At 46.5% G+C, this 863,227-nt stretch overlaps 6 protein-coding genes across 17 annotated transcripts; 1 reads left to right on the top strand and 5 right to left on the bottom strand.

Moving 5' to 3' along the window:
* Positions 1–8,961: 8,961 nt before the first annotated feature.
* On the bottom strand, positions 8,962–11,068 carry LOC119462521 (translation initiation factor eIF-2B subunit alpha). The gene has a single exon (XM_037723867.2). It carries the CDS (start codon positions 10,991–10,993, stop codon positions 10,076–10,078), a length of 918 nt encoding a protein of 305 aa, XP_037579795.1. The 5' UTR covers positions 10,994–11,068; the 3' UTR covers positions 8,962–10,075.
* A 30,676-nt stretch (positions 11,069–41,744) lies between these two features.
* On the top strand, positions 41,745–47,118 carry LOC119462505 (frizzled-2). Its single transcript, XM_037723853.2, has one exon. The coding sequence runs from the start codon at positions 42,024–42,026 to the stop codon at positions 43,719–43,721; it is 1,698 nt and encodes a 565-aa protein (XP_037579781.1). The 5' UTR covers positions 41,745–42,023; the 3' UTR covers positions 43,722–47,118.
* Positions 47,119–167,558: 120,440 nt separating this feature from the next.
* On the bottom strand, positions 167,559–239,464 carry LOC119462486 (elongator complex protein 4-like). 9 transcript variants are annotated; one of them, XM_049667708.1, is made up of 6 exons: positions 239,403–239,448; positions 236,311–236,370; positions 235,528–235,581; positions 223,660–223,715; positions 217,969–218,042; positions 167,559–173,961 (listed from the first exon to the last, which is right to left on the bottom strand). In XM_049667708.1, the coding sequence occupies exons 5-6, from the start codon at positions 218,005–218,007 to the stop codon at positions 170,401–170,403; spliced, it is 3,600 nt and encodes a 1,199-aa protein (XP_049523665.1). In that variant the 5' UTR covers positions 218,008–218,042; positions 223,660–223,715; positions 235,528–235,581; positions 236,311–236,370; positions 239,403–239,448; the 3' UTR covers positions 167,559–170,400. The 9 variants fall into 9 exon arrangements, with proteins under 9 accessions (XP_049523665.1, XP_049523683.1, XP_049523675.1 ...); XM_049667726.1 differs by lacking the exon at positions 239,403–239,448 and adding an exon at positions 199,285–199,390 and having other exon boundaries at positions 167,559–174,137; positions 236,311–238,084; XM_049667718.1 differs by lacking the exon at positions 239,403–239,448 and adding an exon at positions 199,285–199,390 and having other exon boundaries at positions 236,311–238,084.
* On the bottom strand, positions 226,577–233,801 carry LOC119437490 (piggyBac transposable element-derived protein 4-like). Its single transcript, XM_037704530.1, has 3 exons — positions 232,392–233,801; positions 231,430–231,624; positions 226,577–226,753 (listed from the first exon to the last, which is right to left on the bottom strand). The coding sequence occupies exons 1-3, from the start codon at positions 233,799–233,801 to the stop codon at positions 226,577–226,579; spliced, it is 1,782 nt and encodes a 593-aa protein (XP_037560458.1).
* Positions 239,465–249,240: 9,776 nt separating the features above from the next.
* Positions 249,241–250,977, bottom strand: LOC119462476 (uncharacterized). The gene has a single exon (XM_037723824.2). The coding sequence runs from the start codon at positions 250,774–250,776 to the stop codon at positions 249,337–249,339; it is 1,440 nt and encodes a 479-aa protein (XP_037579752.1). The 5' UTR covers positions 250,777–250,977; the 3' UTR covers positions 249,241–249,336.
* A 9,677-nt stretch (positions 250,978–260,654) lies between these two features.
* LOC119462438 (dual specificity calcium/calmodulin-dependent 3',5'-cyclic nucleotide phosphodiesterase 1A) lies at positions 260,655–822,435 on the bottom strand. Of its 4 annotated transcripts, XM_037723794.2 has the most exons (19): positions 522,496–522,759; positions 435,225–435,473; positions 367,253–367,333; positions 319,055–319,280; positions 316,083–316,196; positions 315,313–315,522; positions 307,509–307,544; positions 295,389–295,571; positions 293,805–293,871; positions 292,982–293,098; positions 290,872–291,012; positions 288,278–288,378; positions 285,750–285,875; positions 282,644–282,748; positions 281,047–281,167; positions 278,320–278,401; positions 276,894–277,025; positions 273,384–273,755; positions 260,655–268,374 (listed from the first exon to the last, which is right to left on the bottom strand). In XM_037723794.2, the coding sequence occupies exons 2-19, from the start codon at positions 435,394–435,396 to the stop codon at positions 268,157–268,159; spliced, it is 2,604 nt and encodes an 867-aa protein (XP_037579722.1). In that variant the 5' UTR covers positions 435,397–435,473; positions 522,496–522,759; the 3' UTR covers positions 260,655–268,156. The 4 variants fall into 4 exon arrangements, with proteins under 4 accessions (XP_037579722.1, XP_049523648.1, XP_049523650.1 ...); XM_049667691.1 differs by lacking the exons at positions 435,225–435,473; positions 522,496–522,759 and adding an exon at positions 821,545–822,435; XM_049667693.1 differs by lacking the exon at positions 315,313–315,522.
* Between the last annotated feature and the right edge of the window lie 40,792 nt (positions 822,436–863,227).

The raw sequence follows: 863,227 nt of genomic DNA, 5'->3' as shown, positions 1-863,227 counted from the left end.
GCAAAGAGGATATTTAGGCACATTTTCCTGTTTCATTTCGTAATTCTGCAGAGAACAAAGCCGGTCACCGGCCCATCTGTATAGGGCAAGTACAGATAGCTGTATAAACTGGGCCGTAATCTCAGAAGCTCTTACGTTAGACATTGTTCGTAAGAGCAAATGCCAGCCAATGGCTGGTGCTGGACATACCATTAGCGAAGGCGGCCAGGCAAAGGCAATTAGGAACATTACGAAGGAAGCTAGCTTTGTGAATTCGCCACTGCTTCGTCGGCCCTCGCGACCGTTCCGTCGTCCAGCTCAGTGAGAAAACACTCGCTCACGCCAAAGCCATCCCCCTCTCCTCAGCCATGTTTCAGCAAATCAACCCGTTTTAGCTTTTCCAACAATGACATTCCCAACCAACCACACGCAGAAAGTGACTGAAGTGGCAAAGAAGCTATCGCGCAATAAACGACAGCCATTGTGCGCTAACCTACCTCACGGAAATCATTTAGTGTGATTAGCCACTTTCGAATGGGTAGTAACTGGCAAAATCTTTCTTTGATTGTTATTTTTGTGCTTTTGGTGGCACATCATTTATCTCATAGAACGATATTGTGTTACCGAGTAACGCGAAGGCAATGCAGTGTTTATAATGTGGTCGACCTCTGCGGCCAGCCCTCCATTTAAGCATTTCCTCAAACAAATGTTGTGATGGTGCGCAAGTCGCTCTGCCGCTACGGCTAACATTGGAGCCGGTGGCATTCTGCCACGCGCCGGCGCGTGACTTGGCTAGGCGTTTCGCTGAAAACGACTCGCACACCATCAGAACTGTTGCTTGAGAAAGCTCTCACTCGCAATCTCGCTTTTGATTAAATACCACAGCTAAAGGATTCAGAAAAATTTTGGAGGACGCTTAAGATTCGCCTTTAAGAGTGGAACGCGATAGCAGTCGAAGATCCCTGACTGCTTCTCACGCTTCCCGACAAATGCAGCTTATGTAACCTAAATGTTTACCGGGAAGCGCTGGCGGCGAACTATATGCACGAAGGCGAGCTTTCTGGTAGAAAGGCGGCCTCTTGCTTGGGCCGATCTCCTGTTATTGCTTCCGCACTTTTACATAACAGTCTGAGAATATGTAACATAAAAGGCATGCGCTGTGGCTGTTTTATTCCATGACGTTTTTTTTTTTTTTTGTGGGCTGTCATTCTCAAATATTCCGAGGCATAACTTTGTAAATAATGTAAGACTAAGTTTGAGCAGCTTTGCTGGTAGAAGACGCATGTAGTGCCGTATAGAATATTATTCGCCAACAGGACACCAACGCCGGCTACGGCGCCGAACGCGGGACGCCGGCCGCCGACACCGGATTTTCTGCAACACAGGGCCCCTAACGCTTTCGCGTTAAAAGCCGTGATACGCATATTCAAGTTTGGCATAGACAACGGGTTTGTAGGCCAGTAGCTTCATAGAGGATACTGATGATTATTTGCTACACAGGTATTTAAGATCGCGTTTAGCAGAGTTAGTTATCTGAATTGCTTGGCATAAAAATTCAGTTTAGGTTACGAGATGCATGTACACCTAAATATTTGAAGCAGTCAACCTGTCATGTGGGCAGTTATTCAGGGAATTAAAGCACACAGTGCAGTTACGCCTACGATTAAAATATACTAATAAGGTCTTACTGATGTTGAGGAGCATAAACCTGTCGATACACCGTTCTTACAATCGCACAGTATCATCCTGCATCCTGAACAGTTGACATACGAAACCGTGAAACTTCACCATCACGTCCAACAAAAAGGCCACGAGGTTGTATTTCAATGGGTACCTGGTCATTTTGGAATCAGTGGCAATGATTCCGCAGACAACGCTGCTCGCACATCACACCAAGAAGAGCTCAGCGTTCCAATTCCACTTTCGAGGACAGACGCCGCAAGGCAGCTTCGACACCTGGCACGCAGTCTCTTACTGACCGAGTGGAACTTGCCAAACTTACGACTTACACGACTGCATCAATTAAACCCCTCACTGAAACTCCGACCTGCATTCGGACTTCCTCGACGTGAATCTTCGCTTTTCTGTCGCCTTTGGTTAGGAGTTGCCTTCACAAAGGCATACTCTACATTAATTGGAGTGACCGACAATGCAGCATGCGAGGTCTGCGGCACCGACGAAACTATTGACCACCTGCTGTGCCACTGTCCACGATATGCCCAAGAAAGACAAGAACTTGCTAACGCGCTAAAAAAAAAACTGGACAATCAGACGCTTTCCGTGCAGGTGCTGCTGGAACACCGCCCCCATCGCTCGTCGGCCCATAAAGCGGTGAAGGCACTTTTGTGCTTTTTGAGGACGACGGCCTTGTGTCAACGTCCGTGACTATTAGTGCACTAACATACGCGTCAGCGAACTAACCGCTCATTTCCCTTCTTTCCTTCCCTCCCCTCTCTCCCTGTCATCTTTGTGTTCCCTCTTCTCATTCCCTCGGTGTAAGGTAGCCAACCGGACGTTATTCTGGTTAACCTCCCTGCCTTCTGCCTTTCTCTTGCTTCCTTCCTTCATCATCCTGCATAGCGGAGGTGTCGGAATAACTGTTAATTTATGGGTTGATACATCGCGAAATCATCTGCAAAATAAGCGGATACTAGACGAGACACTGAGCGGGATGTCATTGATATAAAGAAGAAAAAGAAGAGGCATGGGACAGAACCCCGTGGAACGCCTGAAAGTACAGGGAAAAGGGAGAATGAGCGCGAATTGTCAAAAACGAACTAGTAACGATCAGTTTACAACCAACGAATCCGGTTAACAACGGTGGGGTGAAGTTTGAGAGAGCTTGTGCAGAAGGCGACTGTGTGACACACTCTATCAAAAGCTTCCTTTCTTTTTTTCAATATCGAAGAAAACGACATTTGTGAGTGTGATGCGGTCAAGATCATATGCTGGAGATCGCGCAGAAAAAGTGCCAGTGCAGTGTCATGTACTCACGTGAGTGCCTTTCTGGAAACCAAGCTGATTGGGGTGAAAGAATATGTCTGAATAGAGAAAAGTGGCAACATGACAGTATATAGCTACCGACAGGCCAGTCGAAGGGAACACACCAAACGAAACAACTTTATTGGGATCATAGGTTTGAAGGGTGGGGCCCTATAGTCCAGGACGCCGTGGCGATGTTGCCGGCCCGCCGGCGCCGGAGAAGCATCTGCTGAACCTGCGGGTGTCTGTATCTGCTGAAAGATATGGCAAGATGAGACTGCATATGGCCTTTAGTGTGTTTTCACACTTTGCAATTAATGGCGTCTATACTAAAAAAAAGATGGATTTCTAATGAGCCGATTACCTTGGCAATAATATAGTGGGCCCACATGCACTGAATACCTTCCATGTAGGGGATGAGTTAAATGGTGGAAAACAGGGAAGGGCTCATTAGTCTCCTTAACAAAAAGGAATAAAATGTAGTGTTTAGGGCCTAAGCTACTTCAGATTCAGAAGTAAACCAGCGTTGTCGCATATAGAACAACCTGATTCGCGAGGATAGTTAGTTGGCCATAAATATTTAGAAAAGCTATGCAGCATATATATAGATGGAAGTGTTGACGCGTAACACGTGTTTTGTTTGTGGAGCCTATAATGATTTTTAGCAGCATCAGAATATTTTTTTTTTCGTGCGAGTGTCGAATTGGACAAGTTGGAACTGCAAAATAAAGGTGTGTGTTTTTTTTTTTTGTTTTTTTTTTTTAATCGCTTCAGCGTACTGTAGAACGAAGGGGATTGTTTGCGTTAAGCTATTAAGTTAGTGGCATGTAAAGTAAACTCGAATTTAAAAAGTAACCAGTTTGATTCTGAAGAACGGAGATGAAAGTTAGAGGCAAAGTTGTAAAACTGCTCCATATGCTATCATAAGCACCTCTGTTGTAAACTGTGTTTTCTTAGATCTTTGGTTTTTCGGCAGGGTATACAAGTAACAGTAGCATGCAGTACCTTGCGACCGCAGAAACCATGCAGATATGTTATAGGAGAAAAGTGCTCAGAGTGTGATGTTAGTATATTGATAAGCTTAGACAATTCCAAAGTAATACATCTGTTGATGAAATGGTTGGTAGTGTTATTTTTGTTAGAACAGATGCTAGATAGGTCCAGTCGGTTGAAGGAAAGTTGAAATCACCAGAAAACAGGACACGATAGTGTTCGGATAGGCCGAAGCGATAGCACACGATGCCTCATAAAATGAATGTATGACTGAAGCATGCGCGGGGAAGGTGCCATGCAACATGGCCAAAGCACTTCATGAAGGGACAATATGTTCACTTGTGTACAAGTGAGTTGACGATGCGTTTCAATTTGTAAGCCACCGCACATGCACTGTCGGTTCAATCTTTACGGAAGATACCAAGCCTTTGAAGAATGGTATGATTTCGGAATCGATGATGGATCAATGTAATAAAGTTTCAGGCAGTAATACAACGTTGTTCGATGATAAACTGAGGAGGCTGCCAGCGCTTATCGCTTGGGAATAACGCTACTAATGTTGATAAATAAGAATGGCAACGAAACGCGCCTACGTTGGATGGTTTTCCTATGTAGTTTCGCCGAATGCTGCGAGTTTCGTTCTACAGTCTCATTAGAAATATCAAAGGCGGTTTGAATCACGAATAGATCGGGTTTCCCAGAGCTGAACAGTTTATCGCGGTAAAATTAATTAACGTAAATGAAGCCACGGGGCAACACCTTGCTCTGGTGCAAGCATGATTCGAGCAGTCAGGACGCTTAGCAAACCACCGGCGACGGTTCAAGTCCAGCATGTTGTATATTTTGATGGAAACTTGCTACATGTGCTTGTTGGTGTACCATGTAGTGTCTCCTGTTCTGTCGAACAGATCAATATGCACATAACTGTTGCTGACCTTCAAACAGCAGCAAGCGTCAGCACCCAGAAGCGATCACACTATCAGTCATGGTGCGAACGCTAGCCCACCTATTTACATTTATTCGCTTATTAGTTCATGGCATCATTGTTCAAGGGCCACGTTTCTGAGTTATTGCGTGTAAAGTGAATGGACACACGTTGCAACAGTTCATCGTAGCTTGCGAGTTCAGTTGTGCTCGAAAACGGCTGCGCGGCAAAACTACGTCGTGCGCCGCGTACGTGTATTCGGCACAGCACCTTCCTTCCTTCGTGAAGTACACGGTGCACGCGACGAAGCCTCCTATGCCGAAACTACCCGAAACCGAAAAACGCGACATACGGAGGGGCGCTGTTGACCGGCGTTTTCGCAGCGCCACCTGAGCAGGGCCACAGACCTGCGTAAATAAAGCGCACCGCCGAAGAGGTTCCCCTCGTTAGAGCTTTCTTGCTGCTGCCCAGTAGCGCACCCAGGATCTCTGCCGGGGGGGGTGACAGTTTGCCAATACCATCTAAAGAGCACTAATTTCAACTTCCTCACGTGAAATTGTAAAAAAAAAATGCACTGTCAGCGAGTTTGCAGACGATTGCGCGCCTTACATCTTAGTTGCAGTACTCGGCCTCAAGGGGGGGGGGGGGGGGGGGGGGTTACAACCCCCAAACCCCCCCCCCCGTCGGTGCGCCACTGCTGCTGCCTATTTTCCTCAGTCACTTGGGCTACTAGTGCGTGTGTATTATAAATAATTAAATTTTGGGGTCTTATGTGCCAAAACCACCATCTGATTATGAGGCACGCCGTATAATAAGATTACTGCGGGTTAAATTTGACCACCGGGTCAAAATTAACCCATTGATTGGTTCCCACGGTACGTGGGATCTGCATGACTGCTTTTTTTTTTCGGGAACCTCCGCAAACATGTTGTCAGCCAGATTAGTAATAATCATAATAATAACCTTATTTAGGTCAATATGCAAGGTTGTTATACAACGTCTGGATCCTTAGCCAAAGGCGAATTAATTATGGTTCCATGCAAATATATAAAGGAATAAACGATACAGACATGGGCGCAATCAGATTTTGTTTTGGGTTAAAACTCACCAACTTTGTGAAAAAAAAAAAAAGGTAATATCAGTGTGCGCCGGAGAACATTGGTGTGTGGTAAAGTGCGCGATCAAGAACTAGCGATGCCATCTTTTCTTACTTTTACGGACGATATATTTTTACGAAATCACCGTATTGTGACTTAAAAGAAATGTGTACTCGAGAAAACACTGCGTTATTGTGCGAGTAAAAAGAGATGGTACTTTCTAAGCCCATCCCGTCGGTGCTGTGCGTTCGTAAAATAGCAATATTAGAAATTTTCAATCGCAGCAATCTAGATAAAAGCGGCACTCCTATGACATTTGCAGAGAGATCCAACCGGTGTGCTGAATTAACGTTTTTTACAGCGAAAGCTCTACTACTTCAGGTACAAACCAAGAAAACGCCTGGCTCCGTAAACTTTACCCTCACGCTCAGCCAAGGTCAAACTGGGACTTAGCCTACCACTACCGGCGGCTGCTGCGTACGCCGCGTGGGCGCCCATATCTTGAAAGCGATCTGCGCTGTGGACAAAGTGCGCAGAGTGCTGGTAGCTTCGTATGCGCTGTGCTTGCGTTGTTCGCGTTGAAGCGAGACACAGCATGAAGGTCACTTCGCTCGCTGCTGCTGCCGCGCCGAGCAGCGTCTGTGTGTTGTCTAACTTGTCTTGAGGTGCAATCCGCCTTTTGCATATCCCGAGTGCGCATGCGCTGTACCCTAGCGGCGAGCGCCGGAAGCGTTTTGTACGGCGTCGGCGGTTCGTGCAGCTGACGACGCACGCGTATACATGCAGCATAGTCGTCGAGGACGCAAACTCTTTATTGTCGGCGCTGTGCCGGTCGACGACGCGGTATTTGCGCTGTGTTTCGGTAGAAACTTCAGCTGTTCGCAGTGATATTCGGTTAACGTCCGGTACATCACAATTTATGCCGACACGACCCCGATGTCAGTCAGAAGTCGACCTCACGCCGGCGCCAACGCTCGGCTGGCTGTAGTTGTGATACTGTGCCAGTGGGAGACCTGTATTGTCATACAAGTATGACGAAGAAGCGACCGACGACAGCGAGTGATCGTAGTGTGATAAGCTTTCGTGCCGACGACGCCGACAAAAACAGTGTGCTGATCGCCGTGCGAGCGTCCGCCGAGTGAGAACATCGCACCGACAACGTGAATATCGCCGCAAATGCGCTCGTGCATGTATTTATTGACGCTCAAATTGAGTTGAAACGTGCTTCCGACGCTGATATGCACGATTTCCAGCCCTTTATACAGCCCTCCAGATCAAGTTTGAGGCGGTGTCGATCTCGTTCAGGCAGCTTCATTAGGCCTAACACAGCCTACGAGTTCGTCTGCTACCGGCGGACCTGAAATATAGGATTTGCTAAGCAAGTACGACGAAGGAAACTGCTTATATAGTTCCGTACTGACCTTACCGACTTGAAGTGAACCACTCTTTAGCGTAGTACGATCCACACACAGAGAGTTGGAAGCGGCGACACGGCGCAGTGCTAATAGCGCGGTACAGGCACCGTTCTTGAACGAAGGCTGTCGGTCGCAGTCGCCGGCGCTTCCATGAACGAAGTGCAACTACGGAGAGTGCATTTTGATGCTGCCAGATTTAGTAGTTACTGAAAACACAGTTTGCCTCTTATGCTAAACAGGCAACAAGTGATGGCCCTTTCGATACTGCATCGTAAGCAACAACACCGCTCGTTGCCACGCGAGTACGGCGGGCGTCGGCATTTTCGCGTGCCAGTGCGGCTAGGTGGTCGTTGTCGCCGTTTTCGATGTGCCTGGGACGTTCATGCCTTCTCGTCTGAGTGTGATCGCTTCTGATATGTGCATGAGAAGTGTTCATATATGCTTTGAACATTTCCTCATTATTTCGTGTGAGTGGTGCACGGTTTCTACTGTACTTGAAGCGAACAGCGAGCGGTGGCCGTACGCGTGCCGATGTAAACAAATGCGCCGTTCTTGCGTTGCATAAATACTCTGGGCGCAGTGTCGCCCCTTCAAGGAGTATGACCACTGTGGTCAAGACTCAGCTATAACATCAGTTTTTATCATCCTCTTAGCGTACGTTCAGTGCAGGTCTAACAGTGGCAAATGCATGAACTCTGCTGCTATATATACGATACGGCTAACCTCCGCTGAGCGAAATCGACCCCAGCTTAAACTTGATGTGGGCGGCTGGCGAGTGCTCACGTTCGTGCATTTCAACTTCCGAAGCATGTTTGGACTCATATTCGGTACGAATAAATATGAGTAACATGAATACAAGCGTAGGCGGTGTGTCAATCGCGTTACGGTGCGATGTATTCGTTCAGAGGCACATCGCACGGTGACTGGTTTTGTCGGCGTAGCTGCACGAAATCGCGTCATATTTCGACGACTTGCGGTTATAAGTCACACCAGAGTCATTGCCGGCCTAGGCATCCTGTCCAACAAGTGGCCACTCACACAAAACGAAAATTACAACGACTGACAAATGCACAAACCCATTTCAGCTCGCTTCTTGCAGCGTGCTCCTGCGTCCCGCGGGGCCCCGACGCCGTACATACTGTTTCTCGCGGAGCCCGCTAAGGTGGCGCCACAGCGCAATGCAAAATAAAATGCAAAATAAATGCAAAAGGCGGATTGTAAATGCGGTAGTTGCTGACGGCGCCGAGCAGCGTCTGCGTCCTTTCCCAAAGCAAAGCCACCGTGGTTGCTTAGTGGCTATGGTGTTGGGCTGCTAGGCACGAGGTAGCGGGATCGAATCCCGGCCACGGCGGCCGCATTTCAATGGAGGGCGAAAACACCCGTGTACTTAGATTGACGTGCACGTTAAAGAACCCCAGGTGACTTAAATTATTCCGGAGTCTCCCACTACGGCGTGCCTCATAATCAGATCGCGGATCTGGCACGTTAAATCCCATAATTTAAATTTTTCCCCCAACGCAAGCAAAACCGTGCTATCGCTCGACAAACTTAACTGCATTTTTTTTTTTTTTTTTTTTTTTTTTTGCCACCAGCGCACGCACAGCCGGCGCGGCAGGTGGGCGGGGCACTCTCGCACTGTCGTCACCGTGTTTGCAAACAGGGAGAGATCTACAGCGACACGGTTATCGTATGGCCTTCAACCACCGCTCGGCGTGTGACACCACGCGACTGCCACCTCCGCTTTCGGTGACGTGTTGAGCATCCTTCTTCGCGTCCGAAGCCGCGCTGCGCTTGATGCGCGTTTTGAACGGATCGTAAAAAAAGTGCTGTATATTAATTATTTGTGGCGTTCTCGAAGGATTGAGGCTTCGTACTGAAATGCTGGTGTCGATTGCTGCCTAAAAAAAATGAACAAGCGGGACACAACATTTTCGTACATCCAACGTGCACTTTGGAATCTATATGTGAAGCCATATCACTTCACATTACTCCGAAATGTAGGTTGGATATGCATATTATCTTTTACCCACAAAAACGAGACACCGCCAGAAAATCAACCAAGCCTTCACCACAAAAGATAAGCTTGAGAGGAACAAGTGTGTTTTTACCAGACAGCTGGCAAGTAAGCTTGTTTATGTCTGTTGCAAGAACTTATCATCTCTGATTTGTTAGCAATTCTTCGACTTCACAATTGTGAACTATTCGGTCGCCAGTGCACATTTTTATTTCCAATCTAGACGAGTTCGTATCCATTAGTTTGTTTAAAACAGTTCAAAGAAAAAAATAGTGCTCTGCATGTGTATTGTCAGGAAGTCAGAAGATATGGCTACTTGTCTGATACATAGCAGAGGCGGTTCTGATTTTTCGAGTATATATTACTGGCTTGACAAGCTCTTTAGGACAGCTCTGTGAATACTCGTACATCGCTGCCAACCAACTTGTGTTGGTGCAGCGATGCTGTGCTGGGGCCCTGTTCGAACTGGTCGGAGCATTTTTTTCTTCCCAACTCGACTGTAATTTGACTAGCGGATATACCAGAAGCTAGGCAGGCATGGGAAACCATCTAGTCAAGCTTCTAATGGCGCACTTCACAGAGCGTGACGCTGATACCTCAAGGCGATGACGGCACTTTCTCAACCAAAATGGACACCAATCACAGCAGCTGCTGACTGTTTGTGCTCTATTCACAGGTACAGCTTGATAAGCTCATCGCTAACCGCTGATGGCGTTAAAATTCCCAGGTCCGTGAACAGCAGAGTAATGTACGCAGGTGGCGTGTAGTCGACCATGGGGTGCTCCTTGGAAAGGTCAGTTTTGCCATTACGCTTGTCCGACGGGTACTTCTGCTCATCAGGCAGATCTTTCTGGTTCAAGGGGTACTTTCTGGCAAACTTGAAGCTCTCGGCTAGCACGTAAATAGGAATGTTCTTTGCCTTGGCACACATGGCCATCGTGTAGGTGCCAATTTTGTTGATGATGCCACCGCTCTCAACTACGCCCTCTGCTCCCAGAAGAACCACGTCCACTTTTTCCAAAACATAGCCAACTGCGGCGTCGACTAATAGAGTCACACTGATGCCTCTCTCTTTAAGCGCTTCGTACAGTTGCCGGCCGCTGTAATCGGGCGCCGATTCGGTCACGTACACAGTGAAGTGCTTGTGGTCCTCTGCCGCAGCGAACAGCGTGTCACGCACAACACGCGAGAAGGAATGCGTCAGGATCGTCGAGCGGTCCTGTACAAAGGGGGCTGCAAGCGCAGCAATTTTGCAGCGTGCCGCACGCATTTTCTCCAAGAACGTTCGGCCTCGAGTAGACATATTTTTCTTGCACTCATCAATGGTCCCATCAAGCGCGGTGAGCGTAGCAAAACGTACAAATAATTCGCACGCCGACCTGACGCAGGTGATCGAACACTTCGCAGTACAAATATCACTGATAACATGCTGAAGATTTTCTTCCATGCCTTGGATGGTCGTGTAGTCGTCCTTCTCGATGAATTCAAGCAGCAGCTGCAATGAAGCCACTGCAGGCGACAGGTCGGAGTTCTCACGAAGCATGGCCTCCAAGTTCGTGTTGATAGAATCAGCGTTCACGCCTTCCATTTGGTCTACTCACAGAAACGTGGCACCAGAAGCAATCCCACAGAGCATGCTGCAACAACCGGAACCGCGCGAAACAGCGGCTGTCGGAAGCACGAGCTGAATTGCAGAAAATGGACTGCAGAGGGCAGCACGGTTTGTAGTTGACAGTATTGACTACAGATGGTGCCACGTGCTCGTAGTGACGCAAATATAAGCATACCCACCGGAAACCCGTTATTGCATCAAACGGCAAACCTATGGGCAAACATTGAAACCAGAAGGAGGTTGTTTACGATAGTCCAAAGGCCAGTGCCCGTGCAACAACACGCCGGTGTTACTGGTGATACACGGGCACCTTTAATCGCGATTGAGCCCGATCGGGATCAAGTTTCTCGACTGCGATTGTCCCCCTTCCGCTGCTTTCGCAAAGGAGCCAATCGCGATCGAGAGATTCGATCCCGATCGGGCTCGATCGCGATCGAAAGTTCACCGTGTGCCACCCGTACTGCCGAAGCCAGATTAGGTTCTTTAATAACGTGGAATTATAGAAAATTTTACGATCACAATGAATCGTGCATAGCGGATAGAAGGCTTTTGCTGGAATGAAGGGAAAGAAACGCGCTTTTTTTATGACGTATTTCATTACGTAAGACACAGCCGAAAAGTAAAAAGAACAAGGTTTGTTTAGTGGTATCTATTAGCAAGAATGGTGATCATCATAGATACTGGAGATGCATTTCTAAATCCTTTCATCAGCGGCCTTTTGCATGCGTGATGCACCTTCACCATTCTTTTCTTTCGTCGTACGCGCTTGTGCTCAACCAAAGACGGTAATTACGAAGCTGCTGACGAAGGACTTCAGGTTAGACAGAGCCAAATCACTGTGGGCCGATTACACAGAAATATTTTGTATATAGTAGACTCGCAAGCAGGTGTCCAACGTCATTTGTCAACAATAAAAGACTGACTTTCTTCTGGAACTCTTTCCTAACACTATGCAACACACTTCCGTTGCTCAATACAAATATGCATCGGGCATATTCGTTAATGCCATACTATTTCTGTCTGCATGGTTTGTGCTGGCGGCAGCCATGAGAGTTGGTCGTTTCTGACCCAACACGTCACTTGCTCCATGCCCATGAAATAACTGCACGATACCTGGAGAAAAAGAAGAAAGAAAGCAATTGTCGCTCCGTGATGGAACAAAGATACGATATCGTGAGTGATTAAGAGTCTACTTAAAACTGAAATTAAAGCTTAAGAGACGGGAAGAACAAAAACAACGCTATAACTAGCGAGTTTATGGCATGTGCATCGATCAATTGCACGTGCGCTCTTTAGTATAAAGTACCTAACGAGTGGAGCGCGCAACACGTGCTCCATCTCACACACACACACACACACACACACACACACACACACACACACACACACACACACACACACATATATATATATATATATATATATATATATAAAGAAAGTCTGAGAGATAAAAAGCTCAACTTCGCGGTTATCTTTGGTTTATTTACATTTACCCAACGGTTCGGTCGGTGGACCGACCTTCTTCAAGGGGGAGTTCGGTCCACCGACCGAAACTGTTAGGCAAATAAACCGAAGATAACCGCGAAGTTGTGCTTCTCATCTTAATTGTGCTATCTGCCACAGCCAACTTTAATTTTTTTTTTTTAAGTGTTCGCTGAAACACCCTGTATATACGGCAGAATTCTGAGGCAACTCTAGTCTTTGAACTGACGTAAATAACTGATATCTATATTCGACATATTAACAATATTTCTCCGATTAAGTAATTCATTATGAAAATTGGTGAAACTACCTACGTCACGGCACCAATTGCAATTTACAAATTGAAGCCGGTGAGTTCGCAAGGCGTATCCACTATAGGAACAAATTCTCAGGATGACACCAGTTCCTAGATATTAATTCCCAAGAATGCGACCAGATACATTGGCGTACCAATTAATTTTTTTCTTCAATGCATAAAACGTCGCTTTCCTAAAGGTGTAAGTGGAACAGCACATTAACAGTAGTATGTTTTTGCCTCAACCATGACGGCGCCTGTCTCAAAACCGGCGCCATAATCAGAATTCTCTTGCAAGTCGATATGCCTTGCAAATTCACCGGTTACAATTTACAAATCGCAATGCGCCGTAAACTGATTAGTTAAAAACGTGAAAAGCAAATGTTTCTTAATGCCACCTTAATTTGACCACCTGGGGTTCAACCAACAATGCACGGGCGTTTTTGCATTTCGCCCCCATCGAGATGCGGCCCCCGCGATTTGGTCCCGCGTCCTCGGGCTTAGCATGCAACGCCATATCAGCGTCATCTCGGCGGGTATGAAACAGCTATCGAAAAAGCACCTGGTATACTGGAATGCGGTCGGGGTTTCTACCATGCGACCTCGAACTCCGTAGCAGAAATCCGTAGTTACTGAGCCACCGCAAACACAACGCGGATTGTATAAGACGCAACGGCTGAGCGAGTGAGAGATAAGAATAAAGGCAGCGATGTTAACCATTCAAGAGTCCGGTTGGCTACCTTTCGCTGGGGAAAGGGAAACGGGGGACAGCAAGAGGAGATAGAGGCTCTCCTAATTAAGTGCCCAAACAATTTGCTGCAGAGCGCATGTGCTTCAGAAAAAAAAATAATAATAAGCAAAAAAATAATAATAATAGGACGCATGTAAATAACAATCTGCATCTGAGAAATGAGCGCAGTCACTCAGGGCAGCATCAGCGTGGCGAAGGTATTTGGTGACAGATTTAAAAAGCAGGGGACTTGCCTTCATGTGCTGGTATCAACGAAGTATGAGTACAACTTGTTCGGTGATTGTCACTTGAGTTATACATGTCTTATTGTTGTCCCATGGCAATTTCACTACTCTATACGAGTTCGTAACGAAGAGGGGAAGTTATCACCTGCTTTATCTGCGTCGAGACTCAAGGTTCTCTGCGGCAATAGGCTCAGGGTAGCGGCACCCAAGTCGTCGCATGTGCGAGATAAAGAAAAAAAATGAAATATATATATATATATATATATATATATATATATATATATATAAAGAAGGAGAGGCTGCTTATGTTTGAGTCTGCCTGGTGTGGTCAAATGGCTGCTGCGACTCTTTCATTTATCATCACCCCAGTGTCGCTGAAACCAACAGGTATAAAGCGGAGAGGTAAATGAGACGGCATTCCTAAGACAACGGTCGCATTACGCGCCAAACTTTTCCTTGCTGAAGCTTGCGAATGCTTGTACCCGCGCGTTCGCGCGCTGTCAATGTTTATTCAGTCCGAGCACGAGCAGGTGTACTACATTTGCAGACGTTAGTTATTCTTGCCTAGCGATAAGTAGTCCGAGTTGTGTTCGTGAAAGTTAATCGGTGTTCCTCCGATCTCGCTTTCTCCGCTCGCTTATTGTCCTGGCGCTGCGGTCACTGTGAAAATTGTCGTTTTGTTTGGAAAGCGCTTCAGCGAAAGGTGCCTTATACTAGTATACAGTTTCGAAGCGCTGTGTCTACCTGTTCAAAGCGTGCCGCTTTCTGTCGCTCGAAGCCAGGCCGTCAGCCACCTGCTGTGCGGCTGTTCGGAGAAACATTCAGTCCTCCTCCATGTGCAGAGGACTGAGTAGCTAGTCACAAAGCGTCGGCGTTGCGAAAAGCTCGCAACGAGCGACATTCTTTAAGCACATCCACGGCGAGTCTATCATCTCCCGGCTTCTCTCTGTCTCGCTCTCTTTTCATGCGCGGGAAAATCAGTCTTAGAGACCCCCGTTGAACCTATTATGCGAATTTGTTTATTTTTTCACCCGTTGAACTTATTTATTTATTTATTTACGTTCGTTTCTTCGCGTGGTTTGCCTTAAGTTGTGTGGAACTTAGAACTCCGTTTCAACTGCTCCCAGTAAGTATCCATCCGTTGATGCATGAATAATCTTATATATATATATCCTTTTAAGGTGGACATTGTGCGACCACGCTCCGAAAGAAACCATTATTATTTTATATGTAGAGGCTTTCTAAGAACGCCCACATAAGGCATACCTATTGTGTAGTACATTGCAGGTGGTACTTTGTCTTTAGTCGACATTCTTAAACTACAAAGTGCCCAAAGTAGGCAAAGAATGCTAATGACGTTAAGAATTAAATAATGGGGTTTTACAATTAAAAACAAATTTTCTGTGGTTTTACGTGCCAGAACCACGATCTGATTATGAGGGATGCCGAAGTGGAACCCCGGCTTAATTTTTATCACCTCGGGTTCTTTAACGTGCGCCTAAATTTAAGTACACGAGTGCTTTTGCATTTCGTCCTCATCGAAATGCAGCCAGGATTGAGCCCGCGACCTTCAGCTTAGCAACGCAACGCCATAGCCGCTGGGCTACCGTGGCGGGGCAATCTTAAGCCAACACCCCCAGCTGGCGTAGCTAACATAAACTCAGAAGTGGTCAAAAATACTAAGGAAATTAGTGCTGCTCATTTGTGTTTACTGTTCTCGCATGTCACTTTCCACTGGCATCATATACACCACATGAATGGGAAGTTGGGGAGGGTTGTTCCCATCTACAAGTGGTGACAAGGAATTCCCCACTTAATTATTGTTCCACCTCAATTATTGTTCCACCTCATCAACAAGCGTACCTTGTAAAATCGTGGAACATGACACTTGTACAGAAAATATGAAGTTCTTAGACTCAAATAGTTTTCCTTGTCTTTGTTTTTTTCACCCTTGACAGCATGTATTTCACCAAGGCTTTTCCTGCGAAACTCAATTGGCAGTGTTCCTTTATGATCTTAACACTAATCTATAGATTAGTGTTAAGATCGCAGTATTTCTAGACTTCGCGAAGGCATTTTATAAGGTATACCAGACCAACAATTATTACTAAAGCTATTTCTCTGGCGAATGGGCACCCCGACATCTTGCGATGGACTGAAGCATACCTTAGTAACTTCTCACAGTTTGTCTTTATTAACGACAGCACACCTCATTCCCGACTGGCAACTCTGGCCTCGCACAAGGATCTGTTTTCAGGCCTACCCTGTCCTTAATATATATTAACGACTTACCACTGCATGTATCCTGTAATATTCGCATGTTTGTGGATGACTGCGTCGTTTACCGAACAGTTGCTAGCATGTCTGACCAAATCTCTCTTCAACAAGCTGATAGTGACGTACCGTTTACAATAGTGCGATTGCTGGCTAATGACGCTTAACCAAAATAAATGCCAACTAGTTGTATTCTCCCGCCAACGTATAACCCACTCACTCACCCACACACAATAAATAAAAAATTAAAAAATTATGGGGTTTTACGTGCCAAAACCACGATCTGATTATGAGGCACGCCGTAGTGGGGGACTCCGGAAATTTGGACCACCTGGGGTTCGTCAACGTGCACCTAAATCTGAGTACACGGGTGTTTTCGCCGCCATCGAAATGCGGCGAAAACAGAAGAACATGCGCGGTGATGTTCACACGCACATGTTCTTCTTGTTTCTGCTCTATAAAAAGGAGGGATGCAATAAAACGATGTCAATTGAGAGTAGCGCCTTGTCCTGTCGTCTTTCACGTGTCCGTTGTTTTTGCGCTAATCAAGTAGTTACAAATGAGAAAACACGTTTAAAGAAACACTAGTCAATACAAAACAGCCAATTCATCAAAAAGAAGCATCACATTCGTGGTAACACATGTCCACAGCGTGTTCAAAAGCACAGACGTCATCTGAAGCAACGACAGACTCGAGCAGGTGGTTCCGTGATTCAAGTCCATATGAAGAAATGGGAATCCATATGTGTCGCTCTAGGTAATATATATGGTTGGAAAACATAATCGGGCTTTATTCGCGGGTTCCGTTACGGCGTGTAGATATTTACGTTTAGCAATGTTCATTTGACCTTTGATTATTTGAAACAGGGTTTTTATTGGATATTTCTGTATGCGAATTTTAGACAGATTTAGCTACAAAACTTTAACATTTGGGTTAAGTCCTACGATACCTGGAACGTATAAAACGCGTTGCTATAATCTCTGAAATATTCTTAACTTCCATTTAAGTGACCTTTGGACTCCAGATTACCGAGGCGTATTCTAACACCGGACTGATAAATGTGTTTTATACAATAAGCCTGATATGCCGTGTTCCTATGAAACCACAATTTTTGATAAGCAGTCTTACTTACATTATCTATATGATCATTATAGGTTAAGTAGTGGCTTATTGTAACACCTAAGTACCTAAATCGGCATGTATTAATGAAGAGGTGGTTGCCTATGCAGTACGGGAAAGTCTTAATTGTCTTTCTTTTAGGTATCTGAGCACAGGTTGACCTTGTATAATTAATCTCCATGTTCCATTTCTCACACCATATGCTTAAATTCTGTAAACATTTATTCATTTTAAGCTGGGCCTCCGCACAAGCACCATGCAGGAGGGTAAGTTATATAGGCCGTCATCAGCAAAACGTTTAAGCTGTACGTTAGGTTCTGCAATTGTAGAAATATCATTAATATGTAAAAGGAATAACAATGGATCCAGTACGGAGCCTTGAGGAACTGTAGAATATACTTCTAACTTGCATGACTTATACCAAGCTGTGTTCACTACCTGTGCGCGGTCAGTCGGGTACGCTACTAACCACTTTAATAGGGTTGCATTAATTCCCGCTGTCTTTATTTGAAAATTAATTTGTTGTGTGACAAGTTATCAAGTGCTTTTGCAGTCTAATATGTTACATCGATCTGTTGCCTTTCATCGGCAGCTTGTGAAAAATCGTGGAAATTTGCTATGAGCTGTGATACGGCAGGTACACTGACCGCTTCTGAATCCATGTTGATATTTATAAAGTTCGTTATTTTGTTCATTGTGACGCAGAATGTGTTTTGCTTTTATGTGTTCAAAACTTTGCAAGTTACTTGTGTGAGTGACACAGGGCGATAATTGTTAGCAAGCGTTCTATTGCCTTCCTTAAATACCGGTAAAATCACTGCACTGTGCCAATCTTCCGGCAGCGAATGCGTCTGCAAATATTCCTGAAATATAAATATTAGGTAATGCGACATCCACGTGCACTTGGCATACTTACTGAGAAAAACAGCCGGTAGTTCATCGGGACCACCAGCCTTCTTGGCGTTTAACAGCTGCTAAATTACCCCCTGCTGTATAATTGGTTCGGACAATGAATATTTTAAGATGTCGTCTATCTCCCTGCCGTGTTCTAACGTGAAAACAAACTGAAAGTAGTAGTTCAAATGATCCACTATTCACGTGTTTTTTTTTTCTCTCTCTCTCTAAGAACACTCGTTCCGCTCTGTATTTCCTGAATTTTTTTCTTTCCTATATCACTGAAGTATTGGCAAACGTTTTGTGAGGAAGTATAAAGCAAATGCCGGCTAGCTTTCGGTCAAACAATTGTTTTTTGAAATGAAAGAGGGCATGACTTCAGTTCTCTCCGTAATTCCGATAATTCAGCTGAGTTGATGTTTCTCTTACGTAGACTTTCGATTCTTCTGTTATTGTGTATTATGTCCCTATATTGATCCAAGGACTACGCACTTTCGTCTTCTTTGTGCATGTTGGGATATAACTTTATATGATGTGCTTCATAATTTTTAAAAATATATTGCCACAACTCTTCCGCTGATCTATTACCAGAGCTTAGCTCAAACGTATAAAGCTGTGACTCCAAAAAATCAAGACTGGCAATATCATCGGCTCGCCGATAGTCCTTAATTCCTACCCTATTTCTCCCCAGATTTCTCGATACGCAAATGCGCAGACTTTTCGTGTGATTCTATGCGCGAGTAGACTGTAGAGGCGAGATGAAGCCAAATGAGCAACACACCCTGGAGACAAAGCTATCGCGGCCATAGCGATGGGCCAAAAGGCCAGTCAACAACACTGGCGTACTTCAACTCCTGCAAACAGAGTCGTAGCGCTCCCTGTTTTCTTGAGTGTATGACGTCCTCTGCCCCGGTCAGTCGTCACTCTCGTGAAAACAGCGCATAAAGCGCCAGCAATATTACTCACTAATGTGAACAAAATATTGGTCCCTTTATTTTCAGTTCGCAAGCGCGCTTTTCCGTTATGTCCGCAGGCTTTACGTGGACTCAGGAGCAGGCAATTAGCCAATAAATCCTCCTGTGCAAAGACATTAAGGCCGCCAGAGTCGAGGCCCTCGCTATGCAACGAGGCAGACCGAGTGGCTCCATCTTTTTGTCACGTCACAACCATATGAAGCCAACAGACAATGAATGCAAGAATACAACAGGAAAATTAATTATTTAGTCTATTGCACAGTTGAATTAATTAGAGACGAACGCTGAATCTCTGCGATAATCCTCATATTCTTATAAAGAAAAATATAAATGAAAACTGCAGGAAAGACGACTTTGCCGCTCTCCAATCGACATTCCCATAATCCCTCGTATCAACAAATAAATTAAATACAATCGACTCCCATCTCTGATTTCCATGACTTCATTGTCTGTCGTCGGCTTCACGGTTACATTTACCTGCGTTACATTATTCTTGAAGCATTTCAAAAGCAAAGAGTAGTTATTGCTGTTGCGATCATTGTGTTCACGCACCAGGATTTAAACGCATCGCCTCCTGAAAACGCGCATTGATGTAGGTGTTTGATTGTCGAAGACGACATACATACATGGATGGCCACGCTACCGGGACCACACATCGCCCGCGTTGGCGCATCGACCACACTCGTACGCACGGCGGAAAACGAAAGTCGCTCACAGGGTTCGATTCGTTCGTCGCTCCATTCGCCAACGATTTAAGCTTATGCTCACTGCATGCAGGGGCAAGAAAATACGTAGCATACAAAATCTGCCCAAAATGCAATTGGCGTTGCTCATAGTTTCTTTTCTCTCCCTTATTCTTCGTGTATGACCTGCAAGTGGCATTTCGCTTTTCTAAACTGGTACAGTCTGCGTGCATTCCCTCGACTCCGGCAAAACATATTTCACATCGATTAACACGCGCGTGGCACTGACGCAGTCACAATGGGCCATGTGGTTCAACTTTGTATCTCCTCGTGTGCGGAAGCGGTTCTTCTAGACGCACGTGCGGGCCCGCGCTAAAACGCCATTAGAGGCAGGGACGACTGTTTGCTCGGTGCGCCCCGACGACGCGAGGCCCGCGCTCCCCGGAACACTCGAGCGAGCGCTGTGGGCGCGCTGCTTGCAAGAAGCGTCGTCTCATTATCTTGTCTTCCGACAGCGCGAGCGCGGGCTGTGTGTGTCGCCGCGCCGTCGCCTGGCAGCGATAATAGGGCGGGTGCCGCCGCGGCTTCTTTCGGGGCTCGGCAAACACGCGCGTGCTCGGGGCCGGCATCAAAGGATCCGAGCAGTTCCGCCGCCGCGTTGCCTGAAATAGGCCACGAGCTCGACGCGTTTACCGCTGCCGGCGGACTCAACGACGCGCGCGCCACTCTTCGCGTCCAGCAGCGTTTTTCTTCGAGAAGCGCGCTTTCACCCGAGCTCTGCGCGCGCCCGCATAGCGGTTCTGCGAGGAGGGTCGCGCGCCGCTCGACAGCACACGGGAGATTGGTTTACTCGAATGAGTTCGTTCGTATGTTTGTTTCTTTTCGGTCTATGCCATCTGTGAGGGGAGCGTTCCGATTATGTCGTCAACGTGGAGCAGTTGGTTCCGTGAGGGCGGATGCATATCGCTCAGAGATGTGGAGTGGGAACTCCGGCGTTGGAATGATTGCGGAATCATTCCGCATTTTCAATCACCCAGAATAAAATGGGAATAGAATGATGGCACCGTGTCCGACACACGGGATGGGAATGGAATGGGAGCCCGAGATTCCGGAAAGGAGTTGTAATGGAGTGGGATATATATATCCGGGAGCGCTAAATGTTGATTTTACGCGAGAAGGCAAAACCGGTATTTTGCTAATTAGGCTAAACTTGACTTGTTGAATATATCCACTTTATACACGGCGTACACATTTGTGGATGCGACCTACTTTTGCCATTTCAGTGCAGTGGTGGCAGGGAATAAAGCACAAACATTAAGCTTAGGGTAAATTGAACGTTCTGCTAGCCTAAATTACTTCATTTTTACTTTTCAGTTATATGTATCGTTACAGAGGACCGCTTTGGTGAAGGCACGACCGTGTTTTACGTGACGTTTGACGTGGGGCATGTCGGTAGCAACCACGAAATATATATATATATTAAAATAAGTGCAGGCGCACGTAGAAAAACAAAAACATTTTAATTTCGACGTTGCCGCCGGGGTCCGGCCTTCATCAAGAGTGCGATTGCAAGCGCACAGAGCTCAATTTATACATTTTCTCTGTAACATAACATCAACGTGACTACAAACTTTCGCGTGCATACAGTGTCGGGAACAAAGAAATAGAGTCGGTACCTGATTTATGACCGCAAGCACGTGTACATTTAGTGACGTCATGCATACCAACACGTACATTGACTCATGTCAAACTTAACGGAAATAGGAGAGAGAGAGAGACATCACCGTGACTGAAAACTTCGGGCGCCTATACAGTGGCGCCATAATGCGACTCCAAACCTGCGCGTGCATACAATGACGTAAAAAAAAATTTATTGATAACTAATCAAGGGAGGAACAATCAATCAAATTTTTATTGATTGTTCATAATAACAGTCGATCATAATTCGTGACTGATGGGGTTATTACATTTCTCAATTTTTACTTAATACGGTTCTTTCAGTATCTACCTATAGGTGACTATTTCTGCCGCAGTGATCATAAACAGCACGGTATTCTACACATTCTAGGCGCACTTCTGATGACGTGGAAACCTCTCATAGTGACAATACTGAGTTACATTTAAAGACAGCAACTTTTAGTTAGAGTTAACTCCTTAATTTAGAACTAATTATCTTAGAGTACATATTGCAATTCATAAATTGTAACCAGTGAGCCTGCAAGGAATATACAGTAGAAAACAAATTTGTGGATGACATCATTTTCGAGATATGCGCCATCGAACTTGCAGTCAAATTGCACTGTCGTTCCACTTACTACGAAAGCGACTGGACCGCGAAGTTTGGGAATTAATCTCTCGAGACTGTGTCATCCTGAGAATTGGTTACACTTGAATCCGCCTTGCGATCTTCCTGGCTACCATCTGTATATTGCAATATGTGCCGTAAAGTAATTAATGAAAACTTAATTAGTGGAATTTTGTTAATTAGTCGGTTAGGCAATTTGATTTCTCGTGAAAATGATGTCCGCCTGTTTGAGCAATACAGCTTAAGGATTAGAATTGTGGTATCTGTGAAACGTTATTAGAGAGTTTTAGATTAGGGGGACGCATGCAAGCGTTGGGTCCCGCTAGCGCTTGGAGCCACGGTACTGCGCATGTGCAGACCCCTCTGCACATGCGCAGTACTGCATCCCCTAGCGCTAGGGGGCCCCAACGCTTGCGTCCCCTAATCTAAAACTCGCTTTCTTTTTTTTTTTTTTTTTAATTACCTGGTCTTCGCAGAAACACCCGGTATATAGGCGTTTGGGTCAATATGTGGCGTTTGTGTGCGCATTGGTTGTCAATGGTGTTCTGCTGCGAGGTTTAATTGGGCTAAAAGAACCGGAAACCGCGAAAGAAAGAAAAGAAGAGAAGAAGAAAGAAATAGGGGAGAGAGAGGAGAGAGAACTGTGCAGGATACACGAGTACGTACACGCGTACACAAATGTCGTCCAGCTCGAGGAATTCGCCACAAGCCAGAGCAGCGATTAGGAAGGACGAGAAGACACTTGTATAATGCACTGTGACTTCATTAGGAAGCCATTAGCAGACGTACTCAGGATCGCCAGACGTTTGCCGACCCTGTAGCCACCACAGACGCGAATGCACGCGCGTTCTCGGACGTCCTGCGTCGACTGAGGTCTGCGCGGCGCGTAATCGAGTTGGTCGCATGGATCCCTCGCTCAGCGGTGGCATCTGCGTACACGCGGGCGTCCATGCGAATTTCGCCACGCGTGCGCGGCTCGTGTGCAGCGGGCGTTTTGTGGGTCAGCCCCGAAAACAATGCGCTTTTTCACGGTTCTCGTGCCGCGCAGCGCTGACCGCGTGACCGGCCCAATCTCGCGTGCACAGCGGCGGCGGTGGCACGACCTTGCGGTGGCGGCGAACGGACGCGGCTTTAATTGGGACCGGCGGCAGCAAAAGTCCGAGCACAGGACCTATTGCTGGAGCCGCCCGCCCGTACGCGCGCGCGTTTCTCCGCGACTGCGCCCCTCTCGCAGAGGGAGGAGGCAACTTGCGTATCCTCTCTCAAATCTCGAGAAACGCGCGCGCACCTCTGAGTTCACTGACCCGAATTCACGGGCGAGCTGTTCGTACCAGCTCCAGGGAACGCGTGACTCCGAAAACCTGTAAAAATGTCTGCAGAAATGAGCGCCGCGAAAGGCGTGTGCGAAGGAGCGGCCAGGTGTCGTATAAAACCTTTCCCTCCTTTTTTTTGCGTTCTACGTGAAGCGAACTGTTCGTAAAAGATGGCTGTTAATCTGGATAGAACTGTAAAATAAGCTACTTTCATAGCGAGTGGAATTTACTGTAGGTTTAACGCTCTTGTTAAAAATTCCCGAAAGCGAACAAATTGTAAGCTTTCCCATCGCTAAGTGTAGCAATGTACGCGGAAGCAATTGGTGCATGTAAAAAAAAGAAAAAAAAAGAGAAAAAAAAACCTTCACCGGGAATCGCGCAATAAGGAGTCGCGCTGAAGTTCATCGTAATCGCAAACTCGTCACGCAAAGCAAATATTATAACTGAGTTACTTTGCATCGGCAGCGAATAGCTAGACTTGTTCGACGTATCACGCGTTGCACTGTTTATCCAGAGGAGCCCAATTGCACGCAGAAAACACCCAAAGAAAATATTTTCTGTGAGACTTGCACGAATGCTTGACCGTCCCGCTGGCGCAATGCATTTTCTGTCATTCAACAATTGCTTATTCGTTGCAAAAACGGAAGATACATGTAGTATAGTATACAGGAGAGGGTCCCAAAATCGAAGATTCCACCGGGACCCTCAACAGGAAATAACAATAATTAATACATTAGAAGCAGCATAACGGGTATTAATGAAGATAATTGAACAACCAAATGAATCCAGACAGTAATAGGAATTTAGAAACGTGGATTGCAAGCTTGTAGGTAAAGACACGAGCAACAAAAGTTCACACTTAACAGTAAAATAATAATAATAATAATAATAATAATAATAATAATAATAATAATAATAATAATAATAATAATAATAATAATAAATTGTGGGGTTTTACGTGCCAAAACCACCATCTGGTTACGACGCATGCCGTAGTGGGGGACTCCGGATTAATTGAGATCCCCTGGGGTTCTTTAACGCGCACCTAAATCTAAGTACACGCGTGTTATCTGCATTTCGCCCCCATCGAAATGTGGCCACCGTGGCCGGGATTCGATCCCGGGACCTCGTGCTTAGCAGCCCAACACCATACCCACTGCATGAGCAACCACGGCGGGTTCTTAACAGTACAATTACTACGCATAAAATATTATACAACTCAATATAAATAAATACCGCTGAATTTATTGCAAAATAAATGTTCTAAGTGATGATTTAAAAGATGAGGGTGATGATGATTTTAAAGAGTTAGGTAAATTATTCCATTGTTTTATTGCTGCGTTTGCTGAACTCATTTGACCGTAATTAGTGTCAGCTCTGGGAATTAAACAAATTGTTTATAGCGAATCTCGTAGGATTATTGTTTTTCAGCATGTTAACATCAAAAAGTTATATTGTAGCCGATTTGTTTCTGACTTATAGAAAATAAGAAGCAGGTTAAAACAAAACAATTGCTCCACTGTAAAAAACAAAACAAAAAACTTGTGATGGCGTAGTAAGAAGTCCTAGTGATGACGCGGATATGGCTTGATTTTGAATGTGCCGAATAGGTCAAAGGTGACAGTCGCACGTGTTTCCCCAAGCAACAATCCCACAGTTGATGCAGCTATGAATAAAGACAAAATACAATGAAAAAGTGTATGTTGAGAGAAAATGGCCGAGCTTTAATGAGCGTTCTGAAGCCAAATTCAGTCTTCCTTTTGAAATGATGAATATGGCTATGAAATTTAGCGTTGCTATCTATTTGTACGCCAAGAAATGCTACAGATTCAGTGATAATAATATGATGTGATGCAAGAATCACAGATGTAGTGTCAGGTACGTGTTTCTGTGGGGATCTCAAAACCAGAAACTTAGTCTTAGATGGCTTAGGGACCAATTGGTTAGTAGAACACCAGCGAACAACAAACAGTCTTACAAGGGTTAAGGACCAATTGATTAGTAGAACACCAGCGAACAACTTGTCTGAAAGCATGTATTTAGTTTCATAGTTAAGGAAGCAATGCAAGTATCAGATGTTGAAACAGTAGTGTTATCAGCATATAAAACGACATGAGTATCCATTAGTTGTTTAGGCAGGCCATTAACATCGATTGAGAAGAGTAATGCACCTAAAATAGAGCCCTGAAGCACGCCTTGGTTAAATGTTATTAGGCCAGAAAAGCAGCTCCCACAGCTAACAATTTGTTGCCTGTTCATTAAATACGATTTAAAAAAAAGAATGAATGGAGGACCAGTAACACCATAAGCTTCAAGTTTCTTAAGGAAGATATTATGGTTAATAGTATCAAAGGCCTTACTAAAATCCAAAATATATAACCGATAAGATATCCAGAATCAATAGCATTTAAAAAAATCTGTTAAAGTAGAATGGCCGGGCTTGTTGAACGTCCAGAATGGAAACAGAATTTAGAGTTGGTTAATGTAATAAACTTATTTAGATAATTTTTTTAGACGCACTCCCAAAAGTTGTTCCATAATTTTACTTTTGATTGAAATAATAGAAAGAGGGTGGTACTTAGAAGTACCATGCCTGTCACCCTTCTTAAAAGCAAGAATTATTTTTGCTTTCTCTAAGAAGCTAGGAAAAACACCGTTTTTGAAAATGAGGTTTAGGATGTAGCTGAATATGTGTTGCAGACAAGATGAGCCACTAATTTAAGATGGCGAGCGCATAAATTATCTAATCCAAGGCCAGTGTTTGGACGTGACGGACTACAGGAAGCACCTCGCCGTTAGGTGTGACAGGAAACGGATAAAAAAGAGAAATCAACACGTTTCAAGCCACAACACAAAGCTATAGGTTGGTCAATATTTACCTCACGAAAATAATTACTGAAGGCGTTTGAAATGTCAACCGGATCAGTGTGTGTCCATTAAAATTAATTTTAGTTACCGGAACGTTGCGCACATACTTGTTTAAAACGAAATCCAACAACTCCCGTGTATTCTCCTTTCCTTTCTTTTTTTCTCTTTTCTTTCCTTGTTTTTGTAACATCTATTTTCTATGATCTTTTATTCGCTTTACCCCCATTCCCCAGCACAGGGTAGCCAGCCGGTCTGAGAACTGGCTAACGTCCCTGTCTTTCCGTCTTTTCCTTCTTATTTCCTCCTCCTTCCAATAACTCCACTTGTTTCTTAGCATTGCTTTTATATTTTTCAAATTCATGTTCGTAATAACGCTTTTTTTTTACATTCTTTAGCAGATTAGTTAAATCATTGCAGTAATATTTGTATCGTAAAAGTAAAGGCATGTCAGACTGGCTGGCGTTCCGTCTTTCTGTACATATTTTTTTTCTTTTTTCGCATTTTTCTCAGTAGTCCTTCTGTCACCGAAGGGTTTTGAAGAAATTTGTACTTTTTTTAACTGCCTATTTCGTGCTATACATTTTTTTTTTAAGAGCACTTCAGCGTCGCACAGAGACCGTTATCTCGGACTACTGTGTTTCTGAAATAACTTCGACAAACTTCTTTTCTCGTCAGAAATGCTTGTGACGAAAGAAAAGACTTAGCAACCGACCAGGGGGCATTGAAATAGAGAAATATAGGACAATGTTTCGTTATATTAATCTCAATCTCAAGGGGCGCGGAGAAAATTAAGTTACATAAAGCATGGTCTATGAGTGTGTTCGTTCCATATTGTGTTGGTGATTCAATTAGCGATTCAACTCCGTATCCACTAAAACGTTCAGTAGGTGCCACAGTGACATGATTGTATTTATCCATAATATTGATATACAATGTTTATATTCTCAAAAGTTAGCTTATATAGTATGAGGTCAAGATTACGCATGAATTCGGAAGATGAAGACGATGGCGAACGATATACGCATCAAATAATTCAATTTCTACTATTATCACATATGCAAGGTTGATCAGATTCAATCCAAACGGCTTAACACAAAGGAACGTCAAGGGAAATATTATATCTACAAGAGTAGGACATGTCTGAAAAAATGAAAACCACCATGGACTGTCTGATAAGCGGTGACTATTGGGGGCAAAGACTTACACAGTCGCCGTCTGTAGGAAGCGCCTAGCTTGCGTAGTATAAGGGATAACGCGGCGCGCTCTTCATAGGTTTGGCTGTCGGCGCTCAATAAAAACACCACGCGGTAGCCCTCCTGGCCATTTAAGTAAGTACTCTCCAAACGAGGGAAGTTTCTTACTGTCAAAATAATAATATTGGGCAACCAGAAAGCGCAGAATAGTTTACACGCGATATCTCTTTACAGAATACGTACAATAAACGCCTATTGGCGCGGTCGCCGTGATGGAGTCCCCCGAACCAGCTTCTTGCGTGAAAGGTAGGCAATCGCTGAGAGCAGGCTATGTGAAATACGTTCTTAAAGTGTGCTGTCTGTATAACAAAATGGATCATAACTGAACGAAACCTCAGTGCAGGGATCGCACGGTTCGCAGCGATCGACTGCGCGTCTGCATGCATGTCCACGCACAATGCTTCGCTTTCGCTGCGAGCGCGTTTTCGCACCATGCCGCAGCACATGAACATTTGACAGTACACAAGCAACCATTGTTGCGTGGACACTATCAGAGCTGTTGAAAAGTAATTTCGTTATAACTAGGGACTTCAACGCTATACGGCGACGCGTGATGTGCCATCGCGACGATTCAATCATTTTTTTTTCTTCTAAATTATCGGACGTTTGAGTATCGTTATTTCTCAAGTTGCGTCGCACTTAATGTTTATCGGTCTACTCAGCGAGGAATTTCCCGCTGTTACTTTTTGTTAATCCAGTACATACTTGTTTGGTGCTAACACAAACAGAGCATATGTCATGCCTTTTTTGAAGGTGCTTCTTACCGTTCCCTTTCCACTCTGGTGAACGTGCCAATATCTAGCATTAACAAGTTCATAGACCAAATCTTCATGACATTAACCGCGCAGCGCGCGCGGACGAGCTTCTCAGTGCACGCTTTCTGCTACTCACCGAACATCGCACCCCAAAGCCGCAGCAGAAATATTCCTCACGGAAATGCTTGCTACACACCCGAGTTGTAGCCGATGGCTGCTTGCCCGTTCCGAGTTTCGCAATCCAAGCTACACGCAGCTTCTTGACCTGCGGGTACGTGTAAAGGCTGCACCGCGCTCCGTTGCGTACGCGTCTGGCACTGCGGTACCGAGCAATAGCCTACCATGTCGGACGCCTTCAAAGGCAGCCACTACCTATTATAGTGCTTTCGAGTGTTGTCAAACAGACACCCGAAGCGGAAAAACATCCCCCCTTAATCAGAACCGTAGCGCAGGTGGGACTAAACTTTCGTTTTCAGCTCGCTTCGGCGCTTGCGAAGCAGACGACGCGTACGCTGTGTCCACGTGATCCCTCATACCACGTCACGCCGACTGTGGCGCCAGCGTTTCCAGTGGTGGAGCTCGTCCCCAATACTCAGCTTGATGACATGCGAAAGCTAACAAATTTCCATCTCGTTCATTATTATTATTATTTGATTTGTAAACATATACACAGGAAAGAGAAAGCGAGAAGCAAGGCTGGCAACTGCCACCAGAAGGGGCACAACGCCTGCCTACTCTTCGGAAAGGACGAGCGAAACGTAGAAGGAAAGATAGGAAGGAGGAAAGGAAGAGCGAGATGACAAATCTGGGAAGGAGGAAGAGCGAGATGGTGTGTGTGTGTGTGTGTGTGTGTGTGTGTGTGTGTGTGTGTGTGTGTGTGTGTGTGTGTGTGTGTGTGTGTGTGTGTGTGTGTGTGTGTGTGTGTGTGTGTGTGTGTGTGTGTGTGTGTGTGTGTGTGTGTGCGCGTGCGTGCGTGCGTGCGTGTGTGCGTGCGTGCGTGCGTGCGTGTGTGTGTGTGTGTGTGTGTGTGTGTGTGTGTGTGTGTGTGTGTGTGTGTGTGTGTGTGTGTGTGTGTGTGTGTGTGTGTGTGTGTATTTCCGAGACTTGACTGAATGAACGGTAGGGCTGCAGGGACGGGCCCTAACGTTCATTCAGTCAAGTCTCGGAAACACACACACACAACACACACACACACACACACACACACACACATATATATATATATATATATATATATATATATATATATATATATATACCTCGCCATCAAATAAGCCACACGAAAGCAAGCAGCCTGTCAGTTGCCTGCCGCTGGCGATCCAAATTTGCCAAACAGACACCAGGCTTATTCCTGAATCAGTGCTACATAATCAGCTATCGCAGTCACGTCAGAAAGGTCTAAATCAGTCACTCCAAGATCAACTTCAACTACCTCGAAGACGACTTCAGCACAGGAAATGACGAAGATCGTCTCCGAAGACACGGATGCGACACCAAGAAAGAAGTGAACTACCTAGCCAACTAAAGACGAGGCGAACCCAAGTACGCTATTTTTGTAGAAAAGAACGTCACGAAGGAACTCTTCACTGCTGCCACTTAAGACTGCCTCTATTGAGAGGACAACTGCGACGACACCACGTGCGACGGCGAAAAGGACGGCTGCTATTTTCTCGCCTCAGACACCTCGAACAACGAGCAAACATTTCAGAAAACACGTATCTACAACCATCAGAAACGAGGAAATTCACGCGCCAACGGTACCTCTCACGTGCGCGCAATATCCTAAAGAAAACTCGCAACGTGCATGCTTTTCTCCGCAATAGTTTGAATAGCAACCACCGTTCCTGCTACTTCAAGACGCTTGAACTGTACGCACTTGCATCAGGAGGCAAACGAGGACTACGATCAGTGTTCACGAGCAACGGCGCATGCAGACGTCGTCCGGAACACAACAGTCAGCCTCGGCCACCTGAGCTCTTCTGGACATCACCGGACTGCCAGACTGACATCGTTCATGTGAGAAGGTTAAGACGGTATCATCCGCCCCTGTACCTACGGCTCTCTCGGGGGGAGGGGAAATTGTGTAACGAACTACACAAGGACGGTGCGGTGCATTAGTGGTGAAAGGAGAGGAAGACGAAGAATAAAGCAGTGTTCGGGCGACCATATTTGTTTCCGTCCGCAAACTCCTGCTCGCGTCATATATATATATATATATATATATATATATATATATATATATATATATAAGAAACTTCATGGTGCAAAGAAGCAAGGAAAAAAACTCATTTCATCATGTATTTTTACACAGACTACGTGCGTTAAAATGAATGAGCAAAGTTTTATTTTCGGACAGTTGTGAAATTAGTTGTTTTCGTCATTGCAGGGTCATACTGAATGAAAAGGATAGCGTAGATGCTCAACAAAAAAATAAAAAGAAAGAAAGGAGCTACATAATGACCCTCTAATCTACATCACAGTTTATGCGAAAGACTCGTATCACCAGTTTTCCGAGCCTTGATCACGCAGTTCTCGGTCCTCAAGTACTGCCATTTCTTTTGTTTCTCCTGTGCAAGAGCACGAGAAAAAAGCCTTTTCTTTTCAATGGTCAGATGTTCATTTACATAGGCCGCGTGATCACTCCTGGTGGAAATATCAATCTGTGATGTTCGAGGCCTTGCCTTATGTGCTTTGCGAACAAAATCGTTCTTGTTGCAACTGTAAAACCGAGCAATGATGCGCTTATCGTACCTGATTTAGTTGCGATGCGGTGAACTATGTCTAGATCATCAGTATTAACAGGGCAATAAATCGCTTGTACTAGTCGTTTCAAGATTTCAGCACAGACTGAAAACAGAAAGCACGAATTGTCGAGGGATTAGTGAGCAGAACGCATTTTTCACTTCCGTCTTTCCCACTGCTGAAACATGAGCGACCTCAACGGCTTTTCCGCTTCATTGAGAGCAGAGAGCAGAACGGCAGGTACACAACTGGCTTGCCGACAGGCCTTGCGAACTGCCGGGGCCACCGAAGCAAAAGGATGCGCTCGCAACGTCCCGCAGTGGCCCGTGTGAGCCGCCGTGTCGGCGAACGCTTCCGGAGCCGACCCGAAGATCGTGGCGCAAGAGGCAAGCCATTCGGTCCCGAGACCGGCTTCCGAAGCTGACCGGCGAGATGAAAGCTGCGCGCGTGTGTATACCTCCCCTGACCCGAAAGGAGGGGAGAGGCCTCGCGGCTGCTTCGGCGCACGTCGTCGTCGACGTCGGATAGTCGCGGCGCCGAATTAGCCGCCGCGCACCGATCCCATTAGTTTGCGCTACGAGGCTAGCGGACGCGTAATGGCCCGTGAAAACAGACACCCAAGCCCCGCCGCCCTGGATCTATCAATGCGGCCGCTGTACTCCTTCTCGGTTTCGGCACGGAATGCGGATCTGAAGGAAGGGCCTCCGTCGAGCGCGCCGCGTGCGACGAACCGTTCTTCTGCTTTGTGCTCGAAATACGAGGCGTGTGCGCGCTCACTCAGGCGGAAGCGACCCCGTGGGCTGCTGCTTCGATACGGCGCCTTTCGGATCGCGACGCACGCGAACGCAGCCTTTGTTTCGCGCGGGCTCTCCCTCACGAGTACGAGGTGCACGTGTTTGCTCGCGCTTTTAGTTTCCAAACTCCCACCGCCTCATCCACAGAAACGCTCCGCGCGCGCGCGCCCCTCGCACGGACGTCACACAAAAGCAGCGCACTGCCCTCCACCACATGCCCTCCACAGCTGTGTTGTCGGGGGAGACTCGATGCGCACGGTCTTCTGAGCATGTCGTTTCCTTTGGCGGCGCTCTAATTAAAACTGATTGGTCCATCGGGGTCCGAATCGCTCGGCAAAAAGCGCCGAGCGCCGCCGTATTGCCGCAGGGCAAATCAAGACTGCACTCAGCTTCCTTCTTCTGTTCATCGTGGAAAGAAAATACATGCACGCACGGCAAGCGAGCGGAAAGGACTCCTACACACATAACGCCTGCTCGACCGAAACGCGAGGCGAAAAGAAAAGGGATCGCGGGTCCGGTTTTCTGAATTCATAATCAAGGAACTCCTCTTGAAATCGGCGCACACTGCCGGAGGCTGCGGTTCAAATCGTCCGCACGAAAGAAGAAACATACGCTTATTTCTTATCAATGCGCGGAAGCGACGTGGTTGGCGCAGTAGAACTGCGACAGCTCTGCGTTGCAGTATGTCGCCTGTTCGTATTGGGTTCTTCTCGGCGTCATCGGCGCAGCTCTTTCTCTGTTCAATAATTCAAAAGCAAACCACTCAGGCGTGGACGTTTCGGGTGCGCCAGGCTGCGCGTGCAGAGGTCCTTCACCGCATCGCAGCTAAGGTCTCCCCCATTACGCGACCCTACTCTCGATGACGGCGACAGCTGGTGGACGTACATGCACTAATCAAGGGACGCGCGGGGTGGGGACGACTCCCGAACTTGAATGAATTCCGCGGCTCCCCGAAGGCTTCCATTCGCTCTAAGGGTAGAAATTATTGGGGATATGAAGACATTGTACAGGAACTATACCGGTTGGTGCAACGACCGTGCAACAGCGCTTGTGAAGTGAAGCAACATACGACACTGTCTTCAAATGTTGTTTTACTTTGCAGAAGTCGGCAGGCAAGCCATGAGATGCACAGACACGATATTTCAGACCATGCACTAAAGCCGTCAGTGTTGTATAGTGTCTCTTTGAGTGACTCTTCTCGTCTATTTGTTTTATTGGCATTATATACCTCTAGTCGCAACGTCACCAATCTAGATAAGGCACCAGCTAAATGTTTGTTTTTTTTTTCTGCTAACTATAAAGGGGTGTTTTCTGTTGCTAGCAGAACCCTAGTATTCCCCCCGGCAGCCGTTTAACGGGCAGCCCTTTAAACACACACACCATAATGTTAATCATTATAAAAATTTGTTCATCAGTGTCATCTTCACTAGAATTATAGAATCAAGAACACGATAGCTTAGCGCTTGTATGTATAGGAAGGTCGTTGCACATTGAGGTACTGTTCTGCCGCAGCGTTCTCATCGAAATTATGTTAAATAAAGCAACCACTTCGACCGAAATTTGAACTCGATCTGGAGCACGTACTTTGGCTCTTCGGTAGACAATTTGTTCCAAGCGCTCCCGTTTTTTTTTTTTTTTTTTTTTTTTTTTTTTTTTTTTTTTTTTTTTTTTTTTTTCCTGGTAGTTTTGGGTCACCTGCTCCAGCGTCGAGGGGCACATACTCAGGCACGGAATGTTCCACCACGTCGTGGGAGAGATGCAACTGGAAGTTCCAGAGCACAGCGCCGTTACTTCTGACGGCTGTTTTAGCTATTTTACTGCGCGCAGCATTATATTTTCCTCTGGCAAACTTGTATTTGCAAAATCGGAACGGAACACGGAACGGAACGCAAAATCGGTACGGAACGGGCTCACTGATCGACTTGCTTTAGAGCAATCAGTGCTTTCGCGGTCGTTTCAACAGACCCAAAATTTTACCCGAGGAGCATAGGCCTGGCTGTCCTGTCTGGACAACATAATTACGCTCATGTACGCCGCTGTATGAATTGCAGTGTACATTAGCGAGGAGAACGATGCATTTTAGCTTCTAGTGTGCTTTACGCGGAGCGAATTAATTGGTCACGTTATACGCGGCTATAACCCAAACATCAATATACAGTGACACTTATTGTAAGAGAAGGTATAGGCTACATGCCTACCTCGTAAGCGGCGCTATTGTATTTGGCTAAGAATAAATGACCATAGCAAGAAATGTCATATCTTCATTACGCGTTCTCAGTTTATGCTTGTAACAGTGCTCCTATACTCAGCCGACGCTGACACGCGCTCGCGTGTCGTGTTGTTTCTTGTGGCCTGAAGCTGTTAAAAAATTAATCCATTGTTTTATTAACTTCACTATACGAGAGGTATACACAGGGCAACCATGCAAGTTCTCTGAACATTATTTTTCCTTCATTGTGATGCAGTAAAGCTTGGTGTAATGTGCGAACGTTAGATCTCATGGTGATGTCTCTTATTTACTGGCACTCACATAACGGATGCAACTACACAAACACCGTTCTTTCGGAATCGTGCTCAAAGAAACAAGCGATCTTTAGGCCAGATATAAGTGCAAATTGACACTAAGTAGCTGCATTTCAGACACATATGTGTATTCACTGAACGCTGATATATTAGAAGAAACACCTACAGTTCAGGTCAGTTTGGGACAGTCAGCTTGAACACTGTAATAGAAGAAAGGCACACGCCATGTGACAACAAAGTTAAAGCATATTGCAAACGATTTAATTAGGCATTTCGCTCCAAAAAAAAATAATAAAAGTAGGAGTACATGCATCTCATTTTACGCGCATCCTCGTTCAGTGTCGTGTGTTGTCACTAGCCGCACTTAATGAATGAGACAGTATAATGCACTGCATTTCTTAGCGCATCTCCATAATGTGATGCGACACTGTTTACATATACCGCATCGACCCTTCGCGTCTGCTTTTAGTTAGAGCGTCTTGCACGCAAGTGGAAAGCAAACGCCAGACCTCTCGCTTTCGCTCCTTCCCCCCTTGATGCGACGTGCTAGCCATTTACATGAATTCGCTAAAGGCGATTGCAGTCACTCAAGCTACCTTTGCTTGTCGCATATGCGATGCGTCTTCCTAGTGATTCTTCAGGTGCGATGCGCCTTCCGCATTATGTCCGTTTGAATGCGATACGCTGGAATGATGGTGTGCTGCTGTTGCTAGTTCATAAACGCGGCTGTACGTGTTTGTGTACGTCAGACATACTCCACAATATCGTATAGTATAGTGGGAAACGACAGCCCGGAAGTGAGAGACTGCACGACTTCAAATAGCAGGAAGCATCAACTGGCGCTCTGCCTGAGGATATAGTATACTGGTTTAATGTGCAGGCTGTCCCTGTTTTGCTCAGCCTGACAGATTGCTGCTTCCGTGGCAGGGAATACAGCGGAGAAACAAAGTTGTCTGCCGATTTCATCCCTCATTCTCACAGCCGCAAGAGTTCACCGCGGTTACTCTAAGACACACCCTCACTGACAATCTGGGCGACAGTTCCCCTCAACAATATGGACAAAAACAGGTGGTATAATTGGCACGCATATATGGAATAATTAAATCACTACAAACACAGTGGAACGCTTCTCCCGAAAAAACAAAAGTGGTTGTTAGTCGAGTAAAAATAAGGTGAGATTCTCTGTATAACGGTCGAATCTAGTGAATTACGACTTGCAATCTTTAATAGATTACTGAATTTTTAAAACTGCAGCATCCACTAAAGGAGCGTGCACTCGATCTTCAGTTCTTGCAGTTTGCTCGATCTTTTATTTGCTCGCCGTACATTTAAGTACTTTTCCTTACATAGTTAGCACTTAGATTTGTTGCATAATTTGAGTTTTTTTTTTTTTTTTTTTTTTTTTTTTTTACCGGAAGGAGACAACGAATAATAATAATCGTCGACTAAAATTAAATACAGCGTTTTTTTCCCTCTCTCTCTCTCTCTCTCTCTTTGCCTTGCACTTCGGCGGAGAAACGTAGCAAATTATCCTTCCTTGTTTGTTTTGCGCTGCACGTGCACAGCGTAGCTTAATAAAGGCGGTTGTGATATGTGCGGCAGAGAGAATAATTGATATGTCTATATTTTCGTGCTGATTGCATAGACTGGGGCGCTGTAAAAATATCTATACTCGTTCTCCATTTACAACTTTATCTCAGCTATGCTCTTCTTCTAGCAACCACTCTTTACACACCCACGTTTCTCAAACGTGGGTGTGTTTACGCACCATAATTCAGTCAAACGTCGACAAGCAAAACAGCAAAACGTGTGAGGGGGGCGTTTTGTAATAGGTGAACTTTACGAGCGCGCCTTTCTGCAAACTTCAAGAGCTGCATTGCACCCGCCGTGGTTGCTCAGTGGCTATGGTGTTGGGCTGCTGAGCACTAGGTCGCGGGATCGAATCCCGGCCACGGCGGCCGCATTTCGATGGGGGCGAAATGCGAAAACACCCGTGTACTTAGATTTAGGTGCACGTTAAAGAACCCCAGGTGGTCCAAATTTCCGGAGTCCCCCACTACGGCGTGCCTCATAATCAGAACTGGTTTTGGCACGTGAAACCCCATAATTTAATTTTTTTTTTTTTTTTTTAAGAGCTGCATTGCATTGCTGTAGTGATAATGGCGATAACGACCCCTGTTATGGTGGGCGCTGAAAAAAGGTATTTATTGATAATGATAAAGTAAAATAGAGTTGTCTTTTCATTTCTCGCCACGCGTATATAAAATTGATTAGGTATTTTATTTTGGCGTAATGAATCAAACCTGTCTCGTTTTAATTAAAAAAAAAACGCTTTTTTTTCTTTCCCAATGTTTGTTTTCTCCTCACATAGTCTCGCTTCAGTCGCTGCTCCCATAAATACACCCTTGCTGGTGTCGGTTACGCTTTGTTCTGAACCGTTTTTCGCCCGAAGCTTCGCGACCTATTTCGATCGGCCTTGCACCAACAGTGGAACCGGCGGGTAGCCGGCTGCCTTAAGGCGATCCGCTTGAGTAGTAAAACTAGTGCCCATTCAGTGATGGCAGGATCGGTCAAGGCGTTACGGAAGCAAGTTTTGACGATACCTCTCTTAACCAATTTGCTGTGGGCTGAAGTGGTTTCGTGCAGAAGCGGTTTCGTGACGCGAGCCTCATAAATCCAGCAGGTGAAAACATAACCTTAATGTCAAGAAAGCGGATCGAATCATTTGTCGGAATTTCATGCGTCAGGATAAGAGGTTTCAGACCATCTCTGAAGGTTTCTAGAACATGCGCTGGAGACGTGGATACACGAAGAGGATTATTTTTGAAGACAACTATATAGGTAGTCGTCAACGAATCTGAATATTCATAAGACAGAAAAACCACACAAACGCTGCTCCAGTACCCTATCAAGCCTGGCTACAAACAAGTAACTTAGTAGTGATGCGACGGATGACCCGATCGAAACAACTTATTCTGGAGCTGAGTGGCTTCGTTCTATTCTACAAATGTGGATGTAAGGTACAACTTGCGAAGAAAATCACGCGCGCTCAGGCCAACAGTATATTCTGAAAGACTAATTCACCACAATGTTCAGTGCATTCACATACAAACAAACAGTTCGTTATGTGTTAGAGAATATTAGGGATCCTTGACGCCTATAGAAAAAGCACTATAGCTCTTCGAGATGATCGCCACGTGTGCACATGCGCCCGCGCCAGTTTCCTTTGCGCCAATGACGCAGCACTGAAATGGGCAGATTTATAACATTTGCTTAACCGCTTCACATGGATTCGAAAGTGCGTTATATGTGCATAATTGTTATTTCAGTCACGAAATGCATATTTCCTCCTGTAAATATGTATCCATATATTTTTGCACAGCCTGTAGCTTCTTAACAAATGCTCAGTACGCAACAAAACCATACGTGTGTGCCGTGAATTAGGCGCGCATTGTATTTGGTTCCTGACGGCCCAGTTTTGCCGAGATATTCTGTTCTGAAAAACTGAACGTTCCCGGTTTACCTAGACGTGACCGCAAGCGCCTCTGAGGGGAAAATAGGTAGTCTTCGCATAGGCACATGAAGGATCCGGTCGTACATGCAGAACGTATACCGAGAGGTATATATTCTGTCAAACGAAGCCTGTATTCGCAGACATTGTCTTTCAATGTAGTAAACGCGGTAACACCATCATACATGTACGCATTATTCGCAACGGCAAACTTCAGAAGCTTCGTTTTAGAATAAAAGACTCCATTACGACTGTTCTTTTTGCGATACAATCCACTGACAAGCACACGAGATGATCTATCATTGCTAGATTTCATCTCAGTAATGCTTGCTGTTGTGATAGCGTCGCAGGCTTACAAAGTGACGCGGGCATTGCTGATGTTCATGAAATCGACTGGCCCCAGTGACCGATTGTAGGCGCGAAGTGATGGACATCCGCACGCGTTCGCATTGATAGTACCTATTTTCCCCCTCCCTCTCCTTTCTTTATTTTCACCCCTTAATCCCCCATCCCCTCCGCATGTACGCATTATTCGCAACGGCAAACTTCAGAAGCTTCGTTTTAGAATAAAAGACTCCATTACGACTGTTCTTTTTGCGATACAATCCACTGACAAGCACACGAGATGATCTATCATTGCTAGATTTCATCTCAGTAATGCTTGCTGTTGTGATAGCGTCGCAGGCTTACAAAGTGACGCGGGCATTGCTGATGTTCATGAAATCGACTGGCCCCAGTGACCGATTGTAGGCGCGAAGTGATGGACATCCGCACGCGTTCGCATTGGTAGTACCTATTTTCCCCCTCCCTCTCCTTTCTTTATTTTCACCCCTTAATCCCCCATCCCCTCCGCATGTACGCATTATTCGCAACGGCAAACTTCAGAAGCTTCGTTTTAGAATAAAAGACTCCATTACGACTGTTCTTTTTGCGATACAATCCACTGACAAGCACACGAGATGATCTATCATTGCTAGATTTCATCTCAGTAATGCTTGCTGTTGTGATAGCGTCGCAGGCTTACAAAGTGACGCGGGCATTGCTGATGTTCATGAAATCGACTGGCCCCAGTGACCGATTGTAGGCGCGAAGTGATGGACATCCGCACGCGTTCGCATTGATAGTACCTATTTTCCCCCTCCCTCTCCTTTCTTTATTTTCACCCCTTAATCCCCCATCCCCTCCGCAGGGTAGCAAACCAGACGCGCGTCTGGTTGACCTCCCTACCTCTCCTTCCTTCTTTTCCTCTTCCTCCTCCTATGCTCGTAGCTACATAGAAAGCTTCAAACGCGTCGGGTACGTTGTTCTGCACCAACTCTAGTAAGCGGATTGACGCGAAAAAGGTCCCAAACTGAAATTGCATATTGCAGCTTTGGTCGGCTAATACGGGTGTCACACGACGCACTTTTGATGGCGATCGAGCCCGATCCAGGTCGAATTTCTCGGTCGCGATTGGCTTCTTTGCTCAGTCCGCGGAAGGGAGCCAATCGCGGTCGAGAATTTCGACCCAGATCGTGCTCGAGTGATCGTGATCGCTCAAGAGTCAGGGGAACGCGCGAAAAGTAACGGAAAAACATTTCGGTAGGGCTGCTGATCAGTAAATGTGAGCATGCTGGGTGAGGATTGGCGAAATGGTGACGCCGAGATATTTGAATGAGGACATGATTTCTAAGGCAAAGTCGTCATTATAATATACATTTGATGCTTCTGCATGGCAATAGGGTTACGCGCGTAACTTTACTTTCATTTTGGCTTAGTTACAAGCACCTTGATTTGTTCAACGACGAAACGGTAAATAAAGATCGGATTGGAATGTTCTAGTATATTCGGGACCAGTTATTTCGCACGCTCCTCTCTGCGAACAACTGAATGTGAGAGGAAACCCTCGTGGTGCACTTGAAGTACGCGGGGATAGGGAGTGAGCAGCGACAAACTCGAACGACTGAAAATATTATTCAAGCCAAACAAGTAGCTTAGAATCTTAGAAGCTTAGTATCTGCAAGACACGCGAGGAACGTGAAGGACAAAACAAACGCGGACTATTAGCTGAAAGGTTGCACGGCGACGGGAAAGCAGGAATATGCAAATACTACCTGCGTATACGCTCATGGGAAAGCAGCGACGACTCGTCAGTCCGGACACGCGCATGCACTACCAAAACATAATTCTTTAGACCTGAAAATTCCTATTTATGCCAGATATATGCGGCCTTACTTACGCGCATGCTGCCGCTGTTACTGAAATACCACGCTTTAACCAAGAAGCACTTCATTCCTATATGTCCGTATAGAACTTCATGAGCACTGCCAGCACTTGCAATCGTGGCAGTATATCGGAAGGTTAGAAGGCGTTCCACCGATCAACGATCGCTTGTGCTCAGTTTATCTCTGATTGACGCAACGGCCTGTCTGCCCTGTACATAAAAGCAACTGCCGCTAAAAGGAACTTTATATACTACTGCACGGCGTTTTACAAACTTGTTAGTATGCTTAAAACACCTGTAAGATCTTTTGCCGTTCAACTGAACTTTCAATGCACGGCGGCGCATATCTTCATAACTTATTGACACCCGCAAACAGTTTACTGTATATGTTGGTTCCGCAACGACTCGGAAATCTGGAAATCTGTGTGATAGAGCACAACCGCTCGCTGAAAGAGTATGTAGGTGCGTTTGGAGGGGTTGCCAATAACACACTAATAAGCAATTATGACCAACGTATCTTTCACAACCGTTTGCACTAGGCGTCAAGATGGTCTTGCTCAGAAAGGCGGCACCTCGAAGCTATCCACCCTTCCTTTGGCATTGCAGAAGCTATCATTACTGCATATATGAACAGGAAGCGACACATGCACATGTGTTGTGAGGTTTGCCCTTTGCACACATTAGAAGATGTTGGCGCTGTTTTCCATCATTTGTGCAATTATAGAGCTATGTTTTGCCGCCTACAATACAAGCGATGAACGGCCTCGGATGCTGCGATCCTTTCCCAACTGCGAGTCTCATTTATGTATACTTCTCGTTCCACTGATAGGTTTGTGTTTGCTTGGCGTAACAACAGTTGCCGCCGTTGTTTTTGCTGTTTTCAGGAGAGAGTAAAATAGCGGTTACCGATGTCAGTGCTACCACGGGCACAGACTCATAATGTTATCCGTGGCTATGCATTGTTGAGGCGACAGTTAATAGCTATAGTATCAAACGAACGGCTTTCCCGCAGCGGCACCAGAGCTCTTGTAGATCGCTGACAAAAACGAGGGGCCAGGGTAGCTCGCTGCCCGCGGAATGACGAGGGTCGGCGCGAGGAGGAGGACTGTGGCGGAAGACGGGAGGAGGTGCGGTCGGCAGCAAAAATAGCTCGTCGTGCAGGTCCCGGTGAAGATGCTAAAGCACGAAGGTGGAAATTCTCGGAGAAATCTCTATTGTCCCCGAGAGCGCGTGGGGAGGCAGTTGAAGTCTGATCGCCTTTACTAACGAGGCCTGTCACACGTGCAGCCGAAAGCTGTAAAACCAGTTGTTACACAAAGCCCCTCACCGACGTGGGACCGGAGGATGCGACCCACAGCGGAGCAGGGAGCCCCCGCGCATCTGCGGTGGGCTCACTGAGCCTTCTCACCGGGGTGATGCAGCAGCTAGCGACGTAAGGAATGGCACGCGCTGGATGCGTGCCGGGTAGTTCGGGTCTACGCAAAGCGTTCGCTTCCGACGCTGTGTTATGAAGCGGACCAAGAGCGGGAAAGCGCGGAGACCGTTCAGTGACGCGCGCCTGAGAGGACCTTGGCGGGAACAAAGAGGCAGGGCCGGCTCGAGCGGGCGCAGCCAGCTGCACCGAGGGAGAGGGAAACCGGCGGCAGCCGCTCCGTTCGAGAGAGGCACCGACGCTTCCCGCACGCCATGTCCGTCTTTCTCGCCCTCGGATTCCTTGTGAGAGGAGGAGCTCCGGCCAGGCGCACATTGGTCGGACGGGCGTCTGTTGGCGCGCCGGCAGCCAATGGAGCGGACCGGTGGTTCGGCGGTTCTAAGGCGAGGAGACGGAGCAACTTTGGCACCGCCGAAAGATTTCCAAAGCAAGCAAGCAAGACGCGCGGCCATGTTTCAGTTTCGGTAGCGTGTGTCGTTAGCCCGAAACAATAACACTGCCGATGGGCCTGCTTCAACCCGACGCCATGTAGTGTTATTGAAGCCTGTGCCTTCGGAGTTCTCCCGGACGTACACCCAGCGGCTGCCATCGCCTGGGAAACGCGGCTGTGATGCGGCCCCGAAACGTCTCACTAGGCCTAGTAGCGCTGGCAGCGCTGCTGGCACCCGGCCTGGGCCAGGTGATAAGCTCGCGTGTGTCCGAGCACCGCTCCATTCCTCATCATGGTCGCTGTGAACCCATCACGATTCCGCTGTGCAAAGACATTCAGTATAACGAGACTATTATGCCCAACTTGCTCAATCACCAGAAGCAAGAAGACGCCGGCATGGAAGTGCACCAATTCTTTCCATTGGTCAAGGTCAAGTGCTCGCCGGACTTGCAGTTTTTTCTCTGCTCTATGTACGCACCAGTGTGCACGATCCTGGAGTACCCGATCCCACCGTGCCGTTCGCTTTGCATGTCAGCGCGCGAAGGCTGCGAACACCTGATGAACAAGTTTGGCTTCAAGTGGCCGGAGTCCCTTGAGTGTGACAAGTTCCCAGAAGTTGGCTCATCGGAAAAGCTTTGCGTCGGCGAGAATGTAACTGAACATCGAATCAACCACACTCCAACTTCACCGAATTCGACGGGACTCCTTGTCAATCATGGTTTTCTCTGCCCGCGCGAGTTTCGTGTGCCCCTTGGTTTGGACTATGTGTTCCGCATTCGTGGTAAGGAAGAAAAGAACTGCGGGATGCCGTGCCACCACATGTTCTTCCGCGGCGAAAACCTCAAGTTTTCGCGCTACTGGATCGGTGCCTGGGCCATACAGTGCATGGTGTCCACGCTGTTCACTGTACTGACATTCCTAATCGACATGCAGCGGTTCCGTTACCCAGAGCGACCCATCATTTTCCTCTCATTTTGCAACTTGATGGTATCTTCCACCTATTTCGCGGGATTCGTGCTCGGCGATCAAGTGGCCTGTAACGAGCCTTTCGAAGTGCCGGGTGGACACAGTAACATTGAAATGGTCCGCACGATCACGCAGAACAACAAAAAAGAAGCCTGCACTGTAATGTTTATGGTGCTTTACTTCTTCAGCATGGCCGGTTCAATCTGGTGGGTTGTCCTCACGCTCACCTGGTTCTTGGCGGCAGGGCTCAAGTGGGGTCATGAGGCGATTGAGAGCAACTCGCAGTACTTCCACCTTGCTGCTTGGACTATACCAGCCGTAAAAACTATTACGATCCTAGCTATGGGAAAAGTGGAAGGGGACGTTCTCAGCGGAGTCTGCTATGTCGGTCTTTGGAACATGGACGCCTTACGTGGTTTCGTTCTCGCGCCGCTGTTCGTCTATCTTGCCTTAGGCAAGGTATTCCTTATGGCGGGCTTCATATCCCTCTGCCATATCCGCACTGTGATGAAGCACGATGGCACCAAGACAGACAAACTAGAAAAGCTGATGGTCCGGATCGGCATCTTTTCGTTCCTGTACACTTTACCAGCTCTAACAGTGTTATGCTGCTACTTCTACGAACAAGCTCACTTCGACGACTGGATGCTCGCTTGGCACTGGCAAGTGAACGCAGAGCAGCGTTGGAGCATACCGTGCCCAGAACCTTCGTGCAACCGCCGCGATCGTACGCTGCGCCGGCCAGAGTTCTACGTCTTCATGATCAAGTACCTGGGCATTCTCATTGTGGGCATCACGTCGGGCGTCTGGATATGGTCCGGAAAGACATTCGCTTCGTGGAGAAACTTTTACGCCCGCTTGCAGAACTTGACATCCACGCCAGCGAGGCGCCGTGCAGAGGCGTACGTTTGACCAGCCGTCTCTGCTGACATCTACTCAGGAATCGCGCGTGCGAGCGCATTAACGGTAGGCCCGATTTATTACGCCGTGCCAACGCAAGCGGCCAATGCGAACGACGTTGTCACTTCGTGCAAGTGACGGCGTCGTTTTGCGAAGTTCGAGTGGTGAAGGTGGTACTGCCCGTGCCGGGTGTACTGTCCGCCTGGCGGATGCACCCTTCGTATTCTTTGCGACTCATGTCGCCTGCACGAATCGCGAGTGCTCGTGCAGGCGATATTGGTCAAGTTTATTGATGCGGCTGCCATAAATGCATTAACTGCATTCGCCATGACCGTCATCAGTAACTTGCAGTGAACTCATGGTACATTTGGTCTTTCTTGTGTGCCACTTAGACTCAGCCAGGAGAGTAGCAAACAGTGATGCTCCATGAGCTTCTGATTCTCCATATCAGCACAGGGTTGTAAGATATAGAAAGATCCTGCCAGTGAGTTGCATGCAGCACAAATTATGTCTCGGTGACGTTATAGGTATGTGGTACATGCTGGGATAGTGAATGGAGTAGTTTTCCGTGTTAAAAGGAGCACAGAAACCCTACAACATATCTTTCATGTTTTTAAAGCGAGGGTTTGCTAAATGAGGCAGCGTCGAAAAATTTCATTAGCTGGTGCTTTTTCGTTTTTGTTTCATTGTAATTTATATATGCATTGATTCCCATCCAACTGTTACGCTTTAAGCAGCAACATAAGTGATGCACTGTTCTCATTAATGCTGCCATTGCTGCTCTCTTGCGATAGGTGTTCACAAATGCCCATAATTGGATTGCATGCACAAGCTGTTTAAGCTGTGTGTCAAGCATGATCAACAAATGTAAACGAGCACAGCTCATGCGCGCACATTATTTTTTCTTCTTGCTTGAATGTTCATGCAAACGATCGCAGGACACTAAAAGCCAACAACCTGACTGAAAGGCGCACATTATTTCCATGTACTTCTTTTCATATCAGTGAGTGTTTGTGAACTTTGGGACAGTTTATCATTCACCATTTTAATCTGCACAACACTTCATTTTTTCACTGCGAGAATATTTTTCTGGTATGCCCTGGGAGAGTATTTTGTCTTTTCATGGGCTAAGCAGAGCACATTCAAATGAAAGAAATGCTGTCCTCACTGGACCATGGCATGTACTTGGGCGAGACCCAATTTTCACTCGCCTAACCTGAAAACCAGAAGGCAGAAGTGCAGTGCTTTTGACAGTTTGTTACTTTGGTTTGCTCAAGCAATTTAATGCCTGCATAATGCCATAGTGTATTGCCATTATTGATGGAAGGACTGCTTGCACATCAAAATATTGCTTTTGGGCAGCTGATACACGCTTAACACTAGTTCAACCAACTGTGTAGCGGATATTTTTTACAATGATGTCGGTGATGAACCTGTCAAATACTTCCGTTTCCATGTTTAAGGCACCTAAGTGGATATCTTCAGTGCACTTCTAATAAGTCACTATCATTTTTAGCAGCATTGCCACATGCTTTAGCTGCTAGATGTGTTCAGAACGTGTTCATATTCCTTTTTGTCCTATATTGGTACGTATTTGCCTGTAAAATCTCATCCAGATTTTTCTTTCTTTTTTACACCGTATGCTTCATGCTCTAAGCTGATGCATGCAGTAGATGTCACATTTACTCCTTATGTTACTTGGTAACATTTTTTCACACGTTCTGCTGGACGACACGTTCCTGTGCCGAGATTCATCCTTTCATTGGCGATAACTCTGTGCCCACTGCTTGTAAAACAGGCGAACACAGAATTTTTCGTCACATGTTGCTGGTAGCATCCACTTGTCTTTAATCTAAGTAGCACATGCCAGTATGTATATTTTGGTGAATGACAAATACTTTTAACTTTTGCAATCTTTGTACACATTAATTGACATAACTTAAGGATCGCTTTGTAGTGTTATGGCATCATGTTGACAAGCTAAAAGGGGCACCAGAAGTGCCTGCTTTTGACAGCTAAGTTTCAAACTTGTGTTCTCTATAAATCAGTGCTGGCATTAGTGATCTTTATACCTTTTGGAACAACTTTTGGCAGCTGTGGCACATTTTAATACTCTTCAAAAGTGTGGACCTGTGATTAACTGCATTACTGTAGTGGAGAAAGTTTTCTTATGCACTTTTTTTTTGTTGCCAACTCGCTAGATGTGTGCTTTGAGTGAGATTTGAAGCTTGTTCCGCTTGTTTGATGTCATTTGAGCCTTTGGTGGAAAGATTTCACTGAGATAGTCAAGTTTTAAAACTCGTGCCTACTGACAACACATTTGATTGCAAAATGCCACTCTTTTAAGAATAACCGTGTACTGTATTTTATAGCTCTGTCACACGAGCACGCAAAAACTCTTTTACGCAAGCGGTCTTTTACCAAGTTGAAAGACTTTTGAATGAAGAGGTGTTGCGCAGCAGACACACGGCGCCGACGATCTCCTTTTAGTGTTTCCTTCTGGACACGCTACCGAAAGTGTGGCGCTAGCGTTCTAAACAATATCGGCCAAAAAAATGTATGTATCTCGAAATATAAAGTGAAAACTTATTGTTTACACGTTTTTCAAATAAATTTAACATAACAAACGGTAATATAAAGATTTATTTTAGTAGTTTAAAGAGCGTCATCACGTGACATCCCCAGCCCGTTCGACCTGCTTACGAGAGTACAGAAGAGAATGAGCATTACTGGCTTTACTACACCTTCTGCGAGACATAAAATTATTTTTTATGATGAGTCTAGGCGACAGAAAATTATGCAAATCGATTATTTTCTTTAATATATCATAATTGCTGGTACCCACTGGTTTCCAGGCTACTCCTTTTCGGCCGTAAAGGAGTAACTGCTCTTCCAGAAAAGACCGCTTCTGAAAAAGAGATCGCTCCCTGGTCGTGTGTCTGCGGGCGAAACTCTTTTTCGGGAGAAGTCATTTTGCTCAAAAGACTTTCGAGTGCCCGTGTGACAGGGGTATTAGTTGTAAGCATTATATGCAAAGGTAAATGAAAAACATGGAGACATTTCACTGATGTCTCGTGCTGGCTACATGATGTTATGGTGTTGTCGGTCTGCGCACTGCAGATGCCTTTTTATGTTTGATGCAACTTTTCTTTGCATGTTGCTGAACATAATGCTTGCTTTGCTGACTGTTGTAGCAAAGGTGTTCATTCACTGTACATAGTGTCAACTTGAGGAGTTCCTTATGATGTACATTTTCATGGTTGTATTTTGATTTTTATGAAACTGGTTAGCTACAGTGCATGCTGCTACAAGCTGCTAGCACAAATTACATGTCACAATGTCTTCATCCTACCTAATTGTATGCTGGCTCATGCTGTGTTCTCTTTAAATAGAACCTTTTTTTTTTTCAGTGCAGTCATCTATGCGTCTACTTTCTTGTACACAAACTGTCTTCTACTTTGATTGTTTTTAATGAGGATGTCATTCACTACCCTCACCATGTCATTCAGTTAATGTGGTGTTAAGAACAGCCTTGCTTGAAATAAAGCGTATGCTGGAATAAGACAATTTTATTCCTATTGCAAAGAGATTCTGTTTGTCTCTCATAATTTGCTGATGTGGCACACTCCATGTGGATGTCTCCAGGAGGATTCGTCAGAGCAAACGGCGATACTAATGAAATGGAACCGACTGAATGGAAATGTACTACAGATGTTGAGCAACATACATTATGCTGGTAATATGGAAGGCAGAGCCCAAAAGATTTGCCTCCTGGTTCTCCAGGATTTGCTGGTTCGTGGTTTCAAGCTTGCTTGAGGAGGAAGCTGCTAAGTACTGCTACGGTGTGCTGTGAAGCATATGAGAGGTTCTGCTAGAGCAGGTGGGATGTAGACCATGAAGTTCATCGTGTTCTGTAATAAAAAATATACACAACTACTTTTTCCGTGCACCAACCATGAAAACATAACGTATATATTTAGTTGTAAACAACACTGAACACAAAATGAATACCTCACTCATTAGAAGTCACAGGTTGTTTGCATTGTGTACTCATAGCTGACTGCCAGAAAAACTACTGTTGTAAAAATGGAAGACCGTGTCACACATAAACTTATGGCTCTGACGGATGCAGGATGTTGCTTGCAGCTCCTTGCATGAGCTCTTCAAAAATGTGTGGGTGTTATCAATTATTGTATCTTATTGCATATAACGCTTTCTATCCAACTCCTTTTCTTATTTAAGCTAGACTTAAATGTACTGTCATTTTAAAAACAGTTTTATGATTTAAGGTCATGGAACAATCCTTCAAGCAGTCGAAATTCTCGTGTGGTTTACCAAGGGGTCATTATTGAATATGTATCACACACCCTACAGCCGTTAATTGGTGTGGTCAGCATGGAAAAGAGAATACCTGACAGGAACAAAAGAGGGTAGCTGAAAATTGTTTAAGATTGCCTTACATTGTCTTAGGCCAGGTTTTCCTTGGTCAGTGAATTAACTGGAGTTTATTGGGGGAAAAAAACTTGACAAATGGGACTTTGTATGGATAATTTCAGGGTGCGATTGTGTAAAGGCACCCGGTGACAAAATGGAAATTTTCAACTGCATTGCTACAAAGTTACTTGTTACATGTTAGAAGTTGACAATAAGTAAAAGAACAGGGACCACTGAAGAAGATAAAAGATGTTTAGACGCCCCTGACTCACAAATCAGATTTGTGAACAAGGCTCCTGTCAGGGGATCCAAAATGTCTCGTTTTCTTCTGTGGGTCACCGACCTTCTTACTTATTGCGATGATCCTTCCCGACCTGATGGTGTTCGCTGTTCTATATAGAAAACAATTTTTGCATTCCGCTTAAAGTAGAGAATATGCACTCATTTTGGCACCTGTCATGTTCACCTGTTCCAAATTTATGGTATCGATAATCCTAACTTTATGAACACCCCTCGTGCATACCTGAAAGCTATGAAAGGCCCCTCAGGAACCTACCATTCAAGAGACTTGCCAGTGATGAGCATTACCTATAGGAACTTGTACAAGTGACACATCCATGGTCTGCTTGCAACAACCTGTCAATGTAGTTCTTGTTTCATATGACCTGATTTTGTTTGCAGTTTTGAATGTGCAGTGCCATCGACTTCACGCGTGCAGTTTTTCAATATCTGAGAGTACTGAATTTTCCTGCTAAGGCCACTCGTGTGGGGTCAAGAGCAACCAATAACTATAACTCAGACACATGATGATGACTTGCCTGCTTATTTTCTGTTCTGAAAGAATAATAGGCTCAGATAGCAGGAAATTTTATGAAAGCAGTCTTCTTCCCTGTGTGAGCCTGCACCAACAATAAGGTTTCGTACCAAGTGCTTTCAAATGCAAAATAGCAGTCACCGTGAAATGTGCATGTGGAACAGGAATGCAAAGTCTACACATGCTGCTCTCACAGCTACAGCTCCAAAAAATGCAGTACGAAATTTCTCCATGTGAAACAGACTTAAATCTGTATTCTCCACATTGCCACGTTAAATTAGAGTTTTTGAGGTAGAGTTTTTTTGTTGAATCTTACTTACAACATGGACTATCTTGAACTGAATAGTCGGAGCCCTTTTTGTTGGCATGCAACACTGTAGACACTGGTGATGAACTGTGAGTGAAATGACAAGAACGCGTGATGACCAGAAAGCTGACAATATTTTCAATTCTGATCACCTAATTTGAAAACTATTTTTCTCTGCCTCTTAATGTTTAAAGACTGCGCAAAACTTATTCAGTGGAATGCCTGAATGTCCTGTAAAGTGAGTCATTTATTCTTGATTGCTAAATCGCTGAGAAACATGAAGTTACGGTATATGTGACCTGTATAACCACCTTAATGAGAACCTTGGAATTGGCATCTCTCATTTCAGTCTGGACAGATGATTGTAAATTTAGATCATCTTACTTGATGTGCTCTGAAAAGTTCTGATGGCAAGGAAACCTCTGTATGACTCATGGTTCTATATTTCACTATATATTGGATTGGTCCTGAAATTATTCATGGTTATACGTAACAGCTTCAGTTATGGTATGATCTGTAGAAAGAGCGCAGTGTATAGTGCTCAGTGATTAAAATGCAGCACTTGGCTCGCATGATGGCCGGTGCTTTTCGTGCCACCGGTGGGTGCTTGGAACACCGAGCTGATGCATTATGGTATACGATAAATGCTAGGGCCTTTGTGATGCATTGTGAATCCATTTGATCCCCTAGTGATTCCCCAGCGCTCATCGGTGGTGCAGAAAGTGCTAGCCGCCATGCTGGCCAATTATCATGTTTCAATCACTGAGCACTGTACATAACATCTGGCATTGCCTAGAGAACAGTGCTCGTTGCCATGAAACATGGCAAAAGTTATTCATGAAACAGTTACGTTATGCCTTTTCAATAATTCTTGGATGTGTTTCATCATCCTAGCAGGATTGTATTTTGATTGTTGCAAATCATTTGGGGGGGGGGGGGGGATTAAAAGCCATAAGAACTGTATATGTCAGTACTTTCGTCATCTGACACAATGCAAAGTTGAGTCAACTGGCACTGGTTAACAATTGGGTTGAGTATGGTATATTCAAGCACAAATATGATATACAGAGTGTTGCTGTAATGCCTGTCTCAGATTAATCAATATAAGGGATTCAAGATGACATGATAATTTGCCAAGAGATTAGGAACATTTCACAAACATACCTTTTAATTATTGACTTTAGGAGGCATGTTGTAATTGAAGTCAGCCAGTATTCAAAGCATAGCCTTTTAATCAAAACCTGCAGCAAAATGCATTGCTGTGCCAATAAATACTTTTCCCCACTTGAAAAATGCATAATGGAAAACCTAATTGGAGCAGCAATACGTTTCATGGCCGTATTTTTTGGAAACTGGTGCTCGACACACGTCTCTTTCAAAAGGTTATGCCTTGAGTACTTGCCAAGTTCAATTCTGCAATTACTATATGCCTACTACAATGAATAATTAAAAGTTAATTAGAGAAATTTGGTAATTAATAATATAGTGGTGCCTGCCATTGCTATGTAGCTTAGTCAGGAAAAATTATCATTTTGACTAATTCTTTATTTTTAATCTGAGACCACATCATTGCAGAACCACACAGTATGCAAGCTTTCTGTTTGGTCCATAATTCTGGAGCAGTTTCATTGTTTCTCTCTCTGCCAACAGGAAATCTAATCAAAGGGGATCATGGTGTACATAAATCATGAGCATAAGAATTTTGAAGAATAAGTCTCACTCTCAACTTCATATAATAATAATCATCTGTTATTTATTTGTAAGTTTAACTAGATTTTCAACTCTTTATTGAATTGCAGTGCTGTGTTGGCATTATTCTTTAAAGTAGCAGGCAGTAAATGCAGTGAATACAAAGATCAACAGTGAATTTTGCCTCAAGAAGACAGCACTGGGTGCAGAATGTAAGCAGCGCACGGAATGCATTACATGGCCTGAGCAGTTCTTCAGGAACACCATGATGCAAAAGTAGGAAATTTGCATTGAAACAACTCTCGGTACGATCTTGTGGCAGTTTGTATGATTAGAAGTTACAGCACAAAAACTTACCCAGTCATACTAATTGCACTACACTTGTTTGTATATAAACTTACTCTTGGTTCTGCTTGTATGTTCTCTTTCACAAGTCAAGTGAAATATTTAGATAAACGCGCATATTAGTATAAATAAATTTTTAGCAGATTTTGGCCAATCGAGTCTGGGTTTGGTGCATGTAGAACTACAAGTAAATTGCACAATGCTGTAAAATTGGTTATACTGTCATGTAACACTGCAGAACTATGGCCATCTATTCATTCACAACTTTAATTATGACACTGTTGTATGCTACACCTCTCGCCTTTCACTATGCCATGTGCCCTTGATTCCTAGCTGCTGTAGCTGAATTTGTATGAAGGTGGATTAATGTAGATTAATGTAAGGCCGATATAATATAGTAGCTCCTTTTACTTGATTATGTTCCTCTCTTATCATTCACCACTCATGACCGTGTCATCCTAGTGATAACGTAGTCGGAGCACAGCTTGAACCACACTGATGAAGCGTGAAAAGGATTGGAATAGGACTGTTATAGTATCTCAGCCCCAGTGGCCAAAACTAATTCAGAGCTCTCGCTACAACATCTCATAACCCAGATTTAGATTTTGGATGTAGAACACTTGTGAAGTTTGTTGTTTACAAATGCTGGGAGACCCCTGGCTTGGCTTCCACAGTTGTCCGGTAATAAGGCAATTGAGAAACAGGACATCAGAATGCAGTAGTTTACAAACACACAAAATCTTTGCATGTTGTTGCTTTCACAGTGTAACCGGTATCTCTCTTTCACTATTATGGAAAAATAAATGATATGCAGAAGAATGTGCATGTTATATATGTACACACCAAAATATAGCATGCCAGGGTTGAAAATTGGGTAAGTTGATAATGTTGCATCTTTAATGTGTTCTTGAATTAATTCATTCGTCTTGAATTAATTTTGTCACAATGCATCACAAAGGCTCACACTTTCATGTGATATAAAAATGCATCAGCTTGGTGTCCTCACTGGCTGCTTGTGGCACAAAAAAAAGGGTCGGCAGCCACGCACTCCAAGTATCGCGTTTCATTCGTTGAGCACTGTACATACAGTCTGCCACAAAAGAGTAAGGGCCACTGCTCTTCTCACAGTAGCAAGCTAGTGTTTGTACATTGGAGCTATGCTTTCACAGCTCAGTCTTGCCACAGGTGTGTGCTGGTGGATGCAGTGTCAATGCAGGAGATTACATGCTCCAACAAGACCTGTAGCCTTTGACACTTGTGTTACAAACCGCACATTTTGGTTTCACAATTATGCATGCTCTACCTTGAATCACGTGCTTTACAAAATGGGATTCACTCTATTGTTGATTCTGCACCCGGACTTGAATCTTTCATTCACACATGCCTAAATCACCCTTATTACCTACCTTTATGCGACTTCTTTCTTGCAATATGTTTAATAGACTGCTAAAAAATATCTGCGTGCTCTTCTAGTGGTAATTTGGCATTTCACAGAGCTTCCATCCATCACTTAGCTTTTTTGTTTGCATTGTGGTTACTGGTTTGTGTAAAGAGCAGGGACCACTGTATATTTAGGCGAGGGGGGGCAGTCACCCTTCCACTAATTCCTCCTACCCTCTCGTCACCCCCAATCGTCCTCCTCCTTCCAACTTGTAGTTCTGAGTCATGGGAGTGTCCTCCTGCACCCCCAATAAACATGGAGAATCATGTTCTGCCACCCCCATGCTTTCTCTGGCTACATTGTGATTTCTCTTGAAAGTTGTGAATTAGTAGTTCTGTTTATTTTTACACTACAACGTTTTGCATGCGCACCGTGTAAATTATATCAGGATGGGTTCATCATTTCTCCCGTTTTTCACTGAAAGCTATGCTGTCTTGTAATTCTGATTCGTAGTGTGTGTTCACTGTTAACTAACTGCCCTGGTCTTGTTTGGAGGCCATTATTTGTTTCCTGTTTTATGGAAAAGGTTGTCCTTATAGTTCACTCCTGATATTTTTTATGAATAATGCATAAGCGCCAGCTGATGTTGCGTTGCAGTTTAGTGTCACATATTTGTTTATGAGGGTTTTTGTATCCATGCCATTGGAATGCTGTGAATTTCACACCATTCTTTTCTGCAGTAAAAATAATCATGCTTTTTGCTTTATATGGTGCCTTACGTTCACCATGATCCTAATCTTGACTTTTTTTCAAATGCCACAAACTTTGTGTTGTAAAGCTTGGGTAACATGTACGCCAATGTCTGTAGCATTCAAGTGTATGCAGTAGACATAGAACTAAGGCCTTCTCAAGCAGTCATTGCTTTCGTTGTGATGTACCTCTGTAGCCATAACTTCCACAAAAGCCTGTTCAGCAGAGTTGGTGCAACGTCGGGGGATATTTTTGAGGCAGTGACTGCGGTATGACTTTCTATGTTAGCACCTGCAGTAGCGAACAAAAGGTATTTGCATTTTGAATCCTCCGAGATAAACTGGTCGGAAAGTTGGCACTGCGTTATGCCAGAGTGCTAGCCTAGGGCAATGGCCTCTTCAACACTCACTGGCATGTTATGTTATTCACACTGCATAGTTCATGCACACAACTTTGACTATTCCAAGAATTTATCAACGCGAAACTGAGAGAAATTTAATGATAATTGGAGAGGTTAGCCGAGTGAGAAGCTTGGCATGGTATTGTAGGTTTAATATGTCGCTATAGAGGAAAGAAGAAATTATAAGGAAAAAAATCAAACACACACATCCACTCTCACACTAACTCAGCACAATGAAATGAAGAAAATTGGGGTGTTTGAATATTCGAAACTTTCGAATAACGCATCGAATAAGTGTCCTGTTCTATTCGGTCTTTGAATTGAATAGTCACTATTCGTAAATGCGAATATTTTGAATACTTCTCGAATATTTCAAAACGTCAACAGTGCGCGATTAAACAAAAATTGGAGCAAAATTACGGTGAATTTTTACCCCAGCGGGCATAGTATAGACATAAAACATGAGAACTTGCTAGTGGAGCAGGCTACGTTGCTTAGGTAGCCATACTTTACAGGCTGTATATACAGCGATCATTCGCACTCTCTGAAAAGTCCTGCGCATTCGAAGAAACTATCTGTTTGCTCCTAATGCTCCGTTTCTGCTTTTAATAAACAACGCTCTATAACGCGCCATGTAATGACAGAAGCTTGCCAACTTTAAGGCACACCCTGTTTGACATTATCAACAACAACACTCATCTAATAGCTCAGAAACATACGAGTCACGATTCCTTTCCTGGTGGGAGAGGTGTTGAGGGATGAGGACCCTGTAATGTCGCTCAGCGGGGGTGAAGTAGAAGACAGGAAGTGTTGGAACAAGTATGGATGAACTGTATTTACAGGTCACCTATTTACATTTACAGAGAGTGTGGAGAGCCTTAGCAGGCCCTCACCCTTCTATGCTTTGCTGGGAGTTAGAGCCCAGGATGCTGTTAATATGCATCATATGTCTTACCATTCTACCACTGCTTGTTTACAGTACAGATTTCCCATGAGTACTCCATACTGTGGTTATAAAGGCAACGTAAAAAAAAAAAAAAGAAGAAAAGAATACAGTACAGCGCAGAATGGATAGGGTTGGGCCCACTCTTGCTGCTAGAGCTGGTTGTCTAACTGACCTTCCGTTTTCTCGATTGTGGCTCTTGCATTTCGACACACCCATGTCGCTGCTTACGTGCACTGACCCCATCTCTTATTGCTTCTCCCCATAGTCACCACTTGCTGTCGAGACTGTCGGACACTAGGGTGACTGCTATTTAGGGGAACCAGGGCCGGTATTTTGTAGTGATGACTTTAAAGTAATAATGCCTTTTCGCGCTTTGTCAGTGGTCAGAGCGACGGTCCGCTCGCGTTATCAACGGGATCAGCCCGCCGTGAGCGGTGGATGATAAGACTTCCAAAATAAGTCATAAGACATCGCTACAAAATCGCAGCACAGGTGTTCAGGTTCACGGTCTGTTCTCCAGCTTGTAGGTCAAGGCAAGAAAGGGTTCAGCGCCCGGTGACAAATTGTAGTAGGCTTGGTCAAAATATCATGACTTCTTCTGCAATACTGTTTTAAATGTTCCCTAGGACTGAAAACATGAAAAGAAATTAATTGCATGGCAGTCTGACAATAAGCTTTTTGTAATTGCTGAAAGTGCTAAAATCTAAAGTCTGTGACCAGCAGCCATTGTGAGGTATTGTAGGATGGCAGAGATAGGAAGCAGATCATCAGTAAAACAAATTGCTTGGTGCTGCAAACGCCTGTCTTTTCCCTTGTACCGCATTCTTCCTTAAACAGGCTTAATAGAAATACCAAGCTTATTATGTGATACAAAGCAAAAATGGGTATGTTCCACATGGAACAAAATACATTCAGCTGAAGAGAAAGCATTGGAAGCCAGTATTAGACGCTCAGGGAATGTTCTGGTCGTCTCTATTTTTCTTGCTTGGCTTCTAGGGGGGATTCCTATTCAAGCAAGCCTGACTACCAGGAAAAGAGCAGCAGGACAGCTATCCTGTACACGTTCGAAAAGCCGACGTTTGGTTTCACCTCACGAGATTGGCCTAGGCTGCGATATGGCGCGGGTGGACAATCGCGTGAGACGAAACCGAACGTCAGCTTTTCGAACGTGTGTAAGATACCGGCCCAGGCTTGCACTTGCGAAGCTGTACTAGCTATAGCTCAGGTTCCCTTTCCAATAACTTATAAGGATATTGTTTCAGTTGCTCCTGTACTTGTCCTGTCAACGGCAGCTGTGTGGAGCTTTTATTATTCCAGAAGGTACGGGTGTTGCATTGCACAGAAATATAACTGCACTACTCCAGTGAGACAATAACCATGTTGGTTTTTGTCATACTATTCATGTTTAAGTTGCACTGACCTGTTGTGTGCAGTAATGCCTATGCATAGAGCAGCTAGCTCAAAAGACATCGGCATTTATTTTGTACTAGGGCAATTCATTCTACTTTCTCTGAAAGAGCTCATTATTGCATTCAGCATATGTTCTTACTGCTAAAGTAGAAATCATTGTCAGAGCAAAAGTGTTGTCTTTGGGCCTTGTGATGTTTTGTACTCACAATGCAAATACTGTGGCATTCACGGGTGCTTATACAGACTTGCTGCTATACACGACTTGTTGGAACCAAGGTGATTCATTTAAAACTTAGATTGTGTCATCATGGAAGCTTAACTGCACAGAGATATTTCACTGGAGCTTGCTTTGTGCGAATGTTGCTGCGTAAAGAATGTGCAACAGATCGCGCCAGATTTTTTTCGAACAAAGCTTAGTTTGGCTCTTCCTCTGACTTTGGCGTTCAGCGTTTCCTCGCTGGATATATATATATATATAGGAAGCTTCATGTGCTCCAAATGCAAACCAGCATACAGGCTTATAACATCATTCCATAATTAGCATTCCTTCTTCGTCTTCATCATTCCTTCACCGTCTTCTTCGTTTGCTTACGTTGTCGTCATACAGTCGTCATCATGCCTTCGTGGTCATTCCTTCGTCGTCATTCCAATGTTGTCATCCCATTGTCTTGTCGTCAGTATTCCGTCGTCATGCATGGTATCCACATATTCGAGCGTTACCCTTCGGTCCTTCTTCGGCATAAACATACAGATTGCACGAGATTAGAGTTGTGACCTTTGTGGTGGATAAACATAAGCATTGAATGCCCAGTGTATGTGAATTCATCTAGACTCCAACATGTGCGCTGGGTCTGCACCATTTTTTATCTTGATTATTCCAACTTTGAGGTAGTGGCATAGGCGCATATGCATGGCAAGCATTTTGATCATTGAGCGACTGAAGGCTGCACAGCTCTGAAAGCTGCAAGTTGGAGCTTACATTTTTTTATTTTCAGTGTATGCTGCTCGTATAGAATGTGGATGTATATACAGGGCGCTTTTTTTAAGCTGCACAAAACTTTTTTTAATTGCCTGTGCCAGATAGCAAGCACTCTTCTAACCCTTGATCTAAATTACTAGATGACGCAGCCATTACTTTTATAAAAATCAGAATGCTTAATTGAACAATTAACATAATTATGCTAATGAACTTTTTAATTAATTATATTACGGCACACATTTAAATTTACGAATTGTACCTGGTGAATATGCAAGGGATATCAACTTAGAAAGAATTCTGAGGACAGAACCGGTTTCGAGGTATGCACTGTCAAGCTTGCAGTAAAAATACACTGTTGTTCCTCTTACTTTTTTAAACAAAACGCTGTTTTATGCTTTGAACCACAAATTAACTGGAATGCCAATACATTTTGTCAAACACCTTGCAAATTAATACCTCGAAGCTGGCATAATCCTGAGAATTTGTTCCAAGTGGATATGCCTTGTGAACTCACCGGCTACACTTTGTAAATTAAAATATGGTATGTAAAATAAGCAATTGAAAAGATTATTAGTGTAATTATGTTAATTATTCAATTAAGCATTTTGATTTTCCGTAAAAGTAGTGAGGCGCCTCACTGAGTAGTTTAGTTGAAGGGTTACAGTCGTGCTGTCTGCCATGGGCAATTTTTAAATATTCGGTACAGCTAAAGAAGTGCACTGGTAGTTAGCGCGCACCCACACACACACGCACGCCTGCGCCTACATACAGGGTGTCCCAGCTAACTTTAGCCAGATTTTAAAATATGCCGAGGCACGCTAAGACGACGCGACCAAATGCATGTTGCTGACTATTGTATGGAGTAAGTCACACTATTTTTTGTATTCTGCTTAATTGCATGATTAGTCAAATTAATTAACCAACTTCTGAAGCTGCGAACTTAGGCAAAAAAATTCAAATTAGAAAGCTGTAGAGCGGTTTGCAAAACGTTTTTAACTTTCTATCTGTTAAGTATTAGTTTTTTTTTTCCCCGCTTAGTGCAGATGCCCGCGAATTACAAGAAAAAGAAAACCACGTGACACGCCCGCTTGCGCGCGGTGATTGCAGTGTTCCCAAACGTTACGCGTACACACGAGCATAGCATTTAGCCGGGTGTGCTGCCGCTCAAAAGGCGACAGGGCAACCGTTATCGCAGCGCAAGCGATAACGGTTGCTGGCGTAAATCGCACAGCCAACGCCTGCGTCGCTGCCCTGTCGCCTTTTAAGCGGCAGCACACCCGGCTAAATGCTATGGCCCTTTGTACATAACAAGCGTTCGTTTGTATGCTGTGTTCATTTCGGCATAAAATCAAGTACAGTAAAATATGGCGTGTCACACTTACATCCCCACTTAAGGATGCGTTAATAACTACCAACCAAAAGTCGTTTGAAGTACAGGTTGATAAAAAAATATGGAGAAACAAACAGTAGTACTGTTATGGCCTAGAATGTCTGACTTCAATTTTCACAGAAATGTTCGCACACCAAAGAACGCTTTTAGAGTAGAATCCTTATGAAAAAAAAAAAAAAAAAGTAAACAATGGACTATTGCTTGAGGACAATGCTGATATGTTATTAAAGGTATTGTAAACATGGCCATTTGGCTTGCACTCGCTTCCGTTCCATCTATACCATTTCTGCCTTAATTGTCAATGCACGGTGCATTTAATAGGGGGCACCTCTTCTGTGAGGAAGCAACGTTTTTTTCATGTTCCTGGTCCTGTAACGAAATGTCATCTTTGACTTTCGGAAAAGCGCTTTGGAAACGCCACATGAAGGGGAAGGTGGAAACGACCGCTGTCATTGACAAAAGAAGGTGATGCATGCTGTCTCTGACGGTTCCTTAGAGTGGGACTCAAAGTGTAGAGTTAAAGGTTGGCGACGTGTTAATAAAACAATGGAGAAATTCCTATGGCGATGCCGTGCCTGGTGGATCCCTTGCGCGTAGCCCGCTCCGCTTTTCTTATTTCCACACTATCAGGAGTAGGAGCAGCTGCAACCACTTCCGTTTGCGCGAGCTTAACCAGTGCGTTTATCAACAGATCCCCGATGCACAACCCACGGGTATTCACGCGCACTCTCTCCATTCTTCTGCCTTGAAAACAACGTGCGCGACTGCTGTGTCGGACGCGCACTTGACTTCTGACGTCGTACGGTGCATGTTCGTGGTTAGGTCCTCGGTGCAACCACCGAGTTTGTGGTGCGCAAACGAAAGGAATTGCCATTGCCATGAGAGTCGTTGCATATGTACCAGAAATAGTGTGCACGCGGTCTGACGCATAGCGAGGGAGGGGGAGAGAGCGGCGGTAAAGGACATTACTCAGTAAGTGGTGTTTTTCTTATCGTCGGTCGTGAAGTCTGAATCCTCCGCGCTCGGAAAGAACATTTCTTGCCGCAGATAGCGACCTCTCGGACCTCTCTTTTTTGCAAACGAAGTATGGAGCACTATGCAAAGCAGAATGGCGCTGAAATGTACCCCTCGGCGTAGGCACAGTTCGCACATAAACGCGCGAGCTCTAAAGGATCCCTGTTTACCTTTCATTCCCCGCGGAATGCGTGCGGTGCGCGCCACAAGACCCACGCACCGCAGCAGCCTCCCACACGTCCCTCTTATTTTGTGATTCGGTACAACTGCAGCTTGTATAGCGGGCGCCGGCGCGCACAGCCAATTTCGTACCGAGCTTGTCCCCGGCGAAGGCGCCCGTCTGCGCACAATCAGCCGCCGCGGCGTGCGTGCACGTTACATAAGTGCGCAGGGAATCGTGCACAGACAGCGCGGTGTGGCCCAGTTACGCGGACAGCCGCGCGGTCGCCGTGCAGATAGAGGGACGGCCGGTTAACACGAAGTTGGCCGCCGCGACCATCGCGCCCAAGAGGCGCCGCCCTCCCATGTCGTGCTCAGTGAGCTTCTTTCTGCACACCTCCCAGACAATGGCGGCCTCGGTTCATCAGAAAGATGCGAGGAACCTCTTTGTTGCAGCGGCGTGAATCGGGTCGCTTCACTGACTTGATGCCAGCGAACACTGCACGTTCTTTTCCAACCGTGTCTTCCTTCTTATAAAAGCGGAGATTACCCCTCTGTGAAAGCACGAAGGGTTATAAATGCAGACCTATAAGGAAACACTGCGCGCCTTCGCCTACAACCGCGGTGTGATTCGGACACGGCTGCCTGGGTCATACGCTGCGCGCGTCAGGAGTCTGCAGGACCGCGGGCTCCATTACGGCTGCGCGCCGGCCGGTGCGTGCGTGCCGCCGCTAAATCGCAAACGGGTTCGTGCTCCGCCGCCAGGAGCACCCGCGGTACACGAAGAGACGCCCTCTGGGCGCGCGGCAACTGGAAACGTTGCGACAGGTGCATCGCTTTCGCTCTAATTTCAGTTCAGAGTTTTTTTTTAATTATTATTATTATGCATTGCTATTTTTGCGCGATCGCGGCAGAGCACAACGTATCAACTTCCACTTGCGTGTGAGCACGTATTCATGTGTGTTATAAATTGTTTGGAAATACGAAATAGTACACTCATCCCAACCGCCGCTGTATGCAGTTGGAGTGGCAGTATATGAATTTAAATGTCGCGAGAAAGATACGGTAGTGTTTGCCACAACACTATTTCGTGCGCAAGACACTGAATGATGTTAACCCGCTAGTTGAAATGGTATCCGTGTATACAGTGTTCCCTTTTGCACATGACAGGTGTTGTTACCTCACACGGTAGCCGCTAGCAACGCGTGCGTGAAGTCGCAGCACGCAGGCGTCTTTGCGTTCGCCTTTCCTCGTCAACCGCCGGCAATCGCAGACGGAATTTTTTGTGCAGCGTTGACTCCCAGGATGTCTGGAGAGGCTTGATTACTGAGCCATATCTGCACTTTCACGACTGTTTTTTTTTTTTTTTTTTTGAGTCTCGTTAGACAGAAGCGGAAAGTTCTAGGGAGTATTCAAAGCGCGTGGTAGTGTAGCTGTCCGGGGGAATCGGTAAACTAGCGTCCTCCCGTCGATCGAAAGTATTAGACATACCTGCTTCCTGATTTCTTCCTTTCCTTTGAGGCCGAGTCCCTGCCATATAAGAAGAAAAAAAAAATTGTCGGTGAGTATTTGAGCCATTCCGTATGAACGAGCATGTATGTGCCCGCAAGCTGATCTACTCTGGAGTAGCAGTACTTAAAAGGAGCGTACCACTTCACACTTTTGAAAGTAAAACAAGAGACAAACGCGCAGGCTGAATGGGCGATGGGCGGAAGGGGGGGGGGGGGGGAGGGCATGGCAGGAAGATGAGACAAACGAGCAGCTGTACTACGCAACACGATCGTTGCGCGTCATTATGTGGTCCTTTAACGAATTTCGATGGCGACACTGTGTACAATGAGTGGCACTTAGCGCAGCCCACCGTAGGCGTCCGAGCCATTCTGTGCACCATTTCCCCGGGTGAATATCCTCTGATTGCTCGGCGCTGGCTGCCGGCGCCTGGGCGGGCCGCGGGGGGCGCCTCGAAAGGCCCTGTCCTCGCGACGCATCCGCCGGCCGGTCTCCTGCCCCCCTCTCCCGTTGCCTTCGGAGAGCGGTGGCGTTGTTTCACCCTCCTCTTCTTCGGGGTCGCGCCCGCTTTCGCCCCGCCGGCGCGGCGCATCGTTGCCAGAAGGGCGGCCGCCCTGGGCTCTTCTGAACGCCATAGAGCAAGTTACCTCGCCGTCGTCCAGTTTTAAGCGAACGGCGCGGTGTGGGTTGTGTGCGCAGGATTGAATTCCATTCGGTGTTCGTGCGGGTCTCTTGGAAAGGTCCTCGGTCGAGGCCATCTGCTTAGGAGCAAGGTGCTCTCACGTGACCCGCGTCCTGATACGTAGTTTCTTTATCTTCTGGACCACTGCAGTTACGTCGGTTCATTGCGTCATGAGACAGTACCGCATCCTGCTAAGTTGAAGTTGTGCAGTAACAAACCAAGTGCATAACGACATATTGTAGCGCAAAGGTACAATTACAAAGAAGAGACACACGTCACAGGCGCCTGTGACGTGTGTCTCTTTTTTTGCAATTGTGCCTTTGCGCTACAATATGTCGTTAAGCAAACACCAACTTGCCCTACAAGTCCTTCTGCACCAAACCAAGTGCAGTCGCCCGACAGATTTATAAGCTGCACTTAAATTACGGGTCCCGAAGCAACTCACGGGCTGTGAGAGTCGCCGTATCGAGGGCTCCGGATTAATTTCGACCACCTAGGTTTCTTCGATGTGCACCCAAGGCACCGGAAACGTGCGTTTTCCCATTCCGTCCCCATCAGAATGCGGCCGCCACGGTTGGGAAACTAACTCGCAGCCTCGTGATCAGCAGCAGAACGCCATAGCCACTGAGCCACCGCGATGGGCGTGAAGAAGCTTTCTCTCTCTCTCTCTCTCTCTCTCTCTCTCTCTATATATATATATATATATATATATATATATATATATATATATAGTACGCGTTCAAGGTTAGATACGCTCGGCGTTTTTATGAATGCACAGAAACAGGCAACGGCCAAGCGGAGCGATTGCGAGCACCAACCACCACACACCAACAACCACACCCGTCTCGGTCTTCTGCTGGCGCCCGTATTTGTCACTACTATATATATATATATATATATATATATATATATATATATATATATATATATATATATATATATATATATATTTGAGGGCAGTCGCCAGCCACGTGAGATCACCAACAAGATACTTTCAACAGACGACCTGTAGACTAATGCTCAGTAGAACCGTCACTCGAGAACCTAACTTACCAGCACATTCGATAGTGCAAGCATTTTCGGCTCACTGCGTCGTCCGTTTAAAATTCTGCAGGAAGTGAAAGCTGTCGAAGAGCAAATAGAAGTCATGACGGGGAGCTGCGGCTATATTGATGGTCTGCTGTTCTTGGAGGTCACCTTGGCCATATATGACATCTGTCATAGCCAAGTATATGGCACGGTTTCACAACTCATTGAACCAACGGAACCGTAACCTAACCTCTGCCCGAGTCACTGCGGATCACCAGAAAAACACGTTTGTGTTTTGGAAATAGAGTAACTTCACGGCAAAATATATTTCACACAGTTGCTTGAACATGAGCAAGGAGTGAAAGTTTTCGAAGAGCAAATAGAATTCATCAGACATGCAGCTTCGCCATATTGACTGCTGGTCTGTCGTCTGTGTGGTCAGCTGTCTTACACGGTCAAGCATGCGTCGCTGATAGATCCCAATATATCCGAGGAAGTGCACATTCATTTGCTCGCAGAGCAGCTCATAACCCACGTAGCCAGGCCGAAGTTCTGCGCTCATTGTTGCCAGGGTGACGCAGATATAGCCTGTCAGTAATATTAATTCATGGTCTGCGACGAACCGAGCTCCTCGCGGCCATCTCATCAAGAGTTTGCCGTGTTCGCGTATACCGGAAGGTCTTAACATTATCCCGACGTCGGAAGCTAGAGCTGATGGTTTATAAACAAACAAGGCGTTTGGCCTTCCCGCTGCGGCAGTCAGCCAGGCGACGGCGCGACAGCAATAAAGGCAACGGAGCCATGTCAGCGTTTAATTAGTCATTATCCCCTGCGTCGCTAGGAAACAAGTGTCTTCTCGCCAGGAAACAGCGTGCTGGAGATCCGATATTGGCCTCTCTCTCTCTCTATCTCTCTCTCTCTATTTTCTGTCGCTGTTTATCCACTGTTCTTTTATCTTTGTGTGTGTGTGTGTGTGTTGTTCTCGTTGCTTCCGCTTTTATCATTTTCGCCGGTTGTTTTTTGCAGGGTCGTTCTTCTTTCTCTGCCACTCTCGCCCGAGGATGGCAAGCAGTTTCCAGAGGCCATCTGTCGCAATTAGGTCCGGAAGGTGCAACAGCTCTGGTCCCATCTGGCGTCCCCAGCGAGCCCGCTGCACGCCCTGCCTCGCCCTCTCCTCTTCTTCCGCCTTCGCCTCTCGAAAGTCCGTGTGTGATGCGAGCGCTCTGCTGTACGATGTGTCTGTCCTTCTCTTTTCTCTTATTTACTACGCTTTTCTCTTTTCCAAATCCGCAGGGAAGCGCCGTTTTCGGCTCCTAGCGCGCTGTCTTCTCGAACCACCCAGTTGCGAGACATTTCTAGAACGACCAAAACCATTTTCGCTGCGAGAGCATCGGTTTTAAAATGGGCGTAAGGGGATCGACAGTGTCGTCGCACAGCGGAACTCATTCGCATCTGCTCATTTGTGCGCGCGCTGTTGCCGCTGCCGACTCGCACTCAACGATAGCGGAGCTCCCTGATGGTGGTTGTAGATAGGCGTGTGCCACGGGCGTGTTTGCTTACTCCTCGCGCTGTCTGTACTCGTTTCTGCCATCAACGTTCTTTCGAGTTTCTTTTCGTTCTTTCTTCCTTTCTTCATTCCTTTTTTTTTCTCTCTTTTTATCTGCCAAGCTATCGCTCCCTGGGCCTCGTTACCCGCAGTGCCAAATTACCCGCGTGACTTGAGGACCTTTATACCTGCGCAAACGGTCGTAAAAATCGATCTCCCCGGCACCAGAATTAGCTCGCATTTATAGCCGTGCGGGAAGAACGCGAAAATTGTCACAGTTTCCACAGTCGTATACAGGCTCCGATATTTCACGAAAGCGCAGGGAAAGTATCGGTTCGAACTATACAGGGTAACTTCTATAAATTTAGCTTCATTATTTTGTTGTTGTTGTTGTTGTTTTGCATTTCGTTGAAATGACGTTTTTACACAGGTATAGCTTGTTGAAGTATGGATCGAGGCATAGATGTACACATCGTGAGGGAAAAGCTTAGAGGTTGGCCTGAAACATCAGGTTCTGGCCAGCTGCTGTGTCCAGATAAGACCTTTTGTATAGCAGAACAGCGGAGCATACTTAAGCCAACAAAAAAGTTAAGCCAGGATTTTTTCTTTTCTTTTTCGCTAGTGTTTCTATAAGTTACGTTCCCGAAGCGTTGTCCCAAGAGCGGTTATTCTCCAACCACTGTGCGACAAGATTGTGGTGAATGATATTTTGTGTTCCTAAATGCAGAAGTGCTGATACATCGATGGACCCGCCATAGTGGCTCAGTGAACGGCATTCTGCTTGAGGTCAAGGTCGCGCGTTCGACTATACCGGCTAAAACGTCTAATACCAAAACGCCCTTGTACCGTCCCCGTTATCCGTCCCAATTAGAAGACCCGAGGCGCTCAAGATTAACCAGGGCCCCTAATCGACGAATCTTCTCAGAGCTCAAGTGTGTAGCTTTTGAAGTAACAGAAAAAAAGTAAGGGTCGATCTACGTAAAGATCAATTCGTAGACAGTGCGTACAGTCGGCCAGAAACGTTTTGGGGACACTGTAGGCGCTGCGCTTCATCGCGAGGACCCAGACGCGAGCATCGCAGCATTGAGTAACCGCAATCTTGTGCGCAAGGGGTTTGTACATTACAACACCTCCTTTCACTCCAGCGCCACGTCGATCTAGTTTTGAGTGTCGCTGACTGGTGTCTTCAGAAGAAAACCTCCGAAGATGACCAAGGAAATTTTTGAAAAGCAATTGTTAGTGAAGATGAACGTGCGAAGGGCTGCAGTATACGCGCTGAAAGTGCCAGAACAGCTGATTGTGTTTGTGCAATTTATTTATTTATTTCCGATAGCTCAAAGGCCCCCGAAGGGGTTTTATATATATGAGGGGCAATTTGGCGCTTTAATAAAGGTTGGGACGAAAGTAAAGCAACAGTAACTGACTACATTTTAGTAATCGCTCAATTACTCTCGTTCGGCAGTCAAATTGGTCACCGTAAATTACTATTTTTCAATGACGTAATTGTGATTGTTTACTTCTTTTTTGTTTCTGTAGCGTGTAAATGTTTGACGAAAACGCACTTCGTTCTGGTTATGTCTGCAAGTTTTGGCTAGTGTTGGGCGCCCGTGAAAGAACTGAATTCTGCAACATGCATTTGGTCATATGTGTTGCGTACAACCAGTTTCAACCGCCTACGTGTATCTTTTGCATAATAATAATCATCCGCAGTCCTATGAGCAAAAGAAAGCTCAAACTATATATATATATATATATATATATATATATATATATATGTATATATATATATATAAACGCTTAACCTTGCACTCGGCCGCGCAATTCTTGAAACAGCGAAGCTGGGCGATCGTAGCCCAGAATTTTCCGGAAGTGCGCCAGAACTTTTCATCTTATTACTCATGATGATGATAATTTCTTTTCGCGCGTCTTGGACTTACGACCGTCACTGCGCGTTGCATAGCGCAGCTTGCAACACCGACACCGCGTTCCAATGCCGACCCCGCGTTCCAGGAGACCCGCTCCGTGAATGCGTCTCTCTCTTTCGCTCTCATAGTGCGCAAAACCTCCACTCGCAGAGCACGAGCGACGAACGCGCCAGCTGTGGACGAAGATGACGACGCTCAAACGCAATCATATATATGGTTCGCATAAATGCATGTTCTGCAAGCGTGGGGAACGCGGGTTCGAATCCCGCCTCGGCAAGAAAGTTTATTTTCTTTCTTGGTAGTTACTTGATACGCACCACAAATTACGACTGGCTTAAACAACTTCGCTGTTAAAAAATTATACCGCTAAAGAAACAAAAAGTCGCAATATCTTGCAACAAAATTTCTAAAATGGCAACAGCGAACGCCATAGCCAGTGGGGTATACCGCGGCGGGTAGGAATTATGTTGGCCTGCTGACGTAAATTATCTTACGGTATTTTAACTTATCTTGTACGCTTGTGTCTTTCTGTGCACGAAAAGTTGACGTAACGTTGACGAGAAATTGGGCCTTTTCTTAATTTCTGTGCAATGTAACCCTTTATTATTTGTCAGCAGTTAATTAGCGCCGAGCTGATAAATCTGGCGCTCACGTACGACACTGCAACCTCTACTATTTCTCTGTTTCTTGTTTTTAACTCTTTTGTTTTTTCGTGCCTATTCGGCAGCTCAATCTTCTTGGTCACTTATTTTCATCACCCGTAGCATCTTAGTTCTTACAGGAGTCGAAAGGCGTAGCAGAAAGCAAGTGCATCCAGCCCCTCAACCCTATCTCCCAGTTAATCGTATAATACTGTGACGTCACGAAAAGCTGGTACGGCAACCTCAAGGTGGCTTCGCCATGCGCCTGTCATTCCTTTCTGTGTCCCTCCTTTTTTTATTTTTTTTTTCTCACCCAGCCTCCGCTGGCGATAAGACTGGCCTATTCGCAATTACAAATCCACAATTACAAAGCCACAGCCTGTGGGAATGCGAGCGCCTTCCCCCACCCAGAGAGCTTCTGTCAGCTCCCCCAGAAACGACATGAGAGACCCTAATACGGTCCCCCGAAGAAAAACTGCAAAAAGGAATCATTGCCTGGGCGGAAGAGGTCGCCGCAGACAAGCGGCCATCTACAAAGCCCTGAAATTTCTCTTTATAAAGTTGTTTCCTCCTCCTCATTATAGTGTCCTTTCACGTCCACCGAAGTCGCAGTGCAGGTGCTTCTGCAATATATACGTCCCCATCGGAACATATATGTACGGCTGCTCCGCGGACACCCATTCGTGCGGATACAAAGTATTATACCGTCTTACGCGTCTGTGTCTGTGCGCGTACTTAAGACTATAACAGATCTAAATACCACCTCCGAAACCTGGGGGCAGATAGCCGAGCTACACCCTTGCTCGAAGCTGAGTTCGGGCTTTCTTGCTCGTTGCCGTTTTGCTGCCGTAGATGCTGGTTTGCGCGTTCATTTCCGTTCCAGCCGCAAAGCTTCAGCTTTTTTAGTGACACGCGCGTACACTTGAGCTTCTCGTGTGACATCGCGTGTGCGCCCGTCAGCGGGCAGGAATGACCCCGAGCGCAGTTGACGTGTCCTGGGCGTAATTTCACGCTGCTTCTGGTACTTCGTTTACTTTTTTTTTTCTCTCTCTCTCCTTCGTGCGAGCGTGGCCTCATATACTGCGCGATGCGGCGAGTGCCGCTCGAGTGCGGCCTATCGCTGTAGTGGCAGCGGAGTCGACTCCCGGAGATAGGGCGGCCCGTTGTCGAAGACGAGAAGGACCTTCTCCGTCGTGCCCCCACCGGAGCTCGAGAGTGAGATAAGCCTCCTCCTCGATCCCCTCTTCTCGTCGCCGCCGTTCCCTTTGCGCCGCACCGTCGGCGGCAAAGATCAAGGGCTGCACATGAGGCAACACACAGGAGGCCGCCGCGAATGCCGACGCGAGGCCTGGCTTCGAGAGGCGGGCTGCCTCTTTGCGGCCGCTGAAACGGTCCAGTTGTCGTCGGCTTGAGCTGGCCGTGCGACGTTGCCGGAAAAACGACGAGGACGACGCAGACCAGCCGCCGACTGAGCGATGCGATGATCGGCGGCGAGATTCTTTTGAGGAAGGAGGCATCATCCAGATGCTGCGCAGTCAACGCGTCGGCGTCGCGGGGTTTCCACGATGGAGTGGAAGCACGTGTTCGCCCAGAACTCAGCGCTGCGTCGCCAAAGTTTTTACAGCAGAAAAAAAAAAAAAAAAACAAAAAACGCACCGAACATATCTTTTCGTGGCCAGGTTTGGGGGTCAACTATCATACAACTGTGGCCACGGAATGTGGCAATAAGAGAACTTTCGAAATTCCAGCAGAAACATGCCCACTAGCCGCAGCCACGTACTACGGTCACTATAGTTACTCCGGCTGCAACGTAAGATTCGCATTTGTTGAGGAGCAGACGAAGGTCAGAAGATGAATACATGAGATGTGTTGTCATTGTGTGAAACAGCTAGGAAAAGCCGTGAAAAATAAGATATTTTTGCTAAAATTGTCAGCATGAAAGAACACACGGACAGAAAAACACGGAAAACCTTCTGGCCGCGACTTTCCCTCTTTTATTTAGACATTTTTAGTTCAGATTCTGTGGTTCAGATTTCGACTCCCACGGAAGCTTTCTGATGCCTTCTGTACTGCTGAGTATCCAGTTTCTACGTTGTTTACTGAGTTGCGACAAAGCATGAATCGATCACGCGACATGCGAACATCTCGCCCTAGCTTCATTAAGACCAGAACACCGCCCATCCCTGAGATAACTTAGATAATTTATTCCCCTCCAAAGTGACCGACGGTGTGTCGCGAAATCTTGATCTTTTACATAGGTGATTCGATTTGATGCCTATATGTTAGAATATTCAAAGCTGTTTTATTGCGAATTGTGACTTGCCGATATTGCCATTATGATTGCAATACATCCTTACGGAAGCGTTTTCTTGCACGGTGACTGGAGAAAACTACTTCAAGCGACGTCAAGTGCTGCGAATACGAACATGCGAAGGATGAACGTTGAAATACGCGACAGTTGCCGAGGGCTGAGCAACATCTGGGGTCTAGTTACAACAAATGATTGAGGTCCTTAACCAAGAAAGTGTAATAGTGGCGCTGAAGATTAATATGCAGAAGACAAAGATAATGCTCAATAGCCTGGAAAGGGAACACGAATTCAGGATCGCTTGTCAGCCTCTAGAGTCTGTACAGGAGTACGTTTATCTAGGTCAATTACTCACAGAGGCTCCTGATCAGGAGAGGGAAATCTACAGAATAAAAATGGGTTGGAGTGCATACGGCAGGCATTACCAAATCCTGACTGGGATCTTACCACTGTAATTGAAAAGAAAAGTGTACAAGCATTGCATTCTACCCATGCTAATTAACATATGGAGCAGAAACTTGCAGGTTAACAAAGAAGCTCGAGAACAAGTTAAGGAATACGCAGAGTGGTGGAACGAAAAATGTTAGGCGTAACGTTAAAAGACAGGAGGAGAGCGCTGTTGATCAGATAGCAAACGGGGATCGTCGATATTCTAATTGACATTAAGGGAAAATATGGAGCTGAGCAGGCCATGTATTGCGGTGGGTGGATAACGGGTGGACCATTGGAGTTACAGAATTGGTACCAAGGGAAGGGAAGCGCACAGTTGAGGAAGGAATAAAACGGGTGATGAAATTAGGAAATTTGCAGGCGCAAGTTGGGGGGAATCAACTAGCGCAAGACAGGAGTAATTGGAGATCGCAGGGAGAGGCCTTCGTCCTACAGTGGACATAAAAATAGGATGATGATGACGAAAACATTGAAGCATTAAAAACAAAAAATTGGCATAGTAGACAAAAAAAAAAAAAGGGCAAGAAAGATACAGCCAGTGAAGCAAACAAAAGTTGTCACTTCAAGGCCAGTTAAACAAGGATAAGAAATACCAGAATAAAAATCCAAGACATGAACTCAGAGGTACAGCAAAACTGCGTACTAACGCAGAAAATTGAAAAAAGAAAAGCGTGCCGGTCTGATGCCGATGTGCAGTGAAGTATGAGTTCAGTGCACTGGTGGAATTTTCCCGGCTTTGCTTCGGCGCCGATGAAATTCGCTGTGTGTGGTAGTGCTTCAGCGAGCCCTCAAGGGCCAGATTAAAAATAGTTGGTATCAAGACTCCGCCTTGTGGGACATCACGACTGGAAGAATGCTTGGTTGTCGGGCCATCTGCGGTAAGCACGAACACAGACTCTCATGGACGGGTAGGTTCTAACCCATCGAAATACGTGCACATGACCTCGGCAAGTTCTTGCTGAGTTGTAAACATGGAAGATGCCAATGGAATTGCGTTTTGGCGAGCTGCTGTTGCGTTATACAGCTCCGCTTGTGAGGTATTTTCAGATCTGCAATGAAAGCTGCTACAAAAGACAAATGTTTATTTGCTTTTGACTGGGCTATATACCCTACAGACCAGATGGTTGAGTAATTCACTTATCGTTCGTACAAAGTAAAAATCGTTATTTACGTGTTGTAATGCTCTCTTCAAGTTAGTGGAGGTCTTAGTTGACGTTTAGGAGATTTTGGCTTTGGCTGTTTGGTTTAGACATTCGGTTATGGTGTAAAATTAACCCCCAAACCATTTTTTCATACATGAATTGTTAGCTTTATCAAATGCACAATGAAACATGGACCGAATTGCTATGTCGCGATGAAGAAAACAAAAATTGAATTTGTCTGCAGCTTTTTTTGCCTAGCGCCGGTGACGCGCTACATTTTAGTGCCGCCCGAGTTCACAAAACCAGCCGTGCGGAAGCGTTGTTATAGCGAGCAGTGCGCGCGTTCTCTGCCGTTTCCGTGGCACCCTATTGAGCGCCCTGCCGACGGAAGCCATCTCCCTCGCCTTTGTGCAAACTTTTGTTGCTTGCTTTCTTTTTTCTTCTTCAAATACTGGGCCTATGCAGGAGCCCTTCGAGAAACTTGTTTGCGAGCGAACTGACGCAGACCATCGACGGAGGGCTCAGCTATTTTAGCTCTCGGGTCGTAAACTCCGAGGCTCCTCTCTGTTGAGCCGCGGGGCCGACCGAACCCGAGCCTCGGCGCAGATAAAAGAGCGATAGAGAAGCGTAAGCCGGGATGGCGCGGAGGAGCGTTTGATTTAGTCGGCTTCTGTTTTATAGCTCGATCAGGAGGGCCGCGCGCAAAAGAAAGAACCGTTTCCTCGGCTGCTTGCCCTCTGCTGTTGCCTCTCCCCTTTTCATTCACTGCCCCCTGGCGCTCCTTTTCTTTCCCTCCTGCTTTCCTTTTTTTCTTCGAGGAAGCACGGCCGCAGCACCAGAGGGGATGCCGCGAGGCGCACCGTCTCGCGTATTATACACGCTTTGTGCCTTGTCCTGGTGTTACGGTTTTCTCCTTTTTACTTATTATTTGGCAGCATTGTTCGACCCCTCTTTAAAATAGAGAGAGGGTGGAAATACAGAGAAAACGAGGGGGACCCTTCCGTATCATGGCGGATACGGCTTTCCGGGGGGCGCTCAGTTGCCCCTCGGGGAGTGCATGAATGACGGTAGTTCTGCTGCTGCTGCACGCGCGCTATCGCGGAGGATTCGAACGTGAGCACATCTCCTGGTCGGGGAGGCACGCGCTGTTGTCGGTGAGGGCCGTGTCGCACACACAAACGGGCGCCGGCGGACGGCTCATCCTCGGGGCGCTGTGCTCCGTATACGCCCGTGCCCGAAGGGGTGCTCCAGCCCGAGGGGTAATGGCCCCGCGGTGCGCGCGCAATTTCCTCCGGAGGGCATTTCCTTGCGCCGCGGCTCATCCAACTCTTCGCCACGAGCTGGAAGGCGGAGGGAAGGTGGGAGAGTGTCGCCTCGCTAGACGGCCGCCGGCTGCCTCTTGACGGCTGCAACTGTGCCTGTGCGCGCAGCAAGAAACTTCATATCTGGCTCTATAACCTTTGAAGCAAAAATACACGAAAGGAAAACGCAACCAAGAAAGCACTGCCATCATCGCCCAAGCCTGTTCCCCGCCATTCCATCCTCCTCCTTTTTCTCTCTCTTTTTTTCTTTTTTCCCTTCTTTTTTTGGGACCCGAGTGAAACGAGCAGGTCTCCCCTGTCTGTTTTTCTAGGCGATACTGCGCTCTCCCTCTTGGCATGTCGGCACTAAAGGGTATGAATGAAACGACTAACTTTTGCGCGTAGAATGCGTTTTCTTTCGCTTCATTTCGTTTCCGGGAGAGCAGGGATTGGGGAGGCACGGTTGGAGACGTCGCGCAGGAGGCATCCAGATACCACCGTGCGACAGGCGAGCGCTCGCAGGGCGCCTTCTCGAGTCGTAATAAGATCACACTCTACTAAGCAGGTGGATTGGCTCGCATTAAACCATGCAGGCCTGAGGGAACGAGGGAGAACCGTCCCCAATTAAACGCTCCGCGTGCCCGCGTACGCGTCCTAGCTTCTATAGGCCAGAACTCTGAGCTGGCCGCCGCTGAGCGAACCTGCGGCTCGGGTAACTCTGGCACTTACCACGCTCGGACAGTTCGCTAGCATTCCGTGGACGGTCGACACGCGGGGTGGATAAACGACGCAGCAGATGCGCCTCCCGGTAGAATTCCGCCTAACTGTTCAGAGCGCGTGTGCGCGAGCCTTCAGATGCGTTACGATGACAGGGAAAGGTGACGTTTCGCAAGCTTCTTTGTTTCAAGCGACCCCCGCAGTGCGTTTCCCCTCCGATCAGAATGGAATGTGCATGCCAACCAAGTTGATTCTTTAAATTTGGTGTCCTCCCAAGGGCTGCGTGCGATGATGACTGCAAACGCGATCCCAGCGGTTGGAGGAGATATCTTCTTTTAAATAAAATAAATGCTTTTCGCATAATCAAATCTCAAATACTGTATCCGCGTTTTGTGACGATCCATATTCATTTTCCATTATCCTTATCTGTCGCGGTGAGTGGCCACCTTTGTCACTAAGAATGATCTCGAGTCCAGGTGATCTGATTTGCTGCGGAGTAGAAGGCGCTGCTCATCGTAGCGGGGACTTGCACATGCTGAGTTGGCGCCAGGGGCTTCGGAACCGGGAGGGCGTTGCAGAGACGACAGTGCCCCCTACTCTGAGGACCGACTCCCTGTCATCACCCCCCTAACATAGTAAATTAAGCCTGGGTTTTACAATTACGGAAAACGTATGTGTGGGCGAAATGAGCGCAGGCTCCTGTAATTCCCTTAACCCCCCTACACACACACATACACATACACACTAATAACTACCAGTCCACATAAAACTTATACCTGCAGTAGTTAAATAAGATTTTTGAGACTTTCCGAGATGAAGCAGTTTGTTTTAGCAACACTATAGCCATGCATGGTTATAGCGAGTTAGAACTCTCTCCTCTTTACTCCCCTTCTTCCTGTCTTCCATTTCTATGTTTCTGTCTCCTCCTTTCTGAAGAGTAGGCAGGCGTTGTGCCCCTTCCGGTGGCAGTTGCCTGCCTTGCTCCTCGCTTTCCCTTTGCTGTGTATGTGTTTTCAAATAAAATAATAATAATCTCCTTCTTATCCTTGAATTAAATGCTGGGGTTTTACGTGCCAAAACCACGATTTGATTATGAGGCATGTACGCCATAGTGGGGGACTCCGGATTAATTTTGACCACCAGAGGATCTTTAACGTGCCCCCAATGCACGGTACACGGGTGTTTTTTGCATTTCGCCCCCATCGAAATGCGGCCGCCGCGGCCGGGATTTGATCCCGCGACCTCGTGCTTAGCAGCGCAACATCATAGTCGCTAAGCCACCGCGGCGGGTTCCTCTGACCCTTTCTGCTTCATATCGGTACGTTTATTTGGCTGGTCCATCGTGCATTATTCATTGTACGCTACTGAGGCCCACGCAGCCCTCAGAATCCGTTGCAAAGCGAAGCCTGTCTACAAAACAAAATAGTCGATGTGTCTGCTAGACTTCATGAGGGAAAAGGGAAGACGCGTGAATTTCTTTTTTTCCCTCCGACGAACGCAGCGATATCCGAAATGCGGCTTTCCTCGGCCAGGCGCGAAAACTGCCGAGTGCGAGAAAACTGCACACTCGCGCTTCGCTGAGTGCATCTCTCGTTTCCTCAACTAGCTTCAGGAAGAAAGAAAAATCCTCGCGCAACAAGAAACAGACTCGAAGAGAGATCAAAGGGAGCAGCACCTGCGCGTCCGAGAATGATGGGGTGGCCCTCAGCCGTATATACGACTGTCGTCTCGCCGAGAGGAGTCCTTAACACGGGCATCCCCTGTAGCTACAATCTCGGAAAAGCGCGAGAAACATTACAAGAGCAAGAAAAGAAGACGAGCAAACGGGCAGCGGACGAAATGCGCGTCGCTTTCAGAGAACGCCGCCGCGCAACTTCTGGCCCTCGTTCGTCCGGTGGGGCGGCGATGGCGTGCGCTGTTTCGTTGCTCCCTGCCAAGACGGCACGGCGGCGGCGAGCTGCCCGGAAGGGAATGCCGTTTTACGGCGTGGCCCATCCCGCCGTGCGGCGTCTTCGATACAGGCGAGGCAGGCCGCTGTTCCCCCGGCGCTGGGTGCCGGTTTTACGAGCTCCCGCGGCTAATGGAGGCAAGTAGGCCTCTGGGGTGCAGGCACGGTGTTGTGTTGCACGCTCGCGCACGCTGGCCATCTCTCGCGGCCTCTCTTTTCGCCGCGGTCGCGCAGGTTTCTGCTGCATCCAAGCTTGACTGCTGTCCGTGCGCCCCGATATTTTGCTCCCGGAGGAAAACTCTTCGGCGACGCGCCATCAGCTTCGAAGGGCAGCAAACGTAAACGGTTCTGCTGCCTGTTTTCTTCCATTTAGAGCCTTAGTGCTTACAACACCCTCCCACCCTTCCCACTCAACTCCCTCTTTCCACACTTCTTTCTAGCTCTGACGTAGAGCATTGATGTCGGTAAGTGAGGGACGAAGTACAGCAACCGGGCAACGAAGCTTTCGGTACAGGCGAAAGAACACGCTCGCCCTTTAATCGCGTCTCGATCCACCATGTGCCGAATTTGACGATCAGACACTTGGTCTTGCCATTTAGAAACGAAGCAACAGTGAGACGAAGAACAGCGGCAATTCGGAGCAATCAGTGTCCAAAAGCACCACATTCGGGGTACAGATACTTTCCGTGCTTATACTGCTTGGAGGGATGCACAGGTTCGAACAGGTGCCATGGCGTCTATATATGAAAGTAGTCGAACATACATGCTATCTGGCGCAAAGATAGGGCAACTTCATGCTAGTGAGAGGACTTAGCGACCAATGAAGGAGATCCTGAGAAACTTTCTCTGAATTTATGTCTCCTTCTTCTCATGAAGCAATCTGTTATTTCCTACGGTGGAATGGTTATTGTCTTATCGAATGCTTCATCTGTGAACAAGAGGGGAAAAAAAATTGCGAGATGAGAATGTGTTACATATGCACATATACTGCATCGACTTGTGCCGACTTGGGCGCAAGTTGACACACGCACAGGGAGAACATGACACTGAGCAGTGTCTTATGCGTTCATGTTCAAAGGCAGGGCTTCGCGTTTGATAAGGAGTGAAAATGGGCGCCGAAAGTTGCTGACGCGTCGAAGAGCGGGGCCGCTCGTTTTCAGTGCGATAATTAAGCCAGACCCATGGTTGACAAGGTTGACGTTTGAGAGCTCTGCAATTTCTTGCGCATGGACGCGTTGTCACGTGGTATTTTTAAAATGTTTTTATATTTTTGTTAAATATCGTGGGCTTTTTTTTTTTTTCCGTCACAAAAAAGGACCACACAGGACCTATAGACTGGTTCTTTAAGCGCTGTTGCCGGTCACTTCTCGCCATCCTACACAACTTTTGCATTGACTTTATAACGATTGGGTAAGTCAATTAAAAGTTAGCTAATTAGACTCAATTGAATGATTATATTTGCAAAATGAATGTAACGATTCTGTTCCAATGCTAGTCCTATTCGCGCTTCGTCAGTGGTCCGAGCGCGCTTCCCCCACGTTATCACCGAGATAAGCTGGCTTCGAACGGTGGGTGAAAAGAAAGGAACAGAATCGAGCGAAAGGAACTCTTAGATCATATTGTGTTCACGTCTTTATCAAGCGTATAGTATAGAGCGAAGAACTCAGAAGAAGAAAAAATCAACAAAAGAAAGCACTATATATGCTTATACCGCTTTTCATATGCATCCTTTAGTTTCAGCCTCATTTCAACAAACCATGCACAATACTTTTCGCGCAACTTGGCGCTCTTGATTCTGTAGTGTTGCCGCTATGCGAGCAGAATAAGGTAAAAGCATGGCTTTATGACTTATCACTGCACGGAGTCCATATATAGGCGAATGAAATGCGCCAGCTGGAAACGGCGCAGCAACAAAACTACGGCATATAAAAGCGTGCGACAGCTGTGCTCGCGAACGCACAGGCTTGTTTTTAATGCGTAAGCATTATAGGGCTACTTAATTCCCTCGCAAATCTGTCCGTCCATCCGTCCGTCTATCTGTTACGCGTGGCACGAGGGAGGTGCTCCGTAGGTATGTATGAGAATGCCTTACAACTACGTGTGACTACCGAGATTTATGATTATGACTTTGTACACACACACACACACACACACACGCACACACACACACACACACACACACACACACACACACACACACACACACACACACACACACACACACACGCGCGCGCGCGCGCGCACACGCACAAACAAGACGTGGCGTCGTATCCCATCGGCGGCCAGTTTTTTTTTTTCATCCATTTTAATTTTCATTTATTTATCATTTCGTTAATTCAATTAAGGACTACGGATAATTTCTCTATGCTCTCCTGTTTGTTGGCGTCTTATGACATGACTAATAACAATCGGGCCCCTCGTTTCCCTTTCTCGTATATATATATATATATATATATATATATATATATATATACATCAGCGACGTGGAAAGAATGCTTACGCACGATCTGACGAGTCCATAGGGAGTTTCTGTAGTATTTTTTTTCTCGGCAGTAACTAATGAAGCGAACTAAAAGCTTGTTCTAAGGCAGTGGTTGTACGTATTTGTTATTATTATTATTATTATTATTATTATTATTATTATTATTATTATTGTTGTTGTTGTTGTTGTTGTTGTTGTTGTTGTTGTTGTTGTTGTTGTTGTTGTTGTTGTTGTTGTTGTTTATATTTATTTATTTATTTATTTATTTATTTATTTATTACTCTGCTTGCCAGCAATTTCACCATCGCGTGTTCTCGCTCTTTCCCATTGTTTTCATCCTAGAAGTGATATGCGTTTTGCGCTGGACATAAGGCGCGGGAGAACCAACGAAAGTGGTATGTCCGATGGCCGGTGAATCGCCTTTCTTCAAGGATCGGATCGAATATTAAGGCGGTCAGGATGGCTCACTACCGATTCGCCAAGCGCTTACAGTAAGTGAAGTTCTTTTTTTTTTTTTTTTTCCCTCTCTTCTTTTCTGAACACCGCCTTTCTCATGCATCTTTGAAAGCGCCCCGGTGAAAGGTGCAGCCGGTGGCGGGTGATGTCGTCTTCGAGACGCTGCTTTTTCTTTGCCGCGCTGCCAGCTCCAAGTGACGGTGCAAGCAAGCAGTGGCGATAGAAGCGCATCCGCGATGAGGCCGCAACCCGAGTGCTTTGAGCACCCTGCCGGCCTCTGCGCGCTGACAGCGTTGACTTACGTGCGCAGAAGAGCAGAGAACGCCGACTGCAAGTGAAAACAAATACATAAAACACAGAAAAAAAAAGAAGAAGAAGACAAACTTAAGACAAGGAGAGGACCAGGCGTAGGAAAGACGAAGAGGTAGTCTGCAAAAAGCGGGACACAAGCAGGCAAGGCTCACAGATCGGATTTTTCTCTGTATCGATCTATACTGCTCGATGGCAACGACGTAAAATTGTGCTATTTCCTTAAGCCCCTTCCCCCACCCCTCGTGCACACACACACTTCCCTGCACGCCAAGTCTGGCGCTTTATTACGGTAGCGTAGCTTTTGGCTGTTTCGCGTTGCGTCGTTGTCACCCTCGCCGAGGCTTCTTTTACGGTGGCGGCGGATCGAAAACGCCGGGAGCGTCGCGGGCGTCTTCGGCGCGCGCGCACGGTCCAATCTCGGGTTGCGGCCCGCGCGTCACTCCGCGACCACGGTCGATGCCTCTTCTCCTTCGCGCCCCGTACAAGGCCGGGCGGGGCCCGGAAAAGGACTTTCCGTGTCGTCGCGAAGAGCGCACTTATCGGATCGAGTGGCCGCCGCAAGATCGCCGACCATCGTCACTCGAATAAATGCGCCATCCATCAAGGTAGCCCGCGATCTCGCTGTCGGATGCGGTAATGTCTTGTCGCTGGCTCACCGCGGACCATATATCGGCCGCGGAAGACAGGAGCCGGCTGCAGAGGGGCAGGTGGGGAAGAAAACGGCCCACTGGTCTCCTATCTTCTGCGACGTGCAACAGAAACAGAAAAAAATATGTATGAAATGAACGCACAGCCGAGGAATGCCCCAATGCGAATTGCGATCTGGACCTCCCTTGGCAACGCTCACGTCTCTGGTGTCGTTTATACTTGCTCATGCACCACACGGCGACCTGCAGTTGCGTCCTCTTCACATGCGTATACTTAAGGCGATCTGTTGGAGTATCGCTTAGAAATGAAATTTTAAAGAACGAATAACTCGCTTTTTCTACGCCCTGTATTTGTGTGTATTCACGTGATTGCTCTTCGCTGGTGCCTAAAATACTGCTTGCCGAGGGTGGGGGGGAAGGGAACAGCTCTGGCAGTGGACACCGTGGCTTCCTCGCTCAAGGCGAACACCTGCACTATTTCGCGGCGCCAGAGAAGCTGTCAGCACTGGGCTCTGAGTGCCAGAGCCCAAGTACTAACCAAGCACAATGCTGCCTTGCTTCGGTGATCTGACGAGAACCGGCGTATTCGAAATGCCATGGCCAGTGGAACGCGGTCATAGCACGAGACGCTGCAATGATTACTTCGTTGAGCAATGCTTACTTCGTACAAACTTGTTGAGTATGCTTTATCTCTTGCCGGCAGTCTTTAGATATGCTTATATGCGGCGAAGCCATGCTGATATTACCAAAGTTGCCGCCAGAGAGCGAATCAACATCTTTACGGATAACATGTCCAGTGTTCCGGGCGTGGAAATTGCTATACTATAGTTGCTACTACAAGTTATACCGCAGCTCTGCCTCTTGTGGGGACACAGCAAACGAAAGGTAAGCATTGTACGCAATACCTTAGCATTCGCTTTTCTAGACGCCCATTCTTCAAAGAGTTCCCGTTTGTCAGTCTCGGCAAACCTTGAGGTTGTACACGTCGAAGGCAGCACTTAAATCGAAGGGTGATCCCGAGCAAGAACGCACAACTAGGGTGATCTCAAGAGACAACGACGCCTGCCCTCGTTGCTTGCCGCCAAGCAATCTCGAAAAGCGCTGAAGTTTCTTAATTGTTAACGACGGCTGCAGCTCTTTCGTGAATCGAAGATACGTGACGCTAGACGCCTTGGAAAGAAAGTCCACGTTTCGCAACTGCGAAGTATAGCTGAAAGCGGGTGTCGACGCTGCGTGCGCGATGTTCGAATTCTCCTTTCGCGCCTGCCGCGCAAGTTCGCAAAAATACTGCGTACTGTCACGTTCCGCTGTCGCTGCGTAAATTCAGTGACCTTTTCTCGCGAGTTGGTAAGAACAAAGAAGTTCGCTTCAATTGCCTGCAGCTTCGCACATTTAGCGTCAGAGCTTATAAAGACATATGAAGAGCCTTCTTGCGCGGTCAAAGAAAGAAAGAAAGAGAGACGCGAAACCGGTGGCGTAAGAAAAGAAAATGATGCGAAGGATAGTGAGCGGCCGATTCGCGTTTTCCTTGGCTCTTTTGCGAGCAGTTTTTGTTCGGTGCTTAACAGCTTATGGGAGACACGAAACAGAGCGTCCGGTTTCCACTTTCTGCTGTTTTATGTTTACTTAGCCGTGACGACGCCGCAGAAGCAAGCCAGACACTCGTTGCGTCCTCTCTTCGTTTCTTGTTTCCCCCGAAGGGTCGTCTGTTCGCAAAAATCAGGAGTGTAAGAGGGAAAGGGACGCGAGCAGCAAAAATTGTGCAGCTGATATTTGTGGCCCAGAATGAACTGATAAAAGAAAACGAGAAGAAAAACATGTCAGAAGAGAAGCAAGAGCGGCGTTGTTCAGAGCAACGCTGCCCCGGATGTGCTCAAACCTCTGGGGCTGTCCCAGACCGTACTCGTGCCGGGGGCTGAGCTGTTGTGCGTTGCTCTCGTTGGTCACCGGCTTGCCCGGTTCCCACAAGAGTCGCACGTTGCACGGGAAGGTTCAGCTCGCGATCCGCTTGCACCACACAAAAAAAAAAAAAAAAAAGTTATGGGGTTTTACGTGCCAAAAGCACGATCTCATATAAGACATGCCGTACGGGGGGCCACATACAACTATTACAATGTCTTGAAAGTGTTCGTTGGAAACACCCTGTATGTGTGCTGTCCTGCGTTGAACCATGTCGGGCGATGACGGCAGTTTCCGTGAAACGTAAGTCTGCAAGAGACCCCGAGAGAAACCGTTTCTGCAGTAAAATAGCGTCAGCGGTGCTGCGCGTGCGCAGAATCCTAATTTTAGTGCATTCTTTGTGTGTTATCTTATACGTCGAGCCGATAGCGTCCGCCAACTCTGGGTCTCTTAGTTGTAAACCTTCCTATTCTTTCAACTGTGGTCGATGGAAGTCTGTACGAAAATATCCGTAAACGTCAGCTTCCTGAAGAAAACACTCGTTTGCGTTGCAAACTTGCAGATAACACATGCCATGTTGAAGTTTGCGTTGGCCTGAGAGAAGTATACGTGTGAATGTGGCCTTACGGTTAAAAGCATCGGGTTGTTGTCCTGCGAGGTCCAGATTCGATCTCACGATGGATACGCCTATTTCTTTTTTATTGAAGAGGCCCGAAACGTTGCGAGACAGTAACCTACCTACCCACCCATATAGCAAAGTGTCTGGAATTTGGCAAAGCATGCTTCGCATTAAAAACCGAGCAGCTTCGATCCCTACGCTCTAGAGGCAGTTAAAGGGTTTAACTGACGAGTGGTCGTGCGCTCACGTATGGTCTCATATATCCTGAGAATTGACATTAAGCGGAATAAATGGAGCTGGGCAGGCCATGTGAGGCGTAGGATGGATAACCGATGGACCATTAGGGTTACAGAATGGATACCAAGAGAAGGGAAGCGCAGTCGAGGTCGGCAGAAAACCAGATGGGGTGATGAAGTTAGGAAATTTGCAAGCGCAAGTTGGAATACGCTAACGCAAGACAGGGGCAATTGGAGATCGCAGGGAGAGGCCTTCGTCCTGCAGTGGACATAAAATATAGGCTGATGATGATGATCTTGGGAATAAGCCGTACGCTCACATGTGGCAGGCCTGCTCTTCCGAGAATAAGGCCTTCAGGCCATAGCTTTGCACATCGCAGTTATAAGGCAACCGCAATAGCGATGCTGCGGTTTTTGAAGTCATCAAGACTGAATGACACTTTGTGAGGCAGCTCCGACGTGCACGAACTCTTATTTACTGTCTCCTTCTCTTTATCTTTCTCCGCCCTTCCTCCTCTCGCAGAGTAAGGCTGTAAACCGGGCTGACTCTTGGTTAATTGCAGCGCCTTTCCTTTATTATTCTCCCTGTCTTTTTCTCAGGTCAAAATGCACGAAAATCTTGGCTCGGAAAATAATCAACAGGTGCAATACAATCGTCTGCATTGAAAAGAAAGCCGTTATCTTATCGTGTGTTTACCATCCCGTTTTCTTGCTCTCTCTCTCTCTTTATGAGAGGTTAACTATTCCCCCAACATCGTTATCTATTACGTAATAGTTGTGTCCGTTTTTTTATACGTCTGGGTATTGTCCTACAATATTTCCAGGGAAGAGCGGACCTGCGCGTTTTAGCCTGAAGTGTAAGCATAAATTTACAGCGTGGTGGACTTCCGAGTTTCGTTTTCTTTTGTGCACTTCGTCCTATTCATTCACGAGGAGTACACTGCCGCACAGGGTTCTTTCATTCACTGCAGAAACCGCTGAACAACACGCTCGCAGTGGGAACCCAACAAACCCATCAGCTCGAGGCACGAATACGAAGCGTCTGTCTACGTTGCACTGTTGTTCTACGCAGTGCGAAACGAGCTGTGCTCGCTCTGCGGCACTCATCACCGCACTCACTTTCGTAATCTCGCGCAAGCGCAATTCTCCGCCACCGCTTCCTTGGCTGCTCGCTAATGGCGAGGCCAGCGAGCAAAACCGCGCGCGGCGAGCGAGCACTCTGCCTCTCTCTCCTCGTTTCGGAAATATGTATACACACCTGTCGTGTCAGTGGGCGGGTTCATTAATTATTCTCACGTCGCTTCTCGCGCTCGGGCTTGCAAAGTCGTTCCAGTCACGAAGATTTCTGTGATATATTTTTTTTTCCCTAGCAAAATTTTCTCGAGAAGCGCGAAGTGAGAAAGTAGGCAGCGCCGCGGTATATGAGCTAGGCCGGCGTCGAAATCCGGCGGCGGCGAATGCAGAGGTGGGCCCCATCTTCGTCGGAGCGCGTGCGACGGCCGCGGTGCGTATGACAGACGGGCCCGACCGCGCGTTCTGGCAGTGACCCTTCAGAAAAGGCTCTTAGCGAAACAGACCGCGGGGGCGAGAGAGTCGCGCTGCGGCGGCGAAGGGGAAAATAACGAGAAAGATGAGTAACGGCCCCGGGGCCTCCACTCAGGAGCGGCTGGCTCTGTTGCGTTTGCATCCTTTATTTTTGTCTTCCTCCCTCTCCCCCTTCCCCTCTCTCTTCCCCCTTGCAGGCATTTTCTTCGAAGAAGCAGCCGCCCAGGGAGCGGTGGTATTCGCGGCCTGCCTCTCCCCCCCCCCCCCCCCCCTTTTTTTTTTTCCTCCTGCGGCGACCGAGGCCCTTGCAAGGATCGAAACTTCTTTCTTGAAGATGCCGGCTCCCTTCCGTGGTATGGAGGTCGGGTCCCCGAGCTGAACGGAAACGCCAGAAACCGACCGCCGCCCTCCCGGCCGCCCGCTGGGAGCGTACGTCACCACTCGGGCGCGGCTTCCCGCAGCTTGCGTGCTGCAGGACTGACGGTGTGCGGCCAGCGCGCACGAGACAGCTAGTCTCGGGGCAGTTATGCTTTATTTCTTCGTCTTGTTTCGGTCAACGTTAGCCAGCAGCCTAAGTTCTCATGTCAGACCGAGTGGACAGATAAACTTGGTGCGCACTCGGAATGCTCGTCCGCGTAGTAATACTCTTCCTTGGTTCTGCGAGTAGAGCAGTTCCTCCTTAGAATACTTTAAGAAAGGCCTTACGGATTGAAGCAGGCGTTTAACCTGTGCTGGGAATAGAAAATTTGCGTCAGCAAGTGCGGCGTTTAATTCCTGACTGTACCACAGCGTAAACGGAATACAGAGAACAGTAATACTCTAGTAAGATATCCAATGGACAACCAGGTGATACCCAAAGTTCTTTATTTTGTGTGTGTGTGGTGGTGGTGGATGGGGGAGGGGGGGGGGGGGGGGGCTTTATGGACAGTTTCGCTGACCGTTCGAGCTGTCGATTCAGCGTTGTCTGCGAATGTGACCAGTGCAAGTCTGTTGTCAACCTCTTCGCCAGACAGCTGTGCATATATGGCGTGGCGCCGAGCAAGCAGCGTGATCCATGCGTACAATACAAACCACCGAGCACGTGCTTCAAGCTCTGTTTGCAAGGGGCGGCGACGCAGAGCAGAGCGCGAGCGCTCCTCTGACCAACTCTCACTTGGCCCGTGAGATGCGGCACGCACGATACCCTTTTTTCCCTCGCTCTCTGACTGGCCAGACATGTGCGATATGTGGCATGTCCAGTCGGCCGCCGGCATATAGTTAGGATAAGGTATGTCCGCGCCTTTCTTGTTCTTTGTCCGTCCTGCGGCTTGCGTTTCGGTCAGTATTGTGTTTTTGCCAACCGCATTCCAGTCCCACGATTCGCTTCCTGCTGTCCCCTCTTCCGCGACGCGTCACCTATACGTATCCGACGCCTCCTCCCGGGAACGGTCTGCGGTAAGCTAAAACGCTCTATTGTCTTTTCGCGCTGCCTTCACCTACTTTAGCTCTGTGTGCATATACGTACCACGAGGACGTGCGGTCGGAAGTGGAGGAACCCCTGCCCTGCTCGTGAGAACAGGCGGCCGAGACCGTTCTCGCCACTGTAAGGCGAGAGTATGTCTGTCCACGGGGACCCGATACCGGTGCGACCGCGTGCGTGCGAATCGAACTTTGACTGCCGAACACGCGTGTCCGAGGGTGCAATCGCACGCTACTTCTGCGTCGCGGCGCCACCGAACATCGACCGCATCGCACGGGTGGTGTGCCGGAGAGCGAAAGGGATGGTCCTGTTGCGCACGCAATGGCACATTCGCTCTTCCTGTGGGTCGACATCCGCTCTGCCAGCGACCGCAACGGAAAGACGCAGGGAACCCGCCACGGTGGCTCAGTTGCTATGCCGTCCTGTTGCTGAGCACGTGGTATAGCAGGCTCAATTCCTATCTTGTGCTGTTAAGTGAGATGCGACAGCATGCGCTTATTTATTACGTAGGCGCACATTAAGCAACCGCAAGTCGGATCAAAATTTATCCAGAGCCCTCCACAACGGCGTCTCTCATAATCCATGCGTCGCTTTAGGACGTTAAAATAAATAAATAAATAAATAAATAAATAAATAAATAAATAAATAAATAAATAAATAAATAAATAAATGCCTTCTTTCACGGTAAGCGTAAAGCTGCGCAATTGTTCGATTGTACTGCTGTTGTCATGCAACCTCTCGCGCTTTCTCATAGAGACGCGGGAAGGGTGGAGAGCGCCACTCCAGCCGTCTCCTCTTCCACGCTTTCTGAAGGGATACGGGGGAGCGACGGAGACTGAGTTGAGGAAGATGACCGGAGACGAACGAGGGAAGGGGATGAGCACATGTACATACATTTCAGTTGGTCCTTCTCTCCTTCATCTTTGATGCCGACCAAGTGAGGCTGTTGAAACGCATTGCAAACGAGCCAGTCACATCTCGCGCGCGGTGAAGAGGCTGAGGGTGCGGCGACCGACCCAGCAGCGCGTTTCGCTTCACTCCCCCCCGATGTGTATATATATATATATATATATATATATATATATATATATATATATATATATTTAACTAGCTATAACCGCCCCTCTTACTTTCGCGTTCTGCGTGTAGGTCTGTGCGGAAAAAACGATGCCGATCTCTATTTTTGAGCAGAGAAATGTCGTCCATGTAACTGCGGTTGCTCTTCTCCCAGCGCGCCCACATATCCACCCTTGCGAACTCACGAACGCTTATTTCGCGGCTGCGTGCCGAGCACCCAGCATACGGGGCTCTTCGGCCCCGTGGTTGATGGACGCGTTTTCCTCTCTGGTGAATAATTATGACGAGCGCGTCTTCATTCGGTAGCAGCGCTTCGCCGGAGCGCGCGCAGCGAGGCTAAAATTAAAGACTGCGGCGGTGAGACGCGTGCCGCCAGGATCGAAGTCGGCGCCCGTGCCACCGCATTCGAATCAGCTGTCGTTGTTGCGTGGCTCAGCGCGAAATACCCCGCGAGCGACGTCGCTCGCCAAACTCTGCAGCTGCGCGCGTGCTTGTATACGCTTTCGTGTTCGGCACGCCCACGGATGGCGACGGCTCGGGCTCAGCTATTGGGTCACGCCGCTCGGGCGGCAGGCTGCACCGTTCGGGTCGCCGGCGATGCGATCGAGTCCGCGCGCAGTGTATCTGGGCCGGTCGGTGCACGAGCCCCAATTACGGCGCGTTTGACCTGCGGTCGCATTTGGCTATCGGAGATCGGCCGCGTCTTTCGCAGCCGGCTATTCGCACGACCAAGGCGGGATATAAAATTACTGACGCCTCCGAGGCCTGCGTAACTGTAGACGGCGGCAACACGGAAAGGTTGAGGGGCAACGCTCATTTCGTGCGCAGCCGTTTGTTTGTGCGGAGCAAATACCACGCGCAGCGGCTTCTGCACCCGATATATACGCCGGCATTTGGCGCTCACGTCTTTCGCAAGTGCTCGTATAGTTGCCGACTCAGCAGCAAGTGCTGGTGGCCACGATTGGGTCTTCTACGATGAAACAGGAAAACATAAAAAAGGGCCCTTGGCAAATGTTTCCTTAGCCGGCATTAGCGATTTTTGCAGGGGCATGAACTTGGAAAGGATAAGGCTGGCCTACTTGTAGAATCCGAACACGACGAGCCATCACTTGAAAGTACACACGCAAGCCGAGGCGAATAAAGTATGATTACCAGATGCCGAAGAGAAAAGCGCGGCCCGTGAGCGATCTGGTGAGGTGGAACGCCGTGCGAAAATATAGGCCGCTCTCTGGCGCGGACGGAGCGGTAAGGAAACAGCTACAAATGCTCTGCTATAGGAGTCTTTGTTTGCATTGAAAACAACACCGTGCACGCTCGGAATTTTGCCGGGTGCTTTGTATGCGCATAAGCTAGCTTGTGCGTCCGCGGTGAGCACAGAACCCTCGCACAACGGTATAGGATGTTGCCAATTCGTATATGCATTTCAAACATGCACAGCTTTTAGCATTATCGAGCGAGTTCATGCTTGCCGTGCGATGTCCACGTGTCACATTGACGATGCTGGCCAACATTACAATGCAAGAACTGAACTGCTGGGTAGCCCAGAGGCTGCGGTCACATATATAGATGTCTTGTTGGTCGGCTTAGATATATTTGGTAATGATTCTTTCCAAACGGTGGTTGCCCAAGGCCTCCCCTCCCATACGTCCACAAAAATGGCTTCGAACGCTGCGTGTTTCTGGCGTCGGTGAGTTCAGCCCCGTTCGGGATCCGGAAGACGTCGCTCCAACTGTCAAGTGAGACAAACACGCTCCATGAGACAAGACGTATATGGTCAAATTCGATCCAAGTCGCGAGTCACATTGAGCGGTAAATGGTACTCTTTTTTTTTTTTTTTTTCTGCGAAGTTCGCTTTTCTGAGCGCCGCACGTCGTTTCCGACTATCCCTAGTGAGCGGCGGTGTGTGCTGACACGAGCTTCCAACCAGCGAACACAGAGCACACCGGCCGACATCGCTCTGCAACGTCTGTCGGCGACAGTTCGCGAGCGAGCGGTCGACTCTCCTCAAAAGAGCAGCGACTGGCATCGCGCGTACTGCCGATGCCCTCTTCTCGCAAGCTTCCCCGTGTCAGCCCCCATCGAGCCGCCCGAGCGACGGGAGAAAAGCTCCCCCGAAATTCCGTCGTTTCGTGTGTATTTCGCAGCTGAGTTTCTGTCTAAACATCGGCTCGGCAAAGTGCAGCCCGCACGGGCTTTCCTCGTATACAGACCCCATGCGGGGAGAACCGAACGCGTAGGCTCCCCGAGGTGAAGGGAAGAAGAGGCTTGCCGCTCTACTGGCGGGCGTGCACGCACGATGACGCCAGAGCTTGGGTACAAGAGCCCCCCACAACATCAAGCGACCGTGGCGCTTGCTTGCCACAGCTTCGGGCCGGCTGGGGCACTCTTTCGTGCGACCTGTATGCCGCTTTTCACGAAAACCAGAATAAGCACATGTATGCGTGCGGCTGGAAGATGGAATAACAGTAGATTTAATCAAAGATGGAGGAGATATCATGCTTGAAAAGCTTACGGCCCTGTATACGCAATGCCTGACGAATTCAAGTGCACCAGAAAGCTCGCAGAATGCCAACATAACACTAATGCATAAGAAGGGAGACGTTAAAGAATTGAAGAGTTATAGGACCACTAGCTTGTTTTCAGTATTGCATAAAATATTCACCAAGATAGTTTCCAATAGAATCAGGGCAACAATTGACTTCAGTCAACCAAGAGAACAGGCTGGCTTCAGGAAGGGATATTCTGTGATAGATCACGTCCATGTCGTCAATTAGGTAATGGAGAAATCTGCGGAGTACAATCAACCTCTCTTTATGGCTTTCATAGATTATGAAAAGGCATTTGATTCAGTAGAGATACCAGCAGTCATAGAGGCATTGCGTAATCAAGGCGTACAGGAGGGATACGTGAATATCTTGGCAAATATACAAAGATTCCACAGCTACCTTGGTTCTCCACAAGAAAAGTAGAAAGTCACCTATCAAGATAGGCGTCAGCCAAGGAGGCACAATCTCTCCAATGCTATTCACTGCATGCTTAGAGGTTGTATTCAAGCTATTAGACTGGGAAGGATTAGGATTGTGGATCTCAACGTTCGGTTTGCAGATGACATTATCCTATTCAGCAATATTGGCGGTGAATTGCAACAAATTATTGAGGACTTTAACCGAGACAGTGTAAGAGTAGGGTTGCATATTAATATGCAGAAGACAAAAGTAATGTTCAATAGCCTGGCAAGGGAACAAGAATTCATGATCGCCAGTCAGCCTCTAGAGTCTGTGCAGGAGTACGCTTCTCTAGGTCAATAACTCACAGGGGACCCTGATCATGATAAGGAAATTTACAGAAGAATAGAGGGAGAGACAGAAGAAAAGGGAAAAGGCAGGGAGGTTAACCAGAGGGGAAGGTCCGGTTTGCTACCCTACGCTGGGGAGAGAGTGGAGGGGGAGGTAAAGTGACAGGAAAGTAGAGATAGAGAAAGAAAGGGAGCACATGTGCACAATCACAGTCTGTCACTGTCACCGTATACAATCACTGCACAGCACAGTAGCACTTGTAGCACTGTAAACATCAGTTCAGGCTACAGCCGCTTGTCCAATTCTGTAGTCTTTAAAAAATGCAACAGAGCTTTCGGCGCCCTCCGCTGCAATGTCTTGTGATGGCGGAATTCTAAAATGGTTTCCTCTGTTAAAGGTCTTTGATTCAAGCGCGCTATCGCGATTGCGAGCGATCGTCTCTGTAAATCGTAGCGAGGACAGTCACAGAGAAGGTGTTGAAGAGTCTCCTCGCTACCACAGTCATCACATGAGGCGTCGTCGGCCCATCCGATTCGGAAAGCAAAAGATTTCGTAAAGGCTACTCCTAGCCATATTCGATAAAGCAGGGTAGCTTCGCGTCGTACAGAAGAATAAAATGGGTTGGAGTGCATACGGCAGGCATTACCAAATCCTGACTGGGAGCTTACCACTGTCGTTGAAAAGAAAAGTGTACAATCATTGCATTCTACCGGTGCTAACATATGGGTCAGAAACTTGGAGGTTAACAAAGGAGCTTGAGGACCGCGCAACGAGCGATGGAACGAAACATATTAAGCGTACCGTTAAACGACCGGCAGATGAGCGCTGTTGATCAGAGAGCAAACGAGGATAGCCGATAATCTAGTTGACATTAAGCGAAAAAAATTGAGCTGGGCAGGCCATGTATTGCGGTGGACAGATAGATTTACAGAATGGGTGTCAAGGGAAGGGAAGCGCAGTCGAGGACGACAGAAAATTAGGTAGGGTGATAAAAGTAGGAAATTTGCAGGCTTAAGTTGGAATCAGCTAGCGCAAGCTAGACAAGAGTAATTGGAGATCGCTGGGAGAGGCCTTCGTATACTGCCAGTGGACATAAAAATAGGCTGATGATGACGATTGTCATGATGATGATGATACGTGCGGCTTGGTTGTTTTTGGCAACTGAAAAAAAAAGTCGCAAGTTTCGCCCGATAGGCGAAGCATTGTTAGCGATAGCAAAGTATTACGCATCTGCACGAAGTAAGGTTCGTAGTTTTATCGGCCATATAATTGGAGTAAGCATTGGCTTACTTATTGTATTAGCAAGCATGGTGTCACGCGCGCAAAAGCAAACATGAACCGATCTCGCTCGATATGACCGCGAGCACACGCTGTCACAACGCTGGAGTGATGGAGAACGCAAACCTAGGGGAGCGAACGCTTCTGCTCCTTTCCCTTAGCGCGTCTTCGAAACTTGAGAGATTACGCGACCTCCAGCACCAGGCGCGCGCGTAGACAGCGCATATGCAGCCACCAACCACCTCGGCGCGCCATGTGTGTCCATATAATTGCTATCGCAATAAAAGAAAACTGGTATACACGCACATAAGAATAAGGGTGAACCGAAGGGAGGCGTGACTAATAAAGCAAATAAAGCGGCCGTGCTTTGGAATTTCGGTTTACAGATTCATCAAATTCCCCGAAAGCATGAGCCAACTACCGCTCAAGCCGTTGCGATAGGCGCTTCCTAATTCTGCTGTCGAGCTCTAGCTGCTCCCCTAGTTCCCTGTACATTTGCAGCCAGAATTAAACTTGGAAGGTGATATAAGGTTGTTGAACTATATAGTGGCTGAAAGGAAAAATTGTCATACACCCGAGCAGGAAGCTACGATCTCGGAAAGAAAGCTTGGTAGTTGCGGAAAAGTTCGTCCTGGTCCGGAACTCAACTACGAATCTTTCTTTCCGAGATACACGCATGGGTTTCCTTTGTAGTTTCGTGCTACATTAGGGTGGATGAAAATTTTCCCTTACATGAACCTTTCTCCACCTTGCGGGATTCCGTAGAACTGATTTGTCAGAACTATACTCCATTTTACAAGTCGCTTGCAGCGGTGGCGAAGGTACGAGGCGTACACAGGCGCAATATCCTTGCGCAGCGGAATATAGTTCCAGTCGTAACTGCCGGATTAACGGCAGGATTATATAGTTTTTTTTTTCTTGCATGGTACGTGATACGTTACAGCGATATATGGCACGTTAGGACCTTTGCGCATGCATGCATGTCGTATACTGCGAATTTAGCAGCCGCTGAGCAGACGACGAGGCGTGGATGGACACATCTCGAGAGACATTCGGCTTTCCTATTTGCTAAGGACTCCTGCAGCTTCCACGACGTTGCAAACGACTTGTGAGATGGAGTATAGTGGTTTTATCACGCATGTGAGAGTGTTCAGCTTAGTTACTTAGGAAGAGCTAAGTGCTCATATGATGACGCTTCATCAGAATGGGTGACAAAAAAATTCTACGGCAGCTGTTCGTGTTACCGAATGCAAAAAGTCGCACGACAGCCGTCATCAACGGCTTCCTGCTGTCCCAGCAAAATGGCAGAGAAATTCGCATCCTTAATACTAAGGCGTAGCCTTATAGGAGGGGTAATTTCACCCACAGAATGAAATCCCTGACTGCGAGGATACAATCTAGGATTACGATGTCTTCCTGGTCATCTTATGCGCAGGTCTTCAGTAGATACTTGCTGACGCTGCTATTCCAGTGGTAATTGACGGGACAAATATTTATTGCAGTGCTTTACTTTTCTGTTAAGACGGGTATCAAAATGCTAAGCGCTTCGTTTGACACCTGTTGTTGAAGAGACAGAGGCAAGGCACCAGGGGTCTGGCCATTTCGGCAAGGGAGAATAGGACTAACACATCACCGACGAAGGTTCCGGGTCTAGCGATTCGCTGATGGTGGGCGTCGTTTGCCGTACTGTGTTCGCAGCGCAGAACCAGTTGGGGCACGCCAGTATACGACAGGCTGCAGTCAGGGGCTGCTATGGAGCCTGATCGGCGTGAATGACTGCGGGCCCATCACACTTCGCAACATGCGCAGGAGCCAGGAACTATCAACAAGGCGCCGTGGCTTTTGTCACGGTAAAGCGAGATCATAAAACAGCGGCACTTTGTCTGGGCCGTTCCCCAATAAATGCCCGCGCGTCGCGCTGTCACCCAGTGGAGGGGTATTAAGCAGGATGACAGCGGTGCGTTCCTTAGTCGCCCGGAAGAAAAATAAGCGCCGTTGTAGAGTACCAATGAACAGTGCAATGAAATCGATGGCACAATGCCTCTCCGCGAACAGGGCGCACTATACTGCTGGGGCCGAATTATAGGCGGATGCCGTGGGCGCCGCCGTGTGCGCTCCGCGCCGAGGGCGAGCCCTGTGAGTGATGTGAGCGCCCGCCGTCAGCGACCGTTCTTTGGAGACGCCGCCCGAGTCGTAGGCCCACAGCCATTCATCAAGCACTTACTCGTTCCCCGCTCTCGCTGGCGCACCCGCGTGCGTGGGTCCTCCCGCGGGGGCCGAACCGCAAACGCCAGTTGGTCACCTGCGCGCAGCGCTCGCTCACCAAGGAGGTGATCACTTCTTACATCTGGCGCGCAGCTCTCCAGGAACTTCTGCACCACATATACATGTTACCTTTTCTCACTCTCTCTCTTATTTGTCGGCTTTACCATATCAATTATCCACCACCTCCCGAGTCTCCTGTCCTTGAGCTCAGTCATCCTCAGCAATGTCCCACCACATTTTGCTTCAGGAACCTACACGCTTGCCCTCTCTTCACTCCAATGTTCGCTATCATTTCACGTTTTCCCATAAGCGTGTCAGAGCAACGCACGGGAACTGCATCATTTCGCGCCAGGTGCGACACCTGTTCCAGGAGATTTATATAGACTGCCGTTGCAGCTTTGTTGCTAAGGCTTCACATAATAAGGTAACAACTACACGCTGTTATATCTTCCTCACCTCGCTGCACCATCCAGTTAACGAGCGCGTGTGCACGCACTTACCTTTATGAGGTCCTCTCACCAGATCTCGTCGTAATTAAATTTTAATTGTACAATGAAAAAACGAGTAGAACACGGAAGACGGAGACACAGAAAGACACGCATGACGCTCACTTACAACAATGTTTATTGGTGATGCAGGGACCACATATATAGAGGCATGCGCAGAAAAAAAAAAGGAAACAAAAGCTCTTATGAAACAAGAGGAAGGAGATGTCAACTCGAAGGCCACGTGTTAACAATTCAACAAGGCGCACGTACGCCCGCCGCGGTAACTAAGTGGCTATGCACTATCTGAGCACGAGGTCGCAGTTTCGATCCTGGCCGCGGCGGCCGCATTCCGACGGAGGCGGCATGCCTCCCTCTACGGCGTACCTCATATCAGATCGTGCTTTTGGCGCGTAAAATTCCAGAATTCCAATTCAAGGCGTATGTAAAAAAGAAAGTCGCAGGCTCGTCCAAAAGGGGAAGCATCGATTGCGATAGCACATTAGGAGACAGCTATGCGAAGTAAGGATAGTAGTTTTATCGACCGTATAAACTTGTAAACATTCGCTTACTAACTAAATTAACAAGCATGGTGTCACGCGCGCACAGGCAATCATGAACAGATTTCACTCGAGGACCACGGGCACTCGCTATCAAAACGTTGGTGTGAGGAAGAGCGGCTGCAGCAGCGAGCGAATTGACCTTCTTTCTGCCTCTCGTTTCAACGCGAACTAAGCTTCCAGAATACAGCGCTCACGAAGCTATCAGCCCTCGGCGTACCAAGACTCTGTACTCGTCGCAGATCGCTTTCAAAATAGGGCCCGCGCGGCCGCGCTCAGCCGCGCCATATGCAGCCGCCGCCGAAGTAGAAACCCCCCACCCGACCGCGTGTTTACAATTGCTAGTAGGTACAGCGTTTGACCGCTGGCGCCACGCTGCGCCGCTCGCGCGTACCATGTTTCTAGCCGCCGCCGTTGGAACGGAGGAGGCGTTGACGGAGAAAACGCTTGGCTGGTGGTGACTAGCCTGCTGTTGGGATCGGTGGTATTATAAACGCATCACTGTTTTGATGATCCAAATATAATCTCACTATCAGGGAGGGCGCAGTCTACCTGACTGGAGCAGTATTTTTTGATTTGGGGTGTTGCTACGCTGCGCTCCGCAACACCCCAACGACCGCCGCTTCGCGTCGGCGCCCGGTACCACGGCTGCCGCCGTGGCACCGGGGATCAAACGACCACGCTGGCAAAAAAAAAAAGAAAAGCGTGATATTAAGAAAAAAAATTGTAGCGCAAGCGGGATTTGAAACAGCGTACGCATGATCCCAAAGCGAGCGCCGTAGCCACTCAGCCATACAGCCACGCTTCCGAGGGGTGCATTCATACGAACCATATGATTGCGTTTGAGCGCCCTCGGCGACAGAAACCACCTAGAGAGAGAGAGAAAAGACTTTATTCGAGGTCAGACTAAGACCTATAGATATTCCTCCGCCAGGAGGACCATGGCCAGCTGGTCGGCGAAGGCCGCCGACGCCAACCACACCCGCCAGTGGGGAGGTGGGGGGTTAGGGTAGTGAGGGGATTGTAGGGCTGCGGGGCAAGAGAAAAGGATGTGCTCTACATTTGCGTACGTAGAGGGGCAGTTGGGACATGAGGGGTCTGAGCGGTAACGATAAAGGTATAGGCGTGCTGGAGTGATCAAGGTGTTGAGCTGGATGGCCCTGAGGGTGCGTACTTGGGCAGTGGAGAGACGAGGGTGTGGTGGCGGAAGCGTCTGCAATGAATGCCGGAGGTGTTTGTAGTGCTGCTTCAGAGTTTTCTTATAAAAGTGTGCCTCGTCCGCTATGGGCGGGCAAGGCCAGGGGATCGTCGGCGCCCGGCTATTAATCTCGCGGGCAAGCTCATGAGCGAGCTTATTGCCGATAATCCCCGCATGACCTGGCACCCACACCACAGTGACCAAAGCAGGGGAGAGAAGGGAGAGAGCGTCAGAAAGGTCGTCATGAAGATTATCGGGAAGTCTGTTGTCGCGAAGAGCCCTGATTGCCGCCATGGAGTCCGAGCAAATGCGATACCGAGGAGAGGGAGGAAGAAGGGTTAGTTCGTGCGTTGCGTGAACGATCGCGGCCAATTCAAGGGATAGAGAAGAAGTAGGAAGTGAGAAGGGGCCAGCGGTGGAAGTGATGGGAATGCCAAGGGGGGTCGGCATTGTCACACAAGCAGTGGAGCCATGAGTTTGGTAATACGCTGCGTCGACGTAGCATGTGACAGTGTCCGGTGGAAAAGGGTCGTGGAAGTGAGCGCGGGCTTGTCGTCGTCCCTCATGAAGATGTGAGGTCATATTAGAGGGAATAGGGGCACAGCGGAGATTGCTGGGAAGAGGTCGTTGAGGAGTGTACAGAGGAAAGTCAATGGGCCGGATGCCAGCCCGCTGCAGTAGCCAATGACCCTGCGCAGAGCTGGATAGGCGGCCAAGTTGTCGATCCCTATGGAGGCACAAGAGCTCTGCAAGGGGAAGAAATAAGCCTGTTGCGTATAGTTTGGCTGTGGATGCGTGTGTCGGAAGATGTAGGGCAGCTTTATAGAGAGTGTTTAAAGCCGATTGAATGCGATGCATTTGCGTCTGCGTAAGTGTGCAGTATGGCAGGGAATAAAGGATTTTGTTCAAGGCAAAAGCTGTTACAAGTTGATTGGCTCTGCATTCGTCGAGACCGCCGCGCCGCCTGACCACTCGTCGGACTAAGTGAGTTACTTGGTGGCAGGTGGTGATCGTGGACTGTATTGCGCGGCTGAAAGAGTGGTCTTGGAGGGGAAAGCCTAAAACCCGGCAGGATGACGTGCGGGGGATGGGAGTACCGGCGAGAGTGAGATTAAGGAGGGGGTTTACAGACCGTTGGTACTTTGTAGCGGAAAGGAGCAGCAGCTCAGATTTCTCTGGAGCTGCTTGCATACCAGAGCGGGAAAGGAATTCGGAAATGAGGTTGAGGCCGGATTGTAATGTGAATTCCACCTCCCCCGGTGAGCCGTGAGTACACCAAAGGGTTATATCATCAGCATAGAGAATTGACTGTAGGTGCGGAATCTCCGACAATGATTTTGCGAGAGGGGCTAGCCCGAGATTAAAGAGGGTTGGAGAGAGCACAGCACCTTGAGGTGTTCCGCGGGTGAGCGCGATGGGCGGGGACAACGTGGTCCCGAGTCGGAACTGAGCTTGTCGAGAGCGGAGAAAAGAAGAAACGTAACAGTAGAGTCGGGATCCACAGCCGGTGTCTTCGAGGGGGGGAGAGGATAGCGTCATGAAGTAAGGTATCGAAGGCCTTGCGCACGTCCACAGTGACAAGTGCGTGAACTTGACACCTCGAAGGTTGAAAGAAAGTTTCCTGGAGAAGGAGAAAGAGGTCTTGAGTAGACATGTGGGGGCGGAAACCAATCTGATTGTGCGGAAGGAAGTGAGTATCGTCGAGAAGATCCGTAAGACGTGCGAGTACCATGCGTTCCATGGTTTTCCCGACACAGGAAGTAAGTGAAATGGGTCGCAGGTTGGAGAGTGTGGCGGGCTTGCCGGGCTTTGGTATTAGAGTAATGATGGAAGAGGTCCATTCATCGGGAAGAGTGCCGTTGGCCCAGTGTTCATTTATTTTGTTTAAAAGAAATTCTTTATCCGAATCAGGCATGTTCTTCAACAGAGAGTAAGTGATGTGGTCCGCACCCGGAGTGGTACCAGTTTTGTTTTGAGCCAAAGCTCGTTCTAGGTCCGGCAGAGTGAAGGGGCTGTCCAAACCGCTATTGGAAGGCCCTGTGTACTCAGGGTACAGGGAAGGAAGTGGAGGAGGGATGTATATATCCGTGACCTGTTGAAGGAGGGAAGTAGCACCATGCTCGGAGAGATGCTTTTGGATTGTGGGGAGAGGAGCAGGTTGAGGGCCAAGGAGGGACCGGAGGATCAACCAGGCTGATTTAGTGTGGAGGGAAGAGTTGATAGAATCGCATATGCGATTCCAATTTGTTGTCTCAAGGATGGAGCAGTGAGTTAGTATGTCAGTGTTGAGTATGTCTAATGTATGTCTAAGCTGGATGTTGTTAGGTTGGGTGCGGATGCGACTAAGGAGGCGTTTACGGCGTCTCCAGAGACGCATGAGGTGTGGGTCAGCGTGGTCCGACGGGGGGTTAGCTTCTGTAGTGGTGGTGGTCTGCGACCGCGTTCGCCGTAGCGAGTCCACCCACACATCATAGTTGGGAGTTGACTCCTGGACTCGCAGGCGACGAAAGAGGTGCCAGTTGGTCTGGGTGATGCGTTTTTTGGGTTTGTGAGTGAGTGTCAGTTTAATTTCAATTATGTGATGGTCGGATAGGAGGGTGTCCGGAAGGACTTGCCAAGTCTCTGGAGGATTGTGGCCATGGTGAAAGGTGAGGTCAGGCGTTGTATGACGTTGTTTTGCGTTTCCGTCTCGTGTGGGTGTGTCTGGTGTATTGATGAGTGTATATGAGTGCTGTATAGTGTGTGCGTGAAGAAGGCGGCCAGGGCGCAGAGTGTTTGGGTAACCCCAGATGGTATTTGGGGCATTGAAGTCTCCGCCAAGAATAATGTCACGGTGTTTTGGAAAGGATCGAAGAAAATGAAAGAGAGGAGAGAGAATTGTGGTAGAATTTGGGGGATTATAGACGTTCACAAGTGTGAGAGGTGGGTTCGGGGGGTCTGGGTAATACGAAATGGCTGTTACATATGGAAGTAACGTGGATGGAACATCTTCCACTTCATAAGCGATATCCCGGCGAATATAAATGGAAGACAGCGGCGCGGCGGGGTCGGCGTGCAGAGCTCGGTAGCCTGGGATGTTTTTGGTATGCCTTGTTTCTTGTAGTAGGATAAAGTGAGGTAGTGTGGTTTGCGTAAGGAGCCATTGCTGTAAGGGGGTGCGGTTTGTGGAGAGGCTACGGCAGTTCCACTGAATTATTGTGATCGCCATGATGCTTGTTATTGGAAGGGTTAGGTGGAGCGAGAAGGGTGGCGGGCTTAATTTTGGGGGCTAGGCCTACTGACGCAGCGGGTATGGGGTGGGTGCGCTTGAAGGGGTGGTTCTTGTCTTCCATAGGGCCTGGGGCGTCATTAAATGCTTTGTTTATGGTGGAGTTCAGATTGTCAAGGGACTGTGTGAGGTTTGAAATGAGCGTCTCGAGGTTGGAAGTACGTTGGTCTTGTGCCTCGATACGTTTTTGTTGCATCTCAACGAGGGATGTCAGTGCGGTTACGCGAGAGGTAAGCTCCGTCAGCCCCAGCTCCAGCTGTTCAACGCGGCAGGGAGAGGGGGAGGTTGTGGGTGCGGGTGCGGGAGTCGTCGGCGACCTTACCTGGTGTACAGGTTTCTGCAGGGGTGAGTCTTGCTTCACCGGAGCAGGCGTGTGGTATTCCGCAGGCTTCGGTTGTGCACTCGGTGCTGGTTGAATCACAGGGGTTGGTGACACCTGGGTCAGACGCGGGTGCTGGCCCCCCCACTGGGCATGTGTAGGCAGTAGGCTTGACGAGGCGCGCACCTTGGGTATAGATGAGGGACTGGAGGGTATTACTGGGGGTTGTGACGTGTTCAGACTCTTCCACTGCTGTCTGTGTAGGAGGCGCTGCTTCTTGGCCGCGTTGGCGCAGGCTTCATCCCGTTGCATCCGAACTGGGCATATTTCTGCAAAGGGAGTGTGATGGCCTTGACAATGAAGACACCATGGTGAGCAGGAATGTGGTTCATCAGGCTGGCTGATGGGTGTGGAACAAGTGGGGCACAGGCGCTGGTTTCCGGGGCAGGCACACGTGCGATGTTCATATTGCAGGCAGATAGTGCAATGATGGGCCCGGGGCTTATGGGGACGGCAGCGGAATTCGAGTCGTTGGTAGTACGCGGAAAATGGAACGTGCATGCCGGCGAAAGTGATCAGGGCGGAGTTCGTATTTCCCATGCGGCGGGCCAGTAGGATGTCGGCTTGATAGCTGAAACGCGGTACGCGCGAGCGGCGCAGCGTGGCGCCAGTGGTCAAACGCTGTACCTACTAGCAATTGTAGTGTTGCCACCCGACCCGGTGCCTTGCGCGCGGTGGAATACAGCGTGCTACCTCGTTGGCTACCTCCCCGCCTTCCTCACTTGCGCGCGCGAGATCGAGCCACCATCCGCGGCTCACCCTCGCACGATTTCACTTTTATACGGAACATCACAGCGAGGTCAACGACAACGGCGGCGGAAATGCGCCTGGAGTGTCCATATAATTGCTTTCGCAATAAAGACTTTAGAACTGATTTAGGTACTCTTATGTCCTGTTCCACTCGGGCCCGTCTCATCTCCGAAGCAACTGTTTGGCCTGTGACATCCCCGACGCGACCGACTAGTGCTCCAGACCGGTTTCGGGGAACGCGCTCCACAGCCACGGACCCTCTTTCTCACGGGGCACAAGAACAACTCGGTTTTCTCTCGGCGCTGAGTTTGGCTTCGGCCTCCGACGGTGGTCGACACAATAAAGAAAATTTTAACTGTTCTCAGCTGTCTTCGCCTTTTGACTACCGCGACTTTTACGCGTACGTCTATGTGCAACTACACCCGCTGACGTAACAGTGGCGACGAGGAAGTGGATTTTGACCCGCGCTACGCGACGCTTTTGACAAGCCATGTACGGGCTTCCAAGCCGACTACCAGAATTTAACGTCTCGGCTCAGCATGGACATCGTGGTTTTGACGTCTTCAACTGTACTTTGAAGCCAACGGGATCACGTATCCATGCAGCTTTGAAGAGAGCCAACCTGCTAACACTGTGCGGGGAGCAGACCTACGACACTGCGCCCTCGTGCAGCCAAGCACTCCAGCGGTCGTTGACTACGACGACATCGTATACAGCGGCACTCCAGAAACAATACGACCCCTGAACATCAGTTTACAGCCGAGCTCGTTTTCAACTTCGGGGCCAACTAGACAGCGAAACAGTGAGCGCTATACATAGTGGCTCTCAAGACGCTTGCCGCCTACTGCAATATCGGGATGCTGACCTCGTGCACATCAGCAACTGAGCAGGAGGGAGGTGGGGATACCTCATTTGCTAACACCACTATGCTTCCCTTGGACGTTATGTTGGGGGACCGATTTGTGTGCGGACTGCGTGACGAAGGCCTACAGCATGCGCCTGTTCGAGGAGACAGGTCTAACCTTCACCAGAGCATACGGCATCGCAGTATGCGCGGAGGGCGCCGGTCACCAGCAGAGGGATATTCGACGGAACGTCCAGCCTGTATATCAGACCACTCAGCAGGTACGCAACTCCACTACTAGGGCAAAAGCAAGCACAAAGGCATAGCGCTGTTGGCGATGCGACTACCAGCATGATCCACAGGGATGTCGGTTCCAGACAACAATTTGCAAATTCTGCCGTAAACGTGGACACATTGAAAAACCATGTATCACGAAGCGCAAGCAGCTCCGATCGCAGACCGTCGCGCACCTTATCGCAAGCAGAGAGCAGTTTTTCCCAGCTATTCCCAGAATTATTCCGCAACGTAACAATATAAAGGGACTTGCCATAGTCTACGCAGTCGAGCATTTTCGCCAGTGCATTACCGGCCAAAAAGTCACCTCCATATCTAATCACTAGCCCCTGTTGGGTATTATGGGTCCTCAGAAGCCAATGCCACATATATTGTCGCCGCGAATGACGCGTTGGTGCATCAAGATGTCAGTGTATACGACTACGAGCTTGTACACCGCACTGAAAGAAGCACCAGAACGCCGACGTACTAAGCCGCCTGCTGCTAGACACCATAGTAGAAGAACCACCCCCGCCTGGAGATATACTCATGTTCGAAGCGCTGCCGAAGCCTCCGATAACAGCTGACACGATAGCAGCATCAAAAAAGGAATATTGAATATTGAACAATATGGGGGGGGACAAGTCTATGGAGCGGTGTGGTTGCATTGGCATAGCTTGCAATTTTGAACCGTTGTTTCTATGCCGTGGTCGATAACAGGCCACCACATGTAACTTCTGGCTCAGTTTTTCATGGCAACAGTGCCTCGATCGCCTGCGTGGATGAGCGACATGGCTTCTCTAAGAAGGCAACGTGTATACGTGCACAACCTCAAGGGTGATCATTACAACGCTTAGCGCAAGCGAGCTACGGAGTTGAGGTCTCATCGCGGCTACATTACTTTGAGATAACAAGTTGTGATTTCGGTAACACTTCGCGGACAAGCCTTGTCGCTCGTCCACGCAGGCCATCGAGGCATTGCTGCCATGAAAAAAATGCGCCAGAAGTTACATGCGGTGGCCTGGTATTGACCACGGCATAGAAACAACGATTCAAAATTGCAAGCCTTGCCAAAGCAACCACAGCGCTCCGCCAAGTCTTCCCAATTGGGAAAGACCAGACATGCCTTGGCATACCCGGTATATTGATTTTGCTGGACCTACCGAAGGGTCTACATTCCTGGTGGTGGTAGACGCATATACACAAAGTGGCTGGAAGTGAGAGAAATGTGCAAAACGACATCGGCAGCAGTTATAGTGACACTCTCCGGTTGTTGTTTGCAACGTTCGGCCTGCCGCGCAAGCTAGCGTCGGACTAGGAAACTCCGTCGAAGCACTTCTCCCCGAGCTTCTGGCGAAAACGTCAAGGGAGGAACAAAAGCTCCGTCGCTGCAGGAGACTCGAGAAATTCCAGCGCATTTAGCCAAGTAGCTAAATACCAGCGCATACTCGCCCACCAGTTCAACAAACAACCAAGCTCGGTCGAGGCGACTGTACTGAAGCGTACGCTTGCGGTCGTGGCTGGTCGACATCGACGGAATGCACACTCGCCGCCACCTCAACCAGCTGGGTCGTTTAACGAAGGTTTCAGAGAATCCTTCGCTCCAAGAGAACAGCCCTAAAAGTCGGCTTCGAACATCTCGCACCAGATGTATCGGCGTCGCCGCCAGCGGTCCCAGAACCAAATGACAATGGTACCCAGAGCACGTTTGTTTTCCTCCCGAACGTACGCGCCCATTCAGTGAGCGTCCACACGTTCACGGCGGCCTCCACAGTGCTTCCAGGCAACGATCTAAGGGGGGAGGAAATGCTGTGTCCTGTTCCCCTCGGGCCCGTGACATCCCCGACGCGACCGACATAGTGCTGCAGACCGGTTTCGGGGAACGCGCTCCACAGCGGGTGACCCTCTTTCCCGCGCGGCACAAAAACAACTCGGTTCTTCCTTGGCGCTGGGTTTGGCTTCCGCCTCTGACGGTGCTCGTCACAATAAAGAAGCTTTTAACTGTTCTCGGCTGTCTTCGCCTTTTGGAATACCGCGACTTACGTGTGCGTCCATGTGCAACGACACCCGCGGACATAACAGTGCGGCGACGAGGTGGTGGATTTTGACCCACACCATCAAGCTTCCTAGTGTAATCTGCTCCTATAATTTCGCGCGTCAGCTGCGAGCTGTGCTTTGCCAAGACCCCAAAATGTTCACACCTCAAACGCTCAAAGCCGCAGTAACGGCAGTGGATTTCCAGGTGGCCTTGAACTGTATTGTGCACATTATTGTGGCGCTTCCTTAAACGCTCATTTAGGCACCTGCCGGCTTATCCAACATATTTCTTCCCGCAGGTCAGCGGAATCAAGTACACCACGGCTATGGCGCTGGGCCAAAACGTGTTTCACAGAGCGCTATACTCCTATGGGCTGCTGGAGCGTTCGCAATGCAGGCAAAGATTGCAAAGTTTTTACGGAGCAGAGAAACAACTGGGGACGCCAGCACGCTGCCGAATCGTTTTTTAGCCCTTGGAATATACGTCGTGTCATAGCCTGCTATATATACATATAATAGGGGGCTATGCTCGTGTAACTACGGGAACACAGCAAGCCGTTTTTTTTTAATGGCGTACATCGTGACTCAGCGTTTTCATCACGTTTAATCTGCTTAAGCAGCTTTTCCGCTACAGAAGATATTAAGGCCTTCGGATAACCAGCACTTGATAGGTGGCTGACCCGTGCTTGAAAAGAGAGTGTTGAAGATACAAAGATTTCGTTTGACGTTTGTTCTCAGTTTTATACTTTCAGTTATTCATTCGTTCCTGCAATTATACGTGCGCACGAACCTCCCGGTCCTTGGTCGACCTCCTAATCTGGGTACGTTTTGAAGGATCATCATAATCATGTTATGATTAGTGTTTGATAGTGTTTAGTTCTTAGTGTTTGATAGCGTCAAACAAGGACGCTATCAAACACTAAGAAGCAACAAAAAAGCTTTGTAAACATGTGCAAGCAAATGGTAAAACCTCAACAGTAACAAAAACCAATAATCTTTTTGAACGCTACAGCCTAAGAAGAGAGCATACGCGGTGAGAAAAAAAAAAAAAACATATTCGTGGCAACGCGTAGATGTCAAAGCCACCTAATCAAGTCGAGGTACCTAATCTCTTCGTCAAAGAGGCTTATAGATAGCGTATGCCTCTCATATTTCACGTGTACGCTGGTCCCTGTAATTCATTATGATGCGCACTTCATAAAAAACCGGGGAACATCTGGAACCGCCTCAGCGAATCTGTTGTCCCTTTTAATAGATTAGCATGTTCGCGCAATCTGTCTTTAATGCACCTTTCCTTTTCACCGTCGTCGCAACTTTACAACCTCCGCCTACAGCATTAAAAATTGTCCGATAACTCTCGCTGATTCGTTCAAATATCTTGATGTTCACATTTCCCCCCACCTTACTTGGACACATCAAGTTAATCAAATTACTAATTTTGCAAACAGTGTCCTCGATCGTCCTAGGATATATCCGTCGCAGCCTTCTTCTCTCACCTTCCTCTGTTGGGCTATAATTAGCCTACAAAACTTTTATCCGTCCGATACTTGAGTACGCAAGTGCAATATTTGACCCTTACGAATTAAACCTAATTAAAACAATCAAATCAATTCAGAGCCGCGCTACTATAGATTCATCCTTTATAAACTACAGTGCGACAGAAAGACAAATGACAAGAACGAAGTGAACACAGAGAGCGCTGCTTCGTTCTTGTCCTCTGTCTTCCTGTCTCGCCGTATTTCATAATGAGTGAACGTCGCCCGGCTTTCAGTTCTTATGTTTGATTAATCTTATAGCTGAATGTTCTTACAACTTTAGTGTCACGGCACTAAAATCGCAACTTGGTCTTTCCGCTCCGGTCGATCGTCGCAGAGTGAGTGAGTGAGAAAGACTGTATTTCGAATCAGAACGATTCGCTTCCGGCGAGTTAGTCGGTTTGGGCACCTTCCGAGGTTACGGCCAAGAGTTCTTGTCTCCCGGAGGCTTCCTTGGCCCGCTGGGCTGCCCAGAGTTGGTCTTCCAGGTTCGAGCTGAGCAGCGCGGCCTGCCATCGCGCGCGGAGGCTGTCGGTGGAGGTCTCGCTCTCATTATCGTGTATTAGTCCCTGGCATTCCCATAGCATGTGTTCTAGCGTGGCTCTGGTGCCACACACTTGTGCCACACACTTTGCATCTATCTGTTAGGTATATTTCTGGATAAATAGCGTGCATTAGTGTCGGACTCTTGTACGATTTGGTTTGTAGTTGTCGCCACTGGACCGCTTGTGATCTATTGAGTTGCGGATGGGGTGGTGGATAAGTGCATCTTTGCATCTTGTAATGGTTAGTGATTTCGTTGAACCTGGTCATTTTGTCTTCCCATTCCCATACCTAGGAGGGCCCTGTCAAGGGGTCTGCGTTAGTCGCAGCTCGGAAAGTGAGTCGTCGTGCTAAGTTGTGTGCCGCCGCGTTACAGGGTTGTCCTCTCCCGTTGAGTCGGGGGTGTGTGCTGGTATCCATAGGATTTGGACGCATCTGTCCTCCCTGGTTGTTTTGCCTTTTCTGAATATTTTTAGCGCCTCAGGTGAGATCCGGCCGTTCGCGAAGTTGCGTACTGCCGTTTCCGAGTCGCTGATTATATAGGATGCGTTGGTTTGTGCTATGGCTAACGCTATAGCCGTTTCTTCCGCCCTTTCGATGCGTGTCGTGTTTATAGTCAAGCTCGTGCAGCATTGTCTGTTGTGGTTAACTACTGCTGCGACAAAGCTACGTTTGTGTTTGTAACGTGCAGCGTCTACAAAGACCGCGTCCTTGTCTCTTCCGTAGTTCTTCGCCATGCTCTTTGTCCTGCTTCTTCTCCTGCCCTCGTGGTGTACAGGATGCATCTTCTTGGGTAGTGGGGTTACCGTGAGTTTGGCCCTTATTTCCTTGGGTATGTCCCCTTTGTCTGCATGTTGTGTGTGGTAGCGGATGCCTAGTTTATATAGGATGTGTCGACCAGCCTTGGTCTTGGAGAGGCGCTCGTACTGTGCTATCTGATCGCCTGTTTATAAACAGTCCGGTCGCCTGTTTACATACCTTTCTAATGAGGCCATGGCCTCATTAGTTTCTTCTGAGGCCATGGCCTCAGAAGAAACTAGATGCATCTAGTTTCTTCCTTTCTGTGGCGTACCATCTGTGGTATGCCGCCATGTACGTGATCTGGCTGACGACAAACGCCTGGATGATTTTCATGACGCTTGCTTCTCTCATGCCCTCGTACCTGTTGGTGATTCTCTTGATCAATCGCATCGTCTGATAAACTTTCGCTTCGAGCCTGCGAATGGTTTCTCCGTTGGTGCCCTTGGCTTATTCTATGATCATTCCCAGCACCGTTATCTTGTCGACTTTGGGTATGGGTTGTCCGTCTTGGGTCTTGAGTTGTATGTCTGTGTATAGGAATCGTCGCAGAATATCTCCACTAAATCTTTATCAGAGGATTTTTTTTTTCTTTTTTGCCATTCGCTACCGCCACACAAGAAGCTCATCGCACCCGTCAATCGCGTGTACGGTACGTGCACCCACCCGAGTGCCGTCGTTGCCCTGCACGTGACCACCACGTGACCACCCCGTTACAGTAGTCCTCTTTTATACGTATACTACGCGTGACTGGAATCGCCTTACCAGCCATACTGCTGTAATCACAGACCTTTCTGGCTTCAAATCCGCCGTCGAAGAAATTGTGTGTACAGGCGATAACGCATATGAATGCCTGTGCTACTGTGCTCATTATCAGGTTATTGTATTCGCTCTGACGGTACCCAGCCCTCATGTAATGTCCCTCACGGGATCCTCGATGGATTATTAATTAATTAATTAATTAATTGTACTGATGACGACGACCGCTAACTAATTAAAGATCGTCACCAGCGCTCGGTGTGCCGTTCTTGAGTGGTGTGCCATTCTCAAATAAATTTATGAGATTGCGCTAGCTGGCAAGGGAACAAGAATTCAGGATCGCCAGTCAGCCTCTGGAGTCTGTAAAGGAGCACGTAAAGAAGTAAGTTGGAATCAGCTAGCGCAAGACAGGGGTAATTGGAGGTCGCAGAAAGAGGCCTTCGTCCTGCAGTGGACATAAAATTGGCTGCTGCTGCTGCTGCTGCTGCTGCTGCTTGCTGCTGCTGCTGCTGCTGCTGCTGCTGCTGCTGCTGCTGCTGCTGCTGCTGCTGCTGCTGCTGCTGCTGTCTGCTGCTGCCTGCTGCTGCTGTGCTGCTGCGCCTGACTGCTGGCTGTGCGGCTGCGCTGGCTGTGCTGCTGCTGCTGCGTGCTGGCTGGCTGCTGTCTAGCATCCGCTGCTGCTGCTGCTCTGCTGCTGCTGCTTGCTGCGGCTGCTGCGGCTGTCTGCTGCTGTCTGCTGCTGCTGCTGCTGCTGCATTGCTGCTGTGCTGGCTGCTGCTGGCTGACTGATGCTGCTGCTGCTGCTGGCTGGCTGCTGCTAGGCTGGCTGGCCTGCTGCTGCTGCTGCTGCTGCTGCTGTACTGCTTGCGGGCTGCCGCTGCTGCTGCTGGCGGGCTGCGGGCGTGCTGCTGATGATGATGCTGCTGAGATGCATGATGATGATGATGACTGAGTGATGATGATGATGATGATGATGATATTATGATGTGAGATGATGATGATGATGATGATGCATGGACTATGTGTTGGGATGAGCGCTCTCAGCGCCTGCAAAGCTCTATTTCCTGAGTTAATGATACAGTTCAGCTAAGCTATATTTGCCATTATGGGTTCCATCCAAGAAACGAAAGTATAACACGAAGAGAACAAGTCGTCACTGAGATGACAAGAACGTCCAGTGTCGTCGGAGAAACTATTTTTCATTGTTTTCCTTATTTCTGCTTTATGCTGCTTTCTGCTTTCTGCTTAGTTCTGCTTTATGCGCCGCGCAGAAAACAGGGGAGGGGGGAGAGGAAGAGAGAGGAAGGGAAGATGTGGAGAGAAATGAAAAGAAAAAAAATGTTTTTTCATAGGACTTGCAAAGGTTCGCGCGCCTCATGAGACCAGTCGAGTGCTTCAGTAGGGCACCCTTCGGCAATACAGAGCCAGTAAGTATAAAAGGCAACAAAAATACGAAAGTATAACAGGCGATGTGACAGAACACGCTGCTATTTATCTTCAACTCGCACGGAGGTTCAGCATGTAAGGAGAGAGAGAGAAAGAGAAAAAAAAAGGGAAGACTATCGCAGATATTATACTTAAGAGACAATAATCCTTTTGGGCGTTTAAACCACCAACCCACAAGAAGCGCAAAAATATATGTCTCTGTTGAGCCCATTATGAACCCGACAAACCGTAATGCATCGTCGAAACGAGAAAAGAAAAGCGAGACGTGCCTTGCGGGTGACGTGCCCCTTCATCCAACTCCCTGGTGCTGTGCGCGCATAATTTCGAGGCGACAGGCCACCAAGCCCGCACGGCCCCGGAGCCAAAGTACCCACCGCCCCGAGACAATCCGGGCCTCAATTTACGGGTCCGGCAGTGGAGAGCTCGGCTCCGACGTGTGTGCATGGCCGCGATGATGGAGAGGGCTGCTCTTCGGGGGCTGGGGGGATTAGTCGATGGGCCAACACAATTAACTCTCTGTCGCGAACAGCTTCATCGATGGAGGCACGCGGGACCGGGCCGGCTGCCGTGCGCCGTCGCCAAAACGCTAAGCCGATCCTCGTCGCTCGGCTGCTGAAGCGTCGCAAAGTTGGCGCGCGCGCTTATCGGGACAGACCAGGCCGGGCGCGCGAGCTGCCGCGTGATCTGCAGCTTTCACTCGCTGCGGCATCGCACCGCGCACATCATGTCGCCATCGGGGAGCACGCCCACGCACGAGCACGAAGCAGTGCACGCACGCTGCGGGTCCACGCATGCACGGGAGGCCTCTCGAAGTCGTGTACCCGCAGTATCTGTACTGCATGTGCGCTTGATTGCCCGACGGGCTATTTATTTATGTATTTATGTATTTTGACGCGAAAGCGTCAAATGGCCCATTGAGTGAAAAAGCCGGCGTCTGTCGTCTGTAGCAGCGAAACGACACCTAAACTCGCATCGCCATTGGCTGCGACGCCACGTCACGAGCTGCGCCTCGTCGGAGCAGAGCGGGTGAAAGAGAACGCCTGCTTTACCTTAGAGCACCATGTGTTCCTTGAGGGAAGGTGACATCGCCGCCACCCTCACTCTCGGCACGAGCGCTCCTCGACGGAGCAGAGCTGGCAGCGCGGGTGAAAGGGTACACCTGCTGGGCGCTAGCGCGCCAGGTATTGCGTGAGGGGAGATGGCATCGACGCGTCGCCGAAGGGCATCGCCGCGTCGGTGGTATGCGGCGTTGGCACCACAGGCTGCTGCTACTTACTGGTTCGGGCAGCATGTACCACTATCGTACATTACTCGCAGTGCAACACTCGAAGGACCGCTCAGCGCCGTTCAATTGGACATTATTGCTTTCGCATTCACAACTCATAACAAGTGCTTAGGTGTCCTCGGATTTTACTGCAGTACCCTCCGGGCCCGGAAGGGCGTTAAAGAGGGTATGGATACAATAACAACAAGACAATATTCAAGACAAAGATATATTCAGGAATTACAACAATGAAACAAGCTAAACATATTTATACATAATGCGGGTTTACAATAATGTATCATCAAGGCTCGCGGATCTCATACAACAATGACGCATCAATGTTGGCGATGGATGGAAGGAGGCTGTTCCAGTCAGAGCTGGTTTTAGGTATAGAAAGGCATGGAAAAGCAAATTTGTACGGCAATGGGGAACACCAACCTTGTGCACATGATCGGTGCGCAGCGATAAGTACGTGGGCTGCAAGAATAATTCTTGTCTGAGGATTGAGTTTTGGAAGTATATCATGTGAAAAACAGAAATTCGAGCTATTTTTCTGCGTAGTTGTAAGTCTGGTAGGCAGAGGCTAGATTTCGTATGTAACGCTAGCGGCACGGGAGTAATTTGACAAAATAAAGCGCACTGCTAGGTTTTAGTTAGTTAGTAGTAGATTTTTATGGCGCAAGGGCAACTGTGACCAAAGAGCGCCAACTGCTCTATTTTGGACGGATTCAATGGCGTCAATTAGGTTATGATGAAAAGGGTCCCACACTGAGCTAGGATGCATATTCTAGCTTTGGCCAGACTAATGTCTGGTAAGTGTCGCTTTTAGGCTCGAAGGGGTTTAAGAGAAGTTTCGCCTTAAGTAGCCGAGAAAGCGATTAGCGTTGTTAATAATGTAATTAATGTGTGTGTGTGTGGCCAAGATAAGTCATTTGTTACGTGTAATATTTGTAAAAAGGCACTTGTTCTAGAGTATTACCCTTAATGATGTAGTTTGCTACAAGTGGATCACTCGACGGAAAACAGACGTTGTTTACCATTTGTTAGTATTGAGACACATTTGCAATTTCATGCACCAGTTGGAAACGTTGTCGAGGTCAGACTGTAGGTATAAGCTGTCCTAATTATTACGCTTCACGTTATAAATAACACAATCGTCAGCAAACAGTCTTATGGGTGATGTAATGCTGTCAGGAAGGTTGTTAACGTAAATTAGAAATAATAAAGGCTCTAACATGCTGCCCCGAGAGACACCGGATGTTACATCGCAGAAGGCTGAAAAACAATGGTTGTCAGTGACATATTGCGCACATTTGTTAAGAAAGCACTCGATCCATTTTGGAGTACAAAGGATCAACATTTTATTTTCTTATCTTAAAACTAGTAACTGATGTGGCACATTATCGAAGGCTTTGTCAAAATCAAGAAAAACGCAGTTGACAAATCCTTTGCCGAGGGCTGAAAGTATGCCACTAGTGAAGGAAATGAGCTGTGTCTCACAGGAGTAATGTTTGCGAAAACCGTGCTGGGCGCTGTTAAAATAGAGTTAGATTCTAGGAACGCAACAAGGCTTGTACAAATGAGATGCTCTGCAAGCTTGCATGTATACACTGGTTAGCGATACTGGTCTGTCGTTTAGGACGGAATGAGGGTTACTGGATTTAAATAGCGGAACAATTTTTCCACCTTCCAGTCACGTGTAAGTTCGGAGCATTCTAATTACTGCGTGAAGAAGTACATTTAGTTAGTTAGTTAGTAGTAGATTTTTATGGCGTTACAGCACCTAAACTCGGCACCAATCGTGGGGGGGGGGGGGGGGGGGGGGCGACGACGACGACGACGATGACCCCCCCCCCCCCCCCTCTAAATTTCCGTGCGTTACCGTAAATAATTACTGAAAAATAGGAGCTTTCCTCAAATAGTCGTGGCCTTAAGGAATTGAGTGCCCCCCCCCCCCCCCCCCCGGAAAAAATTCCTGGCTACGGGCCTGCGTGTATATATATATTGTAAGGAAGATGACGAACGTCGGCGCAGAGTCAGCAGCATCAAGCGCGCAGCAGAAGCTCGAGCGAGAGGACTGTGCTCGCGGCATCCTACGACCGGCTCTCGCTACCAACCTCAATAAATCTCCTTTATAAGTGGTGGAGCCGTGCTGGGTAACGTTCCACTCTACCATCCTGGAACTTCGTTCGCGGACGCTACCCTCTGCCATGCCGCACGTCGACCAGCAGACTCTTCCATCGCCACCCGTCCCTTGCGCTGGCACGTACCGTTCGCGAGCGGGAACCTCCCATCTTCAGCGGAACCGACGACAACGACGTTGAAGAGTGGCTGTCAACCTATGAACGGGTGAGCGTTCACAACAAATGGAATGACTCGGACAAGCTGGCTTACGTATCCTTCTATCTTGCGGGCGTCACCAGTCTCTGGTTCAGAAATCATGAGAGGGATATCCGAACGTGGTCGGTGTTCAAGACGTCGATTACCGAAATATTTGACCGACCCGCCGTCAGGAAACTCCGAGCCGAGCAGCGTTTGCGTACACGCGCACAGGACACGGGTGAGACGTTCACCAGCTATATAGAAGACGTCCTCGATTTGTGCAGGCGCGTGAACGCTGCCATGACGGAAGCGGAAAAGATTAAGCACGTCATGAAGGGAATCGATGATGACGCGTTCCAGATGCTTCTGGCCAAGGACCCGCGCACTGTTGGCGACGTTATCAGCTTGTGTCAGAGCTATGATGAATTGCGTAAGCAGCGAGCTCTGACAAGGCGACATCCCACGCCTAATGCGGCGTCACTCTGCAGCCTGACCACCGGCCCCGAACAAGCCTCCCTGATAACCCAAATCAAGGATTTCGTCCGCGAAGAAGTCGCACGACAGCTATCTCTGGTGTCCATCACTCTGGAGTCTGCCAGCACTTTGCCGTCTCCTCTCCGTAATGTGATCCATGAAGAGGTCGCGAAAGCACTGCCAGGTGTTACCCAGCAGGATGCCGTGGCAACACCGGTCACTTATGCTGCGGTTGCTGCAATGGCCCCTCGCAGTGCGCCCGTACCACGTTTCCAGCAGCCTGTGCACCGCCCTCCTCCTCCCGTTCCGGACCTGGGCCAGCACTGCCGTCGCTAACCCGTGGCGTACGCCGGAGCCTTATATGCTTTGCATGTAGGTATCCCGGTCACGTCGCAAGGTTCTGCCGCCGCCGATCGTAGGCGTTCGATGACGATCGACGAGCGGCCTATGTGCCGCCCGATCCAAATGCGCCTTACGTAGCCTTCGATCCATCACCAGCTGGCTCCCAGACTGATCGCCGTCCTCGCTTCGAACGCTTCCGGTCACCCTCCCCACGTCGCCGATCGCTTTCCTTTATGCGTCAGCGACCAGTCTCTAACGAAGAGGGAAACTATACGACGCAGTTCCTGAGGCAAGAACTGCGCAAGTGTCGACATGCCGAAGTCTTCCTCCTTTACCTGCCAATGTCATTGATGTGTTTGTCGAAGATTTCGCTACAGTCGCCCTCGTCTGGTTGTTAGTGCCACACCGCACGCCTGGGCTCGCTTCAAAACTCCTTCCGAAGTACGACGGGCCATACCGCGTTCTCGAGAGAACATCACCCGTTAATTACCTGGTTGAGCCGCTCACGCCGCCGTCCGACATGCGACGTCGGAACCGCGAAGTCGTTCACGTTCAGTGTCTCAAGCCGTATCACCATTCTATCGTCCTTCCGGACAACTAAGTCGCCAGGATGGCTCCTTTATTTCCGCGGGGCCCTTGTAAAGAAGATGACGAACGTCGGCGCAGAGTCAGCAGCATCGGGAGCATCAAGTGCGCAGCAGAAGTTCGAGCGAGAGGGCTGTGCTCGCTGCATCCTACGACCGGCTCTCGCTACGAACCTCACTAAATCTCCTTTATAATATATATATATATCGTCATTATGCCATTGTCGTCATTGCATCATCGTCGTATATGCAGTCGTCATTCTGTCGTAGTAATTTCAGTGTTGTTTAACCGATTCCATTGGTTTATTAAGCTTAAGTTTATTATTATGCTTAAACCGATGGAATCGGTTTAAGCATCGATCCACAATTTCTTTTTCCTGCAATGTGTTTGAACGTCAGTGAATGCGTGATAATCATGAATAACTAATCATCACCTAGAAATTATCAATTACGTCCTTAATTACTTTAGTACACTTGTTCATGCTGCGGAATTATTGAAGTCGGTTGGTGTTCGAGGCATGTCTACTCAGTAGGAATCTCGGATACTAACCTTTCAGGAAGGGGGTGGGGGGCGGGGTGAGATATTTGTAATTAGCAACTATAAGTTAGTTTTTAGTCAGTCAGTGATTAACAAACATTTAATTATTCCGCCACCGGTGGTGATTGGTTGCTTAAAAAAAGGTATTTCCAGTGCACTATCTTTTAAAAAATTAACCCTCCTCATTTTAAGCACGTGATTTATGGACTATCAGCTTTAGTAAATATGAGTACTTGGGAACCATCGGGAACTTAGGAGAAGTGCAATCTTAGCAAGTCGACAGATTTTGGCGACTGTTTGTAGACGCGGCGCGCACCTTCAAATGTCTGCGATCGAAACTGTGCTATCTCTCTCTATCCTCTCTTTCTTCATCCCTATATCCCGTTTCCTCAGGGCAGGGTAGCAAGCTGGACGTGCGTATCGTAAACATACCTGCCTTTCCTCTCTTGTTTCTCTCTCTCTCTCTTAGGAGAAGTGCGCCATCTTTCTTGCCAAAAACAAGAATTACTGATAACATCTGGACCAAAGCGATGCTTATTAATAACACGGATGTATCTAGATTTTGTCCGTAAGTGCGCGGTGATTTTTTATAACACTCTGGTTCCATACCTAAAGCTCGAACAGGCATCTGAATTGTAGCGGTTATTTTCCGTATACAGCTAAAGAACAGACATTACAGGAGCGCTAGGCGGCGTAGGGAAGCATAAAATACATTTATCTCTTAATAAGACATGACACACAGTGCAATAATTACTTGCGAAGCAACAAGAAAAGAATCTATGCCGCAACTAAAATAGAGCCCGCACATAAGCTACTCGAAAGACACCCATTAGTGGATGTTCTGGAAGCAGCAGAAACGACGTTTACGCTAAGAAATTCGTAACGTTAAAGATTGGGCTAGTTGGGTCTGGATGATTCAAAGTATAACAGCGCAACTTCTTGGCGACGACAAAGCCGCAGAACAGACAAGGACAAGTGGTCGTCCTTGTCTGTTCTTCGGTTTTGTCCTCGTCATAAAGTCGCATACTGTTATACTTCTGAATTTACGCAAAGGCATTCAAAATAAACAAGGCGACGAGAGCGATACGCAATGAATCGTGCACGTGGTCCTCTTCTGCGTCGCGCCGGCTGTTCGACACTGGAGCCCGCACGCGTCAGGCGGCTGCAGCGGAACGCCATCCCCCTTTGCGTCCAACTGCACGACCGACATCCAAGACCGCCGCCGTACGGCGGTGCCTAATTTGGGGCTGAAGGGTGCCGTGGTGCCGCACTTAATTATCCGGGCTGACTGCTCGCGCTGCTTTGACAGCGGTTCCGAGCGCTGTTCGCAGGCACAGCGAGGAGCGAAGAGGGGACTTTAGCGAAGAGCGGCCACCACCGCTCTCCCAGTCAGGCGACAGCGACGAGCGGCTAACCGGGCGTGCGCAATAGCTGCCCTGCGTCCCGGGGAACGTCAAAACATCAAACGAGCCGACGCGTAGACCCCGTCATTAGAAAGGCGTCCACCACTGGGTGCTCCGAGGATGGACAAACGCTCTCGTCCCGAGGACATGGACGCCCGCTCGAGATGTCGGGGGAAATTGAACATGCGCCGCTACTTTGCCCGCCACACGTGGTTGCCGCCTACCCTCTGCATCCGTTTCTCTTGGCGTTTGCGCAGAAGCGAGCGAAAGTGACCGAACACTGGGCACCCCGTGAATTCTTTGCACACACCACTAGAAAACGCACGGGGAAACACGGTCGGCGATTGTTTATTATTGCGATAGCAATTATATGGACACTCAAAAGCAGATTTCTGCCGTCGCCGTCGCCGTCGCCGTGAGGTTCCGTATGGCGTCAATGGAGATGAAATCGTCGCCACGCGCCGAACGCTGTATGTGCGAGTGAAAGGGCGCGAGGGGCGCGCGGTTTCACGGGGAGTGAACGCACGGCGGAGAACAAACGCGCGTTCTGCGCCGTGCTCGCTTAAGGGCTGTAGAAGTAGGCGTCTCTTTCCTCCTTTACAATCACCATATATGTAGAGCAAACGCACCTTCTTCCGACGCGCGAGAGGCCGTGGGGGAGGGGGGGAGGGGGAGAGAAGGGAGGCGACGTTTAGCTGCGGCACCAAGTGCCTATTTATATCAGAGGCTCCGGCAGCAGTCACCAACGCCGCACGCATTTTGAGCGAACGCGGGCAAAACGCCGACGGCGTCGACAACAGTTCTGCGTGTTGCCGGTGCTGCTGCATCTCCAAGTTTATACAGCTGATAAAGCTAATATCATTACTCCGTATAGCTCTCTACAAATTTGCTATCGCAATTGATGCTTCGCCTTTCAGGTGAAACTGCGACAACTTTTTTTCAATGTTTTCTTACTGAAAGAAAGCGCCCGTGGAACATGCTTATTCGTGTATCCCGCACTCGCGAAAGGCTAACGAGACTGATGGCAAAACAGGCGCGCACATGCGTCAAAAAATGCCCAAAGCACGGCTGGCGTTGGGTTCGGTTCCTTTTCGCTCTAATCCACATGTGTGTGTACCTCTTGCTGAAACGCGGCTGCCTTCTGCTGATTAGATGAGGGACGCGATACTGACCTGTTGCTGTGTGCAGACTTGGGAACCATCAGCACGCTGTGTCGTGGTCTTGTGGCACAATACTATACTTGTGCCTGTGTAGCAGGTTTGCACTCCTTAAAACGGAGTGTCCAGGCACCCCAGCTGTTTTAAGTGATATATATTTCCTTGCGGAACCTTACCCAGTTTTCTTGGGCGGGTGAGCTGGCCTCGGAGCGCGGCGTCTGAATTCTCGCAGATGTAGTGAATATCAACGCCGTGCGGGAACGGATGCGTGAACAAACGAGAGAAGCCAAGAAGCAACATCATGGCATCGTCGTTACGCGGTCGTCGTCTTGCCGTCGTCACACTCGCTCGTATTATATACAATCGGACTCCTAAGCATCTTTTTGTACCACGCATCTGCCGCTTGACTTAATCGTCTTGCGATGGTTTCTGCCAATTCTTTCTCTTTTTTTACCTCGTCTCAACTGCTGCAGTCGCAAATACACTAACGCTATTCTCACCGCCAGCATTCATCATCATCATCACCAGCAGCACCATCATAGCCACGCCGCCATCTTCCTCATTTGGTTATTATTATCATCATCATCATCATCATCATCATCATCATCATCATTCGTTTGCGTTCCCAACGCGACGAATTCGATAGACCCCTGTACACTCAACTTTTCTGCATTGCCCGTAAGACACCGACTCGTTATTGCCTGCCACGAGGGCGGACGCAAATGAACTATGTGTTGAACCTTCTGGCTTAGAAGCCTTACGCTTACTAAAAAAAAGAAAATAAACAAAGAAATGAACAGAACAGTGGGAAATAGTTGGTCGTCAGGAGCTCGGCTGGCGGCACGATTGTTCGGCCGCGCAGATAATAGCGCGCGCGCCCCTCTCGAATATTGAATGAGGATGCTAATTAGCTTCCGTGAAGCACGCGCTCATGGGGGAGTGCGCAACCGCGGCTGCAGTGCCAGACCCCGGCTGTGCTGCTGGCCCGCGAAGCCTGTGCCAGAAGTTGAACCCACAACCCCCTTTGTTCCTCCGAGCCCCTCCCCTCCATTTCTTCAACAATCAATCGGTCAATAAGGAACACGTCACCTGCATGCACTTTGCAAGGTCGCTGAATTTTCGACGGGCATAATAGGTACTGCGCAAAGACGGCGCACTTCGTAATCTTCACAGATTTCCACTCGCTCGTTCTTGATGGCGCTGTTGTACTTCACGGATTAACCGTTCTTTGTGAACGCTCTACCACAGCGTGGTCCACTCAGAAATGCGATCCTCTAATTACCAACTATAATTTTTCAATTCAGACAGATGTCTCTGGGCGGAAACAGTAATTCCGTTTTTGCAGGTGGATTGCGCTGAAAGGCAGCGACAACTAATTACGCGTCAAATCAATGATGAATAGCAAATCACAGAAATCTCAATTAAGAATGTTAAATTTTAATTATTTAGAGCGTTTTCAGCATATTCATTTATGTCGTGCAGTTGAAGTTTGCCCTTCTTCAAGGTCGTGTCATTCTTCAACGCCATTTCAACAATTTCTCTATAGGAGATTGTGCGTCGAAACATCCGTCCCCAAAGGTTAAATATTCTCGAACTAATTACGGCACTAACAGTGCGGCCGCGAGCATTAGCGCATGCGCGAAGTGGGTGGAGGATACGGTAATGCATGCAGACACGCTGCACCGTATATGTTTACTATAGGGCGCCAGACGTGAGAGCGGCTTATTGGGCAATTAGGCGTGGTTCGCGCTATAGCATCAATCAGATCGAGGAAGGGCCTAGGGACGCACTTCGCTTTCTCATTACGCACCAGTAGACGATTCAAACCGCAATGACGCAATTCAGGAGTGCGATGCCTTGACACAGGATCGAGATGGGAGAATGTTACGAAATGGAATACTAAATAAGGAGTACTAAATAAGCATTCTAAGTTCGAACTAACGAATGACAGCTTGCGTCTCTTATCCAAGAAAGCTATATTAAAAATGGCGTCTTGAATATGTTTTCTAATGCTTACTTTATATTTTATGTTCAGTAATATTTGCTATATGTATACTGTGTTATCTAATGTAAGAATTCTCCTGCACCGTCTGTTTTGTTGCTGCCTTTATTACTTGAGGGTGGCGGGGCTACATATGTCAAGCTGCTAAAACGCAGCTTTTAAATTTTCCCCCGTTATCCTCACCACTGGTGAAATAATCAAAATCAATTAAAATCGCCACGAAGAATGACGGGCTTCAAATCTGCGCTTTAAATATATGCCCTAAACTCGCTTATCGTGTTGATGGGGGCAATTAACGTGACAAAGCAAATAAGGCAGAGTCAGGCTATGAGAGATGCCGCATAGCAGAGGGCTTCGGATTAATAGTGAACGCCCGTGGCTCCTTACACGTTCACCCAAGACACGCTACACGAGCGTTTTATGCATTCCGTCCCCACCCGATTGCGGCTGGTAATCGAACCCGCGACCTCGCGCACGGCAGCAGAACGCCATAGCCGCTGATCCACAGCTGTGGGTTGTCCCTTAAACTCGGAGATCAAGAATAGGTAAAATATTGTTACTAACCTAATTCACCATATAATAGTAGCAGCAATTGGTTGCTTTTGCTCACCCACCGCGGTGGCTTAGCGACTATATACGGTGTTGCGCTGCTAAGCCGGAGGTCGCGGTATTAAATCCCGGCCGCGGCGGCCGCGTTTCGATGGGGTCGAAAGGCAAGAACGCCCGTGTCCCGTGCTTTGGGGGCACGTCAAAGATCCCCCGGTGGTCAAAATTAATCCGGAGTCACCCACTACGGCGTGCCTCATAAACGTATCGTGGTTTTGGCACGTAAAATATCGGTATTCATGGTTGCTTTTGCTCATTAAACATCAAAGGAGGATAGCAAAGGAAATTCATGTTGGAAATTCAGGTTGAGGAATGGGAGTGAACGACAGGTAGAGAGGATAGATTAGGGTTTTGTATACATCCGAAAAAAAAAAATTCTGTATGGCCCTATTGTCAATGAAGTGAACGAGATGGGCAGCTTAGAATTGAGAGAAGTGCAAAGGGATGATTGGCAAACCACGGGCCTTACACGAAGAAGTAACGAAATGGGCCGTATACTTTATAGAAATTAATCGGGAAATTTCGCTATGAATCGGGGCGTCGCGAGCCGACTGAGCAGTATACTGTTTTCGCCACTTCTCAGTGCGCATGGGAACGTGACAGATGACCACGAAAGGAGAGCTTTGTCCGCCGAATGTCGATCCGCGGGGCCCGGCTGAGAAGAGGGGCGGATTTAAATGGCCTTCTCTCTCTCTCTCTGACCTACCTGACACTTTCTCAAAAATAAGAGAAAAACGAAGAGGTCTGTATTCTGTGATGTGCAATGAGTAGCCGCGCAAGTTTCTCTAAGCTATTTGTGGTTGCCTTATTAAGCCCTGAACGTTCTCTGCTATATATGTTTGTATCTGGCTAAACCATTAGCTTCATTCACTTGTGTTCGTTATAATTGTTCCTTGTTTAATGAGTGAACGTAATTTCAAATGCTTCATCTTCACATACTATAGAACTGCTGGGTTTAACATCCCGATCGAAACTGCACAGGGCACGTTATGAGGGACGCCGTACCAGTGGAGGAGTTGCGGGTTAATTTTGACCACCAAGCGGTTCTTTTAACGTGCGCCCGAAGCACGGTATACACGAGCATTTTTACATTCCGCCTTCATCGGAATGCGGCTGCCCTGGGCAGTAATATAGAACCGGCGTCCTCGAGCTTATTTTTTGCGCACTACCGCTCCGGACAAATTTTTCGCAAGGAGTGTTCGATGCAGTTCACAAAAAATTGCTCGTAACCTAACTTCTGAGTAAAAGAAATCAACAACAAAATCTCTCTCTCACTCACTCTCCCTTCAGATTGACACACAATTCCGCTCCCGGCTGAGAAGCCGCTTGCCTGCAGAATGAATCATTTTGCAATGATATTGCACACGTCTGTGCGCATTTGCATGTGCGATTGTGCGAACGGCCGTTACATACACACTCGCGTACATGCAACAGCAACAATAAAAGAAATTGAGTACCTCGCGTGAACTCACTGTGGGTTCATTGTCCACAAGGCATGCTCATCGTCGTTCTTGAAGGTGTTGATGCAGAGCGGAGAAAAAAAACAAAAAACAAAGAAAGAATTGGCAGAGATATTAACCAGAGAAGTGTCTGGTTGGCTACCCTACACTAGGGGAAGGGAAAAGGAGAATACAAAAAAGGGAGATAAAGAGTGCAAATGTCAAAGTGTGCATTATCGCAAAGTTTATACGTCCCGCCAGGAGGCCGTTTCGAATATGCGTGCTCCAAAAAGCATACAGAGGTCATAAAGGGCCCGACGCTGCGTTGAGTACCTGCGTTGAGTACCTAGATAGCTGCAGGTGAGCTTGAAGGTGCCGATATCTTATCAAATGTGACTCGAATGCAAAAGGCGCCGACGGTCCTTTCGCCGCTACTTTCAATGTCTTCTCTGCCTCGGGAAAGGCTTCCACAAGAGCCGAATGTGTATTTTAATTTTCTCGCATCTTCAGATATATATTACGTGTATGCTCTTCATGCAGCCAAACCACGTGCATTTAGAGGGGATGCGAAATCATCATGTGCAAAGAGTATTATACGAACAAGTATCACCTGCTCTTGATCTCGTGCTTTGTTCTTTTTATTAGATTTCACATAAGCAGGGCGAGAGCGAGCAGCGAGTAGAAGATGAGGCTTACGTGTTTCGTTATTTTTCAAAACGAAATAAAAGAATGACCAAACGTACAGTGCTTTGTAGTCTTTCATTTTCGTGTCCTCTGTTCGTACTATATATAAGGAGAAAATAAAAGGGCTATATATTTGGTTTCCACAAGAGCGCCACGGGCGTAGAGAAGACGGCAATAGGCTCCGATGCTACATGCACACATATGCGCGTAAATGCCATGAACTGCCGGTTAGGTAGGGAACGTAATATTACCGAATAACGCGGAACTTATGGCCATTGTGTTGATGTGCCGCAAGCGAGCGACCTATAGCCAAGACTGTTCATTTTATTTCTATATACTCACGGCATCATAATACGGCATTACATTAAACGACCCTTTGTGAGCTTCAGTAATAAAAAAATAATAAATGGTATATGTAGTATTTATGCTGTATAAACTAAAATTTACGCTCACGCCGGTTTTATAAATGATGGCTGCACTATATTGACGGGCCGCAGTAATTTGCGCACAATAAGACCAATGCGTCCGTGTTATAGTCGACGATACTGCGTGACATACAATGAGAAATGTCGCGCGCCATGTCGGTGATGAAAATAAATGCGGGAAAACGTTACATGAATATTGGTCACCGCGTACAACGCTCCGTGCAAGTTGCAGACAACTTACTTAAATAGCTATCATATGTCACCATCGTGAACTCAACGAGTCTCTGTATAACACCAAGCCTTGGCTTCGACATCCTTCAACGCGTTGATCAGTGATGTCACGAAGGGACCAGCGGCAGAAATATGCCAGAAAGACTGCGCATGCAAATAATACTCACGCGTTGCATCTCACTGCCAATCTCCCAGCAGTTTACTCAAATCGAGACTTACGCAGTAGAGTAATTCAATGACCCCGAGCCCGTTATGGCAAAAGAACAACGCAGTGCAAATGCGAGGTCGGGCAAACACGGCGGTTCTATTACCAGCGCGCAGTATCCTTTATGCACATATTTGAACAGAGCAAACCTATTTCGAGCTTTAGCGCTGTATTTGTCGCTCCAACAGTTCCGGCTATTGAGTGCGCCAATATTGAAGTAAAAAAAAAAAAAGACCATAATAATTGAAATAAAGTCAGACTCGGATGGGAAGCTGAGAGCAGTGGACGTAGCGCGCGTCTGTGCGCGCGCGCACGCACACACACGGCGGGGGATGCGCGTATTTCATCCTGCGAGCCGCACGCGAAGACGAAGAGCGCGTGGCTTCTCTATGCAAATTACTGCCTCCCGCGAGAGCCCGCTGAGCCGTAAGTGGAAGTGAGGACGCTATACGAAAGCCCGGCGCCCTGTTTCCTGTCGTCGGCGCCGGCTTTCCCGCGAAAGAGAGCCGCTCGCTTTTTTGGCCGATCGTGACTGGAAAGAGGTGTGCCGGAGAAGAGATTCCGAGACGGAGGCTGCGAGCTCGAACGCGCTCCGCCTGTCGCGTCCGCTTATCTCGCCCGCGAAACGCGCACCCCACCCTGCAGCGCCCATTTTCTTGCTTTCCACCAGGAGAGCATTGTTTCTACTTTCTTTTTTTTTTTTTTTTTTTTTTTTTTTTTGGGGGGGGGGGGGGGGGTCGCATGCGATCGAGCCATCGTGTACGCCGGAGCGAGCACCGTACACGCTCGCAGTGTTTACGACACGGCGCGCTCTTGAGAACGCTGCGCGTATGTGTAGCGCCGCGAGGCCCGCATGGGCGCGTCGATATCCTGTCATTACGTGATCGCTCCGAGGCGCGTAATTGAGTTCCGTCGCGTTACGCGCGTCTGCGCATGCACGGAGCGCTGGACGCGGGATACACGGGTGGCTCTCTCTCCTCCCTGTGTCCTCCCCCCCCACTCCTAGAGAGAAGACACGACAGCCGGGGCGAAGCTGCGATCGAAGTGGCCACGAAGCGCCGCGAGAGACGGGCAATCGCTTTGCCTACACAGCTATCTCTAGAAGCAATGAAGTAGGGAGAGAGAGAAAAAATGGGAAAGAAAGGAGAGCGATTACTGTTCGCACGCCGCGTCGACATGATGTCATTTAAGGCAGTTATGTCAGGAGCAAATGCCGTCACAAATCACCACTGTTCCAATACACGGGTATGCGCTAGCTGCCTCTCTGATGGCCTTTCTTTCTTTCTTTCTTTCTTTATTTCTTTCTTTCTGTTCACATGGCTGCCACGCCTATACTTTTTGCACCGCCGTTGGCGCACCACAAACGCGCATCTGCTTATCACAAACGGTGTTTCGCAAGATTCATACCGCTGTTACAGTGTTTTGTACTTTATTTTCATTTCAGTTCATCATGGTAGGACGCTCTCCTCTGAAATGCTTTCATGCGCGAGTGTGTGCGTGTATGTGTGCGCGCAGCGATCAGCGCGAGCGCGTTTAGTCATGAACGCCGGGATTCGGAGAGGTCTCGACGACGCAAAGAAAATATATACGATCAGCACAGTTCACAAAATACATGACACAACACAGCATTGGAGCAAATCAACATGCAAAAAACATAACAGGAAGCAGAGATGTAATGAGGGTATATTATATAGACTTGCATATGTCCCCCCCCCCCCCCTTTCTTTTTTTTTTTTTTTTTTTCCTGTGCACATGGCAACGTGCACTCGAGACTACACATGAAAACCCGTATTATGCCCGCATAACTCTTACGTAGAGCTGACGGGGAAAGTGAGGCAAGTTGAGCCGGGAATGTGAACCGCCCTCAGCAGAGGAAACTATACAAAACGAACGCTGGCATATCGAACGAGCATGTTGTTTTCAGAATTTCTTCATATAAAATTCCTCCTGCTTTTCTAATCGCACCACTGTCCTGCTTTTTGTCTTTTATGTGCAACCGAAAGTAGATCGCTGACGACTCCGATTCGACGACTTCCATTCAGCACCACGTAATGATAGGCGAAATCGAGCTCAGCCCATTTGCGTTACTGCGCCCGAGACATCCTCCATGCGGAACGTAATAGCTGCGTGCATAGCTCTCCTCTTATTGCTCCGTATATAGTTACTTTTGCCGGGCAGAACGAACGGTTTGATCGTTTTAGCATGCATTCCTGCAGAAACCGCGCTTTCGGAGAAAGCAAACTACGCCGAAAAGCTAAGCCATAACAAGTCGGTCACACAAGTGATGACCATTTCAGACCACTCGTTTCCGCGACACGAATGTAAGTACGTGCGCTTTGAAACTGCTCGTATGCTTCGGCAATGAGTTCATCATTAGGAACTTGGCGAGGGTATATGCACGGACGCGAAATTGCGCAGCAGCCACCTACGCGGCCTCTCCACATCCCAATGAAAAATAAAAAAAAAAACAAAATGAAAAGAAAATACGAGGAGAGAGAGCGAGAGAAGCAGACACTCTTCGAGCACTGCCGAATGGCAATTTCTGAAGTCGACGCACGTTTTCACAGCGCTTCGTACAAATTCATGTAACGCGTTGCGCGCGCTTCGTTCGCGGACACGCTGTCGTGATCAAAGCAATTTCTACGGCCGCGAGTACGGCGGTTATTACGTGCGCCGAGCGATATCTGAATATGAGGAGCCGTGCACCTTTCCAGCTGATTCGATTCCGTTCCCCATTTCCTGTACACGCGGGGCCCTCCTTGCCTTGCTGGCGCCAAGTGAGCGCGATGGTGCCCCTCTCTCGCTGGGATGGGGGGGGGGGGATCGCAAGCTGCGCGGGGCAGCAGCAGCACGTGGCGGAGCCCGCAGTTGCGCACGTGCTATAGCAAGATCATCGGCGCGCGCGCGTGCGGTCATTTCGACCCCCGCGCAAGCAGGGCCGCGGCTACAGGAACCGTCAGGCTGAGATAACGGCGCCGGTTCGAGCGGGAAACACTGCGGGGAGGAGGAACCCGGTCACTCGTTAAACAGAATGGCCCAAGGAGACGAAGCGTGCCGTATCTCCGGCCGAGGAGCACGCCTGCGCGCCAAGAAAAATTGGCATCGCGCAGGAGCCGCTCACGAGCAGCGGCCTTCCTTTTATCGCCTCCCCAGTTTCACGTTCTCGATCCGTCTGCGGGGGCCAAGAAGCGGGTTCGGGCCCCCTCACATACACGGTGCCCAGCGGACGGTGGGCGCTCATCACGTTCAAACCACTCGTACGCGACCGCCCGATGCTCGCGAGTCTCCCACGATCGCGTATATATATGCATAAGCAGCGCCCTTATCGGTGCGCAGGCGCCGCAACAATGCATGGATCGGAGAGAGAGAGAGAGAGAGAGAGATAAAAAATAATAATAAAGACACGCCACTGTCTTCCAACACACCGAACCAGAGTTAATGCGACTTTGCCGTAAGAAAGTGTTTCATTTTTACGCCCGGCGCGTGTTAAGCTCTCCTAAATTGCTAGAGTATCCTGTGGGGTACTCGAACGCGCCGCGTGAGTGCATGCAGTGACGAGGCTCTAGAGAAAGAATGCAGAAGGGGTGTAAATTTACTTGGTTATTTTCGACAGCGTGTAAAAGGATCGGTAGACAATCGCTGCCCCAACAAAGGCGCCACGCCCTTCGAAGCGCAGCTTATATAGTATAAATGGATTCTACGGGCCACACATATATCCGCGCGTATTCCAACGCTCGGGCTCTGTCCCATCACAGTGACGGTATTGGCTCGCTACTATGTTGCTACCTTACATTTCGTATAGTTGTTGTTGTTAAGGCTGTATGTCAGGAGTATAAATGCGTTTTGAATAAACGATGAATATCTAATTTATCTGCAAAGAACTACGCTCACAGTACAATTGGATGGACAGTTGGGCTAGTTGGTATTTCATTATTGGAAAATAAAATTAAAAAAAAAAAAGAGCGCAGGCACGACGACACTCGAAGGAGATGTTTGTTTGTGTCGTCTCTTCCTGCGCTCTAGTTTTTCCCGAAATTAATTAACTTAATTCCGAAATGTAAACAATGCACTCGCGCGCAATAATACTAAGCTATTTCTCCGGTCCGGGACACTGGCCGAGACCGTCCTCAGCACAGAAGGCTTTGAAAGCGTTGTTGCGCTTCTTGCGGAGAACTGGTCTTATAGAGACAGCCTTTAAGCAGGTGCCATGTTCTCCTTTCCTTTTTTCCTTTTTGCACTTATTTCCCTTTTTTTATTGTAACATCTCTTTTATCTTTTGTTCCTCGTACCCCCTTTTCCCCGCACAGGGTAGCCAGCCGGTCTGGGAACTGGCTAACCTCCCTGTCTTTCCGTCTATTTCTACTTGCTTCCTTCCTGACACACGTTTCACTAGAATAAGTGCGAGCATTCCAAAAAGATTTATCTTCTAAAAGGTGCTCATAAGTCCCATCCAAGACGATGGTTCAATTACGAATGTGCTCCTTTTTCGGTATTTGAATTCCCCGCTCTCCCTTCTTCGAACGCGATCCCCAGCTTCGACAGTGCCGCGAGCGTTACGTCAACCATCCTGTGATATAGGACAGCTTTAGGGTGTTGGAAAGCCTGCCTAACGGTATTTCGCATACTTTCTGGAAGTATTTCATCATCGTATACAGCTACAATCGCCTGAAGAAAAAAAGAAGAAAGAAAGAAGTGGACTAGGGACAAACGACTGTCTGTACAAACAGTTCCGTCTATAGTTTCGTAACACTTCAGGCTTTAAAGCTCGTTTTCACCCGATGTAGGAATTGACGACCAGTGCCACTTTCCTCTCGTGATAACAAGGCGGGAAAATTGTTTTCAGGACGACAATCAGATGCTTCTTGAAGTTAAAATGTTCTTGAACTATACTGAAAGCGAGGTCGTCTAAGACAATTTTGTTCGCCAGTGCATGCGGCGGTAGAAGAAGCGCGTGGTTTTTGGTGGCTAAAGTATAGGGCTTTACAGAGCAAACCACCACCCAAACCTTGTCCATAAATCTCTCTAACTTTACAGGAATACTACGAACTTAAAACCTTCGTACTCCCGGGAAGTGGAATAGATAATTTTTGTTCTTGTTGCTAGCCGTCTTCCACACGCGCTCTGTGTAATACATCTTGCGCAGACAACCTATTACCGTGTTGGACACCCAGGGCTTGCTTTATACTTACCGTGAATTCTTCAGAAATAAGGATATATATCTGCCTGGCTCTTCGCAACAAAGCACCAGCAGGAGAAAATAATTAAGTGTCTTCGAGGTCACTCACCTCCAGGCTTCTGCGCAATTAATTACTCATTCAGCGCTGTTGCGTAGAAATCAATAATCCCTGTCCTGCCGTAAAAATTCTCATTTCGAATGGAAAAAACTGCGACTTGCGTGGCCGCTGTGCCCTCGCACAGATTTCGAAGGTTGATAAATTAATTCCTCCTCGCGTGCTCTCTCCTCCCTCTTAAAGATAGGGCAAGTAGAGAACAAGACGCAACCTACGGGAGGCAACAGTTTCCGACGAATCGACAGTGTCAAAAATAGCTGTAAAAGATCTTACTTAATCTTAGTCGTTTTCTGTGCGTTTTAGCATGGAAGGTTTGTACGCGTACAACGGCCTGGCGCTGAATCTCCAGAAGGTGCACGCGATGACGCCATCTACTCCAGCGCGCCGCCCATACGCGTGTGCTTGCGTGTGATCCCTCGGTAATTTCAGAGTTTGAAAGGCTGGACACGAGTTCTCGTCACTGTTTTTGCGGAAGCGTGATTTTGCAAACGTGCCTCAACCGGCTCGAAAGCGTACGTAGTCCCTGCACGCATGAAGGCAATCACACTGATCGGTGGTGTGCGCCTTAGTACGTGACGCTCTGTCTCATTACATTGTGGTGCACGATGCCTGCGCAATCGTTACGTGACGCCAGGAGGTGTACCTGGCGCGATGAAGAGGCTCACCGAATAGTCTTCTCGCCCGACGCACCCAACGCTGTGTTTTTGTTGAACATATATACATATGTATGCGCACTTCCTCGCAAAGTGGCGGACGCTTCTCATCCGGTGTATATTGTTTATATCATAATATTTTAGAGGACGATTGGGCTGCAGTGCAGACAGATTGCACTTGATGTATAGGTAGAGGTGGGGGAGAGAAAAATAGAGGGATGTCTGTCTAACGGGACTGTTGGAACGTCTTATTTTATTTTGCGTTTGTAGATGAAGTTCCGCGAGGAAGAAAAAAAGTGCAGGTGCCTTTTATCCAAGTATGCATGCGTTCTGGTTCGGCCAGGAGAGACTGGCAGCGCCCACGCAGGACTTGGGAAACGATGCAGCTCGGGTGCAGAAAAACTGTGACCGTGTCGAAAGGCTGAGAACGTTATATTGGCTCACGGCGGGCGCAGTGCCCGCAGTTTCAACGCGCCCTGTGGCGCGCGCTTGCCGGCGAGGTCTGACCGCTGCAAGCGAAAGGACCGGTGATGGCGAAGCCGAGTGGCCGTCGCGAGATGGTAACTCGTTGCTGGATGTGGTGCGGCGAGGGCCAATTTATGGCCACCGCACACTGGCTACACGGGCGGCGGGTACTGGCAAAGCTTTTTCCGAGGGCCGCTGAGTTATGGCAGCCCCATCGGCCGCCTCCGCGGTGTTGTGCTCCGCAGCGGCGCGCCGCTACCGGCAAACAAAACAAGTCCCCTAACTAACAGCGAAACCTGCGGAGAGCGGAAACACAAAGCGGACGAAAGGTTGCCAGGGGCAACGCGCCAATCGTCCCGTGGCGCGGAGGCGAAAATTCCGTGGTGCCGCCCCGAGGTGCCCCCCACGTGCACCGCATCTGGCGGCTTTCGGAAACGAACGGCGCACGGGACATAAATCGCGGTCACACACGCACGCGCAGGGGCCCCCACGGCTCTGCTGCGGCTCGTAAATTAGCTGGCCGCGACTTTCCCGGCCGCGCCGATAAACAGAGCCACAACGGAAAGCTTTTTGCACATTGGCGACATCAAGCGAAGTGCGCGCTTCCGACGGATGGCCGCCGAATGTAATCAGCCTAGCGGGGGCCTTTGTTGCGGCGCCCAGTTATCTCGGCCCGGGCGTAAAGTCGTGACCTTTCCGGGGGCTTTTAGCTCGATTTCCAGGAGCCCTTACGTGCACTACGTCAATGGTGCGCACGGACGGGGCCAGCAGCGAAGCCCGCTTTCAGCACTGCTTTGCTCGCAACGGGTTCTCCGTAAAGGAATTAACGTCGCGGCCAACTGCCCTATTCGCATCGACTGCACTTCGCCTGAGGCGTAGCGCGTGAACGAGGCAGCGTCTTGTGCAAAGATATATTTGCAGGTCTGTGTCGGCGTCGAGAGCTGTTCTACGAGCGCAAAATTATTTCTACTCTCTTTTCTGAGACGTATAGTATACTTGGTTGAGTGGCATATAAAGAGTCCGCGGTCATTGAGGCTGCCCTTCACTCTGCAGAATGTATGGTTCGAACAGTAGAAGGCTGGAAAGGCTGCAGAGTCTGGGAGTACGGAGCACGTAGACCTGCAAACCCGATATAGGATAGCCATTTGTATTGAAGCTGTTCGCACTTCTACCACAGAGCAAACGGAATCGGAGAGGGATCTCATTTCTCCGCAGGTTTATTTCACTCCCTCCAGCTGCATTAACCTGTCTCTCCCTCTCTCATCCACTCGCCGCCTTTTGCAATCGCTTGGTGACCGCGGCGTTGGCGCAGATCTCAATAAGTATTGTCGTATCAAACTTTATTACAGCGTTAAGAGGTAAGGGATCGGGTGGAGAAAGCTGGTCCCGGTTCTCTATTTCTTGACGGAGACAGCACGTGCACGCCGACTGACATTTTCTGGAGACAATGCTCCGACGTCTGTGCCGACGGGAGCTTGGCCGCGGCAGCGTCAGTTCCCATGTTTAAACCGGGAAGTCGAAAGATTCCTCCATGCTCCACATGTTTACATGCACAGTTATATAAATTTTCTAATACAGTCATGTTTTTTGTCAGTGCCCACAATACAGTGTGCAGAGACAATCGCTCTCCGTCGTGCTGAACCAGTTGGACGACCAGCCGTTATCGGAAGCAAAAATTCTGCAACATCGACGCGACTCAACATCGCATCAGAAGGCCGTGCAAGCGCTCCTGCGGTTCCTGAAGTCCACTGGCCTGTGTGAACGTCTGTGATTGGAACGCCTCCTTTGTTACCTATGCCTGTGTCTTTTTTTTTCCGCTCTCTCTCTCTCTCTCTCTCTCTCTCTCTTTGCACTCTCTCCAACCCCTTTATCCCCCACCCCAGTGTAGGGTAGCAAACCGGAAACTGACTTCTGGTTAACCTCCCTGCCTTTCCTCTCTCGCTTGCTATCTCTCTCTCTAATACACTTATTCGATGACACGCTAAATATTATGTGTAATGTTCAGCAAGAATTTTAACGGTTGCTTTCTTTTCTAAGAGAGAGAGAATACACGTTTAATAATCTGAATCAGTAAGAAAGAGTGCTTCTTTCTTCACCCAAGGCGGGTGGCCTCCATTGGCCTTTGCTGCTTCCCTGGCCTGGTTCACCAGCATGCGCTGGTCCTCCAAGTCCGGGTCCGCGAGCATGGCCTCCCACGATTCTTGGCGGTCTTCATATGTGCTTCTGTCTTCGGTTCTTAGTTCTCCGTCTTCATTTTCTTGATTGTTTGGCTCTGCAAGGTTAGGTAATGCTAGGACACTCCATCACTATGTGACGAAGGGTGTCCGGCGCCCCGCAGGACCGGCAAAGGTATGGGAATAGCGTTGACTGCATTCTTGTCATTATAATACCGTGTACACAGGAGTTTGGTGACGCCGCAGAGCGACTGTCTCTTCTCTGGTTAACTTGGGGTGCGGTAAGGGGTATATACCCTTCTTTCAAATTTGCAATGCTGCAGGAATCCGTATATTTCTTTGGAATATCCTCGGACCTCGTCGCCTTTCGGAACCCCTCTGGCAGGAATTCCCGGCTTGTATGATTTCGGACTGCGGCGTGTGCCGCTTCGTTTCCCGCCAGTGACTCGTGGCCAGGGGCCTACACGACGTAGGTCTCGGGGACTTGGGTGCGTTTCGATATTTCTTGCAGGATTTTCAGAGATTTGGTGGATATTCTGCATTTTTGGAAATTACGACACGCGGATTGCGAGTCGCTTAGTATTTACGGCATTTTCGGTGCTTGTGGAGATGGCCAGTGCTATTGCCATCTCTTCGGTCGTGTCCCAATCTCTTGCAGTATATCGTGGCAGCGGCCTTTTCTTAATTTGCCTTGGGTATTAATTGCGGTTATTGAGAAAGCAGGTATCTTCGGATACTTTGCCACATCTGTGCATCTTGTGTTAGTCTCTGCAGAGAATTTCTTGTGGAGTGCTCAGTTGCTCTTGCCCGTTTTCTTTCCTTATGAAAGTCTGGATGCATATTGCGGGGTACGGGCGCTTGCCCGCGGCAGCATCAGTTCCGATGTTAAACCGAGGAGTCGAAAAATTCCTCCAAGCTTCAAATGTTTCCATGCACAATTTTCATGCATAAATGCACGAGAAGCATAAATATGCATAAATTTTCTAATACACTTATTTGACGACATGCTAGATATTATGTACATGCTAAATATTATGAATATCATGACAAGAAATATAGAACGGGAAGGGGGGGGGGGAGGGGAGGAGCGCGGGGCCCCCTCTCTGTATCCGCCAGTGAGACTAGCACCTCTTTCTAGATATTCGTCATGAAAATTTGCTGAAGGAATGTACTGGCGTTCCAGTTGAGATCGTCCAGAACTGCAACAAAAAGCCTTCTGGAAAACTAGTAGCTCCAATACATTTCGTAGGACGTTTTATGGACGCATATCTCGAAACTGGCACTAGTCTTAGAATTTCTCCTAAAGCAGGCAAAACTTCACAACAGCTCGACTTCAATATCGCTATTGATCGCCCTTAAGGTAATAATTAAAAGGTTAGTTAGAAGTAGTAGCATTAGTGTTTTATTTGTCTTTTATAAATATATATATATATATATATATATATATATATATATATATATATTGTAAAGTCGTATTAGAGAAATTAGTGAATATTTTTAATTATCTACCTGGACATTGCGATTGATCTCTCCTAAGGTACAACTGGCTCGCAGGCAGTTGCGCGACTTTGCCAAGAGCAATCCTGAAGAAAACGAACGTTTTTCTATTCGTTTTACCTCTCTGTACTTCAAAGGCTCTGTTTACCGGTATGACACAGCTTCTAATAAAGTTGTTCAGGTTGTTGCAAGGAACCAACTTCCCAGTACTTGACCCAAACAAGCTGAAAAGCGTAAGTTTACGTCCGCACATGCAGTCTCGTTGCTCTTGGCAAACTTCCGCAGCCTTTATTACAAAATTGACGCACTAAAAACACTCATGCATTCTTGCACCACAGATATAGTAATAGGTACGGAAACGTGGCTTCCCAGTGATATCACAAGCAGCGAACTTGCACTTGACCCATCCTTTTTAATCTTTCGTAAGGACAGGGAAGGCTCTAGAGGAGGCGGAGTCATTATAGTCATTAAAAAGGTATATCAACCATGTCTCGTGAAAGTCGACTCTCCACTTGAAATAGTCTGCGTCTCTGCACGCATTGGGCATGCCCAATGTGTTATTGGCGAATGCTATCGTCCAACAGATAGCCGTTCGGAATTTGTTCATTTTTTCCATGATGCTGTACAACAGATTATATCCCAGTTCTCAAAATGCATATTGATATTAGGGGGTGACTTTAATTATTCAGGTATCGAGTGGTCAACGTCGACCTTGAAAACAAACAGCAACAGATCGGAATGTATTAATTTCCACAAACCTTGCGTTATCTCAGCTCGTGCACGAACCGACACGAGGTGACCACGTACTAGACATTCTGTTAACAAATCATCCAGATCTTGCTGCGACGCATGTACTATAGAACCAATAAGTGATCATAGGGTGGTGCAAGCTTCCTTTGCATTGAAAGCTGTCGAGCAAAATAAAGTAAAAAAAAATGCATTCTCAACTACGCACGCGCTGACACTGGAAGAATGATTGCTATGTTATCCTCATTTACAGCCGACTTTGCAAACACTTTTCAAAACAGATCGGTAAATGACAACTGGTGCTTATTCCGCGATAAACTCAAAGAAGTTGAAACTATTTGTGTGCCAAAGATAACGATTAGCTCAAGGCAGAGTGATCCGTGGTTTAACCGCGAAGAAATGCATAAACAAGAAAAAAAAGAGCATTCAGAAAAGCTAACCGAACAAATGCTCCAGAAGACTGGCAAAATTACAAAGCCATAGCGCGCCATACAGAAACTGCAATTCTCGAAGCTAAAGACAATTTTTTTTAATTGCACCCTTCCCAATATGATTAAAACTGACCCGAAAAAGTTTTGGCAAATAGTTAACCCAAAACCAAATAGCCCTGCTCCCTTACTAATTTCCGAAAACGGAACCATGCTTGACTCGAGAGATAGCGCACAGCAATTTAGCAAATGCTTCTCAGCAGCTTTCACTAACGAACTGCCGCTTGATAATATATTCACATACTTGAACAACTATCCATTCAATTCGCTTTTTCTTCCATCTTGGTATCAGAACATGGTGTCTCGCGTGCAAATGACAGGCTTCCTCATAAAACCGGCCCAGGTCCTGACGGTATAAGTGCTAAGCTTCTAAAATTAACGTCGCACTACTCTTCTGTCTTGTTATCTCTGATTTTTCAGCAATCCTTAGATACCGGATGCCTGCCGCAAGATTGGAAATCAGTATTAGTAATACCGGTATTTAAATCTGGTGACGCAACAGATCCTAATAATTACAGGCCTATATCACTGACATCGATTTGTTGCAAATTACTGGAACACATCCTGTTCACTCACATTATAGCCTATCTTAACGAAAGTAGTCTGATGCTCAATAACCAACATGGCTTTCGTCAAAATCGCTCGTGTCAGACGCAGCTATACGAACTTATAACAAATATTCACATTTCTTTACACAAATTGGTTTGCACAGAAGCCATTTTCATTGACTTTTCTAAAGCTTTTGAGCGGGTGCCTCATAATCGTCTAAAACTGAAAGTTCGGAACCTACAGCTTGACTCGAACACGACGCGATGGATTGAGGAGTTCCTAACCAATCGATTTCAAGTAATCTCTTTGAACAACTGTGTTTCTAACCGCACTCACGTGACTTCGGGAGTTCCTCAAGGATCTGTTCTTGGTCCGCTACTATTTTTAATTTACATAAATGACATCGCAACTAATGTTACTTCACAAATACGTCTCCTTGCAGATGACTGCGTCCTGTATAATGAAATAAACTGCCCGGCCGTTATCACTGTGCTGCAGTCTGATTTAACAAAACTTACGGGATGGTGTGACATATGGCAGATGGAAATCAACATAGCCAAAACTAAACACGTAAAATTTGCTCCTTTTACTCGAGTTACCTCTGTCCAGTATAAAATACGTGGTATTACTATTGACACAGCATCTTCAATCAAATACTTGGGTGTCTTGCTTACTTCCAATCTAAGCTAGAATACCCACATTGAACACATTACCACAAAGGCATGTAAAAAACTTGGTTACCTAAAAGGGCACTTACACCTTGCGAACACAGATACCAGGCTTCGCGCATACAGTTCTCTTATCAGGCCTTCTTTAGAATATGCGTCCATAATTTGGCACCCCCATCATCCAAATCTCACGAACCTACTTGAATCAGTTCAAAATAAAGCTGCGCGGTTCATCTCGTCTTCATACTCTCGCTATGAAAGTGTGTCAGCCTTAAAGAAATCACTAAATCTCTCTTCTCTTGACATGCGAAGGAAATTAACACGGTTGTCGTTCTTCCATAGCCTTTTCCACAGCAATATCCCATTTGCCCGAGCTCATATTCTTCCCGCTGCTCACATATCGACGCGCACATACCATATTCATAAAGTAAAACCTATATTTGCCAGTACTAATCTTTATCAAAATTCGCCTCTAGTTTTATCTATTGCCGAATGGAACTCACTCCCTTCAAACATTGTCTCGCTTACGGATTCATCATCATTTCACGCAGCACTACTAACCTTCTTAGAGTGTGTCAACCTGTCATAACCCACGTATTACGCTTGAACATTTACTTGAACATGTTTTTATGTGCTTAGTATTGTATAATGTTTTACGTTTCATCTGATATGTACTTGCGAAACATCTTATCTGTATCTGTAGTCCTCTTCAGTTCTCTTGCGTTTTTTTTTTTTTTTACGCTACCAGATATTGTATAAACATAGTTTTTGTTGTTGTTTTCGTTTCTTTGTATCTGTTCCACGTTTTGATAATTTTACTGTACCTCATAGCTTGCCATATTATTTATATTCTACACAGTGCACGTCCATTTGACCTTTTCCACCCCCCCCCCCCCCCTATGTAATGCCCTAACGGGCCTTTAGGGTATTTAAACAAATAAATAAATAAATAAATAAATAAATAAATAAATAAATAAATAAATAAATAAATAAATAAATAAATAAATAAATAATATCCGCCTCTTCAGGTAATACGCCTGAAGAGGAGATAAAATGTGCTATATATGCTCCACGTGATCCTTTAAAAAATCTGTTTAAAAAACGCTGTAATAGAAAGCATCGAAACCTGCACCATAAAACCAACTCAACCGCTGACTCTTCATCTTGACAGAGAAAACGAAAACCGGTAAAATATTGTCAATTTTCATCAAAACTATCCAAACTTCGAAATGCAACATGGAACATTGAATATTCAGAACTGAACGTCACTGTCGTGCTTGTGAACTATAGTGGGATGAGGAAAACTTGGCACTCCGTCAAAGGGACATCAAGTGGAAAGCTAAAAGCGTTCCTTAATGGATATCACCTTTTTAAATGCGATCATTATTCTCTCATACAAGCGCACGGAAAATAAGATGGTGTAATACACACATATGACGCTGCTGTAACATTCATTGCTCTATTGCTGTCTTCATCTTTCTTTCTATGTCCACCGTTTTCAGACGCCACTGCTACACACAGCGCCGGCTACTGAGGAAGTGCTTCGGCAGTGCTGTGCACCTGCACAGAATTCCTTATCAGCTCCCGCCTCTGCCGCCCGCGAGCAGCCAGGCTATGGGTCGTCACTTGAACAGTATGTTCCAGAAGTCACTGCGGTTCCTGCATGTGTAAGGTCTGTGTTCTCCTTGACGACATGTTCCGCGGAATTGTGAAAAGGAAATGAAAAAAGAAAATGCAGATCTAACGCACTTGTAGGAGCCTAAATAACGCAAAGCTTCGGTACGGTTTATAAAGCCTTGTTTGAAATGCGATGATGTGTGTTTTCTCCACGGCAATGCAATGTCACTTTCAAGGTCACAAGCAGTGTCCATTCGAAAAACCAATGCGTTGTATTACTAAGTCGAACACAGAGACATGAAACAGTTAAATGCAGTGTGCGACGCGGTGTCCTGAAAGGTATAAGTGGCGTTCTTTTGCCATCACGAAACGGATGCTTTGAAGTCAGTCCAGGCGCGGATCCAGGGGGGATGTCCGGATGCCCTGACCCCTCCTCAGATTTCTGCATCGCCCCCTCGCTGACAGGGGGATGGCCCTGTCGCAAAAAATATGGCCACCAGCATTCTTCAAAAGTATTTTTCGCGAGTACCAGTGGCAGCAGCCATGTAGAAGTAAAGCTAGCTCGCTCACAAGCTTAGTTGTATTCCGTAGGGGTGTGGTATGCCGAAGTTGCCGCAGTTATTTTTTCTCATGAACACCTTGGACCTCCTGGGACCGGCCGTGCCCTACTCGTCCCGTCGGTGGCGTCGAATGAACGAGGGGACGTCCCTTTTGCCAAGCACGCCGATGTGCGCGCGAGCGCCTTCGCGCCTGATTAACCTAGTTCCCCCTCGGGGTGTCATCGGTTGCCTCATTGGCTGTCATCGGTTCCGCGACCAACCTGCTTAATGAAAGAGATCTCTCGCTGAAATGTTCACATATAAACAATAACACCTAAACTAAGAACTACGCATAGGCAACTTTTTTTAACTGTAGCACTCATTGTGATCACAGCTACACGTTGACAATATCCAGCACGAGCACAGTACCGTTCGTACGCTGCAAGTTTTATTGCGATAGCAATTATATGGACACTTCAACCGGATTTCTGCCGTCGCCGTCGCCGTCGCCGTCGCCGTGAGGTTCCCTATAGATAAAATCTTCGCCGCACGCCGTATGCCCGAGCGGAAGCGTGCGGGGACGCGCGCTATCACGGAGAGCGAACGCACTCAATCACCCACGCGCAAGCAAGGAAGCGGGAACCCAGCGCCGGAGGGAGCGCGGGGGGGGGGGGGGGGGGGGGGCGCACTTCTACTCTGCCAACAACCGCGCTCGTCGCTCGCCTGCGCCGTCTCTTATCTCCACACGGCTCTGACCTTTATGCGCCGTGCATTCGCCGCTCAGTTTCCGTTGAAGCGATAGACCGCAGGTACCTTCGCCCGCTGCGGCGTATGGGCTCGCTGCCAGCGTTCTGACAGTCGTTGTCTGCAGTCATTCAGTGTGATCTATTCATGTTTGTTTGTGCGCGCTCACACCACGCTTGTTCATTCAGTTAGTAATAGTCGGGCCACATTTTCCAACGCACGCTACACATGCAATGCTGCCCGGATCGGCAGTGCAGCACTACAGGTGTGTCCCTTCGCACGCGCTGCCCACGGGAAGCGCTTCTCATCAACACCACCGTTTCACACGCGCCTTCTCGTGGTCATCGAGTCTCTCTTCATGTCGGTCTACTTACGCCGCAGCACACCTGCTTACTTAATCAGCTCATGTTTACTACAATTCATATTGCTACTAAAGCCGCTCACCTTACTTCGTATGACATTGCTGTGTTGCTATCGCATTCATTGCTTCACCCTTAGGGCGAAACTGTGACATTTTTTCATTGAAACTTCGCAGTTTTATTGTCGTACATTAAGCAAAGGAGGCTCAAACCCGCCGGATCCGTTTGGCTGAGTGGGCGTTCTCGCGGAGCGGGGCGAAGCCTCGAGCCGCGTCTGCGAAGTGGGGGAAGCGTGACGTCAGCGGCCAATGCCAGCGCGCGGGCCTAGGATGGCGTCGCATGGTTAGAGAAACGGGAGCAGATGCGCTCCTTGTGTAAAAGGATGACGTCGAGTGGGAAACAAAACATGGAACACGCTGGCTCGCGCTCTCGGCTAACACGCCACATCGTTGTTCTTGTAGGTGGCATCGTGAGTCTTCATACGCGGTGATTCGCATATCGTAAACACCCAGCGTAGTGGTTGCCGCGTTGGAGCGGGGCGTTACGCCCGCATTCAAGAACGCTCCTCTAGTCAACACAACACCTCGACTCAAGAGGAACGATAGCACCGCCATCCCTCCAAAGAAGTGGTCACTGAGCTTCATGATCATGCGCGGGAATTCTTTAGAATTGTCGCGTCTTTATCAGTCGAGAGGCGGCGCTGTGCTTAACAAGGAGGAGTGGAGGAAGAGCTTCGAGTCGAGGGCTGTTTGAGAATAGAGGAGTTAGTCCTCCAAATCAAACGAAGGTGTATCAGCCGAACACAAAGAATCTTCTTAAGGAAATCAAGGTGTCCCAACAGAACTCCAAAAACGGACGCGTGCTTACGCATTTATAACGAACCTGCAACAGATCATCCCAAATTTTATTTTAATAAACAATGCAGGCTAGATATACCGGGTGTTCAAAATTAAGCTTTATGGTTTTCTCAAAATTAGGCACTGGGAGGCACGTGTAGACCATCTGCGCAAATAAGTTATGTGGCCAGGGGGACACAAAGGGAGATGATAATTATCGCTGTTAGCAGCCGAATTAACTACAATTGAATAATTAACTTTTTATTGACTGCAGTAAGTGTGTGTGTTTGTATTCAAAAGTTAGAGGCCGTCGTGTTTCTACACAGTTTTACTTGAAAGAATTTTTCTAGCATGTCTGTGCTCCGAGATATCCAACTCCAAATTTTAATTGTCGTTCGCATGATTACGCATGCAACTTGCAAGAGAGTGAGGATCGGTGCAAAGCTCCTCCCTGATGTGACGCGGCTGTTGCGTGCGGCGTTTAGTCTGACAACGGGGCGGAGGCATTGGCAAAGATAACTGTCCCCCTTCCCCTCACGGCTGGTGAAATGAAAAAAATCGAAGAGCCCGTAAGCGCTGTCGTAACACGCAGCAGCCTGTAAAGATGGCGGCAGCTGCCATGCCGAGATAATGGCGCGAGCGGAGAAGCCGGAGGGCAGTGCGTGTGCGTAATGGTGACTAGATGACCGGGCATGGTCCTTGCCTGCGCTACGCAAATAAAGTGACTGCTGATTTTTAAGTATTCTAAGTTTTATTGAAATCAAGAGCAACAACTGCACCATCAACAGCAGAAACCTTTTAGCTATGCTAACGAATATTTCATACTGCCGCTTTAAGTTTGGTGTTGTCATGCACAAATCTGATGACAACACTTCACCCATCAAGATTGAATGCCCTAAAAATGTTCAAAATGCCTCCCTTCCACAGCAACACAAAGCATAAACCGCTCTCGCGTCGACTCGATAACTCTGCGCAGTACGACAATTGAAATTTGGAGTCGGATATCTCGGAGCACGGACACGCTAGAATAATTATTCCGGCTGATACTGTGTAGAAACACAACTGCCTATAAGTTTTCAATACAAACATATCCACTTACTGCAGTCGACAAAAAATAATTGTTCAATTTTAGTTAATTGGGCTGCTCACAGCGATAATTATCACCTCACTTTGTGCCCGCCTGGCCACATAACTTATTTGCTCAGGTGGTCTTCGCATGCCTTCCAGTGCCTAATTTTAAGAAAACCATAAAGCTTAGTTTTGAACACCCTGTATTATCAGGCACAGCCGCCAAGCACATGGCTGTATTGGGTAACGTACGTCCCTTTCCTATAAGCTCGGAGAAACCGATACCTGGTTTCGCTACAGGTCTTCTTCCTCTTTCTGGGGTTTCACGTGCAAAAACCTGTTCTGATTATGAGGCACGCCATAGTGGAAGGCTCCGGATTAATTTTGACCGCCTGGGTTTCTTTAACGTGCACTACAACGAACGCACACGGGCATTTTTGCATTTCGCCTCCATCGAAATGCGGCCGCCGCGGCCGGGATTCGATCCCGCGATCTCGTGCTCAGCAGCGCAACGCCTGAACTGACTGAGCCACCACGGCGTGCTACAGGTGTTGCTCTAACCGCATAAAACGCGGGTTCATCGTGAGCAGAAACGGTGAATTTCGGTAAATAAGAAAGGCTACTATCATCATCATCATTGACAGAAGCTGACCCCCTCCCCCCCTCAGAAAAAACCTGGATCCGCCCCTGAGTCAGTCTATATGCACTTCGACAAACTTCGCGGTGGCGTTGTGAACACAGAATTCAGTGGGGTAAGTTGTATGATGTCGATGCGACAAGGTGCGTAGTAACGTTCACGCTCAGCTTCAACCACCAGTCCTCGCTGCCCCTGATCCATCGCCGACATTGCTCGGATGTGTATAGCTTTGCGATTCGCTTCAAGCATCTGCTTGGCGTGGCGCTTTGCAGCATATCGAAGAGAAACTATGGAGGGCAACACCATCGCACACCTGGGCGTTTTTTTATTATTCGTTGTAATACATGAAGGATAAAGAACAACTTCATGTAGAGTCTACTATACAGGGTGTTTCAGCGAACACTTTCAAAAATGTTTAAAGGTTGCCTGTGGCAGATAGCACAATTCTAGTTAATGAGCTGGTCTACTGGAAGAGGCGGACATACTTGCACAAAAAATTGAAATGCATTATCGACTAATTAACAAAAATCACGAATGAAGTTTTTTAACTAATTACCTTATGGCCAATATTGCAATTTACAAGTTCTAGTCGTGGAGTTCGCAAGGCGGATCCACTTGGAACGAATTCTCAGGATGACACCAGTTTCGAGATATTTATTCCGGAATTTCGCGCAGAGAGAGAGAGAGAGAGAGAGAGAGAATAAAACATTTATCAGTGAAAAATTAATAGTCGTTTTGTGGTCGGACCTCCTAGTCCGGAAGACCATTGGCTTTTGCCGCCGTCCGGGCTCGGTTGACCAGGGCTTGTTGCTGTTCTGGGTCCAAGCTGGACAGGGTCGCCTCCCACTCGACTATCGTCGGATTATGCTTGGCCGATATTTTCGGATTCTGTTGGCACGCCCAGATCATGTGGTATAACGTGGCCGTCTGGGGACAGAATTTACATTGCGGATTGTACGTCGTAGGATCTATCTTTGATAATACATAAGGATTTGGAAAGGACAATGTTTGTAAGCGTCTCCATGCTACCTGCGTTGGCTTATCTAACTTGGGATCAGGCGGGGGTAAAGTGCGTCTACTCAGCCGTAGGTGTTGTAGGATCTCAGAATATGAAAGAAGGGGCTGGGGATCGTCCTGGTCAGCGAGAAGTTGTGCTGTGGAGGAATCGGCGGAGTCCCGGTGTAAAAGTTCTCGGGCGGAGGCATGATCGGAGAAATGCATTGGCGCCAATGCATTGGAACGCCAATGCATTTCTCCGCAAAGTTCGGGAATTAATATCTCGAAACTGGTCTCATCCTGAGAATTCGTTCCAAGTGGATCCACCTTGTGAACTCCATGGCTAGAATTTGTACAATGCAATATGGGCCATAAGGTAATTGGTAAAAACTTCATGAGTGATTTCTTGTTAATTAGTCGATTATGCATTTCAATTTTTTGCGCAAGTAATGTCCGCCTCTTCGAGTAGACCAGCTCATGAACTACAATTGTGCTATCTGCCACAGGCAACTTTTAACAATTTTTGAAAGTGTTCGCTGAAACACCCGGTATAGTATACATTATACTGCTTATCAGGCCCAATAACAGTGACATGGAAAGCGGGCATTGGAAGTGCGAGAGCGCTGCTTTTTGCTTCCCCCCCCCCCCCCCCTTATTTTTCGATTAAGACAAACGAAGTTGAAATAATACTTGCGCAAAAATACTCAACTCTTTTGTGTTTTCTTTTTTTCTTTTTTGTTGTTCTTGTTCACTTCTTAGCGCCGCTGACGTAAAGACTACGTGTAGTTAGAGAGTTGGACGTAGTGAATAGAGGGAAGGCAAAAAATGGGAGGGCTCTAGCCGTTGAGCGTACTGATTGGTTCGTGGGGTTTAACGTTGTGAAGCAACATTACGGCCATGAGAGACGCTGGCCGTAGCAGAGAACTCCGGATTATTTTTGACCACCTGAGTTTCTTTAACGTGCGTCTAAATACAAGCACACGATCGTATTCGCCCCCATCAACATGCGGCGGCCGCGGCTGGGAATCGAACCCGCGACCTCGTGCTCAGCAGCAGAATGCCACTGCGCCACTGCGGCGGGTGCCGTGGAGCGCACTCTGCAGCTAGTTTCACTGAAACACCTTATGTAACAGCCTCCGAATGGCAGTAACGTTGAGTGACACTTGCTCAAAGTGAAGCCTTAATGACACCAAACTGCCACGTGGGACAGGGGAATTAGCCACGTGGACAGTAATCGGTTTTGAAGGGGGAAGAACACAGTTGAAGGGTAGGAACACAATGGTCCCAACGAAATCTCTTCGGAAACTTAGGACTGTCGTTAGAATGTAACCAAGGAAAGCAAATCATCTGTCTGCCGCCGCACTAAAGCCCGGCGCGTGCGACGATCATCCTGCCGGACTCGTACGGATGCGGTCTCGGCTGTTCTCCCACAATCGATTTAGTGCGCCCGGATGTATGTTGACGTGAACCGATACGGCAGGCGTCATGCTGCAGAAACCGTAAAATAGCGTGTATATCGATGACGGTAAATAAATAAAAAAAGCACTCGATGCTAACAGTTCCAGCTGTCACGTAGAATTTTAAACGGAAGGCTTCTTTGCTGACCGTGGCTGCTGCTGCTGTGTTGCCGATGAGCTCACACAGAGCAAGTAAAAGAATGCGTCCGATGGTCAGTTGCATCGAACTTCGCTCTCCAAGAACAACAGCCCGATCGATGTTCACAATTGCACGCATATACTTCTCTCGTGTCGAGGCCGACTAGCTCTTTCAGACGCACGTGGTCGCGCGCGCGAGCTTTGTGGCGTCAGGTTTAGATGTTGTGATCGACGGTGGTACTGTGTCACGTTTCTCCGCAGCCTCTGTTTGACGGTTTCGTAACGCAATCGTCACCGAACACCAACTATAGCTCACTGAGGCGCTCTCGTTCATCGCCGAAGGCCACTGCGCACCTATCGTTCGTCTTACGCCGATTTCGACACTGAATGCCTAAATGTCTAAATCAAAGCAGTACAAATGATGCCTAAATAAAAGTACAAAGCACGCAGATAGGTTAGTTAATGCCATAGTGAAGTAACCCAAATAAATATACAGGAGGCAGTGCTTTCTTTCCCTCAAGCAAGTTCATTACAGAGAAGACAACCTATCGTCAACATATATCGTCAGCCTATACGCCTAAGCACTCAGGCGCGACCCTGCCGTTCCTTCTTTTGCTCTCGCCTCACGAATAGAGATACGCGCTTTTTGTCCGCGTTTCAGCTTGCTCATAAAGCACCGCGCCATCAGCACTATAAAGGAGCCGCTATCCTGTATACGTATGGCGTGCCGTTCCAATTAAACGCATGCTGTCATATTGCCAAGTGCGGAGACCTTCTCTGAAGATTCACGTTCTTTGTGCGTGACTCTCAAATGCTTCATTTTACTACGTTTGTTTCAGCAAATACAATAAATTTACCGTCACTACGAAACGTCTTTGTATACCAACCAGCGCAGCCAACAAAGACGATGACGTCAAAGAAACGGATAAGGCGGGAGCGTCGCAGTTATTCAATTTTCGCGAGGACGGGGCTTTCTTAGTAAATCATAATTAATGAACAGACTGCCACACTCATATACTCTTTTTTTTTCAGGAACGTAGGATGATAACTCCGTTTCCTTCTCGGAGGTGCATGGCTGCGTTCTTCTCAAGCTCGGTAGTGCTCGCACTACAGCGCTCGAGAATAATTCGCCGCATTAAACAGCTACAGCTGCTATATGTTGTGTGTTTTCTCGGAGGATCCACTCCCTGTCGGCACGCGTGCTCGTGCGTGTGTGCGTGCGCAATATTTCATGGAACGGCATGCGAACTTATAAGAGGTCACCGACAGCACAGCGCAAGACAGCAACTTTGTAATTGAATTTCGCTGCAAATTACGCAAAACTGCGCTCACGTGCTCAGCGTAAGCGTTACCTATTTGGCATTCCACGCAGTCTATCTAAACCTAATATCTTCTTTAATGTTCCTCTAAAAAGGCGCGAGGTGTGAGCCTTATAATTCGTTTGCGTCGTGCACACATCTGGGCACATCCGCTCCGCGTCGCGTGTTGTTGCCCCGTGCTACGGGTATACACCTGCGCCTTCCTTCTCACACCTCCCGCACGTGTCGGCGAGAATTTACTCTCGGCGCGCAGCATCTGTATGGGATTTGAGCAAACCAGGGATACGTCCCTGCATGACTAGGTTTCGAAACATGATGGAAGATTGTGTGCGAATGACGTCGTTTGCAGGAATGGGTGTTAGGCACCTAACAGAGAGAGGACACGAAGGGCGTCACAGCGCAGTGCACGAGCTGAGGAGCTCGAGATTCTCCGTCTGATTCTCTAGGGCAACATAAAACCGGTGCTGACCAGTCGACAGCAGGTTTCTCCTGTCGCTTGTTCGCGCGGCCGCTGCAGGTGCCTACACCCGCGCGCAGTTCAACGCGCGCAAGGCGTTGAACGTGTCTTTGGAAACAGTGGCAACATGGATTTTTTTTTTTTTCGTTTTTCGTTTTTGGAAGTAACATACAAAAATGGCAGGCATTGCATGTCGGCCGTCATCTCATCATAAATTTCGAGCGATTAAACGCAAGGTCTTTTGTAGAATAAGTAAATAAATAAGTAAATAAATAAAAATGAGAGACCACCCTAATCCTTGATTAGATGTCTGCTAGTGGCACTCGCACCACGGCGTTGGTGTACCCAGGTGTACTGTTTGGGTTAACGTTATGTTCTCCTTGTGTTAACTTTGTGTTACTAAAGTGAAGTACGACACAGACACAGAGAATGCTAGTGAATTCTTGATGTAAACGACGTAAACTACACTACACTACAGTACATTACACTAAACTACACCACACTACACTACACTATACTACAAACCGCCGCGCACATGGAGCCAAACCTATACTGATGCGGTGATCAGTATCTAAAGAGTACGATTGTGTGCTTCGGTGTACGGCAATTAGACTTTCCCTAATTGTTTCTAATTATTCCTGACACTTAATTAACTCTTTACTTTACTAAATCTGTGCTTTGATATCATATATATTATCAACCATAAGTAGAACCATCGATATCTATCTATTTTTATTTTTCTACGATTTATTTTTAATTTTGTCCCACCTCTGTGACGAACCGGAAGTTGGTCCCTAACCGGAAGCTGCTGCGCAAGAATGTCACTCGGTGCTCGTGCCACTAATAAAGAAATAAACAAACCCTTTTCTCATCAAACTTCTGCACTTCAGCTTAGCGTGAATAGGCGGACGCCGGTCAGTAGGTATATATATATATATATATATATATATATATATATATATATATATATATATATATATATATATATTGTAAGGCAGCAGCACAGCTGTTGTCTAGTCGCCTTTATTTGGCTGAGCCACCCGCTGAACGAAGACGACGCGCACAGTGATGATGATTATGTACAGGTGAAGAAGATGAAGGATTAATATTTTGCTCACACTAATTACCCCCTCGCGCGAAAGCGGCCAACCTGGCCGCTGGTTATAGCGGTGCGGTACGTCGTTGGAAGGGCTTTAGGCGCGAAACGTGGACAATTTCTGTGCCACGGTAGCGGCCATCGGAAGGCGTGACAACGGGAGTGACGCGGTAGTTCACTGGCGAAGTTTGCTCTACAACAGTGTGTATATATATATATATATATATATATATATATATATATATATATATATATATATACACTCCTTTTCACAGACGCCCGACCCTACCTTTTACACCGTATGGCGGGCCTTAAGCTATGTGAACTAGTACAAATTTTAACATTTTGGTGGGAACATACACTGGTATGGGATCCAAAGCCCAGATTCTGACCCTTTAATCTTCCGTCATAATGATTCTCCTCGATGACATTTACTGACGTTTTCCAGACCTGTGGTCCGGTACTCCGTCGCGGAGCTAGGGATTGGTTCCTCTTAGAAGATTGGTTGAATGGTATATATTATTGATGTTTTATTTTCATGTGTTACCAGAAAACAGCGACAAAGCGCTTCTGCGTGCGGTAAAGTAGGAACGCACGAACATGTCTCTGGGGGAAATTACCAATGCGTGCGCAGTTATCTTTAAACTCGCTGAAGAGTGACCGCACTTCACAGTGCATCTCAGTGTTTTATGCGGTCGGAATGAATGCGCGCGTCGACGTCCATTTGTTCTAAGTGCGTCTTATATAACATACTGTGCTCGCAGAGCGCTTGGGCGGCAACAAACGTCCCTCGCATCCGGCCCATGCAACCCAGACGACGATTACTGGCGCCCCGCCGGGGCGTATAGCTTCCACGCACCTGTCCTCCAAGTGAACCACTCGTTTTGCTACTCGCAAGCTTGCGCGGCGATGTGTCGTTGCAGCTGGTTTGAAGCGGGCGCCCACAAAAAAGAAGAAAAAAGAAAAACGCGGTAGGGCCGCCCCTTGAACCTGAGCCGGCGCGCGCATCGAAGCCTTGCTTTATCGCGACGTGACATCATTGTGTAACCAAATGCTAGATGCGCCTCATAGAAAGTATGGCTGACTGATTGATGCTCAGCTGAGAAAGACTGCGATCACGAGCATTTTTAGCATTTCGCTCTCGTCCGAATGCGAACCCATCAACTCATTACGGCCGAACATGGCTCATGTAAGAAATAACGCGAAATACTGTGTGTTAAGTCGTTCTTATATTATTCAGACCCAACGTTTACAATTTGATGGACACAAAAAGAAGCCGCATGAAATGGCGTTTAACCCTTGAACTCTCAAAATGTTTGCTTAGTGGCTATGGTGTTGGATTGCTAAGCACGAGGTCGCGGGATCGAAGCCCGGCCACGGCGGCCGCATTTCGATGGGGGCGAAATGCAAAAACACCCGTGTACTTAGCTTTAGGTGCACGTTAAAGAACCCCAGGTGGTCCGAATTATTTCCGGAGTCCCCATACGGCGTTCCTCATGATCAAATCGTGGTTTTGGCACGTAAAACGCCATAATTTAATTTAATTAATTTGGGGTTAATGAGTTAAAGCACTACACGAGTGTTCTTGATCAAGTATCGTTTACTAAAAGGTAAATCTGAAAGCTGAGGAACATTACTTAGGGGAAAAAATTAAAAAAAGGTGGTGCTTATATTTCCCGCTATCCATCTATACCAGCCATCGGTGGCTCAGTGGATGGCGTTCCGATGCAGAGCACGAGGTTGCGTGCTCGACTCCCGACCGCGGCGGCGGCTTTATGACGGGATGGAATGCGAAAAAACTGGAGTACCGCATTATTTGGATCACGTTAAAGAGCCCCAGATGGTCAAAATTAACCCGCAGCCCTCCACAACGGCGTCTCTGGTATCCCCAGTGTTGCCGAGTTTATTGAGCACCTTAATTTTGTGCCTACAGGCCTAGATTAATCGGTGTATCACAAAAGGCGCATTATTGAAGTTCTAGAACAAGCAACCAATTTCTCAACGGGCTATGTGGTATGTGCATGGTGAGGCGAATAACTTGATAATCTATATATATTATTAGTAAGAGGTGAGTGTAGAAAATTAAGACGCCAATAAGGTCGCCAAAACCAGAAAACGCGCTCGGCTGGCCGCCGTTATGAATACACGATTAATGCGCACATGCGGAAAATGGGCTTAAAGTTCTTGTTCCGTGTTTGCTCTAGTGCAAGAAGAGAAATCTTCTTCAAAAAGCGCTTACGTTGGTCTTTGCAGCATTAAAAAAAAAAAAAAAAGGCCAAATGAACAAAACACTGCGGAAAAGGAAAAAAAAGTAAACCACCGGATCAGGAATTCTACCTTTTAGATGTGTAGTTAAACCATGTTCAACGAAGAAAAAAGAAATGTTCAAATGAAGTGCAAAAACTTAACATCAAAAGTTCAAAGCGTAAGACGGATGTTATCGTTCATTCTTATGGCGCAAAGGAGCTGTGTTATGGCCCATTATACGTCAAAGAGTTAAGACGACATCACGTATGAGTATATGTTATACAATCGCAACCAGTAACGCGCGCCTTTCGGGCCGACTTTCCACGCAGCGTAGTAGAACGCCTGATTGCAAGTTCTTCGCGAGAAGTCGCCTTAAAAGGCGATAACTTGAGTTAGAAAATTGCGTCAGACCTTGTATAATAATCGCAATCGAACCTGATATTGTTTAGTTTTCATTCCTGGTCATAGGTCTCACTATATAGGCGGGACGGACGAAGATTGCCCATTACGGCGGGTACTCATTAGTCGTCAAACATTAGTTCTATTTATACGGGCACACTTCAATGACTTGTCCAAGTTATCAACATCAGGCCATCCAATAAACACTCTACGCAAGATCTTTCATGAGTTAAGTAGTGCCCAACCTAACTGGCTTTATAGCAACACTGCTGGTCCGCTATGTCAATGTCCACAGAACATAAAATGCGCGCGCTTACATACACCAGGTTGCCCGTACAGAGAACCCTAACGAATAAATAAATAAATAAATAAATAAATAAATAAATAAATAAATAAATAAATAAACTGCACGCCGTACATGCTCTTAAAGGCCCGATATCAAGAGCAAACGCTCCAAACCATGTGACAACGCCCCATCGTGCTCTCGCTGCGCCCACGCGCAGAGTTTGCGATTCATGTCCAAGAAGGCGCCGAGTGTTTTCACCCCAAAATATTCTGTTTTGTCGATCCATCCTGGAGCATTTGCGTGTCGCAAAAGAAAGCAACCTGCAACCACGAGCACGCGCGGACCCCGTACGTCGTCGTGGCGGTACCGTAGTTATTCGGTCACAATCCTCGCTTTGTAATCTCGCAAAGAAAGAAAGAAAGAAGAAAGAAAAAAAAAAGAAAAACATGATGTAGCGTGATTTTTTTTTTTACAGATTACTAAGTTCAAAGTCAATAGACTTAGTTGGGAAATGTTAAAGAAAATCGAGGATGGCCTTTTTTTGAACAAATTTTTAAAGTACCGCAAATTTAACAATAGGCCTAAACTTAGTGCTTCTCGTGAATTTTTTAGTGCCGCCTAGGGCAAAGATACTTGCCTCAAATTTCAACGATTTTCGTGGCAATACAAGCTGACAAAATTTCAAAACCACGCTTTTCCCATATGCAGAAGGGGGGGGGGGGGGGGGGGGGAATCTAAGCTTTGACTATTATCGTGCAATGTTCCGTCCTCGCGATTTTTTTTTCTCCCCATTAGAGCGGTCATACTCTGCAATAAATAATTACAGTCAATGCTACTGACCCGTACTCTACCACTAAATCTTTTTGGAGCCGTAGCCACAACACTTTTTCTTTGGGAGCTAACCAAAATGCGGATTCAGCAAAATATATTTTTTGATCAAAACTATAAATGGTCACCGGACACGCCCAGCCGAACTTATCTAAACTGCAGATTTTACCCTGCTACGGTAGACTAACAGAAGGTCGTCAAATTATGCTTTTGGCAGAAGCCTCAAGTCAGCTTCCCTGCATGCAGATTCCTCGGAGAAAAGTGCTAGGTGCAAACGCGGCAGGTGCGCGCGCCTGGTTCTGGCGTGCACCTGTTCCGCAGTGTGTTGCCCCCGCTGGTACGACAGCTCGGAGGATGGCCTTCCTTCATGAAAGTGTGGAATATCGCCTGCGGAAACTTGAAGAGGCGATCGGAGAGAATTCTGTAGAGAGGCCTAATCGCTCATTTGCCTCCTCACAACAACGCCTCGAAATATTTAATTTGCTGAATCTCAACTCTCAAAAAAAAAAAAAAAAATAGAAAAGAAAAGAAAGAAAAAAAAAAAAAACTTGCAGGAGGACGCCTTTTTGATTGTGCTACCCGCCGTGGTTGCTCGGTGGTTATGGTGTTGGGCTGCTGAGCACGAGGTCGTGGGATCGAATCCCGGCCACGGCGGCCGCATTTCGTTGCGGGCGGAATGCAGAAGACACCCGTGTACTTCGATTTAGGTGCACGTTAAAGAACCCCAGGTGGCCCATATTGATCCGGAGTCCCCCACTACGGCGTGCCTCATAATCAGATGGTGGTTTTGGCACGTAAAACCCCATAATTTAATTTCATTTGATTGTGCTTTGCAGCTGCCACCGTATAATAAGTTTTCAAAAGGGTGAGGGCTCAAAGACCCTCGGAAGAAAACAATGGCAGTTGTCTTACCCACAAACATTTCCGACCCCCCCCCCCCCCCCCTCTTTTTTTTTAAACAGCCACGCACGCACGCGGCAGTCAAAAGACACTTTTTAAAGATTTGCGTTTGATATATTGTCGTCATGACGTGATTCGTTTTACTATACCGGGTGTTTCACGTAGCTTGAACCAAGCTTTAAAAAGAAAAAAACATGTAGTACACCTTAGGCGATTAAGACCAGCGGCTTATTGTTCGTAGTCGTGCTGAATTAATCATGAGTATCGTTTAAGCGTGATTAGTTAAATAATTAGCTAGGTTTTATTACGCAACTTTTAAAATATGCATGTGATTGTAAATTTGGAGAGCGTCCTCAGTATCACCCGAAGTTGTTTCCATGACGTTATCGTTTACCCGTTTACGTGGTTATTTTTTCCGAGTGCGAAGTATGAACAAACAAACAAACAACCAAGCAAGCAAGCAAGCAAGCAAGCAAGCAAGCAAGCAAGCAAATAAATAAATAAATAAATAAATAAATAAATAAATAAATAAATAAATAAATAAATAATTTTTTTTTCTTTTAAACGAGCGCAGCTTGCACTAGTGGCGCAAGGCTGGAGCAAACAGCGGAGCTTGTGATCGACCAAGCTACAGCCAGGGTCGCTATCCCGACGACGCTCGACACTCAAACGCAGACTCTCGCGTTCTCGTTCTCGAAACTCGGGATCTCCGACTCGACGACGCCTCTTCTCGGCTGCTGCTTCGGCACGGTATTCCGGATCGACTCGCCGCCGACGCGCAGATTCTCGCTTGGCCGCACGACGCGTTTCAAGACGCGGCCTGGCCAAGCGTTGACATGTCTAGGCGAAGCGAGGCACATGTGGTTGCTAGGCGACGCGAAGTGACGTCATGGATAGACGGAACAGGTGCGCGATCGTAGTAGGGTGCCTCGATGCCCAGCGCCGCTTTAGATCGTAGCAGCTCGGCGCGGCGAAGCGGAGCGGCGGCGAAGCGAGGCGCAGCTGTGCTAAGTGGTTGGTAGGCAACGCGCGGTGACGTCATCGCCAGGCGCAGTTTCTGGTCTACGCTATACGGGCCAACCTCCGGCTTAATCAGGTCCGCTGTTAAAACTTTAATACGCTCTTGCGCGTCCGGTTTTCAGTGCTCTCATCAGTGTTTCTAAAGAACGAAGCCTGCCTACCTGTCGTAAGAAAAACCGACGCATGTTTCGATCCGCTTTCAGCGCCTTCCTATCGCTTATCAGTTTGGACCATGCTGACGTACGTGACTGCCTGATGCCAGGGCTCTTCTGGGGCGCTATTCTGGACATTGCCAACTCCGCCATATTGTCAAATTCTGTAATGGTGGCATTTTGAGCCAATCAGAGACGTCGTAGCCCCCCCCCCCCCCCCCGCCCAGTAGCAGCCCTCTACGCCAATAAGAGCGAACAAGATGGCGAATTGGACAATATGGCGGAATCCATCAATGTACAGAATAGGGGCTCTGTATGCAGAGCAACATGCAGCCCTCGTACTAGAGAGTATTGCAAAGCGGACGCGAAAGCGTTCAGTGACGTCATTAAAAAATCATTTCGCAGGCTTTGCTCAGAAGCCAGGAAAAAAGATCTTCGTAAAAGATAACGTCACGCAAGCAACTTCACTTCGTGCTTCTGAGCCCGCTCTACAACTTTTACAATCAAACTTATGCCCTAGCGAATATTTAAACATTTGCATCGCACTTTAAAATATACTTATACTTGACTCAGGACGACTACAAACAATGTGCCGTTTTGTCTCAATCACGCCAAAGATGTACCACTTTTTTTTAAAATGCTTGGTTTAAGTTACGTGCTACCAAGGGAGGGCCAGTTGAATCTCGGATAAAGAAAATACGGTACAAAGTGCGACAGAGAAATCCAACAGGACACGCTGTTCACAGGTCTGCTCATCGAGACCATACAAGGCCATTGCGCCGTCAACAGCGATTATGCGAAGCAGTGCAAGTGTGGGCGCGAGCTTGGAAAGCACTTATCTCCCTTGTGGCAATATCGCCATGGGCTTGCGTGCATTGCAGATATTGCCACGTTGCCGTAATACGAGTACGTGTCGACGCCAACGCTTGAAGTCAACTTCTAAAACGGTGAGGTCTGTAAAGGCGATGCGGGGCACAGTACAGTAGTGTCACTGACAAAAGTAATCGAACTTCGCGTTCCGATGCGGCCGGAGCTAGTAGTGGCATTCTTTATGCATATGAACGTCAGTTTTACGTGTACAATGTTTAGTCAATGACAAAATGCGTTATGTAGTAAGCGGTGGATGTTCGCACCCGTCGGACTGCGCAACATTGTCATTCGTGGCATGGTCCTGCTGTGAAGGGACACCCAATATGCGCCAAACTGTTTCACGCGCTAACACTTTCCATATTCCGCCCAGCATGCTCCCGAGCATTGGCTGCAGCTCCTCTCGATTTTTGAAAATAAATTTTGGCGCGATTTCAGATAAATGTGTCCAATTAATTGTAGCAGTGCATGGAACATGCAAATGAAACTTGCAGCATCAAATCCACTTCTGCAATTATACTCTATAAGTTGGTTTGATGAAATCTACAAGAGTGCTGATACACCGCAGACTAAAAAGAATTGAATTGCACGAACGATCAATAAAAAGTGTCATTACTTTTCTTTATAGGTACTGCTACCGCCAGTACAGAGGTTTTAACAGGCTGGGATACGCATTGTCACGATTCCCTTAGAGCTGCGATGCCTGGACCACGTGTAGTAAATTCCGATTCACATTGAGCGACCATGCTCGGACCACCTGCAAACGCATGGTAATCGGCATGCACAACGATCTTGCTCGTCAACATGAATAGACGTATCAGTCGCGAGGGTCAGAGACTAAACCTGATGTGCTGCCCTCAACCTTTCCTCCCCCGCTGAGGACGTTCACCCCGCTCCGGTAGCCCGCCATATCTACTACTCTACCCCATGTCCTGCAGTGGCAGAGAAGAGAGGGGGAGATTGCCTGGATGGTGGAGGGTATAAGAATGCCAGCCAGCAGCCACGTGGAGAACACTTTTGCTTTGCCCTAGTGTGCAGGTGCATGCACGCTAAACTTTTCTTGTAAGTTTTCTTTGGAGCACACCGCTCACTCGTAACCATGTATTAAACTTCTGTTACTCGTTTTTACGTTACTCGTTTTTGGTCTTGGTGAACTTCGAGTGGACATGCGAGAAGCAAGGGTTCTCTCACGAGTCGTGGCCACAGCATCTGCTCACACTGTTACCGGGCGAGGCAACGGACGTAATCGCTCACTTAACCAGAGAGGAAGCTGAGGATTATGATAAGGTAAAGTCCAGTTAGCTGAGAAAGTATAGGCTGTCAGCGAATACGTTCCGGCGGAAGTTCCGCGAAATGGAAAAGGCTAGGAACGAGTCTTATACAGAGGTTATGTCAAACATGGAGGAATGGCTCAAAAGGCCTATGGTGATCACGCGAAGGTTGTACAGTGCAAAATTTTATAACCGGTTATCTGAGAACGTGAGGTACTGGGTTCAAGATAGGCCAGAAGTTAGTACGATAGCCAGAGCCGCTGAAATAGCCGAAGAATTTGTGACGCGTCGGGCTCGCGAAGTCAGCGACGGTCGAAAAGGTGATCTCAATTTCAGGTTCGGCAGGCCGAAGCTAGGGCCCGAAAAGAGAAAGAACGAGCCTGTAATTGATAATAGCTCAAAATATATAGCACTTCCGGGTCAGAAGGGACCCCTGGAGTTGAAGCAGAGCAGCAAAAGAAATTAATTTTGGAAAAGAAACGCGTTCTTTGTTATAACTGTCACAAACCAGGGCACATTGCTGCGCAATGTGACCAGGCAAATCTAGTGTTTTTATTGGTTGATTGCAATGACGAGAACATATGAAGCTGCTCGGACCGTATATGCACGACCTTGAGGTAAACGGGAAACTATGTCACGTACTGCGCGACTCCGCCGCTACCATGGACGTGGTTCACAGCTCGTATATGAAACCGGAGATGTTCACGGGTAAATGCGCCTGAATAAAGCAAGCTGTAGAAGCTCAGAGTACACGTCTTCCGGTTGCAAAGGTATCTATTAAAGGTCCTTTCGGCACACTTGAGATGGAAGCTGCCGTATCACCTATGCTTCCTCCGCAGTACCCTTACCTGTTCTCCAATAGGTCAGATCAGATTCTGCACGAGAAAGGGCTTGTAGTGGGCTGTAGTGGCCGCGAGAGGGCCACAGGCTAATGTTCGGGGAGGCTAGCGTGATGGCAATATCGAAAGATCGAAAGCTCGCGAGTTAGCTGCAAAAGCAGTCACGGAAACGGCATTTACTGAGGTGGATGGCCATTCGCAATCTCAGGAAGCGGAGATCGAGAACTCCTCCGCGTTGGAACCACGGGAGTTTGGATCCGTGCAATCAGAAGTCCCTGTAGTGGCAGCAGGCGAGTTATTGGAAGAGCAGTCACCAGATTTGTTTGTAGCGCCCAGGTCGGAATGCCTAGAGCAGCTGTAGTTCAGCCTTGAAGTCCGAACAAACGAAGACCTCAGCCTGCGAAACATCCGAAGCAACCTAAACGAAGGTGACTCGAATTCTGTAACTTGAATGGCCCACCGGTTATCCATTCTACGCATTACATGGCCTGCCCAGGTCCCCCTTTTCTGCTTAATGTTAACTAGAATATCGGCTATCCCCATTTGTTCTCTGATCCACACCGCTCTTCCCGTCTCTTAACGTTAGGCCTAACATTTTTCGTTCCATCGGTCTTTGTGCGGTCTTTAACTTGTTCTCGAGCTTCTTTGTTAACCTCCAAGTTTCTGCCCCATATGTTAGCACCGGTAGAATGCAGTCATTGTACACTTTTCTTTTCCATGATAGTGGTAAGCTCCCAGTCAGGATTTCGCGATGTGTGCCATATGCACTCCAACCCAATTTAACACTTCTGTAAACTTTCTACTTATGGTCAGTCAACCAAGAGAACAGGCTGGCTTCAGGAAGGGATATTCTACGATGGATCATATCCATGTCATCAATCAGGTGATTGAGAAATCTGCAGAGTACAATGAACTTCTTTATATGGCTTCAATTGATTATGAGAAGGCATTTGATTCAGTTGAGATACCAGCAGTCATAGAAGCATTGCGTAATCAAAGAGTACAGGAGGCATACGTGCATATCTTGGCAAATATGTACAAAGATTCCACAGCTACCTTGGTTCTCCACAAGAAAAGTAGAAACTTACCTATCAAGAAAGGGGTCAGGTAAGGAGACACAATCTCTCCAATGCTATTCACTGAATTACTAGAAGTATTCAAGCTCTTAGACTGGGAAGGCTTAGGAATGAGGATCAACGGCGAATATCTCAGCAACCTCCGGTTTGCAGATATTGTCCTATTCAGCAATAATGGGGACAAATTACAACAAATGATTGAGGACCTTAACCAAGAAAGTGTAAGAGTGGCATTGAAGATGAATATGCAGAAGACAAAGATAATGTTCAATAGCCTGGCAAGGGAACAAGAATTCAGGATTGCCAGTCAGCCTCTAGAGTCTGCAAAGGAGTACGTTTATCTAGGTCAATTACTCACAGGGATTCACCATACCCGCTTGCATTGCAGAGAAGGCCTGGTGTTGGGCAGTTCCCGCCCTAACAAATTTCAGCGTGCGCCGCTTGCATCATGCCCAGTTTTTGGGACCGCCTAACCGCAGTTGAAAACATTATCAGCTGGCTATATTTAACCTACGGGCGAGAGGAGACGTTCGGTTAAAGTATTACAATAACCCTGCCCAACGATTGGTGTGCTTTTTACGGCACAAAATAGTTCGATTATCAAATGCTGGAACTATTGAATTTCCGTCCAGAGATAGTTTACATAGCATTGCAGTCCCAATATCTTATCACTATCAAAAATCTAATCAAACCACTTACAGGTCTAACTGTCGAATTTCATTGTGTAATCATGACTTAAGATTTTTTCCGTGAAAATGACCTTGGCTGGACGTGCAGAGTCACTTTAATACCAATAGAACACTGAACTGAAGCTTTTCTAAAGGCATGTGTCACTTCTGATTTTGTCAATTCAATATTGAGGCCATTTATAAATGAGAGCTATAGTATTACTCATTGCCCGGCAGGAGCAAGAACAGCAGATATTTCATATTTTGAAGAAATGAAGGCCACTTTTTCGTGATGTGTACTGAAAATTTGAACTGTGTAGGTTGCTAATGTGTTCGAAAAACATTTACTGAGCACTCGCTTTCTCCCAAGTCTTTTGCACTATACACGCCATTTAGTTTTTACTTTTTCATGCGTGATATATTGGGTCTGCCTGGTGTCCGCACTAAACTAAAGGAAGCAAGTTCTTTATGGTTTGTGACTCTGAGGCCCAGGTAATGTTTGATGTGTAGGTAACGTTCAAAATAGATGGGTAATTGGGACTTTCACAATAAATTAGTATGCCAGCGTTTTAGTGTGTTATGAGCCTGTCTAACAAGCGGGGCAGCATTCAGCCTACTGCCCTGACAGAACTATAAACGCCCCCAAGACAAAATTTCGCGAAAATTGGTGGCATGCTATGAAAACTCTCTGTGCGAAGTTAAATGAGGTTGATCAAACACAGTATTTGTAAAAAAAATCTCATTCATGTGCTAGAGCATGTGATATGGCCACTTTCAGCTATGCTTCCTAGTGTGCCGAAATAGCTGTTGGTTACAACACTTATATTTCGTGGAAAGAGGAGGGGGGTCATGGTAAGTGCAATGCAGAGCAAAATTTTTACATTCCTGGTCAAGTTATAAGCGTTGCAAATAATTACTGAGCGGTCGTTCTTTCCCCCTATTTTTCATACGTCATAAGGCTTTCCTAGTTGGTTTCAGCGATGTCCTCGGTGAACTAAACAAGAGACATTGTTTATATTTGGCCAAAATAAAGGGCACGGTATGGCCACTATTTTAGTAAACTTCAAAGACATGGGCTGATTAGGATATTTGCAGCAAATTATGCAAGCAAGCGATCCGGAGCTCTATGAATGTGTTTTACGAACAAAGCAGAATTTATGCCACTGCCCTGGGAGAACTGTGACTCAAACGATATAAAATCTAGCGAAATTTGAGTGGGCGGGGGGCAGCAGAATAGGGAGGGAGGGACTACACCAAGGCAAACGCTATGGCAAAGTAACATGTGTGTAAATGAATTACTGGCTTTTTAAAAATTTGAAACAAGAAGTGCTCCAAAGCATTACATACAGGCAAGGTTTCAAACGGAACAGTCATATACGGGCAACTTTTTAAACTATGCAATATAATTACAGGAAACTGAAACATTTATTGATACTGTTCAAAAGAAACAAGTTCGCTGGAAATTTGGTTGTAATTCTCCAAGGTCGCACACATCTGCTGTCTTTCTTTCTTGTGAATATTGCAAGTCATTTTTGTTGATTGTACTTCATTGTGTATAACCTTGACAATACTATTACTGTAACTAGCGATACATTTGTGCTGTATATAGGCTTAAATACCAAGTTCAATTCTTTGTTTAATTAGCAAAATTGCCCGTAACAAATGTGCAGTTTCTTATGCGCGCTGCACTGCTGCTACTGGGCGGGACCAGAGACTTCTGAGCACTCACTGCCTTTTGTCCCTGTATCATATATAGATTTTATATAGTGTCAAGAAATAAATACACATTCAAATAATTTTTCGGGCCCCCATGGTTCATCATGTGCGATTGATAAATAGGTTATGTCAAATACATGTTTATGTCTGTTAAATACCTGACATACGCATTTGCAGGCTTCTTCACTTGTTGTGCTAGTAATTCGATATATATATTGTCGCAAGACGTGAAGAACAGCACACAGGAGAGTCAGATCGTTTGCGGTTTGCCTCCCCAACTCGAGAATAGTTGGTACGCCACTGCAAACATACCGCAAACAGGGTGAAGTACCCAAATGCTAATCGCATTAAAATAGCTTATTGTTGCATACTGACACAGTGATGAGGCTTCCGCACTGCGGGACGGTGTGCGCGTGACCTGCTCGTTCTTCTTCTGGCCCGCCATCAAAGGGACGCAGTCTATCTTTTCAAGCCTCCGTCTTCAGCCTACGTTACATTTTTCTGGTGGAGGTGCGGGGTACATGCTACCGCTTCCAGATCGAACCCCGTCTACCAGCCCAGCACGAAGTCCGGTCAAGCTGACTCCTGTTCACGTACGGACAAGCTGTCGACTTCAAGGACTACCACCTGAGCACGAGCCTCTACCCCACCGTATCAGAAGGATGAGTACATCAGTTCCTTCTTCCTCAGCTGCACCGACCGAGGTCGTGCTTAACCAGCTGCGAATCCCCAAATCCTTCCATGGGGACACCTTCGAGGATGTTGAAGACTGGCTCGATCACTTGAACACGTCGCCGAATACAACGGCTGGACTCCGGAGCGCACGCTCCGCAACGCCGACTTTGCCCTCGAGGACTATGCACAGACATGGTTTGAGAACTGTGAAGTGGCGCTATCAACTTGGAAAGAATTCCGACGGCAGCTAATCAGCACATATGCAAGCCTTGATCGCAAGGAGCGAGCTGAATCTGCAATTCAGGCGAGAGTACAGCGGCCGAACGAAAGTGTCGCTATGTTTGTCGAAGATATGTGCCGACTCTTCTGACGCGCGGATCCGTCCATGCCGGAAGAAGCTCAGGAACTTAATGCATGGTGTCAAGCAAGAGTTATTTGGAGGCCTGATATGCAACCTACCAAAGACCGTTGCCAAGTTTCTCGCTGAAGCCATATCAATGGAAAAGGCACTGCAGCAGCGAACAAGGCAGTACAACAGCAACGTGTTTACCTTATCGCGTGACCCTCTCGCTGTACCGTTTGACAATACCGACGCCTTGCGGGAGCTCATTAGGCTTGTTGTTCGAGGAGCTCCAAAAGCTTCAGGTGGCTCCGGCATCGGTACCGCAACTCACTCTGGCTGAGGTCGTCCAGGAGGAAATCAGGCAGGCAGTCCAAATACCAGAGCGAAGCGAAACACCACAGCATGAGGTATGGCAGCCACAGCCTCGCATGTCGTATGCGGAAGCTGCGCGAAGTTCTTTGTCCCCGATTTTTCATGGTGTGAGTGACGTCCCGTACTTTCATGGTGTGCGCGCCATTGAACAAGCAACTGGTGACTTCAGGCCTCGCCGCACGCCGTTCATGGCTGAAGCACAACCACCCCACAAGAGCAACGCATGGCGCACTGCAGACCGGAGGCCCTTGTGTTTTCATTGCGGTGAAGCCGACCACCTCTACAGGGCATGTCCTTACCACCGAGCTGGGCTCCATGGATTTTCACTTAATGCGCCGTGCCCGCACAATGGCGAACGCCCCATGGAGATTGAAGCTTACCTTGAGGACGCCAGGACATCGTTTGCCCCAAAATTCCGTGAGCCCCGGTCACTGTCACCAGCCCGAAACAGGTCTTCCAGCCCCCTCTTCAGGCCGAGCATAAGAAGGCGTCGCTCACCCAGCCCTGCCACTCAGGAAAACTGAGTACAGTGACCTGCGACGATGAGGTCGCTGACGCTGCGAACGCTGAAGATCCACTACTACGACAGCGATATGACGAAATTGAGACGCAGAGAAAGCAGTGCAGGATCGGTGTCAGTATCTTGCGACGTACCAGTTACCATAGATGACCACGAAGTCACGGCGTTAATCGACACGGGTGCAGACACGTCAGTTATGAGCCAGAATCTCGTGCGTGTACTGAACAAAGTTTCGACGCAATGAGCCGGAACTCAGATTTGTACTGCAGGAGGGCACCTCATAACTCCAGTGGGCCGGTGCACGGCACGAGTCAACATTCTGGGCTTCACGTACGTTGGCGACTTCGTCATTCTTCCTGAATGTTCAAAGGATCTTATACTCGGCATGGATTTCCTTCAGACGAATGGTGCCATCATCGACCTGCAAGAGTCTCGAGTCAGCTTCGCTACTACGCAAGCCATAGCAAACAGGAATGACAACGACCGTGACATTACGCTTCGCGTAGCCGATGATCACGTCACGTTGCCACCCAAGAGCAGCGTGCTTACCGCTGTTCGATGCGAAATGGAGGACGCCGCCGAAGGAATTGCTGAGGCAAACATACCCCTGCTTCTTGAATGCAACATTTGCATAGCCAGAGGAATTCTTCAGGTGCGAAACAAATGTTCAGTCGTTTTGCTAACAAACTTTAGCAACGAGTATCGGCATGTACCGCGAGGAACGACAATCGCCTTTATTGGCGAAATCATTGACGTTACTGACATTGGCACATTGGAAATCTCATCAATCAAGCCTCAGCAATCAGAGTTACCGAGCCGAAAAAAACGGATTCACGTTAACGCTGTTCTGCCAGACCATCAGAAAGACCGTCTACTGAGTCTTGTGAATGAATATGCGGACTGTTTTGCAACGTCGTCCAAAGTACGACGCACGTCCATCACAAAGCACCGCATTATTACGGACCAGTCAGCACGTCCTGTTCGCCAGCATCCCTACAGAGTGTCTCCAGTGGAAAGGGAAGCGATCAAGCAGCAGGTGAAAAAGATGCTCCAAGACGACGTGATCCAGCCATCCACAAGCCTGTGGGCCTCCTCTGTAGTGCTAGTCAGAAAGAAAGACAACACACTACGCTTCTGTGTAGATTACAGAAAGTTAAACCGTGTCACCAAGCGTGATGTCTATCCATTGCCACGCATCGACGACGCATTGGATTGTCTACAACGTGCAAAGTTTTTTTTCTTCGTTGGTCTTAAACCTGGGTATTGGCAAATCGAAGTTGATGAACGGGATCGTGAAAAAACAGCGTTTGTGACACCTGACGGGCTTTATGAGTTCAAAGTTCTCCCCTTCGGTCTCTGTTTCGCACCTGCCACCTTTCAGCGGATGATGGATACCGTGCTTGCTGAACTCAAATGGCAAAGCTGCCTCATATACTTGGACGTCGTCGTCGTGTTCTCGAGCACGTTCGACGAGCACCTCGCACGACTCGAGAGCGTCCTCACTGCGATCCGTACTGCCGACCTCACCATCAAGCCTGAAAAATGCTACTTCGGGTTCGAAGAGCTCAAATTTCTTGGTCATGTTGTTGGTCCTAAAGGCGTTCGACCAGACCCCGACAAGTTAGCTGCCATCGCCGAGTTTTCACCACCCACAGACAAGAAGGCTGTCCAATGCTTCCTTGGTTTGTGTGCATATTATAGACGCTTCGTCGAGGGATTCTCTAGAATTGCTGAGCCTCTCACAAGGCTTACACGCAATGATATGCCTTTCATTTGGGCGGACGAACAACAGGAGTCGTTCAATGAATTGCGCCAGCGTTTGTGAGCTGCACCTATACTTGCTCATTTTGACGAAGATGCTGACACAGAAATTCATACTGACGCCAGCAATGCAGGTCTTGGCACAGTTCTTGTGCAGTGGCAAGATGGTGCGTAACGTACTATTGCTTATGCAAGCCGCAGTCTCGCCAAGGCTGAGAAAAACTACTCAACCACTGAAAAATAATGCTTAGCGGTTGTGTGGGCAATTAGTAAATTCCGACCCTACTTGTATGGTAGACCCTTTAAGGCTGCATGTCAGCGATCATCACGCCCTCTGCTGGCTTGCCACTCTCAAGGATCCTTCAGGCAGACTAGCCCGTTGGAGCCTACGCTTACAAGAGTAAGACATTACCGTTGTCTACCGATCTGGAAGGAAGCACAGCGACGCTGACTGTTTGTCACGCGCACCACTCCCTATGACATCATCGGACCCTGACCATGACTTGCCATTTGCTGGCGTTGTCAACACCGTAAAGATGGCTGAGCACCAGTGCGCTGACCCTGAGCTGCTGCTGCTGATCGAGCACCTTAAAGGAGTTGAAACTGTTTTACCTCGCTCGCTCGTTCGCGGCGCTTATCATCGTACTGTTTGGACGACGTCCTTTACAGGAAAAACTGTGGAAGCGGTCCAAATACGTACCTCCTTGTCGTGCCGTCGGCATTGCGCCAAGACATTTTGCAAGCCTGCCATGATCAGCCATGCGCGGGACACCCGGGATTCGCTAAGACATTATCAAGGAAACAACAGAAGTATTACTGGCCCCGGCCTTTTTCTTCTGTGCAATGGTACGTGAAGACCTGCCGCGATTGTCAGTGCTGCAAGAAACCTCCCGTTAAACCGGCCGGCTTTCTACACCCTGTGGACCCTCCTCAAGCACCGTTCCAACAGATAGATAGATAGTCGCGCAACAGATAGATAGTCGCCGCTACCGACTACTTAACCCGGTACGCCGAAACCGAAGCTATTCCGCAAGCAAAATCATATGAAGTAGCCAAGTTCTTTGTCTGCCACATCGTCCTACAACACAGTGCACCGTCTGTTCTCATCACCGATCGCGGTACGGCATTTACAGCCAAACTTATGCAGGACGTCCTCCAACTGACGCATAGCTCTCATCACAAGAGCACTGCGTATCATCCTCAAACAAATGGATTAACGGAACGACTGAACAGAACGCTGGCTGATATGCTTTCCATGTAATCGACGTGCAGCACAAGACGTGGGACGAGATTTTGCCATATGTCACATTCGCCTATAACACTGCTGTACAGGAGACCACACAGTTTATGCAGTTTGAACTTGTATACGGGCACCGTGTCACGTCAACACTTGACGCCATGCTACCTGTGGCTGATAAAATAGCCCGACCAGCGAACACGTGGAAGAGTTCATTCAAAATGCCGAAGCAGCACGCCAGCTTGCTCGGCATCGTATCCAGAGCCAACAGCATGCCAACGCTCTTCGATACAACCAGGGTCAACGCGACGTCCGTTACAATACCGGCGACTGTGTGTGGGTCTGGACGCCCATCCGTCACCGTGGACTTTCGGAAAAGTTGCTCCGCAGGTATTTTGGTCCCTAAAAGGTTACACGCCACCTCAGTGACGTAACCTACAAAGTCGTACCCTGCAGTTCTGACCCCGGTTCACTCCGTTGTCGTCCCCGCGCTGAAGTTTTCATGTAGTGCGCATGAAACCATACTATGCGCGTACGTGAACGTCCAGATGCACCTCAGAAGCTCCATTTCTTGCCGTCAACTTCGCTGACAGGACTTTTTGACGCGACCAAGATGGAGGCTTTTCGAATGGGGGGCAGTTGACACAGTGGTGGGGCTTCTGCACCGCGGGACGGCGCACGCAAAGGTCGGCGCCATGAAAGACTAATGAAGTGAGTAACCTGCTCGTTCTTCTTCTGGCCTGCCAATAAATGGACGTGTCTATTTTTTCAAGCCTCCGTTACAATACATTAGAGCATTAACATATTCAACATGTCAATATTATAAGTGTACGAGGCTCAACTGTAGTGTTCCTCTGCAGAGCTAGAATAATATTGGCCCGATATTTTTGTGTCCCCCACGTACCCACCCACACACACACACACAGAGAGACAGACACACAGACCCCTCCAATTGAAATTCTGAATTTCATTCGCACGCACCTAACATCACATATTTCAATTCAAACTATCTGTTCAGGGTGGCCTAATGTTCTCACACTTCACAGTGGAACACTAAATTCAACATAGTCATTATCAAACGCTACATGCTTGTCTCTTTTCGTATGTTTGGTGCGCTTTTATATATTAAGGAGAAAGATACAAGCTTTAATAATATGCTGGCAATGTTTTTTATATATTATGACATTGGTGTGTAGCTGATTATATATGGACTAGTGCAGTATTGAAGGAGCATCAAACATGTATTAAATAATTATGTGCAGTTGTGGTCCGTCGTTCTGTTAATAGCTTGGCTTTTAACGCACCAGACAAACGTGAAATGTCCTACAGGTTGGTGAAAGATGCAGAAACAGGATGCAATGATAGCCATAGATGAGGGTGCAAGCTCAACTATACATTTAGTCAGAGGGGGCCCGGGTGGGCCTGGCTCCCTCTCCATTTTTTGAGGGGCTCGCCTCCCCCCTCGGCAGGTCAACTGTAGCACCGTGGCAACCTTTCGACAGGTGCTTGAGGCAATTTTATTACCAGTGGTGCCAATTGCGCAGAGCGATTCCAACTCCCCAATTTTTCAATCAATGATTTAATCGTGATTGATTGGTTGATGCGGCCTGGAGTGAAGGCTGGTCCCCACCAAGACGCCAGTAAAATAGTGGTATTTTCCCTAAATGCTTCTATTCTTTGACCTGTTTCACTGCCAAATTCTGTGATTCAACGCTTCAGTGATGTGTGTGTGCTATAAGACCCCCCCTCCAATGAAGGGAGACTTTTAGCCTGCATTTAGTACTTTATTCAGCAATGCAACAACGTATACGCTTGCAGATTTAGGAGGCATATTGAATTGGATTGAAGCAAACTTTACTTGTGCCTGCAGTTGGGCGCTCGCGCACCCCGACGAGGGCCTATGTCGTCTACGAGGTTGCCATTACTCGGCGCGGGTCTCCGCTTGCCGTTGCTGGCTCGCTGGGTCCCTGCCTTTCGAGCGCCCCGAGGACCTGCTCGACGGCCCAGAGCTGTTGGTCTTGGTCGTAGCTCTTCGCGGCTGCCTGGAGCCGCGGCGGGATCGTTCTTGATCTTGCTTCCTCTGGATTTTTTGATGCAGTCCCACAAGGAGGCATAAGATTATTCAATGAGAAGACAGCATGATGATTCTACTATGTCAAGCCATCTCATACCTATGTGCTCTTAACAGTATGGCCATAATAATGGCAATACCATTAATAAAGTTCCTTTTTCTTTTAAACAATGTTTTTTTCCAGGTTCTAATATTTTATCCACACTGCGACTTACATATGGTGGGGCCTCTCCATAAACACGCAGATAACTTCGTTGACGCTGACTTGCACCCGGTGAATGGACATGAGATCTAGCCAATTAAGCCGCTCTTCAGCCATCATGTTCCGCAAATATGTCTTTACTCTCTTTAGTGTCGATCGTTGTCAATAATTTGAGGAGTGTGTTAACTTTAGGGAGCAGGTCTCTGTCACATTATTCTAGTGCATCCATCGCGTAGCGTGGGAGCTCTTTTCCTTGCATGGTCTGCCATTTTGCCTTCCAGATTTCTCACTCACTGTTTTGCATACAAGCATGCATTGTTCTCATATCTTCGGCGTAAAATTCAAAGGCGGTCTGCGCAGACTTAAGATTAGTCTTGGCAACGTGCCTTGGTAGGACAAATTGCAAGCTCGATCTGTTTAGCGTTGTTGTCCAGTGGTTTGCAAAGTGGAACTCAAGAGATTTTCACAGACTGTCTATATCAGAAGTGTATGAGGTTTACCTATAGCGTTCCTCTAGAGAGCTAGAATAATTGGCCCGATATTTTTTGTGTGCCGACCATGCACCTATGGTTCTTTGCAGTTAATTCACTCCGAACTCAGTTGCTCTGCGATGATTGAAAACGAAATTCCCTTGATACAACAAGGGAATTTCGTTTTCGATCAGAAGCTCCATGAGAGAAAAAATAAACAGCAGAACTGACACTGGACTTTCTTGCCCAAGTAAGAGCGACAATTTTGGTGATAATGTTTACGCATGCCTAATGCCCAGACAATGTGTTGGGGAAATTAGTTTCTTTGCACGGCAAGCAGGTGCGTATCTATTACAGAAGAGAAATGGGCGCATCACTGCTTGTACTTGTGCTCCTCTTTTGCTTGCGAAAAAGGGCGAAGAGTTTCCATTTCGAAATATGTGCCATCGATCTCTAACCATTTTCCTGCCAACATGGGTCACTGTGTAGTCCACAGCCTAATGGGTAGAGCAACGGGCTGCTGTGCTGAGAGAACTGTGTTTGAAACCAACTGTCCGGCTAATTTGGGTCACTGGGTATATGTGACACCGGGTATGTGCCGCTCCTCAATGACCAAAAATCCTTTAACATTTCTCTGGCGCTGGGCGAAATCAAACCCTCGTCATATATATTCAGACAGTCTTGTCTGCATATATATTCACACACGCTCCATGTGCAGACTTCGAAGCAGCTTCGTAGCTAGATGGTGCAGTGTGTCCAACAGGAAGTGCAAGAGGAGCTGGCTGCATACACGCATCACACATGACGTGTTTCGGCATTGACAATTCGGTGTGTTACTACATTGCTTCAATGCTAATTGCATTCAGGTCGACATTCATCGCAATGTGTTCTGCCAGATTTATTAATAGTATTAAGATGCCCTTGATAACAAGATATTAAAATTTTACTGATGTCTGAACCAGGGGCTTTTTACAAGCAATCTACAGTTAAAAGTTTTATCAAGTTTACCCACAAAACAAATTGCTGAAAATTCTGAACAGCTGCTCTCATTGATTGCTCCCTTCAGAGTACAGTACATAACCACCACCCTCCCCCAACTAAAGTAATGCTGAACTTGGGGGGATGTTTTTGGCACATCCCATGTAATAGCATGTCAAGGCTATCGGATACCCGTCCCAGCCAGCCCACAGATGTTTCTGTCGCCCCTGCCTAAGGCTTGGACACTAATATTGAGTCCACCTGTTACAAAGGTTCATTGGCCACAAACTATCATCTTTAGGACAGTTATAACCTGTCTTGACCCTTTGAGAAGCAGCACAATGTCTTGGTGCTTGCTCATTTGCCAACCATATGAACTTGCCTGCACTTTGTTGCGATTTCACCGGACATCAGCCAATGTGAAGATGACATGGCAAGCATTAAACTTGCCATCACACTATCATCCACGTGAGCTATTGTGCCACTGGGATCAGCCGGTACTGCACGTGCCCAACATCACCGATGACACCTGCACCTTCTAAAAAAATACAATCACAGTCTCTTTCTTCACAAATCCGTCAGCCTTCACTTGCCTGTTTCCTTTCCTACTTAGACGGAACATGTTGCAAACCTGTTGGTTTCTCTCTTTCTTTTTTTCTTCTTCTTCTTTAACTCGTTTAACACTGTCTATACATCTCCAGTTCCAACTCTATCCTCACTTTTCTCCATTATTATGCCGTTCCACACAATTAATCGAAAGGAATTTGCATACACAGGCTATCACTGTTCTTACACCTTTCCAGGCATGCTTTGTTGGCACAAGGTTCATAATCTTTCTCATATGGGCCTTTTTTCAAACAATGTGTCTTTACGCACTTAGTGCTCATTTATTGAGGGAAAGTTCACACAAAACTGATCACTACTATAAATGTGAAATGTAGGTGCACTTCTAGAGATCAGAATTACAGCTGCCAATGTTGTCAGCCAAACTACAATGCTAGGCATCCCGGGAAATATTTACTACTTTCCATTCATCATGGTTGAAGGCTCCTTTCTATTATTGCCGAGGGCTAGGCACAAAATTTTACAGGCCTGCATGCAGAACCACATACATCAGCCTTTCTTTTCTCTCATTCCTTTCAGACAATACTGGTTCAGCAGAAGGAGGCAATTAATGGAACATGCCTTTACTTTGTCAACTATGTCACCACAAGCTAATCCAAATGCAGCTGGTGTATAGCTACCTGGCTTTTTTGTTTTGGGTGAGCTAAGATCAGGGCAAGGTAATTTTGATCTTGGATGAAAAATCATCTTTGACAAATCTGTGCTGAAAAACTAAAGTGGTCAGCTCAATTTGGTAAAACTTACCACACTAACAAGTGTCAAGGCTTATTACACCCTAAAATGCCCAAATTCTTGCTGATCCTGCTGCCACAAAATCAGATTGGAAAAAATGTTGTTCAATGGTCAAGATAAAAGTAGCACCCTCCGTTTATTTTACTGCAGTATAATGCACAAAGGCAGGGAATATGGCTGCCTAGGGTACCTAAAGCTACACTTTGTGTGAACACTTAGGCAGGTTTGTGATGCACACCTCTTGGTTTACATAGCCAAAAAATAAACTTTTTCTTTTTGGCAAGAGCACAGACATCAACGGTTGCAACATTGACAAGTTGCTCTTTGTTATATTTCCAGTTGCACTAAAGGAAACTAAAAAATGCTAGGCTGTCTAAATGCAGCTCCAACTCTTTGATTAAAACAAAGATGCACAATAAGGTCAAGAAGAGTTGGAAACTGAAGAAAAAGCAGAAATAATAATTGTTTGTGATGGTGAGCAAACCTTTAATGTTCAGCTAAAAAAAAGTCACAATAAAAAACAAGAGGAAGTATACAAGCAATTCTTCAATTAGGGCATAACTTGCACTTCATGTTTAAATTAAAGCCTTATATAAAAAAACCAAAAAAACTACAATTTCTTTTACAAATCCTTGCTCGGATAAACTGTGAGCAAACCTTTAATGCTCAGCTAAAAAACAGTCACAATAAAAAAACAAGAGGAAGTATACAAGCAATTCTTCAATAAGGCCATAACTTGCACTTATTGTTTAAATAAATTAAAACGTCACATAAAAAAGCCTACAATTTCTTTTACAAATCCTTGCTCGGATAAACCAGAGTCAAGAAACAGCAAGAGGTTGAAGGCCAATACCACAGATACATGCCAAGGACAAGCTGGACACACAAGTGGACACACAAGTGGCCAATACAAAGACCTAAGGGCTTTGTATTGGCCATTCTTAATGTTTTCAGAGAAGCAGAATTAATGCTGAAGCAGCACAACTGTGCTGTTTGAATAACTTTTTCACAAAACATAACCATACAATACACAAAGTCAATGCACATAATGATAAAAAAAAAAAACAGCGCAAAAATAAATAATGCTATCAAACAACTGTAAATCCCCTAAAAGCACTCAGAAGCATTCATTTAATCCACCTTTAGATCATTAAGAGAGCAACTTATTTTCACAAATAGCACATAATATTGTCCCTTAGGCAGAGATGCCATTGTAATGTACACTACATGCTGGAAGAACCCTCCAATAAGACGATTTGTGCAAATTCTGCTTCTCTTTCTGGCACAAAAATAAATGGTGCCCGCCAAACAGTGCTTAACCAGGTAATTAAAGATAGCAATTTACAACTAATGAGCAATTCTGGTATCCAATAATGCTTTTTTGATGGCAATTCATAGTAGCCAGGTTGAAGTGCCTATCAAGGAATCGAAACAATGTTGACAAAAATCAAGCTCTGTGTTTGAAACGAATACAACTGAGAGAGTGAGAAAAGGAAAATGAGCAAATTTCTCACAAGGAAATGAGGAAAAGGAAATTCTCACAACATGTCATCAGCATTTTTCTAGCTGAAGGATAAAAGAAGAAAATACACTGCATAATATGTCCACACAACTTCACAATTGGCACATCAAGCTCACCATTTGTGAGGCCTCTGTAACATTTTATGCATGTACCTTGTGCAGAAAGAACTACAGTGCCCTGGCAGATGGTAAAACATAGCTCATTACAACATAAGAGAAATTCTATCATACAAAGTGACCCTTTCACTAGCAATTAACTGTAGGCACTTCACAGTATCTATAAATCAAGTAAAACAATAACAGCAGAAAACAAAAGTATCAAACTCAAGAAATAAAAAAAGGCAGCATAAGTAAAATAAAAAAAAATTTCTTGGAAAACATGAAAATGGAGGAACATGCCGAATACTACTTATACAAAAAAAATTACAAATGAAGCAAGAAAATGGAGGGTTGGGGAAAAAAAAAATGAAGCAATGCATCAAGCTCCTAGAACCAGTCATAAGCATTTGGCATGCATCACAACAGTAACAAGCACAATGCACCTCCCTTTAACTTCCCAACCAGTGTTTCCATTTTAATAGATTTCACATCTACCATATTTTAGGCTTAACTAGCAGTAAATTTGTGTTTATAATGGGTATTGCGACATTTTAGCTGATCTTGAATTAGATTTAGCTGATAATGGGTACACCAACAGCCGTGCATAGTCAATAGGGTACAAATAAATAAGGCAACAAGGATCTTGCCTGCTATTGCACTGTCTGGTCAGAGTGTCAGCACTGCTGATCATTCCAAAGACAGGTGGGAGGAGGTGTGAACACTGTGTTTTGCTGCCCCTGACACTGCCTCACCTTAGTCAACACTGAAATATCAGTGCAAAAATGCCCTTTTTGCTGGTGACTGATTACAAGCAGCTTTCAGTGTTTATCAAGTAAACATATATAGCAATAAGAGAGGATGTAAAAAAAGATTGCACAGGTGCCCTTGGGATGAATGTGGTCAAACATGTGCAAGTGTCTTGACAAAGGAAACAATGTTCCCTAGACTACAATGTGTGCTAGTTCATTTAGCTACTGCACCGGACAAAAAGTGTTGGAGAAATGATATGCACAATTATCTACACTGAAGACCATGACAATACATGGCACATTTGGTCATTTCAATTGCACCAGCTGCAAGGGTAGGTGTCGTGACACAACTACATCACCCGATTCTATAGCCAAACAAATTTGGTGAAGATTTTTCAGGTGAGCAATTAATGCCATTTGTAGATAAAAAACCTGTGCCCTACAACGGTGCACAAGTGTTTCGGTACCTTGAGGCTGCAAGCCGCACTGGCACGACACAGTTTAAAACTGCTAACGAAATACAAGAGTAAAACAAAAGCACACAGCAGTTCAAACACACCTATCACATTTACGTTAAGCCAGCAGCGCACTTCCCTTACTTTTGTTCCTAAATACTAAGAACATTAAAATGAACACAAGGCTCACTTAGTAGCCTACTGTGGGCCTTATCAACTGAAAGAGTTCAGCTAACTTAAGTGAGAAACTGAACTTTTATTTAGATAGAGGTGGTCAAAATTTGCAACAAAAATTGTGCTATACACATGGTTGACTTTGTGCTTTTAACATACCATTTTCCCCCCTCTTATAAACAATGACACTGGTGATGACAAAAATTAAACGTCAATGAACCGAGTCTGCAGCAATCGGATGAGTACATGACAGTGATAACAGACCCATGTGCGAGTACTGTTTGTACTTTTTGAGGACTTGGAACCCTAAGCAAAATCTTTCTGAGAGTATGGGCAGTCCTGCTTATGGTGCCTCACAATATTCGCCATTCGAGCTGAGCGAAAGCCACACTTGGAACAATGATACTGTGTTGCCATCTTATCCGATGAGGAACTTGGTTTCTGACAGCGAATTCTGATGTCTCCAGCAAACGTATCACTAAAAGAGGGAATCCGATTACGTGTACCATCGCCTGCACTTTTTTTAGGAGACACAGCCTTCACTGGCTCTGAGCGTCGCTTTCGAGCTTGTTTCGTGGCAGCTGCTTGACTGGTTGTGCAAGGTGTGTTCACCGGCTGGCTTTTTCTAGCTATGGGCTTTACTACATCTTTAACCTCATCTGTCGTCACAGTAGATTCTTTTTCAAATGGGATACTATTTGCAGCAGATGCTCTTGAACGAGCAGATGTACTTTTGGTGGGTGCAAGTCCAACTTTTTTTCCATTTCTCTTTTTTCTTGGTGCAGTTTTTACAGCGGCCGTCTGAGCTTGCTCTTTCTTGAATCCATCCAAAAGATCATCAAATGCCTGCTCCGACTTGCTCTTCTGTGTTACAGTTGGAACGTTTTCACTTTCATAGGCCTCAAAATCTTCATCATCACTGTCTGGGATGATGACTCTCTTTCTTGGTTTTGTTGGTCTACGAAGATACCAACGCTTTTTACTTGGAGAATCTTCTTCTTGTTCATCTGAGCATCCTTCTTTTGGTTCTGTTTCTCTGTCTCCTTTATCATAGATTGCAAGTGCTGTGAACAGCTCTTCAGCTCTCACATCTTGCTCTTCAGGTGGTGTACATAGTTCTGCATAGCCATCAGGTGGAAGTGGCGATGCTCCTTGACGGGGAACTAGGTGAAGTGCAGCAAGAAGTTCATCATCACACCCTATAGCACTTCTTACTCCTTCAGAGTTCAAACCTTTAGCTTTTAGCGAACTTAGCATAGAAGTCGAAGCCTCTGGCATGCTCAGACTGTCCTTTACAACCCCAGTTTGGCCTCCTTCATCTTGTTCTTGAACTTCACATGTACCCATCTCATGATGTTCATCGCCGTGTAACTCTTGAAGTCCTCCATTGCTATCACGTGGTGCAAAATGCTCAAAAACTTTCTTGCTTTGTTGACATTCAGTATCGTGCATGCATAGGTTGCTATCGGCAGGTACGCAAGAAAGTTTATCAACATCATGAAAAGTTTCTTCCTGGAACTTGTTCTCATCGGTGTCTAGTTCTGACGATGCTTGTGATTGGACTATAAACTGTCCCCTTGTTACATGAGGCCGGTTGCCTTGAGCAGCCATTACAGTTGCATCTAATGGGACTTCCTGGACACTTCCAGACAATCTCCTCTGCGAGACTTTACGATTGTCAATATTTGGAGAGCCCTGCAACTTGCTTTCTGTATGACTACTGGCCACAGGATTCAATGCCACTTTTTTATTTTGTTTCTTTGGCATTTCATGCAATGCTTTCATTTCACTTGAGTGGAATGCCTTCTCCTTCTGACTGGATCTTGCTTGAAAGTCCAGTGATAATTCAGAGCTCTCATGTATAACGTTGCAAAGTTGTGTCCCTAGGTTATCTTTCTCCATCGATTGACATTTTTCTTGCTCAATGTCAGTAATTATGTTGTTACTTAAAACACCAGCAGCTGGTTGAACTTTCAATGTTTCAGAAACGAGTGAATTTTGTCCTGGTTCTGCTGTCACGCTTTTTTCAAGGATTTCTGCCTGGTCTTCATTTGCACAATCCTTTTTATCTGATGTATTTTTTTCATCAAGTTTATCATAATTGCATGCACCAACACTATGACTCATTTGAGATAGTTCCTCTGGAGCAGCAGACAAAGACTCAATAGTAAAATCTGCATGCTTGTCTTCGCACTCAAGGTTTTTTTCTACACTCGTGGTGACTGGAGAAAACTCACTTTGCTTATCCACAGAATTTTCATGTGTACACGTCGTGCCTTCCTTCTCCACCAAGCTTTGTTGTTCCTGGTGAGCTTCTAAATTGGAAGATGAAGGTGCGGGGCAAGCCTCTGGGCTTAAAATTAAGGTATTTTTGTTTGAAGCGCTCCCTGTAGTTTCACACAGAAGTGGTTGTCCTACCTTGCTTTTGGGAAGAGTTGTTCCATCAGCACTCAACGTAATAGAGTGCTTGCTGGCCGCTGGCTCCATACTTTTTTGCTCTGAACCAGTCACAGTAGAACAATCACTGCTGTGCATAATGCTTTCACTAAAAGGTAAAAGTAGACGTGCTGCACTTTCAGATCCACTTAGCAGTTGATCATTGGCACTTTGACTGGTTATTTTGTTGAACACTTCAGTACTTTGGCCCCCCTTGAGGGATTTTTCTGAAGGGGCGTCACTGTGCTGAGCTACCACTGGGGAAGGTTCATCAACTTTCATTTTAAGTGATGGATTTGTTGCAGGACCCGCAATAAGGTGCTTGCTTGAGGTTTGCGGTGCGCACACAACGTCCATAGTAAGTGTTCTTGCACCTTGACCTTGATGTTCAGAAAATGCAAGGGTGTTGCCTACAGCCTCAGTGCTTTTCAAGTCCTGCACAGCACACATGGTATATTCCTTGGTATGTTTGTCTGCATTAATTAAGTCAGCAGTGTCCAACTTCTCACCAGCAATGGATGGTGCCAGTGGCATTTCAGAAGTGTTGAGTTTGGTATCTGTGCCAGGTTTTATGGCCTGTGCAGGTGGCATAGTCATGTCGCTTGAATGACCATCACCTAGATGACCAACATCCATGCCCACTGTTCCATTCTTCTTTTGTTCGGTGTCTTGCACTGGTTCCATGCTATCTGATGCTGGCTTTTCCCGATATTCTGAATTGTCACCCTGGCCAAAGGCAACTGACACATGAGAGACACTAGTCTTATTGGACGACTCGAGAACATCTACTGGTGCAGGTGCATGAAGCTTACTTTCACTTTCATATTTGCATTCTGCACTTTCTTCAGGAGCTTGTACATTCTCAGGAATTGCATTTATTTCATTGCTGCCATTTACCTCGGACAACTCTTTACACTCTGGCTGTAACTCTGTCTGGATGCTGTTAAGTGATGTAACACACTGCCCAGGTAAATTATCCTTTGAGCCCTCGTGGCACGAAGGCCCAGTTTCAGGAGCAGCATCAGAATCTTCAACCGGTGTGCCCTCCATGCCTACAAGCTTCCCACTAGCATCTTCCGACAGAATTAGCAATTGTTGCCCTTCAGCAGTTGTAATTGTTTCTACACCGGCAAACTGCTCTGGAAGGGTAGCTGAGATTGCATTATCCAGCTGATTCACAGTGAAGGCTGCCTCCTCTCCCATTGCCTCGGAATCTCTAGAAAAAGCCTGAACAACAACGTTTTGAGAGCCTTCTTCCACTACAACAATTATAGGTTGCCCTTCCTTGCCGTGCTCAGACATTAGGACATGTTCTCTAAGTGCTTCAGTTGGGAGGTAGAAAGTGTCGCCCCCGACAAGCTGCAAGCCAGGGTTGTCCAGGTCAAAGTAGCCTATCACTTGTTCTTGGACAATTGGCTCTGATCCTGCAACCTAAAGAAAACACAATTCTATTATAAGATGTTTAATCAAGTAGAAACAGGCATTTGCACTTGATGTTATCAGTGGCTGTCATTACTTACATGCAAAACCAAAGAAATACTTGCCTTATGACAACTGTGATAAATTAGGTGCAGGAAGGGTCAAAAGAAATACTTGCCTTATGACCGCTGTAATAAATAAGGTGCAGGAAATGTCAAGGCTAGTTTACAAAACTTCCTAACATTCGTTAAAAAATAATCGCAACAAAAGGCATTGTTCCTATAATATACCAGCTGGAAGGTAAGCATTACAGCACTTGCTGTCATCTAGACCCGCTAGGATTACCATCGCACTTTAAAAGTCAAGTAACCCTTCCTAACAGGCTGCTTCAAGTGTGCCTTTAAGGCATTTTCTTGGCCATAAAGAATTTGAGAGCTGGTATGAGCAAAAATTCTAACAAAAACTTGTTCAAATGCACACATGTTCAACTTACAACATAATTAAAACTAACAATCAATGCTCTATGAAGCACCATGTGGCCAGCAGAATGTATACAATCATAATGGAGTGCCAATAGTACGATGCTTACCATTTTTGCTAGTGTTGCACCTGTTATGTTTTTGGTTTTCTTTACTTCAATTTGGCTTCCAACTCATTATGTTAGGGCAATCTTTACTGCTGATCATATAAACTGCTGACAATGCAAAAAGCCTACAAGGCAATATCATATTACTTTAGCTTCGAAACACTGCCTTAGTGCAAGTAAATTTTCATTTGCATTATTAAAAAGCATAGCAACTGCTTCCAAGAACCATTATTATTGCATTAAAAAAATAGTGCAGCTCCCAGGCATTGCGGAAATCATATGATATGCGAAGCACTTTGCAGGTACTTTGCTATCCAGCATTTTATGGTGTTCTGCAAAGTGCTACCAGGTGGACCAGCGTGTTAGTGCAAATTGAGCAGTTGTGTGCATGACGATAGCAGCAAGACAACAACCACGTTGATGACGATCATATGGCGGCAATGGCATAATTTCTATGTGGCCATTTGACTCGAATCTACACATGCCTACTGTTGGGTTCCACATAGGTACTTAACGGGCTTTAGTGAGAGAAGCACAGTTTGTAGCATTATCTGCTACTAAGTGTTATAAAATCCCATGTAAGTATATGTCATGTGGTTTGTGTTAAACGATGATGGCATTTGTACTCTGGTGAAGAAATGTAAAGCATGATCAACTTGGACCACACAAAGTCGGTACAACATCGCACAGTTTCTATGTAGCATTAGCTGCTATGAGGAAAGTATTGGGAAATGTGGGCCGATCCCAGAGACAAGCGCAGTCTAACCCAATGCCACAAAATACAAAGTGTCACGAGGAAAGAAGATTAGGAGAAAGTAACAGAGGAGGCATACACCAAATGTTTCAAGATCTGGCTGGCTTTCGAACAAGAGAAGCATGCGTGTGATCATGGCCTAATAGAGCATGAGGCTGCTATGCTCGACAACAGAAGTTTGATTCCACCATCAGGCGCATAATTTAATTATTTTTGTTTGCCTATTTGGCAAGTCAGCAGCAGCAGTAGCAGTCATGGTCAGGAAAGTCCGGGAAGGTTTGCAAAGAAAGCTTTGCTTTAAACGACTCACTAAAAAGGCACGCACGTGAAATTTCTAAATGTTTTTGATATCATCACACAAATCTACAAAGTCAGATCTTAAATGTCTAAATTCAGTTCACATTTCAAGACTTCAGTCAGAGGCATCGAAAAAATGAAAGGAACAAATTTTAGTGCCTGTATTAACTAACCTGTAAACTACACTTTGCAGCAGCCAATGATGTCAAAAGAATTACAAAACTCATTAACAGAGAAGCAGCATCTGGTTAAGGTTCTTGTGAAGTACTACACATGAGAAAATAGCATAAATGCTTAGCAACTGGTGGCCGGTATGTTCAAAGCCATTTAACCCTCCTCCTACCCAGTGTTGTACACGTTCCTCTAAAACAGGAATGAAGGCTCGTTCCTTCTCAATCTTGAAACTAGTTCCCGTTACAAGTTACAGATGAAGATGGAACTAAGTGTAGCACATTGCCTAGTTGCTGCCGCGTCCGGTATTTTCACGCAATATCGGTGACTTCGAAACACGTCTCGAAGTTGCTTTCGGCCGTTTGGGACGACAATGAGGTCTAGACAAATATATTGTCCAATTTCTCGAAAGCTGGTGACAAGAATATGAGTAAACCACTTCTTTACAGTTACACATGCACCGTACTTCATACCAAGAGTGAATATTTTGCGTAATCACTTCGGAGTGAATTTCGAAAAAAGTTGAAAGCAATGTGCAATGTATTGTACAAGGGGGGTGGGTCTCAGGAGGATATAATTAAATTTCTTGCACAAGAAACCGCATCGAAAGGAACAATACATAGGCGTTTAATGAATGCTTATTCAATATTGCAATATGAGTGAAAAAAAGGCCAGAATACCTATTCACAATTAAGTAAAGACCCTTGTTTGAAGTCGGCAACAGTTACATCTCGATGTTCGTGTCCAACAGGCTGGCATGGAGGAAAGAAACTACAGGAGGGAGTGTGAAATGACAATATTGAAGCCTAGTCATAAAAAAAAATATAATGGAGAACTCACGAAAGAAAATGCACCATAGTCACGTGACAGGCAAGCGTTAGTTCTTTGCGCCTTACGCGGTCGCCCATCCGCCCTGCATGATGTGCTGCATACGTACGACGTGTGTCTATTCAGTGCCGTGGAACGTTTACAGAAGGAATGCCGTTCCCTCTGCCGTTCTTTCGTAAACTTAATGCGTTACCATTACAGTTCCACCGACCCTTAACAGAACGGTGGCGTTCCTCCCATAAGGAACTAGTTCCAGGAACGCCGTTCCGTACAACACTGCTCGTACCTAGCCTACGTTGAAGAGGCTAAATTGTAACACAGTCCATTTGAAATACATTGTAGTTCGGAACTACAACTACAAAAATGCACTCACATATTTGCTTGATCATGCCTTTGAAAATGGATATAAAACACCTTATGGATGCACTATTATGCATACATGTATGCCACAGGCTCATTATGATTGTAATTTAGCCTTGTAACTACTGCCAACCAGCTCACATAGTACAGCAGCACTGAGAGAAATGTAAGGGTCATGGTTTGTGTGTCGACTAGGCATAGACTTTTGTATGTTTGTCTCATGTTATTGAGGTATAACCGTGTGCTAGCCAAATGACATAAAAATAATACATATCATTATCATCAGCCGCTATTTATGTTCACTGCAGAACGAAGGCCTCTCCCTGCAATCTCCAATTACCCCCGTCTTGCCCTAGCAGATTCCGACTTGTGCCTGCAAATTTCCCAACTTCATCACCACGCCAACTTTTCTGCCGTCCTCGACTGCCCTTCCCTTCTCTTGGTATCCATTCTGTAACTCTAATGGTCCACCGGTTATCCACCCTACGCATTACATGGCCTGCTCAGCTCCATTTCCCCCCCTTAATGTCAATAAGATATCGGCTATCCTCATCTGCTCTCTGATCCACACCGCTCTCTTCTTGTCTCTTAGCGTTAGGCCTAACATTGTTCGTTCCATCACTCTTTGTGCGGTCTTTAACTTGTTCTTAATTAAGCTTCTTTGTTAACCTCCAAGTTTCTGCTCCATATGTTAGCACTGGTAGAGTGCAATGATTGTACACTTTTCTTTTCAACGACAGTGGTAAGTTTACAGTCGGGATTTGGCAATGCCAGCCGTATGCACTCTAACCCCAATTTTATTCTTCTGTAAATTTCCTTCTCATGATCAGGGTCCCCTGTGAGTAATTGACCTAGATAAACGTACTCCTTTGCAGACTCTAGAGGCTGACTGGCGATCCTGAATTCCTGTTCCTTTGCCAGGCAAAAATCGACAAAATCAGAAGTGACACATGCCTTTAGAAAAGCTTCAGTTCAGTGTTCTATTGGTATTGAAGTGGCTTTGCACGCCCGACCAAGTCATTTTCACGAGAAAATCTACGATAAGTCGCGATTACACAATGAAATTCGACAGTTAGACCTGTAAGCGGTTTGATTAGATTTTTGATGGTGATAAGATACTGGGACTGCAACGCTATGTAATCTCTGGACGGAAATTCAATAGTTCCAGCATTTAATAATCGAACTATTTTGTGCAGTAAAAGGCACACCAATCATTGGGTAGGGTTATTATAATACTTTAACCGGACGTCGCCTCTCGCCCGTAGGTTAAATATAGCCAGCTGATAGTGTTTTCAACTGCAGTTAGGCGGTCCCAAAAACTGGGCATGATGCAAGCAGCGCACACTGAAATTTGTTAGGGCGGGAACTACCCAGCACCTAGATAAAAGTACTCCTTTACAAACTCTAGGGGCTGACTGGCAATCCTGAATTCTTGTTCCCTTGCCAGGCTATTGAACATTATCTTTGTCTTCTGCATATTAATCTTCAACCCCACTCTAATACTTTCACGGTTAAGGTCCTCTATCATTTGTAATTCGTCCCCACTGTTGCTGAATCGGACAATGTCATCTGCAAACCAAAGGTTGACGAGATATTCACCGATGATCCTCACTGCTAAGCCTTCCCAGTCTAAGAGCTTGAATACTTCTTTTCTAAGCATGCAGTGAATAGCATTGGAGAGATTGCCTCTCCTTGCCTGACCCCTTTCTTGATAGGTAACTTTCTATTTCTTTGTGGAGAACCAAGGTAGCTGTGGAATATTTGTAGATATTTGCTAAGATATTCACGTATGCCTCCTGTACTGATCGATTATGCAATGCCTCTATGATCGCTGGTACCTCTGCTGAATCAAATGCTTTTACATAATCTATGAAAGCCATACAGAGAGGTTGATTTTACTTCGCAGATTTCTCGATTACCTGATTGACGACATAGATGTCATCCATCACAGAATATCCATACCTGCCAAGTTTGGAGAAACTGAATCCGGGAGATCTTCCGACTGGGGAGGGGGTGGGTCAGTCGGCTACACAAGAACCCCCCCTCCCAATGTCGATAATTTCAAGTACTCCCAGCCAAACTTCAACACAAGTTTATTTACACATATACAAATGACCATATGAACATCAAGGTCTCACTTTTGCAAGCATTTTGTTGTTGCTAATTTTGCCTTCAAAAATTAGTTACAATTTAATTAAATTCTCGAGTCTTACGTCCCACAACCACCATCTGATTATGAGGCACGCCGTAGTGGGGAACACCGGCTTAATTTTGACCACCTGGGGTTCTTCAACGTGCACCCAATGGACGGCACATGGGCGTTTTTGCATTTCGCCCCCAATTAAATGCAGCAGCCACGGCCGAGATTTTTTGCTAAGCATGAGTCCCGCGAACTCAGGCTTAGCAAATAAAAATTTAATTATGGGGTTTTACGTGACAAAACCACGATCTGTCTGGTTATGAGGCACGCCGTAGTGGGGGACTCCCGAAATTTGGACCAGCTGGCATTGTGCATAACTTACATACATGCTTAGCAGCGTATTGCCAAAGCCACTAAGCAACCACGGCAGGTGTTGAGAAATTCTTCAGATAATGATCGACTGTAAGAAATTCAATTTCTTTCACATTTTTCGAGGTTGATGTTTCCCAGCGTCTTGGACGAGCGGCACTGCGTCCTCATATTTTTCACGATGTGAAATTGCCGCTGGCACTCTGCATTGCTCTGTGGTATCAACAAATTAACCAGCGTCACGTCGGCTGAGCACTACATTCAAAATACTTGATACTTCTTGCACTAGAGCTCCTTGCTTTTAAACCCACGATTGACCGTAGGCCTACGCAATGCCAGAGCGGCTGATGCCGAGGAGAACGATGGAGAGTCTAGTGTTGCTAGTTGCAGAAGGCAGCTTTCGCTGGCTAGCTTAATGAGACTAGGACCACTAGGGCACCCAACAACCCCGTCAGCGCAGAGCGGCTCTGCGGTTAACAAAATAATGCATGTATAGGGTTTCCCTACTACTTTCTTAACAATGTTTTGCACGATGAACTTCCAACTGAATTATTTATTTTATTTTTATTTATTTACATCACACTGAAGGCCGTGTGGCCTGCAGTATGATGCAAATGATGGATGTGATGATGGATTAGATTGGGTTGGATGTTTTTTTTTTTTTGCTAATGTGGCCTGACAAAGTGCTGGACATGGTAACGGGACACAACAGCAATTTCCAGGAGATTTTCCTGTCAACCGTACAACCGGAAGAAATGGTCCAAATCCAAGAGTCTCCTGGGTAATCTGGGAGACTTGGCAGGTATGAATATCCCTTCCTGAAGCCAGCCTGTTCTCTTGGTTGACTGAAGTGTTGCCCTGATTCTATTGTAAATTATCTTGAATATTAATTTTATACAATACTGAAAGCAAGCGAATGGGTCTACATTTCTTAAATTCTTTAACGTTTGCCTTCTTATGGATTAGCACAATGTTGGCATTCTTCCGGCTTTCTGGTACACTTGAAATCGTGAGGCATTGTGTATAGAGGGCCGCAAGCTTTTCAAGCATGATCTCTCTTCCACCTTTGATTAAATCGACTGTTATTCCATCTCCTCCAGCAGCTTGACCCCTGGCCATGTCTTGCGAGGCCCTTCTAACTTCATCGCTAGTTATAGAAGGAGCCTCTGTATCCCGTTTATCACTACTCCGAAAGAAACTAGCTTGGCTGCTCTGGGGACTGTACAGGTCAGTATAGAACTCTTCCGCTGTTCTTACTGTGTCATCGAAATTGCCGATTATTACCCTGCTTATCTTTCAGTGTATACATTTTGCCTTTTCCTATGCAAAGTTTTCTTCTCACCGATTTCATGCTGCGTCCATATTTTACTGCTTCCTCAATCTTTTCCACGTGGTAATTTTGAATATCCCTTACTTTCTTGTTGAACAGTTTTGACAGTTCAGCGAATTCTATCCGATTTTTTGAGTTGACACTTTCATGCTTTGTCGTTCCTTTATTAGGTCCTTTGTTACTTGGGAGAGCTTACTTACTGGTTGCCTTGGTGCCGTACCTCCCACTTCAATTGCTGCTTCTGAGATGAGCCTAGTTATGGCTTCATTCATTACCTCCGTTTCTTCACCTTCTTGTGCTAAAGCTGCATATTTGTTTGCGAGCACCAGCCTGAAATGGTCTGCTTTTACCTTTACTGCATCTAGGTTGGCCTGTTTCTTCTTGACTAACTTTATTCTTTCTCCTTTCAAATTGAGAGAAATCCTAGACATCACTAACCTATGTTCACTGCACTTAACCCTACCTAGCACTTCTACATCCTGCACTATACTGGGATCGGCAGAGAGTATGAAATCTATTTCATTCCTCGTTTCTCCATTAGGGCTTTTCCAGGTCCACTTCCTGTTGCTGCTCTTCCTGAAGAAGGTATTCATTATTCGGAGCCTATTCCTTTCCGCGAATTCTACCAACATATATATAAGATATGAGGGGAAGTCAAAAAGTGAAGGGGCTTTTGAGAAAAGGTACATTTATTCAAATGATAGAGAACTGAAACATACATTATTTTTCTACATAATTTCGCTGCACTTCAACACACTTTGCCCAATGTTTCACAAGTTTTATGAGTCCATCGGAAAAAAGTTTTTTGGTTGCACCTGTAACCAATTTTGCACCAGAACAATAACATCTCCATTGGCTTCAAATCTTCTTTCCCTGAGTGAGCTTCTTTCAATAGTATAACCATATGAAAATCGCTTGAAGCCAGGTCTGGACTGTATGGAGGGTGTTCCAGCAATTCGAATCCCAACTTCTTTACTGTTTCGGCTGTCCGTTTGGCAGAATGTGGTCGAGCGTTATCTTGCTGCAGGATGACACCTTTTCGCAGCTTTCCACGACGTTTGGATCTGATTGCATGCTTCAGTTTAGTTTGAAACACATCACAATATTTCTCACTTCTTGGGGTGAAATGAACGGCTACCACACTTCCATGTCCCAGAATAGTGTTAGCATAATCTTACCAGCTGATAGTTGACGTTTAAATTTCTTGAATTCTGGTGATGATGAATGTTTTCAAACCATACTCGCAGCCTTACTTCTGGGTTCGTGATGATGTACCCAAGTTTCATCTACAGTAACAATTTGCTGTAAAAATCCATCTCCCTCGCGACGATAATGGGCCAAATGTTTACAAGAGATGTCCAACCCCTTTGTGCCTTATGCTGCGCTGACAATTCTTTCGGGACCTACCTTGCACACACTTTCCGAATATTTAGTCTGTCATGTAAGATGGAATACGCTGAACCAAGACAGTTATGTAAAATATTGGCGATTTTGTCCACTGTGATTCATCTCTTTTCCATCACCATAGCCTCAGCAACATTTAAATTGCCCGATATTCCTCGTCGCATAAAGAAGTTCTTCCCTGTTTGAAATGCTCTATCCATTCGAAGATCTGGCTTTGCGATAAACAACTGTCACCATACTGCGCTTGCATTCGACGAATAATTTCCGCAGGTTAAACACCTTCTGAAAATAAAAAGCGAATCACTGCCCTCATTTCCTCCTCGGTGCAGATCGACAATGGTGCTGCCATGTTTAACGGTCTGCTACACACGTTCCATAGAAGTGTTGCATACGACACTAATTCAACGCTGGATACTAGCAGTGTTACCAAATCCTAGTGCAAGAAATTGCAAAAGTCCCTTTCCTTTTTTACTTTTCCTCATGTGTATGTATGTATGTATGTATGTATGTATGTATGTATGTATGTATGTATATACATATTGTGAGCAAAATATTCATCCTTCATCTTCTTCGCCTGTACATAATCATCATCACGGTGCGCGTCGTCTTCATTCAGCGCGTGGCTCAGCCGAATAAAGGGGACGAGACAACAGCTGTGCTGCTGCCTTACAAAGTGGTGGAGATTGCTTTCGATCCCCTAGACCTCTACGACGTCGAGCTCCATTGGAGCTTCGTTCGGGTCGCCGTTTGCTCCACCTGTCCACTGCCATGACCCAAGTACCGCAACCCGGAGCCTCCGGCATCACCACCGCTGCCCCCCAACCAGCCGCCTCCGTATGGATCGTTACCGCCCCGCAGCGTGACCCCACTATATTCTCTGGTCTCCCGCACGACGACGTCGAGGACTGGCTGGAGAACTATGACCGAGTGAGTGAGTACAACCACTGGGACGACACTCAAAAACTTCGCCACGTCGCCTTCTACCTGTCCCATGTCGCGAAGACGTGGTTCTTTAACCATGAGAGCGCCTTGCCCGATTGGACCACCTTCCAACACCAAGTCCGGAAGATTTTCGGAACGCGATTCCATCCGTTCTGAAGTTTCAAAGCGGCAGCTCGATGCGCGCATGCAACAACCAGGGGAGACCTACACTTCGTACAATGAAGACGTCCTTTCCCTTTGCCGTCGCGTCGACGCGGCAATGAGCGAGACCGATCGCGTTCTACACATCTTAAAAGGCATTTGACACGTTGCGTTTAACACACTGGCAGTTAAAAACCCCACCACCGTAGACGATGTCATCGCGACCTGCCAGCATCTGGATACACTACAGGCCATCCGGATACAGCCAGACGTCTGTGACACACAACCTTCTTCGGATGCCAATTTGTGCACGCTGATTCGGGCTCTGATCCGCGAAGAGCTTCAAGCACAAGGCCTGTCGTGCTCTGCTGTTCCTCCAGCTCACTCTACGTCCACTGGGCTACGAGACATCATCAAAGACGAGCTGTCTTCCTTGGTTTCCGCTGTACGCCCTGACCCTCTGACGCCGCCAAATCCGCCACTCATGTACGCACAAGTTGCTGCCATGCAACCTTCCGTCGCTCAGCGTGCCCTTCCGATTCCTCAGAACGACGTCGCAGCCTTTACACCCCGTGCACCTGTATTTCATTTTACGTCCCCTGGCGCTCCTCCCGCCCAATCTGTTATTATTGTGGCATTTGAGGCCACATCTTGCGGTTTTGTGAAAGGCGCCAGCAGAACGAATGCCGCGGCTACGATGCTTACGAGAGGGATCTGGTGTCCTTTCCGAGCCAATACCAGCGCCTCCCTTCAACACGTTCCTTCTCCCCACCCGATCCACCCGACGCTCCTCGAAACTACCATCCAGGACGCCGCCGCTCTCCTTCCCCTCTCCGACGCTCAACATCGCCACTCCAGCCAGTCACCCATACCGACTACCACTCAGAAAACTAGATGGTGCAGTTTTTGGAGGGAAAGCTGCATCGCTCAGACAAACAACACCTCCTGAGAGCCCGGCCAATTTGTTATTAGTGTGCCTGTTCGAGCATTAGTTGATACGGGAGCCACTATTTCTATTATTCATGCCGATTTGTGCTCTCGTCTACGCAAGGTCACACCACCTTACCATGGCACTCATTTACGTAGGGCGAATAACCTTACGATACAGCCATCGGCACAGTGTACCGTTCGAGTTTTTATTGATGGGATTCGCCACCATATTCCGTTCGCAGTGCTGATTTCCTGCGCTTATATGCTCATGCTTGGTTGGGACTTTCTTTCTGCCGCTGCCGCTTTCATCTCTTGCCGACAACGCCTTGTCCACATGCGCGAGACCGATGACACCGACAAGGGGCCTCAGTCCCGCCACCGTCTGCGAACCGTAGCCGATTGTGTGGTGCCACCTGATGTGGTGCCACAACTTCTTGTGATTGCTTCCGACGTGATTGACAATGGCGATGTTCTAGTCGCCCCATCAGCCCGTTGCCTCTCAAAAGGAATTGCACTAGCGTCGAGTCTCATTCGATTCATCAACGGCACGGCCCTTCTCACAGTACTCAAAGTCACAAATGAGCCGATTTTGCTTCCCAAAGGTGCCGTCGTGGTTTGTGGTGTGGACACACAGCCTGTCTCGGTGATGGCTTCGAGTACTGGTACTGCAGAACCACGCCCACCTGCAGCTGCTGCTCCTGCTACTGCTCTCGCCAACGCAATCAGTACTCAGCAGCAAGCACATCAACTACTGGCCTTGTTGTCGAAACATAAATCTTCCTTCGACGTACACTCACCTCTCTTGGGACAGACTTCAGCAGCAACTCATCGCACACACGTTGATGGAATCTATTGTCCGCCGTCGACCATATCGCGTTTCTTCCGCCGAACGCGAGATAATCGACAAGCACGTTGCCGACATGCTCGAGCGAAATATCATCCGCCCCTCCGCCAGCCCTTGGTCGTCACCCGTTGTTTTGGTGCACAAGAAAGATGGCTCAGTGCGATTTTGTGTTGATTACTGTGCCTTGAACAAAATAACCCGAAAAGACGTATATCCTTTGCCTCGCATTGACGACACATTAGATTCATTGCAAGGCACGGAATACTTTTCCAGTCTTGACTTACGCTCGGGTTATTGGCAAATACTGATGCATGAGGCCGACAAGGAAAAAAACTGCCTTTGCAACACCTGATGGACTGTACGAATTTAACGTCATGCCTTTTGGCCTTTGCAATGCACCAGCAACCTTCAAACGAATGATGGACACTGTTCTGCAAGGCCTTAAGTGGAAGTCTTGTTTGTGCTACCTTGACGACATAGTCATATTTTCTTCAACCTTCCAACTCCACTTGCAGCGCGTAGATGAAGTTCTGACGTGTCTCTCTGCTGCTGGTCTTCAGCTGAATACCAAAAAGTGCCACTTTGCCAGCAAGACTATTAAAGTACTGGGCCACCTCGTAAGCAAAGACGGCATTCGGCCTGACCCCGAAAAGATTACCGCCGTCCTCGGCTTTCCGAGGCCCCAACGCTCCAAAGAACTTCGCAGCTTTCTTGGCCTGGCTTCTTACTGCCGGCGCTTCATACGTGACTTCGCTACCATCGCGGCTCCGCTTCACCGACTCCTTCCTTCAGGAACTCCATACGTATGGTCAGACAAGTGCCAAGCGGCTTTTGACACTTTAAAGCGTGCCCTCACGTCTGAGCCAGTGCTTTTTCATTTCGATGAGTCCGCACCCACTCTACTCCATACTGACGCCAGCGGCCATGGAATCGGCGCTGTTCTTTTGCAACGACAACGTTTTGAGGAATGCGTGGTCGCATATGCAAGTCGGACGCTAACATCGGCCGAGAAAAATTATACAATCACCGAGCAGGAGTGTCTCGCCATTGTTTGGGCCACGCAAAAATTCTGACCGTATTTACACGGCCGCGACTTTACGGTCGTGACCGACCACCACGCCTTATGTTGGTTGTCGACGTTAAAGAATTTATCTGGCCGTTTAGGTCGCTGGATACTTCGTCTGCAAGAATATGACTTCGACGTCATGTACAAATCCGGCAAGAAACACAACGATGCAGATGCTCTCAGCCACTGTCCGTTACCACCGCAGTCCGACGTTCCCGGCCTGCCTCCATTCGTCACCGAGCCTGTACACGCGTCCTCTGCAGTTCTTTCACTCGCCCGCTCTCAACGGTCTTCCTTCTTTCCACCCTGAGGCGTTCGCGTCCCACCAACGTGACGACGCTTACTGCCACTCAATTATGGAACGCCTTCACGGCTCATCTCGTCCTCCTAACGCACGAGCCCGTCGCCAGTTACAGAACTTCAAGTGTGCAAACTCAATCCTCTACCGGTATGTCTTCCACCCCGAAGGACAGCGTTGGGTTCCTGTCGCTCCTCGATCACTCAGGGAACAGATATTGAAGACATTTCACGATGATCCCACGGCTGGACATCTCGGCTTTCACAAGACCTATGAACGCATCCGCAGTCGTTTTTCCTGGCCTGGACTTACTACCTGCGTAGCGAAATACGTCGCTTCTTGCTCGCTCTGCCAGCACCGCAAACGGCCCACTTCACCTCCGGCTGGACTGCTGCAACCTCTTCCCTGTCCTGATGCTCCATTCGCAGTCATCGGGATTGACCTCTACGGACCGCTGCCATTATCAGCTAGCGGCAAGAGATGGGTCGTCACTGCAGTTGACCACTTGACCAGGTACGCCGAAACAGCTGCGCTACCTCCAGGATCCGCAGAGGAGATTGCGACTTTCTTCTTGGAAGCCATCTTTCTACGACATGGAGCGCCACGCGTCCTTTTGAGTGACCGTGGCAAGGCGTTTCTGTCGAAGCTACTCGAGGACGTCCCCCGCACATGCCACACCATCCATAAGACGACTACCAGCTACCATCCTCAGACTAATTGCCTCACAGAGCGCTTCCATCGAACTCTCTCTGACATGATCTCCATGTACATCAACGCTGACCACACCAACTGGGATACCATTCTGCCATTCGTGACTTTTGCCTACAACACCGCTGCACAGCGCACTACTGGCTACTCACCATTCTTTCTAGTTTACGGGCGTCAATCGACCTCTCTCCTCGACGTCTCTTTTTTTGATGCCCCCGTGAACTTGTCGGCATCAGTGAGTGGGCAGTTCACATCTCGCCTTGCCGCGTGTCGCCATCACGCCCGCCTCAACATCGAGGCAAGTCAACAGGATAGGAAGACTCGCTACGATGCATTTCACTGCGTCGTTCTGTTCAGCCCCGGCGATGAAGTGTTATTGTGGACACCCCCTGGAGTTCCTGGCCTGTGCGAAATGTTTCAGTCACGTTTTATAGGGCCCTACACTGTTGTAGAGCAAACTTCGCCAGTGAACTACCGCATCACTCCCGCTGTCACGCCTTCCGATGGCTGCTATAGTGGCACAGAAATTGTCCACGTTTCGCGCCTAAAGCCATTCCAACGACATACCGCACCGCTATAACCAGCGGCCAGGTTGGCCGCTTCCGCGCGAGGGGGTAATTAGTGTGAGCAAAATATTCATCCTTCATCTTCTTCACCTGTACATAATCATCATCACGGTGCGCGTCGTCTTCGTTCAGCGCGTGGCTCAGCCGAATAAAGGCGACGAGACAACAGCTGTGCTGCTGCCTTACAACAAATATATATATAAAATCTTCAACCCCACTCTTACACTTTCTTGGTTAAGGTCCTCAAACATCAGCTGTAATTCGTCCCCATTGTTGCTGAATAGAACAATGTCATCTGCAAACCGAAGGTTGCCGCAATATTCGCCGTTGATCCTCACTCCTAAGCCTTCCCAGTCCGAGAGCTTGAATACTTCTTCTAAGCATGCAGTGAATAGCATTGGAGAGATTGTGTCTCCTTGCCTGACCCCTTTCTTGATAGGTATCTTTCTACTTTTCTTGTGGAGAACCAAGGTAGCTGTGGAATCTTGTAAATATTTGCCAAGATATTCACGTATGCCTCCTGTACTCCTTGATTACGCAATGCCTCTATGACTGCTGGTATCTCTACTGAATCAAATGCCTTTTCATAATCTACGAAAGCCACATAGAGAGGTTGATTGTACTCCACAGATTTCTTGATTACCTGATCGATGACATGGATATGATCAATCGTAGAATATCCCTTCCTGAAGCCAGTGTTACAATTGCCTTAGAGCTGCGATGCCCGGACAACAAGTAGTCAATTCCGATTCACTTTGAGAGGCCATGCTCGGACCACGTGCAAACGCATGGTAATCGGCGTGCTTAACGATCTTGCTCGTAAACATGAATAGACGTGTCAGTTGCGAGGGTCAGAGATGAAACCTGTCGAGCCGCCCTGCAACCCTTCCTCCCCCGCTGAGGACGCTCACCCCGTTACGATCACCTACCATCTCTACTTCGTCTGGTTTGCCCCACCATGTCCTGCAGTGGGGGGGCGAGGAGAGGGGGATAGTGCCCGGATGGTGGAGGGTATAAGAAAGCCAGCCAGCAGCCACGTGGAGAACACTTTTGCTTTGCCCTGGCGTGCAAGTGCATGCTCGTTGAACGTTTCTTCTGTTTTCTTTGGAGCACACCGCTCACCTGTAACCATGTATTAAACTTCTGGTACTTGTTTTTACGTAGCCTCGTCTTCCCCGCCGGACCCTCTCCGATGGTCAACCTGGTTCGAGCTCCAAGCAGACGCTGTTGAAGGTTCCCCAAACCCCCGCCCGTAACAAAAGCCTGTTCTTTTGGTTGACTGAAGTCAAGTGTTGCCCTGATTCTATTGGAAATTATCCTTGGTGAATATTTTATACAATACTGAAAGCAAGCTAATGGGTCTATTTTTCTTCAATTCTTTAACGTCTCCCTTCTTATGGATTAGTATAGTGCTGGCGTTCTTCGAGCTTTCTGGCACACTTGAAGTCGTGAGGCATTGCACATAGAGAGCCGCAATCAGCTTTTCAAGCATGATATCGCCTCTATCTTTGATTAAATCGACCGTTATTCCATCTTCTCCAGCAGCTTTTCCCCTGGTCATGCCTTGCAAGGCCCTTCTAACTTCATCGCTAGTTATAGAAGGAGCCTTTGTATGCTGTTCATCACATCACTGCTGTTCAGCACTAACATTATTGGACGCCAAATCCTGAGTCACTGCATACACTATCTTGATGTCAATGGCAAACCGAAGGGCACGTTCCTCGACGTCGAAGTTATCTCTGCCGTATCGGCTTCTTCTGTGACCACGCATATCCTGAACGAGTTGAGCATGTCCGGACTCGACGCAAACAAGATGGCTTCTTGTTCATTTGATGGGGCTCCAAACTTCTCTGGAAGGCACAGAGGGGTGCAGGCTTTACATAAAGCAGAAATGCAACCCTTATCTCTTTGTTACACTCAATGCAGAGGTAATTTACTCCAGCTTGCCCTAGTGCGTGCTACAGAGTCGTCAAAGGAAATCAAAAAGACTCTTAATCTCGTCTCATCACTCTACTCTTTCTTCAGTAAGAGTCCTAAATGCTTGAGCTAGTGTTCTTGAAAACATCGAAGATGCTGTTGAGTTGAAGCTGAAACTTCTGCAGCCAAGCAAAACTCGGTGGCTCTCTCATGAGCGATCACTGGCTGTGATACTAAAGGTACTTGAGTCGCTGATATTCACTTTGGAAAACATTTACCAAGATGGTGCTGACATGAGCAGTGAAACTGGTGAACTAATGTTACAGCTAGGTTAAGAAAAAACGATTGCTATTATTACACTTGTCGATCGTTTCCTGGTGCCATTGGAGTCTCTAAACAATGCCATCCAGGCAACTACAATTACAGCAGTAGATCTTTACTCTGTGATTGAAGCAACCACAGACTCTATTACGGCGATTTCTGTGGAAGCAGTGCTCAAAGAAGTAAGAACATCAGCAGAGAATCTCCTTAAAAATGGCACTTTTGTGGAGGTATTAACAGACGAGAACAAGAGCAACCTCGCGCGTGAGTTAAACAAGTACAAAGCCATAATTCTGGACAACCTTCGGCAGCGACTTGTCGACTCCACCTCAACCCTGCTATCTTTCTATGTGCTCCTACCACAAAAGGGAGACACAGTAAACTGGAGGGCAGCCTTCCCAGCAATTGGCTTGCCATACGATAAAGAACAAGAGAGGAATTTAGATGTGCAGTGGAACATCTTCCAATGCTTGAAGCAGGGTTTGACATGCGCAGTATTTTTATCTTCCCTTCTCGTTGTTCCCCACTTCGTCGCTATGTTTCCCAAGTTGCAAGATGTTGTCGGTCACTTTTGTTGCTACCGATCACCACAGCCACCATCGAGCGCTCCTTTTCGTCCCTGAACCAGGTTTTGTCGTCAGAAAGAAGCTGCTTTCTCCCTAACCACTTGAATGAGCTGCTGAGCATCACCATTGAAGGCCCGAAACTGCCAGACAGCCGCGATGCCACTGACAATGAACGATGCGTTTTTCAAGATTTTATCGCGAAAGTGGCAGGGAGTTACAGCAAGAAACCCAGGCGGATGTAACTGCTCGGAATGTGGTTGAGAATGCTTACATATATTTGTTGTGGTTTAGTTTTACTGGTACGAAGAACATTGATGCTCACTTCTTGGTTCATAATTCTTTTATTAGTTTAGTTACGCAGTTAATGCACAAGATGTGCAAAGTGCCTGTGCTTGTACATATTCAACCAATTGTGCGTAGCAGCCGTAAATTCATATCTTGATATGTCAATGTAATGCATATCATCGTGGCCGATATCGAAGCTCCCATATACGCCTTCCACATGTGCCCCCCCCCCCCCCCCTACATGTTCAGCATAAATTCGACTTCCTGGTGTGTGTGCCTAATTAAGAGTTGATATGTTATGCCTAGTGCACAAGCGCGCATGTTTTACAGCATTTTTCACATCTGCGTTCAGCGAGTGGGGTTGAGCAGCTAGATTTTGTAGGTTTTATTGCAAGTACTGTAGTCTGAACTGTGAACTGCCGCATAGTTTCTCTACATGTTTTATGTAGTCGCTTTTCTTTAATTTTGTATGTTCAGAAATCAGACTTCCGTCCTTGTGTAAAGTGAAGTAACTGTTCACAATTTTTGTCACCAGTGCTGGAGTCAAGGACACAAATAAAAAATAAAAACGACTACCGCTACTAGCTTCTTTATTCTAAATGTCCCCCCCCCCCCAAAAAAAAAAAATATATATATATATAGACCCCCTAATTTCAATTCCTGGGGAAGCCCCTGATCCAATCTGTCTACAAAGATGGCCCAGGTTGAAGCTTGCAGGCCGGCTCAGGAATAAGAAATACCAAAGACTAGTTCCAAGCAAGCCATGGGTGGTTGCAGTGGCTGATAAAGAGACGAGAATTTTCTATAAGGAAGCCAGTCATTGGTTGGCTTAAAGCTGTGTGGAAAAAGAAGCCTGGTGTCATGTTGGCACAAAGTTTCGTGCTGGTGTCTGACTTCTTTTGAGGTCATTGAACCTATGAGGCGAAAACATGTCTTGCTGACGGCAACACGAATCTCGTTACTATAGCGAGCGGCTTGACCTTTATGTTTTAACTAAAAGACGTTTGAACGAATAAGCTTTTACAGACACATCAAGCATTTGCACAAGGAGTGGATGGCTGCAGGATTTTATGACCTCATGCCAGCAAGTTGTATCCGCAGGCTGGACGTAGGACTGGTGTATCAGTGGCTTGTAATATATACTCTTGTTTCAGTATTTCCTTGCAGCAGAGCCAAAGCTATGAGGTCTGCAAGCACAGATTCTGGTGCAGAGAAATTTATTTCTACAGTTCGGAACCCGTTGTTTGACTAAATGGCCTTGATAAATGGTCTCGTCGGCAGGTGTTTACTTGGAAGCTTCTCTATAGGCCGCAGCTGCAGCTTTCTGTGCAATTTTACCTTGCTTTTTAATAACATATTTATTGAGGCTCTGTAACACTGAAAATAGAGTACTCCACTTGTCCAAGTGAAGACGTGCAAAGAACAAAAGAAATCAATGCAACACTGCTGTAGATACATTAATTTACATTTGAAAAGTACACACGATTAATTGCTTTGACAGTGACTAAATTAATATGTGTAGTTGGCACAGCCACAGCACTATGGAGGGCTCCCTCCTGGGTAGGGCTTCGTCCTTCGTGAAAATGGCTTTTGCAGACTCGCCCTGTGCCTATTGTTCCAAGTTGCTTCTTTAGGTGAAAGGAATGAAGCAGCTGGCACTGAACGTGCCTGGAACAGTGCAGAAAGGGTGCGGTAAAGGTGCAAGCACAAATTTTGTAATTAAGAGAACACTTGCACTTATGAATCAGCAAGCGTAACCTGTACAATGGCTGTTACAAGAGGGATAGAGAGATGGCGCCACCATCCCGTACGATGAGTGCGATATTACGCGTCAGCCGAGTATTTCTGAATCCTCCAGCTTTGCAACTCCCATTTACCTCTGTATCTCAAATATAAGGCTGCTATACCTAGTGGAACGGGCTGGGGTAATTTGGTTAACTTTTTCTTTTTAACCCCCCCCCCCCCCCCCCTATATTATACAGGGTGTTTCAGCGAACACTTTCACAAATTCTTAAAGGTTGCCTGTGGCAGCTAGCACAATTCTAGTTCATGAGCTGGTCTACTCGAAGAGGCAGACATTACTTGCACAAGAAATTGAAATGCGTAATCGAATAATTAACAAAAATTCACTAATTAAGTTTTTAACTAATTACCGGATGGCCCATATTGTAATTTACAAATTGTAGCCGTGGAGTTCGCAAGGCGGATTCACTTCGAACGAATCTCGGGATGACACCAGTTTCAAGATATTAATTCCCTAACTTTGCGGAGAAATGCATTGGCGTTCCAGTTAAGTTCTTAACAAAACGTCGCTTTATGCATTGAAGCACAAAATTAACTGGAACGGCAATGCATTTCTCCGCAAAGTTCGGGAATTAATATCTCGAAACTGGTGTCATCCTGAGAATTCGTTCCAAGTGAACCTGCCTTGCGAACTCCACAGCTACAATTTGTAAATTACAATATGGGCCATCAGGTCATTAGTTAAAAACTTGATTAGTGAATTTCTGTTAATTATTCGATTACGCATTTCAATTTCTTGTGCAAGTAATGTCCGCCTCTTCAAGTAGACCAGCTCATGAACTAGAATTGGGCTATCTGCCACAGGCAACGTTAAATAAATTTTGAAAGTGTTCGCTGAAACACCCTGTATGTATCTCAAATATGAACACCTTGTCAGTGTCGAAAGAAAAATTCGCTGCTGCAATCACAACAGCTGATCACACTGCATAGTTGCAGAGTGTTCATAGATGATGCCGCCGCCTGCACTGCAGCAGTCACCGCTAGCAGAAGACAAGGTGCAGAAGAACACCTTTAAGATGTGTTAGACCTCCTAATTTATCGAGGACACCCGTAGCTTTCACAGTGCTGATAGGAACTAATCAAACAGAGTATAGAGGTGCGGAAGGCATTTAGAAAAAAATGGTGAAAAGATGCTCTAAAAAAGTGTTCCATTAGCAATGGCCTTGATGTGCCAGAGGATGACCCTGTTTACAATAGTGGTGACAGCACTTAAAACAAGAGGAGCAGTATGAGTGGTGACGACTAAGCATTTGAAGGAAAATTATTTCCAGAGCATCTCATGTCGATAAATGTGCCAAACTGTTTTTTCAAAGACTTCAGCATTGTTGTTTGCAGGTATTTCTGATGGCTCTATATGCCGATTTTTTTTTTTTCTTCTTCTTTCAGGGGTGTTGTAATTGTTATAGGTGAGGGTGGATAATGCGCAAAATAATATGGTACAATGTGTAACACATCGAAAGCAGCTTTATACAAAATTGCTGTTGTAGGCTTCTTAAAAAAAGTCCTTTAAATATGTCTGAAGTTGTCACTGTCTGCCATGGCACACAGCTCAGGTTTTAAAATATATACGACAATGGTTCCAAAAGGAAATCGTACCCCAATACATACAGGCTCACACTGGTATATACAGTGCCTATAGGATAAACAGTCCATCTTGACATACACCATATGTGTCGTTCACACCTAATCACCTCAGAGTCATTAGAATGTGCTTAAAGGGCCCCCTCACCAGTCCACAAAGCAAATTTTGGTTATGCGCTGGAAGTTGTTACGTGCCCTCTAAAGAGTGTTCCACTACAAGAACTTATCGAATTAGTTCATTAATAGCAGCGATAGCAATATCTGAAGTGCCGGAAACCCATGATTTCAGGAGGCAAGCGTCACCACCAACATAAACACTCTCTCCACTTTCCTCGTCTAGCCTCCACAAGCGAAATTTCTTCTCTGTGTTCTCCCACACCAGAGCCGAAGGACCGCGTGACGAATACATCACACGCTGGGCCACGCCTGTTTCTTTTCTTTTCCCTCCCTCTCTCTTGCGTTTTTGCTGAGTGGCGCACTACCGGTAATGGTCTCGCGTGCGAGCTGTTGCAATTGTCTTATTTCGCACAGCAGGCTATTTTGCGCGCTCTGCACGCGAATGCCTGATAAGCGGTATAAGTCCGTGCCACAGTCGCGAGTACTGAGGCAGACACGAGAGGATGAAAGAGCATGATCACAGCGCTGGAATACAGTAGAAAATGGCATAGTTTCTTTCTCTGTGCGCAAGCGTGACCAAGCAGACGAAATGGAAGTGCTACAGTAGGAAGTAAAACAAAAACATGCAGATATTTGGTTTGTATGCTTTATTACTTCTCTAAACTTTAATTGGTCTATTGAAGCAACAGATTAAACAAATAACTGATGTAGCCTTGAATAATTTTCGAAGTCACGTGTCACTGTAAGCAATGTGACAGCACGACCATGTGCACCCGTGAGCAAAAGTATACCGGACCAGGGATTGCGCGAAAAATCCGCTTTTTTCAGCTGCTTGCGAATGAAACTTGAAATTGAGGACTGCAGTCCAAACTTGGCATTGCGAACTTTCCAGTGTAGTCGTCAATTTCAGTTTGTATGTGTTAATTATGGAGAAATTCAGTTTTTTCGGCGACCCTGTGGTCTGTATACTTTTGCTCACGGGTGTACGTAGGCACACTTGCGCGATGACATCGACGCTCTGACTGGAATTGCGGAACTTGCGAGAAGGGCAAGCAGCGTTTGGTGTGAAATTTAAGCTCTTTCCGCGCCATGTAGGGATGTAACAGTCAACAGGTACAATCGTTAGTGCCCATTGTGTGCACTGCGCTTGTTAACTCAAAATGGCCAAACCTGGTGAGGGGCACTTTAAGGATTGTGTACTACATGGTTAATGTAGTACACGATTGTGTACCCTGCGGTTAATGCGTGAATTGGAATGCACACACAGAGCAAGTGTTAAGTGTCAATAGAGGCAGGAGGCCCTCCTACACAAACTGTCACTGCAGTGTACTACTTGTTCCCAGAGGGTGCTCTACATCAGCACATACAGGACCCTTCAGATACTCGGCCAGTATTTTGTAGCAGTGCCTTTCTAAAGGCTAATGCCTTTCAGCGCTTTTCGCGTGCGTGAGTGGCCACATTCGAGGCTCCGCCCAGGGCGATGCGTCGCTTGACCACTCATGAACGCGAAAAGTGCCGAAAGGCATTACCATCGGGAAAAGACATTTCAACAAAATCGCGGCCCTGGTGTACGTGCCCTACTACTCTTTTTCCTGCCAGGTAGTCATGCATTTCCTGACATTCATGAACAACTTAGCTGGGCTTACTCAAATTGTAAAGTGTATGTATAGAACGACATTTCACTCCCTACCATTCTCATTAGCCAAAATAATACAAAATCAATGTCAAGAATGCGAAGATTTAGAGAGCAACACCACCAGACAGCCTTATGTTGGAAGAGAGCTTTGGAAATTTGGGTTTCAGCAGTTGCTCTGCATTATAAACAGCACACATGATTTCACAAATAAAGTGAGCAGCGAGTACCTCTTGCCTATTTTTGATGGTCTATTGAGCAATGTATTTTAATTTGTTTCAGTTTTAAAGCTACAGTGCGCGAAGTGGAGTGTCGCTTGACCGTTTCCTGCCCAGTGGTGCCACTTGCCACATTTTTGCCCGAAGCGGCAAGAGTGGTTTTGCACATACACTTGTTTACAGTGTACAGGAGCTTCAAGCACAGATACCAAAAATACTGTAAACAAAGTGCTTCCATTTTTTTTTTTAAAGGAGGTCCGTTTTCGGGGATATTTTTTGGGAGGTGTAGACGAGTTGCAATTGAAAAACATTGCTCAGCTTAAGTGTGATAAATGTGGCTACTTTTACATGCCAGGTGCTGAATTCTGTCATACTTCTGCGGGTGTCACATGGCACACTTTCAATTGCGATCGAATTTCTTGGTTGTGATCGGCTCCGTCACGCAAGCTGCGGGAGGGAGCAAATCGCGGTAGAGAATTTCATTGTGCTAGATCACGATCGAAAGTGCACCGTGTGATACCAGTATTACACGCATGCACTTCAATGCGAGCCGTGAATTCCAGACTCAAAAACAGGAAAAATGTTGCCATCGAAAACAAGAAAGCTCGTCTTGTGCAGCCATTCCTTCCGTGTTTGCCACCAAATGTGACTGCATTAAAATTTAGTTTTTGTGCACTGAACTAAATATGCTCTAAGTGAATGCGCAAAATGCTCTCATTTGTGCCATGTTCCGTGCGTTGGTAACTGACCGCGGAATATTGTGACTGGTCTCAAAACAGAACAGAACATTGCTCTTTTTAATGTTTCTTTAATGTTTCATGCATTCTTCAAAATAAATACATATCGGTAGTGCGACACCAGCAAACACTAAAATATCCAGGATACACGTCGCAAATGTGATATGGTAAATAAAGAGCGAAGAAAGTAAAAGATATGTTTTTCATGATCTTGCTTCAATCTGTTCATTTTCTCACCCTTACTGCTGATGCCAAACTTCTTTAACTGTGAGACAGGAATTTTTTTGCGGCCACTCAAAAAAGGTCAGCAAATTTAAATTCGGCTTTTCATTCGCCCGGCCTTTCGCGCGACGGAAGCAGGGCAGGGCTCGAATGGCGTGCCCGGCCGTGACGGAAGTCGGGTTTGCTCTCCGCTGTGCGTTCGCTCTCCGTGCGTGAAGGGAAAGGTGTGCTTTCACTCGCACATACGGCGCGCGGCGACCATTTTATCGCCCTTGGACTCGTGCTCCACATCTCATGCTCCTCCTCTGCATCGCCTTCGTTGATCTCCTCTCCCGTCGGTGGGCGCACCTTGTTGAGAAGCGTGCTCGCTACCGCCCTAGTCGGCGAGATTTTCCAGCGGAAGCCGTATTATAACCGGTATTTCGTCTCACGCGATTGCACTGTAAGCGGTATGCGTATACATGGAGTTCTATGGGAGGGTAAACGGCAGTCGGAAAAGGCCGCGTTGTAGCCAGTTTTGCACTATAAACAGTTACGTTATAAGTGATCTATACTGCAAATGCTTTTTACGTGCGTGTGCCCGAGTGAGTTCACCTCCGACTTTAATTTAGCTAGGCTTAATTGTGTTTCGATGATACGAATTTTGGCTAATACGAATATTTTTCGTGACCCCGTGAGATTCGTATCATCGAGATTCCACTGTATGCGTCGCACGATCCTCTGGCTCCGATATGGGAGAATGCAGGGAAGGAGTTTTGCTTGTGGAGGCTAGACAAGTGGAGAGAGTGTCTACGTCTATGTTGGCAGTAAAGCTAGCCTCCTGAAATCATGGGTTTGCAACACTTCAAATAATTGTATCTTTGCTATTAACAAACTAATTTCAAAAATTCCTGTGGTAGGTCGCTCCCTGGGGGGCATGTAACAACTCTCAGCATATAACCAAAATTTGCTATGGGGCCTGGTGAGGGGCTCTTTAAACACTGCTGTGACCAATACTTGCTAAATAATTTTTACAGACCAGAAGAGTTTGCCTCACTGCATGCAACCATGGCTTCTTCAGTATGGCACATGGTACTGCAAGGAAAAGTTGGTTGGAGTGACTTCTGTGTTGTGCTGCCTGGTGCTGCAATGGCTGTAACTGTTTTTCTTGGCCGCACCAGTGTTGCACAAGCCACTTTGTCACTGGTACTATAGTACTTTTGTCACAGGGCTGCACTATTGGTGTGGAATCATTCTCTAAACATACCAGTGAGGTTTTGCCACCTAAATGCACATGGCTCCCTTGGTTGCAGACTGCGTGGTGCCAGCTTGCAACTAGACCTAACACATTCTGGGGGCAAAACCATTTCAGCTGATTTCTAGAACAGTTAATATTAACCAGCATTGGTCCAGCAGGCCAATGTAAACTAGCATCATTTGTAACTGTAAACAGTTCTAAGTGGTCCTACATGCACCTGGGACCAATCAGATCCTAGTTTAAATTATTGCTAAAACGTTTCACTTGGGTAGGTTTTAAAGTAAATTTTGGAGGAGGAGTATTTAATAAAAAATGGGAGCTGTGAGCATTCTGCGGTTAAAAAAATACAAGGGCTCCAGACAAGGCATTAAGTGTTGAAGCTCTGCAGTGACACAAAGCTTGGGGTTGCATGCAAAAGCATTCGGAGCAGCTTGAAGCTTAATTTTTTTTTTTTTTTTTGTCTGTTTATAAGCACTGTGCTTGGCCAGAGGCACCTTTTAACCAGAGTCGGCACACACTGCACTTCAGTGCTAATGCTGTCCTAGATACAAATCTCCTTTACAACTAAAAATACTGCATAAACTTAACAGCTAAATCTGATCTTTAGTGATATATTACTGCCAGTACACAGTGTGTGAGGACTGAGCAGGTGATTTAAGGTACTGCCTATAGCAATAATTCTCACTTGTTTCTCGTTTTCCTTCCCAGAGCCAGTTGCTTCAAAAGTAATAAAATAGTGGTTCTTACTGTGGAGCACAATGTCTTGTAGCTTGCACGAACCTGACAAATCCTACTGTCTTCGTTAATCATGGCTTATATAGTTACTTATCAAACCAGCTGAGCCATGGAAACACTTAATGACCTTTATGTTGTTTTAGGGCTTATTGAAGCTCCAGTGTATATAAGAGTAACATACCTGCCATTCCAGGAGTAATGTGCCTGTCATGACAATGCATTGACTTACACTGAATTGAACCTGTCCTCAAGGTCCGTTAAGAATGCTTGGTACTACAGCTCCAGGCCAAAGCACACAGGCCCAAAAGAATTCGCAGTTATGGAATTGTCACATCCTTAAATGAAGAAAAGAAAAAATAAATCACAATCACATAAGCATCCATTCTTAAGCCAAATTTCAAAATATACACTAGACAGGAGCGTCAGTGATTGGCCAACAATAATTCCCTCCCCTCCCCTTTTGTTTTAATATCGGTAGACAACTGCCAATTTTAAAGGGGCCCCGAGACACTTCTGGAACATAATAAGAAAACATTGCCGATCTGTAAAAGAGGCTCCAGTGAACATGTGAGCCAAATATTATTGCACTGCATGCAGCAAGGAATTTACAATCTCATCTCAAAAACAGTAAAAAATTGCTTCATCTCTCCTTTGCAGTGTCGGTAGCAGCTACGCTGCAAGCGGAAGCAAGTGGGTCCAACAGTTATTTGCGGATTTCGTGATCGTGAGAACATTCTCAGTAATACTATTATTGCCGATTTTTGTTTAATAAAGAAAATTATACAAGTCTGCAATCACAAAAAGACTGAAAAAGGATTTCATCTTTGTTCTTTCATTCTCAAACCACAGTTGTCTGTTTAATGCTGCATTTTCTCCTCCAACCATGATAGGCAGCATCCGGTGCACTACATGTGTGCTTTTTCAAACGCACAGCTGCAGTGGAAAAAGATTAGCACAAGTGACCAATCACCCGAGCAGATAAATTGCGGCACGCGACGCTGTTGTTCCCTAGCACGCCGAAAACGAGAGTGCCAAGCACCCTCTCTTTGAAACATGAATCATGTGGTACCTTAGATACCAGTGTGCACGGGAATAAGAGCGCCGCATACCACAATTTTTCTGCTCCGATCATCGGCCACTTGTGCCAATTTTTTTCCACTGCAGCTGTGCATGCCTAAGTCGGTCATTTGCTTTGTACTGAGTCTGCTACGACAGTACTCACCAGTGCATATAGTCCTCTCCCCCACCACACGTACGATTGCCTGCATGCACTAGCTCGCTTCTATGCGCCTTGTACCTGCCACACATCATGAGCAGCAGCGCACACTCGCTCCAGCCTAGACGCCTTAGCAGACATCACTTCGTATTGAACCATTGATAGCGCTTCAAAATGCACAATCTGGATTTCGCTACTATCTGTCAATTAAGATGGTGCAGGACAACGCCGTTCTGGACCAGGTAGCATGGCCAGACATAGCCTGGAGCACATGAGCATGTACTCCAGCCCAGCCATGCCCATAGCGAATGTTACGCTATACGCTCGACAGTTGTGCGTAGCTGCGTCTACTGCATAGTGAAGATACTATGACCGCCATGGAGTACCAAAACGAGCCCTCTCGTCAGCGAGACGTCCTGAAAACTGTGTGCTCTGATTGCTCTCTGTGGACGCAGCTCTAGGCAAGTGGTGACATGAGGCAGCCCGAGTGCCTACCTCCCGTTGAGAGAGCACCATGCACACGACTGAACAAGAAGTAGTGTCAAAGAAAATAAAAAATAAAAAACCCAAATTTTGAGCAGGGACTTGTCCCCTTGCCATCCCCCTGTGTAGCTTAGCTTCCAGCGCACTAGTGAAGACGAAAGGAGAGAAAAAGCTGCAGGCCAGTGTGATGACAACCTCCAAAATGTTTTCCGGCAGGAGACTCATGAGGCAACATACTCCTCTAGCGAGGTCATTCTAAGATTACTTGGAAAGGTGTTTCAGGGCCCCTTTAATAAACATCAGTAAAAGACTTGCCTTTTTTAATAAGACCGCTCAGCACGACCATTAGTAGTTGTATATAATAAGCACTGAAACACCTGACAAATATGTGTGCCAAAAACTGAGAAAACTAAAAAATGCACGACCGTCTTGGACACAGTTGACATGCTTATGTTTAGAATTTATGGATCAGCAGTGTGTGTGTCCCCCCCCTCCCTTTCCTTACCTAAAAGGTTATTTCTGCTCAGATGCCTTTTATCTATGCAAATGATAAGCAGTCAGTTGCAGTATGATACAGCTGTGCACACTATTTCCAAATGCACTACAAAAATAAGCTGCGACAGTCAGTGTCTTCTCAGTGGCAGCGAGGCTGGTAACTGTGAGCAGAACAGTACATTTCAGGATACAGTGGTGAAGTGTGCAGAGGAAGTCATGGCACAATTGTAGTAGTGAATGAAAGTCCAGCTTCAAACTAGCTACTGGCCATGCCAAGCAGTAACTGCGCTGGTGCATCAAAATCCACAAACCACATGCACAATAGGGCCACCTGGCAGTTGTGCAGTAGCAGTGGCAGGAGCGCAGTAAGGACATTTTGCACTAAAACAGCTGATTATTGTGCACTTGTTGAATCTTAATATTTAAAGGCTCTGGTGGTAGAATTTTTCTTTCAAATATAAGAAAACTCTTGTTTGCTGCTATAACCATGTAATGACCTCCTTGCCATTTGTGCTTTACACTAAAACATTATACAATCCTGTTTACAATGATATGTCATAAACCAGCCTTACAGCCACCCCTTAGTAGTGCCGCCTGTTATGTGGGAATAACATGCATAACCTTTTTGACCTGCAGTCATGCTAAGTAAATGTCCTCATATTTCATTGCGCCCCTTTTTTTTTTCTTTTTTTTTTTGCTCGCATTTGTAAATGTGCATTCAATATCACTACAATGTCATTTTAACTACATCTTAGCATAAAGACCCAATGGAAGAAGCAGCAAATACACAACACAAGTGACTGACTAAGCAGTACAAAAGCAAGACAACTGTAAAATGACAATTGCTGCAAATTCTGTTGTCTGTTTTCTGTATTTTATACTATGTAAAAAAAAAAAAAAAAAAGCAAGGAAGTAATGTAGAAATAAAGTTGCATCACAAATCTGTGGACTATATAAGGTCAGAATAGTAAAGTGCATAAAGTGGTTTAGTTAATCTAACTGCACTGAATATGATTATCAGTGGACAAACAAAGGCTGTTGCTCTGACAAAGACAAGTCCCCATGCCAAATTGTTGGCTCTGGGCTGAGGCTTCCCTTATTCATCCATTGTTAATAAAAGTTGGACACGAAACAGGTATTCTCTCCTACTTTCTTCCCCTGTGTTCGTTAAACAACATCTCACAGTTACTTATTTTAGAAGTGCAGGAGGAAGTAATGAAAGGTTATGCATCTTGAATTGAGGTATGTATAAGCATGGTGAAGCACTTTACTACCTGATGTTTCGCAAAACGAATATGAGCCAAAGGCAATAAGGGCAGGTAAATCAAAATCTCAATTAACATATGCAATTGAGTACGGAATGCACTCGTAAGAACTGCACTCCAAATTTCAAAAAGGTGCACGCCCCGATTCGAGCTAGTCCGTGCGGTCGTTAGGCATTGTTGTGAAAAGCTTTCAAGCCACACACATTTCTAGCGTCAAGGATGGTAGAGAGGATGACTGTATCCTTGAATGTGGTGCCAAATTAAGCACGAGTAGTGGCGGCAGCAACAGCGGTGAGGACTAGGCGAGCACGAGGTGCATGGCATGCATGTGAGAACAAATAAATTTGTTATGAAAGCAATAGCCTTTACTGTTTCCGTGCAAAGAAATCATGAGGATTACACACAACCAGAATAATTGGATCGAAATGACCCACCCTTAAGCAAGGGACACGCCTCATCAAGACTGCGAAAAAAAGTGTGGCCTTTACACGAGTGCATATGGTATATATTTGTCAATAAGCTACTAGTGATATGAAAAATAAATTTTGGTTTCTCTCAAGGACATTCCTATAGTTCTGGCATGTGAAATTAAACATTTCCATTTTAATGTAATCATAGTAATTTTTAAACAATAATGATGCTACTGCGCTAGAAGACTTAATTTGTGACATCTATGAGTATCTCAAAGACAAAGCATCTCCGCAAAGCAATGCATCTAGGGCCTTTCGGAAGGGTCAACTTTGATGAACTCTACCACAAACTTTGTCCAACATGTTTTTCATTGTTACAGAAGTGAAAATCGGAAAACTGAACAAAGAATGGGAAAAAAATGCTTGAACATCAACATTCTTTAAGTGTTGAATGGCTGCAGCCTGTTGGCCAATCAGATACATAAGCTTTTCACCATTTTACTTGGCCTCTAAAGAATAACGTAAGAGGCAATTTGAAGAATTTAGATTGCTTGTTTTATTAAATAAGAGCGCACCAATTTGACAGAACAATGTTTTACGAACCAAGGTTAACACTTCTTTACATGTCTGTTGGCCAAGAAAGCCATCTGGCATGCTGCACTTGTAAGGTTTCCAGTAGAATTAACAACATCTTGACATCAGTTAGACACCAAAGAACTTTGGCATAATTAAGCAGCATGCAAATACTGCACGGCACTTAACAGTTTTAATGTTTTTTTTTTTTTTGTACTTAAAGAAAATGCTTCAGAATAAAAGTATGCGTGCAAATGTTGATGCAAGTCATCAGGCAGTGACACACAAAAAAATGATGAAAATGAAGAATGCTTAACAACTGACCTTCGTTTCACCAAAAATCAGTACAGAGGAACAAATATATAAAAATCTGCAGAGCCCATAAAATATGCATTGGAAAGCCAGTGCCATGACTACACGGCCATTGCAACGACACTGTTAACACCCCTAATTTCTCAGCCATATAGGGAACTGATTGGCAGCAGAGCCTCGTAAAGTCGAAAGCTGGTGATAACTAGGAATCTGACAAATAATATGTAACTATATTCTCATCAGCTAATGCCCCCAGCATGGTTATTATAAACAAGAATAACAGCAAGATGGCAAGAAGCATAAAAAAGGAAAGAGATGAAACAGTGGGTGTGGACTTTGGTGTGGTAGTTCAAGCAATGCCGAATGGGTCAAATGTTTTGCGACACAGCATGTGGTAGTCTGTATAAACCAGTTTGTGAACTTTGTTCATGTGATTACTTCATACTACACTTGCTGCAGTGGCATAGTGGCTAAGGCATATTACGAGATCATTAGTTCAATTCCTGGTCACGGCGGCCACATTCTGATGGAGGCAGAATGCAAAAACGCTGGTGCACTAATATTTTGGTGCACATTAAGGCCTACAGGTTGTCAAAATTAACTTCGAGCCCTCCACAACTGCATCTCTCATAGCCTCAGTGTTATTATGGGACATGAATCAAACCACCACATTAGAGCATGAGTGCACCAGTTTCGTGAGCATGGTTGCGCATACTATGTGACCCAAATTTTAAATAACTGGCTGGATAAATTCTTTTCATTAAGAAAATATATACTTAAATCATTGCTTTCAGTCTTCAACAAACCAAAGTATGTTCTGCGAATGAAACGAGATGGTATTGCAGTGAACCTGTGGTGTCCTCACGCTGTTAGACCCTGTGACCTACGTCGCTTCGGGGCTATGGCAGACTCATAACAACGTTAGCAAGAACAATATGATAAATTTCTTTTGCAAAAATTTTTCAAATGCTTTTTGTGTTGGAGGAGTGACCAAAGAGCAAATAAGGTGCCCGCAAGTCTTTCATTCTTTTCATTTTTCCTATCCTCCTTCAAAGCTGCAACCCTCTACTGTGAAGGCAATGTTCCTATTTGTGGCACAATGCTGTAATGCGTTGCTATTACAGTAAACAGCTGTTAAAGAAGCACTCCATGCCAAAGCTGCTTAGATGTGTTCAGTCTACGATGACATATGATCATGTTGTCATGACAAGAAATAAACATAAAAAACCCATCACAACCAGTATTGGACCTCGAACCTTCCCCTCTGATAATTGACACTCCAGCCAACAATGACACAACTCTGACAAAGCATGTGCATTAAAAGCAGCTACTCAGGGGCATCTGCTGTGGTTCCCGCCACAGTGCACAAGTCTTAAACCAGCAACGAGGTAACAAAACTAGTGCAAAATAAATGTCTTGCAGTAGCAGTTGCTGCAGAAGTACAGTGAAGCACCCAACTTAGAAACTTTGTTTGCAGCATCTGGCAGTAGTAGTACTCCAGGCTTACAATGGTGTCAGCCCAGAATGCTTCCATGCCTATATAATCATCAATGTGTCATCCCTGCAGACTGCCCTGAACCACCCCTCAGGCTTGGTGAAATAACATATTCCGTGGGTAGCATATGCTGCTGTGAACACCTCTGTGTCAGCCAAGTTTTGCTGTCAAACACGGTGCATGGAGCTCGCAAGCGGTGCACGAAGTCACCTTTTTCTCAAACGCTCTTGTTTCAACAGAAGCCATGATCCTCACTCTTTTCTGGGCGCTTTATTTCGCAATAAAGCACATTTCCATACGCGGCTGCTATTGGTCGCCACGGTTGGCTACACTGCGGCTGCCGTGGGGTGCCGCCACGAGTCCACTGGCTAAGCGCATTGTGGCTCGCTGAGGACAACCGCGTTTGGCTTCCGTTTAGCGCGTCGTAGGCACCAAAATCGGAAGTCGTGGCGTCTACGTTAACATCCAAAATGAAATTTGAACTGCGCGTCACGGTGACATTTCAAAGGTGGAACGTTGTGGCCCCGCCCCACTCCGCCGTAGCCTTCGCAGTACAAGGCATTGAAGAAGGAACGGGAGCACAGCGGAGGCCGTGTTTGATTGCCAATAACTCCGCTTCTGCTGAATGCATTGAAGTACTTTTTGCGGCAAAGTATTTCTGAAATAGCCTATTTTCACTTCAAATGTATTTCCCTACTTTGATAAAAAGTGGTTCGGGCCCCTTTAAAGAGACACTAAAGGCAAATATTAGGTCAAGCTAAAGTGATATATTAATGCTCAAGAATGTCTAAGGCGCCAAAATTATTGCGAAAAAAGCCTTAGTTAATAGAAAAATTGAGGTACATGCAGGACAGGATTTGAGACTCACATGGGACATTCAAGTACTAGCCCGATGACGTAGGCACTCCTCATTATAATTCTGTCACCTGTACTCAACCACTCATGGTTATTAAGATCATTGCATCACATTATAAGAAAGAAGAAAATGCTACTTGTCCAGTTCTATTCGATTTTTAGAAAAAGACTATTCACGTTACCCTTGACAACGACGCAGGAGGTCGACAGGTTTCGTTTTCGCTCGACTCTGCGCCGCCTGCGCTTTCGAGTTTCAGTAGTTTCGTTATTGCGTAGTACTGCACTGGTTTTGTTTGCTCACGAAACTTGCACATATCGCAAGTAGTAGATAATTCCACGTCCATGTGATGTTGCGGGATGCCCGAACGACCCACGCCACTTGACCATGAGCAACTGCAGCAGAGAATCCAACCTTCTGTTTTGCCTCGGTTTCTCCATGGCTGCGCATTTGCGTTTTGCGCAAAAAACCATAGTGCTGTCTGTGAGGTACTGTTTAGCTCACCAACGGGCGATGATGGCTTATGCAACGTCACCACTTCTCACTCGGGGGCAGGCAATTAGAATTGCGCTAAAGGTATCCGGACCCTTCAGATGCGATTTTCTCTTAAACCAAGTCTTTTCTTGGCATGACACCAGCATTGCAAGGTTTCTGTAATAGTATTTTAACAGTCCACATTGTCTTTAATTTGCCTTTAGTGTCCCTTTAAAAGTGCTTTGACAGGAGCTGGTTGGTATGGCATGCCTTGTTTGTCATAAGTCGCTCTGCTCGGGTAACACACACAATGGCACAGAAAACGTAAGCTGTTCCTTTGTGTTACTTGACCAGTGCGACATACACACAGCACAAGTGGTATTGCAACGCACGGGAAATGCAGAGGTTGTGGGTTCAGTTCCCACAGGCGGCAAGCGGTCTTTTTGTCGACTCTAATTGCCCTTTAGCTTATCATTTCTACACCTTAATTAAAAACTAGAAATAACTTCTTATGCTTTCCTTGGCTTAATCACCTGTTAGCTTCATATAGTTATGATTAACAAAAATAGATTCCCTCAGTTGCCCTTCTCCTCATTCAATACAACAATCAAGACAGCTCAACAGCTGCTCAATGTCTAACTGCTGCATGTTGTGCCAGATCTCCCTGAATTCTGCTTACTTTGCCTTTGTGTTCCCTCACAGTTAGCTTTTGCTGCTGTGTACTCACTATAGCTGTACAGCACTGGGAAAGAAGAAATGTGCTGTAGTCAAACTAAAGAGTTTGTACTGCAGAATCATGGCATACGTACAGATCATGCCCATGCCCTCTGCTCAAGACCAAAATAAACTCGTAATGCCTTAACTACAGAGAAGCATCCTGAACATGCTGTGAAGAAAGCTTATCAGGTTGACAATTATAGTGTTAAGTGTTGACAATGTGGAACAATATATTTTGCAGCCTTCATAACTTTCGCAACTATGAGCAGTTTTCCTTTCGACTGCCCTCAAATGTGAAGGCTTGCTTCCCCATGTTTGAACACAGGTGCTTGACTGTCCAAGTGTGACCGCGCTGAAAAAATTCGTCACTGTAGGCTGCCTTTGTTTTTATTTTTGAGTTTTTTTGTTTTCTCTACCGCCATTCTGATTGATCACAGCTGCTGCCATTTGTTAAATAGCACTGGTTAATCATGACATCTAAAGGAGTCCAGCAAAAGCTGTTGTCACTTGACAATGTCATGGAGCTCTTGCAAGTTGAGACAAGTTATCTTTAAAGCGGTACCTCTATAAATACATAGTGTAGGTTACTTAAGCAGAACCTTTTGTTGGGCTAGTTGGTGCATGTTACTGAAGCATTAAAGCACCAAACAGACGGCACAAGAAGAAACACCGACGAGCGCTCGTCGGTGTTTCTTCTTGTGCCATCTGTTTGGCGCTTTAATACTTCAGTAGGTTACTTGATGTGCAGAGACGCATAATAGTTGTTTTAGGTGTTTATGACAGAATTATGTAGTGACTAGGTAGGTATTATGTTTAATAAGTCTTGCAGGGCAGCAGACATGGCCATATCGTGTAGGTAGCTGGTGCCACTGCTTTGTCTGTTCTGTAATCACAAGTTCTTTGGCTGCTGCCCTTCGCCATAATTTACAAGAGCCAAGGTGCATTATCTCACATACTGATGATGCTTGCACAGCTGACTGATCACACTTTCAGATGAAGGAATGCACATCTTGCTCTTGTGAGCCTTGCATTTTGTGCGAGAGGATTCGGGCAAGAGTGGGAAACAGAGCATGAGAACTGTTTGAAGAATTTCATATAAAACGACATGCTTGTTTTAGCGACATGCCAGTGTCTTTATTCTCCAGAGATAGGTATCACTGAAGTCTTTGTTGGCCAAACAGGTAGACATGTGAATAATCGTAAGGGAGCATCACAACAACGCCAACAAAAAGAATGGTGGTCTTGTTGATCTTCAGTGCAGAATCCATGGTTGCTGACCAAATTTTGATAAATACCACTATTGTTGAAAAAAGCCATAACCAGCTCATCAGAGAAATCATTCAGGTGAAAATGATAGCTGCAGTTGGCGACCTTTATGTGCCTAACCTATCAATTATGCTGTCAGAAAAAGAGCTGAAATTTCGAAGAACCTGATGTGTAAATGCTCTATATATAATGGTGCAAGGTTCACAAAAATAAAAACACAGCTGAAAATTAGCTATATGTATGTGTCTTCCACAGCAAATCTAGTCATTCACCTTTTCTGTGCCACTGACGAGTATAGCCTTCATAGGCAAAGTACCTTGCAGTGTGAACAGGTGATGAGTACATCCGTCAATAGGTGCAGTTTTTGATACTATGTGGTCTGTATGCAATTTTGTAGCGTTAGCTATTGTAGCGTTAGCTACACTGGCCTAGCCAAGCCCGTTTCGCGCGGCACATCAAGAGCCGTGCTGCGCATGCGCAAGGATCAGTGATGTCACACGGCTTGCGCACCGGAGCCACCGGAGCCGGCACCTCTCGCGCACTCCGCCGCCGCCGCCGTGCGCGACTCACCGCCGCCGGTCTGCGCATTCCAGAGGAGTGACGTCGTAGCCGTGGTAGACGCACTGGCGCCAGCGCGCGCGCGCTGTGCAGTCGCCGTCCGACACTGCGCTGGAGTCGCTGCACTTCTGACTGGCGTTTGCCAGTGTGGTATAGCCATGGAGAAGGAGAGCGCAAATGCTGCTCAACAGCGCAGAAGAACGGAGAAGCTTGACTCATCGGATCCCGAAGTAGTTGCCTGGCAATTAGCGGTTGAGCGTAGGAGGAATGAACAGAAGAAGGCTAAACGTGCTGCGGAGACACTGGAGCAAAGGGACGAACGTCTAGCAAAGCGGCGTCGCCAGGAGGCTGAGCGACGTGCCCGACCACCCCTGCAGCAACAACAAAACGCCGTCGATGACGTCAAGGCTCGCCGATCGACTGAATATACTGTGAAACTCAGCGAAAGCGCCAGTGCGACTCGGACCTTCCAGACGGACTTCGTAAACAATCCGTTTGGATATGTGTGCGACGTGTGCGAAAGACTATGGCACATGAAAGACTTGACGCCGCTGAGTAGTGCCATGCGTGAAACGTTGAGTTTAGCGGCGGCGCCTCAGTGGGCTGAAACCGTGGCGCGGGTTTGTACAACGTGCAAGAACTTTCTCGTTAAGCAGAAGATTCCACTCTTTAGCGTTACCAATGGGTATCGTTACCCGGCCATGCCACCAGGTCTACCGGTTCTGAACGATGTGGCCAAACGCTACGTATATCCTGGCATAGCCGAGCTAAGCCACTGCTAATTTTTTCTTTTATCTTCAGCTGCTTGAATGCTTGAACTGGAAATATGGCTTGCCTGCACACCACATTTCTGGGTAACTTCGTACAATTTTAGTTTTTTATTGCAGTATGGAAAGTTTGAAATCTTACCAGAATTTTGATGCAGCATAAGATGAGGGACAACAGAAACAACATAGACAGTTGCTTCTTTTACTTCTGTCTTCCCTTGCTTTTTGCTGTGCCACAATATGGATAATTAATCATGCACCAACAAGCTCAGCAACGTGTTATAGGGAATCTTTCTCTTCCTCCACTGTTATGTGTAATTTTATCTGAAAAGTGCTCCTTTTGACGACGTTATTCGTCAACTTCATCTTAAAAGATGTACTGACACAAAACCTTAACTTATCTTTTTAGTTTATTGGGTCTACTGTCAACTTGCTAATCACGGCGTGAAGCCTCAATTCGTGAAGAGCACAGCTTGAGATGTGAAGTGGGAGGCTGGTAATATAATGAAAATTGGAGGCGGTGGTACAGAGGCATCACCAACTACTCAAGCACACGCCTATCAGCCCAGTGCAGTGGTTGAAGTGCACGCAATAACCGTATCGCTGATAGCTGGCTGTGCACCACCAGATCAGCTTTCCACCCTCCTTTCTGTGCTTCTCTGCATTAGATACTGCTACCGCCTGCTTTTGCGCTGTCACTTCTCTGGGAAGGCAGGGTGGCCCTCACACTCCACCTTTATTCTGTCAAATGTTCAGTGAAATAGTCATGGTGTTAAGCTTTCTGTACACAAAGAACTGGAGTGAGCTTCCATCCTTCACACATGGCAAAAAATACATTCTTTTTCATTTGTACTGTAAACTGTAGGGATGGTTCAATTGAATTAAGGTGGGCAGCAAAACTAGTATCTATATACACTTAATATTTCTGAATATGCAGAAGCATTGATGCACACACCACAAAAATATCTTTGGCATGGTGTCAACATACTGCAGTGCCTTTCCTTCAATCACATGCATCACAAGAATTGTCGTCATCAAGACAAGACGGACATAAAGGGCATGAGTGAAGCACTAGCATGTGTCTTTGCCAAACAAGGAATAAACATAGCTCGCATGTCAGTTTCCACTCTTGGGTACTACTTACCACAACCAAAAAACTGCCCGCCTAAGGAAAGCCCAGAGGGTGTCATCTATTAGATGTCGTATGTGGAGTGCAACACCTCTTACATTGGGGAAACCCAAGAACTTCCCCAAAAGGTTAAGGTACCACAAGAACGATGTGAGGAAGTTTGAACGCCAGCAGAGTACACGCATTGAACACAATGAGATTGCATTGCCTTTGGCGAGGTATACTGTTCAGCTAGTAGGTGTTTACTAAAGGACACAATGTAGTGCAACGACACATCCACAAAGCAAGAAACATAGATACATGTCACAAGTGATAAAAACTACCACAGGTGCTGACTAACAACTCCTTTGTTCAAAAGGCAGCGATGTACACCTATATATAGCTTTCGCAATGCCCAGGTGCAACAGCCACAACAAAGTGTACAGGGTGTTTATCAAAACACCAGGAAAATAATTTAAAAGATTTAAAGAAGCTACGCTCTGTGTTATACCGTACAAACAAAGTTTGACTCATACATGCATTACACTTTTCTCTTGTGTAAAATGCTTCCAAAAGTACACATGCCGTTTTGTCTTTGCTTCTGCTCAGTATTTTCACATCATGAAATCTCGGCTGACAAGTGCAGGATTTTCAGTAAGCTGAAATATTCATGGTCAAGCCCTTCATGCTATCAGCATTTCCCCTTGTTCAGTTCCCCTTTGATGGTGGTGAGCCCTTACTGTTCTCTTCATTTGATGTGCACTTGGCATTCTTATCTAGTTAATACAAAAAGTCTGTTGCTGCCACACTAGAAAGAGTGGTGTCTACGCACACCTGCAACACTGCTGCTGTGTTTTCCCCGCAACTTGAAACACAACCCTCACTTGCTTCAAGCAGCGAATGAACATCTGTGAGCATAATTTTATTCTGCTCTACTGGCTTTCTAGAGCTCCCCACGAGCTCATAGCCTCCCTTGCCAGTTGGCATCTTGCAGTGATGCTTCTCACAGCACCTATCTGACCACACACTGTGCCTGGTTCCACCTGTTACTAGTTCACTTTCAGGGGCATCTACCATGTTTGTCTTGAGAACATCAATGGACATCATTGATTGATTGATTGCGATGGATGCATGGATGGATGGATGCTACGAGCATCCCCTTTGAAACGGGTGGTGGGTTGTGTTACCAAGCTCTTTATTCATCTGAGCTGATGTTTGCAATTTGCTAGGAGTAAATGGCGCGGCCCTGCTTGAATGTGTTGCTGTTGGAGCCAATTGGAAGTTGGGTGGCAGAAAAGTAGGGAGACCACAAACAACGGAGGTGTACAAAAACAGAGTTCCCAGTAATGGTTCAAAAAGTTTGATGCTGGGAATTTTTTGTATCTGTGTGTTTTCTCAAAAATATAGGTTGGACATTAGGCAAAATACCCTAATGTCTAACCTATATTTTTGAGAAAACACAGATACAAATAATTCCCAGCAGCAAACTTATTGAACCATTACAGGGAACTCTCTTTTTGTACACCTCCTTTGTTTGTGGTCTCCCTACTTTACTGCCACCCAAACTCCAATTGGCTCCAACAGCAACACATTCAAGCAGCGCCGCGCCGGCTCGCACAAGCCAGAGAGGAGGAAAGGCTCGCCGCGCACCATTTACTCCTCGCCCATGAAAGGTGAATAATAACTGTCCTAACAAATTGCAAACATCAGCTCAGATGAATAGCCAGTGCACTTGCACACAACGCATCTGGTAGGCTAAGCGCTGCTTTCGGTTCACTGTCAAGCTGGCTGCGCGTCAAGCTGGATTCACCCTGGCAACACTAACACCCTTCCGACCGACCATGTAAATTAAGGAACACAGGAGGGACCTTCGTCGCTGCATGACGTCACGCAGAGCTCTGAGCAGATTTCTCCATCGAGTGAATACGGCTTGACTTGGCAGCCTATCTAAGAGTTGCCCACGAAGTTCGGCAAGCCTGTTGGGGGTGGCGAACTAAACAGGTACTCCGCATATGTTCGGCAATTTTTTTTTTTCAAATTGTGGCTCATCTTGTGCAGATAGGTCACACATCTGGCCCCTGACCACTCCCTCACCGGCTCTTGCGTGCTGGTTGGTGTGCTCTCTTCCAAATTCTGCGGCAGGGGTTCAGCCACTGATTTTAGCAATGAATTAAGAAAGGTGGCTTTAGAAAGCGCCGTTAACCGATTATTAAAAGTGACCTGCATCTTGTGAACACAAGATCTCTTGAGTGCTTGCCCGAAGCAAAGAGTAGTAATAGCTCTTTTCATAAGTTTAGAGCGAGAAGAATCATATGGCAGAAGCTCTTCCTTTGCTCACGGTGAATAGCACCAGCAAACATGGTCCTCTAAAAATGTGAGTCTTAAGCCTAAAAATTGAAAGGTGCTGCCAACAGGGAGTTTGAACGTATAAAAGAGAGGCCTTTGCTGTGATCAATGTCAAAATAGTTAACTCAGTCCATCCGTCCATGCAACGAAAAATTTTACGAAGCAGTTGAATTGAAGTTTATTTAATGAAGCGGACTACTTCTGGAATGTGAAAGAAGAGGGGTTGGCGGAGAATAAGATTAAATGGCAGACAACACCAGTCTTGCCAAAGTTATGTCTGGTGGTTAGTTAATCTACCCGGACTGCTACATTGGCCCCATAAGTACACTGATGTACAGCCTCCCGCATTTTTAGCTATATTGCGCGAGAGCACTATAATATGGTCACGTCGTCCTGAAGGAAACATCACATTAGACGACTCTTGCACAGGAGAGTGCTTAGTGCAGTGCTTAGTGCACTTGAGAGTACTTCTGCCAGTCTCGCTGATTATCACCGCTTGAAGGCGCTAAAATTACGCGTGATGAATGCTCGCACGATATAGCTAAATATTGACATCAATACAATTCTCGACAGCTAAAAAGTTTGCATGGCACAAAATAAAGCAAGTCTTTAATTTTAATATCAGCAGAGAAACCATAATCTATGCTCAGATTTTCCTGAAATAATCTTGCGATATCATCAGAGTTCACTGTGAAAAAAACATGAATGAAAACATGTTTTAGGCTTTTTCACAAAAACCTGCTCACTTGAAATTTCCACGTGCTTTGCTTACAAACAATTGCTCTCCAAGGATATCTTGCTTGTGCATCTTTGCACTAAAAATACAGTCAAGGAACTGCATATGCTCTTATTATTGCTTTTAATAAGGTGCTGCAGCTTGTTCAGTAAGCCAGAAACTAAGAAGGCTTTCCTTAGATTTTGTCAACAGATCTTTACGGGAGCAAAATTCTTGTGGAATGTCAGCACGACTACAAAACTGTGCTCTTTTTGTTAGCAGCCTGTAGAAGAAACAGGTTCTTACGCTTGAAGTAAGGAAGTGCTGAAAAGAACTCACTTCACTAGAGAAGCAAATAAAGAATAAAGCAGAAGTAAAGCAGTCGTTAGTGCCTGTGACATGTGTTCATGTTTCTTGCTTTGTGGTTGTCTCGCTGCACTACATTATGTCCCTTACCAAGAAGCGACATTTCACAGAATCATGGCACATTCAGGTGACTCCTGGAAACATCAACCATTCACAAGGAGCCTTTGTGACACTGCACAAAGATCACTGGCACCACAACCATGGGGAAATAGCCAGTTTATTTAGAAACATGTAGATCCTTCGCACCAAGGTCACCTTTGAAAAAGGGGACAAGTTGGTCCAAAAAGGTCAAATTACTTTTAAACTGTAGGTTTTTAGCTGTAGGGTTAGTTAGTGTGTAAACGTTTTCTATCAATTATTACTTGCCTAACCACACAGATTTGTTAACGGTTACGTATTAGTATCCTGCTTCACCTGCGAAGCAGGATACTAAGTGCTGCATTTGGTGAGCTTTCTGAGCTGGTCAAATTAAAAGGCGATGCAATTTTTTATTGCACTCTGGAAAAATATTGTTTTCATGCCGTTAATTACTAGGTCAACAGCTATTCATTAAAGGGGAAAAAAAAAAGAAAGAAAAATCTTCATGTTAGTGCTCTTAAAGTTTAGCCGCAATTATGGTCTGCCAACTTTCTTTGACTTTTATTACGTTGCACTCATTCCTCTTATGTTGATATTTCAATCCTAATAATGTTCCTGCTGTTGTGCGTTGAATTCAAGCAGTTATATTATGGCCGTGCATAATAGTGCATTTGTGGTGCGGCGTTCAGCATATCACGCTTCCACCACATGAACCCAGGCACAAAACCAGTGCCAACAAATTTTCCCCGACTGGTAAGCCGCACCAGTGGTGGTGTCACATCTGTAGCGTATTTGCAGTGAAAATTTTCGAGCTAACCAAACATTGCTAGTTCTGATCCCCTTCCCCCTTACTGATCCTATGCTTCAATTACCAGATTCGTTAGAGGCTGCACTGCAGCTCAAATACTTATTGGAAAAAGAGATGGTGCACTCAAAGTTACACAGGCTGTACAACAAAGCTGTAAATGCATTTAGAAATTGACAACAAATACGTATACATTTAGAACAACTTTGAGAAATACCAAATACAGTTGACCAACAATACAATTATGAAGTTCAAGAACTGCAGCCAGAACAGCAAGACCTAAATGTACCAAGGAAAAAATTTGTCAAAGTATTCAAGAGTAGCCCGCATTTTTCCTTTGCAGAATTTTCATTGCTCCAATAGACAATTTAAGCTGCTTTTAAAGTTGTTTAAATAGCACACTGTCCAGTTTTGCTATGAGAGTTATTTTGACATCCTCAACATTCCTAAAGAATTGTCCCTTTTAGGGACACTTTTATTCCAAATAACAAAAAAATTTGCCGCATGTCGATGGGGGCGAAATGCGAAAAAAAAAACAAAAAAAAAAAAAACACCCGTGTACTTAGATTTAGGTGCACATTAAAGATCCCCAGGTAGGCCTAATTATCCCGGAGTCCACCACTACGGTGTGCCTCATATTCAAATTGTGGTTTTGGTACGTAAACCCCCCCCCCCCCCATAAAAAAAATTAAAATTCCAGAGAGCCAAATTTGGAAACGGGAATGATACTGGTCCTCATGATCTTGGATGCAACAAGGTAACTAAGGTGGTGACCTTAGTTGCCCCACTAACACCTGGTTTATGGGTGGAGTGCCATAGAGAAAAAAAGCAATTACCGCAAACATTCTGGAAATCTTTCTGCAAAGATATTCATTAAAACTCAGCTAAGTGCTGTCATTGTTAATATGCTACTCTACATTGGTTATCTGGATAGCATTAAAAAGTGATGACAATAGACCAATACACTTTCATGACCATTTTTCCAGAACGCCTGAGCAAAGTTAGTGTGCTCTACGAGTCACACTCCATCTCTTCCTTTTTGCTGTGAAATCTTTTCTTCTTTCTGGGGTTTTACATGCCAAAATCAGTTCCGATTATGAGGCACGCCGCAGTGGAGGGCTCCGGATTAATTTTGACCACCTGGGGTTCTTTAACGTGCACTACAACGTAAGCACACGGGCGTTTTTGCATTACGCCTCCATCGAAATGCGGCCATCAACCATGCAACTCAAGCATTTCGCCAAGAGACAGGGCATTTTCCTAGTAAAGTGTTTTGGTCATTTCTCTAAGTCTCAGAATATGCCAATTTCATTAACTTGCTGCTCAATAAAGATTTAATTAAAATGTTAATGAAGGCATCCTAGGTGAAATTTCTGCACAAGTTGGGCTTGCATATTAGAAGATCCCTAGAACAGACTTTTTATCGCCCTAGAACTTCAGTACCAGGTGTCGCATTGTGGTGAGTCAACTGTATGAATGTGAGCGCAGTGTTTTGTGAGAAGAGGAAAAAGAAGATGACGACCAGAGCATGAGAGCATGCAGGACAAGAAAACAAATGAGAAAGGAACCAATTGCTAGAAATTAGTGAGCTTAGAGGAGACGAATCGTTGGGAACCATACAGCTTCGAAGAGACCAATCCTGGGGGATCACAATGCCCTGAAGAAAGAAAAAAGGTGAAGAACGTTGGTGGAATGTGAAGTTGCAAGAAGCTAGATAAGAAGATTGGCCACTGGACTGGGCGTTGAAGATGTGTTGTCATGTTTTGGACCCGAAATGCCAAAACTTCACCTAACTGGAGCAACCATCAAGGGCCAGCCAATGCCTTCCTACTAGAGAACGCTTCAAGAGTTTGCCAGGTTAGAACATTCTACCACAAGGCCTGCGGACTCTTGAGCCTGTGCTTGTGGGCAGAATGCACAGTCAGGCTGCATGTCCAAGTTTACAGGCAGCTGCCTAGCCAAGACACACATTTTCCTGGTGCTCCATCTTTAAAACTCTTCATGCTGGGCCTACTTCCACTCGACCAACATAGAACTACGGTATTCCAGCCATCTCCGATTCCGTGCTCTACTCGACCACAACTAGGGCGAGCTCGTAATGGTGAACATTTTGATTCAACTGTGTTTCTTCAGTGGCTTTCTTGCATGCTGTTACACATGTGTTGTCTCCCATGAATGTATGTTCAAATAACTCCTGCTGTTAATTGTTTTGCTAAGAGTTATTAACCTACTTCCCAGTTTTTTTCCCTTCTTAAACATTTTGTGTGGCCTTCGTGCAAACGGCTTCCTCCTCATTGGGGTACTCCGAGGTAAGGCCTCGGTGACCCGTTCCAAACAAAAAAACCTGCATCACACCCACATGGTTGTTTACTTCTAGGCCACTGCCTTGAACACAAAATTTTCTCCAATGCATTGTGTTCAGTTTTCCTTAATTATAGCCAAATAAAAAACTTCCACATTTACTTTCCCTGTTTCTAAATTGTAAAAACAGCCGTCATACTACAATAACTTTAAATGCCATTAAATGCTCTAATTAAAATGGTTGCATGTTGAAACCAGGAGTCTGCTTTAATTTAAAAAAAAAATACAGAGAGAGAATATGAAAACAAACCTGATGGCACGCCATGCTAGGCTCGTCAGCAGTATCCATCGACAAGAAAGATTATGCCGATTGAAGTATAAGGCCTGAGAAAAGAAAAGGAAAACACAATTGTGGTATAGCACAAAATTACTGCACATTAGTTGGAACCTAAATCGACAAAGCAGAACCCATATCTGAGCACTTTCCCTGCACGACATAATGCAAATTATTCACTAAATTGCAATGAATTTGCCGTTTCTTCCCAATACCATACGACACCACATTAAATTGCTTCTTTTAATTGCTCACAGACAGGCATTTCTTTTAATCAGTCACAACAAAGGCTCAAGAGGGCAATAAGCTTGTAGAATGTATAATAGCATTTAGCACACCCAACTTACTGGAAGTCATTTCTTATGAAAATGTCTAACTCATTGTGGCAAATATGCTAGAGCAAAACATCTTTATTATATGTGTGCTCTACAAGCCTGTGAAGTGAAATGCACTTACTTCAGTAACAATAAAACAGTTTAAGAAATAAAAGTAGTATTATTAAGGTTTATTTATTCTTGAAAACAATCCATACACTGATAAGATGGAAGGTGCCAATAAATTTAGTTAAATTGTATACAGTTAATTAAAAGGCAATGAGCCCCACGTCCTTTCTTTTGCCTCTTCCCTTTTTGCTGAGTGACACATCTCTAATAGCAATTTTGCATACTCTGCATTGAGATTTGTACGTAATGAATTGCACAAAATTGTTTACAAGTAATCAATTACATTCTTTGGTAGTTTTGTAATTAATATATTACATTTTTTACTCGGTAATGCTCACTGTAATACAATTACTTTTTTTTTTTAGTAAGCAATTACATGTAACCAGTTACTTTATTGACGAGACAAGCTGCAACAGGTGGTAGTACTGCGCAGCAGCCTCGTGGATGCACATGTTCAGTTAGGCAAACCCACATACACAGTTGTTTTCTCGTCATAACGCTTCACCAGATGTTGGCCGACAATCTGAAGTGGAATTGCTTTGGGTCGATAGCGATGACCACTTTAGATGTTGATGCCAGGAAATCACCTACAGACGATTTTTTTTTTTTTTAGTATTTCATTGGTCCTACTGAGTGAGAGTGCCTTCTCCGAGCCCCAGCAACAATGAAGTGCTGCGCTTCAGAGGACCCAGACACGAGCATCGCCAAATGGACCACATTCTTGTGAACAAGGTATTCGTATGTTACAGCAAAGCCTCTTCCTTCAGTGTGCACATCTCGAGAGTTTTCAGTGTCGCTGCTGGTGTCTTCACAAGAAAACGAGGGAATATGACCAAAAACTTTTGAAAGAAATTGTTATTGAAGATAAACAGTGTGTGAAGGTCTGCATAGGATGCACCAAAAGGGACAGGCCAGCTCGTTCTATTTACCGTGTTTGTGCAATACATTAATAAAGGTTGGAAGAAAAGTAATATAAAAGTGATCATTACATTTCATAAACTGCTCAATTTCATAGGGCAGTAATTGGTAATCGTAATCAATTACATCTTTTAAATGAAGTATTGCAATTAGTAACTTTTTTTTCGGTAACATGCACAAACTTGTCTGCATTTCACAGGAATCCTTGTGTTCACATAGCTGCTGGCTACTTCCGAGATGCAGGTTGGGAACCATGACGTAGTGAGCGAGATCTACGACACTGTCTCCGCTAGCGAGATGGCTGGTTGCTCCGAATAAAGGGCATGCAGGCTTTCTTTTGAATTTGCAACTGTTTTCACAGCATATATCAGCACAAAATTTTGTAGATCAAAATATTTATGCACTGCACTTGTTTGTTTGCAATGCCACAACTTGGTGAGAGGCCCCTTAAATGAGAGACAGCATGGCACAGAGACAAATCAAATTGTAGGGCACATGTGAGACTTTTTCTTTCTTTTTTTGGTAACTCAGTGCATTAGTTATAGGAACATTAGCATGTTCAAAAGAACACCTTAGACAAGTAATTATGGTTAGCTTGGCAGTAGTTAGCTTGGCAAACTGGATATGTAACAATCCATGATCCATCATGCAAGTATGCTGTCTTCCCAGTCCATCCTTCTTCATTGATATCAACATGCACAGACACAGACATCAAGCAGGGTAAGTAAACTTACACAGCAAGTGAGGTGTGGCACCATAAACCTGTAAGTACTACTTTACTTCTCATGGTTTTCAAAAGCAGGCATAAAAAACAAGGAGACAAGCGGGATAATTAAGACAACACCAAGACTCTCTTGTCTTTTTTTTTTTTTCTTTACACCAGCTTTTTGAAATGATTCTTACCAAATTGTTCAGCTTTCCAGTAATTCTACTCTTCTTTTCCACCAGTGTTATATCCTGTCTCCATTTGAACTGCCATTACACTGCATGGTACAAACTGGGTAGAAGCTACACTTGAACCCACTTACAACAGCTCCATTTATAAGAAACTCTGGCTTAGCAAAAACATTCTACGGAGCACTGTCCACAAACAACCCGATTCCTACACCAGCTCAAATGAATGAAACAGACTTCCAGAGCAGCATCATGACTGCATGACACATGTACTGAGATGCACAGAGGACACTCTGCTGGTTCGCCCAACTGAAATTTGCCAAAATTGCACATTTTATGCACAGGTCATTAAAACATTAGCAGTTATTTTGACAATAACCTGTGCATAAAACATTCATACACTAAACCCATATAGAGTAGCATATACAGGAACACTAATATAGAGAGACTTTGCAGCCACCCGGAACCTCTTGTTGTCAAAGACTTCAAAAAAGGTGATAAGCATTAAATGTAATAAAGCGCTGCGATTATGGCAAATCAGTTCTGTAGAATCTCAAGGTGGAGGGCGGTTCATAAAAGGAAAAGTTTGTCATCCACCCGAACGCAGCACAAAGCTACAAACGAAACCCATACGAGTTTCTCAGAAATAAAAGCTTCGCAGTCGAGGAAGAAGTTGTCATGGTCAGGGATTCGAACCCAGGACCAACCCCTTTCTGCGGCAGTCGCTCTACCACCCTGAGCTAATCAGGAGGCTAGCAGATCACCAAGGGCGAATTGACACCTCGACACACAGGGGCACTATGGAATATGGAAAATTAGTTCTGCGGAAACCTTTCTCCACTTTGCAGAATTCATCAGAACCGATTTGCCATACGCGAAGCTTTTCTCTCCGAGAAGCCCATATGGGTTTCCTTTGTAGCTTCATGCTACATTCGGGTGGATGAAAATCTTCCCTTTCAAGCCCTGCGATTAGGAGGAAGCTTTAGCTCGGGGACTCCTATCTAGATACACAGGAAAGGAGAAATCGCTTTTGTCGACAACCACTGCACCAAATTGGCTTGTTGAGGTTCTACTTATGCTAAAACACCCATTTGGTGTTCCTTATTTTAAATTTCATTTATTGAGTTTGCGGGAACTAGTATCCACTAAAGCCTGCGCGCCGAACAGCAGCATCAGCATTGCTTCAAGGGAAGGAGCTGAAGTGGAGTGCAGTATTGACTGGGATCAGCTAGCCGGAATAGGTTACCCGTAAAATAGCGAGGGATTCTGGGATGCGCCGTCTGCTAGCTGTTTCCGGTTCGAGTCAGCGCAGCCGCCGCCACCGCTTCGCCGTTGAAGTCCATTGATGCGATTGCAGTCTGTTCTTCTTTCTGGGGTTTTATGTGCTAAAACCAGTTCTGATCATAAGGCACGCTGTAGTGGAGGGCTCCGGATTAATTTTGACCGCCTGGGGTTCTTTAACATGCACTACAACGCAAGCACACAGGCGTTTTCGCATTTTGCCTCCATCAAAATGCGGCCGCCGTGGCCGGGATTCGATCCCGCGAGCTCGTAGCGGCGCAACGCCTTAGCTAACTGAGCCACTTGCGCTTGCAGTCCGGCTTGTCCCACTCGAAGATTACCGGGTGGCAGGTGCCTAGGCAAAACTATCATCGGCTGTTCAGCCGTTGGCTGCTCAAATTCAAGCGTTAAAGGTGAACGCATGTAACAACTGCCTTGGAGCCACCCTTGCCGCGTCAGCTGTGCACAAGCATCAGAGTAATGGCTGCCACTTTCAAAACTGTAACAAGGCAGAGACCATCCGTGAACAAAAAGAAAATGAATGCACTGTGCCACTTATCAGGCGGCGATTAGCTGTGTAAGGGCCGACACGGAATGATTCCCCAAGATATTTCTCTTCTTTTTTTTTAACACTGACTCAGGCAACCAGAACTATTTCAGTACTTGCATGCACATATAGAGGTACTATGAAACGAGGTTTTACAGCGCAAATTTAAGCGGGAAACAGCGAGATACATACATAATACTCGTAACCAACTAGCCCACCTTAGCTCCTTCAGCACAGATAAAGATAATGCGCAGCCGTAATATAACGGCAATATGGCCATTGTTGACAAAAAAAGCGAGAACGTCCAACTACGTAGCACTTCAAATGAACCTACAGTTTCGACTGAGAAATGCCGTTGACAGCATGCAAAGTTATCATTTTCAGCGTTGGTTGCGCCGTTATACCGACGATATCGGTTTTGAGCTACTATCACAGAGCAGCATGCACCGCTGTAGCCATCGCCTCAGCACCCGATTTTCTAAGTAATGCTTCTATACGCTTGATAATTTATCGGATAACGATAACTTTTTCACCTGTCTGACTGACTCGCAGGCAGAGCAGTCAGTGACGGTGCGTCCAAGCAACGGCAAATGTCGTAGAGCTAAACCTCGCAGAAACAAAAAAAAAAAAAAAAAAAAAAAAGCCCACCGAAACAAAAACCAGAATTCCTTTATGAATAAAAGCATATCCTTGCCTTTCTTGACTCGTCATCATCGAGCCCAGAGTGAACTGAAACCTAGAAATCAGCTGCATGAATGGTACATTTATGGTCGACAAAGCGGACTGAAAGCTTCGCACGACTGACAGCTGAAACCGCGTAGAAAAACATGTGCGCCGGGCATGCCGCCGATGCCGCCTTGTCAGTCGAACCGGAAGCTGCTAGTAGACGACGCGCCCCACAATTCCCTGCGATTGCTCGTTTTACGGGTCACCTATTCAGACCTGGGACTTCTCAACAAGCTGAAATTTCCTTTTAGTGTCACTTTATTGCACTCATGGCAAAAAGAAAGAAAAATGAAAGAGACTGCCATAATTTTTGCACATCAAATTTGTTCCTACACTTGGTTCACTCCTTCGATGTTTGTTGGAGCATGGTACAATTACAATGGCCTTCCCTTACACTAAACACTTGTGCAACATGAAGCAATTCAAAGTGGGTTCAACTGTACCCAAACACAAAACAAATTGTGCATGAGGAGTACGGAGAAGGAAGGGATAAACTAATGCGTGTGCATAGTGCGAATGTGTCAGAATGGCTAGCACCCCTTTTTTTTGCACTTCCACCAAAAGAGTAAGTCAGGATGCAAGGAGAGAAATGCTCGACAATGAACAGCTCTGATTATATTTAACACCCAGAAAAAACTTCTTTGAAATTCACTACATAAAAGACACTAATATTTACAACTTGTTTTCACTCAAAATTGGAAACAGTAAAGAGGCTGACAGAGAAGAATATGAAATGCATGAAAAAGTGAGGCAGCAGCCAATGACGCTAGTTGTAGAGTGCATATTTACACTGCCCAGGACCCCACAGTACTAAACAGCCTATTTACCTTAATGTTAGGCCCTACCAGGGATACTCACAAGTCATTGGCAGCAGCAGCAGCTCTGGTCAGCCAACATTGACGGATGCGGGCAACCTACAAATGAGAAGAGGTGTGCTGCCTGTACAAAATATATTACTAAAAGAATTCCGCAAACTTTGATAAGTGCATCGATCATGCATCACTACATGCTGAAAAGTGCCTCAGCTGCATACAATAGCCACTTCAAAAACGCAGAGGCCACCATGTTTTGAGCAGTGAAGTATTACAGGCTTAGAGCGTTTGAAGGGAATGAAACTGACCTACCACCCTGGTTGCCAATGCATAGGTTATGCCTAGGCTTTGGGTATATAAGTGCTTATTCCTCCTCCAAAGTCTGCACTTTGGTGTTTGAGAAAATGTGAAAGCAGTAATTATTGGGGGCAGGGTATCAAAAGAAAGCAGAGTCCAACAAACAACCCTAGAGAACCAAGTGAGAATGTTCTCAAAGATTATGTTATCGAGGCACACACACTACATTTGCCGTATATGTGGTTTTTCACAGGACAAGGTGACAAATGCGACCAATGGGACTTTGCAACATAATTTGATTAGCCTTTGCTCAACCAAATTGAAGTCTGTCAGCAGAATTCAACGAATGATGAAGAAAACGATCTTATGTGCTTTGGCCTGTCTATATAAAGTGTCATGAGAACAGCCTGCTAGATGTTGTGGAGCATAAAGACAGAGGAACAAAGCATATAATGTCAACAAAACAAATGCTCAACTTCAATAGTTCTTTGAATTTCAAAACTGCTTTCATCTAAGTTCATTTACAGGTAGAATTGAGCATTGTACAGCAAATGCTTGCTAGTTCTAGTTATAGCAAGTGTGATTATAAAAGCTATTCTTCTTCACTATTCATTTGAGCCAAAATTTGCACTCATGAAAAGAGAGATTACATATCCATATTTCCAACATAACACTACAAGGCTCTTTCATTTGTCTACAAATTTGGTGTTCATTTACTGATCTGTGGACATGTAAATATTATACGGGTGTCACCAGGTACACTTTCGATCACGATCGAGTCCAATCAGGATTGAATTTCTTGGTCGGGATTGGCTCCTATGCACAAGCTGTGGGAGGGAGCCAATCGTGACCAAGAATTCCGACCAAGATTGGGCTCGATCACTGCCAAAGTGGCCATGTGACTGTGGTATTATATTTATGCTCCCCTTTCCCCCTTGTTTTTTTTGCTTGTGTGCCTTATAAATTGCTGAATATCTATTCTCCGTGCTAACCTATAGACTTCTCGCACAACTCTGCACAGAGTTCTCCAAGCTTGTATACACAGCCTTTATGAAGGCCGTTATGTTACAAAATTTGTATTAGTGTTAAGGTGTTTACTTGATGGAACTAGGAGCAGCGCAGCGGCGACAGTCTAAGCGGGGCACGGACTCCGAGCACAAGCGGCATTCCCGAGCAATGCGCTGAAGAGGACAAACCCCTAGAAAGCGCTGGAGAGGACGACCCACCATACTATTCCAATCCTTAACTACAATTACCCCCGGGAACGAAAAGGGAGCCACCCGGCGACCTAACAGCTTGTCACATGAGTGGGTCATAGTAAGTCTTGAGAGAGATTGTGGTTGTGAAGAGGAAGAGGCACTATTTTCTGCAGCCCTTTAGGGAGCACAACTCAGCGCCTTGGGGAAGGGGCAGGGAATGTAAAGAAGAAAAGAGAAAGAAAAGAGAGAGAAGGTCTTGAGGCACTCGATGTTGACAATGTCTCGTCCACGACGGCGCATGTTCGAAAACGGTTCAACGGATTCGATCACGTAATTGGGCGGAGATGTACGTTCGACGACACTGTAGGGGCCTTTATACTTGGGCAGTAGTTTCAAAGAGAGACCAGGTGCAGTGGAAGGAACCGAGAGAGACAAAAGCGCTCCAGGGAGGAACGTGGGCGCGGAAGTGGTGTCACTGCGAATACTGCTCTGGCATTCTTGGTCGTTTGAAGTAAAGGCCCACGCGAGATCGCGACACTCTTTGGTATCCCTGGCTGTGGCAGAAATAAGCACACACTCAGATGCATCCGGCTTGTATGGAAGGATTGTGTCGATTGTGTGCGACGGATGCCGGTCGTACAATAAGAAAAAAAAAAAAAAGGTGAAAAGCCAGTGTTGCTCTGCGTAGTGGTATTGTAGGGGTAGGTTACGAAAGGCAGAATGACATACCAATTTGTGTGGTCGGAGGCTACATACATTGTGAGCATGTCGCCGAGCGTACGATTAAAGCGTTTTGCGAGGTCATTGGACTGCAGGTGGTGAGCAGTAGTTGTGCAGTGCACAACGTGGAGCTCTGTGAGGATGGCTTTGACGACTTCTGACAAGACACGTCAGAGATTGCTGAGCAACTCCTGTAGTGGACCATGAAGCAGTACGAATCGGCAAAGCAGGAAGGAGGCAACATCAAGTGCTGTAGCCGCTGGAGGGTGGCAGTTTCAGCGTATTGCATGAGGTGGTAAACAGCCACGATGGCCCAGCGGTTACCAGCCAATGTCAGGTGAAGTGAATCATACAAATCGATGCCGACGCGCCCGAACCACCGGGTAAGGCAAGGTAAAGGTTGCAGACCGGCGGGCGAGAGGCGCGGTTAGCATTTCCGGCGCTGACAATCAGGGCAAGAGCGAACAAACTTCTGAACGTAGCTGTACATCCCTCGCCAGTAGTACCGCTGTCGAATGTGCTGGTAAGTTTTGAATACTCCAGAGTGTGCACACTGTGGACGAGAATAGAATGATGAGCATATTTCAGAATGCAGACTGCGGGGGCTACTACTAGCAACAACTGGTGGCCATCGGCAGTGCAACTGCGTCGGTGAAGTAGGTCGTCACGAATGGCGAAATGGTGGGCTTGACGACGCAACGCACGAGCGGTTGGTTGTGCCGATGGATCAGAGAGCAAGTCTGTCAGTTAGGCGATCCAGTGGTCCTTGCGCTGTTTGGAAGCAATGGTGTGAAGGTCGATGGAAGAAACAGCAAGCTCGGATACTGAGCAGCGGGCATTGTCGTCGGGCAAGGGCGAGCGCAAGAGGGCGTCGGCGTCAGAGTGCTGACATCCGCTATGGTAGAGCATGCGAATGATGTAGTCCTGCAGGCGATGCGTTTAACAGGAGAGGCTGCCTGAGGGGTCTTTCAGTGATGACAACCAACAAAGTGCGTGGTGGTTTGTGACGACGTCAAAAAGGCGGCCATACAAATATGGCTGGAACTTGGCAAGATCCCAGATGATCGCCAAACATTTTTTTTTCCGTCACGGTGTAGTTACTCTCTGCTTTCGTAAGCGTGCGACTTGCATAAGTTACAATGTATTCAGAAAACCCGTGTTTGCGTTGCGCAAGGACTGTGCCGAGGCCAACACCGCTGGCATCTGTGTGCACCCCTGTAGGGGTCGTCGGGTCGTAGTGGCGCAAAATTGGAGGTGACATCAGCAAACGACGCAGGATTGTGAACACCTCATCACACTCTGACGACCACGAAGTGAGGGGCCCACTGCTTCCAAGGAGCTTCATCAAGGGCAATATGATGGTGGTGAAGTTTCGAATGTAGAGTCTGCAGTAGGAACACAGACCCACAAAACTGTGCAGGTCTACGACGGATGTAGGTTTTGGGGAATTCGCCGATGGCCCGATGTTGGCTGGATCGGGGAGAATTCCATCCTTGGAGACGACGTAACCTAGTATGGTCAGCTGCTGCGCTGCAAATCGACACTTCTTTAAATTTAGTTGTAGGCCGGCGTTTCTCAAGCACGGCAAAACGCACCGGAGGCGCTGAAGGTGCGTGGGGAATTCCGGAGTGAAAACGACGACGTCGTCAAGGTAGCACAAGTTGCGCATTTCAAGTTAAGCAGAAGAATATCTATCATGCATTCAAAAGTTGCAGGCGCATTACAAAGTCCAAACGGCATGACGTTCAATTCGTACAAGCCGCCGGGCGTGACGAAAGCTGTCTTCGGTCGATTGTCGTCTGCCATGGGTACTTGCCAATACCCCAAGAGCAGATCGAGAAACAAGAATTCTGCTCCTTGTATGCTGTCAATGGCGTCAATTCGCGGTAGTGGGTAAACGTCCTTGCGAGTAATCTTGTTGAAGTGCCGATAGTCCACACAGAACCGTACAGAACCGTCTTTTTTTTTTCGCAACAAGGACGACCGGCGATGCCCATGGACTGTTCAATCACTTCGCGTCAAAGCATGTCGTCAACTTGGTCATTAATTACACGATGTCCTGTGGGAAATACGTGGTACGGGCATTGCCACAGTGGCGGTTGGGAGCCAGTGTGAATGCGATACGTAACAATGGACGTCCGGCCCAGTGAAGGTTGCCCGACGTCGAAAGAACGAAATTTTTCTAACAGGCACAGAAGCTGAGAAAGTTGGAGACTGGCGTAAAGTTATCAGCAATGGAGGAACCAAAAACATCACCGGGCAACAGATCAGACGTAGAAATAGCACCGAGTGTACTGTAAGGGGCGCAGTGCATGTCATCGAGCACGTCCGTAACTTGCGCGGCTTCGATGGCTTCCACGTTGCAAAGACATTCCCCTCGCAGCAGCGTCACAGTGCATGGGGACGGGTTGCTAATATAGCGCTGGAGCCCTCAGCGATTTCTACGGTCACAAAGGTAGCAGCAGACCTTTTCCAAGTGCAAAAGTGGTCAGATGGGAGAAAGTAGGGTAGCAGCGTCAGAGAGGCTGCTGCAGTAGACGGACACAACCGTGGAGGAGTTCAGGGGGGACTTTGGTGTCGTGTTCCACGAGTAGCTTTTTCAAAGCCGAAGGCCAGCATCAAGTCTGACAACGGCAAGTTCTATTTCGGCACGTGTGCAGTAAATCCCAGCATTGTGGCGGGAGAGAAAATCTCAGCCTAAGATAAGGTCATGCGAGCATGAGGAAATTATGATGAATTAGATGGCATATAGAACGTCCTGAATGACAACACGAGAGGTGCACGCAGCTATGGGGTGAATACACTGGGCGCTGGCTGTATGGAGGGATAGTCCAGAAAGTGGCGTCGTCACTTTTCGAAGCAAACGGCTAAGTTTCGCGACCATAACAGATATGGCAGCTTCAGTGTCCACAAACGCAGTAAAGTGAATACGCAGCACTTGCCCCTGGACTGCGACGACTAGATTTCCTCTTCTCGAACAACGGGACGAGGCCGCATCGGTGATAGTGAGCAACGACGTGGGGAAGGTGAACGGCGAGTGATGGGTCTCGGCCGTACTGACGGTGACGAGTCAGAAGGCAGGTCAGAATATGGGCAGGGAGAACCGACAATACAATTTGTTGGGTATGATGAGGGCGCTAGAAGGCTGCATGCAATTGCAAAAGCGTGCCACGTGGCCGGCGCAGCCGCACGCAAAGCATGTTGGTCAATTGTCCAATTTGCGCCACATATTCGCAGTGGCAGGTCTCATCCACGTCACAGGAGGCATTGTACAGGGCGGCTGGAAGAAAGGTTGCGCGGCGGGCTGCGGTTGGGGTCCAGACACGACATCGGCGTAGCTGAGAGACGCACATTGCGGAAGTGGTTGGGGCCTGGCAACAACATTGGCGTAGCTGAGTGGTGCAGGTGCACGGATCTACGGTGGCTAGAAGGGGGAGGTGAGAGCAACGGCGGCGGCGGAGTGTTGCAAGCAATCATGACAGCAGCGGCGGCGCTGTAGTCGCCAGCAAGATCGCTCCCCGGGCGCGAAGGCACGGCGGTGGTTTTGAAGCGGGCGTTTTTGTTCGCAATTAGCGGTCGCATATTTGACATAATTAACGTTCAGCTAATGCATATCGTACCTTGTTAGTAGAGGAGACAATAAATGACTAGCAGCTATCCTGTGACGAGTGGTTAAGTGTTAAAGATGCATTAGATTCGGGCACGTCACGGCCGGCACAAATATTTTTCGTTGGTCTCGGTCGCACGCGTTCTACGTGCTTTCCCGAATCGTCGGGAGTGAAAAAAAAAAAATAATTTCGGCTAATGCGAAGAATATTATGCTAGTGGTGTGCGTAAGAAAAGCTGCACCGATTTCTAGGCTCGCAGTGAAGAGCTCCTTAAGTCATATTACTGCGACGCACAGCATCCTGCTCGTCTAATTGGTTAATACTAATATATGATGCTTTCGAAATCATTGCACATAGGAGTTACGTAAACAAACTTATTTTAGTCACCAATGTGATGAACTAGAACGGTAGGGACAAAGAAGAATACGCAAAAGGACGACAGACAGCAGTTGATTATATGATCCAATGTACAGGTTGTCCCAACTATGATGCAACAAGATTTAAAAATATGCAAATGCCCCGTAGCCGTACAGAACCAAGGCAATGTTGTTTGCCGTCGCTTGTAGATTGTAGATTTTCGCATTCTGCCTAATTACATAATTAGTCTTAATAAATATTCAACTTATCAAAAAATAATATTAGATGAAAAGTGTCAATGTGAAAATTGTACAGCAACTTGAAAAACTACAGATGCAGCTTTCTGTTGCTCAATACGTGCTACATAAAAGTGTTTTTCCGAGCGTGAAAGAAGCCAGCGATTACACGCAAAGTGCCTCGAGTGGCCAGTCACGCGGCAATGTTGCGTGTATTCGCGGGATTCTTTCACGCTCTGAAAAACACTTTTATGTAGCACGTATTGAGCAACAGAAAGCTACATCGGTAGTTTTTCAAGTTGCTCTAGAATTTTCACATTGACACTTTTCATCTAATTATAATATTCGAGAAGTTGATTAATTAAGACTAATTATGTAATTAGGCACAATGCAAAAAATAATCAGAGTATCTACAAGCGACGGCAAACAACATTGCCTTGGTTCTGTCCAGCTACGGGGCATTAGGATATTTTTCTTGTTGCACGATAGTTGGGACACCTAGTAGATGATTCAACTGGGGTTCGAAGTGCAGCTCGCAGATCGTCGAAGTCCTGTCTAAGGCCTTGTATGCACGGGGCACGGGCCGCTGCCACGCTTTAAGTGCCTCACCGTCATCAGGCAGCGAGAACGGGGATGTTTTTTTTTTCCTGCTTTTCTAGCAGAAACATAGCCTGTTGTGCAGCCCGGCACAAAACAGTGCGTCTGTTGTTTCATGCGAGTTGCCGTGGCTTCTTACGGCATGGCAACATGTAGAAATATTGTCACCACAAGGAGGCACAACTGCACAGCGTGAATGTGAACAGAAATGAGCCGTGGAGCTAAAAGAACCGAACAGAACCATGCAAACCGAGAGCACTCGCTAGCTCTGTCAGCAGCCAAACTACAGCATAGGCATCTAAGCGTCGACGCGCGCGCCAGCACTTGGCAATCATGAATCACTGCAACACGCGCCGCGCTCTCCGATGGCTGCGTTGCTCCCACCTACCCTTCTAGCCACCGTAACGGATCTGTGGGGCACAGAGTGATGACTTCAGCCACAAAGCAAGGATTCTCGGAGAGCAACATGTTGAAGGTGTCGTCTTCTATTCCTTTCAGCACATTACTGATCTGATCAGACTCCACCATCGTCGAGTTTACTTTCTTGCATAGGTCAAGAATGTCTTCAAGATAACTGGTGAACGATTCACCCAGCTACTGATCACGTGCCCGCAAACGCTGCTCAGCACGCCAGCTTACGAACAGCGGGGCGACCAAATACATCTGCAAGGGCAGTCTTGAAGGTGAACAATGTTGTGAAATCTGCTTCGTGGTTGTTATACCATAGGCTGGTGACACCCGCGAGGTAGAACAGCACATTGTTCAGTTTGGCTGGTTCGTCCCACTTGTTACACAAGCTTACCCTCTCGTATGTTGTGAGCCAGTTCGCCACATCAGTGTCATCTGTGCCAGTGAAGATGACAGGGTCGCGGTGACGAGGCACACCAGGATACACGGTCGGTGCAGGAGGAGGTGGTTTCTGGGAGGTGTGCCGAGGCATGGTTGATGGCAGGGTACGAGATCGAAAGTTCCAGGGTCGGTGTTTTGAGGGCACAGCCTGCTCCACCAATTGTTAAGGTGTTTATGTGATGGAACTAGGAGCAGCACAGCGGCGACATTCTGGGCGGGGCACGAACTCCGAGCACGAGCAGCATTCCCGAGCAAAGCGCTGGAGAGGACGACCCACTATACTGTTCTAATCCTTCACTACATTACGATTATTTTTTACCTATTCGTTTGACACCCCGAAAATTCACGATTACCATTCATTTATGCCTTTTTTATCGTAGCATTTTTTGGAATAAATGAAGAAGAGGAATTTCACTGTGTTAACCCCTTAAGTGCTCTATCTTTTTGACAATTTCCGAACCAAAAGTGCCTATTTTTTTTATTGCTGATTTCGAATCCGATTGTTCTAAAAAGCAGCTAGCCGATGTTGAAAAAATATTTGCACCACATACTTAGTCAAATCAACACAATAAAGTTTATTTCGGAACAATACATAGGAGACCAGCTGCCTGCTGCTAATATAAATAAAAACCTTATAAAAAACAGTTGCAGACGTCACATATTTGTTTCCTTGTGTAGGCTAAGTACCCTTGGGCTATTTCACTCGGGAAGCTTCGGGACTGTGTGGAAAATTTCGAAACATGGAATAACGCAAAGCGGCTTGTTGCAGCTCCTGCACCAAAAGTGAGTTTCTTTTCTCAACTTTTTACCATTTTCTCCTCGCTTCCGACAGCAAATGAAGCATTTTCTTGTTGGCGCTGCTTTGGTTTCGCTTGGCGGGATGTAAGAAGCAAAGTGCCGTTCCTTGAGACGCACAGCGTCAAGCACATCAGACGGTCGGCCGCGCTTTGTCTTTTTTGAAGGATCAAGGTACCTAGTCAGGATCGCCTCAATTAGGGCGAGGCGGTAGTCAAGGTGGCTCATCTTCCCTCCGTCTTTTTGGTACAAGACAAAAGAGTTAAACGTCGCTTCATCGATCAAGTGTCGAAAGATCTTCTTGTAGTAGATCTTCTGCCGTTTTCTAGGGACAGGGTAGTCGGACAGCATCTGATCTGACTTGTCCACACCGCCCATCGTGTGATTATAATCACGCACAATGCTGGACTTTGCGATGTCTCGCCCTTTAGAATCTTTGAAGTCTCCATGCTTGCAGTGTGCACTGTGCTCATGACGGAGACTACTTTTTTTGTCTCGCCATTGGAGAGCAATACATTTACCGCGCTGGTAGGCTTGCACCTCTCCCTTCTTCAGCTTCTTCGTCTGGAAATCTGGAGGCATGTCTTTTCTGTTTGGTCTCACGGTGCCATACACATCCGTGCGGTGCTGGATGAGGAGGTCGACGAGTTCTGGCGAAGTATAGAAGTTGTCTATCGTCAGGCAGTACCCCTTGCCTAGCAAAGGCTCGATGAGCTTCATAACAACTTTGGTGCCCATTGGTGAACAAGGTTGAAGATTTGCTGGCGTGCCTAGATATGTGCCTTTTGCTGTATAGATCAAGACATCCCACACATATCCCGAAGATTCCTCACAAAGCAAGAAAAATTTCAAGCCAAATCTTGCTCTTTTGAGCGGGATGTATTGCACCCATCCAAGTCTTCCTTTGAAGAGCATTAGACTTTCGTCTATTGATATGTCTCTTTCTGGTATATATGCCGAACGGTAGTTCAACAATCGCTCCAAAAATGGCCATATCTTGCACAGCTTCGGCTGTGGATGGCTACTAAGATCGGTGATGCTGGCATTGTCCACAAAGTGCAACATTCGCATAATTAGCAGAAACCGGTGGCAGGACATAACCTCTCCGAAAACAGGTGTAGACAACAGCTTGTTCTTGGACCAGTACCACTGCTGTCGAGGCTTGCGAGCTATTCCCTGCAGTAACAGGAGTGCAAGGAATACCCACATCTCTTCCTTTGTAACCGGCACCCATTTTTTGAGGCGGGAGTGTTCACTCGGAGGAGAGCGTTTCAACTTTTCAACCGCTTTGCAATTGGTTTCGTCTACCACTAGTGATACGAGTTCATCGTCCAGAAACTGCTGAATATATTCCATAAGGTCATCTGACGATGACAAGTTGAAAGTCTTGCCTGGAATGGCCAAGAAGGGAAAGGGAGGAGGCTTCACAGGAGGATTGTCCACATCAAGCAGGGTCCACTGGCGAGCACTCGCGATGTTCGCTTCCGAGCTGTCTTCATCATCACCGGAGGAGCTGCTCATCACCGTCATCGCTGTCATCACTTCCGGCGGACACAAGATAAACATCTGTATCCGAATCATCATCACTCGAAGAAGATGACAAAAATGAAAAGCTTCTTTTTCGCGTTGACGGACCAGCTATGCATGGGTCGCCACCACCGCACGCCATCTTTTCATACAAAAACCGCGCTCCTACCGCAGAACAAAACTAAATCATCGAGTAAATGCTGCCACCTGGCGGATTACACGCAATTTAAGCCGTAGACGAGCGCTTCTCGTCCAGAACGCTAGAGGGGTGTACCTATTCCGCTAGGACGAGCTCTGCTCGTCCAAAGCATTTAAGGGGTTAAATGCACTGCAGTGAGAAAGATACCGTGTACACAACTGCACTTTTTTTTTTTTTTGCAATCTTGACGAGGTGTGGCCCTCAAAGTGGGTTGGCCATTTTTATCCAATTTTTCTGGCTGCGCATAATTCCTGTGGTCACTTTCTACCAAATGAGTGAATGTGATTGTTTTCATAATACAATTTGCGAGTTCCTCTTTCTGTATGGACTGACATAAGCATTTATTTTTGTCATTGCCGAAGTTGCAGCTGACTGCATGCTTAACCCTGCAGCTCGGTACACGCCACATTCTTAAGCTTGCATGCAGCATTGTATGCACTCGAAACGCTTTCTTCTAGTACCTGCATGCGCAAATATGGCAGGTCGGTTTAGCGCGAACCAGGACAGAACTTTTTTTTTTTTATTTTTTTTTTTTCAACTCTATTTTCGGCTGCCAAGTTGACAGTGCAGCTCTTACATGAGTGCAGTCTTTACACACCCCTTGGGTGCAAATATTTGGAGGCCAAAACTGTCTTAAAACCTTCCCTCTTTTTACTGATGGATGTTTAGTTAAAATACGAATCACAAGCCTAGTTATGTCCGGTATAGAAAAGTGTACACGATGCCTACAATAATGATGATTGCCATAAAAGCCCACTTTACATCCAACATAAAGCCTACTTTAGCAATGTCACAGTTAAGCAAGGGCAATTAAATGTTGTACATATGCCTACTTTTGGTTTTGAGAATGCAGTGCAAACTGCAAGGTTGAGGGCTGTCAAAGGCATGAATATGCAACTTTTGAAGTGGCCCAGCCAAACTTCAGACACGCATCTGTCCCTTTCCTACAAAAGAACATTACCTGCATGAAAACATTACTGCTTGACAAAGATCCAAGTAACTTCCCTTCCATAGCCCAGTTATCAAGAGGGAGAGATTAGACTAGAAAAATGTGGATACTGGCATCCTTTGTGAAAGATACCAAAATTATGGGTCAATAACGATCGCAAGTTCCTGAAACATGGGCAATTTGATATGGCAAAACCTACATTACGTAAGGTCTCTGGTGTGTGGGGGTACACTCTGCGTGAGGCTAGGGCTGAAGACAAGCTCCGGATGTAGCCACAAACAGTCGTTCCGTCGTACTCCCCAACCCGTAGCATGTGCAATCGCAGCTACGTAGGGAAGATGAGCGCTTGTGCTCCCCACAGGTGACAATGGAAGCGTTGCTTAGGGGAATGACCATGTGCATACTTGCACAAAGAGGCAAGCAGCAATGTGTGCCTCACTCTTTTATCAGCATCATCTGGACAAGCACGTTGTTTTGTGCAACTGGCATCAGTCTGATGACAAAGCGACCAACGTGAAAGAAAAAGAAAGAAACAAAGAGTTCGCAATTTTTTTTTTTTTTTTTAGGATTTGTAGCCTCACCTGGTTAAGAAAGCAGCACTGCTTGGCTTCTTCCAGTTGTATTCTGAGAGTTTCCTAAAGAGAAAACAGACAAGTGCTCATCAATTCGATGAGTAACTAACCCAACACTGCGGCAAGGAAACTGCTCAAACCGCAAGTCAATGTGAAAATCTTTACAAACACTGCAGCACCTCATACACGCAATAATTACTTCAGAAAAGAAAGTGGCATCGGCAAAAGCTGGAAACTATTGGATGGTAGCCCCCCACACTGCCTTGCAACACTTGAAAATCCAAGTTACACACATTGAAGTGAGGTATAAGTGCACAAGGCTGATGTATAAAGCTACCCTCTTAAATAATGGTGCTATTACAGAAGTAAAATGGCTGTTCTGTAAATATCACAATGAGGTTTTGTTGCTTTTTGCATCAGCTCACCCAGCACATGAAAATAATAAACATCTAGATTGATTACTTGCTCCCGTAAACAGCATCATATGACAATGCATAAAAACATTTCCAAAGCACCTTCTAAATGAGAACTACAGAATGCTCACAGTTGATAACAGTGACAGAGAACTTTGCCACATGAGCAATTGCTCACACAAGCAGGGATCGCACATTGGCTTTCCCCACACGAAGCACTGCTCTTGTGGTGACAATTAAAGGTACCATACACTGCATAAAAAAGTTTATTCAGTTAAGCACAATACAAAATCAAGCAATAGTTTGTTGTAGGACATATTAATGCACTTTATAGTTAACCAGGTGAACAGAAATGTAAAAATATGAATACGGCACTCACAGACTTTAATATAGAAAGATACTGATTGAGTTGATGACGCAGTGCTGGTTAGCTGTGGGCCTGTACAAAAGCATAAGCAATGGAAGTGTTCTACATTTCATGCTTACAATAAACTGCAGAACAAACAAAAAAGAGGAAATTAAACAGCTGAGCATACAATGTCCATAACAGCATAACAAAGCCCATGTGCACAGACTGCATAAAGAGGCAAGCAACTGTGGGCGAATGCAATATACTTGCACTAGAGACTGGACAGTTCTATGGATCAGAATTGGTGCGATGGTACTCAACTAATCAAAAATGCATAACCTGCACTGAAGTTTACACACTACCCCAACAGTAGGCTCATCATAGTTCCTACATCAATGTACCTACCAACCCCACACAACACTTAAGCGTACAGTTTAGCCTTAACAAACAAGACATGAAGGAGGCAAAAACCCATGGCTGCCACTAGCATGACAGCCATGTGATGTGCTGCCTCCTTCATATCCCATTTGTAAATTAGGCAGAATGCTACAGTAATTAAAAACCAATTACCTCAGATGAAACAGTAAAATGCTATTGCATGACTAGTGCATGTTAACAGTGTTCATTCTTTGGCTGAAACACTGGCTATGATAACCCTATCACACCATACACCAAAGTTCAAGTTATCACACTGCTTTAAAGCCACTTCTATGTGCACATGTCAGAGACATGGTGTGGCAACAGTGGTGATAACAGAGGCAAAGACATAAATAACATTTCACCTCTTACTTCATAGCCTGATCTGCAGTTTCACATAACTTCTCTACCAGAAATTTCAAAACTCTTACTGCAATTCACAAGGAACAAAGGACATGCAACAAATGCTCAAACAAAGCAAAAGCAAAATGTAAGAAAGTGTGTCTGCCTTTTACATACATTATATATATATATATATATATATATATATATATATATATATATATATATGCTTAACAACTTTCTTCATACCTTAAGTGTATTTCTTGACAGATAAGTGGAAAAGAAGATTATAAAAGGCAAGTCGTTTTAAGAAAGCACAATATAAAAATGAGTTTTCCTAGTCCAGTGCATTAAAATTTTCTTGAACAAGTTCAATAATAAATATTGTTGCAGGCACCTCTAACATTCAAACACAATGCCACAAATTCATAAGCACATAACCTAGCACTCTGCATGAAACATTGGTGCATAAACTAGAAAAGGAATGTTAATGCAAAGCTCTACAGTAAGAAGAAATTTCACCGCAATATGCAATTGCTAAATCCATATAAAGAAAACAAGCAAAAGTAATTAGGATGCACAACACAACAAACTTTTGCAGTAATGCAACCAAGAGAAAGTAGAACCTGTAATGAACTACGATGAGCCATGGGCACTGGAATGAGCTAACAATTTCTGCAATTTGAGGATTGCACAACAGCCACCACACCAACTAAGAACCAGAGCATAAATTTTAGCATTTAGATTTTTCAGGTAGGTCAGTGAAAGTGACCAGTTCAACTACAATACTATTCAATTCCCAGCAAGTAACAGTTGGTAGTGGGTTATTTCAAAAAACAACAGGTCGCAAATTTTTACCACATACAAAATGTTATTGACCACCTCAAAATCACACAATTTCTTTAACACACTTTTTAACATGAAATTCAATGCACTGGAGAATACCGTCTGGTGGCTCAAAAAAAATTATATTGTTTTGCTTAGTTTCAAACTAAGCAAGTTCGCGAACTTTTTACACTTTATAAGCCTTGTCAGCCACTGAATCGCTGCTCTCGAGATTCAGAAACTAAACTTTTGATTGCTGGCACATGCCAAGCTCGGTAATTTGGATTCTGCAAGTGGTTTCTCGTCAGTGCCAAGTTCGGGAGGCAAATGCAGTCTTTCAATCAGAAACTTCTTACTTCTCTGATGAAACAGAAAGTCACATTCCGGCATGCGAATGCCTAGTGACGACAGACGACACAGCTTGACGATTTGCAGAAGTCCATGGTAATTTTTGTACAACGGGTTGGCACCTCGCTCGTGGTCATCAAACGCCTGGATCTTGAGTACGATGTCTGCCAAACGGCGGCAACGCCGGAGAACGCTCGGATGCGTTCTTGTAATAACTGCCGGAACTGTAACAAACACACTGACTGGCTCCCCTCTAATTACCGCTTTTAACGCGTGAAGGAAGGAGGTAAACCCCGCTACTGAACCCCATGTCGGAGAACAAAGCCCCTGCAGGGCGATCCTAACTGCAAAATGCGACAGGTTCTCCTCTGCTTTTGCTTTGTCAACAAGTGTGCTCACACCAGCGAGCACAGACGCGTAATTCGGCTCTACAGCAGCACCAGCGTGTCGATTTGCCGTTTTTACCCATTTTTCGCAAGGGTCGAACGTGACTACACAAGCACCGGCGAGCTTTGAGCTTTCGATTCGAGCAGAAAAGTCGAAAACGTGGTCCAGTTCTTCGTAGTCCAGAAGGGAGTCTTGCTTTGCCATACGTTCGTAGCGGAACGCTATCTTCAAGTCGCCATCACTCGTGATAGACGCTGGAGCATGTTGCGCCGCACTGTCAGCAGCCGCCTGAAGTGCTTTCGGTAGTTCGCGAAGAAACTTTGTCGGTTCAACGTCTCCGCTAGCAAAATAAATGTGGTGCTGCTGCTCAATTCCTTCTGCGACGTAGTACTTGAGCAACTGCCCGCAGTACGTACCGAAAGCGTCCTCCTCCACCAGCAGAATGCCCCCAAGAGGCAAGCCGCCACCAAGAATATAATCTAAAGCAGAAACACCACACGACAGCACTGTCTCTGCAGTATGAGGTGACAACTTCGTACCCGCAATGCCACGATTAGAAGGTCTCGTGCTCTTCTGGAAGCTACTGCTCATTTCCGCCGCAGCTTAGAAGCCGTAACTATAACGAGATCAAACCATCCGAACCAGACAAGGTTGCCGCGATCTTGTGCGTATGGAATATTAACACTGCGCACTTCGCAGCATGCGCTAAACTACTCGTAAGCGGCAACAATCAATGTGATATGGCCAAAATATGCACTCCAATTTGAATTCTCAACACGAGATCCTTTGTACTAGTTACTTACAGCTACACGCAGGGCTTGGCTTCCTTGACTGTAAGCGCCATCTCACGTCGGATGCAGACCCTGAAAACGTAAAACCCCTATATATATATGGGGGATTTATGAAGACGACGACTGGTGCGCCACGCCTCGAGCGAGGTATTGTATTATCATATTAGAGATATTATTAGTGTACTAGAATTCTAGTACACCCTGGTATTATTACTTGTTACTTTATGCAGGTTGTACCAGTAGTACAACCGGTGGTACTATTACATCGAGTCAGTTTCTCGATGTCCTCCTCCAGTGGCGGGGGAGGAGGACATCGATACACTCTAGATTGAGACTAGACAAGGCGACATCTGGTCAGAACTTCTAGAATTATCGCAACAGTTTAAGATATAATAAATTACAAGCAACATAATTGCCATAAAGCGAGAAATCCGTACACGGACTCTCGATTTTGTCGCCGCAGAGCACCATTCCTCCATGCTTGCTGCTTGTAACAGCACAGGGGCCGTATTCTGAAACGTTCCACATCGGCGAAATTGCTTTTTCGCTTTCAGGCGCGCGCTGATTGGCTGGTTGAGCAAAATTGAATGACGTCGGCCTCAACCATCCCATCAAATCATCCAATTTTGCTAAAACAGCCAATCATCGCGCGCCTGAAAGCGAAAAAGAAATTTCGCTGAAGTGGAACGTTTCAGAATACGGCCCCAGATAACGGTATGCCACTGCTGGCTACACGAAGCGTTCGCGTGCCAAGGCTAGCTACGTGACGTAATGCTCCCTCCTATATTTTTCTTCCTCCATGTATCCTACCAGATCCTACTAAAGCAGCTCTTGCGCGCTTCGGCGCCATCTAGCGCCGCCGCCGCGAAGCTTGCGCGTGGCCTCCAAAATGCATGGCGCGCCGGCGCGTGCGAATGCTCAAGGCCAAAGTACACGTACGCTTGACGGCACGCGAAAGCTCACGCCGGCGCACCAGATTCGCGCTTTGACGCGGACGATCTGTCCCGCACCATCTGCGCATGCGTAGGCGCGCCTGCCGGCGTACGTGTAGTTTGGTCTTTAGAAACGCTCATGTGACAACCGGGCTCCTCTATCGCGCTTCTTTCTGGACACGCTGCGTCAGCTAGTGGCACTGCCGAGAAGTCCACGCGTGGCGTTCGAGACGAGAAGCGCGGCGCACTGGCGCCTGTGAATGCTGAGAATTGTTCGCTCGCTTTCCGCACACTCAGTGGCACGCACCAAGTTGGAAAGAGGTTCATTGAACAGCGGCACATACCCAGTGTATTTGTGGCGCACAGAAATGAAGAAAAAAAAAAAAAGTGCATTTGTGGTGCAGCCTGCTAAAGCGTCGTGTTGCTGTCCTTGAGGAACCCTCGTGATGTAGGTTGGATTACTCCGAGCATCGCATAAATAAGGGATCTTTTTCGTCATTCTAGAGCGGCACATTGCCAGTGGCGCATACCTAGTTTATCCAAGTTGGCGTCTTAAGACATTCACTGAAAAGTGGCACACACCTACTGGCACATACCCGGTGACCCAAGTTGGCATCAAAGAGGTTCACTGAAGAGCAGTACCTACCCAGTGACACATAAGTGAGCACAGTTGCTTTTAGACTGCACTATCTTAAGGATCGGCCCATATTTTTGGATAGCTGGAAAGAAAACAGGTCCGGCAATGCCAAGAATTATATTCGCATTAAAATGGAGCCATAGCTACCCATCTTCATTTCTTAAGTCACAAACAATTGGGACAGGCACTACATAAATAGGCAAGCAATAGCAGGTTTTGATGGCATCAGACTGACAGGGCCAATAAACATGCAAGAGAGCCATCAACAGATGATGCACAGGGTGACATTTTAGGCCAGTGGCATATTCTGCAATACTGGTGTGACAAGTGTTCAGCCCTTCACCATATCAAACTTTCATATTAAACCACATGCATGACATGCATTTTAAGTCACTGCCAAATGAGTAGATTCCCTAATGCAAAGGCTCCAAAGGATTAGCCCCTGTTCTACAAAATGCCATTTTAAAACCTCTTTTGTCTAGCAAATTACCATCAAATATCCACAGCACTCAAACCATTTTATCTCACAACAAAACAAAATTATATCACCTTCGATTCTGAGTTTAGAATAAAAAAGGAAAATTTGAAATTTCACTTTCAAAACTGCATTGCTCAAGATATTTCCAGTTCATTGCTGGAATGTGTGTTAGCACAAAAACAAAGGCATGCATTTTGTTTCTACGAAACTGCATGCATTGATGATGTAAGCACTAGCTTTGAGATAATTTTTTTTTTCACCGAGTGTTTGTCATTTGCTCATTCTGATGAATGATCAGAAAAAAATATAAAAAATTGTTGCAGCATTGTTCAATGCAGCAAGTTGCTTTCAGAGATTCCTGTCGCCTCTTTTCTGGTTGGTCTTTCGCTCCAACTCTTTCTTTTTCTTCCATAAACTCACACGATACTATCAACAACTTCCTGATCACCTTCAAATTCAATCTCTTCGGTAGCGCCCTGACCAGATTGAATAACCCCCCTTGATCCAATCGTTAAAATCACTTATTGGGTCTTGTCCAGACCTGATACTTCTAAAGACATCCCAATCTGTAGCCTTAATTCTCTTCTTATTTATCACCGGTGGGCCATTCTCAACTATGATCTCTAAAATTCTATGATCGCTACCTAGGTCTTCCTCAGTGTTGCATCATGTGGCGTTGATACCACTACCGACCAAGGTTAGATCTGGTATTGTGTTCTTGGATACGCTATTTCCCTTCCTCGTCGGCCTCATCGGATCCGTAATGAGGATCAGGCCGTGTTGTTGAATCTTATACCACAGATTTATGCCTTTAACCTGCATGAATTTATAACCCCATGCCAGATGGTGTGCATTAAAATCGCCCACTATCAAAAGTGGACGGCTTTTTGAAATAACCTTGGCTTTCGTAAAAAGATCGCCAAAGTCACATTTGCGCTGCTTGGGGAAACTATAAACGTTCAGGATGAAAAGATTCCTGTCTTTGCGTTTACGAGGGATGAGTTCGACCAAAACCTGATCAATCTGCGCATTCCCCGTCGCGTGCTGCAGCGTTGAAATGTTTCTCTTTACAAAGGTAGTCACTTGGGTATCGTTACCCGACCCCGCAAAGGATTTGTAACCTGCTAATTTAGCATTTTTCCCGCATTCCTGGACCGCAATAACCTAGGGTTGATTGCCATTGGTCAAAAAGGACTGCAAAACCGCACGTTTACGCGAGAAACCTCTACAGTTCCACTGCCAAACCGTGTTATTACAATGGTGCAGAGCCATCTCGTTTGAGTTTTTGGGCCTCTTGGCAGAGCCATTGCATCTGCCTGTCCCTACGAGCAAATTCAACCTTCATTTGCTCGATAACGGTGCCTACTTGTTTCAGCTGCTCAAGTACCATTTGAAGCATTCCATGCAACGACTTTGTTTCTACCTCAAGCTCTACAATTCTCGCTTGTGATCCTCCTCAACTTCGATTTCCTTAGCCCTCTTCTTCTTTGCGGGTGGGGGATTAGTTGCCCGGGGTGTTTCCTGTTTTGGCTCAGGTTTACTGGCTAGTTGTGTCTTAATCGTATCAAGCTGTTTGCATAATTCCGCATTTTGCTCTTGTAATATCCTGTTTTGCTCTTTAAGAGCCTTAATTTCTGCATTAGCATCCTGGGAGACCATAGCTACCCAACCCTTTGAATTGAAGAGCATGCATTTGAACTCACCATGCAAAATTGGAGTAATATTTGTGATCAAATGGACAGGGAAATTGGCAGTGCCGGAACATGGCAACTAGTGCAGCACCTGTTAGATCCAGAGAAAACGAAGTCAGAGGCTCGACATCAGCTTCAAAAGCTCGTGTACAAATATGAAGGTCCGACGAAGGAACTGTTAGCCGAGGTTAGGGATCGATACCTCAGCTGTGCTGGAGTTAAGAGTCGCCCCGACTACGCGGGTTCGGAAAACCCGGACCTGGACAGTCCCATCACGATCGGGAAAGTGAGGACCGAAATAAACTGGCCTCAGAACCAAAACGGCTGCCGTGCCAGACAAAATCAGCAATCGGATGCTCAGGAATCTTGACGACGGATCCATTCGTAATCTTACAACGTATATCCAAGAATGCTGGGACAAGGGAGAGATACCGCAAGCGCGGAAAACTGCTAACCTGGTCTTCATTCCGAAGCCAGGGAAGAAGCTCAGCTTTGAGCATCTCAGACCCATTTCCATCACATCTTGTGTTCGAAAATTGATGGAGCACGTAATACAAACTAGACTGAATAGATTCATGGAAGATGAAAACCTGTAACCTGATACCATGATAGGCTTCAGGTCAAACCTATCGACATGCGATGTCATGCTACAGGTAAAGGAGCAGGTCATCGACAAAAAGACTTAATACTAGAGTCATTGTGGGACTGGACGTCTCCAAGCTTTTGATAATGTCCAACATGCAGTCATACTCGAGAACCTTAGCGCGCTAAACGTAGGCGTCAAGACATACAACTACGTAAGGGACTTTCTCTCGAATCGGACTGCAACCGCCAGCCTGGGCAGACAGTCACTCGAAAACATTCAATTGGGGAATAGAGGGGCGCCGCAAGCGTCCGTCCTCTCTCCAACCCTGTATCGATGATCGGGCTGCCAGGGCAGCTGGACGGAATCGAAAACCTGCATCATACCACATAGACGGTTTCATGCTCGTGATAACAACAGCGAGTGTGCCGCCCCCAAGAAACTTCCGGTCACTTGCCTTATCAGTCTGCTGTGTTTTAACGCATGGTTGCTTCTTTGCCAGCCAAATCAGTGGGCAAAACCGGAAGCCGTGCAGGGCCTGTGTTTGTAATCAGTGAAAAGGTCTATATGCGGACGATTTGACGCTGTGGGTGAACAGGGGTAATGATGGACAAATTGAAAGCACACTTCAGAGGGCCATAGATATAATAGAAAAATGTCTCGAGCCGATTGAGTTGAAATGCTCGGCGGAAAAATCAGAGGCTCTTTTTCTAATATCTCAAAAGAGGAAAAGGAATAGTCCCCCTTGCAGGGCCTATTGCTTTACGAGTTAATGGCAATGCCATACCGACAGTATTAAGTCCTAGGGCTGCGCATACAAGCAAATGGCAAAAACACTGAAACTATCATGAGACTCGAAGCTAGTACCAGCCAGACGTGCCGCCTACTTAAGTGTATTTCTAACAAGCATGCAGGGATTAAGGAAGCCAATCTTCTGAGATTGGTTCAGGCTTTCGTCATAAGTTGTGTATTATATGTTGCCCCCTATCTCAAACTGGGTAAAGCAGAGAAGGACCAAATTGAAATTGTAATCAGGAAAGGGATCAAAACCACACTAGGTCTTCCCCCGAACACCTCGACGGTAAAGCTTCTAAGGCAGGGAGTCTCCAACACTCTGGCTGAACTCGTAGAAGCCTCCACGGTGTCGCAGCATCAAAGGCTTTTGAGAAGCAAAATTGGAAGGAAAATCATGGAGCGCCTGGGGTTTGAACCCTCGGAGTGTTCCAAGCAGACAGGTAACGCGTACCCAGACAAACGAGGGATAGACTCAAAATTCCACCGCTGCCCAAGAACATGCATCCGGTATTTTACGAAGGCAGACGCAAAGATAGAACGGCGGCCCTGCAGGTCAGATTTGAAGGTAGGTCTGATGTGCTTTATACGGACGCTGCCAAATACGATAGCAGGGCAGCACACACAGCGGTCGTGGTTCGTGAGAGTGGAGAACCGGTCTCGTGCTGCACCGTTAAAAACACAAGTACAACCGAGGCAGAAGAAGTTGACACTGTGCTAGCAATAACACAAAACGGTACAAGGGTGATTGTTAGTGACTCCAAGGCAGCCATTAAGAATTATGATATAGGCAGCCGCCAAAATTCTGAGAGAAGGACAAGTACCCGGAGAGCAAATCTCACTGATATGGTCCCCGGCCCATCAGGGCCTGTGTGGGAACGAGAAGGCGCACGCGACTGCCCGAGGGCTCACTTTCCGGTCGATCGCCACTGACTCGCCGCCTCCACGCGAGGAACCCCTCTCTACGGGTGACGAACTAAGAACATTCCAGGAAATCACTTTTCACTATAAACTCAGTCGTAAGACCTACCCAGCGGCAGATAAACAGCCCAGCAAAAAAGAGGAAGTCATGTGGAGAAAAATTGCAAACCGGGGTGTTTCCAAACCCTCAACTGTACAGTAAATGGCATCCAGAAGTCTTTAATCCTAGATATAGGCACTGCAATAGCATTGCAGATCTAGTCCACATGGTCTGGACCTGCCCTTTCTACAACGACCCGAATAGAAATGTAGAATCCTGGGAGACCTGGGGCCGTATTCTGAAACATTCCATTTGGGCGAAATTTCTTTTTTCGCTTTCAGGCGTGCGCTGATTCGCTGGTTGAGCAAAACCGGAAAAGAAGTCGCGCCACCTAGTAGTTCTGGTGTATGTCACTTTGACGCCATGGTGTCAGTGGGTGCTCCCAACATGTATTGAATAAACGAACACGCCTGTGTCGTACTGCGGCCGATACATTCGAAAACAACACACCCGAGCCGCTCTGCACTCGCACGGTGCGCCCTCTCGTGTGTTTTGCGAAGCGTTTGAGAGCACGTGTTGGTAGTGCATGCTGACGTCACGGGTAAGCAGCCGATTTACTTATTGAACGCGACTGCCGGCCAGGTGAAATATCGCTGAAGTGGAACGTTTCAGAATACGGCCCCTTATTACTCAACCAGAAAGCAGAAGAGCAATGCAAAGTCATCGGTCTCGCCTTGACCGCCGCAGAGTCCCAAGGGATTTCAGCCGACGGTTACGGGTATGAATGGGGGTAGAGTCTAAAGCCTCCCCCCCCCCCGTCATTTTAGACCGGATGCAAATAAGTTATTTCTCCCTCTCTGCAGCATTGTTCAACAAAATTAAATGTTCTTTTCCCACAAGTTCTTAGTGTACTATTTTAACAAAGCTCCTGACTTGGCACTCTTCTCGGTGCCTGCCTATACTTAAAATCACAGTTCACCTATATGTGAACAGCACAAACCGGCTGCAAGTGCAAACAGTTACCAAAGGTACACATCAATGTGACAGTTTAGTGACACTAAAGGCAAATATTACCCAAGCTAAAGTGAGAGATCAGAGCTCCAATTGTCCAAAACATCACTTTCACTGGGAATAGTTTTCTTAGACAAGAAAATAAGTGCAGGTCAGGATTGGTGACAGTGCAATCAAAATATGAAACCAGCTCTTGATAACCTTGTATGTTCTATGCATAACTGGTAATTCGTATTAAACTACTTATACAAAGATAATTACATTGCATATCAACATGAAAGAATATACAGTTGCGATAACTGGATTTTCCAACAGAGCTCACCTATGCTTTCTGTGGAGCCCTCTCTATTCAGCCATCTGACTTGCCAGGGCGGTAGTAGTACACCCCCCCCAAGAGCATGACATAAAAAAATATATGTATATATATATTGTGAGGCTTTGTGTGCCAGAACCATAATCAGAATATGAGGCATGGTGTACTGGAGGGCTTGATTAAATTTGACCACCTGGAGTTCTTTAATGGGCACCTAAACCTAAGTACACAGCACTTTTTCATTTCACCCACAAAGAAATGCAGCCGTTATGCCAGTATCGAACCTATGACCTCAAGCTCAGCCGTGCAGTGCCATGGCTGCCGGGCCAATGACGGGGTAGCATGTTAGCATTGACACAGTGCAAGACACAGTATAGCTCCACCTATTTCGCCGATTGTGCTCTTTTGAAGACACTAAGCTGCTTTCAGTTGCAATTTTCTCAGATACTAGGTAATCTTTAGGCACAGAAAAAAAATACTGAGATTTTAAGGACAGCAACTATCATCTTGGCCAGACTTTTATGTTTCTCTACACATAATGTGATAAAGGGAATTGAACATGGCAGATCATTTCTGTGGTAATCAGCAGTTAAGTTAGAGTTTTATGAGAAAAAAAATAATAATTTCCCTGCGAAGCTAAATAGGAATCAAATTTTCTGAGCATATGAGTTTCCTTTGCGACTTCGTACTACAAAAGAAAGCACGAAGCTACAAAGGAAACCTAAGGATACCTGTATAACAAGAAATGTTTGGGACTTATGAAAAAGTGCAATAAAGAAAGATAGACAACAATAAAGAAAAGCCTGCTCTGTAAACCTTCCACATGACTTCAAGCCAACTCAGCAAGTTATCACATTCATGCTTAGACAACCACTGAATTTCATTGTCAACTCACAAGTGTACCACACAGCTCACATTAAAACCGCTTATACACAGTCATACACAGCTTTACCAGTGCCAGAACAAATTTCTTATTTGTAAGAAAATCAATTCTGCAAAGTTTACAAAAGTTCACAAAAGCATGGCAATTCCACATTTCAAGTATATATATTGCAAGCTGAACTTCATCTATGTTTATGAATAATTGGTCTTTCAAACAATTCACAATGTATATGCTACAATCCATTTTGCCTTTCCACTTTGTGAAATTCAGAGCCCGGCAGATACTGAAAATTCCAAATGGTCCAAAAACACGAAATACTGAATTTGCATACACACACATATATACAGGGTGATCAGTTTTAAGTTTTATGGAAATTTAAAAATCAAAAATCGTTTGTGGCAAATAGCATAATTTTTGTCCGTGAGCTGGATTATTCAAAGATGCAGACTACTGCAATATTTTAGTTCGCAGTTTAACTTCCTTTCATAGCATCTTGGCGGGAAATAGAAACGAGAGTGATGTACACGGTGTTAAAGGGGCCCTGCACCCCAAATAATCCATGTTTATATTCTACATTTGCTTACCATAGGACTTGGTAATGCCTCTAGCGCCAGTGAAAATGCTGAAATCAGAGCATTTTATATTTTAATTTGCTTCTGAAATTAGTTTTTGTGCCGAATGCAGCGTCACACATCAATTTTCGGCAGTGGATGTGATGCAAAGGCACGTCACTTATGTTGTCCATATTTGATTCATTGGGCATGAAGAATATATTGTGCATGTTGATGTTATACATACAATGACGACATTAAAAATAAAAACGTGTTTATGCTTTTTAACACTACCAAGAGGCCACACATTTGTGCAATAAAAATTAATTTTGTTTGCAACTGATACTAGGTGTGCTTTTCAACAATCTACACTCAAAATATAATGAAAAAATACACATTTGCACTTAGCACATAATGGACAGTGTAAAGTTCATTCTGTATATTTTTGACAAACATCCAATGGCTAGTTATAAAATGTACTGCGCGCGAGAAGGTGCACTTGCATGCGCCTTAACAAGCTGGCACCACCATATCAAGCAAGGCTATGAAGGGAAGGCCCTACAATGGAAACAAAATTTCCGGCACCGCGTGATGCAAGCCGCATTTTGATTGAAAGTAGAATAAGTCCTCGCTTGGTGAGCTAAATGTGAAAGGGTATGCCTCTTTCTGTCTGCTTTTATTTTGAATTTGCAAGTTTAACTTTTGTTTGGATGCTTCAATTATTGTAATTCTTTTTGCATTCATCTCGGGATAACACAAGGAACACATTGTGATGCAGAGCTTAGGGGGTATAAGATGGTCGCAGGGCCCCTTTAAAATGCAGGAGCCGAATTCTTGGTGTAAAACAAAGAGGCATTTTTGCAACACATGGTTTACACGTATTGTTTACGACTGAATTCTCGGTGCATGTTTGATAAACCATATTTTTAAACTAGACTTTCATCTACACACTCAAATGCTTAACCATACAATTAAATTATATAAAAGATTAGGCTCAAATAAAGACACAGTAGTCAAGTTCATTTTCAGACAAATATGGCAATAAACAAATGTAGAGCTTATGGCCTTAAAGCCAACAATACAGAGAAACATTACCAATGTCCAGCAAATTGCATTAGGGAAAAGGCTGCAAGCCTTCAGCTTTATAGTCCCTAAGAGGCCAGTGCAGTTCATTCAAGCTTGGCAGCTCCTGCCACTGCCTCCAGTGCCACGAGTCACATAAGTCAGGTTGCATCGCTTCAGGCTGTGCTGCTTGGCTACCATCTACAGAGCCTCGCATAAATACTGTCACTGCATGATAACCTGCTGTCTGCTCCACAGTGTCTACAATAGAACACACTGACAAATCACAAACATGCATTGCTGTACTTTCAAAAACTTCTCTACATGCGGCTTCTTCCCATGTCTCTCCAAATTCAATTTCTCCACAAGGAACCTGGTACAAGCCTCCACCAAGAAAGTTCTTCCGCTTCCCAAGAATGACACGCCCTGGTCGTGACTTGTCCATAACAAAGACTGCAACTTGAGCAAACGGTCGTTGCTGCACCTTTTGTGTCTGTTTCTTCCGATATCTTGACCACAATGAGCACAGTATTTTTTCAGCCGGACTATCCGGCTTTTGGCAATACCGCTCCTGCTGAAATTTCACGAGAGAACCCACTAAAAGTGCACTGTCCTCCATATTCAGCAGTTCTGCTTCTTGAAACAACAGCTCCTGCACACCTGCAAACAATTTCTCCAAGATTTCCTTGCGTTTCTCTACCAATTTCAGCTCACTTTTAAATTCTGCACAAAGTAGCATGTACTTCTGTAGAGGAGTTTCTTTGGCACATGGCGCAAGGCGCCGGGCTAGCAATGAAGGTTGTTTTCGCTGCAGATGGCCTGTTTGTTGTCTTCTGTGCGGAGCACCAGACACAACCATTTGAGGCACTGCCGCCACTGTTGCGAGGGGCTGAGAATGCGTCACAGCTGTTGGGGGCAGCTCAGCTGTATTTGTATCATTTGTGCCAGACAGGGCCGTGCTGTTGTTAGACGTCGTCCTACTAATCGACTCGGAATCCTCAGCTGACGTTCGCAGCGCTGCTTGAGTACCTTCATTTGACGAATGTTTCAATGTGGTAACTCCACGCGGCACAACCCTTAGTACGGTGGGCGACTTCGCTTTAAGCGGCTGCTTAATGGCACGTGGCGACACAGTTAAGTAGTCGTGGTCCATTTCCAAGTGCTGGAAATTGACAGGCGTAAAGACAGTCGGTACAGCGTCGGGTTTTAAACGGCGGGAACCATCGTTTAATTCAAACTGGGTCGCGTCAAAGTGCGTTCTGCACAAATAGTTATTCTGGTACACATCTGCCACAGGTTTTCCAGAGAGTGCATGGTTTCCACAGTTTTCTATCCACTGCCTACAGCGTCTGGCGTCCTCTGGGAACCTGTAAAAGTGCAGGCCCTCTATGTCACCGCCAGAGCCATTTGCACAGCACGTGTTGGATGCACAGTAGATTTGTCGGTCATGGGTCGCTAGTATTGGCTCGCACTCATCGCCGTTACAAGCCATCAGTAGAATCCTGGCACTCACCAACACACAGCAAAATAGCGCGCGACAAAAGCTGGTTCCTTATTTTGCGCCTGTACAACTTGCACCTCCTGTACCATTTGTACTTCTGACGAGAACAAACTGAACTACATTCAAGAGTTGAAGAAGCGAGTAACCACAGTCATAGAATAAAAACCACAGTGAAGAAGCAGAAACGAAGAAGGCACTGGACGGTCGGGGACACCACAGAGCGCCCGGGCGCCCTTGTGTTTTTGCCATTTTGCGCGAGGTGGCAGCAGTGGTAATGTGGGCCTTTCGGCTTTTTTGGCCTTTGGACCTTCGGGTACAGCAGTTGCAGTAAAGGAGGCGATAGGTGTTAAGGCCATTTTGGTCCATCGTTTAGTGTTCTTTATTCTACGGTTTAGTCCCGCAGTTAGGTCGTTGGGTTTGGCAGGTTTGGTCTGTTGGTTATAGTTTGGTCGTTGGTCTCACGCAACCTAGTTGCGGGGCGCGTGCCGAACGCCAACAGTAAATATAATAGTGATTTGTATCATAATTTTAAATATATGACATTTAAAAGCCTTCGATACGAACGTCTGTCACAAGCTTACGAGTTCTAGATGACATTAGCAAAGGTATAGTAAATATGTTTTTGTCAAATATATTTCATTAAACAAATAGGGCTATTTTGGAGGTTGTGAATATTTATGCAATCAAATGAGTTGACAAGCAAGGAAGTCCACGGTCATGCTGACAATGTGTTTGAGCAATGCCTCCTTTACTGCCTTCTAAAGGAGGCATTGGTTTGAGCAGCGCTGGTTTGAGATATTGATCGCCTGAAATGATGCCGCGATGAAAAATCGGTCCTCGGTCTCGGCGTAGTGCTGCGCTTGTTGTTGCCGATCACGTCTTGTGGCTCTCCCGCGGTCTGTCATTGTAACTCTTGGTTTTCTTCTTTGAATTGTTGGCTTTTAGTTTTTAGTATAAGTAAAGCATACAGACATATGCTAGAAGAACGCATATTTTTCAACACCTAAGTTGTTGCATCGTATATGAACGTCGGCAAAATGCAGAAAGAGTAGCCAAATGAGCGCTTATTTGTTAAAAACAAGTTTTTTAGAAGATGGCAGTTGCCGCTGCCGCTGGGAGAGCCTGGTACTGTCTCAATAAATGAATTTATCTCCAGAGGAATCGCTGAAGTCTGCTGACTTTATTGCTAGGCCGGCGGGAGGGGGGGGGGGGGGGGGGGGGGGGAGTATTTCAAAATACTTAGGACTTCTGCTAATTAATGTCTGAGAAATAGGAAATTATATGTAAAGACTATAAAGCCTCCAAAATATTCATTAGTTGCTGGCCAATAAAAACTTTATGTATTATCTTATTGTCATTTTCATTGAATATTCTCGTGCCACACGGGCGAGGTCAATGCCATATTTCGGTTGCTGCTATACGCGCATACTTAATGACATTAAACGTCGCGATGGCGATAACTGGAGTGAAACGGTTTAGTTTGCTTGCCAATCGTAATACAATAAAAAAAAGATATATATATATATATATATATATATATATTTCAGAAATGGTCTGAAAAACATTAGTAGGCGTAATTTATGTAGTTCAGGAATGTCATTTGCGTACATATGTGTACCATATGTGTCACACCAACAATACAAATAGCTGACTGAATTGGTCACCCTCTTCAGGTCTTATGATCATGTTCATGCACAACTACCTTGCCAGCCTCATCTTTTTTCTGGAGTAGCAGTAGAGTGGAGTGTCCTTCCCCATCCTGTTAATTGCTACCATCACCTGCACCTTAATTCTGTATTCTTTGATAATGTAGCCTTTTTTTTTCTTTTTTTTTAAGTAAAGACTCCGACTTCTTCATGAGCATTCTTTAAAATATGTGTCTTCAGTTTTCATTTGTGTGACTTTGTATCTTACTTGTTGTTAAGCCAAACACCTGTGGGCATTGTTCTTTAATTGTGCATCCCACCCTTTGCATAATACTTCTAGAAATAGGTCTGAGGAAATCGAGCTGTGTGTAACTGACCTTATTTTGCTGACCATCATCCTCTGATCTATGAAACACAATATGAGCTATAAAAATGTAAAAGGACCATATATGAAGAACAACAGCTTGAGGTTGCCTTAATTAAGAGAGAGAGAGAAACAAAGAGGGAAAGGTCTCCGAGTCTTCTCTTGGCTTGCTTGGTTTGCAAGACACATCCACTTGAAATTAATTTCCAGGATGACACCAGTTTCAAGATATTATTTCCCAAAGTGTGGGACGAAATACATGGGTGTTCCAGTTACTTTTGTGCTTCAATGTATAAAACAGCATTTTGGTAAAAAAGTAAGTGAAAGAACAGTCCATTTTTGCGCCGAGTTTGATGGCGCATATCTCCAAACTGATCTCATTCTGGAAATTAATTCCAAGTGGATACACCTGACAAGCTCACCGGCTACAATTCATAAATTGCAATATGTGCCGTAAAGTAATTAACTGAGAAGTTAATTAGTGAATTTTTGTTTATTAGTTGAATATTTGTTTCAATTTCTTCCTGCTACTAATGTCCGCCTCATCAAATAACCCAGCTGAATGATGAGAAGTATGCTACCTGCCACAGGCAATTTCTAAAAGCTCCGTAAAACTTAAATATGAACACTCTGTATAATCAAATCGCTGCAATGACTGATGTAGGTATTATATAGGGATATGAGAATATATGAAATTTCAAATATAAATCTAATAGTTCTTGCTACGTATTTGATTTGAGAATTCATTATTTAAAATTGTCAAACATTCGTTTCTGTTCGAATACTTGAGACTTCAAACAACACTTTGAAGTCTCGAGGAACAGAGACTGATGCAAGTAAGGACTGTTCTGAATGATTTTGCTGCAGGAGAGCTGCAGTTGTTGTACAGAGGCATCAGTTCCTGAGCAAAGGCATGGAGCAGATAAGTCCTGCCAAATAATTTGCAGTCATAAAATAAGAATGCCTCGCATTTAGGCAGCCTACATACAAATTTGTCATCTCGATTTAGCCAAAGCAATTTGTTTTCTGGCTAGTCTTGCTGCATTTGCGCACCTTTAAAATAATGTGAGATGCTGTTGTTTCACACTTCTGCCCTTCAACGTACTCAACAATCTATCTGCATCTAGTGATGTGCTGTTCTCTTGTTTCATTATTGTCTTTATCACGGTGCTCCAGATAACTGAGAGCATTTGTTTCTCATTTACAAGCTCCTTAGTTGATTGCATGTCCAGTTGTGAATGGCACATTACATGCATGTATCAAATAACTAATCCTCCTTGTTTTTACCAAATGGACTCCACACAAACTTTATATATATCATTTTGTTTAGAAATGAGAAAATACTCTATATTTGAGTCAATATTCTGAGGTTGTTTTCCTCAAGTATTCGTATTTGATTTGGAAATTTCACTATTTGAATATCCCTACTATTATTAGACGCTATATTCAGTTAGTCTTATTTCTATACCAACAGTTGAATTTATTGGCCTCAAATAGTCTGAATTTTGGCTTGGAAATTAACCAGTTGTGTATTATATGATTCGTAACTATGACCTCTACGCTGCCAGCATAATACGGATGTAATACACCCCTCACATAATGAGAGTAGAGGATGTAATGTCCGCAGCTAGCTCTACATGAAGGATAAGAAGCCTGTGGTAACAGAAAACATTGATAGCTGATGCTATATGCTATATGAGGTGCTTAATTGCCAAGCATGTTTGTATGCATATATTACACACATGCATGCACACACTTGCGTCATTCTGCACAGCAATACGCACCAAGTGAAGTACAGTAGTACTTGTCAAACAAAACGTAGCAAATCCCAATGGTTTTCCAAGAATTTTATCTCATGCTGCTCACTTGATCTATGTATGGTGTTATCAGACTATTTTAACACAATTTCTTGTGTCTTATGTAGTTATAGGCCAGTGCTAATTTTTGACCAAGAGAAACATAGATCTTTAAATGTTCTCAGATCAGCAATATTGAATATCTTTCCAAAATGCCTCTTTGCCACAATCATTTGTGCAATGTCCAAATATAGTGCAAAATTCTTATGTATTTTTCTAGCCATTTCAAGACATTTTAAAATGCAATATATGTTTAATGAGCTTATTGACTTCCACAGATAGCTCTATGTCAAATTCTAAGAAAGTTTTGGGAAGCAGGTACACGAAGAAGAGAGAAAGAGACGACTCGACAGTGCGAGTCCCAGCTAGACAACTGGTTTTATTGTTCTGCTCCATCTTTCTTTGGGGCCCCTTGCCCTTCCTGCTCACCATCAGTGGATAGGGCGGGGAGGAACCAGTTAGGTGGCGCACTTGCTCTCACCCACACTATGGTGGGTACCCGTGATAGTATGGGCACGAGAGCGTGGTACACCGCCTGGTAGCGGCCATTACTAAGGCTAGACGCAGGCGCAAAAGATGCAACAGCTAGCTAGGAAGAAGGCTTAAATGACCATTTTGGATGAATAAATGCACTGATGTGTAAAAAAAAATGAGTAATAATTTCTGAGTGAGAGAGAGAGAGCTGTTCAATGAATCCACTGGATAGGTTTACCTGTTGGCATGCCTAGTGTGCTACTCCAGATAGATATGATAAAATGAAATGATATGCACAGTGCACATCACAGATACACACATTTGTGAGTGACTGCTCACATTTTGGTGATACATATATAGTATCACGGTCACATCACATACAGGGTGCTTCAGAAGATGTGTTCGAAATTCATTTTAAGATAGGGAAGATCATGCAATAATTAAAATGCTCCTAAACTGCTTTACGTTATCGTTAGCATAATCAAGGAGTACAGGAGGCATACATGAATATCTTGGCAAATATCTACAAGGATTGCACAGCAACCTTGGTTCTCCACAAGAAAAGTAGAAAGATACCTATCAAGAAAGGGGTCAGGCAAGGAGACACAATCTCTCCAATGCTATTCACTGCATGCTTAGAAGAAGTACTCAAGCTCTTAGACTGGGAAGGCTTAGGAGTGTGGATCAACGGCGAATATCTCAGCAACCTTTGGTTTGCAGATGACATTGTCCTATTCAGTAACAATGGGGACGAATTACAACAAATGATTGAGGACCTTAACCGAGAAAAGTGTAAGAGTGGGGTTGAAGATTAATACACAGAAGACAAACATAATGTTCAATAGCCTGGCAAGGGAACAAGAATTCAGGATCGCCAGTCAGCCTCCAGAGACTGTAAAGGAGTATGCGCTTATCTACGTCAATTAATCACAGGGGACCCTGATCATGAGAAAGAAATTTACAGAAGAATAAAATTGGGTTGGAGTACATACGGCAGGCATTGCCAAATCCTGACTGAGAGCTTACCACTGTCGTTGAAAAGAAAAGTGTACAATCATTGCATTCTACCGGTGCTAACATATGGGGCAGAAACTTGGAGGTTAACAAAGAAGCTCGAGAGCAAGTTAAGGACCGCACAAAGAGCGATGGAACGAAAAACCTTAGGACTAACGTTAAGAGACGGGAAGAGAGCGGTGTGGATCAGAGAACAAACAGAGATAGCTGATATTCTAGCTGACATTAAGCGGAAGAAATGGAGCTGGGCAGGTCATGTAATGCGTAGGATGGATAACTGGTGGACCATTAGAGTTACAGAATGGATACCAAGAGAAGGGAAGCACAGTCGAGGACCCGAACCCGAACGATCACTCGTGGAAGAAGTACTACGAAGCAGAACACATTGATCTATCGGTAATCTGCTCAAGCAAATACACTTTCTTTCATTTCGATCTGGCTAACATGATAAGTGAAAATCCAAAGAAATTTTGGCAAATCATTAACCCGCTGTCATCACGCACTATCTCCTTGCCGAATGAGCTGGGTGAAATCTTATCAGACTCGGACATTGCTAACACATTTATTACAGCCTTTTCTTCAGTGTTCACTAAAGAACCCGACACTCCCTTACCTACGTTTCTTGCGCCGTTTCTACCTACAATGCCGGATATCACTTTCTCGATACATGGAATTTCAAACATAATAGATAATATTAAGCTTTCATCATCCGTAGGTCTCTACGAAATCGCATCAAAGTTTTTAAAAAACACTAAGTTCATCTCTGCGGCATGCCTAACATTGTTGTTTTCACAGTCACTGTCTTCTGGAAACCTTCCGAAAGAGTGGAACATGGGAAAAGTCGTTCCAGTCTACAAATAGGGCAATAGAAGTTTGCCTTTGAACTACCGTCCCATTTCCATCACGTCGGTGCCCTGTAAGATCATGGAACATGTCATATACACCCATATAATTAACTTCCTTGATACTAACACTTTCTTTGACCAATCCCAGCACGGATTCCACAAGGGACTAACTTGTGAAACACAATTGGCTATTTTCTTCATGATCTCCACTCAAATCTCGATATTAACATACAAACTGACGCAATTTTCCTTGACTTCGCAAAAGCATTCGACAAAGTAGCTCACCAACGACTGCTCCTATAAACTTGCATGGTTAAATCTACATCCTGCAGTTTTAACATGGATTGAACAATTCCTTACTAATCGCATGCAGTCGGTGTACATCGATAACAATACTTCTGAGTCCCTACCCGTAACATCACGCATCTCTCGGGGCTCTGTATTAGGCCCTCTCCTATTTTTTAATACTATACATTAATGATCTACCATTACACGTGTCGTGCAAAATCTGCATGTACGCTGATGATTGTGTCATTTACCACTCAGTTACTAACAATAATGATCCAATCGCCCTTTAGGAAGACTTAAACAACATTCAAAATTGGTGTCAACGTTGGTTAATGGTCCTAAACCCTACCAAGTGTAAAGCAATGTCATTCTCTCGCCGTTCTAACTCCTTGGTATTTCAATACGAAATCACTAACGAGCAAATTGAGTGTGTAAACAATTATAACTACCTGAGTGTTACCGTCTCAAATGATCTGGACTGGTGTGTGCATGTGACTAACGTTATTTCTTCAGCTAACAAATCACTTGGGTTCCTGCGACGTCACTTAAAAAACGCATCGCAGCATGTGAAACTAGTAGCTTATAAGACACTAATATGACCCAAACTAGAATACGCATCAGCCATTTGGAGCCCTCGCCAGACTTTCCTCATTACCGCCCTTTGAGTCATTTCAGAATCGGGCCATCCGGTTCATTCACTTCGCTTTTTCACACAATGTCAGTGTAACTTCGTTAAAAGTGGAATCTGACTTACAAACCCTTTCCCACCGGCGTTTAATTGCCAGCTTATCATTATTCCACAAATTCTACCACAGCGTACTCAATCGTGCACCATATATCTTGCCACCATCACGCATATCCCATCGCATAGGACATTCCTTAAACATAGCTCGTCCACACACGCGTACTATCACCTTTGCATCTTCTTTTTTCCCTCGAACAGCCAAATACTGGAACGGCCTTGCGCACAACATCATTTCTATACCCAGCTCATCTGCCTTCATAGAAGAAATTGCCTCGCATTACACCTTGTAACATTTGATATTCTTTGTATCTCATATTCTTTGTAACCCACCCCTCATGTAATACCCTGAAGTGGGGTCTTTAAGGAAATAAAGTGAAAAGTGAAAGTGAAAGGCAGAAAACTAGGTGGGGCGATGAAGTTAGGAAATTTGCAGATGCAAGTTGGAATCGGCTAGCGCCAGACAGGGGTAATTGGAGATCACAGGGAGAGAGGCCTTCGTCCTGCAGTGGACATAAATATAGGCTGATGATGATGATGATGATGAAGCTGCTTTGAGCTCGAAAATGAAAATACAGTCACAAGAATTTTTTGAAATTATGGTTTAATAGTAAAGTTACAAGCACTTGATCAATGAATATGCTGTTGGCATGGTTTCTCACTCACCATCGCTACCCTCCCCACAGGCATTTTCTCCTCCTGTTGTGTGCTCTCACCAACTCCATACAGTGCAGTGAAAGTTACGGGATGCATCAACACACCAGGAGAAAGGCTCCTCTATTGTCCGCCCCTAATCACCTTTCGCGTGATGCTGACTGAATGGAAGCTTCATAAAAGGTTCAGTGGCACAAAATTGATGAGCACGCCTCCCTTCTCAGAAGACACAGCTGTCTCTCGTTAAGTTGGTGCTATCAATTGACCAATCGACAGCATTTACCCTGGTGACATCATGTGCAGGACCTTGCTGGCGTCACAATGTGTGATGAAGGGACCAAAAAGCCCGGAGAGGAGCATGGGATTGTTTTTTCAATCATTGGCTTACCCGTGGCACAGAGCGCTGCCATATTCACTGAAGATTATTCTGTATTTGCAGTATTCTGTACACAATGTGTGTGTTTATTTAAAAGGTGTTCAAAATGTCAGAGGTGGTTTAGGCGCCTTTATAGTTATTTCCTTGAGATTGCTTTATACCCCAGAGGCATACATTTTTAAACAATCGACTCACTGGAGTAATTAGACACGTAATTATGAAGACTAATGAACTTTTTAACATAAAGCGTTAGGTGATTAAAACCAATGCAAGACTTGAAGCCTGTCATTCAAGTAGTTTATAACCAGTTCCAGACATGCAAATATGGTAATGCTGCTCATTTCTGCAACATAGTAGATTCCAACTAATTTCACCCAGAAAACTGAAACCGAACTACCAAAGAGTGCACCTGTCATGCCCTTAACAGATGAGCGACATGTCTTAATACTTCACTGTTGGGCAAACATGAAACATGCGAGGTGGCAGCTTGATAAGGATGCTCACTTCATGCTTGCGTGATGGTGAGGCTTAAACAGTTAGATCACTCATGAGTATCTGCTAAGGGCATGACAATTGCACTCTTTGGCACTCAGTTCAGTTTTGGCTTTCTTGGTGAAAGTGACTGGAATTCATTACGCTGCAGGAATTTGCAGCATCAGCTTTTTGAATGTCTGGAACCAGTTATAAACTCCTTGGATGATGGGCTTCAAGTCTTGCATTGGGATCAATCATCTGTATTTTTCAATTAAAAAGGTAATTAGTCTAATGTTCATCTTTAGTTGTCTCATATTACTCCACCGAGTGATATTAAATTGTATGTCTCTGTGGTAAAAGCAATCCAGAGGAAATTGCTTTGTTATCACTATTGAATGAACTTTCAGTTCTGAAACAAAATGTACACTTTTGCTGGCGCTCACTTGTGAGCTTGAGTTCAATGAATACTGAAGATAGGAAGTTAGCTCATTATGATTCCTAATATATGCTTATTATATATATATATATATATATATATATATATATATATATAGAGAGAGAGAGAGAGAGAGAGAGAGCACTGTAAATATCAGAGCTAGCAGACTGTTTAAATAAATTGTGTGTGCTTACCTGACATTGCTCCATCTTCTATTCAATGAGCCTAAGTTAACAATTAGTTTGCACCAGTACATAATGTAGCTCATAGTTACCATTGCCTATCAGGAAAACGAACCATGGGGAACCAGGAAAACGAAATGCTCCAGCCTTCTTTTTGTGCAGGTGGTAAAAAAAAAGGGACCTACATGCTGTTGTCAGTGTAATTCACCAAGATTTAATCTGATAAATTTTGTTTTGTATCTTCTAGATGGGGTTCACTGTGCATATGTTAAACCCACCCATGTGCTACATTAGCAGAGTTACATGTGCATTATGCATGCTAATGTGCTTTGTGCAGGGATAAGCATCATAGTGAAGGGATAGTGTACATGAAAGTTTGAAGTAACTATGCATATGTGCTTTGTCTAGGGATAAGCAAAAGTTTCATGTACACTACCTTGTAATCTTCATTGATGAATATCTTGAACGTACTACAAGCTTATTTTCACACTAGTGTGTGACGTTGAAAGAACCAGGCAGTAACTGACAAGTCATCCTTTATTACATTAAATTAGGTTACACTTGTCAACAAGCAATATGTCCCTTTTCTGTTTAAATGTGGCATATTGAACAGCGTGCTTTGTGTCACTGATTAAACCTCCCTTTTTCACATCTATACTGACACAGGACAGTGGTCTAGTACCAAATGCTTGAAAAGCAGTACCAATTCAGTGTTTTCGTCACTACTAATCTGAATGTACAAGGGTAACAGAAAGTAGATCACTGACAAATTTACATACTGGACAACAGTGTCATGGGCAGTCGCCCAAAAACATCATATTTACATAGTCAGATGTTACATATTTATTATGACAAGATTTCTTGACTGCACATAATGAGGCAGCTTGTCCCTAAAGTTGTGGACAATCCATTACAGGAGGTTACACACTCAAAAACAATGCAGATGACCAACTTGCGGAGCACAGAGGTAAAAATGGAATAAGGGTTTGCATTTTGAAGGCTTTTCTTGTAAGATACTTTGCACAATAGTTGTCCTTTAGAATGCATGTGGGCTATTAAACTTTTCGATGTGCATTGTACACATCTACACAGAATGTAGAGTACAGAACAACTAATCAAACATTACAGTTTTGGAGAGAAGCTGACGCCAGTGAGTGGTTTGAAAGCTGGAACGTGGATGTCAAGTGTGGTCAATACGTGGTCAGACTCTGGAACATCACAAACATTGGGTCAGTGATCAGAGGAAACACAGTAGTGAGACCTTGTGGAGTGCAGTAGTTTGTTTTGCTTCTTTGTTCGAGTAGCCAGAGTTGCATTCTTAAATATTAATAAATGTAACTCTTATAGGAGCTCTTGAAGTGTTTAAGCTGCTTCTGAAAAAAAAATAGAAAGATAACAATGCTAGGAAGCATTGTTTTGTCGCTGATACCTGCACATTTTGCGCAACGAGCAAACAATAAAGTACTAATATTTATAGCTGTCCAGTTTTCCTGTAAGAATTGGGGGCAAATGCTGGTTAGATGTGTCATGAATGTGCAATCATGTGCTGCCTATCTCCAGCTGCATCAAGTTTTATAGACTGAAATTGGAGCGCTAGTACTTTGCAAGGTTCTCACATGTAGTGTGGTGGCTGATGAATCCAAATAAAGCAGTTGTACAACTACGAAGAAGCTCTGTTGACAGTTTTCTTGCCCTGCAGTTCTCTTCTTTAAGCATTGTGTAGCGCTAGATCCACACATGGCCATTGAAGAATAGCTTCATGCGGTATATAAATATCTGTTGAGGGCCGTGGAGAAGTGAACGCCTCCACAGAAAAAAGCTATGTGGTGGACTTAACTAAGGTTTTTATCTGAATGTGATAATTTTACAGCTAGTACATGTAGTGGACAAAAATTGGCACATTTCCACTACAATAGGTGGTCTATGTGAAAAAAGTGTTGCTGCAGGGAACTCTGCAAGGTAGGTGTTGTGATGGTCCTGATAAGTCAGACATGGCTACAGAGGTTGAGTAAATGGCTGCGCAAATGCTTTAGCAGCGACCACCAAGGCCTAGCACTAAACGTTTGGCAGTTTGTTTCCTTCAGGCCTAGTAAGGGTGGAGCAATATAAACTTGTACATAAAGGAATAGTTAGCTATGTGCGAGGTACAAAAATTTTAAATTTTTGTGGCATGAAAGAGTGTTCCTTGCACTGGTACATATATAACTGCTCACAGAATATGGCGAATCAGTTCTGCAGAAATCTGGAAGGCGGCAGAAGTTTCATGAAAGGTAAAATTGTCGCCTACTCCTAATTAATATTCTAATACAGATTTTTGTTAGTTTTAAAACTTTGTATTTGGTGTAAATTTATCAGTCTAACAGTTTATATTAGCCTAGTATAATTGTTTATTAGTTTCCCTGTCACTCGAATAGGAATTGGTATTTGGTACATATTAGTCTACAGGCAATTTGTATTAGTGCCTATAAATGCGAGACAGTGCTTGCTGACTGACTGATAGAACTATGTATCTTGCCACTGTCAATTAGGACTGTTAGAGCTAAAGCTTTCTGACCTTGTGAGTTGTAGTAGCAGACTCATGCATATTTGTGTTAGAACTTGTATTTGAATTGGAACTAAATGGCAATTGGTTTTGATGGGGCTCAATATGCTAATTGGTCTCTATAATTCACTGGACGAGTAGAACGCTGCAAAACAAAATAGAATAACTACTAATAGCATAATTAAAGTTTTAGTCCTCAAGTAAGTGGTCTTTTTGTTTGGAATGATCAGTGGAGAGCAACATTCGTTAACTTAAAAATTGCCATAATACCACCTATTCTTGTACTACTGCAACTACTTGGCGACTCAAATTTTGCTGGCATATATATATACAGCATGTGAGAGAGATTGCACATAGTAAAATGATGGGCACCCATTGATAGTTAGTTCATGCATATGCTTCTAATTTGGTGCAATCTTCTAGGTCAACTTAGTGCCAAAAATTTATTGAACCTTTTGGGCATATGGGTCCCAATCGAAATCCCTATGTTTTATTTGACTGGGCCATTGGTTGTCAACAAGCAAATAGACTAATGGTCCTCCCTACAAGAATTTATTAGGCTATTAGTTGTCGATAACATTATAGGCTAATAGCTTTTATACTAGAATTTTCATTAAGGACCGGATAGCAGCATAAAGCTACAATATTGTGTACCTGTACTTCGAGTTATCAATTCATCCTCACTCTGCAATCTGCTAGCCTCCTGTTTTTTTTTTTCATATGGTTGTGCAACCACCCCGGAAAGGTGTTAGCACTCTGTTCTACAAGTGTGAATTTTTTCTTCATGTAGAAGGCTTTCTTTCTGCAGAACCCATATGGGTTTCTTTTGTAGCTACATGCTACTCTCAGGTGGATGACAATATTGCCCTTTCATATATAACTGCTGACATTTTTTCTCTACTGAAATAGACTTTGCAATATTTCTAGTACGTTTGATCATCTAGAGAAACAATTTTGCAGGCTTATAACAGGCCATCAGAGTCCCTGCAGCTGCCTTCAAACAAACTTGGCCTCTACATCGAAGTGCAACTAAGGAAACTTATTTTACCTTTCTTTCTTTTTTTGCTTTATTCATTTCGACACCTGGTTTTGTCATATGGCAAAGGGCATTTATGACGCAGTCCCATAGTATTTTTGTTAAAGTGATGACTTAAAGCTTAGTATGGCTCATAACTACAGTGGGAAGGTTATCATTCATGTATTAGTTGTCATATTCTTGCACATACTATGACCTTTCTGTGAGCCTTTTCATTCCATTAGGCAACATACTGATGGCTTGATACTCTTGCCACAAGAATGTTGTTCTTGGAATACAACTTCTTGAAATCAGAGTGCATCATAGTCTTTTTTTTTTTTTTTCCAGATTTACCAATGTGGTACAGTGCACATGGTTCAAGCATTGATATGGCATTGCCATTAAATGATTATGTAGCAAGACTCTAGCCTGTCTGCTGTCTCTTTATAACTGCCTTTTGCAAAAAAGTTTAACACGAAAGAGGGTTGATACTAGCATAATGCAAAGGGTAGGGGTGAAAGACTTCACATGTATGCTGTTTGGCCCTTGTGTGTCCTTTCACATTTTTGTTTTGGTTTTACAGTCTATCTACCATCTGGTCCAAATTACCACTTTTAACATGATATGTACGTACCATGCACTTCCAGTGTAGATCAGCACAAAGGGGGCTTTTTGTACTATATGGCAACAGGGGCATTAGCAGATATGATACTGAGCCACTACAGACACTAGTAAGCTTTTAGCAGTACAACAGCTGGGTTACCATGCAGGAAACATGTTCAAAAGTTCCAGTTCCCTTCAGTCCAGCCTGTGCTGAGTGCAAAGCTTTGTGCAAAGGAAGAAGCATTGTGCCTGGTCCATGGATTGTTACACTATTGGCCAGAAATTGCAAGCACTTATGCTTGCAGTTAGTGGACAGACATATGTGAAAGACAAAAAGTATAAATAATGTTTGTTCTGTTATACGATAGGGTTGACTAGACCATAGCTTAGTGTGAGGTTGGTTGTACACATTTTTGTCAAGTAGAGGAAACTAGTTCACAATAGCAGTTTAATGTGTATGCAAGCTTGCTCATTTATTTTCTTGTGTGTATATGTAGAATGAGCAGAATGCAAGCTATGTTTACAGCCTCTACTTTCACAATTTGATGGCGTGACTTCAAACACTATTTTAGCGAGAGCCTTAATATCTATGCATATTTTTTTTTTCTTATATGACCCCCATTTTCCACCACTTTGTGGATTCAGTGCTTTTTCCTCTGCTTTTTAGGAACGTGAAATAACTTGTAAAGCCTATGCCGAGCAAAGGACAATATTTCAGATGTTCTGTCGTAATCAGAGCGTCATAATGTTTGCAGCACTGTTTTGTTTCATCGCGTTAGCATAAGCCAGGAAGCTGAATTTAGCCATGCCAGAACAATAAGGCTTCTTAAACTGAAGATACTGCATGTATTATTTCAAGAACAGCAGTCATTGCTGTGCGTAATTTTCGAATGCAACATCCCAGGTTTTGCGGAGCAGTTTAGAAGAAAAAAAAGTTGTTGGGTGAAGAGTGCAGAGAGCTGCAGGAAATGGAGGTGTTCGAGGGTGGTAGTGCTGCAGGGTACTGTTCCGACATTAAATGCAACTTCATAAATGGAAAACAGGTGCACTTCACTCATTAACACACAGTCCCTTGTCCCTGGAGGCTGTCTGAAGTTTCTGTACACACACGATGAGAAACATGCAAACATACAGCTTGGCACGCTGGCAGCCTGCAAAATTCTTAGAAGGATAGGGACACTATCACTCAAGAAAACTTCTACACCGAGTAGCATTGCAGCCTTGTACACAACCATAATATGAATACCAAGTGCATCTCATACATTCAGGATGTCCATACATACTGGTAAAATGTGCTGTGCATATATACATCTTAAGGGATCTACGTTTCAAAGCAGTACATTGTAAGCTGCTCGAGACTGTTCAAAGGTCCAGTAAGCCAGTACTATTGAAACCTGGCCAGTGGTAATGTTTTATATATATATAGTGTTCTGCAAGACTTTCTTCAGCAGCAAAATATATTTTAGATACATACTGCAGTGCTTTTCCATCTTTGGTTCCATTGCTACAATCTTGGAGTTAAGGGAAGCGCTAGATATTTGCCACCTGCAGCTGAAAGGCAGCGTCACGTGGCAAGCAAAATGCCAAGGTGTAGCCACTGTCTTAAGCATAGATGGCAATTACAGCACTGAAGTAATCATTGATATGATAGTCAGCCTGAAGCAAAGCAAGCCTATGCTCAAGCATTTGTTGGAGGTATTAACTGGGAAAAATGTGGTGGAAAGAAAAGGGAAAAATAAAAATATACCGGAAAAACACTGATGGTTCGTTGCTATGCACATCCCCGACCTATGAAAATATCTTTTTGCAATAAGACGGGCATCAGTGTGACACTGGATAGTAGACCACCTTAAGTAAGGATAGCGCTTTTTGTTGCTTTGGAATAACGGTGTCAACATGAAATGTAAATATAACATTTTATGTGTATATAATATACGCCTTTATGTGTGTATATGTGATTCTTTACCATGCATGAATACAACATAACTTATATTAATCAATAAGACAATACACTGGATATTTTCGTTGTTACATGGCATTATAATAGCTGAACAGAAAATAAGAGGCTTCACAAAAATTTTAGTCTTATTGTGAAGCAATAAGGCAGTAAAATTACTGCATTGATAACAGTACTGCTACTGGGAGTAAATAATGCAAGAAGTTCCACATTACATGGTTATTATAATTAAATTTTTTGGTGTGGACATTGTTATTCCTTAATTTTTTCTTGCAAAAATACCTGTTCATGCTCTGCATATAGTTTTGCACGATAAAATAGTTGATATATGGCTGCATCTTTTATACAAAACTACATCCCTATCTGAAGGCGCTGCTGTCTTGGGGTTAGCTGCATTCATTGAAGAACTACAGTGAGTAATCACAAATTAAATATTTCTGCATTTAATGACATGTTATGGGCAAGCCTAAACTGTAAGGCCATGCTTTATTTTAAGGTTGCAATGAAACATTTTACCCCTTAGTGCTATGTACATGTTACAGCAAGCTTCATTTTAGACAAAAGGTTAAACCATATTGCACTTAAATAGACAAAAGAGATGGCAATGAGGATCTTTAGATTACTATCTTATCAGCCTTCCCTGTCAAGCATATTACCCAATGAACATCTTTATCACATAGTGCCACAGCAAAACGTTGCTGTACATAACTTGCACAACTATCTCCATATGCAACAGGCCACTGCAACAAGGTCACTGCAACTGTTTCTTCACCCGTGTACAACAACGCACTGATGCTGCTAAAATGTATGCATTGCTTGCTGTAGAAGCTCAGTGCAGAAATGTTTTGTCTTAATGGTTAAGTCACATCAGACATACAACTGATGGCTTGTTTGAAAAAGTCGAGCCTTAAATAAAAAGACATTGGGTGGTAAATGCGCCTTGAATTTAAGAAAATTTTAACACAATGTATTTTTTTAAGAGTAGAGTGAGGAAAGCAGCACATAATTACATGTTGAAAACTGCAGTAGTCCCCAAGTGAAGACAAGCTTAGTTCTCATAAGCAGGATGGAACCTTAAATGTACATTGCCTCACATACTTTCATTATACTTGATGCAATTGAAAAAATGGAATGAAAGCCATCAAAAAACAAATCACAGCACAAAAAAAGAAAAAAAAAAGCAGTGGCATCTTAAATGATTCTTCAAACTTGCATTCACGATATGAATATATATAACCTGTATAGGTCATAGGTTTAAGATTGTTTTAAATGATCACAGCATACAGAATGAACATAATGAGGCAAAGAAAGCAAAATGTGCATCTCAGAAGCATAAATAAAAGAGCAGCCAACAGTAAGCTTATATTGTCACCAAGTATTCCTTTGCCTGGAGTGTGCATGTTAGCTTGGCTTTGTTGAAAAGCCTCAGCTAGTCTTGTGCCCATGTCGAATACTAGCTAGTATATCTTGCTAGTGAGACGAACAATGTGAGCTAGAATGAGGGCAGACTGGAAGGAATGACTTCAAAGTGCCTGGGTGTATTGTGTACAAGTGCGTGTGTACCTGCATGTGTGCGCATGGTTGCGCAAGACAAGATGCCTCGAGGAAGCTAGGCATGCTTTCAACTAAATTGCACTGACAAAACTAGGTGCCATGTATTTCGTTTAAGGGGAATAAAGCAACAAGAATGAATGATTTTGCCATGGTGGAGTAGTTAAGCTAAGGTAATGTTCACATATGTAGATCTTGATGGCATATACTTGTTCACAATGAAGAGTAGCTGCGAGGGCATCTTGCTGTGCAAATGTTGACAGGTGCACAAACGTCAGAGTGAACATTTGAATTGGCCCAGCTCATAAAAAGCTTCCAAAAGCTAGCGCACAATTTAATGTGCTAGCTGAGACTAGTCTAGTGGCATAAACTCAAGTGCTCTGGAGCTTGTAGGCTGAGGCTCAGTGGATGTGGACTCTAACAGCTTGGCCTCAGAGGCTTTAGAGTCCAAAGGCTTGGACTGTTGGGGCTTCAGCAAGCCTGTCTTTGACTCCACCGGCATGGACTCTGCCCGATCAGACTCCACTGCTTCATTTCCTTGGCTTGCTCGTTTTCTTCTTGCCTCTGCATCTAAATTTTAGAGAGAAGACAAAAGCCTATGAATACAGAAGGCAACAGTGGAATTCCAAGGGATGTAAGAAATCAGACAAAAATCTCATGTTGTTTAGTTATTACATCCTGAAATTCAGTTTATTGAGTTGCAGAATATAATCAGTTGGGTTTTGCGGATATGTTTTTCAGGTTTATTTTGAAAGGTTGCCAAACTTCAATACCACACATGCTTCTTGCACCAAGCTTATTATGCGCATTACTATCTGTACGTTTAAACTGATTATGTGTGGATATATTTTGAGACTATAACTGCATTTGCTTGCCTATAGCAGCTTGTGTTTACGTTGACCAGTGGTTCTACTAAGTTACTGCATAAACTGGAATATAGGTCGATCCCCAACTGACTTGGCCAGACGACGACCCACAATGTGCTAAAGACTGTTATATAAGACGAGCGCCAACTTTAGCCGTTTTTCTTTGCTGAAAAAAATCTCAACCTATATTCCGGTTTATACAGTATGAGCAATGCCCATGCCCAATTTTATTTTTCACTCTGCAAAAGCTGCCTCTATTACAATTAAGCATTCAGTTATTCATATATATATGTGATGCCAGTTATATCACCGATAACATGTCTCTTATTATTATGCATGGGAAGTTGTTTTGCACTTGTTTAAAAATGATGGGACCCAGTGTTGGTGGGACATTGACTGGAGAGCACTTTTCAGCAGTTTTTATTCAGTGAATAGACAAGTGCAATCTAACGCCTCTACAACAAAGTGACTTGTATAATGAAAAATTCTGTATGTCTTGGCCGAATTCCTATCTTTCATATGTATTGTGAACTCCTTTACTGATTGATTTGATTGATTAATGGGTATTAAGGGGGGATTTTACTCGTAAAAACTTTTTCTTTAATATTTGTGACAGCTCAATGAAACTTTCACCATTTACAGACTGTGAGCTCCTCTTTTCAAACCTGTTTTTAATTTTTTGATAGCTCATTTGGTTAATTTATTGCACACCATGAATTTTTGTGCAAGCTTAGGCGTTAACAGTGAGCACAAGAAAACACAAAAAAATCGCTCATATTGCTCTCAATGAATAGTAGAATTCAATAAAGCAAATATATATATATATATATATATATATATATATATATATATTGTGCAACATTTGTGTTTTAGTATAGAGAAAAATTCCAATGCTGAGTTTCAGTTTTACCACTCTCAACGAAGAAGCTTTTGAAATTATCTTATTGAATACGTTTGTAGAAAGCTCTGAAATTGTTTCTTTGAATTCAGGACATGTTAAAGCATAAGCATGCCAAATTTCATTATGATCAGACTACATAAAGTGCACAAACTCTAAAAATGCTACAAAATGAGGAACTGAAAAAAACATGCTTGAATGTTTAAAGATAAAAATTGAAAGTCGCAACGCTCGAAAAACGCATGCTTTTTAAAATAATTTCTTGTGCTGCAGCAGCCCGGACAACTATGGTTATTGGGTGAATCAGGCTTGGCCGAGCTCCTCATGCAATCCACAATGGCGAGGGGCCGCGCGTTAATTGTCGGCCGCAATACGCTAGAAGACGGAACACTTTCTGGCTTCTAACAGCCACCTTGTGCTCTTTAAATGCAATTTTAACCCATTTCCAGTAGTCTTGACTTTGAGTTTTATTTTCATAACAGTATGATACTAAACTTATCAAAACAAGTGAAAACAAAAAATCAATAATTTTTGAAAAAACTCACATTTTTCGAGTAGCATCTCCCCTTAATGGAGCAAGGGCCAGTTCTGGCCAAAGAGCACCAAAACGTGCGGAGATGACTACAATAAAGGAACTACCCTTGTACACCAATTTGTTGCTTTACAAAAAAGACACATAGAGCAGTGAACACTGTTCTCTACAGCCGTAACTAAGCTATTGTGGCAAGTCGTCTGTACAGTAGTCTTAGTTGTCCAGAGAAAGCTTGCATCTTATGTCACACTTGTGCTACTCTGGGCATTTCATGTAGGCTCCAACAGCTGTATGACATACATACGTATTTTGGCATTTGGCTCATACATTGGTATTGCACTACATGTATGTTAGTGCCATTATATTGATGCCATAAAGTTAAAACCATGAATTCGGGGGCCTAAGCAACGTAAATAGTAAGCACAGAGTATGTGGCAGGAGGCAGGGGTCATGTTTTAGGCACAGAGAGCAGCTACAAATGGTAGCATGATGATGACATAGGAGTATTTCTTGGTGGGCTAGTTGGTGAAACATAGCTATTTGAAGAGGGGTGCAAATTAACACACATGCACAGATTAAGACAGACAAGACAAGCTCCACTAGCAACTGTTTTACTAGGCCTTCAAAAGTTGCCTATATATGTTGCACACAAGCCTCAAAGACATGTGCAGAACCACAAGGCTACGAGTGAACAACAGAAAAAAAATTAAAAAAAATGGATCGGTGGTTTACAGTTTCATGTTCCAAGTTCCAATAAGGTGCTTTCTGAATGGCATAACTGTATGGACTTGTCAATGTTGCATCTATCTCCACTTTATGGTAGGCTTCTAAAATTTCCTTTGCTAGCAAGTTTTTTGCTTTTCCCTATAATTTACGTAAGAAAGCAGGGGTCGCATAAGCAGGAGCCACAATGCATGGGCAAGTGTGAACTTTATTTTTAACAGCTAAGGCATGTGGTGCTGATCTGGTCTGTCCTCTGTATGCATGTCAAGTTGTGCCCCTCTTCCTCTTCTAATACCTAATCTAGGAACCTCGCTGGAAATATCACTGGGTTTGCCTTTTAATATATACACACACACACACACACACACACACACACACACACACACACACACACACACACACACACACACACACACACACACACACACACACACACACACACACACACACACACACACACACACACACACACACACACACACACACACACACACACACACACACACACACACACACACACACACACACACACACACACACACACACACACACACACACACACACACACACACACACACACACACACACACACACACACACACACACACACACACACACACACACACACACACACACACACACACACACACACACACACACACACACACACACACACACACACACACACACACACACACACACACACACACATAATGTTTTTCAATTAATAAACGTCTTTCTCTCTCTCTCTAATAGCTGTGATGATGATGGTCAACAGATTCACATGCTGGCACTGGCTGCAGGGACTACAGTGATGGCTGGTGGTTCTTGCTGCATTTTGATCCACAACAAATGAGGGTTTTTTCACCCCTCTTTTGACTTGTACATTTGCAGTTACAATTTTAGATGCTCATTCCACCAAGAAGGTCTTGTGGTATTTTACTGTAAATGTTAGAAGCATCTGTTTCACAGCGTCAAGGCTTTGCCACTTCCTGATGTACCATATTTTTTGGACTGTATATATTGTCCACGGACAATGCATGTTCTCGTGACGTGGAGTATCTGTGGGCGCAGACTATAGATGTTTTGACTCTTAAGATCACAAGCAAAACCGAAGAAAAACCGAGGCCCACCTGCATCCACATTTTTTTAACATGCTGAGCCATAGCGAAATCAGCTTCCCGAAATGACTGCCACTGCAAATATTTCCAGCAGATACTGGCTGCTCTCATAAGTGCTTTTGATAATCATATTATGACTTTTTGTATTGCTTGCTTGACATGCTATGTTCCACTAACCTCAACGAAAGCAATTTTGATGGGTTTTAGAATTCACTTCCATGCAGTCTAATTAAGGACCCAGAATATGACTGCTCGACATTTTTTTTTTTTTTTTTTTGTGCCTACCAACTGCATATGCAGGGTGTGCAGTTCTAAGTTTTACAGAATTTTTAGAAATTGCCTGTGGCAGGTAGCATAATTCTTATCATTGAGCTGGGTTATTCGATGAGGCGGACACTCGTAGCACGAGAAATTGAAACACATATTCAACTAATTAACAAAAATGTACTAAACTTAGTTAATTACTTTACAACACTTATTGCAATTTACGAATTGTAGCCGGTGAGCTTGTCAGGTGTATCCACTTGGAATGAATTTCCAGAATGACACCAGTTTGGAGATATGCATCATCAAACTCGCCGTAAAAATGTGCCGTTGTTCCACTTACTTTTTTACCAAAATGGCGGTTTTATACATTGAAGCACAAAAGTAACTGGAATGCCCATGTATTTCGTCCCACACTTTGATAAATAATATCTCGAAACTGTTGTCATCCTGGAAATTCATTTCAAGTGGATGTGTTTTGAAAAATCACCGGCTACAATTCGTAAATTGCAATATCTGTCGTAAAGTAATTAACTAAGAAGTTCATTAGTCAGTTTTTGTTAATTAGTTGAATATGTGTTTCGATTTCTCGTGCTACTAATGTCCGCCTCTTCGAATAACCCAGCGCAATGATAAGAATTATGCTACCTGACACAGGCGATCTTTAAAAATTCTGTAAAGCTTAATTTTGAACACCCGGTACAGTGGTTGCGTACAATATAAAAAAAGCTTATTTTCCACTGAAATTCATCGCTGCCGACTAGACAGCGGGTGCGGACTATCTAAGAAGGAACTTTTTATTTGAGCCCAAGTTTCCTTCTGCGGACTATACACTTGGTGCAGACTATAGTCTGCAAAATGCGGTATAAGATCTAGAAAGTTGGTTTCAGCAACATCCACTCTGTCACCTTTATTTCGATTGTATTATAAAAAGCATTACTGAAAAAATGTGGCATTATCTTGGAGGGCTTCTTGAGCGTACATATGCCTCGCTCCAACATTAAACTATTGTTTTCTGAGCCTGAAAAAGTCTTGAGCCTTACAAGAAAATGTGGCACCTCTGCTATCAGTGCATTCATTCATGCAGAAATGTGGCTGCAAACTGCAATCCTGCTAGGTGCTTATTATATATGCACGCTCTTCAAGGGTAAAAGGTTGCACACAGAAAAATTTACCTTGTGCTGCCCTTTCTTGCCACATGCTACGGTTCTCTTCCAAGTATTTGAGCCAAGGCCTCTTGAGCTCTTTGGGAGCGAGTTGTCCTTTTGGTGACCTTGGTGAAGAAGGTGCACTTCCCATTTTGCCGCATTTGATGCCTTCATCAGTGCTGGTTGCTGTTATGCTTGAGAGACTCGTGATGCTTGTAGTGCTTGTCGTGCGTATTGGCCGGATCATGGAGAGTGAGCGTTGCTGCATTTTTTCCTCATTCTGTTTTTTGCCTTCTTCGTGTGGTTTGGCATCCTCCTCTTTACTGTCATTCTGCTGCTTGGCATCATCCTTGGTTTTGCTGTCATCCTGTGCCTTGGCATCATCTTCACTCAGTGCCTCTGCATGACAAAAACTTTTAGTTTTGACTAGATACATATAAGAGTGGTGAACTGCTGGCAAGCAACGGAGTAACCGTTCTATACTAATGGCTGTGTTTACTGTATTTCTTCATTCTGTGTATTTTTCTTTATGAATATAGTAATGTGTTTGATTTACATACCTACTTACTCTTGAATAATTACTGTCACCATTCCTGTATTATTTCATCATATGTATTTATTTTACGAACACATAGTTGTACTACCCTGAATTTGCCCCTACCTTATGTAATGCCTATGGGCCTTTATATACCCCTGTCAAAAAAAGCAATTGACTCCAATTGGGAAATTTCCAATTGGTACCAATTGGAAAATTTCCAATCGTAAATTAGTACATAACTGGGCCAATTGAACCAACTGGAACGTGACCAATTGGTTTTTGTAGGAGTGACCAATTCTACCCAATGGGTTTGAAAGCAATTGGTTGGAATGACCAATTACACCAATGGGCAATGCAAATACACTATATACCCCACAAAGCAAACCTAAATACGATTCCAGCTGTCGGAAACAGGTTTGCTATAGCCATGTATAGTACTGCATGCATATATAGCTACACCTCATTCCAGTTTCCTTGAATGGGTTCATAAACTGAAAGTATGATTTCCCAGTTGGTTACGCTCTAGCTAGTTTATTCCTATTGGTAGTCCAATTAGACACTTGGGAATGTAAGCTGGGCCTAGCTGGTTCAAACTGGCAAGTCCAATTGGACTCAATTGGTTGCATCTCTGACTCAATCGTAACCAATTGGAGGTAAGGATTTCCCAATGGGCCTAGTTGATTCCAATTGGCAGGTCCAATTGGACTCAATTGGTTTCACTTTGACGCAATCGTAACCAGTTGGAACTAGGGATTTCCCAAGTGTTTCCAGTTGGGTCCAGTTCCTTTCAATTGGCAACTCCAATTGGTTTCTGCTCTGACCCAATCGTAACCAGTTGGAAGTAAGAATTTCCCAATTGGTTCTTATTGGTCCCAGTTGATTCCTATTGGAAAAGCTAATTGGAGTCAATTTTTTTTTACTTGGACAATAAATGAAATTAAATTAAAATGCTGTAAGATAACCTTTCACTGTCGTTGAAAAGAAAAATGTACAATCATTGCATTCTACCGGTGCTAACATATGGGGCAGAAACTTGGAGGTTAACAAAGAAGCTCGAGAACAAGTTAAGGACCGCACAAAGAGCGATGGAATTGAAAAATGTCAGGCCTAACGTAAAGAGACAGGGAGAGAGCGGTGTGGATCAGAGAACAAACGGGGATAGCCGATATTCTAGTTGGCATTAAGCAGAAGAAATGGAGCTGGGCAGGCTATGTAATGCATAGGATGGATAACCGGTGGACCATTAGAGTTACAGAATGGATACCAAGAGAAGGGAAGCGCAGTCGAGGACGGTAGAAAACTAGGTTGGGTGATGAAGTTAGGAAATTTGCAGGTGCAAGTTGGAATCAGCTAGCGTAAGACAGGGGTAATTGGAGATCACAGGGAGAGGCCTTCGTCCTGCAGTGGACATAAATAAGCTGATGATGATGAACTTTTTATATTGAACTTCAATATGTTCGTCCCCAAAATTTGTAATTAAATACATTAGTGGTCTATATAATTTTGTCCTGCAGTGCTTCAGGAAGGCTTTTCTGGGAAAGTGGAGCAACAATGCATTTCACCCCAAGTTTGCGAATGGATATCTTACTGCTCTTTTTTAAAAACTACCATAATGGCTCGTTTTCTTGACGTAATATGCTTTGATTGCATGGTTAGAACCCACATAAGCCTGTGAATACGGTGAGAAATTCAATAAAAGCAATGATGACAGAATGTCTACTGCCATATCTACATTGTCAGGAGGGCTTGTCATAAGCCAAAAAGTTACTACTCATGACGAGCTGAGGTCGTCAAGATGGATACCTTAAGGAGTTGAAACTGATACAAGTCTCGAGATATCAAGACATGCTTTGAGTACCTAGTGGTTTCAATTCTGCAATTGCAACATGAAAACAAAGTTCTGACTAAAAAAGTTAGTGATTTTTTAGTGATAACTAGCAATTTCTAGTGTCAGCTTGAATGAATAATGCAACACCAAGGACATAACCTCTTCCTCTGTACTGCACCATTTTTACTAATCGCGAAGTGCTTTCAGAAGCACCTGGTATGGCCCATTGTTGGTCAAGTACTGCAAACGGACATTGTGCTAGGCACCCAACTTGCACAAGCTTTTTTTTTTTTCACAAAAGACACACTCTGCACCTGTTTATCTGCTCTATGAATAACAATGCTGTACATACAAATTTAAAGGCAATTCCCTAAACAACTACTTTCTAGCATAACAAAAAGAAAAATGGCCACCACAATCATATTTTCCTTTTTAGAATATTGATTTTTCGCAATGTGTTGTCAGAAATTCTACACTGCATGCAGCATTAGCACAAACATCCACAGAGCATACTGCAGGCATACTGGTACGTGCTACTCTCCCATGCTACCCATCGGAACAAAAAAACCCACTAAACATCAGGGGATAAATCTTCGATTATTACTACCTGAAGTGCCTATAAGCTTTGCACAGCGCTATATTGATGTAGAAGCACTGCTCCAAGTGACTAATGAAAATGCATGCATTTTTTCTCTGCCCTGGCATCACTTCAGAATGTTGATACCATCTCGGGGTGTCCATAAAAAGAGAGTGGTGTTTATATGACAGAGATGACAGTTCAAAATGCCATTAAAACCTTGGCAATATGCAATGACAAATACTGTGACGTTCCTATAGTTATGAAGTTAGGAGAAGAGGCCCCATTTTTAACAGTGAAACAGGGAACCATTCATTATTTATTAAGTAATGAATGCAAAAGAAGTGTTACTTGTGTAACAAGTAATATTCATTCCTTGTTTTCAGGGTGACATCAGTTTTCCTCCTATTGATGAAAAAAACAAAATGCTATCGAGCTCTTAATGCATACTTTGAAAGAAAAGATTGTTTTTCCTGTTAGAAATAAGTGCTCACATTCTAGTGAGCACTTATTCTAGTAAGCCCCCCCCCCCCCCACCCCGCTTTCAAAAAAAAAGATAAAAGCAAACTGAAAAAAAAAAACTTTTTTTTTCACCTGTTCCCTTGTTCTCGCTGCCTTCTTCTGAAATGCTGTCCTCAGTAGTTCTTTGCGCAACCTGAAGGAGTATTTTTTCCAAGAGGTCCCCGCACACATCCATGGTTGGATTTAAAATAAAGTCAATAAAGCCTAAAAGAGAAAGTAAAAGAGTGTTGAAGTTCTACGTTAGAACCTGTATGAATATTGCTCCTTAGCACTATTTAATGCAACCTTGAAGGAAATGTCCTTTTGACACCTCAGAGTTGACTTTGTGGCACAGCACAGTCGTTCACAAACATACTGCAGCATATCACACACACAGTGATCTTTATATATTTGAGTAAGATATGATGCTTTAATATCAGTAGAGTCAAATATGATTATAACAAACTGGTTTGAGCATTAAATATAATTTGGTATTATCAAGCGATTCGATATATCTGAAGCCAGGCATAACAATCTTTTAAGATAAGTTTGTTATAGACAATAGAACAAAGCTGCGAGACAAAGCTGAAACAGCCCATGATGACATGACTTGCAGCAGGAAGCATGAGTAATGTGGCAATCTGGTAGTGTCTGTAGCTCTGTCGGGTTATGCATCATATCGCACGCTATCTGATTACGTCTGAACATGCTGTCAAGCATGCTCAGCCTCGTGATCGAAAAGAAACACAAAAAAACACAACCCTGCATCAGGTGCTTTTATGGCACAGGTTGTAGGGGCTTGGAGTTGTATATATCCAATGTCCAGTTCGTTTAAAGGATTTATTTTGCATGAATATCACTAAATAAATTTTGAGTGTTTGATATAGAGCACAACTCACTGTAGCCAGACTCGTTTTAATCAGGTTTGACTAATAGAGCTGAAGCAAGTGTTGAAAGTAAAATAATCAAGGTGTGTACAATTGTTCATGACAACTGATGCAACATTACTTGATAATTTTTTTTACAGAATAATAAATAAAAGAGACATTTTCAATGATTTGAAATGAAATTTTGCTTGTAGGCTGTTTGTTCAATACCTTGCTGTCTAGTAAATTCAGAAGGCATGTTACAGTGCGGACATAATTATTTAATAAGTATGTTTAGTTGCTGAATATTGTAACGAACAAGCTTTTGAGGTCTGATGGGGGCAGAATATATGCATTCTGTGGGGTAGATAGATAGGTTGGCAACAGTTTGTCGAGTTAAAGCCAATTAGAGAAGTGTAGAAGGACATACTGTAGTAGTTGGTTTCTGGACAGAAGACATGACAATCTTTGGAAAACATGTCAGCTGTGACTACATCTCCCATTTCATTTAGCAGAAAGTCAATTTTAGTTGAGCTGGCATGAAGCATAAACTTCATTCAGGCTGAGGTTGACCATAAGCTTAGAGAAAATGATGTGGCAAGCACAACCTGTAAGGCAAGTATACTTCGGTATATAATCATAGAGAGAGCTACCTATCTGAGACTCCGCAATTAACGTTGTGTTCCTGTCGCACAGTGGCGAGTATGGAAGTCCAAGTTCATGCTCTTTGTCACCCTAGGACGAGAAAGAAAAGGCGTTAAAAGCATCATCAGATGTAACAGGATCATAAAATACAAGCATAACAATGACTTGGCTAATTTAAAGGGACGCTAAAGAGAAAAATGAGTTTTTCTGTACTAGTAAATTACCCTTCCACAATGCCAGAAACATCACTCTTACTGCAAGAAAATGTGTGGTAGGCCAGAAAATGGGTAAAAACGAAAGACAGGTGGTGACACCGCCTTGAAATTCTCGCACCAGCCCGCCGTGACGTCATGGATTTTGACATCTGCTGGGCCTAGGTAATTATTTAGCAGTAAAGATAGACTACATTGTGTTCTAAAAGAGCCAGACACTGAATTTGGCAAGTTTCGGGAATTTTTACTGGGCCAATGCCGCCAAAATCCGAAAACTTATTGTGAAATCTATGACATCCCACTGACGTACCGGTGTTCTAGTTCTCGTGCGAAATTCAAGAGATGAAACTTTGACCTTCATTGTCTCTTTTAATAATCAACCTATCATGGCGAAATCAATGACAACCGAGTTTTCAAAGACTAATTTATCAGTCTAAACTGGCTTATTGTTTCGCTTTAGTGCCCCTTTAACATTAGCCCATTTTATGACTACTGCAGAATGTAGTTTCTCACTGTGATCTCTAATCAACTCTGTCTTGAAACAGCGGACTCTATCCTATGCCAATAAACTTCCGAATCTCATCATTCCACTTAGTATTCTGCCGAGCCTCATGACATTTACCTTCCCCTTGGCACCCAGTCTGTTCATATAATTAGACCAGCAGTTAACTGCTCTACAAATTACATGACCTGCTCTACATGACCTATCCTACTCCAGCTCTGCCTCTTAATTCAGTTCAGTTTTTTTTAATTTCGGACAGCCACTGTCCAGGAGCCTGGGACTAAAGGCATCATACCTGCCTGACGTGCTCCCGGGCACCTATGTACATTCATGTAGTATAGATCAAGAAATTGTCAAAACGACACATCAGCCTAACATGTTCTTGCTAAGAGTATGCAAGCACACAGGCAAAGGCTGTGATAAGAAATCTGAGAACAATAAATAACAGTCAAAGTGACACACATCAACAGCAACAACAGCAATGCTGTAGCTATACAAGGGAACAACATGTTTTTGCTAAGATGCACGTAGAAACAGAGACAAAGGTACATAAATGTGAGCATATAGAACAAATCTTAGGAAGCCATCTAGGACAACATAGGGGAAATTACTTGTACTCTCTGATTGAATTAAAGAAATGATAAATTAATGGAAAAAGTGGATGAAAAAAAGAACTTGTCACAGGTGGGGAGCGATCCCACGTCTTTGCATTATGCGTGCGATGCTCTTACCATTGAGCTACCGCGGCGCCATTTTTCCATCCACTTTCTGGGGTATTTATGGGGTATTTATAATTTTTCCATTAATTTATCATTTCTTTAATTCAATTAGTGAGTACGAGTAAATTCCCCTATGTTGTCCTTGATGTTTTATGTTTGTTGGCTTCCTATGATATGATTAATAAAATCGGGCCCCTCGGTTCCCTTTCTTCTCTAGCATATTGAACAAGTAAGACCAGAAATAATTTTTCTAAGTTTACATGTATGTAAGTACAGTTCCACAATTTTTTAAACACTTGGATGCAACTGAACATCAGCTACCCCTGCTTGCTTATCTATACTGTTTTTCCTTCTGTTAACATCACACCTATGACTTTCCGTTGTGTCCCCCACTGCATGGTCCCGAGATATTTCTCAAGTTTCTTTATTATGTTCTCAGCTTCAGCCCCATAGGTTAGTGGTTGGGCAAATTTAAAATTAATATACAATAAATGTGAAGAGGCTCGATTAATGGGCTCACTGAAATTTGCACATAATTTGTGAAAACAGCACAATGACATCTAAGGGCAACGTAAATGTTATTCATGGTGTTACACTCATTAAAACAATTCATGCATTGCACCAGACAGCTTGCCCATGGTGTCAGATATTAGCATGACAATTATGGTGTCAGAATATGTAAAAGCATTATTGTTCAGTCATTTCCGAGTGTACTAAAATGTCAGTTTCAGTGGATAAACCAACAAATCACTTGGCATGCACTGTTGTACGCTAGTTTATGGAGGCCTTCTGTGGGGGCCATTCACCTGCAACACTGCTCTTTGTGGCTTTCTGTTGTCACCAACTCCACTGACATATTCCAGTTTCTATTTTGTAATCTGCTCTTGAGCTTTAGTGCTAGGTAGGCTCACTTTTTATAATCCTGATGGATTGTTCAAAACGGATGACGAATTATTTGCATTCCAAGATATAAAAGATACTAAACTGTTACAAATAGGCAGGAAAATTATCAGATGAGCATTGATACTAGCTGCAGAGTTGATATCTTTGCATTTAGTGTTCTTTGAAATTCCTAGCAACAATGACTTTGTAGACAGCGTGGGACAGACCTTTCTTTTTTTTTTTTTTTTTCTGGGAGACTTAAAAGAAATATTGCACCACACTATGTTTATTTTCCACAAGTTGCTCCCATTGCATGCTTTTGTGCTGCTAGGCCGCATATCAAGGCAGTTGTGCACTAATTATTGAATGAATAAAAGAGAAATAACTATGAGAGCCAAACCTACAGGAACTATCCCTTACCTGTTGAAAGAATTCTTCCATAAGGAGATATGTCCACCTATGATGCAACCTCCACTCCTTACTTGGGTGACTAATGTCGCAACAGTGTAGAATTAAGCTGAGTGCTTTGGCCTTGTCGAGGCTGCATTGAAAGCAAGTTCTTGTTAGTCGACTGTAGCTAGCAGGATCTGGCATCTTTATAATTTGAGTGCTAGATGTCGTGGAAAGAGTGCAATTTGTGCAGAGTACACCATTGCTATATTTTGAATTTATTATTACCATGCCCAAATACAGCATACTTGCCTTCTAATTTAGTGCACAAGGATAAAAAAGCAAGACAAAAAGAACAAGAACAAAATATATAATTCAAAATAGCAATTGTGTTGGTGGTTTAGGAAACTCTTCTTGATGCTTATCTGTGACCATTTAAAAAATTGGTTACATATTCATGTACTGTGAATTGCTAGGTCTACGAGGTCTGTCTTGTCCTTGTATATTATTGATTAGCCAAACCTTGATATAACAAATTCTCATACATAACAAAATAAATTTAAAATGCTTCTCGCCAATATAAGCATGTAACAAACATATGTTTGTAAGAAATATTGATATTTTTATAACAAAAATATAATATTTCTATGATATATAAATATAATATGATATCTTTTATATTTGTTTATATTTATTTTGTTTTTGACTCCACTCCTTTCTGTAATGCCTTCGGGCCTTGAAAGTATGTGAAATAAATAAATAATGAAGCTATTTTCATGTCAGAAGCAACTTTGCTATAACAAGTTTGACTGTATTCATTCGCTATCCTGGAAACAACTGAAAAGTTACAGCTGAAATAAAACTAGCCTGCTATTTTCCTTTTGTAATATAAAAACTAAAGAAAGTAAATGTTTATAATTTCAGTGTGCTCTGATGAAGTTCACTTCAGTTATGTTGTGACAATTTGGAATTTTAACGCTAATAGGTTTATTAGAATGCTGCAGGTTAGTCTAGCTTAGTGGGACCACCTAATCAGTGAGGAAAGTTCAAGCGCAAAAGAGGACATGGACGAAGCAACTCGATGTCTGTCTCCTTGAACTTGCCAACAAGGCAATCTCTATTCTTAACCTAATTACTCTTAGTGCTGGCTGCTTCTTATATTATACATGAAGGCGTGTGAACTAGTCTTTTCTGAAAATATTTCAATGTCTTTCCTGAGCCTAACATATTATAGCAGCTGTTTTTGTCCAAGAACGCAACCAAGATATTGAAGCATGTTGTGCTTGAACACTTGTGTTCAATCCAAGTGCAACATGCACCGTTTCTCCTACAGCAAAACACTGAAAATGCTTTTGTTCATTGGAAAGTGCTATAAGCACTGTCATAGATAGGTGTGATCACTTTATTTACATGGTTGGTCTATATTTTTTTGCTCAATTTAGAAGAGTGGCAAAGACTGGTCAGGCCTGACATGTTGCAATTTCGGCTCATTGTCTTGAATGCTAGCATGCAGAGGTTCAGAAAATTGTCCATAAATGGTGGAAATATGCACCAATTAATGGGCTCAAGAAATGCAACAAATTATTTCCTATAGATAGCTTGTATGTCTTTTGCACCATGCTTCTACCTGAAATCATGATGACTCAGGGCTGTCTTCATGGTCTTCACTTGCTGGAAGTGAGAGGTCATGTCGGTTGCCAGGACCATTTCAATAACCAACAGACGAAACTCTCTGAAAAGATAGTGAAGTGCAACTTTCTGTATTAGTAATTGTACCAAACACTGAGTAGTAGTTAATTCACTGCTAACAGCAGTGCAAGGTCTGGTTTTATATATTGCTCAGCAAGTTTGCAGCTAGTTATATTTGTGGTTGTACTCTTGTGAGCAAGCTATGTCAATATTATTTATGAATATGTTAACACAAGTTTGTAAAGCTAACAATAAAGTTTTTGCACATTTTGTAGAAATTTTAACTCTGCCCACTTTAGATCATTGGTTACGCAGTAGTTACAGCTTGTGTCAAGATGCAGATTTGGGCAGGCTCTAGCCCTGTACTTCTTTTGATTGCAAGTAAAACTAGTGAGTGGCATAAAACACCTAAATAATCAGATCATAAGGATGTATGCGCCAAGCTTGAGATTAGGTGTGGGTGTTGTAAGTGGTAGTAAATGCAAGGTACATCAATTAAATGTCATAATATGTCAATCAAACTAATGTGGTAGATCAAGAAAATGAAAATTATTTTTGCTTAATAATAAAACTATGGTCAAAGTCTTCTGAACTGTTTCAGCAAAGAAATATTAATGTCTGTGTACTTGTGACCGTTACATACGGTATATTTGGCACAGGTGCACTGGGGCGGCCAATCAGTTTCAGAGTAACATGCAATGCTTCGTTTATTAAATGGACATTACCTCTTTCAGTTGCATAGTCTCCATATGGATATGCAACTTTTGAATATGCCAAAAAGTGATGACAAGATAAAGATCTTCAACACAGCGCTGAATGTAAACGTAACACTCTGATAAACAAACAATATCGTAAGTGACTTAAGTAAGGAGAGTAATGGCTAAACAATGGCATTTTAAGAGGTGCACTACGTACAGGCTTGATAAGAAGTTCGTGTTGCTCTGCATCAATGCTTAATTAGTGTTCTTTCTTGCATCAGAAGAACTGTGTAACAATTATTTCAGTTCTTTTTCAATCACTATAATAAGTAAATCTTTATAATTATGCCGATTGACTCCATGAGACTTATGCATGCTACAGGTTCAAAATTTTTTCTGCAATGTTTGCGCCATGTTTTTAGAAAAATATATGGATTTGGAAGCCTTAAGAACACTCGGCCATAATTCATGGATGAAGGGGTCAGCCTCGATCTTGATGGGACTGACAGAATTAATCGAATTGAAGTGTTATATTGAACGGTCTAGGCCATAAAATGTCATCTCTCTGCGCTTTTAAGCAAACCTTAACGCTCTCCTTAAAACAGATCTGCGGTAAGCACAAGATCTTTTTTATAAGTTTTTAAACAAATTATGCACATGCCTGTATTTACACTTATGTCCATCGTCGTTAACCTCAAACAGCTTTTTACAACTTTATACGGACCACAACATGTCCTCTGTGCGGCCCACTGTGTCTAATATTCCACATTTCTTAAACTATTATAAGCACTTCACAAGGGACGTATTCTCGGACGCTGACTTTCGGCACTTTCTACACGGCGTGTTGCAGGTGCATTGTATGATTCGAGCAGTTTTTCTCAATCAACCAATCAGCGCGCACTGAAAGTGGTATCTCTGAAAGTGACCGTCCGAAAGTTCGTCCTGCGATGCATGAAAGCCTCCGGAGTGTCGAAAACACGTGTTGCGACTCTGTTGCCACTAGCTTAGCATCTAGAAGAACTTATAAAAAAAGTTCAACTAGCACAAAACGGAAAGAAGACATGGACATAATGAGCACTATTACCATGTCTTTCCGTCCCATGTGTTTCGTGCTAGTTTAACTTTTTAACGATGTACCAACTAACCCAAACATCTACCCTTCTAGAATAACTTATCTTTCCAATAAGCTATCGTACTTAAAGGGGCCCTGAACCACTTTTTCGCAAAGTGGAGCAAGGCATTTGAAGTGAAAATAGGCTATTTCAGAAATACTTTGCCGCAAAAAGTACTTCAATGCATTCGGCAGAAGCGGAGTTATTGGTAATCAAACACGGCCTCTGCTTTACTCCCGTTCCTTCTTCAATGCCTTGCACTGCGAAGGCTACGGCGGAGCGGGGCGTGGCCACAACGCCCCGCCTTCGAAATGTCACTGTGGCGCATTTAAAATTTCATTTTGGATTTTAACGTAGATGCCACGACTTTCGATTTTGGTGCCTACGACGGGCTAAACGTAAGCCAAACGCGGTTGCCCTCAGCGAGCTGCAGTGCGCTTAGCCAGTGGACTCATGGCGGCACCCCGCTGCGGCCGCGGTGTAGCCGACCACTACATTTTCGGCACTTTCGAATTATTCCAGCACAGGCCAAATTCAGGATAGAAATAACAAACGTTTTGGTCTATAGAAATGCATGGGGGCCGGCAAGAGACTTGCTCAAGATTGAATTTGTCGAAAAACTTAGGTAACTGGAGGTGGATTAACGGAAGTCTACTGTATGCACTGTGTCATTGAAAAATGAAGAAAACACACCAAATTGGCCAAGCTAAAAATACAAATAGAAACACCAGCAGTTAAATGGTGCATAAAGTTTGGGTACAATTATTTAGACAAGTGAATGCTTCATACATGGTCTCACTTACAGTGCTTTTTCTGGATTGAGATACGTTTGAGCACAATTATAGCACCAAAATGTTTATTCAAGCAATTTCCAGGACTACTTTGGGCATGCAGTTCTTTTTTTTTTGTGCCATTAAAATATTCATTACCCAGTATTCATAACTAAGGGTTCTCGCAGGTTATTAGATGCCTTCTCAAATGTGCAACATCATTAAATGTATGGCTGCTTTGTTGACATAGCATATCCACCCTTAATATTCATATTTAGCAAGCTCTGTTTAACATTTCATAGTGTCTATCGGCAGCCATGGAATTTCTAATATGTCCTGAAAGGTGGATATTGCCAAAAAATGCAATTTGTACTGCGAAGTTTAATTAAAAAGCTGGAATCAGGATATTAAGTAAAGTCTTCGTGTTAGGTTTTGATTTAATTGCAAAAAAGCTAACCGCTTACTTGTACTCTTCTTTGCTTAGGCTGGATAATATGTTCTGATCATCATCTGTTAACAGGCGAAAAGCAGCACTGATGTGATGGTTTTCAAGAACCGATCGGTCATTGTAGATGAGCGCAGTTTCTGACCTGCAAGAAAAAAAAAAAAAAAAAAAAAAAAAAAAAAAAAAAAAAAACAGCACAGTGAAACACTGCTTCTTGAAAAGGTGAAACTGAGTGAATTGCCGGTGTCAATAAGTGGTTGCTAAAGGGTACATTTATGTATAATGGAGGTCAAAGCTTGCTCAACTAATCTTAGTAGGTTTATTTTCTTTGCATCTACAAATTACAATTGACTTAACTGCAAAGCTTATTGCACGCACTTTTGATACTGGCATGATTTTAAAATTCAAGATAACTGATGACCTAGTGGATGCTGCAAATGCATTGTTAGCAAATGCATTGTTAGAATTGAATTAGTGGACAAAGAATGGCCTCTAGAACATCATTGTACTAAAACAAAAGCGGCCTTGTTTTAAATCTAGAACAAAAGTGCCTGAAGCGAAAAACCTATCTGAATGAGGTCAACAGCTGTATCACTGATGGATCCAGGGTAGGGGGTGCCCCGGATTCTCGCACTGAGCCCCTCTCCAACCTTCCATCTTCTATATTACTAATGTAGCTCCATCAAGTTGTTGATTGAGACAGCTTTTATTGTTTGCCCTCAGTGCCTTGTACATTGTACAAGATGTAAACAGATCAATAGTACTAACAATAATAATCTTATTAACTTGCTGTTTATTATGTAGTATTTTCTCATTAGCCTTCTAAAATATTGCTTCTGTCTAAAAGCAAATTTGACAGTTTTACATGTCTTGCAGTAATAGTGCTTCTGTGGAATCTTTATCTTTAGCTACAAGTCAAGAATTCAGGATAGGCTCCTCCTAAAAAAAAATCGCGACACATGTGGTCTTTGCATGCTTCAGAAAATAGTGAAGTGATAATGAGAGGGATCCCGCCGCACTCATGTACCTTCTATCTACAACCTCAACCCCTTCCCCCCTTTGTGTGTGCGTGCACCACACCACAGAGATATAGTATACCAGGAAAGGTTGAACAGCCCGATTGATCCTTTCACAGGCACGAAAGTCACAACTGATACAAGAAAACTCCCCCAGCAGGCTATGGAGTTTTGCCACAAGCGAGCGTTCGAAGACGTGGACAGAGGGAGTTCAAAACAAGACGTTTTGCTGGTGGATGTATACATGCTGTGGGGCATTGCCACTGCATTCTTGACTTGTCACTGACTGTAGCTACAAGGTGCATTGCATGTGACCAGGGCAGGGGCAAGTAATGCAAATAAATCGATACCACAGTTCGATAGTGAGGGTATCATATTAACAACGTTACAGCCATGCAATGAAACGCCTTTTCTTTCTTGGAAGATACCTCTGACTAGCATCACCCTATACAAAAATTCTGGCTTACAAATCTTTTGTCAGGTCAGCCTTTGAGTATGCAAATATTGTTTGGTTCCCATACACTAAGCAACTAATTAAAAATCTAGAAGGTGTACAAAGGAAAGCACGACGGTATATATATATATATATATACAATAAAAATACACGAACAGACTCGCCCACCGAACTACTTAACAAAGCTGGGATCTTAACAGTACAGAACCAAGCAGTATTAGCCCATTCTCAGCTTATGTACCAGCTTATGTTAAACACAGCCAGTTTACCATTGATACTCTAGATACATCTCCAGAACTGAAACACGGCCAATGCGACAAACACACACAAACACGCAATGAATATTCCTTTCGTACCAACTACTTTAGAAATTCAGTCTTTCCTTTAGCGATAAGAGAATGAAATAATCTGAGCGAGTCCATTAGTACCAGCTGCTCATTAGATACATTTGCTAGTTCTGTGGAAAAAAAAAATCTACTCACCTTAAAGCTTTGATTTGCTTGCTCTGCTTTGTCACTGATCTTCGTAGGCTAGCACTTTTTTTATTTTTTTTTAATTTTAGCTTGCTTCTCTGTTATCAACATTTTAGTTATACCCCTTTTAAACATCTTCATTCTACATATTTCATACTTTACTAGTTACCTAATATTACTGTTTTTTTTTCTCTTTCTTCTCAATGTTCTAGTATTTAAAATGTACACCCTTTAATCTAAAAGTGATTTTCTACCAACACTGAGGTTTTGTACAATGCATTATATGCTTGACTGGATTCTGTTTATCATGTTCATCACATATATTTTATCACATGTGTTTACTAGTATTTTCTTGAATTGGTTTGTTTTAATTTTTCAGATTCTTCTAGGTTATCATAAATTGTACCCATATCTTGAATCTGTGATGGTGTAATTAATTCTGTTGTTGTAGCCAAACAAAAACTTCTGCAATAATAATCATGTAATTATACTCTGTATTTATATTTGCTTTCTTGTTCGCCACTCCCACCATTTTACTTGCCCTTCCTGTTATAATATTATCCTATGAGGAATTGACAGTATGTGAAAAAAACAAAACCCTCACCGAGACATCACATGGAAGTTGTTGGTTGTTCCAGTATGTTCATAATCATGGATAATTGCTGCAAACAAGGTGGCAAATGCTTCCAGTTCTGTCAACCAGCCCTGGAATGCAAACATGATCCATTAGTGTGGCTGCACAAACGGTCTGCTTATGCACAGGCAATAGGCATAATGAACTAAATTAGAGGAGTTTCAACTTTTGCCGCTGTAGAGAGGGATCAACGCCTGAATCGAAAGTGGTTTTCCAGCTTAATGCCAGGGCTCTACAAGGAGGAGGTTGCCACACATGCCACGAGGCCACATTAATTAATAGTGGAACTTCCACTGAAAAAAAAAAATATATATATAAAAGAAAATCGATGCACTTGCACGTGATGAGTGATGTAGTTTATGAAAGTTACACAATATATATGAAACATGGGCAGCAGGTATAGAGGAGTAAGTTCAATTGTCTAATCTAGAAGTTTCTCGAAATAAAAGTACAAAAATAAAGCTAGATGCGCAAATGTTTCCGATGTAGACTTGCGGAAAAAACATAAAAGAAGGAAAACATTAGGTGTTCACGAAATGTATGCTTTTAAAAAAAAATTGCTATGTAAGAAAATTGATGCCATGTAAAGAAAAAAAAAAAAAAGACAGGGAAAAAAATAAACAGCATACTTCTTGCGCTTGTGAATTGGCACTGCTGCACTCGGAAGTTGCGTCAACTGTGTCCTAACTGCATTCGTGTGGCGACAGAAACATAAATGCTCTCAGCGTGCCAAAACGACGCAGAACTTTAGCTCAACCAATTAGGCCATATGATTAGCGAAAGCGGTCGACGTGTAGCAAACAGCACTTACGAGCAAAAAGCTTTGCGAATTCGACCCCTCGTTCGCGAGGGGACTTGTTCGTAAGACTAGCATTGACTTATTCTGCGCAGTATGTGTAGAAGGCGAGGCAGGCGCCAGCCCACATTCACGAAACTGCCAAGGAATTATCCACACACACACACACGTCGTGGTGCGACGAATGGTCGTGGGTAACTGATAGGACGAGCAAAGAAGATAAACGAAACACGTGATTTTCCCAGGAGGTCACATGTCTTCTTCCAGGAAAATGGGCTGCAAAAAGAGTTAGTCACTATAAGGAGCTAGGGAACATGAAACTACCTGTGGCTACCAGTAAAATATGTTATATGTCCACTGCCAATGAAGATAGTTACAATACAGAATTTATACGTAGTTTGAGGAGTGTATGGCGTCTATGTCCCGAACAGTGCCATCCGATGCTCAGATAGACTGATTGGATGCGCACCGGCCTTGCATTTTATATGCTGCGCGTAGAATGCTGTCTCCATTTTGGTGAGGCCATCGTTATAGTGTTATCTCGCGGCCTCCACGCTTTCAACTTCTGCGCGTAAACTTTCTTACAGCGTCATCATTGAATTATTTCTTTAATAACGAGGAGGAGGAATCTCGTTTAAAATGTTCTTCTTGAAGCAGCAGCCGCGGTCAGCGACAAAAGCCGACTGCCTGTAGATGCAGACTGGGCAGCTTCACCGCAGAATACATTTGTTTGCGGCGGTGCACCCTTTACAGGGGAAAAGGTCATCTACCGACTACAGGGCCGGTATTTTGTAGCGATGCCTTTCCGGTAATAATGCCTTTTCGCGCTTATTGCGCTTTGTCAGTGGTCAGAGCGACGGTCCGCTCGCGTTATCAACGGGATCAGCCGGTCGTGAGCGGTGGATGATAAGACTAGTATAAAATAAGTCATAAGGCATCGCTACAAAATCGCGGCCCAGGACTGTACTTCTCAGCCCGTATTGACAAAAGCGTACTTACGCTAGGATTGTTCGTAAGAGAAGATGCCAGCCAGTGGTTCTGACGGACCTATTAGCGAAGGTTGTAGACCAATGGGAAATGGCACTAGCGAACGAAAAGATTCGTGAATTCGGCCCCTGATCTCAGCGCTTTCTTACCACGCCTTCTGCCATGTTACGTCATCTGGTCACCCACTTCCAACATTTGTAAATATGAATGTATACATTACAGTGAATTGTAACAGCGCAAAACCCCACAGCTATTGTAAATGGTGACTAATTAAAAGGATGCCTGCGGATATACCGCCCCCCCCCCTCCCTTTTGTTGTCGTTTTTGTTTTAGCAGTCGAGGTTGTTTTTAGGGTGTGGGCGGAACTATGACATGAATGATGCTAAAAAGTTCGATAACTCAAAATTTCATTGCGCCATGCAGCAAAGAGATGTTCGATAAACACGGATTTTTGTGTGAAGAAACACCCTCCGATTTTGCCCCTATGAACTCTGAAAACGCAGAACCCTAGTTGTAAGCCATCTACAGCGTCAAAGAACGGGACAATGTCAACCGCAAGCTGCAGATTGCCGACATAGGCCCCTACACCTAATTATTATCAATGTAACATCTCGATTATGTGAAGGCATGAAGTGAATAACAGTGGAGAGAGCGCCTCATTTCCTGGTCAATATTTGTATTTTGCGAATAATCAGATGAAGAATAGTGTCAATCGCGCCGTTTCTGATAATAAGTAGACATTGTAACGCATCTTTCTTTTTTTTTTTTTTTTGTTACTTACACCGATGCCTGCTGAGTAGAGCATGTAATGGACGGTCTGGGTGACGTCTGCTGCGTGCAGGTTGTTGTGGTAGGGATTTTTATATTTGCAGTATCCTTGCTCCACAGCAGTGATAAAATTCTCTAGCGCTGCTGACGATATCTGAAAAAAAAAGCATGTCACAAATTTTAACATTTGACGAAACAAAGGAGAAGCCTCGACACACGCATGCTATTCTTCAGGCCCTTGCTTTCAGGAAACGGGCCTTCAATGTAGACGAGGATGGCACTGAGAGTTCATAACGGCGCACCGAGGTGTAGCAGCATGTCCGCCGCCGTAACACATTGCATGGATTACATTTCCTTAGTTTATAACTCACACAAACCTAACTTGCACGCTTGACCAAACGCGCTCAACCGCACTGCAAACGCGAGGAGCTTGGGGAAGAGAAATCCGCAAATGCACGATAAACAACCTGCAAGGAACTCATGTTGTAAACCACTCATGCGGCCATTTGGCATACGCTGGAATGCGAGCACATGGACGTATTCGCAGTTGCCCTATAAACCACAGCCGCATGGTTGGCTAGGAATTTAGATCACTCGTTTGATATCAACGAAGCGGTGCCCGGGCGACCGGGGTAACCAGTGAAAAAAAAAAAGAACCCCCCCCCCCCCCCCCCCCCCCCCCCGTAGATCTGTAAATCTGAGCAGCTCATACATAAAAGACAGCGAAGCCGCGTGAAGGAATTATCGCATTCTTTGGAATTCCTATAGGAGTTCGCCACCACCCGAAATCTATCGAAGACTTTGCAAACGCTTCGCAGTATATAGCTCAGTAATTCTATACTTTCCACTATATCCCACTCATGTTCCTGTATGCTGCACCGGCTCTGCCGACGCCGGCGTCCTGCTGCGCGTTTCGACGACCTCGTCACACGGCGAAACGCTCCATATGCGTGGATGACTGAACTTGCTGCTAGTTTGGCTATAAATTAAGCAAGTGCCAAGCAGACATATAGTAAGGCCAATGCGAACACGTTCTACAATATTACACCGCATTTCGGCTCAGTGCGCCCAGCTGCCGTTGAATTATCGGTCGGATTTTTCTCTAAGAATCCAAAGCGCGAGATTAGCTGCGCCAATGCGTTCGCGATGCCATGCGACAAAGCTCACCAATCCCGCGGTTACATGAAAGCGAAGCTGTCTTTCCCCCACTTGGTGCTGGCTGTTGTCTTGCATGATTGGGCGGTACTGGACGCAGTGCGAACCGGCACCGGATATAGTGCAAACAGAGGCTGCCCTGTACGGCAGTTGAAGTGTTTAAGCGCGAACGTGAGCTACAACACAAACACGCCGTCGTCCTCCTTTCATCGTCGCCACGCTGTCGCCGCTACTTCATCGCCATGCGTCGGATCCGCAGGTTCGAGCGCCGAACATTCAAACATTATTTTCTTGAAAAAAAAAAAAAAAGGAGCCGAAACAAAAAGCCTTGAGGACAGCTTGGAAAGAGTACCGGCCTCGATGCCATGACAACCTGGGCAACGAAATCACGTATGCAACAAATTATTCCGTATGTCGCGATGAAATTCCTATCTTTCATATATGCATTGCCAACGCCTCTACAAATAAGACCACTACAACAAATCTGTTCGTACAACGAAGGAATGTAGGCGTCTACGATGGCTGATTTGTTACTTAACAACGAACACGTGCAGAGGCGCACACCGCTGCGCTCTGCAGTCGTCACTGAGCTGCGGTATGCCATAACAATGACCGCGCAGGAAAGTCCTGACTTCGCAGTAGCTATGGCGGCTAGCGCACTAGGCGTGGCTAACATTTAGAAAACGTATCCCCTGTGTGCAAAAATGATGGACCCCCACTACTGCTTCGAGCCCCAGTTTTGCCCCAACTTTCGCAAAGGTTTCGGTGGTAACTTCTACTCGATGTTTTTCGGCCACAGGAAGTTACACCATAAATAACACAGGAAGGGCAACTTCGTCAGCAAATGATGCGCCGTTTCGGTTCAAGAACCAGTGGCGGTAAGGGGGGGTGTCACTTTTTCACGCGGGCGTACGGAAGTGTTTTTAAGCTTTGCACAAAAATTTACCGCGTGCTTCTTGAAGACTCACCTTGAACTTGTGAACTATCCCATACCTCCCGAACAACTCATATGTCAGATAGCGCAGGACTTGTCCATTTGCTACCTCGTTCACGTTGAACACATCAAAACACCAGTCGTCTACAGACTGTAGAGAAAGAAAAGGAGGCGATTAAAAAAAACTTTGATATGTCGGCCACACAAATGGCGAGAGCAATGCAGTAACAATGTCTCAAAGATAGACCTCGGCTGCGAGAGACGTTTAATAGAGGGCGCGGTGCTAACTGCAGTTCTTTAGTTGAACGTTAATGTAGACTATATGTGACACCCATCAACATGTACCGCGCAGTCAAAGTGCAGCGGCATTTTCACAATACGGTTCACGATCTCGTGTTCTGCGATAAGAGCGCGATAGGCACCACGGCGGGCTATGTAACACGGAACATGAACGGCTTTGGGTGATATGGTAGTGATGAACCGTCGCAAACCGAGATTCGCCGAGACAAATTCGGATATTATCTTTACATTTATATTATTTCAAACCATGCATGCAGATAGTCCATAACATTGTGGTGAATACTATAGAAAGCGAACACCTAAATTCAGAATTTGGTTGTAAACTAGACCGAGCGCAATAAAACAAACACTTTGCCAAAGTGAACTTAACTGCTCTCTTCGAATTCCGTGAGGTCAGCCGCGTTCCTTCATTCGTATAATCCGCGTACAAACGCAGGAATATGCACAGTAATCCTACAATGTGCTGTACACACATTTTCGTTTAAAATTACTGCCTTTTCAGACAAAAACAGAGATAAAATGAATATTTTGTAAATCGATTGATGAAGTTGACTCACCTTGAGTAAAGTTGCAAGGTGATTAGGAATCTGCAGGAGCGTTGAGCTTGACATCCGTCGGTAAATTCTAAACAAACAAAAATAAATAGTATGATGTCTACCAGAGCCCATTCCTGCTTTAATTTTGCACAACCTGCGCTTCTGATTTACTATAGTACTGTTTGAACGGTAGCAGTAGCCAGGTGAAAAACTGAACAGTTTGGTGGGTGCAATCCCTTAATCGATAATTAATAGAAGGTAGAATTATGTACCCACTCAAACATCGGCAGCACGGATGCACTGCATTAATTACAAGCGCGATTGGTGCTTTGTACAATAGCGATAAGCGCCTCACGAGTGCCATAATTAGTGAATCAAAGAATGGTGGCAATTGTCTAGACAACCAGAGGTTTCTGTGGCAGCCAGTCGAATTCAAATGACCAAAACCACTAATATTGGCACAGGTTACCGCATTTTCACTCTGTACCCGGTGTGTAGTCCGCAGGGGTCAATTAGAACTTGAAATAAAGAGTTTTTTTTTTTAAAGATAGTCTGCATCCACTGCATAGCCCGAAGGGATGAACTTCGACTGGAAATAGGTTTTCTGCTTATCTGCAACCAGTATACAGTAGGTAAGCAAAACTTGTATTGTCAACCTGTAAAAGCCTAGGTTTCTTATTAGACTGCGTATAGAAATTAGGTCTAAAACCTGTCAAAATCACTCTCGTCGAGGCTGTCAGAACAAAACAAATCGGGCATGTCGAATTCGACGAAACGGCTACTCAACACTTTGGTGATATCTTTTCATGAACCTGGCGCACCATGACACACTACTCTTGAATTCCGAGAGCCCTACCATTTTCACGCGCAGTCTGGCCTCATTTTTTTTTTGAAAAACTTTACAATTGCATAGTCGGTGGACTATAGTCCAGAAATTACGATATTCATAATCTGCTTCTAAATAAAAAGAACTGGTTGCTTGGTACATTTGCAACACTTAAAAAAAAGTTAATTGTAGTAGCAGTGCAGTACCTAACGCCTGACGAGCAAGAAGTAAATGCGGAAGAATTGGAAGAAATCGCGCGACAGAACAATGGGAAGATTGTCTTCATTTTGCTGACCTTTGATCGCGCTGACCTTTGTCGAACTGTACACATTTAAGCAGTCTTACACGCGAAAGACAGACATACGTTGTTTGGCAGGTATACGGCAGGTATACGCTGCTTCTAAAAAACGGATATGGTTGGCTATTCGGTCGTGCAACGCGTACGCACTGCCAGGACAGAGATGGCCCGCAAACCATTCACATAGCTGAAAACACATTCATTCGCGCTTCTACGGGCATCCATTTGATTAAGTGTAGCAACTATAGTGTCTCGAAATCAGGATCGTACCATTTGCATGCGCTTACAAAAACTAGTTCAGATCTTGCGTCAGGGACTGGACAACAAAGGCGGAAACATATGAATTCACGTTACATTCTTGCCTGACAGTATACGTTGCAGGCAGACGTGCACTCGACACACAATTCTTATTAGCGTGGAAGCAGTTTCGCAATGTCACGGCATAGGGAATAAAAAAAAAAAAAAAAAGAAAGGTGCTCACTTCTCAACCATAATGCCTGCCCGGATTGCGTTGGCCACAGAACGAAACCGTGGCTTGTCCTCCGACCGCTTCCTCTGCGTTGCCGCTTGACGCGTGAAGGTGGACGCCAACCATTCTCGCACTTCATTGGGCACCGCATCCGGTTGCACTTCTGACAGGTCATCCTCCTCGTCCAGCATCTTCCTGCAGGCCGCCAAGTCGTTTTCAACCACCCTGCGCCCGCACTCAAAGTGACACTATTACGGGATCGCAAACAAGGACATGGCGCATACCGCACCGTGCATGCACTCAGCAGTGTTACGCGATAGCACTTCTCAGTGATCCAGCACTTAGCACGCCTCCTCGACCAATGCAGCGTAAATACACACAAGGACGGGAGGACAAAGGAACAGACTCGGACGAAGTGCTACTTCGAACAGAAGTAGCGCTAATATAATGTAATAAAATATATACAGAGAGTAGTACCTTCTGAGCAAGTTGAAAGGGTACGTTGTCGTCATGCTTGGCTATCAAAGGATTAAAGGTGAAAACATACTTTCGAAACCATGGATAAAAACCAGCCTATCTTCCGAACGACCTAACTTATACCGGCTAAGCCTGAGGTCTGTGTATGGTTAGTTTAGCTACTTGAGTTGTTTTTGAGACAGCTCAATCGACGTAATGAAAGAAAGAGAAAAAAAGTCACAGGCCTGCGCGACACACCCAGCACAGTCAGAGCGTAAGCTGGAGGAGCGGCTCCGTAGGAGCTCCATTTTCGGCAGCACGGGCTAGATGGTCTTTGCGGCGAAGTCTCCTTGCGTCGTTTTCACGAGAACGATCTGAACTGTCCGCCTGGCGTCGACGGCGAGCTACGGCTTGTGCTGTTCTCTGCACAACGGTCTGCTGAGCCCGACGTTGCCAAGTTGTAGCCGCGCGCGTAGCTCTACGATTCGCTTCTTCAGCAGCGATTCGTACCTTGCGAGGAGGCGCCATAAAGTGTATCGAAGAGTAAACACAGGTATCGAGACAACGCATTGCACATGTCACATCTTTGACCCGTGGCACGATACGATGCCGTTAAAGATGATGATTACGAAGTTTTATTGGCATCGCCATTGAAACGGGGCGGTGACAAACAGTCACCTAGCCTGCTTGAGTTAATGAAGTATGCCATACACGTTTTTCATTTTAGCATTTTTATCCATCTCCTTAATCTTATTTTTCTTCCTCAAGCAAACCAACCATTTCTTGGCCAATCCCCCATATATAATGGGTAGGAGCCTGGCGATAGCTGCGACGAATACCGGCGGCGGCGGCGGACAACATCGCCAACCGAAACGGCTATTGGAATGAGCCCATAACAGCTTACGCCATAAAAAAAATCCGAGGACACCTAAGCATTTCTTATGAGTTCTGAATGTGAAAGCATTAATGTCTAATCGAACACCGCTGAGTGTTCCTTCGAGTTATGAACTCCTCGCGGGCAAGCGAGTGCGTTGAGACGCTTGGCGCGTTTTGATATGGCCTTACCAAGGCGCAGTTATAACGCCGGCGAGAGCTTGCGATAACGCAGGCTTCCGAGAGCGAGAGTGAGGGTGACGTCGCGACGACGCCCTCTCCCCTCACGCAACACCTGGCAGGCAGAAGGTGTTCCCTTTTGCCCGCTCCGCTCCGTCGAGGCGAGCTCGTGACGCGGTGTGGCAGCTAATGGGAATTGAAGTGCTGTTTCGATTCTACAGATGACAGACGCCGGATTCTTCGCTCAATGGGCCATTTTATGCTTTCGCATAAAAAAGAAAAAGCTTGGCGATTTCTGTCGCCTCTATTACCTCGCGCGCTACCAAATTACTGCTTTCTTTATTATTATTTTTTTTTACTATGAGTTTACAATAATGACACCTCGGTTCGCAACCGTTCCGCTTGCAGTGCATACTAAAATGATCTGTTATGCAATTTTCGAAAGAACAAAATTAAATTCGTGGGTTTTACGTGCCAAAACCAGGATCTGGTTCTGAGGCAAGTCATAGCAGAGGATTCCCGGACTAATTTTTACCGCCAGGGATTATTTAACGTGCCCCTAAATCTGAGTACACGAGCATAATTTTTAAAATTTCGCCCCCATCGAAAAATGCGGCCGGGATCGAACCCACAACCTCGAGCTCAGCGGCACAACGCCATAGCCACTGAGCTACCGCGGCGGTTCGCTTTTCAGACATTGTTGCAGTGCTCTGTTTGTCGCTTAAACAGCGTTCCATCTGTCCAATGTATTGACGGCCACAGGACAGAAGGAGCCGGTACACCGCATTATTTTCGCACAGCCCCAAGTCGTGTCCGTGATTGGCGTGGCAAACATTGTTCGCTTGACACCTCGGTAACTGAAGTTGCACAGTCGTGACAGTTTGTTAGGTGCTGAAAACAAGATTCCCGATATTTGCACTGTTTCTGATCTCCTTAAAGTGTGAACGAATGAAAGAATTTCGGGGTTTTACGTGCCAAAATCACGATTTGATATTAATTGTGAATATAGGGGCGCTATAACGTAAAATGATTCCAAACTGTTTTGATTCCAAACTCCTGACGTCAAATTTACGTAACCACCGACGCAAGCATCGGGCGGTGACCCGCAAGCGTTGTCTGAACAACCCAATCAAACACTCTCCTCGTTTATAGGAGGTCACCTTTGTTCGCTTTCAAAACCAATAACATTGTCTACACTCAGAGGTTTTTCTTATCTAATCGGCTGACACGAGCCGAGAAGCACGCTCTAGTGGAGAGGGTTTCGATGGGGCCGAGCCAGCAGAGTGAAAATAGATAACCGCATGAAGAGGGTGGTGCCGGCTTTTCCGATTGGTCCGCTTCGCCTTACTTAGCTTGCGGTGGCTGGTCGAAAATCGCGGCGGCGTGTAACGGAAGGATAAGAATGCCGCTAAAACGGATCCTCAGCAAGGAAGAGTTGGCAGAGCGATGTCGTATGCATGCCGAAAGGGCTCGATAACGTTTTACTGCCACGCAAAAAGGTTTATCATGCGCAAATACACGCTCACTGGCAGGTGCAAGTAGCGAGGGCCTGAACCATGGGCCTGAACGATCGGCGGGCAGACATCTTCTATTCCTTTCGGAACGGGGCAGTCTGTGGCTATTCAGAAACATTTTCAGTTTTGTTCGGCATATTAATACGTTTTTTTTTTTCGCGTACACGTCACTTTGACGTGGTGAGTTTTCGCGGTTTTGTGAGGTCGCGTGACAGACAGGCGAAGTTGGGGCCCGAAAATGTTTTGACCAATCGGGGAGGCTGATTGCAGAAATTGAAATCAAAACAGTTTGGGATCATTTTACGTTATATAGCGCCCTAGAGCTACACATCTTTCTTCTCTTGACCTCTCGGCTACTGCGGCATCAGAAAAGTGGCGTACTTGTGTTGAAGACTTCAGCATGACTTCGCAACCGAACTAATCATAAAATAGGGAAAACGTGCGTATAAATAGCATATGATCCACCTACGCGAGAAAACTTACTTGTACCTTATGAATACACGATATGTATTGAAAACATTTATTAGAGTGTGTTTCGCAAGTGCTGTTTTACAGAGTTTGTAATGCTCGAAAGGAAATGGGAACATCAATTTGTTTCCTCGAGGTTCATACAACCAGCACACGTGATGAGCTCTGAAGCAAAGTCTGATGCTTAGGAATCGCTAAGAACTTTTTTCTGGCAGCCCATAGGTTATATTTAGTGGTTGTAGACATTGCTTAAAAATAGTTTAGCACGCGTGAGGCATCCTGATGAAAAAATTGCGGACTAGTTCCCGCATAGCCGAGGTTGACATCGATAATCGACATAGCGAAAAATTTTCTTTGCATTTGGGTTATGCAAGTCGCATGCCAATTTTTGTATCCATGCATGCGGACCACAAGTCGCTGGAAATAGGCGCAACGCAGATTCCCCCCCCCCCCCCCCCCCCCAATGCACGTTCCCTGCTAAAAAAAAAAAAAAAAAAAATCTAGTCAGCAAACGTTGTTAAGCGAGTGTAGGTCAAGGAAGCCTGCAACAGTGACTCCTATTGTCACGACCTCGCAGGAGACGTGGAAGCAGGCGTACAGCACGTATACAAGTACTTTATATGAGCAGCAAACGCAACGTCGTTGTCGTCTCTGTTTTTCTACCCGCGCGCTACTTCAGCGTCGTTTCCATGGCCGGGCACATACCCGCGGCGACGATATAGCATGTGGCATTTGCCCCTCCTTTGAAAGAAGCATCGTCCCGATGCACCAAGCGCCCAAGAAAGTGCAGTGATGGTGCAAAAGTGAGGTCATGATGCAAAATATGGCTTCATGCGAAGCACGTGCACAACCTCGGGCAGATGCTGCCGGCGTTTGGAGCAGTAAGGACTGTCGGGCACAACTTCATAATTCACGTCACTGATGCGGCGTAGAACTGTGTACGGCCCGAAGTATCTTCGCAGGAGCTTCTCAGACAGCCCCCGCCGACGAATAGGAGTCCAAACCCACACCTGGTCGCCGACGTTGTACGTGACGGGTCTGTGTCGAAGATTGTAGTGTCTGGCATCGTAGTTCTGTTGCGCTTGGATGCGCAAGCGTGCAAGCTGCCTTGCTTCCTCGGCGCGTTGCGTAAACTCCTCGGCACCAGTCTCGTGATCACCACACTCGTGTGGCAGCATCGCGTCCAACAGTGTTGTTACTTCCCGGCCATAGACGAGGCTGAAAGGTGTCACGCGTGTTGTCTCCTGGCGAGCCGTGTTGTACGCAAATGTAACATATGGTAAATTCTCGTCCCAGTTCTTGTGGTCGACGTTGATGTACATACTCGTCATGTCTGCCAGAGTCTTATTCAAGCGTTCTGTCAGCCCATTGGTTTGGGGGTGATAAGCGGTTGTCTTGCGGTGAGTTGTACCACTTAATCGCAACACGGTATCCAGAAGCGCGGCCGTGAAAGCAGAACCTCTGTCGGTAATGACCACTGCGGGGGCGCCATGCCTTAGGACGACGGCTTCGATGAAAAATCGTGCTGCTTCGGCTGCTGTTCCCCGCTGGAGAGCACCTGTTTCGGCGTATCGGGTAAGATAATCAGTGACGACGATTATCCATCTATTGCCGGCAGAAGACACTGGAAATGGACCTAAAAGGTCCATGCCAACTTGTGCGAACGGCGCTTGTGGTATCTGAACAGAATGCAGCAGTCCAGCAGGCTTGACGGGTGGAGTTTTGCGGCGCTGGCAATCCAGGCATGTCTGGACATAACGTTTCACGACCGGCGCAAGTCTTGGCCAGTAATACTTTAGCCTAAGTCTGGATAATGTGCGGGAGTAGCCCAAATGACCAGCGGTCGGCTCGTTGTGACAGGCGTGTAGGACTTCGTTCCGTAGAGATGCGGGAACGACAAGTAGGTAGCTGCTGCCACTGGGTGAAAAGTTCTTTTTGTAGAGAACGTCGTGACGCAAGCAAAATGAAGGCAGCGCTCTGGCGAATAACCTCGGCACGCAGCTTGTTTTTCCCTCTAAGTAATCAATAAGAGGAACCAATTCTGCGTCCTCGCGTTGCAGGCGTGAAACGGCGACAGCGTCTACCATGCCTAGAAAAGCCGCGTCGTCATCGTCGTGCAATGCAGTCTCAACAGGCGACCGAGACAGGCAGTCGGCGTCGGCGTGCTGCTTCCCCGATTTGTAGACAACAGTGAAGTCGAACTCCTGGAGCCGAAGGCTCCAGCGTGCTAGCCGACCAGCTGGATCTTTTAAATTAGTCAGCCAGCAAAGTGCATGGTGATCACTGACGACGGTGAAACAGCGACCGTATAGATATGGGCGAAATTTGAGGATGGCCCAGACTACCGCGAGGCACTCTTTTTCTGTAGTGGAGTAGTTAGTCTCCGTTCTGGATAGGGTCCTGCTGGCGTACGCAAGCACTCTTTCGGTGCCGTCCTGCCGCTGAAGAAGCACTGCGCCAAGGCCGACATTGCTAGCATCGGTATGAAGAATCGTCGGGGCGTCTTCGTCAAAGTGTGCGAGCACAGGAGGCGTCTGCAGCCGCTGCCGTAGCTCGTCAAATGCCCGTTGCTGCTCTTCGCCCCACACGAAGGGGACATCTTCGCGGGTAAGATGTGTTAATGGACACGCGATGCGCGAAAAGTCCGCAATAAACCGCCGGTAGTAGGCGCAAAGGCCCAGAAAACGTCGCACGGCCTTTTTATCAGATGGCGTCGGGAAATTAGCGACGGCAGCGATTTTATCAGGGTCAGGTCGAACACCTTCATGACTAACCACGTGACCGAGGAATTGAAGTTCCTCAAAACCAAAATGGCACTTTTCCGGTTTCAAAGTTAGGCCTGCTGAGCGTATTGCCTCAAAGACCGTCTTCAGTCTCCGTAAGTGTTCGTCGAACGTGGCGGAGAAAACAATCACGTCGTCGAGGTACACTAGGCAGGTTTGCCATTTGAGGCCTGAGAGTACCGTGTCCATGAGTCGTTGAAAAGTTGCTGGCGCAGAACACAAACCGAAGGGAAGCACCTGAAATTCATAAAGTCCATCGGGTGTCACAAAAGCGGTCTTTTCACGGTCTCTCTCATCAACTTCGATTTGCCAGTAGCCGCTTTTCAAGTCCATCGACGAAAAATAACGTGCGTTTCGTAGCCGGTCCAGTGAATCATCGATACGCGGTAGCGGATAAACGTCTTTCTTTGTGATCCGGTTGAGTTTTCGATAGTCGACGCAGAAGCGCAGACTACCGTCCATGGCCGGGCACATACCCGCGGCGACGATATAGCATGTGGCACTATCTTGTTCTGAAAATCAATAACATCATGCACATATGTGAGCCCTTCAACACGCAACTGGTCGTTCGGGAGATCATAATACAGGTCTTTGATATCAAGCGAAAATGTCTGAAATGTTCAAGAAAAAAGTAAATGACCTGATCAGAATTCTTAGTTAAACACGGGTCATCGGTATCCAGTAACCTGTTTTAAAGAAATAGGGCCACAAATTGTTGCCAGGTATCATGCGCAGATACACCACAGCCATGAATGAGCAGCCGTGCTGATGTGGTTTAGCTGAGACGGAAATTTCAGGACCACACGCGCGCGAGATAATTAGAGGCAGCAGAAATCGTCAAGCTTGGTGCATAAACATGTTAGTACTCCGTAGATTGAGCTGTCTCGAAAGGAGCTCAACTACTCAATTTAAACGCACGCAGGCCGCACGCATAGGCGACATTAGGTAGGTCGATAGATAGGCTAGTTTTAAAGCGAAGCTTTCTGAGCCTCTTGGCCAATCTTCTTGGTCAAGAACTAACCGCCATCGACTGCGCAGGTGCACACTTACGTAAAACCACTGCGCTTCTACAACTCATGGAAACCGTGCCACAAGATATGCAGTCTTGTATCGGCTTATAATAGTGTCTAATACGGACCCCACATTGCTCACATCCTGCACCCTTTCTTTCCGCACCCTTTAACTCTTATGAATATCTAATCAGCCCCGGTCGACTGGCGTTCGGCTAATGGTTGTGTGGTACATGTGTTCTTAGTTCATTCACGTGATTTATGGCGCGTGCGCATAGTAGACATATCGATCTCATGTTCACCCGACGAATTGTCAACGTGAAAGCCGTTAAGTAAGCGTCCTACTTTGCCGTATGCGCAGTATATTATGCGCAGTCATGCAAGGATCCGAAACCATGAACAGGTCATACCTGTAAATAAAGATACCTGAACATTGTACACACATATCGTTCGTTGCGTTTCAATGCACCATTGTCCAAAACTAAGAAAGCTTCGCTTACATAGACAGACATCACGAATGTGTTGTCTGTTGTTCCTGATTTTTTTATCCATGAATTCAAAATTATATTTCGAACTTTCAATCATTTGATAGTCAAGCATGACGACAACATGCCCATGACACTTGCGCAGAATGTACCTCTCTACTCCCTCTTTCTCTCTCTCTCTCTCGCTACACACACACACACGTGTGTGTGTGTGTGTGTGTGTGTGTTGGCTAACAAGGTTTTGTTGGAAGATAGCGCTTCGTCCGTCTCTATCCTTATGTCTGTCCGTCCTCGCGTGTATCTGTGCACCAGCTCGCTTTCATAGATCCCTAAATCGTCAACTGATTCATGTTATCGATCAGTCTGCTTCGCGTGCGTAGTTGCACATGATAAAGCAAACCAAGGTGTCCTTTACCGATATAGGGCCAGATTCACAAAGCTTTTTTTTTTTTCGTAAGTACTCTTTGCCATTGGCCGACCACGTTAGATAATAATGGCTTGCATCCGGATTGGCTGAAATTCTTTCTTACGAACAATTCTAGCGTAAGACGTTTTTGTGAATTCGGGCCATAGATCTTAATTACGATAGAAGTTTACTGCATGTTGGCAGGTATCTTTTCCCTAATGATCGTGCTTAGATACGCATATTTCTTGCGGAGGGGCAAAAAATACAGAGTGGTCTGTCTAAAAAACAGGAGCCGAATTCACGAAATGTTTTGTTCATAAGAACGACTTCTGATTGGTCGGCGGCCTTCGCTAATAATTAAAGCGGATAAATAAAAGAGAAAAAAAAAATAAACGCTGTCATTCCCTGAGTGGTCGTCTTCTAGCGATCGTGTTCTTCGATCATACAGGGTGTTTTTTTTTTAGCTGCACCAAATTTTTTAAATTAGAAATATGTAAACCTTGGTCACGTTATGCTTACCATTCGAGTGTACGGATTGGCGGCCTCTAGATACAGAGCAATTTCCGCACTTCTTTGCGTAATTATACAAGTTACGCTAATTAACTTTCTAATTATCAACAATAAGTGGCTACAGCAAATGAGTACTTTGGGGCCCGTCCTCAACACTACCTATCCCAACGATCAAATTTTGAATAGCGGAGTTCATGTGGGAGCTACGCGAACAATTAGTTCCCCTTGGCAGGCTGCTTGAAACTGAAACTGGCCGCAAAAAGAGCGTCTGTGTCATCGATGTCGCCGCCCCCCTGCCTTTCGTCACGTCTCCGACGTCACCGCCGGTCCGGCCCAACGAGCAGCTTGCGTTATCTCCTTGCTGTCTGCGGCATTGGCCTAGCGCTTCAATGCCGGCGGGCCGCCAAATTTACTTCGTCATTCCGTCGGGCGCCACGTTGCGCTGTAGAGCCAACCCCGCTCCTTGGGCTTTTATACCTCTGACACACGGGCACTCTAAAGTCCTTTAGGTAAGGGGACATCTACTGGAAAAGTGTTCAAGCACAGTGACACACGACAAAGGAGTCTCTCTCTCCCGACAAAGTTCCTTTGCGGGAAATAAGATCGGGCATCTACTTTTCAAGCGGAAAGGTGTACTCTCGCATACAGCGTGCACAACTCATCAATAGAAGAAAACCTGTTACATAACTAAGGTGCCCTGTAAGTATTTGTTTTACCTTGGAAAATGTTTTAAATTTTAGCGGTAATGCGATTTGACGGACAGTGAAGATTTACTCTAGCTATACCCTCAAACGCCCGCACCACGGCACTAGCGCCGCCGTTAAATTCCAAATATGCGCATTATAAGCCATCAAAAATGGGAAAAAATATTTTTAGGTTCTACAATCACTAAATGTAATCTACATGCGCAGCTTCTTGTAAATGTTTCCTCTCTTGCTGCTTTAACAAGCAGCGCTTTTTTTTCTTCTTTTTTTTTTTTTGCGGCGTTCAGTTGAGGAAACACCTAAAGAAGTTAGTGCGCTGTCATGTGTCATCGGCGCAACTCCTTTCTGCAAAGGGTCCTTTTCGGAGTAGCAAAAGGGGTTTCTGGCAAAGGACTATACTTTCGCCCGTGTGTCAGGGATATTAGATACTGCAGGCATGGCGTCATATCAGTCTGTAGCGTCGACTGCGAACGTCGCAGATAGCAAGGAGATAACGCAAGCTGCTCGTGGGCCGGACCGGCGCTTACCCCGGAGACGTTACGAAAGGCAGGGGGGCGGTGACATCGACGACACAGACGCTCTTTTTCCGGCCAGTTTCGGTTTCAAGGAGCCTGCCAAGGGGAACTAATTGTTTGTGTAGCTCCCACATGAACTCCGCTATTCAAAATTTGATCGTTGGGATAGGTAGTGTCGAGGACGGGCCCCAAAGTACTAATTTGCTGTAGTCACCTATTGTTGATAATTAGAAAGTTAATTAGCGTAACTTCAATAATTACCCACGTAAGTGCGAAAATTGCTCTTTATCTAGAGGCCGCCAATCGGTGCACTCGAATGGTAAAGATAACGTGACCAAGATGTATATTTTTCTAATTTTAAAAATTTGGTGCAGCTAAAAAATAAAAAAAAAACACCCTGTATATTGGGAACTATTGGCAGATCGCTTCGAGCCGCCAGCACACACTGGAGTGCGCCGGTCTGCGAACGCAGATAGTCTTGATTTTCCCCCCTTCCAAAACGGTTAGAAACGTTTAATAGAGAGATTCAGAAACAGCATAATGCTACGCTGCTGAAGTATGCCTTGGTGGCGATTTATGTATACCGTGTTCAAAACGAACAGACCATCCGCGCGTGCGCGCGCGCACACGCAGCCACACAAACTCGCGAGTGCGCGAAATGGCATCTTCAGGCTGTACGTGCATGTGAAAATCACACGCACAACATCGACGCACAACTTCAAAAGATGTGTTCCTGTTACGGGTCGGGCGAGAGCAGAGTCCTTTAACGCAATTCCCTCTCGTTCTTACGTATGGTGCTTTTAAATGCCTGTTCGCAGCTTTTTTTTTTTTTTTTTTTTAAATGAAGTTTTAGTGTAAAGAATTAAGCCTGGTGCACGTATGTTTTTTTGTTTGTTTTTTTTTTTGGTGGAGAGGGGCGGTGACAAGTTTTGGTCGAATTAAAAAAACAAAAACAAATTGCCAGTCGATTTAGTAGCGAAGAGCGACCTGAAACATGATGTGACCATTCCGATAATAGCACGTTAAAAATTCACGGAAGATATGTAGCCTGCACCGTACACACTTTTCCATTCTTGTGTCAGTTAGTAAACGGTTGAAAACAACAACAAAAGAAAGCTCGAAGTCGTTCTATAAACACTGTCTAACGTTACTTGAAGTTCTAATGTTAGGACAGAAGGCTCATTTCGAAGGCTTAAAGGTTCGCATTAGGAGTAAACAATCGCATAAGACTTTTGTAAATCGAAGTCGCCTAAAAAAACAAAACAAGTGAAGCTGGCAGTGTCTGAAACAAAAGATTGGTAGGACCAGCCATCAGTCCAGCAAAACAGCATGTATTGAACACAAAAACGTTCCGGTTCAATGGCGATGACTGGTTATTTAGAAACAGTTTTTTTGTAATGTTTCTTTTTTTTAGCTTATGATAAACTGCCGGGATTTGCTATTTTAAACATCGAAAAATTAATTGACTTAATTGACTTATGGTCTCACAAGCTTGTTTAACGCTGTATTGAGTAAGGCTTGTTTTTGGCCTAATTGGCATGGGTTCACTTTGAAAGAAATGGCACAAAAAAGACGATACATAAGACTAGAAGAAAGGAGGCACCTGTCCTGTCGTTTAGTCATACGAGCTGTCCTCTTTTGTGTAGTTTATTCCAAAATTACGCTGACTTGTTCGCTTTAAAGCGCATGTTTATATTTTGAAGATAGTCGCTTCAATATACGACGGGGCGTATATTAAACACGTTCTCCGTCTTCGACATTTCTGCCGACAAAGTCTTTAGGATGAAGTTCTTTATTGTACTACCGGGAATAAAAGTTTACAGAACACGGGTGTCTGCGAAAAAGGTTGGTTATTCTCGCATTCGTAATCTACAGACAGGGTTTCAAAATTGCTGTCGGCAGCTGCGAGTGCGATCAACATGATGCGCTCTTCCATTTCGGGCTGCGAGCATAGGCACGTAGGATGTTTAGTTTCATTTGCGACCCCCATGGCTTGTAAATTGGTGTTCCCGATAGTACAAGCAACATGAACAAACGATACATTTAAACCATGAATGAACACGAAAGCATATACACACTGAGCAATTTAAAATTTTATGTTATTTACTATGTACGTGAAGATGACATCATGCACATTGAATACCATTTAGAACAGCGAAAGCGCGCGACCGTTTCTGGCTACGGGCGGGACACAACATTTAGAAATTCAATAAATAATTTATGCGTACCGAAAAAATGACTGAGCACCTTTGGAAAACGATCCGCTGTAGCGACGAAAAGAAACAAGGCAGTGTAAGCTTTCATCTTGCAAGCAACAGGCAACAGCTGTCAAACATAGGGTGATGCAGGGACTGGGGAAAAAACAACAACATAAGCCACTGGGCACAACAAGAGAAAACAAGGCACCGCTTGACAAGAAACAATGCAAGCACAGGTGTTTGTACAAAAGCCTTTGATTACTACCCACTCAGAAATTCTGTCTAATGTCTACAGCTCGCGAGCAGAAGCGTTGGTCATGCACAGAGGACGCTATGTCGCCTCTTTCCCGCTAGCAGAAAACGTCCTTTCCACACAAGCTATATATTAGAAGCCCAATAAATAAGAAGCTTAAGCTCTTTGTCGCAACACTCGAAGCGGCTAGGCTAAATAGCTTCGTTAAAATTAACCACAATAAGTTTAAATTAGTCTAACCACACTTTACTCCGAGTGCACAGAGACCCTATAGGCTGCTTGATGCAAACCATGCACAGCAAACAAGCCACGTACGCATACATATTATGAGATCTGTACCGGTGCAATACTAAAAGAGAAAAACAAACAAACAAGAACACACACTGATATTCAGAACCAGCACGTGTGCGACATATAGCTAACTATAGCACAAAGGCAGATGCACTTAAGTTACGTACATCTCTGCAGAAGTTGAAACGATGTGACATCATATCGAGGACCTCAGAGGGACTCAAAGCAGGTGCATGGAAGGATGAAACGTGCAAAAAGTTTTGTGCAATAAAGGATTCCGAGGAAACACAGGTCATTGATGGGGAAAGGAAGCGGACGTGTAAAAAATGCAGAGCATGTACAGCAGACGTGGTGACGCCATCCTCAAGCCGTTATTCCAGCACTGCATTCATTTTCATGTTTCAGGAAAACTGCTCCATAACCTCGCTGTTTTTCTCATCGCGGTTATCGCAGGGACAGAGCAGAATGAATTGTTTGGTCTCAAAGAGCAGATCCTTCAACAAACAAATAAATAATATGTTATTATTCATCTGAGAAGAGCCAGCGGCTGGTCTCTAATTGTGCTAATGTAGATGTCAGCGTTGGTGCACAACTGCCAGCGTTGTGCACCAGTAGAGTGAAATCTGCTTGCACGGCGTTAGACCTCATGATAAATAACGGAGTAGGATTACATCGAATTCTCTGCTAGGGCTGTTCCTGGTTGTGATAAAATTCTTGCACAATATTCGGCATGGATCTTAATTTAAGATAACGTCTTGTTCGTAAGGTCATTCGCCGTGTCTAGGACTGAATACAGGCGGTATCTTGCTTCAGCTTCAACATAAGCATCTGTGTTCGTAAGCTAGTACTATTACCCAGAACTCCTTTTCTTCATTTATCTAGTCCGCGTGAAACTTTCGACGACAAATTAGAATACAGGAGACGAATAAATGCTGAAGAAAGTGGCGCGCAAAAGTGAAAAAAAAAAAAAAATGTCAGTAGACGACCTGCGTTGTTCCGCACCTGTGGGGTTGGTAGGATAAATAACGGAATTAAGCAGCAGTGAAAGCCTGGTCATTTCCAAAGTCCAAACAAAAGGAGCTACATGCGGTTATATGACAAGAAGTTTATTTTATAGCGGATGTTAATACTGTTGCATCTGATAATTGTGCTCATAGAATATTTTCATTTACAAAAGGACAAATTGCTTTGTACTTTTAGTGGCAGTTAACCATGCTTCATTTGTTGTGTGTGTGTTTTAAAAATGAATTTCGACTTCTCACAGTACTTTGGACTGGGGAAGAAACCAATGCCCGCTGTGCAGCGGCGGGTCTTGGCGTGTATATTTACAAAGTTATTTTTATTCTAGAGTAACTCGTAAGAACAGGCGCTGGCCAACCGTGATAGCTAGCACATATAAAAATTAAATTCTGGATATTTACGTGCCAAAACCACGATATGATTACGAGGCACGTCGTAGTGGTGGGGGACTCCGGATCCATTTCGACCACCAGGGGTTCTTTAACGTGCAGCCAATGCACGGTACACGGGTGTTTTTGCATTTCGCTCCCATCGCAATGCGGCCGCCGCGGTCGGCATTTGGTCCCGCGCCCTCGGGCTTAGCAGCGCAACAGCTAACATACAAAAGCAAATGCGGCTGGTCAACAACAAATGGTTCTTAGGTTCGAAAACCTTTGTGATTTCGGCCTCTGAATACTTCCTTATTCTTGACAAATGTACCTGGCAAGCTCGCGAAGACAGACGTTCTGAAGCAACTTCGTCCACAAACAAAAAGTGTTAGCGGCACCTTACGTTTCAGCTCCAAAGACTTGACGACGACGCGCTCGTCAACTCCTGGCATTCGATCTAGAGCTCGCTAATGAAGGCGGGTTCGCGAGGATGTTTATTTTTTTTTCGTTTTCCCGCTCTATGGTAGCATTCTGCAGGTTTAAACACCTAATAATAATGGTGTTAGAGATCGGGCTAGCTGGTATTCCATGATGTAACTTCGTAGCGTGCAAACGAAGGACGAGATAGAAGGGAAAAGACAAGTGCGACACTATATAGCGCTTATGTATGTTGTTTCCCTTCTCTCTCGCCCTTGGTTTCCGCGCTATACGAAGTTGCATCATCTAATAATAATGATGCAATGCTGGAATGATGGCGGCAGCGCCAGCACAGGCAGGTCCAAGGTGCTTAGGATCAACAGGAGTGTACGAACAATAAAATGAGAACTGCTCCAGATAAGCAGTCGGGGTGAGGGATGGAAGGAAGACACCGATCGATGCCACGTTGACGGTCACCAGTGTGTTCCGCAGCCTACAGAATCTAGTCCACAACAGGAGTAAAATCACAGAACATCTAGAACTGGAACATAAATGAAGAGACCGCGATGCCACACCTGCCTTTATAATTTTTTTTCTGATAAGTGAACGGGAGGGGTTTGCGTTAATTTGTTTACAATGGATTTGTCACATGGTTTTTGGGTGCAGTGACACGTATCTGTGACGTGCAATAAGACGCTCGGGATATTTACACGTACTACTTGGGCTCAGTCCCCGTATTTATACTGCGCGCCTAAATGTCCGATGAAAGTTCGTACAGTCAGCGCTCATGGCATTTCAATAATGCACTGAAATTGCAGACGCAGACCGTTCCGTGGAACAAAACGTCTTGGAGTCCACACGAGCTCCCAGTTCACATGATGTAGGCAAAAGTCTGTCATCAATTACGCAACAATCGCTGACACAGTGGGCACGAGTGTTTATGTTCCTCTTCAAGGTAGTCGTTAGCACCGGATGCCGTGCAAACTACTGGTGGTTTCACAAGAGGCCTGGTCGTTACGTTTGACTACGCGACAGCGGTGCATGTGCACATGTTCGATTAGTGTGATGGCCACACTTAAATAATTCCTACAGTCTACGTAGAACAGCTGAACAAAACGTGTCTCACTCAGAATTACTTGAAAGCTATCGTTTGATTCAGTAACGGGACATGTACCGCGCCAACATGGTATAAGACCAAACGCGACTTTTTCGTCAGCACTTCACACAAGCCTTTGTTGGCATAAAATGATGTACCGCACAACTTCACAGGCGTTATTTATTGACACTCATTATTTCCCTTCAGTGCAAGATAAGAGTGACGCAAAACAACATCATTGCTGTAATGAAACCTTCACAGTGTTCATTATGCTCCAAAACACCGATGACAATTATTTTTTTGTTGCCTTGCTACGTGTCCTGTACCTAAGCCGAGATAGAACGTATTGTTTGAGTGGGACGTAGCCTGTCACAATCCAAGCAGCTACAGAAAGAGTCCCCCACTCCTGCGCAATGAAATGCTATGACAACGAGATCGGTATGCTTATGCTGAATCATCATCAGGCTATTTATGTGCAAATATGGAGCCTAAGCTCCATATTTGCACATAAATTTTCCACCAGGGCACGTGTCGTCTGATGTCTCAGTGATGCTGTTTAAGCCATGCGGTGAATCTTTTCGCTTCGCTGATGTAAACATGATGGCTTGGAGCTCGTGCCGTCGATAGGGCCATAAAGAACACACCGTGAATGTGCTCGCGGTCACTACTACACTATTTCGCAACGACTAAGGCGAGACTTCAGTCTACCTCATGTGAACGTGGAATGCCTGTACTATACACAAAATGTCACTTGCACTCCAAGAATCGGTCCTTGACTGTAATTTCAGCTATTAAGCTATGCTCATCTTCTGCTACGGTGTATGGTCACTGTCCAATTGATGTTGTATTTTCTTTGCCTTGACCCTTCTGGGTGCGATAAGAGAAATGCACTCGCGGCCTGGTCGAAATTTCGGACGTCCCTTCGCAACGACAAGACGCAGGACGTGTCTTGGAATCCCGAACGCGAAGGGAACTCGAAAGTAGCAGTTATACCATTCGTGTTTTTTCAATTGACTAACTCAAAAATGTAACGTTCGCGTATGAGTAACTGAAAGCAAAATCTGTATCACATCCCTTGATTTACATCCATTCAGAATCGCCCAAACTTTTCTTTGGTGTATCGTGAAGTTGCGTCGTAAGACGCGATCAAGATAAGACTTAATGGCGTGCTGTAGTGTGTACTATGAACATTTGTAAGTTTACTGTGGACAACTGTGAACCCAATTCTACTCCCAAAAAAAATTATCTTCACTGAAGGTGGCCGTTTATTTCCTTCTGTACGTGATAGCAAATTAATTAAGGCCAATTTAATCGACAGAGAAAATACGAATAAATGCTGTTCTCGTTCGGAAGGTTTATAATTTTTTCAACAAAGTGATAAGTTTGAGTGTCCCCTTTACACATGTGACAAATCCAATAATGTTAGTAAAAGTTTTAATTTAGAGAAACAAAGGTTTTAATGGGTTTGCGAACAATGAAGCAGCTATGGCTGGCAAAGCAGGAGCATTTCATGCATGCGAAGAGAATCTTTTCGTTGTAATTTTACGTCATATACGTATTCAGTAAACTAAAGCAGCAGCAGCGCCAACGTGCTTCTTGACTAGCACGCGAGAACTTTGTTTTACGTAAACAAGCAAACTTATGGAACGAGAAGCTGGAGCTTTGCCGGATACTACAGCGCAAAAGATAAACCGCTTCCTAGTTAACATTATTGTTATTAATATTTGAAGGGATTTAGTGTCCCAATACAACGCAGCGGCCACGAGAGACGCCGCCGTGGAAAGCTCTGGAGAAATTTCGGCAGACTGGGGTTTTATGACGTGCACCGAAAGGACGGTAATTAATCACAATCTTTTCCTTTGTTTTGATGACTGTTAAAAAGAGTGCCCGGGTACATAGCTGAAAGCAAATAATAAAAGTGTCCTGGATTTATTTCAAAGAGCTTGCCCGCTAACCTACGCACCTGTGTGAGCGCCAATGAAGTAGCAAACACAGTGAAAGCTAGGTTGAATGATAAAACAAATATATATATATATATATATATATATATATATATATATATATATATATATTTATATATATCTTATTGCGTATGCTCAATTAAAATATATGACTGGATAAGCAAGAGCGCCTAGAGACACGACTAATTTAAAAAGAAACATCTGGAAAAGTTTATTAAGCTTCCTTGATAAATTGATGGTGCAGTTTTTTTTTCTTTTATTATCATATATGAAACTTAAACGTATTAACGAAAAGATTTTCCGGCATGGTATGAATAGCAAGCAGACCACTCCTTCAAGCTTATGCAAGGTGTTTGTTTAGATGCGCCAACTTAAAACACAAAACTATGAGATGGTGTCACGCTACGTTCTTTAATTTTTTTTTACCTGATATGGTGGACGACAAAAAAAAAAAAAAAAAAAAAAAAAAAAAAAAAAAAAGTGGGGACATGCAAGTTACTCCACATCATACCAAAAGTTCACAGTGTTCCGATTGCTCGATTTAGGTTACACAATTTCGAAATAACAAAAGCGAGATTCCAGTTTATCCTGTTTCCATAATGTGGTTAAGTTAAAAGGATCGGCCTGCGTGATACAGGTGCATCTGAGAACTCCCTTCCTTTATTGCTTACATAGATGTACGTTAATGTATACAGTGTCGGAGACTTGACACGCGTTTTAAAACTTGAAAACGAAGAGAGGGAGCAGAGAGTTGGTTCTAATTGGGACCATTGAGTTTTAAATTATATACAAACGCGCAGCCAGAGAAGTCGGAGCAGAACATTATGGTGTGCCAGACGATAGGAATCCTTCCGACTACGCTGCTACCTTGCGGCCTTCTGCAAATGTTATTGAGTTCTAGCTTCTACAGCGTTTCTGTCCTTCGCTATTGTGCTATAGCAGCAATACTTCTTTACAAAATCCAATGGAACGCTTAAAAGTAGCCAATGTTACTTCAGATGCAGGTGGCAGAAGCTGTGCTCTAGTATACACGTGAAAAACGACCGCCATGGCGCAAAAACTTAAAAGAGTGGTGTTGGCTGATGCAAGGCAAAAACAAGAGCCTGCGCAAGAACATTCACGACAGACAAGCACACAACATGCATGCACATACATTACACAAACACAGTCAACGACACTTCATGTTCACAGACCTGTCGCATGCTGGCAGGTATCTGTCAGTGAAGTCCCAAACCAAGTAGCTCCACGTTTAGCCAGTTTTAAGATGCACGTTAAAAGCGTTTTTTTTTCTTCTTCTTTTTGCGAAAAGTAATACGCATTGGCCTAAGCGGGCAGAATCCAGAGCTCAGAACCCAGCATACTGATTAGCTTAATTTATAGCGCATCTTGGTTTGGGCACACAGCACAGCACAAAGCATAAAAGAGTTGCTGCATTGACCATCAACAACTATTGACAAGATATACTGTTAAAAGAACAGAAATACAGAAAAAAAGACACACGCAAGACAAACTGTAAGCAACTTAGAATGGAAATGTAAAGAGCACAGAGAAAGCAGCCAGCTATTTGTATGCAGCGGTTAAAACACTTTTTAGTTTCTTTTATTAAATGCTTGAGAGATCATGGTGTGTACATGAGCCGTAAAAGCACAAGAATGCGTGGGTCGTAGCGCAATTTACATTCAGCAGTATTTACGAAAGGTCAATCATCCCGCAATAACATTAGAGTTACCTCCTTAGACCAGATTTTAAAATTTTTTCGTCACGCATAATTGCAGTTAATTCTGCCTGCTAACTATTTAGGCGGGAGATAAAATGTGTAAGTAAAAAAAGAAAAAGAAATTGGTCGTGTACACTGTGCGGAAATCAATTCGCCAAGCGCAAAAGATTCGAAGCATGATAACTGCACGTGCGCAAGTATGACGAATCAGAAAAAAAAAAAAAAAAAAAATGTAAGCGGTCTGAAATCGGGTCGGCAGTTCTCGACACACCATAATATCTCGTGTTTACTTGTGTTTAGTAAATACTTAGAACAACGGTTTAGGACTTCGTTCGTGGCAGTGGCGAAAGAGGTGATGAAGAAAAAGCGTTCGATTACGAACGGGCAGGCCCGTCAAGTTTGTGACTTGTTTGCTCGGGGCGCAGTTAACTCGTCTTTCCCCTTGTTACGTCTTTCTGCAGAGTTTTTGTAAACTTTTCACAGAGCCTACCAACATTCCAACTTGGGATGGATCGAAACCTAGTTCAAACTGGCCAGCGGCAAGTCGGTTAAGTTGACCGGAGTGTTGCCTTTCATTTCTGCTGTCAACGACTTTGGCCAATGCCACAAGCGAGTAGAGAGGAGGGCTGCCGGAGGGTCAGCACATTCCGCTTTAGCGGGGGGCGTGGGTTGGTTGGAGGGAGGGCAGTGGGGTTGCACGTCAAGTTTAACCTGTTGAACTTTGAGTTGGCGTTTATGAGGGCCCTTCGCCGCTGTTCAACCCCCGGCTGCCGCGGGACGCTGTCTGCCGGGAGAACATCGGTGGCAGGAATTTTCTTCTCGTTGGGACACACTGACAAAGACGTCGCCACCCCGGATGGTGGTAACGGCGTTTCGAGAAGCGAAGAAGGTGGTGGCTGGGGTGGAATCGGCGTCTGCCTCCTGGGGAGCGAAACACATAGCAGAAAGAGAAGAAAGGGGATAGAGAGAAGACAAGGAAAGAAGAGAACCGGCCACCCATGCACCTCAGCGCATCCCTGCAGAGAGCAGCTCAGAAAACACGCCAGAATTCAGACTGCAGAGAGTGGGCGCCGCGCACACGCAAACGGAGACAACAAAACAATGCAAAGAAACAATGAAACAAAAACTGCTGTGCAAGTGAAGCCCGGTCACAAATGCAATGCATTACTGGCGTTGCGGTTGCCATGCGCTAAGCATGTTAGATCACGTTACTTACATGAAGCACAACTGGTCAGCGATTTAATGTGTTTCAGCCATTTACAAAGAAGCTGAATTTTTTATGATGTTATACTTTAACACGTACATAACCGCTGTTCCACGATGATTTGACAGAGCGCACAAAATAAAGTAAGGCCTGTCTCTTATATGCAAAATATTAAAGATACGTACAGGCAGAATAAAACAAGAAGTATTGAAAATCAAATGAACAAGGGCATCCAAAATTTGATTCAGCCACCGGTCCGGGGATGCCCAGTGCTTACCTTGTTTCATCTTGGCAAACGGCTTCAAGGACGCAGGCTGCGTATTGAAGTGTTTTTTGAAGCATATCTAAAGGAACGTCGCCGTGTTGAAGGTGCGTCGACAGGTCTCGCAACCTAATAGAGTAGGGAACAAGAAAAGAACACAAAGAAATAAATTGCCTGATTCAGACCAAGCGCTGTTGGAAAATGCCTTTCCAAGTACTCACCACTCCCATTTTATTTTTTGCTCAAGGCACCAAAATTGCGCATGTAAATGCGCAACAATGAAAGAGATGCAGCTTTAGCTATGTTACAGGCTGCAAGGAAAGCTGTTTCCTGTCAACGAAAACAGTTGACACTTGCCAAGGGTGTGTTACAAGGGTATACCACGACTCGCTTCAGACTACCGAGAACATTTACAAATACTCTTTGCCTAGTGCTCTCGGCCAAAACAAGAGCAGTAATGTAAAATCTTACCGATTATCACGGTTCATTTTCTTTTCATGCCGGATTTTCTTTTTTTTCCCCCGGAGGAATGATTAAAATCCCACTGTCATTGATTAGATTACCACCGTCAGGGCAAACAGCTACGTCTCCGCCACACGGCCTACACTAAGACTCGGGGGTATACTTGCGAGATTGTGCAGCGAAGGCTTCAAAGTCGCCGCGCAGCCAGGAATATTATGGTGCATGCGTAACTGTACGAAAGTAGTATAACCATATTCTTGCCGCCAGCTTTCCCAGAAATTAACAATAATGTGATATGGACCACTGTGCCTTCCAAAGACGACGAAAAGGAGTGATTAAGTACTTTTTGAATATCGTGAAATGATATGAAAATCCGGGATGCAGCGTCAACATGGCGACCCACCACGCTATTTTGCATCTTCATCTCTGTGTCTACGCAAAGAAAAGCAGTTTTTACCAAATGAAACACGAGAAGATGGTTAGTTTGTCCACGGACATGGAGATGCTGCTTCTGGCATCTAACAGTGGTATATATATATATACAGGGTGTTTCAGCGAACACTTTCAAAATTTATTTAAGGTTGCCTGTGGCAGATAGCCAAATTCTAGTTAATGAGCTGGTCTACTCGATGAGGCGGACATAATTTGCACAAATAATCGAAATGTATAAGTGACTAATTACCAAAAATTAACTAATTAAGTTTTAACTAATTAGCTGATGGCCCATATTGCAATTTACAAATTGTAGCCATGGAGTTCTCAAGGCGAATCCACTTGGAATTAATTCTAAGGATGACACCAGCTTCGCGTTATTAATTCTCGAACTTTGCGGAGAAATGCATTGGCGTTCCAGTTAATTTTGTGCTTTAATGCATAAAGCGACGTTTTCTTAAGAAACTAACTGGAACGCCAATGCATTTCTCCGCAATGTTCGGGAATTAATATCTCGAAACTGGTGTCATCCCGAGAATTCGTTCCAAGTGGATCCGCTTTGCAAACTCCACGGCTCCAATTTGTAAATTGCAATATGGGCCATCAGGTAATTAGTTTAAAACTTAATTAGTGCATTTTTCTTAATTATTCCATTGTGCATTTCAATTTCTTGTGCAACTAAGGTCCGCCTCTTCGAGCAGACCATCTCATGAACTAGAATTGTCATATCTGCCACAGGCAACCTTTAAGAATTTTTGAAAGTGTTCGCTGAAACACCCTGTATATATATATATATATATATATATATATATATTCACTGGCAGCTGAATGAGGCCTTGACGTGTCGAGGAATGTCTGCTCGATGCGCGTTAGATGTGACAGCAAGTGTGCAGCAAAATTTAGAAGTGCGGTAATTTTTTTTTTCTAGCCATGATAGCTCAAGAACTGCGATAACACTTTGCATGATCAATCAAGGCGTCTGTTCATTAGTTCGCTTGCAAGGCGAACATCTGCTATGAAGAAGAAAGATTTGGAAGGTTTATGCGTGTGTCTATTATTAGGGCCTTTCTTTGTGGGTAAACCACGATAAAAATGCGAAGTTTCAACAAAATGATCGGATATAACCAGACTTTCATAAATCTAGTTCAAAATCGCCCCCCCCCCCCCCCTCCAAAAAAAGAAACTTGTAACTATCGTGGTTTACCCACAAAGAAAGGCCCTAATAATAGACACACGCATAAACCTTCCAAATCTTTCTTCTTCATAGCAGATGTATAGATATTTAGTGGACAAAATGTTGCCAATGCCATTGTACAGGTCTGTAATCCGGGGAGGTCAAGGAGATGATGTATTGAAACAGGTTAAAAAAATGCCAGTTAGACCTGCTCTAAAAACTTTTTCTTTAAGATTCTGGCATCTAACAGTGGTATATATATATATATATATATATATATATATATATATATATATTCACTGGCAGCTGAATGAGGCCTTGACGTGTCGAGGAATGTCTGCTCGATGCGCGTTAGATGTGACAGCAAGTGTGCAGCAAAATTTAGTTCAAAATCGCCCCCCCCCCCCCCTCCAAAAAAAGAAACTTGTAACTATCGTGGTTTACCCACAAAGAAAGGCCCTAATAATAGACACACGCATAAACCTTCCAAATCTTTCTTCTTCATAGCAGATGTTCGCCTTGCAAGCGAACTAATGAACAGACGCCTTGATTGATCATGCAAAGTGTTATCGCAGTTCTTGAAATCACATATTTACCCAAAAATTACGCTTATTGCAAAGGGCTTAGTATACTACCGAACAAAATACAAAACCTGAAAAAGGAAAATATCTATTCGTTACTTCTGCGGAAGTATTGGCCAAATCCTGATATAAAGGAGGCAGAAAATCCGTTCTGTCGCTGTTGTCGAAGAGAAAGATTTCCAATTCCGACACGCGAACGAATTACGACCGGCTCACCGCGGTATATGTATACGATTAATCCTAGCAGACAGTGCGACGGTGTTAAGTAACTGCTCCCACGCGTCGAGCGCACTGTCGCCACCACGCGATGAGGATGGATCGCCCGTGTGTGCACCGACCTGTTTGCGGCTTTGTCGCAGGCCTCCAGCGTGTCGACAGGCGGCAGCGGCCGGGCGTCGCCCAGTGCTCCGTGGCTCTTGCCGTTGCGGCGGTCGCCGGCGGCCGCCTCCGTCTCGGTATCGTCCTCGTTTTGGCGGCCGCTTTCTTCGCACTGCTCGCCAGCCTTCTCGCGCACAACCGTGGCCACGCGGGGCTGGAAGCGACGCACCACCACCGTGCCCGGCTCTGCAATGGAACGGTTTGCACATACATATGGGGCGATGGGCGACATGCGTCGCGTCGCCTATCTATAGAAGGGAGCAGATCCAGAAAAAACACGCGCACACACACACACACACACACACACACACACACACACACACACACACACACACACACACACACACACACACACACACACACACACACACACACACACACACACACACAAAAAAAAAAAAAAAAAAAACGCACTCAGTAAATAGTGCCGCGCAACTCCGCACGCGCGCACCTGGTTCTGAATGCACCAGAGTCGAGTTCCGTGTCGGCTCTCTCTATTATCCTATATTCGTAGGCATCGCACCAAGGTAAACGGGCAATAAAGTGGCACCGACATGAAACGAATTGCTGACGTAATTTCGGCGTCAGCGCGCTCGTTCACGCTTCGTGACGAGCGTGATGTAATGCGGGGCCAATTGTGTTCGGCGTAATTACCGAAAAAGTCGGGAACCGCCTTTCATTTGGCCGCGGTGAAAGCGTGATTACCGCGCAGCGCGAAATGAACACCCCGACGCCGGCCGGGTGACTCCGAGCCGAAGGTATACACTGGAAATACGTTTCACGTATGCTTGCCAATTAATGAGCTAGGAAGGCGCATCGCATGGATGCGCCAGACGGGGCTCAGGCAGAGAGAGATAGAGAGAGAGAGAGAGAGAGAGAGAGAGAGAGAGAGAGAGAGAGAGAGAAGTCGTCTTTGGCGATTTTATGTAACCAGAATCGAGGGGAGAAGGAGGACTGGGAGATTATTGGTGTTAGCTTTTAGCCGGTGTATTTCGGTCCTTGGGGCATAGGACTCAAGGCAATGCTGCCGTTGCACGAGACGTGCTACAACTGTCAACAATTTGAATTCTGGGGTTTTACGTGCCAAAATCCCGATATGATTATGAGGCACGCCGTAGTGGGGCACTCCGATTTAATTTTGAGCACCTGGGTTTCTTTAGCCTGCATCCAATTAATGTACGGTACACGGGCGTTTTTGCATTTCGCCCCCATCGAAATGCGGCCACCGCGGCCGGGATTTGATCCCGCGACCTCGTGCTTAGCAGAGAAACGCCAAATACACTAAGCAACCGCGGCGGGTTACGACTGTCAACAATATTTTTATTCACGGGAACTTCGGGAAGTAATACTGTCCGGGAAGAAGAGGGGACGGCATCCTCGAGAGGAAGGGCGCACGGGCTTTCATTTGAAATATGAGCCGTTCTCGCGCCGTGGAGCGGTTTGATATACTTTGCAGACAAGATTGTTAGAGAGAATAAACATCTTTAATATGTAAATGCAGCTTTGGAGAGGCGTCCTCATTCCAGAATGCCTTGAGCTCGGGCCGCGTCCTGGGTCCCTGCGCTGGAGCCTGAAATTCAGAATGACTAAGACTGTTTATTGCGCATTTAGTGACCTACTACATCTATATGTAGATAGGTGTGTCGGCTCTCCTTTCTTCTTGCCTGCTAGTGTTCTTCTTTCTGCGGTTTTACGTGCCAAAACCAGTTCTGATTATGAGGCACGCCGTAGTGGAGGGCTCCGGATTAATTTTGACCACCTGGGGTTCTTTAACGTGCACTACAACGCAAGCACACGGGCGTTTTTGCATTTCGCCTCCATCGAAATGCAGCCGCCGCGGCCGGGATTCGATCCCGCGATCTCGTGCTCAGCAGCACAACGCCTTAGCTGACTGAGCCACCCCGGCGGGTCTGCCTGCTAATGTACAAAGCTGTTCTTTATTTCCTAGAACATATGCTAATTTGTATAGAATAGCTGTATTCTATGGTTTTTCGTGTTTGTTTCGTCACTTGATGTATAAATTGCCGTACCATGCGACAATTAAAAAAAAAAAAAAAGGGTCGCAGTTTCGCCTGAATGGCGAAGCATTGATAGCTATAGCAATGTATTAGACTACTACACGAAGTAAGCTTCATGGTTTTATCGACCGCATAAGTTACACTAAATAATCGCTTACTAATTACATTGGTATTAAAAGAACTTTCGAAACTTGGCGCGCCAAAATTACCGCGTAAAGGTCAACAAAAATAGAAATAAGAACATACAATCCGGCAGAAGTGGGCTTGTACTCATAAACAGTCCTGATGATCAAATACCAGTCGCAAAGTGCTCAGGTGTCATGTTCTGAGAAGAGGCACATATACAAGGCCGAAACAAAACGATACAAAGAATGCGACTTTACCTTTCAAGCGCCTTGAAGGTAAGCTATATACTCTCGCTCAAATTCAATATTATTCACATTTAAGACAGCTTTCATTGTATCCCCACATTGTGGGAAAGAAAACCAAAACAGACTACGCAACTATACTCAGCTGCTGTGGTTCAGCGGCGGTAATTCTGCCGCTGAGCACGATGTCGCGTGTTCGATCCCCAGCCACAGCGGTCGAATTCCGATTGGGGTGGAATGAAAAGATGTACGGTGCCCTGGGTGCACCTTAAAGAACCCCAGGTGGTCGAAATCAGTCCGGACGGAGCCCTTTCGCTGCGCCGTCCTTCAAAGCCCGCGTGTCGCTTTGGGACATTAAATCTCACAATTTCAATTTGCTACGCGTGGAAAGAATAATAGTATTTAATGAAAGAAATGCATTCTATGATGCGGTACAATCTGATCTGCAGATTTGTACGCTTACACTCACATGGCTGATCTTATTACTCCAGTTAGAGCCAAGGACGATGCCGTATAAAACGTTCGCTTGCGACGCCTGCCACTGCTTATGTCGGTCAACGCTGTTTGCCACGCCACTTACCCCAGAGTATCAGCGAGCCATATTTTCCGACGCTAATGTACTCTTTTCTATTTCAGCATTGCTGCTTTCAACTAAACTGCGTGAAGGAAGTTTAACAGTGTACTCGATGCATAACGCAGTAAAATGCGTGAAGTAAATGTGCATCGAGTGTGACAAATAAAAAAAAAATACTAGGGTTTTACGTGCCAAACCCACAATATGATTATGAGGCACATCGCAGTGGAGGATTCCGAAAACTTTGACCGCCACCTGGGGATCTTTGACGTGCACCCAATGCACGGCACACGGGGGCCATTTAAGTGCGGCCGCCGCGGCTGGGATTCGCTCCCGCGACCTCGTCTTTAGCAGCGCAACGAGCCGCCAAGCCATCACGGCGGGTATCGTGTGTGATTACATAAACACAAGTACGCTTGCAAGATGCAATACACGTAGTCATTTGTTCCGTTTTTTTTTTTCGTTTTTTTTTAAAGGCGAAAGCCTTAAGTGGCTCATACCCCCGATGGTCGTGAAAAAAAAAAAAGAAAGAAAAAAAAAGAAAAAACGAAAAAGAAAATGCGTCGTCCGGTCTAGTGTTACAAAAATGTCCTCACTCATCAGCAATGGCTCATAGCCTTCTAAGCAAGCAAAAATACAATGGCTCATCCGTCTCGTAATGCAGAGGCTACAAGCACTCAGCAAAGTGAAACGAACAGTGCATACATTCATTGAATTCACCCATACAACACACAGAACAGCATACCTATCAGTGCCCTGCTGAGAGGATGCAACTTAAAGTCGAAGAGAAACATCGTTGGCGCGAGTCTGACTGCGCTATATAGGAGCGCGCGAAGCCGCAGGTAAGCGTCGAAAACGAGCTGAAGAAGCCGAACTGCGAAAGCAGCAAAGCGACGGTGCGAGACGGCGCATTACCAAGTGTGCAACAGGTTTTCGCCTTCACGCGTTACAGGAGTCTAACATGCTGCCGAACTTCTTTCATTTTGTCCCTAGCTATCTCATAAATGCGTGCTTATTTGGAAGAAGCACAACGTGTACGCGATATTATGTACTTGACCCAACTTGTTTTTTTCTTATTTCACGACGGGTATGCTTAATAGAAAATATTTGAATTTGCCATATTTTTACTTGTGCGCCGTTCACAGCTTTTAACAGTGGTTTGCATTTGGTAAGCGTTTTCATATGTACGCAGCTGCCGTGCTCCCAGCGGGCGCATGAAGTTTTCAGGGTGCATGAGGGAGTGCGCTCATTACATTGCATCCGTCCTAGCTGTGCCCCTGCAGAGAACAATGAACCAAATTTCAAAAGGTCACTGCCACACTGCCTGGTCACTGCCACAATTCTTTATTGTTGTCTTTAATTGCGCACTACAGCCTCGCGACAGAAACACAAAGCGCGGTGAGGGCAAACTGTGCCGTAGAAAAACTCAACTGACCACACAATTCTGGAGACCGGGAAGTCCGAGCAGCGCCATAAGAAAGCGAAGCGGCACCCAGACATGCAAGAGAGACACATGCGCCGATGTCCCAAGGCCGATGAAAATGAGAACAAAGCGAACCGAGGGAGTGGTTGCCACAATGCTCACTAAGCGTATTCAGGCGCCAGCTAGCTGAGACAGAAGAGGGGCGCGCCCGAATCAGAATTCGAAGACTCCCCCCCCCCCCCCCCCCCCCACGCCCCCCCATCTTAGTGGTATACGCGAAATGGGCATTCTACGCACTGTATCCCAGCGCCAGCAAAAGGGCACAAGAGAAGTGAGCTCTGCGGCACTGCTGGTCTCATATACGAGGTTGCCCTAAGCCCCTCACATAGCATACACGAGGCCGGCCGAGCGAGGGCTATCAACCAAGTTCCGGCCGCTGATGTAGGCCGCCCTTTCGATTTCGCCACGCGGCCAGGCCAATGGCTCCGTCGGAAATTTCCCCCAAAATCACCATGCGACGAGACAACTCGGGCGCTCTTCGCCAAAACTGCGCCTATTTTCTGCCACGGTCTACAAAGGGACGGCAAAGAGGGCTCCGCCTGCTGTTCAGCGTCTTGCCTCGGTATGTATATACACTGCCACGGAGCCACCGCTGCAGCGAAAAAAATCCCGCCGGCAAAAACTGTGACCCGAAGCGATTTGTTCCGCGAGCGCGAGTGTTAAGTCAACCTAAAACCTGGCTCGTTAATTTTTTTCAGAAACAAATTTGCTTACTCCTTATTTCAGGTAGTGTATACAGTGCCCTCGCCGGCGCGTTAAACGGGGGACTGGCGCACGCAGCGATGCGACCAAGTTGAACGCAGACACATAGTATATGCGTCGCAGATGTACAGTGTACAAGACGCTTTAGACAAATTTAACGACATGAATGACGATACCTTTGGTAGCGTAGCGCTGTTCTGTGACAAAGAGATGCCAATCAAGAAGTTTAGAACGACTAAAAGTAGATCGAGCAAGATAGTAGAGGTCGATATTACTGAAAGGCAGGCGTGCACATGCGGGCACAGGAGGGAAAGAAAAGGACAACACAAGGACCGAGTTTGTGCTGTGCTTTTCGTTCCTTCTAGTGTACGTCCTTGTCTGCACGCCTTCCTTTCAGGAACATGCATTTAATAAGTGCCGCATAACACTTGCTGTTTGTGAAGACTTAAGAACTGTCGGCTCGAGGCCTGTTGAGTGTCGCTCTAACTTAAATTCTCGTGTCAGTATTTTCACACGTCTGTGCATACAGGACAGCCGGCGTTTCCGACGACCGCCATCAGCTAATCCTCATTAATAATAATAATAATAATAATAATAATAATAATAATAATAATAATAATAATAATAATAATAATAATAATAATATAAAAGGCGAAGCATTAATTGCGAGAGCAAATTAGTGGAGAGGTATACGGAGTAAGGATAGTAGTTTTATCAGCTGTATGAACTTGGACATGCAACCGCACCAGCAACGCGCAGAACTGTTGTCGACGCCGTCGGCGTTTTGCCCGCTATCGCACCGAACGCGCGCGGCGTTGGTGACTGTTGGCGGTGCCTCTGGGGGCGGCTCGGATGTTTTAGTCGAGATTAGAATGGGACACTCGTCGAGCAGCGTCGGAAATATCACCTACCTTCTCGCCTCACAACGTTTTATTGCGATAGCAATTATATGGACACTTCAACCGGATTTCTGCCGTCGCCGTCACCGTGAGGTTCCCTATAGATAAAATCTTCACCGCGCACCGTATGCCCGAGCGGAAGCGTGCGGGGACGCGCGCTATCACGGAGAGCGAACGCACTCAATCTTCCACGCGCAAGCAAGGAAGCGGGAAGCCAGCGCCGGAGGGAGCGCGGGGGGGGGGGGGGGGGGGGGAGGGCACACTTCTACTCTGCCAACAACCGCGCTCGTCGCTAGTCCGCACCGTCTCTTATCTCCACACGGCTCTGACCTTTATGCGCCGTGCATTCGCCGCTCAGTTTCCGTTGAAGCGATAGACCACACGTACCTTCGCCCGCTGCGGCGTATGGGCTCGCTGCCAGCGTTTTGACTGTCGTTGTCTGCAGTCATTCAGTGTGATCTATTCATGTTTGTTTGTGCGCGCTCACACCACGCTTGTTCATTCAGTTAGTAATAGTCGGGCCACATTTTCCAACGCACGCTACACATGCAATGCTGCCCGGATCGGCAGTGCAGCACTAGAGGTGTGTCCCTTCGCACGCGCTGCCCACGGGAAGCGCTTCTCATCAACACCACCGTTTCACACGCGCCTTCTCGTGGTCATCGAGTCTCTCTCCATGTCGGTCTACTTACGCCGCAGCACACCTGCTTACTTAATCAGCTCATGTTTACTACAATTCATATTGCTACCAAAGCCGCTCACCTTACTTCGTATGACATTGCTGTGTTGCTATCGCATTCATTGCTTCGCCCTTAGGGCGGAACTGTGACATTTTTTTATATAAATACGCATTTGGTGCCGCAGCTACACGTCGCCTCCCCTCCCTCCCTCCCGTCCCCCCATGGCCTTTCGCGCGACGGAAGAAGTCGCGTTTTTTCTCTATATATGGTGATTGTAAAGGAGGAAAGAGACGCTCAATTCTGCAGCCCTTCAGGGAGCACGGCGCAGAACGCGCGTTTGCTCTCCGACGCGCGTTCGCTCCCCGTGAAAGCACGCGTCCCTCGCGCCCTTTCACTCGCACATACAGCGTCCGGAGCGCGGCGACGATTTCATCGCCGTTGACGTCATACGGAACCTCACGGCGACGGCGACGCCGACGGCAGAAATCCGCTTTGGAGTGTCCATATAATTGCTATCGCAATAAAACACGAAGTCAAACCATAACCAGTCATCGAGAAGCACAAATGGAAATGACTAAAGTTGCGTTAGCATATTTCTGCAGAATGGAAGAAAAGAAGGAAAAAGGCGTTCAGTAAGTTTCATCTAGCATTCGCGAACTAAACGCTTACAAGCTACAATCCAGGCCAAAAGAATAATAAAAAATATAAAAAATCATGCGCTATAATTGTTTGACTGCAGGTGCCAGCCAGACCTGATGTTGGAGATAATATTAGCAAGGCGGCCGGCCAAGAGCAAGCAGCTCTTACGAACAAAAAGTTTTTTGAATTCGGCCTCAGCTTCACAACGCTGGATGTCTTTACCGGGATAACTTGTTCATTCACAAATTACAAAGAGCAAGGGCGAATATACGTAAACATTCCACTCGACATTACGCTTGAGCGCCGAATAAATACATGCGACTTCAGGAAATTGAGTCTCGACAGACTTCGCCGAGCGACACATAATGCAATATTATGGCTGATCAAACGTCTAGATAGAGAGACGAACGTCCGGTTGGCTACCCTGCACGGGGTAGCCAACATGACATTATATTCCCGTGGTTGCCTGACCACTGTAGCATTTTCCGCAATCATCTCGCTGATGAAGCTGCCAGATCCGCCCAAAAGTATTGACAGTGCATGGTTGCTCATCCCAACATTAAGAACAATCGCCTCTAAGGAACTTCGCCGAATTGCTGCTTGAGACATCACGCTGGCTATCTAGAAGACTGCGGAGAATTCTAACCGTCGCTTGATCCATCACTGCAGCTGCGATTACCATCAGCCCTGTCCCGGTGCGACGAATGTCTAAAATAAATAAGCTGACTGGGGAAGCTGGGACGAATCAGGGGTCGAGCAAGTTTTTCCTTATTTGGGCACAGATAATTGGGCGGGTGGCACATCCACATTTACGCCGTGAAGCCGAAGGTTCTGTAAATCGTGTGCAGAACGACTTTACTGCACAAGTAATCCAACAAGCCGGACCACGCACTTAACCCAACATGCAGTCTCCCAGCATATACAGTGTCAGAAAGGCGAGTAGCGGCCGTGTTCGTAAAGGTGAGTATAAGACTCTTGTTACTGTAGAATGACCGAGGTAATTTCTTCGTTGTGAAAACCTTAAAAGTCACAATAAAGACTTGTCCACAGCTGGGATATCTTCAAAGAAAAGCTCCGCGACCTCTTCGGCTACCTCTTTGGTCATCAGCTCACTGCGGAAAAGGACCTTGCAACCCGCGTCCAGAAGTCGACAGAACCGTACGTCAGGGACATCCAGGATGTATGGGCTCTGTGTGTTACGGTCGACGATAAAACGGCCGAGTCCTACAAAGTGGCCCATGTGCCGAAGGGTATCGCTGATGACGTGTTTAACTTGCTCGTCTACGGCAACGTGTCCACCATTGACGCCATAATCAGGAAATGTGACCGCCGGTTTGAACAAGCCGAGAGTCGTCGAATCACCCGTCAGTTTGCCCGACTTCCTAATACCGCCGCAACGTCCACGCGTCAAGACCTTCCGACGCAACCGCAAACTTGCGACAACGTCACACACATTGTCTGTCGTCAGCTGGAGGCTGTATATCCTTCAATGTCTCCACCGACGCCCCTTTCCTCTGCAGTCTACCGAAATGTCTGCGCCAGCGATTTTATCGATCCAGGCCATCGTCAGGTAAGAGTTTGGATATCTTGGCCTTCAAGCTGTTCGCTCTGTGACCATTGCCGACGATAAACCAAGGGCTACGCTCCGTCCACGCCGTCCCCCGTGCGGTCCACCGGGATTTCGGAACCCTTCTGCTTGGAGAACTGCCGGCGAATGACCGATCTGTTTGTCCTGCAGCCGGATTGGTCACGTTGCTCGCCACTGTCGTATCCATTGGAGTTTGCCACAACGAAACACTTTTCCGTACTATTCGCGCATGGACAGTCCCACACGTACACGCGCTTCGCGGTCCTACTCGCCGCACTTCGATCATCGCATGCCGGACGCTCAAGCCGACGCTCCTCGCCACGCCTGGTCCCCACCCCCTCAACGACGTCGTCCATCTCGCTCTCCGCCGCCCCGCCCCTCTTTCTCTCTGACCAATTCCAACGTTTCTAAAACCAGCACGCATTTAAGAAGAACATGCTTGATATACATCGGCGAGTCAGTGCGAATGCGTTGTGGAAGTCACAGGGCACACATGCAAAAGAAGACTCGATAGAAATAGGCGTCGTGTGCTCTCCCTGCATTCTGCGAGTCGCACTGCGAATTATACTTCTGTGACCGTATTTAAGATTTCGCATTTACGCATAGACGCATTTAAGGTATCCTTATGCGCGTACGTTGCCAGCCGCAGCCTGAGCACTTGACCGGGGCTCCGCTCCGATCGAACGCATCAACTGAACACGCGTGCTTGCGCCACTCGTGGTTTCGCCGCGCGCGACGTGGTGAAAAGGCCAGAAAAGGAGCGACCAGTTATCAGTGGCAGGACACGTCTCCGCTAGCCACGATGAGACCCCGCTTTTCTTCTTCCACTTCTTCCCCATTTTATTGCGATAGCAATTATATGGACACTTGAACCGGATTTCTGCCGTCGGCGTCGTCGTCGCCGTCGTCGTCGCCGTCGCCGTGAGGTTCCCTATAGATAAAATCTTCGCCGCGCGCCGTATGGCCGAGAGGAAGCGTGCGGAGACGCGCGCTATCACGGAGAGCGAACGCACTCAATCTCCCACGCGCAAGCAAGGAAGCAGGAAGCCAGCGCCGGAGGGAGCAAGGGGGGGGGGGGGGGGGGGCGCACTTCTCTGCCAACAACCGCGCTCGTCGCTCGCTCGCACCGTCTCTTATCTCCACACGGCTCTGACCTTTAAGTGCATTCGCCGCTCAGTTTCCGTTGAAGCGATAGACCGCACGTACCTTCGCCCGTTGCGGCGTATGCTTGCTGCCAGCGTTTTGACAGTCGTTGTCTGCTGTCATTCAGTGTGATCTCTTCGTGTTTGTGCGCGCTCACACCACGCTTGTTCATTCAGTTCGTAATAGTCGGGCCACATTTTCCAACGCACGCTACACACGCAATGCTGCCCGGATCGGCAGTGCAGCGCTACAGGTGTGTCCCTTCGCACGCGCTGCCCACGGGAAGCGCTTCTCATCAACACCACCGTTTCACACGCGCCTTCTCGTGGTCATCGAGTCTCTCTTCATGTCGGTCTACTTACGCCGCAGCACACCTGCTTACTTAATCAGCTCATGTTTACTACAATTCATATTGCTACCAAAGCGGCTCACCTTACTTCGTATGACATTGCTGTGTTGCTATCGCATTCATTGCTTCGCCCTTAGGGCGAAACTGTGACATTTTTTAGTGAACGGCTGAAGCAAGTCCTGGCGCGCGCCAAGATCAGATCATCGCAATCAAGGTGGAGATTACCGTGCGCGCCAATTACTGCGCGCGCACATGAGCAGGCACGCGGCGGGGGAGGACCCCCACCCTCCTCCCCCTCCCTTTCCACAGGTCCCTGTGAGTCAACAGGCCCCCGGGCACAGCGCCTGCGGAGATTAAGTGTTTTCGTGCGCAAAGAGACTAATTGCACCATGCAAATTAGACAGCCAAACTTCGCACCGCTGCCGCCGCCGCTTTGGGTGCTTTCTCCCCGGGCCAGAGATGGGGCGAGAAGATCACGGCCGCCGGGAAAGCGGGCGAAGGAAAAATAACGGTAGAATAAAAGGTGGCGGGCCGGACGGGAAGAAAAACGGCGATGCGCAGCGGCGTGTCGCGGATGCTGGAGGCGTTTAATGAAGGTGGATGTGGGGGGCTTGGCTTAGATGACTTCGTTTGCCGGGCTCTGGGAAAACAGTTCCTCCTCCTGGGGGCATTCTTAATCTTCGGGGTGGGGGCTCCTCCTCCGATTGCTTCCTTTGAGGGGATTCGATTCCAGCGGTCCTGCGTGCGCCTCGAGTGTCCCCGTGCTTGACTAGGTGGTCCACTCGTCGGACACGGCGTTACGCGCCGCAGGCGAGAAAACGAAAGCAAGAAAAGAAAAGCCTAGATAGAGGGAGGAGACCCTGGATAACCTGGACACGTCTGGACGCCTTGCGAAAAGCCGACGCGATGGTTGCGCCAACAACAACGCGCCAAGCCGATTTGCTTGTCAAGGGACTTCGAACACGACTCGAAACCGCGGGGAGGCTTGGGGGTCGGAAAGCTGGACGAAGGACAGCAGCTGGCCAAAGTCGCTGGGAAGCGCACTCTAAAGTGCATTTGCCTGCACGGGCTACTGAATTGAGTTACACCGCGCGCGGAATTGAAAAATAAAGAGAAAGCATTTTGAATGAGGCTTCGGCTACTCTGAGCGGAGGGAACACAAAGTAGCAAGCGTCCAAACTGTCACAACGACTGCCCATAAAGTGAAAAAGAAGCCAGATTTCGCATTACCAGTGGCATCGCTTCTGAAAGTTGACTGTGACCACTTTTCAGTCGAGAAGTATGGCGGCACAAAAGAATGGGGAACTTTGTGCGTTCGCGTACACCAGGAACGGCTGAGCGAACTTTTTTTTTTCTTGTTTCCTAAAGTATTTCTCTTTGCTGTTAAATTCCTGAGGTATAAAATGATAGATAGTTGCCTTGCCTTTTTTTTAAAAGGAAGCGTTAACTCGGGGCCAACTCCGTTGCCTCTTACTCAAATACATGTAAAACGCAGATATGCTTTTCTGGGATACACCCTGGACCTATTTGAATGAAATTTGTTGAACTTGAGAGAGAAAGTTAAATTGTAGTGAATGTAACAAGCGGAATTTTTATTTAGGGCTTGAAGATTTTTTTCAAAAATTGCCCATATCGGGAAGTAAAAAAAAAAAAAAAAAGAAAGAGAAAAAAAAAAGAGGAAAAAGAAGGAAGCACGAAGCTTATAAATTCGTAACTCTGCAGCAAAAACAGCCATCACAGTTCTGCATTCGTTCGAGTGCCTAAAGCGGACAAATCTAATATCTGGAACCCGCCGTGGTTGCTCAGTGGCTATGGTGTTGGGCTGCTGAGCACGAGGTCGCGGGATCGAATCCCGGCCATGGCGGCCGCATTTCGATGGGGGCGAAATGCGAAAACACCCGTGTACTTAGATTTAGGTGCACGTTAAAGAACCCCAGGTGGTCCAAATTTCCGGAGTCCCCCACTACGGCGGGCCTCATAATCAGGTCTGGTTTTGGCACGTAAAACCCCATAATTAATAATCTATCTATATTGTCACGTAGTAGTGACGATGAAGCAAACAGTCGTAAAACTGGGAATGACGAAACTGATTCTTTATTGGGCGAACCTGTGCCCACAAAAGCAAGTTACACTTGAAGCACAACGATAGCGGCGAACACAGTCGGCGATCGTCGAAATCTGATCAGCGGCGAAACGCGTAGGCTTTTATACTTGAGTCATCGAAGGTTCCAGATTAATCTCTGATGCCCGCGTGTCTTCCAGAAAGTTCTAGACAATTCGCGTCGCTCATACAATCAGATTACATGGGCGTCGGTGACCACAGACGACGGATAGAAGCATTGATAACGTCCGAGAAGCTTCTAATGCAGGCGCGTCCTGCGCCGAGCGATAACGTTTAACATTTGTCAGCCAATGTTGAAAGCGGCCACCGGTGAAAGATAAACATGTGTACGTGTCAATACCCTCCCCTTAAAAAGCATCGTCCCGATGCTACAAACAAACACGAAAGCGAAAACAAAACCATGCGTAATAAACAAAATAACAAAAAACAATAACAAAGTAACAAAGTACCTAAGTTTGTCAGCGGGCGTAGAAAGGCTTAAGACGCACCACGTGGATGACTTCAGGTCGTGCCCGGCGCCGCTGTGATTGCGAAATGCCGTCTGGCACGACCTCATAGTCCAGTGCGCCAATACGTCGGGTGATCTTATATGGTCCGAAATAGCGACGTAAGAGCTTCTCGCTAAGTCCTCGTCGGCGTATCGGAGTCCAGACCCAAACACGGTCACCGGGCTGGTACTCGACGTAGCGTCGTCGAAGGTTGTAGTGTCGGCTGTCGGTCCTCTGCTGGTTCTTGATGCGCAGTCGGGCGAGCTGTCGACCTTCTTCGGCACGCTGCAAATAGGTGGCAACGTCGAGATTTTCTTCGTCGGTGACGTCCGGTAGCATGGCGTCAAGCGTCGTTGCCGGGTTCCTTCCGTAGACCAGGTTGAACGGCGCCATGTGCGTCGTTTCTTGCACGGCCGTGTTGTATGCGAAGGTCACGTACGGAAGGATGGCATCCCACGTCTTGTGTTCGACGTCGACGTACATTGCCAGCATGTCGGCGATGGTCTTATTTAGGCGCTCGGTGAGGCCATTCGTCTGCGGGTGGTAGGCGGTGGTCCGGCGATGGCTTGTGTGGCTGTATCGCAGGATGGCTTGAGTTAGTTCTGCCGTAAAGGCAGTACCTCTGTCGGTGATGAGGACTTCTGGGGCACCGTGACGCAGGAGGATGTTCTCAACGAAGAATCGGGCTACCTCGGCAGCACTGCCTTTGGGCAAGGCTTTTGTTTCGGCGTAGCGGGTGAGGTAGTCCGTAGCTACGACGATCCATTTATTCCCGGACGTCGACGTCGGAAAAGGCCCCAGTAAGTCCATCCCAATCTGCTGGAACGGTCGGCGAGGTGGCTCGATCGGCTGTAGAAGTCCGGCTGGCCTTGTCGGCGGTGTTTTGCGTCGCTGACAGTCTCGGCATGTCCTTACGTAATGAGCGACGTCGGCAGAGAGGCGAGGCCAGTAGTATTTTTCTTGTATCCTCGCGAGCGTGCGGGAAAAACCGAGGTGTCCAGCCGTTGGGTCGTCATGGAGAGCTTGCAGAACCTCTGGACGCAATGCTGAGGGTACCACGAGGAGGTAGTTGGCTCGGAGAGGCGAGAAGTTCTTCTTTAGGAGAATGTCGTTTTGCAAGAAAAACGACGCCAATCCTCGCCTGAACACCTTCGGCACAGTGACGGTCTTGCCTTCCAGGTAATCTACAAGGTTCCTTAGTTCCGGGTCGGCTCGCTGTTGTTCGGCGAATTCGTCGGTACTGATGGGTCCCAAGAAAGTGTCGTCATCCTGGTCATCCTGTGGCGGCGGTTCAACGGGGGCGCGAGACAAGCAGTCGGCGTCAGAGTGCTTTCGCCCGGACTTGTAAACGACGGTGATGTCGAATGCTTGAAGTCTCAGACTCCATCGTGCGAGGCGACCTGAAGGATCCTTCAAGTTAGCTAGCCAACACAAGGCGTGGTGGTCGCTCACAACTTTGAAGGGCCTGCCGTAGAGGTAGGGGCGAAACTTTGATGTAGCCCAGATGATGGCGAGGCACTCCTTTTCTGTTGTGGAATAATTTGATTCCGCCTTCGATAGCGACCGGCTAGCGTAACTTACAACCCTTTCTAGCCCGTCAGTCCTCTGCACAAGCACGGCGCCGAGTCCTACGCTGCTTGCGTCGGTGTGGACTTCGGTATCGGCGTTTTCGTCGAAATGCGCAAGGATGGGCGGCGATTGTAGGCGTCGCTTCAGTTCTTCAAATGCTTCGATTTGCGGCGTCTCCCACTTGAACTCGACGTCGGCCTTCGTGAGGTACGTCAGTGGCTCGGCGATCCGTGAAAAATCCTTGACGAAGCGCCTGTAATAGGCGCACAGGCCAAGAAATCTACGCACTGCCTTCTTGTCGGCGGGCGGAGGAAAGTCAGTGATGGCCGCCGTTTTCTGTGGGTCAGGGCACACTCCAGACTTGTTGATGACATGGCCCAAAAACAAGAGCTCCTCGTATGCGAAGCGGCACTTTTCTGGCTTCAACGTGAGTCGGGAGGTCTTGATAGCTTGAAGAACTGTTTCAAGGCGCCGCAGGTGTTCTTCGAAGCTTGAGGCAAACACAACGACGTCGTCCAAATACACGAGGCAAGTCTGCCACTTCAAGCCTGTTAGTACTGTATCCATGACGCGTTGGAAAGTCGCAGGTGCCGAGCAAAGACCAAACGGCATGACCTTGAACTCGAACAGTCCGTCTGGTGTTATAAAGGCAGTCTTCTCCCGGTCCCTCTCGTCGACTTCGATTTGCCAGTAGCCGGTTTTGAGGTCCATCGACGAAAAATACTTTGCGTTGTAGAGTCGATCCAAGGCGTCGTCAATCCGTGGGAGGGGGTATACGTCCTTCTTCGTGATCTTGTTGAGGCGACGATAATCGACGCAGAAACGTAGGGTTCCATCCTTCTTCTTCACTAACACCACGGGGGACGCCCACGGACTCTTGGACGGCTGGATGATGTCGTCGCGTAGCATTTCGTCGACTTGTTGCCTTATGGCCTCGCGTTCGCGCGCCGAAACTCGGTACGGGCTCTGACGGAGTGGGCGGACATTTTCGTGTCAATATAATTAATGTGTCAATATAATTAATGAATAATCTAATATCTGGATTTACATATATTAGCGGAAGTCTTCAATGCAAAGCTTGCCCTTCCTATCCTCCCTGTTCCTTACATTGCCAAGACTGCCAAGATCGTAACTGCACGTCTGAGTTAGATGAATGCGCGATATTGTACAGACATAAGAATGAAGATACGCGTCTAAATGTCGAGGCTTGGTATATCAATAATGGTTGAAGTGCGTGCGTGAGTCAGCGTTCCATTACCTTACATAAGGAAGAGATCAAATGCCTTAACAGTTATCTCTCACGTAGACCGGCACGTGTACCCGATTGACACGTGGTGCTACACTTCCAGAGCATGCGCAGATGAGTTTTGTGTCTTTCTTTTTTCGCCCCAGTGCTTCCTTCAGTTGATAGTCGGCATTCGTGTTGTCCACTTCTCTTGTGTCCGTGTCTGCACGCCTTACCTTTTTTGCATTATTAATTTATAGTGTGCGTGAATTTCTCATCATGTTTCCAAATGTTTTGCAAAAGTCATACTCCCATATTAGTGGTATATTTTAGAGCTGTGTATAATATGTAATTTTTTAGACGTATTATAATATATAAAAAAAATTGAGTTGTAAACTTGGAAACTTCATAGTTTTGTTCTTTAAACGTTTACAGTTTTCAACAACTCTTATAACGCAGTCGGTGGCCTAAATAAAAAATCCGCTTCCTACAGTCGCTAGATTTTAACGTTTCTTTTCAAATGTAACAAACCTCATCAAATGCGGGACAGTGGTAATAAGTGGCAATAAGAGGCGCGAGAACAGTATAGTACGCGCTCTTCGCGGCCAAGACCGACGGGTGCACTCAAGGAGGAAACTTCTGCCTGCCGTGATACAACGGCGCGTCGAGACGGCGCACGGCGTGCACAGAAATATCGGAGGCAGCGTCTGGCGCGCCAGGCCCGCCAATGTTTCAGGCTGCGGGCGTGTTTCCCAGGCGGCCTTTTCGCTTATGGCCCCCGCGCTCACGGGCAGCCAGACGCGTCCTTTCGCCGCGCGGTCAGTCGTGAACTTGCAGGCTGCATTTCGGTGCTCGCCCGCAGGAACAGGTGTTGCTGATGACGACGCAGGGAAGAAGAGCTTTCTGGGCGGTAAACGTTTTCTGCCCGCTACCTCAAAGAAAGCAATCGAAAAGGAAGATAAAAATGTCGCGCGAACCGCGCTGGGAGAAAGTAAAGTGCTCTTGAAAGTAAAGTAAGGATGTGCTCTTGAGGGAAACGGCGACGAGGAAGCGTATTTTCGGCGCTTCTGCCATTCCGCGTGTGAGAGAAGGCGAGTATACCTAATCGGTGCGGCCGATAAAGCTGATTAGTGAGAAATGTGCACCGTGTGTACTCTGCGCTCGCTGAGGATTCGGGAGCTTTTTTCTTTGTCGCGTATACGCCGCGGGTGCGAACATGGTCGCCAGTATACGCGGCCGTGTAGTGACGGACGGCGAAGGCGTCGGCTGGCTCGCAGCGGACTCGCGGCTGGCTGCGGAAGGAGACGATCAAACGCAGAAGCCCTCCTAAGGATGGCTCGAGCTTATTTGTGCCTCGTTTATAACGCGCAGCGGCTATTACAGAAGAACGCGCACTCAGGTACCCGCCTAATGGACGCCAGACGGTCCTGTTGGCGAATACGCCGCGGCTTCGCGTCGTTAGGGCATGCGGCGAGTACACGCGAAATACGGCATTCGAGCATGGGCCGAACGCAACTCTTGAGCACAATGTCAATATCATCGCTCGAGGAAAAAAATTGCCCGCCAATCCACCCTGTGAAGGTGGTTGGAAAGCGAAGCTTTTTACGCCACCCTCACGGTGACTGCGGCGCACTTGATATTTTTTTTGTACGTCAATGGGGACGTTGACGACTTGGCCCTTTATCCCAAACTGTCCTCCTCCGTGAGAGAGACGTCGGATTGACATGAACGGAATCCTAGGTGCTACCAGACGTTCCTCTACTATGTTTAGCGGAGGCAGATGTGCGGGGATCGGAGGATATACGTATCCGTTAGTCTTGGAGAGTTGAGGCACTTTACCTTCGAGTAACGAGTCTTTGCAGGCACCACACACTTTAAAGTTCGCAACGTCCGCTCCCGAGAAGCTACTCGATAACACGCCGAGTGCACTTTTCTTCTTCGCTGTATTCCTAACGTTTGCGATGCACGTTAGATCGTGTTGAAACCACAGTCGATCGCACACGGAGCAAGTGAACCCAAACTCTACGTCGAGAAATTTCTTCTTAAATTTAGAATTAGCTCCCTTGAACTTGGCCAAATGATCAGTGTGGTACTTGTGCCATTTCGCAGCGTTCTCCGCTTCGCGCCTCTCGTCGTCCTCGCGGCGGGCGCTCCTCTTGCGTTCGGCATCTCTGACGACGTATGTTGGGTCCTGCTGCCTGGCCTGACGCACACGTTCCGCTTCTCTAGCGGCATATGCTGGGTCCTGCTGCCTGGCATGACGCATACGTTCGGCATCTTGTGCGAGAGCTGCTGGGTTTTGCCTACGACGCTGTTGAGCGAGACGATTTTGTTCTTTCCGCCGAGCCTTATATTCACGCTCTTCTTCTGCCGTCTTTACTTTCCGTGGTCTAACCATAGTGGGGTAGTCTAGAAAATGAACCGAAGCAGTTACTAGGCTGGAAGGGTTTCGAATGACGTCAACCCTCTTTCAAGCAGCTGCATAAGCTTTGCAACAGCTGCAATCTAATCTTACGGACCGCGCCGAGCCTGTTTCCGTTGTTTGCCCGCAGCCCTTATCATCCATCATGTTGGCTCATCACTTTGAAGCTTGTTTTTGTGGTTTTTCTTGCGAAAACGAGTGCTTAGTTGTTCGCTGAATGCCTGAATTCAAGTAAGCTATACTGCTATACCTGCAATTGTTAGCGGTTCGTCGGGATAGTTTTTTGATTACAACGACGGACACGACAGAACCCTTGGCTGGTAGAGGTACAAAGCTTCGCTTTAAAATAAACGCGCTTGATTATTACCAGTGAATAGCGACCCCGCGCACAAGAGTCAGTGCGCATTTCGAGCATTGACGCCACTCTCAATATTGATATTGTTTGTTTCTGCAGACCAATACAGCGGCGCAAATTTTATCAGCGCACTTCAAGCGGTGCGCATACACGCTTATCGAGCCACTGTCGGTGGCCGTAAGTTTGAATGTTTGGTGTGTGATGTTAGACCTCGTTAATCAATCTTTGGTTGCAGTCTTGAGCGAAACGGCAGCGCGCATAACGCCAGCGAACTTATACTCACCGAACGTCCGTAGCCTGTCACCGTGTTAATAGTTGTCGCCGCAAGCAATGCCAGATTATTACACCGCAGGCAAGTGTAGGATGACTATAGACGCAGTGCGATTGATGCAGACGAGTAAGTCAGTTTCGAATACATTTGGGAGAGGAAAGGGAAGGTTAACAGGACAACCGGAGGTACACTGTCAGGCTGCTGGTCTTGACAAGCGGTCTAACAAGGGATACGGCATGAACGACGACTTTTGTCGTCGCGAGTTGTAGCGAGGAAAAGTAGATTAGTGGCTAGCCGTCTGGCGCTTCAATTGTTTCTTCACGACGAATATAGCTTTGCTTGCACGCACTCCGATACGGGCCCACTAGAACTTTCACAGAATCTCGAAATGTCGTTCATGAGCTCGAGACCTTTTGTAAAGCTGCCATTGCACCGCTCCTACAAACTACCAGCTCCATGCAAGCGGCTTGTGGTTGGGAATGACGACTACAAAGGGGTCACTCGTTCCTGATTGGAATTGCTGAGACAGCTAAGCGCCACTGTTGCTGATGCGAGAAGTCAATGAGGCGCTTTGTGAATATAGCTGCGGTATTACTCTCAGAGTGGCAGCATCTCAGAACTGATTCATTACTGACAAAAAAGCACAGAAAGAACATAAATTTCAGGCTAAGGCGGTGAAGTTCTAACGTAGCGAAAATGAAGTTTTATCATCTTATGTAGAGCGTAAGAAAACAAGGACGGAAACAAAGATGACAGGACGGGCGCTGTTTTATCAAAGTGAAGATTTATTAAAGTTTTGAGAACTTCTACGGTGAAATGTATTGTTCGGCTCACCGTTTCATTCTCGTGAGCCTTTGCGGCCTTTGACATAAAGTGGCTGATTCACACTATATTTCACACAGAAAATCTTGGCCTTCAGTACGTCTGCTTCTCCACCAAGATAAATTGTTAAGTAGTCGGATGACCTGAGATAAGATGAAACCATCGTAGGGAATAAATCACCTAGCACGCGCAGCGTAATCTTTAGTATAAAAAGAGAAAGAGAGATAAGTCGTCAACAGCGGCTTGATCAATTCTCTGCGAACTATATATTATGCGCGTTTCTAGATTTCTCTATGTTCGCCTGACCTGTTTCTGTTTGCGTTGTTATTCTTTTTCTTCTTTTAGAGCACAGCTCTTAGGCGCCCGTTCGTGCGGCGAGTATCGGCGTCACTTGTAACTGAGCGAACGAGCTCAGCGAAAGATGAGAGCGAACGTGGCGCGCAGCGGGGGATGAAAAAAAAAAAACCGGCGAGAGCGAAGAGGCGCGAAGAGGAAATTGGAGGAGGGTATGGCGAAAGCGTGAGAAGAAAGGCGGAGTGCCGGCGGCGACCAGGCATGCGGCCAGCGCGGAAACAAAGCGCTTGCATGGGCTTTGGACACACTGCGCATGCGCTACTTCGCCTGCGGCGCCGCCGCCGTTAGAGAATGCGCTCCGCGCGAGCCACGCTTTCCCGTGTTCACGCTTTCTTTCTGAACAACGAGCGACGCAACCGGTGGAAATGCTTCGTCTGCCGCTCCTGCTAAACGAGCTGCCCGAGCAGAGCCTCAGTGCCACCGCCGAGAGCACCCTGTCGTTCACAATCAAATTCTTTGCCACAATATATGGCGAACTCAAAACACCTAAAAAGCTGCGCTCAAAATCCGCATTAGGGAGTATTGTAATCGTCGGTGAAATTTTTTTTCATGGCCTTGCTTCATTAGTGTTTTGTTATTTCGTAATTGACTTGCTTTCACATTGTCCTATAACTTCATTACATTTTCCTTTTGTTTCTCTTAGCTAACATTTTGGGATAGCCGGCCCTTTCTGCGGTCAAAATGTTTCATATTTCACAGCTAACAAAGAAGGAGTAGACTCTGCGTCCCCGAGTCACTGAGTGCGCTAGCCAGCGACAGATCTGAACACGATTACGCGTGGCTGCATCATCCGCTTCAGTCCTGTGCGACGATACCGTTGTGTCTTTGCCGCTGCTGATATGCACGAGCACGCGCTTGCATGCAGCTACTCGACAAGCTTCAGCTGCGTGACCCATTGCCAAGCGATGTGACGGCGCTGGCTCCTCATTCGGGGACTTCGGCTTGGATGGAGGCATACTGTGTGCACACTGCAGCTACGTAAGATGCCTTTTATATTATTAACACGACAAGTCCACCCACTTATTACCTGACCTCCTCACACATGGCCTCTACTTCAAACCGCCCTGTATACACGTCACAAACCGTCATCAGGGTCCTCGCGTCACCTCTGCGCTTGCACTTCCTAACACTGCCTCCTCCACCCCCCCCCCCCCCCCCCCTGCCCTCCCCGCGCCCATGCCTCTGCCACTCTATGAGCTTGTCGTGTGCTCTTTGGTAATAAACCCTTATTGAAACCAGTTCCAAACGCAATTAGAAGGTGCCACCTGCTCGGTTAGTCTCTATGAATAGCCTGTAGTTCCTCTCGTTAAAGTGCCGTCTTCTCATATGCTGTAATTCACCTACAGCGAACGCAGTATATGTTAGAGCGTAATGTCAACACGACGTGATGTCACAGACATAGACGGGTTCAGTTCAATTGACTTTGCACAGTAAAAGAAGAAAACAAATAAAGAAATAGCCCGTTTCACAAATCTTCTGCTTTATAGGACATAAAAAAGGCGAACAAAATTCTAAGGAGAACACAACACTAGATGGCATTTGAAATGAAATTGAAGAAATAGAAACCTGCATTTCCCCCCAAAACTAAAGATTTTATTTATCTATTTATTTATACACATAGATCACTAACAATGCACCTATAGTACAAGAATATAATATTATTTAGCTTAAGCTTTATGTATAATACCACGAAAAGCTCGATGCCAATGTTAGTTATGCAACAGGATAAAAATATGTAATAAAATTCACTAGATGCTAATAATTAAACACATTAAGAACACCCTAAAGGGATCGTTGTGCTCACGCATTATCCAATGTTCGAAGCTATCTTTACGTAGAAGCAGTACACTCATCAAGCTGATGCAGGCGATGCATCGCTGTCGTCACAACATTTTCTTGCGACTCATGTGCAGCTCAGGCAAGCATGCTCCACAATTCTCCGATGAATTACCGCACTGACATAAAAAGCAAGCTCGTAGCATGTCTGCAATAGAAGACGCTGCCTGTATATGACACTCCCAAATAGAGACGATGAACAAGAGTGTCTATGTCACGGCCAAGGACAAGCGGCCGCAAATAAAGACGAGCTCTTAATTACAGAGACTATAACCGACACCAAACCAAAACGTCTGCCTTTGAAAAGTCAATCAGTGCCGCAACCTATTCAACAAGTGCATTCAGGCGTTGTACACAGCCTCATCAAACTACGGCGGTAACTGATGGCACTCCGAGTTTAGCATAGTATGAAGGGAACACTATAGACGAAAAGAACCACCTACGCGTGTAACTCCGACAAAGAAACGCTTGCCGAAGTGGCATCATGAGAGCATATACGTACAGCGTGTTTTTTATACTTTGAAAAAAAAAAAAATCCCACAAAAGTTACTCGATCACGTCACTACATATTAATTATCTGCCCAGACAGACATCATTAGCAAGAAGAAAAAAAAGAAGGAAATTCATTCGCTAATTAAACTAATTACGTTAATTAACTTCCTAGTTCCCAGCTTTACGGCACGTGTTTATGCTGAAAAGTTGAAGGGAATCGTCATAAAGGTGTAGTTCCGTGTTTCTACATTTCAAAATAGCCACGTAGACCGATGCAACTATAGCATCGAAACACCTCTTTCAAATTACCTGATTACACACGCAGCACTGCGAAGCACAGATCGCAGTATACAACCCCCCTGTGACGTATAGTAGGGCGGCGTAAATTGAAGCTTGGCTATACGGCGCGACAAAGCGGTCTGCCTCGCCTCCGCTGCTGAAGTGACTATACATCCAATGGGGGCGTTGCGCACAGCACCATTCGGAATAAGATAGTGGGTCTTATAAGAGGGAAGTGCGACGGCAGTTTCATTTTATACGCCACGACTTTACGTCACACAGGGGGTTGGACAGAGAGCTGCGTTTCGTGGCGACGCTTGCGTAATCGGGTAAATTGAACGAATAAATTGGCGCCAGTTATATTTCGGTCTACGTGGCCATTTTGAAATGTAGAAACACGGATCTACACTCGACTAATTCCCTCCAACTTTGTCTTGTCGCTGTCCCCTGCCGCTTCGTGTGCTGAGCAACGCGCTGGCAATTTTACTAATGTTTGACGTTCACACAATTTGCATCAAATGTGACTTGCTAAGCTGGTTGGGTGGCTATGACGTTCTGCTCCGGAGCATGAGGTCGCGGGTTCGGTTTTCGGTATAGTGTTCAGTGACACCTGGGCGCTAGATATTCTTCTGTCACAAATTCATTGTCGCGTCTATAATTGTGCCGGACGATTATTGTGTGTTTCAGAAGGTAGACTGCGTTTACTCGTTTGTGTTATATTATAAATGAGGTTTCACATCCCATAGACAGCAACACCATGCGCCATGATTGGCCCTTTTGTGAAAGTCACCGAATAATTATTACCGCTTTTGATAAGGTTAAGCTACTCGCAGTGAGATTTATACTACTCGGTAAACGGAATTCTTCCCACCTTCTATGACGGCGAAATGCTGCCACCGATAACCCGAATAACCCGTGCAGTATTTTGTCTAGCCATCCCAGTGCCCTATATATTTCCCGCCACTCATCCGCTTTTCCAGACCTTGAAAAAATTGAGCACGCCAATGCGCCTTCGACCTTCCTGCTCTTCTAAATAGAAATTGCAGAAACTACTCTCCATGCAAACAAAAGGGTCAACTCGCAGACAGGCTTTGTGAACATGTCAAGCCGGATCTTTTTCCTCAGGAACATGGAGAAACTTCCGTACTTCTCGTGCTCCTGCGAGCAAATCTCATTTTCGAACAGTGCCTGCAGCCATTTTTACGTATTTGCGTTCATTGCAAACGTTCCGAGAAGTTGCGCGGACGTCGCAGTCGGTCAGCATCGTCTACCGCGGCGCGAGCGAGTCGGCCAGGGTCGCCATCGCGTTCCAGACGCGAACAGCCTTCTATATTCCCCATGCGAGCTGAGAATGAAAAGAAAAGTTGGGAAGAAAGAGCCAGGAACCGCAGGGAATAAGGACAACACAGTTCTTTTCTGGCACCCAACTGTGGCCCGCGCCAAGCTGTTTTCCGAACGGCGCGACCGGATGGTGTGTGCAAGGCGAATGATTTGCATTTTATTGGGCCGCTCCATAACAAAAGCCCATTTTTCGCGCATGGCACGGCTGGTCTCGAACGACGCCAAGCGACGATACGCCTTCCTTTATTGTCGCCTTCTCTTATATCGGGAACGCACTTTTAGCGCTGAACGTGTCCTCACTTTTCTGCTTTATTTCGGCCGTCTCGGCGCATATATTTTCTTGTAACAGATGAGGCTGTAGGAATGGTCGTTCTGCAAGGTGTGATAATGCGAGAAAAAGAGATAGGAGACGGCGAGTGCTGCAGCTACAATACAGGGTGTTCCTATGGACGCAGCTGGATACGTAACCGTTACAAGTATACTAATACGCATGTGATTTTCATGTCACAGCTGCGCATATCAAGCGGCGCGTTATGGCATGTATTCATTAAGCCTGTTTCTATGAATTAGTTTTTGCGTTACTCATATGAATCAATCCTCATCGTCTTTATCACCGGCGCGCTTTGGCAACAATTACGGAAACAGTCCGCGTGGATAAATCGTTGTGACCGAGCAATGACTATATGCCTTTGCTAGAACACATTTTTAGGCATGAAACCGAGTTACTTCCGATACAACGTATCCACAATGTTTCTGTGGTCGCGGATCAAATTACGAAGGCTTTAGTCAAATAGGTTATTTTAAAACGTAATTAATAGCTTCTAAAAGACTAATGGTCGCGAATAATATGTTCTACGACGTTCGAGTGCTCACGGCCGTCTATGGAGCCTCAAAAAACTCATAGCACACCTATGCGACTTTGCAGAACAACTCACCAAACACGAGCGAAGTTGTCACATTTTCCCATGAAAGAGGGCCATGCCAGTCTGACACACCGCACACTCTGGACACTATTTAGTGCAGTGAATGGCGAGCAAAACGATTTCTCCGTTCCCATGTATTTAGATACGAGCTTTTGAGGTAAAGATTTCTCCTAAGCTAGCAAGAAAAGTGAAGTTCACGTCCTCCAAGTTCGCTACCAGTTCGTTTATGAAACAGCTGACATGGAGCTTCAAGAAGGACTGGCGTCCGCTGGACATTTTTTTTTTTATCAAGTCCACTAACTGTTGCTGTTAGTATGGAGACCAGAACGAAGCTGTCCCTATTTATGAAGCATGATGCTCACTTCTTGCCTAATCCACGGAGAACAAAATGTTGCTTCCTTAATTTTGCCAGCGACGAGAAAGCCAGAGGTCAACGGCATTGTTATGCGCAAAAAATCGAAGAGGTAAAGACATATTAATGGAGCAGAAGATTTGAGAATTATGTCCACGTTGCACCTCTAACGCTCCGACTGAAAGAACCCTCGCTAGCATGAGCGATGTCAAAGCAATGAACTTGAGCTGAAAACGTCAACACCGTCCTTTAAAATCAGCTTTCGCTGTGACTGGCTGGGGCAGTCAATGTGAGTGTTGATCGAATATGAAAGAACAACATATTATACTCTATAAAATTGACAATGTACTGAACAAAAACATTTAGTTGAGTTTTAGGAATTAGTTAATAGGTAATTCTGCTTTCGTAGTATGTTCGTTACGGTTATACAAGAAAGTGCAATTTCCAAAATAAACAGCTAATAATAACTTATTGAACTTAGCTCCTCCCTTGCTATCATACTCAAAAAGTGACTTTGTTTATTACTGCAATCCTCAAGACATTACCTCAGAAAATATTTCAGCTTTTCAGATTCCAGTTGCCTCACTGGTGGAAGCAAAATTCAATGCATGTTCGGAAATGCGCGAATTTTAGCCGCAAAACACTGCTTGACTGATATACATCTGGTGTAAGTTGCAAGAAGCTTCATTTATTAGAAAACGTAGCTTTTTTTTAAAAAGTATTAAGCGGTTCCGATGATTTATTTTGACAGCCTGTTGTTTATATTAACATTCTCGTTGCTTTCAATCCCGTAGTTAAGCATTTGAACGAGATATTGGTGCGTAGGGTGAAACGTATAGAGTCAAGGTGAAGGCCGCGTAGATAATGTTTGTTTTTTTTCAGCCGCCGCGTAGGTTTCTTTTTTATACGGTTGGCAACCCAAGACAGAAGCGTCTTGAGCTTTTTCCTTTAACAGTGTCAGCCATTAAAGGTTCTTCAGCGCTTTTCCGTGTCCGGTGTCCTGAGTCCATTTCACAGTGGTACCTCGGACATGTGTAGGAAATATTAAAAAAATATAAAGATTTTAGCAGGCTGGAGAATAGCGGTATCGAGGTAAAACTGCATATGGTGAGTAGAGCAGCATGTATAACAGCGCATCCCTTAAAGAATGTCTAATAAAGTCATAACACCCGTAATGAATCAACAAAGTTGCAACAAATCTTGGTACTCCAGCAGGAGCCGCGCAGCTGGCAAATAGCTTTTTCAAGGTTTCTAACGGTATGAATGTGAACGTCTACTGAATTCTATGTTTGCAATGAAGACTCCCAAATCAACTAAAGATTTGAAAGTGATTGTGGGGCTTCAGGGTCCACTCTTAACAGCTTACACTGTTCTTGATTGAATGATTAATGGGTTTTATTGGCGCAAGGGCCAGTTCTAGCCAAAGAGCACCAGACACTATACTTGATGTGTGTACTAAGAGTTTGGATAGACATACTAAAGTCCTTCCTTATTTTCCTGTGCTTTAGACCGTGCCTCCGCTTCGCACTGTTTAACTTCTTTGCCCTATATGTGGTCTGTGTCATGCACCGCAACGTCTGCTTTGCGAGGTATTGATCCTCGTAGTGATCGCATTTTGCCGACGTCCTAATGACGCAGACGGTCAGAGTATATTGTTAGCTCTCATAGAAACAGACCTCAGATGAGAGAAACCGTATGACGAGCCTATATATTTTATTTATTTACTAGGAAGCCTGTCATCGCTGTGACAACATTATGATAATCATACCATATTACATCAGCGGCCGTGAACGTCATTCTGAGACTTGAGGGTACGTGTTACGGAACTTCGTTGATAGAAACTGCGACTGATAGTTCTCGGGTCCCATTCAGGTTACTGTAGCAAATGGCAAAATGCCACGTATGTATACGTATACATACGAACCACGAAAGGAAATGTTCACTTAGAAAACGCCCTCCAATTTCTTTCTAACCGACGTTTAGCAGAGTATACCAATTATGCTGATGCCACACACTGTGTGAATTGATGTTATGCGAATCACTTTGCAGATAGCTGCCTATCCAGTGTCGTTCGGAGATCTGCAAAGCGTTACCAGGAGGAGATGTGTTTGTGTGTTTGCTTGTTTGTTTGTTTGTTAGTGTGAGTGTGCGTGCGTGCGTGCGTGTGTGCGTGCGCGTAACGACAACAGCAAGACAACGACGGCGATGGCATGACGACTGATTTATTTTTGTATTATGGCAAAAAAAAAAAAAAAAAAACGTTTCAAGACGGCACAACGTCGCACAGCGTCCTTGTGCTTCGAGTAAAGGGCTCGAAGCATCGTCTCAAAGCACTTTCTGCCACAAGAAAAGAGGCAGAAACTGGCACGCTCTTGCTTATATAAGCAACTTGTTATGTGACGTGACCGGACGTGACGCACGCGAATGACAGTGGTAAGTGTGGCTATTATTGGTGCGTTCCATTCATGCGTTTGTTTCGTGAAGGAAATGCGCATCCGCGCTGTCCCGCGCACGTGCTCTCGCTCGTGCTATTCAACTTGACGCACGCGCCAGTCGTCGCAAAGCGCTAGCTGGCGTTGGCACGAGAGATGCATGCGTGCGAGTGTGGCCTAACAGCATAGCACGATGATGCTCTAATCATATGACATGATAATTATCCTGAGCCTCCAACAGCATCTGGGAATTCAGAGAAAATTTTACAGAGAATATCGATCGTTTATGCATACGCGAAGTGTATCACGCACTAGCAGAATCCCTTGAATGGATCAAGATGCCGGATAAACTGGCTAACTCGAAAAAAGTTTTGATTCGCCATATTGGCCTTAGCGGCGATGTCATGGCTTTTCTCATAACCACAATAATATGCATATTGCATATAACCACAATGCTGTATTATAATATTGCAATAACCACAATGCTGTATGCATTGTGGTTATTCAAACAGGCAATAAAGAAAAAAAAAAAGGAATAGTGTGCCCTATTTATTAGAGCGTCGGAATGTTGCGCTAGGAAGCTGGGGTTCGATCCCAGCATTGGGCAATTTTTTTTTGAGGAGGCCCGAGACGATGCGAGACAGGAACGCACCTACCTACCGACCTACCTACCTATACTTATATACCTACCGGCAAGTGCCTGGAATGGGGCAAAGAATGCTTCAGATCAACACATCATCTACGGTTCCGTTTGCCTTAATCGCAGGCGTTTTGTTACGTCTCTTGTTGATGAGTATATTCTATGACAGGGCTTCTACTTGTGTGCGCACGTATTTTGTTGGGGTCTTGAACTGCAACGTGTACCGTGAAATTTCGCAGCGTTTCTTATGGTGCCAGTCATGCGAACGCCAAGAAGGTGCGATACTTTTATAAAGTAAGGCACATTTCCTCTCCTTTTTAGTATATCCCTATTCACTGCTACGCGGCATGTTACTAGCATGCCTTTAAAACATCACGCTTAACGTGACCTACGTTAGATATTTCACGCGCGAAATTCTGATGAAACATACCCCAACGCGTTGCACGCGCAATGTTCCGGAGGACTTTCAAAGCGCTTGCGTTAAGCACAATTTTTGCAGGCTGCGCTGTATTTGCATCGTAACTCGCGCTTCGATCTGCAGGCATTTTGGCCCGCGGTGAAACAGCCGCCTGTGCGTTGCGTACAATAAAAATGATCCTGGTCTTCCTGAGGGCTGCGGGAATTACGAAACTTTGGCGATTGTATTTACGTGTATGTGTGTGTATGTGTGTGTTGGCGACAGTTGTGTGTTTGCGTGTTCATGGTGGGTGTTACCTTACATCATGCATCTGGAGTACCATGCTAGGCCGTCAAGCAGCCTCACGTCTCCTGTTTCTTATCAGAACCAGCATCTTACTATTCTCTGCTCCACACTGTGCATTATCCAAGAGAAAAAAAAAAAAGAGAGAAGAAAGTGGTAGGTATCGATCATATCGTCTTCGTTGCTGTCAGGCCTATCTAGCCGCGAAGGTGGATAGCGACATCCGTGAGGGACAATCCTGAACCGCAAGAGTTAGCGAACTCGCTATTAATAGGCGAAACTGACGGGCTTGCTAGTGATATATCTTGAAGGGGTGCATTATCTCCATGATAATGTGTAGCGGAAACAAGACCTTCCCTGTCTCCTCCTTGTTTCGTCCTGTTGGCGCTAAAGTTTACCACAAAGTTGTAACAACATCAAGAATCCGAAATGGCTGCACTCGGTGGAGAGGACTCTCTCTCTCTCTCTCTGTCTCTGTCTCTCTCTCTCTCTCTCTCTCTATATATATATATATATATATATATATATATATATATATATATATATATATATATAAGAAAGAGCTGTCGCCATGACTCGGACATACCTGAGACATTTATGGATAGTAGAAGTTACAGAAAAAGAAAGTAGACTGTCCACAGGAATCGCAAGAGTCGCTTAGCCAGTGCATCAAACGGGCCTGAACAGCTTGGCAAAAGGTGCAACTAAACCATTCCTTATTTGTATGTACACCCGTGCGAAAAAGTATAGCGACCAGGGATTGCGCGATAAAGCTGATTTTCTCCTCTGCCTGTGAATGTAACTTGAAATTAAAGACTGCAGTTCAAACTTGGAATTGCGAAATTTCAATACACTCGTCAATTTCAGTTTATGCATGCTAATGACGAAGAAATTCAGTTTTTTTCGGTGACCTTGTGGTGCGTATACTTTTGCTCACGGGTGTACGTCCGCTTAGATAGCTCCATTTACGCAAATCTATCACGGGACGCTGTCAAGGCATTCATGCTATCCTAATAGTTGCTGCATGTAGGTAGGAGAAAAATGATGCCTCTTTATATAGCCATGAATTCGGGGCACAATGGCGACCTATGTAACGCCGTTCTTGTGAAAGAGCTGCAGCATGTGCCTGTCATTGCCGTGCGCCGTCGATGCGGAAATTGGCCGCGTCTAAACAGCCGCGTTACAAAACACTCGCGGCGATGACGAGCCTCGACTGGTATAGAGCAGTCGCGAGCGTTCCGTACGCAGTTCTAGTTCAGCGAACGATTGCCAGGAGCGAACCGGTAGATGTGGACGAGCTGTTGACGGCGCTACAATTATTGCACACGGCGTTAAAACTGTTACAATTGCCTCAATGAACCCTTGTTTAGTATACACCAAGATCTTCGACAGATAAGTTTTTCCAGTAAATAGCCATTTCGTGTGACTGATCGCGTGAGTTCGTACAAAGCCTGTGTAGAAGCATGCGCCGCGTAAGTTTTCGTGTAAGACATTGACAAATCGCTCGCGCCCAGTTCCTCCCCTCGACGACAGCGTTTACTGACAAGCGCGAAGTGTAAACGTGTTCGTTCCATGAGACATTCAGAGTGCCTAAAAAAAAAAAAAAAAAGTCGAAGGAATACAGTTGAAACAAAAATGAGCGTTATAATAGTACGGGACGTAGTTGTTTTTTTTGTTTTTAGAAACGCCACTGATTCGAAAGTGACGAGAATAATAGAATTTCTCTCGCTATACATGTGTGGCAGTGAATGCTGACATAAGGGTTGAAGCGAACGCGCGCAAGCCTCAGAAGGGCTCCCAGATCCGCCTCGTCAACAACATACCATCGCCACCACCGTCGGCGCTGACTGACAGGAAATATGGACGAACGAGTCGTGGAGGTAAAAGGGAAAAGGCAACCGTTACACCGCTTCGGAGGCTAAGCTATACGGTGCGCGTAGGATCCCATCTAGCGATTCGCGTTTGGACGCTTTCTTCTCTATATTTTTTTTTTCGCCACCCACTTTCCTCTCAACGTCGCTCTTCCCTACCATTCGCGGGAGTATCGAGAAATATATGCTTTTCGGACGCTTTGAAAGAAGGACAAACAAGCATTGACGTCACAACAGGCCATCACAAAGGCTGCGGCCAACAAAGTGCGCCGCCAACCTATGTTCACAAAACCTGGCGCCTGACACGGGTGTATTATTATTTCCAGGAACCAAAATGTTATATTGTCACACACGTCCAGGAAAATAAAGAAAAGCCCGCCGAAGAGCGGTTTGTTGGCTGCAGGGAGGCTTTCGAATTCCCACTCTATACTTTTTGACACCGCGTGCGCTATACGTAAATGGTGCCTGGCGCTGCGGGCATTCTCAATATCGCTTGTCTCGGGGATCAGTACTGCTTTTGTCTGGTATATATATATATATATATATATATATATAACCGCATAAATTGCCCCAGGTCGATTCGCAGCGCTTCTGAGCAGTTGAGAGCGTAAATAGTTGCCGTGAATGAAAAAAGAAGAATCGGAGAAACACGTCGCGAGAGAAATAAGCGTGAAAAGCAAAGCGTCGGCAGGCTGGTCGGTCGGTCGACCGAGCTGTTGGGTGATAGCAGCGGCTTTCAATTCCGCGCGACAATGCGCGAAGGAACCATATAGAAAGTGCTCGCGAAGGCGCAGACACCATACGGCAATACGGCACGTACTACGTATACGGAGTGATAAGAGCGAGCGCGCACAAGGCGTTCGCCGCTGGCAGCGTCGGAGAGAAAAACAGACTCCAGAGGAGCTCGTAATGCCCGACGATGCTGCGGAATTCTATGGCTTTTACTGCCCGGCCTCCCTTTGCTTTTACCGCTTTGAGGGCTCGCATCGTATAAGAGTCGCGCGACCGTAAACAGCACGTTTCGACAGCACGCGAACGCGGAGCACCGTTCTCGAAGGTTCGTAACACCGCGGCGAAGTGTTTACGCGAGTTACACTTTTAAGCTGCCGAGCCCGAGGCAGCCACTATCGGCGAGCCCCATTTCGCAACTTCGCCAGCTGGTTGCCGGGTTGATGCCTTGCTCAGGCCGGTCGTATTCGTAGCAATGATGTCAGTGCATGGTACGTTACCTCTTCACTCGCGCCACCTGCGTGTTGCGCAGAGAATAAATACCGAACTTGAGTGAGCTAAGGCGATGACGTTTAAGCGGCGGCAAAGATGGCTCGCTTCTCTGCGTCAAGCGAGCGTGTATACGTACAGAAGACTGCAGGCGGAACAGAAAAGGCCTGAGGTCAGTCGCCGTTTCTTTCACTCTGCAGCCTTCCACCAGGTGGCCGACACGGTGAATGCACATGAATGCACATGCAGCTACAAGAGTCTAGCGCAGACTCTGACTGAAGCAGCTAGTATTAGTGTATAAAAATAGATAGATAGATAGATAAACGCCTGAAGTAAGCAAAGAATGCTAATCGTACAAAAAAAAATATGCAGATCCAACTCACACGTTCGAATCTATACAAAAGCTTTCGTAAAGTGACTAAATAAGTGCAATAAGAAGACAGATTAGCGCAGATATTAGAATCACCGTGAACCGAAGCTTTCGAGAAGCGGGTAATTAAATGCTATACAAATGATCGTCTTTCGCCCAGTGTTTCTCAGCATAGAGATTACGTTTCTGTTTGGCAAGATGCGGAGAACCACACCCAGCGACCCACACCACCTCGCGCACTGTCTCCATAGATCGGCCCCAGCTTTACTTGGCAAGAAACCGACCAAACAGACACGTCACCCGTATTCAGAGAAAGAAGGCATGAAGCGTTGTCGGAAACTCTAGGAGTATAGTACAGATTGGCCTTACACATTAGCCTATGCCGCGTTTTGCAGCAACGCTAAACACGTACCTGCCCAGCAAGGCACGCGACCGCGACAGTGCATTAGTCTATGGAAGTACCCCAATTTATTTATTTATTTATTTTATTTAGTATACTGTGCTGCAGACCACAACAGAATCCAAGTACAGGACTGGCACATCATAGTGAGAATAATGCAATAATAAATGCATTGAAAGGACAGACACATCGATAATATATATTGCACACGGACTCAAGCTCAAAAACATCAAAAACAGCTATGCCGCCACCAATGGAAGCCCTGTCCTTTCGAAAAACGTTGTAATTAGGAGAAGAAACCAAATCATTGCTGATGTTACTGTGCAACTAGGTGTCAGTAAACGCTGCAACGTGCGGATCATAATCGAGTAAAGTGATTTCAAGCGAGTCCTGCTAACCACGCTACGCGCACTCACATTAATTATTTTCAGGCCCTTCTCATTAAGCCCAACAGTGTTACTTCGAGGTAGAAAAGTATATTGCTCAGAAAACAAAGGACTCGACAAACTAGCAGAATCGCTCAATTTCCTTGCGTTTAGTTCGGCTACTGCGCCTGCCTTCACGTATTATGTCTGCTTGGCTTTTCGTTGCCGTTCTTTTTTAACAGGCGTTTTATCATTTTTTTTCGTCAACCCAAATGTGGGCGACGTTATTAATATACAACTTCTCAAATACCAAAGAAACCCGTCGACGTCCGTTAGGATTCGCTTTCGCGCTTGCCCATGATCTTCCTTCTTACGTTGCGAACATTTAGTGAGAAATCCTCGCCAATAGAAAAGACCATATTTTTTTTTAGTTTGTATCCCCTTTTCAAAATAATTATTTTGTTTCTTTCGTCCAAAAGCTTCAAAATGACCGGTCGGGCTCTATTGTTTGTTTGCTTGCCTAGCCTGTGAATGCGCTCACCGGCGATGTGGTCAAGTTCTAAGATGTCTTGAAAAATATCATTGTGTACAGCATTTTCCAGTTAATTACTGTTTTCCACTTCAACTTCCGGAAGCCCGTAACTTATCAAATTCCACCGTGGGCTGTGGTTTTATAATTTATCGACTCTTCTCTGAAGCATTTGGAGCATGTCACCCATCAGCAAAATCTGTTCTCGACATGACATGAGCCTGTTTTCTAGTTAGACAAAGTATACAATTTTTTACCATGTCATTTAACCGGGTTTCTTTAATATCTGTAACATCTGCTGCGACGTCCTTGAGCTGCTTCAAAATTTGTGTCGTTTCAGGACACGGATTCGATTCAATGTCCCCTGCCAGTAAGAACATTTTGAAGACAATGTGGACCCCGATGCCGAAGGTATAAGTTCAGTCTAAAACAGTTCCAGCAGAGCCCATGCAACGATGACAGTCGATGCTAATTAGATTGACATTCAAGCAATGTAGTGACACACCGTATGACTGCAGAAACCTTCATTTAGAATATGTAGTGGTCATTCATGAGAATGTTTCGGTTATATCCGACGTATACACTGCCTCCAGGATCGGACCACTTTGCTATGATACTCGCTCACCAGGGTCGGCCATGACAGCATGACGACGACTGTATGACGATGACGCAGTGACGACGACGGAATGACAAAGAAGGAATGACGTCGATGGAACGACAAATTCGTTATGATGACGACGGCATGGCGACAATTGGATGACGTTTCTGTAATGATGACGATCGATTGTGTGGTGACAGCGTAACGACGACGTCGTGACAACAATGGTATGAAGACGACTGTATGACGACGATGACGTGACCACGACTGCACGAAGAGAGTCGGATGAGGTAGCTACAAGGACAACGATGGAACAACCACGACGTCGTCATCACCCCGACCTCATACTTAGTAGCACAAGTTAGTAGACAACTTGGGTCACTGAGTCGGCACAAGAAGCTAGATAGATAGGCTCAAAGTGTCTGAAGTAGGCAAAGAATGCTAATCGCTCTAATGCCACCACTACGTGCATTCCACCACATCATACAAAGGCGACAGCTGATAATGCAACTGCAGCCAAGAGTGGGGTCATTCACTCGGTTCCGGGTCACAGTGGTATCCGCGCAAACGAGAAGGCCCACGAGGCTGCGCCAGTTCTACTTTTCTACCACTCCAGCTTACAGTCGCCTGCACCTTCTGCCTCCCCGCCGTCCAACTCAGCCTGATTTCCACGAGCCTGGTTTAAGTACAGCGCACCCTCAAGTAGCAACGACAGAGTTACCTATGAGAAGCTGTACCTCCGAACTGCACCCCACTGCCTCCTGGTTTACCCCATGCCGGACAGGTGCGTCTTTTCCGGTTGCAATCTGTCTTTCCCTCATGCCAAGCGTCCTAGAGACTTGGCGAACTTACGCGAGATGCCTGGCCTAGGCAAGACAGCAAAATATGGACGATGACGAAGACGCACATGGCGCCTACCTCACCTGCGGCCACACTTGCCCGGACAGCAAACAACTCGTACGATCACCCGCCAAATTCCTGATGTAGGAATGACGGGAGCGACGCAGTGAAAAGGTGCAGAGGGATGGATCCGACCGGGGGACGAGGACCGTCGTGCCACCCTGGAGTATCTCCCCGGCTTTTGACAGGTAATCCGGACTATTAACAACATTTACTGGAATAATTTTTAAGCCTGCTCTCAAATGTTTCGCATCACTTCCGGCCAGAGGTCGTTCCCGGAAGACGCCCGTCAGTGATACGACCACGTTTCGTTGCTTGTGTGCTTGCTTTCGAAATCGTCGCCATCGTGTCTTCACTGGTGGGTTACCTCTCCTTGGTTGAACAGTTGAAGGTGCGATGCCAACTACTGCTGCGTGCAAGTTTGTTTTGCAATTATCTGCGGGGTAGAAAGCGCGAGTGTTTTCAATTCCAAAAGATGGGAGTACTCGAATCCACGGCATTCCTCGGAAATATTTTGTGCACATGTCTTACACCAATGTACGATTTTTTTTTGCAGTCAGTTATTTCTAAGAGCACTCATTCTCGCCACTCGTCTTGTCTACTTTAAATGCAGAGTTTTAGGGCTATGCTCTTCGCCGTTGCTTCAGGGATAAAATTAATTGCCGCGTAAGTTAGCGCCTGATGCATGGGATGAATTAGCGGCAGGCGCGTGTTGCGCTATTCTCGAGCCCAGGATGCTGCGGCTGTCACAGCCTTTTAAGAGCGCAGCTCTTAGGCGCCCGTTCCTGAGGCGAGCGTCGGCGTAAGCGAGCGAACGAGCACTGCGAAGGTTGAGAGCGCACGCGGAGCGCCGCGGGAGATGAAAGACGCGAGGAGGAAACCGGAGAGGAGGGTGCAGCGGGCGGAAAGCAGACGAGGGTATGGCGAAAGAGTGAGAAGAAAAGCGTAGTGCGGCGACGATGGCTACGAGATGGCGCCAGAATAGTGCGCGCCGCCTGACTGGAAACAAAGCGCTGCATGAGCGGAGGTTGCCGGCGCCGGCTGCTGTGAATCGCGCCCACGCGTCACCCACGCGCTGGCTTTTGCGATCTGCAGATTAGCGAGGCAGTCGCGCCACACTTCGCTCTGTTTGCAACGTGCCGCACGAGACAGATTGTCCGCGCCAGCCAATATATCGCGAAATGAAAACACGTATAGAGCTGCGGTCAAATTTCGCATTAGGGTGTACTGTAATCATCGGCGATATTATTTTTCCGTTATATTTCAGCGCATAAGGTTTGTAGTTAGTGTACCTTTATTAGCCGATTATTCTGCTGTCTATAGCATTAAATATTCTTGCCAGAATTTAATTTTAAATTTTAGAATAGCGCTCTTAAGCACAGTGTTTGAAAGAGGGAGCCTCACATTGCAGTAGTAGTAAAATAGCGATAGCGACGACGGTAACTCGTTGCTCACACGTGCATGCTTAGGAGCAGGTGAGCGCAGTTAATTTTCCCGCTTCGTGTCACGAGCGGAAGACATCGTCCGCGGACAGTTCTGAAGGTTGAATTGCCGGCGCTCCGCTAGCGACATGGCACTGTATACCAATATTCTTCCTTGGTTGCGCGTCATACCTTTCAAAGCCAGAGTACAGCCGACGCGAATCCGTGAACGGAAGCCTGCGAAAATCTTCACAACTTGCTTGGGCCTTCAAAATGCCTGTGGCAACGTACGAAGCGCAGCAGAGTGAACCATGTTTCTTAATCCCTGGGGAACTGAATGTGCGTTTCCGAGTAACCTCGCTGCCAAACACGTGAAACTGAGACCTACACAGTACCTTGGCTGAAAGCTTCTGTGACAATTGTCGATAACCTTACAGCCAGTGCCTGCTATTACGAAGCACAGGTCAACAAAGTAGGCGACAGTGTTTTGCCAAAGATGTATCTATGATATGAATTCCTTACTGTATATTAAAAAAGCATTTAAGTGTTATCTGATCAACACCAAAGCTCGTTCCACCTCTTTGATGTCATGCGCGCTCTTGTTAAGTGACAAAACACTCTTGACGTGTACACAATTATTAACACGACGTTTCTAAAGGAACAGTTAAGTAAAAGTTAAAGAAAAGAAAGACGACAACAGTGGCACAAAGAGAGAGAGAGAGAAAAAAAAGAAGGAAGCTATATTTAGAACGGAAAAGATGAAAGTTCTGTTGTGCCCACAACAACAAAAACAACATAACTGTTGGTCTTCCGTTTTGAAAGTTCGATGCGTGTATGTCACTGCATTCATTTCATATTGTGTTAGTCTTGCTGGGTATAGGTCATGTATTCTGTAATCCAAGTTGGAATGCTGTATGCTGTTTGCATTGTATATATTTCAATAGTTGATTGAGAGAGAGAGAGAAAGAACCGTTTATTGGTGAAACAATGTCCTGAGCGAGGCCCGGTATCACACTAAGGTGGGAAGGTTCCTTAGTCCAGGAACCCTCTGGCTTCGACTGCCCTCTTGGCTCTGGCGACGAGTTGTCGTTGGTCTTCCAGGTCCCCGAGGGCGAGCTTGGCCTCCCACGTTTCGACTAGGTGGTTTTCGTTTTCTTGTGGTGCTCGGTTCGCGTCTGTTTCCGGCTGCATTTCGCTGTCTTCATGCCACGGGCATTCCAGAAGCAAGTGTGCCAGAGTGTTGGGAACGTTGCAGAGTGGACAGAGGTAGCCGTGGAGCGTTGGGTAGAGGCAGTGCATTAAAGTTCCGTGAGTGTACGTATTGCTTTGTAGGCTCTGAGGAGGAGGAGGAAACAACTTTATTTTGTTAATTTGGCTGAGGATCACGCTTTTTCTCTGCCGAGTTTTGGGTGCGGTGGAGAGTAAACCCGGCGCTCGAGCCTGTAGTGTTGCAATATCGCCGAATAGTTGTTGGGTACGGCTGCCGCCTCTTCTGCTCCGGGTCGGAGAACGTGTGGGGCGAGGGACCGGCTGACGTGCTCGCGGGCAGCGGCGTGGGCCGCTTCGTTCCCCTCTAGTCAATCGTGTCCGGGTACCCAGGTTACGCAGGTGTACGGGAGCAGAGTGCTTCGTCGTTTTAGTATCTTGAGTGCATCAGTTGATTGAAATAATTATTTTACATCACTTTCTAATTTTGTTTATACACGAACGCGTTTCTACAATCCACACGTACGGCTGTCACGTTTGCAATGAAGCGTTGAAAAATTAAGTCAGAGAAATGCTTGGCCGATCCCATGTAGTGGTTAGGAACCATTTCAGAGACAAGAGACGGGGAGCAGTTTCTAGCGGCTCGTCCGGCTGAAAAATCGGCACTAGACGACGACAAATTCTCGAACGCGTATTCATGTTGCTGTGCGGGTTTTCGTGCCAAAGAACCACCGGGACACATTTATCCAACAACATAGAACGTAAAACGCACTTTATTATGTCCACAATGATTCCCGTTAACGTTCCCATGTGCAGATCGCATCTCGGGCGCGTGAAGGCTAAGTGAAGTTGGTCGGCCGGCAGGCCGCGACGTGGCCAACGTCATGTCACGCACAGGCCTAAAAATGGTTCGAAGGAGGTGCTGCTATTACACCGATTGTCGATCCTACTCCTCGCAGCGCACTTAGTGCTCCCGACACACATGGTATTAGAAAAAAGAGCCATCAATGTCCGGTTGTACTGCTTGCCCTGCGGTGGCGTTGAAGCCTTTCAGGACCGTCCAACTGTACGCCGGGGGATGTTACTGAACGGCGGCGCTTGAGCGCTTGCCGCAGTTTTATGAGGGTTGCCACCTTAACGTTCGGACGAAGACTTGGTTCATGCGCGGGGGTTTCTTGGGCTTGACCCCCAGCGCGTCGGACTATAGGGAGCGCCAGCGTCGTGAGACCAGCGAGGCGCAGCTGTCGTCAGTTCCGAAGGCCGCCCTGAGCGAGGATGGAAGTGGGGCGGCTGCCGCGGAGTTCTTGTTCTGGAACGCAGCGGCCCCGGGTGGGTGGCCCTGCACGTGAGTCGCCGTGGTCGCTATTGCCAGGAAAGGCGGCATGTGCATGTGGCTCGCGGGCGTCTTGTTCTTTCACGAAATTCTCGGGTTCTGGTCCCTGTGCCGGTATGAAGGCCCCCACGGCGGCGACGGCGAGCTGTCTACTGCTTCCGGGTCCGGATCCTGGTCTGGATCCGGGTCCAGATCCACCCATTCCACTCAAACGGCAATATATCCTCCGTTTTTGTCTGCGCACTGGGCCCACCGTATGCTCCAGATGCCTCGAATGGTCCTCCTCCCTGGAAGTAGAGTGACCCAAGTAGAGTGAGCCCAGAGGGCGGTACCGCGGGGGCCACAGCGTACACCTGCGGGCGGGCCGTGTGGCCCAGAGAAGTGGGATTCGTCCCGGGCCCACCACCCGATGTCGTCTTGGGGATCCGCTGTATATCATCCAGGCTCCGGGGCAAGGACGGAGTGACAGTCAGCGCGAAGGGCTGGGTTGTGCGGGCACAGCAACTTGTACGGTCTGCGGTCGGTGTCCGAAACGGAACTGCGCCTCCTCGATCTCAGCGTCGGCCACCCCGTTTCGAGCAGCTGGCTCGAGCGTGGGGATGCCACGAGGTCCCGCGACCAGTCTCTGATGATGATAATGATGATGATGATGATGATCATTGCCTCACACTATGGCTCGTACCCACACCGGGGGATTTGAAAAGAATGGTCTGCCTGAACTTTTACCTAATGTTTAGAAGGTTTATGTATTCGATAAAAAATAGCAAAAGAAAAAAGAAAGAAATAAAAAGAAAACATTCAAGAAACTTATCCGTTTAGTTGATTGTATGAAAACACAAACGGCATGAAGCCCAGAATTGACGCGCTGAAAGTTAGTATTATTTCTGATGTTAAGATTAACGCTAGTTTAGCAAGCGGAATTTCTAGAAAGCCTTTTTCTTAATACTGCATACCGGCGACATCGCAAAAAAAAGTCAGTTTCGCCCGAAAGGCGAAGCATCAATTGCGACAGCAAACTAGTGGACAGCTCTATGAAGTAAAGATAGTAGCTTTATCAGCCATATAAACTTGTAAGCATAGGCATACTAACTTAATTAACAAGCATGGTGTCACGCGCGCACATGCAATCATGAACGCATCTCACTCGATGACCGCGGAAACTCGCTGTCAAAACGCTGGAGTGAGTAAGCGAGGCGGCAGCAGCGAGCGAATTGAGCTTCGTCCCGCCGCTCGCATCAACGCGAACTAAGCCGCAAAAACACAGCGCAGGAAGGAAGGACTCTGCCCCCGCCCCAGATGGCTTTCAAGATACAGCAGCCCGGGCGGGCGCGCGCGATGTAGAACGACCCCCCACCCCCCTCCCAATCCTCCACCCGGAGCCTATAGCAGAGCCTTGCGGCTCGGCGTGCGCGCGCGGTCGCTCGGGCGGCGTGGAGTAAATCCCCCTCTCTCCCTACCCTGCCTACGGAGCGCTGCGCACGACTGGAAGACGGCACGCTTCCTTCCAGCTTCCCGCCCTTGCGTGCGCGAGATTGAGCCTTGATCACCGGCTCACACTCACACGCTTTCACTCGCACTTAGAGGATATGGCGCGCGGCGGCGATTTTATCACCCGTGGACCTCATACGGAACCTCACGGCGACGGCGACGCCAACGGCAGAAATCTGCCTGGAGTGTTCATGTAATTGCTATCGCAATACAAAATAAGGATATCGGGGGGGGGGGGGGCTTAAATTGGGCCCCTCAGTTCTCCTTGTTCTTCTCGCTTATTGCATACCGAGAACCTCGACTTTGACAGCCTCGATGCCAGGAGATAGCGTGCGAGGGTTTATTGGCCAGTTGCCTGTGCCTAAGCTCACGTACTACGCGACGCCTGCGGTTAAAAGAATGTTCCACATCCGCGCCGCTGTGGCCGTGAGGGGCGCTGGCTAACATTTTAAAGGGCTGACCTTGTACACATACACAAATACAAAAGAAAGTCGACGCGAGAATAACCGCCGCCGTAGCTTAATTGGTGAAGGACCGCATGCGGAAAATGTGCGCTTGGCTGCAACATCCGGCAAAGCGTTCTTTTCATCCACTTTCGTTGTTCTTACTATTTTTACGGTTCCATCAAACATAATTAATTTCCCCTATGCTTTCTCCGACTTCATTGTCTGTTTTCTTCGCATGGTTGTATCTAGCGTATACTGTGTCTCGTGCACATAACGGTAGCCTTCAGTTTATCTCATTTATTAATATATATGTTTTCGGGCACGTTGTAGCATTTGGTCTGAACATTTACAATAACTGCCTGGTGGAAAAGGAAAAACATAGAAAAAGTGTCGGACTTCACTGGAAGTACGTCAATCACTCAAGTTTAGTGTGGAACGAACCACAGCTTATACGATGCAAAATTCGCATTATACCAAAGTAGATTAATATGCAGTTATCTTTCTGTCTAGGGACACGGGGGCGACCTAAATCTCGTTGAAAAGTGATCAACAAAACCCCAGAAATTACAAAGAACATAAAATGCTAGAAAGGTGATCGCAGTTATATAGAAGGCACTCACTACAGTGAGGTGGGCTAAAAGTGCCGCTTCGCTTACGATGAGCTTCTGTTCCTGGGCCACTTCATTAGTAAATCTAGATTCCTCTCTTTATTCCATCGCATGCTATGCGCACAGAGTTTAGCTAGTCAGAGGATGGGCCCGTCTCACTGGGGCGCACAGTAAAAACGTAACAATGCGTCATTCTTCATTGGTCTGCGGCCGCTAAAGCGGTATCTACCTAGTTCCCAATTCTCCACTGACACATGTGAGCGTGGCCCACGGATGAGAGGCGCTATGACAGGGTTAAGATGCCGAAGTTCAGCACAGTTTAGGGAGCAGTTCACCGAAACAACTTTAAAAGAGTTCACCGCAGCATTAGCTGCTGATGGCCGAATAAGAGTGCGGTTGCGAGAGGAGGAACGGCAGCGTTTCTAGATGGCTACGAATGACACCGGAACTAAGATGCTTCTCAGTCGTTCTTGCTGTGGTCGCTGGTCTCGCGTGATGTCGTGAAGGAGACTTGTGACAGGCTGGAGGTCCTACAGGTACAGGTCCAAGCGTCTCTGCCTTCTCGGTTCCAGGGAACCGCTAACGCACTGGAGACCACGGCTGGCTGTCAAACGACGCCAGGCCGTGGCAGAGCAAAGCTGTCAAGTTACAGGTCTTGCGAGCCCGGATTCGATTTCAGCACAAGCCCGCACCTCTTCGCCCCAACGAATCATGCTGTTGTTGACATGAGTGGTTCGTGGCGCATACCCACAGTAGAGGACGGGCCATGAGTCGGGTGGTTAAAAGAAACGTGTAAGGACAAGGGGAATTAACAATTTGGAAGTTGAAACTTAGAAACGAAAATTCCTTCACAGCACTGATGTGTCACCACCGCCTTTTCCTCCAGCGTACAAGAAAGCAGCACGACAACGACGACAGCAGCGACGACAATGGTGATGACGACGACGGCGGCAGTATGAAGGCAAGATGTCTTCACGACGAAAGCGACACGACGACATACAACGATCCCGCAGAATTTTTTAAGATCACGTACGAACCTTCATACGTATCGAAGATTTGGGGACTCACAACTGATTTTCGCACTCGTTGGGTTTAGGGAATAAAAGTAATCGGAGTCTGTTTTTTTTTCTTTCTTCTTTTTTTTTGCGTCCTGGGGACGCCGTGGTGCAAGCTTATTGGTGCTTTTCTTTTTCGATTGTTGTTGCTGTTGTTCAACACAAAACGAATCACAAGTCAACCCAAAACGCTGAATTAAAGAAAAAGAGAAATAGGAAGGAACAGTTTAGTAGGGTAATAGATTAGTTTCACAAAGTTAATTCCGGAGATCTCGAATCATGACTGAGCCTCGTCGTCCTCGTCTTTTATATTGTAGCAGAGACGCCGCGGATCTTGCGCCTAACAACAAGCGTCACTGGTGTCGCGCACGTTATCACCCTAGCTAACTAATCATTTAATCAGGAAGAACCCTCTGCAAGCTGAGCCAACAGAAAAGCTGAGACACCATATTATTTCAAATGGAACGCGTTTATATGTTGACTCGCGTTCGTGGTAAAAACCGAGCTTGTCTGTGAACCGAGATTAGAAATACAGAAGAAAAAAATATTATCAACTGTACAAGTAACCTTAGCAGTGTCACAAGATTAAGTAAAAAAAGGGGGAAAAAAGATACGAGAGGAACGAATACTCAGCAGAGTCATTCAGCTTCGCGCCTATATGTCGAGAAATCTCCAAGGTAGCCGTAAAGCCAATGTGCATACATTGTGCGCACAGAAAAAGAACCACTCGCCACATCGACATTAACCATGGCCTATACACCACAGCGTTAACCACCAAGCTAAAAAAAAAAAAGGGGGGGGGGATGGCAGAACAAAGGTGGTATTACCATGTATTAGGATGGCCGAGTCAAGATTTGTCTCCGAATGACCAAAAGCAATTGAACAAGATCAAGGAGCACGATCTGCACGGTATACGTGATGAAGATGTAGTGCATTGGTTATGCAAATCCGCACTTGTTGGGACGACCCCACTGTGTGTCGTTTCGCTAGTCACCACCTCCATTCTCCGTCTTCCTTTGTTCTCTGCCTTTCAAGTGCCATAAACTTTACTTCTGTTCGTGTCCGTGTAATTTCGTTATAGCTTTAGTTACTGGATTCCTAATTACCCATTGTCTGTCGCACTGAAATGGTGGAAGAAGGGCTGTTTTCCATTTTTTATTCCCGTCGAAGAATAATTCAGGATCCTACTACTTGAGGTTTCTCTCGTTATCGACGACGTCGGAAAAAAAAATGGAATAATCAAACTGGTCGAGGATTTGATTACAGGTTATGGTGCCGTATTCTACGTGGATTATCCTAGACCGGAATAATGTGTTGCAATTCTATTCAACTGTTACCCCTTCTCGTGATTTGTAACTGGTGTGAGTGGCGCCCCGCCCACTTTATCACAGTAGGATGGGTCGGTAGGGGGCGGTGAATAATAAGAAAGGAAGAAAAACCGTGTTCACAAGAACGCTATTACGCAATAATTGTTCGTAAGTGCAAATCCCAGCCAATCCTGATGCTGGACATATTATTATCGAAGACTGCCAGCCAATGGCAGGGAGCCCTTCAGAAAGAAAAGCTTTGCGAATTCGGCCCCAGAATCGAGCGAACGGAATCCTTACATTGCACCGGCCCTGAGGGTCTCACTACTTCAACAGTACAGAACGCTGTGGCATTAGGTCCTTGCAGTGACGTCGCTAGGGTCAGCGGCACCCGGGATGGTGGCCCGCCGCGCCACGATTAATTATTTTTTATTTCTTTTTGAAGTGTCTAAAGTAACGAGTGCACCACACAACTCCCAATTCAGCACGACATCCCACCGAAAGCTCATATTTACGTGCTTATTTTGTATTAACAGGCAGAAAAACGGGAGTGTTCATTTTTTTTTTCTTCCAAGAAAGACCACTTCTCACAAAGTAAACAGAGCAAAACGTTTTCTTCAGATGAATGTCCACATTAACATTGTAAAAAATAAACGCGCACATAAAACAAAAGAAATGCAAACTTCGAGCATGCAGAAAGACCTATCGATATGTGTATGAATGTGTATGCACAGTGTATGCACAGTGTACGCATAGCCACGCGCGGTGGAAATATACCTACGTAGCCGCGTAGGTATATCCAAGAAATAGTTTATCTGCATTGTTTAAGCGAAGTTGAAAGAAGCAACCCGGAAGGAGGAAACTTGGAAGGAGAGAAAAATGATGAGCCAGAAATGGTGGGCGACTAGGCGAAGAAGAACAGTCTCAGTAGAACGGGTGGAGCTTTCGTAAGAAAATCAAAGCACACATGTATGTTTATCTCGCACTATCCGCTAGCGCAGTCGGCCTCTGAGGGGAAGTATTTCTACAGCAGTTACAACGAACGCTACGAGGGTGTATCTCCGAAACATTTTGTGTACCTGACACAAAAGGCACCCTCCTACAAATTTCCATTCTTTCTTGTTCCCTATAGTCCGCGCGTAGTACCACTGTTTCACTCAATAAAAGCCAGCCAGTCCCCCCCCCCCCCTCCCCTCCCCCAATGACGAGTGCTGTGTTTACGAGAACCGTAAAGCGCGTCCGTGGAAGTCGCCATTGGCGGCCTCAGTGAACATACTTTACAGGGAGCCAGCTTATTATAGAATTTATTGCCTGTTCAAGTTCAACGGTGTGTCTGCGTGCATTTATTACACATTGCGTGGGACTACACTGGACCAAATAAGCTCATGTCCGCTTACTTGGATAATGTATCGACCCAGCGCACGCGCATAATGAACGCGTTGGTGCAAGCCCGCGCATAGGCGCGCGACGTGGTTCTTTTGCTGCGCTGTTGTACCACTGCAGTGCCGGACGAGCTGCTCTAATTACGTCTACTCGCTTCCTCGCCCTTTCTCTTTCTTTTTCTTCCTTTCAGTCGTATTCAATTACGCCCATATCTGCCCTTGTACGTTTATGAGGAACGTGCCATATATGTCAGGGAAATCAAAATTTTCTACCAGGAAACCTGCTAATTTTGGGCCTCTCTCTCTCTCGAAAAAAAAAAAAAGAGAGAGAGACAACTTCCTCCACATCTATTGCCTGCGAAAAAAGAAACAAAAATATCAATGACGTTTGTATTGCTTCATTAGCGCCTTCCAGCGCGTCGTTGTAGCATACGTCCCAAGAGAAACAAAGCTGCCCTGTGAACGCGCGGGCTCCAAAGAAAAGCGTCGCCATGTCATCCGGGCGTGCCCCTCGTAATCACACGCAAGCTGGCGGTGTGGGCCGTGATAGAAGGCTATCAGCCTTCGGTCATCCAGCCAAGCTCCGGTGTCGCAAGTTACTGAATCCACCCCGTTTGCACAAGCGCGCGAGCAGAGAGGCCGAAGAACAGGAGCGCAGATGCGTGACGAGACTATGCAACCGCACCACACGGAGTCGATCAGAGCCCGAAATACGACCGGCTACGAAATTAGGCTTCTTACTTCTTTTTTTTTTCTTTCCCATCCTTCGTTTTACTGCGACGTCGAGAAATACCGAGCGGGCGACGAGTCGATAAATGCGATCATTTATTTCCATCGCAGCCGGACAGACTCCTCGCTCGCTTGTCCACGCTCTCATGGCTGCTCCATTGTTTCGGAGAGCGCGTTGCCCCTTCTCCACTTCTTCCTTTTCTTCATCCTCACGCGCTTTCACGCCAACTTCGTATCAGCCCACGCGACGGTGACTGATTGCGTATGCGCAGTGGCCTTATACTCAGGAGGAGACAAAAAAAAAAGAAAAAAAAAAAAAAACGTAACCAAAGAAACAAAAGCAAAGAAAGATAATTTGAAAGCGATTGCTTTTATTAGAAACGTGCGGAAGCTTGAAAGTTTTCGTTTCTATGTAAGCTAAGCGAACACAATGTGCCTGAGCCAACACGGAGCTATTTTATTGGGACAGCTCAAGCTGTGAGATGTGACTGACTGCACAAGGACGACACGACTATTTTAGCAGCAGAATACAGCTCTCCATTTCTGTCGCATGAATACTCGTCAAGTGGGAAGAGAAGATCAATTTAGGATGGCAGTCTGCTCGACCATTTCTCGATTCTTTGCGGCAAACGAAACCGACCCCGAAAAGCGGGGAGGCTTTCACTTAAGCGTAATTTTCTCCATGTCTGTTGTCAGTGTAGTTTTCAGGAGTTTTACACACTAGTCGGTGCCGCTCACAATTTACTGCTTAACCCTGTAATGCCCGTGGTGTCATACGTGATACACCACATACTCAGCTTAAGTTAAATTAAATTATGGCGCTTCACGCGCCAAATACGCGATATGATTATGAGACACGCCCCTATAGGGGTATACACTCCGAATGCCGTATAGTAGGAGACTCCGGATTAATTCGTTCACTTGGGGTTCTTTAACGTGCACCTAAATCTAAGCACATGAGCGTTCTTTTTTTTTTTCTTTCTTTTTTTGTTCATTTCGCCCGCTTTGAAATACGTCCGCCTCGCTCAGGAATCAAACCCGCGACCTCATGCTTAGCAACGCAGCGTCATAGTCACTAAGCCACCACGGCGCGTCAGCCTCAGCTGAGAAATAACCGTGCTTGAAAGCCCATTCGCCTCTATCAGACCTTTCTAATAAACGAAACGTTAAAGAACGAAGATAGGTTGTTGGCGGGTGTACTCGTTGATGAAGAGATTTACTCGCTTTCCGCGAACATTCCAAGAACGCGCGTGCGCGCAGTAAAGAGAGCAACCTAAAATGAAATTTTATAGCCAAGAAATGTGTAACTACACATTTTATGCGCAACGGCTCACGGCGTCGACCTGCGTCCAGCCGCAGCACATCACTGGGCGCGTATAATAAAAGAAGTGACAAAATGCGTCCTCTCTTCTATTCTGCCAAAAGCAATATAGTTTTGCGGGTCTGCGCTCTGCTCGCGATTCATAATTTTCACTCGCACACGGCTTCGTATACGAGCGCGCAAATCGAGCTTCACAGAGGGGACGTTTCGTTCCGACCCGAACGGATCGCAGTCAACGGGAGCGGGCGGCCGCGTTTTCTCTCGTCACTACAGCGAGTGAGCAGAGGGAGACAGGCAAGAAGAGGCTGCGATAGCGTCTGCCCATCCGACAGGACGACAACAGCGATTGGCGACGCCGACACGGGGAACGATTAACGACGAAGCCCAGGACCTGATTAGCGCGCTCGCCGAGGTTGGCCACTGCGCAGGCTCGCGTGGCAGCCGCCGTTTACCAAAAGGGCGCGACCTTGGCGTCAGATGTGAGGGGGTGACGGAAACAGAACAGCCCTTGTTTTCCGCTCGGTGGGCCGAAATGGGAGACTTACTGGTGGGGTCTCCAGCATCCTCCTCTTCGGCCTCTCCTTCGGGAGCATCCTTGGCAGGAGCCTCTGGAGGCGGATTGGCCACTGCGAACACAGAGACAGACAAGTGCGTCAGAACGCTGCGCTGAGCGCACTTGCGTGGTCGGCGCTGCAAGTCCGATTTATTTAGCGCGATATGGGGATGAAACAGCGCGCTCCACAGCCTCATGATTGAAGCACCCCAAAAGCAAATAAGATGATAAGTTAAGGGCAAGGTCAGTAACACCGAATATCGTCAGTTTGCGTGTTTCCCCAATTTCACCGACGTTGGTCTTTCGTACTTTACATTTTGATGTTTCTTATGAGCCCAACGTATCTTGCCACCAGTGTAGACAAACCGCAATAACATTATTTCCCCAGGCTAACACGCAGCATTCTTCCTGTAGCGACATACTGTCGTAAGAAAAGTGAACAAACATGGATAGGATCCCGAATGTATAACACAGCCACGACACTCGAGACATTTTTTAATCATTGTATCTTGTATTCTAGACTTCGATCGTTTTGTTTAACAAAGTAAAATGTAGCCTGATGCAGGCTTGTTTGGTTCGTATTTCTCTTTTCACGATGAAGCAGTACGTGCCGATATTGTGCACTTGGGCGGCACAACTGTCGTTTAAGTGCATAAAAGTATACAACAATTATTGCAGCTCCACGAATATTCTATATTGAATGCTATAATGAACGCATCTCGGCTGCTCGATTGTAAACATCGACAGCATGCGCACTGGCAACGAGCGTCCAACTAACCAAGACCGATAATACTCTGTCATACGCTCCGCAGAGCTCAATCTTACCACAAGAAATATACGGCCTAAAGCTTCCATCTGAAGCTCCAAATATTGATTTATGTAAGGAAAAGCCTATACTGACATTGGTGCTTCATGGTGTTGAGTTCCACATAATGCGTTCACATAATGGATGGTGGCGGTCCACCGGTCGTAAGAGAAAAATAAATAAATAAAGGGATGGGGGTTAACATACACTGGGGAAATCGATGCCTATATGTATACGAACGAAAACTCCTTCACTATTCAAGATACAAGCGGTTCTGCGTAAGACGTGTATGACAGGTGCACCAGCCTAGCTATATTACGAGAAGAAAAGTCAACAAAATACCACGAGAAAAATTGTCACGAATAGAAAGAATATGTTTTATAACAAGAGCGCAAAAAAAAAAAAAAAAGCAAACGAGCATTTAGAAAAGCGTGCGGCTACACGAACTCCTTAGACGAATATTCGCGCACGGAGCCGAAACTTGCGGCACGCAAAGTATCCGCTGCAGGCTGCTCATTTCCGGAACAAAATACTCAACTGTGCAGAAGGAGGTCCGACTCGCTGCAATAAAACCCTCTCGATTGGGTCCGGAGAAAAAAAAAAAAAAAGAAGGTCATCGTGACTCCGCCGCCACTGCGGTGGACATAAAAAGACAAACAAGAGCCGTCGGGACAAACAAATCACCACAAACAAGGGGCGCGCCGACGCCGCACCATCGGCGCCCGTCACCAATATAGGCAAAGAAAGTGGGAAGCGAGAGTTGGTAGCATATTCAAAGAAGCTAACAGCGTTATCGGAGAACACCAGATGTCTGCGCCACACACGTCGACAGAGGACAAAAACAGGCGTCTTCGCGGCGGCCACCTCCGAACGCGATCTATTCTGTCCCCCCGCGCGGCCCAACCCGAGGCAATTTCCCGGGAGGACTGTCTTGTATACCCGCGATGAGCCAGAACAGAGAATAGCCGCCGACGGGGTTAGTGTCGTGAGGCACCGCTCCCTGCGGCCGTTCAATAAGCTGGGTCAAATTAGGCCACAGTTTTGTGAACATCTCCCATCAGTCTTCCTCCATGCAAGAGTGCCCCGCGGCGGGAGAAGCGACGACACGATCGTTGCACGAGAACCAAAATGACAGTCGAGCGGCCGGGATGAAACATTCGGGTTCCCCACTCGCAGGGAGGCAGGGGGTAAAAGGATGCTTCGCATGGGACTGCAATATAAAATGCACACGTATAGTGCAGTGTCACCAACAAACCAGTCGAGTGCTTTAACTATAGTCTAGAATGATGGTGTCGGGTGTTTTCTTTCCAGAATGTGTCCGGGGGAACACATTTCAGTGCCCTCCCTCTGTTTCGTAAATCTCGCATGTCACTCCGGTGGCTTCAAGCACAGGTTATATCAGAACTCGTCCGTTGGATTTGTCGTCTAACTGAAATTTCCCAGAAAGACAGCGGGTCCCTATATACTTCTGACCCCGTGGCCCAAATGAGTTGCCTTGTAAAATGTACCACCACCTTAGTAAGTTAGTAAGAATTGTAAAGAGATGCCCCTCCTGGCGAACTCAACACGCTGGGGCGTGTCAAAACATTTAGCGCGGAAATAGACAGAATTCAGGAAAGTGACACTGCAAGAGCGCAAAAAATTTCGACACCAATCTGCACCCAGCTTTTTCAGCTTACTTTTTTCTCTGGTGCACTTTGATGATTCATATTCCATTGAAAGAAACAACGGCAAGTATGCACTTAGACAGTGGAATCGTTTGTTACAGGTTTCTTAGATATTGGCAGTGTCAGCGAAGACCGGGTATGACAAATTTCTTTTAGGAAAGCAAGTACTGTGCGAGCAGTCGATGCCAATGAAATAAATGAGCTGGACGAAGGGCACTGATGAAGACGAGAAACAGGCACCCATTTTTCCTAGTCGTTTTGCAAGATCGCCCCCACTATAAGCTTTTTTTTTTCATTCTCTAGTTTCCCACACCTACGCGTAAATGGATCGCTTAGGCAGCGCAAGTCATCGCGCTGAAAATAGCGCAACACGTTCAACATAGAAAAACTAGAAAACAAGAAGAAGTAAGCTCGCAAAAAAAAAAAAAAAAAGAAAAAAGGGAAGAAAGAGAAAGAACGGTTCTATATTCACAAAGCACGACTTCACAAATATCCCATTACTTTATTTTCGTGGGATGGTGCGGTGACAGATCAGTTAAAAGCATTCGGATATATCATATGCAGAAGAGGACCGCTGTCCCGTGCTACTCAAGCGCTGCTTATCTTTCTGCGGCGTTCCCGATCTGAAATTCGGATGAATATTATGCAACGAATGGTACGCCGATTGGGGTCGGACTAAACCACTTCAATAGATGCAGTCTTCGTCACGGGGACACGTTGGTATAGTTATTACTAGATTCCAACAATCAGCACAAGCTGACCGAGAGTGTGCGATTTGCATCGATTCTCGCTAGCCGCATCACACAGTTCATGCAGCATGGATGACTTCTCGGGACGCTGCACTGGCGATTTACTATTTAAATGACGACTACATATAGCCGGCGCATATGCTTTCGACGTGCGCGTATCTGGCGCACGCTCGTGGACAACATTAAACCAGACTCTCTCCAGATTTCACGTCTGCTGCACTCGTTTTATATCATATCCATTGTTTGCATCACTAGCACGGCGTGCTGTCAAAACGACTCGCAGTTCAACGCAACGCCACGACTTTCTGAGGTCACAACCCGTGGAAAAATGCAGCTGGTAAACAATCAGAGTAGTTAGTCATTAGGCAATGCGAAATAAGAAAAAAAAAGAGTGATGTCATTTGCTCCACCATTATGCATGGCAGAAAGATAGCTGGCAACTTAGGCACAAAAGTGCTGCGCTCAGTTTGTACATTACCGCGAGTTTTGAAACGATCAGAAAGGGCAAAAAAAACAAACAAACAAACAAGCAAACAAACGAACACCCAAACAAACAAACAAACAAACAAACAAACAAACAAACAAACAAACAAACAAACAAACAAACAAACAAACAAACAAACAAACAAACAAACAAACAAACAAACAAACAAACAAACAAACAAAACGGCAGCGGCTGTCGCGACGCCTCGCGTATCGCTCGCAGACGTGCAAATAAACCAGCGTGTGCAGTAAACAGTGATGAGCTTCGACAGCGCAAACGGAACATCGCTAACATCTCCTGTTTGAAAGGAGTATTTTCTTTTTCCCTGACACACTTATGTTAGTAATTTCACGAAGCCTTCCCCTTCGTGGTTGACAATCACTGAAAATACTTCACCGTATTTTTTTTTTTCGTTAATCAGCTACTTCGTGAACTCAAAATTACATTTCGTTAAAGACAAGAAGGGCAATATTATAATATTAGTTAACTATATTCCTCATGTTTAATTCATATTCGTTCGAAAGTGCAGATGTGCAAAATTACATTTTCCAACCTGCTCCGAGTTTTCCAGTAATATTTACAGTAATTCATCTCAAATGTCTCCGATCTTGGAGGCGATATTAACCACGAGTGAGAGAGAGGGGGATAAACGGGATGGGAAAGGCAGGGAGGTTAACCAGACAAGAATCTGGTTTATTAGCCTGCACTGGGGGAAGGGTAAGGGGAAATGAAAGGCGGAAAGAACAGCGAAGAGAAAAGGCAAGGAAACGGACAAAAAAAGGTGAAAAAAGGATAGGGAATGTTGTGAACGTCCATGAGAACTACAGTCTCTCCAATAGGTTACTCGAACGTAAAACGTCTTGTCGTGTGACGACTGTATATGTCGGCGTTCCAGGACTGTCGGCTCCGAAAGCGGCCGGTCGTCAAGACGCGCAAGCGTGGTCGCGAGTGACTGCCTGTGTGCGCTGTATCGGGGACAATGACAAAGAACGTGTTCGATAGTTTTCTCGTCGCCGCAGTGGTCACACGCAGCACTATCCTCCTATCCAATGCGGAAAGCAAACGACTTCGTAAATGCGACTCCAAGCCACAATCGGCAAAGTACCGTTGTCTCGGGTCGGGACAGTCCAGGTGGAAGACAAAGTCGAAGACAGGGGTCCAGTCGATGCGGACGTGTGTGCTGCGAACTAGGTGTGTTCCACAACGATTGTGTGGCATCATTTACAAGCACTCGAAGTTTCGCTGCTGAATCTGTTCTTGACAGCGTGATTGGTTCCTGCACGCCGTCTGCATGAGCAGATCGAGCAGCTTCAGCGGCATGTGCATTGCCCATAACGCCACAGTGGCTAGGGAGCCACTGAAATGTGACATCGTGTCCTTGCTCGACGAGGCGATGAAGGAGCTCTCGGATTTCTTGCACTGGTTGTTCGTAGCGTCCACGACGTAATGCGGAAAGCAAGCAATGTAGAGCTGCTTTGGAGTCACTGAAAACACTCCATTTTTGAGGTGATTCCTCACGAATTATGCGAAGTGCGCTAGGAAGAGCAGCAAGCTCCGCGGCTGTCGATGTCTGGTGTGATGTCTTTAACTTCGATGTGGTGACTTTCGCAGGAAATATCACTGATCCTACAGAACCGTCCACGGTGGTTGAACCATCGGTGTATAAGGTGGGTATGATCAGTGTATTTTTCATACAGCAAGATCAGGGAAAGTTGCTTGAGAGCTGGTGATGAGAGTTGTGCGAATTCCTGGTACTGTCAGTCGAACTTGCGGCTGAGCCAAGCACCAAGGGCGAAGCGGAACTCTCGCTGCAGCTGTGTAATCTGACGGAAGGTATACCCGATAGGGCAGTATCGTCTGACAAAAAGAGGCGCGTGGTCGGTCTTCTGACAGTGAGGCGAGATAGTGGAGAGGGGCGCGAGCAAGGTGCCTGACGTGTGCTCTGAGCGCTTCCATGTGAATCTTGGCTGGGTAGTCATGCGCAATCACAATGGTTTTGGAAGTTTACGTACATACATCGTGGCAGCCTTATAGGCAAACCCTAAGCGCCTGGGCCTGAGCACTTTCGAGTGTACAGATGTTAGTTCTGCAGGTATTGGTCAGCACTGACAAACTGTACCTCAGATACCCGAGAGGCAGCGTCCGGTACAGTTGCGTCATCACGTGTGAAGTACCCCAGGCTTTTCCTCCAAGAAACTTGAAAAGATGAGAGATGGCTGTCAGGCGCTTCTTTAGGTAGGCCACTATGTGGACTCCAACAGAGGTCACGGTCGATGATTACCCCTAAAAACCCGTGCGTCCTTACATAAGACGTATTTTGTCCATCGATGGATATGGCGTACAAAGTCGTTGGCTTCCGGCTAAATGCCACTAATGCACATTTTTCTGGAGAAATACTGAGGCCTTGTTCCCTAAGGTACGTCGTTATCAATGTCGCAGATTTTTGCAGCCTTGCACGCACTTGAGGACGCGTCACACCAGATGCCCAGACTCAGATGTCATCGGCTTTTATTGAGAACTTCATCGTATTGGGTAGGCATTGTATGACACCAATGAGCACAAGGTTGAAGAGCGTTGGGCTTAACACACCACCCTGCGGTACTCCACGAGTGGGTTTTAAACAAGCATTCATATCTGCGCTAAAACATTAATAAGTCTTTATGTAGTTTGCAAACGTACTGCATTACTGAGGAAAACTGTAAAAAGTACATCATGCCGTCATGGAATGTGCTTGACGCCGAAACACAGGCGACTTACAAAAGCAAGTAGGTGGAGGCTTGCGCTGCTTAAGAAATGCGAGCCAGCTGCGCTCGGCAAACCGAATATCAGGAGCTGCGCTCTCAACGTCCAACAAAACCCGAACAAAACCCGACTGAGATTGAAATACTCCCTTGCAGACTCTTGCGAAGGAAACTCAACGAAAGCCCTTAATGCGCACTCGAGCCGTGCGCATAACCAGATTACCCGCATCTCTCTGGTCATACAAGAAGGCTTGCTGTACCACATATATGAGTTGCCGCTGCACATTCGCCAAATCACGCCCGAAGTGCATACCGCAAGTAATTTGCCACGTTTTGTCTTTATGAGGCCGGCGTTTGCGAAGTTGTGTGCCCCTGCAGTTCTTGAACGTGCACATGTACCGCAAAATTTTCCACTAGGCGCGCACGTTTTGTTTTTGCATCGCGTCGGCTCTCTGCAGTGAAAGTTGTTAGTTCTCCCTTCCTTTCACACTCGCCGTGTCCAGACCGCTTCTTTATGTGGCGCTTCGTGTTTCTATGTTGTCTAGTACGACTCGTTCTTCGTGCCCGCATAGCCTCGGCAGAAGACAGCGTTTGTTCTCCTCAACGGTCGCTCGTCGCTTTGGGATCTGCCCTTCACCGACTGCGATATATCCCTTCGACAGGTATAATCCGTGCTTTCGCAGCTCGTAACGGCGGCTGGAACTTGCACCATGACACAGTTGCTGCGACGCGAAGCTACTTAACCTCTGGCGCCATCATGGCCACCCATCATGCGCAGCAGCTGCTCAACTCGACACGGTATTCCCTCCAACTGAATGGCGATACAAATGCCATTGTGCCTCCGCTGGCGCCTATCAAGAGGTGCAGAATTACATCATTTCCCAACGCAGCGTTTCTTCTTTCGTTCAATGGAAAAATTCCTGCTGCTCACCGATGCTTCGACAGACAGTCAAAATATGCCCAGAAACTAGCCGAAAAACACCTATTGCGTGGGCGGAGGCAGCGATCCTCCTCCATCCTTGCAGTAAGTTCTTGACGCAGCCAGAAAAGACAAAACAAAACAAAAACAAAAAACAAAAACAAACAAAAAACAAAGAAACAAACAAAAACGGCGAGGTAAGAGTAAGCATGGCACGCTCACTTGCTTTATGAAGAAGGTGTACGTACTACAGCGCTGAGTCCGCCGATATTTGTCGCTTAGTTTACCGATCATAAGCCTACATTGCTTGTACGTACATGACTTGTTAATCAAGCGATGGATTTCGTGCTTAAGTGTAACCCGATCAGCAGGCTGCCCTGCAACTTTCGTTCTTGCCTTGTGACACGCTTGTCACCGTGGCAAGTGATTGAGGAGAAGACGTCGAGAGAGAAAGGCAACATCACGCTCGCCGTTGAGCCCGCATGACCGCGGAACACGCTTGCAGTGACTTGACCCGCAACATAGCTGACGGAGCCACCAGTTCATCTCGGAACCCGGGTGGAGTTCGTAAACCGAGCAACGTTCCTATTTACCTTAGGGAAACTACATTCTAAGAAGAAAGATGCGGCTCCAACGGGTCAAGCGCCCGCCGCGTGTGTGCCGAAAAGCGCACCGTGTCTACGCAAGCAGCACTTCATTCAGCCAAGTGTTTTTTCTTTGCAAGACACCACCCATCGCCCCTGGCAAGACAACAGTTTGTTTGCGCATCAAGGACACGAAAAGAGCTCGACTTGGAGCCAATAAGCAAAGCGCTGGTCCCTTGAAAAAAAAAAAAAAGATATAAAAAATCAAGACAGAAAAAGGCAGCTCGCAGAGGCTTTTGTACTACGCGGCGCCTGTTCTGTTTGCTCGGAGTCAGAAAGACCTGAGCGGCGAAGGAGAAGGAAACGCGAAAATAAGGAGCCGCAAGCAGCCTCCCTATTCTCTTCCCCCAGCGCTTCATTTCTGTTCTTCGTTCTAATAGCCGTGCCGCTTAGCGGCTGACTCGAGGCAGAGAGAGAGAGAGAGAGAGAGAGAGAGAGAGAGAGAGAGAGAGAGAGAGAGAGAGAGAACTGTGTGTCTCCGAAGCGAAATTAGTCTGATGCCTCCAACTTAGCCGGGACACAGCCTCCGGGCACTGCAGGACGCGACCTTTATACCCGAGCAAGAGCAAGAGGAAACCCGCGCTCCATCTGTACGCTGCCTCCACCGCACTGCACCACTGAAACCTTCTACAACTAGCTTCAAAGAGCCCGCTGAAAGGATGCGGTGGCAAGCGTGCATGCGCCCAATATACGCGCACACCGTGACTGCTACCGCCGTATAGCTGCACCAAGAAAGCAAGAAAGAAGTAAAGAAAGAAAGAATCGCTGAAAGAGTCACGACGCTCGCACGGGCACGTAATAGCGAAAGAAGAGAGCATGCGCACCGGATGCGAGTGACCTCGTAACGTCAGCACACGAGTCACTTGCGCTGATTTCTGGTTAGTCTGTCGCCCAATTAGTACGGTGTGCCCTGAAAAGTAATTGAGCCCTGCGATCAGGAAAAAGAAAAGAGTTCAGAACATGGCACTGCGGGCTGGAGACGCCGCGCTCCGTGGCTGTTGTGACGAGGCCGAGCGTGTTCACCTAATTGACGGGTTCCTTGAAAGCAAGCACAGAGACGTGCGACACAGAACAGATGTGGCAAGATGCAGGCCTGCTGCGAAAATGAGCTAAGCCACTGGCTTGCTCTCCACATACCTTCAGGCAGCGAATATAAGACGGCGGGGTAGCATTTTCGGTACCGTTCTTCGGTTCTATGAAGTAGTCAACGAGAAGTCCAATTTTTGTGAAATGACGGGCAACTGAAATACCGTTCTCCAGTATTTCGTGAATACGCCTTTGCTGATCAATTTTCTATGTTCTTAATCTGCAAACCGAACCTTCAAAAGGGCGCCCTGTCTACCATCTACCTACTAAGCTTCTGCGTCATCCTTCTGTGGAAAGACTGGGTGAAAGTCATCGTACTGTACATACAGCCTTTGCGAGCTCTCCTGTACTTACTCCAGAGCGAGCTTACTATAAATATCGGCACATTTGTCTTAGCGGAAAAATGCAATACAAACGCGTAATAAAAACGCTTCCACACAAACAAACAAGCAAGCAATCAAGCAATCTTGGGATTTGGGAAGCGTTTATGTGGAGCAACTGCACTTGTGCTGCAGTGCCGTCCTCCCAATTTACGCCTCCTTCTGTTTTCATGTTACAAATAAATGATAATCTTATAGCACCCCTTGTTATCGAAATCGAAACTTTGAATGTTAGCATCTCAGCCAGCAGGCCGAACCGAGGGTGAGTTCCTCAAGCAACTCCTAGCAGATATTACCGAGGAGCGTTTGGGAAGCTCAATATCTTCTGTGGAAGCACAGCGCCGACCTTCTAATGAAGAAGACACTTCGTTTCCGAAGCGCTTCTCGGTGATTGCGGCGACGAGGAGTTGCTTGAGAAATACACCTTCGTTCCGGTGCATTTGTGCAATCACTATGCGCACCACAACAAAATTCTCGCTCTAGAATCACCATGGAGTGTCATTGAAGCACAGTGACTATTTCAGCAGAGGGACGGCGCTGCCATTCACTTTCTTGTAGGGTGCCTCGATGCCAGTGCCGCCGTATATTGAGGGAACCTACTTTCTTGAGTTGAGCTGGAGTGTACATGCGAGAAGGGTTGTAGAATACGGGGGTAAGTATATACAAGAACGCAGCTTGCGAACCGTGGCGGAAACTCTTTTTTTCTGTTTTTTTTACAGCGTAAGCTGTTAAGGACTCATTCCAATAGCCGTTTCTGGTCGCGATGATGCCGCCGCCGCCCCGTAACCGCTATCGCCGGAAATGCGAAAAAAAGTACCCGCTCTCCGCCGGGATCGAACCCAGGCCCGCTGCGCGGGAGTCGGATACTTTACCACTGAGCCCCAGAAGCCCTTGCTATCAGGAAGAATAAAAATTCCCTTTATACGCGCCCTAAAGGCAAGCCGCAGGCGCAGACGACCCGAGCCTCCGCCAGTATGGTGGCGCCATCTAGTTAACGTGCCTGCAACCGCCGCGTGCGAAGAGATGCGATTCAGACGCGATGCGATTCAGAAGAGGCGCTCAATCAACGCTATCCTGATGTTAGATGTGCGCCACGTATTCTGGGTACCTCTTCGGTACACGTTATGGCGTCTCCTCGAAAGGTACGAACCGCTGCTGAAGAAGCGAATCGTAGAGCTACGTGCGCGGCTACAACCAGGCATCATCGGGCTCAGCAGACTGCTGTGCAGAGAGCATTACAAGCCGCAGCTCGCCGTCGACCTCGGGCGGACAGTTCAGATCGTTCTCGTCAAAATCGAGGCGAAGACACGCGAAGACCTTGTTATGCATGGTGCCGAAATTGGAGCTATACTCTTGCGCCGCTCAACCAGCTTACGCTGTGACTGTGCTGCGTGTTCCGCGCAGGCCTTTGACTTTATTATTATTATTATTATTATTATTATTATTATTATTATTATTATTATTATTATTATTATTATTATTATTATTATTTTGTATTCCGTACAAAAAATTGTGTATCGAAGTCTAGAGCACGAAACTAATGACACAAAACAAAGAGTGCGGGGAGAAGTTATTTCTTCAATGATCGGCGTCGTTCATACAGTGTTTGAGACATTCTTGCCCCGTTTCCGTAACGTGACAAGCTCCCTGAATGACACGCAGCAGTGAGCAAGCCGCATTTCTCTTACCCCATGCAGGGTAGCCAAGCGAGGAGTCATTCCTGGTTAACGTCGCTGCCTTTCCGTATGTACTTTCTATAATGTTTCACGGGTCCTGCATCGCTGAGGAAAATTATCGTGTCATTTTGCTTTTTCAGAAGCGCTAGGGAGGTCCCATACGAAATACACATCGTATTGCATTGAAATATTCAGTGAAAGAGACAGCGAGTGACAGGCTGTTGCCACAGGGTGACATTTATGAACTACGAGAATCGTTATTAGCGCATAACTGGTTAGGTCAAACTGACGTCAGCATTGTGAATTGAGCGAACCGTGTTGAGATCGTCGTCGTCTTTGCGGTGTCGCGTTTTCCATGTAATTGCGATGGTCGGCGGCTGTTCCCAACGTACGCAAGCACTTATTATGGCTTCAAACGCGCTGGAGAGGACAGCGCAGAAGAATATGTAGCAGGATAGACGAGAAGCAATCGAACACGACAAGGATCCCGAGCTAACGTCTAACGAGGAAGTCGTGAGCGCATAAGGGGTGCAGAAATGACTGAGCATAAGAGATAAAGCACAGCTGCTACAAGAAGAAAAGGCTCGTGATTTCTGAGAGGATATACCCGGCTCGAGAAGACAAAGAAGTTCAGGAAGTTCTCGATACGCTGGTGCTTGACAGAACGACTACGTTCGTTGCTATTTCTACAGTTTCTTCGAACGCATCTCGGATGTCGATTTTGCCCAACCAAACAGCGACGCGTTGTGACTTGAGCAAAGGAGCTGCGGGATAACCGTTTCAATATATACTGCGCAGTGTGGGCCTCTTCCCGGGCAAAGGAAGGAGCATTGTAGCGGAACAAAAACCTAGCAGCTTGGCGACAAGAATGGAGAGCTTTGCAAACAACGCATTCGCGTTCTCACACCGCTTGACTACCGCATCGAGGCTCGCTCGAACAGCTCGCGACACTCGCAGCACCATCGGTGGTATAGGCGGCTCGACGGCGGCAATACCAATTTTTTCTGCGCTCGACTGCAAAGGATCGGCTATATACTATAAGAAACATCCCCGTTGCCAAGCACCCTGTCCGGATCTTAGATTTACTCTTTATTTTTTGTTGTTTCCGACTAGATTTACAAGCGGGAAGCTGTTGAGTGAGACTTGGCTAAACAGGGTGGTTTCCGGGCGGCTCACGACACGGTCGATGAGCGAAAGTGATGACAAGCCGCGGAGATTCTGAAGCGGAAGGTCTGGAGTGTTTTTCTTTTTTTCATGTTTTTTTTTCCCCTTGAAGGCACGCAGCGGAAAAAAAGGCATGTCTGTACGCCGGTCACAGCGCGTCTTTAAAGTCTCAGTCATTCTGCAGAGCACCGGCTTGCTTTGATAGACGATAGATGACACAAAAAAGTATTATGATGAAAAAAAAGTAATATGATGTCATTTTTCTCGGTCACAGAAAGGGAAAGTGACTTCAGAATTCTCGATGCGCAGCTTAAGATTCAGATTCAGATTTTATTAGTTCCAAAAAAGTTGTTACAACATCAATAATATACAGACAAGGATCCCAATGTGAAAGAACTGTAACTGTATAAAAGGTAAGATCATAAGAACTGAACTGTATAAAAGGTAAGATCATATGGCCAACGGATGCAAGGTACCGGAAACATTGAAGGTATTGAAAATGTTTCTTGGTCGGAGAGAAGCATTCAATGGCCAATTTATTGAGGCTCAGCTTACGCGCATCAGCCACTTGTAAAGCAGGCACGTGTAACATTATATAGTTCCTTCGGGAAAAGATGGCTTCCTCAGCTCGCGCGCAATGTCGTCTGTGGATCAAGCTCGTTTTCCATGTAGATGCACTCTCCATCTCCGTTTATTCCATTCATGTTGCAAAAGGTATAGACGGTTTTCATGATCATTTACTTTAACAACCTGAACAAGTTCGAGAAAATCAAGCAACTGCGCTCCTTAAAGTAATTTCCTGAAGAAATACTGCGGCGGATAGACTTCACGCAGTGGCCTTCAACCAATGACCTTTACAATATCGCATATAGGTGGCTGATATGCTTGCGGCTGTCCGCACACGCTAGAGGAAAGGCCAGTACACACACACACACACACACACACACACACACACACACACACACACACACACACACACACACACACACACACACACACACACACACACACACACACACACACACACACACACACACACACACACACACACACACACACACACACACACACACACACACACACACACACACACACACACACACACACACACACACACACACACACACACACACACACACACACACACACACACACACACACACACACACACAAAAAAAAAAAAAAGGAGCGCAGTGGAAATACATTGTTAATTCGCTTTTGTCGAATGATAACAAGACAGAAAAAAAGCTAAGAGCGAACTGTTTCAGAGTCGCAGTTAGGAGACACATTTCTCAAAAAGAGTAAGAATAGCAAGTTAATGGCAGTTTTGTGATAACATTTGCCTTGAGTCAAGCAAAAATGTTTAGGAAGTCAGTTTCGCGGTAGGGACGCGGACGTAATCATATATTCATCTCTATGCGTAAGCAGAAAAGAATACAAAAGTGTGTTTGTAATAATCAGCTCCACATACCTTTGTCCTAAAGACGAGGACGTGCGACTCGACACACACAGACACAAAAAAAGAAAAGAAAAAGACGGGGAGGTAAGTATGCGAGCTGAGCAAAAAAAAAAAAAAAAAGAATCTGCGGATAACTATGTTTGTGATAGCGGGCGAGAGCGAGGCTGCCGTGACGGCGAAAAAAAAAAAGAAAAAAAAAAAAAGAAAAAGAAAACGCCAGCTGAAGAGAGGCGCCACCGCATTAGAGGTTTGCTATCAGGGATGATTTCAAAGTCAAGGTGCTCAGTAGAAGGCTGCATCACTGGCGTGAGCATGCATTGCCGGTGGTCTCTTACGGCTCACTTATTTCAAACCATGACAGGGGATGACGAATTTATATTTGCAGTGACGTTATAGGGGGGCGACTTTTAAATGTTGTGTGACCACCAGAAACGCCCAAACTTGATGTTCGATGCGCATCTAAAGAGAGAGAGAGAGAGAGAGAAGAAGAAAGAGAGAGAACGAAATGAATTGATATGCTAGTATACTTAAAGTGAATGACTAAATATAAGAGTGATAGCATTCAGAAATGTACCTGTGTGAGCTTTGGACGATAAAACCGCTTGTAAGCTTTGTAGAAGAAGCCCTTAGAACCTTTTACTCCCACTGCGCGCAACTGAAATCCAAAGAAGGAAATATCGTGCCGCTCAAGCGTTCAGCTGGCGTCGCTTCTGTTCGAGAGCTAAAGTGGCACTTACTATGCACCTCACGCTGCGACAGCGGTTTGAAATATTTCGGGCGCCGAAAATGGGCCTCCACCCGCGCTGCTTGCATCGAAACCCCGCCCGGGGTCGCGCGCGCAGTCACCCGCGCACTTAAAACTGTCGACGCTTTTTCTGCTTTCTTTCGCGCTCCGCAGAGTTCACGGTGTATAATACATACAAAACACACTGAACGTCGCGACGCTTATACACTATCGGCGGGGTAACCCGTCGAAGCGCGAAGCGTCACGTATATGTGTGTGGTGTGAGAGGTGGTGCTGGGCGGCGCATAACAATAAGCCGCTGGTGTGACTGAGCACCTGTCTTTGACCGTTAGAAAGGCTTAATGCTGCAGTGCCTACGGGAAACCGCGGTTTCGCGCGTAACCAGCCGTCGCCCTGGCACGCACAGGCGCAGGAAGCAGCCCAAAGCGGCGCCCTGCGTGGTGACCTGCGGAACTGGAGCGCAACAAATAGGAAGTGCTTCCGCAGAAGAAAAAAAAAAAACAACAACAACAACCACGGCATGCTGGTTCACACGAACGCGCAGTAGACAGTTGGCTAGGCTACCAGGTTAATACAAAAAAAAAAAAAATAATGAAAGCGGTGGCAGAAGATTCAAGAAATACGTGTATACTGTGATGTAGTGTCCAGGTATCAGTAGCGCACCCAGGATCTCTGCCAAAGGGGGGGGTGACAGTTTGCCAATACTATCTAAACAGCACTAATTTCAATTTCTTCACGGGAAATTATCAAAAAATTCGCTTTTTGCGAGTGGAAAAGGGGTTAAACAAAAGGGGGGGGGGGGTTACAAACCCCTCCCCCCCCCCTCCCTTCCCCCTCCGTCGGTGCGCCACTGCCAGGTATACATAGAGGGAGGTCCTTAAGTCGTGCATTCATGGTGTAAAAATGGTGTTTTAGTATAAATTGAACTCGGTTGGGGTGAACAAGAGCCGTTCAAGCCTTGTATCGTATTGTCGAAAGCCATTTCCGACAATACGAGAAAAGTTTTGCGATTAAAAAGTTTTAATTCAATCTTAAGTAATGAAACTGGTATTGATAACAGTTATCACGTGATGAGCCCGTACTATATACATCTTACAAAATTATCATGATATCAAAGTTCTAGAATTTTTTTTTATCGTACGGACATATTTGCGGACTATATTTTGTTTTCATTTTACAAATCGCGAGTGGAATCATTCGGACGCCAGCGTAGTGGATGTTCCCGCAAATGGGTTTGCCCAATCCTTGCGCGATTGATGCTTTAGATGAATGCGCAAGGTATGACGCAGGACAAGCTGCACGGTAAATTAAAAGATCTGCGCCTGCTCTTTCCATGTTTTTCAATTATGTTGCTGTTTCATAGACGTTCATAGACGACGTTCATAAAGGACGTATTCCTAATCTGGTCCCACGGCGAGGAAGAGTTATTGAAGTTCATTTATCAGTTCGATGCAGTCCACCGGACCATCTCATTCTCCCATACACTGTGGCACAACGAACTGTGACACGACGAATTGCGGCTATCGGAGCGCGCGAAACCCAAACTGGGAGGCTGAAAACCGCTACCGCTCGAAGCTCCTCGTTGTGGAAGCACGATGGCTGCCGGTTGCTGGGTGACGTAGGCATAACGTAAGCGGAATAGCCGAAATTCGTCATGCCCCAGTTCCGCGGGTAACCGCATTTTCCCGCATCCAAAAGTTGATATGGCTTGTACGGAGAGCTCGCTTCAATTTCCCAGTTATACAATGAACCCGCTGAAACTGAATGTTAAATAAAAATGAATTTTTGTTAATTAGCGACTAATTACCACGTATCACCCGTCACCCTGTGGTCGCCACGTGGCCGCTGACGGCAAGTCTCCGAAGGAACCGTCCTTTTATTTCAAACCAGCTATTTTTAAATATTACTTACAGTCTTAAACACCCTGAATATACATAGAGAAAGAAAAGACGGCAAGCACCCGAGCACCGAACACTGAAGTTCGCTACGTGTGCAATAACGGGACTCGCCCGAATCAAAGCAGCGTCTTGGGGGGGGGGGGGGGGGGGGGGGCGTCTTTCTGTGGACGGCATGCCACGCCCTCGAGGCACTTGATGGGCCGGCCAGATGAGCGCGTGGCAAGACAGACCGGAGAGCGCGCCCTCAGCATTTCGGGGAGATCTTTTCCGCCTGTGTTCCTCTCTTGGCTCGCACTACTCCAAAGGCCAACAGAGATGATGATGATGATGATGATGATGATGATGATGATGATTTATTGGCATCCCCTTTGAAACGGGGCGGCGACAAATAGTCACCTAGCCTGCTTGACTTAATCAGGTATACTATACATGTTCTTTATCTAGCATTTTTGTATACCTCTCATTATTTTTATTTTTCAAACATTTACCTTGTACCGCTGCCTATGATTTTAAGAGATCAGGTCGTATCCATCTTTTCCCTGCTTTTTTCCACCAGTACTCTAATCGTCTCTTGCTGACCTCTATATACGGCTGATCTGTTTATGTTTCCTTCCACTTTAAACCCAAGCGCTTCTGGGAGTTGCACGTTACCTACGGTTCTCGCTGGGTGGATCGAGTCGCATTCCATTAGGATGTGCTGAGTGGTCTCTGGATCTTTACTGCAGCTTTACCGAGGTGCTGCCATCTCCACGACACCTTGCGGACACAAAAACGGCAGGCGCAGTCGGTCCACGCACGTGAGACTTCTGCCAGGTGTATACGCCCGCGGAAAATGAACCGGAAGACACCGATTAATGGTCGCTTGAACCATAAATTCCCGCACCCTCCGCAAGGCATTCCGGCGTGTACTGTCCAAGTGTCAGGACCCTGCCTCACGCAATTTAAACGGTTATAAGAGACGCCCACGAGGCTACAGCACCGTGTGCGTGATAACGAGAGCACCTCCACAAAGTCTCGCTGAGTCGTTGGATTGCTTCACATCTTTCGCTGGAGCAGGATCGCTTAACTGCGCACCTACAAAGGGCATCCAAAGTTTCCTTTTCGAGCATATCGATCGCAAGAATACGCGGAAACTAAGCGAAAATAGCTCAGCGAACAGTTCGCAATGTTTGTAAAGGTAATAATGTTACTGCTAAGTATTGGGTAAGAAGAGCAAGAAAAATAAATGGAGTACAACTCGCCTTAATGGCGAGCGGTGTCCTGCATTAAACAGAGCTGCCGAGGCAGGCGCGGGGCGTTGGAGAACTATATAGATTAAAAATCGCGAAGGAAAATGAAACAATGATAGTTAACATTTAGGCACTTGTACGAGCAAAAAGCGCACTGTCTTCCCTTACATCTGTGTGTCGTCTAGTCTAAATAGCGACGATTCCATGGTATAGTTACTAAAATTAAAATACGCTTTGCAGTTTAGCCGACATGTGAAATTTAGACAAAAGTTAATGGACCGCTGGATTTGAGACTAATCGGAATATTTGCGCAGCCTAGGTGACAGACCTGTGGCCCAACCCTTGTGTAACAACGTCTGTGTGTTGACCAACAAAGTAGTGTAAGTAAGCACCCACCTACTGTTCTGCGTAGTGAAAAAAATATTCCCCACATAAATCGTAAGCAAATAATGTAGGCTCAGAGAAATCTCTGAAGCACGCCGACCTTTATAATAGAGCAGCTCATTATGTTCAGCGGTTTCTTTGATTTACACAATCTTCTGTGATATTGCGCGATTATGTATGTGCCACTGGGTGTGCGCCTATCCTCGGCTATAGATACCCTGAGAATGTTGCTCGCATTAATGGATGGATGCTATGAGCGTCCCCTTTGAAACGGGGCGGTTGGTTGCCTCACCATGCTATTTTTCTTATTTTGCCTAATGTCTTACCTATCTTTTTTTTTTCTTGCCAGGAATTTCACAGCATGTAACTTTCTGAACCATTATTGGAAACTTTGGTTTTGCACACCTCCGTTGTTTGCGGTTTCCCTACTTTTATGCCACCAAACCTGCAATCGCCTTTCACTAATCTCTACTGCGGACATGTTTACTTCCCCCCTGCTATCCCTGAACCCAAGCGCTTCAAGGAGGCCAGAGGAGCCTAAACTGGCAGCTGGGTAGCATCGCCGCACCGTCTGAGGAGTATCCTATACCAACGGCGAGGTAGATGACTCGTGGCGCGGCGCTGATCACAATTCGACGGTAGTGGTTCCTGGCAGATGCGGGGTGCCTACACACTTCAGAGGAGTGGGCATTTGCCACCATGACAAAGGGAGTATATAGAAGAAGCCTTAAATGTATTTACATGCATGTGCTAAAGTTACACAAGTTGCGACCTTTGTGGTGCATAAACGTAACCGTTGCATGAAATTACGCGTTGCATATAGGATTAAAGTAAACACAATTCTACGCATCGCCGTTAGGTGTATAGCATTTATTTAACCCCTTCAGGAAGGTTTCGCGTCACACAGGCACTCCAACATGCGCGCTGCATCTTCATAATGTTCAGACATTAATAATTTCCTTTCTTTTTCACTGATAATACCACAGCAAATGGTTCTAAACATAGCAGCGAGCGCGCTATGGGTCACGCACGCTCGCAGACGGACGCACGAAAACGCGCACCATGCACGCTCGGACGCACGAAACGAAGGAATAAGCGTAAAATCTCAGTACCGCCGCGGTTTTCGTGTTCACGGATTGACCCCGGCTCTTAAAACCATGATTTCGATCGCCAGCGACAACAAAGAGCTTCTCTGAAATTTTTAAAAGGGAGAGTGCAGACAGCAAACAACGGCGTTTAACCATTTGCTTGCTTGCGGAGAAAAATGAAAGCGTTCGCGAATGCGCGCCCGCTGGTGGGGAACACGGTGTCGCCATGTGCCCTGCATCCAAGCGTCCAGCGCGCAGGCAGCGGGAGAGAAGGCTGTGCGCGCCCGACGACGGCGACGAAGCGACTCATAAATTGCGCTTTCCCGGCCGGCGCGCGATGGGAGGCTGCGTCTTGAAAGACGAGGAGCACGAACGCACTGCGCAGCCAGCGCTATTGCATTCCTTTGTCCAATTGTGACAAAAAGGAGCAAACATAAGTATTTATTTATAAAAAAAGAAGAAAGAACCTGCGTGCGATGCAAATACGCGAGGAAAGGAAAACATGGGGACCGCAGTGAATGCCGCTTATAAATCGAGTCCGAACAAAGGACAAATAGGCACACGCGCGCCGCTGTATAACGCTAGCAAATTATGAATCAAGGAAAGGCCCGCGCCTGGAAGGAAATTGCTTTCATTTCATTTCAATCAGCTCCCGTGATTTCCATCTCCCGCGGAAGCGCGGCGAAACAAAAACAGTGGAATCGCAGGGGGGAGAAAAAATCCCCCGGAACGCGTTCATTTGCATATATACACATTTTCGCGGCTGTTGCCGCTGCAACGATGAAAACAACAGGGCCAAGGACAACGGTGTGGAGAGTTGGAACCGCGAGGCGTTCTTTCACAATTCTAATGAAGAAATCATCGTCCGCATCGAGCGCTCGAGGCTGAACAGCTGAATCCGCAGAAGGAACCGTCGCGTCTAACCAGCGCGTACTGAAAAAAAAAAAAAAAAAAAAAAAAGAGAGAGAGAGAGAGAGAGAGAGAGAGAGCTTTCAGTGTCCGTAGGGCGGAAATATTATTTGTGCTGCAGCTAACGGGGGGAGGGGCAAGGCGCAATTACAGGAGCAGGCACATGCGAGGTCGTAGAAATGCAAATTCCAACTTAAACGAATCAAGAGACCAAACAAATAGTAGCGCGCAACGTAAGAACAAGAAAACTGTCACTTTTCAAATCACCCTCGCACCTAAGCTTTTCATTTTCGATCAAGTTTAATGACGCAGAAGCGCCGACGCACCAAACTGATCAATGCACCTTAAAAAAAAAAAAAAAAAGGTATACGGACCGCGAGAAGCACGCAAAACGCTGAAGCCTTCCTCTGCTCGCGCGCATTATGAAGTGCAGACTATTTCACGAGTACACTCTGTTGTGCCTGACGGTCTCTCGGGACAAAGAATTCTTGACCGGCAGACATGCAGCTGTGGAGTGCTGTTCACGCTTCGTCGTTTTCTCGAGGCCATGGAGCTGGCGACTAATTCAGCGTCACCTGGGGCGAACGAACGAGCAATTATGCCTCGTATTTTCGGCCGTTCGACTGCCCGGAGCTGATGGGCGAGACGAGTTCTGGGACCCCAGGGCAGGCTGCAATGGTTCATCAGCCTCCTGCGGCGCTAAGACGACAACGTCGCTTTTGGGGTGTTTCCGGGAAGCACCAGCGCCCGCCCGGACTAACTATATACGACGGGGCTCGGCGACGACTGTGACGCGCAAGCAAGGAGCCCCCGTCCGAGACGACAGCAGCCGCCGCCTTCACTGGAAACAGTGGTTTCCGCGAAGGCGAGTCTCCGGACCCTGTCAGACTGACCACAACGTCGAGCTTTCCCGTGGGAACCACGTCGGCGTTTGATTCCCAAGTTTCCACCCGTTGCCTGGGTGTGCGGGGGTGATCAGGCCGCATTGGAGGCGGAGCCCGGCGGGTAACGGTGCCACATCACGGGCGGGATATTACGAACTGATCGAAGGTTGTGATTGGCCGAAAAGAACTCCATGTACACGCTCGACCACTTGGACGCTCGACCATGGAGACGCTCGGATATGTAAACGCTCGGACATGCAAATACGTGAGCATGTAGACGGCTCCAATATGATGGAGCCCATGTTGTAAAATAATGTACACTTGTATATAAAGCCGTTTTCTGATCTCACTGGACCTCCTTCTCCCGGTACCTGGCACGTCACCATCCATGGAACCTTCGTGGCCGCGCGGACCCTCGGACTTCGCAACAACTCGCACGCTCGACCAGTGGAACACATTTCCCTCCAGGGATTCGCGCCTTGACAAGGAAAGCTAACTTCGTTACGTATTGCGCGGTACACAGATACCTGGTTCCACTGAGAGCATCTCACGGAGCGAATGCTTTTCCACGAGGTTTGTGAAAAAAAAGATGTATATATATTTGGCTATATAGGGTAACCAGTGGACCAATAAGATCTGCGCAGACGAACTGCCGTGTTCGGGAACCCGCGCGCAAACTTGACGGGAGAGTGCTCACAGAATAATCGCACTCAGCGCGTTTACATTGCGCGCGCTGAGTTTGAGATGAATAAATAAACAGGTATAATCACTAGGGCACACATTTAACAAAAGGCTACTTGAAGACGACAGTACTTTCGCATATTAATGCGACACAACAGCCTGCTTGCGACACAACGATGTACCAAATTTAATTAAAAGAATGAATATTCCTTAACTGAACAAACATCATAGACGTGCTGACATCAAGCTTACGAATAATTAGACCTTGGGTGAAAGAGAGTGACCACAAAGACGTACTACGAGAAAAGCATTTCCATGACACCATTTTACGATCGTTTGCTTGACCGAAATAAACACAGACTGCACCACAAGAATCACGCCGATATGTCATGCAGCCGGGCTGTTAAACATGCGCATATGGAAGCGTGAAAAACGTCGCCCGGGTGAAACACCGTTATATATCAACGGGCCAGGAACAATAAAAGCGCGCTAAATAAGAAGAGCACGGACGCTATCCCAACACTCAATTGACATAGACAAAAGTAGTTCTTACGGTTGACACGTTACCTCAGACGACAGCGTATTCCATTCGTTCGGTCAAGATCTTGGTATAGTATGCGTGTTGCGTTTGATGCATGAACGCTGCAAGCCCTCGTCGACCGCGCACCAGCTCTGTATCCGCCTATCGGGAGCAGCAAATTTAGCATAGGGACTAAAACGCGACACTGAGGGGCTTAAAGATGCGTGCGCTATAGGTAGAACTAACTGCTGAAGCTTAAGTGCCCCAGAAGTCAGCCGTCTGACTGAAAAAGAAGAGGACACGCCACAGAGCTTGGTGCCAAATTGAATTAGCAGCACACGTCCGTCGCCATTCACTCGAGCGGGAGATAGAAATAAACACAAAGAAAGACAGCGAAGGAAAGTGGGAAAAGCCTTTTGTCTCGGCACCGTTCTTCCCACTGGGCTTCCGCCGGGCTGTCCGCTTTCGGCTTTGGTGACAGGCTCGAAGAAAGGGTCTGTGTCGGGCCGGTATTGCGTCATGCCCATACTCCCTGTCACCAATTCCCTGCAGTGTTGCGGAAGCTTGAGCTACGGCTTACACAGCAAGGAACTGTAGCGAGGGAACGAATTAGACAGCTGAGTATCGCATACGCCACGAGACACCCGACGCCATTCCCATCTTCCAAACTCATTTGCACGGCCGTCTCTTAAAGTTTGACAGAAGTGAGCTCAGGAACTTCACGCACGCACGCACGCACGTACGTACGTACGTACGTATGTATGTATGTATGTATGTATGTATGTATGTATGTATGTATGTATGTATGTATGTATGTATGTATGTATGTATGTATGTATGTATGTATGTATGTATGTATGTATGTATGTATGTATGTATGTATGTATGTATGTATGTATGTATGTATGTATGTATGTATGTATGTATGTATGTATGTATGTATGTATGTATGTATGTATGTATGTATGTATGTATGTATGTATGTATGTATGTATGTATGTATGTATGTATGTATGTATGTATGTATGTATGTATGTATGTATGTATGTATGCATGTATGCATGTATGCATGTATGTATGTATGTATGTATGTATGTATGTATGTATGTATGTATGTATGTATGTATGTATGTATGTATGTATGTATGTACTTATGTACGTATGTACGAGAAAGGCTTGACACACAAGCGAAAAAGTGCATTTCTAGCGATTCTACTATAGGCCCGGCCTTTGCCGCTTTCGACGGCCCCACTGGGATAAGGATTAAACGCGACTCCGGTGCCCGCCATACCTTAACGGTTTACCGACTTACCTGCAACAATAATGTATACAACACCAGCTTGCCACAGTGGGACAAACTGTGACGCCAACGCGATCATGGATAAGTGTTCGCACAGTGTGACGGTGCTCCAAGGTGCGGCATCGACAAGGGCAATCCACCGCTTTTATATAAGCCCGTTGTCGCGTGCTTTCGGTATACACCACGTTATATATATATTCTTTGCATTATCTTTTGGCTACGTTGCTAAACGGTACAAACCGCAAGCCCTGGATGTTCGGGAACGCAGCTATTAACGTCTATCACCTGCAAAAACGAAGTTACTCTGCAGACACGTAGTATCTGGTGACCGTTCGAAGCACGTCATTTTCGGGGGAAGGTTCTTAGACCAATGCCACATGCGTCACTAGAGCAGAAGGCATCCTGAGCATTGCTGCGGTTCCAAAGTTGACATACCTTAGCGACCGTTTACACCACGTGCGCCATATCCTTCCCGCGAAGCTATAGTGCTCGTTCCCTACTTTCTTTCTGCCTATTAACACTGTATATGTCCTGGCCTTGGAGCAGAGGCCGTATTATCTAACGATCCTTTTAATTTAGCATTCTTTTCGCTCTTCGTCACTGCCCCGGTCACCACCCGGCCTCTGTTATCCCCTGAATAGGTCACTCAAAGCGGCGGATGATAAGAAGAAAAATGGATTCTGTGTAAAAGTATATGTTGAGGAAATGTCGCATTACTCGCAGATTGCTTAATAGACAGCAAGGCGGGCCGTGGTCATCTTAAGTCTCATTCCATTTCTTGCAAAGCCAGCGAAGAATACAGCTGCGGAAAGGCATCGGTGAAGCCGACAACGACGCAGGCTATCCTACGTTGCTGTCTAAAAAAGATCTCGGCTCAGCAGCCTGCCTGGATGCTTGAAGGGAAGTTAGCCAGCACTAAAGGAAACGTAGCAACGTTTTCTTAAGCGCTTAAAGTAAGACACGCTGTGTGTGTTTTTTTTTAAAGTTTGTGAAGAGAATATTTATTTTTAAAGTTTGTCGAGATAATATCTGTGTTTCTTAACTATAATTTTTTTTTTGGCGGAACCGAAGTGAGGACAAGTCGCAGAGGCTTGTGAGCCGTCGAAGTGGACTTGCCTCAATGCCTGGCGAGAATAGAAACACACTCTCGGAAACTGTCACAGTAATAAGCATCCGTCAAGCGCGCTGCATGAAATTAACGTTTGACATACGGGAAGTGTCACTGCTAGCTGTCTTCCTCTAGCCGTGAGCTAATATGGTGTGCGTGGTCAGCATTTGGCGGACCCTGACGAAACCCTCCGTATATCAGTACCAATCTCAAAGGATGAGTGAATGGAACATGCTTTCTGGATTCATTTGCGCAGTGCTGAATGTGACGGTGAAAAGGAAAGACAAGGGTTTAAGTAGGCACCTTAGTGCCTCCGCTCGGATATATATACCTCACTATTTAAAAGGGTGAACAAAAGGTACAATAGAAAGAAAGCACTTTCTTTCAAGAAAGAAAGAAAGCAAGGAACGGGCACTTTGTGCACGCAGTGCAATGATTGATTCAATGTGGGCACTACAAAATCTATGTTTGATTCTACGGCACAACAGGCTTATTGCACGCGTAGTATGTAAAGTTATTGCATATCCCAAAATAGGGCAATTTTTGCTCATTTGTGACTAATTCCAATCACCACCGACAACGTTTAACAGCGCGATAGATGAGAACGAAAAGAAACAGACATTACAGGCACGTCTTCTGCGCTGTTAAAACACGGTCAACGAGAAGAGTCAACTTGTGGAAAGAAAAGTATTGTTCTAAAGACGGATCTCCTTCGTTTTCGCGTGGTATCAAGCCACGGGCGGAATTGGAGTCAAAGTTTGATTTTGCTGTTGCTGCTCTACACTTGGGAATATTTCTGCACAAACAAAGGATCATAGCCGAAGAATACAACTTGGGCGGCTTTCTAGAGTCCCGATGAACGTCAAGAGCGGCGGTCTTCACAGACTTTTCGTTCCTACTGGACTCATGCCAAACACTAAAGACAACGCAGAGGACGTCGCAGTAGTCACAGTTCCAGCATCAATAGACACAGGGCACTTTCTCTGCGTCTCTGGTTGTTGGAATACAAGGACGCCACAACAGTTTGCGCGCCCCTAAGCACCCAATGTCAAACGTTGATGCTGCATGCAGCAGCGGGAGAAAAAAAAAGAATAATGCATTTTCTGAAACTGAAATGACAATGCTGAAAACACCTATGCAATGCCACAATTGAAAAAGAGAATTAAAGGCCGGCTCACTCGCGCAATAACAAAGAATGATAAAAGGGAAAAAAGAAATTTTACAAGTGAAAACGAGAAAATGTTGCCAACAGGAGATAAATAGGAGCATATTTGGTTATCTGTGTGATGAAGAAAACGAACTCTTGAGCGTAACTTCTGTGACATTTCTCATCCCATGGAGCTGTTGCTAAACATGAAATGCAGACATTCCCTAATCACATGTCTTATAAAATATAATCGATTCATCGTCATCTTCGAAAAAAAAACCTAATTACGCTGATTGAAACTCAGAAGAGGTGGGCAGTCAGCGCTAGCTATCGCATAAAAGCTTGCGAAAAAGTGTTTTCTTTAGCGATGGAAAAGCACCGAAACTTTATTGCGATATTGCCTCATAAAAACATAAAAGCCGGTTCGTGTTTTATTGAATCGCTCGGTCGAGGTAGGAACGGAGCGGGGCTTCATGGGTACGTAATTTTCGGACGCACTTATTTGGAGCATGAAACCGCAATTCAGCCGTTTGCCATGGCTCGTTCGTCACACATGATCATCTTTTGTGGTAACCTGCTCTACATCTTTTTGCATGGTGGGTCGACCTCTTGAAAATGAACTCTCCTTTTTGTTGTGTCGTTAAGCGGAATAAGGACGGAAAGAAACGATGTGGACAGGATAAACGCGTGCGTCCTGTGTGTACTGTCGACATCATTTCTTTCCGCCCTTATTCCGCTCAACGACTAAACATGATGCACCAAATGGCCCAAGGGTCGGCGATTCGGAACTTTCCTTCATTTCAAGTTGCTGGCAACGTCGTTATCATGCAGACGTTCCTTTATTTTCTTCTTGTACAAGGAGGGAAAAGGGTAAGAGGACTTGCATTATAGTGCGGAGAAGAAATTAGAACAATTTTGTTTTTAGCATAAGCCTAGGTATTTAAACTTTAACTTGGAGCGCTTGCGCTATGAGTTACGCGGGCGTCAATAAGCAGAAAGTAAATTCTAGTGAGGGCAGCAAAGACAATATTAAAGGAGGCAAATATTCGAGACTTTTACGTAGACTCTGGCTTCTAGGTATCGCTGGTGCAGAATTAGCCCAGTAAGGAGCAGCTGGAAGAACAAATTGTAACAGCTAGCCCAAAAGAAAAGGAATGTAATTAAGGAATGGCGCAGATAGGATGTCAATGGACGGGGCTGCCCAGTATGGCCACCTACTCGTGATACGTACAATTAATCTATCAAAGCCTAAAAACATCGCGGGGTGAAAGGGTTAAACCCTGACACATCCCCCCCTCTCTGTCTGAGCCAATACAGTTTTATACTTCTTCTTCATCATCATCATTCACATTTTTTTTTAAGTTTTTCGGTGCGTCATTGCAGGCTGCCAAATAGAGCGAAGACCTACATTTCATTTTTCAATTTGTTGTTATGTCAACTTTCGCGCAGAGTTTTCTGCAGTGAATTAAGACTTTCAAGCCAAAGCAAGCCTACACGTCTTCCATAAAGTTATACTCAAAACTGGACCTTTGTTCCTGTCCAAATAACTTCGAACTTTTTTCGGTTGTCGTCGTTTATTTTACAGCTCCTTTTCCAGTGACAGTAGCTCTGGGGTGCGCCCTCCGGCTGCAAGCTTCGCTTGCTTTGTTTGCCATTGCCATCAGAACGCTCGATCTTTTCTCGGTGCTCTTGTGATCGTGTTTCCCATTGTTCCAAGAATCATACCGACGCCTTTCATTTTTATTTCTGCCCTTTGAGCATTTTAAATTATCCTCGCCATTACAAAAGAACAAGAAAAGGGGGCTCGTGTTTTCTGTCATGGAAGAAAATAAGCACGTACACCACTGCTTTCTTTTGGACAATGACGGGTGCGTGTCGCCGAGCAAAGTGCCTGATGCAATTCAGTAGAGATAGCAATGTAAAAATACACCCGGGAACATGTACACATGTGCGCGCCCACATAAACGAAGACATACGGCGTAATCGAAAAGGGTATAAGCGAATAAAAATTGGAATGGCTTAGAGGGAGGCCAGGATCGAAGGAGAATCCCGAAGTAAGCTTGCGAGGTATAAAAGCAAAGACGGTGGCCGCTCAACGAGGGGGCGGCCTGCAGCTTCTGCGCTGAGACAGAAATTACAGGCTCGCGAAGTGATCGTTTGGAAACTTCGAGCTGTTTGTTTTCTTTTGTTTAAACAGAAATTGCTTCACGCCCACATTTCGTTCATTCGGCCTTGAGAGAGGCCGAGATTTAAGACCACGAACTGGATTTGAAAGGAGGTGCAGGACAGGGCAGGTGAGCGCACGGAGCGCACACAGGCGCGCCGCGTAAGACCGCGCGAAACGGCTGCCGTCGTACCACGTTATTGGAAATGGTCGGCATTCTTCTCGGTAATCAGCGCCGAAGGACCCGATTGGGACGCCCTCTTTACGCAAGCCTACCCACGCGAATCTCTCTCCTCTCTCTCTCTTTTATCTGACCATTATCTATCGTTACGGCCCACGCGTTACCACGCAAGCTCTCAGTTAAAGCCCGCTTGAACGAACACTGCGATGATTTGCTACGAGGCTTTGCACGCCCAAAAGGATGACGCCGCAAGCAGCCATCGCAGCCCTCCCGCACTCGAGCAAAACGGTGCTGGCAACGAGGGACGGTATAAAGTAAGGATTTCCTTCGCGCGATGCTATTCCTATCTTATCGTCCACGTTCGCGACGCGACAGATCGTGTTGATAACGTAGGCGGAACGCCACTCAGACGATTGACGAAGCGCGAAAAGGAATAGCCTAGGAATATAGTCATTGCATTATCCCTGCCCAGAAGCATCCACGGTTTTTTTTTTTTTTTTTTTTTTTTTTTTTTTTTTTCATGCCATCAACGAGCCACGAGGTAGTATAATACGTGATACTGCAGGACGTCCGAGAGAAAAACCCGACCCAGCCCACTGGAACACCGGCTTCGGCCTCAAGTCAGCAGAGACGAGAAGACATTTCCGTAACTTATGGAACCTCACCGGATCCGTGTGCCGCAAGAATGAACCGGGCGGGCGCTTCCAAGGCACACGAGCATTACGAAATCCAAGGCAACTTAATGCGCTTGATAAAGCCGTTACGGAAAGGGCGCACGTATATACACTCGCGCCCAGTTTTGCCGTGCAGAACCATTACGGAGAAGAACGATTAATGCGTTCCCGGAAAAGACTTCCAGAATCATGTTCGATCAGAACGGCCGGCTAAATCAGGGGCCGCTGGCGACCCCGCCAAGCACGCATGGAGCTCTCGGCGGTGACCGCAATGCTCCCTGCGTGCCCTTCTAGAAAAGGGCGAAGGCCAAGGCGCAACGACCTTTTCGTTTCCGGGACGTTACACGCCACGGGAACGTTGGGTTGGCGTTTCCGGGATAGCGGCCGTTTTACGAACGCTCGCTGAAGAGAACGTCTGTGAGACAGGCAGCAATATGGTCGAGCACCCAAGCCTATATTGAGGAGGACTTCAAACATTATTTTTAATAGACCTTTAAACCAGTAATATCAACGTAAGAAAAGAAAAGAAAAGAATATTCTCGATATAGCAGCTGTCTTAGTTGCCTAGTGGTAATGTTTGAAGTTTGAGACGGGAGTAACGCGCAGGAGTGTCAACGGAAATCCGTGAAGTTCCAGCACTTCACGGAAAGGTGGGGCCGCGATTTTGTAGCGATGCCTTCCGCTCGATAATACGCCACTCTTATCCACCGTTCACGGCCGGCTGATCGCTTTGATAACGCGGGCGGGACGTCGCTCTGACCACTGACAAAGCGCGAAAAGTGCGAAAAGGAATATCATCGGAGAAGGAATCGCTACAAAATCGCGGCCCAGGCGATGTTTTTCTCCACGCGCGGATGCTTCCGGTGCGACGATTGTTACTTATCGCGTTCTCCGTGCTTTCAGCTTCATCGCTGATGCATTTGGCATTCTACATTTGCACCATTACTCCAGATATCGCCGTTGTCAACGATCTTTCACATCAGGAGCATGCGGCTTAGGTCCTGGTTTAGATCGGTGCAGCACTTAACTACCAGTAAGTTAAAGATGTAAGTTGGATGGAGTATAGTTTTGAAAAATTCATGAAGCCCCCAGTTCTCTTGTAGAAACTAATGATTTCAAGCCTCACTAATGTATAATTTTTGAACCTTTGCACATCAGCCAGTGTAGCCTGAATTCTTCTTTTCACGTGCCTTTACGTGCATTTATGTGATCCGACTTTACGCGTATTTATGTGTCCATTTCCCCCTGTTGGTCGGCCTATATTCTGTGTTGTGCTGCGTTGTGCTTGCTGCCCATGTCGTTTGTGTGCATATGCGTAAGTAAACACTAGAATAGATGACTGCATTGGTGCATCATTTTTATTATTAGTTTTATCTTAAATATATTGACCATTTGGCACCAACTCTAACAAATGTGAAAAAAAAAAAACCTGCCCCGTCATACGCTGGGTAAAAGCCCATGATTGCAATGCAAAATTTATGACGCTTTCAACATGACCGGACACAATATGCCAATGTTACAGCTGCTTGGAAATGCTACCGTCTGCACTAATACGTAGAGACACCGGTACAAGCACTGGAGCGCGAATCGGTTGGGATTACCGTAGAATCGAGTTGACAGCGGCGAGCGTAAGTGGGATCTGGCCCGACTCGGCTTGTTCCATGAATATGTAATTTTCATTATCTATGCATAACATAATGCAGTTGTTCACGTGGCCAAAACACGTTCTGCCATGAATTTTCAGGTCTTTATGTATGGCTGTGTCCGCAATTATAGATAGGGCCCGAATGCAAAAAAAAAAAAAAAAAAAAAAAACAACAAGCTGAGATATCAGTAAGCTTTGAAGGAACCGAGTGGGCCCATATGAGCGCGAGCATTTCTTTGTCGCCCTCCAGTATGCGGCCTGCTTGATGCAAGGCGACTCTTTATCCCCGCACCGACGCCATTATGCATTCACACATGTACGCAACGTTAGCGTTCGGGCGGGGCGCTTATACTGTCGCCTCATGGTGGCGCCCCCAAGAGACGATACATTGAATGAACACTCGTGCACTTAACTATAAAAAACGAGTCGGTTGTGCTATTTCTGTCCTCCGTGCACGCTTCAACCATAGTGGACGCAGTAGTTCCGTATGTCAGTTCACTGAAGTGGAACCCCGCTTTCACGCGCCAGCTTGAGCCACAGCGATGCTTCGTACGTAGCCAATGAGAATACCCGACGTGGATGTAATTTAATTATTACTGCCCACTTAAGCCAAAGCGACTAATCTCGGATAAGACGCATCGGTTTTGCTACAGACTCAGACCCGCACGGCAGAGTATAGAAATTCGGCCAGGGGTCCGAATCTTGACCTTTGCCTCCGTAACTCAGAGATTCCAGTGATGATCAGGTCAGTCCAATCATACCGCGTGTACAAGACCGCGGACTCGCATTCCTGTTTTCCGCGTAGCTTGTCCTGCGGCATAGGTGTATATTTAAACGAAAGCGTGGATGCCCTCCTCATGTAGAAATTGCAGCAGTACACGAGCCAGCGCCCAATGCATGCCTATAACTGTCTGTTTAATCCGTTCGTTGCTTGGTAGCTCTTAAATAAAATTTCGGAGTCTTACGTGCCTAAACAACGACATGATTATGAGGCACGCCTTACTGGGGGACTCCGGAATTATTTCGATCACTCGTGGTTCTTTAACATGCACGCAGTGCAGGGTGCGCGGGCGTTTTTTTTTTTTTTTTTTTTTATTGCATTTCGCCCACATGGAAATGAGACCACCGCGGCCGGGATTTGATCCGCGCGTCCTCGGGCTTAGCAGCGCAACGCTATACAGCCCCTGCGCCACCACGGCGGGCGCTTGGCAGCTCTTAAAATCCTCTCTCGAGTAGCTCTCGTTCTTGGGCAGAGCCACAACCGGTGGTGAAGGTTCACTGTATACATGCTGGAGAAGCACATCACGGGGTGTCATGCGAGCGATTATACAACTTGTTTACCCTGCGCCTAACACAAGCTTCACTTGCACAGTTCCACGTTCAAAATAATGATCCGCGCCGTGAAACACATCTGCTGTATGAACAAGCTGCGCAGGATGTTGCTCGCAAAGGATCGCGATCAGCCCGACACTTTCGATTCCATTAACGCCACTCACTTTCTTGAGTGTTCGTGGTAACGGGTGGATCGAGCCGACGACGGCGCAGGACTTGTTTGCATGCGCAAATCTGCAGCACGCACAAATGACATAGTCGAGGCCAGCGAGGATAGCACTCGCGGCGATGGAGTCTGTGAGAGTATCTGACGTTGTGCAGCGGCAGGGCGTTGAAGGAAAGTGTGTCTTTGAGGTCGTTACGTGATACGGACACCGATCTTCTGACATCGGTAGACCTGTCGGATGACGACATCGTCACTTCTGTCTTATCGCAACATTCCTCCGACACGAGTGATCTGGAAGATGACAGCGCCGTCCGGAGCACGAAAGACGCGCGATGCCCCCCACACACTGCGCGGGCGCCGGATATTATGAGGTTAATCACCCCTGAGACAACATTATTCGCCGAAGTTTTTTTTTTTTTCTTTGCGTTGAACCAGATTGAGTCTGAGGTCGTCGGCTTCAAGGTCGCCGCAACAAACAACAGAAAACGGTAACTTCGACTGAAATAAGGGCTTTTGCTCGACGCTCTCCTACGTAATAAAACTCCCCGTATCGCTTTTAGTGGGCAACCAGGCTTACATTCTAATCTTCGGTTAAACCCCATACCACCGCTCAGTGCGTAATTTTGTTGTTGTCGCGCTAGGTACGGTTTACCGATATTTTATTGTACCTTAATTTTGATTGCGAAATCGCTTTCTTAGACAAACTACCTGACTTAAAAGGAAAGAGAGAGAGAGAAAGAGTCGAAAATAAAAGTGCGGTAAAATAGCCAGAATATTAATCCGTGCTGCCAAGCCTGCTAACCTGGCGGCATATTTGTAGCTAAAGAAACCGGTGGCGATGAGTTACGCTAAAGCGATTAGCGCAGGCTAAGTCTTGTCAAGCAACCGCCTGCTCAGCGCATAAGGAGCTTAAAGCCCTGTTCTGGACGTATGCCCCGTTGCGAAAGTGTCACACCTTACTGAATCGATAGAGCGTGCAAAATGTTCTGTTCTGCTTAAGAGATCGCCGTGAATAATAACCCCTGATTATAAAATTTCAATGGCAGGCGTTTCAAGCCCTGTGTGGCATTGAAATTTATCGACGAATAGTTTTTCAGTTTTCTGCGCATCACTGCCAAAGCTCAGTCCTGCGAGCAAAATGTACGTACGTTTGTGTGTTATTTCATGTCGATAAAGAAAAGTTAAACTTACTATGAAAATAAAAAGAGGGGGGGGGGGGGAGTGGCAAAAAAAAAATGGATTGGCTGCGGGCTCAACACCATGCCCAAACTTCAGTCCTAGTACAACGCGGACGAGCAGTGTGCTTGTTATACTTATATATATATATATATATATATATATATATATATATATATATATATATATATATATATATATATATATATATATAATGAGCTGCTACGGTTAATTTTGTGCTTCAATGCATGAAGCAACGTTTTGTTAAGAACTTAACTGGAACGCCAATGCATTTTTCCGCAAAGTTCGGGAATTAATATCTCGAAACTGATGTCATCCCGAGAATTCGTTCCGAGTGGATCCGCCTTGCGAACTCCACGGCTACAATTTCTAAATTGCAATATGGGCCATCAGGTAATTAGTTACAAACTTAATTAGTGAATTTTTGTTAATTATTCGATTATGCATTTCAATTTTATTATGGAAGTAATGTCCGCCTCTTCGAGTAGACCAGCTCATTTACTAGAATTGGGCTATCTGCCACAGGCAACCTTTAAGAATTTTTGAAAGTGTTCGCTGAAACACTTTCAAAAACACACGTATATATATATATATATATATATATATATATATATATATATATATATATATATATATATACGTGGGAAAGATTGAGGAAGCCGTAAAATATGGACGCAGCATGAAATCAGTAAAAAGAAAACTAGGCATAGGACAAGGCAAGATGTATGCACTGAAAGATAAGCATGGTAATATCATCAGCAATTTCGATGACATAGTAAAAGCAGCAGAAGAATTCTATACTGACCTGTACAGTAGCCAAAACAGCCAAGCTACTTTCATTCGAAATAGTGATGAACCGGATACAGAGGCTCCTTCTATAACTAGCGATGAAGTTAGAAGGGCCTTGAAAGACATGACCAGGGGAAAAGCGCCTGGAGAAGATGGAATAACAGTAGATGTAGTCAAAGATGGAGGTGATATCATGCTTGAAAAGCTTGCGGCCCTTTATACGCAATGCCTCACAACTTCAAGTGTACCAGAGAGCTGGAAGAACGCCAACATTATACTTATCCATAAGAAGGGAGACGTTAAAGAATTGAAGAATTACAGACCCATTAGCTTGCTTTCAGTATTGTATAAAATATTCACCAAGATAATTTCCAATATAATCAGGACAACACTTGACTTCAGTCAACCAAGAGAACAGGCTGGTTTCAGGAAGGGATATTCTACGATGGACCATATCCATGTCATCAATCAGGTAATCGAGAAATCTGCGGAGTACAATCAACCTCTCTATATGGCTTTCATAGATTATGAAAAGGCATTCGATTCAGTAGAGATACCAGCAGTCATAGAGGCATTGCGTAATCAAGGAGTAGAGGAGGCATACGTGAATATCTTAGCAAATATCTACAAGGATTCCACAGCTACCTTGGTTCTCCACAAGAAAAGTAGAAATATACCTATCAAGAAAGGGGTCAGGCAAGGAGACACAATCTCTCCAATGCTATTCACTGCATGCTTAGAAAAAGTATTCAAGCTCTTAGACTGGGAAGGATTAGGAGTGAGGATCGACGGCGAATATCTCAGCAACCTTCGGTTTGCATATGACATTGTCCTATTGAGCAACAACGGAGAGGAATTACAACAAATGATTGAGGACCTTCATCGAGAAAGTGCAAGAATTGGGTTGAAGATGAATATGCAGAAGACAAAGATAATGATCAATAGCCTGGCAAGGGAACAAGAATTCAGGATCGCCAGTCAGCCTCTAGAGTCTGTAAAGGAATATGTTTATCTAGGTCAATTACTCACAGGGGACCCTGATCATGAGAAAGAAATTTACAGAAGAATAAAATTGGGTTGGAGTGCATACGGCAGGCATTGCCAAATCCTGACTGGGAGCTTACCACTGTCGTTGAAACGAAAAGTGTACAATCATTGCATACTACCGGTGCTAACATATGGGGCAGAAACTTGGAGGTTAACAAAGAAGCTCGAGAACAAGTTAAGGACCGCACAAAGAGCGATGGAACGAAAAATCCTAGGAGTAACGTTAAGAGACAGGAAGAGAGCGGTGTGGATCAGAGAACAAACGGGGGTAGACGATATTCTAGTTGACATTAAGCGGAAGAAATGGAGCTGGGCAGGCCATGTAATGCGTAGGATGGATAACCGATGGACCATTAGGGTTACAGAATGGATACCAAGAGAAGGGAAGCGCAGTCGAGGACGGCAGAAAGTCAGGTGGGATGATGAGGTTAGGAAATTCGCAGGTGCAAGTTGGAATACGCTAGTGCAAGACAGGGGTAATTGGAGATCGCAGGGAGAGGCCTTCGTCCTGCAGTGGACATAAATATAGGCTGATGATGATATATATATATATATATATATATATATATGGTTATTAGGCACACTGATCAATACGCGCAATACGTAATGCTAGGCTAGTTGCTTCATATTTGCCAAAGAATAAATAGCGTTAATGTTGACGAGAAGAAAACAAGGAGAAGCGCCTGTCACATCTGTTACTCCCTTTTTGTTGTTCTTTCGCAAAGAACAGCGTGCTCCGGATTGTGGCTTGTTCTCTTCGATTAGAGATCTTAGTCTTCAGAGGCCCGTTTCGGCAGCAGAAAATTGGGCACCATGTCTTACGTAGAGGATCAATCTGGTTTGTTCTCTTAAGATCGTTCCAGAATTCGGGCTTTCACGAGTTATTTTTATCCCCAATAAAAACCATTAACGGGAAAGAGGACTCCTCTGTTTGGAAATATATAAAATTTATTTTCGCAAACAACTTGTAAAGCGTCGCTACAAGAAAGCGTTTCCCATTACTACACACACAACTTAAGAAAGCAACACGATAAAAGAATCCAGTCCTTGTCTGCTGGGTTGTAATGACCGCTGATACATGTATACGTCTCAGCGCTCATGTATCAATATATATATATATATATATATATATATATATATATATATATATATTCCATGGTGTGTCATGATCCCGTGTTCTCTTTCTTTACGCCGAAGGGTAGAGTCGTCTCGATCGTGCAAACCTTGAAGAGATAACTAACAAAACATACAGAAGTCATAGTAATAATAACAAAGCACTGCTTAGCTTTACTTGATATTGCAGTGGCACGCGAATTTTCAGCAGTAAGTGAACACCATTACCAATGAAACAGTGTCTTTCCCGCAGATGAAATATCAGCACTGGCAAAACGTGTTCCTTACTTGCCCTGGGAGTAATTAAATGAAACTATCTGATTGGCGACGATCCGCCATTGCATAGCAAGTCGTCGTATAGTATTCAAGCCGCACATGCTCCTACGAATTCCACAACGAAAGCTTTACGTGACCATCAATGAAGCATTTCATGGATATCTCAGTCTTTGAAACACTGGTTAGCATAATGCCGTATTAAAACTGGCCCTAAGCACTGGAGATACAGTCGCTGCACATCCGTATTAACAGTCCAGCATGACGGCGAACGTAAACACATAATAGACACTTCAAGCAAAAACGTATTTACAAAGGTTGTTATATTCTTTTTTCTTTCTTTCCAACAGCGCGCGATTATCTTTGTCTTCCATCACACATCGTACACGCATGAATTCGCGAACAGTTTTCTACTCTTCTTTCCGAATATTTGCAACACTAGAATGTGTGGTTACATTGTTCTTTTTTATTTGGTATTGTTTTCCCCTTCCTGTCATGGTGCCGAGTCGGACGCACAGTATTTGCAAATGAATGAATGAATGAATTCAATGCGAAATGGCGTATTACTTAAAAAAGAAACTGCATTTGCAGGGGGTATTGACCGTAGGTCGTTACCGCAGAGTGATTAGCGGGGCGGCTGGCGCGCAAGCCAGAATGAGGGGGGGGGGGGGGAGAGGGGGGTACGAAATCCGCGTGGACGATTTCTCCCTCGAGCGAGCAGAAACCGCGCGAGGTCAACCGCGGAGGAGTTGCTAAGTTGGCGTCCTCTTTCAGTTGGACTACAGTGGTTGGCGGCGGTAGTCTTTTATACGGCCAACCGCCGCCGGGCGGTGGCGAAGACGGGGGACTACAGAAGCTCGGGGCTTGCGCCACCAGCCGAACACAATACCCGCGGCCTAGTGTAGTCCCTCGGAGCAGCATGATCGATAGCCCCCGTCTCACCTTTTCCTCCGGCGCAGCGCCTCTTCCGCGATGAACCGGACTCGCGGGTTGGCGCAGCCAAGGCGGAGGCAACGACGACGGAGAGAGTGCCAGCAACTCACGTAACCATGAGCCTACCGGCCCTCGCGAGTCGGTCGCCCTCATCAAGGCATCGTTTTGTTTCCGCACTGGGCACGCGATTAATCTCCCAGCAAGGGCCGCGTTGCTACCCGGCCTGTCTGAGCGAAAGACCGGAGGCGTCGATAACCGCCCCAATCTCCAGAAACGCACGCACTTGCGCGCGCGTACAATATCGAAAAAGAAGAAGCAGAAGCAGAAAAAAGCCAGAGGAATGTAAATGACGCCGGTGGTGTGCTGCGGGATCTCCCGTCCCTTCTCCCGCCGTCCCTATTTCGCGCGAGCGAGGGGAAAAAAAAAGGAGGTAGCAGGGAAAAACGGAAGCTCGAAAGTTCGTTGACCCATGCAGCGTAGCACCGGGCGCGCTAAGCTTCCGCTTTTGTTTAAATTCGGCGTGCGCTGGCCGTTCGCTTCTTCTTTACTGCGGACTAGGGCGTTCTCTATCCTTTTTTTTTTTTTTTGTTACATGCCACTTTGCACCGCTAGTCGCTGTTTTCGCCTTTCCACGTTCGGGCGTAATAGGAGGACATGTGAAGGTGATCGTTATCTCGCCAAACAACGTGCAACGTGGCTGCGGAGGCGCGACGCGTATGTTGTGCGCCGCTACCTCGTTCCCTGCACTTTCGCGGCGGTAGATAGCGCAAGAGCCCTCGATATATATATATATATATATATATATATATATATATATATATATATATATAGTGTTGCACTCAAAAACGGCGTGCACCGGGTCTGTCATGAACGAGCAGGGCACCATCGAGGAAGCGAATGGGTGAAGGGGAGGGACTGGCTGAAGAAAGGGGGTGAAAAAAACAAATAAGTGGATGGAGGGGGCCACAAAGCCAGATGCAAAGGAATGACCAGGCACGCGCGGGGGAATGTAGTATATAAGGTGAAGGGGTGCTCCTCGAGTAAGGGCCATCGATCGCCATGGCCGAGCAAGACCGCTCACGTGCCGCGGCATCGCGCGTGAGGAGCGGCCGCGTCACGTTCCCGGCGCAGCCGCGGTAGCCCCCTCCCCCGCGAGCGGTGGTTTAGGGCCCCTTTCGGGCCCCGGGCGCAGGCGCTCGCTGCGTCACTGGGGCACCGTCGGCGCCAGAGTAATGACGGCCGTCACCTCTCATAACGCGCAGCCGCCCCCAGTTAAAACCTATCGAAGAGGAGGAAAAAAAAAAAAAAAGGAGGGCGCGATCCTGCAATTAATGGGCGCGAGCGCCGGCGCTTGCCGCCGTCCACGTGCCCCGCGCGGAGACAGGCGGAACATTCTCTTCCCGATCGAGAAAGGGATGATGTGCCGGTGGCGTAAAATCTGATGCGTCCGCCGATGTCACCCGCGCAGTCTCTCGCGCGCATTACGTGGCCGACGGCTTGAGGGGAGGTCGAGGGAGAGAGATTGGAAGACTACATGACTAACGAGGGAAAAATGATACATCCCCGAGTGGCGGAAAAAAAAATAACAATAAATGAAACGGGTTATACCTTGTTAGCGGTGCCGGCAGAATCAGGCCGCTGAACTGTATAGGTGGGGCATGGAGAAAGAAGCGCCAAGAGCCGAAGCGGGGAACAAAGGCACGCGGTCGAAAAAGGCACCGTCTCAGTTATGAACCGTACAGCGGCCGTGCGCGCCCAGCTTGGTTTCATAAGTACAGAAATAAAGAGGGGAGAGACGCAGGAAAAAGAAAATGCATTTGCGCGGGTCGGCGTACCATCTCGCGCTGAAACTATAGCGCAGTTCTCGCTAAGGGTCAAATACCACTAAACAGCTTGAAATGTGTCGTCTCGTTTGGGGGCGTTGGAGAGGAGGGAGCTTTTTTTTTGCATGCTATTGTTTCTTTCCTTTTCCCGGCAAAACGGAGGGTACCACGTATTTGGGTCGATGTGACTTGCATGCGGGCGAATAATTTACCGCAAGAGCGTAGGTGCCACCTTGCATACGGCGGAGTCCTCGCTAATACTTAGTTTGTACCCAGGACATGCGGTCACGAAAAACGCCACGCTTGACACCAGCGTTACTTTCCCAGTTCATTTGAAAGAAGAAACCGGGAGGTTTATTTCGAAGCGTAACTAACTAACTAACTAACTAACTAACTAACTAACTAACTAACTAACTAACTAACTAACTAACTAACTAACTAACTAACTAACTAACTAACTAACTAACTAACTAACTAACTAACTAACTAACTAACTAACTAACTAACTAACTAACTACTAACTAACTAACTAACTAACTAACTAACTAACTAACTAACCGACCGACCGACCGACCGACCGACCGACCGACCGACCGACTAGGTAGGTTAACAGCGCAAGGCCACCAGAGGGGACAGAAGAGAGAACCTTGAAGCATGTTTTACCAACAAGCCCAATCTTGCACCCTTTTTAAAGATTATAGTTTCTCGCAAGCAATAAAAGCAACAACAACAAAAAAAAAAGTTTGGACACCGCGTTCAGAAATTGGGAATCGATAGAAATGGAACGCAAGCAAAAGCGAACTTGAAGGTCACGCGCCCAAATCTGAAAGCATGAAATTTACAGGAACGAAAAGAATACACTAATGCGTTCTCGTCAAACAAAACCTTGGTGAAGGATATACTTTTTTGTGCACTCCTTGCGCAAACTTCCATTGGTAAATAAACTTCAAGAGAACATATAACGATGTTTAGGGATCAAAGCCATTACGGGATAAAACTCTTAGACGGTTCTCAATGCGGAAAAAAAAAAAGAAAGAAAACCACTCGAGCGAGCGTGAAGGAAAAATAAAGAAGCGACGAATGCTTTGCAGAGAATCGCAAAGAAAAGAGTGTAAGGTAAACTGACGCCTAAACGTGGGGCTGGGGATAAAGATATTCGACGCTGAAACACTTTCAGGCGCCGCGTATTCGCTCGTCGCGAAATGCGCGCCCCCGAAGAGGATGCGCGTCGAGCGAGAGAGGAAGGCCAAATAACGCGCCGCGCAAAGGGTTCGTCCCGGGGATTTACAGGCTGCGCGCGCGGCAAAATAAGCGGCAAGCAGAAAGCGCGCGCGACTCTGGAGGCGTGGACACGCGAGAACACATGCGCAAGAAGCGCCGCAGCAAGAGCCAAAGACCTACGGCGCCGCAGCAGCGCAAGAGCCAGAAACGCGCGATCGAAGGAATAGGTCGCGGGCAGTGCACTGCTGCATCACCGGTTGCCACGACAACCGAACAGGGCGCGTGCACAACTGTCTCCTAGTGCACACGTTGCGTCCTGCAGGCTCTGCCTCCCCGCCTGCAGCTGGGGGCTGCCTGCTCGCGGCAAAGCGGACGATCGGGCCCGAGCGAAGACAGACGGAGGACAACGAGAACACGAGAGATCAGCGCACCCCCCCCCCCCCCCCTCCCCTCCTTTCCTTACTCGCACAAAAAGAAATAGAGTAGGAAGAGAGAACTGCCCTGCTGCATCAGACGGGACTCCGAGAACAGGCAAACCAGACAAAGATGGGAAAAAAGAGGAACCGAACGTGAGATACGAATTCCCGATGGGGACCAAGTTTCTCGAGAAGAACCGCGCGCACGCATCTATATTTACAGACCGCGGGCTCCGTGTCCTCGTTCCTCCCTGTGGACGGCGGCGTGTTTATTTTTACAAGTGCAGTTGCGTTTCTCTCGCCTCCCGCGGGACCCTCTCCATTATGTATTGCCTTCTCAATGGTGGTTGTTGCGCGGGGGATAAACACGGCCGATCTCCCCGCGGGATTCCTGGGTTTCTTTTTCCCGCGCCATCCACGTGGAGCAGCAAAAACAAAGCGCGAACCAATTAGGCCACGCCAGCAGCGCTAGCCAGGGCGCGGTCATCGCGCGCTGTCCGAGCGGCGAAAATTAGACCGGCGTTTGTTCACGCCGCGGAGAAAAGGGGGGGCTTTTGTGCTATAGTAAGCCGCGGACGCGCGACGAGGCCTCCTCAGAACACGCGGGTAATTGACAAGGAACGCTCTCAGCAGCGCGGCCCTGCAGAAAGGCACGAGGAGAGCCCTAAACTCGCTCTCCATAGCCGTTCCAGTCGAGGCTATAATTAAATTTCGGAATTAGCGGCGCACTGAAGTAATCTCGAAACGAGTGTGCCTTCTCAGCTACCTTAACCCATTTCTCTCTCCCTTTCTATTTCTCTCCAGAAACGAAGCTTTTTTTTTTGTTTTGAATCCTTACTAAGAAAAAAACTGGATTTTCGTTGCTGGCATATTACGCGTGCCAGCGTTCCAAGGCAGGGATGTCTGCATGCAAAACTAATTGTGGTATAGCACAGGAACGGTGGTGATTCTACTGTCTAACCAGGCGCTGGTCTAACATTCCACAGCAAATACCTTTACCCTTGTAAACAGCTCACTTGTTGGAAAGTCATTGGCTGCCGCTGCTATGGGCTCCTCTTTTTCGTCTTCCCATGTGCGACCGAAGCTGTGCCGCAGAGCCCACGCGCGGTGTCGCCATAATCGCGCTGAGCAATTGAATCCGCATCATCTCAAGATTGGATGGCGGGCACCTCCATCACGCCGTTCTCCGCCACCAGATAGCGCCACCACCGTATCAGTGATAAGATTTAATTTCGTTTTTCTGCTGCCCGAGGCATTACTTAATCGGGACGTCGAAAGAAATCGGGCCAATGTCCATCGAGTTTAAAAGTGCGTAGGAATATGCACGAAAAGTGGTGGTGAAAGATCGGGCGGTTCTTTGAACGAAAGCGCATAGTAATATTTGTGCACGAATACTATTAGGCTCAGATGCTCATTACGATAATGTCGAACGATCGCGCAGGTTTGTTTACCCCGGTCAGGTGTCTTCCAGAGCTCTGTTAAACTTCAGCCACACCTACGCTCTGTTGTAAGTGAAGAGATCTGCACCCTAGTGCTTCCTCTCGATAAGCTCCCACGCTAACAGCTCGGCGCCCTTGTTCCGTATAACGCTTCTACAGCTGCGCCCTGATGACGCGAGACCGTCTCTTGCGCCTTCTTTCAATCGAGGTCCTGACAGCTCCGCGCTGATATATCACGTGACACTCCCTTGCGCTTTCCCTCGCTGCGCCATTTCCCCCCGCAGTTGCTGTGCGCCGATTCGAGGCTGTGCATGTCGTCGCGAACCTACGTCCTGGCCCGGCCGTTCCGCTAACCGGCTTTTGCCGGCAAAAGTGAGCAGCGCGCCTATAGTAACGGATGGCGGGACAAGCATCGTGGGCGCAGCACACGTTGCGCCGGCCTGTATCATCTTGCGCGTTTGTAGCGGCGAGATTAGCGCCAGATGGGGAAAATGAAAAGTTGCAGCTCCCACGCTAATAGCTTCTAAGTTCATTTAAAGGGAACAAAAGAGAAACACCAAGTCAGTTTAGGCTGATTAAGCGTTCTTTCAAAACTTGATGCTCGGTAACTTCGTGGTTGAATACCCGAAGAGAAAATGAAGGTCAAAGTATTATTTCTTTTCTTTATTATTAGTTTTTATTTTCCAAATTTCCTCCAGTACTACAGCACGGGTGCGTCAGTGTGACGTCATGAATTTCGAGGTATGTTTTCTTCTTTTTTTCCCTTCCTATTTCGGTCACTGTGGCTCAGAAAAAGTTCTTGAAGCTTGCTAAGTTCAGTCTTTGACTCTTTGAAACTACAATATACTCCATCTTTACCAATATATGCATAATTAACTAGGCCCTAGCATACCCCGTCAAAATCTGTGACATCACTGCGAGCCGATACGAGAACTTCAAGGCGGCGTCGGCAACCCTTGCTTCGTTTTTGCGTCTTTTCGGGCTTACCGGCCGGGCCTCTTTTCACGGTGGGCGTGCCTTTTTTTTGTATTGTAGAAGAGTAATTTACTACTAGAGGTGAAATTATTTTGCTATTTAGGGTCCCTTTAAACGTTCACATTTCTTATATAGTTTGTGCGACGCAAACGTGTACATAATGTGAGTCACTTTAATTACTTTGCACGAATACTGACTCAAGGATCCGCCCTTCACGACACCGTTCTTCGCGGTTTGCGAGTCCGAAGTTTGAAATATTTAGCTTTTTTCCCTTTTCGGAGCTGTATCCGGAGGCTCCGGATTAATTTTACGACCTGCAGTTCTTTTAACCGTACCCAAAGCTCGGTACGCGAGTTTTGGGCACCGCCTTCATTTCGCCGTAGCCGGGAATCGAAACTGCGACCTCAGCAGCAGGATGTCTTAGCCGCTGAACAGCCGCTGTAGGTAAACAGGTGTACTTAGCGTCACTATTCAGTACCAAAGTTTGGCACTGCACCAATGATTCCTTCCGTAAAAGTTTGAAGGCCTAATACGGCTCCTAACGACCGATATCTCATATATTTCTTTGGTATAAGAGGAGTACAATTCCACTGTGACTGCAGTTGTTTCACACAGAATCACATTGAGAGACATTAACTGCTATATCTACGCGGTTTAGAAGTGGTATGCCACGAAATGTAGGTGCTCAAGGCCGATGGTCTTGTGCCCAATTTACTATCGCGATATACGATTTGTGCTTAACATCTCAGCAACGGTTCCTACGAAATAAGCGTGAAGAGAAAGAGGTATTCGTAAAACGTAGATACAACGTTACAGACAAAAACAAAAGCGAATTTCACTGCGCACATTCTCGTATTCGCTGACGACCAGTTCTCGGCAAAACAACTGCAAATTCTCGGAAGTTCCTTTCGACCATCAATATCCACATCCCTCTCATGCGCACGCCCTTGTAGAAGTGGTGGCATGCATCAGATAAGGCAGGAAATGGGTATCAGAAATACTTTAGTACTTTTTTCCCCCTTTCTGGAGCAATGGAGCCTTCAATTCTCTGCTTTCATGTTTCGAATGCGTCGAAAAAGAGAAAATATGTGTTTATAACTTCTACGCCAGCCATTCCCAGCCTGTCCCAGTAAATAGAATACTGTCTCTACCGATGGGTTCAAATGTCACTGTAACATAAAAGGAAATAAGAATGCGGGAAAACGCAGAGGCGACAGATAGAATAGCCTTGCTTCTGTCACCACGCACGACTGTAGGGCCACCTTTCAGGCGAGTGCGTACTTGAGCCTCCCATGGTACTGGGCGCAAAATCAAGATATTTCACGATTTAAGCACCACTTAGGAATAAAGAAGGGGGGGGGGGGGGGGCAACTTTTCGCACCATCTCAGTCAAGACGTTCGGTCTCGCATTGAGTCGGGAGACCCTCCCTAAGCGAGCGCTCATCATTTGCCAGGCGACGGTGTGTACGAGAAACGAAAACACAGGACGCAAAGCAGAAACTCCCAGGACAGCGCGAAACCCGAAGGTCTATAGAAAAGCATTCAGGCTCGTGGATGTTCTCAAAGAAAGCGCAAGTCGACAATAAAAAAAAATATCAGAATGGAAGGGGCGCCACGGGAACGCGCACAAAGGCGCATGCTGGATTGCTTGCTCTTTGAGCGTGAGTAGCGGCAGTGCAGGCAGAAGTTGCTGCCGCTCCTACAACCATGGGACTTTTCTATTTTTCTTAAAAAAATGCTTGCTCGTTCTCCCATCTCCTTTCCCGCTTTTCATTCCTTCCAGCTTCTATCCTTCTTTTATGGTACAGCGCACCAAGCCGTGCAAATGCTACGGCGCAGTGGCAAAAGCACTGCGTTCGTTCGGATCCCAACGGACTACTGCGCATTCGCCAATTCCTGCCTTGGGGAGGCAGCCTCTGAAGTAAGGGGCGCAATTCTGACGCAAAGCAACACAAGAAATAAATAAAGAAGAAAAAACAACGACCCGAGTATGGCAGGCATTGCTGGATCTCATGGGGGGAATGGGCAACGAAAATTTGCGCTAAGTGAAAATGCCTCGGCGGCGCGGTCCGCCTAGGTTATCGCCGCACGCTGGAAGTTTTTGAGACAAAGCTGAGGGTCGGCGCTTGCATGCTCGCAGAAAAGTTGCTAATTCGAAGAAACTTGGGACGGAGTTATGATTTCCTTTTGTTACATTTGGTTTCTTCGCTTTTTACGCAACAGTTTTCATGTGCAAAGCGGACACGCTGAACGAAGCGGTAGGATCGATATCGCTCCGTGGCAAGGATTATGGGACAGTTTTAAGGCGCGGGCTTAGCGATTTCGAAACCAGATTAAAAAAAAAAAGTTGCCTGCTGAAGGGAGCTGTGTGCTCTCTAGATCACTAAAACCGTTCGAGATCGTGGAAGCGAGAGTGGGCCTCGGCCAAGTAGAAGCCCAGTTCACGTCATCGTTTGCGCGTGGAGACGGTTAGGGATTGGCAGGGAACTCGTGGAATGGCCATTTCAAAAAGTAACAAACAATCGTCATCCACCATAGAATAGCACCGAATAGAAAGGAAGCCCTTAAGCGTTTCGCAAAAAGGAAGCTTCGCAAGTGAAGAAAAATTCATCCTTATCCGGGGATCTAACCAGGGCTTAACAAGGGGTTAGAATTTTCGCTTTTTCGGTGAAACACTTCGCAAACTTTTATAAGAAATGACGTCATCACTGAAATTGCTCGGCAATCCTCAATAAGCGCGATTTCGGAAAACCAGCTTTACAAAGGAAAAAAAAAAACAATAAAAGCTGCGTATTGAAGGCAACACAAATTCACAACGCAATGAAAGACATCTAACCACGAATTATCTCTACGGGGATAATCACCAGAAATTTTCCAGTTGAGAACGCGATGATTACCCGCCGCGGTGGCTTAGTGGCTATGCTGTCGCGCTGCTAAGTGCGAGGTCGCGGGATGAAATCCCGGCCGCGGCGGCCGCATTTCGATGGGGTTGAAATGCAAAAACTCCTGTCTCCCGTGCAGTGCGGCCGCGTTAAAGAACCATAGGTAGTGAAAATTAATCCGAAGTTCCCCACTACGGCGTGTCTCATGTACATATCGTGGTTTTCGCACGTAAAACTGGGTGAAGAAGTTTCTCAATAGGTCCCCATTGTTTAGCCCACTAGCCGCCGAATACGACTAGCCGGTTCCATTCGAGGCACTTTCAAGTGTTTTTTTGCAGACCTGAATCACGGCGCCTCGTCTTCAGTAAGCGTTGCTAATGAGTCCTTAACGTGCCTCGCAAACGTGGCGGAGCGAACCTTGCGTCTCCGTTTTCCTTTCTCAAGCGCTAGGAGAAATGAAGGAACTCTTAATTTTTTTTCTGCGTTCAGCGGACGCTGCTCTAGCTCAGAATCATTTGGGCATACTCGAGCCACCTAGCGCGAATGCGACCGGTTGTTCGTGCACCCAAGTTATACCTGAGCTCGGGCTCAGCAGAGCGCGAGCGCTCAAGATGCGTCGAAGCGGACGCGCCTCTCACCGTGAGCGCCTGCGCATTACGGGTAGCTGAATGCAGCAGCACTTTTTTTAATTACTAGTAGTTGGGCTTGCGCGCTTCCACAGACATCGTATTTGTGGCAAACACCACCTTATATGCGGCACAATTAGGAACAAACAAAAATAAGCAACAGCTGACTTCCTTACATGATTAATGCGTAGGACTAGTGCATCTACGAGCTGCAAGTATTGAGTTAGGACATTCGCCAACTTTGCAGACTCAGGAGATTTTCCACGCGGCCACAGCCGAGTGCAGATTGGCTAAGGAAGACCAGTCAGCAGCAGTCTCCCTCGGAAACAAAGACAATAGCAGCTTCAGGCACCCTCAACGAGGTATACCGTTGCTTAATCGATCTCCGCTCAGTGGGACTCCAAGGGTTCTGGAGCATCAAGATCCTATAGCACTCCATGAACCGGTGATTCCGAGAAGCCAAGGAAAGATGCTTTTGTTAGAAAGGCGACTGCGTTGTCTCATTGCGCGTCACCGGCAAAGCTGAGCCTCTGGCTCACTGGCCACAGACAGAGGAAGTCGCTTGGCACTCAGCCGCTCACCCCAGAGGGCCATATGGCATGGCTGGCTACAAAGCCCGGCAGAACGATCGCCGTAATTGGCCGTATTACACTTTCCCGTGGCTCTCAGAATCCACTGAAGCGTCAAAGCTTCAGCAAACGACAAGGAAAACACATTTCCTTTAGGCAGAAAGGTAGCCTAGTTTTGTGGCAGTTGCCACAAAACTAGACTACCTTTCTATTTGTTGTTTGTGCGCTCAAGTCATGTATTCCCATTAATACACTAACTGCAACGGATTGTTTGCCGCAAGTTTCCGATTGAGCAATTTTATAACTTTAGACTAACGCGGCACACCTGCAGATATGTTCTCATACGACAGTGCCACTTTTCTGATGAGACTCCTTTAGAATTTAATTGCAGAAAGTGAGTGCATCATATTAATCATCCTTCGTCAGCCATCTTGTCAGTCAGTCAACAGTGTAGAGCAGCAGGTTAAACCACGCCAGCTTAGGTCATGGTTTTTTCCATATTGTAAATAAATTCTCCGTCTCGCTAGTTTAAGAGATGAAGCAGGTATTGATAAGATATGCGCCAGTTCTCTACGACAATGTGCAGTTCATGCAGTGCAGGCAGAAATTCTGACCCTGTCTCTTTTGTTTACGGGCGCTTCGCAACCTCGAGGACCATACATCGCCCCCTACTGAAAAATAATAAAGAGCACCGCTCATAGCAGATTTTAGGACACTTTGACCATTGAATCCACTGAAGCTTCAAAGTTACAGCAAACAACAAGGAAAACACCTTTACTTTAGGCAGGCTGCACTTCTTTTAAAAATGGCATTAGGAGATGAGGTAACAAATTCCATTGTATTACAATGTATTTATTTCGCCGGAGAAAAAAGAACAGTAACCATAACCACATGGCAAAAAGAATAACCGCTTTTTATGCACATATAAGGAGCATATGTGAATCGGAAATTACCATTAGATACTCGTTTTTGCTTAAATAATAATTTGTTACGAGACGAAGTACTAGGGCAGAATTCACAAAGTTTTGGATCCGCAAGAGCTATTCGTCATTAGCAAGCCTTATTTACTTAAAGACGCGCTCGTTGTCACGATTAGCTGGCATCTGTTCTTCCTTAGCATCTTAGCGTAGCAAGTCCTTTGCGAGTATTTGGGGCCTGCATTCACAAAACATTTCATAATCTGTAATTCGCATAATAGCAGCCGGCAACTAATCGTGATAACCGACATAATGTAAGCGGCAGCGTCTTGTCCAAGACAAAAATTTCTTACGAACGAAATGCTTTTTTGTTATTATATGGTATTTAGGAGATGTTGACGCCTTTAATTGGCGCCGGCTACTCCTTTTCACACAGAGATATGAAAGAAAGAAAAAAAAAGAATTAATGCGCCTTTGTGACTGAACTTTGTGTTGCTTTGTTTCTACTTAAGTGACTGGACTTTGTGTTATTGTGATTTGGAGTCGACATTTAATTTTAATGCGTGTAGGTGAAGGTAAACACAAAATCCAGTCACATAAGTACACTAATGCCACACTAAAACTGAAAGTCAACTCAGAAAAATGGCACACAAAGTTCAGTCACATAGGTGCACTAAACTAAACACAGGGACCCCATGGATTGCACTCGGAACCAGAGAGAATGGTAATTCCTATTAAAGGCCTTAGGCGTAGCGCACCGGACACAGGCGTGTAGTTCGGCACAACGCATGTGCTGGCGTGACGTGGTTTGACACATGGTTACGACGCTTTTATACTTTTGCGTGGGATTTTCAAGAGGACACTTGCGTTAGACCCAGGCAATGATTCAAAATGTCGGTGCTTTATATAAACGGGCTTGTTTGTTTCCCTATTAAAATTTACGAGCTTCCCCTTATGTGCTCAATCGAAACTATATTGGATTTTATTTAAATGACTTTCCATTATACGAGTTCTAGCTTGACGCAAGTTTCCTTCGTACGAAATCTTTCGCCCGTATAGCACGGTGATAGTCTAGCCATCCCGTCTTGGCGCTCGCCGCTTAGATCATGACATCTTGCACAACTGCGATAAAATTCCTTAGCCTTTTTACGAGGGTCAGACAAGTGTGACAGTTACCACAGACTCACGTTCGCGTCACGAAACCTAGTTCCATGAAGTGGACAAGTCTGGCAGTGGCTAAAGTGACTGGTTGAGACACGTCAGGCAGTCACAGAGGAAGAACCACTTCGCCAAAAAGTCAGAAGAAAATGTCTAAATAATAATAATAATAATAATAATAATAATAATAATAATAATAATAATAATAATAATAATAATAATAATAATAATAATAATAATAATAATAATAATAATAATAATAATAATAAAGAGCACTGATATGCTTAGATAAAATAAAATAAACTTCACCAAAAGAAGAGCTGTGCGAGAGAAGGTTCGAAAAACTGTAGGCAATTTAGCAACACACAAAAAAAGAAAAAAAAAGAAAAAAAAAAAACCAAGGGAAATTTGTTGAGAACCTTTCAGTTTACTGCTAATTTACGTCCGTTTCAGTTCAGCGAAGTTTTATAAGCCCAACACAAGTTTATTCAGCCACGCGACCAAGAATGGAATGTTTAAAGCAAACAAAAAAAAAAAAAAAAGAAAAGAGAAAAGCAGGCTATTTGTTCATGCACATTTCTGAAAAAATGGGCTCGCTCATACCAGCGGTGCAAGACTGCGACTTTCGACACAAGCTTGCAAAGCACCGCTTGCGTCAAACAGTTCAGGGTCCGTATTCACAAAACTTCTCTTGCGTAACAGCGTTTCCTCGTTGAGCGCCGTTCCAGCGCCCGTCACTGGTGACAGTGATCGGCGTGATAACGGGATAATCGACGCGGCGGCGAGGGACGATAGCAGAGGACACGTATTGTAAGTCTTGCGAACGGCGGGCCCACAACTGTTGGTTTAGTTATCTGAGAAGACAATTAATTGCGCTTTGCAAACAGCTTTGCACGGAGAACCAATCCGGCTGGCCTTTTTAGTAATCCCCGCAACGCACGAAGACGGACGTAGGAGAAGAAGTTGAAGAAGAAATAACTATAGCACGATAATACGGTGGTTTATTATGGAGAAGCAACAGCTTGGCACTGTAAGGACAGCGTCAAAATTTAACGCGTAAGGGATTTGCAAGAGCGGGATTCACGTTAGCTTCATCAGGCCTCACGATGTCGCAGTTGAGAGCAGTCGAAATTTCTCTTTACATCTGCGCAGAATGCTGCCTATAGTATAGACAACGGCGTGGATACCAAAAAAAAAAAAAAAAAAGTGCAAACTTTTGATGGCATATATTTTCTGCCTGAATAATCGTGTATTAAACTTTTTTCGTGCCAGAAAGCCTTTCGCGTGTTAATTGCCGAAGTAGTCAGCACAAGCCGAAGCAGCACGAGCGAGCAGCCGTCGAGCAGCCGCCTCCGCCGTTTTTAAAGCTCGTAATCGGACGAAGGCGGCTGCGCATTGTTGGCGCGCTTCACGGCGCTGGCGAATCAATGAGAACAATGGCATGGCTTCACAATGGCCCGGGGCCACAGAGGGGCTGCTTTGGGTAAGGCTCTCACGCACTGCGAGAATGTGTTCGAGGGTGCGTTGTCTATAGAGGAAACTAAAAACAAGAAAAAAAATTCCCTTTCTTGTTTTCCTCGTATGTATTCATAAGAGGCAGTAATGGCGCGAGTTACTCGTATTTTTAATCCAATAAAGCATAATAGACGGTGCATGCGTACCGGCAATACTAGTTAAGCTTTGGTTGTTCTTAGGCTACAGTTTAGTTTCTTATCTACAATCATCTTAGTCATTCATACAGATTTCTTGCTCACATTCCCAAGCATATGTTCTACTACTTGTTGGTGGGCTGGTTGGTTCATAGTTATTATTGTGTAATAGGACGCGAAACAGTATAAAGTAAAAACAGGGCAGGAAAAAGCGCAATAGCACGCCCTTTCTTGTCCCGTTCTTCATCACATTGCTTTGCGTCCTACTACACAATTATAAGTCTAGCATAGGCTGCATCCGGTTAAGCGTCGTATTTTGAATGTCCGTTTCGAACCGAAGTGGAGTAACAGGAAGCAAGTGGTTTTCAAACTATCCACCTGGTATACCGTTTAACCTCATCCACGCGTTTCTAGTCAAAGTGCGTAGCTGCGGTGCCGACGAGCATGAAATGTCTCACTTGAAGGCCCTACGAAACGATGACGCAACGGCTGACACGGCGTTCGCCCTGCATTAGCTAGGGAGGCTGCGGCACTGCAGCATTCATAATACTGCGCCAAGTATGATGAGACCGAGAAAAGAAAAGAACCGCGTTGCGAAAGGACCTGCTATGTGAGTGACAGGTGAAGATGGCCTTAGAGCCAGGTGATCGCCATTGTTAAGCCGTTTTTCACCGAACTTCCTGTTAAGCGTCACTGCCGCCGGCTAATTAATTTTTGGCCCGGCAAACTGGATGTGGTCTCAGCAAGGAACAAATAAAAAGTGAAGGAACGCCAGAGCGGCGTTCATTTTCCTTCAGAACACCCAGAAAGGTCGAATTTGTTCATTATTGAAGGAACTCTTAAAGCGGAAGCCGCCTTTGTATAAACAAAAAGAGGGCGTGCGGGAAGCGTTTAATGAGAATCGAACATGTTAGCCTTCAGACACAAGCCAGGACTTCAAAACGCTCCGCCGGGTGAACGCCGCGGGAAGGATCTCTTACATATCTCGGGACTATCTCTGTGATTACTAAAAACTGCAGCATCAGCTCAAGGCTCACCAGTGTGAGTGCATGATTATTCTTTGGTATTCATCACTGCGCTTGGTCGCCATTTCTTCATCGTAGAAGCATTATTATTTTTTAATTTTCAAGTCGTCATGTTGGAAATGTCGGACAAATGATTTTCTGCCACAGAAAAGTAGACATAAAGGCACATTTGTTGTCCTTTTTCCAGCCTTAATTCAGACGTGTTTGAACTCAAGCGTCGATTCGAGCTTGACTCGAACACAATCTGCGTTCCACTCCGTCTTCGTTCGTATTCGCTTGTACTAAACGCCATGTCACCGATGGAACACCGCACTGCGCGTGTGCTTGAGAGCCCTCCGCGACGCAAGAGGAACGCCGATTTGTATGGGCGTGCCACTTTGATAGTCGCAAAGGAAATCATTTGCTTCTTTCGATACCGCGGCATCACACGACAGTGAGCCGTGTGAGAATTTGCTGTGCGCTGAATGAGGCGAAACTAGACCGCGTAAACGTGGAACTTGCCACTAAGGCCTCGAAAAAGCCGGCGCACACTTATTAGCACTTTTCATTGCAACTACAAATTAAAATAGCAAAAAAAAAACGAAAGAAAGAAAAAAAGAAAGAAAGAAACACAACAGCTAAAATTTAAAGACGAAGGTCGAGACCAGTGAAAATAATAAAAACGAGCTAAAAGCAACCAATAACAGTAGAAGAGTGTATGCATTGAGATACGCACACACGCGAAACTTTGCCTTCCGTTTTCCTTTCTCTTTTCTTTAATATTCGATGTTCCTGCTCAAGTCGTAGAGCAACAAGCTGGAAGCAACATGCTTGCCTTTCCTCATCTCGCTCGGTCGCTCTTGCGAACGTCCCAGAGCAGTGCCATTTATTGAAACATTTTATCTGGCTATAAACCGCCTTGAGTTTGAAAGAATGAGTGACACTCACTTGCAGCATGCATTTGTAACATCAGAAAACAGAGCGCAATGCTTCCCAGCTTGTGCTGAACGCGGTGGTCGTGCCATCATATACCTTTTGACTTGCAAGCCGAGAAACAACCTGGCCTGAGCTCGTAAAACGCCGTAAGTGTAGCCGCCCGCTCGAAAATACACCCGCTCCGCTCGCAGGCGACGCACTCGGCCATGGAAGGAAGCCGCGTGTCTTTCCCGTTTCCGATAAGCGTCCATCGCTATAGCATCAGCTTCGCGCGGTTAGCTCCGCTGATAGGGCGGCTGGGGTGCAGCGCCGGCAGTCAAGACAGGCCCTTTGACGGCCCGCACTGCCTCGCCGCCACGTTGGGCGACGGAATTCGTGAAACCACATTATCTGACTAAATATAGGGGGTCGTATGCCAGCGAGTATGTAAACTGAGTAAACGAGGGTGGGTAAAAAAAACGGTATCCGTACACCTGTTGTGAAATAGTTCTGGGACTGACGTCACAAAGCTTTTCGTTCGTAAGTGCTCTTTGCCATAGCTCTGCCGTCAACGCTCATAGTATGTCTAGCATCAGGATTGGCTGAAATGTTTTCTTACGAAGTATTTAACATAAGAACTTCTTTATGAATACGAATACTGGCGCCAAATTCACAAAGCTTTTCATTCGTAAGAAAGAGACACGAGCATAAACAAACCACGCACACTATGGAGGCGTAGCGGGTGGCGCTCTTAAACTCTATAGATCATGAAGGCACAGTAGACCACAGGAACATGAGACGCACGAATAAAGACTTTTGCGCACAGTTTCATTGGGGGCACTGGCCTAGAACTTTCAGTTCTGACAGTGGACGATTGTCTATATGGTCCATCACTCTGCACATCACTTGCCCCTCGGCGCTACAGCGCGGTCAGACACGGATAATGTGTGTGAGCGTCTCATCACAGGTGCCTGTGTCGCACGTGGGGCTGTTGGCCACTCCTATAAGGAAGGCATATGAGTTTGTAAATGCGACGCCTAGCCACAAACGGCACAACACGGTCTGTTGACGTTGTGGTAACCCAGGCGCTAGATGTATCTGTATATCCGGAGACAACGAACTTATAGGACACACTTTTTTTTATGCCCTACCGCTTCTCCCGTGCAGGGTAGCCAACCGGAACTTTCTCTGGTTAACTTTCCTGCTTTTCTATGCATCATTTCTCCCCCTCTTTTCATTCGTAAGTGCTCTTTGCTATAAGCCTGCCACCTTCGCCTAAATAATAACCCCATTGGTTGGAAGCTGCTCTTAAGAACAGTTTTAGTGGAAGAAGTTTTCTCAGAATACAGAACCTGTTCACCCCACTGCCTCATCCGCGCGCTTTCCATACGGCGTCACTATCTCTGCAATGACTGTTGTGCAAGTTTGGGCGTGTTACACGGTGGCGCAAACAAAGACTGGCAGCAGTGGGGGAAACAATACCCCAACAACAACGACAACTGCAGTTAAAGGAAAACTGCGGCAGCCCACCTTGGGTGCACAAAAAAGTAATACGCAGTGACTCGTTTTCTGTGGTCTGAAAGCAGCGGAGTATTGCTGTGGAATATGCTGCACAGCTGAAAACTGTGCGAATTTATGCGGCGGCAATAATCGGAAGCCTCCTGTGCCTCAGGACTGAGCGACCACCAGCAAGTTCGCTGTAATTCTGCCCCAAAAAGCTTTGCTGGCGCTCTCTTCACGCTTGCATCAGGCCAACGCAGAAGTTGAAAAAAGAAAAAAAAAAAAAACGCGCCTACTGAAGTTCACTCGATGTGCCTTCTCTGACAACAATTCGGCCGACCATTGTGTAGGTCACTCATCTCGCTATCAGATCACAGAAAATGAATCACTGCGCACTGTTCCTTGGCACAGACAAGAAGTGCGACAGCCTGTGCACTCGATGCAGGTTTTGTGCAAATAAACGTTTGTCTGCTCTTGTGCGCCTGCCATGTTCACCCCCCCCCCCCCCCCCCCTTTCTTTATTACCGCGAGAACTCTAGTCATCCTAAGGCAACTAATGAATCCACAACAGCCGCCCGAGTGACCTACAAATATTCTATTCATTGCATTACAAGGAATCATTAGTATATCTGCTTAAGTATAGATGCATAGCACACTAACCTGAGGCCACGTAGCCGCCCTCCTGTTCGCGGGAAGGCATGTTTTCACTACCTCCGCTAAACCATTTCGGACTGCGGGAACCAAACACATAACAGGAAACAGACCAAATTTATTTTATTCTTTTATTAGAACGAACGTGGTCGGAGGAAAGAACGCCGCAAAGGAAGGAGCATGTGCTATCAACACAGACTCACAAGTTATTCATGACCTGTCGTGAACGCGCGTTCCTAAAGCCTGAAAGGTCGCTGACCCCTGGTGCGCGCCCAGACACAGCCGGCTTACGCGGAGAGGAGCTCGAGTCTCGGTTACGACACCATGTTTCTATTTGTTTTTCGAAAACATAGAAGCAAAGCGGTTGTTTAATCTTCATTAGTGTTCTTTCTTGCGTGGCTTAAACTAAAAATGTAGGTATGCGAGACGGAAGATTCATTGTGACCTCGTGGCGGCCGTAATTTGGGACGCGCGCGAAAGACCGATCAGACGGAGAAAAAGAGGAGGCCAGGGCGACCGGATTAGCAATTTCTTCAGTGCCGCCCCACTGCGTGGGAAACCTGGGGAACGTGGAGTTAAGCGAGAGAGGAGAGTATTTGACCGGAAAGGATCGTTTCGTTTGTATCCCAGACACTATCCTGCTGGAATCGAGCTAATAAAGCGCTATTTTTAGCCGGGTTAAAGCTCCAGTTTCCGAGTCCAGAAAAAAAAAAAACTAAAGAAAAAACATGGTTAGACAGAACTGCTAAGTCCTACCTTGTCCTTATAACATAGTACGAAGCGGCTTTGTTTTGTTAAATTAGTTGTAAAGATAGCATAGCATACAATACACTTGTAAAAAAGAAACGTTTAATGTAAGACAGCTTTTATAACATTACGAACAAAAGAAAGAAGTCAAGGTAGGAAGGCTAAGTGGACCTTGGTCGGTATATATAAAGTAACGATTCTTTTCGCTCGATTGTATTTCATTCTTGCGATTCAACGCTTTATACAGGCCGGTCGATGCTGTAGATGACGTTGGTAGGGCGCCGCTAAGACCAATGACAGAACGCAAAAATAAATAGAACCGTTACGTTATTCGATCCCTGAGTCTGCCTGGGCACACTGGGCGGTGAGAAGGTAGGTGATAGAGATTAAAGAAGGACGTAGTCTCGCCAGAATGATGAAGCATTGATTGTCATAGCAAATTAGTAGACGTTTATACGAAGTATAAAGCTTTATCGAAGCTACGAAGCTTTATCGGCCGTATAAACTTGTAAACATTCGCCTACTAACTAAATTAACAAGTATGGTGTCACGCGCGCACAAGCAAACATGAACACACCTCACTCAATGACCGCGCACACTCGCTGTCAGAACGCTGCAGTGAGAAAGCGCGGCGGCAGCAGCGACCGAATTGACCTTTGTGCTGCCTCTCGCTTCAACGCGAACTAAGCGGCGAGAACACAGCGCACACGATGCTATCAGCACTCGATCGGCGCACTCTTTCACCATTGCAGATCGCTTTCAAGAAAGGGCCCGCGCGGCTGCGCCACACGCAGCCACCGCCAAAGTAGAACCCCCCCCCCCCCCCACCTTCTTTTCCCCCGGTGCCTAGCGCGTGACGCAAGATGGCGCGCTTCCTCCTCGCTTTCCTGCCTTGCGCGCGTGAGATTTAGCCACCATCGTCGGCTCACCCTCGCACGCTTTCACTGTCACATACGCGCGCCGGCGATGTTATCGCCCTCGGACTTAATACGGAACATCACGGCGACATTGACGATGACGACGGAATAAATGCGCCTGGAGTGTCTATATGATAAAATATCGCAATAAAATAGAGCAAATTGGAAAGGAGAGATCGAATCCGGGCGTAATCGGACATAGATATAAGAAATGAGAGGAAAGGTTAACTAGACGCACGCGTGGTTTGCTACCCTGTGCTGAAAGAACATAAAGTGATAGAAAATATCTGGAAAACTCTAACACCACGAACAGTAGATACACTTGAACGCATTTTAATGCTATTTCTGAATTTAAATTTGCCAGCATGGCGTACACTTCCGTCACTTTCCTCGTCAATAATTTTGTTCCTGTAAAGCGTGCTTTGCCAGTCGCTTTAAAGCAACCAGGCGAAGTTGCAGAAAAAAAAAAAGAATGATAAAGTGAGGCGCAATGAAGCGGTACTGAGCTGTAAGATGGCTATTTTTCTTATTGCTCTTCAGCATTCTAGTCATATGTATTTACCGAAAATAGACATCTGCAATGATAGGGTTATCTGAAATTTTAAAACAGTGTGCTTGGCATTTGCAGAAATGGGTGCCTCAAAATACACCGGCTGGATGAAGTTCTGCAGGAGTTCTGCAGATGAAGATACACCTGCAGAGTTCCAGCGCAGGGGAAAAAAACATTCAAGTTGCCACTTGTCCCCAGTTATATGCGAATATTGGAAAAATATAGCAAGCATGAACCTTAATAGTGAAAATAATGCAAAAAGCAACGTGAACTTTAGGGTTCAACGTCATGGTGCTTATTGCGGGAACGTCAGCGCTAGTTTCACAGCTTTTTACTAGCGTACAAAGCGTGTTTACAAAACAAAAATCATGTAAGATTGGTTCACGTTTGATGCAGAGCTACAAATGAGACGCGCGCAAGTTGAACTCAATATCTTGCTCTTGACTTCATATTGCAACCAGTCATATAGATATACGAGTACTTGAATCAAATGGCATCGTTTCACTTAAAAATGGCGAAGCGCGAAGATTTGCTCTAAAAATTATATTTTTACGATCATATACAAATCATATTTTTACGTAGGTGAATTAGCTCTGTTTCACTTTTGCGAAATAACTCTACTTAACCAAGCGGCCCAACTTAGTATACTGTTTCACCTATAAGTGAAAGACATTGTGGAAGTCGTATAAAAATATTGCTGGTGCGCGGAATGATATTTATCGAAAAAAATATATGACATAAAGACATGTTTCTTGTTTGTTTGTTTTTTAAGGCGAAGATTTTTACGTCATCCGCGCACTGACCTCTCGTAATGTTTCTGTTTGCCTGACAGGCAAAGAGGCCCACAGGCATGACTTCTGCGGCAAGAGTCGACGAGCTGAGGCCATGAGCCGAATTATAGGTTCACTTTATTGCCACTTGCGACGGTTTGCTTTGCTATCATCCCATGTTTATTCAGCCAGAGATGCCGATGGGGCTGCTTATGAAGCGAATAGAACTTTAAATAGCCACGAGATGTAAATAAAAAGAAAAGAGTTACTCGAAGTATTTATGAAAGAGGCTGAATTCTTAGCTGCCGATATCGCCAGCAATTGTGCAACCTGGCTGCAGTGAAAGTGAAAATTGAAGATTCTATAAACGATGAAGACAAGCGTCGAAAGAACAAAGCCAAGGGTGGCACCCCATGTGTTCCTGGACTAGGAGCAATATGGTCACGCGAAAAATTTAGGTGGTCGCCGACAACATGGACGTTTCATCCAGCAGCTTATGCGTAACGTATGAAGCCACGAACTATGGGGTCCTCGCAATTGAGGTGACGAGCATGCTACATGCCGCAGCTAGTATACGTTACGAATGTTTCTACATCGAGCTGCTGCATTCGGTAGTCGCAAGGAGCGGTTGGTTTCGTTTCCGCTATTACTTCATTGCATGCAGTCGTCCCGTTAAATCATGAGATGCCTTATGCGCCATCAGCCAAAGCGCAGGCGAACGCTATGGCTTCAACGCTCTGGACGAAGCAGTAGATACAGCGATGCCGTTACAGCAAATGGGGCTTTCCTGCCACGTCGGCGACGCAATAAACTTTCATGATCGAAGGCAGCCGCGAAATGACTGGGCGTCGACCGTTTGATACCTGTCGTGCCTAGCAACGGCTCCTGACGTAAGCGTCTCAGGCGACGGCATGTTGATTGCAGTAGCATTTTGTATCGCTTCCTCTCCGCGCTAGTCACGCCCTTCTCGCTCACCGAGTGCCTCGTGTTTCGCTGTTCCTATTTTGTTTTTGCCAGTCTCATATCGCGTGGAAAGATCATCTTGGTTTTGTCAAAGGCAGCAAACGCTCAACCTTAGTCATGGCGTTTGCTTTCAGGAGCCTCAATAAAGAGTGTTTTACGTCGGAAGCTTCTCGCACGCAAAGAAAACACGCTGCATTCTACAGAAAGAAAAGAACCTGAATGGAGGAAAGAAGAAGTTGGCGTTTCGCCGGCTGTGCAATAACCGCGTAGAGCGCGACTCGGAGAACCATCACCAGCGGCAACTTGTGAGACACTACAGAGGTCCTCGCGAATCCATGTTTCGTAGCACGAAGCGCACCGCACACCCGAGGATGTTAGGCGGCGGGAAAGATGTCGAACGACATTCGGATGCCGCTCGCTCCAAGTCAAGAGCAAGCACACGTGCGTCTTATGCCTACAGCTCGCAGCGAAACGAAAGAAAGACAAAAGAAAAAGTAGGATAGGACGTGCTCATTTCTGCGCTATTTGTACACGGCACCACGTGCGTTGCGTGCTACGGCTTTGCCGAGCTGTATTCAGCTTCTAAATATAAAAAAATGAAAACAAGAAAGAAATGGGCTGTATGCGCCGCCGGAATACATTTGCGCAGTATTACGAGCCACACACCGCGAAATTCCCACTCTCCCCTCGCCAACGTTCGACGTGTGGCTAAGTATGGCATCATATCTTTGTTGCTGTTTTTTTTTTCTTGACTTACGAGGCTCCGAAGAAAGAAAAAAAAAAACAGAAATACAGGCTAGGCTCGGGGAACGTGCTCCGCGAGAACGGCTTTCACTCGAGCAGGTCCATTTCGCCAAGCGAGGAAGAAGCCAGCGACGCTCAGCCCCCACGCTGGAAACCCGACCAAATAAAAAAACCGCAAGCTTGATCAGCGCTTGTTTTATTGAACAATAAAACGACGCAGCGCAGCCATTACACGCTCTGTCACCTTCAAGCATCGGTCTCTTCCATCGAGGAACGTATATATGGCGGGCCAAATTGACAGTGACATAAAAAACGGAGAAAAATACGAACCAGGCTCTGCCACCATGCGACCTGCAAGGTGTAAAGAAAAAAAATGCGAGGGCAGAGAAGCAGAAAAAAAAGATAACGTTAAAAATGACATATATAGTAGCTAAAAATTGAAGCAAGCTGAAGTTTTTCCGGGAGAAAAAAAAAAAAAAACGCAAAAACCTGCCTTCACGCCTCAACGCGTTCGTTTTGTTTTCGCGCACTGGCTATACAATTCATGAAACTTTGAAGTGCTTTGCCCCGAAGCGCCTATCCATTACAACACTGAGATGTGGAAATGCCCAAGTTACACTTCAGCTGCTGCTGGTGCTGCTTTTCTTAACTTTCTGCCCAACTACTAAGACAGGACTGAGCTTAAGAAACTGCAGTTCTGCGCTGAGGTCAGGTTAGCTAGGTCAGGTTCAAACATGGACGCGTAGAAGATGTTGCGGGCGGATGCTGCTGTGTTTTCTTTTCTTTTAAATACGGAAGATAATTTCCAGAGTCGAAGAAGAGAAACTCATACACATGGAGAATGTGAAAGACCCTCGATACCATTGTCGAGAACGAACGCAGCGCGGCACCTCAGCGGTCTTGCCCATATTATAACTAAGAAAATTCAATACACCAGAGTTTACCAACCGGCGCCTATATGCCATGGATCCACATATGAAATCACAACTTTTTACCGGGTTTTAACCGACGGGAAGAAACGTTACTCTGCCGCCTGCGAATAGGAGTTTATTTTACAAACGCGTATTCATTCCTAACTGGAATGGTGGTGCAGTGCCAATTGCAGAACATATGGTGTTCAAGAAACCACCAAACATCTCCTATGTGACTGCCCCACGTACGAAGATGAGAGGAGTGTCCTTCGGACAGCTTTGGGGCACTTAGATGACAGGCCTTTTACAGACGAGAAGATCTTGGGCGCGTAGTCTCGTGCGTCTGCAAAGTGCAAGGCCACAAAGGCCCAGCTGCGTTAAGGGACCCGTGTCGTAGAAAATCTGGTGTCGGTGTCGGCGTCGGTGGCGTTGTCCGTTAGAGAAAAAACATCCCGAACCAGGCAGGCTGTTAAATGTTTATCACTGTTTATATCATAATCATCACCCAGCACCTGGAGTATAGCATGTCAGGCGAATAGCCAGGCTAGAACATCTCCAGCATCACATTAAAGCATGTTTTTCTCTCTCTCTCTCTCATTCAGAAAGAACCAGAAAGCTCACCTTCGTACATAGCATTCGCCACCAGCGTTTTCAGGTAAACATTACGGTTACATAGGCTGCCCGATTACGCGATGAGACATTACGCGATGTACGTACGTGTAGCGAGCGCACACGGGGCACGCAAGACAGCGGAGAAGGCGAACTTATCTGTCGCTTAGCGTGCCCCGTTTGAGCTGCATATCGCTTCACTTAAGTTTGTAATCTCCTTGGAACGGAAGGAGCTTAGGTACTACTGACCAAGACCATGTGGCAGTCCATCAATGACTTGCGCGTTTAATGCGTATCATTCACTTATGGCTTGCACATGAATTGCATGGTTCTTCCACACTCCACATTTTAGACTTCACGCAATTTTCTCACGAAGAGATAAAGTGCTGCTTTGCATGTAGCTCAATAGACAGTGCACGAACTTCAAATTATTCACGATTTATAGACAATACCGTTTTCGGCGCACCACTCCACGACACGGACGAAAACAGCGAAGTGCATGGGGAGTAACTGTTGCCGTTCGTCCTGCCGTTGCTCTCTTTTCGTCCAGGGACTAAACACTTACTTCCCAAAATTTGCACACGACACGCACTCCTGCAATCAGTCCTTTGAGGTACGAAAGCGCCGTTTTTAGGACTGACAGCCCAGTCACTCCCGTTTTCCCCGGTATTTTTCTTAGAGTGTAGAGCACACGTTGCAACTGTGGAATTGAAGCTTGTCAGAGATCACGGCACTTGCATTTAGGAGGACTTCTAGGAGAAGAGCAACACTTTCAAAATGTCCTTGCTCAAAATGCCGAAGACATGCCCCCATTGGCATCCCAGTTATTTTTCATGAAGCCTCTTTCGCGCAATGCGGGACAAAGTGGTACGCAAATGCAGTCTGTGACAGAGTATGCGGACGAATATCCTTAAAGTTGCTTCTAGGTCTTTCCTACTGGCCGACGTAGCTCGATCACTGAGCTAATTGAATTCCGCCACGGCAATATGTGCCCCAAATTAACACAGTAAAGGATTAATGAGCGAATCCGAATTATTTACAAAATTAGTAATTACCGCTCATTTACTGACGACTGCCACCGCTGGTAATGCGTTGTCGAAGAAACTACGTTATTATTTTCACTGCACTGCCCGCTAAAATTTGGCTGTTCCCACTTGAAGCGTATGGTTTACACAGAGTTAACCACGGTTCGCTCCGTGCACCACTGCGAATATCCACTGCAAGTTCTACTTCGAGAAACATCGCGTACTTTGCTGAGCGTAATATTGCGATAGCTGCCACTGTCGCCATTTCGCACCATTTGGGTGCAATCCCAGTTTTCTTACGGCACTTGCCCCAATTAATTGTAATGTTCGCTGCCATTTAGCATGACATTTATTATCGAAACAGTTGTCACATAACACGCCACTGCCTAGCTTTCATGTGCCATTATTCCGTTCCCCCGTCCGTGCCGTTGCGTTCTGAGCGACGTCACAAAATTACTGCCGTGTATGCCAAAGCTCAGTGAGATTTCAGACGTGTCCTGCCAAAGCCCGAGTTCGTTCACGACTTATCTCACGACCAATTGGCTTGCGATATCAGAGTGCCGTTGTGACTTAAATATTATTTCATTTTTTGAAATCTTCTGTAACTTGCCCGAGCCAGCGGAAAGTTTAAGCCGAAGCACAAGTTCGAGCCTCCCTTCCCCAGTGTATAGCCTGTACAGCATCCAACGCAGCCACAAGGATACTGTTGCCGTAAATCAGTCGGCAGTTCTCGAAACTTCCTGTCGCGTTAAAGAAACGAAACTAAAGCGGCGAACAGTGGCCCATGGTCGCATATATCAGAGGCGTGATGAAAGACCGAGTGGCGCTAAAAGACGCCGCGCGGGGCTTATCGCTGGCGTTGGTCAACCGCAGAGTCGCTTACGGACAACGCGGGTGGCCGCCAAGACTGCGCAATTACAGCAGCGGCGAACGGCGATCCGTGACCTTTCCTGGGATTAAGATCAATTTCGACCGCTCGCGTGACAGACGGGCCCGTTGCGCAACAGGGCGTAGCTCATGAATCGGAATACACGCACAGCGAAAAAAAGAACGAGAGAGTGAGGAAGAGACTCCGTACACAGAAAGGAAAAAGCAGCAAGCAGTAGCAGCGTGCGTTAACGCTGCGTCACCGCTGTTGCAGGTCATTGCGAATCAATCTTTCTGTGGCGAGACGTTTTTCGGGACATTCTTCATACATTTTTATTTTGCTGTTTATTAGCTCCTTTGTTGCCTCAGACAAAAAGAACAATGCAGTTTCGCCGTAGCAAAGCGAAAATGAAGCAACACGAAACTTAAGAGTTACTCATATGTGGCGACAGCAAATAATCTTTCCCGTGAAGGCGTGCAGAAAATCAATGATTCTGTGGCACCCACATCTCCCGAACTCGGTAGGAGGGCCAGGTTTCACTTTAGTTAAGTGGAAGAACTGAAAGCATGACTTATCGAAAAAGTTGACTTCTAGCGTTGGGGATATTGGCCGGAACAGAGTAAATAATTGGCTGTCGGCATTGCCATAAATGACAAACGATATTGCTCGCGTATATATTGATATGGGCGTAAAATGGGACATTGACACAGCGCGATGTGGTTACCCTGCAGACGATGAAAGCATCAGTCGTGGGTGTCGAAGATGTATGGTGCTTTCCCGTCAGAATGTTATAAGGCCACTAGGGTTATATCCTTCAAGATTCACAAATCTGCATGAATTTTACCTACAGCATGATTAATTTGCCAAGCTGTGGAGCTCTGTGCCGCATGACTCGACTTATGGGTTATTTTGCTCTCATTTAACCAAATCACCGCGCAAAACGTGCCACACAATGTGCGTGCGTGTGTTCCCAACAGATTTACCCAATTTTAAAATCTCTAGGGGCCGAACTTGCTTAGGTTCTTGCTCGTAAGAACTGTTTGCCGTTAGTTGGTTGGACGGGCCGACTGACGGAGGGACTCGCCGACCGGCCGGCCGACCAACCAACTGACCGAAGCGACTGATAAGGTGTTTGTTACAGGCGGAGTTACTTAGCAGTGTAAGCCGGCAGTTGCTCCTCCCGCGCGTTCATTCTTTGCCTTTGATAGTCTCCTATGCTAAAGGCATGTTCGCTATCCGGCGTCAAAGGCGCCTGTTCTTGTGCAGCTGTCTAGCGTACCAACTGCTTTGTGAAAGCGGTCTCAGGGTCCGTATTCACAAAACTTTCTTACGCTACAAATGTTTGTAAGAAAAAATACCAGCCAATCGTGATGCTGGACATATTATTATTGAATGGCCCGTAGTAACAAAAAGCTCTTACGCTAGAATTGTTTGTAACAGAAAATTTCAGCCAATCCTGACGCTGCGCATATCATTAGCGAAGGCGGCACTTATGAGCGCTTATGAAAGAAAAGCTTTGTGAATTCGGCCCCAGATATTTATCTCAGCGGGTCACGAGTCGTGTTTAATTCTGCATACTGAGCGCAGTTGCTTCAAAATTAGAATACCTTTCTATTTGTTGTTTGTGCGCTCAAGTCATGTATTCCCATTCATCCACTAACTACAATTACAATTGCCGAAAGCTTTCCGATTGAGCAATTTTATAACGTCAGACTCACACGGCACACCTGCAGATATGTTCTCATACGACAGCGCCACTTTTCTGAGAGAAACTTCTTTAGAATTTAATGGCAGAAAGTGAGTGCATCATATTAATCATCCTTCGTCAGTCATCTTGTCAGTCAGTGAACAGTGTAGGGCAGCAGGTTAAAACACGCCAGCTTAGGTCATGTTTTTTCCATATTGTAAATAAGTTCTCTGTCTCGCTAGTGTAAGAGATGAAGGAGGCATTGATAAGAAGGATCAGTTCTCTACGACACTGTACAGCTCATGCAGGCAGTGCAGGCATACATTTTCACCATGTCTCTTGCGTTTACGGGTGCTTCGCAAAACGCCCTCTAATGGAAAAAGAATAAAGAGCACCGCTCATAAAATATGTTAGGACACGAGCGGGATCTACTTAGACCATTGCAGCGCACTGCGTCTGCGCTGAGCCCTGAAATGTGCTTCTGGACTCGGATGATTTAACCTGACCCTGTAATTTGTTCCGAAGCTCGCGTATTTGTGTGCTTTATTGCATGTTTATACGCTTACGCGCTGTGCGTGAGAGCTTTTCTTTTTCACTTTCACCTTCCATCATGCACATTTGGAGTAAGATATATAGTTACAAGGCTAACCTCTCCCCCTTTCATACCTCCTTTCCCTGTACAGGGAAGCCAGCTGGACCTTACTTTGGCTTCCCTCTCTTTCCTGTTTTTATGCTCCTTCTCTCACTCAAATTTTTGCAGGCATTCGTTCATGCCTTGCTCGGCTTGGATGAGAATGTGAGAAGACCATCGCCGGCACTCACCACGCTTCTGCACCATTAGGGGAGGTCGTGAGCACGCAGACGCCGCTTAGAGCGGCGTGCACATGCCAGCTCGCGCGGTTTCATTGGCTCGCTGCTGTCACTCGCGTTCTGACGGGCGACTCTAGTGCCCGCATGACATAGCGCACACATCCTTTTAAGCTGCATACTGTATCACCCGTCTAAACGTCGGCCCGAAAAGCATATAACTATACGCCCTACTGCTGCAGCGCCTTTCGCAGTTTCGCCAAGAGACTCGCGCGTTACAGTCAACGCGTTTGGTTCGGGCATCGTTTCCTTTTTTAAGGCGCGCTTCCTGAAAGATTTCGCCGAAAGGCCGACAAGAGCGGGCCCAAATCGCGGTTGATTTAGTCTTTCTGCGGAGTAGAAAGCAGCGAGAAAAAAAGAAAAGAAAAAAAAAACCCCGAAAATGTTGCCGCAAGCTGTACGCGCGACGACCGGAACCACTTGCGTCACTGAAGCCATGCTTTCGCAGAGCTATTTCTCGAGTGCGCTTCACGCGAAGGGCCATGCGCTCTGGAGAAAAGATAAAGAGACACTATCGACTTCTTGTGCTGCACTGCGCCTCCCCAGAGAACCTTCCACGCGCCCAGCGGCGGTGCCTTGACGCAGTGACCCAGCTAGCAGCTCCAATTCCCCTCCGCTGCACTGCCCGGGCATGGCGTCGCACAGTGCGCTCGGCCGGCAGAGCTTTCTCTCTTTCTCTCCATCTATTCTCCATTGCGCAGTGCAGAGCGCTATACGACTAAGCCTCTTTCTTTGCTCGACACATTCCGCTCTCGCCACCAGGACATTAGATATCCCGTATTTTGGAAGGCACCCTAGCGGTTCGGAATTTTCAAGTGCAAAATTTTTTTTTCGCTGCAACCTGCAACAACTGTGCTACAGCTTCTTTTATAACCGAAGATAACGACAAGTTAGTTATAGTACACAAGAAGCACAAGAAAACTGGAGTAGTGGTCATATGCTCCTTCCTGTGAAGGGTAATAAACCAGCTTTTAAAGAAGCCGTTTTTTTAAGTATTGCTTAACACGTAACGGCCTTCGTGTAAAGCTTTAAAACCTACAGATGTCAAATGTGATGTCGCGAGCCAGAAAACTTGCCAATTCCAGCTTCCTGACGCATCATCGCAAATAAGTATGCGGCCAACAAGCGCCCGCCCGGGGAACAAGCGCGTCCGTATCCTACGCTGTGTCGCACGTGCGATGTTGGGTGCGCCCCCTTCCACGAATACGTGCCTCTCACAGTGCTTCATCCTACAAGAACGAAATACAGAGAACAGCGATACACTTCCCTGTGACACGAGTGTTCGGAAACGTTTTCTTTTCTATTCTTTTGTATTTTTTTAAAGCACAGTAACAGTTTGGCAAGATGGCACTGGCAGTCGCTGTGAGTAAAGAGTGGTGTCTATTGTGTGCGAAAAAAAAAAAAAGCGCCAGAAAAAATAAACAAAACAACAAAACAAATAAAGAAAAGAAGCGAAGGTGTCTATGAAAAGAAGCCCGCTGGAACCCTTATTTTTCGTTGCCAGCTGGTATTACTAATAGCGCAGAGTATGTGACTTAAGGCATACTCTGCACTGTTAGTCATGCCATTTCTTTCTTTTTTTTTTTCGTTCGTTTGGTGTCGTTCAGGTGTTTAGGATGTCTGCAGTGGCAGGCGAGTCTTGGTGTTGGTGCACGCAAAAAAACAAAAAACAAAAAACAAGATATCTTGAGTGCAATGTTATTTCCTTCCTTTCCTTCTGGCCTCAGCAAATTTTCGGGGCGTGTAGAAGGAACATTTTCAGTCCTTGAAGGAAAACATGTATCGGAAAACTGTTTTCCTGTCTTCTATCCGCTGCTTTTCGTAACGAAGTAAGAAGGGTGCCATGTCCCTTAACATTTAAGATGAGCAACACAAAACAAGAGTGAAGTCACAAGCAAAATAAGAGCACTAGGGAGCCGCCGAGGCGGTGGTTAACGTTATCTTTCGCATTTGTGTCAACTCTGATTGCACACACTAATAAGACATCCTTAACGCGCAGAGTAAACATGTCTCTGCGCTTCCAGAGAAACGAGTCCTTTAACCTGGGTGACAGACGCATTTAGCTGCAGGCTGCTTGTGGGTCATGACACACGTGCTGAGTGCACGATGTCTCAAAAAAACCCTTTGTTGTCTCGTCCTTCTTTTTCACCTCATGTCATTGCGCGCTGTAAGAGCGTTCAACTTGTGTCATTACATTCCTTACCGAAAGCGTTTGCTTTGATAAGGTGCATCTCAGGCTCGCACTGACCTGCAGTTGAGCGCCGTGGGCGCGCACAACCAGGGCCTCAAAAACGGCGTGGTCGACGGCCAGCGCCGACGCGCCAGGTTTCTCATCTCGTGCCTCCCACAGGAGGGAGGCATGGGATGGCGCACTACTTACCGATGAGGTAGGAGTAGCCATCGAGTCGAAGCACGCACTTCTTGGTGGCCTCGGGCCGTCGGCTGTTACCGGTCATGAGCGGCACGCTGTTGGATTTCTGGAGGGCGTCTTTTCCCATGCGATTCTGGGCCAGCAGAGAGCTTTCCGGGGCGCCCGGGCCGTCTATCTGCATGGTAGGCCGGCCTAAGCGCGCGGGATCGTCCCCGCTCTGGCCAGCCGCCGCGGGGACATCACGGGCGCGCTCTTCTCCTGCGAGCCGGCCGCGCACGTGAGCGCCGGCAACGGGGCGCGCTCAAAGCGGCAGGCTCCTCATCGACGGCTCTGCTCTGTACGAGGCGCGCTGTAGGCCGCGTGCCTCACCCACCACCAACGCCAAGCCGGAAGGCGCGCGCGCGACTCATCCACGTTGATATGTCTCAAGGTATAAGAATGGGCTAGTTGGTAATCCGTAACGAAAGTGACCCACGGCGCAGAAACAGACAATGGACGAATAACAGGGACCCATGCAAGAACAGGGACAGACACGAGCGCTTGTGTCTGTCCCTGTTATTTGTGCCGCGTCTGCTTAATTCTGCGTTGTGGTGGCTTTTATTGAATGACTCCCTGGGTGCAGCGATGCTGGCAAAGCTATTCGCTTCGTAAGCGCCAAAGCTTTACGCAACACCTCAGTACGACTCAATGTGCGTGCGACGCGGACGCTGATAGAGTATAGCTACAACTCTGAAAAAATAAAATAAAAAATAAGGTGATAGCGCGCCATGATGCCCCCTAAGTGAGCAACGTCCGTTGATTTTTTTAAAAAAATTTATACATTCTTATTTTCTTGAGGGTATGGCAGGAGGGAGGGGGTGGTTGGAAGTGGGAACAGGGGCTTCATTGTCCGTGTTCTTGATTTATATTTTGAAATAATACCCACTTCACACTTTTACTTTTTGTCCACCTCAGATGAACGATAGCCACAACTCCATGTTAGAGAGAGAAACGAAGAGGGAAAGGTAGGGAGGTTAAACGAGGACGTGCCCGGTTGGCTACTCTACCCTTGGGGAGGGGAAAGGGGGTAGGCTAGATCAGCAGGAAAGAGAAGAAAAATAATAAAAAAAATCGTCATATATATATATATATATATATATATATATATATATTCGTTTGTTCGCAGAAATAGAAATCAGGTGGATCCCTTCTTTACAGTAAACAAAGTGACACATTAGTCATGAAAGATCGTTTTGTTCACTGTGGCAGAAGTCAATATTAATCTGCATATGTATTAAGTCAGCAAGTCCATAGCCTAACGATCGGGAGTAGTTCTTTGACGGAATGGAATGCGAGTGTACAATACTATTCATTTTCTTTCCCACCATACCCAACGCAACGAAACAACCATGCGCAAAGGCCCATGAACTCAGGAATGCAATAACGCCAATCAGCCAATGTCCTTCCAGCAATGTGCCACGACCAGCTTGCGCCAAATACCTCCGACGTACCGCCCACAACCCTCGCGCGTAATATCAGAAGCGATTATGACGGCCCTATATTCCGTCATCTTTTCCCTTTCGTCTTCCCAGGCGACGAAATATTTTGCAGATCGTTCTTTTTCTTGCTTGTCGTCTGGGCATCACGGCAAAGAAACAATCCAGTTTTATCACGTTTATTGCGACAATTTCTCACTCACTGACTCACTCACTCACTCACTCACTCACTCACTCACTGACTCACTCACTCACTCACTCACTCACTCACTCACTCACTCACTCACTCACTCACTCACTCACTCACTCACTCACTCACTCACTCACTCACTCACTCACTCACTCACTCACTCACTCACTCACTCACTCACTCACTCACTCACTCACTCACTCACTCACTCACTCACTCACTCACTCACTCACTCACTCACTCACTCACTCACACTGTCTCTCTCAACAGTAAATCACACGCTTACTGTTGCATCTTCTTTTTGTCTCGACCTTATACCGACTGCGAATAGTGACATGAATTAAACAACTTGTTCTACCCTCATTATCCCACATCTCGTCATTTCCAGCCGAGGAGAAGCGGGGTGGATCTGGAGGCGCCGCACGGTGCGACGCTCGCCTCAGCCAGCGCTGCAGAACGGCTCCGCTCTTAAGCAGTACGGGACCGGCGTCGACGTGACCAGAGTCGGGGGACAGACGTGACACCGGAGACCTGACATGTGATTTCGCTTAAATGGGACGCGTACGCGGATCGCCTGGCCGCCGGCGCGGTCGTTCAACTCTCATGGGCGGCCCGGATCATGTGTACACGGGAAGCGAGGAACCTCTCCTCTCTTTTGCGGCGTGCACCTAAAAAGCGCGCGCGCAAAACACACATGCACACAAAGGCACGTGCTAGATAGGCGCCACCGCACCAACGCGCTTTACCTCGGACCAATTACGCTTATGAGAGAGGCAGCGGCTGTTTCAGCGACGCTACACATGCATAAGCAAAAAAAAAAAAAAAAAAAGAAAAAGAAAAGAAAGAAAGAACCTAGAAGCAGCAAGGGAAGTTGTGCGTATTCCCCAGCCGTTTATTTCCTGCCACGAAGCGAGAGGGCATATCATTTTGCGATGGTGTATGAAACCAAAATATTGAGAAACTAGAAGCCGAAAGAATGACGGATGCGACATCGGGAGCTTCGTTTACAGTTCTGCTAAAAAAATCATCATTGATGGCCTGTCTCTAGCAGGTACTAATGCTTCGACTGCCGTGCGCATTGCAATGACATGGCGGAATGAAAACCGATCAGTTCTTCTGCGTCCTTTGCAAGCTCAGCTTCCGCTCATCGAGGGAGGATATAACTGGCGTTTTAAAACCTTTCATGGAACGTTATAAGCTCGGTGCACAACGTTCTCCGGACCTAAACGATCTGCAGCAATTATCTTCCCTTCTGCGATAGCCAGTCAACTAGTTGCACGCATGTTGAAAGCGAGAGGCTTTTTTTTTTTTTTCATGGATGGTCAAAACGAACATAATATAATAGCCAATAAAAGAAATAACCTTCTTGTTGAAAAGTCGCTTCAAGAACGGCAATAACAATGTAATATCGCGGTCTGTCTTTTAAGTGCCATTCATCAGCGCCAAGAAACACTGGTATTGTTTGCCGGAATGGCGGACGGCCAGTTTAAAAAAAAAAAGTTGAGTGAAGGCAGTTCAGCGAACCCATGAACGACTCCAGGAATGATAGCAGCTGGATTGATACGCAGTTCACGCCAGAGTTCTTGATTGAACTGACACGCAGTGTGCCTAAGGCTTGACGACATCGTCATGGATGTGTATGTCAATCCCTTTCCCTGCACGTGCCAGTCTAGAGCAAGCTCTACGGCATCTTCGGGCAACCAGAATTTGCCCTGGCCGCCCTGCTGAACCTAAACAGTGGCTTTATGAGCCATTGCACCGATTCCGCCACTGTCAGCTGATCCTTTTCATGACGAGGCTCAAAAAAAAAAAAAATGTTCACAGAAACATGCGGCACGATCTCTCTCCTTGACTCATCCCACGCACAAGCGCGCGCGCGCACACACACACACACACACACACACACACACACACACACACACACACACACACACACACACACACACACACACACACACACACACACACACACACACACACACACACACACACACACACACACACACACACACACACACACACACGCGCGCGCGCACACACACACACACACACACCCACACACGGCACACACACACACACACAAACGCATACAGCGAGCGAACAAAATCGACACATGTGACAGAAAGTTAATCGGCGGGCGCTTTTTTCAGATGTCAAGTTTCAAACTTGACGTCTTGAAGCAAGAAATTTTCCGTGGTGGAACAGCTTCTCTTGCAGCTAAGAAATACAGCGATGATGAATGCATAATAGAACAGAAACTGTCTCTGTCTTGTGTGGCCGTTCCTCCTTCGCTGCTCTTACTATATGAAGATCAACCAACTCGTCCACTTTTACACTCTACTAACAGAAACAAATGTCGAGCCATGAAGACATGGGTACAACAAAGGGAACGTAAGTAAGAAGGAGCCTGCAGATGAAAAAAGAGGCACAAGAAGCTCCACTGCACTCGGAAGCCTTGTTCGCTTCCTTGCACTTCTTATCTGGCTGACGCAGAGTGAAAAAGCCAGGGAAGAGAATGCAGCCGCATAATACGCATTACTACGTGTTTGTGCCCTCGACGGGTGCCTATCGCCTGCGCTCTTCCACATCGGTTAGGGGAGAATCCAATGACGACGAAAAGCAGCGGCGCGCCTCGCCGACGTGAAGACGAAAGCCAGTTCCGACAAGGATGTTATTGTCCGAGCGTCACTTCGCTCGAAGCCTTCTTCGCTCAACGGGAAGCGCCGATAGACCCCCGAACGCCGAAAAAAAGATGTTTTTGTCGCACTGACAAGCAGTTCACACGCAAGAGTAGAACTCGCTGCAATACACACACACGCTGGTTGCACGCCCATGGTATCACGAAAATGTCAAGGCGCCTCCTGTGTTGCCCTTCATCTACTTATGTGACAGCACGCCTGCGATAAACTAAGCACCGGAGACAAGTTTCTCTGGCGCGTGTATCGAATGAAACGCTAAAACACTGAAACTTAGATGGACTTATTTTTGCATTAAAAAATTATTGTAGCAGCCTGAAAGAAGATTAAAAAAATATGACAAGGCCGCTCTTTGTCGTTGTTGCGCCATCTTTTTTCTCCGAATGCGTAGAGGTGCAGAAAACGCCAACAGCCGCAAGATGTCAACGAGTTTGGTCTTATGCGTTGTCGTAATGTTGATAATGAGTTTAAAGAATGTCGTTTAGCGTCATGCACTGTAAAATAATTTACACCATTAAAAGTGAAAAGGGGTGTAAATGTGTCTATAACTCACACTATGGGTGTGAGTTATATAAATCACACCCTAAAGGTGTGAGTTATAAACACATTTACCCCTTTTTTCACTTTTAAGGGTGTAAATTAATCCCACCCATAGTGTGAGTTATAGACACATTTACACCCTTTTTCACTTTTAATGGTGTAAATTATTTTACAGTGTGTGAGAAATCTAGAAGAAACGCAGTTCTCTTAACATTGCAGCGACAACGCCACCGGGTCAAATATGTGATTTACATACATGAGCGGTCTGTGAAAATCTGGATCTGAATTAGCAGAGCTTTGTACGTACGTGCTGTTTGCCACACGCTGGCCGCCGTCACTAACATTGTCTGCATAGTCATGATTGGCCAGCAACTGCTCTTATGCGAACAGCTCTAACGTCATACCCTTTTATTTTTGGTAAATTAGGTCCTGTGTTGGTACTCTCGAAACTTCCGTTACGTAACATCGTTTCCCCATTGGCCAGGGTTCGAACGTCCGCCACACATTGTAGTGATCGGCGCGATAACGACACGATCGGTGTGGCGATGCCCAGCTGTAGACATTCTTCTTTCTGGGGTTTTACGCGCCAAAACCAGTCCTGATTAAGAGGCACGCCGTAGTGGAGGTCTCAGGATTAATTTTGACCGCCTGGGGTTCTTTAACGTGCACTACTACGCAAGCACACGGGCGCCAGCTGTAGACAGCTCCTGCATAAGCGAAGCTGTGCGAATACAGGACCTACGGGGTTCTTGCCGGCTTAATCATCGCAACTCTTACGCAGAATGAGTAGCCACGTCAATAAATTGACAGAAACTTCACATGTCACCAGCCACAGCATATTCACCTCATTCCCTTGCAATTTCCCGGCGATCACTTTACTTAGCGACTCCTCAAATCGTGGGCTGGATGAAGCAAAACTTGCCAAGAAGAACGAATAACTTGGAGAACTGCAACACCCTCTTAAAGTGTCATTCACATTTTTGGTTAGCCCTTGTCCAATATGAATGAATGCGTTCTTACGCACCAATTCCATGAAAAAAAAAGTCAAATTAGATTAATGTCTCAACTGAATTACGACACTCTGAGGTTCTCTGACGCGTACCAAGACCTCGCTAAGCGCACGTGTGATTGCACAATCGCTTCTAATCGAAATTCAGCCGCCCCAGTCCTGTAGACGGAGCGAAGAGCGTCACGCGTGCTACGCAGCAGTATAGTATGCCTTGGATGTCGATCTACCATGGCATCTTACTTTCGTCTCTTTGTCTCAATAGGACATATTTTCCTCTGCGGTTTCACTCGTACCATGCAGATGTCTGTGCAGGCGCCGCAGTTCTTGCGAAACTTGCAACATTTTATTCAATTTAATACCGTTGCCTCTCATGGCATATGGGAACTCGATTCCGTCACTTGCAATTTTGAACGAGCACGCTTCTTTATTCCTAGCCGCAGCCGAGGTTGCTTCGCGTCTGCGTGCATGCATTCAGACCGACTGATGAGCCAGTCCACAGGCACAAAATGCATATTTTGTCAGCATGATCTCATTTTCCCGAAGCCAAATTTGCCTTACTAATTCAATCACCTTGGCACTACCGACTTTCATAGCCCAAGTGATATTCGATTAAATAAGATGTTCTTTTCTGTACGTCGACCTCGTTCACTCCTTTTCTTAAATAGCCTTTAAATTTAAATCCTCACTGCAGCCGAGCTTTCAATTTATCCACATGAATCAGGATCCCACGAAAAACGTGTTTTCTGAAGGTGTAAACCGCAATACGAAAAGTACAATTTCTGGGGCCGCCTGGGGCATGTTACGCGATAAACGTTACTAAAAAAGATGTCACCGTCTTGAGCGACGGATTATGGATTTATTTTCGCCCACTTATGCACACCCGTTGATAATGTATATGGGAAACACTTAACACTACCACTCTATTAGAAATATTTTTCTTGTCGCGAACGTTATATATAGTATTGTATCCTTTATAAACTTCTTTTCAGTCTACTTGGAACTACAATGCAAATTATTTTTACTTATGTATAATCAATACTGTCACAGTTTACCGACACTCTGAATTGATTCAAGCTCCTTTTAACGTAGTTATATGGTTACCGCGAGCATCGCTCCTATTGGATACATGGTGCTTTGTTAAGCTGCATTATGTGCAGCTTGTTTGCCCCCCTTTCTCACCAATTTAAAATGTTTGGTGAAATAAATACTGGATGATTGAGCTGAATGAGTTGATTGAATTCCTTTGAAAATCTGCCACTTCATATGTTATCAGATTACAAGAAGCTCAATGAACCTTGACAATTTGTAAGCATTTGGAATGATCTGTCTTAATGTTATTTTTGTTAAAAATGATGCCAGCGATATTGTGTCCTAATAAACTGACTGTTGCATTCATGCTTACAGAGCTTCCATAAGAATTCTCCCCACGCATTGTCTACTACTCTTTCGTAAAGCTTCTTACTAGGCATTCTCGCTCCTATATGGCTTCTACCCAGACTTGAAGAGATGTGTCATCCTCGAAGGATATGAAGACAGCTGTACCCAGGAGGCAGCCGACGCCTTTGATATCAGCAACGAAGACTGGCCAAGGTCACGAAAGTATAGCTTCACTCGAAGAAGCTCACAATTATAGGGAATGATATTAGCGCTTATCGCAGGGGACACCCACGCAGTTTGATAATCCAGAATACGTTTCTTTGAGACAGTTATTTGCATGGTCTATTTCTTTTGAGTATCTGGTTTCTCGGGCATCAAAAGACGCCCGCCGGCCATCCTTGATCCCTTTTCTTGTCTCCTCTTAATGACGCGCTGACAGCCTGAACTAAGTTCCAATGAAAACTTTGTTTTTGTTTCCTTCTGGTCGTCTCCTACGCTGCTGAAAGTAATGCCGCAGTCAGTGCAACGTCTGCGTGGTTTCTTTCTTCGCTCATCCGTTTTTCTTCTTCATCTGCTTTCCTGCTCAGGTATCAGCAGCGCGCATAATTCACAAATCTTAATAAGTTTTAAGACTTTCTTAGTTCTTCGGCGTGCCCGTAATGTCAGTACACGGGCCGCTGCACTCTTCAACAAAAGCACGCAGACCACGCCGCGAGTGAACGGAGCTGGTTCTGTGTCATGCAGGCTGTAACTCCTGGTGCATTCACAGCAGCTCTGGAGAGGCAGAACTCTCGCACGTTAAGTGCCATGGCAATCGCGGCTGCCGGCTTATAAACACCTTTAGTTTTTCGAGAAGTGGCCGGCCAGTTTTGGCGGATACAGTACATTTCATGAGCTCGGATAACAGACCGAGCGAGATCCAAAGGAGACAGAAGCTCACAGCAAGATGGAGGCTTAAAGCGATGAATAATCGTAGAACAACGAATGTCGTGCTAGGAATTTCGCATTGCTTGTTATACCATCGTTCATTAGAGAGAGCGAGAAAACGTTCAAACAAGAAGTCTATTATGGAAAAGTCAATAGGCAAACCCTGAGGGCGGGCTAGTTGATATTCCATCACCAGTACACTTTAAGCACGAAGGACGAAAGAAAAGAAAAGCAGGCACGAAAGGACAGACACGGAACGACCTTCTTGTCCATCCTTTTGTCCCTATTGTTTTTTCCCCTTGGCTCTTCATGTCTACTAGTGAGGCAACAGGCGCTCGAATACTGCGCAGGAGCTCCATGTATGTGGGGTTATGACCATAACGCCGCTTAGATAAAAGAAAAAAAAAACGAGTACACGGGAACAACACAGCGGAGGCAGCGGGTCGCGATCGACATGCCACTCGAGCAGCAGTATACGTGCTGCAGCAGCAAGAGCACGGCCGCTACGACGTGCGGACGTCCGCGATATCGCGCGCGGTCCGTGTGCGAAGAACATGAAAACGGTCTGGCCATGGGGACTCCGACACGCACTCGCAGAAACACACGTCACGCGGAGACCCGAACAACTCGTCGCCGCCTCCCACGCAATCAGATAAGGGGGGGCGGCTGCTGCTGCACGTACACGCCTATACCGCGCACGACATGCAAAACCCGACGCTATGGCGATCACGCTACTCTCTGGATATCCGATGATAGAGCGAAAAAGACAAAGAGAGAGGAAAAAAAAAAGAAAATGGAAACAGGGACATAAACCACTGAAGCAAACGAGATGGAACAAAAGGAACAAATCCAACTAACAGCAAGATAACAGACCAGAACAATCAGTAAATAACTGCTAGATGAGACTTTAGGGAACACCTCTTATATATACTTTTTCCTTCCTGTTTTACTTTACTGTTGCGGCTATCGTAGCGCAACATTCTCATTTTATTATTATTTCTTGCATTGTCATCGAGTGTGGCGGAACCATTGCACTTGTTGTTTTCGCCAGCGCCGATAATCGTGCGATAAGCTCTCCTGCTCTAGAAAATTAAATTCACTGGCGGGGCTGGCGCACCAGCCCTTCTATTTATCCGTACGACGGCTTATCGTTGCACAGCGCGTCGTTAAATATACTGTGGCCGGCGTATCTCTGCTCACGGGAGTTGAGGTGCACATCACGCTTCCGGCTGCGGTAGATGGGTTGTTTCAGAAGGATCTGTGACGCGGCTTTTAGGAAGCTGCGTTGTAAACAGGACATTGCAGAGTGGAACTACAGGCGGCACTAGTGCCCTCGCTACAAATGTGCACCGTTTATGCTTCGACTGTTTCGACAGTGTCGCTGTATTTTGTTAGCTTTTTTTTTTTTTTTTTTTCAAGGGAGGCTAACATCGCAGGCACGGTGCAGACAATCTATACCAGCTGCGATCTGGGCATGCAGTCATCGCGATGCTGTGCACTAGAAGTGTGCGAAGAAGATGACGGGTACATTGACTATAGACTGTCGATTTATTTCATCGCAGAAAGGAAAGAGGCCGCGCAAAAGGGGCTAACCGAAGGTATTACACACTGCGCTGGAAGAACACAGGCATAGTTGAGTAGATAAGCAGGTTGGAGATAAAAACGGCGAAATGATCTCTTTGTAGCTTTGTCATATAGCGTGGTATAGACATTACGTGCCCGAATATTTCTTCCGAGGACGCATCGCTATGTTGCAGAAGGCGTTCACTAAGATTAAAGTAGGTGTTCATAACGCAGGCTGAGGCACTCACTCTTGTCGCAAGTTCGTCCTGGGAGAACGTTGCGACGACGACCATGCGCACTGAGCGCACCTCATACCGCCCCCACTCTACACACATAGCAGACTGCACGCATACAATCTACACATATAATATATTTATATTATATATAAATATGTTTCATATATTTTTTTTTCTTTTACACTACCGTTATCGGTGGTGTAAGAGTGAAAACACGCGTTTAAGACACACCTATGGTGTTATGAAATAGATGGAAATTAGCTTTATGAACAGATGAATGTTTCAGGGGCCACCAGATATCAAGCATGTAAAAGCATGTAAGTATTCGCTCGTAAAAGGGCAAATTTATGACTACATACGCACATTATTTTTCACAGTTCTGAGTAAAGATATGGTAGAAGTAAAAATGGACCACTTAACGAGCTCTTTTGAACATCAGTGCGCGATACAGGAGAGACACGACCAGAAGCGAAAGTCTGTCCAAAAAAAAGCGCGTTTCGTGAAAACGTTTTCTCGAGATGCTTATTGTGATGTCCGCTTCCATCGACGACCCAAGCACAAAGCGGCGGCCCATGCGACAGCATAATAGACCACCTCGCGGACCCATTAACGTAACCAACGGAGGGGGGGGGGGGGGGTGCAATTTTAGTCTTCGGGTCCCCACTCAGCAGTACGGGTCGAAAATGAGGCGGGCATTAGGACAGAAGCCTGAAAACTCTTTGCGCATTTCTTTGTATTTGTTCTCCAGCGCAGACAGATCTCGACAGCCAAGCGCGGGCTTGAGAATAAGACGACGGGAGCTCAATTCGCCCGCGGCAGATGCCGGGCCTCGCATGAAAGCAACCGGGATCGTGAGATAAAGAGGCCGCCAGAGAGCGCTGACAGCAGCGAGTCTTTGTTCTCACTGCTTTGGGCTTGAATGAGAGACACAGAGAACCACGTCTGTATCTCATTCCTTTCTTTTTTTCTCGCTCTCCATTCTTTTCTTTTGTTCGGCTTCTTCTTTCTATATACGTATACACTGTGGCTCGTTGCACTTATTTCGGTGACACATACTCGGCCGCAGGACGCGATTGCTAAAGCGCGACCATCAGCGAGCAGCCAGGCAGGCAACGACGACGCTGAGGGGATCGAGAAAGCAGCGAGACCGCAGCGATGCTTAGCGAATGACGCCGGGCAGTGCCGCATACGCCGACCGTACGTGGTCATGACAGCGCACATGAAAGCCCAGCGGTGATAAACGCATCCGTAGGCATTACCACCACACGCTATTAGGAGGTGGAATGAAGCCTCTCAGAAAAATGCCCGCGCTTCAAAAGACAGACAGTGTATTACAGATGCGGTTATACCTTTGTTTTTCCGATTTATTTCCTTACCGAGTGACAACTTTGCTTCATCGTGAACACAGTGGTCAAAATCTGGCATACGTTTGCGCGGAAGATAGAGATGATGATTTTAGCGAAATACGTTGGAGATGTGAGCCTGGCGCATGACTCACTCGTTAATTATACGCAACCGCTTAAATACGTATGGCGAATCCGAAACCCTGATTGTGATATAAGTATACACAACAACAATTCAATCGGCAAGAGTTTTAGTCACATTCTTAAGGTAAAAGATGCAAGGCTCTCCGCCATTCTCTTCCTTCATTTATTAGGCTGACGCCTGAAGAGCATCAGCCAAGCTGCTCGGCCAAAGAGCCATGTCTCTTTTTCTCTTCTGATCTCCGTGTTAACGTTGCAAGATATGAAAAGGCGGCGCATTCAAACACCCGCAATTAACGACCACAAGGGTAAGTAAGCCTGATCGACGTCCCGTAATCTCTGCCGACATCGCAGTGCGAGCTCACCGTTCAGCACTGGATGCCAGCTCAAGCGAATCGTCTTCTCCGTCCACTGCGCCCTCGCATCTCGCGCGCAACTGTACTCGGGGCGCGGAGAGCCCGGGCATCCGCCCGTGACGCGCACGCGCCGTGCCAGCAAATGCGCTCCGCGCTGTAGTTTATGTTCACGTGTCGACGACCTCTTATACAGCGCGCGCGCGAGCCTCGTTTGGCGCTCAACAGACCACCCACGCGCCGAAACAAAAGCAACATCGCCGCGCGACAGTTGGTGGTTGTAGCTGTATGGGCGAAGGCTGGTGGTTTTATAGTAAGCCTTTGTTCCGTCTTTCCTGAAAGCAGACATTTCTTCTTCCTCTCCCCGGGAACAAAAGGAGAGAATTCACGACGCACACGCACGTCGCAGATAACGCGAGACAGCGAAGAGAGAAAGAGATAAAAGAGTTTTCGAACTAGCCGGCACAGAATACATCGCAACGGCGCGTGGGTCCGAGATCGGAACATATATCGGCCGCGAGCCATGCACTTTTCTACCGCTACCAGGGCTATTTGTTATAACGACTCCGATCGCGCGGCGCACGCTGATGCATTGATCGCTGCGCGGCTACAAGCTGCAACAGCCTCCGTAGTCAACAAAGGAAGGCTGGAGCACAGGTCGGACAAGGGCAATCGAGGGTTGAGCCTCGGCGCCGAGCCCGGCGGTCGACCAACGCCGGAGGGGCTTGTTTGTACTGCCTCCCCTCACAGCGTTAGACGAGCGAAGAGTGTGCGCGTGACAGAACGAGCGGCAAAAACAAAGAGCTGCACTCATCGACCACGCGCCGCTCGTTGCCCAATTTCGGTATCGCTACAGACGGATGAGCAAAGCGCTGGCCCACCCAGAGAGGGAAAGAAGGAATTACCTGCAAGGTGTACTCTGCAAGCGCGCGTGCTTCGAATTTACGAACGGTGCGGCGAAGATCCCGCGTTCGACGCGGGATTAATGTTTGATTCTAGTCTGTCAATGCGCAAAAAAAAAGAAAAAAAAGGTATCAAGTGCACATTTGTCTCCTTACATTTAGGGGCGCACTTGTTCGCTCGGAACTAGCTGCCATTGGCGACCATAAAAATACATTAGCTTTCTACTGCAGCTTTTTCTTGTGCGCTTTATAGCATGACAGAAAGAAGTCAACAATGATGTAAAAAAAAAAAGAGAAAAAAAGGAGAGTGAACTGTGTTGATAATGTGAAATGTCTCCTTAAGGAATGAAAAGCAAAAAGGCATCAACACGCTTTTAGCCGTGCTGTTAGATGGCTTAATTCGCTTAATATTGTGCGTTATCCTGCGCATCAAGCAGTTTCACTCTACACTTATATCCCTCTTTCTATTTCCGTTTCTCTTCCCCCCGTGCACGGTAGCATACTGGGCACTCGTCTGGTTGACCTGCCTACCTTTCCTGTTCTTGATATATCTCTCGTATCGTCCGCTATCGTTGGTGCATGTTCGACGACGAAGCGCCCGACTGCGAGAAGAGCGTGAGAAAACTATTGCTTTATGAATATGGTCATTAGTATAGTCAGAAAGAAGGCAGTGGCTGATAGTGGTGGCGGCAGCGATGATAACGATGGTGATGACGACGACTGGCAAAAGAGGAGGAGAAAATGGGCCTACTGGACACAGCGAGGATGAAGACGCTTACGAAGGTCAAGCATGTCTTCCTAAGTGATAAAGGGCGACGATTATGACGGCATTGGGAACACCTTGTTTGTGAGGGTCGAAGAACGGAAGCCGATGCCGAAGTCGTTGCGCCACACTGACGCCGGAACAGACACCCGGGCCGGTATTTTGTAACACTCCAGTTCATTTTTCCGTTCTTTTTGCCCTTCGTCATGGCGCCTTAACGCCACCGTTATCGCCGAGATCAGCCACTTGATGCAACGAAGAAACGAAGAATGGAAAATGAAATTGATCGTTACAACATACGGCCCCGGTTATGCGACAGGTAGACATATTTGCGGTAAGTGTCGTATATACAAGAGCAAATGACGACGCGTGCGTCTGTGGCGGCAGCTTATTCTCCTAAAACCACAGCTCAGATTCGACTTGTTCAACACCGGCAGCTAAGGTGGAAGAAGAAGGGAAATAATAAATGTACGTAAGGTGATGACGTAGTTAAAACGTATATATGTCGACGCTCATTCCCGTGAGCGGTATAGACGGCGATGGAATTTTTCTCTTTCTGCGTGCGCGGGTACGCGCTTGTTTGCGCACGTCCGTCTCCGTCTGTGCGGAAGAGTAGATTCGCAGAAAGTGAAAATAAAGAAGAAGAAGAAAAAAAAGAACAGCACAGCACAATACAGGCAGGTGTGTTCCTGTTTTTCAATCCCTAACATGTATTCATCAGAGACAAGATCAGGATCGCATTTAGCATAGCACTCCCTCTCCCCTTGACATGGACATTGGACAGGAAACGCTTGTAAAGTGCGAGATCTCACCATCTATTCAGTGCTCAGCTTGATCCCTTATCCTGCTACAACTTCATAAATGCCTGTAGTCAATGGCGGAGCGGATAAAACTGTCCTATGAAGACTTCGTCTTTACGTGATTGATAAAACTACTGACGCGTGAGCGCGAAAGGACTGTACGTATACGGTTAACTCAGTGCTTGCCTACCTAGGTCAGAATGCCAGGGGGAAAAAATGATCTGACGATTAATTTTATACCTGACTAATTTTATACCTGACTAATTTTATACCTGACATGTCTAAGAAGTCTCGTCATGAAAATTGCACAAGGTTCCTGGCGCGATATACCAATGCACTTAGAGCTGCACACCAGGTCCGTGGGACGTAAAAACGTGCAGTGAAGCCGACAGAGTCACTGCAAAGCGCCGTATACCTATAGAGAACAGACCAGTTGCTAGGCGACCAAATGGCTCGCTCACCTATCCTATACGTACGTACCGCCCACTCCTTAAATATTCATCGCCACTAGAGAGGCCATTCAGAACGAGCAGTAAAAATCCGCTACCATCGCGATGTGTTCTATGTATAGCGGAAATTAGAACATATCCTTTCTGAGGCCGTGCTCGCTGACAAATTGACTTTTCTTTTTCGGTTTCACCCTATCTACCACAGCTGTAGTTTTTTACGTGGTGTTTTTTTCTTCTCCTTCGCGGGGAACATTTTGTTTGTTCTGTTCCGCTGCATGCTATACTTTCTGACGCCCGATCGTGAAGGTAATATTTTTCGGCTGTATCAGCTTGCTTTACTTAAGTGCTGTGTTATATATCATTTATGATATCTCTCTGGCGCGCAGAAAGAAGACGCAATGAAGCGCCCCCTGGAAGCTGAATCGGGCAGCTTTCGGGGGATTGCCTGATCGCGCGGCGCCGCATCTGCTCTTTGTTGCCTATCTCCGCCGATGAAGACGGGGCGCAGCCTGCACGTGGATGTAGATCAGGGCACGCCGTGGGCTGCCAACCGGTCGCACGTAGTGAGATATGTAGTCAAGTGTTGAATGTCTTTCAGGATTTTAACTGAGAGTCATTCCATCTAGTTCTGAAAGGACCCCAAAACACACACACACACACACACACACACACACACACACACACACACACACACACACACACACACACACACACACACACACACACACACACACACACACACACACACACACACACACACACACACACACACACACACACACACACACACACACACACACACACACACACACACACACACGCGCGCGCGCGCGCGCGCAGTCACTGAAAACAACCCCTCAGCTATTTCGACCTTTCCGAACTGGCTAAAGCACACAATAAAAGCTTATTGCGCACGCAATACGGTACTGGTATAGCCCAACATTTTGGAAAAGAAACTGGAAATAAGAACAAGAAAGGATGTAACCTCGGTGATGGTGAAGGCGACGGTTCCCAAGTATACCATTCGCTCCTTCTACATCCCTCGGTAACGAAGGCATTTACTCTTTGGATGGCAGAACTTGGCAGGATACGGCCATTTCTTGGCATCCACGGCAAAGGAAATGCTCCCTTGAGGGGGGAGGATCTTGGGTGGCGAACGAGGGTGGGACGAGATGTTGGTCTCGAGGGTCCGACTAGTGAAATGCCACTAACAAAGAGTGTTGTCAGCTGACGCAAACTGCCCGTCTTTTCCAGCCAACCAAGTGCAATGGATGGGTGTCGCGACAGGACGTCGTCGAAACTTATCGCGCGCCGCGTCGTAAATCAACGATGTCACGACGCGGAGCGGCGACAACGTTCGCGACTGCTCTCAGCGTCACGGCGCCAGAATGATGAACGCCCCAGTCTAAAGGAGGCAAACCACGGGCGGCAGGTGCCAGCGACTCCTTCAGAGACAATGAACGTGCCAGGCGTGCGCCTTGTTCCTTTTTCTTTTTTCAAATATTTTTGTAATGACACGATGGTCGCTTTGAATGTAAGGAGAGGTAGCTACTGTACTACACTTAACCACTTCAGGACAGCGTTGCATGGTTCAGCCAGGTGTGTATGCTCCGTGTGACGGTTGGTTTTCCAGCATCTTCCCATAAAAAAAAAAAAAAAAAAAAAGGGACGGATAAACGGCATTGCCACGAACCCGTTTATCCTCTCCTTTGAAATATCGGCTGTGCAGATTATGTCAGTCGCTCCTAATATTGCATGCAAATAGTGTATGAACGAAGTCATGTAGAGAAGGGGAGGGTCGAGTGAGTGAATTGCAACAACAGTTCGGTCTGTGTGTTTTCCTTTTTTTTCAGTAATCAAGATTTCGACGGACACCCGTCTGGCGAGGGAGAAACATGGGACCTGTACGGGTTACGAAAAGTTTTAGTCTCTTTATTTTTATATTTTGGTAGTATTTGTGTAATTAAAATTCTTCCAGTAAAGGTGATGTTCGTACCAGGACGTTGTATACACGGCATGGTATGCGTTCGTATTCACAAAGCTTTTCGTCGACCATCAGGGCTGGCTTTTTTCCGTCGACCATCAGGGCTGGAGTTTGCTCTTACGTACAATTATAGTGTAAGGGTTTTTTGCGAATACGGGTCCAGTTTCTCTGCTGGGGGAAGGGTTACACGGCAAGACACGAGTGTCGATGACCCTGCTGGTTCGCTGATCGTGCCAGCATCCACTCTTCATCAGGAGCTGAGTCGTAGCTGGAACGTTGTCTGCGGAACAATTGTGTTTTTGCGCCGGATTCATTCCAACCACCTGGATTCATTTAACACGGTGCACCCACTGCTCGGAACACAAGCATCCTTGCATTGTTCCGCCAAAGCAATCTGGCAGCCTTGGCAGGGATTCGAACCTGGGGCTTCGTGCCCAGCAGAAAGCCATAGCCACTGAAGCACCAAGGATGGTGAGCGGCGTGCTCTTGGTGATCTGACAAGTAACAATATGCATACTTTATCCATTGTAATGGCGCTATCGTGACTGTCAATAGGAGCACACAGAACAAGTGCGCTCTCAGAAGGGCACGCAGGACTGGGTATTCACTTAGGAGTAAAATGGCTTGAGCGCTTGAGCGCTTGAGTCTGGCTGCTTCTGCGGACAGTGTCGTGTCATATCACACAAGTAAACGAGGTTCCACGGTGCTTCTATGTGCTTTGCGTAAGTATAGTATGGATTTATACAATGATGGCAAGGCCCATACGACTAATCACCGCCGAGCTTAGCGTTTCTTAGAAACTTCTCCGAGGTACCGTTGCTGAATACATTGCCGTGGTATTTTCTGTTTTCTTTCTTCCATTCGTTTTGTTCAAGAACAGGCGAAATCTCGATAGCGGCAATAGGCCAGCGCCATATCGCTCGTATAGCGTTCAGGCCCTGATGGCAACAAAGGTGACCTACAAAAAGCAAAGACTTCCATAACACAATACCGCCAGGTAATTGGTGTAAAGAGACATGGCATCTTCTGTTAGAATGTCCGCGGCACGACACACGCAGACAACGTTTAGCACGTGATTTAGGGACATTAGACCGCAGGCCCTTTAGCCTCAGGAAGATCTTAGGTCCTTGGCCAACATATTCGTTGCAAAGACGAGCGTTATTGTCCCTCCAAAGATTTCTAGAACCGAGCAATATTCTCGGAAACTATTAAAAAGAGTGTTTATCTGTGATAAACTAAGTCTATGGGATTTCTTTTTTCTTTTTTTAAATATGAATTTGGTCAATTCAACACCTGGGTTCATGCACGTTCATTTGAATCGAATCCATGCTATCTTATGTTCTGTGATTTTAATACAGTCACGTGACCGGACTTTACGTTTACCTTAGTGCACCTATGTGACTGAACTTTATGTGCCGTTTTTCTGAGTTGACTTTCAGTTTTAGTGTGGCATTAGTGCACTTATGTGACTGGATTTTGTATTTACCTTAATGCGCCTTTGTGACTGAACTTTGTTTTGCTGTGTTTCTGAGTTGACGTCCAGTATTAGTGTGGTAATAGTGTACTTATGTGACTGGACTTTGTGTTATTGTGATTTGGAGTGGACATTTAATTTTAAAGCGTGTAAGTTATTTTTTTTTAATCTTTCATATCTCTATGTGAAAAGGAGTAACCGGCGCCAATTAAAGGCGTCAAAATCTCCTAAATACCACATAATAAAAAAGAGACATGGCTTTAAGAAATTTTAATCAGCCAGGGGAAGCCAGCTAACATAACAGAATCCAAGTGATGTACATTTTCACGTTCAACACAAGTGGCAAGTCAAACTTTTGGCAACATGAACGCAATGAGCCAGACATTTGTGATCATGAAAGTTTCAGCGAGATTTTCTTATCACTTGCTTTCAGCCTAGTTGCATTTTTAAAGAGCGTTAGGGGCCAGGCAGTAGCGCAGAAGTCGGAGTATACCGCTATACAAGTTCTCACGGTAACTTTGCGCCTCCGCGCCGGATAATGCAAACTTTGCGTAAGAAGACCAACAAACACCTTCCAGGTCGGTCGCACAAGTAAAACTGGAGTTTATCACGTGGCAGCGAAGGTTATGCTGTAAGTGCATGCTTATACATACGAACAACAAGCGCACAGACCTCTGAGAAAGCGCAGATTTCCACGCGCTAGGGTAAACATCACTTCATCGCCACCGGGACATAATTTTTCTCACAAGCGCGCAGACCTAGCCATGGTGTTTCTGCGAAGAAAACGCCTTAAGATGCAGCTGCGATGGGGCGCACGGCTGAAGACAAGCATAAGACGAAATTGCGAATAAATGCAGTCCCCCCCCCCCCCCCCCCCCCCTTCTTTCTTTTTGTCGCGTGCATAATATCGGGACGCACTGCGTTTGCCTTCATTAGTAGCGCAAACACATGTGCGCGGAGAGAAAACAGCGGCGAAAGGGCCGCACGCAGCCGGGGCTTCGACCCTGCCGGACAGCCAGAGGTCGAAAGGGGCGGCCACTCCCTACAGTGTTTCTTGAATTACCTTCGCTTTGCAGGGTGCGCGGTGTTAAATTTGCGCGAAGGGAGAGGCGAGAAAAAAAAAAAAAGGAGCGAGGAGCCGTATACGCGGACCGCAGCGTGAAAAGGAACATGCGGGGCACAAGTTCTCTTTATACATGTATGTCAACTCACAACTTCCTAAATACGTGCGAGCTTTGTCTTGCGACAGAGGCGAGACAGGGCACTTCCTTACGAGGGCTTTGGGACACATTTCGTCTACAGTGTCTTTGTCTTTAAAGCTTCGTATCTCCTCTCGAGATCACCAGCGCTTGGGATGGTGAAGAGGCGGGCACTCCGTGTATCACGTGCAACTCTCGCGAAGGTCGGCCCCACGTGTCGAACTGGGCTGCAGCCTTTTAGCGTCGTATTGTCTCTCCCAGAGGCATCTGTAACAGCGCTGAATTTTATTATAGAGCGAAGCCAACCAATCGCGGCCTCCATCTTATGTGATGCAACGGAGAACGCTCTTCAGCAATATAGATCTCGAGGTACTGAAGCAAAGGAAAGTGCACACAATAGCGCCTAGAGCGACCCCATTAATTGAATAGGTGAATTTTCATATAGCATTTTGTTTTCAACCTTGGTAAGACTGAATATGGAAAATAACAGGAAAGAACTACGAAAGGGCATAAACCGATGTCTATCGAAGCTGTCGTAGGAGGACAACGTTCAAAACGTGAAGTGCGCGATAGCATTTGAGTATATTTTAAACGAGCTATACAAAAAATGTCCGTCATAACTCAATATCGGAGACGACAGCCTGAACGCCGCCTATGGCTGTCGACGTTTAAGTGGGTGACTGTGCTAAGCCACTGTGCAGTTAAGTATTTATTTTGCGGAGGGTGGCATTTAACAAGTATTTAGCGAAAACAGGCTATAACAGCGGCCAGACAATCTGTGCAGCAGAGACACTTGCTGGATCATGCAAAGCCAGCTTAAGTTTCCACTCATATTTCAAGCTTCTTTTCAAACAACGACGGGAGAAACCTGCCATCTGAAATGCAGTGCGCGGTAGCAGTTAGTTCATCAAACGAGTGTAGAATGAACATCAAGAACCAGACAAACAAAACAAGAAAATCTCAAAACCGTGATGTACGAGCTCTTATCTAACTACATATTTCTGAGGACCCGTATTCTCCGGAAATAGGTGCTGTATTGCGTCGGTCAGTGTTTACTACAAGTGCGAAGCAAGTTTCAGAGAGGTATGAAGAAGCTCCTAATTTCGATAAAGGAAGCGAGACAATGTGAAGAGAACAAGCGTGACAGCAAGCCTTTGCGCGGATGCCTGACAAACCTCGATGCAAAACATTAGCACTGCTGGTCACCAGCGCGCGCTGAGATCCACTCGTAGTGGCACCGAACAACCGAACAGCGGCGCACATCTCAACTGTCACGCACTTCGCATCAGCCCTTCTTTTTCATGACACACAAAGCCAACTCGAGAGCCTGCACGTAAGATGCGCAAAGAAAAACCTAAACTGTGTAAAAAATATTCAAGCGGGGGAAGCGACGACAGCCCTAAAACCGCAAAAAGGCGAGAAAAAGAAAGAAACGAAGCAAGAGAGGACGGAGCACTCCGGCTTCAGCCTGTACAGCTTCAGAGCTGAAAGAAAAACTGGCATGCGTCGAGAGGAAAGACGTCGGGGCTGATTTACAGCGCGAATTTTTTCGCCTCCATATGCGCCGAGGTGGAAGGCAGGTAGAACGCAGGGAGCAGCACGGGCGCAAGAGCCTGTTTATTGCTCTAGCTGCTGTTCGACTATGGAGGGACCGCGCGCGAGGGTGGTGCCTGAACCCAGAGTTCAGCAGGCCCGGGCGCCACAAAAGAGCGCGCGAACACCGCACACCACCCGAGGGCCGGTGGTGGCGAATTCGCGGTGACTCTAACCCTGCGCTCAGCAGTGGTATGGCTGCACGCACCTACAGAACGAGCCTGGAGAGCGAGCACACCGATTCGTGAGAACATAGAGAAAGTGTCTCCGTGAAAGTTCTCAAAATATCCCCCGAAAGAAAGCAGTCAAAGCTCTTCTCACTCGACAGTGTCGGCGCGAGAAACAATGCGAATTGATTCGCCGTCGCGCTCTGAGAAAACTGTATTCGCCGTTCGACGCTGCTCTGCACGGATCGAATTATTACACTGGGTTTTCGTAGCCTGCAAATGCGCGAATGACACGTCTACACGTCGACGTATGGCGTCAGCTGTGCAGCTGTTTTGTCGTGTATACTGTGTGAATACTTGTCTTCGCGGCCACATGTCATGCTGTACCTTATATATAGTACATCAAAACGAGTATGAGGCCAACCTCGACTTTACTTTATATATGCTTTTTTTTCCGTTCTTTACGCGAAAAGGTGACGCCGGCGCTCATATTTGGCAGAACGTTCCCGTTATTGCTCATTCATTTATGAAATATGCGTTGATATAAACATGAGAATCGAGGCGAAGTTTGGAATGCATCTTCCCGTGGCCAAGTACACTGTAACAAACCTGTTTAGCGATCTGAATTTGGGGCAAACGTATCTTGATTTCCTTCATGTGTAATTATGTTCTCAATGTCCGAACCTCAACGTATACACTGTACTATCATGGGATTTTTATTTTAGTTCACCGAAGGTATAGCATCAATTAATGCGCAAAAGAATTTAGAAGATATTGTAAATCGTACAGCGTTATTTTCTCTGCTGTTATTTGCTAATCACTGCCATGACTGCAATACGATTTGGACTCCTTGCTTTAGTGTAATTGTCTACACCGTTTCGTAGCGTGAGATAACCGGCTTCGTTGACGTCCATAATCCTACGCAAAACAATATGAAATGATCAAGTCGTAGCTATAGTGTCGTTCTACATGTCGCTAATTCGATAAAACTAAATCAAGATGCCTGAGTACACCGCACCTCTGCGTCGAACATTTCGCTTTAAACCACAATGTGCGAAGTGACGGCGGCGACTCGAACGCATGCACTCAGTCGAAAATCGGCTCTGGAAAAACACTCTGTGTTCTTTTTTTTTTCTTCTTTTCAGTGGCCTCGGCTCGAAGGTGCTGAATCTGCTTGTGGCAAGGGCAACCGCGCTTTGCGGTGCCATGAGAAAGGTAGTTGACTACCGACGTTGGTTTTTGTACGCCCGAGCTGCGCTCTCAGCGCGGCTCTTCCGTATAAACTGGCGACGTTCGAGAGGCATCACGAGCGAACGAGCATGTCTTCCAAATATGCGCAGGCGTATACCGTCACACTCGACTGGCGGGTGTCGCCAAGCGTGTCAGTAGAGCTGCGCAATGGACTCACTCGCGCAAGTAGGACAGCGCGAAAAGGTCACAAGAATAAAGCGCCCCGGAACGCGCTCGCGTCTGCACATGGCGCGCGCTGTATGTATATACCTATACAGTCGCGTGCTCGCGACAGTCAGCCACCCCAGCCGTGTGCCACAGCGCGGCGCGTAGCCTGGAAGCACCCGTACAGGGTCTGACGGCGAATTGGCCGGAGAAAAAGAAGCGATTGCCTCCTCTCGTCCCGCGGGGGTGGCGGCGGCGGTTGGGTTCGTCCCAGGGAGCGCGACTCTGTCTCCGGTGTGCGCGCCCTCCACCTTGTCCCACGTGTATACGGCCCGAGAACTGGCGCGCGGTCGATCGATTCACGAGAGGCGAGGGCACACGCAGTTCTGCCGCCTCGACTCAATTCGGCGTGACACCGCTGCGTGCATCCGCATCTCTGCGCTCCGTGCGAGACACATGCGTCTGACATCGCCACAACGCCGACGTTCGCGAGCCAATTCCGCGCGCGGTCCCTCTTAATCGAGCGTGCACCACGCGAGGTCCCCCTCCAATCCGAAGGAGAGAACTGGCGTTAGAGCGGCGCGCCATATAGAGCGTCGCGTTATATAGCGGAGAATCGGCTGCGCTAATAGCGGGAACCACGCAGATATCTTGCGAAAAGTTCTAATTGCGCTGGGCTCTTCCGGGGCTTAGAGCGCTGTCTTTCAAGCGAGGCAAGGAGGCGTGACCTTTGACGCTAAGTCGACTTAAGTCGACTCAGGGCGCGGGCACTATCGGCTCGTTCGTACGCGCCTTGCGTGCGTGCGTTTAATGCGACTATACCTCTGTAGAACAAGCAGCGCCCAAGACAGCTGAAATAGTATAATATATTGCTGTGCTGCTTCCAGAAGCCAACGACGCTCCATGTAAGTAGCGTGTGCGTAGCACAGCTGAGTGAGAGATTTAAAGAATGACAATCTATTACTTTTGAACGAAAAACACGCAGCATGCCCCACCTTAAACGAGTACTGAAATGACACTTTCTGCATGTCATTTCGTAGCGCAAATGAAGGTCCCAGCACTTTAAATGCTAGAAAATACACTGGCAAACATCAGAGCGCCGTAAATAATTTACTATAATTATTTAAGGGAAGTAGTTTCGGTTTCTACGAATTATTTTTCGGTTTCGGTAAACAGGAAGGTGGGTGCGTGGGTGACGTCACGATACACTGGCTCGCTCTGTTTCTGCGGTCGCTGCGACACTCTAGTACTGCCAGAAGCGCGCTCGACACTGTTTGTCTCTTTATGAGCAACATCATCGTACCTATAGCCTTATCGCTAAGCTAAGTCATCAAAATTTAGCTTTGTGTCATGACGTCGCCTTAATGCCGATGATGTCAGGTCGGTCCGCATTTCGAAACCGACTTTAGCATAAAATTAAAATATGCTACAAGCGTTTCCCAGCATTCATATCTGCTGTGTGCCATTCTTCTGCATTCTAGAAACGTGTCGCAAAGTTTCTACAACTTCTGAAATATGTGTAAGAACTCTTTTAAACGGGAAAAAAGCTTTAGCAGAGAATATAAAGCGTAGTTTATTTTCGGACGGTCAAGAAAGCCCTTATTCGATGGCTACTATGCAGATGAAAACCGGGTTTCTTTTCCTCTATGTGCTCGTTCAGTTTATTAACTATAGTTAGGAATAAATAAGCAATCTTTGGACGAATCAACTAGGTTAAAATTTTAACGTTGAATTTGCAGGCGCCAAAGCGTACAAATAAACAGCAATATTGCGAAAAATTACTACAGCATTATTTTTGTCGTAATCTCAGTAAACCGTAGGAAAAACAAGAAAGACAGGAGTGTGCGTCCTATAAAAGGACCTGTAGCATTTTGTCCAGTTGAATGCAGTGCGATACGGCTCTCTTTAGCAGGCTTTTCCAGGAATCTGATATTCCAGATGAGGCACGCACAGACGACGAGTTCTTAGAAACCACGGCACAAATTTTGCTGACAGCAACGACAGAACTCCCAGAATGCTATAATACATACAGCAATGCTCTCTTCTCAATTCTAACGGTTTCTGCAGAAAATTACAACACTTAAATGGCCTAAAATATGCTAATGCCTAGTTTTTTGTATACCCTAAATGCCATCGTTTCATCAGGCCCCAATCTAACGTCCCCATAGCTTTCTTAAATGACTTTGTATAAAAACTTTTCAGGCACTAGTTGCCTTCAGCAAAACAGAAAACTAAAGAGACTGATTCAATCGTAGGCCAACAAAACAATCAAGAGCAATCACAGTTATATTAAAAAAAATGACAGAAGACTGTTCATTCTGTCAACCCTTTCTCTTGGTGCTCCATCACAATTCGACAGCGAACACTTGATCAGCTTCTTTAGCTAGAGGGATAAGTTGATTCTCATTACATCTAGTATCAAAGCCTAGCTAATGTACGAGTCGTGTCCTGAGCGCAAATTCGCTGGCCTATTTCCAACCCAGGAGACTTTCTGGGCGTCTCACTTTTTCTTCCTTCATTCATTCCAACACTCGGGCAAGGAAATGCTCACAAAGCGTCTGCGTTCCGTTTACGATTCTTTGTTTGCGCAGAAAAAGAAATAAATGACCGAAATATCCACAACGAGGGTTTTAACAAGACTCTAATGATTTTTTTGCCCACAAATGTGCACAAAGTGAGCTCGACAAGATCAAGAAAACGAAACATCTGAGACGTCTGAACTGAAAGAGTCCGGGCGGACAAACAGACGCAGTGCATTGAGGGTTTAAAACTACGAAGAAGAAACAAGTGTAACTACGCGAAAGGGCGGTTGTGCGAATACACCCCTCACGTTTCCAATTATGAGAGCAAGAGAGACGCATTATAGTTTAATTGAACATGTCACAACCGAATGTAATGTCTCGACCAGATCGAGAGCTCTCGGACCCCGGCCTTTTGTGTCGTGTCTCAGAAAACGAACGAGTTCACCCAGCACTCTGCCAGACTGAAGAAACGAACTCTCGCCTTTCTTGTTCCCGCTGAATGAAATGGCCGAGCGAAATGAAGAGCAAATACTCGCACGATGGATGACATGATAGAGAAGGGAGAAAAGACCAGCGAATGAAGACAAGAACCCCTTCGAAGGACAAAGAAGTCGCGGCGCGGCTGAGCAGCTGCAGCAGCAAGCTGTTTCTCGGCAGCTCACGACGTCGAAGGCTCTCTATAGATTATGCGGACAGCACTGACGCATCACACACACACACACACACACACACACACACACACACACACACACACACACACACACACACACACACACACACACACACACACACACACACACACACACACACACACACACACACACACACACACACACACACACACACACACACACACACACACACACACACACACACACACACACACACACACTGGACAGCAGGGTTACTTAGAGCGCAAACGCTGTTAAGCAATGCGTGCTCACACGCGTGCTCGTGCATCTTCCGACGGTCATGCGGGCACCCGCTTCTTTTGGTTGGGTTACGCAAGGTGAACGCAAGGTGAACGCAAAGGTGAACGCGCTTTCCTAACGACGCCACGTGGCATCTGTCCGTTATTGTATACGCTTTCATGGCGCATACAGCAGAGTTTTGCTACTCTCGATTTCTTTTGAGGCCTGTTATACGCGCGTGCGTCTTTAGGAAGCAGTAAAGAGTGTGCCAACATTTTCCCTCAAGATGGTCAGCAACAGCCCGGGCCCAGATGCACACACCGTATGTTGTATACTAAAATTACTAGAGAGAAATATGGCAGCGCTCGTATGTGCGCGCGCCGCCAGCATGGCTGTTCAGGCAGCGCGACGCGCCAGACGTATACAGTTTAGAACTTAGCAAAAAATTAAAAAAAGAGAGACAGGGGAGAGGTAGAGATATGCATCAGTCGCGCAATTTTCCCTAATGGAACTAGCCATCGCTCGTGCATCTTTCAGGCACCGGGTCGTGAGGGCGCACGTGGCCACGCGTACGTCACGGGCTGAGAGCAGCCGGGTCAAGAGCGCTGGCGACGAGGCAAATTTTGCCAACGGCTGTTAAAGCGGACAGCAAAACTATCCGCTGCACAACGTGTCGCGGGGGCGGAAGTGTATAGTGGCGCTTTCTTATATTTTATGCCAATGCCTACGCGTTCCGCATAGGGATGGCCGACAGTGCAGCATGTGACAATTGTGGAGACGCGGAAACGATTCGTCATGTTCTTTGTCAGTGCCCACAATACAGTGTGCAGAGACAATCGCTCTCCGTCGTGCTGAACCAGTTGGATGACCAGCCGTTATCGGAAGAAACAATTCTGCAACATCGACGCGACTCAACATCGCATCAGAAGGCCGTGCAAGCGCTCCTGCGGTTCCTGAAGTCCACTGGCCTGTGTGAACGTCTGTGACTGGAACGCCTCCTTTGTTACCAATGCCTGTGTTTTTTTTTCTCTGTTTTTTTCGCTCTCTCTCTCTCTTTGCACTCTCTCCAACCCCTTTATCCCCCACCCCAGTGTAGGGTAGCAAACCGGAAACTGACTTCTGGTTAACCTCCCTGCCTTTCCTCTCTCGCTTGCTCTCTCTCTCTCTCTCTTATATTTTATGGCAATAGCAGCAATTATATGGACACTCCAGGCGCATTTCTGCCGTCGGCGTCGCCCCGTCGCCGTGAGTTTTCGTATTATACGTTCACGGGCGATAAAATCGTCGCCGCGCGCCGTATGCTCTATGCGCGAGTGAACGATTGCGAGGGTGAGCCGGCGATCGCGGCTCAACGTCTTGCACGCAAGCGAACGAAGCGGGAAGGAAGCGCGCTGTCTTCCAGTCGCGTGCAACGCTCCGCAGGGAGTGGGGAGGGGGACGTGCCGCCCGCGCCGCCCGAGCGACCACAAGGCTCCGGGGGGAGGGCAGGGAGGGAGGAGGCCGCGTACTACGACGCGCGCTCCCGCCCGGGCGGCTCTATCTTGAAAGCGATCTGCGGCGGGTGCAGAGTCATTCCTCCATGAGCTGTGTTTTCGCGGCTTAGTTCGCGTTGATGCGAGCGGAGGGGCGTAGCTCAATTCGCTTGCTGCTGCCGCCGCGCTTATTCACTACAAGATTTTTGACAGCGAGTTCCCGCGGTCATCGAGTGAGATGCGTTGATGTTTGCTTGTGCGCGCGTGACACCATGGCTGTTAATTTAGTTAGTATGTCTATCTTTAAAAATTTACGTGGCCAATAAAACTACTATCCTTACTTCGTATAACTGTCCTCTAGTTTGCTATCAATCGATGCTTCGCCTTTGGGCGAAACTGCACGATTAAATTTAGCACGATTAAATTAAAATTATCACGATTAAATGATGCGGGGGACCAGACGGACCAATCATTATGATGTCGGGAATAACGCGTGAATGAAGTGAAGGGAACGGTAGTAGACTATGCCATGCACTTTCGCACCGTAACATCGTTTTCTTTCTTTTTGTGTATGTGTGTTCTTCGTTTCACCTACTTCTGCCGTGTTTGTTCCTGTTCAAAACCAGTATGCCGGCAGGCTAAGCAGCTTCTCTATAACCCATATAACGCGGTATCATGGTGTCTTACATTCGAATTTCAGGTAGCCACGTTTTGAACGAAGCTCCTATGTGGACCATTTCTGAACATGAAAATATTAAAGCCCCGTACTCAGTGGTTATCACAGAATCTCGCCACCGAGAGCCCCCGAGAAACTATCCGTATAGTCGATGACGTTTGCATTTGCATATACAAGCTAAGCTGCAAGCCCGATTAATACGGCCGTATGCGGCAGAGGCACCACACTATCTCTGTCAAAAATAATTTCATTAACAAAAAATATGTGTACTGCGGTGCAGTAAACTGTGAATAAGCAAAGTGCAAAAAACAAATTTTGACGAAGTAGGCTGTTATGTAACGAAGCGTGTCTCAAGTTTAAAGAATGGATTCGCCGGGCTGGTACTTTATTTAGTTTTGACAATTGTAAACGTCACGATCCTTATACCTCAGAAAAAAAAAAGACAGATGATGCTCCCAAAGAACAATGTGCTGCGATAGAATTGGAAAATACGTCTTCTACAATAATCGACAACATTGTAAATCTACAACATTTACAATTGTTATCCTAAAGTGCCCGATTTTCAGATCTTGTTTACGATTGTTGCAGTGACACCGACAATATTAAGATTTGTTATTTACGGTCAGTTCAAGATTAAACTGATTTCAAAAACAATATGAAAACAGTCGCCAATCGAAACTGCCCCCCCCCCCCCCCCCCAACCTGGGCCCGTATTCACAAAAACCCTTAGCGCCATAATCGTTAGCAAAGACAAATTCCAGCCAATCTTGATACTGGATATATTATTAGCGAAGGCGGCTGGCAAATGGCAAGAATCACTTGAACGAAAAGCTTAGTAAATTCGGCACCTGATTGCTTGGACTTGCTTGATCTATTAATTATGACCTACCCATAACGCCACGTCTCCACCCATTCCATAGGATAACTATAGAACCGAAATTTAGACCACCAATAGAAGAATATTTCATGAATAAGCTTCACGAATATATACGTTTGTCTGTAGTGAAGATCATTCCAGCTGCGACTATACAGATTACAGAGTTCCTGCTCACAGTGTTCCTACAGTAAAAAGCCTGCGAATTTTTAAATGTGCAGTCAGCATCATAAGTAATAAAACAGTATTCAGGATTTCTGACTAAACTTTTGGGGAGCGTTTAGACTGCTGTATTTTTCAAATCTAAAGGTTGGCAGATTGCTTCCACCGACGCTTGCAATTTTCTTTTTCTTTTTTTTTTTTTTTTTTTTTGCAACAGCTGCATGCATGCACCAGCGCGCCATTTGGGGGATTTGGGTGCAAGCGAGACTTGTCGCCAAGCGCGTGTTCATAGCACATTTAAACATTTTATCTCAGTCGCTGTTAGCCAAGAATGCTCAGCGAGGTCAGACGCGCTTCTCGGCTCACAGCCTATGTAATCGTTTTAATGCGAATAATATTCTTGGCATTGTCAGACCAGTATTATTTCCGGCTATCTACCTAACCGTTCTCGTGGGCCGATCCCACAGATAGCGCAGTTTAAAAATGTGGGCTTAACCTCGTTCACGCTCTACAATGAAAAAAAAAAAATCCTTTAAAATTTGCCCGAATTCATTTTAGTCTGCAAAGAATGCTACTCGCACACTTAGTCATCGTAGATAAGTTCTGCCCGAAGTTTTAAATATACATATAGAGGTGCATGTGGTTAAAAAAATATAACAGCATAATAGAATTGCGGATGCAAGAACCCGTCAGAAAACGTTGGTTCGATCATGCTTGGTGCCGCCGAAGATTGGGAGAATTGATAAGGAAGTCCATGCTGTAATCGAGTATTAGTGTGTACAAAACGATGATAAGGTTAGCCGAGATTAGTTATACAATTGGCACGACGTGAACCGTAGCTGAATCTTTTGTGAAATTTTAGCCGAACGGCAGCGGGATCTTAATGCACTCGGCACGGTAAAAAAATCAAGGCAGATTCTGCTTACGAAAATTGACGACGTACGTTAGCCTTATGTCATATGTCTGTCACATTGTTTTATAGAATTTTCGCAGCGTTTTACCAGTTTTAGCAACTTGAACAAGTTAGCTTTTCGTCTTCGGTTGCAACTGTATCAATGAATACATGCGTGTGCCAAGAAAGACATAATGGTACACAAGATGTCGCTTGCGTAACATTGACGTCTTCCGGTAGGCCACTCAAGATGCTACTGTCATAGTGCTTGTGGCAACTGTAATTTGGCCGGAAACTTCGGCTCTTTTTTATTTTGGTTCAACTTGAAGTCTTAACCAAGCTAACCAGTGTGCGTTTGTGTGAGCGCACGTGCTTCTGCCTGTAATTTTAGTGCAGCTGAGCAAATGTTTTCAGCGTCTATGTTGACATTTTCAGTTACCCACACCTGCTTGCAGAAACAGCAGAAGGTACTGTTTTTTTTTTCTAATTTATGCAAGTGAATACAAACACGTTTGTGGCACTGCTTTATTGCTGTAATGCACTTAATTTTTAGATAATTTTTAGATAATTAAACATGTTATAGTTTCTCTCCGCAAACTATAATATATTAAATAAATAAATAAATAAATAAATAAATAAATAAATAAATAAATAAATAAATAAATAAATAAATAAATAAATAACTGTGCAAATCAAGCAAAATACAGCCCAAGCTACTAAACCGCTCCAGATTGTGACGGCTCTCACGGAATATAAAGACGTGCTTCTATGCGTCCGCATCAATTTCAGCAAGCAGGGATCATTTCGAAAGTTAGTTCTGTACTTGCAGCAAACTGCAGACAGCTAAAAAAGGTTATATCCTCTCCGCACTTTCTATTCTCACATAGCACTAAAGAATAATAAAAATAATGGGCTCCAATGAGAACAGCCTAGAAGAACGACCCGCTCGAACCTTTACTGGGAAAACAAGCTAAAAGGACGTCCTATTTCGCTCACGGCAGATCTGCTAAACGGGCGATAAAGCATTGAACAACAACCATAAAGAAAGAGCTAGAAACAGTCTTTACGGCAAAGAAAGAATTATAAGGAAGGTATATGGAACAAGGCAGAGCGCAGTGCTCCACCTTTTCCGCTCAAGGAGTGGGGAAGAAGGAAATAAGAACCCAGGCCATCGTGCTCGAAATGGCGTCTCGAAATGCGGGAGCGGCTTTCAAAGTGCGGTAGAAAACGACCGTTCGTGTCGCTGATAAGATGGGCGAAGAATAAAGGAATACAACAGCGAAAGCGAGTCTGTGTATTGGAAGAGGTCATCAAAAAAAGCAAAACGCAGGCACTCCGCTCGCAAGCGGCAGAAGCGAGTAAGTTCGTCTTTTACAGGAGACCATCATGTTCGGTTTAACTTGCGGCAGAAGTATTGAAATGGGAGCTTCACACCGGGGGCGCCAGCTCTTCTCCAGACACGCGCTCACTCGCTGTATATAACCGCGGGCCGCAAGTTACCTGCGAAATAAAGAGGAAGAAGTGGAATACGAAAGAAGAAAGTAAAACGACGAATGCGGCTCAAGGTGCGGCATTTGAAAGCCGCGTGCGGGTTTTAGAGTGATGTAGGATACGATCACAGTCGCTTAGCTGCCACTGAAAATAGTGCGCCCGCACGGTGGGAAAACCGAGGTGCGTAGGACTTAGTCGATTTCTTTGCGCAGCTTAATTGAATCATCGCGTCTCTTTCTACTGCTTATTATTATTATTATTATTATTATTATTATTATTATTATTATTATTATTATTATTATTATTATTATTATTATTATTTATAAGCAAGGTAGAACGAGCATTGTAGGGAGCACTCTATTGTACGATTATGAGGCGTTCGGGGGCAGTGATAGTAGCTAAGGAGTAGCGCGTCAGCCATTTCTGGCTTTTAAAACTAAAGAACGAACGAAAAGCGAGCTTGCGCTCGATGACTGAGTGCTTTAATTAGGAATACGTGAATATTTCGTAGATTGAACACGAATCGAATAGTCTTTGCAGTTAGATTCGAGAATTCAGCATTCAAAATTGTCGAACATGCGTTTCTGTTCGAATATAGGAGATAACGACACTTCTACCAGACATCTAGCTGTGAACTGCATTACATGCCCTGTATAAAATAGCGCAAACAATACCTTTTTTTTTTTAATCAGGCCGACGCGACGCAAACTTTATCTTATTACTTTGTTTGGAAATGCGAAATATTCGGTATTTGATTTCATATTACAAGGTTGTTTTTCTCGAATATTGGTATTCAATTCCATACAGAAATTTAGCTATTAGAACACCGCCGATTTTATTATTTAATTTGATGAAGAAATAGTGGACGGAGCTTAACTCTTTCTCAAAACTCTCCAAATTTAAACGACGCCACATTACAAGGTTCTAAACTTGATAATCATGCACAGAAATGCAGTTTTTTTTTTTCAATTACACCAACTCTATCACCCCTTCGATGGCTTCATGAACAGAACTTAAGGATCACCTATATAGTCCCACTTTTGTGAATGCGAGGCTTGAACTACTTGCCAGGATCAAGTATACAGACACCGAGCTTGCGAAGGCAGGCCATGGGCTCGTTTCAAGCAAATACGTGTCATTAAACATGACTCACGAGGCCCACCATCGCCGTATATAGTGCCGGCTCGATTGGTGCACTGCAAACGCGCGCCGGAGCGTAAGAGATGAGGAGGTGGAGGGACGGCGTGCATGAGAGTGGGTGCGGGGCGTGATAGATTGATGTTAATAAAACTGCGCGATGGCAGAGAACAAGGCGGGCTGCAGCCACGCTAACGGTGTCGCTGGCTCATTTCAGTACATTCGCGTATGCTCAACAGCCTTTCGTTTTCACTCGCGTATACTCGGTGCGCGCCTTCCTCCTGTTTGTTCTTTTGTCTTCTGTACCCGACTCGTCATTGAAGCGGCGCGCGTGCGCGCGCACACACACACACACAAACACACAACAGCGTCGTGGCTGCAGCGATCACTCACCCGCCTCACACTAACTTCAGTGAGAAACGAAGCAGGGCGCCTCCGCGCCGAGCGGCTCGCACGAAAGCAAAACCCCACTTCCCAGGCACCGGCGGTCCGCCCTGCTGTTCCGGGTGCTGCAATCCTTCAACGGCTTCGAGCGGACGCAGCACTGTGTGCCTTGCGAAACGGCTGTAAACTTTGTGGTGCCGCCTCGCGCGAGACCGAGCTTGCTCCGTGGCGCACTTCCACCATGGCCTATACGACTCAACTATGGGCGGCACGCGGTGACAAGTGGCGAAATGCGAACCCTTCCTCAAAAGTGCCGCGCCGTCTAACCTGGAGTAATTAAATTCCGAGCAGGCTGTTGAAAGGAGCTGCCAAACGACAGGCGTAGGCGAAAACCTTTCGATCGTGGTCCGCCATTTTAATCAGTCTGGCGTCGTGAGGCACCGAGTGGCCTGGACGTGCGGGGTGGAAGCAATCGACTTAAGTGGCGTTTCTCCGAGGTGCAGTCGGCGCGCACCAGTCCGGAAGCCTGCGCGCGAATCAAAGCACGCGTACCACGTCATGGGCTCTCGAGAAGTGCGCGCCACGGGGCCAAACTCTGCTTTCAGAGAAATCTCCGGACATGTCTTGAGAGCACCGATGCGCGCCCGTCCAAGGTAAGAGCGAGCTTTGAGGATTTACAGAATGCGTGCAACAAAACGTGAAATGAGTGCCTTCGTCAACACCGCGCCATTGATACAGTAGAGCTGACGGCACCTTTGTGAAAAGCCAATGTCGTAGAGGAGAATATATTTAGTCCTCCTAAGCAGTAGCTTTGACACTGCCTTTATGTTTGCGTGATGGTCGTTTTTTTTTTTCAGTTTTTTTTCTTCTTCTTTTTTTTCTTCTTCAAAGCAAACCGTTAGTTCTCTTGGGAACAGCCGATTTGAAATGCGAAACAGGAGCAATATTATGTTTATGTTTTAACAACTCTGCGAGCTCCTTCTAAGCGATGTAATCATTGTAGGATGATGTTACGTGAACGTCACTTCTGTGAGAGAATCTCATTTTCTCCGAGTCCGAAGTGTCTCCATATTTTGGCAGCGCACCAAGTACAGCTTTCTAGCCTGGCTACTACATCTCCTGCAAAAATAACAAAAAGAAGAAATGAAAAAGAAAACAACAACAACAACAAAGAAAACAGGAAGAAAGAAAGAGAAACGAAGATTGGCAGGACAAGAGGAGGAATGAAACAACGAGAAGGACACAAAATAAACAGTGAAAGAAATATCAAAATGCGACCGTCGTGGCCCAATCGTCGAGTCCCCCGTTCGCTTTAAGCGAAATTCTGCAGAGTGGCCTTGGAACGCGAGACGTGATCGACCATGCAAGCAAGATTGTGTACCTACGCATGCGCGCGAGGTATCAGGGGATAAAGGGAGAGCCACAGTGCGGACGACGTGCACAACTCTGCCGTTGAGTTTGTTGTGACAACCTCATTGTATATTCTTTCGCTCGTTGAAATATAGTGCATGGCGCAAAAGAGAAATAGAAAGAGAGAGAGAGAGAGAGAGAAAGAAAGAGATATATTAAGCAGTCGAGAAAGGCGCAAGAGGAAGTCCGAGCGAATTAAACCGTGAAATAAAGCTAACAACAGCCAGACAGGCGAAGAAAAAAAAATCTCAACATGATCAGAAGAGTGCATAGCGAGAGAAAAGGAAAGAGAAAAAATAGAGCAAATAAACGAAAAAAAGATAGGGCACTGCGGAAGTGCCTGGCGCGGAAATAGCCTTTCATCCGGGCTGGAAAAGAAGGACCGATAGCCCGGCGCGGCCACTGGGAATGCCTAGGTCACTCCTCGGGCCGCTGTAGGCGGGCAACGTTACAGTAGCTCGAGGTGCCGTTGGCGGAAGTCCAGATGTGGACGGTGTGCGGGCAGGTAACGATAAAGCGAACCCTAGCCCAGACGTAAGGAAATGAGGGTGAAACTGATGGCGGCAAACATCTCGAGTATGCTACACGCTTACAAGAGCAGACAGTGAAGAGTTGCTAGGCGGAAGTGGCTAAGTTTAGGTAAGTATTTGCTGGCTGCACTTAGACGGGAAGGGTCACATATTATTCTCTTTCTGATCCCCTAGTTTTTTTTCTCTTTCTCTTCTCTACTTATTAGCAGCCTCAGTTGCAGTATTATTATTATGCGCGTTATCTTAAGTGAACTATAGCACCGTAATGTAGAGGGTACAAACTTACGTCGTCGCGGCTGCAGACGTGTACAGCTAACCCAGTTCGTCGTACGCTGTCGCACAGCAGTTATCACCATCACCACATGGCGTTCATCACGCCACATGAATAGTGCCTGCACTTGTGATGCAACAGTCAGGCTGCATAACATGGATGACACGGAGTTTCGGCGCGACTAGCGTATTTCTGGCTTCAGCGGTAATGTGTTCCTCGTGCCATCACTAAAACTGCTCATTCGACAGCTGCAGGTGGGGATGCGTTCCTGAAAAAAAAAAAAAAAAAAAAAGCAATCCTCGAGTGCCCCTCTGTGGGCACAATGCTGCCTCAAGCTCCTCTTCTTCATCACGGGCACTCCGTCCTTTTTTCTGTCTACTTTAGCTTGGATGTTGAGACAAGCACGAAGCAAACGGCAAAGTCTGCAACCACTGCGCACATGAGCGCAGCAGTTGCGCTGTGAATTGTGCCACCCTTGGGAATACTGCCTTTGTTTTCTTTAGCGCGACGTGGCGCGACTTTTTCAGTGCCTCTACCAAAAGGCTGGAGAGACCCATAGCATACGGAACGGTCCATTCATCACCGCCAAAATGAGTCGACGATAAGACCGCAAGTTTCTGAAACTATAGCCGCAACGTTTGCAAGCGCGAATCGGTATGCAAGGTAAACGCAACAGCGGTTCGTATAGAAACGCGAACCTGTGCCTCATCAGACAGCTTTATCTCGACGCGCATTTATTAGCGTTGCCCTATAATCATAGCGCCGAAAAGGATGGCAAGCGGCTAAAATGTAGTTAGAGAGACCTGGCGACGCCCTCTTCAACCAGAAGGATGGTGAATTGTCGTTGGAGATGACCGGCAACGGAGGACGCGAGACCCAAGAACCGTGTGGCGCGTGCGCACCAAATAAGGAATTCAAGGCTTTCGTTCACTCCAGGACCATTTCGGGTGAGTCGCTCCTAGCTTCTTTTTTTTTTCAGCTCTGCGATTGCAGTCAAGAAGCTGAAAAAAAAATGGACAGTGAGCCACTCGAAGCAAGGACCAAGCGGCTCCGAAGCAAGGAGCTGCTTGGTAACCTGCATTGAAGAGCTCGCCAAGAAGAGAATAGAGGTGCAAAATAAATAAATAAATAAAATAAGTGGAATTTTATGACGCGGTCCGCAGAGCTAACACAACATAACATTAGCGAAAAATAATGCTATGTAAGAGCTACACGCGCCCTCAATGAAACGGTAATCAGGGGCCGAATTCACAAAACTTTTTGTTCGTAAGTGACCTCCACCACTGACTGGCCGCCTTCACTATAGTAATATGTCCAACACCACGATTGGCTGGAACTTGCTCTTACGAACAATTCTAGCGTAAGAGATTTTTGTGAATATGGGCTCAGTTTTCTTGAATACGTCACGCGCTGTCGAAATCTTTTGCGAGAGTAATTGAAGCACCACAACTAAAAACAAAGTAGGAAAAATCTAAGCATAGGCGCCGCGGTTATGTTTGCCATAAGTGTTACGGCTACACTGCTGTCCAGGAAGATGTGGAAATTGAAGGTAGGACCGGTTAATACCATTAGTGCTTCACCTAAAGGTGAAGCAGCCAAGTGGCTGAAGTTCTTAAGGCTAAGTGACATACATCAGTGCATACGCAACTATCTTACGTGTGGGTAGCCAGCCATCACCGTTGTTTGATTGGTAGGGGACTACTCGCGTGATGTGTAGGTATGCGCCTTCGGGTGCCATTGGTGACATGCTCGTCGCTTCCACTTTCATTTCCTCTGCATTTTCATCACTGAGGTACGACGGCACAGAAATACTAACGCTTCAGAACGCATCAATTAACTATATATGCTTATCTTGGAGTCAGTCTCTGTTATAGTTACTTCAGTAAATCGTGTCTCCTCTTTTCTCTTTAGCAGCTAAGCGTGGGCACCTCAGCGATCCGTCATCCAGAGGAGAGAAAGAACAAGGCAAGGGTAACGTTTGAGTCAGAGCTGTACCAGCAGATGTGTAAGCGAAGTTAGCGCATTGTGAAATCCCTGGAGCCGGCAAGCGATTCGCAAGTACGCGTATTTAAACAAAAATGGCAACATCCTAGCGCGCGTTAAGCATATACAGAATGTCACGGTATTCTAGCTGTCTTCGGTAGAACGAAGAAAGAGACGTTTGTTTTTCATGAAAGTTAGCCACTGTCTTTCTTTTCTGCGACATGAGAGTATCTTCAAAGAGAAGCAAGGGCTAGAAAATGAGCGGTAACAAAAAAAAAATGTGTACTCGAGAGGAAAGAAAAGAAACAAGAAAAAGTCGCTGTCAGATTCATGCGCCAAAAACAGAACTGCACATGTCCCGTCACTTTGAGTTCCTTAATTAAGTAAGCTTGTTCTCGCCTGAAAAGTGTACCTTTACAAGCATGCTCGCATACTATAGCCCTGACAGCCGTCTGTGCGCTCTCTTTCTTGCTTTCTCCAAATATCTGTTTTACGAGCAGTGAGCCATTTATTTTCAGTCTCAACTTTTAAAAGGGAACCAAGAACTGGAAATTACAAGACTCTGCGCCACTCCGTTGTCGCAAGAAAGGCGGGATGAAGCAACAGAAACGCGAAGACTTCAGCAGAAAAGCGGCGTCATGCAAAGGAACGAGAAAAGAAAACTAACAAACGAATACGCAGATTAGTATAGGCGGATTTCCACGCCCAGTGCCTTGAATCGCAATAGCATAACATCAGAATACTAACAAACATATAAAAATTACTGCGCCCGGTTTAGTTGTATTCTCTTAATTAAGGAACTGTCAGCCGGTAGAAAGAAAAAAAAAGAAAAAAAAACTGAATAAAGCGTGGCATAGACTCACTGAGGAAAGGTAACACATAGTTGCATAACAACAAGATGGAGATGGAGGATTACAACAGCATGACTTAGTCACATTAGTTACAGCTCGAAAGCAGGACGTGCAGGCTAAATCGCAATCTTGAGCAGATTTAACGTGCCGCAGACGTCACACGCATTACTGGTCGCACAACAATGCTGATTGCAGAATAGTACAAATGAGAACTGACTGGCAATATGTGCTTCGCAGTGACTCACAGTTGCCTACCTTGGGGGATAGTAATAATGCATTTAAATAAATCGGACAAACTGACATGTGCACGCTATACTTTAGCGTTCCGTGTTCGCGAAGATGTGCGACACGCGAAGCAGCCCCAAACGCTGATGTAATTTTGAGTTCTTCAGCTTCAGCTTAAATCGTCCTTCAGGGTTTCACGAAATATCCCCAGCGTAGAAAGAATCAGGTAGAGAGGATGTAAACAGCCATCCAGCGGCCATAATGCAGCTCACTTCTTGGCTTCCTGTCAGAAGCAGAAATCCGAAACCTAAGTGCACGTCGCACACGCTAGAATTGATTGAAATGTTGTATACTGAGACTATCTAAAAGTTACCGCACGAGGCTTCCTTGCGGGTGGATCATGTTCACTTACATGTATGTCACAGACCCAATACGTACAGTCGGCGTTGTTAGCGAAAACGGAGATGATGGACGGCTTCACAGCCCTACGCGATGGTATTGTCATGACAGCGTTCTACTGCAGCCATAATCAGCGTTACGAACGCAGACAACATTCGCTTTTCAGGGGAACGGGTCACATATAACTGCTACCGTAAAAGTGGACTTATATACAGCATGGCATGACACCGAGCCACGGTTTACAGCTAGACCCTACCACGCTTCGCAAGATGAACGAAAGGGTTTCGTCTCAATACACGCTATATAACTTTGATGCTTTTATTTAGTTTATGCTGTTGAGCATACTGGCACCAATTAAAAAAAAGTGATATTTATTCGTTCTGGACTACACGCAGCAAACCAAGACAGCGAGTAAAAATGAAGGAATGCCTGGATGTTAACAAAACAGCACTCAGTAGGCTATTATTCGTGAGGTAACTGGCAGCATGATAAGATAGAGAGATAGAGGGAACAGTATAAACACGTGTACGCGAAAGTTGGTGCGCCGCACGGCTATATAGGTGCGTTCAGGCGCCACTCGCTTTCCGTAAACTTAGCGGTAGCTTTAATACGTTGCGAGTTGACAAGGGGCCACGTCAACGTTCAAGTCGATCTTCTCGGACAGCCGGCCGGTCGCAGTCCTCTGCTCTCACTTCTTTGATTATTCTCTGCCATGTGACCAGCGCTTTACCGCTTTATCCGAACTGAACTGAGAATTCGTTGAACTGAGGAAAACGTTTCCTTTCCCTAGAACTAGCTGGCCAAGATCCATGGTGGTAGGCGCTGTTGCTGCGCTAGTTCGTCCGATATTCTGTGAGACACAGCTTGTTTTCCTTGAGATGACAAGATGTAACCAGCCTCGGTGCACTGTGTTTGAACACACACATTATGTCTAATTACTCTCACTTTGTCAGAAGCGCACGTCGTGGCTAACAATCTTCTGGTGAATAATGGATGTACCCCTTTTCCGATCATTCAAGTTACATCATTTGTCTGCCCGTTTGCTTTGTCATTGTCTGGAGGCAACGAAGCACTCTGTAATCTCGCGCGGAAGACAACTACTACCGTGGAATAAAACGGTTGAAGAGAAACGCGCATAGCGCGACTGCGGCTCTACGTGAACAAAAACACTTAAAATATATCACACGTCGCAAAACAAGTCAGCTTCTGAGTGATTGCGTAGAAAGGCCAGGAACCGAGAGCCAATTTCTTCAGCAGCGCGGAAATTTCTCATTCGCTTGAATTACTTGCAGATGCACAGAAAAAGTCTTGAGAAGGAGCCGCCTTACGGGCTTCACACTTGAAGCCTAGGAAGCAAATACGAACACAAACCGGCGGCTTTTTTTTTTCATTTTTTTTTTGTTTTGTTCTATTTGCCCCCCTTTTAATCCCTATCACGCGAAGGAAGGAATGGTCTCGTTCAACAAAACATTCCTTGCTTCGTAGAATTCAGTCCAACTTGCAACGTTCCGGCTTTCCGTATGCGCAGGCAGCCGATCCTTTTCCGAGCCGCTCAGGGTCGTTCGCAGCGTGCGCAAAGGAAAGAGTTGTGCGAGGCGCACGAAGCATACGGCACGGCGCTTGCATTGAGAGTCGCGCCGCGCGCTGCTTGTGCGACGGCACCAGAGATAATTGGGAGGTGCACAGCCGAGGACGACTGAAGGGGGGGCCTCAGTGGAAATAAGGCGGCGGCCGGAGGGCTCACCTGGCCCGAGGGCGACGCACTTGCGCGGCTCGGCGCCGAGGAAGGGCGCTTTCCAGAACATCCGAGCAGCAGGCGGACGACGAAACACGCGCCGTGACCGGGCCCCAATTGCGTCGCGAATTACGTCGCGAATTGCCTCGGGGCCCCTGGGCCTGCGGTCGTCCCAGCACCTCAGCGGCGAAGTCGTCGCTCCGCGCTCGCGGGCGGCGTGCACTGACGCGCGTCGGCGCCGCCAACGGATGGGCTCGATCAATGTCGGTTCCGGCGGCCGGACGACCGGACAGGAGCCCCGTGCAAGTCGGCGGTTCGAATTTCCCATCGACTAGTTCTAAAACGGGATGAGACCTCTCCGCGCTGCAACGGCCGGTCGCGCGGGCCCCACCGCAGGTTAGCACCGGCTGTCTGGTGTCGGGACCTAATGCCCTGCCCTCCACCCTCCTCCCTTAACTTGTTTCGCGGACGACCAAAAGCACCAGGAAGGGGGCGTGGAAGCGTAATTAGCTGCCGAGTGGCACACTGTGTCGACGGCGACGTTCTGCTCTCGGCGTGCAACGATAAGGCGCAACGTGCGTCCCCTCCCAGTCGGTCTCCTGCACCAGGCCCGCGCCCCCACGGGGCTGCACGACACGCGACGCTCGCATCCCACACAGCGGCAGCGCACGCAAACTTCAGTGCCCGCTGCAGGGAGCACTGTGTACAAAATGGCTGTGGCAGTGGCCTGGAGCAAACGGCCAGCACGCATAGCTCCGTGCTTCTGTGTGGCGCTAGGAGCCGCGTCTGACACGCGCTAAATGAACAACGCGTTATTATTACACCAGAACTGTTTATCCGATTGCTAGCGCATGCAGGTTCTTTGGGAACTCCGGCTGTTTATTCGTATGGCCCTGCGGCGAGCGTCTTGCTTTCTTCCCCGTGTTCGCGTGTTTCCTCGCGAGATTTAGCCACAATGAATTCGCATCGACTAGCTCAACTTTCAGTGCTTATGAAGAATAAGGGGAGCCGAGGGACTCAATTTTTTTGTTTGTTAATCACAAGCATACGAAGAAACAGCCGGTGAAACCTTAGAAAGTACTGTGGAAATGTATTGTATTTAATTGAAATGTAGAAATATGAAGTTGAAGGGAAATTAAAGTGAGCAACAAAATAGCTTACCTCAGGTGCGTGTGACATAGGTGAACACCTGCGTGACACGTCGTGACGTTCTCGGAGCAGTTCACAAGCGCAAGAAAATATGAAGAATAACGGTGATACCGATGAGTGTTGATCACAAACGGAAAATTAACGCCACAAGGGTTACTTGTGCTGTATTTTATAACCATATATTTGCTGTCTGGTAAAAGTTACATTGTTTTAAAAGTTAACGCGGATGTAGTATAAAGAACAGTGAACACTTGAGAAGCACCAAAACGTTGCCGCACCGAAGCAACACGTCGAATCAGAGAGAGAGATAAGGTGAGGGAGGCAGGGAGGTTAACCAGATGTTAGAATCCGGTTTGCTACCCTGCTCTGGGGTAGGGAAATAGGGGTTAGAAAAAGGACAGAGAGAGAGTGAGAAAGAAATGAAAGCACAAAAAAAAATCGCACACGCCGGAAGAGGGTGCTAATCACAGTCGGTCAGATAGGCCGGTGGCTCGCAAGAAGCGCAGAAGCGCCTGCACGGCCTTCTTCTGTGACGCTAAGTTCAGTCTGTGGTGGAGAATTTTTTCTTCCGACAGAGGCCGGTCGTCCAGTTGGTTTAACGCGTTGGTAAGAGAATTTCTCTGTGCACTGTACTGCGGGCAGTCGCACAAAATATGTACAATCGATTCTTCATTGCCGCAGTGGTCACAGGCTGCGCTGTCGGCCATTCCTATGCGGAACGCATAGGCGTTGGTAAACGCAACGCCCAACCATAATCTGCACAAAAGAGTTGCGTCTCCTCGGCGAAGCCTTGATGGTACTCGAAGGCTTAAAGTTGGGTCCAGAGAGTATAAGCGAGCATGCTTGAGGAGCGATTCATTCCATTGTGACCTTGTGCGTTGGCGAGCAAGCACGCGGAGCTTCCGTGCAGTGTCAGTCCTAGAAAGTGGTATGGGCCGTTGGTGATCTTCTTTATGAGCTGTGCGGGCAGCTTGATCGGCCCGTTCATTGCCGATAATTCCGCAGTGACTTGGAAGCCATTGAAAAGTTATTTCTTGCCCTATCTCAGTCAGATTGCGTATTGCCTCGGCAATCTCAAAGACCAGCTGCTCGTGTGTACCGCGGCGCAAAGGTGATAGTAGAGACTACAGAGCCGCCTTTGAGTCGCAGAAAATTGTCTATTTGTGTGTCACTTTATAACTAATGAATTGGAGCGCGGTACAAAGCGCTGCAAGCTCTGCTGCCGTCGATGTTGTGACGTGACAAGTCTTAAATTTAATAGTTGTGCCCATCGTTGGTATCACAACTGCCGCGGTAGAGCTGTTCGGCCGGACGCGTATCCGTCGAATCAAATAGAACTTAGCGTAGTAGAGCTGGAAGCTATGGTCGTAGGCAATGAAATTAGACTTTATACGAACACGCGATTTAAAGCTCTTCCAGTAAGAAATAAAAAATGACTTTGCTTTAGTACGCAATTTTATTGAACCTATTTCGTACGAGCGGAGTAACACAAGTATATAGTGATTTCTCTCCTGTCGGAACGTCGGTTGAATGTGCTAACACGCATACTAGTAAATTCTAGTGCTAGTAAACGATGCTGACTCGTAATTAAGCTAGCGACAGATTCTCAATTAGAACGTGTCAGCATCTTCCTAGATGTTTACATCTAGCGAACATATCTGTCTCTATCTCACTGCTGGAGTCCACTACGAACACGTCCTAGTATATAATGGCCACTTCACTGCAATGCAGAGACTTCAACGCTCACCACCAGATATGGGGAGGCTCCAGGATAAATTCAAGAGGCAGGTCACTCATATCCTTTGCATCAGGCCACAACCTGCGTCTTCTAAATGACGGAAGCCCGACATATCTGCGAGGAACAACGTACAGCAGCTGCCTAGATTTAACACTGGTATCACGTTGCCTAACTTCGAGAGTGCAGTGGTTCACTGATATCGAAACCCATGGAAGTGATCATATTCCGACCTATGTGAGAATCGATGGACTAGAAGCTACATTACCCAATATATCTCGCCAAATTGACTGGTCAGTCTTTGAAGATCTTGTGGAAGACGCATGCAAGAAACCAATCGCACGCAGGCTAGAAGATATCATTGCAGACGCAATGCACGATTGTACGCGTAGCTTCACACAATCATCAAAGCGTACAAAGTATGACATTGAATTGGAAAGACTTCGTGCACTACGTCGTCGAGCTGAAAGGAGGTACAGGCGCACGAAGTCAATTCTTGACCTCAGAGTAGCTCGGCGAATGCAAAAGAAGATACAGCGCCGGATGGATAAGCTAGAAGATAAAAGATGGAAATGCTTTTGTGAGTCACTGGACCCCCGAAAGCCACTGTCCCGTGTGTGGCGTACCCTAAGGGGTCTTCGCTCATGTCCCCAGCAACGACACCCATTTAACGCCCTTGCTCTCCATCAAAACCGCCGTGAGATAGACGTCGCAGAGAGTTTTGTGCGAAAGTCGCCGGTGGAACAGTTCTACTCCCTGACATGGTTTTAGGCGACATTCCTGGTCCACGAGATACAAGTATGGACGCTCCTTTTTCTATGGAAGAGTTAGAGGCTGCTATGGCGCTATGTAGGTGTTCGTCTTCGCCAGGGCCCGACGGAATCACATATAATGCTATGCGCCACCTACGTCGAGAAGCGCGACGAGAACTGCTCAACCTTTTTAATAGGTCATGGCATGATTGCGTCGTTCCACAGGAATGGAAGCGCAGCCGCTTGGTACCGTTGCTAAAAGCAGGAAAGTCACCGCTAGAACTGTCATCATATCGGCCTATAGCACTCGCCAGCTACGTCGGAAAACTCATGGAGCGCATGATCCTCATGCGTCTCGAATGGTATCTTGAACACCACAACATTTACACTGACTCTATGGCGGGATTTCGACGAGGCCGTTCATCGATTGACAATGTCATCGATCTAGTGTCATCTGTTGAGCAGCAAAAGTCTTGGAAACGATTATCAGTAGCACTCTTTCTTGACGTGAAAGGCGCCTACGACAACGTTTCCCATCAAGCCATCCTAGACGCACTTTTGACATTGGAATTAGGAGGGCGAGTATTTCGATGGATCCAAAGCTACTTGACACAAAGGTCCTTGTTTGTACGCACAGAAGATGGTCCGACTACTGACCACCACACATGCCGTGACGTTCCTCAAGGCGGTGTTCTAAGCCCTATTCTCTTTAACCTCACACTTCTTGGGCTGGCCGATTCCCTACCGGAAACAGTGAGTGTCTCCATCTACGCCGACGACATCTGCATCTGGGCATCAGCGGTGACTCGCCCGCAGGTTCGTGCAAGGTTGCAGAAGGCAGCAACACAGGCAACTGGCTATCTTTGCACACAAGGCCTAACCATCTCGACAGAAAAATGTGCGTTAGTCGCTTTTACGCGAAAAGCGATGTCTGGTTATCCAGTGTGCATCAATGGCCAGCGTATCTCCTACAAGAGAAATCATCGGTTTTTGGGTGTCTTTGTTGACCGAGACCTCTCCTGGAGCCCTCAGGTTGCCCACTTGAAGAAGAAGCTCACATCTATGGTTCACGTTTTCAAATTCATCGCCGGTAAAGCGTGGGGATCATCAGTGAGCTCTATGCTACAGTTGTACCGAGCACTTTTTATCGGCTTCCTACGCTATAGCTCTCCCGTGCTTGCTAAAACATGCAAATCAAATCTTCGAGCCCTTCAGAGCGTGCAAGCACAGGCATTACGTGTTTGCCTCGGCCTTCCGCGGAGCGCCTCAACAGCAGGAACAGTTATCACGGCTCAAGACCATCCGATCACAACTTACATGACCATCGACACGCTTAGGGCCCATATTCGCCACGTTTCACGGATGCAATCAAGCTCTCTTGCCTCCCTACCAGAACGACGACCACGGGCGTCATTCTCCAACGTGGTCAGCATTCATAGTGCCTCCCTACCATCGGGGTTCACACCCTCGACACGTTCATCGTCAGCGTTGTGGTGTTTAAAACAACCTGAAGTGCGCCTTTACGTTCCAGGAATAAGAAAAAAGACGGACCTGCCCACTTTGGCCTTGAAGCAAGCAGTTCTCGATTGCTTGCACTCTTTCTACTCTGACCGAATCCACATATATACGGATGGCTCTTCCACTCAGACCAGCTCCACCGGCGCAGTGGTTATACCATCACGATCAATGAGCATCACATACAAGACTTCTCACGTGACATTATCGACCGCTTCGGAGCTTGTTGCCCTCCGAGGTGCCATTGATTATATTAACAACCAACCGGCTAATCGGTGGGTAATATTATGTGATTCAAAGGCGGCCCTACAATGTCTTTTGTCAGCTCTCCGTCGCGGGTCCTGCGAACAACTCGTCTCGGAGATACGAGAAATGCACCACCATACGATCGCAAAAGGACACGACGTCGTGTTTCAGTGGCTGCCGAGTCATTGCGGTATCACCGGCAACGACATCGCCGACGAAGCTGCTAGGAAAGCACACGAAGGAGCAAATATTGTTTCTGTACCTTTATCGAGGACTGACGCAGCTCAACACCTAAGCAAGCTGGCGCAAACTATGACATTGGAGAAGTGGCATACAACTGAATTCGCCCAACATTGGTTGCATTCTCTCGACCCATCTATGCAGCTGCGGCTGTTGCCTGGACTTCCTCGAAATGAGGAAACAATACTGTGCCGCTTACGCTTGGGTGTTGCATTCACCAATGCTTAAACGTGTTTGATTGGAATGGCTGATAGCGCCGAGTGTAATGCCTGCGGTGTCGATGAGACTATAGAACACCTACTATGCTACTGTCCATCTTTTCAAAACGAAAGACATGACCTCTGCAACGTTCTCAATAGGCTAGATAGAAGACCGTTCACTTTGAGCAAGATCTTGGGACCATGGCCTCGAATATCACAGCTGCAAAAGGCCACAAAAGCGCTGCTGCGATTTTTAAAAACTACAGGACTGAGTGACCGTCTATGACCCGGACTGATTGATAATCAGTGATAGAACAGAGATCTGTTGCTACGTCGGCGATATCAACAGTGGACGTTCTATTCTTCTCTTAATCTCTCTCTCCCCTTTTTCCTTCCCCCAGTGTAGGGTAGCCAACCGGGCTCAGTCCTGGTTAACCTCCCTGCCTTTCATTAAATCATTTTCTCTCTCTCTCACTGCAATGCAAAAGCGGTCACTTATTACAAAAAAAAGAAAAAAAAATTGTTCAGCTAGCTGCTTACTAATTCCGAATTTAGCACTTAAGTAAATAAATAAGTAAAATCCATTCTTGAAACGTTATGTCCGTCATGGCACATTGAAAGGCAAAGGCACGTAGCATTAGAAGTCGAGAGAAACGCATTTACCCGGCAGCCCTTTACGTACTATGGGTGTAAACACCCCTTCTTCGCGAAAAGAAACAAAATGCCAACCGCGGACATTCGGCCGCGCTTCGAACGTACTCATAAAGCACGCGGCCAGAAGCAAAGTGGCGAGGGGAAACGAAAGAACGGGGAAGGGAGAAACACGATGCATTCCCAGATCTCGCACCACCCCGCAAAAAATAAGTGAATCCGGGGCCCATGTAAACAGGCAGGCCCTTCAGTCTTTACTTTCACACTAGATTAACGCTCAACGACTTCGTTCGTGGGACCAGTCTTCCATCAACCGCCAAGGGATGCGCCAGAGCCGGGACAGCGCCTTCAACGAGCAGGAAAGGGGCGAGGAAGGGGGGGAGCACAGGCTGTGGCGGCCATTACCCTCCCCTCCATTTCAGCCAGAAGGAGACTCGACGGAGCGCGTCTGCTCTATGATAGAAAAGCAAAGCCCTCGATCCGGCAGGAAACAAGCCACTTCAATGAACGTTTGCGGGAGCGCGGTCGCGGAATCCTTTCGAGAGATTCGCAGGGCCGCCGATTAAAGCAAACAGACAAGCGAAAGCGCAGCAAACTTTTATGGCGAATCACCGCGCAGACATCGCGAGATTTAGTTTTTATACACACGCCGCAGCCGATAAGAGAGGGGAGACGGAGAGGAAGTAATCCACCGCGAGCGGTGATGTTTCTTCGTTAGCCTTTGGGCTAACACGCAGCCTTAAGTCTGTGCCCAGAGTGCTTTGAATAGGCTGTCGTCAACGCGGGAGGGATACGAAAATGATGTAAAGAAGAAGAAGAAAAAAAAAGGTGGGGGGTTGGACAGGGCCGGCGAATTAGACGTCGTGTTTGGAGACGACGGCCTTGAATTAGGTTTTGTAAAGCGAAATGGAAGAGTTTGGACCCGATACGCGTTCACGACATTGAGCTTTCTTTCCCCAGAACGGCCGTGCCGTCGTATCGAGAGCTTTTTCTTTTACCGTTCTTTTACCTTTATTTTTTTCTTTTTCGCGTTGCGTTGGACATAGCGAAAATGTGCTGCTCTATGGCAATGGAGAAGCACTTGGCATCCGCATCTGTTGGAGAGTAGGAGTAGGAAGTCAGCGCGGCAGCTGGCAGGCATGCTTGAGCCGCTCTTAATGCCTTAAGCTGCCGGACCCGTATTCGCAAATCAATTCGCAGGCTATATAGAGCGGTCAGTATACAAAAACAGGCTGCATCGAATAGTGATAGCGCACATATGCTGGAATGATTAGTGAAGGCGGCCAGAAACCAGAATACTTTTGAATTAGTCCTCGGGGCCGTGGCCTGTATTCATAAAGCAGATCGCATGTCACAGTTGTTCGTAAGAACAGATGGCACCATAGTTTCGAAGCAGTTAGCGTGTAGACTTGCGTTCATTTGACGCAACGATGGGGTAGAAAGGAAGCGCGATGGAGGGTTAGGGGCTTGCATCTTAGCACTACGACATGGCAGCAGTCATCTATATATGTTTCACGGCCGTCTGGAGTAAAATAAACGAATAAGCGAATTTATGGCAGCACCTTTGTATTGTTGCGTTAGTTTCAACGCGTGCTCAGTGGACTGTTCCAGACTAAATATAATTTTTTGCCAGGAAAACCACGGCGAACACAGATAACTTATCACGGGAAAGGCAGAGAGCATGGCCCGAGCTAGTGTTGACTAGCCAGCTACTATGCATAGGGAAAGAAAGTGTTGAGAGGAGGCGGCGCCGAGTCTATACAGCAATCACCTGGGCCCGTATTCACGAAACCATTATTACGCTAGAAGTGTTCGTAACAGCAGGTTTCAATCAATCGTGATGTCGGACATATTATGAGCCATGCACGGCAGGTCAATGGCAAGCAGCTCGAACGAACGAAACGCTTCGTGAACTCGGCCCCCTGTTTTTGTCCAATCCGCAAGACCAGTCCAGTACTGTGCAAAGGACTCCGAATAGCCGTCACATAGCCGCTCTTGCTGCCGCTCCCGGTCACGCAACGCGCCCAAATTAGCCCCGGCCTTCCGACAACGTGTGTCTGTCGTGTCCAAAACATACTCTATATATACAGTATATGGCTATAGTAAATGAGAGGCGTGGCGTCTCGGTTATTTTGGGGTACATGTCTGTTCAATGTTTCAATAACAGCGTTTCGTCCTTTCTTTTTCTCTCTCGATATATTATGCCGATAATGGCAACAGCGGAAAGTTTAAGTTTGATTTTTGGTGGTCGATGTCCTGCCTCGATGACGATGGAAACGCCGCCGAAGCTGTGCTGGTGTCACATTGACGAAACGGGCTTGCTTCTTTCGGTGCTAGCTATCATCCCTCATTGATGACTTTCGAAATTGCGGGCAGCAAACGGTGACCAAACTATGCAATGAAATTTAAGGAGAAAATTACACATGCGGCGTATTTCCAACGCTGTGCTCGAGAAAAAGGAGAAAGAAGGAAAGGCAGAAACCGCAAAATCCTCATCACAAATGTTTCTGCTTGCGTCGTGCGCTGTAAATCTATTTAGCATGATTTTATGGTACGGCGCCATTTTCAGACAGAATGAGCGCTGTTTTCCCGTGAAGAAGTGAATTTTGAAATGTGAAACGATCTTACCAAAAAAAAAAAAAATACAGCGTCATGACAATACTTAGCAATACGATTTTAACTCATACTATCGATCAGCTTTGGTATTCACATTATTTAAGTCGCCTGTGTAAGTAAAGAACGTGCGAGTAAAGGTGCGCGACCTTCCGCCCATTTAGGAATTTATCAATAACGGCTAGAGCGGGCGTCAAGCAGCCTGAAGGCGGTTCATGCGCACGCCCAGCATTTTGGTCCTCGCTTTGCCTTCGCGTGCGCTCAAATGACTTGAGTGAGAAAGGCCCAGCCAACGAGCTCCTGTTCGAAAAGAGAGAAAGGGGGAGAATAGTACGAATACGAAGCGCACCAAGGAAATGCCAGCTAATACGTCGAAGAACGGTTTACTGGTCGGGAATGGCCGCAGCGATGGCGCCATCGTCACGAAATCGCGCCAGTGAATTAAGGAGAAGAAATGCAGGCGGAGAAGGGTCTCGCTTGCAAACGACACCTGCTCGAGGAAATTGTGTGTGTGGTGCCCTTGTGAACATCCACTCCCGACGACGCCACGCTGATGCAAACAGGAAGGTGGAAGAAGAGAGAAAAAAAATAATGAAATGAAGCGATGCAGGAGGAAGATGGCCGTACAAATATTTATGCCCCTCTGGCGTGTCGGGGGATGCCCGTGGGATAGGACACGCGGCATGCACGCCATCTGTCCGCACGTCGTTCTGTGTATGCGCACATATGCTCGCAAGAAAAAAATGAAGAAATAAAATTGGGGAGGGAACAGTGTGCCGGCTGCGAGGAAAGTCGCCCGGAGGCGTCGCCCCAGCGCATGCAACATAGGAGGGTTGCGTAATCGCGCCGCGCATCTTATTCACGTTCGCCACTTCTCGCACTGTGGGCCGCGCGCAGCAAAGGTATATATATATGAACTTGTAGGATGAGGACGCCGCACGTACGAAAAAAAAAGGATACTTTATTTCATAGGTTTCGGCCGGGGCCCGGCCTTCGTCAGGGAATGACAAAGGCGAATGACGATTCCCTGACTCCGGCCGGACTCCGGCCGAAACGTAGGAACTAAAGTATCGTTTTTTTCGTACGAGCGTCCTCAACCTACAAGTTCCTGTTCAACTACCGGATCCGGGCATAACCTCACTTGATATATATATATATATATTAGGCTTGTTCGAAAGAGGAAGTTCTCACCACTTCCGATGCTAAGCATGTAATTGATGAACTTATACGTACGAAAAGCTTTGTGAATTCGGCCACGCGTGTTCATGTACGTACGCTACCACGTTTCGTAAGAAGAAGCACCTATCGGGATAGCGGACATTGTATATGTGGACACTTGATACACTCAAACAAACTCGTATTCAATATATGATTAAGAAGATGGATGTACCAGTTCAACATATCTGATCTATATATATGTGATTCAGTTTCTTTTCCAGGATATGTTAAATGACGTTAAACCAACCAGATACGTGCTATATATGTTCACAAGTACCTTCGCGTTATGAGAACTGCGACTAGAGATATCATGTAACTCATAGTTTGCTGTATATTCTTTTTTTTAGAAAGAAAGTTCAGCTTTAGTATACAATCTACCGGCACCTTGCAGAACTCGGCTTGCTGGCCTCACATTCTTTGGCGCGAAGAGGGGACAATACGGAAAACAACGAACCATAAAGGCCGTTCATTCTCAACGTTTGTTTTCCGTTGACGCTCCATTCAACCAAAACGCGGCTTCCTCGTAAAAGCAGACACGCGATGTTCCGCTGCCGCACGATTATCGCGCCGAGAACAATAACGCGGCGAAATAACAGCGCCGCTCCGAACCGTGTGAGCACGCAATGTTTCTCCCTTTTCTTAAAAATTTACACATCTGCTGCCGCTATTGTACGGTCAACTAACGTGCTTGCAGTGCTGAATAATAATAATAATAATAATAATAATAATAATAATAATAATAATAATAATAATAATAATAATAATAATAATAATCGCAGGCGGCGCAACTTGCGACTCGTGAAACGGGCGGCTTGGTACAACGCCCTATAGCGGAGTAGTAAACGGGTAAAGCGGAAGAAAGGAGAGAGGAGAGAGGGTGAAGGTTTTGTATCAACGCTAGAGCGAACGCGACGCAGAGCGTAACTCGGGAGAGTCGACGAGAAACGGGTCTCACTTCCTCAACGTCCTTTCGCGTGAGGAGCGCGGGCGAGTCGCACCTCATCATCTCCGCATCATAGCTGTCGCTCGTTCCGGCGCCCTACTCTGAGCCTCGCGGGGTTCTTCGCGAGGACCGCGACGGGTGTCCGAAAACCCGGGGCCGCCGGTCGGGGTCGACGGCGGCGCTAAAAGATTCAGCTCCAGCGCGGGAGGAGCGAGTCCGCCATGGACGGCCGCGTGCGCGCCGTCTTCCTTTCCCTTCTGACGACGCCAGCTTCATTTTACTTTTCATTACGCACTAGCTGCCAATTAGCAATCGACCCTCGTGGCGCTTAATTAAATGGAACAACCCCGTGGCCAGCCGCCTGCCCTCTCCCTTCGCGCGACCCGAGATAGACCCGTCGTCGCGCGAGAGGGTGCCGGCGGACAGCGCAGCGGCCTCTCGTATTATGCGCTGCCGCTTTGTCATTCCTCGCTATCCGCGCGTGCGCGCGCACGTCTAATGGGGCGGGCGAGACAGGGGGAGGAACGGACATCGGGGACGGCTCCGCAGCTATCGTAACGACATTGCCTCGGCCATTAATTAAAAGGGAAGGCCGGGCGTCGCAACAGGCGTGCCCCGTAGCGGCGGTGTCGAGCTACATCGACGGGCCTCCGGGGGTCAAGGAAAAAGGCCACCGTTTTCGAACGGAGTTCCCCCCTCCCTTAACCTCGTCTCTCCACGCGCACCTTTTGCTCCCATCGAGCTCCCGCCTCCGTGCGACAGAGTCGGTGCTCGACAGAACGAGAACAAAAAATGTTGACGAGCGAAGTACACGTGAACTGAGAAACGGCGAACTTTATTCTCGGGAACCTCATCAGAGAGCCAGAACAAGGGGTTAAGCCAGCGTGCAGGGGCAAGAAAGAGCCGCCGAACCAGCGCCGGGTATTATTTCCTGACCAACAATGCGCGGGGCTGTCAGTGCACGCTGACGCGTGACGAAAACGAGACAATATATATATATATATATATATATATATATATATATATATATAAAGGATGGATGGACTCTTTTGTTTCTGCCTTTCCTTCTCTTCTATAATAAAGCTTCACAAAGTCGATTTCTTGAATGTCAGTGGGGCTTCCGGCGGGGCCAGGAATGGCAGCAAGAAAATGGCGGTCCGCGCGGCGCACTTCAAATAATCCCCTAATGAGATCGACAGCGCACTTAGGCATCGAAAGTACGGCAAACATTCCTGCAAGTTGACCATAAAAGAAAAGGAAACACGATAAAAGCGCGCAAGAAAAGCCAATTCGCTCTGAAAACTTATTCTATTAGCCATTGGACCGCCACCACGTCACTCACTGGTACCAAACTACTTGAGCTAAGAGTTTTTCGAGTTATCTTTTATAAAGATATTGCTAAACGACCTTACGAAAAAATTTCGCCGACATACAAAGCAAATTGAGGTCCTGTATCTTGTTCATATGGGGCTGAGAGTTAGTAATGTGCGCGTCAGCGCAGTGGTTCTCGAGCGCTTTCATGCTCCAGTTTATATACGATTGCCTCAACAAACGCCCGCAAGGCTCGTGTTCTCGTGTGGTTCCTGGTACATATGAAAGTGTACAGGACCGGATACTTGATAGATCAAAACAAAATGATGCTGTTGCTCCACTTACTCGCTAAGCTCGAACGTGCAACGGACGCCGACTTTTACGACATGCACGCCGCTGTATACTCATTTTGTGCGACCATTAGGGCGCGTAGCCGCGTTCAATAAAACACAAGCTCTTATTCCGCGGGAAACTGCGAGGGTGGTTCTTCGCAGCCCTAGCTGTCGTTACGCACATGCAGGCGCTGTCGTGAGCCCTATGAATTTTATATGGCCTGCCTGACATATCGTTATTTCCGGTATTAGGATTTCATGCGAGCATCGCGACGTGCTGCGCAAAGCTGGAAATAGTGTCTCAGCGCGAAACAAATTTGGCACCCCGCGGGCTTGCGAACGTCGAGGCGTTTCTCGGAAGAGCGCACCGGGACAGGGCAGCAAAGGATGGGCGAGCGAAAGCAGCTATGCGCACTCGTATAAGCGCCAGTACAGCGGACCTCAGTGGCAAGTGACCTTTGGTGAGCAGCGTGACGATGTGCCGATTGCTTTGAAAACACACAGGGCGTTAGCATGCTGACTGGACGCGCATGTACTTACTGCGCCTCTCGGGTCATTACTGTAAGCGCCGCGCCCTCAGGTGGCTCGCAACGGAAGTTCGGCACGCGTTCTTTTGACCATTTGCTTTCGCTCCCAAGCGCGCATCTGGCAAGCAAGCATTCGACGTTCACAGAGCGCGTATTCAGCTGAACCACAAGGCGGTGATGCGGAGCTGGCACGGCGATACCAGTGTAATATCCATGTGGAAGAAGGGATCATTGGCCCGATTCATAATTATTCTTTTACGTGCCTACTGCTCGTGGCTCAAAAAACACCTCGGCTGTCTCATCCCGTCTCGCCATCGCCTCGTTCGTTATTAAAGCGACGCTTACTTATCCTACCTCTCCCTGGTACGGAGATCTGGGCCGGTATCTTGTAGCGATGCCTTTCCGGTAATAATGCCTTTTCGCGCTTATCGCGCTTTGTCAGTGGTCGGAGCAACGGTCCGCTCGCGTTATCAACGGGATCAACCGGCCGTGAGCGGTGGATGATAAAACTAGTATAGAATAAGTCATAAGGCATCGCTACAAAATCGCGGCCCCGGGACCGCTGAGTGTTAATGGTTCCTCTGGTGACGTGGAATACTTCTGGTGTCCGTATTGAGGGAAACGGTTACAGTTTCTAGGCCGCAAATTCCTCTCGTACGCTCGGATGCGCGATTTATACGTATACTAGCCAGCGACGGGTGGTGGCAAATCACAGACACGTTTTGCTCGGTCCTGCGTGTTCAATGAATGAATCAATGAATGAATGAATGAATCAATCAATCAATCAATCAATCAATTACCCTCGTGAGTAGCATTCGCATAAGCATTCGCTTGCAGAAACAAGGCTAAAATGACCCATCAAGCAAGGGTTTTTAAAGGCTATATGACAGGTTTTTCAGATTTTCTATGGTGCCGTCCCCCCCCCCCCCCCCCCCCGAAAAAAAAAAAACACCTCCGGCCGAATTCACAAAGCCTTTATTTCGTACGTCTCGTTTGTAATTGGCCGGCTGCCTTCACTAATAATATGTCTAGCATCAGGATTGGCTGAAATTTTCTCTTACGAACAATTCTTGCGTATGGACTTACTTTTTTTGAATACCGGCCTTGAAGGGCTTCGACATTCCTTCGGCATTATTTTCTTAAAACTCACGCAGTTTTATCCCGGTACATTTATAGCATGTTCGCAAACGGCAAGTTTTTTTTAGTCTACCGTTACGCATCGAGGATGGCACAATTAGCACACATTTAGTCATTTCCCTACGGGTGCCGCCATAACGTCTACAACATTAATATTTCTCCAATGGTTTCTTCCCAAGACAATTCTAAACTTCCTACACAACATAGCCCTGAAGCGACCGACTGTTTATTACCGCAGGTGGAGCTCCAAAGCGCAATTAACAAACTTGTGGTAATTTCCTATAACGCGCCTACTTTCCGTATACACTTTTCCCACACATCACACTTGACATATCTGACGGGATTTCCAAGTTGTATTGCGTTATCTGCAATGAGTGTTGTTATAAACTTTCGTCGACATTTGGAAGCGAACTGTTCCAGGCGACGTTTTGGAGTGGACGTTCTCAATTTCATCTAGACGCCATATAACAGCCTCCCTGTAAAACAATTGATGAGTATATTTTGTTAAGTCGCATGTCACAAATTTTGATCCTTGCTGATAACAATGTAAGCCACAATGCGGGTATATATATATATATATATATATATATATATATATATATATAGTAGTAACTGGATTTTTCAATGGGCCAAGCGTATTTAGGAAAATCAGAAGCACAACTTCGCAGTTATCTGCTAATAATAAACCTAAGATAACCGCGAAGTTGTGCTTCTGATTTTCCTATATATATATATATATATATATATATATATATATATATATATATATACATAGTGGGTCTGACCGAGACGGGTAAGGTAAATACCCCTTACTTCTCTTCAGCCGTATGCACTTCCCAGTGCTTTTGCTACTTACTGTGAAGATATGACGTCTATTTTGCCATTGGAACGGACTCTATCATTTATGCAGCTTCCTCATCTCTAACATGCTCGCAAACATTCGTACAACGTGCGTTTTTTTTTTATCGTTCTGTTCTTCTTTACATTTGGCCACCACAGAAAAACCGCTTGTACCTGTGGCCGGAAATCAATAGCACCAGATCAATAGAGCGAAATCAATATCCAAGTGCCCCAGTAATTGATCCACCGTAGCGAGTGAAGGGAAGGGCGATAGGTGGCGCGAGCCCGATATTGCAATGTTCAGGCTAGTTTTCTAGAATTCGAAAGCTCTTATTTTGCAATTGGGATGCCAATACAGTGTTTTTGCAGTGCGCAGCATTAAGCTGAAGTTTCTCGCAGACCTCACAGGGACCTGACAAAAACAATTTTGTTTCTGCAATGAAAGGACAGTATATGTGCGCTTTTGCTTCACTGAAGTCTGCGTCCGACCAAATGCCACACTTCACTATTTTATCCCAGCTTTCGCTTTCCCTAGGCCTGCGGGCACCTTCTATAAGAAATAAACAACTTTGCGTTAGTATGCATCAAGCGATGCATTCAGCGAGCCTAGTATAGCTCACGTTCAACTCTATAGATATAGGCCTCTCCTGCTTTTCCCGTATGTTTAAAATGTCCAACCAACAAGTAGAGATTTTCTAGAAGCAGTGCAATGGAAATGCCGTAGTACGGTCGCTGGATGAAAGGTCACATCCACCCAGGAACAAAGCTTTTCAAACTCAGGTGTCGAGATACGAGTTTTAGCCCCGTTAGCGAACAGTATAAAACTCGGCCCTGTTAACCAGACGGTCCCGCGAAACACAAACGCTGCCAAAGCAGCGCGTCGATGCGCGTGCTATAACGCTATAGATGTTTTCGCTCCATCGCGCGGCGCGCTGTCACATGCAGCGGACGTCTTTCCGCATCCAGGTGCGCTTGCTCACCGCATAGTAAACATGTGTGCGAAGAGAGAGCGCGTGGGCGCTCGGAGACCTGCTTCTGCTCGACTTACTCAAGAGAAAGCAGGCCAATGTGAGGCGGCTACAAACAATGCGCGAGCGGTACAGTCAGAAAGACAGGCAAAACAGTCTGGGTGTAAGACGAAAACGATTATTAGCTAAAGCGTGACAGCTGAAGCAGAGGTCGAATTGGTTGCTTAAAAGAAAGAGAAAGGCTTCTCTGTCGTGGACACCGCATATGTCACACTGTCTGTGCGTGCGTGCGTGCGTGCGTGCGTGCGCGCGTGTGTGTGTGTGTGTGTGTGCGCGTGTGCGTGTGCGTGTGTGTGTGTGTGTGTCAACATGCGCGTTGCCATTTAGGTCAGGTAATGCCACATTCTTCACAGTGTCCTTGCGTGTTCTACGAAGTTGCTTATATAGCAAAGAAACAAGTACGCTTCCGTTCCAGCACGGATAGATGTATACACTCGAAAGGAAGAAAGTCTCGACTTGTAAAAGCAGAAATAAATAATTCTTATACCGTTCAGGCACACCGGCATCCGGCTAAGTGAAATAAAACTTGAATGAAAAAGAAACAAAAAGAGAAAATAATCTAGGCTGACTGATGAAAGGTACGTACGCCTTAAACTTTCAAAGAAGGTTTTCGCTTCATGCCCCTCCACTGAGCTTTAATAATCATACTCTTCGAATGCACATATTGCTTGAGTCATACGACTTTTATCGACGGCGACACCGCACAAACAAAGCGTGCTCGCGCGAGAGACTGAAAGAGAGAGAAAGAGCAAAAAAGTGTATCAGTAGTGGTCTCACATACTATATTGTTTCGCCAGACGATTGTTAATAATTTCTCATTTGAATACGCTAAATAAAAAGCACACCCGAAGAGCTGGAAACCAAAGGCACCGGCTGGTTCGTGGACATTGGTTTTATGCAGCTAGAAAATAGTAGAATGAATAAAGAATGGCCGGCAGAGAGCGCGTAAATTAAACGGGTGCTTGAAACATGTGAACTAGAGCAAGTAACAAACCTCATGCCAAGTTATATTTCATCAGCAACTCCTGACAAAAATATTGTGAGAAACAAAAAAAAAATTGGATTGCTATATGATAATTAATTTCTAGGCACGCATTCACACCAAACCAAGACGTCGGGGTGACGCATGGGCAAGGTATTTTTTTTTTTCGTACTTGGGCTGTTGGTGGCACTGTAAAAGTTCTTGAAACTGTCAAATTTAAAAACTAAATTACGGGATTTTACGTGCCAAAAACCACGGTTTGATTACGAGGCTCTCGTAGTGGGGGTACTCCGGAATCAGCGGGACCACCTGGGGTTCTTTAACGTGCGCCTAAGTACACGGGTGTTTTCGCATTTCGCCCCCATCGAAATGCGGCCGCATTGGCCGGGATTTGATCCCGCGACCTCGTGCTTAGCAGCCCAACACCATAGCCGCTAAGCAACCACGGGGGGTAATGTGTCAAATTTCAGCCTTTTGCGAATTGTGAAAGCGCAATTCAACAATAGCACTCGGCGCATTCTTCTCTTTGAAACCCACCAGTCCATGTGACCGCTCGCGACTGACTAAACGATGAAAACAGCGAGTACATGCGTGCGCTGAACACTTCTTCTCTCATTCGTCTAATATTTTGGCCCCTTTCTCCTGTTATTTACTTCACCAGTGCACAGTAACTAACTGTGCACAGGCTGGTCATTCTCCCTGTCTTGCCTTTATCACTTCTTTCTCACTTTGCCCATGTACATAAGGCCAATCGTAGGAAGTCAACTTCATCTGCTTTATCTGCTTCCCTTGCTATCAAGTCTTGTATGCATCGGTGCTGATCAAGAAGCAATAAAGTCAGTTAGTAGCAGCGCTCCTTTGTCTGTATCCTTCGTTGCGGATCCCTTCGGCGCACAACGTGTTTATCGCTGAAGATTACCAGCTAGCCCAACGCCACGTCGTTTTGGTTTCGTTAAACATTCCAACAGGATCCTTTTTACGTTTGCCGGATATCTGTTTTTGTTCCTAAGAAACTGTGAATGCAGAGCATTCAAAAACTGAAAACTTGTCTTTTAACAATCTTAAACGTGCTTCTGGGCCTAATGTAAAATTCTAATACCACCAGGCAGTAGATTTTGACATCGCCCTTTAAAGACAAGTTTCATTAATGGTTTTACTGGTTCCCGAGGGAACCATTTTTTTTTACATAGTTGGCAGACCGAAGCTTGACGTGAGGCTTACTCATAATAATCTTTACGAGGCAATGCGCTCTCTCCACTTTCACTAAACAACGTTACTTCTAATTCCTAGTATGTGCTATGGTTATTTCATTTATCGACAAATGTAACTTTCTTCCCCTTCATCTTAAGCGGGGTATGGGAAGATGTTAATGTTTCAGCTTAACATAATAGAGGAGTTCATTACCAGAAATAAAGTGCAAATTTTCATTGTGGAAGAGTTAAGCGCTATGAAAATGTGTGTGAAGTAAAAAGCTAAGCGGTCATCGTGCGCGCGCATCACTTCATTAACACGCCGGCCATCATCTTACTACCACGTCCGTTATCGAAATCCTCAAGCAGTCCTGGTAAATGCGCAGTAAATGCGTTTTCCAGAAGCCTTGTTCAACAGAGTATAAAACTTCGTAGTAAAATCTTCGTAGTAAGGAAGGAAGGAAGGAGTGCAGAAGGAAAGGCAGGGAGGTTAACCAGTTCAGCACAACCGGTTTGCTACCCTACACATGGGAGCGGGATGAGGGGGAATGAAAGATGGGGAGGAGAGAGAGAGAGCACACAGCACAGCACACACATCGTCAGTCACAGTCCGTCACTCTTGCGTGGTACCTGACATCACTGTCACAGCCGCTTGTCCAAGCCCGTTGCTTTTAAAAACCGAAGTAGTCCCTTCGTCGCCTTCAGTAGTAAAATTAGCGCAATGATAACGGCAACACGCCACAGAGACGCACACAGGCCAAGCGCAGGACTAATAACTGACTGGTTTATTGCGCATAGGAAAGAATAAATACAAACAGTCCGTCTGCGCGCGCACCCTCGCGCTACTGGTATTCGCCACATCTTTCGAGGAGGCTGATTTCACAGTCGTGTAGGTTGATAGATAGGACAGAAATGCAATGTTCATGGTTTATCTTAATGTGAAGAGCTTCAATTATTTCACGTGCTTTTTGATCCACGTGCCTGAAAATGACATGCGTTCTTTCAAAAAATTGTTTACAGCTACTTCAACGACAATGTGCTGACGTAAGTGATGAAGGTGTGCCCTTTAAAACCTGCGCGTCCCACATCTTTTAAGCTCTCGCTGGAGGCGGAACACTCTGAGCCTTTCTTGGCATCTATCTGACGCACGAAGAAACGCACCATAAAGTCATTCTCTTGTGCTCGAACAAATTCGTATAACTTATTTTCACTTCGACGTCTACGTGTCATTTCAGCCGCTTAATCCGCGCAACAACGTTTCTGCAAAGCCCCACCGTATGGCTCTGCGACGGTACCGCCGTGTACCACAATGGTGGCCTTAATAGTGACGCAGCGCGGCCGGATCAAAGGCGTCACCACCCTAAAATACTGCACTGCTGTTGAGGCATATATGCAAAATGTCTGTACGCAATATATAGAGATATGCAAGAGAAGCAACAGGAGCAAGACCTGTCAGTGTATAGAGAAAATTTCGGTCCTATACATTTTTCGTTGTGACACCTGTCCCCAGTCCGACACAATATATAAATATATATATCCTGTAAATATATCTCTATCCCACGTTTATGAAAACATCTCGTGGCACCATTTGCCACCCTGAATGACAATGACGAAAAAGGTGTAACTTCGGATGAAAAGCAGCAACTCAATTGTGCTCATGCTCGCGTGTGCAACAGCGCTGTCGATCCATTTTAGACCAAGTTTATCCCTCCATAGAATAAATACACCTACTTCCAGAGGCATTTTCTACACCGCACAGGGGCGCCTTTGGGCGGCCGCTCGAAAATGTGTTGCTCCACTGTGTCGAAACGCCGACGGAGGCGTTCTGCGAAGGTATATCAAACTGGTCTAAGAAGTTTGGACATTTTAATGTCAGGCTAAAGCAACGTAACGTGCACTTCGCGTTTGCCCACGCGAAGAAGTCCACAGTTATTGTTTGGGCTTCCACTTTACTTCAAAACAGACAAGTTAGCAAAAGAACCTTCTTTGCTGCTCCAAATAAGGAGTAGAAAAATAAGAGAAAAATGAGAACTTAAACTTCACAGCGCGGAAAGCGGCAGAAACTTCTAGAATAAAAAGCGCCTGCACGTAGTTTATATAGGATCGGGCTGCGCGTGCGCGATCTCGGCAACCACGGCATGGTCCGGAATCCTGGCTTTGCGTCTGCGAGCGCTCATAGAACGAGGGCCAAGAACACATATTACAATAAAGAGGATTTTGTCCAGCACGTTGCTTCATCCGTTCGAAACGCGAATAGAAACAAGAAGAGTGCCTAGACAGCCACTGGTTAATTTTAGAGAATGCTAAGGTATAGTCATTGTCGTCAGTTGTACATGCCACAGGTAAAAATCCCTCTCCGGCGAATTGCTACGACTGGACGATCAACCGCTGTCCGTACAGGTGCTACTCAAACACCGTCCACATCGCTCGTCGGCCTACGATACAGTGAAGGCGCTTCAGTGATTTTTGAGGGCTACTTGGCTATGTCAACCTCTTTGCCGGCGCGACGACGTCCGTGAGCGTGCACGCCGCATTCACCGCATCTTTCCTTCTCTTGTCTCTTCTTTCCATTCCCCTGCTCCCGTCTTCCATCATATAAGGTAGCCAACCAGACGCTTCTCTGGTTGACATCCCTGCCTTCTCCCGTTATCTCCATCTCGCCTTGCAGTAAAGTCACCGTCGCATAATGAACGAAAGAGGAAGGGGAACCGAGGGGCTCGATTTTGTTAATCATAACCACATAAAGCCAACAGACAATGAAGCCAAGAAAGCATCGGGGAAATTTAGTGTGGTTGAAATTGGAATGTAGAAAATAATGAAGAAAAGGGAAATGAAAGTGGACGAAAAGATAACTTGTCGCCGGCGGGAGCCGAACCCGCAACCCGCACTCCTATAGGGCTAGATCTAGTAAAACATAAATACCCTATAGTGGACGAATTGATGGCCGTCGCCGTAGCACAATTGGTAGTGCAACGCACGCGTAATGTGGAGGTTGTGGGTTCGGCTCCTGCCGGCGACAAGTTATCTTTTCGTCCACTTTCATTTCCCTTTTCTTAATTATTTTCTAGATTCCAGCTTCAACCACACTTAATTTCCCCGATGCTTTCCTTGACTTCATTGTCTGTTGGCTTTATGTGGTTATGATTAACAAAATCGAGCCCCTCGGTTCCCCTTCTTTCGTTTATTCATTGCGAGGGTCTCGTACCTGGCAGCCTTGATGTTATTAGGTAGCATGCGAGGGTTTATTAGCCACGCGCCTGCAGTCTCCCAAGATCACGTGTTACGTGACGCCAACGGGCTAAAAATAATGTTCCACATCCGCCCACCATAGTTCTGAGTGGCGCTGTCTAACCCTCCTAGGGCTAGATCTAGTAAACATAAATACCCAATTTAGTGGACGAATTGATGGCCGTCGCCGTAGCACAATTGGTAGTGCAACGCACACGTAATGCGGAGGTTGCGGGTTAGGCTCCCGCCGGCGACAAGTTATCTTTTCGTCCACTTTCATTTCCCTTGTCTTCATTATTTTCTACATGCCAATTTCAACCACACTTAATTTCTCCGATGCTTTCCTTGGCTTCTTTGTCTGTTGGCTTTATGTGGTTACGTCACATAATGAAGAACTTACAATAGTTTTCTTATCATAAATATTACAGGAAAAGGAGCAGCCATCACTATTATAGGTCACTAAATCTATTTCTTCCATTTTCATTTCGACAAAAAGAAGAAAAAAACATCATATAATACTGAATTTCCTGGCGCCAAATATTTGCCGCCCATTAGAAACTTGAGAGAGAGCGATAATGGATGCATAGAAAGGCAGGGAGGTTAACCAGAGGTAGTTCCGGTTGGCTACCCTGCACGGGGGGAAGGAGCAGAGGGATAAAAAGCGTAAGAGAGTGGAGGGGGGGAGATAAACAAAGAGAGACGAGCACAAACAAACTGCGTACACTATGGAGCGGTAGGGGGCGACGTTCTCTAAGCCTATCGCGAAGGCCCGCCGACCGCAGGAGTCTTAGTAACGCAAGTAAGGCCTTCGGCGCGGATATTCTTCGGGAGCACTGACCTAAAGCTTTTAGTTCTGATAGTGGACGTTTGTCCAATTGGTCCAGCACTCTGCACATCACTTGTCTCTCGGTGCTATAGCGCGGTCTTGAGAATGCTTGATAAATACAAGGTATAGCCAAGACCACTCGGACGGCACTAATAACGAAATAATAACACGAAGCCAAGGAATCAGCACTCAAGAGGTGCAGGTGCAAGGGGGACCATCGGGAAGCGCATTCCGCTGCACAGCCATGGCCGCCACGTGAGATATTGCGCCGCCAAGGTGGAGCAATAGCGCCGAAACGCGCGCGATTCGGGCTGTCAGCCGGTCGCGACCGGAAGGCGCTCTCATCCGATGGCTGGGTGACGTGGCTGCGGAAGCGATAAGGTGGCCGTCGCGTCTACTGTCGTCGGCCATCTCGCGTCACTGCGACGCTCGTTGGAGAACCGTGGACGACTGCTCACCAGCAGGAGTTAATTAAAGCCTCACAAAGAGAGCCGTTTCCCCGTCAACAAGGGCTGTACAACAGCCGCCCGGTACCATCATGGGCCGGGCATCCAGCCATGGGCGTGTACGTACACGCACGCACGGTGGTCGCTCGGAGACGGCCTGACAGTGCGATCCCCTTTGAAGACGACAGTTCCAATCGGGACCGGATGCTTAAATGTTGACGCTGCTGTGACACTTCTTGCTTCGTTGTCTCTCTACCTATTTTTTGAGGAGTGCAGCGAGCGGCACTGCTTCTATTAAGCGGCGAAGCGAATGCGCGCGCAAAAATAATCCGGGACGCCCGCCCGGAGCCTTCACGCTTCGCAGAGCAACGGATGGCGGAAGTTACTCGCGAAAAAAGAAAAACGAATACAAGACAGCGCCGCTGACAGAATCCATTGTGGGCTCTTTCCCGATACGATGACAACGCGTGGCGGTCTTATTGAAAACCAATGTGTGCTATTCGGGCTCTGGCCGCAAGGGACGCGAGCGTGCGCGCCGGCATCTGAGGCAGAAGTCGCGAAGCTGGAGAAATGAAAGCCGAAATGAGGTTGACGCGGCTTCCGGAGGCCTTTTAACATCGACACCAATGCGACGGGGACGCGTAAGCTTGTTACCAAAGACGAACTTTGTGTCCAGACGACGGGTACTCGACTCTCCTGATTACTGTTCATACGTTCACCCATTCTATGGCCGTAGACATCCAGCTTATTTCTCGACAAATGCGCGCTGTCATCGCGGTTCCTGTCACTTGATAAGTGTCTGAATATATGGAACGAAAGCAACGCGGATGTGCCCAAGGCTCTAATGAAGTGTGACAGTATGCAGCGTTACCTTTAACTAACACTTAATAAGCTGTCGTTGTTGTTTATTAGCCACGAAACATACAAGAAAACTGGCTACTGAAGCACCGGCTACTACAACGCAGCAGTTTGTAAACCATTAACTGAATTCCATAGCACGCGCGACCACGCGCACACACACATACGTACAGCAAGATGATTAAATTTGTATTGCACTCGCAGAAAACTCTACATAAGCAAAAAAAAAGGGGAACATGTTTATGCTCTTGTTTTACAAGTTACTACATGTAACAGATAAGGTGGAGACTGCCAAAGGGAGGTGCAGTGACGAAAAACTTCTATAATCCATACAACACTCGTCTCTCGGAAGTGCACAATGAAATTTTATAATGAAAAAAAAATAATAATAACGCTCCCCCCTCCTCCCTCCCCTCCTCCCGGTGCCTAGCTAGTGACGGAAGGCGGCGAGCTTCCTCCCCACTTTCCTTCCTTCCGCGCGCGAGATTGAGCCACTATATTCGGCTCATGCTCGCACACTTTCACTCGCAAATAAAGCATACAGCGCGCGGCGACAGTGTTATCACCCTTCGACTTTATACGGAACATAACGGCGACGCCGACGCCAGAAATGCGCCTGGAGTGTCCATATAATTGCTATCGCAATAAAAAGGAAAAAAAAAAAAAAAAAGACAGCAGAGACAGACAACTTCATAACCACCTTCAGGTCAAAAATATTCCATTTTTTGAAAGCATTAATTTTTGTTACATTTACGAATCTCGTTGCCTAATCGACAAACGCATAATATCGTTTAGGTTTCTGATTGACATATCGGTAACACACGTACAAAAATTACGACGAGCGCAAAATTTGCATTTTCGAGGCGTACCTATCAATAGGCGAGACAAGATATCATGGCTTGGAGCGTAAAGGGCAGCATGGCGTCAGACTCCACTGTTTTCTGTCCCTCGTGTAGTCAACACCTCAAACGCAACCACCCTCGTACACCCATGCAACCATCTGTAACATCACCATAGAAGCCGGTCTCTCAGAAATCCAAACCGCAGCCACCCATTTTAAGAAGCTTAAGAACAAGATATGTGCTGCGCGTTCTGGAATTATGCACGATTCAGTATGATGAGAAATACATTTGGCGTCATCAAGAGAACAAAAAAAAAAAAAAAAAGTTAAAAGCTTTATGGCTTTCGGTCCTTTGGTCTAGAAATTACTTGACATCTCGGACTATGTTTGTAGGCTTTGCGAGGCCTCACTGGAAATCGTTCTCGCTCCCAAGGAGAACATCACAAGACAATTCTTTTAGTTTTTTGCCATCATTCCTCTTTGCGCGGCTATTTTCCTAAAAATGAGCCTGGAGTCATGCCCTATACTCTCGTATACTATACCTCGTACTCTACTCCCTATACCGCCATGCAAACAACTTGCATGGACATAAGCACGGGAGAGCCAAAAGTGTCGACCGTTCCACAAGCACCTGGGAAACCGCGAGAACCATAAGCAATAAAGAAATATATATAGGCGGGGACGGAACTGGTAAACCGTATAAGATGTCCGCGCCTTCAAACACTACTTTGTTGCGTTTCTTGTTTTCCTTCAAACGGATAGGCCCCGTAGGGATACGGAGACACGCCAGCAACGCGTTCCATCGATCAGGCGCTGCAAGGCGCACATGAGCGATGGGCAATCCTGTAGTCCATACCATTGACACGGCAGAAAGAGCCTCGCAATGCGCACTGGTCTGTCGGGGCAAGAGTGAAAGGGAGGCGGAAACGAGAAACGCTGACGCAGATCCATACCGAGACAACGACGAAACAAGAAAACTCACGGCGCCGTTGTGAAAGACTAGACGCAAGACGATAAAAGAATGGACGCCGGCGCGCATGGGAGGGGGCGTGTCTTTTCGAACGTGTTATTCCCCCGAGGAATGCTCGTTCATTTTTATTTGCCGCCAGACCCGCCGGAGGCCGCCGCCCAGCGTCCCACAGTCAGGGGGGGCTCGCAGTCCTGTTCTGCCCGCAGTGAAGGTCTCTCGGTCATTACGACTTGAGGATGCACGTGTGCACTCGTCAGGTTACTGTGCAATGCCACGTGCGCAATGGAGCACGCGATGGGCGTGTGCAGTCAGCTGAGCGAATGTGCCTAGCACACAAATTTCACCTCTCGACCCCTGATGGAAGGCATCGCAGTAGAACTGACGCAAAGAGTGTCCTAGCTGCCACGAAGTCGCGACGGCATAGACAGAAAGAGAGAGAGGGAAAACATTTGTTAAATGAAAGGGACACCGCAGGGTCCTTCGACGGGCCCTGGGTGTGGGTGGAGTCCTCAGTCCAGGAACCTATGAGCACCCCGCGACGGTATAAAGATAACACGTCCCGTTCTAATTGCTTAATATCGGGCACTGCCCGTACGGAACTGAGATACCCAACATGGACACAGGTACGCGGATGATAAAATAAATAAAGACACTATTTTTACTTGCGCTAGCAAGTAAGTGTTTGCACTGGTTCGTGAAGCTTCTTGTCTGAGGCCTATGGTGTATCACATGTGCCTATGAGATGTCTAATAACGCAAAATTTCATTTACAATAGCAAGGTTTACTTAGTGTTTGCACCGGATTGTGAAATGTCTGAAGCATCTTGTGCGTCATAAGTCTAACCACACAATGAAAAAAAAAGAAAAGGGTGCGGGTGGTGGAAGAAGACGTAAATGTGCGCGCCGTATTCTCAGAGGCGACAGTCGTCATTCAACGAGTACATGCTATATGCTACCACAATACCGCGTCGCAACAAACAAAGCCGCTATAGTGCGCGTAGTGTCTGCGCCTTTCTAGTCAAAACCTCAAACCGAAAGCCTCAAGCAGCTCAAGTTCGTCATCGACCACCTGAAGTGGCGCTTGATTAGCAAGACGATGTACGTCAGCGGCATCGCGCACAAGAGAGACTTCAACATGCTGTCGCAAGTCCTCTCTATCGCAGTTTTGTGCGAAGAGCATTTTGTATACTTGTTTATTAAATGATGAAGGCCTCTGAAAATAGGCCACTGAAGGGCCGGCTATTATGTAAAAACTTAAAGCATATAATATAGAGCTTGGTATGACGGCATATTCGAGAGCTTAGCGCTGATATAATCTACCTACGTATCTTTGCAAATATCCGAGTACACGGGCGTTTACAGACTTCGTTTCCAGGGAACACGGTTGTCGCGATTAATAATGAAGGGCCGAATTCACGAAGCTTTTCATTCGCAAGTGCTGTTTCTTATTGGCTGGCCGCATTCGCTAATGTTATGCCCGCACGATTACGATTGGTTGGCAGGTGTTCCTGTGAACAGTTCTAGCTTAAGTACGTTTCTTTAATATGAATAATGGGCTCAAATGCGAAGTTTCACGCTCAGTAGCACCATGCAGGGTGTCTTGAGCGTGCGTCAATTGAGAATGCAGCTATTCAGTTTAGCGTGGTCAAAATACAAATTCTGTGAATGTTCTTCGGCGAAGCTGTTCGCAGTCGGATGAGTAGCCCACGCTAAATGAAACACAGATCTGGGCCCGAATTCACAAAAACTTCTTACGCTAGAATTATTCGTGAGAAACAATTTCAGCCAATCCGGATGCAATACATATTATTATCTAAGGCGGCCGGCCAATGGCAACGAGCACTTACGAAAGAAAAGATTTGTGAATCGGACCCCTGAAAACAAGTGTACAAGGGTTATGTCTTCGTTAATATTTGTTTCACATCCTCGTCAAAGAGATGTCATGTATAAAGGGGGTTTGTTTGTGGTTTGTTTTGTGGTTACCTCACAAGCTGCGGGCTCCGCTGAATTCTATGTTGTTGATGCAGCAACGCTCCTCATGGAGGCAGGCAGATTTGTCACACACGCCGCTGAAGCATAACGTGAAGTTCAACCACGAGAAGCTCACGCATGTAGACGCGAGTCATGAAATCTTTATAAAACCGATTTGACGCGTCTGAGCGTTGATGCACGAGCGAGGGGAGCATATATGCTGGTGTACGCTGCCTGAAGAAACGCCGATCTTAGGCTAAGGAATGTGTGCGTTCGCTCCAAAGATTGCGATTTAACTTCAACGGAACTGTGGCGCCATGCGTCACCGCGCGGCGTGTTTCACCATATTTTGCCATAGTGGCGGCAGATGGCGCCACTGCTTCATTGCAGTGACATCGCGATTGGCCTGTGTGTAACCATAGGCTAGGCCTTCATCGCTCGATGTCGAAAACCAATCTCAAGAAGACACCCGAGATAACGCCCGAACTTTGCTACACAGGGGATAAAGCGTAGCGAAAATCTACACCACCATTCACTTGCCATGAAGGGGGCGAATGGATTAGAAACGGCTACCCGTTCAGCCAGGAGTAGGCTAGGTGCCGAAATGTCAGGCCATGACGTAATTTCCGTTGAATCCGGAAGTCTTCGGGGAACCTCGGCAAAAAACCGCTTCTGTGGTAAGAGAAAGTTCGTAACAGGAGATGTCAGGCTATTGTGATGTTGGACATACTATTAGCGAGGGTGGCTGACCAATGACAAAAGAGCTAGCTCTTACGAGTGGAAACCTTTGTGAATACGGGCGGTGTTTACTTTCGCTGTAACTCCCTTGAAAAACTGCTAAACTGTTCGCATTTCTAGGCACCTAGATAACGCCCTGTTTTGACGCGAGATAGTTTAAACGATACCGTATATAAGGCCCCTAGAAAATCGTAATTTATGCAGATTTCCCGAAAACCGTGTTTTCTTAACAAAACATAAATTTAAATTTCAGCGATTTACACAGACTCGCGTAGTTCAAACTTCACGCGCTGTCTGGAACACCAATTAGGCCGTTAGGAAACAACGCCGCTGCATGCATAATATTACTGCGGCTCGGCATGCAAGCGTCCCTATTGCATCTGGTAAGTCCTGCATGCTTCGCTGCCTGTGCGATCATTTGTTCTCAACCTTTTGCATAGAAAATGCGAATGTTTGCTGGCTACGGCCATCGAGGCGTTCGTTGCTGTCTAGAATTTTTGGAGCTGCATGGAGATGACACACGCCGCTATAGTATATTGGCAAACAAGCTTATTGGCAAATTGGCAAAAAAAAAAGAAAAAAAAGGAAAAGGTTAACTGAGCCAACTGCTTAGCACCCACTCACATTATGTCGCTTAGAGAAGCTGTTTTCTGTTTATTGAAATGAAATTTGCTGTCGAGGGTGAGCGATTTTCGAAAATTTCCGACATTGGATGACACGTGGAGATATGTAGATAACAACAAGAAAGATGCTTTTCGCCTGCTTGTTTACGGCTTAAACACTCTTGAAATGTGATATTACATTCAAATAAAATCATTGTGAAGACAAGGAAAACGTGTTTGTCAAAATGAATCAACGCCTTCCGATAGTGAATCCTCTCACAAACTTATTTTCCCCGTCCCTCAGAGTAGCGCTCAGCCAACCAGACGCATTTCTGGTTAACATCCCTACCTTCTCTCTTTCTCTCCTCCTCCTCCTCACAGACGTATACTGTCAATAGTAATATTTGCGGAGCTTTGCGTCCAAGCACAGCACTCCTGCTATACGAGTGCAGTTCTCTCGGTTTATTTATGTCAAACGGCCCTTTTCATGAAAAATACGTTTACAAAAAGATACCGCCAACACGCATGCACTTACATTTTGCCTTGCCGCTTAAAATGCGGACGCGGTCTCCAGTTGACCCCGATTCGTGAAACCACGTCGATCTGAGCAGTGGAAAGTCTCAAGTGCACACTGACTACAGCGTCTATAGTTTGCAATGAGAAAATACGAATCTTGTCATTGGGGTGAGAAAACACGTGATGAGAAAAGCTTCACGGCGAGCACTGTAATGCAGAGAAGCGCCACAGCACTTACACTAAATCACCAAAGAATCGGCGCCGGTCTACGTCTTAGTATACATAATATCTTAGCCTAATATCCTGATGGTATGGACACGGCGGCGAAGCCCTCCTCAGAATGCTTGCGTACGGTCCATCACAGACATTAGATATTGCATAATTTCGTGAGCCGCCACCCACGGACTTCATTCAGACGCCCAGACAACTCACGATAGATGTATGCAGGCGAAAACAGTGCCACTGTTTTCTGCATGCACAAAGGGAAAAAATGTAATTAGCATAAAAAAAGAAAAAAAAAGGGGGGGGGGAGGTGAGGGCATACTAAGGAGGCACACCTTGAGAGACATATTTTACCCTTTCCTAATTTTCACTCACTCACTCACTCACTCACTCACTCACTCACTCACTCACTCACTCACTCACTCACTCACTCACTCACTCACTCACTCACTCACTCACTCACTCACTCACTCACTCACTCGATTGAGTCGTTTCACCGATCACGATGCGACACTACGCGTGAAACCGCAACTGTCTTACAACCACGCGACGAAGATTTCTGGCCTTTTGATGACTTGTTACCCGCAGAGGAACAACGAGTGGCAACTGAGAAGACAAAAACCAACCCGAAAAATTGGCAACCCCCCCCCCCCCCCCAATTCCGTTTTATTTTCATTTCCCGACCAGCAGAGCGGGACAGTTTGTACTATAACCGGTACCAGGTATAAAGGAAAAGCTTCGAGAAACCGTGATCAAATGCGATCATCGTGCATGCCAACGCACAACCAGCCAGATTGATCGAACCATCGCTGCGCCGATAATTTCGATTTCTTCGAGCGCCCGGGGCGGCAGCTGCGGTGCGCTATAGTGGGCGCGCATACGTGCACTCCCTCGCATGCCGGCCGACCTCGCCCCGGCAGATGCGAAACTAATGCCGAGCGCCAGCAGGAACGAGGGTTCGCGGTACCAATAATAAGGGGGGCTCTCGATTTGCCCCACTCTGTTTGCCCGCAAGATGTGCACGGCCCACCATTCCGGAGTGCTTCCATTGGTGTGTGCGTATACGGTATACGGAAGCGCCAGCACTCGCTTTACGGCTCCCTGGCATAACTTTGGAGCCTACAGCCATTGGCTCTCTTTTTTTTTTTTTCTGGAGTGTTCAGTAAGCGTATTTAGGACAACAATAGATTCGCCTTGCAACTCGTTTCTAAAGGTTTGGCGAGGTCTACATCAGTGTATAACGAATACCGCATTTACTCGCGTAATTTGCGCACCCCGACTATATTACCCGGGCTTATAAACACATACTTTTACTCGCCTAGTATCCGATCTATGCGCTGCTCCGTGTCAGCCGGCCAGCTCGGCTAGCGAGGCAGGCTTGGAAAGTGGATTCTGGTATTGTGGGATATGGCCACCCCCAAAATCGCGGTGTCGAGTTTCAAGAAAACCGGAGTCTCATATGCGCTTGACGGAACTGAGGACCACCCTCTTTGGGACGTCAGTAACGACGGCGATAGCTCCGAGTCCGCCGGGTTCAATGACTCTATATAAATCCAACTCCTACAAGACGAAGAAGGTGCTTTCTAAAATGACGGCCTTTTGGTTGTGTTGCAATTGTTTTCTTTTGTGTGTGTATTCAGTATAGTGACTTTTGTAGGCATGCCATCGCGGACGTCTTCGTGAACTCCCCACATAATTTGCGCACCCACTCTCTAAAGACCCTAATGGAGACAAAAATAAAGTGCGCAAATTGCGCGAGTAAATACGGTAGTGGGTTGACGTGCTTGCAAATACTGCGCAGGAGCGAATACTCGAAAGTTATCGATACGAGCACGATCCAAAACAAGTATGTGACAGTGTCTGACACTTTACAGCGTCGCCACGGTTATGTAGAATGGACGCATACAGGAAATTCAACATAGCAGCAGATCTACTGCGACAAATAGAGGCATTAGTTATCAAACTTCAGCCTGATATTGGCTTATACAAATAATTTTCTGTACAGGATACGCCGCTCCACTTCCCCCGAGTGCTGCTGTGGCCAATGAAATTGAGAACGTCGTCCACGTTTTTCTTGAGGGCTCAAAGTATGCCGTGAAATGAAGAACGCTAACGAAAAAAAGCTAGGAAGGTTGGACAAGCGTCCTTTTACCACACAAAAACTACTCGGACCCTGATCAGCGAGTGACCTGCAGCAAAAGGCGAACATAATATTCAAAGACTTTTAGTGGACACATAGTTAGTACTGTACAGTTATGTGCGATGTGACGCACTTATGATCTGTACTGTGAATGCCACTTGAACTGAGCTGTGTGTTCGGGCCTATATCATTAATTTAATACGTGGGGGATTCTTGCATCAGTGAATGAGGGCTACAAAGTGTACGCAGCATTCGGTTAGCGGAATGGACAGACGCCAAGTGAACTCTCGGTTGCGGCGTTGTTATCTTTATTAGTTTTATTGTCATTTATTATTAATTAATAATTAGTTGTGTTATTATTATTTATTTCTTATATTTCTGGCTCTATAACAGAGAGAAAAAGAGTAGCCGATGTACTTTCTACCTCAATCTCTCCAAAGCGACCCGCGTGTCGCAGAACCGCACATAAAAGTGCGAGACATGTCAGAAAACACTCGCTAACATTTGGAAAAGGCTACCACAAGTTGCGAAGAACGCAGCTGAGCCCCTAAAGATTGCAAAAATAATGCATATGGAATGCTTTATGGTCGAAGACTACCTCGCGAGAGGGGGCAGACGAAACTGCGCGAGACATCGCATCACATTCCTTTGCCACGACCACTAGGAGCAGTGGTTACGGACCGTGCATGTACGCAAACCCTTTTAAAACGAGCGACGAGTTGGCCTTATAAGTTGGACATACGCCACTGCCAGTTCACCCATTTATGGGGTCGATAACATTAACTGCTCACTCCACAGATGGTCCATCAAGAGTTTCTTAATGTATCAGCTATTGTTGCAGGTAAGCAACCTTTCTGGCGATGAAAAAGTATGCACGGTTTATTTCCACAATGTAGCAGCTAGGAAAACATAGAAGGATGGGAAGTGTCAAAAATGAGTACTAACTACTATATGTATAGGAAAAGCACTGGGAGAAACGATTATAAATGTTTTAATCGAATCGTGTCTCCGTCCCTAGTGATATTCTAACAAGTCGCTTAGTACAGCTGAGTGCTCGGGTAGGAATCACAGACCGTATGCTAATTCACTCTCTACTATACGGTATACATTTCTCTGAAATGCGGCAAGGTCTCCACCATAAGTTTATCTCTATACGAAGCCTTCATACAACTCCCGCTATAAATTTCGCAAGGTAAGACGGCAGTAAACCTCAATCGTTGAAATTCGCACCCACAACGCAATGCAGTTTTGTTAAATAAATAAAGGGACAATCAGAAACAGGAATAAAGCCAAACGCTTAAAAAAGCGCAGGATAGCTCAAATGAGCCATATGAAAGAAGACGTGCGCTCCTGCGTCGCGCATTCATCAGTTAGCTGGAAATTCCCGGCCTATCCCCGAGTTCAAAATAATAAAAAAAAAAAGGAGGGGATGGGGGGAAGCTCCCGCAACTCCCTGGAAGAGCAGAAAAGCGTGCCGGAAGAAATGAGTGTCTGCCAGCAATTGCACCGCGCATAGCGCAGCACAAGACAGCGTAATTAAGGCGGTCCGCGGAAGCCCACTCACTGAGAAGCGCATCCCATAGCGGCGCGGCGTATAGGCGCCCCAGAGAAGCGGCACGCAGAAAACAGCGCAGAGCACTCCCGTTTCCGTGCGCTGCTGTGCGCGCATCGAACACGCCGTGCACGACAACAAGCCTGTCCTTCACGCGGCTTGTTTACGCCGGCGTGAAGAAGCGGGGCTTTGCGATGCAGCGCGCGGCGGTGGTGCGCCAGCGCAGCCGCTGCTGGCATAAGCCGAGCTCACGTGGAAAATGCCCGGATAGCGGCAGAATGGCCCGGGGCTACGCAAAGTGCGCCGAGCCACGTGTTTGTGGCGAAAGGCTGCGCGTCGCACTCTCGGTGGCCCCGACCTCGAATCACCGTGCCGCGCTCTGCAGGAAGATCAGACGCTTTCGACTGGAATGGAGTCAAGGAGACGACGGAATCTGTACGGCAGTCTATATAGGTGCATGCGCGCGCGCGCGCACCGCTTCGCAGTGTTTCAGATTATGGGTGACACGTGCCAGCGTATAGGAGCGTCTGAACGGAGCGAAATTCACCTGAGACCGCGACACTATATACAGCTTGGTTCATCTCATTGCCAACAAGAATGAAGTAGATGAATGGATACTTTCCTATCGACAGAAAAATTACAATTATACGCGATGGCTGGGTGTCACCTTCGAAGACGGTTAAGTTTAGACAGTGTATTGAAAACATGTAGCTTCAGCAGTGCCTTGTCTGCTACGTCCTTTCAGCGGTGGCATTGGTGCGCCTATCGCGTGGAAACTTATCGTGAAATTTATACATTAAGTTGCAACTAACCATACCACACGATACACCACGAATGAACACACCTTATCCATGAAATACGACTGGATGCTAATCTCCCTGGTGTATCAAGCCCAAACACACAATGCTAACAGAGCTGTCTTTCGCAGAGATGAACTCATATGCACCTGCGTGCCAACATCTATTTGTGTGTGTGTGTGTGTGTGTGTGTGTGTGTGTGTGTGTGTGTGTGTGTGCGTGTGCGTGTGCGTGTGTGTGTGTGTGTGTGTGTGTGTGTGTGTGTGTACTGCTCAGCTACACGTTACTTTCGCATTAAATGATCAAGGTACAAAAAAGTTCACGTTATTTATTACGAGCCCCTGGGGTCCCGGTCACACCGAAAACCGACCTAAATAAGCTGTTGGCGTAATAATTCGTAATGTGAAGGACGTGTAACCATAAAATACTTGTTAACCTATCCAAATACCTAAGTTCATTGGTTCTGAATCGTCTTTAAACGGGAAACAGGCTAGAGAAACAGCTGTACGTATCCTATACAGCATACATCGCACCTGGCGTGCTCGGCGACTAATGGGATCGCCGAATGCCGCGAAAGGCCGTGGGAGACTGCTGGAGAGGCTGGTAACAAAGTGGTCAGTATATGTCTAGCTGACAGGTACCTTTTGCCACTGTGACCTAAGATAAATCATGCCTGATGGGGAATATCAAAGTTTATTTCATGTTGCCGTTTTCTGAGCGGACGACTCGTGTTGACTTTTGAGAAATATTTTCGTTGGATTTTACGATGATTTCGTTTAATCGTGGACTCCTTCTCGGGAACCTATCAGCCTGCGACGAAGAATACATGTCATCAATTTTAAAACAGCTATTCGAACATTGCACCGCCGTGCTTTGAGTGCGTTTCAGCGGAGGCAGACTGTCATTATTTGCCACAGCTTGCATTCGTACTCGCCACAGCGGTTCGGTGACTATGACGTCCAGCTGCTGAGCACGAGGTAGTGGGTTCGATTCCCGGCCCCAGAGGCCGCATTCTGATGCGGGTGAATGCAAAGACGCTCGTATACTAATGCACTGGGGACACTTAAAAAAAGGGGGGAAAAAGGAAAAACGAAAAAAAAAAACAAAACAAACAACGAGGTGGTCAAGACTAATTCACAGAACCTGGCCGGTAATCACAAAAAGCCCTTACGCTAGGATTGTTCGTGAAAAAACAAATTCTAGCAAATCCCGATGCTGCTATCGAAGGCGACCGGCCACCGGCAAAGGACGCTTGCGAACGAAACGCTTTGAGAATTCAGCCCCTCGATTTACGGTGCCTCTTGTAGCCCGTGTGTTGCCTTTGGAACGTTAAACTACATATTTCTATTCAGCTCGCTATTTGTAGAAGTGTCACGCCAAACGAAAATAAGTCAGGTGCATTACGTACTTACGGAGAAATATTAGCAATACAGTAACCTGGGGCAAATTTCGCACAGTAGTCGTTCCTAACGATCCTGTTTCTCATTTGCCGGCCGACTTCGCCAATAATATGTCCGCCACTCATGATGATTGGCTGGTATGTGCACTTACGAATAGTTTTATCATACTTTTTTGTTGTTGTGAATACGAGCTCTGGCTAGTATCGCGAAAAATGCGAGCAATGCTAAGAAAGAAAAAAAAAAACGAAAAATAAAACGCGGCGTGTAGTAGGTTCACCACACGTATACGTCAACTATATGTGCTGTGTGCGGCGCATCACTTCAGACAATTTGAGAGCTGCCTATTTTCTTGAAGACTATCGACCAGACTTCCTCAACACAATCGTTTTATATACTATAGGTATATATATATTCCCATTTGGGAATATATATATATATATATATATATATATATATATATATATATATATATATATATATATATAGTTTAAACACAAAAGTGCCTAGACTGTCAACGCTAGAGTGAAAGCATGCAGTTCGTTGAACAGGCAGTTTTGGTTCAGCCCCCTTAGCTTTCTTTTTGTCTTGTTTTTTTACTCTGTGCCTCGCCACATGGGCGCTGATAGATGTGAGGACCGCACAGGTGCCTTTTTTTTTTTTGGCCAGGTTTATGCTTCTGTGTGTTCTTATTTGGTTGTTCAATCCCGCGACGCGCTTGAAAGCTGCTTCTACGCGACGATACAGGTGGGCCGTCCTAACGACGCCGTCGCGCGGATTCACAGCTTTTCCTCGTGTTGTGATCGTTTCGTTCCTACGCTGCGAACCATCTGTGCGGTACATTATCCGTCCTTCGTTTTTCCCATTTCGTGATCTGGCAGTCACGATGAGCTGCCGTGTACATTATATTTCGTTCTGTATGGAAGTGACAGAGGGAGACAGATATACATGCTGACTTTAGTAGAAAATGCAGAACTTTGCCTGGACAAAGGCCCCTGACGCTCCTCCGGAGGCCCAGCCGATGCACGGACACTCTGATCGCAACGGGCAAAAAACACACATACACGCTGAAAGCTACCCACAATGTCTCATTAAGACCTGCTCCCATCAGGAGGGCCAGAAGCGCATTCGTTGCGCGTAACGGGCAGGTTGTGCTGCCCAACGAGCCGAGAATGTCCCGATAGATCGAGGCAGGAATTGCGACGCCAAATATATGATGTAACCTCGAGAAGCTATCCATAGGGCAAGCAGCGGTTTCAGACTCTTCCGGTTGACCTCCCTGCCTTTCCCAGCCCGTTTCTCTCTCTCTCTCTCTCTCTCTCTCTCTCAGACTCAAAGAAAATCACGCAAGTTCACCAGAACTATAGCGAGGTGGTCACTCTGGCAAATTTGAGTGCTGCATTTTGTGCTGGCGAAAAATGCAGGCCACTGAGTATGATGCGGTCAAGGAGCACTTTATCCTGCATCACGAAGCCATCTGTCATGTGGAAGTCGCAAACGGGATCAATTATAATTTTTGTGTGAAGGTGTGTAAGCAAGGTGCTATAAAAAGCGTTAATCAGACGTTTGTAAAGGAAGGGAAGGGGCTGCTGTTCATTAGGTTACACTTATACAACTCTTACCTCCGACTTAACCAATTAGGTACAACTGGAAAACGACTTGGTGAAATTCTCGCACATGTCGCTCTCGACCTTTATGTGCCAGGTCTCCCAGCTTATCGCTCCCTATAAACAACAAGTGCCGAAAAAAACGGGGTGCTCTCATTTGCATAAACTTGTACGTTCCAGTAATCTTAACGTTCGCATTTAGTAGCGATAAGTAGATCGTAGTCTTATATCGAATCATAGGTAAGCCTCACGGTCCTGTTTTAACATGAATGGCTCCACACGCAGAACACGAAAAACACAACAGAAATTTTCACAATAGATGTCTAAGGTGAACTGTTGCTTCCTACCAGTTGTCAGCGAACTAAATGGAATGATTTTGCAAGTCAGACACTAACAGCAACACAGCTCGTTAATGCTGCTGCCTTCCGCGCAAAATACTAATAATAATAATAGTCACCCTGCCACTGTGCGCGCCATGTCCCTTCGAGAAAAAATGCAAATGAATGTAAGAAAGCAAGAAAGAAAGGCGTGTAATTCTCGTACAAAGACTTCGCTACCATGTGGACTTCACTAATGATCGCCGGTGTGGGTGCATATACATATATACGCGAATATAGTGACGTGAGCATCACCGGAGGCCGGTCTCACTCCCATCTGGCAAACACCAACGGGGAAAAAAGTTGAAGTACCGGCACCAACATTCTTGGCGACGCGAAGGCGACGCTAGGTAGACGCTCCTCTGACGCCGCCGTCATCAGGAAACAAACCCGTGCGCGCGCCTAATGTGGATCCATTATGCAGCCACGTGCTGTTCATGGAAAAGCAGAAACGCTACCAGTGGTGTCGCACGTCCACGGGTGCGTCAGCAGTAGCGCTAGCCCGCGACGTCGACCTGGTGAACCGTGCCGGCAGACATGACGGAACGACGTCATACGCCTTTTTTTGGTGCAGTGTTATACGTTTCCGGCATTGCGCTGATCCCGGTTCGCAGCAGGACTCTGTATATGCTTCCCGGCGCGACATCACGCGCATGTCGTCCGTTCGTTCGGGCGTAGCGAAGCAACCGCTTTAATCAGACGAACCATCACTTCGTTGCGAAGCTGCACACCTGACCGCAAAAGGTTTGTTTGCGCGTAAACTGAAAATGCTGCATTATACCTCACGTGGCGCTTTTTCGCCTTTTCACAGTCACCGCATTCCGAAAACCTTTGAAGACAAAGTTATGACGAATTTATGGCGCAGCTAAGCCCGTACGCAGCACCAGCCGTTTCCGAGTTTGGTTCGCCCATATTTCGCTCTGTTCCACTAAAAAACCCACTTACAATGGTGATGTACATACGCTCATCTGGGAATTTGCGCACCAGCAGGGATTATTAGTTTCACTTGGTGTGAACGCAGCAGCGGGACTAGAGCATTAGGGTAAAAAAAAGAGAGGAGGGACGTATGTAATCAATAAACAAATAACGCTGACGCTCTTTATATATATATATATATATATATATATATATATATATATACCACGCACATTAAATACCAGTAGATCTTATGAAAGACTATATATGTAGTTTACCGCTTGAGACTTGGTACCGCGTTTACAAAACAATTTCTAGATAAAATTTGTCGCGTTGATAGTCCGCAGTGCATTTGCGGCCACGCGAATGAAGACATACATCATCCATTGCTGGAATGTCCACGATATGATACTGAAAGACGCCATTTGATACGCACCTTAATGGCAATAGACTACCGGTCCATAACCATAAAACTCCTAGGCCCATGGTTAAAAGATACATCACAAAGGCGAGCGCTAGTGGCCTTCCAAAGATTTCTGGTAGAGAGTAACATTCATTGCAGTTTCTATTCCTTTCTGCGACCATATAGCTATTCGAATTGCTGAGGCTCGGCTTCTTCTTTTCTGTACTTAATGTCTGACACCTGACTTCACGTTCTAGGGTGCCTTATTGACATACATTGTGATTTGCATTTATTGCATGCGAGCCAACTTTCCGTTCTAATGTGTTGTGGGTTGTCTCTTCTACATTTATGTGAGATGACTTTACGTTCAAATTTGTTTTTGATGTGATTTGTGTGGCGAAATGTTTCAGTGCATTTACGTCACCTGACTGCCTGACATTTTCGTTGTTGCCTTTCTTTTGTTAAGCGCCGGCTGGTTATGTCATATTTAGCATACATTTGTTCTATGAGAAAAGAAGCAACCGTTGCCGCCAAAAGACGTCAACCTCTCCTAAATATTAAGTATTCAAAAAAAAAAAAATCCGCCTTCAATCCACTATGTGAACGTGTATGTACAGCGAAGCTGTTGCCGACGTTGGACAAGTACCACCACCCCAACTGACGTCAGACGACGTTAGACAAGCCCCTCCACCACACGCGACGTTATAGACAACCACAAACCACTGATGTAATACAACCCCCTTTCCAGCTGCCGTTTTAAATCTGTCCGCTGTTAACAGTACCGCTAAGTGGCGGTACTGTTATTGGATGAGCACGAGCCGACGAAGAATCGCGACCAACTAGAGGCTAATAGCTTCGCTGTGACACGAATCTTCAAATTTCAGGAAGCCGCACGCGCACTCGTTCGCGAGTGTACACGCTCATAAGCTGCCGCACAGCGCTTTTCGCGGATTCTGGCATGATGCAAGGAAAGTGTATATCGGCTGCTGCGTACACGCGTGTCCTTCGACCGATTCGCAGCGCTATTTCAGACGAAGTGCGCCACGCGCGTCGTCGGCAGTAAGGACGTACTGGCAGGCACCCGGCCGCAATCACCCGCACGCCGATGATGCCGGCCGACGCTCATCGACGCCTCGGCGCGCGATGAATCCTCGCGGAAATCTCCAAGAGTGCCCGAGAGTGCGCGAGTGCGGAACTTGATTATCCGCTCTTTTCGCCGGCAGCGTTCGAGAACGGGTCGCGGTGCTCACGCCATGTGCACCAACTCCTCGTGATTGGCGCCCGCTGCAGTTGCGGTCACGCCAGCGACGCACTGCCCCGCTTTTCACTTCACGCTGCATACTCATTCCACTGCGCCTTCACTCGATGAAAAAGGACAGCACTGAGGACTATTATAGAGTGCTGTGACACCTTCTGCAGGTGGTTTTCGAAAGCGGTATATACGGCTGATGACTTACGAGCTGGAACATTCCAAAGGGAAGGCAAGAGGATTATCACAACCACTGCTCAACGCAACTATCAGCGCGATTATGTATGCTAGAGCCAGTTGCACCTGGCTTTACAGTGAAACCGTCCACGAAGGAAAAAAACCGTTTGAAACTTACTTTTATGCATATCCGAGCAATCCTCGACATTCGAGTTCATCTTCGCTGCAGCCACGAAAGCATAATGCTAATTTCATGAGCAACTTTTATTTGTTCCGGGAAAAAAAAAATCTGAAAGCGAGCACACAGTGAGTCACGCTGTCTACTAGGGGCTGTACTTTGTAAGGATTATTTCCCTCCCATTTTTTCCCCCGCAGCATCTGTCCCGCCTATAGTGGCCGATCCCACCTGTGGAAAGGCGCGCCTGCGCGCGAGCAAATATAACGAAACGCCAACGGAATGGCTGCCAAATACGAACCCAGAAAAGAAGCGAGCTGTTGTTTGGTTAGAGCACCAGTACTAAAGTGCAACGCTGAGTACATGAGTCCGCACTTTGTGTTTCATGCCGTCGACAATGTCTGACATTGTTTCCAAAAACTTGCCCACGTTAGTACATTATTATTTGCATATCCAAGTCAGCACAAAGCCAAAGTTGCCAGGTTCAGCAGCTTAAGCAAACTTCTGCAGCTCGAAAAGTTTCGTTACCGCTGTGCACACAACATTAAAGAAAAAAAAAAAAAGGGGGGGGGGGGGGGGCGAACGACACATGTATGACTCACTTCACGTCAGCTTACGCACCCACGCTTCCGCTGTTGCAGGAAGGAATAGCTTACATACTGGGCGGGCTAACTAACACTTCAGAGACGAGATCGCCAAAGTGGCCTGGGCTGCTACCGGGTATCCCTCCTATAACGCGAGGGATACTAGACAGGAAAACAAAGACTGAGACCTAACCTCGAGGGCCTCCAGCGCTGATACGAGAGCGCTCTGCCGCGGGCAAGGCGCGCGGCCAAAGATCATACCAATAACGGCAGAACGAGCTGCAACGCACGGCGCTGGAGATAGCGCTTATCTCAACGAGCTTTTGGGGAGCGTCACGGCTCCAGGGCAATCTCGGCGGCCGGTCGGGTCCTGGCCCTGGCCGTGTACAAACACACACGAACACACATACGCTGGAGACGTGCGGGCTGACCCAGCGTGCGGATTCTCTCGCCGCAACGGGAACAAACAGGCGCGTCTTTACGCCGGCTCCACCACCGCGCAGTAATCTCTTTCGAAATCGACGGCCATTCGAGCAGTGCTAAAACAGCCATACGTCGCCCATTTCCCGCACGCATGGCGAGACCAGTGCGCGAAGGAAAACTTCCCACGACGTAGCTTGCGCAACGCCGTGGCATACTGTTCACCACGCGACAGGCGCGTTCAGTCCTGCCATCTAGCGACGAGGACGGCCCTAGAATGCTTTCTTTTTTTTTTCCTCGGCATGTTTGAAGGCGTGCCCACACGTGAGGTAATTCCGTATGAAAACGATCCCATCCGGTCGCGAGAGAGCCAAAGTGAGAGCCATTATGGCTTGCAAGAGCGTATACTGCACTATAAATTGATGGCTCAAATGCGAATACAAAGCCAATAATGTCAGTGAAGAGCGGAAAGCGTTTTTACGCCACACGACCACTTTATTCCCCTTGCACGTTGAGAAAGAAAATGAGCAGTCTGCGCGTGAAATATACGGTTATCACCGGCTTTCGAGCCTGTCCGAGCATTCTTTAAATCAACAGCCTTTAGTGAGCACTGTTCAATTTTCTTTGCGACAGAGTGCTCTAACATTGCAATGCCCAAGCCACATAAGCGAACAAGGATGAGCCGTACGCTAAACAAAGACTGTTATCTCTCCTGTGAGGTGTTAAACTTGCTGCTTTTTTTCCCTTCAGGTTCGAATGCCGACGTCACAAGACTGCAACGAGGGTATACCTTTGCGTGAGCACGATGTTCAGACAACCTCTGCTTCAAGCTTGATTCCGCATTCAATTCTCGCAACTGGTAAACCGTCTAAGATAAACTGAAGCAACCGAATGAAACGAGGACAAAGCAGAAAACTCGCAGCACAGCCAAAGCGCTGCCCATTTTATTATGAGCAAAACTTAAAGAAGGGGCAAACGCGCGCGAGGTTTCGGGTTCGATCCCGGCCGCGGCGGCAGCGGTCCGACTGGCCTGGAATGCAAGAAAACTCTCGTGTAGCGTGCATTGGGTGCACGCTACACTATTCTGAGCTTTCCATTATCCCGAAACTGTTTCGGGACGGTGCAGCTCATCCGACGCATCACCAACAAACACGCGGGCATGCGCGAAGGCAACGTCATACGACTTATACAAGCCTTCGTTATTTCTCAAATAACGTACACGGCAGCGTTTCACAACTGGACGGTTGCGGAAAGAAACAAGCTCATGCAACGCCCTCATACGCAAGGCGTACAAATGTGCGTTGGGACTTGCGCCCGGAGTGAGACCCACCAAGCTCCTGGAACTATAGGCTTGCACAACACGCTCGAGGAACTCGTGGAGGCGCAACAAGTGTCCCAACTCGAGCGCCAATCCAAGACCCGCCCGGGCAGGCACGTGCTCGAAAAGCTCGGCATTACATACCACACGCGGCACGGCATCAAAGTGGAAATGCCAAGAACCATGCGCGGGCAACTATACGTGCCCCCATTGCCTCGCAACATGCACCCCCAACACCACACGGGGAGACGTAAAGCCAGGGCACAACACATGAACCAAAGTTACTCCAACGACAAGGAGGCAGTCTTCACCGACGCAGCCCGTTATCGAGACAGGAAGAGTTTCGTGGCGGCAGTTACTAGCCACCGAGGTAACCACCTCACGAGCGTCACCGTGAACACGGCATATGCCGAAGCAGCAGAGGAAGCGGCCATAGCACTGGCCCTCACACAAACCAAGGCTACATACGTGATCTGCGATTCGCAAACGGCAATTCGCAATCTAGCAAATGGGCGCATATCGCAAGAGGCGTATCACATACTCAAGCGACATCCCATACACCAGGGAGAGGCCGACGTCGATAACCGAAGGCACTTGCTATGGATCCCGGCACACACTGGAGTGAGCACCCCCAACGAAGCGGCTCACCGCGTTGCTCGAGGCCTCACTCACCGAGCATCATCGGAGGAAGAGCCCCCGCGGGGTACTGCAAACGTCTGGGCGTGGGAAGATCGTTTGACCAGGTTCCTACGACATCACGACACACTACCAGTTACAGAGACGCGTATACCCATTCCCTCACACTAGGTTAGACAGGGCACAAGCAGTACACTACAGGCAATTACAAACTGATTCTTACATAAACCAAAGACTCATGCACGCCATGTATCCAGACATGTACACTACAAACAGATGCACATCCTGTGGCGAGGTTGCCACACTTAATCACATGTTATGGGAATGTCGGGACATAACAAACAATTCGGGCAGTGCTGACACCGCCGTCTCTTCCACCGCCAGCCTTCGCTCGCGTTGAAAGACCGCACTGCTCAGCTCGAACCTGACAGTACAGCTCTGGGCCGTCCAGCGAGCCGAGGAAGCCGCTTCGAGACAAGGTCTCGGAACCGCGTCCGCGGCGGGTGCCCAGACCCACTAAAAATACGCCGGACTCAAATCTTATCGATTTGATAATAAAGTTTACGTTCTTCGGGACGTTAAACATCACATCTTTTTTTTTTCTTTAACGATCATTATGTGGACGCATGCTGCGGAATGCGAAGTACGGATGGCGAAGCTGTAAGCTCAACAAAAACACACGCCCTCACTAAGGGCACATTTAATCGACGATTAATTTGTATCATTCACGCAGTTTTACAAACGTTACATAACCACGAACTTCCGGAGGCATACGCAATTCTGCCAGTGACAACTATACCAGTGTCTAACTTTACTCGACAATTCGTTGCAAAATCCCATTACAGCATTGTGCTCACTTTAGGAGCGGCAGAAACAGCCGGACCACGTCAGGGACGAACCGGTGACAGACCGAAATGGCTTAGTAGTACGCCCAGCGAGGTAGCGAGCTTTTGTCAGGTGATCATTCATGTGAACATGACGCTGTGGAACAGTTCGAAAACAAAGGAAACAAAAGCGCCAATGAAAGCTCGAGTCATCTAGCATTGCGCAAGCAGAATACGCGCATTGAAATTCTGAGAGCTTTGCGAGGTTAGCGTAAAAGTTACTGCTTGTAGGATCTACAGAAGGAACTGCGCAATCGCTCTAAGCAAGGTTACTAATTGCGATGAACTCTCAGCGAGGCACAGTTGACATTCCACGGGCGTGTCTGGCATCCTCAGCACTTAAGGAAAAACGTCTTTTTTTTTTTTCTCTGTCTCTTTTTTACGGACTTTTTTTTTTTATGAGAGCGCCCTCTTTGATTTATCGGAATCCGCGATTTTTCGTAATAGCGACACTCGAAGGTACGACAAACGCATCAAGATGACAAGCATCGTTAGAGGAAATTAAAATGAAAGAAATCGCGGGGAAAGGAACGGGGGGGAGGCAGGACATCTCGTGCGTTGCCCGCCGTGTAAATCCTGCATCGATTCGTAATCGACAGGCTGCGATTTAACGCGATTTCGAGGCACATGGAGAACAATTAAGGGGACTAAATGAAAATGTGTTTTGCAGCCATCGATTAAAGATCAGCCTTCCATCTAAGAATTTTCTTCCAGATCTTTCTCATTACGGAAACCTCGCATGCTGAGCGTTGTGATAACCGCACTGTAATCAGAGTTGCGTAAGGGGATTAATTGAAGCCACCGGAGAGTGCAGGCCCCGACCGTGACACGGACAACAAAAGAAGTCTCAAGAAAAGCAAAAAAAAAAAAAAAAAAGGGGGGGGGGGATATAGCATCATTGCAAAATTTCGCTGAAATGTTCAGCGCGTAGGATGGAGAATTAATGAGAGAAAAATGAGACTGCCTACGGCTTCTCGGGGTAAGAAGTTTAAAATAGGGACGACAATGGACTATCATTAGGACAGCACTGCCAACTATGCACCTGCACTTTCGCGTTACTGAAGCTACCCGAAACTCGTCAAGCAGAAAGCGCTGTCTTTTCGGAATTGCCACTTACGTGTTGGCCTGCTTATTTTATGCAAGATTATCTGTAGCATGAAAAACATATGTCGCTGCAAGCGCATATGGCTTAACGGCTTCTCAGTCGGGGCGGCAGGCTGCAGTTTCTTATTTGGCGCTCATCTGTGGCAATCCCGCAATCGGATTGGTCTACAAATAGTGTCACAAAAGCAACGATTTCGTTCCAAACCTAATAACATGCCTGAATTTGCCACACACAGACCAGAAAATCTCAATTTTAATCGCAACAGGAAAGGTAAAATGCACATTAGAGAGAACGAGAGAACGAACAGTGATATCGAAAAAAAAAAATGTCGGTTTGCCATTGAGCATGTTCGGTGGGAAAGAGAGGAACTATACTGTAAACTATGGATACAGGAAGAAGAGAATACGGCTGCATATCCCTGCATTCTATTTTTTTTAAGTGGGGTTGATTTTTTTTCTCGGCGAGGGCCGGATGGGGGGGGGGGGGGGGGGGGGACGTAATGGTGGGGCGGAGGGTAGCGGGCTTTGACAGCTTAAGCAACCTTGTCACGCGTATACTTTTTCAGTTGGAACGCACCACAGGGACATCTGGAACAATCCGCAAAGCACGCTGTTTAAGTAGTCGCGAACATTCTCTCGAGCGATCGTCGCTGAGCACTCCGACTACTTAGATAGAAGTCAGTCAGCAATTATAACATATAATATTGGCTTTTATTCCTATACTACGCAAGAAAATTATCGTTGGGCATTCAGCGACATGACGTCCTAACTACGTACATCCTCTCTATGTCATGCGAACAGCAAGAGACGCAACGGCAAGGCACAATAAGACACCCGAAGTGAGAATAGGTAAGAGAAAGCAACCATAGGAAAGTATTTACGGCAATGGCATTGGTGGTGGGCGCGGAGTGAGCCCGGATCGCAGACCATGCGGCAGCCGCTCCCAAGGCAGGCGCGCCTGGGAACAGACTGGTCGCGCGGCGTGCGACGAGCTCGTGCGCGGTTCGCAGCTGGCAGCAGCGAGCGTGACGGCCAGAGCGCGTAAACGACCACCGACGGCCGAACGCGGCCTCTAGAGTCGAGTACGGCACGACGCAGGTGCGTCTCTGGTGCATGCACGGCCGTGACGGCACGTACTTGCGCAGGCAAACGCGCCTCGTGACAGAGCAGAGCGCGCGGAGGAGCCGACTGGACACACACTGTAAAGTAGTGGCTCACCGTGAGGGCGGCGCACCGGCCGTTCAGGGAAGAAGGTCTGCCTGTGACGGGTGCTTCGCCGAATGTCCCAAGAAAAAAAAAAACAGAATGACAGAAAAAAAATTTTTTGCACGCTTGACGACGGTTCCGCTGAGTTGCGATTGACGCTGCGCGTGCCGGCGGCCGCCGGTGACAGCAGCAGTGGCGCGCGTTCGAGACGCCGGCTCCACGCGGCGGCGACAGCGACGTGCCTCCACAGCGCTGCGTGCTCCCAATTTGCTCCGCGCCTCCCACGAGCGTTTCCTCCGAGCCTCCTCCCCGCGCGGTCACGTGGCCACGGCGCGTGCGCGTCACAGCGACAGGGAAGTTTCGTCCCCGCGCCCTAGGGAGAAAAAAAGGCGCCGGCTGATCCCCGATGAGAAAGCGGATGGATGATGCTCGACCAGGTGCACCGTTGAGGCGCGCTAACGCGGGCGACTGTGCAGGCTAGGAGAGAGTAGAATTAGGAGAGAGTAGAATTCTATTTCTGAATCATAATTTGGCTGCGGCCAGGACGGTGCGTATCGCACGCGTCTTCGCTCGCGCGGCCAGTGCGGCCGGCTCCCCGCGATTCCCACTATACAGTTATCGCGATTCCTGCTGCGGGCACAGCTGGCTGTTTAATAATATGCCAACTTGAATAAGTTTCCTCACAAGCATAATTTTCTCGTCGCTCAAGCCGCGGGGGCAATGGTGGGGGCTAGGTCGCGCCTGAACATTAATAGCATGAGCCTTAATACTTAGTAATTAAAATAATAACTGAATTATTACTTATTTACTTAATATATATAATAAAATTATAAGAATAATTATTCAGTTAAAATAATAATTACGTAATATTTAATTATTTAATTCAGTATGCGCCTGAAAACTAATATGCGCGGCACGGTGCTTGGAAGTACGGAATTTAATATAAATGTGAGATAAGTATTGGATCCATTGATTTTTCCATGGCTGTCGTTTTTGAGTTCCACGCCTGCCGTGTTTTCTTCTGTTTGTTTGTTTTTTCTCTCTCTCTTTTCGCCCGTCTGGCCTTGATCTAGACAACAAAATACTATCAACAACTGTGCCGGGATATACCTTCGTTACGTTTCTTTATTTTCTTCCGTTCTTGTGTGGTTAGCAGTTATTTCACTTTGCACTCGACCCACGTTCTTCCTTCCTCAGCTTCTCGCAGAAGTGAGCCGTTCGGAAAAGGAGAGAGGGAGAGAGAACCAGGTCATGTCTTTTCTGTTTGGCGCTCTGTAAGGTTGCAGGGGGATCCTCGATCGCCGCCGCAATGCCCGGATATTAGTCTCTCTCACTCATTCATTGCAGTAAGCAGAGTCAAGCATTCGGTCGCAGCGACAGCAACATCAGTTAGCCGCGTTCAGTGGGCCACGGCCATTAGGGTTGGAGAGGGGCCCGGAAAGCCGCAGCTTGCCCGGCAACGAAAACCTGGTCAGGCCGAATCAGTGAAAGAAGATTCATGTGGAAGGAAGGGGATTCGCGCGCTTCTAATTGGTCATGCTTGAATGAGGTAACTCAGATGTGAGGGAAAAAAACGTTCCGGCAACGAGAGCCAAGAGAGCACCATTCAGTGGACGACGGGGGTCCCATCCAAAGGAAGCTCCAGCAATGAGGCGGGACGTTCCGCGGCTGTTCCTCTATGTCGAGGAGCCCTAAAGACGTGCCATTGACTGAGTCCACTCGTTGCGGCTGCGCCGGTTTTCTGCTCGTCGCAGCGATGCTTCGAAACGAGTCACGGAGAAGCCAAGTGATTGCGGCTGATAAAAGCTGAGGGGAGCCTCTGCCCCGGCAGAAAAGAAAGCGCCGCGATGCGCGCCACAAGGGATGCGCGCGAGCGCACTCGGGCCCTTCTGTCTTGGCGTCACGCGTCGCCGTTGCCCAACGCGTGCCGTACACAGGAACGCGAGCCTCGGTACGATCCCAGCCACTGCAGAGAGGTTGCGACAGCGAAGCCTATAGTTGAATCCCCCACGGCCTAAACAGTGGTTAACCGAAGAACAATTGTGCTCGGTTTCAGATATTAAGAAATCTGAAATTTTGTGGCAGAATATGAGAAACCCGGAAAACCCTTTGTTTTTCCTTCGAGACAGAGGTTCACAGGAAAATCAACCGGGGTCGAACAAAGGATGTTTAATGCTGGATCCAACGTTTCGACAAGGGGACTTGTCTTGGCCCTGCTTGCGCGGTATGGTTGGGTCGCTTTTCGAGTCATTAAGGTGGATCGCGTTGGTCTCCTTTCACAGGAATACATTTGCACAAGCCTAAGAGCCACGTATCAATATTATGCAATGCGTTGCAACGAGGTCACATGCCACATGGGAAGCCAACCAACACTTAGCACTGGAACTGGCGTAAGATGTTGCCACAAAACTTCGCTTTTCATGGTCGTTTCGACCACTTACACCTATTCTGAACAACCAACGGCACTAAGCTCTCGTTAAAACTTCTGTCTTCTATTTTGTAGCCGTGATCTCCACACACACACACACACACACACACACACACACACACACACACACACACACACACACACACACACACACACACACACACACACACACACACACACACACACGTCTATAAGAGAGAAATTTCATGCCTAAGACAGAAATTGAGACCTTCGAACAGAAATTCATCATCCCCTCAGTTGTTTTTTTTATTGCGATAGCAATTATATGGGCACTTCAACCGGATTTCTGCCGTCGGCGTCGCCGTCGCCGTGAGGTTCCGTATAGATAAAATCTTCGCCGCGCGCCGTATGCCCCAGCGGAAGCGTGCGGGGACGCGCGCTATCAAGGAGAGCGAACGCACTCAATCTCCCACGCGCAAGCAAGGAAGCGGAAAGCCAGCGCCGGAGGGAGCAGGGGGGGGGGGGGGGGCACTTCTCTGCTAACAACCGCGCTCGTCGCTCGTCCGCACAGTCTCTTATCTCTCCCACGCGCAAGCAAGGAAGCGGTAAGCCAGCGCCGGAGGAAGCGGGGGGGGGGGGGGGGGGGGCACTTCTACGCTGCCAACAACCGCGCTCGTCGCTCGCTCGCACCGTCTCTTATCTCCACACGGCTCTGACCTTTATGCGCCGTGCATTCGCCGCTCAGTTTCCGTTGAAGCGATAGACCGCACGTACCTTCGCCCGCTGCGGCGTATATACGCTCGCTGCCAGAGTTTTGACGGTCGTTGTCTGCAGTCATTCAGTGTGATCTATTCATGTTTGTTTGTGCGCGCTCACACCACGCTTGTTCATTCAGTTAGTAATAGTCGGGCCACATTTTCCAACGCACGCTACACATGCAATGCTGCCCGGATCGGCAGTGCAGCGCTACAGATGTGTCCCTTCGCACGCGCTGCCCACGGGAAGCGCTTCTCATCAGCACCACCGTTTCACACGCGCCTTCTCGTGGTCATCGAGTCTCTCGTCATGTCGGTCTACTTACGCCGCAGCACACCTCCTTACTTAATCAGCTCATGTTTACTACAATTCATATTGTTACCAAAGCCGCTCACCTTACTTCGTATGACATTGCTGCGTTGCTATCGCATTCATTGCTTCGCCCTTAGGGCGAAACTGTGACATTTTTTATGTAGCACAACGCAATTCCTATGTGCGGTACCTATTATGCGCGACTCAATCTATGATTCATTGGGCCTCATCAAAGCCGCAAGTCCGGTATAGACTTGCTATGTTATTAAAAGGCAATGTTCATAACGTGACTTGATTCCCGGGACCAGAAAGAGAGACTTTTGACGGGTAAAGCTGAGTTGTAGGAGGAGCAAAAGTGTGTTATGTAGTAATATGGCGTTATGCTTTATTTTTGTTGTTGTTTAGTGCTGTATTTACACAGAATACTGTATGAACAGTGTAGGATTCGAAAGTGACACATAGCTGAGGCAGTATACTGAAAGTTGTGCTTTGGCATCAATACGTAAGTTCTTGGATACTGTAGCCATAAATACATATTGCGGCGACAAGGTGTTACATTATGAACCTTAATTGCTTCCAATGGCGGCACGGAACGTTACAATATGCAGCGTTGTTGAGACAGCGGGACAACACTTCTAAAAGCGGCGAGTGTCCGGCTTTTATAAATGCTGCCACTCTGTCCTGATGACTAAAATGAGAAGTCTTGTTACACATCGGCGCTCTCCTGCATGATACTAATTAAAATAATTTACACGAGTGTCGCCACAAACACTATGAAACGTTGGGTCAGCCTGTGTAAATACTCAAGTTTATGAGCCGTTAGCTCTATAAATTTAATCCATTGTGCTTCACCTCAGTGCGGCTATTTCACTGCCCGGGCCAGCAGCGTTACATTTCACATAAGAGCTCATGCGGGCATTACATACGGGAGTTAACAATGAACGAAATCACACAACACGCACAGGAAAGCATTCCTAAAATGTGCAACCAAAACAGACGTACTTTTTACATGCTGCTAAAAACAGAAGAGCAGACAAACATACTTAGAAAATGGTTTGACCATCAGAAAAAATCATCATGGTTATGAAGGAGAGAAGCCTGTTCAAGTTTGGAGCGGATTAGGGAAGTGTAAGCAAATAGTTTGGCCTGAGAGCTGGCACTTCATAAGTAGGGTTTGATAAAACCTAGGCATGTGAACATATGTCCATGGTTATTCTGTCGGTCTGGTGGTTTCCCTTAAGATCAGGTGGCAAATGCATTCCCCGGTATTCAAACGGCCGTACATCTTCAATAGACACGTTGGCAGAGGTGTAGTTTGGTTGTGCGCTCATGCTTGTTGTAAAAGTAATGGACCTATTTTTCTCAACATTACTTTGCATTTGCCACTGATGAAAAAATCCACGAGTTTGCCTATATTTGGCTCCAATGCTTCCGGGCCGTTAGAGTTATTGATTCGTTTGGCATTTGATGCGAACAAACTTAAAAAAAAACAATGTCATAAGACATCCCTCCTTGGCCTGTCTATGGATTGGCTCGTTCGCCACTCGAATACGCCATAGTTGAAATGACCAGCAAGAATTATCGGCAGCATGGACACTTGTTGAAGATGTTCAACAATAGCTGTGGCAGAACCGGGCGCAGTTACAGTCGCAGATACACGCAGTACGATCCACAAGAGTTCTATATTTGATGAAATGTCAGGTTAATACGCCCTGAAGGTTTTAGAACGGTAATACTACCACCTAGAGACGCGGTTATTTTTCCCCTCAAATATATATGGGGTGTTTATAGATTACACTCATTTTTAAAGATCGCCTGTGGCATATATCACAGTTCTAGTCCTTAAGTTGGATTACTCGAATACGCAGACACTACTTGCACGAGAAATCAAAATGCATATATTGTCTAGTTACCAAAATGTCCCTAATTAACTTTCTAACTAGTTACACTACGGCACATATTGCAATTAAAGAATCATTGTAGCCGGTGAGTTTGCAAGGCATATCCACTTGAAGCAATTCTCAGGATGACACCAGGTTCGAGATATGCGCCGTCAAATTTGCAGCAAAAAATTCACTGTAGCTCAGCTTACTTTTTTAAACACCGTTTTATGCCCTGAAACACAAAAATAACTGGGACGCCATTCTATTTGGTCGCACTTGTTAGGAATTAATATCTTGAATATCTCAAAACTGGCGTCATCCTCAGAATTCGTTCACAAGTATATACACCTTGCGAACTCACTGAATACAAATCGTAGATTGCAATATGTACCGTGAGGTAATTAGTTAGAAAGTTAATTAAGATAATATTGTTAATTTGTTGATTACGCGCATTTCGATTTCTCGTGCAAGTAAAGTCTTCCTCTTCGAGTAATTCATCTCAAAGACTCGAATTGTGCTCCCTGCCACAAGCAATAATAATAAAAAAGAAGGCTACAGAAAAAAAAAAAATGCTGGAAAGGAATAGATCGCGTCAGCCCCATCAGCACATAACCAATCCGCGCTATGTACTACTTCTGCAGTGCAAGATTCAACAAAAGTACACAGATGATCGTATTTGTTATAGAGACTTCGAAAATTTGACGCGATGACTTAAAGCTTGTTAAGGGAACATTTTTGTTTGGGTCACTAATCTGCAACAGCTCAGCCATGCCCGGAGTCACAGACCACCTTATTGCTTGAAAGATGAGAGAGAGAGAGAGAAAGAGCGAGAGAGGAAAGGCAGGGAGGTTAACCACAGGGAAGTTTCCGGTTTGCTACCCTGCACTGGGATGGGCGATATAGGGGTTCGAAAGAGAACAAAGATAAAAAAAAATTAAAAGGTATTGACAAGGAAAAGTTTACAAGAAGTTGCAAGGCGACTCAAAGTCTAGTTGAAGTCGATGAAAGACAATGTCTTCCGGGGCAAGTTGGGGTCGAGCAGTCGCCATCACCATCATTATCACCATCATGATCACCATCATTATCACCATCATCATCATTATTATTGTCATCATCATCATAGTCATCAGCATCACTTTTGTCACGTTTTTAGACTGCACCATCTTTGGGATCGGCCCACGAAACAGGCTAGAAACAGAGGTTATAAAAATAGACATACACAGTACGGAAAAGGGGTGGTAACTCGCCAAGCAAGACATTATCTTCAAAATTTTTTTTTTAATTTCTCGTTATATCACCAGCTAGTCTTTGCAATGTTGCGCAAGTTTCTTTTTTTTTTTCCTTCTTCTTTTCTCGGATCAACTGAACACAGAGGGAAAATCTTGCGTCCATACTGGAATGGTTTCTAGAGGTGGAGAGGTCGAGTTCACACATCTTTTGGTTTGCGAGTGCTGTTTGCCATTGGTCGATTGCCTTCTCTAATAATACGAGGTATGTTCAACATCATGATTGGCCGGCATCTGCACTTACGAACAGTATTGGGATAAGAACGCTTTTTGTATAAACGGGCCTTGAAGCTTAATAAGCACATATTTAGGGTGTCGCTCTTTTCCTTAAAACTAACATTATTAAATTTATTATTATTGTCAAGACTTTTGATGTTTCGCTCTGCACTCTCGTTGAATTTCGCCAGTATGGGAGACGACATTGCTTTTTCATCTTTTTTTTTTTTTTTTTTAGCGGAACTGCTAATTAGTGAACTGTGAAACGTCATAAAATGCTCCGCCCGCATTCACAAAAAGCTGTTACGCTATATAATTACTTGTAAGAGCAAAGTCCAGTGAATCCGAGCCAGCCAAAGGCAAAGACGGCTTACGAACGAAGAGCCGCACATTTGTGAATTCGGCCTCTGATTCTGCGCTCACCTCCCACCGCCCACTGTATACCAATTTGCACCCTTTAGGGTGCTTTCTGTCAATAACTCACAACCTTACACTATCAGTTATAGACCAATTTGCACCCTTAAGAACCCTTAAGGGTGCGAATCGGTTTACAGCGCTGCTTGTTGGTAAATGGTTCATTACAAATGCGAGCGAAGAGTGGGGATAAGCCTTATCTCTCCATTCTTGATGACGCTGCCAACATAAGAAAAGAAACCATTTATTTTGAATGAGTGTAACCAGGTATTCTTACTTCGTAGCTTTAACTCCTTAGAATGACAAAAGCTACTTAGAAAATAATTCTGCTTGTAGCAAAGAACGAGAGCCTAAGCCTATTATCCACACACATACCTGATTACGTAAATCTTCCACCTGGTCCCTGCTCCTTTGTCTCCATCGTGCTTTCTTTTGTAGCCTGGTTGCACAGCGATATTTTAATTTTGCGCTTGGCAGAAGCGATGTACAAAACTCGTCATATTTTACAAGGTATTAGCAATGTAGTGGGGAAGAGAGTCCGGAACCATTGAGAGAGGACGACGAAGTCCGGCAGCCCGGGGAGCGCGAGACAGCGCCCGACGATATTGGGCCAAGGCTGTTGTGTAGCTCTAGCTGTTTGTAAATAAACCCCCTTATAAACCCCTACAGCAAGTATAAATGAGGAAGCCATTTGCCTGCATTTTACTTTTTCGGCGACCGACGTGAAAATATACAGAGAGAGCGAGAGAACGCGAAGTGATTGAGGAAAGGCAGCGATATTATACTAGGGGAAGGAGAAAGGGGCCGAACAGATGGGTAGAAGGAAATAAGAAAATTCGCAGTATACGTACGCACACACGTGCACGAGCGTTCTCAAGAAACGAAGCAACGTTTTCGTGGCTTCGTAGATCGCAGACGCACGAAGCCACGGTCCCAGGATCCCAAGCTGTATACGCACTTAAGGGCTTGTTAAGTAGCGTCCGCGACAATATTTTCTTGCGTGCCTGCGTGGGTGCGCGCAGGATAAGAAAGGTTCTGAGTGTGACACGGCTTTCACAAAGGCATACGGCAGCATTGCTGGCCCATGCGGATAGCACGAATCCCGGAAACGGTGATGCGTCCGCTTAGCTTCTCTGTTGTCTTGCAGCCAAGCTGACTTCGCGTCGCTCGCGTTTCAGCGAGACATGCGTATCAAACATGCGAAATCAACGTAGTTTCCTGCAGCGCCTCAGCGCTTCAGATCTGAGCGGAAGCTAAGGAGTGCTTATTGTACCGGAAAAGCATTTTCGAGAGAAGGAGGTTCACAATTTCGCCCACAAAAGCACTGTTAAATTTAGATTTACGATTCTGGCGTCACACGAGTACGTCTGTGACACATGCTGCACCCGTATTTATAGAGCATGTCTTCAGTGCAGGTGTACTGCGATGTTCGACAGATTACTCGGATACATGTGGCCTCTGTCAGAGTGATCCGGATCGGCACGCATTTTTAACAGACAACTCCTGAAGCATATTAATTCCTCGAGAAAGAGAAGAGAGATTTCAAGCCGTGATATTGAGAATGTGCGGAACTTGCCATATATGTATACCGGGGCTGTTTATCCTATAATTCGAGGGGGCATGATAGCACCTGTCATCATTTTCAGTGGCAGCAGAAGCAACTCTTTCTATCTATTGTATGAAACGTTTTTATGCCGAGTCTGTTTTCCTTCCAAACTTGATACCATGAAACACAAAGTGAACTTTAAAAGACCGCGTACAGCATTCGACATTGCAGTGCTAATGCAAATGCAGCATTCACTATTTTGTGTCATGCAGCGCCAAAAGCAAAGTAGGCAGCATCAAAACCAAATCTCACAGAAATTCAGTGAGTTGAGTGCAAAAGTGAAAATTCGCATGAAAAGCCGCGTACAAGACCCATAAAAGTTTCCAAAAAGGGCTTGGTTGGGCGGTTCTTGTACAAGTCTGGGTCATTGCCTGAGTGCAAGAACAAGGCCCCATACATTGGGTATATGGTTGCTTCAACGTCGACTCGAAAAATGGAGGTGGTTAGATGCTGGCTTGCCACTGATACCTGAAAAGAGCCACTTTGCTGTTACCATATAGTCCTTCTATTGCCGTCGTCTCTAGCGCTGTCCAGTATACGGGGTTTCGGAATAGAGTCCGTAGTGTTTCGCGGTATGCTAAGTTAAAATCGTCTAATCGGCCGCGCACAATGAGCACAATATTAGGCCTGTTTTTGGACGTCGCAGAAGCTATTTTTGGTGCCTACTGTATCAGTGAATTTATTCCTCTCATACCCCCCCCCCCCCCCCCCCCTACCCTGTCCCCGTTTGCTACGCGCGCGCGCGCACACACACACACACACACACACACACACACGCACTATATATATATATATATATATATATATATATATATATATATATATATATTGTGCCGCATCGCGTCCTCGCGAGTCTCATTAAACTGGCTTCGTCCCTGAAGTACACGCACGTTTAGCAAAAGACCGTTTTTCGAAACGTATCAGATAACAAGTAGACCATAGCCTAACTTTGCTAGCATACTATGTTCGTCATTTACTCTACCCTACGCAGTGAAGAAATGTGAGATCAGTACAGCGGCCACCTGATCTTTCGTGCTCCATCACTGGAAATTTGTAACTGGAGACTCATCTCTTTATGTGTTCCTATATTAAGCATCATTATGTGGGTTGCTAAACGTTTGCCCACGTACTTTCGTGACAGAAGACCCATCGAATGGTTAAATATATGTGTGTGTAAATACATAAAAACGCATCAGCCACGATACAGCGAATTTTTTTTTTCTTGCCGGTCCGCTGTCGTCTTGCTCGTAAAACAAAATTTTGCTCCCTGGAATGTAATACTTTATGTATATACGATAGATTTGGACTAGTTTTGACAGCATTTGGCAGCATGTGGCTATAAAGCATATGAATGAAGTGTCGTTTTTTTTTCTTTCTTTCGTCGTAAAGACTACTTCAACAAAATACGTATTGTTCCTTTAAAATTTTAATCATTTACATCTACTCAATCAGTTATGTGTATCCACAAAGAACTGCTGATTTCCTTTAATGCAACGTCTATAAATCGGCGGAGTAACTGAGAGGTAAAACCTTCGACCGCCAACAACAATATTGAAATGTGACCTTGAGAATGTAGGGAACCTGTCCTTGTCCTTTTTTTTTTTCAATAAATGAACAAGAACAGTTGAAGAGAACATGAACGTACGGACGAATGGATGGTAACTGGGTGTTACCGTTATTGTGGGGCAAGGTCTGCCAATCAAGCTAGAAAGAGCCCTGCGTCACACCATTCAATGATTGAGGAGGTCACGATTTTATGAAACGCTCATGGCAAACAGGTTTCACGGTGCCCACAACAAACATCTCGATGCCCGTCAAGCCGCACCACGCAATCCGCTATCGGTCTAATCCGTTTAGCGTGCTAGGCCTGGACGCGCCATATATTATTCATCCCAAAGGCGCTACAGAAAGCGGAATTTTCGAGCCACTTTAGCTGCTTTGGTCACGGCTGCTACCACTCTCGGGAGATAATCATTGCCCCACGTGACACGTCGTGTCGTGTGCTGCGGGCACAGGAACGCGGAAACCTCTCGGGCCTTGCTGCGACTGAGTGCACCTACCAAATCGAGGCACGCATTAGGACTTTTTCTGCGGAACCAGCTTCCCTCTCGAACAAAGGGAGAGAGGCTCGGAAACTTTCACGTCACTCAAGAGAACGTGAACGCGCCGTGAAATAATTTGGGGCCTTGATGAGAGCAGAGTGTTCGGCTTCTCGGAGAAACGAGCTGAGGTAAACGAGACGTTACCGTGTGCTGGGAGCGCTGGACCTTCACCGTGCTATGCTGTGGTCCAGGAATAGGTTTAGCTGGGGTTAGATCAGGTGGACAGGTTTATAGCGTTAGCTTCCTGTTTCTCCATTTCATTGCTATATGGGCTAAGGATAAGTGACTGAAAGTTAGTTAGGATTACATTTTTTATCTCTTTCTTTTTTCTTTTTTTGGTAGACTTTGACAAAAGTGGTTGGTTTAGGCTGCGAGAGAGGCAATTTTCTTTTTAGCTTGCGGAAGCTTTGGTATGTATATTATATCCGAATTGGACTGCACGCACGCATGCCAACAAGACTCAAACCTCTAATTTGTAACTCTACTACGCCCAATGTAGCCAAGTTTTGCCGTTGTTCATTCCTTCAGGACGTCATGTAGGAACAGGACTGCGGCATAAGCTGTAAAGCTTGCTACTGATAGATAGATAGATAGATAGATAGATAGATAGATAGATAGATAGATAGATAGATAGATAGATAGATAGATAGATAGATAGATAGATAGACAGACCACCAATACTCCAGTCCCCTTGTGCTTTTCTCGTTTTTTGCGTAGTTATGTCCTCGTGCCCATTACATTTTCATTGCTTCTTGAATCTCTATGCTTAAATGCATCGTCCACTTGTGGATGATTTGAATTGAGAATTAAGAAGCTGAGAGAGCGTTTATGGTGGACAAATGCTAAATTTTACATGTGTGTTTAGGCCACGCTATTGCGTTCAATTGAACTTTTTCAAAACTAACGTAGCCGAGGTAACAAATTCAGACAAAGTACATTAAATGAAAACGCCAAATTTTTGTCCGCTGTGAAACCATTAGATACAGTCAACAGACTCGATGTCCTGTTTTTGATGGGAAGTTACAAATCTACCAATTTATCGTCTCTTATATTAAAATATAGCAATTTATGCCAGAACCAATATACTTCCGCCTCCCATCCCCCCCCCCCCCCCCTCTCTCCATCTCCACTTCAACCGCACGTCACCACAATTCTTATATTTTCTTTAAAGTGAGTTTCATTGAAATAAGTTGAGCGGATGTCCAGCGAGGGTAGTTCCACCGTTCACGTGTATCTCTGCAGAGAAATCAGAGTTGGGGCTGAGCTGAAGCTTCCGTGTAACAAAAGAGCGTTTGCTCTCGCACGACCGCTTTAAGACAGATCGACGCTCGGGGCGGAAAGAAGAGAACCGACCCTTCTGCGTCGAATCTGGCATAGCGCGCTGAGAGGCAGAAACAAGGCCGCAAGAGGGTGAGAGAGCAGTTGAAAGGAGTATTCGGTCACCACAGCAGGGGACACCCTTAAGAAGACAACGAAAAAAAAAAAAAAAAAAGAAGACAGAGAGAAAAAGCGTATAGTGCTTTCGGAAACGAAGCTCGGAGTAGGAATCAGGCGGCATACACGGGCAGGGCCGCACGCCTACTTTCTCACCGTTGGACGTAGCATGGACACACGAGACACGCAACGATCAGCCGCTCGGGAAGGGATAGCGGTGTCGCGCTTAGTGCAGGAGCGACGAACTCGGAGGCTGGGGGAATTACCTCGCGTTTGTATTTGTTGCGTCAGTGCACGGCAGACGGACACTACGGCCGCCGGACGGAAAGGGCGGGGTGGGGGGGGCGCAGACGCGCGTGTACGCCCCACGCATTAGCGTCCGATGCACAGGAGACCGATCGAAGAGGCCACCGGAGCCGCCCAGCAGCGGTCGAGCGTGCCACCACTGCCCTGTAACCCGGGAGGAAGTGTGCCCGCCTCTCCATCGACGAGGCTGTCTCGCGGCAAGCTTCTAAATCTCCTCACGCCGGGGGCGAAATTCTTGACGAGATCGGCCGGCGCACGAGGGCCAGGCCAGGAAACGTCTGCTAAACGAGAACAAACAAAAAAATAATTTTAGAGGGACACTCAAACGAAAGCCTTAAGCGCCCCCTGATACAGCGATAGCTGGTCCAATGATACAAACTAGGAGGAACTACGACGACGGGACCTAGACGACAATGAAGATGACGCACGACCTCGATAACGGCCGACGGTGGTGTGTCGACACCGACGACCACGTCTTCATTGTCAAAGTACGACAGTACGACGACGTCTTCTTACAAGTCGTTCAGGCCCAGCATCAAATCTTCGGTGGGAACAGTTTCTTTCTTTTCCTTTTTTTTTCTGGTCGTTCCTTCAGCCAAGAAAACACAGTCACGATGATGATACCTGCAATAAACGTCCCGAAATCTACGTGAGAGAGATAGGGGAAAATGAGAGGGAAAGATGTGTAAGGACTGGTTGGCTACTCTCTGCTGGGGTAAGATCCGAAAGGGATTGAGATATTTTGGAGGGTGATAAGAAATAAAAAGGAAAGAAGAAAGAAAGTGTGAATATATTGCGCAATGAAGCGCGAGGCAACCCTTCAGGTCTGTCCCGAAAGCGGATCAACGCGTTTAAAGCCCTGTGGTAACGACGGTCTGTACCAGTGTCCCAGGGTTATTTCCTCCGACAAGAGGCTGCTTTTCAGCCTGTCTAGTATGGTCGAGCGTTTTCAGTGCAGCATGGGTGTTTTCCTGGAGAACCTGTTCTGTTTGCTAATTGTTAACAGGCAGTAGAGCAAAATATGAACACTATTGGGCATCGACTAAAAGCAAAACAGGACAAAAGCGAACAGCTAATGTTCTTGCGACACAATTTAGGACGTTCGTAAGCAGCGTGCTCTTTCAGAATATATGCTGGGGCTGCAAGCTCACCCAGAGCAGGTGCCGTGGCACACCGAAGAAGCTAGCGTACGACCATCGTGTTGTCGTGCGCCTTATCTGCATTTACTTTTGCGTATATTACCACCGCATTCACGAAGATCATTCAACATTGCAAAGGCGTTCGCGTAACAAAAGATGACTCCCACAGTGACCGCAACTGTTTATGGACCATGCGGTGACTTTTCCATTTCAATGAAAGCGCTCCAAAGATCCGGAAAGTAACAACAATGTCCCTCTACATGTACACTGTCAGTACATTGACCGTAGCGGACACCGCCCCCTACATAACGCTGAAATATATCAGCGGTCGTGCAGCCGTCTTTAAACCTTTGACAAGAATAATGCGTTAATAAATAAACAGGGGCAAAGAAAAAAAAGGACCGATAGCAAAAAGGGGAAGGGCGCAAAGGCGGCCAGTCAGACGGGTGTCCGGCTTGCTACCCCCACAAAGTAGACAAATACACTGCAAAAAGAAAAAAAAAAGAAGATCGCTCAACCCAGGCTCAACATTAACGTATTTAATGACGCCTGGCTCCTGAGAGCAATGTAAAACACGCTCGCTCAAGGTTACCAGTGTCTTGGACGTCAGCATCCATCTTTCACTAAGGTTTGCATATGAATCGTGAAATTTCAAAGCGACAGCTCGTACGGGGTTTTTTCAACTTTTCGACCTGAAGGAACATTCATGCGATTGTGGATAGCGCCACAAACAGGTCAAAGCAACACATGTGTTACGAAGGACGTTGCGGTGGGAGGGGTTTTCAAACTTATTTCGACCATGCCGGGGAACCCGCACCTAAATCTAAGTAGACTTGCATTTTTGGCATTCTGTCCTCATCGAAATGTGGCCACCGCGGCAGGAAATCGAATCCACGACCTCGTGCTCAGCACAGAACGCCATTGCCTCTGAGCCACCACGGAGAGTCAGCAGTGAACCAGTTGCCCTAAGCAACGTTCTGATACCAGCGTGCCAGTTTTCTAAACGTTTTTCTTTAAACACTCGTACTTTTCGTAAAGAACTCAAAATAATTGTGGGAGAGAGAGAGAGAGACATTTATTATGGTAGAAAAGCTGAGAGGTCGGCCTTAATCAAACTTCTCACCTCAGCATAATTATGGGTTGTGCACAGTAGGCTATGAGGGAAACCGTTGTGGAGTGCTCCGGATTAATTGCGGAGAAATCTGCCATGGCCTGATGTTGTTATACCCACGAAATGAACATTCTCCGGGTAGCGCTAGCCCAGAGAGAGAATAAACATCTTTATTGACCGAACGAGGCTTCGGGGAGGCGTCCTTATTCCAAGATGCCTCGAGCTCGGGCCGCGTCCTGGGCGATGTTCCGGCACACTTGACAAAGAACATGGGGCAATATAGGGTTTTTGTAGCTACACTAAAATTATAAAAATCACCACTGTCAGAGAAAGAATGCATAGAAAGGCAGGTAGGTTAACCAGAGGTAGTTCCGGTTGGCTACCCTGCACGGGGGGAAGGAGTAGGGGGACAAAAAGAGAGAGTGGAACGGGCGACAGAGACAAAGAGAGATGAGCCCAAAGAAACCGCGCACACTATGGAGCGGTAAGGGGCGGCGTTCTTAAAGTCAGATAGCATAATCCTAACCTTTGAGCTAATTACTCGATGAGAAGGAGGTAATTTTCACGCGGAATCAAAGGCGCAATTGACTAATTATGTGACACTAAATAAGTTCTTACTAATTATCTTACAGAACATACTCGTATTGCAATTTACTAATTGTAGCTAATGAAATTGCAAGGCATATCAATTTGGAACGAATTCTGAGGATGGCACCGATTTCGAAATGTGCGCTGTCAAACATGCGGTAAAAATGCACTGTTGCTCTACTTATTTTTTGAGAAAATGCTACTTTATGCATTGAAGCGCCAAAAGTAACTGGAACGCCAATGTATTTCGTCGCACACTTAGAAAATTCATATCTCGAAACTGGTGTCACCCTAACAATTCGTTCCCAGTTGATACGTCTTGCGAAATCACCGGCTCCCATTAGTAAATTGCAATATGTGCCGAAAGTAATTAATTAAAATTAAATTAGTGAATTCTCGTAATTGCTTTGTCGATTATGCCATTTTGATTTCTCGTAGAAGTTATGTCCGCCTCATAGAGTAACTTAGTTCAAGGTTAGAATTGCGCTATCTAGCTGCCGTAGGCAATTTTTCTTTAATTTTAAAAAGAACATAGTATATGGTTGCCATGTCACTGCGACATCTATGGAAACGATCTAGCGGACTCAGTGGCCCGATCTCCCCACGACAACGTCCAGCTGCGTTGCCCTATATGCCGCTTTTGAGAGACGACGCAGCGAATTGGAACCTTACCTAACATTGGATCAGTGGTATTCAACCGAATTTACAAACGCACACCTTCACTCCCTGGTTTATAGCTTTGTCATCCCTCCGGCGTCTGGCGACGTGACTACTCCTTTAATTCTAACGCACCCATGGCTTGGAGGCACATTTTCAAATGCGTTTTCCTTTTCTACTGAAATGGCCAACAGCTAATTGTGTGACTTTTGAGGGTGCAGCGGAACGATCGCACACCTTCTTTGTGAGTGCCCTTGTTTTAACGAGCAAGGAGCAGCGCAGTCTTTACATAAGACCAGTTGGACAATCGCCCATTCACGGAAGTCAAAATTCTTGGACATCACGGACATCAGCCCACACGGACATCAGCGCGAGCGACATGTAAAATGTGCTGCTGCGTCATCTAAAAAAACCAAAAGACCTGATTGTGGGACAAAATGTGTGCACTGTTCACTGCGTGACATTTAATGTCACACATTTCATGTCACACTGACACTGCGTGTCACTGGGGTGACAGACTGTGTCAGTGCCCACACAGGTCATCTGAAAATGTTCATTCGTCCCTTCTTTCCTGTGCATTTTTCTCTTTTCTGAATACAGGGCAGACAAACGAAGATATCAGCTTCATATATATATTCCGGCCATGTTGCGTTGATTTCCTACCTGGGCCGCTATTTTGTAGCACTGCCTTTAAAGTAATAATGCCTTTTCGCGCTTATCGCGCGTTGTCAGTGGTCAGAGCGACGGTCCGCTCACGATATCAACGTTGATAACGCGAGCGGACCGTCGCTCTGACCACTGACAAAGCGCGAAAAGGCATTATTACTTTAAAGACATCGCTACAAAATACCGGCCCTGCACATCTCGAAATCCATCTCCGGCCTCATCGAACATATACAATATACTGAGGCGACAATACGACCACTCTCAGGATCGCCGAAGTTATTGCAGTAACGGCGAAGTCCAGCAGTGCAATTTATAGGCACCACCTTGATGTGCTGGAGAACATTTTCCCTCTTCCCCACCTGTAGTGTAGCACACTGGACTAAGTCTGGTTAAGCTCCCTGCCATTCCTTCCTCTCTTCTGAGTCTGTCTCTCTCTCTATCACAGTGTGGTATGGTCTGCAGTTTAATTTCGTCAGGTATAATAGTGTAACGAAAACGGGAGGCGCTTTCCCAATACTCCATCTCTATAGCCATAAACGTTTTGCAACACCCTCATGCAGATATGGGCAGGCAGTAACCTGCTTGCAGGCTTTTTGTAAGCGGCTTCTTGCAGTGTTCCCAGACAGAGTATTGCAGTTTAACTACACATAAGCAGGAGCAGCGCTTCCGCTGGGCATTGGTGGAAGCGACTTCCATCGGTGGTGCGGTTACAACCGGTAGTTCATTAATTCAGATATCAAAACGTTTAATTTGATTGTTTTCAAATATCTCTCCAGGTGCCCCTATTTTTTGACATATGAAGAAGCTCGCTATTCTGAAAATTTTGAACACAGGATCGAATAGGAGGGAATCGTCCATGGCTATCTTACTTTTAAGATCGTTTCCTTTACAGGCGATAACTCGCAAAAAAAAAAAAAAAAAAAAAAACACCTTTTCCGAGACACCAGCCGAGCCTGGGAGTTCGGAGCAGAATGAGATGGAGCTAGAAGTGAAAGCATGAGTTTGACTGGCAGAGCGGTTCCTTACGAAAGATGATAATTCCGACCATGCTATATTGACTTTACAGCACACTGTTCCGATCGTGCGCGCTGATCGCTATCGCTAGACATTTGAACCACATAAAAGTTAATTTCGCTCCTATACTTTCGAACTCATCGCTTACTTCGAATATCGAATAATTCGAACTGAAAGATGCGGGCCGCGACGAAATCGAATTAACGGAACTTGACAGTGCTCACTTGCGCGCGAAGGTCTAGTCATTTCCCACGTTGGCACATCCCACTCGTAAAAAGCTAATCTTTTTATCGACACTGCTATCACGCAGTGTCGATAAAAAGATTAGCCCAAATCACGCACCAAATCCCCCCATTTCCGAACCGCTCCACGATGTCCAAGCCACGATGCATCAAATGGCCAAATGCTAAATTTTTAAAATGTCACCGCGAGTGACAATCGTCGGCAACAATAGCTTCGGACGCGCTTTATACCGGGAGCCAGAGTTTCCTACAAAAATCACTAGAGGGAACTCGGGCGCTGAGATCGCTCAGCTGCCATGCAAATGATGAGTGGCACATGGATTTGTCTAATCTTTGTGCTTGTGGCTTCAAAGGTGCTTGCGGCAGTTTTTCTTACGTTTTATTTTTTCTAAATTTCTAAGAATTAGGAGTTTTTTTCTTCAAAACGTATAAAGGTAAAATGTTGAAGAAAAACGCTTGAAAGCATTAACATGTATAACATTGCGAACTGTTGCATTCATAACGCAGCAGTTTGTTGAAAAATGATCCATCTGAAAAGTCACAAAGCCGTTTGAAGGTAGAAGGAGCAAGTTTAGGCAAACCCATGTACTATTTCTGTCACATCCATGTTGACTGAACCACAGTTCTTGCAGCTCCCTTTGAACATAGCCAGAGTTCCATCTGTAATAATATTTTGTACGAAACCAGGGGCCGCGATTTCGTAGCGAGACCTTCCGCTCGATTCTAGGCCACTCTCATATCGCCCACCGTTCAGGGTCGGCTGATCCCACTGATAACGCGGCCGGAGCATCGCTCTGACCACTGACGAAGCGCGAAAAGGAATAGCATTCGAGAAGACCACCGGGAAAACACCTGCGAAATCGCGGCCCAGCTGCCACGGAGTTCGCGCCAGCCGCAACACGGATCGCGCGTCTGTGCCCGGCGGCGAAGACGGCGAGCGAACATCGATCCGGCCACCGGCGATGCGAGCCGTGCATGTCACAAGCGTCGCCCGGACAGGGCCGCGAAGACGGCTGCCCTGCGACGTCGCCGCAGCGCCGGCCAACGAGGGAGCAGGGATCGGCCGCCGTGCCCGACCATTGGCTCACCACGCGCTCGACCCGCACCGGCCGCGGATAAATCTTGCGCCAGCCACGCTTGGAAATAAACAACAAAAAGATGGCCATCACGAGCCTGTTTTCTTGATTTTCTTCGAGCCCATTTTCTTCCGCCGCCCACGTCTACTCCGTTTTAATCGTGAGGATCGCCGCAAGAATACGTATTTGTTTTTGTGGCCTTACAACTTGCCTTTAGGGGAATACGACAAGGAGACCTTCTATACAGTCGTTTTCTTTTTTCCTTTGTCCTTTTTTTCTTTCTTTTTTCCAGCTTCATGTCCCGGCGGAAAGTGGATAACACTTTACCGCCCGTCGTGACTTTTCACACTTGGAATACGAAAGTTGAAATATACATATATTCAAGCAACAATAGCGCGCTGGAACTTTTGGCAGTTTAAGCGGCTTTATTTTTTGCTGCCGTGCGATATATAAAAGCAATATATAAACGTGCCAAGCGAGACTACCTTCAACCGCTCGGAGATGGAAATTACGGGCGAATAAGATATTGTAATATCGTTGTTTACTTTCGTATAATACTTTCTTATTCGAACTGAATTATTCTGAATGTTGCCGCGCTAATGATTCCCACTTTCTCTTATCTCCATGGCGCATCTTGTATAAACGGCCAAGATTGCAAGTGCTAATAATTTTTCCCATTTGACCTTACCTATCTTTGACTTATCTTTCTCTCGCAGATGGCCGATATTTAGCGACTTGAAGGCAGCGCTGCTGCAGCCTTTGCTTTAAGTCCTGCGGTGCGTGCAACACAAACAACTGGTCTTCGAGTTTACGGAACTTATCTATACCTTAGCCGAGAATGGGTGCCACGTCACAAATCTGTGACTTTCAGGTCACTGCGGCGTCATAGGTAAACAAGCACGCCGGTAACTCTGCTCGATTCAAGACAGCAAATATGTATTTATACATTATCACGACCAGATACCGCAAGAAAACTTCGAGTGCTTGCACGACATCACGTTCTCCATGAAGAGTACTCTCAGTTTTCGAAACAACCGACTGCACTGCCTGGACTCTTCGCATCCCGCTCGACTGCCGACGCGAGGGTATACCCTGCTCTGTCGGCTATATAGGAATGGCCTTTACGAAATCTTTTGCTTTTCGCATTGCCATGGCTGAGAACGGAACGACTGATGACTGTGGTCGTGAGGAGACCCTTCAACACGTGTTATGTGACTGTACTCGTTATTACGTACAGAGACGATGGCTCGCAACTGTGCTAGCTCGCTTTGATTCCAGACCGTTATCAGAGCAAATCATTCTGGAATGCTAGCCTCATAAGCCATCGCAGCAGAGGGCGCGGCGCAGGCACTGATAGAACTTTTAAGGACAACAGATCTGCACAAATGCCTGTAGCCTGAATTGGGGTTCATAGTGTTGCACGTGATGCTGTGTGATAGCGTGGGGTGTTAGTGACCGGTTGTGATTGTATTCCTGTGCTTCATATCTCTCTCTACTTTCTTATCTTTCTACTTCTCCCTACCCCGTTTCACAGTACAGGCTGGCAAACAGAATTTTCCCTTCTGGTTTACCTCTCTGCCTTTTTCTTTTCTTGCGTCTGTTCTCTTGTTACTGGCTTGCGTATAAAATAATTTAGCAGGCTGCCAACTTTCGATGAACCTTTATAATAACCTAATGAATAATTAACACGATAAGATTTTATTTTGGACAGCTATGCTTGTTAGGGTATTTTTGTTTTACGGTTTCAATCATGGCTTCCGCATTATTAAGCTTAGACAAAATTCTCTAGTTAATGTCATTTTTTTTTCGAGCAAGTAATACGTACTCGAAGCGGGTAATTTACGCTATCTAAAAACATAAATTTAAAGATCCCCCATGTATACCGTTTTTGTTGTAGTGTCTGAAACTTTCAATTTCAAGGTTCACGAGTGCTTTGACACGTTACTACCGGCAGCTTGTCGATCTTGAAAACCATTAGAAGTGCAACGCGATCTGCCAATTTTAAATATTCCTGATGTGAACTACTCGAGCACCATAATGATTGACTTAAATGGAAACTACAGTCGCCATCACGCTTAATGCTTAACCTAACATTACTCTTGCGGCGTTGAAAAATGCTGCCCGTTAAAAACAAATTATAATGTTTTTTTTTTCTTTTTGTGCACATGACGGACCTAGTCGGTGCGTACAAGAAAGTATGATCGTGACACTGCAGGACAAACGTGACTGAGCTTGACGGACGTTCATGTCAAATATGCCGAACACGACAGCGCGCACAAAAACTCCATTCGAATGATGGATGGAACTGCTAATGCGCGCACAAAAACACCATTCAAATGGTGAATATGGAAGTGCTAAATGACGGACGGAAGTGATGATGGAAGTGCCACTAGGTTAACCGCAGTCACCATGGCGACTCTGTCAACAATAAAAATGATGCCTCCTCTGGTGCAAAGCCAAACACCGTCGCAGATGCCACAGAGGGACAGCGAGGAGCCGACGACCCAGTTGTCTTCGACACTCGATCCTCTGCCCCCGTGTCGCGTCTGAACACTTTGCATCCTGCACCAAGAAGCCCGGCTCGCCAGGCTGGTCACCGGCGCGTTAAAGCGCTAACCACACACGCGTCAACTACGGGCTTAATTATCTGCCGGAAGCGGCGTGGGGCCAAGGGAACGCTCGCAGACAGGAGACCAACGCGGTCACGCATAGATCTCGCAGAACACAAAGAAAAATGAAAAAAAAAAAGAACTTTCGTGACGGCGTACACTTTTCCAGGTGCGGGGGCGTTAAGGACGATAACAGGTGAATGCTGACGAACTTGCTTACTGTCCACGCCCATTGTTTTTTTTTTTTGCGACAGCGGTGCCGCGAATTTCAATGCGGCTCAAATGTGCCGGTGGACGCATAACAGGAGACGTAAATGCGGCGCCGTGGGCGAAACTCGCTCCTGCCGCGATCCGCACCACATGCAACGGAAACTCTCGCCGTGACCTGGACGCGAGACTGGAGAGTTGTAATGCGCATACACGAACACGCACTCCGGACGCGCGGAAAGCGACGAGAGCGAATGACGGGGGCACGTCGGAAGGAAGAAGGGGCCAACTCAGCATTTCACCTATCGGAGTGTCTCCGCAGGTTTTCACGAGCTATGGGACGGACTAGACGTGCGAGTGATTCTGCTGCCGCATGCGTGCAAACGAGGCAAGTTTGTCCAACCAGAAACTAAGATTCAAACAAAAAGAAAAACGAGAGCTTGCCATAGCCGATCGCTCTCAGACGCGAGCATCTTTCGTGCATTCAGAGAGGGAAAAGACTAAGGACCTAAAGAGAAAGAAAGAAAGAAAGAAAGAAAGAAAGAAAGAAAGAAAGAAAGAAAGAAAGAAAGAAAGAAAGAAAGAAAGAAAGAAAGAAGCTGGTTTGGGTGCACTAGGTGGGGGCCCCCAAGTGGTGGTTGGAGCGGGACACAAGACAGAGCGGCTACACAGTAAGACACTTTTCTTCGCTCGGGAGGAAGAGGCACAGACCCCTACGAACAATGCAGCCATTCCAGAAAACAGCGCGAGCAACTGCACTTCGGCCAAATGGAGGGAAAGGAAAGAGATAGAATAAAAACACCGTGTGCAGCGAGTGTAAAGACGGCCGCGCAAGCATACCTAGAAAAAGAATATAGTGAAAGAGAAAAAATAACACAAAAACACAAAAGAACACTCCGCCCGTTTCTTGGTCTCCTAATAATAATAAGAAGAAGAACGAGTGCTCAAGAACTGCCGCGCTCTAAACGCGATTGCATGTTCACGGATGGTTTTTGCGGAAGTTGTGCCCTCCGACCTTTTTTGTATATGCATACACTACGCGCCTGGCATTCGAACGGTACCAGGTTAGGTGTACGTTGCAAAAAAATTTCCGGTTCGCCGTTTCTTGTCAATTTTCATCGAGGACACGGTTAGTAGCCGGCCGTAAGAAGCGAGAGTAGTTAGGTATTTCAGAAGTCTTTCCTAATCGCTCTACAGAGCAGTGTTGCCAACCACTTTTTCAGAAAAGCCCTACGCGGCCTTAGCCTTGGCCCTACGTTTGACCCTACGCATCAACTTCTCGTTCGACCGCATAACTGCATAATTCAAAACAACAAGAATGTTAATAATATTCAACAAGATGTCTAAACAAATAAGCGCAACCGCTAAATTAATAAAAAGGAACGTTTTCTAATAAATGTAGTTTCTTGCGACGTACGTCACATGTACATTTATCAAGCAGTGTTTTATGGCTAAAGCTCGCACATTTCAGAACCTGCGTTGGGTTTTGCTGCCACCAGCAAAGAAAACTAGAATTTTAGAAGCCGGAACATCTTCTGGGCTAGTGTTCTGATAATTGCCAAAACATACTCACACGCTCCTTTTTTTTTTTTCATATGGTAACAAAGGCGAAAGCCCTATAAGTGATTATTAGCCGTGTATTTTGAAAATTGTATTCCATGACCGCAAGGAACCTATCACGAAAGCCGAATTAGCTGGTGAGTAATTCCTAAAACTCGAGCAAATATTTTTTTGAGTACCTGTTTTTTCGATGGAGTATAATATGTTCTTTCCTATTCGATCAACGCTCACATTGACAGTGCCGGCCGATCACAGCGAAAGCTGATTTAAAAGGTCATTGTTCAGGCTTTCAGCCTACTTTTCTCCCGGTTTTCTTGTTTTGACATCACTCATGCTAGAGAGGGTAATACTACGTGGCTGTTTGGGCGCGTTGGTAAGACATGACAAAAACTTCAAACGCACAACCAGACAAGGATGGTTAAAGAAGACTAGAGATAGAGAGTTTAGCGCTCCTGCAGCTCAGTCTTCTTTCACCGTCCTCGTCTGGTTGTGCGCTTAAAGTTTTTGTAATATACGGATTAGGAAAACGTGAACATATTTCTGAACTCTTTGATTTCATTAATATGTCTTTACCTCTTGGATTTTTGCACAGAATGACGCCGTTGACTCTGGTTTTCTCGTCGCTGACAAAATTAAGAAGGCAGCATTTTCCACTTTCTTTCAGTTCTTCCTGGATTAGGCAACAAGTGAGCACCATGTTTCAGAAAAATAGACAGCTTCGTTTGGTCTCTATACTAACAAGGACAGTTACTGGACATCAGAAAAATGCTTTCCAGAGGACGGCAGTCCACTCTGAAGCTCCATGTCAGCTGTTTCATAAGCGAACTGGTAGCGAACTTGGAGGCCGTGAACTTGAGTTTGTTTGCCAGCTTAAGAGGACGCATTACCTCGAAAGCTCATATCTAAATACATGGGGACGGATAATTCGCATTGCTCACCATCCACGGCACAAAATTCGATGAGGCTTGTTGCATTTAAAAAGAAATATTAAAATCTACCGAACGTATGGAGATTTTTTTATTAAGGCCCTCAACTTTTATTTGCAAAAAGCTTTTTTAAAGAAGAAAAAAAAAACACGAAACAATTAAGGCATCAAGTTTACAGCTCTGTATATACTCGGCATCCCTATTCTGTAAGCTGCATCTATGGAGACATACATGTAAAGGGGACAAAATATGGCTCTGAAATATACCGCTACTTCAGACAAGGAAAATCCTTTTAGTGCGCAAAACGCCGAAGGAAGCAAGAAGGCGACATGACAGAGAGCCCACTAACAACCAAGTTGACTGCTCAGATGGCGTGAATATAACTACAATCGGAGGAGGTGGGGAGATTGTACTTAATTCCCGCCAATCTGAGCAACATATCCAATTGGTTGTATAATAGGGAGGACGTAACCTGAAGTTCCCATCTCGTAACGAATCGGATTTATCCTTCTGGTTCACCTGCTTCTTATTCCTCCTTACAGTTCGCTGTCGGTTGCACGACGATATCTTAAACTGGTATAGTAATACGAGAACAACTCTGTTTCTGTTATGAAGGAGCCTCGACGAATAAATATGATAACATTCTTTATATATCTACATTCCGGTAATTGAAGGCGTTGACTGCAGTTGCATAAGTAGATCAATTTGTGCACTTGTCGAGAATACTGCCTTCACCGCATCGACAAGAAAGAGGTAACTGTTGACACAAAGAAATCTAATTACTTGCGAAGGCAAATAGTTAACCTCTTAGCGTTGAGCACAAGAGGGAAAAAAGATGGCCCAATGCTTGACGCAGTGACAAGCAAAAGCCGAGTGGGAAGATGTTGGTCTCACACCAGCTTAGTCGCTGGGAAATGGGACGTAATGCGTGCGTTACGGACTTGGCGTTGCACAACACGCATCTATAATGCCGGAGAGCAAGAAAGCGTAACTGTTGGGCGGAACAGACGCGTTGGATCGGCTATGATCTTACGTGATCTCCTTACGCACTAAACATGCAAGCACGAAAGAAATTAAAAAAACGAAAAAAAAAGAAATTGAAACACGCGCGCGCTTGCACCCCGAAAGGAAGCGGCGAGGCGCTGGCGATCTGGCAAGGTGTGGTCACTGGTGCGCTGGGCCACTTGGTCGGTTGCCACGGCTCTTGCTAATCTGTGCGTCTCTCGACATTTCCGGCATGCATTTATAACGTCCGATCAGGACAGACGTCTGTTACCGAAAGAAGCTAAAATAATCGCAAATGCTAAACATCCTAGCAAAACTGGTAACGCGTTGCAGACAGAGACTAAAGAAGAAACGGTTATAGAAAGCGCACACACGCATAGCGCGTCTGCAACGCGGCACATGTCCTGCTTTGGCGACGCTTCAGCGGGCTGCCCAAGTAGCAACTGCTGAAGCAAGACATAAAGCAACGACAGTTCAAGAGGTTAAAGACATTGTAGCGTTTGCCCTGCTGTGAAACAAGGGTGCCGACGAAAACTTAAGCTTCAAAACATTGCATGTTTCTACATCTCAAAGTGAGAAAGAGCAGAAGACTCAGTACCTTACACACACATCAAGGACGCGATAGAGAAAAAAGAAAAGGGAGGTGGAAAGAAAGAAAATGATAGCGTAGGTGGAGGACTGAAATAGACCATACGTGAAGCAGACCGCGGACGAGATCGGAAAGCACTTTTTACAGTAGCGTAGCGGCTTGTGCTGCGATCAAAGCTGAGTATGTTTCTACAACGGCAAGTCCGCCACGTCACTTCACGTTATATATATGACATGCAGACGGCCAGCTCTCGTTACCGGCAACGTGAAAAGCGGATCAAACAACCCAGCAACACAAAAGTAACATGACACCACTTGTTTTCCAAATCAACCGCCTAGTGAGAAGCTGCCAAAACCGGACGCGCGTCTGGTTCACCTCCCTACTTTTCTCTCCTCCCCCTCCTCCTCCGTGTTCACAGGAAGGCTTTTGCTAGAACAGTTCGAAAGAGCAGATGTCTGCCAGTCGTAATGTTGGTAGACAGGCAAACTGCTGGTCGATACGTCGGCTTTCTGCGAGTTCCAGGCAGCGGCACTCTTTTATAACTGCATCCACCGCAGCCATGTTGTTGAAAACGATCAAGTTGAAGGCGTCATCGGCAATGCCTTTGAGAATGTGGGAAACCTTGTCAGGCTCAGTCATGTGTGCGTCAACTTTGCGGCATAGAGACAAGACGTCTTGAATGTACGCGACGTAGGGCTCTGTTGACGTAGGGCTCTGTTGAAGTCTGCACACGGCGGGATAGCGCCTTCTTCGCGGCAAGTTGGGTTGCCGAACAAGTCTCGGGGCTTTTGTTTAAGCGAATTCCAACTGGTGAGCTCATGTTCATGTGTCCGAAACCAAACTCGAAGTGTGCCACCGAGGTAAAAGACTACGTTGGCGAGCATGATAGTAGGGTCCCACCGGTTATTGGTGCTGACGCATTCGTACAGGCTGATCCAGTCCTCGACGTCTTCCCTATCTGTGCCCGAGAATACACCAAGATCACGGGGAGCGGGGAGAGCGATGTAGGTCGTCGAAGTGGCAGCAGGTGTCGGAGCCGGCTGAGTCGAGCTGTCGTCGCCGGGAGCCATGACGGAAGGCTCGACGTACCGTCCACTGCGAAGCTCCGTGACCAGGTACAGGGGACGTCCACCTCCACCAGATATGTTACGTAGGAAGACGCAGACGAGAAGCTATATACAAGTATATTTACAAACAAGTACGCCGCACTTGGCCAAGCGACAACAGCTCGCACTAGCCTCCAACTGTCGTCATCATCTTCACACTGCTCGCCTCTTCGTCACCGTAAATACTGGTCCGTAGAAATATTATCAGTGATGATGGGAGCCGGCCTATCGCAAACCGCAGTTACGAACGCAAAGTTTTGTGAATTCCGCCCCCGGAGACGAATTCACAAAGCTTTTCGTTCGTAAGTCCTCTTTGCCTGAAGGGGAGGGGTTGGGGGATGGACCTGGGGATAGCTCATCACATTAGTAACCTACAGACTTGCATATATTTTGCACCGAGCATTCAGACACAGTCCTTCCCAATTTTTCATTACCACCCACGAAAAGAATTCATGCAGCTAATCTCTCCACACGAGATTCTGACAGAAGCATTGGTAATCAGTTCATTCTCTCCTTAGTCGGTTCAACCAGGCCTTCACAAGCAGTTCTCAGTTTTACTGTCTCGCAACACAGCGCCACTTTATTCCATATGGAATAAGAGGTATATCACTCATTTTGGCGTGAAACTGGACTCATGGGTGCAAAACACTTTGAATATTTGACAACAGCACCAAATTGCTGCAAACTGCACTCATGAAATTATGTGCTTTAGGAACCAAATTTTCCATGCATTTAAGAAAAGCTAGACCTAGTTCTTCAAGGTTTGAACGTGTAGCGACGACTTAGTTAATTAAACAGCGGTTGCGTGTTTATAGTTGTACAAAGGATTTCGATCGATCGACATAGCGCTTTACATAGTAAATATAATATGGGAGGATCAGTGCAAAGTTGCCACACTGCCCTATCTCGAGAATTCGGCTTTTCAGAATAATGTGTGTCTTGTATATTCATGAAATAGTTTGGCAGGTCCAAACAAGTATCTTAAAATAAATCGACCGTTGTATATAACAATACTATAACTTGTTCCATTGAAAGCACACTAAAGCAATATAATAGTAAATCAGTAAAAAACGTCATTTCAAAAGTCTATCTTTATTAAACTGGTGGGATAAGGTTTATTATTACGAAAGAAATGTAGATCTACCTTTATTTTCTTAAATTTCGCTCAGAAACTTCAGCACAGGTATCATTAGCACATCACGAATTACAAAGTATTCGCTGCTATTTGAGCTGTTCGCAGGCTGAAAAAATTCTGCAAGCTTGCTGTGTCAAGACTTTGGCTCCTTTAGAGCCAAAGTCTTGACCTCACCGTCTCATTTATTCCTCCTTCTGGGCCCGTATTCAGAAAAACGTTCTTACGCTAGAATTGTTCGTAAGAGTGAATTCCAACCAATCCTGATGCTCGACGACATGTTATTAGTGAAGGCGGCCGGAAAATGGCGAAGAGCACTTGCGAAAGAAAAGCTTTCTGGATTCTGCCCCTGTTTTTCTTCCTTCGACCTTTCTGTAACGTTCTCGCTGTATATTGGCGAAAAACAAAATAGCATATGCACACACGACAGACAACGCAATGACAGTGGCAGAATGTCAGCGAACGACTACGGAAGCAAATGATCACGAGTGAGCCCGAGATTCTGCGCAAATGCTGATACTTCGCATGCGCGCGCAGGGTATATGCGAGCACATAGGCTCGCCGTTGCTGCGCCGACACCGGCGTTCACCGCCCGAGCTGCAGCATGGCTGACAATCGCCCTCGTTTCACCTTAACGAGCTTATATTGTAGCACAGAGGCTCGGCAACGAGGCGTGCCAACCTCACTGAAGGAAAGGAGGCGGGGAGGGGGGGGGAGGGGGGGAGGAAGGCAGCACACAGCGAGGAGAAAAGCGAGACAGCTGGAAGGCCATGAGCAGCATCACCGAATCAAAACAAAACAAAGACGAAAAGAAAGAAAAGGAAAGAAAAGGTTGGATTATTTCGGCTCACAGCGTTCCAGTGAAGTACCGATGAACGTCGCAAGAAAAATACTGTAGAGAATTGGGCACCACTCGGCGATGTAAAGTAGACACACGATGTATAAAGTGTCGTCCACTATTCGACGGAACTTTCATTCTGACGTCGCTAATAGCTGAAATATGATGCTAAGGCCTGAAAAATATTCGTTCTACATAGTAGCCTGTACAACACATCGTACCAGCCACTGTTTTTCCGCATGACTTGAAGAAATTTTGCTGTTATATCGGCAATATTGTGTATTCTTCCTAGACCATGTTGTATGCGTCAGCATGTACGTTGCAGATTCAAGAACCACCCCCAAATCTGCTTTAGACTTGCTTTAGACTTAAGATTTTAGACTTTATGAGTCTTTAGACTTTAGACTGCATAACGAAGACCCTACATTCCTTAAACAAACCATATATTTTTATCTCTAAGCGTCTTTTCATTAAATCACTGTGAATCCAGAATACCATTATGCTGTCTAACTACAGATAAAGATTAGTAATTGTCACTTAAGCTTACCACTAAGCAAACGACATTTACTAGGCATCCATGTTTTAGTTTTTCAATTTCTTTATTCGGCTTCAGTAGCAAAAGCAAGATGTAGGGCGAATAACGAATATTATAAGTACGTATTATATTATATTTATTATATATACTAAACGTTTAAGGTTCAAGCATCCGTTATGTTATTGTGATACGTAGAAAAAGGCAAAGAAGTTTTGTTGCTGACCAATTTAAAAGTCCGCCCCAAAATTGTGTCGAAAAATTGTTTCGTGCGCGGCAATGGCCGACTCTCCTTGGAGTGCGGCCCTCTGGAGACTCCGCTTTCGCACCTCAACTTTATTGCGTGAAATTGAAATCACCAGACATCTAAATCGAAAATCGATAGTCAAGGCGCCCGGCAAAACGCGCCTAAAGAGGTGTTGTCGCTCGAAAGAAAGTGCTAGGAATTCCTCTCTCTCTCTTTTTTTTTTATTCCTTTGTCACGCTCTCACTATCTCTTAGAGCTTTGTTCTATTTCATGACGGGAATTTGGTATACTGCGAGAATGTTGGGACGCTGAAGTGACGCATGAAAGCTTAACAGCAAGTCAGCGACGGGGCGGTAACACTGTTAAAGTCGAGTGAACTTCAGGCTGAATGTATTTTCTTATAGTATTTGCCTTTTCCAGGGCACTCGCGCTCTGGGGCAACTTTTTTTAAATGTTTCTCTCAGTTCTCTCAGAGCAAGATTAAGGCAATGCCGAAAACGGTGCAGCGTAAAACCGTGTAGTTTCGCGACTTGTATCACCGAGACATTTCAGCACTGTCAACGGATTGTGAAGCTTCTTTTTGTTCTTTCCTGTAAAACACCGGGCTGTGGTGATAGTGGTGGTGCTCATGGAGGAAGAGGTGAAATGCGATCACGAGAATTATCCTGTGAATGAAATAATGTACGGATGGAAGCGCGCCTCCTGAAAAGGGACAATTTTCGCGATGCCCGCTACATTACGAAACACCAAAAACATAAAAAAATAATAAAGCTAAAACTAAAGCAAAAAAATAATGACGTGAGATGGACAGAATGCCTACGAACTGGTGGGAGATAGTCTGAAACGTGGCAGGAAAAGTCGTAATGGGAAAGAGTTCCTGCGAAACAGAAATCAACTATAAAGCCAGTGTGATCACAGCGATTATAGAGAAGATATGATGTCGTTTGTGGCAGAAATGACGGAGCTGGCACCACCACGATGGCCAAACACTTTATATTTGGGTAGCTTATTTGTATAAATGGAAAGTAGGATTGGATGCATACTGCTGAGAACACACCTAAAATGAGAAGCTACAAGCCTCTTATTTATACAAGGTCCTACACCTTACGATTCATCACGAACCCAGTCGTGTAATAGGTTATACATTGCCCCTTTCTTCAACTTGTGCGATAGTTTTCATGTTCCTTGGCATGCAGAGATATTGCTCGGTATTTGAAATGCTCGATATTAGCTGAGGAGCCGTGGTGCTCCCAGCTGCGGCTGCAGAAAATGTCGCGACAGTCGGAGGACGCGCGTCCGGTTGTCTCGCTTTTTTGGGGGTCCGGCGGAGTAAGGAAATACAGAGAGAGAGAGAGAGAGAGAGAGAGAGAGAGAGAAGACAAAAAAAAAAAGGTTATGCTTCATTGCGATCTTTAGATTTTACTGTTCGCCCGCACGAAACTATACTCGCTCTCGAGACTTGCGTATCTAGTTCCAAGGGACGCCACACGTGTTCTTTGAAAAAAAAAAAAAAAAAAAAATTGCGCCAACTTCGCCGAAGCGTCGACAGAACGTATAAAATGTCAGTCAACAGGAGCGACAAATTCGACTAACACAGGGAGGCCACCCGGGGCTTCCGCTTTTTCTGTCTATGTCCGCCAGCGTCCGCTGTCGAGATTTTATCGACAGTGAGACGATAAGGGCAAAGGAATACACTTCACGAGTACAACGGTTTCTTCGTTTTTCCTTTACTTGAGTTGTTGTTTTTATTACAAAGTACACAAAAGAACACGAGTAATTGATACTGAAGACAAAGCGCGGATCGTGTGACGAAGTCTTGGATGAGACTGTGTAAATAAAGGGAACCGAAGAAAAAGGTAAAACAAATGAAGCTTCGCTGATTGAGGCAGTCAGACAAGAATGGAGCAAACGTCATTCGTGCACGCCATTGCGCTTCAGGCTTGAAAATTCCCGCGATAAAGATTGTTAGAAAGAAAAGAATTACCAGCATAAATTTACTGAATGAAACTATCCTCCTTTTTTCCCCCCTTATTGTAGTGCAAATTAGCGTAATTACAAAAACAAGGAGAACGTAATTTAGAGCGAGTAGCTTTTGAAGGGATGCAGTGTCGGAAAAATCAGCGCCTGTTTCGGCTTTTGTGAGATGGTGGTGTGCGTAGTAGTGAGTCAGCTGTGGGAAACTAACGGAGTTCTATACTATTATCTATCTTTTCTATATCTATAGTTCTCTAATAACATCATAATGTCAATGTAGTTCTCCCACTTGTGGGGATATCGACGCGATGCACTTTACGCGTCTCCTATTTTTTTCTCCCCTTTTTCTCCCTTGTGGCCAATCGTTGTCTTCTGGTCCCCTCTTCAACGTACTTCAAAATGTAGTATGAAATATATCTGATGTGTCCAATATGTAACAAAGTATGCTGCGACCTTTATATGAGTTTTTGCGGACGGTGTTCCCAGCAACTTCAATACACAGAGATATCCAGAAATCGCATATACATGTATATTAGTGATGGAAACATCATGGGCGAACAATGTAGAGGGCTAAATTTCTGTTTCTTGCACCAGTGTATTTTCATATGTCATTTTCATTTTCTTTTATAATCGCATTTTGCAACAAAAGCACACGTCTTTTGCAGCCAAATTGCTATGAAAAAAAATTAAACTGACACTAAAGACAGTGGATAAGGCAGTCTTGCCTAGTGAGATTACTTTATATAGATTGCTTTTGCGATAAAAAACTGATATAGAAGGCCGAGCTTCGCTTCATAAGTCTTACCGCCCAACGCACAGCATCGTTTATGTCACTGTGAGACATCACAAATTTCTATATCTGTGGAGTTGGACTTGACTCCTTCTATAAGAAAATTAAAGTAAAAAAATAAACGGTTGAGTTTGCTTTTGAATACAAAGTAAGACGCTTTTGTTTAACATTCAGCCATTTCTATAGCGTCAGAAAGTCGTTTCCACAATCTGTGACAATCTCTTTACAAATGTGGCCTGTTTTACTCTTCAGAAGTTAATTTACGAATCTAGCCGTATATTTTAGTACTTTTTAACGCTGCTTAGCCGGATGCTAACAGAAGGCTTTAGTAGGTGCGTGTGCTTCTACAGTCATCATTATCAATAGTGTCTGCAAAAACAGCACACAATAATCAATGTAACACAAAATTAAAGCCAGACAAAAATAATCACACATAGAATAACGCAAGTGATATGTGATTCCCTGTTTTTCTTCCAGTGCAGTCAGCGGAGCACTTGGGCAGACATAAAATGAAGTATCCGATCAGTTTGTAAAGCTTGACGAGAAGCAATGTTGTTATCTTTGTATCCGTCCATGCTTCGAGGCAATTTAGTAGTGTAGGCGTGAAAAAAAAAAGGCATCATGTAAGCCCCAATATCGGATGCCTACATTGACGAATATAACAAGAAGAAAGGGCCCAAAAGCAACATACACTACCTTCGTATAAGTTCTAAACAAGTATAATATCTCAACGCCGATGACAAACCATTCTAAAACACCAGTTCTCAGGGAAATAAAGGTAGCTAAACACCCGAAACGAGTCAACTTTCTGGTCAGTCAATTATGACTGCGTGCTTGCTCTTCAAATTCGTGTGGTCCGAGGTATACACTCGAACTTGGGACATGACAGGTGGCTGGAAGCAATGCTTTCAGTGCCCTATCACTATGCGGCAGGAGAGAACGAAAGGAAACGCTATACAGGCGTCGGATGGCAAAAAGCAAGATAGAGAGACCTTACTCGGATTGCTGGAGTGGTCACCCTTTCTTGACAGCTTAAGGTACTCACCTGAAATGAGAAACAAAGGTAAGATTATGACAACTGTGCCAGTATTATAGCGTATCAAGCTATAGGCGCGGTCCGGCTGAATATATGTAATCATAACTGTAATCGTAACTGATGTGGTGACCATTCATAAATAGAATGAAAAAAAAAATGACATCAACGCCTTTGTGCATAAATCGCGACGACGATCACCGCTCAACCAATGTCATCACTCGAGAAGCTTTCGCTTCGAGACAGTTTGCGTGTTGTGTCAGTTCAGTGATAAACAAACACATCAATGTGCACACTGCGCTCAAACAGTTTCTACTATAATAATAATTTAAAAAAAAACACTGCCGGTAAGCATGATAACGAAGACACCAGGCACAGCGGAGAACAAGTGGGATCTCTAGGTCGAACAAGCTACAGGGTCAAAGTTTCCCTTAAAACCATTCAATAGCACTTTTTTACGATAACAAGGTTCAATGTTTTGTATAATATGGATTTAGCACTCTCTGAGTCGGTTTAATTCCTCTTCTATGTTGAACGTGTTTTTTTTTTTATGTATCTTGCCGCTTCTAGCAGCATGCTTCAGACATACAGGGAACATTCCCTAGTCAAAATTTACTTTCGCATTTTATCTGTTTTCTCGCAAACAGTTGGATATTATTACGCATCAGATCGACATACACACAGGGACGCTAATGTACAGTAAGATTGCAGTATTGATTCAAGGGCAAACGCGGGTGGCAGATATTTTAGTTGAAATTAAGAGGAAGCACTGGAGTTGGGCAGGTCATGTAGTGAGTAGGGCAGAAAACCGGTGATCTGTTGGAGTTACAGAACTGGTGCCAAGGAAGGGGAGATACCGTCGAGGACGGCAGAGAATTAGGTGATGTGAAGAAGTTTGGAAATGTACAGGCATACAAGGCGGAGACGGCTAAAGCAAAACGGGGTAATTGGAGATGAGAGGCCTTCCTCCTGCAGTGGGCATAAAATAAGCTGATGAGGATGGCACACATTGAAGGGAAGCTGTCCAGCACGGAGTTATAAGTAATGTTAGCTGTAATCATTGTTGGAACACAATTTAGGTGTCTCCTCTATTATTTTTATGTCCTGTACACCAAGTCAGTGTATTGTCTGCATACCACTTGTTATGCTTGACTAGCGTTCTATGCACATGAAGGCGTCCACACACTGTTAAAAAAAATAGCTTGTTTTTTTACGTATTCGGTTATCGCTGTCATTTCTATAGCAATGTTTGTTTTAGGAAGAAATGCCTAGTCAAAACTTTGTTGGCCTTCTGCGAGCCTCTTATGCTTCTAATTCTACCTTCAATGTACATTTCAATTAAAGCTCAAACACGAGCCTGTTAACAGCCAACCTAATTAAAAAAATCTATGACGCCATTGTCCAGTTCTTGTATTGTTCTATTTTGTGTGGAATACAAACGAGACGAATATCATCCACAGCATTATTACTGGTCCCAACTAACTTTATTCTGTCTGGTTTCTTCTGGCCGCCTGTTGTGAAACCTTGTCGTATAATCTTATCTAAAAATGTGTTATATGCCTCAGGAGCCCAACATACACCGAAATTTGAGCGCTTTAGCACTGTTTCTTTCGTCCTCACGGGGAGACAGATTTGGAAGCACAGTGCCCAAGTCAGTAGCAGAGCGCATCAGTGATTGCACAACGCTGTTGAGTTCGCTCAACAAAAGCGCAAGATGGCCCAAAGTAATTTGCCGAGGAGCACAGGGGCCATGTAAACACATCCGCTCGCTTATGGCAACCAACATACACACAATAAGCACACGCGACGTCGCAAGGCTGTTTCGTAACGCGGGCTCCTCAAGGAATCTTGAAGATTTTGCAAAGACGTGAGAGGCTCCCTCCGTTGTTATCATGGTTTGGCGCTCGGTACCGAAAGCGAGATCGTTTTCCTGCTCGTGTGAGGCTATTGTCGCGGCATCAAAGGAGCTTGTAATACTTACGAATGATATCGATGTTGGGTGTTAGGTTTTGGAACAAAAGAAACTTTATAAGAGCCTTTCTGCGTTCTTTCTAGTGTTACTTGAAAATCTTTGCGTTCTAGCCCGTAGTGCCAGTATCGAGACATTGTAACTAGCTCTAAGAGACGCTGCACCAAAACGCGAGGGGACACAGGACACGCTGCTAGCGAACGAGCGTGTAAGAAGCGGTAACGACCAATGCTGCTGCGTGCTACTCCTCGCCTTCTATCTCAGCCACGAAACTACCTAGCCGTGACTGTACTGCTTGAGAGGAAGAATAACATATGTATAACAATTAAGTCAATATACGTATCACGGATTTCTAAAAGCACGATGAACTACTTTTGTGAAAGTTGATTGAGTGAGTGATGGTGTTTAACGTCCGAACAGGCGCGGTAGTAGATGGTTCGTGTTTAATTTTATCCGGGTTTGTTTTCTAAATTGGGCGAAAGCTCAGTACAAGAGCCCATCAAAATGCGGACGCCACGAGTGGGTTTCGAGCCCCCGACCTCGTGCCCAGCCGCAGGATGCCATAGCTACACTGATCCTAATAATTCGAAAAGTCACCGCTAGGCAGCGTTATTTTAAAGAATCTTTAGGCTTCAGCACAGCAGGGCGAAAACCGCACCACACGCAAACACACACGCACACGCACACACACACACACAGAACGACGAAACAAAATGGAGACGCAGTCAGCAACGTAGAGACGTGAAGAATGCTATGGTGTGATCATTCTATGCGTGCGGCCATTGCGGCCATTGTATGTCTGCAAATGACAGCCTGAGCCCCCGAATGCACAGAAAGCTGGGCCCGCATCCCTGCGTCATGATGCATACACTCGATCTAGCTGTGAGCGCGGGCGCACCGACATACGCCACCGTGATTGGCCGGTCGTCTAGAGCTTGCTTCTTGTGTAGTCTCGAAAAGCACCGTCGTGCAGGGAACCGACGCGCTGTGGCCCGCGTAGCGGGACGCCATAGCGCAGCGGCGTGGAAGGTCTGTCCCGCCTAACGCAATTGAGCGGACTACGTCAAGCGCACTCACGCAGGACGTCAACGGACGAAATTAGGAGAGTCGCCATTGACCAGACGTCCGGCCGTTAACGACAAGGGTCCACAGCGTGTCGGCAGATGTAAGGGCTGGAAGAAGTGAATGCCTAATGCCACATACACTCATGCTTCACTGTCTCGAGCATGCTCCGGAGTATTTCGCGGGCCTGCAAGTAAAAGAGAAAAGGTAGGCGCAGGCAGAGCATAGGGAATGTTTGAATGTGGATGTGAGTCGATTGTTATGACGGTAAGACGAAAGTGCCGTTTGAAAAAGCGAGGCCATTGAGGCCGAAATAGACCGGTAATGAAATACATAAAGCAGTTTAGAATGATCAGAGGCTCGTTTTGTCTGTGCACTTACTGCAAGTTACTGCAGTGCCTGCGTCGATATACCAGGCCTTTATGTCTTGTTACATCCCAGTCAGCATCATGGCCACAGGAGGACGAAATACTCTTTTTCGAATATGTCTAAAGGCTTAAATTCTAGGTTGTCAGTAACTTCACAGACACACAGCATACACACCACAACATACAAATTAACTGTCACGTGCAATGTGCGTATAATTTCACTTCTCATCATTCCCATTTGGCGTAAGACGACAGGCTTACCATCAGGTAAACCTCTCGAAGATTTATTAAACAACTCCGTTTTCTTTCTTTCTTTATAAACGTTTCTTGCTGTAGCAATAATTTAATGATTAAAATTAATGCTGACTAATACAGCACTGTCCCACAGTATTAGTTATTCAACAGTGAGATCGTTCCGTGTGGTATAAGTAACAAAGCACACAGCGAAAATACTTTTTACAGCATCAAATACAAGCTGCTGATGTGCTCACCCAGAAAGCTAAAGGCTAAAAGCGCAAAAAAATGTGAAGCAGCAAAAACGTTCCGGAGACAGTGATATAACGACCAAGATTGCTTCTTGAACAGATTTCAGCAGCACGAGAATATATTCTCATATTAGATTTGCTATGTATAGTAAGAAGCCCGCCGCTATGGCCAAATTTATAGGACGTTCTGATGCTCAGTTAGAGGTTCCGGGGCCGATTCTATGCCGCAGCAACCACGTTCGGACGGGGGCGGTTGCAAGAACGCTCGTGCGTTCGGGTTAATGTCGGGTTATCTAATTTACGCAGATCCTTCGCCCTTGGCGTGTTATAGAGTAAATGCGTTGCTTTGAGAAGTTAAACCACGTGAGCCAATCAATGACTTGTTCTGTACATATAACATGGTTATTCTCTCACGAAAATATGCTTTGCAGACCGAAGCAACAACAATTAGGCAGGCATTTTGAGCTGCTATGAAGAAGTCAGAAAGATTGTAATTAGCAAACATGAAATTACTAACATAAACTGACACTTTTAAGAAGCCTTTCCACCTGTCGCCATGAAATATTCTAACGAACTGCCTGAATTTCTCGCCATTGAACACGAGCCGTCAGCGTTTTAGCAATTATCACACCTGCTAAATTTTGGTATCGCTTAAGTGTACCTTTATGCAAGTGCATTGTCATGTGCATTTTTCGCGTCCTTATAGTATACCAGGTAATCTATTTTAATGGAAATTTTTTTTTATTTGCCGATGCGATGATGCTTTCTTCATTGTTCGTTCTTTCAGAAGGGTTACAGTACGTTTGGTAATCAACTAAAATTGTTTTCTTCCTGCGGCGACCTCCTACAGCAAGCAGATGTAATTTACACAATTTTAAAAGCGCAATCTCTTAAGATACTTTGTCAACGAAAATTCCCATTTTACCGCTTCGATTGCGAAACTAGACGCACAAAGTAGCGCCGACGTGATGCTCCCCGCGCCGTTTGGTTTTACTGCGTCAACTCGTTTGACGCCTACGCGCGCCTCTTATCATCTTATCTCGCAAAATTCATGCCTCGGTGACCTACCACCGCTTGCTGTACAAACGCGCGACGATGGATTGGATGCCTCAGCAGGTCATCGCAGTGAGCTGCTCTACGTCATCACGACAGTGTCGAGAATAACGCGGGCAGAACTTCCGGTTCTGTTTGTGTGCACTGTTCCAGAATCGGTGCGAGAAAAAGGCGAAGTTTGTCGACGAATATCTGAAGAGCAGATGCCGTTTTAAAATAATGCGGACCGCTCTAGCGGCCTGCGGCGTCCAGCTGCGTTGCTGCCTTTGCAACATGCTCCTTAAAACCAGTAATCGAAAACTTAAGTAACGAATGTTAGTTAATTAGTGAACAGAATTAGCTACGGTTACTTGACCACCTGAACGGACGAGTAGTGGAGAAAGCGCCCTCGCAACAGCGAAATTATATTTTGAATTTAAAAAAAAGAAAGAAATCTTGTTTTCATTAAAATAGGTCATACGGTACGTTTTGCATTCTTGCGTAATTCTTCTTTTTCGCTTCTATACTGCTTTTTTTTTCCTATACATTGTGGCAGTGCTTCTTCTGAATATGTTGCCCCCTTTATGTAGAACCTCGTAAAGGGGCCTTTAAGCGTTCATTGATGATGATGATGATGATGATGATGATGATGATGATGATGATGATTAGGAAATTGCTGCGATCGGAATAAAACTAATTGATGACAATGCTATACGTACAGTCCGCGCTAAATTATTCTGTTCTGAAAGAAAACAAAATGTACGAAAGAATGTTGGAAATGAAAATTGAAAACAGAAATGAAAACAACAAGAAGGAAAGGCTGATTGTAAAAAAAAAAGAAATGTAACAAAAGGGGTTCCAATAACATAGGAGAGAGGCAAAAGCGACAAACTTCAGCCTTCCAAGAAGACTAGTGCCGCATAGTTGTATCGCAATTTCAACTGCGCTGGCGTGTTTTGAAATTAAATACCCAGTACCTGGTACAAAAGAAGCGGAATCTACGCGTCCGTCATTTTCCGTAGCTTCAGAAAGGAACATTCAATTGCCGACGCCGTCGGCTGCTGCTCGATGCGTGGCTACAGCGGCGCTGCGAGCGCTACGAAGTTCCGTGCTCGGAGAGAGCGCGAAATGCAGTAACGCGCAACTCGAGAAGGGCACGCGGGCGCTTTGAGAATGACACGTAAACTCCCCAAAGTTAAGGCCTGCACAAAAACAAGCAAAAGCGAAGACGTATGCAGGAAGCGCGAAAAAGAAGCCTCACATCTCAACTGATGTCAAGAGAAAAACAAAAAAAAATCTAAATAAGCTCCGACATCTCAGAAAGAACGTGACGAGCATGGAAAGAAAACAGAATGCCCGAACTACGTATAGCTGCCCGTGGCAGAAATTTCAGCTTTCATTAAAAAGATCAAATAATCCGCAACTCCGACCTTGAGGAAGCAAAGAACAAAAACAACATTAACAAAGTACACAAGGCCAGTGCAAACGAGCAAGCGAGGAAAAACTAATATATATCAACTAAGTAGGCGTAGCGAAGAAATGAGTTAGCATATATTATTGAATTTTACTGCCAAATGAAGAACAGGACACGCATGCTCCTTTCTCCGTGTCTCTAGTCTGCGTGCTTTGTGCGTGAATTCCCTTGAGAGTTAACAAAATTGACAAGTTCCTTGCGTGCACTACTCTGCCGTTTGAATTAGAGCGGGAAAGCGAAAGCAAAACAGGTTCAGTTCAGATAGATTTACTTATTTCTTTTGCCGTTTCACTCCGTGCATTCGCGGAACGCCCCATCGCTTTGACGGAAGCCAGGAGAAAAGAAAGAATGAGAAATGTCTGGAAATGCTAATGATGCGTCAGTAGTGCGCGATAGAAAAAAAAAAAAGAGTTAAGCAATATTTGATGGTCTTCCTGAGAGAAGCCTGCCATGGAATGCAGTCACGTCAGACGAAATTCAATTTCATGAGCTTAACGTGACCTCGCACGGACGTGCTCATCGTGAGTAACGATTGCAAGCGTCGTGAGTGACAGCTGTCTTCTGAGAAAAAAAAAAAAAGAAAGAAGACTGTTAGAGACCTAATATCTGCTACGTGTCGTGTCGTGCGCCGCTCCTGGGCTGCGGGAAAGTTTACGTTTAGTGCCTCTGCAAGATGGTCGCGTGCCCGCGCATGCAGAAATCAAGCAGTTATATCAAATTTCGCAATAGTAATTTGGGTTATATCAATGTGTTTGTACTCTAGCCTCCATCAAAGAAAGAAACCGCAAGCAAGTCAATCAAATTTCAACTCATGAAGCATGCACATCTCAAGCAGGTTTTGATTTTCTTTAACATTCCAGTTGCATGCATGTGTGTTTCTGAGCATCTGTGCCAGCTCATCGAGCGGTTAATTTTCTCTTCAATTTCTTTCTCCTACGTTTTGTAAAACGCTACAGATATATTAAAATTAATAACAAAAAGTGAATTGTGTGGAAGATTCTCGGCACTTTCTTTACTATGAATAATTGCGATAGCAACTGCTACAACAAGCAGCACGCCAATTGCTCTTATTGAACGCATTCCAATACACCTCGAAAGCTGACCCGTCGATATATATGATACCCACTGTGGGTACATTATAAAATGTTTGACTCTAGCGATCCCAGATGCAATCAAGCATTATTGTTTCATTTGCCAGAAATCAAAGTTTGTATGCTAACAGGTGCTATAGAGGTGTTATACTTGGAATGCCAGCAAACTTGGAAGTAGAAAAAATCGAGAAGAAGACACAGACAAAGTGACAGGAAGGTGGCTGGTGTGTGTTTGAGAAATAAAGGTGTGTTTTGAGAAATAAATGAGTTAGAGCACGATAACAACTGCACATAAAACGATGGGTTACAGCTTCATGATAATGGTAACGTTGAAAGAACGCTGATTTCAGTGAGTGGGATAAATGTGTTTGAAATAAGAAATAAGAAATAAATGTGTTTGAGAAATAGAGGTGTGTTTTGAGAAATAAATGAGTTAGAGCACGATAACAACTGCACATAAAACGATGGGTTACAGCTTCATGATAATGGTAACGTTGAAAGAACGCTGATTTCAGTGAGTGGGATATGTTGACAACTTGAGACAAACATGCAACTACCCGCCGTGGTGGCGTAGTGACATTGGCGTTGCGCTGCTAATAAGTCCGAGGACGCGGATTCAAATTCTGGCTCGGCAGCCGCATTTCAACGGGGGCCAAATGCCAAAATGCCCGTGTATCGAGCATTAGGTGGACGTTAAAGAACCCCAGGTGGTCAGAATTAATCCTGAGTCCTCGACTACGGTGTGTCTCATAATCATAGCGTGGTTTTGGAACGTATAACCCCATAATATACAGGGTGTTTCGGCGAACACTTTCAAAATTTTTTTAAGGTGGCCTGTGGCAGATGGCCCAATTCTAGCTAATGAACTGGTCTGCTCTAAGAGGCGGACATTACTTCCACAAGAAATTGAAATGCATAATCGAATAATTAACAGAAGTTCACTAATGAAGTTTTTAACTAATCACCTGATGGCCCATATTGCAATTTACAAATTGTAGCCGTGGAGTTCGCAAGGCGGATCCACTTGGAACGAATTCTCGGGATGGCACCAGTTTCGAGATATTAATTCCCGAACTTTGCGAAGAAATGCATTGGCGTTCCAGTTAAGTTCTTAACAAAGCGTTGCTTTATGCATTGAAGCACAAAATTAACTGGAGCGCCAATGCATTTCGCCGCAAAGTTCGGGAATTAATATCTGGAAACTGGTGTCATCCTGAGAATTAATTCCAAGTGGATCCGCCTTGCGAACTCCACGACTACAATTTGTAAATTGCAATATGAGCCATCAGGTAATTAGTTAAAAACTTAATTAGTGAATTTTTGTTAATTATTCTATTATGCATTTCAATTTTTTGTGCAAGTAATGTCCGCCTCTTCGAGTAGACCAACTCATTAACTAGAATTGGGCTATCTGCCACAGGCAACATTAAATAAATTTTGAAAGTGTTCGCTGAAACACCCTGTATATTTTTTGTAACACGCTATACTCTACAACGATGTTTGTTTGTTAACACTCTTGCATCTATTACCTCTCACAGATGTTACGGTGATCATATTTGTGGTGCGGGTAAACGTTCTCTGATAAAACATTTATTAGGAAATGTCTTCCTCGTGTACTAGGATGCGAGCTGTTTACGCCTTGAAAGTTTCTTGTACCTTACAATATGGAATTGAAAAACTGTACACAGATCAGCGCGGGTCGTGCAGAAAGAGCCACAGCTCAAAGTATAATGGTCGACTGTGACACCGGTACGGTGTTAACACACGCCAAACAGATCTACCGAGCCAGGATCGAAACCTAACACCCCCCTCCATGCATACTCCCCTTTTGCCCTGCTGTATGCTGGTGATATCAGCAAAGGAACACATTGCTTCAGCCTAGTGCTAGGCATAGGAAATAAGTGCGACGTCACGCTAAAGAAACCACCGAGACAGGCCGGAAGCGTGGGTGCCTGTCTGGCAGTGAAGCGAAGAGGTCCTCGGAAGAGCGCCGCCTACAGCCACCGCACGCCAGCGGTGGAGCCGCAAGGCAACGGCTCGTGGCATTCAGGGGCGCCAGCCACGAGGTCACGAAATTCCCGCCACCCCGACATGGGAAACGGCCAAGCTGTTTCGTTTCCATGACGAGGGGCCGCCTGTAGGCGCACAGAAGCCGTGTCTACGGGCGAGACGACAGCGGGGAATTCGTTCCTTAATGCACGCCACGCGAACCCAAGCGGCAGCAAGAGAAGGGAAGGTAAGGCGAAGAAAGGGAACGAAAAGGTGGCGATCGTTGGGAGTGGTCTGCCACATAAAACAGCCGGCCAAGAATGTAGTCGATGAGACGCGCCCTCTCGTTTACGGCGCTATGAAAGATCGGCTGCTCAGTGGCCCACCAGCCTAGCGCTCGAGGGAGGCTCTCCATCAACGGCATCAAGCCGGCTGCTGAGTAGCATGCTTCTCGAAACGGCTGGCAGTCGGAGTTGCACGCGGCGGTGGCAGGGCGGAATGTATTGCGGCTCGTTGCCTGCGGCGTGTATAAAAAGCACTGGGCCATCCGTATATAGACAAACCATCTCGACTTATGTATACCGCTAAAGAAAGCTAAGACGCCGTCCTGTTTAACCTGACAGATTGCTTCGGCGTCTCAATCAGCGTGCTTATTACGCGAGAAAATATTTCGTCGCCTTAGAGAATAGCGCTAAAATTTGCAACCTCTTCTGAGCAGGCTGAAAACCAAGTGAACTTATTGGCCGACATCTGCAGAAGTGCACAACACTGGCGCGAAAAGCGAGTCGTTTTACTGTGTATTCCTTTGACAAAAGGAATATCGAAAAAATGTGTGTGCGTAGGGGTGCGTGTGTACGCATAGCATATGCTACTACAGAAGTGTATGATTAAAAAATGAAATTATATGCACAGTGCACGTCAAAGATACACAAAACACACCACGACACTAGCGGTACAAAGCTATCACTAGTACTATCGGTGCTATCGACAGTTTGCTCAATATCGAACTATCGATAGTACAAAATCTATCGGTAGTTGATTGATAGCACACTATTGATATCGATGGTATTATCGAGCACACTATCAATAGTAATTAATATCGATAGTGCACTATCGGTAATTTAAAATCATTCGACGAATCGTACGTAAACATTGCAACATAAACTTCGCAACGTTTCCCGCATGAACTGAGCGTTACTGCTGGTCAGTTATCGCAAACTTTCTGGCAATATCACTATCCAAGAAATATAAAACTATAGCTCGCACTGTCAATAGCGAATTATTGCAATACTATAGATAGTTTCATATCAAAATATCCTTATATTATTGATAGTCGTTTTTACTCTATCGATAGTTGAAAAAATGTGGATGACATCGATAGTCAATTTACCCCCCGATAGTTTTGAGTCACTACACAACACTCAACAAACTAAAGCATCTCAGTAAGACCACAGTCTCCGCTCCGAAGAAGGTCAAAAGTGATCCTGTTACGCGAGATGCACACGCCGCGTTAGTCCATTAGTCAAGTACGTGTCGTAGCTCAAGGGATGACAATCTTTGATGACTACACTGTGTGGACATTTGAATTTTTCGTTCTAATGTAAATAATTTTATTATTATTTGATATAAAAACACACATACAATGTATAGAGAGGGAAATGTAAATGGTCTGAAAGCACAATTAGGTGGGTTATGCCTTCCAGTACATTGCACGTAGAGAACAATAGCGATCTCATCCGTTTATTTTTAAGCAGCAAGTATTGAGTACATTTAGTTGAATACACGCAGACATGCCCGATTTAACTATAAAGGCCACACGACATGCGCAACTCGCACACTGGACTATAAGTGCGAATAGGTCCATACCGCTGCTCTGAGCCAATCGCGCCAAGCAAGTCAAGACACAAAAGCTGATCCGTCACTTCTAGAGAACGGAATTGCGAGTAGTTCTGTAGAGTTGTGTGCTGAACCAGCCCAACACTGCGTGTACATTGCACGCTACACCTCAGTGAAAAGGCAGCACCTGCAGAGCGACGCTTTGCTCCATACCACAGGCTTCGGTGTGCAAGCATTTGATGTGGTAGATAAGTTGGTCATTGACACATGGCGACTTCAGGGATAACAGGGCAGTACCTGAGTCTGTAAAGATGAACCAGGAGCTCACTGCCTGCTTTATTATGTAAGTTAAAGCTGCTAGGCTGTGCAGCCAGCTACATGATAGTGGCAGATGTCATGTCGGTAAGCTTCACAGAAATAGTGACGCCGGTTGATGGAATCCACACAGCTATAACAGATGAATAAGTTGTCATAGAGCCGTCAGTATAGACATGACGGCGTTGTTCGTAGCAGAAGGTGATGTGTTGTAGCATACAATACTTTAATAGTGGAACTGGGGTTCCTGTCTTGCTTTTTATGTCTGGCACGGTCGCAGTGATGCACTAGACAGATAACTTCCAAGAAGGCAGTAAAGGCGCAGAAGGGCTCCGCTAGTGAGGCGGTAGCATGTAGATAACATCAGAAAGATATGTTCCAGGAAAAGGGTGTTCGGGGACTCTGGCTACATATTCGCTCACTATCGCAATTTAACTTCTGCTTTGTAAAATCGGTACCGAGAGGCGCCTGATTTTGGTTAGTGTGTTAATTGATGATGTCTTTCTTGGTAGGCCAAGACATATCCTTAATGTTTTCGTTTGCATTCCTTCCAAGATCTTCACGTTCGTTTGGGAGAGGCCAAGCAGGGCAGGAAGGTTACATCAAAGGAGACCTACGATATAACCTCTCCCCCCTCCCCCACATCCCCCCCCCCCCCTTGCATGGGCTTTCCCGAACAAACAAGCAATGATGCGAGCAAAAGAGGCAAGCTTCTCTTTAGATGTTGTAAATGTGGCGACAGCGTCAGCTGTCTGTCAAAAGTCCTGCCCAGAAATTTGGGACTGGCAAAACAGAGTACCTGGGTGCCTTCTACTCTCAGGTCATAGCGCTGTATGTCTCTATTCGTAAATACTGTCGCATCACACTCTTCTGGATACATCTAAAGCCCTCGAAATGCGCAGGAACTTTCTGAAGCAGATGATGGCTTTCTAGAACCTTGCACGTGGAATAGGCGTGTTGCGTCCACAACTCCATATGCAGATGTCGTGCACATAAAGAGAAATGTGCACGGAGTGCGGCACACTATTCTCCAAATCAATTAGATGTTAAATCGATGGCAGTACTGGTATTGTTATCCTGACAAATGCTAGATTTCATCAAAGTCCACAGGAATAGGGCCATGCACTGATAAATTTGTATTTCCCGGAAAACAAGATCAGCTGCAGAAAGTATAAGCACAGTTGTTATTTTTTATGATGTTGTCGCACCACGAAGGGTACCTAGAGGGTTATGCTGGTTTTGAAAATATTAATTAAAAAGAAAAATACCTATGCGGCGGACGTACTTCAGCGTTTGGCTACCGGTGACATTAAGATGTTTTTGAAGCGGTACACAACAATCGTTGAGTTTTATGACGTCTGAGAAACGTTCTGGTTTATAGTGAACGGCTAATATGGAAAGCATCGAAAGAATTTAAGGCACAACACCTAACATACTTTTATTTCTCAAGAACGAATAAAAAAAATAACGCTTAACCTTGCACTCAGCCGCGCAAAGCTTGAAACAGCGAGGCTGGGCGATCGTAGCCCAGAATTTTCCGGAAGTGCACGCGAACTTTTCATATTATTACTCATGATGATGATAATTTATTTTCACGCGTCTCGGACTTACGGCCGTCACTGCGCGTTGCATAGCGCAGCTTGCAACACCAACACCGCGTTGCAACACCAACACCGTGTTGCAATGTCGATAATGCGTTCCAGCAGACCCGCTCCATGAATGCGTCTCTCTCTCTGTCGCTCTCATTTTCTTTATCTCTCTCGCTCTCATAGCGCGCAAACCATCTTCTTCACCTCGCAGAGCATGAGTGGGCGAACGCACCAGCTGTGGACGAAGACGACGACGCTTGAACGCAATCATATGGTTCACATAAATGCATGTTCTGCACGGGTGGCTGTATAGCCTAGTGGTTACGACGCTCGCCTTGGGACCGTGGCTACGCAGGCTCGAATCCCGCCTCGGCAAGAAAGTTTGTTTTCTTGATAGTTTCTTGATACAAACCACAAATTACGGCTGGCTTAAACAGCTTCGCTGTTAAAAAAAGAAAAAAAAAAAAAAGGGGTGTCCGCACGCTCGGTCATAGCAGCATCTGCAGACAGCATGCTGCCTTGTCCTCGACTTGCGCATCTAAGGAGCCTGCCCTACGGTGATTTGATGTATTTTCAATAGCTAACACACCTCCAGCTGCGTTATCTCTTGTGTAATTTTGATATAGACGGACACTGAAAATAATGATGTTATGACGCCGCCGGCACAAGACGAATTGTCAACAAAGAAATAATGAATCTGTGTGCAAATTAAACGGTTGTGTGAAGCGTGTTCCGAGTATCAAACTGGCTCTTTGCGCAATCTATTCTATTTATGATATTCTTCGAACTTGCCATTAGTAGCATATCTATTTCACGTTTCTTGTTGAAAGCTTGCACAGTAAGCGAGACTTGCCTAGGGCAACAGAATAACAAAAGCGATAGCTGGCAACTCTTCAAACACCGTTATATATTAGAAGGAATTTCCCACGCATGGGCATTCAGGTACTATTTGACACGTGTAAACATTCTGCGCAGGGTAATCACGCCCTTCAAGCTATCCTCAGCCCCCTTGAAAGCGTGCTTTTTTGTCAGTACATAGCGAATGTGGGTAAGCCTACTTTACAAAACAAAAATTACCACTACAGTAATGCTTGCGGTTAACGCTGCTACTGCGACAAAGGTTGCTAGACCGACAAGTCACAGTGACCCCACTTAAGTGTGAAACTTTTGAAATGCTGAAAAACTCGCTGAGCTGTAACTTAACGACCACACGACGACAAAGGCGACGACGGAGGCATGACGGCGGCAAGGCAACGATGACACGATAACGACGACACCGACTTGACGATAACAAAGACGTCATGACGACGTCTACGACGGCACGATTACGGCATGACGACTACGGCACGACAATGATGGAACGGTGACGAAGAAGACACGACAATGAAGGGCAAACCTTGTTTTGAGCACTCAAGTGCTGTCACAGTAAAATGCTGCATACGAGGTATCGTTATCCTACACTGATGAAACGATACAGACATCCCGGCACGACAACCATGCCGCAGCGTAAAAAAAAAAAAAAAACGTACGGACAGAGGGATCCCTGTTTCGACGTCTTAGCTGCTTACGTGGTAAAAAAGAAGTAAAGCGAAAAGAAAACGAGACTCAGACGGGAGGGGAATCTTCCGCGGGAAAGGCAGCCATGCGGAGTCGGTCAAAAGCACGATGGAAACTGCAGCTAAGAGTGACAAAAGACTACAGACCGAAAAGACCGACATGCAAGCATTTCGTTTTTATGACTACTTTTTCCTCCTCGAACATGGAAGTTTAGGCATGCAATCGTGGTCCGTGTAACAAGATGCGGCGATTCGCCGGGAAAACTGCAACGCAGCAGTTGGAGGCTTATGTCATTCCACTGAACCGAATAACAATGGCCGCTCGGAATCTATAACAAACACACAGTTTTTCGTATACGAGTATGTTGAGCACACGTGGCTGCTTCTAAGATGTGGCATCTCGAGTGAGCAGTTCGAACTATGCGGTCGCTGGGCACTCCGGAACGTTCACGGCAAGTGGCAGCGCGCGATAGAAAGCTCTGGCCGCTTTCATCGCCAGGCCACCTGCTTTTGTCGTCCGCTGAAATGGCCTCGTGGAAGCCTCCCCGTGGGTAGACAAATTGGAGAAGCTAGTGGGATCAGCACTGCTGTGTAAATAAAAAAAAAGTGTAATGAAAACAAAACAAGGAAAGGCGCTAGTAAAAAAAAAAAAAAAAAAGAAGTAAGGAAAGGAACTAAGTTTAACGTAGATGCAGAAGTGTTAGTCGCCCAAGCAACTATACATTAAGAATCAACGCTAAGAAATGCTAAACGTAACAAGAGTAAACGTTAAAAAAAGGAAAACGGATAGGGTGCACACATGCCGCTTTCAAAGCAGTAACCATGGTAAACATTTCTCTCTCTCTCTCTTTCCCTTAAGATTAAATAGTAAACTTAAACGTATAACTAAAACAGCAATCAAAAGAGTAACTGAAATTGACCGCGTAGGAGTCAAGGCGGCAGAGAAAAACGTTGTTCGGCCATACTCCACTTGTACGTCAATTTGCTCTTTCCGTTGCGATGTTCTTATAAAAATGCGAAGGTGCAGCTTTTTTGCTGCTTACTTCCTGTGGGCTTTTCAATCGCCATAGACGGTTGTAATAAAGAAACCTTCCAGTACACATGAAAAAAAAAAAAAAAAAAAAACATTGAGAGAACCGACTGACACGACCTGAAAAAAAAAAAAAAAATCTGCCATTCAAAACATTCCCTGACAACATGCGAAAAATAATTGAGACTGGCTACGGTTTTAAAGTATAAGCTCAGCCTGAACAGCCCATTATTATGGAACGAACTTGAGAGTTCCACTCTTAGACAAGAATGATTAGCACTTTAGTACAACTGACAGTGATGGCTTCCGGTATTGGGCTATACCCCTTGTGCCCCACTCAATCTCTAATTAGGCTTATTATTATTTTTTTCTGACGGGTGAGAAAAATAAATTCAGAACGCAGTATCTTGTTATCATGAGAGCGCGTTCTTACTGTCTATTTCCGTAGAAAGTGATAGCGAACATTGGATGCCTCAGCGCCCCATGGGGCGTGTTCTATTGAAAAACATTTCTGATAAATTTTCTTCAATTGCACATTGTGCTTTCGCAGCCGATTATGTAATGAAATGTTTTACTTATGGATCCAGGGGATTGTCAGCTGGGAAAGAAAAGGAAACGGCAAAGCCACAATAACAAGGCCATAATTCCTTTCTCGCTCACTGGGACTGACATCCTCATGAATGTGCCCGCATAACTTCGAACACAGCAAAGAGAGAACACAGCAGAGAGCGAAGGAAACACTGAGGACACCTTGCACGCATGGCTACATAATAATGCGTTTTGGCATCAATGTGTAGCTGATGATTGAACGTGCTGTAGCTGGGAAACTACGAGTTCCAGTGGAAATTATAGCAATCGCCCTGCACGCCGGCGAATGTTTTATGTTGATGCTACATGACTTGCGCTGCAATTTAATATTTCAATATTTCAATATCAATAATCAATCAATCAGTTACAGAGTACAGTGTACTGTACATTGATCATACATGTCAGATAAGGAGCAGGGTTAGCAAAAAGGCAATTTAATGCCTGACAAAGTGCTGTAACCTGTCCCAGTCAATAAAGTGCACAAGGATCAGTGATGTATACATGTTAAAAAATTAGAAACGAACAAGCAGCCACAGTTACACAATTTTTGATGACAGTACATAAAACATCGTTTCGAGGCCTGTTTGCAAGACTCAGTTGATAACAATAGCGTATTATAACATTTTTTTTATAGAGACAAAGCAAGGAATATGTGTAAATATCCAGACTTGTTGAATACAGGACCATGCTATTACTATTCACTAAATGAAAATGTGACAGATTCACGTCAATTTTAACAATTTGAGAGATGCCACCTAGAAAAAAAGTCACTTTTGAAGCATTAGTAGATACGTGTGTATTTTCTTTTTAAACGCAATTACTGAGCGGCTTTCTTGCACGATGGTGGTAATTGTGGGATGTACATTCAGTAGTTTAGGGATCATATGCGTCAGCTTTTGTGTACCGTAGTTTGTCCGCATTCTTTCACTGCAGTATGTGATACGTCTAAAGCTGTATGTATGATGCCTTTGAGAATATGCATCGTGAAATGCTACCGCGTTAGACTTCAATTTATCATATATAACTGCCGCTATTTTTTTGTATATGATGTTCTCAAACGTTAATATGTTGTGCTTGTGAAAGAGCGGAGTAGAATGCGTTCTAGGGCGAACACCTTCGATTATCCGTACTATTCTCTTCTGTAATTTATGGATGCTTTCTTTGTTTGTTTTAGTAGTCGTTCCCCATATTAATAAACAGTAATGAATACGCGAGTATACTAGGGAATAATACAGTTGCTTTGTTACCCAAATTGGCAAAAAACATCTGATTTTCCCGATTACTCCAATTGAGCGTGAAAGATCGGTGCGAACTTTGTTTATGTGATATGTCCAGTCGAGTGTTTCATGAAAGATAATGCCAAGAAACTTTTGGCATGTGACCCCCGTTCAATCAAATCTCCCCGAAATTTTACTTGAATGTCACGGGGTACCCTTTTATTTTTTGGTCGAAAAATAACAAATTTTTTTTTTTTTGGTGTTTAGTTCAAGCTTATTTGCTGTTAACCATATTGATAAGTGCTGAAGCCATCTGTTTGCTTGCTTTTCTAAGCTATCAATATCTTTGCCGGAGAAAAAAACGTTTGTATCATCGGCGTATAAAACCATGTCTGGAGTTAGCCGTATATTTATAATATCGTTTATATATAGGAGGAATAGCAGCGGACCTAATATAGATCCCTGAGGGACGCCGTACTTAATTTTATCCATTTTTGATATTGCATGCTGCGTGACGCGGTACTGAAATCGATTTGTTAGATAACTGCTTATTAACTTGAGGGAAACACCTCGTATGCCATATTGATTTAATTTCACCAGGAGAATTTCATGTTTGATCGAATCGAAAGCCTTTTTGAAATCAAGGAATATTCCAAGCGTGTAGTATCTCTGCTCGAAATTATTTATTATTTTGTCCTTGATAGACAGTAAAGCCTGTTCTGTACTTTTTTTCTTCTGAAAACCGTATTGCTGTTTCGTTATTATATTTTCTTGGCTACAAAAGTTTGTGATTCGAACGTATAAGACTCGTTCTATAACTTTTGAAAATATTGGCAAGACAGATATAGGTCTATAATTATTTAAATCATTTTCATTACCTCCTTTGTGAATGATTGAGACCCTAGCTATCTTTAATTTATCAGGAAATACTCCGGTGCTTAAAATCAAATTACATATGTGTGAGAGCGGCAGACTAATATACTGTGAGACTGCTTTTAATGGCTCTGCTTTTATACCATCAACACCTGCCGCAGAATTGTTAGGTAAATTCATGATGAAAGAATGTACTTCGGACTCATCAGTGGGAGCCAGAAAAATCGATTTTGTTACATTTTTGGTAATGTATGGTTCGCAATAAATAACAATAATCGTGCGAGCTATACTTGGAAAACATTAAGTACTCGATGTTGGATCGATGAGAATGCTCCGTCCCCATTCTCTTCGGCACCTTGCTGCCTCACAGAGAGCACACGCATCACGCAATTGCGCCAAGAGGTCGCAGCGCTCCTCGCCGACCGAGTGTAATTATGCACCAGGTGCACGACGGAGTGGGCAGTGGCGTGGGATCGTGTTCGTCTATATTCGGCAGTTCCTAGAAAGCGCCTTTTAATGAGGTCATGCTATGCAGGAACACAAAAATGTTCTTACTTACGGGCTGCACACGTCAATCCTCTTTCGATTCGGGGAACGGGTGTGTGGTTACGAACGTGCATCAATCTCACGCCTCCTCGGCGTGATAATGGGCCAAGGAAATGTGTTCAAAGCGAGCCCTGTGCCCGTGTACTTTGGCGTACGTGCATAAGCGCGTTTGGAATGAGCCGAACACGCTCGTTTTTCACGTTAATTAAGCCCAACTACACAGCACTAGTTACGTTTTTTTTTTTTTTTTTAAGTCCCCACGCAGCGTTTTTAGAGGAGAGTTAGCAGACTGCGCATAGTGGCACGATTAAAGAAAGGAGATGAAGGATATGACTGAAAGCGACAAAATGTCGGCGACTTTTAGGCACCATGCAACAACAAAATGAGATTGGTTCAAGTATCTCGGGTTATGCAAAACGTTTTCTTTTAGCCTGCGTGGAGTACAGACAATTGAATGTTCATAATATCGGTACACAACGGAAAATTCTAAAGAACAGTGCTGCTAAGATAGATGGATAACACGAAATGAAATCGTACAAGATATGGCTTTGGGCTAATTGGTCATACACGGTAAAACCACAGCGCACAAGGACAGTACAAAAGAAGTAGACATGGCTTCAAACTGAAATCTGAATTGATGCGAAGTTTTCTTTCATTGGAGCTCATTATGTTTCTGTCAGTAGCGTGACGTATACATGATCTGCAGTGATATTTAGTCACTTTTCTAACTGCTGTGACCTATCTTTTTCGATATTAGTGCTTTACGACCTATTAATGTTCAAGAAGTCGGGAAGTCTACGTGAATTTAGTCGCGTGATCGCACAATCATACAAAATGCGGTAAACCCTTCAGAATTAGTATTATTTTTTTTCAAGCTGCTCACTAAGGTTGCAACGAGTGCGTTTGGCGAAAATAGATGTTATTGCCCGGTTCTTCCCCCCCCCCCCCCCTCCACGCACACACATTAATTTTGTTCTATTTAGAACTAGTAAAACCTAGCCGACATTTGATAACGCGCAAATTTCACTTTTCACGCGCCCTTTCCTCTCCTAGCTTTCTTCTAGTTCTTCTGCTCAGTATTATTATTATTATTATTATTATTATTATTATTATTATTATTATTATTATTATTATTATTATTATTACTCCAGCGATACGAAGTCTGTGAGGCGCCGCGTGACGTAAAACCTCGGCAGTCAACCAGTACGACTCGCAGTAACGCAGAACGACAGAGAGCTGAGCTAGTTGGTAAGGGTTCTTAATTTAAGAAAAACACACACACACACACACACACACACACACACACACACACACACACACACACACACACACACACACACACACACACACACACACACACACACACACACACACACACACACACACACACACACACACACACACACACACACACACACACACACACACACACACACACACACACACACACACACACACACACACACACACACACACACACACACACACACACACAACTCGCAGCTGGTGGTTTGTAGTGCGGTCTGCAGGTGCCTGGCGAGACTTCCGCGCCATCTCTCGAAGTCTGGAGCCACTGAGAGAGCGAGAATACGTTTCAAGAAAAGTGGAACAAAAAAGGAACACAAAATCTACAAGGGAGTCCGCGATGGGTTGGAGCCCAGCAAGCCACGGTCGATGCAGTGACGCCACATCGCGGAGTTTTGGCGACTCGCCTCTTTTGAGCTTCACTGAAAGCTCCAAAGAGGGCGCCTGAGTGCGCGAAACCGTCGACGCCGCGCCAATACAGGGACGCGCGCATTCCGTTGCAGGGCACCGGCAACCCTTTGATTCTCGCGCCACTTACGTAACGGGAGCGCGCAGGCGCGCGCCAGGCGTGCGCACTCTCACGTGTTCCCGCTGTGGAGCGCGAAGATACGATTGTTTGAATTTCTTTTTTTCTTCTTTTTTTTTTTTCAATTGATAGAGTGAAGCACGCTCGTCGCGCAGCGTTTCGCGGTCGCGCAATGAAGCGCGCTGTTCGTGTGGAACACGGGCGTTGCCTTTGGTGAAGGTGTACGAGTTCACTTTCCGGCCGTTTCAAAATTGTTTTTTGCTTCTTTCACCTCGGCGTTTAAATCTTCACCCGCTGATCCCCGATGCCAACTAAGCATGCCCGATGAGCGCTTTGTCTGCTATCTTTGTGTGCTAGTCGGCTCATATGAACATACAATGAGCGATTAATTTACACTCTTTCACGAGCTGATACCGTTAGAGAGAATTAAACTGGGAGGTTTGACCTCCCGAAACTGCGCTGTGCCGTTATGAAGGACGCCGTAGTGGAAGAGGGCACCGGACTCATTTTGACGAGCTGGGGGCTCTTGAACGCGCAAACAAAGCATTGTACACAAGCATTTTTGCGTTCCGCCCCCATCACAATGCGGCCATCGCGGCTGGGATTCGAACCCGCGACCTCGTGCTCAGCAGCGCAAGGACATTGCCACTCAGCCACCGCGGCGAGCCACTAGACACGATAAGATTTAGATTTGCTCGCAACAGTCAATGATTGCGTTCTTTCGTCATACGTAGACGCGTGGGAATGTCAGCGTAGTTGAACATGTAATAGAAACTTTAATAGAAACTTTATTGTAACAGAAAAGATATTAAGGAGGGGTGGTCGGAGCCTCTCAGTCCAGGGCCCCACTGGACGCTGCCGCCTGCCTGACCTGGCTAATTAAAGACTTTTGTCTTGCCAGGTCAGAGCGGGCGAGCTGTGCCTCCCACTGCTCCATTGTGTCACTGGTATTTGGTCTATGAGGGTGCTTAGCGCACTCCCAAGTTACGTGAATTAGGGTAGGTATGCCACCGCACCAAGGACAGTTGGCCCTATAACGAGTGGGATACATGGCATTTAGCAATTTTAAATGGGGGAATACCCCAGCCTGTATTTTACGCCAATCGGCGGCCTCTTCCCCGCTAAGTTGTGGGTGAGGCGGCGGGTATTTTCTGCGGACTCCGCGCTCATGAGCAAGCATGTCTTTGGCATTTAAATTGGTAGGATTTTGTGAGGGATAGTGCGAGTGGTTGGGGTTAGAAGAGGACGCCGTCGCTCGGTTAGTAAACCCTCGAGCTAACGCATTAGCCTTTTCGTTCCCCTGTACCCCCGCGTGGCCCGGGCACCAGAGTAGGCGATGACGGTGGTTGAAGGATTTGGGGATTATCGCGAGGCTAGCCGCAGTCACGTGCCCCTTAAGAAACATGCGACACGTCTCCTGCGAGTCCGTAACAATGACCGAGTCCCTTTGCGAACGCTCCGCCTGAGCGAGTGCGATCGCCACTAGTTGAACATGTAAGTTATCTGAATGGATTGCGCTGAAGAAATATATCGCGCGCTTTCCATAAGATGCGAAGTAGTTATGATCACGAGGTTCAATCACAGTCTTACTCTGTTTGGCGAGCCACCGGCTCCTCGCGCTAGACAAACAAGCGGCTGCGCACGCATGCAAACAAACAACGCACGGCCATGCGTGTAAGCAAGAGCTTGTCCGGACATCGGTTACAGGCGTGACCGGATTCCGGGTGCCGGACGCTGTAGCGTGAGCTCGCGCGGCGCGCTACACATATTCTTTCTATTGCGGATTGGAGATTGCCTGCACGTCGACGCGCACGCTCTGCCGAGGCACTGCGACCTTCACGACCGCCACACAACAGCGTGCATCGCGTGACGGGCCGTACAGGGCTCATTTTTCTCCACGGCTGCGACCGTTCTCGTGCGAACGCTGCCGTCCAGGGACCAGCGTGCCTGATAAGGCCCGAGGCGGCGCCCACCTTTAGTATATATACTCCCTCGCCCCGGAGAGTCTGCGGCAGCCGTGGGAAGAAGCGCTACGAATGGAAAGCGGAGTGCTTTTAAACAAATACCGCGGCAGACTGGCTGGTTCCAGGAGCCCCGCCAGGCGCAGACGGCTCGAGCAGGGGCTGGTCGATTTCGTTTAGGGCGCGCATCCCGCATTTTATGCAAATGTAGCCTCGGCACCACCCTTTTCTTACCCCTCTCTCGGAACGTTTTTTTTTTTTTTTTTTTTTGGCTATTATTGAGCGCGCTCTGACAATCTTAGTGACTGCGCTTGCGCCGAAGTGCAAAAATACTCGACGCGGCAGAAAGAAGGAGCAAATAACGCGAGGCCAGCAGAAGGCCCCCTCACAAACTCTGCAGCCCGGGAAACACATTCCACCCATTTCAATGGGAAATAAAGCAGACGAGAGAGTCGGATGGGGCGGAAACGAAGCCTGGACTAAACAGCAGAATCAAGTTTGGTATCGTGGGAGCTCAAGTGCTGTATATTTTGGCAGACATTTGGAAGCGCGGTCCGGCCGAACTTCTGACGTTACCCGAAGAAAACCAATCTCTCCGGAGCCCAGAGTCGAGTAATGTCTCTCTTGCCGAATGCATTAGTCGTGCATCGTGTGGGACGATATTGCGGTTCCATGAAAGACTGGTCAAACCCCACGGCGTTTTTCACGGCAGCCCTCTTTTCCCGGTGCATCGTCGCAAAAGTGTCCGGCAGCTGCGGTCAGAAGAAGCACCACGTTCCCGTTCGCCGCCAAGGCAAGCCACAATACACGTGGAAGGCGTCCCCGGACAGCGCAACGTAGTTGTGCTGTAGTTAAGCAACCACATATTTTGTATGAGTTGTCAGAAGCGTCCGCGTGTTTCTTATGAACTCCTTCAAAATCATCTGAAAAAATAACGACTCCGATCGTCTATTATTATTATTATTATTATTATTATTATTATTATTATTATTATTATTATTATTATTATTATTATTATTATTATTATTATTATTATTAACATCTCACTGACACATGTAATGACCTAACGATGGATATACATCGTTATTTACCTTATTATGATATTGCAAATGTAGGTAACAAATACATCACCGGGCTCTCCAGGACATTGCAGTGTTGAATGAATGATATGATAACGTGAGGTTAAATGAATACTGTCAGCAAGTGAACATTTCCTTGAATATCGCTGTAGTTCAGGGTGCCAGGCCGTCGCTGAAGCGGTGAAAACGCACGCGCTAATATCCTGAAGTGTACGGCATATTATTTTCTCTCAGAGGTATACTATTAGAAGAGTTGTTGGTCATATATCAAACGAGCTAGAAGAATACATTGCGCATGTGCTCGTGTTATTCTTGTCGCTGCACGTAGTGCAGAGCACGATTCGGTTCACTTCGGATTGAGTTCCCGAAAATTTACAACACCATTCGCACAGTAAGAGCCCAACCAGGCTGCCACACAAGCCTCGAGCTGTGTTCACCGGCCATTTTGACCCCTCGCACGAGTGCGCGCTGTTTTTATAGTTCCGAGCGGAACAGGCAAGCTAGGCTGTCGTTCCGCGTTTGCGTCTTTTTTTCTATATTATTCTTTTCATTTTTTTCTTCGTGGTTTCTTTCAATCTTTCTTTTGATATGTTGGGAGGGAAGTGGAAAGGGGGGGGGGGGAGGTGCAACAAATCCAGCGCTCTTCTCTTTCTTTTTTTTTTTTCTTACCTATTTATTAGAGACAAGTTGGTTCTTGAATTTCAGCCGTTGCCAAGCGGCTGTCTGATTCCCGAGGGACAAGCCTGGGTTGCTTGTTTGCAAGAAAAGATCAGTGACTCAGTACAAGCGGGCCCCGCATTCTGATTGTTCAGTTTATTTTGCTTTCCGCCGGCTTCTTGGAACGTGGTGCTGTCCTTCGCGTCTGATGAGACTATGTATAGGCCCCAGCTCCAGCGGGCGCCCCCGCTACCGAGTGCGCCTGTTGTTTCCGCTTCGCGGAGAAAAGTGATGTTCGTGAAAGAAAAGAAAAAAACCTAGATACGGCGCACGTGTTTACGCGGAAATTCCAGTGCCTCGTCTCTTTCTCGTCGGCCGAAGTGCATGCTCATTTACCAAATGCAGCGATACGCAATATCTTTCACCGAACTGGCCTTCCTCAGCCTACTGCGAGTACCGTGCATCGGAGAAGGAAAAAAGCTTCTTGACTGGAGAGGAATAAAGGCGATCAAGGCTGAGGCGAGAGCTGTTTTAATGAAGTCCCCGGTAAGCGCTATTGATATTGGGCACTTTTTTTTTCTCCGCTTACTTGGATATCCACAGATGGCAATAGCGCGAAGTGGAAAGCTTTTGCTATACTGAACTATTGGACGCATTCAACCCTATGGTGTAGCGGAACGCAAGCTTGTCTATGCAGAATGCAGACATGCATTTAGGTATAATGGCGGGGACACAAGCTAGGCATTTGTTGAAACCTGCGTTATGGCCGCCTTAACTTAAAATACTTATTCTTCTCAACATTTAGCGAAATAGTAAATGTATTGCGCCTCAATCTCCTTTGCAACGCCCCTCCCATCCTGCTTTTTTCTGCTTCTTTTCGTTGGAAACACTAAAAGCAATTTTGGGCACTACTGTCGCTTCTGGTTTTTCTTTATTAGATGCGAAATGTGAAAAATTTGCCACCGAAAGAGTCGGATATCTCAATATAATGGCTAGGGCAAAAAAAAATGATAATGAAAATATAACTGAAGCATAGCTGCGAGTAAAAAAACTAGTTGTTAGAAAAGCATAGCTGCGAAAATAAAAGTAGTTAGAAAGCACTCGCCCTTGTGTTGCTTCGTTTCTTCGTCCTTGGGCGCTATCACGTAAAATGATTCCAAACTATTTTGATTCCAATTTCTGCAATCAGCCTCCACGATTGGTCAAAACATTTTCGGGCCGCTCCCAACTTCGCCTGTCTGTCAGGCGACGTCACGAAAACCGCAATAGCTCCCCATCTGATATAACGTGTACACACTGATTATGCATGATTAAAGCGCACAAAAGAAAAATAATCATCCCTGATTCGATGTGTTTTCACCAGTAGCTCCCTGTTATTGGTCCAATGTTTTTTGGCTACGCCCACTTCGCCTGTCTGTCACGCGACGTCACAAAACCGCGAAAACTCACCACGTCAAAGTGACGTGTACGCGAAAAAAAAATGCATTAATATGCCGAACAAAACTGAAAAAATTTTCTGAATAGCCACAGACTGCCCCGTTCCGAAAGGAATCAAAGATGGCTGCCCGCCGATCGCTCAGGCCCTCGCTACTCGCACCTGCAGGTGAGAATGTATTTATTTGCGCATGATAAACCTTTTCGCGTGGCAGTAAAACGTTATCGAGCCATTTCGGCATGCATACGACATCGCTCTGTCAACTCTTCCTTGTTGAGGATCCGTTTTAGCGGCATTCTTATCCTCCCGTTTCACGCCGCCTCGATTTTCGACCAGCCAGAGCTAGCTAAGTAAGGCGAAGCGGACCAATCGGAGAAGCCGGTACCACCCTCTTCATGCGGTTATCTATTTTCATTGTGCTGGCTCGGCCCCATCGAAACCCTCTCCACTAGAGCGTGCTCCTCGCCTCTTGTCAGCCAATTAGATAAGAAAAACCGCTGAGTGTAGACAATGTTATTGGTTTTGAAAGCGAACAAAGGTGACATCCTATAAACGAGGAGAGTGTTTGATAGACAACGCTGCGGGTCACCGCCCGATGCTTGCGTCGGTGGTTACGTAAATTTGACGTCAGGAGTTTGGAATCATTTTACGTTATAGCGCCCCTTGTTTGTTCGCGCGCAAAAAGTTTTTAATAATGAAAATATAACGCTGTCAAAGGTCTACCAATATAGCAAAATACTAACACAGCAAGTTTCGTGGATCACGGGGGAGAAAAAAAAATGGTCAAATAACCACAAGAGCCACACAAGCATGAACAGGAAATAAAGAATGCGCATAAACTATACTGTTCCCAAGGGATTTTATGAAGCCACTGTTTACGAAACATCGCGTAGGACCGCGAGAGCTATTCTCGAGAGCTAACCCTGGTCTATTGGGGCACGACCAGTGTCCAAGCACTTTTGCGCCATAGAAAGGGCGCCTATGTATAGTGTTCAGACGATCTCGAAAGACTAGAGTCGCGCCGAGATTTATATTTGGTTGTCATTAAGGGCAACGAATTGTACTAGTTAGATCGGATTCAACCAATTAATTTTTTTCTAGCGACATGGTTAAACACGCAGGCAGGGACAGACTTTTAGGTTTACTTCTAAAACAGACGAATCATATGTTCATGAAAATTGGCAACAAAAGCAGAGCAGAACTTCACACAACAGCAACGGTATTTTCTCTTTATTATTGCGATAGGAATTATATGGACACCCTAGGCGCATCCATGCCGCCGTCGTCGGCGTCGGCGTGATGTTCCGTATCAAATTCAAGTGCGAGGACATCGTCGCTGCGTGCCGTATGCTGCATGCGCGAGCGAAAGCGTGCGAGGGTGAGTCGACGATGGTGGCTCAATCTCTGGCGCACAAGAGAGGAAAGCGGGCAATTAGCGCACCGTCTTCCATCGGGAGGGGGGGGGGGGGAGGGGGGGTTACTACGGTGGCCGCTGCATACGGCGCGGCCGCGCGGGTCATATATTGAAAGTGATCTGCGATGGGGACAAAGTGCGCCGAGTGCTGATACCTTCGTGTGCGCGTGGGTGTCGCCGCTCAGTTCGCATTGAAGCGAGCTGCAGCACGAAGGTCAATTTGCTCGCTGCTGCTGCCGCGATTCCTCACTCCAGCGTTTTGACAGCGACTGTACGCGGTCATCGAGGGAGATGTGTTCATGCTTGCTTGTGCGCGCGTGACACAATGCTTGGTAATTTAGTTAGCAAGCGAATGTTTACAAGTTGCTACGGCCGACAAAAGTACTATCCTTACTTCGTATGGCTCTCTGCTAATTTGCTATAGCAAACGATGCTTCGCCTTTCGGGCGAAACTGCGAATTCTTGCTTTATTAATTTTCATCACTCATAGCGGCTTATCCAATACACAAGTAAAATGGATCTATCTATCTATCTATCTATCTATCTATCTATCTATCTATCTATCTATCTATCTATCTATCTATCTATCTATCTATCTATCTATCTATCTATCTATCTATCTATCTATCTATCTATCTATCTATCTATCTATCTATCTATCTATCTATCTATCTATCTATCTATCTATCTATCTATCTATCTATCTATCTATCTCCAATCGAAAGGCGCTGAGGAAATTTTATTACTTTTTGTGACAAGGACACAGATGGCACGCTCACACAGTTATCACATCCTCGTGTTCTACAGCACGTCTCATAAATCTATCTTTCAATCGCTTACGGATTATGATAATCTTTGCAACAACACAGACGAGGCTCCGTTTCAAGAAGTGGTTCCCTATCGCAGCGACAGATGTACGAGGCAAACTTTAAGGAGCTTAACGGCATACTCGTAACGTACAGCAAGAGCGCATCAATACGACAAAGCACTGAACACAGCCAACTGAAGTGCTCTCTGGCCATGACGTCAACGCGGATGGCGCGTTGCTATGGATTGGCGTCGGAGCCGAAGCCTAAGCTGCGCGGCTCGCACTGACACCTTGAAATGTGCCGCCACGCAAAGTACGCACTGCCTTCGAGAGAATCGAGAGCCGTAGGCAGCAACGAGACCACGGGCGGCGCAGTGAGAAGGCAGTCGTCGCTGCGTGCAAACGGAAATGCGCGGGAACCGACGTGGGCATCGCCGGAAGGCGGAAATTACCAAGAGCCAGCTGTAGGCGCGGCAGCAAGCGAACGCTGTCACCGTTTCGTGTATTAAAGGCAAAAAAGTGGGGAAATTTCTTGTTCTGCAATTTTTTTCCCTTCATATCAACTGATATTGAGGAGTTGGCACTGCGCACTATACCGAGAACTGCGTCAGTAAGCCTGCCAGGGGATTGGTCAAGCGAAGTACGTTGTATTCGCTCGCATTCCCTTATATTTGAATGAATGTTGCTTGACAGACCACTGCCCGAATATATTTTCTAGGGGTGTGCGAACATACGAAAACTTTGAATGAAAGAATCGAATAGTGTCCCGTTCGATTGGATCTTCGAATCGAATAGTCCCTATTCGTAAGCACGAATGTTTTTTTTTTTGGATAGTTTGCGAATATTTGAAAATGACAGCTGCACCGAATCAACCACAAAACTGGAGTAAACGTAAGATAAATTTAATCCCCGCGGGTACAGTAAGGGCATAAGACGTGAGAGCTCGCGCAGTGAGGCATGCTACGTCGCCCAGGGCATCATACTTTACCTAATATACAGCGATCTCTGAAGAGTCTCGTGCGTGCGAAGAGGCTGCTTATTTGTGCCTGATGATCCATTTGTTATTTTAATGCTAACGCTATGAATAGTAGGATGTGAACACCGTTCTTCATTGATTGTGAAAACAGCCGCTTCAATATTCGAAAAGGATTCGACATTCGAGTCGATTCGCTTCAGGCACATTTCGATTCTAACTCGATTCGGTCCCAAAAATTACGGTTCGCACGCCCCTAGCCATTTTCCTTTGAGTTTACCATAAAGCCACAACGGGGTTACGAGAGACGCCGTGGCGCAGGGCTTCAAATTTTTATCACCTCGGGCTGTTTTAACCTGCATTGAAATCCAAGCCCATGTTCATCGAAATGCAGCCGACTTGGCTGCGATTCGAACCTTTGACCTCGTGCTCAGCAGCACACCAGCATAACCACTGCACCATCGCGGCGAGCCTCCTTCTCTTTCTCTGACTTTTCCTGCTGGTTTCCCACACGATGCAGAGTTAGAAGCTTTTATGTGATTTCCGTTTGCCCCTCGCATGTCCTGCGGCAAAAGACCCCCAAAAAATAAAAGATGAAGAAAAACGGCCAACTAAATGATTACGTTATTTTGTGACAACTGAACTTTACTTCGACCCTATATCTGACGTACATATCCGCAGTAACCAATAACGAAAAAGCTAATGTGCAATATTTCCTATTACTATGACGAGGCGCTTTACTGTTAACATATAAAAAAACACACATATGTATTGTTATGAGTTTTCCCCGGACTAACAGAGCAACGAGAATCAAATAAGCAGCTTGTAAAAAAAAAACAATAAATAAAGTCTTATCTACGGCAGTTTTCTTTCGAATGGATTGTGAAGTGCGCCATGCATGTTCGTCATCGTCAAATTGACAACCAAATTTTACAAAGCTGCGACTGCGCCTCCGCGCTCTGACGCCTTAACGAGCACATATCAACCTATATAAAACCATTTGATCAGTGAGCAAAATAGTTATGCCTTATACTACCAATTTTTTTCTCGCCCTAATTTCTGCCGACTCAAGAACTGGTGATGCGCGGTTAAACAGGCGAAATGTGGACCGATGGGATGCAAGAAAGCTGCGATAGTTCCACGATGCATCGCTAAACGCACCATTCTGGTTTCCTAAAATACGTCTTCAAACGCTCGGCCCAGCGCACTGGGAAACAGGCCGATTTAATTCCCACAAGAAGCACCGCTCATGTCTACGGAACATTCATCTTAGCTAAATGAGATATCTTGCCGCCTGTCTGGAACTCCCGAGGTGCCTCTTTGTCTCGACTCTCACCGTAGCGGCATGCAGAGGCCCTCAGCAACGACTTTTGTCGTTTTACAGGTCATTTAGACGGCAACGGGGTGAGCTTTGAAGCTTAGCTATCGACCGGGAGCGCAAGACGAGACCTTGTTTCGCTTTTGAACTGCGTTCGCGAGAAATTTCATTATCCGCTTGTGGTAAGTTCCATTCGCTCATGCACGACCCACGAACACGCGAGAAGTAAGCACATGCGGCGCCGTTTGTTCCCTGACTTCATTGACGCAAATTTTACTGAGACAACGGCTCATATTTCGTGCTTACCTGCGCCCTCACAAGGCGCTTCTCATAACTTAAAAACATATATATTCCAGTTCTATTTGTTTCGCTCGAAGCTGCAAGTTGACACAACGCTTTTCAAATTATCATAAAAATGGCCGTGCTGCTTCTCGGCCACTTTTTTTTTCCCTTCTTCTCCTTTTTTTTTTCTATTTCTCTTTTTTACTTGTAAGGCTGTAAGAGCAAGTGGACGAAGGTGAAGTTGTGCAATGAATTGTGTTGTGGTGTAAAAGGTCGTACAATTTTAGATGAAATACCTCGTTTGTATTAGCCATTAGACAAACATTCGGCAGAATAAACAAAACTTTGAGAATATGCACCTGGAAATGCCTATGGGCTACAACTTTTGTGCTGTCCATTTTCACATTTCGAAATCTTGCACAACTTACAGCTTTAAAAAGTTAAATCATGTAATTCCCCGTGTTCTAAATTCCTACCCTGAATTAATTTTGTTCGCAACAGTTCGCAACAGTTCTAATGCTGACCCTACTGCTGTTCTCTTGTTTTTTGGTTACCGTGAATTTTTGTCGCCATGTATTTTCATGTATTTTTGATTTGCATTCTAATTTTTCATTTCCTGTATTCTGATGCACTTATATAAGTTTGTATATTGCTCTTAAATTATTTGTATAGTTATCTTGTTCCCAGCAGGCAGGCCTTAACCAGGTGTTCATACGCACCTTTTGCCTGGCGTATCTGGTTTGTGATGTATACCATGAACCGGAATTCAATTTAGTATAGAAGTCAGCGTATAATTCCAACATTACTCTTACTTTATGGAAAAGTATAAATGTAGCGCGTTGCCGACGAGGACAAAGTACGAGGTAATAGGACATGCGTAGTGCCAAGTATGTTCTGTCCTTGTTTTGTCTCCGCCGGCAACGACTACGTTTACTGCTCGTAGTGGATCACTAACAAGCCCAAGTTGCCACCTTAGTGAATTCATAGATGCGCAGATATGCGGAGATATGTAATGGTCAAATATTAGTGTGCTGGATTTCGTGGAAATTGAGGGTCCTATGAGCGTTTGAATACTAATGCTGTGTTTCCCTTAACACAGACGATTCGTCCAATGTGCTTGTATGAAATTTCTGCCAACTAAACGAAAGTGCGTTGCGACTTTTATTTACATTTAAGTTTATTATTAATTGCACTGGCTAAGTGTATAATCTGGCTAAGTGTATAAGCTGTTATACCCTTGTTTCCAGCGGATCGCTGCGCGTGTAGACCGAGCGCGTAGACCAATAACGCCGTTAGCCTAGATGCAAAGCAAAAGCGTATCGCCGGTGTGCCCCAGCTGCGTTTAATAGCCAATGGGTGTCTCTCTTGGCTGGTGACGTCACGCACCGCATAGGAACGTTATCGCAGTTGCGTTCCGGCGGTGTAATGGGTAGACCGCGTATTGTGCTGACCGAGGAAGAACAGCATGCCTACGAAGAACGACAGCGTGAGCAGAAGCGGGAATGGGCGCGAAGGCGGCGGGAGGCTGCTAACGCCTTCCGCCGCCTTCGCGCCCATATTCTCGCTCAAGCACCGTTACAGAACCCATGGTCGCCTGCCATAGCGACCACAAAGCTATAGTCACCTTAGTGACAAAATAATAAAGATGGTAGAAGATGACAATTCATGTGGTATGTGTCTTTATTTAAATCGGTATAGTTTATCTCCACGAATACAGCTCCGCGGGTCATCCACCTTCACAGAGTGGAATGGCACTGAGTTTATTATTATAATAAATAATAGTTCCTGCCCTCACTCCTGCCGTCGCCGTCGTCGTAGCCGTGAGGTTCCGTATAAAGTCTACGGGCGATAACATCGTCGCCGCGCGCCGTACGCTGTATGTGCGAGTGAAAGCATGTGACGGTGAGCCGGCAATCGCGGCTCGCGCACGCAAGGGCGGGGCGCGGGAAGGAATTGCGCGCAGTCTTCCAGTCGCGCACAACGCTCTGGGGGGAGTGTAGAGAGGAGGAGGGGCCGCGCTTTACTGCGGCCGCGAACTGCCGTCGGGCCGGAAGGCTCCGGGGCGGGGGAGGTTCTGCGCCGCGAGCGCCCGCCCGTGCGGCTGTATCTTGGAAGCCATCTGCGGTGAGGGCAAAGTGCGCCCTCCCTGTGCGAGCATCGGCACGAAGCTCAATTCACTCGCTGTTTCTGCTGCGCTGACTCACTCCAGCGTTTTGACAGCGAGTTTCCGCGGTCATCGAGTGAGATGCGTTCATGTTTGCTTGTGCGCGCGTGACACCATGCTTGTTAATTTAATTAATGTGCCTATGTTTCCAAGTCTAAACGGCCGATAAAACTACTATCCTTACTTTGTATAGCAGTCCACTAATTTGCTATCGCAATCGATGCTTCGCCTTTCGGGCGAAACTGCGACATTATTATTATTATTATTATTATTATTATTATTATTATTATTATTATTATTATTATTATTATTATTATTGACGATTTCTTCAATAATCCTCACCCTGTCGTTCTCCGACATTCGCCATAACGAACCACCCCCTCTTCCCATCTTGACTGTATTGCGTCGCACCTTCGCATATAACTGCCCGCACGTTGCTCGGCGATTGTCGACATTACGCTGATTACTCTTTCAAAACCGCGTGGTGCACATCACGTATAGCGTAACCGACAGGAAGTACCGTTTGCTTAAACCACCGAGCACGCGCCGCTGACGTCACCGGCACCGCCTGTCCGTGACATCACGTTCCGGTGCATCGTCCGTATATCTGAACTTTTTTTCGCAGCGCCAGCGGCGATGTCACGTTGCTGAAAGAAGGAAGAAGCCGCAGGTGCTCCTCGCAATTGGCAACGCGCGGGACGGCCATTCGCAGAGAGTGCGAGAAAGATGCCTTGTAATTAGGAGTTATGAGGCGCGCGCGCGCGTTCATGCCTCGCTTGCAATCCGAGCCAGGCCCGCGCGCATCTGCGCGAACTGCAGCGCAGGGTGGAAACACAGCACGGCGCGCTCACTCCCGCGGTTCTGCGTAGCTGCGCCCGGGCGCCGTTGTCGCGGCCGCCCCTTCGCTTTTTTGCTTCCTGTAAATTGCTAGTCCGCTAACGCCGTGGCCGCGAGAGCGATATTAACCACCGGAAGCCTTGTTAGCGCGCTGAAAATGTTTGCGCAGGAAATATTACCGGCGCGAGGCATCACGCTGGCAGGGAACGAACGCGCGCGACCGGAGAAAGCTCTTACGTACACCAGCGAAACAGAAGTAAAACGACGGCAAGGCACATCGTTTAAGAGGGAAGAGAATCCCGCGCAAGTGACGGTGAAACACGAGCGAGAGACGTGGGCATCGCTTGTAACCAAATGTCGGGCTTGTTTCTCAGTCTCTATGCGGAAGAGAAGAAAAACCGTGAAGAATGAGAATCGCGGAAGTATGTATTTTCTCGCGAACGAAACAGACAAGTATGGGTTTCTGGTTCGATCGCCATACGCGTGGAAACGACAGATGTAACGGGCATATAAGGAGTCAAAAACGTTACTCCGAGTGGCAGTCAATAGCTCTTGTTGATGACTTTTACGTCTTGTTGCGCTGTATAGTCCTCTCTTGTTTTTTCCCCCCTCACTTTTCCTTGCTGGTGTCGGCAGAGTATATGGCACAATGAAAGGCAAGCGTCTGTGTTCACCGACGAGGCAGGGCACGCCCAGGGAGCAAGTCATTTAAGCGAAGACAGAAGCGCGACTTCTACGCAGTCAACGAAGCGTCCGAAAAGAAACTGGGCCGCAGGGCACACATCATCGCAGGAGGCACTCGATCGGCAGCTAGGAGCCCCAAGAGAAGAGCCGTAGTTGCTCTGTCAGGCCTGAGGACACCGACGGCGCCGACGGCATTAATTTCGGGCACTAACGTACGCTCCATCCCGAACGCGCACACCGGGCACGGTTCGTGACGCGAATTCGACAGTGGCTTGAAACGCAGTCTAATCCGTACGTTCGCACATATGGCCTTCGAAATGTCCGTTTTTGTTCCTCGCCCATTGTCTGATTTTAACACAAATTTGTTACATGCTTGGTTCCAGCGACAGTATGCCACATGTATACGTGACACCCTATATCACGGAAATGTAAACACCAGCCGACAGTTTGAGGTAAAAGACAGCGAACCAGCATGTAAAAACTCCGAAAAAAAAAAGGAACCTCGACAGCCCAGTGACTCTTTGATAACGTTAACTCGATCAATCACTACAAACAGCAAGCGCACACCCGACTACCGGGTACGTCCAATAGATTATTACGAGGCCTTAAGGAGAACTCCCCTATACTCATGAAAAAGCATTGAGAGAACTCTAATGTGACCGGAATAAGTTTTGGAATGAAAACCCCTCGACAACGGTATAAGAGGCTCCACAGCGACAATTTATTGTGAATGTAAACCGTTTAACCATTCTGAATAAAAAATGAGAGGTTAGCACACTACACTGTTGAGCTACGAAAAACAATACACAAAGCCGCAGTGTGCCTTGTCAACGAATCCATGCATGGCAAATCATGGGAAAATCTACGTACTACACCCACGATTCCCACACCCGATACGGAGGCTGGCGTTCTGCTGCTGACCTTCTTATTGACCCTTTTCGCGGCGATCCCATGGGCGCTGCCATGTTTGGTCACGTGGTGACGCGTCCATTGCTTGCCTCAACTGCCGCCGTTGCCTCCTTGTGTACAATGGAAGTGTATGACACCGGCGCGGCTTAGAAAACCTCTGTTTTCGGAGATATCGTAGACGGTGACTAGGTGGACGACACGAAGCTTTGATCACAGCTTCAAAGAACATGCAAAAGCGCTTTCGGAGCTGATTAAGGTATGTCCAAATGGCGCAAGCAGCGTATAAGGTGCTTGTTCTAAAAGTGGCGCTAAATATGTATTCCAAGCTATCCCAGCTTTCCGATTATGAATTCAGTCAGGATTAACACCCGCCGCGGTGGCTTAGTCAGCTAAGGCGTTGCGCTGCTGAGCACGAGATCGCGGGATCGAATCCCGGCCGCGGCGGCCGCATTTCGATGGAGGCGAAATGCAAAAACGCCCGTGTGCTTGCGTTGTAGTGCACGTTAAAGAACGCCTGGTGGTCAAAATTAATCCGGAGCCCTCCACTACGGCGTGTTCATAATCAGAACTGGTTTTGGCACATAAAACCCCAGAAAGAAGAAGAAGTCAGGATTAACCCCACAAAGCCCAACGTATCATGTTTGATACGCTGAATTTGATGCCTACAAATTTAAATTTATGTGCCAATGACCTAAACTAGAGCCCGTACTAGGGGTTTTGATGTGCTGGAGGACGTTTACAGTCATGATAGTACAACAAATAAATTACAAATTAAGTAATTACCGTACTAATTAATGTTTACTCAATAACATTTCATTGTTTTCCTTGTACCAATAAACATATCTCCATGGCCAGAAATAAATGTAAAACACGCTGTTTTAATTGTCTTTGGTGTGGAATGGTGTTTGGGCTTTGTGGGGTTAATGTGTTTTGCTCTTTGTTCTTTATTCGGTAAATATTTTGAAGCAGTGGCTTGTCAGTTTCTGACTCAGTGAAGTTCCTCGGTGCGGCCACTATGTGATTATTTTCTGCCTAATCGCTCGCGGGTGTGCTCAGTTCCGATAGATTTGTTCTTGCTGTGCACAATGCTTGAAACGTAGCTGTTTTGTACATTGTAATACCTTGTAGCAAATATATATTACAGCTAGTAACTCGCTTACTCTTGTGGACCATCACGAAACATTCAGCTTCGACCATTCGTGCGCAATAGGTGTAGTCCGTCATTTATTGTGTGTATACAGTGCGCATATATTCAAGTGTGCGCCCATTCACTTATTCTTGATACGTTGGCGATAGAGTGGGCGTAAGTTTTCCTGCTATTTGGGACAGATATGTATAGATAACGTGCGCGAAACTTACTATGACAGGAAGCGGCGCTACTCCCTTTGTCATTGTTTAACGAGCGGTACTCACTCTTGCCGACGTTCTGAGGTGAAGCACTTTCTTTGAAGGTTAGCGATACAAGGTTGGCGGATGAGCAAATTTCTGTATCCTCGAGGAAAGCCGCACATCAAGAGGTGCCGGTAACACGTTCGGACAGTTGCAGCAGCGGTCCGCGAACTTGGCCACACAGATTCATTCTATTCCTTAACATGCCAGTCACTATTTTTTCAGCCAACTACTGCACACGTCTTCAATACACATGATTCAATCTAGCATGATTGGAGCACAGTGTGTTAGCGAAAACTCAGTTGCATTTCCCACAGCTGATCGCACAGAAGCAAGGTAGAAGCGGTAATGGTTTCGTATTCGTGCGCGGTCACTGAGGAGGGGTATGGCGCGCCGCCGTGAGCGCCATCTCGTTTCTCTGAAACTAACTGCTCCGCGAAAAGGGTCAATATTTAGGTGCACGTTAAAGAACCCTCCGGAGCCCTTCACTACGGCGTCTCCCATAGCTTCAGCGTATATTTAGGGCGTTAACATCGATCAATCAATCAATCAATCAATCAATCAATCAATTGGCCTTCCACGATGAATTAACGATTGCAGCACCTAATATCCCTTCAGTAATCATAGTATAACAATCTATGAATGCTTGCATTGGGCGCTGACAAACACCAGCAGTATCCCGCCAGGGTCATTTTGTGTACAATACCGCAGAGTTGATCGAGACGCGGCGCGTGCAACCTTGGTGATCGTGCACTGCGACGCACTTTTCATTTGCTCAACCGGCGTTCGCACTGCGCTGCGCGTGCTCTCTGCGAGATTCGCGGGTTCGTGACGCACATCCGCGAATCGGCAAGATGGCCTTTACCACCGAGTTCGCTGGTAAAGCCTGCTATGCGCAGCGTGCGAACCGCGTGCTTCTGCAGTTTGCGGGGGAGCCTTTTAACGCGGTCAAGTTCGTCCATGCGCACTGGAGTCCTCTCAAAGTTTCCATGGAGTACCGGAGGGGTTCTTTTAAAGATCGGGTATAGAAGTCTCTAAACGTATTGAGGAATCCAGGACCGTGTAGCTGCTGTTAAGGGAATAAAAAAGGGATTAGAGTTTGGGGTTGTCTTTCTTTTCGCCGGGTAACCACTACGCCACGCCAGTGCGCACAAAACGCGATGCAACAACAGCACCTATGGAACGCGCCGGACAGACAAACGTCGTTGTTGCCTGCCCGTGTTGCTTGCGTATCTATAACGCGCTCGCGGGTGCGCAAGGTATACGCCTAAGGGGATCAGCCCGCGTGCCCGCTCGGCTGGAACGCAGACGCTGGCACGCACGTAGTACGTCGCTGCCTTCATTATCTTCTGGCAACCACGCGCGAGCCCTCCTGCGGCTTTAATATTAACGAGCGCTAATTTGCCGCTATAGGCACTTGACTCATTACGCGTCTGCTGCAGTTAATTTCTCGTCTGGCGTCTCCTCTCGTGCGAGCGTTGCCCTTTCGGGCGGCGCGCATCGCGCGAGATCGGTCACCCGCACCGAAGCGACGCGCCGTTATATACACACTGCGGGACGGAAAGGCGAGAAGAAGCGCAACGTGGAAGCCAGAATGTATGAATAAAAAGAAAAGGAAACGAGGCGGAGGCCCCGTTCTATCGAGAAAAGATTGCCGGCGTGTATCTCTCCCTGCGCGAGCTCCTCGCGAGGGAGATACACAGGCCATCTGTGTCGCTGCACGCGCTCTGCAGCTTAGGGATTATTCCTCGACCAAGTAACTCCTTGCGCTGCGAAAAGAGTATAGAGCAAAAGAAACAAACAGATCAACAGCAATGAGGAATGCTCGAGGTCTGACGCAGCACAGCCTCCCACGTGGCATGAGAGTTAATGATGCTGTTTCGCCGTCGCGACATGGATTAAGAAAGCGGCAGTCTTCCTGGTTTGATCGGTCCCGGTCAGGGCAGCAAGACATGGACAAGTATGTCGCGCCGAAGCTGCACCAACACTCTTCTGGTCACGACTGTGTTCTCTAAGTAGGAGCGCAAGGCTGAATGCGACAACCATGCGTGTGTCTATAAATGATTCTGGCGCGAAACGTTACGGAGAAGTTCTTTCGACTTGAAAACGACGCAGCGACGACTACTGCTGCACTCCTGGCTGTGTAATAGTCAGCCACAGTAAAGCCAAAGAAGCACAAACCTAAACGCACCGTAGATAGCGCGGGCGCCACGTTCAAGTTCATTTCTTTGAAACGGCGCCCCACAAAAACACGAAATGGCACTACGAGTACAAGCCCCGAGTCTCAACTCAAATTTATTTGCAATAAACAGGACAATTTATAACCTCACGTCGTTACACAAACAAGAAAAGGTTTGCCATTCAAATACAAAATCTCTTTTTGATGCAACGCAGTAGAAGAAAAACTGATGCATGATTCTTTTTTTTTTAATTATTATTATGTATGTGCCATGCCTCAATAATCTCTCAAGTTGTCTAATTATGATGCCTGCCGACAACATGATCCTGGCTGAACTCAGGTGGGCAGCCGCACTCTTCGCAGTGCAAGACAATATGTGAATAACCATTGCCACGTGTAGATGACTCGGGCTTCCTTAATCTTATATTCACAGACCGTCCGGTCTGTCCTACATCTATGCAAAGCGCATGGTACTACCGTTACACAGGTGCAGGAATGGAAGGAAAAGAGGCACTGGAATGAAAATATCAAGAGAAAACAAAACAATACTGTTAACAACGTGCGCAGGAAAGTGCAGTAGATAACACTGTTGTCTTAACTATCCTCAAATGCAATGTCAACATCGGTCCAGAAGGAGTGCCCAGAACTCTCCTGGCTATGAATGGTTGACATACCTGTGCGGTTAGGAATGCTTATTTGTGTATGCACAATAGCGAGGACAGTCTGATATTTGTGATAGTCGCACGGAACCATGGGCGCCGTAGAGGCCGATGGCCTGTAATGGCTTAACGGAGTATGTCTACTCGAGGTCGCCAGTGTACTGTTTATAGCGGCACCAACTTAGTTCCTTGCTGAACAAGTCGTATACTTCTGACCTTGCAATGGGGAGCATCGAATAGAGCTCATTGCTCAGAGCACTTGCTGCAGAGCTAATACTTCATTTGCGCTCACTGTAAACTCTGTGACGTCTAAGTTGTGGATCGTATAAGGAAGGCGGCAAAAAAAAAAAAAAAAAAAAAAGAAAAAAAAAAAAAACAGAAACATTTATTGCGAAACTTTTTTTTCTGAGCTTCCTAGTAGTGGTAAATCAGTGCAGCTTGAATGCTCATCACCATCGACGCGATTTACGGCTTGGCTTTTATAGCTATGTCTACTAAAGATAGCATGTGTTTGTACGCACGGATCGCTTGCGGCCGTGATGACAAGAACGCATGATTGCTCGTCGTGTGTAAACGTTTCGGGATCGGTTATTTGCGTGAAAAACGCGCTGGCAACGCCTCTCCTGGGACAGTCTATTTATTGATCTCCAGATTACTTTCCTACACCAAGATTACTTTGCGTACGAGGCCACGAAGTTACTTTATATCGAGAAGAATGACTAAGTGCGCTGTGTATCAATCAGCTTTACTTCGACCATTCACAAGAAGGCAGCTACATAAAAATGATGTTTTTGCAGATAGCAGTCGGTATATTCGTATACAATGGATGCGTCAGTGCTATTATTATGAAGAGAAGCTTCAAAGAGCAGCGTCAAGAGCATGTGGGCCCTGCCAGCAGTTTTGGTAAAAATAAGAGCCCGTATTAACAACAATCTTTGTGAATATTGCCCATTCACAAAGCTTTTAGCTCGTAAGTGCTCTTTGCCATTGGCTGGCCACTTTCCCTAATAATATGTCAAGCATCGGGATTGGCCGGAATTTGCTCTTTAAAAACAATTCAAGCGTAAAAGCCTATTGTGAGTACGGCTGCACGTGAGCTTCCCAAGACAGTGAGGAACGCAAGCACGCCTCACTGCAGGAAATTATTGATTGATTCATGGGACTCAACGCCCCAAAACGAAGCGTCCTTATATTGGAGGGCTCCAGATTAATTTTGACCACCTGTATCTCTTTAACGTACATCTAAATCTAAGTAGGAGCGTTTCTGCAATCTGCCCCAATCGCCCAACGAAATGCGGTCGCGGCGGCCGGGAATCGAACCCACGACCTCATGCTCAGGCTGTACGCCATTGCCGCTGAAGCACGCGCGCGACGGGTCTGTATAGAATAAAAATATTTAATGAAGGGTCTGTAAAGAATAAAAATATTTATTGAAATGATGTCAGGTATATTAAACGGCTTGATGGGCGACCAGCTCTTAACCTATTTGACACGCACACACACACGTATATATATCAAGCTGTGTATCGAAAATTCTCAAAGACTTATTTACCAAGACAGTGAACAGTAATATGTAATGCAGGCAGGCTGGTGCTTAGAATATTTATGAGCGCTCGCCCACGCAGATCCATGGAAGCACGCAACACAGTACTAAACTTAAATAAATAAAGCCTACATCTACGGCCACAAGTTAACGGCAGCTCGCCTTTCACTCTTTTCTGCAAAATAGTCTTGCAGACCTATATAGTATAATGGAGGCCGCCGGGACATTAATCAAAGGCCCGAAAGCTTCGCAGAATTTGAGGCAGTAGATTGCGCTATACAGTACGGCGTATGTAGTTGAACATCGACCAACTAGGGACTTGCCTTCACGCCGCGTTTTAACGCCACTCCACGAGCACTATTCATCATGAGGCCCGCCGTCAAGACCAACGAGAAACTTCCGCTCTGGCCCAATCGAAAAGAAACTCGGTAAAGCTACGCCAAGAAGGCAACGGTCAAGCTCGCTTTTGTTTATTTTATTTTATTTTTCCTTGCAACGTGCCAGTGATGAGGCGAGGCGTAGTAAGCGAATAAAATCATTCCACGCAACGCTCCAACAAAAGCAGGGCAGACAGAGCGCAGCGTTCGTCACCTCGGTTCCCAACGTGTTTCAGCGTAGCTCGCGCCAAGGGCCAGCCCGCGACCACGGGTGGGGCATCATCGAAGCGCTAAGAGAGTCCGGAAGGAGCGCCGCGTAAATCAATCTTCGAGCACCTTTCGACGTTCGAATCGATAGACGAGCACGACGGCGACCTTGAACGGCCGAGTTTCTTTAAAAAGGGCCGCGCCCATGAACTGTCGAACGCGCCTTTTACTTTCCGCCGCCGACGGGCTTCTGCCGCGGCATCCCGAGGATAAACGGGCACCTGGGCACGTTCTCAGAGAGATTCCAAGCGCCTGCCCGTTTCCTCATAGACCCATCTCTGCTTTCTCTGCCCTTAAGCTACTCTTCTGTTCTTGTTGCCGCTTGACAAAGCTCGATGCAGACGAGCCAATGCGGAGGGGGCTCGCAATGACGGCAGCGATGTGACGACCCGTTCAAGTTTTCTCCCAACTTGACAAAAAGCTCGGCCAGCGACAAAGCGCCGCGGCTGGGCAAAGATTGCGTTTCTCGTTGAAAAACTCTCGTGCAGGACCCGCGCCCACATTTATTATTATTTTTTTTACGAGTGCGCTGAGAGGGAGAATCGAAATGCGCGATTGAACTTTTGACCGAGCGGAGGCAGTCTGCCATGAAGTATCAAATTTTCTATGCTGCCCCGCACTGTGGGGCGTCGGACGTGAGGACACGATAAATGAGTTTTGTTCAATCGTCGAACGTTTTCGCGATTAATATATGCAAGGAAGCTGGCGGCGCAATGCCGGAAGCTGGCTCTCCAAGAAATAGCGGGAGCGGAAAAATAATTGGCTCTACCGCGCCGTGTTGTCGGATACCACTGATTAGGTTCCCGAAAAGTGGATATATGCCTACTGCATGCTCGCTGATGTCAGCGATGGCGTGCTGTTTAGAGTGAAGTTAAGACTGCAGTACCCCAACACTCTGTCCTGTTTTATGACATGGGCCGCTTTAGCTTGTCTTTGACGTCAGGCGCAAATATTTAAGGTCCACATTCACAAAAAGCTCTTACGCTATACAATTGTTTGCAAGAAAACATTGCAGTCAATCCTGATGCCGGCCATATCATTATCGAAGTCGGCTAGCCAATGTCAAAGATCACTTACGAACGAAGAGCTTTACGAATTCGGCTCGAAAACTATAACTTGGTTTTGAATTCAGCGCACGCGAGTGTACTAGCGTCTGTTTAAAATGTGCATAGTTCAGCCAGCAGATCACATAGAGACTTGCAATTCGTCTTGCTGAAGGAGATCCGTAGGTGCGCGCCACTTAACGCCTCATGACAAATTTTCATGCAGAATGATTCAATATAGTCGCTAATTTTGTTGCCGAAAATTCTGGCAGAACCCATTATCACAATGAATGTCGACGTGAATGCTATTAATGCGACGTGGGAGCGCAGGCGCGCAGCATGTATACGAGAAGAAGAAGGTGTTGAAGACGACGAAGAAGAACCGCGCCATCACCATGCTTGCATGATCACAGGTTTCATTACAATCCCTGTTATTACTTCTAAATTCCTTTCAGCCTAAATTGTTAAGTGAACGTTATTATTATTACTTAAATTACAATCATCTATTCATCGGATACAAATTTCTTCGCGATATTTTCATATTAATTATCCATTCATGCTTATAAATATCTGTGCGTTAAAACCTCCCGATTCTTGACCGATCCCATGCTGCGAGTACGCTCCATATTTTGAAGGATCATCATCATCATCATCATTATCATCATCATCATCATCATCATAGCCACAGAACGGAAGCGCTCAGCTACCAGTATTTGAAGATATAGTATAGTGCTTAGATTTTCCTTATAGTTATATGTTTCAGCTTGTTCTTTGAGGACATCATCGGGACGTCTAAATGTTCATGCTGGTAAAATGCTCATGGGACGACCGATCGGCAATCACACCTCAACTGTCGATGTGAACATGCAAGCGAGCGGTGAGAAAAAAAGAAGAAAAAAAAAAGTCTGGGAGGGGGGAGTCGTTGTAAGAGGAAGCGGAGGTATCAGGTTTCCGAAATTATTCAACCTACGAAAACAGTTTGCTCTTCCTGAAAACTCAAGCATGCAGAAGATGAGGGGGAGAAACAAAGGGCCGCACATCGCACTGTGGGCACGTCCAAACTCGCGCGTATCCTAATTAATGTAAAGTTTCGCTTAGCCCCCGAGCCCAGCAGAGCGCGCAAAATCGACCAGCTGCGAGCTTGACTAGAGAATCGCCCGCGAAGGGAAAGTTTTGTTCTTCCTGGATCGACCAGGGGAGGGAGGAGGGGGGGGCTTCAGTGGTGCAGTGTGAGGTGAAAGCGAGAGGAATGTCCCAGCGAGCGCGGGATCAGGGAAAAACGAAGCCGCATTAGACGCGAGAGAAAGCCCACGGGTGCGAGAGGAAGCTGCGGGCCTGTGAGCGCGCGGAAGATCTGAGCCCGCGCGAGATAAACAAAGATAAGGCAGGACGTGAAGAACGGAAGGGCCTTTTCTTCTTCTATTTTCCCCCTTATAACGCTCATCTTCATAGCAAAGCTCTTTCAAAGCAGACTTTCGCAGTGGTTCCAAAAAAATACAGGTGTTGTTTAGGGGATGATGGCGCAGAGCAACATCGAGTAAAAACGTTGCGTGTCCTTCATGCGTACGTCACATTAAGAATAAATAACATTCAGTTTCCTTCTTTCCTTGTGCGCGGCAGTTCCGCGGGGCTACGCGCGTCTTTATTAAACTTTTTTCACCAGCGTGTGAAAACAAGGATCACCTTTTTATAAGTTATGGGTAATGAGTTATGGGTAATGAGTAACGAGTTAACAGTGTCTTGGGCTACTAATTACTCATGATCTTCGTTGGAATTATCACGTGACCTATATAGTTAGGAGAGCTATGCAACGCTTAGGATACTTAGGCAGATCTTTAGGTAAATCAACGACAGAAATCAAACTCTTGGCCTATAAAACTTATGTAAGACCGATCCTCGAATACGCGGCAGTAATTTGGGACCACCATACAAAAACTAACATAAAAAAACTCGAGAAAGTACAGAGAAAATCGGCTAGATTTACTTATAACTCTTATAGTTGGAAAACATCCCCTACAGCCCTTTTGCAGACAGCCAACTTGGAGAGCTTGGTAACAAGGCGGTATCGTGATAGACTAAAACTTTTCTATTTATTGTATCATGACAAATTAGGAATAGATAAGAGTTTATACTTTCAACCAGTGCAGCGACGGCAAACTCGATCCTTCCACTCCAGGAAAGTCAGTGAATACTTGGCCAAAACGAATGCTTTTAAAAACTCGTTCTTCCCGCGTACAATCCGTAACTGGAACGACCTGCCCGCTGAGGTGGTCGAAAACCCCACTATTTCGTCTTTCATGTGCGCGCTTGAACGTTTGCGATAAGTACCTGCCTTCTTCTCTTGGAGAAATAAAACTGAATCTTGAATCTTGAATCTTGAATCTATTTATCATGCGTATTTGTCATGCGTTTTGATTCATGTGCGTTCGTTCCTTTTTTGAACAGCTGCGATATCGAATACGGGTTTGTCGTGCGCAGTGCCGAGTGCTGTCACACGTCACGCGCAACGTTAGAATGCTGTTGGTACGGAAATTTTGTATCCTTGTATTTAGCTTATCCTTGTATTGTTTCTTGTTTTGCATAAATGAGCTGCGACTTCGTATGCTCACTTTGTTATGAGTGCTGTTATGCGCAACGTTAGCATGCTGTTGATACGGAATTGCTGTATCCTTGCATTGTTTCATCTATTCTTGTATTATTTCATACCCACTCCTGCCCAAGGCCTGACATTCAGGCCGGCAGTATGTACCAAATAAATAAATAAATAAATAAATAAATAAATAAATAAATAAATAAATAAATAAATAAATAAATAAATAAATAAATAAATAAATAAATAAATAAATAAATAAATAAAACTTGCCTTTCTCTTTGCACTGCGGCTCGCGTCAAAACGTGATTAAAAGGGAAAAAAGTTCTTGCAAAGTCAGAGAGACGAGAAAACTGAGCTGAGTCCGTTGTCAGCAGCTATGCTTGAGTACACTGTGAAGCTTCTTGTTGGCATGGTGATTAATTTATTCCCACCATAGTCAATGCAAGATTCTCAAATTGTGAGGTCGAATAAAGAACCACTGACTACAAATTCGTGTTGTTAGATTTATGCCCTCGCATAAACAGCTGCTGCCAAGTATTGATAAGGAATATAAGTTTATAACATATCCAAATTCAATGTGAAAGATCGTAAACGTGAGCCAACGAGGTGTAAAAAGCGTGGTGAATTGTCAGCGCTTATTATGTGTTTCCTCCTTTTCTGCCCATCGTTTCGCGTAGTGCTGTGATGGAAGCTTACTGACTCGTCCAGCTTTCACTTATATTAAGCGACAGAGATTACGGAGTCGAAGATATATGTAGGATGGTTTATAACATGCAATTATAACTTTTCAACGCTACGGTGAGCCATGGCAGCACAGAACTGTTGCTTTCGACATAATTGTCCTACAGCTGAAGACGGAGTTGTAAGTCGGCTGCCGAAAACACTGACGACTTTGTGAACGCATCTGAGCTACGCAAGCAGAATGTGTGTTCACACTCCCTGAAGCAAAGCCTTGCTGCTCAGTATATTTGAAGGCGCCATCGCAAGGCCTCAGTCCGGGATCGGTCAACCGACTTATGCTGTAGCTCACACAGACATATATATACAACGCGAGCGACATATGATGCGTCATAACGTCTGCGAGCTGCCACTACGTCTCGCAAAAAGAATGGTGACGTCGCAGATTGGCTTGCGGGCGTGTAAACATGTGCAAACTGGCACTTAGCTTGCGTGTCAATGATTTGTGGGCCTACGTCGTCACCTGCTGCGGTTAGCGTGCTCTGATTCTTACAAACATTGCTAGAGCGAACTGTGGCGCTATTATTTACGGGAGCTGCAAATATTTATTTATTTATTTATTTTACAGCAAAGCTGTGTAAGGCTAGGCTTGCGTGAATTTTTCGTGTGCGTGTGCAAAAATGTGGGCCGATCCTGGTGATAGTGCAGAAAGGGTCCAAGCGCAATGGCACATAACCCTGTGGACTTCGGATGGTGGGCTCCGGGACCTGTAACGCGCCCCTGAACTGCCATCGTCACACATGGGACCCAAAGAGGTCCCAGGAACAAGGGTAACAACAGATACTACGATCAGATGTTAGCACAGCATACTGTGCATACTATGCTAAGATTGTTGGCGCAGCATACTGTTTCATGAGCCACCTGAGCGTTAACCCCCTCGTGAATTAGTGGAGGTTCACCTTGGTTTCTTTAGGTTACCAGTTAATTTTAATTCGTTTAGTTGTGTATTATGAGTGCTGTGTTATACCGAAAAGCCATGCATATTGTCCACTTCTGTAGGTAAGTGGGTGTGAAACCATAAAATATGTTGTTGTAGAGCCTGAGCTTGTGAATCTGTGCTTTCCTTGGTTCCATTGTCTGTTGGTTTTTCATGGTGGTGTTTAACAAGATTCGAGCACTTCGGTTTCTCTTCTTCTCGTGCATACTTATATATATATATATATATATATATATATATATAGAAGGCAAACGTACGAAAGGCAAAACTTCACTACGTTTCGGCAGGTGATCCTGCCTTCATCAAGGTAATCAATATATATATATATATATATATATATATATATACGTGTTTACATAGGTCAAAAAATCGATGCACGTAGGAATAATACCAGGATGGTACTGACGTTGCAGCCTATAGGGTCGCGGCCTCCATCGGAGTGCAGGCCGAAACGTTAGTAAATTCCTGGTTTATTGAAAGAAGCTGCCGCGAAAAATTGCCGCGCGACTGGCCGCTCGAGGCACTTCGCGTGTATTCGCGGGCTTCTCTCATGCTTGAAAGACACTTTTATGTAGCACGTAAAAAGTTATGTTTGGGCTGCTCCCGTGGCGGCCCATGTGGCGCCCCAAATGCACCTATTGAGGTGGGGGCACCTTCGAGTTGGAGGCAAACACCCATTTCCAAGCGTTGAGGTCCCGTAATGGCCGATCACCGGGCCGGGAGCGCGCTTGTACTTATTTTACCGGTAGGTACCCGGCGGCAGCACTTGCCTCCCACAGCCGCAGCTCTTCAACAAGGTTCGTCTGTGGTTGTACAACCAGGCGCCCAGAGCCAGCGCGTAAATCTCTATCAGGCATCCTTTTCGAGATGTGAGCCCCCCCACTAGAGCCGGGCACCAGGTCAGAGGACATCTCTACCCATAAGAAAAAAAGTGGTGGATTTCATGAGGCATCGGGATTTGAACTCGGTACCTCCCGCAGACGCAGCGGATGCTCTACCGCCAGGCCACCGCCAACACAAAGCTGTATCGGAAGTTTTTCATGTCGCTCTACAATTTTCTCATCTACACTTTTAATCTATCATAATGTTTGAGAAATTAATTAATTAATTAAGACCAATTATGTAATTAGGCAGAATGCAAGAAATAGCGGCGAGCCGGGGGCCCCCAGTTGGGGGCCCCCGGCGCCCCAAATGCCAACGTGGAATTAGCATATATATAAAGTTTGGCTCAGGTTACGTGGGACACCCGCGGTATAGCATGAACATAACACGTGGAAAGTCAAAATAGGCATTTTTGTTTTGTACACTGGCTCGCCTTGCTACCCTTCTTATTTTTTTTATTTGAGAAATAAATGATTATATATGTATATAAATATGTCGCCGGCTTATGAGAGAGGCGCTCCTTCAATGAAGGAAGACTTTAAGCCCTGGCAACTATCCGTAGGTCAAGCTGGTGAAGGACAAAGCTGGTCCGCATCACGTAGCACGGCCAGAGGAGCATATGAGCGCGAGCACACACTCAAGCCCTGTCATGCAGAAAGCACACGCTGAGCATACGCACTACAGTTGCACGTAGCCGCGGGATGCCGCGACGAGTCCACTGGCTAAGCGCATTGCGGCTCGCTGTGGACTACCGCGTTTGGCTTAAAATCGGAAGTAGCGGCGTCTACGTTAACATCCAAAATCAAATTTGAAGCAAACTTTGACCAGCGAGCCAAATTTGAACTGCGCGCCACGGTGACGTTCAGTAGGCGGAGCGTTGTGGGCACGCCCTGCTCCACCGCAGCCTTCGCAGTGCAAGGCACATAGAGTTAATATCAGTATATTAACTCTATGACAAGGCATTGAAGAAAGAGCGGAAGCGCCGCGAAGGGCGTGTTTGATTGCCAATAGACAGTTTTAGCAGAGCGCAGCTTACGCTCCGCTCCGCTCAGATTTCACGCTCTGAGATACTGCAGGGAACTGCGTAGATTTCACATTTGATAAGCGCGTCTTGCCGAGACGCAAATGTGATTTGGCAAAATCTCGACGAAACCTTAGGGAGCGACCACTACATTATCAGCCTATCAATGGACTCGGCAAAAATCAGACGCACCATCGGGAAAGTAACAATCACGGATTGGTCGGTTTATCGAAACATTCCCTTCCCCGACAACGGGCTAGATAACGCGGAATAGTGGGTTGCTCACATTCGGGAGGCTCACGGCCTCACCTCTAAACAAATCACCCTTACCACGGAAAACCCCGTAATTGATACCCATCTCCTGCACCTATGGGATTGCAGGAGGGGCCTCACCAGACGGTGGAAAAGGCAGAGATTAAATCGGAAACTGAGAATCAAAATAGCTGAAATTACTGAGAACGCGAACGACTATGCTAGGAAACTGGAAGCCGAAAACTGGGTCCGGTTTTGCGACTCCATGAGAGGCACACTAACGACAGCCAAAACATGGGCAATACTGCGAAGCATGCTGGAGCCGGAGAATACAAAAACGGTCACTAACAGGACCCTAATAACACTCGCCGAGGAGTTCAAGGGCTCGAACGAAGCCCTCATAAGCTTACTTCGGGAAAAGTACATCGGCACGGTAACCATGGCTCCAGTCATACGGAAGTACAATGGCCCCGCAAATGGGACGCTAGACGCTCCGATATCAAAGGCCGAACTATTCGCAGCGGCGCAATCCTGCACGACGGAACACCGCCCCCGGTCCAGACAAACTAACTTACGCAATGCTACGAAACCTTAGCGACGAGCATCTAGAAAAGCTCACAGACTACTTTAACCGGCAGGTTTGGGACAGGGGAACACTACCGACGCAATGGAAGGAAGCGTCCATAGTTCTTATACCAAAGGCCGGGAAAGCCCGCAGCCTGTATAACCTTCGGCCCATATCTCTCACTTCATGTCTAGGAAAACTATTTGAAAAAGTCATACTTAACTTACCATTTTAACTTACCAGATTAACTTACCTTAACTTACCAGATTAACTAACCACCTAGAAGAAAACGACTACCTATCTGACAGCATGTACGGTTTTAGGCAGCATTTATCCACGCAAGACATATTCCTAAGACTGCATGACGAGGTTATCACCAACATCCCAACAGGGGCAGAACACGTAGTGGTGGCATTAGATTTGAAAAGCGCCTTCGACACCATAGCACACGACCTAATTCTGCAAGAACTAAGCAGTACGGCCTGCGGAGAAAAAACCTATAACTACATTCGATCCTTCCTAACGGGCCGAAAAGCCACAATAGGTCTAGGAGAAGTCCGATCTGAAACTCTCGAGATGCCCAATCGTGGAACCCCACAGGGTTCAATATTATCCCCTTTGCTCTTCAATATGGGCATGAACAGGCTAGCTAAACAACTGGAAAAAATACCGGACCTAAAATTCGCTGCTATACGCAGACGATATCACGCTTTGGGTAACACGAGGATCCCTGGGGCACAAAGAAAGCGTGCTATACAAGAAGCAATACAGACAGTACACCACTTTGCAGTAAAGGGCGGTATGGCTTGCGCGCCGGAGAAATCTGAATTCATCAGAATTCACGGCAGAGGGTACCGCAAACCACAATTCTCGCTCCGGCTCGATGGCGAAGAGCTCAAAGAGGCACAAACAATGCGCGTACTCGGCCTTCGCCTTCAAAGTAACAGGCGCGCAGATAAAACAATCAGAACTCTCCGAACGACAGTCAAACAAATCTCTAGAATTATACGAAGAGTGACGAAGCATCGTAGCGGCTTTAGCGAGGCCGAAGCTTTGAGACTTGTTCACGCCTTCGTCATCAGACGCATTACATACAACATCCCTTACCAGGAGTTGTGTAAAATGGATCTGGAGCAGACAGACGCCCTTATGCGAACGGCCTACAAAGCTGCCATCGGACTCCCTATGAGCACCTCCACGGCTAAACTATGTGCACTGGGGTTGTACAACACCTTCGAAGAACTTAAGGCAGCGGTATTAATATCGCAAAGAGAGCGCCTAAACTTATCCCCAACCGGGTGAAAGCTGCTAGAAACATTAGGCTACCCCGTACGACCGCACTACTGCGAGGAAGACTTAGTGGCTCTACCTCGAGCGATACGCGAAAACCTCATAGTGGCCCCAGTTCCCAAAAACATGAGCCCCTTTTACCACCAGGGCCGGCGCAAGGCTCGGGCACACCAACTTCAAAAAAGATTTGGAAATTGTTCTGAAGCGTTGTACACAGATGCAGCTCCGGGGCCAGGTGGCCATGTAATAGTGGCCACAAGCTCGATGGATCGATCGAAATTCCAAATTGGCGCGACAATTAGGAGCAAATCCATAGGCACGGCGGAGACAGCCGCCGTTGCAATGGTAATTAAGGCCAAAGATGCAGCCGGCCAGCCCTCTGTGATCCTCACGGACTCACAGGTGGCTTGTCACCTGTTCATGCAAGGCAGAGTACCGGCATGTGCCCTACGCATACAAGGTCACACGCTCCGGGAAACACACAGTGTCATCTGGTGCCCGGGCCACGCGGGGGTTGCGGGCAATGAAAGGGCAGATGCTCTCGCTCGAGAATTGGCTTGCCGAGCGGGAGTGCAGCCCGAGAAACCCCGATTCGATCATTTGACATCTCCACGCGACATCCTTGAGCATCAGCGTCTGGAACGCAGAACATACTCGGGGCCCCATCCGAGTCTGAGCGGAGCGGATGCCCGGGATTTGAGACTAATTCAGACAAATACCTACCCGCACCTCGGGCTGTGGCATGCCATTTGGCCTACGGCTTATCCAAGCCACTGTCCATGGTGCTGGGGGAAGCCAACTCTCGCCCACGTAACGTGGGAATGCACGAGTAGGCCCCCAAAATTCAATTCCCCCCTGTTGGGGTCCAAATTCACAAATAGGGAGCAGTGGGAGACCATACTCGCCGGCGCGGACCTGGAGACCCAGAGGGGTCTACTCGACCAGGCCCGGCGAGTAGCTCTGGCCAGTGGACTCTCGGAATAGGGACCCACCCACCCGCTCCCAACACCCCTTTCCTGTCCAATCAATAAAATGTTATTCTCTCTCTCTCTTGCCGAGACGCAAGCGACGCGCTATCAACTCGGCTGAAAAACGATGAAGAGGCCAAGTAGACACGCTGTCACGCTCCGCTCAGTCAGCTTTGTAGCGGCGATCTTCGTTCCGCTGACGGTATGAGCGTTGTGCGCAAGCGCACTAGTGTTCCCGCTAAGCGGTTGTGTGGCATTTGCTAGCATATGCCAGTCTGAGTGGAGCGGACAGCAAGCGCTCAGCTAAAACACTCTAATAACTCCGCTTCTACTGAACGCATTGAAGTACTTTTCGCGGCAAAGTATTTTTGAAATTGGCCATTTTAACTTCAGATGCACTTCCTCACTAAGATAAAAAGTGGTTCAGGGCCCCTTTTAATGCTGCTGAGTAGGGGTGTGCAAAAAGCAATTTTCGAGCCCAATTCGAATGCGAATCGAATGGTGCCAGAAGCGAATCGAATCAAATAATTTTCGAATAGCACTCGAATAATGAGCAGCTGTTTTCACCACTAATATAAAACGACCTCCACGTTCTGTTGTATTCACAGCGTTAGCAAGTGTCTTTCATTACACTGCAGGTTGTAAAGCGTTGTTTATAAAAAGTTCAAATGGAGCATTAGCAGCGAATGAGCAAGTTATTCGCATGCTCAGGACTCGTTTGTGAGTCTAAATGACAGTGATTTGGCCGCGAAAGTCTGCCTCCCTAAGTGACGTAGCATGCTCCACTACGCAAAGTCTAGTCTTTTAGAACAAGAATAATTTACTAATACTAATTTATGTCTATGCTATGGTCACCGGGATGACATTGATCACAATGTTACGTTTGATCGCGCACAGTTAGCGGTATTTTTACGTGAGTTGGTAGTTTGAAATATCGGAAATAATCGAAAAATATAAAAAATATTCCTATGTTCCAATAGGGATGACTCGATTCAAAGGCCGCATGGAATTGGCCAACTTTCGATTCGTTATTCCAAGGTTTCGATTATTCGCACACCCCTACTGTTGAGTGGCCCTTGCGATGTTGCCTTCAGCTCGAGCACAGTGGTAAATCGTATTCCTTCATTAAATTTCATTTTCTAAAAGCTGAAAAAAAAAGAAAAAAGAAGCACCGGGACCTCGATCCGATTAATTTGCCTTCGCCTTTATGAGTGGAACGCGATAGCATTCAAAGATCCCTGAATCCCTTGTCAGGCCTCCCGGCAACTGCAGCTTTTATTTTTTCTCTACGTTCGCCTCAGCGCGCCGCTGCCGTTTTACGATGCCGAGGAGGCGAGCGCCATCTGGATGGTATTGTTGCAACGAAACGACCTGGGCGCGCCGCTGTATCAGTGGTAGTAATGCTGGAAAAGGGGTTTGACTGAGTTTCCACGTAACAGAATTATGTTTTCTTGTATATTCAAATTACAATGTGACGCTATCATATTTGTAGGTTGTGGTTAAGTCGTAGTTTACGATTTTTCTGACGCATTTCACTTTAATAAATTCAATTATTTCACCAGCGCCCTTGCGCCATTCGGAGAGCCTGCGTGGTCGGGGTGGTTGGGGATGCTAGTTGCGCGCGGAGCGCAAGGAAACGGTGATGACAGCGTCGTGTCGTAGCAGTCTCCTTGCGCTCCCGCACTCGACGAGGTTGGGCGCTCCCGTTTCGCCATGGCCCTGTGGTGATCGTGCGGCGCGCCTGATCCTCTCCACGCCTGGATACAGCGCGGGTCCTTGAGGATTCAAGCCAGGTGTCCAGCGGTTTTGTGAGGTGCCGTCGTGGCTTTTGTAGTGTTAGCTACACTGGCCTAGCCAAGCCCGTTTCGCGCGGCACATCAAGAGCCGTGCTGCGCATGCGCAAGGATCAGTGATGTCACACGGTTTGCGCACCGGAGCCACCGGAGCCGGCACCTCTCGCGCACTCCGCCGGTCTGCGCATTCCAGAGGAGTGACGTCGTAGCCGTGGTAGACGCACTGGCGCCGGCGCGCGCTCGCTGCGCAGTCGCCGTCTGACACTGCGCTGGAGCCGCTGCGCTTCTGACTGGCGTTTGCCAGTGTGGTATAGCCATGGAGAAGGAGAGCGCAAATGCTGCTCAACAGCGCAGAAGAACGGAGAAGCTTGACTCATCGGATCCCGAAGTAGTTGCCTGGCAATTAGCGGTTGAGCGTAGGAGGAATGAATACATGTGCCACATAATACGTATAGGCTCCGTACAGTGAACAGGCGGCGCTGCTGCGCAGCAGCGGTGGCGCGATGCTCAGCGTCGCATGTGGCGGGCGGTGCGAACCTGGGAAGGGGGGAAGGCAGCGAGATTTCGGAACTACGTATACACGCCTCCGAAAGCCGCACGTATATCCGCGATCCGCTTTCTTTTTTGTGCGTGTGTGTACGTGAAAGTACAAGCGTGGCCCTCTGTGATGGCACAAATAGTTTTTGCTGGGTTCAGGCCTATTAAAGGAATAGACGATTACTTTCACGGTGCAGCGTTAACCAGCGGAGACAAGCTCTACGCTGCTTCGCATGTTGCTTGTGTGAAAGACGGCGTGGACGTTCACGCGAAGTGCCATTCGCAACAGGGAAAGCAAGTATACGACGTCATCCTTCACGTGAATAAAGCTTACTATTATACTAAAATTGAAGTCACTAAACTGGCACCCTGAAAACGTGACACCCTGAAACCGATTTTTAATCGACGCCTCACTGTTGGCAATGCATGCCTCATTTCGCTCCGGCGCGTTGTACGCCGCGGCCTATCATTTGATGCCCCTGTCACACTGTTACTTTAGATTGTCATACAGCTCGATCTGGACCGCGTGCAGCTACACGCTCACTCGTAGGCTGTCGTCAGCACAGTCATGTCGAGTGAGCTAAACGATTCGGATTGTTGGATCGTGTGGCAGTGACCATGCTATCCTCGTTGACTCGTTTGGGACCCAGTCGGAGCCACCTGCTGCGCTGATAAACGAGATTTATTAACTAGGCGATCTTAATTTACATGACGCGAATGTTCGTTCTTCATCATGTACAATGATCGAGGCTCATTAGGCCCCTTTCACGAGATACGATATCGCATGCGAATTCCTTTCCTTGCATACGCGCTTTGCTTTTACAATGATACATCGCAAATGTATATCACAAGAAAAATCGCACCATGTGAAACCGCGCCTCTCAAGCGCCAGCGGCCGAAACGAGGATCGTCGAGTTAGTGCTCGCCAGCTCAAAATAGGCTTCCTTGGCATAAAATATTGCTCATCGCACATGCCAGTGCTATGCTGATCATACCGAATGCTAAGACAAAGGCAAACAGTCGTCAAATCAGCAAAGTCGTGACAAATTTCTTTTAAATGTTCAGCAACTGGCCATGGCCGCTGGCGTCGCACAACGAGCTGTGAAACGTACATGTGTAGCACGCTTTACAGAACAAAACCTTGTCACAAATATCAAAGAAGCTGACTTACTTTACTCTCCTCACAGCTGCGACCCATTTCTTTCGCCGTTCGATCTCATAAGATTTGCCAGGAAACCTGTACAACTTTATCACCGGCTGGCCTTCGTGGTTGTGACAGCCCTTTACGCAGCAGTATCACCGGTTCCACTTGCCCTTTTTTTTTTTTTTTTTCACCTCGGACGCTTGCCGATGAAGCGCATGCCATTGCACCGTCGCAAGACGTATAAAAAAAATAACGAGGCTGGTGAACAAAGTAAAACGGCTTCAACCGTGGCCGAGACTAAATGTAGCGCGCGGGAAAGAACACTCATCGAGCCGGCCAAGCTGCGGCGCCCACTTCCCAACACTGTTGCGTCGCTGCGCCAGATGGCGCCAGAGCAGCCGCAAACTCGACTGTACGGAGCCTATACCGCGTGTGTGTCATTGGAGCAGCCGTAAGCATGACAATCAAGCTAATCCTTGACAATCTAGACAACCAGGAAAGCTAAGAATAATCAGCTGAACCTTTGCTAACGCTACGTATATCCTGGCATAGCCGAGCTAAGCCACTGCAAATTTTTTTTTCTTTTACTCCTGTTTAGTTGAGGTTTTTAGCTTTGCAGCCAGTCTGTTATAGCTGAACTTCGGCTAGACGCGGCCGCCACGTGGTTTTCACCACGATGGTGGTCCCTTCGCGGCTTCGGCCGCTTACGTTCTTTGGTCGCGTGCCGAAAGCAGCGACCAATGTGGACATTTGTAAAGCGCTCGTACAGCGCTTTTCGCAGTCGGAGCTGAAGTCTGTGCAGGATTTTGGTGCCGGTACACTGTAAAATAACTTACACCCCTAAAAGTCAAAAAGGGTGTAAATGTGTCTATAACTAACACCCTTAGGGTGTGATTTATATAAGTAACACCCTAAGAATGTGAGTTATAGACACATTTACACCCTTTTTCACTTTTAAGGGTGTAAATTATTTTACAGTGTAGGTTCGAAGTTACGTTTAAGACTAAGGCCGCGGTCGATCGCTTCTCAGCGAATCGCGCTTTGAAGGTTCGTGATGTGAAGATTAAGTTTGAGTATCGTGGTGTTACTGACGAAGATGGTTAGGGTTTTTGTCTACCCCTCGGACCTGCCAGTCCAGACTCTCTCTACCGAGCTAGAGGTCTTTGGAAAGGTCCTAGGGATCTCCGAAGAGTGCGTACCGGGTTTTGCTAGCATCGGTACAGGCAACCGGCGCATTCGGATGGAGATGGCGCGGCTCGTCCCCAACCTTCTTCGCGTTGGTGATAGGGTAGTGCAGTGCGAGTATGAGGGTGTTGCATGGTTGTGTCGTAGGTGCAACTTAGAGGGCCACCACGCGGTCGCGTGTGAGACGCCGAAGTGCACACGCTGCGAGCAGTTCGGTCATGAGAGCTGCGACGCTGCGTGCGTACGATGTGGCGGAGATCACGCGGTCTCGTCGTGCCCTGTCCGCACCTACTCGCCAGTGGCCTCGGGCTCTGAGCAGCAGCCATCTGCGACAGAGCCGGCGGTTACTTCGGTGTTGGGTAGCCCCACAGTTGCGACGGAAAACGGAAACAGCGCTCCTTGAGCGAGGTAGACACTGCCGGAGTCGATGTAGAATACACGGCTTCCGAGGCGCCCACTTCCCTGTCTACCGCGGCGACGAGTGGAGGGGGAAGTGGCGAGGAGGTGGCCGCGACTCCCGATGCTGCCCCCGTGGCAGCGGCGGTGCCCGCTGCGGCGGCCGAACTCTCTGGTGAGCCGGAAGCGCTTGCTAGCATGAGCACGGAGGCCCCTTTCATTGAGGTGTCCCGTAAGAAACGGAAGTAACACCGTAGCAAGCGCTCTGGATCGGCAGCCAGGGAGGCGGCCTCACAGCGGGCGTCCTCAGACTCGGAAGGTGGTGGCTCCCCTAGCTCGGAGCCTGGTCTTCCTACACCCAAACACACGGCTGTGGTGGCCTCAGAAGCAGAGTCAGATATCGATGATTCTTCGGAAGGCGAGGATAATTCTCCTTGCAAATACTGTAAAGGTCACGATTGCGACTGTTCGATCATGTCAGATAATTCGTATGAGTCAACAGCCGCGGGGTCTCCAGTCGAGGGGAGCAGTTGTAGCATCGGATTATTTCGGCTAGTATTACCCAGTACTAGCCTTTCCTTTTTTTTCTTAGCTTTCTTGTCTTTCTCTAGCTCTCTTTCAGTCTTTTTGCTAAAAATTTTCTTCCACCCATTATGGCTTTCTCTCTCACTCTAGCTACCTTTAAGTGTAGAGGCTTGACTCGAAATTCAAAACGATTCGCGATAGTCGACTTAGCTATAGGTCCACAAATGTAGATATTCTTGAACTATGTCCACAGGTTAGGTCAGATCAGCCACTTTGACAGGACTTTTGGCACGAGGTCTTTCGTGAGTTATGGCTGGTCGGGCTGCCGAGGCACGGACATCATTTTGATGCCGAGCTTCAAAAGCCTGGTCCTACGCCATGCCAGGGACGCCGAGGGCCACATTTTGTCAGTGGATCTTGATTCTGGCATTCGAATTGTTAATGTTTATGCTCCAAATAGTAAAGGTAAAAAAGAGTTGTTTGCTGCATTGGATCCCTACTTAATTGGCCCTTCTCGGCTCATTCTTGTAGGCAACTTAAATTGTGTGTTAGAGCAGGTAGATCGTGTATCTAAAAGGGGTACTCCAAAATGCAGGGATAGGGCTGGAGATATTGTACTACGGGGGCTCGTTGATGAGCTGGGAATGGTTGATGCTTGGCGCACGCTTCTCCTTGTGAAGTCAGGAATGACTTGGACAGGGCGAGGGGTGGAGAGCCGCATAGATCGGTTTTATGTCTCGTCATCACTGACTCCCAGTATGCATTCCTCCAAGGTAATTCCTTCTGCTCTTAGTGACCACTGCTTCCTGACAATGCGGTTTGCCGATTCGAGTTTAGTGCCGCAGGGGAAGAGACCGTGGCGTCTAAAGCCACGGCTCCTTAAAGACAGGCAGGCAACCGCAGAGGTATCGTCCATTCTGTTTCGCTCGCTGCACAACAGAGCGAATCTAGGAGGTAGAGAATGGGACGAAGTGAAGGTCAGTGTCCGAGAATGATTCAGGTCTTGGGGCAAGCGTCGAGCGCGGGAGGAGCGCGAGGAGATTAAAACCGTCTCCGACGCGATCCTGCTGCTGTCGAGGCCACTGTCTTGTGGGCCGGGGGTTGCTCCAGCGCTGGCCTCACTCCGAAAGGAACTTCGGATTCTCCTACAGCGTCGCTGGGATGGGAAATGGAAGCGTGGTGCAGCAGAAATATTCTCCGTAGGCATCTTTCAAGGAAGAGCACGACTCTCTCTTCCGTAGTAGATCCAAGTGATGGTAGCATAGTCGACTCACCAGATGGAGTGCTTGCACTGGCGAGGCAGTTCTACATGAATCTATATGCTGAGCCAGCTGCCACTCCAGCTGTTTTTCCATTCGTTCCACCAACTGAACCGCCTGAAGTTGGTGACACAGCCATAGTTGAAGAAGAGCTCTTTTCAGCATTGAAGTCTATGAAGCATAATCGCAGTCCAGGATCCGATGGTTTGACAGTTTAATTTTATTTTAAGTTTTGGAGACTGTTAGGGAAGCCTTTCACTTAACTGGTGAACAGGCTGCTCAGTGAAGGGACCTTGTCAGCGTCTCAAAGAGAGGGGCTAATCACTCTCCTATGCAAGGATGAGTCGAGAAACACCGATCTAAGAGCCTGGCGGCCCATCACACTTCTGAACTGCGATTACAAGCTCATAGCAAAGTGTCTGTGTGTGCGACTCACTCCAGTTCTCAACACTGTTTTGGGTCCATACCAGGCATGCTGCGTTCAAGGGCGTTCCACTCAGCTTCACGGTTTAGCAGTTAGAAACCTTCTCCTGAGGGCAAATACCAGGAAACTTCCCCGGTATTTTCTGCTCCTTTGATCAGGAGAAGGCTTTCGATATCATTAGCCATAGGTACCTTTTTCGGGTTTTGAAGGAGGCCGGATTTAGCGTGGGTTTTCAGCGTATGGTCCAAGCTTTGTACTCTCGACCGACTTCTGCTGTTCTCATACAGGATCGCGTCTCGGAGGCTTTTGTTGTGGGTCGTGGTGTATGGCAGGGGGATCCCCTCTCACCTGCGCTCTACGTACTCGCAAATGAACCCCTTCTGCAGAGGCTGTCCTGTGACAGTAGAATTGGCAAGTTGCTACTTCCACCAGGTTCCCCTCCAGTTGCACTCTTCGCCTATGCAGACGACTTGTCTATTGTCGTCCCGGACGAGGCATCAGCGTGCACCGTCTTGGATATCGTGGACAGTTACTGCAGGGCGAGCGGTGCGAGGTTGAATATGTCGAAAAGTGCAGCCATGTACTTGAATTCCACTCCGTCCAGCCCGCAGCCCGTTCATGGTCTACCCGTGAAAACGCGGTTGCGAATTCTAGGTTTCCAATTCGATCCAGACGGTCTGTCTTCTGAAAACTGGCAGCTAGCTAAGGAGAAGATTGAAACCAGGATTCAGGAGTTCAGCGCGTTGCGTGTCCATTGACAACTAGAGCGAATGTTCTTAGGTCGCTTCTTTTTTCTTTTCTCGCGTACGTAGCATGTGTGTCCCCCGTTCCAACCCGAACCAAGCTCATTTTGGAGAGGGTTCTCTTTCGGTTTCTTTGGAAAGGGACAACTGGTTATGTAGCTAGGCAGGTGCTTAAGCTGTCCAAGGATAAGGGAGGACTCGGAATTCCCGACTTGGGCATCGTAGCTACTGCACTACACGTCAGGTGGACCCAGCTTGCCCTCAGCTCAGATATGCTCCTGACTCGAAGCTTTACTTCTTTCTTTCTTAGCACTAGACTCCGTTTGTTTTCCCAGAGCACATACTCTCACTGTGTGCCTCGCTCAGGATACCCGTCCCCATTCTATGCGGTGGCTGCCAATTCATTGGCACGCCTTCGCAAGGTCCATTCCGACATCGATGTAATTTCAACTCCGCTCCAAGAACTAGTCAATATTCTTACCCCCGGTCTCCCCCCGCATTGCCAAAGGTACCACCTGTCTTTCCACAGGCCAAGCTGGAAGTTCATTACAGCAACCTTCCTTGACGCCAGGCGAGCTACCTTCATGTACCGCCTGGCGCGGGGCTGTTTGCCGATTAGCTACAGACCCTTCACAGCCATCCCGGCTCGTGGAGTGTGCCCTTCTTGTGGTGGTCGAGAGGATACAGTTCATATCTTTTCGCAGTGTTTACTTTATGCTGCTCTCCTCCAACGGATAGCTAGTCTGTTTAGTCTCCCGGGCGTTCCCTTTCAGACCGTTCGTTTCCTGTACCCCTTGCCTAAGCAGGCGATCAACCAGTTCGTGATTCTTCTTGTCAAGTGCTCATACCAAGTTTGGTTAGCACGCTGTGATGCGGTTTTCGGGAGAGGGGCGCCGGGTCTTCACTAAGTGCTTGGAAAAGCGCGGAAGGAAGTCTGGTTCCATCTCACCCGGGATCAGCATCACCTAGGCGAGAAGAAGTTTCTCGAAGGGTGGGCTCGCCCTGCTGTGATTTTCGATGAGTCAGGTGGAAAGCTTTCCATTAAGTTATGATGCATGCTTCTAAGGCCACTCGACTGGACAGATGTGCCAGTCGATCCACGTGTTTCCGTTCGTCCCAGTGGAACACAGAGTTGGAACCGGTGCTGGCGCAACTGAGTGCGCTGCGCCGCGGACAGCTTCTGTGGTCTCCATGGTTGTTTGCCTTGACACCTTTTCCGTCGAGGTAATCCGAGGGTCTGATGGCTCGTGTCCCTGATGACCGACATGGCTGTTTGTGTGAAGCGCGAAATAGCACGGTTAGTGCCGCTCTACAGTGGCCCCCTTGTCCGGGAAGGACTGTTGGCCCAAACCAAAGCCCCCCACCCAGTCAGCCCGGGTAGGGGGGGGGGGGGGGGGCTGCCGGGGTCAATGTAGCGAATGATGATGGGTTGATGAGTACATGTAAGCTCTGGGGAGCGGTACCTACGGGTGCCAAGTCCTCTTCCCATCTGACAACGGCTCCTTGCGCTCGTCGCCATTTATTTCGCTGGCCACGACGGTTATTTTAACGCAATATCGTAAACTATTTCGTTATGACTGGGAGCACCCTGACCCATGGAACAATGTGACGCCGGCGTGGTGGACGGCGATGAGGCTCGGTTGGTGTCTCGCACAAGCCGGGAGCGCTGGTTCGCCTCCCTGCCCCCGGTGAAGCAAGCGAGCCTGCCGGAACTCTTCGACCCCGTACCCGAATTTGCGTCCCAGGCGGGCGTCATGACGCAAATCATCTCCGGGCACGTCGTGCAAGAGTCGACCGAATCATTCTCGATCGGTTTGGGGGAACGAAACTCTCCTGAATCCGGACAAGCTATCCTTCACGTGCTGCCCGGACTGGCGGTGTCGCGGCGGGCTTCCTTGGCGGTTCCGAATTCTCGTCCGGCATTCGACAGCGCGAATGATGCGCCGGCTGTCGTCGACCACGCTCCGAATCGGGATGCGGCGGCTACGTTAGCTGCGGCGGGTAAATCGAGCTTCGAACGCGAGCTGGCTTTAAGTGAGGCGCTACCGCCGCCGATATTGATGCCGTGTATCACGAGCCCGAAGCACAACCCGACCCTGACCGTGGTGTGCACCTGCAAACGCCAGCCTGCTAACCCTCAGGATTGCGATCCGATGCCGATTGTGTCCTCGTAACTGATCACGGAATCGGATGCGGGCCCGGCTCCTAACGTATCTTCGCACTCAACATCTGAAGCAACTATTTGCGGGCACGTGGCCACGGAAGAAGTGAACGCTTCAGCGCCGTCCCCAACTCATATTCCTGCCGCAACGCAATGTCGACTGCACCGGCGCCGAACCCTGACGTGCAGTCTGCGGGCCTCCAGCAGTGACACGCTGCTAGAGATATCGGCACTGATCGGCACTGCCAGTAGAGGATCCGAAAAGCTGGGCGGTCGATGACGCGGTGGAATACGTCAGTGGGATCCCGGGATGCGCGAAATTCGCCGGGGTGTTCCGTGAAGAGGAAGTGGACGGCAAAGCCTTGCTTCGGCTGAAATGTCGTCACCTGCACGCCAATATGAATCTCTCTGGCTCCGGCATTAAGTTATTTATAGACGCCATAGGCTTACTTCGCAGTAATCTGGCACAGCGACCACGTTGATGTTGGCATATCGTCCGGGTTCGTGTGCCTCGCTTAGCGACGGGAATTAAGCGCGTGTTTTTACAGCGGGACCCCAGGATCGTGTGTCCGTGTGTAGAAAAAAAAACTATCATCATCAGCATTGGCTCGAGCGTCGTCGCCTTTTTGAGCGCAAGGCCCCTCCTCCCTCCCGGTCGGCTGAGTCCCCGCCATCTCTCTTCTTTGCGCCAGTCGACCTTCTTTTATGCCACGTTCCCCCCTGAGTAGAGTTGCGCCCTGCTTGGAGGCTAGCGAGGCCAGGCCGGCGGCGCTCCTTCATTGTTTCCTCCCGCCGTGGCACCACCTCGTGGAGTTGAATAAAAACGCCGGGTTGGCGGCGTTTTAAAACTTAGGATTCTAAAAAAGTGTGCGCTGTACCGCGGTTTTCGCTGGATCTTACGTTTGCTTCTTCATTATGTGACGTAGGTCACCCTGGCGTGCGCGCCGCGATTGGCGTAGCCGTCCTTCACAAAACGCTTTGACGGTACGGTGATCGCGACTGTGTACGTTCCCCCTGCAACGCCTACGAAAGACAGAAACGTTCATGATAGACATGTTTGGTTGGGTGATGCCCAACGCCGATACGCCCATTCTCATCGTGGGGGCAATATTCACTACAGCAGACCCACCGTGCTCACAGCTTCGCTGTCTTCCATCTTCACAGTAGTGGAAGGGCTCTGAATTTTTTTTTTTTTTGAACTGGACTTATTTACATCCAGCAGCACGCGGGCCGTGCCCTGATGGTGCGTGGCGGGACCATAATTTTTTAAACCCTCGTGTAACCCTGGGACGTGATAACTTCATCGTATAACGGTTTCAAGACAGTGCCGTGGCATTTATAGTGTCAAATAAACTATTTTCTTTTTTGCGTATTACACCGCGGTTTGTTCTGTCTCTATGAAGCCAGCAGAAAAGGAAGCCACGGAAGGGAAAAGGTAATCAATCCACCTGTCTCTCTTAATTAAAACGTGCGATTCATAAGCGAGAGGGGCGAAGGATATTTAAAGATACAAGGATATTAATGCTGAATTTGGGTTAAAACACATTTAATTGCCCCTATGCCGTCCTTGTCTTTATGCTTTCTTAGAGGTAGCGGGCTCGACACCTGGCTGCGGCGGCTCCATTTCGATGGGAAGCGAAATGCAAGAACGCCGGTGTACTTGTATTTAAGTGCGCGTCAAAGAACTCCGGGTGGTCAAATTACGGCGTTTCTCATAAGCCCTAATCTTTGCTTTGGGACGTCAAACCACACAAATGAATTAATATTTCATATATTTTCGACTACCTGGGTTTCTTTATCGCGCGCATAAACCTAAGTGCATGGTCGTTTTTGTTGTCCGCCACCGTCGGAATGCGGCCACCGCGATGTGTCTATGCTAATGCTAACCAGGAAACTTTAGCAGATGACACTGCGACAGCCAGACAGTCGACAAAAACTTGTGCTAATTTTCCTGAGAAGCTTCATCTACTTAATTCCGCAGCACTCTTTTCGTTAAGTATAGCGCGTATACTTGATTTTGAGATTCTTGAGGTTTTAGAATAGTTGAGATTAAGATTCTAGTTGATGATGATGATAAAAATTGTATTTGTCGCTAGGGGTACAACAACCAGGGTATTCCAGGACATTTTCCTGACACAGCTCCAGCGCTCGCAGCTGTGATTGGGGTAGTTGGGTGGAGCCAGATGGCGGACATTCCCAAATGACCTGCGGTCCATTGGGGTACCCCACTCAAGGGAGGGGGGGGGGGGGGGGGCAAGTGAAAGCGTCAGTAGAATGAGAGCTGCAGATGCGGAGGGCCCGTGGAGGGAGTTAAACGAGTACCCGTCTGAGCCTGCCTTATCAGGACAGCATGAGGGATATTTTAGTGCGGTGAAGCGCGACGGACGGGACAACGTGAGGCGAGACACACGGGTCAAGCGCTCGCCTCACATTGTCCCGTCTTTCGCACTTCACCGTACTCGAATATGCACCATCAATTGGCCCAAAATTCCACTCTCTGAAGTGAGGGATGTGACGGAGAGAACTCACAGCGGTTAAGCCTTGACTGTATAAGTATGTTCGCGCGACGGTTTGATGGACTGTGCGCACGGGGAATATCTGGCGCCCGGAGTAATTCGGCTCAGGCGAGCGCGTTACGTCTTTCGTTACTAGACATTGCAGCGTGCCTTGGGTCCGTATGATTTCGACGCTCTGATTGCAATCTTCATTTGGTATGTTCGCTGTTGTCATTGTGTAATTTGTTGCGCTTGATCTGTCGGCATGCCTCCTGAGAGTCGGTAAATATGAGTGATTAGGGCAGCTTTGTTGGTCCTGTTCGCTATGATAACGCACCGCTTGAGCAATTGCTTGCAGTTTTATGTCCGCTGTGTTGAGGTGGGTGGATATGTTCTCTGTCGAAGCAACTACGAGACTGTTAAGATTCAGATGAAGAAATGGAGCTGGACAGGTCACGTAAAGCGCAGAACATATAACCACTGATCTATTAGAGCTAGAAAATGGATCTACGTGCTCTTTTTTACAGATCGTGTCAATTCGTGACGAAATTGTGGTAAAGAATGGGCTTCAAGTGAAGCTATGCGTAGTGTTTCTTTCCTTGTCGGAAAGGAGGCTGGTGGTGTAGGGGGAAGGCGGAATATCGAAGGCTACTATTAGATAAGGCTAGGTGCATGACTTTTCGATTACCCTTTCGATTCATCAATTAATGCTTTAACAGTGATCACTTTCTTATATCGAGATTAATCCGTTGACCAACATTATTAAAATCAAGCAAGTGTCGCCATTGATGTCAACGCTTCACTTGTTTAACCCTGTGATGCCCAAACAATATTGCACATCAAAGAAAATTAGAACAATTTGTTCGCCCTCCGCAAATTACACCGAAAGACGACCTTCCCCCATGGTGTAATACATCGGTCGCCTCAAACAAAGCTACGAGGCTCCACCGCCATGACCATAAAGCTACCCCTAGTGTGACTACCGTCCCTGAGGGTCACCGTGTCGTGTATACAGATGTGGCTTCCTCGCGGGGAGTACCCGTCGCCTTCGTGAAACCATCTCACCCTGCAATTAGATCATCTCTCAATTACGACAACGAAACGCCCGACCCGTTACTACTGGAATTGCAAGCCATATACGACGCCATGTATACAATTAGTGCAGTACCCACCATCAGGAGAGTGCAAATTTACACTGACTTAGTACAGTGAAACACCTTAAGCAAGTAACAAGAACCTTACAAATCTGTCAAGAGATCCTCCCACTCCACAAGTCCTCACACCTTAGTGTTGATGTGCAATAGGTACAGGGACATGGTTGGAATCGTTTCAACGGCATGGCAGAGCAACTAGCTCGATAAACTGCCCCACCTGAGACACGTGTATATCCATTCCGTTGGATACCCGCGCTCTCCATCAAGCACTGAAACCTAGCCTCCGACGGGGCACCGCGCCTTGATTGCCCCGTGTGTCTGCTTTCTTCCCCGTAACCTTACTCGGGCGCAGGAAGTATCTATTAGGAGGCTTCGGGCTGGAGTGGCTCTTTCGCCGTCGGTCACCTGTGCTTGGGGATCGACAAAAGACGACCAAGGAACGAGCCCCAAAGTGCTCGGCTCCTGTGAAAACGTCAGACGCTCGACACCTGCTTTGGATGTGTCCTGGAACACGGGCTATCACACTTACGAATTCAGGAAAGGCTGGACTGAAGCCAGACCTACCTGAAAACTATGCCCGTTGGGTGATTTGCAAATTTTCAAAGACACTGCTGCAGTTCTTGCACGATGCAGAGCTGGAAGCTTTTATTTAATTTTTTTTATTCTTTATGACTTGCGGCGAACCCTCCCGAAAAAAAAGAAAAACAAGTTTGCTCGCCATTATTGCTGACCATAGATAGCACATTCGCGCGCACTCACGCACGCACGCACGCACCGACAGACACACACACACACACACAAATTACACCGAGCCGTTTGTAAAGCGGAGTTGCTGACTACTAGCGAGTACGACGGACGCCTTGGGCGCATCATGGTTTCAGAGGGAGCATGCGCATACGTACGTAGTGCAATTCGATTTCATTCTATCCGCAAGAAGCGTTTACTTCATCACTACCATGCAGCCGCGGTTGGCGCACGCTCCGCCAGGCTTCCTTCGCCTCAGATCAGTCTCGGCGTCCGCTTCGGAAGGCAGCGCGTGGTGCGTTCTGCCGCGGAACAGGCTGCGTTTGAGCAACGGCGCTACGAACTGGCTCGGGAAAGGGCTCGTCGTCAACGCGCCGCTTGTTGTTAGTGAATTTTTATTATTTAGTCGATTATGCATTTCAATTTTTCGTTGTCCGCCTCTTCGAGTAGACCAACGCATGAACTAGAATTGTGCTATCTGCCACAGGCAACCTTTAAAAATTTTATTGCGATAGCAATTATATGGACACTCAAAAGCAGATTTCTGCCGTCGGCGTCGCCGTCGCCGTGAGGTTCCGTATGACGTCATTTGGAGATGAAATCGTCGCCGCGCGCCGAACGCTGTATGTGCGAGTGAAAGGGCGCGAGGGGCGCGTCTTTCACGGGGAGTGAACGCACGGCGGAGAACAAACGCGCGTTCTGCGCCGTGCTCGCTTAAGGGCTGCAGACGTAGGCGTCTCTTTTCTCCTTTACAATCACCATATATGTAGAGCAAACGCGCCTTCTTCCGACGCGCGAGAGGCCGTGGGGGAGGGGGATGGAAGGGAGGCGACGTTTAGCTGCGGCACCAAGTGCCTATTTATATCAGAGGCTCCGGCAACAGTCACCAACGCCGCACGCATTTTGAGCGAACGCGGGCAAAACGCCGATGGCGTCGACAGCAGTTCTGCGTGTTGCCGATGCTGCTGCATGTCCAAGTTTATACAGCTGATAAAGCTAATATCATTACTCCGTATAGCTCTCTACAAGTTTGCTATCGCAATTGATGCTTCGCCTTTCAGGTGAAACTGCGACAACTTTTTTGAAAGTGTTCACTGAAACACTCTGTGTATATGTGAACAAGAGAGAAGGGAAACCGAGGGGCTCGATTTTTGTTAATCATGACCATTTAAAACCGACAGACAATGAAGCCAAGGACAGCATCGGGCAATATATATATATATATATATATATATATATATATATATATATATATATATATATATATATATATGCGTGTGTGCGCGCGCTATACTGGTCGCCGGCCTATTAGTCTCCTCCCCCCTTCCACTGTTAGCCTCCACCTTAAGCACTGGGGAGGCCGCATGTAGTGCGCACTCCCGGAGACGATTGCATTCTCGTCTCTGTTCCTGACGTCGCTCTACGTAGGCGCGTTACTCCTCGGGATTACGGACTATACGCAGCCTCCCCATTCTGTGTCACCTCTGTGTCGTGTGCTAAACAGCTTCGCTGGTCATCCACCTTCACAGAGTGGAATGGGTCATGATTTTATTTATTTATTTATTTATTTATTTATTTATTTATTTATTTATTTATTTATTTATTTATTTATTTACAGAATACCACACACCAATATTTTAGTTCGAAGCAGGAGCGGAGTGCTAAGGTTTAGACTCAGAATCAAAATACAGCGTGTTTCACTTAACTTGGGCCAAACTTTAAAAATATGCAAATGCTACGTAGCTGGATAGACCCAAGGTAATGTTGTTTGCCGTAGCTTAGAGATACTCAGGTTTTTTTAGCGTTCCGCTTAATTAGATATTTCCCCTGATTAATTAACTTCTCAATTATTATAAGTAGATGAAAAACACACACACACACACACACACACACACACACACACACACACACACACACAGTACTGATATTATATATATATAGATATATATATACTTTTATTAAACTCGCAATATATTCTTCCTTCTTCTGAAAATGCATACAAATCTGGTTACGAGGCCCGCCGTAGTGAGAGGACTCCGGCATAATTTTGACCACCTGATTTTCTTTAACGTGCACCCAATGGCGGTACACAAACGTTTTTGCATTCCGCCCTCATCGAAACACGGCCACCGAGGCTGGGATCTTATGCTAGCTGTTTTACTATCGATAGACTGTAGTACATGCGCAATTCGACACAGCTATCGCAGTGTTTCCGCGTGCGCAGCTTCCCACGAGACCGTTCTGTCAAGGCTGGCTTCTCCCCAAAGGGATATTTATGAGGAGAAGCCCACTTCCGCAATCCATCTCTTCGCTTCATAGTCGAAAGTCGGTTATACTGATAACCAAACGTGCTACCAAGACAATGTTAAAAGCTGGTATCAATAAGAACACTAAACATATAGCACACATCTGCCAGCGTCGAACCTGGTCCGTCCGGGTCCCGAGCCTATAGAAGTCAGTCGACTGCCTCAAGTCGAAGACAAGTAAACTGCATGCGTCAAAGGAATCTGATGCCTCAATAACAACGAATAGTGATGAATGTTAAAGCCTCATGCATGCGAAATAAATGATCGGTTGCGCGTCATCTTGTATATCTCCGTGTTTATTAACTTCGCGTATGTTTGGTATCAACTATAAGCCGCGTTTACATGAATGCGACGGTGGCGCATCGCATCGCATTTCTAGCGCATCGCATTCATGTAAACAGCAGTAATGCGCTAGGAAGGCGCATCGCATTAATGCGCGATGCGATGGTAGATTTACGGGCGCGAGTCGACTCACGCATGTGGCGCTACGTTCTCGGGAGAGTTAATGGGCTACATGTAAACGTCGTCGCATCGCCTTGCCCAGATGCGCTTGGATATGCCATGCGCTACTGTCGCATTCATGTAAACGCGGCTTAAGCAGCGCAACCTGGCTTCCATGTTAAAGAACGAACTAGCCTACAGACAACGAATAGCGTGCGCACACTGAATGCTGGACTCTGTTGACGATCGCAGCCTCTAGTAGCAGGTTAATTGAGTGGCAAATGCGTCGCATCGAAAACCCTGCAGGGGGAGAAAACCCGCATGAGCTAGTGCGGAGTCTGCATTGTCTTGAAATTTGTCTCTGGCATACCTTCCGTATCTCGGGCATGTCGAAAGGAAACCGAGGTGACGATCGGTTTCAGGGCGACCAAGGCCGGCAATTGCACCGCGTGAGCGTCTCTTACAATACAACTGCGGTGGTTCTCCACATGTCCATCAAACCAGTCTCTCTTAAAAGGCGTAGTGGACGTACTCCAAATAGGTTTGTACAGGGCCGCCAAATTTCGAGCTATCACCCGTCAAGCCATCAGTAATCACAATAAAAATGGCTATGCTAGCTACGCAAATGTTGCTAGCACAGGTGGTTTATGAACTTTGGCGAAAATTTTCGCGAACAAGTAGGGTCAGTAAATGCATAATGAACAAAGATTTTGTTAATTGCCTTGTTTACATTTCGCGATTACAGTATACGCTTATATTAGGTACTTGAAGACAACTGGACTTGAAGAGAACTTCATTTTGTTGCAATGGATACTTTTAGAGCCCCTGTGTTCCGAAATATTCATAATGTAATGAAGAAGACAAGACGACGACGAAGCAGTCAGCAAGCAAGCCACGGTGTTGGCGCTAACCACGTGCCCCGAGCTTGCGCTTGCCCGGATTTTGACTGCTGGTCGCCTCGCCGCTTCTTGACGTTCGCCTGACGTTTCTCGCATTCATTGACGTTTACACGTGAATAAATCACGTTGCATTTGGTGGCACTCACGTTGCATTTGGTGGCATTTGGTGGCACTAAAGTTATATGAATAAAATTTTTTGTCCTAAATGTAAATTCCTTGAACTCTACTTTATCCAAAATTTAGCTTCCTTGAGCATGTAGTTGCCGGGCTGTTTACAACAGAATATTGCGATATTTGGCAATTTTCAAAAGCAAATTATCCAAAAAGTAAAAATTCAAAATTATTTTGCTACGTCTAGGAACTAGATAAATATGTCCTAAAGCTACAGAGCAAGCCGCAATGCAGTAAGTGCGGCAGTTTCTTCTAAATATGGTCACAACTGAGACACAGTTCGCAAAAACCATGTATCTCATGCTTGTTCTTGAACATTTATTTCTAAATCACATTAATCAATTTTCTTATATTATATATAGATGGAATCTACTTAAGCTTTGTATGGTATATACCACAACTTTATATCCTAAGTAAAAGAGCCGCCACAGTTACTACAAAAGTACTGAAAACGGGGGGCTCGTGCCGCCGGAGTGGGACCACCGCCTTAAGGACAAGATATACGACCCAAAGGGTGTAAACTTTTTTTAGGGTGCAGCTGCGCTCCTGCTCTCCACTTGCAAAAACAAGAGTGGCTTCCCCCTTTCCCATGCAATCATCTGTGTCAAATGGGGGGTTTGTTCGTACACGCAGTTCGCAGTGTTCTAGGTAGGGTCCAGGCTTGGGAACACAGCGGACACCTGCCTCCCGTAGAAATTTTCGAACCCGTGAAACGTCAGAAGTGAATAACAACCAATCGGAGCAAGTTGAGTTTCTTCCAACAGGTTTCCAAAATTTAGCGAGTGTTTTCTTTTGGCAAAGTCAGTTGCATTAGCGTAAATGCATGACTTGGAAACGAATTGAGCCAGTTGTAATTGAATTTAGCTGTGTGCACAGTGTCGGAAAGCAACTAGCAGCGCTGTGCGCAGGTCGAACGCTCCGAAGTTGGAACGAGCGCTGTTTGCAGTTGCTTCTAAATTTCTGGCGAGCAAATAAACTGACATCTCACCGCGTTGAATGATAAAACAGCATATTCTGCTTCCACCGCTAAACGTTCGCATGCTATGGAAACGATATGCCGCCTCGCGGCATAACATGTGTCATGATCAACTTCAGACGTTCCGAGGCAGTTATAATTCCTGCTACCATGCCTGCAGGAAAAAAGTACATTGAAAAGAATACTGCTGCTTAAAGCATTAGTAACACTAATTCTGGGGCAGAAAGCTATAAACGAAGAAAACGAAATGAAGCTTAAGCGTACATCACAATAATTTATCAAAGCGACTGCCTAAACAATGTACACTCCGTGATTTGAAACACCAGCAAGATATTTAAATAAAATGAAAGCAATGGCCTACTAGGCGGGAAGAAAGAAATCGTCCCGAGTGCAGTGTTTTGTTAACAAACCGGTATAGTATCAATCAACCCTTTTCCCAATGCGGAAGTTTCTTATCCAAGTCGCTCTCCGATGCGCGTCGTCTGCTTCTTTCTGGAAACGATGAAATCCTACATTGCTGTCTTTCCACCGCGATGACACGCATAATGGTACACAACAAAAGTCTTACGACATTCGTCTGTTTTTTTTTTATTTCGGGCTTGTGTGCGGCGGGATCACGACGACTTGAGCACTACGAGGCATTCTGCGCATGCTGTGATTGGACACCGTCTTTCGCTTCAAGCCTGAACCTGGATCGGCTGTTTCTCGGCGCGGCCGCTACGTAGCGAGCATTTACTTGGAGTCGCGAATACGGTATCAGCTACATCACATGGGGTGTTCCTCGTTGTGTCGAGACTCCCTCCTTTGAATGCGAAATGTGTGTAGTGAGTGCCAAATTAATTTAAGGATGAATATCTCGGAACAAAGGCAATCTAGCGTTACCAAATAACATAAAGTCGTCTTGAAGGGCATGATGTAAATGTATACCATAATCACGAAATAAAAATAGTTAACAAATATTGGTTAATTATGTATTTATTGACCATAATTGTCAGCGAAAGTGGCGCCCTCCAAAGCGCATAAACCACCTGCGTAAGTAGCATATTTGCGGAGATACCTATAGCCTTTTTATAAAAATTACCTATGCATAGTGTTCATGTGACGTCACGAAGCCATATCTCACCGCGCTGGTACCCAAAGATGGCGACTACGATGACGTCAGTGCAACGTATTATCACGCGCAAACTGTTTTGCTTTTTCACGGCGCTAGTTTTTCACCGGTTTATCATTGTTATCGCTCTGACGTTCGACGCAAGACGCGCTTTTTAAAAAGTTGCTGTTTCACCGGTTTATCATTGTTATCGTTCTGACGTTCGACGCAAGACGCGCTTTTTGTTGCTGTCATGTTCCTTTCTTACGCCCCTTCTCGACCTGCTGGTACCCAAAGATGGCGTCCGCGATGACGTCCGTGCAACCTATGTATAGTTTAACTTTGAAGACCCTGTATATCGGTGGGTGGTCGCTTGCTATAGACCTTTTCACAAACCGACGTTTGAGCAGCGCCATTTGCCGACACGGGCGACGTCTAGCGTCAGAACATGTTATGCCGCCATTTTGGACTGTGCGCCTTGCGAGAGCAGGCCGGCCGCACATCGCTTGTGTGATCTTCGCCGCGCATTATTTCGATTGTTTTCTTCCGCTTCGCTTGTCTTGGACCGCTTGACTTGTTACATGTTTCACGGGCTCGCGTGAACGCTCAGTGTAGTGTGCCATGGCAACAGCAAGCCCAGCCAGTGGATGTGGTGTTCCGTCGTCGGTAGCGGCGGCATCCGCGTCTGCTTCGTCAAGACCTAATCAGCGGTATATTTCATTGTTATTGCTGGGAACATGTGACCGTATCGTCGATTGAATCTGATCACCATTATACGTTTCGCGGTTGAGGGTTGCCTCAATTAGCGAAAGCAGGCGCGTACGCAGCTGTCGGGCAATGCTTAGAACTAGGCGCCGGCAGCCCGACGACGCGTGTCAGTGGTTGATTGATATGCGGTGGTTACTCCATACGCTTCCGATGCAACTGAACAGCTCAATCATGCAAAATTTATTTGATCTGGTGCGGTGCAGGGTGCTTATAACCAAATGTCAAAGCATACGCGTGGCGACCGAGCAGCGCGGTACCTGCAGCGAACCAACGCGCGACAGTGATCACAGATGCCAGCACAACTGATACAGCCCAGGTGCTAGATTTTTATTTTTAGTATTTAGTATTTATTTATTTATACATACTGTCAATCCCAATAGGGATTATAACAGGACTTGTTATAAAGATATATTTGTTTACATATTTTTTTACGTTTGTTTACCTGGAATGGCTTTTCTTTCGAATGTCTGAATTTGGAACAAGCTTCGCTCACGGTGAACCTTAACGTAGATCGTGCGCGAAGTTTGTATTGAAGATATCGCGTACGGCAAGAATTGTTCGTGTGCGCTATCTCTGAAGCGAAATAAGCCAATAATATTGCAGCGTTAGGGCCAACTCTGCTCTTTCTATTGTTTCCCTTACACCGTCTCACTGTGCTATGTTCATAATAAAGTAATGTCGAGTCTTAACAATTGTCGAATAAATACATATGTATATGACTGTAAACCACTGCTGACCGTGAGTGAAAAGCGCTTAGTGGTCAGCGAAGCGGTCACTGCACGCACGTAAGTATTTCACTTGATCGACTGTGCGAATAATTTATTTTTCTCGTTACTGTTATTCTTGCAAGCATGATGCTATTGTCCGCGTACCCATGCGAATACCGTTTTTTACGTTCTTACTTGTGTGGGCTCATTTAGCGCGTTTCTACGCCACGCACAGTTAGCGCATTACGGTTCCCGAACTATAGCACTGGCGCTAGGCCGCGCTGATGAGGTTGACACGTTCGTTTTTGCATTCTCTTGCTGCCCAAGCACATAGACAACGCTCAAAGATGGGTGAGCTCGATGCAGCACCCAACTGTTGAAGTTAATTACCTCTATGGGCAGGGCCGCGCAGGGTGCGTGTGAACGCAGAGACTATGTTTTAGAGGACAAAGGGTCTACATACATCTTCCATAGGACACGATTTTTCCAGATCGTTGCGAAGTGTATTTACTGACTAGTTCTCTCGCAGAGTGCTCCAATTTGTCTTATACCGGTGTCACACGGCCACTTTTGATAGCGATCGAGACCGATCTCGGAATGTTCGGCCGCGATTGGTTCCCTTCCGCAGATTGAGCAAAGACGCCAATCGCGACCAAGAAATTCGCCTCATATCGGGCTCGATCACGATCAAAAGTGCGCCGTGTGACCCCCGTATTAGGCACTGGAATGAAGTCGTGTTTGAAAGAATAACAACGGTAGCCTCTGCCACTACATACGAGAAAATATTGCATCGAAGAGCTGACAATTCTCGCAACCTATTGGGAAATGTGCCGAAAAGAGTTTATCAAAATGCGTTATTTTTACTGATGTGTGCATTGGTTCACATTAGACTGAAATGCCAAGTCCTGAGGTGATGCAGGAAACCGGCGAAGCGTGAACATACCACATCGCGGCAGTGGTCTCGCGGAGTGCTGTGTTGTGGACACACTTAGTCCCCAAAATCGTTATTTTCCGCTCGTTGTTTGTGCACCCATAAACTGCACAGTGCTGGCCTGTAGCCTTTTGATGAGTATATATGCCATTATTTGCGAGCGTAAGTCATTCGTGACAAAAAAGTTGTCGCAGTTTCACCTGAAAGGCGAAGCATCAATTGCGATAGCAAATTTGTAGAGAGCTATACGGAGTAATGATATTAGCTTTATAAGCTGTATAAACTTGGGCATGCAGCAGCACCGGCAACACGCAGAACTAATGTCGACGCCGTCGGCGTTTTGCCCGCGTTCGCACAAAATGCGTGCGGCGTTGCTGACTGTTGCCGGAGCCTCCTATATAAATAGGCACTTGGTGCCGCAGCTAAACGTCACCTCCCTTCCCTCCCCCTCCCCCCCTCCCCCACGGCCTCTCGCGCGTCGGAAGAAGGCGCGTTTGCTCTACATATATGGTGATGGTAAAGGAGGAAAGAGACGCCTACTTCTGCAGCCCTTAAGCGAGCACGGCGCAGAACGCGCGTTTGTTCTCCGCCGTGCGTTCACTCCCCGTGAAAGCGCGCGCCCCTCGCGCCCTTTCACTCGCACATACAGCGTTCGGCGCGCGGCGACGATTTCATCTCCATTGACGTCATACGGAACCTCACGGCGACGGTGACGGCGACGGCGACGCCGACGGCAGAAATCTGCTTTTGAGTGTCCATATAATTGCTATCGCAATAAAATAAACGGAAGCATCGAAGGAAAGCTACCACTCCGCAATGCAAGCGCAGGGCAAGCTCACAGTCCAGACCGAACAGGCAACACTGACACATACTCTGCACGCCAGGCCGTCGGAAGCGCCCTCGTGAAAACGTCTATAGCTAGGGATTTTCCGTGTATGTTTCATGTTTGCGCTTGCACCCCCTTTCTGTCCGTTAACTTCCCCAATTATGATTACGTGAAATATTACGGACAGGGTTTGTACAAGATTTACCCACGAAGTGTCTGCGGCTATTGCTATTCGAGGCCCTGTGAAACGCACAGGTACAGCGATTATTTCTTGCTGTTATATTACAACGCCATATACACTGCTATTTACAGACGCATTTTTAGTCTACAATTTAAGCTGAAAGGAGTCATGTGACTGGATTCCGAAACGAATGGTCAGTGTATTACAAATGCGGAATCATATCTAGGCTACCCGCACAGCCTCCCTCTTTCCTCATTTACTTTTTTCCAGAATTTCGAACTGCCTGGCTCATAAACAAAATCGCAAGCTTGGGACTGAATCTGCACACCCTAAATGTCATCTTCACTCTTTGCTAAGCGATTCAGTGATGACAACATATATGACAATGTGATAATGCGAAGGCAGCGTATACATGATAGCGCATGCCGCCTGTGTTTACGGTCATCAAAAGAGAATTACAACAAGTTAAGTGCATAGTTAGGTCGAAAGTAAGCCGATGCTTTGAACACTAAAGAAGTCCGATTTCCTGCAGCTAAAGCAAGAAAGGGGGAGGAGGGGAGGGCATTCGGGAACACCCGCCAGCGTAATCGCTGCTGGCACCCCAGTGAAATAAGAAATCAAAGAAAAAGAAAGGAACCGGCGGGCTCTACCAATGGGGAGCCCGAAATGGGATAGAGAGAGAGAGAGACAGGCTGCGGAAGTCGTAACAAACTCGAAGAAAGGGCTGCAAAACAAACAAAACGAAGCCATACATGGGATGACCATTAGTCTGCAGTAACGTTTGTGCCAGACGAAAACAGACACTAGTGGCGGGGAGGCCTCCCCCTTCCACGTAGAAGAGAGAGAGAGATCGACAGAGACTGCCGCCGATGGAGAGTGGGCCCAGGAACGCATCAAAGGTAAAGGCTGCCGATATATATATATATATATATATATATATATATATATATATACGGGTTACCCGATCCTATGAACAACTAGAGATAGAAAGAGAAGGTAACAATACAGCAAAAGTGCAAACAAAGTCTTCCGTCAATGAAAGGGTGCAAATGGAGAAGCTTGCTGGCGACTCCGCGCCACCAAAGATCTTGCCCCGATGTCTTCTTTCTTTCCTTCAACCTTTCCTTCTCTCGGTCCTGGTATACGCTACAAGAGAAACTCAAGGCTCCCAACAACAGGAGTTCTAAATGAGTTTCCTTCGATTCCTTCGGCGTAATGCTTCTTGTTAAAGGTTTCTCACCGGCACCACTTCTGTGTTTAATGTTTTCTTTCTTCCACCTTCTAGGACTGAAAGGAGAAACAAAGGCCTCCACACTGTAGCTGTATGTTTTCTTTTTCGCCTAACACCAAGGGTGCTTCGCTAGCGATAGAGCAAAATGTGCGCGAGCATTTGCAGGATCACGGTGGCTAGCCTTTACGTGCGGCCCTGTACGGTTGCTCCAAAATCAGCTGTTTCCGATGCGGCGACGCACCTGTACTACAGCAGCCTGTTTGCAGAATCTAATTGTTAAAGGTCACGTGATCAAAATGAAAAAAAAATTATAAGTACAAGTACGTCCGTCCGTCCGTCCGTCCGTCCGTCCGTCCGTCCGTCCGTCCGTCCGTCCGTCCGTCCGTCCGTCCGTCCGTCCGTCCGTCCGTCCGTCCGTCCGTCCGTCCGTCCGTCTGTCTGTCTGTCTGTCTGTCTGTCTGTCTGTCTGTCTGTCTGTCTGTCTGTCTGTCTGTCTGTCTGTCTGTCTGTCTGTCTGTCTGTCTGTCTGTCTGTCTGTTTTGACACGAGAAGTTCTTGCACAGGAATGTGAAAAAAAAACAAGTTCAGGGGCAAAAGCCAAGATGCATACGTCAGTCTTGGTACGTACGTGGCCTTGGTCAGCATATGCAAAGTAAAGAATCGAATAAAATTCCTTTGGTCGACCCCACAATAACATACCAAAAGACCATGAAAGGCCTCTCCTACGACTCGCATCAGTCCTATTGGCGTTGCTCGCCTCCGCAATGAGGTCTAGTCGAACTACTCACGACACAAAAGGCGCTTGCACGCTATTTTTTTCCCTCTTAGTCAGGGCTAAGCGCGAAGTGCGCCATTCTTTAATGACGAGCCTTCGCTTTTTGTGCTCTTAAGGTGCTGCCACGCAGTTCATCCTTCTGACAAGCTCCATGCGCTCATGCCGAGGATTTTTCATTATACAAGGGAGGGGTGATTTAGGCTTCTATATACGTAGCAGTTATGCGTTCGCGCGTTCTTTGTACTCTTATTGAATGGCACTATTGTCGGAAAGCACGAAGAGTTTATACCTATAACTCCATAGAAAACGGGCGCCTCTCGTAATAAGCGCATCGCGAATAGCGCGTTAAGTGTTGCGCGTCTTCTTGCTATGTTTTTAGATAACAGAGTAGGGAAACGAAAGGAAGCATTTAAGGGCGTGCGCTTCAGCGAACGCTTACGCTTCATGAAGTGACAACGTTGTTAGCGGTTTAAAAGAGGATGCCATTTTTATGTCTTTCGTGTAGAGGTTAAACTGGCTTTTCCACCGTGAAACTATTTTTTATTAAGCCGAAATTCATGCCGAACTGCCTTGGGCCATCATCTCCTTCAAATAAAGCGGTTAAACAGGATTAAACTCCCGTATTTCATACGCATGACGCGAAGTCATTTAATCGTTGTGATTGAACATGAAAAAAAAAACATTTTACCATGTGGAACAAGAAGTAATCATGTTAAACACGGTGTGTCCAGTCATCGACATGCAGGTTTGATCGCTTGCTCTTGAGTGATTATAGAGTGAGACTGGCTCTTCAATGAAAAATGCGGAGGTTTGTCTGGCGGCAAGCCTAACATGCATGCTACTCCAGATGAACGCGAGGATAAACAAAATGATACACACAGACGATTAAGACACCCTTAACTCACATACATAACACAACATGCTATAAAATGCTTATGAATCAGGAAGAGCTGGAAGAAGGCTCAGCTTTCAGCTTTCGATTTTGCTAATAAACAGCCAGCGGGCGCCACAGGACGAACCTTATTAGCCAACGTTTTGGCCAATCTATAGGGAATCCGCTTCATTGCCGCTTAAAAGAGCCCCACGGTCTGGAAATTCCAAAACACTTCGAGCGTGACTTCCTTGGCACGCCTCTGTGCACATCCGAAACCAAAGGCTGTGCACCGCACAGCGTTCGATCCACTACGCTGGGTCTACTTCGCGACATCACTGCCTTTATTGAATGGGTAGATTCCGGGAGTCGCGTAGCCATGGCCACAACGTCGCTTAGCCTGGCGTTCACACCAGCTGCCGCGCACACGGGCAGCTGCACATTGGCGGCAAACACCGCGCCGATTTGCGGAGGCAGCGCACGGGCGAAGTGAGGAAGTACGCAGCATTTTGTGAGTGGCAGCTTGTGTCATACCATTTTGTGCCACGAAGCATCTTTAGCGCACCGGCTGTCTTGATTACGAAGCGTAACAAGGAGAAAACAGTGACGTTAAGGCAGGCTCTCTAAATTACGTGTCCGTGGTCCTTTCCTGGGTTTGTCTTGCTCAGCCATGTTTTGTATCCAAAGCTCGGTTGTTATAACGAGGTTTGTACACTTGGACTGGTCCTGGTATTTCGAAAGTTCTTCACTTCCGTGCGTTAAGATCACCGATAATCCAACCTGGTAAGCTCTGGAATGTTTTTTTTTTTTTTTGTTGTTGTTTTTTTCCCTTTTGAAGCATCAGCATACGACATGTTCTCGCCATTGAATATACTCTATGCGGGCACAAAATTTTGTGCAGTGCACAAGAATAGCGCGATCATTTTATTTCATTTCATTTCAAAGCCTAAAGACTAATTTAGGGAGGGGGGGGGGGTTGTACATAAGGGGGGTTTATATATAGTTCAACGCATAAATATGTTTCACAGCTATGGTGTTGGGCTGCTGAGCACGAGGTCGCGGGATCGAATCCCGGCCACGGCGGCCGCATTTCGATGGGGGCGAAATGCGAAAACACCCGTGTACTTAGATTTAGGTGCACGTTAAAGAACCCCAGGTGGTCAAAATTTCCGGAGTCCCCACACTACGGCGTGCCTCATAAACAGATCGTGGTTTTGGCCCGTAAAACCCCATAATTCAAATATGTTTCAGATAATTTCGAACACACCAGTAATATAAAGAGGGCTACAGATATAGGAAATTATAATAAACGCTGTCGATAAGATGCAAACACATCAGGAAACGTCAACACAATATGCAAACGCACCATTACGTTTAGCACTGGAATGAACGAGACACGCCCACACGCGAGGGCTGCCCGCTCCCTGTCGGCAAGGCTCCTTCGCGGCGCAAACAATGCGCGCCGTTTTCGGGGACAGTTCGGCCCCGGGGACAGTGGCTACAGCCTATCAGGACTAACACGCAAAGAAAAGTCTGCTCATCGCCGCGCAATCGGTCGCTAATTATCACCGCTGCGGTGGTGGCGCTGGCGCGTGCCTTAATTAGAGACGGCCTTGGGTGGCTCGAAATACCTTGCTTGGACGACACAGAAAACTCCCCGAGTTCAGTGGGCAAAATTGTTTCCCGAGATAAAAATTGCTTGCAAGTGAATGGCTATACGGGCACACCAGGAACGTTCGCGGAGAAATCTGAAAGCTGAGATGTCTTTTCAAACCAAGCCATTGTTAGCCGTTCCGACGCCACCGCATAATGTCCGACGAAAGAAGGAAAAAGAAAGCCTCGCAGCTTCTTTGCGCTAAAGTGCCGCATGATGTCAAGGGAATAAGATTCCTGCGCAATGGACCCGCCAACATTCGTGACGATTGACGCAGGGCGAAAACTCTGGTAACCCAACTGTTACTAACGCTCACGCACTATAGCGATCAATGACTATATTAAGATCACTTATTTATAATAGCCATTATAGGCAGCAAAACACACACAATACTATGTGTTCTCGACGAAATTACAGGCAAAGAGAGAGGGAGAGAGCGATAAAGCTGTGGCAGAAGGGAGTTCATCGTCACCACATAGGTGAAAGAACTTGACTGTAGCCTGAAATAGGATTACATATATACGTTCTGAAAGGTTGAGTATATCGACACTGCATGTACGAAAAAAAAAAGGACACACGAAAGAAATATTGGGTTCAATTTAGCTACCTTGCTTAAGGCATTCGCTCTTCGAGGCGCTAACCTATACAGATACTACTGATACTTCAGGATTGCTGCTGGCTGGATAGTTCTTCTTTTCTTTAGTCGACCACTATAGCGCAGTGTTAAACAGTGCCACTTCACTGCACTCTGTGCTGCACAGATATTATCCCTAGGATATTTTCACCTGCTTATTAAAGGAGACAGTACGACAATCGCAGCAATAAACGGAAGGAGGAAGCTAAGTAGTGAAGAGTTTTAGTTTTCTGACCACGTTATATATCTTCTTCCACGACAAAGTGGCAAGAGATAACGTGGGCGGAAGGCAGCGGGGTGTGTTATCCCTCAAGGTTAGCAGTTTCTTTTGCTGTGTCTATTCAGACATAACGTTATGAGTGAGGACATTCTAACAACTCAATCACACAATGTCTCTACACATCCTGCTGCCATTCTTCTTTTTCTTATTATTATTATTATGATTGATGTCATCATCATTATCATCATAAATTAAGTGGTGCAGCTACTTATTTAACGGATGCCGTCGTCTGGAATAACTCCGACAGGAACGGTGGTACTCAAGGCAAACTATTGGTGGTGGACAAAATAGTCTGCAGTATTGACTACTAGCATGTATGGTGCTGCCACATCCAGGACCGATAAGAAATAACAAAAGGGAGTGAAATTTGTATCAACAGTGCAGTTTCATAAAACTTGTAAGGGCTAGATCGAGTGAAGCCACTCACAGTGGTTAACTCGGCTCGCCTCACGAAAAGTCATCGCAAGATTTTTGCACATACGCTTCAAAGGCCCGAATTATTCGATCTTTACCGATTCCCTCGACGCCTGAGATTGTTAAAGACAGTCCATTGCATTTTGCTGAAGTACAAACACCCGCCCAGTACTTGAGATTATTAGTTGACCGGCAGTGGGAACGAATGAATAAATGAATCACTTAATCAATCACTCAATCAATCATTCAGTAACAAAATAAATCTCTGGACACAACAAACGGAGTTCGTAAGCGAGAAGCTAGCGCGCGAAAGAAGTGTCCCGACTCGCAAGCTATCATCGTTACGGAAGCGCCATGACTGGCAGCCAAATGGGAGCGGCGTCACCGAACCGCGAATGGCTGAAAGGCTCCTGCCCACATACGGGGCGGCGAAAGTGAAGAGCGAAGCGCTTGTCAGCGACAACGAGGATTTACGGGCCGACCAGGCGCGGGTGGTCCGGGAGCTGGGGGAGAGCGTGACAAAAGACGGCGGCGTCCGAAGCGCGCGCTGCGGCAGCGGTCGCATGAGCTAAGAAAAGTTGCACGAACAGGGCCGTAAAAGTTTTACGCGGGCCATAAGACCCCGACGGAGTGCAACCGGACTCTTTACTGCCACCGGCGTCTCAAAGAAGTCGCACAAATTTTCATTATTAATGAACAGCGCAGAACTGGAGCCCTGCATCATTAATTACGCTGCCTCGGAAACCAAATCGGTGTCGGGCTAGAAGGCCGCGCTCTTGGGGCCATACGTTTGGGCAACCGGGCGAAACGAACGCCTGACCTCGAAGGTGTGCGCCAGGGCGTTTGGACATTGAACTCGCTATAGACTACGACAAACTGTGGCACGTGCTGGGTGTCGTTCAAGGCGTTCGTGTACGGAGAAGCTACCGACGCACGTCAGACTTGTTAGTCTTCAACAGTATTTAATTTATGCATTATGAATTCACGAACTGTGAAAACTAACAGTCAAAGCCCGGTATTATGAAAAACAGGAAGACAATAGAGATATCAATAACCATCCGTGACGAAATAACTGTAGTCAAGTTCACCGAAGTTAAATAGTTCAACTACAAATAACATTACTGTTTTTCAAAATAAACCATGACATTATTTAATAATAATAATAATAATAATAATAATAATAATAATAATAATAATAATAATAATAATAATATAATAATAATAATAATAATAATAATAATAATAATAATAATAATAATAATAATAATAATAACCTTTATTTTTTTCCATCAACGTGATGAGGGAGGTAAGGGAAAAAACGCTGAAACAGACAACTTGACTAGTTCCCGCCCCCCCCCCCCCTCCCTCTCCAAAGAAAAAAAAATACATTCCATAAAGGCAGACAGTTCAGCTATTTCTCGCCCGGTGCCAAACATCTCTCGCAGAGATGTCGCATATTTACAGAAGCCACTTAGTTGCAAGTCTTGAGGATCCAAAATAAAGCGCCATATGTTCCTGATCTTTCTGAGTGAATAACTTTCGAAATGCTAATCTAAAGTCGGCAGTGACAAATAGCTCCTACTGAGGGCTCAGCTGAAAATTGCTGCAGTGGGAATGCCTCCTAATTGTGCAACGTTTGGTTGGGGGGAAAAAAAAGAAGGATGACACGTTTGGATAATCTGCGAATTAGGTGCAAGCGACGGTGTTATTATTTTCAGAGAAATCAATCTCAACATTTTTTTCAACTACGTTGTAACCTCTTGAGCGAATGAAATTACCGTGAAAAATTTCCATGCCAGAGATGGGCAACGTTTTCCTCCCAAACGCGGAAAGATTCTTACTATTTCAGTTACAATAACAAATCACACAAAATGCTGATTTCTGATCACCGTGATAAGTAGAAGTGTCAATGTCAGCCGTCTGCACACACATGGATATACATTTTCAGTTTAGGTCGATGACCGCATAATGCTTCGTGGTCGCATTCACAGCACTTCTGTCCAGCGTTTTATTTTCCGTCTTCCTTTTCTCTCTCTGTTTGACTCTGTCTGTCGGACTTCGTGTGAACGATATCAGCATACGCAGCAGCATCACGCTGTTCGGGAGTCTATTCAACGAGACTAACTAGCTTAGGAGCATTGATAGATGTCCGGACGCCCGCCGCGCTATCCTCTTTATCTATTTTTTTATTTCTTCGTACATTATTGTCCCTGCGCATCGCACGAAGTTAGCTAGTAAGCCACGCACAGCGGCCAGGAAAGGTTCGCTTTAAAAAATTATGCGTGGCTCTGCTATCGCAAACACCAGAGACCAGCGGAGCTGGGGAAAGCCTCGTAAAGTAGCATCGCGATGAATTCAACCGGCCACGTTGACGAGCCTCCGGATCTTCATTTCGTGGCCTACGCGAACTCTCGGCTTCCCTCAATCTAAACGCGGGATGTTCTCTTCTGCGACGCTTGGTTTCAGCTTGCCCAGCTCTCGCTTCAGTCTTTCGGAAGCGACGAGTGTCCAGTTCTCTGGTCGAACCTGCCGAGCAGCCACCAGAGGCATCGCATCGGCTGCAGTCACGGACACCGGGAGCGTTCGGCGCGAACGCGGGGAAACGCGGTCGGCGTCGGCAGCAGCTCTACGCATCCCACTACCACCTGCCTCACTCCTCCTCTCCACCTCGTATCCGCTATGCTGCGCGATGCTATTTTCATACTCTGCATTCTCTCTCTCTTAGCCCTCTCTCCGCCATCTCGGCGAAGCTGCGGACGACGGAATGATCATTATGGGGAACCAGCGCGGGAGTTTCGAGCTGACACACAGCGCCCCTTGCGGACATCGCGCGCATTGTTCAGTCATACAAACAGAAGAAAATCCCCAGCGGCGGCATGCGGTGGGCGACGTGCAAAACCCGAAAAAGAAAAAAAAGTTCGAAGGCCGTTGTTATCTCTGCGTGGTTAATTGCTGCAACTAGAAAAGCCGTAATATATAGCCCTATCATTCTATTATTTTTGGCGAAAACTACGATCATGAGCAACGGCGACGTCGGATTCAGGCAAACGGGATCGCACGCCGTTTTTATTAAACTATTCCTACAGCTTCTCCGGCATAATATCCGTGTGCATTTGAATTTATTGAAAGCGAAAATGGCAATGCTAGCTTCTAGTACAAAAATGTACACATGTATGTTCTTAGTACAAGATCGCATATATATATATATATATATATATATATATATATATATATATACAGCCGGCATTTTTTCGGGGACGCTAAGAGATAATGGTGCCAGCCGGCGTGTAAATTCCCACTGGGTTTCCAGCGGTGCGTGGTGCCTTGTGACAAAATGCAAAGGCAGCAAATGAGAACGCTAATGATACACTCTCACAGCGAACATATACGGTGAACACTTTGTGTACGCACGAGCGTACGAACGCTAGCGCGTTCGTACGCTCTGGCTCTGCGAGGTGAAGAGGTTTTGCGCGCTATGAGAGCGAGAGAGAGACGCATTCACGGAGCGGGTCACCTGGAACGCGGAGTCGGCATTGGAACTCGGTGTCGGTGTTGCAAGCTGCGCTATGCAACGCGCAGTGACGGCCGTAAGTCCGAGACGCGCGAAAAGAAATGATCATCATCATGAGTAATAGGATGAAAAGTTCGCGCGCACTTCCGGAAAATGCTAGGCTCTGATCGCCCAGCTTCGCTGATTCAACCATTGCGCGGTTGCAAACGCAAGGTTAAGCGTTTTTTAATTTTATAAAATAAAAAAAATGTCACAGTTTCGCCCTAAGGGCGAAGCAATGAATGCGATAGCAACACAGCAATGTCATACGAAGTAAGGTGAGTGGCTTTGGTAGCAATATGAATTGTAGTAAACATGAGCTGATTAAGTAAGCAGGTGTGCTGCGGCGTAAGTAGACCGACATGAAGAGAGACTCGATGACCGCGAGAAGGCGCGTGTGAAACGGTGGTGTTGATGAGAAGCGCTGCCCGTGGGCAGCGCGTGCGAAGGGACACACCTGTAGCGCTGCACTGCCGATCCGGGCAGCATTGCATGTGTAGCGTGCGTTGGAAAATGTGGCCCGACTATTACTAACTGTGGTGTGAGCGCGCACAAACAAACATGAATAGATCACACTGAATGACTGCAGACAACGACTGTCAAAACGCTGGCAGCAAGCGCATATACGCCGCAGCGGGCGAAGGTACGTGCGGTCTATCGCTTCAACGGAAACTGAGCGGCGAATGCACAGCGCATAAAGGTCAGAGCCGTGTGGAGATAAGAGACGGTGCGAGCGAGCGACGAGCGCGGTTGTTGGCAGAGTAGAAATGTGCCCCCCCCCCCCCCGCTCCCTCCGGCGCTGGCTTCCCGCACGCTTCCGCTCGGGCATACGGCGCGCGGCGAAGATTTTATCTATACGGAACCTCACGGCGACGGCGACGACGACGGCGACGCCGACGGCAGAAATCCGGTGGAAGTGTCCATATAATTGCTATCGCAATAAAATTAAAACCATGTCCACGATCAAACGTTAAACGAGAGTTCCGATACAAGTCAAGTTCAGCTGCAGTGCATGGCATTACCGACGGTGCACTGCGAACCGGCTCGGCCGTGGTCGCAGTGAATATATCAGCATCTTTTCTTCGTGTGAAATTATTCCGAGCAGAGGGTAAAGCGGCAACAACGGTAACAAAACATGGCTGCTTGGGAGCGTCAGTTGTGAAGCGCCGTCAGCTACAGATTAGAAGCGATCAGTAAAAGGCCTAGCGACGATAACGGTGGCGAGCGATCAGCGACGGCAAGGCTGCCGGCGACGCCAGAGCGTAGCCGCGACCACTCCTCTGTCGCTGAATGGCCCCGCCGCTGTGCCGCAGGGAGATCTAGCAGAGAGATCCTCTGCATGACCAGGAAGATCTCACCGTTTTCCATGGATAAGACCGCCGTCGGCCGGCGGTCTGCGAACTGCGTGCGGCGAGTTGCCGTGTCGCTAACGTGGACACGCCTTCAATTCCGGCGCCGTGGACACCATAAGTGGCTCCAAGGAAATCAACGTCACTCTGCTTACGAAGGAACTGCCTCTATTTGCGTCTGGAATATGCAGAAATGCAACATGGTGATCGGTTACTTGGATTCCGTCGGCGTTTCTTCACTCGATCGTAAATTAGATTTCGCTGAAAGTGAAACCCTGAACCGTCGTTGTCAGATACCGTTTTCTCAATCTAGAAAACAATTTACTGTATGCAATCCTCGCCCTTCTCGAGTTATTTTGTATCAAAAGCTCTTACTGTTGGCCGGCCGACAGTCTTGAAACCGTACCGCAACACGATCGGCGGTGCACGCTTGCATGCATGGCTCTCATGCAGTTTTCTGCGCAAGACACTTCTAGGGCGTTTTTCACAGGGAAATTCGTCCTCGATTATCGGAGCCTGTTCACTGTTTTCAATATGCACGCTGAGAGAAACGACAAAGAAAAATAAGCCTAACTCGCTAAGATTACAGTTTTGTAAAACGTAAAAACAATGTGTTCCCTGCGGCCCCGCGTTCATTTGGGAGACTGAAAGTTGCGGCGCTTTCTAGCTTTCGGCGCTGAGGGCCGTCTTTCACGAGCGCCCGCTGGGCAGCGCTGGTTTCCCATAGCGAGGTTCTAACAGCTCCGCTGTAAAAAGAAAAAAAAAGTTCCAGAACAACTAAGACAGCAGCACTCACAAGCTGTTTTGTGATCCGGCTGGAAGCGCCCTTTCGAATGAAAACACTGAGTAGATTTCGCCAGAGCTGGGAGGATTCTTCAAGTTAATCTACACTATGTTGCTCAACGGCTGCGCTCGTGCACTGTTAAATGCTCTTATGGGACAAAACTTAGGCGGCGCCATGCCAGAGCGCCATATTCTGCATTTAGTATGCTAATGTCTCAAAAAAAAAAAGAAAACGCGTTTTCACAATGCATCATTTGTTTTAATCCTTACAAGGGCGTGCGATAGCGCTGTGCACTGCCGACACAGTGGTGCCATTATCGGCACATATCTAGAGTTATAGCTAATAATGTTTGCTGAAAATTATGATATATAAGCGCTATAGTTCTAGTAATCAAGCGTGACAATTTTTCATGAGAACAGCAGTACCGCGTTGAGCGTCGAGTTACCGTCCTTTGTCTTTATTAAAACAAGAAGGAAAAAGAGGGCGAAAAACATTGAATAGCACGCGGTGGATTACTTCGCTCCAGTATGATACCTTCCGCAGGTCCAACAGAAAGTTACGACAAAGGGAGCAGGAGAAACATCGTTGTAGTCCCTGCATTTTCACAGTAGTGAATGGAGCCGCCGGAATTGTGCATCATGCACGGCGGATCGACTACAACAAGCAACGAAGAAGTCGCAGCGCCGCTGACATGCATGTTTGCAACGCTAAGCTTACGTTGAGCCTATGTTTTTGTCCTTCAAACAGCGCTCCTCACGCATGCAAAATTCGTTACGCGGGGCATTTGTTTCGCATAACGAAAGCGCACAATCCCCTTTGTCAACACCGGTTTCCGGAACCTGCGCGGCGAAAGTTAAGCGTCCTCGCGGAAATTCTCGCTTGACGTCAGCAGCGCAGCACTTTTGAGCGAAGCAGCAACTCTGACGATCCACTTGTCGTTCACCCTGCGGAAGCGACGACGTAAACGCCGCACCGTGTTATATAGGTTGCATTCGTGTGTTCGGCAAATGGCGCTGGAAATTGACAGCTGCCCTTTTTCACTAGAACATCAGGGTTTACACTCGCTTCCCTTGTTTTCGTTCATTACTGTTGTTTCTCAGCGAATGTTGCGACCGTTCTTGTTTACGCTCTGCTGTACGACACGAATGGAACCGACGCGACAATGTATACAGATCGCGCACATCGCCTATACCGAGAGGCCGTCCGCCGAAGCGAAGCTCGCCAAGTGATCAAACCGTGAGAGAGCGCGCATCGCGCGGCAGACCATCCGCGATCGCGCTTCACGGCCCGTTGACTCCGAGCGGATTTATATGAACGAGTGATTTCGTAAGCCTCTCTAATCCATCTGCACAAAAGGGGCCAGCGCCGCGCTTGTTAAAGAACGTTCGCGCTGACTGCGCGCGGCCTCGGAAGACTAATTTATAATTGACGATGCGGTCGTTCTTTTAGGGGCAATCATTTTTGCATGTGCGGCTGGAATTTATCCGTTGCTGCGGCCGAATTGCCGGCCGAATACGTCGTTCAGTCGTCAGAACCGAGCGGATTTAAAATTCGCCCGACCCGAGTCGGCGGAGCTTTCATTGCAGTGTCCCACTCGTTCAATAGAGGACGGGCAATAACTTGCGCCTGGCGATAAGCTCTTGGCGGCCAGTGAAAAGGCAGGGCACGTGTTCTTATCGTAAGAAGTCTTTTGGGCATGTTCCCTCTACACCGCTGTTTCATATTTTCGTAAGCACGCTTCACGACCCGCACTTATGTTTACCCCTACTTTTGGCAGGGACGTGACTTCATTTGTGGTATTAATATTTCACAAGGCGCAAGATTTGCAGGCAGAGCCAGATAAGTACGTTGAAGTTGTAGCCGATTGAAGTGAGACCAGCCATGAGGGCAAAGGACGGGGAAAAGGAGGTAAAGGAACTCGTACACTGCGCAGTCCGTCGCAGCTGTACTGCTCGTTTGCAGCCCCGATAAACGGGAAATGCCATTTGGCACTCGAGCTCGGTTACGAGCTGCACCACTGAAGTGGCCCTATACTCGCACTTCTGCTAACCGCAGCCAGAATAAAAAGAATAGGCAAGACAAAGGTTGTAACAAAGATGGAACGAAGGGGGAGAAACAGACTCACGTCGTTAGCCATGCTGATCGGCAGAGTTATACGAAATGCAAGAGCAATAACGTCGCAAGAAGCGTTTTTACGTGAAATTTCTGACTTCATCACACGGATAATGCGTCACAGAATAAGCCTAATGAGTCGTGACGAGCCTTTTTGTTGGAGTATCTTTTTTTTTCTTGAAATACCTGCGAGTAACTAAGCAAAGTGAAGTGAAGGCCACTTTAGCGCAGGTAGAGGTGAAAGAACACCCCATACCGCTTGGCGGGAGCTGCCGAAGTTAAAGCAAAAATGAGAAACAAAATGAAACTCACGTCGTTCACGCCACATTAGGCAAGCGAAGCAAAAGAAGCGCGCCGGGTGGGAACAGACGTTTTCCTTTCAAAAGCGCTGCGGTTCATTCTGCCACTCCGGAATGTAGTATATGCACCACTCCCGTTGGCATCAAATGAGGCGAAAAAGTCGTTTCACACCGATAATGGACCGAGTCGTCAAAAGCGGTTTCAGTAATCGCTTCTGCAAAGTTAGATCATATCTGCGTAGTTCGCAAGTACGTTCAGCGTCTGTCTATACAGTGCGGAGGTATTTGCCCTTACGCAAGAAACACGAACACACACGCCATAAGTTTAGCGTTCAAGCAACGAAACTAACCACGGTAAGACTGTTTTTGTCGACACAGCTGGAGTAGGCCTGTTTGTGGAACCACGCCACTTATTGATGTCATAAACCTATTACGATGTGACTTTCGTCTGACCGCGGATCTTAGGAGCGCAGTTGTGTCACTGAGCCCGCGCATAAGCGGAACTGTGTCAGTGAGCTTCCGATAATAGTGCTAAAATAACCCGAGGCAAATGAGAGCCGCATGCAGTGGCTGGGGTACGAGCGCGTGGCGCACTGTCGGACTCTTGCAGAGTTCCATGCTGCTTATGTCAGGTAGTAAGGGGATCTTCCGGTGGTGTTCTGCGCTTCGGCTTGTGTATAGTGCATATTGAGTTCGTTATCGCTGTTTATTTAGCGCATGTTTAACAGATCTATTTTCTGTCTACGTATACTCCGTAACATGGGTCCTCCATCAACGCGTTCTATTTAATGAGGACTCCGCATACCCATTTAACGGGAGCTTACCGCAGAATGCTACATTAGGCTGTAAGAGGAAATCATGTTTTTGCAAGGGCAAAGCGGCACGCTTGCCGTGACAGGAGGCTTGGTAAACCAGAAAAACAAAAAATAAATAAAAAAAAAAACATCAGATGAAAGATCAGTGGTGACACCACCCCGAAACAGCTCGCCGTGATGTCACAGGTTTTGACACAACTGCTCGAGTCAAGTCAATTGTTTATTGTTGAAGCACCACCCCGCTGCACTATACAAAACCAAAGACTCGACCAAGGAAGTTTCGAGACCTTTTATTGCACCGAAACGACCCAAATGCGAGAAAACAATTTGAGTGTGTTGTGCAAAGCTTTTTTATGTTTTATTTTCTTCCTTCTTTTTCTTTTGTTCCGCTTTGTTATCAGGGATCCGAATTCACAAAGCTTCTCGTTCGTAGGTGATATTTGCCATTGGTTAGCTGTCTTCGCTAATAATAAGCCCAGAATCAAGATTAGCTGGAACTGACTATTACGAAAAATTCTATCGTAAGAGCATTTTTGCAAACACGGGCCCAGATCTGGTTTCTTAAATTGATTGATTATCATTGCGTGTATATATATGTCTGATGATGTGCCGTTACTTTGATATACGTTTGTAAAATTTTTGTTATAAGTATCTGGGTTTGATTATCGTTGTATGTATACATACGTCTGATACTGTGCCGTTGCCAAGTACGCAGAGGCTGCGGTTCACGTTAAGCTGCCATGACTCAGCTTTTTTTTTTTTCGTGTTCCAATCATCGGTAGCGATATACAGGATGGCAAACTAACTGACTAGATTTTATTTGAAATTTGTGGCATCACACTGACGTCCAGCCCCTGAGGTTCCTCCGCAAAATTAAAGAAAATGAATGTTTGTGACCTGTTTTCTCTAGTAATATTCAACCTTTTCCAATCAAATGATAGAAATGGGGCTTTAAACATTTTACCGCTATAATATTATTCTTTAGTGTTCCTTTAAGAAAGTGACAACAGGGTCATTCACGGAAGATGAAATTCAGCGCAGTCTGTATACTAAGTAATGAAAGTTGTAATTGCAGACAATTAGAGTTTCTCCCTGCTCACGCTAGGAGCACCAATGCACTATGCATGGGCACGTAACTTTGCTGCCTTTGTTTCTACAGATTGTGCGATGGGCGAATTTTAAGTATCGTGAAAGTTCTCGTTGCTTCCCAGCAGCTTGTGCTTGAGCTATTACAGATCCGCCTCGCTGAGCCTTGGTACAGGCGCCGTGAGGCTTAACATGAACAATAAAGACACATACGTATAAAAACTTAACTTTAACAAGCATGGTCTGTGATGAGCAAACATGGGATGCTTTGGAAGGAAGACGCCGCATTAAGCTAGCACATTCAAGGCACTCACCCTCCATAGAAAACGCAAAAAAGCACTTAAGGCATGTTCAGGTTAAGTACGACGGTGACTGTACGCCTCAATTTACTCGACTGTGAATACGAACGAAATAACTGGACTGTGAATACGAGGGATACTGAGAGGTAAAAAAAAAAAAAGTGCCACTCACACATAATCATCTAGACACCAGAAAGCCAAGCAGCGTTTTTAGGATTGTTTACCATGTATAGTTTAAATTAAACGCTCTCCCCCGATTCATTTACGTTTTACACAAAACTAAATCGTGAATGGCGCTCAGCACATACGTTCCTGCGGCTAAGCGCGTGAAAGTCAGTGTCTTGATTTCGACACAAAATACGCCCTACTAAGGTACACAAATGCATATAAATGTGTCCAAATGCGTCTAATACGCAGCGAATAATTCAAAACATCTGCGACACTCCGAACAAAGCTCTATTTTTGATGTCGTTGAAGAGGTGCAGACGGTGGTGTCTTCTTTTTTTCGTCAAACAAGCGTATACCTCCTCTATTGTTTTGTTTTCTTGAGCAGGCTAAAATCCGTCTGCAGGGTAAATCGCTTTCGACTGTGCGCTGCATGCTGTCTGCTGCTTCGTAGTAAATCTCAACCATTTTGTCCCACCTGATCGTACCAGTTGAATCGTTTATTCAGTTATGCTTCCTTCGCAAATAATTCCTTATCCTCGATGAGAACGGTACTAAAATGAAACATTTCCGCCGATACGTGGTATTGTGTACATGAATATGTCATTTCCATTGCGAAATATTGTCAGTGCTGTGGTGGCGTCGCAGTCAGGGCAACATCTATGTAGACCCAATGAACTCGGAGTCAAATCCCCGGGGCGCCACACATCCTTTTTATCTTTTTCCATTTCGTCTTCTTGCACTTCAGGGCAAAAAGTCATTCCAAATTTTATAAATACTTGTAGTTATTTTTTTTCTTGCTTATTTCGGGCTACTCCAAATGCAGACATGGACGCAAACAAGGACGGAGACATGAACACGGATGCTTCTCAGTGAGCACGGATTCGCGCAAAGTGCATGCTGCTTTAAAATCCAGAACAGCAATGATTCTTGTCGGAGTTCGTCGAGGTGTAGTATTCAGTTAATATTTATGCCGCACAATCCAATTGAGAACGGACATTTTCACTCGTGAACATTCGCGTAACTTCATGGCAGCATTATTTCTATAATAGGACACATGAACCTTTAAAGAGACACTGAAAACAAAGTTTTTGAGAGATCGCCGGATTTAAGATGTTTTCGTTTCAATTCAAGCCAGTACAATTCCATCCTGTGATCGGAAAGGCCCCCGGTGAATACAACGCCACTTAGCCATGCTGAAACAGCGCGTTCAACAAGAACTTGTCCTTCCCCCCATTCTCGTTTGCCTGCTCCTCTTGTGACTCGACTGTGAGCAAACAAGTGAGCAAACGCGTAAAGACCGAGACCGGGCTATTGCGCGACGCCAAAGCCGGTCTCGGCCTACAAGAGTGAAACACTGGACCAACCAGCCATTCGCGGAGCCCCCTGAGGGACTTGTCAAAGTCATCACGTTGTGCAACAAAGGCGTGTCTCAGCTTAGCAGTCAGCGCCCGAAGTCTCTCCGTGTACACGGTTCATTTGGCTTCTCGCGACGCTGCATATCGGGTACGCTTTCAAGGCCTGTGATGAAAGGTGCCCCAAGAGCTTTACGCGTGGGCACAAAAAGAGAGAAGAGGAAGAAATAATAAAAAAAATATATAGGAAGTGAGAAAAAAAAAAAAAGGCAGCGCATAGCTCAGGCCTGCTATTGCATAGCGTGTAGAAAGTAGACGAAGTGAAAAGGTACCTTCTTTAGCGGCGGCTAATGAGACAGAAAAATAAAAGAAGAAAAAGTACAAAGCCCGAACAGGCGTTCGCCCTTATTGGCTGTCCATCACATGCATAAGGAGAGGAACAGAAAAATATTTTGATGTACCTCTCCGTGGAGGCAGAAACACAATGTTGGACATGAATGTATCGGAAATTTTGCCTTCCAGAGCTATCGCTAACACTTACGCAGAGTGCTCAGCTTTTTCGTTCAGTCGTGTCCATGCGGAAGCCTCCAGCAGGGACAGGATGTCATTGGGACATGTCTACAGAGGGGGCTTCGCCACGAGCCAATAATATGCCGCAACTTCGGGGTTGAAATCAAATGTTGCAAGCAAGTGCAAGCGAGGATGCCACCGTGGTATACCATGTGTCCCGGCTAACGTTATCCAAGGTGCTGAAAGAAAAAGAAAAAAACGAAGGAAAATACACGGCGCAAGATACAATTATAAAACCTACGGCGTTCGTTCGTCACAAGTCAAACGACCGAACAACGTAGGTCTTCTAACCGTATCTTGCACCATGTTTCTTTCTTCCTGTTTTTCAAGCGAAGCTTGTATTGCCTCACAAGTGTCGGTGCCGTTGAAGGTGTGGCTGCGAAAAACCCGTCTCGCGCAAGTTAAGAAACAAGGGTCACCTTGGTCACCAGCAACAATACTCGTCGGGGCTCTCGACAACTCTCTAACACCCCCAGCACACATGGATAGCCTTGCGGCTATCCATGTTTGCTGTTTCCTTTCACTGCAGGCCTTCAGACCTGCCCAATCACTCGGCCTTTGACTGGCTGTCCGCACAAGGCCTGACACCAGCAGACAAGGCCCCTACACCCGGCCGGTGGGACCGTGTTCCTGCCTGCCGATTTGCTTCGCTCCTGCCATGGCGACATCTGCACCTATCCTCTCCTATCTCCTTTTCTCCCACTCTCCCCTCCCCGTTGGCGCGGAGCCGTGCTCCCTCAAGGGCTGGAGAAGATAGCGCCAACCTTTCCTTTTCTCATAACGAACCACTTAGTAGTTTTCAGTGAACGCTCAGCAAACGGATGGGGAGGCGACGCGTTGTTGGGTCGGCGGCGGAACAGGCCGCTTTCGACGAGAAACGCCGTCAACGTCGCCGGGAGCAGGCTCGCCCTCGCCGTCCGGATCCTGCGTTCAAGGCAGCCCATGCTCGGTTACAGCGGCAGGCAGCGGATCCCACGTTAAAATCCCGTCTTACCGAAGCCCAGCGTCAACGAATGGCAGCGAACCCCGAGGCCAGGGAACGCGACACCCAATTTTGAGGGTACGACAAGCTTCGCGTGCCCCCCTGTTCCCGGTAGGAGAAGGGCCGACAAATTTTTCTTATAACAGCTTGGCTAACGTTAGCTGAGACACCCTATATATGTATAATATACATAGTAGGTGTCAGACCTATCTGTTTCCTATCAACACATTCAACGCAGTGCATCCCTCAACTGCCCATCTTTTATTTTGTATGCCGCCAATGTTGGCAGCGGGGCAAGCAACGACCTTACTATTGCCAAGGCTGCAAGCAGACAGGGCAGGCGCGTCGCGAAGGTCGCCTCTATTAAACTGACTTCAACGATAGTTGTATATTAGGTGAACTTATGTAAGCTGTCAAACTCACTTGAGGTCATTGAATTTTGGAGTCCACAACACACTTGACTTTGTACAACAAATCTTGTTTCTTCTTTTTTTTTTTTTTGCTTCAACATATAAGAAAGAATGAACACCGGTGAACGACATAATAAATATCTGCATCGGTGCTTCACAGCCTACAGAAGGTTAAAACGTGCTAGAAATGAAAAATCCGACCACAGAACTATACTGATTGAAAATAATGTTTGGTGTTTTTATTAGGGCGCACGTTCGTACAAAATTTAAAGAGTCAGCCGTTGAGGTTTCGTTCAAAAGTAATCTGCCCGTTTATCTCTGGCCTGCTACACTTTCGAGTCGAGAGGTTCAATGTTCAGACGCTTTCGATGGAACAAGCAGACAAGATGTTGCGGTGAAAATTGGAAAGCCTGACAAATATTACCGTGCATGCAGGTGTAAGTCATAAAAGTGTGCTTTGGCTAACTAAATACAACCCGCGACCTCGTGCTTAGCAGCCCAACGCCTTAGCCACTAAGCAACCACTATGCGGGCTGCTGAGGTATAGCGCCGGTGTGTCTTTGAAATTTGTAAACGATCGCTAGAAGACGAGATGAGTTAGTGGGCTGAAACTTTGCACTGAGCTCGGATATTCCCTCTAGGTATTCGTGGTTCTTACAAAATATCTCGGGGGCAATTGCAAGCACTTAGTTGAATGCTGTAAGTAGAGCGAGGTAGTGCGACGGGGGAAACCACGGCCGTCGCAAGAGGGCGGCGCGCAGAGCCGGCGAGTATAGTTGAAGAGGTGGGGGCTTGTCTGATATCAAGCTCAGGGATAAAGCTGATGGCGTTTTTTTTTTTTTTTTTTTTTTGACGGAATCTTTTTCCCTCGAAGAAAGTGACGCTGGACGGGAAGCGAACAAAGAAGCCTGCGGCAGACCGGGCCCGCCGGTCTTCATATATACTCAGGATGAATAGGAGCGGCAAATTGCGGGGACTGCCGCTAACATCTGACGCTGTCTTTTGTATATTCCCACTCAAGATTGCATAGATATTTTTTGGCAGGGTCCATCGATTTCCGCGGCGTTTTACTGCGGCAGCAGTTGTAAGCTCGAAACCGGGTTTGCTGTACCCGTACGTCCTTTCCGTTACGAGGTCGTCGTCAGACCACCTCCTTCTCATTCTCACCCTTGTCATATGGTGAAGAGCGATATTACATAGAGACGCTCGGGCGGAGCAATTGCCGGCCTTGATCTCCAGGCTAAACCCGCCTGTTGCTACAATTCACCATCACCACCACCACCAAGAAAACAAATTATGCATTCCTGACCCAGGCACTTGCACTAATCGCGGAGCGGCCACTGCAGTGGACAAGCGGGTTCACTGATGGTAACGTGACGTCGCGTCTACCAAGTAATTTTGTTTTCTGTGTTATTCGTTGGAGCTGCTTCTTCGTCTTCTTTCTGAGATTTTACGTGCCAAAACCAGTTCTGATTATGAGGCACGCCGTAGGGGAAGGCTCCGAATTAATTTCGACTACCTGGGGTTCTTTACCGTGCATACAACGCAAGCACACGGGCGTTTTTGCATTTCGCCTCCATCGAAATGCGGCCGCCGCGGCCGGGATTCGATCCCGCGATCTCGAGTTTTAGATTAGGGGGACGCAAGCGTAGGGGCCCGCTAGCGCTTGGGGCCGCGGTACTGCGCACGCGCAGACCGGTCTGCGCGTGCGCAGTACCGCGGCCCCAAGCGCTAGCGGGCCCCTACGCTTGCGTCCCCCTAATCTAAAACTCTCTAGTAGCGCAACGCCTTAGCTGACTGAGCCACCACAGCGGGTTATGTACCCGCACAATTAATGTTACGTACAAAAGCCTCAATCTATTTGTGTTCGAATGTCAGATGCGCTCATGCTTAATTTCTGCGTAGTTGCATCAATGTATCGCTATGTGCCCTTGCTAGGTTGCTTCTTAAATACTTTTGTTAATTTGTGTATGGGATGTAACAAAAGTGTTTAAGAACAGAATCTGCAGTCCTAGCATGTTTCCGCGTCTACGGAGTTGACGAACCCAGTATTCATCGAGGAAAAAAAAAAAGTAGTGAAAAAGCACACGCGCATATTTATGCACCAAAAAAGCCGTTTACATATAAACGTGGAAATACAAACCGAAAAAAAAAGCGCCGAATTTGGGGAGAAAAACAACCGAAAACGCTGAACCCCATAGCTAAGTGCAGCTTATGGGCTCTTGGCAATTTCTGCAGGGTTTTGTGTCTCATGAAGAATCTGAGAGCGGACATCTGCGCTGTTATATCAGAGGTCACAGCAGGCAGTATACACATACTGTAGCGGGCGAGGTGGATGTTGCATACCCGACAAAGAAGTTGTTATGGAGAAGATGACGATGACCGCTGCAAAAGCCTGCTGCTGCACAGAAAATGAGCTCATGGCCGTATGAACCGCTATAGTGCGCTGATATTGGTTGTTCTATTATCATTATTTTGTTGTCTTCGGCGGGTTTGAGATTATTTCTACACATTTTCCCCCCATCCAGAGCTAACACCGCAATCAGCGGGCGGCCACGTATTTGTGTAATCAATGTGCCCAGGTTATGAAACACAGTGCCTATGGGGCGTTTCGGAAAAGGTACCATTAAAGAGTTGTTGTGACCGAACTGATAGGAACGTTGCCGAGCTTTCCTGCTGAGAACAAGGAAGTGGCCGCGCAAAGCGCTGTCCGCAGTGCGAAGCTGGAAACGCTTGTCGGGAGCAATCTGTTTAAGGCGCGTTTGCTCGACAGTGGTGCTAAAGTTAGAAGCAAACGAGTCAGGTAAGCACAAAGTTATAGCGCCGTCTTCTCATTAGAAGGAGAGAGAGAGAAGAAAGAAACACGGCAGGGATGTTAACCAGAAAAGCGTCTGGTTGGCAACCCTACGCTGGGGAGGAGACAAAGGGGCCAAGCCATCGGGTATCCCTGATAGCTTCGATAGGCACAACCAATTCAACTAATTCTTCACACATACAAGAACTGTTCTAACCTCCGTTTTGGGTGAATAATCTCGTCAGAATAATTTTTTTTTTTTTTTTGCTGTTCATCTAGAATCTGCCAGGAGAAGTACGGTGACAGATACAACGAAAGAGAGGACAGTAATAGTGATCGGTGGAAGAAGAAAGATAAAGAAGGAGAAGGAAAAAAATAAAGGTGGGAGGGGGGGGGGGAGGGGCGAAACAGCAGAACATTTCCTTAAAAATATTCCTAGGCATGCGCTATCCGACACGCAGTGTTCGGAGCTGCGTCATGGCTCTAACCACACGCGTTGCACGCTTCTCGCAGCGGCGCTGCAGCAGGCTCCGCACGGCGACTAAGGAGGAAGGGCTGCGCCGGACGGGCACACTCCCAGTGGAGGTATTTGTTTCCGCGTCAGCATTAGCTCTGTCCACTTCTATCGCGGCTGGGCGGGCAACAACCGGCGGCAGCCTGCTTGAGGGCACCTCTGCCACGGCGGCGGGCGTCCATTCGCTTCCCTCCTCAATGGCGAGCACCATTAATCCACGAAGCAGAGTCCTTTGAGGGTCGTCGCATTATCATTCAGCGCCACGGTCCGCTGCGTTCGTCGGCGCTTTCCGAGTAAGATGAACACTGGCGAAGAGCTGTTCCTTCCCGTCGCGTTCGGTCACCAAGACCTCTGTAATGCAGTCCCCAAAGCCCCGAATAGACAAAAGCGCTGCTTCGCCGAAGCGTGCGAAAGATACCGCAGCATTAAGTATACATTCTCGCGGCAGAGCAGGCTAAAAGAGCCGCCCCAAGTTGCCTCCAAGTCAGGCGCAAATTCATAGGTAAAACCACGTGCCATCTAAAATTGTACGAAAGCTGACTGTTCATTCTGCACAAAACCAGGCAAAAGGTATTCTGTGCTGACGTTGATTGGTTTACGACGACGCTTAACGTCCCAAAGTCTATGATTACGTTACCAACTAGTGCGGTAATCCTTATTACACCTACGGACATTTCTCGTGCACTTCGGACGCATGCCGTTTTGTAATGTCTCATGCGCTAGGGTTTTCTGCGAGGCAATCATGCACATGCGTTAGGGTGCAGAAGACGATCCTTCCGCTGTGTTACACGGAAGAAAGCCGCCAAGATTGTAGTCATTTTACACGTGAGTTGAGTAAAAAGGTTGACATATTTCATCGTAGTAGTGATCTCCTTTCAACGCTGTGATTAAGGCTTATCTTTGAAGTAAGGCGTCCCTGATTACCACTCCCTTAATATTCCATGCCGCGTCTTAATTGGTACGCCGTAAAGGTAATTTATTCGAGAACATACTGGCCTATACCCTTACAAAAATGAGTTTAGACTGTCTGTAGAATGTCTATAGACTTCTTTTAGACAACTTTGCCTTTCTATAGATTTGTTCTTTTGTTGATAAATAATCTGTAGACTGTCTATAGACAAAAGTTGATAAGATTTTTATTTCTTTTTGTCTACTCACATTCTATAGACAGTCTATAGAAAAAAGTCAATAAGGTGTTTGTTTCTTCTTGTCTACTTGCTCTCTATAGACTATCTATAGAAAAAAGTCGATACAGACTCTATTTATTCTTGTTCATTTATTGTCTATAGACTGTCTATAGACAAAAGTTAATAAGATTTTTATTTCTTTTTGTCTACTCCCATTCTATAGTCGGTCTACAGAAAAAAGTCGATAAGATGTCTGTTTATTTTTCTCTACTTCCTCTATATAGACTATCTATAGCAAAAAGTCGATACAGTTTCTATTTATTCTTACCCATTCATTGTCTATAGACTGTCTATAGACAAAAGTTAATAACATTTTTATTTCTTTTTGTCTACTCCCATTCCATAGTTGGTCTACAGAAAAAAAGTCGATAAGATTTTTGCTTATTTTTGTCTACTTCCTCTCTATAGACAACCTATAGAAAAAAATTCGATACGGTCTTTATTTATTCTTGTCCATTTATTGTCTATAGACTGTCTATATACAAAAGTTATTAAGATCTTTATTTCTTTTTGTCTACTGCCATTATATAGTCGGTCTACAGAAAGAAGTCAATAAGTTGTTTGTTTCTTATTGTGATCTTCCACTCTATAGACTACGTATAGACCAAAGTCGATACCGTGTCTATTTATTGTTGTTCATTCTGTGTCTAAGGACTGTCTATAGGCGACAGTCGATAAGGTGTTGATTATTTTGTATACGCCCGGTTTATAGATTTTCTATAGGCGAAAGTTGATAAGGTGTCTACTTCTTTTATCTATTCCCCGTCTATAAATTTAGTCTTGACAAAAGTCGTTAAATTGTATTTTTTGTCTATATTAGCGGTCTATACGCCGTTTATACGCAAAATTTTTTCTGTTTGCTATTTCTTTAGCCGATGCCAGTTTATAGAATGTCTACAGAGAAAAGCAATAAAGGTCACCATGGCATCTCTGTCATTGAATTATGCAGTTCTTAATTGTTATTTTACCAGATGATTAGGTGTTTAAGAGTGTGCTAGCTCGCCGAGTTTCATCCAGTATTGCACTGGTTGTTAACATGTAACCTCTGGGCCCGGCACCTATAGTTAGTCGGGAATGCATCCCCAACGATAATTTTTCCTTGCGAACCACACGGAGGCGGCATATATACTTCTATGTGATTGAAATTATTGTTAATGGCTTCCTATATCCCCCCCCCCCCCCCCCCCGGTGAAGGCTATAGGGTGGGATATCACCAAAGATCATGTGAACTCGAGCGAACATACCGTATACCGATTGCGGTATGCTGTGAGATGAACTAAAGGACACGCGATATTGTAAAAGTGTTATTGCTTCAGGTTTACTTGCCGTCTATAGACAAGAGTCGTTAAACTCGGCCCAACCCGTGTACGCTGTAACCAAGCGGAGTTACAGGCGGATAATACGGAGCTACGTTTGATATAAGCCACTGGGATTGAATATACTGCTGACATTTCTTTAAAGCCTTCTTGTAGAGTTTATTATAGACATGGTGTATATACTTCCGCATTTGTTCACCACATTATATGACCTCCGTAGTCGCTCTCGGCAATCCCAAGACAGTCTTTACAGTTGTTTTTCATAGCATTACTTTTGCGGCAGTAAAATAAAGAAAGCAAAATGCCGATCCAATCATGTAAATAGAGGTTATGAATGCCAGTTTTAGCGAGAAGCGGATTACAAACAGGCATCATGCTAACAGCACAGAGACTTGTAATGTGTACAGCTGACAACGCAGAATTTGCTAGTGTGCGATGAACCGATGTCGTGTATGTGGTGTGCGCCTTATGTGTCGTCTGATTCTCAAATACTCTTTAGGTTCTCCCCATATCTAGGCTGCATCACCAACATCGGGTGGTTTTTCGCAGACTGATATCCCGCGCTATAAATTCATTAAAGCTTCTCGTTCACTTACAATGTGCGCTGATACTCTGAGCCCACCCAGTCCTTTCCAGGCGCTATGTGCCTGTGCGGCCGAGCATATGCGTACGTCATTAGTGTATTGATTGCTTTGACATATCACCGGAACAGACTGCACTAACATGTGCGCAGTTAGGTATCCCATTTGGCGGTACGTTGAAAGCTATGCTAGAAATGCACTACATTACTCATCGTCGCTGGCCATAATGCTAGCGCCTGACGTGCGTGCTAACGGTTTTTACAAACACTGCGTTCATTCAAGTGTGCACTCCTGCTCCATGCGATAGCCCACAGCGTTTGTAATACAGCGCGCCAAGGCATTTCCTTCTTCCATGGAAAGAACTGGAAAATGGAAGGCTAAAGCAACCGGTTTCGCGCGCATGGAACGCAGAGAGAGAGAGAGCGACAATAAAAAAAAAGAGAAAAGAAACGGGCAAAGGCGCTCAGATTTCTCGGAGCACGTACGCCGTCGCCGGCCGCAGCGCCTGCGCATGCGCAGCGGCAGCAACGGCGGCGCGCCATCTCTCCGCGTCGATTTGAATTCTCAACGGCTGCGCCAGGCAAGTCAACGCTTGTTGCTGCTGGTGAGCTGCCTGCACCTTGGTGTCTGTGTATTCGTCTCGACTTTGTGGCATCACACGTCAACTACACTGAACGGTAAGTTTTAGCGAAGATGTTTTCCGTCACTAGCTCATGACTAGGTGAGCGTATTTCGTAGCGCGAACCGGCTGCATGTAATGTAGGCGACTCGGGCGTAGTGTCGGTTTGTCGTTTGGTTTGTAAACGCGCTCGGGTTCTCGATTCTACTATAGGGAATGTTTAACGGCAAGCGATCGCTCGCGCTTGTTCATTTCACCGTCATTGTCAATGTCCGTGAAAAAGGAAATACACCATGTTTAACGTGGATACTGAGCAGAAATAAGCGCGGATTGTGTGTGTTAAGCGGCGTACAGTGGGCAGGTCTCGTTTTGTGGCGCTCGATCGGCGGCCATAAACGCTGCGCTGCCTGTCTAATAAAACTCATCTAAAGCGCTTTATGCATATATACCTCGAAATTGTGCTAGAGTGACGAATTGTCTAAAAGAGACGTACTATCGCGATGGAAAGAAACGCGAACAGCGGAGCGCGTGGCCGAAGCATAACTGAAGGCATAGTGCGCGCCGTCCAGTCATCACCATGGACATGCGCGCATGTCCGGTTTGATTGCTCTGTGCGATGATGCACCCCCTATACTGCGATATTTTTGTTTCTGTTAGTACAGTTCGCGCTCTCATCATTACTGCGACGTCACCTTTTGTCGTTTTCAAATAAAAGAGAAGTAAAATAGAAAGAAAATATCGCAATATAGGGGGTGCATCATCGCACAGTGCAATCAAACCGGACATACGCGCCTGTGAATGGTGATGACTGGACGGCGCGCACTATACATTCAGTTATGCTTCGGCCACGCGCTCCGCTGTTCGCATTTCTTTCCATCGCGATAGTACAGTTGAATAAATGCTAGCGTACTCAGATGAAAGGCCGTGTTTGTAGGTCATGCATCAGCAAGCCGCGTGTGCTGCCGTTTTCGTAAGTCAAAAGTCGGAGTATTTATGGGGCTCCTGGCAACCAGTATAAATATATATAACCGCAAAAGCTTTCAGAGCACGAAACTCGCGATAAGCTCAGTCAATCGCAGCTTCGCAACTCAACCGAAAGAATTGGAGAACAATAAATTAGTGGCTCGGGGAAGCACACTTTACACGTTTGAAACTGAAGCCATTGGGTTTGAGGAGAGTTTGAAGATTTTCTGTGCTGTGCTCGTGTTGCCATGAATTACGAACTTCGCCAAACCCTTGTCAGCTTTATTAAACAAGTGATTCAACTCAGCTGAATCTAATAGTGCATTTCGAGTGACTGACGTGTCATTCTTTATAATTACAGTTATGCAAGCATTAAACCACAATATTTTTTATTGCCCCTAAACAGCGGGTGTCATAGACTGCCAGGGAATTTTCATGAAAACAGCCAGGGAAAGCTTGGAAAAACATCAGGGAAATCGAAAATGACAACATAGGTATGCTGTCTTGTTATTTCCATACAATGTTTCCAGAGAATCGCTGTCTTAAACATATTTTTGAAGCATTTCAACTCCCCCCAAAAATTACAAATTGGTATCATTTTCTGAAAAAGAAATGAAAGTGAAGCATGCTGACATGGGGGGGGGGGGGGGGGGGACATTTCTTACTCAATCTTTTTGCATTGCCTAAGTATCCTGAACCTCGAAACTCTAGAAAAATATACTTATGTTATAGAGCGCCTTCAATTATTCACTGTGATAGCATTCATTGTAATGACAGTTTCAGTTTTGTTTCCCAGGAGGTGCATATGTGTCGTGCCACAACACAGAAAGTGCTCACGGGGTATTTCTGCTGCTCATGTGGTATACCTAACTTGCAACCGTGTCAGCATGCCCAAAAGATATGATTATCTATAGGAAACTAAGTGACCATATCAACACAATCAATCCATCTGCCTTCTATTGAGGTTATGGCCAATGATGTATCAGTTAAGAGTATGAGAAAAACATTTAAATGTGTATTAAGGAAAATAAATTACAATCTTTGTCATGATACGTTCAATACTCCAGTCACTCATCTGAGCATATTATTCCGCACGGGTATATTTAATTACCAGCCAAAAATGTAAACAGTCCAACTGTGTAGCCTAGTTTCAGCAATTAATATAGAGATCATTTGAGTTAATTAAGTACATTAATGTGTCATGGGCTTTTCATAAAATGTAACATACTGTTGCTGGCGCCAGCAGCAATTGTAACAGTTTAATTGTTCATCATACGGTAGAGTGAAACATTATGCGATGGTACTGTTTTGTATTGACAAGCAGCCATTAGGCATAGTTAAACCGTAATAAGGATTGACTTAAGTGGTTTGAGCGAATATATTAAGCTGCTTTATGAACGTACAAAGAATACACATTTGTTATTTTTGCCTCACATTGTTGTATCTACATATTTGCAGCATGCACCTGCAGCACCTTCGGAACGGCTTACACGAAGGTCAAGGCCAGCCTGGCAACCATGCTCGCCAAGGGGAAGCAGCTTTAAATATGTAAATATTCTCTTTTGATGATAGCATAATACATGCATTTTAATAAATTAATGTATTATATCGTTCAATAAAAACAGTTAATTCAATATCGGTGCACTTGTTTTCTTTTTTGCACTACATGAGTCTGTACTTGTGGAATTGCTTGAAATATTTCTTTCTGATACAAATGAGAGTACAGCTGGTTCAGGATCATTATTAATCTATTAACATGAATGCATAAATGCAGATGGGAAGCAACAGGTGCACATGCATAATATACGTTCAAAATTTTGTTGCCGCCATATGTAAACAAAAATTTTAACTACCTTGTAGATAGATTTCATTCAAGCGAATGCATTGCATGCGACTAAACTTTCTTCAATGTGCAATTACACAAATGCTCATGCAGCTTTACATAATGATTCACGGCTGCATACATTTTAGATTTTTGACTGCTTCCATCTGCATGCATGCTTTTCTATGTACAGTTCCCTATGTATGTTCCCATATGCATACTCGATACAATAAATTTTTATAGACATTTCCAATAAACTGCTTATTAGCAAACCCCAGCAGCGAGTGTTTGTGGAATAACATTGCCTGCCGAAACATAGTTAGAAAAATGTGGTGTATTATCTAATATATATGGTGTCCCAGTAATTTTAGCCAAGCTGGTAAATGAAAATGAAAGGTTAAAAACAACACGGTGCAAGATATATGATCATAAAAAGACCTGAAGGTCAGACCTCTGAATTCAAGGCCGAATGCACGCCATAGGTCTTAAAATCGGATCTTATTGCACCGTCTTTTCTTAATATTATTTTTCATTGAACAGCTTCAGTAAATTTAAGTTAGCTGGGACACCCTGTAAAATTGTAAGGCTGAAGTCTATGGATTAGCTATAGACTGATCTACAGGAACTCTCTGTAGGTAGACTACCACATTCTACAAAAAGTGTAAGGCCATAAGTCCATAGACAGACTATAGACCGGTCTATAGGAATAGTTTATAGTCTATAGACATTTCATAGACTTATGTCTACAAAAGTAAAACTATATAAGCCTATAGACTTTTTGTCTATAGACACTCTGCAGACATTTGTCTACAAAAGAGAATTTTCATTGATCTATAGACCGTCTATTGTCAGTCAAGAGAATCAGACATTGTGTAGACTAGCCTACAATTAGTGTATGGCCATAAGTACATAGACTGTCTATAGACTGGTCTATAGGAATAGTCTATAGATAATCTATAGACATCTGTCTATAGACATTTTATAGACTTATTTCTACAAAAGCAGGACTATATAAGCCTATAGACTTTTGTCTATAGACATTCTACAGACATTTGTCTACAAAAGTGAAAATTTATTGATCTATAGACAGTCTATAGTCAGTCTATAGACTCAGACATTCTGTAGACTAGTCTACAAATAGTGTATGGCCATAAGTCCATAGACTGTCTGTAGACTAGTCTAAAGAAATGTCTACAAAAAGTCTGTTGACTTCATAGACAGATGTCTATACACTTTATATAGACTTTATACAAAAATTTTTGTAAGGGTAGGCTTGAGAATATCGCTTCACTATGGAAGAAGGGCAGCTATATGGGGGCCAAACGTCTCGTAGAACTTTACTTTCTCGCTGTGTAACGAGCGGGGTTCACCGAGAACTTTCGCGAAAAAAGGTACATCGGCAAACGTGTCAATGAGGCTGTTGTGTAACAGTCTGCTTGTTCGCGTGCGTGTACATTTTTACGCCCACACCAGATTTAACGTTAGACGATGCACATAATCACATCCCCGACTGCTCGTCAAGTAAACTTACACGACAAGCTGCACAGGGCCGTGATTAGTGTACGATGAAACCAACTAAGGAAGGTGCGGAAAAAGAACACGGAGCGCTTGTGGCCTCCATTTCTTTTAGCGAAAAGAACGAAATACCGCCGTGCTCTCATCACGAAATGCGAGAAGCGGAGTGCTTGATTTAGCAACCGGGAATCTCGCGCCACGCTATGGGGAGATTGCCGATGACCCCTTAGCATGCATGGCCAGGATCAGTCACGCATCCTGTCGTTGCTCTATGAAGTGGGGCTTTGTATATATATATATATATATATATATATATATATATATATACACAAAACGATCAGGTAGGGTTGAATGGAAAAGCTATAAGCAACGTTCCCAGATGCGGTAGCGTGCGAATATTCAATGTAGCTTTTTTCGCCTCCTTGTGGCTGCGTCTCATGCACAAGATGCGAGCACTTGGAGAGCTGAAAATACGGTGGAAGAAAGATACCACAACCTAGCAACGTAAAAAAAGAAAAAAAAAGAAAAAGACAACGAAATCCGTCACAAAAAATGTCTGTCGTAGTTCCCAAGAAGCAAATACAGGCGTGTTTGCTCATTCTCGAAGCCGCTTAGGCACAGGCGTAAGGCTTTCTATAGCCTTGTTCAAACGCATCAAAATAGCAATGTTGCAATGTTGCCGTCATTGAATTTTCTTTTTTCAATTGCGTTTTACCTAAGTAAAACTTGAGTGCTCCGCATGCAGTAAATTTTTCAATAAGAAACATTTTCTTCAAAATTTTGTTTTCGTATTGCGCAGTTAGTATACCGGGTGATTTATTTTTTAGAAGGTGCAAAATTTCTCAAATTTGCCTGTGGAAGATAGCGCAATTCTTATCCTTGATCTACATTTCTCGATGAGGCGGCCATTAGTTCTACGAGAAATCAAAATGCTTCATTAAATACTTAACATAATTACGCGAGCTAACTTTTTAAATTAATTACTCTACGGCGCATATTTACACCAACGAATTATAGCAGGTGAGTTCGCAAGGCGTATCCACTTGGAAGGAATTCTCAGGACTGCACCACGTTTGAGATAATAATTTTCAAAGTTTCCGACGAACTGCATTGGCGTTCCAGTTACTTCTTTTAAGAAAACGCTGTTTTATGCACTGAAGCACTAAATTGACTAGAACACCAATGCATTTCGTCGGACACATTGAATATTATTATCTCGAAAGTGGTGCAGTCCTAAGAATTCGTTCCAAGTGGACACGCCTTGGAAACTCACCGGCTATAATTTGCAGATATAAATATGTGCTGTAGAGTAATTAATTAAAAAGTTAACTAGCGTAGTGATGTTAATTATTTAATTAATCATTTTGATTTCTTGTAGAACAAATGGCCGCCCCATCGTGTAATTTATATCAAGAGTGACCATTGTACCAGCTGCCACGGGCAAATTTTAGAAACCTTCTAAAAAAAAAGACACCCGGCATACTTATATGCCTGCCGCAAGGGACCTTCGAACTGTTGTGGCGAAGCTGCATTGTTGCTTCAACGTGTTTATACTTCCGAGCCTTGACAAGGTTACCAAGTTCCTTTGCGTGAAGGTCCTGTCATATATGTGAACCGCTCATTGTTTCACTGTTGACGTGAAAGCAAGGTTACCGAATGCTTCCGAAAGCTAGCGAAGAGGCTCGACCAGACGAACGCATAACTTTACCACAGGTATACCCATCAGATTGCTTTATCAACCAAAAGAATTAAGCAACGAGTATCAGTATATTTGGGCTAAAAAACCTGCTCGTTTAATCTTTATGCGCCATACGCTGTATATAAAGAACAAAGTATTGGGCGTCAAACAGAAAAAGATCAGTTTTATTCGCACTCTTATTCGCACTCTTAGTTTATTGCTCGACTGAAAGGCATGCTTCTTTCATACATCACTCACCAAGATAGCACTGATGCGGGGGAGCCACGCACATTGTTTTCAACGCACATTGTTTTGAATGGACATTGTTTTCAAGCGACTTTCGCGGCAGCGCAGCGCAGCTACCGCTATAATAATAGACAAAACGTGAGACACTCAACTTTTGTGAAGAATGTCTCATGCACCAAAACCAACGATGTGGAAGGCGGCGAGGGTATTGACGTTTCTAAACTGGCTTAGTTTGTTTTCCTGCAGCAGTTATTCCGTAGGCGGGGAGAAGCGGAGTGTATTTTGTCTTGTACCACCTGACTTTTGCCAGATCCTGTGCCCGGGGTCATGAGCGTATACCTTGCAGGCAATGCGCCTAAAGCTTCTCTTGATGATTTAAGGGGCGCAGTGAACGTGTCAGCACTAGAAATGCAATTACCTGTTGGTATTAGTCTCAGCTTACTGGTATGAAAGAGGCAGTGTGACTGCGATACGGTATTTGATTTAATGCCGCAATTTTGATTTATTTTCGAGTATACGCCATATATCTTTACTGTAATTGCTGTTTTCGTAAAAATGTTTGGAATGTGCTGTACAGAAGGTCCCTCGATCGGTCATTGACTCCGTGACCTCTTTCTGTATATCCCGTATGTTTCATCTCTTGTATATATTTTATGCTGCCAACAGAGTTTTATTGATTGATTGGTTAATTACCTGAATAACTTATTGATTACAATTCATTTAGGACCAACAGCGAAATTATGGTCAATAAACAGGCTCGCAACAAGCGTGTCATTATTTCGTCCTTCATCGTCAATTTCACAATTTCTTCTTACCCCACAACGCCTGAACACCTTACCACACAAAAGAAAATTAAAACTACTTGTTCACATTTATTTCGGGCCATAAAGAGCATATTGGTATGAAGAAAAGTGTGAAATAACATTTGAAGAAAGTTAATTAGTACATTAATTACTTAATTAGTAATTGCTTTGCTAAACTATCCGCAACTGAAAACTTCTTCCAGCATATTATAAACTAGAGCACTGCACGGGCTCGGTCTTACCTGAAAGCCCGGGCCGGGCCGGGTAGAGCAGTTTTTTCACGGGCTCGGGCCGGGCTCGGGCACGGCGTGTGCTTTTTGACCCGGGCCCGGGCCGGGCTCAGGTTTTACAACGCGGGCCCGGGCTGGGCTCGGGCTTTCTGCGAGTTATTCTCGGGCTTCTCAACTCTGAAAAACATGTATTTTTCGGTCTCGGGCCGGGTTCGGGCCAGTTTCGAGCCGGGCTCGGGCCGGGCTCGGGCTTAAGGTAAAGGGGTGGCGGGCCGGGCCGGGCAGGTAACGTAGATTATTTCCGGGCCCGGGCCGGGCCCGGGTCTCGCCATAAAAGTTTTGATCGGGCTCGGGCGGGCCGCCCAATGTAAAAACGGGCCCGGGCCGGGCCCGGGCCGCAAAAATCGGCCCGTGCAGTGCTCTATTATAAACGCTAGTATGGGCTCTACATTGGGTTTTCAGTGCATAAATCAATTTTAAGCATCAAATTCAGCGTATCAAAAATGATACGTTGGGCTTTGTGGGAAGATTCATTACCAAATACTCGGCTGTACGCCATAAAGTGGTTATAAATGGACATCTTTGCGGAGTTAACTGCGCCGACGCATTAACATAGTACAAGAGGTGCAATGACCCAGGGTGGAAACGAGGCCTTCTGCAGCCCTGCGGAGCCTTAGCAACAGCAAGGCTTTCGAACTTTGACTAATGACAAGTACGATAGCTTTGGCAGGTTGGTGGAGCATCGTCACAACTATTAAACAGCGCAAGAAATCAAAAACAAAGTACAGTTATTTTTAAGTAATAACCGTTACAAATACAGTTATTTCACTCACACAGCAAATCGTCGGGACTCCTTAGCGGCGAACATTCGCTGACTTCCTTTAATATTGTTTCTAACGGCAGGGGGTTGGGGGCATGAGTGGCATGAGTGTTGGTCGGTCTACTGTGCTGGTATTTTGTAGCGATGCCTTTCCGGTGCTAATGCCTTTTCGCGCTTATCGCGCTTTGTCAGTGGTCAGAGCGACGGTCCGCTCGCGTTATTAACGGGATCAGCCAGCCGTGAGCGGTGTATGATAAGATTAGTATAGAATAAGTCCTAAGGCATGGCTACAAAATACGGGCCCTGTTTCCTCGTTTTTGGTATATACCTTTGCCGATGCCTGATGTCGACGAATGTAGTTTTTCGCCTTTTGTTCTTCTCCCGCGATCTCTCTATCCAGCATGCGCACTCTTGTAATAGCCCTTTCTATAGGGCTGCTGTATGTACAAAAAAAAATGTCACAGTTTCGCCCTAAGGGCGAAGCAATGAATGCGATAGCAACAGAGCAATGTCATACGAAGTAAGGTGAGCGGCTTTGGTAGCAACAACACGCAGAACTGTTGTCGACGCCATCGGCGTTTTGCCCGCGTTAGCTCAAAATGCGTGCGGCGTTGGTGACTGTTGCTGGAGCCTCTGATATAAATAGGCACTTGGTGCCGCAGCTAAACGTCGGCTCCCTTCCCTCCCCCTCCCCCTCCCCCACGGACTCTCGCGCGTCTGAAGAAGGCGCGTTTGCTCTACATATATGGTCATTGTAAAGGAGAAAAGAGACGCCTACTTCTGCAGCCCTTAAGCGAGCACGGCGCAGAACGCGCGTTTGTTCTCCGCCGTGCGTTCACTCCCCGTGAAAGCGCGCGTCCCTCGCGCCCTTTCACTCGCACATACAGCGTTCGGCGGCGCGCGGCGACGATTTCATCTCCAAATGACGTCATACGGAACCTCACGGCGACGGCGACGGCGACGCCGACGGCGACGGCGACGCCGACGGCGACGGCGACGCCGACGGCAGAAATCTGCTTTTGAGTGTCCATATAATTGCTATCGCAATAAAAAAAAAGACCGCGGACGTTGTGACTGTTTTCTTCTCAGCGTCCACAGCCGCTTCTGTGCTGTTAAGTTGGCGCAATGCATAATAGAATCAGAAGTACTCCGTCTGACTGCACTGATCGTACATATGTTTCGATTTCTTCTTTTCAGTCTTGCTAGTTAACGCATAACGCAGTCCAAATATATATATATATATATATATATATATATATATATATATATATATATAGCTCTCAAGTCAACGTTCCTGCAATGTCCTTAAAGGAGGCGCTTCAGAGGATCAGAGCTGCCGAGAAACCTTGGCAGGACATTGGAAATTTCCCGAAGTAAAATGTTGTAGAAGCTGAATATGTGCAGTTGTCCAATCATGACTCTAAATTAGATATCTTGATATCTGCTGGTTGAGGTGCTCTATATTGTGTGTACTTACTCTGCTGCAACTCATGAATTTCACCGCTTTGTCACTCAAGCACGCAACCAACTTAGAATTCCGGTCCCGCGGTGGAAGGTTGCGGAACAGTTCGGTCTACCCTTTCTATCGATAACCTGAACGCTAAAGCAGGCCGGATGTGTTATCTCACCATCTTCCTTCTTCGTTTATCCATACATTTCCTTTACCCGCATAGGGTAGAAAATCGAATTAGGTCTCTCGTTATAACCTCGCTGCGTTTACTTTTGCTTTTGCCTTTCTCTCATACCGCATGCTACAATTGCTTCTTATCATTTCGAGTGTCACTGGGCCGGTCCTACAGATAACGGCGACAGGGTGATATTAACGGCAATAACGAAGCACAAGATCGCTTCAATTTTATTGGCCTCGGAATACAGACAGAACAAAATCGCAGCATTCTATTCAAGATGATGTGCGATTCAGAGGGTTCCGGACACACCTATACCACTTGCTTCAAATTGGAAGAGCCAAACATTTTAAAGACATTGTAGTAGAGATGATAATGCTTTTTTTTTTTCTTTCGGCATCGCATTTCTATAGCGGTGGCGAACGTCAATAAATGTGCGATAATCACTAAATAACAATTAAAATAATACGTGAAAACGAACTTAATATTCGAACTATAGAGTACTTGACACATCGAAGCAAGTCAATATTCGAGGCATGTTCACCAAGCAGAAATTCAAAGACTATAGCATCAATTTCGAGACATTTGTTCTCATTTTGTCACAAAGTGCGACGGTGTTTGCATTTAGATTTTCCCCGAGCCACACATTTTTGGGAACATATTAATTAGAACGCCAACGCATTTCTCCGCAGCTTTGGAAATCAATATCTGGAAACCGTGCTGGTCTCAGGATTTCTTCCAAGTGCGCACACGCCTAGAGCGATGACAGGGGTCAGTTCCGCAATCGCAGCACCCGCTCTAAAGTAGTTAATTGAAACACTCATTCGCCTTTGTTAATTAATTATTTGATCAGTGATTGTCTAATACTTTGTGATCTCCACCATCGCTAGTAGATGACTGAAAAATATTACATCGCTATCTTCACTGCGCTGCGTTAAAAAAAAATTATATTTTCTGATTTGAAGCACGTAGCCTATCTTGACATTTTGTTTCTGCAGCGGCTCGACTATGAAAACATAGACACGTAATGTAGACCAGCCTAATATGACACAGAAGACAAGAGGTTGCGTCATGATAAGAAGCACGCTTCCAAACTCTGTAATTCCATGCGGCTTTTAATCGGTTAAACTGAATTTGCGAAAGTAATTTTGGTTCTACTCTGCTGTTCTCTTTTCATTCCTTTTGAGCGATGTTCAAATAACATGACTATGTTGAAATTACGGCGAATCGCAATGCATAACCAACTTTGTGAAGATTGCAATGAAGTCTATAACAAGTAGTATACGGAAAGTTTTCTGTGAGGATTACGTCTCTGAAGAAAGAATAAAATGTTCAGTTTAGACTCGCACGATCCATGGGGAGAACAATCGCCTAATGAAACAGGCTAGAGGCATATAAACGAACTCAGATAACGAAAAAAAAAGGAGCAAAAGGGAACGCCACTAAATCTCATTGCGACCTAGTGGTCTGGGAAGCTGCGCATAATTAATAGGCGTGCGTGAGTTCATCGTCATCACTTTTGTTCGCGACGTGCACACACGTTGCTGAATTCAGCACCGTCTGCCCCCGCGTTTGTTCATCGCGGATTGGCCTCCTCTTTTATACGTACATGCCCGGCTTCCAGAACGCGGAAAAAAACAAAACAATGACTGATCACGGACGTACGTATTTCCGCCTTTATGTTGCTCTCTCCTGCCGTTATTGTACTCGAGTTGCGCCTGCCAGCTCTTTTTCTTTTCTTTCTCGGAACGGCAGTAAGCGTTCGAGTGCTCAGTATTTCAACCGTACCACACTCGAGAAGCTCTACACGGCTCCAGGTGAGACAAACGAAACAAATATGTCACAGAAATGGTCGGACGAACAGCTTCTCTCTCTCTCTGCGTAACGCACACGTCGGTGTCTCCGGAGGCCCACGTCAGAGAAAAGAAATCGCGCCGGCCCTGGCAGCCGACGACCACCGCCGTTGATGTCTCGGGGGAACAGTTATCGATCTTCCACGTTGACCGAATGTCCCCCGTCAGCAGCCCTGGCTGCTGCTTCCCCGTCGAGCAGCGAGAAGGCTGGGCGCCGCAGCAGACGCAGCGAAACAACGTCGCGACGAAACAAAGGATGGCGAAAAACGAGCCACGCCCGTAGCGCCTGCTAGCGCGATCTTTGCACATGCTGCGCGAGCAAAACAGTGAGCTTTAAAGAAATTCATTAACATTTTTTTTCACCGAAAAGTGCATTTGAAGAGACGGCCTGAGAGCTTCCTTTTGAGCACATTCTTCGACAATACCAAAGAGGAACAATGATGGCGCAACCACATAGTCCTTGTGCGCGCGGCCGCGAACTATGACGAAACGATCGCGGAGGTGCTCGGCTAACATCCAGCCTAGTCAGGGACCTTTACCACCCTCCTTTCTGTTAACGAGCAAATTTTTGTGCTTAGTTCTCCCAGCCACTAATAGTCCAACAACTGTTTACGGTACTAGCATCACTGTTAGTCAATATTCGAATACATGAGGCACATCTAAAAAAAAAAAAGAATGTAAGGCACCTTAAAAGGCCCCTCACCCATTGCGAACCGACAGATGCGGTGCCGAGCGTAGATAACGTGGCGATATTCAGCTCTGCAAAGTATTACCTGGATGTACGCCGCGAAAACAGCTGAAAATTCAAACGAGAGCCCTCGTGCCCTTCTCGTAGGAGCCACTATAGCCCCGCTGGCAGACACAACGTCATAGTCTGTCGCCATCGCGTCACGCGCGTACCGCCTGCAGAGCCCGGATATTCAAGAACAACGCGAACTCGAGCATTCCCATGAATCGCAGAGCGCGCAATAGCGCCACCGGAAATGCGCGACGTAGCAAGAAGAGAAAAAGGTGGCCGGGATCATGACGTTAACGTGAGGGAACCTCGGCTCCGATACGGGACGAAAGCCGGGGATGAAAGTCGCTTGCGCATGCTGGTCGACGCAATGAGAGAGAGAGCCTCTGCTGCAGAGAGCAGAGCTTGCCTGCTTGCATCATTTCCTCGAAACAGTTCACTGCCTCTATCCGCCGTTACAAACCTCTTTTTTGAATGCTCGCGGTAGAACGCTCCCTAGGCGGTGCCTTTCCAACTTCTAGTGTATGGCCAATCTTTTCTACGGGCGTGGTGAGAGACCCCTTAAGGATTCATAATCGAGCCACACACCACTTCTGTGACGTCGTACCGCGGTCTAGTTCGCCTAATTGTTGCAAACCGCCCACTCTTGGATTCCGTTCGTTTTCCTCTCTTTGACCTCATGCTTCCCGCACAGCTTGAATTTTTTCAGTTTTCCCTGCTGCTTGGCGTCTGGTCTTCCGCGGAATCTACTTCTTTCCCCAAACGCTCGGAGGGGCATGAGGCCTCGTCAAACTGCCAAGAGCGGCCCAGAGCTGCCAAGAGGCAGCTTTTTTCCGCAGTCCTGTACTGTTTGCATCGAACGGTATACAAGATGGCAAATAAACGGATTACCTCATTTGAAGCGAGTTTTGACTGCTCCTAACGCCAGGAACCTGCCACACTTCAGCAGCTTCCTGACGGACATCTTCAAGGTAACTGGTGACATCATCTTGTTCTGAGAGAAAAGTTTATTCTTAGCCGACTCAAATGACCATCGCACTGACAGGCGCGCACCTGTCCAGCCCCAACCAGCGCACCTGACAAGTGTGCTAGTGCGCAATTGCGTTCATCCACTTTGATTCTGAGATGGCATTGTCGTGGACTTTCGTCCTTCTCTGCAGTGGATAAGGATAGCGATTTGGGCGAATTGGTCTTAGTTCATGGCGTGATTTGCAGCGCGAAGCACCGGAATGCGGAAAGAAAATAACGAAGGGTTAGCGAAAGAAAGACAAACACGAGCACTCGGTGTTTGGGCTTTTTTCGCTAACCCTTCGTTATTTTCTTTCCGCCTTCCGGTGCTTCGCGCTGCAAATCACGCCATTTCCACCTCTTTCCCTCGGTTTCGAGGAAAGCGTGCTTAAAGACATGCTGAAGGAATTATTGAAGCAAGGATTTCTGGGATATTTCTTAAAAATGACTCCCGTAAATATTTTTTTTTATTCCGTAAAGCCAACCTTTATCATTATATCAGGTCGCCGGAACAAACGGTCATCACTTCTGGTGCTGCACAAAATTCAATGAGGGCCGATGACCGGCTGTTTTCCAGTTCAGAATTCCAGTACGAGCTTAACATCAGCCTATGACTAGTGCAGAAACACCAGATGGTCATCCCTTGCACTTTCATGCCCGTCGTGTTGAAAGGGTAGCACACTTTATAACGCCGCCTTGTGCTCCCTCGGGTACTGATATGGCAAATAAAGCCCGCTAAAACTGTAAAGGCAGGCACGCTTTCAAAGCCAGAAAAGAGTGTTTCATTACAGCTGAGATGGAAATGAAGGTACATATAGAGACATTAAGAGCTAACAGCCAGAGCAACGCTAACAGCCGGTGAAATAACCTTATGAAAAATAGCTAGAAATCATTCAACCAGCATGTGCGTGCATACTTGCGTGCTCGATGCCAGCCTCTGTCCATGCAGCGTCGGGCGAAAATATTGCCGAAGGTCTAACATATCCCTCTGGCTCTTGGACATTGCTATTTTGCCGGGGGAATTTATGTTGCGGAGAGAGATCGATGGTCGACATATAAGGAAGGAAGCTGTATACCTTTAGAACTTAGTGTCCCCTCCCGTGACATCGTGTCCAGTGCGTTTATGAAATTCTTGCATATATTACCGTCCACTTTGGCGCCGTCATAAAGGCGATGGTTTGTCCCATGGCTAGCACCTTTACCCGTAAGGCTGTAAAAAAAAAGTTATACCGGTCTTGACAGTGAGCTCAAACTACAACTGCGATGAGAGACGCCGTATAAGAACTGTGTAGTTCTGAGCGCCTGGTGGGCACCGAAATATCTGACACTATCTGACACTGATACAATCAATCAGTCGATCAATCAATCAATCAATCAATCAATCAAATGTTTATTAGAGTGCCCAGGAACACCTACGGAGCCTTCGTATTGGTGCACTTAAAAAATAATACCCAAGAAAACATGTACAGAGAAGACAAATGTGGTGGACAAAATGTGAGGTAGGGAAACAAAAACAAATAGGGAAACAGAAAACGAGGAGCCGGACGAAAAATGGATCTAATCATACAACATGATTATCTGACATGCAAAACACAGAAACACAAGAAATTAACCCTAAAATATGCCAATAGAGGCAGTATACTTATTACATTTTTTTTTTTGGGGGGGGGGGGGGGGGGGGAGTCGAGCCATAGGACAGTCTCTAATGCAACAAGGCCGCTCAGAAAACGCAGAATGCTGCCTGGTATACTTTTGCGGCATGGAAAGTTGCACATGATCAAGAAGGTTTGCACAATGTATAATGCCACGGACTACCTTATGGAGGAACAAAAGATCTCATTTAATACGTCTTCGTTTTAGAAGTGTGAGCTGAGGTATACTCGAGAGGGCTGGCCTATGGTCGCCAGAACGGCAATAGCGGTGCTTGAAACTAGATATATCAGTTTATTTTGGACGCGTTCAATAAGGTCAGAATTGGATTTGCAGGTTTCGCCACAAGCTACAGAAGCATACTCTAGTAGTGGAATGCACACAGTAGAATACAATTTCAGAAAGACAACGGGCAAGTGGAACTCATGTAATATACGACAAACAAAGCCAACAGCGCGAAGGGCACGTTGTTTCGCATATTTAGCAAGCGAAGGGAAGCTTAGCGTTTTGTCGAAGTACACACCAAGATATTTCGTTTCATCGACCCTGGGAAATGCAGCATTCCGAAGGGTGTATAAGCATTGCACATGGTGTGCTTTCACGCTCGGAAAAACACTTTTATGTAGCACGTATCGAGCAACAGAAAGCTGTATCGGGAATTTTTCATGTTGCTCTACAATTTTCTCATTGGCACTTTTCATCTAATTACAATAATTCAGAAGTTGATTGATTAATTAAGACTCATTATCTAATTAGGCGGAATGCAATAAACAATCTGAGTATCTCCAAGCGACGGCAAACAACATTACCTTGGTTATTCTGTCCAGCTACGTGGCATTTGCATATTTTAAAATCTTGGTGCATGATAGTTGGGACACCCTGTATAGCTATGAAAGTCGATCTCACGCGGTCGTCATCTCGTCTTGTTTACCGTTTCCTGCAGGATTTCCGTCTTCATGTTTACTTACCACAAAAAGCCGCAAAAAAAGAAAGAAAGAAAGAAAAAGAAGAAAAAAAAAACACACCTTAATTTGCTACCATCAACATACCACTTATCGTACCACATAAGGATAAGGGTGTGGGCCATGGGACAAACCAGCACCGCAAAAAATTCTGCTGCCTACGTTAAGATACGCAACGGTGTTAGCAGAAGAATTAAAGTAAATATACGTTTATTGTATATATGGCTCTCGCCGACAATCACCACTGTGCAGCGCATCAGATCTAAACCGCCTGCGTGTGCAGAGAAGTTCTGTTCAGAACAGCCAACGGGCAAACGTGTATTTCAGCGAGCGCAACGGATTACCCTTCCTTGTTTCAAAAAGCCCCCACATCCGGCGAGGTGACAAGTGACATTGAGCAACAGCTGAAAAGACAGAGGTGAAAACTGAAAGAATTTCAAGAGAAGTATGGTTGGTTGAAAAAAGTAGCATGATCGTGTCAACGAACTCACGAAAAGAGTGGCGAAACCATTTGGACGCTTCAAATACAGTCTCGCTTCAAATCCAGGCACTGCGTCGGATTGGTACAAGTTTTACACGCCGAATGTAAAAAAACACGGGCGCCAAGCTCTGTGGGTGTCGGATAGAGAGAAACGATCTCTCGTGCGTTCTTTTTTTTTTGCGCTCTATTCGATACACGACCTTTCCTCGCTTGCGAGCCGAGGAATTTCAAGTTTCCTTTCGGAGAACCGCTCTCTGTGGTGTTTGCCTTCCTTTCAAAGGGATTGGTAAACACAACTCTGAGCGCAGCTCACAGAAAATGACCTTCATGTATAAGGTGCGCGTCTGCCTGTCGCAAGATATACTGACAGTGCATACGTTCGCAGTCGCTGCTTGATCTGCCTGAGTGGTGCGTTGGCGTCGAACGATATGAAATGGGCTCTATACATATTACTTTTTTCCTTCATTGGCTCCCACTTTAGCATTCTTTGCTAAACCTGCATTATATGTTAAAGATAAAGAAATAAATGTTCGACAAAAAAAGAAAAAAAAAACGAGAGTGAGAAAAAAAAGAAAAAAAAAAAGCAGGTTACGTTGCAAACTGAAGTCAAAAGGTTTGCCCTATACTAGCTAATATACGGGGTGATAATTTTCAAGTTTTACGGAATCTTTATAAATCACCTGTTGCAGTTAGCGTATATGTAGTCCTTGAGCTCGATTATTCAGAGAGGCGGGCATTACTTGCAGAAGAAATCGAGACACATATTCAACTAATTAACAAGAGTTTACTAATTAACTTGCTAAATAGTTACTTAACGGCACATTCCATTTTAAGAAGTGTAGCCGGTGAGTTTGCAAGGCGTATTCACTTAGAATGTATTTCCATAATGACACCACTTTGGGGATATGCGCCATCAAATTCGGCATAAAAATGCACGGTTGTTCGCTTACTTTTTTAGCAAAACGTTTTGTTATGCATTGAAGCGGAAAAGTAACTAGAGCGACCATGTATTTTGTCCCACACTATGGATAATCATATATCGAAACTGGTGTCGTCCTGGAAATTGACTTGAAATAGACAATACCTCTTGCAAGCTCACCGGCTGCAGTTCGTAAATTGCAATAGCTGCCGCAAAGTAATTAATTCAGAAGTTAATTAGTAAACTCTTCTTAATTAGTTGAATATGTGTTTCGATTTCTCGGGCTAGTAATGCCCGCCTCTGCGAATAATCCAGCTCAAGGATAAGAATTATGCTATCTGCCGCAGGCGATCTTTAAAAGTTCAATAGAACTTGAAAATGATAACCCCGTATGTAAAATGCATTACTTTTCGGTGACAACTTTCCTTGGCAATGTTGAGAAAGCGACAGAGCCGAAGCACCCACTGCTTCCCCTAAGCAGTTAAAGATGTAGTACCTGGTGGAGTAAAGATCTCTGCTTTTGGGAAGCAAGTCAGTATAACTATAAGAATGTTTAGTAACTATGTTATATATATGATATATACTGCGGGCCTAAACTGTGCGCATAAAAATATAGTTTTTTTTTCACAGTATTTTCAAGTTCTGGGTTCTTCGCTAGTATTTTTGCGCACTCGAGCTGCGAGATAAAAATGGCGTATATGTCTTGCGCGTTCACTCGGTCTACTATTGCTTCTGACGAGCGGCCGCGGTTGTATTGTCTTACGTGCTGTGCTGCCGATACCGACCGAGTAAATATCTCTTGTCACGACTACCAATTTGTAATAGAGTCCCTGCAGCTGCAATTTCTGCTAAGGTTCTTCTAAGTCGCTGTGCCAAGTGCTTACGACGAGGTCTCTTTAAGAAAATTTACTCTTTTTTTTTTGTGCATGCGCGTTGCACGAAGCAGAACACAAGCTAAAAACAAGAGCGGATGCGCGAATAAACCCAGACCATTCAAACTACTGGATGAAGTGACACGTGTGCAGAAGCTCTGCCTGGTGGCATTCCCTTCACTGCGACGAAACGTTGTCACCGATCGATGTACCTTTCACGCAAGCGGCGCTCGGTGGAGAGAGAGAGAGAGAAGAAAAGGGGAAAGGCAGGGAGGTTGACCAGAGCGGAAGGTCCGGTTTGCTACCCTACGCTGGGGAGTGAGGGAAGGGGGAGGTAAAGTGACAGGAAAGTAGAGATAGAGAAAGAAAGGGAGCACTAGATGCACAATCACAGTCTGTCACTGTCACCGTATACAATGACTGCACAGCACAGTAGCACTTGTAGCACTGTAAACATCAGTTGAGGCTACAGACGCTTGTCCAATTCTGTAGTCTTTAAAAACTGCAACAGAGCTTTCGTCGCCCTCCGCTGCGATGGCTTGTGATGGCGGCATTCTAAGTTAAGTTCCTCTACTAGAGGTATTTGGTCAATGCGCGCTACCGCGATTGCGAGCGATCAGTCTCCGTAAAGTGTAGCGAGAACAGTCACAGAGAAGGTGTTGAAGAGTCTCCTCGCTACCACAGTCATCACATGAGGCGTCGTCGGCTCATCCGATTCGAAAAGCAAAAGATTTCGTAAAGGCTATTCCTAGCCATATTCGATAAAGTAGGGTAGCTTCGCGTCGGCAGAGACCAGCTGGGATGCGAAGGCGAAGGGAAGGGTTTAGGTGGTGCAGTCGGTTGCATTGAAAACTTCGTGTGTTCCACACGGAGAACGTTATATCACGGGTGAGCATGGAGCACAAATTCTGAAAGCGCAACGCAACAGGCTGCTCGTGACGGGTAGAAATTGACCTCGACGCTAATCGCATTATCTAAGAGAAGTCAGGGACGATAGCCTGCGTACGTGTTGAAAATTCAGCGGTCACTCCGAGCTGCCACGCACTGAAAAGCACTAAGTTGCCTCCAGTGTGCCGCAGTCGGGAGTATGAGATTGGATAGAGATGGACAAAATTTAATCGCACTCTTAATGCTCGTAGAGGTGTTCACAGAGAAGGAAGACAGTGCCTTCGAGTGCACGGTAAAAATTGTCTGACTTCGAAATTTTAGCTTCGAGGGAGCATTAGTGACGCACAGTGCTACCGTATACACTCTGCAGTTGGGATGTACCTTCTAGATGAGATGAGTCCGTGAATAGAGGACTTTTAATTGTAGCTGAATGCATGTAGGCACCACGCACGAACGCTGCACCGCTACAGCGGTCACACTAGCATTACAGCAGGCCGGCGATCGACGCACCTCGTTATAAACTAGTCGAGCTCAAGGATGTAGATTCATATGTCAGTGCATGGCGCCGTCGTCCTGACCGCAGCAAGACTGCCACCGGCACCACATCGAAGCAAACAGGTAGCGCTCGCGCGTATAGGAAGGCACTGTTAGCGCTGGGAGTGGCACCAGCGGCTGACGGAACGTCCTCACCCGTGAGCGCGCCGGTGCTCCACCGTTCTCGCTGGCTGTTGTCGGATTCCCTGTCAGTGGCTTTCCGCACCCAATTCATCATAACTGCCCTCCGCTGAGCATCGTTCCAACGTTGGCGCGCGTTCATGCAAGTCGACGCACCGGCCCGCTTCCCTATAAGCGGACGTCGGATTCCTCTCGGATATTGATGGAACACATATTGTAATGTCTTGGTATTTGTTTTTTTGTTCTATACGTCCTGTGGTACTGAAACTCAGCTGTCCAAAAACCTACGCTCGCGCGAAGTCATCAAGTCATGAAATATGAGATAGCCGTCGTGCTCAGGGTTTTACAAATCTCGAGTGGACGTAGTCGGAGCGGGAAGAGAGAGAGAGAGAGGGGGGGGGGGGGGGAACTGGCGACGAACTATATTGCCAGTGCCAGAAACTGCCTGTCTATACGTGCAAAGTACAGTTACACTAGCTAACCTCCCTCTTCTTTCCCTTCTTTTTTTTTTTCTGTTTTCCCATTGTTTTAGTCCTATCGTGTCGCGATTTACAACAAGAGGTGCAGCTGTTGCCTGACTAATACAGATAGAGGTACTGTGAACGGATAGGGCCTAGAACATAATTAAAACCACGACAAAGAGGAAGCCGCCTTTATGTTTATGGCAATGCAACAGAAAACAAAAGACAAGAATTTGCAACCGAGCTATGAGGAATTATAAAAATAAATCCTGGTTTATCGATTGTTATACAGCAGAAGAAAAGCAAAAGTCGGGAAATTTCCCCGCCCCGACACGGTCAAGTCGGGACTCAGGACATTTACTCATACGTCTGAACGGTCCCGCTAAATTCGGGATGGTTGGCAACCCTAGGACTCGTGCTGCGAGTGCCTTGAATATACCTAATGTTAGGAGCAAGCGGTTGCTGAAGACAGCCATCCTTCGATGTCTTTGATCATCCCCTTCGACTGCGAACGCTGTAGAGGTCGGTGCTCCATACACAAATGTACGGTTTGTATGGTCGCTAAAGAGACAGACGATTTTTTGTTTAGTGGACGGCGACATCACTGGCACCTGCAGCGACCGTACAGCATTTAAGGCCGCGCAAGTCATACGTTTGACATTTTGCCTCAGCGTCTGTATCTATACCGCAGAACCATCAGACGGACCAAGGACTCAACTCTGTGTACTGGTTCTGGACCAGAACCTACCCTGGACAATGCTTAATAAATCCTTGTCGACCTTTACTGGAATTCAGTGAGTGAATTTCGACCACATAGGTTACTCCAATCACACTGAAATCTTGGCAAATTGTCTTGTCTTTTCTCCCATGAAAGTGTTCATTCAGCAAGTTGAATCATATTTATTTTCAGCGGGAGCGAACTTTACTGGTTGCTAACTATGAAACGAGCAAAAGCTACCATAATGGGCCCATCAGTGATTCCTGAGATCATGGCCACGTACTAAGCTGGTTAAATTGAAAAACAACAACAAAGAAAAAAAAAACAATTGGGTTTCTTTTTTTCTTCTTAGGTTGCCAACATTCGGTGAATAGAAACAGGTATAGTTAAAATTCGCTAATAAAAATTTTATAACAAAGCGCAGCTTGGTCGACCCTCTCTTTTCCGCCAACTAAGAGACGATCCTGAATTTCACTTGTTAGCATGTATTGTTATAGACAACCTTTGGATCAAATGAAGGTCGCTAAGTTTTGAAAAAAGAAAAAAAAACTCACTGGTCGATTAAATGCTCATGAAGTCAGTAGGTCTGAAAATGAAGTCTGTAATTCACATATTCGCGAAAAAAAAAAGAGAAACGACCCTAATCCTTGACTTAAGTGCCTGCTAGTAGCATTCGTACTCCGGCGTTGGTGTACCCTGGTGTAGGGCGGGAAACCGAACTCGGAGGAGCGAGCGAACGGAACTGGCGGGAAACCGCCACACACAGAAGAGCGGGCGAGGGAGGGCGAGGAGGGCGCGACGCGTAGTCCCCTAGCGGACGGCGCATGAAGCGCACCTTACGCGCCCCTCCGCAGCTGACGTCAGAGCATGTAACGAGCGCCGTCGCGCACCTGGCGCGCGCGAGCGAGCGCCGGAGCAGGTGCGCGCCGGGAGAGGAGAAGCGGAAGAGGAGGGAGTGACGTTACCCCTCCGCTGTGTTAGGCAGGCGTTCAGTATGTGTCAGGTGGCGTGTAGCTCTACTGGGCTTGTTTTTGTTTTAATTAGTAATGAGCAGACATCACTTCTGGTCTTGGAGTTTCACGGGAACCTGTACTGATGTGGTGGGTATCTAAAGTGTACGACTATGTGCTTTGGTGTATACAGCAGGTAGACTTTCCTTAATTGTTTCTAATTATTCGTGACACTTATTTAGCTCTGTACTGTACTAAACCTGTTCTATGATGTCATATCTATCATCAACCATAAGTAGAACCATCAATATCTACCTGTTGTTATCTACCTGTTGAACCATCGATATCTACCTGCGACAAATTCGGTGCTCGGTGCTCACTCGGTGCTCGTGCCACTAAAGAAATCGCTAAGATGAAGGAACGAAAATCAATTGCCGAGTATTTTATGCACGGTAATCCACAAAATTCATAGGTTGATTGTTACTTTGTATAGCACGAAAGTCACATGTCAGAAGTTATCTTAAATTTACTAAAATCAGAGGTAATTTAGAGGGGCTTCAAGTATGCTAAGCTTCGTAAATTGTTTCTTTTTATCCTATATAGCTCGCGTCCGCTGCTGGTCCTTTCACTAAAGGAGCAGCAGCTTCAAGAACCGTAAGAGAATTTAAAAAAAAGATGAGAAATGATCGAGAGACAGTCAGTCTGGACGTTCACCGGGCAAGATTTTCCCAAGTGAACCAGCGTTCTGCGTCTACAAGCTCATTCAGGATGACGATAAGCTGTTCGTGGACTGAAGCTCTCCAGACAGCCCTGCATCGATTACCACAAAGTGAGGTAGTTTGCCTTAATGACGGCGGCAAATTACGTGCTATAGGCACAATTTACGCGAACATGTATGGTACCGCTCATAGATTGTAACAATTTGCGCACACCTGGCAGAACGTGAGCAGCCGCCTGCATTCAACACGGACGCTGAACGAGCTACACGGGCACGCCTGGAACGATCCGATTACCGATCTGAGAAAGGGGAGAAAAGAAAAGCAAACTTTCATCTTCTCGAGCGAAAAGGCAGCGAGGGAGAAATCGTGCTCACGTCACCCGCCACCCCACATCTTGAATTATCATTTCCCTTGGGGATTTCTTTTTTTTTCTTGGGCTCGAGAAATTGGGTCAAGAACGGAAGGGCTGGCAACTGTCTACGTGCCCATCGAGCGCACGGTTTTCTCTCCGAGAAACGCTTCTATTTGGGCTTGCTGAGCAAACAGGCGAGCGCGCCCGGTGGAGTCGGCCGGCATCTCATTCAGCGTACCTGGTGCCATCGGCCGCGCAATGTTTATGGAATAAAGCTTTTAGTATAATGAAGAAGCGCAGCTGCGACGAACGGCAGTTTCAAACGGGACCCATCGCGCGGGGCGAGGAAAAGTCGGGCGGGAAGCGGAAGAAGAATAAAGCACCAGCACGGAACGAACGAGCGGCAGGTACGAGAACAGCGATATGAAAACTCAATTTCCGTTTTGATTTTCCTTGATAGCAGCCGACGGTGCGGACGCGCTTCTGAAAAACCGTGCTCCAGGTATAGCGGTGCTGGCCCGGCGAGCAGGAGAACCGGCAGCGCTTCTTGTCTGTCGAAGCTCCGCCTCTGTTCGCAGCGGATCCCCCTGTGCAGTGCGTGCTGCCCGGTGGGGCGTCTAACGCGCTTTTCAGTACGGGGCATGCAGTGCTAGCGCGCAAGAAAAACCGACGCAGCATGCGTTAACATGGGCCTCACGTACGCACTCTCGAGTTCAAGAGTTACCTACATTCTCAACGTGCGAAGCGGCCGAGGAAAAGCGAGAAATGCTACAAAGTGCAATCAGCGTAAAATATACGTTTTTTTTTCTTTTTTGTTGCGGCACAGCTTCCGCAGTAAGCTCAACAAGAACGCACGCTTGCATTTTAGACGAACTCAGAAGCTGTGGAGCGACTCAAGGTTTCTGCGTTTTAACACTATATGCTCCACCCGTTCAAGGAATGATATAGCCTCCTTTCTACTTGCATTGAGGGGAAGTCGGGTGACGCGCGTGCGTCTAATATAAACATGCTTTTGAAACCTTGTTGTTCGAAATTAGGAGGTTAAAACCTACTAGTTCGAGCTATGGTTTGTTTTACAGCGAAGCTGTCTATGGCTAGGGTTCTGTGCATTTTTCGTGTCCGTCATCAAAGGATCTGCATGTACAAAAACTCGGCTCCCGAATTTGATGCAATATCGCTTCATTCTGTGCAAAGGCTTATACGTCTCACCACTTGGGTATGTGTTTTCAGTAGATTAGTTATCAATAGGCACCATTTTCAAAATCAGTAGACTCTCAGGTAGATAATGAGGGTTTCTCAAAGATTTGCCGCTGTGCGACCCGTGTCGGCCATGTGTACGTTCGCACCGCCCTCCCTTTGTCGTCGTTCCAAGCGCTTGCGTGCCTAGTTTCCTTCCGCTATCCCGGCTTGGCGGTCCCGTCGCGCGTGTCTAATTTCCTCCGGCTCCCCGAGATGGCGGTAGTCTTCCACGTGAATTACACTCTAAGAAGAAAAGGAGGAAATGGGGTATTGAGGTTACTCCTTTAGGGGAGGAACTGATCTGCCACAACCATTCCTCCCATTAGGGGGTAAGTGAGAGGGGATGAACTGTTACTCCCCATGCGGAGGACTAACAGTTGCTCTTTTCCGATGCTCCTCAAGGGAGTAACGGTTATTCTTTCCGATGCTCCTCGAAGATGGAATTAAATTAGCCATTTATTCGCTAATAAAAAAAATGGCAGCTCGGTTGACAAGTCAGGTTACCGAGTCGAGGTTAACCTGCTTAACGCAGGTGCGGCAATAACACAAGAGACTCGGCATTTGGTGTATGCTATATGCCGGGAGAGTCTAACGTTGCGCATACTTACAAATCTAAGCGACTACATAAAGAAAGCTGCCCGATTATTCTTACGGTGATTTAAACTGAGACATTACGTGACCTTCGTGTAGCGAGCGCAAACGGGGCACGCAAGTCGACAGAGAAGGACAACTTCTCTATCGCTTAGCGTGCCCCTTTTGAGCTACACATCGCTTCAGTTAAGTTTATAATCTCCTTGGAACGAAAGGAACTCCTTAGGTACTACTGGCCAAGAAAATCTGGCAATCCATTTATGACTTGCGCGCTTAATGCGTATCGTTCACTTATAGTGTGCACGCACACGAAGTGCACGGCTCTTCAGATTCCACCTTTTAAATTTCAGGCAATTTTCTCACGAAGATGCAAAGTGCTGCTTTACATCTAGTTCAGATAGACAGTACACGAACTTCCAACTATTCATGATATATAGACAATACCGCGTTCGCCGCATCACTCCACGAGACGAAAAAACAGCAAAGTGCATGGGGAGTAACTGTTGCAGTTCGTCCTCGCCGTTGCTCTCTTTCGGACCAGGGATCGTACACTTACTCTCCAAAATTTGCACACGCCACCCACACTCCTGCAGTTACTCCCTTGAGGGACGAAAGTGCCGTTTTTTTTGGACTAACTGTGCAGTTACTCCCGTTTTCCCCGGAATACTTCTTAGAGTGTAGGGTGCCTCGATGTCAGCGCCGCCTCCCGCGGATCGAGGCACCCTAACGCGAATGCATGCCGCCGACGAGTGGGTTCCTTAGTCCGGGATCTCATTGTTGTGGCCCGCTGTCTTCGCCCGTTTCACGAGGGCCCCTTGGGTCTTCGGATCCGAGCTGGACAGAGCTGCCTCCCACACACGCACGCGCGCGTGTGTCGCAGTTTCGCACGAAAGGCAGAGCATTGATAGCGATAGCAAAATATTCGATTTTTGAAGTAAGGTTCATAGTATTATTGGCCACGTAAACTGTAGTAAACATTCGCTTATTAATTAAATTAACAAGCATGGTGTTACGCGCGCGCAGGCAAACACGAACAGATCTCACTCATGACTGCGAACACTTGCTGTCAAAAAAAAAAAAAAATAGAGTGCCGGATTCAGGGAGCGACCGCTTGGTGCTGCCTCTCGGTTCAACACCTCTCCGTAACTTCATATAACGTGACCTCCAGCAATATGCGAAGATAGCGCACATGATGCGACCAGCCATCTTGGCTCGCCTCTCTTTGGACCCTCTGCAGATTATATCAAAGTTAAAGCGCACGCGCGCGCGGAGAGCTATGCCTAGCCACGGCCGCGCTAGAAGAGCGCCGCTCACCTGTTTTGGTGAGCGTTTTGGCTGAAGCACTGAGAAAGCCGAGTTTGACCAAGAAGGGAATCGCCGTCGAAATCCTCGCCGTGGTTGTCAGTGATTCTAAGCATTGTTTCTAAACCTTTTAGCACCCTAAAATAATGATTACTCCCACAGGATGTTCACTCCTCTTATATGAGAAATACAGCGACTGCACACACGTATATACTGACGGCTCAGCTACACCAATCAGTTCAGGTGGCGCTGTAGTTATTCTAAAAAATGGAATAACTCAACGGTTCAATACTTCCCATATCACTACGTCTACAGGTGCAGAGCACGCGGCTCTCCGCGGTCCACTTCATGTGATAAATACAGAGAGTCCTGGGAAATGGGTCGTCTTCTGTGATTCGAGGCCGGCCTTACAATGTGTACAGTCGTTTCTCGGACATGGAACTCAGGATCAGCTGACGTAGGAAATCGTGGAACTTATCCGTCACTTGAGGGACACAGGCCATGATATCTCTTTTCAGTATACCAGGCCATCGCGGTATCATTGGAAATGATGACGCAGATAAGGCAGCTTGCACGTCAAACCAAGAACACCGCCGCGTCCCCATTCCTCTTTCAAGGATCGACGCTGCGAGACAGCTTCGCATTTTAGCACGCACACTCTCGTTAGCTGAGTGGAATACTGCACATACAAGGCGCACCAGACTGCACAGACTAAACCCTTCGCTGCAACTCGGACCTCCGGCCGGACTGCACCGACGCGAGGCGTCTCTTCTGTGTCGGTTGTGGTTGGGAGTTGCCTTTACGAAAGCTTATTCAACACTAATTGGAATGGCTGACAGTGCTGCATGTGATGTCTGCGGATGTGAGGAGAACATTGACCACTTATTGTGCCGCTGTCCTCAATTTGGAGCAGAAAGACCATCTATAATTAAGGCATTCAGGAGACTAGATGATCGTCCTCTGAGTGAACAGATTATACTAGAACACCGTCCCCACCGATCATCGGCTGAGAAGGCAGTGAAGGCACTTTTGTGCTTTCTGAGAGCGTCTGGTTTGTACGAGCGCCTTTGACTCTGCAGTACGGTCTGTGCACGCCTCCATACCCCCACCCTCTCCCTCTCTCTCCCCTCTTCCCCTTCTCCCTTCCCCCAGCGTAGGGTAGCCAATCGTACTCTTGACTGGTAAATATCCCTGCCTTCCTTATATCCCTCACTCTCTCTTACGCGGCAAAAATGGTGGATGTGCAGCTAACTAACCTCTAAGAATTATTCAAAAATATTCTTAATCTAAAGATTTTTTGCCCCAGTCCGCAGTAAAATAAAAATACTTAAAAAAAATAGTGACCTGAAGCAAGCAAGGAGCTTTATGAAGTGACATCGAATTCACCAGACAGCAGTATGTTTGCCCACGTTGGGATCTAGCACGTTGTTCTGAAAACTGGAAGCTCGTTTCCAAGCTTCTTTTGCCATTTCGACTTCGTAACAGCAGTTTATTTGCGTAGCAGAGACAGAGAGAGAGATAGAGAGACATAAAAAGAAACGATAAGGAGGGAGGCTAACAAGAACAATACATCCGGTTTACTACCCTACACTGGAAGGCGACGTAGAAATACAAGAAGGAAATAGAGAGAGAGAGAGAGATAAAAAAAAAAACAAAGCGTATGCACACAATCAGTGCTCCTCATGTGCACAGCAGTTGAAGTTGCGGTCTACGTCGAATGAACCATTCTGTTTTAAGCTTCGAAATTTGTTTGTCTTCGCACTTTCGTGGCACCAATTGATTGCGTTCCCTATAACAAGAAATACACTCGGAATTCGGCGCTATGTAAGCTTAAGTGTAAAATGTCTGAAATTCGGTACATCAAAAAAGTCAAGCTTTTATATTGTCGATCATGACATCCAGCGACTTCCTAACAGCACTGCCCTTCCTCTAAGTCAAAGCGAAACGTCGGTAAAGATTTTTTCCCACTGCCTTAACTCTATCGTTGTCCTTCAAGTCCTCATCAAAATGAATCAATAAAGAAATCATTGGCGATTCCTGCTAGCAATGTCAAAAGCAGATACACAACGTCAAATGAGTGATAAAGATAGGGGGGTACCAAGGGGCTTGATTTCTTAAATCACAACCGCATGAAGACAACAGACGATGAAGCCAATAAATGCGGGGATTGTTCGTACGGCTCCCAACGAAGGCAAGTTCTCGTTTCTTCCGCATTCCTTTCCCCATTCCTTTATTAAAAATGTGAAATTTATCGCAAGATTAAGCTATGTTTAGAATTAGTACTACACTTGAATAGATAAATAGAACCATTAATTTCCCCTGTGCTTTCCTTGGGTTCATGTGGTCATAGCGTTAAATGGTTGTGTATAGTTACGTTGCCTCATTCGCTCGAAAAAAAAAAAAAAACGCAAAAATAATGCAGGGTTTAACGTTCCAAACACTGCACAATAGGTAATGGGAAACGCAGTAATGGAGGGATCCGGAATAATTTTGACCACCGGCTGTTTTTTAATGTGCACCAGAAGCGCGGTACGCAATTGTTTTTGCAATCTGCCCCCATCGGAATGCGGTCGCCGCAGGCGGGAATCGCACCCGGGACCTCCTGCTCAGCTGCGCAGCGCCTTAGCCACTAAGCAACCGCAGCGGGTCGAAAAAAAAAACACAATAAATAAAACAAACACCCAAGAGAGAGAGAGAGAGAGAGAGAGAGAAACAGAAGAGAGGAAAGGCCAGGAGGTTAACCAGACGGACGTCCGGTTTGCTACCCTATTCTGCGGAAAGCCCCATAGGGATGAAAAGAGAGAGGAGAAAGAGATAGCGCAGTTTCGCGCACATTTAAAGGCGCGCATTAAGTCTATAAACAACCGCCAAGACGTGTCGACTTGAGATACTGCAATAACGCTTCTGTGGCTTTCGGGGCCATCGACGCGCACGGCCTTGGTCCAAGGATCTTGCGAAAATGGTCTAGAGTCCAGCCGGCTTAATGCTCGACGTCGAATCGAGGACAGAGACAGAAAATGGGTTCAATAGTTTCTGTTTTTCCACACGAGTCACACATGGGCGTATCCTCCATTCAGATGCGGAACGAGTAGCCCTTTGTAAATGCCAACCCCAGCCAGAGGCGGAAGAGTAATGCCGCCTCAGAGCGGGAAACTTTTGATGGCACTTGTAGCTTAAGGGTGGATCAAGTGTATCACGATGACTTTTCGGGAGGTTCGGAGAAAGCCAAATTTTTGTGTCATAGCTTTAGCGACCAAGTGAAGTTCTTAACCAGCGTCGGTTCTAGATAAGGGGATCGGGAGTGGTCGAGCTGCTACATAAGCGGACCGGGCAGCCTCGTCAGCTCAAATATAATTTCACGCCCTTTATCGATAGGGAGATGATGGTCCTTTCTTATTTCATATACCAGCTGCTCATGAGTCCTGTGATAGTTGTTATGTGATATGTAACAGTTTGAATTTAATTGTAGTTTGCGTAGCCGGAATGACAACGGGGGCACCAACAAACAAACAAAGGTACTCGCCAGCCTATAGTCACACGTGGGTACACAAATAACTACACTTCTATTCCGCCTTCATTTCATTGTTAGCTGTCTGTCATTCCCGACTGATGGTGCTTTGTCGCGTGCTATTTTTACGCCTGCTCTTTTTTTTCAGTTTATTTTCTTGTTATTTTGCGCTAGAGTATGTGTATGATCGTTTATAGTACTTCCGCGAAACTCAGCTAGCTCGGGCAAGCCACCTCCTCGGTAGACCCCTTGTGAAATGCGTATGCCGCCAGCGGCTCCCTGCAGTGGAGTGCCTCGGTGGGTGCCGATAAAGCCAAAGCGGCGACGACTTCGCGCGTCATTTGCGCGACTAAACAAGCATATGAGGCCCGCTTCAGCCCCGTCCCACTTTCTCCACAACTCCACACGGAGCGCAGCCTGAGGGCGGCCCTCAATGGGTCCCGTAATGAACCGCCACCGCGGCTAGCGGTCAGCCCGCCGCCGCCTCCTCGAGCCTCAATCCATAACGCGGCGGCCCCGGCGGTCCCAGTATCTTGTGCACCTTCGGGAGCTTCGCCGCCACCCGCCAAGGAATGCGGCCACCGGCGTCCCCACCGCGGCCCACGAGTGCTCGCTCTCTACTCTAGTACCGCGGTGCCGGAATTGATCGCCGCGGGAGCACTTTTATTCTCGCCCGTTCCCGCGATACGCGCGCCGGAGTCTGCCGAGGACTTAAAGCATCTTTATTGCTCCCGTGGAACGGCAATTTATTTGCCCTCATCACCTGCGGAAGGGCCCCTGCTATGGTGGACTTTCAATGCGCACGGGGAAGCCACTTGAGCCGACTTGCTCGTCGGGGCGCTGGGATGCGTCTCCCGTTCGCAAGAACGGGCGAAAAGGAAGGGAAACACTGCATGTGTTGCATACGGCCGGACGCACTTTTTGCTGCTGCTGGAAGAGGAAGAGGCAGGCGGGGAACAGAAACTAGGCAGTACGGTCGCCCCCCCCCCCCCCCCCCCCTTGCGGTGACACACCTAATGGGGGCATGGAGCTGAGTATAGTTAGCAATGGGTAACTGAGATGCCCCGTTCCTCCTCGCTGCTTTTAGTTTCTCCCGAAACAGCTATTTAGAAGCGTTTAATCAGTTTCGACATATATCGCAGCCGAAGCGGGGACAACGCACGATAAACGGCCTTTATATATGTTTTCCCACGACGCAGATGGCATATGCGGGCACACTATATATGCAGAGACACTGTGTCATGCACTTGGGCCAATCGTTAAGAAAGTGGTGCATCCTGAGAAGGATCAAAACGATGGTTTATTTTTGCAGTTTGTAAGAAGTATGTTCCGACGGCGTGGTTTACTTTTACCTGTGTACATAATCTTCAACACACACACACACACACACACACACACACACACACACACACACACACACACACACACACACACACACACACACACACACACACACACACCCACCCACACACACACACACACACACACACACACACACACACACACACACACACACACACACACACACACACACACACACACACACACACACACACACACACACACACACACACACACACACACACACACACACACACACACACACACACACACACACACACACACACAGGAAGATAGAAGTGGGCGCACAGCTGGGTCCGTTTGCTGGAACTAAATTACAACTGTATACATTTACGCTGTCGTAAACTGGGGAACAATCGTCGCCAACAATTACGCAATGTTGTCCCTATACATAGCTGCCAGCTGACAGCGCCAGGCACGTAGCTCTATGTTTAGCCGACGTTATCCCACTATGATTGTGCATACGGCAATGCCGTTAGCGAAGACTTGTCAACTGCGCTACAAACCATATGGCTAAACGCCGTTGTTCGTTCATTTTACTCGATGCAGAAGCGTCGCTGTATGCTGCGCGAGCGTTTCTATCATAACGCACAAACCCGCTGCGTGAACTATGCTGACGAGCAAGCGAGAAGGAAGAGTTTATTAGAGGGAAGTCATAGCGGGTACGACTGGGTTAGAGTTCTCGTGCCTGCTACTCTGCACACGGAAAAACGGAAAGGGGGCAAAAAGAGGGATGAAAGATGATGATGCGGACAGGAAGAAGGGATGCGTATATGCAATAACCACGTAACACATGTTTCTTTAAAGTCTGGAATCTAGTCTGGTGCTCTTCGAATGGTTCATAACAGCACTTGTAGCTGTTGTATACCACAGTGGGTTCACACACTGGGGCCAGACTAGTACTTTCTGACAATGTTTGCCTTCCAACGCCAGCAGGTGTAAAAGCCTGCGTCTTCCGCCGTGACACGTAGTGAGAGCCGTCGCAAAACACACACGTTGCAGAGTCTCAGGCACTTGGCAATTTTCACAGTTTCGGATGTCCGCACGGCCGTTAAGATGGGCGTAGCTTCGAGTTATGCGACGCCCAGGCGAATCTGGTGAAGCATACTTGCTGGGCTTCATGTGACTTTAGCTGGGAGGCGAAAAGTCATACCAAGGAATGTTTCCAGCAGGCGCCTGTACCGATGGTCGGATTGATCCCAGTAAGATACTGTGGAATCTCGCATGAGCGAAGTCAACAGAGAGTTCACATCGCTGCGCGAGTAAGGTATCTTTGCATCGATAGCTTCAGACACGGCTGTTCTTGATCAGCATTAGCTAGGTCGTTGCCGGCCCAGCCATAGTGTCCAAGTAGTCATTCGAAGGTAATGGAGTGACCATTCTTCTGCACAAGATCGAATACCTGTTCGATGTCTAGGACTAACACATCGTATTTAACTCTTCTCGAGAAAGAATCCATGGCTTGCAGCGCTGAGTTTGCGTCAGAAACTACCATTCATTTGCGCATAGTCAGGCAGGTTATAAAGCGGACAGCTTCCCGTGTCACAACACGTTCTGTAGCCTTTGAAGACGACTTGCGGTCCAATTTCCATTGGCGGGAGGTGCCAATTGAGGGATCACAAAGGCCGCACTTGGGGCGCATGAAGTTACAGATCCGTCTGTGTATAGGTGCAGAGAGCCACCGTACAGCGCCGCCAAACGTGCCGTAAGTTGCTTGAGGCCAGCGCAAGGTACACGCGACCTTTGAAGGGGCACCATTGGTGACCAATGGTGTGCCTTCAGATAGTTGACGAGCAGCTGCGTGAGCCTGGTAACGTTCCGGCTCTCCTTGCAAAGCATACCTTAAGCGAGCAGGCGCGCAGTTGCTCGTCAGCAGTTGTATATATGATGCTGTCTGATATATAATCAGACAGGATCACAATAGCCGCGCAAGAGCTGGCATTATACCTAATAAGTTCATTTTACCTTTCACAGGTTCACTCCGTGGGCAAGCGCTTGAGGTGGCTTTGCATCACTGCCGTCCGTTACTGAAGTTCCAAGCACAAATGTAAGTAGAGAGATTTTCGGCCGGGGCACTCCTTCCCCGTTTATCGCAAAGACCGAATATCTGGTTTTTGCGATGGAGAGGACGGAAGCGACTAGCCAAAGATACGATAATTGAGGAAATGACGCAACTGCGCTTTCCGCTTTGCTGACCATCGCTTCATGCGTAAGGTTACACTCAACGCCTCACCCTGTTGTATACCTGCACGCTTGGTTTTTCACCCCTTCTCGCAGTCCTTCGTGGCATCCTGTTATAGCGTATACAATTTATTAGAGGTAATGTCGCACCGTTCTCCACAACCCACTCAAGTTAACAGAGAGTTTACAATAGGGCCCCACAGAACTTTGCGGGTGTTAGCATTGGGACAAGCAGGAGTGAAGAGTTATAGAATAGGGCTTTGCGTTTGCGAATAGCGTCTTGCGCTTGCAGCGCCACTACGGTGTCAAAGAAACTCTATTATAAATATTAAAATAAACTATACCATTTTATGATAGGAAGACTAATTTTGACTTCCGTGTTTTTGCGTTTAATTACAATTTAAAGGTTATTCTATTAGCAGCAAGCAATTTGTTGTGCTTAATTTTGAGCAACCAACATTACGTGCCTTCACCAGCCAAGCCATGTTAGCCCTAAGAGCCAAGCAATCGACAATCGAATTGGGAATCAGCGGTGTCTAATGAATCAGCATTCATTACACACGTTAGTTGAGAGAAAGCGATAACCGCAGTCACTTCTCCTAGCTTACGAACTTCACGCGTTACCACGAATCGAGCACAGTTTGGTGGTCGGTTAGAGCCGCCGCTTCGATGGGTGCCGCCATGTTTGTTGACGCAAAGCTTGGGGCAGCTTTTGGGGCACCCGGTAAATCAGTGAAATAGCGTGCCCGACGCAAAACCCAAACGCAGTTCGCGTCTCGCGCATGCGCAGTGGCTTCGAAGCTATTTCTTTGGGGCCCCAAAACGTTTGGAGCCCCTATTCTAAAATTCTCTAACGTAGGTGCAAATTCGAATGCCAGCTATACTTATGTCAGCACAGTTTACATGTGCAGTGACTGATTTCATGCAGCACGAAGTCTTTCATACGCTGGCGAATTGTAGTGGCTCCAGTAGATTGAATTTAGGGCTCACCCTTTCCTAAGACATCCATGCTTCAAAAGTGGAGAACGTCTTCACCATCGGTTGGACGAAAAAACAGTGGCCCTTCCAGATGTGTCGGGCAAGTTTTGGTGCTGATGGCAGCAAAATAAATAGTCGCCCCTGCTATGACTCCTATAATTTGCCATTGTCCGTGTAGCTGACCACACCAAGGTGGTGGAACTATGCATGTGATGAAAAGGAACTGCGCTCGGACGCCCACGCCGTCAGTGACAGCGCGTGGGCATGCGTTGCCGTACCGCTACACTTCCCATCGCAAGGAGGCCAAAAATCACCGCTAAATCAGCATTGTAAAGGCTGACAGATATAGGAATGTAGAAGGTACAACACCACTTTGTAAAAGTCGTATCAAAAGCATGATCGGAATGTTTAGACATTGCCCAAAAAGTACAGGACAAGAGCGAGGACTGTGAATGTTTAAAGACGGGAATTTCGGAGGAAAGTTTGCAACGGTTGTTTTGACAGGTACGTGAAGACCGAAACCTTGCTTTTTTTTAAAATATAATTTTTTATGATCTCACATTTTTTTCATAGCCCGTATTTGCATCGTCAGCATTGCTGAGCCCTGAAATTCAGTGTCTTTACCAGCTTTCGTTCGCCGTAGCAACCGAGTGAAAATTGCCGTAAAATAGCCGTCACACGTTCATACAATCGTTGGAATGTTGTGCAGATGCTCGGGCGGAGAAATTGCCGGCATGCCTTTGAAAGGCAAGATCCGCCCGTCACTTGTTGGTTTTCAGTCACCCGTCATTCATTATAGAAATCCATATAACAGCTAGACCATCGCCGCGGCAACAGCCAATCGCGATCTGCACTTATACGTAAAAGAAAATTAGTGAATACGGGCCGAGAAAAGTAAGTTTGTTCTTTTCGATTTCCGTTCCTTTTGTTCTTCGATGTTGGCTGGTACGAAGCCGCACCTCCGTTATAGGTACCTTGCACCGGCCAGAGGGCGCTACGGCACTTTTATTTATCAGCCCGGCGTCGGCGACAGCGGCCGCTAGGGATGCGAGAAAAATCTGATGACATTGCAAATAAAAACAATTCATATTCTTCACCGAGCCTCGACGAGCTCAAGTTCAGGAATAAGATAAGAAGTGTAAACACTTCTTAACTCAATCGCAAACATGTTCATATCACATTGAGCATGCACACTCGGACATTTCTAAATCTCGGACTCTCTTGCCTCGTAATAAGCGATCGGAGGTGTCACGGCGACGGTGAATCGCGTCCCTCCCATTTTGCTTTATACAATCGCTAGGCTTGCGCGTTCTGTTGGTCCTGTATAGTGTGGCAAGCTTCAGCGCAAGCTAGGTGCCTGCAGCCAGGATCGGCCGCTCGTCGCGACGGGTGAGAAGAAATGGATGGATTGGAAGAAAAGAATTCGGTCCCTGTTTGTTCGATTCCTTTATGCTGACAATCGAGAGAGACAGAAGAGAGGTAAAGGCAGGCAGGTTAACCAGAAAGAAAAAATTCGGTTTGCTACCCTACACTGAGGAACGGGGGAGGTAGAAATATGAGAAAGTGGAGAGAGATACAGAGAGAGAGAGAGAGAGAGAGAGAGATACAGAGAGCACGGACGCACGACCACATTCAGGGAATGACAAAAATGTTGCGGTGTTTGTTGATTGGTGCTGTTTACCGAAAAATGAGTGAAGTGTCGGTGAGTGTTCCTTGGGTTTCTCTATTTCACCATAAGTTTCAGAATGTATTTTTTCTTGTTTTAGTTATCATTGTCTTGTTTTTTTATTATTATTATTAGCTGCGAAGTTCACAGAAATGGGGCAGCCGAGAAATGCTAGACTTGAGCTTTTTCCAGCACAGTAGTTCACAATAGAACCAAGTTCGCTGGACACGCACGCGAAGAATGGAGCACGTGCTTTCAAGAAAAAAAAGAAAAAGAAAAAAAAAGGAAAAATACGCAAATCGGCGGGAAATCTAAAATAATAAATGAACCAGAAAGAGAGTGGAATAGCGTGGAAGGGACGGAAACTGGACGCGACGAGAAAGCGCGCGCTCATCAAGCGTTGGAATGCGACCGACAGCTCACACGCTGAAGGCAGTGACCGTTCAGGCGCCAGCCTGCGCGCGCGCTGATCAGCTTGATTAAATTAGCGCCCGGGAAAAAGTGCGAAGGGAGTGGTCGGGCGCCCGCAGTTCGCTGAGACTCCACCAGGTGTTGGACAGTGGCACGTGCCTGCCGAACACCGGCGAATCAATAAGATCGACCGGGGCATCAAAAACAAGCGGCCGGTTATTAAATTTTCTATGCCAATGAAAATATGCGTCGGAAGCTGGAGACTGGAAACGGGTGGGAAAAGGCGGGTAAAAAAAATAAATGGGCAATGTTCGGCAAACGGGCTGCTGTATCCGCGGTGCTGCTCCAGGCGCTCAATAAGGTGCGCCACGATTGTGGTTTCGCCCTTATAACGCAGACGACGCTCGACGCGAGGCTTGCGTAAGCAGCTCGAGAACAGTCGGTTCGCGATTCTTGAGTCGCTCGTCACACTTTTCCCGTCACCCTTACATTTTTTTTTCTGATTCTCGTCGCGGCCAGAAATGAGCAGCTTTCCATGTCGCCTCTGCGCCTGTGTGCTTCTAAACTGCGTCGCTGCTATTTGTGCGGTTGGCCCCAAACCTTCGTTATCGATTCGTGAAGGTCTTTGACCGCGTTCCTGTGTGGGCTCTGCTTTGAAAAGAAAGCAGGCGAGAAAGTTCACTTCGAAACTTCGCACAGATCGAAGCTAGCGCCTAATTAATCAGTGAACTTTTCTGCCCTCCCGAAGTGCTCGTGTCTCCGTGAAAACACAAGAATGGGCAAAGGAGCGACTCTTAATTTTGGCAGAACTGAGTATAGCAACAGACTGTTCGTAGCAGTGTGTGGAGGGAGGAAATGGAAAAAGCGAAACTCCTTCAGCCTGGATGAAGTGCATCTGACATATTAAAACCATTCGCTGAATCGCTAGTTACGCAAATACCCGGCAAGAAAAATTGCGTCGGATACATTCTTAATTCTCGAGGAAAGGAAGTTTTTTATTGATTCGCGTGCAATGTCATCTACGCGCTTCTTTCTTCACGCGCCTCTTCAAAGCCAGCTAGTAAAATCACTCTTGATATATGTTTTGGCTTAGCGGGTGCCACTCATATCACGCAGTACTTATCCATGATAAACTACCTTTGTCGCTCTTTATTTACTCAAAACTGAGTGAAGGTGACTGCACCAATTTCGACATATTAATTTTCAATCTCCGACGAAATTCATTGGCGTTCCAGTTACTTTCTTTAGGAAAACGCTGGTTTATGCATTCAAGCACAAAAAGTAACTGTAACATCAATGCGTTTCGTCGGACGCGTAGAAAAATAATATCTTGAAACTTGTTCAGTCCTGAGAATTCGTTCCTAGTCGATACGCCTTGCCAACTCACTTGCTACGATTCATACATTAAAATATGTGCCATGATATAATTAATGAAACAGTTAATTAGCGAAATTATGGTAATTGTGCAATTAAGCATCTCGATTTCTTGTAGAAGTAATGGCCACCTCATCAAGTAATTTATATAAACGGTTAGAATTTAGCTATCTCCCACAGGCGATTTTTAAAAATTTGGTGCAGCTAAAAAAAAAAAAACACCCTGTATTTTCCCCCCTTGTGCTATATTAGAGGCACTTATATGGGATTTGTCCCTGCAGATATCGTAGGTATCATGTTGTGTGCGCGTGCACGCGCTTTGCGGCAACAAACACTGCTCTCAAATGTGTTTTAAATTTACGTGCCAGCTCTTTCGAGCTGCATCATCAGAGATATACGCGTACACCGAGTCTCGAACAGGTACACGAGGCCGTGATGCGGTCCGAGATGACCAGGTGCACGGATGAGAAAAATACGCAGAAGGAATATATGCGTCTTACGCAGCCATTTGCACCGCATTTGCCGACGCCATCACATGACTGCTGAGAGAGTATACCCCCCGTATTCATAAACGCTCCTCGACTTGAACTTGACTTGCCACCGCTTTGGGCAGCGCGTTCGAAACGCGTTGAAGGTAAGGCGGAGAGGCCACAGCGTCTTACACCAGCTTCTTACACGGGCCGTAACGCGCTAGCACAAACGCGTTAGAAACGCGCTAGAAACGCGGCCTTTCGTTAATGTTGGGTATTTATTGCCATCGTGGTGCGTGTGTCCATGTCCGCTTCGTGGCGTAGTGGGCTAACGCCGCGCGCTCGGAAGCGAGGGGTCCCTGGTTCGATTCCGCGCTACGGACACAACTTCGGAATTTTTTTTCTCATTTTTCTCAGACTGGTTACACACTACTGGTTACACACTACTACTACGACGACGGGGACGGAACGGGTGCCGCTATAAGGAGCTTCGCCCCTAAAAACACACAGAGACACCACAGTCAAAAGCGAGATTCACTTCACAAGACGCACAAAGATCAGTACGACACACACATTAGACACCATGGGCACATAAATACAAACGGTGAAAGCAGGTTGCGCTTACATAACTATATACCTAGTGCAGGTACGCGCTTAATAGGCCTGTGTCTTCAAATAAATACTCAAGTGCATTAGACGCGTTTCGATGCGCTGTTTTCGATGGCCGAGGGCCGAGCACTTTTTCGAGTGACAACGCTGGATGCGGATCAGTTCCGTGTAGTTGTTCTGGCTGTCATCAGTGCGTAACAAATCCGGGGCAATCGAGAAGTACTTGGCGAACCTCCTCCTTGTCGTTGTCACGGGAGCAAGCCGGAGATAACACACATTTTACGCACTACAGGAAACTGTTTTTGTATACGCTGTACCAAGGGGCAGTCGATAAATTAGTGTCTCGGCACTTCTCGAAAGGTCTAGGTCTAGGTGGTATTTGAGATGAGGGTCCACTTCCTTCCCTTGTAAAGATGGCATCACATAAACTGCTGCTATACAACCGTGGTTGCTTAGCGGCTATGGCGTTGCGCTGCTAAAAGCGAGGTCGCGGGACCAAATCCCGTACGCGGCGGCCCCATTTTGACGGGGGCGACATGCAAAAAGGTCTGTGTGCCGTGCATTGGGCGCACGTTAAAAATACCAAGGCGGTCAACAGTAATCCGGAGTACCCAAGGTGGTCAAAATAATCCCACTATATACGGCCCGCCTCACTTGAAGATCGTGGTTCTGGCCCTTATTATTTTTATTATTATTATTTTAATTTAAGCTGCTACCGAGCCTTGTTTGTTGACAGGGCCACCCGGGTAAACATGAACCAAGCCCATATTTGTCAAATAGTTGATGTGATGCGAATGCCGCTTTTGCTTTGAATATCTTCGATTCATTTTTCCATTTTAGGTATCTGCAGAAGCCATGGAGGGTACATGAGAGGTCTCAGTGTCAAAAGGCGGTTGTGGAAGTTGTAATTTATACTCTTGAAATATGGAGTTCATCTGCGCATCCAGACGGTTCTCTATCAGTGAAAGAAATGAGTGGGAAGAACACAGAGTAGTGAGTCTTGAGAGTTGCCGGCATGTTTCCAGGCTTCTAGCTTAAAGCAGCAAAGTGAGGCTCCCCTGCTTCTTCTCTGGACAACTTTCTGGGATCGTTTAATTTACGCCACTGTCAATGAATTAACACGCTCCAGCTAGTCTTGCCCAGTTATGGTTAAATTCGCAGAGCCGGCGCTACGAACCACGACGCTGCCAATCGGTCATTTCACATAATCTGATGTGGTATAGACCATTGCATGGGATGTGGGATGTGCGTGACGATTGAATATTTGCTTAAGCCTTTTTTCTTGAACTTCCTGTCCGCGTTTTAACATTTCTTAGCATAAGAGAAAATGGACTGTAGAAGAGCCAAACTTGTTGTTGTGTATGCATCGGTACAGCTTGTTTCTTTTGCTGTTTTGTTATAAAGTTACTTGATTCCAACGCCGCTGTAGCCAGGTTCCCTTCTTCCTTTTTGAGACAGCGTTGTAAAAAATGGCTAAAGATAGAAGCGCACTAAATACCAAGTTGCGCGACCAAGAGGTGCACAATGACTGGTATAAGCAGCACGGCTCATATCCATTCCGGGAGCCAGCGCGCAACCACACTCACACCTGCATGTGCACAGCGCTCGGAAGGTGCCTCCCGATGAGTGGTGAAGACAGACACCTTCTCGGTCGAACTGCAACGCGAGGTATCGAGCACTATAGTTAATAGTGTAGCGGGTATACCCAGCAGGGGGCTAATTTGAGCCCACGGCAGTCCCGTAAAAGTCGTCGCTTTGATTCGGAGTGCCTCGTTCACACGCTTAGACAATGGACGTTGGCGATGATGACAGCAAGGGCACATGAGGCACCCCTTCCACCTAGTATTGTACTTTAGTGTCAAGTGACGACGATGTTATTGCTGTTGGTTTCCTTGGTTGAGGTCAAGAAAGTGATTTACATCGCGGTCAACTGGAAACACTAACACTCACAGTCGTTGCGCAAATTAATGGAGCTCAGTGTAAATATAACGGGCGCGTGGGAGCAGGGCGGTTCCGCTTGCTTTTTGCTGCTGAGCACGCAAATGTGGCGAAACAGGCGGCTGACGTCGGCGGCCGCGTCCGGTGCAAGAATGAAGCGCCCGCACTGTGTATCGGCGCAATATATCGAACTGTCAGCGTGTTCAAATCCGGGGCTTCATATGGGCACACCACCGAGACAGACGACTGCCATAGGAGCGCCTAGCGACCGGAGCGAACGTTTTCATTTCGGCGGAGCCTCGATCTATGCGTGGCCTTTCGTCCTCAAACGATCCGCGAGAATGCGGAAGGAATTCCCATTTCTGGTGTACGGCGCCTGTCTTCGCTCCACATCCGACATGATTTACGAGGAGCCACCCTGGCGGGTTCGTGTTTAGCCCACCCGTATGTCTCCGACAGCCTTTTATATATATATATATATATATATATATATATATATATATATATACTGCTGCCTCTACAGCGGTATTTATCGTCTAATTTTGCTCTTTTGCACGTTCTTCATACTAGAACGGATGAGGCTTTAATTTCACACAAAAGGGCACCTGATGGATTTTTGTCGCTTTTGAAAGCTTCCGTAATGCCTTGCATCCGTTCCAGAAACAATTAATCAAGCTGCGTAGAAACGTGTTGCTATTTATTTATTTATTTATTTATTTATTTATTTATTTATTTATTTATTTATTTATTTATTTATTATTTATTTATTTATTTATTTATTTATTTATTTATTTATTTATTTATTTATTTATTTATTTATTTCCTGAGCTCTTAAGGTGATACAGAACGCACCATGTTTAGGCATTAGAAGCTTGACACCATGGTCTGTTTATGTTTTGTTTTTGTTTTTGTTTTCACAGACCAACCTGTCAAGTCTTATAGCGTCGCTGCACAGATCGGTCGGTTTTTCGGAATCCAGTGTTCCACTGTTTTTTTTTAATGTTCATTTCACAAACAGCAACAACAAGAACAACAACTTGTTCATACAGCCTCGCTTCAGGAACCAAGAGGAAGAACTAGGAACCAAGATAACGAAAAGTTTGAATGGAGTGCCAAGGCGCATGAGCCATAGGAGGCTTTAATTGATAATCACACTGCTATCACGCTTCCTCCAAATGGTTACGTCATTGCAGCGTATTTGCGGGGCTTTTGAGCGCACGTAAATCCGGTGACTCTCGAACGAAGCTCGTTGTGAAGTGGCTATGAATAGGAAACCCTGCCCCAAGCGCCTCTCGGGCGTATAGAAATTCTACAGTACTCGCAGTGTTACTCAATGGGATCCCCACGATGAACACAAGTATCACAGAGAGTGGCTGCTATATTTATCTCAAATACGACACGGGGCATCGACATCAGCTTTATCATGCTCAGGGAGCCAGTGTCCTTCTTTAGTTGAAAGCGCCTTGCGAAATAGAGGAACCGTATACGCGTAACTTTGCCTCCTGCACAACCAAAAAGATATCCTTCAGGTAAGAGAGCCGAACAAACGAGAAATAAAGTGTCGTTCACTGCTGGCATAGAAAAATCCGGTACATAATGAGCCACTGACATTGTAAACGCCGCATCCCTTCGTGTGTCAAGGCAGAGAACACTAGAATGGTTTAATTGATGTTCTGATTACCATTGAGAACGCACAACGTGTGCATTCGTAGGACTCTCTCTCATTTTTATTATTCGAAGGATAAACCGCAAGGCCTGCTAACAAAGCAAGAATGCCAAAGGAAACGTGCAGCGCTGCATTATGTGCTACAACGTTTTTGCAGAGTTACTGTCCGTTACCTAGCGGTTGCAGTGTCCGGTACTTCGGTCGGCAATTGGGCCTTCCTGGCGGTCTCGAGCCGAACGACAGATCACCTCAAAGCACAGTCAAAGCAGCATTCGAGTCTCTGCCTTAGCTGCAGGAGCTGGGCACTTGGGACCTTGGTCATCAATTAAGGCTCGTATTCGCAAAGCATTTCTCACGATACAGCGGCTCGTAAGAACAGACGCCGACCCGTCGTAATAGCGAAATATTAGCTAAAGTGGCCACCTAACCACGAATAATTCAATTGAATGAACAACTTTGCTCCTCCAGGTGTCGTCCCACAAGCTCAGGTGACAGAAGGTGTCCCTACCATCCCAATTTCCCCGAAGACGGGTATAGGTAAGGTTGTGAAAAAGAAGGACACGGACAGAAGGAAGGTTTAGGCGTGCGTTCCCAGTAGGAGCTTAGTTTCTCGGGTAAACAGGGGAGCGCGGAAATAAGAGTGAAGGGACAGAGTCTCAAATGAACAAAGGGCGATCGGGCCGTTTAGACTGCCATGCGTAAGCGGCTCCGACCATTTCCCTACACCAAACTTACATCGATGAAAAGGAGACCTTCTGTAGCATGCGAATTTGTTGGCAGATATGTTGGCTACAATACTAGAAGGAGTTCATACCTAGTATATTTATCTCTGAAATATTGCAAACGTGTTGTAGCGCTTTGTTTTGCATCTCTGTAACGCGCGGGATCATGGAACACCCTTGGCTCGGTGTACACAGAGCTCAGGGCTCATTACTTGGTATTATTGCCATTGCTATGAAGCAAACCTAGTGAGTATTGTTTCCAGTACAGTGGAGTAACCGCCAGTAATTTTTTCGTTACTGAGATTTAATTATCTAGTCGTAATTAATTATCTAACTCGAGAAGTACTGTCCTAATTATCAAAGTGTCAATGAGAAAATTGTAGAGAAACATGAAAAACTCCCGATACAGTTTTCTGTTGCTCAATACGTGCTACATAAATGTGTTTTCCCGAGTGTGAAAGAAGCCCGAGAATACACGCAGAATTGCCGCACGACTGGCCGCACGACTGGCCGCTCAAGGCACTTTACGTGTATTTGCGGGCTTCTTTCACGCTCGGAAAAACACTTCTTTTTTAAATCGTGCTGCGTGATAGCTGGGACACCCTGTATATATATATATATATATATATATATATATATATATATATTACCAAGGCTAGTTTGTTACAACGAAGGAACAAGCTAAACATTTCAGGGTCTCATACACACCACGGCAAATACCTCCCTAAAATATTTAGAACCATGCAGTGCAAATGTTCGATAAAATCAGCTGCAGAAAGCAACCATAAATGCGAAAGGTAACTCGAGGAATTTCAATTAAGTGACCCTTTTTTCTTTAGCGGCATCGCTCTCCAACCCAACCATCTCGCTGCACCGGCCGCGAGGTCGGCGAAGCGCGGAATGCCTCTACAGGCGCATCGTTTGACGAGCAAGTGGCATGGCGAGAAAGCAAGACCAATGAGCATCATTTGCGGTTACGACTTCGAACGCTCTGCCCCGACGGTCGGTACAAGAGCGAACGCATACGTATACCACCGAACGCTACAGAGAGAGGGCGCGCGCCCGTATTCTAGCTTCGCCTCAATCGCGATAGCACAAGCGACAGACAGTGATCCTGCCAAATGCAGTTTACAAATGACAACGTAATGGAGGTCTAGGGACTCGTCGTGCCAATGCACTGCATCACGGTAATGGCTCTTGGACGATCGGGCGAAATACCATGGTCTCTCGCCCGCGCAAAAGGCGAGACGCACAAAACAAAAACGGGGACAAATAATAGCAGAATCTCCGCAGCGTGAGGAGCTGACCCTCTCATTTTACACACTCGAGGATAGAAAGAAGAGGCATGCGTGCAGGGGATACCATCGCATCGCAGGACGAAAGCCAATAGTATATGGAGTTTACAGAGGCTTCAAAAAGCATGCGCGGCTTCTTTATCGGAACACGGCCCGTCACTCGTGATTGCCACGTCTCGAGAGGAGGGCCCGGTGGTCTGATGTGCCGGAAGGCGCCTGAGCGGCACTGACGTGCGCTGTCGCGGAGCCTCGCGCACCGAATGCACGGCCGTGGCATTTTCTATTTCAGGGGGGCCAGTTCTCCGGCGGGCGCGGCATCGACCGCGCCTCGGGAAACTGTCGCGCCCGATAATGGCGCGCACCTTTCAGCGTATCTTCGGGGTTGGCCGTTCGTCTCTTCGGCGATCCAGAAGAGTGGGCGGCCTGACAGCGGCCGCTGCTCTGTTTGTGACAGCCGCCGGTGTCGCCCGGTCGCGGTGGCGGCGCCGATTATACGCCGCGGGGAACCTTGCCCAGCCTCGGGTCTCAGCCCCATTAGCCTTTGTTGTGCGCCCACTGCGCGGCCTACCGCTTTTCCTTTCCCCTGAATTCCGTTGCCTTTTCTTCTCTCAGTCTTCTCCCTGCTTATCGTCTCCACGTTTTTTTTTTCCTCGGACTGTTTATCATGATGTGACAGCTGTCACGCGGCACCGCATGTAATTTAATCCCAGATCCGGAGATTCGGCGATACGAGGAACCTGAATCACATACTTGTTCTGAGCGTTCCACGAAAAATAAATGATAGAAACAAAGCGACGGTTGTTAACAAAAGCTGAAAACATTTATTTACCACCGTCTCTTGCCTACTGCTGGACGATACCAGCGATGGCGATATCCCACTGCGTAGGTCATCTGATATATCGGGACTACAACCGGAGAGCAGGATTCCTCAAAAAATAACAGGCTGTTGGACCGCGGTATAGAGCAGCCAGTACTCTAACGGTAATTACTATGATTCCGGTGTTGGGCAATTTGCGAAGGATAGGCTACGATTAGGCTGACAGTAGAGAGATTTACCTTGCTTGTATACGTATAGCCTTTGTAATAAGAGTAGCTAGTTGACGCATGGTTCTACATGTAGGACAAGGAAGACTGATTTGTTGTCCTTCCCTTTGAGTCATTCGAAAATAATGCCAAGGAAGCTATAGATAACAATTTCAAGCTGGTGAACGAGAGAACAGGAACAGTCAAAACTAATCTTCTAAAACTTCTTGAAGAGCTTAATCGGGAGTACCCGAAAAAGGCCTTTAGGAAGAGCAAAGGCGACAGGATATCTCTGTTGTTCGCGGTCAAGACGAACAACTCCGAGCATTTTTTCCAAAGCGATCGTCACCGAAGACAGTTCGTGGCAGAAGCTGGTGAGAAATTTTCTGCTACCAGGGTGCCTCGACATCGCGGCGCTGACATCGAGGCACTTTATATACTACTTTCATTGTGTGTCATCGCCAATACGGATCCGTTTGGCATTGACGGTTCTAAGGCTGTGGTCGACATCCTGAGATAAGAAGTGATGACAGCGAACGCGGCTTTTACGGAGGATATAGAAGACCTGTACTATATACCATTGCCCTTGTAGAACTATTTGTAGCAGTGCATGCAAGAAGTTGTGCAAAGCGAAAGGGAGGCTTTCTTTCAGGGCAAGTGCGGCCTCTCCACTGAGTCCTTTATGAAACATTTAGCGATTTACCTGTCCGTGATATTTGTTAAATTTGATGGCAAGCTATTTGTGCTTAAACAAGGGAGTCTGCATAGGTTCCAGTCTTGCCTCATGCAGTGCTGTGCCAATGCTGGGCCAGATGTGTTTAGCCAAACTTGACAATTAACTTAGTGATGCCTTGAACTATGACCATGTCTCCCGTATCTACAGATATATACCCGGTTGACTTATTACACCGTTGTCACACGGACATGTTCAAGTGCCGTCGTGCTGAGCGGCAGCTGAACTCTATTTTAGTTAGGAGTGTTACACGGCAGGTTAAACTGCCATCGACATCCGAACGGTAGTTCACTTCAACTGAGACAGGCGATCCCAGTCGAGACAAGCCATGGCGGCGTGCACGGGTGCGGCGAGTGCGAGTGCACCGTCGTCGCAAACAATCAAACGCTGAACAAGTGCTTCGTGTGGTCGCAACCGATGACATAAATACTAATGGGAATCTGGGAAGACCATTTAATGCAACCACACTCGGTCAAGCACAATGCCCATGTATACACCCGCTTGCCCGAAATGTTCACAGTCGCGATCATACATGCCAAGCGACATTGAGACATCGCCGGCGCCTGCATCTGCTGTGCACGAAGTCACACGAACAAGGGGCTGCAGTGAACGCCCTCACCATACACAAGCCCAAGACGGCATACCGCGCACATCACAAAAAACTAGCGCGGAAACTTTGAAGCAAGCATGAAAACATGGAAACTAGCGGATAGGATAGCCTTCGCATTGTCTTGGCTATTTAACTGGCTGTTATTTTAACAAAATAAATAAATAAATAAATAAATAAATAAATAAATAAATAAATAAATAAATAAATAAATAAATAAACGTTAGAGTAAAACTAAATAAAAAACAACTTTTGGCATAATACACTTACTATTATATTAGTTATTGTCAGAAAAATACTGGAAGCGGCTTTTGCAGTCGTTTACAGATGCTTATAAGCCGCTATCATGTGCCCACGTGGGCTTAACTGAACTGAACTGTTCAGTCAAACTGGCAGTTTCAGTGTTAAGTGCCGTTCAGCTCAAATCAGTTGAAAGTGCCCGTGTAACAAGGGTATCAGTTCTTTCACACCGTGAACCAAGTGACCACCTCACGGACGCCATTTCTGATATTCTATTCGTGTTGCAGTCCTGCTCGAGACATCTTTGGTCTACTTACGAAGCGCCAAAGGATATTTCCATAAGGTTTCATGGATTTTGCACTAACCTTTCACCACCATGGTCACGTTTGTTCGGAGTACTGCTCGAGAACGAAATGCTCCAATTTATGCAATCGCAAAGAGTATACGGAATGGAGGAATTCCGGCACATCATGTTTAATTACGCACTACAAAGCACGCGGCGTCGCAAGTAGGTAAAGCTTTCTAACACCGTAATGTGGCTCAACAATTCTCGCTTGTCCTCATAAATTCTACGTGAAAGCAGGGTGAGCAGGACACTGAGGCGAATGCGCTGTCTAGCGTTTACAATGGATAGTTAGCCTGTTCGCGGTGTCTCGATGTTAGCGTAGTGCATATGTCGTGCACCGCGATAGCTTGAAGATAAGAAAGGGGAGCGGTGGTGATGCAAGATCGAGCGCCACTGGCCCCTTTGTGTGGAGCGGGGGTTTGGAGCTGGTAACTAGTTCCGAACTCCCAGCCAGTTCTACGGGAGCTATTTCTGTATGGAGTGGTCGGATGGCGAAAAAGACTGCTGCACCGGGCCTCACGTCTCACAGTATAAGGGGGTTCCTTTTATCGCAAAGCGTCTGAAAAAGTACTCAGATAGAAAAACGAAGTGAGCATAGGCATTGATATTTCCCAAAAGGAAGCGCTTACTGCATTTTTATCGCAGTCCTTAGGATCCCCGAGCCTTAACGTATAAGCGAGCGGTGCCGCTGTGGTACCAACAATAGGGGCTGGAAGGAAGAGGATGGCGTTTATTAGCATCAGGTGCTTGATTTCTTTGTTCGACCCTGGAGCCACGCGAAACGCTCAGGGTCTAGCCTATCTGCCTCTGAATTGAAGTAACTGAAAGTACCGAGAGGGGAAAAAAATAATGAGATGAAAAAAAAAAAAAAGAGAAAGCTGAGTGTTTGAGAAAGGGCGACGCCTGTATACATTGATTGTGTTGGTGTCGACATCAGCTAGACCTTCGTTTAAGGAGCCGCACAGATGCACAAAAGAAAGGTCAGAGCTCACCTGCATTACCAATAGGGTCCGGTTATTTGGTGCTACTTCTAGTAAGAAAAAGAAAAACAAAAAAAGAAAGAAAGACCGCAGACTTCAGCGATTCCTTCGGCATTGAACTCATTCAATGTGACAGCAGCATTCCGTCACAGTGCAGATCGCCATTTTGCATGTATGGTTGCTCTTTATCCTTCACCCACTATTTTCGCTCATGCTCCCACTGCGGGGGATTGACCAAGAGGCCAGTGGTTATATGGTATATAGTTGTACGGCGACGGAGGGGGGTGTGGTTGAACAATAATGTATTAATTGAAAGTAAGTATGTCTGACGTGCATAGTAAGCCCATATCCTTTCCAGAGCAGCTGCCTTAGAGGCTTCTCGCTTGTCAGCCGCTGTGACTCGTTTACAAGGCCCCGGATGGGGATTATAGTATGGCTAGGAGGCCAGAACTTCTGTAGCGGATATCCCGAGCAAAATGATGCCGTGCCACTTACGATATTTGCAGGAAATAAATATATATTTCCCCCGTACATGTGCAGTGCTGATATATAGGGCACAGAGCCGCCGTGACTCGTGTGAGCTACTGTGCAAAAAGAAAGGAAAAAAACTTTCTGGAGTTGTCACCACGTCGTTGTTGGCAGTGACACCGTCGATGCTTTTGACCTTGTTTTCCGCCAACCGCCGAATTCATCGTGAATCCTCGATTTTAGGTATGTGCCATGTCTTAGGTTCGCCATCATCATTATCATGTACACCACTTTCGTTCCGTTGATGGTGTTTGCACAACCATGACGACAAAGAATTGCAGATCAATACAGCGCCATATTCTCAAGAATAACTTCTTTGGGATGCACAGAACGTCATGCTCGTCTGCTACAGTATTGCCTCGTTATGGCCTCCGAAATATATGCGCAGACGCCACCGTTCCAAGAGTCTGTGTGAAGCGCAAAACCTTGGGCAACCTACCAAGCGTTATTGTTGAGCGATAGCTCAGCGGTTACCGCTTGTTTCTCGACACACATTCCTCGCGTTTGGCCCCTGTTCATATGTAAAAACTCATCTGTTGCAACAACTGAGGCAGTTATACCTGTTCTGAAACCGTTGCAGTATTACGTACTTATTACATTAACAGTTGTAGGTACTACCTATTTTATGCCGGTATCGGTATCATGATTGATTGCTTGTTTGCGCAGAACAGACATGCGATGAGTGGCACCACCGTGTGGTTCAAAATACCGTTTTAAGTAAGCCGGTTCGCTGGAGCCTGAATTGTGTGCAACCCGGGAAATACATGCATAGTGCCGGTCGTGTACAATGTCTTCGTTCCTCCGTGGCGATGGTGACGATTAGGTTGTGGAGGCGGCGGCCTGACGAAGACACAATAACGCCGGTGACGACAACGGTCGCCCGTCAGCGTAGCACAATAGACGGACGCATGGTCAAAGCAAACCCAGTGTCGAACACTTAACTGCTGCAGTATATTAAATGTAGAATACGCCTCCTAGATGCCCAGAGCCACGTAAAAAGGTGCCCCTTATGCTTAGTCGTCCTAACCCCTTCTGTGCCCTGAATGACAAGCGATTAAATAGTGCTGGACTGCGCTTTCGAACGATAAGAGACTCTATACCAATTTACAGCACTGTCTACGACGTGCTGACGCTTTTAAGCTCGCAATTTCTTCGGCGTGATTATCGCTATAGAATTCTGGCTCTTGTTTTATTGTTCTGCAGTAGAAATGCGCGACGGAGATGCACCATGTATCCCAGCTAACGTTAGCCAAGCTGTTGAATGAAAAAGCAAAAAAAAAAAAAAAAGAATAAAGAAAAAAAAAGAATTCAAAACACAGTGCAAGTTACAGATATAAGACCTACAGTGTTCGGACGTTAGAGTTCTAACGCCGTAGGTCTTAAAATTGTATCTTGCGCCATCTTTTTTAATCTTTTTTTTTTTCGTCGAACAGCTTGGCTTACGTCAGCTGGGACACCGTATATAGTAACATGCCTCAGAAAACTCTGATATGTAAGAAAGAAAACGACTAGGATGCGTTGATGCGTTTTCGGGTTCAGCTGCATTTGTAACAGTGGCCTAATTCAGGCTGCGGAATGTAGCACTTTGGACTACACATGCTTAGGAGCCGGATAAGGAACACTTGCACGTCGCGCTCTTATGTATTTAGGCGTAACTATACTGATGAATCTTTTTTCCTCTACTCGTTTCAATGTACGCTGGTTGTGCATGGCTGACGCACAACTACAAATGGATGTGGTGAAGGCGAGCAGTAATGTGCCTGCATCCCAATAGTTTTCGTCGCGTTCAGAAGGACCTTTACCTGTTTAATTCCTCCGCGAGCGCATCTCTATTCTGCTGTGCATGGCAACAGCACGCGTTTAAGGGTGTGCTGTTTCTTTCTGTATTTTCTGTCTTTTATTTTATTTTACTTTGTTTTACAGCTGGCGTTTGGGTTGCCTGTGTTAATGGCTGAACCATGAAGTTGCTATGCAAACGGCGATCCCTCCGAGATGCTCCAAGAAATTTCTACGTATAGCCCAGCCGGCTTGGCTGAGTTCGGAACTATACAAGCCTAGGCCCAGGTGCCCGTAGTATTTGGCATTTACACTCGAGACCGTTCTCTGAGTCAAAGATACTCGGACCGTGGCTACACCCGTCACTGGCACAAAAAGCGATGCGTGCATTAGTACAGTATTTGAAGTGCACCGGTTTAAGAGACCGCTTATAGAGTCCATGTACATCGTCCCACGTGTACTCAGTACTCACTCTATCCCTATTTTCCTCTTTCTATTCCTCTTTCCCTTACCCCTAGTGTAGGGTAGCAAACCGGACGCTCTTCTGGTTGACCTCCCTGCCTTTCCTCTCCTTGCTCTCTCTCTCTCTCTACACACATGGTCTGTCTGTACTCGCGCATGTACAAGCTCTCTTACGAGTCCTATAACGGGCTGCTAGTGGGCGCACCGACTGCGGAAGGCCCTGCATCTAACTTTGTTTAGTCTAGCGCACCATCCAATAAGTTTAAAGCCTTTCACTCCTAGCGAGTAACTCCTACAGCTTCTTTTCTTTCTTTCTTTTTAATGGGAAGCGCTCTTCTCCTAGCAAGGCCAGGGTTTTTTTTTTTTTTTTTTTTTTTTTTTTTTTTGGGGGGGGGGGGGGTGTGCGTGTGTGTGTGTGTCTATCTCGCGATGCATCTCGGCGCTTTTGTGGGCCGATCCCGGAGGAAATGCAGTCTAAAATTATGTACCACTGGTCGCCGTGATAATTCCTGATATATAATTGTATATATTAAATAAATAACCGAATAAACATAAATATAATCGTCCGACGGCCCGATTTGAACAAGGGACCTCCAGCACAGAAGCGTGATACTGTAACCATTACGTCACAGACACATGCGTCGACTGCCGGAATACAACATGAATGATCTGAAGTGAAGGCGCGAAAACGACGACGGGCGAAGAGAGAGCACACATCCATCCTAACAACATGAATTTCCCGCGTGGAAGCCAGCGTGTTAAGACGCTTGGCGCGTTTCGATTTGCAGACAGGCGGAATGGAAAAGTCTTAAGAGTTTCCCGCGTGCAAGCCTCCGTGTTGAGACGCTTGTACTGCTTCGCATTACGTAGATGTAAACTGCACTCTGCCGGTGAATGCGTTTTGCCCCTGTGGGACTCGAACACTTTCATCATGTGTCCTTTGTGTCCGTTGTCTCCGGTTATACGGATGCATCTCCCGCCTGGATTACCACGACGTGAACAGGCCATGCTGTACCGTCTGTGGCTAGGCGTTGCATTTACGAACTCATATGCCTTCCTTATTGGAATGGCCAACAGCCCCACGTGCGACATGTGCAGCAGCGATGAGACGCTCGAACACGTTATCTGTGCCTGCCCGCGCTATAGTGCGGAGAGACAAGTGCTGTGCAGAGTGCTGGACCAATTGGACAATCGTCCACTAACGGAACTAAAAGGTTTAGGTCAGTGCTCCGAAAGAACATCCGCGCTGAAGGCCTTACTCACGCTATACTAAGGTTCCTGCGGTGAACGGCCTTCACGATAGACCTTAAGAACGCCGCCCTGTGTTTGTTTGTGCTCGTCTCTCTTTCTCGCTCTCTCCCCTTCCATTCTCTTTCTTTTTTTATCCCCCTACTCCTTCCCCCCGTGCAGGGTAGCCAGCGGGAACTAGAGCAGTGCACGGGCTCGGGCTTACCCGAAAGCCCGGGCCCGGCCCAGCCCGTGGGCCGGGCCGGGCCGGGTAGAACAGTTTTTTCACGAGCTCGGGCCGGGCTCGGGCACGGCGTGTGCTTTTAGCCCGGGCCCGGGCCGGGCTCAGGTTTTTTGACGCGGGCCCGGGCCGGGCTCGGGCTTTCTGTTGGTGTGCATGTAACGGGCAGCGAGTTATTCTCGGGCGTCTCAACTCTGAAAAACATTATTTTTCGGTCTCGGGCCGGGTTCGGGCCGGTTTCGAGTCGGTCTCGGGCCGGGCTCGGGCTTAAGGTAAAGGGGTGGCGGGCCGGGCCGGGCGGGTAACGTAGATTATTTCCGGGCCCGGGCCGGGCCCGGGGCTCACCATAAAAGTTTTGACCGGGCTCGGGCGGGCCGGCCAACGTAAAAACGGGCCCGGGCCGGGTCCGGGCTGAAAAAATCGGCCCGTGCAGTGCTCTAGCGGGAACTACCTCTGCTTAACCTCCCTGCCTTTCTATGCATCTTCTCTCTCTCTCTCTCTGCCAAATGTTTTTCGATTCAGTTGCAGCTCGAGCTCAGGCACGTTTCAAAAGGCACTTTCGGGCTCGGTTTCAGCACAACCGAAATTTCGGGTCAGGTGCGGATATCGGTTCAGGTTCTCGCTCAGTTCAACACTCTGGCTCTTGTGCACCCCGTCACAACCTATACTCTAGATATGTATTTAAAAAATTAAGCGTTTACAACTACGACATAATAACCAGCACCTGTGGCGGAGATTGCCTCGTTGATTGTTAGGAACCCTTCGTGGGTAGTTGTGGGTTGTAGCAACAGCCGGGTTTAGCCTGGCCATCAAGGCCGGCACTTGCTCCACTCGAGCGTCTCTTACAATATCACTACGCGGTGTTTCACCAAATGTCCATAAAACCAATCTCTCTTAATAACGCAATAAGGACACGCGAAGCTTCTTTGCGGGCTATCACCGCTGAACGTATAGAATTGTCAGCACGTACTGTGTGCCGTTCAAGGACATACTACTTTCTCAATAGCAATGCAACGCTTTCAACATTCGCCGCGAGAATCTACTCCCTTCCGTTAACGCAGTCCAGGAGCCCTAGTAGCAAGGTTCCCGTGAGCTCTTATCTTGCTTGGCGAACAAACACACTCTCTGCGACTGATATTACAGGCGCTGATAAGAAACCTACTCACATCCGCCCAGCAGAGGCACAGTTAGTGACGACCATTTAAATGAATGGGCCGGAGCCAGATTAGCTAGACGTTTATCAGGCGCGTCCACTGTAAACTTAATAGCTGCATTTCATGGACGTCGCAGTGCACGCGCAAACATATTCTCCGCTTATGGCCTCAAGATGCTGTCAACGACGACATCACCGTTGAATCCTGCAGCGTACACGAATATCGCCGCTAGTGTAAGCGCACCTTTAATTTCTTAGTGCTTCTTCTTCTTTCTGGGGTTTTACGTGCCAAAACCAGTTGTGATTATGAGGCACGCAGTAGTGGAGGGCTCCGGATTAATTTTGACCACCTGGGGTTCTTTACCGTGCACTACAACACAAGCACACGGGCGTTTTTGCATTTCGCTTCCATTGAAATGCGGCCGCCGCAGGCGGGTTTAATTTCCTGGTTAAAGCCGACTCAAGAGCTACTCCTACAAGCACTACTCTAGGTTCAATTTCATTTATCACGATGATCATTTCTTATTCTCTAAGAAAGTTGCAGACACTCAAGGCATCTTTATTATCCGGTCGGCAAACGATCTTCATTGTGTCATATTGATGGGCACAATGCGAGTTTTCAGAATATATATATTTTTTTCTTTCGTGGTGTTCTTTGAGGGTTTGAGCCAGGTTACGCTGGATTTGAAAGCAAGTGACGTGACGACAGCACCAAGAGCTTCGTGCTGAAAATGGGAGTTTTTCTTATCTTGTATATGCTGCAAATTTATGATGCTATGGTAATGCATTCTAATGAATACCCGCTGGTGCGGTTACTAATTGAGTAAAAAAATTAGGAAATTTGCGGCAAAATGTTAGCTAGCCACCATAGCCAGTGGTGTTAAAAGTCTCGCTTAACATCTTGGATGAGAAATGACTCCATGACACTTTTTAGTGGCTCCCAAGCCACTGCGGCTTATAGGTAACGAGCGCGCTGATGGCGCTGCTCGGTATAGGCACGTGAAAAGAGCATACCAGAATCGATCCCGTTGTTATGGTGAGACGCATCTTGAAAACTTCGCGTGCTTGCATGACAAATCATGTTCCCCACAAGTTCTCAAGACAACCAACTACACCATCTGTATTCTCCGTTCCACCTTCGCATCCTTTCTGGGCTCTGCCGACGAAAGACAACCCTGCTTTGGCGGCTATATGGCTAGAGTGTACGATGGCTAGCAGTCCTTCACGCAATATTTTGACTTCCCTATTGCAATAGCCGTCAACGCTGCCTGTGATTACGATCGAGGCGACACCCCTTGAACAAGTTCTTCTATTCCATTTCAGCTATTCTGATATCTTAAGCACCCGATCTTCTTGTAATAACTGTTTCAGCATAGCGTGCGGCAAAGCTTATTCTCGCCTTTCGTATCTGCATGCACCAGCGTGTCTCGGACTATATCGGGACCTCATTTACTCTATCTGGCGCCCTTCGCGGTTGATTTACAGAAATTGGGACGTTTCATTTTATATTATTATTTCTCCTAGTTACTACTAAGTGAAAAGAAGTAACCGTCACCACTATAATGTGACTATATACATTTCTCTTATTTGCATTTAAATACAAAAAAAGAACGGAACAGAAAAAGATGCGTTATATGTATATTGCACAATAAAACAAACTACACTGATAACAGCCCGTTCAAGGTAGCTGCAAAGGGAAGAGGCATCACGCATCAAGAATCTTGCACGCAACAACCTTTCAAGGTGATGACACAGTCATGATGTGAAAGAGTGCAACTCACGTAATCACTTTTTACTGCAGAAGTAAGTCTATTTTATTATAGGCAACAGCCTATTCATGTCTTAAACTCGTTTCAAATTCGATAGTTGGGGCTAAAGACAACAGCATTTAAAGAAAATCTCGGATTTTGGTAATTTTATTTTTATTTTTTTACATGCCCCGCCATTTCACAATTATGAACTCCTCAGCGGCTCCCCGATGCAGGTCACGGAAAGACCGCGCACGAATCATGATTTCGCGTTCTACCTTCATATTGTGCGCTATAAAAGTCTGTCACCGCTGACGTTGTACAAGTTGCTAAGGCTAGAGCGCCAGTCACAGATTGCAAATTGCTTCGGTCTCTGTGCTTTTGTCGACGAAAAGCGAGGCTAAAACGCACCAATATCATAGACTCAAGGTACTACCGCGCTCAGCATGAGCTACAACGCAAAAGCACATAGCAAAGCCTTCGCACGTTGTAGAGCTCATACTATTGGACGTGGGAGTAACAAGACGTTGTCCCGCGCGACCGTAATATGTACGATAGACGCGACTATAGAAACACGGCAGGACGCGTCACTCTGTCGAGAGCATGAATCACCATGTGACGGCAATGCACACGCAGACCTGTATGCTAACGAACATAACTGAAATGTAACAGAACGGACTCATGAGAGTAGAGAAAACGCAAAGCGAGAAGTACCAGTTTTACGGAGGGTCAACGACACTTCACGAGAACGAGGCTCGAAACGTTACAGCCCTATTCCCACTCTTTTTTGTAGTCGTCGCAGGTAAAATATGGCTCACATTTAGAAGCATCTTTTCATGGACACTTATAAAGATGCAATGGCGTGAGGCTTGAGAAAAGTGCCCACTCTAAACCACTCCACAGCACACACGCACTTCTACAAATGAAAACACATTGGAAACGATGTGACCGAAGCGGGCGGAAGCGAACTGTTCCGTACGAAAGCGAATGACAAGTGGCGCACATTGCGTGACCGCAGTTCCGGCGGAACGTTTATTTGCTGTTTTGTTCGCGTTAGAGATGCTATTACACGACTGTTAAGGCGACCATCATACGTCTTGTACTCTTGCGAGAGGACACGCGACCAACACGCGCACACGAAGGTAGTATAGCGCACATTATTGTTTCCGCGAACCGACCGTGCCAAAAAAAGTGCTTACAGGCAGAGAGCTATAGAAACGCTATTTTAGATCCGAACATAACACTCCGTTCCCTTAGCAGCAGTGAAAACGGGAGAACGAAAATGAAAGCAAGAAAAGGAGATGAGAAAATACCGCCACAAGCGGACGACGTACCACCAAATGCGAGCGTTCGCTCTTCTGCAGATCGATCCATATTCGCCAAGAAAGTGACACCTTCCTCCTTAGATGCTCCACGTTTATGGAGTCGTGTTTAGTTTTGTTGTGCTGCGCTACAGCTTGTTGCCTCCCTCATGGAGCTCGAGAAACACGTACCCCTGCCCACATCTATATAGGAACGTCGAACGTGTCGCCGTGCGAGGCATACCGGATCGCAAGAACTGCGCGACTGCGCGATAAACGAGTGAGAAAACAACGCGCAATAATGGGCAATTCATGCGTCCCAACATAGAGGAGAGAACGGCGCCGCTCGAAAGCACTGGGAAAGTGCTAGCGAGAAGAATGGACAAATTTGTGCTCAAGCGTCGCCGTTTTGTATAGTCATGTGTTTGTAGAACTGCAAAACTGCGCTTTTCACGCATACCGCTTCTGTGCTGGTCCACTCATTCGTGGAGATGAATACGCTTGTGTTCGTAGACATGTTTCTCAGTATTTTTTTTTTTTTCATTTTTGTTCGCTCCGTAAAAAAGCGTAGCTGGTATACCACTTCAAGGCACCATTTCACCCTTAGTTTATTTCACGATTATTTTAAACACACACACACACTGACAGAAAAGACTCTCGTGACTATCCCTCCTTCCAGAAAACTTTTTTGTTTACCTTTTTTGTTTTTCTTTCTCTGAGCTGGACGCTGAAAAAACCTACAGTGCTGTAAATGTGAATGACCAATTGTCAAGCCAGCTATTATTTTCTGAATAAGCCATCTTGCTCTATCCAGTTAAGCTGTAACAGTTGCGCGGAAGCAATCTGCCGTATTATGAAAAATGTAAGGGCATGTACCTTTATTGCTTCGAGGCACGCTGTTCTTTCTTGAGTTGGACGCACTCAAAAAAAAAAAAAAAGGAAAATGCGAGCGAGAATGTACCATTCGGTTGCTGTTAACGCATGTATTCCGCCTTGTGCTTTATAGGAGCGTATACACACCGCGTAGGCAGTTTCGAGATAGGAAGCATTGTGCGAAAGCATTTCTGACTTTGCACAGGCAAATCACACAAAACGGCAGCTATTCCATGCAGTGTGCTGAAACACATTTTCTTCCAATGTTACTTTTTTTTTGTGCACGAAGCAAACTACACTTTTACATAAAAAATACTGAGGGATGATAGTATGAAAGCCGCTCGGAAGTTGGCTCTTGGAAATAAAAGCAGCGTTCAGCTTGTATGTCCAATCGCCAACGTGTTTTGACCGAAAGCACCCGCGTGGCTGGAGCAAGATCAAACAAATCAGGTCATCAAAGTGTCACTGTCGCAGTAAGGGTACACTTACATGACCGAAGACAAAGCCCATGATTGCAGACTTACCTGCAAGAGAGAATAAAGAGGATTGAGAACATAGAAGAAAAAAAAGCACTGCATGCGTTTCAGAATCAAAGAAAGGGCGATGTGTAGCAAAGACGGCTCACGCATTAACCTTGCTTTTCATTGCACTCGATGAGTAAGAAAATTGGCTCTTCGCAATGATTCAATTTGTAATGATGTCATCTTGTTAAAACAACCCGCCACACTTCTGGCTAATCGCACGAGCGGCGCGAGAAGCCAATTACTTTTTAAAGCAGTACTTAGCTAAAGCCAATTGTTTTCTTTTATCGCGTTTAGAATTGTCGGCGAACTCAGCGTTACAGCATATGCGCATTAGTAACGAGCTTTCCTCCCGCCTCGTGTTCCTTAAACCGAAACACCTGCCTCGCTATTTTAGTGGCTGTGGCATTACGCTACTATACTAAGCCCGAGGGCGCGGGATCGAATCCCGGCGCCGGCGGCCGCATTTCGATAGTTCGAAGTGCAAATATACTCGTATACTGCTTAGATTTCTCGGCGCGTTAAAGATCCTCAGGTGGTCAAAATTAATCCGGAGTCCCCCACTATACGGAGTCCCACATAATCAAATTGTAGTTTTGGACGTAAGATCCCAGAATTGAATTCAATTAAAGGGCTTAAACCGAAAGGTGAAGGCGGACTCAGCTTTATACTTTAATCAAGCGAAGGCCTCCTCTACTCCAAAATTCTACGCTGCAGCTGTGCGCAAGCAGAAATCTTTCGCACGAATTTAACGCCGACGTTTTATGGCACTGGTTACAAGATGTCGGCCGAAAATCGCACTCGAACTCTTAAGTTCTTCAAGACCCAATACAACAAGTGCCTGCACGCGCTCAGGGCTGTATACTATTGCGCCCAGGTCACCATCAAAAATAAGAAGAAAAAAATCTAATTGCAGTTCGTTGTTCTATCGACCAACGCACATAATTCTGCAATTTTCTCTGACAGCGATCGCGAGGTTAAGGATTACGTCCTATAGTGGACTCGACTGATGTGCACTGAATGCTCTATGTATGCAAACTAAGCCATGTTTTACTATTTGAAGGGAAATGGTGCTTTCTCCAGTATATCATCAGCGCTCCCAAATAACACAGCAACCCGTTTAATTATTCAATTGCTAAGGGTTTATTAACCAACCATTGAAAAATTATTTGTTAGATGCGCCGCGTGTTTCTGCGACATCTGTCTCACATTATTAAAGAAAGTACATTTGATACAAAGTGATACTTAGTACTAAGCAAGCTTCACAGAAGCTGCGGATATCGTAATTTGAGCGTTATTCGCCAATGGTGTCATTAATTTACAATTTTTCACTAACTTTTTTAATGAATTACTTTGAGGGGCCTGTTGTCTTTGCAGAAATTAAAGTAAGCCAGTAAAGAAACCATAACATCCTGCCAGAATCTTTGGGCCTATAGAGCCAGTTGCGATAAATATGGACTCAAAAATGGCGGGAAATGCATTGCTGCTCCAGTGAACAGTGTTCAGGACTGCATTTTCCCACTATACTTTGCTACACTCTAACTATGGCACAACACAAAAGTTCTCAAAGCCCTAAGGGCCAGACTTCCTAACTATATGCAGCAGTTTTAAAGCGATATTATAGAACTCGAAAGACTCATACAGTGCACGATACAACCGCAGACCTTGCGTTCTCTGAACACATTGAAAAGCATGCAGTACACTTTCCTAACATCACATTGATCCACAAACCACGATTCCCGTCCAGTCGGGGTAAAGCACTGGAATCATCAAACGGCTTAAGTATGTGGAAAACAAATCTCTCGCAGACCACATAAATAGCCGCCGTTCCATTCACACAATAAGACTACGCAGGGAAGTTTTAAAAAGTGTTTAAGCGAGCTTTTAAAGCTGAATCCGCGGCAATTTACCGCCCGCGCGCCTTTTGAAGGTATGGCAAGGAGCGTTCCAAAATTAATTGCGTCACAGCCGTGGACTGCTATCTCTTTCGCGTCTCCATATGTTTACCAAAATGCTTGTGTCCATCGCCGATGTTTAAGCAGACCATTTCAAAGACCATTTCAAAGACAGGATTGATTCTACGCTCTTAGCTGCCTGTTAACTGAGAGGCAGCTGTACACAGATCGAGCACTACATGCCCGGATGATGCAGGCAGCATGCGGTACCATCCACTCAGCGATCCTCCAGAGCTAACAGGCACTGGCGTTGTTTGTGCATATGTGGAGGACAGCTTGCGAAACCGAGTTTTAAGGGGCTTACGTGTATACCTCAGAGACAGACATACTTTGTGAACATGCCACGCAAGTAACGTTGGCGGCATAGCCAAAAAGCCACTGCTTAATGGGAGCTCGTTTCTTTGGACTCCGAGACGAAAAGCGCTTTAAAAACGCGTTGGCGTTTCTCGACGCTTGAAGAGAGCACCTTTAAATGCTTTCGTGGTCAGATTAGTATGCTGCTGTCTACTATCAAAAATGATTATTAAAAAAGGCTTTAACTTTTGATAAATGCCATTACGAGAAAAAAAAATTCAGAATCTCCATACAGCGACGCTTTGTGGTGCCAAAAAAAAAAAAAAAAAAAAAAAACATGCACTCGCCAAGGATAACTAAAAAAGAAAAGCACGATGTTTCGGGCCCCGTACGGGTATCTTGATCACAATGCAGATGTAAGCATGGGCGCACGACTATTTATGGGGGAGGTGGCGCAGCGTGCGGGTGTATATCTCGGTGAAGCTTTGTCGACGAAGCTTGTCTGAGTGCATAAAGAGTCGAAACACGCACGCACGCACGCACGCACGCACACACACACACACACACACACAGCACACACACACACACACACACACACACACACACACTAGTGCGGGCGCGCACAAGTTATACCGAGCCTTTGGGAAAGCGGAGTTGCTGACTACTAGTGAGTACGACAGACGCCTTGAACGCATCTCATCACTACCGTGCAAGCCGCATGATGCGTGAAGGCGAGCATTCTGGTTCTTTTTTTCCCGCACGGCCGGCGCCGTCGCTGCCGCGGATGCGCGGAGGCGAGCTCCATCTGGTGGTGGTGCAAGGAACCCAGCGGCGCGCGCGGCGCTCGTACTCCGCTGCGATTGGTTGGCCTATTCGGCAAGAGAACAGCCAGGCCGCAGCACTCACGGTCACGAAACCCGGCGATGTTCGCAAAGAAAAGCTTCGCTTTAAGAAAGATCAAGCAGACTTCAGCGATTTCCGGAGCACTGAACTCATTTATTGTGACAGTGGGCACAGCCACATTCTCAGCAACATTCTCAGGAATTTCCTTTGCCATACGCCCTACGTCGTCTTCGCCCGCTGCTGTATTGTCCGGTGTAGTTTCCGAAATAATGGTACAGGCTCCACCACTCTCGGTGCGCCGGTGCGCTAACCAGCTCACTGATTAACGCACCGGGCTCCCAACTGCACGTTGCCACAAGTATACGTCAGTTCAATCCTCAGTGGTGGTAGGGAGTAAAGTTCTGACATTATTGTATGGCTGCGGATGAGGAAGTGGTATGACGACATCGTCGTAGCGGAACACAGCAAACCCTGCTTTGAGCTTTTAACAAATACCGCAGCAATAGAAGAAAACCATAATTTGGCTGAAGTTCATAATAGGCTTTTGCGCTGTAACACAGCAGTTTCGGTGTGCGAACAGCACGTGCCATTTGCGTGCTACCATGGCTGGGCAGTAACAGAGGAGATTATAGCGGAGAAAAAAAAAAGGAAAAAAAAAACGCAGCCTTATTCACTCACGCTTTCTGCAGAGACGACAGCCACGAGTATAAAGACGGCAGTGCAATCATATTTGCGCGGTATTTACGGCAAAGCAGTTCGACGCTTTATACAAAGCGCGCGAATAGGAACCACTCACTCCCACATTCCTGCGTTACTACTGCCTTCCTAATGACGCTAGAGGCCAAGATGCAGCAGCGAAGCGAAGAAGACGAAGTGAAAACGGGAGAACGCAAAATACAAGGCGAAAAGCGGGCGGGGAACGACGGAAGCGTGAGGCGGCGCGAAGAAAGCTTCGTTGCCTAAAGCTTCTCGTTTACATTTCATTGTTCTCCCGGGAGCGCAGCAGTGCCGACGGGGATCCCCATCTGGCGCGGGCTGGCTCCCAACTCCACCGTTGGCGCGCTAAAAATGCACGCAAAGGAAGGTGGTTAATTCTGCCCCGATGTGCAGCGGAGCAGGCCGGAAGTGTGTTTGCGCTGTCCCACCCAACGCCCGCGCAGATCCGCGTTTCGGAAGGCGCGTACGCCGCTTTTCTAAGTGCTCTGCTGGAGCCGAGAACCTGCAGAGCGCACGGACTGCGTGACTGCCCTAATGGAAGGCGCGCGGGGGTAGCCGATTTTGATCGCGGTTCGACCTTTTTGGAGGAGAAAGTGCTGGAACGATGGACAAATATCAGAGGCGCGGATTGACGATGACTTGAACTTATTTATTCGCACGACCAGAATTGGAATCGGTGTGAATCGAAGCTTAAGTCAGAGATGATAATTAAATGCTATGCAAAACTGGATGCGTGCAATTGTGTTTATGTTCGTCATAATGCAACGTGAAATCTCGTGCAATGTTTGTGTTCATGCACCGCACAGGTCCCAATTTTAATATGATGCAATGTTTTTCTTTACGCGCTACAGCGTTCACAAGCTAGGTATGGGGAAATCCAAACACAGAATTATGTAATCGCGCATTGCGAGATGTTGACGCATGCAGCGATGTTACGAGGACTAAAGCGATGTATGACGCAAGTCGAAAGAATAATGGTGGCGAGATGTGTATGGGGGCACCGATAAGCACCATACACATCTGTAAATAAATTTAAGGATTCTATGCACTTTGTGTCACAGTGTCACATATCCAATGGCCCAAGAATGGGGTGGCATAAATATTTAAAAAATCATGATGATCAATGAAGCAGTTGAATATCATGCGGCATTGTAACATTTCTGTGTGCTTTAGATGCCTAAGAGCAGACATTATAAGTCACACGTTTTATGTCGGGATTTATTCTTTGATTACGTAGAATACGGACGCGCTCACTGGCAGTACATATTGAGGTTGATGGAGTGGGCTCACGTGCAATATTAGGGGAGAAACCGAAAACCACCAACCGATGACCCACGGCAAATCCCTCGGAAGTAGGCAAAGGAAACTTCTCTTAAAAACAGCCATACAGTTGTCTTCGCTGAAAGCTAGAGATGTTATCCTGGCCAAAGGGCTGACGTGCCGCTACGAATGGCAGATCAAGCGAAGCACACACCGAAAGCGCGTACACCGAACGAACACAAACATACAGGAAAGTTGTGGGAAAGGAAAGGATGGGAGTATGAATACAGACGTACAAAACACTAAGACCACCAGGAAGAAATATTTGAGGAAAAAAAAAGAACAAGAAAAAAAAAACGAGAATACGTTTACGTTGTTATCGCTGTTTGGGAACATTTTTGCGGTGTTGCATTCACCTCGGGGCAAATTAAAAATCAATCAGCGTTCAACATGCTCCCAACACTCCTCGCCTTAAGGGAAGATGATGACGCCCTTGAGACGAACACTCAGCCATACGAGCACGCGGCAATGCTCGTAGGGGTTAGGGGAAGGACGAGCGTTGTAATGGCACTGAATGCTGCACAGGATTCTGGTTGTTTCCAAATGGCACGTAGTCCGGGTACGCTTCGTGAAGCCTCGATCTGAATCCGTATGATAGAGGCGGAAACTTACTAAAGGCGTGAGCCACTGTGCGCTAGGGCTGTTTTTGCTATTTGCGCATGGTCCACGAGCCAAACTACGCCTCTAGGTTTCATTTAATGACTGCGAAAGAAAACCGCGCCCGAGGAGAGTGTAGCGATTCCATCGCCGCTGGAGGAACGAAATAAACGAAGCGTGCGTCAGTAAGAAGAAGCAGCAGCCGGCTGCCTCATTGCGGAACTTTTCGAACGCAACTGTTTTCTTCTCGTAGCTTTCCCATCTGCTCACTTCACGAATCGCAGTTTTCAAATTCGTTGTGGCCGCAAGGGCAAAAATATAAAGACAGGAAGCATAACCAAACTTTACGAGAGCGAGGCACGAAAGGAGTATTTGCCTGAACGCATCCCCGCGGCCTCCATTACATGTACGTGTGGCGCGAGAGCCTGTTAATTAAAATCTCGGAAATCTGGCAGGGATAATTACTTTCCCACGAAGGCGCATGTTTTATTTCCACGACGCCTCTAACCCTATCCGTTCTCTCAAAAAAGTAAAGAGAGAGAACGCATGGAGGAGTCCGAGTTTACACTGGGGCCATTACTGCAGTAGCAGAAACTGCTAAAAAACGAGGTCAAGAATACGTGCGCAGAGAAAGTTAATGTACTGCTTCAAATTAAACTCCATGTGGGCGATGGAAATTGCAGGAAAAACAAGAAACCATGGAAAGGTCACATGCAGGTACAGTGAGCTATCATCGGATAGCTCACTCACTCACTCACTCACTCACTCACTCACTCACTCACTCACTCACTCACTCACTCACTCACTCACTCACTCACTCACTCACTCACTCACTCACTCACTCAATCAATCAATCAATCAATTTTGTTGTGAAGAATAGTAACCTGGGGCTATTCTGTAAGAGTCCACCTAGTGGACTGTCCATTTCGGATGTGGTCGATTGGCTCCAGCTGCACGAGCGAGAAGGAGACTGGCTGGCTCCTTCTCGCTCTTGCAGCTGGAGCCAATCTCGACAGCCGAAGTGGACAGTCCATTAGGTGGACTCTTACAGAATACCCCTCCTGTACAAATCTTGAGGTTGATGATTCCTGTTCAACAGATCTAAGCGGGCCAATAAGCAGCAATCACAGAGCGGTAGTTAAAACTAGGGTAAGTGCATATATATTGAAAATGTCGATTACGAATCGAATGGTCTGCTATGCGATTAGAAATTATGCGAAATATTTGATTTAGATGTATATATGGCATGTAGCTTAACAAATGAACATGTGTAGGAGCCAATAATATTGCATAGCTCCACCTTAATCATCTATAAAGCCCTGCTTTCTAGACGCATCTTAGAATTGCAGCAGAACTGATAGTTGGGCGAGTTGGTACGAATTCATAGTGAAATCTTTTTGCGCAAAGTGAAGGGGGGACACACGAGCGCTTACTCGCAACTGTTTATTTTCATAAAGATACAAAACATATATTTGTTTTCAGATAAAAACAAACTAACACGTGAAATAACAGAAGCGTTCCATATCAAGAAGTGTGCTGAAAAATGCATGTCAACCATCGGTTGCAATTTCTGACAAAGAATTTACGTTTTTGAATACTGGGTAAACCTTTTTAATCTTTTCTGTTTATACTGACGACTATTGTTGCACACGCCCAGTGCAGATAGCTGGGGTATATATGTTTTGTATCTTTCCGGAAATAAACAGTTGTGAGTAAGCACTCGTGTGTCCCCCCTTCACTGTGTCCGTGTCGATTTTGTGCGCAAAAAGATTTCACTATGAATGCATCTTAGAATATCTTACATTTAGACGATAAATTGCGGTCTGCCTAAAGCTTTGGATATTTCAGAAGTCCAAAAACAACAGACCTGGTCCACTGGTCTACTGGTGTATACGTGGGATGCGTAACGTCGCAATTCAACCAGCTAAAGTAAATAAGCTTCATATTTTTTCTCCATAAAGACGCTTCGCTCAAGTTACCAATCTTTCTCTTTCTGTTGAAGAACTCAGTAATGATAACCTGGTCATGATTGTGTTGCGCTTAGTATTACGCTACAAGTACACGTGCCTTAGTATTACTCTGCAAGTACACGCGCCAGCTTCTGACAGCGCCTGTAGCAGCTTGGCTGCGCACTGCAAACAGTGCAAATACTCTCCGCAACAAGATAGCGCCAAAGTCATTGGCACAGCAAAAACGAAAACAGAGCGAGAATTAAGGGAAGTACTTGCGATAGCAAAAGACAAGTGCGTAAGGACTCCGTCCATCACGCTCATTGAAGCTGAGGTCGAGTTTGCCAGGGTCAACGGGTGCAAGTGAACGCCACTGTCCCGGCCCACCGCATCATCACATGTCATCGCCTTGTCATATCTTATAATAACCCACCCCCCGTCATCACCATGTATATAGGCGTGTTTTCTAACAGCATTAAACGAGTTGACCGTGTAATACTAGCTAAGCGCAATACAATCATGAACGTCCACCAACTAGGGGCCCCATTCATTGCTTTAATAACTTGGTCATTATAATTAATTAAATTCTGGAGTATTTCGAGCCATAACAATTATCTGATTATGAGGCACGCCGTAGTGGGGGACTCCGGATTAATTTCGACCCGCTGAGGTTTGAAGTTTGAAGTTTATTAGGATTTTGACAGTACAAGATTGTCATGGCGCCGGAGCAAAACGCGAGATTATGCACCCCTCACTAGGCTCCTGGCGCCTAGTCAGGCGTCTAGGTGTCTTCTTTAACACACACCCAATGCACGGTACACGGGCGTTTTTGCATTTCGTCCCCATCGTTTTCCACGTCGATCCCGCGACCTTGAGCTTAGCAGCGTAACGCCAAAGCCACTAAGCAACCACGACAGGTGACAACTTGGTCACTGGCACTAATCATCTGCCAATGGTCTCTGCCATCTGCCATTAGAGTTACTGTATATGTAGCATATACAGTAACTCTATCTGCCATCTGACAACTACGCCACCCGCCGTGGTGGCGCAGTAGCTTTAGCGTTTCGTTGCTGAGCCCGAGGGCGCAGCTATTCTTATTAGCTACGAATTTCTGCAAGTATATATGCAATATTTATTTTTTTGAATAAGCGCGTCCACACAAACTGACTTTAGGCGCCGTGAATCACGACACACATTCAACGCCGTCCTGCCTTAATTAGCAGGTGACAGGTGACGAGAACGGTGCCCGAATGTGCTCAGAGTAGAAGAAACTCGTTTCGTGTAACCAGTTTCTATGTGGCGGATCGGGTCGAAACTCTGATTATCTGGACTGCATGCACAACGCGCAGCCATGCTTAAAATGAAATTCCAACTTCTGCATATTAAAGTGTGGCCGAAACGGGTACTTCAACGCTCGGTATTTTGCAAGTGGCCTCCTTTGCTAATTCTCTAAATATAGGTCTTAGTCACACACGCAAGAAAAAAAAAAGAAATTAAAGATCGGCATGCGTATATGCTCTTTAACCTAATTGTCGAAGCGCTTTACAACTTTTACACGGCATATATATATATATTTTGGTTCCTCTGCCGATTTTAATATTAGAAGAAGCGGAATAGCTTCTCGCTCAGATTTCTGCTCAGGCAGCTCGAGTTTCTGTGGAACGAGTTTTGCAAACGTCGAAAATTCAGCCATTTGCTACGCGCTGGAACATCTCGAGTCGGCTAAATTTGCTCAAAAGTATGGCCCGCCGGCCGAGCGTTTCCGCTCTACTGCTTCGGCGTAATTCGACAGGAAGCGTGGACACACAAGCTTACGGGCCAATTCTTCGTAGAAAAAAAAAAAAGGAAACTTGCTTCTTCTCTAGGTAAATGTCTGCAGTAAACTTGCAAAAACAATTTTGCGCTAAAAGCGGTTCCGGCAAGGTGTGAAAGAGAGTGAAAATGAATAGGGAGGCAGCTAGGTTAACCAGAAAAGCACCCAGTAGGCCACCAGAGGGGAAGGGCGCCGATGTTACACAAAGGTGAGAAATAAAGAGTTAGTTCACTGAAAACATGCGCACACAAGGGAAATGTGCTACCACTGAAGGAAAAAAAAAAAAACGTTCCGAGGTGAAGATGCTAGTACCGGTTCTACCTTGAAAGTTGTCCACCACTCGTGATGCAGTCTAAGATATTAGAGAGCAGAAAACTGCGATAAAGGCCAATTTTTTCTTGTTTCATAAAACTGGTTATATCAACTATTTTACTAAACTGTTTTTGAACTTTCTATTGGTAACCAGTGGCAGGCTAAGTCAAACGAGAGAGTCAAATTATCTTCCAGAGAGGAGAGAGAGAGTGAGAGGGGAAGCAAGAAGAGGATTGTTTGCTACTCTACACTGGGGGTAAGGGGAAGGTGGAACAGAAATGGGAAAAAGAATCAACGCTGCCTGCAGGCAGGAGGATGCCCAGGAGGAATATAAATGGTCACTCAGGTCGGCACACTTCAAAAACTGCATTAGTGCACGAATAGCTTTTTGCGCCAGCGACGGATGTGGCCACGGTCCAAGTACGTATCTTTGACTATAGAAAATGGTCTCGAGTCCACCGGGTTTAAAGTTCCATGGAGAGTGGCGTTGGACGTCGTAGCAAGTACAGATACATAACAGGGACTCAATGGTTTCCTCGCACCTACAGGAGTCGCCCGTCGGGTTACCGGCCATTCCAAGGCGGTAGGAGTAAGCGTTTTTAAACGCCAGTCCCAGCCATAAGCGGCACAGCAACGTTGCTTCACCGTGGGAAAGGCCCGCAGTTGTAGCCGTAGCGAGGGGTCCAGATTACATAGTTGGGAATTTTAATCACTTGGAGATATCCAGAAAAGGTGTGTCTTTGTGCGGTCAAGCAAACGAAGTTCTCTGGCAGCGTCCGTCCTCACCAAAGGTATTGTAGGTGTATAGGTGTCTTCGTGGGAAGCCCGGGCTGCCTTGTCAGCAAAGTCGTTGCCGACGAGGCCACAGTGAGCCGGAAGGCATTGAAAGATTATGTTGTACCCCGTTTTCAAAGCATGATGGTGTATTTACCTAATGTCGGATACCATCTTTTCGTATGTTCTTTGACGTAAAATAGACTGCAGGCTGTGAAGAGCTGCTTTTAGAATCACAAAACATGACCAATTTCTGTGTCGGTTCATCGGTGACGTAGCTTAAAGCTGCACGGACGGTTGCAAGTTCTTACGGAAATAACGTGAACAAAAACATATGGCAAGAGCTGTGAATATTGAGCGCATCGTTACGTTATTGCCTTCAATTAAGGAGCTTATCGCAGAATTCAACGCGAGAATAGCAATGGGGACGAGCCGCAGAAGACGGAAACCATGGAGGAGGGGCGCTATGGTTCGGCTTCAGCCACATTGCAATATATGCTGCTGGTTACCAGTTAATTGACACTTCGGGCAGTATGAGTAATTAAGAGCACTGTGTACACTAAGGCATTACAATTACCTTTGTGTTCATTTTTCTGCCAGTGATTAAGCCTCGACTGTTTTCTCGTAATTACTTTTGTTTCCATCATCATCATCATTATCAACCGATGTTAGTTCGCAGCAGTACGAAGGCCTCTCCAACAGATCTTGAGTTAAGCCTGTCCAACGGTTTAGTTTTGTTTATGTCTATGATTGTGTTTGGTTTTCCACATTTTCTTTAACTACATCTCCGCATAATAGTTTTTATTTTCAGATGTTGCACCGTTGTTATCTTCTTCTTCCTATTCACCTTTGACCCTAATCATCTGCAGCAGCACGCGAGGCGTATGTGTTGACCAACCTCTTCAGCTCCAATTAAAGGGCCCCTCACCACGCCCAACTTCAAATTTTGGTTATACACTAGAAGTTGTAGGGCGCCGTTTAGGGGGCATCTTCCCGAAGAATGTTTCAGATTGATTACTTATTAGAGGAGAAAGAAGTCATATAAGTGTCGCATTGCCACGCTGCCAGGAGGCGAGTTTCACAGCCAAGGTAGACCCCCTCTTCTGCCTCGACTAGAGTCCGCAACCGATATTCCTTCCCGCTAGATATAGGGCCCGCGCGGCCGCGCCATACGCAGCCACCGCCAGAGTACGGTTGATCCCGGTTCATAATGGTTCGACGCGGATAGATAAGGCGCTAAATTTAGAGCGATAACGGCTTATAATGACCGGAACGTCATCAGCGCACCTGGCACCGCCACCTGCAGTAGTTTGCGTGGGTCATCAATTCAACTTGCGTCGCCGTCCACAACAGTTCGTGTCGCCGCAGCGCTGTCGTTTATACTGGCCGGATGAAGTTTCATAGCACGGATAATGACACCGCGCTGCGTGGAGATGAGCAAGTGGCACAATGCTTACGCATGTTTAGACTAATCCCGGAGAAATTTCTGCGTGAATTTCTTTTTCTTCTTTTTCTTCTTTTTCTCTTTTCGCTGCGGGGCGCACTCCTTACATGTGGCGGAATTGCGTGTTCTGAAATGGACGAATTACCGAGTTCACGCACCATAATCGGTTACGTCGGAGGCAATGCGTTTTAGTAGAGGCATTTGTCTGTGCGACCTTGACTCTATAGCTGGAAGCGTGGCTCCCTCGAAAGGAAGAGCGCGCCGGCTTTTATTTGGGATTTCCACTCTTTTCGTGACGCACAGCCGCTTGATACTTGGCAGACACGAGATTGTCGCTCCGTGCTCTAACGCGCCGCACCTCTCTGTTTGCAATGCCCAATTCTGGTGAAGGGCATTAAAAAAAAAAAAAAGCATGGATTACGTTGCGCCGAACTTGATGCCGTCGTTCTTTATACTTGCAAATTCTCTCTCCTAAATTTATCTCATAAAGACTTTCATTGACCGCCTCTCCTTCTCTTCAGGGCAAGGACACTACAAGGTCTACAACTATACAGAACTCAGTCACTGCTGATTGTACGAAGGACTCCCCCTCCCAGTAACCAGAGCCGCTAGCTCTGGAGCGCAAGAAGAGCGTAACACTCCGGAGATGAACTCGACTCCGAGAGGCCAGAGTAGATACGAGGAGGGAACGCGGCGGAGGGAGGGGGAGGCACTTCGCCTTCGCGGTTCAGTCTGGTGTTATCAGCGAGGTCTCCAGCGTTCTCGCTCGTGTCCTGCGCCTAACCACCCTACCCGTGGTGCGAGAACGGAGACACTAGCAACTCTTGCTTCCCTCTCCCAACCATCGTGCTCCCCTCTTAGGCCATAGCAACGGCCTTCTCGCAGACCCGCCGTGGTGGCTTAGTGGCCACGGCATTGTTTGCTGAGCGCAAGGTCCTTGGCTCGATTTGTGGCCGCGGCGGCCGCGCTGCGATAGAGCGGAATGCAATAACAACTGCGTGTTTACATTTACGCGAACGTTTCAAATAACCCAGGCGTTCAAAATTAACCTCCAGCCCTCCACTATACGGCCCTAGGTTTGCTCTGGCACGTAGCCTCATCTGATATTTACTCGCCGAGACAAATCTTTATTAATTTGTTAAAAACGCCGACCGTATTAACGCGACAGAGTTAAGGGCCACGTGTCGCCGAAAATCCGGTCTTGGCGTCGGTGTCGTTGTCCGTGAGCGAAAACTTCCGTATATATTTAGGTATAGGTATATGCGACGCCCTGCTATATGACATGCGGCATACGCAGGTTGTACTGCCACACCATTCCATCACTAAAGTTGCTCGCAGCTTGTCTTACATTCTCGACAAAGTTATTCCTCGGAATTTTGAGAATGACAGCCCACAAACAAATGTCACGAAACAAAACACCGACAGCGTATGTCATTTATGTTAAATCACCTCAGACTGGAATATTAATAGTGCGAAACAATAAGAGAAACCTGAAAATAATGTAATTTTTTGGCGCCGCTGTGCTCAACCTCCGGGATCGGCCCAAGCAAGAGGCCGCGTTTCTAACAGAAAGCTCGCCTGCGTGCATAGCGTTCGCCGCAAGTTTCCCGGTAAACATTACGGTTACATAAGCTGCAGTTGCAGGAAACGCGAGAAGCAGTCAGGGATCTTTGAATGCTATCGCGTTCCACTCTTAAAGGCTAAGCTTCAGCGTCCTCGAAGTTGTCTTTTTTTTAATCTTTTTTTCTTTTTCTTTAGAAGCTCGACTTCATATCCTTTAGCACCCGCCCTAAGATGAACCTTTATCTCTGCAGCTCCTGTGTAAAAACAGAGCGTTTCTGCGTTTCACATGTGTTTAAAAAGGGAAAATCGCAGTTGGTCCCGAGGTAACGCTTCTTCTATTAAGTCATAGTCCTTGTCAATGACCTATATCTGCTTCCAGCAGATATAGGCGCTCACTTTGATCGAACGCTTTATTCGGAACATGAAGTGCATGTTGCTATTTCGGCGGTATGCCTAAACGGCATATGAGGGTGTTGATGCATTAGGAACGTATATGTCGACCGGGTACTCAATGACCGGGTCAGCTGAATAAACGATCGATTCTTTGCGGATTTGCATAAACAGATTCCGTGAGGGTAAGTTCTCGTTTGAGGTCATGAAAAATAAGTCGTGCATCCCATGGTGATAGAGAAATCAGGCGGAATTTCGAGTTAACCTGAGTGTCGTTTTCTGCGAGCATGTGCGCCGTTTCGTTTCCTATTCTCCCATTCTGACTCAAAACACAATAAAATATCAAATATTGTTTCGGCTCCGCAGAACGCATTAGTTTCCTTAGGACAGCATAGGCTGCAGGCGCGTCTGTTTGTTAGAGGGGGGCATTTTCAGCTAAGCTATAGGCCGCCCAAGGAATCTGAAATCACAATTCCTTTCGCGTCTTTTCGGCTGTAGTTTCGCAATACCAGAGGGTAGAAAAATTGTCGACGGGCTCTGACGGCATCGATAACAATAGATGCGCTATCCGAAAGCAGCTCCGAGTGGCGTATGCTGATGTCGATCCGGTTTTCTTAATATTTCTTGGCAGAACCCTCTGTGCTGACATGAATGAAATCTTGGCAAGAGCACTGTCGATAATACCGGAGCTATCCACTGTATAAACATCATCGAGTGAAGCCTCAATCATTGCCACTTATTCGGGACGGCTATCTTAAGTAAGGGTGCTAGAAAATGCTATGGCGGGGCTTACTTGTTAAGTACGCTGCGTTTCCGCGCTGCCAGGTGATTCCCAATTAGTGAAAGGAGCTTGTGTAAAAAATTCAGAAATGATGATGGCACGCTTTCACACTACGGGTCACAGTGAACATGGGCTCCCTTGATTCTGTTATATAATATCAAGAAAGCTGATGCTGCTCGTGAAACTTAAAAATACACTCACATACTTTCCGGCTAAACGCGTAGTTGGTATGGGATAAGTTTGCAAATCAATGTGAGCGTGGTCGCATAGTATCAGACTATTGCTCTTTTATTTGGCAAAAAAAGCAAAGATACAAAAACGTATTTCTGCTGTATTCAACTTCAAGCTCACGTCGCTGGGATCGAGCTGCTGTGCGTGCTGAGAACGGTACAATTTGCGGCACGCCATTCAAAGAAACCTCAGTATTTTGACGGCTGGTATACACGCGCCTGGAAGGGCGTAGTCTTGAAACCCTTCAAGTTCTTGGTGTGACGGTAGAGCCTGTGCAACCAAACTTGCTGGATTACTTAGTCGGCATAGGGCTGCACCAGCCCACGCATTACTTTTACAACAGCGGTCTTCACAACAATAGGCCCTTTGATGCTATAACATGCCGATTTCCAAGACAAGCACGGAAGAGTGCAAACTGATTGCTTTGAGAAACAAGAGAACAAGGACAACGTAAATGTCTCGCTCAAGATGGGTGTTTGAGCAATAGAACAAGCAAGGAATTGTCCAGAGGCTAGCATTTCAGGCACAGTGAGCATCCGGCAACCTAGCTCGTTGTTGTTTAGAGGTCACCGGAGATGCCCGGGAATGTTATCCTGGACAGCCCGTGGAACAATTTGAGCGCAGAGGAAAACGAGAAATAAAAACAACGGGCGAAGCAAGTCACATTCAAAATGGCGATAAGGCAAAAAAAGATTTAAAAGAAAGCGGGGATTACGGTGCACCACACTCGACGCCGTCGTTCTTTGTACTTGCAAATTCTCTCTCCTTCGCGAAATGGAACGAAGTGGGCCGCAGGAGCAACAAGGGTGGGGTGGGGGGGATGTAAGAGAGGAGTAGTAGGCGAAGGAACCATAAAAGAAGTAAATGCGATGTGCCCTCGTCACCGCATCCTAGCCGCTTGAGTACTTACTTATATGCGCCCTGGGCCGGAAATGAAATGCAGGTGTCGGAGTTCACAGTCGAGTCCGCTATCTCTCGAGATTGTCACTCTCATGCTTCGCCTGTCCCCCTTTTCCACCCCCTCTTTCGTAGCCCGTGATGTAACATATCTGCTGTGGGTATATAGGTGTGCAGCGCCCTCGTGCGGCCGGTTTTTCTTCGTGTGAGTATACCATGGCGACTAAGTTTTTGCGTGCGAAGGCAAAACGTAAAACAAGAACGCCAACGCCCCTTCGAGCCCGTATAAGCCTTCAGCAAACACGAGAAAGAAATGAGCCCGAAAAATGATGTCTGCGCAATTTCCAAGTGAAACTTTTGGCGAGGAGTTATACTGAGCAGAAAATGCCCCGTTGCCTTCCTTGCCTCTAGGAAGGATTGGAAACAATCCGAAACAGTCTGCGCACGGCCCTCGTCTTGCACAAGTCGAAAGGCCAGACGTTACTTGCCGTCGCGTGATTGCGACAGCTCGTCGTCTTCTAAAACCCGCTGTCGGAATGGCATATTTGCCAGTCCCTATCGGAAAAAATGGGCTGCAGTTCAAACGCGCCAAGAACGCGCATATTCTTCTGACCGTCAACGGCAAACTGTCGTAACTAAGATGGCCTAAAGGAGGAGGAGGAAGAGAGAAAGAGAAGGCAGTGATGTTAACCAGAAATGCGTCTGGTTGGCTACCCTACTCTGGGGGACGGGAAAGAGGAAGGCTATTACGGGGCGCGATGAATTGGTAAATCAGTAAACGATGGAGTATTGCAAAAACTAGATGGGACACACTAAAACGCCTATTTTGCGATGACGTGTTGGGCAACAGACCACTCTCATATGTCGCGCCGGCAACGCGTAGAAAGTATATTTTTGCTTGTCTTTCACAGTATCCGGAAGTAGGTGTGACCACAGAAAGCTTTGACAACCAGCAACGTGCATGTCCTATTTAATGTTCACTTATACGCCATGCTGTTGCCCTGAGGTGAGGCGAGCCTTTGGGGCACGATTGCTTGTTGTTTTGAGGGAAGCAGTGGACACTGCTGCTCCACACGCCCTGCAACATAGCCGTTGCACTAACCTAGCTTTGCTCACTTAACTGCACAATGCTGAAAGCCCTGCTGAAGTCAGCAGGACTTTCCAGGGACATGAAAGACCTTTTTGTTCAGCTACATCTCCTGACCGCTGACGTTTACTTTAGTCCGCCAGTGTCTACGGAGCGACATGAGACAACTATTCTTCTTTAGATTTTTGTTTTGTTTGTATCGTTTTGCTTGTTTATAATTTGTATTATCTGCTTAACAATACACAAACTGTTGCCTGCGTCTACGAAGCCCTATACTTGATTGTTATGCCTGAGAAGCGTGTACGCACGACGCCATGCTCTCAACTTGCATGGCATCCATCACACACGACGCCCTCAGCTATCCACAGAATTTCTTGCTCCCGTTCAGGTACCCCCCGCCCTTGCAAAGCAGCAAAGGTACTCTTATACTCTGGCATTTTGCGAGCGGACAGGTCAAGTTTTATTCTAGAGGTCTTCTTTTCATTCATTTGCTTTACACTAACAATGAATTCACTGGATTCTGATCAAATTAAGTGGATTCTTGTCGGCTTTAGTTGGATAACAAAGTCCTTCTTGATAGCGCCTTAAAGCAGTGAAAAAAAAAAACGAAAACAGCACATCATGCGTGAATAAGTAATACGGTTTTAAGCTTGGAAGACCTTGGTGACGGCCAGCTGAATGAGCGCTATAATGCTGCATGACCCCAATGAAATGCATACTTTATGATCTGTGTCAAAATTGGCTTAAGCAGAACGACAGACAACAGAACAGAAGGTGATGCGACGAGAAACAGTAACAATAAAAGAGCCCTCGCTCTTCCCCCTCTCATCAGCCCTCCCCCGCCCCCAGCGAAAAACTATCAAATCATGGGTTTAATATTTCGAAGTAACACACGAACTAGCGAAGATGCAGCATGGACTTCGGATTAACTTAGGCCACCTGGGGTTCCTTATAGTGTAACTAAATTGAAGTACACGAGCATTACTGCGTTACACCCCTATCGGAATATGGCCACCACGGCTGAGAATTGAACCCGCGACCTCGTGCTCCGCAGTATAACGTCACAGCCACTGCATGAGTCACAACAGCGGGTCTTCAGAAAAAAAAAAGATAAATTAAAAGCAAATGCAAAAGGACTCGCGACTTTCTGAAAAAGGTAAAGGACGCTGGACGATGATGGTCGCTATTTCGCGAGTAACTGTGCATCTGGACTCTGCTTGCACGTCGAAACCATGCTCCGAAGCCAAGCGATCACATTAAAAAAATTAAATCAAAGTTTAGCGTTTGACTCAACTGGGAATGACTGATCAACCACGTCGTATTTCGACGCTCAGCCCAAGACACCAAGGCAGATGAACCTGCCAGTTTGCGGTGCGTGCCAGATCGAGACGATGATGCCATCCTCCAGGATTCCAGCGCTTACTTTGATCGAACGGCTGTCATTGCTTCATGCGAACATGCAAGCGAATATTCTGCTAGCTGAAGAAAGGATAAATTACTCGTAAAGAAATATGCGCTGGAATTGAGCGTTTAACGACGAGTGATGTAGACGGCAAATGTAGAGAGGAGAGAGAGAGTGAGAGAAGAAAGGCAGGGAGGTTAACCAGAAGCGAGTTTCCGGTTTGCTACCCTACACTAGGGTGGGGGATATAGCGGTTGGAAAGAGTGCAAATAAAGAGAGAGAGAGAGTGAAAAAACACAAAAAAAAACACAGGCATAGGTAACATAATAGGTGTTCCTATCACAGACGTTCACACGGGCTAGTCGATTTCAAGAAGCGCAGGAGCGCTTGCCCGCGGCGTTCTTATGCGATGTTGAGTCGCGTCGATGTTGCAGAATTATTTCTTCCAATAAAGGCTGGTCGTCCAACTGGTTCAGCACGACGGAAAGCGATTGGCTCTGCACACTGTATTGTGGGCACTGACAAAGAACATGACGAATCGTTTCCGCGTCCACACAATCGCCACACGCTGCGCTGTCGGCCATCCCTATGCGGAACGCGTAGGCATTGGTAAACGCGACGCCCAACCATAGCCTACACAGAAGGGTCTCGTCTCTTGGGGGAAGTCTTGGTGGAATTCGAAGGCTTAAGGTTGGATCCAAGTTGTATAATTGGGTGTGCATAAAATGTGGTTTATTCTACTCTGATGAAGTGCATTGGCGTGCAAGTAGGCGGAGCATCCTTGCAGCATTTGTCCTAGACAGCGCACGCATCGATAGGCGGTTGTCTTCGTCATGAGCTGAACGAACAGCTTGATCAGCACGTTCATTGCCAATGATTCCACAGTGACTTGGTAGCCACTCAAAGATGACTTCATGTCCTTTCTCTATCAGGTGGCGTATCGACCTCTGTGATTTCGAAAACAACTGTTTCTGCGGACCGCGCCGTAAGACTGACAGGAAACTCTGCATTGCCGTCTTGGAGTCGCAGGAAACGGACCATTTGTGCGTTGCTTCGTCATTAATAAAGTGTAGTGCGACTCGAAGCGCTGCGAGTTCTGCTGCCGTCGACGTTGTCGAGTGAGATGTTTTCATCTTGATAGTGGGGGCTTTTTCTTGAATAACGACAGCGGCGGTAGAGCTGTTCTTCAAGACGGAGCCGTCGGTGTATGCGAGTTTAATTCCGGTACTTTTCATATAATAGGAGTAAGGTAAGCTGTTTAAGAGCCGGCGATAACATATCTTCTTTTTTCCGGACACCAGGTACTGTTAGGTTGGTCGTTGGCTGAATGAGGCACCAAGGAGGAGTGGAAGGCCTGAAGCAAGATGGTATAGCCTCACGATGTGCGGATACCATTCGGTAGAACGAGGCGTGTGGTCTCTCCGCAGGTAGAGAGGCTAGATGGTGGAAAGGAGTCCGTGCAAGGTGCTTTACGTGCATTCTTATTGCTTCAACTGCGATGTGGGTCTTGATGAGGGGTCTCTGGCGATTGCAATAGTTGCCGCCGTTGACGCACTTCGACGAAGACCTAGACAAATCCGGAGCGCCTGGGCCTGCACGCTTTGTATAATACGTAGGCTTGTTTTACTTGCGTTAGCCAAAGCTGGCAAGCTTTCTCGCAAGAAGCCGAGAAAAAGTACTCTATATAGTCGAAGTGGCCCGCTTTCAGTGCGCAGCGCATGTCACTAGTGAGGGACCATCATTGGCCTGCGGTGAACGACACTAGACGAATGTTTGTACCCCAGTGGCTGTGCGTCTCGACGCGATGAGGCTCACCGCGCTCTCCTTACTTTTCTGGAATCAACTAACTTAAGTTCACATTTGTAATTTAGAGACTGTTTCTTCTATTTAACATTTTTTAGTAGTCTGACCTGCAGTGACCTGCTGTGACCGGCCCTACTGTGTGTGAGCTGTACTGTACGTGTGTTCTACTTTATTCTTTGAGACTTAATTGTCATCTAGCTCTTTCTTTCCTCCCCTTCTTCCTATATCTTCCATTTCTATGTTTCTGTCTCCTCCTTTCTGAAGAGTAGGTAGGAGTTGTGCCCCTTCCGGTGGCAGTTGCCAGCCTTGCTCCTCGCTTTCCCACTGTGTATGTGTTTTCGAATCAAATAATCATAATAATCAGTTCTAAATCCTTGCTTCTGGCTTCTATTGGTTTTTTCACCGCGCGGCAGAACACGGTGTTAATGAAGACACGAAGGAATGAAGTGCATTCTAGCCGCCGACAGGGACGACGTGCTAAGAGGCATATCAAAGAATGTGCACGACAAACGAGAGAGACTTAATGGCACACGTCAGTAACTGTGGAAGCGGGACACACCTGTCGAATAACAGAGATAGAACAAGTGGAGACACCTACTCAGCCAACGTGACGTACAAGCAGAGCGTGTGCCGTGCCTCGAAGAGCAAGTGGTTGACTCAATTTCTGCATGCGGCATGTGGGCAGACATTGCGGAAAAGATCTATTTAAAGAGCAAACTCAGAGAGTTTTCTTTTTTCCCCTATTCATTTTTTTCGCACGCCTACGGTCAATGTAGTATTAGTTTCAGGACGCAGCTTTTTTTTTTTTTTTTTCTTTTTGTCTTTTTAAGTTTCCAGTCATTTCTTCAAACGTAAATAAAATATCCTCTATAAGTGAAGGCAAGGATCACGACTGCCCTTGTTAAATTACCTTTTGCCAGAGGGCGGCAAGAAGCGGTGAGTTTCTTTATGTTTTTGAAATATGCATTGAAGCAATGATGTACGTCAAAGGTGATAGCCGATAACCTCAAGATGTTATTTCCGAAGTGTGGAGGTCGCAGGTTTATTGGCATATTAATAACTAATTGCTGAAATTGAATACTTGAAGGCAAAGTGTTGGGCGGCCTTTTGCAAGGTGTCTATCAGCGCAGCAATCATTCCCACTATTCTTCTCGCAAAAACAGCTATTCGCAGCTTCCGATGTCTACCACCAATGTTTCGCTATCGCGCTGTTGTCATGATAGCCATGTCATTTTCGTTGTCGTGTCATCGTCGTTTTACGCCACTGTCGTCATTGTTGTCGAAAACAATTATAAGTAATTTAATGCTTAGGGGCAGAGGCCTCGTCAGGCACAAACTGCTTTTAGCTTCTGTCCCTGCATCAGGCTTTATATTCTGTCTGCGGCGAAAACTGAAATAAATTAAATAAAATAAAAATAAACTACTTAATCATGTCAAAGGTGCCTGTCAAAGGTGCTTGTGAGTGAATTTGTTGTTTTGAAATTCATGAAGTGAGACCGAAATTCTTTTTTCTTTCTTTTTTTTATATCGTGAGAGCTGTCACAGGGTCATACATGTGTCTGGGTTTGTGCATAGACTGCTGCATTCAACCTGTCTTCTTCAATCAACGACTCAATCAATCAAACGTTTAACGTCCCCAGGAGCAACCCTCAGGAGTGAATAATAATAATAATAATAATAATAATAATAATAATAATAATAATAATAATAATAATAATAATAATAATAATAATAATAATAATCTTAGTGATTCATCAGTGAAGATGTTTTCGGAGTCTCTCACCTCTATACATCATAGAGGAATATGGACACGATTTCTATTTACGCTGCCTTTGCTTGTCTTAATGTGTACTCTATTTTCTCAGGCTTCTAGTTCTCAAGTTTTCCATTCTATTTTGTTAAGGCTTTCATAATAGTTTAGTGACTCAAATCATGCTGTTATGGTGATTTCTGCCATCTCTCTTCGCAGAACGCTGCTCCAGTCATGCTTCCATCAGCAGTCAATGAGCGCTCGCATTCGGGCCTAAAGTATATTCTTGACACCGAAAGCAAAATGATTGAGAAAAGGTTCAGTGACGTAAAATCTTACCAGTAAATCTATGCTGTCTCACGTGCGGCTGCTGACACATTCGAACGAAAACCACAATGTACGCATTTAACGGCTTCATTTAACAGATGTATAGGATGTAACCAGTTATCGTTGGCATATAGCTTTGGGAAGTAAGAAGGTCAAGCGAACGCGTTCCAAAGAGATGTCATCGAAAAATGTCGCAGTTTCACCCGAAAGGCGAAGCATAGGATAGTAGTTTTGTCAGCTGTATAAACTTGGACATGCAGCAGCACCAGCTACTCGCAGAAATGTTGTCAACGCCGTCGGCGTTTTGTCCGCGTTCGCACCGAACCCGAGCGGTCTTGGTGACTGTTGCCGGTGCCTCTGGGGACGGCTCGGAGGTTTTCGACGACATTAGAACGGGACACTCGTCGAGCAGAGTCGGAAGTCTTTACCACATTCTCGCCTCGCAACGTTTTTATATAAATACGTATTTGGTGGCGCAGCTAAACGTCGCCTCCCCTCCCTCCCTCCCGTTCCCCCCTGGCCTTTCGCGCGACGGAAGAAGTCGCGTTTGCTCTCCGTGAAAGCACGCTCGCAAATACAGCACACGGCGCGCGGCGACGATTTCATCACCGTTGGACTCCATGGGGAACCTCACGGCGACGGCGACGCCGACGGCAGAAATCCGCTTGGAGTGTCCGTATAATTGCTATCACAATAAAAGTTCAGCTTATTCTGTAAGAAAAAAAAAGTACGTTTTTCTTATACGTACGTCAAACGTGTTCGCCTTATACATGGTATGTCGCTGACACCACCTGCACAGGTTGCACAGAGGCAGGACTCAGCATACCATGAACCATTCAAGAAGTACCTTTACCTATTTTATTTTTTATTTTCTTCAACACCAAAACTCTGCTCTCAGTGTGCAAACTAGAAACTATGAGAAGAATTTTCCTGTGATCTCAGCCTCCGCTTCGCAGCTCTTGGACAATCCCGATAGTTACTATGGCCAACTAAACGGAAAACTTCTTGCCGGCGAAACCAATCTTTTATATGCTGGCTTCAAAAAAGGTTCCCGGATCTCCCAAAATGTGGGAGTCTATGTTAATGTGAATTATTTCCGCGCACAACGCAAGTGAGTAAATATGTATTCAATGTTTATTATGTTCATATCAAGTAATGTGGGATCTGCGTAAGATATGGATGAACGGCAAGAGTTGATGCCATCGACACGCGTTTATTTAAGTGACAGCACTTGAAGTTCTTACCGCTTGCGGCATTGAAACGTTCTTTATTAACGTGTTTACGTGTTAATGCTACGAATTCGGCGCGTTTATGCTGAGATAAGCTGGTGGACGGTGCCATGCTGGGTGCCCCGTGCAGAAAGGGGAGGAAAGGGACCTATAGACTCAAGTAGGATATTTTCTTTCCATATAAGAGATCAGTTTTCGTCGCATACTTCTGGTAATCATGTTAGGAAGACATAAACTGTTCTAAAGTATAGACATGCGTAAATCATGGAAGCCAAATAGTGCTGAAGTAACGTCCGCTCCAGACATGTTTTTACAATTCTTGACTGCTGCTTGCCGCGCGAGAAAATGAAACTGTTCAAGTCTTCGACAGTCTATAGTAAACATACATCGCTAAACCAACATCAGATTGCTAAGCAACGTCGATAATCAACATACTTAAACAACCTTGAGGCGTTATATGCTGGGAAAAAATTACGGAAGATACACCGCACTTGTTGGAGCATGCGGCAAGCGAAGCTTCCTTGACTCGTTTCTATTAAATGCTATCCGAAAAGCCAGATGATGCATGCAATTGCATTTTATTTCCAAGTTAGGCAATCGTTTACACCTTCTGCTAAAATGCAACCACAAGATCGCATGGCGTCATGGTATGCGACGTGAACGCACGATGACTTGCCGGCTAATGCGACGTTTTGCGAGTGGTTAAAGAAGCATTGTCAGCAGAGGTGTATGTACACAGAAGTATGAAACACAGCGATGCATATTTTTAAAGCTTCAACACACCTGACGAACACGTGATCAATCTATCACCCACACCCCATGAGTCACGCGGAGACCTCCCGCTGAGTGTGGTCGGCGAAAAAAATCATTCGACATTTGTAAATGTTTTCTTTGTTCCGTAAATATTCGTAATTTCATCTCCCCACCACAGGTGTATGGACGACACCCCGCTACGTCTACTCGACGACACACCGACGCCGAACCCAGTGGCAGACGTAAAGAAGCTAGGATCACATGCTACACCTGGGCGACTGTAGTGCGCGCATTATCAGGATTATCGGGATTGCAGGCTGCCTGCAGGATTGCATTAAAAACCCCGCGATGACACATATCACATACTGGTGAAAGGATCGGCCCACTAAGTCACAAATGTTGATTACGCAGTCTCTGGGATCGGCCCAGCTTATCACTTGTCTCTGGCATCATCCATGTTTTGTTTCCACCATTCTCTCCGGGACCTTACCACTTTACTCGGTGCGAAACCGACCGACGGAGAGACAGAAAAACCAGAGCGGTAGACAAAGAAAGCTTTGCTTTAAAAGCTCCTTGATAAGAAGTAGAGGGCCCGTATTGAAAATTTTTTATCCGTAAGTACACTTTTTCATCGGCGGGAATTCGGCTATCCTTCAATGCTCATGATACCAATTTGCGTAATGGTGAAACTATCACCGCGGCAAAGGCCAATCATCATCGACCGGCACTTCCGTACGGAAGTTTTCCGAATGCGGGGCCAAGAATGCCATCTTGAGCCATTTATTCCATAGAGTTTCATACAATATATTTTAGAAGCAACTGTGGTGCTTAGTCTCCGTAGGATCTGGAAGCAGGGAGTTTCAGCCAGCGCGGGAAGAATGGTTAGCACATGGATTTGCCTAAACTTTGTCATGCTGGCTTTAAACGGCATCGGAATTTTGTAAACTAATCATTTTCAGGAAAGTATTGTGTTATGAATAATTAAATCAATAATAATAAAATTGGTGCGAAGGCACGATTCGTACACAGGGCTTCTAGCACATAAGCCCAACATTGAAACTTTCGCGCCATGGACGCATGCTTCGACAAGCGGCATAGAACACCCTTATGAATTTCTCGCGGGCACGCCACTGAGTTGAGACGCTTGGCGCGTTTCGATTTGGACACTTCGACAGGCGGAACGGCTGCAATTAGTAGCGATTATGCGTGTACGAGAAGTCCTATTGCTTCAGGATTCAGAAAAAAAGTACAGATTGCTTCGACATTTAGGCCAGTGAAGGCAGACAAAGCGTAGTAAACAAAGCCACAGGAGCGTCTAGCTGACGACACAAGCATGAAGATCAGACAAATCCATGTACTAACCATCATTCCCATAACGGCTGAACGATCGAAGCGCCAGAGTTCCCTCTAGAAATGCTGTAATTGTAGGAAACTCTATGATTTATTCAACGTCCAGCATGAAAATCTCAGCGCCTGCAGGTACCAGCCAACGGTTGGCTAACCAGATTTGCTTTCCAGCTAACGTCCCGGCCTGCATGCTCGTTTCGTTTGCCGACATTGTATTTCAGTGGCTACCTGGGCACTGCAACATCAGTGGCAATGAATGTGCCCACAAAGTTGCCCGTGACGCACATGAAGAATGTGAGAGATGCTCAATACCATTGTCAAGAACGGATGCATCGCGGCACCTCAGCAGTCTTGCCCATATTATAACTCTAAGAAAATGGATTACACCAGAGTTTACCAACCGGCGCCTATATGCCATGGACCCAAAGATGCAACTACAACTTTTACCGGGTTTTAACCGACGAGAAGAAACATTACTGTGCCGCCTGCAAATAGGGGTTTCTTTTACGAACTCCTATTAATTCCTAATTGGAATGGCGGACAGTGTCAACTGCAGCACTTGTGGTGTTGAGGAAACCACCAGACATCTGTTAAGTGACTGCCCGAGACACGAAGATGAGAGTAGTGCCCTTCGGACGGCTTTGGGGCACTTAGACGACAGGCCTTTTACGGAGGAGAAGATCTTGAGCCCGTGGCCTCGTGCGTCTGCTATGTACAGGGCTACAACGGCGCTGCTGCGTTTTTTGAGGTGCACTGGCCTGTATGACCGCCTGTGACGAAACTCAGCGATGAACGCTTGACTGCGTATATGTGCAGGGTGTGAACTTCCCTCTTCCTTCTCCTCTTTCAATCCCTTCTCCCCCTTCCCCAGTGCAGGGTAGCCTACCGGGCTCAGCCTGGTTAACCTCCCTGCCTTTCCCATATGACTTTTCTCTCTCTCTCTCGTTTGCCGGAACTTAATGTTCCCCTACAAAAAAACTTGTACAGTAAACTCGCCGATAAGTTTTCTCACATGTACCAAACTGACGTTATCAGAACAAAAAGAAAAAACACGAGGCAATGAAAAAAAAAAAAAAAACCGAAAACACGGAAGCTGCGAGCGAACGTGAACCAAAGATTGAAGGACACGCGAGCGTCTCGGAAGGCGTGGCGGCGAGAAAAAGATTGTCGGCCCCGAAGCACCTGCAATTAAGCCAACCGCCCGAGCCCAGGCGTTGATCGCGTTGGCGCAGAATTGTTTAATCTAGGAGCAAGACCAAAGGGCTCTCAAGGGCGCGTACAGTGAACTTTTTCCCGGCAAACAATGGGCGCTCCGCGCGTCACCGTCGAGCATTATTCCGCCACCACTCTGTGCCGAAATGGACGCAATAGCAGAGGAACAAACGCGCACTCCGAACCGTTGCTATTCGGAGGGCTGCTTCCGTTGCACACCTGCGCGTAGGCGGAGTTATGGGTTGCAGCGGGTCACAGCAGCGTGGCGCTTCACTCGGTTGCTGCCCGTTTGTCTCTCTCCCAAGTCTCGCATCGAAAGAGTGCCGATGGTTCTGTTTTTTTCTTCTTCATCTGAGCCGTACTCCCACCTCGGAAGCAGAATATAGTGCCCTTTTTCCCATCGAACATCTTTCTCCCTTTCTTCGTGTTAGGCAACGGAGGTCAGAGGCGGGGGGCATTGCAAGTGTCTTGCCTTTGTTTCACTGCGATGAAAAAAATCAAGATAACGTTGTAGATTGCAGAATAATAATAATAATAAGATTACTATCTGGCAAGAAATTGCCATAATGCGTCTCGGGCCGCAATAATGCTGCTCGAGAGGGGTGCTAGTGTAGTACGTCGCAACTGCCGGATGGAGAATGACTGGTAAAGGCGCAAGACACACATACCTGGAAACGCGGAGTTCTCTTCATCAAACGGGTTATATACGATGACTACCCACCGCGGGCGATTAACGATGCAGAGCGTTCTATAACCACAGATGTTCGTGTAACTTACCTAAACCTGCGAGCGTACAGTGGAAGCCTAATGAAAAAAAAAAGAAAAAAGAAGAAAAAAAACCTTGTTGGGAACAAGTGCAACGCCTGAGAAGAGGCAGATCCTCGCGATTATTGATAACAAGCCCAGGTGCAAAAAAAAAAAAAAAATATGCGCATCCCACGCAATCTGGGAATCGATGCAGGCAAATATTTCTGCGCTGTTTGCCTTGATTAAAGATAGTTCGCAGTGATGTGTACGGGCGAATGTTCAAGATCATTAGCGTGTAGATACTAGAGTGGTTAGTTGATGTTGAACGTTACACTTGCGTCAAGCACGTATTCAAGGGAGCACGTACGTCAAGCACGTTCTTTTTTTCTTTTTCGTTGCCATCGGGCAAAAAAAAAAAAAAAAGGATGTTCCACATCCGCCCACCATGGCTCTGAGGGGCGCTGGGTATACCACTCTGAGGGCTGATCTAGTAATCATAAATACCCAAGTTAGTGGCTGGATTGGTAGTCGTCACCGTAGCACAACTGGTAGTGCAACGCATGCGTAATGTGGACGTTGTGGTTTAGGCGGCCACAGGTGGCAAGTTATCTTTTCGTCCACTTTCATTTCCCTTTTCTTTATTATTTCCAAGATTTCAATTTTAACTACAGCTAATTCCACTATGCTTTCCTTAGTTTCATTGTCTGTTGACTTGATATATTCATGATTAACAAAAGCTCGAGCCCCTCGGTTCCCCTCCCTCTCTCGTTCATGTATACATACATATACATGTGTATGGATACCGGGTTTGCAAATTAAGCTTCACGAAATTTTTTAAAATCGCCTGTGGCAGGTAGCATAATTCTTGCCGTTGAGCTGGATTATTCGATGAGGCGTACATTGGTAGCGCGAGAAATCGAAACACATATTCAACTAATTAACATAACTTCACTAATTAACTTCTTAGTTAATTACTTTACGACACATATTGCAATTTACGAATTGTAGCCGGTGAGCTTGTCAGGCGTATCCACTTGGAATGAATTTCTAGAATGACACCAGTTTGGAGATATGCGCCATCAAATTTGACGTAAAAATGCCCTGTTCCACTTACCAAAATGCTGTTTTATACATTGAAGCACAAAAGTAACTGGAACGCCCATGGACTTCGTTCCAAACTTTGGGAAATATCTCAAAACTGATGTCATCCTGGAAATTAATTTCAAGTGGATGCGTCTTGCAAACTCACCGGCTACAATTCGTAAACTGCGATATGTGTCATAAAGTAAATAACTAAGAAGTTAATTAGTCATTTTTTGTTAATTAGTTGAATATGTGTTTCGATTTCTCGTGCTGCTAATATCCGCCTCTTCGAATAACCAAGCTCAACGATAAGAATTGTGCTATACCTGCCCCAGGCGATTTTTAAAAAATTTCGCAAAGCTTAATTTTGTATACCCTGTATATATCAGTGACGCAAAGAATCACAGAAGCCGGCAGAGAAATATACTTGAAAGAATAGAAGCACGCAGGAAAAAGATAACAGGACTTCACTGACCGGTTCGGCCGGGGTCCGGCATTCATCAAGTGTCTTGATGAATGCCGGACCCCGGCCGGAACGTCAGTAACGTCCTGTGATACTTTTCCTACGTGCTTCTATTCTTTGAACTATACATATATGTATACATAGTACATAGAACACACAACGAGAAGTGTTTGCTTGAGGCGTTGGTGAGCGCCGTTGTTCATAGCCTGCGAGAATGTTAGCACTGTCATTGCCTCAGACGGCGCAAAGCACCTTGGCAGAAGTGTTAAAGGTTCATTCAATTATGGGAAATTACGTGCCAAGCCCACAATCTGGTTATGAGGCACGCGGCAGTGGGGGACTCCGTTTTAATTTTGACCGCCTGGGATTCTTTAACGTGGACCTAAATCTGAACACACAAGCGTTTTTGCATTTGGCCCTCTTCGAAATGCGGCTGCCGCAGTCGGGATTGAACCTGCGACCTCGAGCAACGCCATTGCCGCAAAGCTACCGCGGCAGGTACAGAAAGTGTTGATTCGATGGGCGGCCGCTTCCGTGTATCGTCTAGACGCTGTGGTACTTTAATGCGGCTTTCGTGACTGCGTCGGTTCGACCCATTCTCTGCCTTCTGCCCCTACCTCCTCTCTACCATTCTATCTACCTCCTCTCTGGACTGTTGCGCGTTAGTACAAAGGTAAGCACTGCAGTTTCTGTAATGCTTTTGCGGGGGTGGTTACGGATAATTACAGCAGCCGAGGGGGTACTGTAGCGACGTCCAGGGAGCTCCAGAGAGCATTATGGAGAAGCAATGTAAAAGTACAAACAAGTTTCTTGCGTCGCTTTTCATCTTTGCCGCGCTCGTGCCCATGCAAATACACGCTCTGAACGACCTCCCGACGCGGCGTACAAGACAGCGACAGCAGCAGCAGCAGCGGAAAAGTCGAAGAGGCAAAGAAAGCTTCGTTTTAAAAGAAAGAAAATCTTTGAACCCGCACATGACGAACGCGTGCACCTGTATGGTCGTCAGTTTCACTGCATTATAAGCTAAAAAGAACACGCAAAAGTGAAGTAGTTGTATACTGCTCACTTTGGGCGTCGCACATATTTTTTTTTTTTCTGAAGCAGCGGCGGCTTCCCTTGCTCCCAGCCGAAATGAAGCTGGTAAAATGAAAGTGAGCTGGCTTTAAACAACGCGTGCACAACTCCGTTTCTCGCCGCTTCCCCCCAAAACAGCAGGGAGCAAAGGGGGGCGCCGCTACTTTATGTGCGGCCGGCGCTAAGTGAACGGCGTCGGGCTCCTCATGGGCGAGCAGTAGGCGCCCGCGGGAGCCTCGCAGAAGCGCTAATCTGCCGCGGCTTTCTCGGACGGCTCGTCGTGAGCGGCCAGCGCAATAAAATCTCGCCAGACGCCCGCGGGCATTAGCCGCATGGCTGCAGTCGATACGCCCTTCATTGGCGCGTGCTAGTAGTCCAGGCCGGCCGCGGCGATGAACTGATGCCGGACAAGGCGTGTAACGCCGTCGCGCCGCTCCGCGCACTCTTTATACGGCCACCATAAAACAATTGGACAGGCTGGCTCTCGAGAGAGAGGAACCGCTAAACGCTGCCCACGGCCCACAGTCGGTGCAGAGCGTGTGTGTGTGTGTGTGTGTGCGTGCGTGTGCGTGTGCGTGTGCGTGTGCGTGTGCGTGTGCGTGTGCGTGTGAGTGTGTGTGTGTGGTGTGCTGCATGTGTGTGTGTGTGCGTGCGCTGCATGTGTGTGTGTGCGTGCGCTGCATGTGTGTGTGTGTGCGTGCGCTGCATGTGTGTGTGTGTGCGTGCGCTGCATGTGTGTGTGTGTGCGTGCGCTGCATGTGGTGTGGTGTGTGTGCGTGTGCGTGTGCGTTGCGTGTGCGTGTGCGTGTGCGTGTGCGTGTGCGTGTGCGTGTGCGTGTGTGCGTGTGCGTGTGTGTGCGTGTGTGTGGTGTGTGTGCGTGTGTGTGCGTGTGTGCGTGTGTGTGCGGTGTGTGCGTGTGTGTGCGTGTGTGTGTGTGTGTGGTGTGTGTGTGTGTGTGTGTGTGTGTGTGTGTGTGTGGTGTGTGTGTGTGTGTGTGTGTGCGTGTGTGTGTGCGCGTGTGTGTGCGCGTGTGTGTGCGTGTGTGCGTGTGTGTGCGTGTGTGCGTGTGTGCGTGTGTGCGTGTGTGCGTGTGTGCGTGTGTGCGTGTGTGCGTGTGTGCGTGTGCGTGTGTGCTGTGTGCGTGTGCGTGTGCGTGTGTGCGTGTGTGCGTGTGCGTGTGCGTGTGCGTGTGCGTGTGTGTGTGTGCGTGTGCGTGTGCGTGTGCGTGTGTGCGTGTGCGTGTGTGTGTGTGTGTGCGTGTGTGTGTGTGTGTGCGTGTGTGTTCAAGGAAAGCTCCGCAGGTTCAGTGCGCAGGTGTCGCGGCGCAGACTGAACCTTATCAGCTCGTCAAGCTCCAACAATACCGAATCGTGTGGTTCCAGTTCTCTCATAAATTAGATGCATAAAACATTACCAACATATTCACATATTTGCACAACAAATAAGGAGTGTCTTCCGCATAGGCAGTGGTAAGAAAAATGCGACATATAAGTACATATGTAGGGTCGACCAAGTTGAGAGTTAATCGACATTTCAAAGACTATTCAACTTAAACGACGACGGTCTGTGCGGAGCAAGCACATTTGATCTGATTTTGGACCAACAGTATGTGGAATTTGCAGTGTGTCGAATGCCAGATATCGAATAAATTACCTTTTTTTATGCATTTAACAATAGAAAAATTGGTGGTTGCCAATTTTGACGTAGAGCCTAAATTTACAAACGACACATGTGTCGTTCAGCCATGTGTTCGCGTTGCCTCTTCCTTGCCCTGTCGGTAAACTTAGGCGTTACGCAACAGTAATCATGAACCACCTAGCTCAAATTAAACTGTTGTGCACAATTTTATCCATGGGGAGTGCCGTGATCATTATTATTACGGAGGCAGCGGCGATGATAAATAAGCATCAAGACTAAAAGTAAAGGAGAAGTATGGTTGTAACAGACATTCTCTTTTGGTTCGTCCGTTTTTACTTCAGCGCTTCAAACAATATTTTCGTCTGCAGTCTCATCCTGAGTTTCCTTTCACCTAAGCAGCTTGACGCCATACGTTTGCGAAATGCGCTTTCTTACTGGAAAGTAAAAGATGAGCGAGGTGTCAGAAGAGAAAACAAAACGAGCTAATCGCGAGTAAAACCGGCTGTCGTCAAAACCTCACGTCGCCTGCCGGGTGGACGACGAGTAAAATAACGATTTCCCTGAAGAAAAAAAGGCACGCGCAAGTTTATATATATATGTATATATATATATTGTTTTTCTCGCTGACGGCAAAATTTATGAGACAAAGGCGTGGTAGACCAAATCTCCAAGTGCTGCGCCGCGGCGAGAGCTTGCGGTCGCGGCGGAAACCGCTACATCCCGGGCGCAAACAGATCCTGGAGCTGCAGAAGGCCTAGGCCCAAGCGCAAACACCATCAGCCACGGACGAGGCGGGCGAACGCGCAGTGTGGGTCGCTGCGGCGCCAACTCGTCTCGTCGCCGAGCTGCTAAGCTGTTCCGCTTGCCAGAGCAAATCGAAGGCGACGTCACGTACTCTTGATGTGCTGCCGCTGCTTTCAGGCGAGGCACCCTTCTTCGGCCATCCTTGCGAAGGGAAGCAACAAGCGCTCTAAACTCTAAATAAACACTGCAGATCACGGGAAAGTTCAAGAGGAAACTAAACACGAAAAGAAGCCTTCCGACGGCACTCGCACACGCGCACGGCTTGGGATACAGAAAAAAAAAAAAAAAAAGGAGACGAAGGAGAGAAAAGCAAGAGCAAAACCCAAAGAGAGTCACGCCCAAAGCGCATCAGAAGGCGACGTTCCGCCATAACGTCGAAAGGCTCGCTCTCGGCACGGTACGTTAAGCTGCTTCGCGCCGCCGCCCGCGCTCTTCTGGGCGAAACAAACGGAACGTGGCGCGCGTAACTGGATTCCATTTCCACAAGGTACCGTACCACTCCAGTTGGCAACACACGCAAGCGCACGCGCACACATACACACGCACACACACTCCACCGACTGTGGGCCGTGGTAGCTGGTAATTCCTCTCCGTGGTAGCTGGTGAGATATTGCTAAATGGGCGATAGGTGAGAACAGACGCTCGTCTTGTCTGCCCTTCTTCCTGAATGCATGACTGCTCACACAAATAACACAATTAGCAGTTATCCTTGCTTGCTGTATCGCGTGGCCTGTTTATGATACCGTATTCGTGATTTCCGCGGATCAGAGAAAATGCGGAGAGTGAGGGTTCGAGGCGATTTAGAGGGATGGCTCCTCCAGGAAGTTGGGGAAGGGTGGAGAGGTTGTGCATAACCCGCCGTGGTGGCTTAGCGGCTATGGTGTTGTACTGTTAAGCACGAGGTCGCGGGATCAAATCCCGGCCGCGGTGGTCGCATTTCGATGGGGCCGAAATGGAAAAAAAAAAAAAAAAACGCCCGTGTACCGTGCATTGGGGGCGCGTTAAAGAAACCCAGGTCTTCAAAATTAATCCGGAGTCCCCTACTACGACATGTCTCATAACCAGATCGTGGGTTTGGCACGTAAAACCCCAGGTTGTGTCTTAACCACTAGACTATATAGAGTGTGATGTTTCAGTTGCAAGCGTTGAAACGCTATACGCATGGCAGTGAAAGACAGGTGTCAACAGGCTGTAAATGGCATAAGCGTGCTGTTTAATTGCTGGAAACACATTTATCAGAGGAAACGCGGGTCGCACTCGTATGTTGGTATCACTTCTCGTTCACTCTCAAATGCGAGGTGTTGAGCAGTTTTGAATTGTCTGGAGGGCAAGATATACAGGTAAAAATCGCGGCTTTTCGTCCTTAGTCTGCGAATGGCCACCACAAACTGTATTAGCCAGAAGGGAAAGATTTGTGACCATGGGCTTTCTGGATATATGATTGAATTCGTCTAACTATATACTATGGTTAGAGTAGCATATGAAATGTCTTCACGTAGCATACCGTAGCATAACAAATTAGAGAAAAACATGGCCACCACTGCGTAGCCCATTTCGCTATACGTAGCGCTTTAGAAGTATGCTATTGAGAAGGTGTTTCCCTTAAAGCGACTGCGTGGAAGTTCGTCCAGCCTGCGTTCTCATATATAATTTATGTACGACGACTTTTTTTTGTTACGTTTTGAAGTTCATCACCCGTGGGGCATGCGCGACAATTAATCTCGAGGCATGCTAATGAGTCCCAGAATCATCTGCACCTGACGAAGTAACAATGCCATCAACGAAGTAACAAAAGCGTCTGGCAATATCGAGCGGTCCCACAGAAGTGGCGCGGATTGCGAACGTACAACATGATTCATTATAAAAGCTAACGCCCAGTCTCGTGGACTCCCGACGACACTCTCGCACTGGCTCGACCCAATACAGTCCTGATTAATCATTGCTGTTTTCGAATTGCGACTGTTATTTTCTATTTTTAAATAAGGAGGCACGGGAGTGCATTGTTTGTGCAGTGAAACAGGATAACATACTGCGGCGACAAACGTTACGCATTCTTTTCTTCTTTACATGAAAAGAATGGCGGTTCTTTTTCTTCTCGCGAAGCCGAACGAGAAATAGCTAAATGGGAAGCATACACGATCGAGCGATCGAGTCCCCCCTACAGCGTGTACGCTTTAGTGCTTCGAGGCAGGAGAAGCTTCCCCGTCACTGGGCTGCCAATCGCATGCAGTAAATGACCGGTAAACGCTTTGACGTTTTCCACGCGCGCCGCCCAGCTCGACAGGGGAAGGGGACCGGGAGGAAAGAAATGCATATATGAAAACGGGAAGTGGTGCACGGGAAGGCAGAGGCGTGAGTGGAATCTATCTCCAAGATTAATCGGCAGGCTGTCAGCGCGGTGCCATGAGCACCGGGCCAAACACGCAAAGTATAAGCTTCCTTCATTGACAGAAGGGAGCCCCCCGTGCATGGCCAGAAAGCCCCGGAGCACCGACTACTATATGCCCTCCACGGGAACGAGAGCGCAGTGGTCGCTGGGAAACACGCATGGAACATAGAAAGAGAACAGCACGAGCATACTTTTAACTCGGCAAGGACGCGCGCGTGTAAATAGAGAAAAAATAAAATGTTATCGCCGCACATTTGACCCCGCGCGGCGTGCCTTAAAGCCACGGCAATTCTGCGGGATGAGCGATTGTCGGGCGCTGACAGCAGGGAGAGGCATATGCATGCTATATACGCCTTCCCGAGACGAGGAGACGTCAAACTGCGCGCGCGCGCCGTGTGAAAATAACGATAATAAAAAGATAGCACTTGTATAGAGAGAGAACAAGTGGGCCAGTTTCCAGCTTTTGGACGGTCAAATTACGCCGTGCGAAGTAGAAAAAAAAAAGGAGAGAGAGAGAGAGACAAAGAGACGAAAGCCGTTTTGAGCTTTTGGAGGGGCTGCATGAGAAATATTTCCGCCAATTTATCACGACTCGCCTTAATTAAGAGGACAGTGCGTATGGCAGTTGCGAATATTATGGAACGCCTTCGCTTTTGCATAAATCATTTTGACTGGCTTGCCATCGATCAAGTTTCTATTAAGTCAATACGCCGAGACCTCACTGGCCACAAAGAAAGAAAAAAAAGGAAAAGGGAAAGAAAAATAGCTATGTGGACAGTGAGTTTCTTAAAACAATCCTAAGCGGTTTTATGGCTGTGCTGGTGTTACTTGCCTGGAACGTCAATGATGATTAAGTAAGCTTCTTTTCATTCATTCGTTCATTGATAAAAAGTTAATTATTGTTTGCCTCGAACTTCTTTTCTGTGACTTTACCACGGTACCTAAAACACTTGGCTACACCTGCGTTCCAAGTGTTTTTGCTTTTTTCTGCTGTTGTTTGTGTACGTCTCTTTCTTTGCAATTTCATGAACGATACTGTGGGAATCGACGACGACCGCGCATGAGCCTTCATACAGGCGACCGCAAAATATGCACAACCGATCACACACACACAAAAAAGGTATTCTGGCGAAGTTGTGTTTTAACCTGAATGTGAAGGTCCTGGGATTCGTGCGCGCATACGATGGTTGCAACTAATCCTTTTCCCCTCAGTTTTCTTGTTGCGAAAACTTTCGCGGTGGTGGCATACGTTTCCGCCCCTCCGCAGGACGTTTCGTTTACGGCAGCGTCATGATTACAATTGTCCTGATCGCTATGCCGCTACCCTCTTCATCATGGAACACGTTTCGCGCGCAGCCGACATTGCGCGCTGATTAGCCGAATCAAGGATTCCGCGGTGCAGTTGCGATCCTGCTGAATCATGATTCGTCCGGCGAATGAACGCGCTCAGGTTTTTTTCACGTTCTTTGTGCAATCGTGTTGCATTCGGCCGCTCTGGCGCGAAAACAGTAGTCGAGATCATTTTTTTTTCTCTTTTTTTTATGTGGAAGAGTTTTGCATGCCGAATGATTCTCCAAATTTCATGTTACAGGCCGGAACGGATCTTGCATCATTACTGAGGCTAATTTTAAGCGTCACGCTACCTTAGCTTCATTAACTCGCATTACCTTCACGTCCCCTGCATGAAAATGCTGCCGCCTGAGTCCACCAATATTGTTTCTTAAATCAAATAGAGAGAGAGAGAAGAAGAACTGTATTAATTTCCTTAAGTTCGGGAATTAATATCCCGAAACTGGTGTCATCCCGAGAATTCGTTCCAAGTGGATCCGTCTTGCGAACTCCACGGCTAGAATTTGTAGATTACAATATGGGCCATCAGTTAATTAGTTAAAAACCTAATTAGTGAATTTTTATTAATTTGTCGATTATGCATTTCAATTTTTGCGCGAGTAATGTCCGCCGCTTCGAGTAGACCAGCTCATTAACTAGAATTGGGCTATCTGCCCCAGGTAAACTTTAATAATTTTTGAAAGTGTTCGCTGAAACACCCTGTATATCAAGGACGGTCCATCATCACTTTTCCGTTGCTTTGTAAAAGTTGCAGCAAAAACTAAAATATTAGAGGAGAAACATACTGTTGAATGTTCTCAAGTATATTTCAAGGTTCCTTAACGCGACTTTATATTCTTCTGTATGACTTTCGCACTTTGAAGTCTTGCCGAAAATGACAATCCCGTTTTCGACAACCAAGCCGGTGGCCCAGCAGTCTTTATGCCGCTGATCACAGCGGGTTCAGGGGCTCAGTTTCCATTGGGCGATGCATTAGCACTAACTGCAATCCCATAAATTGACGCGGTCCCGCAAAATCCATATCCGGCGAAGCTCATTGCTGCGCGCATCGCACGGGGCGCCAAAGCGCTCTACGCTGCAGGCGAGAAGGAACCGCGCGCAGCTCGTCAACCTGACACTCCCACCCGCGCGTCACACGTCACGCTGCTCGGATAGAAGAAGAGAGGACAAAAAAAAAAGAAGAAGAAGAAGGCTTGACCGCTGATACAGGCAGAGCGGAAGTGATGCTGTCCTTCATATGAATGCTGCCACCGACGCGTGAAAGTGACCGAGTCTTCGCTGATGTGCTCCAGGCGCTAAAGCCATATAGCGGGGCCTGCACAAGACACGGTCGGTCGAAAATTTCTGTATACTGCGGCTGAAGCACAAGCTATGTGAGTATTTCTTTCTCCTCAGAATTTCGGTCGAAGTTCTCGGACACCTCACTCCAGAAGCCTGTTCCAGGTCATCTGTTCCGCGCACAGAAATGAGATCGAGCGGTACACATACGTTGAGAACAGGGCGATCTTGTGGCTTAAAGTGGCCTATATATATATATATATATATATATATATATATATATATATATATATATATATATATATATATCTATATTTGTTCTCACCTGTCGAATTGAAACTTCCATCAAGTGATATATCATACTAGTTTAGGGAAGATTCAGTATAATGACTTTTACGGCAGCCGATTTTCTTTCGAACGGGAACGGCCCTTTGAAATGAACGAGACTAGCAGCCACGCACACCATTCGGGATATTGTGAGATCTTCGTGGCAAGGCGTAATTTACTTCCTGAAGATTGACCGATGCTTCATTGGGGGGAAGGAAACTTGGGTTATATATATACGTTATCAGGAATAATCACCACACTGGGAATTCGGCAAGCAAATCTTCTACAGCAGCAAAGTTTTGCAGCGGAATTATTGGGGCTAACGTGACGTGATCGGAGGCAATATATTTCGTCGCAATGAGTGCACGTCAGCTCGGTGTAACAAAATGTATCCCATTTCTCTTCTATAGATACCGCGGAATGCGATGAAATTGTGGCTATGAGATTCATTATCTGTGTGTACATAACAATGAATAATTAAGGACAACATGTCTGTACACCATACCACTGGCGTGATGTTGATGATGATACCTAGCTGAACAAAGAATATAAATGTTTTAGGCGCGCCAAACGAACGATGCTTAAAGTGGTATTCAGTCTTTCTTGCGTAACTTTGAAACTCTTCTCCACTCCCGATACCAACAATGATTGCCGTCGTCCGTTTCTTCTCCCAACCTAACTCAGAATCATCTTACTTTTCATGTTTCTTTATTATTCGTTAATTAGCCACAGAAGTACGCAATAAATGGCGTAGCCTTTTTCAAAACTAATTGTCGTTCTTGAAACTGAGTATGTTTCAAGAACGACACATACTCAGCATATACAAGCATATTTTCTCTGGTAACGCGCGAGAGGTATTCTTTGCCTATTTGTGAAAGATCTGCTGGCGTGATACCACAAAATCGCGACAACACGAAGTTCTAAGCAAACCAGCATGGGCTGTGTCTTTTTTTCTTTTTTTGCACTCACGCTGAGGTTTCAATTACGCCCACGGCTTCGATGGGCATCCGGCCAGTTCGGCAACACATTTGAATTATGCAATCAAGCTTGCAATGCGTTGCGCAGGAAAATGCGCAAGACCTGCTTCGTGTCCCATCAACATGCTGACCAAAGGGAACTCCGACATGAGGCTACGCTACCAGTAGTTCAATGAGTTGTTGGAAGCTGACCAACCGCCGTCAAAACAACGAATACTTTCTCCTCTTGCCATTATTTAGGATCAGACGAAGTACAGAAAACCAAAACAAAATATTTTTCAGCAACGGACAGATTTATATACATCTTGCAAGGTTATTGCAAGCTGCAGTCATCAATTTCAAAACAACTCGTCCGCCAGAGAACTGCGTCCACGAAAAAGGAATTACATACATATAGCGCGAACGGTTTTCGAACGAAACAAACTTGAAAGGCGTTGGAATTCTCCATTCCAAAAGATGCTCGGATAAAATCACGTCCGCGGAATAGCTCCGAGAAGACATAAATCCGGGCCGGATGCAATTCTGTCTCCTTTATCTCGCCGCGCAGCAATGGTGCCGTAAACGGCGCGCGGCGCCACCGCGGCTTGGCCTAGCGCGGCCCCAGAAGCATCCTGGGCACGTGCCCCCGCATCGCAACAACCTGAACGCCGGTGCGAGTGTGCGCCCGTCTGACACGCGCCGCCCATCGTAAATCGCTCTCGCAAGGTCTGTATCTAAACCACTCGGACGGTACGCGTACACACTTTACACTCGACTTACGTGACGCTGAAGCATACGTCTTCATTATTCTTCCCTGTTTTTTTTTTTTTTTTCTCCCCCCTCTAACGGCCGCCTAGCTATGAATCTACACTACGTATACACACAATTCCGGCATTTGCGTCCTGGAATATTTTACGGGACTCACTGCTCAATGTAGAGTCCCGTGTAAACCTCGGCGAGTCTATGTATACGGCCAGAATGCGGACGTTGAATACAAGCTGCCTCGAATTCCTCGCCTTGCTTCTCCGAAAACATGGTAAATGTTCACGTTTATTCTTTGAGATCATGCATTTCAATCCCGATGCGGTGCGCGCGGCGGGCCGTCCAATTTTTATCGCAACAAGAAGTGTTTCGTATAAGAGCAACCCTTTATGAAAGAGCAGAGGCACGAATTTTATAGGCATACTATCCACTCTGAGTTGCGCCAGTTTATCTTGTGGTGAACAATGAATGTTGCAACGTTCACGCCACTGATATAATCGCGCTTAGTGTTAATCACTCTTCAAGATGGGCATGGGCGTATCTGTACAGCGAGGCTGCTCCCAGCGGCAAATGTTTGGCTGCCGAGGCTCGCTACTTCATATGGAAATGATTAAAAAAAAATGAGATGAAGTTTAAGTAAAAAAAAAAAGAAAAAGGAAAGAGAAGAGCTACGGGGATCTTTTGTTACGAGAGCGAACCGGACGTAATGGCGATCGCCGAGTGGAGCCCACTTTTCCTCTGATACATTCCTTTGCTCAAGCACTTCATAACGCGTTTTCGTTATTTACAACGTGTCGACCACATTACGATATGCAGAGACTGCTCCTCCACTGGCACTCCCACTGACCAGTGTTTCTGGTTTATTTCAGGTTTCAGGTAATCACAAGAGGAACATGGCTGCATGCGCAAAGAAATCTGTCTTTTCATTGTCACGCGCATACCGTTCCAGAGCTGAAGCACCGCGAGACTCTTCATCCTCCGCGAAACATGCGCACCTGAGCAACGCCTCCTAGATATAGCAGGCCTGGGCACTCTGCTTTATGACGTCATACTACTTGTGCCGAAATTTCCGCTGCCAAGCCCGGTGTGACGAAAGCGGTTACGTCAAAATCGCTGTAGCTTACTCGGGAGCATCCCCATTGGATTCTGTGGCAGTCTGGGAAGGTAGCATGACGTCATGGATTGAAGTGCACAGGCCTTGTGCTATATCTAGGAGGCGTTGGCCCGAGTGTGCGCTATTTTGTATTATATGACCTTTACATACGCACGTGCGTTACAAACAATTTTTTTACAAGTGATTAGCAGCGCGTCTAATTGCCTCGCCGCACGTGCTTCGAGAGAGAGAGAGAGAGAGAAACGTGGTGGGAAAGGCAGGGAGGTTAACTCGAAAAGATTCTGGTTTGCTACCCTGCACTGGGGGAAGGGGAAGGGGAAATGAAAGGCGGCAAGAATAGGGAAGAGAAAAGGCAGTCACGAAAAAAAATTCAAGGAATAACAAAAAAGAGTTGTGCTTCGAGCTGCACAACTTGCTCCTACTATATACCACTGCTTCAATAGGACAGCCGTGGTGAGCAGTCGTTAGAATATTTGGCTGGCGACTAAAGAGAAAAGAGTTTGAACCCCACGGCAACAAGGGTTTCGTCTCCCCTACAAAGTATTTTTTTTTATTTCGGACCAAACGAAAGAACGAAGGAATTACGAAAATAGCTGTTCGTGACCCGTAGAATAAGCTATCTCCATTACAAAAGAAGAAAAAAAACGAGGTTTTACGTGCCAGAAGCACCATTTAAGTAAGTGGCACGCCGTACTGGGGGACTCCGGATTAATTTTGACCACCTGAGGCTCTTTAAGGGGGCACCTAAATTTAGGTGCACCACCGTTTGTTTTTTCTTCTTATTATTTTGGCCCTCATCGAAATACAGCGAACAGTTACAATGAAGGTCAAAGTACCTATATATAACTTCGATGATAGGTGTCTTGGGGACCCGTTAACACCGCAGAGGCGCCCACACCGACTTTTGAGAGTGAATAAGAAATTTCCTCGGCAAAGGAGCCAAACTATTGCCCCGCGCACAGTGTTCAACAGAACCCGAGAAAGCCCTAACGTTTGTAGCCAACCCCTGAATCTCGAAAGATCTGCGCTACTCAAATTACGTCCATTAAAGAAACATATCAGTAAAATAACGCTTTTAGCGCTCAGAATGCATTGGCTAGAGCAACGCCATGTATCTTGGCTTTCAGAGAGGTATAACAGGTAACGGTATACGCCAGCGAATAAACGCGGCCATCCCATACTCGTCCGGGACAGGCGCTACGCTTTTCCCCTCGCTCGAGCGGAAAGCATTTGTGCGTAGCCTTTTTGCGTCACGCCACGTTGTTCCTCTCTCAGCTAGGGTATACTTCCGAAGTGTTTCGAAGGTGACGGATGACGCTAGCTTGATCTCAACCAACCCATTTTTTACGTCAGAAAAGAAAAGCTGGGTGACACAGAAAAAAAAAAAAAGAGAAAGAGTGGGTGAAAAAGAAGGAAGGAAAACGGTTGTGACTAACACTACCGGTTCTTTCAAGCGTGAAGAAGCAATGTCCACGCGTGAGCGAAACAAGGCGCGGAGACCCATAACAGCCCCACTCACAAGCACCTCCTCCCAGACGCAATACTGTGTCGTGCAATGCCCATTACTCAGGGTCTGGCTGGGCTGGGCACCTCTTTACCTGAAGCATAAGCGCGGCAGTTTTCTTGCGAAAGTATAGTGACCTTCACTCCAAGAAAGTTCTTGATCTGGAATACCAGAACTTTGTTATATTGTCTTTTTTTCTTTTTGGGGAGGTAGGAGGCATCGACTTGCGAAAGGTTGCAACCCACTTAACCTTTCATCCATTTCCCGGTGTGCTCACGTTGGGTGTACGAAAAGGGGGAAGGGTCATGCCATCCCATCGAGCCTGCTACTGCGTCAACCGGAGAGTATTTCGCTTTGGTTTGTTTTCAAAGGCGCTTTCTATGCGCGCCTCGGAAGCCAAGCGAAAGATCAAATGACGGTAAGGATTACTGTGGATAGTAGCGTTGAAAGGAGTTTCAGGAATAGATTTTCTTAAATAACTAAGTTTGTCTCTTTTATCTCTTTAGCTCTTGGCGTATTTTACTCCGTCTTAACTTCTGACTTATGATAGCATTACTACTATAAAAATTGTAGAATGAGCATGCCAAACGTTATATACATAATCGTCTCGGAATCGAAATGCTGCTCAGGCTCATTTCAGTGAGTATATTCGTTTCTGTAAAACTGAAAAATCTGTTTAAATTGCGGCCGCCAAGAAGAGAACTATAATTATAATTATAATTATAGCCACGTGCTGCACGTGGCGTCAAACCCGCTCCTGTGCCCCTAATAAAATAAATAATGTTTGACATAGTTGATGATGTTGCAAACTCATTTATCGCCGACTTCCTTACAAGCCATAAACTGTTCATAGCGAAATTTATTTTAAACACTGACACAATACAGACCTGAAAGCCCGCGCCTTTTGCATCAATAATTATTGATTGCTTGTACTGATTGTACTCTTATATCTGGCGAAGAAACCTACTAATACCGGAATATGCGTTTATCAATGGCCTCGGGCGAAGTACGTTGTTAAAGATTTAAAAAAAATATATAGGGCACTCCCGTGCGAAATATCTGGGTACGTCGAACACCTTTGTCTTACTGTCTCCTTGTCAAATATTCGCCTTCTAAAAATAGAACGTGAATATGTGCGCTATCTTTATCACGAAGGCAGGCAGCGAGCGTGACTCATACAAAATACAGTAAATTATTTGCCTTCGCCTGGCGGAATGGGGACAAACGAACGAAAACTAACGAACCAAGGGCAGCTGCACACTGAATAATTCCACTGATTGAAAGAAGATAACCAACCAAGTATACTTGTACTTCTAATGTAATAAAATTTGAATTTCGCGTTATTTTAATTCGAGTTGAAGCACTTGCAACAACTGGTACACAGGAAATGAAAATATTTTGTACGTAAAATTTAAATTGAAGTGCTCTCTTACTCCTAGCGGAGATGACCGCGTCTCAGTTGTTGCTTTCCTTTTTGCATAAACGCCAGCGCTATTCCGTTCGTAAAACAAACAAGTGGCCTTTGTTGTTGTTGTTTTTGCCGCTGGCAATGCTCACACCATTTGTTTGCTATAGTTTCCTCAAGTCTTTCCGCAACTCTATGGATCACGTATCTATGTCAGCATCTGGTCACAACGCAATTGAAAGAGAGGCTAATTCTAATGTTTTCATACGATTCATGCAGCTGACCCCTGCACTGTTCACGGCAATCGCACACACACTTAACGCATACACACGACGAGCCTTTAGCGTCAGCGCGCTTGAACCGATGAGCAGTGAAGTGGGCGTGACAAGTACGATGTGGGCCCTAAGTGTTCAAAGAAAACAAGGTTAAATACGCGTACACTAGCGCTACCTGAGAACCCAACAAACAATGACGCCAAGGAAAGCGTAGGGGAAATTTTTTGTAGTGTATAGCGAAAAATACAGGCGTGGGCATCATCAACGCCTCGCTCAAGGATAGAGCTCGCGCGCTCGGTGCCTGACACTCGATCAACAGGCCTGCCTGTGTATATAGTTCTCGATTGGTAATTAAACCAGGTTACATAATTGGTGGAGGTTTCCAGGCTTTCAACCGCCCTGTAACTGGAATATGTAACGTTCTTTAATTAACAAGCGGGAACTAATCACGGGCAGGTATGTTGATCGAGCATCAGGCACCGAGCGCGCGAGCTCTATCCTCGAACGAGGCGTTGATGATGCGCCCGAAGCACACGCCTGTCTTTTCTCTACATTAGCTTTAATTTAAATGAAGGAATGATAAATAAATGCAAATGAAAGTGGATGAAAAAACAACTGGCCACAGGTAAGACACGAAAACTCGTCTACGCATTACGCGTGCGATGCGACGTGCGTTCGTATCCCACCTGCGGCCAGTTGTTTTGTCATGCACTTTCATTTGCACTTATTTATCATTTCGCCACTTCAATTAAAACTGCAAATAATTTCCCCTTTTCTTTTCTTGTTGTCATCGTCTGGTGGCTTCAATTTTTATGATAGTGACTAATAAATTCGGGTCTCCAACCCGGCAGCTTTGATGCTTTCAGGTAGAGCGTGAAGGTTTATTGACCAGTTGCCCGCACCCAAAAAGTTCACGTAAACGTGACACTTGCGGTAGACATTTGATGTTCTATACATCCACTGCAATGGCCGTGAGATGGTGGCGCTGGCTAACACTCCCATGGTTGACTTTATAGTACACATACATAAATACCGAAGAAAATGGACGGGATAATAGCGCCGCGATACCTCAATTGGTAAGAGCATAGCACGCGTAATGCGAACACGTGGGTTCGTATCCCACCTGCGGCCAGTTGTTTTTTCGTCCACTTTCATGTTCATTTATATATAGCTTTCTACATTTCAATTAAATAAAACAACTACATCCCCCTATGCTTTCCTTGTTGTCATTGTCGGTTAGCTTTATGTTGTGACTCACAAAAACCAGACCCCTGTGTTCCTTTTTCTTCTCAGAGTTCGAAAAGATAGAGAGAAACCTTCAAGAACAGCAAGACTCGAGCAACAACACAACATAGCCGTTTTCAACGTCAGAAGACGATGACTCGGAAACAAGACGGATATCATTTGATATTACAATACGCGGAGTATAGAGAACTTTTTGAACTTCCTGTCACTGTGTTCCAATTTCATTTTAATTTCTTTGTGTAATTATCTGTAGGACTTGCTATTGAAATCGTATGAATTATTAGCTTTATTATGTGTTTGCCAGCTTTATTGTCCGTGTATTGTTTGGCTAAGCGAAGAGGAGTATCCGACATCCCTCATGATTTGCAAGTACCTTTTTTTTTTTTTTCTTAACTCAGATTTAGGGATATAGCCGGCTTCTTCTCTGGCCGAACTTCCCATATCTCGTAGCTAATAAAGAAGAATAAAAAGCCAACCACTTCTACCCGCTTACTTAATAGCTATGAATTATGGTACCCGCGATAAGCGTGCTCCCAGTGTTCAGGTGTTCCCAATGCGCGTGTGGAACAGCCGATTTTCCCGGAAAGACTGCGAAAGGCGCGCACGAAGAAAGTGTCCCGCTTTCTTACATTCTTGCGTGGCTGTGAACTAAGTGATACTCAGGCAGGCGGCGCAATTTCCGGCACAGCGTGTCCACTGCCAGTATAGCATCACCTCCCCCACCACCACTCACCAACGAGCCGCCCGCCGCGCGACTACCGCAAAGCGCTGCCCAGGGCGCAAAAAGTCGTGACTGGGAGGGAGGAGTCGTGCTTGCCAGGCACGTCGACGGGGCGGACAACAGGGGCGTCCGAAGCCGCCTCTGCGGTATAACAAGCGCCGCCCGCTGGCCGGCACCGTCGCCGCCGGAGGGAGAAGCCGCGTTCGCGTATAAACGGGTTGCGGCCGCAGACGCGCCGGATTTGGCGACGCCATTCCGGCGACGGCGCGCGCTCGGCCTGGTCTGGGTGGCACCGCCCCGCGCTCTGATATACCGGTCAGGCGCGCCGACAAGAAGCCTTTATTAGCCGGGCCTCATTAGAAGCGCGACGCGCGGAGGAGGAAGGGAGCGAGCGACACTGGGCGACTGCCCCTAACAAGCCGGGTGTCGGCGTGGCGATGCGCAACAAGTCAAGCGCGTTCCAGGGCACTCCTCGTTACAGGCACCCTACGCCGGCTGCAATTACGAGCGCGCCGAGAGAGGCACTCGAGGCGGCGGCCGGTGCTTGGGCCGTTGTCGAGTGCCAAAACGGCGGCGCCGCGCGTCTCCCGCCGAGCCGGGGTCGATACACCGCGGCGCATCGATGAACGGAAACGCAGCCGATCCCGGCGAAAAGCTAAACACCAACGCAACACGGCGCGACTCGCGTCAACTAAGTGCTGGCGAGGCCGCCGCCGCGGCAGCGAAAGTGATAGCGCGCAAGCAGTGTAGGAGATGTTGGCAACGGCCAGGCCTTCGGATGATAGAGACAAGTTAATCGAATCTGTGCTGTGACACTGCTATCCGCCCTCGCATACTTTTTGTATGCTTTACCGCCCTGTACATCTATAAATGTGGCGAGCGGTAAAGGGCGCCACTTGCAAGCGCCAGCATGCTGGACACGGCGTGAATTCTTTCCTATTGAAAATGCCGCGGGTTTTCACGTTCGATAGTGCTTTCTTTTTCAACACTGCGGAGACGAGGTGGTCACGGGGGACGCAACATCTATTGAACAAGTGCGTCGAGAGCCAAGGGAACCAGGCACGGTGAGGGCCGTTGGGCTATATAGTTTAATTATCCGTTGTTCTCACTAGGGGCTCCCCGTCAGTCACGGGCCGATGTGGGCAGAGGGAAGAGATCTCCGCTCAAGCTGCATCCGCTCAAGTGCGAAACGACGCGCGGCACTTTCTCGCATTTCGAGCGCTTTCTTTCAGGCTTGAAGAAAAACGATTATGTAGTATACTGAGCAACAGAAAGCTGGATTGGGAGTTTTTCAGGATGGTCTACAATTTTATCATTGACACTTTTGCTCTGAATATATGAGCAGCTGATTAATTAATATATAATGACTAATTCTGTAATTAAGCGAAATAAATTAGTATTCTGACTTGCTCCAAACGACGGCAAACAACATTACCTTGGTTCTGTCGAGCTACGTGGCTTTTCGCATATTTTTATATTTTGGCACCCATAAGTTACGTGGGACACAGGGTATATAGGCTGCCAGTATGGGCACTCGAACGGAAATCCCAACGTTACCGGTAGCTTATATTGCTCTAAATTTAAAATTTGGTGCAGTATGAAAAAAATTGAAAAAATAAACTATATAGACAGGGATATCGAATGACGTACATTCCGAACCAATTCTTTTCGTCCTGTGCCACTCTCTTGAGGGTACCCTGACTGTTTTATAATCAAATCACCATTCGGTGCGGCGGAAAATAATAACGGACTAGAAAACATAAATTGTGGTATGGTATACACTGCGCCAGTCGCCCATGAGAATAAAAAATGCAAGAAATAAAAAAAGAAGAAACAAAACTTAGATCAAGCTAAGGATGTTTCTTTCCGAAATTGCTTCATACGCGGAAAATGTCGCAGCATATTGAAGTCGCGAGCGGACAGACTGGTTCAATGCATGAAATTCTTCTCATGTTGTCAAGTATGGTTTCCTGCGGTTGTAAGTTTCGGAAATTGGTTTTTCGGTCAGCTTTAGTTCCCACTATCTTTCGCTGGCGCAAACTCAATCTACGTTGGCAAAATGGGACCTATACGTAGAGTATGAAACTGAAAGAGTAGGTTTATATTTGATGGAATTCGTCAACTGAACGTTTAAACAACGACCAGTTGGAGCTGCAGCGTGTCCGCGCTGTCTCTAGCACTTTTTGATTGCTTGTTCAATAGTACAGAATTCCGCCAAGTGCCTGTGCCGGCGAAACTGGCATGTCGCTTTCTTTTCTTTCTTGCTTTTTTTTTAATGCAAAGCAATGTGAGCTAACCCGAACCTTATCATGGTACGTCGTCAGGTTCAGTTAAGCCGACCGCGGCTCCTCCTATGTCTATACATGGAAGACCTAAACAATGCTAAGCACATCATAAATAAGTATTTATCCAACGCGGAGACTGAATAGCTGTGGCCAACACCACCACAGGCTATGGCGTTCCGCTGCTGAGCAGGAGGTTGTGTGCTCGATTCCCAGCCTCCTGCGCACTGTATATTCGCCTCAGAATGGCTCCTTCGCTTTCATTTCGAACTGGAATCTTGTTTGCAAGCACATATCGGCTGGCATTAGGATGCAGCAAACGCTCTTGCATTGTGGATAAGAAAGAGAGAGAGAGAGAGAGGGAGAGAGACACCGTATGACGGTAACCCTCAAGGGGAACAAACTCACACTCCCCAAAGAGCAAGTAAGTTTTGGCACTAGCGACTTGCTGTATAGTATTCTATAGCACTTCCGGTGCTTTTTTCGCCTGAGAACCGTAAGTGAAGTGGGACGGAAACAGTGTATATCCCGTTGGAATCTTACGTGGCTCACCAGCCGGAGTGCTGTATATTTTTGTCATCTAAAGAAAATAGGGCACCATAGCAAGAGGAAATCGTGAGCGTGCAGCGGCGTGGAAGGATTCCACGGATTACGCTAAGAGGATGACGCAGAGGCAGCGTGGGTTGCGGTGTAGTAGGCTTATTAGTGCATCAAACGGGATACGAGCGCACCGCGCTGTTCAGGCCCACGCTGGGATGGAAATAGGCAACTGGCTATACTGATGCACTGATCGCTATGGTTCAGTGGGTGCCGCAGACTCCGCAGACTCATGAAAGTATGTCATGTGGCAATACTGCGAGAATACCCTAAGCAACATGATATTATATATAATATATGTATATATGTATGTATATATGTATGTATATATGTATGTGTGTGTGTAATGTATTGTGTTGTGTAGTAGTTTGTGTGTGTGTGTGTATGTGTTTTTGTAGGTTAATGTATGTGTGGTGTGTGTGTGTATGTGTGTGTGGGTGTGTGTGTATGTGTATGTGTGTGTGTGTGAGTATGTGTAGTTGTGTGTGTTTATTTGTCTGTGTATGGTGTGTGTGTGTGTGTTATGTAGTATGTGTGTGTGTAATGTATGTATGTATGTGTGGGTTTATTTGTGTGTGTATGTGTTTGTGTAGGGTGTGTGGTAGTGTATGTGGTTGTGTATGTGTTGTGTATGTGTGTGTTTTGTGTTGTGTGTGTGTGGTGTGTGTGTGGTGTGGTGGGTGTGTGTGTGTGTGTGTGTGTGTGTGTGGGTTTATTTGTTTTTGTGTGTGTGTTTGTGTGTTGTGTGTGTGTGTGTAGTGTTTATGTGGTATGTGTGTTGTGTGTGTGTTTTGGTAATGTGTTGGTTGTGTGTGTGTGTGGTTTGGTGTGTGTGTGTTTGTTGTGTGTGTGTGTGTGTGTGTGGGTGTGGTGTGTTTGTGGTGGTGTGTGGTGGTGGGTGTGTGGTGCTTGTGGTGTGTGTGTGTGTGTGTGGTGTGTGTGTGTGTGTGTGGGGTGTGTGTGTGGTGTGTGTGGTGTGTGTGTGTGTGTGTGTGAAAGAATGCAAGTTGCCGCGCGGATAGGCTTACTGATACCAGTCATACAAGTCCTGTAGATGTTCTAGGCTGTCGGCTTAAACTCCGCTTTACCTGCAGGCTCTGTAAACTGTAAAATGATATCCGTGACTTCCATTAAGTATTTTTACCGCCATATTACAAAACGAGTAGTGGAAAGTTTGATGAGACAAAAAGTTGGCTGGAGGAGCGTGTCCCTGCCCATGCTACTCCACACCGGGGTAAAGGGTAATGGAGTACACAGACGACAGTGGTGGAAAATGAAGAGTAATGGTGAAATAGAACAATGGCGAGCTGGATAGTTCTATGCCCCTACGTTTAATCTCGGCCACGGCGGCCGCATTTCGATGGGGGCGAAATGCAGAAAACACCCGTGCGCTCAGATTTAGGTGCACGTTAAAGAACCCCAGGTGGTCGAAATTAATCCGGAATCCCCCACTACGGCGTGCCTCATAATCAGAGGTTGGTTTTCATACGTAAAACCCCATTATGAAATTAAATGCAATTAAGTAATGCCCCTACATTTGCAGTGTCTCTAAGAAATTCACACACACACACACACACACACACACACACACACACACACACACATATATATATATATATATATATATATATATACTTTCAGTTCCTCTTTAATAAAAAACGCAGCTATTTTCCCGGATGCTTTCCTTGGCTGCATTGTCTGTTGGCTTTAGGCTGATCATGATGAACAAAAATCGATCCCCTCGGTTTCCTCTTTTTATTTATAGCTACTGCGATCTTGGTATCGAGACCATGGCAGGGTTGTACAAGATATAAAGGGCATACAAAAAGAAACAGCAAATCAGTTTGCGGGAGGATTAGCACATACTTCAAATCAGATGCGCCTCAAAGGATAACAATGAATTTTCGCACACGATATCGTCAGGAAGGTTATTGCAATCGGTGATAGTTCGTAGAAAGAAGGAATACTTGAAACTATTGATTCTTTGGTTTACGGGCATAATTGTCTGAGAGTGTCGACTCCTTGTAGAGTCACCAGTATAAAAAGTTAAAATATCTGACTTGACAATGTTCTAATGACTATTGACTACTTGATTAAAGAATTTAAGTTTGCAAACCCTATTTCTTTGACTAACTGGACGGAAACTCCTCTTATTTATTAATGCGTTTATAGAACTGCGGTCATTAGAGTTGTAAATGAATCTAAAAGCCCTTTTTCTGCAGCCTTTCTCATTTTTCAATGATGGTTTTAGTGAATGGGTCCCAAATTATTGCAGCATATTCTAGCATAGCGCGGGCAATAGTATTGTAGGCAAGTGTACGTATGTGGGGTGCAGCTAGCTTCAGTGTTCGCCTTAAGAAGAATAACTTGCGTAAGGCATTAGCTTCACCACCGTATTGTCTATTCCAAGAGAGTTTCTTAGTAACCCGCAATCCTAAATATTTAAACTGCTCTACTTCAAAATGAACTTCGTTAGTGGAAGAATACTTAAACAACATAATTTTTTTCTTACGGGTAACTCTCTTTAAAAAGTTTTTTCGATGGGCATTTTCCACTGCTCATACCAAGAAATAATTTGTGCGAAATCAGTATTTAACCTGAGTTGGTCCTGGACATGAGTTAGCCGATTCATAAAGCACACAATCGTCAGCATGTCTTTAACAATGTCATTTATAAGATGCAGGAAAAGCAACAGCTCGAGAACACGGAGCCCTGGGGAAGGTTCCTCGCTTACCTTCTTCTTCTTCTATATATATACTTCTATAAAATCGCGGATGCGCACTACTGGTTTATTGTTAGCTGCTCATATGTACTATAAAATATATAATATGCGGGGTGATAATTTTTAAGTTTTCCGCTATGTTAAAAATCGCCTGTGGTAGATAGCATAATTGTTGTCCTTGAATTGGATTACTCCAAGAGGCAGACATTATTAGCATGACAAATCGAAACATATTTTCGACTAATTAATTAGTTGAATATATGTTTTAATTTTTGATGCAAGTAATGTCCGCCTCTTCGCATAATCCAGCTCACGAACTGAAATTATGTTATCTCCAACAGGCGATATTTTTTTTTTAAATTCCGGAAGACTCAAAAGTGATCACCCCGTATATGTTAACGCTGTCTTTCTGCGAAATTACATCTCACGTAGAGCTCCTATCACAAAAACTGCTCGCAAAAGGTGGCATTGCGCCAACAATTTAGAGCCTACATTATTATCTGTCAAAGGTTAAACACAATATTATTGGATTTATAACAAGGGCATAAATGACAAAGTTAATAATCGACCGGGACGTACTATTACTCTAATAGTACGTTTAAAGCGGACAAAATGGATATATTACACATGAATCTTTAAAAAATTTAGTAATAAGGAAGTATAGCTTTTGCAGAACCCTTGTACACAACATAAAGAATTCACGTGAGATATAAAGTGACATATCGAATTTGTCCGCTTTGAATGATCTAATGGATGCATGCCGTTTACAGAACCTTCATGGCTGTTCTTGATGCAGAGCTATTAATTTGTAAACTTCGTGCTTCTATTTTTTCCGAACTTTCGAATTTTTGAAAGTTCTTTAAAAAAATTTAGGCCGTAAATCGAAATTCCGCTTCCAACATAGCACTTAACTCTGTCTCTCAAATGCAACAAATTTAATTAAAATCGGTCCAGGGGTTGTCTCAGAGCAGCGCTTCTGCATTTTACATGTATTTGAATAAGCCGCATCGCAGTTGGGCCCGAGCTAAAGCTTCCTCTTAAGGAAGAGCTCGGGCGTTCTTGTTAGCCGTGTTGAGGCCTCGTGAAGTGACGCGCCAACGCCATTTCCGAGACGACGGGAACCATCACCGCGGTCCCCGAGCCTCTGGACACCGTTCTCGCGACGTGTGTTCGCGTGAACGTGTAATCTCCCGTGAACTTGTCGGCAGCTTAAACAAGCAATTCCGAGCCAAGACCGGGCGAGTTAACCTCGACCCAAACGCCATCTCAGCCGGCGTCATATACCCACGGCGACGAACTGACGGCGGGGGTGGGACAGCTGCTACACAAATTGAAAGAGCAAGCAAGCGCGCTCGGGGCACCCCTTGCGCCGTCGCCGGCGCACGTACTTGGTAAAACACCGGGGAGCGAAGGAAAACTAAAAGAGAAACGAACGATGCAAGAGTCCACTGATCCTCGTGTGGCACAGGAAGTATACGCAAACACAAACTTCCTGAACAAACATGGCGCGATAATTACGAGCCCGCGGTTCAGCGGCACATGCCCAGCGTCCGTGCGCTGAAATACGGCTATCGTACTTCAAGATCACTTTTCTTAATGCCTGGCACCCAATCCAGGCACTCCTGGAAACGCGGAGTTCACTACATCAATCGGATTATATACGATAACTATCCACCAACGTTGCAGATCGTTCGATAACCTCAGATGTTCGTGTAACTTACCAAAACCTGCGACCGAACAGTGGAAGCCAATGAAAAAAAAAAAAAGAAAAAAGAACATTTAAATTAAATTATGGGGTTTTACGTGTCAAAACCACGATTTGATTATGAGGCACGCCGTAGTGGGGGACTCCGGAAATTTGGACCACCTGGGGTTCTTTAACGTGCACCTAAATCTAAGTACACGGGTGTTTTCGCATTTCGCCCCCATCGAAATGCGGCCGCCGTGGCCGGGATTCGATCCCGCGACCTCGTGCTCAGCAGCCCCAAAAAAGAAAAAAGAACATGTTGGGCACAAGTGGAAGGCCTGACAAGAGGCAGAATCTCGCGCATTTTATTAACAAACACAGATACAAAAAAAAAAAAAAAAAAAAAAACTTATGCGGAACCCCACGCACTGAGGGAATCCATGTAAACGAAGCTTTCTGTGCTGTTTTGTTTGTGTTGATTGACGGTAATGGGCGGTGATGTTTACGGCGAATTTTACGATGCGAGAGAGAGAGAGAAACGGGGTGGGAAAGGCAGTGAGGTTCACCCGAAGAGATTCTGGTTTGCTACCCTGCAGATCATTAGCGTTTAGTGCAATACTAGAGTGGTGAACTGGTGTCGTTAAACGTTGTTTGCGTATAAGGCACGTATTCAAATAAAAAAAAAAAGGGGGGGGGGGGGGCTACGGGCTACTCTTGAATACCGTTGAATCAAACGATTCACTGTGGACGCAAGCAGTCCTGTCTTTGCACAATAGCAAGATACTCTGTGCGCAGGCTCCACATGGCTGACAGAAACTCTGAGCTTCGTCGATCGACAACGGCTACGCCTCTTCAAAGCGCGATCTGCGCATGCGAGAAGCGTAGGTGTGAAATTGCGCAACACTTCTGACTGCAGGTAATTGGTGTACTCAAGTATTTGTCGGTATACAATGACGAAAACGGAAGCTTTCTATTTCTCCTTCTATTATTTCGCTCCGTGAGTACCAGGTATGCCTAACGTCGTTTTTATTTCCAGAAATTGAATCGTGTCCATACAGGGTTGTGGGAGTTCAAAGCAAGGAAAAGAAAACGGAAGTGGCGCAAGGTTGTTTGAGGCGCTAATTTACATTAGTTCTTTGGGAGGCTCGGCAAGTGCGGCGCACCCGGCTTCCAGCACCGTTTCTGCTTGAGACGAGGAAAGTGCGCACGGAAATAAAATCGCCCTGTACGTAACTCTACGACCAATTCCCGTTTCCGTGCCCCCAAAATTACCGGTGACCTCTTCAAGGACAATATTCCAAGCTAAATAAAGAAAATAATATAATATGCCTTGTTGTCAGCCTCCTCCACCACAACAATCTTCACGACTGTCCAACTGTCCGAAGTGTCGTCGACGAATGCCAGCTGCCTATATATCGACTTGCCGCCAATACTATTGGTGCAATAATGACGAAAGGAATTGTTTCCTTGTTCGCAACTAGATGAGCGACAGGAGCCATCGGCGTAGGAGCACCATGGCCTGAAACAAAATAGAGAAGAATAAGCATTGTTAAGGAGCCTCTCAATAATATTTACAGCGCGAAATTGGCGTGGGCCGCGTTGTTTTGCTCACGCATCCCAGGGTCTGCACATTCTTGCAGTCGATCGCAGAATCCAAGTGGCGGCGGTGGGGGAGTAACCGAGAAAGAAACAGCAAAGACAAACCGATAAATGGAAGCACCGCAACGATCCGAAGGCGCCGCGGCCGGATGTGGTGGCATTTCCGCCCTGAGCAGTAACAAGGCGCCCGGGCAACGGGAAGTCGTCCAGCAGGGGCCAGCGCAAAAGAAAAAAACAGCGTGGCCGGACGAGAGGCCGAAAGCCGCACGTAAGCAGCTGGCCTTTGCAGATTCCAGGCGCGACAGAAAGGCAGTCTCGGACGGCTCTGCCATATAAAGACGTGTCCCCACTCTCGAATGAAGGCACCCGGAGGGCAGAGAGGGAGGCATTGCACGTGATGTCAGAAGGACTCGACGGCCGGCAAGGCACCTTTTCATCGCCGGCCTTATTTCATTTCTCTCCGCTTCGACATGGTCTTCTTGTGGCATTCTTCTTGTGTCGCAAGACGGCCGCCGCAGCCTTTACACTGCTCACGTCGAAGAGGAAAAGCACGTACTCGGGAGGCCCTTGGCGCGCAGCTTGAATACGGGCAATGGCCCACCATGTGCCTTCATTATCGTGCAAGTGGTAACTCTCCACGCATATTGGGTCTCGGGAGAAATTTGCTCAGAACTATGCGGCTCAGCCCATGCACCCTTTCTTGCGCCATACGACGGCTGCGGCCGATTGGTCCACATAGTTTGGTCCGTCATCATTGGGAGGCTGAGGCGTCTAATACCGCAAGGCTCGCGGTGCACTATACTGCAGCCACGCTAAATTAGCTGCACGGCTCAGTGCGGGTGATGCGCCAGCGGAATAATCGCGTCCGCCTTTTGCAACAGCCTCCGGCCGTGCGCAAGGTTAGCGGCAGACGAGTGCTGTCCCCGTTGTGTTCCTCGTCGAGGACGTGACGTCCGAGGCGTCAGAAGTACTCATCAAGGGGCGAAAAAGGGGTAGGAGACGGGTACCCCTCCGCCACGGCAGTGACAGAGGAGTCACAATCACTTGATTTTACATTGCGTTTCTGCAATAACAATGAGGACAGTGCCTTAGCGAAGGCTTGGTATGTCAGAAAAGAGTCATTAAGGAGAAGACTGGTGACGACGCCCCTATACGACATTCCCACACTACCTTCACGTGCCGCCATAAATTATGACAGCATCTGCTCGGAATCGGTCTATTGTTTATTGTCAACCTAACAAGTTTTGGTGACTTTTTACCGTAGAAAAAAAAAGCACCCAAACACAAGAAAGTATGCCAAGAAATTCATGCCGTAACCCTAGCATACCAGCCCGGTGGTCCGGGACGCGAAACTTAAAAAAGAGAAACTTTGGCTTTAGTTTTCTCTGCCAAATAAATGGAAGTATAGTCTCGAATTCGCCAGTCTAATCAGATCTCATGTTGCATTTTCAAATGTGCGCGAAACTGTGCTCTCTCTATCTCCTCTCTCTCTTGTCATCCCTATACCCCCTTAACCCAGTGCAGGGTAGCAAACCGGACGTGCGTTTGGTTAACCTCCCTGCCTTTCCTCTCTTATATGTCTCTCTCTCTCTCTTTCCCTCGTGTTCCTTTAACCACAGCCATAGCCTGCTTTTCTTATATGTCTAGTGAATCTATGTATTACACTTTCTCGTTTGGCCACTATTAACGCTTTATCGTCACGACTGCATCCTCATCAGCGGGACAGCTTTCGTAACAGAAACATCCTGCTCACCTCGTAAGCAGCAGTGAATCGTGCCAGTACACGCACTGATGAGCTCGTAGCCTATAGTGGGTATACAGTGCCTGTCTAGGGGTTGGAAGTCCCCGAGGTTGATTGCTACTTCTACTGGCGCTGCAGAGTTTGCTTTCCCTTTCTTTTCTTTGCTCTTATTTGTTGCCTGAAGAGCGGTAACGAGCAATGTTTGACGAAACTGCGCCAGATCTGTGGTATTGGCGAGATCGACGGCAATTTACGCCTAAGAGATCTGCTAGAGACTGTCAGAGCTTGAGGAAACGTGGTTAACACGGCCTATGAGCATTTCATGCTTTATATTCAATGAATGCTCAGCAAAACCTTTTCATTTGTAATAGCAAATACTACAAACTAGCGAATAGAGATAGCTTATTGACGTTGTTTACGACGAGCAAGTTTACACATGTACGTAAACGTTATAACAAGTGCAGTTTGCTACGTATCCTTAGCGATAACTAAACGTTAGTGATAAAATGAAGGGGCGGACCTGAGAGTATTTATTTGACCAGCTCCGACCCTGACGCTGAGATCCCCCGTGGCGGCATGATCGAGGCAGCATTGACAAATGTGACGTCATTTATAGAGAAGCCGTCACAACCTATGGAAAGTGCATTCTGCTGAATATTGGCGCTTAGAAAGCCACACGTGGAACTAGCATTGCTGACATTTCACCATCCCACTAAAGATAATCGCAGCCCCAACCCCCTCCCCCAACGGTGTCTGCCACCTCACCTCGTTTGTTCTTAAGAGGAAGAGAGAGAGACACACACAGCGAGGAAAAAGGAAAGGCAGGGTGGCTACGAGGATTGTTGAGCCGTGCTCCCTCAAGGCCTGCAGAAGATAGCGTCAACATTTCCCTTTCCACATGAACCACTTACTACTACGAGGAAAAAGGAAAGCCAGGGTGGCTAACCAGACGCACGTCCGGTTGGCTACCCTGCACTGGTGGAGAGGAAATATAGGGACGAAACGAGAGAGGAAAGATAAGATAGAGAGCACTAATTGCGCGATCTGTCTGTCGGTTTAACGTACTACAGAAACGCTCTCGTTGCTTTCGGCGCCAGTGACGCGCACGGCCATGTTCCAAGGATCTTCGGTTCCGAAAACGTCATTGAGTCCAGCAGCTTTAGTGCTATCCACGCTGGATATCGTATCGGGCACAAAAAGGTACTCAATAGTCTCTTCGCTTTCGCCCGAGTCGCGCATAGCCGTGTCACCAATCGTTATGAGGAACGGGTAAGCTTTTGAATATACAGTCGACCGCATTTGTAACGAAGTGTCTGGAACTCCGAAATCATTCGTTATACAGGTCACTTCGTTGTAAAGGTCGCGCATCGAACCGCTCACAATAGAACCGGAACGGAATATTCTTTCGTTATACAAGTCATTTGGTTGTAGAGGCGCTCCACTGTATACCATCTCGAACCAGAGGTGACCCAACAATGTCGCATCAAGGCAGCAAATCTTTTATAGCAGTTGCAGCTTTAAAGCAGATTTCAGTATATGCCGATGAGAGTTAGAGAGGTTAAAGAAAAGTCCAATGAGAGTGTGCCTTAGTTCTAACCAGGAAATTTCCTGCCGAAGCAATACGCAGCGCAGTCTCGACTATAATGTGGGCATAACTTCCCAAAGCACGCACGTTTGCGGCCGACCTATGAGCAGTGGAGTGCATGGTGCGCACTGTATGCCGCCTTGTACGAGTTTGTGGACGGACGAAGTTGCAGCACTAGCAAGCGGCAAACAAGCGGGCGGAGCCAAAACACTGCCAAATGCGGGTCATGGCAGCTCTCTTGACACGGCTCGCGCGAGAGGAACGGCCAAAAACGTTGCCCCGCATAATTTCCGCACGGCGCAGCTTCCCGTTATCCCGGCAGCAAACCAAGGTCGCACAAGCAGAAGCGCGACTTACACGGGATGCGCGTTCACTGAGCTGAACGGTCTTAGTTAACGGTTCAATATTTATCGAGATCATGGGAAATTAGTCCTCAGACAGCCTAGCATGTACTATTGCACGCGTAAATCGCGACGTACCTTCGCGCACCTATCATGCTCTTCGATCAGGCGCTTCATTAAATTTAATCTCCTCCGGAACACTTTTGGGCGGACGTGCCTGCTTCCGCGCACACTGCTCTATAGTGCCCGCTCAGGCCACCAGCTGCAGTTCGCGCAGTGCCTCCTAATAACGGGCCGCAGGCAAAATTGCGTTAGAGGCTAGCGCTAAACATCGCGCACCACTGTCGGTGGGTATCAAGTCGATAGAAGCTCTTACGCTTGCGTGCTCGCTCTGCTCGTGCCTGCGTTTTTTCGCCTGCGAGCACCGGGCTTCTCACGGCGTCCTTTACTCCGATCTGGTCGCTACAGAGGGAGCGATAACGTCCGCTTTAGTCGAAGCGACGGAGACAAATAATTGGGTTTCGCGGCTATCGCGGAGACGTTCGATTCAAACCGAACCTAGCTTCGGAGCCGATGGGGAAATTACACTAATGTGAACTCCAGTTTGCTACCATTCACCTTTCATTCTCTTTGCTATTAAATATTCAGGCGAGAGCCTGAATATTCAGGCGAGAGCCGCATCTCAGAATCAGTGATGCTGATATTTTTTTTTTTTTTGTTATTTGGGTTTTCTCGTCAACCACTATGCAATCTATGCTCATAACTTAAACATTGGTTACACAAATGTATTAAACGAAAACTAACGCGTCGACATTGCTGCTATAAATTTCACTTCGTATACAATACTGACTTCCTGAATGGTGGCCCAGAGAGCGAAGTTCGTTTTAAGTTCGACAGAAGCCCCGCTGCTTGTAACTCGCGTTCCCTCCGATAAAAAAATTAATAAATAAAGACACAGGGCTCATATTGACAACAAAATTCTCATATACGCTTGAACTGTCAGTGGGAACAGATATCTAGCAACATCATTCAACAGATTCCGACCAATTTTGCCGCGGCCATCGCAATTGTTTTCGCTCAAGACTTGACACCCCCAGTTCACCCCTTCTCAAGAGTGACACGCTCAAGACCGACTCGCTCAAGACCGACACCACCCTCTGTAGTTCACCGCTCCGTGGACAAGAGTGGACAACGGTACACGTTAAACGTCGCTCGTCCTCCACTCAATATTCTTCCATATTCAAGGGGCTACACCACACACCTCATCGCCGGTATCTTCATGATCACTGCGTTTATGTAGAAATGTGACACGGACAAAACATCACAAGTAATAAACGTTTAGCTCTTTCTCGCTGCAACGGCCGGGACAAATATAAAAATAACAGATGACTGCCACTGCAGATAATCATGAAGAAAACTGAGTGGCCGGCCAAGAGAACTTCACCATCACGTGAAAAAAAAAAAAAAAAAGGTACTTTTTTTTTTCAGTGGTTACCTGGGCGTCGTGGGATCACTGTTTGAGAACCACGCGAAGAGGACCACTGCATTCCGCTTCCACTTTTGATTCCAAATTTCGAGAGCTTCGCCGTCAGGCACACACACTTTGTGAACTGAGTGAAATGCCCCAAACAGGAGGCGTACTATTGCGCAAACTTAAGCCTTCGCTGCAACTTAGACCACGACACGCACTGCACCAGCGTAACGCGAACTCTTATTTGTCGGCTGTGGTTAGGAGTTATCTTCACGAAAGCTTATTCAGCACACATTAGAATGGCTGACAGTGCAGCACGCGATGTCTTCGGCTGCCAAGAGAACATTGACCACTTGTTGTGCCACTGTCCTCGACTTGCCTATCAAAGACAATCACCCTCCAATGCATTGGGACGACTGTTTAATTGACCACTGTCCGCGCCGACGACTTGAACCTAGTTCTTAACGCTATCGGCCCACAAAGCAATGAAGGTAGTTCTGTGTCTCTTGAGGACTACCGGTCTATCGGATCGTCTTTGAATACGTGGCGCTTTCCGCGCACATGTACACATTCACAGGCTTCCTCTGCTTCGCTTCTTTTTATTCCCCGCTTCAATTCCCCCCGTGTAGGGTAGCCAACAGGACGCTTTTCTGGTTAGCATCACTGCCTCCCCCTTTTCTTTTTCTCCCTCCATCATTCCCTCTGCTTACAGGAGAATTGCTGCTTCGACAAAATGTGGTTGAGGTTCTCGGATGGCCACCCGCCAAGGCGCCAAACTACGCCTTATACAGGCTGTATCTACCGGGTGGGAAGGCGAAGGGGGGGGGGGGGTATTTGCCCCCTCCCCCCCTTCCCACCCGGTAGACACGCCTATGGTTCAAGTTACACGAAACACCCTGTATATGTTCAGCCTTCTATACAGAACCCGCTTATGACGAACCGCTTTGCGGTGCAAAAGCGAAATAACATTAGAATACTGCGTTACAATTGTATTCTTGACCTTACATCAGCCTATGAGATAGTCGTCAAGTTGCACGGTAAATCCTCAACGCATAAAAACAACGCACAACGTGATTTTCTTCAGAAAAACCTGTTGCTGAGGTCCGCCTTACAAGCGCTTGCTCATTTATCGCGCTATCACGGAATGCAAACTCCAGCAAATGGGCCAGTGTTAGCTTTATCGAAGGTAAAATATTCCTTTCGAAGATATGTAACTTAGTTGACAAGTAAGCACGACTGTAGTCGTATATATTGTTCGCATTTAATAGTGTAGCACGCCTAGAAAACAGAGGCCGCATTCCGAAGGCGTCTCGTTCGTCCAGAGTCTGGGCAAACGAGGTGATAATTATTCCGGAGTATCCTAATACGGCGTGCCTCAGAATCTAATCATACTGTAGTTTCGGCAAGTAAAACCCCAGAATTTAATTTTAGCTTTTTCTGAATACGGGTCTGAAAGCATGGCCTTATTTATTAAAGCTTGCCAAGAGAGAAAAAGAAAGCGCCCCGCAAGGTTTACCGACAAAACACGACGGAAATCAGGCGAGCGTTGCCAACCTCTTCATGTTTACGACCAGGATGCGCATGTTCCTTTTTTGTTGTTGTTGTGAGTTTAACAAACATTGCGACCCGTTCCTAACGCGCCCTTAGATTGTGCGCGTTTTTTGGAGTCGTTACCTCTGATGCGTGAGCACAAGCAGATTCAGACGTAGGCGTCGTTCAGTCCCCAGAGGAGAAGAGTTCGTCGTAAGGTCGAAGCAGAAAACGTGTATCAGGCACTTTTTATATAGAAAGGCAGCACTGGCGAAACTCCTGTTTAAAGAGACGCATGCGCGCATGAACGCTTGCGTTAGAAGCGTGCGCTCCCCCGTTCAACCCAGAAAGCAAAGAAATGGCTTAGAATACGCGATGGGGTGCGCGAAAAATACGGGTACAAACAAAGTGTGAAATAATAAAGCGGATTGAAAACGCGTTAGCTTTAGAAGCGTCACGAGACAGTACGTGTCGGGAGGTTGGGGGGTCGCTGCTTGCCGACGCCCAATTACAAGCCCTTTGCCGGAGCGGCGGCCCTCCGAGAAAGGCGGGAAAGCCGTGCGGCGGAGCGCGGCGCCGATGAAAAGGGAGTCGTGACCCGCGTTCCAGAGTGCTGCTCGCTGCGACCCGTCGAGCAGCGTGACACGAATTCGAGCCGATACGCGCGGAACGCACGCGAATGGCTCCTCGCGCTTCCTCGTTCCCCACGTCCCGAGCTGCTCGCATGCATTCCCCATGAGGAGCTCCCTTCCCCGAGACGACGACGATACTTCCTTCAAGGACGAACGCGCGAGCAGAAGGAATGCGGCGCGCAACTTGAATTCAGTCGGCAACGGCCGTTCTTGTACTCCCCCTCCTTTGCTGAGGGCACGGTACTTTTAGTTCAACTCGGTGTGGAGCAATTGATTTCGCTGTCTTTCTATACGGTCTCACTGGAATGAGGGTGGTGACACGTATTCGGCCTATTCTTGCTGCAAACCACGACCACGGTCTAGCGTTTGTGCCTCGTGACTGTAAATTGCAATGTGATGCAACGTTACAAGAGCGAAAGTGTTAAACTTCGATAATAAGGTTTCACGCTCACTCGCCGCGTTCGAGTGCAACTCTAATGCAACGTAATGAAGTGCGGTCGATGTGAGTTTTGCTCGTCTAACTTACACACTTATTTTTAGTGTTTGTTTCCACGTTAACATCACTATATGGCCGACAGGCTCCGTGAAACTACAGATTTTCTGTTGGTTTTAACAGCGAAGCTGTTAAAACCAACAGAAAATCGGGCGTAATGTCTAGAGTCGGGCGTAATGTCTAGAGGCCGGATCTTTAGGCATTAAAAAAGCGTGTTTTAGGCGCCAAAAATAGGGAAGCAAAACAACGTTTTAGGCCTGCAACGTGGTAAATATAGGCACAATAAATTTTTACATAAATGCAAATAATTTCAAACGAAGACGTGCGCGCGGCCTATATCTCCGATAGGAAAACAAGAAATGTTATTGTCTACGATGGCACAAAGGCGCCAACAGTTGAACATAGCCGTGCAATTGTCCCATAAAACTGCAGAACTAATGACGATCAATTGGCTTAATTCAATAAGCACACTGCTGATATTCATGTTCAATGGCCACTGTACTCGAGCGTCGCATATAGTGAAACAGGCATAAAAAAGAATGCTTGAAAGCTGGGAATACTGATTAAAAAAAGCGATACTTTATGTCTGCCTGACGCAATTAAATTATGACAAAACAAAAACAGACAAATAACAAATGTAAGAGAGGCTACGATTTATTAAGAAATTAGCATTTTCTTACATGAGGACTGTTAGGTACAACTCTTGGCAATTTTCTCATATACAATGACATTATTCAAATTGTACAGGCAAGACGTCCCAACACTGCCAAAATACACTTCCGCCCATTTGAAGTGCACATGTTTGAAGAAATTTGTTTGGAGAGCACGCGGAACGTAGTCTAAGAATCACTGTGAAGATAGTGGAAACAATAACAAACTACCATCATCTCCAGATTTTTGGATTCAAAATTGTGCCTCTTGTCACAGGGAATCTTGTCACGGGGATCTCATACGCTGAGAAGGAACACCCGACGGCGGTGAACACATTAAAAAGTAAATTACAAACAAAACAAAAGCCGTGGGCACATCATATTTTCTTTCCTCTTTTGCTCTTCCCTCTCCTTTTTCCTGACGGCTCTCCGCGGTTTCGCATTCGCCAACCGCTCGCGCAATGTCAGCGCGGCGGCGTATGCTGGCCGGCGCGTCCCATTTCAATGCTGCTAGCAGTTGTTTTTCGGGAGTTCGTTGAACTAAAGGACTAGGTTGAACCCCATAGAGTTCCGAACAGTCAATGTTGCCCGGTAACACGAATAACGGTCTCTAACTGCACTCGATCGAAAGCGAAACTTGAGGCTAAATAGTGTTCATATAGGCGCCGATATTGAAAATAGGCATTTATAGGCATTTAGGCACAAACGCCAAAATAGGCATTTATAGGCACTATAAAAACACTATAAAAGCCTTTCTTAACCTCTAATTCATGCTCATATATCAAACTGGGGCGATAGGAGCGCAAGGAACAAAAAAAGTTGTCGCAGTTTCACCTGAAAGGTGAAGCATCAATTGCGATAGCAAATTTGAAGACAGCTATACGGAGTAATGATAGCAGCTTTATCAGCTGTATAAACTTGGACATGCAGCAGCACAGACAACACACAGAACTGTTGTCGACGCCGTCGGCGTTTTGCCCGCGTTCGCTCAAAATGCCTGCGGCGTTGGTGACTGTTGCCGGAGCCTGTGATATAAATAGGCACTTGGTGCCGCAGCTAAACGTCGCCTCCCTTCCCTCCCCCCCTCCCCCACGGCGTTTCGTGCGTCGGAAGAAGGCACGTTTGAGAGACGCCTACTTCTGCAGCCCTTAAGGGAGCACAGAGCAGAACGCGCGTTTGTTCTCCGCCGTGCGTTCACTCCCCGTGAAAGCGCGCGTCCCTCGCGCCCTTTCACTCGCACATACAGCGTTCGGCGCGCGGCGACGATTTCATCTCCATTGACGTCATACGGAACCTCACGGCGACGGCGACGGCTACGGCGACGGCTACGGCGACGGCGACGCCGACGGCAGAAATCTGCTTTTGAGTGTCCATATAATTGCTATCGCAATAAAAAGGCATTTGCCTAAAATTCGGTCTCTAATGTCTCTGCTGAATCCAAGAATGTGGGCCCATCCTGGCGGTAGTGCAGAAAGGGTCCAAGCGCGATAGCACATACCCCTGTGAACTAGCGAAGCTGAGCCTGGCTAAGTCTAGATAAGCATGGTTCGGACTACGTATTCTTAGTCAGTCATCGATAGGCAATTGATAGCCAATCAATAGCTAATCGATAATCGACATATAATGAATAAATTACGAGAAATGCTTGGGATGATTTGGTAGTGCTTAGCCTAGCCCAAATACGTAGCCGATACCTTGCGATAGCCAATAGATAGCCAATCAATAGCTAATCGATAATAGATGAATAATCAATAAATTCCGGGAAATGCTGGGGATGACTTGGTAGTGCTTAGCCTAGCCCAAAAGCCAGGACTAGCTAGGTGCACATCAATTCCGCTGTCTGTTTATCATTGTGCATCCAGTGCAAGCTACGCAATTTTTTTATAAATCTCGAGTAACCGAAAGTGGTTAAGTTCCTTGCGCGCATGGTCCTAAGCTGATTAACACTTCCTTTCGACTTTATGATTAAGTAGTTGCCAGCTTGAGTTTGTCATTAAAACACCAGTCAACTTTCCTTTTTAATTCATTCTTTTAACGCTTCGCGTCGTGTTATGTTCCGTGGCCCCTCCCAGCGATCCACTAACATAACACAAGAGGCGTAGCTCGCTGCCACAGAGATGGCAATACGTGAAGTTGGCTCACAAGTTACCTCATTAGTGAGAAACCTGTCCTCTGTCCGCAAATTGCAAGCTCACCGCCTGGGTCGACCTGCTCGCGTCTTCGAAATTTAATGCCTCCAAGATTCACGCAGTTTCGTCTCTCACTCTCTTCTCGCTTCTGCTCGCTAGCTTCGCTTTACTGACCAGCAGTACAGGCGTAGAAAAAATACAAAAGACCCGCTACTTCAACGCACGCATTTGAGTGTGCTGCACAGACCCTGGTAAAACCGAAAACAAGCGTCGCCCTTCGAGCACACCAAAGGAGGACTCGTTAGTCGGGAATTTCCACCTGCAAATGAAGTGGTTTGCGAAGGCGCCTAGATGTCAACTGCCTTTGTGTGAGGCTTGCTAATGAAAACGCTTGGCACCGCCATCAGGAGCACCGAGCAAAGCGAGAAAAAAATTACCTCTGCCGAGGAACGAGCATATGGAAACGAAGATGGGGACACAGCGTGTGGCCTCTGTCAACGCCTCTTCCCTCTATTCTTACTGATGTCTCTCGGAGAAAGAAAAAAAATGAAAGTACATAAACTTCCGGAAGAAAAAAATGAAGGGTTCTCACATTTTTTTTTTTTTTTGTCCTTGTGTGTCCGGAATTACTAATTTCCTTCTTACCGCTTTTTTCTTTTTTTTTTTTGCCCGTAGAGGGCTTGCAGCTTTCGCGAGACCTTCCCACTCAGAGTATATATGATAATGCTTGTTGGCGAGATAATAAAACCTCCAAGGAACGCGTGGTACATTCAAAGGACCCCGGATTTCATTCTGCCAACGTCGAAGCCCCGAAGATGATATGGTGGGCGTCGCGTATAGAACTCCTGCGGCTGTTCATTGTGCATGCGAGGATCAAATGGCGAAGCAGGCATGAAATAATCAGCCAGCTGAAGAAACAGCAGCAAGATAAGGTAAGAATACCGCGCCGCATCCTACGCATGTGTCCCGCCGGCGTCTTACGCGACAAAGAAATGGTGACACACGGAGCAAGCCGAGTGACAACAACGACATAATGAGTGTGTACCCACAGACGAATCGAGGGCCGGTTCTGCTACATACCACAATGGCAGCTATGCCGGCACAAAGCCTGTGCTTCTCGTTCTCCCGGAAAGACCTCCGAAAGGCATATATTATAGTATATTTAATCTGTGCTTGACTGGCGCAAGGGAGCGGTTCACTGCGCCTGCCAATCGCGTTGGGGGCGGTGGTCCTTCTATTGTCGCCTTACCTCCTCGTACCCCTGAAAGAGCGTGCTGGTGTTGCGAAAATGTCGCCAGTAGTGCAAGTAAGATATCCTGAATGTTCCAAGGGGAGCAGGGGCAGACAATAAACTTTATTAGTGAGAAGAAAGCTAACAAACACAATCATTAAACAAACAAACCTGTTTATTAATGCACCAAGAATAGGACATGCATGCATGACAGCCAACATATAAAGCTTCGCGTGCATGGGTATTGACTTGACCGGTGATTATATTGCATAGCTTTGCGGGTGCTTTGGCTCTGTTTTCTAACGATAACGCACAAAATGCGCAAAATGCAGTAAGCGACACCGGTCGCGACGTCTGTGAAGTCTAAAGCATCAAAAAGCGGTATAAATTGCTCCGTGGCCTTGGGTTCCGGTCAGGGTTAGCTTGGTGAAGGCACAAACCGGCCAGGCCCTGCTCCCTAACATGGGCCTGGTTCCGAATCGCAGGCCCCGCCAACGTCTTCTCCGTGTCACTGTCTCGAGGATCAGTCGCAACCAAATGACTCGCAACACTCGAAGGCAAACGGTGTTCAGTACTGCAATAAGTATATTGCACAGCAAACTAGGTCAGCAGCTATTCTTGCCCTTGGCGTGGGACCAGGTCGTCTGAGGTATCTCGCGCTTCTAATTATTTCCTTCTCAATCCACGGCACGCACGCGCTCAAAAAAAAAAACAACAACAAATAAACATTACTTTGAGCGCAGCGAGCAAAAATTCCCGACAGCCTTCATCAATTTGCATCGCAGCCTGCCGAAGAGCGTAAACACGTTTGACGCGCGCATTGGACAGCTACCTCGCTCCCGGCCGGATACGCCCGGTCCCGGTTTGTCTGGTCTACACAGCAGCGACCGGAGCGAAGGGGAAGCTGCCGCTTCAATGCCGCGCGCACAGGGACAAAAACCAGTGCCTCCGCTTCCCTAGGCTCAAGCGGTCATGACGCTACTTGGCTCCTTTTATTTTTCACCTTTTATACGGTACACAGGCCCATGCAGTCGTCCCGGCCGCGTTTCGTTTTCCTTTGGCAAGCTTATACACAGGAAAACTTCTTTGAAGCGAGAAGTGGAAATCGCGCTTTGCGGCTCGACATCGACCTGAAAAGGACGAGCCGCGAGCACTGTGTCGGGCGCAAACACTGGAAAAGGAAGTGAAAAGAGAAGCCCAAAAGAAGAGAGGGCGCCAAGCGGACTCGCATGTACGCACACACCGGAGCTAACCCCGGCGAACGCAAAACAACGAGACACTTGTGACAGCCAACTCGAGCACGACTAAATGGAGAAGAACTAGAAAGAAAGAAAAAAAAAAGGAGAGAAAACTTTTTTTTTTTTTTTCGCCGCAGATCCCCAACCGTGCGATCTCGTCGAGGAGGCGCGCATGCTTCGAAAATCCATTTCTCGGGTACGCGCTGTGCTATGGGAGGCCGTTCGTTCGGAAGTGAGACGAGAGGAACGGATAACTTCAAGAAAACGCGAACTGACAATAAAATGCGGTTCGAAACCCAAAACTGCGGCGAAGAAGGTAGCCGAGAAAGGAAAAAAAAGATGGTCGTGCGCGCGCTGTTTAAGTGGAAAGGAAAAAGAAAAAAAAATGAGTGTGGTCGAGTGAGTGGCGCGAAAAGCGCGAGCTTTGCCCCAAGGTTTTCGGGGCCAGCAGGGGAAAATAGCCTTATAGTCGTTGACACCGTCTAAAAGCTTTGTCCTGTTTCTATGCGGCGTTTAGCTGCGCCGCGCGCCTCGCAGGCTGGATGCTCTGCACGGCCGCCTCCTCTTTCCGCGAAACAAAACAAAGCCCCTAGGCGGAGCTGTTTAGGCCGCTCTCGAGTGCCGCCTCGTGCATGAGCTGCAGCAGAGCGCAGCGGAGCGGGCGACCGCCGCCGCGACTTGCGAAAATAAACGGGCTTGCTCGGGAATGCCGGCTCGGAAACTTCGTTACGCGCGCAGATTGAGCCGCGGCTTTCGCCGGGAGCAGACTCCTCGGGTGGGCCCCGCGGAGACTTCGGCTCGCGGGATGCCACGTGCGTGCGCCCTCGTTAGCGCGCATTCGGCCATTTTAACTAGTGACGGCGCGCAACTGCTGCGGTCGATTGGGCGCATGCTGCGGGTCGATTTCCACTTGAGGGCGAAGGAAATAAAAGGGGCCGCTGTGCGAATGCGCGGCTGCTAGATCGACTGTATCCCGTAAACCCTTCTGTCGTCAGCAGAGAGTTGTGGGATATACAATGGGAACCCGAGTGGTTATGGGGTGCAAGAGCGTGCAGGATACCTTGACGACGTGTACGCATGTGCAGCAGCCCCGCAGCCGCACATGATCGCTACAATGGGACAGCATTAGCTGTAGAAAACCAGGGAATCCGGTCGCCATATAGCAGAGTCCGGGCACGTATTCACAAAAAGCTCTTACGCTTTGTTCGTAAGAGCAAATTCTAGCCAATTACGATGCTGGACATACATTTAGCGAAGGCTGCCGGACAATGGCAGGTCCGTTGCCCGGATGCCTGGTCTTCTGTAATTCTCTATATGTATATGAACTCCATTGGGCTAGTTGTCCGTAGATCAATGGAATTTAACGTCACAAAGCAACACAGCAGGCGATACGATGGATGCCGTACTAGAGGGCTCCGGATTACTTCAACCCCTTTGTGTTCTTTAAAGCGCACTAAAGGATCCTCACACGAGCGCGTGGTTTTGGATTCCACCCCCGTCGGAATGCGGCTGCCACCGACGCTGTCGGGAATACAACCAGCGACCTCGTGATCGGAGAAAACTTATAACGACATTTAGGCGTGCGCAGTACACATGGAGCCTCGTTTGTAGCAGCATGTGAGTACAACTACGGGAAATTTAAGCTTCTGAAACATTTTGTATGAGGTACAGTCCTTGTTAAAAGTTCACAGGCCGCACCATATGTGACGCTATCTTTACCTGGCCGTGTATTAAGGCCCACTGCACTCATGGTGCTTCGTAGCTGTTGAGTTGGTTTAGGAGTTTCCAAATCGTAATTTTTTTAAAGCGCCGAACGTGTTGTAATCAGACTTGTACGCAATAAATTACATGCAATTAATCACTTGCAATCAATTATATTTTACTAGTTTTGTAATCGATCGATGACTTTTTTTTTATTCGGTAACACTCACTGGAATTTAATTACTTTTTTTCAGCGACGAATTACATGTAACGTTACTTTATTGACGAGACAAGCTGTAGCGGACGACACAAACTTTGAGTTCTTAAATATACGGGGCTTACAATAGAACACCCGCGGTTGTGCCACGCAGCAGCCTCACGGATGCGCATGCTCAGACAAGTAATCCCGGGTGCTCAGTATTTGTTTCCTCATCTTTACCCTCCGCCAGATCTTGGCCGACAAATTAAACTGGCATTTCTACGGCTCGATGTTGCAACCAAGAAATAATGTACGGGCGGTTTTTATTGCGAATAGCATTTTTTGGCATTGTCAGACCCGCTTTGTTTTTCCGGCTGCCTATAGCCTATCCAACAGTTTTAGATGCTGGGCGGAATCGAACCCGCTTCGCACAGACACTTCAAGCGCAGCAGCGCGACGCGTCAGCGCACTGCGTCACGAATGCCCGCGGCGAGTGATTAATTCTCAGTGTTCGCACACACCGGCGCGCCACGCACCTTGACGGTCCTGCCCGGACTTCGTGGGGGCGGCGCTAGATAGCGCGGCGTGTCCAGAATGAAGCGCGCCCGACTGCGATACATGCCCGACGCATGACACGTTTCAGCCGAATCTTATATGACGCCCGGCAATCGTGACCACAAACAGCGTGAAATGATCGAGCATACAATTGGAGGCCCTTTCTGGACTACGCGGCATAGCGTTGCTGTACAGCTTCTTCATTGCCCACACGTTCGAGAATCTTGCTGCACTTACACTTGTCGAATGCAGTCGGTAAACTTATTCTTTATTTACGCATTCCCGACTAAAGGGGATGTGGACCGGCATACATGCTTCGCTCTGGCCACTCGTATACAGGTCATCATACCCTGGGCATCTGCCCGGGGCAATCATCCCCTGGGCAATCGCGAAAAAAGTTCCTCTCGGTTATATTGCAGCGTTCTATCTTCTTTTTTTTTATATTACAAAATTTGCATGATCGTGTTGTTTCTGGTCAATAAGAATTTTCTTGTCAATAAAACCATTAAAACCACACGGAAAGGTCAGCACGGTTCTGCTCCTGTAGGGCAGGTCCAGGAATTTTACACATTGCCCCTACGACTAGCCGGCGAACCTCACCACAGCGCACCACAGTAACTGAATGGGCAGCATTTTTAATATATATATATATATATATATATATATATATATATATATATATATATATATATATATATATATATATATATATCAAAAGACGGCCCGAATTTCAACAACTTTCAGTTAGGAACGTCGAGAGGGTGGCACCCTTTTGTAATAACATGCGTATTTCTCGCACTTAGTCGTAATGTCTTTGTTGCGTTAGAACACTGCTTTGGTCAGGATTAGAACACTGCTATAACGCAGCAGGAAAGTTACGATGAAGTGCCGTAAATACTCATGTTATTAGAAGGGCGTACCCTCCCGACGTTGCTAACTCAAAGTTGTTGAAATTTGGGTGGCATTCCAGAATATAATTTTTAAAAATGCTGCCCCCCGAGTTACGCTGGTACATTGTGACGAAGTTCAACAGATGGCCGCCGGAGCTATGTATAAGATTTCTGGGTATGACGTTATTTTTCCGCAGTGTGAAGTTTATCTTGTAAACAAATCGCAATATTTTTTTTTCATAAATACGACAGACTTAAGTAAGAGTTATTTTTGATGTTTATCAGATATAGAAGTCTACAGAACAGTGACACGTTTGAGAACCGCATTGCTTCATATTTTTCCCCCTCATCTCCACGTGAGTTCTGACAAATCGAAACGCACTCGCAAAGAGGGGGAACTTTGGCACGTCTCTGCACCGTATATATCGCCGTATAAAAAAGTATAATTCAACGGAAGTTCGAAAGCCAGGGAAGCTCTCTGGCACCGGAGATCGATGGCAGGCGACGCCTGAGCCTGCGCATGCGGAAGTCGGTGCTCTACCGTGTGGCTGGCTACGCCACCGAGATGGGTGTTGCCGTTCGGTTGCGCGACGGGCCACGCTATGCTGCAGCCTGCCAGCCGGCGGGCCACAACCGAGCGCCGCAGACCGGCACAAACAACGCAACTTGCGCTTCTTGTGCCTCTCCGCGTCGATGAAAAGCCATCGGTCTTCTCTCGCGTCCTTTCGCAGATGCGAGCCTTCTCATCGCTTTTCACTGTTCCGCGCGCTCTCGGTGAGGTGAGGTGCCCCATGCGTGCGTACAACACAACCGGTTTCAGACAGGTGGCTCGCACCCGCGTTGCCGAAAGAACTCCTGAGCTTTGCTGTTGCTTTTCGTGTACCACCAACCCAACGTAGCCAATTCCTCGCTCTCCTCGACACGCGGGAAACCTCAGTTGTTTGAGGATCTGACGATACTGGGCAAGTTCTTGTTGTGACTAACGTATAAAGTATTCGGTGTGATCAACCCAGCTTTAGATTACATGTGCCCAGCCCCGTTGCACTTAAGCCAGCTCGGCTACATTTGTTAGTTATTGTGTTTTTTAACGTTTTTTTTAAATTGCATTGCATTAAACAGAAATGCCGGAAGCAGGACGAAAAGCATGTCATTCGAAAGCTTGACGCTTTTCCCGCGTGCCCTTACAAACAGCTTCTGGCAGACAAGGAACAAACCTTATACACACCGCTATTAAATATAGACACAACAGACACTACGAGCAACAGGAACAATATGCATTTACATCGATAGAACATGCAAATTTTCGCAATACATAACTTTCAAAGTTTCACTCAAAGTAACAAAAGAGCAGCCCCTATAGGTCACAACGCGTTCATAGGTGCACATGATTTGAAAGAAGTGAGAAGTGACTCGGATGGTTGCACTATTCCAACGGCACCGGTCAATCTCTTCCTTTCCTGCGCCAGGCTATAGCTCTCACGCGACTCCTCGCTATACATTTCGTTGGCCCCTTTCCGTTTTGGCAAGTGCGTCATCTTATATCACGTGCAGAGCATAGTATATTGAATACTTCATCCATAATGAAATTTGTATCGGATCTTCCCGACATGAAAAAAAAAAAAAGTGGAGGGGGGTAATCACCTTTTTGTAACAACGATAGCGAAATTTATACCTTTGCTGTAGTTGAGTGCTAGAAAACACTGTAAGGATTTCAGAAAAAATCACTAACGCGTAAATTAACATCGTCACATGGAGCTACACAGCTTAGTTTTACTTTTTTCGTCATTTCGTGCTGCGTCGCTATGCCCAACTATACCTTTGTCGCAGAATTGACGGCGTAGTAGACGTAACCTGCTTAAACGCGCTCGTTGCGGCAGTGTGGCTCACAAAGCGCCGCTTACATAAGACACAGCAGAAAGGCAAACGGCTCGCAGCTCGGACGATGAAAGCAAACGCAGTGCAGCTCCATCGCGGGCCAACAACCAAGGACGAAAGGCAGCACGCTTGACGGCCTCAGTCCTCCATGGGAGGCTTCAAACAACGGCTGAACTGACAGCACAAAGGGACGCGCGGCGCGAGCAGCGCACTTGCGTGGGCGCAGCCGCTGCTAAACGAGTCTGCGTCTTCCATTAGCGTTAACATCAAAGCCAATCCGCGGGCTGAGAAGCACGCGATCAGGTTGCGCTACGCGGTTATAGGGTTTTTTTATTGCCTCATGCACACATCCATGCAGTGCCAGAAGACTCTCTTTATAGCGCCTTCTGGGCGGAATATCGTGTGGAGACGTACGCCATTTGACTTTCAGTATTTGTCACATATACTTCTCATAGTGCGCTTTTATAATTGCTAATACGTCGGTTAAAGTTCCAATTAATTATGTCATTTCGGATTAATGCTGTAATTTGGATCAACCGCTTTTAACCGATTAATAGTTTGCAAATCGCGAGAGCCCCGCAGAACGCGATCTCCCTCTAACTTGTGGCCATAGCTTCCGCGTGCAAATAACATAATGGCAATAATTGCATAATAATGGCAATGCGGTTATCATTGTTCGCTAGCAGCATGCTGAGAACACGCAACAATCAAGGTGTTTGCATGAGCCTTTAAAAAGTGGGTCGAGTTTCAAGCAGAGATTTCCTCGTAGCGTTTGTACACGACACCCGGTCGGGCTTAGCGAGTGTCGAGTCATGATGAGAGAGTCTCACTGCATGATGTTTGTTTACGTGAATTGTACACGAATGGATTGAGTCGGATGTAGAGCTGACCCAAGCCGACCCTCTATGTGTTCAATGCTTTATCGATATGTTCAACGCCATCATCTAGAATTTTACTTATTTTAAATTTTTTTATCAGTTTTGACGGTTTAACCGATTCGACCTGATCTTTGGGATTTATCACTCATGCTCTGTCGCTTTTTCGTTACTCTCCGCTGCGTTGGAAAGCCTTCCAGTTTACTTTCTTGGTGCTTTACCACCAACCTCAATTGGGGCCTTTGAAACTATTTTCGTTAATGCATCACCTATTACCTTACGATACCCTGCTAAAGGCTGCTTCTTTGCGGGAACTATACATATATAGCATTAATTTATCTTCTGTTCCTCTGATGGATGTGAGGTTTGTTTGTCTTTTTTTTTTTCTTCAGACTAATCTACAGCTCTCTCTTCATACCGAAGAGGCCTCACTAACCTGGAATCAATGCCATTTTACTTTACCCAATACCTTCTAACCTGGCAACAACAAATTACCTTGGAGCCTATCTGGTGTGCCGCAGGGCTCGGTATTGAGGCACTTACTTTCTCTTATCTATATTAATGGCCTACCAAATAATATGTCCTCGTTAGGGGTGTGCGAATATTCAAAACTTTCGAATAACGAATCGAATAGTGTCCTATCCGATTCGGTCTTCGAATCAAATAGTCACTAATTCGTAAATGCGAATATTTTTCGAATACTTCTCCAATGTTTCAAAGCGTCAACTGCGTCCAATTAAACATAAATGTGGAGCCAAAAGTACGGTAAATTTTCACCCCCACGGGCATGGAATAGACATAAAACATGACAACTTGCGTAGTGGAGCAGCCTATGTTGCTTAGGTATAGTCATACTTTGCAGGCTGCACAGTGATCATTCGCACTTTCTGAAGAGTCCTGTGCATGCGAAGAAACTACTTGTTTGTTCCGAATGCTCCATTTGTACTTTTAATAAACAACGCTGCATAACTTACTGTTCAATGGGGAGAATTTGCTAACTTTAGAAATACCAGGTACTGACCATCGCTTTATAATAACTGCGAGAACGGCTGTTCATTATTCGAAAAATATCCCAAAGCTGTTCAATATTCGATTCAATCCGATTCGCTTCTTGTACTATTCGAGTCGTATTGGATTTGGCTTCAAAAATCGCTATTCGCACACTCCTAGTACTCATCAATAAAACGTTTCGCGGATGACTGCGTTATCTATCGTGAAATTCTAAACTACACTGACCCTCTTGCTGTTCAAGCTGGTCTAAATAACGTTTCTGCTTGGCGCGGCTCTTGGTTGACGAAATTTAACACCACAAAATTTAAACTAATGAGAGTTCCGCATTGTATTTCAAACAATGCGCCTTCCGTGTACTTTCTTAAGAACGCTAGCTTAACGTAAGTTAATTCTTACAAATACCTCGGCGTGTATATCACTGACAATCTTTCCTGGCAGACTCACATTGATTATACGTATAATCAGTAACGTTGACCGTGCTCTCGGCTACATTGGGCGGAACTTCTCCCTTGCGCCCACTTAACTCTTATACAAAAGACTTGTGCGATCCAAACTAGAATATGCAACATCCGCGTGAGAGCCACGTATTAACACGCACATTCTTCTTAACCTCGAAGCCATGCAAAATTGAGCTGCTCTCTTCATCTTAATTAACTTTCTTACACTGCTATCGTTAGACAAATGAAAGCAAGTCTTAACCTGTGAAACCTTTTATTGCGCCGCCAAATCTCACGTCTGTGTCTTTTTCATAAAATTTATAAATTATCACTTTAACCTAAGCCAACGTGATTCTCTCTCTGGCTTTTTTTTTTTTTTTTTTTTTGCTTCAGCGTACATGCACTTTTGCGGTCATCATCAGTACAAATTTAATGTGTCCAAGAGTCGCACCAACATGAAATTTAATTCCTTTGTTCCAAAAACCACTCAAAGACTGGAACCATCTCCCAGCATCCGTCGCCTCTATAACCGATGCTATGTCGTTAAGATTGCTGTTTCTGGTTAACTAATGTAATGTTGTTTTGTTTGTTAGTAACCTGTACACTTTGCTGTTTTTATATTTATGTACTTTCGTAACTTCCACTCCTCTCTGTAATGCTTGGGCCCTGAGAGTAAATATATGAAATAAAATGAAACCTCTACGTCCTGCTGAATGCCGGGATCGGTACAAAGTCCGAAGTCGATTACACTTCTTGTTTTCCAGTTTGGCATTTTGCATGTCTGATTCAGATTACTGCATTTATGGAAGAAGTCTCACGTAAACTAAGGCAATGAAATGCACAATAGTGATGGGATATTAGTGCAAGACAAGAAAACAGTTATATTGCCAACGTCGCCTTGCCCGTAGCGTTAATGTCAAGCCAACAATATCGATTACTGGACAGTGGAAACAAGCTTCAAAAGCAAAACTTGCAGTTCTGCCGCTTTTTATAAAAGTTAAGCGCGTAAACTAGCGTCACCGACTAATGGATCAACTAATCAAGTTAGGACTGTTGACGTGCAGCCGTAATCGTGAACGATAGATGCTGCAGTATCAAACCTTCTCCGTTTTTTTTCTCGATTTTTTTTCGATTTTCCAACTGGTACATTGCATAAATGACTAACCGAGCTGCTTCCGAAACAATGATGGCATTAACGCCTCGTGTAGACCTACACTTCTCATTAAAGCTTTCCTTATCATCTTTGATTCAACTTAGTTGATTTGGTATCGTTCTATCAACTTCTCGGGATTTCACTTTTCTTCCGTTTCATTGTAACTTTGTTTAATTTCGCTGCAGGGAATACTGACACTTGTGTAAGAGGCTCGATTATGGGTACAGCTTTATGTACTTACACGGTTATCCCTCAAATTACCAACATTATAGTAACCACCTTTATAAGACGTCAATAATATGTGTTAATAATGTGTGTAGATTAACGTGCACTAACGTTCAGGCTTTCCCTATCTCTCTCACACTCGCACATATCTACAAACGCACACATGTACACACACACACATTCCTTCCTTCCTCCACCCGTATGCGCACAAGCACGCCCACATACACCCACGCGGAGAAAGTAAAAACCAGACCAAAAAGAAAAGTTTGTGCAACCAATCAGGTGTGAACCGACGGCCTGTGTGAGTGCTTCCGTAAAGCCCGAAACAATAATGAGCGCAAGAAGCAGCACGGTCGTTTCAGTTTGCACAGGCTTCCCGTTGTTTTCTTCTCTTCTATAGATATATGTTGAAGTATATCCTTCTTGCGGTTCCATATTCGGACCTCCGTTATAGAGGTTTTCGTGGGCGCTATCGTTCTCGACAGCTCTACAGATCTACAAATGGCAAATACGTCCTGTAAATGTCGGCGCGCTCTCCTTGTCAACCCATCCGCTGATTCAGCGCCGTTTTTCATGTGTTTTATTAGAACATCATATATGCCGTGCGTATTGAGAATTGATGGCTTAAATTTCAGAGGTTCTGCGTATGCATCAATGAAGTTTCCTTGCGGCAAGGTCCGCATTAACCGAGCCTTTCTTTTATTTTGGAAGAGTTCCCCCCGAATTGGGTTGTGTCAGAGCCCAATTTCGTTGAAAACATTTCTCCTTCATTATCGTGCAGTTGACAAGGAGCATCATATGCTTTATTGATGACCGTCGCGGTCACTGTGGAGTCAGTTGAAGCGACTGCGCCAACGAAGACCCCTACCTGCCCACGATAGTCGCCCAGACCATTCGATTTCGTTCTCGCAGATGTATACAGCGGGCAGACATCTATCAATGCCATATGGTCATACACTAACCTTCATACATACATCATACCCTAACGTATACGCTCATCTACATACACTGACCCCTGACTTGCATCTCTATCTTTCTTTCTCTCTTGTTCTTCCCCCGGTAGCAAAGCAAATTAAGGCTTCTCTTCCGGTTAACCTCTCTGCCTTTTCCATCTCATTTCTCTCTCTCTCTTCCGCCTGGACTATTGCACGCTGTGAAGAAACTCTTGTACCGTCTGCAGCTCTGTCTCACGTTTACTTAAGGTCTTCTTCGTCCATTAACGGAGTGTCTGACAGCACTACCTGTGACATGCGCTGCTGTGATGACACACTCAAGCATCTGTTTTCTATCTACCTATATGTTACAATGCGGAGAGGCAAGTGTTGTGTACTGCGTTTGGCGGGCTTCACAAATGTCCATTATCAGACGAAAAGATGTTAGTGTAGAAGGTATACATTTGCATTAAAGGTATCGTTGCTTCGTTTCCTGCGGTCTGTGGGCCGGTGATACAAGCGGCTACAGTGATGCTTGCTGCTTGCTGCCACTTATTCGTGATGTGTTCTAACTACTTTTAATCTTTATACCATACTACTACTCTATTAATCTACTATTCTTCGTAATTATATTTTCCCCTGTGCGGTATATATGAGACGGCGCCATTTCCAGATAAACCTATTCGGTGAAGAAGTGGTGGAGTGGTCATCCACAGAGCTGTCTGCATGACTACTTGTATTGACAGCCGCTTCGAACTTCACAAAACTACACGAAGCCTGCGTGTTGCTAAGGGTCCAAAACGAAGTCTTCCGTTACTGGTCGACTATCGACGGAGGCAATTACAGGAGTGAGCTCCTACCGTTCTCACGTGCATGCGAGACAGAAACAAAAGACGTGCACAAGCATCTCAGGCTCTTCCATGTTCAGTACTCGTACCAATGTCCCTGTTTCGGTATCACGGAACACGGGCTGCAAGTGACAGTACTATACATGGTAATCGGTGTGCATGACTTGAACAGCGTTACCACTTAGAGGTTATGTTCGAAGCGTTTACTAAGCAACCCGAGTAACCAGAGGAAGGAATAATAAAATTTGCATTAGAACAAAACCACGTGAGCAGATAGTCCACCTTGTAATATGGGGGAAACATCGCAGCGTTTGGTACGCCACACTATCACTCGCTCTCTTCACTGGTCCTACGTGAGCAATCACAATTCCCTGAGCAAAGCAACGATCAGCGCACCTTGTGCAAACAGCCTTTTCTCTCTTACACAATCGCTCCAAATGATCGATGTACACGTCCTGCGATGAGGAAGAATGCCCATATATATACCTTGGAGATCCGCGCGACGTCCTAACACCGGGATCGATTCGCGGCCAACCACGCGGGACAGTGGGAGAGTTAATGGCAGCGTGAGTAAAGAAGACGTCTGAAGGATATGTATCTCCGACACGCACGTCGTCTTCGCAAGAAGAAGATGATGATGAAGAAAAAAAGAAGTGCCTATTGATTTTGTATTACGTGCGCATGAAGGCGGCGAGTGTTAGTGGTCACGACCATATCTGCTAGACGGACGTCTCAGTGCATGCCTGTACTCCCCCCATTTTTTTTATTGTTTCTTATTTCTTTTTGGGAGCAATGAAGGGCCGGCATTGGTAAGAAAACAAAAATGGGAGAAAAAAAAAAGAAACGTTTACGGCACACGGAAAATGAAGATAGCCGGAGCACAAGTATAGACCCTTTTACGGAAGCGTTTATGTACCGCCATATTGGGCTGATAACGCTTGTTTTCTGTCTTTAACAACGAAGTTTATGGTACTACAGTCGATTCGCAAGCATGAAAACAGTTGTATAAATGCGCTCAGCGTATCATGACCATGTTACATGACTTAACTCTCATAAAACTGAGAAATTGTTTGTGTAGAAAGGAAGGAAAGAAAATAAGAGGTGAAAGGCAGAGAAGTTAACCAGATTAAGTGTCCGGTTGGCTACTCTTCACAGGGAGATGGGGTAAGGGCAGAAAAGATAAGAAAACAAGCGAAGATAAAAAAAATGAAAAAGAAGGAACGAATCAGTTCGCAAATTTGGTAGGTTTTCAATAAGTCCTGTTTCTTTTAAAAAGCGTATATTAGCGCTTCTAAAGCAGTTCATGCCGACGTCGGCTGGGACCAGGGACCAAGAATTCTGGCTTTTGTAATGAGACGGCTGTCAATCTTGTCGAACGTGGTGCTGAGGACTTTCCTTTGTGCACTAATACGACGACAATCACACAGAAGATGTGCTATCGTCTCTTTGCATCCGCAAACTTCAAAATCTGAACTTCTGGCCATTCCGATAAGGTAGGAGTACGCGTTAATTGGTAAAAGCTACTCCAAGCCATAGGCGACAAATGAGAGTTACCCCCCGTCCTGGTAAGTCATGTGGAAGGCGGAGCTTCAGATCAGAATCCTGGGAATAGAGGCGCTGGTTTTTAAAGTCTGTCGAATTCCATTAAGCTAACGTAAGCTTGCGAGCAAGCGCACGGAGTTTCCCGCTGCGTCAGTTCTGGACATAGGGATAGCGACGCAGTCGGTACTGGTATGTGAAGATCGAGCGGCTGCGTCTGCTTGCTCGTTTCCAAGGATACCACAGTGACTTGGCTGTCATTGAAAGACGATTTCATGTCCTTTGTCAACTTTCAGATGGCAAGTTTTGCGTGTGTCCGCGACAAGTCGTTCGTGGGGTCCACGGCGTAGAGCAGAGAGCAAACTCTGGAGGGCGGCCTTGGAATCGCAGAAAATGGACCATTTTTGGGGCGGTTCCTGATCGATCAATTGCATTGCTGCACGCAGAGCTGCAAGTTCGACAGTCGTCGTCGATGTCAAGTGCGATGTCCGGAATTTTATTACTGTAGATTTTGCCGAGACAAATACTGCAGCTGCTCAACTGGAGTGCATGACCGACCCATCGGTGTAAACAAGTAAGCGGTCACTGTGGACCTCATGTAGTAGCAATAATGCTGCCTGCTTCAATGCTGCTGACGGCATTTGTGCCTTCTTCTTGACGCCTGGAATGGTAAGGCATACTCGAGGTGAATGCAGAGACCACAGTGGCAACGAAGGCCATGCTGCTGGGACATAATTCGATGGTATCGATGATGCGTGAGTAGTCAGGAGACGGCTAAAACTCGTATGCGGCCTAGTTGTTGGCAGGCAGGCAAGATGGTGAAAGGGCGTCCTTGCGACATGTCGAATGTGCACTCTTAGAGCGTCGACTGCAGTGTACGTTGATATAGGGTGGTCACGTGCAATGGCAATTGTGGCCGCTGTGGATGCACACTTAGGGAGGCCGAGGCACGTCCGTAGAACTTGGGCTCGCATACTGTGGAGTGTGCGAAGGTTTGTTTTACTGGTCCTTCCCAGCACGGGCAGGCTGTATCTTAGGAAGCCCATAAATACTTCATGGTACAGCTGTAGCATCGATTGCACAGATGCGCCCCAAGACGTTCCGCCGACAAATTTGAGTATATGGGGCTATTGCAGTCAACCTCTTTTTTATATATGAAATATGTGACGTCCAAGACAAATAACGGTCGATGATGACTCTAAGGAAGCGGTGCTTTGTTTCGTAAGCAACTACTTGTCCATTTATGCGTATACCATATGGAGTTATTGTTTTGCGCTTAAATGCGATTAATCGGCACTTTTCAGAGGGTAGTTCTAGGCCTTTCATACGCAGTTAAGACGATGTTTGTGTGACCGCCGTCTGCAGTCTCGCTCGTATCTGCGGACGAGTCGCGCCGGTCGCCCAGATGTATAGCAGCCCAAGATGGCGGCGCCCATGGATTGAATATAAAATCGTCTATACAGGCTGCGGAAAGTATTGAACGCGAATGTTGTTCCTTTCTGCCAAATAGCGAGCGCACATGATTCGCGCAAGCAGCAACAGTCGCAGTCATTATGGGCGTATACCTTTTCACGCCGCTTGACGTGACTTTCTTTGTGCTCGTAATTGAGGCGTGTACAGACGCCTCGTGTTCACTGTGAACGTTTCTGTGTCAGGATTAACCGGGTGGGAATGGGAAAAGTCGTCATTTGTTTATGTATTGCATTTGCTCGCGCGCCACAAGACGCGTTTACTCCAAAAGCTTTAACTGTCACGTGGAATTCGTTCGTTATTTTCGAGGTTCTCTGTAAGTGGACTTGCCCGTATAGATAAAAACGAACGGTGACATAGATTTAGCTTGAAAAATTAAATTGCCTACTGCAATATTTTAAATGTTCGACGCGGTTACAGTATCCACGCTCTCTTGATTGCGTAGTGCAGAAAATAGTCGGTAACGGCCGGCTCCAGATTTCCCTATTTTACTTAGTTTCATTTTTTTTTTATCGGATTCTTCGTCGCACGTGAATGTCCGAACGGCGCGTCGCTTTCAACGACAGGAAAAGCGTCCCAAGCGACGTGTCTTTGTATCCAGCTTTCTATGACGTAACGAGCATCGCTCAGACAGCAACAACAAGAACAAAAAGATACATTGTGGGCTAAAAAAAAAAAAAAATGAGGTTTTACGTGCCGAAACCACTACCTGAGTATAAGACACACCGTAGTGGGGGAATACGGATGAATTTTGACCACACCTCTTTAAAGTGCAGTTAATTCTAAGTACACGCGCGTTTTTCGCAATTCGCCCCCGCCGCATTCGGGAATTGTACCCACGACCTCGAGTTCAGCAGCCGAACGCCATAACCACTGAGCTACCGCGACTGATTGGGGAGGCTACACTCGTCGGATATTTAACGGTTTCAGAATTATCTTCCTGCATGCCGTCCCCAAATCCCGATTTGCGAAAACAATTCCTAATGGGCGGTGCATTAACCGCCAATAACGCCGTTTTTTTTTTCTTTTCTTTTTTTCCCATTTCGATGTCCATGCAGATAGAGACGAAAGAAAGTAGAAAGGCCAGGGGTCTTAACCAGAAGAAAACATCCTGTTTGCTATCCTGCACTTGGGAAGGGAGGAGAGGGAGGTAGAAAAATAATATTATATATATATATATATATATATATATATATATATATATATATAAATTTCGCATTCTGTGATGGCCCTGCTAATCACGTACTATTCAGTTCACTGTCGTTTTTGCACAGATGTTACTTGGGTACAGCGCGCCCCGACATGTGCAATCCGCATCGTGCTAACCGGTGGTTGAGTCAAATCCAAGGAAGAGTGTTTTGAAGGAAAGCCAGCCCGTGAGTGTCAGTGCTGCTGTACCGGACCAATGAGGAAGACTGTGCGTTCGCACTTTCAAAGTCCTGAGTTTGATATGATCGCTATATCTGAGACGGTGGAATTTTCCGCGTGCAAATTATAATCGTCGCGCCATTTTCGTTGCTATTTACCGAGGCTTCCCTATAAGTGAGATATTTATGGCTGGGCGCGACTGAACTGAAATATATTTACAAGCTGTCTTCTCTACGTAAGAATGTTTTCAACGTTTCCGTAAACTGTGTGGTGATTATGAAAATGATTAAACTTCCTAATTAGAGAGAGCACACATGAAAAGTTCAGTAAAAAAAAGGTTCACAAAGAAACTAGGACACTACCGACACCCTATTATAACTCAAGAAAACTTCTCGGCACTATAGGGGTGTCGGCAAACATGCCACGAAATCTCAGTATCTTCAAGCAGGAGGACTTGATTTGTACAAGCACACCACATTTGGCACTGCCAGCTACTGCAGTGTAAGCACAGTGCATTCCGCGCGGAAGGAGTGGCAGAGGGCAGCAAAGTGATCCCAAAGAAAAGGAGAGTCGCCACCAGCATTGGTTCCGAACAGCGACGGCCAGACGACGACCAAGACATGTGGCCAATACTCGCTCCACCTTCATTTCGCACCGATGCTGAATCTTGGCACGGGGCGTTACAGTATGTAATTTCTTATCTGAGCTGATTCCTGTGGTTTGTGAAGAAATTAGGTCAGTAGAAGCTCAAAGGTTAGAGAAGGTAGGAGTTGGCATCTTTTCTACTCAACTTAAATGGGGTCGCAGTCACAAAGCTTTTTGTTCGTGAATGTTTTTAGGCATTGGGCTGGTCGCCTTCGATAATGATATGTCCCACATCAGAATTGGCTGCAACTTGCTCTTGGGAGCAACTCAAGCGTAAGAGCTTGCTTTTATTTGATATCTGTTTGCCGGATTACAGGCCAACCTTTCTCACAAAATGTTTAGCAGATTTTACCTATCAGAAAGTCAGATCATCTGCAATCTAAGGTAATAACTATTCCAGATGCCATATCGGTATGTGCTCATTTAGTCTCTACTAAGCGGTTGCCTTTTCTGCATATATTTTGTGGCGTTAACGCTGAACAGATTGTTTGAAGTCCGCTTTGTGGGGGTCACAAATACAGCGGAATTTTTTCTAAATGAGTCCACTGATTCTCTCATATCGTCAGCACTCATTGGCCGGTTTTAAATGTTCTTCCTAAATATACCTTTATTACAGGCGCTCGATTTAAATGCCTGTTACTGCGTAACTGCACTGAACCTTTCCTCCCATAATTTTCGACATCTAAAATTTTCATGGAACACGAGCAAATGCCTTTCATGACAATGCGAGGTGACCTTATCAAGCTTCCGCTGTTCACTTCCGCGTCTAAACTTTTACCTTTCCAAATGAGGTCGCTAACCTATGTTCTTTCTCTAATAATTAAACCTGAAGCGATTGAGTGTTTTTTTTTTTTTTTCTGCCGCGGCTTCTCGTTCCTTTCGACTAGTAATCTAGATGTGACTCTATCGACATCAAACTTAGTCATTTGGCACATGCAATTTCTTTTTTTTTTTTTGTTAAACATGCCCAATAAAAATTCTGTTATCATTACTCCTTGTTGTGTGTAGTTATTTTCTTCTGTCTGGTCAATGCCCCTCGTGGACATAAGCCGTCTTTTGAAGCCACAACAACAGCGACATAAGCCCCTTTTAATCGAAGCATTTACGCTCAGTCACCCTTGTGACGCACAACGTGCCGTTAGAGCAATCACTAAAAACCTTCCATCTGTGCTGTCACGGATGGTGGTCCTAACCTGACCATCTGGACATGAAGCTGCCGGTGTCACACGGTCTTGAAGTTGACGACATTGGATCTGACGATGACTATATACCGCGGCTACTAAGTGGCGGTTGAAGAGAAAGTTTCGCTGCGCTTCGCTTACTGGTTGGTCTGGTTTCAATATGCAACCTGCTCAAGAAACATACACCATGACCTACACCTCCGTTGTGGCTATAGCGGACATTCTCAATGCTATCAACAGGAAAACTTCAACTGCCCTACCTATAAAGCATAGTACCGGGGCAAGTAAAAGAAGTCAGAATAAATCCCAGAAGGAATACACTAACTATTGACTAACTATTGATGTGTCAACACGAACCATTCTAGACACTCTCAAAAATGTGTCAACCAGTGTGATCATTTATTGCACATGCGAACAATATAACCACTGATGTGATCTCGGATGTGCACACGGATATAAATGACAATGACCTACCGAATCTACTCTCAGCAACTTTACGCATGTATACGGACTTTAATCAGCTCGGTCAGTCGAACTGGTCGCAATACACAAAGCTAGTTTTGGAATGGTACAAATTACGCATGCATGTGTAAGCAGGTTGCATAAGGCACCCTGTTCATCCGTACATCCATCGGGTTTTGCAATGACACAAATTTCAGAAGCTACATCGCATGCGAGTGCTTTTTGTACAAACAAGACAGCATGTCCTCGCTGTGGATGTAACTACGAAGAACCTAATTGTGGCGTAAGACATCCTGAGGTGTTCTAACTGCAGCGAATATTATGAAGAAACATAGAAGGCTTCCTGAAACTCAAAACTGAAAGAGGGCGTGTTCAGATAGGCGCAGTCACAGGGGGTCCCGTCTATATTTCTTTATTTCAGCAGAATTTTAACATAACAAAGCAAGATCACTTCGAACATCAAAAACCAAGCTTATTTTTCCAGCGGACGCATTTGTATATATAAAAAAAAAAGTGAGACAAGGTGGAGAATGCGGTTTATACAACACAACCTTCTGACCTTTAAAAACAGGGAAAAACGTAAATAAAGCGTCTATGCTTTTATACTTTTACGCCTTAGCTAGTGACAAAATTGTAATTGAAAATCAAATAAATTCAATTTATTGCAGAATCCGCCAACACGAGCAAATACTGACGAACTTATAGCTTTCGAAGTTCAAGAATGTCCCTTTTTTTGGCGATATTCTAATGCTCTATGACGTGATGCATTGCTTTCGGGTCGCTTTGATACTTTCCGAATGTGTAGCAAAATATATTTAGTTTTTATTATGTACTTTTGTATTGAATTTCGGAGGCAAAATTTTAAAAGTCACGAAACATTAAACATTGACAGTTGTAGCGCGGAAATTAAAATAAAAGAATGCACTTTTGCTTACAATAAAATTTATCCAAAATTATGTCCTGCCATCTTTTTTTTTTTGTGCGCACTGCGCGAAAAATATGCTGTATTAATTTGTTTCGAATACACAAGAAGGCAATCAACAGTAATGTCGAAGCTGATGTACTCAGCTCCCCCGGCGTCTCTGCAGAGCATCGCGCCACGCATGCGTCAGATTGAATGATGGCTTCCGTTTCTTCCATGAACTAAGGAGCATCCTCCAATAACTAGTAATATCCGTGAAGGGATATTACTAGTCGATAACTAATCGCTAAACATTGCTTCACGTAGAGCATGATAGATCGGACCGTTCGACGCCGCACAGTTCTCACTAAAAATAGTTCAAGTGACAAAGCTTTGTTGCCCTTCAAAATAGCAGATTTCGCGCGGACGCCATATGTGCGTTGTCCGTCTGCTGTTACAGCGTAAGCTCAGTCTGGCGGCGGCGAGTCTGCCGGCTCAAGTCTTTCCTGGGCAGTCATGGATAAAGGGCAGCCGAGCTGCGTCAGTGGCGCTTAGTCTGGGGAACAGTACAGCCCGACCTTTCCCGTATTTCAATCATCCTTTTTACATGAATTGCAAGTCATACTTCACTGCGTCCGTGCAGGCAGAATAGGATGTTGCTTGCTCAATTATATGCTTTTGTTAGCGTTATGATACATGTATGCTGTTCAAAAGCAATAAATATATTCTGAATGAAAGTTAATTTCTGCCTAGACTACTCCACGAGTCTTGTGTTGTTTTGGATTAACTGCAAATATATCTTTACGAATGCGATGAAACATCTAGTTATTGCGACTTACACTTCTATAACTCAATATTGCTTTTCTCCCTTTGATCTTATGCTTCGTTAATTGCAGCGCTATCTTTTAATTCTTTATTTTAAAATATCGCTCTCGCGTTGCGTCGTTGCATGCAGCTCCATGAGAGCAAGACTCTCTCGGCATTTGCACTTGCAAGCCTTACATTATTCACTTCATTTAAACATTGCGCTGCTGAGTACGAGGTCACGGGTTCGTTCCACAGCTGGCCGCGGCTGTGGCATTTCGATTGAGGCGAAATGCAATAACGCTAGTGTACTTTTATATTAAGGTGTACGTTAAAAAAAATTCCAAGTGGCCAAATTAATCCGGAGTCCTCCACTATGGCATGCATGCCTCATCATCATATCGCTGTTTTGAGAAGTAAAACCCCGGAATATATATATATACATATATATATTATAAACTCCATTCAAACGACTGAAATACTAAACGTTCTCCGCATCTATAACGTCATTAATGTAGGCGTCTTCCTGATTTAATGATAGAAAAAACGCATACTAAATTTGTTTAAAAAAGGGTGTAAAACACGAATAGCCTGAAGTGTTTAAATCAAGGAAGGATTTAGAAAGAACCATGTTACAATATTATTAGTAGTAAGTGTACATCGTATGTTGTAATTGAAGTGTAATATACATATAGTAACGACTTGCCTTCCTTTATAAAATAAACTTACACTACTGACGCATTTGCTGCTTTTCTACGTGTATTGCACTTTTATTTTCGCTTCACATTCACTAATACCTATACATTTACCATTTGGTTATCAAGCTATCATTCGATAATTTTGTGGCCTCTAACGGTCATGTTTTCCTTACTCTGCTACTCCGGCTCTTTAAGGAAAAGACAAGTAAGATTCATCGCGCGGCCCGACGTACGGAATGTGCCGGCAACATTAAACAGCCGTATCCAACAAGTATAGAACAGGTATTTATCAGCTAGGTTCCAACAGGTACCACCGAGTCAAAAGAACTATCATTCAAATCCTTTGCAATTCATATGAGACGGCGCATCGTACTGTGCACTGTCCGGAAAATATGCTGTATTAATTTACCAATTGTCCGGCGAACCATCGCTCCGTGCATTTTTTCTTTGTCCCGTCCTTACACGCGCCTATTTGGCGACTGTCCTGAGTGCATTCTTTCCTTGTCCCGTCCTTACACGCGCCGATTTGGCGATTGTCCTCCATGCATTCTTTGTTTGTCCCGCCCTTACATGCGCCGATTTGGCGATTGTCCTTCGTGCATTCTTTCTTTGTTCCGTGATTACACGCGCCGATTTGGCGATTGTTGTCCGTGTATTCTTTCTTTGTCCCGTCCTTACACGAGCCATTTTGGCAATTCTCCTCCATGCATTATTTATTTGTCCCGTCCTTACACGCGCCGATTTGGCGATTGTCCTCCCTGCATTCTCCGGTCCTTACGCGCTCCTATTTGGCGATTGTCCTCCGTGAATTCTTTGTTTGTCCCGTCCTTACACGCGCCAATTTGGTGATTGTCCTTCGTGCATTCTATCTTTGTCCCATCCTTACACGCGCCGATTTGGCGATTGTCGTCCGTGTATTCTCCCGTCCTTGCACGAGCCATTTTGGCAATTGTCCTCCGTGCTTAATTTCTTTGTCCCGTCCTTACACGCGCCGATTTGGCGATTGTCCTTCGTGCATTGTTTCTTTGTCCCGTGCTTACAGGCGCGGATTTGGCGATTGTTGTCCGTGTATTCTTTCTTTGTCCCGTCTTTACACGAGCCATTTTGGCAATTCTCCTCCATGCATTACTTATTTGTCCCGTCCTTACACGCGCCGATTTGGCGATATTGTCCTCCCTGCATTCTCCCGTCCTTACGCGCTCCTATTTGGCGATTGTCCTCCGTGCATTCTTTGTTTGTCCCGTCCTAACACGCGCCAATTTGGTGATTAACCTTCGTGCATTCTATCTTTATCCCGTCCTTACACGCGCCGATTTGCCAATTGTCGTCCGTGTATTCTCCGATCCTTGCACGAGCCATTTTGGCAATTGTCCTCCGTGCATAATTTCTTTGTCCCGTCCTTACACGCGCCGATTTGGCGATTGTCCTTCGTGCATTCTTTCTTTGTTCCGTGATTACACGCGCCGATTTGGCGATTGTTGTCCGTGTATTCTTTCTTTGTCCCGTCCTTACACGAGCCATTTTGGCAATTCTCCTCCATGCATTATTTATTTGTCCCGTCCTTACACGCGCCGATTTGGCGATTGTCCTCCCTGCATTCTCCCGTCCTTACGCGCTCCTATTTGGCGATTGTCCTCCGTGCATTCTTTGTTTGCCCCGTCCTTACACGCGCCAATTTGGCGATTGTCCTTCGTGCATTGTTTCTTTGTCCCGTGCTTACAGGCGCGGATTTGGCGATTGTTGTCCGTGTATTCTTTCTTTGTCCCGTCCTTACAGGATCCATTTTGGCAATTCTCCTCCATGCAACATTTATTTGTCCCGTCCTTACACGCGCCGATTTGGCGATTGTCCTCCCTGCATTCTCCCGTCCTTACGCGCTCCTATTTGGGCGGTTGTCCTCCGTGCATTCTTTGTTTGTCACGTCCTTACACGCGCCAATTTGGCGATTGTCCTTCGTGCATTCTATCTTTGTCCCGTCCTTACACGCGCCGATTTGGAGATTGTCGTCGGTGTATTCTCCCGTCCTTGCACAAGCCATTTTGGCAATTATCCTCCATGCATAATTTCTTTGTCCCGTCCTTACACGCACCGATTTGGCGATTGTTCTGTGTGCATTCTTTCTTTGTGCCATCCTTACACGCGCCGATTTGGCGATTGTCCTCCGTGCAAGCAAGCGAATCTTTTCAAGTTTCAAAAGCGCCTGGGGAAATGTTCAGCACAAAGAAGACAGATTGCCGAGATCGTTTCACGCTTGATATCAGAATGTGAGCCCGTGGGTACTGGTGCAACAGACGAATGTTATTATTGTTAGTCTTGGTGTTAGTGTTTCGCCATCAACATAAATCTACAGTAACGTGCGAAGTATACAGTTGACAACGAGACGACGTCTTCTGTCTTCATGCGATCGTTGCATTGCTTTCGTCGCCGGAGCTGCTGAAGTGATAGCACCGAGAATCTTGAGATTTGCGTGCTAACCGTCATTCACTTTTGTGAGTGCACCACACTCTACAAGACGGGCGTACAGTCGTACAGTTAAAAAAAAAAGTACAGCGAAAATCTGCAATTTGGAAGAAGATTTTGCCATCCACCTCTGTACAGCAAAATGGTACAAACGGCTCCCGCAACAATGAAACAATTTCTGCCTTCGAAAAAAGCAAATTTCGTGATTGAGAAAAAATTCGTTCTAGTCCATTGCTAAAATTTACAGAGAGAGAGAGAGGTCAACCAGACGAACGTATACGGTTTGCAACACTGCACAAGTAATGGGGTAGGTGAGAAGTGAATAGAACGGGGAAAAAAGAGAAAGTGTACACTGCGCGCACAGAAGAAGACGAACAACAGAACTAAAGGCGGTCGTTCAGGCTAATTCACTTCAAAAACTGCAATTGAGCACGAATAGCTTTTTGCACCAGCGACGGATATGGCCATCGTCCCTGAATCTTCTTTGCCTTTGGAAATGTTCTCCAACGCGGTCTGCAGATTAGCTGGTCGTCTTATCGGGGACCGTCGCATAATAGTGGCGCGTTGGTCTATAATTTCTTGTTGGATCTTTGATCTATTAATTCATAGCATTTTCCGTACCATCCCTCCCATCATTCCGCTATAGTTAGGTAAATTTCCTCACCTTCCTATAATGCATTCGTTGTAGGAAAGTAATGAAAAATTTGCATATACCTGATTGTTCCATCTTAGTCGACTCCGTCAAAAAACAATATGCTTGCCTTGTCCTAATTATTTGTGATCACCTTCGTACGCGCATCCGTTCCACGACTCCTCAATTTCGGTGCGGCTGGCTTCACTTCTAAATAGAGGTCCATAGCATTAGCATACGCCTTACCGTCGCTACAATCACTTGGTCTCATGAAATATGTGCGCCAAGCAGTTCGCACAGCTAAAACCAACGTTACCATGGGCTTCTAGCAACCTTGGCTAAAACCGCCGGCAGCTATACTACTGAGTAGCCACGTGGCTAAATTTCGTCAAGGAGCCCACATAGCGTCACCCTGTGCGCGGCCCTTGGTCTCGACTCACTTATCGCTTTGATTATGCAAATGTGAGGCGGTGTAAGAGAATACTTATGCGCGGAACCAATTTCAAAGGCCTGCGAGTCTGATCTGAAGCAGCTTCGCAAAGCGTATGTCATTATCTTTCATTTCCTGCTGATTTTTTTTTTTTCACGCGTGTTCCGTCACCGTTCTAGTGGAAGGCAAAAACGTCAAAAAAATCGCGAAATTGTCGCAATATTGCTAAACGACGAAAGCTTTGAAAAATAGACGTCATTCGTTTCTTCTTCTGTATTTTTTCTTTCTCCTCTCGGCGCCAACGAGGTTGGCGCTATTTCGATGGAATGGCGCCTCGGCTGTCGCCAGCACAAAACGGTCAACACAAAGCACTCCAGGGAGTCTGCACAGTGCGCAGGCGGTCTCATCTCTCGCATGCGTGAACCTTTGCTTCGGCAGGCAAACACAGCCCAGACAGCTGCAGCGGAGCGGCCTTTCTGGCCCTCACCGCCTTGAGTAGATCGCGTTGGAGTAGAGAGAGCGGGAGAGTACAACGGCGTCACAGAGGCGAACTAAAGTCACGTGCGAGAACGAAGCTTGAAGTACAAAAACCGCGCCATGACTGCGAGAAGAGGGCGCAGTGCAATACGTCACTGGTGGTGCGCAAGAACTACTCCAGGGAATGCCACACTATGGGCAAACCGTTGACGAGTTAGGAGTACGCCGTTTCATGCTCTTGGCAAGTCCAGTCTGTGCAGACAGAGCAGGCGCTGCAAATCGGGCCGCGGGGAAAAATACTTCTCGAGAGGAGCATGGTGTGTGCCGTTCTTGCAGCCGGCTCGTTCGTGAGGTTACGGGACGTGCCATTACTTTAGTGCGAGCATTCTCGTCTAATAAAGGAGAGATGGCAAGCGAGGCGCCTAGAAAGCTATGAAACATGCCACTAATATGAACCAGTACCACGAGTGATGTATAACAAGACCGGCTATTATCCCCAGGTGGTCAAAATTAATCCGGAGCCCTCCACTACGGCGTGCCTCATAATGAGAACCGGTCTTGGCACGTAAAACCCCAGAAAGAAGAAGCTGCGGTAACATGCAGAAACCTACATACCAGTGCATCCTAATCATTGCTGTACAGCGTACACGCGGTTAGATGCAATTGAGGCATATTTTTTTTCTTATGAATTTGGTTGCTTGTTTGCTTGGTTGGTTAAGCCGTTGACTATACAGGCTGGGTTCACCTGACAGCCTGGGCCGGCAGTCATCAGTGAATTATCTGCAACATGCGCGCTCCTTGGATACCATCTATAGGTATAACTAAACAATCACATAATTAAAAAAAAAAACGTGATTTCAGCGCCCCCTTTGCAGAGTGCGGCACTTCGACGTGCTTTCCACATGATTCGGGAAGGCTGATACTAGTTGTGTTGGCGGTCGCAATATTTAAATATTGCAATAACGTCTGTACAACCATCGGTCTGTGTTAATGCGCGCATTAGGCAGGTAAATCAAGCCGAGAGAAACACAGAGAAACGAGAAGGAAAAGGTAGGGAGGTTAACCAAGGACGTGCCCGGTTGTCTTCCCTACGCTTGGGGAGAGGGAAAGGGAAAGAATAGATAAGAAGGAGCGAGAATAAAAATAATAAAGAGTCAGTCATTCATAGAGGGTTATGTGTTTATAGGCCTCTCGCTTAAGTTCTCTTTTGCCTACATCTCTTAGTAACAGGCTAACATTTTGTCAGGTTAACTAGTTAATTAAATTCGGGACCAGGCAAGTATAGTACTTTTGTTCTACGACTTTATCCAGGAATTTACCAATGGCAATTTTACGAATGAGGCTTCCTGTGCACAGATGATTGTATGGGAGAACGTTGGTTGCGCAAGAATTGTTATTATCCCTTGATTAGCTGGATGGTACTATTTACCCATGGTAGAGGTGATACTGATGCATTGCTGGTGATTACAAAAACCATTATAAGACTTAATGAGTCCAAGAGCGAAAGTGAGCCTCCTGGACAGGGACAGCTACTCTCGCTTGATAATTTGAAATAACACGAAATAACATGACAATAGATAGCGGTGAAGAATTAATAATTGAAAAACTCACTACATTACATGAAAAACTCGGCAATGTTCTAATAGCAAATTGAATAGCGTGACGGCCAAACTCCGGAAAAAGAAGAGAGAGAGAGAGAGAAAACGTTATATAAAGCACCACATGGAATTCCTTCTGCATTGAAGGCGCTAAGTTTTGTTATGGAGCGGGTAGCCAGCCTGTCTGAGAACTGGCTAACCTCCCTGTCTTTCCGTCTATTCCTCCTTCCTTCCTTCATTCCCAGGATTGAATGCGAAAAAGATTGTGTCAGGCGGTACACATCACTCACGCAGGCCATCATTTGCAAGTACTGTTTCCCGAAGTGTCCCAAGCATAAAGTAACGACAGAGGCGAAGATGGTGAAGCAACGACGCGACTGTTCGCGCAACACCTCTGAAGTTTACGCAAGGGACGGCGCAGCCTTGATTCTTTATTTATTATCTTCTTTTATTCGCCTGGTTTCCGCTAATAATTCGGTCGTCATCGTTGTCTGTACAGCCTGGCTTCCGTGTAGTGCCGCAAATGTACGAGCGGAGTGCTATGTTTGCGTATTTGGCGCGAGTGAGTCGCCGGGTTCGTTCTCGTTAAATGTGGGCATTTTGCATTATATATATATATATATATATATATATATATATATATATATATATACAGAGTGCAAGAGGAAGTTTGAATTATGGAATGTCGTGGGGAAATATTGATACGGCAAGTCGCGGCAGATGCTTGCCCCGGCAAAACGTGCCGTATCAGCAGCTGCACGCGACGTTCAGTTTCAAACTTCGTCGCACTTTTCGTCGAAGCGCGTTTCCGTCGGACATGATAGCCGGGGCTGCCTTTTTAGTATTCCCGGCGAGCTCGATGCTGATCGTGACTTGATTGAGCATTCACATTCGATGACGAATGTCTCGAATTAGATCCGATTTTCAAGATTTAAAAAATTAATCGGGGTGTGCCAAAGTGTGATTGCCTCTAAGTTTGATATGTAAAGAACTGCCCCCAAAGTTATAATAAAACGTTAATTAAAGAACTTTTGTTAATTGGTCTTATGAAACACGTTATTCACGGCATAGTAATGTCCGCTTTGCCTAGCAACTTCTCTGGATGAATGCCACGTTGGATACGCTTATAACAATTTTATAAACAATCTGCATGCTGTAAAACACACACACACACACACACACACACACACACACACACACACACACACACACACACACACACACAAAACATTGTATATTTTCTGTTATTCCAATACAAGGATTGCGTTGTCTGCGTGTGCTCTAATGTATGTGCTCTCTATGCTTTTTTATGATGTATGCAAACGATGGTAATTAGATGTTTGCGCATTATGTGTATGAATTTATCCGTTATTCGGGATCTGCCTGCTGCTTGCCAAGCGTTGTCCTCCATGCCCTCTGTGGCTTTGAAAGGCCTGTTCGTTGTATCTGTTACTATTTTTGATAATAAAAGCGTTCATTATTATTGTTGTCGTCGTCGTCGTCTAATAGTTGAGGAGCCAACCTTGCCATGTGCACTGGCGCCTTGTCCTTGGGAGACTTGTCTATATCGCAACATTAAGCTCAGAGAGAGAGACGAAGACAGAAAGGTAGGAAGGTTAACCAAGGACGTGCCCGATTGGCTACTCTACACTTGCGGAGGATTAAGCTCAGAGAACACCTATGGTAAGCTTCGAAATCGCATTAAGCTCAGAGAATCTAGAGCACTTGCGTAACTTACTAGGCATTAAAGTGAAGCCGTAGAACGATAGCTATAGTTATAATCACTCTAAGGTTAAAATCTTAGTTTGTTCTAGTTATAAGCATTCTCTGCTGCCGTCGCAGCAGAAAATTATAGCCGCTGAGCTCTACCGGTACGGTTTCGCATCCGTATCCTAAGCCCACGCCCAGCTCGAATCCCGGCCCTTTGCGCGTGAGGGGGCCTGCAGCCGGCCAGTTCGGTGTGCAACGTAGGCGCTATAAGCAAACACACCAAAAGAAAGAAGCTGCGCAATTCTGATAAATCGCCAGTAGAAGGCGGCAGGAGACAATACCGACGGTCGCATCGAGGAAACGTCAGCGCCAGTCTGTCAACAGCTAAAGAAGAGGATTACCAGCCCGTCGCCAGACGGTCGGCGGTCATGCGATCAGCGTACTAAGGCTGCGCCGGAATACATTACCGCCCTCTGCGCAGCGGAAATAAATCTGGAACTTGTCCGTGAGCGTATACGGACACCGGTGCGTAATTACGTTCCCCGTGCAGCTAACTTCCCCGCCGCCGAACTTAGAATCGCTCTAAAAAGAGACAAAATTAGGCACCGAGACCGCGAGCCGGTCGTGCATGCGTATAGCCGGCCTCCACGCTTCACCGACTCATCCTCTCCAACCCGTCGCGCTATATTGGCACAATTTTCTCTCCCATCTCTATCTGCATTTCCCGAGCAGTAAAAGATTGCTTATTGGCAAGAAAACTGCAGGCCAAAGTTTCCTTTCTTAAAGCACTTCAACCACGGCACCAATAACGGAACCAAGTGATGTGATGTCATTATGGTATTTTCGCGTATGTCGCTTTTTTTTATGTGGAGGAAAAGTTAGAAAAACTGCAAAAACTTTTAGATTTCCATGCAATTTTTTAACATAGCCAGTCAAAAGCAGCATTGTACATAGGTTACCGCCATTATATGACGTCCGTATGGTGACTGGAGCGGCAATTTTGGACATCGCGTCGCAATTGTATTTCACTTTTGCACTGTTTTCTGACAGTTCTCGGTAAACGTCCCCTGGATGCTATTCCAAAATTGTAGAATATCAGTCGAAGCTAATTTAATAGCCAGCTTTCGAAACTGTGCTTGGGTTATTTTGTAAGGGCCGATAGCGATGGCTAATTTTTGGTAAGCTGTATACAAATCTCCCTAAGATTCTGCTTTAGTTTCCCTTGAAAGAAGCTTATCGAATTTACGTACAATAGGGATATAAAACATGACCGTAGGTAATACGTATTTTCATCTTCGTCGCCTTCAAAGCGTTATACCATTGATACGTACTGCCTCACTGCTTATAATTATTTCGTCTTCGCGCACAGTTCACGTTTATATTCCCCCATGAATGCTTCATTCATGGTGTTTATTACTCTGCAAGCGAGTTCACAGCAGAAAGTTGAACCATGAGAGAGTTGAACTGTGGCCGAATTCACAGAGCTTTTCGTTGGTAAGTACCATTCGTCATTGGTCAGTGGATTTCGCTAATGATATGTCCAAGATCGCAATGGGCTGGCATCTGGTCTTACGAAGAGTTCTTGCGTAAGAAGCTCTCTCTCTCTTTTTTTTTAATGAATGCCTTCATCCCAAATTGAATCACGGGGCTGCTTAGTGCAGCAAAACGAGCCACTTCCCCAACGTTCATGTCATAGGAGTGTTACGTGATCACCGGCCCCGAGAGCAAAGAGTCGCGGGGCTCCTTCTTAAGTGCCTAGCGCTTCCGCGCACGCGCACGCGACTCAGTGAAGCAACGTTATCCGAAGGGTGAGCAAGGACCCACGAGCTGCTCCTGCAACGGTTGCGTTTGCGAAAGCAGAGCTCCCTGCGAGCCCAGCACAAACAAAGCTGGAGGTGCGCGACGGCATGTGTTTGCAATGAAAACGTCCTCCGCGCGGCACCCGACTCCGCCAGCAGAGAGGCGACAAGGTGGAGGGGGAGTGGCAAAAAGCACAATTCCGCGCCGTTCGTCGAGAACTGCGCGTGCCGCATCGCGTAAGCGCTCTTCTTCCGGGGGGCTTGTTGCATACGGCGCGCATGCGCAGAGCAAGCGTGCAGGGGGGACGTCTCGAACGTCGTCCACGCATGTGGCAAATGATGAGATGTGGAGAGCTGACGGCCGCCGGCACGCTATAGCTTATGCCGTATGCGCTGCACGTTTTCCTCACAAGGAATAACGAGTTTCCGACGCCGGGAAGCGCAATATTCTTGGTAATCGTTGCCAGGCTGCCAGTACGTGTACGCGCATATACTCGACGCGCGCGACAAGTCTGGGCTGTGTACACGCGCAAAAGTATGCATTTGGCCCGCGCAGGACGATTGAGGCCATATACGCGGCTGCGTGCGTATGTGCATGCAGCACTCCGCCGTGTGGACCGAACGCGTGGACCGCGACGGCACGGCGCATAGAGAAAAAAAAAAAAAAAAAAAGACGCCCGTTTCAATAGACAACGCTCCACTCAAATATAACGCGGCAGCCTTTTCCGGGAAGCATGGATCCCGTAACGGGACAGAGAAGAATGATTATAAAGGTGCGCTGTTGGCAATTTCGCTCACATAGAAGCAGCAGTTCCCGAACAAGCAGCAGCAAAACACATGACAAGTGTAACCACGCCATCGCATCACGCGGTATGTTGGCACCATGCGATTATACATGATATATAACTCCTTGAAATGCTTGTAGTGCTTCACAAACTCAGCGGGAAATGTTCAGCAACGTTGTTAGCACAGCGCTGTCGGCACTGTGCGCTTACAATCCCATCGGAAGTTTCTCGCTCGTATTGACATGGAAATCACGTACTTACTACGCAGGGGCACTGGCCAGGAACTCCCGAGAGAAAACTTCCGACTGAAATCCCTCGCACAAACTGCGCAGCGGCGCGAATTCAACCTCGCGTCTGTTGTTCACGTGCGGCGTCAAAGAGGAAGCGCAGCTTGCAACCTTTTTGCGGGTATCCTGCTGACCGCTCAAGCACCGGCTGAGAACCCTAGTATTGTGTGTTAAAAGTTAGCGTCAAGACAGCTGCTTCTCTCATCAAGCCGCGAGAGGTTGAAAAACATTTTAAAAAAAAGTGCGAGATTCAGCGATACTTGCTCCTGTAATACGCGCAAAAGAAAAACGAATAAATGAATGAATGGATTGTATTGTTACGTAAGGATGAGAAACACTAATCGATTAGAATTAACAATGAAGCGTCAGAACTGCGATAAACGCGATATTTACATACCGAGATCTATTTATCTTCCGAACCGTATAACTGCCAACATTTAGCGTGAGTACGGGCGGCCTCTGCAGCTGTGTGAGCTTGACATTGTGCTCAAAGGAACGCAGAAGGACAGAAAACGCCCTTCGGACTTTAAATAAATCAAAATGCTGAGCCGCAAGGCAGCTGAATATTCTGACAGTCCGCACCTGGCCATAAGCCCGTCTCGGAGCCAAGCTGGCAGCCAATTTTTCTTGAGTCAAACAAGATAAATTTCCCGCCTGACTGACTCGCTAGTCACGTCAATCCAAGCAAGAAACACTTGGGCAAGAACTGGCACATCTAATGGCACAATATGTAAGCAGCGCATCCTCATTAATTATGAAAAAAAAACGGGAAACAAACATGAACAATAAATATCAAGAGCTGGGCTGCAGGAGAGAAGAATAGTAGCAGAAACTGCTGGCTCGGAAGGAACACCAGAATGTGCACTAGACGTGTCTAGCGCTTTTTGCAAGTCTCGAAATGAAGAAATAATAATTCACCCCCCCCCCCCTCATTGATTTCACCCCACTGTACTAAAAAAAAAAAAAAAGTGTATCATGCATGTAAAAAGCTGAGCAAAGTTTGTTTACTTGTTCTCTAAAAATAATCAACAAGCAAATGATTAATTAAATCATGGCGTCAGTTAGAGACCTCATTTTGAGGGTTTTAAAGAGGTGGAACACTTTATAACACTCAAAATGAGGTCTCTAACCGTTGTTAACAATGATCACGAAAAAAAAAATGTATGTACATGTACACTTTTAAAAGTTAACCCTCTATATTTCGTTGGAACCTGCTTTCTATTGCTTTCTTGCGCTGCAGTTTTTTTTTTTTCCTTTGAGTCTTTAATGCACTAGCACTAATAGATGAAGAGTGATGTACAAGATTCTGAGTTCTCCTGCATTACACTGAACAACCGCTATTAAAAACTTGAAGCTAAATTTTTCTTACGGCTGCCTTCCCATTTTTCGTGCATGGTACCTTGTGCAAGGACACTGGCATAACGTGAGCATGATAAACAGTAAATAATATGTTGAAATAGCCCGAACATTGTTTCCGGGGAAATGTGCTCATACCTCCTTTTGCGACAGCCCTGACCTCGTTCACTAGGAGATCCGCCGCGGTGACTCAGTTAGCTAAGGCGTTGCGCTGCTGAGCACGAGGTCGAGGGATCGAATGCCGGCCGCGGCGGTCGCATTTCGATGGAGGCGAACTGTAAAAACGCCCGTGTGCTTGCGTTGTAGTGCACGCTAAAGAGCCCCAGGTGGTCAAAATTAATCCGGAGCCCTCCACTACGGCGTGCCTATACCGTCATATTCCCTTCGTGAAAATGACGTTCTCAATAGCGCACTATGAGAACGGTATGTTGCGCATTCGTCGGTACGTGATTATCAGCTATTAAAATTCGTAATTAATGAAACCACCGTTCTCATTTTTTTTATAGTTCTGTTCAAAGAATTTTTTTTTTTTACTCTGCCTTCGAGTGCATCGTCTCGTGGGGCTGAATCTTTAAGCGTGCCATTTGGTACCTCCTACATTTGTGCCGCGTGGGTATGCCGGTGCGGTTTGTTTTTTTCTTCTCCTGCAGACGGGCGCACCACTCTCTTTCCGTGACCGCGCATGTATGCATGTATACGCCTCGCTGCTGCCGCCCTGCCCGCTGCTGACTCTCCGCAGTCGGCGGGCCGTGTGTAGAGGAAGAACTTACGCAACAACCTAAGCGATACATATCCTCACCGGAGAAAGCGAACGCGGCTCCTCTGGCCGCTTCTGTGGCGTCCCGGTCACACGTGATAAATGCTGCTGCACGCAGCTGCCCGCACCTGACCAGCTCCGCGTGGAAGCTCTATAGCCATCTCTTTTTTTTTCTTTTCACTTCCCCAGCAAGTTGACAACGTATCTTCAGTAGAGAACCGCATGCCATCGCGCAGAGAAAGGACTGTTGCGGACTCACTGTTGTGAGTCACAGAAAACCAAATGCTTCGCTTTTTTTTTTTCCCCAACAATAGTAAAAAGAATTCTGCGGGCAATTGTTTATCGTCCTGGGCGGTGAAGTCCCCTGACGCCGTTCAAGAAGCTGGGGTGCTTGTGAACGCGAAGGTGACAAAGATTTGACAGAGCGAATTAAGGGGATTCATAACAAGTACAGTGGAATTTTTTATCAGCCGAATCCGAAACCTAGCCTATCGGAAAAGAACGCAAGAGACCTGCCAACTGGTAGACGCACTTACAGTGATCACTGGCGAATGGAAGCCACATGGAACAAGCATCCGACGTATTTTCGGCGTACCTGACGCCGCTGCGTTCATTTCACGCTGCGCGAAGACCACCCCGTACTGTCGCGTGAAATTTACTTCATCTAAATCTTTGTTTATAAGTCACCACGACTGTTCTATGTGCACGAAACAACAAAACTGCTAGAGAAACTGTGCGGTAATTCTTCTTCCGACAAAAAGGGCTGCCTCTTTTCGCCTCCTATTCACTATGGACCGGGCTTATAGTCTATGGTAATCACAATATACATATAATGTGTCCCAGCTAACGTTAGCAATGTTGTTCAAAAAGAAAAAAAAAAACAAAGTGCAAGAAACAATTTTATGACCTACGGTGGTACGTGTTCGATCCTCAGGTGTCTGACGACCGAACACAGCATGTCGTATATTTATTATTATTATTTTCGTTGAAATGGTTGACTAACGTTAACTGGGAGACACAAAACAAGCTACAAGCAAGCCTTTTACCGCCTAGGCGGCACTGCGTGCCGAAAAAACTGTTTCATAGGTAGGCTACTATATGTAAATAGAGAGAAAGTAGTGGTGTTCACCAAGTCCCCCTTTAGCTACGAAGAGCAATTTTCGCATATCCGTAAGCGAAAAATGCAGAGATATACGAGTCACCAAACCCCACGATGAGTATGGACTAATACAGTCGGCTGCGCTTGCATGTAGCTTGATCATATTTGCTACCACTTTATATTCAAGCACGACAAAAAGCAATCATTTGCGACACAAATCAAAGATGCATGGTGTTCTTCTTTGGTAATAGCTAGACAGCACCGGCTTTGTGTAAAAAAAAAAAAAAAAAAAAAGGGGGGGGGGGAAGGAAAACTGTGCTTATCTCCCACCAAGCATTATGTTTTTAATGTCGGTTAGACAATCTAAACTGGTTGCCCACGGGCATACGCGCATGCAGATTTAAGGCTAAACAGGTTTGTACCTTTAAGGCTGTTACTTAACTAAACACAATAATAATAATAAGATAGAATTAAATTTATTTTTTACTTCCTAGATTTTTCAGTGTTTCTTCAGAAATTGAGGAAATCGCCATTTCTCTATTTAGGTTATTGTCGCAGATGCGTGTGGCAGTGCTGCAAATTCTAGTTTAGCTATTTGCTTACCCGTGGGCTTGAGAGGCACGCTACAAAATAGAAATAAACATTATTGAATTTGTAATTTAGATTTGTAGTAAAGTAGCTCTCTTTTGTGGAACTTCCCTGTCATTGCCGCGCGCGTTCTTTTCCTTTTTTATTTACTCGGTGTGTTACGTCATTAAATTACGCTTCATATCCCGGAGGTTCGTTTCTATCATGTGCTGCATAGCATGTCAATTTAACTTAATAAAACAACAATAGGGCACGAGGCTGTTGCTCAAGACAACCAATTAGCCCGCCACAGTAGGAGATATGCATACTCCCGCGGAGAACAGGACACCGAACGATCTACATACAATGTCAACAGCTGCACGCCTACCACGCAAAGGAGGGCATCTGACATCACACAGCATCGCGGTAAAGCCTGCTAGCAGCGAAAGCATTGTTAGTTTTGTTTCGGAAACTTTTAACTGTTCAAGAAATGCATGCTGTGCCGAAACATTCACAGCAACTACTTCGTATAGCTGCTGAACTACGAAGAGAGAGCACCCCATTGAAATCGCTCTTACATGGTCGCCGTAGCATCTTTCTTCTATGCTTTCTTTTTTAGAGTTGACAGAATTCGTTTAAATCACCGATGGCATATAGCCAAAATCTAATTGCGCTGGATTACTAGAAAGAGGCGGACATTACTTAGTCAAGAAATCAAAATGCATAACTGACAAATTAATAAAATTTCACTAATCAACATTTTTAAGTAATCACTTTAGGGCACATATTGCAATTTATGGATTGAAGCTAGTGAATTGTCAAGGCGCATCCACTTAGAACGAATTTGTTAACTAGCATTAGCTTTGCAATAAGTGCTGCCAAACTTCGCCAGAAACGCACAGTTCCATTTGATTTTTTAACAAAACGCCTTTTTCTGCACTGAAGCGCAAAAATAACTGAAACATAATGCATTTTGTTGCCCATTTTGGGAGCGCATAACCCGAAACTGGTGTCATCCTCAGAACTCGTTCCAAGAGCAGAGAACATTCGAAGAACTCACCTGCTACATTTAGCAAATTGCAACATATATGCCGTACAGCAATAAGTTTAAAATTTAATTAGCAAAACTAGATAATTAGTGGATTATGAATATTGATTTCTCGTGCAAATTATGTCCGCCTGATAGAGTTATCCACTTCGAGAAGTAGAATCATGCTACATGCTACAGCTGATGTTCAAAAATTTTGGCAATTCTAACCCGCCGTGGTTGCTTAGTGGCTACGGTGTTGGGCTGCTAAGCACGAGGTCGCGGGATCGAATCCCGGCCACGGCGGCCACATTTCGATAGGGGCAAAATGCGAAAACACCCGTGTACATAGATTTAGGTGCACGTTAAAAAACTCCAGGTGGTCTAAATGATTCTGGAGTCTCCCCACTACGGCGTGCCTCATAACCAAATCGTGGTTTTGGCACGTACAACTCCATAATTTAAAATTTTGGTAACTCTAAAAAAATAATAAAAGAAGCACCTCTGCATGGCTTGATGGAAGCGTAAAACTATGAAGACTCACTTTCAGCCGCATCATTCGCCAAGACGTCAAGTCTGAACTTGGTTTTTAAATATTTCAAACACACATTCGTGCGCGAAAGTACACTAATCTGGCTCTTACTAACGCACTTAACCTTTGGCGTGTGCACTACAGCTGCGTCCTTTCTGCTTCATGCGAATGCCGGCATGCGCTATATTTTACACTGACGCCTGCATCTTGTTCCGTGTTACGTTGGCGTATTGACCCCGCTTCTCGAAAACTCTGCGGGGATTGTGACGAGGTGTTTGTCTTTCCTGATACAGCAAACACGCTATCGAGGACCGTGTGCCCAAAAATGAGCACCCAACTTCACCTGTGTGGACATCCCTCTTACTGCGCACAAAATATGTAATCTCCTTAGCGCTATTTGTTCTTATAACACAGAGACAAACAGTCACCGGCACCGTTGTTCAAAAATAACAACCTACATTTTCATGCACATTTTAGATTTAAAAAAAAGGGAAAAAAAGCGAGTTTGGCAACTTACAAGCGACGTGCTTTTTTTTTTTTTTTTAAGAATATCCGTACATGACAAATTGTCTCTCTCAATACTCATTCCTGGCGATTTAAATTGCATGCACCGCCGGCGGAGATCGTGTTCATTTCCGTGTCCCGTCCCAGCTCACTGAAACTGGCCCTGTTGAAGGTCCCTAGCAATAATCCTAAACACACTTCAGACAACGACAAAACCAGTTCAGCTTACAAGCCATAACAAAGCCTGCTCATAATAAACAAGTTCTTTGACTTTGCTTAAGCAATATGCACGTGCTGCCAAAATTAACAGTGCATGATTTGCAGTTGGTACATTGCATTCTATGGAGCCATCTTGAACATTTTTGGCGTTCCGGTCATCGTACGTCAAAAAGGTTCATTCTCGCTCTGTCAGAAACAGTATTCTGCTCTCAGACCGCACAACAACGTACTTGAAGGAAGAAAAAACAATAAAAACAACAAGGCTGATTAGATACGGAAAGTTTCACTTTGACGAATATTCGCATCTTCTGTAAAGCAACGCAAACCATTTGGTTTTCATTCAAAGAAATTCGCGGCAACTATCGTGGTGAGAATGTTCTTCGTCCCCGCCTTCATGCGGTTTCTTGCCTTTAAGTACCTGTGCAGTGCGCACCTGAAGTCCGTACTAGGCAGAATCAAAAGGCATCCAGTGTAAACAAACTACAGCCATCGCTCTGACACAAAACAGTTGTGAACTCTTCAATTGATAAAGCCACACAGACTTCACAGCACAGAAAACAAAATTTACAAATCGGCAACTTAGCATCTGCACTTTCAGCAGTCTGCGGTTTGATGGGACGCGAACGAAACGTGTTTTAAGCAGAATTCGTTCGCAACTCACAAAAGTTTGAGAACTTTGAGTTCGCAGCGTTCTGCCTTTGAGCCACGTTGAAGTGCGGTTGGTATGACGGGCGCGCTGAGCAGTCAACACAGGCGACTGCGCGTGCCAAGGCTTCGAGAACTGCAGTGGCTTCGCGCAATCCATCAGCCAGCTGTCAATGCGCGCCAAGGCATGCACCGTGGGAAGAGGTTTGCGCTCACCTATGGTGTAGGACAGCCCGTCGACTCGAAAAGTGGCGCTCTTACACTTCTTGAAATGACGCGGATCCTTGTTGAGCGACATAGCCAGAAGTCAGAAGCCTCGCTTTTCAGCACGATGGGCGCTCGGATGGGCGAATCGCTTGTCGCATGCCGCAGCGCCCGCGAGCCACAGTCCCACAGGGGTCCCACCGCGTGACCGACACCAACAGGTTGCGCTCACTGCCGCCGAGATGTGTGTGTTTGTGTGTATGTGCGTTTGTCGACCTGGGGGAGAGCCCGAGAGTCGTGTTCCACGCCAGCTGCTGCGGACACGCCAGCCGTTCCACCAAAACGCCGCGGCGGCCGGAGCTGTTCCGGACGCTTTGCGAGGTCTCTAAAACGCGCGCAGCGAGGGCTGCCGCGCGCTCTCGCCGCCTTCGGAGCGCAACAGCAGTCACGTGAGCGCGGGAGTCATTCACAGATGCGCTCTACACGCGATGGAGGAGGCGTCACCTCTCGCGCGCTCGCGACTGGGGAAGTGACTTGCAGCTCGTCCGCGCGCTTCTGGAAGGACTCCAAGGTGTGCACGTGTGCACCTCCACCAGCGACGGCTCTTTTTGTTTCCCGCCAGAAGACTGGAAATAAACTTGCCCCGCCGCTCGGTCTCGCAAGAAAGACAACGAGCGCGCAAAATTTGTCGCACTTGGGCAATAATCACGGCTCGCGCGACTTGCCAAGCTCCAATGTGTAAGATAGAAGACGCGGTGTCCCGAGCGGCGACGGCGGCACGCGCGGCGGCTCCTCGCGATAACAGCGCCGGCGTGCTTCGCGTGCCGGCCGACGAACGAGAGACTCGAAGCTCGCGCGCGCGTCGTTCCCGGAGGCGGGCTCGGCCGAAGACACGGCGCAGCGGGAGGCGCGCGGCCAGGACTCGGGGCGCCACACCACGGGCGGCCCGACCAACTGTTGCTGGCCCGGGGGGGACAGGTGCCATCGATCGGAGCAGTCCACCCTTCCGGCGCCCCCTGAACACGGGCCGCCGTTGTGACGTCAGCGCTTCTTTTCAGGCGCGCGATCACGAAAAAGTTACAAGCCGCCGCTGCCGTTCCACCTCGGGGTGGAAACAAAAAATCCGGTGAGAAGTAAATGCGGAAACTGCGCGCCGCCTCTCGATATTCACTAAGCGCCGGTGCCTCCCCCCCCCCCCCGCACACACACACACACACACACACAAACACGCACGCACGCACGCGCGCGCGCGCGCATGCACGCACACACTTTCGCTGCCAAAATTCCCAAACTAGAGGCTCGCACACCGTTCCTGTCAAGGTCGCCTAGGCGGCATTCTCGAATTTCTCCAATTGCGTTCTCGAATTCCGCTCATTTCTGTGAATTCTTGTCTGAAAGAAGCCTCGCGCTCGGTAACGAGCACGCACGCACGTTCGTTTCGCCGACCTGTAACTGCGCCTTCTTTCGTACCTTCTCAGTTTTTTTTTTTTTTTTTTTTTTTTTTTTTTTTTTTTTTTTAACCCACGCGTTCACTACGTTGCCGAGTCTTCTCTGTTCCGCAAGTCTTATTTCAGCATCGCCTTGATTTGGGATGCTGAGCTGGCTTCGTGGACTCCGCTCAGGCTGCCTGGCATTCCAGGTGCTTATGCCCTTTCGGTGCACTACACCTTTTTCTTTTTTTCTCGGCTTCACGGACGAGAAACTTTTGCGGAAGCTGTGCATTGCTGTTACTCTTTCCACGACTTCTGCTGCGTGCAAAGTGCGAAGCCTCCCCATAGCTATAGGCTCGAAATGCAAAACAGAGATCACATATGCGCATGCTCTGCCGGCCGTGCCTCTTGCGAGAGCACCTTGTGGGGGCCCTCGCACGAGAATTGCGCTTGCGTCGACGCGATGGTGGTAGGATGTCAACAACCACGGAAACTTTTATAAGCTCGGGAAAAACTGTGCGTCGGATTTCAAGCCAAATGTACGTTGCAGCTCGCCACTGGCGTTCCTTTTTACGAACTGCGTGAAGCGCGGTTTGCAGCCACGCTGACGCAGGAATAACAAGCTCCAACCGTGCGAAAGATGGTGGCTCAATGTTACTCATACTGCTTTGCTTGTTGTTTCTTCAAGATAACAATAGGATCTGAAACAACATGGGGCGAGGCCAGCTTCACTCCTACATTGCACATAAAAGAGGCACGATTCCCTTTGATCACTAATTAGAGCGTTGCAAAATGTTTGGCGAATTAGTACACGCTCCTTCACAGTGACATAAAAAAAAGAAAAAAAAAGATTTGTTCGCACAAGTACAATTGAAACTTTACAATGTTTTGAGAATCGTATTCCAGACAACAACTGCTCATTTTTCAAGGCTTCTGTACTTCCTGGCAATAAATGCAGGGTCAGTGGATGACGATGCATAACGCATATAGTGTCGCGTGGCGTCTTGGCCAAGATACGTTTATTAATCGATACTGACTGGTATCTTAGAAGAAAAAATAGAACATGTAAATGCTGATGCTTTAAGGAACTACTGAGGACTATATCAAGGAACTATTGAGGACTAAGCGTTGTCTTTCTTTCGGTATGCACAGAATGAACGAGCGAGACTGATAACCAATAAAGGAGAGACATTAGTGGCTATTTGTTGCTTCTTAATCTTTTTTCCCCTCTAGACAGCTGTATAATTACTTGATATTATTATGGCGTCAATGTCTGTAATGTAGTGGGAAAAAAGTAATAATAATTTTTAAAAATGCAGAGTACACATCCTTTGGAATAGGCTCTCTCCATTCCCTGCGGAAATAGCCCATTAAGGAATGCTATACTCCTGGAAAACGTATTTTTGCGACATTGTAGCCAAAGCGACAGAAGCGAAGCGCGGACACATCTGATTAATACAGTCCCGAGTTTGACTGCCACTCTTAGATAACTACGAAATGTAAATTCATATGCCTGCCTCACTTTCTGTGGAAAACTTATGCGCCAATGTTCACGTTTGTCTTCGTTCGAAGCCCAAAGATGCTGAAAGAACGTACGCACTCAAAAACGAGATTCTCAGTGAGCACAGAAATGGTCATCCCTCCCGCCTTACCATGAATTCCGTGCCGTTCTCGGGCTGTGCCTTACGGTCACAACAAATGAATAGTACCACAGAAATTCGATCTCTCCTATCTAGCCCCCGTTCCAAAGTATACGAGCGATATAAATTTCCTTTTTTTTTTTTTTTACGCCCGCATAGGGATTTTCAAGGTGTCTAAACTATGTAGTATAGACTGGTCGTCATGGAAACACCATTTCAGAAAACTAGACACCTTGAAATGTGTAACTTTTCTTTTTCTCCCAAAAGAAGCGACATGAAAATAAGTTTATGTAGTATATTGCGCATTCATTTCTCTTGCTATATTTTGCTTATTACCATTCGACACAGGTGAAACTAGCTGCTACGAAAGCTTTTGCTAAATGCTTTGCTTTTTGGCAGCCGTATAGCGATGTAGGCATGCAGGGAAAGGGCAACTGAAAGCGATATCAAACCGGTCCAGACTTCTTGGCATTGTGATAGACACGCAGATGCTTCCCGCCGGTAGCTTTGCTTGCGTTGAATAGGCTTATCCAGCGGCACACGCATTTATGCAAGGTAATAAATAGATCAAAATCAATCTTAAGAAAATATGCTGTTGCTTATTGCTATGTATTCTACACACAGTAATGAATAGTGTTTATTTAACGAACAAGACGCTAACACAGGGTATCCTGGCTGTCACCAGGGCACTTATTCAGCCAGCGGTTGACTTCCAACTCCATTCACGCGGTATACCGTCGAATTACTTACGGATTGAATGCAGCATGGTATACTTGTACCAGTCGTAGACATAGCCGCTGGTGTCTTACAAGATCCCCAATACTTGTTAAACGTGGCCGCATTGTACGCACACTCTCGTCACACCTTGGCTAACGACATTCTTCCTATAATTCTTTTTAACATTGCGTTAAAAACGCATGATTTTCTTGCATATTAAGCGAGAAATTGGCTGTACTGTTAACCGAAAAGTGTTTTAGCAAATGTGCGACACAAAAAAGAAAGCGCAATAACTTACGTAATAATCTTCGAAGGTGCGAACTGAGCCGGCCCCGTCATTCTGGAGCAGGTCATGTTTCCCGAGCCAATCGTAAACAGCCCGATTTTCTTTGGAGGCAATCATATAGAGACAGTGTGGTGGCGTGTATTCGCCGGCGGCGAATTTGATGATCCCTTTCGAAAAACCTCGACCGTCGTTTCGATGGAAGATTGAACCTGCTCGAGAGCGCTCAGCTTTGCAGATTTAGGAAGGAGGTCTCTCACTACGAGGGCTTTCTGTTGCGGAAGTGGTAACCAGGTTCTCCCTCTGCACGAAAGTTTACTCCTTGCATCAACCTAGTGCATCAATGACAAACACAGGCAATGATTGCCTTGCCTCACACATCCTACTGTAGGCCGCCTGCGCCAGGGTTGAGTGCATGAAATTCCCGCATCTTTCGAACTTCTTGGAAGGAATGCTGGGACAGCGTGTAGCATATATACCGTTTAATCTACGAAAACTCTTCGCGCTGAACATCGAATTGCACCCACACCGGCCCTTATTTACATGCCTGAAGTTTACCCGTGGAACATTCATGCCGCAGTATTGCATAGTGGTCCCTTATATAGTTCGGACGAAAAACTGTGATATCACGAAACGGAAAACCGGTATAATTAAGTGGCGAGGTCTCTATACCATATAGGTGCACGAGTCGCAAATATTCTTTTCATATTACTTAGCGCAAGGTTGAAACAAAAGCAGCTGCTCACTCACAACTACCTTCTTTTCTCGCAGTCTTATTTCCACTCAATCTTCCGTCAGAATAAGATGGTTTCTGGCAGTGTGCTCTTAAATAAGGCGCGAATTATATTGCTGCTGAAGTTTCCCAGTTTACTGTGTGCGTCCTTTGTATTTGTTCAGCGTTCTTCTTCTGCGGCGTTCCATAAGCTTACACTGGGAACTTACACACGTTGATGAAGCACGTCATTTCTTTCGTAATTTCTTTCTCTACCCTTCTGTGACGGAGCCAGCTCAGGGACTATATATAGCGTTGCGCTGCTGAGCACGGGGTCGGGGGTTCGATTCCGGCCAGTGCGGCTGGGGCGTATATATATATATATATATATATATATATATATATATATATATATATATATATATATCGATGGCATTAAATAAATTCAGGTGGTCAAAAATTAATCCGGAGTCCAGTACGGCGTGCCTCATAATCGGAACGTAGTTTCGACTCCTAATTAAAACTCCATATTTTTGTTTACTTTCTCTGAGGGAGAGGGGGATAGATGGATGAATTAGCAGTGTATCCATTCATCCCTCTCTACAATCGGTCATTGAGGTCAGTCTAATTTACGAATTGTAGCAATACCTACGTTGCTTTGTGAGCCTGCAATGCATGAGGCCACGGTCCTTGAATTTTGGCTCTAGAAAATGGTGCGGAAGCCAGCTGGTCTTACACATTACCATGCGAACTCACCGAAATTGTAACGAGGGCAAAAACACACGATGTGTTCTCTTCACAGACGCACTATTCGCACATGGGTATGTCTGCCATCTCAATGAGGAATGAGTCAGCTTACGAATTACTTCCAACATCCTGCAAGGGTTCCTATTTAGGTAATATAGAGCGGGATAGAAAGGAGGGGCGAAAGGATAGAGAGGACAGGAGCAGACGCCAAATGCGCGCACACGCCATGTGCTATTCTTGTTAACGTGAGTGTATTGAGATGTAAATTATTGTTGTTATCCTCTTTTTTTTTCTTTGCCCGAAAGTTTCATCTTCTCAGCATTACTGTACTGCCGTAGTTTGTCATTGGCACGTTTGAAAACTGCGAGTGTCCTCTTGGCGCATAAGGAGCGTTCATTGCGTGGTACCATTCAGTCTGATTGCATTCGTCGGCCCGCATAAAAGAAGTGATGCTTGCACGTACTGGTATACTCAATCCAGACTGGCACGCAATTGAACAACCTATGTTTTCCCTTTGCTTAAAGGCTGGCATGCAACCGTATGTGGCTGTTTTCGTTCATTCAGGGTGAGTGGACTGCAAAGTCCTACGCTAAGGCATTGGTGCTTTAGCGGGCTGGATGTTGCATTGTGTAAATATGGAAGATATGATATGAATAAATGAAGCAAATGATAGCAGCGCAGACCACGGTCGACATCCAGGAAACTCCATTTTTGCAAGAGCGCTTCCTGGTTCTCCTGAGCGCGTGCGCCAGCTAGCCGTGCTAGCGGGCGGGACGATTACTATTATAGTGAATGCCTCACACAGGCGAAAAAGATGAAGGACAAGTTAGAGACAGGAAAGTGACACACGTGCGCTGGTGCTAAACTGTCAGTGCCCGTGGGTGTCGCCCTTGGTTTGGTTTGGTTTGGTTTTCCTTCACTGGATGGCGGAACGCACCCACTACGGGCGGGGTTGGCCAACATTCGAATGGTATTAGAAAAGAAATTTAGATAGTACTAGAAAACAATGGAAATTTTCCCGATGAAGTGAAATTTATCAATAAAATCGTCTTGAAATACCTAAAAAATTCCTTCATGGCTGAGTAAAGCAACCCTATACGACAGTGTCCAACAGAGGAGGCTCCCAGAGAAAAGAATGTCAGGAATGGACAAAATTTATCCCAAGTCGTCTAAGCCGGGCTTCATAAATATTTTTCCTTGAACATGAAAAACGGTTTATTGTCGAACTATTCATTCGACTTTTCATTTTTTTTTTTTTTTGCGCTAGCGTAAAACGTTCACCATGATCATACAAAACAAACTATCAAATCACTACTATTCAATGGGACGGCGACAAGGCAACAGCGACGTTAATCGCGTTCACGCTTTCGTCACGGCGTGCTTTACAGCTTGGAAACAAACAAATAGCGTAGTTTCTTTGTTTAGAATTTCCCAAATGTAAGCTTGGGCACAAAAGTAATCGCTCGCACACTTTCCAGTGTTTGGACTCTTTCGTTTGATATCCAATATATATATATATATATATATATATATATATATATATATATATATATATATATATTGTGTGCGTGCGTGTGTGTGTGTGTGTGTCTGTGTGTGTGTCTGTGTGTGTGTCTGTGTGTGTGTCTGTGTGTGTGCGTGGCTGTTGTGTGTCTGTGTGTGTGCGTGCGTGTGCGTGCGGTGGTGCGTGGCGGGTGCGTGGCGTGTGCGTGGCGTGCGTGTGCGTGTGCGTGTGCGTGTGCGGGTGCGTGCGTGTGCGTGTGCGTGTGCGTGTGCGTGCGTGCGTGCGTGCGTGCGTGCGTGCGTGCGTGCGTGCGTGCGCGTGCGCGTGCGTGCGTGCGTGCGTGTGCGTGCGTGCGTGCGTGCGTGCGTGCGTGCGTGTGCGTGTGCGCGTGCGCGTGCGCGTGCGCGTGTGTGTGAGAGAGAGAGAGATAAATGAGATGCGAAAGGCAGGGAGGTTAACCGGAAGGTAAATATCCAGTTTGCTACCCTACACTGGGGAAGGGGTAAGGGGAGACAGAAAGATAAAGAAAAATGCACACACCTAGAGAGGGAGAATAAAGAAAAGAAAAACACACACACACACACACACACACACACACACACACACACACAGGAACTCAGGAGCGTCACAGTCGTTCAAACAGGTCACTTGACCGGAGGAACTTCAGTAGCGCCCTCGTCGCCTTCTGCTGTGAAGACCGTATCTGTCGGCATTCTAAAATCGTCTGCTCAGAAAGCGGCCGGTCGTCGAGGCGTGCCAACTCCGTTACGAGCGACTGTCTCTGGGAACTGTAGCGGGGACAATGACACAGGATATGTTGGAGTGTTTCCTCGCTGCCGCAAGTATCACAGGCAGCACTGTCGGCCATTCCGATGCGACAAGCAAAAGCATTCGTAAAGGATACTCCAAGCCACAGTCGGCAGAGAGCAGTTGTCTCGATTCGAGGAAGTCCAGATGGAATGCGTAGTCGGAGGGATGGGTCCAGGTGGTGCAGTCGAGTATGTTGGAAACCAGGTGTGTTCCACATGGCTCGTGTGGAATCACGCGCGATTATGCGAAGCTTTGTTACTGCATCGGCTCTTGATAGCGGGATGGGTTCCTTCACAGCATTTTCGTGAGCCCTCCTCGCAGCTTCATCGGCCTGTTCGTTGCCCATGATGCCGCAGTGGCCTGGGAGCCACTGAAAAGTGATATCATGTCCTTTTTCTGCCAGTTGGTGACAAAGGTGCCTTATTTCCAGCACAAGTTGGTCTTGTTGTCCACGACGTAGAGCGGATAGCAGACAATGCAGGGCGGCCTTTGAATCTGTAAATATGCTCCATCTTCGTGGTAAGTCTTCGTGAATTATGTGAAGTGCGCAGCGAAGTGCAGCAAGCTCCGCCGCAGTCGACGTTGTCTGGTGAGAAGTTTGAAACTGAAGGGTCACAGCTTTTGCGGGGAAGATTACAGCCCCTGTAGATCCGTCAAGAGTTGTCGAGCCATCAGTGTAAATGTGAAAATGGTCCTTGTATGTCTCGTGCAGCATGAGGAGAGATAGCTGCTTGAGAGCTGGGGACGAGAGTCCTGCTTTCGTTCGAATCCCTGGTACCGAGAGTCGAACTTGTGGACGAGCCAAACACCAAGGAGGTGATAGCAGTCTCTCGGCAGGCGTATAATCTCGAGGGAGGCAGTCACGGTACGCCGATATCGCCTGGCAAAAGGAGGCATTGGGTCGGTCATTCGGCAGAGTGGCGAGGTGATGGAAACGGGAGCGGGCAATGTGCCTGATGTGTGCTCTGAGCACTTCCAATGTCATATGAGTTGTCACTGGGTAATCTTGAGCTATTGCAATTGTTTCCGTTGTCGATGTGCATCGTGGCAATCCAAGACAAACCCTTAGTGCCTGCGCCTGAGCACTTTCGATTGTGCGGATGTTGCTTCTGCAGGTATTGCTCAGTACAGGTAAGCTGTATCTCAGATATCCGAGAAACAGTGCCCTGTATAGTTGTAACATTGCGTGTACTGACGCTCCCCACGTTTTCCCTCCAAGAAACTTGAAAACGTGTGAAATGGCCATTAGGCGCTTCTTCAGGTAGGTCACATGGGGACTCCAGTTGAGTTCTCGATCAATGATCACCCCTAAGAATCTATGCGTCCTGGTGTAACAGATGTTTTGCCCATTGATGGATATGGCGTAAGGCGTCATTGACTTCCGCGTAAACGCGACCAGCGCACATTTCTCAGGTGAAATCTGGAGGCCTTGTTCGCTGAGATACGCCGAAATTGATGTCGCAGATTTTTGAAGTCTCGCGTGCACCTGAGGACGTGTTACACCTGACGTCCACACGCAGATGTCATCGGCATACATTGATATATGGACAGCATTTGGTATGCGTTCCACGAGACCGACAAGAACAAGGTTGAATAGTGTGGGACTCAAGACGCCACCTTGAGGAACACCACGGTATGTGCAGTGTTGAGACGTCGGACCGTACTCGGTCTGCACAAAGAATGACCTCATGTGTAAGTAGTTGCGGGTCCACCGGTACACGCGGCCACCAAGGCCAACCGATTCCGGAGCATCAAGTATGGCATCATGAGCAACATTGTCATAAGCTCCTTTTACGTCCAGAAACATAGCGACCGATAATCGTTTACATCTCTTTTGATGTTGGACGTAATTGACCAGATCGATGACGTTATCGATGGAGGAGCGGAGACGTCGAAAGCCGGCCATAGCATTTGGATAAACTTGGTAGCGTTCCAGGTACCACTCCAATCTGGCAAGGATCATGCGTTCCATCACCTTCCCTACGCAACTTGCCAGCGCGATTGGGCGGTATGACGCGAGCTCGAGTGGTGACTTGCCAGGTTTGAGGAGTGACACCAGGCGGCTTGTCTTCCATTCTTGAGGAACGTTTCCATCCTGCCAGGATTCATTGAATATATCCAGCAAGGCATTTCGCGCTCGCTCACCCAGGTGGCACAAGATGCGGTACGATATGCCATCTGGTCCAGGAGACGACGGCCGATTACACAAAGCAAGAGCCGCATCAAGCTCCTCGGTGGTGAAAGGCAAGTCCATGCGTGAGTCCCGTGTATGCGGCTCAATGCTATCCGTACCAAGGGGGCCTGTGTAGGTTGATTGACCTGCAATCTTTCTGCAGAAATCTTCCGCTAACTCGATGTCCTCTCGACGTTGGAAAAGTGCCAAGGCTTTGAATGGCACGCGTTGTTCGGGAGACGTACGTAGGCCTCGCACGGTTCTCCATATGTGAGAAAGAGATTTTCGGGGGTCTAGGGATTCACAAAATTTTGCCCACTGTTGAGATTCCAGTTTGGCCATTCGGCGCTGGATTTTCTTTTGCGTGCGTCTGGCTATTCTGAGATCATGGATGGACTTAGTGCGTCGGTATCTTCGCTCGGCCCGCCGACGAATCGCACGGAGTCGCTCTAACTCCACGTCGGATTCGGAGAACCTTGGATTGCATTTCAGCGTGCACATCGCATTCTGTGTTGCCTCCTTGATAGCTTGCTGAAGGCCAGAAGGGAGACCGTTGCGACAAGCTTCTTCCATGCTGGTTTCGAATGTAGACCAGTCAATTCGCCGGTATGTGTTTGGCGAATGGCAGCTGGCCAAACCCTTGATCTTAAGGTAACTGGGGATATGATCACTCCCATGTGTTTCAATGTCTAAAAACCACTTTACACGAGTAGCCAAGCGACGTGACACAAAAGCCAAGTCTAAGCAACTGCTGTATGATGAGCCTCGTAAAAAGGTAGGGCTCCCATCATTAAGAAGGGACAGTCCATGGTCAGATGCGAATGAAGCCAATCGTCGGCCGGTTGCGTTAATTTTAGAGCTTCCCCAGATAGGATGGTGGGCGTTAAAGTCTTCTGTGATAATCCATGGACCAGGGGTTGCTGTCAAGATGTCTTCAAGTCTCTTGCTATCAAACCGGGTTGAAGGGGATAAGTAGGTACCCACCAGTGTAAAGGCTACCTTTTTCTTCTTAACAGTCAGGCAAACATACTGATTCTCATCATGAGGTGGCACTTGCTGAACGACGTAGGTAAGCTCCCGACGAATAAACATAACGACCTTGCTGCTTTCGCTGCAAGTTGAGGACATGATTGATTCGTAGCCGGATAGACGGATTGGGTTTGATAATTTCGGTTCACAGATTACGATGATTGGGAAACGGTTAGAATGTACAAACTGACGAAAATCAGGCATCTGACATCTAAGTCCTCTGGCGTTCCATTGGATAATAGATGCCTCTCTGACCTCTTGGTGGAACGATTGGTGATTGCCATCCATGGTTCTACTCGAGGGCTGCTAGGACTGGGCTCAGCGCGTCCAGCACTTGCAGGCCACTTCGAGCGGCTGGGGTTGCAATACTTGTCAGTAGCTCTTTAATGACATTCATTAGGGACCGCAGCATCGGTATGATCTGTCGGTCAACCCTTGGTACTTCATCCACCGAAGTGTGCGTGGAAGTAGACATCAGGCGGGGAGGCTCCTTGGCAGGCTGTGTGCGCGGAAGCGCAGGCCAGTCTTCCGCGGCTTTAGATTTGTCAGTCTCAATCCTCTTCGTGCTTGTATGTTTACTTGCACTCGAAGGTAGTGGGTTGGGTGCGTCCTGCGTATGATTAACACCACGTCTTGTACGCTTGCGTCGACGATTACGCCGGCGTCGTACAGTCTCAGCAGCTTCCCTATGGGATGAGCTGTCTCGGACCATTTGTTTAAGCACGGCAATTTCTCTCCGGATTTTCAGGGCACTCTTTGGATGAGGCATCATGGGATCCATCGCAGTTATTGCACTTTAAATGTGTTGCGCGGCAAGCGTCCACAGTGTGCGACTCAGCGCAGCGTGGACAAACCGTACTCTTTGTACAGACGCCCTTGACATGGACGATCTTCATACAGTTATGGCACTGAAGTGGCTTGGGCACGAATGGGCGAAGAGCATGTCGGAAGTGGCCAACCTTGACATGCGAAGGAATGGAATCGCCCTTGAATATCAACTTCACGCAGCGGGAGTTGCCAAGGCGGAGCACATGTGTGATGATAACTCCTTCGGTCACTGGTTTGGTGAGGATTGGCAGATCCGAGTGTGTGTGTGACGAAATGCACAAGGATGGTGCGGTGCAATAGTGGTGAAAGGAGAGGAAGACGAAGAATAAAGCGGTGTTTGGCCCCGGCCCAGTTCGGGCGACCATGTTTGTCTCCGTTCGCAACCTCCTGCTCGCGTCACGTATAAATTTATTTATTTATTTATTTATTTATTTATTTATTTATTTATTTATTTATTTATTTATTTATTTATTTATTATTTACTTATTTACTTATTTATTTATTTATTTATTTATTTATTTATTTATTTATTTATTTATTTATTTATTTATTTATTTATTTATTTTCACGAGCATGTGGCAATGAAGTCTGCGACTGCCCCGTGCTGTATCTCTTCTTGTACAGCAGTTCATAGTTCATTAATGTTGGTGTGCGCTTCCATTTTTTTATTCACCATAATCAGTAAATAAGGTTAACTCCTTTGTTACCGTGCATGCCAATTCAACAACTTGACCGGTAGCTTTTCGACACGCTGCTACACATCCACTTGGCGCAAGTAGCGCCATGCACTGTTTCAACTGATCACTGTGTCTGGTTGCCTGATTGTTTACTCTGTAAAGCTATTCTTCTTAACGGTACCCACGGATGCTCTGGAGCGTGCGTTGGTCTCATACTATAGGTGACGTTATTGAAAAACAAATTTGCTCATTTTTTTTCAACGACGGTTCGATGATGCTAATTTATTCATTGGTGTTTAAACAGCAGATTTGTAGTCTATTGCGAGAGTTGATTCCCGTCAGAGTGGAGTTTTCAATCATACGCGAACAAACAGTCAATTTCAGGCCGACCTTCCGCCAAAGCTTGGCCAGCGGTTTAATGTTTAACTTCCTCAACGGAAAAGAATTTGGAAACACGAAATAATGTTGCAGATAACGCAGACCACTGCAAATGGTCTTATTATGTACTACGATTACCGTACACAACACGCAGATGCTCCGTCGTTAGTTCAGTGTGCATGCCTAGGCCAGCTTGCTTTCAGAGAGAAGCTGATCGAGTATATGCAGTCGAGTACGAAGTAGACGCTCCGCGCCCTTACCGGCATTGCTTCAAAAACCAAGAAGAGAGCGGAAAAAATGCAACTGAAAGCTTACTAAAGGGAAGTAAGAAACAAAAATGCCCTTTCTACACAATTAGTTATCTATACCTGTTCACATTTACAGAGAGACGACCTTCCCGTATAGCATGACCATCGTCTTGGCTGACACCAACCTCAGTGAAAGAATGAACATTTTTGAAGTGCGCTCTAACCCAGGGAAGCTGAAAAACACGGGCAAGGTCCACATTTTGCGTGACGTAAGTTAATATATATATTCTCTCAGCGTTTTTTTTTTTTTCGGTATCCCAAATTATTCGTTTTGTTCACGAAATTTTGGGTGCTAGTTTGAACTTTCCCAGAGAAACTTGAGCAACCCTGCCATCTATTATTTCTGCTTTGCTTCCATTCTAAACTCCAGCGATTAAGCTACAATTTCATGTATCAAAGTATATGTTGCGACTAACAGTTTATGAAATAAAACGATAACTTAAAAGGCACTGCAACTAGGCGCGCTTGTTTCCCGCGGTAAGAAGACAGCTTACGCGCACACATGGATGCGGGCGTCAGGTTTTCGTCATGAGATTGACTTGGTTTCGTGTGGACATCCTATAATTATAATCAACCACATCTACATTTCCCGCGTAATCCGAGGAGCTCTGAGTACAGTTTCCACATAATGTCTGCCCATTGCGCAACGGTAGCGTGGGTTACCTGGCATTAGCGTGGCGGTATTTTCTATCACCGGTGTCGAGTTCGGGAAAAGAATTCGGAAACACGAAATAATGTTGCAGATAACGCAGTGCTTCCATGAAATTCATAAGATAGTTTCGCCTGTGTAGGCATGCAATTCTAACATTCGACACTCTATAAAATGTCTTTGGCAACTAAGTAGATAATGGCCCTGCATTTTTTCTGAATCAGTTCTTTGTACGATGCATGCCCGCCAGGGACATTCAACAAGGTTAGCATCTGCTACTGTTAAATGTTAGCTGCTTTACATATAAAAATGTCGCTACATCATGCCCTTTTATTACTTACTAACGCAACGAAGGTATTTGCTCAAAACGATCATGCAAGTACATTTGACAACCTCCTCGCCATAAAAGGAAGATGCCTGGTAGGCATATGGCGGGTAGTCTCAGCATTTAAAGGCGTCCTTGAATAGCACATTTGGGGATTGGGGGATGCCGTTATATATAAATGTCTAAAACAATTCAATATAGTTGACTGGCATGTACCTGCTCTCGCGACAGGTGCAACGCGAAGACATTGGTGGGAGCCGCGATCTTCTGGCGTAACATTTACATCTGGCTTCTCGCAGCCCTGAGCACGAGTTGCTGTCGAAGCGAATGCAGGGAATTCGTCTAATTGCGCGAAACTTGAGCGTTCGCACGGTCCAATCAAAGCAAGCGCCGCACACAGCGCTATACGGGGCCGAGAGGTGAGCGCAGCTTGTACTCTGATTAAACGATTTTCAGAACGGCGAGACAGATACCCGGTGCAGGGTCTGCGCTCAAAGGGCCCTGAAAGTATATGCTCGCGTTTAGGGGCATCGGAAGGGGTGTTTGAACGCAGCGCCGAGAGTAATTACATGGGTGAGAGGAACAACTCGGTCAAAGGCGACCGTGGAGGGCCCTAGCTCGTTAATGTCGAGCGCGGTGCCTTCAAGTCGATGGTGGGCGCCCGTTGCAGGGCGCCACCGGTCGTCTAATGAGGCGGGACAAACAGAGATAGCCAATTTATGCTTCCCAGATGACATCGTAAATTGCGAACGGCCGCGCCCAAGCACGCCGGCTGAAGCTCAGGCTGGAGCGCACGGTCACGACCCCAACATTTTCCACGCACTTGACGTATAGAAAAGGAAAGAAAAAAGAGAGAGAGAGACTCGGAAAACGGCTCGCTGCAAGCTCGCGAGCGTGCGCGCGCGGCGCTGACCCCATAAAAGGCCCCAACCAAGCCGCTGTCGCCCTAAAGATGCGCCCCGCTGATATACTTTACTGCACTCCTGCTGGAAGAGTCCACGCGATGCCTGCGCAGTCTGCACCGGCCAGGTGTGGAGCTCGCTATAGGCGCTGTGCGCAAGCTTTGGCCTTCCCGGAATCTCGCAGAGATAACGGAACGCCCGTCGCCTCTCGCGCCGTGCGTTTACATGTGACCCCCTCTCCATTCCGCGTTACGCGAGCTCCACGTCATGCGCGAGCTCACTTCGGTGTTCTTTGCGATAAACCTGGCGTGTGCTATGCGCGAAGACGCGGCCGCACGGTCGTTACACCACGGCCATCCGCGATCCGCGTCGGCTGCTTCCGGTCTATCACTGTGCACAGGTCTATAGGACGCGAAGCCTGTGGCCGGATACGGACCAAGGTGCTGTTGTTATGTGCTGTGTTTGGAGGTATATGGCGATAGCTGGGGTATACGAGGTGGCCGAACAAGATAAAGAAGGAAAGAAAAAAAGAAAAAATGAGTACAGGAATCCGCGTGAATCCAAGAAGCGGATGTCGCTATCCTCATATCCGCCATTACCACAGCGAGGTGCGCTACTTCGCACGGCAACTGCGTATACACTCAGGAGCGAGTTGCGCCGACTGTTTTCTAAGCTGCAATGAGCACGGCCCGTTTGATGCTTCTCGTTGGACTGACACTTGCTTCAAGCTCTATAGGCAGGAATGTTGGAACAGTCCGCACGCACTCAGCCTGCGCGCATTTGAATTCCCTAAATTAACGGGGCTCTCCGTCATCGCGGAAGTGTCTCTTCGAATGGGTTCGCTACAAGAAGTGAGCAGGACTCAGCTGGGTGTGTGTGTGTGTGTGTGTGTGTGTGTGTGTGGGGAGGGGGAATGCGACAGCTCGAGCTAAACAACCTGCCAGCAGGACTCCCCGATCTGGTTTAACGGCAACGCACCAGAAAACAGAGGGTCGACTTCGCTACATTGATATGCTGGTCACGCGCGGGCAAATGTTCTTATACGACGCAATCTCTAGCGGAAATCTGCAGGCAGCTTTAGGTCGCACTGATATGGATTCGCGGGAGAGTAAATACTGCAAAACCTGTCCTTCTTGCAAATACCGTGCATTGCATTTTATTGCGCCCCCTAAACGCACCCAAGACCACGGCGAGCAGCGTCGCCGCACGGTTCGCGTTCGTAGAGGTTACGTGAGCTAGTGTTCTATAATGCTCCGGTAATTCTGAATTTGAAGAGTTCAGACTGTATAGCAGGCAAAATTGCACGGGGACGCAGACGGGGACGCAGCCTCGAGCCGAACAGCGCTGGGAGACTACGCTGCTCAGCTCCGCCCTCGAAGACCAACTCTGGGCCGTCCAGCGGGCCGAGGAAGCCACCAGAGCTCAAGGGCTCGTGGCCGACACCTAGGCAGGGGTATTCGCCCAAATCCCCGAATAACTCGCCGGATTATAAATAAAGTTATCGTTCGTTCGTTTTTAACATCTTTAGCCTCCTTGAGTTCTTAACGGCTTGATAACGTGGTTACTGGGTTACAACGTCGAACATGACATTCTTCGGGCTGTGTTAAATCGCAGATCATTTTCCGAGACAAAGATACCTGGACTGTGTGGCCCCATGCGTCGCAGGCTTCCAAAGCAACGCCGCGAATTTCTTCACTTTATAAAATCGATGGGCCTCATGGACAGATTAAAGGCGTGCTATGGGCACGTGTTCGCACTGCTAATGCTTATCACCCTCCTATTTCTTTCTTTTAATCCCTTAACTCCTTTCTCCTTGCTTATGGGCTATCAAACAGGACGCGCACCTTGTGGACTTCCCTACCTTTTTTTTCTTCCTCCTCCTCCTCCTCCTTACTACTGCGCAACGCAGTTTAATAGGTATAATGGTTTTCGCTCGTTTCAGTCAAACGCCAAGCGAACCGTAAGACATCCACATTACACGGCAGGCAATGCACAATATACAACTACAACGACGATGGCGGCATGACGAATCGCGGCGGAACGACAGTGACGACTGGCAACGTGACGACGACACGATGACATATCAACGACAACGGCGACAACGAATGCCTACGCTTCGCAACTGAATGAGACCTAAGGGAGCGAAGAACCGTCTTTGTGAAAAGGAACGGCGAGAATTAGCGCTGCGCCGAAATCAGGGTCGCGAACGGCCGTGCTTTACTTGGTCAGAAGTGCCTGAATGTGTGTCATTCTAATCAATTTATTATGGCTGTGCCAATTTCAGTTACAAGACATTGAAGTTTAGAAAACATTGTCTCCAGTTCTTCGTCTCTATCTCTCGTCGTGCCAAATCACATTTGCCTATGTGTTAGAGTTCGTCCATGAGAACGATTTAAAGCATGCGCGGTGAGCTTCACACTATATACAGCGTTGCACTACCATAGTTTCGTGTATAGAAGGCAGATAACAAAAGCGGCTTCTTCAACGATTGCCAACCCAGATGAGCAGCACTCCCCCCTAACCTGTGCGAACGGCTACAAAACTTAAGCGACTTCTCAATTTGGCGCCTGTGTTGTGCCAGCGCCTCTTAGATAGCAGGCCTGTGTACTTTGCTTTATGACGTCATGCTACTTGGATTGAAATTTCCGCCGTCAAGCCCGGCGTGACGAAAGCAGTGACGTCCAAATTCCCGCGGCTTTCTATGGCAGTCGGGCAAGGTAGCAATGACGTCGTGGATCGAAGTGCACCGGCCTTGTGCTATCTAGGAGGTGTTGGTTGTGCCAACGTCTGTGCTCACCTTGATGGAGTTGCACTCACTTTTTCTTTTATCTTTTAATGCAGAGCATTATTTGGCTCATCTCAGGCACTTGGTGGTAAGTAGGTAGGTTCCTGCCTTGTTGGCTCACTTCGGGTCTCTCCAATAAAACGAAATGTCAAGTGTGCAATGGTGGGACCGAACCTCTGACTGCCGGCACTGCAGGAGCCCGATGCGCTAACCGTTACGCCACGATCGCACGCATGCATCTCTCGTGCCAACGCCAACAAGCTCTTTGAGACGACGGGCGCGCGCATAACGTCGCATGGAACGAGCGAGGGCGCTTGCGCGACTGCCATTCTCCCTATGACATTACTGCGTTGCGCATAAAAAACAACAGAAAGCTAAAGAAAGGCACGTGTGCTTGAACACCTTTTCTTGTCTTTACTTCTGGTGAAAAAGTACAGGACACTAACCGATTCATTGAACTCTGTCGCTAATGGCGTTTTAGGTCTCTCCAGCGGGTGTGCTGCGTACGGCAGGAGTCGTCTTCCGCTCCATCAACGCGGCTCCCCCCCTCCTCTTCGTTCGATACAACGTTGAACCGTTCTCACACGCTGTCTTTCTCGCCGTTCCTTCTATACCCCCATGAGCCCTCCGCGTTAGACACATTCCTCTTTTGTTTTGTTTGTCGTGCACACCTCTCGGGGACCCCAGGTGCCATTATATATCGCCCACAGGCGACTCACGCGCCATCACATGTCTCCCCTCCCCCGCCACATCCAGCCCCCGTCGTTCCCTCCATGATCTTGCTTTTTGTCTGGCACAAATCTGCTCGGGCCGCCCTCTTACGCAAGGCGCGCGCTCTCGCTCTCTCCCTCCCCCCACCGCCGCGCACGTCTTCATTAGTTCTGAACCCGTTTTCTTTTCGCCGAGTCTCTCCAGCGCGCCTCTGCCTGCACTAGGCCTCCTCGGCCGACTGATGTGACCTCCCCGTTATCACGGGAACGGTTGGCCAACAAACGCACACACGCAGCGGAAAAGGAACCAATGCCCCTCCGGTGCGCAGCCCGGCGCAATGCGCCGGCACCCGCCGCCCTGCCTCGCTTCCCCTCACGGCATGCCAGTCGCGCGGGGAATCACACTGGAGACTCGCGTACGCTATATTGCTGCTCGACATCTTCTAGTTCGTTTGTTTATCTTTTTCTCCCGCCAGCTCCTTGTTTATTTCAATCCCCGGTGCCTACTAAACAATATGCGGTCCGGTTTGCTCTATACTTTCGGACCTTGTCGCTACCAGCGCAATGAAATCGCGGGTCGCCGAAACACACAACGCGAGGCTGGAACCGTTGACGTGTGTGCGATTACACGAGTTCCGCGAGACAGTTCACGTGGTTACGTAAACCCGAATCTTGTTGCTTCCGCCGCCTGCGACTAGTTTAAACTGACAGACCGCGCACGGCGCTTCCACCGCGTGCTTTTTAAGATATATAATCCGGACACGATAAGCGTTTCCATACTCGACTTTTACATTATTCCATCAGTATGCCATCGGCGTTACTGCCTTTGTGCTTGACTCTCATTCTTATACTAAATTAATAGCACTCAAATATTACCCGCCGCGGTAGCTTAGTGACTATGGCGTTCCGTTTCTGAGGTCGTGAGTTCGATCCCGGCTGCGAAATGCAAGAACGCTCATGCGCTCAGATTTAGGTGTGCGTTAAGGAACCCCAGGTAGTCAAAATTAGCCAGACGCCCTCCACTATGCGGTGTGCCTCATAATCAGACCGCGGTTTTGGCACGTAAAACCCCAGAATTTATTTTATTTTAACTTAAACATTCTTAATACAACTAGATGTTTAGACGTGGAGTTTTAAGCTGTGGATGTACAACACGTGCCAGAGGTTAAAGAGAAGAGAGTGTGTTTCTTTAATCAACAGCACTGTCACTTTGTTTATATTGCCATCTCTCTTGAACAAAAAATAGCAAGACAGGTAAGAACAGGAAAGCATATACACTATAGAAAAAGTATTGGAGTTTGGTGGTGCGGTCAGTTTCATAACTTCAATGCAATAGCTTCCCTCATTCATAAACATATAGTACAGTTTATGTACCCTATAACGAAAGTCCTTCACGCTCCGCGCGATTTTAAAATTATATTTTTCATTAAAATTATTTTTTTTCAGTTTCATCGTCGTTCAACTTGAAATCGAGAGTTAAATCTCATCGAGCATGGAAGGCTCTCGTGTTTAATTTGTCTCAGTCATTGTGACTGCATTACGCTTCGCTATTCTATAATATAGTGTCCAGACTGTCACTCTTATCCTCCTTTCTTTATTTTTTCGTTTAAGACCGGCTTTCAGCACCTAAAAAATATGAGAAAAGAGCCTAAACAGCGCTACCATTCGGAATATGCTCAGGAAGAACCTTACAAATGAATTTGCGCGGCTGCGGTATGGAAGCCTTATTTTCTTGGATTAGACAGAGTACCAAGATGCACGTGAACAGAATACTCCGCCAGCAAACTTGTATATATCCAGAGCGGAAACCCGGCGTGGTCTCCCTTGATTTACATCAGAAAGGAGCGCCGCAGCGCACTTGATCCGGGACTATAAAGAAATAAAAAAAAATATTCGCGCTTGCTTCTCACGCGCGTATCTACATTCGCCTGCTGGAGGTAGCACATGACGGCATGCCTAGGGCCAGCCACTCATAGATCACATTTGCTAAATAAGAAGGCAGCAACATGGCTGTACCATACAAGGATCGTTATTATGAAATATTAAAGAGCGGATATACAGACGAGGTGCTAACCGAAAGTCGAAGGTACTTCGTTCGGTGATTTCGAAGTGCGTTTTTAGAATTACGTCCGAACGTTTCTGTCTTCTTCTGTCTGTCTTTCTTCTGTCTGTCTTCTTCTTCTTCTGTCTTCTTCTTCTGTCTGTCCTTCTGTCTGTCTTCTCTTCTGTCTGTCTTCTTCTGTCTGTCTTCTGTCTGTCCTGTCTGTCTTCCTGTCTGTCTGTCTTCTGTCTGTCTGTCTTCTGTCTGTCTGTCTGTCTGTCTGTCTGTCTGTCTGTCTGTCTGTCTTCTGTCTGTCTGTCTGTCTGTCTGTCTGTCTGTCTGTCTGTCTGTCTGTCTGTCTGTCTGTCTGTCTGTCTGTCTGTCTGTCTGTCTGTCTGTCTGTCTGTCTGTCTGTCTGTCTGTCTGTCTGTCTGTCTGTCTGTCTGTCTGTCTGTCTGTCTGTCTGTCTGTCTGTCTGTCTGTCTGTCTGTCTGTCTGTCTGTCTGTCTGTCTGTCTGTCTGTCTGTCTGTCTGTCTGTCTGTCTGTCTGTCTGTCTGTCTGTCTGTCTGTCTGTCTGTCTGTCTGTCTGTCTGTCTGTCTGTCTGTCTGTCTGTCTGTCTGTCTGTCTTCTGTCTGTCTGTCTGTCTGTCTGTCTGTCTGTCTGTCTGTCTGTCTGTCTGTCTGTCCTGTCTGTCTGTCTGTCTGCGTCTGTCTGTCTTCTGTCTGTCTGTCTGTCTGTCTGTCTGTCTGTCTGTCTGTCTGTCTGTTCCTGTCTGTCTGTCCTGTCTGTCTGTCTGTCTGTCTGTCTGTCTGTCTGTCTGTCTGTCTGTCTGTCTGTCTGTCTGTCTGTCTGTCTGTCTGTCTGTCTGTCTGTCGTCTGTCTGTCTGTCTGTCTGTCTGTCTGTCTGGTGTCTGTCTGTCTGTCTGTCTCTGTCTGTCTGTCTGTCTGTCTGTCTGTCTGTCTGTCTGTCTGTCTGTCTGTCGTGTCGTCTGTCTGTCTGTCTGTCTGTCTGTCTGTCTGTCTGTCTGTCTGTCTGTCTGTCTGTCTGTCTGTCTGTCCTGTCTGTCTGTCTTCTGTCTGTCTGTCTGTCTGTCTGTCTGTCCTGTCTGTCTGTCTGTCTGTCTGTCTGTCTGCTGTCTGTCTGTCTGTCTCTGTCTGTCTGTCTGTCTGTCTGTCTGTCTGTCTGTCTGTCTGTCTGTCTGTCTGTCTGTCTGTCTGTCTGTCTGTCCTGCTGTCTGTCTGTCTGTCCTGTCTGTCTGTCTGTCTGTCTGTCTGTCTGTCTTTCTTTCTGTCTGTCTGTCTGTCTTTCTTTCTTCTTCTTTCTTTCTTTCTTCTGTCTTTCTTTCTTTCTGTCTTTCTTTCTTCTTTCTTCTGTCTTTCTTTCTGTCTTTCTTTCTGTCTTTCTTTCTGTCTTTCTGTCTTCTTCTTTTCTGTCTTTCTTTCTTTCTTTCTGTCTTTCTTTCTGTCTTCTTCTTTCTTTCTGTCTGTCTTTTCTTTCTGTCTTTCTTTCTTTCTGTCTCTTCTTCTGTCTTCTTCTTTCTTTCTTAAGTACCATTGCAGTGTAAATAATGTCAGTGAAAACCTATTGTACCTATAGTGCGATTTCGATTAGAAACGACAAAAGAAAGAAAAGCGTCAGTCAAAGCTGCGATTTCTAATATTGAGCAAAGCTGCTCGAGGTGATTCAACGGCGAATTAATTATACGATGCGGCCACAACGCCAATATCGTCACGCAACGCCATGTATCCGTCCGGATGCAAAAATCGGCGGGGAACCGCAAGATATGCCACTCATCTATAGAAGATGCGACAGACACGTCACTCAGCCAAAACTATACCGCCAACCTCTCTACAAAGTCGGGTGAACTCGCGAAGCAAGTGGCGAAGAGCGCCGGAAAAAAATATATACTTTCCGAACGGCAGTCGGTGACACGTGACCGCGCACGCGCTCGGGCACGGGTCGGCACGAGGGCGTGACGCACGCTGGCGCCGTTTCGGCAAATATATAGACAAATTCAGCGGGGCGCATATTCAGCAGCTGCTGCCGCCAGTTATCGCCTTCGTGCCGTGAGACTGCTCGCGCGTCACGGCTTGACTTAGCTTCGGCGGAGCCCGGGATTCTACACGCGCTCCCGGAGACGGAAGGCGCTGTTGTAAGCAGACGCGCCGTCACCGCCAGAGACAGCGATGCCGCGTGGGACACGAGAAGAGGCGCTCATCTTGTATCGACAAAGGCGCAAGCGCGCGCGGACGATCAATCTTGCGGCAAGCACAAATCGACGAAGCGATTGGCGCATCGATTTATCGATTAAAAGCGACTCGCCGCCCTTAAGTATTCGTTATTGCTGGGTATTCTTTTTCAAACGCACGTCGCACCACCGACTGGAGGTGGTCGCACCACCGCGGTGCGAAGAGATAATGTCAGGACTGTTATACTGCGCCCGAGTTAATAGCAGCGCGCTTTCGTGGCCTCAAGCAGTCGAGCTTGGTTTTCTGACACTGCTAACGAGCCCGTCTGTCGTCCCCATTACCCTATATACGCTCTATATGTCGGCTGTCAGATGCATGTTCGATTGCAAAGCTGATGTAGGCGGCGGCTCCTCGCCGAACTATTCGCCCGCTGACCGTTAAAGCGGCTGGGTTTATTTGGCGCGCGTCTTTGTTATCGTCCTGAAATATGTCGGAACCTTAAGAGCGGAAGGTTCTGTAGAAAATGGGAGCCTACTGTCAGTTAGTTTGTCTTTCTTTCTTTCTTTCTTTCTTTCTTTCTTTCTTTCTTCTTTCTTCTTTCTTTCTTTCTTTTTATAGCGAAGCCGTTTATGGCTAGGCTTCCGTGCATTTTTCGTGTGCGTGCGCAAAAATGTGGGCCGATCCTGGTGATTGTGCAGAAAGGGTCCAAGCGCAATAGGCACATACCCCTGTGGACTCCGGGTGGTCGGCTGCGGCGCCTGTAACGTGCCTTTGATTTTTACCCTTGTCACACCTGGGACCCAAACAGGTCCCAGGAACAAGGGTAACAACAGAGGGTTTTATTCACATGTTCATAAAAAACAGGAAGGGTAAGAAACACTAAGGAAGCTATAGGGCAGGAAGGCAGTGAATAGTGAGTGAGAGTACATAAATGGTATGGGTAAAAATTCCACAGGCAAGAGCGCTCTCTTTGTCGGCGTTCCAGCCGCTTGCGTGCCTAGTTTCCTATGTATGAGACAAGGTGCCGTTCTCCATTTTGAATGTCACCTCTCTCGTCGTAATGGGGAGGCCGCGCGTAGTGCGCACTCCCGGTGACGATTGCATTCTCGTCTGTGTTCCTGCCGTCGCTCTTCGTAGGTCCGTTGCTCCTCGGGCGTCCGGACCATAAGCGGCCCCGCCATTCTGTGTCACATCTGTGTCGTGTGCTAAACAGCTTCACTGGTCATCCACATTCACAGAGCGGAATGGCTCATGATTTTTTTTTTCTTCAGTTCAGTTCATTTCACACAGAGAGATCAAACACGCCAGGTGTTCCGCTCTCTCGATCTAACACGGTGAACGATCGGGTAGTTTATGGTGTTTAGCACGAGGGTCCGATTACCAGACGTGGAAGAAGGATTCCAAAAGTGGCTAAATTCATAAACAATAATATTTTCTTTTTTATTCTGCGGTATGAGTACTGCTTTCCAACACAGCTCCTCTGCTGTAACATCAAGCCGAAAGCCGATTATCCACTCGCATCAGATGTAACTGCACGATAATCTTGCGAAGGAGGGAGCCATAAATAGTGAAGCACTAGATATACGTATAGAATGTTCCTTTTTTTTTTTTAGCTGCACCAAATTTTTTTAATTGCCTGTGGCAGATAGCACAATTTCAATCCTTGATCTAAATAAGTCGATGAGGTGGCCATTACTTCTACGAGAAACCAAAATGCCTACTTGAATAATTAACATAATTATACTAATTAATTTTTAACTATTTACTTTACGGCACACATTTCAATCTATGAGTTGTAGCTAGTGAGTTCGCAAGGCATGACAACTTGGAACGAATTCTGAGGATGACGCCGGTTTCGAAATAGTCCCACTTACTTTTTTTAGGAAAACACTGTTTTATGCATTGAAGCACAAAAGTAACTGGAACGCCAATGCACTTCGTCGTAAAATTTGAAAATGAACATCTCGACAGTGGTGTAGTCATGAGAATTCGTTCTAAGTGGATATATATCGCCTAGCAAACTCACCGGCTACAATTCGGAACTGAAATATGCCCCGTAAATAATTAATTAAGGCAGTAAATTGGTGTAATTATTTTAATTATTCAATCACACATTTTGATTTACCGTAGAAGTATAAAGGCCGCCGCATCGAGTAATTTAGCTCAAGGGCTTGAAGTGTGCAATCTGCCCACATGCAATTTTTAAATGTTTCGTGCAGCTGAAAAAAAAAATGAAAAAAAGAAAGAAGAAGCGAACACCTAGTATATATATATATATATATATATTTCACACGAACGCACACTTTGTAGACTTGCGAAGTGAAATGTAATCGCGCTTAAGACTATTAAGTCAACGAAAACGTGTCGCTGGCCTTATCGCGAGCTGCATCGGGAGCGGATTTCAATTAATGTCTTTTGTGCTCGAGCGCGGCGGTCGATTAGCGCACTTCCGTACGGCGGAAGCGTATTTACAATGCGAGCACGGTGCTAGCGTGGCTACAGAACTGCACTATTGTAACACCCTGTCTGCGGGAAAAACGCTTTGTCAAACTATAAGGACCGGAAGCACAGACCCGGTGGACCCGGCATTTATCCACGCCGGCGTTGAGAGGGCTTAGATAGCCTAATTATAGGCCGAAGTGCCTCACTGTATGTGAGCGGGCTGATACGTACGCTATTGTTACAGACCGGGGTCATTTTTGTTATCTACCAAGAAATATATGACCCGCATTAGTCCGCTGCGTATTAAAGTGGATTCAGATTTACTAATACACTCACCGCTTTGACAGTGAAGCAGCCCCTATAAACGTCAAGTTGCGAATTTTGCATGCGCAGCACGGCATCCATAATCATATTACCTCGCATCTACAGGATTGCGGCGTTGACTGCGCGAAGCTGGCAAATGTCACTTGTTGGATGAAGCTGGTTCGTACATACGTACTGCTTTTAACCAGCATTCATATGAAGCCAACAAACGATAAAGCCAAGGAAAGCATAGGGGAAAGTAACAGATTTTTTTTTTACTGAATCTTGAAATTAACTAAAGATACAAAATTACTTAGAAGGATAGTTTGCTAAGTGAGTTAGTATTCCATTCTTGAGACAAGTCACTTGAAAAGATTAATATCTTCAGCGCTGTGTCCGTCATCCTTTTCTTCGTATTAGGTTTTTTTTTTCTGTGTCTTTTTTTTTTTCGCGCTGCTTGTCTCAAGAATAAGGAACACATTTACTATAAGCGTCAATGCTCTCAGTAAAGGGAAACCAAATCTGCCGGTCTCGCTTATTATCGCCGCTTAAAGGCGCTAAAATGACGCGTGATGGGCGCTCGCGCGATATAGCTAAAATGCGGGAGGCTGTACACGCATTCATAAGCTAGTCCTGCAGTGTTAGCCACCGCTACTCACTTGCCGTAGCAGCCGATCTGAAATGCCGCATGATTCAAGCAGCACGCGCTATCATAGGAGCAGGCCATCTGACGACTAAATAATGGTATGCTATACCTGAACGCATCACAGCTGCCATAGTCGAGACCCTCGCTATGCAGTTTGCGGGAAGAATAAAGGAAAACCAAGGACTAGTATCCTGCCCCTAAGATATATTCGTTAGCTAGGAAATTAGAATGACCGAATTAACGCAATATGTATTGAGATGTCTTTGTTGGTTGCTTCTGTAAAATCAAAGGTAGTCGGCAGTCGGCGTAATTTTCTATACTTATCTGACTCACTGTGTTCACTTAATTTAGAATTTCACTCCCTCGGGTGAATTAAAATAAAGTCGGTGGACTTGTGTACCTTGCAGAATCACAACACTAATTCCAAAGATTCTGGGGCGTTTCCGGTTCCTGTGGAACTTTATCGCAGCCCTCGTGCGCTCTTCTCACCACGTCCGCGATCCGCGTCTATAGCCACGGCTGTCGTGTCGATCTGTACGTACGACTGCTTACTGCGAACACTCTAAGATGAATACTTTTGTAATTAGGAGGAAGGTCGGGTGTTGCTTGCTACAGGCGGACCTAGCCTTGCAAAAGTTGCCGGCAATATCTCCGCCTGAACGCCACCTATCAAACGCGATAGTCTAGAACACTTCGAAGTCCAGCCAACACAAAGACAGGTTGACACGGAGCCCAATACATTGGGCCTTTTCCAAACTACGACAACCCACATGACTCATCATTCACTTCACAGCCGTGTATAACGGAGGAACTTTGGGAGGAGCCGGAGCACATCTCTCCTAAATACCCAGTGTCCTAACGGGAGCAAAATAGCAGTTGCATTTGAGTATGGTGCCGACTTGCGCTTCAGTCTATCTATTATTATCTTATGTTATGCTTCAAATTCAGGACACTTTAACATATCGTTCGTAGTCAATGCCACCAAAAACTTGATAATGCACACACGACGATGATGGGCCAAGTCCTGTCTTGCACCGCCAAGCTGCAGTCGCACTCTGCACAGATGCGATCTACAGGAGAACGGCAAGAGTTCTGTTAAGTCCCTTAATCATACAAGGTTGATGTGGTGGAGACCACAACGAACGGAAGTGGTTTAAGATGGCCTTGTTCATGTCTCTTTTTGCGTCCCTTGGAAGGCTTGAATTGCAGCGCTTTGCGCGCCAGACTGTCAGCAGCCTCGTTACATGCTACGCCGATATGGTAAGCTACCCACTTGAATACGATGATAGATCCTACTTTCTTTAATTCTTTAACAGCATGTAATCTACTCTGAATGCACTTGACAATGGGAAACCCGCGTTGTAGCAGTTGCAACACAGCCTTGCTGTCTGGAAATATAACAGCAGGCTGAGGCTCGTAGAAATTCACTTTCCGCAAGGCGGCTGCAATGACCACACTTTCATATACCGTACTATAGCAAAATACTGTCGATCACTGATTCTGATCGCAGAGGGTATTCCCCCTACATTTCAAGCAGTTTCAAGCTCAACGTCTAAGTAGGAAAAAGAGGAGTGTTGCTTGCTGCAGGCGGCCCTAACCTTGCAAACGTGGCCGGAAAATGCTCCGCCGGAGCGCCACTACTAGTCATGAAGCCCGTCACAATACATCTGGTAACACAACGAAAGACTAATTGCAAGGACGGATTTAAACTGGGGCGATACCGACCGCGCCATCCACTCCAGGTCGCCCTGCTAACCCGCACACCCGGTTCACCATTCACACTGCAGCTCAGTATCACGGAGGATACTGAGAAGCCGAGATACCTCCCTCATGAACATCCAATGTTCCAAAGTGACATTTAACAAAATGTCACTTACGCTTGAGTGTGAGGCTATTTTGTGATTCAACGTTTAAAGCAAGAAAGTTGAGCAATTTGCACACAGCCAAAAATTGCATGGCTCATTTGACTGCGAGGATGAACGTTTTAAAGGCTCTGATTTCCTACGGCGTCTCCAACGCACCCGAAACTTAAAAATTGCAGCAGAAACTTCCCGCGCACGTTTTATTTTTATAAATTTCATCTCGATAGGCCACGCAGTTCGCAAGAGGCAAATGTGTTATTCCTCCGCCGAACACCGAGAACGCCAATTAAAACAAATTTGATGATTTTTTACGATGCCCCCGTAAAACACGCAAGCGTTTTTCGAACATGCTTCCAAAAAGTACGCACATTATTCCCACCAAGTTTCCTCCCACGCGGTAATGAATTCCCCCCCCCCCCCCCTTCATTCTAGAGCTTCAAGGCTAAATCAAAATAAATTTGTTAATTTCATGTGGCCAGGGGAGCTTCATTACTTCACACATTTATAGGGGACTTGCATTAAGGCCTACAACCATGCGCTGCAGTCAGGCGACTCAGGTTTTCGGCCGCCATTGTAAAGGATAGACATGGCCCGGCTAGTAGCCGGTCGCCTTGCCTTACCGCGTGCTTGCGTACCTTTTGTGCAGTCTCTCCGGCATTCCTTCATTGAAGTTCGACATGCCGACCTACACCTGCGTGCTGCTATGCTATGCATGTACGGTTCCCGCTGTAAGGCACCCAAGTGTTCAAATTCAATATGACCTCAACTTGAACTCGGCAGCGCGTTGTTGTGCCGATCATTTGCCCGTATTGAACACTAATTGCAACAGTAAGTGCAGCAGCTTTCATTCCCCTGTGACCTAATTTACAGCTTTGACTTATTTCGCGTGTTTAAAAGAATGTCTACAGCACACACAGCGCTAGTTACCCGTTTTTTTAAAGGTGAGCTACACACCCGTTGTAGTAAGCTGCGTCCCTCGCCTAAAGCCATGTAGGCGACAGCAACCACATTTCTTGAGCCAAGGATGAGATGCTGAGCAACAGTGACTGCGACAAGCTTACACGATCGTATGGATGAATATTCTAGAGTTAGTGATACTATACTTCAGCTGTGTTAGATGAGCACGCGGGATTATGATACACCAGTACACAACATATCACCGCATGCCAGGCTTCTTGGTTTGCTTCCCTCTTTTTCGTGTAGTTTGCTCTGATGGAGACCGGAATGGCGTAAGATTCGATAGCTCCTGTAGTCACGACCGGTCCCTGTCGCAGCTTTCGCTTTGTAGTAGTGAACACCTTCGTCGTCCAAACCCGGGAGCATGCCAAGGGCCTTACACCCATTTCGTTGAGGGGAGAAGCCAAGCTTGCGTTTGCAGGGTCATGTTATAGAGGCGAATATGTACGTATGAGGTGAATATGCGCTATATGTATGTAAAGGAAAATGCCCAATGGAGGGGACCACAGCAAACTCGCAGGAAACTCAATGAAAGTAGTTGCAGAGCACGGACGGCCCACAAACTTCCATCACAATGGTGGTGGGTGCCCTATATGTGCGCACAGGGTTGTCGATATTATGCAAAAGGTCTATAGCTTTGCCCACGTATCCCGCGTCAGATGTCCAACGTACCCTCCCGTCCAGATTCCGATGTCATGGCTGCAACGCTTCTCTCAAAACACTTTCGCTGAGAGCTGGAGCGGACGTTTGGATTAGGGGACGTAAGGGCACGATATGGTACCTCATGATGTATCCTATAATAGCGTCGGGCTTCATTCTGGCCTTCGAATTAAAGTATGCAATGGTGTTTTGAATTGCCACTTGCCACAGTGTAAATTGCAAAAAGGATAAAAAGCGCACTAATAAAGACGATCATTCCACTTCCCCATTAATAACTTGCAGAATAACTGCCCAGCACACATAACGAATCACCGATATACGCAGTTCTACACGCCATTCTCGTCACCGACAATGTCCTCTTTTTATCCATGCTAGCAAGCAGCTGCGCTTACACGCTGCTGTCTGGCGAGAAGCGAGATGGGGAGGAGGGGGGGAGCGTATCTGGAGGGTTTAGACGAGAACGCATAAAAGTACGACGTAATACTTCCCGTTAGAAACGACAGGACGCCGATATCGCTCAGTCAACAAGTTTCTCCCAGTACCGAGGCGAACTTTCGTAATGCAGCAGGATACCGGCGCTGCAACGTCGGCGGCTGCCCCGGTTATTATTCCCGCGATCAAAAATACGTCTCCGGCCCCGGCACGACGGAGCGGGCGCTGCGTCCAGCGGAGGTTCCTGCCGGCCCATCAGATCCGCGTCACCCCGCCTGGCTGCCGCGTCGTCGCCTTCCGTCCCAGGGGCACCCACATCCGAGCACGGTGGGCGGCAGGCACGCAACCTTCGAATATCCGAAGCACATCGCGGCCCGCTCCAAAGTTCCCCCTTGTCCGGTCATCAAAAATGCATGAGCGGCCGAATCTCCTGCCTCCACACCCGCCTGCGCTGTTCGTCACAATGGTGGTTCGACCGCGAGCCGACGTGCCCCCCCTCCCCTCTTTCACGTCTTCGGCGACGTCTGGGGGAATCGAGCGATCTCTTTCGGGCAGCCCAGATTTTACCAGACTTCTTCTGCGTTTCCCTCAGCACATGCTACGTGCGGGTCTTTTCTGTTTGTCGCCCGCGTGTGCGGATCCGCTGGCTCTCACGTCACCTCGCCAAGAGCGGCGGCGGCGCCGAGGAAAAAGAGACGCGCGGTGAGGCAATCCGTGGCCGAAACCAATTTGCTGGGAAAGCACCTGCCCCACTAACCTTGAGCGAGAAGGAGACCGGCAGCAAACGAGTGAGAAAGCCACACAATAACGAATCGACGGGGACGAAGAAACTTGCGCTCCAACCGTTTATCTTTGTTTCGTTCATCGGTGTGCGCCACAAGCAAGAGCGGCATCCTGCGCTTCGAGGATGAAAGCAGCCGATGCGTGCGCTCGGAAAAAAAGACTCGAACCCCGAAAACGAGCGCGTCACCGGGACAAATAAACTGAACACGTGGAGCACACCGTGTGCGCGGGAAGATGTGGGCCACAGCGCTCCCGGGAGCCGAAGTTGTCACCGGCAGGCGGGCGCTTTCACCTTCGCAAACAATGGCCGTTCTTAAAACTGAGTACACACACGCGCAAGCCCCGCGCTGTTCCGTGCTTTCTTTATTTTTACTTTCTTTTAAATTTCTTCTGAAGTGAAAGAAGGGAGTGGTGAGAGAGGGATATGCTTTAATGGCGACGAGATGTTAGGAGACGCTCGCTAGCTGCACAAAATACACAACAGGTGGCGCAGAAAGGAAGCGAGAAACAAACACAAAATGATGTCTCGTTTTCATCACGAAGGAATTTTCACGGGACGCGCTGTTTTTTGTCCCGCCCTGCTTACGCGCGGTAATCGGGAGCACTGCCTAATGCAAAATGTGAACGGGGTGCGACACAGGTAATAGGCTACGCGAGTGTTTCTCAAACTTTTTCAGCACGTGACCCCTTTTAGAAGTACAAAACCTACCATGACCCCCCCCCCCCCACACACACACACACACACGCACACGCACGCGCACACACACACACACACACACGCACACACACACACACACACACACGCACGCACGCACAAACTTTTTATAAACCTTCTGAAAATTTGCTTTCTTCAGGGACACATTTACATTTTGATCTACTTAAAAGACATTAACCACGCTCGAGAGATCGTATTTAATGAAAAGGATGTATTTGCTTTCTTGATACAACCATAACTGCTGAATTCCAGTTCTACAGTTTCGGTATGACAAATTTGGCTGCAGTTGGGAGGCCGTGTTCGGGGATGTTGTGGCGACCGAAAGTTTACATCACCGTTTGCTACGGCTACGTTTGCCTTGCCGCTTCACCGTTCATCTTGCGGCCAGAACTAAAATTACACCCTGCATAATAAATATCACATATATATTCTTCTTTGTTCTTATATGTTCTTCTTTGTGTCCTTGTCTACCCAGCGCTGTTGTTTTCCTAAACATGAATTCCCACCAACTCGCCCAAGTTTATCTTCTAGTGGAGTAAGTTTGCTTTGATGGAGCACAAGCAGAGTAAACATCGATCGAAAATTGTGTCACATTTGCGATCCGCAGTTACTCCCGCAAAGGAGTTACCGGCACTTCGTTGTGTTTGACGTGAGGCTTTTTAAAGGCGACAGGGCTCTGTGACCGCCTTTGAATGCATGGTGAACATTGTTGTGTGTGCTCGAGCATCACTTCTTATCCCTTTTTTTCCCTTTCCTTTTTTCCTTTTCTTCCCGCTTCTCCATCTAGAAGGGTAGAGTAACAAACCAGGTGCAACCTGGTTAGCCTTTATGCTTTTCAGTATCTCTCTCTTGTTGTGTTTAGAGCGTACGTGGATCGACGGTACAGGTCTGAATGCGTGCTCAGCGAAATTTTGACAAATGCGACAACTCGCCTTGCATCGAGAAGACGACTGCTTGCAATATAAAACATAGCGTCATATTTTCTCGATCTGTTTTCGTGTTTTGCTTGCTCATTTCCACAAACAATAGTTTACAACGGCGATAGTGACCCTCAAGAGACCTATTTGAAACAAGTCTGACATTGCCGCAATTTCTTTTGTGCGTGTGTTTTTTCTGCGCTTTTTCTATATACAGTCATATCATAAGAAGCCAACAAAGACACCAAGGACAGCATAGGGGAAATTACTTGTATACTTATTAATTGAATTAAAGGAATGTTAAATTAAGGGAAATGAGTGTCGATGAAAAAACAACTGGCCATATCCACTATCATTTCCATTAATTTATCATTTCTCTAGTTCATTTATTAAGTACAAGTAATTTCCCCGATGTTGTCCTTGGTGTCTTTGTTGGCTTCTTATGATATGACTGTATATATATATATATATATATATATATATATACGGACGTTAGGGATATATATACGCAGACACACAAACAGCTATATATACATATACATATACACACATACGCACGTGCACCTGTGTCTACGGCGGACACTGATCACCTGCTCTGTCTCATATCAGACATAAGGTTAACGTTTCAGATTACTATACCTGTTGGTTAAAGGACAACAAATTCGCAATGTGAATGCTGTAGCACCTGCATCATACACAGGGCTGCGTGCGTTTACCTGGTGCCATTTGAAAAAAAAAAAAAAAAACATTTACTACGTATGCCTTGCGGCAAATCGCTCGAATTAAAAAAAAATAAAAATTCCAAGATTATTATATATAGGTTATTTTTCAAACCAGCCGGCATGACCCATGAAACCAAAATCTTCGACACGTTCATTTAATTCAAAACAAACAAACAAACAAAGATAACAGGTTGTAGAATTTCTCAGATTCAAAAGTAATAGAGAAGTTGGGCGGAGTTATAGCTCCTTAAAATATCAGTGTGGCGCAAAAGAAGCTAATTCTTGAGGCGCATATACGGCCGAAAAAGGTCTCACGTTCTCTTCGTTGGGCAGCACAGCGGCTTCAAGACGTGAAAACAGCTTCCAGAAGAACACGTCCTGGGTTGCGAAAAACTGGCCTAATGAACCGCGCACGCCCAGCAAAAGTGACGGTGAGCTTTACATGATCCGGCGCACTGGAGACCGTGCGATAATGAGCGTCCATTAGTGAACAAAAGCCGTGGCAGCAGCAGTAACAGTGCGGGCGGGTCAGCAGAATTTATAATACCTTCGGCGAAGATGCTATAAAAGGGGACTTTTCTGAGTCGCTCAGAGAGCCCCGATACCATGGCAAGACAACGTCATTAAAGCGAATATTTCGTCATAGGTACGAGAAAGAAGAGACTTTTTTTTCTGCTACTTTAAAGAGCTCATTGCATTTACGTTAACCTAACGTTCTGGAGTTGGATGATAAGCCTTCAACTTTTTTTTTTTTTTTTTTTTCGATGGTGACACGGGAAGGAAAAACCGATTAATGTTTCATCTGCGTACGTACGATATTGTTCTGGGATTCCTGTGAATCTTGGGCAGTTCATAATTTGAAGCGATCATCGTATAAAAAGTTGCATCTAACTTCCTCTTTCTCTTTTTTTTTTTTTTGCTTGAATGGGGAAAGAATGGTCAGAATTCTAATGAAACATTCTTGCTACTTTAGGAATGAGCGAGAGAAAGCCGCAGTATAGTTTTAAAAATTAACACATATTTCCGTCATTGCACAACATCTTAATGAAGAATGAGTGCTGCGTTAAGGGGGGACTCACAATGGGCAGCGGTTTATCAGCACACATTGATCCAGACTACTTAACTTGCGAGCTCAGAACTAAGACAATACTAAAGACATATAGTGTCTATAAATAAGACTAAAATATAATGGGACGTTCGCTCGGCGACTTGATCCCTTCGAGGCTTCGGAGGTGGTTCTCTCTAACTGAAATGCAACTGAGGCCAGGTAGGGAATCAAATCGGCAACCACGCGATCCATCGAGACAACGATGCTCTCCGTTGCGAAGATCGTCATGTCAGCGATTGATGCGTATTGAACTCGTGCTTCAATAGCTTGACGACAGAGAGGCTGACCTCATAAATCATCCGCAAAACAGGCACAGGGAAAGAACCGCGCCAGCGGCGCTGACCCCTAACGCCCCCCTCCGGATACCCCACCGATCTCGTCACCGGGTCGTAACGGCGAGACAGTGCGCCGCCCCAGTACCTACTACAGAGAGCGGTCGAAGCGCTATAGGCGCAGCTGAGGGAGAGGGCAGGAACATCGGCCCGCTGCCATTTGTCTTGCACTAGTGACGGCACGCGCTGCGCGGGAACAAAAGGCCGCACAACCCGCGTGCCTCCGCTGAGCGGACGTGTCGCAGCGGCGTCTGTGCGTGCGTGTGCGTCGCCGCACGCATGCACGCGACTTTGAAACTCGTGTCGGAAGCCGTGTCCCCGCGCGCGTCGGCATAAAGCCGCCCAGACAACCGGTGCCATTGAATTTGACGCACGCATGCCGCTATATATAGGGAAGCGAAACACCGGCTTTCTCTCCGCGGCGATTCACCGACGCGCGGCGCCAGCAGGCGCGTTCGAGCGAGTTCATATGCGAACCATTGTTGTACGCGTGGCAGCGCGTTTGCGCGCGCGCCCGAGAAAGTGCTCAGCGTAACTTGTTGACAAACTCTTAATGCTTTTCAGTTTTGCTTGTTACACGTTTTGCTCGCGCCGGCGGCGCGGAGCTTATTGTGAAGTCGCAATTCGCGTCAGTAAATTCGATTGAAAGACGCTCTTCTTCCTCGCGGTCTGACATCATAGTTCCCTGTGCTATGAGCCTCATAACGTAGGCGCGGGGGCAATGGACGCACCGAAGCTGCAAGAGCGCACCACAGGCCTGACTTGCAACCTTTGAAGGAGAGTGTCGTTAATGGTATCTTCGACTGTTCTCTTCCCCTCTCCGAATAAGAGTCAGGCAAAGCCAATGTTCCTGGAATTATTATTATTATTATTTCGTTTGTGTACAAATATCACAAGGTCACAAATAGGGAGGGAGCAAGCTGACAACTGCCACCGAGAGGGGCACAACGCCTGCCTACTCTTTCAGGAGGAGGGAATAGGGGAAATGAAAACACGAGGAAAGAAAAGAGGAAATGAAGAAAAGACGGAGACACAAACAGAACAAAACAAAATACAAATACGTCTATAAACGGGCGGCCAAGTCAGTGTCCTTAAGAAATGTTAGCAGGGCTCGATGGGCCTGGTCACGTCGGGAAGCGCACCCCCTTGGAAATAAGCAATCGTCAAGGGTCGCACATTGCAGTCCAATAAGTCCATATTCCTTAATTAGCAATGCGCGCTGCGCAACGAATGCGGGACACTCTAAAATGAGATGTTCAAATGTCTCAGAGGAGCCACAAAATGTACACGAGGGGCTGTCCACACGTCCTTGTCGGTATAGGCGTTCGCGCACCAACACAGACCCAACCCTTAACTTATATAGCAGTGCTCTAGCACGACGGGGCAAGCCTCGACCACGAACACGGGGAGGGAACAATCCGTCTGCAACACGCCGGTCTGGGTGCTGCTTTGGGAGGTGTCGGCGTATCATAATACGAGCATTTTCAAGCATGCAGGAAATGTCAGGGCAGTCACATTCGTGGTTGGCACAACTTGAAGCGAGGCGATCAGCCTCTTAATTTCCAGAGATGCCCACGTGCGAGGATATCCACTGGGCAATGAGGGACATTCCAGAGGAAGTAATTTTGCCATAAGTTTCTTGAATACTGCATAAAATTGGAGTATTGGCATCTCGTCTCAGTCTGCTGAGGGCAGCACGGGAGTCTGTAAGGATGACGACCTTCAATGCTTTTAACTCTTCGTGTACATACTTCAGAGCAACATCAATTGCGGCCAGTTCTGTAGTTGTTGATGAGGTTAGATGAGTATTTTAAGCACCCGTCTGATGCCAGTCGAAGGGCAGAAGAAAGCTGCAGAAGCGCCTTGGGCGTCGCTGTGTACAAGATGCGTCCGTGAATACTTTAATATAACCTCCAAACTTTTCAAATAGGTGGGACTGGGCCAATTGAAATAGTGCCGAAACAGTCTGGCTAGACTTTTTGTGTATTTCGGGAACTGACAGATAAATGAGGAAGGAACATTTGTTGCGCTTCTTCGGAGTTGTGAATGAAGTAGTGTCTCCCGAACTGCGAGTAATGTCCACAAACAATGTCGCCATTTTCCCCATCCGGGAAGTGCTTCTTTTGTGGAACACAACCTGCCCGTCTCTCTGCTTTTCTGGACTTTTCACTGGTTTTGTGGGGCCTGCCGCCCCACATCTCGCGGTGATGGCTGTGCAACCTCCCGAGGCCCCGTCCGGTTCCAGTTCATCAACGGGAATCGCTTCGAGGAAGCGCGGAAATACATCTAGCGACAGCGAGGATACTGAATTGTACTCCGCATCTGCTGACGAGTCATCGCAAGACGGCTTTGAACCTGTCTTGCACCGTAAAGCCAAGCGAAGGATCGTCAATGCATCTTCGGTGTCAAGTTCGTTCACCGTAAAAACTGCACCTCAACGATGGCCTCATACCGTCCTGTTTGTGCCAGAGCACTCGACAGACAATCTGCGCGTCCTCAACAGGCAAGCACTGTCTTTGTTTCTTGAGAACACTGTACCAAACGAGATCAAGGATGTGAGGATAAACACGCGGAAAAACGTCTTAGCCGTCGACGTGATGACCACGAGTGCGCTGAGCCCTCTGCAGCGTATAACGCAGCTGGGCAACATAAGGGTTCGATCCATTGTCCCAGCAGATGGTACCATCATTGCAGGAGTCATTTATGACATTGACATTGAGATCCCTGACACAGACCTTCCAGTGCTCATAAAACCAGCAAGTGAGAGCAACGTTATTGTGCACGTTGGCCGTCTTGGCAAGACACGTTGTGTGAAAGTAACGTTCAAGGGTGATTGCCTTCCTTCCTACGTGAAGGTTGGCCACTTCCGCCACCCGGTTCGGCCATTCGTTCCAAAACCGCTGCAATGTTATAACTGCCAGAGGATTGGCCATGTGAAGGGCGTTTGCACGAATTCAGTCACATGTCCCCGATGCGCCGAGCCACACTCAGAACAAAACTGTAATGCGACTGTTTTGAAGTGCCCTAACTGTCAAGGCGTTCACAGTGCTTCATCCAAAGACTGCCCGAAGATTAGGAAGGAATGTTCTGTGCTCAAACAAATGGTACGGGACAGTTCCACCCACAAGGAGGCCGCTGAAGCAGTGCGACGTAGACGCCGCCGCCGCCGACGGTCCTCACGTAGGACTGCGCCAGCTTCGAAAAATGCGTTACCTCTTCAAGTAACAAAGTCACCTGCAGTTCCCAGCGCAGCAAACGCTGACACAGGACGGCAGAAAACTACGAGACGTCTCTCTACAGATGAATGGCCACCGCTTCCAAGTACACGACCTATTGATACGCAGCAGCAAGTGCCACATCCAGTACAGCAAGCTGCTCCATCGGATGAGGTGCGACATACAGATCAGCAAGTGGTATCGCTACTGCGATCCTTAATGAATGCCATTCGCGTGTTGCTGAGCAACATGCACACAACGTCAGCCAAAAGTGCACTGCAAGTACTGGACACACTAAGTCCGGTGCTGGCAGCCCTTGAGTAAATCATGGCTCACCAGCAGCTGTCTTTTCGAGAGGAGGTCCGAAAAGCAGCAATCTTCCAGTGGAATGCCCGGGGACTACGATCGCGCATCGCCGATTTCCGACGGTTCGTGTACGCCAACAGGTTTCCCATCATCATCATCTGTGAGCCGAATTTATCGAACTCAATCAGGCTATCCGGCTATGAATCATTTATGTCATCAACTAGTGGTGAAAAAAGCAAGGTTATGGTGTTTATTCGCCGTGACCTCACTTACATTCTTCAACCTGTGCCACCTCATGACGATAACCAATACGTATGCTTAACAGTAAAGAAGAAAAGACTTACCGTCACTGTTGTTGGTGCGTACCTATCACCATCAAGTAGATTTGACTCCAAAAGATTACGAGATATCCTGTCAGCAACGCCTGATCCATGGATTATCATCGGGGACTTCAACGCACATCATACAATCTGGGGAAGTACGAAAATCAACGCGAAAGGCAGAGCCTTGGTATCATTCGCCTCCGACAGCGAGCTCTGGGTTTTAAATGACGGCAGTCCTACTTTTTTACGCGGCTGCACATACAGCAGCTGTCTTGACTTGGCCTTCGTATCACGAAGTCTCGTCAGGCGTACAGGATGGTTTACGGACATTGAAACGCACGGGAGTGACCATATTCCCACATATGTCAAGATCAGAGGACTGTCGTCGTCGAAATCAAGTGATACCATCCGAAGAGTGGACTGGCCCAAATTCCAGGCTGTTATTGAAGACCAATGTCAAGGTAATTTATTACATAATTTGGAAGAAATAATCAAAACCACAGTGCAAGACAGTACACGTACTCTAATGCGCTCTTCGAAATTCACTGAATTTGACATAGAATTAGAGCGACTTCGAGCTATACGGCGACGTGCCGAACGTAGATACCGACGCACGAAGTCAATGGACGATCTACGGACCGCTAGACGCCTACAAAAGAAGATCCAGCGCCGGTTAAATAAGCTAGAGTCACAACGCTGGACTGCTTTCTGTGAATCGTTGGACCCTCGCAAGCCCCTATCGCACTTATGGAGGACGGTGCGAGGGCTCAGGACGCCACCCGTACAACAGTCTCCATTCAAGGCTCTGGCCCTCTTCCAACAACGACCAGATATTGAGGTCGCAGAAGACTTCTGTGCCAGATTATCCGGGCAGCACACAGCTTCCAACAACTTATCACGTTTCATCAGCTTCCCGGCACCACGTGGCCCCCGCATGGATCTTCCATCTTCAATCCATGAACTCAAGGCGCGCTAGCTTTGTGCAGACACACGTCGTCACCCGGACCTGACGGAATTTCTTACAGAGCTCTGTGTCATCTCGGTGAGCGGGCGAGGAGTGTTCTTCTTGAAATCTATAATGAATCCTGGCGAGCTGGCACACTTCCCACAAGCTGGAAGACTAGTCGCATAGTTCCGCTACTGAAGGCTGGAAAGTCTCCGTTGGAACTTTCTTCGTATCGCCCGATTGCATTGGCGAGCTGCGTGGGAAAAGTGATGGAGCGGATGATCCTCGGACGCTTGGAGTGGTACTTGGAATACCACAACGTCTACCCAGATGCCATGGCAGGATTCCGGCGCGGCCGCTCGTCGATTGATAATGTCGTCGACCTGGTTACCTATGTTCAGCACCAAAAAGGGTGTAAACGTCTGTGCGCTTCTTTGTTCCTCGACGTCAGAGGTGCGTACGACAACGTTACACATGAATCCATCCTCGCCGCTCTCGAAGAGATAGGCCTCGGTGGTCGGATGTTCCGATGGATTCATAGCTATCTCTCTATGCGATCTTTCTTTGTGAGCACCGAGGACGGCCGCACTTCTTTGCATTACACCTACTGTGGCGTCCCCCAAGGTGGCGTACTGAGCCCTACGTTGTTTAACCTTACGCTGATTGGTCTCCTTCATCACCTTCCAAACACAGTTAAATTATCAATGTACGCGGACGACATATGCGTTTGGGCGTCCGGAGTGACACGCCTACAGCTGCGTGCCAGGCTCCAAAAAGCTGCCACTCAGACTGCACACTATCTCCGAAATCAAGGCCTGGAGATTTCATCTGACAAATGTGCACTTGTGGCATTTACGCGTAAGCCTATGACGCATTACAGTGTGTTAATCAATGGTCAGATGATACCATTTGTACGGTCATATAAATTCCTGGGTGTCATTATTGACAGAGACGTTTCATGGAGCCCCCATGTATTGTACATGAAAAAACGGTTGACGGGCGTCTGTCACCTTTTGAAATTCTTCGCTGGAAAGACCTGGGGAATGTCGACAAGCGCTATGCTTCGATTATATAGAGTACTTTTTCTTGGCTTCTTGCGGTACAGCTTGCCAGCATTGACTAACGCAAGTACAACAAGCCTACGTACCATACAAAGTGTGCAGGCCCAGGCGCTGCGGATTTGTCTAGGTCTTCCTCGAAGTGCGTCAACGGCGGCAACTATTGCAATCGCCAGAGACCACCTCATAAAGACCCACATCGCAGTTCAAGCAATACGAATGCACGTAAGGCACCTTGCACGGACTCCTTGCCACCATCTAGCCTCTCTACCTGCGGAGAGACCACACGCCTCGTTCTGCCGAATGATATCCGCACATCGTGAGGCTATACCATCTTGCTTCACACCTGCCGCGAGACCTTCCACTCCTCCTTGGTGCCTCATTCAGCCAACGATCATCCTGACAGTACCTGGCGTCCGGAAAAAGCAGATATGTCATCGCCGGCTCTTAAACAGCTTACCTTACTCCTATTATATGAAAAGTACCGGAATTACACCCACATATACACCGACGGTTCCGTCTTGCAGAACAGCTCTACCGCCGCTGTCGTTATCCCAGAAAAAGCCACCACTATCAAGATGAAAACATCTCACTTGACAACGTCAACGGCAGCAGAACTGGCAGCGCTTCGAGTCGCACTACATTTTATTAATGATGAACCAGCACACAAATGGTCCGTTTTCTGCGACTCGAAGACGGCACTGCAGAGTTTACTGTCAGCCTTACGGCGCGGTCCACAGGAACAGCTGGTTTTCGAAATCACAGAGGCCATACATCACCTGACTGAAAAAGGACACGAAATAATCTTTCAGTGGCTGCCAAGTCACTGTGGAATTATTGGCAATGAACGTGCCGATCAAGCTGCTCGTTTAGCTCATGAACAAGACAACCGCCTATCGATCCCGCTGTCTAGGACAGATGCTGCAAGGATGCTCCGCCTGCTTGCACGCCAATGCACTTCATCAGACTGGAATAAACCACATTTTATGCACGCCCGATTATACACCTTGGATCCAACCTTAAGCCTTAGACTTCCAACAAGACTTCCCCGAAGAGATGCGACCCTTCTGTGTAGGCTATGGTTGGGCGTCGCGTTCACCATGCCTACGCGTTCCGCATAGGGGAGGC

This window comes from Dermacentor silvarum, chromosome 1 (genome assembly GCF_013339745.2).
Source record: "Dermacentor silvarum isolate Dsil-2018 chromosome 1, BIME_Dsil_1.4, whole genome shotgun sequence".
NCBI lineage: Eukaryota > Metazoa > Arthropoda > Arachnida > Ixodida > Ixodidae > Dermacentor > Dermacentor silvarum.
The sequence above is the reverse complement of the archived record's forward strand: the minus strand, read 5'-3'. Positions and strand labels throughout refer to the sequence as shown.

Coding starts and splice junctions, on each gene's coding strand:
- LOC119462521 (XM_037723867.2), bottom strand. CDS start 10,993: ATGGAAGGCGTGAACGCTGATTCTATCAACACGAACTTGGAGGCCATG.
- LOC119462505 (XM_037723853.2), top strand. CDS start 42,024: ATGCGGCCCCGAAACGTCTCACTAGGCCTAGTAGCGCTGGCAGCGCTG.
- LOC119462486 (XM_049667705.1), bottom strand. CDS start 218,007: ATGGATACTGCTGACGAGCCTAGCATGGCGTGCCATCAG. Junction 173,962..217,968: donor CTAGCATGGCGTGCCATCAG/GTTTGTTTTCAT, acceptor TGTTTTCTTTAG/GTTGCAGGATCAGAGCCAAT.
- LOC119437490 (XM_037704530.1), bottom strand. CDS start 233,801: ATGACGGTGATGAGCAGCTCCTCCGGTGATGATGAAGACAGCTCGGAA. Junction 231,625..232,391: donor CGTCTGATGTGCTTGACGCT/GTGCGTCTCAAG, acceptor TTGGTGGAGCAG/GCTGTGCCCTCAAAACACCG. Junction 226,754..231,429: donor GGCTCACAACATACGAGAGG/GTAAGCTTGTGT, acceptor CATCGCCTGCAG/GACTACATCATTCGCATGCT.
- LOC119462476 (XM_037723824.2), bottom strand. CDS start 250,776: ATGGCTTGTAACGGCGATGAGTGCGAGCCAATACTAGCGACCCATGAC.
- LOC119462438 (XM_037723794.2), bottom strand. CDS start 435,396: ATGCAGATAGACGGCCCGGGCGCCCCGGAAAGCTCTCTGCTGGCCCAG. Junction 295,572..307,508: donor GGTGCTCAGTCATTTTTTCG/GTACGCATAAAT, acceptor GGCGGCCTGCAG/GAAGATGCTGGACGAGGAGG. Junction 277,026..278,319: donor AATTGCGGAGTCTCAGATAG/GTAGCTCTCTCT, acceptor TTTCTCTTTTAG/GCTTTATTGACTTTATTTTA.